Source organism: Microcebus murinus, chromosome 3 (assembly GCF_040939455.1).
Source record: "Microcebus murinus isolate Inina chromosome 3, M.murinus_Inina_mat1.0, whole genome shotgun sequence".
Taxonomy (NCBI): domain Eukaryota; kingdom Metazoa; phylum Chordata; class Mammalia; order Primates; family Cheirogaleidae; genus Microcebus; species Microcebus murinus.
The window spans coordinates 22246011-23399443 of record NC_134106.1 but is presented as its reverse complement, the minus strand read 5'-3'; the positions used below and the strand labels follow the sequence as shown (position 1 = coordinate 23399443).

The window sequence follows — 1153433 nt, the reverse complement described above, 5'->3', positions numbered from 1 at the left end:
TCTTCCTGGCTCCTAGACAGCCATTTCTCATTGTGGCCTCATGTGGGGAAAAGGGAAAGGGAAGTCTCTGGGTTCTCTATTATAAAGGCACTAGTCCCCAGGGCCCCACCTCCAGAAACCCTCACACTGGGGATTAGGTTTCAATGTACAAATTTGGGGGAACACAAGCACTCAGCCCATTGCAGTCTAGCTGCAGCAGAGCCCCTGGCAAGGCACTAGTAGGAGATGTGCTGGAAAGACAGGAGCTAGACGAGGAAGGGCCTTGAATGCCACACGCAGGCTGAGGCTGTCCTCAGGGGACAAGGAACAGTCACAAGAGTTTCTAGAGAGGGAAGGACTGAGCAACCTGTCAGCACTGTCCTAACCTTTATGCCCCACATCTTTTACACTCTCTTAATAAAGAAAAAGCCTAAATATTAAAAACACATAAAAAAATTTCAAGCATTTTGAAGTGAAATAATTTAGCAGCTGAAAACAAAGACAGCCTTGAGAGCATAGCTTTTATCAATTTAGCTTAGATGGTTTTTTGAAATAGCAAATGATTTTTATAAATCACTTCTCCACAAACAACTAAGTTTTTATATTTAATGTGTGCTCAATAACAACCAGCATTCAAAATGAAGTTCAGACAACTTATACAGATGCCCTTGGGGGTGGAAATGTATCATTTCTGCCTTTCCCATCACACCTCATTAAACACGTTGCAGCACAACAATAATACCCACATGTCATCATTTTAACCACTTGGTTATCACATAATAATGTAATGATATTAACATATATTCTTTTGGATATGTGCCCATTGGACAAAAGCACAGTCCCAGCAAAGAAGCAACAGCCACACCCCTTCCTAGGGTGCTGTCCGACCCAGCAAGGTGCTGACGGCATCGCTGCCCACGCTAGGCACCATGCTCTTCCTGGCAGCCTGGCTTCTGTTTCTCCAGCCTCACCCATACCCCAACTCAGACTTCACGGCTGGGAGTCTCTCAAGGTTCAGCTTGTCACGTGAGACACCACACACCTACCAGGAAGCTGCATTTTCACCAGTTTAGAGGCATTGTTGCTGGGAGCAATAGCCTAGCATCTTTGCAAGCAGTTTCCTGTAACATTATAAAAACATGTATGCCTCTACTGCAAAGGCCACACCGGCAATACTCAAGTCTCAGCTGCACCTGAGATTGGCCACCCTCAAGCACACTGGTCTACACTGTCCTCAGCTTCTGCAACCTAAAAAGGCCCAAGAAAAGAGGTGTGGTCAGTGAGGGAAACTCCCACTCTCCATTTGCCAAGCACTTACTATTTCTTAGTATCAGTAAATACCATTACATATGCCCCTGTCTTTAGGGACTTTATAACCTGAGGGAACAAAATGAAAACTCACAAAAAATGAGAAATAAGATGAAATCCCAGGTTTTAACATCAAACATTATAGGGTTTGCCCAAGACTGAGGGGCTTCTTGGGATGCAGGACACCCAGTTTTAAAAACAAAACAGTGCCTGGAAACTGGAACAAGTTGGTCACCCTACAGACAGATCAAAATTCAAGTTCTTAATTAATTTGGGGGCCTTGAACAAATAAAATAACCTCTCAAAGACTCAACTCCCTCATTTATAAAATAGGTACCATAGTTGTACCTACTTCATCATATTTCTCATAAGAATTTAATGAGCTGTTGTATGAAAGGAACTTAGCACAGTGCCTGATACTAAATAATTCCTCAATAAGTGTTAATATTATATATAGAATTAGTAATATACCAGATAGAATAGAATTAACTACTGAATTAAATGCTAAATCAGGTGTTTTAGGAACTAAAAAAGGATAAGAAAAAAATTGGATCACCAGAAAAGACCCCATTGATGTAGGGTTGACAGATAAATATAATTTGCCCAATTAACTTTAAATTTTATATAAACAATTAAGTGATTTTTGGTATGTATGTCCCATATTTTAAAAAATTTATTGTCTATCTGAAATTAAAATTTAACCCATTATGTGATATTTTCATTTGTTCAAAATGGCAACGCTACCTAGAAAGGGAAGGCCTTACGTTGTTCTTTGGAGGAGGAGGAAAGAAAAGATGCAGGCAGAGGGATAAACGTGAGCAGTGGTGAACCAGAGAGAGGAGCAACCGCACAGGACAGGCTTATAAGTTTTGAGAGGGACACCTTGCGATCCGGGCCAGAAAGTCCAGACTTGATGCAGAACACATGGGGCAATTAAAGGTAAGGTGCTGGGGCTCTGGGGTGCTGGGGTAGGATACGAGTCCAAAGGAAGAAATGCATCAGAGAAAGAATGAGTGGGAGTTTGTGAGGGAAAGGAACAGATCCAAGATGCCCCCAGTGTTTGAACCATCACTATGAGAGGGTCTCTAGCCAGAGAGATCATGTTTGTGGCTGCTCTTACAGTCAGATGGGCAACCTGAGCTCAGGTGGCAGCAGTAGGAGTGGGGGAAGGAGTAGGGTGGATGCACAGAGAGATGACAAAGGAGGTTTTGGGGGAAGGTGTAACCAAAGTTGTCAACATGAAAGTGTCCATTCACTAACAGTCTCATTATTGATGACCTGAATAAGCAAATGTGTGTAAGTCTAGAGAGGCCTCCTAAGACAAGTTGACTAAGATCAAGAAAAAGAAAAAATAGGGCATTTAACACCCTCCTTGTTCTTCCCCTCGTAGTGAGATGAGATTAAAGCAATGGGATTTGTTCAGTTGCTTCTTGCTTTCCTCCCTCCTGAGAAAACCCACAGGGTTCTCCTGCCCACCAGAAATGACAGATCTCTGCAAAGAAAGAGAGCTCAACCCAGGCCAGAGGCCTCTAGAACTCAGAGCAACTTCCCGGTGGGGTCTGTGTTGCTATTTCTGACCTCCTAAGCTGATTGCTTTCTTCCTGATATGTATACACAAAATTCTGCTCTTGTGGAAAATGAACAAGCCATGGCCCCATTTGGTAGATTTTTCCCAGAAGGGCAGTGCTTCTCTTTAGAAACACTCCCTGGCATGAGCCTTTAGTTTTGATTCAAAGAAGCGATTGGTGCAGAATATTTGCATTGAGATATGTGAAGCCAAAAACCAACGGTCCTAAAAGAACCAGACCCACAGGATCTGCTTAGAAATTCAACTCCAAGCACCTTATCAAGTTCTGATCGCTCACACGACATTCAGGCCCCTGTCCTGTTGGCTTTTCAAGGTCACTTCCCATCTCTGCGCAATGTGATGTGATGAAGGCCCTCCCCTTAACACTCTCGCCTCTCTGTCCTTGTGAGAGACTACCTGTCACCCACCTGCACCTGTCCAAATCCGACCACCTTCCAGAGCCTTCCTACCTCTCACTTACTCAGGAATAGCACCCTAACAACTACAAACTGATTGACTTCTCCCCTTTGCTAAGGAGAGCACATTTTGAAACCCAATTGTACAATATTTTGTATTAGTGGCTCATGTGGAAGCATTTTCCCCTAACTTCCTAGTGAGATTGAAAACTCCATGGGCACAAGGAACATTTCTCGTGTATGCCAAAAAGCATTCAATATCTACTTGCTGTACTGAATTTAAATTTTAAATTTGCAACAAATGTATCACACTAATGCAAGACAGTAATAGTAGGAGAAACTGTGAGTGGGCATATAGGGATTCTCTGTACTATCTGCCCAATTTTCTATAAACCTAAAGTCTATTAATTTTAAAAAATGTTTCATTTAATATATTTTTTCCAAATGGCTGAGTTCCTCTCTTTCAAGAGACAGAAGAAAACCAAGAGAGAAAAAGACAAAGAAGGCGTTTAAAAAGTGAACTGGTGTACAAAAGTCAATTGTTTTCCTATACACCAGCAATGAACAATTGGAATTTGAAATTCAAAACACAACATCATTTACGTTGCACCAAAAAAAGAAAGATTTATGTATAAATCTAACAAAATATGTATAGGATCTATAGGAGAAAAACTATAAAATTCTGATGACAGAAATCAAAGAAAATCTAAATAAATGGAGAGAAATTTCATGTTTGTGAATAGGAAGATTCAATACTGTTAAGATGTTAGTTCTTCCCAACATGATCTGTAAATTCAGTGCAATTCCAATCAAAATTTCCACGAATTGTTTTGTGGATATTGACAAACTTATATGAAAGTGTACGTGGAAAAGCAAAAGACCCAGAATAGCCAATACAATATTAAACAAGAATAAACTCAGAGGATTGATCCTACAAGCTTAAAGATTTACTATAATGCTACAGTAATCAAGACTGTGGAATTGGCAAAAAGAATAGACAAATAAATTGATAGAATAGAACATAAAGGCCAGAAATATACCCACACAAATATAGTCAACTGATCTTTGACAAAGGAGCCAAAACAATTTAATAGAAAAAAAATGATAGTCTTTTAATAAATGGTGCTGGACCAACTGGGCAACCTCATACAAAAAAAAAAAAAAAATGAATCCAGACACAAATCTTACACCTCTCATAAAAATTAACTGAAAATGGATCATAGAATAAATGTAAAATTCAAAACTCCTAGAAGATAGGAGAAAATCTAGGTGATTTTGAGTTTGGTGATGACTTTTTAGATACAACACCAAAGGCATAATACATGAAAGAAAAAATTGACAAGTTGGACTTCTTCAGAATTCAAAACTTCTAATCTGTGAAAGACCCAGTTAAGACAGTGAAAAGGCAAGCCATACACTGGGAACAAATCTTTGCAAAACACTTATCTCGTAAAGGACTGTTACCCAAAATATAGATACAAAGAACTCTTAAAATTTAACAATAAAAAACCCTTCAATTTTCAAAATGGGTAAAAAAAAAATATGAACATACACCTCACCAAAGATATACAGCTAGCAAATAAGCATATGAAAAGATGCTAACATCATATGTCATTAGGGAATTACAAATTAAAACAACAATGAGATATCACTACACACTTGTTAGAATGGCTAAAATGCTAAATACTAACACCACCAAATGCTGGCGAGGATGTAGAGCAACAGGAACTCTCATTCATCACTGCTAGGAATGCCAAATGGTACAGTCACTTTGGAACACAATTTGGCAGCTTCTTATAAAGCTAAACAGTCTTATCACATGATCCAACAATTGCACTCCTAGACATTTACCCAAGAGATATGAAAACTTACATCTACACAAGACCCTGCACATTGAATGTTTATAGTAACTTTTATTCATAATTGCCAAAACTTGGAAACAACCACGACATTCTTCAATGGATGAATGGATAAACAAACTGTAGTGCATCTATATGATAGAATATTATTCAGCAATAAAGATAATGAGATACTGAGCCACGAAAAGACATGAAAGAACCTAAAATGCATATTGTTAAGTAGAAAAAGCCAATCTGAAAAAGCTGCATACAGTGTGATCCCAGCTATGTGATATTCTGGAAAAGGCAAAACTATGGAGACAGTAAGGGGATTAGTGGTGGCCAGGGGCTGGGGCAGAAGGTGGGAAGAATGAACAGGTGGAGTACAGGGGCTTTTTAGGGCAGTGAAACTACTCTGTATGACACTGTAATGATGGACACATGACATTTTGCATTTGTCAAAACCCATATAATGTATAACGCAAAGGGTGAATCCTAATGTGAACTATGGGCTTTTGTTAATAATAATTTATCAATATCCATTCATTGATTGTAAAAGGGGGGGAAACGATGGATTTTAAAGCATTTTTCATACTCCATTCAGGCTTATAGCACTGAACAGACTTCTTGATTATGCTATTTTGTACAAAAGTTTGCATTTTTGTAAAATATGTCCAAATTGCCTCACAGTATATGTTCAAGTACTGAAACCCATATTCACTTTTCTAAAATAATATTGTACTTTGTTCATGATACTCATCTCTGCCTTGGCAGAAATGAGTTTCATCAGAGGGCTGGGTAGATAGGAGGTTCATTTTATGATGAGACTTACCAGATCATGTGACTGTCTTCTCAGTGTCACCCAGAAAAAAAAATTTTCAGCCCCTCACAAGTCTTCCCTAGCAAGAGCACAAATTGTTTAGAATATTAGCTGGGAGTGTATGGAAATAGGTGTTTTCATAATGGGCTCCCTGGGGCCCCTGTGCCGATCCAATTACAGAAAGCCAGGGTGGTGGTGGCAGGCTTTGGCTTGCCTCCCTTTGGTGGGTACAGTCCTCCTTTGAGGGCACCAGCCAGCGTCCCTACAGGCAACAAACACATAATAATGGCACTGCCTGTGGTGCTACGGAGACCAGATATAAAGGGCCAGAGACTAGTAATTGTGACCCTTTACCTACCTCCTAGGCAACAGCAGAGGAAGAAGAAACATAAACCTGCCCTGGACCTTCCCTTCACAGTGAAGAAGCAGCCCAGGAAGTTTAAAGAGATTCTCAAAGTCACCGTCAAGTTGCTAAGGACTTTGGTGGCCCTGCATCCCAATCAGGGGCTCCTTCCATATCGGTTTTCCTGAAGTTTTCTCCAGCCTCTTCAGGTGGGCTAAGAAAAGACTGTTTCCAGAACTGGCTATAAGACACAAGCTTCATTCATGTCACTGAAGGTGTAAGACATAAACTTCATGTCATGGAATCTTGAACAGTAATAACTGAGGAGGTAGTAGCTCATCTAAGCTCCTTTGGCTGTTGGGAGTGTTTGCCCAAATTGCCCTACCTTCTCAGACTGGGCTGCAGGAGTTTCTTTGACCACTGAGAGACATGTGGCCCCAGTGTATTTTGAAACTGTGCTTTCTAATATACTCTTAGAAACAAAGTAGGGCAATAACAATTGCTGAGTCTTCTGCAGACAAATCAGCCATCACTTGATGCTCAAGGAAAGAACTGCAGTCCAATGCTGGGCTCAGAGCTTCTCAGTGTGCGGCAAGTCTTTAGAAAGACTTTGGAAATGAATGAAGTCCAAGTCCTTAGAAATGAATGAAGTCTAATTACATTCATTTTAGCTGAAAATAACCTGCAGTGGCATTTTCTAATCTCCATACTGTAAAAGTGAGTTGACACACGTAACACAGTGCATGATCCTAGTTCTTAATAAATTGCAAGCATTTCTGACCCAACTGTTACTATTATTTCTAGGAGGGAGCTGTTCCCTCCAAAAAAGGAAAAGAAAAGAAAACTCCAGTTATCAGGATCATAAATTAAATATAAAAAGTGTTGAATTATGACATAAGGAACATTAAGGAGGTGTCAATCTGTTGAGCATGTCAAGGTGATGGAGGCCTTAGAGCTTCTGGAGTTTTCTTCACACAGGAAACCATCGGCTAGGAGCTGGGGAGAACACAGTTTCTATTGAAATAACACAGCTGGTTGTGGCAGAACAGAAGCTGCCTTTTCCCTTCCCTCTTTCAATCTGAACGGGAATTCTCAGCCATTGTCTATCTACTAGATATCCTTAACCTAGAAGTGTTTAGTACTCTCTCTAAAAAGAATAACCAACCTCTTAGTATCCAGAATTTTCTATCAATTATTTTGATATCTGTAGCAGTAGTTACTATTTGTAATGATGACCCTACAGAGTTGCAAGATCTCGAAGTACGGCACATCTAGAATCATGCACAACAGATTCTGGAACTTATACCAGATAAGCAAGCACATCAAGAAGAAATCAGGATTCTCTCTCACTAGGGGCTTCCGACTCAGCTATGCAACAAAAACATGTTGCTGGTCCTACAGATGCCAACACGACCCACCTCCCCATGTCCAAGTAGATACCAGGTAACTTTCCATAACCATCCCCAAAGCATCAGCCAAGAGCACCATAGTAGCCTCAGCAGGTGATTAGAGAAGAGTTGAATAAAGGCACGATTTTCAAGGGCATGGGCAACGTTTAAAGAGACCCCCAAGGGAAAGGGCTGTACTTCTGGGCAGTATCGATAGCACGTTACTACCCCAGCCTGAAAACAAGGACAGAGAGTGATTTTCGGAGCCCAGAGAGGGTGGCTATATGGAAAAGGTGGTCTGATAAGAGGTGTGGTCTTCCAAAGAGGGCTGCAGGACCAGAAGGACGAAGGATTCTACCTCCCAGCTCTCTGCCTCTCTTCCTCTGGGCTCCTGCCAATGTCCCTCAAGGGCAGGAGCCCCAGCGATGCCATCCATAGGGACCTGCCTCCCGGGACATGCAGAAGCATGGAGAGGTGTGGAGAGCAGGTCTGCAGGGGGCACAAGCTGCAGTTTCACATTTTCCCCTTTTGCTCATAGGGTCATAATCTGGGCCAGGCCTCCTCAGAACTCTGAAAAATTACTTTTTCCACCTCACAAGCCTTGGCTCTGCTTTCTGATACCAAGAAAATTGTTTTGAACAGAAATCTGAATGGATTTCATCACGACTTCTGATGATAAGACATCGCGTTGACCTTTTGAACTACAGCCACAGATCAGGTAATAACTTGGAAGAGCAGCGCTGATGATTCCTGGGCCCATTCTTGAGCTCCTTCTGACACCTGGCTCCTGCAATTATCGGAACCACCACAAATTTCACGGTCACCGACTTGAGTGTGCAAAAATGTCATTTTCTCTATTCTTTTATAATTGGGTATAATTTCTGCCTTGAGTTTCCATTCTGCCTCAAAGCAGAGAAAATTTAATCTAGTCACTTTCAGATAAACGCATTCAAATTCAGTCCTTTCTTAGGCAATTCAAGTTTATAATTCAGTCACAATTCAGTTTAAACTCTTTCTCTGCCTTATTCTCTGCCTTCCCTCCCTCTTCCCTGGAATTGAATGTGAGCTCCTAGGGCACATCCAAGGAGTCCATCTCTTGGTCTTAGTTTGTCCTGCCTGGCCCTGGGCATTGCAGAGGTCAGGGGCACCCTTGCAGGGGGATCTGGGTGGTCCGTGGGCCACAGGGGGTCCCATCAATTCTCTCCATCCAGGGACCCCTCATCTGGCTCCCACACCTCTCCTGGGTTGACCCGCTGGCTCTCTCTTCCTCTGCCACATTGTACTCCACACAGAAGCCTTCAGGACATCTTGGGTGCCCGCCTGTGCCACTTAGACCGGTGGGAGATGGGATAGCAGGCCACAATCCTTTTGTGTCTGGGCACTGTTCCTACTCCGCCACACCAAGATGACATGAAACATTTCTCCCCAAGGCTTGCTGGCTTGTTCGCTCCCCAAACTCAGGGTATGGTCAGGAAAGGTGCCACAAGCACCCCTTCTCCCCCCAGGCCCTTCAGATGAGGCCTTGAGATCAGAAGTAGGGCCCAGAGAGCCCCACACTCACACATAACCCTGCGGCTCTTCACAGATACTTGGCCACCCCCACCTGTTCTGGCTGCTCCCTCCCCTTCTCTGAGAACCTTTTCTGCCATCCTTGCATGGAGCCTTTGGCTGTAGAAGTCAGGGATTCGTGGACTTTGCTTCGGGTGTCTCCTTGTGCAGCTTCCCCCAAAAGACAGCGGCTGCCATGGCTGTAAGGAAAGGGGCTCGAGGTAACTGAAGAAATCCGAAGAGTATAAGGAAAGAGAAAAGCATGTCCGGTGACATTCCACATCCCATTCTGCCAGGGTGCAGGTCTAGTTTATTTCTAGTATACTCACCGTGTTACCTTGAGAGCTACAACTAACAGTAATTAGACTAATTTTATTTCACAACTGAAATTGGCTCATGGGAAAATTGTAAAAGAGATTGTTCTAAAAACATTTTGGGGAAATAGCTACTGAAATGCATCATTTTTGCTGTCCCCACAGCCCCCTCCCAACCTCTACCTGCTCATTTGGATATGTAAACTATTAAAGAATGCCATCATGGGCCGTGTCACATCCTCACCAAATTCATATGTTGAAGTCCTAACCCCCAATACCTCACATTGTGACTGAATTTGGAGAGTCTTTAAAGAAGTGATGAAAGTTAAATGAGCTTATTGGGGCTGGGCGCGGTGGCTCACGCCTGTAATCCTAGCTCTTGGGAGGCCGAGGCGGGCGGATTGCTCAAGGTCAGGAGTTCAAAACCAGCCTGAGCAAGAGCGAGACCCCGTCTCTACTATAAATAGAAAGAAATTAATTGGCCAACTGATATATATATATATATAAATTAGCCGGGCATGGTGGTGCATGCCTGTAGTCCCAGCTACTCGGGAGGCTGAGGCTGTAGGATTGCTTGAGCCCAGGAGTTTGAGGTTGCTGTGAGCTAGGCTGACGCCACGGCACTCACTCTAGCCTGGGCAACAAAGCGAGACTCTGTCTCAAAAAAAAAAAAAAAAAAAAAAAAAAAAGAGCTTATTGGGGTGGGCCCTACACCAGTGGCACTGGTGTCTTTATATGAAGAGGAAAGAAGGACACAGACACACAGAGGGAAGAACATGTGAAGTCACGGAGGAAGACAGCCATTAATAATAATGATTTGTATATTTTAAAATTCCTAAGGCAGCAGATCTTAAATGTTCTCATCATAAAAATAAACATGTGAAGTAATAGATATGTTAATTAGCTTGATCTAACCACTTCACAATGTACCCATGTATCAAAACATCACATTGTTTATCATAAATATATGCAATTTTTATTGGTCAATTATACTTTAAATAAATAAATAAAAATTTATCAGAGTATTTTGCAAGATATAAGCTTCATCTTTCTAAGATAGAAAGTATAAAGAAAAAGACCGATAGCGACGAAAACTCTGAACCACAATATCATAAACAAAAGGCAAAAGAAAAAGTTAAAAAGTACTAGTAACACATATGGCCAGACAAAATGTTACTATCCTGAAAATTAGTAAAATAAACATCCTAATTTTTCTAAATGAACAAAAGATATATAGAGATAATCCCTGAAAGAAAACATGCAAATGAACAACACAACCTATATATATTTTTTAAATATACAAACTCACTCATAAACCATTGTATGCAAATTTAAATGAAATGCCATTTTTTGTCTTTCACAACAGCAGAGATTTTTCTAAAGGATGATGTCCAATGCTGGCAAGCTTGCAGTAAAGTAGATATGTTTTCACACTGCTTCTGGGAAGTGTAAACTGGTGTAATCTTCCTGAAGAGCAATGTTACAATTTGTAGCAAAAGCCTTAACAATGGTTATATTCAGGGGGAGCATAACTCCCACTCCTTATGTGTGGCTCTCACAGTGACAGTGACTGACCTCAGAAGAGTGCAGTGTGGAAGGGGGGTGGGGAGTAACTTCACGGCGAGCACCCTGTGATCAAGGTCAACCCCAAGAGTCATCAATCATGTTGATAGTATGTCCCCTTGGTACAATGTGATGACAATGGAACTTCACCCCCGTCACCTTCCTCCCCCAAACCCATGACCCCAATCTAGTCATGAGAAAAACATGAGACAAATTCCAACTGATGGACATTCTATAGGACACCTGACCAGTACTCCTCAAAACCATCAAGGTCATCAAAAACAAGGGAAGTCTGGCAAACTGTTGCAGCCAAGGGGGGCCTCAGAAGACATGACAACTAAACGTAATGGGGTATCCTGGACAGGATCCAAGAACAAAAAAAAGACAGGAGGTTAAAACTAAGGTAATATGAATAAAGTATAGACTTTAAAAATTATGTATCAATATTGATTCATTAATTATAACAAATATATCATAGTAATGTAAGATGTTAATAACAGGGGAAACTGTGGGGCAAGGAAGGTGTGTGGGGACCCAATGCTCAATTTTTTATAAATCTAGAACTCTGTTTAAGAAATAAAGTCTATCAGTTTTTTTAATGTTTACATTATTTAGCTAAGCAAGTCCACATCCCAGAATCTGTCCTGAGAAAATAATCACAAATGTGGCCAAAGATTTACCTACAAGGACATGTCAGTATTATTTATAAAAGATATAACCTAAATGTTTAAATAATAAGAGTTTGGCCAAAAGAAACTTTTTCTCGATTCTATGGAATATTGTAACCATTAAAAATGCTGTACAAAATATTTGATGATATGAATTTGTGATATATTAAGAGAAAAACTAGGTTACAGATTGTAGGTACAGCAAGAGTCTGCCTTTATTAAGACAAAAATAGATAGATTGGTTTTCTTTTCCTTTGAGCTTATGTATGTCTTCTAAATTTTTATTAACACATGGCATACACTGCTTTATTGTGGAAAAGTACACATAACATAAAATTTACCATTGAAACCATCTTAAAGTATACAAATCTGTGGCATTTAGTACATTCACAATGTTGTACAACCATCACCACCACCTAGTTCCAGAATATTTTCATCACCACAAGAGGAAACCCTGAACCCATGAAGCAGTCACTCTCATTATCCTATCACCCAGTCCCTGCCAACCACTTAATCTGCCTTCTGTCTATGGATTCGCCTTTTCTGGATATTTCATAGAAATGAAGTCATACATGTGACCTGTTGTGTCTAGCTTCTTTCACTTAGCATGTTTTCAAGGTTCATCCATGTTGTAACATGTATCACTACTGGATTCCTTTTTATGGCTAAATAATATTCCATTGTATGGATATACCAAATTCTGTTACCTATTTTTCAGTTGATGAAACTTTGGGTTGTTTCCATCTGTATTTTTTGTGAATAGTGCTGCTGTGAACATTCATATACAAGTTTCTGTTTGAACATATTGCTTCTATAATTTAAAAATGCTATTCTTAAAAGATATAGTATCTAAATATTATATAAATATATCTAAGAGATATAATATCTAAACTGTACTCACTAAATCCTCTAGTCTATATTAGTGCTGATTCCCTCTGAAATTTCCTAAATTTGTTTACTTTTCTTAAATGACCCAATCTTCTATTCATTACATTTGTGAAGTTTCTAGTCCCAAATTATCTAAAAAGATGTTGAATGACATTGTTATGGATAAAAAGAAACAAAATTTGAATGACTAATCTTTTCAATTCAAAACACATGAATTGAATTAAGATTTTGTAGGAACTGATACAATAATATTTGAGATTAGCTTAGGTTTTTCATTTCCCTTTGGCTAGTTTGGAAATTAAAGATGATATTTATAGTTTTATCCACTATTACTGAAGTTCTACCTAATATTTTGCATCATATAAGCAATAATAAAGAGAAGAAAATGTGCATTTAACCGTCATGTTAACAGTGCAGTATTTCAAAGTTGGTAATCAGCACTAGAGGTAAGCCAGTTCAATCATTTTAGATTACCTCAGAGTGGGGCATATTCTCTAATGAGAAGTTTCAAATTATTAATCAAAAGTGAATTATGTGGGAATACTACTCAGCAATAAAAAGGTATGAATTATTGATGCATACAACAACATGAATTACTCTCCATACACCTATGCTGAGGGGCAGAAGCTAAATAAAAAAATTAAATACTATATGATCCCATCTGTATAAAATTCTAGACAATGCAAACTAGCCTATAGGACAGAAAGGAAATCAATGATCAGAGGTGGGATGAGAAGAGGTAACAGGCAGGAATTCCAAAGGGGCATGAGGAAACTTTGGGGTGATATATGTATTTATCTATATCTAGGAGTGTGTACATGTGTGTGCACATAAACTCATCAAACTATATTTTAAATACATGTCAATTATACCTCACTAATGTTACAAAGTAAAAATACTTAAAAGGCTAGTGATATGAGCTGCTCATACAATTATTATTAAATATGGTTTAAATGAGTTCCTAATATTGGTCCCCTTCTTCTGTTTATTTCCATTTGATAGACAAAAGGTTAGAGGCATGTTGGTTCTTGGTGTCCTCATTAGTAGTCCATGTAAAATGTTGACATTGTTGTAAATTAGAGTCTGCAGAGATCAACCCCCTGTTCTGAATAAATGCCAAAGGGAAATTAATCCAGTCCACAGATATGTTCCTTTCATAAGGTCAAAGTATTTTAATCATCACCTCCCTGGGTTATTCTTCAGGGTCAGTATTGGGTAATTTATCTCCCTTAAACATTATTATGAATATGTGTAGGGGATTTTTTTTTTGGGGGGAGTATTTTTGTCTTGGTAACTATAAACTTGTAAATGAGATGTATTCAAAAAAGTTGTGAGTGAGAGGAATGAAGTTTCCCAGCAGTAAGATTGTAAGTGGTGGTGATGTCCCATCCCCCATTCCGCATAGATAAATCATTCTTATGGGTACATGTGAAGAAAAGCTGAGTCTGCTATTAGCCCTTCCATCCGAGGGCATTTTTGTTGCACTCTCAGAAAAAGTTACAGTATTTAAATATAAGGAAACATCCACAGAGTTGTCTATAATATTTCAAAAACTCTTAGCTTCTCTCTTATTACGTGGCTAACCCTGGGAAATTGTGAAACTCAGTTCTGACTTATATTCTACCATGAATTCATATCATCCAATGCCTTTCCCCAAATTTGCTACACACACACACAAAGTCATAAATAGCAGGAGTGAAGAGTCTATTTTGAGAAGTCTGTACAAGTATGAGTCATCGTTTTTCCAAAGCCCAGGGTATATCCATTTAAAAGTAAACAAACAATCAGTCATTCAGGCTAGCTGACAGTGCTGTCAAAAAGAAAAAAAGAAGAAGAAAAAAAAAAACAATCAGGCTGGGTGCAGTGGCTCCCCTATAATCCTAGCACTCTGGGAGGCCAAGACAGGAGGATCTCTTGAGCTCAGGAGCTCGAGACCAGCCTAAGCAAGAACAAGACCCATCTCTACTAAAAATAGAAAAATTACCCAGGCATTGTGGCGCATGCCTGTAGTCCCACGTACTCAGGAGGCTTAGGCAGGAGGATTGCTTGAGCCCAGGAGTTTGAGGTTGCTGTGAGCTAGGCTGACACCATGGCACTCTAGCCTTGGCAACAGAGTGAGACTTTATCTCAAAAAAAAAAAAAAAAAAAAAAAAAGAACCCAATCAGTTAAAATTTAAGCAAATAGAGTCTGCTGTTATTTCCCTACAGGGAATTAGCAAACTGTCCCACAGTTTATACAGAAATTGACCCAGTTATTCCATAGATCCCTCTGCTAACGTGTGGCTGAGAAGCCATCTACCAGTTTGGGGAAAATTCTCAATCAGTCCCTCCCCTGTGCGCCATCTCATCTGCACACCAGAGCAGAGTTCCAGAGGGAAGGGACACTTCTCTGTTACAGGTGGAGAGACTGAGACCCAGGGGAAAAGGCAAAGATCTAGAGATACTTCACAGGCTTGGGGAGGAGAAGAAAGGAAGAGCCTCCATTCAACCAGCAGAACCAGGGACTTTTCAGACTAGAGTCTTCCTTACAACCACCTCAGCAACCCAGTGCCAGAAAAACTAACTTGATTTGCTCTTTCCTCCCTCCCTGGTGTGGGATCTTATCTACTAATGCTAAATTCCATTTGTGGGTGTTCAGTTTCACAATTAAATAAGACAGATAAGGTGTTTACAACAGAGCCTGGCACACTCGATAAATGTAACATCATCATCGCCATCATCTCTGAGTCAACAAGATCGTTCACATTTGACTTTTTAAAAATCTTCTGACTTTCCTGTGTTCATGAATTGTGTTTATATTAAGAAAAACAGTAAAATTTTTTTTTAATTTTGTTAATCTTATGATGAAAAACTGCTGCATAGAAAGTTAGAGGAGCACAAAGGTATTGTTTAATCGGATTAGCATCTATATTATTTCATTGAAACAAGATCAATAAATCTGGACCAATAAGGAGGGGAAAAAAGAATTCTATGTTTGTTATTGAGTTTTGGATTTGAGTTCTTCTAATAATCACTGGTGAAGTAGGGATGGAAATCACACTTTTACATTACATTTACAAACTCCTTGTTTCCTGTTAGGATCAAAGTACTGAAGAACTACGTTCTTAACTATGAATATGTTAGAGGCAGAAGAGACTTTGGGAACCAGCTATTAAGTGGCTTAGTGACTGTGAAAGCTCCAACTCAGGCACACTCCAGGCCCCAATCGATCCCTGCTAAAATCTCTTACAAGACATTTCACAAGAAAGCCCAATATATTAAACAGATAAAAGTAGAGGTGATTGGCCATAGGTCTACCTAGGGCTCCTTAGAGCAAAGTTTGAAAATCATTAACACATTTCTACACCCTCATTTTGAAGTTGTCACAGCAGACAGCCAGATACAGCAGAAAGAGCTGGAGCCTTGGAGCCTGCCAGACCTGAGGTTTAAATCCTAGTGACCACTTTCAAATTGTTTGTCTCTACCACAAACAATGTTGGCTTCTCAAATAAGTCCTGTGCATTTGGTCACCCCCCTTCTCCATCCCCCTATGCCACAGGGTCATTCATGGAACCCACGCACCTTCCCGTGAATGACTTCTCCGTGGAAGTATCTGCACGAGAAAGAAGAGTGAGCAAATCCATGCACTGAGCTTCAATTTACACCTACAAACTCTTCATATTAATCTTTGTGTTAAAGTAAGAGGTCATTGCCTTGATTAGATACATTGTGCTTTTTTTCTTAAATGCTGTGAAACAATTTAACATGCAAAATGTTTATAATGCATTAAGTGAACAAGATAATACAATGGTATACACATTATGACTAGCTACTATGTACATAGAGAAGAAAAAAGTGGAAGGGAATACGCAAAAACAAAAATTACAATGCTTGTAAAATTCAAACATTTTTATGAAATGCAAACATTTTGCTGAAATCAACATCTCTTACTTTAAAATATCTCTGGGAATAGAAGTACATTCCCTTTTTTCCTGTAATAGAGACTTTAATCCTTAGTTAATATGAAGCCACATTGCATGTCCAATTCCCTGGCCCCACCACCACTTTGGCAAGGGGCCAGAGACCCAGGAGTCTGGGCTGAGGTCAGAGGTGGCTGAGTGTGGGACTTTCTGTGGGATCTAGAATTCAGACCTACGGGTATATGAAAGTCCCCATCCAAGGACATAATTAAAACCAGTGACGATTCAACCAAGTCATTGATCCAAAAGGACTATTCAAAGACAAATAAGGTTTGGAATGACAACCTGGAGGACATCTTTGGGCTGCAGAGTAAATCTGTCATTGCTTCTCATAGATTCCTGTAGCCCTCCTCTTGGTGGGGCCAGAATCTAGGCACGTGACAAAAAAAAAAAACCCAATATGGTTGAACTTCCAAGCCTAAGTGAAACTTGATATATAGGTGTCTTATCAAAAAGAAAAAAAAAAAAAATGAGGGCCGAGCATGGTGGCTCACGCCTGTAATCCTAGCACTTTGGGAGGCCAAGGCGGGCGGATTGCTCAAGGTCAGGAGTTCGAAACCAGCCTGAGCAAGACCCCGTCTCTACCAAAAATAGAAATAAATTAATTGACCAACTAAAATATATATATACAAAAAATTAGCCGGGCATGGTGGCACATGCCTGTAGTCCCAGCTACTCGGGAGGCTGAGGCAGTAGGATCGCTGAGCCCCGGAGATTGAGGTTGCTGTGAGCCAGGCTGACGCCACGGCACTCACTCTAGCCTGGGCAACAAAGTGAGACTCTGTCTCAAAAAAAAAAAAAAAAAAAATGTAGTAGGAATAACACAGACTTTGGGATCAGAGAGACCAGGGTTCAAAACCCAGGTATTTCTTGAGCAAATTATCTTAACTTTTTCAGCCTCAGTTTCCTTACCTAGAAACATGGGTGTAGCAGAAGAGGCTACTTGACCTCATGAATTGGGACTCCTCTGCATAGTATAGAGACATTGTTGGGAAATAGCTGTCTTGATTACATTTCCCATTTCTTTTGCATCTAAGTGAGGTCCTGGCCATTAGAACGTAAGCAGAAATGATGGGTGCCAACTCTAGGCAAAGACAATCTGCCTTCCCTATACTCTCTTCCCTTTCCACCTTAGAAGTCACCTATTGAAGATGCTAATGTTTCAAAATGGAAGAGCTTGGATCCCTGAGTCATCACTTGGAGGAGAGCTATTTAAGAGAACATGCCAACTGGCTTGTTCATTGGCATTGAGTGTCTACATTGGCATTGTGTGAACAATAATAGTTCTTTCTGTGTTAAGTCACTGAAATTCGGGGGTTATTATAGCAGTTAGCCTACCCTGAAGTAAATACCTGATTTATAGGTAGAATTGAATCTATTTCAATACAACATCTTCTCTTATTATGATGCAAAAGAACTAGATGAATTTTTTCCAAATTTGGGGTATAGTTAGGATACTTCGATTCCAAATATAAGCTATATAGGTTCGTGAAATTTATTTTCATGGATCCTTAGAGGCACCTCAAAGTGTTAAGCAGTCAACTTCAAAGTACAAGGTGCCAGTGTAATGACTCTTGGTAAGGCATGCATACTAGGAGTTAATAAAAAAACAAACAAGTGTTTCTAATATGATCACAAAATCAGAAGCCACTTAGAGCAGACACCTGAATGTCCCATGTTGGTTTCTGATAGAATTGCTTATCAATGAGCAACTCTGGATGGATTGCTCTAAGAGGTATCTAGATTAGTTGTTTTATGATGATTAATGGTTCTCCAAAGCAAAGCAGGGGAGGCCAGCTTCTGAAAAGATATATGTGATGTGCCTAACATAGTGCCTGGAGCACAAACATCGCCTCCCTCTCCCTGCAGCTCACTACAGTAGTTGCTTGGTTTTCTTGCAGTTACCTGTTCATCTCATGTCTGGACCAGGGCATTGCGTTGCAAAGAGCATCACTTCAGATCTGAAGGACCTAAGTAGGCCTTGGCTAGTGGGAAATTTTTCTAAGTTTTTATGGTTCAGGAGAGCCCACTGGTGAAGCTGATAGAACTCGAGAGAGAAGACATTTTTCAGATTGTTTAAATGACTTTCAGTCTTGGCTCAAAATGGATGCTACATTGGAACCATCCTTTGCTGATCAATTAGTTCAGAACCACGTGAAACAAAATGGCGTGGGACTTACCTACATGCTGAAGGGCAAGGACTAGCACCTTATAAATAAGGTTTACTAGTGTAAACTAGTGTTACCAAAACCATGGTTTTGGTTTGGATATCATGATTTAAACTGATATGCTCCAATCTATTTGTTTGTTTGTTTTAATGAAATTTTAAAGGTGGAGACTAATTTTTCTCTTCTTCAATGCGGACTATACTTAGTAACAGGCTTCTAAAGAATAGAATATGGAGAAAGTGAGGGTGACTTCCAAAATAAGGACATAGTGGCCTCCTCCTTACACTCTCTCAGGCCACTCACTCTGGGGGAAGCCGGCTGCCATGTTATGAAGATGCTCAAGCAGCCTCACAGAGAGGCCCACATGGAGGGTAACTGAGGCCTCCCACAAACAGCCAGCTGAGAATTGAGGCCTCTGTCCACAGTCATGTGGATGAGCTATCCTGGAGTAAATCATCCAGCCCCAGTCAAACCTTCGGATGACAGCAACCCCAGCTGATGTTTTCTCTCCAACCTCATGAGAGACCTTTCTGAGTTGCTCCCAAATCCTTAACCCACAGAAACTTCGAGATAACATCTATTATTCTAAGCTTCTCAATTTGGGGGTAATTTGTTATGCAACAACAAACAACTAACACAGAGATCCTTTTCCAAGACCAAGATCATTATAGCTAGGACTCCCTTAGGCATAAGGCAAAGCATACAATACTGCATTTTGGTAAGAGGGGTGTCTGTGTGTGTGTGTGTGTGTGTGTGTGTGTGTTTAACATATACAAAGTGTGCAATCTAATTGTTCAACTCAAGGAATTTTATAGTATATATTCATATAACCACCACCCAGGTCAATATGTAGAACAGTTCTAGTACGCTAAGAAATTCCTTCATGTCCATAACTAGTCAATAGTTCTTCCCAGAGACAACCATTTTTCTGAGTTCTATAACTATACATTAGTTTTGCCTATTCTTGAATTTCACATAAATGGAATTTTTCAATATGTGCTCTTTTATACCTGGCTTCTCTTACTCACCATAATAATTTAAAAATCTATCCATGCTGTTGTATAGTTTCTTCCTTTTATTGCTGAGTAATAGTCCATTATACAATTATATCAAATGTATCTATTTCCCTACTGATAAACATCTGGATTGTTTCCAATTTAAGGGTATTATGAATAGAGCTACTGTGAATATTCTTGTACCAGTCTCTTTGTGGAGCTCTGGATTCAATATATTTGGATAAATTCTTAGGAGTAGAATTGATGGGTTATAGGGTATATGTTTAAGTATCAGTTTCCCAAAATAGTTGTACCATTTTTACATTCCCACCCAAAATCATTCATTTTTTTCATCTTCATTTGAAGCAACACCAGTTTAAAAAAAAGGAAAATCAAATGTTGGTCTTTATGAAAAATGAATGGCAGTTGACAAAGAGCTTCCTGAATTATCTGGAATAGGCGAGGAAAGCAGACTACGAAGTACAGAGCTATCTTGACTGCAGATCCTCCAAACAAATACTTTGATTTTGATCATTGGTTTGGGAACAATTTTAGCCACTTAGATCAAAGTTTTTCACAAAGATGAGTCAAGCAGGGGCCCAAATCCCGAGAGAAGCATTTACATAAAGCATCCTTCAGACAAGATGCTGTTAAATGGAAGACTCGAAGGGGAAAGAAGAGTCTTCCCACACAGTGCCCTTGTTTACGGGGCCAGCCCAGTGCTGTGACAAATGAGACAACATCTTGATGCCTAATGCAGCTCACCCCCAGGCACTGATTCGGCTTTGTGTTTCCCCTGAGTTCTGCTTCAAATAAACATATTAGGGAACTTACTTAATGATGCACTCTGGGGCATCGAGCTGTGATAGGCATGAGGCTCTGCACACGGCCCCAGTGGCCGGTCTCCAGCTAGCACAGGAGGCGGCTCTAAGCCCTTTCTGTTTCTGAGATGTCCTGACACCCACGCTGTTGTTTTCATTCCTTGTACAGGGCTTAGTAAAAGAAAATGAAGGCTGTAAAGCCAGAATATCAACACCAATCTCAGCAACTTCAGGAGATGTTCAGACATGCTCAAAGTAATAATTTTTCTATTTGGAAAATCCAAAATTGGTGACATTCTAGATGTCCAAAAATAAGAATTGGTTAAATAAAAGCCCCCCTTCCTCCTGCAGACAGTGGGAATCATTGTGTAGAGCAGAGAAATCACACAATGCAGCCTTAGAAAATTCCCGAGGCAGCAGTGTGCCAGACACAAGAGGGCCAAAGACCCAGATTCAGGGGGCTCCAAGTCCAGTAGTGGGCAGTTATTTCTAGGTCATTCAGGAAAGGGTTGGAGCCTGGTTCTTAACAGCCAGTGAATTTTCTTATGACTTTTATTACTATAGGTGGCCTAGCTTCTGGGGGCCAGGGGTAAGGAACTCCGTTTCTTTTTAGTACCTACTCTGTGCCAAGCACTGGGTCAGCCACTTACCAAGCATTAATTGACTCAATCTCCACAACAGCTCTATGAAGCAGGTCCCAGTATCTTCATTTCAAAGATGAGCTCTGCCTCAGAGAAGGTAAAAATCTTTCGTAAGTTCCCCCAACTAAAAGGAGATGGAGTTGGGACTTAAGTCTCTCTACTCCAAGCCCTTGCTAGACTTTACTGACAGCAAATAAAGTTTAAAAGGAGTTTAAAAGTGGGCAGCCGCCACACTTAGCCACAGGCAGGAGCACCATGCTCGGCTTGAGTAGAGAGATGGGCTGAAAAAGAAAAACGCATTTTTTCCCCTTGAGTTCTCCTCCTAATGACCAAATGGCTGTCCACAGCCCAGTTTTAGCTTGCTTTCCTGTGAGAAAGGTTTAATAAAAAGCCTCTTCCCATGAGAGCTTTGCCTACCTGAGCCCCTGTGATCCAGTGTGACTGGCCTCAGCTTTAAGTGGCAGTGACTTTTTCTGCTTCCCTCTCCACACCAGAGAGGATGGCTGGCTTGCTATCCGACTTGATTTTCTATTGCAAAGGAAAGTGCCCTGGCCTTCTTCATTCACTGTCTTATTCAGGGATGTTTTCTGTCACTAGAGTCGTGGGGGTTTTATAAGCTACGTAAAGAATAATGCATTGCTTCAGTGACTGTCCATTGTGTGTTTTGGGGTCTTCTTGCAACAGCAGATTGGAGCACGCTCAGCTGGTTTGCCCTTATTAAACCGTGAAGGTCACTTCTCTTCTAGGCTCTGTAATCAGCAAGCCCTCGCTTCTCTTCTACACATGCGTCTCTTCCAGAGCCTTCTGCAATTATAGCTCATTTCTCTAGGTTTCATATGGCAGGCATCTGAACAGAATTAAAAGCATAAGCACGTGCAAAAATAATCCACTTCCCAAGATAGCAAACGCTGAGAAGTTCTATATTAGAACACGCTGGGAGTGCTGACTGGCTGGGGCATGATTAACCTAATAGGCTTAAGCTCCACTTGCCATCCGCATCTGTCAGGACACAAGCAAAACACAGGCCCATAATCCGCAAGGCTGAGCGACTTCGGAATTGTCCCGCTGCTCACTAACAGCAGAGAGTTCGAAACTTAGAATGACAACAGGAGGACAAGTACCTAGCCCCCTTCACGGTGGGGCCAAGAAAGAAGGCAAGCTGGTTCCAAGTTTAGGACGTTGTACCATGGACTGCAAAGGATTCTAGTCTGAACATTGCCTGCATGGACTAGCAAGATTGCCTTTTGTTTCTATGTCAAATATGATGCTCTGAACATTGTGAAGGTTGTGGGTGGAAGATGACTACAAGCTGAAACCATGGGGTGCACACCTTCGCACAGTGACATCGTAAACAGCGTTGCAAAGAGCGGCATTCAGTTTTTGAAAAAACCCAAGGCAATTTTGCCAGGACGTCAAAGGGGTAGTGAAAGAGGTTCCATCCCTTTGCTGGTTAAAAACTCCTCCTGCTATGACGCTGGGGGGTACCTGCCCCAGGGACGGGGGCCAGCGGAGGAGCAGCCAGATTCCAGGAGGAACCAAACCACGGCTGAAGGTCTTTGTCAGCTCAAGGGAGATCCTGCTTCATGCAAAAGGAAAGATGTGGAAGGACTGATCCCAAAACACAAAGCCTCTCCATCCCAGCTGAAGAAATCACAAAGCCACATGGCTAAGCATGCTCCATTCAAGACACAGGGCTCCCATGGCTCACAAGGGGCAGCGTTTTCTGGGGAAGAGAGTGAGGGAAGTACTTACGAGGAGACCTCCAAATGGGAAAGGAAGCCCAAATGCCACAGGTCGTGCAAACAGTGCCATTGCTGCCAAACCACCCCCGCTGCCCATGGGTCTGAAGGCAAGGTGGACTTCCCCGAGCCCCTGGTCAAGGCCCACCAGCACGCGTATGCCTATCTGCACTCCAGCCTCTCCAAATACGAAGCCATTCTGTGCATCGTCCGCCAGGCCGCCCAGACCCGGGAGCTGCTGCAGCCCATGGTCAGCTTCCTGCTGCTGTGCTTTGAGGAGATCAGCCAGCTGTTGGGGGAGATCTCCAAGGATGGAGAAGTGCTGCTCCAGGAAGTCAGGGAGGATCTGGCTTGGCCATCGAGGAAAGGAGAGCCCTGGGAGCAGCCGGACCTCCTGCAACAGCTGCTGCAGTACACGGTCAGCAAGCTGCAGGCGCTCAACGGCACAGTGGCCTCGCTCACCGGCAGCTGCCTGGAGGGCTCCAGCAGCTACCTCCACTCCACTGCAAGCCACTTGGACAGCAAGCTGAGCACAAAAAGGAGCGTGGATGAACGCCTCCTAAGGGCTCTGGGGCAGCTAGAGAGCCTGGCGAGTGCCCACGGTGACCCTGGGGTACAGGGTCCCCCCTTGTGTTCTGAGGACAGTGGCATTGGCGCCGACAATGAGTCTGTGCAGTCCGTGGACAAGCTGGCCAAGCAAAACAGCTGGGACTTTGCACCAGACCCAGTAGAATGGAAGCCGGTGACTTCACCCCACGTGGAGACCAGGCTGTCAGGACACGCCTGGCAGCACAGTCCATGCTGGACGGGCTCAGACAGGCCCCAGGACTGCCCACTCTCAAGGCCTCCTATGGCAAAGGTTCAGCCGGCAGCACAGGGTGACGCACGCAGCCCGGGCCCCTCCGGCGCAGGCCCAGGGAACAGCACCTCCAGTTCTTCAGAGCCGGGCAAAAGTACTCTGTGCGATTCCTTCGGGATCAGGGTCCCTGCGGAAGCACATCTTCCTAAAAGCTCCAGGTCGCTGGATGCGCCATCCTTTAGTGAAGTTGAGGACAGCAGCCCGGAGGAGGAGGAAGATGAAGTTAGCAGCCTGAATCTGTGTGCATGGCAGGAAAAGGCTCTGCATTCCAGGCCACAGTCTTCGCCTGGTGGCCGGGAAAGCCCGTTTCAGCCCCGCCCCAGGAGGCTGAGAAGCCCCCAAGCCCAGGAAATGATTCTGAAGATGAAAGAAGCCATCAGTGAAAGGATCAAGTTTGTCCCTGTGCCCTCTGGGCACCAGGACTGGGCTGAGGAGGAGGAGGGAAGGTCAGTGGTCCCCCCGAGACCTAGCACAGTCAGTGGTAGCAGGAGGGCCCCCGAGAGGCGACAGAGGTCCCAGTCAGAGTCTTATATTCAGAGCCAGGTGGGGGACCCCACCCTCCAGGAGCTGCGGAGGGTCCAGAGAGACCTCAGTCAGAGGCTGGAGGCATTTTATGCCCTGGGTGCCAAAGGGCAGGGGCGGAGCCAGGAGCAGGTTCTGCAGCCCAGAGTGGCGGCTCTGTGGCCCAGCAACTGCAAGGTCGGGCCGAGCAGCACCACTAGCAAGCTCAGGGCCTCTCTCACCAAGAACTTCAGCATTTTGCCAAGTCAGGACAAGAGCATCTTGCAGAAATGCAGTCCCCACCCTGAGGGCGAACAGCCCTGGCCAGGGAAAGCTGAGAAGCTTCCAAATGCCACCCCATCAGAGGAGGACAAGGAGGCTCCCAGGGCCAGCGACAGGGACTGTCCCACCAGAACATCAGTCAAGAAACTCATTGAAGCTTTCAGTCCCACTGAGAGTGTAAGGACGCTGGGGGATTCCAAGAACTCTGGGTCAAGCCCCGGCCTCAGGAGGTGGGGGGTCCCCATCATGCCACCTAGGTTTCCCATTTACAGGGGGCTTGCCCCTTTGTATCCTAAGCCCCAGATTTCTCCAGCACTAGGCAGAGAACCTTTCCAAGTGGGCACAGGCTGGAGGCCCTTAGCACCCATCTTTCCCCCTGTGTCTACAACAGAAGCACCCAAGAGTGTGGACATTGACCGTGAAGTGGAGGGCAACCCAGAGCACCTCCCTCCACCGCCTCTGGAAGTCCTGATGGACAAATCATTCACTTCTCTGGAGTCCCCAGAAAGCAGCAAGTCAGCAGAGAGCTCCCCTGAAGGGACACCTGCACCAGGGCCGGGAGGAGCTGGCCCTGCCAGGAGAACATGGGCTTCCCCAAAGCTGAGAGCCTCCATGAGCCCCGTGGACTTGCTGCCCAGCAAGAGCACCACCAGCCCCGCCAGGACCTGTAGCACCAGGCCAGGGAGCAGCAAGAGCGGCTGCACCCCCCCAAAGCTTGCTTTGGACCCCAGCCGCCCACCAGCCACGAGCCAAAACCCAGAGGTGAAGGGTGGGGCTCCGAGCCAGGCACAGGCAGAGAAGGCCGCAAGCCTCCACAAGCAGCCCCGGAAGGCACTGCCCTGGCACCACTCCAGCCACACATCTGGGCAAAACAGGACCTCAGATGCCAGCCCAGCCAGGCCAACACGAGGGCCACGTTCTCCCGAGGCGGCAAGGCAGAGCCGAGAGAGAAGCCCCCTGACGGCCAGGAAGGCCTCTCCCACAAGGGCACACTGGGTGCCACAAGCAGACAAGAGGCCCCCGGGCCTGCATTCTTCTCACAGACCTGCCCAGCCAAGTCCCCCCACTGTGCAGGGGTCCCCCAGCCCACCACTCAGCCCTGGAGCTCCCAGCCCGCCGGTGAGCCCCAGGGTGCTAAGCCCACCCACAGCCAAGAGGGGAACTTCCCCACCACGCCAGCACGGGGCCTCCAGCCCCCCCACCCAGCGCCCAGAAGCAAGCTCCCCTTCCTCTGTTCCCTCCCTGTCCCCCCCAGTGTCCCCGTCTCAGGAGCACAAGGAAACAAGAGACTCTGAAGACAGTCAAGCAGACACAGCCAAAGTTTCTGGGAATACGTGTTCCATATTCTGCCCGGCCGCTTCCGCTCTGTTTGAAGCTAAATCGCCGCTCGCAGCAGCCCACCCACCGACCCCACCCGAGGCTGGGGGCCCTCTTGGGAGCCCTGCAGGCTTCAGGAGGAGCAGCTCTGGGCCTCGGCTGCGGGCGGATGCACAGAGGAGAGCAGCCCTGTGTGCCCTCAACCCTCTGCCTTTCGTCAGGAGGACAGCTTCTGACCGCCGGCCGGGTGCCAGACCGCCACTGCCTGCCCCGGGCTCCGCCAGCACACCCTGCGACGCCCAGCTCAGCCAAAGCAGGTAAGGACTGGCCTGGGGCCACTGCCCTTCTGTTGCTTGGAACAGAGACAAGCAGAGCAAGTCACCCTGAGGATCTGGGTCAGTAGATTTCAAACTCTGCTCCAAGAGAAGAGGCAGTTGGAGGGGAGGGGGTGGGGGTGGAGCTCCTGTCTACCCTCACTTGAGGGCCTGTGGTCTTATCTGGGATACGTTTTGGGTTTCTGGGAAGATTTTAATTGGAAAGAGGCTCTTATTAAAAAATAAAGTCCAAAACAATCAAGTTAGTCCAACCCCACCCACCCCTGATTTTACAGTTGGGGAAACTGAGATGAGACGACTTGCCCCGTGATGGGCTCCCTGCCCCTCCGTCTGGGACCAGCAGCTGGTTCCTGTCATTTCTGGCTCCCTGCAGTGAACCAGCACCCAGGTGGGAGGTTCTCAGACTATGTGCTCCCAGGACCCCTTTAAACACTTGAAAATGATTGAGAACCCAAAAGAACCTGTCCTAAGAAAATGAGCGAAAAGACAGATGACATCTTAGTATTATATTGAAAATAGTTTTGACCTAATGGGCCCCCTGAAAGTGTCTTGGGGATACCCAGTGGTCCCCAGATCACACTTTAAGAATGGCTGGCTCTGGAGGCATAGAATGTAAATGTCTGGCTTTCCTAGCCTCCAAGGATCTGACTCTATTTCTCCTCCAAGTAAGAACAAGACTCTTGGTGAGTGCTGAGCGCCAAACAGGTGGGGCTGAGTTCCAAGTGCACCTTTCTCATCAGGGCAACAGACCTGTATGTTGCTGACCCATCTTGGCAGACAGGCCTGGCACACGGCTGCAGTGGGGCACAAGTCGAGGTATAGCCATGGCGTGAGCACTGACAGAAGGACTGACGCACTTTCATGGTTATTTTACAGAATACATGAGAAAATGCGCATTTTCCAGAATTGTGGCATGGAAAACAAATGCATGTCTGAGGCCTATTAGAGAATGTGTCCTTTTATGTTAATTAGCTAGTTTTTTATTTTTAATTATTATGGGTACATAATAGTTGTATATCTTTATTTATTTATTTATTTATTTTTGAGACAGAGTGTCACTCTGTTGCCCAGGCTAGAATGCCATGGCATCAGCCTAGCTCACAGTAACCTCAAATTCCTGGGCTAAAGCAATCCTCCTGCCTCAGCCTCCCAAGTAGCTGGGATTGCAAGAATGTACCACCATGCCCAGCTAATTTTTTCTACATATTTTTAGTTGGCCAATTAATTTCTTTCTATTTTTAGTAGAGAAGGGGTCTCACTCTTGCTCAGGCTGGTTTCGAACTCCTGACCTTGAGCGATCCACCTGCCTTGGCCTCCCAGAGTATCTTTATAGGATATATGATGTCTTGATGCAGGCATACAATGTGAATTAATCAAATCTGTGTAACTGGGATATCCATCACCTCAGGCATTTATCATTTCTTTGTGTTAGGAACATTCCAATTCCACTCTTCTAGTTAAAGTATACCCTGACTTGTGGATTATAGTCATTTGTTCTGCTACCAAATATTGTTCGTTCTATCTGCCTCTATTTTTGCACCCATTAACCATCCCAACTTTATTCACCCCCATTGCCACCACTGTTACCCTTCCCAGCCTCTGGTAACCATCACTGTCTCCATGAGATCTATTTGTTTTTATTTTTTTTATTTGTTTTTAATATTTAGCTCCCACATGAGTGAGAACATGTGAGATTTGTCTTTCTGAGATTGGCTTATTTCACTTAACATCATGTTCTCCCGTTTTATCCATGTTCTTTCAAATGGCAGAATTTCATTCTTTTTTGTGGCTAAATAATATTCCATGGTATATATGTACCACAATTTCTTTATCCATTGATTCAGCAATGGGCACTTAGGTTGATTCCATATCTTGGTTATTTTGAGTAGTGCTGCAATAAACATGGGAGTGCAGATATCTTTCCCATGTTCTGAACTCCCATCTTTTGGATATATAACTAGCAGTGGGATTGCTAGGTTATATGGCAGTTCTATTTTTAATTTTTTGAGAAACCTCCATACTGTTTGCCATAGTGATTACACTAATTTACATTCTCGCCAACAGTGTAGGGTTTTCCTTTCTTCACATCGTCTCCAGCATTTGTTATTGCCTTTTTGTTAAAAGCCCTTTTAACTGGGATGAAATAGTATCTCATTGTGGTTTTGATTTGCATTTCTTTGATAATTAATCATGTTCAGCATTTTTTTATATACCTGTTGGCCATTTGTATGTCTTCTTTTGAAAAATGTCTATTCAGATCCTTTGCCCATTTTTTTAATCGGATTATTTGATTTTTTACTATCAAGTTGTTGGAGCTCCTATAGTTACTAATTCCTTGTCAGATGGGTAGTTTGCAAATATTTTCTCCCATTCTGTGGGTTGTCTCTTCACTTTGTGACTGTTTCCCTTGCTGTGCAGAAGCTTTTCATCTTGATGTGGCCCCATTTGTCCAATTTTGCTTTGGCTGCCTGTGCCTTGGGGGTATAACTCAAGAAGTGCTGGCCCAGACCAATGTCCTGAAGCATTTCTCCAATGTTTTCTTTTAGTAGTTTCATAGTTTCAGGTCTTAGATTTAAGTCTTTAGTCATTTTTATTTGATTTTCACATATGGTGAGAGATACGGGTCTAGTTTCATTCTTCTGCCTGTGAATATCCAGTTTTCCCAGCACCATTTATTGAAGAAACTGTCCTTTCCCCACTGTGTGTTCTTGGCACCTTTCTCAAAGATAAGTTCACTGCAGAGGTGTGGATTTATTTCTGGGTTCTCCATTCTGTTCCATTGGTCTATGTGTCTGTGTTTATGCCAGGAATGTACTGTTTTGGTTACTATAGCTCTGTATTATAAGTTAAAGTCAGGTAATGTGATTCCTCCAGTGTTGTTCTTTTTGCTCAGGATGGCTTTGGCTATTCTGGGTCTTTCGTAGTTCCATATAAATTTTAGGATTAGTTTTTCTATTTCTGTAAAGAATGTCATTGGTATGTTGATGGGGATTGCATTGAAGCTGTAGATCGCTTTGGGTAGTATGGATATTTTAGCAATATTGATTCTTCCAATCCATGAGCATGGAATATCTTTCCATCTTTTTTTGTCCTCTTCCACTTCTTTCATCACTGTTTTGTAGATTTCATTATAGAGATCTTTCACTTCTTTGGTTAAGTTTATTCCTAGTTATTTCATTTTATTTGTAGCTATTGTAAATGGGATTACTTTCTTGGTTTCTTATTCGGATTGTTTACCATTGGCACATAGAAATGCTACTGATTTTTGTATGTTGTCAATGTGTCATAATATCAGATCAGACAAAACTCAACCAACACAAATCCTTGCTATCTTTGAATTGCCCACAATTGTGGAAATCAGCAGTTAATTTCTACCAGAATGATGTGTGTTACAGACTTCACAATCTGTCCAGGCATACATGGTAATTTTTTAAACAGTTTTCAGTTTTCAATTTTTTTTAATTTATTTTATTTTTGAGACAGGGTCTTGCTCTGTTGCTCAGGCTAGAGTACAGTGGCCTAATCAAAGCTCACTGCAGCCTCAAACTCCTGGGCTTAAGCAATCCTCCCCCTCAGCGTCCTAAGTAGCTGCGACTACAGGCGAGGACTACCACACCTGGCTAATTTTTGTGTTTTTTTGTAGAGACAGGGTCCTGCTATGTTGGCAGTCAATTTTAAATAAAGATATTATCTCAGGAAAGTCGTACATTATTATAGTTAAACTTCCCCAACCACTTGAAAGAAATGAAATATTGATTATTTTTGCAAGAATCTTAATGTAATGTTGCTCTTTTCTTGAATCTAAAATGAGCTTCCTACAGCACAGTGGTTTTCATCTAAGAACCTCTATAAATGTTAATACATTATTCCTCACTCTAACCACTTATTCAGTTATTAGATTTCTAAAACTGTGCCCTTCAGGAGAGGAACTGGAGAGAAAGAGGACGATAAAATGGCATTAATTAAAAACACTAACGTTTTAAAACAGCAGGAGCAATAATAAAGTAACATAAAATTGTTCAAGAAGAAAATAATGCCCTTCTCTCAGGCTTCTCCTCGGAAGAGGGCAGCCTAAAAGGTTGTTTTATATCCTGAATCTCAACACTTGGTGGGAGAGGGGGGACGCTTGTGGCTTCAAAGAGAGAGGAGGAGGCATAAGCAGGAGCCTTCCCAAGGTCACATGAAAGGTCACATAATGACTCCAACCATTCCCCCACCTCTTACTATGACCACATGCCTCTAAGCGATCCCAGACTGTGAGCACATGGTGGGGAGACGCTCATTCCCCTGCATCCTGCCCCAGGTGCAGAGCTGGCGCCGGGGAGCGGAAGCTCGTCTGCTGTAAGAGCACCGAGCCTCTGCCGTCCTGCACATGGGGAAACGACACCAGGGACTGGGCATGATTTTCCTAAATTGTGCACCAAGCCAGTGCCGGGGAGCCAGAGACTGCTGAGAACAGGCTGTTTCCCTCGCAGGGACTTGCAGGGACACAGGCACACCCCGCACGTCCTGCCGCAGAGGCAGCTTGCAGAGTGAACCCGCTACGCTCAGCCCTGACAGCCTTCCAGTCACCCTGTGCTGGAAGGCATGAGCCCTCTCCTTAGAAAAAGGGATGATGTTTATATCCTCCCGATCCTGGGGCCCTGGGGACTGGGAACAGTCCTTGGAGGCTTGTCCAGGAAGCTCGGTGACTGAGCTTCAACTGTTATTTCTGTGTCGAATCCCCTAGTGGAGGTGCCAGTCTCTGGGTCTCAGGATGTCGGGGGCACTGTGCATGATGAAGACGTTATTAATCCAGACCTTCTCCCCTAAATTCAGTGATTTCAGTCTGCCTGGCCTGGACTGCCCAGGCAGGTGCTCTGCAGCCTCCACTCAGCCTCCTGGGTGAGGCTACTCAGCGGGGTAGTAGGTGGGCAGCCTGCCTCCCCAGCAGTTCTGGAAGAGGTAGAAACACAGCCCCGTGGTAACAACCAGGAGCCTCATGGAGACGTGGATCCTGGTTGGGGTCAGGGATAATTCAGTTCTAGACCAAATTGTTTGTCGGGCCACAGTGTCAGCCTCCGCAGAGCTGCATGCTGCAGCTTTCCTCTAGGCATGCCCCCTCCCATTCCTGCCCGGGAGCGGCCAAGGTCGGGTCACGGGTGAGGTGCATCCTGCACATGCCTTCCCCTGCTCCATGAGGGGCTTGGGGAGAAGAAGGAAGGTGGGAACTGTGACTCGCAGATCACACCAGGTCCTCCTGCACACCTACAGGGACCTGTGATGGGGTCAGAAGCACAGTGAGGGGGGCTCCTCGTTGCCTGAAAACCATGGCTGTGTGCCCATCCTAGCACCCGTCCCCCATCCTCCACCCCACTCCCACCACCTTGGTCTTGTTCATATCTAAACGCACACTGTCCTCTGCTGCTTTGGCATCCCATGTAAGCTTACCGCACAGAACTGAGCACATCATGCGATAAAGCTTTGGAATAAACAAGATCGCACTGTCATGGGCAGAGAGAAGGGCCTCCTGGTCTGTGCATGTAGGGGGCTGGGGTCCCGTCTTGGCCCTGGGGCATCTGATTAAGAGCCCTGACTGGTCCCAACTCTCTGAGCCTCAGGTGCCCACCATAGTATGATAGGGTGGTCCCTAGAGTCCTTTCCCAGGGTGACTTCCTGGTAATTCTACAGTGCAGCACCATAGTGGCAGCTACCCACTTACTGAGCACTTATCTCGTGCTAGCATGCTGAGTTAGCATGCTGAGTTATACGTGCTTCATCCAATGTTGATACCCATGAGTGCCCAATGAGATGGGCACTATTATTATTTCCATTTTACAAAGAAGGGAACTGAGACTCAAAGGGACTAACATGTTGCAGAGCACATGGATGGTAAGTCGGAGAGCCAGGACTCAAACCCAGGCAGCCAGACTCCAACCTCACCCGGCAACCCCAAGTCTCCTGGCCCACTGCCAGTGTGGTTTTCTGAGCTGTCCCCCTGCTGCCTAGGCCTGCTCTGTGCTGTGACCTCCTCCATTCTGTATTCCCAATAGGGGCGATGACACTGAGGCTCACATGGGGCCCCCTCCCTGTGCAAAGCCCCTGCTGGCTGCGTCCTCACTCAGCAGCTGGGCAGCTCTGTTCCAGCCGAATGCCAGGCCGGGCTGGGCCCAGCAGTTCCCATTTCACTCTATTCAGGAAAAGGCAGCTGTGCAAAGCTGGGTTTTTTCTTGTTGCTGTTGTTGTTAATTCATCTAGCCAAGCCTAGCCCTTTATTAAACAAGAACTGCTTTAAAAACAAAACCAAAATACAGGCCCAGCTCACAGAGCTCCTGAGGGAATTGCTTTGTTTGGAGCAGCAGGACGTCAGGGGAAAGGACAGGACTCAACCTGTCAGCTCCTCAGCTCAACTCCCACAGTGCACAGCGCAGACCAGGCAGGCACCAGCAAGGACAGCGCAGGAGGCACGCTGACACAGTGGCAGAGGCCTGGCACTGAGGATGACCAGCCTGTGTGCGGAAGGGTTGGGGGGGCAGAAGGAACAGCGGGAAGGGGTGTCTGACCTGCCCTTGTCCTTTCTCCCGCCAGCAGCAGTGAGGAGAGCCCCAGGAAGGACACAGAGCCTTGGAGCAGCCCCTGTGCCCCAGAACTGCAGGGCGGCAGCTGGCGTGCGTCTCCCCCAGAGCTGTGCGTGCTGGGCCACGGGCTGCAACGGGAGTCCCATGCTGGCCGCATCCAGGACAAATCCCAGCCAGAATCACCGCCCCAGCAGAAGAAGGTGGCCTGACAGGCTGGCCAGTGGGGTCACACTGACAACAGTCACCCCAGAGGCAAAGGGTGACAGCCAAGTGTCCAGCCAGCCCCGGAGATGGTGGGCAAACCAAACTCCTACCGAGGTGTCCTGAACAGGCCTTGGAGCTGCACTGTCCAGCAAGTCTGCTAAATTTTACACAATCGCCATTTTCAACCCCAGATCCTGCTTTGCCTTGGGGTTCAAAGGGTAAACAGAACTTTAGACCCCACAATGTTATGCTAATCCTTCAAGGGCTGGCCTTAATTTGGGGGGGAGAAGGTATTATGGCATGCTTGCTGGCCAGGTGTTCTACCTGGGTGAGCTCCATGAAATCATCTAAGCCTCACAACGATGAATGAAGCAGACAGCATTCTCCAGTTTTGCAGATATGAAAACCAAAGGTGTGGGGAGGGGGATCCGCACGTGTCTTGCCCGAGGTCACACAGCTAAGAAGAAAATAGAGCAAAATTTTATACAATGTGTCTGGCACTAGAATCTCTGCTCTTGTCATTGCATTTTATTCTCAAGATCATCCCATCACCTGCCTAAAACATATATGGTTGCACGAAGGTTTGGAAAGGTTTTGTTTTTTAAGATTAAGTAGTGGCACAGCATTAACGTCCCCACTAAGAACTTTAGAAGCTAATTGCTTCCAAGGTGAGAAGACCGAGGTAGGATTACCTACCCACCCTCCGTCCTCTCCTCCCTCCCAAGCCCGCAGTCCGAGTGTTACAAACTTAAAGCTGCCAGCTCACAGCCACAGCCACGCTGCCTCTCGGCCTATGCGTGTAACAAATGCTCTCACCACGCCACACTTCCACATGCTTCTCGGCTGAGGGGGTACAACCAAGCTCCCTAACAAGGCGGCCTATTCCCCGCACCCCGTGGGCACCAGAGCTCGGTGGAAAGCGTGGGTGAGGCGCACACTCGCATGCCGATCTCCCCCTGGAGGCTTCTTGGCCAACTTTATTCCCAGGTCACCTGCAGAACTTCTGCTGGAGTGGAAATCAAAGTGAAGAAGGATCTTTCGTGCCAAAACCTGCTTCTGCCAATGAGCCAGATATTTGCTGCAGATCTTGGAATTTTTCCACTGGAGGTTGTGGTATGCTTTGTATAGAGAAAAGATTCTGCAGTAATTGGGCAATTCGATGCCGACTCAGTGGGTTGTCAAAAGACGAGAATTCTCACCCACGGGCTACAGCCGAGGGACGATCTTCCAGATCTGCTGCAAAGCTGATTTTTGAAGTTTGGGGAAATTATAGAGCTCAAATCCTTTGTTTTCGAAATAGATCGTGGGCTCAAAAACTTGTTAAACTGTGTCCTGGGGACCACAGCTGCCACCCTCAGAAAGAGGTTGTGACTTGGAGTAAATGAATCCCACCATGGCCTGTCCAGTTATTATTCAAAGACACCCGAAGAATGGTTGATTACACTCCCGAGAGGGGCCATGCCTACCCCGCTGTTGGAAACTGTCCGCACACACCCAGCCATGTGCTCACATTTGCTGGCGTCGCCGCCCTTATCTCAGAGCAGTTCCCAGGCAGTGGCCAGGCCAGCCGGCTCTGGGGCCAAGCCACACCCACCACTCAGAACTGCCCAGGCCGCAGGCAGTGGGAGGAAGCCCAGTTACCCAGGTGGGGCGGGGGCTGAGGTAAACACGTGGAGAATGAACCAGATTCAGGAAACTTTCTGGAGAGAGATCCGGACGTTCTTCCTACCTGGGTGGGCAGGCAGCTCGGTCTCCAGGGGCTGAGCCCTGGCTAGGCCAGGCACTGAGCTGAGCGAGCAGGAGGCCCACACTGTGGGTAGCCTTTGACACCCAGCTCACAGGTAAGTGGCTTCAGTTAGGACCAGTCAGAAAGCAGCCCCTGGCCTGGGCTAGAGTTTGGGGGCCGGATTCCCAGAGGTCTGAAGAAACAAGGCTGAACCCAGCTCCAGGGAGCCCGGACAGGGACACAGTGGGTGGAACTCGGGCTCAGCGTGGGGGTGTAGTCACAGGGACAATAAAGCCTATTACTGGAACCAGGATATAAAGTGGAGCCAGCCCAGCAGTGAACGGAAGGAGGGCTGAGTCACCAGCCCGGGCCCCTCCTTAAAGGGCCTCACATCAGAAGTCTGGGCTGGGCTGGGCTGAGTGTGGCGGTGGGGGCCGAGTGCCCCCCACTGTGGCAATGGGAGTTAAAGGAGGCAGCTGGGAGCCAGGCGGCACATGACACACAGAGGGGGTCAGCATCACAGAGAATGCCCCGGAAGGGTCTAGTGCCCTCCATGCGTGTGCACAGCAGGAGGCTCCCTGGGACTAGAGGTCGCCCTCTCCCCCAAGCCAGGCTGGTGAGCGGCAGCAAGCGCCCCGCCCGCCTTGCAGGGAGCAGAGGGGCAACGGGGCTCCAGGGTTCCTGCCTCGGCCGTGGAGTGGCCTATGATGCCTCCTTATTTACTGAGCACCTGCATGTCTCGGGACAGGCCTACGCTCCTCCGTAGGTCCCCACACACGATGCAATAAGAGGCCACAGCTGCCACCAGGCCCAGGCAGCAGGGACAATGAGCTGGTACAGCCATTGTGTTGCCCAGTGACATGAAAGCCATAGGAATTCCAAGTCAGCTTCCCCTCGGGACAAATGAGGAGGGGTTGCCAAGGCCAAGGCGCTGGGGGCTGCAGGTCAGCAAGGTCAAGGGTGAAGCAGTGCTGAGCTGGCACAGGAGCAGGTAGGTGAAAAGATATGTTTTTCGGCTACCAAACCAATCACCAGACTTAGCTCAAGTGACATGTGAATTAGACTTTGTACTAAAGAAATTAAATCCACCACAATGAACCAGTTTTGCGGTATCACCTCAGTTTTACACCTCCTAGAGGCCAGGCTGTTCCAGACCGGGCCTTAGACAGCACGCTGCTGGTGGCCGGGAAGGGAAGCCCAGCTGCACAGAGCCTGAGGGCGGCTCGCCCAGCCACTCCCCTCCATCCTCGGGGGCCAAATCCACTTCCTCTGCTCACTCGAGAAGGGAGGACAGTTTTCTTTGTTTATGTTTCGGTTTTATGAAGCCAATGGACCCAGCTCATCGGGGACTTGCGAGTCGGCACTTGCTCTTCATGGAGTTAGAAACCAAGGAGTGTTGGGTGCTTAGAGCCCACCACAGATCAGTTTAAGGGGTGCATCTCACAGCCATACTCTAATTGGGGCCAGCTCCTTTCTGGGGGGGCACAGCCTTCATCCTTCACACCCATGGAGGCCCCCAGAGCTGTGGAGGGAGGTGCCAAGCCCAGCACATTAGCCACATAGCAAACAGCTCCACCCCAGGGAAAAATACAATTTTCTGTTTCCATTCAAAGGATTCATGGAGGGAAAAAAAAAAAAAGCAAATATAATATCGGGGCAGGACAGTGATAGCTTTTTGCAAGCATAAATATAATCTTCAAGATGAAATATAACCTCCCTCCGCAGCTTGGATCTGCACCTTTGTTTACTTTAAGCCGCATCTATTTTCCTTCCTCACATCACATACCCAGTTCAGAGCCTGTCATAGTCCCCATTGATAGGCACCGCAGGGCACACACACCAAAAAGACGTTTTCTTTCATTGTGAAGAGTTTATGTTTGACAAGACTTGCCTCGTAAACCCTGCAATGTGAATGAAAGGGGTTTTGAGAAATGTATTCTTTTGCTAAAATAAACCAGCGTTTTGCATGTAACAGGGGAGCCGGTGCAGTGAATTATAAGCACTGACATGTTTGTCAATTGATCATCCGGTTGACGGCTTGCAGGCTGCTAAGCGCTCACTCCTTCTTTCAAAGGAAATCTTTTCAAAGGTAATATATTTTTAAGTAGCCCCACATCAAAGATTCAGTTGAACTGCCATAAAGTAAATGTGTTCTGAGCCTATATTAACAGAACATGTTATACTGCACTATCATCCTCTCCCTGCGCCTACCTGAAGTTTAAACAAAGTTCCATCAATCCATCCAGACGTTTTTATGAAACGTAATTAAAGATGCATGGCACAAGAAGACGAGCAAACAGTTCGTTCACGCGGCGCTCTAATTCAGTTTTATGGAAGTCCCTGGACACTGCCGACTTGATTATGTTTATGGACTTCAGAAAGTAACTTCGCCGATGGTCCGTGCGCCCTGCGGCAGGCGGCCGTAGGATGCTACTGACCCAGTCGCCCGGTGCTGAACGCTCCGACTCCAGACACCCTTGGAGTCTTGCACACGAGCCTGCAACCTATTTTTGGCTGGAGGGAGAGCACTAGACCTGACAGGCCTACACTGGAGCAAGAAGAACAGAAAAAAAGGGAAGGAGGAGAGGAGGAGAAAGAAATGAGAGCTGTGGAAAATGGCCCCTGACCTGGGAAGCCAGAGTTTGTCACACTCCTGATGGCTGGAGTTAGGACACCAGGGCCTGTGTCCTGACACCTCCATCCCCTCGCTCTGTGGCCTGGCTTCTCGGGGCCTGTCTCTTCATCTGCAGAGCCATGATGGTAACGCCAGCCAACTTACCCTGCCATCTGCAAGATGTGAGCAAGCCTGTCTTTCCTACGCCAGCTTTCTGAGGCATCTCGGGGAACTGGACTCATAATCCTGTTGGCCATGTTGGTTTTTCATGTTCTCTCTGCCATCGCTGCAATTTAAGATTCTGATTAAGAAGTCGGTATCATTTCCCTCTCATTCCAGAGCTGCACTTGACCCTTGGAGAACATTAGAAACAGCTGTCAAACTCAGCAAGCACTGACTTCCTTCTTTGAAGGTTTCCATGTCTTTCAAAGAGAAAAGACTTTAAAACCTGTGCTTGCAATCCCAAGTACATATGTCAAATACACCAAATGAAAAAAACAAATTAAGCTCCTGAATTGCTCATTTTTCCCCTGTTGAGTCGCAGAATTGCCTGTCAGTCAGAGAGAGGGTTGACGATGACTCCCAGTGCCTCCTGAACAGCAGGTTCACACAAAGCACTGCAGGAGGCTGGAGTTAATAATAAGTCTACCTCTCTCTTTGTATGCAATGCTCTACTTTTTCAAAATACAATTATCTACATTGTTTCATTAAACCTTTGGGAAAAAAATTCTGAGATGGACAAAGCAAGTATGTGTCAATATCCTTTACAAATGAGAATTTAAAATGAGGCTGAGAGATGGTAAATGTCTCGCTCCAAAGACGCATCACCAGCTAGTGCAGAACGGGCCTCCTCACCGCCGCCAGCCTGCCTTCCAACATCAGCTGCCAGCGATACCTGGATGCTTGCAGAGGTGCTCTAGAAGGAGCTAGCACAACTTTCTTTGGAAGAAATTCTCCATTTGCTCCAACATTTACAAATAGATACTTATTTTTCATATCTAGCCAAAGTTCAGGTATAATTCTAGCCATTCCTCAAACTAGTTGGAATGGAATACCCAAGAGAATTTTTTAAAAATAATAATCCCCTCCATGAACTTCAACCTCCTCCTCTCCCCCTTCCTCCCTTACACATATAAGAAGAAAAGTCTTTTCCAGAAATTCTCTGCTCCTCGTTGCCACTAGTCCCCGCCTCGGGCCTGCAGATGAACCCCCCGCCACAGGGGCAGACGCGGCCTCCTCCCGCACACGGCTTTACGGCCAGTGCCCACAGCAGTAAAAGCCAGTGGATGAGACAGAAAGGAATATAGACCCTGGGAAACAAATTGCCTTCATGAAAATTATTTATCTAGCTATTTTTTTTTCTCCTTTGGAAGGGGACAGGATTGGCTATGTTCACAAAACCTGGTGACTTTTTAAAGCTATTATTTAGTTAACAGCTTCTGACACCAGCTGCAGAGGAGCCGATCACTTTCTGGATGTAAAAATTCTCAAGGAGAATCCAAGGTGATGCTAATAACAGCTGTCAACCCGCAGAGAGGTAATTATAAAGCCGTGATTAAAACAAAACAAAACCTTCAAACCTTACAGCCGTCTTCACTGAAACGCCAAGGGACAGGCTACCACAGAGCTGTCACACTCCCTGAATAAACCCCAGGAGTGATAAGGACCAAACAGGAGCCCCCGGGGGTCCCTGACCCAGAAATACCCACCAGCCAGCACCTTTGCACGCAGCGGTGCTGCCCGAGCTGCCCGGAGCCCAGCCGGGTGCGGGCTGGGAGGAATCAGCTGTTTGATAATTTGCAGATTCCCAGGTTCCTCCCTCCAGAGACAGAGCTACTGCTGAGACTGAGAATCTGTGTTTTTAACAAGCTCCTGTCTCCCTCTCTTCTCCCCACCCCAAGCAATTCTTTTCATCAACCACAGCTGGGAAATACTGGCGTGGGGACGCGGACTCCCAGGTGTGGGCTAGCCTGGGAGCCTCGCAACCACTGAAAGCGTTGAGGGTGTGGGAGAGTGACTGAGGTTCTGATCCAGGAGGTCTGACGTACAACCAGGGCGCTGCGCTTAGCCAGAGCCACAGTCCACAGCTTCCCCAGACCGACAGACGGCCTCCCATCGGGGCACGCCTGAAGCCTTCCTTCTTCCACTGTCAATCTTTAGCGTCCCTCTGCTTGCTTTTCAATCCCTGCCAAAATGCAAGTAATCATGGCTGACTCCCTTGCTACAGCAAGCTCTGAATAGTCTATACTTTTCTCATTTGGTCTTCATTTATTTCCCCAAATCCTACCCCCACCAGAGGCCACGGTCGGACAGCTAAGCGTCCACAGCATGTCCTGATGATCGGAGCCAAGCAAGCAGACCCTGTCTGCCCTGAAGGTTTTGAGGACAAAACTCTGCGACTAGACTAACTGCAGGAACCCATGGGACTTCAACTGGTCCTCTCAAAGGGCTCAGACTGACCCGATGGGAGGTAAATGTCTTGCAGGCATAAAGCACCCTGGAACAAAGGCCAGGGACTTTGGAGTCAAACAGATCTGGGCGCATATCCAAGCTCCAGTCACTTTCTAGCTGTGTCTTAGGGCCTGACCCCAAGGTGTGGTTCCTGCCAGACTCATGCCATTGACGACATCACCTGGGAGCTGTTGGAAAATGCAGAATCTCAGGCCCCACCCAGACCTGCCAAAGCAGAGTCAGCGCGTTAACAAGATTCCCAGGTGACTCCTGTGCACTGGCTGAGGTCACTCGTTAGCATCTCTGAGGCCCAGTTTCCTCATCAGGAAATGGGGGGAACAATACCTTCCTTAAAAGATGTCAAGAAGAATGACAGAGCTGCAACACTGCAGACACTCAATTAAGAGGGTGGCTCTTCCGCTCCCCTTCCCTTTCTGGACCCCTGTCTCTCTCTCTTCCTTACAAGGAGAATAGGAGACATCTCTTACCCTCATCATCTCCCCCTTTCTTTTCCCAATGGAAGAACTGAGTTACAAAGACAGGAGAATGTTTTCAGCAAGAAAGCGCTCTGCCCTGCTCCAAACCTCTGCCTCCAGCCAAGAGAGTCAAAGGAATGGAGGGGAGGGGACAGCCAGCCATGCAGGGGAAAGGGCTTCCAGGTTTTCTTCTCTGGTGGGGAAGGTGGCTGTGAGGGCCCTGTCAGGTTCGGAGAAAGGGGAAGGAGCTGGAGAAAGGACAGGCCCCGGCATGTGGGAACTGCCCTACCTTCCTGAGCGGAGATGGGCAGCCTGTGCCCAACCTCTGGAACAAGCCGGGCAGGCTAACATCCAGCCTCAGGCCCCACCCAGCCCTGGGAACATTCTCTCCTTTTCCAACCACGAGAGCAGCAGAGCGGCACAAGACCCTGCTCGCCCGCTGCTCCCAAAGCAATGGTGCCCAGATACGTGTTTATCAAGCGCTGCCTGTGCCCATGGCCTGGTACTAAGGACGTCACAACAATCATCTCACTAATCTTCACCGCACTAGATTGATAAGGAGAGAGAAGATGAGAGAGGTTGACAAAGGGGTCCTGAGCCACAGGCTGGGGGGGGGGGAAGGACACCCAGGGGTGTGAGACAAGGGAGCTGGCAGGCCAGGAGCCCACCAGGCCAAAGCCAGGACCACTTTTCAGCACATTGGTTTTTTAATCATGGTTTTGAATTTGGCCAGCCCTTAGAATTACCTGAAGAGTTTAAGAAAGAAAATAGAGCTACCTGGGCCTCACCCCAGACCAATTGACTCAAAATCCCTGGGGAGGGGCTCAGATCTCAGTATTTTTATATTTTTTAAATCTCCCAGGTGATTCTAAAGCACAGTTACTATCTCAGAAGGTGGGAGATAATAAAAGAAAGAGAAAACAAGGCAAAAGGTGGGACCTACTGAAAAAAGTTCCCTAAAATCTCAAAAATTCCACTTGATGTAAAAGGAAGCTCTGGCGGTTTCGGTTCTCAGACAAGCCTTTAGTCCCTGACTCTCTCGCTGGAGAGGAGAGAGACCTCCCACCCTCTAGAGCGTCTCCGTAAGTAGGGTTCCCGGATGCATGCACAGCCCGAGGAAGTGTGGGTGGGCTCAGCCCCTGCCCCCTCCCACTCCCCCTGGCCACTGCCCACAGTCTGCATTTCCCCTGCCTGGCTTCCCTGAGCTGTCTCTGGCTTTCTCAATGGGCCCAGGACCAGTTACTAATGTGCTGTCTTCTTCCCTTTGTTTTAAAGGCATTGATGTGGGAAAATCTCCTGAGACCGAACTTCCCCACGGTCCACCGGCCCCTGCCCTGCAGCACCCAGGGCTGTGGCCGGCAGAGCTCTGGGACTAGAGTAAAACCTGAAATAAGCAAGGAAAATGGAATGGTGCAAAGATCTATCCTTCACTTTCCCACCATTTCCAGCTGTTTTCAGCACTTCCACCCACAAGGGTGGTGTAGATCCCGGGGGACAGGAGGCTTTGTGTGTGAGGACCAGCGTGGAAGACAGGAAGACAGTTCCGTGCAGCTGAGCTTAATTTCTGCCTTCAAAATCCATGCCAGACTCTGTGTTCCTGAGCTCCTACAGTTCTCAAAAATCCTGAAATAGTCTCATACATTCTAACATATCAACAAGCAGAAAATGCAAGTCTCCCAACTAAATCAAAAAGAAAATCACTCAGATGACAGGCAAACACAATTAATTAAATTGTGCAAAACTTTAAGAAACATTTAATATCAGCCTCCCGGACATTTTTGGATGGCTCCCGGTCGAGCAGGCCTTTAACCTGGTTTAAGAGCAAAGTGGTGGCAGAGAAGCCTCTGTTGGGGTCACAGTTAGGTGAGAAGCAGCTCTCACGGGGCTGGAATTACCCAGAGTCACACTTAAGCCGCCTATGAAAAGCCCAAGTGCCAGGATGACTTCCCAACACCCCACCCCACCCCAGGGCTTAGGGAGGGGCTGGCCCAGTTCCACTTGGCAACACAGGCAAGATGGAAAAGTGGCTCCCGCAGCCACGGGAAACATAAGTGAGTAGGTCCTCGGGCTTCCAGAGCCACACTCCCCAGGAGACTCGCAGAACAGGGATGTGGAACTGATGTTGGACGTGGGGGCAGGTGCCAGTGGAGGGGGCTTCCGCTTGGGGAGGTGGGGGTGGCTCCTGGAAAACTTGCCAGCAAGAGGCTGGGGCTTCAGGACCTGGCCAGCTGCATCTGCCCTGAGTGTGGCTGTGGCTGGGCTTCTCAGCAAGGGCTGGGGGGCTACCCTGACAGCCTCCCCTCACCAGGCCTGCCGCACCCGTGCATCTGAGCTCTGATTCGATTCGTTCTGATCACACCACCGTTAACCTGCCGCTGGCCTCAGCCAAAGCCACCCCTACTGTGTCCAGAGCCTGAACCTCAGACATCTCCCGACCCCACAGCCAGGACCCCACTCCACTGGCTGCTCCGCCAGTGGCCAACACCTTCTCCGCTTCCCTGCACCCCGGCCCGTGCTGCACCCACACAGAGATTGCATGTGACATCTGGATGCCATGTAGCACTTTACGCTCTACAGGTTTTCACTTGCGGTATTTCAAGTGGAAAGCCAGAACCCCAGCTTCTAGAGAAGGCTGGGTGATGTAGGGGTCACAGTGCCTTTGCCTTTTGATGAGCTGGACAGATGTCATCGCAAGGTTCCGGCAGGATGGACAGACGCTGCGCCAAAGCTTTTGCGGGGCAGTGGCTCGATGTCCCTGCAGATGTTGTCACACTCACCTCCACTCAGCCAGTAACAAAGGGACGGGATCCAAATGCCCACCTCGGGGGCTCTGGGCCTCAGGAGGGCACGTCCGGCTGCTTGCAGACGGGGCCTACGCCCCCAAACGGGCTGCACCACACAGGTCTGTGCCACCCTTTTCCCTCCTAATCCTCTGTCTCAGAATTATCTGCAAGGGTTTTGCTGCTATCCTGTTTTGTTTTGTCACAAACATAGTTACTGGAAAGTTCTCTGAGGTTAAAAAAAAAGTACAACATAATAAAGCCTTAGAAAAATAAGTAATTCTTTTATTTCTACCTCAAAATACATCTGAAACTCTAAAGGGGAAAGTAGACCAGGAGATAATTCCATCATAAAAATAAAATAAAATTAAAAAAAAACTATAATTGTCCATTTTGGGTCCCTTTTTAATCCAGCTGAAAGAGGTGTGAGCTGCCAATGGTATTGCTGTCAGGTGCCACCCCTGTGTCGGTGGCCTTGTGGCTGCCTCCCGAGGCTTCCACGGCTAAGAGTTCCCGCAGCGTTCTGAGGACGTGCTTTGGCTGGCCAGTGGCCGCGTCCTGCAGGCGGGAGCCCATGTGCTCCTGGAGGCTCCCGGACAGCCGGCACGCCACCGCTCGGGCGTCCCCGCCATGCCCAGACAGGATGCCATTCCCGATCCTGTTGTTCAGGAAGTACCAGAGGACGGGAAGGACATGCCGCTCCACGGCCTGAGGCTTTCGTGGGTAAACTGAGGCCACCAGCACTGTTGGCAGAAAGGAGGAAGAGTCACTTGAGCCAAACACCCTCCCTCTCCCACCACCCTCTTCAGGACAGCAACTCTGTCCCCCAAAGGGCAGGCAGCCCCACAGGCTGACGTTCCCCCTAGCCACAGTGCCTAAGGATCATGACATATTTAGGGGTCCCACAAAGTGTTTTAATTTCTTTTAACATCAGTAGAAAAAAAATATGAATATATCTAGCTGGTTTATATTCATATTTACATTAACTAGTTATAAAATATAACTTTTAATATTTTTTATGGAAGAAGGGGTGCCACAAAGTCAGAAGTATTCAGGTCCATGACAATCATAATGGGTTCCTGCAGCACAGGGGAGAAGAAGAGGCAGACACACCTGGTGACAATCCTGCCTCTCCTGCCTACTAGCTGTGTGAGCCTGAGAGAGCCCCCCAACTTTTCCAAGCCTCTTCCAAATCTGCAAAGATAAAAATCCTGAACTAAGCTCCCAAGAGTTTTAGAGATGCAATAATAAATATGCCTAAAGTGCCTACCTCTAAGTAGGCAGGTGAAAAACAGTAGCTAGTATTAGCATTACATTAATCCACATCACCTCCTATGAAAGTCCAGACAAACACAGAGGCGAACTGCACTAGGGAGGGAAGTCAAGACTCTCTCACGTGGAACATTCTGGCAGATAAGACAGCCTCTGGGTGCGAACCCTCAGGATAAGGGCAGCAGCGATGCGTGAGGCGCGAGCATGTTTGTAAACCACCAAGCTCTGCAGACCCTCCACTGCAGTGATGATCCCCCCAGATCTGGCCACCCAAGGCCCCCAACCCTCCCAAAACCCAAGAAAACCCAAACGCCAGCTAAACCTGCCAGCAGCCCTTCCTCACCAGAGTAAATGCCAGGGCTGCAGCCAACTTCGAAGCCACATCAAGGGCTATCCCAGGTCACTGCCGAGCAGCTGCTCAGGCCTTCAGCTGTGGCCGCATTACCCTAAATGAGCTAGCATGAACAATGCTTGCTTTGCAATCTGCACACGCTGCCTGTCGCCCTGCCAAATGGTAAGTGCTGGTGAAGGCAAACAACACTGAGAAAAGTGCTGTACTGATTTACGGAGCACAGACACTAGAAGCTTCCATAGGCTGGGCCAAGCCCCAGGAACTTTCTGGGCCCAGGGCTCAGAGTTTCATGGCGTTATGATTCCACTTATACAAGCTACCTACCTAGCCAACATCATAGCCCCAGAAAATGGAATGGTGGTTGCCTGGGGCTGAGGGAGGGAGGAATGGGGAGTTAGTGCGTAATGAGGACATAGTTTCGGTTTTGCAAGATGAAGAGTTCTGGAGATGAGTGGTTGTGATGATTGCACACATTGTGCATTTGCTTTATGCATTTGTACAGTTCAGTTCATTTCACTGAACTGAACTGTACACTTTAAAATGGTTGAGATGGTAAATTTTATGTTACGTATATTTTAACAATAAAATGGAAAAAGAATAAAGTGAGTGCAATGGAATGTAGCATGGATGGAAAACAGAGAAGAAGGGGAGAACTCCCAAGAACCAGGCCTAGGCGTGCATGCCCAACCCCCACCAAAGGCTGAAGGGGTTCACCTGCCCCTAACAGAGGCCCCTTCGCCACCCTGCCACATCTTACCCACTCCAGCTCCCTGAACTCTCTCTCCAAGCAGCAAGACGAGTCTACACTCAGGGAAGAAAAGCAAAGCAATCCCCGCCCCAGCTCAGTTCCGCAGCCCATCCCGCCTTCTCTGCTCACACGCCTGGCTAACAGACTCAGGCTGCCTCAGAGCCACAAGCCCCAGGTGCAAGGATGCAGAGGTCACCTGGCTGGCGGGGGTAGATCTCTCAAGCTGGCAAGGGCTGCAGAGGCCCTTCAGCGTGAGGGAGCAGACCCCATTCAGCTCGAGCTTAGAAGGCAGCTGAAGTCATTAGCAGACGATTTGCTCCTATTAAACTGTGCTATTATTAGTCCACGCCTGTGTCAATAAAAACTTTCTTCTCTCTTCCTGATTGACATTGAGTTAACAGAAGAGCTATGGAGAAACTCTCGTTTTTGAGGTCTCTGGGAAATAGACGAGAAAAGATCACAGGAAGCGGATGATCTGAAGTGAGGATACTCGCCCACCTCTGGGCCCCCTGAGTTACCTAGGTAAGGACAGGCAAGGGTTTCGCGCAGAGAACGCTGATGTTGAGCAACAGCAAAGTGTCCAGGATGATGTTAGTTACATGCCCTGTTCTCACCCAGGGCACCTGCAGCCAACCTGCCTCACTCGCCTGCTCAGAGAAGCTCTGGCACCTGGACGGGAGGTAAGAGGGCACTCCAGGGTCGCTGGGGGGATGGAACCAGGGCACAGAGGCAAGGCCAAGAGCAAGAGCTGGGGCAGAGGGGGACCTGAAAGAGCAGCTGGCACCAAGGTCCTCAACCAGGTAGCATGTGCCAAGCTCCCCTCCAAGTGCTGGTGGCAGCAGGAGAGCAGACTGGTGACACCATGCAGCTGCGCTCCTGAGAAGCACACGGGGAGAAGGGAGCCAGGAGGTGATACCAGGCTTTGTCCAGGTGGAGGAAGAGGGAGAGAGGAGGTTTTCCAGGCAGGGCAGTCACCTGTGGCAGGCAAAGGTGAGAGGGTAGGAGACAGGCCATGGCGCAGAGGACACATGCTACCATGCAGGAAGCAGAGGCAGGGCACTCAGGGACAGGCAGCACAGCCTAGGGTTGCGGGCCCAGCTCTGCAGCCAGGCTCTGGGGACACATCCTGGATTCCTCGCTAGGGACCTTGGACACTTCATCTTTCTGAGCTCCATTTTCCTTCTCTCTACAAAAAGGACAACCATAGAATCTACATCCTCCTGGTAGGGTTGTCAGGAGGATTAAATGTTCCAGTGCATACAGCTGGGGGTGGGAGGAAGGGGGCACAGCCTAGAGAGGCAGTGACAGCCTGTGAGCCACTCCAGGGGGCCTGGACACTATCCAGAAGACAGCTTAGGAGCCTCACAAGGATTTAAACGGTGGTGTCAGATGCCCCGCCTGCATTGCAGGAGGACCCTTGAAAGTCTGGGGAACAGACAGAGCCCTCCTGCCTCCTCCCTGGATGGGACCTGCCCAAGATTGGAGAGGTGGCTTTGGGCAAGCAAAAAAGACCATAAAACAAAAGTGAGTGACCTGCCCAAGGTCAGAGCTGGTGGGTGTCAGATGGGTCTGTCGACCCCAAAGCCTGTGTCCCTGCCATGTTGCCACCTTAAAGGCCATGGGAGCAGGCTTCAGCCCTGGAATGAAATCACTCAGACTCATCCTGCAGACTCAGAGCAGAAATAGGATAGTAGCAACCTCCCCTCAGCTAGAGGTTAAACAAGGCCGAGCAGGTTCAGGCTGAGGCCCCATCTCCCTGCAATATAGTCCCAGTGCCAGTCAACAGGTCAAATGGGGTTGAAATCCAGCCCATGCTCTGCATGCCAGGCTGCACATGTCCAAGAAGGGGCAACTTTTTCTAATTCTCATGACTGTGCTGTCACCTGAGCAAGACATGCACCCACTGGGCAGGGTCTATCGGAAGGGGAGGCTTTTTCTGATTCACACAAAGGTTCCCTATAAGATAGAGGAAGCCCTGTTTGCAAAGGAAGAAATACATGCAGGTTGAGTGTCCCTCCTCTGAAATGCCTGAGACCAGTATTTCAGATTTCAGGTTATTTTAGATTTTGAAATATTTGCATTATACTTACTGGTTCAGCACCCTTATCTAAAAATTCAAAATACTTCAATGAGCATTTTCTTTGAATGTCATGTTGACACTCAAAAAGTTGCAGATTTTTGAGGCTGGGTGCAGTGGCTCACGCCTGTAATCCTAACACTCTGGGAGGCTGAGGCAGGTGGATCACTTGAGCTCAGGAGTTTGAGACCAGACTGAGCAAGAGCGAGACCCCATCTCTACCAAAAATAGAAAAACTTAGCCAGGCATGGTGGTATATGCCTGTAATCCCAGCTACTCGGGAGGCTGAGGCAGGAGGATTGCTTGAGCCTCAGAGTTTGAGGTTGCAGTGAGCTATAATGACACAGTGAGACTCGGTCTCAAAAAAAAAAAAAAAGTTTCAGATTTTGGAACATTTTAGATTTTCAAATTAGGGATACTCAACCTGTAATAGTTTCTTTAAAACTATTTTGGTTCTGTACCAACCTGCCTCATTTTGATCAAAAGCAAAAATGATCTCCTGGCAATGTAGAGATTGCCACTAATAGAAGCAGATTATCAAAATTTTTAAATGATCTGAGGGGATTATTTCAGGTCTAAGATAAGTGTGTGGACAGTTCAGCCACAGGCCAGAAGAGAACAGAGACCCCCCCACACCCCCGGGGAGGTAGGGGCAGGGTTAGGGGCTCACCCGGCAGGCGCTCCGTGACATCCAGCACCGCGCGGCCACTCAGGAAGCGCACCCGCCCGGCAAGGGCTTGCAGGAGGCACAGGTTGTCTGAAAGAGACGGGGAATGTCAGTGGCCATGACGCTGCAGGCTGAGCCACCACACCAGCGCTTCACAGGGCCGCGGACTCAGGACACCTGCACGGGAGGAGGCCCTTTGGGGAGCTGCATTAATTTTCCAGGTCACGATGTGGCCACTTAAAAAGAGAATGTATGTGGGGTATTTGGGGAAGAGTAAACAGGGCGTTTGGCCTGAAATATAGTCAGACTGGCTCCCAGACAGGCCCCGTGTACTCCCACAGGCAGGGTTGCGATTGTCTGTGCTTCTCAAAATTGCCATGAGATGTGGGGCAAAAGAGGATAGATAGATGGATAGATACATAGATTATATGGATGGATTTACAGATAGTGTTTTAGGGGAAACTGAGGCACTAAGCCATGGTTACACAGAGATCAGTAAAGGCTTGGGGTTAGGATTCAGAAATTATGACTCTCCTCGTAGCCTGAACTTGTGCTCCAACCAATAGGATGTTCCCACAGCCAGGCGGTGGTTTATTTCCACACTGAGCACTTCCTGACCTCCTCTTTGTAATAGGCGTGTAATAGGAGCGAAACGGTCCTCCCCAAGCCCTCAAGAGGCTCCTTCGACGTGAACTCTGGCTGGGTGGGAAGCACCCTGCTCTCGTAACCAAGAGCCTGGAATCTGGGGCCAGGGTGACCAACTGTCCCGGCCAGCCCAGGGCTTTCCCCATTTTAGCACTGTCAGTCCCGCGTCCCAGGAGCCCAGGGTGGTTGGTCCCCTCAGGAGCAGAAGCAGCTGGCTGGCTCTGGGAGGGTCAGAGGAGGGACTCTGGGGGTTGAAGAAGCACATATTGGCTCTTGGTCATTTCTATACAAGCTCACTGCCTGGGTCCGATTCCTGCTTGCTCATAGAGACCAGGTAGCCCGAGCCCCCAGGCCCAGAGCTTGCAAAGACAGCAACGTTTCTCCTCCATATGCCCCAATCACTTTTCAGAGGTTTGGGGAAAAGAGGGATTTTTAACCATTTTTTTAAATTGTCCTAGCACCCCCCACCAAACTCCACCAGCCCTCCAGCCTCACCCAACTCCAGGGGGCCACTCCCAGGCTCCCCAACCATGTCCCAGGGGTAAAGCACTGGGCACCGAGACCTCCCCATCTGTATCTTGAAAGAGAACTAAAAAGGGACAGGCACTTATTACAGAGAGGAGCCAGTGATGGTGGAATCGCAAGCAGCCGGGTGGGGATGTGCAGGATGAAAAGGCTCTCTGGCCTCTCTGCACGGGGAGGCACCTTCACACCCAGCGCCCAGCACTTTGCAACCACAGCAGTGGCAGCTTAACTCAGTGGGAGGTGGGGCAGGAAACGGAACTCCTCTTTCAGGATGTGGCTGTGGGGCTTGCCTGCACCTGTCAGGGAGGCGCGGGTGGGAGGCCTGCGTGCATGTTAGCACAGCGGCCCTGGCAAGTGTGCCCTGGGGCCCAGGAGCTGACCATCTCAAGGCCAGACTTCTCTTTGCAGGGGACAGAGCTTAGAGCCCTGCCCGAGGAAGTCTTTCCAGACAGTCCCACATTTTCCAGGTTCCTTCACCACTCAGTGCTCCCGAATCCCCACAGATGTGCACTCAACGCTTTGTCTTTCTCATCGGGCAAAAAATGCAGCTAAGAGCTCATTCCTGCTTCCCTCCTGAGGCCTGTGAGGGATACAGGGGAGGAAATGTACACTAGCACACCTCTGCTGTTTGCAAAAGCTCCGTCCACATGGCAAGAGTCCTTAAAATAATTTGTCCTGGGAGATAAAAGCATTGCCAGCTTCTAGATTATTGCAGTTCTCAAGCGTATCTTGGTGAAGTTGTAATTGTATATGGGTAGGTTTTCATGCCAACATCACCTGCGTGTGTTTTCCAGGTGTTTCTATCTGTCCTACCACCATCATTCACCATGAGCCCACATTTGAAGACAAGGACTCCTCCTTGCTTGGTCACAACCCACAGTGCTCAGTCTAGCACATTCTCTGTACACAGCGGGGCTTCCCACTCCTGGGCCCCAATATGGCCCCCACAGCCAGAAAATGAACCTGTGGACAACTGCAAGATGCAGACCCAGCAGACACCTGGGCCAGACCTGCTCCCGCTGTGCACAGCACACAGCAGGTGCTGGATAGGTGCTTGTGGAATACAGGGCAATATCAAAACAGAGACACAGCTGGCCTGACCTGGTTTTTAAATCCAGAGCACTGTGCCCAAGCAGTTGGCCTGTCTTCCCTCTGTCTACAGTGGAGGCTCACCTTTCAGGTCATACCCAGGTTCAATGAGAGACACTAAAGCATAGTGGTTAAGAGTGGGGCTCTGAGGCCGGGCGCGGTGGCTCACGCCTGTGATCCTAGCTCTCTGGGAGGCCGAGGCGGGCGGATTGCTCAAGGTCAGGAGTTCAAAACCAGCCTGAGCAAGAGCAAGACCCCGTCTCTACTATAAATAGAAAGAAATTAATTGGCCAACTGATATATATATAAAATTAGCCGGGCATGGTGGCACATGCCTGTAGTCCCAGCTACTCGGGAGGCTGAGGCAGTAGGATCGCTTGAGCCCAGGAGTTTGAGGTTGCTGTGAGCTAGGCTGACGCCACGGCACTCACTCTAGCCTGGACAACAAAGCGAGACTCTGTCTCAAAAAAAAAAAAAAAAAAAAAAAGAGTGGGGCTCTGGTTGCAGATGGCCTGGGTTTGAATTCTGGCTCTCCCACATTTTACTGTAGAACATTGGACAAGCCACTTATCTACTCCATACCTCAGTTTACCCATCTATAAAATAAAGATGATACTAATGCCTTTCTCGCAGAGTTGCTGTGAGGGTTAAATGAGCTAACATATGCTTAGGATAATGCCTAGAGCGTAGAATTACTATGTAAGCATTGGTTATTGTGGTTACCATTATCATTATTACCCTAAAATGCTCTGAAAGTCCAGCAAACTTCATGGTATGGAGACCAATGAAGAGGCTAGAATCTAACTTTCAAAAGCTGAACATCCACGCTCTGCTGGCCTAGGCTAACCCAGGTTCCTCTTCTCATCACAAGGAAGCTAAGACTGGCCTTGCAACAAGGAGAAAACAGCCACCAGCTGCAGGCCAGGGACCCCGGCCTCCCTGGGCTCAGGCTCCCCTCTCTACAGCGGGGTGGGGATCTAAGGGGCCTTGCACCTGCCCCATTCAACCACCAGGCCACATGATCCCCAGGGTACTGGGAAGCCAGAGAAGAGCTTTTAAGAAAGTATAAAAACATGGTAGTGTGGAGTCCAACTGGACTCCCAGAAGTAAGTACAAGACTCAGTAAGCTATGATTCGCCACACAGATGAATGCACCAGGGCTGCCAAAGCCAGGTATGTTCATCTCAGGAAAAAATCAGGAATGATCCACAGAAACATGCGCATGCACTATGGTGCAGGTGCAGCAAGTAACAGAGCCGTTAAAGCGACTCACGTGTATAATCATATGTAAATGCTCATACTCTGATTTTTAAAAGGATGCAAATTCAAATGTATAATATGATCACAACTACACACACAAATATGCACAGAAAAAAATCTAAAGTGAAAAATGCCAAATGTTAACAGTTTCTTTTAGGAGTTGGCACTATAAGTGAGGGTTTTTTTCTTTTCCTTTCAAATGCTTTGTATTTCCCATTTTCTCAATAATAAGTATGAATTTTACAGTGGTGATAGTGAACTTTATATTTTTCAATTAATAAGAAAGACTGTGTAGTAGCATGAGAAACTGGATAGCGTTAAATGAAAGAAGCAAAATCAAAATTGTATTCACATTATGACTTTTAACCAGGGAAATGTGTATACATGCAGACAAGAAATAGAAGATAACAGACCTTTTTAAGCTGTTGGTACATTGGAGGGACACCAAAGATGAGTGTTTAAGCTCTGTTAACAATAACATAATCATATGTTGGTCATATGACTTATATAAGGTGATAAATTTAAAGTCAGAGAGCAAAATAGCAAAAGTTGTTCTGAAGCCACCCCCGTTCCAAGCTTATCTGCTCTCTGCAGCACTGGCCAGGGCCTGGGCTCAATTAAGAGAGCTCCTTTTGGCACTGAGAAGTCTGAATGCAGAGATGTGACCATGACGGGATGAGATGTCAGCAGTCTGATATTTTAATTAGTGAAGTTTCTTCTGTAACTAACCGAGGAGCAGAGCCCAAAGACAGAGCCAACCAGCCTTCTCAGGAACCTCCTTGATCCCTGGAGTAATTCTCCTGAAATCAGAGGTCTTGGTGCCGAGTGGGAGTAATGCCACTCTTTCCTGGACCCTGGAGAGGCCCCAAGGCAGACAGTGACAGATAGGAGAGGTCTGGAAGCAAGCTGCCAACATGTGCCCTTCCTCACCACCCCAAGAAGGGGACATGAGCAGAAACCCCCACCTGCTCTGTCGACCCACAAACCACTCCACCCCAGCCGCCCGGGGGGAGTCCAGGGGGCCAAGAGGGATGATCTAGGCGGATGAGTCTGCCTTACCTCTGAATTCTAGAACTGAGAGGGATTTTAAGAGGTCACCAGGATGGCCAACCTCCTAAGCTGGCTGTGTGACCTGGACTTTGTGCCAGAAGATGGCCCAGCCTGGCATTATTCTTGAGCCCTTTGCCCCCACATTTAGCAGGAAACAAACATGTGACTTTCCACATTTAAGTATTTCATAGCATTTAACAGTTCATCTCCAGTGAGCCCAGAAGCCCTGTGGGGCATGAAGAAGCAGGCTTGGGAGAAAGCTTCTTCCATCAGAGAAACTGGGTCAGATCTGATCCAAGCCACTTCCAGGAGAGGCCTCAAGGGCTAACTGTCCCCCAAGAAACTGCTAGAACCACCAGGCTCAGCTGGGAAGACATGTGCCCCTTCTCTTCTGTCCCATCTGCCCAGTCTCCGCTGCTACCACCCAGTCCCCTGGGACAGCAGGAAGTCTAGTTACTCCCATCTGCAGGCTGGGCTCAGCCCATTACAGGCAGAAGAGACCCATTCCCGGAGAAAGCAAGATTCTACGCTCAGTATCCCCTGGCACTATGAATTCTCCTTGTTGGTCACCTAAATGCCACTGGCCCTGGCTTACACAGGCGTGGAAATCAGTTTGTCACTTCACAGTTAAGAACACTTTCCAAACCCGTGTTGCTGGTTGGGCAGAGAGGGTGTGGCTGATGGCAAAGCCAACTGGCCCAGATTGCCCATTGCCTCACCTGCTCAAAAATATCCAGAACCAGGACAATGAATTTCACCCCTTGGGCTCCACAGGAGCCTTTAGCCGGGAATTTAGGGGCTCTGTTCGTTCCAGCCCCAGCACTGACCTATAGATTAGAGAAGAAGACAGTCCCCCTACACCCAGAGGGGCATCGTCAGCCATGGCCAGGGAGACCCTGTCCCAGAAGGAAGGGAGGACTCCAGGCACCCTCCTGGTAGCTGCAACCCTGCCTCTAGGTGAGTTCAGATCACAAAATCAGGCTGTCCCCAGGCTCCCCTGCCAGGATGCCCAGCCCAGGTAGGTACAGCAGGGCCCCAGATAAAGGGGACCTGAGTCTTGTGACAATGTGTGAGACACTAGATTGTGTTGCCCAAAGCTCCAGAGCTCCAGCACACTCTGGGAAGCTGGCCCAATGACAAAAATGGAAACTAAGACACCTGGAGGGAAAAGAGTTAAAAATCCCTCTCCCCAGACAAGGGTGCTCATCCTCTTCAAATAGCTAAAGCCTAGTTACTTGGCACAGGTTTCCCAATAAATCCAGGGCCTGTGGTGATTTACCAAGAGCCTTGGTTATTGGCAACAGCAATCTCACTTACCCAGAGCAGCACAGAGAACAAGCCGTAATTTAGAGCTGGATTTATATTGTTTGCTCTACAGCAACAGACTCAGCAAATCATAAATTCCCTCTGAGATGAAGAGTGGAAATTGACAATATTTATGAACTCAAGAGGCAGAGAAGGGCCTGACCAGACCTTTGATTTGTAACTGAAACGTCTCCTGGAGGCTCTGGCCAAGGACACGGCTGCTGTCCCAGCCCCAGGGAGCTGGGCTCAGGCCAGGGCACGGGTGTGAGTGTGCCAGGAGGTGTTTCCAGCCTCGCCACGGGATGGTCCTCAGATGCTAAGGACAGGACGTTGCTCTATACTCATCAGGACACTCAGTGACAAGGCAAGCACAGTTCCAGACCATAAGCTTCCTCACACAGAGGCAAGACTTGTTTGTGAAACCTCACCCCTCTACTGGTCCACATAAGTCTATTCATGTGCTACCTTCTCAGCACACACGGAGTTTGGAACTTGCACTTCAGTCTATGCCCAGGACACACCTGGATACACCAAATATCCCATTCTATCGTCTATGAAAGCAATGGGAGAACAGAAGCAGATGCACCCAAAATTCCACCGAACATTCAGGAAGCAAGTTGTGATACTTCAGAGCACCCAACTGAGACACTCTCGCCCTCCCTGGTGTCACCTCCATAGCTCCCTCCTTTTTTCCTTCTTTCCTCCCTCCCTCCCCGAAGGCCTGGGACAACGTAAGCTTTCCCAGCACTCCTGACTCACCCCCTGCAGCGCTGGGTGGCCCTAGGGAGTCATCTCCCTTTGGGTGTACTTGGGGAGGCTAGACCAGAACATCTTCATGTCACCTCCACTTCTAGCCATCCAGACTCATGGTGGATGTGACATGGAAAAACCTGCCAGCCGAGAGCCTTGGTGGCCCTGGGCCCCACCTCTGCCCACACAGCCTCTGGTGAAGCATTTGGCCCAAGAACCCACCAGGGCCTTATCCGCTGTCAGATGCCCACACAGGAAGGGGGGCACGGTGACTAGGGAGCCGGCTGCCTACCAGGGCCCTAAGGGGCTGAGGCAGGAAGCTCACCCAGGCTCTCAATCATGGTGTCCAGCGCAGCAGCCGCAGCAGCGTAAATCCCTGAGTTCTTGGAGTTGAGGTTGTCTGCAACAGCAATGATGATGGAGAGCAGCATGGGCTGCAAGCGGTCTTTGAGGAGCGGGATCATCTTGGCGAGGGACTCCAGCGCCCACTGGTTCACTTTCTTGTTGGAATCCTGAAGCCTCGGGGTGAAAGCATCAAAGACCTATTGAGGGGACAGAACCCCAGAGCTGTGGGAAGCGGATGGGCGGGAGTCCCGCAGTGTAGAGGCCTTGGGGCTCACCGCACCCAGCCTGCTGCATCCCTGACCTGCGCAGAGCACGCCCAGTGACAGGCACTCACCTCCTCAGAAGGGGGGTGGGAGAGAGGGGAGGGACTCGCATGCATGGAGCTGCGGTGTGTGCCAGGCATCCAGAGTATCTTCTTAGGTACTCCACACTCTCCCTTTCACTGAATGAGCTCAACAACCCCTGAACCTGAAGCATATGTCACCATCCCACTCTCCCATCAACAACAGCAGCTGAGCTCCAGGAGGTTAAATGATTTGCCTGAGATCACGCAGCTAGTAAGGAACTTGGATGCAAATCCAGGTCTGAGACTCTGAGCCAGTGTCTCTGCTCCACTGTGTGGCTGGCTGTCAGCAGCCTTGCTCCAGGATGAAGCGGGCATCCACCCTGGCGTTCAGCAGGGAAAGGCTCATACCTGCTCCTAATACCCTGCCCAACTGTATGCTCTGCAAACATTAGGCACCTCCCCAACCAGAGCAACCCCAGGCCTCAGCCACAGTGTCCTCTACCTCCTACCCTCCTCGCCATAAATCTGCTAGAGGGATGAGAGACGTCTAGACCCCTAGGACATCGTTTCCAAGGTGCAAGCAGGAGGCGGTGCTCTCACTCCCTCAGCCACTTCCAGGTAGCCTTTCCACATCACAAAGGCCAACTGGCAAGTTCTTACCAGGCTCCCTGCACCCTAAGAGGTCTGACACAATGTCCAACCCTGCTCAGGGTTTTCCATATTGAAGTTGCACCACAGGGGGGAGACAGGTGGGAGGGCAGGTGGGGGCACTCACCTGGACCAGGTGGGTGGTGATGAGCTCGGGCTCGGCTCTGCAGTGCTCCAGGAGCCGCGCCACACCCTCCATCCGAGACCGGCTGTCCTTGGCCTCCAGCAGCCGTGTGAGCTCCCGAAGCTGCTCCCCCACCTGCCCAGCGCCCCGCAGGGAGGAGCGCAGCCCCGCCAGCTGTGGGCCGTTGGAGCTGAGCCTGGGTGGAAAGAACGGGCATCTGACCCCCGGAGAAGAAGAGCCCCAGGAGCCAAACACACCTCTGCTCCCATGCCCCCTCCCACAGGCACGTGGGGCAGAGACAAGAGTCCACCTGCTGCTTGGTCACCCCCAGCTTCCCCTCTACCTGCTACCTGGGGACACAAGCCTTGAGAACTCTGGAATTCTCTTTTCCTTACGGGACAACTATATGGTTCCTTAGGGCCCCACCCTCTTGTCCTGGGCAGGGCTCTCTCCTCCTGCCTTTTTTTCTCTATTTTCAGAAGATGTATGAAGAGTAGGAGCGAGAAAGGAGGGAGGTTGAAGGGATAGGGTGGTTTTCCATGAAAGGATGACTGCTGCACATTTAAGCTGAGCACAGGGAAAGATCTCAGAGATCATTATGGCCAACCTTCTGCTGGCACCTGCATCCCAGGCCCTGGCTGGCCAGGCTCTGCTCACACTCCTCCAGCGACAGGGGAAACGTGAGAAGCCCATTCTCTTATGCTGGGATCACACACACGTCGTAGCCCATGTTCCAGCCAGCATGAGAGCAGCTCCCTGCGGAACTCCGATCTCCCACCCCCAGCTCAAAGCCTTGGTCGCTGAGCTCATGCCCTACACCCAGGTCCCACCCGGTGGATCCCAGCATCATTCATTCCATCACTCATTCCTACATGCCACACTCTTGCCTCCTGACAGCCAAGAGCTGCACTGGACGCTGAGAACAGGGAGACAAGGACATGGCCTGTGCCTTTAGGAGCTCACAGACCAATAGGAGACAGAGAGTCAACTGGGCTGACAGGGTGTGAGCAGGGGCAGCCTGACCACCCTGAGGGCGTGGGGGCACAGAGAGGCAGAGGGAGCCTCGGGAGGAGGAGACAGGTGAGCTGACTCCTGCAGAAGCAATAGTCACGTTCTAGGTGTGGCTGGCACAGTTGGGAGAGAAGACATGGAGGGCAGGGGACGTGAGCTGCTCTAGTCTGGCTGAGAGAGGAGTGGGAGAAAGTTCAGGAAGTTACCCCTGAGGAGCTGGGCTGGGAGCTTCTTTGGTGCCCCGCTAAGGAGTTCAGATGTGATCCACCCAGGACATTGCAGAAGGGCTTAAGTTTCACGCACAGGAGTGACCATCAGGTTCCTGGTTGGTTTCTACCTGTTCCCAGCCCCCCTCCAGCCTCTCAGCCCATGCCTTCTCACCTGCCTTTGTTCCAGCTCTGCCTCTGAACTAGTCCCAGGCTGGCCACTCTGGTAGTTAAGGGGTCTGCTGGTCTAAGTGAATGGAGAAACACTGAGCTCACACAGAGAACCCAACCAACAGCGCATCCCACGGTGCTACCGCACCCGCTCAGCCACGACCATGCAACTAACTTCTACTGGCAGATGCTCCCAAGCCCAGGATTTTGCCTCCCTGAGATCTGGGTGGGGGAACACATCCCATAAATTCATCTACTGGTACTGCAGACCCAGCTAGGTCTCAGCTGCACCCCGGATCCACACGCACACCACAGAGACACCCCTGGCCATGGGCAAGCAGGCTGCCTCTGTCAGCGGTCTTGGGTGTGGAGCCCAGAGAGACAAGTCGTACCCCTCCTTGATGGGCAGCCCGTTCTCACACACCAGACTCCGTGACACCTTGTGGCCTTTGGCAGATGGCAGTTTATCATTATCTTCTATTCCCTTGAAAAATACACACAGAACATGTGTCAAAAGGAGTGGCCCTCTAGGGAACTTCCAGACCCAGTGTAGACAAAACAAGAGCAATAACCCCTTCCACCTAGAAGAGCTTCGGAGGCCACAGCTGAGCCTTCCAGAGCCCTAAGGTTAGCCGGGACAGAGCTCAAGATCCCCATTTAACAGATGAACGCGTGGAGACCCAGGGAGGCTGGGGGAACACAGGCAGCGAGGGGAAGAACCAAGTATCAGCACAGGGGACAGAAATAACACGTATCCCGGCCTGTCAGGAGAGTAGAGGAAGTTAGAGCCTCTGGAATCCACTCCCCACTCCTGACCCACTCGAGAGCTGCCAGACTCAGCCCTGATCTCCTGCCCCCCAAAGACCACGACCCACTCAGGCCCCACGACTCACCCGCTGCTTAATGGCCGCCATGACCTTCCGCAAGTCATGCGACGGGAGGGACTGCTTCAGAAACGCATCGAACTTAGCGTTCGCCATCAAGATGTTCACCATCTTCCGGCCATAAAATCTGCCACAGGAGAAAGAGCAAGATGAAGAAACAGCCTCAGAAATGCACAATAAATTTGCTTTACAGCTTTACATAATTTTTCTAATTAAAGCAGGAGAGTTTTTAATACCTTTTCTAATTATTAAAGTAATCTCTACCCTGTTAAAAATTGGATTCATAAAAGAATAAACATCCATAATCCCATTACCAGGAGAAAATCACTATTACATTTTTATGTATTTTCCTATAGTCTTTTTTCTACGCATATACATTTAAGTTGATATCAGGTGGTATCTACAACTTGTATCCAGAATTTTCACCTTGTCATTAATCATCTTCCCGTGTCACTTAAAACTCTGTATAAATATCCTTTTTAATGGCTATACAATATTCTGTTGAACGGCTGTACCGAAAGGTACTGCACTTTTTTCTCGTGTGCAACATTTGGAACCTGAGGAAGGGGGCAGTGGGAGAGAATAGGAGGGAGTGGCCACCTCTACCTAGCGAACAGTGGCAGTAGGGGAAGGAAATCAAGGAGGACTTCATAGTAGAGGTGACCCTTGGGGTTGAACTCAGAAGATGAGTAGTTCACGAGCCGGGGGGGATCTGGGAGTGCACGGGAGGGGGAGGGCCGCTTCAGGGTCCACAACAGAGTCTGACATGTCAGCAGGACACGGCTGGGAATAGTGGGCAGGACTTGGACACAGGAAGAGGACAGGCCGGTGTAGGAGGCAGGAAGGAGCAGGGCTTCAGCCTCAGGCAAAGGGGAGCTAAGGAATGATTAGATATGCACGTTAGTTGAGATGTGTCTAGCAGCAGTGTGGAGATGGACCAGTGACGATGAGGCTGGGGCCAGGAGACCTGTCAGGAGGCCACAATAGCAGTCCAAGCGGGAGGTGGCAAAGGCCTGAGACAAGGCAGCAGATGAGGATGAGGAAGGGCAGGCGGATTCAGGAGCTGCCAAGGCTGTTGCCACTGCAAGATTTGGTAGCTGGTTGGAAGTGGAACAGGAAGCACCAGAATGACATTCATTCAACCTAAGACTCCATTAATTGTAAAATGCACTCTTACTTTATTTTCCACTAAGTAAAAAACAAAAAGAAAACACTGGTGATTTCCATTGCCTCCAGTGACATTGCCCCACATGTGATGGTCACCCTTTCACGTGCTATCTTGGGAACAGAACGCAACGTTACTCATCAGCATTGCCCTTCCTTAGGTCAAGTAAAGTTCTCAGTGGCTGCTTTGCAAGAAAATGTGGAATTTGGCCATTCCTTCCACAACAGTGTCTGCGTGGTATCTAATGGGTGTCCACTGCCATATTGCCATGCCTTTTCTCATATACAGTAACTGTTCATTTCAATGCCAAATGATAGTATAATATTTCTAAGACACTTTAAATAGCAATTTAAACTCAATAATTCTCCATAGAGCATCCAAAATTACTTCTGAAAATAAAAGGTTGATGAGCAAAGAAAGGCTCATAGTGTAGCTCCTATGATGCAAAATTTAATTAAGAAGTTTATACTATGAGCAAAAATGACCAAGTTTGCAAATATGCAAATAGTAAAAGCTGGGTGTGGTGTCAAGCACCTGCAGTCCAGCTACTCAGGAGGCTGAGGCAGGAGGATCACTTAAGCCCAGGAGTTCGAGGCTGTAGTACACCATTGATGGTGCCTGTGACTAGCCACTCCAGCCTGGGCAACACAGTGACACCCTATCTCTAAAAACAAAACAAACAAAAACTCCCACATCATAGTTGCTGCCTGGCCAACAGTAACTGTGAAATGCCTCTGATTGTAAAATATGGGCCAATTTCAGAGATATTAAAATGTGGGGAGAATATATGTGTCTTAGACTCAATGAGCCATGAGAGTCTCCAATTTGCTTCTTGGGTGACTTGGTAAATAATGGGGACTTTTAACAATAGAGGGAAAACAGCAAGAGAAGCAGGTTTAGAGAGATGGCAATTAGTTCATTTGGGGACAATTTGCAGTGGAGATGACAGTGGGACATCTGGTGGTGGGTCCCATGGAGGCATTAAGATGTGGGTCTGATGCTCAAAGAAGGCTCTTAGGCTGGAGGGAGAGACTGGGAAGTGTCAGAGTTTGCTGGTGGCTGGAGTGGAGCCAGGAGAGGGGGATGAGGACTAAAGACCCCTCAGCAGACAGGTGCATTCAGATGTCAGGCAGGGGCCACAGAGGGACGTAGAGAACCCCGAGAGTACAGTACCATGGACACCAGGACCCTCAGAGTTCCAGGAAAGAAAAGGAAACATAGCCAATGTCATCCAATGGTCAGAGGTCAGAATGGAGAGGGATATTAGATCTGGAGAAATAGTAATAGTAGATCTTGATTTCCATCCCTCTACCAACAATTAAAAGCAAGTAAGCAAACAAACCAGAACCTTCTACTTCTCCAGCAATATTCCTCATTTCAGTAAATGGTACTATCATTCACCCAGTTCTTCAGTTAAAAGAACCTAAGAGGCATCTTGGATTCCTTCTGAAACCTTTCCCACTGTCATCTTGCTGGCTCTGCCTTCGGAATACACCCAGAGCCACCCAGCACAAACCTCCAGCCCCACCTGCCTGGGCCACAGGGCTGCCACCTGTCTGCTGTCCCTCCACCAGCCCTGTCTCTCTCTCCCATGATCAGTCCTGCAGCAGCCAGAGAGATTGTTTTAAAAATCAGAAGGCTAGGAAGTGTATAAAGCAATACTCAAACTCCTTAGTAATCAGGGGGAAAAGCACTCTGAAACAACAACAAGCTATCACCTTTTATCCATTAGATGGATAAAAACTAGAACTGCAGGTGTTGCCACCCGTTGGCAAGGCTGTGAGGAGGTGGGCATCTGGGCCCGGCAGGAGGGAGGCAGACGCGGGCAGCACGCTGGAGAGCCCCGGGCCATGCCAGGCCACTCAAGTGCGCACGTGAATCTGGCCCAACAGGGGTGCACCTGGGCATGTTCCCGAGGACAAACCCTCTCGGCCCCAGCAGGGGCACGTACAAGGAGGTGACATGCAGCTCTATTCACAGTGGTGCAAGGCAGGAGGAGCAGCAGGCACTGTCCCCTCCAGGGAACACCACAGATGTGGTCCCCCACGTGAGTGCCCTACCGGGAACGCAGCACTTACGCAGTGTGGGCATGGCTCTGGAGCTGTGCCAGGCGGGGAGGGAGCGAGGGACTAGACACACACTCACATCCAAACAGACGTGGTGGGGACGCTGTGGGAGCGTGAGGAACTGGGCCCCAGCCCTGGCTTCTGAAGACACGTCCTATCACTCTCCGGCTTAAAACACTCCAATCCTCCTCATGTTCCTACTCGATACCCTCTGACAGCCTCTCACCACACACAACCCAGAGTCCCCACTCCTGACCTTGGCCTGAGGCCCTCCGCAGCCCAGGCCTGCCCCGCCCAGCCGTCCTGGCCCTTAGTCACCAATCTCGTTCCCAGCCCGGGACTCTGGACCATTCCTCTGCCTGGGAGCTCAAAGAGCTGGCTCCATCCAGTGCTCAGTTCTCAGCTCAAATGTCACTTTTTTAAAAAATCTCTCCCACCTGGTTCTCCACTACATCTTCTTGGGTTTTTTCTTTATATCCCTTATCTGTATCTAAAATTGTAATAACTATTGATTTGTTTATTATCTGTCTCCCTTACTAGGAGGTAAGGGCTTACTCTTTCTTATTCACCGCTGTGTCCATAATAACAAAAAGAGTGGTCATCAACAGCTTTAGGAAAAAGGACTGGACAGTCTCACAGAGGATGGCGCCAGGGTGGGACGAAAACCAGAGCAGCACTCGGTGGGTAGAGAGGGATGGGCGGCGGGTGAGAGAGGGCGGAAGCACTGCCCACTCCCTGAACGGCTCGGCTACACGGTGTTGGAAGAGACGGGACAGCAGCCGGAAGGAAAGGACACGGCTTCCATCCTCTGCACGGCCCCGGGGAAGCGGGGCTGCGTGGGCCAGGCTCCCGAGGGCTGGCCGGTTGCCCCAGGCTCCCAGCCCTCCTACCTGGTGTCCTGGTTGGAGTCCTGGGCCAGCCTCACCAGGTTGTGCACCAGCATGTCTGTGCTGTCCCTGGTGCCCGAGAGAAGCTTCTCGGCGCCGATCTGCTCCAGCACGGCTGCGAGGTGCTCAGCTGTGCATTTCCGTACTAAGGGGTTTCGGTGGCTGAAAGGAAATGAATCACAGCCAAGGAGTCAGTCTTGGGATGGGGATTTGGGGGTCCCCAGGCTGGCACCCAAGGACCTACCATTGCGACCCGTGTTGCCAGCCAGCCATGCGCTCCAAAACCTGTCCTGTGTGGGCTGAGGGGGATCTTTGGGGAAAGAGCTCTCACTTTGTAATAACAGGGAGATGACAACAACAGGACAGGGGAGGACATCTGCAGGAAGCTACACAATATTCCCCAAATACACCAGGTGTTCACCATTCTCATCCTCAGGGCCTTCCTGAGCGAATATTCTCCCTTTTGTCTAAATACACTTGGCCATCTTCCCTCTACCTAGAAAAATCCACCTGATCAATTCTCCTCTTCCCAGCCACACAGGCAGAATTAGATGTTCCCCTGGGGTAGCACTGTCTCTGTCCTCCAGGAAGTACAGTTGCACCCCTGTGGCCCCCCACGAGGCTGCAGCTCCCTGGGGGTGAGGACCAGGTCTCTCTCCCTGTTGCACCCCAGTGCCCCTCCCCCACCCCCACCGAGACGACCGGCAGCCACGTACTAGACGCCCGCAGAGGTGAGGGCCACGAGGGAGCGGGCAGGCGTCACGTTCTCCACCATGGCCCCCAGCGACCGGTTGGCTGCTCTCTGGATGAACTCGCTGGTGTTCCCCATCTTCTGCAGCAGGCAGCGGGTGATCTCCTCAGCCTCCTGGTCCATATTCTTCTTCAAGGCCCGGAAGAGGTCCCCCAGGGTGCCAATGGCCAGGCGAGACACCTTGGAGCGGAGGTTGGTGACCTTGGAGAGAGAACAGGGAGCCTCCAGGATGGCTGGACCTGGCCAAGGGCTCCGGAACATACGGAGAATGGGCCCTGCACCCCCGTTCTGTGCCCCCAGCCTCGCCTGGCCTGGGCCTCGCCATGCTGGAGACGCAAACCCTCCGGCAGCCCCGTGCAAAACAGTCCTGTTTTGTTATCACTGTGATGATTAGTCCCATCATTGTCATTGCCGTCTGAAATGTGTACAGCACTAGCCCTCAAAGCACTTTTACAAAAAATGTCCAATTTGATCCTCACAACGACCATGAGAAGTAGGCACTGTATGTGACACTCGTTTTGCAGAGGAAGAAACAGACCCCGGCCACATGCAGGAAGGCACAGACTCCCAGCACAGCCCAGCCCCTGCGTGTCAATATGGTGTCTTGGTACCCCACCCCACTCTACGGGAGCAGTCCATTCCCAAGGGTGGGGCACGCCACATATGAGATAAACACATCCTACCGCCTCTCTGAGCCCAGCATGGACCCCTGGGAAAAGGGCCCTGGGAAACTGGACAACTGCCCTGAAGCTGGCGATCTGGCCCAGAACACTGTGTCCCTCCTCAGGCATTTTGAGTGCAGAGGACAATGCAGGCTGTGACAAATGGGCACGCAGGACTCTGATTGTTTCAATTCCCAAAGATTACAAATAAGAAAGCCCCAGGCCCCAGTTTTCCAATCTGAGAAATGAGTGGCTACCTCCTACCTCGGTTGCCGAGGGCTGAGAATAAGCAGGGACACGCACGCTCCAGGGGCCGCAGCCCCTCCGCGGTGCTGTGCAGCTGCGCCGAGCAGCCGGGTGAGGGCAACGCGCACAGCACACAGGCTGTCCGGGAGGGCTCACCTCCCCTGTCACCGCCAAGGACACCTCGTGCAGCCTCCCAGCAAGGACCTCCGAGTGACAGGCTGCCAGGCGCTGGATGCTCTCCAGTCCCTTCTCCTTCCGCTGCCTGAGAAGCAAGGCCAGGCCTGTCACAGGCGATGGGTGGGGAGGAGTCTCCCCACAGCCCAGCAGAACCCCCATCACGCAGCACAGCCCCCCACGCCCACAGCAGGGTGGGAGTCCGTGACCTCAGAGCAGGATTTTCTGGGGTAACACTCTGGCCTGAAATCCTAACCATTCGGTAAAGGCCACTTTTATGACTTATTTGCCCATGACCGAGACTGAGTGTCCCGCCAGTGCAGTGGGAGGAACACTCAGATTAAATTTGATTCAGGGAGATAAAGGGCTGGTACCTTTCGCTGGCCCCATGCTATGGAGTCAAATTCATACTTGCCACGCGTGGCTCTGGCACATCCCAGAGCAGTGCACAGGCTGCTCAGCGGGCCCCAGGGCACGCGCCACATGCACGTGCACATGCTTTGCACATGCACACGTGCACACATGCACATGCTCTTCCTTCCATGGTACTAGAACCTGGGAGTGGGAGTGGGCAGCTGGGGGCAGGAGCTATTCTGCAGTGTATACACACACACACACACACACACACGCACGCACGCACACACATGCGCGCACACACAGAGGCCAAGCGCCCAGGAGAAGGTATCTCCTCACCAGTCGCTGCTGTTGAGGCACTGGAGGGCATCTGCCAACCCCAGCTCTGGGTTTGAGAAAGGCCTCAACTCCTTAAGGGCTCTAAGATCCATCTCCTCCTCTTCTTCTTCCCACTCAGGAGACCCCAAAGTTAGCACCGCAGGTAAGGAGTTAGCTGCATTCACAAAAAAGAAAAGAAACAGCGGGCTTCACCCAGGTGGCAGGAGGGGCTGCCCCGGCCACCCTCGCCATATGAGGCCTGGGTCACAGCCCAGAGCCCACCTCCCAGGGGAGGGCGTGCAGAGGACAAACTGGTGGGGCTGAGAAGCCAACCTGGTAGCCACGGAGACCGCCTAACTCTCTCCCTTTGGTTGACTATGCCCATTCCCGCCATTGCCATTGCGATCAGCTTGTGATATGCGATCAGCTTGTGATATGTGATCAGCTTGTGATATGCGATAAGGTCCTCAAGCCAGCGACTCACCTCCAATCTCGCCCTATCTGTGCTCGGGGCAGGGCCCGAGAGCCTGGCCCTGGATGACTTCCCTGCTCACATGGCAGCGTTCTAACCTCGCTCCTACACAAAGGCCTGCGGTACTATCCATGTCTCCTCCTTCCCTCCTACTATCCAGCCTTTGTGAAGTTGCCACAAGCCAGGAGGTGGCCCAGGGACAGATGGCTGGAGGAAGGCAGGGGACAATATAGCTAGCTGGCACCCACGTGGTCTTACTCTTGCAGGGACTGATAATAAGCAGATTGTCGTGTTTTCTAGGATCTCCTTTCTTGGGGACAGATAGAATCATAAACTCTGGAATTATAAACCCCTATAAATAAAGGAAGGAATCTCCATCAAGCCCAAGGCCCTAATCACGCAGCTGAGGTATCAGAGGCCCAGAAGCCCCTCAGCTCCTCTGTCAGCACAGCCAGGACAAGAAGGTGTCCTCCCAACCCAGAGCTCCTGTCACTGCAGCTCACTTCCTGGCTGGGTCTCTCCAGACATCTGCCTCCACGAGGATGAATCTCACCACAGTGTGTCCAGGAGGTCCTTGGCAAGTCTAAGTTGAGGGGCAGCCCTTTACTGAAAAAGACCTCATTCCTGGACTGTCTTTTCAGCTCTGCCACTGGCATGTGAAATGTGTCTTAATTAGTCCTTCAAGTCACCTTCTGGTAGACAGGATTAACATCCAGCCTCCCTATCCTTCCCTGGACAGCAGGGACATGAGTTTCATCCTGTCTCTGGAGCTCTCAAAAGGGAGGCATCGGTCTCCCGGGGTGAGGAGCCCAGCAGTCCAGCCTCCTGCACCCCACCCGCCTCACCTCACCCTCCCTGGCATCCAGCATCCACCTGGGGTTCAACAAACCCACACAAAGCCCCAGCTGGGAGGCTCCAGCCGCTGGTTTCTTGAAGGTTTACGTCTTCCTGCCTTTGCCCACCCCCCACTCCTGAAAGCTTTTCAGTAATGATCACAGGTGTGCAGTGGGTTCAGGAATTTCTGTTCTTTGCACACACAAACCAGACAGAATTTAGTAGATCCAGCTGAGCTCACCTAAACCAACCCATCCTCCCAAGAAAGGCTAGAAGCTCACGGGATTTATGAGAACCAGGAAGACAACCAGGTTTACAATCCTGAAGTCTGTCATTTCCAGCCAGACCAAAAAGTAGACACAGGTCCAAGCTATAAAGCAACCTAAGGGATTCCTTATTTACTGCCAGGAAAGAGGAAGAGGGGGAAAAAAAAGAAGGAAGATTCAAATTTGGCTCCCAGGGAGATTGTTAAGAGGAGAATGTTGACTTTTTTCCCCTTAACTCCAACAATCTAATCTACCCAACGGTCCTGTCTCCACACACCCAACACACACAGTTCAAACGAGGAGCGACAATAACTCAGCAGCCCAAGTCTTAGTCCCTGTGGCCACCATCACCTTGAGTGACCTTGGGTGACCTTGAGTCTCTGGGTCTCAGTTCTGCTGTCTGTGAAATGAGTGGGTTGGGTTAGGGAAATTAATATTTCCCAGTACCAATCATTCAGTTACCACTGGGCACACCTGCCCAGCCATCCAGTCGTGAGGTCCTCAGTCCCCAGTCTGGCCCACAGACAACCGTGAGTCCCAGACACTATTTATTTCTCTGGCAAGGCGACCAGCCTTTGCCAGAAGTAAAGGCACCGAGGTCACGTTTGCCATGGCTCAGAGCTTCCTGAGGCAGCACAGGCAGCGGGACCCGCGTCCCCCGCCGGTCTGGTCTGGGCCCCACCTGAAGCATGGCGGGCGAAGCGGGGCTCCTGCTTGCTGACGGGGATGCTGGGCAGTGAGGACCTGTTGGCCCGCTTCCTCAGGGTGCCGCCAATGTCTCTGCGCGGGCTGCCCAGCCCAGTGGGCACAGATAGGGTCCCGCTGCCCCGGAGGGGAAGGAGGCCTGTGGAGGCAGAGAGAGACTTAGCACTGAGCAGTCCTGCCTGCCCGGCTCGGGGTCCCCCTTTGGACATAGGCCCGCCAGCAGGACAGGACAGGACAGGCAGGGCTCCCTGCCAGTCCCAGGATGGGGAGGGTGGAGTTGTGGACGGCCTCCCTCTGGAGGGTTGAGAGCCCAGGTGGTGGGCAAGAAGTTCCCCAGCCTGAGGGGCTCCCACCCGGGCGCCCAGTACCTTCCTTCATGATGATTCTCCGGGAGCCCAAGCCCTGCGGGCCGAGCTCCCTCTCTCTCTCCGGCTCCTTGGCCCTCCGCAGCAGCTCCATCTCCCTCATCTGTTTCAGCCGCATCTTCTCCTGGGCAGACTTGGAGATGGTGACTTGGATCTGGCACAGGTCAAGGCACACGCTATTAGCCTGGGGACCCAATCATACCCCCTAAACCTGCGCTCACTCAGTCATCAAAAACGTGAGTGCTTCCCACGCTCTGTGCTGAAAGTGAGCAAAAGAGACGCAGCCCCCGCTCCCAGGAGCTTGCGGTTCAGGACAGACAGTAAACAGACCGTGGCTGATGTCAGGCAATGCGTGCTACAAGGAAAGCAAGGAGACAGGTGGCAGTGGCTTTCCTTTTAGACAAGAAGGCCCGAGGGACTCCCCAAGGAGGTGGAATCAAAGTGGAAATATAAATGGAGGGAGGCAGTGGGCCGGGCGGGTTTCCAGGAGAGAATGTTCCCAGCAGAGGGACAAATGCAAAGGCCCTGTGGCTGGAGTGGCTGGTTGGGGACAGTGAAGAGGACTCTGGCCAGAGCTTTCTGGGTGGTAGGATGCAAGACCCACCACACACGGGGCCTCATAGCCCAGGGTAAGGACACAGAAAGCCATTTAAGGTGTCATGCAGAGGAGCCACAGGATCCAGCTTCCATGGGAGAGGGTCTCTAAGTTTTGTTTCTATCACTTTTTATTTTGAAATGGTTTAAGACCCATAAGAAATTGTCAAAACAGAATCAAGACTTCCCATGTACCCTTCATTCAGTCTCCCCAGTGACAGTATCTTACAGCCTCTAAGAACACTGAGATGCCCAGTTGTCTAAGGATCACGCAGGCGGCTATGTGGGCCAAGTCTGGAGCAGGCACCGGGAGGGCAGTGCGGAGACACTGACCTTCAAGCAAGAGGTGGTGGGACTAGGACAGTGGCAATGGGGAGGGCGGAGTGGCCGGGTTCTGGATGTGTCTCAAAGGAGAGCTCACTGTCTTTGACAATACCTGAGTGTGTTGGGGGACACAGAGAGAAGGGGACAGAGAGGGGCCCCAGACCGCTGGCCTGAGCAACCGCAAGGCTGGAGCTGCCATTCACCGAGCGAGGACCCTGGGGAAAGAGGAGGTTCTGTGAAGTGAGGGTTCCAGGGCTGAGTTTCACACACGGAAGGTTGGAAGTGTATCAGGCACTTAAGCAGCGATGTTGGTAGCAGCTAAATGTGTGCCTGTGGAGGCTGGGGAGGTGGAGGCTGGCAGGGGAAACGAGGGTGTCCCCAGCATGGAGATGGCACTTAGTGCCCAGCCGGATGAGAACTGGGGGAAGCATAAACACACGGGGCTGGAGGGCTGCGCGCTGGGCCACCAGCATGCAGAGGCCGGGGGACGAGGGAGCCAACAGGGGAGGACTAGGAAGGAGCCGCCTCTCGGAGAGAAGCAGAGAAGCAAGAACAAGCCCACCCTTCCTCCTCCCTGGATGGAGCATTCAGAAGGATGAGCCACCAGTTGTGTCAACGCTGTGATGGGCCAAGGTGGAGAGGACAGAGATGTGGCACATTCGGGAGGGAGAAGGCCACGGGTGGCCTCGGTGTGGGCAGCTTCAGTGGCGTGGAGCAGACTACTCCATCTGGAGTGGACTCGGGAGAGAATGAGAGGAGAGACGTGGCAGGGTTTTGTCTTCGTTCGGTTTTGCTTTCTGAAGATGAGAGTGGTAACAGAGCTGATGGGATATGTCACAGGATAATATGCTGACAGGAATGACCCGATTTCAAGGAGAATATTATTTTTGCAAGAGAGGGAACAAATGCCAAGGTTGGAGCATTAGGTGGATGGGGCCAGGACAACAGCAGACGGTGGTGAGCCGGTGATACTTGAACTTGGCAGTGGTGGGCGTGGTGTCACCTGTAATGCCAGGTCTATGGTACGGCCATGGGAGTGAGTGGCTGACATGGGGTGGGGGCTGAGACCACTTTGCTGCACTGAATTATTATTATTTTGTTTCCCATTCTGTCACCTCCCTAGAGTGGGACTGGCATTGTCACAGTCACCACAGATTCCAGTCCCTAACATAGCACACAGACAGGAGGCCTTCAGGATAAGTTTATCGATCTGAACTGCTCTGTCTCTGTTTCAAGGAACAAGCACAGGTCCCCTGTAACGGTGACTCTCCAAGCTTCACTAAGTCCATCGCAACCAGGGCAGAGAAGCCACCTCCCCAAGGTCACCTGAGCAGAACAAGGTATTTGCAGCCTGTCAAACACAGCTTTCGGCTGGCGGGACTCTGAGTCAGCTGCCTGTCAGTTGTTCTCTTGGGCGTTAGCTCAGATGACTCTGCCGGGTTCACCTAAGCCCCTCGGCCCTCCCTACGCCCTCCCTCGTCCCTCCTTCCTCCCTCAGCCCTGCACCTGGTGCCCCACACACCCTGCCCACCTCCATCCTCTCTTCTCTTTCTTTAGTCTGCCCTCATCCCAATCCCGCTCTGGTTCTGGGCTCTTCTGCCCTCTGGCCCGTTTCTCACAAGCCAGTCCCACACTCGTGTATTTCAGAAACTTGCCTCATGCGGCCAGTGTCCCACTGCGACCCCCACTTCTTCCTCCTCTTGCTTCCCAGATACCTTAGTGCTGCTCTCTTTCTGGTCCTCTTCTTTCAGCAAGGGGTGGGCTTCTCTGTCGTGGCCGAAGGAGAAGGCTGTGAGCACAGGAGCGGACTGAGAAGAGGCCAGGGCGGGCTTCCCGGCAGTGGCAGGCTGTGGCCCTGAGGGGTGGAGAACAGGGACCCAGCTGAGGACGCCCAGCCCCGGCTGCCCCTGAGCTCTCTGGCCCCCACCCTCAATTCCTCTGCCCAACTCCCCCCGGATGAGAACAAAACGAGTTCAGTTTACTCTACAGAGCAGCAGTGCCGGCGTGGAGCAGGCCGCCTGCGGGCCAGCGCCACTTCATTCCTGCCTTCCTTTATTCATTCACTATTGTACGCCTTATTCTAAGACAGGGGAAGGGGTGGGGGGCCTGGGTAGGAAACAGGGTCAGGTCTGTTATCTAGGGGGTGTAAGTTTTTTCTGAGAAAATAAGTTTACCTTACCTAGGAGGCATGTGCCTCAGGAAAAGAAAAAACAAAATGGGTCCACTAACCCTTTTACATGCCCCTGGGCCTGTCTGGAGGCAGAGCTGGAGGTGGGCAGAGAACTAACCAACGCTGGGCCAACCCTCTCTCTTCACAGACAGGAGAGCTGAGGGCCAGCGGCCTTCATAGGCTCCTGTGACTGATAAAATATAAACTCAATTCCACCTGACATCAAATCCATGTATCTCTTTGTCATTCTATATTTTCCCAATCAGTGGATTTTAAAGGCACATTTCTTATTATGGAGCCAGGTCGGGGATCGGTTCATTAATTTTCGGCTGCTCACAAGGTTTTGCAGCTCACCATCCTTAGGGGAACCTGCAAATTAGGGGACTGCCGAGATGGGGGCCACCATCTGGGGCTGCCTGAGGCCAGGAAAAGCATCTTAAGTCTGGGGTCCCTGCTGAGTTCTGGGTGACCCTAGCCCCTGCCGGCCTGTGCCTCTGCTTGGTGCAGGGAGAAAGAGCAGGGGCTGAGGGGCAGGGAGGGGCTGCAAGCCTCCATCCGCCCATGGAGAAGAGGCAGGGCAGAGGGCACAGCTGATCAGCGGCCAACTGACCAGGGCAGGGACTGTAGGACGCCACAAGGCTGGGGAAGCCCCCAGCTTCACACTGTGCCATGTGAGCCCCTGCTATGTGCTGGGCACGTTACACATACTGGGCAATGATATCCCAGCTGACAGCTGGAGGGTCAGAGAGCCCTATAAGGACTTTGCTGCTGCATATCCCATGTCCTCATGTACACCCCAAAGGGCCACCCTAGGAAGCTTTGTCTGCACAGCCCACCCCGCCCACAGGCCCCCAGAGACCTGGTTCTCAAGCAGCTGGTGAGCCTGAGGACGGAGGAGAACTGGCTGGGGTCTCCTGGCCCAAACCCCAACACCAGCATTCTCTGGGTCAGCTCTTAAGGACACTCGGGGTGCTGGTGTGTGTCCCCACAGGCGGCCCGAGCTCACCCCACTGCAGCCTGGCCTCAGAGCAGGGAGGAGTAGCTGCCACAGCAGTTTCTGTGCCAGGCCAGCTTCCCAGGCCAGGCTTCATGTCCTGATCACAGGGCCTCTTGGGCAACAGCCTCCCCCTTTGGCCAACCGGCCCACCTGCTGAGCTGATTAGCAGAGTGCCCAGCCAGGACGCTGGTCCCTGGCATCCTCCCCGGCTGCTGGTCAGCACAACTCCCACCCCCTGCCACTGGGCTCAGGGCGCTCCTCCCACCCATCCTGCACCCAGGCTGTGGCCTGGCCTCCTGGCCTACAGCCACCCCCTCTTGCCTCCCGCAGGATCAAAAAGGACCCCTCCTCCCTCTATAAACTCCTCCTACTTTGTCCCCTCTCCTGGTCTCCATCCTGGGGCTGGCCCTATTCCCCTGGCATTTAAACATTCTGGGACCTGCTGACTAGGGGGTTCATGGGATGTGGATTAATCTCTCACTCTCTCCAGCGAGGAATACTCCCCTCTATTGCTTAAAACAGGACAGGGGCAGCTGCACCACGTGTCGAGAGCCCCAGCTTTGGAGCTGTGCAAACCTGAGTGCTAGTCTGGCGGGGCTCTGAGACCAGGGAGGACGTCCAGCTCACAGAGCTGTCATCTGTCAAACGGGGACAGCACCGTCCCTCTCATCGGGGTCATTGTGAGCCACATGAGCTGGCGTATGGCAACATGCCTGGCAGAACAGGTGCCAACAAACACTGCTGCTCTTCCACGCCTGGCCCAGGCCTGGTGCCACCCTCCAGAGGGGGACCATGGGCAACTTCAGCTTCGCTGTCGTGAAATGAGGGCCTCGAACACCAGAGCTCTCGGTCTCCTCTACCCCTAATTCTGCTTCCATGACCCCAGCCCAGGAACCAGAGAGTCAAATAACAAGGAGTGCAAGTGGAGGATACGTACCCAGAGATTTAGGGGTCTTCTCCCGAGGCCCACTCTCCCGAACCAATCTTAAAAGAACAAGGGAGACAAAAGCATCATGAGCAACGGCAGGCTGGAGCTGCTGTGTGAGGACCCCGGGGTGGCTCCAGGATGGGCCCATGGCCAAAGCAGGGGACACGGGCAGGGGCTGTTATCCCTGCAGAGGCTCTTGGCCAGGGTTCAAGCTGCAGGAGATGGCAGCTCCCTCCGCCAACGTGAGGGCAGGCTGACTGGCAGGCAGGGCCAGGCTGGGTGTCCAGACACAGTGCCCATCCCCAGGAAGCTGGCACCCACTGCTGTCTCAAAGGGAGCCCTCACCCCCCGCTGTGCACCCCGCATGTGCAGCAGGACGTGGCCGCAGCGGATGGGGGGTAAACTGCCTCCCTGCTCAGAGAACACCGAGCTCCAGTTCCCCAAACTGCCCCAGCCCCAGAGAGCAGAGCAACCCCTAAATATTCCTCCTCTTCTGATCCTAATCCCCATTCCCCATCCCCCGCCCCCAGGCGCTGGAGAGACCAATCCCCTTTGCTGAGACGGGAAACTAGCACTGTTGTGTGTTATTACTAGAAGCTCAATCCCAATTATTCACAGAAGGGAAGATGGGGACATTCCTGGCATTGGCTTTAATTATAATTTTATAAACTGAAAGCACCATTTATTCATTCAACAGATACTTACTGAAGACCTACTATGTGCCAAGACCTATTCTAGACCCTGGAAATGGGGCGTTGACAAGAGATGACAATCCCTGCTCTCATGGAGCTTAGGTTCCCATGAAGACCAGCTGTTTGGTGTCACACATGATTGTCCCTTCTCTGCAGGACAACAGGACCCACTGGGGGCTGCCAGGGTAACAAGCCACAACAAAAGCACTGGGACACAATACCCTGTGCTGTGGCCTCAGAGGATGCTCTCAGCAGAGTGACCCAGGCCAGGCTGGCTGGATCAGGCACAGCCTCCCGGGTCAGGGCCCCCAGGGAGGGGCCTGGAGGGAGTGAGCCAGTGCCCCAGGGCAGCCCGGCCCAGGGAGCCCCACCAGGCCTTTGCCATGAGACCCCACCACTGCCAGACGAACCTCACTAACAGGGTTGGTAGGCCCAGGGTCAGGAGAAATGGGGTTGAGAAGTCCCGATCGCTACCCCGGCTCCTAAGACTCATGGGGGCCCCAGGCTGCCTGGGGTGAACACAAAATTCCTGACACTGCTCACTCCTCCCAGGCCGGCCTCATCCTGCTCAGGTCTGCCTTTGCCCCTCTGGCCTCAGCCGTAGTCTGTTCCCCTCCCCTCTGCACACCCCTCAGAGGACGGGGCTCTGCTTCTTTCAAGGGGAAGCCTCTCGCTCTCCCCTTCCCTAGAGACCCCTCAGCAGACCATGCTTGCCGGAGCCTCCGCCCTTCTCCGTGTGGCCGCCCAGTCCCTCCCTCCCCCTGCCGAGCCTTCCAGAAAGCCCATGACCCCTGAGGTTCTTCCTGGGCCCCAGGGGGAGGGGCAGGAGAGCAAAGCCCTGTGTCCAGGAAGAGTTCCTGCCTGCTCTGGGCTGGATGTCAAAGCGTGTCCGTGTCCCAGGGCACCACAAGCTGAAGCCACCCGAGTGGCCCCACCACTGCCCCCAAGCCCTGTCTCTCCCTGCAACGCCATCTTCACCAGGGGCCGACACCTGTCATGGCACCAGCCTCCCCTGCCTCCCTTGCCCAGCCCTCTGCACGCTCACCCGCGGACCACCCGAGCCCTCCCAACTCCTGCAGCAGCCCACGCGCTCTGTGGCTGCCACTGTGGCCTTTCTAAATCAGAGCTGACGCCACGCACTCACCAGAAGGCCTTCGTGGCACCTCCTCACTGGATGAAGCTCACAGACCTCATGCATCTCACGGGCCCTTCAGCCCGCTCACCCCGCAGCCTGTCTCACTCCTTCATGGCTGTCCCTCTGTCCCTTCTCGAAGGCCCTCCCCCAGCCATCAGAATCCAGACCAGCCTCAGCTCCTCAAGGAAGCTTCCAGGCGTGGCTCAGATTGTTTTCTACTAGGCTTCCAACAGCTCGGGCAGCTCCTGCCTCAGAGCTACCAGAATTTACTGGTCAATAGCTCTCGTGAGCTCCCGGAGCACACAGACTGGTCTCGTTCCGCTTTGTTTCCACAGCGCCTGGCGTGCAGCAGGCGCGTAATGGCTTCTAAGTGACGGGCTGGGGTGGGAGAGAGTCACAGCAGGGACTTGACTGTGACCGCGCTCTGTGAGCCAGGAATGCGGGTGTGAGCACGCGCACATGCTCACACGCACATGCATGCACTCACACACACATACGTGCACACACAAACACACACACTCAGACGCACTGCTCCGACGTCACTCTGGACTGACTCGGGACGCTGTTGGCTGTGTGAAGAGCATCGTCTGTCCAACTTACAGAGCACGAACCCGGGTTTATTACAACGCACAGACCCTCTGCCCCTCTTCTTTGGAGAGTATGAAATCTCCTTTTTAAGTCCAAAAGTTTGCAGACTACACCCCACACACGTAACTCCATCAATCAAGATATAGTAATATAATAAATTCATCATAACGAAGAGCTACTGTGAATTCAATCGTGCTTGAAAATAATCTGTGTTTATTCATCACTCCAGCAACCACATGCATTAAGACACTGGCTAGAGGCAGAGGCTAGAGACACCGTTTGTCACACCATTGCCCTCGCCTGCTGCAGCCAAGGGGCGGAGAAGCCCCCGCAGTGCTGCGGCCTGCCCAGACGCGTGGCTCGTGGGCGGGGAGCCTGCCCTCCCCTGCCCAGGCTCCCAGAGCTCTGCCCTGCGTGGAGGTTCGGCCACGCAGAGCCCCCGGTGGTCTGGGGGGATGGGGAGAGAAGCCCGCAAGGAAGGCTTGACTTGGGCTCTTACCTTGTGTGCGGGGCCCTCAGGCCTGTGGGCATGTCCTGGCCAGGAGGCCATGGGCTGGGAAGGGCGCCAGGTGCACAGGAGGAGGCCACCACCTGCTCACCGGCCTTAGGGATGGGCGGGACCACAAAGCCCCCCAGTGACTTCCGCATCTTCTCGTCATCACAGTGCAGGAATTGCGGGGAGATCTGCACCTGCGAGCAGAGGCGGGGCAGAGTCCTGGTCCATGGAAACATCCATGCGGAACGCCCCTCGGGGTGGGGGTGGGGACCTTCTAGCAGGGAAATGTCCTCTGGTCTCTTTCCAGCCACACAAGCCCAGGCCCCCGGAAGGCTGATGGCTTCCTCAGCACTCCAGGGGAGAAGACTGGCAAGCCCTTTTCTTACTATTATGTGTTTTCCTGTTCTTCATACTTCAGAAAAATCCCAGGACATGAGAACTGGAAGGGACCTTCAGAAACATTTGGTACAAACCTCTATTTTTATAGATGTGCAACTCGGGCCCAGAGAGGGGCATGACTCACCCAGGGTCACACAGCCAGTGGGAGACAGAGCAGAAACCATGGCCCAGCAACCTTCTCCCTCTGCCACACTCCCTTCTTAAAATGGAGAGAACTGGTCAGAAAGCAGGAGGAGTTCTGGAGCATTCGGGCCAGAGGAGGCCCAGGGGACCATCCATGCTAGGACGGGTGGTCACCGCTGTGCAGCCACCCAGAACTCCCAGGCCAGCTGCCGGTTTGGGGTGCTATGGGAGAAGGTGCAATGAGGGCTGGAGCCTCTCCTAGGGCTGCCCCGCCCTGAGGGCACCCCAGAGACACCCCCAGAGACCACAGGGCACGGGAACAGGGTTGATCAAGAGTAGAAAGGCAGGCAACAGGGAGAAGCTGCAGCAGGACTCAGAGCAGAGGAACCACCTTACCTCTTGGGTGCCGGGTCTCAACTCCTGGGGTCTCTGGCCGCTCCCTGGAGGGTCCAGGCCCTTCTCCTTGGCCCCGCTGGCCTCGGGAGTGGTGGGAATGCTCTGGATGGGAGGCATCGGCCTGGACACCCTCAGCAGCCTGTGAGAGGTGGCGCGGGGGATGGCGCTCCTCAGGGCAGCTCCTCTGGGGCCTCCCCCAGGATCCAGCAAGGCTGCACGGTGGGGATGGGGAATCGGTTAGTCCCAGGAGAATGGGGAGTCGGAGGGGCAGGATTCAGACCCCAGCAGTGGGGCCTGTGTCCTGGGGAAGGCTGGGGCGACAAAGGGAGAGGGCAGATCTGCCCCCAGCCCCACCCCCACCCCCATCAGACCAAGCAAGGGGACGTACTGAGTGGCCATTTCCATTAAGAGTTCGGAGGCAGCGTGGGCAGGAAGGGAAACAAAATCAGTGCTAGACCAGAGCAAGGACAGCAGGCCTGGCCCTGGGTGGAAGCTGTGTGACCGTGGGCAAGCGCCCGGCAATTCGAACCCCCATGGGCTCTTCTGTAAAATGGGGTGTTCACAAAGGTACAGTGACACCACTTCTGTTCCCCTTTCCTTTTCGGCTAATGACATGGGGTGCGGCTGTTCCTACATGGGCTACAAGACAGAGCAGACAGACCGCTGCACTTCCAGCGCCTCCGTCAATGCTTTCTGTGCCCCGCACACTTCTCAGCACCCTGGCCCATCCCATGTCACCCAGCTGCCACCTTGGGCCACCTGGGCAGTGGCACAGAGGAGCCAACATCGTGTCAGGGCAGGGTGGCAAGGGCAGCCCCAGCCCTGCTCAGGGGGCTGGAGACCCCCGGCCCTCCACACTTGCTGGGGCTCCCGCTAGGTCACAGGTCTCTTCGCGTCTATACGTTAAAAAGAAAAACTCCCATTCTTTTTCTCCCCCACTGGAGCTTTGTAAAAAGAAATGAAAGGTCTAGAAAAAGACTTCAGATGTCTAAAGCAGGGAGTCATTGGTCTGGCAACTCCAGAAGTTGCACCACCTGGAAATTCTAAACAAGCACCAGGCGCTCCAACCCCACCAGCTGCCTCCGTAATCACGTCTTCAGCAGGGCACCCCTGCATCTGCCTGGGCCCCTCACCATGACCCCAAGGGGAGCCCCAGCTGGGGAGCAGCTGCCTAGGGCATGGGGGCAGCCAGTGAAAACTGTGGGCTTGAGAGCAGCACCCCTGGGGGCCCTGAGAGTGTTTCCCCCCTAGGACTCAAGATTTCTTACTCCTCTTGTCACCCAAAGAGTTTGTTCAGCTAAAGAGATCCAGTTACACCATGTGCCCAGGAGGAGAGGAGAGAAAAAAGGAAATTCACAATTTATTAGGTTCTTCCCACATGCCAGGTGCTGAAAATTCTGTGTACAATTATTCATTAAACCCTCACGGTAACACAGAAGTATTAGTAGCCCTGTTACACAGAGGAGGAAACTGAGGCTTGAAGGGTCACCCACTGGCCCAAGGCCCCAGAGCCAGTACATACTGGGGCTAACACTCAAACCTGGTCTCTTTACCTGGCTTGCCCACTACCCGGATGAGAGAGAAATATAAAGTGCCCACTGTTCAGTTCTTTGCTCATCTATGGAACAAATATTTCTCTCTTTTTTTGTTTGGTTTTTGTTTTTATTTGTTTGTTCATTTTGACACAGGGTTACGTTCTGTTGCCCAGACTAGAGTGCAGTGGTGGGATCACAGCTCACTACAGCCTCAAACTCCTGAGCTCACACCACCCTCCTGCCTCAGCCTCCCGAGCAGCTAGGTGCACACCACCACACACAGCTCATTTTTGTAATTTTCATTTTTTTTAGAGATGGGGGTCTCTCTCTATGTTGCCCAGGCTGGTCTTGAACTCCTGGCCTCAAGCGATCCTCCTGCCTCAGTCTCTCAAATTGCTTGGATCACAAGCATGAGCCTCTGTGCCTGGCCTCAACAAACATTTCTCAAGAGCTTCCTAAGTGTCAGGGGACTGTGCCCCACACTGAGGACACAGTCCCTGCACTCTTGAAGGTGAAAGTCACCTCCAAGATTCAAGTTTTAAACAAGTAGTTACACATGAACCATGAAAAGAACTAAAGGAAAACAACAGGGCATTATTAGAGAGCAGGCTGTGGGACAGTTCGGATAGGGGAGTCAAGGAGGCCTCCTGAGGAGGACTTTTGAGCCAAAGGGGAGGAGGGGTGGGGAATGGAGAAGGGTGGGGGAGGAGGGGTGGGGGACTCTAAATCCTCAGGCAGGACAGAGCCCAGAGCTGGAGGCACTGGAGGGTCAGTCCACGCATCTGACTCACAGACAAGGAGAGGGAGTGACCCAAGCACTGGTCAGGCCAGGGCCAGAGGGCCTTGTGCATGCAGGAACATTTGGGACCTTAGTCTAAGCTCATCTGGAAACCACTGGCGGGTTTTAGGTGTAGCGGGTGGGAGTGGGGTAAGGATGTTTGTTTAAGAAACTCCTCTGGAGCAGACTAGAGGGGCGGGGGTACACATGGGAGGCTGCAGGGAGGCTGTGGCAGAGGCCCAGGAGGGAGGCGGTGTTCCGGAGGAAGCTGAGGCCACAGAGAGAGGGTACCTGGCAGGGGCCCACAGCCCAGCCCTGGGTGGCCCAGCATGCCACCTGGACACCTGCCAATCCTCACGGCCTGGGTGGCCTGGGGCCATGACCTGGGATAGGGGGCAGGGGCCAGGGCTTACCTGGGGAAGACGCCACCAAGCCCTCCGAGAGCCTCCTTTTCTTGAGCTTGTCCTTGATCTGGGTGGTGTCCCGGGCCACGCTGCTGGCCTCCGACTCTACCAGGGGGTGGGACCCCAAAGACAGGGCCCCAAGGCTCCTGGGGTGACCATTCCTGGCCTGCCACCCCTTCAAAGGGGCATCCAGTTTGAAGCTACCTGGGTCCCCATGTCCACTCAGGAGCTGTGACGGCTTCTCACTGCTCAGCAGGACGCTCGGCATGGGCTGGAGGGAGGCTGAAGGAGACAGAGGCATGAGTAGCTTGGCACACGGGGCCCAAGGTGGCACCAGGCACCAGCAAAGCCTTTGGTGCTGCTCCCTGGGGACAGGCAGCTAGCTGCTGGCCAGTGAACTCCGGCCATCAATGTTTCAGTCACTCCCAGGGAAAGTCGTTCATTCGACAGTGTCTATGAAACCCCCAACGTGAACAAGTCGTGTGTCATGAGGACCCAGGGCTTAAAGGAGAGTCAGTCAGCAGGACTCTACGGCACAGACGAGAGGCCGTAAATACTCAGGGGAGGCTGTCTGCCCGGGGACCACCGCCCCCAACCTCCAGGGTCCAGCAGAGTCATCAGCACTATCGAGCACTGACATACACCAGAGTGAAAAGAGACGCCCCGGAGACTGAGAGCAAATCTACCCAGTGCCACCAGGCACACGATCATCCAGTTACTCAGCCACCGTGCATCTGGGAAGCGTCTCCTAGGCACCAAGCACGGTCAGACAGTGGGGCTGCTGAGATACGAAGGAGGCACAGTGTTCGTCACTAAGGAACGGTCACTCTATCGGAGAAATAAGAAATGTCCATAAGTGGGTTCAGTACAAGGCAGGCGTGAGGTGTGCCACAGGAGAGGCGCAAAGTGCTCTGCACACTTGGAGGAGGAGGAGGGTCTGGAAGACCTTCACGAAGTGGTGCGTTTGCCCTGGGGAGCCCGGCACGAGGAGGAGCAATCGGACAGAGCAGCGCTCAGAAGCTCCGCCACACCCCTGCCCTTCTGGAGACCCCAGTGCCCAGGCCACAGATAGCAGACTGCAGCTGGCACCACGCCCAAGGACAGCCGAATGCTGGGCCAGCTGCAGGCCTGCGAGGGGGATGGCATGAGAGGGGGCAACTGGAGCAATCAGATTCTCCCTCCAAAACCAGCCTGGAGCTCTGCAGAGAAGGCAGCCTGCAGCTGACGCTGGGGCAGAGAGTCATGGAGCAGAAAGTGGCAGAGAAGCTGGGTGGGTGTCCTGAAGGCCCCCATTGCAGCAGCTGTCCCACTGTGCCCTGGCCGCTGGGGGTACTCCCAGGTCCCAAGGAGGGCCCCTCGGGGGCAGACCCTGTCTTCCTTAACCTTGCGGGCTTCCCCTGGGTTCCCATGGGAGCCAAGCACATGCTGAGAGCCTTTCCCTATTCCTGCGGGTCTCCCCCGTACATCCCCCGAGGCGAAAAGTTGAAACAACCTGCCCAAAACCAGAGGCCACAGGAGAAATGCCATCTGCTGGCAGCTTGAGAATGCAGCCTGGCATCGAACACACTTCCTCCCTCCAGGATAAGGCCCAAGCCCTGCCCGTGACCAGTGGCCCTGACTGGGCAGCTGCCGGGTGGAGCCTCCCCTCCTCTACCCAAAGTCCCCAGAGAGGCCACTCAGGGCACTAGAAGGCCATTTGGTGTGGCTGGGTCACCAAACCGGATCTTCCCATCTCACCTTCTCCACAAGCCGGCAGACTGGAGTCCACGCTTTCAGGCGGGAGCACACGGGGCCCAGCACTGGTCCGAGGGACACTTCCACAGTACACAGCCACCGGAGCCAGAACCCTGGCTGGGGACAGCACAGGAGAGCACAGGCAGTCTGCAGCCTGCCAGAGCCCTCCTACACACTCTAAGGTGGAGGCACCTTAGAGTCCTCCAAGACCACGACTGGGAACAAACCGGGAACATCCATGCTGTACCCCTGAGCACTCAGCCCCTTAAGGTCTCTGCCCAAGGAACCAAGGCATGCAGTGGCCCCGCCTCCCACACCAGACCTGGCAGGCCAGGCAGGGAGCCCGTGATCCACCAGTCCTCCCAACCCCACTCGCCCAGCCTCTCTGCCTCACTGCCCCCGTCACACTCTGCCTGCACTCTCCCTCCTAGCTTTGCACCAAACCCTCACCATGCCTTTTCATCTTCACGGGCCTCCTCCCCTTCATCGATCGCAACAACCCCAATCCCTGCCTGGTGTGCCCAGCCCCAGCCTCTGCCACTACCTGCTTTCCCTGGACCATCACCTCCATGCCACCCACCACAGAGAACACCTTGCCCTGTGGCTTCGGCCCTGACCAATGCCCCCAGTTGCAGAGCAGAGCTTCTGGTTACCTGGCCAACCCCATTTCTTGGAACCCCAAGTACCTCACAGCATGTCCTACACTGACCCTCCCTCTTCTCCCCTAACCACCCCTAGCTCAGCTAAGGGCATTTCCTGTCCCTGCTGCAGACATTTGTCAATGCTGGCTTTGTGGCCTCTGCCCCTCAAAGTCTCTGATGACACAGTAGCGGGCAAGGCTGACTCAGTGCTCAGTGGGACTTGACATCAGGTGGGAAAGACAAGGATTAACAAGCAACGACAGTAAGGGGCCAGTGAGCCTTTGGCAGGACGGGGACAGGGAAGGCTTCCCAGAGGGAGGGACTGTGGGCTGAGACCATAGCCAGGAGCAGGAGCCAGGAAAAGAGGACAGGGAGGTTCGGCTAAGGTATCCACTCCTTTAAGAAGTCTTCCCATCTTGTGCCCATTTTTAAATCAGATTATCTGGTTTTTTGCCATTGAGTTGTTTGCATTTCTTAAATATTCTGGTTAGTACTCCCTTGTCAGATGGATAGTTTGCAAATATTTTCTCTCATTCTGTAGGTTGCCACTTCCCTCTAATGTTTCCTTTGCTATGTAGCAGCTTTTTAACTTGATGTGATCCCATTCATCTATTTTTATTATTGTTGCCTGTGCTTTTGAGGTCACTGCTGGGTATACAGCCAAAAGAAAGGAAATCAGTATATCAAAAAGATGTCTGCACTCCCATGTTTATTGCGGCACTATTCACAGTAACCAGGCTATGGAATCAACATGAGTATCTATCAGTGGATGAATGGATAAAGAAAACGTGGTCTATATACACGTGGAATATAATTCAGCTACCAAAAATAAAATAAAATCCTGTCATTTGCAGCAGAATGGATGGAACTGGAGGCCATTATGTTAAAAGAAATAAGCCAGGCACAGAAAGACAAATATTGCATGTTCTCACACGTAGGTGGGAGCTAAAAAAGTGGATCTCATGGAAGTAGAGAGTGGATTGGTGGTTACCAGAGGCTGGGAAAGGTGTGTGGGAATGAAAAGAGGTTGGTTACTGGGGACAAGCACACAGTTAGATAGCAGGAATAAGGTCTGGTGCTCGATAGCACAGTAGGGAGACTACAGTTAACAATAAATAATGTATTATATAGTTCAAAATAGCTAAAAGAGAAAAATATAAATAACATAAAGAAAAGATAAATATTTGACAGACTTTCTAATTACCCTGATTTGACCATTACACATTGTATGCATGTATCAAAATATGACATTACTCCCAAAATATGTACAACTATTATGTATTAATAAGGGAGAGAGAGAGAAAAACCCTCCTCCCTGTGCTCCCACAGCCCCAAGCACACCTCCATGTCACTTTCCTCCCCAGGCCACTCTCTGGTCCCGCCCTGCAGCTTCCTGGGGCAGGCACCATGGCTTATTCATTTTTGTGGTGCTGTTCCTGCCTCTCAGTAGGCACCTAAGCTGTGAATATTATTCTGCCATAAAAAATGAATTAAAATCCTGTCATTTGTCCCACACCCTCCTGGATCAGCCCCTCCTGAGCACACCACAGGACCATCCGTAGGGCCCTGCCTGCCACCTAGAGAAGCCCTCACACAGGTGGAGACCCAGCCCACCCACCCCAGGCTGGATGGCCCCTAGACAGGGACTCAGGAGCCTGGGGTTCCCCTTTCTGTCACCTGTGTGACCTTGAGGGAAAAGCCAACCTCTCCGAGTCTCAGTTCCCATATCACTAAAGCAAAGGAGTTGGGTAGCACCGGGGGTCTGCAATACCTTCATTCTGTTTCTAGATTTGTAGATTTTTCTTAAGCCTTCAGTACCTCCCACTTCCCCACTAGAATCTACTGTCAGTTGGGATCTGATTTAGCACTAAATTATTCGGTTGTTTTCATATTAATGTGCCAAAGCCCCAGGGTGTCCTGAACTGCCCTGCTTTGCCATCCTGGCTCTCCACCTACCTTCCAGATGGTCACCTGGCCCCTGCTCCAGCCCTGCAGGTAAAGCAGCTCTGCACCTTACAAGCGCCCATCTCACCTGGGGCAGGACCAACCCCCTCGCTGTCCAGAGGAAACTGAGGCTTACACAACCACCTCCCCAAAGGCAGAGCCAGGCCCAGAGCCCATCTCTTGGTGTAAGTGGCTAAGCACCGTCCCCACTCCCCCGCCTGGCCAGTAGAAACGGGTTGTCCAATCTCCCGGAGGCCCCGCCACATCCTCCGTCCGTCCACATACTCTTGCACACGGCAGAGCACTGGCCCCTCGAGGGAGGAGCCAGCCACCTGGCCTCAGAGACTGGAGGCAAAGCTCAGGTCAGTCCCTGGAACTCTCCGAGCCTCACCCCAGGCAGGGAGCCACACGGACGCACGCTGAGCACAAAGGGCTGAGTGCGAGTGGCCAAGCATGTGGACAGCTGGCTGGGGTGGACAGGCCCAACCACTGGCTACATCTCCCAGGCACAGCCTGTCCCCTGGGGTATCTGAGGAAGACCCCCCACCCTGGAAAACCCCAGGAACAGGCCTCCCTTACCTGGGGGGACATCGTCACGGGTGCCCATGCCCTGGGTGGACAAGGTGCCTGAGAGGTTTCTCAGAGGCAGTGGCTGTTCCTTGGCCGTGAGGACAGTCCTTGAAGGTCCAGAGGGTTCCGACCCGTAACATCCAGGGACCTGTGGTGGGGAGGGGCAGAGAGAAGTCAGTAAAAGCAAGTAACAAAGATACCTCTAAACTGCTTCACGGAAAGCCCATCAGGAGTTAAAACATTACTGTCAGGAAGAAATCTGCCACTGGACCAAAGGACACTTCTTTCTTTCTTTAAATTTCAGAATATTACGGGGGCACAAAAGTTTTGGTTACATACAATGATTTAGTACCAGACACTTCTTTCTGACCTTTGAACTCTCTCAAATGCTTCAAAGTTCCTAAGTGCCGAGGCTGCTCGGCTCTGTGGGCAGAGCTCACTATGAAGAGTGTCAGCGAAACCAATCAACCTGTCGCCCCTTGTCACTTGGACATGGGCACTTTTAGGGTTTCGGGAGAACGGGGCTTTTCAAGGCAGATCCTGCACTTTGTGTTCCGTCAGTTTCTATTTCCTTCGGACACCCATCAGTCCGCCAACCGCCCAAGAGCTCGCGATGACGGCCTGTGCCCCGCTCAGCACTCGTACTTGGCAAGACCTCCCGGAAACAGCTCTCCATGTTCTTTCAGGACACGTGGGTTTTCACCCACATGAAGCTCTCGGCCCTCGTGCTCACCTGGTTGAAGAAGCCCCACCTTTGGCCCCTTGAGCCACTTTGCTGTCCTGAGGACCTGACCACGCCGAGCCAATCCCTCGGCCCAGCCTCTGAGGTCAGCCATCAGGTCACGCCCTCGACCTAACTTCAATCCTTTCCCTGGGACAGGGTCTCACTGCAGACTTCACACAATTTTGCAAGTGCTTTGCTGAGATCATGGTGACCCGTGTACCCTGGCAGCTAAGGAAGGCGGACAGCCAGAGCTGGTCTGTGGGAAAATCAGGGGTAACGCCCCCATCTCTCAACATCTACTCCGGAGAGAAGCTCCCCCCGCATATCATCTGGGGACAGGGCAGGACACTGTGCCAACTCTTTCTCAGGAACTGAGAAACCTGCCTCCTGTCTGGACGCCAGCCCGCCAGCGCCCCAGGCCCCAGAAGGCGGAGCACCTCCCAGCAACCCTCTGGCCAAGCCGAGGCTGCGGCTCAGTTCAGCCCGGCCTGGGCTCGCCGCTTAGGCCCTCGAGACACTGTGTTCTCTGTCTGGGGAGAAGGAAACTCCCTGTCTAGTGACTGCTGGGCCAAGTCGTCTGGGATGTGGCCCCATGGTAGTGAAAGGCAGCCCTGAACGCCTGTGAGCTGCAGCGCCTCTGCCAAGCAAGGTGAGGAAGACTCTACTCCACAGGTACCAACACCCCGACCTTCACCCCAGTAAGCTGGGGACGAGGCTCAAGAGATGGGCCAGGCAGTTGTGTTCCCAGCAAAGCCCAGCAGGAATGTTCCAGGCTGGGCCAGACCTTCCGAGGCTGAATTAAAGCAACCAAGCTGAAGCTCAGGGCTCTGCGGGCAGCGAGGCCCCACCTGCTACCCATATCTCTAACCAGAGGACACACTTTCTATGAAAAGGCAACATGTAGCTACAGCCCTTGTTCCCAACCTTGGCTGCAGATCCAAATAGCCAGAAACTGATTAAAACGACAGATTCCAAGGCCCGTCCTCAGGCCTCTACTATCTTCTTGGGACAGGTCACAGGGATCCATTTGTGTGGGGCTTTTTCCCCTTAACTCGTAAGTGATTTTGATGTCCAACAGGACTGAAAACCACTGGGCTACAGTTCAGATTCACTTTACAGTAAGATCTCAGTCCTGTTTCTCACCTTAGGCTATAAAGTGGTTATTGCTGCCTCAGTTTCCTCAAAGAGATCACTCTCCAGGAGGCTAACAAGAAGACGGGGAGCTGCCGGAGAGTACAGGATGCCTAAGTTTCAACAGCCACTGTTCCTGCGGTGGGTGTCCCGAACAAGACCACTGTCCCACCTGCAGCCTCCTCAGTGTCAGACGGTCAACAGGCCGAGACAGCCCATGCTCCTTCATGTCCCGGGGACACCAGCAGGACAAAAAGGAAACCTGGAGCCACTCCATGGCTTGCCCAGGCCTCCATCTAGAGCCCCTTTGAGTCCCTCTCAGAGTCTACACCTATGACTCTTAAGGCCCTAAGCGTAGATCATCTAAGCACCTGCCAAAAAGCATGTGGCCAAAGTTGCTTTTGGACAAACAGCCACCTCTTCTGTGAGAGGAATGAGGGGTACTTCCCAGGTGTTTTGTGGGAGTGTAATGATCCATGTCCAAGCTAGAAAATCAGAATCAGGAATTCCAGAACAAAGGTGGGCAGAGCTTTGGGGGGCAGAGCATGGACACCACTGAGCACCCAAGCCCAAGGCACAGTTCTCTGAGGCCACGTCTGTGCCCAGCACTGCTCTGGGCACTAGGGCATTGCTCTCCCACACTGGGGCAGTCCCTGACTTAAAGGGCGTCACAAGTCAGGAAATTCCGTGACCAGGATTGCTCAGCATGGCTGGCTCCGCCACTCTTGGCCTCAGTGTCCCGCCCAAGGAGTGGGGCAGCCCATGGTAAGTGACTGTTGTCATTCCTTCCATTAAAGTTATGACTACAGAGGCTCCCTAGTGACCGGCACCGCAGGTATGAAGAAGGTGACAGAAGGGACTCACATTTCAAGTTGGAAGGAAACAAAAGCTAGGACTGGCCGGGAAAAGACTGTCAGCCCCAAGCACAGAATCCCAAGGCCCCTGCCCCACACGGCCCACAGGGAGCCAGTGACCCACTGCGTGTCCACCTGCTCCCAAGGGGGCTGGGCCGAGAATCGCCCCCAGGAGAATGGCCCGCAGGCAGGAGGGCAGGGAAGGGCTCACGGAGGGCAGGGAAGGGCTGGCGATCCTCCCACAGCTCGTCTTGCTGTGTCACGGCACAGCCCGCTCCTCCTTAGAGACCTGGGCTCTAGTGGGCCAGAGCTCTCGGCTCCTCAGACTGATCCAGCGGAAGCAACGGTGCCCACGCCAGGGTGGTAGAGAGAGGAAGGAGGGCGGCCCAGGCTGAGAGGAAGGGTGGCAGAGTTTACAAACACTAGTGTTTGGACCCAAAAATGTGTCCCCCCAGGGACATACTTTCTGAAGAAAGGCCTCAGATGTAGACCCCCTCCCACGCACACCCCCGTGCTCCTGAACACCCAGTTTGGAACAACAAGAACGCTGGCTGTGGGGTCAGATGGCTGGAATCCTGCCCTGGCCCCTCTTGTATTAAGTCGGGAAAGTGATTTAATTCCTCTGAGCTTCAGTTTCTTCACTTGGAAAAAAAAAAAAATGCCCTAACAGGGGTTTTGATAGGATTAAAGTAATGTGTAGAAATAATTTGGTACCCTTGCTGGTATACAGCAGTTGCTCAATAATGTCAGGTCTGAATCCTCCTCCTCCTTCCCTGAGGAGAAACAAGCCCGCCACACACACACACACACACACACACACACACACACATGTGCATGTGCGTACACCCACACTATCCTCACGGTTACGATGGCCCAGCCCTCCCTGCTGCAAGGCAGACCCAGGTGACACTACAGTGAATAAGACTGAAATCTAGCACGCTCGAGCTGTGTGACTGAAGGCACGTTACTAAACTTCTCTGAACCCCCGTTTCTTTGCCTGCAAAAATGGAGGTAATACCTATCTCACTTCAATATTGCATCGTGCCTGGGCCCTAACAAGTAATCAACACACAGTGGCATTAGTGTAGCTGCATCAGCAGGTGGAAGACAGATTTGGGTGGACGGGACGAGAGGCTGTGGGGATGATCCTGGTAAAAGTGAGAGGATGAGTCTGGTTTAGGGCAGAGTGGTGGTGTGTGAACCAGGGGAAGGGGCTGAGAAATATTTAGGAGGCAAGTCAACAGGATTGGAAGACTAATTAGATAAGGGCAGTTAGGGGGAGTCTGGACTGAGCCCAGGGTTCCAGCATGGAGGGTGGAGGAAGGGGTGAGTGCCACTCACCGCCACAATGGCGAACCCCGCAGGAGGCGCCAGCCCGGGAGAGACATGGGGTCTGGTGGGGGAGGGTTGTTATGACTCCTCTAGGACACCCGGGCGGAGCCGTCCAGCAAGCAGCTGGTCTGTGGCTCCAGAGAGGTAGGCCTGGGCTAGACTGTAGGCTCAGGAATCCCCAGTAATCCGACAGCAATTAAAACCACAAGGGCAGGTGCTGTCTGTAGGAAGACCTGGCCACAAGAGAGTGCCCAGAGCCAAGGAACAGCCCAGGGAACAGCCGGGCTGGGCAGACACACACAGAGGAGGGAAGCCCTGCGGGGGACAGTGCAAGGGCACTGGGGAGGCCGGGGGCTGGCAAGGAGAGCCAGGTGAGCACAGGGGCTAGAGGTGTCAGCTCGGCAAAAAAGTCGAGGTGAGTAAGACCTGGGGCTGCTAACTGGATGTGACCATTAGGGAGTCATCCAGGAGGGTGGTGAGAGCAATTTCTGTGCGTTGGGGCACGAGGTGGTCACAGAAAGCGGCTGTGGGTCGAGGAGCAGGTGGAAGGTCAAGTGGGGACTGAGCACCGACAACTCTGGAGATTTGGGATGAGAAAGGCAGGAGAGGGCCGCGTAGTCTCCGGAGAGGAGTGCAGGGCGGATGAAGTTGGGGTGCTTGTTTGTGTGTGTGTTCTCTTTTTTTAAGTGCAGGACATGAGCACACTCATAGGAGGAGGAGAGAGCGCCAGAGGGAAAGGCTGAAGACATGGAGGCGGTCACAGGAGGAGAAGGAGCCCACGTTAGCTGCAGGGGGGAAGAAGGGCACAGGCTGGCCGGGGCGGGACCCGTCCTCAACACTAGAGGAGGAGCCAAGCCTCCACAGAGGGAGCGGTTAGGAAGCCAGGCCACGCTGGCGGCCTGGATGTCGGCCCTGACGTAGGAGGAAGGACAAACTACTGCGGACGACAGCTGGACTCCGGAGAGCGTGATGTTCTGGAACAGGCACAGAGGACACGGCACGTTCTGACTCTAGAAAAACCAGACCATTCTCTTCCTGTCTCCAGATGCCTCCATCTGTGTTAGTCTGGGGCAGGGCCGGTTCCCACACCGACCCTCACTTCCAGATAAGGACTCGGCCACTCCTAGAGCTGGCGGTCCCAACAGCTCACCCCCACCCCCAACCAGAAGACTGATGCCCCCACCCACCAGACCCCCTGTGGGGGCATCCAAGGCCCCACACCCGCCTCTGCCTCCTGGCTCCAGCTGTGACCAGCACACGGGCCAGCAGGAAGGCCGTTCACACATGAGGAGCCCCCCCAGCAACCGGGCCCCCTTACCAGCCCTGGAGCTACCGACTGCTGCAGATGCCCCCTTCCCCCACCACGAGACCAGGCGGGGCCAACGCTCCTGTAACCCGTCTGTCCTCCAGATGAGAGGTGCAGGACAGCCAGCAGGCCCACAGGGACAGGAAGAAATGCAGACAAGGTGCCAAACACAGTGCCAGGCTCATGGTAATAACTCAGTGAATGTTTATGGCATGAATGAATGAGGGAGTGAGTTCAAAATTAAAACACATCTCTCAGATAGTCTTGTTGAAAAGAAATCAACTGAAGGAATTACATTTCTTAGTTCCATATTGCCATATGCCAGGCACTGTGCTAAATGCTTCCAAATATTATGCTACTTAACTTTAGAAATAGAGCAAGAAAGTAGATATTACATCCTCGTTTTACAGGTAAGACAATTGAGGCTCAGAGAGGTTAAGTAACTAGGTCAAGGCCACAGAGCTACTAAGTGGACGAGTCAGGGCTGATGGTTTCTGCTCACAGAGGCGGGAGAACATAGTATTTCAGAGCGTGCATTCAGGAGTCAACAGACCTGGGTTAAATTCCATCACCTGCTAGCTGTGTGACCTTGGACACATTACTAAACTTCTCTGAGCCTCTATTTAACTGCAAAATGGAAATAGTAGTATCTATCTCACAAAGTTATCGAAAGTAATTCAAAAAATATATAAAAAGCATTCAATGGACTAAGTGTAGCCCCTAGCGAGTTCTCAGTAAACAGTAGCTATTACTATTCCTGTTTGTTTAGGAACTGTTTTGCTGTGTTCTGATGTCTAGGAAGGGGGAAATGTCCCTTTTGAAAGCCTTTAGGTCAAGAAGCTACAGAGGTCTATCTGAAACAGGGTGGCAAAATGCAGGAAGTTCTTCATTTGCTAAATTTTCTGGGGTGAGCACTGGGCAGGCTGGGGCAGGACACTTAGAACAACAGGTCAAGTGCCACCTTGCTAGGAAACTCCAGGAGGTCCTTTCCTAACAGAACAGTCTGCTCAGGTGGCAGTTAACACCTGTGCCTTAATGACCTCCTAGCACAGGGTGGAGCAACTGCTTTTATGCCCTACACAGCTGAGAAGGTGGACTTCCATTTGTAATAGCAGCTCAGTGTGGGTGTTTGGGGAGGGAATGGGGAGGTGGGTGCAACAGGGAGAGGAAGGAGAGAGCTACATGTAAGCCCAGGGCCACAGCATTTGAAACAGCCCCCCCCATCCACCAGCCCAGAGAATTCTGATTTGAGAACCATTGGTCTACAAGATATGGGAAAGTCTGTAGGTGAGGGAAAGTTTTTACTTAGGCTGTTTTTGAAAAACAATGAAGGCAGGTGATAAGTAGGCCTGCCATGTTTGATTGTTCAGGTTGGGCACTGCACAAGGGCATCATAATTAAAGGGACACCATTCACACTGTAGAATGTACTGATCTAGGAATCCTCATTTTCTGGGGGTTCCTGTGTATACACATTAAATAAGTTTGAGAATTTTTCTCTTAAAAAAGCAAACTACAGCTCTGTACATCTCTTCTGCTAAATAGAAATAAAGTGTCTTGAGAAAGGGGCATCTTTTTCTAATTCACAAAAGGAACTGGACAAGAGAGCTGTGGCCCTAGTGACAAAGTGTACATAACTTATATATAAATTTACAAAATTCAAAATCTTCTGAACCTGCCCCCACTTTAGTGTATGATGTTGATGCAAATATAAATTAGAGATTAATCAGACCTTGTACTAGTAATTTAACAAAATTTTCTGTACCTGTTTCTCCTGTCCCTAAATTTCAAGCTGGAAGGGACCTGGGAGATCAGCTAGTCTCCTCACTTGAGAGTAGGGATTACTCTGAGGCCCACGAGGCTGCAGGACACGTTGTCTTAGTCTGCTCTGGCGGCTGTGACAGAGTACCATAGACCAGGTGGCATCCACAGCAGAAATTTCTTTCTCACAGTTCTGGAGGCTGGGGAGGCTGAGATCAAGGTGCCAGCTGATTCATGTCCTGGTGAGGACCCTGCATAGATTGCAGACAACGGTCTTCTCACAGTGACAGAGAGAGGGGGAATAAGCTCTCTGGTCTCTTCTTATAAGGGCACCAGTCCCATCAGGAAGGCTTCCCCCTCATGACCCCATCTAACCCTAATTACCTCCCAAAGGTCCCACCTCTTATACCAACACATTGGGCATTAGAATTCAACATACGCACTCATGCGTAGAGGAGAGACAGATGCATTCAGGCTATAACACACCCAAGGCCATCAGGAGCCTATGCCAACCCCAGGGCCCAGACCCTGACAGGCACCACGCTGGCCACCAGCTGGCAAGGCCTTCAGCTGGGCTGGGAGGAAAGCTTCCTTCTCCAGCTTCCCACCAAAGCCTCCCAAAAATGGTCCCTTTGGCACTGTAGTGCCTGGTCAGAGCCATGCGGTGTGTTCTCGAAGACTCGGGCTCTTGGTAGAACTGGAGGCCCCTGTGTCAGATCCTGCCTGAAATCACACAGCTGTTGGCTGGGGCTTGGAAGCCTTCTGCCCATCCCGAGATTTCCACCCTCGGGATGAGCTATCCTTGCTCTTGATTATAGTCCTGGAGTCTTGAGTGAAAAATGGCGTGGCCCACTGCCCCAGGGAAGCTTTCTGCATGGTTTGGCTGGAGCACAAATCTTCAAACCCTAGTCTTTGGCACTTACGGATGCCCGGAGGACCAGAGGGGACAGGGAAGAATAAAACGTCGTTCCCAATCAGGCTTAGCAGAGTTGTTGCGGCCCTGGCTCTAGCATCCGAATGTCTGTCACATTCCAGGAAAGGGCTCTGGGCACAGGTCTCCCTGCAAGAAGCTCAGAGGACTTCAGACCCCAGCCCTGTCCTTTCCCAAAGTCGACTCACCTAGAACAAGAGCCAAGTCTTGCATGTGCCTCTTTGGGGCATACGCCGGGTTTTGCCTGGGAAACATTAAATGGCTTCTGTGGAGGGCCATTTTTTTTCTGTCTCTGTTTTATTGAAGGGAAATCCAAGGCTCAGAAAGGGATGTGAAGAAAAAAAAAAAAGAAAGAAAGAAAGAAAGGGATGTGAGTAGGGCCAAGAACCAGAGGTTTTGAAACAGACAGTGAAAATCTTAGACCTCCAGATAGCAGCTCTGGAGCCCGGGTCTGTAACTCAAAGATTGACCACAGAGAAATAACGTGGGTGAAGAGTGATGGGCCTCCAAGAAGAACGGGGGAGAGGGGTGGAGGGGTGGGAGGGCAGAGAGAAACGTGGAGGTCAAAAGCCTGAGCACACAAGGGGCTGAGACAGCAGAGAGCAGAGGACAGGAGGCACCAAGAGGGGAGGAGGGGGAAGGCAGGCAAGGAGGAAGAAAGGCTGGAGGCAGGCACTCCTGGTGATCAGGGAAATATGAAAAAGATGCCACCCCGGCTCTGCAAAGATCAGCCAAAACTAAGACGAGAGGCAATAGCAAGTGCTGGTGAGAATGCAGAGGGAAGGGAAGGCTCGGGATGGCCGGCAGGCGAGGTGTAAGTGGGCACCACCCCGTGGGAACGCGGCCTGGCTTCACCTAATACAGCTGAAGATGCGCAAACCCAGTGCCCAGCAATTCTGCTCCTAGGTATCCACCCCTGAGAAAATCTTGCACGTGTGATCCAGGAAAGAAGCGCAAGAATATTCACAGCAGCCCTGTGGCTAACAACCCAAATCAGAACACAATCCAAATGTCCAACAGGAAAACGGAGGAATAAATCGTGGTGTGCTCACGGAATATTCCATGGCAATGAAAACAAACCACTGCCCTACTCAACAGCGTGGCTGACTCCACAGCATAATGTTTAGTGAAAGAAGCGAGACCCAGAGGACCACAGAGTATGGTTCTACTTATATAAAGTTCAAAGGAAGACAAAATTAAACTGAGTGTTTAGAAATGCATACATTCATGGAAAACTTTATAGAAAAGCAAGGAAAAATCAGGGGAGTGATTAACCCAAGAGGAAGGAAGGCAGCTGTGATAAGGACAGGGCCATGGGGTGGGTTCTGGGGGGCTGCCAGTGTGTCCTAATTATTCCTTCAGCCATCCATGCATTTTGTACACTCTTCTGTCTGCAGCAGTAACCTTCCAAGTCTCGTGCTGGTGAGCAGAGCTGGCACCTCTGAGGTGGTCCTGGGGCGATGGGAGGGTGCGCTGCCTTCAGCGGCGGGACTCTCGGGACTCAGGTTGGCATCTCCGCATCCCCCGCCCCCCGCAATCCTCTTTCCTCACATCTGCTAGCCCAGGCTGCACGGCTGAATCGGGCCAGTCCTGGGAGCCGGGCAGCCTGGGGCTAGGAGGCGGCAGGGCCCGGCCTGCAGGGTGTGGGCCTGACGGGCTCAGGACGGAACCTGGCTCCTTACACCGCACCTGCCCTCGGGTCACGTCAGAGACGCAGCGACAGAACTCGGGCTCCTTCATCCCCCAGCCCCGCCATGCTCCCGAGGCGAAATCAGCCCTTCGAGGTCTGCGACTAACGTGGGTTCTTGTTCTGGAGAGGCGGCTGGCAAAACCCTGGTTTCAGGAGACCAAAATCTGCTCCAGAAAAGAACACGACGATCTCCACCACGACAGCACGTCAGCAGCAGCCACTTGCATTTCACACCGGGGCTCAGGTGCCGCCCCTGCTGCTCGCCAGCAGCCCCGAGAGAGGCGTTATTTAACCGCCACCCATCGGATGAGGGACCTGGGGCTCAGAGAGGCCAAGAGCGCAATCCTCACAGCCTGTAAGGGGCGGCATTAGGACTCAAACCCACAGCAGAGCCTCTCCACGGCCCTCGCTCCAATGGGCGCCCCACGCCATGGCGCCGTCGCACGCCCTCATCCCTCCTGCGCCATCGCCCGCAGCACCCCGAGGCCATGGAACGGAGGGCACTGCCCTCCTGCCTTGGCTCACAGCTCAGAGACATGAAGGCCAGAGAGGGGCAGGGACCCTGCCTCAGTCACACAGCCTCCGTGCCATGGTGTCATGCCCCTTCTCTCACTGTGCCTCTGTGCTGGCTGCAGGTCAGGTCCTTGTCCCTCCCTTCAAGGATTTCAGGGGTCCTGGCCCACACCCCCCCATTCCTCTCCCCGACAAACAGCTTGGTAGACACATCGCCTCTCACCTCTGTGTCCAGAGGCCAAACCCCTGTCACTGGAGGAATCCAGGGTCCTCAGTCTCTCTGGAGACGATGTTGCCCATGGGTCCAGGGAGGCAGGGACAGGGCAGCCCCACGCCCAGCCCACCCAGCCCCAGCCCCGGCCCAGTCACACAGCCCTGGGTGCAGGGGCAGCCTCAGCCCTGCTGCCGGGCTGCTGGCGCGCTCCTGCTCTGTGCGAGCTCGCCCTGAATAAACAAGGCTGCATAGCAACCACTCTCTGAAGGAGCCACAGCTCCCTGCGTGGGGGAGAGACGAGCCAGGAGACTTTTCCCCTTGGCTTCAGCTCCTCTGTGGCTCACTCGAGCTCTGGGCACTCTCAAGTGGCTGAATTGTCCTCTGGGGCCATGGACACTGGAGAGAGAGAGAGAGAGAGCTGGGCCCCACTGTGTGGTGACTGCAGCAAGAAAGTGCATGGCAGGCTTGGGACAGGGATGTCACTGGCAGTTGAACCCCTGGTTTTGCTTACATGGCCTCTGGGCCAAACCTGGTTCTGCTTACAAGCTCTTTTGGGGGCAGAAGGACAGACAGGGTGAGTGTCCCGGCCCTGGCCGCAGGTGGATCCAGGATTCAATCCTGACCCTGCTACATCAAGCTACGTGCTCTCTGGCTAGTATTTAACCTTTCTTGGCCTCAGTTTCCTCATGTATAAAATGGGTATCATAGGCCATGCACAGTGGTTCACGCCTATAATCCTAGCACTCTGGGAGGCCAAGGCGGGTGGATTGCTCGAGGTCAGGAGTTCGAAACTAGCCTGAGCAAGAGTGAGACACCGTCTCTACTATAAATAGAAAGAAATTAATTGGCCAACTAATATATATAGAAAAACTTAGCTGGGCATAGTGGCGCATGCCTGTAGTCCCAGCTACTCAGGAGGCTGAGGCGGAAGGATTGCTTGAGTCCAGGAGTTTGAGGTTGCTGTGAGCTAGGCTGACGCCACGGCACTCACTCTAGCCTGGGCAACAAAGCAAGACTCTGTCTCAAAATAAATAAATAAATAAAATGGGTATTATAATAATGACTTGATAGGGTTGCTGTAAGGATTACACAGGTGCATGTGACAGGCTTGTTTGTGGCTCTGTCCCGCACACCATAGGCTCTCCAACACCCTCAGAAATACCCGCATAGCAGGAAGCCGGGGGCCTCCTCCCCAGCCAGACTCCTCCACCCCAGCTGTTTGGAAATGTGAATCCTGGCAGCCCCCATGTGCTTCCCCCTTGAGCCCAGGCCCTGGGGAAGAAACCCCAGGCTGGCATCGTCCCCCTCAAGCAACAGCTGATCCCCTTCCTTACCCTTTCTACACTCACCGTCTGGGGGGCATGGGGGTAGCTGAGGCTTGCAAAGAGTCACCCAAAGACACTAAGGATTTTTCCAGGCAGTTCCTCCCCGTGCTCTGTCCAGAGGAATCGGCAGGCGTGTGGAATGCGCAGGGAGGCTGCTGGTGGGAGGCTCCCTACACCTCCAGGAGGCTCCAGGGCAGCTCCTTCCTGGGGCTCTCTCCTCTGCCCTGTGAGGGCCACAGGGGGAAGGCCCTCGGGGGAGCAGCTGGCATTAACCATGCTGCCAGAGGGAAGGAGAACCGAGAAGATCCCCCTGGGGCAGACGCTGGCCCCGAGCCAGGAGTTACAGCTGACGAGGTGAATGAACTGAACTCCTGAACTCCCTCCAGCAGAGGTGCAGAAAAGAGCTTCCTCCAAACCAGGAGTGGTGGCCACATGGACTCCCGCTGAGAGATGGGTATGAAGATGCCCAAGGTTACAGGTGGGCAAAATGAGGCCTGGCAAGGCAAGCCCTTGCCCGGAGTTACACAGCCTGTGAGTGAGAGCAGCTCATCAGTGGGAACCCAGAAAGAGTGGGCTCAGGTCCTGCTGTCCCTTAGCTCTGCAACAGAGAGTGTGCGTGCGCATCCCCTGAAAACCCATCCTCACATCTCAGCCCAAGTCAGAGCTTCTAGAACACAGATCCGATAGTCACACCCCTACTGGACATTCCCCCACTACCCTTGGGAAAAGGCCAGACTCAGTGCTGAGGCCAGCGAGCCCTCCAACCATGCCTCGGCTCGGTCCCCCTGCGGCTCCGAGCTCCACACACTCCGCCTCTGCTGCAGGCGCTGGAGACACAGGAGAAAGCACAGCCCGCCCTTGGGAGCTGAGTGACGGAGAGAGGCCCCAACAGGTAACAACCTGCTCCTTCCTGCGTTACCTGCCATAAGGGCGGTGGATTTTACACAACCCTTAAGCACCAGGGCTCTGAAGCCAGACTGGATTCTGACCCCAACAACAGTGCCCTAGGCAAGAAACAAGCTCTGAGTCCCAGTTCCCTCGTCTGCCCAGCAGGGGTGACGAGAGTGACCCTCAGAAGGCACTGGGCGCAGCGCTTGGCATCAAGCAGGCACTCACCCATGCTCACTCTGACCAGGAGACATGAGAGTGAGCGGGGGCAGTGAGGCGTGACATGATCAACATGAAATCTGGAGGGGAGGAGCAGCCAGGGGAGGGGCCGGACGCCACTGCTGTGGACGCAGCCTGAGCCTTGGGCCTGGGGCTGCTGGGACCTGCCCCGGTAGGAAAGTGCTACAAGTGGGCAGGGGAGCCAGGCTGGACGCTTTCCAGTAGCTCCCTTGATGAGACCTCAGAAGAAATGGACTTGAATCTCTAGGCCCCAGTAATTTGTTGTGATCTCTTTTATCATTCCAAAGAAATATATTCATAGCTGATTTTGTCTCCTTCCTTAAAGAAGCCTCCCAAATCGTTTAAGCTTCAAGTCTCACAAAGCCTGGATTGACCCCTGGCGGAAGAGTGGCAGACCCTCGGAAGGGCTCAACGGCAAGAAGGACCCCAGGCACGCGCCTGTCCTCTGCCAGTGCACGCTGCGCCCTGCCGTGGCACCTGCCTCTCGTGGCGTGCCTGCACAGGGCCTGCCCACCCCAGAACCATTTAACAAATACTTGATGCCGGCGAATTAAACTAAGGGATGATGTGAAATCACAAGCCCGGAGGAGGGCTCTTGAAAGCAGAGGAGACGTAGCCCCTGCCACACCCACAGAGGACAGCCCTCCTCTGCCCCGGAAGGCACTCAAGATCGCAGAAACCGACATTCTCTAACTTTCTATGTGGATGAATTTGGTCGGTGGAAGGCTATCAAAGTTTGATCCTATTCCCTCAATAAAAACATCACCAAGGGTCCTCTTGGCCCTTGCTGATATGTGAAGTGAACAAAGCTGCTTCTATGTCTAGCAACATGAAGGACCAGGTATCCGAAACCCAGTTCCCATTCCAAACTTCCTGGATGTCCCAGCAAATATATGCAAACAGCCTCGTACATATGTAACTGGGCTCTTCGCAGGGACATCACAGAGGGGTCTTCGCCCTACTCTGGGGCACAGCTGCCATGCTCCTTTTCTCTCCCAGCCTTTGCTCATGCTGTTTCCTCCACCTAGAAAACCTTTCCCACATCCCTTCCTACCCCTTTGTGTGCACCTGTCTCCCCTGGCCAACGCCCATCCCCTCTAGGGGAACATCCCCTCTAGTTGAGACAACTCCCTTGAGCTAAGAGGAGTGCCTCTCCTCTGCCCCTCTGGCCCCTCCATACGCCCCCCCCCAGGGTAGCACCACTCATCCCACTGTGGCTGCCCACCCCGCCAGCCACAGACCTGACTGTGAGCTCCCGAGGGCAGGGTCCACGTCTTGTATCACTAGAACCTGTCACCAGCCAGGGCCCACAGTAAACATTCAACGCGTGTGGGGAGGGAGACAAAATGCTCAAACCTGACCATGTGTGAGGGGAGGGGATGGTGAGCAGCCCAAGAACCCCCTTCCCATTCAATGTTCGCTGCTTCTCCCAGGACCAGCCCTTGGCTCCAAGCTACAGACCAGAGTCTGGGCACCATACGTTGTACAGCAGGGGACAGGCAGGGGATGTTCTGACCACCTTGGTTGGTGTTGCCCCATTGTAACCCAGGACCATCCTAGTCTGTGCCGGAGGTCAGACCACATGGCCCTGGTAGGGACCCCAGAGAGGTGGAGGCTCACTGTGCCTCTCCTTGTCTCTGCCTCTGGCGCCCACCCCTCTGGATAAAGTGAGCCCAGACTAAGGACGATTCGCGTATGGCAGAGCCAAAGGTTCCAGACAAGGAGACACCAAGTTGTCTCCAGTCCTGACTGTGTCACAACGTTACTGTGTAGCCTCCAGCAAATCCCTGCCCTCCCTGGGTTTCCATACTGCCATCTGTGAACCGAGGTGATGCTGGGTGTCCTCCCGGTCCCTTGGAGCCCTGATGCCCAGTATCCTGCCCTGACCTGGGCTGAGCAGAAGGGCCACACACCCCCAGGCAGGGCAGCAGACCACGGGGGCAGGCTGGCACATTTCTAGAATGACATTTGGGCTAACTCATCCTCCCAAAATATCACTGCGGCTCTCTGACCCTAGCCCTACCCCCTAGCCCCCCCCACCAAGGCAGCCTGGCCGAGCCTGGGAGGTGTTGCTGATACCACAGGCTGGGCAGGGCTTGCTCAGATACCACCAAGGGCACAGAACAGGCCCCACCCAGCACCCGCTCTGGGTTGACTTATTCCCTGGGAAGTTCCTGGGAAAGTCCAAAGTGATACATGCAGCCTAAGCCACGGGATCAGACAGAGGACAGAAGCAAACCCTTCACATCACAGAGGATGAAACCTAAGGCCCAGAGGGCGACACGAGAAATCAGCAGTTGTAAGAGGTCGTGGGCCAAGGCCTTCTGTTGATGGGGCTTCTGGCCTCGGCTGCCCTTCTCACAAGAGACGCCAACCCCTCTTCCCAACAGGAGGTGTGCCCCTCCATCCTTTCTCCCCTACACCCCCAAAACAAAATGTCAGAGAAGAGCAGCTCCCTGCCCCGCAGCCACAGGAAAGGGCATGGCTGAGAACACCTGTTCCCTCAACAAGAGATGGGAGGGCGGGCGGATGGGAAGAAGGGAAGGAAGGAGTGGGGGAAGAAAACTAATGTATGAATGAATGCATAAATGAAGGAAAATTAAAGAATGACTGTGAAGAAAGAGAGATGGAGGGCAGGGGAAGGAAGGAGTCAACAGGTGAGTAATTCTGGAAGCTAATGGAGAAAAATACTTGATACATTTTTATAAGAACATGCAAAGAAATAAGAAAATTCTTAAAAGGCTCCCACATTTCCAGTTTGTAAAAATTTATTAAGCTTATGTTGCACATACTAATGATATGCACACCTCTGAATGTTGTCATTTTTTTAAAAAGCCTCTACCCAGCTGGGGAGCAGAATTTCTGTCCTCACCCATCAGCGATGAGGAAAGGTACAGCAGGGTGAGGTGGTGCCCTGCTCTTGCTGAGATGGCGTCAGCAAGGCCCGGTGGGGAACTGAACTTCTACCGCACCTGGATCCATATGTTACACCTAAACAGGGGGACTACCTGCAAAAAGAAGATAGAGGAGGATCTAGAGTTTCACAACAAAATACCCAAATTGTCCAGTATACAACTGAAAATTACTCATCATGCCAAGAACAAATGAAATCTCAATTTAAATGAGAAAAGACAATCAAGATGCCACAGATACTGGGATTGTCTAACAAGGATTTTAAAGCAGGCATCATAAAAATGCTTCAATGAGCAACTATGAACATGCTTTAAACACACAAAAAAATACAAAGTCTCAGCAAATAATTAGAAAATATGATGAAAAACCAACTACTGGAAATTTGAGAACTGAAAAATATGACTAAAATAAACAACAATATGAATATGACTATGACAGAGGAAAGAATCAGTGAACTGAAAGATAAGAACCATAGAATAATTACTCAATATCAACAACAGAGAGCATAGACTGAAAAGAAATTAACAGACCCTCAGGGAACTGTGGGACTATAACAAAAGATCTGAGAAGTATTATATTGGCATTCAAGGAGGAGAGTAGAAAGGGTATGGAGCTGGAAAAGTATTCAAAGAAATCATGGCTGAGAATTCCACAAATTAGGTAAAAGATACTAATCTACAGATTCAAGAAACTGAGCAAGGTCCAAACAGAATGAACCCAAAGAATCCACATCAAGATATATCATAACCAAAGTTCAGAAAACTCAAGACAAAGAAAACTTTGGAAGCAGCCAGAGATAACCCATTGTCTATAGAGAAACACAACACACATGAGAGTGGATTTCTCATCAGGAACCATGAGGACCCAAGGAGGGAGCACATTTTTCAAATGTTGACAGAAAAAAAAACTGGCAACCCAGAATTCTATACCCAGCAAAAGTATTCTTTTAGAATGAAAATGAAATCAAGACTTTTTTTTTTAGAGACAGGGTCTGACCCTGCTGCCCAGACTGGAGTACAGTGCTACAATCAAGTGATCCTCCTGCTTCAGCCCCCTGAGTAGCTGAGACTACAGGCACCTGTCACCACACCCAACCAAGACATCCTTAGATGAAGGGAACTAAGAGAATTTGTCACCATTAGACCTTTAGAATTCCAGCGGGAATCTCTGGCCTGGCCATCCCCCAACTGTGTTTTGTGGAACAAATTAAGAATGTGGAAAGAAATATGGAAAACAGAAGGAAAAATGTTTTACAATAAAGTTTGAGAAACACGGACTTCAATAATGCTGAACTAGTTTCTTAACTATACCATATCCCAGGGCCTTTAATATACTCCATATATTATGATGTTCCAATAAGGGGTAGAGTATGAGCAATTTCTAAATCTACATGACCATTTGGACTTGTTTGTTCATGAAACATTCCTTAAGACCAGAGTTTTAAAAAACACATCACAAAATTCTGCTCTAATATGTTTCAGTTTCCAAGACAACTAGCCCAGAATTTGAGAACAATCAAATAACAAATTTATCATTCAATTCAAATAATATTTTACTTCTTGGAACCATCAAGAAAAATCAGATCTTAAGACAGGTGTCTACCATGGACTTCTATTCAGCCAAAAAAAAAGAAAAAAATAAAAAAAGACAGGTGTCCAGGCTGGGCACAGTGGCTCATGTCTATAATCCGAGCACTCTAGGAGGCTGAGGCGGGTGGATTGCTCAAGGTCAGGAGTTCAAGACCAGACTGAGCAAGAGCAAGACCCCATCTCTAATAAAAATAGAAAGAAATTAGCTGGACAACTGAAAGATATATATATAGAGAAAAAATTAGCCAGGCATGGTGGTGCATCCCTGTAGTCCCAGCTACTTGGGAGGCTGAGGCAGGAGGATCGCTTGAGCTCAGGAGTTTGAGGTTGCTGTGAGCTAGGCTGATGCCACGGCACTCTAGCCTGGGCAACAGAGTGAGACTCTGTCTCAAAAAAAAAAAAAAAAAAGACAGGTATCCAATCAGTGTTTCTCTCTCCAGCTGAATCATCTTCATGATTTTCCTCCCAAAAAGTCATCAGAAACAAAAGAGGAAGAAAAAACAGAGAAAAAAATTCCTCAGAAAAGATATAAAACCAGACTCAGGGGTCAGAAGAGGGAGAATATATCTCCCCACCACAAGAAAGCTGATTGAAGATTCCACACACACAGCCCCCGCCAATCCTTTCCCTAGAAACTAGAAACTACCACCAGACATAAGCATTTTTGAGCAGTTTCCACCATCCTCTGGAATGTGACTGATGAATGCTCACTGGGGATCCACACATTACCTGAGGAGCCAGGCTTTTGGGGAGTTTCATAGGCGAGAGGTCCCAGCCGTGTTCTGCAGTCTCCAGGCCTGCTGGCTCCAGCTGCCAGCTGTCTCCTGGGAGGGGAGGGGAGGGGGAAGGACACACTCATTCTCCTCAAGGAGACAGGCCAGGCCGGCCAGAGTGAGAGCCAGGCCCAGTGGTCTCCAGGCACTGGCTCTGTTTGATGTGAATGGAAAGAAAAGACTCTTGTTTCTCACTGTTCCCCTGGGTGACAGTTACCATGGATATAAATCAATTTTGGGTGCCTGTCAGTTGTCAATGGAATATAAAGAGCACACTCCCTCAGTCAGGCAGAGACACACATGGGACAGAGGGTGACAGTAAGCTAGTACCTGCCGATAGAGTGGACGCAGGGGGTGCCTGGCTCCAGGGAGTCCACGCTGGGTGTCTATCACGGTGCACACAGGCCCATACAACACAGACTCGCTACCAGAGAAAAGCAACTTGACATAGGTGAAGAGTGATTAACTCCCTTTCCCCCATATTAATATGCAGGATTAATATCCCTGCCTAATGGCTCACTTATTTCTAATTTCAAAATATTATGGGGGTACAAATGTTGAAGATATATATATTGCCTTTGCACCATTCAAGCCATAGCTACAAAACTTCCCATCCCCAGACAGTGCACACCATAGGTATGAATTTACTCATCCTCTCCTCCCCCCTCCCTCCTGTCCCACATCCAATGAATGCTGTTTGCATATGTGCACTTAAGTGATCAATTAGTACCGATTTGAAGGTGAATATATGTGGTGCTTGTTTTTCCATTCTTGCAATACTTCACTTAGTAGAATGGGCTCCAGGTCCATCCAGGATAATACAAAGGGTGCTAGATCACCATTGTTTTTTGTGGCTGAGTAGTACTCCATGGTATACATATACCACATTTTATTAATCCACTCATATATTGATGGGCACTTGGGTTGTTTCCACATCTTTGCAACTGTGAATTGTGCTGCTATAAACATTCGAGTGCAAATGTCTTTTTTATAGAACGTCTTTTTTCCCTTGGGTAGACGCCCAGTAGAGGGACTGCTGGATCCAATGGTAGTTCTACTTTTAGTTCTTTGAGGTATCTCCATATTACTTTCCACAGAGGTTGTACTAGTTTGCAGTCCCACCAGCAGTGTTATGAGTGCTCCTATCTCTCTGCATCTACACCAACATTTGTTGTTTTGTGACTTTTTGATATAAGCCATTCTCATTAGAGTTCAATGATATCTCATTGTGGTTTTGATTTGCATTTCCTTATGATTAGAGATGTTGACCATTTTTTATGTTTCTTGGCCATTAGTCTATCTTCTTTTGAAAAGTTTCTATTTATGTCCTTTGCCTACTTTTTTAATGAGATTTGATTTTTTTTCTGATTTTCCTCAGTTCTATGTATTATAGATTCTAGTTATCAGCCCTTTATCAGATGTATAGCATGCAAATATATTCTCCCATTCTGTAGGCTATTTGCTCTAGAGATAGTTTCCTTGGCTGTGCAGAAGCTTTTTCATTTGATCAGTTCCCATTTATTTATTTTTGTTGTTGCTGTGATTGCTTTTGGAGTCTTCTTCATAAATTCTTTGCTTAGGCCAATGTCTGTAAGAGGTTATTCAACATTTTCTTCTAGAATTCTTATAGTTTCACACCTTAAGTTTAGGTCTGTTATCCATCTGTGAGTTGATTTTTGTGAAAGGCCAGAGGTGCAGATCCTGTTTCAGTCTTCTACATGTGACTATCCAATTTTCCCAGCATCATTTATTGAATAGGCATTCTTTTCCCCAGTGTATGTCCTTGTCTGCTTTGTCAAAAATCACATGGCTATATGAGGGTGGTTTTATGTCTGGATTCTCAGTCCTGTTCCATTGGTCTTAGTCTCTGTTCTTGTGCCAGTACCATGCTGTTTTGGTTACTATGGCCTTGCAGTATAGCTTGAAGTCTGGTAAATTGATGCCTCCCAATTTGTTCTTTTTGCATAAGGCTGCTCTGGCTATACAGGGTCTTCTCTGGTTCCATACAAAATGTAAAATTATTTTTTCTATATCTGTGAAAAATGATGTTGGTTTTTTAATTGGGATTGCATTAAATCTGTAGATCACTTTGGGTAGTATAGACATTTTAACAATGTTGATTCTGCCAATCCATGAGCGTGGTATGGTTTTCCATCTGTTTGCATCCTCTGTAATTTCCTTTCTCAGTAGTTTGTAATTCTTCCTGTAGAGCTAATGGCTCATTTAATAACCAGAGCTACTGCTTATTATTCACCAATCTATACACTTTAGGTATTAGCTCATTTATTTTCAAGACAACCCTTGAGGAAGATACTCTTGTCATCCACATTTTATAGATAAGGAAACTGAGGCTCAAAGAGGTCACTCAACTAATAGTGGTAGCAAAAAGATTAAAAGCCAGCTTATCTAGTTCTGTAGCAGTTCTACCATACTGTCAGGACTTCTGGGATACAGACCCAGATCTGTCCCTGGGACCTCATGTGAATCAATGAGCTGGCAGAACTGAAGGAAAAACAGACAAATCCACATTTGTATTTGAATACTTCAATAGACCTCTTTTGATCATTGATAGGATAAGTAGACACAAAAAGTAGAAAACCTATACAACACTATCACTTTGATCTAATTATTTATAGAAAACTCCATTCAACAATAGCAGATACATTCTTTTCAAGGGCATATGAAACATTCACCAAGATAGACCATACACTAAGTCATAAGTCTCAATAAATACGAAGGATTAAATCATACGGAGTATGTTCTCTTACCGTAACAGAATTAAATCAGAAGTTAATATCAGAAAGATTTTTGGAAAATTCTCATATTTAAAAATGGAAATTTAAAATCATACTTCTAAATAATCCATGGATCAAATGATAAACATCAAAGAGAAATTTGAGAATACTTTGAACTGAATGAAAATGAAAGCATAACATATCAAAATTTGCGGTCTGTAACTAAAGCAGCATATGGAGGGAAAGTCTACCTTTCACTGAAAAACTGGAAATAATCCAAATCTCCATGAATAGAAGGGATAGGCTGGGCGCGGTGGCTCACACCTGTAATCCTAGCACTCTGGGAGGCCAAGGCAGGCGGATTGCTCGAGGTCAGGAGTTCGAAACCAGCCTGAGCAAGAGTGAGACCCCGTCTCTACTATAAATAGAAATAAATGAATTGGCCAACTAATATATATAGAAAAAATTAGCCGGGCATGGTGGTGCATGCCTATAGTCCCAGCTACTCGGGAGGCTGAGGCAGCAGAATTGCTTGAGTCCAGGAGTTTGAGGTTGCTGTGAGCTAGGCTGACGCCACGGCACTCACTCTAGCCAGGGCAACAAAGCGAGACTCTGTCTCAAAAAAAAAAAAAAAAAAAAAGAAGGGATAAACAAATTGTGGCATATCCATACGATGGAGTACCACTTGGCAATAAAAACAATTATAGATATGTGCAACATCAATGAATCTCAAAAAGGCTGAGTATCCTTCATTGGAAACCCAGAATCAAGAGTATATACAGCAACATTCACAAATTCAACAATTGCAAGACTTCGCTCCCACCTAACATCCCAAAAAGATGGATCCAAATCTTTCTCTTCCTCACCTTTGTGATGGTACTTTTACCAATTTCCAGAAAAATAACAGACCCAACTTTCCTTCTGACTATAGTCATAATAAACAAACAGATCCCGTCAATGATAAATGTCACCATGGTAAAAACCACATAATTTGAGCTGAGTGTGGTGGTGCACAGCTGTGATCCCACTACTCAGGAAGCTAACACAGGAAGGTCACTTGAGCTTAGAAGTTTGAGACCAGCCTGGGCAACACAGTGAGACCCTGCCTTGAAAAAAGAAAAAAAAAAAAACTATCAATACACTTAATTTGTAAGGAAATTCTGTTTCGGGGATTAAACATAATTATGGCAGGAGAAGAAAAAAGCACTATCTCTATATAGCAGTCCTCGACCTTTTTGGCACCAGGGACTGGTTCATGGGAGACAGTTTTTCCACAGACAGGCAAGAGGGACTCAGGAGAGGTTTTCGGGATGATTCAAGCGCATTACATTTATTGTGCCTGTGAAGTCAAACCTCTCTGCGAATGATATTTGCAGCCGCTCCCCAGCACTAGCATCACTACCTCAGCTCCGCGCCAGATCATCAGGCATTAGGTTCTCATAAGGAGCGCACAACCTAGATCCCTCACGTGCACAGTTTACAGTAGGGTTTGCTCCTATGAGAATCTATTGCCACCGCTGATATGACAAGAAGCAGAGCTTATGCGGTAACGCAAGCAATGGGGAGTGGCTGTAAACACAGATGAAGCTTGACTTGCTAGTCCGCTGCTCACCTTGTACTGTGCTCCCAGTTGCTAACAGGCCATGGACCTGCACTGGTCTGCCCAGGGGTTGGAGACTGCAGTCTTTATATGATGTTGTTTATGTGAAGCTCTAGGAAAGATACATATTTCACAGTGATAGAAAGCATATCACTGGTTGCTTCAGACTTCAGAGAGGCAGGACATTTGGGATTAACTGGGAAGATGCACAAGGGAACCTTTCGGGGTGATAGAAATTTTCTGTATCTGGTTTGTGTCTCTATTATATGGGTGTATAGATTTATTGAAACTCTTTAACCTATATGCTTAAAATATTTTTTAGATTATAAATTATATCTCAAACGTTTTTTAAACTTAGAATCACTAATTGAGGGGCAATTTGTCATTATCTTGCCTCTTGATGTGTTGCTATATGAAGTATATCACCCTTGATATCAAATCTGTTTAATCTAAATCTAATGAAGCCTCAAGATCTGTGCTGTTCCATACCATAACCACTAGCAGCATGTGCCTATTTAAATGTAAATCAATGAAAATGACATAAAATTTAAAATTCAGTTATTCAGCCACACTGGCTACATTTTAAGTCTCACTGGCCACCTGTGGTTAGTGACTGTCATACTGGACACCACAGAGAACATTTCTGTCATCACAGAAAGTTGTATTGGATAGTGCTGAGAATAACTTCCAGATTATAAAAAATACAGGGGCTAGAGGAATGAGTTAAACCCACACTACAGAAACAATCTAATCCAGCACATGGCTCATTCTCCAAGACAACTGGCTGGTCTTTTCAATGTGTCAATGTTACAGAAAAAACTAAGTGGGGGTGGGAGGAAGACATACTGTTCTAGAGGAAAAGTAACCACTGAAGAAGATTTAACCACTAAATCCAGTGAGTGAATGTTGACTAGATCCTAATTTGAAAAGCAAGCCAGCTATAAAAGACATTTTGGGACAAATGGAAAATGGGAAAAATTGAATATGAGCTGGATATTAGTTGATATTAGGGAATTACTGTTTGATTATTTTTGGTATATAATAATGGTATTGTGGTTATTATAGGAGGCCATAATTTTAGGGAACTTCACACACTGAAGTATTTAAGAGTAAAGTTTCCTGATATCTCTATTTTCTAATAGATCAGCAAAAATAAATATATGCACACAAATATAGATGAAGCAAAATATAGCAAAACATAATCATGCACCACATAAAGACAATTCAATCAACAACAGACCATATGTATGACGGTGGTCCCATAAGACTGTAACCCTGTATTTTTACTGTACCTTTTCTATGTTTAAATATGTTTAGATACACAAATACTTCTCGGAATGTATCCCTGTTGTTAAGCAACACAACTGTATTAACGATGGTTTATTCTAAGTGATATGCTTACAGGTATTTATATTCTTTTAACTTTTGTATATATTTTAAATTTTCATAAATTGGAAAAGTAAGTGAAAAAAATACTATTCCCCCTTCCCATCCCACTCTCCTTGACATAGGTAAAATCATGGTTTTCATATACAAAGTCTACGGAGAAAATTAATGCAGTTTGTGTATGGGGTGGGTAGTTTCTTTCTTATTTTGGCTTATTACTACTTCACTTTTTAAGGACATGAGAAAGGGGGAACAGCAATTTGGGCTTCCTATGCTCGGCAACTGTGACAGACTAAGAAGCTGCTGCTGCTTTTTCTGCCAGCTGGGCACTTTGTCGGGTTAGGTTTGTTGTCCAGCGGGGAGTACGGCCAGGTCCAGGGGCGGGGGGCGTAGACAGCGCTGCCCGCGTCGGTGAAGCTGGAGGCACAGCCCGCCACCTGCAGGATCCACTCCGGATCCCTCATGATGCCTGCTGCTGGCTACAGTCGCTGCGGCTCTGCTTTGGGACCTGCACGCCAGAAAAGAAAGCGGTGGAAGCGCCTCACAGCTTCTCTGGGCCAACCCCAGAAGGCTGGCCCACAGAAAATTCACACCCCCATCATTCACACCCCCTGTGTAAACTGTGGGAGTTTACACAGGATGAGGTCAGAGCCAGCAGCTTCTCCTGAAAGTGCCTGGTCTTGGGTAAGAAGAGATTTGCACAAAGCAAGGCTGGCACCTAGTGGTTATTTTTTATATTGACGTTTGTACTTCTAACCTGAGGAATGTAACCAGGATAATCTCCAAGGCCTGGAGAGGGTGAGGGAAAATACAGTAGTACCACCCTGGTTCTAAGTGCTTCCACTAAAGTCACCAAATGCAAGCAACAGCAATAAGCAGCACACACGTGCACGCTCAAAAATCCAAACACGGAATACCTACTGAGGGAGAAACGCCCATTCAGGGACCCCTGGAAACAATTTGTCACAGGCTCTCCACTCAACTCATTTTGGTTTCCTAAAACTAGAAACTCTCCCACATTTAACTGAATCAAGGGCCTCAGTTATAAAGTGTTCCAGTTGCAAGTTTCTAGATCGTACCTACTAAGTATCTATTTGTTCCCCACTTTCATCACTCTAGCTCCCTAGAAGGCCCTCCTCCACATTCTAAAATCGTTCTGACCCCTGGCTGGGAACAGACCAACCTCCCCTTTATCATGGCGTCCACAGCATTTCACTTGTGAAAGTCAACGACACCCACTCATTCTACCTCGTATTCTAATTAGTTGCTCAACTCTATCTCCCTACTCATCCCCACACCTAAATCATAAGTGCCATAGTCCTATTCCCAGGGACATTCCTACACTGTGTCAAATGCAATCAACTGTGTGGGGTACTGAATACCAGCTGAGTGAAAAAGGCAAAACATTTAAAAAAAAAAAAGAAAAGAAAAACCTTCCTATTGGAGAGCCTCCCATCTATGCAGACCCCCAGGCCCTCCCCTATCCTACTCAATTGAAGTTCAAAATAAATACACAAAACTATTCATGAGATAAGAGCTTGGTAAATACTGTGTGAGAATCGTATCTATAACACTTTGCTTAAACTGGGATGTTCAGACACACACTCCTAAAGGAGCATCAAGAACACTTCTTCCAATAATTACCCCAGCTGGAGAAAGCAAGAGCCACAGTTCCCTAACTTAAAATCATCATCATCATCATCATTGTATTATATTCCTATCAAATGAGAAAAGTAAATTTTAATGTCATAATATTCCATGATGAAATCAATTCTCATACATTAACCCATCAATCCACCTACACAAGCCCCAATGCAAACTTCCACAGGATATATTAGCTTGGGTGAAGCTATGTGAAAGCTCACCTGTAAACTGCTATTAACCATACTGAGAGGCAATTTGACAGAATCTACTAAAATTTAAAGTACACATAGCCTGTGACCAGAATTCCACCTCTCATTACCCATGCTAGAAAGATCCTGGCACAGGTGCACAGGAAACACACACAAGCTCATTGAAACTTTTACTGAAAAACTGGAAGCAACCTAATACCTACTGATCAGGGAATGGTTCAACAGCCTAAAACTGCAACAGTGATTCATTCTCTAAAGTGTGGACCTAAGAGAGCAGCATCAACACCTGGGAACTTGTTAGAAATGCATTCTCCAGCCCTAACCCCAATGAATCAGAAATTCCAGGGTGGGGCACAGCAGGCTGTTTTCACCAGCCCTCCAAGATCATCCTGCTGCAGTTAAGAGAGGTAGCTCTACGTGTTAACTTGCTTAGTCCTCCAAAATATACTGGGTTAAAAAAATTTAAAAAGCAAGTTCAAGTTGCAGAATGCTACATACAGTATACCATTTAGGTAAGGAAAATTAAGCAACTTTATACTATGTATATTTTACATATATACTATGTATATTTTACATACAAAAAATATAAATAACTATTTTTTTTTTTTTTTTTTTTGAGACAGAGTCTTGCTTTGTTGCCTAGGCTAGAGTGAGTGCCGTGGCGTCAGCCTAGCTCACAGCAACCTCAAACTCCTGGGCTCAAGCGATCCTTCTGTCTCAGCCTCCCAAGTAGCTGGGACTACAGGCATGAGCCACCATGCCCGGCTAATTTTTTCTATATATATTAGTTGGCCAATTAGTTTCTTTCTATTTATAGTAGAGACGGGGTCTCGCTCTTGCTCAGGCTGGTTTCGAACTCCCGACCTCGAGCGATCCGCCCGCCTCGGCCTCCCAGAGAGCTAGGATTACAGGCGTGAGCCACCGCGCCCGGCCTAAATAACTATTTTTTAAATGCGGCCAGGAGTGGTGGCTCATGCCTGTAATCCTAGCACTCTGGGAGGCTGAGGAGGGCGGATTGCGGGTCAGGAGTTCAAAACCAGCCTGAGCAAGAGTGAGACCCCGTCTCTACTAAAAATAGAAAATTAATTGACCGACTAAAAATATATATACAAAAAATTAGCCGGGCATGGTGGTGCATGCCTGTAGTCCAAGCTACTCGGGAGGCTGAGGCAGTAGGATGGCTTGAGCCCAGGAGTTTGAGGTTGCAGTGAGCTAGGCTGATGCCACGGCACGCACTCTAGCCTGGGCAACAAAGTGAGACTCTGTCTCAATCAATCAATAAATAAATAAATACTTAAGCTATCTGTGGGGTAGACACCAGCTTAGTTCACAACGAACCCAACTTTTGGCATGAAGACTGCCCTCTTCCAGGGTAGGTTCCTGGAAGTCACCAGTGTGGTGTGCCCCTGCCCCAGGCATGGGTAATTAGACTAGGATGGTCACCTGAACCAAAATGCAGCCAATCAAAGAGTCCCTCCCAGGAATTGGGAATGTGGACTAGCTCAGGCTCCCAGCAGAAAACAGATGACACTTTCAAAAAGAATAAAGAGGAGATTTTCATAGAGTACTTATAAGGGTGTAGAGTTAAGAGAGCCAACAGCTGAGGGTGAGACATCCTGAGGCAGGCAAGAAAGGAGAGTGGATCTCAGCTAGAGTGAAGGCACAGGCAGAGGACCACAGTGGCCCCTGCCCAACCACAGCCACTGGCAGAGCTCACCAGGGGCGTGCTGGCTCTGAGGGCACTGGCCTCCACCTTCCAAGCCCCTGCAAGGGGGCTGGGCTGATGCCATTGGTAGAACTCAACCTGCAGTGGCATAGAGCAGATGGAGAAAGGTGGAAAGTGGATCTAGAGAGACAGAGAATGCCCAGCTCTCCTAATCAGCAAGGGGCTGGATCATAACACCATAACCTCATGGACAGTAAGGCAGAGAGAGAGAACTGTGAGGCAGTAGGTAAGGGACCACCTGGAGGCCCTAATGGTTGTTCTTGCTCCTCGCAATCCCGCCCTGCGGCCCACCCATTCCCACCTGTGTACTTCGAGATTCTTTGAAGTTGCAACTACACTTGTTTTGCTTAAGCTGCCTCAGTTTTTGCTTCTTACAACCAAAGAATATTTACTTAGTAAAGTGGAAGAATGAAAAGGCAAAAAATATTCAGAAAAATATTTCAAAGAGGTATAAAGACCAACAGTAAAAGTGAAATTCTACAGCTCCAAAAGTTAAAAATAATGTGCTGGCACAAGAAGAGAGATTCAAGGGAATAGAAAGAAGAGTGCTGAAACAGCCCCCACACAGGAACCTACCATGACAAAGCAAGCACAAGTGTACGGGACAGAAAGAATATTTCACAGTGGGACAAAACTGGCTATTTGTGGATGTGGGAATCCCAAATTTCAGCCTCATCTCACGGAGTTTCAGTTTGGGAGGATTCCAACAGATTAGAGCCAAAAAGATTTCCAAAAGATTAGAGGCAACTTTCAAACTGCTCCACCCACAACAATACATTTTACACTGCATGCCCCCGAAACAAGTTACTCTTAACTACACGTAATGTACTGATATATTCTATCTTACTTTTTCCTCTTTAAAATACGGTGACTGCAACCTATTTTTCACAATGCACTGGTAAATCAAAATCATTTACTAGAAAGTTAAATATAAGAAAAAATACACACACACACACACACACACACCTCCCCCCACAAATATCTAGAATAAAATGCAAGGAATACCTGTCTAGTTTCAGAACGTGCAAAGTATTTTACGCTTAAAAATAAGAAAACTACAAAGGAAAACAGTATCATGAAAAAAAATTAAAATGCAAACTGTGGAAAATATTTGTGGCATATGTTTGGCAAGGGATGATTATGTTTTGTAGGAAGACTTCACAGGCAAATAAGACAATCCCTTTAAGTACAGACAAGGATCTAAACCCAAGACACACACTGAAGAAATATGAATGGCAATGAACATGAAAAAAGAAAGCTGAACTGAGAGTAATGGTGAAATGGAAATAAAAACACTGCTTATGGAACTTAAAATTGATACAACCTTTCTGGAAAGGAATTTTGGAAAGGAATTTCTGGAAAGGAATTCCTAAAGTCTTAAAGGAATATTCATGTCATTTTACTCAGTAATACTACTGCTAAAATATCTCAGAAGTATACACTTAAGAAAAATACAAAATGTGTCTAAAATGTTCACTGTAGCATTACTACAGTGAAATACTACAGTGTAATACTATACTGTAGCATTACTACATTTGTAGCATTACAAATTAAAACATGAGACTGGGCTGGGCAGCTCATGCCTGTAATCCTAGCACTCTGGGAGGCTGAGGCAGGAGGATAGCTTGAGCTCAGGAGTTCGAGACCAGCCTGAGCAAGAGCAAGATGCTGTCTCTACTAAAAATAGAAAAATTAGCCAGGTGTCCGTGGCACATGCCTGTAGTCCCTGCTACTTGGGAGGCTGAGGCAGAATAGCTTGAGCCCAGGAGTTTGAGGTTGCTGTGAACTAGGCTGACACCACGACACTCTATTCAGGGCAACAGAGTGAGATTCTGTCTCCAAAAAAAAAAAAAAAAAACTGTTAGAATGGTTAAAGTGTAACATGGATGGAATACTAAGAACCACAAACATTATTTCAAAGGATAATTAACAGTATGTTATGTGAAAGGTAACAAAATGAATATTATGATTCTAATTTCATAAGAAAAACATAAAAAGATTAAAAGATATACCAAAACATTATAAATGGTTATATGATTTTATTTTCCTTTTTATCTTTTATTATTTTCCAAAACTTCCTCAATGAACATGTCATTACTTTCAGAACAACAAATTTCAAAACTCATTAAGGAAAGGAAAATGACTTTATTAAGTCCACTTTTTCACTTTTGGAAAAGGGAGACTGTGTCCACCTATTAAGCTCTGTCTTAATTTCTTTAAAATGCAAGAGACAAAAAGGAATTTCCCTTAGAAATTATTCCCCATTCTCCCTTCCCATACTGGAAAAATATCTAATGATTAATGCTCCAAAAATAACCCCTTCGCCAGGCACTGCACTCTGATGTTCACAGTGTGACCACAGACACTGCTCCGTTTGGTTCCTGCAGCGTCCATGAGACAGCTGGCACTGCTGTTACTCTTCTGTCACACACCAGAAAAAAGAAGGAAATTAAGTAAATGTATCATTGCCACACTGTGGCATGAACCCAGAACTGGCGCTCAAGCTTCTGGCCCTATATTTAGTCTCTTCTTACAACTGACTGAAATGTATACCTGTTTGCCCTCCTTTTATTTCTTATACCTGATCCTATCCCAAAGCCACCAATTTCAAGACTTTGCCAGCGGCACAACAATGTGACCTGTACTTAATGACACAGAACTGTATACCTAACAATGGTTAAAATGGTAAATTTATAGTTATGGATACTTTACCCCAAGAGGGAGCTTTGCCAGGTTGAGAATAATTAACAAGGTCAAAGTTTGGCTAAATACATCAAGTTTGTTTCTCAGATGTAACCATGTTATGGTTCTCACAGTCACCAGCAAGCTACCCCTAAATTATTACGATGCACCTTAAATGGGTGCCTACGGAGACCCAAAACATCCAAATCCAGTCACCCACTCTCCTCATAACAAAAGGAGAGTGGTCAGTGTGAAGAGAGTGGCCCTAACACAACACACCATGAAGCTAAGGATTCAAACCCCATCAGTACGGAGTAGACACTGGCCACAACACAAGCTATGCAGATCATCCAAATTCATTTCTCTTACTCTAAACTTCCACACTCTGGTTCAAAAACAATCTTCCAGTTATAGACTGGTTTGTTGTGTGACTTTTCTGTGTGGAAAGAAGTGTCACTACACAGTATGAACATTCTGCTCCACTGAGAGGTATATTTCTCACTGCAAATAAACACAACAGATAATACATTTTCTCCTAGAAGCCTGGTTAATGATTTGACCCTGTGGAACTGCATCAGCTCTAGAGACAAAGACAAAATTAATATTTTCTGAACCTGCAAAGCTTTAACCTGGCTTTGGAACATCACAATCACACAGGAGCAATGAAGGGAACTGGAAAGTCCTGTCCTCTGACTGCAGTGGCTGCATATGCCAGCCCACACCGTGCTGCTTCTATTCTTCCCCCTATCAGCTCCAGGTCAAGGAGGAATTGAACTAGAACAAATTAAACTACAACAAGGCCACATGTGCAAGTATGGAACAAAATGCTTTCATTCCCTATTTATTTCCATTAGAAAATCCTTTTTAAACTTTAACACCTAGAAAGTATAATATTTCCTTTCCCTCTGAGCCATTATTACCTGGACTATGCCAGGCAATTTTTAAAGTGAGGGTTTTCACTTGACACCCTTCCTAAAGCACAACATAACATGCCAGAACCAAGTAAACTTCGTTTTGCACTGCCCACTACCACAGTGATTTATAATTGCTCTGTCTCAGAAATACTTTCATATTAAAAATTACTCACAAATACAGAAATCGATTACAGTTGTCATGAACATAGCCAATCTAGTCTGCTCACACACACCAAGTCAGCTAGCACCTCGTAAAAACTGAGCACTCTCTCCCCTATGCTTTCTTCCATGCTATTCCTCACTTTGGATGTCTGCTAATCCATTTACACTGCTGTGGCCTCTCACTCTGCCACTGCTTTGTGATCCAGTATAGAATTTTGTCAGCACAAGGGATAGTGCTGAGGTGCCACAAGTCAAGACCACAACACCAGATTAAAAGAAAATCCAATTTTATGCCTGAGTTAGCTTCAAAGAAAGGATCAACAAATGGTCATAGGAAGGGCATCATAAAAACCGTTGCCACTCGGGTGGATTCCCAGTAATCTTAATTACAGCTGAAAGAAACCACAGCTAAGGGATGTCATGAATTCAAATTTGAAGACAATGGAAAAGCAAATTATTCCCCTTACCTCACCGTCACTACTGATGTGCCCTGGGGTTTCTCTTCTCTTCAGTACTAGGGCACCAGGCCCAGGTACTCTTCTCTATTTATATCACTCTCCCTTAGGAAATTCACCCAGTCTTACGGTTTTAATGTCACATCCACGTCAATCCCAATTACCATCTCCATCCCAAACCCTCTGCCCAAGTCAACTGGGTATGTATTTGCATCCCTAATAGATATCTCTAACTCAACAGGTCTAAAATTCAACTCTTGAGCTCCTTTCACAAACCTGCTTGCTATACCCACCAACATCAAGGTACTCTAGCAAAAAAACACTTGGGCATCATATCTGATTTCTCTAATTTTCTTACACCTCACAAGAAATCCCATCAACTCTAACTCCAAAACAATACCAGAAACCAACCAATTCACACCAACTCCAATACTACCAGTCGTCCAAGTCATCATCTCTGTCTTGAATTACTGCAAAACATACTCCTGGTTTCTGCTTGTTATGAAACAGTTCTTCAGTCATTTCTTAGCACAACAGACAGTGTGTTACTGAATTCTCAACACAGAAGGCAGAACATGTCACTCCTCTGCTCAAATTCCCCATTTTCGTCAAAGCATAAGCCAGTCCCTATGATGTTCTATGAGGTCCTATGCAACCTGATTGCTCATCATCTTTCTGATCTAATCTCTTGATGAACTCTGCCTTTCTCACTGGTCATCATATTGACCTCCTTGGTGTTTCTTCTACACACCAGTCACGTGTGCTGCCTTAGGTCTTTGCTCAGCTGTTTCCTTTGCCTAGAACACTCTTGTCCAGATAACCACTTAGCTAACTCTCTCACCTTCTCCTAGTCTGTTCAAATCTCTCCTTCTCAATAGCCTAACCCTGATCATACATTTAATTCTGCAACCTGCACTCCTCTACCCTAAGGTCCCAATCTCCTTACTCTGCTTCCCTCCACATAACAGTTATCACTTTCTAACATGCTCTATGGCACTTACTCACTCACCATACATTGCTCATGACCATAATCTCCCTGGCAGAATGTCAGCTTCTCAAAGGCAAATACCTTTCTTCCCTGTTGTTCACTGATATTATCAAGCAACTAAATAAATCCTGACAGAGCAGACAATTAGTAAGAACTTGCTGAATGAATGAATCTGTACAATGTTGGTTAACTTCCACAGGAATTATATCAAGCCTAGATACATTAATGCACCAATGTGCCCCCCATCAGATCCCATTTCTGACCGCCAAGCATCCTAAGCATAAACCTTTGCACTCATCAGGCTTGAAAATCCCAAACCTAAAGCCTTGATATCTACTTACATCACAACATACTCATATACTCATCTAAACTCAAAAAATTAACTTTCACAAATTCATCTCAAATACCACCACCTTTTTAGGATTCTTGCCCCCCCCCAAAAAAAAAAAAAAAAAAAAAACATTTAAACCAGAATCTAATCATGTATGAGGAAACAATCAGAAATCCAGAATGTGGCACATTCTACAACACAGCTTAATTTATGTGGACTCATTTAAATATCAAAATCAAAACACACATACATACAAGATGAGGGGGAATATTCTGGATTAACAGTGCAATAAGATAACCAAATACAATGTATGATCAATGACTTGATTATGGTTGAAGGGTTGAAATTTTTACAATAAAAAGTTGGGAAGAAAAATTAATCTCAACACACATACTTTGTCACCTGGATTAGGAGTGGAACAAGACAGTGAAATACCCTAAAACTAGAAAATTATTTTTATAACAAGCCAAATTTAACTCTGAATTTTCCTAAACCAAAAAAATAGTAAGAAATGTCCTCATCGTTGTCACCATTAACTTCGTGCAGTAGTCTCAGGAGTTAGAGAAACCTAACTCATAAACCAGGTGCTGGTTACCATAACAGGATCTAATGTATCAACATGCCTTTCTTCACTGTCACAACCCAGCCAAGTGGGAATGCATGAAGAAACAACCAGCTGTAACCAACCCTAGCCTAACACAAAATTCTTGGTTCTTTCACTGTTACAAATTCTAGGTTATCCAACAAGTCTTGAAAGCATTTACCTATTAATACAGTGTGGTAAAATCACTTTTTAAAAACCTTCACACCACAAGCCCAAACGTGTCTATTTTCCTCTACATATACCACCACAAGACAAGCTGGGTAAAGATGAATATTTATTCACTTTACAAAGAGAATGGTATTAAATTGCCATAAACAGCTCCATTTATAGACAAATATAACTGTACATTACACCAGTAGCTGACTCAAACCTGCTTTCCCAAGATGTTTATATGGCTCCAGCTCTAACAGAAATCTCAGTTCTGCCACTGATATTAAAAAGACCCTCAGAGATAATGGTTCTGTTTTACATATGCACAGGTGAAAAACAATAAATCCATTTGCTCAGCTCTTCCTTAGAGGTGAGCTTCCATCTGCACAACCCCTAGTGAGCACTAAGCAAACACTGGCTCATTCTTTAAAAAAAAGGAAGTTTTACTGATAATTTGAAAAGGCTTTTTTTTATAGCGCACCAAAATACTTATTTATGCATACATAAAAAATCTTGAGTCAGACTTATTATTTTAAAGATAAACAGATACCCTAACACTGCCAAGAGTAGGTAATGAGAAGGAAGGAAAACATTAAATTACTGAATTATAAAAATATTTTCTTTGGAAAAAAATTCCAACAAGGTTATCATTAATATCTAAAACCAAAGAGAAAAAATAAACAATTGTTCTCTGATCCATTAGTAATTTAAATAAAAATGAAAACCTCTTCAAAAGCAGCTATAACTGAATTTTTTAAAAAGTTGTAGGTAATGAGCACTTCTAAATCTATACACTGATTCTTTACAGGCAATTTTCAGTCAAGAAAAATCCTTAATATGGCTAACTCTTTAATTTTTTAAATACCATAATTTTTTGTTTTGTTTTAAAAAAATATTTCACATAACAGCTTAAAAAATAAGTGGTTATTTTGGGGAAGCACTCCAAATATTCTGAGTCAAGTCAGATTACCACGGTTAAAAGACAAGTTAGGGATACTGGTGATTTTTTTTAAAAAAACCACAATTATTTTCACTCCAGTTTTTGGTGATCTCATCACATTTTATGAAAATGTACCAAATTAAATATACCAAATTAAAAAAATCTTCACTAGTGCTGCTGCTTTGTATCTGGGTTTGATGAAAGATACCAACCTGAGATAAGAGCTGACTCCTTCACAACAGTCCAGTTCTTGAACCCCATGGGAAAGGTCTTTATCTTCACTTAAGTCAATTCTCAATGTGACCAATCATACCAAGATATTATATTATAAAAATATACCATATATTGGACACTCATGTCAGTACATTGCAGAAAATGTGTCTATTTACTGTGTAAAGTTTATTAACATTTGAATGAAACACTCTTATTTACACAGTTAAGTCTGGGGCGCTCAGGACAGCAAGGTGGCGTGGGAACCACCGCCATGAATTTGGAAATGTACAGCGGTCCTTGGCATCCTGGCACAGAGACAACCCTCCCCAGGAGAACTCGGCACCATTGGTCAGGGTGAGCCAGAGTTGACACAGTTTGACTGGCTTGCTTTCCTGTCTTCATTCTTCTTCACTTTCATTTTCAGGATCTAAATCAGAATCTCCATTTAATTCTTTTTCACTTGCCACTTCTCTGTCCTCACTATTTTCTTCATCTTTTTCTTCAGCATCTTCATCTTCCTCTTCATTGTCTTCATCAACTTCCCTCTCTTTTTCACTGTCTTTCTCTTCTTCATCCTCATCCCAATTATCCTAGGGAAATATCAAGCAAGGAAAGCATTTATGAAAGCCTCGGTCTTACAGAGTATGAGGACATAAAGGTTGATTATGTACTAGAAAACAGATCACTCACATCAGAATCCTTATCTGCTATTTCATCATCAGACTCCTCTTCAGAAGATTCTGTAGGGAGAAAACACTCAACCTTAATTTTGTGAACAAAGCAGAGAGCACAGCAGTGGAAACTAAACATAACCGGATTCCTGAATTTACTTTTAGAAATATATTCAGCAAACATCCATCCAAGACATAACATTAAGTTAATATTCTTCCCTGCATCAAGATTTCATTGGGTGCCGGGCGTGGTGGCTCACACCTGTAATCCTAGCAACTCTGGGAGGCCGAGGCGGGAGGATTGCTCGAGGTCAGGAGTTCGAAACCAGCCTGAGCAAGAGTGAGATCCCGTCTCTACTAGAAATAGAAAGAAATTAATTGGCCAACTAATATATATAAAAAAAATTAGCCAGGCATGGTGGCACATGCCTGTAGTCCCAGCTAATCGGGAGGCTGAGGCAGCAGAATTGCTTGAGCCCAGGAGTTTGAGGTTGCTGTGAGCTAGGCTGACACCACAGCACTCACTCTAGCCTGGGCAACAAAGTGAAACTCTGTCTCAAAAAAAAAAAAAAAAAAAGATTTCACTGGGCAGACTAAGTGCGAAAACACCTATACCATCTTAAAATACTAATAAGCTAGCTCTGGGCTACCAAATCACCCCAATTGACAAGAACAAAATCTACATTAAAAAGTTGGCTTATATATGTAGAAGAAATGGAAGAATTAGCACTGTTTTTAAGCCACAGTGAAAGTACCAATTACAGAAATATTAACAATTGATATATTAGATGTATGATTGTGGGGAACAAAACATTCAAATGTTAAAAAAAAAAAGTAACAGATTTTCTGAGCACTGTGGGAAATATATTTTACAATGAAGAGGAAAAGGCTGTCAGCAATTTTAGCATCATTTTTATTTATTTATTTTTTTGAGACAGAGTCTCACTTTGTTGCCCAGGCTAGAGTGAGTGCCGTGGCGTCGGCCTGGCTCACAGCAACCTCAAACTCCTGAGCTCAAGCAATCCTTCTGCCTCAGCCTCCCGAGTAGCTGGGACTCATGGGCATGCGCCACCATGCCCGGCTAATTTTTTCTATATATTTTTAGTTGGCCAGCTAATTTCTTTCGAGGTTTAGTAGAGACAGGGTCTCGCTCTTGCTCAGGCTGGTCTCGGACTCCTGAGCTCAAACGATCCTCCTGCCTCAGCCTCCCACAGTGAATCTTAGCATCATTAATAGAACAAGCACAGTATGGCTCTTGGTGTGATGCAATGTGAAAACACATCAGCATTAATGCAACCCCTATAAAAATATATCACTTAAAATCTAATCAATCCTTTAGACCTCATGTTCAATTTAAAGGAATTATAGAGTTTAGATGAACAAACATAATGAAGCCGAAAGGAAGCAAATCCACAACCACAAGGTGGGGCATGTAAGGAATAAACTACCCAGTCTCTTCAGCAAGTCCATATCATGAAAGGGGGAGTTCTGAAAGACTGAAAAGAGACCTTAGAAATATAGCAACCAGATTCAACACCACAATCCAAGACTATACCCTAGTTGGAGCAAACCAGCTTTAAGGACATTTTAGGGATAACTGGGAAAAGATGAAGGTGAATTGGGCACTGGATAAAACTAAAGAATTAATTTTATAGGTGTGTTAATATTAGCCAATATTATAACACAGTGTTCCTGTTTTTTAAGATATTCTAACTTTCTTCCTATATGTACTTTTTCTTAATAAATCATTATATACAGATGAAGTCCCCTTGCATGCACATGTCCCTGAGCCCATTCCCTATAAGAAACCACTATCCTGAATTTATCATCCCCATGTATGCTGTTAAACAATTATAATACATGTATGTACCCATGAGTTACACATGTACATATTCATGAAAAGCATATAGTCTTATGTGCTTTCCACCTTCCATGCCTTCAACTGCAGTCTGAAAATATTAAAAGGAAAATTTCAGAAAGGCATCAAACATTTTAAATTGTACACCGTTTTGAGTAGCATGATGAAATCTCATACCATGCATGTGATCATCCTTTTGTCCAGTCTCTGAGCTTGTCTACACTACCCGCCCACTAGCAGCTTAGTAGCCACCTCAGTGATCAAATTAACCGCTGCAATATCACAGTGCTTATGCTCAAGTCACCCTTAATAACACGTTACCAATAACTTAATTATTCGTTATAGCTATTAATCTCTTGCTGTGCCTAATTTAGAAATTAAACTTTATCACAGGTATGTATGTATAGGAAAAACCACAGTATGTTATCTGGGATTCAGTACTATCTGGGATTACAGGCATCTACTGGGGGTCTTGGAATATATCCCCCATAGATAAGGGGGAACTATTATACTATTGTTTTGTGGGTTTTCAAATGTTTTAAATGTGTATACACACCTATACAATTACATGGTACTATAAAGAAGGTATCATTTTGTGACTTGATTTTGTAATCATACTTATCAATGTTGATAACTTGTATCTCTACTTCATGCACTCTCACTAATATAGCGTTATGCTGAGGAATAAATCATTATAAATACTGCTCCCACTAATGAAGAATTAGGTTGTTTATAAGTAATCTTTTAAATTATGAACAAGATTGTAAGGAACACATTTATACAATTCTATTTGCATATGCATTTTAAACCATGTTCTTGAGCTTTTTAGTCTTTTTTTTTTTTTTTTTTTTTTTGAGACAGAGTCTCACTTTTTTTTGTTGTCCAGGCTAGAGTGAGTGCCGTGGCGTCAGCCTAGCTCACAGCAACCTCAAACTCCTGGGCTTGAGTGATCCTTCTGCCTCAGCCTCCCGAGTAGCTGGGACTACAGGCATGCGCCACCATGCCCGGCTAATTTTTATATATATATATATCAGTTGGCCAATTAATTTCTTTCTATTTATAGTAGAGACGGGGTCTCGCTCTTGCTCAGGCTGGTTTTGAACTCCTGACCTTGAGCAATCCGCCCGCCTCGGCCTCCCAAGAGCTAGGATTACAGGCGTGAGCCACAGCGCCCGGCCGAGCTTTTTAGTCTTAAAACCCTTTTACATACTTAAAAAACTGAGGGCCCCAAAAGCTTCTGTTTATGTGGGGAAAGTCCATCAGTATTTATCACTTTAAAAATTAAAATTTTTTAATTTAAAAATATTTAATTCATCTAAAAATGCCAACCTATTACGTGTTAACACAAATAACATGCTTTAATGAAAAACAAGGCTGGGCGCGGTGGCTTACGCCTATAATCCTAGCACTCTGGGAGGCCGAGGCGGGCAGACTGCTCGAGATCAGGAGTTCGAAACCAGCCTGAGCAAGAGTGAGACCCCGACTCTACTAGAAATAGTAAGAAATTAATTGTAAGAATGTATTTTCTATATATGTATATATGGAAAAAATTAGCCGGGCATGGTGGCACATGCCTGTAGTCCCAGCTACTCGGGAGGCTGAGGCAGAAGGATTGCTTGAGCCCAGGAGTTTGAGGTTGCCGTGAGCTAGGCCAACGCCATGGCACTCACTCTAGCCTAGGCAACAAAGTGAGACTCTGTCTCAAAAAAACAATACTTCTCCCACCTCCCTCCCCCCAAAATTTACTGAGTGGCACTGTTTTACATTTTTACATACTTCTCGTATTTACTTCTACATTCTAATTTTGGATATGTTGATTAATTTGAACTATATGAAGAAAATTCAGCCTCACAGAGATGACTGATTGAAAAAGGGAGATCAGGGACCTCTGAAGGGGTCGTGGGAATCCCCACAGGTGCTCTGGCCACACTTCAGTAAGTGCCAGTCATTAGAGTACACTCCTAGGAATACCCCTGGAAAATGGAAGGATATGTAAATTTTCAAATTTATCTAAGATTCCAAAGTTGCTCTATAAAAAGAATGTACATATACTCCCACCATAGCATCAGTGGCCATTAGTACAAATCCTTGCCAATACCTATTTTCAGTTTTTCAAATGTATCAATTTGTCACAATACAAAATATTATTTCACTGAGGTTTTAATCTGCATTTCCCCAAAGTTGTTGCTAGTCACTTTGTCCTCTCCCAGAAAACCATCTATATATCCTATATTCATTTTACTGTTATTTTTCTCTAATAAGAAAATGTTCCTTTAATATATTAAGGTATAAAGAGAAAAGAAGTGATGTGTAATGTGATACAGGTAAAATATTTTGTTGCATATGAATTAAGAGTTTTTCTAGCAATTCACTGCACAGGCTATCTTTTCTACATTGATATAAAACGTACCATCGATGTTATTAATAATATACCAAGATTCTACAAAGCTATGGGTTTTCAGGGGGAAACTAGGCCAATCTACTGGTCTGTCGATTCTTGCACTTTAGCTTTGTAAGTCTTAATACTAAACACTTCTATAATCGACATGCTACTTAGGATATTTGAGAATGGTCCAAAATGTTCTGGTTTTGACTGTCTTTGGTTTTATTAATAAAATTATACTAACTCATTATATGCCTACATTGTTTGTAAATGACAAAATTGACTTGTTCCTTGAAGACCTGATAAAACCACCTGCAAAATCTGGGTGTGGTATCTTGTCATCAATTTTAGAGCTATTGCCTTTTTCAAGTTTACTATTTCGTTTTATGTTACCTTTGGTCACAAAAGTTTCCTTAATAATTACCTACTATCACCTAGATTTTGAAATGTATTAGCATAAAGTATGTTCATAGTATTCTTCTATTTAAATCTCCTCCATACCTAATGCCCTATTTTGTTACATACTTGTGCCTTTTCTTATTTATCACAGCTTTTTGCCTATTTTTGCCACACACTTGCCTATTTTATTAGAGGAGGTATGCCAAAACAAGAACTTACACTGATATTTTTGCGAAGATGACAGAATTGAGTCACCGAAAAAAAAAAATGTTCCAATTCTAGACTCTACACTATCCCCAGCCTTTACCTTCTTCATACACCAACTTTGCCTTCTGTTCAGGGAAAGTCATTCCCTTTGTTTTCTCTGATGCTGTAACCTGAAAGAGAATAAAGAAGAGTATAAGCACATCCCAAGTACCACAACCACCACCACACTCAACCCTCCCCACCATCAGCTGACTCATCCTTCCACCATTATAATAAATGACCTTAATATAACGTGGATCAAATACAGGGCAAAAAGATTCTTCAAGAAGAAAAAAGTTACTCTGTAAAAGTTGAAAAACTCTATGACGTGATTGGAATAGCTTTCTGTGCCAAAAATTTAACTGTATAAATACTCTTTAATTTGATTGTATTAACAATTGAAATATAATGGGAAAAAAAGTTTCAGTAAAAGTTGAAACAGGCACAACTGAACTCTTACTAAAATCGGGAGCTCTCAATGTTCAGGTAAATGAGCCTTAATCTTCTCTCTATTCTTATCACAGCCAAAAGTTTTAGCCCGAAACAATTTGACCTACTCACTTGTGTTATTAGAAGAATAAGCTTTCCATGAAGGTGTGAGAGTTTCTGAAAAGTCTTCACCCTGCTTTCCATTAACTGGTAGAGTGTCCCCAGCTGGGGTATCAAGTCAGGTAACTAGAAAAAATGTGACAGTTTGATTCTATTATCACATTATAGAGATGACAAACATAAATCATGCTCAGTAGTGGCTCGGTATTTAGCCACTGCACCACAAGCATCTGCTCACAAGTACTTCCAGTGGCAACGGCTGCTTGTGACAAAGACTAGCAACATCACACAAATTTTCACAGAAGGCCCTCAATGTCATAACAGGAAAAAACAATAGCTATATAAAAATGACACATAGTCAGGAAGGTGAAACTCCAAGGCAGGACAAACTGTAGGGTAAGATTTCTCTGTATGATCAAAATTTTCAGATAAGGTCTGCATAAAGTAGATACTAGATTTTTTTTTTAAATGCCCCTACCATATATCTCCAGGCTAAATGGGGCTTTCCTCTGACTCTTAGCCTCTGATGACAGCATGTTATCTACCCTTACCATAAGATCAAGGAGCTACAGAAAGCTTTTCCCAGCTCCCAGAGACCAGCAAGACAGGAGTGAGAGTACAAAATTGACCTGACAGCATTTTAAACATACTCCTTATTAATGAATCCTCTGAACTGTGCTTAAGAAATGAAAGCAGGAAATTCTCTGATTTGTCCCTCTAGAGCTAGAGAAAAAGGGACCCCACTCTTTGCCCTTTGATTAGCCTTTTCCAGCCTTCCTTATTTCTGACACTGGTGTAAATAAGAGTTTTTCAGCCAAACGTTAAAAACTTTAAACTGCAGATAAATTTAAAAAATGAATAAAACAAGTTGTAATGTGACTGTGATGCATTTCATTTTATCATCTCCCCTTCATGTGTCCCCATGAGCTCCAAGAAGATCCCAAGACCCCAACATCTGCTATGATCGTTTCATGCCAATCACCAAGCCGCTCAGACACTCCTCTCACCACTGTCCCCAGTTCAATTCTCAAGACTCATGCAGGCTGAGAGACCCAACACCCATGCTTATTGTTGTCTTTCTCTTCCCCATTCTAGCATCTTAGCAGAGTTCTTCCCACTAAGAAAAAATCGCTGACCTCAAAGCAGGTTAATCAATAGTTTTCACCATTTCAAACCACTGAAAGCAAATGGAGCTTGAGATAGAGAACAAGGAACAGACACCAGATGGGAGTTGAGTGAAACTGTGTTAAGACCAGAAGAGCTACAGTTTAAACAATTACGGATTTTTTTCAAATACCCACTAAAAACTTTTTTGAAAACTTATAAAGTGCTACATAATCATATAAAAGAAAAAATTATTTAATTTTACTTCAAGCTTAAAATGTAACTGATGTAATAATGTCACAAAGAACCCAACTTGTATTATGAATATAAAAGTTTCTTTTCTGGTCTTGCTTTAAGATTTGCTCCCTCTCTTCTGACATAGATAATCAAGAGCTGACAGCAGCTCCAACAAAATGTCAGGTAGTAAATATTTATTTTCTGTCATTTTTATCATAAACTACCTTTTATTCTCCCAGAACAAGGCATGGCAGACATGTTAGCATATATAAAAACTTTACAAACCTCTTAAGTTTTTCAAAAGGGAGGGAAAGGATACATACAATAAAAAGACAATTTTGCTGAGGTTTGATTGTGAATACTTAAATATGTAATTTTTCTCCTTTATTTTTCAAAGTTCTCTATAAATATATTAATATATTACTTTTAAATCAGGGGCAGGGGGGAGACATCATGAAAGGGCTCACATCATTGCACGTGGGGAAAACAAAATCTCTAAAGAAAGCATCTAATGGCTGACAGACAGATGGAGAAAGGATTTTGGGGCAGCCATCCTTATCAAAGTTTATAATCCTTATCAAAGCCAAACTATTCATATTCAGCAACTATAACTAAAAAGACTCACTGTGGACAGGTATGAAGCGTGAACTGTTAACACACATTTTAGCCACTGAACCATTAAAACTGCACTGAAAAAAAAAAGAGAGAAAAAGCCAAGTAAACTAATGTTCACAAATTCAAAATTAAATACAACTGAGCTATAAAATTAAAAAAACCCATACAGGCGATAGATCACCTATAAATTGTGTTCTGTGAAGATGACTATAATAAATAAATCGCCATGAATACCACAGTCCTTTCATTCTTTTACTGAATTTGAAACCTGTGTAATATATTAATGAGGGAAGGGGGTACACATCAGAAAACAGGACAAAAACTCCTTCAAAACAATTCAAAGGGCCGGGTGAGGTGGTTCACGCCTATAATCCTAGCACTCTGGGAGGCCAAGGCAGGACAATTGCTTGAGTTCAGGACCTCAGAGACCAGCCTAAGAGTGAGTCCCAGTCTCTACTAAAAATAGAAAAATTAGCCAGGCATGATGGCACGCACCTGTAGTCCCAGCTACTCAGGAGGCTGAGGCAAGAGGATCTCTTGGAGCCCAAGAGTCTGAGGCTACAGTGAACTATGATGATACCACTGCACTCTAGCCAGGGCAACAGAGTAAGACTCTGTCTCAAAAAAAAAAAAAAAAAAAAAAAAAATTCAAGAATAAGAATTATGCTTCACTTCATAATTAACTGGTGTCAGGGAAATAATCTTCATCAAAACTGAGTGCAACTGATTTTGCATTTCATGTTCATGATAAATATAAGAATAGGTTGAACTCACAAGCTATTCCCTGTCTGGAACAAACAGCAAAGTTTTCCACTCCAATGTTAAAAGTCAAATATAGACCAAAAATGCACAAAATCTGGTCATAATTAAGGCTAAAGCAGTCTTTCAAGAAAAAAAATTAGAAAAGAAAAACCTATATATTTTACATATTGACTGTCACATGAGAAAAAAATTTTTTTATCTGGGGTCCCAGTGTTTCAAGAAAACAAAACGATCCTTTCTAATTTGCTATTTTTTATTGTTTTCTATGTGGGAGCTATATGCAACACAATCCACATTAGAATTAAATTGTCAGTATTCACTGTAACAATAAGAACATCAACAAGTAAGATTTTCAGGAACCAACTGCAGGGTTTTGATTCACAGCCCTGAGCTCAAAACTAGTCTCAGTTAAATACAACTTACAGGGCAGTCAATATTTTAACTATATAGATACTGACACTACTACTACAAGCTTAGGATCTTGAAGATACCAACTTCCAGATTTAAATGTTTAACCTTAAGCAGCTACCAGAAGTTATGTGTGTTCTATAAAAGATAGTTTTCTGTATCATGATTAAGACTTAATCATTAAAACAAAATAAGACTAATTTTTTAAATGATTTGACAATATAGCTGAAATACCTACAAAGGAGTTTTCTAAAAGGAAAAAAAAAACTATAATAAAATGTTAAGAATAAGAGTCATTCAACTTAAAATAAGAAAGTGGTAACAGGATACTTAAAGAGTTTTATTAGTTAAAATTTGGGACTACCTATATTTTAGTTTCATGTTGTCAGATACTGTCGTTTTTCACAATCACCTCTATTTATAAAAACAAAGCAATTTAAGTTGTCTAAACATCTTACCTATTAGGATGTCCTTGCAACCTCTTTGTAAGCTAAGAGAAAGAAAACCACTATTAGCAACAGCACTTCAGAAGCAACCAATCTCCATTAATTCTCACGACACAATGACTGTATTAGGAAATCATTATTGCCTATTTTCAACCAACATAATATATTCTATGAATACATCCCCACAATCAGATAATTACCTGATAAAAATCTAGGCTAGCATTTATATGAATGAGTGTCCAGAATAGGCAAATCCACTGAGATGGAAAATAGATTAGTGACTGCCAGGAACTGGGGGGAAGGGAGAGTAGGGAGTGATTACTAATGAGTACAGGATTTCTTTCTGGGGTTCAAATGCACAATAATCTGTGAACATACTAAAAACACTAAATTGTATACTTTAAAGGGGTGAATTTTATGGTATGTGAATTATATCTCAATTTAAGTATAAAGAAAAAAAATCAAGGTTAGGCAAATTTTGTTTTAAAGTAGATAATATTCCAAAAAAATATGACCAGCTTTTTCTAATAATTGACACTGTTTTAATTTAATTAGTTAGTTGGTGAGGAGCCAAGCGTCGCCACGACAGCTGCAATGCAGCAAGCTCGGCCTCTGACACTTAAATAAAGAGGTTTCCCCTACCAATAACAGTAAACCAGCCCACACTATTAATACCAAAAAACTACTCTCACAAAATACTTCAGGAGCACACTGAACAAATGCAATCCAAGTATAATTTCAAATTACAAAGAATCCACTTTATCTTTTGGCCTAATTTTTAACAACTTATACCCACTCTTTTACAGCAAGCTTCAGTGAAATTATATACTTTTTATTTAAAAGATAAGGAATTGCTATGTTGCCCAGGTTGGAGTGCAGTGGCTATTGATCAAGGTAAAAGTGCCAATGACTTTTCCTTTCACTCTCTTGGGAATTCATCAATTTCACTTTTTTGTGTCTGAAGTACTTTCCTCCTAGTCATCTATCATTCACACTCTAAATGCCATGTCTCCTTATAAATTACAAATCCATTTCTCTAAATACTAGATTTTTCCTTTAATTCATAGCATTAGGACCTTTAAATGAAAAGAACAGTCACAGCTGAATGCAGTGGTTCACACCTATAATCTCAGCACTTTGGGAGGCCAAGGCAGGAGGATCACTAGAGGCCAGGAGCTTGAGACCAGCCTTGGCAACTTAGTGAGACCCCGTCTCTACAAAAAAACTTTTTAAAAATTAGCCAGCTTTGGTGATGCATGCCTATAATCCTAGTTATTTGGGAGGCTGAGGCAGGAGAACTGTTCGAGGTTGCACTGAGTTGTAATCAAGACACTGTACTCACATGAGCAACAGAGCAAGACCCTATCTCTAAAGAAAGAAAGAAAGGAGTCAGTTACCTCTTGCAACAATGGAATAATAGCATGTAGGGGCATCCTTAACACAGTCTTCTTTATTAGGTTTAAATTCCTAGTTTGAAGTACTTTCTGTGAGAAAATAAAAGGATCATTAAAATTAGCACACTCATAAGCTAAGGACACTACAGGAAAAATGATCTATAAAAATGATTTTTGACCCTTTGCACTCGGATGTCGAGTGTGACTCGACACGGTTAACATCGGTAGCAGCTAGTATGTCAAGCCACGCTTGACACGTAGTTTCACCGCGGGGGGAAGGGGAATTTTTGTCTATTTTTCCAGTATCTTTTCTTGTTTTCATTAGCATGAAAGGACAAGTAAAATGTAAATGCAGAGATGGTACACTAACTTCCAGGGGTAGATTATTATCCACTAACTTAGAGCAACGTTTAGATGGAAAGCTCCATATAATCACCCCTCACCCTAACAAAAAACACAAAGATTGTGTTGTTTGTTCTAAAAGAAAAATCAAAGGAGGAAGAAGAGAGACGATTTATATTTGCGAAACATGTGAATGTAAACCATGTCTTCATGTGGGTGAATGTTTCAAAAAAATATCACACCATGAAAAGTTATAGAGATTAAAATTACTCTTTGAATGTATCAATAATCTGAAATATAAAAAAAAAACAAATAAATAAGTTTGTAGGAAAAGAAACTACAGTTTTTTATTCTACTGCCGCACTTTGTAAAATCTGGGATATTTAAAAAATTAAATCCCGAGTAGAATAAAGGAATCGAGAAAAAAGCAAGCAAGTGCAAAGGGTTAAAAGATCAAGGCAATAAACTACCAACTGAGTTTAGCAAATAAAGGCTACAGGGACCAAATGGAGAAAGTCACAGTACATCTGTGGCTACCAGACAAGCAGTCTTCCGGTATCAAGAAATTTACTTCATTAAACAGGTTTCTTTTTTTTCTAATTCTTTAATATGAAACACAAAAGAACATCTATAGATATTTAAATACAGATATACAATTTCAGAGATGTTCCCAAGATTCTATTTTATGAAATTAGAGCTATATCCACCTAAGAGTGAGCAAAACATAGTAAAATCACACTAAGAAATCTTAAATTAGGTGCCAACTTCTGGACAAAACTTTAAACCAATCAAAAGGTAACATAATAAGTGGGCTTGAATCAAAACTCTTTAAGGATTTATCTGTGGGAAAGACCCAGTCTCTACTCTGGGTTAAAGCAAAAGAGACAGGACAGATCAGTCTAGGTTCTATCCCTTAGAAGCTGCCTACTCCGGCCATTCAACTTTTCTACGCCCCACATGCTTCACAGAAACAGAGAGTAGGAAATTAGAGTCCTGATACCCCTTTCCTCTTAAATACTTTTAAATATTTATTCTTTCAAAAGAGTTTACTCCTAGAGGATTCAAAAGAGTTTACTCCTAGAGGATCTTCCCTAATGCTGTATGTATGTTTTGGTGGCAGTTGTGACTATAAAAATCAGACTCAAAATAAAAACAGCAGATACTAAAAGGCAAATACAGAAAGTTAGTTTCCAACCTACTTTTACAGTTCCTAACATATCTTTTCAGAATTCCTTATGGATTTTATTTGCTTGTAAAACTATCTTTACACCACCAAGCCATTCTAAATCTATCAAGTTTACTATTTAAAAACTATCACATAGTTTCTTATTGCAAAAGAACATAAAAGCATTTTATACATCATTATTGATGGATGGAATGCTGATTCAGTCTCAATTAACCTAAAATTTTCATTTTCAAAAAATCAGAATGCAGGCCGGGCACGGTGGCTCAAGCCTGTAATCCTAGCACTCTGGGAGGCCGAGGCGGGCGGATTGCTCGAGGTCAGGAGTTCAAAACCAGCCTGAGCAAGAGCAAGACCCCGTCTCTACTATAAATAGAAAGAAATTAATTGGCCAACTAATATATATATATATATAAAAATTAGCCGGGCATGGTGGCGCATGCCTGTAGTCCCAGCTACTCGGGAGGCTGAGGCAGAAGGATTGCTTGAGCCCAGGAGTTTGAGGTTGCTGTGAGCTAGGCTGACGCCACGGCACTCACTCTAGCCTGTGCAACAAAGTGAGACTCTGTCTCAAAAAAAAAAAAAAAAAAATCAGAATGCAGAGACTGAAAACAAAATATGCTGATCATAACTTTAACAATAATTCAGGTGCTTGCTACTAAATATTTCTCAATTCACCTCTTCATTATAAATATCAGTTATTATAAAGTTCTAATGATCTAGAAGCTATAGAAAACATTCTGTATGAACTAGTCTACAAATTATATTTTGAGATAGGACATGCTTTAGTTAAGGTCTTCAAAAACATTTTCATAAGATGTTTACTCAAACTGGCAGTAGGCCTAGTAGGGTGGCAACGCTTCAGTTTAGGATTGAATTCTAAACTTCTGGTTCCTCATTAGTTACACCAAAAGCTTGGTTAAGAAACATAATGAAGGACTGCAGACATAATGGAGGATTGAGGGATAAAGATCTGTGAAATCTGCTAGTGCTCTAAATAAAGAGTGATGGTATAATTCATTGTCCAAACTGAGATACTTAGGTGAATGAAAGAAGTTACTATTAATAATTATACCAAGATAAGAGGTATAAACTAGAACCATCACAGACAAAAAAAAAGCATGTCTTAACTATTTAGAAGTTGTCCCAAACTGTGGGGCAGAAAATTTTTCAACAAGCTCTTAGATACTTCTTATGACCACTAAAGACAGAGACTCTATGGTTAATTTTCACATTTAAAATAAGCAAATAAAAATACTGTGCCCCAAACTAAATGAAATCCTACCTAGGTTTCTATGCCATAGTAAACTAAAATCTACCTTCCAAAATATATACATTCACAACCTGTTTTAAAAGTAATTTTAGGTTTATAGACCTACTGGTTTCCTATCTTGTTCTGCAAAATCACCTTAGGTTCAAATATAAGATATTCCCATTTAGAGATTAAATAAAGATTAATAGAGATTAAATCAGAGACACTAATCATAGGTTACAAATAAAAGTTACATTTATAATACTAACTAAAACGGTAACACTGCTGAGTCATTAAGAATAAGTGTACTTAACAAATGTAAATTGCTTTAATCTGCCCAGGCAATGCTTGAATCCAATTGTTTTTCACACACTTAAATTTTCTAGATAGACCACTGTCAAATTTTGGAATTTAAAAGGACTAAATTGAGTAACTTCATACAAGCAGTCACCAACTTACACAGAAACCATAAACTCCTCCCTTTATATAAAGTTTCTAGTACTTTTACCTCTAAATACTTTACAACATAACCCCAAACCCTCTTGAGTTCTGCCCCCAAACCTCCTACCCATTGCCAAGGTTCCACCTCACTGCCCCCTCTCACGGCCAGGGGGAAATAAGTTTCTGGAATCCAGAGTAAAAACTCAGGAACGCATTTTCCTATAGAAAAAAATATAAATTGTGATCTAGAATGCTGAGAATTATAGTTCAGCTACACTATGTTTATAAAGGCTTTTGTGAACTAAAGCCTAACAACCTATAATTCAGAACAATATTTCCATGAGAAAATGCATTCCAGGTTCAAAATAATTCAAACAATCCCTTTGTAGGTGGGTGACTGTCTGTATAATGCCACCAAATGATATGTTTGACTAAACTCATAAAATGTGGCTATTCACTCTATGAATGCAATGTCAATCACTTTATAAGAAAAATTAAGCATCTTAATTCATTTAAAAACTGCCGTAATACTTACATTTAGCATTTCCAAATCATTACTTTCTAAGCCCTGTGTAAGAAGAACTGGAAAGCTATTCGTCTGGAGAGAGTCATCCTTTCCTTTTTTTGTATCTATATGCATTTCTCCCAGGCGGTCTTCAATGCTAACCTACAGAACAGAAATTATCTATTAATGTTAACCAGACAAGGCCTAAAGTAGTTTAGAAACAAAAAACACTGCCGATTTACACCTCAACCCTGAAAAATACAGATATGCTCATTCTCATTCCAAAAGAATATCATTACCATAATGCCAATGTTGAAGACAAGGGAAACACCTGTAATCCAAGCTTCCAGATTTTAGTGGGAAAAAAACAATTATACAAAAAGCACATGGTTTGAAAATGTAATTCATAAAAATCTTCCTATAAGAAGATTGAGAAGGACAAGGACCTGGCATCTGATTACCAAAGTACAGGAGAAGACCTATTATCATAGAAACTTCCCCTACCATAACTATCCCTTAGCTTCAACCTCAAATCTGCAAAATGAAACAAAGTTATCAAAAAAGCCTAAAGATAGTTATGTTCCCTAAACAATTTGTAAAATGTTGTCCTATTTTTTATTAGTGAGTTCCAAATGATGTCTTATTAGCTAGAATGTGCTATCTACAACCAACTGTTCTTGATAAATATTTAAAATTTAAGTGTAAATAAACATGATGCAGTTTGATATACAAAAATTCAATTGAATAGAACTGATCCCTGACTGAAACAAGCCTAACAATCCATGAACTGTCAGGCTCTTGGTAACTAAATCAAAATATAAACTAGTTCTATGACTAACAAAGCAAACATGTGCTTTGTTAAAGCCCCTGTTTGGCTTATCCTAACACATGAAAAACTTCATTTTAAAAAAAGTGGGGGGGATTCAAGAGTTAAATCTAGGTGAAGCTAAGGAAAGTTGGCGTGTAAACTCAGATGTCATGTTACTGAGGTATAATTTTTATGAACAGCTATCTTATCCCCTACCCCACACCCAATAAAGACATTTAAGATCAGCCACAGAAACATAATCTTTCTGAGAATAATCAGCTAAAATTATAGACTACTTAGCTAAGAGTGTGAACGAAAGATAAAAAAGAGGACTCTGCACAAACAAGTACAGTAACCATAAGACAGTTTTGGGAATTGAGAAAAAAATGGAAGTTTGTAAGTGTTTTAAGCAGTTATTATGACAATCACATTTAAAGACCAACTGGCACTAAGTCAGCCAGGACTGCTCAGACAGCCAAGAGAAAAGAGGCATCATTGGAACTCAGCAACATGCGAAACCCAATGAAAGTCATCACAGCAAGTCAAGGCTTGACTGATTGATTTTCTTCCACCCCCACCCCCCCCCCCAGAATTCTTGCTATCCAGGTAGGGCTTGATTTATTTAATTTTATGTTATCCAGCTAACTATTAACAAATGGCCAAAACAGCACCCTCTTTAGTTAATAAAAGTTTCATCTTCTCTTTTGAACAGAGGCTAAATAAATAAGTCTTACAAAGGTAACAATCTTGAATTGGGGGCCTATCGTGGTGTGGATAAAAGAGAAATCTCAGTAAATTTCTGAAGATTTAACTTTGGTTCTATCCAATATACTTGTTGAAATCTCCACGTAAACTTTAAGTCTCAAACTCAAATATACGATTAAAGTTTTGCATTACCTCATTTCCACCTAATTTCCTCTTGCTCTCTACTTGCTTAGTTTGTAGAGGAGCAGGCTTGATAGCTGCATGATGACCAGGAATCCCAGGCACCAGGACTTTTGCTTCAGAATTCATCACTGGAGTTCTCACCTGTTACACAGGAATAGAAGAGATATGAAAGGGAAATCATGCCTTAATCCTTACGGATTGTCCATGAGAAAACAAATAGTGTTTAAAAGGCTCCATAATTAGAAAATTCAAAATAACTAACATGATATGAATTAAAGATAAATTTTAGTTGAATCTTGGCAAGTAAGTTTTTATTTTTTTTAATTTTTTAAATTTTTTTTGAGACAGAGTCTCGCTTTGTTGCCCTGGCTAGAGTTGAGTGCCGTGGCGTCAGCCTAGCTCACAGCAACCTCAAACTCCTGGACTCAAGCAATTCTGCTGCCTCAGCCTCCCGAGTAGCTGGGACTATAGGCATGCACCACCATGCCCGGCTAATTTTTTCTATATATATTAGTTGGCCAATTCATTTATTTCTATTTATAGTAGAGACAGGGCCTCACTCTTGCTCAGGCTGGTTTCAAACTCCTGACCTTGAGCAATCCGCCTGCCTCGGCCTCCCAGAGTGCTAGGATTACAGGCGTGAGCCACCGCAGCAAGTAAGTTTTTAAATGATAACCTGAAAGTTCATGGTTTTAAAGCTTGCAATACCATATAACAGTAAAAACCAGGAAAAACAAAATCTACAGATTACACGGGACACATTGAGTTAAACAGTGTTAAAGAGTGAAGTTACACATTCTATGACTACCTCCAGAATTCAATCTTTGCCAGAAATGCTCAGACAGCCAAGAGAAAGGTGTCATCTCTGAAACTCAGCCAGTAGCGAAACCATTTGGATGTCATCATAGCATGTCTTGGCTTTCTCTTTTCTCATTAAACCACCAAATATAAGATACGTACATGCAGACACCCAGTTACATTCAAAACAGGGCATCACAGTGATAGTCTTATGCCTACGTGTGGTATTAAATCCAGCCCGCATCATGGTTTTACTACAACCTGAAATACAGTATTCTTGTCAACAAAGTTATGCTCTTTTAAGTACTGAGATAAAAATTATTTATTGATAAATCTGATATTGATATTTACTCCTACATACTTCCTTGCCCAGACCATCATGCATGGTGGGCAGAGAAGAACTAAATCCAAGGTCTTCAAGTGCTGGTCATCTATTCACTCATTCATTCTGAAAACTATGAGTACAGAAATCAAGGAAGTTTACAATCTTGATATCTAACCATAATCCCACACAATGTATAAGAATATAAACAGGATATTAAAGTAAAGAATAAGAAGATAAAAAATCAGTTTAAACATAATACCATATAATAATTTAATTCACCCGAAGAAATCGTTTTCCTTAACTTCAAATTTATCATATGCTCACCTTTGTTATAGCTGTTTCTACTTTTGGGGCCCAGCAGTTTGAAATATCTCTTACTAAACACATATGAGGTTCTCTGGAGTTTATTGCCTGAGAATATACATTTAAAAGGGGGGGGGAGAGACAATGTCAAGCAAAGCAATTGCAAATAAGAAAATGAAAAACAAATGACTACTTGTGCATTTTATAAAATATTAAAAAGTGTAGAAGGCTTGCACACTAAACTGTTAGCTATGGTTATCACTCAGATTGATGGCAGTTGAGGAAAATGGGTAAACTATGAAGACTTTGGGCACAATGTTTACTTTCCTCAGTTTTGAACTGCTTAAATTTTTCACATTTATAGTTTGTAAAAGCCAAAGGAGTTTTAAGATGTAACAGATTTTAAACAAAACTCATCAGTTCGTCATCCTTGTAAGGAATAATCTGTGCTGCAAATAAATGGTCCTGTCCTAAAATTTCTATTGTTATCCTTTCCACAAGCAAATCAAAGACAGCACTGCTGATTAACAAAATGCTCTGAGGTGGAGCTATGTCCTGACATGATTTAAGCAGGGGTGGGGAGTCAGATGCAGCAAACTACATAGGTACCAACAAGGTTTAAGGTTCTGTGTAATTCTGTATGCCCACTCAAGTAAACAATGTCTGGAAAGACAAAAAGCAAACAGGCAACAATGGCTGCATCCAGAGAGAGGGATTCACACATGCCAAGGAGTCATGTTTACAGCTTAACACTTTTCTCCTTTTTAAAAATTAAACCATATACATTTAATTTTTAAAGTTTTTTTTTTTTAATTAACTCAACAAGAACTTGCTTGGGCATAATATTCCACTCACAGTCTTCCTGAGGGCCTTACTAGGTGCAAGTAATATAAACACAAACTTAAGAAATAACATATTGGACATGTTCATAGTAACTTACAAGTCTTCACAGAAATTTTTACAGTAAGAAATGTCAAATCATTGCACTATCATTACATTTCCACTTAGAAATGGGTGCTAATACTAAGTGTCTTAGTATTAAGATTTAGACTTTGTGTAACTGAGCAAAATTCAACAGAAGTCATACCTGTGTTGACCAACTAGTAGCCACTAGGAACGTGTGGCTACTGAGCACTTGAAATGTGGCTAGTCCAAACTGAGATGTGCTGTAAGTGTAAAATATACACCAGATTTCCAAAACGTATTACAAAGGGGAGGGGAGAGTTATTAAATTTCTCAAACAATGCTTTATATATTGACTGAAGTGTTAAAACAATATTTTTGATAAGCCGCATTGATTAAACATATATAGTTCTCACAAATTAAGTCACCTAGTAAAAAATCCTTTATTTAAAGGAGAATATATTATTTCTTTTAAAATATTACAATGAGTAGATCAATGTACCATTTTCAAAATCACTCTTTTCCATGGACATGTTGATACTACATTGTTTTACTCCAAAGTAGCAGCTACATACCACTCGCTCAATAGCAGGCTGAAACCAACTGCCATATACGATCAACAATGACATTTTGTCTGAGCAAAAACCAGCAGCTAGAATAGGGATGGGTTTTGGTGTTGATTTCTTGCCTTTCCCAGGTGTTGCTATCTGAATTGTGCAATTTGAAGACAAAGGCTTTTTGCAGTATCTAGAAATGGGGAGAAAAAATGAGATCAGAGAATTTGAAATAACATCTCATACTAATTCTTTGAAGCCGACACCAAATCAGAAAATGTGGCAATCCTCTAGCGTAAGACTTCACCTCTCTCCACCAACACCCAAAACCTCACCACCAAAATCAGCCTTGATACCCACCTGCCCCTCTGCCCCATTTTGTCAGGCCCCAAGAAGAAGCCCCCAGTTCCCAAATGATTTCTCACCATCCTGAGGTTCATCCTATTGCAGCCAGCCCCCTCTCCAGTCACTCCCAACCCCCAAAAGCCTCCCCATGACCTCTGTAGTTCCAGCAGCAAAGTTATGTCCTCAATGTCTTTTCTAAGGGCTCTCTGACCCTTCTTGCTTTACCCTACAGCACTTCCCATTTGAAGCTGTTTTCTCTCCCAAACCCTGTGAGTCAGGGGCATCAGACATGATTTAAGTATTCTCCTTGTTCTTCACTAACACTTCAAGACAATAGTCTCTCCCTCTTTTGTCTCCTAAACCTTTGAAACTGTTGTCACCAGATACTGGCTATTTCTCCCTCCTGCTGCCATGCAGTGATCTCTCAGTCACTCTACTAAATTTCTTAAAGGTTTCAGTGGCTTGTTGTCATTCTTTCCAATACTACTCCTAATAAATTCCTTTCTTGGTGGTTCCATAACCAGCACCCAAATTGATGTATTCTCTGACATTCTGGTCTCTCAGTTCCTACCTCCAGTGATCATGCCCTTCACAGTACTTCAGCCACACAATTCTCACGCCCTAGACATCTTTTACCATGTATTCCTAGTAAGTGCACACCCTCCATAATCCCAATTTTAAGCATCCCAATATTCCTGTTTCCAACTCACTCCTTCTAGTATCCTGACTCCACAACTATCTCTAGACCCAGGATAGGGTCTCTGCTTTGACCTTTACCCCTCTATATCTATTCTCAACATGTCAGACAGAATGACTGCCTTAAAACTGAGATGGAATCCCATCAATACTCTGCTTAAAATCCTTCACTGGCTTACCTAGTCCTCATACTTCTGAGCCCCACTTCTTCTGGGCCTCAATTATATATTCCATGTACATGTATCACTATGTAAATAAAGCCTCAAATTTTAAACACTAAAATGTTAACTCTAGGAATAGAACTCAACGGAGACTCAAATTTTATAATCAAGTGTCTGTGCATCATAAATGTTTTAAAATAAGCATACACTACTTTCATAATTAAGTTTATACTTAAATAAAGCCCTATTCTAATATTTTAAAAGAAAGATACCAACTGACAATAAAAGGCTGAAACCATCTTAAAGTTTAACAGTTGAGTTTCAGGTAGTTATGACATGATTTGGCAACCTTTTTATATAAACGGCTAGACAGTAAATAGTTCATGTTTTTCAGGCCACATATGGTCTCTACTGAATCTGGCCTGCCAGCCAAAGTTTGCTGACCGCTGCTCTATGGCTACTACACAATATATCAACAATGCTTCCTTCCCTGTCTACCAAAACAAGAGCACTAGCAAGGGGGAAGTAAAGCAGTAGCAAAAACAGAAATAAGGCATCACCAAATGCATGAGCAAATCTCTCCAACTGAGTCACTTTGTTTTGAAATGTATCCTTAGATAAATTGATCATTTACTAAGCATATGTTATAAAAATTCACTCTCATAATTACAAGTATAAAAAGAAATGGCCCATGACCCCAAAAACTTTGAGTTCTCACTGGGAATGTATGTAATCATATAGATAAAGAAGAATGCTTTCAAAGCAACCTAAAAGAATAATAATATGATGCAAAGAATAATGAGGAGAGTATGACAAAATAACAGCTCAGGGAAAGAGAAATAAATTTTTGTCTTGAAAAATTCTTACTTACCCATTTAATATGTGTTCAAAAAGATGAACTTGACCATCTTTGCAAACAACAGCTAATTTGACAGGCTAAAAGAAAAACATAACTGCTTAATTACAATGGATAATATACTTCAGTCCCCAATCTAACTTACGGAAGCTTAACTCTTCTTGCCACACTTTAAATAAACAGAAAAAAAGTTAGAACAGCAAAAACACTTTTAAAAATAATTACTTCTGGCAAAATAACAATTAGTGTTGTTGCCATAAAGATTCAAAATATATGCTTAGGAGAATGCAGCCTCAGAGTGTGATGAACAAAATTACCACCAAGCACAGAGGTGGTGGTAACACCAAACTTACATGCCCCATGTGTCTGAGCAGTCAGGCCTGCTGAAAATGCCATTTTGCATGAGTGGCTAGAAGGGACTGGAGTGGAATTCTAAGCCATCATGGCTTCTATTCCCCCTCTGTCTGCTGTTAATTTTAGTAGCCTAGTTGTTTTGATGATTCTATCCATGACACTCTTGCTGTCAGCCTCTCTACAGCTTTACTTTTTAAAGTTCTGAAACTTTCTTAAGGAGAGAGCTTAAATGACTCCTCAGCACTTCCAAAACATTGCTATCTCTAGTTATAAATGCAATAGGCAAATTCAGGAAGTAACCAATATACTGGAAGAAACTGAAATATATGAAATGTTCTATGACTAACTTTGCATTGTGAAAACACTGAAAATTTTAAAAGGCATTTACTGGTAGATTTTTTAAAAGTTATACTGGTGTATAAAAAATGTCAGAAAGGGGGGAAAATTTCATTCTTTTTTGAAGTTTAATAGCATGTGAACATTGTCAGGGGAAGGACTGTTTCTCCCCCATCAAATTTTCTAGTTACCCCTTCCACACACAACTTCTACTGACAGATATCTAAATTTAATCCCAAACTGTCTAGAGAGGTTGGTAACATAAGCAGAATATTCTGTAATACCATGATCATAGTTTTGTTTTAGAATTTTAAGTTATTACTGTAACCACAAATTTATATCAAGCACAAGAATTAGAACTTGGCTTTCTGATCCACCATTCCTAGTTTAATAACATAAAAATATTTTTTTAAAAAGCCCTCTATCCTCCTTTATTGTGTCATTAAAAATTTTAACTACAATGCCAGCATTATTCCAAGACACTCTTTTAATTAAATCTAATAGTAGCAGAATTCACAGTCAGAACAAGAGAAAGTGGAAACTCAGTCCATTCTCTACACGGACTAGGTGCAAGTTTTGCTACTCAAAGGAAGTGATTTTTTGTCTATAAATTACTTGCATTTAAAGAACCTATCTCTAAGAATCACACAAACGCACACACAATAACTTTAAAAAACTTTTTAGGAAGTCACTTCAAGTTAAACCAACCTGTGTGTTTAATATTTTAGAGACAAATATTAACATGTTTCTTAATTTATCAGTTTTACATGATCATAATCACTGATCATCATGAGATAGTGCACTGATCACACTGAATGTACACAAGCCTACCCCAAAACAATTAACTTTATAAAGCATTAAAGTATTTATTGTGGTTAAGTGAAGGATTCCTACTAGAGTTTTCTAAAAATACTTATGTATCTCATTTCTACCTGATGTGGACATCTTAACAAACAAAAATCCTCATAAGGAATCGCTGATTTAATCCTAAACATCCCCACTTCACATTAGAAAGCCAAGTTTGTTAGCCACAGAATCAATATTTAACCCAGAATCTTTTGGTATTTAAACCAATGCTTTTTCCACTATAACACTTCTTAAAAAATATTAAAACATGATGAAAAACTTCTAAATCATCTGTAAATACTAGAGATTTCTGCAACATATGCATTTCAAAACCTAGAATGTGTTAAAAGTGAAATATCCTTGGCTTTCATTGAAAAAGTAGGATTCTGTCCAAATCAAAAATTCCTCATAGCTTTAGTCAAACAGAAACATGAAGTACTTCAATGACATCTGGTTTATTTAATGCTTAAGATATGTTATAATCATCAAATTCCTAATTTTTAAATGAAAAATTCTAAAGTATTTTTTTAAAAACAGCAAACAAGAGGACATTACTCTGAGAACAAAATACACACACTTCAGTTAGGACCTACAAAAGACTTTATATAACCAAAAAATGCATCTGATAATCATATATATAGTCCTATTAACAAAATCCACCTCAGTAACTTTAATTCCCAAAATGAATTCCAGAATGTACTACCTTTGTATAAAAATTTTCACTTCCCCCAATAAGAGCTTATCAGTGATTTCATAGTTACTTCGAACAGTCTGATTATTACATTTTGCTGTTATTCCTGCATATCCTCTCTTTCTCGAGTCATTAAATCATCAAAACCCAGATTTTAAAAATAACATTTGTGAAATCCAAAATCAAATTCTCAAAAACCGAGGCATTTACCTCTTCTTTGTTTTCTGACAAAGTCAAATCAATATAGACAGGTTCATCTGTAACTGTAAAAGACATCACTGCATTTTTTTCTTTGTTTTCTGACCGGACCTGCCTAGATAACAAAACCAGCAATTAGATAGGAAGACAGATTTAAAATTAAAAAAAAAAAAAAAAAAAAGGCAAACATCTAAGGGGTGATCACAGCATTAAACTCCCATTAGCTTTTCCATCTTTTGAAAGCTCAATAAGGAGACTAAAGATCAAAATAAGGGAACCATTCGTGTCACTACCATATAACACTGTTGCTTGGGAAAAGAGAAAATATTAATACATTTGTGGCAAATTGAAACAATGAGTAACATATAACATCCTCTATTCCTTTCCCTGATCTATCTGTCCATCTTGATACCAATACCACACTGTCATTGCTACAGCTTTAATAGTAAGTCTTGAAATCAGGGTTAGTCCACCAGCTTTTTTCTTCTTTTTCAAAATTATTTTAGCTATTCTATGTCTTTTTCATTTCCATTTGAATTTTAGAATCAGTTTGTCAATGTCTACAAAAAAAACCCTGCTAGGATTTTCACTGGGCTTACACTGAATCTATACATCAATTTGAGAAGGATTAACATCACAATAGTATGAAGACAGAGTTCAGAAATAGATAAGCTTTGTCAAGCATGAGTTATAGTGCTATGAGTTCAAAGTTAATGAATCAAAAATACGTATGTTAAATAAGATGTCTTTAAAGAGAAACACACACAAAGCAAGGTTAGGTACTGATTAGATGACAAAAATGTTATGACCAGAGGCTCACAGGGAATCTAACCCTGTATTTCCCCCCAAAAGTAATGGTTCAGTATTGACTAAATCAGTGTTCATGGGGACTTTATAGGATGTTACCACTACAAATAACAAGAATTGATATACAAATATGTGTTTGTGTGTGTGTATACTAAAACCAATTCAGTGGAAATAGTCTTTCCAGAAAATGGTATTGGAATCATTGGATATCCATAATGCAAAAACATAAATCTCAATATCACAAGCCATTAGGGAAATGCAATTTAACACCACAATGAGACACCACTACCCACTGTTATCAGAATGGCTAAAATTAAATGCCATACCAAGTGTTGGTGAGGATATTAAGGATTTAGCATTCGTATACACTGCTGGTAGAAATGTAAAATGATACAAACCACTCTGAAAAGATTTGGCAATGTCTTAAAAAGTTAAACGTACACCTATCACATGATCCAACTATTACACTACTAGGTATTTACCCAAGACAAATGAAATCATTTGAATGAAATGTTCATACAAAGACTAATACACAAATGTCCAGAGCAACTTTATTTGAAATGGCCCAAACCCATCAACAATCCTAGAGACCAGGATGAAAGGGGGATTACAAAGGGACACAAGGAACCATGTCCATTGCCTTGTGGTGAGGGTTTCACAATGTATATATGCATGTCGGAACTTATTAATTTGTACCCTCTAAATATGTGCAGTTTATTATGTCAATTATACCTCAATAAAGCTGTTTTTAAAAATCTAGTTACAAATTTCCAGAATATAAATAACAAACATGATTCAAAATCAGTTTCATTTACCAAATGAAAGATGTATAAAGTCTTGCTTTATACATCTACCAGTAAATAATCTTTCGAATTTTTAGTCTAGAAGAAAATTAAAAGTTGATGTGATAAACTTTAAATATTTTTATGCACAAATTCTTAATATTCATTGTAACATGAAGTTATTTGTACTATACACGTTCAAAATCCCTGCCATCAGACCACTATAATACAGAACTGCCCATCAACAGGAGACAGCACTGTTTCCTTATAGTAATACAAAAGGGGTACTGGGTGTTTTTGTTTTAATTTTTTTAATCTTCATTTAGAGGCAAGAAGGCTTCCAATATTATTTCCTTACAGAAATATGTCCTTCAAAAACAATTATCAGGGAACATCCGGCTTGCTCTATCTACCAACAAAGTTTATAGAGCTCGCTATCTGGATAGCCTTTCGGTATGGGGTTTTTTCCTTTCTTTCTATTTGTTGTTGTTGTTAATTTTATTTCCCTGTTGTTGTTGTTAATTTTAAGTTTACTTCTCTGTTACCAGGAAGGCTTCACACATAACAGCTAATATTTTCAGGATCTTAAGGTAACTGAAATCAACTATTCTTTTATAAAAGACATTTTGTACCTGGAGACCTCTAGGTACTAGAATGCCAAAGAGGAGAAGGACTTAAGACTAAAGCACCTCAGTAATGCCAGACCTTGGTAACAGACTTAAACTTTTTGGCATTACTAATTTTTTATGTCTTAGACTCTCCAAAACTAAAAGAATCCCTACAGGCTCTCTTCAAAAATCAAACCCAGAACAAAAAACCAACTCATTGTAATTATGAGAGGCATAATTAGGGAATGATGGCTTTGCCAGTGATTTTGAAGATGAAGATATGTCCACATTTTGCCCCATGAACCTTTTCCCATAAAACTGTCTTTTAAAGGAATACATATTTGATGAGATCCACTTCTAAATGTACTATCTTATATAAATTCATATTAACTTTACATGGTCAAAGCATGCTCAACTAATTATTACTAGCATGGAAAACTACTTCCATTTTTTAAATCTCTACTTATTTTGTCCATGAACAACAGTCTCAAAAAAGAAAAAAAAATCTACTCACTATCAGATGCTACCATAAAATCCAAGAAATTTCTGAAATTTCAGAACTCTTTATTGGCTCTTTAATACCAAATTAATTTTTACTTTTAGTAGTTTCAAAGGGAATTAGTGACAGTAACTATTGCAAAAAAGGGCTACTGGGAATTCTCAGACAAGCCAAGGAATTTTATATCCTCAGTAAACCATAAGTGAATAGATACTACTGCATTAACCCAGCAATGCCATCCACTTCAACAAAATCAAAGGTTTTCCTAAAAATTACTTTAAAAATGTATTTCTAAATTGTCCCACGACAAAAATATTCAATCCCAAGATTAAGGAGGCTCTATCATGTAATGCTCTTAAATTTTTCTCACAAAGATCTCTTTTTTAGGCAGGTTCAATGCTTTACTACAAGTCAATGTAAATTCAACATTAAATACAATAAAGCAAGTCTGGTATTCATCATTTATATTAACCACATAAACTGTGACAGATTCTTTCAAGGCAAAAAAAGCTACCACCGAAATCCAAAAGAAATACATACCAGACATTAAGTAACCGGTCATGTACTGCTCCAGATAAGAAATAAAGACCTGTAATTCCATCAAAAGGTTGGTTCTCATTAGAAGGTCTGATGGTAGTGAACATAAGTGATGAAACTGGAGTCGCATGTCCCGTGAAGTGCTAGAGAAAGTTAAATCTCAGTTAGGAGAGGACGGAATCCATGCAGTGACAAAAATTAGAGGAGTCCATATGCATCATAAGCCACATGCCATTCATATCTGAAAGCAGAGCTTCATAATGAACAATTAAATTTAACTCTAAGCAAATAAGGTTATTTGTGCTACAATCCTTCACTTCTTAAAAAATCCTTCTGAAAATTAAGATGCCCCTTCTACTAAGTAACTCCCATGACCCTACCAACGCACACCTATATTTCTTCCATTTTTTAAATAAAGAGCTATTTAATCCTATCCATTTTTAAAGGAATTCTGGGGTGCTCAGACACAGCCAAGGAATTGTAGGTCTTCATTTTACTCTCAGTGAGTCGAAACCACAATTTTAAGGCATCATCACAGCACCAAATGTTCCATAACCCGAGTGTAACTATTTTTCCTCCTCAAAAAATATAATACTAAATCTCTACAGTTAAATACTATTACCTGGACCAAATGATAGATACAGGCTAGAAACCAAAATTATAATACCATAATCATTGCATAGTACAGTAAAAAATTTTATTCAAAAATACTTTTTTTAAAAGTATTTGTTCATTCATTTTTCCAATATATGTGAAGTAGACATGTCTAACTTATTTAACATCAATAAATGAGATTTGGAGGTTAATTTTTATCTATCAATTCTACTATATGATGATACTTGAAAATAAAGAATTTCTGTTGTTAATATTCTGGCCAGGCGCAGTGGCTCGCACCTATAATCCTGGAACTTTAGGAGGCCAAGGCAGGAGGAACGCCTGAAGCACAGTAGTTTAAGACCAGCAAGACTCCTTATTTCTACCAAAAAAATAAATAAAGAAATAATCAGCCAGGCATAGTGGAACACAACTATAGTCCTAAATACACTCAAGGATGAGGTAGGAGGATCGCTTGAGCCTAGGAGTTTGAGGCTGCAGTGAACTACGATCACGCCACTACACTCCAGCCTACAGAGCAAGACCTCATCTCCTTTAACAACAACAACAACAAAAAAACAATAATATTCGATGGCTGAAACTTCTGCCTTTCTCCGTACTTACTCTATGATTGTTATGCTTACAAATAATTTGATTCACTCACTCTGTAGACTTCTTTGGTCTCCAAAACCCATAGCTTGATTGTTCGACCAGCTGAAAGCAGCATCTTTCCATCTGGGCTGATACACAGGGAACTGACACTGCTATTGTCACCTTTCCACTTGCTATATCGTGAAGAGAATCAAAAGCATCTAAATAAATGGGGGAAAACTACTCACAGAAGAATATTTAAAAAAAAAAAATCAAGCATTAAAAATACCACCTAAGGTCCTATGCCAATTGCATTCCCCAAAAGCCTGCATCAGATAACTAACTCTGGACATGTCCCTGCAGTGATGCCTCAGGTGGGGCTCTGTAACACTGCCTGACCTCCCTTGTGCAGGCACAGGATAAAGATTCTCAAGAGGTTCAGGAAATGTGTGGGTGACAGTAATAAGAAGGTAAAATGGGTAGTTGTGTTTAACCTATGACTCATATGATGGACATTGTTCATGTCCAGAAACATACCATGCTGGCTAGACCTCCATAAGTCCATCCACATCACAGTGCCTGCTTTCTCTGGAAGGTTGGCCTTTAATTCAAGCTGCAGTTCAAAAGGTTATTTCCAGCCCAAATGTAAAGGAATGAACCTCCATATGATAGGTAAAATAAATCAGGTGCAGATGATTCCTTTCTAATACCTCAAGTGATTAGAAGCATGAGTCTTTGCAGTTTGTTACACACATTAATGCTACTATAGGCAACAAGGAACTTGGTTATTCACTTATAAAATCAAGAAGTAACAGTAAGAATCTTATTACCAAGAGAGGTTAATTCTAAAGTGGAAGAAAAATATATTGTTCTGCCAGTCATACTGGAGTATGTCAAATTAGACATTTAGAAAAACAAAATTAGATTCTTACATTATGCCATATACGCACAAAAAATTACTAATTGATTAAAAGGTATTAAAAGAAAACATGAGAATATTTTTATAATCTTGGGGTTTGGAAAGGCCTTCCAAAGTAATTATAAACCAGAAATCATAAAGGAAAAGATGGCCTGATTGAATTACATAAAACTTCTGTGCCAAAATAAGTCATAAATTTAAGATACAAGTAAAAGGAGCAAATATCAAAAATATATAGTACAGACAAAACATTAACTCAGACCCAAATAGCTCCTTCATATCAATAAAAAAATTCTCAAAAAAAGAGCTCAAAATAAAAACAGACAAAGGATATGAACAGGCAATTCACAGGAAAAATACAAATTGTTGATAAATGTGCAACACTCAACCTCACTAGTAATCAAAGAAATGCAGCAATAATGTATGACAGAACCTTTCCTTTACCCTCACTGGCTTCTAAAGTTTTGCCAAATTCTCATCAATTCTCACAGCTTCCATGCTTACTTATAGTATGTATTTACTAGGGTGACACAAATAAAATAGACATGACCACAACCCTGCCTTGAGGAAGCTAGTAAGCTTCCAGAATCTACTCAGAACTAAAAATGCCATCAGAGGCTAATACCTTCTCTATATCCTCCCCAAACACACCTCCCCAACCTCCTTAGGAGCTTTGCAACTCAAAGCATAATCAGCATTATCCAGGAAGTTGTTAGAATTACAGACTCTCAAGCTCCAACCTAGCTGGATCTACTAAATCAGATCTGTATACACAAGTAATATACACATACACACACACTAAAGCTTTAAAAGCACAAGATTAGAAGGTTCCTCTCTAGGAAATGTGTCTGGTTTGAGTGGAACAACCTACACACAGTGACACTTGAAGGCTTCCCAATCATTATAAATGAAGCCCAACAATTGAAAAGGCACACATTCACACCCGGGCCTTCCAATTGGCTTTTTTTTTTTTTTTTTTTTTTTTTTCTGAGACAGAGTCTTGCTTTGTTGCCCAGGCTAGAGTGAGTGCCATGGCGTCAGCCTAGCTCACAGCAACCTCAAACTCCTGGGCTCAAGCAATCCTCCTGCCTCAGCCTCCCAAGTAGCTGGGACTACAGGCATGCGCCACCATGCCCGGCTAATTTTTTCTATATATATTAGTTGGCCAATTAATTTGTTTCTATTTATAGTAGAGACGGGGTCTCGCTCTTGCTCAGGGTGGTTTCGAACTCCTGACCTTGAGCAATCCGCCCCGCCTTGGCCTCCCAGAGTGCTAGGATTACAGGCCCGGCCCCAATTGGCTTTTTAATGTTTCATTTGCAAATATCAACAGGCAGCCAAGGACCTCCAATAATTTGAAGAATGCCTTTGACATAAAAGAGAGACCAAATCAAACAAATTGAAAGATACCCTCAATAGACATGATGTAAGGAGCAAAAGAAAAAAACTCATTTATCTTCAGAGTTAAAAAGAAACCTGATGCAATAAAAAAGAGAACAAAAAATAGCTTCTGAAAGTTAAAAATATGGTAAGAGAAATTTAAAAATTCACTAGAAGATTTGGAAAATGAAATTGAGAAAATCTCAGAGGTAAGAGAAGGAAAAGATAAAATGGAAAATAAAAAAGTCAGCAATGTGTTAAAAAAATAAAATAAAAAATATGTGTTTGTCTGCCTGTTAAAAAAATAAAAAAAAAAAAAGTCAGCAATGTAAAGGATCAGTTCAGGACATGCAAGATCTAGATAATGGTACATAGTACTAGAGAAAGATCAAACACACATACACACACACCCCAGAGGATGAAATTATCAAACAAACAGTACAAGAAAAATGCAGAACACAAATTTCTAGACTGAATGATCCCATCAAGTCCTAATGCAATTCATTAATTTTAAAAAGAACATTAAATTTTAGAACACTAAAGATAATTAACACTAAAAAGCTTAAAAGAAATGGAACAATGCCTTCAAAGTTACTGAGGGAAAATTATTTCCAACTTAAAACTCTATATCCTCAAACTATCAATGAATTATGAGGACAGAATTAAAGACAAAGGTGACCAAGCAAAATCTCTCTTGCACCCTTTCTCAGGAAGCTACCAAATGATGTAACCCCCCCAAAAAGGAGGGAGCACACCAACAAAGAAAATGGAATCCAGGAAACAGAGGCTCCATCCAACAAGAAAAAATTTTCAGAATGATGAGGAAAGGAAATCCTAGGACAACTACTACTCAGCAGAACTTGGAAGACAAATAAGTCCTCCAAAAAAACCGCAGAACTGATTAACTATCAGATGTGTCTAAAATAACTGATAAAAAATGAGACAGGTGATTGCAAAAAAATTTAAAAATAAAAAAATAACTGAGAAGACTTACTCTACTAAAAAAGCAAGAATAAACTAATGATAGGTATATATAAAACCAAATGAAAAATACGGCAATTATAAACCCCAAGAAAAGCAACATTTTATACCAAAATAATGTACAAACATAGGACAATCTAAGGCTCAGCTGTGCTAATATTAAAGTAGTCATAACATAAACAATCAATACTGCTTAATCAAAAGCTGTGATAACAACTTTGAAAGAACTGGGAGGAGAAAGGAAGATAACAGCTAAATCCTCATATTCCACAGCAGGAAATCAGTAAATAGGATCTAAAATAAAAAATAAAACCAAAATAACAGCAGCATAAGAATGTTAAGAATGAAGCCAGAAACACAATGATTTTGAGCAAACAGTTTAGTAGATGAGAGGCCAGGCTCTCATTCAACCTATTTCACCTCACAGGGTTACAATTAAATAGTCATGTGGATAGGCTAGGCATGGTGGCTCATGCCTGTAATCCTAGCCCTCTGGGAGGCTAAAGTGGGAGGATCATTTGAGCTCAGGAGTTCGAGACCAGCCTGAGCAAGAGCGAGACCCTGTCTCTACAAAAAAAATAGAAAGAAATTAGCTGGACAACTAAAAAAAAAAAAATATATATATATATATATATATAAAGGCTGAGGCAGGAGGATCACTTGAGCTCAGGAGTTTGAGGTTGCTGTGAGCTAGGCTGACACCATGGCACTCTAGCCCGGGCAACAGAATGAGACTCTGTCTCCAAAAAAAAAAAAAAAAAAAAAGTCACATGGACAGTGTGCTGAGCAGTGCCTTGAACATTAGTCCCTATATGAAACATCTTAACTGTGAACTCTCATCCAGAATACATTAACACAGGCTCCACCCCAGACCAGAGATTGGACCAGAATCTCTGCAAGTATTTCTGCCAGGTCACCAGTGTAGAAACTACTGTATTTTCGGCAGGTAAATGGAGCACAAATACTTACTGAACCTCTAGGCAGATGCTTTACTCATCTGCACCTCCAGCCCTAAACCCTCCCTGAAATTCTAAGCCTCCATCACTCCTGTGTCTGCAGGGTCTTGTCTTTCACATAATGCCACTTCACGTTCAATTTGTCTAAAAAACCTAAATACCATTTCCCTCTTCTGATCATAGTTTCTATTACCAGGAGGACATTTCTATCCTCTACCAGGCAATATCCACTACTATGCCCCTCCTTTCAATTATTTTACTCACCTAGTAGGCTAACAAAGCTGAAAACTTAGTAATCACCTTTAACTCCTTTCTGTCATTCAATGCCCCTCCTCCACTCCACCCTACCCAAGTGTTCTTATTTGGTATCCTTTCCATTTTAACTTCCCACTCTTAACATTCTACAACTGGAATACAGTAACAATCTCCTGAGTGGCATCTCTGACTTTAACTCCTTCCCTTAAGTTCTACACATTGCTGACAGACTACTTTTTCTTTTTTTTTTTTTTTTTTTTTTTAGTGTTTTATATGAAGGAGAATAGACTACTTTTTCTTAAAGCATTATTGCGGTTCCTCTATTCCCAAAACGCTGACCCATGCATTTCGTCATAGAGCAGTAAAGACGAGGAGCAGCCCTTCTCATCTACCCCATCGTGACATCTACTATCCCAGAGGTGACCAGAAAGGTGCAGGCAGCCCCACCAAAAAGGTTGGCTCCCCATGTCAGGTCCTGGCCATCGTGTGCATGCTGCAAGCTGAGGCTTTGAGGGAAAAATAACACATCCCCTGAAAATAAGCCCTAGGGTGTCTTCTTGAGGAAAAATAAATATAAGACCCTGTCTTATTTTCGGGGAAATATGGTAGCTTTAAGTACAGTAGAAAAACACGGTATAAGAATTCAAAAGAAGGCTGGGAACAGTGACCCATGCCTGTAATCCTAACGCTCTGGGAGGCTGAGGCGGGAGGATTGCTTGAGTTCAGGAGTTTGAGGTTGCTGTGAGCTAAGCTTGATGCCACAGCACCGTGCTCTAGCTTGGACAACACAGCAAGACTATCTCAAAAAAAATAAATAAAATTTCAAAAAAAATTTCAAAAGAACAGGATTAGAATCCCTCCTATGCCATTTTTTAGCTGTTGGGCCATGGGCATCATTATCCTGTTTAGGGTCCTAATCTACATACTAAGTTATATATTCAGCAGTCCATGTTTATTGAGCATTTACTATACAGCAATCATAAGATTAGGTGCTTGAACTATGAAGTTTATGTATGATTTTATCTATGACTCTTAAGGCCAGGCTCTTAAGATATTTTGGCCCATATCATCCACCATCCGCTATCACCTAGAGTTATGTCCCTCCACTAAATTAATTCACTCAGTGCCAAGTACATCTTTCACTTTCCAATCTCCTAGTCTTTGCTCTTGCCAGCTCCCCACCTTCCTTTCTGCACCCTTGAAAGGATTCTTCCACGCTTCACTAATCAAATTTTACTTATCCTAGAAGATCCAACGGAAATCCCCTCTCTTCCTCCAGCCCTTTCCAACACTACCCTACTTATCTGATTAAGTAATAACATGTTACCTCAAGACATCTCTTATACAGTTACTTTACTCCTATACCATTTTTAGCTTTTACATATTAAAATCTTGCACACCCAATTTGATTAAAAGTTCCTTAAGAACAGGGTCTATAACCTTATTATATCTACATTCCCATGTCCAGTATGATTCATTCAACTCTACTGCATTTCCAAGCAGTAACTGAGTCACCCCTCCAATACCACACAGCCATCAATGTTACTCACCACTTCACTTTGCATGTCTGTACGTTCCATTCCACAATATGTTTATCATCTGAACAACTATATAAACAGCCACTGTCTTGATGCCACTGTATACAATTCACTCTGTTGTCGTGTCCACCATTCTGCAGGTTAAAAAAAAGATTAATATGATATTATATAATATGATAATATGAACCCTGAAGTCATTACCAAACAGTTAACTAAAATGTTAGGCCTTAACCTAATGAAAGCCTTCACATACATCGGTCCATTTTAGTTTTCCAACAACAAAAACTAAACCAGCTATAACTTCAAATGTTAAATTTTCCCTTTTCCTATTTAAAAAACCTTCTTCCACACCATAAGTCAAAGCATATTACACCTAAATTCCATTTGCTTATGACAAGAATGCCAGCTCTAAGCATGACAAAACACTATGAACAGTGGCAAAAAGTTTGACAGGAGTGAACTAGTAAAGTCAAATCGCAGAATCCAAGATAATACTTAAAGTAAAAATCAAGTCTCCTTAAAAATATCCTTGAGGCCGGGTGTAGTGGCTCACACCTGTAATCCTAGCACTCAGGGAGGCCTAAGGTGGGAAGATTGCTCAAGGTCAGGAGTTCGAAACCAGCCTGAGCAAGAGCGAGAGCCCGTCTGTACTAAAAATAGAAGGAAATTAATTGGCCAACTAAAAATATATAGAAAAAATTAGCCGAGCATAGTGTAGTCCCAGCATGCCTGTAGTCCCAGCTACCCGGGAGGCTGAGGCAGAAGGATCTCTTGAGCCTAGGAATTTGAGGTTGCTGTGGGCTAGGCTGATGCCATGGCACTCTAGCCTGGGCAACAGAGTGAGACTCTTATCTGAATCAATCAATCAATCAATCAAATAAATATCTCCTTGAAAAATCCCTTTTAAAAAAGTACCAAAACTCTCTCAAAAAAGACTATCACTGTTACTTCAGGTTAACACTGAATGTGTCCTTGTATTCTGGACCATATCATAGAAACAATACTTTAAACATATACAGCACAGCCAGACACCCACTCACTCAGGGGCATGCAGGAATGGAGACATAAACTGAGAAGAGCTAATCTTACAAGCATTCCAGGACAAACTCACTTAGCAGAATGAAGTGCTAAATCACCTACAATATAAGCATCACTCTTTCTACCTGAATTCACATAAATATGCACATAATGAAGCACCACTATGTATATATCTAAGTTAAGAATAAAAGTAAGTACTCAGTATCACTGTTGTATAGTACCCATTTAAGAGGTGAGAAGTTAAACTATTTATCCATGATCACATACTAGTATGATTCAACCTCAAGACTGTCTCAAAAAAAAAAAAAAAGTCCTAAATGGTCAATATTAGTTAAGTAACAAATGGACTACCCAATGTATTGAGACTTTAGGCAGTCATTAAAAATGTTTATAACTAGTTCTTAAAAATATGAAAAATGCTTGTATTGTAATTTAATGAAAAAATCAGGATACAAAATAGATGGACAGAAGCCAACTATGTTTTTTAAATGTATGTGTAAAGAAATACATGAAATATTAACAGTGGATCTCGTGGTGACAGCCTTACATATAAATTTTTTTCTCTTTTCAACTTTATGCAGCTCCAAATTTTCTATGGGTAGGAGTTATTTGAAATGGAAAATTTAATTATATTATTTATAAAGCATTCCTATATACAGGAGTCCAGTGAACAACAGAAATACACTGCAATAGATATTGTCTGAACAAATTATGCCAGTGAAGTTACTATCTTCCAGGGCCAAATCTACCCTTCTATATTCTGCTCCGTGATGCTGGGCCTCTGCAAACCTCATTTCTGTTCTGTCAGCTAGAACTGCAGGCTCTGCCAACAGGGGGTGCTAGAGGGAGACACAGCTGGAGGGAGAATAAGGGACTTGTCTCCTCCTGCCTCCTTGTTTGCGTCACAGCAGTGATGCCAATTCCCTCCAGCAGCAGCTTAGAATATGCGATTTTTCCAACACTGGGAGAACCAGTCTCATCACCTCCCACCAGAGACACCAGCACCAGGCAGCTGGAGCCCCCTCCTCAGCCTGAGGTCTAGACTTCATGACCTTGGGGCCACTCCTCATCAAGAGGTAACAACAGCCACGGAGCAGCACCTGCTCCCAAAAGTTCTCAGCTTCAGCAATAATTCCAACTGCCTCCTTTATTCCCTAGCCCAAGAGGTGGTGAGCTGCTTTCTGCAGTTGCTACCAGTAATACCTTAGAGTTCTCTTAACCCTTCTTATTTTAAACCTAGTCAATAATTCCTCTTACTCTGACCCACAATAAGGGCTACGTTACCTATTACAGCTTTTATCGAATATTACTATTCAGCTCTTTAAATGTAAAAAGAATGAAAAACTGCCCCTATAGCACAGATCCCATCACACACCTAGAAGTATTTTGTTTTTAACAATTCTAATAATCAGTTTCCCTGTCATACCACTTTTATATAAAATATATATATACTTACTATTAATTTACTGTGTAATTCTCCTTTTACTGTACTGTATAATAAAATGCTACCAACTGCTGTCCCAAGAGCCAACAAGTCAATCTGGTCACTTGTTCCTATAGCTTCTGATTTCCTTTTTTTCCTCTGGGGACTTTCCTGTAAAAAAAAATAATAATAATTTTTTTTTTAGTATTTCAAACACTGAAACATCACTAAAGCACAAGTACAAATGCCCACTAGCCTGAAAAGACACTTTGGGAGGGGGGAAGAAGGAATAAACTTTCAGGTGATTTTCTGGCTTACTACTTTTTTTTTTTTTGTATTTTTTTTTTCTCTTTTCTTTTCTTTCTTTTTTTGGCTTACTACTTTTAATAAAAGAATCCCTCCAACAGAAAGAGAAGTTCATAATTGTCTGTCCTCCTTCCTCCTACCCTTTGGATGGAAAGCAGCAAATAGGAAAACTTGGTATATTCTTGATACACTCCTAACGGGTCCAAGCAGCCTCAATGCTGTTTCCACTTCTCAGAAACTGACCACCCCTCCTGACAAGCCCAATCCAAGCGAAGCCTCCATTCACCAAGCTAAGAGATGCACACTCAAGTATCTATGAATCCATAAATCTGTACCCAAGCAGCCAATTCTTCCCTTTCTTCTCCCTAATATTTCCTCAAATTCTAGCTTAGCTTTCAGGAAAAGGGACTCAAACATTTTTACATTTATAAACATGCATTAACTTCAATTTGAATCGACAAATAGTTTTACTTAGTACAGCAGCTCAGAGCACACCTTAGAGAAGTCACTCCTATGACTGGTCAAACACTAGTCTGGGAGTTCCACACTGGCTTGGTGATTCTAACTAAGAGGCCTAAGTTCCACTCTAGTGGCAAATGTCACAAGACTTCTTTATTTCAAAAGTGATGCTAACAGCTTATGATTATCCATCAAAAAGACAACTGACTGTAACTTAAGAGTACTACATCAGAGATTGTAATACTGAAAATTTATTATTTAAGAACTTCTCTTCCATGTTTTTTATTAGAGTACAACAGCCTTTATGTTTTAAGCTCTGGGAAACTCAATCTTTTAGTGTGAAACAACCCAATACCATAGAAAGGGGAAATTTTTCTTAATACTGAAGGAGCTTCACAGCACCAAAAAAAAAAAAAAAAAGGCAGCCCAGGACACATAAAAATCTGCCCAATCCAAGAACCGCCAATGACAACTACAATGTTACCAGTGCATAAAGAATAAAAGGGAGTAGATTATAAAAAGTATATATATATTTTTTTCATTTAGTTTTGGGGGAGGGGGGTGTTACATATGAAGAATTCAATTCACTGGACACACTTAAATAAAAACGAAAATGATTTAAGCAAAAAACAGTAACTTTTTACTTTCAGAAAAAAATACACATTTTGTAAGTCCTTAGAAATGTATCTATATTAATAAATCCAAGAGACGTTACAATTAAAAGCCAAAGTATAAAAAGTCTGATCAGTAACATTTGATTTGCTTGAAACACTGAAGCCTTAGCATTAGGAGTGTCTTCCACCCCACTTTCAGTTACATGAATTTCTACAGCTACCTGTGATTGATTCCAGAGGGCAAATGACTTCTGTATAAAGTTATAAACACAAATACCTATTTCAGAGAAGGCCAATGGAGGAAAATACATTAACCTACTACTACCTTATCCAAAAACCCGTCTTTAAAAGATTCCAGGAAATATTTCTTCTACTTGCAAATCAAAATTCTTAATATCTACACTGAAGTTTGAGAAACTTCAGTGTGTGAAACAAAGGCTGGTCCAAATATGTATATGCTTTACTGCAGATCTGAATTTCCATCAAAGAAATTTTAGAATTAAACATTAACATATACAAATGTTTAGGTTATGTATAGAAAAAAAAAATAAAAAAAAAAAAAAACATTAACATAGTCAAAGTCTTAATTTCTGTCTGCAATCTCTCTATATTTTTTTGTAGAAGAAAGCAGAGGCAGGTGGAAGGAAGATCCATAGGATTTATATCCAATTTTGAGGATTACTGTTATAAATCCAAATAATAATTCAATTAGGCCGGGCGCGATGGCTCACGTCTATAATCCTAGGACTCTGGAAGGCACAGGCGGGCGGATCATTTGAGCTCAGGAGTTCGAGAGCAGTCTGAGCAAGAGCGAGACCCCATCTCTACTAAAAAAAATAGAAAAAATAAGCCAGGCGTGGTGGCACATGCCTGTAGTCCCAGCTATTTGGGAGACTGAGGCAGGAGGATTGCCTGAGCCCAGGAGTTTCAGGTTGCTGTGAGCTAGGCTGATGCCACAGTACTCTGAGCTGGGCAACAGAGACTCTGTCTCAGAAAAAAATAAAATAAAAAAAACTCAACTAATTTAATTGCAAAAACTATTGACTCACGGTTTTCAGAGTTGGATGGTGTTTTTAAAAATAACTTCTCATTCAGCAGGATAAGCATGTCCAAACAAGTAACACATTGAGATCATAAGCTTATACAACCAAAATCTAGTATTTTAAGTATTACTCCATACTAAATAGTTCTGAAACCAAGAGTTCAGTGTTACCGATTATAGATTATGGCACATCTTTTACTATCTGAACATATTATTTCTGTAATTGAAAAATTTCAATTACTCCCCAGAGAATAAATCAATATAAACAACTCTATGGCATTCAAAAGCATCCACAATTTGCCTCCAACCCAGCTTTTCCAGCCTTATCTCCATTTCCATCCTTACATTATACTCCTGAAACACTCATTTTGCTTTTGCCTTTTCCCTTCACTTGGAAGGGGACTTTTCCTACTCATCTTAATTTTTATTGGTTAAAAATCCTCTCCATGCTAAGACCTACCTCAAATACTATCTCCTCCACAGAAACTTCTTTCTCTTAAGGCACAAGTCATATTCCACATTACAGAAATGGTAAATCTGAATTGTCTTTATTTATTCTTTTACATGTTAGTCACACTCTGTTGTGTTTCCTCTAAATTGCCTAGTAAAACATCATGTATACACTGATCACACGTGTAAATATATAAAGTAATAAAAAAAGTAGACTAAAACTTTAGTTCTTATATTTATAATTGGAAAATCATAATTCCTGAAGGTACCAGGAGTGAAGACCAAAAGGATGCAATTTCTTGGACCAAGGAGTCTTTTCCAACATGAAGGGCAGACTGAACTAAGCAATAAATACCAAAGACTGTCTGATAAGAGCTTATCAGCATTTGATCCAGAAGATAATCAGAAGGCTGAAGGAAAGTCTCAATGGTACATGTGCCTGATTTATTATAAAAAGGAATTGTACAGATGAGGTGAAGATAGGAAAAAAAGCACATCCAAGTGATGAGAAGTCTGAATCTGATCAGTAATTAAGCAATGACTTTTTAGACTGAGCTTCCAGAGTAAGAAGAGTTTACACAGAGAGCCAGTACATACATACTCATAAAAATATGTGTACAAAACTAAATCAAGTTTCACAAAAAAACATACCATGGTTAATACTTTCTTATATTTTCCATCCTATTTTATTTTTTAATGCTATCACAACCCACTAAATGTATTTCACAATCCATTAATGAATGAAAAATTTTTTTAAAACACTGACCTCTCTAGACACTGAAAATTATGCCCAAGTTTTAAACTTCATTCTCCAATTAGTCTCTTAGTCTATTTTTTGGCCTGTCTTACTGTCATTTACTCTGGCGTGTAAGTTTCATGGATAACAATGAACAAAATGTGTGCATTTTACATAAAATGATATACAGTATTTATAACAAAACAATTAAATTCGAATACACAGAAACTTCTATTTCTCCCAATTGGATCTAATCTACAAACTTTACCTTCTTTGGAAGCTTAAATACTGGCAAACCCTCAAGACACAGCACTACACAGGAACACATCTAAACTGTGCTACATCTCTAAGGGATGGCAATGCGGGCACTCAGCTCAAATTCTTCCTAGAAACATCCTTAACGTTACCATGCTTGCCCTGTCCAATGTCTGAAATGCCATATGCTTCATTAAATAAGTACTAAGCTGTATGGGGTCATTTTAATTGCAATGACAGCAAAGCAGCATAAACATATTTACTGTGATAGCCAGTAGTAGATAAGGTCTCCAGGGCTTGACCAGCACTTAGGGAAGGAAAAGTAGACAAGTTAGAGAGATGTAACAGGGCGATCAAACAGCAAGGTCAGTTCCTAGGTAGCTCAGCCACTTACTATGTGGCTTGGGTAGAACATTTAATATTTCAACCTCAGTTTACACATATAAATCTGAGGAACTCTAAAAATAACATCCATCTAGAGTCCATCAATCTTTTTCTACTTTCCTAGAATATTTTCTTGTCATCATTAGAGGTCTCCTTCCCTCAGTCTTCATCAACCAAATGCTCAGCTGTATGACATGTACAAAAACTCTCTAAAAACTATTGTGGCATAAATGCCAAGTATTGTAATAATTCTGTAACCAACAAAAGGCTGCAATTTAATTTTTCTAAACACTTATGAATCTAAACACTTAACCCATTAACGAAGAAACCCAGCATTAACTAATCTTTCTCCATTGATAAGAGTTATCATCACCACACTTTGTCCTTGAGTGGCAAACTGCCAATTATTAAACCAAATATAGGATATTCTTACAAACTGATTTACACTAAGGAATGCAGCATTTATGATAAAATGAGTCCAAAGAGAACACCCATTAATTCATTCAATAATAACTGCCAACACTTATTGAGCACTTACTACATGCCAGGCTGTTCCATACCAGTCACATGCATTGCCTCATTTAATCCTCCGTGGACCCCGAAAGGTAGGTGGTATATCTCTATTTCACGTTTGAGTGTACTATATTGTCATATGCCAGGACCTTGACAAAATGCTTGGAACACAGGCTTCAGAATAACATCCTTCTCATGCCTCATACCATAAGCCTCAAAGATATAAAAAAGGAAGGTTTTATATGATGAGAGCGTCATAAAATTTAAGTGCAAGGAATATGACACTGAGACCTAGGAACAGAGGTTAATGCAGTTGCTACAAATGTTTATTTTTTAACCTTTAAAAATCATGTGACTTTTAAATTCCACACCATAATATACATGTAGGTTTGTTACAATATAGGGAAATTGTCTCTCTTCCTAATTTTCAAGTAAAATTGATGCTCCAGGACACATCCCCAAGATGGGAGACTGTATCCCTCTACATTTCTCCCACGTTTCAGTTCTGTAACTTAAGATTGAGGGTCTCAATCCAAAAAGGATATCAACAACAACAAAAAAAAGAGGCCAGGCGAGGTGACTCACACCTGTAATCCTAGCACTTTGAGAGGCCAAGGCAGGCAGATCGTTTGAGCTCAGGAGTTCGAGACAGCCTGAGCAAGAGTGAGACCTGTCTCTACTAAAAAAAAAATAGAAAAAAAGTAGCCAGACAACTAAAAATATATAAAGAAAAAAAATTAGCCAGGCATGGTGGTGCATGCCTATAGTTCCAGCTTCTCAGGAGGCTGAGGCAGTTGGATTGCTTGAGCTCAGTAGTCTGAGGTTGCTGTGCTAGGCTGACACTACAGCACTCTAGACAGGGCATCAGAGTAAGAGACTCTGTCTCAAAAAAAAAAAAAAAGAAATAAGAAGTTTAAGGGAAACCATGTAAGGGCACTGGATCAGGAATCAGGGTACCTTGACTCTAGATGCCACACTCCTTTACTGATTATTAAGGCTTTAGTCAAGTCATTTACCTTTCTTAACAATAATTCTCAGTTTCTTTTTTTTTTTTTTTTTTTTTTTTGAGACAGAGTCTCACTTTGTTGCCCAGGCTAGAGTGAGTGCCTTGGCGCCAGCCTAGCTCACAGCAACCTCAAACTCCTGGGCTCTAGCAATCCTCATGCCTCAGCCTCCCAAGTAGCTGGGACTACAGGCATGCACCACCACGCCCAGCTAACTTTTTCTATATATATTAGTTGGCCAATTATTTTTTTTCTATTTATAGTAGAGACAGGATCTCACTCTTGCTCAGGCTGGTTTCAAACTCCTGACCTTGAGCAATCTGCCCGCCTCGGCCTCCCAGGCGTGAGCCACCATGGCAGCTTCAATCAGTTTCTTAAAGTGCAATAATTTCGCAGCATTTCATAGTCATGTGGCTAAACAGAGTACAGGTAAAAAGGACACTGAAACCTATAAAACTTTTAATGTAGCCCAACTCTCACTTATCAAGGAGGTCCCCAAAATTAAAGCAACTTGCTCAGTATGACAAAAACAAGTTTGAGTTGATTCCTGATTATGAAATCAGATTCAGTTATTTTTCTAATGTATCATAGTGTTGTATATAATTCAAACTATGACTTTTTTTTGGTCACCTATAAACTTTGAGGAAAACTATGACTTTTGAGACTAGAAAAAAGTTTCATTCTTGGACAATGTGATTGAAAGTCAACAAAAAAGCACAGTGGGTGACAAGGTTTTGTCAACCTAATATTAACTACTTATTGTAGACAACCAAAAACTGAGCTCTAAAGATCCGAATTCCGATCCTGGTTCCATTTTTTACTTTATACAAATTGCTTAGTTTTCCAGAGTTTCTGTTTCTTCTCAAACAAGGCACAAATTTCCTTCCTTATCAACCTGGCAGGACTAACCATGTGAATTTAAGATATTAATAATAGTACATAACATACATAGAACTATTCTAAGTGTTTTCTGCATTACTAAATGTATTAATCTTCACAACCACTCTATGAAGGAGGTATTATTATCCTCATTTTGTAAATGAGGAACTAAAGGCACAATTACTACTATGAAGCAGAGCCTGGATTCAAACCTAGGCAGTACAGCTTGGGCCCGTGCACCTACGGAACCACTGCTCTGTATTTCTCTCAGCACTAATATTACTACTACTTTATAGGACTGTTAAATACAAACATAGAAAACAACTTTGAAAATGAAAAATATGCAGTGTTGTGATTTTAATAACGACAACTCTAATTTTTTTTTTTACAAGTCCCAAGTTCTGTGACTGACTTATAAGCCTAGGTAGGTTTCTTTTATTAATCAACAGGAGAAACTATGAAAATGTAGCTTAAAATCTGAAAGATATCTAAACACCCAGAGTATACATGGCAAGTTAGATGTATTCCTTCTTCTAACAAAAATTTAGCAGGTTCCTCAGGTAGTCGGATCTATCCTAAATATTACGAGGTTTTAAAGTTTTGCGCGTAGTTACAGCTCAAGGCTAACACCTCAGTATACCGACGCTTCCAAAACGCAGTGGAGTAATTAGTTTGGCTACTCTGTAACTGCAGTAACCACGTGCGTGATGAATTAAAGAGATGGAGTGTCTCAACAGTCAATGACATTTACTTGAGACAGGTCCCTAACAGTGAAAAAGTTTTCCCTAACTCAGCAGTTTCCAATCTAAGGGATAATTCACCTGGACACTCATACCATATTAAGTTAAGGTACTTCTTCACTTTACCTCCATATCCTAATGCAGGCTTCAGACTTGGGAGTGGAGGGTTTAAAATGTGGGGAGCGAGCAAGCAGTAAGAAGTAGTAAGTAAAAAGATTCAAAATGCTGAGAATGCAAGGAGTCTAGGAAAGTTTAAAGTTTCATGAGTGAAAGTCCCACGACCTGGACGTGGAAGAGAACACGTGGTAAGCCGGCACCCAAAGGGGGGGGCGGTGTCCGGAAGCAAGTACAGACTTGTTCAGTCCAACTGTCCAGGGAAAAGCCAATGAGCTGGGTCAGGGACAGAGAACAGTACAGTCCCAAGACTGGGCTCTGTCAAAAGCCAGGGCTCCGATAAACGCATACTGATAAAAGGCCTGACAGAAGGAGGCGGCCCCTGGGGGACCCAGGCCTCCGCGAACATGGCGGCCTGGCGACAGGGGGACGCAGACCACATGGAGCCCGCCAGGAGGGCTCCGGTCCACAGCCGGCCAGATCGAGCCGCGCCCTCTCTCACCGCCTCGACGACAGGCCGCTCTCGGGGCTGGTGGTGTGGGCCCAGCGCGCGCGCCGACGCCGCGCTCCGTGCCTCCTCACCCCCGGCCGCCGCGGGCCACGCGCGAGGCCCGGCCAAGCACCACGCAGCCGGAGGGGCGCCAAGGCCGGGCCCAGGCGGGCGCCCGCCCCGCGCCGTCCCGCTAGCTTTACCTTGGCCTGCAACCGCGCTGGCGCCCAGGCCAGACAGGTGCAGGTACCGCTGAGGTGCGCGGAAGGCACGTACTCCTGGTGCAGCCGGTTGCTGGCTGTCTCCCAAACTCGCAGGTGACCGTCGGTAGAAGCCAAAGCGAAGTAGGCCTGGCTGTGCGGGGAGAAAGCGCAGGGAACCCCGGCCGGGGCCAGGGGGTCGCCGCTACAGCCACCGCCCGCCGCCATTGCTGCTCTGGCTCCGCGGCAGCCACGTGTTCGTCTGTGCGCAGACGCACCGGCGCGGGGCGGGGCCTGGAGGAAGGAAATGGGGCGGAGGGAGCGCAGGGAGCAGAGGGAGTGGCTCTTCGCGACGCAGGCGAGCTTTGGGCCGGCCCAGCCTCTGGACGGTGGCCTGGCGGGACCTTTGGCTGAGGATCTGGGGCTGGAGTGGACATGTGGAGGAACGTGACAGTAGACTCGCGATCAAGGCCCGTTCCTTTAAAAAAAAAAAAAAAAGGAAAGAAATACTTTTTAAAAAAAATGACATGTTTAAAAGAAATACTCACTTAAAACTCCATGATTGTAACAACTGTTTCCATTTTCCCCTGTTCACTTCCAGGCTGTAATCATGTACATACATAATAACTATTTAATCATAATAGTGTACAAGTAATGATGGAAGAGGCTATTCCTTCTTATTTCGTCCAGATTGATCTCATGTTGCTACATCAAATAGATGCTTTTTAGGAGCGTGCCTGTAGTCCCAGCTACTAGGGAGGCTGAGGCAGGAGGATCGCTTGAGCCCAGGAGTTGGAGGTTGCAGTGAGCTAAGATGACCCCACAGCACTTTAGATGGGACAATAGAGTGATATCCTGCCTCAAAAAAAAAAAAAAAAAAAAAGTGGTAGCAGAGTTCAGAAGGAGACAAATTATATAGAACCTTGTAAACCATAGTAAAGTATTTGAATTTTATTCTAAGGGTAGTAGAAATAAGCTACTGGAGAATGTTTAGCATTGGGATGACATGAACTGATCTATATTTTTGAAAGACCTCCTGGCTGCCAGATCTACTCTGTGGAGATGCAAGAATGAAAGCCAAAGGCTGTTGACTGGTAGCTGGGACAAAGGACAATGGTGAGTAGGACTCTGATGAAAACAATGAAGATGAGAAGTGGTCAGATCCAGATACAATCTGAAGTTAGAGAGAACAGGACTTACTAAATGGATTGGTTGTGAAGAGTAAGAAAAAGAAATGAGTGACGAATGACACCTGAGCAAATAAGTGACTGGTGATACCCATAGCTAAATTGGGGAAACAGGTATGGGTGGAGTGGAACTGAAGGGTTCAGTTTTGGACACTTATGTTTGAGATCCCTATTATATTAGGTCATGAAGTAGGAAATGTGAAATTTTGAATCAAAAGTTTAGTTTATTATATCTCAAATAAGAAGCAGTACGATTAATCAAAGTATGAGCCTAAACAATCAAGACAATTTTGCCATCTTAACCGATAGATTGTTTATGCCAGCAGCAAAAAAGCCTAGAGAGCAAGTGGTGATGAAATCACCAAAGGCATTTTCCACAGCCTGTTGAGAATTGAATATTTTTCCTGGCAAGAAGTGGTCCAAAGCCTGGAAGAAGTGGTAGTCCACTGGTGCAAGGTCTGCTGAATATGGTGGATGACAGAGAATTTCCAAGGCCAGCCTCTGTAGTTTGAGCAGAGTTGTTTTTTGCAAAATGTGATCTTGCAAGAGGATTGGCCTGTGTCTGTTGTTGACCAATCTCAGCTGCTTAATCGCGACCATCCTCATCATTTCGTCCAATTGGTTGCAGTAGACATCTGCTGTAATCAATTGACCAGGTTTCACAAGCTGTAGTGGAGAACACCAGTGCTGGATCACCAAACAGATACCATTAGCTTTTTTTTTGATGAATATTTGGTTTGGGACAGTGTTTTGGCACTTCATCTTTATCCAACCATTGTGCCAAACACTTGCGATTGTCAGAATTTATTTTTCTTCACACGTAACAATATGGTGTAGAAATGGTTCACCTTTATGTCATGACAGCAAAAAAAGGCAAGCTTTGAGGCAATTTGTCTTCTGACAGTCATTTAAATCATAAGGTACCACTCTATCCAGCTTCTTTACTTGCTGATCTGTTTCAAATTGTCTAATATTGTTGGAATGGTAACGTCAAACCTTGCTGCTAATTTATGCGTAGGTTGAGATGGATTCACTTGCACTACAGCTTTCAGCTCATCATTATCCACGTTGGTCTCAGGTCTCCCACATGGCTTGTTTTTAAGATTAAAATCACCGGGGCAGAACTTTGGGCACTATCGATGTACTACGTCTTCGTTAGCCATGTCCTTCCCAAAAACTTCACTGATATTTCAAGCTATCTGTGTAGCATTGGTTCCGTGATGGAACTCATATTCAAATATAACACGACTTTTTGATTTATCCATGGTTTCACAAAAGTTGCAATAAAAAATTTTGAAATATAATCACAAGCCAAAAACCAGGCTTTTGAAATAATGACAATGTACCTTCACAATAAGACTAAAACAAGACGTGTCAAAGTGAAAATGTCAGAGATATTAACTGTCAAACTTAGCACTTAAGGAAATCGGACATTTCATATTCAATGACCTAATACATCCAAGTAGAGTTGTTCAATAGGAAGTTGGATGAGTTATGACTTGGAGAAGAGATCACAGCTAGAGATATAAATTTTGGCTGCATTAGCATACAGGTGCTATGTGAAGCCATTGGACTGGAACAACTATGTTAGGTGTGAGTGTAGATAGAAAAGAGAACTTAGCCCCAAGCTGTGCTATTCTTTAGCACATTAACTGCCGTGTGAGTTCTATTTAATGCATGCTAGTTTTGAGCCCTGGTGCATAAAGAAGCATATGTAAATCATGTCTCTTTACCTGGGAAGCCACTTGAACTATTTTACCAGTTGCATATAACTCACTCACAGAAAACAATAAAAAATGACGAATTATTCTTTAAATTAGAAAGGATTATTTTGTTTTTTTGTTTTTGTTTTTTTTTTAGACAGAGTATCACTCTGTTGTCTGTGCTAGAGTGCCCTGGCGTCAGCCTAGCTCACAGCAACCTCAAACTCCTGGGCTCAAGTGATCCTCCTGCCTCAGCCTCACAATTAGCTGGGACTACAGGCATGTGTCACCATATCCAGCTAAATATTTTTTTTTTTTTAGTTGTCCAGCTAATTTCTTTCTATTTTTTTAGTAGAGATGGAATCTCACTTTTGCTCAGGCTGGTCTGGAACTCCTGAACTCAAATGATCCTCCCTCCTCAGCCTTCCAGAGTGCTAGGATTACAGGCATGAGCCACCACACCTGGCCTGTTTTCAAAGTTTTTATTCTATTTTCATAATAAAACATCATGGCCCCAAGGAAAAAATTTTTTCTAGTGTGTTACAGGTCTTCAGCAAAGGAGACTGAGAAGAGATAAGAGTGAGGCAGGATGAAAGCCCAGGAGAATATGGTGTCCTGGAAACCAAATTTTTATAAGAATTTCAGAAGCAAGTTATTATAAAGCTATGTCCAATGCTGTAAGATGAAGACTAAGAATTAACTGGTGGACTTGGCAGGATCAGCATCAATGGTAACTTTTCAAAAGCATTTTTAGTAGAAGAGTAGGGAGAAATTTTATTGTAGAGAGTAGAGGAGAAAAAGGCAGGTAAGAAGGTATAGACAAGTATAGACAATTATTTCAAGAATTTTCATTATAAAAGAGCAGATAGGAGTCTCTATGAAGAAAGGTCTGAGCTAGAGTTATACATTTCTTCGTCATAAATATACAAATGAAAACAAAAGCTTATTGCACTGTGCACTACTATATGTCAGGCACTGGTCTAAGTATTCTATCTGTATTAATTCATGTCCTCATATAAGCCCTACAATGTGGAAATTATCAATATCTCTATTTTTCAGATAAGAAAACTGAGATATAGAGCTAGGAAGTGGAGGAGGAGCTAGATTTTTTACCCAAGTCATGTCTGGGCACTGATGACCTTACCCAAGGAGTCCATGTAGGGTTCATATAGATGATTCTCCCATACCCAAACATATCAAAACCTTGACCTTCAATGATCTTGGCCTCTGCCCTACATCAACCACTCACTTCTATGGTCATGTCCCAGACTTTGTCATTGTAATGAGTACACTATCTTCATAATCTCAATTTCCATACCCCATTCTTCTTACCACCAACTCCTTTCTTTCCAGCTCACTCCTTCTAGTTCCCAGGCTCCAGCTCATCTTTCTACCATTGATCCAACAATCTTTTCACCAACACTCATCCTCCTACTTGATAGCTGCACTTCCCTCTTTATGTATCATAAATTATGTCATTATAGGGCCAGGTGCAGTGGCTCGTGCCTGTAATCCTGGCACTTTGGGAGACTGAGGCTGGAGGATCCCCTGAGATTAGGAGTTTGAGATCAGCCTGCACAAGAGCAAGAGCCCCATCTCTACAAAAAATAGAAAAATTAGCCAGGCATGTCATGGCATGTGCCTGTAGTCCCATCTTCTCAGGAGGCTGAGGCAGGAGGTTCACTTGAGCCCAGGAATTTGAGGTTCCAGTGAGCTATGATAACACCACTGCAATTTAGTCAGGACAACAGAGGGAGATCCTGTCTCAAAAAAATAAAAAAAAAATTATATCATTGTAGCCCTAAATTCCTTGTCTGTTTCCCATATCATAGTCCTTGGCAAAACCACAAGCCTGGTAAAGTCTAAAACTCTCTATGCACAAACAACTGAAAGTGACTAAAGAAAATCCACAGCCAGTGACTACTATGACTTTTTTTTTTGACAGAGTCTCACTCTGTTGCCCTGGCTAGAGTGCCATAGCATCAGCTTAGCTCACAGCAACCTCCAATTCCTGGGCTCAAGCAATCCTTCTGCCTCAGCCTCCTGAGTAGCTGGGACTACAGGCATGTGCCAACATGCCTGGCTAATTTTTTGTATATATATTAGTTGGCTAATTAATTTCTTTCTATTTATAGTAGAGACAGGGTCTCACTCTTGCTCAGGCTGGTTTCAAACTCCTGACCTCAAGCAATGCGCCCGCCTCGGCCTCCCAGAGTGCTAGGATTACAGGCGTGAGCCACCACACCTGGCCTACTATGACTCTTATCCACTTTAAATTCATGATCACTAACTTCACATGGGAAGTCAATGCTGCCATGTTACCAAACAGTTGTTAGCCCTAGTCCATTCATCACCACATTCCTAGACACTAATTCCTATCTTCTATCACATCTTCTCCTCCATCCTTGCTCTCAGTGGATGAATTTGCTTCCCATTTCCTGAGAAAATAGGAGCAATCACAAGAGAACTTCCACATACTCCCAGTACCACAGACTCCATCCACCTGTTCTCCATCTTTCCATCTTACCCTTCCACTTAAGTTCTAGATTTCATCCCCTCTTGCCTAGTCAAGGATATCACTCCAAAAAGTCTTTCCTCTATGCCTGCATCAATTTTTACCTCCCAACTTTATCCTTCTCATCAACATATAAACATACTGTTATTTCTCCCTTCTTAAAGAAAAAATATTCTCTGGACCTCACTTCTCCCTCCAGTTACTGTCCCAATCTTTTCTTTCCTTTAAAACAAAAGAAAAAAGAGTGCTCTAGCTTTCTCAATTTATCTCCTCCAGTAGGGTTTTCATCCCTACCACTACAGCTAAACTACTGTCAAGGTCACTAGCAACCCCTGCACTACTGTAAGTGTCCATTCTAAGTTGCCATCTTACTTGATTTATTAATGTGTTGGTTTTCCATGACATCACACCCTCCCGCCCTCTAACTCCTCTGTCTTCTCTCCTGGATCTTCCTCATCTCCCTGCTCTGTAACATCAGGGCACCTTGGGGCACTTCTCCTTTCTGTCTTGGTAAAGCTTAGACACCTAGCTTTAGATACCATCCATATGCTGATGGCCCTAGTTTCCAACCTGGGCCTTTCCCCTGAACTCCAAACTGGCATGACTTGCGTATTCATTTCCCTAGTCAACATCTCCACATGGATGTCGTAGGTTGAATTGTGCCCTTCAAAAAGGGTATGTCCAAGTCTTAACTCCTGTACCTGTAAATGTAGCCTTATTTGAAAATAAGGTCTTTGCAAATGTAATTTAGTTAAGGATCTCAAGATGATATAATCCTGGATTTAGGATAAGCCCTAAATCCAATCTCTGGTGCCCTTATAAGAAAAAAAGACACAGAGACAGACACAGAGGAGATACACACAGGGAAGAAAATCATGTGTAGACACAAGCTGAGACTGTAGTTAGGCTGCCACAATCCAAGGAATGCCCACTACCACTGGAAGCCAAAAGAGACAGAGAAGAATTCTCTCCTTGACCTTTGGAGAAAGCATGGTCCTGGCAACACCTTGACTTTGGACTTTTGGCTTCCAGAACTATGAGAGGTTAAATTTCTGTTGTTTTATGTCTCTAAGTCTGTGCTAACTTTTTGCAGCAGCTCCAGGAAACTAATCCAGATTACTAATAGACCTCTCAAAGTTAATATATGCAAGCCAAATTCCCAACTGCAGAGATATTTTTAAATGTAAAAAATATGCATCTTATAGTTCATAATAATAACCTCTAAGATATAAGAAAAGATATTGCACCACTGAAATAAAAACAGAATGTTATTTTAAAATGAAGAGAATGTTATTTAAAAAAAAAAAGAAATGGGAGGATCATCTTAGGAGGTCTTAACTTGAATAGTAGGAGTTCTTGGAAGAGAGAACAGAGAAAATGAAGGAGAAGAAAATATAAAACAAATCATTTAGAAGAAATTTTCCAGAACTGAAGTTATAAGTTACCATATTGAAAGGACCCACAAAGAAAAAACCCAATTAAAAAATAAACAAAGAACTTGAGTAGACATTTCTCCAAAGAAGACATGCAAATGATCAACAGGTATATGTAAAGATGGTCAACATCACTAGTCATCAGAAAAATGCAAATCAAAACTACAGTGAGATATCACCTCACACTTGTTATAATGGCTTTTATAAAAATAAAAAGAACAAAAAATAAGTGTTGGCAAGGATGTGGAAAAAAGGGAACGCTTACAGATTATTGGCAGAAATGTAAATTAGTACAGCCATTATGGAAAATAGTATGGAATTTCCTCAAAAAATTAAAAACAGGTCAGGCACGGTGGCTCACGCCTGTAATCCTAGCACTCTGGGAGGCCAAAGCGGGCCAATTGCTTAAGGTCAGGAGTTCGAAACCAGCCTGAGTAAGATTGAGACCCCCGTCTCTACTAGAAATAGAAAGAAATTAATTGGCCAACTAATATATATAGAAAAAATCAGCTGTGCATGGTGGCACATGCCTGTAGTCCCAGCTACTCGGGAGGCTGAGGCAGGAGGATCGCAAGCTCAGGAGACTTAGGTTGCTGTGAGCTAGGCTGATGCCATGGCACTCACTCTAGCCTGGGCAACAAAGTGAGACTCTGTCTCAAAAAAAAGATCTAGTTATAAATAATATTATTTAGTGATATAGTAATTTTTAAAAGCTTAAATGGAAATGGAGAGAGTTAATCATAAAACCCTTGTGGAACTCACTGTTTAAGCTATGTTCTTGTATAATTTGGAGAAAAATTAAAAACAAAGTTAAAAAAAGAATCTTGCTCAGTAGTCTTTAACATATTTATCCAGCCATAAAGACCTTCCACGTCTGTTTGTGGAGATACTACACTCAGAGAACTCATCTGAATAACAGTGTCATGCAGAGCACAGTGTCCCAGGATCATGGTATGTGCTCTATAAATGTCATTGAATTGGAATCTTTTCTGTCTCTTTGGTTTTCCAGTTCATTAGTCCCTACCCTATTCCTAAAGTGTATTCACAAGTGAAAACTATTTCTCTTCTTTATTGGAATAATAGGATATAATGGGTAAATAAGAAACTAGAAAAAGGAAATATTTTCTAAACAGTGAAATTTACGTTTCACACACGTGCCTATTTATATCTGATTAATAAAATGTTAGAACTTGAAATAATTTAGTGATCATCTTATCTATTTTATAGATGAAAAACTGATGCTCTGAGTGGTTAAGTGACTTCAGAAAGTTCCTGGTCTCCAGATTCCTGGGCATTGATATCTAATTCCTATGCCAAGTTGCATCATAGGCAAATGCATTTCATAAGGCAAGTCGCTCGGAGGAAAGGACTATGTCCTTGATTTACAACTTTCCTGCATCCATTCTTCAGGACATATATTAGGAATGTGGAGATATAGTTGGAAATAAAAGAGATCCATTCTCTGACTTTAAGGGCTTAATGAAGTCTAGTAGGGGGACAGATCTTAGACAATCTAACCTGTTACTGAATAATTGTGATAAGCACTAACAAGGGAGAAAGCACAAGGTATAAGAGAAAGTAGGCTGATGTGGAGGAACAGGGTCAGGGAAGGGCTCTTTGAGGAAACACATTGAAGACATTTAGAAAGGCACTATCTCACCCTTGTACAAAGCCATGCTGTTTCTCCACACAGAACGTCTATGTAGTTCCTTTTTGCCACTTTGAGGGACAAATAAAGCTAAAGGCAATGGAGTTCACCAGTGTTTATTGAGTGCTTTTTACATACAAAGCAGAATATGATAAGCACAGACATGTAAGAAAATTGTTACAGGAATTCAGAAGAAGGTAAAATCCAGTTCAGTTTTGGGGGATCCAATGAGGTAGACTCAAAGTATGAATAAGATTTCTTGAAAGAGCATTTCCAGGCAGAAGGCACTACAAAGACAAAGGCCTGCAAATGGATACATGTGGGGCACATTCAAGGAAAGTGGGGCTGGTACTGTAAGAGGAACTGGCTTGGGACCATTTTTTAAAGGTTCAATGCCTGTATACGGAGTAGAAAGTCATTGAAAGTTTGGAGCACACAAGTGAATTCATTAGAGCCGCACTTTAGGAAAGGTAGCCACATATCCAACTACTTGCAAGGCGTTTCCGTATGGATGACTCACCAGGAACACCTTAAGCTCAAGTCAAAATGGGAGTCCCCTTGATTGCCTCTAAGACATCTTGTGGCAGAAATTGCTACTGGGACCCTAAATTATGTTTATTATGAACCATATTTACACATTATTTAGTACAGGGGCTAGGCATCAACACTGCTATTTTTCTCATTTTATACTTTCTTCATTCATTTAATCAACAAATGTTTACTGAGGGCATATTGTGTGCCTGGCACTATGACAGGCACTGAAATTATAATGATGGGCAAGGCATAGCCCGTTCCTCAACAATCACATTGTCTAAATGGTAAAGAAGGCTGGGGCCAGGCGTGGTGGCTCACATCTGTCTGTAATCTCAGCACTCTGGGAGGCTGAGGCGGGCAGATCGATGGAGGTCAGGAGTTCAAAACCAGCCTGAGCAAGAGCGAGACCCCATCTCTACTATAAATAGAAAGAAATTTGCCAATTAAAAATATATAGAGAAAAAATTATCTGGGCATGGTGGCACATGCCTGTAGTCCTAGCTACTTGGGAGGCTGAGGGGGAAGGATTGCTTGAGCCCAGGAGTTTGAGGTTGCTGTGAGCTAGCATGACACCATGGCACTCTACCTGGGGCAACAGAGTGAGGCTCTGTCTCAAAAACAGAAAAGAAAGAAAAAGAAGTCTGGGCATGTTGGGCTCATGCTTGTAATCCCAGCATAGGGAGGCTGAAAAAGAAGAATTGCTAGAGGCCAGAAGTTAGAGACTAGCCTGGGCAACATATCGAGACCCCATCTCTTAAAAAAAAATTAGCTGGGGGTGGTTGCTCATGCCTGTAGTCCCAGCTAGTGCTACTCTACTGCAGCCTGGGCAACAAAGTGAGACTGTCTCCAAAAAAATAGTAAATAAACAGCAATTTCTATATAGTGTGACATGTGCCACAATAGGCACTGGGAGCACAAAGGAAGGCACTTCTCCAGGTCTTCTGGAATCAGTACAAGCCACCATTCTGGTGGTGGTGTGAGATTGATACCTGGAGGACAAAGGAAAGTTATATAAAATGGAGGGAAGAAGCATGTGCAAAGAGCTAGAGGAGTACATTTGTGGAACTATAACTAGTGTCTAGCTTGACTGGAGATTTTAAAATGTCAGCTATTAGCCATTGCATTTCTTGACAGCTATTTGGACTTCAAAGTAATTACTTGACTAAAAGTCATTAGACAACAGTGACATTGTCTTTCTTGGCCTTATAACATAATATAAACATTAGTTGATGATGCCTCATAATTTCAGAGAATAGTTTCAGCATGCAGGTTGACAATCTCACAGGGAATACAAAAGGAAAGGAAAAGAATAGTCAGAAAAGCACATATAGTGACTTTTTTCTGGAGAATTTAAATGCTCTAAAAGATCATGTATAAATAAGGAATAATTATATTTTTCAAAATGTATTGATGCATTCCATTATATATTTATAAGACAAATATTTATAACATTGTGTGTTATTCAAACAATGAGAAGGAAGGGATGACATTCCTGGTGCTGACTGAAGAATGGCAAAAAGAAAAAAAAGAAAAAGAAAGGGATGCCATTTTCTGTTCACAGTTTGTCTCAAAATCAAAGACATGTAAATTTTGTTAATATATCATTTGTCAAATTCCTGCTCCTTCTGAAATAACAGTCAAGCCTCATTTAATATTTAAGAGATAATAAAGTAGGACTGACAAATTTTAAAAAAATATTATAGATCTAAGAATTGAGGAGGTTCCAACTCAGACCTATGTTTGACTATGATAATCTCTTTAATTCCAAGAACTTTATATCCAAAAATGACTTTTTCTCTAAGGAAGCCTACCACAAGGAAAAGCAGTGAGAAAAGCCCTATGATCCCAGAAAAGATTGGTCATTAGAACTGCTTTTGGGTATTTTTTTTTTGTTTTCTGTTTTTGGTCTATTTTTAGAATTGAGGTCTCCTTCTGTGCCCAGACTGGAGTGGCATCATAATAACTCATTGCAACCTCAAACTCCTGGGTTCCAGCAATCCCTGCCCCAGCGTGCTATGTAGCTGGCACTGTGGGCAGGAGCCACCACGCCCAGATAATATTTTTTAAATTTTTTTTGTAGAAACGGGGTCTCGCTGGAACTCTTGGCCTCAAGTGATCCTCCTACCTCTACCTCCCCAAGTGCTCTGATTACAGGTGTGAGCTACCACACCCGGTGGTGATAAGAACTTTAAAAAAAACCCACCAAACCAAACCAAACCAAAAGTGAGACATGCTGTTGGGGTGGGAAAGAAAGCAGTTTCTTTATTTATGTTTAGTATTAAAATAGAGAAATCCTGTTGATGAAGTTTATGGCGGCTGATGTCCTAGAAAGTAAAGATTAGAAAGTATTAATTTATGTCTTAGAAAGTAATATTCATCAAATTTAAACCGAATTCATATTGAATTCATAGCCCTTTGAACATACTTCAACTTTATGTTCCATTGTACTGTTGACCAGTCCAAAGAGCATGAGCTGTCGGGCCAGATTGACCTAGATAGAAAACCCTGGCATGCCACTTGTCAGCTGTGGAATCTTGCCCAAATCATTTAATCTCTCTGGGTCAGTTTTCTTATGAGTAAAACGGAAATATTTATTTCTAACACAGAGCTGTTGTAAATTTAAATACGTATCAAACGTGCCTGATATTGCCAGACCCTCAATAAACTTTTGCCAAGTAAACTAATATTAAGCAAACAAGCTAGTGATAGCTAAAGTTAAATAACTTTGGACTCCAAAGATACCTTTTCCTATTTGAAGACGCTTCTATTTAGTTTTTGGGACGGTAAAACAGTTAACTAAATGTTATATTTTAATTACATAAAAAAAAATCTGTTACATAAGCGCACAGTGAATACGGTCGGTTTAATTGACCTTCCTGAACTCTCTGGGCCTGCGGTTGTGGGCTGGAAGGGAGTCACAGCCCTGTCAAAAAGGACTTGCTGGGGCTGGGGGAAGAAGGGCACGGTCGGCTGGGACAGGAGAGCGGGACAGCGGGTGGCACGTCCCACGCTGTCAAACGCATCTCGGGCCGGTTTTACTTATGCGTCTTGGGGATGGCCGGGTGACGTTCGTGCTCGAGACTGCTAGCAAGCTAAACCAGGGGCCTCCCACAGCGCCCTGACAAATTTTGTCTTGCTTAATCCTCCAGTCTCCAGGCGAGGCTGGCGGAGATTTGTCAGCGGCAAATTCTTTGCTCTGCGTATATATATCCCGAAGAGAAAACGGGCTCAGGCGCGCGAGCACGTCAAGCTCAGCCAACATCCAACAGTTACCCAACCACCACTCGCTGGCTCCTGCGCCCGGGCGGCTGCGTTAGGGCGTCGGACAGCGAGGCTACGTCACTCTCCTGCGACAGCGCCTGCGCGGGGCGCCATGCTGGCGGCAGGGAACAGTGCCTCTGTCTTGCTGGGGTTGGTGCGTCTCTGGAGGCGGCCAGGACTTGGAATCAATTCATTCCTGCGCGGCCTTGGGCAAGCGCCCTTCGTGGGAGCCCGGTCACTGTGTTGCGAGTCCTCGCCTAGGGGCGCGCGAAATGAAGAAAGAGAGCGCGAGGCGGCACAAAAGAAAGCTCCAAGAGCAGAGTCTTCCCCCTCTCTCCCTCTGCACATCCCGGGCCGTGGCACCAGATGTTTTTCGTCACTGGAAAGTCTCAGACTGCCGACGCCGCAGGAAGAGCCACCCTCTCAAGAGCTCAAGGACTCGAGCGGAGACCAGGGCCAGTCCGGTCCGGCACACTTGGGATCCGATGGTACCTCGCTGCCTGCTCTTGCCCGGTCCGCGACCAAAGTCGACGAGCTTCACGTCTCCCCTTGCTGCTCACTTTCCAGAGAGGGACCCTTTCAGCCTGGGGAGCTGATTTTAGCAGAGACTGGAAAGAGAGAAACACAAGTTAAAAAATTATTTAGGTTGAGCAATTCAGGTTACTTAAATAATAACTGGGGAGCAGTCCCGTTCAGCGAGATTGTGGGGAAGTTACCCGGCCAGATACTGAGGAGTTCCTCCGGTAAGCGCTTGATGCTGAGGAGGCCGACATTGGAAGACTATGTATTATTGATGAAAAGAGGGCCTGCCATAACATATCCAAAGGTAATGCGATGGGGTTTAGGTGTGTATTGGTTCCAGGAAGAGCAAAGATAGATGCAGTGCTGCTACAGGCCTGATAAATGTACTCAAAGCACATCTCATTTTTTTTTATTGTGCTCAGCTGTTTTTAAAAAACAGTACTTAGGACTTTTACGTATCTATCTCATGAAAATTGGCATATTGCTATTGCTAATTTTCGGAGGAAACAGCCAGATTTAATTTTAATTTGGGAGTTTTGATTCCTTATCTGTAAAATGAAGACAATGTCAGCTTACTATTAGAATGTTGTGAACTCACTAGGCACAAAATAAGTATATATGTTTGTTCCCCATTACTCTTCAGTTCGCAAGTTCAGCATTCAAGAGAATGTTGAACTTTTGGGGACGATTTTGTATTACTATTATGATAAAATTTCAGTCATATTTAATAAGGTGTTACTAGAGGTATATTATCAACAATAGATATATTACTATGCTTTAGGAAGAAAATAAAGTTTTGTTATTAAAACAGCTAACATTAACAGCTAACAAACTAAACAAATGAATATAACTTATTTATAAGTAAGTTAAACTGCCTAGTTTCAATCATATACTAATCATCCATTCCTAGTGGTTTATTTCAATCCTTAATCACAGTCCCAGTCCTTGAGTAGAATGTTCCTTTGTAACACAACTCCTCCTTTCCCCAAATGAGGGTTCATTCATTATTTATTCAGCAAGTAATTGTCTGCCTTCTGTATTCAAGGCACTATTTTATGGAGGCATAGTGTTGAAGGTATAGTGTTGAATGGCAGTCCTTGCTCTCAACATAAACCTTGTATTATAGAGGGGTGACAAAGGACAAAGAAGTAAATGAAAGAATACTGTCATTTCGTGTAGTGCTAAGTGCCGGGAAGACAAATAGCTTAACAATTTAACAATTACATTTGTTGGGGGAGAGGAATGCTTTATGTGAGGTGATTAGATCAGATCTCCTAGAAGGTACTGTGTTTCCCTGAAAATAAAACCTGCCCATAAAATAAGCCCTAGCAGGATTTCTAAGCATTTGCGCAATATAAGCCCTACCCCGAAAATAAGACCTAGTGATGGGCGTGGTTACTGCAGCTATCTGCACAACCTGTGCATTTCTTGGCGAGCTGTAAAGAAGAGAGGTTGGGGCCAATGGTTCTAAAGGAAATAGAGTCGCAAGAAATTCAGGATGGAATTCGGGGTTTGGAGAGTGATGATGTTCCAGAAGAAGACTTAACTATATTTGAATAAATGTAGATCGTTGTACTGTACTTAAAAAATATAACACATCCCCTGAAAATAAGCCCTAGGGTGTCTTCTTGAGGAAAAATAAATATAAGACCCTGTCTTATTTTTGGGGAAACATGGTACATAAGATAGGAAACCTAAATAAGAAAGAACCATCCTTGCAAAGATCTAGTAGCAGAATTGCTCTTTGGAAGGGAAGAGTATTGCAGAGTTCCTATTGTGGCTTAAATGGGTCAGGTGAAGGACCTGGTATGAGATGTGGTTGGAGAGAGTATTTTAGTCCATGTGTAGTAGGGGACCATTAGAAGGTTCTAAGTAGGAATCCAATCTGTATTTTAAAAGATCTACTCAGGGCCGGGCGTGGTGGCTCACGCCTGTAATCCTAGCTCTCTGGGAGGCCGAGGCGGGCGGATTGCTCGAGGTCAGGAGTTCGAAACCAGCCTGAGCAAGAGCGAGACCCCGTCTCTACTATAAATAGAAAGAAATTAATTGGCCAACTAATATATATATATATACAAAAAATTAGCCGGGCATGGTGGCGCATGCCTGTAGTCCCAGCTACTTGGGAGGCTGAGGCAGGAGGATTGCTTGAGCCAGGAGTTTGAGGTTGCTGTGAGCTAGGCTGACGCCATGGCACTCACTCTAGCCTGGGCAACAAAGTGAGACTCTGTCTCAAAAAAAAATAAATAAAATAAAAAAATAAAATAAAAGATCTACTCAGGGACTAAGAAAACCTTTCCCAGAGGCTTTAGGCTAGTGGGGATATCATAAATTCTTGTTGGAAACTTACTGTGTTTTTTAAAACTACATCACTTCTCTTTCCTCTTTTGACTGTTCCAACCTAGTCATAATAAAAGACTTTTGTAATTTTATCTTGTTTCCCTATGTCTGTTTTCTCCCCACTAGACAAATAAGATTAATTATAAAGTTATAAAGATATATCTTTAGGGCACTTTCTTCCTTTCCGTTTGTCACAGATAAAAGTCACAGCATTCCACTGTAAGGAAAAATTTAAATACTGGACTTGGTAGATGTTGACTTCTCTTTTTAACTTCCAAGTAGTGGCTGCAGATGATTCGACTTAAACCTTTACATCTTTGAAATGTTTAAGGGAGTACCTTAACTGGTTTTTTTTTTTTTTTTAAGCATCCTCCAATGGTGACCATTAAGGTCATTGTTTTATATATATATTTTTTATTTCGGCATTTTATGGGGGTACAGATTTTAAGGTTTCAATAAATGCCCTTTCCCCCCTCCCCTCATCTTAACTGGTTTTTAAAAACTGATCTCCCTGTTAGGATTACATAGTTTCACATTAATATTAAAAATAGGTCTGTGTATGACTTCTCAGCCTTTTGGCTAAGAGTAAGTGTAGTATCTGTTCTTATCAGTTTAATATCTTATACATCCATTAAAATTTTTTTAAGAAAGAAAAAAGATTATATCTGTGGGAACAATTTTAAAATAACTTCCTAACAGATACTGGGAAATGTCAAAATTTCACATTGGTCAATACTAAGCACTTTTAGGGTTGGAATAAAAGTATAAATGGCAACAATCCTCATATTTTCTAATTAATCCTTTCGGACTTGCATGCTTTTAACAGTTATATAAGGACAGTTGGGTAGTAGAAATTGTTGCCACTTGATAAAAACTGAAGTGTAGTTCAATTATTAAAACCTTAGGGCGGGGCGCTGTGGCTCACTCCTGTAATCCTAGCACTCTGGGAGGCTGAGGTGGGTGGATCGTTGGAGGTCAGGAATTTGAAACCAGCCTGAGCAAGAGCGAGACCCTGTCTCTACTATAAATAGAAAGAAATTAATTGGCCAACTAATATATATAGAAAAAATTAGCTGGGCATGGTGGTGCATGCCTGTAGTCCCAGCTACTCAGGAGGCTGAGGCAGGAGGACCACCTGAGCCTGGGAGTTTGAGGTTGCTGTGAGCTAGGCTGGCACTCTAGCCTGGGCAACAAAGTGAGACTCTGTCTCAAAAAAAGAAAAGAAAAGAAAAAACAAAAATTTTAAAAAAGGAAAAAAAAATTTTACAAATATAAACACCCTGTAGACAGGGCCAAAGTCTAATCCTTTTTTCTCTCCCTTCTCCATGTCCAACAATGTAAAATAAGAGTAGGTGATTAGCCTGAGTCACCCATACTGTGTTTCAATCATAGGACATGAATATGATACTGTTGATGATGAATATCAGCCCAGGTGATACTGTTTTGGAAGCTGGCTCAGGCTCTGGTGGAATGAGCTTATTTTTATCCAAAGCAGGTAAGAGATTGGGTTAAGTGAGATGGATCTCCATGATAAAACATTCAATTTGTTAATAATAGAAAGTTAAAAGAAATAAAGATATATGGGAAAATATATAACTGTGATAGAAAGCATTCTTCTCAAAACAAATATAAGCAACTATTTTTCTTTCCATTTTGTACATTTATTCCAGTCACTCTCTTTCTAACCCTTTCTCCATTTTCATTGCTTTCTTTTGTTCCCTCCATGTTCTCTAATGCTTCTCCCTTTTTTCTTTAAGTCTGCATTTTATCGGAGCATAACATAGCTGCAGAAAAGTGTATAGATCATAAGTGTATACCTCAATGAATTTTTATGTAATGACCACATTCGTGTAGTTATTACCCAGGTCAAGCCAGGGAATATTTTGCACCCCTCTGTCTTTCCCTTCCCAGTCTCTGTCCTCCCCCAAAGTGACCACTGTTCTGATTTTTATCACCAGTGATCAGTTTTACCTATTTTGAATCTTATATAATGGAATCATAGAGTAGGTACTCTTTTATATCTGGCTACTTTCATTCATCATTATGTTTGTGAGATTCAGCCATTCCATATAGCAGTAGTTCTTTCATTTTAGTTGCTGCATAATACTCTATTTTATATATAAATCATAATTTATCCATTCTAATGTTAATGGGAATTTGAGTTGAGTATTATTAATAGTGTTGCTCTGAGTCTTCTTGTACTTGTGTTTTGGTGCACATATGTACATGTTATTATTGAGTAATAGTGCCAGCATGAGAGAATATAGGAAGAGGAGGGGTGTCAGCTGCTGAAGAAGAATTATATCCTGTTAGTGCCAAAGGAGTGTGGGTGGTGTTCATAAACAAATTAATCATAATACAGAACTATTAAGTAAAAGCTAGATCATGAATAATTTTCTTTCAGAAAGCCTCTAAGAAATTTCAATTGGTAAAAGGATTACTTGAAGCTAGGTACCTGATCAAAACTGAAAAGTTATATATTAAATGTAATTTTTAAAATTTTTCTACATTTTATTTCTGGTTACTTTTATCTTACTTGATTGGTGCCCCCTTTGACTACTCAGTTTCTCTGAGTGTCAAGGTTACTTTGGCTGTTCGGACTGTGCAGTGTTCCTTTCCCTACCTCATAATAGGCTGTTGAACACTCATAGTACACTCTTAGGATAGATTTTGTAAAGATTACAGATGGAAATACACTGAAATTAAACTTGTACCTTCCCTTTTTTTTTTTTTTTTTTTGAGACAGAGTCTCACTCTGTTGCCCAGGCTAGAGTGCTGTGGCATCAGACTAGCTCACTGCAACCTCTAATTCCTGAGCTCAAGGGGTCCTCCTGCCTCAGCCTCCCAAGTAGCTGGAACAACAGGCATGTGCCACCACGCCAGGCTAATTTTTTCTATTTTCAATTGTTCGGTTAATTTCTATTTTTAGTAGAGAAGGGGTCTGACTCTTGCTCAGGCTGGTCTTGAACTCCTGACCTCAAGTGATCCTCCCACCTCAGCTTCCCAGAGTGCTAAAATTACAGGTGTGAGCCACCATGCCCGGCCCTACCTTTTGTTCTTTGACCCAATGTTATCACATATGAACTTAATCCAGATTATACTAAGACAGTAAATTCATTCTGGGCTCCTCAAATCTTTTGTTTGACTCTTTTTCTATACATAGTTAAAGATTGTTATTTCTTTATAATCTATGACAAATTCCTAAATATGTGCTTTCATTTGACAAAATAGATTTATAAAAATTTGTGAGAAAGAAATGCATGTTTCTAAAATATATAGTATCAGAGGAGTGTCATGGCATGAAAAATCCCAAACCCTTAGTGTTCAATAATTATTATTATTTTTAGACAAAGTTTTACTTTGTCATCCAGGCTAGAGTGAGTGCTGTGGTGTCAGCCTAGCTCACAGCAACCTCAAACTCTTGGACTCAAGCGATCCTACTGCCTCAGCCTCCTGAGTAGCTGGGACTACAGGCATGTGCCACCATGCCTGGCTAATTTTTTCTATATATATCAGTTGGCCAATTAATTTCTTTCTATTTATAGTAGAGACGGGGTCTCACTCTTGCTCAGGCTGGTTTAGAACTCCTGACCTCGAGCAATCCACCTGCCTCGGCCTCCCAGAGTGCTAGTATTACAGGTGTGAGCCACCGCAGTCGGCCATCAATAAATTATTGCTATTTTCCTATGTAATGGATATCATTTGTCTCCATAATTTTCTTTTCCAGTTGTTTACCTTATGTTGCTATTAACATTAATTTTTATCCCCTGAGAATGTGATGACTTGTAGCTGAAGTTACATTTCAAAAGACATCCTGGAATTGAAGCATTTCACTAGTAAACTATAGACTGATTAATCTGGGATAACCTCCAAATGGTATCAAATCACCTAAGATAGAGCTGGGTAGAAAGTGAATTGCCTTAAGTTAAAATGTAGTACTCTTCTCTGGAGTTGCAGTATTACTAAATGGTTTGACAATTCTTCAGACACACAAAATACAAATACAATTTTAAATATATGAAAGGCTCAACCTTATTCATAATTAAAAAAATGCAAGTCAAAATTATAATCATAGGCCGGGTGTGGTGGCTCACGCCTGTAATCCTAGCACTCTGGGAGGCTGAGGCGGCGGATCACTCGAGGTCAGGAGTTTGAAACCAACCTGAGCGAGACCCTGTCTCTACCAAAAAAAGAAATTAATTGACCAACTAAAAATATATATACAAAAAATTAGCCAGGCATGGTGGCACATGCCTGTAGTCCCAGCTACTCAGGAGGCTGAGGCAGTAGGATCGCTTGAGCCCAGGAAATTGAGGTTGCTGTGAGCTAGGCTGACACCACGGCACTCTAGCCTGGGCAACAAAGTGAGACTCTGTCTCAAAACAAAAAAAAACAAAAACTATAATCATAAACTTAATTCACTTTTTAGATTGACATAGATAAAAAGTTTGATAATACTCTTGGGGAGAGTATGGAGAAATGGGCACTTTAATATGTTATTGGTAGATGTATAAATTGGTACTACTTGTTTGGAGGACAGTTTGTTAACATTTTTCAAAATAAAAAATTCACGTACCCCTTAAGCCAGCAATTTCACTTTTAGGACTTTATCCTATAGAGATATACTGGCTCATATTACAAAGACTTAGACACAAGAATTTCCATTGCAGTATTATTGTATTAGGACATGACTAAGAAACAAGCGAAATGCTCATCAGTAGATAACTGAGTAAACAAACTATGGCATAGACATACAGTGGAATATAGTAGCTGTTCAAAAGAATGCAATTAAAAATGCAGTATGTCTATAATCTCTGAAATGACATTAATAAGTAAGAAGTATGGTATGGGACGATGTGTATGATACACCTCAATGTGTATTAAATACAGAGAGATACTTGCATGCTAGCATAGGCAGTGACCATCATGGGAAGAGTAAATAACTGGAAATATGGTAGCCTCTAAAGAGGGAGGTTAATTAGGCATCATAGATGGAGAAAGACCGTTCTAACTTTGAACTATTTTTGAATTATTTTTTCATATACACATAATACCTTTGGAAACTAAATTTTGACACTAATGAACTGATTAATATTATGAAATATTATTTTCTACTTAAGTTGGATCACAAGGACGAGTCATAAGTTTTGAAATACGAAAAGACCACCATGATCTGGCTAAAAAGAATTACAAATGCTGGCGTGATTCATGGAAGTTAAGTCATGTAGAAGAGTGGCCTGACAATGTGGATTTTATTCATAAGGATATTTCAGAAGCAACTGAAGACATAAAATCTTTAACATTTGATGCAGTAAGTTTTCTAAAGTGGGTCCTATTTTATTACTTTTGAGTACAAGGAAAATAAGGATCAGGCTTCTTTTGTATGGGCAAGGGTCTTCCTTTATTATTTGCACAATTTCTGTCTCTAAGGGTAGAAAGAATATTTTCCTTTAGTGCCCTTTAATGTCATGGTGGGCTTTGGGGCAGAGAGACATGCTGAGTCAGGCACTAAAGTTGTCAGTGAATGTGGGATAGTGACCAAAGACCTGTAATTGAGCATCAGGAGCCTCAACATTTCAGGATAAAGGAATAATTTAGAAACAGCATTGGGAGCATGCTTAGCCCAGTGTCTAACCAGACTTTTGAGATTTGAGGGAATAAGTCATCTCCATTTGAGAGAGAGTAGGCAAGAGGCATGTTTAGTCAGTTAAAGTTGGGATGTAGAGAGGAGTGTGTTCATGAAAGATGTTGAGAATAGAGGCATTTATCATGAACAGAGCTCCAGAAAGTAGAGTGGAAGAGTAGCAGTAGGAGGCTAAGTTAGGGAGAAGAGGCAGACAGTATAAAGGTAAAAGATAGATGACAAGAGGATATTTTAAGCTGTGACCAAGAATGGGGAAGGTATGGGACATGGAGGTATTATCTGGCTTCACAATTTCAGAATTCCAGTATAAGTTGCCTTATTCTTGGTGATGCCACTTAACAGTTCATAGATTGACACTCTAGACTGGGGCCTTGGTAAGGAGTCTTCCTTGCTTTCCTTAATTGGCTGCTGGAAGGTTGGATTATTTTGGTGAGGAATGAAGCAAAGTTCAAAGAGAAAAGAAAATGATTTTTATTATCTCTAATATAACTAAAGTCTATAGTTGTGGCACAGCTTACTATACACAAAGACTACAGTTCTTTTTTCTTATCTTTGTTTGGCTTGCACATTATAGCTCAGTAAGAAGGAAAAGGCTCTACTTAGGCCATCCATAGGAATGTGAAAAATACCTGGGAGATTAAGTGGTCATCACAATTTTGCTTGATGAGCATGAAACACAACAAAGGGTTTTAATGATGTTGTTGAAGCTTTGTAGAAACCTGCTGAACCATCCCTGATCTAAAAAGAATACTCCTAAAAAAAATAAATAAATAAAAAGAATACTCCTTATTAGATTCATTCGGTTGAATCTCTCTTGAATGATTGTGCCAGATGAATACTCAGTATGAGAGAATATAGAAGGAGAAGCAATGTCAGCTGCTGGAGAAGAGTTATTTAATATATACCGATAGGGCCAAAAATTATAGTTGGTGTTGATAAACAAGTTATAATACAGAACAATTAAGTAAAAACTAGATCATGAAGAATTTTCATAAGAAAGTCTCTAAAAATTGTCCATTGGTAAGAGTACTGCTTAAAGGTAGGTGCCTGATCAGAAATCAAAAGGTTTATATATAAATATAAATTTCTTTTCATGTCCCCACCATTTTTTCCTCTGGTTACTGTTATCCTAGTTGATTATTGCTCCCTTTGACTACTTAATTCCTCTCCTAGCTGCCTTCTCACCTCCTGGGTATCCCCTCTTTTAATCCAGTCCCCTCATCTCTAGATTAATCTTCTTAAAATATATTTCTGGTACTTTCATTCTCTTGCTGAAAAGCCAATCAGGAGCTTTTTATTCAAAGACTTTGGTTTCCAGAATCTGATCTCAACCTTCCTTTCTACTCTAGTCCTTTGTGTAACTTGCCTATATTCCTGTAAATTAATAAGAAAGGTGTTAAACCACAAAGGCAGAGAGAATAGAAAAAGAGACAATACCTTATAAAAGAGTTTTAAAATGTTTAACAAATTATGGAAACAGCTCAACTATCAGAAGGGAATGGACATAATGGAATAGTGACAATAAATGTACTATGTCTGCATCAATAATTCTCAAAGACATTATGCTTAGTGAAAAAAGCATTATAAAAGAATATGTGGAATGGTCATATAACATTTACAGCTACACAACATGTATTGGTTGTACCTATATATATGTAGAAGTATAAAAATTATTTGGGAGTGTTACCAACTTCAGGACAGTGACTATGAGGAGAGAAAAGGAAGGGAAAGGACTAGAAATAGGAAATAAGTTTTGGAGTCCATTTATCCTGATTCACTGCTGGGTTCTGTAATAGTCAGTGTGACCTTGGGTAAGTAGCTTAATCTTTGCATGCTTCTGTCACCTCACGTGTTAAACAGGAATAATAGTAGTACTTATTTCATTGAGTCGTTGAGGACTAAATGAGAGAATTTCTATAAAGTGCATAGAATAGTTCCTGGTACATAGTAAGCATGAAATAAATGATAGTTATGATTTCTATTAAGATTTCCCTCCTTTCTCCTTTTCTCCACCTGTTTAAATTCTAGTCTCCCTTCAGAACTTAGATCAAAGGTCATCTCCTGCATGGAATATTTCTTAATAATTTATCTGGAGGATTACCACCTTCCTTTGAATTACTGAACCACTTTGTTTATTGATTCAACAAGCATTTATTAAGGACCTGCCATGTGCCATATACTATGCTAAGACAAAAATGAATTATACATTCAAAAGAGCTTTCAATCTAGAAGAAAAAAATAGACATTAAAACAATTAGTAGAAAGACTCAGAAGTGTAAAACACTATGGCTGTAGAATTGAGTACAATGAGAAAAGGCCGCAAATGTAGCCATGAGGGGTTAGATAATGAAGAATGTGTGTAAGCTAGAGAGTATGGACATTATCTTGTAGATAATGGAAAACTATTGATGAACTTTTAAGTAGGAGAGTAGACTGTCCAGATTTCTATTTGAAAATAATTCAGGTGGAAGGATGGAGGCTGGGGATCTATGCAGAAAACCATTGAAATATTTCAACAACATATGATGAGGTCTTAACCTAGGATAATATCAGTAGGATTAATTTTTTTTTTTTTTTTTGAGACAGGGTCTCACTTTGTTACTCAGGCTAGAGTGAGTGCCGTGGCGTCAGCCTAGCTCACAGCAACCTCAAACTCCTGGGCTCAAGCGATTCTGCTGCCTCAGCCTCCCGAGTAGCTGGGACTACAGGCATGCACCACCATGCCCGGCTAATTTTTTCTATATATATTAGTTGGCCAATTAATTTCTTTCTGTTTATAGTAGAGACGGGGTCTCACTCTTGCTCAGGTTGGTTTCGAACTCCTGAGCTCAAATGATCCACCCGCCTTGGCCTCCCAGAGAGCTAGGATTACAGGCGTGAGCCATGGCGCCCGGCCAGTAGGATTAATTTGAGAAACACTTAAGAGGTAGATTTGTGGGACTTTAATTCAAATGGAAGCATTAAAATCCCACAGATTCTAAAAAGAGAATTCAGAATAAAGAAAATGATGGCTCTTTGACTAGCCTTTATTAAAAAATAAGAAAGGAAGAGAAAATGATGACTTTAAGTTCTGGTTTTAGTAACTGGATGAGTGGTAATGCTGTTAACTGAGAATAGAGTATTCAAGAGGATTAGCAGATTTCTTGGTTATTTGATTTTGGTCCTGGTTAACAACATTGCAAAACTACAGTCTAATAACCCATTTTTGTCCATTTGTTGGTGCTTTGTTTCAGTCATTAAAATACCTACTTGGATATTGAATAGGCATCTTAAACACAGGTCCAAACCTGAATTCTTTTCCTCAAGCTTGCTCCTTCTATGGTGTTCATCATTTTCCTCATAGATGACATCTCCATTCTTCCAGTGGCTTAGGCTAAAATCTTTGGATTCAACCTTGACTCCTCTCTTTTTCTCACATCTCATCTCACAGCCAATCCTAATTCTAAGTGGTTTTACCTTCAAAATACATACCACATCTCTCTCACCACACCCACTGCTGTTTGCTATAAGCCACTGCCACTGTCATCCTTCCTTGTATTCTCACAGTCTTTTCTGCATATAGATTTAAAAAATAAGTCAGGGTATACTTAATGCCACTAAATTGCATATTTAGAATGATTATTTCTTTTTTTTTTTTTTTTTTTTTTTTTTTTTTTTGAGACAGAGTCTCGCTTTGTTGCCTAGGCTAGAGTGAGTGCCATGGCGTCAGCCTAGCTCACAGCAACCTCAATCTCCTGGCTCAAGCAATCCTTCTGCCTCAGCCTCCCGAGTAGCTGGGACTACAGGCATGCGCCACCATGCCCGGCTAAATTTTTTTTATATATATATATATTAGTTGGCCAATTAATTTCTTTCTATTTTTATAGTAGAGACGGGGTCTCGCTCTTGTTCAGGCTGGTTTCGAACTCCTGACCTCGAGCAATCCGCCTGCCTCGGCCTCCCAGAGAGCTAGGATTACAGGCGTGAGCCACCACACCCGGCCTAGAATGATTAAAATGATAAATTTTATGTTTATTTTACCACACACGAAATAGTTTTTAAAAAGGGTCAAGTCATGTCATTCTCTATAAACTCTCCAGTGGCTTTTTTCTCTGAGTGAAGCTAAGTCCTACAAGAATCTACATAATCTCTTCCTCCCCCATCCTCACCCACCACCTTAGACCTTATCTCTTACCACTTTCCCCCCTTTTGTCCCCACTAGGGTGATGGTGGCCACTTCAGACTCCCCAATTAGCCTACTGCCTCAGAGCATTTGTTTGTATTTGCTTTTCTCTCTATCTGGAGCATACTTCCTCCCTAAATTTCTATACGGTCAGCTTAATCATCTTATTCAGGTTTCTTCACTGACCAGCCTGTGTATAAACTGGCACCTCCTTTCCCTACCCTGTCATTCTCTATCCCTCTTATTCTGCTTTATAATTCTATAGCTATTTATGTCACTCATCACCCTCTGTCCTATATATTTATTTATTCATTGGCTTTTTATTTAATGTCTATCCCTTCCTAAAAATGTAAGTTTCCATGAAACAAAATAGAATATAAATTCCCATTATATCCTTTCCACTTAGCAGAATGCTTGGCATGCAGACCTTGCTTAATAAATATTTGGTGAATAAATTAATAATGAATGTTATCCCTTGACTCATTAATAGTGTTTTTTAAAAACATATAAACAATAGAATATTTTATCATTTAGTAAACAGTTCTGCCAATAACTCTAAGCTTTCTGGAGTTATCTAACAATAAGTGTTACTTTATTTTCTGGTTTGATCAGATCTATTTTTTGTTTTTAATTAATATTTTATTTGAAAATTTCAGTCATTCATTTACACTTTGTACTTATTTGGCATCTTTTGTGAATATTTCCCTATATTCTGAATTGAAAGAATAATAAAGAGGAAATAAGGGACATGATTCTTATATTTTAGATCTCTAAGATTAATATTCAGAACTTTTCTTCTGAACATAAAAAATTAAACATATTTGAAATAATGTGAATTTCTATTGCCAAAGCTTAACTAAAGTATTTAAATTTATACATTTTGGCAATAGAAATTCACATTATCGTAGGCCGGGCGTGGTGGCTCACGCCTGTAATCCTAGCACTCTGGGAGGCTGAGGCGGGAGGGTCGCTCAAGGTCAGGAGTTCGAAACCAACCTGAGCAAAAGCCAACCTGAGCAACAGCGAGACCCCCATCTCTACTAAAAGAAATTACAAAGAAATTAATTGGCCAACTAAAAATACATAGAAAAAATTAGCTGGGCGTGGTGGCGCATGCCTGTAGTTCTAGCTACTCGGGAGGCTGAAGCAGAAGGATTGCTTGAGCCCAAGAGCTTGAGCTAGGCTGATGCCACAATATTCTAGCCCAGGCAACAAAGTGAGACTGTCTCAAAAAAAAAAAAAAAAGGCCGGGTGTGGTGGCTCACGCCTGTAATCCTAGCTCTCTGGGAGGCCGAGGCGGGCGGATTGCTCGAGGTCAGGAGTTCGAAACCAGCCTGAGCAAGAGCGAGACCCCGTCTCTACTATAAATAGAAAGAAATTAATTGGCCAACTAATATATACAAAAAATTAGCCGGGCATGGTGGCGAATGCCTGTAGTCCCAGCTACTTGGGAGGCTGAGGCAGGAGGATTGCTTGAGCCAGGAGTTTGAGGTTGCTGTGAGCTAGGCTGACGCCACGGCACTCACTCTAGCCTGGGCAACAAAGCGAGACTCTGTCTCAAAAAAAAAAAAAAAATTAGAAATTCACATTATCGCAAGTATTTTAATTTTTTTATGTTGTAATGGTACATTTTGCATTTGGTAATATTGACAATACAGGAATCTTTCTTTGCTGTATGCATATACACATACATAGCTGAAGGATTTCTGTGTTAACATTGCTAAGTGAAAGACATACCATTGTGATTTTTATATTATCAGCAAGTACTATGACAAACTGTATAATAGTAAACATAACCTTTGGGGAGCAATAAAATGACGGTTAATAGTACTGTATTTTAAAAATGAAATACTTTAATTGGGTAATTTTGCTTTTCCAAAGTGTGTCATTACAGTAAGAAAAGAAAACCTTTCCTAGCATGTTGCATCATTAAAAAAAAAAAAAAAAAAAAAAGAAAAGAAAACCTGTGCTTTATTTAAACAGAATCAGACTGATTCTGTTCTCTTTCCCCTCCTCCACAGGTAGCTTTGGATATGTTAAATCCCCAGGTTGCTTTGCCTGTTTTATATCCAAATCTTAAACAGGGTGGAATATGTGCCGTATATTTAGCAAAGTGAGTAATGGGGCTGTTTTTCTTTGTAATGTGATTTTTAAATACACTTTTATTTTGCCTAAGTACCAAACTAAAATGTTCATTTTATAACTGAGTAAGGTGTATATGTCATCTTGTAAAAGTGTTATAAAATGACACGTGTCCCAAATTCATTTATGTTGCTGTTTAAATTATCCTTTACATAAATATTAATCTAAGGTGCATATTTCTTCTCACAATTTGGAAGAAAAGTTTTTAAAGCGTAATGTGAACAGTAATGTTCAATTATGGTGTCTGTATTATTTTATTTAGTTTTTCTGTGAAGTTACTTATTATGTGCCCTAACCTCAATTTTCAATTCCTGCCTCCTTGATTTAACTATAGCATTTAAATTTGGGTAAGAGGTATAGTGAACTTAAAATAAATACAAAGTTATTATTTAATAGGAATGTAAAGTAGATTTTTCACTTTTCTGAAAGCATCACACAGGTTATTGAACTTTTAGATGGAATTCGCATCTGTGAACTTGCTCTTTCATGTGAAAAGATAAGCGAAGTCATCATCAGAGATTGGTTAGTTTGCCTCGCAAAACAGAAAAATGGAATTTTACCTCAAAAAGTAGAACCTGAAATCAACACAGATTTACAATTACATTCTCAAAAGAAACTTGGAGTTGAAGGTGAGATGTTTCAAGAGGATGATTGTGGTGAGCTTTAATTTTACTTTATGCATGTGTGTGCAATAATAAATAGAGAATGGGTTCCTGAGTGTATTGACCAAGAGATTATAAAAATATTCATTAGGAATTTTCTTTTTCTTGTAGAAATTGAAATGTGGTATTTATTCTGTTAAATTAAAATGTATAAAGGACAGAATAATAACTTTTCCTGATTTTTATGTATTACTAGTACCTTTGAAGAATTGAGCTTCTTATATAATGTTCATATTTCACTTGTCATAAGGAGCTTTGTTTGTGAAATAATTTAAATATACTAAGGAATGTTTTAAATTTAGATCAGTGATTATTACTGAAGAGAATGAATTTAATAGGACCTGATATGCAAATAGCTAATATTCCAAAAAGCAACTTCTAAGATGCTGCTGGAGTTCTTTAAAGAACTAAGTTTAGGTCCTTGTTGTATGTACACATTATTTAGGCCATGGACAAGTTTTCAGAAATCCACTGATTTATGATACAGAATTATCCATTTGGTTATAAAGCCATATAGAAGTTTATCATGTAATCATTGACAAATTGTTTTTGTGCAATAACTGGCAAAGTAATTTTAAAACAAATGCTAGAAAAAAGAACTGAGAAAAAAATGTATACAATAAAGGGAGAGTAATTTATATTTCAAAAATGTTTTGAACAAATTATAAAGTACTTTATGTAGCTTATAGTGCATATTTTGTTTTACAACAGAAGAATCACATTCTGATTTTCCATATGGATCATTTCCCTATATTGCTAGACCTACACACTGCCAAACTGGTCATACAGGTGAGTAATGTTTTCAGACCATATTAAGTGGTATTTTTTTTTCTTCTAATTAATGTAATAATGTACTTTTTTCTTCTCTTAAATTAGCTTTTCTTGTCAAATTGAGGAAGGTCAAATCGCAATTTAACTGAGTACCCCAGATGACAGCAACTGATTTGAAGATGGAAAAATTTCAAAACAGAACTTTGTATTGCAAATCACTATTTCATAGATTGGTATCTTTACCTATTACTATGATTTGTATAACTTTTACATATAATTTTGAAAAATAACAAAAGCTAAAATGTGTAACATTGTAAAACTGCTTAAATGTCCATTTTAACACGTCTTGCAGTTAATTTGACATTTTGTAGTTAATGATTCCAAGTTGCTTTAGTTGAGCCATCTCATTCTTCACTTCCTGTAAACCACTCCATGGATTTGTCTTTCTTCATGAAATTAGTATTATTTCCTTTGTTTGATTGATGGTCATTGGCTACTGAAACAAAATATGCATTTTAAGATAAATTTAATGTATTTGTATATTTTAAATACCTCTTGTAATGGCTTGGATGTATCTTAAAAAATAATAAAGAAATCTGGGTTATAGTAAATAATAGGGTGAAAACTCATAGAGTGATATAATAACCTTAAAAACTATAACAAAAGGTGTATCAGTTCTTGAATCTCTTTTCTCTCTCAGCATCTTTTAAACTAGCTTGAGGCCGGGCGCTGTGGCTCACGCCTGTAATCCTAGCTCTTGGGAGGCCGAGGCGGGCGGATTGCTCAAGGTCAGGAGTTCAAAACCAGCCTGAGCGAGACCCCGTCTCTACTATAAATAGAAAGAAATTAATTGGCCAACTGATATATATATAAAATTAGCCGGGCATGGTGGCGCATGCCTGTAGTCCCAGCTACCCGGGAGGCTGAGGCAGAAGGATCACTCGAGCCCAGGAGTTTGAGGTTGCTGTGAGCTAGGCTGACGCCACGGCACTCACTCTAGCCCGGGCAACAAAGTGAGACTCTGTCTCAAAAAAAAAAAAAAAAAAAAAAAAAAACTAGCTTGAAAGAACATCAGAATTGTTCAGTGTTGTTACATTAATCAAATATTTGGGGAAATACACTTTAGAAACATGAATTAATTAGGTATAGGGCTTATTATTATTCATAGACACCAGTCATTTAGCACTTACCACTACATACCATATATTTTTTTTCAGAGCTTTATATTTGTTTTTCATTTAATATGTGCAGCTTATATTTAAGCTTATCCACATTTTACAAATAAATAGCAGATTAGAGTCGTTAGGTTTTTGTTTAAATATATATGTTTTATAGGTCTTAAAGTAGTAATGCCTGGGAATGTAAGTTCTCCTATTTCTAGATTTCTCTCTTAAGCTAGAACTATTTAAAATTATGTACATATACATAAAAATTTTTAATAACATTGTATAGAATGTGGAAAATTTCAACCTAAAATCTCTGCCTTTATAGAGTTTACAATGTATGGTAGAGCTAGACATTAAATAATAACACAAATTTAAAACTAAAATTGTTATAAGTGCTCCAAAGAAGTACAGGGTCCTGTGAGTAACCATAATAGGGGTTTTGCTCTAACAAGTGACAATTAAGCTGAGACCTGAATGGTAAGTAGTAATTAACTACAGCAGGGAAAATGAGAACCAAAAAGTGATGCTGGGGTTGAATGAAAAAGACTGGAAAGATAGATGGGGTCAGGCCATGTAGGATCTTAAAGGCCTGTTAAAGAGTTTGTCTATTCTAAGAAAAGTGGGATGCCATTGAAGAATTTAGATAATGGGTAACATGGCTAGATTTGTATTTTGAAGAAAATCACTCTGGCTGCATTTGGAGAACTGATTGAATCAGTAGCAGAGTATTCTGGTATAATTCTGTATGATAACTATCTGAAAATGTACATAATAATAATGCTTTTATGGCTTTCATAACATTTCAGATACAGTCATATATTGCTTAACAACAGGAATACATTCTGAGAAATGCCTTGTGGGGTGACTTCATTGTTGTACAAATGTCATAGTGTACTTACACAAATCTAGATAGTATAGCCTACTACATACCTAGGCTATATGACATGGCTTATTGCTCCTAGGCTACAGACTAGTACAGCATGTTACTGTATTTGCGTATCTAAACATAGAAAAGGTAATGTGTTACATTATGGTTTTACAATGGCTACATCAGTAGGCAATATGAATTTTTCAGCTCCATTATAAACTTATGGAACCACAGTCATATATGTGTTCCCTTGTTGACTGAAACGTTGTTATGCGGTGCATGACTGTATATAGAAGCTCTGAAGTACATTTTTAAATTCCATCATGGAATACTCCCTTTTCTTCTGCCCTTCTATTTAACTAGTAGTGAAATTCTGTCATTCGTTTAATGTTTTGAATGCTTATTATATATCAAGTCCCAATTGTTTACTTGGAGAAAGGGCTGGCTTAAAAGCAAAGTGGTCGGGCGTGGTGGCTCACACCTGTAATCCTAGCACTTTGGGAGGCCTAGGTGGGAGGATTGCTTGAGGCCGGGAGTTGGAGACCAGCCTGGTCAACATAGTGAGACTCCATCTCTACAAAAAAAAATAGACAAATTAGCCAGACAGTGTGCATTTGTATAGTCCCAGCTACTCAGGAGGCTCAGGCAGGAAGACTGCTTGAGCCCAAGAGTTTGAGGCTGCAGTAAGCTATGATGATGCCACTGTACTCTCACCTAGGCAACAAAGTAAGACCTTGTCTGAAAAAAAACAAGTTCAAAGTTCTGCCTTTTACTCCTATTTCATATAGAATACTTTGTTTCTATCCAGTACATTGTGCTCAGTAGATGTTGAATTGAAGATCTTCCTACCAGTATCCATTTGGTTTTTCTTTTCTTTTCTTTCTTTTTTTTTTTTTTGTAGTTTTACCTCCACTTCTCTCTCCCCTCCCTTTTTGTTTAGTAGTTGTCCATTCTAGTTTTGAGTTGAAGACCACACTACATAAGCAAATATGCATTTATTTATATAATTAATCAAGACCCAGCTTAAGCCCTTTCTTCAGCCCTCCTTCAAACACTATGTTTACATTCTGGCTTATGGGACAGACACCTTCTAATGTTAGCATTCTATGTCCATGTGTGGGTGTCCTTTATCATACTATAATCTCTGGAGATTTGAGACTGACTGAAAACCGTCTTTCTAATGCCTTCCAGAGACCCTACCTTTTCCTCACAGTAAATGATCGCTAAAAGTTCGCTGATGGCTTTAAGCCTATGCTGAATCATATACTGTTTCATCTGTTGACTTGGTTGTTTTAGGGGGATATTTAGGTATATAGGTCTTGGATTGTGGAAGGTTTTCATTTTAAATTTTGTATTTCAGAGAAAGTGGGAGCTTCTGAAGATTCCATGGTCATGTAAGAGGAGATATCTTTAAGAAAGTTAATCTGTTGGTGGTATCTATGATTACTTAAGTGGAGGAAAAATCTGTTAAAGATTTCATTATAATACATTTATGAGGTAATTAGTAGAATAAGGGCCAGATGCAGTGGCTCACACCTATAATCCTAGCACTCTGGGAGGCTGAGGCAGGAGGATCACTTGAGGCCAGGAGTTGGAGACTAGCTTGGCAACAGAGCGAGACCCTGTTGCTTAAAAAAAAAAAAAGCAAAGAAATTAAAACTAATAAATTTAAGAAATATTTGTAAGTCATTTAAAAAATATTTATATATATATAGTAGTAGAAAAGGGATAGACAAAAAATATTGTGAAAGAAAACCAGATAAGTTAGTAGTAATACAATGGATGCAGAGAGAAGGAATCTATGTATAGGGACTCCTTGACTTAAGATGGAGTTGAAGTTACGTCTTGATAAACTATTAATTTGAAAATATCGTAAGTTGAAAATGAATTTAATACAGCTAACCTACTGAACATTGTAGCATAGCCTACCTTAAACATGCTCAGAACACTTACATTAAGCTATGATTGAGCAAAATCATCTGGCAATACAGTACACTGTAGAGTATCAGCATTAACCCTCATGATTTTGTGGCTGACTCAGAGCTGCAGCTAATATATTACTTTCTCTGAAAAGCCTTCACCCAATCTCTCACCCCTCAGAATTAATTTTGAAATCTTTTGTGCTCCTTATCACAGTCTTTATCACATATTAATTTATATACCCTGATTGTGCCTTCATTAGGCATAAGGATTTTAAACCTGGATGACTAGAACCGTGGTAATGACAAAAATAAATAAGAAAATTCAAAGAAGGATTTATTTTTGAGGAAAAATTATTTGGTTTTAGATTCCTTAATAGTTGGAATGTTCCATGCCTGCTTACCTAACCCAGGGCTAAGACTTGGTCTATTTTTTTCCCTTGGCTTCACTCTAAGATCTCAGGGGTCATGAGATAATACATAACAATACATACCCATGTTTCACTTGGACCAGCCTAGCTGTGGTAAGGCTTACAACAGCATAGGGTAAAGAGAAACATTAGTATAAAAATATACTGTGTATTCAGATAGATCTGGCTTTCCATCTTGTTTTTGTTGTTATTTTACCTGGTAACAGCATGACTTTTCTGAGTTTGTTTTTTATTAGTAAAATTAGTATAATACTACTACCTCAAGATTTCTTAGGGAGTTGAGTGTTAAATGTGATTACCTTTATAAAGTGCCTAGCACATGATTGGTGCTTATGATATGTGTTAATTTGTAAAGAATGCCTCTTTTATCCCCCACAAAAGTGAAATGCCTTAATAGTGTTTTCAAACCACTTTGTCAAATTGAAACACATTTTGTTCTTAATAAATGTCATAAACATGTTTATGTAAAATATATATATTTTTGAGACAGAGTCACACTTTGTTGCCTGGGCTAGAGTACCGTGGTGTCAGCCTAGCTCACAGCAACCTCAAACTCCTGGGCTCAAGCAATCCTTCTGCCTCAGCCTCCCGAGTAGCTGGGACTACAGGCATACGCCATCATGCCCGGCTAATTTTTTCTATATATATTAGTTGGCCAATTAATTTATTTCTCTTTATATAGTAGAGACGTGGTCTCGCTCTTGCTCAGGCTGGTTTCAAACTCCTGACCTTGAGCAATCCGCCCACCTCAGCCTCCCAGAGTGCTAGGATTACAGGCATTAGCCACTGCGCCCTGCCTGAGCACAAGCTTTTTGTGTCTATTTTTAAGAGAATGCTGAATTGAGTTTTCTGTGACCACGAACTTCAAGTGATTCCAACCTTATGTGGACTGGAGGAAAAATTTTGCTAGTAGAGGTCACTAATGGGAATCAGTAGCTGCTTATTAGGCAGTGAGAGACTGACCCTACTTCTGATAACATCATGTGTTCATATTGCCCTACCTCCTTCCATCCCCCCCATTAGCTCAGTCTCTGCTGAGCCTATTGGAGGAAAATGAATGTATATTTTACTGGTCAAATATGTGTTGATCAATAATTTTTCTTTAAAATTAATCAGGCATAGTGGCATGTACATCTAGTCCCAGCTACTTGGGAGGCTGAGGCAGGAGGATTGCTTAAGCCCAGAAATTTGAGGTTGCTGCGAGCTAGGCTGATACTACAGCACTCTAGCCCAGACAACAGAGCTCGATGACTCTGTCTCCAAATAAAAAAGAAATTCTTTGTGTTGCCAATCCTCTGACATACTGAAACAAAGGGTTTTACAGTTAACCATGAGTTAATACTAAGAATAAAGCAGTGGTGGGTAACTACTGTTCCTTCCTGTATAGGACCTATAAATCCTATCTCTGGATGAAAGTGTAACTCCTTCTACAACTCTCCGAAGTCACTACCCCAGTTGTCATCCGCAATCCCTCAAATCCCTGCTTTTTTTTTTTCATAGCACACTGACTGGCAGAGCCTCTTCCTCCCTGGCCCAGTGCACTCAAATTTCCTGTTGAGGTGTCAATGCTTGTAATAGTGTTACTACTGTTGATATCTACAGAGATTAGTCTGAATAAAATATAACTGTTTTGTCTTGCTTTCTGAAAATATATGTTCAAATTGTTGTTGGAGGCCAGCTGCAGTGACTCATGCCTGTCTTAATCCCAGCACTTTGGGAGGCCAATGTGGGAGGATCACTTGAGGCCAGAAGTTCAAGACCAGCCTGAGCAACATAGTGAGACCTCATCTGTACAAAAAATAAGAAAAATTAGCCAGGTGTGGTGGCATGTGCCTGTAGTTTCAGCTACTTGGGAGGCTGAGGCAGAAGAATCACTTGAGCCCAGGAGTTGGAAGTTGCAGTGAGCTATGATCATGCCACTGTACTCCAGTCTGGGTGACAGTGAGACTGTGTCTCTAAAAAATAAAAATAAAATTGTCATTGGAATTCTCTTCCAACTCATTCCATATAACCTTTCATCAGGGACTTGGTTCTTAATGATTTTACCATATCCTTTGCTAGTCTGCTAGAAGGCTTCTATGGCAATTTATTTTCCCTGCCAATGGCAGGATTTCATCAAAAGGGCAATAGAGCATAATAGGAATTCAGGCTTTAGTAAAGAGTCAGAGACCTGGGTTCACATGTCACTCCACCACCCTGGCCTAATTATTTAACCTCTCAAAGCCTCAGTATTCTTATTTTCCAAATATAGATAATAGTATTTATTTACCTTATGGTTGGCTGTGAATATTAAATTATATTATGAATGTAAAATGCATACTATTAATATATTGCCTGGGACAATTTTAAAAATCTAGTAAATCTTACCTACTATAAGGATCAAACAGGGTAAAGGTAAAAGAAGCTGGAAGAGGGGAAGGATTCTAAAAGGCAATTCTTATTTATAGTTTAGCCTATGGTAAACCTTCAAATATGAGTGAAACAATAAAAATTATGCTTGAAGGTGTTGGCCAGGAGTGGTGGCTCACACCTGTAATCCTAGCACTCTGGGAGGTGGAGGCTGGAGGCCAAGGCGGGAGGATCGCTCAAGGTCAGGAGTTCAAAACCAGCATGAGCAAGAGTGAGACCCCATCTCTACTATAAATAAAAAGAAATTAATTGGACAACTAAAAATATATAGAAATAATTAGCTGGGCATGGTGGTGCATGCCTGTAGTCCCAGCTACTCGGGAGGCTGAGGCAGAAGGCTTGCTTGAGCCTAGGAGTTTGAAGTTGCTGTGAGCTAGGCTGATACCACAGCACTCTAGCCCAGGCAACAGAGTGAGACTCTGTCTCAAAAAAAAAAAACTAAAACAAAACAAAACAACAAAAAATTATGCTTGACAGTGTGGAAAAGGAATAGACTATACTATCAGTCAAATTCGTTGAGTGATTACTATGGCCAGGGAATGGAATAATGAGGCATGACCCCTATATTCAAGAGTCTTAGAGTCTAGTTTCTCCTTTAGTAAAGCTTCAGAAGCCACTGTTACTCTACTCTCATAGGGGTGTGGTAAAAATAAATAGGTGAAATTCTGAAATAATGCAGGTCTGTTAATTTCTCAAAATAGAGTTAGAAGGGAGCATAAAATAATCTGTCCTATCTTCAGATGGGTGAAAATCTGGAAGGCGTTATAAGAAGGATCACTGCTGCTAGAATATTATTCTAGTACTGTTTCAAATCTAGAAAAGAAAAGCCAAAGGAATACTATCTATATAATAAAAATAATTTGAATAAAATTATGGTACAGTTGTGTTTCTAGCTCATACGGTAATTTTCTAAACAATATAAGATACGATCATTTGAAGCCACTAAATTCCAACAAAAATGAAATATGCAAGTAAATTATGGTACTTATGCTGTCAGGATTAAAAATCAGTTTTTCAAGGACTCAATAATGACATGAGAAAATGCTTTATGATAAATGAAAAAAATCAGGCCTAGATATAGTATGGTTCTAATTTTTTTAGAAGTAGAAAAGTATACAGAAGGAAACAAATAGTTGGATGGTGACATTATAAGTAAATTTATTTTCCTCTTGAAACCTCTTTTGAATAAAATTAACATTTAAAAAAAGAACATGGTTCAGGCTCTTAAAATACTTGAGGCTCATGGTGCATTAGGTTTCAATTTAACATAAGTCACATTAAAAATCTGTTTAGGGAGGCTACCACAAAACAGATATTGATATAAGACAAAAAGTAGTAACTGAAAGGGGAAAACTTTCAATACTAATTTAACTCATATTGTTATATACATTATCATGTATCCCTGCCTGTAAAGATTGACTAGAGCTCAACAAATAACATTCATAAATCTAATTCTGGCAGATCACTAAATCATACCTTGAGAATAGCTATAAGCTCGAGAAGGATCAACTATTATGTCCATTGAGACTGAGTTATGTGATTCCTGAGAATGTTTTTCCATCACCTCTGCTGTATCACTGGATGAAGATGATGATGAAGACAATCCCAGTCTAACATATCTTCCTTTTTTACCACAGAGTGAACAATCTACTGGCGTGGCACTAGGTCCCCGGGGCAGTTGAATTTCATCTCTATTGTAGTTTCTGACAGCTCCACTGTGATGAACAGAGCGTTCTCGTTGCCAGATATAATGGGTTGGTGCAATGGCCATAACCTATAGTGGAAAGCTTACTTTTAGAATTTTAATAAGATTTTAGAATTTACTAAAATTTAGTACAAAAATTGTAACTCAAGAACAGCTCAGCTGTCTCTAGAGATCAAAATCCAAGTTACCGATTTAAAAAACATAACATTTCCAGGTAAGGCAGTATTACTATAAAGTGATTCATTACTTGGATCATTAAGACAATAATTGACAAAGTATTTAAATTATTTCAAATAGGAAATAGAACTGAAGCAACCTTCCAAGTTGTCAGGGTATTTATTTTTTAAATTCTGAATATTCTAAGTTTGGGAAAAATAATACAGTTACCCCCAAACATTCTGTAATTTTTAACTTTGGAATGTGTTGGGTTAAAAAAATGTGATTGAGGTTTCCAACTGTGTGTTAGGCTACTCTTAAAATGTTTACAGTTATGGCAAGTGATATGGTGAATAAGAACACAGGTAAGTTACTGAACTTCTGTGTTCATTGGTTTCCTCATCTGTAGTATGGAGATAATAAGGGTGTCTATTTTAGAGAGGTGTGATGACGATTAGATGAGGTCTTATTTATAAAACCTCACTATCTGTCAGACATTGTTCTATAATGTTTGTTAAATAAAACGTGGGCTTTAGAGTCAAGATAGACTTGTTTCTTATCCTGGCACTGCCACTTACTAGCTGTATGATATTAGGTAAGTTATTTAACCTTTCTGAGGTTCAATGTCTTCATCTCTAAAATGGGAATACTATCTACCTTGATTGCAGTGGTATGATCATGTTTCACTGTAGCCTCGAACTCCTGGGCTCAAGTGATCCTCCCACCTCAGCCTTATGAGTAGCTGAGACTACAGGTGCACACCACCACGCTTGGCTATCTTCTCTTAGTTTTAGTGATTTGTTTTAGTGCCTTTGGTGGGTGTTCCTAAAATTCGATACTTGGCCCTCTGTTTTTCTCTATATCTACTCTACCTCCCTGTGATCTTAAGAGGTAGTATAGTATAAGTGTTAAAAGCAATGACTGCCTGAGTTTGAATACATTGGTGTGCTGCTTTACTGATTGTATGTCCTTGGAGAAGTCATATAACCTCTCTGTGCCTTAGTTTCCTTGTCTGGGATTACCTAGCTAGCTCTAAGAATTGTGATAGTTAATACATGTGCAGTACTAAGAACAATGCCTGGCAAGTTCTTTTTTTTTTTTTTTTCTTTTATATATATATATATATATATATATATATATTTTTTTTTTTTTTTTTCAGACAGAGTCTAGCTTTGTTGCCCAGGCTAGAGTGAGTGCCGTGGCTTCAGCCTAGCTCACAGCAACCTCAAACTCCTGGGCTCAAGCAATCCTTCTGCCACAGCCTCCCGAGTAGCTGGGACTACAGACATGTGCCACCATGCCCAGCTAATTTTTTCTATATATATTATTTGGCCAATTAATTTCTTTCTATTTATAGTAGAGACGGGGTCTCGCTCTTGCTCAGGCTGGTTTTGAACTCCTGACCTTGAGCGATCCTCCCGCCTCGGCCTCCCAGAGAGCTAGGATTACAGGCGTGAGCCACTGCGCCCGGCCCTGGCAAGTTCTTAAAAAGTATTTTTTTTTTTTTTGAGACAGAGTCTCGCTTTGTTGTCCAGGCTAGAGTGAGTGCCGTGGCATCAGCCTAGCTCACAGCAACCTGAAACTCCTGGGCTCAAGCAATTCTCCTGCCTCAGCCTCCTGAGTAGCTGGGACTACAGGCATGCACCACCATGCCCGGCTAATTTTTTCTATATATATTAGTTGGCCAATTAATTTCTTTCTATTTATAGTAGAGATGGGGTCTCGCTCTTGTTCAGGCTAGTTTTGACCTCCTGATCTTGAGCAATCCGCCCGCCTCGGCCTCCCAGAGAGCTAGGATTACAGGCGTGAGCCACCGTGCCCGGCCTTAAAAAGTATTAACATTACTTTCACCTTGAATCTCTTATCTACTCTAAGATTTAAACATCACTTATATGTGATGATGCATCTTACCATAACTGTTGACCGTTCATTTAATTATGCAGTTATTACCTTAAATTCATATGTCTAAATACCAAATTCCTTATCTTCCCAATAAGCTGGCTTGCTTCTGTAGCCTTCTCTATTTCTATTATGGAATCCATTACTCTTCCTATTATATAGATTTGAAACTGACAGCTCCCTCTCCCATATGCCCTATATCCAACTGGTCACAAAGTAATGATAATTTTATAACATTTCTAACATCAATTTCATTTTTGATATCAAAATGAAATGCTATCAGTCTTGTTCATACTCAGCTATAATAGCAAGTTTAGCAGTTTCCAGTATATTCCCTATATTGGGTTTCTTCTGCATACTGTCATTGGATTATTCTGTGCAAACATACTACTTATATTACAATCACTGCTTTATAAATTCCGAATCTGGAATAAAGTAGCAGTTAACGGAGAACTCAGCTATGATGACATTGTGGCATCTCAGCCAGAGTACACAACTGGAATAGAGAAAAACTTCCTCTTGATTAAATTGCTTCCCTCCATGATGCATGAAAGGGGATGCAGTTGAAATTTAACTCTCATTAGATAGGCATCCTTCCTAATCTGTGAACCAGTCTAGAAATTAGGCCATCATTAGTGTAAATAAATCCCATCACAAAGGAGCCAATGTCCAAAGAGGTAACCTTATTGTCAGAAGATAATAAGATCACAGTAAGTAGGGAAATAGCTTTACTCTTTTCTGGATAAGCCCTATATGTTTTTTTCAATTTAATCTTACCCTATCTCTTTCCAAAAAATGATTTGAGGCAACTGACAAAAAGAGAAAAAAAAAGTCACTGGGCTTGTCTGAAGGTAGTGAGTTATCTCAATTGATTGTTCACAGTTACACATCGAACTCCTTATTCTACTCTTTCCCCCTTCTCACTACCACACTTAACTAGTCTTTAAAAAAAGAAAAGAAAAATCATTGAACTGGGACCCAAAAGGGAAAATTGGACTAAAGCAGATACACCACCAATAAAATGTAATAGCGTTGATGTGGTTAAAGATAATACCTGGATCATAGCTTCTTTGCAGCAAAGACACAAATGGCAAAACTCATTATTATCGCAAAGGACAGCATATGTTCTTTCTTTTGACAGTGGCATATAATGGAAAGAGTGCTGAGTTTAAGTATAGCTGGCTCTGCCACTTATTAACTTTATGGCTATGGACAAGTCACAATCTTTCTAAGCCACAATTTTTTCATCTATGAAATGGAATGAATACTTATGCTATTTAATTCTCAAGACCGACATAAGACATAAAATTCATATTCTAAACTAACCAATATGAGAGGTTTATATGGAGGCTAGAAGTTACAGAGCAAACAGAACACCAGAAGTCACTAGATGTGAAGTCGAGTTCTGGCTCTGCCACTTGTATGATCCTGAGTAAATACTACCTTCCTTTGTTCTCAGTTTCATCAGCTGTAAAGTGAGAATCCCACTACCTTCACAGGTATTTGTGTGTTAACTTATATGAAAATATTTATAATTTGTAAAGCACTATGCAAAGGTAAATTGTTATTATTGTAAGCCTGTTTGTAGCTACTATCCTAACTTGAGTTTATTTTAGGATATGAGACTAAAGAAATGTTTTGTTTGGTTGTATACCTGTACTGGGCTTTCAATAATGAACAGAATGCTTAAATTTCCAGTAGCATGTCTTGCTACTTAAGCAAACATTAGGGAGGGATGATATAATAAATTTTTTTTGTGCTCTAAAAAATGGACAGTGGACAGTGCAGAGTGAGCTCAGTGAAGAATTATTTTAAGTTTATTGTTTATCTATTTCATAGATAAAAAGGTATGAAAAAATAATTAGAAGCTTTAAATTCCATTCATTCTATCAGTAAGCAAATATTTACTGAGTATCTACTATGTGCCAAGCACATAGTTTCTAATCTTGGTACTGGAGAAAAATTAGAACAAAATAAAGACCCTGACTTCTTGGGATTTATATTTTAGTGGGAGTAAATTGATATTAGCAAGATAAATAAGTAAAAAAGAGTATATTATATGGTGGTTGAGTGCTATGTAAAAAATTGGAACTGAAAAAGGGAATACAGAGTAATAGCAGGAGGTACTACTTTTTATTTTAACAGCTTTATTGAGATGTAATTCAAATACTATACAATGCACCCATCTAAAATGTACAATTCAATGACATTCAGTATTTTCAGTTGTACAACCATCATAATTTTAAACATTTTCATCACCCCATAAATAAAGCAACCATACCCCATTCCTTCCTTCCCTCAGCCCCTGGTAACTGCTAATCTACTTTCTGTCTCTATGAATTGTCTAGACATTTCATATAAATCATATAATAAGTGGTCCTTCGTGATTGGCTTCTTTCACTTAGCATAATATTTTCAAAGGTCACTCATGTTGTAGCTTGTACTTTATTCCTTTTAATTGCCAAGTATTATTTCATTGTGTGGATATACCATATTTTGCTTATCCATTCATCAGCTGATGGACATTTGGGTTGTTTCCACTTTGGGCTATTATGAATAATGCTGTGAACATTGTGTACAAGTTTTTGTGTGGCCATAGTTTTTATTTCTTTTGGATATACAGCTATAAGTAGAATTGGTGGGTCATATGATAACTCTATATTTAGCCTTTTGATGAACTGACAGTTATCCAAAACAACTACATCATTTTACATTCCCACTAGAAGTGTATGAGGCTTCCAATACCTCCATACCCTTGCTGACACTTATTTTTGTTTATAGACATCATAGTGGGTATGAAGTGATATCTCCTTGTGCTTTGATTTGCATTTCCCTGATGGCTAATGATGTTGAGCATCTTTTCATTTGCTTCTTGGCCATTTGTACATCTTCTTTGAAAAATGTCTATTTGGATTGTTTGTTCATTTTTTAATCAGGTTGTCTTTTCATTTTTATTATTCTAGATATAAGTCCCTTATCAAATAGATGACTTGCAAAAAGTTTTCTCCCATGTTTTGGGTTGTCTCTTCATTTGGTGTTTGTTGAAGGACAAAAGGTTTTAGTTTTGATGATGTCCACTTTATATTTTCTTTTGTTGCTTATACTTTTGGTATCATATCTAAGAAACCTAATTCAAGGTCATGAAGATTTACTCCTATGTTTTCTTCTAAGAGTTTTATGATCTTAACTCTTACTTTGATCCATTGTGAGTTAATTTTTATATATGGTATAAAGCAGGGGATCTAACTTCATTCTTTTGCATGTAGATATCCAGTTGTTCCAGCACCAACTGTTGCAAAGACTATTCTTTCACCACTGAATTTTCTTGGCACTCTTGTCAAAATTCAATTGAACATAATTGGAAGGGTTTATTTCTGGACACTTCAATTCTGTTCCATGGAGGGAGATATTTATATATGGTGACAAGGAAAGGTCTCTCTGAGGTGACATTTAAGCAGAACGCTGAATGTAGTTAGGAAGTGAAGCATACTATCATCTGAGGAAGAGCTTTCCAGGTAATGGGAATGGCAAGTACAAAGACCTTGAGGTTGGGAGTGTGCCTGGTATTTTTGAGTAACAGTAAGGAGGCTAGTACAGCTAGAGTAGAATGAGCAAGGATATGAGATGAAGTCAAAGAGATAAAAAAGTTGGTAGGTCATGTAGGACCACGATAAGGACTTTGCCTTTTATCCTATGTGAGATGGGAAGCCACGGTGGGCTTTTGAGTAGAGGAGCCATGATTTGACTTACTTTTTTAAAAAAAGTTAACTCTGGCTGCTGTATGAAGAGTAAATAATAGGGGAGAAAGATTATAAGAAAGACTATTTGGAAGGTTATGGCAATAATCAAGGCAAGAGATGACAATCAAAGTAGGGTGTCAGTATGGAGGCAGTGACAAATGGTAGGATGCTGGATGTATTTTTAAGGTATGGATGTGAGAAAAAGAAGAGTCAAGGGGAACAGTTTTTTGCTCTGAGCAACTAAAAGGATGAAGTTGCTATTTATTACTACGTGGAAGACTGCAGGAGGATCAGGTTTGGACATCTGTGTAGGGGAATCAGGAGTTCAATATTAAACATGTGAAGTTTAGGTATCAATTAGACAATAAAACATCAATAGGCAATTTGATATGCAGATCTGGAATTGTGAGGAATCTGTTAGTTTCAGCATTAAAGCCTTGGGAGTGAATGAGATCACCTAGTGAGCTAATGAAGAAGAGGTCCTATGCGTGAGCTCTGGGGCATGCTAATGAAGTTGGTAAGGTGAAAAGGAACTAGCAAAAGTGGCTGGAAAAAACCCCTGGTATCCTCCAAACCAAGTGAAGAGAGTGTTTTAGGAAGAAGTGAGGGAATGTGTCAAATGTTGCTGTTAAGTTTAGTAAGCTAAAGACTAAGAACTAATCTTTGGATTTGGCAATATAGAGATATTTGGTGCCTTGACAAGTTTCTATGGAATGATGAGGGAAAGATTTTGTATAACAAGTTTAAGGAGAATGGAAGGAAAGGAAGTGGAGACAGAGTACAGACATCTCTTTAGGAGTTTAGTAATAGGAGAGGCAGGGCAGAGAAATGTAGTGGGAGCTGGAGGATGAAGTTTTTATTTTTATTGAGCAATTCTATATTCTGATGGCAACGGTTGAATAAAATTAAAAATGTGAAATGCCAGAAAGGGGGACAATTACTGTAGTGATGTCCTTGAGAAGCAAGAAAAGATGTAAAGCACAAGTAGAGGAAACAGACTTGGATAGGAGCAAAAGATAGTTCTTTCACAGTAACAAAGGGAGGGCAAAATATATGGGTATACGTGCAGGTAGGATGGTAGATATGGTGGAAGCAATGCTGACATTCTTTTCTATTGCTTCTTTTTTCTCAGTAGAAGACAATTATGCATGACTGTTGTCAATGGAGTGAGAGGAGAGAGATGGGAGATATTGGAAGTGTACTAGGTGTCTGACTTCATTAAATGTACAGTTTATAGTTTAAACAGACAGTAAGCAAGCAAATAAAAAATTATAAATCTTGTTCAGTGCTATAGAAGGAAACAAACAAGGTATTATGATAGAGAATAAAAGAAACTCATTTAAATAAGGTAACCTTTTTAAAGAGGAAAAACTTAAGTTCTGTTAATAATTTTTAAAATGTTGGCAAATTTTAAAATTATGAAAAAGCTTATGTAATAATATAACAAACATTTATATTCCTACTTCCCAGAATTAATAACTGTTAATATTGCTATTTTGGCTTCAAGCCTTTTTTTTTTTTTTCAGACAGGGTCTCACTCTTTTGCCCAGGCTAGAGTGCAGTGGTGTCATCATAGCTCCAACTCCTGGACTCAAGTGATCCTCCTGCCTCAGGCTCATGAGTAGCTGCACACACCATTATGCACGGCTAGTTTTTTTATTTTCTGCAGACACGGGGTCTCCCTATTGTCCAAGCTGGTCTCAAACTCCTGGGCTCAGCCTCGGCCTCCCAAAGTACTGGGATTACAGGCGTCAGCCACTGTGCCCAGCTGAGCCTTTTTTAAGTTAAAAGAAATAAGATAGTGTCTGGTAGATATTTACTAAGTATTCATTAAATTGATGTATATTAATGAATAAATGAATTCTATCAAGTGTTAAGAAACAATTTAGCTTGCCCAGCAAGAGCTTAGGCAGTAAAAACTTATAAAATAGAACTTTGCACTCTCAAAATATAGAGTTGGAAGAAAAGTTAGTGACAATCTAGTTTAATTGCTTATCTGAAACATTAATCCCCTCTATAACATAACAAACTGCTTGTTTTTTAAAAATCACCAGTGACAGAAATCACTGCCTCTGGAAGAGTCTATCTCGTTTTCAGATAGTTGTTAGGATAATATTCTTAACATTGAGCTATTGCTGCCTCTTCTTCTTTTTCATCCACAGATCTTAATTCTCTGATTTATAGCCAAAATAGACAAATCAATTTCCTGTCCCAATGTAGTCCCGCAAATACTTGAAAACAGCTAGCAAGCTTTCTGAATCTTCTTCTTCATATTGCAAATCTCTGAGCCTTTTTATTATTCCACAAATGACATTTTTCTTTTTGAGACCCTGCTCTATTCTAGTTGTTCTCCTCTGGATATAGCTGTTCGTCGGTTCTTCTTAAAGTATGATGTGCAGAACCAAATGCAGTATTTTAGGTATAATCTGATGATTACCTCCTCTTTTCTGCAGACTAACTTTAAACTTTTCTGTAAATCTGATTACACAACTGGGTTTACAGCTGTCTAAAACTTTTTAGTTTTGTACACATACACTATTAAGCCACATTCTTCTCTTTGGCTCTTTTACAGTCTGATACCAGTAGCTGAGGTAATTCCCAGCTCCAATGTTAGTGTATACTAACATTGTTGCCGTTAAAATGCTAGTTATTGTATCTTGATGGTAGTAGGTAAGTGTAGATAGACAGTCTCCCATCAGGTAAGCCACTACCAGTCCTGGCTTCTTCTTTCTGGGGCCCCCTCTATGCTTTTAGCTGAATGTCTCAAAGGGCCTGAAGCATTTACTTTGAAAAATCAGAGCACTCAAATAGAGTTGGCTATCACTTCCAAAGACAGTAATAGGTGTGCAAATTATCCACACCTGACCTGGGGAAGTAGTGTCAAAAATCGATAACTCCGGTTCATATCCGAGTCACGGCACCAAACAAAACAAAACAAAACAAAAACCCAATAACTCTTTCCATGCCCTATAATTGGAATGAGTGCAATTTAAATATTGTAATGAGGATTCCTTAATTTGGGGAGGTCTTATACATCTAACTTTTCTTCTTTTTCTATTGAATTTAATCTTATGAAGACTTGCCCTGCTGTACTGTCTTCGTATTTGCTGTGTCTTCATTTCATTAATAAACATAGTTAACAAAGTTAGCTCTGGGCAGAATTCTGAGACACACCACTAGAACTTTCTCTCAAGTTTGACACTCCCAACTCCCCCTAGCCAAGTGCCTGCCCAAGGGGCCAGGACATAGGGCCTGGGGGTGGGTGCTAAAAAAAAAAAAGGAAAAAAGAAAAAAAAGTTTGACATGAATCCATTAATTGGCTTGTTCTGCCTGTAGTCATTTAACTAGATATAATTCCATTTAATTACAGCATTATCTAGCCCACATTTATCAAACTTTTCTGAACTAGTACTAGAGTTTACAGTGACCACTGCTTTCCATTTAACTTTCTATTCTAGTATTTTTCTCTGGTTTGAAATACTAACTACTAAAAACCATAACATTTTGATAGAATAACTGATTATTAAATTTTTAGTGTCCTATTGTTGGTTTACCTTATTAAAATTTGCCATCAAGAAAACTTAATATATTCTATGTGAAAAGAGGTATGGTTTTAAAAAATATTTAAATTCATTTAAATTGTTTACCATTTTGTTGGTATTTCAATTTTGAGAAGCTGACATTTCACATACTTATTTAGTGGAAATTATTATTCAATTCCAGTGTTATTATCATCCTGAATAAGATAATTATGTTCACATTACCCTTTCCCAATATATTTTTTTTTTTTTTTATTTGGCGGAGCGCCCGCGGGCTGGCCAACGGGCCGCTGCCCGCGCGCTCCCTTCCCAATATATTTTGGTGATCTTTTAGACAGAAGAAAACCTCTAAAATAAAAATACTTACTAAAGAAGTAGACTGCTCTGAAAAACAGAAATGACAATTTTTAATTATAATGATACATATATAATGATTAAAACAGCAACATTGTAATATATAAGCTGTACTCTTGGTAATGATCAAATGGTCTACCTTTACATATGCAACTTCCCCCAAAAACATTAGAAGCACATTAAAAAACAAGAAAAATTAGATAAACAGAAAACAAAGATTACATCTATAAAGTATTTTAAAATCCTTACCTCCTCACAGCATCGCCTGCTTACAATAGCCCTAAAGTCAATTCTATCCCAGAGCTGGTCCCTTAACTTTAAGAAATTAGGGAACAATTTTCTCCAGTTTTTCCCTAAAGCCCATGGAAAAATTTCATACTTGGATTCTTCTTCATCTTCTTCAACTGTATTAGCCAGATACCTAACAAAGAAGACCCAAAACCCAAAAAAGAAATGGGTAAAGGACAGGAACAGGTAGTCCACACACACACACACAAAGAAATACAAATAGCTTATAAACACACGCAAAAATATCCAGCCTTACTTATATAAAAGAAATGTAGATAAAAAATAGTGTTACAGTGAATTTTACCTTGTTGAGTTCTGGGTATTTTTTTATTCCTATAAATCTTGAGCTTTGTTCTGGGATGCAGTTAAGTTATTTGGAAATGGTCTGATCCTCTCAGGTGTTGCTTTTATGATTTTTTGGGTGCAGTTTATCTGCAGCAATGTTCAATCTGGGCTAATTATTCCCAACTTCCTGAGTACTCTTCTTAAGACTCCACAAATTATAAATGTTTTCAATGTGCCTGTTGGGAACAGGCACTATTTCCAGCCCTATGTGAATGCTAGGCACTCTTCCACCGAATCTTTCTTATTGACTTGGCTAGTTTCCTTATAAACATATGAAACTCAGTAATGCACCAAATACCTGAGGGGGACCAGGCATGCATAGAAGCAGAAACACATGACTCATAATAAGGAGAATAATCAATAAAAACCAACCCCAAACTGACACAAATGGTAGACATAACAGATAAAGACATTAAAAGAGTTAAGTATTCTATATGTTCAAAAAGTTAAATATACATATTGAAAATGTTATAACAATATATAAAGGCCAGGCGTGGTGGCTCACACCTGTAATCCTAGCACTCTGGGAGGCCAAGGCGGGTGGATCGCTCAAGGTCAAGAGTTCGAAACCAACCTGAGCAAGAGCGAGACCCCGTCTCTATTAAAAATAGAAAGAAATTAATTGGCCAACTAAAAATATATAGAAAAAATTAGTCCAGCATGGTGGCTCATGCCTATAGTCCCAGCTACTCGTGAGGCTGAGGCAGAAGGATTGCTTAAGCCCAGGAGTTTGAGGTTGCTGTGAGCTAGGCTGACACCACAGCTCTCTGGCCCGGGCAACAGAGCAAGACTCTGTCTCAAAAAAAAAAAAAAAAAAAAAAATACAGAAAGGAAACATTGTGAGACTACATAAAAAGGAAAATCACTTGAGCTTTAGAAATGTGGTTAAATGAGAAAATATTTAATGAGAAGAACTATTGAGTTAGGCTATGCAAAAAGTATGAATAGACATAAAATGGAAATTATAATTTATATCATTTTTAATATGGAACTTCTAATACAACATGCAATGCAACCTTACATATTACTGTATTATATAAACCAAATAGTTTTTTACTGGTAATAACTTTACAAAATACGTAAAACAAATTTAATTTCAGGCATCTAGCATGATTTAAAATAAAGCTGCTTTTGGATTGTTTTCAATTCTCAGGTTCAAAAAACTACAAAATAGATATTGCTTCAACATACAGATATAATGCAATACTAAGTTATGTAAACAGCAATATAACTTAGCGGTCAGGGGCCGAATTTGGCCATTAGTAAATCACACCAGAATGTGTGCTGCAGCTTTTCTGCTTACTTTTACCATCTCAGAAAATACTTAATCTTCCTAAGTCTCAGTTTCCTCATCTGTAAAATGGGGATAATACCAAATTTATTTCATAGGGAAGGTTAAATTAGTTAATACTATATTAAAAAATTTTCATGGTGCCTTGTACATAATACTCATTAGCTAATGCCATTATATTCTTCCAATTTAGCAATCATCACCAAATTTTAAGTTGAGTTCATTTTTCCCCAGATACTGGAAAACAAGTCTTCTGAAAACATGCAGAAATCAGTTTCTTCCAGTCTTATTTCTTTTATAACTCTAATTCCTAATTAAACAGACTAAAAACTTATTCTTCAGTGCTGACAGCTATTGTAGCATTCAACTTAAATATTTTTATATGTAGTTCCCTAGTTAAATACTTAAAATTATATTCATGTATTCTCAACTGCAGTATTATATCTAACTAAAGGGTAGAAAAGGAAATATCACTGATTCTAGCTGAATTCTGACATATAGATTGGAAAATCATGTGATTAAAACCATTTAACAGATCACTAAGCTAATATAAAGTCAATGGAAAAATTGGAAAACAAACTATATTTCTTTGTCACAGTTCAGTGTTCAGTAAAGTGAGTACTAAGTACTTAAATATTTAAATATAAATATATATATATTTAAATATAAATAATGCCTATTTTATGGACATAGGTCCACAAAGAGTATGTTTAGAAAATTTTCCACTAACTCTGCAATGTAAAAGGGCAATGATGATGGTGATTTTTATTACATATTAATTGAAAATTTCAAAGAGCATAATTCTGGCTTTAAGTAATATATAAGTCATAAAGAGAATTTGGAATAATTTATATGGGAGCCTTCTCAAAAATGTAAATGATGCAATACAAACTCAAGTGGAATATTGAACAATAAATCTTAGGCATATAGCATGTTAAGCTCAGTGAAAAAAATATAAAAATATCCTATTAAAGAAAAAGTGTATAGCTTTTATATAGGAGACCTATATAAAAGGCCTATTCAAAGATATTATACAAAGTTTCAAACAGACTGTTTTAAATAAGGTATCATATATATTATAAATAACACAAAAATCACTTAGTAGAAAGAATACTTACAGGGCAATAAAGAAATTTATCCTGGTATGCTCACTTATAGTAAATTTAGCCCTCTTGAAATAAACAAAGGTCATAGCCAAAAGATACTATAAGGAAAAAAGTTAAAAATTAATATTAATGTTTTGCTCTTATAAATAAAACTGCTTTAAAATAGTTAACCTAAAAATTTATGATGAATAAACTAAAGTAATAAAGAATTATCCTATTATATAATTAACTATTTTAGCATTTGTTTTTTGACTTCCTGTAATCCATGTGACGAGTGAGAAATAGTTCTTGGCTATTTATCATAACTGACTAGAATGGACTCCTAAATTTTATTACAGACAATATTCTTTTGAACTAAAACCCCATTTTTTCTTAACTTAAAATTCAAACCTGAGAAGTTGAATAGTAAAATGAATAAATCCTTCAGTTAGATGTACCAATTATTAATATTTTCCTATTTGCTATCTCTATTTTTGTGTATGATGTATATATATAATTTTTTTTCTGAACCCTTTAAGTTAGTTGCAGATATCCATCCTTTTTTTTGTTTTTTAAAGATGGTCTTGTTCTGTTGCCTGGGCATGAGAGCAGTGGCATCATCAAAGCTCACTGCAACCTCAAACTTCTGGGCTAAAGCAATCCTCCTGCCTCAGCCTACTGAGTAGCTGGGACTACAGCCCAGCTAATTTTTCTTTTTTTGTAGAGATGGCGGTCTTGCTATGTTGCTCAGGCTGGTCTCAAATTCCTGACCCTAAGCAGTCCTCCTGCCTCAGCCTCCCAAAGTAGTAGGATTACAGGTGTGAGCCACTGTACCTGGCTCACTTCTTAAAATAACTTTTAAAAATGACTTCTACATGACTTCAGAGATAAGAATAACATGACTCTATTTTCATGGGGAAAATGTGTTTTAAATGTATTATTATCTTCCTTGGAGAATAAAAAAGTAAAAAAAAAAAAAAAAGAAAAGAAATGTATTATTAGAAAGATACATCTCAAGCCTGACATTAGAACACATGCCAGGTTCTGACTGTTCAAATTAAAAACAAGTTATAATATTAGTGCACCGGATTCTCATAAAACACTTATTATCTTATCATCACAGGATTTATCACAAAGTTTTCACAGTAATTTCCAGTAAAGGACTCTTGAATTGTAGTTATACTACTACTCCTGGTTAGTTACCTTTCAAACACTGCCCCCTTCTGCCCAACAATTTTAATGCACTCAAAACCATAAAGTTTAAAATTTCACAATTCCACATAAATTGGGTATTTGATATTAAAGCATTAGTGTTCGTTTTTATAAGTGTTAGTGACATTATAATTATGTTTTAAAAGATCCCTTAACTTTTAGAAATATATTATAAAATATTTATGGATAAAACGTTAGGATGTCTAGGATTTACTTCAAAATAAGCCAGTCTTTGGGGAGAGGGCTTAGAAGAAAAATGAATGACCATGATCGATTGTAGCTATAATGAAAGGCACATGGAGAGACTGTCTTCTATCCTAAGTTGTGTACATTTAAAATTTTCCAAAATAAAATTTACAAAAATTTTTAAAACTTTATTTTATCCTTGTCATGTTAATTAAGCTTGAAATAAAAATGCTCCCATGATACCAACTTAGTGGGTATTTAATCATAAGATAACCTTGCATTAATTCTCATTTCTGTTGGTTGGCACATAATTTTAAGTGTGATATGAAGTCATGCTAAATTTTCTAATATGACTATACCTGGCATAAAATGGCATTTATAAAGCTGAAATTTTAACTATTCAACTAAATCTAAAGAACACAGAAACATCATTTCTATTATTATGTAAGTTATACATTCCTTTATGAAACATTAATTCCTAAATAAAAAAATATTAAACTGATTTTACCCTAAAAGTTAATGGGATTTGTTTTTGCTGAATTATTTACAAAATATTAAATGCAGATTCCCTAAGTAGAATAAATCTCATAATATTGTTTTTCTCCACAGCCTTATAAAATGTAATAATTCTGAGCAAAATGTATTAAGTCTATAGTGATTTTTATTTTCAAACAGATACAGACTTAAAGTAATTTAAACATAATCAATAACATTCTATAATTCCCCAAATATAGACTGAATCTATGCTATATGCTAATTCCAAATTATTATTGTTATTTTGAGACAGAGTCTTACTCTGTTGCCCTCAGTAAAGTGCTGTGGCATCAGCCTAGCTCAAAGCAACCTCAAACTCCTGGGTTCAAGCGATCCTCCTGTCTCAGTCTTCTGAGTAGCTGGGACTACAGGTGCACACAATGAAGCTGGGCTAATTTTTCTATTTTTAGTAGAGATGGAGTCCCACTGTTGCTCAGGCTGGTCTCAAACTCCTGACCTCAAGGGATCCTCCTGCCTTGGCCTCCAGAGTGCTAGGATTACAGGTGGTGAGCCACTGTGCCTAGCCATAATTCCAAAAATTAATGTGCAAGGATTTTGCTTTGAAGGAGCAATGTAGGCTCACTCTTTTTTTCAACCTTAATTGAAAAATTCCTCTAAGATCTCATTAAAGCTCTAATGGTTCAGTTACATCACAATGCTGGTTAATAATTATACTGCTACCAAATTTACCTTGTCTGCAATTTTACAGCAGCAGTCCATCCACAAGAAATCTTGAATTAAATCATCATCTACAACAAAAGATAGTTATAACTTGTCTTTTAAAAATAGAATGTTTCCTTTAAAAGAATTTCTGTATCAAGAGATTATAAACGATACTTAGAAATCAAACAAAAATGACTGAACCAGTGTTGTCTAAGGCATAGTTTTCAGTTCTTTGGTGTATTTACCATAGCAAAGACTTTACAAAAAGCTACTGCCTTATCCTTTGTCTTCCCATCTAATGTGTCTTAATATATAGCTCAAGTTGGAGGGAGAATGGCAGAAGTGTTGGTTTACTGACTATCCAACAGCATTTTAAGAAATGTGTCTTGGGTAATGCTATACTAGCTCTTCATTCCTTTCCAAAATCAATCTTATTATAGATATTGGATCTGCTAAAAGATAACTCAGTCTTTAAAAAATAATGACTTAATACTCTATTTTCTAAATATGTTTTACTTTTTCTACTACCTTATCCTTTTAAGAGATTCCAGGATATTTTAAGTTTTAGATTCTTCTTCTCTGCTCCCATTTATCTCTGTTCTACTTTCTATTATTCAAATACATATGAAAATGTCTATATAAAAATGGTTCATAATTAGTTACTTATGATCAACATTTTGGAAAAAATGAGCATTAGGATAAAAAAGTCAACAAAAATATTGTTAAAAAATAACATCCAGAAAGTAAGTCAAAACATTTATTTCAAATTTATTTATTTTTATTTTTTGTAGAGACAGGGTCTCACTATGTTGCTCAGGCTGGTCTTGAACTCCTGACCTCAAGCGATCCTCCCCCCTCAACCTTCCACAGTGCTGGGATTACAGGTGTGAGTTACCACACTTGGCCTATTTCAATTTTAAAGGGCTAAAATATATAATCTCAAAATATGTTAGCAGTTGTCAGAATACAGTCTCAGAAAATATGCTTTTTATCATTCCCTCCTTCATTTTTCTTTCTTTTCTTTTTTTTAGAGAGATGGTCTATGTTGCCCAGGTTAGCCTCAAACTCCTAGGCTCAAGAGATCTTCCTGTCTCAGCCTTCTGAGTAGCTGGGACTATAAACACCTACCACCATGCCAGCTCCTCCCCTGCATTTTAAGTAACAAAGCATAACTTCTTTTTTTTTTTCTTTTTGACACAGAGTCTCACTCTGTTGCCCGGACTAGAGTACTGTGGCATCAACCTAACTCACAGCAACCTCAAAACTCCTGGGCTCAAGCAATCTTTCTGCCTCAGCCTCCCAAGTAGCTGGGACTACAGGCATGCACCACCATGCCCGACTAATTTTTTCTCTATATATTTTTAGTTGTCTGGCTAATTTCTATTTTTTTAGTAGAGACAGGGTCTTGCTCTTGCTCAGGCTGGTCTCAAACTCCTGACCTTGAGTGATCCTCCCACCTCAGCCTCCCAGAGAGCTAGGATTACAGGCATAAGCCACCGAGCCCGGCCCATAACTTCTTTTTTTTTTTTTTTTTTTTTGAGACAGAGTCTCGCTTTGTTGTCCAGGCTAGAGTGAGTGCCGTGGCGTCAGCCTAGCTCACAGCAACCTCAAACTCCTGGGCTCGAGCGATCCTTCTGCCTCAGCCTCCCGAGTAGCTGGGACTACAGGCATGAGCCACCATGCCCGGCTAATTTTTTTTATATATATATCAGTTGGCCAATTAATTTCTTTCTATTTATAGTAGAGACAGGGTCTCGCTCTTGCTCAGGTTGGTTTTGAACTCCTGACCTTGAGCAATCCGCCCGCCTCGGCCTCCAAGAGCTAGGATTACAGGCGTGAGCCACCGCGCCTGGCCCCATAACTTCTTTAAATTCATTTTTATATCCTGAAATACCATCATTGTAGTCAAATATGTGAACAGTCCCAAGAATAACTGAGTAATAATTTGTATGAATAATAATTTCTACCTTGTTAATTTCATTTTTATTTCTTAAATTACCTAAAATGGTAGAGCCAAGTATTTTCTCTTATTTCTTATGACCAGTTATGGGCACTAAAAAAGTTTGTAGGTAATAATTCTGTTCTACTCTTAATAAAGAGAAACTTGTATTAACATTCTAGATGTTCCAGGGGAACATCTGTATATCTTTTCTACTTATATTCTTTACATTTTTCCTTTCTTCCCCCCCCATATCATCTTTTCATTTTGCTTTGCTTTTCTTAACCAGCTTGCTTTAATGCACCTGGCCTTCCTCTATAAACAAGGAAGCCTGTTACCTAAATCTATGAGACTGTGGCATTTACTTGACTTGATTCACTCCCAGATATTTACCAGAACCCATCTATACTATCCCTTATTCTAACCTGTCCACTTTAGAACCTTTCCTTCAAAACAAAAACCCCCCAAAACAAAACCAAAATATAAACCCTTTTTCTTGGTTAGAAGTATAGTACTATAAAGTTTCTTTTTGCCAATTTGTTAAGAAATTTATCAGCAAAGTAGCACTGTTTATTTTATTTTTTTGAGACAGAGTCTCGCTTTGTTGCCCAGGCTAGAGTGAATGCCGTGGCGTCAGCCTACCTCACAGCAACCTCAAACTCCTGGGCTTAAGCAATCCTGCTGCCTCAGCCTACTGAGTAACTGGGACTGCAGGCATGTGCCACCATGCCTGGCTAATTATATATATATATATATATATATATATATATATATATATATATATATATATATATATATTAGCCAATTAATTTCTTTCTATTTATAGTAGAGATGGGGTCTCGTTCTTGCTCAGGCTGGTTTCGAACTCCTGACCTTGAGCAATCCGCCCGCCTTGGCCTCCCAGAGTGCTAGGATTATAGGTGTGAGCCACCGCGCTGGCCAGCACTGTTTAATAATCTAAACAAATTCGAACTCATTTCATGATATGAACGTGATGATAAATCAGAGTTAATTTTCAACAATGTTCCCAAAATATAATTCTGAATCATCTCTAGGTTGACCAAGCTTCCTGGTTTGCTTGGTTTTAGAAATGAAAGTCCTGGGAAATTCCTTAGGTATAGTTAAACTGGGTCAGTTAAACTAAGTCTTTTTTGTTTGTTTTTTGAACCAAGGCCTCCCTTTTGTTCTAGCATCTGAGTCTTTATGTATTTTACTTTAGGTGAAACAAAATTCATGCTCTGAACCTGAATTGCCCAGAATTTACATTTGACACTTGGATTTCAGTAGTCTAAGAAGCTAGATGAGTCTGAATTTTCAACCCATAAGCTAGCAAAACAAAAACCCAACGTTAAAAAAAAGACTAAAACAAAAACAAATTTGGTTAGAGATGGGAAATTTGACACAAAATAATAGCATTATATTCTATCATGATCAATATGAAAATAATACAATAGGTGTTTACATTCTAATTTTTGAGTACCTTATAATTACCACTATTACAATATTTTAAACTTACCAAATAATTTAAAGAAAGCAGTCATTTCTTGACGCTGTATTACTAGACAAGGTCCTTTGGGGCGTTTAGATTTGTTGTTATTATGTGCATTTTTTTCAGATGCTTGCCAACTATCTTTAAAAAGAGGACGCTTCAGATTAATTGGTTTTTTAGGCTGATATGATCTATTTGACCCTGATTTTACATGAACAGTGACAGTAGGTGGTGTCTCACAACACATCTGATTGTGCCTCATTTTGGTTTCCCAAGATTCCTGTAAAAATAAAACATACAATTATTTATCATATTCATTCATTTCTCTGTAAAACAACTAACTGGATTAATACTACCAGATGCAGTCATATGAAATGTTACTGAACTTGCTATTAAAATGTTATTTGTGACAGTGACTCATATTAAAAATTGCTTACATGTTAGGAAAAGCTATGCTTCCTTTGGGTAACTGTTATACTTTCTCTACTCAAATAAGATACTGTATACCATTTTGCTTTGGCTACAGAACTTAAAATCAAATCTGAAAGTTAATTATAGAAACTATGCTGAATTTACAAGGTATTTGTAGTGTTCTTTTTCTTTTTCTTGTCAATTCTGCTTGAATTGACATAATTTTATCATATGGTTATTATATGCCACCCCAAATTCTTTATAAACAAGGAAATTTCTATAACTTATTTATTATCAAGTATATTAAAAATCACCCCCTCCCAAAAAAAACATATATTCTTATTGTTAAATTCCTGATATGTCACAAAATTCACTTATTCAATAAGCATTTATTGAAAAGGTGAAAACAATTCTAGCAAAAAATGTATAAGTACTCTGAAGGATTTTCATAAATTGGTCTAATTTTTAAAGTTGTGAGTATATATGACCATGCTATTTGAGTGGCTGGTTATAAGTGTATATGAATGTACAACATTATAATCTAAGAAAATCTGAGACAAAGTTAATCCACCAATATTTAACAGTATGCATAATCATCTTGTTTGGTGGTGATCACATAATTACTAGAATTAGCATTTTCTGGTCAAATATTTCTAGGGTAATGGGAAACAAAGGTGTGAATAGGCAAAGCAGGAAACTATTCTAGGACCCTAATGAGAACCTCTGAATCCATAACTCACAGTGACCCAGGCAGCCATGCCTCCCTTGGTGTTCAAGGAGTTAGGTACAGATTCTCCTTCCTGACCCTCAGAAACTTCCCTGCTGAAGGAAGGAATGGAAAATAAGATAGGACATAGTGAGGCTAGAGCAGCACTGTCAGAAATAATGCAAGCCACAGATGTAATTTTATATTTTTAGAGCCACATTTTAAAAAGGTAAATTTTAATATAGTTTCTATAACTCAATATATCCAAAATATCACTTTCACATGTAATCAATATAAAAATTAATGAGATATTTACATTCTAAGTCTTTGAAATCTGCTGTGTATTTTCCATTTATAGCATATCTCAATTCTGATGCTAATTTTTCAATAATAAAAGTGAAATGTAGTCCTATCAAAAAATGAATTAGTGTGCAACAGAAAAATACTTTACATTCCTTCAGTTTTTTGATTTAAAGTTAAAATTAAATTCTTCAGTTTCAGTATTTAATAGTCACAAATGGTTAGTGTCTACCATATTAGACAGTATAAGGCTAGATTATGAAGAACTAGGTAGAGGAAATTATACTTACTTGATTCTAAAATTTCCCATCTCTCCCTACTTTTTCTTCCTAGATAGTAAGGTCCAGCCAAATTGAAGGCAATTAATTATGTAGTGGGAGTAGGGGTACTACAGACTCTACTGAAAGAGGAATAGGTGACTTGTATAATAATTTACTGCTTTTTCTTACCACCTCAACTGGGAGACAGTTGGAGGCCTCATCTGCATCTGTTATTTTTGTTTGTTTGTTTTGTTTTGTTTTTTTTGAAGTAAAAGCAGCCTTACATCTAGATGGAAAAAACTAAATAGAAGTCAGGCTTCTCAAATTGGGGTATGTGGAATAGACTCAATTGAGATGTACCAGAATATGGAATAACTGTGGCACATCTTCCAGGAGGTAAGTTTTATTCAATGGTAAGTCACTTAAAATAGTGTTTTTATATTAAAAGTATGGGTATATCATAAAATAGGATGCAATTTTTTTTTCAATCAAAAAGGTAAAACAGGCTGGGCGCGGTGTCTCACGCCTGTAATCCTAGCACTCTGGGAGGCCGAGGCAGGCGGATTGCTCAAGGTCAGGAGTTCAAAACCAGCCTGAGTGGGACCCCGTCTCTACTATCAATAGAAAGAAATTAATTGGCCATATATATATATATGCACACAAAAAATTATGTGTATTAATGTGTATAATTAAAAAATTATATTATTATATATATATATATACATGTGTGTATATATATATATATATATACACACAAAAAAAATTAGCTGGGCATGGTGGCGCATGCCTGTAGTCCCAGCTACTTGGGAGGCTGAGGCAGAAGGATTGCTTGAGCCCAGGAGTTTGAGGTTGCTGTGAGCTAGGCTGATGCCACGGCACTCACTCTAGCCTGGGCAACAACGTGAGACTCTGTCTCAAAAAAAAAAAAAAAAAAAAGGTAAAACATCATGCTAAGAGTAGGTCTCTTTACATTACTCCACTAAACCCTAATGTACATGTTGGGATACTTCATGTTTGAGAAATTTGAACAAGAAAATGTCTGAAATTCCCTAAGTAGAGATTCATTGAAGTTAATAATCAAACACTGGCAGGAAAGTTGTGGAGAAGGAACTTAAGGAAAGAAGCTACCAATGCTATAATCTTGGTCAAATTCTAACTTGAGGTAGCTTTCAGTTTTGTTCTTTGTTTAGTATACTAAGAGAATGAGAGTTCTGATGGCAAGCAAAAGGAAAAGAATGAAAGGCAAATTAAAACATGGACCATTTTAAGATGGGCGAAAAACATGAAAAGATGGGGAAGTAGGAGAAACTGCTCATAATGGTAAAATTCTTTAATAAAATTATTAGTTTTTATTTTTATATATATTTTTAGAGACAGGGATTCATTCTGTTGCCTGGGCTAGAGTGCAGTGGTGCAATCATAGCTTATTTCAGCTTCTAACTCCTGGGCTCAAGTGATCCTCTTGCCTCAGACTCTAGAGCAGCTGGGAATACAGGTGTGCACCATCATTCCTGGAGAATTTTTTGTCTCCCTATGTTGCCCAGGCTAGTCTTGAACTCATGGCCTCAAGCCACCCTTTGGCCCTGGTCTCCTGCAGTGCTGGGACTGCAGGTGTGAACCACCACACCTGGCCTTGGCTACTCTTTATATGAATTTAATTCTAGCATTGGTAGTGTAAGTGTACACAATAAACGTGACTTAGTGGTTAAATAAACCACTACTGTGGGGAAGAAAGACGGGCTTATCACCTTTTTGCTAAAATAAAATAACTTCTTAAAAAAAGAACCCTTATTAAAATGATTACAGCAGGTTTTTTTCTACAACAACCAACACGATCTAAGTATTAAAAAATAATAACAGCAAATTTAGGAAAAATATTCTGACAAAATTTCTGGAAGCTGTGCTGGGGCTATTATCAAATCTCCACAATTTTGATGTTGTAAGATATTTTCTCATTTAATTAATCATCTAATGATTATAGAACACTTTTGACCTCAGCCAAGTGGTTGTGCTATGGTGTTTGTAAAATAATTACCTGACACGGCTGATTCAGTAAGTTCAAATCTGTTAGAAATCTAACCTATTAGTGAATAAAGGAGCATTACATACAATTATAATGTGGTAGGAATAAATGCAAACCAGATTGAATAGAATTAAAGGACTGATGTGCTAGAAAATGAGGCAGATGTGACTATGTACATATGTACACACATATACCCCGCTTTTAACATGGTGATGATTAGAAGGAATAAAATGAATAGCAGCTAGAAGGGACATCAATCACATGAAGTTGTTTCCATACTAAGCCTGTCTACAGACAAAAGAGAACCAGTTGAGGGCATCTGTTAAAATACTAGAGAATGGACCTGAATTTAAAACCTTATTCTGTTTCACTAGCTATGTGACTTTAGGCTATTTAAATTCTGAAGCCTTAGTTTCTTCACTTATGATATTGAGAAAATAAAATCACTTATGTTCATTTAGAATATGGCACATAGTAAGTACTCAATAAAAATTACCTATTAGGCATTTTAATAATACATATTTTGTAGCATTAATGAACAAAGGAACTATATGGATAATACCTAGCACAGTGCTGAATGCTTAGCAAAATCTCTATATAGAAGCATCATTAGTATATCATTAGCTCCTTAATGGGAAGAATGTCTTTGAAGGAAAGAAGAGTCCGAATATGAGAGGCAGTCAAATTTCACCTCAATTACTAAATATAATTTTCTTTTCCGGAGACAAGGTCTCACTCCATCACCCAGGCTGGAGTGCAAGTGGTGTCATCATAGCTCACTGCAGCCTCCAACTTCTGGGCTCAAGAGATTCTCTTGCCTCAGCCTCCCCAGCAGCTACTAAATAAATATAATTTAAATGTTAAGAAAATTTAATTGGTAACAGAGATGTTGGTATTTAGAAACATATGCTTATGTCAGAGAATAGAATTTGTAAACAGACAAGATGTCGATTTTAGCATAGCATGGCCTTATCAGTCTTTAAACGTTCAATTACTCTACTTTTAAAAAGTTGAGGCTAGTTGGCCTCCAGTCGTCCTGGATGTCACATAAGAAGAGAGCATTCGTGAATTCTGAGACCTGGGCTGAGGCCACAGCACTGAGACACAGCAGCTCCGACGGCAAGCTGCCGCTGCAGATGCTCTTGGGAAAAGAGGTAGGACTTAGACAAAAGGCCACCCCCTCATCCCCGCCAAATAAGAGCAGGCGGCAGGCCGGGAGGCAGGAGCTCTTCCCCAGGGGCCTCTCCTCCAGGCAGGCGGGCAGGAAGAGCCCGCACCACCGGGCTCCTCTGGGGCCACCTGAGGGGACCAGTCTCCCCTCCCCTCCGCTCCCCTCCCACCAGCACGGCCAGCCTCCCGCTGCGCCGCGGCCCCCGGCCCCCGCAGTCCTGCCGCAGGGCCCTCCAGCCCGGAGCCCGGGGCGAAGGAGCTGGAGGGCGTGTGCTCGTCGCCGCCAAGGCCCCTGAGGGCATTCACGGGTGGAAGTGCGTGGGGCGAGGTCGCGGCGCCCGCGAGGGGGCGGAGAGGCCGCCACCTTCTCACACAAGACGGACGGCGGGGCTGGCAGCGACAGGGAACCTGGAACAGTCACAAGGGAAAGTGGAGGTTCGCCTGCGAGGCCCGCCCCCGGGTGCGAGCAAAGGTACCTGCGAAACCCGGGCTGGGTGCGAGGGGGCCGGGCCGGCGGCAGTCAGCCTCACCCACAGCTCTCGGGCCTCAGACGGTTGCTCGCCGCCGCTCGCACACCTCCCGCCAACCCCGAGCCCCGAGCGCGCGGCCGGCGGGGGCCAATCAGTGCGCAGAGCCGGCCTCTGGGGCGGGGCTGGCCGGGAGGCACGCGCCCGCGCCCCACCCGCCCCACCCCCACCCCGCTCGCTCCCCGCCCGAGCCCTGTGCGGGAGCCGCCTTCTGCGGTTATTCCTCCGTGCCCGCCCTCTGGCCCACCGCCCTGGCGAAGCTCACACACCCTCCGGATCTGACCTCTTTCCCTTGGACACTTCTCAAAGTCCGTTTATAGTCCCTCCAACTAGACTCTGGTGCGGCCCTGCAGGGCTGAGGCTTCGGCTCCCGGCGGCACCGAGGCGGGCAGCGCAGACCTCGGGGCTGATGTACATATAGTTACAGCGATGTTGAAATCATTGTATAGAAAGACGAGCTCGCTTAGACAAACAGAAAACGTGACTACCGTAGCTTTTTGTGAGGAGCGGGAGTAATATTATTCTGTTTTAACGGTTACATCCACAGCATTTTTTTTTTTTTTTTGAGGGTCTCGCAAAGTCGCCCAGGCTGGAGTACAGAAGTGGCGTCATCATAGCTCACTGCAGCCTTGAACTCCCTAGGCTCAAGCGATCCTCACATCGCAGCCTCCGGAGTAGCTGGGACTACAGGAGCTAAAAATGCCCACCAATTTTTCTCTTTTTTGTAGAGATGGGGTTTGGAGGTGTGTGTCTCACTTACGTCGCTCAGGCTGGTCTTGAACTCCTGGCCTCAAGTGATCCTCCCGCCTCAGCTTCCGAAAGTGATAGGATTATAGGCGTGAGTCACCACGCTCAGCTGGGAATCTTTTCTTTTTGGCTTCATCTTAACACTTGGCCAAGTGCCTGGGATGTATTATAGAAGGTGCTTAACAAATGCTTGCTGAATAAATAAAAAGGATTCTTCAAAGCTTTTTATTTTTTCTCCCTGACATCCTTTCCTATTCACCTACTCTAATTTATAAGCTGTTTTTTTCTATTAACATACCCTGACCTTTTTTTCATGTTGTTACAGCCTTTCTAAACATTTTTGATGACTACATAATATTCCAGAGTGGATGGACCATATTTAAATCATTTTTATATTTGGACTGCTTTCAGATTTTTTGGCTACTATCATAACACTTGAAAAGCAATTTGGCCTTGCCTATTTGTGGTACTTCCCAGCAATCAGTTCCTCAATCAGCAACTCTGAAGAACGAGTTTGTTGGGTTTCCTTGTTTCTGACTCCCACACAGCAAGGTAGTGGCGGAAAGTAGTTACTACCAGTGAGGCCTTCGTGAGCGTTCTCATTCCTGAGTCTTTGTACTGAGAACTAAAATAAAATCCTAAGCCCCCACTTGACTGGACACTTTCTTGGTCAAGGGGACCCCAGAGAAACCTTAAAGCTGAGTTCACAGCCATAATGGCTTTTTTTAAGGACTAAACCCAAAACCAATCTCTTAATCTGATCTACCTCTCCTTATTTTTCTAAGAGACCACCAACCATGGAGTAGGTTTTAACCACTCTATAGAGAATATCGAGAGGATTTTCTTTCTTGTCCTCTGTTTTATCTGCTGACACCAGAGGGCCACTACTTTCTGAATATGGACCCCATAAAGAGGCCTAAAGCTTGACTGTGCATGCCTGTGTTTCTCATAAATTTCCATTTCCATTGTCCTTGCCTCATGGCCACCCACAGGCTGGCTTTATGAGAAATAAAGCTCTCCTTTTCAAATTTCCGAATCTTGTAATTTTCTTCAGTTAACATTACTATGTTGGTGTGTAGAGCAAGGTGAATGTACTTTAGAATCACAGACCTGTTTGCATTCAGGCACTACCATTTTATTAGCTGTATGAATGCGGTCAAATGGGCCTGTGGGGTGCTAGCTGCAAAACGTTCTTTCAAGGAACTGAACACTTTGACTTCTTATACTTATCAACATTTTACAAAATAAGGACCAGAGTTTTGGCAATGAACCATTTATTTTGGCAGTATATTTCCCCTGAGACTACTCCAGCATTCTTGCCGTAAGAAACAAAAGGAGTTACATGAGTATAAATAACTGGAACTGTATTTTTTTTGTGGCAAATTTCTTTAAAACATCAAGGTGTCAAAATACTAATACTAGTCATTTTTGAAACTGGCTTGCCATTCATTAAACAATTATTGGCATGCCTACTATGTGTCAGGCACCACTCTAGGATGAGGAAATATTACAATATCAGTGAACAAAAGAGAAAAAAATCCCTGCCCATAAGAGCTTACATTCTAGTGACATGAGACTGATCTAGACTTAAAGACTGTTAGGGCCAAATATAACAAAGTTTTGAAACAATATCCAACTGGATCCAATATCCTACTGGATCTAGGGAATAACTGATGCTCTATTAAAGATGGAATGGATTACAATTTGTGTTAATCTGTCAGTGAGCATATCCATAGTTTAGGGAACTTCCTTGTTTGAAGATTAGGGTCTCCCACTCAAAACAAGTTTTACAGTACAGTAACAGATTTTTTTTTTTTTTTTTGAGGCAGAATCTTGCTCTGCTGCCAAGGCTATGGTGTAGTGTTCTCATCATACCTCACTGCAACCTCAAACTCCTGCGTTCAAGTGGTCCTTCTGCGTCAGCCTCCCAAGTAGCTGGGACCATAGGCGTTCATCACCTTGCCCGGCTCATTTTCTGTTTTTTGTAGAGACAGGGTCTTGCTGTTGCTAAGGCTGGTCTCGAATTCCTGACCTCAATCTATCTTCCGCCTTTTCCGCCTCCAAGTGCTAGGATTATAGGCACAAGCCACTGTGCCTGGCCAGTAACAGATTTTAACCACATCTTTGGTATGATTAATTAATTGAATTAATTTCAGTGGAGTTACCAGGCTCTAGTTAGAGATGGGCTACAAAACCTGGGGCAATTATCCTGGGAGACAGATTTGTGTTTCTAAAACTTCTTACTGAGGTCATATACTATGTAATAGTTACCTGTGCTGAGACTTGGACCCTTGGCCTCACACAAGATTTTCTAAAGTAAGCTTATTAATTTTTAATTTGGTAAATTGAGTCGTTTCATGAGTTCTGCAAGACATGAGCTTTCTCAAATGACCTGACCCTTCACATTCACCTTCTCAGGTGAATTAAGAGTTAGACAAAGTTCATGTTTAAGTAAGAATAGTAGACAGAATAGATCAGTCTGTCAATACCTGGTGGTAAGTGGCAGCACTGTCAGATGCTGTGCCAATTGCCAGTTTGAGAGCTATATGTTGGAGACTGCCTAACATAAAAAGTTTCAATAACCCAGTTTTGTTTCCTCAGCTCTTTTTCAAACAATGTACTGGGAGGTTTAAGACTTACTTCAAAGTAAACTTGTTACATAAGAGACTCCTCTAGACGACTTTTTTCCTGTTATATTTTTTGTCTTTGTGACTTTGTCAATAATCAGTGTTTATATATGACAGCCCATAAATTAGTATGTCTTTTAATAAATTTGTACAATAATCTGTGAATGTTCCAGATGTTAAGCTGTGAAGTCACTGCTTTTGGGGGAAGAATTTCAGCCAGTAAATCTATTGAATTACTCAGATGAGGCAGCTGTAAAAATTAATACACATCTCTTACTTGGTGATTACAGGGCAGGCTTGATTGCAAGACTCAGGAAGAGACCTTAAGTTCCTACCTTTTTAAAAGGAATGTTGAACCTATGAGCCTCAGACAGCCTATGTTCTCTAACTCTCCCTCTCACACACACAGAGCCTCCTCACTCCCACCTCGACACCACACACCAGTTCACTTGCAATCTTCCACCCTACAGGTACCCCAAACAATGTGGCAAAGATCCCTATGAGAAAAGAAGCAAAGATTTATAGTCATTTTTGTAAAACTAAGATTTAATAAAACACTGACAACATGAATGGGAAAGTAAATTACAATGAGAAATTTCAAAAGCTGATGGTCTATGTCAATCACTGTATTAAGTTGTGGTTAAAGGAAATGAGCTTTGATTTTTAAAATTTCCTAATCTGAGGATTTCTTTTTTTTTTTTTTGAGACAGAGTCTTGCTTTGTTGCTCAGGCTAGAGTGAGTGCCATGGCGTCAGCCTAGCTCACAGCAACCTCAAACTCCTGGGCTCAAGCAATCCTGCTGCCTCAGCCTCCAGAGTAGCTGGGACTATAGGCATGCGCCACCATGCCTGGCTCATTTTTTCTATATATATATTAGTTGGCCAATTAATTTCTTTCTATTTATAGTAGAGACGGGGTCTCGCTCTTGCTCAGGCTGGTTTTGAACTCCTGACCTCGAGCAATCCGCCTGCCTCGGCCTCCCAGAGTGCTAGGATTATAGGCATGAGCCACCACGCCCGGACTGGGGATTTCTTTAGAAATTCTGGCATTCAAATGTATAGGTAAAATCCACTTTTAACAGATGAAAGTTGTTTCACTGTATCTAAATTTCACTTTCGTTGAAACATTACAAAAAGAATAAAGACAACGAAACTCCCGATGTATACTTATATGGAAACAGTTTGTTTCATATTTAAGTATTGTTCATTTTGCCAGGTATGCTGTCCCTTTAAAATTCTTCTAACCACCTGTTAGCTGTTGGGGGAAATCATAAAACATTGAGATTAGCAAAAGGGACAATGTATTTCTAAGTGGATGCTTATATTAAGTGTCTTCTCAGGTGCAGCTTTGATTCAGGCATGGATTCACAAGGAAAAGAGGTGATGAATTAGACTGGACATCAACAGCAAATTCAGCCTGACCATCTTCCTTCTCTAAACACATTTTTAGCATAAAGATGTTGTAAAAAAAATTTCTTTTGGTTCAAAAGTTATAGTAGCCATGGATACAAAGGAATATACCTGAACTTACAAACAGACGGATTTCAGTCCCTTGGTTCAATATAATATTTTTATATTCTTAAGAGACACATCTTAAAATGTTCTTTGCTTTAGGCAAAAAAATTTTTTTAAAGTAAATGCTTCCTCAGAACACACTCATACTTCAAATTAACCACCTATATTTTAAGCTTTAAAATTCTTCCTGCTAGCATTTTTCAATTAAAAAAAAATAACTTCAGGAATGTTTAGGTATACTGTTTTGCAATAAAGGAATATGGCAGGGTGGACACCAGGCTGTTGGCTAGGCTCTAAGTACCTGATGAATAAACACTCCGCACAAACTAGTCTTGCTAATGATTAAAATTTGTCCCTGAGCAAAATTAAACCAATGAATGTTAAAAGCTTCAAATGCAAGAGATCCACTGTAGTTGATCATTTCCATTCAAGAACTAAGAGAAGTTGACCATAATAACCTTGCTTTACAATCCATGTGATCCATCACATACTATTAACAGATATCTATTATGTTTAATGATTTTTAAATGTCAAAATATTTGGATTAAATTGTATGAAAAAAAATCACTAACCTGAAAAAAATCAGAGAGAATGATATAAATTAGTGACAGGATAATTTTCTCCTAAGAAAGTTTTATTTCAAGTAGCAATGTTGCCAAGTAAATACTATTTGTAAAGAATACATTATTTGTATATGAATATAGAAGCTGTTAAATGGTTTTAAGAGTGCTTGAATAATTTTTTTTTTTTGAGACAGAGTCTCGCTTTGTTGCCCAGGCTAGAGTGAGTGCCGTGGCATCAACCTAGCTCACAACAACCTCAAACTCCTGGGCTCAAGCAATCCTCCTGCCTCAGCCTCCTGAATAGCTGGGACTACAGGCATGCGCTACCATGCCTGGCTAATTTTTTCTATTTATATATTAGCTGGCCAATTAATTTCTTTCTTTTTATAGTAGAGATGGGGTCTTGCTCAGGATGGTTTCGAACTCCTGACCTTGAGCAATCCGCCTGCTTCGGCCTCCCAGAGAGCTAGGATTACAGGCGTGAGCCGCCGTGCCCGGCCTGCTTGAATAATTTTTAAAGATGATAAATTTTCATCCTTATTTTTCATATTTTAGCGTTGACCTTGATGAATTTTTACAAAAACCAGTCAGTAGGATCCAGATTAATGTGGTTTAATACTGAGCTAAATAAGGACTGTCCCCCTTTCCCTGCCAAAGGATTATTTTCTAGACCTCCTTCAATATGACTACTAAACGAATAAATGTAAAATTTTATTTAGTAATTGCTCAACTTACACTCCAATCAGGAAGTTATTTAAATCACATCAGATAAAAGCTTGTGTGACCTAACCTATAATATGCAGGCCATGAATATTTTCAGAAAAGAATCAATTCAATATATGTCAAGGACATACCTATTTGAATAAAATGTATGTTTAAATGTCTCATTGTACAGAAAAAAAGAAAATCAGTCAGGCTTCATATCAATTAGACAACTTTTACTAAATGAGAAAACTACATTTAAAATGTGCTTTAAAACAAAATGGAATTAGAAAAAAAGACATATATGCATTTTAAAGAACTTTTGCACTGTGCTGAAAATCAAATATCTCTTGCGGTAATACAATGCGCCAATTCATAAAATGTTAACAGAATTCTCAATTTAACATTTTCAAAGACAATATTAAGGTCAAGAATTTCACATCTATGGTAGCACATATAGAAGGGCATTATAAATATGATGTCCATCCCTATTAAGCTCACAAATTTGACAATGTTCAATAAAAGCTTTTAGAATCACATCCAATAGTGTCACATCCAAAGAATCACAAATCTGTGTCCTGTAAGTTCTCCTTCTAAAATCTTTTTGTTGACTTTTCTATTACTTGCCATTTGTTAATACTAACCCTTAAAAAAAAGAGAACAGGAAAAGAAATGCTGCAATAAACTCTTGATCATGTACAGAAATTATTGCTACTATAGTTCACTACAAAGCATGTCTATACAATATCATTATGACCTTTGATTATGAAAAATCAGAATAAAAATCTTTAGTGACATAAGCCTTACAATCGTATACAACATTCACATGGCAATATTAAACAGTTAAGCACCCAATACCCATAGTTGACAAAATGTCCCACTGACCGGCATTCATTTAAATACATCCTTTGTATACAAGGAAGAAAAAAAGAGATAGTATGTCAACTTTCCAAGGCTTGTCAAAAAAGGATTTTCATGTATGTGGATCTAAAAACAAACAAAACAAACAAACAAAAACAACAACAAAAACCCCAAAAAACAAAACCAATGCAGGTGAGGGTGTTACCAGAAAGTTAAGCATGCCAAAGGTGTTTCGTGCTAATTAAAACCTAAAGCCAAGGTACCACATAATCACATTACCAACTAGTTGGGTAAATACTATATGAGCCTTATCTTAAAGTTAAATGAAATGCTACTGCACAATAGAGCATCAATAAGTTAAAAATTAGAGTGCACAAATCCAAATCAGTGGCAATTTCTGTATAAAGCAAAATATTCACTATCAGCTGTAAAGTTTGCCCAGTCAAACTGATTAAAATCATTGGACAGTTTGCCTATTTAAAAAACGATCAACCTCTAAAATTCCTTTTTACTGTAATGAAATGAGGCATAAGTTTTCTTAGTAAGATCAAACAGGTACATAAGTAGATCAGCAAGGGAAAATAATAGTTGGTGAATGTCTTTAAAGCTCTTCCCATATTTCACTTTTAAAAATGTTTAGGGAAAAAAAAAATTCCATTAGAGCAAAAACAAAAAACAAAACAAAACAAGCCCAAAATAATTAAACGACCAAGCAACACTAAAACCACATTACACAGATGGATCGTCATGCTTTCATCTGGTTTAACTATCACATCTAGTTTAACTGGGATGCTTTTCAACTTTAAAAATTGTGATACGTGAAGATGTAACTTTTAATGGATAATTCTGAATTTGGATTTAACTTTGTTGAATATTATAACAGAGTATACTTATTACAATACAGTGTAGCACATCTTTCTATTAGAAAAAAATTTAAGATCCTTTACCCGTCTCCTTAAGTTAAAGGTGTGACATCATAAAGGGTGTCAAATGGCTGGATGGTTTTACAGTGCACACTTATATATTATGAAGTATGTCCTTAACAAATCTGATGGTTTCTTTACAGAATTCCTTTCTTCACCTTTTCTTCGGTGGATTAGCTGTTCGAGGTGGAGTGACAGGACGTCCAGAATTCAGTCCACCATACTGATACTTAGCTTTCTTTTCAGATGGTTTCAGTATCTTAAAAGAAATAATTTATTAACAAACAATGTTATTCTTTCAAGTGCAATAAGGTTTAAGAAAACTGTTCCAATGGTTGATCTTTTTCAATAAATGGCATAAAATATAGAAAACAGCAGAGTTCCATAACATTCCTTAGATTTAAAGTGTGCAAATGTCTGAACTGCTATTTGTCATTCCATTCATATTGTAGTAACAATAGGCTGAGTACACCTACCCTATCAACTACTCAATCCTTAGATTTAAGAATAAAATTTTTCAAATTAGTATATCTCTGTGGTGAGGAAAAGAACACTGGTTTAAGAGTCAAAAGATCTAGGTTCTCATCATAGTTCTGACATGTTAATTCAGCAGGGTAATTAATCTTCTCCAAATCACAAACTCTTCAAACCTTATTTTTTATGTATAAATAGATCTTTTTATTAAAAAACTTTATGTAAGGCCGGGTGCGGTGGCTCACACCTGTAATCCTAGCACTCTGGGAGGCCGAGGTGGGCGGATTGTTCAAGGTCAGGAGTTCAAAACCAGCCTGAGCAAGACCCCGTCTCTACTATAAATACAAAGAAATTAATTGGCCAACTAATATATATAGAAAAAATAAGCCGGGCATGGTGGCGCATGCCTGTAGTCCCAGCTACTCGGGAGGCTGAGGCAGGAGGATTGCTTGAGCCCAGGAGTTTGAGGTTGCTGTGAGCTAGGCTGATGCCACGGCACTCACTCTAGCCTGGGCAACAAAGCGAGATGCTGTCTCAAAAAAAAAAAAAACTTTATATAAAATATTGATATATCACCTGTTTAAAGTATACAAGTTGACAGTTTTTAGCATATTTACAGTTAAACCAGTACCACAATCTAATTTTACAACATTTTTGTCAACCCCTAAAAAAATCTTGTTCCCATTAGCAGTCACTCTCCATTCCCACCCTCTACCTCCCCACAACCCCTAGAAGACTAAGCAACCACTAATCTACTTTGTCTCCATCGATTTGCCTATTCTAGACATCTCGTATAATTGATATCATGGAATATGTGGCCTTTTGTGATTGGCTTCTTCCACTTATGTTTTCAAAGCTCCCCCAGGCTGTAGCTTGTATCAGTACTTTGTTTCTTTTTTCTTTTTTTTTGAGATAGAGTCTTGCTTTGTTGCCCAGGCTGTGTGTGAGTGCTGTGGTGTCAGCCTAGCTCACAGCAACCTCAAACTCCTGGGCTCAAGCAATCCTACTGTCTCAGCCTCCCGAGTAGCTGGGACTACAGGCATGCACCACCATGCCCGGCTAATTTTTTTATATATGTATTAGTTGGCCAATTAATTTCTTTCTATTTATAGTAGAGACGGATCTTGCTCTTGCTCAGGCTAGTTTCAAACTCCTGACCTTGAGCAATCCGCCTGCCTCAGAGTGTTAGGATTACAGTACTTTGTTTCTATTTATTGCTAAATCATATTCCATTATGTGGATGAACATTTTGTCTATCCACTGATCAGCTGGACATTTGAATTGTGTACACTTTTTGGCTATTATGAATCATGTTGCTATGAACATTGATGTATAAGTTTTGTGTAGACAAATGTTTTCACTTCTCTTGGGTATAAAAGTGCAACTGCTGCATCATATGAGAACTCTGTTTAAATTTCTATGCCATGGCACTCTAGCCCAGGCAACAGAGCAAGGCTCACCCCCCCCTACAAAAAAACAACAATGAAACAAACAAAAAACAAAAAAAGAAATTTCTGATGAACTGCCTAACTATATTCCAAAGTGGCTGCACCATTTTATATTTCCACCATTAATGCATGAAGATTCTAATTTCTCCATATCCTAGCCAACACTTGTTACTGTCTTTTTATTATACTCACTCTGGTGAGTGTAAGCAGAGTTTTAACCTACACGATAAGACAGAAAATGTCATGATTTTACAAGAAAAATGTGTAAAAAGATTTAAGAAGTATTTCTTAAAACTATTCAGAGCATCATAATGCCTCAGTGAAAAGAAAAATTAATCCAAGTCCACCATAACAACTGTTGAAGGAAACAGCCTGTTGTTCCATCAACTAGTACAATTAAATGATAAATGTGATTTTTCATTTACAATTTAAAGAAATTAGTTTAAATTAATTAAAAAACCAAGTACTTTTTAAATTTAAAATTACTTTCTTTAAATTATAAATGAAAAATCACATTTATCATTTAATTGTACTAGTTGATGGAAATGGTGTAATACAACAAAGGCAAAGAGGGATAGGAAAGCCCCACTACATTTAAAAAGAGAAATGTAGTGTGTGCACATCAAGGATATAGAATAACCTTTGCAAAAACAAAGTATCAAAGCTGTTTTACTCAGTGAACAAGAATGATTTGTAAGTAACACACTAAAGCTACAGCTGGCCTCTTCAAAAAATGTAAATCTATTATTTTGAAAGTTTGTTTCTTAGGTATTCTACTTTATGTTCATCTATGTTTATAATTCTCTCTCTCACCAATGTCTGCTCCACCTATTCACCTTGCAAAAGAAAACAGAACTCTTATTCATTGAGTTCACATTCTTTTAGGAAGCAAGCAACTATCCCATAGGCCATAGGAGAATTGAACAATTTAAACATCTAAATCAAGAATGAGTGACATAGCTTAGGTTCCCTAAAACCATTATATCTGATATATACCAAAAATGCTAGAAAATTTGTGACTAAAAATAGAAATCTCTAATGAGTCTGAGTGGCAAATTACTTCAGAATTAAAATGATTTTCAATACTTGCTCAAGGAAAGATCACAAAACTACAAGAAAGCTTCTTCTGACGATAGTTTTAATTAGATTTCTAGTTCTTATAAATTTATATTTATATCATACCTGAAATGAACACATCAAAGTTTCATCCACACTCATCATTCCACCAGCATTATCAAACTCGCCACAGTAATTTGGGGCTGAAAATAGGGTTACCAATTGTCGTTTAGCAAAAAATTCATATCCATCTTCCACCACCTGTCAAAGGAAATGTCAAAAGAAAAAAACCATTAGTAGGTAATTCCTTTTTTTTTTTTTTTTTTTGAGACAGAGTCTCGCTTTGTTGCCCAGGCTAGAGTGAGTGCCATGGCGTCAGCCTAGCTCACAGCAACCTCAAACTCCTGGGCTCAACCAATCCTTCTGCCTCAGCTTCCCGAGTAGCTGGGACTACAGGCATGTGCCACCATGCCCGGCTAATTTTTTCTATATATATGTTAGTTGGCCAATTAATTTCTTTCTATATATAGTAGAGACTGGGTCTTGCTCTTGCTCAGGCTGGTTTCAAACTCCTGACCTTGAGCAATCCGCCCACCTCAGCCTCCCAGAGTGCTAGGATTACAGGCGTGAGCCACTGTGCCTGCCCTAGTAGGTAATTCTTAACCATCTGTACTAAATAATATCAATGTGGCAAAGACCTAAAAAAACTGTTTTGTTTTGGAAGTTATGATTTTATCTTAAACTTTGCTTATTAGAACATTAAAATTGGTGTGCCTTTTCTATAATGGCAGGGATTTATTTAATGAAATAATGAATTCATTTTACTAAAAAGCTTAAAGATGGTATCATTTCCAAGGCTCCCCATGAGACAAAACCAAAATATGCTAATAAGTATAGCAATGACTGGGAGCTGAAAACCAAGTACTTTTTTAATTAAAAAAAAAAAAAAAAAATTTTTTTTTTTTTTTGAGACAGTCTCACTTTGTTGTTCAGGCTAGAGTGAGTGCCGTGGCATCAGCCTAGTTCACAGCAACCTCAAACTCCTCCAAAATCATTTACTTGTTAAAATAACTACTACTGTACTAGAACATACTTCTGTTGAAATTACTTCATGTTACAATTTAGATATTAACCTTTTCTGTTAAGACTGTGGCTACTTTATCCCTAGCTCGGCACAATGCCTGGCATTCAGTATATATATTTCTTAGTTTCTTGTTTGTTCATTCTTTCTAATATTTCTTTTAATGGAATATTTGTAGTTTGTATTGTTTCCTATTGTAAATCTCTTAATTTTAGAGAACATATTTGAAAATAAGCATAATAGGATTTTGGAGGTTTCTGGAAAAGACAAGACCATGTAAACTAAATGAGTTCAGTAACCTGATTTTTTAAAATCATTATCTATTTTTTTTAAAAAGACCAGTGAATGGAAATCAGTCGGTATTTTAGTTACCAACTTAGCAATTCTGCCCTGTTATCTAACAGAAGGCTTAAAATTATCAAAGTCATAAACACAATGTTTACTGATTAAAAAACAACTGTGTCAAAAGCAAAGGATTTGGGAACATGACTTCAAATGAATGACTAGAAAATACTGCTAAAAAAGAGGCATGTGATAGGTATAACATGCAGAAGATGAAAAGCCAGTCATTTCTGTTTATCACTTAGGATCACACAAAGAAGCAGAAGTAGTCAAGAGTAGTCAAGTGTCCTGGGGAGGAAAGCTCCAGAAAAAAGGTAAGTGTTATGGAACAGTATATACTTAATTCTGAATACTTTCAGGAACCTCAAAAAATAACTAAAAAACTTTTAAAAATACCTTTCACAGTGTATTTTATACCAGTTATGTTTTAGAGAACATGAGCATTTGATATATTGTTAAAATATACTTTTGTTCATTAATTCATTTATTCAACAAACACCAAGTACATGCTATAATATGCAACAATATGTCAGCAACTGTACAAAGCAATAGAGATTCAAAAATAAATAAGTTACAAGCTCCTCCCTTAGAGCATGTTCAATCTAGTTGGTAAAAGAGGACATAAAACAACCAAAACCCTAAACTGTATAAATAGTTTTATAATGAAAAATTTCAAATATACACAAAAGTAGTTAAAGAGGAGTTCAATAAACTCCAATTTACTCATCATCCTGATTCAGTAATTATCAGGAGGTTGCTACATTTATTTCTACTTATCTCCCCCTTTTTTTCTGCTGACATATTTTACAGCCAATCCCAGGCATCTCATTTTACCTCTACATACTTGAGTATGAATTTCTGAAAAAACATGGGCATTTTTCTTATGTAGCAATAATGATTTTAACACACCTAAAATAATTAACAATGACACTCTGGTATCTATTACCCAGTTTATAATCAAATTCTTCAATTGTCTCAAAAATGTCTTTACAGTGTGGTTTGTTCTTATCAAAATCCAAACAATATCCATATAATTCATTTGATTGTTATCCGTAATATATAAATGATATATAAAACTCTAGACCGTGTCTAGAAAGCTTCAGAAAACTACTGAAAATTCTGTTAGGATTGCAGTGTACTACAAAATATATTCTTTTGAAACATTTTTCCTCTTAGAGGGTGAGAAAAGGTTACAGATTATTAATTGTGAGATCCAGACACTGGCTTTGCCTCTCCTACTGCTTTCCTTGTACAAGTCATTTAGCTTTCTTGGATCTTGGTTTTCTCAAAAACAAAATGAGAGGACTTATGTGACACTAATAAATATTAAAATATCCAAGAGTCTTTGTTTCATACCTGATGAGCTCGACAAATCAAGTCTAAATCATGACGATTCAGAAATTTACTGACTACATCAGCTCCAAAAGTGAAGGAAACCCCACGATCATTTTCTCCCCATCCTTGCACATCCTTATCTGGGTCAGACCATAGCAAATCACAGAGTAAACCTTTAAAAAGAAATATAGCAGTGAAGAGAAAAAAAAAAACAAACCAAATTTATAGTATAAAGCATATCTGAATCACATATATTACATTCTAATTCCTTTGCTCTCTCAACCTTTTATAAACAGTAACAATCACTCGTCCAAGTATCCCAGCCTATCTAACTTAGTTTGTTAAAATAACCATATAAATATAATCCTACCTGGACTCTTAACACAGTACTTTCCAATCCTTTTGACATATAGGAAATATGTGTATGGCACACACCAAGCACAATATATGAAAAAGTTATCGTTTGCATATAGTTTCTCCATATGAATAACCAATGAACCCAGTTTCTATTAAATATAATCTATAATAAAATCAAAATCTGTGGTGAAACGCATATTTTTCTTTTTATATCTGACACAAATAAGTTGTGTTACAAGAGTAGGCTGTGAGGCAACTTATTACAACATGCAGTGTTTTGAGATGGCTTGCCGACATCAGAGGATCTGCATAACTATTTTATGACGGTTGAAGTGTAGCAATGAGTAGCATTTAGACTTACATTATCAGGTTCTCAAGTACACTGGGCAACACAATAACGCTTGAAAATAAGCGACCAAATGTATGTTTGTAAGTCTAATTTAGAGGTTTAGCTATGTTTTGCTCATGCACATTTTTTAATGCTTATCTGTCTATAAAATCTTTGAATCTTAAGAGTGTGAAATGAATTTAGTGACCATGTAGTCAAATACTTGATAAATAATTGATTCCTCTTTCCAAAATTACCAATAAACAATCCTCTTATAAGTAAGCTACAGTCTGTTTTTATTCATATATAGTTATATTCCTAACACATAATAGGATTTCTAGACCCTATGCCACTAGACAATCCCCATTGTGAACACATTTAAGTTTGCTGAGAACTGATAAATACAATACATAAAGGCTAGATCTGATTTCACAAAAAACAATGAGACAATCTAATAAGGTGAATGTTTTTTCAAAAAGTCTTTGGTAGAAATGGGGAATGGGCAGTTTTGCTTATGTTAATGTTTTTAACAGTATGAAAGTGTGATATAATAAAAATATACTTGGTCCTTGTCCCAGGTCTGTCCTGGCACAGAGCTCCTAAAACCCTTGCAAATCTCCTGGAAGAAAGGTGTGGTGTGTCTTTTGTTATTTATAACAAGCCCCTTTCTACCACAGCAGAGCCTATGGCATAATGAGGTGACTCATGTAGAGGCCCCTAGATAGCTTCAGGATGGACAATGGTTATCAGAAAGACCAAACACATGAGGGTTGAAATTTTTACCCCACTCCTTTGGGAAATTGAGTTCAATTTTCAAAAAAACCTCGTGAACAACAAGATTTGGAGAGCTTCTGGGTTGACAAACACTCTGATATACTGGGAGGGTAGCATCCTCAGAGAAAGCACAAAAGCTCTGGGCCACGATCGCTCCCCAACTCCAATACCATCCCTTATGGGTCCATCTGGCAGTTCCAGAGTTATATCCTTTATAATAAACCAGTAAATGTAAGTACAGCACCTGAAGAGGGGGGTTGTGGGAACCTCTGAATTTGTAGTCAGGTGGGCAGAAGTGTGAGTGACGTGGGGTTGGCATCTGAAGTGGGGCAGTCCTGTGGAATGGAGCCCTTAACCTGTAAAGACTACTCTAACTTTGGGAGTTAGTGTCCAAACTGAATCAGACACCCAGCTAGTATTGAAGAACTGGTTGTGGTATGGTAAAATCACACACATTTGGTACAAGAAAACACCACACAGAAAGGTACTGATGTTTTAAGCAAAAGTTGAACTGAGGAAAGCAGAGCAACTTAACTGCATTCAATTCATCTTCATAATGTTTTATGATATGAATGGTATGATTAGGTATCTTAGTACATACTGATATTCAAATATGAGTAATAACATTTTAAAGCCAACAGAAAAGTTAGGGTAAGTGGCAACTGTGCCTATCATTTATTTACAGTTACATTAGGCTCCCTTGTTTTTTGTGGTTTTTTTTGAGACAGAGTCTCACTTTGTTGCCCAGGCTAGAGTGAGTGCCATGGCATCAGCCTAGCTCACAGCAACCTCAAACTCCTGGGTTCAAGCAATCCTACTGCCTCAGCCTCCCAAGTAGCTGGGACTACAGGCATGTGCCACCATGCCCGGCTAATTTTTTTATATATGTATATTAGTTGGCCAATTAATTTCTTTCTATTTATAGTAGAGATGGGGTCTCCCTCTTGCTCAGGCTGGTTTCGAACTCCTGACCTCGAGCAATCCGCCCACCTCGGCCTCCCAGAGAGCTAGGATTACAGGCGTGAGCCACCGCGCCCGACCTAGGTTCCCTTGTTAATCAATAATAGCATTTTATCCTCAACTGGAACTTATTTGCTTTTGTTTGGGCTTGCTTAACAACTTAAACAGTTGTTCTTAATGTCTGAAGTCAATTTTCATAATTTTCCCCACAAATGTTCACATATCCTTAAAATAAACTTTCATAAAACTGATCATGTGTTTCTAAAATCCTTAAGAGCTCTAAAAATTTAAGGCACGTATGCCTGTCATCTCAGTTACTTGAGAGGTTGAGGCAGGAGGATTGCTTGAGCCCAGGAGTTCAAGTCTAGTCTGCGCAACATAGTGAGATCCTGTCTCCAAATTTAAAAAGCTCTAAAAATTTGAAATCTAGGTAATACAGAAAATAACAGAACAACTACAGAATTTAAAAGAAGATAACTGTATCCTTGTCTAAGAAGGAAAGAGAGTTATTTTAAAACTTTTTTTTTTGGAGACAGAGTTTCACTCTGTTGCCCAGGGTAGAGTGCTGTGGTGTCAGCCTAGCTCACAGCAACCTCAAACTCCTGGGCTCAAGTAATCCTTCTGCCTCAGCCTCCTGAGTAGCTGGGACTACAGGCATGCATGTCTGGCTAATTTTTTCTATATAATTTTTAGTTGGCCAATTAATTTCTTTCTATTTTTTAGTAGAGACAGGGTCTCGCTCTTGCTCAGGCTGGTTTTGAACTCCTGACCTTGAGTGATCCACCCGCCTCAGCCTCCCATATTTTAAAACTTTTTACTAAATTTAAGAAGTTTCTGAAAATATAACCAAAGCCAATATGAATGAGGGAATTTAGAAAAATAGAAAGATATGAGGTATCAATAGCAAAATCTTTTTTGTGATCAAACAAGTTTGACAGAACCATATTATAGTTATAAATAAAAATTCCAAGTTCTGCATTCTGTGGGATGATCAGTGCAAAGTGAAGTATTTTATATTACCGTAAATAAAGCAACCTATAGTTAGCTTACTGATGACTACAAAAAAAAAAAACCTCTTATTACCTAAGCCAATCCTACTTCCAATACATATAATTAGATTCCATTAGGCCAACATTTTACACAAAACAATTAAATTTCTCTACATGCTTACCTGTATCAGGGACATCAGTGGGTCTCATAATTCTCCGAATCTGCTCCATAGATTGCAGGTCTGGTGACAGTCCTATAAATAAAAAGATGAGACATAGTCTTGACATCTAAAAAAATTGCAATAGTTATTCAATAAAAAAGCTATTAATCAAAATAGATTCACTATGTGAAATTAAAGATAGATTGTTCCTTTTAATGTTATCTTAAAGGTCAATATATTGAGTTATGAATCCCCAATATATATAATACAGCATATAATTATGATTATGTCATCTCCATTTTTCCCTACAAGGCTAATCAAATTTCACCATTCTTTCTAATCATTCTCTGTCCTTCATAGAAACATACATAACTGCAAGCCTTCCTACCACTTTTGTCACTTCTCACCACCCTAATCTTAAACATTTTTATTCCAAATTAAAACGCCTCACTTGATCCCCAAGACCTTCTGACATCCCACTCCAACATGCTCATTATTTTCATGAAGGCATAAACAATTGATAAGAAGGATAAATAAGAAAAAGCACATAAAAATACTTTGCAATCTTTAAAGCAGTATATAAATACAAGCTATTATTTCTCTGGTAGGCAATCCAAGTATCATCACAAGGAATGAATCTAAACGTTCATATTCCATACCACTACATTTCTATCCTTAGCTATACTAATGTTCAAGAACTACAATTCCCTAAATGTTTAATATCTACTGGAAAACATGTTTCAATTAATGTAGGGAATTATGTTCTGCCAGAGAATAAACTATTTATTACCTCAGGCCTAGGCAAGTGCATCTATCTTTTCAGCATTTTCCACTTTAATTCTTCCCATAATATTGATGAAAAACTAATTTTCTTACACTATTTTCATTAAATTACTTCCCTGTACAAAAACCCAATATGGCTATTAAATCATTCAACAAACTTCTTTGTTCAATACTCAATCTCTGTTATCTGATCCCAACATTTCTCAGCATGTACTTGACGATATAGTTGGGCCAGTCTTTGCACATTTCCTAAACTAGACATACAACATACAAAGACTGTCTAAAGTCCTTTTCATTTTTTATTTTTTTGAGACAGAGTCTCTCTTTGTTGCCCAGGCTAGAGTGAGTGCCGTGGCATCAGCATAGGTCACAGCAACCTCAATCTCCTGGGCTCAGCAATCCTGCTGCCTCAGCCTCCCAAGTAGCTGGCACTACAGCCCATGCCGGGCTAATTTTTTGTATATATATTAGTTGGCCAATTCATTTCTTTCTATTTATAGTAGAGACGGGGTCTCGCTCTTGCTCAGGCTGGTTTCGAACTCCTGACCTTGAGCAATCCGCCCGCCTCAGCCTCCCAGAGAGCTAGGATTATAGGTGTGAGCCACCGCGTGTCCAGCCTAAAGTCCTTTACTCTATGCCTTCACACACATATGTCCAATAATTCTTTCCTTTTTATGACTTCTCATAATAATTACTATCTTACAAATACTGACATAATTAAATTGCTTTTACTACTCAATTACCTGACAAATATAACTTATCAATAGGTTTTTAAATTCAAGACGACCAGATCATGCACTGATTTCCATGGCATCTAGTCAGGTGCTAGACACATATTAGTTTTTCAAATTAACTTTTAGAATAACTTACCATTCTACCAAAAAATTATTTTTAGGACCATAGTATAGACATCCTGTATGAAGCCTAGAAATCTTGATATATGTGAACATTAAACTAAACTATATTTAGATTCTGATGAAAGGTATTCAATATGGGCAGGAAGATAATGATCCTCTCATTTTTACTGATAGCAGGAGTATATTTCTGTCAAAATTTGAGGTAAAGGAAAGATACACTTTTCAAACAAAACTCTAATTATCCTCCTTAAATATGAAACTCTAAAGACAAGAGTTACATTTTCACTCATAAATAATCTATACATTTGTAATTATTAAAAGAAGTTTTAGTCATGTTTAAAACAGTTTTAATCACTTAAGTTTTCACACAAGCCTGCACCTTCATTAATACAGCTCCTTTCTGAGTAATATAAGAACCATAAAAAGAAAAAACCCATAAGGCAAATTTACTAGTCTACCTCCATGACAACAGAAGATCTTCTCATCGACAATGGCAGCTATAGGCAGACAGTTAAAACAATCAGTGAAGGTCTTCCACAATTTAATATTAAACCTTCGTTTGCCTATAAAAAGAACAAGCAGATAGAATAAATAAAAATTTGAAACTGTTCTCTCATTAGTTATCTCAAAGCCACAGTATTATGACTGATTTCAATTTTCTGCTTTATGCATATCTAGCACTTTTTCTATAATGTACAAATGTTATTTGTACACTTTTATAAAAGGTAATAAATATAAACAATCAGCACCTTTAGTAAAGTTACAAAGACTTCAAAGACTGCTAGTGTTTTATGAAATAAACACAATCATTTTTCTTTTAAGATCACTATAATACAGCAATTTTGAAATAGGCTATTAGTTCATTTTTTCCCTTCAACATGTACACTAAATACCTAGTCAAATAAGCAAGCAGAATGAAAGGGTGCTTCTGGAGACCGTCCATTTTAACTCTAATGCACTGAATAACATAGTATAAACTTACTGCCAAGAAGGGAAAATTTCCAAGTGCTTAACTGCTGTTCACTTTTGAGTGAATTACCACTTGGCATTAGTGTAACAGCAAGTATAAACAGATTTGACACAAAAGCTATAATTTTCCCATAGCCTATTATAAATAGCTACAACAAAGACAACCTCAAGTATATGTTCACCTTTTTAGAGTTACTCGATTTTCTCAAATTTGGCAATAAGGCGTAACTACTAAGCCAAGGATGGGATGAAAGATACAAGTAGTAATTTTCCTATGCTGCCTCTTAACAAAAAGTAAAACTCAAAGCACTGTTTACAAGCTGCTCTCATATACATTATTTCATGTGATGTCATATCTAGCTTCAAGGATAGTCATACCCATCTTTTATCCTTTAAGAATATAACCTTATTACTGATGTCGCTTTAGGAAAATTGTTATAGTTCGATGTACTCCAACACACTTCCTCTCTACTGGTCTGACTCAAATAATTCAAACCACATACTACACTTCAGAAATAAAAGTGCAATATAAAATCAAACACAGAATCATTCCCATTGGAACATAAGCTCCATGAGAACAGAGATCATCTGTATTGTGTATGGCTTCATTCAGTGGTTAGAACAGTGTCTGATACATTTAACATGTCTTCAAATATCTGTCAAATCATTACACAAATCAAGAAGATATATATAAGTTTGATTATGACTCTACCATTTTTAAGGATGGAAAATAGCAAAAGCAGATTCTAAAAGGAAATTCTGCAATAAAAAAGAATAAATTCAATTTGAAGATCATTATAACTGGTTGTAAATTATAATTAAGCAAACATACGCTCATTCCCATACTGGTCTAACAAAATCAAAAGACCAAATTCAAATGTAGTAGGGTAATTTAGTAATACTTGGAAATACCACTATGCAATAGCAAATCAGTGATTTCCTACTGATGAAAAAGAGTAGAATAAAATAAGGATATACCAGAGTATTCAGTATTCTTGTCTCTCTAGGTTTGAAGACATAAAGATTAAAATTCTAATAAACTTCAACTTTTCAATAGTTCCATAGAACTTCTCAATAATTCTTGTGACACAGAACTAATAACAACTTCTGTCATACCATAAGAATGCTGAGAGCTAAAACCTTAACAGACACTAGAAAACCAGAAGCCACTGTCTACAGTGACCTCTGTTTCACTTGGATATTTTACTAGGTAAACTAATGTAAAAAGGGACTCTTCAGCCTAGTAAGTTGCAATCAATCTCAAAATGACATGATAAAAAAGACCCCAAGGAAACAAATTAGCAAAATGTTACCCATTTTCAGGTTCCTCTTCCTGGGCCTATGTCTGATATAGTATATTTTGAAAAAAAAACCTCTGAATCAAAGGAACTCTTCTGAACCAGAAAATTATTAAGGAATGTTTCCATTAATTACTTTTCTTAGTTTTTATTTCCACTTACATTCATCATAGAATCCATAAATGCGATTGATGCTAGCACACTCGTGGTTTCCTCTTAAGAGAAAGAAGTTCTCTGGATATTTGATTTTATAAGCCAATAGCAAACAAATGGTTTCCAAAGACTGCTTTCCTCTGTCCACATAATCTCCTAAGAAAAGATAGTTGGCTTCTGGTGGGAAACCTCCATATTCAAATAATCTCAGTAAATCTGTATACTGTCCATGAATATCTCCTAAAAACAGAAAAAGTCAGTTTTAGAAAAATTGGTAACTGCTGTAAGCAGCTTCTATGAAAGGGTTCCCAATGTTCATACCTCATGTAATCAATCCCTCACACCCTTGTGTGGGCTATACCTAGTGACTTACTTCTAACAAATAAGATATAGCAAAAGTAAGATGGGCTGTCATTTCCAAGATTAGATTACAAAAGATTGTAACTACTGTCTTTTTTTTTTCTTTTTAGACAGAGTCTCACTCTGTTGCCTTGGCTAGAGTGCCATGGCGTCAACCTAGCTCACAGCAATCTCCAACTCCAGGGCTCAAGCGATCCTTCTGCCTCAGCCTCCCAAGTAGCTAGCTGGGCAAGTGCCACCATGCCCAGCTAATTTGTTCTGGTTTTGGTACTGATGGGGTCTCGCTCTTGCTCAGGCTGGTCTCGAACTCCCGAGCTCAAACAATCTGCCCGCCTCGGCCTCCCAGAGTGCTAGAATTACAGGCATGAGCCACAGTGCCTGGCCTTATAACTATTGTCTTGTTTGCACTCTCTCATCTTCCATGTTCACTGATGAAACCAGCTGTCTCATGAAGAAGCCCATGTAGCGAAGAACTGAGGGGAGGCCTCTGGCCAATAGCCTATTTGGAACTGAGGCCCTTTGTCCATCAAGCCCATAAGGAACCGACTCCTTTCATAGTTGAGCCTTCAGATGACTGCAGCCCCAGATCGTACCTTGGTTGGAGCCTTGTGTGAGAGACCCAGAACCAGAGGACCTAAGCTGTATCCAAATTCCTGACCCATAGAAACTATGAAATGGTAAATTAATATAGTTGTAGTCACAAAGTTTTGGGGTAATTTGTTATAAAACAGGCAACTAAGACAGTTACTCTTATTATCTGGTAGTTTAACTTAGGTCACTTTTTTATGGCCAATACTGAGACAAATAGTAAGAACTTATAAATACATAGTAAATAACTTCTATTACTTTCAAGTTATTTCTATATCACAGCATTTTAAAGAATATCTTTAAAGAATACTTCAAAATCATTTTAAGGTCAACTACAAATGATCTTAAACTACATGTGCTGCATTAAAATTCATAGAGGGGATGGATTATTTTACCCAAATTCCAACTACCACCTCTTAATTAAAGGTGTGATACTCTAAATAATTTATCTATCCAACAAACATTACCTACTATCTCTTATTTGCTGGGCATTGTGCAAAGGAGCACCAAGCACATGATTTAATAAATCACACCCAGAAAAGAATAAAAAATATTTAAAGAGCACACTGATAATCCTCAAGTTACACAGTGTGAATGTGAATCACAAAGAAACATGCAGGAGAAAAAAAATTTCGCATATAACAAACTATCCTCGTTTGAGCAAATGCTGATGGTATGTCCATGAAAGCTATGTCACAAACACTACTAACCACCACAAAGAATATCTGCATTATCAAACTAAAAACTAGTGTGATACATCATTTATATTATTTCTTGTTGTTATGTAAACTACAGAAAAATGTTATTCTTTGCAAGAGATCACTTACTCAAGGTTATAAGTTTTTGCTACCAATCACAACAGAGTTAGAAGACCATTGCCATACTGAACCCCCAAATTCTATACTTGTTTGTTCTAACCAGTGTACTGAAATGCCCATTTCTCTACATCCTTGACAACACTAAATACCAATCTTTAACATTTTTGGTAATCTGATTAGAGTTAGGTACTTGTTTTAAATTGCACTTCACTACAGCAATTTTTTTTTTTTGAGACAGTCTCACTTTTGTTGCCCGGGCTAGAGTGCCATGGCGTCAGCTTAGCTCACAGCAACCTCAAACTCCTGGGCTCGAGCAGTCCTTCTGCCTCAGCTTCCTGAGTAGCTGGGACTACAGGCATGTGCCACCATGCCCGGCTAATATATGTATGTATTTTGCTGGCCAATTAATTTCTATTTATAGTAGAGACGAGGGTCTCGCTCTTGCTCAGGCTGGTTTTGAACCACCTGCAATCCACCCGCCTTGGCCTCCCAGAGTGGCTAGGATTATAGGCGTGAGCCACCGTGCCCGGCCAAATAGCAATCTTTTTATCTGTTGTCTATGCAGCAAATGTTTTCTTGTCTGTAACTTATTTTTATGAAAGTTTTGATTTTATTTAATAAAACCTATCTATCTTTTATATAAAATCTTAAAAAATGTTTTCTCTAAATCATCCTCAATGTAAATATGCAAAGAAACACACAATTCCAAACAGTTGTTTCCAACATTACCCTTTACATACCACAAATTTTCAGTGGTGCTTCCAACTCCAGAAGAATAGGCTGGCTGAGAAAGATCTCCCGAGACTTGATACATAAGCCCCGAACTTCTGCTTCAGTCATCTGCACAATCTTTCCTGGACGACATCCTCGTACTGACAGATAATAAATAAGATGGTCAATTTTCTAAAATTTATTAATAAAATAGCAATCCTTTAAAAAGACTCATACCCTTATATTTAGTCCTATGACTAACAATAAGGTTATTCTATGATTTTTGGCTTCTGTCGCCGGTTCCTGACGAGGCTCTTCCAGTCTGCTGCCAATGGACTGTAATCCTCTTCTTTGCTCTCCAGTGGCCAACCTGAAGCTTAGCAGCCAAAAAACCTAAAAAATTTCAGGGACAACACCCTTCAGAGACTGCCTTACTCTGTCATCTTGCAATCTAGTAGAATGCTAGAATAGCATCACTAAGAACAAATGGCTATGAAGCAAAGGAGATTAAGAAGTAAATGTCACCTTTATCAAAAAGTCCCCAAACAACAAATGCTGGCGTGGATGCGGAGAGAGAGGAACACTCCTACACTGCTAGTGGGACTGCAAACTAGTTCAACTTCTGTGGAAAGCAATATGGAGATACCTCAAAGCGATACAATTCGATCTACCATTTGATCCAGCAATTCTACTGGGCATCTACCCAAAAGATCAAAAGTCACTTTATGAAAAAGACACCTGCACTCGAATGTTTATAGCAGCACAATTCACAATTGCAAAGCTACGGAAACAACCCAAGTGCCCATCAATTCATGAGTGGATTAATAAAATGTGATATATGTATACCATGGAATACTACTCAGCTTTAAGAAACAATGGTGATATAGCACCTCTTATATATTCCTGGATACACAGTTGGAACCCATTCTGCTAATGAAGTATCTCAAGAATGGAAAATCCAGCACCACATGTACTCACCAGCAAATTGGTATTAACAGATCAACACCTAAGTGGACATATAGCAGTAATATTTATCGGGTGTCGGGAGGGTGGGAGGAGGGAGTGGGTATATACAACCACAACGAGTAAGATATGCAACGTTTGGGGGATGGACACGCTTGAAGCTGTATTACTCAAGGGGGGCAATATAAGTAACCTTAACACTTGTACCCCCATAATACGCTAAAAAAAAAAAGTAACTGTCAGTAGGTTATTTAGCTTTACACACTTCTTTGGAATGTATCAGCAGTCCTGAAAATTTTAGCAACCACAGCCTCCATTTCCTGATCAAAACAAATATTTAAAACCCCAGCTATTTATTAAATTTTAATATATTAATATCATTATATTCAAAATAAGGCATTACATAAAAACCTCTAAAGGCTATTTAGATGGAGTAAAGCATGTTTTTGTAATAAATAAGCAATAAAATCCATAATAATATGGTTTCCAATAACTTCTGGGATAGAATGGAGTAGAATGGTACATGGGGAGACCTGGGTTCAGATCTGTCCTACTGAAATGAACCTGTAATCATTTCCTCTCATCATCATCGCCACTGACTCTATGCCTTTAATCTTTAAATATACTGCTAAATTCTCATTTAATCTTAATTGAAAAGGCATTCAAAAAAGAAAAGAGTTGCATATACCTCTACTACTTCCCATTTACAACACAGTCCACACATTTCTTGCTAAAAATTACTATGATTCCGTTGTCAGGTCAATGACAGGCTTAAAAAAAAAAAAAAGTCAGGCCTCCACATGCGAAAGCTATATATTCTACTTATTCTATTACTATATTAATATAAAAGTAACAAAGAGATAGAATAAGAGACAGAGACAATGTTCAAATGTGCTTCAGCAAATACTCGCTTGTAAGATGATCCCTGAAATTCAAATCAATGGTCAGCAGAACTGCATTTATTATGGGAACTTAACATAGCTTCTACGTTAGTACTGGCTCTAAAAACATCAATTACCTAATTCTGGTGCACATTTGAATTTTTCTAAGACCAAAAAGGACATCTACCTTTGTATCTTCCATTAAATATCTGGAATACTAGCTTAGATTCAGGAACAATTTTTAATCTTGGCATTAGTATTAAACATGGGAAATTTTAGTTTAAGGAAAAGAAAAAAGCATTCACCTTGAAGGATTCATCTCTGGTTACTTTCAGATGACAAGGATACAGCTAAAAGTCATTATTTCGAAAATGTATTAACTCATTCAACAAATATTTGAGAACCTACTGTGTATCAGTTAGAGATAACAGCGATGAACAAGAAAAACAAAACACTTTTAGCTCTTACAAAAATTTTCACAATTTATGTTGGGATTCCATAATAAGAACACACTACACGCTCATACTTGTAATCCTAGCACTTTGGGAGGGCAAAGGGGGAGGATTACTTAAGGTCTGGATTTCCAGACCAGCCTGAGCAAGAGCGAGACCCTGTCTCTACCAAAAAAATAGAAAAATTTAGTTGAGCGTGGTGGCAAGGCCTGTTGTAGTCCCAGCTACTTGGGAGGCTGAGGCAGGAGGATCACTTGAGCCCAGGAGTTTGAGGTTGCAGTGCACTATGATGACGCCATTGCACTCGAGCCTGGACAACAAAGTAAGAGCCTATCTCAAAAAAAAAAAAAAAAAAAAAATCAAAACAAAAAAAACCACACTAGGTTATCAAAATTTAGTTGAGTTCTAACAATCATCATTAAGTCAGTCAAAAGACTGTGGGGATCACTTCAATCTACCAATTTTAAATATTCCAATTACAGTGGTGAATATTTTACCTTATTTTACTTTCCCTGTATGTGTTCAATTTTGATCTCCCAAGTAATTGTGTAACTTAGTGTATGCTAATACAAAGAAACTATAAATTTTGCCAAATCAAAACCCAAAAACACAATGCACAAAACCTTTTATATTTCACTGATTCTAGGATGCACATTTTCCCCCAAATTATCTCTGAAGTTGTGAGATACCCTGCGATCAACAGCTTCTTACAATTATAACTGGCAGTGGCTTCCCCCCCTTGGTGGCACATAAAAGTGCCATCTTAAGAGGTAATGAAAAGCAGTTAGAGAAGAGACCAAATCTTAGAAACAAATTAGCCAAAAATTTGGGAAGGTAAGGTAGATGTCTCAGGGCAATCCCAATGGTCTTCCTATTCAAAAGTCATACTTTATGTACTCCCAGATTTCTAAGAGCACTTCAAATTTCTCTCAGTTATCTGAAAAAAGGAAGAAATCAGGGCAACTTGTTAAATAGGGCATCTAGATTGCTATCACAGCATCAATGAAGGATTCCAGTATTTGGCTATATGAGCCTAGACCTAAGTATCTCAGTGGATTATAAAGATATTATAAACTGGCATACTTAGATGCAAAGCACTTTCACATCATTTCATTTAATCCTTTTGATATATCAGGAATTAGAAAGGGTAGTTATTATCTCTACTGTACAATGAGAGAGATTAAATAACTTACACAAGATCACAGTGCCCAGGTTTTACAAGACTGGAAGGAGTTAAAACATCAGAGAAGGACTGAAACCAACGTCTACTAACTCAAAGACCAGTACTTTTTTTTCCCAATTCACCATATGAAATTTTTGGATCAAAAATTTCCTGGAAAAAAATTTCAGCATGTAATAATTTTAAACCAGATAAAACCAGACAGCAAGTATCGACCATACTATTACTGTTTAGAAAATATTTCAAAGTATTACATACAAATACAGTATACTAACCTTATGTGTATAACTCAATGAACTGTTAACTATGTATACACCTGAGTAACCACCATTCAGATCAGCATACAGAATGCTTTCTGCAACCCTGAAGATGCCCTAATATATAATAGAAATGCCCAAGGTTACTATTCTTATTTCTTTCACTACAGATTAATTTGACCTGTTTTGGAATTTTAGATAAATAGAAACATATACTATATACTCTTTTACTCATTATTTTATATGTGAGAGCCATTTATGTAACTGTGCTTTGTTTAGCCTCATTTGGAATACAGGTTGAGTATCTGAAATCCAAATCCTAATTTGAAATCCAAAATCCGTAACTTTCTGAGTGCTTATATGATGCTTGAAGGAAATGTTCACTGGGGCATTTCGGATTTTAGATTTTCAGATTACAGATGCTTAATTGGTTAAGTATAATGCAAATATTCCAAGATCCAAAAAATCTGAAATCCAAAGCATTCTGGTCCCGACCATTTTGGATAAGGAATAGTCAATGTGTATTCCTTTGTATGAAGATACAACTACATATTTACTCTATTTGGGTCATTTCCAGTTTGGGGCTTTTACAAATGCTATGAATATCCATGCATATTTCTCTTGGGTATTTATATAACATAAGAGTAGAATTGCTGGGTCAGTTTTATTTAGTGGATACCACCAGTTTCCCAAAGTGGTTATAGGCCAATTTATAATCCCACGAACACTTGTTGCTCTACATCTTTGTTAACACTGTATATTACTATGGCATTGGTATTCTGACAGGGATAAAAAGGAAAGAAGAAAAGTAATAAAAAAAAAAAAAAGAAAAGAAAAAATAAAAAAAGAAAATAAAAACACTGTATATTACCAGTATTTCAAATTTTAGCCATATTTTTCTTAATGTATAGTGGCATTCACTGAAATTTTAATTTGCATTTCCCTGATGACTAAGTTTGTTGAGTACATTTTCATATGTTTCATAGGCCAATTAGATATCCTTTTTGGGACAAGTTCATTTTAAGTCTTTTCCTCCTGCCTTAGCCTCCCAGTAGCTGAGACAGGTACATGCAGCTCACCCAGTTAAGGTTAAGGATCTTATCCACAAAGATAGCCAACTGATTTAGCATTATTTATCATAAGGATAATCCTTTCCCCCACTGAACTACAGTGGCAGCTCTGTAGAAAAGGTGACCATACAGGAATAGGTACATTTCTGGACACTATACAGTCCCTTACCCTATCTATGTTTGCATCAATTCCATGCTGTTTTAATTACTGTGGCTTTTTATAAAGTCTGAGTATCTGGAGCCTAGCACAATGGTTCATGCCTGTAATCCCAGTAGGATCCTAAGAGGCTGAAGCAGGAAGACCACTTGAGAACAGTGGTTCAAGACCAGTCTAGGAAACATAGTAAGACCCCATCTCTCCAAAAAAATTTTTTAAAAATTAAAAATGCACCTGTAGTACCAGATACTCGGGAGGCTGAAATGGGAGAACTGCTTGAGCCCAAATTTGAGGGTGCTGTGTGCTATGACTATGCCACTGCACTCTCGCCTGAGTGGCAAAGCAAGACCCTTTCTATGGTGGCAGGGGCAGGGGGTGGGGGGGCGGAATAGTAAAATAAAATTTCCTTGGCTAATCTAGGTCCTTTTGCATTTTCAAATACATTTTTAAGTTGGCTTGTGCCTATCTGTCCCTTTGCCCCCAAACTTGTGGGAGTTTTAATTGGGGTAATTGACATTTTAAGTCTTCCAATCCGCGACCATATCTCTCCTTTAAGTTGTTATTTATTTCTCAGCAATGTTTTATAGTTTTCAGTATGGCAGCCTTTCACATTTTTCATTAAATTGATTTTGGCTCACATATCTATGATTTCATTTCTTTCAAATTTACTGAGATCTGCTTTATGGTATGGCATACGGTACATTTTAGTAAATGTTTCACAAATACGTGAAAACTGTGTATATCCTGCAGTTGTTGAGTGAAATGTTTCATGTGTGTCAATTAGGTCAAGTTGGCTGTGTTATTCAAATCTTCTATATCCTTGCTGATTGTTCCTGTTTTGTTTTACTGAGGTGCATTAATCTGTTATTAATCAGGTTGCAGTCTTGTTTATTTTAACCTTTCAGTTTTGTCAACTTTTCTTTTTGTGTTTTAAACTTGTATGACTATCATTAGATACATAAAAAAAATTAAAGATATCTTACTGTTGAATTTATCCTTTTAACATTATGCAACGCCCTTCCTTACCTCTAATGTTACTTCTGGTCTTACAGCTTTTTCCAATATAAATATAGCCAACCTAGGTTTCATTTGGTTAACATGCACATGATATGTTTTTCTTTCTTTTTTTTTTTTGAGACATAGTCTCACTGTGCTGCCCCGCCTAGAAGGCTAGAGTGCTGTGCAGTCAGCCTAGCTCACAGCAACCTCAAACTCCTGGGCTCAAGCAATCTTCCTGCCTCAGCCTCCCGAGTAGCTGGGACTACAGGCATGCGCCACCATGCCCGGCTAATTTTTTCTATATATTTTTTGTTGGCCAATTAATTTCTTCCTATTTTTAGTAGAGACGGGGTCTTGCTCTTGCTCAGGCTGATTTTGAACTCCTGACCTTGAGCAATCCTCCCGCCTCTGCTCCCAGAGTGCTAGGATTACAGGCATGAGCCATAGCGCCCTACTGGTATGTTTCTTTTCCCCATTTTTCTGCTTCCTCATCCGTGTCCTCAAAGTGTGTCCCTGGTAAGCAGTATACAGTTAGGTTTTCTGATCTTTGTCTCAGTTTTAAGGTTTGTTCCTTTTATATTGTATTTAATATAATCATTAACAAAGCTGGATTTAAGTCTACCAACCTACCATTTGTTTTCTGTTTGTCCCATCTGTTCTTTACTCCTTTCTTGCATTTCTTTGGTATAATCAATTATTTTAAAATTATTCCTTTTCTCCTTTATTAGCTCTTTAGTTATATATTCCACTATATTTCATTTAGAGGTTGCTCTAGAGATTACAAATGCATTTTTTACTTATTACCACCCTCTAACGTTTTGTTCTACTGTTGTCATAGAGTTTTCACACATTTTAAGCCCAATAGGACAATTATTTTTAAAGCCAAAATTTTTACTCACATTTTTCCTTACTGCTAGTCATTTTTTCCTGAAGTTCTTTTGCTTTTATCTGATATAATTTTCTTTCAACATAAAGAACGCAGCTGTAGTTTGTCTTTATTTTGATTTCACTTTTGAAGAATATGCTTACTGGATTTAGAATCCTAGGCTAGCATTTTTTTTCCTCAGCACTTTAAAGAGGTCATTCTATTGTTTTCTGGCTTCTAGTTTCAGGTGATACATGAGCCATTATTTCTATTAGTGCTCCCTGAAGGTAATGACTTCTTTCTTCTGGCAGCTTTTAAGATTTTCTTTCTCTTATTTCTAACAGTTAAGTTTATGATGGGTTTCAATATGGTTTTCTTTGTATTTATCCTGGTTGGAATTCACAGAGCTTCTTTAATCTGTGCTTTGATATCTTTCTCAGTTTTGGAGAATTATTAGTCAATATTTCTTCTATTCCATTGTTATCTCCTCTCTTTCTGGGACTCCTATTATATGTGTTAGACCTTTTTTCCCACTGTTTCCCCACGTTTCTCGTGCTTTTTTCTGTATTTTCCCTCCATTTTTTTTCCACCCTCAGCACTGGATAACTGGATAATTTCTACTGAACTCATTTCTTTTCTTCTATTGTATTTTGGTTAATTAATCCTGTGGAATATTAGATTATAGATTAAAAATTGTAAAAGTTCTAGATGACATCTTCCTCTAAAGAGGGGCTATTCTATTAGCAGTGTAGTAGTGACTCCACCACATTTTCCTGAGAGCTGGTCTATTTCAGTTTTGCCCTAAATCTTAGAGTGGCCATGATGGGGTCTCTCAAAGAAAAACTCAGGAAATATTACAGCAACTCTAACTTGGCAACATTTGAACTTCAATGTTAGCCTATCTGGTTCTAGGGGGATGCTGAAATGTCTGCTCAGATCTTTAGCTTCCCAGCTGTTTTCTGCTGGATTGCTTAGAATCTTCTCTTGTACACGTGTACTTATGAGGTCAATGACTTTATAGGGACCTGACTACAGATTTTGAGGTTAGATTCTACGTGATTCCCACCTCTCCCTGATTAAAGTTTCAACTGTTTTAGTGCCGCCCCCCCAGACTTGCATCTTTCCTCCTTTGTCCTGTCAGACTGCCACTTTTTGTCTGGGTTATATTCCCCTATACCACAAACTAGGAAATGCCTCCAGAAAAAAGTCAGAGTGACTGGTGAGCTCAGACTGCGTGCTTCCCTTGTGTCAAAGATCAAAACTACTCAAAAATTTTCTGCGTTGGCTGCTCTTTGACAATGAAATAGCTGCTCAAATATGAAGAGTCACAAAAAATGTGATTATTGGGCACGCACTAGAAATTCAGAGGATTACATAAAAAATTTCAAGAAACACCTTGCCAAGGACTAGATATGGACTCTAATCCCATTACTTGATTTAATCAGCCACATAACTTTGGTGGGAGCACCAAGGTTTCCTCACCCCTGGTAAGGTATTCTTGCTATAATCGTGTTTACATCAGAAAGGCAGAAAAACTACACCAGAGTTCAGTAAACTAAGCCCTAAGGATGAAATCCGGCCCAATGCCAGTGTTTGCATGGGACCTAGAACGAGTTTTACGTTTTTCAAATGATATGGAAAAAGCAAAACAAAAGAATACTGTGACACATAAAAATTATGTGAAATTCAAATTTTACTGTCCATAAATAAAGTTTTACTATAACACAACCACTCTCATTCATTTATGTATTCCAATGGGCACTTTCATGCTACAATGGCAGAGGTGAATAGCTTTGAGAGAAATGACATGTGACACTCTCATGGCTTTACATTGCTTTTCAGCATACTACAAATTATAGACATGCAGTTATAACTTGGTAGCACCTTTAGTGTCTTGCTTATTACTGTATCATGACATTTTATTTTACTTTTATTACCAGTGCACACTCATGTCAAAGCAAGAAAAGTGGACTCTGAATGTTGTGCTTTTACGATACAATAGAGGGTGGATTGTTTTGTCATTTAATTGGATGGTTAATTATTGTGTTTATTATGCAATAACATAGCTGTGCTAAAAAATTAATATATTGACATTATCAGACGGAGCACTCATCACAATATTCCCAATTCATAGGAAAGCAATGGTCAGAAAAATTTTAAAAATTAAAATGGAGTATCTCAGCACAGCAGAATTTCCACATAAACATAAAAATGAGCCTGCAATTAAAGTTTCCAACCAGCTCATTTGTTAGCCAAGTGAGGTAAGTCATTTACCAATGGTGGGTTAAGTAAATTGTGTTTGATCAGAGAAGCTGAAGAAATATGTCCTGAGACAGTAAAATTTTTGAAGACTTTCTGTAAGAGCAGTGCTTGAAGACTTAAAGACATTGGGAGTAACATTAATAAACAATTAAAAAACAAGACAAATGGTTTTTAAGTGGTTTTCCTGGGCTCTTGATGAGTTGGCAGATGTTACCAACACTTCTAAGTTGTTTATTCAAGGAATCAATGTTGAGTTTGAAGTGACTGAACAGTCTTTTTTTTTTTTTTTTTAGACAGTCGCACTCTGTTGCCTGGGCTAGAGTGCCATGGCATCAGCCTAGCTCACAGCAACCTCAAACTCCTGGTCTTAAGCAATCCTTCTGCCTCAGCCTCATGAACAGCTGGGACGACAGGCATGCACCACCATGCCCAGCTAATTTTTTCTATATATTTTAGTTGGCCAATTAATTTCTTTCTATTTTTTTAGTAGAGACGGGGTCTCACTCTTGCTCAGGCTGGTTTTGAACTCCTGAGCTCAAAGAATCCGCTCACCTTGACCTCCCAGAGTGCTAGGAGTATAGGCATTAGCCACCGCGCCCAGCCAGAAAAGTTAGTCTTTAGGAATAAGTCTGAGTGGAACTATAGACAAGAATATTTTCAGGCCAGGCATGGTGGCTCATGCCTGTAATCCTAGCACTCTGGGAGGCTGAGGCAAGGGGATTGCTTAAGCTCAGGAGTTCGAGACCAGCCTGAGCAAGAGCAAGACTCATCTCTACTAAGAATAGAAAAATTATCCAGGCATGGCGTGCACCTGTAGCTCCAGGTACTCAGGAGGCTGATGCAAGACGGTAGCTTAAGCACAGGAGTTGGAGGCTGCAGTGAATTACAGTGATGACACTGCACTCCACCCAGGGCAACAGAGCAAGACTGTCTCATAAAAAAAAAAAATTTTTTTCAAAGAAGCTGAGAAAAACTAATTTAGTACAACCTGTAGTAGAATGTACCAAGACATGTTACAACTGATGGTGGTAAAAATACACGTAATGTAGAAAAAGGCTTAGTTGGACAATTTTACAAAGCTTCTGAAAATATAAGGTATTTTAAGTCTAAAGCGCAGTTACTCTACAGAAAAATATCTTAACCTATCATGTATTGTTGAGCCAGTAGTATCAACAGTGAGCTTCATTTGCTCTCAGGAACTTAACCAGTTAGTTTTATACATATTTGTCCGTAATAAAAGCTGAATATCCTGATTTGCCCCACCATAAAGGATGTCAATGGCTTAGCAATGACAGCTTTACTGTGTTTCTTTTTTTTAAAGCTCAGGACTGATGCTGAAATTTTTCTAAACATGAGTCACCCTCAATCACTATTACCAAACACAGAATCATTCTAGAAATGAGATTTTGCTACAAACCTGATAATGTTTCTTAATAAAGCCAACCTAAAATTATGAGGCGAAAATATACATGTTTATATGTGAAACTAACAGTACCGGTATGTGGTAAGTCACTCTGACAATTAATACAGTCCAAATCACAAGCAAGCTGCTTTATACATTGCCCTTGCTATCAAAAGTTAAAACAAGTGAGATCTTCATTTCCACACAGATTTGTGGCAGATATATCTTCCAAGCTCAAACTATAGTATCCTTCAGATCTTGACTCAAGTGCAAAAGATATTTCCATATATCAAAATCCATTTAACTTTGCCGTTGAGGAGCTTCCACCTAACCCTCTATTTGAAGTGATTAATCTGTAGTGTGAAGACATGCTAATAGGCAAATATCAAGAGAATTATACAAATGCTTTCCAAGGAATGAATATGCTCAATTAAAATCATATGCTTTTGGACTGATGTTAGTATTTCAGAGTATGTACCTATATGTGTAAAGACATCTTCTAAGATGAAATACATAAAACCTCATTATAGATCAACATCAACAGACCACGTGCAATCAATTTTGATGGCAGAGAACACTAACTATGAACCTTAATTAAACAAAATGTATCCTCTCCCCAAAGAATTTCATTATTGTACTTAAAAAATTATGCTCAACCATTATATTTCAAATTTTGTATTTGGGAAACATTTTTCCAATGCAGGCTTTGTCTTTTAAATTATAAAGCATATGTGATATATGTGTCTATGTGTGTTGTGTACATACTAAATTTTATTTTTCACCAACCATCTGCTACTTTCTCCAGCAAGTTCTTACTTATAAGTGCCTTTTCTAAAACAGAAAATATGGTAAGATAAAAAAAAACAACCCTAATTCCACCACATATTTATATCTGCCTCGTGAAATCTTAATAATTTCCATTAATCAAAAGATGATTTTTCATTCTCACTCTACCCCCATCCCCAAGATTACATACTAACTAATGACAAAGTTAACAAACCTTGACTTCCTATTTTTTTCTGGAAATTTCCCCATATTTAGTACAGAAGCTTGCCTTTATATAATAAAAAGAAAGTAAAATCTCTACAATTGGCTAAAATGTGGAATTTGGTTTTTAATAAAAGCATTAAGCAGCTGCCATACTTTGAATTCATCTTAAATCTGCCTGATAGGAATAATTAATGTGGACTCAGAGCCCACAGATGGCCTCGGGGGACTCTGTATAAAGTTGTTCGTAACAGTGTATATGTACATAAATACTTTTCAGAGAAGGCTCATGGCTTTTGTGAATTCTCAAAGGGGTCTGTAATCTACTGTAAGTAAAAATAATTCCACGTACACTAGTAAACAAATTATCAGGCACAATGAGAAAAGAGTAAAGAAGAAAAATAAGGGCTAGACACTTCAGAATAGAAGAGGAGGTTTTTCCACTGTGTTGACATCTGCATTGATGGTGCAAAAGCAATGGTGGGTAAAACTGCTAGCACCTCAACTCATGTCAAGTCAGTGGCATCAAACTGTACTGTTTGTCATTGTGTTGTGCACTGTCACGAACTTACAGTGAAACACAAAAAGGCAGCTTTACTTAAGAATGCCCTTGGTGAAGCAGTAAAAACGATCAATTTTATTAAATCCCAATCTTAGAATTTAGATCTTTTTAATATTCTCTATGATAAAATGGAAATCACCCACAATGCACTTCTGCTGCATACCAAAGTACAATAGTTGTCACAAAGAAAAGCACTTTTGTGACTGTTTTAGTTCCAAGCTGACTTTTAGCCACTTTTTCTACAGAACACCGTTTTTACTGGGAAGCATAATTGACAAATGAAGGCTTTTCAGACTTAGATATTTAACAGATCCTCCTGAAAATGTACAAAATCAGCCTGTCATTTCAAGGAAAACAACTGACAGTATTTGTTGCCAATGATAAAACTGAAGCTTTCAAGTGAAAATTAAAATTTTGGAAATTCTGTATCTAGTACCATGAATCTGATAGCTTCTTCATACTTAAAGACTCTTCTGATGAGATCCCGTAACATGAACAATGTCATTTTTTTTTTTTTTTTTTGAGACAGAGTCTCACTTTATTGCCCAGGCTAGAGTGAGTGCCGTAGCGTCAGTCTAGCTCACAGCAACCTCAAACTCCTGGGCTCAAGCAATCCTCCTGCCTCAGCCTCCCAAGTAGCTGGGACTACAGGCATGCGCCACCATGCCCGGCTAATTTTTTTTTTTTTTTGTATATATATATTAGTTGGCCAATTAATTTCTTTCTATTTATAGTAGAGACGGGGTCTCACTCTTGCTCAGGCTGGTTTCGAACTCCTGACCTCGAGCAATCCGCCCGCCTCGGCCTCCCAGAGAGCTAGGATTACAGGCGTGAGCCACCGCGCCCGGCCACAATGTCATTTTTTGATACTGTATTGTGTAGTAAGATGTGTCAACATTTGGACACCTACATAACTCATTTGAACCAGTATTTACCAAATGACCAATGCATGGTACAAAGTCATGCTCAAGATCCATTTAAAATACAAGAAAGATCACTGAATCTTAATGTAAGAGAATAAAAAAATTCACCGATACCATTTTAGATTCTGCATTGTGACTAAACTTTAAAAAACAACTACTTGTTGTTTTTTTGTATATCAGAGAATACACACAATTATCCAAAAAGGCTATTAAAATACTCCTCCCTTTTCCAACTACGTATCTATATGAATACAGATTTTCTTTATATACTTCAATCAAAATAGTAATGTCAAAACAAACTGAAGCAAAGCAGAGATGAGAATTCAGCTGTCTATTAAAACAGGCATCAGGGAGATTTGCATTAATGTAAAAATGATAGCATTCTTCTAATTTTTTGTTTTAGTAAAGTTACCTTTTCATTAAGAACATTATTTACGCTAAAATGTAATGAGTTAGTTACTTGAAATGAATTAAAGGCTATTTTAAAATTCTCAGTTTTAATTACTAATGCAGTATTAATAAATAACTCATAGAAATAAAAGCTCTTGTCCTTAATTCTTTTAAAAAGTATGAGGAAGTTGTATGTAAAGGGGTTCCAAGAATCAAAGTTTAAGATCTACTGCCACAGTCCCTAGACAATAGAAAGCATATAACATATATCCTAAAATCACTTTTCACCATTTTATTCTGCCTAGAAATACTGCTTCTCATCAGCACCACCAATAGTATGTCAAACACACTATAAACTCTGGATAATGGGAAAAAGAAAGAAATTTTATACATACATGCATACATACATACTAGAATGGTGGCTGTATGCAGTAAACACAAAGTAGAGGACATAACATCTCCCAGGTACTCACAAAGAAAGTCTTCCCAAAAATCAGTATGGGGAAGGTTCAGTGCTCAGCGGCATAAAGAGCTCTCTGTTACTTATTTCTTAGCTCAGGTTTGTACTAAGCAATTAACAGCAGTCAAGATTTCCTGAGCTTTTATGTGCCAAAAATTGTTTGAAGTGTTTTACCTGTTTAATTTTTACAGATACATTATGATGTAGGCACTTATCATCATCCTAAATATACAAAAGAACCCAGGGCAGAGCTTGAATTAAATGACACCCAGAATATATATCTTTAATTAAATATTATACAATGGCCTTCCATTGTATCAATACTTACTAATATTTCTTGAGTAAAGACTTAATTGTGGCTCACACCTGTAATCCTAGCACTCTGGGAGGCTGAGGGGGGCAGACTGCTCAAGGTCAGGAGTTCGAAACCAGCCTGAGCAAGAGCAAGACCCCCTCTCTACTATAAATAGAAAGAGATTAATTGGCCAACTAAACATACATACATACATACATATATATAATTAGCCGGGCATGGTGGTGCATGCCTGTAGTCCCAGCTACTAGTGAGGCTGAGGCAATAGGATTGCTTGAGCCCAGGAGTTTGAGGTTGCTGTGAGCTAAGCTGATGCCATGACACTGTAGCCCGGGCAACAAAAGTGAGACTCCATCTCAAAAAAAAAAAAAAAGACTCAATTGAACAAACATCTGATTAACAGCCAGGCACAGTGGTGCAGGCTTGTAAGCCCAGCTTCTCAGGAGGCTGAGGGGGGAAGATCGCTTGAGCCCAGGAGTTCCAGGCTGGACCTTGCACATAGCAGGACCCCATCTCAAAACAAACATCTGATTATCATTCAGAATTCACATAACTCTTGTGGCAGGGGTCTGAAATTCACAAAATCTATTCCTTTCTGTCATTATCTAAAATTAGACCTTAGTCTTTCTCACTGACAGGTCTACAAGTTTCTTACTCAGAAGTCTGGCCATTTTCTCTCCCTACTTTGGCTCAATCACTTGATAAATAAACAACATAAATGAAACCTACAAGGATCTATAAAGATTTCTTCTCAATTTACTATTGAAAAAATTTAAATGAACTATTATAACTGCCAGACATAACATTATAGAAAGCTATACAACATCAGACATCCTTAAATTTCTTTTATCATGAAAAGTTAACTTTTGATTTCTCTAAATTTTGCAAGGGGGAGGATTAGGAGGAAGGCCAAAGTGGTATGAGAGAAATACAGTCATGTGTACTTTACCAATGGAGATATCTTCTGAGATTTTATCATTTTGTGAACATCATCTTAGAGTGTACTTACACAAACCTAGACAGTATAGCCTACTATATACCTGGGCTACATGGTATAGTCTATTGCTCCTAAGCTATAATACAAACATGCGCAGCATGTTACTATACTGAATACTGTAGGCAACTGTAACACAATAGTATTTGTGTATCCAAACATAGAAAAGATACAGTAAAAATAAGCATAAAAGATTTTTTTAAAAAAAGGCACATCCATATTGGGTACTTACCATGAATGGAGCCTGCAGGACTGGAAGTTGCTCTGGGAGAGTCAGTGAGTGAGTGGTGAGTGAATGTGAAGGCCTAGGACACTGCTGTTGACTTTACATATACAATGCATACTTAGGCTACACCCCATGAGGAGGTCTTCAGAGGTGACAACATGAATGGAGCTGTCATCTCCTATGATAACAATGCTTTCTTCTGAGATACCTACTGAAGGACCTACCCTCAGGTAGCTGTTTTACAGTGAACATATTTTTATCATAATAGGTAGAAGAAATACACTCTAAAATAATAAATAGTAAATACATAAATCAGGAACACAGCTGTTTATTGTCAAGTATTATGTATTATACCACATACTTTTATGTACTAGACTTTTATATGACTGGCAGCTCAGTGGGTCTTAGGGGGCCACAACTGTACATCAGATCCACTGTTGACCAAAAGGGAACTTCTCTTACTCAGGGATATTCTAACATTCTTGGAATAAAATTCCTTTATAGTGAAAAATGTGTCAAAACCTTCAAATTGTGCAGTGTGGCAAGCATCAAAAACCAAAGGCAATGTTCCCTCAGATTGTGCACATAACAAATACCTTTACTTGTTCTTGCACAGATGCAGACAAATTTGGGAAAGGAGGTCCCTGAGGCCATGTGATTTTCAGGAAAGTTATATACACTCTCACAAATTACTGTGCTACACATGTGAACAGTGCAGAGGCAGAATAAAGGATATCCACCACTGCCCTTTTTTCTACTATATGACAAGTACATACCTAGACCATGGACTGACCTCTTCTGTCAAACCAGGGAAAAACTGGCTACTGGTTATTTATAATTATTTAGCTTCAGAATGAGTTTCTACATTTTTAGAAATTAACATTCTGCAATTATTCTACTTCTAATTGCAGAAAAAAGACTTTGTATCCACTAAAGTATTTTCATTTTATCAATCAGATGGAAAGTCTGTTACAGGGCATATTTTAGAGAACAAGGTGTGAAAAAAAATCACATTGTACCTACTAATAACCACAACTTCAGAGAGAACCTGATCCAATCTCAGGAGTAAAGTGGGGGGTATAGGAAGAAAAGTTGACTTTAATCGCTTTCTACCTACCTTCACTGATCCTCTATTTTTCCAGGAAGATGAAGCCTTAAAATGGCTATTTACAGCTACCAGAGGAGCAGTGATTGCTGCCTGAGGGTAGAAATTTGTATCCAATCAAAGGTAAATCCTGGGAGACTCAACTAGGAATCATCATTTACCACACAACTAACAAACCATTTCTTCCCCTTGCCTCTCTATAACCCAAGACTTGAGGATAACCCTTGCTTCAGAAACAACAGAACAGAATTTTACTTAATATTTCTAAATATCTTAGAGTTTCTATGTACCTGCAGTATTTTACCTCAGTGAGAATTGTTTGAAAATGAATGCCACTGGAATGCATACTCTGTTAAATGATAAATGTGGAGAATAAGAGAGAAAAAAACCTACTTAATTTACTATCTTCCTCACTAATCCTATATCTTAACATAATCCTTTCTCTAGTCTAAATTTGAATAGATTCCTAAATTTCAATGAATCCTTATCTTAGACGTTCACCAGAAAAGCTCTAGCTCTATATTCAAATAGCAAAATAACTCCTCTGGGATACTTCTTCAAACTGTCAGTTTCCCTAACTTGCTGAAACTATTATGAGAAAAAAACACACATAATCTCTCAATCAGTTGAAAGAGATGCCACCACCTTTACGCTCTAGTCTCTCATCCAGAAGAATCATGAGAAGAGATAAAATAATCATGAGAAGAGATAAAAGATCCTTCAGGTGATCTCTCTCACTCCCCACATGCTTTTTTCTAAAGGTTTGGCCTTGGATCTATATAAAACACTTTCCCTGTGGAAGCTGAGGTTGTCAGAACTAGCACTTCCTTTCAATTGCCTAACCTTTAGACTGCTGGGTCAGAATCAAACAATTTAATTGGTAAAGAAGCTTTAAACAATCTGGCAGTTCCTCAAAAGGTGAAACACTGGTTACCTTATGACCTAGCAACTTCACTCCTAGCCATACACCCCAAGGGAACTGAGAACGTATGTCCACACAAAAACTTGTACTCAAATGTTGATGGAAGCATTAGAGGTATTCACAGTAGCCAAAAAGGGAAAACAACTCAACTGTTCAGCAACTGATGAATGGACTAAAAATGTGGTATATCCATACAATGGAATATTATTCAGCTATAAAAGAAATAAAGTACTGATACATGCTACAACGCGGATGAACCTTAAAAACATTAAAAGAAACCAGTCACCAAAGACCACGTGGGAGTATTTCATTTATATGAATGTCCAAATGGGCAAATTCACAGAAACAAAAAGTACTAATAGATTAGTAGTTGCCTAGGGCTGGGAGGAGAGTGGTTGGGATGAAAGGAAATGGGAGTGTCTGTTTAGGGGAACAGGGTTTTTTGTGCATGTGTGAAAAAATGTTTGAAAAGTTGACGATGGTGATGACTGCACAATTCTGTGGATATACTAGAAATAATTTAATTATACACTTCAAATAGGTGAACTGCACAGCATGTGAACTATATCTCAATAAATCTGTCATTTTAAAAAGGTGAGCTTCAATGTATTTTCATCAGTCTATTTCATTTTTCAAATCCATTCCTTTTTTAACCTTCAAAAGGACACTTAAGAGTAAAACTTATTTGCTTAGTCTGTCGGCTTAAATGTTTCCTAAGAAAGGAAAGGCATATATACATTAAATGATCACAGCAAAGCTGCAAATTCAGACATCTGACAGGTCAAGTGAAAAATGAATTAAAAACAAAAAGAACAAACACATCCAAAGATTTCCATAAAGCTATAAGTATGCCAAAAATAGAAATATAATCACATTCTCCCATGGAAGATTACATAGTGCTAATATTCTACGACTTGTTATAATTGTCAAGCTCAGCTTTGTGGCAATGTGTTAAAAAAAAAACACTTAGAAAATCATTCTAACACACAGTAAATAGCTTTTGAGGTATTTCTGAAGACATTTCAATGACAGTGAAAAATGTACATGAAGTAAAGCTATATGAAAAATTAACTCATAAAGCTATCAAAAGAATATTCTAATGATATAAAGTACCTGAACACAAAAATATATCAAAATTTCAAAAAGGATTTTCCCTGGACTGTGGAATTATGGGCGGCTTTTTTTTTCTTTTATACTTCTCTATTTCACAAGTTTTCTACAATAAGTATGCCTTACTTTTATAACCAGAAAAAAACAAATCCTAAACAGTTTCATATGTATTATCAAATATATGACGTATAATAGACATTACATCAACAGGTACAACCTAATTTTTAAATACGTGGATCAAGACAGTGGCTGGGAACACAGAGCTGGCACTATCTTAATCACCCAGCAGCAGTTTTCCATACTAGCATCCTCCCAACCACATCTGATTCTACTCATTCCATTTTACTTCTCCCCAAATAAACTCAGCATTCATAGTCTGAACAAAGTTCCCCAGGTAATTTTGCTATACTCCCACTCCCATCCTAAATCCTTTGAGAAATACTGATCTAAGTAAAAAGCTTTTACTGAATCTTCCAGGATACCCATACAAACTAGCTTCAATTTAAATAATCAGTCAAGAGCACTATGATTAGCCACAAGAATGTGGCCAACAGGGTCACTACAGGGGATGAAGTGGTAGCAGTCTTTGGGTTTTAGTTCTGAGTAAAACTTAATCCAAGAAAATATAGTAGAGTCATATGCACCATTCAAATAACACAGTCGGTGTTTTTGTTTTACATTAAATAGCACAAATGAATTAAAATGTCCTAAAGGCTCTTTGAAAATACTACATCAATAATATGTCTACTTAAAACAGAAAATCACAAAGCAACTCATAAAACACATTTACTAAAAGTATATAGAGAAGATTGGCAATTTGATTTAGTACAAAAGAAAAAAGAACCTGGACTATGTTGTGGGACTACAATCAGCATTTTAAAATGAGATCAGGCGCTGTGGAATGTTTTCCCCTAATGTAGAGAAATTTTCACTTGCACTCTCATTTAACACTAAGGAAAAAAACTAACCATAGCTATTCTGCTAGGCATCTTTTAAAAATACCATCACTTGACTTTGAGTGAAATTAGAATGTAACATCATTGAAAATCAAGGCAGACAAAATTTTTCTTTGAAGACTGAAGTACTAAAACTTTCTACTAAGAGTGTTGAAAACAGGAACAGAGAGGAGACTGGAAAGAGCCTGAAAATCACTTGTTTAGTCTGGGAGCTCCTTGAGTGAAGAGACTGTGTCTTATCTTTGGATTCTTGGTGCCTGACACAGAGGAGGTCAATAAACACTTGCTAAATTAAAAGAGGGAAATGTGTTTGGACTAGAATCCTCACCAAAAAATATGAAAAAAGATTGTCCAAAACCAAGTATTTAATTTGAATTCACACACACACACAATAGAATCACTTACACCATCCCCCCCCCCCCCCCCCCCCCGTGTCTTTTCTTCCAATAACTTTGAACCCACTGGAGAAGTTTCTTAAGTATCTGTCATCATATAAAGGTGTGTCTGACTTAAAAGGTTACAGATCAAACATTTAAAAAGACATAAAATGTCTTTATGCCTATAAAGTATACAAATATCTGGAAAATAAAATATGAAGAGGGTGAGGTACAAACCAGATTTTTTAAATATTTAAATTTACAAGTTTAAAATACGTAAAAATGGTGGTAGGCCTAAATTTTCCCAAATGTTAACCAGAAATAAACATTTACAAAATAACTATATTCCCTCATAGAGAAATGCACGGTTAGAAAATATACTTTTTTTCAAAGCAAATTTCTCACAGACCCAGCAAGATATCCATCTGTTAAAGACACGCAAAGTCTTAAGCAGTGAACACTGCAGGCACCAGGGGGCCTCCCAGGTATAACTTGATAGTAAAAGAAAAGGTAAATAAAAGTTCCTGGTAAAACTTTCTTCCTATTCAGTCGTAAGACTGCTGGAAACCTTTCACATCTGGAGCAAATAAACGGTATTTAGTTACAGAATGGGTACACACAGAACTGATGTTTTAGATACCTACATTTTCGTTGAAAAAAGCAACTAGCCCCTTTCCCCCCACCACCATATTACCTTCTTTGGTAATTTTCCAAATATAAGTACATACTGCTTCACTGTAGTAAACGATTATCTTCAGGTAATTTGAAAACAAGTAGCAGCAGCACATATACAATCCTTCGACCGTGTCTGACAAAGAAAACTCTAAACTGTTCAAAAAGGCCTAAATGCTTTTCTACACGCTCACAAAACAATAAGTGATGACGTAAATTTTAGGGTAAAGAGACTCTCTGGCAGAAGACTGCATTTAACTTTGAATAATATCCTCCAATGAATCAATACATTTAACGCTTGGCCCTGTCCCACTTCTCCCCTTCCCCACCAAACATAAAACTCCAATTAAAACATCAGGGCTGGAAACTTCAAACGCTACAAAGACTTGTAAATATCTTTAAACACGAGAGGTGTTTTTTTTTTTTTTTTAAAAACCTTTGCTAAGTTTGTGCAGAAATTAAGCTCTGCTCAAACCTGTTAAAATTTTAAACCCAAAAGCCAATCCCTTCAGCAAACCTATCTACGCATCGCATATTTCTTACACGCATCTTCGGCTCGATCAAAGATTTTTTACGCCAAGCAATAGTAGGTAAATTCCCGCTAATTTTATCCTCTCTTTAAGAGTCCATTCTGTAGCATCGTGTAAGAATGCAGAACAAATGAAACAGTCCTATTAAAGACAAGGATTTTTTGTTCTTTTTAATTTATAAAACCTACCCTCGGAACAACAAGCAGAGGCAGCCAAGGGCAATGCACAAAGAGAACAGAGAAGAAACACATTCCACGGCCATACAATGCCCAGTGGCAGGCATCCTCGTACCCTCCTACGAAGGGTCACCGGCGGCGAGCACGACGGCGAGGGGAGCCTTTCAGCATTCTGAAATGCTGTCCCCCAAAGATGGGCTCTTCTCAGCCCCAGGCCGGCGCGCGTCGCTCCCCGAGGGTCCTCGGGGACGGCCCTTCTCGCCGGCCTCCCCCGACCGCGCTCCCGGAGGCCGCTCCTCCGCGCCGAGCAGCCTCCTCGCCCCCTCCTCGGCTCGTCCGCCCCGCCGCGCTCCCGAAGACTTGCCTCGGGTAGGGAGAGGGGTCCCCTCGGGTTTTGGCCGCGGACGGGCAGGCGAGGGGATGGAGGAGGCGCCCCGCCCCGGGCCCGCACTCACCCTCCAGCAGGCGGGTGATGAGACTGTCCACGTTCAGCTCCCCGTCCGCCATCTTGTCGGCACAGACTCTCCTCCCGGCAGCGGGAACAAGGGCTTCTCGGCGGCGGAGGCTGCGGCGACGGCTCGGCGTTCTCTCACCTACAAGTCACGCGGCGTTTCGACCCCGGCTCCAACTCCCCCTGCTGCCGGGCCCTCCCCCCACCCCCTCCCAGCCGAGCGGCGAGAGCGCGCACACACTCGCAGGGACCCACGATAAATAAATAAATAAACAAGCCGGGCCCCCACGAACCGGGCCGCGTCAGACCCAGGCCGCCACCTCCTCCTCCTCGGCACCGCCCAGTTCCGCAAGGCTCACCAGCGCCGCCGACGGCCCCACCCGCAGCGCCGCTCACTCTACACGGCCCCTGCCCTCCGCCGCGCCACGCAACTCTGCGCAGGCGCACCGCGTGCCCGCGCGCGCGGCTCCCCAGCCGCCCGGGCCTTGGCGCAAGCGCACTGGACAGGCTTCGCCCGCCGCGGCAGCCTCCGCGCAGGTGCGCCGCCCTCTCTCCCTGTCCGCGTCCACTGCGCCGAATCGCTGGGGTGGCGCAGGCGCCGGGAGTTCGCGGGCTTTGCGTAGGCAGGGCTGACGTTCCCCTCCTCTGCGCTCCAAGTCTCGGACGCTTAGGATATGCTGTAGCTGCGCCCTTCGTGCCTCGCTTTCCTTTTCTTTTCTCCATTCCCTGGTTTTGCAAGCAATTTCTTGTGTATCTGTTAATTCAGAAACGCGTACTGCAGTTACCTGTGTTTGAATCCCCAGTTTGTGCGTGTGGGAAGCGTGCTGAAAAAGTTCGACACAGTGAATAAGGGGTTTTATACACTGTCATTCCCCAAGGTTAGTTCTGCAGGCATTCCAAATGAAAGAAGTGTGTAGTGCGTCCTGCAAGAGTCAGCAATAATACAATCTCATATGGGTACCGCTGTTGGCCTTTTCTCTAGCACTGTCACATATCTTACATCTCCATCCACTTTGTGGGTACTATTTTTCCACAGTGCTTTTCTGTTCATACTTCCAGTATGTTGCTTAATCATCCTACCTAGTAATTGTTTATGCATTTATCTCCCACACTCTAGTCAGCTCCTAGGGAATAAAAACACATTCAGCTTTGTGCCCACACACCCACCAAGTATTTCCACAACACCATACTGCCTCTAGAAAGACAGAAAGAAGAGTAGCCACCGCAAAGATCTTGGCAAGTCAGAGGTTTTGGCCTGTTTTAGGGAGTGGTCAGACCTTGCCTGTTCCACAGGTATTTTTCCAGAAACCCAGACATGCTGCCGCCTGAAGTCCAAGGCAGTGCTCCCCCCAGCACTCACATGTCACTAATAATGGCTAACATTTATTGAGGTCCTTGTATGTGCTCTGGCACTGTTTTAAATGTTATATACATGTTACCTCATTTAATCCTTACAACAGCCCTACGAGATAGGTACTGTTATTATCTCTATTTTGTAGATGGGATTAATCGCGGTGCAGAATGGTTAAATACCTAGCCCTAAATCACACAATAAGCAAGCAGCAGAGGTAGGGTTCAAACCCATGCATCTACTGCCAGACCCATGCATCTGCGCTCTTAACAATTGTGATATACTCCCTCTCAGTGTGTGTGAGCTGAGATGTTTAATATACATGTGCTATGGCACAAGCTTGCAGAGTAGAAACCATAGGTTTTTGGAGAAGGAAAAAAAAGCATTGTCCAACCAAGTGCTTTATAATATCCAGATGACTTATAGAGCTAGGATTTCCTAATGCCTATTTTTTTTCTGATTTTCTCTCCATTTCACCATTTAGCTTATGCATTAATGGTGAACATAGAACAGGCAACAAGCTATAATGGTGGTCCTGTCTGGAGTAATCTGTAGGTATGAACTGGCAATAGTCTGTAGTGTTCACAGATTAATGCCAGTTCGTTTTGGGGCTTTCAGGGGTGAAGAAATATATCGTCATCACTCTTTCTTGTTTTGTTAAAGTACATTTATTTATACTCTACTTCATTCCAGAAGAAGGGATTTAGCGTAGCTTACATAAATTTGTATAGCGGGGTAAATTAAAAATAAGTACAGAGAAAAGTAGGATGAAAGAAAACTGTGAGTGGGAAAGATAAGATTAAGCCAGCAGTTTTATATGCAAAATGCATGGTGTAAGGTCCTATTGGTTTGCTAGAGATAGGCCACAAATATGACTCTCAGCTTTCTAGCAACCAAGGAAAAGATCAGTTACAAGTGGAGTAGGTGTGGAACTGGGACTATGCTGGAACTGGCACTTGGATATAGCAACTTGTGGAGTTGAATACCACTTCCCCAAATCTCTCCCATGAGCTTCTTTAAGTGTAACAAAATGCCTGGGCGCATTTAAATAGGTGTCTGCTTATCCTCTAATTTTTATGGGCCTCATGCATGCCATGAAAAAGAACTTTGAACGAACCTTGTCCACAATTAGGCTTCATATTATGTAGACATGTTTAAAGGACACCCAAAGGAAACTGGACTGCACAAAGAAAGTATGCCTTGGAGAGCTAATACCCACAAGTGGAGCAGAATGAGGCAGTCTCAGCAGAGTTCTAAAGGAGATAGGAGAGTGGCTGTGAGTATTGCCTGCTGGTGTCTCCTCTATCCATACCGGCTTTTCCAGTACTTTGGAATCCTGGGAAAGAATGGGCCATTATAAAAATGAAAGAGCTTTATCACTAGTGGTCTGACCAACTTTTCTGTGGCATCTCCTTCTAAAAAAATTATATAAGACTTCAGAATGCTTCAGATTTTGAAGTCAAACTGGTGCATTTGCCATAAGTTACTTAATACCCCAACAGCTTCTGGGGCAGCTCACGATAATCCAAAATATTAATTTCTTTTTGAATAAAATCATATGAATATTTGCATCATGAAAAATTTAAAAAACTACAATTAGCCTCATATCAGTTAAGGTCAAATTTGCCACTAAAGTAGCTGCCCTCCCTTTTTCAGAGTAAAATGTGTTTATTGCAGGAAATTTGGAAAGTGAAGAAAAAGTCTAAAAATCACCTATAATTTCACCAGCCATTGCTAACCATTTTCCTGCCTTATTACTGAATAATCATTGTTAAACACTTATCAGCATACCATCTGGCTTAGGGAGACATTTGGGTCATGCATGTTAATTCCAGAAATGTCTTTGGAGGGAAACCCTGATCTTTATTTGAACTTCCTGATTGCAAGGAAATTAGGGGATCATGATTTGGGGATCTTAATAAAATTATGATCCTTTTAAACTTACTAACAGGTAATGCTTGTGTCTATTAGGTAGAGGCAGACAAATGCTCAGAGGAACCCAACCATCACTGTGTTGAGACCATAGACATGTCCCTATGGATTGTCCTCACAGAAGGCACTTGTGACTCCTTTTAGAAAACACAGTGAAGATTTTCATAGGGTTGTTTTTCTTATATGCTTCTCAGTATTGGCCAATAGGCAGTATGGTGTGAACATTTAGGTAGCAAAATGTGGAGCTCATGATATACAGCTCTTTGCTGCCCTGACTTAATGCAAGATGCCTTTTAAATGAACAAATTGACATTCATTGGGCTGTCTTTCCATAAAGGTTATTCCCCTCAGTCAAGTCTTTAATAAGCCTTGAGTAGCAATAAGTTTAAATTTGACTAGGTCTGCCTGGAGGACAGCCATTCTTTATACCAAATGTTATAGGCTTTTGTAGTCAGCTCAATTCAAGAAAATTGAAAGACCAGACAATGACACGTACAATAATAGGGAGCCACCCCTCTCAATACAGAGACAGGCCTTGGTGGCACACCCAGGCAGGGCCACAATTTTTCCTTGAGATTTGGTTTTGGTTTTACTTCTGCATACATATGAGAGAATAATCAAGGTGCCAAAGTTATCAGCTAAGCCATAAGGCATGTCCTGACCATTTTAGCCTAAAAATTATAAAACAAATATAACCAAATACCTCTTTCCCTGTCCTTAGCCAGTTACCTTCCCTATACCTCCAACACACACACACACACACACACACATTCTTAGTGGACCATTTTATCTTAAACTAACTCTCTAGTATATCCTTCAAGATAAACTGATTGCAAAAGAAATGCCTAGTAATTGAAGGAGTTAACTGGCTATTTTAGAACTGTTTAACCATAAGGCAATTAAAGTTGGATGAACATAAATAATGCTCCCATAAATAATGACTATTTAATTGTTGAAGAGTTGATCTGTGGCCCTTCTTTTTTCTTGTAATTAGATTACAGGGCCAGTTGTCTATTTAGGTCAGTCCTAGTTTGTTACAACAAAACCATGTCCTCTACATATATAAAAATGTTTCTCTTTCAATGCCCTCCCATCCTGTTCATTCAAACAAGATATGAGGAAATAACTGATAATTGCTTGTTGGTGAAGAAAAGTATACAAAATACGAATCTTTGTTTCAAATAAAACAATTTACTGTAAATATTTTGTTTCTAATGATAGTTGCTCTCTTTTCATATAATATATCCAAATTATGTATGATTCACCTTTTTACTTGGAGATTTATTTCTGAATAATTTCATAAATCTCCATTTTGATTGGTTTTGGTAAATAAGACAAAGAAAGCATTAAGTTTTCTAATGTAGTTATAAAATGAGTAGCTTCTCACAAAGTGTAAGACCACATTAAAATCAATAGCATATATCACCTAAAACTAAACCAAATGTATCTGTGGGCTGCGAAAAGTATTCACCAGGCTTACATCCAACACCAATATGTCCTTTTATGTAGAAAACACTGGTTGAATAGAATATTTATGAATTATTATTTAAATCCTTGCTTTAAAGCAGATCCAGTGTACTATAAATAAATTCTTAATTGAAATGCCCTGTGGTACTTGTTATTTAAAGAAATCTTACAGTGAATAGACCTCTAAAGCAAAATGAATAATGAACCAATTAAGTATTTATGAAACACTTAAGAGTGTTTGAGTCTGTGCTGAAGAAGACATGACATCCCAACTTTCAAGTAATTTAATGACTCTGTGGGAAAATGACCACAAAATGATTTGGATAGTGGGGAAAAGCATTGACTTAGAGATGGGAGACCAAAGTAGCTGAAAAACCTTAGACAAATCTCTTTCTGAATCTTGGCTACATCACCTACAAAATGTCTCCCTTAATAAATGATATCCAAAGTTTCTTCCAGCTCTAACAAGTCTTTGATTCTAAGACATACAAATGAAGCCCAAAATGTAACATAATATTGTACATGCTGTCCCCAACTTAGGAACTGGATCAACTCCAAAAGGTCAATTGTTCAGAACACAGAATGTATTTTCCCACAGAGACCATGGTACAAATGGTGGTGAAATTCCCAGCTCAGTCTGCAAAATCAATTTACTTCTTAATATAACTATGGTAATATGGACTCAAACCACCAATTATAACAAAGTTTATGGGGAAAGTCCATTGAGGATTTTGATTTGGCATTGCAGAAAACATCTCTCAGTGTTTTCTACTACCCTGAGCAACAGATGTGAAGACAATTCTAGTTCCAATTCACAGACAAACCTGGGCCTATGTGGGAGACAAAGGCCTGACTGACAGTATGGAGAGTGAGAGGTGCTCTGATACCCATGAATCCATCACTGGGTGGGCTGAGCATCATTGTGTCTGGGGGTTTGGTTTCTAGGAAGGAGTTGGCCTCTAAACCAAAGATAGGGAATATGAAGGTAAAAGGAAGAAACAGAGTGAACACATTGTGTTGTGAACTTTTTAAAAAAGACACACTTACTTTTTATTTATTTATTTATTTATTTATTTTTGAGACAGATTTGTTTATTTCACTCTGTTCCTTGGGCTAGAGTACAGTGGTGTCATCATAGCTCACTACAACCTTAAACTCCTGGGCTCAAGTGATCCTCCTGCCTCAGCCCTCCCGAGTAGCTGGGATTACAGGCACAGGCCACCGTGCCCAGCTACATGGACCAGGTCTGGCACACTATTGTGGGAAGAAGAGAATTAAAGTGAGCAGGGTGGTGTGGTGGGGCAGGGGATGTAATGTGCTTTGAAGGCAAGGATTGTTAGCTCATTGCAGGAATGGAGGAACAGTACGTGGGTGATTCAGTCAGTGGGACAGAGTTTTGAGGGGTGAGAAGAGTTCATCCCCAGCTACCTCCAGGGGAAGGATTGGGAATGCCTGCCCTGCACATTTCAGGACTATCATTTGTCCACATTGCTATGCCAGGTCTTCATGACCGGTACTCAGAGGTGTGGACCTGAGTGGAATTCTAAGATTTTTAGAATTCCAAAGAGGGAAAAGGAAATGACATCAGGTAAGGTCTTAATAGTAGTGCTCCACTAAAGGATTTGAACTAGGTTATGAAGTACTGTGGGATTTAGATCAGTGACTTTCTTGATACATAACAATTGCACATATTCATGGGTTACATGTGATATTTTGATACATGCATACAAGGTATAATGATCAAATCAGGGTATTTAGGAGATCCATCACCTCAAACATTTACCATTTCTTTGTGTTGGGAATATTTCAAATCTTCTCTTCTAGCTATTTTGAAATATACAATATATTGGTGTTAACTGTAGTCACCTTACTGTGCTATTGAACACTAGTACTTATTCCTTCTATTTAATTCTATGTTTGTATCCATTAACCAACCTCTCTTCAACTCCCCACCCTCAACCCTTCCCAGCCTTTGGTAACCATCATTCTACTCTCTACACCAGTGAGATCAGCATTTTTAGCTCCCACATACAAGTGAGAACACATGATATTTGTCTTTCTGTGCCTGGCTTATTTCACTTAATATAATGACCTCCAGTTCCAACCATGTTGTTACAAATGATAGGATTTTACTCTTTTTCATGGCTGAGTGGTATTCCATTCTTATGTTCTGGTAAGAGAGGGAGAGGGTGATCTGTCCATCTCAGTTTGCCTGGAACTTTCTGGGTTTCAGCACTGAAAGTCTGCCCAGGAACACCCCTGGGCAAACCAGAATGGTTGGTTCTCTAGGAGGCAGGCTGTGTGTGTGTGTGTGTGTGTGTGTGTGTGTGTGTGTGTGTGTAGTGCTAAGGGCCATGAGGAAAAACAAAGATGGGTAAGAGGTTGAGGGTAAAGAAGAATGCTGCTTTAGACAGGGCTGACAGGGAAGGCCTCTCTGAGGAAGTGACACACGAGCAGCAATCTGATAAAATGAGAGTGTGGGTCATGTGAACATCTGAAGGTGGGGTGGTGTCTTAGTCTGCTATAAAGGAATATCTGAGATTGGGAAATTTATAAAGAAAAGAGGTTTATTTGGCTTCTGGTTCTTCAGGCTGTGTAAGAAGTATGGCACCGGCATCATCGTTTCTGCTGTGGGATTCAGGCTGCTCCACTTGTGGCTGAAGGCAAAGGAGAGCCACTCATGGAGATTACATGGTGAAAGAGAAAGAAAGAGAGGATGGGGAGGGAGGTGCTAGACTCTTCGACAATCAGTTCTGCTGGCATGGTGGCTCTTACCTACAATCCTGGCACTTTGGGAGGCTGAGGCAGGAGCATGACTTGAAGCCAGGAGTTTGAGACCAGCCTGGGCAACACAGTAAGACCCCACCTCTACAAAAAATTAAAAAATGAGTCAGGCATGGTGGTGCCTGTAGTCCTAGCTATTCAGGAGGCTGAGGCAGGAGGATCGCTTGAGCCCAGGAATTCAAGGTTACAGTGAGCTATGATCATGCCATGGCATTCCAGCCTAGATGACAGAGTAAGACTCTATCTCTAAAAAACAAACAAACAAAAAAACCCCAATCAGTTCTCTTGGGAACTCATAGAGCAAGAACTCCCTCGATACTGGACAGACAGCAACAAGCCATTCATGAGGGATGTGCCGCCATGATCCAAACACCTCCCATTCGGCCCCACCTCCAACGCTGGGGATCTAATTTTAATATGAGGTTTGAGGAGACAAAAATCCAAACCATAGCAGTTGGGGAGGGGTGATTATTTCCAGCAAAGAGTACTACCATGCAAAGGCCCTAGTGGAAACATGCTTGGCATAGATGAATTAGGCAGAAAGGCTGGAGAAGGAGAAGAGGAGGTCAGAAGTAAATAAGGATCAGATGGCATGAGCCATATCAGTGTGACAAGAACCACAAGAGGGTTGAGGACAGAGGCATGACCTAATCACTCAGAAGGTGAGGGAAGCAAGTGGAAGCGGGATGACCACATAGGAAGCAATTGCATTAGGAAATCTGGAGAGTTCCTTCTTAAAATGTCTGATCAGAGAATCCCCAGAATGCTGTTCAAGTTCATGCACCTGCTATCAGACCAGCCTGGGCAGGATGGGGCTGCCACAGGCTACACCACAGTGATGGCACTGGGGATGGAGAGGAGGAACCATCTAGCGTTGTCTTGGAGATGGGGTTATCAGAAGTTGGTGGCCCAGGAGTTACAGAGGGGGGAGGAGGGCGACGAATCCAAGATGACTCCAAGCTAATCTTTCTCATTCGTTTTCCAAGTTTGAATTCTCAGTTGTCAGAATCCAGACTTCATGGAAGAAAAGAATGTGGTATACTCTTTCCCACTGACATGAACAAGGTTCCATGACAGAGTGGTGAGAAGCAGGCACTTAGGACCACAGGGACTGGAGCTCACATCCCAGCTCCACCACCTACAAGCCACACCCCGAGGGCAGCTTGCTTAAGCTCCGGGGTTCTCAGCATCCTTGCCAGCGACACGGGAATAATGACGCCTGCCTGGCAGGGCTGTGAACACTAAATGAGGTAACCCTCGTAAAGAACCTATGCAGGACATGGCAACCCCTCAGTTTGGGTTCATTCTCTCTCCCTATATTTTTATTTTTTTAAATTTTTCTTTCTTTCTTTCTTTGAGACTGGGGTGGGTGGGGAGATCTCACCGTATAGCCCAGGCTGGTCTTGAACTCCTGGGCTAAAGCGATCCCCCCACCTCAGCCTCTGGAGTCACTGGGATTACAGCTGATCACAGCTGATTACGGCTCTTCTCTCCCCTCTTTACACCGTTGGGGGTTAGCTTGTATGTTTTCAGAAGTGATCAGTATGATGTGTCATTTTGTGCTCTTTGATCCATCCCCCTTATTCCGTAAACACATTCTGTGTATCAGTGGGGCCCACACTCTTGTCATTTAGCTCCCCTTCTTTGTCTCCACTGGGACTACCACTGCTTTAAACCTGCCCTTCCTCCCATAACCTCCAGCCCATTGTTTGCCACAAGAGCATGATTATACCACTTACCTGCTCACATCCTTCAGCTACTCCACATCCTCTTCAGGGTAAACTCTGAACACCTGAGATGGGTATACAGGGCCTTGCACAATCCATGTTGCTCCATTTCCTTTCCTCCCTGAATTACTCCCAGTTCTGGCCTTGCCTTCCATCCTACACCCCTGTCATGTCCACAGTTTTATTTTCAGTGCTCCTGTGGTACTTTGTACCTATTGCTACTTATTTCCCTAGTGTTTCTGTATAAAATGACCAAGATATTTGGTACAGGGGTACAAGATATTTGGTACAGAACCCAGGCCCTGGGGCCACTTAGGCTCTATCCCAATCCCAGCCTTGCTACTTACCAGCTGGGCCTAATGATTGAGTTAACTAATTAAACTAATACTTCCCTATACTGGACTGCTGTGACCTTGAGCAAGTTGTGTCATCACTGTGCATCGGGGATAATAATACCCACCTCACAGGGTTGTAGTATTAACAGCTTATACATGCAAATCACTTAACTAGTACTTTGTACATAGTAAGCCTTCAAGAAATCTTGCCTATAAGTATCACTTCTATCTCCCTGAATTTGAGTTCCCTGAAAGATGAGACTATACCTAATTCTTTTTTAAAACATTCATTTCATTTTTTTCTCTTAATAGGCTCTTTTTTTTTTTTTTTTTTGAGACAGAGGCTCACTCCGTTGCCCAGGCTAAAGTGCTGTGGCGTCAGCCTAGCTCACAACAACTTCAACTTCAAACTCCTGGGCTCAAGCAATCCACCTGCCTCAGCCTCCTGAGTAGCTGGGACTAAAGGCATGTGCCACCATGCCCGACTAATTTTTTCTATATATTTTTAGTTGTCCAGCTAATTTCTTTCTATTTTTTTTAGTAGAGATAGGGTCTCCCTCTTGCTCAGGTTGGTCTCGAACTCCTGAGCTCAAATGATACACCTGCCTCAGCCTCCCAGAGTGCTAGGATTACGCATGAGCCACCATGTCCAGTCTCTTAATAGGCTCTTAAATTTTTTTTTTTTTTTGAGACAGAGTCTCGCTTTGTTGCCCAGGCTAGAGTGAGTGCCGTGGCGTCAGCCAGGCTCACAGCAACCTCAAACTACTGGCTCAAGCAATCCTCCTGCCTCAGCCTCCCAAGTAGCTGGGACTACAGGCATTCGCCACCATGCCCGGCTAATTTTTTGTATATATTAGTTGGCCAATTAATTTCTTTCTATTTATAGTAGAGATGGGGTCTCGCTCTTGCTCAGGCTGGTTTTGAACTCCTGACCTCGAGCAATCCGCCCACCTCGGCCTCCCAGAGAGCTAGGATTACAGGCGTGAGCCACCGCGCCCGGCCGGCTCTTAAATATTTTTTTAATGAAGGCATGAGTAAATCTTCTTTTAAAAACTTTATTCCCCCACTTACTTAGTTATTTTTTTACTGCAACATTTGGTCTGCGTTAATAAAAATATAAATAGTTATTAATATTTTGGTAAACTTTTCACTTTCATTTACATTATTTCCTTGAAATATATTTCCAAAAAGGGATCATCTGCTAATGATATAATAATTTTGTGGCTCTATTGCACAGACTATTCTTCTGTAAGATTTGTGCGATGAAAGCTTAAATGTTCAACTCTAGGAAACTAGTTAAATAATGGTATTTTTGTGTTGCAGAATACTTTGCAGCCATTAAATATCATGTTTCTCTGCAGTTTAGTCATTATTGTTTTTAAAAAATCATTTCAATTTATTTTTGCTACTTTAATAGGTGGGTAGTGATACACTAATGTCATTTTAATTTCCATTTTTAATGAACTTCTCTATTTTTTGAGATGGTGATTGACTATACTTATAATCAAAGATGCAAACTTCCTGTTCACTTTCCATGATCACTTATGGAATATGATTGGATATTGACCTTACATATTTGAATGTATTTGTATCAATTTCTACCAGTATGTTTTGGCTGGGAAGCTTGTATTGTTTATATTTAGCATATGTAATTTTGTTCATTCTGTTTCCCTTTTAATACATATTCTATGTTTTTGATGTTTTATTTATTACCTATTTTGTCTCTGATGGCCTCCTTAAGTGAAAGAATAGAATATTAGAGTTTGGAGGAATTTTAGTGCCATTTATTCTTTTTATAAATGAGGAAACTGAGGGTCTGAGATTTTTCTTTACCCAGTGCCATAAAATTGTCATTTTTTAGTAGCTAAAAAAAATTTTTCTCCTGTGGCTAGGGTGAATAGAATGTTTTCTAGTTTTTAAGAATATCTGGATTTTCCTGAAAAGGGTGGGATTTACTTGAGCCATGAATGTGTCTAATGTAATATTTTAACTACTCAGAGCATGAGAAGAAACTTTTTAAAAACACTTTCTGTTTACTAAGTATTACACTGTGTGTGTGTGTGTGTGTGTGTGTGTGTGTGTGTGTGTGTGTGTGTTGATTGATGTCTGAGACCCGTAGGAAAGAAGGCCACAGAGAGAGAGAAAGGGAAAACCCTTGTCTCTGCTCCTCAAAAGTCCCTTCTACACAGCAGCCCATTTTCTCTGATATGACCTACAATAATGACTATCACAGGGTTGCTCATAACAGTGAAAAATTAGAAATAACTTAAATGTCTAATGCTAACTATGATATAGTGAAACAGTATGAGGTCCATATAGTAAAACAGTATGAGGTCATTAAAAATCATGTTGTAGGAGAATATTTTATGCCATAGTTAGCTATACACATATATTGGTAAGTGAAAAAAAGTAGACTATAATTAAAGAAGACCTAAATAAAGGGAGCTATATATCATGTTCATGTTCATAAATTGGAAAACACAGCATTAAGATATCAATCTTCTCAAAAGTTATCTATAGATTCAATGCATTCCTAATTAAAATCTCAATGGCTTTTTTTCCTGGGCTCGGGGTGTGAGTGGTCAAAATTGACAAGTTGACTCTGAAATGTATATGGGGCTGCAAAAGATCTAAAATAAACAAGACAATCTTGAGGAGAAAGATCATAGTTGGTGGATTATACTATCAGATTAAAATATTTAATATAAAATTACAGTAATTAAGGAAGTCTGATATTGGTGCAAGGATAGACAAATAAACCAACAGAAAAGAGTATGAGTCCACAAACTGACTCGTTGCATATGATGAAGAAAAAGATGGTCATTTCAATAAATGGATTAATTGGATCCATTTATTGAATATCCGATTAATCCGATCTGGATTAATCGGATATTCTTATAAAAAATGAGCTTTGATGTTTATTTGATACCATATATGAGAAATTAACTTGCCCTTGCAAAGCAATTAAGCCTCTGAAGACATGGTAGGGTGCGGTGGCTCATGCCTATAATCCTAGCACTTTGGGAGGCTGAGGCAGGAAGATTGCTTGAGGCCAGGAGCAGGAGTTTAAGACTAGCCTGAGATAAAGCAAGACCCTATCTCTACAAAAAATGGAAAAATCAGCTGGGTGTGGTAGTGCACACCTATAATCCTAGCTACTTGGGAGGCTGCGGTAGGAGGATTGCTTGAGCCCAGGTAGTTTGAGATTGCAGTGAATTATGATGATGCCACTATACTTTAGCCTGGGTGAAAGAGTAAGACCCTGTGTCAAAAAAAAAAAAAAAGCTTTCTTAAACAGGATACAAAAACTACTAAACATAAAAGGAAAGATTGATAAATTTGACTTCATTAAAATTAAGAACTTCTCTGAAAGAGCAAGTTACAGACCAAGAGAAGGTATTTGCAATCAATCAACCAATCTATCTATCTATCTATCTATCTATCTATCTATCTATCTATCTATCTATCTCCAATGAAGATCTCAAATCCTATAAACCCATGAGAAAATGACAACCCAATTTAAAAAAAAGAACAAAACACTTGAAAAAGCATTTCTCAGAAGAGGATGTCCAAATGTCCAGTAAATATCTGAAAAGGTGATCAAGACAGCATTAGTCACCAAGAAAATGCAAATGAAAACCACAACAAGACACCAACTCACACTCTCCAGAATGACTAAAATTAAAAAGGCTGTTTGGGTGATGGACACACTTACAAGCATTATAAAACCTATCCATGTAACCAAAAACATTTGTACTCCCTTAATACTTTGAAATAAAAAATAAAAATAAAAAGATTGATGACATCAAGTGCTAGTGAGGATATAGAACAATTAGAACTCTCACATACTGCTGATGGGACTGTAAAATGGTGCAACCACTTTGGAAAACTAGTACATCTATGAAAGCTACATATAAGCCCACCCTATGTCGTAGCAATTCCATTCCTAGTTATATATCCAAGAGAAATGAATGCATATGACCACTAAAAGGCATGGCAGAAATGTTCATGGCAGTTTTATTTTTAATAACCAAAAATATTCCTCAACAGTGGAATTGTTGAATTATAGTGTATTCACATGATGAAATTTTAAACAGCAAAAACAAGCAAAACAAAAAAATCCAATTTTCTACTACATGTAACAACATGAATAAATCTCCCAGACATTATAATAAGTGAAAAAAAGCAGCCAGAAAAAGTATATACTGTATGATTTCATTTTTAAGGAATTCAAAAACAGGTAAAACTAATCAAAAGTGATTAAAAGTCAGAATAGGATTTCCTTCTGGATCACAGGAACATTGACTAAGAAGGGACAAGTGGGAACTTTGGGGAGTGCCAGAGTGTTCTTTATGTTGTTTTAGTGGCAGTTAAACAAGCATTTACTTTCATAAAAGTGTACTAAAGCGTATATTTAAAATTAGTGCACTTTGCCATATATATTATACCTCAATAAAGAGTATTACAGGAAATTTAAATTTTCTTATTTTTGCTGCGTTTTCTAAATGTTCTCACCTTTTCCTTGGCTATATTTTCCAAAAAGCCTAAAAGGAAGACATGATAAATTGAAATGAGAGGAACAACATTAGTTTTTTAAAAACTAGAACTGAATCTCAGCAACCTATTTAGATTTATTGGCCTGAGCCTGGGCCCCAGCTAAAAATAGTTCAGAGCCTTGCCAGCCGGAGCTGGGCTATGTTTAGCAGAAAGCAGCGCAGAGCGAGATGGGGTGGATCCAAGCAACTGTTAGGGTCTAGTAGGCACAGCTCTCTCAGGCAGCTGTTTCAGCCATGCCTGTTCCCCCCACTGCAAGACCAACAGCAAAGTGTATGCTGTAAGTTTATTGGGAAGTGTAAAGAAAGGGAGGGACAAAAGTCCACTGGGAAGCAGATGGGACATAGATAAACTCAGAGTAGCTAAACTCTGGCTAATCCCAGGATATACCTTCCTTTTCTCTTCACCAGGTTAGACTTTTAATTTTTGTCATTGTAAAGTTGGATTCATTTTTCAACAACTCAGTTTGGAATGTTATGTTTCTGTCTGGGGGAACCAGGTGCAGAAGTCTTTAGATTGCAAAGATGAAAAGTTCCCTGGGTGGTTTTGCTGCTGACTCAGCCTAACCTGGGGAATTCACTTAACCTTTTGCTCCTTCGGTGTGGCCATCTAAAAGGCAGGACTGACTGGTATAATTATCCACATCACAGGGATGCTTTGAGGCTTAATTAATGCTCATAACTCACTTTGAAGTATTCAGATGAAGAGACAGTTGATAGGAATGGTGCTGTTCCAAGTTCTACTTACTGACTCTGACAATTTACAAAGCAACTTTTTGCAAGTTACTTTTTGGTACTCTACCTCTAAATGTCCTAGCATGGCACTTCCAAGATTCCTTCTTATTAGAATCACTGTCATTCAGTCAACTTAGAGGACTCTATTTCTCTATTTTGTTCATTTTTAACAGGAAGGTGTAAATATGAGGTAATTCATAATGAGTGACAATATCTGGGCAGATGATGCTAAACAAGTTGGTGTGTTGCTGTTGTCAGTAAATAGACAATTTTAGCCCCAAAGTAGATGCACTCCAACTTTAAAGAGGGCAAAATGTGCCAAACTTTGAGATCAAGGGTAAGCTTTAAGGAAAACATGGTGGATGCCATTAGAAACCTTTCTAAAAATAAATTTACCCCGCTGCATAATTTGGAGATGAATTAGGATTCCATATTTTCCACACTTGAGAAGCAGAAACCCTGGAATATTGTCAATAAGAAACACTGCTGGCAAGACTTTGTCAAGGGTGTGGCCTCCCTTAATATAGTAACCAATAAACTTGGCTTTGCTTGATTAAAAAAAATATGTGAGCAAACAAAACTGTGGTAGGCTGAATAATAAAATTAAAAATGATGATGATAATGGTGGAAATAATAAGAATAGCAAACAGGTATTGAGGGCTTACTAGGGGCTAGACACTGTTCTAAGGGCTTGTCTTAACTCTTCTGATGCCCACAATAAGCCTAAAAGACAGACCCTATTATTACCCCTGTTTTACAGACAAAGAAACTGAAGCTTGGATAAGTTAAGTGATTAACTTGCTTAAGGTTACATACCTTAGCAGCTAGCAGTGGTTTGTTTGCAAAACATCAGTGTGTATTATAGTTCTCCAGAAAACTAGTTAAAATTCATATTCCCAGCCCAAGACCAGAATTCTGATTTAGAAGCGTGGGATGGGGCCTAGGAGAGGCATTTTTAAGACAGGGGTGGTGGCACCCACCTGTAGGCCTAGTTACTTGGGAAGCTGAGGCAGGAAGATTGCATGAGCCCAGAAGTCTGAGGTTGCAGTGAGCTATGATAATGCCACTGTACTCTATCCTAGGTAACAGAGCAAGACCCTGTCTCAAAAGAAAAAAAAAAGCATTTTTGGTAATCCCCAAGGTGAATCAACTATACATGGCCCTTAGGCCACCCTTTGGGAGACAGTGGCTCAGACCTAGAAAAAGGAGGGGCTGGAAGTTGGAGTTTGCCCATGTTTCCCCAGTGTTGGCCTTCTTTGTCCAGCTGAATCGTAGGTCAGTAGCCCAGCTGGGACTGTGTGTCCTTGTAGTGAAAAAGGTCTGTATCAGGCTTCCAATGCTTAATGAAATAGCCTTTCAAAACATCCAACTTGATCTATTCAACTTCCATATTTTACATTTAACCTTCTAACTTTAATTTGGTTTCTTAAATAGATTTTCCTACTGAGAAGAGTATGTGCTGACCAACAGGCATGAATTTCAACCTGATAGTTATAACTCTTGCAGGTAATGAATAAATGACATTGAACTTTATTAATCAGTCAATTATAACTCTGATTAATGTAAATCAATCCCCAGAGCTAGCTCTCTCCCAAATGAACTGAGAACAATGAGTTTATGAACCTGTAAACCTTGAGGCCAACACATTTTGAGGCCTGGTTTACCTTTTCCTTAGTACACACATGTTACTGAGCTGGAAGGCACATTTTGAGACCCAGAATTATGACACCTCTATCTCTTCAAGAGGATAAGTTTATCAAGTTTAATAAAATAATTTCCAACAAAAACAGAAAATAAGCCAATTTCTAAAAAGTCACTCACCTGTATCTTACCCTTCTACCTTTGGCTTTCAAACACCTGTGACCTCTGAGATATTGAGGGGCATGGTGATACATTTTTAACATTCTTGCTCTTTTGCTTTTTTCAAATGCCACTTGTCTGATTTGGTATGAAATACAACCCAGTAAATCTGGAAAAGACACACAAATGCACGTGTGCAGAGACACTGCTATGGAGAGTGAACCAAAACATATTACACATCTAAATTTCTTTACTATATATTTTTATTGGTTAGGAAAATTCCAAAGAAAAGAAATAATATAAAATAGAGCAAAAAAAAAAATGAGTCGAGGTAAAGCAATTACAATTTCCAATCTAAGTGAGGAAATCATGAAAGGTATCTGCCACTCACACATTCCATATCCCACACTCTTGATGGAAGACTGGTTCTCACTGCCACTTTCTTCCTTGCTGGCCAGCTACACTCTGGCTGCATTAACCAACTTTCCCTTCCCAGGACTCCCCCAGCCTGTTCCTCCTTTTGGGCCTTTGTCTCGGGCCTTGTTCTACCTGTAATATTGTTTATTCCCAGCTTCCTGTGATTGGCTCATTCTTGTCATTCAGGTCTTAGGTAAGACATTATCCTTCAGAGACGCCTTCACAGATGATTCCATCTAAAGGAATCACTCTGTGTTACAGCATTTGACTTTATTCTCTGCATAGCATTTACCCATTGCTAATATTTTTATTATTTATCTGTTTTTTTAATAGTCTGTCTCCCTGGACTAGGATGTAAGCCCCAGTAGGGCAACAGTCTTTTATTACATCATATTTTCACTGTTACATCTACACTGCCTAAAACTATACCTAATGCAGGGGAGATACTCTACACATGTTTGAGGAAGAGAAAAGAAGGAAGGAAAGAAGGAAGGAAGGAAAGGGGAAAAAGGAAGACCGTGGGGAAAGATGTTTCTGATCTGAGGCTGACTGTTGGAAACATCCAACTGGTTCTTTCTTTGCTTACCAGTAAAATACTTTCATCCACCTCCACTGGAAACAGATCAGAGAGCCTAAAGAGTTTATTGCGTAAGACTATTTAACAATGGTTTGAAAAACAGATGAGTTACTCTGAGAGTCTTTACTAGATATTTGTCATTGTTAGTGCAGTCTCATAAGTTATTACAATAGGAAATAAAGAAAAACTGCTTAAGTGCTTGAATTCAAGTAGCTAAGTTTCAAAGTATAATAAAATAGTTGCACTACAGATTTTCTGACAAAAGATCTCAAACTCAAAATGAACAGATTCGTGCAATTGACCAGAAGGTAAACCAGGGTCAGAGAGCGGCTGGGGAGTGGGTGACAGAACTGTCAATGGAGCCTTGGGCTCCGGCCTCTAACATGCTATGCTCATTCCCTGCTGTGGTGATTCCCAATGCTGCAATGACAGGGATGGGGCAGGGGTTGGGGTGGGGAGCGCTGTGTAGTTTGGAAAAGCTCTCATCCCTCCTCCTCTCCAGTTGAAATTCACTGATGTACAGTTCATCTTATTTTGCTTTGGTCTTCTTGAAACCTCTTCAAACAAAACCTCTTCAAAACAAAATAAAACAAAAACAAAAAAACCAAAAATTTTACAACTCAAGCAGGAGAATGGTTCTTATTTACAAGTGGCCAAGGGAAGAGCTGTAGCAAGAACAGAATGATCCTGAATCAGCAACCCGCATGAGCTTGGGTGATTCAAACCAAAGGGATCAACCTCATCTGTTGGCAAGAAGTCACCCAATAAGGCTTCTCTCTTTTTTTTTTTTTTTTTGAGACAAAGTCTCACTCTGTTCGTTGCCCAGGCTAGAGTGCTGTGGCCTCAGCCTAGCTCATAGCACCCTCAAACTCCTGTCCTTCTGTCTCAGCCTCCCGAGTATCTGGGACTACAGGCATGTGCCACCATGTCCAGCTAATTTTTTCTATGTATTTTTAGTTGGTCAATTAATTTCTTTCTATTTTTAGTAGAGACGAGGTCTCACTCTTGCTCAGGCTGGTTTCGAACTCCAGACTGTGACCAATCCATCTGCCTCAGCCTCCCAGAGTGCTAGGATTACAGGCATGAGCCACTGCTCCCGGCCAAAGCTTCTCTTTTCTAAAACAGAAGAGAGCAGTACATCTCAAGACTCATCGTTTGCATTTCAAAAGAATCATAGGCTGGGCATGGTGGCCCATGCCTGTAATCCTAGCACTCTGGGAGGCCGAGGTGGGCAGATTGCTTGACGTCAGGAGTTCGAAACCAGCCTGAGCAAGAGTGAGACCCCGTCTCTACTATAAATAGAAAGAAATTAATTGGCCAACTAAAAATACATAGAAAAAATTAGCCGGACATGGTGGCAGCCTTCCTATAGTCCCAGCTACTCGGGAGGCTGAGGCAGGAGGATTGCTTGAGCCCAGGAGTTTGAGGTTGCTGTGAGCTAGGCTGATGCCATGGCACTCACTCTAGCCTGGGCAACAAAGCGAGACTCTGTCTAAAAACAAAAACAAAACAAAACAAAAAAAAAACCCAAAAGAATCATAGACAAGTAAATTATTTTAGAATTTTAATCTGTGGCAAGTAAGTAACTTGTATAAGATAACAAAACCATTCTCCACCAAATGAGGGAGGATTGTGGGGCTACCACACTTTCCAAACTCACCCATAACAACACCTTCTCTTACCCCCCAACGAATAAATGTTAAGTAAGTTAATAGCATAAGAAAAACATTAAGAGGAGCTTGGGAGAGATTTAAGACTTAATCAGGCATCAACATTGTAGAAGTACTGCAGCCACATGCAGTATAGCTATTACACATCTTATCTGACATAATATAAAGCCTATAGGCATCAACTAGATTCATACACATTTCAGAGTTTGGATGGACTGTAGAGAAACTGTCCGAATGAAGAAACTGAATCCCTGTTCTGGATTCAAAATCTGAGAGCTAGATTGGACCAGGAAGGGACCCTGCACCTGCCTCCGGCATAGCACATAGCATAGAAACCTCTAGGCTGAGCTCCGTGATCGAAAAGGTTATATTTCTTATCTTTCAATTCCTAACATCTAGTACAGTGTCTGGCACTTAGTAGGTGTCCACTAATGTTTGATACACAAGTCAGAAGAATCAAGAGTGTAAATCCTAGTGCAAAAGGAAAAATCTTTCTCTGATTTTGCAGGACATGACAGGGCAAAATTAACCCCAAAAGCAAAAGTAAACTTGATCTCAGTGTATCTTTTTTTAGTTGAACCCTTGAAGTAACAGGTAAGCATTTGCCAGACTACCCAGAGATATCACTTCCATCATTGCTTTTACTAATATGACTTGCTTATTTGGTCTTAATTGGAGTATTAGAATGAGTTCACTTGCTATTAAGTTCCCTGCTTTAATTACAACAGAAATAAAAATTAGATAGATAAATGACTTTCATTCAAGTACTTCAGAAATGCTTTCCTTTTGAAGCCTGAAATATTCAGGGTAGATAAAAACAGCATCTTGTTTGAAGTTAAAAGTATAGATTACCTCATCATGGAAAAAGATGAAATGTTATTCTATCTACCTTGTGATTATAATGGTCCATCAGATTTAGTAGCTGTTGGGAAACAATCATATCTTTTCTGTATCTAAATTACTTGTTTTTCTTTCTTGAAAAGATAAAAAATACTATGAATCCTTAATTTCAATAGCACAAAGAATTGTGTATTATATATTTATAAACCAACCACAGGACAAAAGGAAGCAATAAAGAATTAATTATTATATTCTCTCAAGAAATATTTTCCTTCAGCATTACATAAATATCTTTGTGCTTTTCCACTTTCTTTTTAAAACCAAGTAACCCTGTGACATTTCAAAGTGAAATAACTACACACACAATTTTTTACACAGAAGCTAGGATGACTTTTTTTAGAATAAGTATAATTAACCGCACACACAGCATATTATTCTTTGTCCTATGACCTTTGTTATTTAATTTCATGTTCTGAAAATGTTTGCTTCCAAATTTAGTCAGAAAAGTGAGGGAATGTTATGGTTGCCTTGCTGCTGTATATTACAGTGGGGTAAGCTTAGAATAGTTTCCAAGTGTTGATGTTAAAAAAAAATCTGTATTGTCTGCTTTGGCATGTGAAAGTTTGATAAAAATCCTACTAATTTGGATTTAACAGAGGAACCCCCATCCAAGTTCTGAAAAATTCTAAGTAACTATAAAATATAGTGCGTGGGTAGGTCAAGGAGTGGGGCACACCTGCTGAGACAGGGGACAGAAGCCAGTGCCTGCTGGTCCCTGAAAACCCCACCTCTCTTGCTGTCACTCCTCTTCCTTTGCCTTCCAAGACCATGATGTGGTTGGTCTAGATCAGGAGATTAAAATAAATTTTTTTTTTAAGTTGTACAATACCCTCTTCTAAAACAAAAACCCTATACTACACAGCAAGTGAAAGGAACCAACTATACGGTTGACATGTGGTTTGGGGCTTGGGGTCAGAGGCACCTCAGTGGAACCGAGGGGTATATGGGGTAAAATTTCAGAATCTCTGCTCTAGTGTGGGTACCACTAGAAGTTGGGTCACCTTCCCTGCTCTAGTGTGACCGCCACTGCCTAGGCCAGAGCAAATGGTAGTGCAGGTTGAGCCCTGTGCTAGGTGCCCAGCCAAGGGGGCCACTGGGGGCTGAAATGCAGCCCTGGTTCTTGCCAAGCCCAGCTGCCTGGCCCAGGGCTGATTCTGCAAGGCGGAATGGACATCTTTTCTGTTACATCTGCCTAGAGGGGATGTGGTTTCCTTACATAGCATAAAGTCTTGGGAGCTAGTAAGGCCCAGGCCCAAGGCCTCCATCCTGCCCTTCTTGGCCCTCATGTTCCTGGCAGGGTGAGGATCCATCCCCAGGGTCAGCATTGAGGAGCAGTGTCACCCCTGGGACTTGACTCAGGGAGGTGGGGTGGGAGGCTCTGAGTGGCCTCCGGCACCCACACTGGGAAGTTAATGCACAGGACCCTTCTCTGCTTCCGTCCGCAGAACTCAGACGTGGACTGGGCTACTTGCTGGGGCTCCTCTACCTTCCTTCCTCCACTCCACTCCACTCCTTCACTCCCAGGCAGAGACTCAGAAACTTCTCCATCCCTAAGGTTTTAGGGGCTCAAATCATTTCCCTCTTAGGTGAATTTGCATTTTAAGTGTGCTCTGAGAAGTATGACCACCCAGAGGAAGTCCTGGAATTTCTATTTTCAGTTTTGGAGGAAAAGGCAAATAATAGGGCCTTGTCCCAAACTCCTCAAGCATCCCTTACATTTGTCTCCCAAACCTGGGACTCTTTAGGAAGCAGGCCTTCCCTCACTGCAGGCCAGGGCCACAGGCACAAATGGGGACCCACATACCATAAGTCCACTCATTCAAACGTTAGAAATCAAACCAAAACATGTTAAATAAAATGTGTTCCATCCTTCAGTCTTGACAAATCAATAACATCATCCAAAAACATTTGTAAAGCCATGGTATTTATACAGAAAGGGAGCAAAGGGAGCAAAATATCAAAGATGATCAAAGTTAGCTATTATTGCACATGTCCGGAGGAGCTAGTGACATTTTGTATGAGTAATAAAATTCATAAATAATTCACAAATTATTCATGCATTCCACAACATTATTTTATTTCCTCCATTTCAGCAAAATCATTGTGCTGTCACAATAAACATTTTCATGTAATTTGTAGTCAATTGATTATAATAATGTAATGGGTCAAAATAAAGGTAATTTCAAAATGTTTACAATTTAAATATTTTTTTGCCAAAATGTAAATTAAATTGATTGTGAATTTTGCAATCATAATTGCTTTGTATATTTTTAAGAAAGTTATTGTTCTAAAATATTTATATTATCTATTAAAATTAGAAGCCAAAATAAAAAATAACACACGAATGCCAACATTTTAAATAAAAATCATTTAAATAAAGCTGAACTTTTAAATTTAACTTTTTGAATATTTGATTAAGTCTTATTAGGTATATTTATTAAAATTTAAATAATTATAATCCTAGTGTTTAACATCCATCTCGTTGTCATTATAAAGAATCAGTATCATGTTTCCTACATGCTACATCTCCATTAACAGTATTTACATTTTAGAAGTAATAAGAATTTTTTGCTATTGCAAAATATCCTCAGTCACCATGTACAACTGTTGTGAATACTATCCAAGTCTCAAGTACCTCCAGGTCTGTGAGTTGGAACACAAGGTGAGGCCAGAAAAGGAGTCCTTAGCACTCCCGGCCAATGATACTTTGTTATACAAGAATCTATTACATCCCTCTGAGAGGAGGGATTTGACAACTTAATTAATTCGTCTTTTCATACCTAAGAGCTTCTGCTACTCAAATCTTTCCCAAACAGCTTATATTTCTAATATCAGCACCAACACAACTCACAAACCTCCTTTCATTTTGAAGATAAAGGCCAGAGAGGTACAGAAGTGTTTCTGTGAGTCCTGGATCGTGCTATATCAAGAAGAAATGTTTAAGGTCATGGGCTGTACTGGACCAGCCTGGAGTGCTGGATCCCGGGCACCAGAAGCACCCACATGCTTTTTGATCAATTTAGTGTGTGTGTGTGTTAAATGTGGAGTGCAGGTCAGAGCTCTCTGTTGTCTGGGTTTCAGGGTACTACTATCTGGAAATTTAGAAGAAATCATTCTTAAAAAAAAACCAAAAAACTCTGGTGTTGGAATTCAGAAGCAGATATTTACATGGTAGAGATCCCACTTTAATTAACAAATTACAAATAATAGTCATGCTGAAATTTTACTTCTCATTTTGCTGTGAGAGTAGTTTCCCCTCCCCTACTTTGCCCACATTTATTGCCACCATGAATCTAAATTGATTTGGGATCCATCAATCAATTTGTGTTCTGACCTTGGCTTGGTGTCAGAACTCTCTCTCTCTCTCTTTATCTTTTGGTGATGGCCTTATTGAGATATAATACATATGCCATATACTTTACCTGTTTCAAGTATATATATCAATGGTTTCTTGTATGTTCCTGGAGTTGTATAACCATCACCACAATCAATTTTAGAACATTTTCATCACCCCAAAAGGAAACCCTGTAGCCATTAGCAGTCACTACTTATTTCCCCTGCAAATCCATCCCCTCCCCCCAGCCCTAAGGAAACACTAGTTTCTATCTCTAATATTTACCTATTCTAGACATTTCATAGTATCATACAATATACTATGTGGTCTTTTGTGACTTGCTTCTTTCACTTAGGATGTTTTCAAGGTTCTCCATGTCGTAGTAGGTATTGGTATTCATTCCTTTTTATTGTTGAATAATATTCCACTGTGTGGCTAAACACTTGTGTTTATCCATTTATCAGTTAATAGACATTTGAATTGATTCCACTTTTTGGCTATTATAAATAATGTCACTCTGAATATTCGTGTAGATGTTTTTCTGCGTACATATGTTTTCATTTCTCTTGGTATCTACCTAGGAGTGCAATTACTGAGTCACATGGGAACTCTATATTTAAATTTCTGAGGAACTGCCAGATGATTTCCCAAAATGGCTATGCCATTTTACATTCCTGCCAGCAGTGTATGAGGGTTCTGATTTCTCCACATCCTCACCAACACTTGTTATTATCTTTATTTTTTTTTATTATAGCTATCCTAGTGGGTGGGCAGTGATATTTCATTGGGGTTTTGATTTGCATTTCCCTGATGGCTAATGATGTTGATAGTTCTTGTTTCTAACTGGCTATTCCTGAAGAGAGAGAAAGAACTAAAATGTTTGTGAACACCCAGTCTGATACTGTGCTCACAGTGTTTAGATATAGACCAATTCATAAGACATAAGTATTAAAAGAGACCTTAGATCCAGGGAAGGAGCCTATTTTATTTATTTATTTATTTATTTTAATTTATTTTTTTGAGTCAGAGTTTCACTCTGTTGCCCGGCCTAGAGTGTGTGCCGTGGCGTCAGCCTAGCTCACAGCAACCTCAAACTCCTGGGCCCAAGCAATCAGTGCCTCAGCCTCCTGAGTAGCTGGGACTACAGGCATGCACCACCATGCCTGGATAATTTTTTCTATATATTTTTAGTTAGCCAACTAATTTTTTTCCATTTTAGTAGAGACAGGGTCTTGCTCTTGCTCAGGCTGGTTTCAAAACTCCTGACCTTGAGCGATCTTCCCTCCTTGGCCTCCAGAGTGCTAGGATTACAGGAGTGAGCCACTGCATCCGGCCAGGAGCCTATTTTATAAAACAGCTCATCTGCAGTGCTGGATGTTCACTACTTCCACTTGTCAGAATGTTCTGATCCTTAGTGAGTGAGATCTTTTTTAAAAAAAATATGAAATCTTTTCCTGAAAGTTTACCCTGAAACTTTTCGTCACTGGGTCAATCTTTGCTCTCTGAAGCAAGGCAAAGCTCTCTTTAACTCCACCGTCCTCCTCTTTTGGTTAGATCCACCAATGTATTTTTAAAGACCAGCTTCGACAGCCTGTAAGTTGTTGCCTTTTTCTTTTCTCTTTTGAGTTAATGAGCCCAGCCTGTGGTTGGTATGCGCCTAGAGCCATGCTTGATCAGGCTGTGGCAACTCAGCAGGGAATCTCCTGTTAAGTCAGTAGGTCAGAAGACTAAAGTCTGGGCGGAGGAGGCAGATGCAACTTGAACTAACATATTCTGGAATCACCTTGCTTTGTTTTCAGTCACTTTACTTATTTTGACATTTCAAATCATTTTAAAAGAGGGTATATAATTTTTATGTTTACTGAGAGGAAACAAATGTTGAAAAGATATTGAGAATGCAGACTATAAAAACAGGATCTCTGCTGTCCTGCTTACTATATTTAAAATAAGATATTTAGTTCATTTCACTCAACCTGGCACACTTTGAAAAGGCACCGGCTCTCTGTGTGCACGTGTGACTGCGTAAGTGTGTTAGCATCAGTCTTCCATGCACCTGGCCTTCCCTGTATGATTCCCTGTGTCCCCCATTCTCCTTCTTTAGACCTCTAAGGAGAGAGGATTCTTTCTCCTGTTTCTGCTCAGATGCTGGAACCCAATCCTCATCTCTCTTCTCTCAAACCTTCCTCCTTCCGGTGGATCTAGAGGAATCCCTCTTTTATTGTGGGCACAATGCCTTTCACCCTAAGATAATTTCTCTTATTTTGCATTCCTACCTTCCATTCCTCCTCATCCAAACTGAATATTTTCCCTTGAAGACTCCTGCCCCATTCTTTTCTGTCCCTGGAATGCACAGAGCTGATGCTTCTCGCAGATCCTTTGTGCTGGGCTGCTTCCTCGGGTTGGAGCCCTTTTGCAGCTGCTCTCCCCTGGGCTCCCTCCTTTTCATCACTCAGATCTCAGCTCAGATAATGCTTCCTCCGAGAGGCCTTCTGGGATGGTCCTGGGATGTAGCTCAATGACAGTCTCTGTCTGTTTCACTCGTTGTATTAATAGTATTCCCAGCATCAAGAACAGTGCCGGCACATGGCGGGCACTTGAAGAATCCTTGCCGAATTTTTACAATAAAGCAGCTTCTGTAAAAAATACTAGTTTGCATCATTTCTGCCACTTTGTGCTGGGCGAGAAAGGAACTGAGAAATGAACTGAGAAAGGAGGAGCAAACAAAAGAAGAGGGGAAAAAAGCCCTTTGCAGGGTGAAGGACAAAAATGGGTAGTGAGACAGGGGACAGGGTCTCAGGACTGTTTGCCACTTTCCCTGATGTGGAAAATGCTTTCTGCTGTGATTAAAGCAAAAACCAGGTTTAACTTGAAGAAAAGGACATTTTTTGAAAAACCAGAAGAGGAAGAAATCCCCCCAATCCCTATATTGTCCCATTTACAGTTTCTAGTTCTATGACCAAAATAAAAAATGGTTAGGTAGGTGTCAATTTCCACTGCATATTAGACAATTTCTTCCTTAAAAATATCAGCATACATGGGATCCAAATTCAAGGGACAAAATTTTGTCTGAAAGAAAAAAAACAGTCCTCTCTGAATTACACATTATTTCCTAAGACTTTTTGACTACTCTCTAAGATGCTTTGTTCACAACTCAGTGAATTTCCTATCATGGCAGAAACTGACAATATATAAAGGATGTTCCCAACTCAACCCTATTGTGCAACCATTCTTGATTTCTTCGTCAAACTGGATCTTCTCCTTCCTTTGCCAACTGAAATCAAATGGATGTGTTAGGTCATATCACTACTATGAAATAGTTTCCACACTTGTTTTTGTTTCTACTTTCTTACCTCCTGTTTATTACATGTAGCAAGTCAGATTGTAATTATGAAAGTGAGGAACTAAAGCAGCATCCTAGCGCGCTGAGGCTAAGCAATGCTGCTGGTATTGTTTGGGCCTCTTGGTGACAGCCAAAGGGTATTATTCACGTGATTGTTTGGAATGTGCAATCATCCGAGACTAAAATGACATCACCGGAGTGAATTACACTGGAACCTAGCAAATCTGCAATGCTGGATTTGCCAAAGAAAATTCAACGATTAGCTTTTTAAACTCCTCCCATCCCCCATGTATTAGTACTATTTTTCTAGTGACTTTTGTTTTATGCTGAAGAGGAACCTTATCCAGTTCTTTCTGGCATATGTAAATGTCACAGAAACCAAGGCTTTATGGATGTGAAATTGTTACTGGTAAAAATGTTTTAATTTTTCTTCCTCGATGTGATTATCCAATGTTTAAATGCGGTGTTACATGTGGTGCTGTCCCCCCTCTCTGGCTTTTGGTGTGTGATGTTTCCTCTGCCTGGCACCCTGCTCCCTGGTCCTCTCTCCTCTGCCCCTTGTCCTTCTGGTGAACTCCTGTTCCTCCATTAAGATCATTTCAAAGGACTTCTCCTAAGTGAGTTTTCCCTTACTTCCTCCTCTTCTGATTCAGATGATCACTCCGCCCTGTCTTCCACCACCCTGTTTTGCATGTCCTACTATTATGGCCTTTGTCACATTATGCATTAATTATTTCTACATGGAAGTTTCTTTAGGCCAGAAACTATGTCTGCATCCTTGCTTCCCCAGCATTTGGCACACTCTTGGCAATTTGTGAGCCCTCAACACATATTGGTCCCCTTTCTCTTTCCTTCCTCATTTGTTTATCCGCATCACTATGCATGTTTTCAATCTGAAACATAATTAAGGTTGCATCAACTTTTACATTATGTACTTCAAAGGTGTGTTATTAAGTGTATATAAGTTTAGAGTTGTTATAGCTCTCCTATGAATTAAAACTTTTATCAAAATAGAGTGACTCACTTTATCTCTAATAATACCTTTTGTCTTAAACTCATTTGTCTGGTATTAATAATAGCAACATTAGCTTTTTGGGGGAATATTTGCCAGCTCTTTTTAAAGATACTTCTACTTTCTGTCATTCTGGATCCTCACAGGTTAGTAAGTCTCTTATGAAAAGTATATATCTGAATTTCTAATATTTTTAAATCTAATATTTTCTGTATTTTTAATAGATCATTTATTCCATTTATAGTTATTATGATTACTGATATTTGGATTTATTTTTATAATCTCATTTTGTTCTTCCCAATTTATACCGCTTTTTTCTGTACTTCCTTCTCTCCTACTTTTTTTCTTGTTTTTTTTTTACAGTCAGAATCTCTCTATCACCCAGGCTAGAAAATAGTGGCACAATCATAGCTCACTGTAACCCCCAACTCCTGGGCTCAAGTGATCCTTCTGCCCCAGCCTTCTGGCTACCTAGGATTATAGACATGCACCACCATGCCCAACTAATTTTTAAATTTTTTGTACAGACACGAATTCTACTTGAGTTCATTGCCCAGGCTAGTCTCAAACTCCTGGCCTCAAGGGATTCTCCACCTTGGCCTCCCAAAGTGCTGGGATTACAGATGTGAGCCACCACGTCCAGCCTCTCCTACTTTTTCTAATGTTGTAACAAACTTAAACTTTGTGTTTCTTCCTTTTTCATAAACAAGTTTGATGTGCTACTCATATGGAAGGATTGGTCTAGCAGGTTTCTGTCTTTTGGTTTCTTAAAGTTTCTTCCCTTAACTAGGAAAATGAGAAGATTTTATAGGATAGTTATGACTATGCATTGCATCATCAAAAGAGAAGAATAGCCAAGAGGAAACTTGGGACCTTTACTTTTAAACAATTCTCATTGGGACCTGAGGCAGCTTAACAGCCACGTAACCAGTTCTCAAAGTGATGAGTCAACGTGGTGTGCAATGCTGGGGACAGAGCCATGGAATCTGGTTAATGTGTCTGCTCCCCAGGTGAGGATGGCACCTAAGGGGACGCTCCTCATGAGCCCGGTGTGGCTGTGCTGCTAGGTGCTGCAGGACTTCATGAGGAAGCAATTCTCTGGGGATTTGTCTTTGTTCAAGCTACTGCAAAACCCTCATTCATTCAATGAGCCATGAGGGCATTTGGCCTCCTCCTGGCTAGGAATCAACCATAGACAAACACAAAATTGTGTGACAGGACTCAGTTATAATTGTACTGCCTAATGATCCAGAGGATACTTGTATCAATTTTTAAGATTATAATTTAAGTAAAAATACATAATTTCAACATACGTATGGTGAGCATTGCTTTGTGATCTCTTTTTTGGATTCCCTCCCTTGCCCCTGCCTCCCCCCACTCCCAAGAAACAAATATACCATAGCAATTAATAGCTTGGAATCAGGTTTCAAACAGATTGGGTTTTTAAAAAAATTATCTATTATTATTTTTAAAACTTTGTTTTTAATTGACACATATGAATGGTGCATATTTATGGGGTATAGTGTGATTTCTCAGACTGGGTTTTGAATCCTGATTATTCCAAGTACTAGCTGTATGATCTAAGGCAAGTTACTTAATCATGCTAAACCTCAGTTTCCCCATATTCTAAGTGAGGCTAAACTTGCACATAGGGTTGTCATGAGAATTTAATAAATTAAAATATATACTGTAATCCTAGCACTTTGGGAGGCCGAGGCGGGCGGATTGCTCAAGGTCAGGAGTTCGAAACCAGCCTGAGCGAGACCCCGTCTCTACCAAAAATAGAAATAAATTAATTGACCAACTAAAAAATATATATATACAAAAAATTAGCCGGGCATGGTGGCGCATGCCTGTAGTCCCAGCTACTCGGGAGGCTGAGGCAGAAGGATCGCTGAGCCCAGGAGATTGAGGTTGCTGTGAGCCAGGCTGACGCCACGGCACTCACTCTAGCCTGGGCAACAAAGTGAGACTCTGTCTCAAAAAAAAAAAAAAAAAAAAAAAAAAAAAAAAAAAAAAAAAAAAAAAAAAATATATAAAGCTTTTGGCCTGAAGTTAGTACTCAAAAATAAATAAATAAAGGTAGTAGTAGCTTTTGTAATAATTTACAAAAATAAATAAAGAGCTTCTTGAAGGCACTCCTCCTACAGCCCACATCTCTCAGCACAGAGTGGTTGGTAGAAGAAAGGGTCTTGGGATGGAGCTGGGGCTAGGTGAGCATTGATCTCCTGTGTGAGGAATTTAACAGGCTGAATGTGGTGGAAATCCCTCCACACTTTTAAGATGCCCCAAGGAAGTCAGGAATGTGACTTATGCCCTCATGTATGCCATCCTGAGCCAGCAGGATGTTGGGGTGTTGGCAAAGTCTTTGCTTCAGTGGACATGGCTACCTTGATAAGGCTAGAATGATCTTATACCTTACATCCTGATCTCTTTTCCAAACCCTGTTAGAAGGCTATCAAGTACCAAAGTGCTGCTAAACTTCTCATACTCAGGAGTCCCTACTGCCAGGGCTGGGGACACACTGTTCTAGGGTGCTGAGTTCAAATTGGGAATATATTTTCCTATATGAATATGATTATTTGTGGGTGACACATATCACTGGATTCATTGCTATTAATAAAGGGTAAAATAAGGCCTTTAGGACCTTGCCTGAGATCCTAACCTCTTTAAGTAACATGTTTCCCTTTGGAAAATGTGTTATCAGTTCCAAATGACTGATTTATAAATAAAATATTGAAACATGAGCCATTAGGAAAAAGGGGCTGCAATCCTTCATATCTTTAGTACAGAAGAAGAAAAAAATTCTGCAGTCAAGTGTAGAACAGTTGGGCACAGTGCATTTTTCTAAACTAGAGGTTAACCAGATGAGCATTTTGTTGCAAAGAGCAACACTAGCCCATTAGTGACCACCAATGGCATGGAATTCGGTTTGGTCCTATAGCCACTCCCGTGCTCTTGCTATGTGTGGATGTCTCATTATTCCCTGGAGAGTCCTCCTTAAGAAAATGAGGCACCTTCCTACCCAGGGCTTTCTGGAAGCTTCTAAGTATTACCTAGAAGGGGCCTCTGTGCCTACACTCTTTCACCCTAAATTGGCCTGGCTATAAGCAGCTCTCTAAACCAGGGTCCTCAAACTTCTTAAACAGGGGGCCAGTTCACTGTCCCTCAGACTGTTGGAGGGCCGGACTATAGTTTAAAAAAAACTATGAACAAATTCCTATGCACATTGCACATATCTTATTTTGAAGTAAAAAAAAAAACAACGGGCAAAAACACCCGCATATGGCCCGTGGGCCGTAGTTTGAGGATGCCTGCTCTAAACTCTCTTTGCCAGAGCCTTCTCTAACCTCTTGTCACTCTCACCTCCAGTGTTTGACTACCCTGGACATGGATCTCTTATCAGTCAGTCACTTAACAGGCAGATGCTCAGGATCCCTCTAGGCTCTGTTAGAGTACAGAAAAGGAAAAGATAGAATCTCTGCTCTCAAGGAATTTACCAACAAGTTTGGGAGGCAGTATATCCTAGGAATTACAACAGGATTCAAGTCAGCCAGCCCTTATTAGAATCTCAGGTCTATCATTTCTTAGCTGTGTACTTTGAGTCTCAGTTTTTTCATCTGTAAAATGGGATGATAAAGGTAGCTAGCTCATAGGTTTGTTATGAGGATGTGTCACAAGATAAAGCATGTAGCAGTGCCTGCACATAGTAAGTGCTCAATGAATGTTAGCTATTATTATGATCATTATTTAGAAAGTCCAAGATGTGATATTGATTAATTTAGGATGAACTTAATAACACGTTCCTCAACACCCTCCTTGGTCTTCTCAGTCTTGGGGGGAGGAAGCACTTCTTTGTGGGTCACAGAAAGGGACAGGCTGGACTGGTGGGGGAAGGGCTTGGGGATGAATGCAGAGCTGCTGTGGACCTCCTGGCAAAGGCAGTCCGCCTGTCTTGGCTCTTTTCTGCACTGGACACCTTGTTGGGTTGGGAAACCAAACAATTATAACTTCCTCTGCCTTTGAAGACTTTGCCAGCTAGGTGGGGGTTCAAGATAGACACACAAGATGCAGTTTTAACACAACTGTGAAGCAGCATATTAATTCACAAAAACAAAATGACATGGCAAAACTTGATATACTAATGACAAACGTTTAAGGCAAGCAGGGCGTATTGATAAATCTGGAGTCTGGACTTCTGGGTAACATTTTCTGACTGTGTTAACACTACCCACAACTCTGTGGCAATAAACAACAATGTGCCCTCCCCCCCTTTTTTTTTTTTACCCTCCCCATCTCTTTGTCCCCTGTGTCTGTTTCTCTCCCCAGACAAACTGTGGCCTGGACCAGCCAGTGAAACATGATTCTGAATCCTGCCCACAGCCTTTGGTGGTTTTGTATGAAAGGCCAGCGCTTCGAGAACCCCATGTTTGTGTTCAAGTTTTAAGGCAGACACTGGTACAGCGATGAATGGTGAAAGCTCTCGCCTTAAAAGAGCACGGCTGACTTTGGGTGACTGCTAACCAGGGCTTTTGCTGGGGACAATGTTTACTTTGCGGGCTTAATGACAGGGCTGGCTTTCTGGGAGTGTTGCTAGGGAAGAGATTCAGACAGAGGCCACCTCGGACCTCCTCCCTGGCAGGGCTGCCCTAGCTGGCATCTCAAGAGCGGTTCCATTGAGCTGGGGATTTGGGTGTGAGACACAGTCTTGTGAGAAGATTTCTAACCCAATGTCTCTGTGTGGTTTTGCTCTTTGGATAAATGTGTGTGTTCAGCAGCAACCGTATCTCCTCGCCTAGTTCTCTCAGTTGATTATGTGACTATAAGAAGAAAAGCAAAAACTAAATGAGAAGCAGGGCTGTGATGCTATTTTGGTTAAAATTATCCTTGTAGAGGCCAGGCGAGGTGGCTCACGCCTGTAATCCTAACTCTCTGGGAGGCCGAGGCGGGTGGATCGTTTGAGTTCAGGAGTTCAAAACCAACCTGAGCAAGAGCAAGACCCCGTCTCTACTATAAATAGAAAGAAATTAATTGGCCAACTAAGATATATATAGAAAAAATTAGCCGGGCATGGTGGCGGATGCCTGTAGTCCCGGCTACTTGGGAGGCTGAGGCAACCGGATCACTCGAGCCCAGGAGTTTGAGGTTGCTGTGAGCTAGGCTGATGCCACGGCACTTACTCTAGCCTGGGCAACAAAGTGAGACTCTGTCTCAAAAAAAAAAAAATCCTTGTGGAATTTGAAGGTACCATAGAAATCATTTGCAGATGGGGAAAACTGGAGCCCAGAGAAGGGAAGCGCTTTGTCCAAGATCATACAGCACATGGAGGAAGAGCTAGCAGTGACATCCAGATTTCTCTATTCTTGGTCTCATTCCCTGTTTGTTATTCTATATCTGACCATAATTGTGGAGAGTTCTTTTTCTCTTCCATGGGTTCTTCTTGCTTCTCAAAGCTTACAAAGAGCCCAAATGATCCAGGAAATGTGGGGAATCCTAATTCACTTCAAAGGCAGTTTGTCATCTATTAGTGACATCTAATTGTGTGGATTGCAGTTTCTATTAAGTTTTTCAGTGTTTCATGTGAAAGCATGCACGTTACCACTAATTCTCAATAAATCGATTTAGGTATTCAGGTTTTATAAATAGAATGTTGCTTTCTCTCTTCTCTGGCTTTCTTCCCTCCACCCGCCTCTATTAAGATGCAATTTTCCCCAAAATACTTTACTTAGGATATATATTTTGGTGAAATTCTTAACATTTTTCTTCTTTCCAACTTTTTATATTATCATTGTTATAATGCATAATAATAGTTTATATTTTAGAATTTTTTTTAGCATATTAATTTTGCAGTGTAACTTTCTCAAGGTTTCTAATGAGGAGGAGGTGGAGGAGGAGGATACAGATAGGGCTAGGGAAAGAGACTTCTGAAAATGTGGGCAGGGTGTTTGCGAATGTCTGGGCAATGGAACATTTATGCGGCGCTGTGGGTGTTTTGAACTCTCTGGAAACTAACAAGCAAGCTCTGCACATAAACTTAATGGAAGTCTTCCAAATTTGGACAACACAGAGGCCTTTCAGAAGTCTGAACCAAGTCCAAGTCAAATTACAGCCCAGCACACCAGTGCAAATGGGAGGGCGAGCGGGTCAGAGGAGATGACACTGGTCCAGGAGCCCAGGAAAGGCAGGGCCTGCTGCTGTGTCTACCACTACTAGTAATCTCTTGGTCGGTAAAAAAGGATGATAGTAGCTCCTACCTCATGAAGTTGCTTTTATGATAAAAATAAAGTAATGTATGTAAAGTCCTGAGCACAACATCTGGCACATAATAAACACTATTTTATGAGATGCCAACGGGCTTCTGGAGAAAGACATGTGGAAGCTGATGGTTGGTCAACTGGAGAAGACCCCACTCGGGCAGTAAGTCTCCAGGCTTTGAAGTCAGACCTGTTTGGGACCCCAGCTCCAGCATGTTCTAGCTGTGTGATCATGGGCAGTTACCTAACTTCTTTTGGCCTCAATCCCATCTCAGGGTTACTGTACGGTGATGTAGCCCGTGGGAAGCCCCCGGCTCAGAGCCTGGCATGCAGTAGGTGCTCAGTCAATGGTGGCCATTGGCTCAGGTTCTTAGAGAAAGAGGCTGGGAGAAACCAGGTGAGTGAGGCAGATGAGACAGTTGTGAAACCAGCGAGGTTGAAAGAAACTAGGAGAGCAAGGTCAACCCCTCTGGGGCCTGCACTAGTTTCCTGTGGCTCCTGTAACCAATTACCACAAACGTAGTGTCTTAAAACAACAGAAATGTATTCTCCCAAGGTTCTGGAGGCCCTAAGTTCAAGATCATTATCACTGGGTCAAAAGCAAGGTGTCAGCAGGGGCACACCCCCTCCAGAGGCTCTCAGGGGGTCTCTGCTCCTTGTGTCTTCCAGGTTCTGGTGGCTGTTGGCGTTCCTTGGCTCGTGGCTGGATCACTCCAACCTTTGCCTCTGGCTTCACACAGCCTTCACCTGTGCATGTGCGTGTGTGCGTGTGCGTGCGTGCGTGCGTGCGTGTGTGTGTGTGTGTGTGTGTGTGTGTAATGCCCTTCATCCTCTAATTTATAAGACACATGTGATTATGTTTAGGGTCCACTTGGATAATCCAAGATAATCTCTCCATTTTAGTTTCCTTAATTTAAGCACATCTTCAGAGATGCTTTTTTCTTATAAGGTAACATTCACGGGTTCCAGGGATTCAGACATGGTGTCTTTGAGGCCGTTTTCCTGCCTATACTGGGCCTGCCTATACTGCACCAGTGGTCAGGAGAGGATTCCATTTTACCTGTCCCTGGAGTGATGTGGTAGGGACAGGAGTATGAGGAGGAGAAGAGAGATGTCACCAGGGCAGTGTCCAAACCAAGCCAATCCAGCCTGTGTGGTTAGGGACAAAGCAGGGTAGACCAGGGATGTAGGGGAGGCTCATGGGGACCACATGGTGATAGGCAAGGGACACCAGCAAAGCCATGTGGTGGAGTGGAGCTCAGCACCAGCATCTGGGCAGCGACATGCTAATGGCCTCCAGGAGAAGGCATGAGTCATGTGGACACCCAGCTAGGGGAAGGAAGAGACCAGGCTTGCTGATTGCACGGGTGGGGTTCAGAGCCAAGGTAGATTGCACTGACAGCCTTAGACCCAATAGCTCTTGCCTAACCTCCCTGAGCTGGGCCTGGCCGGGCCACAATGAATAGGACACAGTCCTTGTCCTTGAGGAGTTCACATCCTAATAGGGGAGACAGGCATTTTAAAAGTGCTTTATGAGTAATGCACAGGCACATATGGGTCTGAGGGAACATATATAAAAGAACAATTATTCTACCTGGAGCCTGAATGTGGTGGATCTAGAAAGTTTCAAAGAGATGAGACATTTGAGGTGGGTTTTAAAGTTTGAGAAAGGGTTTTCTAGGCAGAGGTGGACAAAGCCTGGCTTGAGGGAAAAGAAGGCAGGCAGGCTTGGGAGGCTAGTGACCTTGCACATTTCCTGATTTTGCCTTGCTATGAAACAAATGGATTCTTCTTCACACCGAAACAGGCAAATAAGCATTGCCAGGGTTTTGTAATAAATATGGAACTGCAAATAGTGATGGGAGCCCTGATATTGGAGTTAGGAGATAAGCTCAAATCAGATTTGCCACTTGAGTGATGGTGGACATAATACTTTAGCCCTCTGTGCCCCATTGCTCTATCCATAAAATGAAAGTAGGAACATCTCCCTCAAAGAACTATTTGGAGGATTAATTGAAATAATGCAAGGGAAATGGTCTGAAAATCTACAGGCTGAAATAAATGTTAGTTTTCGGCCTTCCAAATAGGTAAGGCAGTTTAGTCTGAAAACTAAACTGGGCAAATGCTCTTCCTGCTGGGAAGGGACAATAGTGTTACCCAACACCTTTATGAGTGTCAAAGACATCTCATCTTACCAAAAACTGGGCTTGTTTTCTCAGTTGTATTTTCTCCCTCCTTCTCCCCCTTACCCCTGTGTTCACAGGAAAACCCTGGGAGGGATTCTGCCCAGTTCTTTTGTATGTTTGCCCTTTAAATTGTGCCAATTTGAAGTTGTTCACTTCTAAAGGGAAGGGATTGTCTCAGTAAGGTGGGCACTTGGAAATATGCATGCAACTCCTGACCCCAAGCATCAGCCATCACATTCCATCACCCTTGACTTTCTGGAAGCAGGACCAGCAGCCCTCCATCATGGCTCACTGGCTTGTGTCATTCTCCCTTGACCACTCTCGTCCTGCTCCTGGCAGCCCAGGTCTGAGAGCATGGTATTCAAAGATCTGCAGGAGCTACATCAGTAAAGTGGTTAAGAGAGACGGGGTTTGGAGCAAGAGAAAACCTGGGTTCAAGTCCTGGCCCTGCCATTTAACTTCTAAGCCTCAATTTCCTTTCCTGCAAAGTACAATAGTGATACCGTGTTTCCCCAAAAATAAGACAGGGTCTTATATTTATTTTTCCTCAAGAAGACACCCTAGGGCTTATTTTCAGGGGATGTGTTATTTTTTTTTAAGTACGGTACAACAATCTACATTTATTCAAATATAGTTAAGTCGTCTTCTTCTGGAACATCATCATAACTCTCCAAACCCCGAATTCCATCCTGAATTTCTTGCGACTCTATTTCCTTTAGAACCATTGGCCCCAATCTCTCTTTTCGAGCAATAGAGCTCTCATAGGGCAGATGAGAAGGGCTGCTCATCTTCTTTATCTCTCCGCGATAAAATGCATGGTTTGCCCAGATACGCTGCTGTGTAGCCACGCCCATCACTTGATCTTATTTTCAGGGTAGGGCTGATATCTCGCAAATGTTTAGAAATCCTGCTAGGGCTTATTGGCTTATTTTACGGGTAGGTCTTATTTTTGGGGAAACATGGTAGTACCTACTTCCTAGGGAATGTTACAAGGATTAAATGAGAGGCTGGTAAATTACTTAGCACAGTATAGGGCTACTATTGACTAGTTTAAAAGGGAAGGATTAGCAATAGAAAGGGGCAAAAGTTATTTGGAAAGCCGGGAGGAGATGAAATGGCCTGACAGCACTTCCAACCCTCCCATGACTGGGTGACAAGAGCACATCACCTGCAAGCTGCGAGCTGATGGAGGGCAGTGACTGCTCTTCCCAAAGCCATCTTCTTCAGAGGACAAGGGGTAGGGGCTGAAATTCCAGCCACTAGAGAGCCATTCTCTTAACCAAGGCTATAAGTCTCTAGGAATTCTCTGATAAATATACATGCACACTGAGAGGTAACACATTAAATCATTAACATTTTTGCTCAAAATATTTAGCATTGCATGGGACCTAAAGGAATGATGCAAAGGACAGGTAAATTCTGACAGGGGAGCTGTAGTGGTACCCAAAAGTTATGTCCACATCCCAGAGCCTGTGAATGTGACCTTGTTTGGAAAGAGGGTCCCAGCAAACGCAATCAAGTTAAAGATCTCGAGATGAGATCACCCGGGATTATTTGGGTGGGCACTAAACCCACCGACAAGTATCCTTATGGGAGACCCGCAGAGCTCACTCACACATGGAAATGAGGAAAGGATGCAGAGGGAAAACAGACCTATGAAGACGGAGGCAGAGGGTGGTGTGATTTGGCCATAGCCAGAGAATGTTTGGAGCCACCGCAAGCTGGAAGAAGCAAGGAAGCCGGAGTGTGGACCTGATGGCACCTCAATTTTGGCCCCATGACACCGCTTTTGAACTTCTGGCCTCTAGAAGGGTGAGAGAATAAATTTCTGTCATTGTAAGCTGGAAACAACAGAAGTTTGTGGTCATTTGTTACAGAAACCACAGGAAACTAATAAAGGCCATCAAGAAGGAGGGAGGGAAGGTCTGAGGTGTGTCAGACTAAAAATGTTGACTCCCAACACTTTAAGGCAGGTCAGGGCACTTCCTGAAAAAGGCTCACTTTCAGATGTCACACTCACAATTTAGTCCATCCCTCAGTTTCCCTCACCGTGATCATTCACTGGCTTCTGCTAACTCCCACAATGGCAAGGACAACCAGCATTTACGCAGAGCTCGTTGTGTGTCTGCCAAACAATGCCCCAGGCTCTGCGCTTGTGGCGAGAAAGGCGGGCACAGCCTTTCTGGTCTGGAGGAACTGTACCAGCTCTCAGCCTGGCTCTTAGACTCTGTCCTTGCTGTCACTCAGGCTTGGATTTGACAGCAGGGTTGCAGATGAGTGCTGACCTTAACCTGCTTGTTTTCGTTCTACTTGTTTTCAGCTTTGGCTGTTTCCTGGACCCTCCTTCTCTCCCCTCTGCTCCCCTCCCTTCCCAGGGCTGGCACTTGGCTCCTGCTGTATGCCTGGCCCAGCCTGGCACTTTTGGATCAGCTGGCACTGGCTGCTCCTTTCAGCCAGCACCCCAACATGGACTTCATCCACAATTTACAATTCCGTCGCCTGACCAGGTCTAAAACCCTGCTTCACCGCCTGAATACAGCTTCAGATTTGTCCTCTGATTTAACCCCTGCTCTGGCTCTCCTGGTTCTGACCATGAATCCACAAGGCTGTTCGTTATTTACGGTTGTTGACCTGCCTCACCCACTTGGCTCTAGGACAATAGGGTCACCCAGAGCAGGTTAACGAAGGCCACCCGGGAGCTAGACAAGATTTCTATGGCATTGTGATCTGAGATGACTATCAGCCACTCCCACTGATTAATCGCCACAACAAGGAGGGACTCTTTGCTGGCTCTTTCTCACACATTGCTTCTCAGGTCTGCTTAATAATTCCACTTTGCAGACTGTACATAATCTCTGTTCCAAGCACTCTGTTTTGTTTCTGATGATCATCACACATAGCTCTCCAAGACTTTCTCTTCAGTTCATCTTTTATTTTTACTCTCTGTTCTATTTCCTAGTAAAGAGTAGAAAATGGTGAAATTGACACTTGAAAAGTCTTTAAACAAAAGAAATGTGTGTCTGTGGTTTTTAATGATAAAATGTGTCTCCTTTTAGAACATAAGGAGCTAGACAGCAGCGAATGTATCTTTCTGTTTATTTCTCTGCAGTGCTATGTAGTAAAGGGGTGGGAATACAGTGGAGAAAGGGAGAAGGAACTAACTTTTTTACCTACTATCTCTCAGTACCAGGCATTGAGCTAGCTCAGTTTGGGAAACATTTTCATTATGGAAGGCTGCATTAATTTAGCTGGAATCAAATAAGGCTGTGTTCAAGAAACTTCGATTAAATGTACCTAAAAATGTATATATTATTTTGTAAAAATCTAACTACTATATATTTAATAATTTCAATAAATGAGAATATTTGTTAATTTTAAAGTTAACCTTTGAATGACTTCGTTGTGTCTGCTTGGTGTTGGAAAGCATTTGAATATTAGGTTGCAGCATGGAGGCCTGCCAGTTAAGTTGATGCTCTAGATGGGTGTCAGTCATTTGTGTCCTTAAGAGTATCTTTATTTGGGTTAGGTAGGAGAATGTAGATTCACAACAATAAATGGTTGAAAAGCAAGAAAGTATATGTATTATACTGCATCTTTCCATGTTTCAATTGGATCTTCCTTAGCATTAAACATTGACTTTAAAATGTCATCTAATGAGAGCTTAATCAATTCCATCTGTAGTTCTTTGGGTGCCTTGGTGATATCAACTAGATGAGGTTGAAATGCTAATTTGAGTGTGATGTCATGATTCTCAAAGTCAATGAAGCTTTCATTGTGTTCTCCAATGAATAGGTCTATAACAGCTGCATATTCTTCAAATAATTTGCATATATCATCTTGCTCATCAATGACCTTTGCTAACTTGGGAAAACGTTCATCTGAAATTTCCTTTTAAAGAAGAATTGTTTTGAAAAATGATAGCTTTTTAAAGAATGGTTGGATTTTTTGCCATATATCATATATAGACTTAGTTTTACCTTGCAAAGAAATATTCAAGTCGTTTTGATAGGACATGATATCACACAGAAACGCTGCCTTCCTATAGAAAGCTTCTTTCAATAATTCACATTGCTGCTTCTGTTCTTCATAAAATGTAACTCTCTGTTCTTGCAGAGTTAAAATTTTGACTAACACCTGTCCCTGTGATAGCCAACGCACTTTAGAATGATATGGCAAATCCACACTGAATACCTCATCTTTTCACTTTAGCATGTTATGAAACTGATGATGCCATGTTGCATTTGCACGAATATTGTTACCAATACTTATAACTTGTTGCAAAGTGTCACTTAAAATAGAAGCTTCAGCACAGAGATTTTGCTGGTGCAAGATACAATGAAAAGAAATGAGAGCATCTGGATCTGTTATACCTTCTTTCATCTGTGCAATAAACCCTTCATGGTTTCTTGTCATGGAAGGTGCACCATCAGTACATACACTCACTAAATTTACCAAATTCAGTACAACTTCATGAAATTTATCTTGAAAGTTTTTGAAGATATCTATTCCCTGTGTTCTGTTTGTAAGAGTGCCCAAAGGGCTTAACTCTTCATAGCAATGGAAATCTTCTGTTATGACCTGAATGAAGTGTAAAACCTGTACCAAGTCAGTAGTTTTCATCCAAAGTGATTGAATAATATGTATTTTCCTTTGGAAGTGTTGCATGAAGTTGTTCTGGTAAGTTGAAGGCTAATTTATGCTGCTGATCAGTTATAGTTCTCCCTGAAAGAGGCAGTTATTTGTACTTTGAAATGTTTTTGGGGTCTAAGCATCCTACAACTTTGACAATGCATTCTTTCACAATTTCTACATCATTGAATGGCTTCCCTTTTTCCTCAAGTATATAATCTGCTCTATAACTTGCTTTAGTGGAGTTATTTCCAGGTCTTATTGCTGCTTGAAAGAATTATCTTTGTTTTTGCTTTTCATCTTTTAATTTCTGCAATACAACCTTTCGTGCCTCTCCCTCTAATTTAAAATATTTGTGGTTCTTATGAGAGTTATAGTGCTGATGAGCACTGAATTTCTTTAATGTCGATATTGCAGTATCACAAAGCAAGCAAATCATCTTGTCTTTAGCAGAAACAAGATAATATTGCAATTCCCAATCCTCATTAAAACATCTGTTTTCTTCCTTTGGCATCCTCTTGGTCATCTTTGACATGATGTTAAGCAGACAGAATTAAAAAATAATCTGAGCTGTGCAACTACTCACAAATTCCACTTCAGTTAGAAACACAGTGGACCATTGTCAAAAGTTGATAACAGACTGGTGTACTTGACCCCCATAAACTCTCACCAATTAGCCTTATGTGGTAGTGGAGCCAGTGAGTTAGGGGAAGTTAGAACTAAAACATGAGCATAGCAGCTGTCAATTTAGCCCTTATGGCTTAGTAATGTTCTAATTGTGTCAGTCATATGGGAGGATTATTTCATTGAAACTTATTTTGTTCTTTGGTATTTTAAACATATTCACTTAGAAAATAAAATAAAAATATAAAGTATGAACAAAAATGAATTAATAAAAATAAAAAGATTTGGTCTGTGAACTTTGGATTTAGTCAAAAGGCTGCACTTAAGGACCTAGAAGGGCCACATGTGGCCTTAAAGTTTGCAGGTTCCCTGCCCCTGAGCTAGCTACTTTGCAAATCAAATATTATCTCATTTAAGGCTCACAACAATCCCCAGATTTAGATACTATTGTCTCATTTTATAGATGAGGAAATTGAGGCAAAAAATTCATAAGACCTGCCAGGGATATGCAATTGGAATTGGGAGCTGGGACTTGAACCCATATGCTGGTGTAGGTGCTTAATGCAAATAGAATAATAACAATGAAACGGTTTTTAGAAATCAGCTAGGAACATCACTTAAACTGTAGTCCAAAACACTGGGACATAAAACCTCTTTGCTAGAACAAGGACAGACACAGCTTTAGAAGCCATGAATTTCTTTCTTAATGGAGGTTATAAGTATAAAAGGAACTGCAGTTGTAACTGGAGGTTGCTGCCTGCAAGTCTGCTTTTTTAGATGATGTCTCGCATTAATTAACATTTCCAAAGTTCTTTGAGATACAAAGATAAGAGATGTCATGGGTGTGACAAGTATGGCTACAATACTGTCCGAAAAGCACAGGAGGGTCCCAGTGACCTGCCTGGGAAGACTTCTCCAGGGAAGACTCTGTGCTTGGAAATAAACATTCTCCCTTCAGAGATGCACTGATGGGATGCACCAAAGTGAAATTCTGCGGTGTGGTTTGAGTGCTTGGGCAGAAGGTAGGTTCTGACCCTCATTAAAAGATAAATGCTCTTGGGAGATATTAGTGGTTATCTGTTACTTTCACCTGGGTGGGAAGGAATTTCAGATTCTGTCCAAAGATCAGGTTTGGTTAGAGGGGGAGAAAACCCAAGGATCTCATGGGCCAGGGGCTGGGAGGAGGAAGGCTACAGCAGGTTGGAATCACAAAAGTGGAGACGTGGAAGACCAGATCTACTGAAACCATCACTTTGCTTGGGTTTGGTCCTTAGAATGAGACAGCGGTTTAATTCTTCAGTTAAGGGCCCAGGTACAGGCATAGAATTCAGCATTAACAGCAAACAGGGACTGAAGGCACAGAAATGGCTGGAAACTTCCAGGGAAAGTAAATGGAAACACAAAGAAGGAGCACAGGGCAGAAAGGTATTCAGAAATTCAGGTTGGGCTGGGCTCGGTGGCTCACGCCTATAATCCTAGCACTCTGGGAGGCCGAGGCAGGCGGATTGCTCGAGGTGAGGAGTTTGAAACCAGCCTGAGCAAGAGCAAGACCCCATCTCTACTATAAATAGAAATAAATTAATTGGCCAACTAATATATATAGAAAAAATTAGCTGGGCATGGTGGCACATGCCTGTAGTCCCAGCTACTCGGGAGGCTGAGGCAGAAGGATTGCTTGAGCCCAGGAGTTTGAGGTTGCTGTGAGCTAGGCTGACGCCATGGCATTCACTGTAGCCTAGGCAACAAAGGGAGACTCTGTCTCAAAAAAAAAAAAAAAAGAAAGAAATTCAGGTTGAAGTGATTCCCCAGGTAGATAGTGAAGACAGGGAGCAAGAAAGAGGAATGAGGGCTCCACATACGGTGGGAAGATTTAGAGCCATCTATTTGATTGTCTGCGACAAAACACAGAACATACTCTGTGTTGGTGTTTTCACCATAAATGCACTTGGGAGATGTCAGTGGTTATCTGTTACTTTCATCTGTACTTTTACGACAATAGCTTTGTTGTCATAAGGACACAACAACCCTCCTAGGTGGGTATTCTCCCATCCAAGTACTAACCAGGCCCGACCCTGCTTAGCTTCGGAGATCAGAGGAGATCAGGTGAGTTCAGGGTGGTATGGCCGTAGACCCAGGTGGGTATTCTCATCCATTTCCATAGGGAAGCTGAGGTCCATAAAGTAGAAGTGATGCATCCCCAGGGCACATAGTAGGACCTGGAGTCCAGGTGTTCTGACTCCACGGTTTGTGTTCTTCCCACTAGCCCATGGCTGCATGCCAGATACGTCATCATTAAGGATAAAAGGAACCAAGAGAGATGGATGTGACACAGTGGAAAGAACCTGAGCTTTAGGTCCAGCACACCCAAGTTTGGATGTTGGCTCCAACACTCAATAGCTGTGTGGCCTTAGACAAGTATTTGAGCAACCCCCTACCCCCGCCACTTTCCCCAGTTATAGAATGGGGTGAGAGTTCCCATCTTTTATTTATTTATTTATTTTTTTATTTTGGCATATTATGGGGATACAGATTTTAAGGTTTCAATAAATGCCCTTTTCCCCCTCCCCCCACAACCATCTTTTATACTTTTTAGAAGCCATGAATTTTACTCTTAGAGCATAAAATAGAATGCAAATGATGATAATGAAAATTGTTTAATAGTTAATGTTTTTGAGTAATTATGTACAAGATTCTGTTCCAACTACTTTCCATATATTAATTTGTTTAATCCTTGTAACAACGATGTTAGGTAGAGATTGTCCCCATTTTACAGATGAGTAAACTGACACACAGAGAGGCTGAGTTGAGCAAGGCCCTGCAGGTATTAAATGGGAAAATAACATTCAGTATGAAAGGCACAGATAAGCCCTGGGACCAGGGGTCTGATTAGGGGTGGAGAGACCTGCAAGGTTTGAGGAAGAGCTGGCCTTGTGCCACCACTGTGCCATGCATGGTCTTTGCTCAGAGTGGGAGCTCAACAGGGAATGTTGATGATGATCAGTTTCTTCTTGTTGGTCCTCTCTGCCTTGGTCATTTTCCCTGAGAGGCTTCTCTCTCTCTGTTTGGCCTTGATATACTTACTGCTATTTTTTTTTTTTTTAGCTGCAGCCCTTATGACTCATTTTACCTATTCCATCAAGCTTTTCCTCCTCAATCAGGTCTTTTTTCCCCCCATTTAAAAAAATTGTGGTAAAATACACATAACATATAATTTACCATCTTAACCATTTTTAAGTGTACAATTCAGTGGCATTAAATACATTCATAATATGGTGCAACCATCGCCACCATCTTTTTTACTTGTAAAACCGAATCTTTCTACCTATTAAACAATAACTCCCTATTTCCCCTACCCCCAGCCTCTGGCCACCACCATTCTACTTTCTGTCTCTCTGATTTTGGCTACTCTAAGTACCTCATATAAGTTAAATCATACAGTATTGGTCCTTTTGCGACTAGCTTATTTCATTTAGCATGACGTCCTCAGGGCTCATCCATGTTGTAGCAGGTGTCAGAATTTCCTTTCTTTTAAGGTTGAATAATATTCTATTGTATATGTATACTCATACCACATTTTGTTTATCCATTCGTCCATTGATGGACACTAGGGTTGCTATGACATTTTGGTTATTGTGCATAATGCTTCTATGAATATGGGTGTACACACATCTAAGACTCTGCTTTCAACCTTTCGGGTCTACACCCGGAAGTAGACTTGCTGGGTCACGTGGTGGTTCCGTCTTCATTGCTTGGAGAGCCGCCATGCTGTTGTCCACTGCAGCCATCTTAGTCAGGTCTGACTTTACTATCCCTCGCCAGTCCCCAGCCCCACATGGTGATGGCCGGACTCCCAGTTTTCTGTCTTTTGTTCTTCTGGTTTCCCTATTTCTGGGCACTCCATCCCCTTCCTATCCTGACTTCTCAGAGTCTGATCCTGGGAGGCCACTTGTACTGTCTTCAGTTCCCCAGGCTTCTACCTCCAGGAGCGCTTGGCCCAGAGGCCCTGGAAGAAGGCAGGATGACCTTTAAGATTCCTCTGTCTCCAAGCAACTATTATAAGCAAACACACAGAGCTTGTGTGCGCTGGGCCTGGTATAGGGAAACAGAGATGAAGGAATGTGCACCTTTCCAAGGGCAAAACCGTCTGTTCACGACCATGAAAAAGTAAATGAATCCCTATAGCTAAGTGAGCAGAGGGCGCTTCAGATGGAGGGAATAGTCTCCTGGGCTTCTTGCTGCAGTGCAGCTCTCCCTATCTGGATTTATTTAAGAAGCTACAGGTGGTGGTAGTTGAGTCATTTGATGATTTAAAAACGAGTCATTTTGGTTACACAGGACAAATCTGGCATGGTAGAGATGCAGAAAAATCCACAGGCTGAACACACATTAAAAGAGTGATTGGAACTTGTGACCCCTGATAGCGGGATAGAGCTGCAGTCACTGGGAGTGGGGTGCACAGCAGCCTCGAGCGCAGCAGTGGCAAATGACAGACAGAGCGGGGCACAGCCAGCTCGCAGGTGGGTCTGGGATGCGGAGGCTGCCGCGCCATCACTGCTTGGAGCTCTCATATTCCATCTGACTTGTCACAGCCAAGGCCCCGAAGTCTCTCTCTGCTGAGGCGCTGCATGAACCCCACAGGCCCTTTCTGGAGCTGGAGCTGCTCTCTGCCCCCACCCCGCGCAGAGCTGGGCTGCGCTCTGGGCCTGGAGGAGGGAGCAACTTGACTGATTACACTCGCCTCCCCCAAAGCTCCTTTTAGCGGGCACAGGCTGTTCCACTTTCCCTGTAGCTTAGCAACCTGAGCCCCTGACAACTGATTTATTGGAAAAAAGCTTAACTTTCTCCAAGCAGGTTTCCTTTCTTTCTCTCTCTCTCTCTTTCCCTTTCTCTTTCTCTCTCCCTCCTTGTCTCCCTTCCTTCCCTCTTTTGTTTTTTCCTTTTTCCTTTTTTAGGAAATAATCAAGCCTTGACTATAACGAGGTCCTTGTGAATTCCTCCCAGGGACACTAATTTCACCTTCTGTGGTGCAGACTCCAGCATGGACAGCAGCTTTCCCCTGGTCTTCCCGCCTCACTCGCACCTCCATCCCTCCTCCAGACCGTAGCCAGGGTGATCTTTCTGCAGCCCAATAAGCTTTCTGCCATGGTCTGAGTGCTTGTGTCCCCTCAAATTCATATGTTGAAATTCTAACCCCCAAAGTGACGATGTTAGGAGGTGGGGCCTTTGGGAGGTGACTAGGTCTTGAAGGTAGAGCCCTCATGAATGGGATCAGTGCCCTTATAGAAGAGACCCAAGGGAGCTTGTTGGCCTCCTCCACTGTGTGAGGTCACAGCCAGAAGATGCCATCTATGAGAAAGTGGCTCTCACTAGACACCAAATTTGCTGATGCCTTGATCTTGGACTTCCCAGCCTCCAGAACTGTGAGAAACAAATTTTTGTCTTTTATAATGCACTTTGTTTATGTGATTTGTTATAGCAGTCTGAACACTCTAAGACACTTCCTCTCTTGCTTGAAACACTTTGATAGCTCCCAGGAGAAATATTTTCAAGTGGCCCTCCAACAACTAGCCTTGTATGTCTGTCTGATGTCACCCTGTCCTTCTCCACACTTTCACATGTGCCCACCAGATAGAATTCTCTTTCTTGCCTCCCTGTCTTTGCATATGCTGTGCCTTCCATCTGGAACGCCCTCTGCTCACTTAGCTATGGAATGTTCTTCAAGATTCAGCTTAAGTGCAGGTTCCTCTGTTAGGCCTTTCTTGACCACCATCCAGGAGAACTGCCCAATCCTTCCTCAGTGCTGCCTCCCGCCTGGGACCAACTTCTGTGGTGCACCTAGAGACCCATGCTGCAGATGTCTGTACATGTCACATTGTCACTAGATTGTGAACTCTTTGAGGGCAGGGGGTATTCCTCATTCTCCACATGTCCCTAGTGCCCAGCACAGGGCCTGACACATAGAGAGTGATCTGTGTGATCCTGTGATCTAGTGAGTGCATGAGGGAGGGAAGGAGAGAGGGAGGAAGGAAGGGCAAACTGTGATGGAAACAAGCAAGTCTGATCATCCAGAAGCCAACGTCCAAGAGGGCAGGAGGGTGATGCCCAGAGTGACATCTGCCCACCAGGATGAAAGTGACTTATGGATTCCATTCTTGTGGCTCAAAGGCAAAGCGAGGTGGGCTTCTGGAGACCTGGCCCAGGTGCATGGTAAGAGAAAAGGCAAAGCTAAGCCAGCTGAGCCTATCTGCTCCCAGGTATTTTTCCCATCTCTTGCTCTGAATTAGGGAGGCAACCCTGTGAGCTCCATGTCGGTGGTCCTAAGCTAGGTTTGACCAGTGAGATGTGTGTGTCTGGGGGTGGGGGGGTGTTGGGGGGAAATTGGAGAGTGGGAGAAGGAGAGAAGCCAGGATATTTCTCTTTGTCTCAGCCTTGGTGGCATTTCTGGCAGTGACTTTGTCTCTTCTGGGTCTCTGGCTGCTGCTGAATAGGCCTGCCACTATTCCTGCACTTGCCAGGTGACCCTGGCCCCTGGGCTCAGGTATGCTGCCTCTCATCTTTGTCCCTCCAGCCCTTGGGGTGGTGGTTGCTTCTAGATGCTCTGGGTTGTCCCCTCATCCCCTGGTTGATTTCCCAGCTTTTCTGTGACCTGTGTAATCAATTCCCTGCATTAAGTCCCCCCTATTGTAAAGACTTAGAGTGGCTTCTAGTCTCCTGGTTGGACCCTGACTATACGCCAGTTTAGTTTAGAGACCCCATTATAGGGGTGAGGTCGCTGATGTCTACCTTGGAAGAGACAGTGTATCCTTTTTGTCTCTTTCTATGTGGTAAGGTTGTGTGGGGTGTGTGTTTTAAACCCAACAGGGAGAGTGGGTACGTTTGTCTGGTCTGCCAGACCACATTGCTGCTCAGTTTGAGCTCCAAGGGCCCACGATGAACGTTCTGCATAAGTGACCTGCCCTCTGGGGTTCAGTGATTCTGTCCCCCCTGCCCTGTGACCCCAGGGGAGAAGATGGGGGTCCAGGCCCGAGCCACTGAGTTCATGTTGGAAAAGTAGCATTAAGGAGGATGTTGGGTGAAGCAAGGAGCCGGTGAGAAGAGAGACTGAGAGCATGAAGGGGGAGGAAGGGAAAGAGCAGAGAGAATGGAGCAGGTGTACCCGTGTTTGGCACAGGGTCTGTATATAGTCAAGCTCGAGCCAAGTGGAACTTTGTCTCTACAGCTGTCACCCTGCTTTAGGTCTTCTGAATGGCTCACCTGTGACAACAGTCTCCTAACTGGTTTCTTGACCACTGTTTCTGGGGGCTTATCCAAAATCACCATCTCAGTTCTTGAGTTGGAAAGCTTTAGTAGCTCCTGGACATGTAGTGTTTGAATTCTGTCATGTACTTCCAAGTGTCATATTCTACCACATACCTTTGCACCTGGACGCTTCACATCTTTCCCCAGTCCTGGAACGTATGCATGCATGCACGTGTCTGGGGTTGGTGGGGAGGGATGGTTAACTTAGAAGGCATAGTCCTTACCCTCAGTCTTGCTCCCTGAACCTGCTTTCTTGGTTTCTATTAGTATCATCATCCTTTTAAGCCCGGGATCCTACAGCGATTTGAGACAGAGTCGGAGAACAAGAAGTTGGGTAACTGATCTCACATCTGGCCTTTGACCCCACCTCCCACTCTCCCTATTCCCATAAATTCCTTTTGGCTCTTGCCAGGTGTGGAGATCACTCATAGCCATTCTCACTTTTTGGGCTCCTGACAGAGAATGGGCTGTTAGTGCACAAAATAGCCCAGCTCCCCTGGGTGGGCCTTGTTCAAGCTCAGAGAGGTCGCGAGATGCCTGCTGCTGAGCCGTGTGTGTCACAGCAGGCGTGGGCACTGGCTCTAGGCACGTGAGGAGAAGATAAATGAGCATGTCAAGCTGTGCCTCCCCCAGCCCAACGGGACAGCCTGTGGCTGCACTGAGAGCTGGGCTGGGACTTGCCAATTCCTCCGCTGACTTTGGCGGGAGAGCTAGACGATGTTTTGTTCAACCTCATCACTCACGGTCAATCCAACTAGCATTTGCGAGTACCTGTAGTGCGACACGCCGTTGTGCTTCGCACAGACCCGGGTGTGGACTCCTGCTCTGCTATTTACCAACTGTGCAGACTCCAATAAATTACGTAATCTCCTTTTCCTCATCTGTTAAATGGAATAATAAATACCAACCTTGTAGAGTTCCAAGTACAGATGCTCCTCAACTTAGGATGGGGCTATGCCCTGACAAGGCTATCATCAGTTGAAATGCAGTTAATGCTGGCAACGGCAGCAGATGGTTCTTGACTCACATGGTTCAATTTATACCTTTTTGACATTATGATGGTGTGAAAGCAAAAAGTATTAAGTAGAAACCATAAACCTACCATAAATCATAAGAAGCTCCTTACAACTGGCTTACGTCCCAATAAACCCAATGGAAAGTCAAAAAATTGTATGTTGAACTATGGTTAAGTTGGGGACTGTCTGTATTTTGCACCTTCTAAGGCATCGATAAAAGGTACTATTATTATTACTGCTACTTATTTATTATTTAAGACCTTCTGGTGTTAAACTTTGTGGTTGGCCTCAAGACTGCAAGTAAAGGTACAGAGATTAGTAAGATGCTGTCAGCATCTTACTTTAGGGAGGTGACAGTCTGGAGCAGGGCTGTGCAAACTACTACCTGAGGGTCAATGCTGGCCCAGTGCCTGTTTTTGTAAATAAAAATTTATGAGAACACAGTTGTGCTCCTTTGTTTACATATTGTCTAAGGCTGCTTTCATGCTACAATAGTGGAATTGAGTAGTTGCAACAAAGGCTGTATGACCCAGAAAACCCAAAATATTTATTATCTAGACCTTTATAGGGAAAGTTTGCTGACCTCTTGCCTAGAGGGGAAGATAGATGTATAATCTGGATGCAGCTAGTTGCAGGAGAGGTGTAGATCATTTAAAATGATGGCCCAGAAGGAGAAAAAATAAATTCTGACTTGAGTGGGTGTCAGGGTTTTAAGCCAGGCCATGACGGCTGAGAAAGAGATTGATCCCCAGATCATAGGAGGTGGGGAGGGGTGGGAATGGGCATGTCAGGTTGGACCACAGGCTGTTTAAAGAGATATAATGCATATGAGAATAGAAGAGCCTAGAGGTTAAATGGCAAGTCCAACGTCATGCAACTTTGGAGTCAGAACTAGAACCTGGCTCAGTGCCTTGTAGAATTTCCATGACCTTATGTTGAAATGGCATTTCATAAAATGCAAAATACATTAATACATACAGTCTTACTTAATCCTCACATCCCACTGAGAGCTAGGTATTACTAGTTTTATTTTAAAGATGTGATTAAGCATTGCTCAGCCAAGAAGTGGCATTGTTGAGCCTTGAATGCAGGGAAGCTGTCTACGACTGTGGCAAGGGTACAAAGCTCAGGCGGTTCTGAACTCTGGCACAGGGATCTGTCCTGGTTACCTGGTGCATGATGTAAAAGACAAGCCTAAAAACACGCGCAGGGTAAGCTCCGACCTACACACCCTGCGGGTTTCTTAAAATCCACTCTGTCTTTAGTGAAGGCTTATTGTATATGTGCAATATGTGCAGAACTAGATGCTGAGACAAACCCAGAGAACCACAAGGCGAGATCACCCCTGGCCCTCCAGGGGCTGTGGGTTTGGTTGAAGACATGATCCTCAAAGTCCCATAATAGCATGAGACAGTCCGCGCCCTGTCCCAGTGTGTGGTGCAGACAAGGGCCGGGAGTCCAAGGCTGTCATCAGGGAGGCTCCACAGGGGACGTGCGGCTGGAGCCAGGGCTTAGCTGACTCTGAGCCATGGGTGAATCCGGCGGCCCTCTCCTCACATTACAGAATCTTCACGAAACATGGAGCCTCAGAGCTGGAGGGGATTCCAGTTCTTCCTCTCAATGTACAGACAGGAATACCGAGTCCCTGAGAAAGTGCTAACATGGAGCTCAAACCCAGCTTGCCCTTTGAAGCGCAGGGCTCTTTCTACAGCACTGTTTTGTCCCTTTCCTCTGAATTACCAGCCCAGACTGCAGTTTTGCCTTCCCCTTTCCAGACTTACCCTATAGTGTGTCAGTACATGAGTACTGCAAAAGTGCCAGTGGCATGTGTCATTCTTCTCGCTCTCCTATCCCTAACACCCCGCCCCATGTGAATATCTCCCTGCTCCCTTCAGGATAAAGACCAAGCCTGAGCCGGAGAGGCTGGAGGGGGCAATGGCTGGGACTGTAGGCTCCTGCGTCAGGCTCCTCCAGGTCTGAACACCTGCTTTACCACTTAATCACGGTGTGCCTCTGGGCAAGTAAGATTACCTTTCTATGCCTTAGTTTCTTAGTCTCTAAAGTGGGTATAATCATACCAGACTGTGTAATCATAGTAATTGCCTTATAGGGTTGTGAGATAATCCACGACCAAAGCATTGATTAGTGTCTGATATCCAGCAGGTATTCTGTAAAAGGTAGCTAAAGTCATTGCTATTAGCTTGGTATTCAGCAGTCCCTGCAATTGGACCCTGGCCTATTTCTCCAACCTGCCCTCCCCGCACTGGTCTACTCACTGTGTCTTATTAACCACACACTGTTTCTCCCTTTTGAACTCTCCCTTATCTTCCCTTTTCCCTACCTGTGTGGTCTGTCTACCTGTTTGACTGTGTGCTGTCAGGTCATCTCCTTTCTCAGAAGCCCTGCAGTGCTCTCCCTTGCTGCCCTGCTCCAAGTCCATATCCAAGGGTCCCCAGTGGGCAGGGGTTCTGGGTTCCCCTAGCACTGAACATTGGATTTTGTACATGGCAAGCAACAGGCAGGCACTCATCCAATATGTCTTCATTTATTGAGCACCTACTACATGAAGAAACCTCAGTAGACATTGGGGGGTTCAGAATCGATGAGCCCCATCTCCATCCTCACAATGTGCTGGGAGACTCTGAAGCCACGTGCTCAGGACTAAAATGGAAGTAGGACCTCGCTCAGAGGAGCCTGTGGAAGGAGTGAGTCACTGTTTCTTTTTTTTTTTTTTTATTTTTTTTTATTTTTTTTCTTTTTTTGCATTAGCAAAGACTTCAGGATTTTTTTTTTCTTTTTTTTTTTTTTTTTCACTGTTTCTGATGAATGTTTCAGGGCGGTGACAAAGAAGGGTGATGGGACCAAGAGGGAGATTCCAGAGTCCTTACACCAGAAGAGCGAATGGCTCCGGACACTGAGGGAGAAGGGGGAGTTAGAGCTGATTCTGGGCTTTCCAGCCTGGAGAACTGATGGCATCTGTCAGAGATGTGCCTGAGCTGGTCAGGGCTGCTGGGAGCAGGGAACAGTGTGAGGACAAGCACCCTGCTGAAAGGGGGTCCTGTTACTCCATCTTTGGCCTGCAGACATGGCTGAGAAACGGCAAGAAGGTCGAAAGCCAGAGGGAGGAAGGTCCTTCTGTGTGTGATGCTGGAAGTGGTGGCCTGAAAATGATGGATGGGCGCAGGGCAAGGCCAGCGGGGAGACAGGCATGGGTGGAGTGAAGGAGCATTTGGGAATGAATTCTGACAGTGCTCATTTCATGAGCGACTCTGAGCACTTGGGGCCCAGGGTGGGGTTTTGCTGGCCCTAGTTGCACTGGGCAGTGTTGTTGGCAGAAATAAGGAAGTCCAGGGAGAGGAGACAGGTTTCTCTTTTGGATTTACATTTGTAAAGGGAATTCAGGTATGATGGGGGCTATGAGAGTGTATACATATCACACTGACCCTGAGATGCTGACTGCATGTACAAGCCCCAATGCTTAGACAGCTGTGAGTAGGGATACACTTGAATTTTGGAGTTTTGAGGTCCACAACTTTGAAGAGACAATAGAAGCTGTAGCAGCGAGCCCATCCTCTAAGGAAGAGAACCTTGAACGTGTGAGCCTCTGGTGAGCGTAGATAAGGAGCAGTAAGATAGAGACTCTGATCTCAGGAAGATTCCGAGTAAATGCAATAAGGGAAACAATCCTAGATGGAGTGTGACAAGTGACACCAGCCAGGTATAGGATGCAAGGGAAGTCAGAGGAGGCAGAGGTCGGTTCAGGAGGTAGGGCGAGCAGGAAGCGGAGACTGTGGGTGGATCAGAGAAGCTTTTATGAGATAAAGGGCATCTGAGGCTGACCTGAAAAGGACTCCAGCAGCAGAGCCAGGGCAAGGTATTCTCAGTGAAGGGACTAGCATGAATTGAAATGGTATAGTGGGTGAAGTGGATACAGATGGTGAAGGGCAATGCGTGCTGGGTTGAGGGGTTTAAATAGGAGTGTGGTGATGAGAAGCAGCCCCTGAGGGTGGAGGGCAGGGGACAGACAGACCCTGATATGATTCAAACTGGTTTTTTACAGAGTTCAGAGTAGAAAAGTCCTATCTAGCGTAGATTGAGGTAGAGAGCCCTTGGCTCCAGGGAGACCTCCTAGAGGGCTGTCACCTAGGGGTAGCCTGAGTGGCCCATTTTCCTGATAGGGGCTCTGAAACCCCTGCTCAGCCTCCCTGCTGGGCTGACCCTCACTTGCTATGCCGGGCAGACCTCCTGATAAGGCAGGCCAGGTTACACAGCCGGGCAGGCAGTGACCACAGCTCAGCTCAGTATGCACCTCACAGATGAGATAAGCGAGGATCCTCTCTTGGGTTTGACCTTATTCAGTGCTGGGCTATTTGGGGGAGAGGGAAGAGAATCAAATAGCAGCACCTGGCTCTTTGAGCCTGGCCTCTGCTCCCAAACTAAGCAATTTTTTTTTTTTTTTAATGAGAGCTTGATGGTCTAGGGGTCACCCTCCATTTAGATTACTTGCTTCCTTTTTTTTTTCTTTTAAGAGATGGGGTTTAGTTATGTTGCCCAGGCTGGGTGCAGTGTCCATTCACAGGCACAATCACAGTGCACTGCAGCCTCAAACTCCTGGGCTTAAGCGATCCTCCTGCCTCAGCCTCCTGAGTAGCAGGGACTACAGGCGCACGCCTGGCCAACTTGCTTCTTTTTATTCATCGCTATTTATTTACTGTCTTGTCTTAGGAACTGCCTTGAAGTCAGGAATCACGTCTTTTCCCGCTTTGTACACACCACAGCACGCTTTGCACATGTAGATATGAGACATTTTTGCCAACCTTAAACCCAACAAAACAAACTCTCCTTCCACCCCCCGCCCCCGAATCACCCAGTCTTGTCCTTGAAGTGCTCAGACAAGTCCTCGCCCTGGATAACTGGCACTGCAGCAGCTCCTCAAGAGGAGACAGGGGATCATAACCAAATGACAACATTCCCTTGGCATCGGCACTGTCCAAGGATAGAAGAAGAATTGTTCTCCCGTGTGGTGTTTTGTAAAGGTACATAAAGAGTTAATCAAATCCCAGCCCGAGGGACTGTGCCATATAAAGGCATTCCACCCAGAAGGAATGTGGACATCCTGCTGGGAGGCAGGTTTCTCTCTGGGCCCAGGGTCTGGGCTCTGGGGCTGGGCAGACACAGGGAGACCCAGGTCCCGGGGCCACTGAGCTTGATGTTGAATGGCCAGCGTGCTTTGTCTGCCTGTGCCCACAGTGCAGGAGCCCATGTGAGTCCAAGCAGCGACCTGGCTCCAGAGTGGGGAAGACTTAAAATAGTGATAATCACTGTAGCAGCTGCTGTTTGCTGCGTTCTCGCTGGGAGCAGGCGCTCTGCCAAGAGCTCTCCGCGCATGACCTCATGTCCGCCCCTCTCCCTGGGAGCCACCGGCTCTTGAGGGCACTTGGCCACGCGTCCGCCTGGAATGCTGGGCCTTGGGCACACAGGCCCAGGCGGAACGACTGCTCGTGGAGGGCTTACCACGTGCCAGGTGCCTGCAGGAGCTTCACGTGGAATGCTCACAGCCACCATTTGGGGTAGGTATATTTGTCTCCATTTTTTTAGTTTAGGAAGCTGAGGTTTTCCGTGCTAAGTAATTTGCTAAGACTACATACACAAGTTAGTGGCAGAGCCAGGACTTCAGCACAGACCATGGATGCCAGAGCTTTTGGCTGTTTCACTGTGTGACCTCCTTCAGTGATCAAGGCCACTGTGGCCCTCGGACTCCATTTACACGGAGCCCAGGTGGCCTCCCTTTGGGGTCCGCTAAGGTGGGAACAGTGTCTTTCAAGGACCCTGCTGCTTCCCAGGGTTGACCGTTCTCTACCACCTATTGCTAGGGCCGGGCGTCCTGCTTTCCTCCCCAGTCTAATCCACTGTGCAGGCACATTTGACACAGACGACAGATCCCTTTGCAAAATCTCCATGTCTCTCTACTTTGCCCCCTGTGTGACCTGCTTCGTCTTAAGCTTCATTTCCCTCAGGGTTGCAAAGTGGTCTCAGCTGTTCTTGGTTCTACACACACATCCAGCCCTACTCAGGAGAGGGAGAAGGGGTTTCAGGGGCTGCTTCTTGGAAGAGCAATGGACACTTTCCTTGAGGCACCCGGCAAACCTTGCCTGCTATTCCATGGTCCCAAGCTGGGTCATGTGGCAGTCCTTGAACTGCGGAACTTGGCAGTCCCCACGATGGGTCGGTGCCCGGGGCCCCTGCCTAGGGTCAGGCCCTCTTAGCTGCACTTCTTTTCTTGGGGGTCAGTCCCAGAGTTGAGCCAGTTAAAGCTCTAAGTTCTCATGGCCCCCTCCAAGCAGGCCCCGATCAGCTCATGTCTTTTGACCCTCACAACCCAACCTGTGACTGGCGGGCAAGATCGCGCCCCAGAGTGAGGGCAGGGAGGGCTGGCTCCTCCAAGGCCTGAGCTACACAGGAAGCTGTTTTACCAGGAACAGGCACCAGGTAGGGAGCCACACGTGCCCTTCCTACGTCTTCTGTCTGCTTGGCCTCCTCGGGTCCTAGACCTGCTGCAAACCGTTGGCGTCTGTTTTGTTCTCCGCTGCATCCCCAGGACCAGGCGCATGGTAGGTAGGTGCTCAGGGATGAATGAGTTCAGTTGTCCCACCTTTAATTCGAGCATGAAGGAAACAACTCATTATCTTCTCCTCTCCGTTTCTCCGGCCCTATGAGGAGTTTTGTTATCCCTCGGCTTGCTGGGTAGAAATGTTTATCTTTTCGCTTCCCTCTGTGGCTCAGTACTTACTGCATGGCCGCCCTCAAACGCGTCGATTCTGTGAGGCCCTGCTCAGTCCGCTCTCTCAGACCTGCTCAGCGTGCACGTGCACAGATGTGGGGGATCACACGGTGTGTGTGCAGCTGGAACATGCTTTCCGTTTTTTCATTAATCAAGGATTTTTTTTCCTCTCCAAGCTTTCCTTCCCCTGCGCCACCCCTGGCGCCAGAAGCCAGGCCTGCCTGACTCTATTGCTTCTGGGGAGGGAGGTGACAAGGCACAGAAGGAAGCTGAGGTGGCTCCTGAGGGGCAGGAGAAGAGACCCAGCCAGGGACTGCTGGGCAAGCACTACGAGAACTTACAGTTTTGACTCTGCTCAACTGTGTGACAAGCTGTAAGGAAATATTCCTTAATTTCAATGATGAAACCTTCTAGGAAAGTGGCACAGCTAAGTGGGCCTGACCCCAGGTGACAGTCCTGGACACAGACCTGCTGGGGGCCTGCAGATTTCCCACCTGCTTCCGTTCTCATTTCCTGAGCAGTGTCAGCAGAAGCACTCTGGGTTGGTTTTACTTATTTTTTTGTTTGTTTGTCTTATTTTTATTTTATATTTTATTTTATTTTTGGAGACAGGGTCTTGCTCTGTCACCCAGGCTACAGTGCAGTAGCACAATCACAGCTCACTGCAGCCACAAACTCCTGGGCTCAAGTGATCCTCCCACCTCAGCTTCCCAAGTAGCTGGGGCTACAGGTGTGGGCACCATGATGCCCGGCTACTTTTTAAGTTTCTTTGTAGAGACAGGGTCTTGCCATGTTGCTCAGGCTGGTCTCGAACTTCTGCCCTCAAGTGATCCTCCCGCTTGGGCTTCCCAAAGTGCTGGGGTTACAGGTGTGAGCCACTGTGCCTAGCCCATGCTGGTTTTAGATACAGAATGTAAAATTCAACTTCACCCTGTATGAGTGGTGTGCTCTTGTGTTAGTTACCCATTTAATCTCCTTCCATCTCAGTCCTCTACTCTGTAGACAGCAGCCAACACCACCCATGGGGTGGGGATTCAGTGAGATGGTGCACTCACAGCCCTGTGTCCTATGCCCGGCACAGATGAGATGCTTCCAACGGTAGTTTTCATCTCTCTCCCTCCCCTTCTTGGGGGAGCTGGGGGAGACAGGAAATTCTGAAAGCAGGCAGCTGGATCTTTCATCCTGCCTTGAAGGGATGGCACATGTGACATTTGCCCCCTGACTAGGGGCACAATTTGCCAGGTGTGCAGCCGCCGAAGGGACGTGAAAAGCCCTCACCCTCCTCCGGGTCATGGAAGGGCAGGATCTTGTTTGAGAAGTGGCATATCGGGTTCCAAAGACATTATACACTGCGTCAATATTTGATGAGGCTTGGGGCGCAGCATGGTTGGCTGATCTACTCCGCTGTGTGAGACAACAGGCTGTCCTGTGCCTGGCATGGCCACCCAAAGACTGATGTCCTCAGGAAAGGAGCACACGCTGTCTGTCCTCCAGGGAAGACGACAGGGCTGGTCTGGCTCCAATACGGCCATTCTCTGTTTCCTGCTCTCCCCTTGGAGAGGACAATCACAGTGACGCCCACCAGTCACTCGCTGCTCATTCTGGGCCACCATTTAACACCTAACAACCTTTCCTAGGTCCATCCTCTCAGAGGCTGGGGTCACAGCCAGTGTGGCCTATCAAGGGGTGGCTTAGCGGAGCATGTGGCTGGAGCTTGGGCATGTAGGCTGTGCTGGGGGGCAAGTAGAATAAGGGATGGGAATGTAGGCTGTGCTGGGCATGTAGGCTGTGCTGGGGGGCAAGTAGAATAAGGGATGGGAAGAGAGGTCCATGAGCCAGGACTGAGCATTCGGGACTGGTGCTCTCTGTGCAGCAGAATCCAAAGAAAGTGAGCATCTAAATTTGAGACTGGCCGCCTCAGTCATTGTGAATACATATTTGTCAAGATAGGCTAGTAGAACATGTTTATTTAAGTTTGTTAGCTGGATCTATAATTTAAAAAAATTCAACCTACACATATGGGCCTCCATTTGTACTCTTTGGCTGGGCCCCACAAGTGTCATGATATCTGTTCTGACAGCACCAAGGGCCACCCCGATTAACAAAACAGACTCACCCACTGAGATGACTGCCAGAGCATGGCCGAGTGTTTTTCTCTCCTTTCTTTCCCCAATGTCCTGTGAGTGTTCAGACACAGAAGGAAGCACAGACGACAGCGTGATCAGTGTGCATGGGCCGCAGAGGAGGCCGGGGGAATGGACTGCACTACTGCGATGACATGAGAGCCATTCTTGGAAAGAGGAGAGTCTTTGGCCTCCAGGTCAATTTTACATTAAAATTCAAGGAACCATTTGAAAATGCTTTGAAGGCTTTATTTACTTCTAGGCTTTCATCCCGACCAACAAGGCCTATAACAAGTAGTCCTCGTTCCCCAACATAGGAGGTTGAAGGAGGGTGAGCAGTTTGCCCTACATATAGTTTCTTCCTTTTCCCCATGGATATGTTTCTCAGGCTCTGGAGGGAAGGGGTCGGATTCCAGGGAGCAGGGTTAGGTAGCGCCTTCATTCTGCCAGGAGAGTGCCTTTCCGTGGTCCTCACACTGGCCCAGGAGGCTGGTGGAGCAGAGTGGCCACAGCCCTGCGCTCCTGCTGCGTGGCCACTGTGCCTGGAGCCGCACACAGCGCTGCCAAGGTTTATGGGAACCTGCACCCATGGGCTATTATTGTGCTGCCGGCCCCGGAGGCAAACCTCCCCACGAAGGGCACGTTCTGCCACCTCTATTTATTGTCTGGCCCAGCATCCAGTTCCCAGAACTCCCTGGAGGATTCTCAAGCCTCAAACAATGAAGTGTCTCATTCGGAGCAGAAGGAGAGGCAGGGGAGTCACCAGAGTCCACGTGGACACAAGTGCACCAGTGACCTTGAAACGGCCATGGCTGCTTGTTCATGTCTGACCGAAGCCAGCTGGCAGTGCCCAGGGTTTTGACAGGCAGGAGGGAGGGACGTGTGCTAGCAAGTGTTCTGGGGGATGGCTGAACTCAACTTAGAGGTCAGACGGTGGCGTCCCGTGGCTGCTCTCAGAGTATCACACACTGTGGTTGTTCCCCGTAGCTTCGGCTGGAAGGCTGACCTTGAGCAAGGTGATGGGGTCGGGCAAGTTTGTGTTGGTCAAGCCACCTCCATGCCTCTCCCCCCAGGACCCAGCTGAGTGCCTTGCTGTCCTTGTCTCTCGTCCAGCATTCACCCATGTCCCCAGTTCCCCAGGGCTGACGCTGGGCTTCCTTGGTGGGTCCCACCATACTATCCACCCCTGCCGTGCCCTCGAGGACTAAGGTTTACACACCCACGTGTGCGTATGAGTGTGTATACACATGCATTGAGCATGCTTATGCATGTTCATGCACATGTACTCCCTCCTGTCCCTCTCTGTCTCCCTCCTCTCTCTCTCCTCTCTCCCTCCCTCCTTCTCTCTCTCTCTCTCACGCACACACACACACACACACACACACACACACACGAAATTCGCTGGTTAGTGTTTCATTTCCCCAGAGCCTGGTTCCATTAACTAACAGGAGGTGGGGAAAGAGTGATCCTTCCATTCCAGGTAGCATTTGTTCACTAAAACCTTGATAACTTGTTTTCTAACCTCCAGGCAAGGGGTGTGCTGGCCCCCAAGGCAAGCCACCCATAAGAACTGGAGAAAAATACCCTCCTTCTGGGCAGGCCTGGGCCTTGGTGGGTGGAGTTTGGGTTGGGTTCCAGGCCCTACTTGCCCCTTGCCTGACTCCCTTGTGCTCTGAGCTATCTCATAATTGAACGTCTCTGGAGGAGTGATTCTAATGGGAGGGACCCTCGGCTAGGGAGGAGGGGAAAGTTTTGGGGTCAGATGAAGCCTTGTAGTTGCCCACAAAGCATCTCATGTAGGCGTCTATGCCAGTACTTTGAGAGCCAGCACTGAGGGCTGGACCATACCTCACGGACTCAGCAGGACTAATTGCTAGAAGCCCCCATGAAGTGCCCAGCACTCCAAGGAGCATGATGCCCAGTTTGTGTGGACCTTCAAAGTGGGCCATATTTTCAAAAACATGACCTTACTTGATCATATGCTCATGTTTGATTAACCAAGGTTGACCTGTGACAACTTTGGGAAGTAGGCAGGGTAAGAATATTATACCCATTTTACAGATGGAATAACTGAGTCTCAGAGAGATGAAGTGGTATGCACTCAGTCACACAGCCTGTAAATTGTAGAGGTGGAACTGTGATCCTCCAGTTCCACTGGTTCAGCAGCCATGCCACATTGGATCTTTCCAGACAGATGCACAAAGTCCAGCTTTAAACTTAATTTTCTAGAATGTACAAATCTTTAAGAAATCCTTTGTGCCTCCAAACTATGGGCCATTTGCCCCACACGTTATTTCATGTCCTCTTGTCATTTTGACCAGATCCTCTAGCAGTATTACACATCTGTTTGGTACTTGATGTCTTAGAGAGGCCTTTGCTTCTCAGGCAGTCTTGAAGGTGGTGGGGCAGGTGTCCTGTCTATTACAGATAAGCAAACGGAGACCCAAAGATCACATGCCTGGTTAGGACCAGCATCCAGGGCATGCCTGGTTAGGACAGCATCCATCCTCAAGTTCAAGGAGCTTTCAGCTTTATCATGCTGTCTTTCCCTAGAGGGCTTAGGAAACATAAGCAACTGCCTACAGGAAATATGCTTCACCTTCCTCCACAGACACGGAGTTCCAGAGAACCAGACTCCATGGAAACAGAAAGGGAGGGTGTGTACACAGCATTTCTTTGAGGCCCACTCCAGTTCTCATTAGAAGCAGATGAGCCTCTCACTGCATATTTTCATGGTGGAGCAATCCTAATCCATATTACCTCCAAAGCAAACTGAATAATTGGATCACAGAATATCAGAAATATCAGAAAAGAGAACCACAGAGTCTTCTTTCCAGTCGAATACTCTCATTTTACAGATGGGAAAATAGATTGAGGCTAAGGTAGGGACAGGTTAAATGACTGGCTCAAGGTCACCCACCCAATCATGGGCAGAGGGAACATCCTACAGTTTCATGCTCAAGTCTGTGGCTTGGTATCTGCCTTCACGGCTTCACAGTCTGGGAGATCAGGGTCTGAGGAAGCTGAATGGCCGTTGTCATTTCAGTCCTCTGCTTTTCTCCGAAGGAGCCCCAGGAGGGTGACTGGGGAAAGAATGTGGAATAGAAGGTTGCCATCATATTGGCTGCTCTTGACCTGAAATCTGGGCTCTGTTGGTTCCCCCAGAATCCCGATAACCTGGAAAAAAAAATCTCTACTTCTGCATTGACCTTGAAGGCACTCTGAGTCCTAGACCTTGCTCCACCCCCTGCAGACTCCTTCTCTTCTCGGAGACAGTTGCTCCCTCAGCACACATTCGCTGAGTGCCTATTTCGTTCCAGGCCCTGTGCTAGGCTGGGGGACACTCAATAAGCAAGACAGACATGGTTCTGGTCCTCAGTCTACCAGAAGCAGGAAGGCCGCTTAAAATGATTAATCCTGGATTAATTAATCAATTCTACGATTAATCCTAAGCATGCCCTAGAATCTGCACTCATGACTTGGGCTGCTAGGTGTTCCCACCCACCTATTCTGAATCCTGGGTGGCCTTTCCCAGCCTCTGTGTCTGAAAACCATTCCCTGTTTGTTTCCTGATGCTCACCCCAGATTTGGACCCCAAATCTTCATTTATGGGTATCTATGAGAATGACCACACCCCTGCCTGGCGTGAGCACCTGCACTTGTCACTGTGCAGGCACTGGGGATAGGAAGCTGAACGAGCCAGACGTCACCTTGCTTTCAGGAACGGATGCTGGCTGCTGGCCTCGGCTCCCTGGCCAGGGCTAGGCAATGTTTCCCCTGCTCACTTGGAACTGCTGAGCGCTAGGTTTGGCTCCCTTACTCAGCTTCTAAGTCTTTTACTTGTCTTTGCCTTGGTCTCATGTCAGTCTCTGCCCTTGGCTTTGACAATTGGGGTCATGGCAACATCCCTGATGAACTGGCCCCCGACTTCAGTCTCAGGCCTGGCAACTTCCTGCCACTGTGCCCACCCACTGGGTCCACCTCCTAGTTCTGCTCTGTCCTGGCCCGCTTCAGCTGAGGCAGCCCGTGGCCTGGAGCTGACCCATCATCATAACAGGCCTTCGATAAATATTTATGAAGTTGAATCAACTCAGGAGTGGTTCAGAAATTCCAGGAGCCTCTAAAAGAATCCAAAAGAGTTGACTGTAGTCTAATGTTATGTTCCAAGTTGGAAATACCTCTCTTTCATCCTTGTGCCTCTCTGTGCTCCAGAAGTTTAAGAGAAAGCATAGTCTCGTGGTGGGTGAGTTGGGGGTAGGGGAATTGCGGGCAGGGGGCAACTCTCCACACAGGACTTGTATACCGGGGATGATTGGCAGCCTCGAGCCCAGCACTTCGGGAGGCCCGGACAGCTGGCCGCTGGCAGTGCTGGAAACAGGTCTTGCCTGGCACTGGCTGTTCTTACCTCTCCTCCTCTGCGAACAGGCTCTGCCACACAGAAAGCAGAAACAGCCCGCCTCTGACGCCCTTTTGTTTTCCTTGAATGCCTCTTTAGATTTTTGCACGGGCCATGCACTCTGGTTAGAAACCTGTTGCTGGCATTCGTGAACTTTCTTCACACCCACATAAGGTAGATGCAGACAGCTCACTTGGGGCACTAAAGCTGACGCCTGTGAAGCAGACGACCCGGCCCCTGCCAAGGGGTAGCCAATGGCCATTTTTCCTGCTGTCTGGCTCCATTCAGCCACCGTGTCACTCATTGGAGCACAGTCTGGTCCCTGTTTAAAGTGCCCTTGAAGTGCTCCCTAGTGAGAGAAAGGTTTTGCCCTCTGAGAGAGTGGTTGAGGCTTTAAACCCGGTTAGGCAGTCTCTGTGATGGCGCCGATGACCCCACCTTCTGTGTTCACGCTCCGTGTGAGAACCTCGCCTTGAGTTGTTGTCACCTGTTCCAAACGCATGGGGTGTCGCTCCTGCGATTAGGCTATAAAAAGACTGTGGCTTCTGTACTGGGCATCCGCTCTGCCTCTTCTCCCCTTCCTCTCCCTACTTTTCTCTTTCTCGGATCGCTCGCTGGGGAAGCTGCGAGCAACTCTGTGGAGAGGCCCGCATGGTGCAAGAGGAGCTGAGACCCTCAGCTCAACAGCCCGTGAGGAACTGGCACCCGCCAACTCCCCAACGAGTAGGCTTGGAGGTGGATCCTTCAGCCCCAGTGGAGACTTGAGACGACTGCAGCCCTGGCTGGCCGAGAGCTTGACCGTGGCATTATGAGAAACCGTGAGCCAGAGTCACTAAGCTAAGTTGCTCCTAGATTCCTGACCCACAGGACTGCATATAGCGGCCTTGGCCCTGATCCTGCACACATTCCCTCTAATGTCATTGGTGATTTGCTATTTTGCAAGCCTGATGACCTTCCTTTGTTACCCCTTTTTTGATCTCTTGGCTTCACTTGACACGGTGGACTACACCCTCATCCTTGTACTCGTCATGTGGAATTGCAGGGGACAGGACTGGCATATTGCTAAAGAGAAGGAGTAGCTATTACAGCAACCCCAGACCCCGCACAGCTAAGCCAGGCCTTCGTGGTAACCCAGCCCCAGATGTTGCCTGGGGTCTTCCTGGCATCATTCTCATGGTCACTTCTGGTTCCAACTTCCGTTCCTCAGTGAGCTCTTGTCCTCTGCACTTGCCTGGGGCCTCTCCCTTTATTGCTACCCTCGTGTTGTGCCAACACAGAATTCATACTTGTTCCTTGCATTTTATCCAAACCTCCCTACTTTGCTAAAGTTTGAGGAGACGGAAGGAGCACATTTTCATCACACACTCGCACACCATAGTCTATGCGAAGCTTCTATTCTTAGAAGGTCTTTGGTGGCTCTGCGGAGCTGCTTGTCCCCTCTGTCCCCTCACGCTGCACTGACGCAGCTCCCTTTAACTGCCTCTTTTGCCAGCTTCCCTGCTGAGAGCCCGAGCTTCCAGTGCTGCTTCCATCTCAAGGCTTCTGAACGTGCTGTGCTGCGGGGAAACCGTGTCATCCCTAAGAGGAACTCTATTCCCAAACATCAAGCTAAGGCCTTTTTGTTGTTATTGTTGCCTCACTTAGTTCTTAAAGTGACCACAGATGTGTCAGTCATGTGTTAAATGTCACCTCCCTGAGCAAACTCAAAGCAGAGTGAGTTGTTTTAAGACAGTGAAGCTTCTTTTCTAGAATCCCTTCTCTGCGGGGCCATCTTTGAACTCCTTCTTCCTTGGCTTCCTCCCTCGAGTGCGGCAAGCCCTTTTTATTCCACATTGCCGAGTTTCTATTCCAGTCCAGAGACTCACTTCTAATTTGACAGATTCTCCATTGTACCTCATGCAGGCAGCCTTTTCCTTTGAAAATGATGACAATGGACTAGATGCCTGGGCTGTCCTTGATGCAGGCCCGGTCTTGTTGCATGTGACATTTTCTTTGACCAGTTTTGAAAATATCCAATTTAGATGGCCACCACCTGCAGTTTCAATCTTGCACTCGGTGCTAACTTGGAGACGCCTTTGTTATCAAAATAATTTGAGTTATTTTGTTGTTGAGTTAAGAGTTTGTTGAACAATCCCTCTCTCCCTTTCTCTCTCTCTCTGGCATTTCCAAAAATTTACTAATCATGTCACAAATTCTGCCCCTGCTTGGCTTTTGTGATGTACGATCTTTCCTTCCTCTCTTTCCACCCTTCAGATCACCTTGTCTGTCTGTCTTGGGATTAGCTTCCTCCCCCTGTCCCTCAAATGCGGGCCCCTCAGGCTCACATTCCTTTCTTTTCCAGGAAGCCTCATTTAATTTTAGGGTTTTACCTATTAGTATTTTTTAATTTACCCAATATTTCCTTTATTTATCCATCTATATGTAGGTATTTTTTTTACCATCTTAATCATTTTTAAATGTACAGTTCAGTGGTATTAAGAACATTTAGGTCATTGTACAGCTGTCACCACCGTCCATCTCCAGAACTCTCTCATCTCGCAACACTGAAACTCGGTCCCCATTAAACACTAACTCCCCATTCCCCAAGCCCGTAGTCTCTGGCAACCACTATTCTATTTCTGTCTCAGGAATCTGACTACTCTAGGTACCTAAGAAAAGCGGAACCACACAGTATTTGTCCTTTTGTGACTGGTTATTTCACTTAGCATGATGTCCTCAAGGTCCACCCATGTCGTAGCATGTCAGCTATTTCTTTCACATAGGCAGCTCCAAAACTACATCTCCAGTTCTTGCGTCTCCCTTAAGAGTTGCTTGTATACCTCCAGCATCCTTTTGGGTTCTTTAACATGGAGACTTTGCAACTGCTTCAAAGTCCAAAGATCTAAAACCGGGGGCAGCTCCCTTCCCTCCAAACCAGTCATTTCTATCGACAGAAGTATGCTTTCATAATCTCTTTAAATCTTGGGTCCTTTCTATTCCTTCTTCCTTTTTCTCTCCATATCAAATTACTTCACAGTTTATAAACTGTCTGTAGGTCCTCTGTAGGCCTACAGAATGAAGTTCAAAGTCCTCAAGCCACTCACAATCTGGCCTTGAATCACTTAAGATTAGGCTCATTTGTATATGTGTCAGAAAACCCAAAATAACAGCAGCTTAAAAATGATATAGAAGTTTACTTTTTCTCTGTCATTGTAACAATATTAAGATGTAAAAAAAATAAAATTTTAAAAAGTTTACTTTTTTTCATATTAATGAATTCTGAAGATATTGGCACAGAATTGGTCCAGAAGCTCCACAAAGCTGTTAAGGATCCAGACCCTCTCTAATTCATTGCTCTGTCACCTTAAGAATGTCACTATCCTCATGGTTTAAAAGGCAGCTGGAGCTCCAGTCATCACATCTGAATTCCAGGCAACAGGATGGAGGAGGGGGTAAGAAAGAGCACATGACAATTGCTTTTTAAGGAAGCTTTCTAGAAGTAGCCCCAAACCACTCCCAATTGCATCTCCTTGGCCAGCACTTAGTCACATGGTCACATCTAGCTGTTAGGGAGGATAGGAAATATAGTCTCTGTTCTAGATGGACCTATATCAAACTAAAAATTGGGAGCTTGGTTACTAAGGAAGAAGGGAGAATGGACACTGTGTGGGAACTAGCTTTGTTTGCTGCAGGCCGGCCCTCCACCTGGGAATGCCCCCTGTACCCCTCCTGTCAACACATCCCAAGGCAATGGGATTATTTGGCACTTGCTGTCACCCCCACTAGGCTGACGGCTCTTTGGGACTGAGCATTTGGTCTGCTCTGGTTTCGGACTGTGGTGTTTGGTGCTGTGGCTGGCAAGGACAGGGGCCTAGCAAGTGTTGCACGAATAAACAGATGCCCTTGGAAAAAATTATGAGAGGAAGGAGGGGACTCGGGAAAGTGTCCCAGAATATGGGGGAGGCTGCTTTGCATAAATAATCCTGTCCTAGAAAAGAATAACACTAACAAATATAAATAATGTCACACGGCATCATCGTGCCACTTCTGATAACTTATTCAATTTGACAGGGCAGTTTTTTTTTCTTTGACAGAAGCAGCAACAGATTGAGTGCTGTTGAGAGGTCCCTTGAGGTCACACATCCAGTTAGTGACAGGCAGGCCTGGAACCCGTGTGCCTTCATGCCAAGCCCAGGGTTGTCTTTCCTGGAAAGTGGGAGGCCAGAGCGGGCTGCCCGCTTGCTTGAGCTCCAGTGAGAAGCGCCTCATTGCTGTTGTTTGGTAAACAAGAGGGGGCCCACAGGTCCGCTTTGGGAAGCCAGATGGGGCTTCCCCAAGCGGGGCCGCCCCCGTCAGGCCCCTGCAGTCACCAGCTTTGTAATATGCCCAGGCCAAGGACCCGAATCTGCCGCTGCCTGGATTTCGGTAGGAAGTTTGTCTTGGGCCCATCCTATGTGGTGTGTTATTAAAGGGCCACAAAGGTCTCATTTCATTGTCCCCACACTGGAACTCAAGGACAATATTACAACTAGGCCAGGGTGAACAGTGTCTTATATCGGGCGAGAGAGCAGGGCTGTTTGTGTGTTTCCCCATCTAGTTCCTTCTGGGGCTCATGACAGTCAAGTTTTGTAGGACAGGGAGGTGGCACCTTACTCTTGGCCACTGTCTTGCGTGGCAGTTCTCCGGGTGTGTTCCCAGCACCAGCAGCATCAGCATCACCTGGGAACTTGCAGAAATGCAAATTCTTCGACTCCCTCCAGACTTACTGAATTAGATGGATCCCAGCAATCCGTGTATTAACCAGCTTTCCAGGTGACTCTGAGAAACACCGCTTTTGCAGGTGCGCAGGTGAACGTGGGAGAGAGCAGTAAGCAAGCGTTGTGGCCTTCCTAGGCTGCAGCGAAGACTGTGGCAAGGCTGGGGAGGTGTATCCCGTCCCATCTGGGGTGCTGGCCCTGACACCCTTCCACTGCACCCTGACGCCCAGGAGGAGAAGGCCTGTCCCGAAGGAGGAGCCCTGGACAGCGAGGGGCAGCAGGTAGGGAAACTGGGGGCCCATTGTGACGGGGAGGCTGGCAGCTGGGACAGGCAGGCCCGGTTCGGCATCCGTGCTCAGTGTGCAGGCCGGGCCCGTGTAGATTCTGGTCTCTTGGCCAGCTGCCTCTTGTGTTCTTGGGTACATGCCAAAGACTCCAGGCCACCCGGCTGACAGTGAATTATTGATTTCTGCCCTTTCACTCAAAAGTGCCCTTCACAGCTGCCTTGCCTAAGCAAACGTGGTCAGTGAGAAATTGGGGTTCTCCATGTTTCGCAGGATACTGGCACTTCTCGCATTTTTTATTACTGGTCTTCCACCAGCTGCTGGCCGTGCTGTGTGGGCAGCATGTCCCTCCAGGGGTGCCCTGGACGCGATGGCACAGCCACCCTGCACTTGACTGGGCGTCAGGCTTTGGTTTCACATCTCTGCCTCCTAACGCGCCATTATCCCGGCCCCGGGACGGGGAAGGAGATGTCGGTACGATGTGTGGGGAGGAATGCCCCAGTTAGTGCATTCTCTTACACTCAGTAAATCTTTATGGAAAGTTATTGGTGAGAAATCATAAACTGTCCCAGGCTGTGGTTAAATCCTGTAACTCCATTTTTACTGTTGGGCAGGGAAAGTTCTGTGTGTCTGTTTTGCACATTTATGTTAAATAATGCATCAGTGCCCTGTTACCACTTCGTAGTCACTGTTTCCACACCTGTCACAGGCACGGCTCAGGTGGGCTGGCTGGAAGGCCTCTTGGCAGGGGAGGCAGGACTGAGGTTGGAAATAGGAGGCAACAGGTAGCCCTTGGGAGAGGAAGGGTGACCCATCGTGGTATCGGACTTTGAGGGAGGCAGCAAAAAAGTCGCTGTGTCCACAGATCAGTTTGACAAATGATGTGGGTATTTTAGGGTCCAGCTGTGGGACATTTCTTGGCTTTGGTGAGAAGCCAGGGCAGGCAGGTAACCACCTGAAAGCCCATCAGCCTGGGAGCAAGACTTCGGATCAGGGACCAGCCAGACAGGCAGTAGCCCCGGGCCTGGCAAAGGAGCCACCCAGGAACTGGGCTGAGGACAGGGGACAGTGGGAAGGAGGCTGGTGGACATGAGCCAACTGTTGCAACAAATGTGTGTCTGGAAGGGCACCTCCAGCACCCACACCTGGCCACATACCTGCCCAGGGTTGGTTCAGGACAATGAAATGTGCCAGGGCCTGAGCCCCAATTCTGCTGCTGGGAAACAGCGTGGGGTGAATTATCTGTCAGGTAGTTTCCAAGGATGTCATGGATTTTTCAAGCTTTAATTACAAATTTACCTTCCACATCTACAGTGCTGGCCCTGACACTCCTGGGGGAAGTTTCTGGAGCTTTGTTGGCCTCATGAAAACAGCAGGTTGTAGAGAAAAGTGCTTTGGAATCAGGCCAGCTGGGCTCTGAATCCTGACTTTGCTGTGTAAATTTGGCTCTTTAAGGGAATGTCTCGTTACCCTGCTAAGCTTCAGTTCCCTCATCTGTAAAATGGGATTCATCACGCCTTACAAACATTGTCTCAGCAATGAGGATGAAGGAGATGAAGCGCCAGCTCATCACGGAGAAGGCTGGGAATGAACGTCAGCACCCTCGTTCTCCCCCCGCTCCGTCTTCCCAGCTGGCGTTCGCTGCAGAGACCTGGGTCCCCCTCTCATGCTGAAAACCCAGATGCCTTGGAGTGAACACGCATCAGTCCATCCACGTTAGCTTTGTCGTAAACAGGGGCTTGGAGACAGGGAGTCCAGCTATATTTCTTTCACGTGGAAAGCCAGAGGCAATTTTCTTTTTTTCCTTTTAGTAAGAGAGAATCTATGTTGGATATTCTATCCTGGAGATCAAGTTCCGTCCTCTGGGCACAGTCTGGTCACACAATATCCACAGCAATTACAGGGAAGGCTGGGATCCGAGCCTTGTCCACAACACTGATCAAAGTGTCTAGCTCTGGTTTCATGGTGGGAGTAACCAAGGCGGGGGGGGGGTGTGGGCTTAGGCAGTCCGGCCATCCTGTTGGTGCCACCAGCTTGGTGATTTATTCCCTTCTGTAGGAATAAATTTCTAAAATTCCTGCCTTACAGCCAGGACGTGAATTCAGACAGCCTTGCTTGCTCTGCGTTCCTCTCTGTCCCCACTGGGGTTGGAGCTGTGTTTGCTGCTGTTAGTGGAATCTGCCAGAGGAAGGGGAGGTCCCCTGTGCAATGTGCTCCAGCTGCAGGGCTGCCTGGCACAGCCGAGCGTCGCAGCTGCACTTAATCTTCTCCAAGCGGAGCAGCTGGAGGCCTCCCAGCGCCCCGGCGCCTGTGGGCGGATGATTGGCCCCAGCTATGCACTGGAGCTGCAGAGTGTGCAAAAGGAAGAGTCGAGGTTGCAGCACTAGCAATGTCCCACGTGCTGTGTGTAAGGGGTGCGTGATGTGTGTATGTCATCCTGGCTTAAAAAAAGAAACCCCTGAGGGCTGTTGGATCCCAGTTGTTTTTGCTACACAGTCTGGTAACACGCACATGGAGAGTTTGGGAAGAAATGGGGAAAAGCAAATAGCAGGAAAGAATAAAGGAGGCCTCTTCAGGGAAGGACAATTCCAGAGGAGGAGAAAGAAGGGGAGGGGAGGAAAGAAGAGGAAAAGGAGAGAAGAGGGAAGGCCAAGAGGAGGAAAGCAGCTGGATGGAGAGGCAGCCATAGCTGAACAATTCAGCTCTACTTATGGTATGCCCCTACTGTATGTCAAGTAGTGAACTCAGCTCTGTCTGGTTCCAGCCCCGGCAGCCATAACCACTCACTGTGCTCTGCTGCTCAACAGCAAGGCAGGGCGGCTCCAGGGGAGGGGGTCGTGGGGAGTGTCTGGTGCTCTGGGCATCCCCCAGGTTCAGCCAGGAAAGCGTCTGCCCCAGAAGGCTGGCTATGACCATGGTCTTGGTCTCCATTTCTTTTGATGACATTGCCATAAGCTCCACGCACCTGGACTATCAATGTCATTCACCGCCCGTCTCCAGTGTCCAACACAAGGCTCAGCACGAGGTAGCTGCACAGTAAATACCTGTAGAATGAACAGGAATGCACATTCAATTGACAAATGAAGAAAAAGTGCACCAGAGACAAATGAGGGGCTTTAAGGCCAGACACAGTACATGTATTATAGTGCCTCAAATTTTAATGTGCACATTAATGTCCTGAAGATCTCATTAAAATCCCACACGAGCCTCACCTGAGAGGTTGTTAGAAAGGCTGAAGGCTGTTTCACCAGAAAGTGGAAGACTGTAGTTAGAACTTTAAAATCTAGGTCCCAGCCTTGTCTGCAGCCTGCTGAGCTCTGTGGTCCAGTGACCCAGGACCAGACAGAAAGAGAGTGCAAGTGTTCCTCCTCCCCCTCTGCTGACACCCTGGGACATCCCTGCAGCGAGGAGGTTTTCCTGCAGCCTCCACCGTGCACCCACAGCGACCGAAGCCTTCCTAAGCTCCAGGGGGTGGTCACCAGGACAATGTGGCCAGTGATTGCTTTGTTAGGGGTCTTTGCTGGCTTCTGGGTTCTTCAAAGTTCAAGGCTCTTTTCTAGTTTGGATTAATTCTGGTGATTTTGGATGGACTCACTTACTCTCCTCTGGAATCCAGTTCCAGGATTGCCCAACTGCCAACACCTCCATCTCCACCATTTCACCACCGTCAGCACCACCGGCATGGCCTCTACCACTGCCAGCTCGCAGTGGGCTTTGGTAGTTGTCTGTAGTTGTATAAGGCTTTGGTAGTAGTCTGTTGCTGCCACATCAGCCTACGAAGTAGGCACATTGTCTCCATTTGAAAGAAGTATAAGGGCTGGAGAAACTATGTCCCACGTCTGCGGTCTCACCACTAGTAAGTGGCAGGGCTGAAACTCAAATCAGAGTCCTCTGACTCCAGAGCGAAACCATCACCGGCTCCCCCAGTGTCTCCCCTGAGGGGTCCCACGTCCCTCCCAGCTCCCTGTCATCACTGGGTCTGGGCTCGTCCTCTGGCAGGAGGGGCAGACTCCTGCTGCCTGGGCGTGGGGCCGCCCCGGCTGGTTGACGGCTGTGCTGCTGGGCCAAAGCAGCAGACCGAACGAGTGGGTCACCTCACTCGCACAAACTCTCGAGTCGATGAGACGAAAGGGGACGTGGCCAGTGATGTCACTGATACCTCATAGCATAGGTTTGCGGAGTCAACCTTTGAAAAACACTTATTTGTGTCTCCAAATAAGTAAAGCAACAGCTGCCTCACTCTGCCCTCACCCTGAGCCTGTGATGTGGGCAGAAAGACGCAAAGTCATAAAGCGCCGATAATAAGCGCCTTACAGTGGTGCTGTGACGGGCACTATTAAAGAGCCCATAATACTTAGTACTCCTGATGCCTCCTTTTGAGGTAGGCAGGGACAGGTATTATTACTCTCACTGTGTATAGACGGGAACACCGAGGCTCCAAGAGGTTAAGGGGCTTGCTCAAGGTCACAGGTCTAGGTCCAGAATGCAAGTGGCCCGCCTCCAATTCTGTTGACCGTACTGTAGGCACTGTGGTGGTCAGCTGCCTTGGACACGCAATGTCACCAACCGGCAGAGACTCCACCCGAGCCCCGACAGATTTATGACCAGCAATTTGTCATTGCTGACTTTATTACCAAGAAAATGTGAGTCTTTAGAAAAACATTTGAAGATTAGCCAGCAAAGTGTTCGGAGAGCTGAGTTGGCATTCGAGTGAAAACAGGAGGTGATCCGCCCAGGGGAAGGGCAGGAAAGCTTCTGCATGGGAAGGGCATAGGTGCTGGCAACCGGCGGCTCAGCGGTCACGCCCAGGATAGCTGCTGCTGGGAGCAGCAGGCAGAGGTGAGCCGGCCCGCAGGCAGGCCAGGCTCGGGTCTGGAAGAGACAGTGGGGAGGAGGCAGGTCCTTTGTGAAAAATGATCAGGGACCCATGTCTGACGATAAGCAGTCTGGGCAAAAAACCCAGGAGGTATTCAGGCAAGAGACCAAGAATGGAGCCTGCCCCTAACTAGAGGTTGCATAGAGCAGAGGCTGTTTTTAGACTTCCTGTCCAAAACAGAACTAGGTTTAAGTGTTTAGGTTGGTCTGAGTCCATGGGGAAAGGCAAGTAGGTTTAGTGGGCTGTAGCGGGAGGGTAAGGAAGTTCCTGATGGCGATTTATGTAGAGCTGTGTTTCCCAAACACCATCCTGCAGAACACAGCTCCATAGGACATGGTGGGTCAAGAAGGGTCTGTGTTTAATAAAGATGGGAAATACTGGATCAAATGAAGCTCAACAGGTTCCTTCATTACAGGATCTCTTGGCACCTTTATGGGGAAAAAAATGCAGTGTGTGTTTCCAGGTGAAAGCCATTAAAAGTTTTCCAAACTTTTTTTGACCTTGGCACATGTTAACATCTCCTGGAGCACAGTTTGGGAAACTCAGTCCAACTCTGCCTAGCTAGGCCAATGGCCACACTTGCAACACTTTCTGCCTTCCACACCTGTCCCCTGGCCTCTTCCCTCATGAGTATGCTGGTTAGGGTTAGACACCTGAATAAAACTGCACTGTAGTTTTAAGGTTAGCCCACACTCTCTCTAATTTGGTGTGTTTCCTTCCAGTCTTTTCCTACGATTTGCTAAAACTTGGTTGTTATCACAGACTGATACTGTTTAAAGTAGTGTTTGATGTTTTGTACACTGCAGTTGGCAGCCTGTTCCAACCAATATACCGAACCATACTGAAATTCAGAGTAAAAGATCAACAAAGCCTCAAGAAAGTCCTAGCCTTTCTCTGACCACCAGGATATAACCTACCTACCTTGCTCACCCAAATGAGCAGGGGGCAGAGGGCAGCTAGACCCTGTTGTCTCTGTGTATCTGCTATTGTCCCATGTGTGACTATACCCATCTGGGCTGGACCTGGCAGCACTCTGGAGTTTTCTGTCTGGACTCTGACCTTAACCCCTTTGTATCAGAGCATTGACCGTTAAGGACCTTTCTACTGTGGTCTACTAGTAGTTCTCAAACTTGGGCATGATGGGTTCCATCCCCAGAATTTCCAATTGAGTAGGTCTAGGATGAAACCTTAGAGTTTGCATTTCTGATAAGTTCCCATGTGATCCTAATGCTGTTGGTTCACAGAGCACACTTTAAGAAGTACTGATTTATATTTCCCAAACCTGAACTGGTTGGGAAGCTTGGTAAAAAAAAAAAAAAAAAAAATGTGGATTTCTGGGCTCACCTCAGACCAAATGAATCAAAACTGCCAGGGGTCAATGTCCTGCCTTCCGTGCCACATAGAGACGCTGGGGTGCAGGCCCCTCCTCTTTTGCCCATTTGCATAGAAACCCATCACTTCCAACTGGGCTGGGAAAGTTCAGAAGACGGACTTAGATTTTCCATTCGATTCATTTTAAGAAGGTCCTTATCTGGGTATGTTCTTTTCTTCCCTCTAGTGGAAGTAAACACTAACACTTGCATAGCATTTGCAGTTTGTCAGTGTTGGTCTTCAACAGTAATCCTGTGTGGCATCATTAGCCCCATTTCACATATGAAAATCCTGTGGCTCGAACAGTTTAAGAAATTTGTTAGAGACTCCAAGTCCCTCGAGTTTCCTGCTCTCTAGTGCTTGGGGACCCAGTTCCAGGTGAGTGTAGACACCCTGACTTGGAGGATAAGCTCTGCCTCTCTCCACCTGGGGGCAGGTGTGCGCGCAGAACTAATGGCTCCACCAACCCTGGCAATGCTGTGTGAGCCCAAGGCATCAGCCTGCACCTGACTTCAGGTAACTTTTATATAGAAACATCTTGATGAGGCTTTTATATTGGAACTTCAGACAAAGGAATTGAGACTGTATGTGTATGTGTGTATATATATGTAATTAGATGAACACTTATTTGATAAGTTTTCACTTATCAAATAAAACTCCATTGTATATAGCGCTCTGGGAGGCCAAATTGGGAGGATTGCATTCCACTCCCCAACTAGGCTCACAGCAGAGATACTAATTCAGAGCCTTCCCTCATCCCTCTGTCTCTACCTACTATGTGTGAGCTGCATGAATAGACCCAAATTCATTGCCAGGGTTGAAACTGGACAGGTCTCTGACACACTAGGCTGTTTTCAAGTTTTACCTCTGCCCTGTGAGAATAGCAGTAAAAAACTGTCTAGTTGGTTTTAGGTAAGACACAAAGCAAAGCAGACAGTTATATGCAGCATAATCAAGCTGTTGATGCGCAGGCCTGATAATAAGTGAGTTCAGAGGTTGTAAGGCAGCAGTGGTCCTGGCTGATAGAAGTTGGGGAGGGAATTGAGGAGGAGGTGCTGCTAGAAGTCAGATCAGGATGGCTGAAAAAGGATTTCAGGGAATGAAGGATGTGCCCTTCTATCTTTCAGAGACCTGTCCACAGTCCACGAAGTGCTTAGGAGGAGAGTGGGGTGGGCGACAGTATTGCCATTGTTTCCAGCTTGGGCCTCTGCTGGCAGGTTTCTTGGTGGGGGGGCAGGGGAGGAGCAAGGTGAGCTCATCTCCTGGAGGGTTGCCCTTCCAAGCCAGAAGACCCTGAACTCAATTCTAATGTTCTCAAATTTTAATGTGTTCGTGAGTTATTTGGGCGTGGGGATAAGGCCAGTGGGTGATAGATTAATGCAGGAAAAAACTTTAGCTGGAGAGTTTGTTGAAAAACAAATTGCTGTCTGTATGCACCCCCAGAAATTCTGATTCTGGAGTGGGGCCCAGTAATCTTCCTTAATAAGCTCTCCAGGTGATTTGATGTCAGTGGAACTTGGGCTGCATTTCAGCGTCTCCTTGGCAATGCTGTGGGAGCTATCTAATCACGCTGCACCTCTGCCTGTAAGATACTGTCAGATGCATGCTGGATTAAGGCCAGCTCTTTAGCGTGGCTTTCAAGTTTTCTTCACCATTTCCCAGACTCAAGCACTAAGGAGGATAACAAGAGGAGACACTGGATCTTGCCAAGGAAATAAAACATCCCCAATTCTCTTAAGAAGAGACTGTACAATGTTCAGGTGAGGTGGATGAAGCCAGTTTCATTCACTCTTGCTCCTTCTGATCAGCTGTGAATATTTCAGCATTTCCCAAACATTTCACCAGTCCCCCCCTAGCTCTGTGCCATGGCAGATGCTGTAACCTCGGCCCTGGTTGCTCATTCTCCTTCCTGTTGAAATTCTGTCCTTTTTGTAAAAGGTCACATCAATTCTACTTTGAAGACTTCCTGGATTTCTCCTTATTCTGTCTCTTGCAGGTCCTTGAATGTACCTTTATTATAGCATTTACTGTATTTGTTTATGTGTCAGTGTCTGGGTCTAGCCCAGATGTTCCCAACTACTTGTGGCCACTACCCAGGACAGATGACTCCTGCATGGGACACTCCTATGGTCATGCCCAGTTAAGCCAGAGTCTAGAGACCAGCTTTAACTTCAGGCTGTCCTCACATTAGGAAAAGTACCCTGGGCTGCCGGGGTATTGAAATGATGCATGGCAACTGTAGCTGTGCTACTTTGAGAAACTGCTCCCTGACCGCAATACCTTTTGGTGGAAACCCATTCTTGATCTGGCATATGTTGGATAACCTGTTAGGACGTGGGAAGAAAATAGGAAACTTGGCTGGGCATGGTGGCTCATGCCTGTAATCCTAGCACTCTGGGAAGCCGAGGTGGGAGAATCACTTGAGCTCAGGAGTTTGAGACCAGACTAAGCAAGAGCGAGACCCCGTCTGTACTAAAATTAGAAAAATTAGCTGGGCTGTGTTAATAGCCTGTAGTCTTAGCTACTTGCTTGAGCCTAGGAGTTTGAGGTTGCAGTGAGCTATGATCATGCTACTACACTCTAGCCAGGGTGACAGCAAGACTCTGTCTCAAAAAAAAAAGTTTCTACTTATATGCATTTTAAAAACTAAAAATAAGGAAGAAGTTAGCCTTCCTAACATTATTATGTTGGTCAATGAATGCTGGCATTCTCACGCCCCGTGTCACACACCACATGGGTGACTTCCTGAGAATGGACAGAGTGGACCCAGCACAGAGGGGTTGAAAGTGGCCCTTGCTTATTTGTTCACTTCTAATGTGCTGTGACGATTGTCCTCCAAGGTTATGGAGTTAGCAAGTAGAAAAACCAGGATTTGAGATCTGCCTGACAAGTCCCATAAATTAAAACAGCAAGAAAAATGCAGAGCTGACAGTCCTTGTACAGTAAGGACTCTTCAGAGCCACATTATGAGATCAAACGATGATCTAATCAGACCTGACAAGATGACACAGCATTGAAATTATCAAGAAGTCTAGATTGAATACGGATTTATATTTATCTCTCTCTAGTGATACTAAACTCCTCCCTAAGTGCAAGTGGTGCATTCAGATATAAACTAATGACATGAAGCCGCATGGATTTAAAAACTAAGCATTCAGTCCATGCTGACAAACCACTTTTTAAAAGCAATGTTTGAAATCGTGGGGTTCTGAATTCAAAACCTCACAAAATTTCACTACACTTAATGATAAATGTTTACAGGCTCCCTTCTTTTTCTTTTTCTTCTTTTTTTCTTTTAGGTTTTTTACTAGCAGAGGCAAAGAGCCACATGCCATAATGACTAAAATAAAACTAGGGAAATCACACAGCAACGAAAGGAATAGGTACCTACCTGTACACACTGTTGGAAAATGCATAGAAAACACTGGCAAGTATTGAACAAATTATGAAGTATTGGGAAGCTGGATAAAATATAGTTAAAAAAGGGTCTTGGCCCATAGTATTTGTTGGATTGTTTCAGTTATGAAATTTACATAGAATTGCTGTGTGTATGTACCACTGAAGAAAGAAAAATACATCAGTGAAGATATATTGCCAACAGAAAATTACTTCTTTAATAAAAACAGTGCTTTGGAAAAATCATGGATCACTAATCACTAATAAAGTTACTGCTTTGACTAGAAAAAAGATTCCTGGGTAAAAATACAAATATAGCACCATAATGAAATTCTTTTGCAGTATACATTTATTGGCGAGCTATTGCAGCAAAGCCAGAAGTGCATAATCTGTGATAGGATATCATCAATGTGGTTATTGTTACAAAAACAAAACTTTTAAGCATAACAGAACTCTTACAACATTTTGCAATAAGATGGGAACCTCTAAAAAGCATTTTGGCAATGTGCTATAAGACCCATCAAGCTTGAAGATGAATTATGCATTTTTTGATCAATGGACAAACTTGTTTCAAACTTGCTGAAATTTTTTGTTACGACAACTGGATGTCAGTGACATGTTACCTCATAAATATTAAATATTTTAGAAAAAATAAGCTTACTTTATAGTAAAGGAGAAATAATTGCTTTTTAAAAATGTACAATGTGGAGCATGAAGGTGATTTTTAAAAATGAGGGTTAGGGAGAAAGTTGGATTTTGAAAACAGATGTTTGGAAATGTTCCTGTTATGTGAAATTGCAGCTGAAAATGATGAGCTCAAGTATAAAAACTTTCACATCTGTGTACATTAAAAAAAACAACCCTTGGAAGTAGACTTTTAAAACTTGCTGTTAAAATTTGAAAATGAAGAGCACTGGGGTTTGAACCCATTTTCAAAAAAATGCAAGACCTTTCAATTAGCTTGCCCCAGCCCAAAAAAGATTGACATCAAGGAGAAGGATAATGTATTAGTGACATTTCAAAAAAAAAATATCTTTGTATAGTTGAATGAGAATTGTGACTTAATTGACATAAGCAACAAGGTATATCTTCCATTTGGAGCTACCCATCTTTGTAAGGAATCTTTTCAACTATGACAATCTTTGATATCAAGTTTAGAAGTAAAACTAATGAAGTTTAAAATCAAGGTTTTAAAAATAATGAAAGATATTCAATCAAAATACTCTCCCTCAAAATATTATTACTCTTTTAGCAAGAGCAAAATGCTCATTTTGTCTTTCTCGTGTTCTTTAAAAATTTCTATTTTTGTGATTGCTTTGTGATTTATATTGTATGCTAGTACAGTAATACCTGCACACAGTTGGTTCTCTATATCCGTGGATTCTACATTTGTGGATTCAACCAATCTGGAATTAAAAATATTTGGAAAAAATTGCATCTGTACTGAACATGTACAGAGGTTTTATTGTCATTTTCTACATAGTACAGTGTAATAACTACTTATATAGCATTTACACTGTATTAGGTGTTATAAGTAATCCAGAGCTGACTTAGAGTATATGGAAGGATGTGTGTAGATTATATGCAAATACGATGCCACTTTATATCAGTGACTTGAGCCCCTGTGGATTTTGGTGCCTGAGGGGGATCCTGGAACCAATTCTCCATGGATATTGAGGGATGATGTATATAACATCTATAAATAAGCACCCTATATTGGGGTGCATATGTTAACATTTTTTTGCTGGTATATGTACATCATCAAAGTGGAGGTCCCTACAGTAGCCTGTGTCTTCCCCATTGGTTTTCCTCATGGCCCGCACAGAGCACATAAGGCTGAACTGCCTCGCTGACCTGCAGCCTGAAGGAATGGACATGCACGTTGGTAAAGGTGTTTTCTGGCATAGGAACAACATAAATATCAACTCAGGAAAAAAGCACTGAATAAATAAGCGTTTGGCAAAGCAACAGAAGCAATCAAATAAAACATGAAGATTGGAGTCTCGTGTGAATAACACGAATGATATCTAAAGTTACTGAGCGCTCACTGTGTGCGGGGCAGAGCCCTGGGCTTCAACCAGGGGCCTCCGCACCTTCTCACAGCAGCCTTAGAGATGCACGTCAGGCTGGGATGTCAGTGGGTTTTGGTTTCACAGGCGTCTGTGATGCCTTCTGGAAGGAGGGCTGCCCTGGGGACAGTTTGGGAAACTGCATATGTTCACTTGTCTCCCCAGGAGATTTCAGGCCCAAAGAGATCCTAATCATGTGCCCTCCTGTGTAAAATGAGTTACAAAAATAGAACTGGAAAAAAAAGTAATTGAGCCTCCATATATAATGACGTTATCATTGATCTGCTGGTCACGGGAGGGATGCTCTGAGCTGTTTTCCCAGCAAATGGAAAAAACCAAGCTGCCCTGCAGACCTCCCTTCTGGGCAGGGCACCCTGGCCTCTGCTGCAGAACCCAGGGCACCTTCCTCTCTGGGCGATTGACACCCTCAGTCTGCTCTCTTTTTCTGCCCACAGTCAGGGGACAGAGGTGCTGTGACAGCGGTCACTGTAGCTTTGGAGAGTGCAGAGCACTAAATGGTCTAGGCAGGGCCAGCTTTGTGGGTGTGTGACCTGTGGGTCACACACAGCCCATGTTCAGACGGGCCTCGTGCTTGGTTCAATGTTTTGCTATCGCTCTCTTAAAATCCGTAATCATCTTTCAACAAAGGGCCTTATATTTTAATTTTGCACTGGACCCTGCGAGTTATGTAGCTGGTCCTGGGTCTCGGCCAGGATGGGGTAGACCCAGGGGCCTGGGTTGGGGGACTTTCTCCAGCTGGCAGTGCACCCTAGGCCCATTGCCACCTTTGAAATCAAGTCTAGAAATAAACTTAACCTCAAACCAGACTTCAAATTATTGTATTACAAAGTCTCCCCTTGGGCAGAGTAGACAAAGAAGGCAGCTGCCTCCCAGGATGATCTGGGAGGTGGGAGCCTGCCCTCTCTTTATTCCTGGACCCTGAGGTGCTCCCCAAGTTTAGGGCCCACCCAAGATGCACATGGAGGTTGTAACATCAGCCTCTTTCATTGGCCTGTTGGGACATTAGTAAAGACATGATTTAAAATTGAATTTTAGCAGTGTTAAGAGAACAGTCAGAGGCATGCCCTGTGACCACCCCGCCTACCATGAATGTGGGTTGACCCTACCCTTGACTCTACCCCTTACCCCTAACCCTGGGTTGCTGCTGCCTCAGTTGTTCCACCCAATAGAGGGGGGCCAAGCCTTTGCTAGAAACATAGGCCAATAATTTTATTCTAGGCCAAGGTTAAAAGCATATGAAGAACAAGGCTAAGCAATGCACTGTGGAGGGTGGGCCTGGCAGGCCTAACGCACAGGCTTTAGCCCAGGATTACAGACAGAGAATCAGGACTACAGCTCCCATTTACCAAGCACCTGCTCTGTGCCAGACCTTTTCATATAATTTCTCATTTAATCCACAAACAGTCTTTTAAGTAGGCATCATTCCATTTTATTACAGTTGAAGAAATAGGGTCATTCCTAATGACTCAGGATTAGAAACCCTTTTTGCTTCTAATTCTGAATTCACCTGTTTTCTGGGAAGTGTGGGTTCTTCAATCATAGAGCCTGATTGTGCTTGAGATTTTAATTGATCATGAAATATAAAATTCAGATGACTAAAACTGTCCATATGGAATATTTAGGGGCTGCCTCCCTCTCCTCTCCTCCGTCCTCCTCACTTCCTTTTCTGTGCCTGTTCCCCCAGGACTGCGTGAGTTTGTTTTGACAGTAGCATGCTTGTCGCTGAATCGTGCAGCCAGGGAGCCATAGGGTTGGACTAGGACTCCCCAGGAGGGCAGAGAGGCCCTTGGTTTGTCACAGTGCCAGCTGCCAGGACAGTGGAATGAGCTCAGTGATGAGTCGTCTGAACATTGCACAGAGATACAGGGGTGCGCAATTGAGTGGCCTCCTTTTGCTGAGCCCTGGCAAGCTGAAATGTTTTGCTAATAGATACTAAACTGGTTAATGTCCTATCGGGTCACAGAACTGTAACCTTGATGCTATCTTTTTTGCCAGTCAGAAATCCACAAGTCAACATAACTTCGTTGTGTCTGAGCTCGAATCAAACAGTAGTAAATGGCAAAGTCAAACACAGGTGCAGCCTAGATTACTCAGTGTACTCAGATGAACTTACTAGACAACAACACTGACAGGATGAGCGGTCATTTATTTCCAAGTTTGGGATGTTTTCTTCTTAACAATACAGTAGTCCCCCCTTATCCATGGTTTCAGTTACTCAGGGTTAGAAGGTCAGTGGTAGCTTAACGCTATGTCACAATGTCTGTGTCATTCACCTTCGGCTCATCATGTAGGCATTGTGTCACCTCGTATCTTCACAGGAGGAAGAAAGGTGAGTACGGTAAGAGACCACGCTCATATGTTCATAACTTTTATTACAGTATATTGTTATAATTGTTTTATTGTTGTTAATCTCTTACTGTGCCTAATTTACAAATTAGCTATGTATATAAGAAAAATCATAGTATATTACAGGGTTCAGTACTATATATAGTACATGTAGGGTCTGTGGTTTCAGGCATCTACTGGGGGATCTTGGGATGTATCCCCTGTGAATAAGGGGGGCATACTGTACTTTGCTTATCTTACAAGTTTGTGTAGATCAAATGGCAGTGTATTAAAGTGATTTGTAAACTATAAGGTGCCAAATATATTTTAACAATTATGGTCATTTTACAAAGCCCCTGAATCATATGGTATCAGAATTAGTACAGATATATGAAGGAGGGAAGGAGCTAATTACTTAATAACTATTTCTTTAACTATCATTTTTATCTCATTTAATCCTTTCTTTTTATTTCAGTAGATTTAGGGGATATGAGTGTTTTTTGTTACATGGATGAATTGTATAATGCTGAAGTCAGGATTTTCAGTGTACGATACACCGTATCCAATAGGTAGATTTTTATCCCTTATCCCCCTCCTAACCTCCCCTGTTCTTAGTTTTCAGTGTCCATTACCCTGCCTTATGACTATATATATTCCTTGTGTAGCTCCCACTTTTAAGTGAGAGCATGTGGTATTAGTTTTTCCAATCCCGAGATACTTCACTTAGGATAATGGTCTCTGCCCAAATTGTTGCAAAAGATATTATTTCATTCCTTTTTATGGCTGAATAGTACTCTATGGGCTAAATAGTACACCACATTTTCTTTACCCACTCATCAGTTGATGGGCACTTAGGTTGATTCCATATCTTTGCAATTGTGAATTGTGCTACAATAAACAGTCAGGTGCCGGCGTCTTTTTTATAAAAATGACTTCTTTTCCTTTGGGCAGATATCCAAGTAGCGGGATTGCTGAATCAAATGGTAGTCAACTTTTAATTCTTTGAGCAATCTCCATACTGTTTTCCAGAGAGGTTGTACTAGTTTGCATTCCCACCAACAGTGTATAAGCATTCCCTTTTCACCGCATCTGCGCCAACATCTGTTATTTGACTTTTTTTTTATTTTAGCATATTATGGGGGTACAAGGTAGGTTACTTATATTGCCCATGCCCCCCTCCCCCCTCGAGTAAGAGCTTCAAGCATGTCCATCCCCCAAACGTTGGACATCTTATTCGTTGTGGTTGTATAAACCCCTTCTCTCCTCCCCCCTCCCACCCTCCTGACACCCGATAAATGTTTTTCCTATATGTCCACTTAGGTGTTGATCTGTTAATACCAATTTGCTGGTGAGTACATGGGGTGCTGGTTTTTCCATTCTTGAGATACTTCACTTAGCAGAATGGGTTCCAGCTATATCCAGGAATATACAAGAGGTGCTATATCACCATTGTTTCTTAAAGCTGAGTAGTACTCCATGGTATACATATACCACATTTTATTAATCCACTCATGAATTGATGGGCACTTGGGTTGTTTCCATAGCTTTGCAATTGTGAATTGTGCTTCTATAAACATTCGAGTGCAGGTGTCTTTTTCATAAAGTGACTTTTGATCTTTTGGGTAAATGCCCAGTAGTGGAATTGCTGGATCAAATGGTAGATCTACTCGTATCACTTTGAGGTATCTCCATATTGCTTTCCACAGAGGTTGAACTAGTTTGCAGTCCCACCAGCAGTGTAGGAGTGTTCCTCCCTCTCTGCATCCACACCAGCATTTGTTGTTTGGGAACTTTTTGATAAAGGCCATTCTCACTGGAGTTAAGTGATATCTCATTGTGGTTTTGATTTGCATTTCCCTGGTGATTAGAGATGTTGAACATTTTTTCATATGTTTGTTGGCCATTATTCTGACTTCTTTTGAGAAGTTTCTGTTCATGTCCTTTGCCCTTTTTTTGATAGGGTTATTTGATTTTTTCTTGCTGATTTTCCTGAGTTCTGAATAGATTCTAGTTATCAGCCCTTTATCGGATGTGTAGCTTGCAAAATTTTTCTCCCATACTGTGGGTTGTCTGTTTGCTCTCTTGACAGTTTCTTTGGCCGTGCAGAAGCTTTTTAATTTCGTTAGGTCCCATTTGTTTATTTTTGTTGCTGTTGTGGTTGCCTTTGGGGTCTTCTTCATAAATTCTTTGCCTAGGCCAATGTCTAGAAGAATATTACCAATGTTTTCCTCTAGAATTCTAATAGTTTCACATCTAAGGTTCAAGTCTGTTACCCAGCCTGAGTTGATCTTTGTGAGCGGTGAAAGGTGTGAGTCTTGTTTCAGTCTTCTACATGTGGCTATCCAGTTTTCCCAGCACCATTTATTGAATAAGGACTCTTTTCCCCAGTGTATGTTTTTGTCTGTTTTGTCAAAGATTAGTTGGCTATATGAGGATGGTTTTATATCTGGGTTCTCTGTTCTGTTCCTGGTCAATGTCTCTGTTCTTGTGCCAGTAAAAAGCTGTTTTAATGACTATAGCCTTGTAGTATAGTTTGAAGTCTGGTAAATTGATACCTCCTATTTTGTTTTTATTGCCTAGGATTGATTTTGCTATACGGGGTCTTCTCTGGTTCCATACGAAGCATAAAATTATTTTTTCTATATCTGTGAAAAACCCACAGCCAATATCATACTGAATGGGGAAAAATTGAAAGCATTCCCACTTAGAACTGGAACAAGACAAGGTTTCCCAGTATCTCCACTTCTGTTCAACATAGTGCTGGAAGTCCTTGCTACAGCAAGCAGACAAGAGAGATGTATTAAGGGCATCCAAATGAGAGCAGAAGAGATCAAACTCTCACTCTTCACTGATGACATGATATTATACCTAGAAAACCCCAAGGATTCAACCATGAGACTCCTTGATAAATGATACTCCTGATAAATGATAAATGAGACTCCTGATAAATGAATTTGGTAAAGTCTCAGGATACAAAATCAATATACAAAAATCAGAGGCGTTCATATACGCCAAAAACAGTAAAAGTGAGAACCAAATCAAAGACTCAATTCCCTTCAAAATAGCAACAAAGAAAATAAAGTACCTTGGAATATATTTAACTAAGGAGGTAAAAGACCTCTACAGGGAGAACTATGAAACACTGAAGAAGGAAATAGCAGAGGATGTAAACAGATGGAAGAATATACCATGCTCATGGGTCAGCAGAATCAACATTGTTAAAATGTCTATACTACCCAAAGTTACCTACAGAGTCAATGTTTGACTTTTTAATAATGGCAAATCTGACGGGTAAGGTGGTATCTCATTATAGTTTTAATTTGCATTTCCCTGATAATTAGTCATGTTGAACATTTTTTCATATATTTGGCCATTTGTTTATCTTTTGAAAAAAATCTGTTTATATCTTTTGCCCACTTTTTGATGGGGTTGTTATTTTCTTGCTGATTTGAGTTCTTTGTAGATTCTGGATATTAGCCCTTTGTTGGATGTATAGTTTGTGAAAATTTTCTCCCATTCTGTAGGTTGTCTATTTACTCTATTGATTATTTCTTTTGCTGTGGAGAAAATTTTTAGTTTAATTAAGTCCCATTTATTTATTTTTGTTATTGCTGTATTTGCTTTTGGGGTCTTAGTCATAAATTCTTTGCCTAGGCCAATGTCCAGAAAAGTTTTTTCTATGATTTCTTCTAGAATTTTTATGGTTTCAGGTCTTACATTTAAGTTTTTAATCCATCTTCAGTTTATTTTTGTATATGGTAAGAGATGGGGATCCAGTTTCATTCTTCTGCATCTGGCTCTCCAGTTTTCCCAGCACCATTTATTGAATAGGGGGTCCTTTCCTCAGTGGGTGTTTTTGTTTGCTTTGTCAAAAATAGGTTGTAGCTATATGGTTTTATTTCTGGGTTTTCTATTCTACCTTTATACCAGTACCATGCTGTTTTGGTTACTTGTAGCCTTGGAGTATAATTTGAAGTCAGGTCCTGTGCTGCCTCTAGATTTGTTCTTCTTGCTTAGGATTGCTTTGGCTATTCAGGTTCGTTTTGGTTCCATATGGAATTTAGGATTTTTTCTGGATCTGTGAAAAATGACATTGGTATTTTTGATGGGAATTGCATTGAGTCTGTAAATCACTTTGAACACTATGGGCACTTTTAATAATGTTGATTCTTCCAATTCATGAACATGAGATATTTTTCCATTTGTTTGTGTCATCTATGATTTCTTTCATCAGTATTTTGTAGTTATCCTTGTACAGATCCTTCATCTACTTGGTTAAGTATACTCCTAGGTATTTTATTTTCTTTGTAGCTATTGTAATTGAATTCTTTTTACTTTTTAGAGGTGCCTTCCTCTACTCTGAAGGAATATAATTGAGTTCTTTATTTGACTCTCAGCTTGACTGTTAGAAGTATATAGAAATGCTACTGATTTGTGTATATTAATTTTATAACCTGAGACTTTACTGAATTTATCAGTTCTAGGAGTCTTTTGGTGGAGTCTAGATATAAGATCATATCATCTGCAAACAGGAATAGTTTGACCTCCTCTTTCTTGATTTTGGATGCCTTTTATTTCTTTCTCTTGCCTGATTGCTTTGCCTAGGACTTCCAGTACTATGTTGAATAGAAGTAGTGACAGTGGGCACCCTTGTCTTGTTCTAGTTCTTAGGGGGAATGCTTTCAACTTTTCCCCATTTAGTATTATGTTGGCTGTGTGTTTGTATGATTTTTATTATTTTGAGGTATGTTCCTTCTATGCCTAGTTTGTCGATGGTTTTTTATCATGAAGAGGTGCTAGGATTTTTTATTCTTTGAGATAGAATCTTATTCTCTCATCTTGGCTAGAGTGCAGTAGCATCATCATAGCTCACCGCAACCTCAAACTTCTGGGCTCAAGCAATTCTCTTGCCTCGGCCTCCTGAGTAGCTGGGACTACAAGCATACACCACCATGCTCAGCTAACTTTTTTTCTATTTTTGGTAGAGAGAGGGTTTTTATCTTGCTCAGGCTGGTCTTGAACTCCCGAGCTCAAGCAATCCTCCCGCCTCAGCCTCCCAGAGTGCTAGGGTTACAGGTGTGAGCCACTGTGCCTGGCCAAGTGCTGGATTTTGTTGAATGCTTTTTTTGCATCTACTGAGATGATCATATGGTTTTTGTTTTTAATTCTGTTTATATGGTGAATCACATATATTGATTTGCATATGCTGAACCATCCTTGCATCCCTGGGATGAAACCCACTTGATCATAGTGAATTTTCTTTTTCATGTGCTGTTGGATTCCGTTTGCTAGTATTTTGTAGAGAATTTTTGAATCTATGTTCATGAGGCATATTTGCCTTTAGTTTTCTTTTTTTGTTGTATCCTTTCCTGGCTTTGGTATCAGGGTGATACTAACTTCATAGAATGAGTTAGGGATGACTCTCTCCTTCTTGATGTTATGGAACAATTTCAGTAGGATAGGTGCCAGTGATTCTTTGTAGGTCTGGTAGAATTTGGCTGTGAATCCATCTGGTCTGAGGCTTTTTTTGGTTGGGAAATTTTTATTACTGTTTCAATCTCACTACTCATTATTGATCTATTCAGGATTTTTATTTCTTCCTGATTCAATCTTGGGAGGTATGTGTTTCCAAAAATTTATCCCTTTCTTCTAGATTTTTCTACTTTGTGTGTGTAGAGGTTTTCATAGTAGTCATAGTTATTTCATAGTAGTCATAGATATTTCATATTTCATATTTCTATCAGTTGCAACGTCTCCATTTTCATTTCTGATTGAGCTTATTTTTGTCCTTTCCCTTCTATTTCTGGTTAATCTCATTGGTAGTCTATCAATTTTATTTATCTTTTCAAAGAATCAATTTTCTTTCATTGATCCTTTGTATTTTATTGTTGTTTCCATTTCATTAAGTTCTGCTCTGATCTTTGTTGTTTCTTTTCTTCTGCTAGCTTTAGGTTTGCTTTGTTCTTCTTTTTCTAGTTCCTTGAGATGTATGACGTTAGGTTGTTAATTTGTGATCTTTCTGTCTTTTTGGTGTAGGCATTTAGGGCTACAAAATTCCCTTTTGACACTGCTTTTACTGTATCCCAGAGATTTCAAAAGCTTGTGTTGTCTTTGTTGTTCAATTTTAAAACTCTTTTGATATCCATCTTGAGTTTGTTATTGACCCAAGGATTATTCAGCAGCAGGTTGTTTAATTTCCATGTATTTGTGTAGTTTTGAGAGTTCCTCTTAGTTCTAGTTTTATTTCCACTGTGGTCTGAGAAGATACATGGTATGATTTCAATTTTTCTGAATTTGCTGAGACTTGTTTTGTGGACTTACATATGATCTATCTTGGAAAATGTCCCATGTGCTGATGAGAAGAATGTATGTTCTGTAGTTTTTGGGTACAATATTTTATAAATGTCTGTTAGGTCCATTTGTTCTGGAGTTCTGTTTAAGTTCAGTATTTCTTTGTTGATTTTTTTCCTCAATGATCTATCCAGTTCTGTCAGTGGAATGTTGAAGTCCCAGCTACCGTGTTTCCCTGAAAATAAGACAGGGTCTTATATTTATTTTTCCTCAAGAAGACACCCTAGGGCTTATTTTCAGGGGATATGTTATTTTCCCCTCAAAGCCTCAGCTTGCAGCATGCACAGGATGGCCAGGACTAGACAGGGGGAGCCAACCTTGTTGGTGGGGCTGCCCGCACCTTTCTGGTCACCTCTGGGATCGTAGCTGTCATGATGGGGCAGATGAGAAGGGCTGCTCGTCATCTTTACCGAAACAAAATGCATGGGTTGTGCAGATACACTGTGTAGCCACGCTCATCACTAGGTCTTATTTTTGGGGTAGGGCTTATATTGCACAAATGCTTAGAAATCCTGCTAGGGCTTATTTTATGGGTAGGTCTTATTTTTAGGGAAACCGGTATTATGAGGTGGCTGTTGATTTCCTTGCTTAGATCTAATAGAATTTATTTTATGAACCTGTGATTTCCTGTGTTAGGTGCATATATATTTGCGATTGTTATATCTTCTTGTTGAATTTATCATTATATAGTGACCATCTTTGTCTTTTGTTACCATTGTTGATTTGAAGTCTGTTTTATCTAATATAAGAATAGCTACTCCTGCTTGCTTTTGGTTTCCATTTACATGGACTACATTTTTTTTACACCCCTTTATCTTGAGTCTGTGAGAATCTTTGCAAGTTAAATTGGTTTCTTGGAGACAGCATTTATTTGGGTTTTTTAAAAATCCATTCAGCCAATCTATATCTTTTAAGTGGACCATTAAGACCATTAACATTCAATGTTAGTATTGATATGTGAGATACTGTTATGTTCATCACATTGATTTTTACTTAGATGATTTTCTTTCTCTCTTGTGTTATTGTTTTATAAGAGCTGTGAGTTTTAACTTTCAGGTGTTTTCACTCTCGTGGGTATTGACTGTTCTATTCCACATATAGAGCACTTTTAAGCATATCTTGTGGGGCAGGCCTAGTGGTGACAAATTCCCTTAGTGTTTGCTTGTCTGAAAAAGACTATTTCTTCTTCATTTATAAAACTTAGTTTTTCAGGATACAAAATTCTTGGCTGACAGTTATAGGAGACCCCAATCCCTTCCAGATTATAAGGCTTCTGTTGAGAAGTTTGCTATTAGACTGATGGGTTTTTCTTTGTAAGTTACTTAATGCTTTCATTTGGCAGCTTATAGGATTTTCTCCTTCATTTTAACTTTGGCCAGACTGATGACTACATGCCTTGGTGATGTCCTATTTGCCATGAATCTTCTAGGTGTTCAATGTCCTCCTTATATCTGGATGTCTAAATCTCTTGCAATATCAGGGAAGTTTTCTTCAATTATCCCCTCAAATAGATTTTCCATGCTTTTTGCTTTTTCTTCTTCTTCCCCAGGGATATCTAGAATTCTTATATACATTCACTTTTCATAGTCCCATATTTCTCAGAGAGATTGTTCATTCTTAATTCTGGTTTTCTACCTTTTTGACTAAGTGGATTTATTCAAAAGCTCTGTCTTCAAGCTCTGGAATTCCTTCTTCTACTTGGTATAGTTTGTTAAAACATTCTGCTGTATTTTGAAATTTCCTAAATGACTCTTTCATTTCCAGAAGTTTTATTATATTTTTTTCTTGTATTATCTATCTCTTCAGTGAATTTTTTCATTCATGTCCTGAATTACTTTTTTGGTTTCTTTGTGTTGATTTTCAACTTTCTCATTAATCCCATTGATCTTACTTGTCATCCATATTCTAAATTATATATCTGACATTTCAACAATTTTCTTTTGGTTGTTGTCCATTGCTGGAGAGCTATTTTGATCCTTTGGGTGTGTTTAAATAGCCTGCTTTTCATGTTGCCGAAATTCTTATGCTGGTTCCTTCTCATCTGAAACCTCTTCTCTCAGCTCAAAACAGATAGCTTTGCAGTATACCTGTTCTCCTCTCCTGGGGCAGCTATTGCTTGGTGAAGAGAGGGAGAGGTTCCTGGATGGTGTGCTCGAGTCCTACTCCAGAAGATTGAACGTGTAGGGGAGGGATGGATACACTGTGAGCCTTGGACACTGCTGTTCTCCTGTGCCTCACTGTTTCCCTGTGGTTAGCATGAGGCTGCCGTGGCAGGGCCATGATCAGGGCCAGCCTGTGGTGGGGTAGTCCACCCAGTTCTGGCATCAGCGGCTGTATTGGCATTTGCCTCACCCAGGCCCATCTGTAGTGGGGCTTCCCAGGTGGTGATGGCAGTGTCTGCATTGTGCAGATGGAGAGTGACGGTGATGAGGGCATGTGTTCCTCCCACATGCCATGGGAAGTATGGCTGAGTGGGGCCACCCAGGCTTTGGCAGCAGGTGCTGGGTCTCTGGGCACCTGCTCTGCCGAAGTCCCCCAGGTCCCCTGGCGGTGGTGGGGGGCACATAGTACCTACCCATGAGGTATGCAAGAGTGTCTGGTCTTCCAGCTCCCTCCCCTATTTCATTCAATTCTTACCAAAAACTTGGAAAGGCACAGAATCTGCTTCAGTTTCTCTGTAAGATCAGCATAAAAACAGCACCTACTTCACTGGGTTATTATGAGGATTAATGAATAATATAGACTTATTGCTCAAAATACCACCTGGCATACAGTAAACACAAAAAATACTGGTTGCCTGATATTTCATCCTAGAATTGCTATTTGGTTCTTAGTTCTTTCATAAATCTAAGTTTATTTGTAAAAATAATGCTTTGTTCTTATGTTTTAAATTCCTTTTGTCTTTGATCTTTCTAAACACAGTCTTTCTTCAATGCTGTTACATAAAATGTTGCCAGTTATGTCTGATTCTCACAGGGATTGTGTTTTGCCATCTTTTTTCTGATTAAAAGATTAGCTGCTACAACTCTATGTATACACTAGCAAAATAAATCTTAGTCCCTATAATTTTTAAAATCATAGATTGTTAGCTAGAGATGGCTGAGTTCTTCTGACCAGTTGAAAGCAGAGGAATAATGGTGCCATCATTACATGGTAAAGATAATATCCACCTTTTATAGATTTTAATTTTATATCACATTTATTTGCAATTCGGCACAATCATTGCTGGAAGCAGTTGTTTTGTATTTTTGGGTTACTCCCCCACCCTAGACTCTAGCATTCATTTTGACAAATGTCCCGTTATGTAATGAAAGTATAACTCTGGGCCAATCACCTCTTCCCTGAGTTTTGGTTTCCTTCTCTGTAAAAAGTGTATGATAATAGGCTGCATGAAGTTTCACTACCGTGCACCGTGGGGCCCACCGTTGTGCAAGACTACATGTCAACTCTTATTAGTATTTTCTTTGTACTAATCTTTTCTCAGTAACATTTCTATTCCCCCCCAGTCAAATGTAGCCTAATATTACAATCATCATCACAGTGTAATCACTATTAACTCCCTGTCCATTCCATCGTGTCCCCCTAATCCACTCCTGGCTCCTGTGTCATTTTCCTGGCTTTCTTCTTGTTCCCCACGCACATCATATAAACCGTCTACATGGAGTTTTCCCAGTCTCAATGACCCCATTCCATTTTGCCTCTAACCAAATCATCTCTCATCTTTCACAGCTCTATGAAAGTTCTATGTCTTTTATGAAGGCTTTGACCTAATCTTTCTTTTCTGAACTCAGAAGTCTCAGTGGGGAGTGCCGCAGAGCATAGCTTGCTCAGGGTTTGGTAGCTTTGTCCATGGTGTGGCTGTGGGTGTCGAGCTAACTAGACTGAACGTTTTCCTAAAGGAAAAGAACATGGCGTATAGCACCAGTTTCAAGTAGCTGCTTCTCACGTATTTTAAATTTTGGGCTTTTTATCATGTATTTGGTGGGAATTTGGGCCTATTTTGTGGTTGTGTCCCTCCATAAGAGATTTTTCTGTTTCTGCCAAGTGTTCCTGGGTTAACCAGCCTGAGACCACTTTGTTCATTTTTCATTCTGGATTATTCTGTTAGTGTAAATTTCTCCAACCCAAGGGAGGGTTATGTGGTTATGAATTCCATGCTGCTTTGAGGTAGGAGTTACTGGAAGCATGGAAACTTTCAGGAATTAAAAAAAAAAAAAGGGAGATGATGAACTCTTAGATGTAATCAGTTATCTTTGTTGTTACACTGTCTTAAGCCAGGAGCGTGGGCTGGGGTGTGTGATTGAGTTACGCTTTTCAGTCCATAGGAAGAAGCGGGGGAAGGCACATTATTCCCATTGTACAGAAACTGAAGCCCAGAAGAGCACTGGAACTGGGTGTGGGGCTCTGGGTTCTCTCTGCTGTTTTATCAGAGAGAGAGAAGCTGATGACCTTCGTGAGAAGGTGGCAGGCAGTCTTCATCCATACAGCGCTGCCCCAATTCCCCAAACCGCCTCTAGGTCTCTCCTCTTCCTCAAAAGCCAGGCCGTGCTTCAATTCATTTTTGCTTGTAAGACAGGCAAAATGTGTGCTATTACTCCAATCTTACAGATGAGGAATCTGAGAAGCGGGCTCAGGCTGGGGCAGGGGTTGGCTGCAAAGGCCACACACTTTAGGTGGTGTGTCTGGGATTCTATCTCGGGTTCTTTGTCATCCCAGGCTTTTTGAGATCAGAGAGATACTAAAAATTCAGAGGATGACATCTACCTTCCTGGAATCTTTGTTTTTATTGAGGTGAAATTCTCATGATAAACAATCCTCTTAGAGTGAACAATCCAGTGGCCTTTAGTGCATTCACAATGTTGTGCAACCACCACTTCTATTTTCAAAACTTTTCGTTACCCCCCTCCCTGGGTTTTTGTGCAGAATGAGACAATCTATGTCAGGCATTCAGCCCAGGCCTTGCCCCTAGCAGGGCTAAGTGAACGGCAGCCTGTATTTTCTCTCTAGCTTCCTCTCAGAAACCTGGAGCACTGTCATTTGGCTTCTTGTTTATTGAAGGCATTTGTCTCCTTGGCCAGGCTGTGACATGCACAGCCCTGGAGGCACCACAGTGCCCTTCACGGTCCTGGGTGCAACTCAGGTGCTTAGCAGGTATGTGCTGGGTTGCCCTGAGTGGTGGCCAGCCAGCTCCACAATTCCAGCGAGCACCTGGTGGTGACCAGAACTTTTTCTGCCTTTGAAGCAGTGGGTTTTTAGACTGAGGATATGCCCATGGTGGTGTGAGACGGAGCCTGACGGGCCGTCTGGTCTGCCATGGCCTGGGCAGCTCTGCGGGGGCAGGCCGCCAAAGGCTCCAGCTCCCCCACCTGCGCTGCCGGCAGATGGAAGGCAAGTGCTTCAAGCAGGCTAACCTGAGAATGAAAGGGCTTTGGATTTTATTTAGATTTGCCTATTCCAGGAGCACAGGCCTGGAAGAAGCCCAGGAACCAAGAAGTCGTGACTGTCTCCTTGGCTGCCTGTGTCGCCAGGTGTTGACGCAAGTCTGTCTTGGTGGCCAGGAGTGCCGGAGGCGGGCGGGCTGGTGGAGTGTGGGCTCATTGAGGCCCTTGCCTCTGGCGACCTCTCACACCCTGCCAGACCACGGCGCTGACCACGCCCAACACAAGGCCACCTCCTGCTGCCACTGGCACGGCCCAGTAGGACACATCGCGGGCTTCTGCAGCCTGGGCTGGGAGTAGCTGGCTGTTCCGCAGGGTGTAGAAGTAAGGGCTGTCCTGTGGAGGCGGAGGGGAGGGTCAGAGGTGGACGGTCTCCGCCAACCATCATCTGCCTAGCTAAGACCTGCTGAGCCCCAGCCCTGAGACGGCACAATAACCTGGATGTTTTTGCAGCGCTTCCCTTTTGTAAAGCTCCTGTGTTTACACCATGCCCAAACCTTCTGCACAGGGCTGGAAGCTAAGGTGGTCAACACCCACTGTGGCCTTTTGGTTTCTCACCAGTGTCTCCTTCCCTGTCAAATCTGAAGCTGAAAGATGGAAAACTGATAGGTGACCATGAGGCAGATCCCATCCTGTGTTCTCTCAGCCACTACTGGACAACTATCCCCATCACCCCATCCCAGGAACACCCAGGGGTCAAGGAAGGTCAGTGTGGAAGGACAGCTGGTTTTGCAGCAGATTAAAGAACCAGAAATGAGACGGGCGGGGAGAGGAGGCACCGGGACTGCCTCCCTGGGTCCTTCCTTCCACCTCTCCACTCTCTCTCTGTGACCCCTGATTGAGAGCCTGCTGTGTCGAGCCCATGCTAGGAGCTACGATGAGTACCTGAGAGTTAAGGTGTGGTATCTTCTCTCATTGCCCAGGAGGGAGATGAGATGTGTGTGGAAATAGTCATGTCATAAAGGAGAAAGGGTCAGTGTCTAGGGGAGGGACAAAGAGAAAAGGGAGACAGGGACAGAAGGCAGAGACAGAGTGGGCCACAGCCCCAAGGGCCTCCAGCAGGGCCTGGAGAGGGGAACATTCCCCTGGGCGGGTGGGAGACGAGCAGACGGCAGAGGGAAAGCGGGGAGGTGGGGAGGCAGGCAGGCATGGTGCTTGTCTGGGAAGTGGATCCTCACGCCAGGAGCATAGAGTGTGCAATGGAGGGAGGTGAATCCCGCCCCCTGGACTCTGGTCAGCAGGCAGTGGGGACCAGGCAAGGATTTCAAGCAGCCCCGACAAGACAAGTTACTTTCCAGGCAGGCCAATATGTGTCTGGTAGCAAGTGTAGGGTGGGCAGAAAGGGGAGACGAGTCAGGGGGCCAGGTGAGGATGGACGGCGTGGTGAGGGCAGAAGAGGACTAGAGGACTGTGTCTTACTTATCTTTGCCCCCCATCTCCTGCTTTGGTGCGGTGCCTGGCACAGGAGAGCCCTGGACGCATCAGAGCCCTCAGAAGTAATGGGCTCCTAGGCTGCCTCCCCGACTGAGACTCTTCCCTTTGGCTGGAGCTGCCGAGTGCTCCCTCCCCCGACTCCCGGCTGCCCATGCCCTGAGGAGCTGGGAATTTCAGTGGCAGTGAGGAGAGGCGAGATCCGAGAACATGGCAGTGAGTGGGGGGTGCTCTTGATAGAGCCGCCCTGGGACGGCTTTGTGCCTCTAGGTGGCAGGACGTTTACTCACAGGAGAGGGGCACTTGAGCTTGGCTCGGCTGTGGGTGAAGTTGTTGAAGGTCGTCTTATGGCCCACTGGTTCCAGCTAAAGAGAGAAAAAGGACACCTTGATTCTCTCCAAAGCTGGGAGAGACTTCCCTGTCAGAGGAGGTGGCTCACGCCAGGCGCCTTCCCTTTGCAAGGGTGGGTTGAACCCAGCAAAGCGGCGAGACCCAGGGCCAGGACACTGGGATGGAGGTGACATCTGACTCTCAAAGGCATGAGTCAGAGTCTGTCAGAGCAAGGCAGGACCCTAAGGCTATGCTCCTGGGTTTTCCAGGAAGGATACCACAGCCCAGGAGAGACCGACCAGTCCAGAATCCACAGAGTCCATCTCTGGTTTCTCTTGTGGGTTGCTGTGATTGCAGACACTATGTTTCCAATTTTACAAAACGATGATAATCATACTTACCAACTTCTTGAAGGGTGTTGGGCTCGTCAATTTCAGGAAAACTTTGGAAACATTGGTTACCATGACATCATTACCACACTTGGTTCGTCAATCTCGGGAAACTGGGGTTTCTCACTTGAGCCCCTTTGTATGTTTTCCACATAATGAAAAGATTTCCTTGAAATATCCCTGGGAGCAACTGTGGTTCAGTGAGTTCTGCCTAACACTTTTGATCCCAAGACCCTCTGAGAATGAGCTGGAAGCTGCTGTGCCTCCTGCCCTGCAGGTGGCCAGTGCCTCACGGCCCCCTGGCACCATCACCTACTGCAGACTCTGTCCTGAAGGTCCAGCCCCACGCATTGTCCAGTCTGCTTCCCGCCTGTCCCTGACCACTAGGCACAGCCAAGAGGGAAGTGAAAGCGCAGCGCCTGAGCCAGGGGCCACACCTGGCCCATGACCTCACTTTCTGTTGTCTTAAGCCTTTTATATCTTTTATACCAGTTCTTAGTAACACAATTGGAGGAGGAGGGGCCCGCTCTGGTCCAGTCTTGGGAGAGGTGCAAGGTGACTAGATGGAACACAACAGGCAGGACACTGGGTCCTGGCCCTGTGGGTAATGAGCTGCACAGGGGCAGGCTACTCAACTCCCTGAGGGTAGGGATGGGCACTGAAATCCTGCCCTGGCGTGTTATGTTGTGAGCATCAGATGAGAAGAGGACATGAAAGCACACGTGATTGGGGGTGGCTTACCTAAGTAGGATGGCACTATTGCCACTTTCTTAGAGCTGGGAAAACCCAAGCCTATAGTAACAGAACCACCCAGGACAGAATGAATGTTAAGGGCCAGCTTAGTCCCAATGATATTCCAGGAACTAACTGGCACAGGGGAAGGTCTTGATCACATCGCTTCAATCTCACGCCCCACCTCCAGCCATTGTGGCTGGTACTTCTCACAACTTCCCGAGAGAGCTGTCTCAGTCACTGGCTGCACTTTCCAACCTCTCTGCCGCTCGTTCTAGACAGTCTACAGAGTCCATCACTGGACGGAAGCTCTGGTCAAGGTCACCCATGACCTCCATGTGGTCAGAGCCAATGGTCACTTTTGTCTTCATCTTGCTTTGCTTCTCAGCAGCACTCATTAAAGTGGACGCCACCTCCTTGAAACACTCACTTCTCTTGACTTCCTGGTTACCATGTTCTTCTCATTCCCTTCGTACCTGCCTCCCTGCGTCTCATCCCTTGCTGGCATCAAAAGTTGGAATCAATGCCCACAGCTGGATAGTTGGCCCTACACTTTTTTCTACAGCAGGTCTCAGTTAATCCTATGGTTGTGAATACCACCTCTGTGCTAATAGCCCCACTCTTTTTTTTGTAATCTCCAGCCTTGACCTTCTTTGAACTCCTGCATTTAACAGCTTATGGGACACCTCTGCGTGGATGCCTGAAAGACAGTTCACACTTCCCATGTCCACAACAGAACTCTTCATTTTCCCTCCCCAGCTGATTTCTCTCTACCAGCTCAACCACCCACCCAATTTCTTAGACTCCAAACCAAGAAGCCATCCTTTGTTATTCTTTCCCCTCATCCACCAGCCAGTCTAAACACATCCTAATTCCTCCATTGCCATCACCCTTGTTCTAGCCCTGCGTCTCCCACACGGGACACCTGTAGCCACCCAAAGGTCATTCTAGGTCCAGCCTTGCTTCCTCCCAGCCCATCTCTACACACAGTGGAGGGTGAGCCCCAGAGCACGTTGCTCCCCTGCTCAGAGTTATCCAAGGACCTGGCCCCTGCCCGCCTCTTTGACCTTGTTCATGTCCCTCCAGCCACACTGGCCTTCAAGTTCCTTGGACACTTCGAGTGCATTCCTGACTCCGGGCCCATGTGGTTCTATTTCTTCTGCCTGGAACACTCTGGCCCCAGACCTCTGCCTGGCAATCTCTTGACATTCAGTTCTCAGCTCACCTGTCACCTCTTCACTGAGGCCTCCTCCTCTCTGACCATTGCCATCAGAAATGACTCTGTTGATTTGTCTACTTTCCCCACTAGACTGTATATTCCATGAGAGCAAAGATCTTTTCTTTTTCACTGCTGAATCCCCAGCACCTATAATAGTACCTAGCAGCGCTCAGTAAATGGTTGTTGAATGAATGAATGGTTGGATGAATTGAAGTCATGAAGATCTGAGTGGAAAAGCTGGGTGCAGAGAGGAGAAGCCTGGAGTTGGCCACAGGAAATGGAGTTGTTTTTCCTAGAACCAACCTTTTCCTAAGGCAGGCACTGTGGATGCCGACCATGTAGCAAATGACAGGGCTGAGCAGGGTGCAGTGTAGCTGGGAGTGCCACTGGCCCTCTCTGGGCATTCGGAGGTGGCTTCCTGCAGGAGCTGGCACCTGACTTGAGTGTGGAGGTAAGAAGGGCAGTCTGGGATAAGGTGGAGAGTAAGCGCAAACACACAAAGGTGGGGACTGCTGGAGCAGCAGCCAGAGAGGTTAATCAGGCCTTGGATGTTTGAAAGCTGGGGAGTGAACTGGTTAGGTTTTCTTTTATGCAGATGACTTGATTGCCCTGTGGAGAACAATTTAAGGCAGTGGTTCATAAACCCTGCACATTAAAATCATCTGGGGAGCTTTCAAAAAGTACTAAACCCAGGTTCCACCCCCCAGACCAATTAAGTGGAAATCTCTAGGGACAAGCCCAGTTGGGCATTGGTATTTTTTTTTTTAAGTAAATTTTTTATTGAAGCCAACCTACACAAGTCATAAGTGAGCAGCTGATACATTTTGATAAAGTGAGCATGCCAGCATCCAGATAAAAAAACAGAATATTACCAATACTCAGAACCCCCTTCCCACGTTCTTCGAGTACTCTCCATCCCCAATGAGAGAGACCATCCCTATGTACCTTTTGGTGGACATGCTTTTGGTATATCTGTTGGGTATATACCTAGAATTATTAGGTCACAGGAGGTACATGTGCTCAGTGTCATTAGATATATCAAAGAGTTTTCCAAAGTGGCTATAGGCACTAATTGTTTTTAGAAGTCCCCAGATAATCCTTGTATGCTACTAGCACTGAGAATAGCTGTCCTAAGGGCTGTAAGTCTGGACACAGGGATGCCAATTAGGAGGCTGGAGTTGTCACCCAGCACCTGGGGAGATGCAGCTACTAGCTGAGAGTAGGATTGCCGCAGTGGAGGAATAGGCCTTAGAAAAGAAAAAGAAGGCCGGGCGTGGTGGCTCACGCCTATAATCCTAGCACTTTGGGAGGCCGAGGCGGGCGGATTGCTCAAGGGCAGGAGTTCGAAACCAGCCTGAGCGAGACCCCGTCTCTACCAAAAATAGAAATAAATTAATTGACCAACTAAAATATATATATACAAAAAATTAGCCAGGCATGGTGGCGCATGCCTGTACTCCCAGCTACTCTGGAGGCTGAGGCAGTAGGATCACTGAGCCCCGGAGACTGAGGTTGCTGTGAGCCAGGCTGACGCCATGGCACTCACTCTAGCCTGGGCAACAGAGTGAGACTCTGTCTCAAAAAAAAAAAAATAAAAATAGAAAAGAAAAACTTTTTAAAAGAAGGTAAAGGAAGAGGAAAACATTCCCTGGTGCTTCTGGTATTTCTGGATTCAGCCTTTGCAAAGATCTCTGGAGAAGGAAGGGCAAGAGATGAAATAGTTTAAAGTGTGTCTGTTGCCCCAGTAGCGTACCCTGGGAACTTCAGCCAAAGCCTGCAGACACTATGTCATAGGACTCTAATTATGAGACATGAATTCACCAGTTACATATGTGCTTATCAGGTGGGGAGCAGGGGAGGGTGGTGTTGTGACCAGGAGACTAGGGAGGCCTTGGGAAACTGGGACTTCTAACTCACTGGCTGTGTGATGCTTGGCAAATTGCTTCATATCTCTGTCCTTTAGTTAAAGAATATTCTGGCTAGCTGACCTCTCAGGTCTGTTCCAGCTCTAACAGTCTATTTATTTTGTTTTATGTCTCTCTGGGGGTGAAATTCAAATAAAAAGATGATCTGAAAACATTGGACTTTGTAATTATATTCCCAAATTATATAGCATAGGATAAGAAACTCTTGGATGACTTTAATTTTGCTTTGTTTTTGTTATTTTTAAATTCAGGATATGTCTGAGATAATAATGGCCGGGGAACCAGGGGCAATCTTGTCTTCCCACTATAGCTCCAGGCAGTGTTTACCTTTTGTTTTTATATCTAAGCGCCTCTCACCTGGGTGAGTGGGAAGAACTATTGAGCTGCTTTGGAAGAGGCCAGAACTGCATGCAGAAAGACCAGTGGACCCTATCTGTTGGAGTCAGTTGAGATCTTAGGAAATAGATACCTCTTTGGGGGGATTTTTTTTTTTTTATAGTAATAGTTACATGACTCAGCCACCGAAGGACAACTAGCCTTCAAAAACCAAATCTACAAAAGAAACATAACTATTCTCAGGAATTATCATTGTGCAAACTCTGGTTTGAAAAATCACTGTGGAGGCTGGGTGGGAACTCAGAAAGGCTTTGGCTGTAATTCAGAGTCCTGGGCTGAGAGAGTATGATGGAAGTTTTAGGAGTGGGCAGATATGTGATGTCAACAGGAGAAAAATCCCAGGACAACAGAAGTAGAGAAAAGCCGAGTCTGTAGTTAAATAGGCCAAGGATACAACCGATTTACATGCTGTTCTGAAAAGAAGAGGCTGCTGAGGAGGTGTAGCTCAGGAGAGAGTCAACATTGTGAGTCAGCCAAGGGAGATGCGGGGCTTGTCGGATGGGCTGGCGGGTGTGGGAATGTTTGCACGGCGGTGTTTGGCAGGGGAGGCTGTGGGCCTGAAACTGCAATAAAAGGAGCCTGGAGTGCAGTTGCCATGGGACAAAGCGGGGCCGCGCAGGTCGGGCTGGAGATTGCGTTACCCACTGGTCTAGATTAAAAAAAGCCATCAGATTGGGAAGGCATTTCATTCGCGGTGTGCAGGAGCATCCCGTGATGGGGGTGACAGGTCAAGCTGCGTGCAAACACAGCTGGACTGTTGAGTAGTCGGTGGCCAGGTGTCCCGGGACTGTATGTCCATTTCATGAAGTCCCCTTCTGCCCCATCAGAAAGGACTGGGATAGGTGGCAGCCTGAGAAAACAAGCTGTGGGGATTTTCACTTTTTGATATTTAAAGAAATAAGAGCTGGGAATATGTTGAGCCCAGAGCGCTGGAAGGCTGACCATGGTGCTGGGCGCCATGAGACGTGACTTCAATTTACTTCCTGAGATCTGTGACGTTTTCACTGTTTTATAGACGTTGACACAGATGGCCTGCGAGCTCATTTGCCTAAGGTCACACAGCCTGACTACAGAGTTATCCCTCAGAGGACCCCGGCATTGCTGAAAGAACAAGATGTGTGTATATGTATGTACACAAATCCTCAGAAAGTAATCTGTCAGGACCAATAAGGCGTGCTACTGTTTTGAGCTTTGAGGAGAAAGGACCCATGTCAGCCAGTAGGTTTGTCACTGTGGTACGTAGAGTCGAGACCCTTGGATTGTCCCTTTGTCACAGCCCACCAGGCCCTCAGTCGCTCACCATGTTGTTCCAGAGTGCGATGGCCATCTCCGCATGGGCCCGCTCTGAGAAGTGGAAACAGTCCTCGGAGAAGAAGGTGAGGTCAGGGTCCCCTCTCTGTGACCAAAGGCCAATGGGATTACCATCCTGTGAGAGGTGCCACCACCTGCCCCCATGCCCACCCCCATCCCCTGGGCATTTCTCCTGTCATCCCTTCCACTCTGCTGCCAGCTGGCTCAGACATCAATGGAAAAAGCCCCAGATTTTGGAATTTTCTTTTTAAGCAAACATGAATTAGGGCAGGGGTGCTGAAAGTAAAGGGATGGACTGTGGGTGGCCCTAATAGTTGAAAAGCAATAATATTTTTAGGATGCTTTTTATTTTATCCCAATCTAGCAAATACCAAGGCTATGCCTGGGGACCTTGGTCACTATGGATTTTCTCTTTTTTCTTTCCAAGTATGTCTAAGGTCCAATCATACAAAAAAAAAAAAGTTAAAGCAGAAACATCAACCCTTGGGAGTGCGCTGGGAATGATTAAAAAAGAAAAAAGCCCACATAGAGAAGACGAGTCCTACACACATGAGCCTCCCAGAAATGCTTGCAGCTTACCTCGTTCAGTGGGGCGAGAGTGTTCTGGAAGAAAGGCTGCACCACAACCGTGAAGTCCTCCCGCTGCTGGTTCCGGTGCCAGTAGGAGAACCTGGAGACGCCACTCTGGGCCGGGGAGAGAAACGCTGCTCAACCTTCCTGGCAAGGCTGGACAGAGGGGTCAATTCCTGCTGTTGGGACAGGAGTCAACCCTCCCTAGACAAAGGTGACTAAAGGGGCTACGCGAGGGTGACGCGTGCACTCACTCTGCACCCACTAAGGAGCACCTGCATTTTGGGGCCCTATGGTGGATTTAGTAAGTATCCAAACATAGAATGTAAAAGGAATAGACCAGATACACTTATCCTAAAGGAGTTTATCCATCCATGAAAATGAGATAAGGTGTAAAAACAAGAGCCATCTAGGGCCTTAGGGTCCATCAAGTGCAGACTGAATTTGATTTGGGGAGGTATCTGAGGGTGAAGTTTAATCTAGGGGATCTGCTTAGAAGGGGGGAAGCAGACTTGCATTGTGAATGAAGATGGGTCAGTTTGCAGAAGGGCTCTGGGTGGGCATGTTCGGAGAGGGGACACCAGGGGAAGAGATGGACAGATGAGAGCAGGGGTGTGTTAGGAGGAGGAGTCCACTCTGGGAGCCAGGGCATCCCCTAGCTTCCACTTGGGATCTCTCATTCTCCTCCTCTCCCTGGCCTTGGTGTTCAGTTCGCCTGGATAAATATTCCAGGGGCTATGATCTGCCTTTTAGGGACTAGCTTGCTCTCAGCCAAACCCTGCTGAACATGTGATGTCCACGTCCTTGCTCTGGGAGTTGGGGAGGGGGCAGGTGCTCCCAGCTGGGGCAGGAAGAGGAGGGCTGCGGGGCTCACCTGGAAGTTCCAGTTCACTTCCTTCAGTTCTTGCATCTCCAGGGAGTTTTGAGCGTATTGGAGGCAAGTGCAGTTGCTCCTGTGAGACAAGGAAGCTTGTGTGGAGGCCCCCTGGGGCAGCCTGGCTCTGCTCACCTGGGGGGCTGACTCTTGGACCCAGGTGACAAAGCCCTAACTCTGGGCATGAGGTTCAAGAGGTAGAAGACTTGGCACCTGATGCCCGGGGTTCCCTGGGGGCAGGATGCCCCTTGCCTACTCCCCAAGCCTGCAGCCCCTGGGGTTTCTCCAGAGAAGGGCAGGGCAGAGAGGGGCTGGGGTTTTGGGAAGACTGCCATGAGAGCTCTGTCTTTTGGTAGGAAATCACTCTTCATGTTCCTGGGCCCCTTGCTCAGGGCTCCACTGTGGGAAGCTGGGGAGGGCCACCAGCGTGAAGCCTCTGGAGGAGCCCTTCTGCCTGAGGGCAGGGTTCCCAGCAAGAAAGGGAGCCAGCTGATCAATGTCACAGCAAATCCATTTGACCCCAGGTAGGACCCTCATGGCAATAGTCTCACAAGCTACAGGGACACCTTTGGCCTCAGGAGATGGCAACTTCCTGCCAGGGCTCCACAGAGCTTTAAAGAATTCCAGCCCCCAACACGAATGCTTATCTTGCCCACAGTACCTCGCCTCCAAGCCCCGCTTTCAAGGATGGAATGAAAGCAACTATTTCTTGAGGTCCTGCCCCAGGTGGGCCAAGTACCTCACGTCTACCTTTCAAGGAAGGTATTTTATCCCCACTTTACAGGTGAGGAGTAAGAGGCCCATAGAGGCTGTGTGGTTTGGTCATGGTCCCATCCATAGCTCCTAAACTGCAGAGCCGGGATTGGAGGCCAGATGTAGCTGTTTTGAAAGCTCATCGCTGAGCTGCCTCTCAGCAGGAAGCAACTTGCCAAGGTTGGACTTTGCTAAGGAGCCTTCAGGATCATTGGTGTCTCCCGGTGCACAGAAAAGCAAACTGGGGTCCAGAGAAATGACAGGACTTGCATACAGTAGGCATTCACTCGGGTAGAGGCACTCTAGATCCTAACTGCTCATGTCCTCCTTGTCCCAGTTGCCTGTGTCCTGGGACTGTGACCCATCCACTTACTCCCCTTCCAGCGTGGCACACTTCCCGCCTTGGCCCTGGTGCAGGCTGGCCAGCTCCACGACCTCCACCACGTTGACGAAAGTCCTCGGAAGCTGCGGGGAGTAGAGGGGATGTCCTCACTAGGCCCTGGCAGTGGTGGGGGGAGGGCCCTGGCTACAGCTGGAAGGAGCCCGGGGCATCATCTGCAACCCACTCTGCCTCCCCAATTTTGCCAATGAGGAAACTAAGGCCCAGAGAGGGGTGTGACTTAATATTATCTCACTGGATCTTCTTAGTGCCCCCACTTCATAGATTGGGAAGCGTACAGAGAAGTCACTTCTTGGGTCACAGTGCTCCAGAGGTAAGCCCTTTGCTGCAACACAATCCGGTCTCCGATCCAGTCGGAATTTCTTCTGCCGGGCAGCGGCCCCTCCCTACCATCCAGGGGCCCACTCGAGGCGGGTCTCTGCCGTGTCTCACTGAACACAGTCTGCCTGAGGCACCTCGGGAGGGAACACCCCACTGAGGCAGCAAATGGGACCCAGGGCCTGCAGGCACTCTTCCCTACCTCCTCGTAGAGGATGTCCAGGGCCTGTTGGATGTGCTGCACGTACTCCTGGGCTGCCTGGGCCTCCTGTAAAAGAAGAGAGGGCTCTCTTCAGCCCCTGGGCTCCACTCAGAGGCGGCCAGAAGCACAGGAAGGCCCAGGGCCTGGGCTGGCAGCAGAGTGACTGCAGAGGGGCTTCGGAGCTCCTGGCCAGGCTGGGAAGCCCAGTCCTTGGTGCTAGTTGACTGAGACTCCTGTAAGAAATCATCCCTTGTCCCCTATGAGACACCACAGACAATCTTCACCCCTACGCTGCTCCACCTTACCTCTTCCCTCAGAAGTCCCTTCTGTCACCTGACCTCAGCCTTCTCCAGGCATGTGTGGTGCCCCGATGACCACTCTCTCTCTTTCCTCTGGGCTTCGGCCCATGCTGGTCCCACTGCCTGGAACTCTTTGCTCTCCTGTATCCACCTACATTCTTTACCTTGTGATTCAGCCCAAGGATCTCCTCCTCTGACCCATATCCCCAACTGGAGGCTGATTTAGAGGTGCCCCGTCATGTCCTGGGTGCTGTGTGTAGGGTACCTAGTAGGTGCTCAGGAAACGCTTGCTGACCGAAGCACGGACTGAGGGCTTTGCTTTATAGCATGAGGGAAGCGGTCCTATATTTTTGGATATGGCTCTGGGCTCCTTAGAAGGTGGCGGGAGACTGATCCCTGAAGGTAGGTGGTGACTTGCAGCTCCTATGCTAAGCATCGGAGGACACGTGTCTGCCCGACAGGTGGCTGAGGCGCCCGGGAAGCAGCGCCAGGTGCCGAGGCCGGGCGAGAGCTGCGCACTCGGTCCAGCACGCTCACCGCCGGCCCCGCGGAGGTGCCCCACCTGCTCGCAGATGAGCTCCCGCCCACAGCTAGCAGAGGGGTGTGGGGAGCAAAACGGCAGTCCGAGCTAAAGAGGGAGGAGAGGGGGTCCTGCGTGCCAAGAGTTCCTGCCCCGCCTCCCTTCCTGAAACTTAGCCTGAGTTAATCCCGGTGGCGGCGTGTCCAGCCCCTTTCCACAAAATGGTGCTCTCAGGAGTATAAACCTGACCGTTCCCACGAGGGACAGGTACTCTGGGGCTAGTAGAGGGCATTTCTGGAGTCCAGGACACAGTGATATTTCCATCCCCAGGAGGTCGGGCAGTGGGGGGGAGAACGGAGGGAAAAGCCAACCCCCGCACGTGGGAGGTGACGCTCATGGAGCCTTTGGCAGTTGGCCCCTGTGAGCCATAAGGGATGACAAATGCCTTTTACCCCGACCCCACGGACCTGTGCTGTCAAATCTTCCACTGCAACCTCTGAGGCAGGGCAGCTGCCTTTCTCTGGCCAAATAAAATGGAATGTCCCCAATTTAGAACAATATGTATTCTAAAAGTTATAACTTCCAAAAGTTTGTAAGTCTGGATGCATTTCCCTGTAGAAATGACGTCAGGAACGGGGTTGGGTTCCTAGGCCACAGGCCGGCCACTTGTCAGCTATCCACTGGGGTTGGTCAGGGGCCTACCAGAGACTTGCAGTAATGACACAAGTCGTTGGCACCAATGAAGAGTGTGATCAGCTTCCAGTCTTCCTCCAGGCTGATTTCCTGCAGGGACAGAAGATCCCGAGTTTAGGCCTTGGTGGGGGCACGTGCAGAGCTGCTCGCCACGCCAGCGAGGCAAACCCCGAGGTGCCAGGTGCCGTTCATCCTCTTCGTATCAAAACAGAAGGTGCAAAGTGGGGCCTCCCCAACCCTCGCGCTGGTGCTGGGGCGAGCAGGGCCACAGAGAGGACTGGGTGTGCGTGTGTGCTCACACGGGACAAAGGCTGTTTTCGCTCTGAAATCCTCATGAGCAAGCCGCAGTGCGTGGATGTGTTCCCCATGTCCTTGCACCCACCGAAGGCGGGTGGATTCGCAGGCCCTTGAACTATGACCTGAAGGCCTTCATAGGAGCCCAGGGCCAGGGACACAGCTCTCCAGAGCCCTGAGCTGCCCCTGGGAGGAGTTCTTAGGGTCCGAGTGGGGAAGGGAACTGTAGGAAGCGCCGGCATGCACCGAGAGGTGGGCTGGGTGGGCGTCCTGGTGGGGGGCAGCTTTCCACTCGGCCACCTCCATAACAGGAGTCCTGCCGGAGTGGAAGGCCGAGGCACGCAGAGCAGTAGAAACAAGCGCTGGTGAGAAGCTCCAGGGGGCTGGCTGAGCGGGAAGGAGGAAGGATTGGAGTGGAATGAGAAGCCTATTTTTAGACGCTTGCGTTTACAGAATAGGGCTCTGGGAAGCCAACTCTGGGGTAAAGCAGGAAACTGCCAGAGGCCAAGGCCACGATCTCGGCCAACTCCCTGCTCCACCTTGCCCTTCTGGACCCAAGGCGAGCAAAGTGGAAGCCTGCTTCTAGGGGACACCGCTGGCCCCTCTCAAAAGCAGGCTGTCTCCTCCCCAGCCAACGGGACACAGCACCCTCAGGGCCGGTACTCACAGGGCTGGCTTTCATTCGCTCCACTAGGTCCCGGGCCTGGGCTGGCATGTCCCTAGGCAGGGGGGAGAGAGATGGTAGGGCTGGCTCAGGAAAGAGCTGCTTCAGGAAGAATAACGTTATATGGTACAAAGTTTATTCCTTCAGAATACAGTGAAAGGGTTTCCATTCTCCAGAAATCTCAGCCTTGTAATAATCAGAGCTGCCATGGGCCTGGGGGCCACATGGATCCAGGCCCTGCCACCCCCTAATCTGCATCCGGCCACCTCCTTTGGCAGGGCCGGGCTGGATCTGGTCGACCTTCCCAGCAGGGCTTTTCCCTTATATTTCCTCAAGATCTTTCTTTGCAAGCTGAGCCTGTTTGTTTCTTAGTTGCCTACTTTAAAAATAACCTTTTGTATATTTGAAAAAGTCACAGCTCTAAATTATACCTCAGCTTTCTCCTTTCCAGGCATAATGATTTCTTTAACCTTTGCTTTGAAGCCCCACTCTCTGCTCCCTTAATCCTTTTGTTTCTTCTCTGTAGTTAGTTAGGTTTCTACATCATTTCCCGTCTCTTTTCTTCACCCACCCTCAACAAAATGGGATGGGGAGACACTATGGATAGGGTTAGTTATCCCTCCATTCCCCAGATGTCTGCCATAAATATTTTAAAATAATGCCATTTGGAGATTTGGATAAGTGATACAAATGCCAATGGAATATTACACAGCAATAAAAAGAAATGAACTCTCAATACACCAAGGAACATGGATGGATCTTGAAATAATTTTGATAAATGAGAGAAGTCAGACAAAAGAGTATACACTCTGATTCACTTATGTGACATTCTAAAAAAATCAAATCTCTAACAAAAGCAGATTGATCATGGCCTGGGAGTTGGAGTAGAGACAGGAATGGGAGGGAGAGATTACCAAGGGACATAAGGAAACTTCCGTGGGGCGTGTTTATTATCTTGATTGTAGAGATGTTTTCACAGGTACTATATATACATATGTCAACACTGATCAAATTGCATATCTTTATATGTGCATTTTATTGTGTGTCAATGATACCTCAATAAGGCTGTATTTTAAAAGATATGTATATGAGAAATTAGGTCAACAAAGGGGATACAGCCAATGGAAGCTTCCATGGGAGAAGTCATAAAAGCAGTAGCCGGCACAGATGGCCATTGTCAATCTTTGGGTGTCCAAGACAAGTTGGACACGTGGCCAACCACACCCATCCCTGCCCTTGTTCCTCATTGAAGAGAATTTATATACCTAGGATCATAGCCCATGCACTATTGCTATTGATGGGGACATCAGAAAGCTATAAAGAAAGCCTTTCTTGGTTAAAGGTGACCACAGAAGTACCTATAACAGGTTTAAGATGTAACCAAGAGATTTCATGGGCAATAAGCCTTTGCAGGGAGGAGGGTAAGTCAGGAATGCCCACTTCCTCCCCTCTTCCCGGCTCTCAGGTCAGACCAAGTCCTGTTCCCCACAAGCTTTCTCTCTAGGCTCATGTATCCATTTCTCCTCCACTTCCCTTTCTACTGCCAGGTGTCGTACTTTCAGCTCTGCCACTGTCTTGCTGTGTGAACCTGTACAAGTTCCTGAATCCAGCTAGGGTTGAATTTTTCTATCTTTAAAAGGGAAAGGTTAGACCAGATGATTTCAGGGGCCCTTTCTGGGTCCACATCTGTCTGTAGATGGCTCAGTTAACATTTCACACTCTTGTTCTCTTGACTGTACTCCATGACTAAGTACCGAGTTATTTCAGTCTGCAGCATTGCCATACATGACATCATCTTTTTCCAAAAAGTATTTCCCAGTTTGTTTAGTTTCCTTATCTAGACCATAAGCTCTTCGTGGGCAGAAAGTTCACCTTTTGATTCTTTTATATCTTTCAGTAACTACCTTGGGGCTCAGTCCTTTGCAGATGTTGAATGAATTCTTATTGATTGATGGAAGGGGAATTAGACATTGAATAAAACTCTGAAACTCAATATCCTAATAATGGCAGTTTTGTGCATGTGTATTTATGTGCTGTATTAAATTCTTTTCGTGGATTATCTCATTTAATCCTTACAACTACCCTGAGAGGTAGGTACTATGATTATCTCCATTTATAGATAAAGAAACTAAGACTCAGAGATGCCAAGCAATTTGCCCAAAGTCACACAGCAAGCAAGTCTTGGAGCTGGAATGTGGACACAAATGGTCTGAACCAAGACGTCGTGATTTTAAGGTGTTCTGCGACGGCATTTCTCTGTTTAGGTGACCTCATCCTTATCCATGCTGATAAACAACAGGTTGGAGGTGAAGGAAAGTCATAGAGCAATTCTCCAGCCTTAAGTCAACAGATTAGTCTCCTTTCCCCTAACACTGGACATCAGAGATGCTCACAAGAAGCTGCATGTCTGCACTGCGTCCCCTGCCACTGACTGTTCTGGAAGAGGCGCTGAGAACTAGTAACAGAAAAGGCAATAAGGGCAGTGAAGCGAGAAAGGGAGAAGGGGCTTCCGTGTCAATACAGTGAGGAATCAACCCCTGGGTAATGAAGACTGGGCTGTACAATAACAGTAAGATGATGATGATAATAATAGTAATAATCATAACGGTAATTAGATGTTGCTATAATGACCCTTTGAAGCCCAGTTTTTGCAGAAAAATAAGTTTTCCTGCTTATGACGTTGAGGAACTGACACCGCTTCCTGTGGCTCAGAGACTCAAGCTGAGCGTGGGGCCCACATTACCGCTTCTGAAAGGAACGTTCCCTGTAAACAGAGTGAGTCAAACCTGTGTCGTTTCCCTGGTGATCGGAGCATAGCGATCCTGCCACAAAGCCTGCACCCAGCACGCTCCATGCAGAAATCAACAAACCCGCTCAGGCATTTCGGCTTTAATTATCCGGGTTGTTGTCAACAACAGAAATCCCGGTGAAAACAGACCGCCACCATGCTGCCTTGGGGGCTCTGACATCTAACCCCCTCGTCAGAACACAGCTTTTTCAGAGTCAAAGACTGCAGGGGAAGGGGAAGAGAGGAAAGGCAGACATCCACGGGCCACAGCCTGAGTTCTTGGGGTGCTGGGAGTCCCCTGCACGCTCGACCTGAGCCTCTGCCCGCAGGAGGTAGAGCAGAGTGAGCAAGGGCAGCGCCCTGAGCCGGGCAGAAGCGCTGCTGCTGCCCTGGAGAGGTCAGAGTGCAGGCTCTGCATTTAGGCCTGGCCTGATCCTGGCCCCTCTGATACCGTGCCGGGTAATCTTGGCTGTTCAGGGAATTTCACAAGCCTCAGTGTCCTTATAATGGTGCCCTGTCCAAGAGCGTTGGGATTACAGGAGATAGTCCACGTGGGAGTTTCTACACGGGACCACCATGCAGGAAGTGCCCTGTGCGCAGCTGTTATCGCCCCTTTGGGGTCAGGCTCCCACACGCCACCCTTCTCTCCCCTCCCGTTGCCCACCCTGATCTCTCAGCCGTGCCCTCACTCTCCCTCCTGTACCTGCATCTACTCACCGAGCTCTGGCGCCTTCCACTGCTACGTTCAGTCCCATGGTCTCCTCCCTGGTGCCAGTAGAGAACCCAAGGAGGTAGGGGTTGAACTTCTTCAGAATGTCTTTAAAGGAGGAAGGTGGAGGAGCACAGGTGAGAGGTGGCAGGAGCCCCACGGGAACTGAGATGGATGTGCAGTGTTGGGGCACAGGGGTGGGGTGGAAAAGTTCTGGGGCTTCTCAGGGCTGGCTGACATCCCCCCTTGCAGATAACCTGCTCCCGCCCTCTTCCCTGGGAACACCTGGCTTTGGCGAGGGGTTGCTGTGGCCGTAGTGACAGTGCTTCTCTGAGCTGCTACTTACTGGGCAGCGTGGTGTGGGTCTCCAAGACTCCGTCCCCTCCAATGCTGGAGAAGAGAAAGCGTATGTGTTGATATCCCCCCAACCTGCCACTCCATGTGTTGTCACATGTGTGCATCAGAACCGAGATTCTGTCCCTGGGCATTGTTCCCCTCATCCTCAGGGCAAGGGAACTCTCGTGGAGTCTCCCTGTGTCTCAGAGCTGGGCCACCTCTGGGGGCCCACCCTCGTCTCGGGTGAGAGGGGAAACACGCTACTCACTCCCCTTTGGAGGAGTGTCATCGGGAAAGAATGAGCCAAGAACACACTCACCTCCAAGACAGTCCCCTCCAGGATGTGGGGGGGTCACTGGAGTTGTCTGGTCGAGCTCTCATTGCTGTCTATGAAAAGCAAAAAAGAAAAAAAAAAGTTCCAAGCCTGTGCTGGGCTGGTGCACGAGCCTCTCTGGCCTCTCCACCCCCCAGGGTAGCAGCCAGGACCTGGATTTGCCTTTCCTGAAAACGGGAGTGGCTTTTCTCCAGCCCACCCTCAATTCTGAGTTGTCTTGACACATTTTCCTCCCTAGTGATTTGCCTACGACCAGTAACTAGTCAGGTCAATGTTTCCTTCCCGACCTCCCAAGCACCCATTCCCTTCCTTTTTGCTCCCTTTGCCACATTCCTAATTGAGACTCTCATCTCCTTGCCACCCTCTGGCCTCTGGTCTCTGGCCTGACCTCACTGCCTCAGGTCGCTGTTCCTTCCCGTGCACACCTTTCCTCCTGCCCCACCCTGGCTCTGACCCTTCAGCATCCTCCTTTTCCTTAAGGGTCAAGCTAAACCCCTCCACCATGTTCCCAGCTCGCCATAATCTGGCTTCTCCTTTCCTCCACCCGTGTGCCCCCCCACTCCACGTGACCCTCAGGCCTATGCAAACTGACCTGTCACCCTTTCTGAAACACGAGGCCTTGGGCTGATCTGCTATGTTACCACCCATGCCCATCCCTTCCTGGAATGCTGAACTCCCTGCTTTCTAGCCCCTTAAATCTCTAAAGTCATTGTCTAAGACCCTCAGCAGGGTCTAAGATACCACCTCTAAAAAGCTTTCTCTAAATGCCTTGTCTTAAAATTTTTTTTGAAATTTATAAAAGTAACATATGTTTACCATAATCAGTGAAATGATACAAAGATTTTTAAAAAGTGAATAATCTATGCCTACCTTAAGAATCCTGCCCCCTGCCACCGATCCCACACTCCCCCCACCTGAGCTAGTGAGTGGTTAACCGCCTGCTGTGTGCCTTTCCACAGCCTCTCCATGTTCATACAACATGAAAACACATTCACACACATGTGGGGCTGGGGTTTGTTTCTACAGAAATGAATACCCTATTTGAAAGTTCTGTATGTCACCTATATGATTATGCATCTTCTCCCACATAAGGTTCTTGTTTTTCTGGCTAGACAAGTTTCTGGCAGGCTATGGCTGTGTCTCATATTTTTTCCCTCCTCAGAATTGCTAATACAGGGGTCATGCACACAGCAATGGCTAAATCGTTGCTAATGCAATTCACTTAGCAAGACTGTGCTGTGTGTCAGTAATTGGGTTTCCTCTGCCCCAAAGAACATGCCCTTAAGTGGGGTGGGGGGCGGTGGCCAGTGTGTGGTAAGATTTGCCACCCGTTGAGTCTGGGTAGATGGAGATGAGGCCCCTGACAATGGCAGGCAGACCTGGGCAAGTGCCCTCACGCATTGATGGGATGTCTGGGAGTAGCAGGGAGGGGGTGTTGCTTCTTCCTGGGTATTGAGGGGAAGCCCTGTAGAAGTGAGGTTTGAGTGGGACTGGGGAGGTGGAGGGACAGGGTATCCTGGCTGTGCTTCAGTGCCTGACACAGGCAGGTCCTCAGTCATGTGTGCTCCATGCCGGATGCAGAGCCCACGTCGAGGAAGAGCTGATTCTGCACAGGGCCTGGCTGGCGCTGAGGTGCCCACCCTGGTTCATGGCTCAGTACTCACAGTCAGCGAATCACCCAGGGCAGCCACTACTTTGATGTCTGCAGGTCGGAGCTCATGGACTAGGAGAGACAGGCAAGAAGAGAGATGGTTGGGGTGGAGGCAGGGAACTGTCTACCTTTTAAAATATAAACTTTACCCCAAGTCTGTAACTCTGCCCTAGCCACACAGGTCCCTATTGCTCTCATTTCCAGGCTAAGGTTTAGCAATTTAGCCTCTTCCATTCATTTGAAGCAACTGAGGCACTGAAGGCAATGGCTGAATGACTACCATCCATCCCCACAGGGCCTGATCACAGTGGGGTGGTCCAGGGAAGTTCTAGCTATAGAGATCATATAGCACAGGACAGTCCCTGACTGGGCAGGGAGGACTGAGGGGCTACCACTGGGACTATCCAGAGATAAGAAGTAGGGTTTGGTAGAAAGGCCTGTGCATCTCCACATGGGAGCCCAGCCGTGGCTGCAGGCCAGCTTCTTCTGGGCCTCCCAGGATCTGATCTGCATTGCATGGTCGTCTTAAGTTCCAGGGTACATTCGTGGGGTCTCCCACCCAACCTGATGCTCAGCAAGGCCCTTAATTGAAGGGGGTGATGTTTTCACTCACCAGAGGTTGGGATGCCATCGGAAGGATTCAACTCCATACACAGGAAGTCACTGCCCCAGTTCTAAATCAATAGGAGAAAAGACATAGCACCCAACACTCACTCTGCAGGGAGGTGAGTTTTAGCCCAAGAAGAACCAGCTAAGGAATTTTTGGTGGAAGCTAGAAATATATCGCTGTAGGGATCGTGTGAGGGTAAGAACTGTTAGTTGTAGGGGGCTAAGAGGGAAATTAGAAGGGGAGAAATGGGTGTCTACCTACCCCTGGGCACAACACATAGTATATGCACCCACACGTGCACCCCAACAATGCAACCCCACAGAGCCTATCTACATCCTGAATGGAGCCAGAAGCTGCCCCAAAGCAGGGGAGAAAACAGTGAAGTCATATAATAGGCACTCAGTCTCCCAAAGGAACATAGGACTTGGATGCCTAATACAAGAGATTATGGGTGTGTTTTGGCGGTATTGTTTAGCATTAATTATACAGGACCTAAACGATAATTAAAATATTTTTAGAAAAGTAAACTTTTTACAGTTGCAAAACTCCTAGTTTCTGTATATCTTTGCTGTAAAACTGTATATCTTTTGGCATATTTAACTTAAAAGCCACCAATTCCTTGAATGTGTATACATTAATGCAAGTAATCCTGAATACTTTCAGTAAACTTTGTCTCCGTAATGCAGAGCATATTTTCCAGGTGCTGGGGTGGGAAACAGAGGGCACAGAAATGACCAGTACCAGAAAGCTGCGGGAGAAGTGACTTCCTTCCCAAAGTCCCAAATGTCTCAATGCAGAGTGCACCATGGGGCTCCACCAACAGGTTGACCGAGTCTCCCTGACTGAGTGCCAGAGGCTTTAAAAGCTCGTCTCATCTATTCTGTCAGATGATGAGGAAGACAAGCCTTGTTAAGATATCCCTATCATAGCCAGGCGCAGTGGCTCATGCCTGTAATCCTAGCACTCTGGGAGGCCAAGGCAGGCAGATGGTTTGAGACCAGCCTGAACAAGAGTGAGACCCCATCTCTACTAAAAATTAGAAAGAAATTAGCTGAAAAAAGTAGCCGGGCATGGTGGTGCATGCTTGTGGTCCCAGCTGCTCGGGAGGCTGAAGCAAGAGGATTGCTTAAGCCCAGGAGTTTAAGGTTGCTAAGAGCTAGGCTGATGCCACACCACTGTAACCCAGAAAACGAGTGAGACTCTGTCTCAAAAAAAAAAAAAAAAAAAAAAAAAAAAGATATCTCTATTATGATGGACAAAAATGAAACTACTTTTAAATATTTGCTTAGTCTAGTGGAATTTAGTTAATTCTAAGATGTTGCTTAATTCATCACACTGATGGATTTCAAGTTTTATTGAAATCAAGAACATGCTTATATGCAGATGAGAGACACTTGGGGGAAATGCAATGTTAAAAAAAGTTATAGAGCCATCAGCACATTAGAAACACCTCCCGAGACAAACACGTTCCACATGAATGAGTCGGCACAGGTTAGAACTTGAGCATGCTCACCTGTCATGGGAGGAATCACATGCTGCATCCTAAACCAGTACATCCTTGCCCCCTGGGATCGTATTAAATTGCAAGTTCTGATTCAGTAGGTCTGGGGTGGTGTTCAGGACTCTACATTTCTAATAAACCCCTAGGTAATGTTGATGTTCCCTGTCTGTGGCTACTTTATTATTATTTTTGCTTTTGTTCTTTTTAATCGACACATCCCAAGTGTACATATTTGTGGGACATGGTGTGATATTTTGATACATGTTTACAATGTGTAATGATCAAATCAGGGTAATTAGCATATCACTGCAATAATTTATCATTTCTTTGTGTTGGGAACATCCAAGATTTGCTCTTCTGTTTGAAAATATAGGATAAACTGTTGTTTAACTGTAGTCACACTACTGTGCTGTAGGATACTAGAACTTGTTCCTCCTTTTTAGCTGTGATTTTGTATCCATTACCCAACCTCTGGCTCTCCTCCTTCCTCCTCAACCCTGCCCAGCCTCTGGTGACCTCTATCTACCCTCTACTTCTGTGAGGTCAACTTTTTTAGCTCCCACATGTGAGTGAGAATGCGCAGTACTTATCTCTGTGCCTGACTTATGTCACTTAACATAATGTCCTTCAGGCTCATCCATGTTGCTAAGGATGACAAGATTTCATTGCTGTGGCACTTTAAGTAGCAAGCTATTAAAACACACACATGCCCTTCTAGGCCCGGGGTTTTAACCTCTTCCAGTGGAATAAATTATCGTTACTTCTTCGGTCTCACACGAGACTGCAGAGCCAGGAGGGCAGGTCCAGACCCGCTCTGCTCCCCACTGTCTACCCAGCACTGAGCACAGTGCCTGCTCCATTGAGGCAGCCAATCAGTAAGTGCTGAATAAATAAATAAGTGCCTGATTGACAAGATGCGGCTGACATTTCAATTATAATGGCATTTGGTCACTGGTTCAATGAGGACAAGCCTCCACGGTGCTAATGTGAGCCCGAGAGACTCCAGAGAGGCTAGAGACGGCATAGCCCCAGCCAGGAAGCTGTTATGCTCATACCCCCGAGCCTGGCATCGGACAGTGCTTTGATCATCTCATACAGGTCAGTCTCTTCAGCTGGCTTACAAGAGGCCTTTCCCAGCCACTCCTGCTGACCTCCAGAGTGTCCTGCACACAGCAGCCAGGGAGAGCTTTCACAGAGATGTGAACCAGATCATGTCTCTCTGTCCTAAACACTCCAGTGGCTTCCTGCCTCCCTCCACCTGGATCTAGCCTGTTACTCAGGGGTTCAGGCTCTCTGTGACCTGGCCCCTGGGCACCCCTCTCATCTCAGCTCTCCCACTCTCCACCTCATTCACATGGCCACTCTGACCTTCTCTTTCTTCCTCAACTATACCCAACTCAACCCCACTTCTGAGCCTCTGTGCTCCCTGATCCTCTGTTTCAGGCTCCCCATGCCGCTGTGTCTTTTTATTGTGCATATCTCAGCTCAAATCTCCCTCAGAGAGGCCTGGCCTGCACAGTGCATCCCAGCGGCCAGCTTCCCTCAGCCCCAGCACCCTTTCTCACATTACCTCCTCAGAGCTGCCATCACAACTGAAGTGATCATGTTTAGATTATTTATCAGTAGAGTGGAAGCTTCGTGAGGACTGGGACCCATCTGTCTGTCTGGTTTTCTGTTCTATCGCCCTGAAATAGTCTCTGGCACACAGTAGGTGCTCATTAGTCATGGAACTATAATAGGCTCTTAATTCCTGGGGTCAGGACCACATCTAATCCCCTCCAGCCCCAAGCACAAGACTAGACAGACCACAGGTATAAAACCGAAACTGGTGGCCGAGCCCCTGTCCTGTGGCCAGCAGACCTGAGACGAGGCCTGCCTGCAAGGCTTGGTGGAGTCCAGGTCCCTCCAAGGCCATCTTGGGAGTAGCGGTCTCTAAAGCCACGGGCCCTGCATCCTCAGAGCTAGAATGATTAACTGAACCAGACAAGGCCTGTGAGCCCACGTGAATATGCCTCAGCTTTCTTTCGATCCCAGCCCCTGGAAGTGAAGTTCCTCCCCACTCAGCTTCCTCCTTCCAGGAAGTCGACAGAACATCAGCCCCACTGCCTCCCCCCCCTCCTCTCTCCTTGAAAGGCTGAGCTATCCCATCTGAAACCTTGCCGGTGAGCAAAGGGTGCAAAGGTCAAAGAAAACTGATCCACAGGCACTTCCTCTGGCTGGCTGCTGACGTCAGGTAAGCAACTTGAGAACATGTTAGGATAATCCTGGGCTCCGTGGTTCGGAGCCTTTCTGTACATTCCAATCCCTGGTACGTAAGAAGGGTCATTTCTGCTCCGGCTAATGCTCTGAGCCCTGCACCACGCCCCACGTCCTGGCAGGTGGCAATGGTCTGTGTCTGAGAGAGCCAGATGTAAGTCAGGGGTTACCTCAATGGCTGGCTTGGTGGGGTATGTGTAGTTACTGTTCCGGAAGGTTCTCAGGAAGGGCTCATTCTAAAAGAGAAAATAAACCACAAGGAGAAGTTATCTGACAGCATTGAAGTTTGCTTAGGAAAGATGAGAACTAACAATTCTGCCCTCTCAATTTATTTAACATGATTCTCCTGCACTTAAATAGAAAGAATTGTACAAACATAATTTCATTCATTCCCCTAGAGGGTTTTACATAACAGCTTTGGCAAGGGACGTACAATAAAGGTTATGAAAGGTTCCATCTGTATTCTAGTCTGGGCTCTGTGCTTTCGCTTTCATCCTGGCAATTTTGAACACATCCCTAATCCTCAAACTTATCTATTTTCTTTCCTTTGTAATTTCTCTGGCAATGGATTCACATTTCAGCATTTTTCTCCTCTTCCAGGAAATGTTACAATTATCAATATATTTTTATTGATAAAAATATATTGTGTCTGTTTTTTTCTTTTCTGCCTCCTTTGAACTATGTGTCTTCTCCCGTTTAGGTTGTCTTCTTATGTTTTGGTCTTTTTTCTCCCTTCTGAAACATCTTCTTTGTTCCCTACGCACCTGTCTATTTCACAATCAGTTTCACACAAGCCCAGTCAAGAAACCATGTTCACCCAGTTGCAGGTGATGGTTAATCGAAGAAGGAAGTAGACAAAGGAGAAGCAGAGAGAAAGCGAGCTAAATGGGAAGATGATTGTGAAGCAAGATCACAGCGATAGGCCTGAGGTCAGGAAACAGGCCCAGGGCTGTGAACACTCTCACGCAACATGCTCAGTGGAAGAGAAAGGCCAGACTCTGAAAATTTGGAAATAAAATGGGAATAAAAAGAGAAAACCGGAATTTTGGGAGAAGGCTCTTTAGAGATCAATTCTAGGGGTTGAAAACCAACCATCCATGGGCTGAACATGACAAGGAGATGTTTTCTTTTACTTTATTTTGGCCCATGTGGTGGAGGAGGAGGGAGAGAAGGGGGAGGAGGGAGAGAAAGGGGAGGGAGACAAGGGGGAGGAGGAAGGCAAGCGGGAGGAGGGAGAGAATCTCCTAATGCTTGTAGAGGGTGTGCTCTCTCCAGTTCTGGCCATACCACTTCCTCTCGCCTCCTGCCTGATCCCATGCACACAATCATGTTCCTGCCTGCACTGTAGACTTTGCAACACCCAAATGCCCTCACTTTACAGATGAGGAACAACTGAAGCCCGGAGTGGGGAAGGGCCCTGTCCCAGGTTAGAGAACAAGTGGTGAGTGCAGAGCTGGGGCCAGACCTCTCTGGCCTCCTGCCTGGGTCCGTTCCTCACACTGGAGTCAGGCCAACAGACCCTGTTGGTCAAAGAGAGAGAGGAAGAGGGGACTCAACAGTCAGTGGGAGGACAAAGTGCACATGCACAAAGCTCTCAGCCCCTAGCAAGTCTGCCCTTCCCTCTGAGTCTCAAGATTCCTGTCTGAAATGGGACATCCTTTTTCATGGAGCAGCACCCAGGCCCAAGGGCAGGAAGTGAGCCCTAGACAGTCTACGCAGGTAAGACAGGAGCAGGCTCATGGCACGTCTACGTGGCTAACTGGGCCCGTCTCAGATTAATGTTCAGCATCCCTAAGCATTTGCCATCAGATGGGGCAGTCTGGGACATTCTGTAAATACCTGAGCACTGTCCTAGTGCCAGGATGAGGGAGGATGCAAAGAGGTTCCCACCCCGGTCAGGCGCAAGACAGCTGGGAAAAGCACCCAGGAATAGAGTGTCCAGCAAGTGCAGATGTTGCTGAGGAACTGCGGCAAGATCCGAGATCTGTGGTCCTCAGAGACAAGACGGGGGGTGGGAGATGCTAGTTATTATCCTCCCCCCACTTCAAAGGAGTCCTGACTGGGCTTAGAGTCCAGGGGCTGGAGCTAGTCCCAGAGTGACCGGCATGGGAACAACCAGAGGGCAGAGACAAAGCCTGCCCTTTTGGGGATGCTGAGAGTCAACCTGGACTGTCTATTTCATCCAATTATTTGATCATAGGATCCATGGGTTGGAGGAGAGGAGACAAAGCTATGGGGTCAAGGGAACCCTTGAACACAGAGGGGAGAGAGGAACAATGAGAACCGTCTAGGGTGGCCACAGACAGGCAGGCTGGGGTGCCTGGGGCTTGTTTCCAGCCGGGTTTATGGAACATGAGCGCTTGGTGCAGGCCTGAGTCAGAACGGTTTAAAGGCCCAGAGTCAGGCAGATTACATGCGAGAGGGATTCAGTTTGGTCTGACCGGCTCTTGACGGCTAGGTCTGGGACACCAGCAAGCAGAGTGTGAAGCCAACCGAGTGCCAATACAAGGAACTGTTCTGGTAGTTCCAGCTGTGCACAGACCGTGGGGACTGTCTGGGGAGGCAGGGCCCAGACAGCTACCTGATGAGAGTCAGCAACGTGAGTCAGTGGCCGTGGGACAAGGTCACGAGCATCCTGGCTGCATTACTAGGTGAAACGCTCCAGAGGGAAGGAGGGGATTGCTTCTGTGCCGTGCTGGTTGGATCCAACTGGGTTACAGTCACCAATGTAAGGGGGCCACGTTCCGAGGAGAGACACCTATGTGAGCCGGGGATGGCAGTCATGTCTGCAGTAAGTGGCTGAGAAGGCTCACAGTAGTGGCAGCAGGAGGGACAGGACTTTGTGGTATTTTCTACCCCATTCCATTCAAACAGCGCTGGTTCTTCACCTGCGTTGATTTCTCAACCTGTTAGCAGGTGGCCACTTGGCAGTTTGAAAAGCTCACTTAAGAGAGCATAGACACTTAAGCAGAGGCTGCAGGCATGCCTTGGGTGGGACGTGGTACAAGATTCCACTGTTACATGAGACATTGCACACATAGAGGTCTGAGCCCCTCTCCACTGAGATCCTAAGGTTATATACTTCTCTGTTGTGTTACGATAGGGAGGTGGGACTAGTTAACCTTTAACACACACAGTGACGGGGATCTGAGCCCCGGTGGTGGCAGTGGGAATGGGAAGAGGGCAGGTGGGCGCGGCGGGGGACTGTGGGGAGAGTCCCATCAGCTAGGGCACTGACTTTTCTTGCCTGTAGAACTTGAAAACCACAATAAGTTCAAAGAAACAGGGAAGTCCTTGGGACCAGCAAGTTTGGAAAGACAAATATTTAGTTCTTATTTAGACATTCCTTGCTCAAAAATTTATTTTTCAAATGAATGTTTGTTGAGTTTGAGGCAGTGGTGGGGTTAGGGCAGGATTAGATTTAGAAGCTCTGAGCATTAAAAAGATAATACTGTCTCCTGTATGTAATTCAATATAGAAATGTTGCTCGACAATGAAGTAAGTTTAAGGGAACTCAACAAATGTCTGCTTTTTCTCACGAGAAAAGGCAGGATGCAATACACGAAACCATTTCAGCCACCCCCTTCTTTCTCTGGCATCCCTGACCATACAGTCAATCTGCCTTTTGGGTAACCTTACACCATACAGAGCTTCCAAGGGCAAATGTATTTTAAGAGTTAGATTAAGAGACTGAGAACTCCAGGGCAAAGAGATTTCACAGGAAATCCTGGAAATGGATAGAGGGGTGTGGGGAGGGAAACAGGACTGAAACACGAAGGTTCCAGAATGTCCACATTTTCAAAATTGAGAGAAGGAAAGAGGCTCATTAAAAGAAACTAGAAGGGTCCAGGTGGCTTAGTGGCCACAAAGCCAGGGAGGAATGAGTTTCCAGCAGGAGGAGGAGGTTAGCTTGGACAAACGCCCCCAAGAGGTCAAGAAGAATAAAGGCTGAAAAAGGACCAGGCTGGTGTTGCAGACATTGGTTCCACAGGCTGCCCTGGGGTCAGGGAAGGATTGGGCAGAGAGCCGAATAAGGCTGGAGAGGAAGAACAGGCCTAGTCCACAGAGCAGTGATAAAATATAAATTAAAATGATCAAAATCTGGCTGTAAAATAATTTTCCAACGTACAACAGAAATCCACAGAGTCAGGTTAGGTTGCCCTACCCGGCACGCAGAAAGTACTGGCAGTTTAGGGGTGAGGGGGAGAAGGGAGGAGGCTGAGAAAGCTCCTCGGTGCTCACATCCATCTCATGGCCCCCTCCCCCACCACATCCTGCCTGTCGCCTGTTACCTCTATGTTTAGACACATCTAGGACAAAAATATGTACTGCCTGGCCCCTGTCTGCTCACACCGAGATGCTGGTGGACTTTTATATCACTCCAAGGCACATGGGAGGGAGCAGATGGGGCCTGAGGAACACAGGATGCTCAGAATGCAGTGAAGTTGGGCTGGCCAGCAGATGGACCCTTTTAGAATGGCTCCAGGGTTGCTTAGCAACAGCTTCTCCCGGGCTGGGCTCTGGGTTCCAGGAGGCTGGGTTTGCTCTCCATGCTCACGAGTGGCTACAGCGGGCTCTGTGCGGAAGGGAGGAGCTGAGCCCATTGTGGCTGGAGATGCTGGGTGGAACATCATCCATTTGGGGCTCCCTGCCTGGTGGGGGGCGGAGAGTGGCAGAGGCTGCCTCAATGGTGACAGGGCTCTCCCTGACCCAGTCCCCAGGCTCTAACTCTGTCCTTAATACATGCTTGATGGGAGAAAGAGCAAACTATGGCTGCTGGTCAGATTATTACTTTTAGGGTGTAACAGATGGGGAGCGGGCAGTGTGGAGAGGACCCCCCACGGCTGATACTCAGTGTGGCCATACGGGTTGTTAAAATATTGAAATATCTGCAGTATGGTTTACAGCCACTGCTCTGAGTCTCCAAATGCCCCCACTACCTAAAAGTTGCCCCAGCTCCTCCCCTGGAACTCCCTGGGCATCCTCAGGATATGGCAGATAAAGGGTTCACACTTGGCACAGTAGGGGCCCTAGGGCCTCATCCCAACCCCTTGGCCAGCATCTGACCATCGTGCCTTGAGGCATCCACGTTGTGCTGTTGTCCTGTAATCTATCTCCTTTGCTCCAAGTGCTAGATCCAGAAACAGAGCCCTCTGCGACCACTATCTTCACGTCCCCATCCCTCTTCCTGCCATCATGTTCTCCTGATGAGGTTGGTGGGACACAAGACAGCCTGGGGTGGGGAGGGCAGCAGGCAGGGAGTGGGCAGGTGCACCCACTCTCCCAGGGGCCCCAGCAGACACACGGGGGAGCTGCAGGCCCATTCCCCAGCCAGCAGGGTGGGAAAGGGTGACACAGCCCACCCCGGAGGGAAACCCAGCCTCCCAGATGGGTCAGGCCCTCTGCTTTTATTGCCGCAGAGGGCTCTCTGGCCTTAGGCCTTATTTGGTTAAAAAGCCATAAGACAGGACCAAGAAACAGAGCTGGAGGCGATGGGAACGTGAACCTGCCCCCACCCCGAGGCCCGAAATGGAGCTTAACACCACTCACATATTCCTCCTTAAAAGGAGCCCTGAGCTGCTATGTCCTCAAAGGCCCGTCCTCTGGGTCCCTCCTCCACGCGCTCTGGGCTGTGCCCTTTGCTGGCTCCCCTCTGTGACCCTCTCCTCATGGAATCTCCCCAGTCTGGGCTCTACCACCTTGAATCCCAGCTTCTGGGCCTGCCTGGTGGCTTGCTAGGCCTTCAGCCTGCAGTCGGGCTTTTCCATCAGCCCCAAACTCCGCTGCAAAAGTGAGCCTTCCTGCCAGGCTTCTGGCTGCTTGGATGCCACTGTCCTGAACCTGCCTGTCTCCCCAGGACCCTCCCCCAGGCGCCTCCCTCATCCCCAGAGAAATAACAGCTGCCGCACTCCCTCCCCCTGCGTCCTCCAAAGTCCATCCTCACGGCTCGGTACAGGGTCGAGGTGGGCACAGGAGGCTGTGGAGGAGGAGGCCGAGCTCTGCACCGGGTTTCTGGAGAGGAACCTCTTACCTGCGTGGGGCAGGTGAGGGGGATCTCTGCTGCCAGGTTCAGGGTGTCCACTTTGCTTCCGAGTGGTTCCAACTGATCAGGAAGAAAAGAGAGCCGTGGCTGTGCTCATCTGTTTCCCCTGAAATGAACATTCCCTAAGCTGCGTCCCGTGGGGAAAGCTGGGAACTGATTCAGAGGGTTTTGCGTCCATCCCTGGCTCTGGCCGCTGCCAGCTGGGGGACATGGGGCCAGTTGCTTAGCTTCTCCGGGAGTCACCTTCCTCAGAGACTCATAGCCCATCCCAAGCAGGGCTGTAGAGAGGCTTAAATGAGATAACGTGGCTTAAACTGTCCAGCATAGGAAATAGCGAATGGATGTGGGGTTTCTGCCTCATATTCCTGTGTAGAGTATCCCTCCTGGTGGTTCAGAGCACTGAGGAGAGGGTGCGTGGAACGCAGGCTGAGTGGACTGACTCTTAGGGACTCTGTATGTCCAATTCTATGGCCTTCTACAGATGTGCCAGCCACTGCTCCTCTCAGCCTTGCTGCAAAGGGAAGCCAAGAGCAAGGCTCCATTCCACAGGGGCTGGTGCTTTGCTCTAGACTAGAACCCCAGGGACCCAGGGAGACCCCACTTATTTTACCATATTGACCCAAAGGGCCCTGGAGAGCTGGGAGTGGAACTTCTGACTCAGGTGGATGCAGTCTGGGGCGAAGAAGGATGTATCCGGGCGCCCGTCCTGAAAGAGACAAATATATTTCTTCAGGATCCTATTGGTCCAGAGGGAGGCATGGCCAAGTAACGTGGCCCCGGGACTGCCCACGACGCAGCCTCCTCCCAGGAGTGCTCCCAGTCACTGGCCCCTCCAGGGCCCACTCCCCTTAAGAGGGAGATCAGAGCTATTCCACAAATAAGTAGCTTTGGGTGATCCCAACTCCCCACCATGCTTTCTGACCCCACAATTCCCCCTTATGTAATAAAAAATAATGTGCTATATTTATTTTCAGGCACATTCACATAATGCCCATGCCATGGATGACAGAGAGAGACGCTCATCCCTGAGAGAGCCTTGGCCAGCCAGCAGGGCAAAGCTCCTTCCCAGCCTGCTGGTCCTGGTGCGGGGACCACAGCCAGGCCTCGGGGCAGGGCTGGGCAGAGCTGAAACCCAGGCAGGGTGTTCTGTCTCCAGCCTCTCCCCTATTTAGGCACTTGGGGGTACACGAAGCTGCTGTCCCTCTAAGGTCAGTGAGGCCCGTGGGATGGAGGCCCTGGGGCACAGACGCCAGTCCTCACCTGGTTCACTCACAGACCTGCTCAGAGTAGAAGTGCCAGGCAGACAGTATGGCCGGGGTGAAACAGACAATACCCAAAACTCTTTTTTATAACTGCAGCGTCGCATGCAGTAAGACCAGGTGTGGCAGAAAGTTAATCTGGAGTTGGGAGTGTTCAACTATTGGCTGGCTGTTATTTCCCATATGATCTTTTTTTTGAGACAGAGTCTCACTGTGTTGCTCAAGCTAGAGTGCCGTGGCATCAGCCTAGCTCACAGCAACCTCAAACTCCTAGGCTAACGCAATCCTTCTCCCTCAGCCTCCCGCGTAGCTGGGACTACAGGCATGCACCACCATGCTCGGCTAATTTTTTCTATGTATTTTTAGTTGGCCAATTAATTTCTTTCTATTTTTAGTGGAGACGGGGGTTTCACTCTTGTTCAGGCTGGTCTTGAACTTCTGAGCTCAAGCAATCCTCCTGCCTCAGCCTCCCAGAGTGCTAGGATTATAGGCATGAGTCACCACGCCTGGCCTTCCTTTATGATCTTAGTAAGTATACTTCATGTCTCTGCACCTCTGTCCTATGCAGGTGATAATATCTCCAAAGGTAGTTGCGATGGTTTGTCTACGGGAAGCCCATTGCCTGGCGCGAAACAGGTGCTCACTACAGTGGGGGCTGCTATCGGGAGTAATGGGAACGCCCACATCTGGCTGCCTCTGGGAACACAGCTCGGCCATTCAAGGAGGCTGCACTAGCCAGAACAGCGTCTGGAGATGGGAGCTCTGTCGTCCCCCTTTTATTCGCAGGTGGAAGCGCTTGGTATTTCTGCCTTGAGTTTCCTCCTCTGCTCCCCTGGCAGAAGCCCCACGGGTGGGGCTAGAGGACGTACCGCCAGGACGGGCAGCAGGACGCTGTGGAAGAAGGGCTGCAGCACCACGGAGAAGTCCTCCCGCGTGTCGTAGCGGCCTGACTCCACCAGCTCCCGCATGCTGCTCTGGGGACAGGCACGGGACAGTCAGCGCAGACCCTGAGTGGGCTGTGTGCCCAGTGGGGCAAGGGCAGGGATGGTGGGCAGTGTCCTGGCCCCCACATCTCCTGGACACGGGGCCAACCCTGCTCTTCCCTTGAGAACACAAACACACCTGATGACGAATCCCTTTCCAGAGAATTTAGAAACAGGTTGAGCCACCTTTTTGTTTTGGTTTTAAGTGGATGGAAATCTCTGAGGGTTAGACGGGAAGTCCCACAAGGACGGAAAACCTGGGGAGAGTCCCCGGAGGACCCCAGGCTCCAGACCTGCAATGTCCCCTCTATGGCCTGCCTTTGGATGCAGGTGGGAGTGTGAGGGTCGGGGTAAGGGGGGCAGCTGGGCTTCCAGGGGACAGAGTAAGGCAAGGCAGTCTCATGGGGCATGCAGGGCTACTGGCCAGGAGCTGGGGTGAAGCCCCCCAGGGTAGCTCGGGAACAAGGCCTTTGCTACCTGGATCCCACTGGGATGACTCCAACGGGGACACCTGAGGCCCCTCAGCCAGGTAGGACAGAGGAAGGGACCCAGGGTGGGTGATGTCTCCCCACAAGCCCTGAATAGCTCTTCTTTCCCTGCGTTCACCCCCAGTGGGGTTTTGGGCCGTGTGTGCTAGTCATGGGGAGAGGACACAGAATGGTGCCCTTCTGGGTCTCACCTTGTAGGCTCTGGTGAAGGCCTCCAACCTGGCCAGCTCTTGGGAGTTCTCCCGCGGGGTCAGAACGCAGTTACACAAAACGCTGCACAAAGAGAGGGAGGCAGGGGCACCTGGAGCAGAAGCTCTGGTCAGGGGCTGGTCCTGGCTGCCTGGGTGGGGTGGGGAGGAGCGGCTCCCCCTGGAGCCCTGCTTGGGGAGCACGTGCCTGAGGCTCTGAGACACGTGCTCGGGGTGGGGGGTTTGAGGCCTGGCATGGGTGCTGGGGAAAGCTCCAGGGGGGAACCTGGTGTGAGTGAGACCGTCTCATGTTAGCACAGACAGGGACTGGTCGGCAGGTGCTGGCCTGCAACAGTCTACAACGAGCAAATGAATTTAGGCGATGAAAGTTCACTGTCCAGTTAAAAAATAATATGAAATGCACCCTCTGGTATTGCAGCTGGTATTTTGGGGCCTCTGGTGCTCGCGCCCTCGGACCCCTCCTCCTTTCACACTAGTGCCCTACTGTGTCCCGTTATCGTGAGTTATTTCGCAGCCACAAAATGCACTTACTGTTAAAAGAGAGATTAAAGCATTTAAAACAGTGCCTGGTACACAGTAAGTTCTGTAAGATTTGTTAAATAAATAAGTGCATGTTTAAATATAACTAATAAAGCACACACCCATGTAACTATCACCCAGTTTAAGAAACAAAATGTTCCCAGTTTGTAGTTTCTTGTGCCCCTCCCAATTCTCTTCTTCCCCCATAAAGGTAACTGAACCCTGTGTCTCCTCTCCTTGCTTTCTGGTGCAGTCTGGCCACATGTGTATATAACCCTATAGGTGGCCCCTGCTCACAGTCCAGGCTACCAGCCTTGTCCCAGCCTCAACCTCTCCCCTCTACTGCTCCCCTGTGTCGCAGAAGGTCCTGCCTGGCACATTGAGATCACCTGAGGGGGAGTCAAGGGGGAATCTCAGCTCCAACCTTCCAGAAGGGCATGGTTCTGGCTCAAGCCCTCCTTTATAGACTTGAACGTGTGGACACACAAAGTCACCCAGACCCTGGGGAGTCACTGCTGCATGTGGGCCAGACCAGGAGGCGAGGAGAGGGCATCCAGCCTGGGGTGAGCTGGGACCAGCCTACCTGGCCTGCTGCACTGGGCATTTGTCTGGGTTTCCCAGGAACACCTGACGGATGACACTGGGGTCCATGAGGTCCACGAGGTTGACCAGGGCTCTGGGCACCTAAGGGCAAGGCTGCAGATGAGAGAGGGGCTCCAGGGGCTTCTTCCTCAGGCTGCTACCTCAGGGATCTGAGAAGTGGGAACTGGCCAGAGGGTCCCTTTAGAACCCCAGCTCAGTCTGTCCCGAGTTGAGTTTTGGGCAGGAGTCTGTACAGGGCTGCCATGTGGGGCCCTGCAGGCTGTGCATCACGCAATCCCACTGAGTGCCACCCACGTGGGCTGCTGTGGGAAAGGCAGCTCCTGGAGGGGGACAATTAATGCTAAGAGGTCGCTCAATTAAGCCATCATTTAGTGAGCCCAAATATGTTAGCTTTAAATTTGGTAAGAAGGTGACCTGCTTGCCAGGCCATTAGCCCATGACCAGTTACTTCCAGACCACTCTGACCTATCTCTCCTGAGCTGGCGTGGGGACTCAGCCATGCCGCAGAGCACTGGTGGTCAGCATGCTCCCTCCTGGGCAGCAGTGCAGCTTGTGCTCACCAGGGATGGTGGTGGCAGCAGGTAGACACATTGCTGGGTGCAGGACCAGACAGAAGTTTGCTCTAGACACACCCTGTGGCTCACAATGCAGTGTCCAGCTGGGGGCCACCTGGCTGCTGCCACCAAGAAATGTCCCGGGTAGTGGAGGGGGTACAATTAGGCAATACACTGCCTTCCCTTCTTCAAACCTGAGATCTTTCTGGGCTGGTTCCAAATGGAATGAGGCTTCCTTGGGGGTAGACCCCAACCTTTGGAAAGGGAAGGAGCCCTGTCCCTGGCTCTCTCCTTAAGGGGAGGAGGTACTGCCACCATCCTCTCCTCCCTCCACCTTTGCCCTCACCACTCTTGAGCTGCGCCCAGCTGTGGGAGCCCCCACCCACCTCTCTATGTAGGATGTCCAAGGCATTGCGGAGACGGTCAAAAAAGTTGTCTGCAGAATACAGATTCTGGAAAGAGACAGGAAGGAGAAGAGGAACTGGTTAGGGTGAGAGGCTGCTGGGGCACTTATAGGTGTCCCTTCTGGCCCCAAGGACTTGCTCTCCCTCTGGCCTCCACCTGTGACCAAATCTGAGAGGGACAGTCGACTATCGCTGTTGTCAAAGGCGGGCCAGACAGAAGAACGGAAACTCATCCAGAGCTTCAGTTCGGGAGCAGAGAGCGGAGAGCCCTCTTTCCAACTGCTTGGGGTCTACAGTTTCTTCTCTTCCTCAGTGGTCATCAGACAGTAGAGGCACCATACATCTGCCACCTGCTACCTTACCACCTGCGACATGGAAATGGTGCCCAGGACCTGAGGGGTGCGGGGTGAGACGTGTGCGCTCGAGAGTTGTGCGCGTATGTGTGTAGACATAGGTGCAGCTGGATAATCCTGGGGCTGGTTCTAGGAATTGTTCTCAGAGAGGATCTTCCTGTTCTCAGAAACAGGTCCATTGTTCCTGACCCGGCAAAGTCAGGAATAATGAGTAACCTGGGACCGGCCCCCATTACCGAATCTGTGCAGAAGTCACACAAATCGTTGCCTCCGATCAGCACGGTGATGACCTTCCAGTCTTGGTAGAAATTTACTCTCTACATGGAGAGAAGAAAATGCTTGATAATTCCAACAAACACACGGAAACATCACAGCTCTAGGGAATCCATTCAACCCTCTAGGACTTCCTTGCTCACTTGAAATAATAGAATCAGAATCTCAGAGCTGAAGGAATTTTAGAGGTTTATTTTTGGACCACAGAATCTTCGTATTGGGGGGACTTGCGAGGTCATTACGACCAGCAACAATCCTCTCCCCATGGGCATCATCTCCTCCAGAGGACCTCTGACGGGGCTGCCCTGCCACTGCTTGAATGCCTCTAATGACAGGTGACTCACAGCTTCTCGTCATGGGCCATTCCATTTGGGACTTTAGTGGGTTAGAAAATGTTTAGAAATAACCATCAATCTGACTCACATGGTCATCTTTCATCTTCTGCACCACAGTCCAGGCTTGACTCGAAAGATTCCTGAGAAAAAGAGAAAACCAGTCTTTCTGTTGAGTAGTGTCCATAATTTTCCTCCTAAAGGGCCTGAACTAGAGGCTTCTATGGCATCATCCCAGTGCATGAGCTGGCAGAGACCCTGAGGCTCAGAGAGCAGGAGCTCCTTACCTCTTCTGGAGAGTTATTACAACAAATAATCATTTGAAAAGCCAATCGCGTCTGTCCTAAGGCTGTAGTTAACAGTAACTGCCAACTATATCTGTTGCTCATGGTCTCCTTCTAGGACCCCACATCGAAAAGGTCTTTTAGGGTTTCAAGGTAAGAAACCATTCCTCAATTTTGGAAGACTAGTCTAGATCCCGAAATTAGACTTCAATTAACATGAATTTAACATGCTTCCTCTTTTTGCCCTGGCTGCCAGGAAGCTGAGGGTTTGATACTCAAACATAATAACCCCGAAAATGTTCATATTGATGCAGTTGCTTCTTCTTTGTGTCCCCCAATGGCTGTGATTTTTCTCTTGTGTATCTGTTATTTGTGTTATTTTTGGTAAATTTATCTAGATGCTGCTTTCAGAAAGAGGTAGGAATAAGTATATTCTCTGCACATGTCTTGGCTTATAACGCATGGCAAGAATAGATGTCAGGCACCTGAGCTCCCCACTTGTTCGGGCCCCCATTACAAGCCTAGGTCGGATAGATCCACAGCACAGTGCTCTCTCAGGACATGGCAGTAGGGCCATCTGTCCCAAGCTGTTTCTATTACCAGGAAGAGTCTCTCCAGGCTGAGTGAGCAGGTCTGGGGGCCATACCCATCATCCAGAAGGGTGTGGCCTGAACAAGATCACAGCGTGACACAAGCTCAGGAGGCTGAGCCAGCTGCTGCATGGTGTGAGGAGACCGTCCCAGGATGCTGGGGTCCCCCCTCCCTCTCTTGTCAGCGCCATAACGGGGAGAGGACATGACTTGTTGCTGCAGAGGCCTCTGAAGCCAGAAAGCCTGCCTGTCCATTTGGCCCCTCCCCGATTTTGCGGGGAGTTGCCACTTGTGAGGTTCTTGGGAGGGTGGCTCTCTTTTGCATAGTTACGCTGTGGCAAGTTCTAAGAATCCAGTAAAGTTAGCCCAATCATTGGATCATGCTGCACGTGAAAGCAAGGCCAGGAGTTGGACCTGCAGGGGCGTCACACCTTTCCAAGGCCACAGCCTGTCTAGCCTCCCATGACGACTTAGTCACAGGAGCGGCAGGGAGGAGGGGTGGCCCGAGTCTCTCAAATCATCGCTGCAAATGGATAAGGTCCCCTTTGCACACAGAGGTCGGTTTTGTGATCTTGGGTGGGGGGGCTATGTGTCTCTCCCCGCCTACCCTGCAGGCCCCTCCCCAAACGCCATACTCAGCCTTCGCTCCGGGCACAGCTTGATTGAAGAACGCATTCGTGTCATTGGCATGGCCCGTGCCCACCGCGTAGCCTGTCAGGTCTCTGTTAAACTCACGAAGGATATCTGGAAGAGGAGGGGATGAACAGGACACAGAGAGCTCAGGACAGAAGTCCAGGATGTCTTCTCTGGTACTGTGGGTCTAAGGTCGCCAGAGTGGGCTGTGTTATTATTGTCCTCAAGCTTCCTGGGGAGAGGCAGGGAGGCAGTGTGTGCCCGACAGAAGGTGGAGCCTCTCTGCATTGAAATGACATGTTGACAGGGTAGGTCAAGGCAATAAAAGCCTTTTACTTTCACATAAAAAAATATACATATATTTTTTACATAATCCACAGTGCAGTGAAGGGTTACTATCTACTTTATCTCAGCACTCCCTGGGCCAACTGGAAGAACCTGAGGCTTAGAATGTTTGGTAATTTGCTCTGGGTCACCTGATCAACACATAGAAGGGCCAGGGCTTGAACCAGGTCTCCAGGTTCCAAGTTGAGTATTTATTCCATCCCCTTTGGCCGTCTGTCCACAGTCTGCCCCTCCTACTTTAACAGACATCCATAGGGAGGTGACGTTTGCTCCTTAGCTGGGAGGCCCTGGGGGTCAGATGGAAGGAGTAGACAGACTCAAGCCCCTGGTGGCTACTCACTAGGTAAGGTGGTCACATTCTCCAGGGAGCCGTCCCCTCCTGAACTGTAGGGAGTGAGCAAGCCAGAGAGTGAGAGAAATTGATTAAGTTAATACACAAGCTTTACAAAAGAGCAGCTCCTGCCTTTCTCGGTGCCTGGCAGCACCTTCTCGAGGTGCCAGACCCATCTCTTTGTGTTTTAGGAATCCTGAGAAAATTTTGAATTCCCCAACAGGTTGTTTTCCCTCAAATCCAGCATTTGAAGGCAAGAGAGCTGTTTTTGTTCATCGGATCAAGAGGGAGGACACTTAGCTGAGTATAGTCCCAGCCATGGACTAGATTCTCCATATTAGTTATATCTCAACAAGCTTATGACATTGATGTGACTATCTCCACTTTACAGAGTAAGAAACTGAGGTACACAGAGGTTAATTAGATTGCTAAAGGCAACTAAAACCCAGTTTGAGCTGGAAACCTTTAGAAAACAGATAAGATCTTCAACAGTCGATCAGAAGTCGGGCAAATTCTGATGGAATGTTCTGGGGGGTGGGGTGTGTATGGCCTCACACTGCCTTGCGATGCCCCATCTAATTTTCATGTAATCTAACCTCAAGCGCATACTCTAAAGATTTTGTTTCCTTTCATGAATTTAAATCAAGTGCAACATATGGCTTCTTGGCCTCCTGGCTAAGATCGTGTGTAGTATCTGTTCTTATCAGTTTAAATTGGGTACAACATAGAGGAAGGAAGAAGTATTTCTATCTAACAAAATCTGATGTTTACATATATAGTATTTACTGTTATTTTGCTTCTGTACCCGTCCTCAATTCCAGATTATTCTAAAGCCAGTAGATTTTAAGAACACAGCCTTAGCATCCAGTCCCTTAGCTGAGACTTCTAAAGGACAGGTCATGAATCAGTCCCACTTGTTTCTTTGTTCATGGAATGCTTGGAATGCAGTTGACAGCTCCATGCCAGCCTGGGCCAGGGCTTGAGTCAGAGACTCAGCAAGCATCCCAGGTGGTGGAGACGAAGCAGCTGGAGTGAGTCCTGCCCCATTTCAGCACATGTCTGAACCTAACGCGCCCAGGGTTTGGGCATTTGTTTGAGCTTCTGGTTCTCTCCCAACTCTGCACAAAGCTGCTGTTAGCTGCTTCCACATCCTTCTTTCTTGGACTAATGTCACCAAATCAGAACATTTTACATTTTAAAGGAAACTATAAATCTGTACCTCTCCTCCAATCACTGGATTCTAACTCTGCCTCCTTTCTCCTTTAATAAAAATATAAGCTTTAACATAAACACAGAGACATATGTAAACACACACATTAAGTACTTCCTATTGTCATTTCTTGTTTAAAAGTATCTTTGTTTTAAAACAAGTATAGTGGTTGATCAAGATGAATAAGCTATGAAAATGTCTCCGACTTCATAAGCTATGAAAATGTCTCCGACTTCATTTTAGAGTGAAAGTTTCTAAGAGAAACTCTTTCATATTTGTATGAAATTTTCAAATTTCATATTTCAAAATTTCAAATTTCATACAAATATGAAAGAGCAAAAATATTTAAATCCTCATTTTTAAAATCAGAACTATGTGAAACATGAAACAGATCCACATGAGACAGGTAGTCTATGTCAGATCCTTCAGATGAATATAACTTGTATAACACCATGAGCTCAATGGCTGAGCTTTATCTGTTGTTACCTGCAGTGTACAGAAAATGGAGTAGATGCTCAATAACATTTGTTGAAGGAGTTTCAATAATGTGAGACTAATTAATAAAACAGAGAAATACATTTTTTGATAAGTAAATTTTATTTTGGTCCTTTGAAAGATCCCAAACAAGCAAACTTATTTCAATGGAAGGAAAGGCGATGCTCCAAAGAGCCAGGGCCTGCCACATTGTTAAGCTCACTAAAGCTGGAAACCGGCACTAGAATAGTCTCACTGGTCAAGAGACCTTGGAATATTCACAGCCAAACCTCCTCTGCGGGTCCTGCTCATAGCCACCTGCCCTCTGAGAATTCTGGATCCACCTCTCCCTAACTCCACAAGGTCTGTCCTTTCCACTTTGTTTCTTTGAGGAAAGAGACTCAAATTACATTATATATATATATAATTTTTTTTTTGAGACAGAGTCTTGCTCTGTTGCCCTGGGTAGAGTGCAGTGGCGTCATCATAGCTCACTGCAACCTCAAACTCTAGGGCTCAAGTGATCCTCCTGCCTCAGCCTCCTGAGTAGCCGGGACTACAGGTGCACACCACCAGTACTGGCTAACTTTTCTATTTTTTGTAGAGACGGGGTCTCACTCTTGCTCAGGCTGGTCTCAAACTCCTGGCCTTAAGCAATCCTCCCACCTGGGCCTCCCAGGGTACTAGGATTACAGGCATGTGCCACTGCACCAGCCTGTATTCTTAATAATTGCCTAGTTTTTCTAATCTAGCAGCTTTATTGGCTTTGGAAAAATTGCTTTTCTCAGATGAGACTATGACAGGGACATTTCCCAGGGAATGTTAACAGGTATTATGAGCAAAGAAAGTTCTGGAATTAAGGAAAACACTGGATTAAACAGATACAAGTTAAAGAGATGTCTTCATTGCAGGGCTTCTCAGAGCCTTTAATATGCATGTGATTTCCCCAGAGGAAGGATAAAGTAATGCTTCTTAAAAAATACGAAGGATTTTCCCTTCTTCAGGAACCTATCTGAAGTTAATGGTCCACGGAACATACTTTGGGAAAACACTAGTCTATATATTCTACCAAGTGTCAAACTATCTCTCAGACTCTGACCTACAGCTTCCAGCTTTAACATTTTGGGCAGATGTTTAAAACATTTAGGATAAAGGCTTTAAAGTGACAGCAGCCACCGAAGGTGAGTCCTAACAGCCACCTGGAGTTAGGCCTAGAAGATTCGGCCATTAGGCCTTAATGGACTTTCCTTGTAGGAAGAAACAGAACAATGGCTGAATTTCCCCACTGCTGCAGAGAAAAACTTTTAGCATAAGATTACCTGTTTGTATCTGAATAACAGCCACCACTAGCTGAACTGCGGTAAAGTTGGGCAGATCATCTCACTTCCCCAGGTTGCTCCACCAGGTACAACTTATCTGTCACCTGTTGTGTGGTTTGTCTATTTTCCCACACTATGGCGTGAGGTCATTGCCTACTTTAGCCAAAACCAAGTGCAGCTGCCACAACCTCATGCTTTTTTTTCTTGATTGTAATAAGCTCTGCTTTCTTTCTCTCCCCTGGTCTTTCTTTTTCCTGTAGGCTCAGTAACATCAGGGGCAGCGTGGTAAGGGAGGCTCTATTTTGTTGTGTGGCAGCCTGTTAGAGACCACCCTCCTGGCCACAGATGCGTGGAAACGTGGGCATCTTGGGTTGGGAAGGCATTTGCTCAGCTCTCGGGGTGTGGCGATGTCCTCATCCTATGGATGCCCTGGGTCCTTGCTGTGGGTGGCCACAGGCTAAGTGATAGCACCTGGACTCTCCTCAGGTCTGGCCAGAGACCTGTCACTGTCCTGGCCACCCCTACCCTGCTCCCTTCTCACTTTCTTAGGGGAGATACTCCAGGTGAATTTGGCAAAGGCGTTCTCCTGGCGCCCAACTTCTCATTAGCACTCTGCCCCCTCGAGGCCAGCTTTGCTGTAGTTGTTTTCCCAGGTAACAAACTCTGAGCTACGCGCCAGTTACTTTGAAGTCTCAATAAACACAAACTTTATTAGGAAAGAAACTCGAGAATACCACATGCCACTGCCTACCTGACACAGCCTGGGTTTTCCACTCCTGCGTCGGGGATGCACTTTCCCCCCCTTTCCTCTTGTCTAACTGCTAATCTTTCAACACACATGGGCACCACCTTCTCTGGGAAGCTTCTCGTCCCTCGTGGCAGGGTTGGGTACTCCTCCTCCATACTCCTGTAGTGCTCAGGTATTTCTGTTTTTAAACAGCACTTGCCCATTGAGCCTATGCTTTGCTGTCCCTCCCTCACCCACCCCCTAACTCCTCGCAGTGTGCCAGTGCACAGGAGGGGCTCAGGGGCGCCTGTTGATCGTGAGTTTTATCTCACTATGTCCTCCTAAAGCGTGCGTTGGGTTCTGGAGGTTTTCTGTGCAGATGTGTACACACACGTAAAGGCGGAGGTGTGAGGACAGGATGACGTGAATAAACACACATGACGGCAAACAGACGTAGAGGCATCTACATGTGCACACATACATGCAAGCAGACAAGTGAAGAATCAGAGGTTTGGTGCTTTTCACGTGCATTTCATGTTGGATTTGCTGACCCAGGAGTTTGATAAGAACCCTTGTGTTTACTTTCTCTGCACAATTAAAAAAAAAAAAGATTATCAACAAAATATCCTTTCCACCCAACAAATGTTCACGTCTTACAGAAATATATGTTTTCCTTCTGAAAGCCCCTTCCAGACCAAGTCTTTGATCTTTGCAATTTATGCATTTACAGGAGACAACCTCCTCCCCACACCCAATCTCTGAGGATGAACCCTGGGAAAGGTCAAAGATTAACATTACCTAAATGACAGTCCCCGATACTGTGTGGCGACATCGAGGAGGTCACCTGGTTTCGAGCCGATTCCACTGCCAGCCTTAGAAAACACAGCAAAACGCACAGGAACATCAGCAAGCCACAGAAAAGGCAGGCTGTGAACGAGCAGGGCTTCCACCGAGGTGGTTCCCAGCGCACTCACGGAGCCAGGAGCCCTGGGCTCTCCATCTTCGGCGTCCATCCCGGCTGTGTGCCTTGCCCCACTCTCGGCTGCCTCCCCCCCTGTGCTAAGGGCGTGCCCGGCTCATCTCACAGGGGTGTTTTGGGGAGGAAACTGGATCAAAGCTGTAAAAACTACTTTGACAACTCTCAAGTGCTTTACGAATGTGAGAGAGTGTTAGTTAATACCCTCCCTGGCACTATCCTCCCGAGTTCTTTATAAGCTCACTGACTTGAGCAACTGCAGTGGACAGATTTCTCATAAACTTCCCGTTTCTCCTCTTTCCCTCTGGAGCATTCTGTAAGGTAGTCTCAAAGCCTTAGAAGTGCTGCTGGGAAGTGGCGATCTGGGATAGTAGAACAGCCCTGATTCTTGGAAGTTAGGAGCAGAGCCTCATATCCACAACCGAGGGGCTTTGCTGCTTTCCGTGCAGAGGCAAAGAGGCGACAGAGGCGAGGGTGTGAGCAGAGCATAGCACAGAACCCGAATGGAAAAGAGCACCCACGCAGGCAGGTTTAGAGGAATTTTGAGGCAAAATGACATATTTTTGTGTATGTTAAAAAATTGTTGGCGGGGAACGGCGGCTCATGCCTGTAATCCTAGCACTCTGGGAGGCCAAGGCAGGAGGATCCTTTGAGCTCAGGAGTTTGAGACCAGCCTGAGCAAGAGAGAGACCCCGTCTTTACTAAAAATAGAAAGAAATTAGCTGGACAACTAAAATATATATAGAAAAAATCAGCTGGGCATGGTGGCACGTGCCTGTAATCCCAGCTACTCAGGAGGCTAAGGCAGAAGGATCGCTTGAGCCCAGGAGTTTGAGGTTGCTATGAGCTGTGCTAACACCACGGCACTCACTCTAGCCCGGGCAACAAAGCGAGACTCTGTTTCAAAAAAAAAAAAAAAAAAATTATTGGGTGTTCAAACCCCCCCATCTGAGACCATTCGGTTCACTCCTGAAAAAGATTTCCCCTGGACACCTGCTTGAGAAGGTGGCTGCAAAATCAAATTGTTGCCATGCTCTTGGATTGACAGAGCCAGGAGAGAAGGCAAGATAATGCAGAGGACAGGCCTGCAGGCCTGTCAGGAGGACTGGGACCTGGAACTGGCCCAGCCACCCCCAACCCACCCAGGGACCAAAAGTCCTTACGGTCAGAGAATCCCCCAGAGCAGCCACAACTTGGATATCTGCGGGTCTCAGGGCGTGCACTGGAAAGACAAGTGGACACACTTGAGTCTGCAGGAGGGAAGGTGCAGTCACAGCCTAGTGCTTCTAGCTTCAAAGCGAGAGCAGAAACACGATCTGCGTGTGCATTTGGGCCATTCAGGACTGGGCGTGCACAGTGTCACGGAGACAGAGGTTAGATGAAGACAGTGTCCTCATAAGAGACACAATAAACTAATCCTGGACCTATAGGGAGAGAGGTACAGGGAGGGAGGGAGGGAGAGAGAGAAAGTGGAGAGATGGAAGGAATGAAGAGAGGGCAGAGTAGGAGCCCACCATGTTAGTGCCAGTGGACACGTGAGATGCCAGCCATGCCTGAGTGCAAACCAGATGGGCACCGGACCCACGAGATGAGGTGTAGGGCATGAGGTGCAGTGCATTTACAGCTGGGTTCTCAATTCCCACCAAGCATCTGATGAATAATCATGTCAGACCTTTTCTTCCTCCCAGGTCTCTTCTGAAGAGCCCGGGGAACCTACCAGGCCCTGCTACAGGCTGCAGAGCCTGGGGCCACACGGGTGACCCCCAGAGCTAGCTTCCTCTTGGGACTCTCTGGCCCACCCCCAGCTCTGGGCTTTTCCATGCCACAGGGCTGGGCCACCCAAAGAGTGAGCTCACGTGGCTCTTCTACTCGTGCTCTGTCTGAGGGGCTGAAGGAGGAGGGCACAGAGCTCCTGGCCCCAGACACCTTGGTGTCCGCTGGGCATGATGCCACCACAGGCCAGAACAGGGCAATGCAGGGACTCAGCCTAGCAAGCGCTGGTCATAACTGCCCCTTAGCCAGTGTATGAAAAGTCTCAGTGTATGAAAGTCTTCAGTGTATGAAAAGTTACACACAGTGAACCCACTGTGTGTAAGTCCTTGGGGAGGGGCCCTGGGTCCTGGTGTGTCGTAGGGGGCTTACCTGAGGTGGGGGTTGAGGCTGAAGGGGCTCTGTCCCTGCACAGCAGCCGAGTCCCATGGCCCTATGGGCACAGAATGAATCCCAGAATCTCAGGGTTGAAAGGGACCAGAGAGGCTCTCTGACTCATCTAGAGAGCCCTAAAAAATACAGATTCCTGGGTCCTACTCCTCAGGAGGGGCCTCTAAAGGGCCTTTGATGAGGCTCCCTAGGTGATTTGGAACATCAGCCCAGTTGGGATCTGCTAACCTAGTTCAGACCCCTTGTCAGCCAATGCAAGAATCGGGGCATCAACGCAAGGACCCTGGCCCCACACCGCCCCTGCCTCTGCACCAGCCGTATGGAGGATGGTCATCCTCACTGACATCCTGAGCAAGAAGGGATGTGACTGGCTGGCGGCCCACTCAGCTGTCATCAGTGGCGTGAACTCTGCCCTCTCCCCTGTCTGCAGGTGTGGTGGGCCGGTGGATGGTCTTCGTGCTCATTTGGAACCCCTGCCCACTTTCCCAGCCCACCCTGTTGGGCCAGTCCCAGCTCAGGGACTGCCCACTTGCTTGCCTGGCAAGCCAGAAGGAAACAAAAAGCAGGTACCTGCACGCTGTTCTTGTAGGTGCTCAGAAATGGCCAGACCTAATGGATGGGGGAGGAACCATGAGCAACAGCAGCAAGGTCAGCAGCTTCCCTGCCTGCCGACCCTCAGTAAGCGTGCACCTGGCACAAACACTCCTGCCGCCCTGCTCTGTGCTCCTGAGCCCAGCCTCTCCTTGCCAGGCTGACACCCTCAGGATGGAGGTGTGGGGGGCCTTCTTTGCAACCCGACCCACACCAAGAATCAGCATAAACCCTTCAGCAGCTCCCAGAATGTGCATACCTGTCCTTCCCACTCCCACCCTGCTAGCTGGGGTGGCTGTGTGGCCTCCCTTTCTCCACCCAGCACACCCCCCAACACTGCACCTCCTTTTGCTGGTAAAAGCCCACATCCTTACTCCCCGGGATCCCTCGCCACCCCGAGCCTGCCCCACCGTGCAGTGGCCTGGGTCCTTCCTGCCCAGGCCAGGAAAGTCAGGTGCTCAGGGACCTGCCTCACATCAGCCCGGGACCCCTCAGAGGGATTTACAGGGCAAGGATGACAGCTGCAGAGCTCCAAGAACCTTTATGACAACTTTGGAGTGAAAATCGGGGCTTGTTCTACGTGTCCTTCCTGGTTCATGTGTGCTTTCCTAGCTCCAGCTGCCAACGTACCACCCCCGCCCCCAGCCCAGCCAGACAGCATTCCAGGTCTCAGCTCCTCACTCTGCCCATGTGCTCACAGAGGCAGTGGGTACACGAAGACAGGGGATCCTTCTGTCCCATCTGCACTTGAAGTTCTCCCCTGCCCCAGCCTTCGGCATGAGAGCTGGATGCACCACATGCCTCGTGCCTGCTTGGAAGGCTGTGTCCAGCCCAGACTTGTGCTAGAGCCCCGGCCGTGCAGAGACCAAGGAGCGCTCCAGGGCCACTGGGGGTCATTGTCCCTCTCAGCCCAACCACATGGGTCATCTGGGGCGGTTAGCCTGGAGTGTAAAATGGGGTGGGCAGGTAGACACAGCGAGGTGGGGTAAGGGCCTAGAATGTGATGAACCGAGAAGGCTGCTGGGACTTGGAGAAGTGGCTTCAGTCAGAGGCGTTGGAAGGACAGGGGTTTCACTCTACCTGGCTCGGACACGTGACATTGATCTTGTTTTCAAAATTATGCTGTGTTGTCTTCTGGCCAACAGGTTCCAGCTAAACCAAGAAGCAGGATGATGGGGAGTGAGAAAGAGGTGGCCAGGATGGACAGCTTGGGTCGGGGTTGGGGTTGGGGACAGAGGAAATAGGACTTCTCATCATTGCTGTGCAGGAATGACACAGCCTGAGTGACGGGCCTCAGAGGTCCTCCAAAGGCTTTCTGGAGTCTTTTTCTTATCAGAGGGAGGGTGGGTTTTCCTGCCTCAACTGTCTTACCATGTTTCTCCAGAGGGCAGTGGCTGAACGGGCATGAGCCTTGCTGCTGAAATGGAAACAGTCAGGAGCGAAGAAAGAGCTGTCAGGCAGTCCCTCCTGGTTACCAGGAGAGAGAGAGAGAGAGAGAGAGAGAGAGAGAGAGAGAGAGAGAGAGAGGCAGTTATAGACACTGGATGACAAATGAAACAGCCACACGCTATCTGTAGATTCAGTTTATCTACGATGCTTGCTTTCTTTACCGAGGTCTTTGGCATGTCCACGTGCTCGAAGAACGGCTGCACAACCACAGTGAAATCTTCCCTCGTGTCGTACCGTCCACTCTCAACCAGCTGGTGAGTCCCCTCCTGCAGGAGGAGAAGGGGACAGGGGTTAGGCGGTCCTCTCTGCATCCACTCGGTCCTTGGCTGGTCTCTTTCTCCAACACACCATTAAACAGAACCCAATTGTGGAGTGAAATCGACCTTCAGCAAAATCTCAACTGATGCGAAGCCAGCTACCGTGTTTCCCTGAAAATAAGATAGGGTCTTATATTTATTTTTCCTCAAGAAGACACCCTAGGGCTTATTTTCAGGGGATGTATTATTTTTTTAAGTACAGTACAATAATCTACATTTATTCAAATATAGTTGTCTTCTTCTGGATCATCATCATAACTCTCTAAACCCCGAATTCCATCCTGAATTTCTTGCGACTCTATTTCCTTCAGAACCATTGGCCCCAATCTCTCATGTCAAGCAATAGAGCTCTCATGGGGCAGATGAGAAGAGCTGCTTGTCTTCTTTACTGCTCCGAGACAAAATGCATGGGTTGTGCAGATACGCTGCGTAGCCACACCCGTCACTGGGTCTTTTTTTTTTTTTTTTTGAGACAGAGTCTCGCTTTGTTGCCCAGGCTAGAGTGAGTGCCGTGGCGTCAGCCTAGCTCACAGCAACCTCAAACTCCTGGGCTCGAGTGATCCTTCTGCCTCAGCCTCCCGGGTAGCTGGGACTACAGGCATGCGCCACCATGCCCGGCTAATTTTTTATATATATATCAGTTGGCCAATTAATTTCTTTCTATTTATAGTAGAGAGGGGGGTCTCGCTCTTGCTCAGGCTGGTTTCGAACTCCTGACCTTGAGCAATCCGCCCGCCTCGGCCTCCCAAGAGCTAGGATTACAGGCGTGAGCCACAGCGCCCGGCCCGTCACTGGGTCTTATTTTGGGGGCAGGGCTTCTATTGTGCAAATGCTTAGAAATCCTGCTAGGGCTTATTTTATGGGTAGGTCTTATTTTCAGGGAAACACGGTAGTCCCTTTTTAGATCAACCCAAGCTCTGCTGCAAATGCATATACTTGACCTTGGCTGTGAAACAGGGAAGGTAAGAAAAAAAACCTAAGTCTGTCAGCTTGACCCCCTTTTAAAGCTATTGTGATTAAAGATCTGAGGGTGGCATTATTTGATTAAATGACATTTTGGATAATCCTAATAATTTATTTCTATCCTACATGTGTTCAGAAAGATCAAAGGTGAATCAATAATATTGAACATGTATTTATACTGCTTGTGCATGGTGTGTGTGTGCTTCTTTGAGACTCTCAGACCTGTTTAGGAGAGTAACAGGGCTGTAACCATCACAGCTTCTGCTTGCGGTCACTTCTAGGGAACCAGTTACCCCAGTTCTGGCTCCTACTCTGGCCAGACTCTGCCATTCCACTGCACACGAGGGTTTCTACTATTTGGGGCTAGGACTCCAGCTGAAGAGGGCAGTCGGGCTTAGACACCCAGGAATGTAATGTGTTCAACTCTGAAGACCCCAGGAAAAGACAGTTCATGGGAGGAGAGCCCTGTTTAGGGACCCCTCGTGTCTGACCTCCCAGGCCAGTCTCTGCCTTGATTAAGGCATGAGGGAAGGAAAGAAGGTGGGTCCATGGTTATTAACAGTAATGGTCATCTCCCGGGAGAGTGATGAGAACCACAGTGTTTGCTGGAAGTAGGGAGTGGGCTGATTTTTAGAGGGCATGATGGCCTCATGTGGCTGACATGCAAGTGTCTCCAGAGCACCACATTGGGGTCTCAGTGGTGACGAGGGTCAGACCTGGGAACAGCTGGCCTCGCTGCCGAGGCCGGGGGACAATGTTGGTGGGGACACCTCTCCTCTTTGGCTGCTCAGCATCTGAAACCACTTGTATGTCTGAAGCCCCCCACTGCGTGAAGAGTAGCCTGCCTCCACTGCAGGGGCTGAAAGAGACGAACGCTCGCTTTCTCAACACCCCCGCAGCCAGGGTGTGTGACTGAGGCATCACCAATCACTGCCTGTCTTAGGGACAGCAAAGTACCATTTTACCAGGAGTGGCAGCTGTGTCCAGTTCCTAGACAGTGGAGTCCACGACGTCTTCACTAGATTCCATCTGTGACCTGATTTTGATTCTCAAGGCTTGGACCCTAGAATCCCTTGGCCTCTGACCCCAGCTCTCTAAGCTCTGCCCGAGATTCTGCTTAAATAGCAAATCTCCTTAAATTAATAGAAACTGCATATAAGCTTTTGTTGCTTACACCTAAGAATCCCAACTGAAACAGGGCTGCTCTCGTGGCCATAACCTCAGCTTCCCTCCCCTGGTGTGGGCCGTGGCCTTCCTCCCAGAGTCGTGCACGCAGGAGGAATACAGGTGGGGAGTTCCCCAGAGGGCTGGGTGCTGGCGACAGAGGCTGATAAAGGTTTGTCTCTTTGAGCCCCTGATACACCCAAAGGAGTCTGCAGGGAAGTGGTTCTACTTCAAGGAGTGAGCACCTTGGAGGATGAATCAAGCCTGCAAGCTGTTTGCAGCCTACCCTGGAAGGCAGCCTACCACTGTCCTCTTCGAGTGACTGAACAGGTGTTTGGGGGAAACTCATGATGGTCAAGGGAGTGAGCTTTTCTGGTCAAAATCACCTAAGCATTGACTCATTTTCTAAGCAGAGCCACCACACCATACCGCTGCTCTGTGCAGTCTCAGAGCCCCTTCCTGGCTTACCTGATACTTCCTGTTCAATTCGATGAGAGAGGCAAGTTCTGTTGAGTTATCATCAAACTTCAGGACACAGGGACACAGAGACCTGCAGACCAAAGAGATGTACCCCCCCACCAAGAGCACAAGTGATGCAGAAACCTTGGCTGGAGACTTGAAATACTTCCTTTAACTTGGAGGCATCTGAACTCTGTGCTAATGAGGGGTCTGGCTGGCTAACCTGTTGACTGTACCTTTCCCAGGCCTGGATTTGCTCTTAAGGATGAAATAGTTACTTCTTCTGACATGTGCAGGAGTGACTTTGGGTGTTGTACTGATGAGGCACACCCCCTTCCAAATAACATGACAATAATTGCTAATGTACACCGAATGCTACCGCACCAAGTACTGGTAAGAACTTTATCAGTATTGACATGTTTAATCCTCCCAGCCATTTTAGAAGTTGTATTATCATTATCCCATTGTATAGATGAGAAAACTGAGGTTCAGAGTGGTTGAATAAAATTCTCAAGGTCACAGGGTTGCTGAGTGTGGGAGCCAGGACTTGAGCTCAAGTCTGTCTGGCTCTGAACCTGAGCTCTTAATCTCTCTACTGAGCTGCTTCTGTCCAGTCTGCAGCTCTGGCCTGGCTGGACATCAGGCAAATCTGGGCTTTTGGGCTGGGGGATGAGGTAACAATAGTGTGGATGACTTAGCGTAGACTCAGTAGCGCCAAGGGACGCACGGCCACTCAGGCGGAACAGCAAAGAGGAAGCAGGACAAGGTGACCCCAAGTCCATGCAAGCCTGACATTCAGTGACTTGGCCATTTCAGATGTGCAAATGACCCGGCAAATGCCTCCTCTGAACCTTTAGTTTTAACGATCTGAAAAACCCTGCAGTGACGGGTAGCAAGAGCCTTTCTGTCAGCTGCTCTGAAATGAATACACTGAACCCCTGTGTGGCCCAGCAGCTAGAGAAAGTGGGAGCAGGGGAATGAGTCAGCAGCTGAGAACAGCATGCCTGATGCCAGCTGCGCTGATAGGCACGTGTCACCAGCGGCCATCCTGTTTCTGCTCGCTGCCTTCTCCAGGGGGCCTGGGCAGCCAGGGCACCCTAGGTATGGGTTGGCATGGACCTTTAGGGGAGTGACCAAAGTACCCCTTAATTTCTAAGAGCAAGTCTGGCCCTTGTGAATTATTCATTCAGTGATCAGCAAACAGCAGTGAGCCCCTCGGCTGTCCTAGCAGTGACTCAGACGCAGTTCACAGGCGGTGGGGGAGGGAGGCAGGCACGTGGGTACCATGAGATGTGCTCAGGGCCGGGGTGGGGGAGGGGCAGGAGTGGGGAAGCTCAGACACCAGCCAGAGGCAGCCTTGCAGGAGGAATGCCCGGGAAATGCTCATGCTTTGGTTAGAAGAACATCTCATTCCTGAGGGCCGTGCAATACAGGTTGGGTATCTGAAATGCTCAGGACCAGAAGCATCTCAGATTTCCAATTTGGGAATGTTTGCACTACCGTATGGGCATCACACAGGCCTTTTTACCTTTTTCAACAATACCTTTATACCACAGCACAGAGAATAAGCAAAAAACCAAGCAACCAACCAACCTCCACAGTGAGTAATGCATGTAGGTCTAGGCCCCACGTGGGGAACCTGCCGTTGGCGTGCCTGGCCTGCACACGCGGCATCTTGTTACCCTTTGTGGTGTGCATGGAGAGATACCAGACCATGGCTGAAGGGGGCCGGGAGGGCCTTCTCCCCTTGGGGACACTGAATAACTGTGTGTTGTGTGCCTCTGCTTTTGACTGCGACCCATCACATGAGGTCAGTGTGGAATTTTCCACTTGTGGCACTGCACTGGCACTTAAGAAGTTTCAGATTTGCGTGCATTTTGGATTTCAGATTAGGGATGCTCAACCTGTGCTAGTGGGAAAAGGCATTTGTGTTTGGCTCTGGAGGCTGAGGGATAATGACATCTCTCTCAGTGGCCTTCCTAGGAACAGGGCTCTCTGTTCTCTGGGAAAGATTGTTTTTTGGACTCTGGATTGTGATTTGACAACCTCCTCCTCTAGCAAGTGACGGTGGCCCTGTATTTATGAATGCCCAGCCTGGAGCACCCATGCCAACCACAGGTGCTCCCTGTCTTGGAGATGGGCCTCCAGGAGGGGTTGGGGAAGCTCTGGACTCACTTGGAAGTTAGTTTTAGCAGAGCCTGAGTGCTCCTGCAGCCTTTTTCACATAGCCTGAGTCCATTCCTAATGCTCGACCCGCCCCTCCTGCAGGACCAGAGGGTGCCTGGTGGCTGCCATGGCAACAGAGGCAGAGGTGGGTCCACATGCACATCTGAGGCAGGGAGCTGAGGCCTATGCCGGGGTCAGAAAACCCTGGAATGTTCTCCCATTGGACCTTTTCAGGTTAGAAAATGGTAGGGAGGGGGTGTCTCAGCACTCCTCACATCTCTGCTCTTAAATTTTCTAACGAATCTGCTGAGCAGTGGGAGTTGCCATCTGACCTGAGGATTAGCCTTGGGCAGTAGACTCTAGTGTCCTGGTACAGCTCCCGCAGGGAGGTGATCTCCAGCACCTTCACCAGATTCACGAACGCCCGAGGAACCTGCAGAAAGGAAAGCATAGTGGCCGAGAGGGTGAGGCTGGGCAGCTGCAGCCCTTACTTGGGTCTGGGGCCTGCTCCCCCGCTGGAGTGCCAGACCTAGGGACTTCTGTCTGCCCACCCACTTCCCTCACCCCCTCTGTTCCCCATGGACGCCTCTGCATGCAGGTGGCTGGGGACCATGGCAAAGGCCACCTGCCAGGGAGGTCTCGGCGGGAAGCCAGAGCCATCAGGTGGGGTCTGAGGCCTCAGATGAAGGGCTGAGGTCGTGCTGCCCAGAGGCTGTGCGGCCTGGCCTCCGTACCTCAGCGTGAAGGATGTCCAGAGCCTTCCTGATGTTGTCAGTGAAGTTCTGGGGAGAATACTGGACCTGCAGGAAGAGAAAGTGTCTCTTCAACACCATGTGTCTCCCATCTCTCTACAGACTAGGGATACTTGCTCTCTTGGGTCCCCCTCTCCCTGCATGTCAGTCAGAGTGGACAACGCTGAAATGTAGGTTTGTCTTTAGGGGCCCCAGTCTCGACACCAGCCCCACGGTACTGGGGCTTGTCATGCTGTGACCCTCAGGGAAATGCTCTCTGTTTTGCATGGAGTTGTGGAAAACTCTGGATCTACTTCATAGTAACTAGAGGTAGAGCTTTAGCTTCGGCCCATCCATCTCTGGGCCCCTGTAAAAGAGGAGTGTTGGAGCAGACGATGCTAAGATCTCTGCAACTTGAGCAGTCTCTGGTCCTGTGGCCGTGTCTCCTCTGCTTGGGGCCTCAAGTGTCTGTGGAGCCTCACCCTAAACAAATCACTTGAGGAGATAACGGGAAGGAAAGAGGGTCTTGTGAAATACCCCCAACTCCAAGCCTAAACACATTTTAACTTATTGCTTCTGATCTTGATATTTGTGATTTTTGAGTTTTTTTTTTTTTTAAGCAGTACAACTCTTTCTCTGATTAAAATCTAACTAAAAGCCTGCTCTATGAACCATGGCAAAGCTGGGCCACACTTAGGGGGAGCAGGTGAGGGGCCTCCCACCCCCCACCCGCACCCCGAGGCTCCCCTGTGGGTCCTTCAGATCATAGCTTGATACCTCTGACTCCTGGTGACTTTGGTGCCAGGAAAGCAGACTGTGAGGGGTCTGGGGGACAGGGTCGCCCTTCTGGGCAGATGCTCACAGGCTACAGCAAGATCACTACCTCCTAAACATCACCATGCTGGATCCCCTCTCTGTCTGACAAACCTACTCATCTTCAACTCCCAGTTCGAAAGCCTACTGGCTTGATGTAAACCTCTTCAACACCCCCCTCCCCAATGCACACCAAATTCCCATGGCAACTTTTTTTTTTGAGACAGAGTCTCACTCTGTTGCCTGGGCTAGAGTGCTGTGTCATCAGCCTAGCTCACAGCACCTCAAACTCCTGGGCTCAAGCGATCCTCCTGCCTCAGCCTCCCAAGTAGCTGGGACTACAGGCACATACCACTGTGCCCGGCTAGTTTTTTAATTTTTTTATTTTCTATTTTTAGTTGTTTGGGTAATTTCTTTCTATTTATAGTAGATACGGGGTCTCACTCTTGCTCAGGCTGGTCTCGAACTCTTGAGCTCAAGCAATCCTCCCACTTTGGCCTCTCAGAGTGCTGGGATTACAGGCATGAGCCACTGTACCTGGCCTCCCATGGCAACTTTGATTTCAAGACCTCTCTTTTGTTTGCCTCGCTAGAGCCACATCGGGATGGCTTCCTTGTGTCATGATGCATTGTCTCTGTCTCCCTTCCCTGGCAGTGTAAGTTCCCTGAGGACAGAGCCTGTGTTTCATTTGCCACTGCTTAGCTCTCAGCGGAGCACCTGGCATAGGTGCAGTTGGGAGAATAGTCAGTACGGCCTGTGGGGTTTCTTCTGGCCCAGAGGCTGGGGTTCCAGGACAAAAAGCAGCAACCATAGAGCCTTGATCTTGGGTTTCCTGTCAGCCCAGAATGACTTGGCTCTGAGCCTCCCCTCTAAGTGCCTCTGTAGGAAATCAGCTTTCCCATCGCGTGACAGCTCGCAGGTGGAGACGGCAAGGCCACTGAAGCCTGGAGAAAGGAGCTAACCTATGACTACCTTAAAGAGAGGCAAAATTCTTCTACGTCACTGGAATGATATCTTGGTTTCTAGAATGATATGATCAAGCTCTCTTGACAGGAAACTTAATCAGGATCAATCTTGTACCCAATCCTGCTTGTCCAGTTGAACCTCTTCCTGGGGGGAGATGCCCTCTTGGTCTCAGGGTTAACCCCAGGCTGGACCCACGTCCAGCAGCTGCCCTGCTCCAGGACTAGGTGACTGGGCCACTGAAATCCTGCTCTGGGGCTGAGTCCCGAGTGAAGGGCCTGGAGACCTACCGGGTCATCGCAGGAATCACAGAGGTCATTCCCACCTATAAACAGGGTTATTATCTTCCAGTCATCCTCAAAATGTATCCTCTGAAACGAATAGGAAACAGACAAGTAAGCGCCCTGTCCCAGAGTCACGAAAATGCAAAGCGCTGAACACTAGAGAGGATGGGTCTCACACAGGAGGGCGTTTAGTGGGCTTTCCTATTTTCTGTTCTTTGGTTTTGGGGTCCTGAGTTCACAGGTCCTAAATGGTCCATTTACTTTAGGTAGAATCACAAAGCACAATGGTCATGGTTCCCAGCTCTGAGCTTCGTTCCTGTCTCTGGCACAGCATGGAAGTGGGAAGGAGCTGGGGGGGGCTGTCTAGCCATGGGAAAGGAACGTTTGTTCTACGATCTCTAGATGTCCTGAATTCTAACTTTCCCTTAAGGCAGAAAGGACCATCTTTCACAAAGAGGGAGCTCTCCAAACTCAGATCCATTTACATAGTTAAGGCTCCTTGTGAACAAAGCAAGCTGGAGGGGCCAGTTAGAGCAAGGTGGCCACTCTCAGCACATGCTCTGAAAAGATTGTGCCACCTTTGGGATCTGTCTCCTCCAAGAGGGATGTGGACAATATTAATATTTGAAGTCGCAGGGCTGGGTGGAAGGTGGGCAGCCACACACATTCCAGAAACTGTGGCCCGAGGACAGCAGTGGTCCTCACAGCCTCGTACATTGTCATAGGCCTACATAGCTTTGCTTCTCTGACTGATGCTTCCAAAAGAGGGTAGGAAGAGAAAGATGAAGACAAAATCCAGGGAAGTTTGACATTATGGGTAGAAATATCCTAAAAACCTTCTAATAGATTTTGAGGTACATTAAATATTATATACAACATAACTAATCCCTATCCCCCTCTTTAATTGTTTTACCCACCTGGGAACAGCTTCAAAAACACCTGAATTGCCAATCCTGCTTTTGCTTGAGGAAGAACCCTCCTGTCATCTTTCAGAACCCAGGTCAAATGTGTCCTCCTCTAGACCTCCCTAGCCCTCCCCTGCGTAGGGGCCTTCCCCTTCCTCTGCACCCACAGAGCCCTCCTGATGTGGCGCATGCCAACTGTTTTACAATTTTGAGTCATCATGTTGGTCTCCCCTTGTCAGCTCCTTGAGGACCGAACGGTGCTGTGCTGCTCTCCTGTGTACCTCCAGCCCAGCCCAATGCTGACTCATGACAAACGTTTGAATAGCTGACTGAGTGGCTGAACAAATGAATGGGCTTCCTCTTTTCAGAGGTGCCGTGTTTCAGGCTTCAGATATGTCTGCCAGAAGCCCAGCCTGGCTCCCACCCCCCCTCGCCCCAGAGCTGACCCTCTGTGTCCATGAATATCTCCTGCCCACTTCCCATTCCAGGGGCTCCCACCCGGACCCCCTAGACTCACCGTGTCATTCTTCATCAGGTCCACCAGCCTCCTGGCCTGGACAGGTAAGTCCCTGTTGGCACAGGCAGGAGGAAGCGGTGTGAGAGGCAGGGCTGGGAGGAGAACTGAGCAGAGAGAGCAGCAACCAAACATCTAGCATGTTGGGCCTCCTGCAGGAGAATCGACTGAAGGCCACGACACAGAGCCCCTTCCCCATCCAGGCTCCACCGGCGTGGGGGTGGTGACTGTGCTCGGGAAGGCTAAAGCACTGCACATGTGAGAGGGTGACTCTTAGTGTGACTATTTTCTGATCGGCATATTTGATGACCTGCTTTTCTTTCTCTTCCAAGCTAGGCTTGTTCTGGGCAAACAGAAGGCCTGCATGTGAGTATTTCATGTCATACACAGCTCAGCATGTGCCCATTTTGGCAGGTGCCATGACTTTGGCATTCCCACCCAGACAGACCTGGGTTGGACATTTACTTGCCTCTTGCTAACTATGGGAAAGTGACTTAAATTCTCAGTTTTAAAAGACTGCAAAATGTAGATAAGCCCACCCATCTTGGTCATCGGGAACAGATGAGATGGCAAAGCACTCCCGTGCGAGTAAAAGCCACTACTGGTGCCAAGCAGCCTGGGTGTGAATCCTGGTTCCACCACAGACAGCTCCGAGGCCTTGGCAGAGCACTTCACCTTGCAAGCCCTCAGTTTTTTCCTCTGCAAAATGGGGATGGTAAGCATACCATCTTCATAGAGTTGTTGGGAGAGTTCAATGAGATGCCATATAAATAACTTTAGAATAGTGCTTGGCACGTGGCAACCATCCATTGAATTAATTCTACCATTGTCGAAAAGTCCCTGGTCCTGTGCCTAGCAGGAAGCATTAGTTGTCATCCTCTTCCCCTCTTAACTTTTAGCCTAACTAACCCGATCTTGGTCATGGTACACTAGGTATCAGATAACCTGGATGCAGAGAGGAATTGGGGAGAAACTAGCAGATTTCTGTGTCTCAAGTAAGGGACACCCCCAAGACAGCCTCATTCAGCCTTTGACCCTTAGACCCCCTTGATTGGCCAAGACCCCCAACCTTCAGCCATAAGTCCCAGTCTAGGTTCAAGCACCCTGCCTAGGTCCCCAGAAGACCTGTGCTGTCCACCCCCCTGGGAACTCATGCTCACTTAGCTCGGTTTCCTGCCACAGCCTGGTTTAAGAAGGCTCCAGGACTGTTTTCTTTCCCCGTGCCAACAGAGAAGCCCTGCAGGGAAGGGTTGAATTCCCGGAGGATGTCTGGAAATACAAGGAAAAGACATGCATAGTAACCACCTTGAAGTAATCTTCAAGTTCCTTTGACAAACATCAGTAGGTGTTGGGGACAAAGCAGAGTCCCCACCCCATGGCCCTTACTATTACCCCTATGGTTCACCCAGCCCAGAAAGAGAACAGTCAGTAGGCTGACGCTTGGTCACAGGACAGCACACAGTAGGTGCTTGCTCAATTATTGTTGATGAATGTGAGTCTCAGTTGGTGCTTTTGTCATGCAATATTCTTTTTTTCTAAATACTTGATAACTTGTATACCATAACATTTTCCAATTTAAAGTATAAAGTTATAACTTTTAGTACATTCATACAGTTATGCAACCATCATATAATCAACATTAAAACATTTTCATCCCCCCCAAAAGAAACCGTGTACCCATTAGCAGTCACTCTCCATTACTTGCAACCCTATGGCAATCACTAATCTACTTTCTCTCTATATAGATTTGCTATTCTGGACATTTCATATAAATGAAATCGTACAATGTGATGTCTTTCGTGGCTGGCTTCTTCCAATTACCATAATCTTTTCAACATTCACTCATGTTGCAGCAGGTATCCGTACTTCATTCCTTTTTATGGCTGAATAATATCCCATTGTATGGATACACCACATTTTATTTATCCATTGTTCAATTCATGGGCACTGGGTTGCTTCTACATTTTGGCTATGATGAGTAATGCTGCTATGGACATTTGTGCACAAGTTTCTGTGTGGATTTCTTTTGGGTACATGCATAGGCATGAAACTGCTAGATCATATAGTAACCCTGTTTAACCGTTCGAGGAACTGCCAGGCCTTTTCCCAAAGCGGCTGTGCTATTTTACATTCCCACAGCATCGTATGAGGGCTCTAATTTTTCCACATCCCCAACACTTGTTATTATATCTTTTTATTATAACCATGCTAGTGGATGTGAAGTGGTATCTCATTGTGGTTTTGATATGCATTTACCTACTAATTAGTGTTGTTGAGCATCTTTTCATGTGCTTATTGGCCATTTCTCTATCTTCTTTGGAGAAATGTCTATTAAGATCCTTTGCCCATTTTAAATTGGGTTGTCTGTTTACTGAGTTATGAGAGTCCTTTTATTTTCTAGATACAAGTTTCTTATTAGACATGATTGGCAAATATTGTCTCCACTCTTTGGTTTGCCTTTACTTTGATGGTATCCTTTGAAGCACAATAAATGGTAATTGGTACTAATTTAACCTCTTTGCTTGTTATAAGTCTATTCAGATTTTCTGTTTCTTGCTAAGTCAGTTTCAGTTGTGTCTTTCTAGGAATTTGTCCATTTTATCTAAATTATCTAATTTATTGACATGCAATTGTTTATAGCATTCCCTTTCTCTTATAATCCTTTTTATTTCTGTAAGGTTGGTAGTATCTCCTCTTTCACATTCTTGATTTTCACCCCCCCAATCAATCTAGTTACAGACTCGTTAGTTTTGTTGTAATTTTCAATCTCATGCATTCTAATGCTTTTGCCACACTGTATTTATACATGACTTTTCACTTCTTCATCTCCCCAACTTGGCTCAGAACTCCTGAGAGCAGGGTTTGAAGATATCCCAGGGCCTCACATAAGGCTCAATAAATGTTTATGGACTGAATTAGAAATAGAATAAAGTTCAGACCAGGCTAGGAGAATTGTTCAAAGTCATATAGCTACTGAGAATGGAATCCCAGGCTAGAACCCTGGTTTCACAGGTCCAACACAGGGCACTGGTCCCTGTCTCACAATCTACCAGGATGTGGGAAAGAAACTGGCTGGGTGGCAGCCAGGGCTTTAGGGGCCCATGCCATCCGGCAGAGTGCTCTCTAGAATCAAGCACTACTGTAGCTTCTACTCAACACAGATGGACTCATTCCTGTTGCTTTGGGGACACTGTATAGAAACTATTCTGATTTCTACTTAGAAGGAAGAACTGTGAGGTCACCAGAGCTACCTGAAAATGAAATGGTTTGTCCTAGGAGGTAGTAGGTTCCTTGTTACTGGAGGAATCCATCACAGGCTACCTACCTATTAATACTTGCCAGGAATGTCAGAGAGAGGAACTACACATTGGATAAGGCAATAACTTGCTGGAACATGCAATTATCTTTGCCAGGAACATTCCGTCCCCTTTCCTTACCTGGTGAATTCTAGTTCTTGAAGCTATTTTTCAGAAGACAGGGTTAGCAGCCTTCATGTTTATTTTCCCCTAAACTTCATACATGGCTATGATTATTGGTTCATGTGTCTGTCTTTAGGAAGACATGCCTGAAAACAGACTTTGGTGATGTCACCAGGGCATTCTGCTACTTCCCAAGGACCCAGCACCAGACTGTCTCCTGGATTAAATCAAATGGGGTGGTTGAACAGAGTTCTGTTTTGACCTTACATTCTTATGAGTTTTCTAACACATTTCCATATAGTTATTTCCAGCCCCTACAATCAAACTGTCTTCCATCTCTAGCAAGGAAGAATCTGAACAGTGAATGTTCCATTTTTTGGGCTAAGTGAGTCAGGGGAGTCCACCTGAGGGGTGACATCGCCTCAATCCTTTGTAAATCAGTTTGGTAGAAGACCTTGACACAAATGACTCCCAGTCATCTTGTTCAGGGTAATAGCATGGGAGTCAGAGCCCAGCGAGCTGTTGTATATGCTGGGCCATCTCACAGCCAAGTTCAACACACCTCCAAAGACATCCCAAACCATCTCCTAGCGGCAGGGGGCGGGGCTTATTTATATAGCTCTTGTGTGTAGGCCAAAAAATGAAGAAGACAGCACCTGTGGCACAGACCATGCCTACTTAAATTCCAACAGGATTTGCAAATAACCAAAACAGATAACAAATGCCAGGTCTGATCAACTCTGCCTCTGTCACCAAAGTCTTAGTGGCTTAAAGTTCAAATCATTTCTTAGCTTCTAAAGATAATATCACAAAGGGATACGTACCAGAAGAGTAAGTGAAAATGGGACCAATTAAATTTCTCTCTGGCAAAATAATTAGCTAGAAGATTTTAAGGGGAATGAATTCAATGTAAGCATATACCTCTTGTGTACTTTAAGAACATGTGCTGTGATGCGTATGCACCAAGGAGAATCAAGAGATGGGTAAGACCAGACCCTTCAGAGAACGTCCTCAGGCTTTAAAATATCATTCCGAGTAGGTTGTTAAATTAAGGGAAAACATGGAGCCCCAAATATGGCCGTGTTTGCACAGCCTGAAACGGAACTTCACCTCATCCTGCCGCCACAGCAGCGGCTCACAAAGCAACACAGGAATCGGGCGTGTTTGCGCCCGGCAGCGCCTGCGTGGACGCCTCCCCAGGGGCGCTGTGCTGCGTGGACGCCTCCCCAGGGGCGCGGTGCTCCTGGCCCCGCACGCGGGTCTCCTTTTCTTCTTCCTTGAGTCCCTTTTATGACTGGCACTAAGATTTGTTCTCTTTCCCTCTCCGACTCCCTTGGACGAAGCCCATTGGGAAAGAAACTGGCCGGGTGGCAGCCAGGGCTTTTTTCTTTTTCCCGATCACGGTATCTCCCCCGCCAGGTGAGCAGGACTGTTTCTTTCCTACCCCACCCCCACTACTCCCATGAGGCTCCGGGAGCGGAGCGCGCGCAGCCCCGGGGCGGCAGCGCCCCCTGCCGGCCGCGGCCCGCGCCGCCCCCGCGCATCCCGCCCATCCCGCCCGCCGGGAGCGGTCGCCCGCGCACTCACTGGCCAGGGTGGTGACGCTGCTGACGTTCTGGTCGCCGCCGACGCTGTTTCGTGGGAACCGAGAGAGAAAACGAAGGTTTAAGATGCCAGCCGTGCCGGAACGCCTCAGACACTACCACCTCTCTCCCGAGAAAGACCCGGGGGCTTGGAGCCTGCCCTTGCCCCATCATTTCCGTAGAAAAACCAAAGAACAACCCGGAACACGGCGTCTCTCTCTGCTCCCCGCACACCGGAAGATCACACAAAATCGCGTTTAAACGATCTGATCTTCTCTGACGTTGGCCAGGGGAACCAGGTCGTCCCACCAACCGGAAGGCGGCCCCTCTGTGGCCGGCCCCATCTCAACCAGCCGCTGCAGTGCATTAACGTTATTAGTAAAAACAGTTAAAAAACAGAAATTTGCCCTGTTCTTTCTTTTCCTCTTGGGCTTGGAAAAGCTATTTTAAAAAGGGGTCTTCTAGAGAATAAGGGATCTTCCAAGCCAATTCCAGAATTTCAAGGTGGTCTAAGTTAGATGGGATTCTAGGCGTAAAAATATGAAGCATTCCCATTTTTATTGGATTCCCTGCTTTTCCATACTCCCTCACTCTGTGCCAAGCATGTCTGGGGACATCTAAAAGGTTCCCCAAATGTTTGGGGCTTAGCTCTGTGGAGCAACATGAGGGGGCAATGCCAGAGATTCAGCGCTCAGGCGAAAGCTGGTGACAGGTGGAGATGCCAGACTCCAGGGTGAGGAAACACCTAACCTGCCCCAGCTGGCCTTTCAAAGCACGGAGGTAAAGCGCAAGTCCTGCCGGCTGCAGCTGGCGGCAGAGGGTTGCTCACAGGCAAAGAGGGAACAAACCTGCCCAAAGCAATCCATGACGGGGGCATGCACTGGATTAGGGGTCAAGAACCATTTGCTCTGCCTCTTGTTCTTTACCATCTGGTTCTGTGATCTTGGACAGGTTACTTGCCCTCTCTGAGCCTTGTTTCCTCAAACATTTTCCTCAAAAAAATGAAGGCCCTTTAATAATGATACCAACTACCATTTCTATCCGCTTTGTGTTGGGCGCTACCCTGGGCACTTCAATTCTCTCTAATCTTCAGGCAGTGCTTGGTAGTACTATTATCCTTGCATCAAAGATGAGGAGACAATTTTGGAGAGGTTAGGCTTGCCCAAGGTCACATATAGCTGGGCAGTTGGGGCTCACGAACAGCTCTGGTTCTGAAGACAATGATCTGTTTCTCATTCAGGCCGCTGCCTTCTTCTGACATTACATCACAGAGGGGAAATGTAAGACAGAGAAGAATTTCCAACCCAGGCATCTATGTAGTTTCTCACCTAAACAACTCCTGCTTCAGGTCTCAGGCTCCTATTTTGGGGACTGCAATGGTTTGGGGAAACTGTTCACATTACCTTCTTTAAGTTAAACCTGGAAGTTTGTCATGGCAAAGAACCAGGTGGCCCGTTTTTCTGCTTGAGGCACTGTTTTCTAGAATGCTCAGGGCTCTTCCTTTGCTCTGCAACAAAAGGGTCTCTGGGGCCTTGCCACACCCTCACTTACCTCCAGGACAGGCCTCGGTACTGAGTCAGCACGTCCAAGATGTTCCCAGGCGTGGACCCGGCCCCATTGCCTGCCTGAGAGGGAAAAACAAGGGGGTGAGTTTCCCTATGTTTCCCATGGCCCACTTCTGGCTGCCTGCCGGAAGGGCCGTGTTCTCATCCTGCACAGGATCACCAGGATGGCCCCTAGAATCTGGGGTCTAGATGGCACCGCGGCTCGATGTGCATCCTGCCTCTGCAGAGATGAGCAAGAGCTCCCACCGGGCATGCCTGGCGCCGTCCGCAGGCCTGCCTCATTCTAAGAAACCCTGCCTGGACCCAGACCAAGTGAAACCAGCTTAGCAAAAGTACGCTGGAAACTAGACTGTACATTTTTCAAAAGGACACATTTCAGAGTCTTTTCTCATTTTTTAAAGACGTGAAATATGTTGTAAAAGGAAACATTTTATAATCCTTCTATACTATCTCACATACGTACAGTTTAAAAAGTAGTAACAAAACGAAATCCTAGCTACCTTACCACTCAGCTGAAGAAAGAGCACGATGTGGGCACGCTCTACAGGTGCCTGTCCCTTGCCTAAAGCTTGTTTGTGAGCAGAGCTCTTCCAAAGGCCATGCTGAAGCCTGACCTCCACCAGAGGTCCCCCCTGTGCCACCCAACCCCAGGCATGAGTCCTACTCTCTAGTGCCCCATTCCTTTGCTACCTGCCAGGTAGGCCTCCCAGGAAGTCCTGCGCAGCTGTGCTCAGTCTTGATGACTCCCTATCCTGAGAGTATCTTTAAGGAGACCAGAGAGTTAGGGGGAGGTGACCTAAGACCCCACTGGGCAGGAAGCAGTTGAGATTAAGCAGGGTGGGAAGGTGCTAAGGACCAGCCTGCCAGTCCTTCCTGAGAGGTTATGAGCAGCTGGGCCTTTGGTGGAAGAGTCGCTGCAGGGCCATGGAGGAGGCTGCTACAGTATAGGGATGGAGTCCTGATCCTGGCTCCAGCACTTGCAAGCTGCGTGGCATGAGCACTCACTCCACCCTGCCCAGCTGCACCTTCTTTATTGCTTGAATCTAAGGAAAGTCACACTTCACAGGATTTTGTCATGAGGACGTTGAGTCAGATATTATCACATGAACAGGCCACAGACATGAAAGGTGTCAGCTGGTCTTTGGGGAGCATTTGGCTGGAGATCCTGCATTTCGTTGACCCAGGGAACAGCAGCTGAGTCTATAATGAGTGGCTATCCAATGGAAGCTGGTGTCTGGGGACCTCTGGGTACACCTGCCCCCGGGCTCTCAAAAGGCCTCATTCAGCTTTTCATGGCTAGATAGCTCTTTGTAAGAGGGGGGGTGTCCCTGTGGGACAGCTGCAGTGGGCTTGGGTCATCTCTGGCACCTCCGCCTCCTCCATTGACTCCTGCCTTCTCACCCTCCCTGCCACCATTATCACTTTTTTCTGTCTTGTCATCTCTTCACCCCTCTCCTTCATACCATCTTCCCTCAGCTTTCCAACATGGGCAAAACAAAGCACTGGCTCCTCGACAGAGTTCTACAGAGTTCTAACCACGCTGGGGAGACCTGGTCCAATCCTGCCCCACCGCTGACAGGCTGTGTGGCTCACTCCTGTCACCCGTGCTCACTCTGGGGTCCCTCCACTCCTGCTCTTTTTTCCAACACTGAGGCAGGAAGATGAGGCTAGAATGGCGGCGGGAAACCACCGTGGGCAGGGAATGCTGTTGAATGCCAGGGTGAGTTGGGGGGAAAGAGAGGAACTGGAGATCGGGACCCGGGATGGCAAAGTTTAAGAGCTAGGAGACCTCCTCTCTCCAGGTTCTCATTTCGAGATCTTTTCCTCTCCTGCCCCTTCCTTCTACCATCAGGGTCACTTACCGTGAGAGAGTCACCCAGTGCTCCAATTACTTTGATGTCAGCCGGCTTCAGCCTATGAACTGAGAGAACAAGCAGGAGTGAATGGAAAATGGGAGATTTTTAGGAAAGCACTGGGCCTGTCTCCTGAAAACAAACGAACATCTTCCAGGGAAATGGAGAGAAAGTCAGTTTTTAACAGCTATACACTTTGGGCAAAAGATAGGAAAAGGCCACCCTTGTCAATAGGGGCAACAGTGCCAGCCATGGAGCCTGAGTGCTCGTCTCTTCTCTGCAGCACCTGGGCACAGAGGTCGGGACCCGAAAGGTGGCCCTGCTTTAAGAGGGGAACTGCTCGTGTTTGCTGAGACCTGATGCTACAGGTGAGAAGTGGCAGCCATTGGCAAGGTGATTTGGGAGTAGGGAAGGAATTGTCGTGGAAGCACAACCAATACTTTATCCTAGAATCTGAAGATACTTGGGATAAAAATATTATATATCATCCTATGAAAACATCAGCTCAGTTTAATGTGAAAAGGGAAACACTTTTATACCACTGACTATTTTTTAAATTGACATGAAATTCACAACATAACAAAATTAACCATTTCAAAGTGAATGATTCAGTGGTATTTAGTATATTCACAACATCGTGCAACCATCACCTCTACCTGGCTCCAAAACATTTTCCTTACCCTAAAAGGAGACCCTGTACCCATTACGCAGTTGCTCCCCATTTTTCCCTCCCCCTGGTGCCTGGCAACAAATAATCTGCTTTCCATCTCTATGGATTTACCCATTTATGTAAAATATGGATATTTTACATAAATAGCATCATACAATTTGTGACTTTTTGTGTCTGGCTTCTTCTACCATGCACGTTTGCAAGGTTCAACTATGTTATAGCATATGTCAATACTTCATTCCTTTCTATGGCTGAGTAACATTCCACTGTATGCATATACCATTTTGTTTATTCATTCATCTGTTGATAGGCATTTGGGCTGTGTCCATGTTTTGGCTATTATGAATAACACTGCTGTAAACCTTTGGTACAAGTGTTTGTTTGAATGCTGGCTTTTAATTATTTGGGATATATACCTGAGAGTGGGATTGGTGGGTCATATGGTAATCTTACTATGTTTAGCTTTTTGAGGATCCATTAACCTGTTTTTCCCACAGCCTGACTCCATTTTTAAAAAATCTCTCAAGTTTAATCACATACTGTGACGTGGCAGCTATTAGTTCATAGGACAAACATATTAAACACCAAGCAGTGGTGGGATACTCTGGGGTCTACACAGAGATCAGAAATGGAGAAGCCCTCAAGAAGCTCACAGGCTAAGGAGAAAATGAGAAACATCCACAGTTAGAACCATGCATAGACTGATAAATGCTAAGAGAGATATAAAGTGATATGAAGTTTGAGAGCTGGAGGGATGATCTCTCCTTGGGGGTGTGAGGAAGGGTCACAGCAGGCTTCATGGGGAAGGTGGCAATTGAATTAAGCCTCAGGAAATACTGAGACAAGGATGAGGGAGAGAGAGAAGGGGTGATGGAGGGAAAAGTATAAAGGACAGATATGGTATGGTAAAGTGTGTGACATCTATAAAGCACAGTTGGTCGCATAGTTTGGCTTAAGTGAAGAGCATATGAGAGAGACTAACAGAAAATAACGTCAGAAAGGCAGATGGGGCCACAGGCCTTTTATGCCTGGCTAATGAGTTAGGAGCTTAACATAACCATTGCTATATATGAAATTACATACATACTTATACCATACTGTATCCACCTACCCCTTTACCTTATGCACATACGATCATGAATCCAAGTGCAGCTGGGGACCACACCTACAATTGCTTCTGCCATATACAGCTTGGTCCCTCAAGTCACAAGCTCACCTCCCACTCTCCCAATTACCTTACTCCCAAGGTTCCCCCGAGTTTGCCAGAGCTCCACCTTTGCTCTCAGGGGTGTCTTCCGTCATCTCTAGGGGTGCAGTGCTGCGCTAAGTTGTGAAAATAGCTTTCACGCCTCAGAAGCAGCCTAACACAGAGAGTGTACCAGGGAGCGGCCCACCCCAGGAGAAGGGGCCCACCATTTCAGTGGGCCATTGCTTAAGATGGACAAGCTGAAAGTTGTCTGCAGGAGGAAACCTATAAAAACCTGCAGTGAAACACAGAGGACAAGATGATTTCAACACAGCTGGACTACAGATAGCCCACAGCACCCACTGACATCCAAATCCTGATTGTGGGATTATACCCATGCAGGAAGCTGTATTAGCACACAGTGGAAAAGATGCCCAGAGGGATCCCCGGGCCTCGCCTCCTTCCATGGAGACATCTCGTCAAAGTCCATGCTGCCTGCTGACCGGAACTGCCACGCCAACTGAGGATCTGCTCTCACTGGAAAAGTAAATAGTCCTTGCCTCTTCCCATGAAAGGATACAAACCCCTGCATAATTGTGAATGTATACATGCAAAATACATAGATTAGTGGTCCTCAAACTTCAGTGTGCATCAGAATCACCTGGAGGGCTTGCTCAAATACAGATGGCGGTGCCCCGAACTCAGACTTTCTGATTCAGTAGGTCTGGGATGGGATCAAGGGTTTGCTTCCCCACCCCACCATCCCCAAGAAATGGGTCTCACTCTGTTGTTACCCAGGCTGAAGTGCAGTGGTGCGATCATAACTCACTGCAGCTTCGAATTCCTGGGCTCAAGGGATTCACCTGCCTCAGCTTCTCGAGTCGCTGGAACTACAGGTGCGCACCATGCCCGGCTAATGTTTTTTCTTTTCTTCTTCTTTTTTTTAAGAGACAGGGGTCTCACTATGTTAAACTCCTGGTCTCAGTGATCCTCCTGCCTCAGTCTCCCTGGGTGGCTGGGATTGCAGCTGTGTGCCACCACACCCAGCAGGATTAGCAGTTCTAGCAAGTGCCCAGTAATTAATGCTGACGCTACCAGTCAAGTCTGGGTGCCATCTTTTGAGAACCACTGATACAGGCACTTTTGTATTTTTGAAGCTGTTGGTGGTGGTCAGTTTCTACACTTGTAGTTGGCCTAGCAAGGTGGCTCACAACTGTAATCCTAGCACTCTGAGAGGCCAAGGCAGGAGGATCATTCAAGGTCAGAAGTGCAAGACCAGCCTGGGCAAGAGGGAAACCCCTGTCTCTACTAAAAATAGAAATAAATTAATTGTCCAACTAAAAACATATAGAAAAAATTAGCTGGGCATGGTGGCACATGCCTGTAGTCCCAGCTACTCAGGAGGCTGAGGCAGAAGAATTGCTTGAGCCCAGGAGTTTGAGGTTGCTATGAGCTAGGCTGATGCCATGACACTCTAGCCCAAGCAGCAGAGTGAGACTCTGTCTTAAAAAAAAAAAAAAAAAAAAAAAAAGTTTCTACACTTGTAGCTAAAAAGACCAGAATTGTTTCTTTCTATAAATTGTCCCTTGGCTCACACAACTGAAGCTGCCATTGCACATTCTGATGGCAGGTTTGCAGCTCTGCCTCTTAGATTCAAGAGCCACTGAGTGGCTTTCTTCAGAGCTCTTCCTCCTTCCCTAGCACCATGCCTTGAATTCCTCCTTACACATGTGTACACACAACACACCCCCTTCCACATGATTACAGCCTGCTTGGCCCTTCCCAGACACCCACAGCTACAGGATTTGGTTAGAGGAACAATATCAAATCACAAAGCCAGCTGCAGTGCACACGTCCACAGGGCTGAGCACGAGAACTTTAAAATGATCTCTTCTCAAAGAAATCAAGCTATGGGTAAAAAAGGCAACAAAATGGAAAATAAGAGCCCCTCTCTTCAATTCTGGAGTGGTTTATTTTAGTTCCTGGTGATGATAGTCAATCACTATATTCTTAATGCCATAATGCAAAATATAGTTAATTCTAAGAGCTTTAGCTAGAGTGTGAAGGTTAGGGGAAATCTTTAGGGCTGGTAAAATGTGGAAGAGATGAAAATATTTGCTTCAAAAGCATTATTATTATAGTTTGCTAAAGGGGCAGCTAAAACTGACCATTCCTATCTCCTAAATTTGTAGCATAAAGAATACACACACGTATGTTTATGTCCGTGTGTGTACATATGTGTAGACAGATTGATTTGGTGGGGGTAGCAGTTTTCCAGTTTTGGTTATTCTGAAGATATCTCAGCAAGATACACAATAATAAACCAAATGAAGCAAGCCTAGGTGGGAGGGGTTGATTTATCTGAGATTTTACTGTTGAGATAGAGCCCAGGGCATTTCGCTGGTTTAATATTCTGCAGACCTTGGTTTGAGGCTTGTTAACGTCATCATATGCGACAAAGACACAGCCTAGAGTACAGCAAAGCACTTTAGCAATTGCTCTCCTTGGAAAAAGAACTATTTAGAGATAAGATTAAATTTGTGTGGCTGATTAGCTAAACATTATCTGGTACAAACTGTCCACCACCTTGAAATAAATCGATAAGCACATCAATAACTCATCAAGATTTCCACAGAGGAGGCCTTTTATCAGAAGGCCATCCAAGGCATGATGAAGGATCATGAATGGCAAGGAAACTGTATACTACATGAAAAGTTATGCCCAGGAGAAAGGTTTGGCACACTGGTGTTTTGTCTTGTGTCACCCAACAACTTAACTACCTGGGGCCATAATCTGTAAAAACCAACTTTCTCTTGATTGACAGCTAGGATTGCCCAACCTACTTGCTGTCTGATTTTAGGGACTTATGTAAGGACTTCCACAATAGTGAAAAGCTGCTAGCACAAAGTTGGAACCTTGTTTCTGCCTTGGAGTCTGTATGAGTTTGTATGAACAAATGTGTGCTCAAGAAATGTGCTAACTTGAATTAAAGGCTAAGTAGCTTATGACAGGGACTTCATAGCTCTCAAAGCTTTAAATGATGAAACTCTGAGGCAGGGAAACACTTATTCATCCAAGTGTCTTGAGGGTGAGTTTGAATTTGCTCAGTAGTCTGTTCATGTCTAGGGACAAGCAGGCTGTTATTCACTGGGTGGCATCATTCCGTTCGGATGGCAGGGTGGGCCAAGGCACCAGACCCAAGAGCAGATGGTAATCATGGAAACAGCTTCAGGACCTACATTAAGCATCACACTCCTGGCTCACAGTGAAGCGAAACCTCTAATGAATGACCACGCAGTGCCATAACCTGGGCCTTTTTCCTACAGGCTTTTGAAGAGCTCATTTTAGCCAAATGTTTCAAATAAATGGTATCAGGGGCTTAGAAAGGAATTAATAGCTTAAAATAAATGAATGAACTGTTCTGGTTTATACTATTGGTAATAGCAGCATATAATTAACTTTGTAAAGCCCTATTGTCAAGAGCAATGAATTTTTCCTCTTCATGGAATTAGCAGATTGACTTTAAGATAGCCAATTTCAATAGAAAGCCAACAAGCCATGTCCCTCTGACTCCTCATTGGTACTCTTATTTGTGAGAAGCTACTTTTTTTCCTCCCCGGGAAAACTTTAAATCAGCTAGTAGGCCCGATTCATTTTTCTCAGTTATGCTAACTATGTAGGGAGAGGGTCACCTAGTAACGTAAAATGATGCATTTATGAAGTTGTAAAGCCCATAGACAGTGACATTTGGCAAATTGCACACGTGCAATGACTAGGAGGGAAAAAAATCACAAGTTTTTTTGTTGGCTACCAAATGCCAATTGGTTACATCAACTCTATAATCTCATCCCAAGGCCCCATAGATCAGTGGAGGAGGTTCATCATTCTTGAGCTCTGACATGTAGTAAGTATGAGACACCTAGGCTGCCAGGGGCCACGGCCTATCGGTGACAGGCAGTACGTTATTTTGGAACATCATTTTTGATGATGTTTAGATCCATATATCTGTGGGTTGATTTGGGAGAAACACTAAGAAAGGGACTACAAAGAAGGTCTTAGTGAAAAATTGTTTCAATGGAAGTCACTTTTGTCTAGCTGATGTTTAAGATCTTTTTCAATCCTGAGCATTGTTGATTTGATGAATTAGAAATACTCAGCAGTTCAGATTAGCTCAACATTTACTGGGTTCCTACCATGTGCTGAGTCATTAGAAGTATAAAGATAAGATGATTCACTTTTATAAGATGTGTATCAGATGCCTTCATTTCGATTATAAATTGCAAACATGATCTCTAGAAGAGTGAATGACCTCACCAGAAATATACTTATCAGAGGAAAATAATAATGTGACCTTGTGCTAAGTCCTTTTGCCTATCCAAGCAGTCACAAGGAAGGTTAGAATGTTCAATCATAGATCAAGAGCACCATGAAATGTGTTTTCATTACTGGCTAGTTAGCAGTGGCCATTTTTCTGAGTGGCACTTTCCAGGTGGGACTCAGAAGGGCAGGCCCAACACCCATCTATGAGTGCTGCCACCAAGGTGGAAAGAGAGAGTGTGTGGGTTCCATCCCCACCTTGCTTAGATGGGGGAGCCTACATCTATCCATCTGTTTTATATAAACAGCTCCTCTCCCTATAGTATCTCAGATCTAAAGGTCTGGAGATTTCTTGCTCTTATATCTCCAAGTGCTGATAAACACAATAATCTCCAGGGTTAGGGAATGAAGAAAAGGTTTACATTTTATCTGGCTTTCAGATGTTGAAATATGCTCTAATGGATTGGTTATCACTGTCATTACAGAAACATAATCTAGACAGATTGCAAAGTGCTTTATAGGTCATCCTTTCAGAGTGATAAGATTAAAAAGGGAATGGCTAGTATTTTGCTGTAAAGAGTATGGCTATTAAAACATTCCAATTGATACTTCCTATATATACATATATCTGTATATAACACATCTCTATCCATATTTATGTATACCTATATCTATACATCTTTGAGAAAGGATTTTTACAATAAGGCCTAAATATGAAGCTGATAATTTATTTCTCCTAGTAAACTAACCAAGAGGAATGAGTTATTGCCAAGTATGGGGGTAGGGAGAAAGACTAAATGTGTGTATATAAGATGGATATCACCTTTCCCACTATTCTGCAACATAGAACAAGAGTCAGTTATAAAAGCTGAGATGCTTATTTTTGTATTTTTTATTTTATTTAACTTTTTGTAGAGACAGGGTCTCACGATGTTGCTCAGGCTGACCTCAAGTGATCCTCCCACCTTGGCCTCCCAAAGTGCTAAGATTATAGGCATGAGCCACTGTGCCCTGCCAAGAGTCAGTTAGGTACCAAGGTTTTGATGAGAAGGTTTTTAATTTCTGTGCTAGTCATCTGGCATAATTTGAGGATGTGGAGCCATGGCATTTATTCGCTTGGCTATCACTCAGCACAAGGAGACATCTGACTGCACAGACTGGCATCCAGGGGAGATTCCTGCTAGGCACTGTGACATCTCCAAACTTAATTTTCTATCTTTCTTGATAATGCCGAGGCATGAGCAGCAAGAGATCAACTAGAATGTAGTTGTAGGCACATAGGCACTTGACAATTCTCTAATACGTGAATGAACAAGAGAATAAATAAATGAACAAATAAGCCACGCTCCAGGACCAAGCCTGGGAACCTACGGCACAGTTGTAATGCTCCTAGGCTGATGTTTTGAGTCACTTGGGTCACCAAACAGCCCTCCCATGACTTCCTAAGGTCACATTCACAGAGCCATCTTTCCCAGGCTGCCTTGCCTGGAGGAAAAGGAGCAGCCCTTAGGCAGACCATCTTTGGGATGGTTGCTGACAACTGCCTAGAATATTCCATGAGTTTCATTTTCACGGCCCAGCAGCCGACATGGTAGAATTGCTGAGAGGCAGTGAAAATGGCACAGTTGTAGGATGGTGTACTTTCCTGTTCTGTGCAGCGTTTGAGTGCATTCTGCACGTGACTCAGGCAGGGACTGTGGACTGGCTACTTTTGCTTTCTGCTTAAATGTACTTGTACTCTTTTGGAGAACAAATTCACCCATCAAGGCCTCAAGGCAGGGACAATGACAACTCACTCGACCAACAACTGGGCTCTCTGAGGAACATGGTGTGGCACAAGGTTAATACTCAATAAATGCTTTCTGATAATGATGTTATCATATTTTAGTTAAAGAATCATCAAACACAGGCATGACCTTATTTATATAAACAGCTATTTCTATTGTCCTTGGAAAACCACTCAGGAGAATTTCCAGTGGTGTGGAAAGCACTTGCCATCGTAAGCCTGCTCTTACTTGTACAATTTCAGGCCTCAAATGAGTTTTTAAAAATCACTAGACTCCAGCTGAGTACCTGAGGTGGGAATCGCGTCGGAAGGGTCCTTGTCAGGACATCTGATTTCCGATCCTTCTCTTACCTGAAATGAGACACACAGAGAAATAAGAAGAAATGGATTTTGCTAAATCAGAAGTTGGGTAGAGAAAGTGGAGCCTCTATTTTATAAAATATCACTTAAAATAAAAATCTTGATGTCTTTGGGATTTTTCCCTGTCCCTCAACACTCATATCCAGTTGTCCACAACATCCTTTCCAAGGGCTTCCGAGTCTGTCCCTCCTCTCTAGTGCCTCCACCTCCACCTAAGTCCAGGCCTTCGCTGTTTCTTGCCTGGAACGTTGCAGCATTCACTGGCATCGCCGCCGGCAGCCTGTGGGCTGGCTCCTCCGCCTTTAGACCCACCCAGGGTGGCCTTTCTCAGCATGTTGCTATGTGCCATCCCGCTGCCCAAATTCTCAGTGAAAGAAGGTTTTTTAACATGTTGTTTATTATTGTGTCCCCAGAGCCTAGAATCGTGCCTGGCATAGTAGATGCTCAACAACAAATAAACTCTTATTTTGTATTAACTTCAGCATAAAGGCCATTTTCCCTAGCATGGCCTAAGAGGCCTCCAGACACTCTGAACTACCAGCCCTTGGCCAAAGTCTCTGTACTCTCCAGGCAGCCATGCCTCTGCCCAAGCACTTACCGCTGCTCTCCCTCTCCCCTTTCCTCCCGTTTTCTCACCTCCCATCCACCTGGCCCAACCTTAGTCATCATTCAAGGCTGCAGTAACCGGTATACTTCGGAAAGCCATCCTCAACTTTCTCCTGTCTGAGTTAACTTCTTTTACTCTGTGTTCCCAGAAAACCCCGGGAACACTTTAATGACAGCACTTATTACATTGTCCTGTAATTGCCTGCCGACTTATCTGTTTCTCTGCCAGACTGAGTTCCTTGGGACAAGCAATGTCTTTATGTTTTTCTCTCTCATGCCTGGTATCCATCTATCCATTGATTGAACAAATAATTATTGGGTATCTACTCTGACCAGCCTCAGTGAGCTTGCATTCTAGTGGTACACTGCAGATATCCAATAAATGGATCCTGAAGGAATGTATCATTGCCTTTTATCAGATGATGATATAGCAATACTTACAGAATTCATGATATGCCAGATACTATTATAAGTGTGTTATACTTACTAACCCATTATAATGTAATAACTCTATGAGGTAGGACTACTGTTATCGCTATTTCCCAAATTAAAGAGTCAAGGCACAGAGAGGTTAAGTACCTTGCTCATTGATGCAGAGCCAGTAGGTGAAAGAGTCTGGATTTGAACCCAGAGCTGGGTACCTCGCCTCACTGTGCTTTGCTGACTCTTGGGTGCATCCTCATTGCTATGATATTAGAAAGTGTGGGACAAGTGGATAAGAATATTTCACACTGCCTCTCTCGGGGCGGAGGCCCAGGCCATCAACTCTGCCTCCACCACTTGGAGTCAATCTCACCCTCTTTCGTAAAACAAGGAGGCAAGGATGTCACTAGGACCAAATTTCTCTCAACCCATCTCAGCCCCCAGTTCTCGGAGAAAGAGGACATCGACCTTGAGGTGTTTCTTGGTTCTGCAGAGAAGTGCAGGGTGCCCTATCTAATCTCAACAGGAAGTGTCACAGAGGGACTCCTGAGATAAACAGCAGCAAGATATGAGCGGGGGTTCACCAAGGCGTGCACTGACTTCGAAGGCCTTTGGTCTCTATACTTGCTGGGTTCAGATTTTATCACATTTCTCTGCCTTTCCTGAATTTTCTCTTCAGATTAAGGCCTCAAAGGAGTTCAGAAGAACTTATCGGAGATTTAGGAAGGGCCTGAGGAATTTGCCTTGCATCCCAACACACTGGGCACAGGAGGTGCCTGGCAGCCCCAGCAGCCTGTGAAGCCACAGCGCTGGGTGCTGAGGAGGTTCTGGAACTGCAGCGGGCTCTGTTTCCAGGCACGCACTCGATCCTCCAGCCTCCCCCAGCCTGCCCGGACCGAATCTCCAATGTCTATGGCAGCTTCCCTCAGCCTGCTCAGAGGCAGATGGAATTCCAGGACACAAAGAACCACAGGGAAGGTTCCAAAGATTCAGCAAAGGGTGTGGCCCCTGGTTCATTTGTGTGTTCATCAATTACAGAAAACCTTTCCTTACCTCCAGCTTCCCTTGGTGTTTTGACAGTCTGGCCAGGTAGTTGCTGTTCCTGTAGGTGTACAGGTAGGGGCTCTCCTGCAGAGAAATGTAGCATGTTACAACCACAACCCAGAATTTTGCACCCCTTAGTTAACAGGCTTTATCATCCAGCAATGCCCTTGGCTAACTTGGAGCATTCATATCATCCTTTCCATGAGGACCAAACCATCCTCTGGATTTTCCTCTCTGCTGCCCAGCAGGTGCCTGAACATCAGTGCTTTGAGTTTCCCACTCACGGTGGGAAGAGCCAGGCTCTTGCTGTCTGCCCTGGAGATTCTTACTACCAGGCTAAGGATATGTATTTCAATGAGAAGAGAACCTAATTTTAAGCTTCTCAGCAACGAAAGCTCAAAGGGAAACAGAGTAAGTTATTTGCTTCTTATTGCCTAGTAATGAAAAACTTACCAATTTATCAACAAAGCCAAAAATCTGACTAGTCTTAAATGATAGAAGGAATCCCATTCATTTATGTTATTTGTTCATCCATTTATTTGGCGATGTGAATGATATGCCAACTACCTATCAGATGCACATTTGAGACAAAGCCAAATGATCCGCTGTCAAGACTGCTCAGGCACTCATCATCCCCACCTCCTTCTCCACCCGAGAGGGAGGAAGTTCTAGAAATGGCATCTGGGGGGCCCAGGCCAATGCCCCAGAAAAGATGGGTAGGAGCAGCACTGGGGCCAGGTGAGCTGTGGCTTTGTCCCTGTGCCTTCCACAGACATGGAGGGAACCTCGGTTTTGCTAAAACTGCTTTCATGGCCCGCAGTGTAAGCCTTTAGACAGCTGTGTATGCAGACCTCTGCCCCAGGCCCAGAAGAACAGAGCCAGGATTCTCATGGGGCTAACGTCTCAGTTGTGTAAGACCCTCACTTCACGGGAAAGCCCACTAAGCCACCTCATCTGTCCCCTCGATTCAGTAAGATATCCCCTCCCCTGCCCAGTGCCTCCTACCTGAGAGGGACATTTCACTGGCCGCCACTCTTTTGCATTGAGCGGCTCGGCTTTCTGGCCTGCTGGCTCCATCTAGAAAAGAAGGTGGTCTTCAGAACACAGAGGCCCGTGCAGGTAGCAGCCTTCCACGGCACCACTGAGAAGGACTCATGAGACCTGTGTTTCTCAGAGTCTGACTTCCGGACCAGCAGCATCACCTGGGAACTCTTTGGAAATGCAGATTTCCAGCCACCATCCCAGATCTACTGACTCAGAAACTCTGGGGGTAGGGTACAGCCATCTGTGTCTTAACAAGGCCCCTTCCAGGTGATTCTGAGGCACATGCAGGTTTGAAAACCGCTACATAAGAGGAATCATTGGATTTCTGACCTTGGAAGGAAGGACTTCCTGATTCACTCCTTATGATACTACAGAAGGAGAAACACCACCAGAGAGGTTGAGGTGGGGCCTGGTCAGCCAAGGCAGACCTGGGACTAGGGCATTGGTGTCTTGGATCCAACCAGATGGGGCCTGGGTCATGCCCATGTCTTTAACGAGGACACAGAGATACAGTGACATGGAACACGGCACACCCCACTCACAAACAACCAGACTATCTAGTGATTCAGGAGCCAGGGCTGTGTGTCAACTCTGAAATAGGCAGCTACTTAGATGACAACCACGAAGGCCACCTAACAACATAGACAATAGCTATGGCGTAGCAGCAGGGGACACCAGCAGGTGATCAACTTAGGGAGAAGCATTGAAGACAGGGAAACGAAGGCAGTTGAAGAATTAGATGAGAAACCTGTTTTGGAAGTTCTTTTTGTTATTTCAAAATGTTCATCATACAGATATCAGCACTTAAAAAGAAAATGCAACGGCTTTGCGAGAATCACAGATTTTTCTCTTGCATGTGAAACCTGCAAAACAAGAGGCCTGGGAACCTCTTGTTTTGCTGTCAGCGGGTCTGCCCACAGGGGCTGGGCTCCCACAGCACCTTGGTCCCCCACCTCCCCTTCCAACAGCTTTGACAGAGGGTGCTGGAGGTCACTGGTCACAGATTCTGCCAGCAATATCTTAGCCCGGCCTCTGGGCTCCAGGAAACAAGCAGCTGGGAAAGAACTGCACCCTTCTCAGGATGGGCTCCTAACCCAGATAGTAGGACATCCCGATAAGGAGGTGTAACTAGCTTACTTAGCGTTTGGAAGAGGAGTGGCAACTCCTCAGCTCACAGGCTGGGGTGAAACTGGACTGTGCTTCTTTCAGTTTTGTTCTGATGGTGGCTGTTCCCAGAAACGGAAGGTCCCTCCCAGAACACTCGGGGCTGCTCTCAGAGGGATTTAGCCCGGGGCAGAGGCTGGGCCTGGTGTTCATCTTGCTGCCTTCCCTCCTCCAACCTTTTAAGAATCTAATCAATAAAATCTGGAAAGAAACCACGAGAGAGCCAGACCTAAGATTCTGGTGATGTGGATACAGCAGAGCCTCTTTTTGTAAGGACCTCAGACAAGGACAATTCGTAGGTTTTCCCAGTAAACTCACTTCCATTAAGAACTTAGTCCTAAATGTCTCTTTAAGAGTCACCTACATCCTCCTCCTTCCACAGATCCCCTTCTCGAGGCTCTGACCTCTCTCCTCCGTGTCCTCAAAGGATGAGAGCGGCGTGGCCCTCTTTCTCCGCCACCCTGCGCTGCGCACAGATGCACGTTTTACTCTCGGGACAACTGGTGCCGGTCTGAGATTCTACTCCACTCTTTGGTCCTTTAGTCACTGCATCTCATCAGTACTGCTTCCCTGCCACCGTAGAATTAACTGGAGTGTGGGAAGGATGAGGGGATGACATTTAAAATCCTCTTTGAGGAGGATTCTTCCTCAACTGCGAGCAAGTCCTGAGTTCCTTATCCTGCCCTGTGGCTTCAGCACCTCATGCAGGGTTTGGAATAAAATGGATGGTCAGTGATCACTGGAAGAATCTGGGACTTGTACACTACCCTGCACAAGAATTACCAGAAGTTGGTGAGCCAGACGCAGAAAGAGGGGACGAGTTATGTCCTGGACACAAGATTCTCCTAAGCTCGGTACCAGGAGTGCAAGCTTCAGCCTGGGGACCTCACTCAGCTGGGACAGTTCCAAGCGTGTTTCAAATGGGGCCACTCACACTGCCACGTGCTGGCGTGTGGTGCTTTTCCCCTCACTGGTCCTCAGAGCTTACACCTGTGCTCAGGGTGGTCAGGGAGGGCGAATGCTGACGTGGCCCATGCACGTGGCTCTGTGGCTGCAGAGCAGAGACCCCCGTCCCAGTTGTGTCCTGGGAGTGGAAGAGGACGGAAGTGGTGGGCCCAGCCCCCTGTGCTCACTGCATTCTGCTCACCCCCGTTCCCCACCAGGCAGGCAGGCAGCCCTCACTCGGGCCCTGTGTGTGTGCGCGAGGGCTGGCATAGAATAGGCACAGCTGGCCTTTATCTCGGTGGTCCCTGTTCAGCCCAACACAGCAGAGAACACAAAGACAGAGACGCCAGCCCTAACCCGTGCCCCAGGAGGACACAATGCGTGCGCCCAAGGGTGTGCTGGAACCCAGTCGCTCCCTGCTCTCACAGGCCCTCTGCTTAGGCTCTGTTGGCAGGTAGAGAAAATGGAGGCCCAGAAATCCCACGTGACTTAAACCACCAAAAGCAGGACTAGAACCAGGTTTTCCGACTTTCATCAGGTGTCCTTTGCCCCAAACTGTCACGTTGTTAGTTTCTCACGGATGAATTCAGGTCTACAGGAGCTTCTGCTCTGTTCTAGCAGCTGTGCTTGCTCTGGGAGCCATGGGTGGTTTGGCATTTTGCTTGTGGGGAAACCAGGGAACAGGCACGTTTAGTGGAACCCCTTCCCCTCTCTCTCCTCCTCCCCATCCCCACTGGCCTGGGCGATGGGAACCTCGAGGGCTTGTCCTGGGAAACTGGACTTGTGGGTGGTTGGACAGGCCTGGAGAGAATGGGGTAACTGCCCTCGTAGGCAAGCCACCGCCTCCTCCCCAGAGCCTGGTGACATCTTCTGCATCCCAGGCCACTGGCCTTGAGGGTGAGACCCTCTATCCCCTCTGTGCACTTGCCCGTCCCGCCCCTGCAGTTGCTACGAGAAGCTGCACATGCACAGGGCCTGTCTGCACAGGAACAAGGCTCAGTAGGTGGTATCATCACTGCTGCCACCAGCACAAAGGACAACAGCAAGATGAAAGGGGAGAGGGAGGAAGGCCCAGCCCTTCCCCTGGACCTGCTCTCTCCAGCTTCTCTGCCTGGGCCCCCCACCCCTCCCTGGGCCTTCCCAGCCTCACGCGCCCTCTCTGACCGGGCCAGCCTCCTTCCTGGCCCTGGCTGCTGCACTTGGCCTGTTCTCCTCTCCATGCTCTTTGCTCACAAAGGCTTTCTGACCCGGGAACGCCCTCCCTGACCTCCAGCAACACGCCCCACAAAGCCAGCTCAAACCCCTCTTCATGGGCTCTCCTGGCCCAGCTGTCCCCACTGCCTCTGGCACCCAGCCCGCACTGCTGGCCGAGTCCCTGTTGATCTTGTCCCTCTCGGCTGCTTGGCCATCCCCAGCCACACCTGAAGGTCAGTAGGGACAGAGGCCACATTTGGTGTGTTCCTCGTATCCTCCTGGGCACCCCGCACAGGGCAGGCCACAGGTAGGTGCCTTTCTGTTGGCTGGGAGCGCGGTGACATGGCAGGAGGAGATCAGTTTGGCTGAGCTGGAATTGGCAGCCCTGCTCCCCCCAGAGAGGGTGCTGGGAGGGCAGCCCCACTGGAGGGGCCGGGATCCCTCTTTCTGCCCCCATGGGAGATCAGCAGCGAGGTGCGTTTGCGGGGGAACGTCCCACCCCATGGTCGTGCCCACCAAGTGGCCCTGTTCAAAGAAATCAAATGCTTTCTTCCGAGGACAGTGTCTCCCCTGATAGGGGCTGTTGGGGCTGTCCCTCCCCCTCCCCCTCCTACACTGGCTGACGTGTGCTGAAATGCAGCTGCTCGCGGAACTCAACACGGCACATCATTTGAGAGAGGGAGAGAAGTTTTTCTAATCCAAGTAAGAAGAAAAACAAATTTCTGTCACTAGAATTCTAAAAATAGGGCAGCTTGATGGGGAAAAAATAAACGGCAAAACCAGGTCTGTCTGGTGCCCTGGAAAGGCTCACAGCCTTGACGTCACAGCCCGTCCACTGACTAACCCAGACATCCCTGGGGCTCTGGAGTCGGGGGAAGCCTGTGGGGTCCACAGTGGGGAGGCCAGCACGCGTCCAGTGCTCAGTACAGGCCAGGCGAGTGCTGCACATTTGGCATGCTGGGCCCAGGGTGGCAGAAAGGGACGAGGCCCTGAGCCCGCACAGCCTGTGAGGGGCAGAATTAAGACTGCACCCAGGTCTTTATCACAGTGAAGTCCATGCTCATCCCAGGCACCACCCTGGGCCTTTAAAACCGTACGATGCCACCTAAGGGTGCAGGAAAGCTGGCCGGGAATGGCGAGGGGAGCCCATTCCCCAGGACCCCACTCAAAGTGGCGTCTTCCACAGACTCTGAGGAAATGGTCCAGCCCCTCAGATGAGGTGGGCAAACTCCCCGGTGGTCAGAGCTGGGCTGTCACCAGGTGTCAGAAGCATCCCTGGTGGCCCAGAACCATCGTCCTGGAGTCTTCCTGGTGCCCTGCAGCCTCCCCTCAGAGCAGTGGGCACAGCAGGCGCCATGGTGGTGGTGACCCTGCCTCCCTCCCTGGTGGCACCCCAGGCCCCAGCCCCGCCCACTCACCATCCTGTTCCAGAGACTCCAGGCGAGCGGGGTGGGGTCCTGGAGCAGAGGCTCCTCCTGAAAGAGAGCCAGATAAGAGAGGAGCCCTTTGTCTCTCCAAGAATGCGACGGGCCTGCTGCACACTGTGAGCCTCTCCCTGGAGGGGAGCTGGGCTGCCCTGACCTGTCCGTCCGGGCCCTTCCCCCCAGCCCCTCCCTCCCTCAGTAATGGCAGGCACATACAGGGCCGCTGTCTGGGGCCGGGGCTCGGGGCCAGAGCCTGCAGGAGCAGGTCAAACATCTGGTCACTCGGAGTTGTCATGGGGCTCTCCAAAACTGAACTGAACAGAACAGGCAAAGGAGCAGGTGGCAGGGAAGGAGTCGGGTGTGGTCTGAGCAGGAGGATGAAGGAAGAGATGGGAAGCTAATGTTCCTCCTGCTCCTCCTAAACCATCACTTTAAACATCCCTTGAGGCCTGGCGGTGGCACAGGGACAGAAACAGGCCAGAGCCAGGAGTCTGGAGGGAGGAACTGTTCCCAGACACAGCACTGAGGCCTCAGAGGCCCAGAGCCTTTAATCGGCAAGTACAGACCCACCCACGGCGTGACATCATTGGGGTGGCCCCCTGCCCAGCGACCCGGGGGGAGGCTGCATCCCAAACTCCCCCCACCTCCAGGGATGGACATAGGAGGAGGACTGGCATCCCCGAAACCCTCTCCTGAACGATCACACTAGTTAAGAGGGGCCGGATGCTGCTTCCACTGTGTTAACTCGCTTCAGGAAATGCTCCTGAACAGTCTTGATTTTACAGATGAGGAACTGAGGCACAGAGAGTTCTCAGTGTACCCAAGGTCACACAGCTGGCCCATCCCAGAGCCACCTGGGCCAAGTCTGTGCCCTTCCCCTCTGGGCTGCCCCGCCTCTAGGAGCCTGCCCCGTGGCCCTGTGCGACTGTGGGGACACCACATGAGATGGTGTGAGAACACTGCAGCGTCTCCCCCCGAGACTGCGCACCGGGCTGGGGTGAGGTGGGGCAGGGCAGGCCCCCTCCCCACCTGCGCCCTCGTTGGCCAGGCAGGCCCCACTCACCAAGGGCGGCGACAGGGTGGTCTCATAGAAGAAAGGCTGGAAAACCACGGTGAAGTACTCCTGCTCGCTGTACTTGCTGGAGGCCAGGAGGCTTTCCCAGGCTTCCTGAGGGGGGAAGCAGAGAGATGCACGCCCAGGAGCATGAGCAAGCAGAGCTGCCCAGCCCCGACCAGAAGGTTCTCAGCAGCCTGTGGTCGGAATCGCCCATCTCGCATTTAAGTTCTCACTTAAGTGCTTTTCAGAAGCTCCCTCTGAAGCTCGTCTCATACTTCAGGGCTCTTGGATGAGCCAAGTTGAGTCTCCATTTGCTCCTACAGCCCCAGCATTAGGCAACGCCAGACGCAGACCTGAACTGCGTCCTCTGGAAGCTCGAGAAGGACAAGCCAGCCCGGCACGTAACTGGGCCCCATGTCCTCTTCGAGGCCTAAGTTCTGTAGAGGCACGTGCCACTAACCTCTCAAAAAATGTTGCCACTTCCAGAGTGAGAGGAGTGCCACACATCTCCAAATACAAATCCTACCTTAGCAAACCCAACGAACGGTTCCTGCCAACCCTGTTCTCCTCCACACCCACCCAAGCCCCTGCGAGCCAGCAGCGCGGGCTCCTGGAGAGGGCTCACCTGGTAGGACCACTGCTTTAGGATCTTGGCCAGCGTGGAGGTCTCCTCCGGGCAACTGCAGGGCTCTGCTGTGGGGCTGCGGGTTAAAACACACCGGGAATGAGAGCGTGAGGGAGTGTGGTAGGAGGTGGAAGCGGGGTGTATCCAGGCTGCCTCTGGCAGGAAGAAGGGGGCTGTTGGGGCCTGGGGGTCGCGTATGGAGTGGGGAAGGAGAAGCCAGGGCCTTAGTGGGTACGGGAGAAGGGAGGAAGCAAGTGTTGGGGAAAATGGGGCGGTGGCCCTTCCTGGGGGATGGGTGTGAAGAGAGTCCTCCACTCCCCTGTTGCTCCCCGCACGGGGCCAACCCCCCCCCCAACTCCGTGCTCCCCTGGCCTCGCTGCCTCCTCAGAAGCCGCCTTGCCCCGACACCCTCCTCCTCCCCGTCCTGTCACCCTCCTTTCTCCAGCCGCCCTTGCCTTGACTTTTTCCACGTGAACTTCTTTTCTGTATTCAAAGCCAGAATTCTTAGAATCTGGCTCCAAAACATTTAAAGTCTGTGAAAGTTTTCAGAAATGTATCAAAATCAAGTTCTACGAAGTTAAACTACATTTAGGCTGCGTGTTTTTCTATCTGAGTTCCAAAAGTGACACTTCTTGGTTCATAGATGTTTTGCCAAACCCAACTCTCAGATCACGGCGGCAGGGGTAGGGCCTCTGATGCTACGTCAGCCACACTGCGTGTTGTCCTTGACTCGGTCCCCAAAGCAATACTCGGACTCTGTCACTCATTCGTATGTGAGCTCGCACGAGTCACTTCACCCCCTGGCCTCGGTTATCTGGGTCCCCCTCACGGGATTGAGGCACGTGGCAGCCACACAACAGGTGCAGCTCCCGTTCCACTTCCCTTTTTTACCTGAGCTGAGTCCCCTGCAGCCAGGGAGAGACCTTTGCCACCTTGGAGAGATCCACCAGGTTTATAAATGTTTTGGGGACCTAGGAGGACACAGAGAGGAGAAGGGGGATGTTTGCCAAGGCGCCTGGCTGCCAGGGGCTGTCTGGACTCCTGGTCTGGGCCCTGCTGGGGGTCCAAAGCTGCCAGCTGTGCCATCCCAGAAACACGTCTCACCATCCCTCATGGCAGGCAGGGCACCTCCCGCCACAGTGTCAACAAGGGAGCAGGGTCACAGTGCCAAGGGGCCTGCAAAGACTCTGACAGCAGAGCTGCCACCCCGGCAGGGAACGGGGAGGTGAGAGCCAGCTGCCCCCTCGGGTCCTCAGAACCTACAGTATCATCACAGTCACTCTAGAAACAGGGGCCTTGACGGTTCTCAAGCCCCCTCTGGCCCATCATTGCCTGGACTCGATCAGAGAGTGGCCTTGAGCAGGGCCAGAGTCCCCGACTGAGTCTCCCTCAGAAACATCCTTTGCAAGAGTGCAGTGCTCCAGCCTGACTCGTGTTTTCCTTTCGCAGGGCAAGGAAACTGGGTCCTCCCAGGCTTTCTTCTTCCTAAGGGTCTTGACCTCCCTCATGAGAGTCCATTTCCCCACCAGGGTGGGGGCCACTGGAGGGTAAACCACAACCCGCCCCACCCATGCTCTGGGAAGCCCCGGGCCCAAGGTCCCACAGAGCCGGAGAGCTGCGGCCTCACCTCCTGCTGCAGGTAGTCCAGCACCGCCGTCAGCTCGCCCATGACGCCCGCCACGTGCCTCTGCTGGGAGAGGAAGCCTGTGCTGAGGGAGGGCGGCAGCAGGGAGGGCCACGAGGCAAGGACACCCAGACCCACGACAGGCCTGGCCCTGCGTGTGCCGAGCAAGACGACAGGCATAGGATGGGCACCGGCCCCGTCTACACCCAGCTTTCCACAAACACATGTGGAGTTCCCAGAACTTCCTAGTTCCGTTTTTGTTTTTGTCTATTCCCTGGTTTCCCCCAACCCATCATCCACCAGGAAAAAGACAAAACTCCCCCCTGGTAAGAAGTTCCATATGGAGAAAGGGCAAACTCAAGGTTAGACTAGGGAGGTAAGAAATGCCTGGCGTGATTCTGAAGCTCACACTGAGGGCTGGGAGACTTGTTCCCAATGGCAGAGGGAACCACTTTTTTCCTGAAAAAGAAAAACAAAAAAAAAAAACCAGGTCTGAAGGGAGAACACAACTATCTCTGGATTTAAGGCCCCAGGTGGGCCACATGGTCATTTTATCAGCCTTCTCCCTGCCACACTTGCCTGAAGAGTTTCCAGAGAAAGAGCGTGAGTGGCCCTGTACCCCGAGTATTTAAACATGTCTCCTACCCACCCAACGCACACCCCTCCCCTTGCTGCAGGTAACAAAAATGATAAACGAGAGCACCTCAGAAACTCACCCTATTTGCCTTTTCAACGTGAAAAATAAAGTTTACAAGGCAGACTCCCGAGCTGCCTGCAGACTGACTGTCCCCCGAGGCGACTGGGCTCAGGAAGGAAGACAAGGAAGGCCAAGGGGCTGTTTCCTGGGGGACACAGGCACTGACTCTGGAGACAGCTGCCAATCACCAGCTGGGACTGCAGGGAGGGCGGCGCCCCCACAGCAGGAGGAAACACAACATCCCTGTCCTGCCACTTCTGTCCCTGCTTCGGTATGAGAGGCAGCGGGGAGGCCAGGGCAGCTGGGTCTGTCGTGACAGCTGGCCACAAAGCCTTCTGTCTGCTTTTCTCCTAAGCGAGTCTTTCCCTGAGCGTCACACTTTCCCTCCCAAAGGGCCTTGAGAATTCTAGAAACACCCTCACCGCCCATCTGCACCACATTCGGGACATTCGTCATCCCTGGGGAGGCCGGGGAAGCCCTGGCTGCTGCTTCCGAGCGGGAATCCTTAGTCAAGGCTCCTGCTCACAGAGGGGCCCAGGGCCCACCCGGCCGGCCACTCCTGGCACTGAACAGATTTCACTTAGGGCACCAACTGTCCCTGTTTCTTAGTGGAGGACACTTTGCTCCTATAAAATGTCCCTCATCTATAAGGTCACACATAATAAACTCCTCCTTGAGCCTAAAGTCAGGAAAAAGCTTAAATCTCCAAATGAACTTGTATGTTCCTATCATTCGTCCCAGATGCAGAAGAAGGTCTATTATCAGACATGTGCCTGAGACCAGGCTTAACTCTTTCTAATAAATTATGTCCTTGGGACTTATTCCAAAGAATAGGGTTATTCAGTCAAAAGACAGGAACACATTTAGGTTTCTTGACTCGCACTGCACATGCACCCTCCAAAGGGCTGCCACCTGCTTCTAAAGGCATTTTCAGTGAGTAAATGTGTCTGTTTTCTTGCTGTCATCAGGTTTTGTTTTTTTTCATTTTTTTTCTTCTGATCTTTAAAAATCTTACTCATTAATAAAACTAGACTTTAACTAGAGAGCAGTAAACCAGTGTCCAGACCCTGAGCATCCTCATGTCACTGCTCTGAGCTTGGTTACCATTCACCTCTGAAGTACCTACCTTAGAATAGCTGGGCCTGCCATAGGGGCCCTGGAGAGACACTGTCACTGCCTGCAGGATAGTTCCTGACTTTGCTCTCCAGAAAGCCCTAAAGAACAAATGACACAGGCCCTTGTCTATTCCCCACTGAAGGGGCCTCAAGGGCTCCAGGTCCTAAGGCAGGGCAGGACAGTTTAACATTTCCTCTTAATGGTAAAACACCACCTTTTTCTCAAACGAACTTTCAGGAAGCCCTTGACACCACACAGGTGGAGGCAGAGCTGCCCTGAAGGCGAGTGGTGGCCAGGTGCCCACCTTCTCAGCCTTTGCTCTCAGTGGCACCCCCACTGGCCCCAGGACTCTACAGAGCACATTTTGACGGCCACTGAGGGAGAGATCAGACCCGAGAGGTGCTTTGAGGAGTATACGGATGCGTGTAGAACTTCTCAAACGGGGGTGCTGAGCTATACCCCGGGATTAGTGGGAAGAGAGAGACGTGGCCAGAGTCACTACCAGGAAGATGATGATGGGAGCTGTGACCTTGGACTTCGTTGGGGAGGAGCCAGCAGGCCCAGGTGACACAGGAAGCCAGACCTAAGAGGCATGAGGGCTTCAGGGGGGAATTGTGTGGAGATGGCATTTATTCTGGGCTCCAGGGTCTTGGTGGTCTGTGTGTGAATGGAAAATCAAGATGGAAGAAAAAAACGGAAGGAAGAGGGAATTGGAGTGGATGCTAGCAAGTGTTGCTGCAATGAGCTAAATGTATGGAGCTATTGGTTGACAGCTGTTTAGAGACTAGGAGTGAGGCACGATTACTTTTGTCTTATGTTTGTAACCAATTAACAGTGTGAACTTCTAAGTGTGAATAAACTCAACCCATCTGTATCAACATGACTAGATCTTGAGGAAGTTTCACACGTTGACAAAAATCATTAAGTTTAAGAACAAATGTTGGAAAGGTCTTAGGGAACAGGTGCTCTCGGGCACTGGTGAGAATATAAATGAGTTTGGCCACTTTGGAGGGCAATTAGGCAGAGCCTACTAAAACTCAGTGTACATACCTGGGGACCTGCAATCTTATGTTTAGGAGTTGACTCTAGGCACCTTTCTTCAGACTGTCAGGACCTGGTCTCATAGTATGAGATGTATTTCACATCACTCTCCAAATAGAAATGGAGCAAAAATCTCATGAACCAACACTCACCTTACTAGTCATACATGCAATGAACCTGCATATTTTAGTTTATTCTACTCTATTTCTATTTTTTACAATTTTGGTTGCAATCCTTTAAACTGATTTTTTGAGCCACTATTGTGCTTTACTCCACAACTTGAAAAATCACTGTACCTAGGAAGACACTTACACATGTTCAAGTATTAATGTCAGTGTATATAATGACCGACAAGAGGGGTGGGGCAGAGAATAAACAGGGCACATACACTTCACTTGGCACTGGAGAAAACAGAGGGTGGACTAAAACAATAAACCTTTGTTTCTGCATGCTACACACCCAGGAGCTCTGCAGGGGTATCCGTCAACGAGAGCTAGTCCCGAAGGCAGATTTCCACGAGCATTCGTCTCCCAGGGCCCATGGCTAAAAGAAGGGGAGTTTTGAGGGTGGGCCAGGATCTGTGGGAACATGGAGCATTTGGAGAGAGGCGGGAGTATCTGTCGTAGGACAGGGGCACAGAAAAGAGGAGAACAGCACCTCAAGAAACTCTATCCATTCCTGTGCCTGGCAGAGACCCTGGGAGGATGGCTGAGAGGACAGGGGCAGGCAGTTGGGCTGCCATAAACGGCAGGCGCAGCTTAGTGGCAACCAGACTTCAGGTTCCTGAAGAAGAGTCCATGTGCCATTTATGCCACTGTGGCCTCGGTTTCTAAGATGCCCCCTTACACTTTCAACTCATCCTAATCTAGATAATCTTTAATAATGACTTAAGTCATAAATAGTCACCTACATATAAATGAAGTCCCACATCTTTTTTTTTTTTTTTTTTTTTTGAGACAGAGTCTTGCTCTTTTGCCTGGGCTAGAGTGCCATGGCGTCAGTCTAGCTCACAGCAACCTCAAACTCCTGAGCTCAAGTAATCCTTCTGCCTTAGCCTCCCAAGTGGCTGGGACTACAGGCATGTGCCACCATGTCCACCTAATTTTTCGTGTATATTTTTAGTTGTCCAACTAATTTATTTCTATTTTTAGTACAGACAGGGTCTCACTCTTGCTCAGGCTGGTCTCGAACTCCTGACTTCGAGCAATCCTTCTGCCTCGGCCTCCCAGAGTGCTAGGATTACAGGTGTGAGCCACTGTGCCCAACCAAGCCCCACATCTTAGATCCTGTTCCCAGGATAGAGCAAGAGCCTGGAAGACACAACAGTGTACCCAGATAAATAGCAGCCTTCCCATCACAACTAGCATTCAGCACTTATATGAACTCAGAATTAAAAGAGGCAAAATAATTTTTAACCAGCTAAGAAGCTAATTTTCCTCAGTTGCAGGATGACTGTTGACTCAGCTTATCTACACCTCAATTTCCTTTTCCTGACACGAGGCATGGTAAGTAAAGAACACCTGTTCCTTGTGATGGTTTTGAATGCACAACATTATGTATGACATGATGAATGTACTTAATACCACTGAACTGTACACTTAAAGATGGTTAAAATGGTCAATTTTAATATGTATTTTAACACAATAAAAAGTTGAAGGAAAAAAACCCACAGAACACATCCATGCATGTGTTTCCTTGAGCATGCACCTGTTCACCCAACCACCCACGTACCTGCCTTAATTCTGAAATAGAATGGCAGGTGGGGGCCAGGCAGATGTAGATGACTCTCCCCACCCCAGCATTTGCAATCCCTCAGCCTCCCAGCCTGCGGTTTACCTGTTGGGCAAAGGGACACAGGTAACACTGGCTAGTGTTACTGAAGAACACATTGATGAGCTTCCAGTCCAGTTGAAAGTCAAGTTGCTGAAGAAAAGAGCAACAGCAAGAAAAGGAGATAGTCGTAAGAACTTGAATCAAAAGAACTTCTTTCTTTTTATGTCTTTCTATTTCCTACACCCACCCCCTTAAAAATCACACTTATAGATGTTTTCAAAATAAGAAGTATATGGTAAGAGTCTAAAAGGGTAATGACTGCTCCAGAAGGAAATTTGACAAAATATATCAAAAACCTTTTTTCTTAAAGGGCATACTTTTTTGATCCAATAATTCTATTTCCCAAAGTGTATTTTAAAGAAACAGGATACATGAAAGAATTAGCTACAATGATGAAGCCTTTTCATAAGAATGAAAAACTAGAAACATCATAAATGTCTAAAATAGGGGATTGCTGTAGGACACTCATAAAACACTAGGTAGCTATGTAAAATGATGCTGGAAAATGTAATTATTGTCATAGGAAATATATTGAGAAAAGCATGTTATAAAAAGTATATACATCCAGTAACATCCCTGTTTTATAATATATATAGATGTATGTGCTTAGAAAAAATATGGAAGGGAACATACACCAAATTAGTAATAACAGTTATTATCTTTGCATATTAGGTTTAAGGATGGTTTTAATATTCTTTTTATCTGTTTTCTCATTTTTCTGTAATATACATGTATTCATCATATAACAAAAAACAAACATTTTTTAAGAGGCAGCTTGGTGTAGCTGAGGAACATTGGACTGTAAATTGGGCACATTAGATTTTAGCTCTAACTAGCTGTGCGGACTCGAACACATCACATGACTCCTTGGAACTTCAGTTTCCTTATCTGGAAAATTACAGGGTTGGATTCAGGACCTCCTAGCTATTTTGTAGAATAATCATATTATTTCAGAAATTCTGGAATTCTCCTGTTAGTAGTGGGAAACAAACTCTACGGCGTAGCTCTTGCACTGGTCACTGTGCCGGCATGAATTGGAGTGACTTTCGCTGTAACTCATGAATTCTTTAATGTGTGCATGGCTGGCTGAGACAACAGCTTCCCTTGGTTCCAGCCGTCCAGGCTCAGGGCCTGATCAGAGCCAGCTTGCTAGCAATGCTTGCCTTGCTTTGATATTTGCCCATAAGGACAGCACAAAAATCAAAGGATGCTTATTACAAACTTATACAGGTTATTGAATAAGAGTATCTGAATTGTTAGGAGAGTGGGTAAAAAGGCACCGAGCATGTATGTTACAGAGGCCTCCACCCTAAGAACTAAAATTAACGTGGTAATTATTAATCACAGCAATCACTGCTACAATGTCAGCTACAGACATTTATTGAGCGTAGACTGTGTGCCAGGCACATCTAATACCTCATTTAATCCACTCTAAACCCTATGCTCCAGGCTGGTTTATTATCCCATTTCATAAATAGGAAAACCAAGGCTTAGGGAAGTTAAGCGCCTTACCCAACATCACACAGCTAATAGGTGGAGAATTCAAACTCAAACCAATCTCACCCTGGACCCCAGGCTCTCTGCTACCTCCCTATGTGAAACTCATTTAGTCCATCTGCTGACTTTCAGCAGGACCACACAGAAAACCATTCTGAACATAAGAATTGGTCTTTTTCTTTAATGACCTCCAGAGAATCTCCATGGAAAGGACATTTTTGAAGAACCCAGGCCATGCTAGCTGCTTTGTTCATGGTAAAATGGCACCGGGGCTGTCATCACTTTGATCTGATTGCTTTGCAGTGCACATGGGCAGCCCAACCCAGCCAGAGTCAGACGGATGCTTACCCGGTTCTCTTTCATGCCGCTCACCAGCTCTTGAGCCTGAATCCACAAGTCTCTGCGCAGAGGAAGGGAAGCAGAGAGAAAAGTCAGTTCAATGTTATTTAGCTGAAGGCTGGAAGCATGTCCCTTGCCCCAGCCCAGGTGCCAGTCTCTGAGCCTGGCCCACCCCCTGGCTTCTGAAGGGCAGACATTGACCTGCTTTTTAAAATTAGGCCCATCAGGCAGACTGAAGTCAGCATGGGAGAGGCATTTTGGCTTTGACCTAATACAGACCTCTATTTTTAAGCCTCTTTGACTTTGCCACCCCCCAGATCTTCCCACCTACTTGCCCAAGGCCAGCAGAAATGCATGGTCACAGAGACAGAAGGGAACTCACTTAGCACCATCCTGGGATGTATTCCTCTTCCCGGGAGGGGGGCACGTGGGCACCAGGACAGCAGGATTGAAATGTCTGATGATGTCTGCAAGGACTAAAGAGAGACCTGGATTGAGGCTTTGTCCTTCACAGCTGGAGGTCACCTCTGAAGACTGACCCCCTCTAGGGTGAGGTGCCAGAGTCGCTGTACCTCCCCCAGGTAAGGCCCTCACACCCGCCTTGGGCTGTGAGGTCAACCCTGTAGCAGGCCCAGCAAGGGAAGGAGCTAAACAAACATTTGTCCAGTGCGAGGCCAGGCCCAGTGCTAAGCGCTTTTCATGCGTTACCTCCCTTAATCCTCAGTAACAAACTTGTGATAATTATCAGTCCTAATTTAGAAAAGGGGAAACCAAGACTGAGGCAGCTGCCCAAAGCCTCACCATTAACTGAGGTTGCCGGGATTTGAACCAGAGTTCTAGACGCATTTGATTGTTATGTGCTACTGCCTCGTTAGAGAAAGTGATGCTGGCACAGGGGCTCGGGCTGCCTTCCAGCCCCCCTCCCTGCTCCTGAGAGTGACAGCAGGGCGGGAAAGCTCCAGGGAACACACAGAGAACATGTCCCAGAGCTGACAGGCAGCGGACCGCTAAAAATAGTGCTGTCAGGAGCAGTTAAGCTGTGTCTTGCTCCAGAGAGAGGAGAGGGCAGAGCAGGGAGAGTGTCATGGGAGTGAGACTCCCGTTCCCAGTCCCCCTCTCTCCTTGGCCCCTGAAGTGCCTCGGGGCTTCACAGGCACTGGACCCAGCAGGCAGCCTTAAAGGGGCTCCCAGGGCTGTGAGGCAGCCAGCAGGGTGGGGCAGGAGAGCTGCCTTCGAAGTCAGGACATGGGTCACTTTGTGATCTTGGGTGGCCACCAACTTTGTGACTCGGTTTTCCCTGTCCTTAACCCAGACTGGGGAGCTTCACTCTAAGCAGAGGCGGCTTTTCCCACTGGTGGTGGGAGAGCAGGAAGTCCTGAGCCCCGTGCAGGATTACAGGGACAGCATGCTTGCGTGCATGGGGACACTTGCTCCCCCATGTGAAGATGGTCTGTAAGGACGGATGACAAAATCAAACATCTGGAGACAGGTCTGAAAGAGACTGCTTTCTAAATTAAAGGTATTTGTATTCTATTGCTTCTTTGTGATCAAACACGACCTTAGGTCTTTTCACATAACGTTGCCAGTCATTTTGTTCCACATCTGCTGTATGCCTGGGCTGCTCTCACTGCCTCCCTCTGGGTTCCCTGACAGCAGGGAACAGAGGGTACAGGCTATGGGGCTGGACGCCTGGGGTCACAGGGATTCTGCCATTTACAGACATGTAACCTTGGGAAAGTTCGTGCACCTCCTGACACTCAGTCTTCCCATCTGCAAAATGGCCATGGTGGGCAAGGCCATGGGCAGATTTGGAGATCTTGGAGGTCTCGGAGAGCACTAACATTCTGGGAATGAAGGACAGGTGGGCTGAGCCCAGGCCAGCCCCATCCCACCTGGGTGTCCTTAGAGCACATTCTCCCAGGAAGACCAGTCACTCCTGCTGGCTCAGCCCACCCTGCTGAGCTTCCACCTGTGGCATTACCACTTTGGCCACCAACATCCCTCAGCTGTCAGTCAGATCCCGGAGGGTTCAACCTTCCCGGCTGGATCACGAGCTCTGCAGGCGGGACCAGTATCCTGTTCACCTCTGTCCTTTCCAGGGAGCCTAACGATTCACAGGCCCTTCGTGTAAAGCCACTGGCTGGATTGCCAAGGCACTCACTACCCCACTTGTTTGTCACTCCAGCTCAGCAGGGCACTTGCACTGGGGACTGTCTTCTCGCTCTCATTATGGAGTGCAAGGTGATTTCCCCTGTTCTTGATTCACGAGCACCAAGCATAGGAGACTAACATCCTGCTAGGCTTGCTCGGCTGCCTAACGACTTAGGGGTTTCAGGTGACTTCACAGAGTCATAAGGCGCCTCTGCTAATAAATGGGGGGAAAAAGTTACAGATAGTATATTTATAAGCACATTTGTATATCAAAAGGCCAAAAGGTTGACAATAATTATGTCTGAATAGTGGGGTTACAGCTGACTTATTTTTTCATTGAATTTTCCTGAATCCAATTGATGTACTTATTTTAGAAGTCAGAGATATTACAAAATGAAATAGACTGAAAATTAAGCTTGGGTCCTTTCTCCTTGGATGGGGGAGTGAACCTGGACATTTTTCCCAGATAAAGTGCTACAAGTCCAGCCCTCAGGCCCAGAGGAGCAAGGAGCCTCAGGCCCAGCCACCCCAGCTGGCCTCTAACTCTCTCCTGTGCCCCCTAATCTTAACCCAGTGCTTCCTGGCTTCTCTCTCTCTTGGATACGTTTCTCAAGGTCTCCATTTAGCATAAGTGACTCTTCGTACCCTGGCCCTCCCTTGTCTGTCCTTTCGGAATGCCTTCCCCTTTCTCCTCGGCTCTGGTGACAAAGTGGCCAGCAGAGCCCATTTTCTTTATTAACGAGAACGTCGCTGTGTCGGGAGGGGTGCGGACAATGTGGAGTATGCTGTGAAAACAGCTCACCTGTCATCACTTCCACGCATGCCTGCTGTGGCCTTTTTTCAGTCCTGCAAGTAGAAGCAAGCATGCCAGCGTCAGATTGCATTTGTCGCCTGCCACAGCCTCCCCCTTGGCTGTGGTCTGTTTCATAACGAGCTTTGGCCCAGCCTTGCTCTGTTCTGGAATTACTCTTTCTGGAGTCAGAAGCACCAAAGTAGCCCAAATGGGGCAAACAGCTCCCTCTGGACGCCACAGCCTCCCCCTTGGCTGTGGTCTATTTCATAACGAGCTCTGGCCCAGCCTTGCTCTATTCTGGAATTACCCTTTCTGGAGTCAGAAGCACCAAAGTAGCCCAAATGGGGCAAACAGCTCCCTCTGGACGCTCCTTCCTTCCTCCCCACCCCCGCCCCCAGTCTGGCCCACAGCTGGCAGATGACTCCAGTGTGGAACGAAGGAGGCCCCGGCATCATTCTGCAAGAGCGAGCAAGGTGGCCTGGTGGTGAGAAACAAGAGCTCCATCTCTCAGCCTTTCCCACCTCTCCTCCTCACCCCGAGGGGCCATGGGGACTCCCAGGCACTGGGAGGTTGGGCCAGGAGGGAGGGGCTGGGTTCTGGTGTCTGCTCTGCCACCTGCTCCGAGGGTAGACCCAAGCAAGGCACCTAACCTCTCTGGCCCTCAGTCTTCCCCATCAATAAGCAAGGAGATGAGATCAGAGGCTCTCTGAGCCTCCTTTCTGCTCCATCTGTGACTGCAGGATAGTTACCATTTTTGCTTCTCCAGGTCAACCAACTCTGGGTCCAGGGACTGGAAAAGATGCTCAGTGTTAACAACCCAGCCAGGCAAGGCGGCAGGACCTCTCCTCGTGAGGCTCTCAGCCGCCCGCCAGATCACCCCCTCCCACCCACAGGGATCCAGAGAAGGGCCGAATCCACCCGTGTCTGTGTCGTAGGGAGGGAGAAACCGTTTGGCTGCCTCAGCGGCGTGTTTGTCAGACCTCAGAGCGACAGAAGGTGTGGACATTGTCCTCAGAGATTAAGTCTGAATGACTCACAAGGTCATGTTAGCTTTCTACATAGAAACAAAGGACTGTTTTGTTGTGACCCTCTAAAATCTAGAATTTATTGTGTTTGTTTTTCTCCTGACTAGAATGTAAGAGCCATGAGGTCGGGAATTTTTCTGTTTTATACTTGACTATATTTCCTTGGACCTAGAACATAAATATTTGTTGAATAAGCATTTTGGAATGAACAAGTTTCTGATTCTCATCCTCCCACCCCCAGCAGAGGGACACTCTCTGTTGGACAAGCTCCCTAAAGGTAGGGCTGGAGGTGAAACCATGGTAACCCCCCTGAAGAATCACATCCTTTGCAAGCTCCTAAGGATGCTTGGAATTGTAGGACACAGAAAATGCACAGCAAATATTAGCTCTCTTTAGCAGTATTATTTTCATGTTTTCTGACCCAAATTGTCTCTCAAGATTCCTAGGAGACAGTGTCCCCAGTGTGGTGGCGACAGGCAGGCGGCTCTTCTCACACGCCCACCCCAGCCTGCTGCTGATTCCTGTGAGGAGCCCCCATCCTAAGCACCCAGCCCACACCACGGCCCGCCTGGCCGGCCTGTGCCCCTGCGGCACCTCCGGAGCTCTCCAGGTAGGGCAGGCCGACTGCCAAATCCCTCCAACTGGGACAGCGTCCTTTGTTCCTCAATAACAGGAACTTTGAAAGGTAAATCTTCCAGGAGGAAGTGACTAGTTATAAAGTAAATGCCAGACAGGTTAAGGTAACAAAGGGAGCAGGTCTCCCGCGCTACGGCCAACTGCACAGCCCATGCCCAACCAAAGGGGGCGCCACCCACAGGCTTGAGCTGGTGGTTGTCAGAGGAATGCGGGCCCCAAGGCTGCCAGCATGATTGTTCAAGAGAAGCTGGAAATTTATTTATTCAAAATCTGCTGGTTTCAATGTTGGCTACTGATTTAATTAAAGACAAAATGTGACTTAGGACCACCAACATACTGCCTCTTTTATTTAGTTGACGGATAGCAGATCTTTTCCCCAGAATAAGCTTGACTGGGGGTAGGGGTGGTGAGGAGGTGGCGGGGGAGGGAACAAGAGGAACCAGGCCAGGAGTGGGGGCGGGGGGAGTCCCAGAAAGAGAAGTCTTAGACAAACCCAGCAAACCCCCACTTCTCCATTTTGCCAGCCATTTCCTCCCTGCACCCCAGCGCCTGCTTTGTGGCAGGTTCTATGGCCCTGGGGACAGGGAGCTAAATAAGCCGCAGCTCTACCCCCTGGGAATTGACACAGTGGATTGTAACCTCCCTGGCATGGGAAATGTCTATGACACTTAGTTAAGTAAAAAACCCAATTCACATATAGGATATTGCAGTGCAATCATATTTGGTTTTATATATTCCTGTTTGCCTATTTATTGCCATATGTTGGGGGGTGGAGAGAGGGAGAGTGTGTGTGTGTGTGTGTTGAGACAGAGGAACAGGAGATGTGAATGGGGTGACTTATTTATTCTGTATACAACCCTTTTTCTTATACTGAACATGTATCACATGTGCTATTTGAAAATAAAAGTCAGTTATATAAATGTTTGTAAAAGTTAAAATTCTATGAGGAAAAATAGGTCTATAGCAATTAAACAAGTGCTAATTATAGTCCCACATAAGTGATTGGGCCTTGGTTATAGAAAGCGCCAGGAACCCAAAACAGAAGTACCAGCATTATGGACTTTTTTCTTTTTAAATTTACTGTCTTTCATTATTTTTCCTTGATCTGTCTTTTTAAACACACATCTTAGCCAAGTTCACGATGGCCATGTGTTTCTCAGGACAAACTGAGGAAGGAGGCCTGCCAGGAATCGTGCTTTCAGGTTTCATCCTGAAGGCCAAGGTGCTTGTCATTGCACTGACAGCGATCCTGGGGCTGCCAGATCATCCTGGCTGAGCTGTTCCCCAGGAAGGAGCTGAGTGACAGCAGGAGCTGTCAGCCCTGACTAACTCAGGGACCTGAGAGCTCTTTTAGAGATGGGACCAAAGGGTGGACATCACTGAGTTTTAATGTTAGAAATCTGACTCTGGGCAGAGGTTTCCCTGACCAAGGTGGAAGGATCCAAGAGTCCTGCAGGGAACGTGTCCCACGTCCCAGGCTCTGGAATGTAAATATCACTGTGCACAGACCCACAGGCTTAGCAAACTTACTCTGCTATCCAGGACGCAAAACTTCTTTTCTCACTTATTTCCTATCTCCCCTTTCAACCCTTTATCCAGTGGAAACCCTCATCCTCACCCCCATCAACATGCACGACAGTCACACATGTAATTTTAAAACCACCAGCACAGGTAGAAGAGGACACAGGTGGGGAAGCTCTGCCTGCCAGCTTTCTTTGGGCTGTGGTCAGTTTCCTAAGGTTCTGTCTCTGCATACACACACACCAGCACTTCCTCACCCGTCTCCCTGCTGCACCCACCTCCCCCATACACGCCAATCACAATTGTGATCAAGGATAAGGCTGTGGGTCTAGGCAGCTTCACCCAGTGTTCCAGCAGAGTGGCATTCATAGATGAGGCAGGGCCAGCACTATCTGGGCAGAGTGTTCCAGATAAGTTCCAGAGAGGTAGAAGCTGGTTATTTGAGAACAAGAGAAGGTGGGACAGACCCAGGGTCTCTGAGGACATTGAGTTTGCTGGCACTGTGCATGGAGTATGGGTTGGGGCTTGCAGCAACCACAGGAAGGGGCTGAGGCTGTAGGGGTGCAGGCTGCAGCGGGGAGGGGGAGGATGCTGGGAAGCAAACATGGCTGGGAGGTGGAGCTGGGAGAAAGACCCTGGGGGAGAGAGGAGAGTGTCCTAGTTCAGGTGTGGGAGGCACAGCAGGGCTCTGAGGCAGAGCAGAGACCTGGTAAGGAAGTGCTCTGTTTGGCTGCTGAGGGGCAATAGGGCTGCCTACAGAGCTCTGCTAAGGGACTTGGGGGCAGGTGGGACGGGGGAGCAAGGGCTGCTGGGAAGTGCTGACCTTCTCTGCTCTCCAGCTGGTCTCTCCAGGTGCTTCTCTGCTCATCCCTTTCTTTTTTATTGCTTTTCTTTCTCCCTTACTTGGCCATATAAAACATACCACTTAGAGTCTAGTCTCAACAAGCATATGAAAAGATGTTCAGAATAATTAATCATAAGGGAAATCAAATCAAAACCACAATGAGATGCCATTTCATAACCAATAGGATGGCTACTATAAAAAACAAAACACACCCCAGAAAATAAGTGTTGGCAAGGATGTGAAGAGATCGGAACCCTTATGCATTATTAGTGGGAATGTAAAATAGTGCGGCCACTGTGGAAAACAGTATGGTGTGTTCTCAAAAAAATTAAAAATAAAATTGCCATGTGATCTAGCAATGCCACTTCTGGGTATATAGCCAAAAGAAATGCAAACAGGGACTTGAACAGATATTTGTACACCCATGTTCATAGCCCCATTATTTGCAATAGTCAAAAAGTAGAAGCAAGCCAAGTGTCCACTGACAGATGAGTGAATAAAAAAAAAAATGGCATGTGCAACAGAATATTATTCATCCCTAAAGAGGAAGGGAATTCTGACACATACTACAGCATGGATGAACCTTGAGGACATTATGCTGAGTAAAACAACCCAGTCCCAAAAAGACAAATACTGTATGGTTTTACTTATTGGAGGCACCTAGGGTAGCCAGAATCACACAGGCAGAAAGTAGAATGGTGGTTTTCAGGGGCTGGGGGAAGGGGAGAATGAGATGTTATTTAATGGGTAAAGAGTTTCAGTTTTGCAAGATGAAAATGTTCTGAAGGTGGGTTGCACAACAATGTGAAAATACTTAACACTCATGAACTATACACTTAAAAATAGCTAAGGTGGTAAATTTTGTTATGTGTTTACCACAATTAAAGATGAAATTTTTAAGTTCATTAATATTGCTGTTTTTTAAAACTTACTAAGCAAGCAAGGACATTTCTTTATAATATTATAAATGGGAAGTTTTAAGAATTACTTTGAAAATTCTGTGTGATGTTTTTTTTCCTCCTTCTGAGATAGTCTCACTCTTGCCTAGCCTGGAGTACAGTCAACAGCTCATCACTGCAGCCTCAAACTCCTGAGCTCAAGTGATCCTGCTGTCTCAGCCTCCCAAATAAAATAGCTGGGACTACAGGAACAGCATGCCCTGCTAATTTTTTACCATTTTTTTTTTGTAGAGACAGGGGTCTCACTATGTTGTTTAGGCTGATCTTGAACTCCTGGCCTCAAGCAATCCTCCCACCTTGGCCTCCCAAAGTGCTGCTATTACAGGCATGAACCACTGTGCCCAGCCTCTGTGTGAACTTTTTATCAATAGATTTAATTTATTAATGGGAAACTCCAAAAGTTTCCTCACCCTAATATAAAGGGAGGCATTCATTTGATAAAAAGAAAAAAAAGACTCAGACTCCTGGATTTTAGGATTTCTCCAATTCATATAAAGTTCTCTCCCAAAATGAAACATGGTGCCTAGTTACTAGAAGCTCATTCAGAGGGTCACCAGTATCAAACCCTGTCTCCCACCCCAAGCTGCTTTAAATACTCACAACTTCCAGATTGCCAATGGCTGCCACAAATTTAATATCAGAAGGCTTCAGAGAGTGAACTGTGAAGACAAGAACCCACGTAGGAAGATCAGATCTATGTTCATGAAATGTAGGCCAAGAATGTCACATGGGAGGGGCAGACCCACATCCCCCAGCCCTTGGACAGCTGCTAGGTCAAGCATGTGGCCGTGGGAGTGGACAGCTGCACGCAGACCATGCAATCACTGGAGCCCTAGCAATCCCGCTGGAAAGAGGCTCACTCCCTCTGGAGGTTACACTGTCAACTGGACTTGGGCTCTCCAAACAGGTGTCCCATGGAAGGCCATCTCATTTTCCCTCTCCCTTGGCCCTCCTTTTGGCTCTCACATCCCTCTATCCCACAGCCCTGCTTTTCTGGGCTATTGTCAATATAAGAAAGAGGGCAACAAATTAAAATTAAAGCTCCCTGGGAATCAAAAGTATCACTTTAGCTTGAGATTGCCAGACAATAGCCCTCATAGCCTGTGTGTGCACATAAACACCAGATGCAAGTTGTGTGCAGATGATACGTATGGAAGTCTCCTTGTTTCATTTGGGTCAACAGCATTTTTAGAAATTAAGTCTCCCTAGAAGCCACCGACCATACTCTCTGATCGTGTTTTGGGGGGGCATTTAAATGTAAACCTCCTAAAGAAGCCATTTCCTAAAAAGCACAATTTATTTCTTGGCCTAAAGTCCTTATATAATAGTAAGAATAATATGCTTAACTGGAAACCCCAATCAAGTCAGTATGATGCAAACATAAAACTGTTAAACACAGTCTGTCGTGAAGCCACTCAATGTGATAGAAGCAGGGAAGATGACCCGCAGGGGTCATAGCATGCAGGTTGTTAGACAAACCTAGATACTAGAGGGGAAAATGCCTAGAGCTGCCACTGTGGCTACATTACAGGAACGGGGACTAGGCTCCAACCCACAGCTCCCACGTCACCATCCACCCGCAGGGAAGCAAGATCCAGAGTTCAGCCCCACGCAGGTGAGCCACTGTGGAGCCTTGTTGGTTTTATCCCTGAGTGGTGTGTCAGGCTATGTCCCTCCACAGAAGTGACTGAAGGGGAAATAGGCATGGTGTGAGGGACCAAGAATGAGGGAGAGGTGGGGATTTGAATGGTCAGCAGGTACAAGAGGAGTAGGGCCGGAGCCTCTGCTGGCCACATCAGAGAGATGTTGGGCTTTTCTCGCTCATGGCTGGGGTTGTTAGGTAGATAGTGAGGGATTTCACATCTCCTAGGGACGAAAGTGGGTGCTTTGGCTTGGTGCAATTGCCCCACCCTAATCCTCTCCATACCTGGGGGAGGAGGAAATACCCTAGGAATCTGCCAATCATAAATAACTTAGCACCACTTGCAAAAGAATGCAGAAGACTCTCTAGCCCACGGGCCAAGCAGTATAGGTACCACAGTGTCTGGAAATTGACCTAGAACCACCACATGCCTAGTAACACAACTCCCAACTGTCCAATATAGTGGTTCCATGATTTTGTCTGAGCCACTAGGGAGGTCCCAATCCAGGCACTATGAAACAAGTTGCAGACCATAACCAGACTCTCTCTTACTGCTGTGACAATGGGTCCAGTCATCACCTGTGGTGTACGTATCATGCTCCATAAACCTGGATCTTGCTCTTGCCCTCTAATCATACCTTTCCCTCCTCAATAAACCTCATTTTCGTGCTGGTCTTACTTTACTGTGTCTGGTCATTATTTGGCCATGAGGGTACTAAGAATCTGTGTTTCAGACTAAAACCTGAGAGGGTCACATACCTGAGCTGGACGGTACATTCAATCCTAACTCCTTTGGGTTGCATAGGAATGGCAAATTCTTCAGGGTCTGCAACAGAAACCAAACATTAGAAACAGCAACTGTCTTATGAAAATATTGCAGGTTCTCAACACTTTGTGCAGAAATGATCACATACTTGTCGTATCTAGGCTCAAAATCCAGAAGCAATAATTGTCCATAGTCATGTTCTAAACCCATACCTGGTTCATCTAGTAAAAGAGGACATGTGTCCACTGGCAATGATTTTAGCAGGTGACACGTAAGGATGTCTCAGAACAGTGGGGTGGAGAAGGAGGACAGATGACAAAGAATAAAAATCAATTCTTATGGTGGTGAAAAAGTTCTGGAAATGGATAGTGGTGATGGTTGCACAGCAATGTGACTGTACTTAATGTCATTGTGTTATACACTCAAACGTGGTTAATGGTAACTTATGTATATTTTACCACAAGAAAGAAGAGACACAGTATACCTAGACTAAAAAAAGAAAAAAAAAATCAATTCTATGTTATATTTGTTTTACCTATTTTCTCTCTTTTAATTTGATTACTTACACAAAAGCAAGTATATGAGGCATTCTATTTGTTTCTTGGTAAAAACTGGGTAAATATGAGACCAGGAGATGCTCGTGTCCCCACCAGACCAGAGTCCTGAGTCCAGGAGTCTGCTGAGAGCTGAGAGGCCCTCAGGACCTCAAGACCACTGGGGCCTCAGAGTCCAGAGCAGCTTCTGCTTCTGTGAACAACATGGAGAGCTTAGGGAAGGGAAATTGTATATTTTCTCCCCAAAATTGAGAGTAGAAGGGAAAATTCTCCAATAGGGAAAAACGTGTAGTAAATGAGGGACCTGACTACATCTCACGAGCACAAGAAGACACAATTTCTCTTAAATCACTGATTACAGTAAGAGACACAGCATTTACTCTCAACTCTTATCTTGTGGATGTTCTGGGAAGACCCCACTCAGATTCCTTCAGATAACTCACAACATCTGCTTCAAGGTTCACAGAGATAATGAGCCTATTTATAACCCTTTCTGGACACTTCTGGGAATCATCCGCTCAGTCTGCAGGGCCAACGAGCCCCAAATTCCAGGAGATGTGGTTACACTCTGCCAGGCAAGCTCTGTCCACTGCCCCTGGAAGCAGCAGCTCACCCAGCCCATTCCCTCAAGGCCTCCGGGAGGGGCCGCCAACTTGCATCAAAACTTGGACTCACCCACTCAAGGGAGATGCCCCCTCTCCCCTCCACACACACACCTCCCACCAGGGCAAAGTCCTCACCTCTGGCCCTGGCTGTCCTTCCAATGTATTTTTTCCAAGAGAGATATGGATCTGCGTGGTCTCTAAAAGAAAGCAAAAACAGTTCAGGTTGTTTAGCTGGAATGAACTCCCACCCAAATTCATAACTTTCATGCCCTTCCTCCCAGCCCTATTATCTATGTGCCCAGCTCAGTAAATGTCCCTTGTATTAGGAAAGCCCAGATTTCATCTTCCAACTATCACTTCCATTGCTTTGGACGCTGTGATTCCGTTAATGCAACTATTAGAGCAGAATCCCCAGGTTGAAAAGCAGAAGTGTCATCTGGGAGCAGTCAGCATCACACTATCTTATGCACGGGCGTATCACCACGGATCGCTTTATTGGTTCCTTGGCAAAGGGCAGAATATGTAAACAAGTTAACTCTATTTAGGGAGACTGAAATTTGAATTCCATATAATTTTCATGCATTATGAAATACTCAAAAGGTAATGTTGGATACATTGTTGTTGTTGTTTGGGAATCTAGAACAAAGCAGGGAAGGCAAACGGCATTCCAGAATAGTCTGAAGCGTGAGGCGACTTTAGGAGAAGTGCTAATCTTGGGACTCCTGGCAGCCACGACTGCACCGAATACCTAGACCGGGCAGTGTCAAGGGGTCTTGCCCAGTGTGAGAAAAAGGAGAAAGGCAGGTAGAGACACGGCAAAGACACTTTCCTTGTCTCAGCTTACTTTGGGCCAGTCTTTAAAAACACTTACATTGGTTTACTTAAAAAAAAAAAAGTATAATTGGCAATATATGTAACCTAAACATTTGTACCACTGTAAGATTTGAAAAAAAAAAAAAAAAAAAAAACTTCTTCCAAAAAAGAATTTATTGTATGTAAATTATACAACTTATTTTAAGTGTACAAGTTGATGAGCTTTCACATAACACATTTTTAAAATTAAACAAATAGTATTTAAAAATTAACAACACTCAAAATTTTTAAAAAGGAAAAAAAGTGGCCCACAATGCCACTACTGACAATCATTTGTTCACATTCTTGTGACCATGATCAGGCATACTTCTCATTCAGCTGTGATCAATGCATGCAATTTTGTTTCCCTTAATGTATCATGAGCATTTTCATGTTGTTACATAATTTTGATACTTATTTCAACAGCTACAGGGCATGCTTATGACACTGATATTTAATCAGATATCCAGGTCCCTTGCCTCCTCTGACTTCTCTCCACCCAGTCTCCGCCCAGGGCGTACCCTCCTTGGAAGAGCATCCCACGCCGACACCCGAAAACGACATCAGACAACACCAAAGGGAAGCCTGACTTGTGGGAGGGGCTTGACTTCTTTTTTACCCCAGCTTTACTTCTTGACTCTGAAAATAATTTCTCTGGAGTTTCATGAGGAGCAACAGTACATTTCCATTTCATGCCTGCTGTGAGATCAGGCACTGATTGAAGCTTGTGCACAGAATGACGGCTGTAACCTGTCTCCAGACCTCCTCAGCTACCCTTACATAATTTCCAGAAGCAAGCTTTCTGGGCAGAGAGAGCCACATGATTAGGAAGGTGTGGACAGCACGGCATGCTGGAAAAAGCAGCAGCACAGGGCTTACGACTGGAGGGCAGAGAAGGGGGGCAGGGTAGATGAGGTTGCACAGGCACGCAGCAGCTGGGCGGGGGAGCTACAAATGCCAGGCTGGTCTGTGAGCACCAGGGAGCCGTGGCCAGTCTTTGAAGAGCTGATGTTAAGGTGTATTTTAAGATGATCGTCACTCTGGGATGAGTGAGAGAGAGGAGTCAGGAGGCAGAGATTTGAGACTATTTTGGTGATATTCTTTCTAAGCCAGGATAAAAATATAAATGGTAGCCAACACTTACATATAGCTTCTATGTTTTGGGCACTGTTCTAAGCACTTACATGAAATAATTCATTTAATCCTCACAACTACTTTCAGATATTACCCTCATACCCACTTTACAGATAGGAAACTGAGGCCCAGAAAGGTTAAGTGGCATCTTTTAAAGGTGACACAGATAGCTAATAATGATGGCAGGATTTGAAAATGAGCAGCCTGGCTCATCTGGCTCCATGGGCCATGAGTATAACCAATAAGCTAAGTAAGCCACTTGCCCAACAACCTAGACCAGGGCTGGTAAACTTTTTCTGCAAAGGGCCATATAGTTAATATTTTAGGTTTTGCACACCATATGGTCTCTGTCACAACTACTCAACTCTGCTGCTAGAGCGTGAAAGCCATAGACAATATGTAAACAAATTAACTTTATTTAGGGAGACTGAAGTTTGAATTCCATATAATTTTTGTGCATTATGAAATACTCTTTACTTTTTTTTTCTGTTAAAAAATATAGAAACCTTCAAAGATATCAACAAACTGATACTAAAGTTTACATGAAGAGCCAAGAGACTCAGGATAGCCAACACAATATTGAAGAACAAAGTTGGAGGACTGACACTACCCAACTTCAAGATTTGCTATAAAAGGTACCACAATCAAGACAGTGTGGCATTAGCAAAACAACATTAGATTGACAGAACAGAGAGCTCAGAAATAGACCCAGAAAAATATAGTCAGCTGATTTTTGACAAATGGGCAAAAGCAATACGATGGAGGAAAGAATCTTGTCAACAAATGGTGCCAGAACATCGGGACAGCCATCTCCAAAAATATATATACACACATAAAAATATAAAAGCTATTCTTAGCTTATGGATCATACCACATTGGGCAGCAGAGTGGATTTGACCCACAGACCATAATTTGCCAAATGACCCCTGGTTTAGACTGGCACTGAAAAGAGGTTATCAAGGTGAAATGGGAAGATGGCATCTATGGTGATTAGCAATAGACTTTAGCCTCAGGGCTCCCACGTGGGGCCTGGGATCTACCTGGGTTACCAGGCTGGGTGCTGGTGCTGCTGTTGCTACTCTTCCCTGGGCTTTGCTGGGACCTTCATAGGTAGAAGAACATAGATGCTAGATACCAAATCCCCTCTGATCTTTGAGAAATGTCTCATTCAGTACATCTTGTAGTTCTCCAGGCTCAAGCCTGGGAGAAATAAAGAAGTTACTCCTCAAAGCTTTTGGATTTTTTTTCTTTTCTTTCTTTCTTTTTTTTTTTTAAGAAATTGGCCGATTTTTTCTTTTTTTAAGAGATAGAGTCTTACTCTGTCACCCAGGCTGGAGTGCAGTGGTACAATCATAGCTCATTGTAACCTCCAACTGCTGGCCTCAAGCAACCTGCCTCAGCTTCCAAAGTGCTAGGACTACAGGCATGAGGCACCACATCTGGCTGAACCTTTTCTTTAAGTAGTTTTGTAAAAAAGATTTTTATGACAGCTAATATACTTGGCACTCTATAAAGTTTTAACAATTGAATAAAATAAGCAGAAAAGCTAACCCAGTGCCTGTGCAAAGTATATGTTAAAATATATTAATTGTGATGAAAAGTTCTCGTTTCATTATCAAAACAATTCAGGGAGGCCAGGCGCGGTGGCTGACACCTGTAATCCTAGCACTCTGGGAGGCCGAGGGAGGAGGGTCCTTTGAGCTCAGGAGTTTGAGACCAGCCTGAGCAAGAGCAGAGACCCGTCTCTACTAAAAATAGAAATAAATAATTGGCCAACTAAAAATATATAGAAAAAATTAGCCAGGCATGGTGGCGCATGCCTGTAGTTCCAGCTATTCAGGAGGCTGAGGCAGTAGGATTGCTTGAGCCCAGGAGTTTGAGGTTGCTGTGAGCTAGGCTGATGCCATGGCACTAGCCTGAGCAACAGAGTGAGACTGTCTCAGAAAAAAAAAAAAAATCCAGGGAGACAGATATCATTAGTATAACTTTATAGCAGCAAAAGTTAAAATTTTTGTTTAGAGAGTTTAGGCTGGATTGAGAGCTATCTGCTGAATCTAGATTTAAAAGGGTTTAATGGGGCTCAAAAGAGGCTGTTTTTGAAGACAACAGCTGGCTCTCCACATCTTTCCTGCAGCTGTTACAAAATCTTATATTTTTTCTACTGCAGACATCTTATTATGCATTTCCACATTCTCCGTGCATATATATGTATCTGTTGAGAGTCATAAAGGCAGCAAAAACTTGAGGAGTCAAGACCCCAGAGAGAAGGGAAGGGCAGAGAGTAAGCCTAACATTGGATAATATTTTTACCCTTGAAGCATTTGTCAAATCATGGACAACAAAGCAGCAGCAGTGAGGCTGAGATGCTATGCAGAGCTCCAGACAGTTCCGTGAAATTGAGGGGAAACATTGGAGATCAGCATCCATCAAGGAGGAAGGACCCTGGTAAATATCCCAGGATTTCAGTTGGAACTTAAAAGAGCTAGACTCTTGGAGTAGGGATAAACTGGAAATAGACTAGCCTGCAAAAAGACTAAAGTCCAGCCTTGAAGCCATTAGATTCCTGATTAGCTTTTATGGAGCAAAATACTACCAGGGCATGAAAGTATCGTTTTCACTTTTCAAATATAATGCCTGGCTTTCAATTTTTTTAAACCAGGAGATAACACTAATTAAACCAAAACCAAGAAAAAATTTAAAAAGCATGACAGACAGCATATCAGTGAAAAGTGGTGGACTAATATGGGAATAAATGGGAGGAATCCACAGTTTGCTAGCTCCATGTTTTGTTCCCAGTTGGGGCAAGGGGCAGACCAATCATAACTGTGATGGGGCAATCCAGCAAATGGGAAAGACTGAGATATGCTCTTCACATATCCCCGAATGACCGGAAGTCTCTGTGTGCCCTGCGAAGACACACATACCAAGCAACAGAAGCTTACAAGCCCAAGGTGTTTGAGTACAACCTCTGTTCAAATTTTTGACTGACCACTAAACCGTGCAGACCCCTCATGTGGATCCTAGGAATATTAGGCTAAAAACCAAAAATCAGAAACAAAATCAGAGCAAAGACATCAGTAGCCACAAACCACGTGGGATACAGATTTCACAATTTAAGCCCAGGCAAGTTACTAAAAAACAAACCTACAACCCTCAGAATAATACAATAGAATCCAGAATTGCTACATTTCTTCGAGCATGTCCAGTTTTCAAACAAGTTACTAGGCATACCATAAAATTGAAAAGTGTGTCCCATACTCAGGGAAAAAGCAGTCGGTGCAAACTCACTCTGAATTGGCCCAGATGTTGAATTTTACAGGCAACGTCTTTAAAGCAGCTATTATACATGTTTAATCAATTAGATAAAAACGTGAAGACAATGATAACAAACAGTAGCTACCCAAAATGGAAATCCCAGAGTTGGAAAGTACAATAATAAAAGATTCGCTAGATGGTCTCAGTAGCAGGCTTGAGAAGACAGAAGGAAGAATTAGTAAACTTAAATATAGATCAATAGAAAGTACATGTCTAAAATAATACAGAGGAAAAAAACTGAGGAAAAATAAACAGAGCCGCAGAGATTTGTAGACAATGTCAAGCATTTAAACATATGTCTTATGAGTCCTAGAAGAACGAGGACGACCAGAAAAAGATTTGAAGAGAATAATGGTTGAAAACTTCTCACATGTGATGAAAAATATTAAACCCTAGATCAAAGAAGCTGAAAAAATTTTAAGTAGGATAAACACAAAACCAATTTTACTTAGATATATCAACCATAATAGTCTATGTCTAGGAGTAGTTCTAAAACAACGGAAAACATTCTAAAGCAGGAGAATGATAGTTCTTCATATAGGAGAAACCAGCATCATGGTTAATGGCCAACTTCCTATCAGATATGATGCAGGCCAAAAGGCAGCGTGATGACATACTCAAAATGCTAGAAGGAAAATGACCCCAGGGTGATATGAAAAGGAATGTAGTACGGAAAGAATAAGTATATAGGTAAATCCAAAATGACATTTATTGTATGAAACAGAGACTAGCAAACGATGGCCCACAGGTCGAATCTGCCCACAATCTGTTTTTATATGGCCTTAGATAAAAAGGGTTTTTACATTTTAAAAGGGTTATTTAAAAAACACAAAGAGAGAATATGTATGACCCACAAATCCACGAATACTTACCATCTTCCCCTTTTCAGAAAAAGGTTGCTAATCCAAAATATAAATGAAAATACTATATTGTGGATTTAAGATATATGAAACAAATTGCTGTGTGGGCAGATTTGAATAGAGTTAAACTATTATAAGGTTTTCCCCTTATCTGGGAGGTGATGAAAATACTGAGTTATATTAGAATTTAATAAACCAAGGGTATGTGTTGTAATCTTAAAAACCAATAAATAATAAAAATTGTATAATCAACAAGCTAATGTTGGGCAGTGTGTGGTAGTAGAACTGAAACAGTGAAACAATTAACCTAGAAGGAGGCAAGGAAGGAGGGGAAAAGAACACAGAACAGGTAGGGCACGATGAAACATAAATAGCCAGATGTTTCATTTAAATCCAGCTGGGAAGACCAGAAAAGAGAAACCGAGGTGGGTGTATGCGAACGTCCTTCAGTATCTGAAGGGCTGGATGCCAAGGGGGCAGGTCTTGTTCCATGTGGCCCCCAAATCAGGGCTGGACCAGTGGAGACAGGCTGCCCCTTGGTGGAAGAGCTAGAGCTACCCAAACGAGAACGGGCTGCCCAGGGCACTGGTCTGAGCAGAGGCTGGGGGTCGTGGGGAACACGTGGCACACACACCAAGCAGAGGTTCAGAGCTTGGAAACCTTAGTCTGCTCAAACGCCCCAAAGCCTCAGTTTCCTCACCTATAAGATGAGGTTGACAATACCTGCCTCGGGGAGCTGCTGTGAGGATTAAACGCATGTAAACATGCAGTGCAACGTCTGACTCACAGCAAGGATGCAATAGTTGGTGGTTATAATTATTATAATTTCAGCATCAGAGAGGTGGTTGGCATAGGCCATCATGCAGCCTCACTATTCTGGAATTTCTTCATATAACTAAGTGCTCAGGAGTTCATGTTTTTAACGCAGTGATGTGACTCATCCATGATAACCGCTCTGGAGTGTGGCAAGGAGGCTGTGCCTGGAATCTAGACATTAAGTGTCCGGACCTGGATGCCCAGGTGGAAACCCCCCAGTCCTGTCCTCACTGACTCTTGGAGTGACTTGGGCCCTCACTCCCATGCTCGGCTAGCTACCAGGTACATGGGAAGAAAATCTCATGCCTAGTCACCCAGCGTCTGAGGTGTTGTGGAAGAAACTGTCAGAGTACTTATGGCATCACTGAATCCCAATCGTGGAACCCCAAGAGAACTTTTCTCTTTCGGAAGGTTATTTTAACATTAAGCTTGTGGATCCATGAAGGGTTTTGAGCTTTCTGAAATACTCCCACCTCAGTAAGGTCAGGAAGGGAAGAAAACAAGTATTTTTCTGCCCTGATGGGAATGAAAGAGAATAATATCTGTGTGTGCTCCGAGAAACAGGTTTGGCTGAGATCAGTCACCCAAGTTGGACAGAGCGGTGACCACTGGGGTCTGGAACCAACAAGGGGCCACTAGAGCAGCCTGCTTTGGCGAGGTAAAGCCACACATGCGTCTCACTTAGGGAAGCACCTTCTGAAGCCGAGGTCTCAACTCATCCTTTGCCGCCCAGCCCCCAGCACAGGTTCGGATTTGACTGGCCTGGGCTGGGGCCTGGCCCCGCTGGGCAGCAGTTTTTAGACGTTCCTCCAGTAACGTTCACGTGCTTCCAAGGCCAAGAGCCTCACTCTACAAGGAAACCCAACGTGTGTTAGTGCAACAGCTGGCCAGAAGCGAGTGGGGCGATTTCAAAAGCAAAATTAAAGTGGTGCATCTCCTGTCAATTTATAGATTTCCTTGTTTGTCTCCTTATACTGTGTCCAGAGCACAATTTTCCAGCCCCTGTCCCTTCACTGAAGGAAGACAACCATCTTGTGACCTTGATCAAGCACTTAATCTCTCTGAACCTTGACTTCCTCATCCATACAGTGGGAACGAGACTAGCTTCCCTGCCTTTTCACAGGGTTGTCGTGAGGATCAGAGAACAGGAAAGGGCTGTGTAAGCAGGGGAGAGCTGTACGTGTGTGAGAAGTGGCTTGTCCCCCTCGGTGACAGGAAGGTGCTTCTTTTGGGCAGCAGAGAGGGCTGTTAGGGCCAGCACACGTGGGACAGAGGTCATTCTTAATTGCACATTAGGTTCTTGGACTCTTTGAAAAGTGTAATGTCCTCACAGCAACCCTAAGTAGACACAGGGTTTATGACCCTCCTGGCATTTGTATAGCTCGGAGAGGCCATAAGCACACACAGACCACACCAGCAAGGAAGGACAGGGCTCAAGCCAGCACCGCCATCCACGAAGCGTTGAGCGGTGCTGGTGGGCTGGGAGGGGGAGGCCCGAGTCAGCCAGTGTCACCTCCTGCCCTGTTTTGGACCATAAGCAGGCCCTCTTGGGGGTTAGTGCTGCACAGGTGACTGTAAGGTGTCACCCTGGGCAGCACATAGTTCCCCTCCACACAGGGCCTGTAGGGTGCTGCCGAGGACCTGCAAACAGGTGCCACATGAGTAGCCGAGGGTACTGAGTCAGGACACCACAGGTCCCGCCTGGCTGGCTGCCCCAGCGTCAGAATTCCAGGTGCTCTGAGGGGCCAGGATGTCAGCACAGCGTCCTGTCAGCGGGGTGGACAGTCACATGGCACAGTCAGTGAAGGTGACACAAAGGACCAGAGAACCTTTCTGGGGTAGCTGGGTTGTTCTCTGAATGTTTGTCTCAGAGTTCTAGAATGGCTGTGGTGGGCGGATCCTTGAGATCAGAGAGGTTAGCAAACTCGTCCAAGACCAACCAGCAAGTTACTAAAAGGGCCAGGTATAGAACTCCATTCTCCTTGAGCTCATCTGGTATGCTTTTCCTGAGACCAAAGTGTGTTTGAAAGAAGGTTATAGAAAGAGTTACTATGTGTGTTATCTCCTACCCGGAGTTCCCAGTATACGGAAATGGATCCTCTTGCCGTGTGTGTGTGTGTGTGTGTGTGTGTGTGTGTGTGTGTGTGTGTGTGTGTGTACACCAGTGTTTTCAGCTGCCCTTTAGGGTTCACAGCGTCACAGCCTTTGCGTAGAGACAACCTCCCGTCTGATGAGATTATAAAAACCATTAGAGATGGTTGGCAAAGTCCCAAACCATGGTTCTCTCCCAGTGTCCTGTGCTGATGGTCCCAGGGAGACCCGCCATCTGTTCCGGACCCCATTCCAGGCAGAGACCCCTGCGCCCTCCCGACGCACAGCGATATCCACTGTCATACGCCCTGAGCCCCAAGACGGGGAAGCAGTCTTAACAGGAGAGAAAATATTCAAAGTTGACTTGCAGTTTTGCCCTTGGCCTTGAACAAGGGAATGCTTTACTTCTAGCTGACATTTTCCTCAGTTTTCTTATGGGGATCGCTATGGTTTGGATGCGTCCCCCAAAGTTCATGTGTTGGTAACTCCACCCCCAGTGTGGAGGTGTTGAAGGCAGGACCTGTAACAGGTGTTGGGTCACGAGGGCTCTGCCCTCAGGATTGGATTAAGGCCATTATTGTGGCAGTGGGTTCATTATAAAAGGAAGAGTTTTGCCCACTCCGTCTCTCACCCTCACTTGCCCATCTGCCTTCCACCATGGGATTACGCAGCAAGAAGGCCCTCACTGGACGCCGGCCCCTCAACCTTGGACTTTCCAGCCTCCAGAACTGTGAGCCGATGCAGTTCTGCTTGTTATAAATTACCCAGTCTGTGGCCTTGTCATAGCAGCACAGAACAGACAGGGCACGCGGAGCCCAGCCAGAGGCGACCTGTGGTGCAGATGACACTTGGTTCCTTGCCAGTGGCAGGTTCCAGAGCCCCGACTCCATCTATGCTAACATCCCCCATAATTCCTTGCAGCTCCAGCTTTGCCTCAGCCACCTTGGGCCAGAACTTCAAAGGGGGCCAGGGATGCCCTAAGGCCACACAGGGGTAGGCGTGACAATCAGCGGGCTGCGACAGGAGGGAATCTCAGGGAGGCCTCATCATCCCTCCATCAGGAATCTTTCCTCCCAGAGAAAACAGGGAACTCAAGGAGTGAAGGAGGGGAGGCTCAGGACCCCCGTTTCTTACCAAAATGTAAGAATGTGGGAAGAAATGGTGGCGGGGGCAGGAGAAAAACACTCAACATTCCCAGAGCCCTGCAAACTCCCTACCGGGCCTCTCCCTATGAGCCAGGGCTCTGCTCACCTGCGTGCTGCCTCTTTTGACTCATGCCCTTTTATGTTTTGGGAAGGATGAGTCTCATAGCCTCAAACACCCCTGGCATCACACCACTCCCCTGCTGAAGAACCTTTTATAGCTCCCCACTTCCCACTACAGCAAGTCCAAATTCTAGGCTTGCTGTATGACCTTGGGCTGGTCACTTTAATGGTTTGGTTTTGGTAAATGTAAAATAAAGGATTTGGATCATTTTAGAAGTCTCCTTGAACCAAAATGCACTCTGATAATCTCTATCGTTCTCCTTGCACTGGGATTTAATTATCCCACTTTACCTAACCCTTCACCTCCCCTAACACCAGCCCTGGGCCCAGGTCCAGGCAGCCGTCTCTGCTAACCCATCTCGCTGAGCCCACTTTGCCTCTGGCCTCGTGGTCTCCTCCCCTAGATGCTCTCTCTGTCTTTGCCTTTGTCTTAGTCCTGCTCACCCTTCATTGTGCAATGGAATTCCACCTCCCACGTGTGACTTCTCCAGCCCACGTTCCTCTCTCAGTTCTGAGTCCTGTTGCTTTTATTACAGCTACGTGTACCTATTTTGGAGCTTAATTCTTCCCCAATGATTTTATGCAAATCCATTCTCCTCCCCAGAGGGTTCTTCACATTTGGTTCAGTACCTACCAGCCAGGCTCAGCCCAACTTGGGTTGTTAGAAGAGAGCTCAGACAGTTAATTGACAGTAGCAAAAATGCAACTGGATGAAAATGATGATTGACAATAAAGTCCCAAAAAATCTACAAGGCACAGATGACATCCCAGGGCAGGAGAACTTCTGAGCCCCCAGAGAGAATCCCTACCTGTGTTTGCTGCTCAGAGCAGGCATCCAGAGACGAGTGTGAGAGTTGGAGCTGGGTGGGGGATGGGAATTGAGGCAATGGGGTGTAGACAGTCACACTTCCCAGGATGTGTGACCTGAGCAGTTCCCTCCCCTCTCACCACAATGATTTGAAGGACTTTGACCACCAGAATTTCTCTGATATCCCTTTCCACTCTTCTCTGGAAAGATAATATTTCCAGAAGGCTGGGAAAAACTTCCTCCAGGAAAGGAAGCCAATCTCCAGGAAGGACACCAGGCTCTTGCAAAACAAATGTTGACTAGCTTTACCTATGTTAGTAATGATGAGGTATTCCTTTCCTCACACAGTAAGTTCACCCAGCTCCCATCTTTGGCTTTGCTTTGACAGACCTGTCATGGGCACGTTACCAAGGCAACGAGGGTTTTTTTCCCCCACAGGCATGACAATCTCCTGGGGAACTTCTGACCCATTTGAGGAAAATAAAATGCTAGCAAAAATTGAATTTTATTAGATACAGTGATTTCTTGCCAATTGCAGGTTTGAGGTAATTGTTTCAGTTTTATAAGCCAAAACTTGCAAAGCAGGAATCTGTTTTCATGTGTGTTGTTTGAGTCCATTTAAAGTTTAAATAAAAGTCCAATTTTGGCCAGGTGTGGTGGCTCACACCTGTAATCCTAGCACTCCAAGAGGCCGAGGAATGAGGATCACTTGAGGTCAGGTGTTAGAGACCAGCCTGAGCAAGAGAGCAAGACCCCATCTCTACTAAAAATAGAAAAAAATTAGCCTGTTGTGATGGCACACATCTGTAGTCCCAGCTACTTAGGAGGCTGAGGCAAGAGGATCGCTTGAGCCCAGGAGTTTGAGGTTGCTGTGAGCTAGGCTGATGCCACTGCACTCTAGCCAGGATGACAGAGCAAGACTCTGTCTTAAAAGAAAAAAAAAAGGCCTAATCTTGGTTATTTCCTCCCTTTGGCTCTATTGTCATGCAGGGTGGTAGCAAAAGACACTAGGTCTGGATTCAGGCTCAGGACTTAGTAGCTGAATAACTTTAGGCAAGTTACTTCTCGGTTTTCTCATCTGTAAAATGGGAATAATAGCACAGGCCATCTTAAAGGAATGCTGTTATATGTGTATAGTGCTTAGCATGGGGCTTGGCTGTTCCAGGGAACCTCACACCATGAATTTAGTTTGGAGTGATCCTTAAACAGTAATGTCCCCAGTGCCTGACAAAATGAACACTTATATGTTCTCTGAAGACACTCACTCTTATCCTAGGCCTTAAAGAATCTCCTAATTTTCAAGGAGTCTGAGCAGCATCCAATAGAAGATAACCAAGTATAGTACATTAAGAAGCAAAGTACCTATGAACAAGAATTAGCAGAAAAAATTGAGCAGAAATAGATCATAAAGGTTTTGTATACTGAAATTATTGGGCAAAAATTATAAAATTACTATATTTTAAAAAATAAGACAAATGAATTTTTTTGAAACCTAGCAATTTTTTTTAAAATTACAAATTTGGTGAAGAACAGAGTATAAGTTGAATTTGAAAGATAACATCGCCAATTTCCAAAATCTTCAATGATTGGGTTTAATAGCAAATTAGACAAAGCTGAAATAAATAAACTAGAAGATGTCATAATAAATTATTTAGAATGCAGTATAGAAAGACAAACAGATGTTAAGGTTGGGAGAGAGGTTAAGAGACACGGTACATGAAGTGAGAAAGCCAAACCAACGTTTCACTGGCATTCCAGAAGGAGAAGACTGCAATAGGGAGCAGAGACAATATTTCGAGAGATATTGGCTGAGAATTTTTCAAAACTGATGAAAGCTATCAAACCACAGATTCAGGATACACTCAAAATGCCAAGCAAGATACATTTACATAAATTAATGAACTAGGGGAACAGAAATACACCAAATATACTGTGATACAGTTTGCCAAAGACAGCCATGGCATTTCCTCCCCTTCTGCATGGCCTTTTGCAATGTGACGTTTACCGTTCCTCCCATCAAAAGGTGATGTCTAGGCTGGGCGCAGTGGCTCACACCTGTAATCCTAGGACTTTGGGAGGCTCAGGCAGGAGAATCACTTGAGCCCAGGAGTTTGAGGCTGTAGTGAGCTATGATGACACCATTGCACTGTAGCCTGGCAACAGAGTGAGACCCTATCTCAAAAAAACAGCAACAGGAGGTGAAGTCTATTTCCTTCCCCTTAAATGTAGGCTAGGCAAGAAACTTGCATTGACCCATAGAAGGAGCAGAAATGACTTCTGGACCTAGACATCAGAAGGCCTTGTGGCTTCTATCTGTGCTCTTTTGAGTCCTTGAGTCACTATGTAAAGAAGTCCAGGTGGCTCATATAGAAAGAAAGGCCATGTAGAGGAACTCCAAGACACCCTGGCTAAGAGAATTAAGTCCCCACAAGGGAAAAATTAGGCAGGCACCACCTTAACCAAATTATCAAATTTAATATCACCAATGAGGGGATTTACCACTATCACTTGTGTTCACTAATGTGATAGGTCAAGGACACAACATGATCTATGCTGTATTTTTGCCAAAAGAATTTAATATGATTCTAGCAATAAAGAAGCAATTTGGGCTGGGCGTGGTGGCTCACGCCTGTAATCCTAGCACTCTGGGAAGCTGAGGTGGGCAGATTGTTTGAGCTAAGGAGTTCAAGACCAGCCTGAGCAAGAGCGAGGCCCCCATCTCTACTAAAAATAGAAAGAAATTAACTGGACAACTAAAAAAAAAAAAAAATATATATATATATATATATATATATATAAAATTAGCCGGCGGTGGCACATGCCTGTAGTCCCAGCCACTTGGGAGGCTGAGAGAGTAGGATCGCTTGAGCCCAGGAGTTTGAGGTTGCTGTGAGCTAGGCTGATGCCATGGCACTCACTCTAGCCTGGGCTACAGAGTGAGACTCTGTCTCAAAAAAAAAAAAAAAAAAAAAAAAATGGCAATTTGGACAAATCCAAACTGGGATATGCACACACAGAAAAAAAAAAAAAGATCAGCCTAAAATTCTCAGTGACACAAAAGAAAGTGACAAAAGAATGAGTCTAGATTAAAAGATTAAAAAAAGACAAATGCAATGTATGGTTTTTGATAAATCTAATAAGCAACTGAAAAGAGGAAAACAGTAATAAAATGTCAGTTAATTTACTTCACTACATTAGCAGATTAAAGGAGTAAATCACACAATCATCTCAAAAAGTACAGAAAAATGTATTAAATTTCAACATCCCCCTTTTTTTTTGTTTTCTTTGAGACAGAGTCTCACTTTGTTGCCCAGGCTAGAGTGAGTACCATGGCGTCAGCCTAGCTCACAGCAACCTCAAACTCCTGGGCTCAAGCGATCCTACTGCCTCAGCCTCCTGAGTAGCTGGGACTACAGGCATGCACCACCATCCCCAGCTAATTTTTTCTCTATATATCAGTTGGCCAATTAATTTCTTTCTATTTATAGTAGAGACGGGGTCTCGCTCTTGCTCTGGCTGGTTTTGAACTCCTGACCTCGAGCAATCTACCCACCTCGGCCTCCCAGAGTGCTAGGATTACAGGCGTGAGCCACCGCGCCTGGCCGTCAACATCCACTCATTATTTTTAGATATGCTCTTAGCAAATTAGGAATAAAATAGACTTTCTTAATCTTATAGAGAGTATCTACAAAAGAGCCCTTAGCAGACACCATACTTATTGATGAAAATTAAACATTTTTCATTTCAATTTGGGAATAAGAATGCTTCCAACCATCACTTCTATGAAAAATTACAGTGCAGGCACCACCCAGCATAGTATAGTAAGAAAAAGAAATGTATACAGATTGAAAGGGAAGCAACAAAATCATCATTGACAGGATTGTATGTATAGAACAATAAAAAAAAATACAAATAAATTCTTAAAATTTATAAAAGTTTAGTTGGGTTCAAAAATCAACACAAAAATTACATCTATACACCAATAACAAACATAATAAAATTTTAAAAATTCATTTGCCATACGAAAGTGTCCTATACCTAGGAATAACTTTAACAAACTATGTGCAAGGCCAGAACAGAGAAAACTTAGAAAGGCATTAAAGAAGAGCTAAATACATCGTCATAGTTTGAAAAACTCAATATTGTAAAGATGTCTTATCCCCAAACTGAGTCACAGAATTCAAAGCAATGGCTATAAAAATCCCAACAGGTTTTTCTTTGGTGAAAATTAACAAGCTGATAGTAAAATTTGTTTAGAAATTCAAAGCCAAGACATTTATACAGAAGAAAAAATATGAAGACGACTTCTATAAAATAATGAAACTTACTATAAAGCTACAGAATTAAAACAAAGTGATATTGGGCTAGAGACACACGAATGGAATAATTAAGCAAAAGAACATTCTTACCCAGGTGGAAGCATGGGAACAGAGGTGGCGCTTCAGAACAGTGGGGAAACAATTGGCTTTTCAATAAATACTGCTGAGACCACTGGATATCCGCATGAAAACAATATAACATTGGGTTCCCCTCATACACTGTTCATGCACACCCTCAAAAAATCAATCCCACATGTACTGGGATTGACTTCAATAAGAAAACCAAATTTATAAAGTTTGTAGAAAGAAATTTAGGATATATCTTCCTGACCTCAAGGTATGAGAGGCGTCTTTAAGACACAAAGAGCACACAAATCATAAAGATCAAAAAGTCATGGTACTTAATAATAGAGACAGAATATACAAATGGACAATGGCCAGACCATATATAATGATAGAACTCTGACCCCAAATCTGCAGCAACCAGCCCAGGAGGCCAAACCACAACCCATGCGACAGTCGGCCATCAGCCCAGAATGGTCAGGACTTGGTTGATGACAGCCATGGTCTCTAATTTTTGCCCCTGCGTCCAATGGGACACACCAGAGAAAGCCAAGTACACTCCCAGCAAGTCACTGCAGAAGCGCTGCCTCCCGTTAGCCTGCCTCCAAGCCGCTCCAGCCAACAGCCTCCAGTAGAGCGGGCCTAAAGCCTTCCTTTTCTCCACTGCAAACTTTCCCCACTTCCCCACCTGCCTTAGAATCTCAGCCAAACACAGGTTACGGTTTGCTATAGCAAGCTCTCAATAAATTCTTTGTTCTCATTTGGGTGGTCTTCATCAATTTTCACGAAATCAAAAATTTTGCTCAAAGTTTCCATAAAAAGAGTGGAAAGACAAGCCTCAGAGTGGGAGAGGACATTTGCCATACATAGAACCACCAAAGAGCAGTGCACAGCACATGGGGGAGCTCTTAAATGTCAATGAAAAAAGACAACCTATAGAAAAATGGGGAAAAGACTTGAATGGGCATTTCACAAAAGAGGAATTCAAATGATCAATAAACAGTGATCAAAAAACTCCTCAACTTCATTAGTAATCAGGAAAATGCAATCACCCTGTGCAGTAGGCACAGCTGGCACTATTCTCCCCAGCCCAGCTCCCCTGAGGCTCAGAGAGGTGATTGATTTGCCCCAGGTGAGCCAGGGACTGGGGCTCGGACCCCCAGACAGGCCCAGGCCTCTGTCCCCGGTCTCCTCCTTTCCCTCTGGGCTCAAGAGCAAGTGCTTCCAGCTCTGGGCCCAGGCCTCTCATCTGGAGAGGGTGAAAGATCATCTTTAACCACTTCGATACGAGCGTGGACTATAGTCGACAGCCACAGATGAATGCGCACCTCAACTTCAGCAGACAGCCGTGACGTGAAGGTGCACAGCTGAGCGCTGACTTTAGCTGACAGTCGTGATATGACTTTTCTAATTTTTCATTTATCAAAATAAAATTGTGAACATTTAAAAATAACGTAATGAAAACATATATGTATATGTCACCTATTCTGATTTACATTACAAGTAAAGCTGCCTGTAAAGTAAAACAAGCTTTCAGTGCTTTAGAGCTTTCCTCATCACACAAGAGCAAAACGGATCCGTCGTCCATGCACAGCACAAACTACCCTGCGGACTGTGAGTGCCGGCTGTGGGCAAGGTCTTGCGGCTGGTGAGCGCCGTCCCGAAGTGGTTAAGACCTTTTCAGTTTAAAAGATTCTGCCTTCCCAAATGGAGGGAGAGCCAGGGGTGGGGAGAAAAGGGGCAGCAAGAGACCATGGCAGAGGCGCAATCTGCTCACAGTCACTGGCGTCAGGAAGGATGCAGAGCCCGGGCTGGTGGCCGGCTCAGTTCAATCAAGGGTTAATGGGCTATTTGTTAGAACTAAAGAATGTGGGCAATCTTTAGAATTTATCATCTAGAAATCTGCCTTCCTCTGTCCTTTTAGCAAAAGACAAACAAAACAAAGCTCATAAATAGTAATGGTCAAAATGAGCTTAGTAGTAGTAGTATTTCCATTTTAAGAATGAGAAAAATCAAGGTCCGGGGAGGTAGAATAACTTGCCCAAGGCCACACGCCCAAAGAACTGGAGTCCAGGCCCTGGTCACTGCACACCCATGGATTTTCCCCCGACTGTGGTGCTGCTGCTAGTCTACTGCTCCCCCATCCCAAGACCTGCCTCACCCCGACCACTTTTTGGGGGTTTAACTGCCAGGCACTCCGTAGGCATCCCCTGCACCCCATTCAACAAGAAGAAAACCAGTCTTCTGTGTTTGAGCTGGACATTTTGTGTTTTATCTCATCAAAAACCCACATTCCTCTCCCAAACTCCTTGCCTAAGCAACATGGGACACCAACAGGGCTGAGCCATCGGTTGTCCTCTGAGCAAAATGCACACTTACCTTGCCCCAGAAGCAGCAGCAGCTCCAGGAGGAAGATGCCTGGCCGCAGCCCCATGCCAGAATGTTCCAGGTGTCTCAGGCCTCCGAAAGAACCGCTTCGGCAGATGGATGGGCTAGGGCGCTGCCTTCTGCTTTTATGCTCCTCTGTTCTGATAGCGCACCTGTCATAAATTTTACTGTGTTCACCTTTGAAAGGGGGCAGGTAGTGGCAGGCTATAAATGATAAATATTAACATTTAGGCAGCAGAGTACTTGAGGCAGATGAGTCAGTGATGGATAGCATGCTCTGGTCACAGACGCTAACAGACCAGGACCACACAGCTGCCTTCATACGGCCTTCCACGATCGTGGGTGCCCAGAACCCACGATCAGTGTCGGGGGATGACCTGCAGGAAAGAGCCCAGCCCTGGGAATCCCAGGTGCTGGGCTGGAATTCCAAATCAGCCACAGCTGCGGGCACATCCCTTCACTTGGCCTCAGCTTTCTCAGCTGCAAGCCAGGAGACAAAAGAAGTAGGGAATAAAAGAACTTTGTAACAGCTGCAAACCATAAAGCCACCTCCAAACGTGAGTTCTCCTCTTGGTCTGAAACCCCACGTTTCTGGAGCACAGCTGGCTTCCCTAGTTTGCATGATACAGAGAGGTTTGTTTCTGTCCCCGCTCCCAACTCCAAACCCATGGGTGGCCAGTAGCATTGAGCCAGTGTGCATACCCCATGTTTATAGTCTGCATGTTGAATTGAGAGACACGGCAGAGAGGTAAGCCGTGGAGCTGAGTTTGACAGAATCAGCAGTTCCCTTTGGGCAAACCAAGTTGAGAATGCTGGCCTGGGTCTAAACTGGTCAGACAGAGCTGGAATTTATTTATCTATTTATTCATTTATTTATTTTTGAGACAGGATCTTGGTCCGTTGCCCTGGGTAGAGTATAGTAGTGTCATCATAGCTCACTCATCAACCTCAAACTCCTGGGCTCAGGTAATCCTCCTGCCTCAGCCTCCTGAGTAGCTGGGACTATGGGCACATACCACCACATCTGACTAATTTTTGTATTTTTTTATAGAGACAGGGGTCTTGCTATGTTGCCCAGCCTGGTCTTAAACTTCTGGCTTCAAGTGATCCTCCTGCCTTAGCCTCCCAAAGTGCTAGGATTATAGGCATGAGCCACCACGCCCAGCCCAGAGCTGGAATTTAAAGCCTGAGTGACACAAAACCCTTGAGGGTGAAATGTAAATGTTTTGCATAAATATCAAGAAACAACTGCCTTGGTTGAGACAAACAAATATATTTAAATCATCCTTACATTCTGGCGTTCTAAAGGCGCTAGGAGTCTGACTTCTGAGATCTCCCTAGGACTCTGAGGCTGGTTCTCATTACCCAACCTCAGACCTTAATCTTCTGGCTGACTGGCCACTTTGCTCATATTTTAAAATCACAGTTATAGCTCTATTGTCTTGAGTGTAAAGTGGGTGGCCCTTTGTTCCCGGATCCCTGATTTTAGGATGTCGTCTTCCTTTTTCAACAGCGCAGAAAAATGTGACTGGTGATGACCACTGATTTAGCCATGCCAAAGGCCTAGGCTCAGCCTCAGGACCGTAGGGCATCTTGGGCTACACCACAAGTGTGTGGGCACCGATACACCTAGTCCAGCTGGCCCGCAGCTAGTCCCACAGCCTGGAAGAGGGCAGCACACAGAGAAAAGGAAGAAGAAAATACACCCAAGGCCAAGGTCTGCAGGGGCCAATTGAGCATAGATGCCCCTGAATATCTAGACACTTGTCATTTTCACTAAACTGCCCACAAGTTCAATGAGAGACCCGGAGCTGCTGTCCTACTCCTAAGGATGTCAGGAGTCCACACAGCTCCATGCCACCGGGAGCTTTGAGGACCATCATTGAACTTGCTTGGACGACATGAGCATTCACAGGTCCCCGCTCGGGCTCAGGCCAGCTGGGGCGGGTGCAGGAAGCATGGTAGGACATGGGACGGGCAGAAATGACTTGGCTACACACTCCAGGGACTCGCTCCATCTCTTGCTGCTCCTGTCCGTGACTACCACAGCCCACTGGGTTACCATCCTCCAGCCTCTTTTACATTTAGGAAAATGGAGACATGCCTTAAAAACATTTTTAATCCCTGTGAGGCATTCTGGCATAGGAAAGACTGAATCTCCTTCTAGATAGAAGAAATCTTTGAGTTCTATCACTGCATCGAGGAATCCTCATCAACTCTGAGGCCGTGGGGGAAGCAACAGTCTCGGGCTGTCGTCCCAGGCCTGGGCTGCACTCACACGCATGGCTGCTGCATGAGCCCCTGCTATCTACGTGGTCCAGTAATAGCTGTGCCAACAAGGGGGAAGCAGCCGTCTACAGCCAGAGACAACCCCAACCACCTGGCTGGAAGCTTTCGTTCTCTGATGTTTACTATAGAATGTCCTAAGGGGACATGTCCTAAAGGAGGGAAGATGCTCCATTTCAAATTCTAGTAACAACCTGCAGGTGTTCCTTTTGGGAAAGGGACAGGCCGTGAACTCACCCCTTTCAGGGATGGCAGTGCCTACTTTGCTCAGAGGCCGTTTCTTGACGACCAAAAAAGCTGAGATTTTGCAGTTGTGCAGGAATCCACACGGGGTGCTAGACCAAGCCTCAGACACAGGGCCCATGTGGATTAAAGCAGCGCTGGCCTTACTAGAGTATTTTTCAAACTGGGGAGTTACAGCCCATTATTATCCTGTTAATTTAATTTGGCGAATGATTGGCCCATTTAAAAAAATGAAAGAGTACCTCGGTATCATCTCAGAAGGACTGGAGAATTAAACAGGATTCCCCGACCCATCCCTGCTGGGTGGATGCCAACTGTGCCCCCTCCCTTTCTTGGGGAGAATCCCACCTGGGGGCAGGAATGCAAGAGGGACTAGGTCAGGGGTCAGGGAGCACCTGAACCCTAACAGCTACCCTCAATAGCTACCTTCCTCAACCCCCACCATTCTGAGGGGGAAACTGAGGGAAAGGAGGAGGCAGGGAAAGGGCCTGCACTGGTGTTGGACTCCTGGATTCAAGGGCAGTGCTCTGTCCCTCCCATCACAAGGGCTGGGTCCCCACGACCACTTGCAGCAATAGCATTTTTACTCAGTTTTACAGTTAAGAAACTTAAAACCTAGACAGGACTAGTGACTTGGCCAAGGATGCTCAGCTACTCAGGCCAGAGCCCAGAGCTCTTGATTTTCCCACCACAGCCCAGGGCTGGCCAAGTTCAAGCTGTGGAGACTCAACCCAGACCCTGTGCTGGCAGATACCAATGTAAAGCCCACCCCCGTCCCATCTCCATTCTGTCCCAGCGAGACAGGCTGGCACAGCTGTGGGCCTGGCACACATAAGGGAGAAGCTCTTCCCTTATCTTCTAGAACTGAGATCCCCGCCTCCTGGTCCCATGTGGCAGGGCCAGGGGAGAGCTGAGCAAGAGGAATGGTGTGACATTTGATGTTCTGTCCACCACAGGGATCCAGCAGGAACTCCTGCTATGTGGCTAATGTCCCCTCCCTCAGTTCCCTTTGCAGCCTGTCTGTGGGAGTTATGATCTAGCCTTCAAATCCAAAGGGAATAACCAAAGACTCCCAGTCCCTCCCTGGGAATCTCATATGCTTCAGACCACCCTGGGAGGCTCCTGGCCCCATGGCCCCAAGCCTCATGCACTGACCCCACATGCCTCTCTGGCCCACGTTGAGAGCAAAGCACCTGCCGGGGAAAATTTCTGGATGAGGGGTCCAGGGTGGGAGAGAGCCTGTCTAGCCACAGTCAGGGCAGCTTACCAGCTGGGGACGTCCCTGCATCCACACCACACTGCTGCTCTGCTCCGGAATGGGGCCTCTGGCCTTTGGCTGTGGGGCAGAAGATAGTTGTGGCATGGCATCACCGGCTTGTCACTGGGCTGGGCTGTCAACACCACCAACAGGCCACGTGGGCATTAATAGCTTTAGCAGTGATGCGCAAGCTTGTTTGCTTTCCCAGCCCTTTGCAGGCCCACTGTTTACCTTTGACAGTGCCACTTGGGGAGGGGCTGTGGTGTGAGTAGGCAGGGAGAGGGTAGGGCTGGCCTTCTGTCCCCAGGGCCCTGAGGCACAGTGGCCACCAGGCCTGGCTGGGCAGACAGACCTGCACTGAGCTCTAGCCACTGAATCATCCTGCTGGACTGGGCACTGCACCGAGAACTTTGTCACCTGAGGTTCCCTCCCAGCTCCATCCTGAGGGACTGCCTGGCACCTCTGCCTCCAGGCACTGCTGGCTGACACTGGCAGACTAGTGTTCCCTTCGTCCTTTGTGGATTTATACCTGGAAAGTTAACACCCAGAGGAGAAAACTTGAGGAAATGGAATTTTTAAATTGCACGTTTTCTCCATTTTAACCCATGCATATTTTCATACTATAACATTTTTGAAAACAGACTGTCTTGTAATTCACAGAAATGTTTAGAAACTTGCCACTCAAAGAGCAGGTGGTAAAGCCAGATTTTTAACCCTGTTTCTCCACACCAAGGGCCCAAGACACACCACTTTCTCACTCTTGTTCATTTGGGTTTGTTTCTTAAATGAGCCTCAGAGGCCTCCAAGGAGCGTGTGGGAGGAGGAACATGCAGGGACACGGCTCCCCAGAGAGTGGCTGGAATCTCGGCACGGTCTGTGGGAATCCTGGATGGCTCCTTTACCTCCTGTTCACTTTCTTCTTTCCTTCTGGGACAGAGCCAACCAAGTTTCCAGTTGTTCCTCCCTGCTGACACTGAGGGCCATGATTTTTTAAATCTTCGTGGGACTCCCGGCTCTTTTACCTTAACCTGTCTTACCTGGATTCCTGCCACAACCCCTGCAGGCTCACCACCCCGATCCATCCTCCACCTGTCACCCGGGTGACCTTTCTAAAACACCTTCTGCTCACGGATCCCTACCCTTCAGTGTGGCGTCTGCTCCCACCACTCTACCAGAATTGCTCCAAGGTCAACAATTTATTCAATCCAGTAGCCAATGAGGTCCTCAGACCTCACCTTACTTGACATCTCAGCGGCACTTGACAGCTGACCTCTACCCCTATTCTTGTTCCACTCTGCCCTTGGCCTCCAGGCTTCCAGTTTCCTGGTTTCTTCTCTCCAACTGGTCCTCCTCCGCCTCCTTTGCCAGCCATTCCGCTGTGGCTGGAGCTCATCAGGAAGGTCCTGGACAGTCTTCTCTCTACATGTCTCTCAAGGTGATCGCATGCACCCCATGGCTTCATTAAAAATCTATGTGTCGATCACGCCCACATTGCCGTCTCCAGCCAGAGCCCTCTTCTAAGCTTCAAACCCCATAAACTCATTCATTGGCTCAGTCTCCACTTTGATGTTTCACAGGCACCCCAACTCAAGGGGTTAAGAACTGAGCATGTGATCTTCCCCCACTCATTGGCTCCCTTACAGGAAATGGCAATGGTGGCTGTAGACAGACCCAGGATGGTCCTTGAAAACTCCCTCCTCTCAGCCCCTGCGGATCATCAACTGCTGAGCCCCATGGATTTTGTATCCTAAATCACCATCTAAAACCCCTGACCATCTCCATCGCCACTGTCCCCAGGGGACCCAAGCCGCCCTCACACTCCCGTGTGGCTGCACCAGCGGCTCCATGTCTTCCCTTGCTTGTTCCAATTTTTTAAAAATTCCGCACACCACCCTGAATGATCTCGTCAAACGGCAAACCTGATGTCACCTCCTTGTATAAAACCCTTCAACAGCTTCCCAAAGTCCTTTGTACCAAATCCAACCATCTCAGCACAGCCTACGGCCCTGTTCCCGCCTCCCCTCCAGCCTAGAGCCCCACTCGCCCTGTCTCCTCTTACCTCAGGCTTACTGGGCTCCTTCATGTCCTTGGACAGGCCACCTTTTTCTTATCCCCTCAGAGCCTTAACACATGCTGTTCCCTCTGCCTGGAATGTGCCAGTCCCCTCTCCACATCTCCTTCAGGTCTCAGTTGAAACATTTCTCCCCCATGGGCCTTCTCTGGCCCAGTCAAGAGGCCCAATCGGGACTCACAGCCTATCCTGCATGTCTGACGGCAAGCTCCAGGAGGGCCAGGCCCACGTGGTTCCCAGCTGCGTGCTCAGCACCTAGCACAGCGCCTGACATCAGTAAGTGCTCAATAATTGCTGCATGAATGAATAAAACCCAGACTCACCCCAGTCACTCCTCCAGGGTCCTGGTGAACCAAATCAAGGTCTGCTCAGAGTGGCTTAACTGCTCCTGCCCTCTCCGGGGTTTGCTCACACTTGAGTATGTCACTTACGTCCCCTTGTCGGGGGATTGGAAAATTGGCCAATGGGGGCTGAGTCCTACGCTGGAAAGGGTGTAGTCTACGTTTCGTTCATCTTTGTAACTGCTGCATAGTCCCGACAGAGTGGCTTTGCACGCAGTAGGAAACCGCGTCCCCAGAACTGCACTCTCGGGACGAAGAACAACACATTGCTACACAAAGGAAGGGGCCTTCTTTGGCTTCTGCCTGGCCCAAATTCCCCCCATCCCTCCCCCTCCTCTGCCATTAATAAATCTCTTAAAATAATCCTCCTAAAAACCAGGAAAACCTGAAAATTTCCCAGTTGTGTAAAGTTCCCAATCGTGAACCAGTCAAGGACTTGCCAAACGTTCTCAAAGGTCTGTTAAGGTCCCCCCCACTTCCAAACATCCCACCTGAACAGAATACCTGCCAACCAGAGACTACCCTGGCATTTCCTCTATAAAACTGGTGCTCCTTTCGGACACCTTTGAACCCCTGCTGAAACAAAAGTGATAGCAGATTGTTCTTTTGTGGCTGCAAGTTTATAAATAAACAGCCTTTGCTAATTTTGTCTTGGGTTTGGTTTTATTTTTTATTTCAATCTTGGTGCCGTGACTTGGACCCAGCCTGACCTGCTTGTCGCTGTGGACCTTGGACTCCTAATCAGGTGTGGAGCCCACCAAGGGCCCTTGAGCCGCACATGGACAAGTGAATCTGCGCTGGGCCTCAATTGTATTGAATTCCTCAGCTGTTTTGTTTACTTGTCAAATCCAGGTATTTATATTTGGTTAACATTTCCCTTTGGAGCTGCATCCTTGGTTATTTGCCCCACCTGTCCCTTCGTTTTGCCTGTGTCCTTAAGTGTTATTTACTCACGAGGAGGAAGAACACAGGGCAGAAGGGAAGCGCTCTTCCTATAATTTGGCTGTTTGAAGTGGCCTCACAGACTGGAGAATGTGCAGTTCTTTCCAGACAAGCGTCCTCTGAGAACCTCTTTTCTGTGGGTTCATCTCACAACCAGATGAGATTCTCTTTCCTCCTTGGCCACTTGTCCTAAGAGCTTGCTTTGGATCCAGAGAGAACACTCTCTCTGACATATTCTGCCTGCTGAGGACTTACTATTGGGTCTGAGTTCAGAGGTGGCTGACCATTAGGTCAGGGGCCCAAGACACAAAGTTGTGCAAGCACCTTCAGTGGCCTGTGGCTTTCAAGGACACTGGGGACAGCTCCCTGTCTGAGCTGCGACGTCTAACTGAACACTTTGACAGGACTTTGGAATATTTATGTTGATATAAAATTCAAGATAGACATATGACTTTACCCATAAAACAATGAGATGGTCCTAATTCCAACTGACCCCTGATTGATAAAAATGCCTGCAAATGTTGTAAACAGAAGGGACACTGGGAAAAAAAGATTGGGCTTATGCCAACTTTGTTGGGGGAAACGCCCTCCCTGGTGTCTATTGCAGTGCCTAGAGGCTGACCTCTTCCCACGGGACAGCTGCCTGCCCTGGACCCACTGCAGCTTGGCTCAGAGGGCCAGACTGGAACCTGCCACCTCCTCTTAGAACCCCATGGGCCAACTGTTGCCTAAATCATGACTGAGACGGTAGCACCCACCTCAGAGGCTGGGCCTCGCCAGCACTGCAAATCCTCTGCTGCTACCTTCCGGGCTTGCTGCACCCATGGCCGGGGCTAAGCCACCGTGCCTCCCTGCTGCCTGGCCCCGCGCTGCAAACCCATCCTGTCTTATGCCAGAACACACACTCTACCTAAAAATTCTCAAGGAACATTCTATCTAAAAATTTAATCAGGTCCCCAGGAGTTGTGTGTGCACATTAGAGTCGAGAAGCCCTGGCCTAGAACAGCAATCGCCAAACCTCGCCGTGCACTAGAATTGCCTGGAGCGCTGTCAGAGCTTACTGATGAAAGAGCCCGTCCTACACCTATCGAATCAGAATCTCTAGCAGGGGGCCTAGGCACTGTTTTGGTTGTGCTGATTATTTTTAGTTTATTTAGAGTTCCCCAGGAGACTCAGCTGAGCAACCCTAGTTGAGAACCACTGGCGTCACAACCCTTTTGTTTTAAAGAAAGGGAAAGGAAGGCTCAGAGAGGGGGGAAGTGGCTCGACTTCAGCACACCTACATTCAAACCAGGGCTCCCTCTGGGCTGTTGGCATAGAGCTCACCCCACCACCCCGTCCCTTATCATCAGCAGGGAGTCTTATCTGAGCCTGTCTTGAACAGTGACTTGCCAACATAGAAACCTGCAATATTCCAGTTGTTTTAAACAATACATCTATTGTTTGAAATGTCAGTAATTATGTCATTGTCCATCATGGGGGGAGGGGCTAAATAAGCGTGTACAGCCACGCCAGGGAAACTACATAGCAATGAAAACAAAAGAGGTGGGTCCACACAACTAACAAAGCTTTCAGGGGTGGGGGGCATGGGCAATATACATAACCTTAACATTTGTACCCCCATAATATGCTGAAATTAAAAAAAAGCTTTCAGGGTATAATGTTGAGTGAAGAAACTAAGAAGCTGATAAGTATCTGTAATAAGATATCATTTTTGGTAAAAAGAACAAGGAAACAAACTAAAAACGAACAAATAAAATTTTATATTTTTCCTATGGGAAACTACGTGTGTGTGTGCGCGTGTGTGTGTGCGCGCGCGCGTGTGTGTAATAGATAATAGATATAGAGGCAGGGCCTGGTGGCTCATGTCTGCTATCTTAGCACTTTGGGAGGCCAAGTCAGGAAGGTTGCTCAAGACCAGGAATTCAAGACCAGCCTGAGCAACATAGTGAGACTCTGGCTCTGTAAAAAAAGAGAAAAACTAGCTGGGTGTGGTGGTGTACATCTCTAGTCCCAGCTACTCAGGAGGCCGAGGCAAGAGGATTGCTCCAGCCCATTAGTTGGAGGTTGCAGTGAGCTATGATGGCACTACTGCACTCTAGCCTGGGCGACAGAGTGAGATCCTGTCTCAAAAAAAAAGAAAAGAAAATACAAAACACAAAAACACACAAATATAGAAGAGAAGGCTTATAAGGATGTTAAGAAGGCATACCAATGGTTACCAGATTACCACTGCTTTGGGTTGGTGGTCAAAGGGGCCTGTAGCCTTATTAAAGTTTTACATATTTGTTTTTCCATTAATGATGTATTCTAGTATTATTCATATGACTAGACATTTTTTTAAGGAGGAAAGAGAACAATTGGAACCTTCTGGGTGAGGAGGTGATATACTGATTACCTTGGCTAGCACCCAAATTCTGCTGCTCATACTGTGAGTCTTTTGCCTTGAAGAGCTTCGGCTTTCTTATCTTTAAATTGGGCATAATGTTCTCCCCCCCCCCCCAGCATTGCAGCAAGTCCCAATAAGGTGGCATGAGGCCCTTTGCAGGGCCAGAGCACCTTTAAATACCAGCTTAGTGTCCACTCCACGCCTCCATCAGCTCCTCTTCCTTCTCAGCTTCTATTCACTGCTCTCGTGCCTTGAACTCGACCCTGCCCTTGCCTTCCTCTCCTGCCCTGACTGTTTTACACACCCTGGACTTGTATGATGTTCCTGACATAGGAGGACAAAGGTCGCTCTTCCTGTTGTCTTGGCATTTGGGCAGAGCCCCCAGTGCAGTAGGTGCTGGACACTGCCGCCTGCTAAGCCAGGGTGCTGGACCACCGCGCTGCTTGCCGGGTCTGTGCAATCGATCGTGCCACCCTCAGTCCTTCACCAGCCTCTGATTCTGCAGGAGACCGAAGAGGCACATCGTGAGGATGTCTCACGATAGAGGTTATCAACGGGCTGTAGAGGACCTCAAAGAATTTGTCAGGCGTCCCCCAGAATTCGAGGAGCACAAGAACTGTCTGACGCCTGTAAGGGCCCGTGTGACAGGGAGCAGCTGGGTGAGAGGGGCTGCCTTGGAGGAGCCTGGGTTTGGTGGAGTGGGGCTGGGTGTAGGGCCAGATGCAGACCCTGCAGAAGCAGAGCCCAAAGGACCGAGGTGAGCCCGGGCGGGAGCTGGAGGGAACCTGTGTGGCCAGGCTGGGAAGGCATCAAAGGACCTCAGCGAGGAGAGGCTCTAGAGCAACCATGGACTCCCTGGAGCAGAACCCAGCTCTGCAATGTGCCACACCCCGAGGCACTGGTGCCAGCTACAGCCACAAAAAGTCAAGCAAGCCCTTTCCTGGTCTCCCTCTCCTTTGTCCCTGCCCCTCCACCCCTGGAATAGCCCAAATTCCCCACGAGGGGGAGAGGAGGTGAAGAGAGAAGTGAGAGAAGCTGATGGTTCTCCTCTGCCCCTGTAGCTCTCCCAGCCTGAACGGAATGTGGGGAGACATCGTCAGTGGAACGGAGCTTGGGTTTTGACATCACACAGGGCTAGATACTTTATCATGTAAGAGTGACCAGAAAAGCAGGCAAGATCGGATCAGAGAAGGGTCTGCTGGTGAGGGGGAATACAGTGCCTTCTGCCTGTGCCATGTGTCCAGCCCGTCCGGGGGGGCGGCTCCATGCTCCCCCCTCGTGGGTCAGTGTGCTGGGCTCCCGCAGACAGAGTTGAGCCCCCAGCGGGTGTTCAGCCTGGGGCTTCTCTTTTGGTTTCATGCTGCAGCCCAGCTTGTCTGGCCTGAAACATTCCCTTGCCCCACTTGAAGATTTGAGAACCCAGGTGTCACAAAAGCTCTTTACCAGAGCCCTGAATCTTCCAAGTACCAGACACCATGTGCTCGTGTGGGCCCCACTTAGAAGCCCCACCAGCCCCCAGGGCTTCTGAAGTGGCAACACCTGGCTGTCCCTTGAGGACTCAGAGCCTCTGCCCCAGCCACGCTGAACACAGCCTAAGGAGGAGTCTTTTCCCCTTGGACTCCTGTAAGCTTCTTCTGCTGGTGAAATCCCACCTGATAAAAGGCTTCAAGGCTCCCTGTAATTGCCCCAGCAAGCAGGTGCCTTAAAAAAGGACGTGGCTGAGTCCTAAATGTGTGGTAGTGATTTCAAGAGAACACCAGGGCCACCCACCTTGTGAAAAGGCCCAAAGTGGATTCCCCTTTCCCTCAGGCCTCTCCCTTCCTCCTTCTCAAACTGCCAGAAAACAAAACAAGTCTCCCCCCAGTTCAAGGCTGAATCTCATGTCTTCTCTTCCCCTGTGGCCATCACCTCCCTAGAGCCTTGTGCTCCGGCTCCCCTGCCACCACTCCCTGATGGGGGGCTCCAGGTGCTCAAACCTTCCCCAGCACACAGGGACAACATGCATCTGCCTGCACAGCTTGGTGACCTGAACCCAGAGGTCTCCTCCTTGAGAGAGGCCCAGGGTCAACACATAGTCCCTGAGCTACGTGTATACGCCAGGCAGGGTCCCTGACCTCAGGGAACTTACACCCAAGCCGGATAGCAAGGCATTAAACAGTTTCACAAATGAATGTAAAATGACAATGTGGAAATGTACAATGAAGGCTCGTTTCAAGGCTCGGTTTCAATGCTGGGCTTGTTTCAAGGCTCAGTGACGAGCAGGATCGTAGGGGAATCCTGGGACAGCCCAGGTGGCCGCAATGCAGAGTGAAAGGAGACTGAGGCAGGAGGGGTCAGCTGGGGCCCCCTGGGCCTTTGTAACACTTGGGCCTTTATCCTAAGAGAAACAGGAAGCTGGCAAAGAGTTCTAAGTGGGAAAGGGACAGGACCTGTTTTAAAAAGCTGACCAAGAGCTGGTAGGGGAGGGAAGGTAGGGAGACAAGGGCGGCGCTGGGAGCCCAGTCAGGAGGCGGTCACTCTCCACGCAAGGGGTGGAGGGGGAGATGGAGGGAAGTAGGTAAGGAGACGTCCAGGAAGTAACGCTGATAGATGATGTACGACCCAGGAGGGAAGGGCTCCAGCCTTTGTACCGGCATGGGTGGCACTTCCTGCCCTGAGTGGGGAGCACTGGGCAGGGATGGATGTTTCTGGAAGAATGCTGAGATTCAGATTCGGACACACTGAGTGTGCAGAGCCTTTAGGGCACACACTCAAGAGAAGCCAGAAAGACAGGCAGACACGTGGATCAGAAACTCAGAAGAGAGTTCTGGGCCAGGACGTCCTGCAAGTCAGATGTGGCCGCCCAGGCTACAGTGTGGCTGGGCTGCCTAGATACAGAGGACAGAGGGAGAAAGAAGAGCCAACAGCTGCAGCCTGAGGAGCTCTGAGGTGGAATGGCCGGGCTAGGCAGGCAAGAAAGAACCTAAAAGTAGAAGTTTTATGTCACGGAGAGAAGTGTGTTTTCATAGTGGGGACTTCTGCTGAGAAGCTAAGGGTCTAGGCTGAGAAACTGGATCTTAGCAGAGGAGGACATTGCTGACCTTGGTGGGGTTGCTCAGAGCCCCAGCACAGCTGGTGCCCTGGGCCCCTGTTCCCAATCTGGGACATCTGCCCATCAGTGGAGGTGATTAGACCCAGGACCTCCAGGCTGAGCACCATTCCAGAGAACCACCCAGTGGAGCCATGCTCAGCTCTCCCTGCCTGTCCTCACCTGCCTCCCACCACATCCTCTGGGCACATTTGGGGTCATGTTCCCAAAGCCCTGCGACCCGCGAGGGGGTGGAAGGGAATTCCTACTTGTTCAACATTCTGTGAGTGTCCGGCCTGCGGTGAGTCAAACCCATGTTAGGCGTTAGGTGGAAGACAGACAAGAGATAAGATGTGGGTTCCTACCCTCAAACACCTTAACATCTCTGGAGAGACCAGATGAACCTACACAAACAATAATAGAGTCTAGAAACCCTAAGTAAGAGGAAAGGGACGTAAGTGTGCACGATGCCCCCGAGTGCAGGGCGAGGCTAACCCGAGGGGAAGCTCTCAGGCAGGCAGCTGGGGCCAGCCAGGAGCGCTCAGATAAGGGGTGGCCTGGCAGGTCTGACCAGGTGGGGCAGGGCTCCCCAGAGATAGGGTGATGTGGGCATGGCTGCTTCAGTCTGGGCCCACAGTGGCGGCCCGGGCCACAGCCAGCACCACAGGTGCCCCGCAGGTGCCCGCAGGATGGATCGCCCTGCAGACACTTGCAGCCCTGGCAGGACGCGAGGGCGCACAGACTCACAGCACAGCCGGAGCTGGGTCTGCGAGAATACCTGAATATTGACACTGTGGTCCTCAGACCGTGTCCCCTCCTTATCTCCCCAACCAGATCAACAGAGGGTCGTGCCTCACCTTGACCATTCGCGAGCCCCTTTCTTCCTCTGCCCATCCGACTCAAAGGCGCCTCTCGCTCTCCTCCCGGGGTGGCGGACGTGGCTGGGCTCCTCCCTGAGCTCTGCCGGCTGTGCTGTCAGCCCAGGACAAGCTTCTCTGGGCAGCTCTTCTCCAAGGACAGCCCACTGCCCACAGGCGGGCGGTGACTGCTCCCTCCCTACCCCACCCGCCCACACCTCCAGCGCACCCCGCTTTCTGCCCTGGGCAGCCATCGCTTTCGCCCTTCATCACTGGGCGTCTCCCTAGTGCTGCCAGGTTGGGCCTCTGCCCTCCGTCTGTGACGCCTGTGGCCTTCTGGAAGGGCACACGTCCCTCCCCCAGACCCTCAGCTCTTCTACCACGAGCCCAAACCTTCCTTTCTGGCTTGACCGCAACAGACGCCCTTGGAGCTCACCTTCAGCCCGGAATGCCTTCCTCCCTCCGTCCTCACCCGGACCCCAGCAAGCCGCACATGGGTGGGCACCTCGGAGTCGGGGACGCCTGCCCTTCATCCCTGCTCGGCCACTCCCCAGGGTGAGCCCGGGCCTATGTATTAACAGTAAACTTTCCGGGTTGATTGAAGGCAGGGAGGATCCCTACATCAGAGAGGCGAGGACAGAATGAAACGCGTGTGACCTGCGAGCACAGCGCCAGGCCCGCGGCCGGCCTCGGCGACGCTCTGCCCTGGGGCCGGTCTTCTCTCCCACCGTGGTCTCGCCTTCCTTCGAAGCTCCAGAACATGCTGGTCTCCCTGACATTGGAACTCTTCTCTGTACCCCTTTGCGTCTCACACAAAATGTATGTTTTGAATAGAAATAAGGATCGACCTGTCCTGAAAAGAACGAACACTTCCTTGTGGCTGGAGGTGCCCCAAAGCCAGCGGAGGCTGCGCGGCCCACCCCCCCCCCCCCGGGCTCGCCCCTCACCCGGTGTCCGATTGCTCTGTCCTCTCCCAGTCCCTCCTGTCCCTCGGGCACCACGGCCTCTCGCTGGCAGGCAGGGAAGGGCCTGGCTGAGCAGAGGCGACCCCCGACAGTGGGCAAAGAAGCAGCTGTGCCTCACCCTGCCCCGCCAGCGTGGGCACCCCCACGGCCGTTTCCCTGCGCTGTGCAGCCTGAACCGTGCCCAGAGACTGCAGAGGGGCATTTACGCGTACTGACGTGCTAAGAGGCCCACGACAGCATTGCTGTGATTCTTTTTTCCTTTTAAAAAAGATTTAAAACAGTCTGTATACAATGATTTGTTTCATTTTTATAAGGAAAAGCAAAACAAAACCAGTCAAAAGCAAATGATATCTGTATTTTGAATGCACAGATCAAAGACTTTGAAAGGGTACCCCTCCTCTTCTTTTTTTAATAGATTTTCCTGTTTTAACTCCACTTTTCAGGAACTCACATTCAGCATGCATGGGACCCTCTGCATCCCCTACTCCCCCACACCTTCTGAGTGCCCACTGCCCACACTCCAGGTACACATGTTTCTTTCACATCCCTAGTGTAGAAGAAAGAGCTCAGGGGCTGAGAGTGGGAACTCAGTGCCATTAGAACCAAATTTGCCATTAGGAACAAATTTGGTCCTGACTCGCTGAGAGGTTTGGCTATATATGTCTCTCCTTTCTGTGCCTATGTATTTTCTTCTTCTTTGTCCCTTTATTGTTACCATAAAACATGTTTCAGCCTGGCCTGTGCAGGTGTTCTCTATGAGTCTCTCTGCTTTCCCTCGTGGTTACAAAATGGCTGCCACATCTCCAAGCACTCCAGTTTCCTTTTTCTTTTCTTTTCTTTTTGCTTTTCTCTTTTCTTTCTTTCTTTTTTTTTTTTGAGACAGACTCTTGGTCTGTTGCCCTGGGCTAGAGTGCAATGGCATCATCATAGCTCATAGCAACCTCAAACTCCTGGGCTCAAGCAATCCTACTGCCTCAGCCTCCTGAGTAGCTGGGACCACAGGCATGTGCCACCACACCTGGCTAATTTTTCTATTTTTAGTAGAGACGGGGTCTCACTCTTGCTCAGGCTGGTCTCAAACTCCTGAGCTCAAGCCATCCTCCCACGTTGGCCTCCCAGAGTGCTAGGATTATAGGTGTGAGCCACCATGCCCACCAACCATCCCATTTTTACATAATAGTGATAACGGTGTCCACAGGCAGGAAGAAAATGCAGCTTTTTCTTTCATGTACACTCATGTGTCTCTTAATATGAAACGCCTCTTAATATGAAATGTTAGGTGATTTTGTCACTGTGCGAACATCATAGAGTGTGCTTACGCAAACCTAGTTGGCAGAGCCACTACACTCCTTGGCTATATGGTACAGCCTATTGCTCCTACGTTACAAATTGGTACAGCATGTTATGTACTGACTGCTGTAGGCAATTGTAACACAGTGCTGTTTGTATGTCTAAACATACAAAAATACAGTAAAAATATGATATAAAAGATAAAAAATGCCTATACGCCTATATAGGGCACCTACCATGAGTGGAGTTTGCAGGACTGGAAGCTGCTCTGGATGAGCCAGGCAGTGAGTGGTGTGTGAGTGTGAAGGCCTAGGATACTACTCTGCACTGCTATAGACTTTATAAACCCTGCACGCTTAGGTTATACTGCATTTATTAAAAAACATTTTCTTTCTTCAATTATAAATTAACCTTAACTTGTTGTAACTTTTTTTTTTTTTTTTTTTTGAGACAGAGTCTTACTTTGTTGCCTGGGCTCGAGTGCCGTAGTGTCAGCCTAGCTCACAGCAACCTCAAACTCGTGGGCTCAAGCAATCTCTGCCTCAGCCTCCTGAGTAGCTGGGACTATATGTATGTGCCACCATGCCCGGCTAATTTTTTATATGTATTTTTAGTTGTGGAGCTAATTTTTTTCTATTTTTAGTAGAGACGGGGGTCTCGCTCTTGCTCAGGCTGGTCTCGAACTCCTGACCTTGAGCAATCCGCCCACCTCGGCCTCCCAGAGTGCTAGGATTACAGGCGTGAGCCACTGCGCCTGGCCTAACTTTTTTTACTTTATAAACTTAAAAAATTTTTAAAACTTTTGACTCTTTTGTAATAACACTTAGCATAAAACACACATTGTACAGTTGTGCAAAAATACTTTCTTTATATCCTTATTCCATAAGTTTATTTATTTATTTATAACTTTTTTTTATATAATTTATAACTTAATTAAACTTCTTAATTAAAAACTAAGACATTAGCTTAGGCCTACCCAGGGTCAGGATCATCAAGACATCACTAGGCGACAGGAATTTTTCAGCTCCATTATAATCTTATGGGACTGCCATCCTATATGTGGTCCATCATTGACCAAAGCATTTTTATATGGGAAACGACTGTGTGTCTTTCTCTTTTCATCAGAGAGGAAACTTTCCCAGGGGTCTCCAGCCACACTGGGCAGAACTGGTTACACGGCAGCTCCAAAACCAATCACTGGGAAGGGGGTCGGGTTACCATGACAGCCCAGCCCCAGCAGGACTCATGTCCATACACCTTCCCTGAGTGTGTTGTTGATCAATATCTATGCAAAATTGGGATTCCACTAACAAGAAAGAAAGGAGGAGTGGCTGTTGGGAGAGCAGCCAGTGGTGTCTGCCACATTGGTCACCAGGAATGCTCATGCCAGAACAGGTGCCAGCCAATCCAGAGGACAACAAAACCTGTTCAGTGGAGGACCAAGCAATTTGTTTTACATGAAAGATGCATTTTGAAAACCCACACATTTTAAAGCTTACGTAAGTCAAGACCAAACCTGATGATGTCTGATAGTAGTTTCTGTTTGCATGTGGCAGTAGAGCAAACAGTTTGTAGTCACTGGGCCTGCCAGGTTTAAAATCATGCAATTTGTGAAGAATTTTTAAAATTTGGGGGTACTTATATTATTTTATGTGTTGCCTATAAATTGAGGCTTTTTAAATATTTTTGAAATAAAATAATATTTTTATAGATTATACATATGTTATATTTTAAGCAAATCTATAATTTGCATAATCTGATTCTGTGGATCACATGGTAATTTTAAAATGTGATAAGGAACTACATGTCTACCCTGTTGTATGTTTTATACCTGAAATAACACAAAAGCATTTTTATGTTCACTACTTTGCGAATAGATAAACAGAGTCATTGGGAGGGAGAGTTTGAGGTCACTGGGGAAGCCAGAGGCTAAGAAAAGACTGAGGCTTCCTCCTTCTCCAAGCAGGTGAGTACTCTGGCTGTGGGGGGGATCAGATTCCATCCACAGCCTTCCCTGTCATAGTATTCCAGGCTCCTTGCTCTCTCTGCTTGCCAAGTAAACACTAGTGTAAGACTCAGGCAAGCTCCCTCTGGCTCTTCAGATAATGTATAGGTTTTCTCGGAGTTGGCCCTGGCTGCAGCAGTGACTTGAGAACTGTCTGGAGAGGTCCACGTGAAAGCTGGGTGGGCTAGTTACCAGGCTGCACCCAGCCCCAGCCCCCCAGCTCTGCAGGTACAGAACAGAGATACGAAGGGAGATCTCTGTGTCACAGTGTTTTCGTGGAGCCTGAACACTGTTGGCTCGCACAAGATTTTGAAAAAAAGTTTGAATTACTTGACATTTTAAAATGGGATAATTCTATATTTAAAAATGCAGGTTTCTGGCTTCTTTTGAAAATGTAGATGATCTAGAAACATCAGGGCCCACAATAATCAGCTTGGGCAGAGTAAATGCTCCTTCCTCAGATGGTCCTCACCACCTCCTCTCGTCTTCCCGGTAGGGATGTTAAGGATCAGTTTCCAGGTATCATCTTGCTGGGCCCCTGTAGCAGCTATTTGAGTCAGAGACTCCCTGGAGCAGCCACTGGACATTCAGCAATTCCTGGGTGGGATATCCATACCTTTGTAGGCCTGGTTCCTTGCAGGATGCCAGCTGGCGAGTGCGCTGTGGAGGGAAGGGTGCTAGCCCTCCCACTCCTCTGTTACTGGTGCTTGCGTGTCTCTGTCTGCTCTGATGTGGGCCATTGTAATCTTGGGCAGCATCATTAGCCTCCGAGCGCCCAGGTCATAGGAGGAGAGAATATCTTTGTTCTCTGCCCTGGTTCCCTGCATGGGGAGTCTGCAGTCCAATTCTGAAGGCCAGCATTTTCAGAGAAGCGTCAACTGGTTAGAAACCCACCTGCATCAGGAGGACAGCGACCTGGATATGAAGGGACAGGAAACTGCACGACATGAGGAAAGACTGACGGACCTGAGGGAGCTTAGTGTAGAAAAGAGAAGACCCAGGCAACATAATTCCTTCCTTTAAACATATGATGGGCAGTCATGTGAGAAGAGGGTTAGATTAGTCACTACTGTTAATAGCACTAATATAACCGGTCACAATAACGCTAATAGCAGGCACTTATCTAGTGCTTACTATGTGCCTGGCAATGTTCCAAGAACACATAGTGACTTACTAATTTTGATACAAAAATTAAGAAATGGAAGCCATAGGAATACAGATTTTGCCAAATCATTATTGTCCAAAGATGGAAGGGACTGCTTTGGTAAGTAGTGAGCTCTCTGTCACTGAAGGAATGCAAACAGAGACTGGAGACCACTGAGGCACATCAAAAGGATGATTATATCAAATGATTCTTAAGGTCTCTTTTACCTCTGACATTCTATGCTTCAAAGAGTTTTATTTGGGGGTTCTCCCATGGGGACTGGGTGGGGGAAGATGGCGAGTGGGGGTGCGGGACTGGAGAGAGGGAATGAAGTGGTGAGCTCAGCACTGCCGCCCTCAGTGTGCAGAAAGGTGAGTCTGTCTGAGGTCAAGGGGGACAAACTCATCATTTACATAAATGTGCTCGAAAGTTCCTATTTGCTCATCTGTGGGAAGAGACAGATACGCTAAGGGAATCGATCGTGTGCGAGACTTCTTGGGGCCCTTGTGCTGTTCACCACCCTGTGAGAGTGCAACAGACCAGGATGAGTAGCTTCTGTGGTTAGGGTGGTATTTTCTAAATTACAGGTGAGAGCCCATTAGTGAGTTATGAAATCAATTTGGTTGGTTGTCACTATCATCAAAAAAAAGGAAAAAAGAAAAGAAAATATCAGAGCACATTACAAGTAATTAAAGTATAAATTGTGTCATTAAAGTTTGTTTCAGTATCGTGTGAGTCTATGGATCTCAATTGTGTGTGCACTGAATTATGATGTCACATTGGTTTGAAAGCCACTAGGTTGGGAGCCAGAGTGGGAGCAACCTGCTCTGTGGACCAAATCCTTCTTACCTGGTCAGGTTTGGAGTGGCATGGCAACCAAGTGCCGTCCTGAATGGAGCCAGGTAACCACCAGGCCTGGGCCCAGTCTCTGATGGGCAGGGGCAGAACGCATGGGCAGATCCCAGACTTGCCTTGGGAAGATGCTATAGGTCATCTTGAAGGAGATCTGTCTGTCCTGCCGCTTGTGGAAATGCCTCCCCATGATAGCCACCATCTTCACACTTCATACTGACCACACTCCTCCCCCGCCCACCCCAGGATGAAGCCAGAAGCTTCTGCACCCATGGCACCTCTGAGGTCTGCCCATGGCCAGGTCTGTTTCCTCCATCCTTTCATCTCAGCCCCTTGGCGCCTCTCCCCTAAGATTGTCTGAGTGCCTGAGTTATGGCAATGAATTGGTGGCATCGTACACATTCCCTCTCTCCAGATTCCTGAATGACGGAACCTGTTGAATAGGTTTGTTTCGCATGATCTGCAGACCGAAGGAACTGACAAAAATGATGGTGTGGCCTTTGGCAGTTGCTAGGAATAAGCTGCCCATGATCCCACCTAAGGCTGACTCTGCTTGTGCACAGCATCCTGTCTTCTCACTTTCTTGACATATCAGTGTTTCCGCTCAGTTACTCCCTCCTTTAGCAGCTCAGCATGATATAATTTTTCTCAACACCAAAAATCAAAACAAAACTTCTCTTCACCTCCTATCCCCCTCTAGCTGTAACCTCATCTTTCTGTTTTCTTTGGTGTTAAAATTCCTTAACATATTTCTCCATATTCCTGGACTCAATTCTTCATTTCAGTGAGTTCTGACTCCTCCACTTGAACAAAACAATTCTCAGGTTCACCACGGACCTTCCGTGTTGCTAACCTGTACAGTTTTTAGTCATCTTACTTAAGCTATTAACAGCATTTAATACAGTTGACCACTCTTTTTTTAAATGCTTTCTTCAATTGGACCTCAAGACAACACTCTCATGGTTTTCCTCCTTCCTCATTGCTCACTCTTTCTCAGTCTGCATTGCCAATTCTTTCTCATCTCGCTGATCTTTAATCACTGGAGCATGCTGGTTCTTGGTTCTGGGCCTATTTCTCTGATAGATCTGCACTCACAGCCCAGATGATTTTACCCACTCGCATGAATTTATTTACCATCTACCCTCTCAAATGTTAAATGATTTCTAAAACTCCAGATGCATATATTCAACTGGCTAATGAATACCTCCACTTGGATGTCTAATGGACATCTTAAACTTAACATGTTCAAAACAAATCTGGCAGTTCTATTTCCAAGGTAGCTTAGTAAGCTCCTACTATACAAACCCCTACACAGATAACAACTATAAACTCTGAACAAAATATGAAAAACAACTACCTGAAGGCCCTGGTGAGTGAACAAAACCAGGCAGTTTCGGAAGAGGAGTTAGTACTTAGGAAAAAAGAATGCATAGGATGAGTCTCCTATTTTTTATTGCTTTCAGCCTAAAGGCAGGCAGGCCACAGTAGAGTCACAAAGGGCAGATAAAATGATGATAGAAAACCTGCAGTCCTTCTGGCCTGAAGAATCAAAGGATGGAGTTTGAAGCAATCACAGTGATTAGAAAGTGAGGGGGCGAATCCATGAAAAGAGAGACCAGAGAGGAAGAACCACAAATTTTACATTAAACTCTGTCCAAATCTGCATTAAACTCAGTCCAAATCTCTGGCCGATGCCTAATCTATGCGTGCATGAGATGGGCTCAAGCAGCCCAGATAAGAATACAGGAACTGAACTGAGAGTTGAACTTCTACTCAAGAGACAGTTTACAGTTTGATCCAACCAAGTTAGTGACCTGCTAAAACAAAAACCCCAAAATCAGCATTTAGGGGGAGCTGTATAATGGAATCCAGAGGCCCCACCACTTAACAATCAAAATGTCCAGAATGCCCAAATTATTTAACATAAGAAGAAAATGGAAAATGTGACCCTGTCTTGAGAGAAAAGACAATGAACAAAGACTGATCCCGAGATGGCCCAGTTGTTGAAATTAGCAGATCATAATTTTATTTATTTTTATTATTATTTATTTTCACATATCTCAGTGGTTTGTGATATAAGATCATGATTTTAAAGTAGCTATTATAACTATGCTTCATAAGGTGAGGGATCACATGTTTACAATAAATAAAAAGGAAACCTCAGCAGAGAAATAAACTCAATTTAACAGAAAACTAAATGGAATTTCTAGAACTGAAAACAATAATATTTGAAACAAAAAAAAAATCACCAAATTGGCTTATCAACAGAATGGAGATAATAGGGGAAACAGTTAATGACCATGAAGTTAAATCAGTAGAAATTTGAAGAACAAAGAGAAAAAAGATTGGTGGGGGTGGGTGGGTAAGGGAAATATAGCCTCAGAGGCCTGAAAAACAATATCAAAATGTCTAACATGTGTAATTAAAATCCCAAAGGATAGGGGAGAGAGAACAGGACAGAAGATAAAAATGTATTTGAAGAAATAATGGCCAAAATTTCCCCTAGTTTGGTGAAAGACATGTATTTATACATTCAAGAAACCCAGTATTTCCCAAGCAGGATAAATACAGAGAAAACTTTCCTTAGGAACATCATAGTCAAACTGCTAAAATCCAAAGATACAGAGGAAATCTTAAAGCAGCCAGAGGAAAAAAACACATTACATAAGGGGAAAAAACAATTCAAATTACAGCCAACTTCTCATCAGAAACATGGAAGCCAAAAGCCAGTAAACCAACATCATTAAAGTACTGAAAGTAAAATCCTCCAACCCAGAATTCTATATTCAGCAAAAATATCCTTCAAAAATATAGGTAAAATTTTCAGAAAATAGAAAACACAAAACATTCACCATTAGCAGACCTTCCCTACAAGAAATGTTAAAGAGAGTTCTCAGGCTGAAGGAAAATAACACAAAAGAGAGATTTGGGTCATTAGAGACAAAGGAAGATCCTGGGAGAAAGGAACTAGCTAGGTCAATACAACCAAACTCCCGATTCCCACCCTGCCCCACCCAAACCTGCTTCTCCCGTGGATCAGCCTCCCTCAGTGGTGGAAATACCATCTTAACAGTTCCCAGGCGAAAACCTTGGCATTAGGCCTTTCTCTCACACCCCAGCAAGGATTCTTGGCTCTACAAATCAGAATATCTGATCATTCTTTCCACCTCTATTTGCCTTCCTGGTCTAAGCCACTATTATTATCTCTTGCTCAGATTGCTGCAATAGCCAAGGAATTGATCTATGTCCACTCCTGCTACTATGCAGATGACTTTCCACACAGCAGCCAAAGGGAACCTTTTAAAATCTATGTCACTTCTTTCACTCCTCTGCCCAACACTCCACTGGCTTCCCACCTCACCAATAAAGGAAAAAGAGTCCTTACCCCAGTCTACAAAAGCCCCATGTAATGTGGCCCTGGCTACTTCTCTGATTTTACCCCCTGTAAACTACTTCCTCGTTCTCTTGCTCACTCTGATCCAGCCACCTTGGCTTCTTTGCTGTTCCTCAAACACACCATGTTTCTACCTCAGGGACTTTGCATGTGTCCTGATGTCTTCTCTGATAACTACAGGGCTGCCTCTCACTCAGTTCTATGTGCAAATGATGCCTTATCAATGAACCCTTTCCTAACCACCTTCAATTAAATAGCAACACAGCACACATGCCCTATCTTGCTTTACTATTCTTTTTAACATTTAACTGCCTTCATATTCAATTAAACGTTTATTGAATAAATGATAAAATGACACTAATATCTCTAATGCAAGACAAAGTTCAGATAAAGGTCTATGAGAGTTCAAAGGAAAGAAATTATTATTTATTAAGTATCCACCATGTCCTAGCCCTGTTGGTTATGTTATATTATTTAACCTTCATTACCATCCTGTTAAGTAGTTTATTGCCATTAGTTATAGGAAGATGTTGAGGCCCAATAAGATGAAGTGTTTCACCAAGGTCACATGAATAGCACATGATGGCAGCAGAATTCACACCTAGCTGTTTGTGATTTCATGATATAGTCATTGCATCACACAGCTCCCAATACCTCATCTGGCTCGGTGAGGGGAGAGGATGGAAGTACCTAGGAAGGCTTTCCGGAGGAAGCAGCATCTTAGTTCCCAAGGGATAATATAGAGACAGGAAGGATAAGATATAGGCACTGATCAAGATAACAAGGGCTCGGAATGGAGAATGAGGTTACTAAAAGAAAACAGACTCACCAAGATATATGTAAGAAGTGAGGTGACACCAAGAGCAACCTTTGTACTTCACAATTCTGCCAGAACTTTCCAGCAATTAGAGCTACTCCTGGATGGAGCCAGTGACCTTGGTAGGTAATAAGGATGACAATGCTAATGACCTCTTATGTGCATGGAGTGCTTTAGGGTTTACAGAGTGCTTTCTCACATGTTACCTCACTCACCCACGTGACAGCTCTGGGAGGTAGGACAGGGCACGTGTCACTTCCCCCACTTGACTAACTCCTTGGTGCCAACACAGGTCTTCCCACTTGGGATTCAGCGCTCTCTCCAGGTAGTGAGATCTCCGTCCGGGAACGGCTCAGTGAGATCCGCAGGACTCCGAGTCAGATTGCTGTAGAGGGGGTCATGTGAACAATGATAAAACGATAGGACAGGCTCTGTGTACTTCATGGTCCTGGCTCAATCTCTTAAAAAAAATTGTTTTATTGTAGTCAAACATATGAGAAGGAAAGGAAACTTCTTATCTGAGGAATGTTGAGCCCCCTTTGATTATCAGGCCCAGAGAAGCACTGAAATGTGACCGTGTGTGACAACAGTCACATCTCACTCTCCCCTTGAGCTATGATTACCTCTTGCAGCCACTTGCTATGTAGGCTCTTGACTAACGAATGCCAACTGGCCATAAAATGCCATACACTGGACGCCATAACTCGTGCCCTGTAGTTCCAACAATGGACAGCCAATCACTAATCGATGTTATTTCTGGAAAACAGTGAGAATTACCGTCAAACAACTTTGGATCAGCCTACTCCTTGTCCCCTTTAAAAACCTGCTTATAACAGAGCATTCCCTAAGGCAACTCAGAAGTGTGTCCCAGGCCACAGACCTCAACCTTGGCCCAAATAAACTCTCTATATTAATTGTGCCTCAGTTTCTCTCTTTAGGTTGACATATCCATAACATACAATTTACCATTTTATCCATTTTTAAGTGTGCAGTTCAGTGGCAGTAAGTACATTCACAGTGTTGTGCAGCCATCACCATCATCCATCTCTAGCACTCTTATCTTCATCCCAAACGAAAAATCCTGCACCTGTTAAACATTAACTTCCCGTTCCCCACTCCCGCCGGCTCCTGGCAAACCACCATTCTGCTTTCTGTCTATATGAATTTGACTACTTGTGTAAGTAAAATCATTCAATATTTGTCTTCTTGTGTCTGGCTTATTTTACTGAGCAGAAGGTCCTCAAGTTTCATCTATGTTGAAACAGGTGTCAGAATTTCCTTCCTTTTTAAGACTGAAAAATATTTCATTGTAAGGCTATGACACATTTTGTTTATCCGTTGCTGTGGTTCAATCTTGCTGACAAAAGGCAGCAGCCTCCTTCACCAGAAATGTTTTTCCTTTTAGGCCGCCAGCCCCGAAGGCAAAACACAGCAGCATCCTTTCTCCTTAACTAAGGGGCTGTTTGCACAGGGAAGAACCTACTTGAGATCAGCTCTTATTGTGAGGACCAGCATCCTGGAAGTTTCTAGTCTTCTAGAAGATGATAGGTGTGAACATGAGACATTGGAACTCCTTTTTCCTTGGAATGGCAAAATGCCCCAGGTCCCACGCAATCCTCCAAGAGCACCTGCCCCCACCCGCCACAGTCATTGCCTGCTAAAGCAGAACAGGGTGGTGTGGCCACCTGTTGGTCACCGGGGGTGGTGCAGCTTCGGGGCCAGGAAAGGCCTTCTCTTTCTCAGCCAGGACAGCCCACACCCCCAGAGGACAGCACATCCCTGCTCCAACCCCATGCCTGGGGAGTGAAAGGTTCACAGGTTGCAGTCACTGCAGAAGAAGCTAGATGAAAGCCAACAAACAAGCCAACAAACAAAAAGCAGCCCCTACATCCAGAACACAGAATTTTATGCAACACTAAAAAGAAATGTGCTGTGAAGCCACGGAACACATGGAGGACCTGAAGTGCATGTGACTAAGTGAAAGACGCCAGTCTGAAAAGGCCACATACTGTATGATCCTAACTATATGACATTCTGGAAAAGCTATGGAGACAGTAAAAAGACCAGGGGTCGGGGGGCAAGTGAAACTACCCGGTAAAACCCTGTTACAGTGGACACAAGTCATTATACTTTGGTTCAAACACACAGGACACAGGACAGCAAGAGGGACCCTACTGTAAACTACAGACTTCGGGTGATAATGAGGTGTCAACGTAGGTTCGCTGATTTAACACACGGTCCACATATGTGGGGCGGGGGTGCATGGGAGCTCTCTATACTTTGTGCTCAACTTTGCTGTGACCCTAAAACTGCTTTAAAAAATAAAGTCTACTAAAAAACCAAACAAAAGGGGCCCCAGACGCCCTGAGCTCTGTGTTACAAGAAGGGCCACCTGGCTCCTCGGGCACAGGTGCTTGGTGCTGGGCTCACAGCCCCTGCTCTCCCAGGAGGGCTCATGGCCCCATTTTCTCCTTTGCTTTTTCAGTGAGCTGTAGGGAGTCCTTCAGGTCCCTTATCTGGGTTGCCATTTAGGAACTTCCGCAGAAAGTGTCCTCTGCTTGATTGCTCAATGTCCCTGCGAGGCTGTCCCTGACCTCCCCATCCCTCCATCATCCTTGTGTGACTTTCTGCCAGCAGTCGTCACTCTGAAATGAGCTTATGTGTTTACGTATTAGAAGGAAAGCTCCACCAAGGCAGAGAGTTGTCCCTCGTGCTCAGATGGTGGGTGGCACAGAAGAGGAGCTCAATGAATATTTGTTGACTGAATACTTTTGTTACTGATCAGCTAGCTGCATAACCTAGGGCAAAGCAGTTAAACCTTTCTGGGCCTCAATTTCCTCATCTGTAAAATGGACAATTAGACTTAATGATTGTGCTCTTTTTTTTTGCTAACATGCTCTGAGCATTGTATCAAAAGGGTGATCTTGTTTTTCCACTCAAGGGCTTCTGCAAGGCCACCTGGATGACAGGGAAGTGCTTAGGAAGAGAATTCCTAGCAGCCTGATGCTGCTTAACCTTTCAGGCTTGGGTTTGGAGGTGCAGGAGAGAGGTGGGAATGTGTACTGAGTTGATTGGGGTATGTGAGATTTCCTTCCCTGGAATGTCAGCCCCAGGAGGGCAGGGATTATATGTTTTATGGCCCACATGTCTATAACAGTACCTGGCCCAGAGAGGCTCAGTAAATAGTTCTCCAGTGAGTAAAGGAGCAGCGCCAAGCACTTCGTTTCGTACATGTGTTTCCATTCTTGGGTAAGTGTTGTGTGTATGAAAACAGCAATAATGACCCTTTGCATTGGTGGAACTGTCTGCAAAGTGTTTGCACATGCATCATCCCATTTGATCCTCATGACAACCCCATGAGATAAGTGCCATTAAGTGTCATTATCCCCAATTTAGAGATGAGATAACTGAGGCTCAAAGAGTTCAACCTGCCCAAGGCCACATAGCTGATAAATGACAGAGCCTGATCTCAAGCCCAGGATTTTCTCCTCTAGAGCCAATGCTTGTGTGTTTCTGGGTGTGCAAAGCTCTGAGTGTGAGCAAGAGCAGAAGCCCCACATCAGAGCCAGGGCCCTGAGGAGAGAAAAGGTGGAAGAGAGAAAAGAGCTGCCCATGATGGAGCCCAGGTGAGACCGAGCCCAGGCTTGCACGTGCAGATTGGCACTGCCAGAGCTCTTGGCAGTGGGGCTGGGTGAGGAGCAGGAGGGAAGGGTGACCAGGCCTCCTCTCCTCCAAGAGTGGCTGGCTGACCCCGCTGGGAAAGCACCTGGAGCAGGGCTGGGGAACCTTCAGCTTTAAGGCCACATGTGGCCTTCTGGATCCTTAAGTGTGGCCTTTTGACTGAATTTTACAAAACAAATCCTTTTATTTTTATGAATGCATTTTTGTTCATCTCTTATTTTTAAAATGAATGTTTTTAAAATACCAAAGAACAAAATAAGTTTCAACAAAATAATCCTCCCTGATTGACCAGCCCAATTAGAACATTAGTAAACCACAAGGGCTAAATTGACAGTTGCTATGCTCAAGCTTTAGTCCTAACTTTCCCAGCCTGACTGGCACCACTACTGCGCAAGGCTGGTTGGCGAGAGTTTATAGGGGTCGCGAGTACACCAGCCCGTTATCAGCTTTTGACAACGGTGCACTGTGTTTCTCACTGAAGTGGAATTTGTGAATAGTTGCACAGCTCAGCAGTATTTTAATTCTGTCTGTTTAACATCATGTCAAAGACGACCAAGAGAACACTGAAGGAAGAAAACAGATATTTTAATGAAGATTCGGAATTGCAATATTATTTTTTTCGACTAAAGATAAGATGATTTGCTTGCTTTGTGATACTGCAATAACAACATTAAAGAAATTCAGTGCTTATCAGCACTACAACTCTCATACGGACCACAAATATTTTAAATTAGAGGGAGAGGCATGAAAGGTTGTATTGCAGAAATTAAAAGATGAAAAGCAAAAGCAAAGACAATTCTTTCAAGCAGCAATAAGGCCTGTAAATAATGCCACTGAAGCAACTTATAAAGTAGCTTATATATTTGAGAAAAAAAGGGAAGCCATTCAGTGATGTAGAAATTGTGAAAGAATGCATTGTTGAAGTTGTAGGATGCTTAGACCCCAATAACGTTTCAAAGTATGAACAACTTCCTCTTTCAAGGAAAACCATAACTGATCAGCCGCATGAATTGCCTTCAACTTAACAAAACAACTCCATGCAATACTTCAAAAGGAAAATACATATTATTCAATCGCCTTGGATGAATTAACTGATACTACTGACTCGGTTCAGGTTTTATACTTCATTCAGGTCATAACAGAAGATTTTATTTGCTACAAACAGTTACTCCCTTTGGGCACTCTTATGAACAGAACAAGGGGAACAGATATCTTCAACAACTTTTTAAATAAATATTGTGAAGTTAGACTGAATTTGGTAATTTAGTGAGTATATGTGCAGATGGTGCACCTTCCATGACAGGAAAACATGAAGAGTTTATTGCACAGATAAAAAAAAATATTAACAGATCCAGATACTCTCATTTCTTTTCATTGTATCTTGCATTGTATCTCAGCAAAATCTCTGTGCTAAGGCTACTATTTTAAGTGACACTTTGCAACAAGTTATGAGTATTATTAACTATTACTATATTCCTGCAAATGCAGCACAGCATTGTCAGTTTCATAACATACTAAAGTCGAAAGATGAGGTACTCAGTGTGGATTTGCCACATCATTTTAAAGTGCAGTGGCTATCACAGGGACAGGTGTTAGCCCAAATTTTATCTCTGTGAGAACAGACAGTTAAATTTTATGAAGAACGAATCAGCAATATAATTATTGAAAGAAAATTTCTATAGGAATGCAGCATTTCTGTGTGATATCTTGTCAAATCAAAACTACTTTAATATTTCTTTGCAAATAAAACTAAGTCTATACATGTGGCAAAAAATCCAAACATTCTGAAAAAAGCTATCTCTTTTCAAAACACTTCTTCAAAAGGAAATTTAAGATGAACATTTTCCTTAGTTAGCAAAGGTCATTGATAAGCAGGATGATATATGTGAATCGTTTAAAGAATACGCAGCTATTATAGACCTATTCATTGGAGAACACAATGAAAGATTCACTGACTTTGAGAGTATTTACATCACACTCAAATTTGCATTTCAGCCTCACCTAGTTGATATCACCAAAGCCCCTAAAGAATACCTGACCCAAATCAAGATGCTCTTAAGGTCACAAATGACTGATACCCATTCTAAAGCAGCTGTCCCCAACCTTTTTGGCACCAGGGGCCAGTTTCATGGAAGACAGTTTTTCCACAGACTGTAGGCAGGGGAGGATGGTTTCTGGATGATTCAAGCACATTACATTTATTGTGCATTTTATTTTGATTATTATTGCATTATAATGTATAATGAAATAATGATACAACTCACCATAATGCAGAATCTAGTGCCGCTGATCTGACGGGAGGCGGGGCTCAGGCGGTGATGCGAGTGATGGGGAGTGCAGATAAAGCTTCCCCTGCTTGCTCGCCACCACTCACTTCCTGCTGTGAGGCCAGTTCCTAACATGCCACGGAACAGGTCTGTGGGCCAGGGGTTGGGGACCACAGGATCGAGAGGATCAACTGAAAGTGTGGACCTCCATGCTGCAGCCAGATATTCCAATGCTTTCCAACAAAAAGCAGACACAAAAGTCATTAAAAGGTTAGTTAACTTTAAAGGTAACAAATAATTTTAATTTTTTAAATTATTAAGTACACAGTAGATTTTTACAAAATAATGTACATTTTTAAGTATATCTAATTGAAGTTTCTTGAATGCGACCTTAGTTGACTACAGCTAAATTAATGCAGCCTTCCAACATGAAAAGGCTCCCCACCCTGTCCTGGAGAGACCACGGGCCTCACGTAGGCACTGCCACCGCAGGCCCAGGCACGCTCGGCTCCAAGCAGGTCCTTCACAGGGCACAGATGCCAAGGATGTGGACAAACTGGTTTGAGGAACACAGAAACCACCTTGAACCTTGCTTCCCTTTCCTGGACAAGGCACCAGACCTGCCCTGTCACCCCTACACCAAAGAGAACTTGTCAAAATGGTGTCTGCACAGCTCTCGAATCTCCTTGACTTTGACAAAGTCACTTATGTGTCCCCCTGAATCATACCCACATACACACATGCACACAGGGTGCCCCAGCCACACCAGCCTCTTCTCCTGGGAGCCCGCAAGCTGAGCCCTGTCATGCCCTCACCCCCACCTCGGCCTGTGGCAATCCTTTGTCCCCATCTTGCAGGTTCTCTCTGCTCTCTGGTCCTCAGGCACCTTCCCTCTCTGCACTCCAGAGCCTTCTTTGGTCCCTCTGCTCCTGGCCACGGGGCTCACCACTAGATTTATCTGCATGTGCGACTGCTCTCTCTGCACTGCCAGCTCCCTGGGGTGGGGTCAGACTCCCTGTGCTGGGCTCCACCTGGGGTGGGGGGCACAGATGCCAACCACCTGACATCAAGCCCTGTTAGGAGCCCTGGGGGGTCAGTAGTTTAGCAAACCTGTCTCAGACCTTTCCCCCAGAAGTCACGAGGGCAGCGATTAGGAAATGGAGGGATGAGGGTGGGTGGAGGCCGGGACAGGTGGCAGCCCACACACTTAGTCATTGAGGGCGCCCAGTGGAGCAGAGGTCACCCCTGAAGCTGGTGTGAGGGGGCTGGGTGGGGAGAGGGCCCGTCTGCAAGCCAGCAGCAGAAGCATGGTGTCCAAGCTTCCTCTTGCAGGAGAGGCGGTTTCCCTTCCAGACTCCCCAGCAAGACCCCAAATTACAAGAGGAGGGACGTCTTGACTAACCACAGGCTGGTGTTTTGGGTTCGCTCTTCCAGCCGTCACATGCAGAGCTGCATGAACCGCCCCCCTGCTGTCCCAGACTCAGGCTGGGGGGCTCACTCCTGCTTCTTCAGCCTTGGATGCAGCTTCTCCGTCCTCCCGCCTGGAAATGGGCCCCAGAGCCTGGCCAAACAGACGGCTGCTCTACCAAGTGCAGCTAGCAGCCTTTTATTGGCCAAACAGCCACACAGTCATTGGCCCCTGTTGTTCCCGCAAAGCACTTCACATGCATCTCTCACTGTGCAATGGGGAGGCTCCTAGGGTTGGGTGTGGGGCCACACTGGGAAGGGGGCACTTCGGAACTAGGTGGGGTGTCAAGATTCCTGGCACAGTCTCATTTTATGTCTCTTGTCCCAGCATCGTTATCAATAGAGCTCCTCTCACACTTAGAGTGTCCAGATTTGGAAGATAAATTCTAGGGTTGGGAGACAGGCCTGGCTCCTGGAGAGCATCGGCGGGTGACACAGCCTGTCCCTGGGCGGGGCAGACACTAGAGGGCACCAGGGAGCTGTGCTAGGCTGCCCAGACTCCAGAAAGCAGCAGGGCTGGGAGAGAGAGCAGGAGGCGCCAGGGCAGGGGAAGATGGGCCCTGGGTCACAGGTGACAAGCCCGGTTGGGCACAACCCGCCCCCTTACAGAGTCCTGTCCTTGCCCAGTCCTGGCCTCACCTCACCGCTGGCCCACTTCCTCTCAGCTCCCCATCTGCCTGGCCTGGGAACGTGAGAGGGAAAAGGGGTTCTGGTCCCCAGCCTTCCCCCCCAGCTCCACGTCAGCCAGACCCACCCTGCCAGCCTCTCCCCTGGCTGGAGACCTCCGACTCCCAGGCTGCTCTTCTGGGCTAGGACTGAGCTGCACATCAGCCACTTTCTGGAAGAACAGCCAGGCCAGGTAGCAAGGAAAATCCATGGCCCTCCGAGGGCTGGGGTGGGCAGTGCAGGAGGCAGGAGGTGGAAGGACAAGAGGCCTTGGTCAGGACTTGGGAGTCGGATTTTCTCCTTCTTAACTCACCTCCTATAAGGGCTCAGTTACCATGCTCGGGTCCCCGCGTCCTTACCTGTGAAGTGAGACTGACCAGGCCCCTGCCCTCCCTGCTCCTGTGGCTGGAGAGCTTGTAACCCACAAAGAGCTCACTTCTCACCGTCCTGCCCTGGTCAGAGGCTCCAAGTGTATCACTGCCCCATCCAAGACTCCGCCCAGCAATCACACACACGGTGGGCCCACAAAGCCCTGCCTGCTGCCAGCAACTGGACCCCCCAAGCCTCCGTTCTAAGTCCTGTCCCCAAGAGAAGGCCGTGCAAAAGGCAGGGTTGTGGGGTACTAAAGGCACACACTTTGGTGTCCTACAGACTTGGGTGTGGGTTGCAGCTCTGATGTTGGTAGCTTTGTGACCTTGAGCACGTTATTTAACTTCTCTAAGCCTCGGTTGACTCACCTGTAAAAGGTAACGAGAGTATCTGCTTCGCAAAGCTGGTGCGAGGATTAAATGCAATAAAGAACATTAGACGCACAGCTGAGTTCCTGGCACCCAGGTGAGCAGCTGTCATGGAGGAGGATGCTCTGAGCAGCGCCCGGGGGACCCTGCCGGCTCGGCCCAGCCTCTCTCTGCAGTGCGAGTCCTCGTCTTTGAGGTAAGAGCAAAGACGGACTTTAAAACCTAGCACGATATACATGGTACACGCGGATGGATTTTCTATTTGACAGTGGCACCAACAGATGTAGGAAACTATCTATGGTTGCCTTGGTGCCAGCAGCCCCAGCCTGTTAAAGAATCATTCATTCATTCATTTATTCAACAGACATCTCTTTGTCCACATAGTCCTGGATCACAACTGTTGACCTGATATGATTATTAGTAACCTCCCTTCACTCTTAAAGTGTCCCAGTTCGGGTAATAAATTGTACGGTCACCCTTCCTACTGCGCACCTACTGTGTGCCAGGTCCTGCAGCCCTGGGACTGCAAGGGGGCAACACACAGCCCTGCCTTCCAGGGCTCCCCGTCCGGCGGGGAGACGACACAGGGCTGAGGGCAAGGCAGTGTGGAGACAGGGCTGGGCGTGCTGCCGGGGCCAAGTAGCGCCCTCCGCCCCTCAAGAACCTGCCAAGGAACAGCTTTGATTCATCTACCCTTCTTGGGTTTATTTACTTTTACTTATTTACAAAATGACTTTTTGGGTTAATTAATGCCATACGTTTCCTTCTTGACACAGGAAGTAGCAGTCCTTGGATTTATTATAATTTTTTTTTCCTCCAGCCTCAGAAGTTGCTTTTTATTCGGATATTTGTGGCACTTTTTCAAGAATCACAAATATCCCATCTGCTCCCTTCGGGATCTTATAAACATCAATTTTCCAGAAGCTGGGTTCTAATTTGCCCATTCTCACGGAAAAGGGCATGACACGAAGATGGCAGTGATCTGGGGGCACACGCCGCATGGCCAACTCTTCACAACTTACGCCAGAAACACCTCTGCGACACTCGGGAAAGACAGGAAGAGTCAGAGGAGAGGGAACGAGACGACAGAGGCAGTGATGTCGGGGTGGGCTGGGCTCCGGCCTGATCCTCCGAGGTGGGTTGGGCATGACGGCCACTCGAGAGTGTGCGGGTGCAGCTGTGCCCCTCCCGGTGCCAGAACCAGGGCTGTGAAGGTCCCAGCACGCAGGGTCCCCACCCCGTGCCCACTCTCCTCGGCACAGGCCTCCCCTCCCCCACCGGGGCCCCCAGTTGCCTACTCAGGCAACTCAAGAGCACCAGGGTCCAGTTGGCAGAGTCTCCTTGTCCAACCCTAGGCGTCCCACAGCAATCGTATGTATCCCACCTTCGCGTCTGGGATGGATTTCCCAGTTCTCTCTCATATTCCCCGAGTCACTGGAGGAAAATCCTGTCAGCACAGGCACTGGGGGAACATGGCCTTATTTAGATGTGTTGCCCCCAGAGGAGGGGGAGAAGGAAGGAAGAGGAGGGAGGTGAGAAGCAGACTGGGGCAAAAGCAGAAGAAAGGAGAAGGCATGGGTGATTCTGAGAATTGAGGGTAATGATGATGTCATCCAGGGGAGGGTTTCACTGGGGTCAGAGGGTGGGTGCAAGGGATGGTGGCTCTGACTGGTGACTCATCTATAGAACCGGGCCCTGTATCCAAGAGAAGTCACTCACTGAGTACTAGCCAATCATTGTCTCGACACTCATTTATTGAGCTGTTATTATGTCTCAGACCCTGGACTAGGCCCCCTCGAGGGAGAGATCACGGCCAGGGACTGGGACCTTGTGGCCCAGAGGGGACAGGTAGTCCCACGGCAGAGTGTGGGTGTGCAGGGTGGGGGCGTGGCAGGAGGCCAGGGGCGAGGCCGACAGACTGATAGACAGATGGCCGGGCTCATTGAGAGGGCGTGGCCGGGAAAGACTCCCTGTGGGGGAGGCAGGGCTGGGGAGGGGACGTCTGGGATCTGTGGTGTAGGAGGAGTGGGCAGGAGCCAGACATGGGAGGGGAGGGGAGTTTCGGGCGGCAGGAATAGCAGCATGGCTCAGAGGTGGGAGGGCTGGGAGGTTTGGGGAAGTGTAAGTTCTTCCTGAGACAGTAAAGAGGGAGGTGACAAGAAATGAGATTGAAGTGGGCAGGACAGCCAGATCCTAAAGGAAGCGTGTGGTCACATTTCCCCTCTTCGGAGGGGAGCCCCTACTTGGGAGGGGGAGGCTGTGACTGACACACCCATGCCCGGCTCACCTGGGAGGCAGGCCTGGTTCAGCCCTCACCAGGGTCCGGCCTGTGCTGGAGGTTTTGCCACACATCACCCCACACCACCATCCCCTGCGCTAATCCTCAGAGGTGGCCCAGCGTCCCCAGCTGACAGGGGGGAAAGGCTGAGGCTCAGCGGAGGACAGAGCTTGCCAGGCCCTTCCGCCAACAGGTGGCAGAGCCAGAGTCCGAAGCCAGGGCCGTCCGAGCCCTTGACCACCACGGGGCCTCCCTGGGACCTCCTGCCTGAACTCCACCTTCCAGGGGCTTATAGCTTCTGCTCCCACGCTGCCAGTTTCGGGGAATGACCTTAAAACCAGCCTGGCTTCACTGTGACCTGATGCCGGCCCAGCCCCCACCCTGTCACCCATGCCCTGTGTGACCCCGTGGCAGGACCGGGGCCCTGGCTCCTAGCTGTGTGGACCGCATAGCCTTTCCCTGTCCCAGACTGCCACGCCTCTGGGGAAGCCACCAGGGCTCCTCTGGGCCAAAGCCATCACCAGGATGACGAGGGGTCCAAGAGGGACCCTCACCCCTGTAATTCTCTCAGGTGGGAGATCCAGGTGACAGGGCCCTTGCAGGTGAGGAGGTTGCTTCTGCACGAGCGACAGCAGCACGGGGCCCTCAGCAGCTCACGGACTGCGCAGAGGAAGGAGAGACCATTCCACCTGCCTCGGGCACCAGCGTTGCTGATATTTCCTTGCTGGCAATAAATGTGCAAATATATGTTTTCCTTCTTCTTCTAACGTTTAACCTTCGGTGTATTTCAAGAGAAATGCGAGTCTGCCTGCTTCTGATTCATACCGGCTGAGCTCATCAAAACCAGAATTATTTGGTAATAGCTGCCGGGTTTACTGGATGCCCTCTGGGATCTGTAAAATCTCTGTTCCTCAGAAACAGGAAGTTTCAACAAGAGGAAGGAGGCTGGTTGCAAACATCAAACTTCCAGTCGTCTCCGCCTGTTCGAGAGCCCAGTGCTGGTGGCGCTTCCTTCTGCCGGTTGGCAGAGGTGGATTCCGTGCCTACTTGTGTGGGGATGGGGGACACAGATGATTTTTTAAAGGGGCTCTGTACTAGCTTGCCAGGGCTGCCATCACAAAATACCACGCTCCAGAGGGGCCTGAACAACACAAATCTATTTTCTCACAATTCTGGAGGCTGGAAGTCAGAGAAGTGTCAGCACGGTTTATTTTTCTCAGGCCTGTCTTCCTGGCTTGGGGGTGCTGGCCACCTCACTGTGGGCACATGGTCTTGCCTGTCTGCCTGCCCTAAGCTCCTCCTCTTGTAATTACGGACGCAGGTCACATTGACCCAGGACCCACCCTAGTGACCTCAGGTTAACTTAATCACCTCTTTAGAGGCCCTATCTCCAAATAGGATCACATTCTCAGATTTTGGGTGTTAGGGCTTCAACATGGGAATTTGGAGGGGTGGGGCCTCTGATCTCAAGAAGTCATTTTCCTAGGCCAGGTTTTCTCTCTGGTCACCATCTGGGGTTAGTGTCTCAGGTAGGGTGGTCCAGGTGCTTTTTCTGGGCAGTTGTAGACTGTCTAGGATGATGCAGTGGAATGGCCACCATACTGTCAGATCTGGATTCACATCCTGCCCCTTTCCCTGACTAGCCGGGTAATGTAGCCCAAGTGACACAACCGCTAAAGTCCGAGTTTCCTCATCAGCACCGTGGGGATAATAACGTCTGCCTGAAATGGGAGTTCTTTTCCCTGGTGTGTTTCCTGTGGGGCTTCCTCTCCAGGGATCTAAGGACGCATTCGAATGGGTCTCTGGGAAGAAGTGGGCTGTGAAACCTAAGAAAGGGAAGCATAAGTTTAGATGCCATGACCCTTGGCCATGCCATAGCTGAAATGCCTAACTGATCACTGGTACTTACCTCCTCAGGCTTGGGCCTGAAGGATGCTGGGTCACCTCCCATAGTCTGGCCAGACCCACTCACCAACTCTCCGTCCTATTTGTCGTTTCCTGGCTCTTCCACCTGTTCCATACTTGGAAAAGGCTCTACTCTGAAGGCAGCCAAGTCTCCTGGTCAAGCCTGAGATATGAGGAGGGGAAAGTGATCTGGACCTGAACCTCGCCCAGAGAACCCACTGCCAGGTCCTCTGTGACAGTGTGGCCCAGGAAAGGGTGGGACAACTGGTGGGTCCAGGCTGAGCCCGGCTGTGGAAAGATGGTCATGGAGAGAAACAAGTCCAAAGGCTGGCCGAGCCCTCTGCATAGAGGAAGCCCTCACAGTCCAGGGGTGCAGGTGCTGGACTAGTCATCCAGGGACCTGGGTTCTATCCCCAGCTCTGATACTTCCCAGTGATCGGACACTAGCAACTCACGTGACTGCTCTGGGCTTCTGCTCCTTGGCTGTAAAATGGAGAAAGCAATCTCTGATCTGCTCCCCTCAAGGGTCAAATGGAATAAAGTGCTAGACAAATTTGAGTTCATGTTTTATTAATAAGTCAAAAAAGTGCCCAGTAGGCATCCCTCCTCTGGGCTAGCGCACTTTCTCAGCTGCCTAGGAATGGAGGGAGAAGTCCTGTTGCTTTGGTTTCCAGTTTCTTTAAACTGCCAGCATTCTACACACACACACACACACACACACACACACACACACACACACACACACACACCCTGCTTTAGAGCAGATTGAGGATGCATCTCTTGTCAAAAAAAAGTAGCATTTCCAGCTTTGGAGTAAGAGGGATGAGGACTCCTCCTGGGCCGCATGGCCTCTTCTACATCATCCCACCCCCTCTCTCGAGCCTCTCCTCCTCCTTCCCCAATTACTCACACTCTTGGAAACATGACTGATGACTTCGGGATGAGTAAGAGGCCTTTGCGCGTCACGGCTCGACTGCTAGAAGGGTGAATGAGTTCAGCGCTCCCTCGAGCAGGGCCACGCAGACCTGCACCAGGAGTCCAGGCCACAGGACCCCAGCGAGGAGCTAGGCTGCATTCAGCAATGAGCTAGGAGTCCTGACTCATTCCCCTTTCTTCCAAGCCCCCGAATGGTGATGGCCTTGTCAGCCCGGAATGACAGCCCCAACACCTCTCTGGGCTGCCCAGGCAGTGAGCGCAGGGGCTCTCCCTGAGCTCCAGGTGACTATATTCCTCAAACCCAGCATTCCTCCTAGCTTCATCCCAGCATAGCCAGGCCCAGGGACAGCCCTGAAATCGGCAGCCCAGCCTTGGCTGCTCTGGAAGGGCCCTAATCCTGGGGCCCACCCTGCAGGGTGTATGTGTGCAATGGGTGTGTGTGTTTATGCTCTTGTGGACACCCTAATACACTGTGTCAGTCAGGCAAATATTTTTGGTCTATTTTCCACTTTCCATGTGTCTCATTTAGGAACATTTGGTGGACATGGCATCACTGCAAAGGAATGTATTAATTCAATGCATTTTGAAATGACTCTTTTACATTCTTGGAGTTACGGTGCAAGCCGAACATGCTAATATAACAAAACAACACGCAGGCTAGACTTTCCTGGCACTTAATAAAGAGGGCTGAAGCATCAGTTTCCCATACCTAAAATGGGTGTAGTCAGGACAGGGATGGCATGGAAAATAATGCCAGGACTGTGAAGCACGAGGTAGCCCCACCTCAATGTCCTCTGCAGCCGGCACAAGGCGATGTCTTCACCGGGAACCTCAGCTTCCCAAACAGTCACTGCTATGTGGGAGATGGAGCTCACCTCCCAACTTTGCTCCCCGCAGATCTTGAGGGCTGCTGCTTGGGACCCACTGAATGTCCTTTGAGTTGCTCAAGATGAGATCAACACAGTAAATGGAAGGACTTGATTAAAGCCATGCAGGGCAGAGGAACTAGAACCAGAAGAACATATTATGGGGTGGAATTGTTTGCTGGCACTCTGCTTTCCCAAACACAGGGGCTGGGACAGAAGTGAGGCAAGTCAACCTACTGGCCAGGGCTCCCCGCTCCCTCCCCGCCAGCTCCTCCCCTGTCACAATGGGCGGGTCCCTTGCCCCCTCACCCCTCTTGTCAACATGAGGTGCAGCCCCAGAAATATAGTTTGTTAGTAGTTCTATATAAGCGAGAATAAACCTTAAACAACGAACTCAGGTGCTCAAGAGATATTTCTTTCTTACACTTGCTATAACTCAGCTGAGATTTTCTGCCACCAGAGCGACAGAAAATCAAACAGCCAATCCAAGATCCCTCATCCCCTTTTCTTAGTGTTGGGACTGACTTTCTAGGACATTCGCAGAGAGACAAGGCATTGGGGTGACTTTCCTCAGGGCCACCTGTCCATGCAGGCACCTGCTGGGATGGCCGGGGTTCCAGCCTAGGGTTGTTCTGCTGCTCTCAGCCACCCAGAGCCCGGGGAAGTCTGCCAGGCTGCTCCACCCCCCCCCCACCCCTCCCAGGCCTGGCTGGCTTCTGAGTCCCTAACCCAAGATATTGGGGTATGTAGCTGCTCTCCAATTCCCTCCACTTCTTCTCTCTCCTCCCAGGCTGGGAGATTTTTCTCTAGTCTCAGAAGGTTGGTTGCTTAGAAGTGGGAGGGGAAGTTGCTCTCTACCACACTGTTTTCCCCAAACTTTGTGCCTCTGTTCCTCTTAGGACCTGGGCTTTGAACACCAAAGCTGGGAAGGCACCCCTTCTTTCTGCCCTGCATTCTCTTTTGCCCACCTCGCCTTGGTGATCAGCACAGAACTGTGTGAGTGGGCAAAGGTGCGAAGAATAAATACTGGGAGGAATGGGGTGATATTTCAAAACTATGCTACCCCACGGAGAATTTGCATTACCTAATTTAGAACTTGCTGTAAAGCTATTATAATTGTGACAATATGGTATTGACATAAGAATAGACAATGAGATCAAGGAAACAGTACAGAAAGTCTAGAAGCAGACCCACACTGATAAGGCACCTATGTGATTCAATGGGGAAGGAAAGTCTTTTTCATTTTGAATGGTGCTAGAACAACTGGATATTTGAAAGTGATCATTGACCCTTATCTCACATCATGCTCAAAAATGGAGATGGATTATAGACCTAAACAAAAAACCTAAAATTACAAAGCTTCTAAAAGAGAACAGAGGAGAAAATCTTCATGACTTTTCTTAAACAGGTCACCAAAAAAACAAAGAAAAAAACCCCAAAGCCCACAAACCATTAAAAAATAAAAGGATTTATAAATTGGACTTTATCAACTATTTAAAAAAAAATCAATAGACATTGTTAAGAAAATAGGCAATCCAGTCTGCAAATGAATGTGTATATGTATATATATTTTTTGTTTCACGCAAAACATTTACCTGACAAAGTTCAGGTATCCAGGATATATGAATACTCATAAATCAATAATTTAAAAACAACTCAAAAAAATCCTCAATAAATAAAAGAGAACAAAAGACTTGAATAGACATGTCACAAAAGAAGATTTACAAATGGCCGATAAATGAAAATTGCTCAACATCATTGTGCTAATCCAAAGACGCAAATTCAAACCACAGTGCAATAACATTTCACACCCACTGGAGTGGCTAAACTTAAAAAGACCAACAATACCCAACGTTGGTGAGGACATGGAGCAACTGTAACTTGTACACTGTCGGTGGGGGCCTAGAATAATACAACCATTTTGGGAAACTATTTGGCAGTTTCTTATAAAGTTAAACATATACCTACCCTATGATTCACCGATTCCACTCCCAAGTATTTACCCAAGAGAAATGAAAACACATTTTCACCAAAAAACATGTCTGAAAGTGTTCATAGCAGTTTTATTCCTATAATAGCAAAAACTAGAAACAACCCAAATAATGTCCCTGAGCAGGTGAGTAAATAAACGCACCATGGTTTCTCCATACAACGGAATGCTACTCGGATCTTACAGGTGAGAGCGACACATCTCACTGTATTTAGAGCATACCTCAAAAAAGCACAAAGCAAAATCAGGTGCCAGGGGCTGGAGAGTGGGGGAAGTGGGGAGTTGTTGTTTAATGGGTACAGGGTTTCAGTTTTCTAAGACGAAAAAGTTCAGGAAATTGGTTTCACACAATGTGAGTACACTCAATGCTACTGAACTGTACACTCAAAATGGTTCAGGTGGCACATTTTATGTTATGCACATTTTACCACAATTTTTAAAAATAAGAATAAAACCCAAAATATGTTAGCACATAAAACCTAACAAACCTTATTCACAAGGGTTCAAAACACAACTTGATTTTTTAATACAATATTTATGTCGTTTCTTAAAAGAAGAAAGATAAATCTTATGTATATTTTATGACAGTAAAATAAAATAAAATAAATAGGCTGGTGTTCCCGCTGTCAGGGCCACTGGCAGTGAGCATCTCCCATGTGTGGCACCGTGATGGGTTTTGGAGGGGAAAGGTTCTCAAAAGCCTGCGTGGCTTGTGCTGCTTACTGGGAGGAAGAAGTTCCAGAACTACTTCCTGATGAATCTTGTCCCGAAGAGCCTGGTTTCTGGTGTCTCCATATTGGATTTTTGCACCCTTGCCCTCTCCCCTTCCCTCCTCCCCACTCCTGGGGTCCAGACATCACGTTCTATGGTCAATAAGTGCTTTCCCAGGTGACTGTGCCCCTCCACATCGCACGGCCCCAGCTCAGTGAAGGGCCCAGCCTGAGGGGACGCTGGGCCCTGAGGCAGCTCCGTCCTGCTTGCCAGGGTCTCCCTGACATTGATGCTGGGTCTGGTCTGCCCCAGGCAGAGGACACGGGCCTTCTGGCTACAGTGCCCAACATCCCACTCTCTTTGTAGACCGCTCAGGAGAAAGTGGAATTGGAGGAAGGGACTGAGGGGAGGGAAGTGTCCTTGAATTCTCCAGGGGCTGACCTTGCTCTCCACCTCAACGGCCCCTGTGCACTGGGCCCACACCTGCTCCACTCCACAGCACCCATGGGCCAGTGTCACTATGGTGACTTATTAAGCAGTGGGGATAGAAGATGGCATTGGGGGTGCTGGAGAAGTGAGTGCTGATGTGGATGTGACATAGGGCCCAGGCCTCTCTAGGGGCTGCCTGGCTCTCAGACTGAGGAACACTGTGAGCTCTTTTAAACCTTAAACAGTCTCTGTCCACCTTGGCTCCCCAGAGGGAGCTGGAAGTTTCAAGAGACCTCACCCATGAACCCACCTTCCGAGAACCTGGCCCCACACAAGCCCAGCAAGTCCCCTAGAGGTTTGTATGGACAAGGAGGAAAGCCCTCCCCACCTGCCTCAGCTGTGTGTTGTCTCAGGTGAGGGGCAGAGGGGAGGAAACAGGTGAGGGAAGCATCATGGACTGGACTCCCCGGCCCCTCTACGGGGAAACTTAAGGCCACTAGCCTGGACTGTTGCTAAGAGTCCATGTGGCCTTCGCCAAGCCCACCCTCTGTTACAGTAAAGCAGGGTTTCGGGGGAGGGACTAGCTCAGGGCTTTCTACAGAGTCCTTCAGCACCGGCTGGGGCTCTCTGATGTCCGCTCTGGCTCCACCATGCCAGGAACCCAGACCGGGTCAGGGCTGGGGGCCCTGGGGGCTGAGGAGAGCTGACCCCCAGCAGTCAGAGGATGGTGGAATGGCCCAAGTGGGAGGAAGGCAAACAGAAAGGATATATCTTTGCGAAGCAATGAATCACAAGTCATGACATTCATTAACTCAGGCTAATTAAGAAACAAACATGACGGCCACCAATGCTGGGCAATTTGTTAACACCCAGTCTTCATGGTCCCCGTCAGCCCTGCTGCTTAGGCCCTCTCTCTCCTCATCAGTCCCAAGAGTGTCAACACTTTGGGGGCACTTACGGATTTTCCCGGCCTCGAATGACTGCTACCTTGTGGGAGGGCGAAGGAGGGCTCATGGTTCTGAAGCACCTGCTACCTGTCGGGTCTGCGTTCAAAGTTCCCGGTAAGGGTTGTATCACTGGGTCCTCACAAGCCCCCGACAGGTGGGATTCATCCTTCCCATTTAGTAGATGGGGAATTGAGGCTCAGAATGGGTAGCGGACCTGCCCAGGGTCTCACACAAAATTATTCAGTCCCTTGGCCACAGTATGTCACCGTCTCACTGTGGGCTGAGCGGGGCAGGGAAGAGGTTTGCATTTCATTCCTAGGCGGCTTCCGGTCTCAGCCGAGGAGATGGTGACCACCTGCTGCCCTCCGGGATTAGCGATGTCAGGTGGGCAGCTCGACAGCCAGGGGCTCAGCAGAGAGATCTGGGCTAGAGCCAGATGGGATGTGGTGTTGACAAGAGACCCCCAAAGACGGCTTGACCTTTCTGTGTCCCCAGAGCCTACCACAGTGAACTGCAAAGCTGCAGTAGAGGAAATGACTGACCGATTTCAGCAGAGGCCCTTGCTGTGGCCTGGGTGGTTAAGATATTAGAGATTCTAGAAGAACAAGCTCCACTCCGGGTCTCAGCCTGCTCTGAGGTCTGGTGTTTCCAGATTCTCCTTCTGTGTTGTTGGGCCTGAGCGGTATCCATCGGAGATGCAGGAACATGTTTTTACAGCCTATTGCGGGCTCACCTGCCCTTGTCTTCTCCACAGCTTTCCCACTGAGGCCTCAGAGGAGCACAATCCAATGTTCCTAAGCTGCAAACCTCCCTGTTAACAGCAGGACCCAGAATGCAAGGCTCCAGGGGCCCGTGCAGGTATTTTGGCAAAAGTACCGAGCACACTAAGCTCTGTGGCAAGGCAAGAGACCAGCCTCGCTCAAATAAGGAAAGGGTCCCCCCAGGACATACAAAGGTGCACAGACAGTGCCTTGAGTTCACCTAGTCATGACGTGGAGGGCTGACTTGGTCCAAAACTCCATGAGCTGCCAGGGACCCTACTTGACAACCCCGTGCATGGAGACCACATGGGCCCAGAACTCTGCCCTTCTGCCAACAAGGCCAGGAAAGAAACCCGCAGCTTAGAAACCCGCAGCTTAGCTGCAGTCACGTTGGCCCTCAGAGAACCTGAGGCGGGGGGGACTCATCCTCAACAGAGGCCAGGCATGGAGGATGGCCTCCTGAGAGCCCCACCTGCCCACAGTCCCCAGGCGACTGCAGAAGTTCCTTCCTTCTGAAAGTCACGGGGAAGGAGTTAGTCGAGGGAAACAAGAAGCCTGTTACGTTTTTGGCATCCTGCCTTCTTTATAACTGGTGGAAATCCTACAGACTTGCATCGGTTTTCCTAATACAATAGACTCGGGGACTGACAAGTGTTAGCACAATGTCTTTTAAATATTTAGAAATATATCCACCACTACCACTAAAGTTGAGCATTTGTTTTTTTAAAAATAAACACATGGCAGGAATGCCGTGTGGGGCCTTAGCGCACAGGTGACTGTTGTGCAAGCCACCCGCCCACTCGAGTGGGTGGGGACCTGCCCACAGCTGTCACCCTGCTCCTAACAACTCCTCCAGGCACACCCTGCTCATTAGGCCCTGGGCACGCCTGGCCGCCCAGACTCCTGGTTAAACCAGAATGCCAGGAGCGGGAGGGCGGCTCCTAGAACCCTGAACAATGGGCTGTGAAGGAATGAATCCAGGCCCAGGGCCTCAGGCCCCAGAGAGCTCAGAGCTGGCCCTGGGGATTCTCGCTCAGCCATGCCAAGGCCAGGCCTGTGGGTCCTGCAGAAGGCCGGGCTCCGAGTCGTGGGGGCCAGGCTGGGGAGCAGCGAGGGGCCGCCTGAGCTCCAGGCAGTAAAAACAGACTGTTTAGAGACTGCTGAGCAGGGGCAGACATTATCTCACTCCTGCTCAATGTCCCCTCAGGCAGATAAGTGATGGGACTTGTTCCTGCTTTTCAGCTGTGGAGCCCAAGCAAAGAGGACAGGGCAGATGGAGTGAGGAGGCCGCTGGGCACAGCCCGCACCTGCCCTGCACCTGGGCAAACGCCCCTGCTGGCCCCTGCTGCTGCCCACCCCCCAACCCCACCCTGGGATCAGCGCTGCCACCTCGGGGTGGGAATATGCCCCCACTGAAACAGGCTGCCCGCCCCCCACCTCAGCTCACCCCCCAAAAAATGCAGACTCACTCCCCATGCCCCTCAAGGTCAGCCACACCACCTGCCTCCCCAAGGCCCTTTGGGCAGGGTCCCCTTGTTTGCAGCGCTGCCACCCGCAGGGCACCGTGTGGCATGAGGAAGGACGGGCTGCCTGGCCCGGCCCCACCTAGGAAGTACATCTCACATCTCACGAGTGCTTCTGCTAACTCAGGATAAACCGGATTGGGGTTAGGCAGGTGGCAACATGCTGCTATTTCTGGAGGCTCCTGGCCTCTCTGCTCCTGTGACACCAGGAGGTGAGGGCAGCAGCCATGTCTGCGCTGTCACAGGACTCAGGCCTATCCATGGAGTCACAGGCCACACGTTTGAAGGCACAGAGTCTGCACAGAGAGCCAAGGAGAGGCACAGGTGGCCAGGAAAGAGCCCTGGCTGAGACAGGAGACGCCAGTGCAGCCTGGACGGGCTTCCCCCGGGCCAGGCCTCACCTGTCCAATGAGGGGTTGCCTTAAATGAGACCCTCCCACTTCATAATTCCTCCACTGTCATTAGGCTGGGTCCACGACTCCCTGTCCTCCCTTGCTTCTCTCATTAAAGTGCATTCTAATTGGGGGATTAGAACTAACCTCTGTCTAAATTAAAGGCTGGGCAGGAGCGACAGAGGCCGCGATGAGCAGTGGCTGTGCAGGTACAGCTCTGGGCGGGCACCCTGGGGCCTCTGTGGAGAACCAACCACATCCAGCAGGCCCTGCCTCGCACCTGCTGCTGCCCCCACCCCTAACCTTATCTCATGAGGTTCTCCCCATTCTCCTTGGTCTCCAAAGCTAGGGCCAAGGCACTTTAGCCCAGAGTCCTCTCCTGAAGATGGGGGCAGAGAGGCCCTTCAGATGTGAGGGCCATGCAGGATGGGGGCTGGGAGCCTTGCCCTGGGGAGGCCGAGGGACCAGGGAGCAGCCACGGGGCTTTAGGAGGAATCCAAAGTCCCCTTAACACCAGCTCTGCTCCAGATGTTCCCCCACCAGCAAGGCTGGGGACAAAGACACTCCAAGCTCCACAAGCTTCTTTACTTACCATTTGAACTGGTTAATCATTTGTAGAGCGTGTTCTGGTTTACAAAGTATTTTCCCATACGTGATGTCATCTGATCCTCATAACAGCACAATGGATATTTCCCCATTTCGTGGACAAGAAAACTAAAGCTCAGAGAGTTTAGGCAACTTGCTTAAGGGATCCTAACTTGGAAGTGGAAAAACTTGGCCTGGCAGCCCTGGGGGTCAAATTCCAAGTACAGCCTCTCCCTGGGATGCTGCGTCCCTCTCTCCAGCCCCTAGCAACCCAGAAGGGCTCCACTGGGACCCAGACAGTGGGCCGAGTCCGTCCCAGCTAGCAAGGCTGTGTGGTCGGCAGTCAGAAGGGCCCAGGGACCCCTTGCACTGTTGTCCTGGGCCCATGTGGGGGGGCACAGGGAAGGATGGCCTCTCTGTAGTGGGCCTGAAACTCAGGACAGACCTTCCCTGAGGTTGGAAAGGGCTGGATTTCTTTCTTCCTGCTAAACCCCACAATGTTCTCTTTTACAGAAAGAAGGCTGTTAGCTACCTTCAAATATCTGAAAAGCCACGAGGAACAAGGAATTGTCATCTTCTGTGGGGACTAAGCAGGAAGCAGATGGGACAGCATAAGGATGAACTCTCCAGCCAGAGGCACTGCAGGCTGCTTTGGAAGGTGGTAAGCTCCCCATCCCTGGAGGAGTTCAAGCAGACTAGATAACCATTCTGCCCTGGGAACGTTATATAGGAAATTCCACCACTGGAGAGCTGAGTGCGAAGAATGGGATGCATGATATTCACGCTTCCTCATATTAAGAGCCTGTAATCTGAAACGGGAACTATTTCAGCTTCTACTCCAACCCTTGCTCCCTCTCTATGGGTGCCATGTTGGATCCAGGTAGAGTTGTCACTGAGTGTCTCTACCTCTCGCTGTTACAGACTGTGATGGAGTTGGGGGACAGGGCAGCATGGTGTGTGTGTGTCTGTGTGCGTGGCGGGAGGGTGGGGGACAGTCCCTAGGCCACAGCAAGCTGAAGGTCTGACACAGAAAGGGAGGTCTGGAGCGCCATGCTCTGAAGGCTCAGTGCTTTGAGGCTGTCGCTCTCTGCCCTCCCTGAAAGGTAACTGGGGCATTCTCATTGATTTGGGCGACCAGCCAGACACCTGCCTGGGCCCCATGGACAGCTGTCCCCTTTGCCACAGTGACCAAAATGAGCTGTCAGGCTGGGTGGAGGCAAGCTCCACCTTCAGCCAGGAGACAGCTGGCTAAGCCACTGGCCGTCCTGCCTTTGCAGCTAGCCTGGACAGATCTTTCATATTGGGGGACGTTCTCTTGGGACTTCTGAGGACCTGGGATCTGGAATCTAGAATTTCGGGTGGAAAGATTTGACAGTAGCATCCCAGCAAAGTATTTGGGACACCTCAAGCTATAAAACTGTCAGCTATAATTCCTGGAGGGTTAGAAGAAAATGGACCAGAACATCCCCCTCCTCCAGAAAGCCTCCCACAGTGCTGCCCTGGTGAACAGAGAGTGACACCTGCCCTTCCCCCAAACTCCTCTACTCCCCACACCGCCTACTGGGTTTTCAGTTTTCCGCTGGAGCATTCACCACCAGCCTGGCCGGAGGGAGACACAACTGGGCTCTAGACTTGGCCCAGCCTGGCCCATGTTCTTCTAAGATTAGGAGCTGTTGCCACTCACTCCTTCTTTCATAAACGCTGACCCATGGATGGACCTGTAAACCAAGAAGAACAGACAATGCCTCATATTTTTTTTATTTTGTATTATTTTAATTCATTATATTTTTCTTTCTATTTTTATTTTTTCTACTTATTCCATTATTCATCTATTTTTATTTTTTTATTATTTTATTTATTTATTTTATATATATAATTTTTATTCTTTTTAAAATTTTATTATTATTATTTTTTCTCATATCCCTGCTCTTCAAAGATACCAGGCAATATTTTTTATTATTTTAATTAATTATATTTTTCTTTCTATTTTTTGTTTTTTCTACTAATGCCTCATAGAAAAACTGGCAAAGGATATAAGTAGGCAACTCCCAGACCTGGCTCAACCACCTACTTGGTATGTAAATTTGAGCAAGGAACTTAACCACTTGTGCCTCCATTTCCTTATCTATTCTATTCCACTGGGTTATTGTGGAGATTGAATGAGATAATCCTCATGGATCGGATGGGCTGAATGGTGTCCTCCAAAATTCATATGTTGAAATTCTAACCCCCAGTACCTCAGAGTGATGGTATTTGGAGAACGGACTTTTACAAAGGTGATTAAGTTAAAATGAAGCCATCGGGTGGCCCCGATGCAATCCGGCTGGTGCTCTTAGCTAAGAAGAGGGAGAGATGCCAGGGATGCACACGCACAGAGAACAGATCCTATGAGGACACACACAGACACCAAAGGTGCACAGGCACAGAGGGACAACTATGTGAAGAGGCCACGAGACAGCAGCCACCTGCAAGCCAAGGAGAGAGGCTTCAGGAGAAACTGACCCTGATGGCACCTTGATCTTGGACTTCCTACCTGCAGAGCTGTGAGATAATACACTTCCTTCGTGTAAGCCATCTGGTCTATGGCATTTTGTTACGGCAGTCCTGGCAGACTAATAGACTACCAAAGCACTAGAACAGTGTCCAGCATATAATACATTCAATAAATGCTACATGCTACCATAAACATTATTATTTTTTTTATATGATTTAGGTTTCTGTATTTAAACATTATTATTTATCTCAGCAGTATACCCACTGCATTAGTTTCTTGTTGCTGCTATGACAAATTTACCACAAATTTACCAGCTTAAAACAACACAAATTTATTACCCTACAGTTCTACATCCCCTGGGCTGAAATCAAGGTGTCTACAGGGCTGCATTCCTACTGGAGCCCCCAGGTATTCATCTATTTCCTTGCCTTTTCCAGCTTCCACAGGCTGCCTGCATTCCTCGGCTTGTGGCCCTTTCCTCCATCTTCAAAGCCAACAGTGTAGCATCTTCAAAGCTTTCTCTAACCCTCCCACCTCTCTCTCATAAGGACCCTTAGAATGACACTAGCCCCACCCCGATAATCAGGATCACTTTCCCATCTCAAGACCCAAGGTCCTTTTTGCCACATTCACAGATTTGGAGGATTAAAATGTATACATTTTCAGGGGAGTATCATTCTGCCTACCACATACAATCTGTTTATTATTATTGAGTTTAAAAAGCAAGCCATAGGACAAATGCATGTAGATTGATCTCATTTACGCAAGAAATACTAAATAAATTTGTACAGAGAGAAAATACATCCAGAGAGAAAGAAACTCACAAAACTATTAACCCTGCCTGGTATTTTTTGGGGAGGGGGTTGGGGCTTACATTCATTGTGACTTGTTTTAGTATTTTTACATATGTATTTTGTTCATGAATTCCTTGTATAATTTTAAAAAGAATTTGTTAAGTAATCCAAAGAAAGGAAGAAGAGACATGTACCCATCCTTGTGGAGTTCAGGCTAGGGACATCAAATAGATCACCAAAATCTCGGTAAGTGTTGTAAGATTAGATCACCAATGGCAAAATCTCTCAGTAGGTGTTGTAAGAAGTGTGTGCAGAACACTGTGGCCACTGGAGTGGGAGCCCCTCACTGCCTGGGGAACCCTGGATGGCTTTGAAGGAGGTGACATCTCTGCTGAGTTCTTAAGGAGAGGGAGGAGTTTTCCAGGCAGAAAGGAGGGAGAAGAGGATTACAGATGACCACAGCCCAAAAGGAGTCTGCCCTTCCTTTGGCAGTGTAGTGATAGGAACTGAGGCTGGAGGCAGGAACCTGCCACATGACTGTGACCAGCCACATGGAGAGACAATGGCAAAAAGAAGAGAAGTTCATGCCTGTCGAGCTGCTCCTAACTGCCAGGCACTGCAGGCATTTCCTCATTAGATGAAAGGGAACTGAGGCTGTGTGTTTTCATGGGAAGAGATAAGAAAGAGATAAGGCCTGGCATGGGTGAGAAAGGGCACAAGAGAAGGGGCTTGGGGAAGGATCTGCCCCTACAGCAGCGATGCAGATGGGGAAGGGTGGTGAAGTGAGCAGGTGGGGCCAGAGCTGGAGGCAGCACACCCCCATCCAAGTGCTCCCCAGACACTTCTGGGCTTCTTATGACCTGATCTTCCAATTCAGCCCCAGTGCAGGTCCAAGTTCCAGGAAGGACTCAGGCAGCTGCCTACTGGGGTTTAGGGCCGAGGGGACTTCCCAGGTGGCCTGAACCCTGGATCTACTGCCTCTGAGCTGACCAGTGGTATCCAAGTGGTGCCCAAGGCAACTGACCACAGACTCAGCCCAGGTCATCCCGGCGGCAAGGTGACTCTGCATGAAACCCTTGAAGGGTGCCCAAACCCGGGTAGGGCTGGGCCTGTGGGTAGGGAAAGCAGGCAGAGGGACTTCAGCCTCTGGCCATTCAGCTCATGTGCTTGTCCTGGCTTGCAGAGAAAACACAGCCGTGTCTTGGGGATGCAGCTGCAGACACAACAGAAGGCACTGGTCTGTGGCAGCAGGGTGAGGTGATGGGGTGAATGGGATTGGATTAGGGGTGGCCGGACCCATTATTCAATGGCATGCTGGCCCACATGATGGGCTCAAATCTCTGTTCTGCCAGTGTCAAGCTGGCTGGCCTTGGAGAAGCTACTTAGCCTCTCTGCCTCAATTTCCCCATCTCTAAAGTGGGGTAATGACAGTGTCTACCTCATAGGCTACTATGTGCTAAGTGTGTACAACAGCAATGTGGTCATTCCTGGTGGCCCCTTCCAGGGATCTCCCAGCCGGGCCTGGCAGGCAAAGGGCCCCCTCAGGGTGTCCATGTCACCCTATTACCCCTGTCTACCAGCCACATGCTCACACCTGTTCCTGGGGCCCACGTGGCCTGTAGCACAGGGAGGGGAAGGAGTGGTGGCTGCGAGGTGGTGGTCATGGGCTGGGGGCTTGGAAGTGGCAGTAGCCATGGCCCCTGGTGTGGGAGGAGAGGACAGGAGGAAGCAGGGGTTCCCGAGTAGCAGAGACACCAGCAGGGAGTTCTTCTCAGGGCTGAGACAGCAGGGCACACCTGTGAGTCACTAGATGCCAGGTGTAGGGCATCAGAGACAGCCTGATGTGGGCTCTGTATCCCAGTATCAAGGCATGTGCCATTAGCTCAGGGGCTGTTGAGAAGGGAGGCATCGGTGTCACAGGGTTCGAGAAATTCCGATGGCTCTGGTTCTACTCTGGAGGGGCAGGCAGTGGTTGGGGTTGGGGTTTGAATACTTATCTGGCTGCAGGACATGCAGGCCAGAGGCATTGAAATCCTTGGATGGCTCATGGTCAGGGAGAGCCGTGCTGACCCGGCCAGGAGCACAGCTACCTCCACGGGGAGGCCCCTCTCCCATGAAGCGGGGGTGGTGGTGGTGGGAGGGGGCTGGGTGCAGGGCAGCCCCACAAAACCCTCCCAGTGTGCCTGGCAAGTTAGCGGCTGAGCTGGGGAACAGTAGCAGCCTGTGGTTTTCGAATGTCATTGCCAAATGGAATGGGAGTGGGGGCAGCAGATGAGGGTGTGAGATGCAGCCTGGAGATTAATCTGTCGGAGATTCTCAGAAAAGCCCAGAATGAGGAAGAGGTGGGAATCTGGCCTCAGAGGAAGCCCAGGCCTGCCTTGAGTTTGCTGTGTGGCCTTGGGCAAGCTCCTTCTACAAGTCCCACCTCCTTCCTGTTACAATAAGAAAGGACTGCTAAATAATGACAGCATTAGTCATTAGGCAGCGCTTACCATATTTGAGTCACTTGAAGCACATTATCTCACGTAATCGTTCGGACAACCCTATGAAGTTGATATTATAATCCTCATATTGCAGATGAAAAAATGGAAGTTCAGGGAGGTTAAGTAACTTGCTCAAGGTCACTCAGCCAATGAGTGGCCATGTAGGGGGTTTAAACCCTTGAATAGCCAATTCCAAAGTGCCGGCATGAAAACTCAGGAGCAGCCGCCGGGGCCCCTCTGCGCTCCATCTCGCTGCTGCTTGTGGGCCGTGCTCTCAGCTTGCTGCAGCATGCGGGGAGGTGGGAGCCCCGCCACCCCCACAACCCACACGGCTCCTGCTCCCGCAGGGCCCCAGAGAGCCTCGACTTGGCTGGGAAAGACTGCAGATGGTCATATTTTTCTCACATCCCAGCCATAGCACCCTGCCTCAGTTTAAACTGAACCCTTCTTTGCAAGACCTTAGTACATAAATCCTTTACCCAGCAACTTTCTAACCTTCCATTTATAAAACAGTAACTTCTATGAAAACATCTACAAAGGACCTTGTCGCCCAGGGCTCATTTAATGCACACAACCACCCAGGCAGGGGATATTATTATTATCAGCATTTTGACAGTCAACTGGGACAGAAATGTGACCAAAAGCAGGTGCTGCAGAGTCACTGGTGGCTCCTCCTCGATGACCAGCTGGGTGGCCTTGGACAAGTCACCCATCTGTCAGAGCCTGAGTTTTCTCCTCTATAGCCTGGTGAGAATTGGGAGGACTAAACACAGAGTGGATATGCAATGCTTCGCACTAACTCGTGCACAATAAGCACTCAAAAACCCATAGCTTTTGGGATTTTTTTTTTTTTCATTTTATTTCAGGTCTAAGTTTTTAAATAGATTTCCGTTTTTTAGAGCAGTTTTAGGTTCACAGCACAATTAGGCACAGAGTATAGAGCATTCCCATACACTTCCAGCTCCAACACATGTGTGGAGTCCCCCACTGTCAATATCCCCAACCAGAGTGGTCCATTTCTTACAAGCAAAGAACCAACATCCACTCATAACATCAGCTGAAGTCCGTAGTTTACATTAGGGTTCACTCTCGGAGTTGTACATCTGCTGGGTTTTGACATACGTATAGACAGCATGTATCCAGCGTTGCAGTAGCATACAGAATAGATTCACTGCACTGGAAATGCCTTGTGCTCCGCCCATTCATCCCTCCCTCCCCTCCAACCTCTGGCAGCCACTGATCTTTTTATTGTTGTCATAGTTTTGCCATTTCCGGAACATCATATAGTTGGAATCATGCAATATGTAGCAGGTTGGCTTCTTTCACCTACTAGTATACATTTAAGTTTCCTCCAGGTCTTTCCATAGCTTGATAGCTCATATCTTCCTTTCTTTCTTTCTTTCTTTTTAAACTCCAGCCGAGGTTCTGATCTGAAGATAGCTCATTTCTTTTTGATGCTGAATAATATTCCATTGTTTGGAAATACCACAGTTTACTTATACATTCACCTACTGAAAGACATCTTGGTTGCTAAGTTTTGGCAATTATCAATAAAACTGCTATAAAATTGGTGTGCAAGTTTTTGTGTAGGCAAATTTTCAACTTCTTCAGGGAAATATTAAGGAGTGTGATTGCTGGATCATATAGTAAGAGTATGTTTGGTTTTATAAGAAACCACCAAACTGTCTTCCATAGTGGTTGTACCATTTTGCATTACCACCAGCAATGAACGAGACTTTTATTTTTTCTAAGACTACCTCTGAAGAGACTTTCATTTTTAATCAGAGATGAAAAGTGACTTCCTTACAATTACACAGTTAGTCGGTAAAGCCGCCCTTCTGCTTCCATCCTTTGGGTGATTTCTATTTGACCACGCTGCCCCCTCAGCTAGACAAGCCAATCCCATGTCATTATAAACACACTCATACTTAACTCGCCATTGCTTTTGAGACCTGGTTCTTGGCACAGAAGCTTCCTGAGGCATCCTTCTTCTGCCCCATGCAGGAAGGCCACCATCCCACCTAGTGTCCGTGCCTGAGAAGCGTATGATACTCTTGCTCAGTGCTCTGGCACACACAGGGGCCAGCGCCCGGGTGTTCAAGCTTACCTGTACCCAGAGAAGAACAGGTGGCTCTGGGAGGCCCTTTCTCCTGTCAGAGCAGACCCAGCCAGCCCCAGAGTCAGAGTCGTCACTAGGATGTCAACAGGGGACAGAGGTAGAAATAGAGGAAAAAGCCCTCCCAGCCCTCCCCTCTCTCCAGCTCCAAGTTTGTTCGTTCTTTCTTTCCCTTTCTCTTTTTCTTTCTTTCTTCTTCTTTCCCTCCCTCCCTCCCTCCCTTCCTTCCTTCCTTCCTTCCTTCCTTCCTTCCTTCCTTCCTTCCTTCTTTCCTTCTTTCCTTCTCTCTCTCTCCTTTCTTTCTCTTTTTCTTTATTTCTGATGTAAAAATTCATATACCATAAAATTAACCATTTAAAGTGAACAATTCAGTGCCATTTAGTACATTCACAATGTTGTGTAACCACCACCTCTTAGTTCTAAAATATTTTCATCACCCCAAAAGAAAACCTCAAACCCATTAATCAGTCACTCTCCCTTCCCCCCGTTCCTAGCCCGTGACAACCATCAATATGCATTCTGTCTCTTTGGGTATACCCAGCCCCATACGTAATGAAGTAAATGGAGTCATACAATACGTGACCTTCTGTGTCTGGCTCCAAGTTTCTTTATGTAACTCCCTGAGGAAGGAGGAGGAGGAGGGGTCTCTTCTATCTTTCTCTCCTTCCCCATCCCTTGCCCACCTTGCCCACACGCTTGAGCCCAGCTCTGCCATTCTGTGCCATTTCCTATTTCCTTTTCTACCCTAGCAGAGTACTTTGCAGGTTCATAGATGCATCAACAAACAGCTCACAGGCTAGCAGGGAAAAGCAGGTAAACAGTCATTAAAACTGACAAGGCAATGCTAGGGGTTTTACAGAGAGCCAGGGGACCCAGAGGAGAGACACCTAACTCAGCCTTGGGTAAGGATTCTCAAGGAAGATAACACGCAGGAGTCTGAGGGCTGGGTCTGTCTTGTCCACTCTGTTACCTGAGCACTTGGCATAGCTCCTGCACCTGGAGGGGGCTGAGTGGACAAGGCAATCAGGCAAGCGAGCAATCCCTCCCTCAGCTAAGAGCCCAAGGGTGGACAAGAGTTGCCTCTCCTGGAATACGGGGGTAGCATTTCTGGGGGATTGTCGGCAAGAGGTTCAGCCCCTTTAATTGCTTCTAGGGGGTATTTCAATGGACAGGGCCTGAGAGATGTTTCAGTGTAGACGAAGGTTGAAAAGGAGGGGGAGACAGGGGAGAGGAGATGGGGCCAGATCATGCAGGGGCTTGGGAGCTACATAAAGGAGCTTGACTTCAACCCGAGTGAAAAGAGTTTTAAGCAGAGTCACATTTTAGAAATGCATCTTTCTAATCCAGATTAGAGATTGTGATGACCTAAGGAGGCACCAGGCAGAAGGACCAGACACAGTTCTTGCCCTCCTGCAGCTGATGTTCCCACGGGGAGCAGAGGTACCCAATTCGTCATTAAAAATAATCAGTTAAGTAAGCACAAGTGTGCAGGATGCCCTGAGGGATGCCATGGGCCAGGGAAATCCTCCCCAAGACAATGAGTGACCTTTAAATCAGAAGCTGAGGAATGAACAGGAGCTGGCCAGCGAAAGACAGAGGCAAAGCGCTTTCCAGACTACACTCAAGTTTTTAGGAAGCCCCCAAGCAAAACGTGCTGCAGGAACTGAGAAAAGCCCAGTGTGGTTGTCCTGAACGGCGTGAGGCTGGAGAGAGAAACAGGGGTCAGACCCAGAAGGACCCTCTTACACATTTTGGACTTACCCTAAGCAAAATGGGAAGTCCTTAATGGTGTAAACAGGATCCTATTTTGAAAAATAGGATTAACTGCATTTCTCTTTCACATTTCTGTGCACGTGACCTTCTCCCTGGTCAGCTCAAACAACTGCTTGCCCTGGGGAATAGGATCAGGATTATCAAAGAAAAAAATGGTGGAGAAAGAGAAAATGAATACTTTGCTTCCGATATCTGAAATAAGATTTTTCAGCCAGATAATAGTCTGGAAAGATAGTCTTTGTTAAGAAAAAGGATGTTCTGGATGTTTTCAACTCCCTCTTTAAGATATCGAGAAGCAGGCCTGCCAGAATCAGTTTCATCCAAAGAAGAGAAAGTCCTGACCTTTCTGAGGTGTGTCCGGAAAGTATCCAGCCATTGTTAATGTTTATTTTCATATTACATGGCTGGATACTTTCTGGACAGACCTCGTAGACTGGAGGCTGGTGAGGAGGAGGCCAGAGAGAAAACTGGGGAGGAAGGAGGTCAGGTGTGCATCCTAATCTTCCACCTTCCATTTGCAGTCTCAGAGAGCAAACGTGCACGTTACATGAGAGAGGAAGGGTGGCCCTTTTAGGGACCTGGCCAGAGATTTCCTCAAATACCTATCTGAGGTTCTTCACATCAAAGTACACTTGGTGGTTTGGTGTGATTAGGCACAGAGAATGTTTGACTTTAACCTCTTTAAGCCGCCCTGGCTTCCCTCCCATGTGGTGTTAAAATGATATCTCTACTAGATCTTCAGCTGTGGCTTTTGCTTAAGAAACTGACTAGAAACTGATAGATTGAAAGCCCACCAAACTTTCAAGGCAAGCATATTGCAAAGTTTTAAAAAGCAATGGCCAGGCGTGGTAGCTCATGCCTGTAATCCTAGCACTCTGGGAGGCCGAGATGGGCAAATTGCTCAAGGTCAGGCGTTCCAAACCAGCCTGAACAAGAGTGAGACCCCCGTCTCTACTAAAAATAGAAAGAAATTAATTGGCCACCTAAAAATATATAGACAAAATTAGCTGGGCATGGTGGCACATGCCTGTAGTCCCAGCTACTTGGGAGGCTGAGGCAGGAGCATCGCTTGAGCCAGGAGTTTGAGGTTGCTGTGAGCTAGGCTGATGCCACAGCACTCTAGCCTGGGCAACAGAGAGACTCTGTCTCTAAAAAAAAAAAAAAAAAACAATGACAATGGTCTGTCATAGTCTTAACAGTTAAATCCTAAAACAATCCCTGGGCCCCAGGGCCTGCAGCAGCAGAAAGTAGACTGTGAACCCCCTGAATTCCCCCCCGAGGAGCCGACTCACCAGTGTCCATTTCAAGGATGGCCATGGGGGATGGTGGACCAGGAAGAATCTCCCAGAAGGAAGAGCCCAGAGACACAGACAATGAACAAAAGAATTCTTCCCAGAGAGCAAAGGAGGAGCTGCCCTCAACCTTTCGTTTTGGGCTTTTACGTGACAGAACAAAACCTTGTACGTTCAAGGTTCCGTGTATTTGGGTTTCCTGTCGCAGGCAGATGAACGCAGTCCTAACTGATGTACCTCTCTGAGAGGCTTGGAGCAGTCTTTCATAACCAGTTCGGCTTCAGGGCCCCAGAACCTGCAGCGGCAGGAAACAGGCAGCGAGCGCTCGTCATCAGTTTGATGTTTCGGCTGCAGCGTGGGGACTGGAGATGACTGCGGTTGTCCAGGTCAGAGGTGATGGGGCTGTACCAGGAGGGTGGCAGGGGGGCTGGATGCGACACTCAAGGTGGAAACAGGCAGGACTCGGTGGTGGGGTGCACTGACACGGGGATTGAGGGGTGATGACAGTCAAGGACAGGAAGAGGGAAGCCAAAGAGAATGGCATTTCACAGGAGTGGGCCAAGGGCCGAGGGCCATGCAGCAGTCGAAGATGAGAAAGGCTGAGACGTGTCTGTAGGATTTTGTCACAAGCAAGTGCAGAGTCTCGGGGCAGTGGGGGTGGAAGCCAGACTTCAGTGGGTTGGCAGAAGAGTGGGAGGTGAGGAAGTGGGCTCAGCAAGTGAAGATAACTCTTTAGGGACTCTTGGCCATGCAGCTGACAGAGGGTGGGGCTAAGGGAGGGTTTTTCATTTTCCAGATGGGTGAGAGTTCAGTGCAGATGGGAAGGGCCCTGAGAGAGGTAGGGGTCAGCGACAAGGCAAGACAAGGAGGGAGCAGGTTGAAGGGGTCCCTGAGGAGAGGGAACATGGTGGGGCCCAAGCCGGGTGGAGGGAGGAGACCTGGGCAGCAGGGTGGTCACTGTCACAGCAGAGAAGGAGGGAGGGCACTAGACGGGCTCGTGGGCTGAGTGATGGGAGCCGAGGGGATCCCCTCTGATGGCCTCTGCTTTCCCAGCAAGGGGAGGTGACATCATCTGTGGAAAGTGAGGGGGCTGGGGAAGGTCTGAGCAGAGAGGAGGTAGTCTGAGGAGCCCTTCTGAGGAAAAAGAGAGAGAACTGACCAGGAAAACACACAGGGCTGAGGCCCAGGGCGGGGGAAACATGAATGGACGGTGGCACCAATACACAAGCTTGTGAGATTTGCTCCAGAAGGAAATTCCCAGTCTGGGTCTCCTGCACTGAGCTCCCTGCAGGCGGCCTTTGAACTGCTGCCCAGCTTGTACTCCAGCAAATCCTCAAGTTCCTCACAGTAACATGCCCAGACAGAACCCAGTACTTGAACTCAGGACTTGGGCCTCGCCATGCCCCACCCAACTCCTTCAGGAACCAGACATCTGGACTTGGCTCCCGGGAACACCTTCTGGCTACCCCAACTCTACTGCCAGCTCCAACTCCCTCAGGGCCATCACAGGGCCTCCTTCCGCCCCTGCCCCACCTGTCCTGCCCATTGATTTCTCTAGACTGTGGCTGCGTCGCCTCCCCCCACACACACATTCAGCTGTTCCCTTTGCAGCTCCCAATACCTAGAAATAAAGCTGTCATTTCTGCTTACTTTAGGGGTCTCAGTTTAAATGCCACTGGTTCTGGGAAGCCCTCCCCTCCCCTCCCTAGATTAGGGGAACTCCCATTGGTACCTACACCCACAACACACCTCATCTCTCAGAGACACTCTGTGAACTTGTAATTCCTCATCCTCCCCCGTGACATGACAGCCCGAGTGGGCGTGGGGCACTAGGGCTCCTTGTCCTCTCTGTCTCCCCAATGCTGAGGCAGTGCCTGGCACAAACAGGCACTCGGCACACAACGTTGACTGACTGACTGCAGAAAGGTTCGAGGCCTTCAAGATAGCAGCTTAAATTTCTACCATCCCCAAATCAGCCGGTGCTCGGGACATTCAGCCTCTTCCTCAACCCCCAAAACCATCCCACACATTCCTCCCCACATCTCTACTCAGATTGCTGCCTTGGCCAGGCACGCTTGCTCTCTACTCCGAATTATCTATAAATCTTCCGGTTCCCTTTCCGGGCTCCAATTCAGGGCCCTTTCCTCCATGGGCTCGTCTCTGAAATCCCTCCACCAGCCAAAATATCTGTGTTCCATGTCCTTCCACTCTGACCAGATTGTAACCTCTTTGAGGGCAGCTTCTAGTTTGTAGTTAATTGATATTTCCAATGAAAACATTTCACTGTGAAGCCAAGAGATACCTTATATCCAATGCTCGCATACACTGTCTTACATAACCATGTTTCAAAGAGTGCTTTGGTGGTGCCATGTAGTTAGTAGGGACACACAAATATTTCTGAATGAATATTTCCTCCCTCATACCTGCAAGAATATGATGGTGACGGTCTCCATCTGCACACTCATTTTTTTTTTTTTGAGACAGAGTCTCGCTTGGTTGCCCAGGCTAGAGTGAGTGCCATGGCATCAGCCTAGCTCACAGCAACCTCAAACTCCTGGGCTCAAGCAATCCTTCTGCCTCAGCCTCCCGAGTAGCTGGGACTACAGGCATGCGCCACCATGCCCGGCTAATTTTTTCTATATATATTAGTTGGCCAATTAATTTCCTTCTCTTTATAGTAGAGACCGCGTCTCGCTCAGGCTGGTTTCAAACTCCTGACCTCAAGCAATCCGCCCACCTCAGCCTCCCAGAGTGCTAGGATTACAGGCGTGAGCCACTGTGCCCGGCCTGTACACTCATTTTTAATATGTGGTTTTCTTATGTTTACAACATGAAAAAGGTGTTTTCATCAGCAAACGAAGTCTGTCTTTTTAGGCTTGTTCCATCTTTATTTGAGAAACGAATGCATGCCTCCTCGTGCCTCACGCACCAGATCAAGGTAGTGACTGTATTTGCCAGTGTACCAGGCACACCACTGCGTAAGAGAAAAGGAATTTCTCCTGGAGCTGATATTTTCCAACACATTCAGCAACACTTGTCTCTTGGGCTGCTGAACAGGACCACGTATGTGAAGGCGTATGAGGAGGTATGCGGCACTAAAATAAAGAGGAAACCATGCCACTAATCGCTGTGAGTTTATTTTCCATGCTAATGTTTTATGGTTGCTTTTTAATTCAAAAAGTAGAAGCATTGGGATTCTCAAAAATACTACCTAAATATAAATCCACAGAGACAGAAAACAAGGTGGTGGTTGCCAGGGACAGGGGAGAGGGGGAATTGGGGAGAAAGTGCTTAATAAGCATCAGGTTACCTTTTGTGGGGACAAAAATGTTTTGGAGCTAGATAGAGGTGGTAGTTGTACACTATCGTAAAGGTACTAAATGCCACTGAACTATTTGCTTTAAAATGGTTAATTGTATGGTATGTTGATTCCACTATAATAAAAAAATACATATCACCTAAATAATACTGAATGCTTTCTAAATGTCCCAAAGAACAAGGCAGTGCTATATTCTAGAACTCCAGCAGATCTAAAGGTCCCACAGCAGCCTGTACTCTGCCTTTGTAGAAGGAAAGGGGTCCCTGTGTCTAAGCAGGGCCATCTCCCTCACAGTGTCCTCAGAGACACTCATCTGAACACGATGACAAACAAGGCCATGCTGAGTATGTGCGTTTTGGTTTGTTTTCTCCTTGGCTTACATAAGGACTTGTTAAGGTGTTTAGTTTGATTAAGGACTTCCTAGTTCCGGAGGTGGAACCTGAAGCAGGTTTTATTTTTCCTCTAAATGAGTGGAACTTTCTAGGGACAACTCATACAGACTGTGGACAGACTGTGGATTTGCCTTGCTGTGGCGTCTGCTTACCAGGGCCCTAATGAAGAGGAAGGAAGAGGATCTGCTCGGTGGCCAGAGTCATGGTGTGCAGTTTCTCTCCACTCCAGGCAGGCATAGCAAGGACAGAAGTTGACTTTAGAGAAGGTCGGGTGGACTTGTCCTAACAGCTCATGGCTTCTCAGGAAACAGTCCTTTTGTTGTCTCGTCAGGGAGGAACAGAATCTCTGCCAGCGAGAGCAGGGGCAGGTGCACCAGCAGCGTCCTGGATCAAGTGCTCAGCTGTCCTGGAAGGCCATCAGGCCTCTTCCAAGCTTAGGCCTCCTGCCTGGGGGCCTGGCTGGGCCCCATGGCCAGAGGGGGCTGGGCTGCTCGTGTGCAAGAGTCTCATCCATCCTTCAAACACACAAAGCTAAAGGAAAATCACACCCTTCATGTCACACATGGCACTGGAGCCCAAGGTCCAACGGCTGTACTATAATCAAGTTGCATCAGTCAACTCTATAAGCACAGGTCTATGGGTTTTAAATACTTAAGTTTCCTCCTGACTTCTGCACTTTGTATCTTCTCATATGCCTTCACATACATGGTCTTCTTGTTCAACATGTTGGAAAATATCAGCTCCGGGAGAAATTCCTCTTCTCTTACATAGTGGTGGGCCTGATGCACCAAAGGAAGCCTGGAGTCAAAGTTGTGTTCACTTGGGGAACTCTAGGTCCAGCAAAAGAGAATTGTTCCAGGAATTTCTCACCAAGAAATCTTTCCTGAGGAAGAGAACACTGCTTCACCCTTAAAGTTGCAAACGTGTTGGAAATGTAATCAATACAGTTAATCATCAACCCAGGCCACTGAACGGGTTTGGACAAAGACAGCGTAGAATTAATTATAGGTGGCTGCAAAATTTCCCCAACACACCCTCTTAGGTTCGAGAACCCAATGGAGGTTTCCTCTTATCGTTTTTCTCAAAGACTGAAAAGCTGCCTGGATGCTGTTAAGGCATTTACAGCTGCACAGAGAAGCTGATGACTCCATCTAATAAGTGTCTGGCAATCATCAACCTCCCTAATTGCCATCTGGGGGAAGAGGTGGAAATTTAAACAAACAGCATGGATTTGCAGTGTTACTGGAAGATGAAAAATGTTATGGAAGCGCCTAGGCATGAGAGGTGAGCATAAAACGTGAGCACACGCTTCTCTCTGGACACCGTAATTCCAAAAGCCTAGAGACGCCGGGTGCAAAGGTTCTGAGTATCTACCTCCTTGACGTTTACAACACAAGGAAACAGAAGTTGCTCAAGAAAGTCCGGGTTCCACTGAAACGCCCCAGACTCTTTCTGCATTTGCTTGTCCACTCAGGCAGAAGAGGGCATGATGAGACTGAGGCTCCTACGTGGCCTTGTTCCTTCATACCCCAAGCTCACTTAAAAGGAAAAGAAAGGGATGTAATCCCTCCTAAATGGGTGCTCCTATAATGCTATTATTACCCCGCCACTTTAACAGATGAGAAAACTAAGGCTCTGAGAAGTTAAATGGCTTTTTCTAAACTCGACAGCCAATGAGCAGTGGGGTCGGTCTTAGGATCCTGGCCCCCAACTCCCAGTTCACTGTCTTGGTTCCTCCAGAGAATGAGGCCTGTAGCCTGAGCTTTTCTAAAGCATATTGGAGCAAGTGGTATCATCCGCTAAGTCTCAGCCAGCTGCCCCTCTCTATGAGCATGAACTAATGACAGTTTTTCCTCCCTACCATGCATGCTACAAGGAAAGAGCACCCCAGAACCGATGTTTCCCAGTCACCCCGGGTTTCCTAGTCTACAGGACAATGAGACCTGGGCTGATGCTTTTAAGTGCTCCATACCTAGCCACCTGTGACTTTTCAAAAAGGAAGTCTAGAAATGTGATCATCCCACTTACTTGCACACCTTGGTTGTTTTCCAAGCCCTGTCCTGCACATGATCTCATCTGACCACCATGAAAACCTTAGCCGTACATTTAATTGGTTCTTTGAAAATTTCTGGGTTTCCAGAGTCAACCTGTTCAAACAAAATACCCCAGGGAAGGGACAGCACCTTACACTTTTATTGGCTTACACCTTGGTAATAGTTGGCAACTGGCTGAGAATTAGGCCCTGGGACACTTCTCAGGAAATAGGATGTGGAGTCAAAGGGGGAAAGAAGAATGAAAGGGGAAGGAGTGGAGTTGCTCTGCTGCCCTCCCAGGAGCCCCCGTCACAGTCTCACAAAAGAGGTCCTAAGTGAGTCCCTCCCTGCTTCCCCCCTGCTGCCACCCTCCCCGCCAACAGCAGAGACCAGCTTCACCCACGGGGGCCAAAGGTAGAGAGGAAAAGAAGAAAAAGAGAAGGGACAGGAGAGATAGGAAGAAAAGATGGAATAAACCAATCATCAGAGGCTCTTCAATCTTAATTCATTTTATTCTACAAAATGCTACTCAACTGAAAGTGGAAAAGCTAACAACAACAACAACAACAAAACCGCAAGGGAAAAAAAGTCTTAATATGTTCTTTCTTCCATAGCAGCAAGCTTTTTCTAACAAGCTTTCTTTAGTGCAAATACTGTAGGCTTGTATTACATACAGTAAAACAGAACAAAACAACGACGACAAAAAAACACCACCAGAGATGCTTCAGAACAGAGCTACTCCTCAATTTTCAAAATTATACAAAAATTTTGAGCTCATGGTTCTGCTTGGAGAGATCTATGCAGGAGACTCTCCAATGGGATCATTTTATTATTACTTAAAAAAACAGGAGCCCAGAAAAAAAAGGTGCCCAGAAAGATAATAATTCCCCAAAGAGCTATAGGAACCTTGTACAACTCATTTGCCTCCAGAACCTTATAGCAGACTTCACTCCACATCATTGACATATCTCAAATACAGATGCACAAAGCTTATGGTTTTCCACTATACACCAAAATACTATATATACATCTCCCACTGCAGAAAAGACACCCTGATACCTATTCTTTGTACAAAGTCAAATATTTTCTTCCTCAAAATCAAGTAAACACAAACTGAAATAAATGGAATAAACTTTTAATCATACAGAGAAAATAAATTTTGAGAAACAGGGCAGGATCTTTTGTTGTGTTCTCTTACAATGTAGATTTCTTGGCGACCACTGTCCCCAGAGGAATGACAATCCATCTTTAGAAACAAAACCTTTTAATACAGTTTATACAGCACAAGTCACAAATCACTTTAGAAACAACAACAAAAAAGCATCATTATCCTAAATTTAAAAAAAAAAAAAAGGAAGCAAGAGAGAGGGGAACTGAGTATTTTAATGCTATCTGTTTCTATTCAGGCTTGATACAACACAAAGAAGATGTAAACATTTAAAATAAATAATAAAATAAATGTCAATTTCTTCTCCCTCTCCCTTTCCTATACCCCCCTCAAAATTTGATCCAGCCCCTTCTGAACATGTCGTCAGCATCGGGAAATTAAAACCCTTTGTTGATGTGTGGCCCAAGCACTGGAAGCATGAGAAGATGCCAGATTAGTAGCAGAATGACTAGGTTTCCTTTAAAAAGCTAGAGGAGGACACAGCACGCCTGAAAATGTATACATACATGTGCGCATGCACATGAACACACACACACATACCATACACACATAAACCTGTCAATAAATAGTGAGATGCTGGCTTTTAAGATGAATGCCAAAAGACTCAACAAGCAGAATGCAGCAAGACCCCTTTCCTTACGTTTTTTAAAAGAAAGTTATACACACCACATACTCTATTGGTCTACAAATTCTGTAAAGACTCAGGTTACCCTTTGAACATCTGAGGAGTGCACAGGAGCATGTGGCAGGGTAGAAGGAGAAGAAATTTGGAGGTGGGAGGATATTGCAAGGGTTGGGTCTTTGAGAACAAACATTAGCCTGAAGGCAATCTTACCTCCATCTCTGAAGAAAGACCTCACCTCCAAGTGTTTTTGTTTATCCATTACTTGGGGACCTTTTATAAAGAGATGCCCTCATCCTTTAGTGTCATCCTAGAAAGGATATATACAAAAGTGCCCTAACACAGTGTCTGGCACATAGTAGGTGCTTTTTCTTCTTTTCCTTCCTAAAGGGGCCACAAAGATGTCTGATCAGGGAAGGAAATCAACCTGAAACTGACTTGGTTAGACTGCAAGGAGCACTGTTGGTCCATCATCGAGGAAAAGGGAGAAAACAGTCACAATGCTCCAGGCCGTTCAACTCCCCCTTATACTTGGAGTCAAGTGAGAACAGAGGGAAACTGCCTTCCCCAACACCTGAGAAAGAGAAGCAGTAGCCCAGATGGCTCTTGGCTTTGAGATGCTTGTGTGACTGGCCACAGTGGACACACCTGGCCGTTAACACAGGCAGAACAATGTTTGCCTCTTTCTAAAAATCTCCCCAATGAATTCTCTGCTTGGAGTTGGCTCCAGCAATTCCCCAAGCTTCACCTGAGATCTCCTCTCTTTCCTACGTCAGCAGCTGTCCCCATGCACCCAGCCTGGGAGAAGACTGTTCCCAGAAAGGCCAGCCAGGAGGCCGGGAGGACTGTGTGTTTTACACCAGCTGATCAAGGAGTGCCTGCCCTTTGCCGTCCCAGAGCTGCCTGCAGCCCAACCAGAGTCCACACCAGCTGCCTCATGGCTGGGGACACGGGGAAGCACAGCAGTTCCTAACCCGAGCACAAAGGCATCCCCACTGCAGCTGTTCCCTTAGCTGGAGCCATGGAGGAGAAAACAGCTGGCCAGGTGTCTGGTGATTCTGGATCAAGGGGGTGTGTGTGTGAGAGAGAGGGGAGGGGGGGAGAACGAACTTGGAGAGCAAGCCAAAAGGAAGTAAACTGAGCATATGCTCTTGACTTAAGTGTGAATATTAAGCCTTCCCCAAATAACCTCTGGCATTGGGGAAAGGTTGGCCAAACACCTCCTAGGACAAAGCCAGAGGGTCTTAAAAGGGAACACAGCGTAGAGGCCTTTAGAATCCTGTGGACTGGCTGGATTTTTGCCTTCCACTGGTCCCAATGCCAACACAGCTTGGAACCTGAACTGAAGCCAAGCTGTGTCTCAGGTATGCCCAGCCTGGCGGTAAGTCCCAGACTGTGACCAGTGTTGGAGATCCATGCTGCACAAAGTGGAGTAAGGGGGCTTTTAGAAATAAAAGACCAGAAAGTAGCTTCATTTAAGAAATATCTCTATATACAAAAACCAAATAGCTCCCGCTTGGCTACAAATACCGCTTGAGATGATTAAGCCTTTCAGAGCTGAGTGCACCCTGATTTTCTTTGCCCATCTCCTGCTATTCCTGGCTAATTCTGCTTCTTTGATTCATGTGAAGCCAGAAACCCAATTGCCCGATCTTCTTAGGAGTCGCTGGGGAACTGGGAGGGCGGCATCACAGCCAAGGAATGCGGGAAGTAACATTTTCAAAGTATTTTGAACAAAATCCTTTTTCTTTTCATCTCCTCTCTCTGCGTGGCCTAACCCTTGCACACACATCCATCCCTTCCAGTATATTTTAAGCGTACGGCTGTTCCACTCTGCGTGTCTAGTGCACGAAAGTGGGAAATGGACATTAAATAATGACCAGCACGTGTGGCCTCGATGTGTGAGGGAACAAGCCGTGAACACGTCACTGCTGTCTCCAGAGCTGAACTTGGAAACTGATCTCTCAAGCAAACTAAGATGATCTCAGCAGCAGAGTCCACCTCAGAGCACTGGCCCAGCAGCCACCAGTTCTGGCCTGGAGCTGCTCCCAGGACACGGGTCAAGACCCTGCGTGACAGGAAGCTCAGTGGGAGCCACGCCCTGGGGAGGAAAGGCTCAGAGCTCAGAGCGGTGGGAGGCAGGCTCTTGCTGGGAGCCAGGGCTACCCCTTCCCCACCCCCAACCTGGGAAGGGGGCAGCGCTCCTGCAGTGGGAAGCAACACATTCTGTCTCCAATTTCAGCAGCCGGAAAGATTCAACATACAACCAGGAATGGCACATAAGCCATAAGCCACAGCGACAGTGCAGGCCAGCTGTTCACAGCTTGCTGACTGGGCCAGAAAAGCACACTGGGGTGGGGGCAGGGGAGTGTAAAAGAGAAAGCACTTAATCCATCAGGTGGCAGATGACCACAGAGGGCAGAAAAGGCGCAGCGCCTCATGAGAGGCCAGCAGCCGGGACAAGCCAAGCCAGCGCTGGGGCTGCGGCCGCTGCGAACACCACTCCACCCTCCGATGGCTGCAGCCCTCCTCCCTGCCCTGCCTCCCCATCCTGGGCAGATGCTCCTTGGAGGCTTGGGGAGGGGCCCCTGGCAGCAATCTGGGGAGGGTCCAGGCCCACGCTCATTAAATCTCCGTGGGTGGCGTCACCCTGAGAGCCAGGGTTGGGGAAGGGTGGGGCCCGGCAGGGACTTGGAGCGACCTGTGTTTCCTAGGGAGGGACGCCTCCCTGGTCTGGAGAGAAGGGTCCAGGGGCAGAACAGCGAGGCAGTAATTACAGGAGACGCCCTGCTCAAGACACCGGTGAGGGGAAGCTGGCTAGGACACCCGTGCGGCTTTGTTGGCACTATTCCTGGCCTGGTAATTAGGCGTTTGGCAAACCCAACCAGGGCCCTGCCGTCTCACTCACACCCGTCTTCTGGCCAAGCCGCTCCTCCAAAAGCCGTCTCCGAGGGTGAGGAGGAAGGGTCCTCCGAGCCTCCCAGTGGCGGTGGCATCTCCTTGAGAGCTCAGCGAGCCCCGCTGGTAGTTCTGGAGATGCTGGCACAATGGGAAGCACTGGGGTAGGGAAGGTTCTGTATTGCACTTTGTCCCTTCTGGACAAGTCAGCCCCAGCAGAAGAGTCACCTGCTGCCCCATCTCCAGAAATGAAGAGCTTTAATATTCAGACCACCCAGATGAAATGTCATGGCAAATTTCATAAAAACCAAGAGGGAGTGAAATTGACACTGGGGGAGGGAAGGGGCAAGTCGAGGGAAGGTGAAACCAAAGGCACTGAGCATGCTTGGTGGGGCAGGGAAGGACACCATCACTCCAGAGACAATATCGTAACAAAGGGACAGGAACGGTCCAGGCCAGCTTCAGGCTCTTCAGAAGCCATAGAGATGTCTAAGTCCACCAAACCAAGTTCTCCAAGGCTTTTCAAGAAATAGGATTTGCTTGCAAGATGAATGAGGGAGGAGGTCCCATGGCTTCCAAGAGATCAACCCAAGTCCTCCAGCGCCTTGCTGCCAAGTCCCACCTGGGTCCCCCAGAGCCAGGAAGCTCCCTGGCACGTCCCTCTCTTGCCCTCACGGCCCTGGAGTGCTTGAAGGTGCTGGTCCCTGGGAAGGAGGCAGTGACAAGGACCCCCTCCGGAGCTGGGGAGGAGAGGCGAGCTGGGTTACAGAGCCAGCAGAGTGGGGGAGTTCAAGGAGTCTGATGACTGGTCCCCGCTGCTACTGCTTCTGCGGTGAGCCTTGGAGCAGGACTCAGAGGGTGACGCGGGCGACTCCTGCTCCAGAACGCTGGGGTAGGTGAAGACGAGGTTTGAGGTGCCCGGAGTGACAGCAGGCGTGGAGGTCACCACGATGGGGGTGTGCAGCGGCTCCTCCCCGTAGAAGCCCCCAGCGATGCTGATGGGCTTGATGACGGAGCGCTGGGCCTTGTCCAGCCCTGCTGATGAGGATGAGGGACTGTCCTCTTCCAGGGGCTCCTGTTTCACCACCACAGCACCTACTGCACCACTCCCACTGCGCATGGGCGGCAGCCCTGGGGCTGGGGGCGATCGGCGCTCCTCGGGGCTGATCTTGCAAACGGGGCCGTGCGCCACCAACATGAACTCCAGCTTCTCCTTCTCCTTCTGCAGTTCAGCGATCTCTTTCTGCAGGCCTGACTTCTCCTCCTCCAGCTCCTCCGTCTCCTGCAGGGGAAAGAGAGGGATGTGAGGGACAGCAACCTGCTGAGGGGTGGTTCCAATACAGGCAGGAAAGGGAAAACAAGCAATGTCCTCAGACGACTGTGAGCGGCCAGCTCACACACCTGGCCACAGACCCTGCTGGTTCTGAGTCACCTGCAGGCTCAAGACTCCTTTTAATTCAAAAGAAGGAAAGTAGGTGTAGAGGAGGAGTGAAACAACAATCGCTGCTGCCATAATTGAACACCTACTTTGTGCCAGACATTGTGTTAAGCATTTCATGGATTATCTCAATCAATCCTCCAGCAGTTGTTGAAAACACATGTTATTATCAACCCATTTTGCAGATGAGAAAACCCAGGTTCAGAGAAGTTTTATAATTTGCCCAAAGTCACAAAGCTAGCAGGTAGGGTAGCCCAAATTTGATTCCTAAAGTATCTGTCTTGAGAGTCCATGTGCTACTATGCTCTACTGCCTTGGTGCCCTGACTGTCCCCTGGGCCCCCTGAGGGGTGGGTAACAGACTTGCATGGCGAGTGCAGCCCCACCCCTCTTTCTCCTTCTCTACCTCCTCCACTCCAAGCCAGCTCACCTGTGGACGCACAAACGCTAAGCCCTAAGCTGCATCAGAGTGGAGATTTCGTAGCACCTAGCACAGTGCCTGGCTCGTAATAAGGGCTCAGCCAAGCCCGGCGGGACCATCACAGCCCTTCCTCCCTTTTTTGCTCCAATTTCTGAAGCACATGTTTCCGGACTCCCCAAACCCTCCGAGGACATTCAGTTCAGCCACTGTGCTTGACAGAAGAGGAACCTGGTGGCCTGAGAGGGCCTGAGAGGATGCCAGGGTCACCCCAAGAGGACCTCAGGCCCTCTCTTTCACACAAAGCCAGAGAAGCAGATGAGCAAACGCCCATGGAGGGAGCCGCTGTGGGAGGGGAAAAGGTGTGTGTCGCTGGCCTCCTGCCCACTTTTTCCCTAACACAGATTCCTGTTCGCAAACAAGGAGATACGGGCAAGAGCTTCATTGAGCAGAGCACAGCATATTCCGGAGTGAAAAAAAGTTTCCATCTGTCTCAAGGGTCTGACAAACGTCATGAGCTTCTGAGAGGCTTCCTGTAGAGGATGTGGCTGGGTCAGGGGCGGGGGAGGCGGGGGAGTAGGGCATGAGGCTCCTGGGGGAAGGGGAAGATAGAGGGGCCTCGGGCCGGGCTATTCTGGGGCTCCTTGAAGTGCCCACGGGGACGGCGAGCGCTGGGGACGGCTCTGCTGAGCGAGTCCCACGTGGAGTGCTGCTCGCTCACGGTGCCTCACCTGGCAACACTCCCACTCACGCTCCGGGGACACGAGTACGGCACCCCGGCATTCCTGCCGCGAGGGCTGCAGGACGGACAAAGGGAAGCTTAAGCAGGTGGATGGTACCTGAGGGGGCTACAGAAAGTGATGGACTGTTTCCAAAGTCCCCTCTGGGCCAGTCACTGTGAGGCCCACAGACAGAATCTCACTCATCTCCTCACTTTGAAAACATTCCACCTGGGAGGGGCGGCCCCAGCTCTGGGCTTCCTCCATGTGGCACACGGCCCTTCCTGTGTGGCTGGGCTGGAGCGGGAGTGACGTGACCGTCAGGTCAAGCTTATGAGAGGGAAGGGCAAGGCCACGGGCCCTGGTCTGGGCAATTAGGTAGCATGGGGGAGTGACTCACAAGGGCACAATGAGGTCCCAAGGCCACATGAAGGGGAACCCTCCAGCCCATGAAAGGCATGAGAAAACCCCAAGGAAATACAACTCAGCTGGCACATGATCCGTCTCCACCATGACAGCCTCCCCACCCCCACCCAAGCCAGCCACTCCTGGCTGGGCCACTCCTGCTGGGGGTAGGCTGGAACCTTGGGGAAGTAGCCCTGGAGGGGGCAGGCTGTCCCTACCCTGGCTCCCAGGGACCAGTGACACCAGCACCCTCTGCCATCCCTCACCCAGGAGCCCCAGCAGGTCTGAGAACAGAGAACTCTCAGGAACTGAGTAAAAAAAAGGTGCTAGGCCCAAGAAGCTTGTCCGTTTCTTCTCTCTAGGCCCAAAGGTCAGCTGGTGCCAAAGATCAGCCCCCTGCCCCTCTCTTTTTTTAATCCGAGCAGTGCTGACCCACGTGTGCAAGGGAAGGAGTGTTCTACCTCCACTGACTCAGCTATAGGGCACTTGTGGAAAAGGAGAAGGCTGGGGGCGGGGCAGGAGCCTGGGGCTCTTGCTGTGCCCACCCAGAAGTGCGCCCACCCCGTGCGCCCACCCCGCGCAGAGCTCCTCACCGCCTGCAGCTTCTCCGTCAGCTCCCGGCGGCGGTTCCGGCACTTGGCTGCAGCCAGCTTGTTCCTCTCTCTCCGGATTCGACGCTTCTCCTCCTCTTCGGGGGACAGCTAGAGACCAAGGTCAAGTATCATGATTAGAATGGGATAAATGGTTAACAGCATTTTTTAAAAAACTGTATTTTAAATAAGGCAAGAGGCCCTTCTGGAACTGGGAGTGGAAGAAGGAGGACAAGAGGAGTGTGGCTGGGCTCAGAGGTCCCAGAACGTGCAACTCACTGGTGTTTAGCTGCCTGGGAGTGTGACTCTGCCCCTGAAGGTGATATCCATGTTTAAAGGGACAGCAGGACAGCAATGGGTCAGGGACTCACTGGCCAGGCATGATGGCAGCATTTGTCACGTGAGCCCTGATTCAGCACCCGTCAGGGCCAGAGAGACAGCCAGGCCTGACCCTACCCACTTAAGCAGCTTCTTCCAAAACCCGGCTAATTACCCTCCCACAGCTCTGCCTGCTCTGCAAGCCTCATTATCCCCATTTGGTTAAGTAGCTGGGCCCAAAGTCCTCACGAGGGCAAGAAGCGCCCAGGAGGGATTGTGCTGTTGTTACCACTGGGAGGGCCAAGGAGACCACTCCACTCCCGACTTCCTCTGCCTGCCCTGGAGTGCCAGCTGCTCACAGTTCAACCCCAAGGACTCCTGGTGTGGCGCAGTACTGGGCTGGACAGGACAAGCAAGAGGAGGAGCTCCCAGGATGTTAAATCATGCTGCCCACCATATCCATTCATTCAACAAACAAGCACCTACTTCTACGTGCCAGATGCTGTTCTAGGGGCTTGGGATTTATCTGTGAACAAAGAACAATCCCCTGCAAAGAGCTTAGGATCTAGCTCCTTCAATGAGGATGGTTAGGGACATGTCACTCATACCAGAAGGCAAGAACTCTGCTGTACTAAGCGGGGCCAATGCTCTGGTTACATAGAGCCCTTCCAGAGCTGTGACCTGGTGCTCCTCCCAGACAGAGGTGGTGGCACAAGGAGATGGCTGTGGGCCAAAGCAGAAAGCAATGCAAACACCATCACATTCATTTATCAGACAGTGACTGGACACCTACTATGTGCCCGGTGCTAGACTGTGGGCTTAGAAGATTCCAAGGGGCATAAGACCTGGGTCCACGCTCAAGGGACACATGGGAAAAAAGCTGAAGCCACTTTTGGAGGAGGGGAGAGAAGCTGCCCCATGGAGGGACGCTGCCTCGACTGCTGGCCACCCTGTGACAGAAAGTGCCACTGTCCTGGCTGAAGCCAAGTCAGAGTCCCAGGATATTCCCTATAGCCCTGGAGGTCTGTTGCTGTCACATTCTAAACAGCAAAGCAGGGCAGGGCATCAGAGAGGAAAATCCTGTGGCTGTTTACGCTGGTGACCCCGCAGCCTGGCTGAGGTCATGAGGCCACTTGGCCAAGGCTCTGAATATTTGCTGCTCTTAAACCTGTCTCGACTGGAGGCCAGCTGAGTTGCCAAGAGAGCCTTATGGCCCTGCTGCACTGGGAGGGGACACTGGCCACTGGCCCCAGCAGCTGATCACCACTGAAAGGGCCATACAGGGTCCCTTAGGTCTAGCAAGCCCTCCAGGGCCCCTACTGATGAGGGGCCACTAAAGTCCACCACTAGAAAAGAAGGAGGCTGGCCGTGATCCACTCCTTCCCTCCCCCTTGGCTGCCTCTAGACAACTTTGGGCCTCCTGATTGGCCTAGAAGTCTCTCCCCGCCTGTTCAGGTGTGAGGCAACTGTGGGAGCTGTCGACATAGGAAGTGTTCAGGGGCGGCGCGATCGGCGTGGTTACAGCTTGAGTGTGTCGGCGCCACCACCACATACGCACCCACAAGCCACACACCCTCCCCTCCCTGCCTGCTCAGAGTCGTGCCACTGGGCACGGAGGCAGCCTCAGGCGGGCGGGCTCCAGAGGAGGGCAGGAGGCCGCTCCTGGCAACAGGCTCCTCCCCCCGGGGGAGGGTGGGGAAGCAGCGTGAGCTGGAGCAAAGACCCTGGGGCCAGGAACCTGAGCAGCCATGGCTCTGGGATGCCACTGCCAGGCTTCCTCAGAGCTGCCAGATGGTCGTTGGAATTCCCAACTGACCCAACTGACGTGGAATAAAATGCTCCTTGTTCTCTCCCTCCCTCTCAAAAAAGGAAGGAAATTCTCCAGACAGATTGTCTTTGGGCACGCCTAGGTGGTGTGGCGGGAAAACCACAGGGCTAAAGGTCAAAAGAGGTAGACTCCAGCCCTGGCCATGCTGCTCACTCACTGTGTGACTCCGGGCAAGCCCCCTCACCTTTCTGGACCTCAGTTTCCTTATCTATAAAATGGGTAGAGGGAAAATTAGAAAAGATGATCTCCAAAGTCCCTTCTGGAGATAAACTTCCAAATTTGGCGTGACATAGGCCCAGAAGAGAGTAAAGAGTGTTCAGCAAATCTTGCTTTGTTGTCCTGGTACCTGAAAGGGTCCCTCAAAAGCCTGGCTTTCACTCAGGGCTTGCCTATGTCCTGGGAGAATCCAGCTCATCAGTGACTACAAAGCTCTGCACCTTGGACTGCCTGGAGGAGGCGTATTTATAAAGGACATTATGGTCACTGCTACTGTAATATTTACAACTGCGATTATGGAAAGCAACTGTGAGGGGGATATTGGCCACTTGCCCCAGCAGCATAAGCCCAGCGTGGCCCTGTGAGCTCTATCGCAGTGTTGACCAGACATACCTTCCCAAGTGGCCCTGCACTGTGGCCCCACCAGCAACAGAGCAAACCAACACACAGTAGATATGACCAGCTTTGTTCTCAGAGGAGCAGGGCCCCTGAGTTCCTCGGAGCAGTGATCCCTGTAATTCTCAGCATCCTGGGGATGCCTGGCACTGGATCCACCTTTATCCACTGGGAACCAGGTTTGAAAGGTCCTTAGATTGGACCATTGGGGCCCTCGGGATCCCAGGGTGGAGATGGGGTGTGGTTGAAATGGGAAAGGGTTCCAATGCTGTCACTGGAGCAGTTCACCAGGTTAACATCTCATTTAAAAAAGGGATTCCACTGCTAATGCATTTTCCCTTCCCTGGGCTCACGGTGGCATATCCTTGTAGAACGAGCACTGCATAGGAGTCCAGGGAACTGGGGCCTAGTCCAAACTTCCCCACTCACTTGCTAAGTGACCCCAGGCAGGTGTGTCTGGGCCTTTGCTGTATCACCTGTGCAGAGGGACAGATGGTACTCTTTTTTTTTTTTTAGATGGTACTCTTTGAAGGCCTTATTCCCTTCTTTCTGGGATTATGCATGATTCTGATGTCTCCTTCTGGAAGCAGGAGACTGAGCACTGCCCTGGCTGGCTGTTGATACAGGTGATGAGCCTTTGAGTCTTGCCTAAATAACAGAGGCCCCACCAGTTTCTGGCTTCCCTCCCAGCCAGGTCAACCCACTCGCAAAGCTGAGCCCCTTGAAGAAAGGCTGATGTCTGACCACCCCCACTCACACTCCCCTGTCACCTAACACAGCCGAACAGATTCCTGAAGCCTCAGTCACTGTAGTGCTGGAACATGCATTCCAGGCCCTTGAAATGGGCTCCTGCTTTGAGCTGGAGGCCTGGGATGCTGGGGAGGAATGCAAAGTCACAGGGGCAGTACCGAGGGCCTGACCCTTTCTTTCAGTCTGCTGGGTGCCTGGCCTGTGCCACACACTGGGAGACAGCCTGGGGCTAATCCACAGCAGCTCACAGCCAGGGCTCCCTGGCCGCTTGTCCTGGGGCCCCTCTGCCAAGGACCAGAGAAGGATACTACTGCCAGCCGGTCACAAAAGTCCTTCCCCTGTGTTGACACCTTCCTACTTGCAACAAGTGCTCCCACACTTGAGCTCACTAGAGCAGCAAGTCCTGGCTAGTCGGAAGCACGATCCCCATTTTGTGGCTGAGGAAACTGAGACTTAGAGATGCCAAGGGACATGAGTGAGATGACAGAGCCAGCCCTGGCTCTCAATTCTCTAGCTCTGCCTCCAGTGATGAGGAGGATGTGTTCCTTGTCCCCCTTCCTCGTCTCCTCAGTGCTCCCAGAACATTAACCCTGCCCCTTACAACTCTGCAGAATATTCTATGTCTGTCAGGCCCCAAAAGCCACCAACGTGGCTCCTTGCCACTGGTCCAAGCTATACCTGTTCATCTCTCCTCCTGCGGCCCACGGTGGTGCCAATGGTCTTGATCACGCCGGGTCTTGGGAGGGCCATGTGTCCTGGGACAGAGGCCAGGCCCGGCAGGGGGCTGTAGGGGTGGGAGCGCGGGTACGGGTTAGACATGGAGGTGATCACCGTGGGCTGCACCATCCACTGCAGGTCCTGGCTGGTTGTGATGGCGTTGATGGTGGGGATGAAGGCACTGCCTGAACCAGGCATATCTACCCGGAATTTCTGAAACGAGGAGAAAAATACAATGGAGCCAATAAATACTGAGTAGAACAGGATCCTGAACAAATTAATATTTAACAGAGCAGAGGCCAGTACCAGCAGAGAGCACATCAGTACATGGAGGGCAAGGTCAGGACCCCAAGTGGGCTTCCCTGGACAAGTCCTGGGCAAGTCTCATACATCCAAGAATCAAGGAGGTCTTAACTATCCCTGGGGCCTCACATCAGACCTGCTCCCTGACTGGGGTCTTGAGGACTCCACACCCCAGTGGCTGAGAGACAATGCCATCCGATCCCAAATGACTTCTAGGACAGATGTGGTCCCTACCTGCTCATGCTCAGCAGGCCCTCTCTGTAGCCCTCCAGGAAGCACATCTGCAGGATGTGGCATCTGGGCCTCCTGAGCCTAAGTCACCTGCCAATTATTCCCCAGGGTACTGGTCAGGACACTTTGAATAGACTTGTACACCAGCAGCTTTGGAGCAACAGTGATACCAAGAAGCACACTGAGTCTGCTTTTGTCACTTCCCAAAGAGCTTCAGGGTGGGGCTATGACCCTATCAGAGCAAGGCCAGGTCCATGAGAAGGTGTCCTTCAACCCATGAGACTAAACAGTTGGTGGCATTTGCAGCCAAACTTCCTCTTGCTCCCCTTGTCTCTCTTCCTTTCCATTCATCGGTACCTTGCTGGGGCCAGACCTGCCGTGTCTACCCTACATATCTATCTATCTGTGTTCACTGGTGCATCTACGGGAAACTCAGGTGCTACTAGTTCAGAGTTTTCTCTCCAGCTCTTGATTTATGCCCGTGCCACATTGCGGAGCTCCCTGGGACACGCTGCAGGAAGCATCCTATTTAGAGTATGATGACAGAGTACAAAAACTAAAGAGGGCTGTGCTCCTCAGCAGTTAGCCTTGACCTTTCTCCAAATCAGCTACTGGAAAATGAGAGAAGAGGGAGAAAGGAAGAGTCCCCGACTTCCAACTTCTCCCTGCCAAAGAGGAGTCACCCCCCCAATAAAAGACAGAGGGGGAGCCCCACGCCGAGTCTTTCCTCCCAGCAGCACCCCCCAAACTCCTTAATTTTATTCTCAGCCAGATAGTAACACGCAGCCTCCTCTCCACTCGGTTGGGAAGGCAACCCTGCAAAAGGGCATGGAAAGCAAAGTCCCCTCCCCCGGGCCCCACTCCACAGCCCAGGGTTCAAGGCCAGGGTTGCTGGGGAGGGGCTGCCTGTTTTAGTCACCCAGCAGCTTCTGGGGTCCCTCCACCATCCTGGGCGCCCCACTTCTAGCTTAGCCAACAGCTGTCCGTCACTTCCACCTCCGTCAGATTTGTGCTTTTATCTCTCAATAGAAAAGTGGGGAGCCACCCCAATTCGTCCCTCTGTTTGTCCCTCTCATAACTTCTCCCCATCCCAGGAGGGCTCTCAGGCCTGGGGTGGGGCCCCGGGTGGGCACGGGGCGATTCAACCTGTGTGCTGCGAAGGACGAGACTTCCTCTTGAACAGTGTGCTGTTGTAAACATATTTGAAAACTATTACCAATAAAGTTTTGTTTAAAAAAAAAAAAAAAAAAAGCCCCCCTGACAGAACCCAGGTGAACCCTCATCTTCAGGTGACTACTGTATCCACACAAAGTTCTCCAGTTTCTTCTCTAAGCTGATAGGTGAAATGACAACAATAATATCAACAGCTAATGCTTACAGAGTGCTTACAATCAACAGATACCATGTTAGTGTCTCACCTAGATTAGCTCATTCATTCTGCCTCTAAGGTAAGAATGACCACTATTTCCATTTCAGAGGCACAAATTTACGCTTAATGGGATTAAGTAACTTAGCCAAGGCCACAATAAGCAGTGAGCAGGACTCAAACCCAGTCCAGCCTGACAAAGAGGCCAGAGCTCTCAAGCACAGTACTACATAAGCTTCTCTAGTCCTGCTTCTCTCTTTCCAAAATCCAGCCCTAAGTGCTGGTCTCACCCCCACCACCCTCAGACAGAGCGTCAGGTCATCCTTGCCAAGGTTCCTACAGACCTTCCCTCTCACTACACAGGTCCCAGAGGCCTGTTTGGCCCCAGATGAAATGCCACTGTCATCAGCATGGATGCTGCAGTATCCCCCCAATTCTGGTCCAGTCCTGACCAATCAGGATTAGAAGCATTAGCAGCAATGGGAGCTGCCACCACCACTGTCTTTGCCCTGTGACAACATCTGGGGTCCTGCTGTGCAAATAAAGTGAAGCTTAGAGTACCTGACAGGGCTGGAGACCCTTCCTCGCTCAACCCTGCCTCCTACCTGACCCAAGCCTGGGCGGTGGAATGTGGCTGCCTCACCTCCCAGACCATCCCAGGCCACCGGCACTCAGTGAAGAGAACTACCCAGCACAATGGACTCTGGGCTTCTGTGAGGAAACTGCAACGAACCCTAAAACTCCGGCAGAGAGCTGCCCAATGCAATGGATTCTGGGATTCCATGAGCAATGCTACCCAGTGCAATGGATTCTGAGATTCCGTGAAAAATGTTACCCAGTACAATGGATTCTGGGATTCCATGAGCAATGCTACCCAGTGCAATGGATTCTGAGATTCTGTGAAGAATGTTACCCAGTACAATGGATTCTGGGATTCTGGGGGGAAGGTACCCAGAGCAATAGAATCTGAATTGCACCTCCAAAGGCAAAGACAACTGGGCTTTTCATCAGGAGCTAACTGAAAAGAGAAGCATGTGTGTATGGGTGTGTGCATGTGAAGGAGGGAAGGGTGCAGCCAACAGGGAAGGATCCAAGTGGGGAACGATCTTCAAGGAGAAAAAGCGGACAGCCAGGCGGGGCTGCGTGGAGGCAGAGTGAGTGAGTACAGCAGGCATGGCTGAGTGTGTGCAGAAGCACCAAGACCCAGACAGCCATTTTTCTCCTAGGCTGCTGGATGGGATGGGCAGGAATTTAGCACAGCACCTGGGGTCAGGAGGCTTGGGCTGGGGCCTGGCTTAGCCACGAAGTGCTCTGCTCTGGGCAGAGCACTGAGGACTCAGTCCCATGGATGTAGAGGGGAACCCTAACCAAACCCTAAACTGTCATGTGGGTTAAATAAATAGTTACTTGTCATCACAGCCTACACAGCACGCCAGTGCTTCTTAACTCTGGCTGTACATTAGAATATTTCCTACAAGCTGAGAAGCTTAGAAAAAGCACCAATGCCGGAGCCTCGCCATTCGAGCTCTAAAATAATTGTTTTGGGTGGGGCTCTGATAAACGTATTTTTCAAAAACTCTCAAGCAGATTCTAATGTGCAGCCAGGGCTGAGAAACACTGCAGCAAACAAATGTAAGGTGCTATCGTCGCCATCCCCAGCAGTGCCATCAGCGGCGGCACTACGAGCCTGTGGCTGAGGCTGCGGGGAGAACTGCCAGCCTCCCACTCCTGGGAAGCACCCAACGTTTTAACTTCTCCCCAAGTCACACTCTGGGTTTGACATGCACCCGAGGCACCCAGCATCATGGCTTAATGTGACCCTTATCTCCACGGGGGAGCCGTTAGCTATTATTCTTTCAGGAAAGCACCTAGGGGAGTCATACCTCAGTCCACCAAGCAAAGTGCTCCATGTGAGGCTTGGGGAAGCAAGTGAAAAACCTAAATCAAAGCTTAGAGACTTAATGCCTGTGGAAGAATAGAAAAAAATAAAAAAGGCTTGGAAAACTAAGATCCTTTGGAATAAGTGGATGACTTTCAACCCTTCTTGGGCGCTCCAGTGCACCGCTGTGGAAGGCAGGTCTGCAGAATGTGCTCCCTGGTATACATCAGCCACATTCCTTGCAGCAATGGCTTGTTCTAGACAAAACAAGACAGCAATAAAAACCAGGCAGGAGGTAATGACTGCCTCTGAAATGCATGTACACCTTGTTTCAGACAGGAGGTAAAGCCATCTGGATAATACACTGGCTCCAAACTGCAAGGAAAACAATGTCCCATCCCCAGAGGGGCCTGGGGCTCTGATAAAGAAGGCTTTTGTCTCCAAGAGGAGCCTCTCTGGGAGACACAAAAGTTTTAATTAGATCTGGGAGATGGGTCCTGTCTCAACTCAGAACGTGTTATTCAAAAAGCAACACTGGGGTAGGAGAGAAGAGGTGAGGTTAGGAGTTTGTGGTCCCAGAAGTTAGCCTGGCATTCTTCTATGCCAACAGACCCAAGAATCAGCCAAATGCCACGTTGGGGATAATGGCTCTCTATGAATGAGTTAACATTAAACAGAAACCAGTATGGAGTTTCCCAGCAGCCGGACTGAGGGCAGTTGTCGTCTTATTGTAGTATCAGTGTGTTGGGAGTGAGCGGTTGGGGAGAGGTAACCCAGGACCTAACTTGGCTCCCCTGGGGCTCTGTAGCCCCCAGGACACTACTCCTCCAGGACAGGATTGAAGATACTGGATGGCCGTATGGCATTCCAGCCTGGCAAAGCCTCCAAATATTTTATTTAACTGTGACCTCTGGGTGGGCAAGAATGCCTATAAAAGGACAAAGTGGTCTCCATCAACATCCTAGAGCAGAATTCGGCAAACTTTTCCTGTAAAAGGCCAGAAAGCAAACATTTTAGGCTTTGTGGGCTGTACGGTCTCTGTCAAAACTCAACTCTGCCATTCTAACACGAAAGTAGCCAGAGATAATGTGTAAACAAATAGGCATGCCTGCACTCCATTTGACTTTATTTACAAAAATACTTGGGCCATAGTCTGTCAATTCCTGTCCTAGAGGATCATTCTCATCTCCCATACTCAGGTTGGAGGGAAAAGAGCAAAGAGAAGAAAAAAGAAAGCAAAAAATCAGAACTGAGGTATTCCTCCAGCCCCAGGAGCCAAAGGGATAGGCTCTCACTCATCAGCTTGAATCTCCAGACCCTGAGCCGAAGTCCAAGCCCTTTCGCAAGTAGGCTTTGGCCCCCCGTTTCCCACAGGCCTGGATGGGGCAGAGCCTGTCCCAGAGACTCCGAGTGGGGCGGGACTGGTGTCTGAGGAGGAGTCAAGACTGGTGTCTGGGCCCATCCCCTCCATCAGACTGATTCCCGTCTGCCCTCCAAGTGTTCAAGCCCTACAGCCCTGCGGGCGCAGACGCAGCCCATCAAGTGCACAGGTACGACTGTGTGTGTATAGGAAGGGACTCGGTTCTTCCTCTTAAGATCCCCTTTCCTAGATTCCCAAGATGGGAAAAGGAAAATTTCAACAGCCCAGAAAATTGGCTCAGGAGAAGAGAAAAAGCTAAGCACAAATGCTGCCTCATACTTCCCATAATACCCCTGCTGAGGTTCAGTTCAGTGCAAATGTGCTGTATTTTTACTGAACTTGGGATGTTCTCCAAAGTCTTCTATATGGAATTCAACCAGTCTTCACAGACTACATCGAACATCACTTTGATCTCTGACCTTTCATTGCTCTGTGAGGAAATGCCACTTATGTCACAATGGAAATTGTTGCTAACAACTCACGAATTCCCACAGTGTGACAGTATACAAATGCTATCTCAGGTGACCAGTGTCCTGTCACCCTCCACTCCTTCCCAGGTTCACATGAAAGAACCGCTCCTACCTCCTTCCCTGAGGTGCCAGGGTGAAGAGAAGCACAGAAGAAAAGATTAGCAAGGAAAAGAAGATACATATCCCCCAGGGTCCCCAGTTTCTTTCCTTCAGGGCCCTTTGGGCCAAAAGCCCCCACTCCAAAGCCCTGGAGAATCCACTCCACTATTCTGCGCCCTGTTGGTACTCCCACCAGTCCTCGGCGACTCTGCACCTGATGGGAAGGACCTGTCGTCTCATCTTCCCTTAGAACCGCAGGCAGGAGGGTGAGCCTGCTGGTCTCAGCGCCATATGACCCGGCTGGGAGACAGGGGGTGGGCCAAGAGAAATCCTACACCTTCCCTCTCCAGCCCAGGGAACTGAGGAGGGTAGAGTTACCAAATGGGGTTTGGTACGAATATATTTGCCTCAATTAGGGCAGCTGCCATAAATGTTGTGGCCATCAACAGATACCACATACAACATGGATGAGACATATCCACTAACTGATGATGCTATTTTTTTTCCCTTTCTTTCAATGAATAGACCAGAAAGTTAGTTTCCTTAATTCTCAAAACCAGTATCTTTATTCTTGTTTAATAAAGGAAAAAGTCCAAGGTATTGATGACAAAGGTGCTGTCACTGAAGGTGGCTACTTTGGTGTGCCCTGCTCACAGGGTCGCTCTGACACCAGCGGGACACAGGGTCATGCTCTACTTTGTGGTCAGCCTGATCACCCAGACTTCATGTGTCAGACTTGGTTCCAAAGATCTTTTGGTAATTTCCAAATATCAAATTCACCCTCCAAGGGACAAAGATATGTTAGCAGGGAGGATTTTCAAAAGAATGTGCTGAAAGCAATTCCAAAAGAGGAGCAGTGCAAAGCCTTTCTGAGTCTGAGCAATGGCCACGGCACTCAAATTTTTAGCCTCCTCAAGGAAAAAACAATGAAAGGGACAGCAGTAATTTGGATGTATATGTTCTGGTGTGTTTGTATTAAGATACAAAAGAGGAGAACAAGTCTCCTAATTTTACTCTCACCTTGAATAATAAAACAGGCGGAAATCAAGTAATGGGAATGCACTCAGGGTTTTGGATAGGAAAATTCAACTGCCACTCAGACAATACATGACTGCTATTTCACCCCACTCACTTTGATGAAAAAGTGAAGCTGACTTCCACCATCCAGAATCAGCGGAACAGACAAATTCTTGGGATAACATTTTGTTTGATCCTAATCTACAACATCTGTAAGATCAAGGCAAAAAAAAAAAAAAAAAAAAAGCACCCAGACCCTTAATATATGCCTCCCACATTCCCACCAAGTCTGAACGACCCTCCCCCTCTTAATACAAACACATCAAGAAAACAAGTCCTGGGAATTTGAAAACACCTTGGGATCACCCTAATGTACAGATAGACATCAAAATAGGGAAAGAAAAAAAGCACTCCTTTTTCAACCAGGTTTTATTTAGAACAAAATTTTAAAAAGAAACTCATTTTTGAAGTCAAGCAGCTCCTAACCACTGCTAAATATATGGAATTTATTTGTCCCTAATTAAAAAGAAAGAAATCCTAAGAATTCAGAAAATGAACCAAGTTAACATGCTCCCAGACTGGAAAAATACATTCCCAAGAAAGTTTTTCTAAAAATGTCCTGTAGGGGGCACTAGCGAGGTATGATTGAGGCTGACTTGGGAATCACAGTCATTTCTGGTAAAAGTTCTTTGATGTGAGGAATGTCCCAGTCTGGTACAGTTGGCAAAAGTTCACTCTGGGGAATTTTGTGTGTGTGCGTGTGAGTGTGCGTGTGAGTGTGCGTGTGTGTGTGTGTGTGTGTGTGTGTGTGTGTGTGTGTGTTTGTCTTGGGAAAGGGTGGTTGAGGAAGAAGAGAGCTAGTCTGGTATTCCTTGATTCCAAAAAGGAAATACCCCCCCTTCATTTATTTTCACAAGTTATCTGAGAAACAGACAAATAGCAGCCTTGGAAAAGTTCTAGGTCTTGTTTTTGTTTTGTTTCTTCATTAAAAGGGGGCCCAGCTGATGAAAACAAGTTATGAAATGAACTATGTTTGTGTAACTGGCTGGATTGCGTAATGCTCAGGCTCTGAAACCGGAATAGTCAAGCAGCCAGGCAGGGCATATATCTGGGAGGTATTTTCCTAGGAAAAGTTAGGAGAGAGAAAACATCGACAACAACAAAAAGAAAAATCCAGGAGGGGGAGATGCGTGCAACTATTACTGACAAAACAAAATCACCAATGACCAATCTTTGAGATTAAAACTATAACTGGAACAGGAAATATTTTTCATGCTTCAAGTTCCTGCCATATATAAGAACAGAGGCTTTAACAAAGAGTTGTCTGCTGCCACCATCCCCAAACGTCATTGGAACTCACGGCCATGTGTTAAGACCAAAGGAAAGCTCAGGGTTGAATAACCAGTGACAAACTTTTTGGGAATATTAGACACCTCAATCAAAGAGACCTGGAAAAAATAATATTCACTTGCCCAAAGAAAACCCAGAGAACCCTATCTTACACTGATTGGTTCCTTGAGATGCCAATAAAGGAGGAAGGCTGATCCACTAACTGCCAGAAAGTCTCCCAATAAAGGAAGCTGAGAGAAATAAAGTGATTACAGGTTTTATCTGGTATGTAATAAAGTTACCTTGAGCCTGAGATAGGGCGGGGTCATAGCACAGACTTGAGAAATAACAAAAGCCTCTGAGGTCAGTCCTTAGGACCACAAAACAATTTTGCTCAAAGTTGGGGCAATGATGGAAAAACCTTCCCCGCTCCTCCTTGCCCTCCACCCACTTGCCCCCCACCCACCAAGGAGCAGGCAGACTGAGAAACTTGTCTAAAGTGGCACTACCTTGCCAATCCCTCTGGTTTGAAAGGTGCCTCACTCACACTGCCAGGCTGAACGGGCAGGCGCATATGCGAGCACCCTGTGCACTGGTTATTGCTAATTGCAAAATCCTCATGTGTTACAGCACGCTAGGAATTAGCCAACAGCTGCTTTTTGCTTCGGTAATGAGGCCCCACTACACTCTGCTGGACTGAGTTCTCTTCCTTCTTCCTAGCACTGGTTTCCTGTCTGATTTTCTTCCAAAACAGGGAATCGCCTCCGCTCACATCCTGGGCTCAAAGCCCTAGTGACACAGATTATTCAGTTGGGGCACTGATGTCCGGTCTGACTTCCCATCCAGGCCCCGGTCTAAGTGAAGCCAGGCAGTGAGACTGTAATAGTTCAGTGATCATTGCCACGGACACATTAGCAAAAGGAACAGAGAAGAAATCAAAAGATCCCTTCCTGACTCAGGGAGGAGAAAACAGGCATTTTAGGGTTTGTTGAATTGGAGAGTAAGAGAATGGGTATTAATGACTCTAGCTCATTGCCTAATGATGTTTGAATTTAATACAAACCACCAACAGGGCTGGGAAGCAAACACAATCAACAACTCTTCGGATAAGATTTTAAACTCATCACCTTGTTGCTCATTATGGTGTACTGACTGCAACCTCAATGAACAGATGAGGCTCTCTACAGCAAGTGCTTGTGGGGGCACCAGGGGAGGGAGAGGGAAGACACAGCAAAACCATTTTGGGGACTCACCAGGTATAGGGAATCATCTTGGAATGAGTTATTTCTCTTGTTTTGTTTTCTCCATAAGAGATTCAAAGGAGAGCCATGTTTCCACTATATTTTGCAGCTTGGTCCACTTCTCCCTGGAACCCCCCCCTTCCCCGGCCCTTGCTACAGGTCAAGGCCACGACTTTATTGAGCATCTCTTGCTGCAGCCAACTTTGCTAGAGACTACAGATGCTGACCAAGGTGGGCTTCACGTTGTAGTGGGTCTTGTGTGTTAACCCAGCTCCCTCACAAGACTGGGGGGTGGGGGTGGGCGGGGAGCTGCTGCAGAGGCCAGACACCCCACCAGCACCCACCCCCACCCCCAGCACCTTTCTGGTATTTATAAACACACACATCGTCCCCCACACACAATCCCTCCAGTGCAAACCAGTCTGGCTGCTTTGGAAACAAGTTGTTTTCTGCTTCCAGAACTACCCGGGAGCCTAAGTGATGTCTCTTTCCCCACTTCTGTCTGCCAGCCTCCTTGCCCCAGGTACCCAAGACCCTCAAGGTGCTCCTTCCCTCTTCGGGGCAGTGAAGGCTCCTGCCCCCCACCCTTACAGGAGCGGGGCATAGGGCACAGAGGCGGTGGCAGTAGCCAATCAAGGATGGTCTCTTCCTTCCTGACCTTCGCACCTGATTCCCAGAGTGGCAGCCTCGCGCTCACTCCGGATTACGTGAAGGAGCCTACCCATTCTTCTGAGTCCCCAACCTCTTTCAGAAACGAGCAAGGACTGATGGAGAAGAGGGGAAGAAAGGGAGAGGGCTTTCCGCAGGAATGTAGTCCCAGGGAGTCGGAAGGGGCCAGTGGGTGCAAAGATTTTCTTGTCTGTCCACCTCGGGGGCGGGGTGGGGGTGGGGAAGGGAGAGAAGGCGAGTGTTCTTGGAAGGAGGTAACAGGCTCCTGGTAGGGGGTCCTGCAATTCCTGGAGCTTGTCTGGATAAGATGTAGTGCGAAGAAAGAGATATGTTGGCTCTTCAAGCCCACTCCCCTTCCTTCCAGTTTAAAAAGCAGTGGGGAGGGGGTTCGGACTGGATGAAAATCTGTAACTTAGAACGGTGGCCAGTAGATATTTTCTCGACAAGTCAAGAAAGGGAAAAGAAAGCAAAAGACACAGCGGCGGTAAGAGGGCGGGGTCTGCCCGCGCCGCCAGGTGCACCCGGGACTCGCACCTACCTGCTGGCCGCCGCCGCCGCTGGAGTAGGACTCGGCGTGCGCAGGAGAGCCGCTGCTGCCCCGGGACGAGGTGTCAAAGTTCCCGGGATAATCCTGGTACATGATCCGCGGTGGGGGCCGGAGAGGAAACAGGGTGTTTTTCTTCCCCCGCCCTCGCCGCGGCCGCGCACCGGCTGCTGCGCGCTTGCTGGTCCGCCGGCTGCGCCGCGGGCTCTAGTCTTGACTCCGGGTTTCTGCTCCACCGCAGCGGGCGAGGACAGGGAGGCGGCGACACTCCGGGAACAGTGTCCCCCGAGCGCCTCGCACGGCACTTCTTTCCTGCTCTGCGAGCGCCGCGGGACCAGTTGTCCACCCAGTCCCTCCCTCTAAAAGTCGGCGCGTCCCTCGGTCCCTCCCCTGCGCGCACCCTCCCGCCCCCGCGCGCAGCCGGAGCCCAGCCGGGGACCGACGGCCCAATCAAAAATTTGGAAATTAAAACAGAATAGGAGCCGGGCGAGCCTCGCTTGCCAGCTCCAGGCACCCCCGATTTCAGAGAGGGCCAAAAAGGAGAAAAGAAAAGCTGCCCGCTTGGAGAAACTTCTATTTCCTCCTTTTAGAAAAGGAGCCCGAGAGTAAACTTCCTGTGGCCGACTCGCCGCCGGAGTTTCGGAGCGGGTCGGACACTTGACTAGGAGACTGAGGCAGCGTGCGCCCGTGCCGCGGCCCGAGCGCGCCAGCGGGACAGCGGCCCGTGGGGTTCACGCTGAGCCGGCGCTGAGGGGGACGCGGCCCCGCTCTCCGCGTGGCTGCTCCGGCGCCCGGACCTGCACCCCTTCCCCAGCGCCCGCTCCCGGACGGGCCCGCCTCGCCCGTCCGCGCCTCGCCCTCTCTCTCTGTGTCCCCGCCGAGCGCCGCTCGCTCGCTCGCTCGCTGGATCGCTCGGAGCCCCTGCGCTCTGCCCGAGATGAGTCACTACAATGGCACGAGTTCAACTCCACACTCTTTATTCTCCAGCCCCTGTACCATGTGGATTCACTCACGTCAACCCTAGACTCCACCTTGCAGGGAGGAGCGCGCGAGGGGGCGGGGGGAGGAGGAGGAGGAGGAGGAAGAGGCGCGGGAGGGGAGGAGGCCGACGCAGCGCTCCCCTCCCTGCCCCGGCTGCCGGCCGCGCTGACGCCAGCCGCTCACCTCGCGCGAGGAAGGCAGGCTGCGGCCCCGGTGGGAGCGCGCGGCTCGCGGGGTCTGCGGCCGCCGAGGCACCCCGGCCCTCCCCCAGCCCCTCTCTCCCCCGCGCCCAGCGCCCTTGGTCTGCTCCATTGGCGCACGTTGCCAAAGATGGTCATTTGCGTTAGAGGACGCGAGTGCGGGTTTCCTCGCTTTTGGGTGACGTGGAGGGAGAGGGATTCCCTCGCCCGCTCCCGAGCGCGCCGCGGCCTCTCCCCCGCCCCGGGAAGGGGCGCGGGGCGGGGCCCCGAGAACGGCCGCGCGGGTCTCGGCTCCGGATTTTCGAAAATAATCACAGTCCTGGAGACGAGACGGGCGGTTCAGAGCGGCGCCACCGCCAGGCCGGGAGCCGGGCGCGTAGAGCCGCTCGCAGGGAGGGCGCGGCCGCGCGGCTGTCGGCGCCTTCCACGGCGCCGCTGGGTGCAGCGGGCGCCCTGGGCGCGCAGGCTACCCGCGCCGTCCTGCGGCCGGGCCTTGGCGGGGCGCGGCGCCGCCAGGCTGGGCTGGCCTGCCTATTTTCCCCTCCGTGGCCGTCTGCCTACTACTTCCCTTTTTGTTTTTTATTTTTTCAGTCCTACAATTAATGTGTTAGGAGTAGCCTCGGAGATGAAATGAACCAGTCAAGACATTCTGGCCGCCCTCTGTGCTGGGCAACTAGGACGCATCTAATAGAAGTAATCGGGCGTTATAGGCAAACTCGATTGTTACGAATTAAGAAAACGGGGGGGGGAGAACCAGAGAGAGGGTGTGCCCCAACTTTGTCTTCAGCTGTTTTGGAGCGAAGTTCAGGGCGCGGGTAGCTGGACTCTTGGGTCTTCCCGCCTCTCTGGGTGGGGCGCGGCGGGGAGCGGCGCAGGGTAGAGAGCAGACCTTGGAGTAGGAACGCCAGGCTGTGCTACTTATGAGCTATGAGATCTTGGCGACTCCCTTAACCAATCTGGGCCTCAGTTTCCTCCTATGTGAAGAGGTTGGGACAGATGACCTAAAACCCTTCTCTGCTCTGGAGCTCCGCAGAGATGATGTGGTGTGACTGGAGAAGCACTGTACTAGGAGTCAAGGAACTTAGGTTCCGGTCCAGGGTCTGCCTTAGCCTCAGTTTACCCAACCCTTAAGTAGCGCCATCTGTACCTCACGGGACCGAATGAGAAGATGTGTCGTTGAGAGGCTATTGCGGACTGTGAATCGATGTGCACCGTAACACATCACAGTTCCAGTCCTCAGTTTCCTTATCTATAAAGTGGGGGTGTTGCTAGGAAAGAAAAATAGAGCCGGGAACTCGAAGCTTTCCTGGGGCTCTATATAAAGCGCTGGCGTTTCCGGAACGACTGGCGGCATCTGGCCGCCCCAAGGGCCCCAAGATACGGTAATCCCAAACAATACTCGGGGTCATTGTTTACAGTTATAAAACACATTCTGTCCTGAGCTCCATCCCCAAGGACGCGCGCGCGCCGCCGGGGGAGGCCAGCCAGACTTCTCACACCTCCGCCGCTGCCCGCCCCTCAAAGTCCCCAACTCCGCGGGCCCAGATGAGGGGTGTGGGGCGGGCAGACGCGCACACCAGCCATGGGTGCTTGGCTTTTTCCCCCCATTCCTGCGTCCTGGCCTGCCTGGGTGTTTACGCGCCTCTCCCAGCAGGACTGAGTAAATGCAGTCCTTTGACGCAAAACGAATCAGCTCTTCCCCAGAGGCAGCGGCAAAACCCAGAAAACCGGGGGTGGGGGTGGGGACAGGGGGTGGCACAGAAGGAGAAATCGTGACACCTTCTCACTCGCCTCCCAGCCCCTCCCCGCTCCACGCGGGCCTTAGGCCGCCCTAGCTAAGTCTTGGGGGGCTGCAAAGGGAGGCGCGGCCGGGGCGCCTGGGGCCCTCCCAGTAGCAACCGCGTGTCGGAGCAGCCCGAGCAGAAGAGCAGACGCACTTTTGGTTTTCCTTTGAGCACCAGAAGCTGCCCGGCCCTCCCCCACCCAGCGCTCGAAAATCCGGGTGCTTCTGGGTCTCTCCCACACAGTCCTTCCAGTAACGCAGGGGGAAAGGAGGAGGGGGAAGGGGAGCGGGAGCTGCCTCCGCCGTCCCGGGCTCGCCCAACCCCGGGCAGGCGCCGCCGGGAGCGCGCGGGCGGGCGAGCGCACCCTCGCGCCCTCGCCCGCCCCCGCCCTGCCTGCTCCCCTGGTCCTTTCCTTTCTTGTGGGTTCCCGTAAAGCCCAGCAGCCCCGAGACGTCTGCAGAGCATCACGGAATCTGTGCTGATGCAACTCGCTAGCCTCCCTTTAGTGCGCCCTGGCCTGCCTCAGAGCGCTTTGATCCCGGCCTTCTCCTGCTCCAGAACTTGTGCTGGCTCCCTCTGCCCGCCGGGAGGCCTGCGTTCCGCAGCCTGCCACGCCTTTCAGTCCTCCCAGCTCCAGACACAGAGCTGCGCCCTGGTGCTGCCACGGGACTGACCTCTGGTTCAGCTAGTGCTTAAGGGGAACAGTGTTGGCCAAACCGAGAATTCAGCCTCCAAGTCCAGTTCAGTGCCCCTCCGCGGGAAATCATTCCAAGGTCACCCAGTGAGAAAGGCTCCTCTGGCGCTTTGGAATGCTAAGAATAGAGGCGAACCTTGATTGAGCACTAAACCAAAGTCAGGCACCACGCGGAATGCAGGGGTTGTCTCATGTTATCCTCGCAACAAACGTTCGAGGTGGGTATTATATTCCCTGGTTGCAGACGAAGAAAGTGAGATTAAGTAACTTGTCCAGGGGAATTTGTTAGTGAGTTAGTGACCAGTTGGGAGTACAGCTGAGGTTCTCTGACATCAGGTTCTTCCCCTTACCCAGGACAGGGCATTACCTGCCTCCTACCGGAAGGTCTTTGTTTCTCTTCCTGGTCTCCGGAAGCTTGGACTTCAATCTGGTGCATGGCTTTATCCTGCACTTGGACGTGCTCCTTAATTCTCTGCTGTATAATCCAGCAGCCTCTTTAAGGACAAGGCCGTGTCAAGTGAGGGAAGGGAAGGCAAGGAGATGTGCCGAGGTGGGGAGAAAAGGGTAGGTGGGCTGTCTTCTCAATGCCTCCCTGGGGCTCTGGGACCTCTCTGCCCCACCTTTGCCAGTTTCCTTGTTTGTCCCTCTTGCCCAGCCTTTGGCCCCTCAGAGGTGGTTTGAATCCCAGAATGGCTACACTGAAGCCCTTTCACATATGTGGCCTCATTTGTCCTTACACACATCCCTGCAAGAGTTGTGGACAGTAAATCTGAATCTGGATTGCCAAGGAGGAGGCCAAGGAACAGAATGGCAGAGCAGCCTGGGGGTGTCAGAGTCTGACCTTAAAACCATCTCACCTGACTTTAAACCCAGTGCTCTGCCATCTCCCATGCTTCCAACCTTGAGAGGTTAGGAGCAAAAACCCTGCTCCTTAATGATAAACCGTCCTCTCTCCATCATGCCTGAACGAACCTGCCATCATTTTTTTTATAGTAAACCATACATTTTGATGCTGCTTTAACATTTCTGAAGGCCAGCTACATCTTATAATTGATGACTATTGAATATGGAAGTGTTTCTGCTTGTCTAAAGACCCACGAATCAGTCAGGAGTCCATCAGTCCACCCGGATGGTTCAAAGGATGAGTCTTTGATGGACAAGCCCCTTATAGAGGTGTGGGCAGGGTTAAGAACAGCAAGGGAACTTGAGGCATCTAGAGCCTAGTAACAGCAGGAAATTGTGACCACCCCTAAGGTTGAAAAGGAGAGGAAATAGTGTTATTAGAGCCTGATAAGCCCTGGGCCCATGAAAGAGAGGCCGTGCAGCAGGTAGAAAGAAGCAGCCACTGCCAGAGATGGTGCTAAAATGGGGGTGTGGGGGTGAGGGGAGAAATACCAGACCCATCTCTCCCACCTCTTGCCCCCATCTCTGGCCAAAGGACAGGGCCCTGATCAGTGCAATCCACTGAAAATGGTCTGCCAGGGCATGGAGAAGGGTAAGGAAGGGTAAAGAGTAGGTCTGGTCAGGGGACAGGAGAGGGGCACCCCACAAATAAGGAGTAACCAGCATAGATGCTATTGACCCCAGGAGGTATATAGTCATCACTGGCATTTCAGAATGGGGAAATACAGCAAATCAGTGAGTCTCACTCCTCTCCCAGAGTTGGGACGAACATTAAAATAACTTGCACGACTTTTTCAAACCATATCTGCCCTCTTTAAACTTCACAGATACACTGAGCCTTGAATGCTGAAGGAATGTGTTGTAACCCTCAAGTGTGGGGTCAGAGAAAAGGCTAGGAACTGCTGACCAAAAGTGGGAAGGAGCTGAAATGAGCAAGGATGACTTTCTCTCCTGTGCCTTACAAGACCTTGAAATTCCAAGAGAGACCTTCCCAGCTTAAGTATTTTGAGATGTGGCACATGAACCTTCACCCAACCCGATTCCAACTTCATGTACGGGATATACGCCAATGGAGAAAAAATGAAAACAAGGAAGTCAAGAAGCAATAGCTTTAGAAGCAATCATAATAGCAATATTAAAACTGAATGTTCCCCATCTGGGTGGGGTTACACATGTCTGCACAAGTTCTGACTGTTAAGATTACAGCATTTTATTCACTCTATGTATGTTACCCTCAATTTAACAACAAGAACAACAACAAAAAAAACCCCCAAGAAAACAACAATAAAATCTTTTGGTTGCCTTAGACCACATTTAGAGTTATAGTGAAGTTTGTGCAAGACTTTTGTGAAAGCATATGCAAATGAGGCCTTTGTGGCCACGCCCACAAGGCCCTGGGATTCTCGGGGTAGAATCACTGCCATGGAAGGCAGGAAGAGGGTACTTCCCCGACACCAGTTTTCTTGTTTTTTTTTAAAGCCGGATACATACCAGAGATAAAGTGACCAGTGCTATTATTCAGAAATATCTTTATGAGTCAGAACAGAAGTCAGCCCTGGTAGGAATGTTTGTTAAGTCCAGAGAGGAGAAACAGGACAACTTGCCCTGGCTTCTCCTCTGGTCCTGAAAATGCACAAGGAGAGGCAGTGCAAGGTATGGCTTCAAACTGGGAAAGGGAGCTCCAAGAACAGCCCTGCTGTGGCTGGCTGTGTGACCTTGGCCAAGCCCCTTGACATCTCCAGATCTCTGCTTCCTCATCTGCCACCAGGAAGCTGGGCTGAATGTAGGGTCCATCGTAAGGCAAGCAGGCACAGAAGTCCTAAAGGAAGCAAACTTTTCTCCCCTACTCTTCCATCTGGAAAAGTCCCACTTTGAAACACATCACGGCCACCCTCCTGTTCTGAGGATCTGAGATATCAGGGGAAAGGGGCTATTCAGACCCCAGCCTGAATGTCTCCCTCCTGCTGAGGCTGGGGCCAGAGGCTCAGGCAGACTCTATCTCCTCCTAATGTGGTCAGGCCGGGACCCTGCCAGGGTCTGACAGCTGCTATCAGCCTGTCCCCAGGGATTTGCTGAGCACTTACTGGGGAAGAGGGGCATAAGAGAAGCCAAAGCCTGAACGGGCCCTGCCCACAGGCAGCTTACAGTCTAGCTGAGGAGAATAAAGAGTACCACAAACTGGGGGACAGTAGGGGCAGGAGGCAGTAACAATGGTGACACCCATAAAAACTTTTTATAGGGCTTACCCGGTACCAGACAGTATTTTAATTGGGTCATATGTATTCTATTAACTCAATCCATATTCACAACGACCTTATGAGGTAGTTACAATTATTACCCCCATTCAACAATGAGAAAAAGTGAAGTCAGATGAGGTGAACTCACCCAAGTTATCGGAGCTAAATAGCAACAGAGCTGGGATTTCGATGCAGGGGCTCCACCTGCAGAGTTTTAGTACAATGGTGTTTATGAATGCTGCTTCTGCTGAGAGCACCCTGCTTTTTCTTTGGGGAACCTCCACTTCCTCATTCCATGTGCCATGGGGTGACCCTACCCTTGAGCTCCAGGAGTGAACACATGAACACGTGCTCCTGTCCTGGCCAACCAGAGCATCCCACTTCCTTGGCTACAGTTACTGATCCGGTCAGGATTGTACAGATGTCCCAAGACTGGCTTATGAGAGTCAGACTTGAGGCTTTGAAAAGAGGCACTGTCTTTTCAACTGGGAGACTGTACAATTTACCACTCCTTGGGGACAAGCTAGTAGGAATAAAACCAGCCCAGAGGGAAGCAGAGCCAAGCAATAGAGAATAAGTTTCGGATAACACCGTTTGATCACCTAAACCCCGTTGTGCCTCCAATGGTTGCCCTCCTGGACTTTCCAATTATATGGCAATGAATTCCCTTTTCTGTGTAAGCTGACTTGAGTTGGGTATCTGTCACTTGCAACTAAAAGAATCCTGACTAATGTACCAGGGAACACCTAAAGAGCACCAACCATGAGCACCTATTGTTTGCTAGATATTTCCAGAAAAACAAAGATGGGTAAGAAAGTGTCAGTCTTCAAAGAATTTGGAATCTGATGAGGGATGAGAAAGATTCTCAAATAACTTTAGAACAAGTCAGAACATAATCGACACCACAAGGCAGCTACCAGGGTTCTCTGGTTATTGCAGAGGGTGAGAACATGTCAGAGGGAACACATCTGAAAAGTGCTCAGGAAGGTGGTGGCAGTGAAATTGGCCTCTGGAATCTGCCAGGATGTTGACAGGTGAAGGAGGGGAGGTCACAGGGCAGCAGCATTAGGAAGTGTCCAGGTTCAGGGAAGTTGGGCATGCAGGGGCAAGAGTAATTGATGGGGTTGACTGAGACCAGAGGAATGGTCTACCATTCACAGACCGGGACTGGGCTGGGGTGGGGAGAGAATGCTTCTGAGCTGCCTCCAAATATATGGAGATATGCCCTGTAGACAAAAAGCTGGGTTTATTTGGAATGACCCCAGAGGACAAGGCTAAGAATGGATGCTGATGTTAGGGAAATAGATCTGACCTCAGTGTAAGGAAGACAGCACTGCCTGAAAATGTCACAGAAAGTTTGGGGCAGATGGTCAAAAAGAGGTGGGGGCCGTGTGGTGGGTGCTGTGAAGGGGATTCAGGAGCCAGATGGGAGTCTGAGTCAGCTGACCCTCACAATTCTAGGAGTTCTGTGCCAGATTCGGGAAGCTACTTGGGGAGTTTGGACCAAATTCCAAAGGCAATGCTAATACACACCAACTTGGGGTGTGAGGAAAGGAGGCGGGAACAGTGGCGGGTGCTCAGAGCTGCATTTCTTTTATAAACATACAATTTGGGAGTTGGTAATATAGATTGGCTATTAGATGAGGCCCAGGAATTATTTTTAATTTTGTTAGGTGGCATAATGACATTCAGTGTGCTATGTAAAATATTATCCATATTGTTTAGAGATGCATACTGGAGAACATAGGATGAAATGACACAATGTTAAGGTTTTCGATTTAAAATATTTAGGCAAAAAAGCAGAACAAATTATGTACATACACATCTATGTGTATACACATATGTATATGTATGTACACATGTGTGCACATATAGGTATGTGGGTAGGTATGTATGCTACACACATATACATAGCTAGTTAGCAAATAGAATGTTAAACAAAAGAAGTCAGACATAAAATAATACATATTGTTCCTTTCTATACATTTTTTTAAAAAGAGAAAACAAATCTGTAATGTAAGAAGTCAGGCCTTATAGGGTCAGGGTCAGGCAGAGACTGGAGGGGTCTGAGGGCCTCTGGTGCTGGCCAAGTTCCATTCCCTAACTGAGTAGTGCTTGCACGGGCGTGCTCACTGTGTGAAAACTCCTCAAGCTGTGCACATGATTTGTGCATCTTAGGTATGTTTTATACTTCAATAAATTTACTCCAAGATGCCACCTTCCTACACACGCAGACACACACATATAGAAGGGAGAGATCTGAACCCAGTGGGACTCCCCCATTGATACTTTCCGGAGAAGAGGGGAGAAGATCTGGGATGTGCTTTAAGCATGAGTTTTCCAAACATTTTTGAGTGCTACCTTCTGGGGTGAGATTTTTTTTTCTCCCCATCACCCAAGGGATATATATAATGGGCCGTATGTATAATAGCCTGAAGTTGTAAAATCTAGCTTTAAGCTGATCACCCTGGAGGCAGGGTAGAGAACAGAAGGAAACAGAAAGAGCCCAGAGAGGAGACTGAGGGGTTGAGGCTGCTGCCACAGTTCAGGAGAGAGGTGGGGAGAGACTGCGGTGGGGCCACGTGATGGGAAGGCAGGCACACTTCAGAGAAAAGTCCAAGTTCAGTGCCCTACCTGGGCAGGTCCCGCCACTCCAACTGTCTGGGTATGCTCAGATGGATAGGGCAGACCTGCACAGACTCAGCCAGACACCCCAAGTGCAACACAGAGTGGGGCCAGATGCTGCCAGAATCCTACTGAGTGGCCCCCTGAGTATCAGCACACCCTACCCTGCACCCATGGATCAGCTGCTGTGGGTCACTGGGCACGTGTGCTGCCACATGGGGCCCACACCCCCCATGCCTCTAAAGGCACAGAGAGCCCGGGGAGTGGTGGCTTTGTTATCTGCACCAATGAGCACATCATGCGATTTCCTGCCCAGAGCACGTGAGCACTTGAAAGGGGAGAGAACGTTCCTGGAAAGAAGGAAGCGAGGGAGGGCGGGAGGAAGGAAGGAAGGGACTCCACTGGTTCTTCTGAGGCAGCTGTGATGTTTCCAGAAACAGGCGTAGGTTTATAGGCAAAAAATGAGTGTTTGATTCCTGGCTCTGCCACTTGGAGATGCATAACCTTGACAAAGTCACCTCATTTCTATGCACCCAAGTCACTCATTTGCAAAGTGGAGCAAAGGATGTTGATTCTGTCCTTAGCTCAGAGCAGCAGAAAGGGCCAGAGCTTAGCCCACGGAGGCCTGGGTCCAAACCCTGGTTTTGCTGCCTGATAGCCCAAGGGCCCTAGATAGTTAACGCGAGATCACAGGGCCATGGTGAGGACTACGCATTCAGGTACTCATCTAAATGCCCATCTACCACCTATTTGTACCCTGCCTTATTCCCAAAAGGAATTCTATGGCTATGGGGAGATTCCCTGAACAGCCCGGGAAGGGCTTGGCACATGGCTGATACTCATAGCGTTGCATTCCTCTCTCTGCCTATCCCACTATCCTCAAATGGGATAATGTTTCTGACAATGTCTCACAAACTGGGACATTCCATACACATGAAAGGGAGAGAAAGGAAGGGTCTGGGGAAGTTGAGGCAGGAGGGATGTCCAGCACCCCACAGAGAAAGATGCAGGGTTCTTGGAGCTCTGAGTTCTGCCACCCACCAGCTAGGGGCCCCTACACTCTGGCACCAGGAGTGTAAAGCAACTGTGAGAGCAGCTGTGTCTATAGGGTCCTGTCATGTCAGGGCTAAAAGGAAACTGAGAGCTTGGCGTAACCCCCACCAGTACACAAAGTGGAAACTGAGGCTCAGAGAGGGAAACAGGCCTGCCCCAAGTCACCCATGGCGGCAGAAGCAGAGCTGGGCCCAGACTCCAGTTTCCTGATGCCACGTGCAGGGCACCATTTCCACAGGCCCAGGAGCCTGGGGCACCTCCCTCACTCTGGTCTGGGGCACCCGGAAGCAAGTCTGCAGGAACTTCATTTCCCAGGATGAATTCTGGGAACTTCAGACAGAAAGGCTCAGTCCTCTCCCAGCTAAGTGTGCCTGGGGCCCCACCCTGCCTGATGTGCCCAGGGGCTCCTGTGCAGTGACTTTAGTCAATAAATGTAACCCACAGCCAAGAGCAAACACAGAGCCTTATTGTTAGGAACACCGATTACTGCACTGGGTTGGGCATTTATTTATTATCATATTTATTTCTTTTCATTAACAGAAAGCAAACATTCCCCACCCCAGTAACTGAAAGGCTGCTACCTGCACCAGAGGACAGGTGATGCCTCTTGAGACTGGGTTGGGAGCAGATCCAGCTGCTTCCCTGGTCCTCCATCAGGTCCAACCCCACTAGGCTAGGAGACATTCAGGTCAGACCCGGGGAGAACTTCCCACCCCATCAGGATGCAGAGGCTGTGTTATTAATACTAAATAACATCGACAGCTGCGGCATATGACCTGGTCCTATTCCTTACTTCACCTCTTGACTTTTGGCAAAATCCTAAACCTTCCTGAGCCCTGGTGTCTTCACCTGTAAATGTTAGAGTTGCCAGGATTGAATACCGCATGTGCAAAAGCAGCTAGCGCCCCTGCTGTGCAGATGGAACTGCTGAATGACAGTCCCTTCTGTGAGTCTTAACGACAGGAGAGGGTAATAACCCAGGCGTAATCTCACTCTGGGACAGGGAAGAAACTTGGGGTGGCCTTTTCAGGACACTCTGTTCTCCTAGTTTGGCTTTCCTATCAATAGTCCATCCCTCTGGGAGCCCCCCCCCCACCCATCCCATCGTGTGTAGCCTCAGTCTCCCCCTTCTTCCCTTAGCACGGCCCTTCTCCTCCCCCACCAGCACTGTCTTTCCCTGGGGAGGTCCAGGTATTCTTCTTGTTCCTATTTCACAAGCTGCAATTCTTTTGAGATTTTCTCCCCCAGCAAGGGTAAGAGGATTTAGTTGAGACCTTCAAATAAATAAATAAATAAATAAAAATAAAAGCTTCCAGGAGACTCTGATTCCAAGGCAGCATTGGGTCTGAGGTTGAGGTGAGGGCTGGCTCTCACCAGGCGGCAGAAATGCTGGGTCCTCCCCTGGCTTCCTCCTATGGGGCCCCTGGGGCTCTTTGGTGCCAGGCAGGGGCCAGAGAGGCCCAGGGCCCCTGGGAGGAGGGCATCACCCACAACCTCACCCTGGCTGTCTGTGGTTTGGGGAAGGGTCTACTAATTGTCTAAATTTTTTTTTTCACTCTGTCACCTGGGCTACTAAAGTGCAGTGGCATCAGCCTAGCTCACAGCAACCTCAAACTCCTGGGCTCCAGCAATACTCCTGCCTCAGCTTCCCAAGCAGCTGGGACAACAGGCTCTTGCCACCATGCCTGGCTAATTTTTCTGTTTTTTGGTAGAGTTGGGAGTCTCACTCATGCTCAGGTCTCAAACTTGGGCCTCAAGCCATCCTCCTGCCTCTGCCTCACGATTTTCCAGATTCTTGAATCTCATTTTCTGATGGAGAGTTTGTAACCTTCAGCAAAACGCTTAGCAACAGTGCTGGGGATGGGGACCTACGGCAACAAACTCAGCTATTTAGTGTGACCTCAAAAGACTGTGGAAGCTGAAAAAGACCCCCAGGCATCACTGAGAGAATCATTTCCCAAAATAGTGAGGAAGCTTTGCAAGGTGAAAAAGGGAGATGGTAGTCCATAAAAAAGAACGTTATTTTCAAATAAGTTTGGAAAATACTGGATCAAATGGGTTTCTTTACTCAGGACTTCTCAGAGCCTTTAATATATGGGTGCAAATTGTGAATCTCCAGAATGCATTTCTCAAAAGCATCCTATGAAACTGATTCAGCTGCCCTGGGATGTTATGGTGAGGAGACGGAGGCACAGGTTCTAGGGACAGATACAAGAGGGAGACCAGGCTCTGTGTATTTTCCCTGACACCAAAACTAAGCCAGTTCATCCTTTTTCCGATTTTGTTCTTGCAGCCACGGCAGCCATAGGAAACTAATCAGGGCAGAGGTAGTGGGATTGGAAGATTTGCTTATTTAGATGTATTTTATGAGCTCTGAAGGCCAGGATCAGGGCCAATGGGTAAATGTTCTTGTTGAGTAGAAGTTCAACTCCACCCAAGTAAGAACTTTAAAATAATTAGACCTGTTTGGATGTGGATCTAGCCAGTTCATGAGGTAGTGAGCTTCCTAGCACTGGAGGGGTCCAAGCCACAGCTAGCTGACCACAGGGTGATGTCGCAGGTTGAATAGATATGTCCACGTTCAGATCTCCGGAACCTGTAAATGCGATCTTATTTAGAAAAAGAGTCTTTGCAGATGTAATGAAGTTAAGGATCTTGAGATGAGGAGATCATCTTGGATTATCCGGATGGGCCTGACATTCAATGACAAGTGTCCTGAAAAGAGTGAGGCAGCGGCGGGAACTTGCACACACAGAGGAGAAGGCGACGAGAAGAATGAGCAGAGACAGGTGCAGCCACAAGCTAAAGGATGCCGCCTCCACCCAGGAGCCGGGGAAGGCAAAGGAGCGGGCCCCCTAGAGGCTCCGGAGGGAACGTGGTCCTGACCACACCTTGATTTCAGACTTCTGATCTCCAGAACTGTGAAAGAATACGTTTCTGCTGTTTTAAGCCACAGAGTTTGTGATCATTTGTTACGGCAGCCACAGGAAACTAACAGTGGGGTGCTGGAGAGGAGAGATACACATGGGCGGGGAGCAGGGGCTGCGTGAAGGATCTCTGGGGCCTCTCCTGACCCTCTGTCCCCTGGTCATCACCCCTTGGTCACCCCTTTGACTCATTAGTGGGAACACTGTGCCAGGATTTCTCATCTGTCCCAGGAACGGGAAGCCACGTGGGTACCAGACCCAACCAAGTAAGGAAAAGCAAAGTGGCCAGACTCTTGTCTTCTGTTTCCCGCGGTTGTGCCATGGTGCCCACTGTGCCCTCTTTAGAAAAGGCTTTCTTTAAAATCGAAGACCCTCCAACCAGCTCCAGCCCCCAGGGGGTCAGACCGTCTCACTAAGTGATCAGTGGGCTGATGGCCATCAATGCTGGCTGAGGGGTCGGGAGCAGGCCGTGAGAGCGGCTTCCGCCTCAGCCAACATGAGGACGCTGCCAGCTCTGCACAGCGGCTGCAGCTGCAGAAGCCTTGCTAGGGCTGCTCTCTGTCCAGGGGTTCCCTGCCTCAGTGCCCCAGAAATAAACCCAGTGACCCCCGCAAACCCACACACATGCACAGGGGAGGAGGGCTGGGCAACCCCCGCCACACCCCCACGGCTGCACGTACAGCCTGTTCCCTGTTCCCTCGCTCGCTCCGCGCGTGCACTTCTACACGCACTCAGGGCTCTGTCGCAACAGCCTCTCCGCCTGGAGACAAGCGATAACATGCCCACCCGCCCGTCTCTTCTTGCCTTCAGTCCCTGGCAAGTTAAGACCAAACCCAAGTTGCAGGGCAGGAGAAGATCAATTAGCAGGTAAAGGAGGAGGCTGTGGTTTGAATGTCTCAGCAGCAGGCACAGCAGCCACAGGAAACGCACAGGAGAGAGGGGGGCCGAGGCCAGCGCCCCTCACAGCTGCCGGCTGCCCCGGTGCCTGCAGCCGTTGGTCCAGCAAGTCTCAGTTGCTTTGTCCCTAAAGCCGGGAGCCCTGCTAGCTGTGCCGATCAGGGCTGGCTGCTCCCTTCCTCCCTGGGGAGCAGAATGAGCTTTGCCCACCTGGGAGAGCCAAGCTGGGTGTCCTGGGCAGGAGTCCCAGCCCTGGCACCTCTGTGTGTGCCGTCTGACTGGCTCGCCCAGCCCTTGGTGTCCTCCTTCTTCCCTCCCTCTCAGGGTGGGGGGTTCCCATCTGCCCAGCTTCCGTGCCACCAGGGACCCACACCAGCCACCCTGCTCTGAGACCTGGGCATCTACCTTCAGAGGTGGCCTCTCTTTTACCTCCTGGCTTCCCTCTTTCCACTTCAAATTCTTCGCAAACCCCAATACCCGTCCCCAAACATGAGTTCAAGGGGGAAGGGAACATGGCATTCTCCCCTTTCTAGGTCAGAAATGTTTTGTAACCAAGCCCTCGGGCTCTGCAAATGTTTGCTTGCAGGGTTGTTTTGCTCAGCTGGGGCAGGGCTGGGCTGAAGCCCCCCTGTCCTCAACTGCCTCCTCCCCCTCCCTTCACCACCCTAATTTCAGGCTCAACTGTGCGCATTTAGGGCTTAATTAAACTCCCGTCTTGCTTTCAGAAGAGACACTTTCTGCCCCAGGGAGTTGCTACTGCGCTTTGTGGGGAGAGCAGGTCTGAGCAGGCTCCAGGTGAGGACCTGCTGGGAGAGAAAGAACATCGCAGCTGGAAGCTGTGAGCAGTGGCAGAAGGGGAGCCAGCAGGGGAGAGGCGTGGAGGCCACTCCCATCTTGCTGAGGGTCCCCCAGGCACATGGGGTCTACTTCCCTCCGCTGCCACCACTGCATGCCACGTTCAATTATTGCAGGTCACCCTGTCCAGGTTACCCTCTTCCTGGTGCCTGCCCCGCCCTGCCCTGCCAGCAGCCTGCTGCACTTCCCGCCCACTGCTGGCCGCACCCTGGCCTCACCACCTGAGTCCTCCTGCAGGGCCAGGCCCCCACCCCACCGACCTCGCCCACCTCCTGGGGCCCTCAAGAGGAGGAAAAGGGCCCAGCAGGTGGGCTCTGTGATCCAGACCTCAACCCGAGCATGTGAGGACCACACTCCCAACCCCTAGGATGGCCCCACCTTGTGCTGGTGCAGAACTTTCTAGAGAAGCATATTTTGGAGGGGCACCTGGCTTAGAGGCCTGGGTTTGCCCCTTACTACCTATGTGTCCTCCAGCAGATTATTTCATCTTTCTGAGCCTGTTTCCTTGTCTATAAATTGTGGGTACTATACCTCCCTGCCAGGTGTGGGGGGATTGAAAGAGGTAACATGAGAGAGAAAGCATTTTGCTAACTTGGGTAAAAGCCACACAAATATTAGATATTATTTTTGTCAGGACTGAGCAGGCTGTGCGCAAACTGCTAGTGGAGCTCGGAGCATTTTCCCCAAAGACGAGCACCTGTGCCCTGCCCCCCGCCCATGTTGGTCTGCAGTCAGTGTCCTCCGCACGTGCTTCCTGGGGCCAAGAGAAGCTGATCTCGCCACCCCTGCGTTTCTGCCCTTGGGCTTCAAAAGCCCCCTCAGGAGTTACTCTATTGGTGTTTCCCACTGCTGTTTTTACAAACAGGGAGACTGAGGCAAGAAGCAGGAAGGCCCTTGTCCAGACCACACAGCATGTTTGTGAGATGGCCAGGGGCTAGGGTCAGGTCTCCCGACACCCTGCTCAGTCCCCAAGGTCCTGCCATTGTCCCTGGGGCGAATCTGCTTTCCAGCATTCTTTTAAGCTCATGCAGGAACAATCGTTAAAAACAGACAATATTCTGGAGAGTGTGGCTCTCCAGAGTGTAGGATTGGGGACTGTCAGAGCTGGAAGGGACCTCAGAGGTCTCCTAGGTCAACCCCCTTGGAACACTGGGCCCAGGAAAGGGGGACTAGCTGCCTAGTCACAAGCCCTAGCCTCAGATCCTCCTGCCCATGACAGGGATGGGGGGACATCACTCACCCCCTGTCCCAGGAAGCATGGTCCTCCCCAGAGCAGCCCACAGGCAGAACATGGGAGGCTGCCCACAGGGCCACTGTCCCCAGGTGATCCCCAGTCAGCCCAGGTGACCCTGCTGTTTCCATTCTTCTGAGCACTTCACTGTGGGATGACACTGAGCCCAGGACACCAGGCTTTTCATCTTCCCCTGGGAGGACCTGGGGCTGCTGCCTCCAAGCACTTCAAAGCCCTCCTTGCCATGATCTCATTCGACCTCACCTGCCCACTTGGGGTTGGGAGGGAGTCAGGGGCTGGGGGAAGGGTGAGGTCATTGAAGAACAGGGACTTGTCCATAGTCACACCCTGGACCACATGAGTTTACCTCTGTGTATCTCAGTTTCCCCATCTCTGAAATGATGGTTAATAGCACCTAAGGCCACCTAGATGGCTTGTGGTCTGTATTAGTGACAATGAAGGCAAAAGCAAGTTGCTTGGCCCAAACTAGGTGAGAACAAATGGTAACTTCTTCAACGAGCCAGTTTCCTCATCTGAAAGATGGGAACAATACACCCTTCCTCACAGGTAGGATGAGATCAAGTAACACAAGTGCCTCTTATGGGGTCTGGCACACATTGGAGGCTGAAAGTCATTAGCCCTCTTAGCGACAGAGCCCATCATATGAGATGCGGCCGCAGGGTACCAGGCTGTTGGCCCCACTGATGACTCAGTGGACAAGGGAGTTGTTGATCTACCTTTTTTGGAGGAGGCCCATTTGCTTCCTGAAGACAGCCAGGAGCAACCCTATCAATGTTAATTCTCTTCCCAGATGCCAGGCCAGGCCAGCAAAGCCATGTTTACGGGCCTCCTGCTATTTGCCCAGTCTCCCCAGAGCTCAGCGGCCCACACTCCCCTCGGCGGCCGCTCCAGGGCCCTGGCAAGCTGGGAGGCTCTGCCCCTGCCCATCAGCCCCCTTGCCTGCTGCTGGGCTGGGCGGAAGCCCGTGTTGTCTGGGTCCTTCCCAGGGGCCGGGGGCGGTGAGTTCTAACCCTCGTGGGGCTGCCAACTTATTGTGTGGCCTCAAGCCAGTCTCCTGGCTTCTCTCAGTTTCCCCACCAGTAAAATAGAGCTAATGACCATCAGCCTCCCGCACTTGGGTGTTGAGAGAATTAATTAAGGTTTGTAAAAAGCTTTGAGATCCATGGATGAAAGGCCCTGGAGAAGGACAGAGTGTCATTATCCATTATTAGTACTGTTATATTCCATCCAAAGATCTCAAAGCCTCTTGCAGACAGTAATTAGTACCTTGCAGGGATGTTTTGAGGGTGATTAGTTCCATTGCACATATGGGAAAACCAAGGTGCAGAGAGAAGTTAAATCAGAACAGGGCAGAAGAGGCAAGTGCTGAACCAATATTCCTAGAATTTACTGCTGCCCAGACCCTGCACCCCAACCCCAGGGTACACTCAGGGCATCTTCCTTTGGACCAGTCAGGGTCCCCAAGGAGCTAGTGAGAGGCTCGGAGCAGGCGTCTCACACCTGGTTCCCCAGTTCTGCCTCCCCACTGCGCTGCCCCCAGGGCGTGTGCACGGACGGCCTATTTCCAGTCTGGCTGGGCGGCAGAAGCGGGCACCCAGGGCACTGGAAGGAGGGTAGCCACAGGCGGCGGAAGCACAGGGCATGAAGGGGCAGAGACAGTCAAGACTTAAGGCAACGCCATTCATTGCTCCAGAGCTCTGGGCGTAGACGCTCCCTTTTTCTCTTCACTCCCAAAATTCTTCTGGTCACCTGTGTATGGGATCACATTGTGACTTGGATAAACCAAGGCCAGCCCAGCCTTCCAAGCTCTCTTTAGAGGGGGAACCCTGAGGGGGGTAAACATGAGGCTACAAAACTGACAGGGAGGCGGGCAGGCTGCCAGCCGCACTGAGGGCTCAGTGGACAGGACAGTCCCCACTTTACCTCTTCTGGAGGAGGCTCATTTGCTCCCTGGAGACAATCAGCAGCTCCTGGTGCTTCTGGTTGATTCCACATGCTTTGCCATGTGGATACTGTGACTATTTTTTTTAAAAAAAAGTGTCCCAGAGCTAGTAATTTGAAGATAGGTTGCACTTGTTTGCATAATAAGCCATAATTCCAAGCACATAAAGTAAAATGACATCTTTAACACAGCAAGCTGCAGAGGTATTCAACAGCTAACCCAGCCTCAGAGTGTGAATCTCCACCAGGGCTGCCACAGTATCTGTCCTGCTGCTCAACCCCACCCCCTAGGAGCCAGAGCACTGGACAAGGGACACTGACAGTCAGTGGTGTGCTGGCAAATGTTTAATAACCAGCTCTTAAAACAACAATGAAACAAAACCCAAACCAACCAAACAAAAAACCCACAAAACAACCACCTAATGTAGCATCTGCCAGTTTCCACGGTGTAAATACTTCTGCCAGCTGATTTCAAGCTACCAATATGACATCAGCCAGCCGCCAACTTCCTGAAACTTTGACGGTTGGCCCTCTTCACACAGGTCGTTAATGGAATGGGTGTAAGATAGGTTTGTCTCAATGAAGGGAAGGGAATAGAAGGGGCGCAGGTAGCTGGTCAAAGTGCAAGGCCTCAGGATACAGGCTCTGTCTGCCTGGGAGCCGGCAGCACAGCACTCAGGGCCTGCTTCTGCCTCCGACTAATGAGAGTGAAAACAGTCTATCAAGGGAGCACAGAAAACTTTTGAAAATAACCCACTATTCAAAAGAAATGAGAAGCTATTGTATTCATGAAATAAGAACAAGATGATATTTAAAAAGGGGCTGCCAAGGCAGAAGGATCACTCGAGACTAGGAGTTTGAGACCAGCCTGGGCAAGATAGCAAGCAAGACCCCATCCCTACAAAAACTAAAAACAAACAAACAAACAAACAAACAACAACAACCAAAAAACGGGGTTGGGGGGCATTGGAAAATAAAGACGAGCTCTTTGAAATGTGATAAAAAAAAACAAACTTAAAATCTAATAGAAAAGCTGGAGGATAAGGTTGAGAAACTTTGCCAGAAAATGGAATAAAGAGGCAAAAAAAATTATAAAAGAGGAAAAATCAAAAGAAAATTAGAGAATTAATCCCAGAGGTCCAGCATCTGACTATGTACTAATAATGCCAGAACAAGAGAATGGAGAAACTAATCAAGGAAATAAGTAACACAAGAAAAATTTCCTGGGACTGATGACATGAGTGACCAGTATGAAAGGACCCACCAGGTGACTTTCAATAATACAATTGCCAAGTGTTAATACAATAAGTGAGAAAAGACCTACACCAAGGAACATCGCTGTGGAATTTCAGAATGGGGAGAGAGAGAAGAACCTAAGAACTTCCAGAGTAGATAGAAAATAGGTTGCATGCAAAGGATCAGGAATTGAAATCAGATTTCTCAACAGCAATGTTGAAAGCAAGACAATGGAGCTTTGTTTTTAAAATTATGAAGAAAAATGATCTTCAACTTAGACTCAGTCAAACTAATAACTTAGTGAGGGTAGAAATATACATACAACATCTTCAGACACAAAAATCTCCAAAACAGTTGACCTCCTCTGGACCCTTTCACTGGAAGCTACTATTCGATATACTTCCCCAAAACAGGAAAGAAAGAGGAAAGATCTAAGAAAGATCTAAGAGAAATATCTAAGAAACCAGGAATCTAAACAGGTGAGGAATGAAGAGAAGTCTCAGATGACAGCTGTGTAGCAGCCACAGAGAGCAACCAACCTATCCAGACTAGAGCCAAAGGGTGGCAGCCTCCAGGCCGAATGTCTCCGAGGGTGAAAAAGTCCCGGACCAGACCCGCCACCCAATGTGCCACACTCAGGGGAGTTTTACACGCCATGGGAAGGTTTGGGTTAGCCACGTTGCACAGTGTTGAGAATAAGTGCCAAGGGAAAGGTAAGCTAGGGAAACTCACAGAGACTCTTCATCACGACCTATGAATGTATTTTGTCTGAAATATAGGGGGCAGGTCATCTGACAAAAGGGAGGGAGAGGTAGACAGATGGGGGCCTGAGGCCACAGGTCAAAGTTTGGAAATTCTGTCTCAGGAATGAAAGGGACAGTTGCCCAGACATAAAAAGACTCCTGAACATGGGGCGCCACACACGTGCATTGGCGCCTGTTGGCAGGGCTGTGCAAAAGCCATTTGCAGTCACCAGGAGTGTCAGGTTTATTCACTAGTAATTTATTTTGAAATAACTTCAAACTTATAGAAACCTTTCAAGGATAGTACAAAGAACTTCTATATCCCCTTCACCCAGCTTCTCTGATTGTTAACATTTTGCCACATTTGTGCCATCTCTGTGTGTGCGTGTCATTCTACATATATGTATATATAGATATATCTTTTTTTCTAAACCATTTGAGAATTTGAGAATAAGTTATAGTGTCAGTGCCCATGACCCCTAAATACTCCAATTTATATTTCCTCAACACAACATCCTCTCCTTGTTATTACTACCATTAAACCCTCCAAATTAGAAAATCAAAGTTAACACCATCAACCAATCCCTAGACTCCATCCAAATTTCTCCACTGGCCCGATAATGCCTCATTTGGGTTTCTTTCTGGTCCAAGATTCAAGTCAGGATTCTGGACTGCCTGTAGGTGTCATGTCTCATTAGTTTCCTTGCATCTGGAACAGATCTTCAATCTTTTCCTGTCTTTCATGACCCTGACAGTTTTAAATAGTAGGGGCCATTCATTCTGCAGGATGTACCCTAGCTGGGTCTGCGGGCCGCCATTCTCGGGCTGTGAACTCTTGGCAAGGACACCCAGAAAAGGTGCTACCCTGTTCTCAGGGCATCACAGCGGGCATGTGATTCTGACCTGTCCTACCATTAGTGATGTTAATCTTGATATCTGATCAAGGTGGTACCTGCCAGATTTCTCCACCATACCCTTCCCATCTTTCCCTTTCTGTTTGATAAGTACGTGGTGAGCAGATGATCCAAGACTACACCAACGGTCTGTTTCTCATCAGCTCTCCGCCCACCAGCCTCAGCTCCTCTGATGACTCCAGCCTGATCGGCCACCACTGTGATGCTTGCCAAACAGTGGCTATTTCCATCACTCATTCTACATCTATTAGCCGGCATTCTACTGCAAGGAGGAGTTTTCCTTTCTTCCTCATCTATTAATTCATGTATTCATTTATATCAACATGGATTCTTCCTGTTTTAGTAAAGGGTTGTGATCTGTTACAATAATTATTTATTTTGATGTTCAAAACTGTCCCAGCTTTAGCCAGTAGGAGCCCCATCGTGCAGACTCCTGTGTCATTTTGACATGTCCCCGTTATTCTTTGAGCATTTCCTGACTTTCTGGCATAAAAAGATGCTTCAATCTCATCTTGTATTTTCTCTGCTCCAGTCCTGGGATTAGTCCTTTCTCCAAGGAGCTCTGGTTCCTTTCAGTGGAGAATGGCATTCACAAATTAGGATCTGGAGACTTGGTAGTTTACTGCTGATGGAATATCATTGCCTCTAGGTAATTGGCTTAATCAATACCATTGATTGCCAGTTCCAGAATAATATTAAACAACAGTGACAATTCCTGGCATCCTCTTCTGGTGCCTGACTTTAACAGCAACATCTGTGATCTTTCAGCATTAAACATGGTGCTGCCTATTGGTTTGACATAGATATTTTCTAATCACAATTAAAAAGCATCCTTCTGTTTCAATTTTACTAAGAGTTTTTCTTTAAAGAAGGCATATAAGGTGGATTTTATAAAATATATTTTTGGCATCTACCTAAACAGTCAAATTGTTTTTCCTGTTTTGACCTATTAGTGTGAATTATGGTACAAAGTTCAACAGTGTTAATCTATATTTGCTTTTCCTGAATAAACTCTGTTTGAGCAGGATGCGCTTTTTATGATATAGCTTGATTCGTGTGCTAATATTTCATTTCTAAGTTGTGCACCAACATTCCTATGTGAAAAGAACCTGGTATTCCCTTGTGGACTATCGTGGTCAGATGCTGGCATGGTAGGTGAGATAGACACAATACAGTGTGTAACAGAAGTGAGGGACCCTGGGGCCATGGAGGGAGAGAGGAAAGTTAGGGGACATGAGGGGGTACCTATAAGGTAACTGCACAGGGGGTGCAGTCTGAGTGGGGCTTTAAGAATGGAACCCTTCCAGGTGGGGTGGAGGCTCAGAGCTCAGCCAGGGGTTTGGCTTGCTGATGAAAAGCTGCAGGTCCACAGGATTGCAGGGGTCAAGAAGCCATAGGCAAGGTGCTGGGTGGGCCACCCACCTGGGTGTCGAAATTTCTCCAGGTGAAGGCAAAGAAGCTGGCTGAACCAGTGCCGAATGCCAGTGCCATGCTCTGGAGGCCAGTGGGGGGGTGCAACTTGGAAAGGAGAAGGTGGCCCAACTGGCTGAGAAGACCCCAGAGTGGGAGGTGGCTTGTTTTTCTTTCTAATAAGGGTGAAACAGCCGGACGCAGAGCAGCGTGGCTCTGGGGGAGAGCCACCTGTCCTCTCCTCAGCTCAGATGAGGACACAAGAGCTGGGGAAGCTGAAGGCCTGCTCCTAAAGGCCAGGGATTGGGGACAATGAAGTGACAGGGCAGGAACTGCCGCTGAGGGAGGGGTGGGTGTCCCAGTCCCAACCTTGGGATCATTCAATTGAACGAGTTCACAGATATAAAGCACTTGGTGGCTGATTCGAGCAAGTCCAGTACAAGCACTATTATCATTTGTATTATTCGCACGAAGTAAATGTTTTTCAAATAATGCTGGAAGGCGGTTTCAGACACTGCCTAAGAAACATGATCGGCACGTTCTGCTTTCAGGCAGAACAGGTTGTCTATTCCCCCTTCTTCCCTCTCCCTTTCTCACTTCTGGATCCTTCCTTCCACAGCCTTTGGTGTCATCCAGAACCTGGCTGAGATCTCAGGGGCCCCACTGACAAACCACGTGGACTTGGCAAACTTGGGCCCCATCTGTAAAATGGGTGACAATACCTCCCTGGAGTTGGAAAAGGGCATCAGTGCTATTACCATGGGCCCCTGAATTCTGCCAGCACCCTGAGCCCAGGACCACCTGGTGCCACAGGGGTGGTGGCTGCCCAGATCCCAGGGGAAGAAAGGGGAGAGGGAGGGGCCCCGCTAGGTTCTAGACTCCTGCAGCCCCGACAGAGGAGCAGAAAGGAAAGGAGGTGGGAGAGGCTTTTCCAGCCCCCAGAGGCAACACTGCCTCTTGCCTTGAGATCCAGGACTATAATCCAGACTCCGGCAAGCCCCAGGCAGAGGGACACAGAAAGGCTATGTTCCTTCACCTGTGGTTCGGTGGGTGGCCTCTGCAGTTCCCCATTTCAACTGGGAACTAAGCAACCGGCCACCACTGCAGGCCTCCATCCAGCCTGTTTCTGGCCATGGCCCTGGTCCCACAGGCCACTCCCGGGGCTCCGTGTGGTCACTGGCCCTTCCCAGGGTCCTGCCAGGGTGCTCCTTCCTCTGAGTAAAACCCTAACTCCTCAAGGGGCAGGTCCTACAGGAACAGCCAGGATGGACTTGGAGGCTCATCTGAAAACGCCTTATCGCAGAGCTGGGGAGGGACAGGAGAGCAGGGCAGGAAGGGCGAGAGCCCCTCAGCATGACGAGCTCCCCCAAGGAGGGCTTCCATCCCTGGGGTTTGGTTGGCAAGTAATAGTGACGGTGACAGTAGCATTCATTCAGCCTCTGTCAGTCCTCATTTTACAGATGAGGAAACTGAAGCTCCAAGAGTTTAACTTTCCTAAAGCAACCGAGTTGGTGAGTGTCAGAGCAGATTCAAACCCAAATCTAGGGACCCCCAGTGTCTGGGCTTTGGTCCCCTCCACAGGCAGTGCACAAGGATTTAGTGAGTGTCTGGGGTGAGCCTAGCGTGCTAGGGTAGGGGCAGGGGCAGGGGCAGGCAGAGCCAGAGGGTACAAGGCACAGTGCAAAGAGGTTGGGTTTGCAGGGCACAGATGGGATACGAACTGTCGGAGGCCTCATGTGAGTTACTTAACCTCTCTGGAGCAGGTGCCTCTGGGAGAAAATGGGGATAATGCTAGTGCCCGCAGAGAGACGTAGAAAGGGGTAAATCAGAAAATATAGGGGTAACCCAGATGCCAGCTGGGGCCTCCCATCCCCCAGGGGTCTAGGCAAGATCAGTGTGACCCCCCACGCCAGGGCAGAGGTATCCAAGGCCCTCCCTGGGATTTCTGCAGGTTCCCCAGAGTAGCGGTGAGGTTGGGGCTCAGGTTCTGGAGACCCCTCAGCCTCTGAGCCCTGCTTCTGCATTTCTCTCTCTGTGCCACCCTGTCACAACCCAGGCATGGCCCTTTCTCTGTCCCCACTCCTGGAGGCGGGAGCAGGTGGAGGCCCTTACTGCAGAGTCGTTGGGGAGGACAGGGGCAAACGGCTTCTGCTTGAACACGGCGCATGCAGCTTCTCCAGATGCCCTTCCGTCCTGCCACTGTTGGGGACTCTGCATCTGCCGGCCCTGCACAGACAGCCCCAAAGTGCCAGCCTCTCCCTCCTCACCCAGTGGCCATCACGTCCTTACCAGATTCTTCTCCCGCTGTCTGGCAGCTCACTGGGCCTCCTGTGTCCTCCCGACGGCAACTTCAGACTCCTTTCTGCACATCCGACCCCGTCAGGTGCTCACAGGGCACAACGGCCGTCATGGAAGCCGCCTCCTTAGACGGCAGTCCTGCCTGTAACAAACAGAGAGGGGAGGGGACAGTGGAGTGATCTGCCTTGCTGTCATCAGCATCCTTCCTCAAGGGCAACCTGCCCTTAAGAAGTTTATGGTCTACTCAATGTAACAAAACCAATTCTTGTGCTGTAAGACTATTTGGAGATAAGAAAATAAGATAGCTCTGTGGGGCTCTATGTAAACTCAGAGGTGGGAGCAACTTTAGGGAAAACAGGACAACCAACCTGGATTCTACTCCCATTGACAACTCACTGTGTGACCTCCTTACCTGAGGACTTCGACTTTCCATTCACCTGTGATATGGAAGGGGAATGGGGCAGGGCCAGGTGGCCTCCGAGGGCCCTTCTAGCTGCCTCCTTTACTTCCTGCAGAAGCCCAGGGGTGGGGGTGGTGACAAGCCCCAGTTCACCCTGGCCAAGTCACTGCTCTACCCCTTGCAGCTAGTGGCAGCCCCTGTCCTTGCGATGCTGTGTGAGGGGCAGCCGGTTGCAGGCAGAGCAGCTGGGACCCTCATCAGACAGGAGCATGGCCAAGCTGTGGGTTCACACTGTGCACAAGGAAGGCCAAGGAGGGAGAAGTCAGTCTGGCTTCCTGGCTCAACCACTGACTGTTACTCCTTACAGCCAGCTTCCTCTCTGGGTCTTGGTTTCTAGTCTGATAAGAAGCGCCTGGCTCCGGGGTAGGGGCTGGGCCAGGGGCTGGCCTGGCCAGGGTGTGGGCCAGCACAGATCCCTGGGGCCTGAGTCTGTGGACATGGACAGGAGGTCCCTTTTGGGGGCTGGGAGGTGGAGGCACCATAGTGGAGGGAAAAGCTACCTGGGAATGCAGGAAAGACTCACAAAGGAGGCTTGGGAGGGCAGGCCAGCCTCCAGACTCCACCCACACACAGCAATCATCACCAGGAAGGAAGAGGACTGTCCCCAGGCCTGATGGGGGGAAGCCGTTGAAACTGCCCACAGCACACTGGTCTGCAGCCCAGTTCATTTAGCAAATACCCGCTTGAACCTCAGTGCCAGTCACAGGGCAAGGCCATGCCACCAATCCGATCACACTCACCCTGGCCACATCCCCTCCAGACTCATAGTGGCGTTTCCTTCATGCTCTGATTCTGCCCCAGCCTGTCCCAGGACACCAGCCCTGAAGGGCTCCATCGGCTCAGACCACCCGGGCCTCCTGACTTTGCCCCCTTCAACCTTGGGTTTTGAATGAATGAATGATGAATGCTTTCAACCATGAATATTTCCTGGGTTCTAGGCCATGACTTACACACTGTGTGTGGTGGGCACTATGAGGCCCCTCCCAGGTCACCCTTTGGTGAAGGGCTCGTTGCCCCCGCTGCTGGGACTGTGGCTGTCCAGCTGTCTGCTCCCTCAGGAGTGGCCTCGGCGGCAGGGAGTCGGCTCTCCCAGGAGCTCACTCTTCTCAGGACAGCCAGGTTCGATGACGCAAGGATGTGTGAGCAGAAAGGCCTGACACCTTGGCGTGACGTGGGAGGACTCTGCAGAGCAGCTCTGGCTCCACAGCTCCCAGGGGGACAGGCTGGGGCTGCCGCTGGGCCCTTGTCCCAGCCTGGCTCCCCTCTGCTCCGTCCTGCTTCCTTGCGCCCTTGTCCAAGGAGCCTCGTCCCTCTCAGAGCCCGCCTCTGAGGAGCCCAGCCTGAGACGCACAAAAGACGCCATCCACAGAGGGCGTCCCAGGGCCAGGCACCCCGCAGCCCGTCACGTCCACTCTCTCTGCCACAGTCAGGCTGCTCTCAGCTGAAAGAGGCAGAAACCCAGCTGAAACGGCCAAAGTGAAATAGAGAATAATGGCTTCAGGTAGCTGAAAAGTCCAGTGGCCCTCTTGCTTCAGCCGCTGGGGACTCAAATCTTGTCAAGAATCCACGTCTCCCACCTGGCGGCTGACAGTGCTGGCTGCAGACTCTCCATTTGGTGGCTGCATTCGTTTCCTATGACAAAGCACAAACCTGGGCGGCTGAACACAAGAGCAAGTTACTCCGTCTCGGTTGTGGAGGCTGAAGCCTGGAGGCAGGGTGTGGGCAGGGGGGCTCCTTCTCGAGGCTCTGAGGAAGAAACCGCCCCACGCCACTCTCCCAGCTTCTGGGTGTTGTCGGCAACCCTTGGCGGTCCTTGACTCGGAGATGCCTTGCTCCACTCTCTGCCTCTGTCACAGCCTCTTCCCTGCGTCTCTGTGTCTAAACTTCTCTCTTCTTATAAAGACACCAGGCATTGGATTAGGGCCCACCCCAATCCAGTGTAGCTTCATCTGAACCTGCCAACATCTGCGAAGACCCTTTTCCAAATACGGTCACATTCAAAGGTACTGGGAGTCAGGACTTGAACATACCTTTTTGGGAGACACTATTCAAGCCACAACAGTGGCTAAAGGCTCCAGCTTTCCTTCCATCAGCCTAGTGACCCCAGCTAATGTTCCACTAGCCTGATTTGAGCCGAATGACCATCTCTGGGAACCTACCTCTGGGGCCAGGGCAATAGAATATTCTCATTGGCCAGGCCTGGGTCATGTGTTCATTCTAGAACCAGGAAGTGAGGACAGCCCCACCTGGACCATATATCCAACAGATAATCCAGGTGATATCACCAAAAAAAAAAAGAGGAACGAACAATGGGAAGGCCAAAGTAACTGATACTAGTGAGCTTCGGGTACCCTGCAGGGTGGGCCTCATTTCCATTTACTGAAGCTCAGAAAAGCTGAGTGACTTGCAACCAGTTAATGGGATTAGAACTGAACTGTGGCTCTAACACAGGCCTATCTGGGCTCTTTTCCCAACAGGAGCTCAGAGAATGCTGTCCTTTGCAATCGGAAAGTCAGACAAGGCCTCCTAGAGGAGGTGGGACTTGGCCTGTGCCTTGAGGGAGGGGTCAGGGAGGACCACCCTGGAAGGAGAGAGACCTGGAGCCCGCAGAGCACAAGGCCTTTGGCTTGGTTCTCTTGGGGGAGTGGTGAGAGTGAGGCTGACTGTGCAGGGCCCTGGCTGTCTTCTGTGTCCCATGGCGGTGGGGAGTCACTGAAGGTTTATGAGCCAGGGAGAAACCTTGCCATTGATCAGCTCAGGGTGGTCTAAGTGGCCCTGCAGGCAGCAGCACAGCAGGTGTGGAGGATGGATTATGGGGTCACTGTTGCCACAGCCAGGTGAGAGGTGATGAGGCCTGAGTGGGGCAGGAGAGCAGGGCACTGGCAGCTCCTCCCACCCAATCAAGCCCCGTCCCACCCAGCCGCCACCTGCCCCCACCCCAGTGGTAGCACTTTATAGGACAGGTCCAAGACCAGCTGGGACCTCCCTCCCACATCTGATATTGCCCTTCAAAAGCCCCTCCCAGCACACTGCTCTCGTGACCCGGGCGTGAGCCAGCCTGTGTGGCGAATCACCTTGTCCCAGGGGCTCACATTCTGCCACCTGCCCCCAGCGACAGGCAGTTCCTGGACCAAGAGGAAGATAGCCCACTTCTCTACCTTCTGAGCAGACTCAGGGACTGGGGAAGGGAGGTTGAAGCACATAGTCGTGCCCCAGGGTCACAGTGGATGTGACAGCAGGGGGCTGCACCCACCAGATGGCCCACTGCTAGCATGGAAGCCCACGGGCTTGGGGGGACATGCTGGGAGCCGGATTAGGGTCTGGGAGTGGGGGGCTCCCGTCAAAGTGCAGGTTGGAGTCCTCAAACTAAGAGGTGGCCAAGAACTGGGGGCTCTGTGGGTTTCTCGCACATGAGTCAGAGCTTCACGGGACAGGAAGGAGATCCCCATTGGGGTGCCCTTGCGAAGGGAGTGTGTGTGCAGGCGTGCACATGTGCTGTCGGGGAGGGCTTTGAAGGCTCCATTCTCCAGTGACACCTATGTCTGTGCAGATGGTCTCAGGCCACACTTAGAACCATGCTACTCCCCAGGGGTCCTGGAGCAGATGGAATGAGACCCTTCCCCTTGGGTCCCTTAACCTTTCAAGTGACTCAGCGTGGAGGCCTTGCTCACCTTTCCTGGCGCCTGCTGTAGCTGAGAGAAGGGGAAGCCTGAGGGGAAGTGTGCAGGCAGCTGGGATTTCTCGGGGACCACTCCCAGCCCCCCAGGGCCTCTTGCTGCCTGCTGCCTGGTGCCGGGAAGTGCAACAGGGAGCTGGCTCTGTCTCAGAGGGAAGGCCCTCCTGTCCCAGTGGCTTGGCCTTTTCCCCGCAGCTCCCACTGGTGCTGAACGCGGCCGTGCTGGCTCCTCTGAGCGTCCATCTGCTGGACAGCTGAAGCTTTTGCTCGGTGGACAGCAGTTCTCGGGCTTCCCAGCATCCCAGGCTCCCTCAGGATCTAGAGGTGGGGGGTGGAACGGGCTGAAGAGGAGACCCTGCTTCTCAGGAGCTGATTAAAAAAGCAGAAGGGAGAGGTGACGGGGAGGCTCTGCCCATTGTTTAATGTCATTCATTAGGTTTGAACCAGAAAAATCTATTCTCCTGAAAAGCTGGGGTGCTTCCTTTTATCAGAAAAGAAGAATTTGTTGCCAGCAGCCTGTACTGTTTGGAGGAGACTGCCAGGATGTTGTGTTCAGGTGCAAGAGTTTGCAAGGTTCTGGGACAGCTCTCTCCCCTTCCATCCTGGGCTTGTGTACTTTAAATGCCTATTATTTTGTGTTTCCACTGTGAGTCATGTCAAATACTTTTGGAAACAGGCAGGATAGAATCAATGAATGGATGAATGCATGAATGAATGATAACATTTGCTGAGTACTTGCTATGTGGCAGGCCCTGCTCTAAGCGCTTTACAGTATTGGCTTATTTAAGCCTCCCAACAACCTATGAGGAAGATATTATTGGTATCCCCATTTTATGGCCAAGGAACTAGAGCAGAGCAAGAATAAAAGCTTGCCCAAGGTCACGCAGCTGCTAAGTGGTGGAGCCGGGCAGTCTGGCTCCCACATCCTCCCTCCTACTGGCCAGCCACACCGACAGAGAATGAATGAATGAGCAAAGCACGGAGGAGGAGGATGGATAAGGGGCAGGGGTGGTGACAGGGTGCTGGTGCTGGAAGGTTGGAGTCCTGCAGGCAGTGACAGCAGCCAGGGCTATGGTGATGGGGCCAGTGAGGAGTCCAACTTTCCCAAGAGAGGGTCCCCTCAGGGCTAGACATGTGGCAGTGGGAATGGTCTTGTCCCTGGCTTGCCCTGTGGCCTCAAATGGGCCCCCTGCCCATCCTTTTTGTTTTTCCTTTTTTTTTTTTTTTTTAGAGACAGAGTCTTGCTCTGTTGTCTGGGCTACAGTAAGTGCCATAGCATCAGCATAGCTCACAGCAACCTCAAACTCCTGGGCTCAAGCCATCCTCCTGCCTCAGCCTCCCGAGTAGCTGGGACTACATGGGCTTGCCACCATACCCAGCTAATTTTTTGTTTCTATTTTTAGTTGCCCTGCTAATTGTTTCTATTTTTAGTAGAGACAGGGTCTCATTCTTGCTCAGACCGGTCTCAAACTCCTGAGTTCAAGCCATCCTCCAGCCTCAGCCTCCCAGAGTTCTAGGATTACAGGCCCCCTTGCCCCTCTCGGCCTCTCTCTGCTCACTTGGGAGATGGTTAGTGGGATTCTGGGATTTGGGAAGTCTTGAAGCTTAGACACCCACAGCTGTTCTTTCTGGTCAGACAAAAAGCAGAGGGTGGGCGTTGGTAGTCAGGCCGCCAGGCCCCAGGGAGACCCTGAGGGGCCAGAAGTGAGGGTGGGAGGGCTCCAACTCAGGAGTTCTTGGGGCGGGGCGGGGGGCACAGGCCTCAAGCCCATGCCTAGCCCAAACTACCATGTCCTCTCCCAGGACAGCTGGGCCAGAACCTGATTCAGAGCTGGGAAGGGGCCCAGAGACTGTCTGGCCTTTCCTTCCATTCCACAGACAAGGACACTGAGGCTCAGGGACGGGAAGAGAGACTCCCAGTGTCCCACGTGTAACCCTGCCCCTTGCAGCCCTTCCCACTGCCCCCTGCTCTTCTCTGAACGCTCCAGCACCCGGGCATGAGGGTGGGCCAATTCTGGGCCACAGGCAAGAGGAGCCTTGCAGCATCTGGCTGGCCCAGCAGGATATCCAGCCGGTCCCTCAGGGCTTTGTGTCATCGTGGGCCACGAGTCAGAAAAGGATCACTGGGACACCAACCCAATGAACTTCTTTTGGGGTCAAGCAATTGCTTATGACTAATCCTCACACGTAAGGTGCTGAGTCGGCCCCGGGAGAGTGGCAGAAGTGGCCGTCTCTTTCTGGCAGCCATTCCTGGCCCCTGGCCCCTCCCCGAACACCACCCTCTCCCCCACAAGTGCTCCTCAGCCCCAGGCTTGCCCTCTGCCTGCAGCTGGTGGTGTTCTGGAAAGGATCTGATGGGCAGTCGTGTTAGGACAATAACAGCGTGACAGGGTAGGAAATCCCACAGCGAGGTGGAGGAGACCAGGGTGCTAGCTCCCGCACAAGTCCTTTCTTTTCCTATTTTTTTTTTAGACAGAGTCTCACTCCATTGCCTGGGCCAGAGTGCCATGGCATCAGCCTAGCTCATAGCAACCTCGAACTCCTGGGCTCAGGTGATCCTCCTGCCTCAGCCTCCTGGGTAGCTGGGACCACAGGCATGTACCACCATGCCCGGCTAATTTTTTCTATATGTTTTTAGTTGGCCAATTAATTTCTTTCTATTTTTAGTAGAGATGGGGTCTCATTCTTGCTCAGGCTGGTTTTGAACTCCTGACCTTGAGCGATCCTCCCCCACTCAGCCTCCCAGAGTGCTAGGATTACAGGTGTGAGCCACCATGCCCGGCCCACAAGTCCTTTCTGCTTCCAGCTTTCTCTTCCGTAAAGCCAGGGCCTGTGCCGGGTGCCTCGTTGCCCCCGTGTGCTCTAGTGTTGGAGGGTTGTGATGTGCCAACTCTGCCAGGTGGTCTTTGCATCATAAAGGAGAACTGTAAAGGGTGAGCCTCAGCCCGAAAGCAGTGACTCAGTGAAGAAATGCTGCATGTCGGGAGGTCCATGAGAGGAGGAGACGGGCCTGAGGAGTTTTGGTCAAGCAGCCCCCTGCGTTGAGTCCTCTGGTCCCCTACCTAGGACAGCAGTCCCTGCAGGCCCTCATGGGGGTCAGAGCTGAGCCCCCACCCCGAGGTAGAGGGCCTGGGGCCGCTCAGGGCACATGGACAGTCCTGGCTACAGGATCCCCTGTGGGCACAGCTGTCCCTACACTCCCATCCAGACACACCTAGACACAGGTAGAACTTCCTATAGGAGCTGCCCCCCCAAATCATGCAGCTCTGGAGTGGGCGTGTGGAAACCCCGAGATTCCTGAGGAAAGTGAGGCCCTAGCTGGTCTCCCAGACAGCTCTGTCTGCCTCCATCCAAGCTGCCCACGGCCCCCTACACAGAGGGTGTCCCACTCACTCCCAGCTCGCACCCGGCCAGCCCGTCAGCACCAGTGTCCGGGTCTCCTCTTTGGAGCCAATTTCTCCAGAGAAACCTGCTGGAAGCATTAGCAAGAGTCATGAAGTGATGTTGAAGAATAAGGTTCATGGTGTAGTTTGGAGGTTAAAGCCCGGGCCAGAGGCCCCCGGCCTCCTCTCGCCTGTATGTGGGGATCATGCCTGCTTTGTGGGTCCTATCCCGCGGGGCCGTGCTGAGGAGGTGACAGGTAGCAGAGATACATGGACAGTGTGCATTATTACCAGCACTGTTACCGGCTGCCACAGTAAATGCCACCGTGAGTCCCCAGGTGCCACGCCTGAGACGGGAGGGCAGCCGGCAGTACTGCCCTGCCCAGCGGGTGACGTTCCACACGGGCTCCCGCGGTGCCCCAGGAAGCCGCCCTGCCTGGCCGTGACGTCCGTCCTCTCTGGGGCCTCTCCCCGCTGTGGTTCCACGTTAAAAATCTCCCTATGTCTTTCCCGCCACCCTGTGACCAGAATGGCCCGGGTTGCCTGTCCCTCTGTGCACGAGTGGCTTTTGTTGAAAAGCAAACATCACTGGGGCAGCCGGGCTCGTGGTTTCAGGCTGTGTGGTTTACCTCATGACGTCATTTTCCTTCCTCCAGATAAACCAGAAATGATTTTACTGCTCAAAGTTTCAGCTGGTCCCAGGGAACTGGTGCCGGCCCTGAGTGGTGGAAGGTTCAGGGAGGGCAGCCGGCCATGGCCGGCCAGAGAAGAGATCTGCAGCCGAGCTCAGGCCAGGGTGACCCGGGTGGCTGGAGGGGGCTTTCTGGCCCCTGCTTTGTTAGCATAGACTCAAGGCTTGCTGGGTATAGGAATGGGGCACAGGCCAAGGGCCGCAAGGGCAGGGAGCTAGAGCAGCCAGAGCCCTGTCCTGAGGTCCCCAACTGCCACCCCCACCCACCAGCAAGGGTGGGCCTTCTGGGCCTCAGTGGCAGAGCACCAGGCCCTGAACCACCGTCTACACAGGGCAGGAAGACAGTGGCAGCCCATCCCGGGGAGACCACCCCTTCCCCAGAGCAGGTCCCCCCTCCCAAGTCTCCTTTGCTGCCACCAGGTGAGGGACGGTGAATGGTAGATGTGGGGCAAAGGCGGCATGTCTGCTGGGTGCCCGCCTCCTCCCAGGCTCCGTGCTTTATTATCTCCTTTACTGTTCCAGCAGCCCTTTGAAGTAGGTTTTTTATGGAGTGCTCAGTTTCCAGATGACAGGCCCAAGGCTCAGAGACGTTTGGGACTTGCCCAAGGTTGCAGTTAGCAATGGGCCTGGCATGCTGTTGGTGTTCAGGAATGTCTGTTTCCTAGAAAGGAAGCAAGAGGCTACCTTTCCTCTGAGAGGCAACCAGGAGTCTCCAGGGCTCACAAGAAGGTTTCCATTCTGAGCACAGCTGGGCCTGCAGCAATTGTCCTCAGGAGCCTGGACATCAGGCTGGGGTCTGGGTGGCCAAAGCAACAGAGTCACCTCAATACAGCTGTGCCCACTGCTGGGGAAAGTGGCAGCCCTTCTGCCCTCCCTGCAGGGGCCCTTTTCCTTCAACTGAAACCCACTTCTGATGGGGCCTCTGGCTGTGCCGGGCCTGCTCACTCTGCAGGAGACAGGGGGGCACATAGGGGTGGGGTGGGAAGGCAGAGAATATGGAGACAATAGACACATTCCTGTCCTCAGGGAACCTATGCTCTTTTTGGGGGTAATGCTGGGGACAGGTGCCCACTGCCGCTGCTGCTGCCACCAAAGTGTTGAGTAATCACTGCATTTACTGAGCATTTTGAGTGCCAAGCCCCGGACAGCATGTCACTCACGTCTCATTTAATCCTTGTTAAAAAACAACCTGTGAAGTGGCCATTGTGATTCCCAGTTTACAGATGAGGCAACTGAGCTTCAGTTTCTTTCCCAAGGTCACCCAGCCAGGAAGTGGCAGAGCTGGGACTGGAATCTGGGACAGTCAGGCTGCAGGACCCGTGACTACAGTGTGCCAATGACTCGGATGCATTTTCCAGAAAGATGTGCTGTGTGTGTGCACAAGACGGGATTCGGGGGGCCAGGGCCCAGTGAAGGGCCTGGGCCTTGAGGGTGGCAGGATTTAGGCTGGCAGGGAGGAGGCTCAGGGCACGCCCGGGAGAGGGGACCAGCCTGAGCCAAGGTTCGGGGGAAGGAATCACAGTGCCTGTGTATGAGCAGCAAATGGTTCCATGGGGGCAGAGCCCTGGGCCTGGGAGGAGATCAAGGACAGACCAGGGCAAGGTGGGTGCTGAGCGACAGTTCCCTATCCTTTCTCCCCTATTCTGTCCTGGGCTTCTCTCAGAGGCTTGTGTCCTCAGGGTCAAAGGCCAGTCCAGGTGGGCACTGCCCCAGGGTCGTGCCACCTTCCTCCACCCCAAGCCTCACTCCCACACCTCTCCCTGTGGCCTAGACGCCTGCCAGTGTCAGCTGTTGGGGCTTAGCAGTCCCAGGGAGGAAGGCCTGAGCAGCTCGGAGACAGCAGGTTTGAGGGCTGAGCTGGAGCTCTGGAGAATAATCCAGGCTGATAGGGCCTGCGTGGGTGGTCTCTGGGAGGGCTGGGAAGGAACCAGGCAGGGCTGGCTCTGTCCTTGGCCTGAGCTTCCGAGCTCAGCTGGAGCAGGCGCATCTATGTTGCGAGTTGGGCTGGCTGCAGGACCCCTGGGCCCCCCAGACATTGTCCCCAAGTTATTACTCATCATCAGGAGTCACTCCTAGGTGGCCACAGCTGCCTGCACAGAGACCCAGGCAGCTCTCCGTGTTCCTGGCTGCCCTCTCCTCTCATCACCCTGTCCTGTATCATCAGGAGTTGGGCCTCAGCTAAATGGCTCTCCAGGGCTGCAGAGTGGTGGCAGGCAGGGCTGGGAGCTGGACTGCCAGGCCCAAAGGTGACTTGGAGGTGGAGGAGAAGCAGAGCCAAAGGCTCTGGGACGCCTCTGAGCCCGGCTCCCCCTTCCCCATGCCCCTGGCGGAAGGCCCAGGCCGCACAGGCTGAGATTCGTGACTGAGAAGTTGCCTCCTGGGTCCTGCTCCGGGTGGGAGGGGCCTGGGAAAATCAACTTGCTGGGCCTCCACACGCTGTGGGGCGGGCCAGGCTGTGTGTGGCTGCTTGGGAGGCACGGAAAAGCCATTTTCTTCTAGCATCTGCGTGGAGACTGAGGGAGTCAACAGGAATGGCTTCCCAGTTATGCAGATGGAGCCAGAGGCTGGGCTCCAGAGGAAGCAGGTTGCCCCTCAGTCCTTCAGAGTGCTCCTTGCTCTCCCTACTGCCATGGTGATTAACTTGGGATGCCCTGGGGGCAGGGGGCATTTTCCCTGCTGTCCCTCCCGCTGTCCAGCTACTATCCTGGCTCTGGCATCCTAGAGCAGGGGTCCTCAAACTTTTTAAACAGGGGGCCAGTTTACTGTCCCTCAGACCATTGGAGAGTGAGCACTGTGGGCCCGGGATGAGTTGGCTGCTAAGCAGGACAGGCAGCGGTGGCAAAAAACACCCAGCGGGCTGGATAAATGTTCTTGGTGGACGGCATGTGGCCTACAGTCCGTAGTTTGAGGACGCCTGCCCTAGAGCAACTGAGGCCCAGGACACTGTTGCTGTCTCTGCAGTGGGCTGGGGCAAGTCTGGTCTGGCCCACTCACAGGCCAAACTTGGGTGACACAGGGGCCAGAGATGGGACCACCACAGCCCCCAGGCAGCCTTATCTGCGGTGACAGCTGTGGCCACAGTGACCACTCCAGTGGCCAGGATGCTGAGGGTCAGTCACCAGGACCCAGCCCTGACTTCTCTGGGCCATGCGGCTGAGTCCTGCACCCAGCGAGGACCCATCCCTGGGCACAGCTCTCTGCCCCAGCAACCTAAGCAGGGAGGCCAGCGGCTGGGGGCTGGTCTGTTCCCTTCATCAGCCTCCCAAGCGTCAAGCCCACCGCCAGCCAGGTGTCCATTTCTAAGTGTCCCCACCTGCTAAGTGAGGGCCCCACAAGGTCTAGAGCAGAGTGGGCCATGCAAGGAGGACTGATGGGGACTGACTGGAGGGAGTAGGGTGTTCTCTCTGGGTCAACCTGGGGTGCCACAGCCTGAGCCAGAGGCTGTCACCTCCCAACTCCAGGGGGTCAGTGCTCTAGAAATTCACACGCTCCTGCCTCTGCCTGGAACTAAAATCATGCAGAAGTTCAAGCACACCCAGGAGAAAGAGGGAGTACTGGGATCCCGTGAGCCCAGCGCTCAGCGCCAAGGCTCATCAACATTGGCTAATCTTTTCTACTGCTTATCCCACTGTCTTTCTGGTATTTCAAAACAGTCCGAGACATCATACTATTTTATCCATAAATACTTTAGTTTTTATCTCCAATAGAATGAGAGTTTTTTTTTTTTTTAAACATAACAACAATGCCAAGTCTTACCAATTGTTCATGAAGTTAGCACTGATTTCTGAATACCATATAAAACCCAGTTCAGGTTCCAATTTCCCTGGTGGTCGCATTCTTCTAGGAGCCACAGGGACTTGATTTCTAGACCAGGGGAGATTGTCATAGTGGGTCCCAGTGGACCCTCTGGTCGGTTCAGCTCAGCAATCTCTTCCCGCAGTGCTCGATCCCCTGCGGGAGGCTGGGCTGAATAGGCGACAGGACAGGCCCTGGTGCAGAGGAGACCAAAGGTGAATGGCTCAGGTCACTACCACTGGCCACTACAAGGGAAGGAGTCTGCCCTGATCAGCCTGGGGCCAGGAAGACACACAACTCTCCTCTGCCTCCCCAGCTTCCTTACGGCCCCTGTCTCTGTTTGGCCCCTCCATGCCCACTGTACTAGCCAGCTGGAGTGACCGACCAGGCCTGGCCACGGGCCTGGCACACCCCTTCTTGTCCCTCCCTCCTGGGTCCTGCTCAAAACCTTGTCTGTGCAGCCCCCCACCCCCCTAGCCAGCGTCACGTGTGTGTGTCCCCCATGTCCCCACACCCCTGTGCTGCTGTGATGACTATTGGTGTGTCTGGGAGTTCCCAAAGGGCAGGACTATGTCTGCTTCACCTCATGTCCCTGGTGGCTCGTGTGCAGCCCTCCTCGGGGAGGGTGTGCTTGCTGTGGGTGGTTGCAAATAAAGGAGAGGTTGCTGGAGATTGCTCTTCCACACGTGAGTGGACGAACAGAGAAATGACTGGAAAGATGCGAGCCCGAGTGAGTCCTCTCCCAAAGTTCTCTGTTCCTCTTCTGAAACTGGAAAGCAGATGGAGCCAGTGAAAGTGTTGGGGACACTCTTCTGCTGCAGGGAAGGTGTCTCCCGCTGCTTCCTATCAGCAGAGACTTGCTCTGGTGTCCCCTGTCCTGGGGCTCTGTCCCCTCCCCCGCCAGCCTCTCTGCACCCCCAGGGCAGTTCCCCTCCCCAGGGCAGGCTGGGAACAGATGTGGGGAGCACAGCTCAAGCCCAGACCCTGCGCCTGTTGGTGGGGTCTGTTTGCATAAGGTCATCTGGTTTCAATCCAGTGAAATCTTAAAACTTTCCATGGGAACTTCTTCTATTTTAAGCTCCTCCCTGATGGGCCAGACACACTCAGCCTGAGCAGGCTGCAGTTCCTGGGCTGCTGCTGGTGCACTCGCCCCCGCCAGCCCCCAGCAGGCAGGAGCAGCCGCAGCATGGGGGCTCCGGGACCTGGCCCAGCTGCACTTGGGACTTGCCGGTGATGTTAAGCCAGCCCCTTCTTTCTGGATCTCAGTCTCCTGTCTATACAGCCTGGGGTTAACAGCAGGGAGCCAAACTGCCTGGGTTCAATTCTGGCACGCCCCCTTGTTAAGTGTGTGACTTCGGCAAGGTAACTTAACCTACAGGGCTTCGGTTCTTTCCCCTGTAACATGAAACAAGTCAGGGTGCTGGCATTACATGAACCGATGCCTGTGAAGTGCTTAGCACAGTGACTGGGAGACGGCAAAGCCTGCGCTCAGGGCTGATGATCACGGATCCATAATTTCTTCTTGGAAACCCAAGGGCATGTGGGTTTCAGAATTTATAGGCCTCTGGAGTTTTAGAAAACTAACATTACACATATCCTAATACCATATAGAATCCAGTGGGGTCTGGGGCAAGCACCCCATGGTCAAACACATTATTTCCTCATTGAAAACATGTGAATATTCACTCTAAGTGGGAAAAATAGATTGCAGGAAGCCTCATGTCTGATTAAGCCAGGTTTTGCTAAATAAGTTATGAAAAACAAAAAAAAAAACTTTGGATTTTCAGAGCTTTGGGGAGTTTGGAATTGTGGGCAAGGGTTTGGGGACATGTATTGCTATCATAATTATGTTTAGGAAGGATGGGTGGTCCCTCCTGCCAGAGGGGGCAGGGTAAGCCCACCGGGGAGATGGTGGCCCCTCCCTGCAGGCTCAGCACTCGTGGGGGTAAGGCTTGGCGAGCAGACAGCAACCTCGGGTGCAGAAAAAGGCCTCCCTTCCTCTGCGAGGGCAGCGGTGCACCAGTGAGCCGCACAGCCTAGCAGGTGGCCCTGCAGGTGACAGGCACTGGTAGGCTGGCATCCTCCTCGCCCCATGTGGACACCGTGAGGGTCTGCCTGCACCTGAAGAGTCACGAGAATGTAGCTTGCCCAGGGCAGGGAGCTCTGGAAGGAGCTCCCTCCCTCCGGCCAGGCCATGTACCCAGGACACCTGAGGCTGAGCAGCTCCCTGGGCCATGATTTCTGACCCGTCCCCCTCCCCTGTCCTCCACTCTGGTCACTTGGGCCGCAGAGCTCAGGCTCAGGGTGCGTGGGGAGGAGGCAATGAGCTCCTTTCATGTCAGAGGCAGAATCAGAGTGAAGAGTCTGGGCTATTGTCCCCACGGGTCATCTTGTCCTCCCCTGATCCTGTAGAGGGGGGTGCAGTGCCCCGGACATTTGTGCAGAGCTTTAGTGTTCACAAAGCACTTCCACCTCGTTTTCACCCTCATCCTCCGTTTTCATAGAAGCAGGACTCAGAGGCAGGCGACTTGCCTGGGGTCACACAGCCGTGCTCGGCAGGGCCCAGCCTCCCTGTTTAGTGGCCTCCTCCCTGCACTTTTCTGCTTAGGGTCAACACATCTCGGTGGCCTTCCGAGGACACATTCCCTGATGGCTGCTGAGGGTGCAAAGGCAGGTCCAGAGAAGATGAGAAGGTCCAGAGGACCCTGGCTCTCGGGTTCCAGCAGCTGGTGGGGGCAGCGTCCTCTGCCGCCTCCGCCTCCCACTGGGGGAATTCCCCCCATAGGGTGCCTGGGGATTAAGTGCGACACCCCAGCTAGTAATAAAATACAAAGAGCAAACAAACAAACAGCCGGGGTGGATGAAGGAGAGTAATGCTTATAAAGTGCTTTGAGCCCCTGGGAGAAAGGAGACACCCAACACACAGACTCATTTCCCAGCCCCCAGTCAGCCCATCAGGCGGCCAGGAAGGCCCTGAGCCTTGGAATGGAGGAAGAGGAGGAGGAAGTAGCTCAGGCCCAGAATGGTGTTGGGATTGGCCATGGATGACGGTCTGGTGGCCTGGGCCTGCGCAGACCGGGGAGGCTGGCAGGGAAACCTGTCCCCGGCCTGAGCTGCTCAGAAAAACATTCCTGTCCCTCCGGAGGCTCTCTGGGCTGGCTGAGGCGGTGCAGGGGTGGCACATGTCTGGAGGCAGGTGGGTCCTCCTCAAGGCCTGCCCTTGGCACGGGCAGAGGCCAGTCACCTCCACATGTTCACAGCTCACGGTGTCAGTGAGGAAGTTGGGCTGGATGCTGGCATGGGGTTAGGGTGGATGGTCTTGCCCCAGGTCACACAGCCCACACGACAGATTGGCCATATGTGTGGGGCCTCACTGGCATGGTGGGGAGGTCTCCAGGCCCACCAAGACTCAGTGCTGGGCCAGGTGCCCTGGGGAGCCGAGCGCAGGACCACGGGGAGGCCCTGCGCGGGGTGAGGGCAGTCTCAGTGGGCTCAATGGGGTCAGGGCTGGGGGTAAGAGCAGGGTCAAGTGGCCGTTACAGGAACAAGTACCATGTGAGCAAAGACCCGTGGGGGCTGGGCGAATCTCTGGAAACTGAAGCAGGATCTCAGTAGCTCCCAGGCCCGTGTGAGCAGAGGAAGCCAGCCCCAGGGCCAAGCCAGAGGTGCCCTCCTGCTGCCCCTCAGGCTACAGCGGCTCTAGAACCGTCCAAGCTGCAGCCATCCCCTAGCCAGCCGGGGCTCCTTTCCAGGATGAGGTAGGGAGTGCAAGCCAGGCCAGCAGCTGACCTCTAGAGGCTTGTGGGCAAAGTGGAGGATGTGCCCCCGGGCAGCTGCAGGCCCAGGCCCAGGCTGGCGGAGCTGATGGGCGGCTATGTTTTTACATCCTCCTGCCGGACACGGGCACGTACGAGGGTGCCCGTGTCCAGCTCTCCTTCATTGCTGTACAGGGTGGCCCTGACCAGGAAGTTCCCCTCCAGGTCCAGGACCCTCCTGCCTTCCCCCTAACCCCGGCCCCCTGCCCCACAAGGGAAGCCATCCTGCTTGGACCCTGCCTGCTGAGGTCACCAGGCAGGTGGGAAAGCCCTGAATGAGGAGTCAGATCGGGTTTCAGTCTCAGGTCTGGGTCCCCGCACCTCTCTGGGCCTCAGTTTATCTACCAGTGTCAGCACTGGACATGTGGCCTTGATGGCCCTGGATGCTCGGTCACTGGGCGAGCATTGGCTTGGTCGTTGTGCCCGCGTGGAGGTGGCCCACCGCCCCGGAAGGCCCCCACCTGCCTTTTCCCCAGAGAGGCAGGAGCAGAGCCCCAGGGACGCCGCCACAGCCAGGAGGGCGGCAGAGACGGTGCCGAGGGCGTGGGCGCAGGAAGGGCTGGGCCGCCCGGTCCCGGAGATGCCTCAGAAGGGACAGCAGCCCTGGCTCATGTGGGGGCGGCCCCTCTCGTCCACTCGGCCCCACCCCAGCTCACTCCTGTCCCGGCCTCAGAGGCAGCCTGGCCCCGGGGCGGCCGTTAGTCCTAGCAGTGCCCGTCAGGAGGCGGGTCCCTCTCTGGAGCCTCCATTTCCTTGTCTGTGAAATGAGGATAAAAACTTTTACCTTTCAGGGCGGTCGTGAGGGCAAGAGATGATGTGGCAAAGGGTCTCGACCCCGCGCAGGCACAGAGGGGACACTCACAAACGGTCATTGACGTCATCATCATCCGACCATTGGGCCCGGCACCCTCCTGACCCCTGCAGCGCCCCCCACTGGGCTCATTCTCTCCCACGTCTGCCAGTCAGAGCCCTGGGCCTTGGAGACAGACAGATGTCAGCCTCCCAAGTGTGTGCTCTGATCCCCTAGCTGGGATCTGCTGGAGAGCCCTTTTCACCCTGCCATAGGCTCTCCCTCTTCCAGAACTTTCCAGCAGCTTAGTTGCTTCTCTGTGTGGCCTGACAAAGGGGCCAGGTCTGATGCCTCTTAGGAGTGGTTTCTCAGCGCCCAGCACGGCGTCAGCACACAGCAGGAGTTCTAGAAGAGAGCGTGGAATGCCCACTTGGCCTGTGCAAGGCAGCTGGGGCCACTGGCTGGGGCCTTCCCAGGGAAGCTGAGAGACACCTCAGTGACATACGGGGCCCTTGCTGGTGCCTGGGCTCTGAGTCAGCCAGGCTGGTCACTGAGGCCTTGGGCAACCCCTCGCAGCCTCCTGGGCTGGCCAAGTGTGGCTGGGCTAGAGTTCAGGGTGGGCCGAGGGCCCCTTGATAGCAGTAAGAACAGCAACGTGCGCTGCTGCCCACAGGTGCTTCTTATTACAGATCCCAGCATGGGGCAGCCATCCCCCACCCCCTGCCTGAGCCAGCACAGCCTGCCTGTTAGGTGGGGGTCATTATCATTCCCATTTTAGAGACAAACTAGGGTCAGAGACGCCATGGTCAGGTAGCCAGTAAGTGGCGTGGTGAGGATTTTTTCTCCTGGGCTGCGGATCTGGGCTGACAGCCCTGACGGTTTGGGGCCGTCCCTCCAGCCTGGGGGTCCGGGCTGTGCTCAGGCCAAACCCACAGGCCTCCCAGCATCCCTGGCAGGCAAGAGGCGGGCGGGGCGGGCATCCCCCTTCCCTGAGGCTCTGGCACTGATGGGAGCTCCTCCCCACCTCCACCCACGCGTCTGCACTGACCCCAGTTTCCAGGCACTCCCTGGGCCCCCACCCAGGCGCCCCTGCCAAGGCCCCAGGCTGCTTCTGTCCCCAGGCTTTGGAGCAGGTGGTGACGCTCCAGGGCTCCCGGCCCCACGTGTGTCCTCCGGGCATGTGGCTTGGCATCCGTGCCGTGGCTTCCTTGGCCTTGCAGGCGCTCTGTGCCCACTGCTCTTAAACACGAGGGGCTGTTTTCCAGATGTTTCTTCTTTTCACCTCTTCCCATTCACTGTTTCCTGGTGGCAACTGCCTTCCCAAGCCGTGATTCCTTCAGAAGTTGCCGACTGAGGCCCCCTCTACCCCCTGCCGGCGGCCCCTCCAACCACCATGCTGATGAACCTTCCTTAAATATCATCATTATCCTGCTCAAGAGCCTGCAGGGGCTCCCTCTTTCCCCTGCAGCAGATGGCCACCTCGTGTGACAACTGTTTCAGCTGACGGTCTCCCTTCTCATGCTCACCCTCAGCTCAGCCTGTAGGCTCCACGCACGCCCTCCTCACTGCAGGCACCTACCTGAGTGCTCCCTCCAGAGAATATTCCAGCATGTTCTCTCGTTTGCTCTGCTCTGCAGTCTTTGAGGCATGAACTGACACCCATGGCCACCCTGGTTTCTCCCTGTTGTTTGCTAACTGATCGTCGTCTTTAGTCTGGCCCAAGTGCCCTTCCTACAGAAAGTGATAAGTAACTATTGATGGGATATTTCAATAATAGGGAAAAATCAATAAATAATAGCCAAAGCCAAAGGAGGTGGTGTGGGAATTACTTGCATAAATATCGGGAAGATGCCCCAAAGGTGGGTGTGAACACTGTAGCAGGATGGCAAACACTTAGGAAATAAAGTTAGGTGACAAAGAAAACGGGATCCAGAATGGGTTTTATATTGTTTTCAAACATGTTAAAAATGAATAGGAAAAAGACTGGAAGGACACCCTTTTATTCCTCAGACTTCAGCGGGGATATCCCTCATTTCCTGCCACAGAAAAGGTACAAAGTATTTGCTAAACACTGTGAAACACACACACACACACACACACACACACACACGCACACGCTGGGGCAAGGGGAGGGCATCCTGCTCTGCCCCTTTCATAAGGAGAAAGACCCCAGGACAGACTGTTTTATTGCAGTGATGTGGGCAGGTTGGCGGCCTGTGACACCGGCTAGGAGCCCACCTCCCAGGTGGCGCCCACCTCCGCTGCCCCAGCGCCCCGCGGCAAAGCTCCTGTCTTGGGCGCGGGGGCAGCTGCGTCCTGGGAGCTGAGTGGGAGGGAAGGTGGCCGGGCGTGGGCGCACCTCCCCCTGAGCTCCCCTCCACCTCCCAGGGCTGGCTGAGGCTGGGGAGGGCAGGCAGGATGGGCGTCAGCACCCATTTCCTTTGTAGTTCGTGGTATGTTCACCACGTCCTCAGGGCACCTCCACCAGGTCGCTCCCCTGGCCTGGCAGTAGTGGGACTCAAGGGCAAACTTCTTACGTTTCTACATGGCTGTGACCTTTCACGGTCCCCAGTGTATCCCCAAACCTTATCTGCCTTATTCTCAGCACAACTCGTGGGGTGGGCTCAGCGTTTCACAGATGAGGAGCCTGAGGGTCAGAGAAGTTCCTGTGTGCGCCTAGAGAGTGGAGCAGGTCTCCTTGCTTCCCTGCTCTGTCCCTGCCACCTCTGCATATTCTGGACTCGGGGACACACTGCTGGGTGGGTTCCAGAGGGCCCCAGGCAAACCCATGCTGGCCCGGGGAGGGGCAGGTTTAGAGAGGGAGGGAGGAGCAAGTGTGCCCCCCTCTCACTTGCCTCCTTCACGTCTTGGCTCAGATGCCACCTCCTCCGGCACGCCTTCCCTGCCCACCCCGGCTGCAAGGGTGCCCCCACCCCTCCTGCTTTACTCTTCCCTCCTAACGTACCGTCCAGTGCACGGTGTATCTTGCTCATGCTCTCTCCCCCGACGGGAAAAGAGATTGGAAACCCCGAGGGAGCAGAGATTGCTACGCTTGATTTTCTGCTGTATCTCCAGTGTCAAGAACAGTGCCTGGCACAGAGTAGGTGCTCAATAAATCACTGGATACATAAAAACTGGGCCACATGTGCTCCACAGCCCTGTAGGAGAGGTCACCAGGAAGCTGAACCACTGCAATAAAACGAAGGGGCCAATAGGCTAAAACTATCCCAAGCTGGCCCCACCTCCAGGAAGCCCTCTTTGATTTGCTTCAACTGGAAACAAGGAGTTGGTTCTGCCGCTCTCCCAGGTGGCTTATCGCTGGCTCCCCTGTCCCTGGCAGGGTCATGTACTCACCCTATCTTCCTGGCCCTTTGGAGAGAGGGCTGGGTTTATCATCCAGACAGCCCCCATGCCAGGAGTAGAGCTAGGTGCTCGACATATGTGCGTTGAGTGCATAAATGGGATTCGCTTCCTGCTGTTCCTGGAAACAGCCCCCACCGCTGGCACTTAGCAAGCGCTCTGTAAACGTGTGTGGACGGGGGCATGGCCGCCTGGCCTGGCACTGCTTCGCTGCTCTACTTCACATGGTGCTCTGTCCTTCCTGACCTGCCAGAGCCCAGCCTTGGGGGCTCCCCTGTGTCCTGCTCACACTAGCCCGCCTGGGTCAAGGCCTTTTGGCTCCAGGATGCCTTGACTCCTCTTCCTGCAGCCTCTGCAGGCCTGGCTGCCTTTCCACGGGTGTGGGACACTCCGCAAGGTCTCCGGACCACAGAAGACACTACCCTCTCCAGCCTGGAAACCTGCTTCTCGCTCTGGGCTGCCTGCGGGGGCTCACGTGGGAGCGAGTGGGCCCTGCCCCGGGGCAAGAGGGTGCTGGAGAGGCAGCTGCGCACGTTCCCTGCCGTGGGTGGTCACGCTGTGCGCTCACCCTGCCTCTCTAGATAGAGCAGGGACAGCCCCCGGCCCTGGCCAGGCCTGGGGGAGCAGCACTGAAGCAGCACAGGGGCCCATGACTGACAGTCCGGATTTAAAGAGGTCTGGTGTTTGCTGTGTTTACCAGAGGAACGCACTCCCTGGCAGTAGGCGTCCTAGGTTTGGCAGGACTTGTGCCCACTAGGTGGGGTCCCCCAGGGGCCCCAGTGCTCATTGAAATCCCTAGTTGGCAGGTATAGGAGTCATTGGTTAAAGGGGGGAAATTAATGATTATTTAATAAATGTAGCTTAATAAAATCTTCTGAAACAAGGGGTCGTAGGGACTTGACAGAAGTTGGATGTTGGGGCCCCCAAGTCAAGCTGCTCAGGATGGGCCTGTTGGGGGTCCCAGGAGGAGAGGAGTGGGGTGTGCAGGTGGGCAGCCTCAGGCAGGGGGCCTGGTGGGGCACTGGAGACACTCGAGCCGGGAGTGGCACTGACTGGAAGACTAGAAAGTGGGAGAGGCAAAAAGAGACTTTTTTTTTTTTTGACACTTAAGGGCAGGGATATGATGAAAAGGAAAGGCAGGAGTAGAGAAGGGTCAACTTGGGCAACACCTAGGAATAAAAGGCAACAATCATAAAGGCTGGCTTTTTGAGTGCACTCTGTACTACGTGCCAGGCACTGGTGTACGCGCTGCGGGGCTTATAACTCGATGTCCTAACTCTCCCCAGCCCTTCCGCCAGCCCCAGGAGGTTGTAGGCCTCCCGTTTTGCAGAGGAGGACACTGAGATGAAGTGGCTTGCTCAGGTTCATGCACCGAGGAGGTGGTGAGCAAGGATTTGACTCAGGCGGGCCGGCTCCGGAGCCCATGGGGCTCGACTCTGACAACAAGCCCATTAGCCAAGGGCTCGGTTTCACTGAGGCAGGGCTCCAGTCCGGAGTTAGTGGTATGAAGGGGTTGAGCCCTGCTGGCTGCTGGCTGCTGGCGGGGGCATGGGTGAGGTTGGGGGCCACTGGGCCCGGGTGGCTGGGGCAGGAGCAGGCGGGGCAGAGGAGGCACCGCAGAGGCAGCCTGGGTGTCCCGGGGCTAGCAGAGTGGCGGAGAGACATGCAGAGGCAGCCGTCGGGCTGTGCAATCTGCAGCCCACGTATACTGAGAGCCACTGGCAGAGTCGGGATGAGTCCTTCTCCTCCCACCTGGTGTGTGCTGCAGTCCCGGGAGGGGGCGTTGAGGCAGGATGTGGGGATCAGAGTCATGTGACTCCCTGACTGTGTGTGCATGTGTGCGGCAAGGGACCGAGCCCTTGTGCAGTCTTCCCTCAGGGCAACATGGCAGTGTGAGGCTGACCCTGCCCCAGACCTCGTGTCCTCAGGCGTGACATCAGTGCACAGCTGGGCTGTGAAATGAGTCCAAGTCGAATCCGTTCACGTGATTACTTGAGCTTCTGTACCCTTGCTGACCTCTTCACAGCTGACACTGGGTCCGTGGCACTGTCACTGGGCAGACTTTGCCTTACTCAAACAATTGTTGGCCTTGCCAGGAACTGCCCTGATGCCTTCCTTTGGCTCTCTGCAGCAGTGGCCTGTCCTCATTCTCTGAAGGGTCAGAGGACCAAAAGGTGACATGTGGGAACCGTCACATTTGGCACCCGAGAGGGGAGAGGGCAACTGTCATTTCTAGATGGCACCTGGCACCCTCCTAACTTCTACCCTCTTGGCACCTGCACAGACAAAGGTGGCCGGGAGCTGGGGAGTTCTGTTTTGGGGCAAAAGTGAGATCATGGAGTCGAAAGGGACCAATTTTCTTGGGTGGCTGCTGAGCTGGCTCACTTTTGGAACAAAGAGGCTTCTGTAGACAGACCCTGCTCCTTGGGGACATGGAAGAAGAGGGTGGTCGGCTGTTTTGGAGGAACACAAGTGTCTGCCACACCCTCCCCATGCCACTGGGCTCATCCCAAGGTGGTGCAAAGGCAGCTGGCCCAGAGAAGGGAGGGTCATTCCAGTCATTCCCGGGTTGCCTGGGAGGCTATTTTATTGCCATGATTAGCCATGATTTATCATGACCCCAAGCATGACCTCTCAGACTTGTAAAGTGTGGTTCTTCCGAAGGTATCAGAGAATAGTGCAGGAGTAAATTCCAGAAACCTGTAGAAGGAAAACATTCCTTTAGGCCTCTTGGAGTTCTTTCATATTTCACCTGGAATCTGTTCGTGGACCCTGCTGTCTTTGGTAATACCTTGGTAATTTTCCTTAATTGTAACAACTATTTTCATCTTGTTTTCCTCCGATATTAGGCTGTTATTTCAACCAAGTGTGTTTTGGACTCTAACCTGAGACTATGAAGTCAAACTTTTTTTTCTAACTGTGGTCTGGCCCTGGCTCAACCATCTGAAAATAAGTTGTTATTTAAATATATTTATGTAGCCATATCAATACACCTGTCCACATGTACAAAGACCGCTCGCTGCTAAGTATCTTTCCAGCGGGTTCCTCTGGGTGCAGAATTCCCCATGGCAGGTCTGGTCTTGGACCCAAGTGACCAGCGCTGACTCTCTCCCCACCTGCTCCGGCCAGGCCCAGCCCCTCCGAGCCCCTCTCCTCATGCGAAAGTGGCAAAAACAAGGGTATCAATGTCCTATCCAAGGCCTTGTACATAGTAGATGCTCAATAAATCCCTCTCCTCCAGGGAAGCTGGATAACAGAAATGGGAAAAAACAAAAGCACCTGGCTCACTGCCTCATGAAACAGAAAACAGAGAAGGAGGGAGGGAGAGAAGGAAGGAGGGAGGAGGGGAAGGCAGAGAAGGTAGGGAGGGTGAATGAGTAAGGAAACATATCCCAGCTTCCCATCCTTGGGTAAGTTATTTAACATCTATGAGGCTCAGTGTTTCTCCCTGTGACATGGAGACAATGACACCGAGCTCGCTTAGTTGTGAGGACTAAACAAGGCGACACGCGCACCCAGCACCCTATTTCTAGCCGGCATCTGGCCGACTCTCCTAATTGGACTCCACTGGCGCTGCACGTAGGCACCCGAGAGGCACAGACTGAAGGTGTTTCTTGTTTTCATTTTTAAAAGCACCTATGAATCAATTACGATGCTATTAATAGAACTAGATGTCTTATTACCATTCTATGATGTTTTTAACACTCACGTTAAGAACCGTGGGACAGGCCAGTCCCATGAACTGGGGCAGGTTCTGGGGCTAGTTTTATTTATAGTCCCCAGCAAGCGGCAGACCGAATGAGGCCGTTTCTTTGGCAAAGCTGCCTCCAAAACAAGAGCCTGCAGCGGTCAGGAACTGAAACCGAGTCACAGGCAAAAGTGAACTTGCTGCTCTGATTTCCGTGCCTGTGGGAACGCAGGGGCCAGGGCGGATAAACAGGTCACTGGGCTGCTGCTTCTCTGGCGCTGCCTGAGCCGAGTCCTGCCGGCAGCTGAAGCAAGACCCGTGCTGGGCTGGGAACTCCCACGACACGTCTCATCTCTCATTTGCTCAAATTCAGGATGACTCATCATTTTGTCTTCCTGGTAATCCAGACAGGGTCACCCTTCCAAAGGCCACATTCACTGGCAGGACTTTTTAACAGGGGCATTCTGACTTTGTAGAAAAATGCCAAAGTCAACATCAGAAAATCCTTTTTCTGGTCTGCAACAATAATGGCCACAGTTTCTCAAATGTTACTGTGTGCCAAGCACCGTACTTGGTGCTTTATGGACTTTTCTTATTTATTTCTCACAATCCTGGGAGGCAGGTATTTATTCCCATTTTACAGATGAGGATATTGAAAGGTAGATTAAGACGAACACTGCAGCCGGCTCAGGCTCACCCTAGCAGAGGCTCCCACAATGACCCTCCCTCTGCTCCCAACTCCGCGTTCAGTGACCTCACTTGCTGGCCTGGAATTGGTCATGGCAGGGGTCTTTACACCATGGAAATTGTCAAAAAGTACAACATCAGGGTCCCCCTCTGGTGTTTTTTTTTTTTTTTTTGTATTCACAGGGGACCTGGTTGTTAAATATTTACCAGCTACCAAGTGTGCAGTGCCAGGATTCAAATATAAGTCTCTCTCGTCCTCAAGCGCACGTCTCCGGCAGAAAATGGGTTTTAACAGAGAGTCACCTGGCTGCAGGTCCCCGGGAAGCAGGGCTGCTAGAAGCAGCTGAAACTCTGCTCGCAGACCAGGTTCCCTTGTCCCTCCTCCTTGGGGCCCCAGAGGAGAGCCCGGTCATATCCAAGGATTGCTAGTAAACACATTTGAGTCCTTTTCCTTGTCAGTGCTAAGCTAAAGATTCAACTGAAATTACAAGGGCTGAGTAAGCTGGAGACAGGATTTATGGGGTAATAATAATGTGCTCTCATATACGGCACTTTTCATCTTCAAAGCCTTTTATAGCCATTTACTAATTATTCCTGGGCTGCACTCTGTGCTGGTACGATGCTCGGTGATGGGCTGAACTAGCAAGAAGTATTTAAAAATATACAGGTGACCTTCACCGTTTACAAGTGCCACTTGCTTCTGTTGCTGTCAGGGGGTTAAGAGATAAAAATCACACAAACTCTGGCGTTTGAATCCCTAGCGCTTGAAATATGAAGTGGTTATTGTTACCTTGTGTTGTTGAGTTCTTCCTAAGAAAATCAACCCAAATCCCCGCAACCCCGTGACAAGGGAGCTGAAAGCCTTTTAAAAAAATCATATACTCTCCATCCTCACAAACCTATACTTAGTACATCATCCTTCGCTGGGAAAGAAAAAAATAAGTCTCGATTTGTTTACTAGATTGTGGATACACATGAGAAGTAGCACTGGATCTGGAGCCAGGAGCCTGGGTTGAGTCCTGACTCCGGCACGGTCTGGCTGGTGATCGCGGGTCGCGGGTCACTCACTGAGTCCCTTGTCGTCTGTTTCCTCATCTGAGCAGCAGGAGCAACCCTACCCACCTGCTTACGTTGCAGTCTGCTGTAAGGCGCGACAGCACGTCTGCGTTAGACCGTCTGCTTCGCTGACGTGCAGGGGCTTCACGGAGTATCTGTCCAGCCTGAGCACTGGGGGACCCCTACAGGCCAGCAGGGGCAGGAGGGCAGCATTCCCAGGCCACACTGCCCACTGCTGGCTGTCATCACGGCTGAATGGCTATTTGAAATGCCGAGGGTCCAGTCCATGTGACCTCACCCCGCCCAACAATGCCAACCGCCCTCTGCCGGGACTGGCGCTGGACACCCCTCCTGGGTCTGAGGCAAGCCTGGGCTCAAGTCAGCTCCGGCACTGCAGGCAGCAGAGCCCAACCCGTGCCGTCCTGTGGGGGAGGTGGCCGACAATCCTAAGTGACCGTGCTATGGAGCCTTAAGGGGAGCACCCGGGCAGAGGGCCGCAGCACGGCACACGGTGCCGAAGCCAGGGGCACCTCCCGGCGGGCAGTCAGCTGGTCATGGTCAGAAGGGACTCCAGAGTGGTCAGCTGGCTTAGTGGGTCGTGATCACTTGCTCAAAAAAAAATCACCTTGGGGAGTTTTATCAAAATCCAGATAGCTGAGCTAGTGAGATTCTGATTCAACAGGCCTGCAGTGGGAACCAGAGCAGTAGTTCCTAAAAACAGCTCCCTAGGTGATTTTGATGAGCCCAGTCCATGATCCTGTCCAGCCCCTCTGACTGTTACAGAGAGGAAAGGACTAACTCGAGCGTGCACGCTGGTTAATGGCAGAGCTGGGATGTGGACCAGGCGCTGGCCTGTTCTCTGCCCTGGGAATTCCCAAGGTCTCAGGGCAGGGGCAAAGTACCTGCCGGTGAAAGAACCAGAGTTGGGCAGCCCTTCAGCTGGTAGCCGAGTGGGGAGGTCTGGCCAAGCTGTTCCCAGCCTCCTGAGGACATTCCTGGGTGTTGGGGAACACAGGAAGGAGAGGCATCCTTACTGGTGCCCAGAGCCAGGTCCCTTGCAGGCTCGCGTGGGATCCAAAAGCCACATGGGGAACTGAGGGGACAAGTAAGAGGCAAAGCCCAGTTATGTCCTCTGTGTGCCCTGCACGAGGGGCTGAGGGAAGCCCTCGAAATGGGGATGCCGGCTGGTGATGGAGCCAGCATTCAGGTGGGCTCTGGCTTCCCTCACCTGCGGGCCCTACTTCCCTGTGTTGAAAGCCTTCAGGATGGCACCATGCTAAACCCAACTGCCAATCTTGTAAAGTGTCCGGCTGACTGTAGCCAACTTGTGCTAAGCTAAGGAAAGCTGTGTGATGATATAAAGAGCCCTGGCTCCAATTCCCAGGTTTGTTCCTAATTTGAGAGCTTCTTTAGCTCTTGGGCCTAGTTCTCTCCTCTGTGCACCGAAGGGAGGATGGGGTTGGGGGTGGAAACAAGAGGACTTCTGAGGTCCCTTCTGGCTCTGATAATCTTTAAGTCTAGAAAAGATGGAGCTTGCTCAGGGTATCTTGCCCAGCTCTGTTCCTGGCTGGCTACAGAGCTGCCAGGCCTGAGCCCGGACAGCAGACGCATACCAGTGATAACTCATGACACCCACCCTCTGTCCTTCACGTATAATTCTCACAGTGCTGCATGAGCCCAAGGAGCTCTCCTATCGGCCTGGGAAGTGGGGGCAGGGAGAGAGGGAGGGACAGAGCCATTGGTGTGTTCACCAAACTTTAATGGCTGCCTACTAGGTAAAGATGCACTGGACACATGGTGCCCGTATGGGAGCTGAATGGGTAGGGGTGGTGAGTGGGGTGGTGGTGCAGGGGTAGGGGTAGGAGTGGTGGTGGTGGTGCAGGGGTAGGAGTGGGGGTGGTGATGATGGTGCAGGGGTAGGAGTGGTGGGTGGTGGTGGTGGTGCAGGGTAGGGGTGGTGGGTGGTGGTAGTGGTGTAGGGTAGGGGCAGGAATGGTGGGTGGTGGTGGTGGTGCAGGGGTAGGAATGGTGGGAGGTGGTGGTGGTGGTGGTGGTACAAGGGTAGGAATGGTGGGAGGTGGTGGTGGTGCAGGGGTAGGAATGGTGGGTGGTGGTGCAGGGTAGGGGTGGTGGTGGTGCAGGGGCAGGAATGGTGGGTGGTGGTGGTGGTGCAGGGGTAGGAATGGTGGGAGGTGGTGGTGGTGGTGCAGGGTAGGGGTGGTGGTGGTACAAGGGTAGGAATGGTGGGAGGTGGTGGTGGTGCAGGGGTAGGAATGGTGGGTGGTGGTGATGGTGGTGCAGGGTAGGGGTGGTGGTGGTGCAGGGGTAGGAATGGTGGGTGGTGGTGGTGGTGCAGGGGTAGGAATGGTGGGTGGTGGTGGTGGTGCAGGGTAGGGGTGGTGGTGGTACAAGGGTAGGAATGGTGGGAGGTGGTGGTGGTGCAGGGGTAGGAATGGTGGGTGGTGGTGGTGGTGGTGCAGGGTAGGGGTGGTGGTGGTGCAGGGGTAGGAATGGTGGGTGGTGGTGGTGGTGCAGGGGTAGGAATGGTGGGTGGTGGTGGTGGTGCAGGGTAGGGGTGGTGGGTGGTGGTAGTGGTGTAGGGTAGGGGCAGGAATGGTGGGTGGTGGTGGTGGTGCAGGGGTAGGAATTGTGGGAGGTGGTGGTGGTGCAGGGGTAGGAATGGTGGGTGGTGGTGGTGGTGGTGGTGCAGGGTAGGGGTGGTGGTGGTGCAGGGGTAGGAATGGTGGGTGGTGGTGGTGGTGGAAGGGTAGGAGTGGGGGTAGTGATGGTGGTGCAGGGGTAGGAGTGGTGGGTGGTGGTGGTGGTGCAGGGTAGGGGTGGTGGGTGGTGCAGGGGTAGGAATGGTGGGTGGTGGTGGTGGTGTAGGGTAGGGGTGGTGGGTGGTGCAGGGGTAGGAATGGTGGGTGGTGGTGGTGGTGTAGGGTAGGGGTGGTCGGTGGTGGTGGTGGTGGTGCAGGGTAGGGGTGGTGGGTGGTGGTGGTGGTGGTGCAGGGTAGGGGTGGTGGGTGGTGGTAGTGGTGTAGGGTTGGGGTAGGAATGGTGGGTGGTGGTGGTGGTGCAGGGGTAGGAATGGTGGGTGTTGGTGGTGGTGCAGGGGTAGGATGGTGGGTGGTGGTGGTGGTGTAGGGTAGGGGTGGTCGGTGGTGGTGGTGGTGCAGGGGTAGGAATGGTGGGTGGTGGTGGTGGTGCAGGGGTAGGAATGGTGGGTGGTGGTGGTGGTGCAGGGGTAGGAATGGTGGGTGGTGGTGGTGGTGTAGGGTAGGGGTGGTTGGTGGTGGTGGTGGTGCAGGGGTAGGAATGGTGGGTGGTGGTGGTGGTGCAGGGTAGAGGTGATGTGGTGGTGGTGGTACAGAGTAGGGGTGGTAGGTGGTGGTGGTTCTAGAACCCATTTGCTCCTGAGCCCCAGCCTTGGGGCAGGCTGGGCAAGTGGCTGAAACCCTGCAGGTTGGTCAGATTCACTCAGGAAACTCCTTTTTCCAATGGTTGACTGCTCCAAATGGGAAATGATGGGGCATAAAACACACAAAAAAAACACACACACACGTAATATACTAGTTTCAGGGGGAAAAAAAGCCAAGGGATGTTTAATCTTAAAACTTGGAGTCTCAGAGACAAAGGCTTTGGAAGAAGGGTGTGTGCATTTATGACGTCTTACTTTCCCTGGAAAATTACTGCATCGTGATTTATGAGTTTATTTCTTTCAACTAGGAAATAGAATAAAGGAAAGAAAGAGGGAGCAACCCAAAAGCGAGGGGCTGTAGGACTCAGGTGCCGCCAGCCAGCTCAAGCTGGGTCTGGCGGGATCAGGGCTGTCTGGGCGTGCGGAGCTGCCGTGTGAGCAGAGCGCTGCCATGAAGACATTCCAAGTGGCTTCCAGGAAGCGGCCGTATGTGCTGACACCATGTGGACAGAGCAGTCTGGCTGGCCACCACTCAAGACTGGTGTTTCCTAGAGCTTTCCATTGGCAAACGCTGCCTCCTGGAACTGAGGGACAAAGGTTTTGAAATAAGCCCTGGTGGGAAAGAGGGGGGAGAAAAAATTGTGGTTAGCACAAACAACTTAAAAAAAGTGCAACTCAGAGCTTTCAACCTAACTCGGAACAGTTGTTATTTATTGTTCATGTATCTTGGGTTGGATTTGCCTTCTCTGCTGATGCAAAGCCCTCTGGATTTTTCCAAGAGAGGTACGTGCAGTTCACTGCTGTGGTATCTCTCACGGATATTTAAAGGGCCTGCCCGCAGCCCTTCCTGGCTGCCACTTCCTATTAGACATCAGGACTCAGGTCCCACTGCCCTTTTCCAGGACAAAGACAAGGGCTGATCCATGCTCTAAGACAGAGAGCATCCAAGTCAACCACCTGGTTGTTTTAGTGAACCGAAATGTCAGGAGGGTTGCATTTTCCGCTCAATTGGACCTTTGACGTCATATAGACAAAGAGGGTCTAATAAGGATTTCTAAATGATCCATGGTCCCCATTTATTTCCAAACACACATGCAGTCCGGACTCCTGGAAAGAACGCCAGGCTAGGTATGGAGAGAGCCCTCCTGGGTCGGTGGAAGACTAGGGGTGGGATCTGCAGAAGACCATTTGGCCTTTCCTCTACCCTCTGTAGAAACAGGGCCACATTTTATACCAGGAGATGTGCATGTGCTGAGCTCATGCTGTGCCTGGCATGTACCAGGGGTGGCGAGGTGACCCAGACGTGGGACCTGCCACATGAGATCACAGTTTAGAGGAGACAAATGCATAAGTGACACCGAGTCAGGTGGTAAGGGCATCTATGGAGGTACTGTGGGCATCATAGGCAGAGGGTGCAACAGGGGCTGAGGCTTGTTGTGAGCTGGGAACCAAAGCCCTGCTGGGACATAAAGAGGGGGTGGAAAGTGGGGGGGGTGCTGGGTGCTGTAGAGGCAGGGGGAGGCACCTGTGTGCCCTGGTCACCAGGCCTGCCTGCTCCCCACGCCCCACTCCCACGCCATCATAGTCACAGCCTAGGTAGTCTGCAATCTTACCTTCCCAGAACAGTGACCAGAACCAGGTGGGCCACCAAGAAGATCTGTCCCCTTCAGCACTACAGGGGCCTCACACACCTCACCCAAGGGGAGCCTCCCAGCCTATTGTGTTTAGAATTCGGTTCTAACGAGCCAGGCTCTCCAGGCTCCCAGTGGATTAGCAGCAGCAAAGAGGAGTGGAGGAGCGAACTCAGAGGCAGGAGGAGGGTTTGCCGCATCAGTGGGAGGCAGCAACGCAGAAGCGCCAGCGAGAGGAGAACAGAAACTGCGCGGGAGTCACGACGCCCCTACCAGGGACCCTGCGGTGAAGGACACAGAGCCCCGCACAGCTCAACAGGCCCTGGAGCCATCTCTGGGTCAGAGCAAAGGCAGTGATGATGATGCTGGACTGTCCTTGTACTGACCAAGTCAACTGTCATCCTCTTTCCAATTTGGCCACTTTGAAGGCTCTGGCTCTCTCGCAGTCCTAGCATCCACTGTGCGGCCTCTCTGCAGCATTTAAGTGTTGGCTCCTCTCTCCGGAAGCTCTTTCCCTGTAACTTCTGTGACATGACCAGTCACAGAGGTGTCCTACTTCTCTCTTCCTCTCCCTCCCCCCTTTCCCCACTCCCAGGTGCCATCTTCCTTAGGCTCGTCCCTCGGTGCTGTCCACTATCCTCAAGCAGAGCAAGGTCATGGTTACTCTCAGGCCGGCAGCACCCTCAGTAGAGCACTCCCCAGGCTGGGTCTCCAGCCCTCCCTTCCCCCCTAAACTTCCAGTCCCGAATTTCCAACCACCCTCCGGACAATCTGACCTGGATGTCACTCTGTAATTCAAACCAGTGTGTTCCAAACTGGCTGTTTACATTGCTGTTAGGTGTTTGAAAGTGCTCCAGCCAATTTGTATTTCTGTAAGAGAACCCTCAGTTTCCTTCTCGACCAGTTTCCACTTCTCCCTAAACCCTTGCGGTGAATTCATCCTCTGGGTTCTCTGCCCCTCTCCATGTCCCTCCATCCCCAGTGACACCTCCTGGCTTCCCGTCTCCTTATCTTTCGACGACACTGCTGCAGAACCCTGCTCTCCCCTGGACACAAGGCCAACCGTGCCTTTCTGTTGCAGCCACGCTGATTCTCTTAGAGTGTGGGTCTCTGTCCCCACCCTGACCAAGACCTTCGTGTTCCCCAAGCTCTCAGCCTGGCCCTCGATGACTCTCAATATCTGAGAGAAGCTAAGAAAGCAAAGGATCCTCTCCCCAGAAAAACTACAGGTAAGACTCCCCACTGCACATGTCACATGCAACCAGGGGACGTCACAGACCCCCTGAGCCCATCCACGGTCCAGGGTCTACCGGCCTTTCCCAGTCTGACCACCTCTCCTCCTCACAGGCGCCACTGCCCTTCTGGGATTTACTCACGTTCCGGCCCAATGCCCGCCCTCCTATCAAGTCTTCCCTGGTGACCAGAAGGTTCTCTCCCTGCACACAGTCTCTGTGCTTCTCCTGGGACTTGTTCCATGTGCACGTGTCCTGCCTGCTGGGCCACACTGCTGGCCCCTGGAAAGCGGGGCCCTGCTCCCAGCGACCCCAGCTGGCGCGGCACGCTGTCCACAGAAAGCACTCAGCGAGCAGTGGCAGCTTTAATTAGAATAACCAGTTTGCGAGAAGCAGTGACAGCATGTCCAGTAGAGGCTGGTTAAGAAGGCGGGAGAGAGAGTATCCCCAGACAGCTGACAGGTGTGATGTGTAGGTACTGACGAAAAAACTTTAGTCCTTTCTCGAATTTCAAACTACGCCAATGATGAGTGAGAAAGACAGATAAGCACCTCTTGCAGCACTCCTGCTCGGCACAGCCCTGAGCGAGCCCTGAGTGAGCCAAACTGCCACCTTCTCTGATACCCACCTCCTCAAAGCCCTTACCCTTCGATGGCACCATGCCACAGCTGTCTTTAATACAAAAAAGAGGCCTATGATGTGGTAGAAAGAGCCCTAGACCCAGGTGAGGCCAGGCAGGGCAAGGGAAACCTTGAGCTCTGTGCCCCTGTGGTGACAGGGGTGATAAGCCCGCCCTGATGTGATGCTTGCATGGGACAGTGATGGGAAGGGACATTGTTGACTGTCAGCTGCCACCCAGATGTGAGAGCCATTCATTCCTCCCGAATGTTTCACCTGCTCTCTCCCCAGCGCATGGAAGTGCTGCAGAGGGTCAGAGACGGGCTGCTGCTGGCCTCCGCCACACAGGCCCCACTGCATGAAGTGCGCTGCGGAGTGTGACCCAGCCAGCACCACTCTGGAGGAGGGCAGAGTGGTGCCCTCCTCCCCAAGTTACAGGTGAGGACACCAAGGGGAGAGGCTGCAGTTCATCTGCACACGGTGGCACCCACAGGTGCCTGATCGGCATGTGCTACTGCTGCAGCCGGCCCTGGGCACTGGCCTCCCATGGGGCTGGGATCGGCCCAGGGGAGCTCTCCACACCCCGCCCCCTGCCGGCCCCCAGGCCCAGAGTCACACTGGGTCCTGAAGCAAATCTTATCAGCTCAGTTTTTCCTCGGAAACTTCTAGGGGAAGGGGTTGCAATACCACAAGCTCCTTGCACAAAAAGGTCTTGGCAAGAGGGAGCATGCTTTAAAGGCAAGCTCTTTTCTTTTCAGAAAGTTCTAAAGTTTCCTGTTCTGTCCTGGGCTTTCCCTGCCAGGGCAAACTGCCTACCGCCAAGGGGAAGCGTGGAGAGGGCTATTTAAAGGCATGATGCTACCAGCTGTTTTCAGCAAGTGCTTCTCAACTTGGATCCTCATTAAGTCAGTGAAGGGAGGGGGAGGGGGAGGAAGGGGAAAATGACAACTGGCTCCTACCCATCGATAGATTTTTTTTTAAAGCGCTGCTTTCATTTATTTCACTTTTTATCAGAGAAAATGGAGAGTTGCCCAGAGTACAGATTGCTAATGGCACAAGATATCTGTCATCTTTTAAAAAATCTTTGACCTAAAGACAAAGTACATGGTAAGTTTTAAAAGTGTGTGTTATGGGGGTAGTAAGGTCTGCTCGCCTCTCCATTAGCTGGCCAAGTGGGGCCTGCAGTCCAGCTCCTCGTTGTACTCGCACTGGAAGGGAATTTATTTTTAGACCAAATTAGAGCTCAGCATGCCTTAGGACAAAGTAAAGTTCTGACCCTCTGCACTGATCTCAGTCCCTTTGCTCAGGGTTTCATAAAATCACACCTCAGTCCAATCCAAGAGTCTTAGGAGGATGAAACTTAAAGACTGGGTAAGTTTTCTATGAACACAGAACAGGAGTGGAGTCCGGCCTAGGTCTCAGCTCACAGGCGTGGCGGGGGCGGGCTGCAGACAGTCCTTGGACCAGGAGTCGGGGAACAGAAGAGCACACTGGGTCTGCTTTGCTGGGCTTCAGGCCAGGGGTAAATCTCTTCCCCTCTCTGGGCTTCGGTTCCCTCACCTACAAAGCAGGGAGCTGAGCCTCGGAGCCCCCGGCTGCAGGCCCGGCATGGCAGGGTAGGGGGTGCAGCACAGACTCTGGATGGAGCCACCTGGCCGGGGCTCAAGGCCTGGCCCTGCCCCTTTCCAGCTGGATCGCAAGTGACTTCAGCTTTCATTTCTTCATCTATAAAGTGGGGATAATTGTGCCTACCTTAAAGGGTTCTTGTGAAGATTAAATGAGATGGCCCCCGTAAGCATGTGGCACGGCACAGAAGATGATCAATAGAGGTCAACTGTTACCATGGGTACCAAGGTGGGCCTGAGTGGGAGAGACTCTGAGTCTCTGGAAACAGCCAGAAGCATGTGTGAGTGAAGAAGAGGGAAATCCTGTGCAATGAGAGGTCCTTGGGTCCTTGCCCTCAGATCACCCTTCTCCCTGTGGCTTCCTGGATCGGGCCCTCCCTTCTCAATTATCATATTGAACTGGCAGCTGGAGGCACAGACATGGCCACTGCCAGTGTTGAACACTCAGCCAAAGTCTTGAGGACACTCTGCATCTTCTGCAGTTCTGTCCAGGGCTGCTGTGGCACCCTGTGGCACTGAGGGGTGAGCTCTGCAGCCAGAGGCACCTGCAGGCACTCACTCTTCTGCTGCCCAAAAGGCTTCATCAGGAATGAGGTCGCAGCTGTCGACCAGAGGGGTGTTTAAGAATCACGTGGCTCTGCCTGCCATGACAAGGGTGTTAGCTGGCCCTGGTTCTGTCCAGGACAGGGCGTATGGCAAAGGGGAAGCAGCGGGGGAAGTGGGAAGAGCACTGAACCGAGAGGCAGGAGAGTCCTGGCTCTAGGCCAGGTCCCGGCTCGGTATGTCATCCAGAACTGGGACTCAGTTTCCTCACCTGTAACAGGAAGATTTATACTTGATGATCTTTAAGTGCCACCCACTTATGGTCTGGGCCATCATCCATGTGACCTTGAACAAGACACTTAACATTTTTGTGTCTTGATTCTTCATCTGTTAGATTCAGACCTATTTTCAGGGAGGCTGCAAGAGCCCATAAGTGTGTAAGTCCCGAGCCCAGGGCCCACCACACTATAGGTGTCAGTGGCTGGTGGTGGTGCTGTAAAGGTGGTGGCAGTGGTTGTTATCATCTGGGAAGTCTTTCACAAATGGGGCAGGGTTAGCGAACACTGCAGAGCTCCACGCAGAGGACCGTTCTGGGGAGGAAAGGAAGTCCTGTTCCTCTTGGCCATCGCTCTGCCCTCTGTCCTAGGGCCTGGGGAGCTGGAGAGCTCATAATGTCAGGGGTGACAGTGCCTGGAGAATTATGTGACCGATGGGTTCTAGGGAAGGGGCTCTAGGGAGGCTGAGGACAGCTGAGTCAGGGAGTCGCAGGCAAATGCTCCAGCACTGGCTGGAGGCCGGGAGGGGTCTTTGTTCAACAGGTCTCGTCAAAAGGGTTTTCTCTACTGGAATTTGTTGAATAGGTCTTTTCTTTACCCTTTTTTTTTTACGGACTCTTGTTTGGAATTTTTTTATTCTTTTCTTTTTTTTTTTTAGGTCTTTTCAAAAGAATAAAAATCTGTAAGATTGACAATTGGAATCACTGCCATACAGTGTGGCAGTATTGTGTCCCCCATTTTGCAGAAGAGAAAACAGCAGCTTAAGTTACCTGCCCAATGTCACCCCAATCCTAGTGCCACCGCAGCCCCGTCATGTGGGTGAGACACTGTGCTCTTGCTGCCTTTGGCCTCCTTCACTTGGGACATTTTATTTTGCAAGAGCCTAACAATTGTCTTCTTCCAAAACAGAACTTGAATTCTGGTATTTAAAAATCCTTTTCTTTGGACAATTGTAAGACGAGCCTTATGATATTTGCTAGAGTCAGGCCGATGTGGCAGTGGGGTGGATCAGGGCGGGAGAAGTGATTCAGGGACACAACCCTAACTGTCAGGAAATCAAGGACATAAATCAAGTCAGAGGTCATTTTTGCAAATAGAGGCAATTCCAAACATCTAAGGCTCATTGCTTTTTCCAGTTTTCTTCTGCAGCTGTGACTTCAACTGGCACATGTTTTTAATCAGTCATATGAAAACCGATTGTGGTCTGCAAATCAAAGCAGTCCTGTAAATAGTGTAAGACAAGTCCCGCTAATCATGCCTCGTGGTCTTGCCTTGCCCTCATTGTCCTGAACCGCCACTGTAAATACTGACTCACTTGGGGTTACTCTCCTCATGTCAAAGGGTCACCCTTACAACAGGCTCTCTACAAAAAGACCTGGTCCTATTTCAATGCCCTTTCCCCCAAGCCCCCCAAAGGCCCATCATCTAACTGTGGGTGCCTTGGAGGGCATGTGACTGGCACGATTCGAGCTTGTTTTGTGTTCTGCCCCAGGCGATGGCAGCCTGGCTCTCGGGTGTGGGCTTTGGGAACAAACAAGTGGTTGTAACTGGTTCACACACACAGTCTTGCTAAACGTGCCAACCCTTGAGCGGGCCTGGTTTGTTTACAGGGGGTCCAAGCTTGTAAAACAAGGAAATTGTTATAACAGACTTGAGATGTAAAGGCTTGATATCACACCGAGAACATAATGTCACATGCTCACAGCTTTGGGCAGAGGCCCTTACCCTCAGCTGGAATTGGTCTCCTCTCTGCTCAGTTCCACAGCATGCTGGGCCTCCAACCTCGGGCCCATCTGTGGTCTGCCTTGCGTTTGAGATGTTTAGGTTGGTTTCTAGACTGTGTCTTATACAACTCGGCCTCCTCACCTGTGAGAAGGCTGAGACTGTGGTCTCAGTGTGTGTTGAATTAAATTGAATGCCGTTTTAGGAGGACTTCAACAACAACTGACTGAGATCCATTTCTAGACGTCAGAGTATTGGGATAAAATCTGGTTCCTGCTAAATTATAGGGTATTTTTAAATACTAAAGTGATCACAATTATGGAGCAGTTCTCTCTCCTTCTGAGGCCCTCTGAGGAGGCCCTTTGGAGCATGGCCAGTTGCGTTGGGGCTGGAGCAGTTTGCAGCCAGTTTCTGCAACTGCAGGCGGCCCTGCTCCTGGGCATCCCCTGGAGCAGCACGTGAGAAGGGAGTGGGGGGAGAGGAGAGGGCCAGCTGGCCGCATGAGTGGGAGGGACAGGGTAGTCTCAATGGGCTTCCTCCTCTGGGCTTCCATCCTAGTGCCAACCATCCTCCTACACACACTGTAAGCTCCCTGAGGCCAAGGCCCATTGGCCATATTCATCCACCTTTGCAACCGCAGCCTTGAGTCCAGTGCCCAACACACAGCGACTCAACAAATACTCCTCAAACAAATGTAAACATTGGCTTATTTAAAGATGAACTTTACATCGATAGAATTTTCTAACAGAAGGAAACTTCAGAGGTCATACAGTCCAATTATTACAAGGGAGGAAAACTGAGGTTCTGAGAAATTAAGACAGTCCCTCTGACACACATGCCAATTCGGTGCATAAATAAATGAATGCCTGCCCCAAGAGGCCGATCCAAGGCCCCAGCTAACAGGGAGAGTACAAGCCAGTCTCTCACCCCCAATCTCCTTCCTCTCAGGCTGATGCTGTTTCCTTCATAACCCGCTTGATGAGAGCTGAAGGTGACAGTGTGGTCGTGTGGCCACAGAGAAAGGCTGGGATGATGGGGTGCACGTGGCTGGGCTGGGGCTGAGGCCAGCGAATGGGTTTGCGGACTAAGCATTGTGGTGCTGCCTAGGGCCTAGGAACCAGTGCAGAGGCCCTGCCCTGTGTTCACCTTGTCCCCCTGCCTGTGCCTGCCTGCTGTGCTCGGAGGGCAAGTCCTCTGCCCATGGCCGCACCAGCAGGAGCTCAGCACAGACCATGATGTGACAATGGCCATGTGGATGTGCACAGTGTGCGGGGGTCTTGCCATAGTCCTGGCCAGGAAGAGGGTGACTCCTGTACTTTATCTGCTGGGGAGAAGCAGGTGGCCTGTCTGATGGCAGTGAGTCACCATCAAAATCACAGATTACCCTCCACCTCTTAGTCAGCAAAAGGGGAAAAACCAAAGGATGGCCCTCCAAGAGGAAATGCTCAGGGTACCCGCAAAACAAACCCCAGGGAATGTGGGTCCAGGCCTAAGCCACGCCCAGCCGGAACAGTGCCTCAAGATTTCCACTCAGCACCGCCAGGCATCAGCCTCTAGACGTGCCAGACCTCCAAAGGACTGAAAGAACACTTAGAAAATCAACTCTTTGGGGACATAAACTAATCGAGAGTCTCTCTAGGGTTTTGAACTGTTATCTGCCTGGTTGTAAATTAGGTTTCTCCTTCTAGATCTCAGCATCTAGAGGTTGCTCCTCAGGCCCCTGCCTGCTGGCTTTTGGGCATAGATTTTGGTCACTCCGGCACCTGCTGGCTGTTTACACACAGCTCTTGAAGATCTGGGGGAAGGGGCAGCAAAATGGACATGGTCCCTCCTCTTTTTACCTCAATCCCCCTCACAGCTGAAAGAATGGCCCAGACACCGGGCTCCCTGTGCTTCAGACAGAAAAGCAGCACTTCCCAAGGAAGACACAACTCAATGGGAGAGGACGCCCAAGTTCCACCCTCTCTGCTGGGGTACAACGGCCTTCTGCAGACAATGGCCTTTAGTGAAGAAAGGAATTCTCACAATGGGAAGGTCAGGTGGGCTCCCCTGGGGCACAGGTGTGGGGAAGTTCCACATAGGCTGGCAGGGGGCTGAATCCTGGCGGGTGGAAAGCCTTATGGGTTCTCTCGAATCATGCACCAGAGAGGATGGGGAGGAAATACAGGAGGAAGATCCACCTGCTCTGTAGTCTGCAGGGCTCACCCTACTCTGCACCAGCTCAGGGTCATACATATACTGTCAGCAGGTAGTTCTGTAGCCCCAGCTGCCAGTTACAGAGAGAGAGAAAGGAAAGGAAAGGAAGCGGATACGCATGACATGGACAAATGACATCCACACATGGTGTACAGCAGGCTTGTTCAAACAGTGGGCTGCAATCCATTAGTGGGTTGTAAAATTGATTTAGTGGATCCCGACCAGCATTAAAATAAAGTGAAATAAAATCAGAGCACATCACCTGTGGCATTTTTGTTTCAGTTGTATACACTGGATTAGGATGTAAAATAAATATTTTGCTATGGATTGTGGTAAAATAATAATAATAATAAAAAGTCTGGAAGCCATGAGTATAAGGTAAGGGAAGTGCGCGCTACATGCTGGCCATCATGCTGTTTGTTTTCCTCTGTATTACCTTACATTTGCTCCTTCTCATGGGCCTACTACCAGGTAAGAGGCTCTATTTTTGCCAAAGAGAAATCTATGATTTGGAGATGCCAAGTACATTTTCTAAGATCACACAGCTAATAGGTGGCGATGCTATTTATGAATCCAAAGCTGCTTGACTCCAAAGAGCACGTTCTTTCCATGATGCCAATTAAAAGAGCGATGGCAACTGATTTGGGAGACTTGGGCTCCATCTCTGGCTCTGCCATATGACACTGAATCACTCCTCTGTTTCCTCACCTACATGATGAGGGAGTAAGATAGATAATTTCTAAAATTTTTGATATGCTGGTCTCCTACCTCCCAAAACTTGTTTTAACTATAGTTTAGTTTCCTTCATTAAACTTTTCCTGGAATTGCCAACATCCCAGTGATGAATTTCAAGAGCTACTTACTGCCAATCCCATTACCCTTACATCTGTTCTTACAAAATCCCCAAATGGCCCTCCCTCTGGTAGGTTTGTGTGTCTAGAGATGTTGACTGGTATCATTAGCCCTCATGTAGAGACCTGCATTGGGTAGCTTTTCAGTAGAATTATGACTGTGGTAACAAGAGACAAAAGGGATGAACTTGACTTCCCTCTCGCTTGGCCATGTAGTTCCTGGAGGCAGTAAGGCACCTCCTAATGAAGAAAGATGGCTACCCCGAGTGCCTGGGAGAAGGAAAAGGAATGTAGGAAGGGCACACGTAGTTCACCCAGGACACATGGGAAGCACCACGAATGTTCTCTAAACAATGAGCCTCAGAAGAACAAAGGGTACTCAGAAAGTTCCTTTAATGTAAAGGTCATCTGGCATCTTAAAATTCCCTAGGGTTGTTGAAAAGCAATACCTCCGTAAAATGCTATAAAATGGGATGTATTATCATCCTGACACAGTTGAACTGTGGACTCGGGATGGGAAGCTTGAGCTGTGACCCCAGCCTGCTTCTCCCTTGTGATGCCACCTTGGATAAGCCACTTCACCTCTCTGTGCCCCAGCTGCCTCATCTGTGAAGGGAAGGGATGGTTTCTGAGGTCACTGCTAGGTCTAATCTACTATTATCCATTATTATTATTATTGCTTTGGTATCAATCCAACCACTTTAGCCAGAGACAGTTTAAGTGGAAGCAGTAATTTAATAAATGACCTCTCCCTGTGCTTTGCTAGAGGGGTTCTCTGAAGAGCCTTAATAAGCATCATCAGAGGTATTGCATATGTCTGAAGTTTCTATGTATCTCCCCTTTGTCTCCAGATCTGACTTAGGGCCCTAAGAATGATGGCCAGTATCCATCTTGGACATGGTCCTTCTATTCTTCAAACCCACAGACGACGAAACATCTACACATTCAGGCATGGCTCCTGTGTGAGCCATGGGCTGGTTCCTGCAGGGGTGAAGGAATGCATCTGAGCAGGGCCCTGGCCTCAGGGGACACAAAGACACTTGACTCCCAGAGCAGAGAGCTGCATGCTAACCCTGGGTGGGAGCTGGGGAGCTTTGCTTTCACAGCCCTGGGCCAATTCCTTCTTATTGCTCTTGCTTTGGAACAACCCGAGCAAATTTTCTGCCTTGAGTTTGCTTTCTTTTCTGCTTAGAGCTATGCAGGGGCATTAACCAGCAGGCCAGACGTCTAGCCCCTTTAATGACAATAATAACAATTTACATTTATACAAGGCCTTTCATCGGGGGATCTTAAAGTGCATCACAAACAATAATTAATTCCTTTTTGTGAGTCTGGGAGCCAACTAAGTAGGAACCCCTTTACTTTGCAGGGAAAGGGTACTTTCCTGGGCCATGCAACATGTTGGAGGCCTCCCCACCTACCCCAAACTGACCCATCCTCAGTGCCTGGCCTCCGCCTCAGGCTTTCCACGGAACCTGCTGCCGCCAAGCCCAGCCCACGGCCATTTGTCCTGCCTCTGAAGCTCCATAACACAAATTGTCAAGCCTCTCATTTGGTGCGAATCAGTGACACTCACAGGTGGAGGAGGCCTTAGGATCCTGTCCAAGGCAGGGCTTGCCCTAACAGCACTTCTGAGGGGCGATGCTCCGGCAGCTGTACACTGCCTGAATACCCAATGCTTAAAGCATCTCTGGGAGGTGTAATGTTCTTCCTTCTCCTAAACTGAAATCTGTCCCCTTACGACGCCCACCCATGGGTCCTATTTCTGCTTTCTGGAACAAAGCACTCCTACATCAACTGGGATTGCCAGTTGATGCCTCTGGTATTCAAGTTTTCTACTTCTGTGGTCACCCCTGGGTGGAGCTTGGTGGCTCATACCTCACTGAGGTCCAGGGTGGCCTTGTGAACTGAGTAGGGGGGGGCCGGCCAGAGGCTCCACCATTTGCTCTGTGCCCCAAGGCCAGGCTGCCTCCTGAGCACTGAGTGTTCCCTGAGTGTTGCTGGCTCTGATGTCCTGGGTCTGCCAGCTTTAAATGCAGCTCTTTAGACCACCTCGCCCCCTCCCACCTCTAGGGTATAAACACCTGAGTTCATTTATTAGGGTTACATCTCAGTGACACAGAAACATGCTAATTTTCTGTTGTGTGATTGATTGACTGACTGACTGAATAAATGAATACCATTCCTTCCTAAGGATCTATTCTTAAGTTTATGCAACAACTGTCAATTGTAGGGACTGTTTTATGGAGACTAACCCAGACAATAATCTATCTAGTTTCTTTGGTTTTTTTTTTTTAACCCTACTTTATAAATATGTGGTGCTAAACTTGAGAATAGGATGCATCAGTGCTGAGCTGGGAACTGACACAAGGACAAGGAACTCCGTGACTGTCCCCTCCCCAAGGATTTAGAGGCTAGGGAGGCATCCAGACCTGCGTGGGTCATGGCAGAGGGACAAATGAAATCCTTTGTTAAGTTTATTTTCAAAAGCTAGACCTTCTGGGGAAACCAACAACTCCCTAGAGTGGTTTCTGGGTCCCTGCTGGTTTGCTTCATGCCTGAAAAGATACCCACCCTCCTTCTGCCAAGAGCACATTGTTTGGGTGAGATTTTTCTCACAGTGGCTTACCATGTAAGGAATTTCAAGCATGCATTAAAGGCTGTTGTTTTCCTAAAACCTGCACCGTATGGACATAAGGTTTGGCTTGTGATGATACAGCCTCTGCTTTGATTTCACACGATTCCTACAGTCTGGTCTAGAATCAGGAGTGATCATTTTTGGCTGGGATTTAGCCTGGGTCATTGATTTAAGGGATGTTTGAGAAAAGAAAAATGGGTTAGAGATGGAATGTTCTGTCATTCTAGGGTGAGGAGAACACCTGGTGCTCATTCCTACCTGATGAAGAGAAAAGAACATGGATTTTGGAGTCAGAGAGAACTGAATTCAAATACGGATCTATCACTTATTAGCTGTTTGGAAAAGTCCTTGAGTCTCTGTTAATTTCTCTCCAGTGGTGCCATAGTGGTTGTTCTGGGACAACAGTGCCAGGCATGTGGTAAGAACTCAAGTCATGGTAGTGTCCTTTCGTCCCACCACTCCATTGCCATCATAGAGCTACATAAACACACACTGAGCATCCTGTTTCACTTTGATTCGACAAACACTGATTGAATAGCTTCTATTTACAAAGGCCTGGACCACCTGCGGTCACTGTCTAAACTAGTGGCTAGCAATAACGGTATCCAGTATTTGCTGATTCAGTGAACGAATTAACCTGATACTTGGCATTTTACAGTTTATAATATGCTTTTAAAATAGTTTTATTTTAATCCAAGCAACAATCATATGTATGAAACAGATCCCGTTAGTCTCTTCCCCCTGTATACATGAAGAAACAGGCTTGGAGAGAGGAAGTAGCTTGCCCCAGGTCAGGCATGTGGTAAAGGCAGAGTGAGATTTGGATACAGGCCAGTGCCCTGCCAACAGCACACTGCCAGCCCTGGAGGGTCTTCTGTGTCTTCTGTGGCCACTGAGGGTTCAGGCTCGAGTAGCAAAATAAACTCTGTAAAAATACAGCAAAGTAAGCCCCCACTCTTTGTAGAGTTCAACAATCTCAGCGTATGCTTTGTATCACTAACAACTATAGGAGAGAAAGAGGCCCTTTCTGGGCGCAGCTGCGTTGCACTAGAAGGGCCCTGCTGAGCGCGGCTCCCAAGCCCACGTCTGCATAGATGCTGCAGCTCAATGTGCGGGGCGGCACCGCGTGCCTGGTGATTCGGAATAGGGAGTTTGGGGCACTGGAGACATTTGCCAGCAAGAGCCTTCTTTCTCTCAGGCCCTGGGCCCTGGGCCCCATGCTGATGCACCTGGGTAGACTTCATGGACTGCCACCACCCTTCCCATAGTGTGCAACAGCACTGGACACACACGTGCCGCCCTTTACCTTCCTGATTGCGTCTTTCTAGGTCACAGAGAGGGAAGTGCTATGGCCACAGGACTCTCACCATTCCTGAACATGGTGCCATTTCAGGGGCTCCAAACAGTGAAGGACTGCACCTCCTCTTGCTCCCAGCAGTCTTTTAGAACAAAGAAAATGGGACTGGAAGCAGATATTAAGTCCTCTACTGCTGTGGGCTGTAGCCTCTTTCTTCCCACTCCTCCAGGCTCTGAGCTGCTGGGAACCGCTGAGAGATGCAGAATGAAGCAGGTAGGACAGGAATCTTTCAAAATTTGCTCACATGGCTGCCCCAAATACAGTTTCCAGCATGAATTGTGGGGTGGAAGTCACATCTGACCACAACACTGTTTCACCCACAGAGAGTCATCAACAGCCTTCTCAAAACCACTCTGACAACACGCTCTGACGAGGATGGGTGTCCTGGAGGAATGTCGTCACTGTACACACTGGGCTGTGTGTAACCCAATGCCTTGAGAGTGAGGTCAGTTCCCCTGCCACGAGCCTGTCTGTTCTGGACCTCTGAGCATATTTCTTAGTTCTGCTAGGGGACTGCCTTTGAGATTTAACTATGTGGAAAATCACGTGCATTCCTTAAGTTGAGCCAGTTTTAGGTCAGAAGTTGGCAAGGAAGAGCCAGGGCCAGAGCTCTCCAAAGTAAGCACCTGAATGAGAGCAGGCCCTACAGAGCCTGTGGGAGGACTAAGTCTCTGCTTCCAGCATGGGGTGCCCATCCTTTAGCCCTGAGACTGGAGCCACAGTGGCCCTGCAGCACTGCTGAATGGGATAGGTATGATGGGGTGTGTCGGGGACCAGCCCAACCTGCTATGGTCTCAAAGACCAAGGGCAAGCAGAGTTAACCTGCTGCTGACCAGCCCGGCCCCTGTGGGGGTACCCCCCAGACTTCTAACACCTCAGGTATAAGCAGGGGCTCTGCACTGGGAGTGCAGCTTCTGTCCTGCACAAAGGCCTCAGGTCAAGGGACTGCAATCTAGCCAACGCTGCAATCTAGCCAGGGCTTGGCTTGCTAAGCTGTGTGTTTGCCCAGGGTCAGATGCCCAGAGAAAGGAATGGCTTTTTCTTTACCCAAAGCCATTAGTCAAACTCTGCACCAACCCAAAGGAGGGACCTTTTTCTAGTTTGCACAAAGGTTCTTTGTAGGCCAAGGTGGCCCTGGTAAGAGGACCTATTGATTCTGTGTTTTGGGTTCCCTATTATGCATCTGATGCACTAATGAGGAACTTCACTGGGATGTAAATTCTGAAAATTAGAACCTTATTTGAATTGGCTTTGGGGAAGAAAGTGAAAAAGAGTACTTCCTTCCAAGTGTGCATTTTTAAAGGCATCTTCAGAACCCATTCCTGTTTTTCTTACCCACAGCCCAGTGAACTGCCCCACCACATGTGGCTATCCCCATCCCACTGCTCAGACACACCAGGACGGGGGCGGGCTTTGGACAGCCACACAGGTTCTGGAGGGCAGTGCTTGGCTCCCTTTCCTGCCATGTTTATCAAGCAGATGAATCAGTATTCACATGGGTACAAATGGGTTGTCCCACTTTGACCCATGCCACTGAATATAGTTAGACCTATACAGCTTGGGTATCTTTTTTTCCAAAACTGGTAGACACTGTGGGTGCCAGAGCCATTAGACCAATAAACAAATACAGACATGCAGTAAAATAAACTGTAAAAATACAGCAAAATGAGCTCCCACCCTTTGTAGAGTTCAACAATCTCAAAGCATGCTTTGAAACGCTAACCTCTTCAGGGGAAAAAAAGGCTCTTTCTACTTAGCCCCTTATTAGTTACTTTAGGAGCTCTTGCAAAAGAATTGTCACAAGTTCAAAAGCCATAGAACGCTGGCTTTGAAATCTGTAGAGATCATCTAGTCCAGGGATCAGCAAACTTTTTCTGTAAAGGGTCAAATAATAAATATTTTCAGCTTTGTAGGCCAGATACTCTGTTGCAACAATCCACCTCTGCCCTTGTAGTGATAGCAGCCATAGATGATATGTAAATGATGAGTATGGCTGTGTTCTAATAAAACTTTATTTATAAAAACAGGCTAGCCAGCTTTGCCCTTGGGCTGTTGTTTGTCTATTCCTTATCTAGTCCCACCCTTTCTTGTGCCAAGTAGGAGAGGCAAAGTGACTCCCTTACAGTCACAGGAGCATTTGGCTGTCTACCCAAGGCCATGGTCTGATTTGCATGGCTTGGTAGAACAGAGATCCTCCTGTAGCTTGAAGGCCACCAACCCAGAGGCCAAAATGGCCACTTGGATAACTGGAGATTTTAACTAACACTTTTAACTTAACCAGAGAGGACCAAAAAGCAAGTGGAAAACCACAGGTTAAAGTCTATCTACAGATTAAATCTAAGGTTAAAATCTATCTACAGATTAACTCTAAGGTTAAACCCTAATGGGGCTGGGAAAGACAGCCTACATATCAAGCTCAGCTTAAGTATATGCTGCTAATGTTCATTCATCAGTCAGACTCAGACATAATCTTAAAATGTCTCTGGTGAAGGAAAGGGTGGGGAAAAGGGCAACAGGAGCTGGAAAGCCACCGGTACTTGTCTGTGAATAATATGAGAAGAAAACAGCTAATTCATTTTTTTCCAGTCAGCAGCTAGTGAAATGTCTAACAGGACATAAGTGGTCAGAGAGGACAAACCCTCTCGTCCAGGGTTGAGAACAGGTTGTTTTGGCTGTCAAGCATTTTCAAAACAAGTTTTCTTGGTCTCATGACAGGTTGTGGCAAGAATAAGAAAATAAAAAGAGTGGAAGATCCCATGATCACTGCTCTGGGCTTCCACGTGGGCTGGCCCTGCCTGCACGGTCAGGTTTGCTTTCAGGGTTCAGATAAAGCTGGTCTTAGGGTTAATACCACTTTGCCAGTGATACCATTTAATAAAGGGATTCCTCTAAGAACCCTCTGGCAGCCGGATAATTATTCCAGTCTGGGAGGAATAGGTCAAAGTCACTCTTAAGCCCAAGGGTGCTCTTCTGCTCAACTACGCCCTGCTTTGTTTTAATTTTCACTTCATGTTACATCGACAAATTATTCCCCTGAAACTGAGGTTAAAAGCTATCTGCTCTGAGGTGGATTGTTCCATCTCAACCATGGAATGCTTGGCCAGGGAAGTGGGGTGGGGAGCGGTGGCAAAGGAAGGAGTAAGGAGGCACTAATGGGAGGGCTGAGACCAGGCTGGTCGTAGAAAGTGCCCTTAGCTACCCACAGCAGTAGCCTTGCTCTTATGGAGGTATGTGGGGCTATTTATCAAGTAATCCAGAGAAAATATCAGATACCAACCAAACAAGCATGCCAAGACTTCTCAGATCCCCTAAACTAGTACTGAAGAACCCAAGGTAGTAGACAGAAGACCTAGACTTAAGTTCAGATTCAAATTCTGAAGAGCTGTGTGACCTTGGGCAGAGCACATCCCTTCTGGGGTCTCCTTTGTTTCACTTCTGAAGTGAGGCAGCTGTATTGTCCTTCCAGCTCCCACACCATAGTCCACAGATGACTGGAGCATAGTGTGTTCAGCCCCTCACCATCATGCCTGGATGGCTGTCTCATCTCAAGTCACTCACACCACGCATCTCTCCACAGGGACAATGAAAGTTCCCACGGTTGGCAGTATTCCTGGAAGAAACCCAGGAAGAGGGCACTGCACCCTGAGGCTTGCTCTACTCCTATGGGACAAGTTATCAGACCACAAAGGCTGTCTTCATTCTGCCAACTGTCTGCAAGAATGCTCTTTTTTTTTTTGAAACAGAGTCTTGCTTTGTTGCCCAGGATAGAGTGAGTGCCATGGCATCAGCCTAGCTCACAGCAACCTCAAACTCCTGAGCTCAAGCGATCCTCCTTGCCTCAGCCTCCCAAATAGCTGGGACTACAGGCATGCGCCACCATGCCTGGCTAATTTTTTCTATATATATTAGCTGGCCAATTAATTTCTTTCTATTTATAGTAGAGACGGGGTCTTGCTCTTGCTCAGGATGGTTTTGAACTCCTGACCTCGAGCAATCCGCCCGCCTAGTCCTCCCAGAGTGCTAGGATTACAGGCGTGAGCCACTGCGCCGGCAAAGAATGTTCTGAAGAAAGAACAGAAAATCCTCCATGAGACTTCAAAGTTAGAGGAAGTAAGGGCTGATGTGTGTTTGTGCCCAGGAGCGGGAAGGCTGGGGACATGTGAAGGCCGATAAAGACATTCTTCCCAGCTTCACCTCCACTCCCACCCAAACATACACAGTGGGCCCATCAGCATTTAATGTCTCCACCCAGGAAGTGATTTGAAGGCACTGCCCAAAGCCTGCTATGTGGAGCCTTCATTATCCAAGAGAGAGAATACCTGAGAAAAAAGACTAGAAGATGGTCAGCCCCTTCCCCAAATATGCACAGACTGTTCTGGCTGATTTCTAGCCTGCTCCTCAGCACAGAATGCTCTGCCAAGTTTAAATTTCAGATAAACAAAGAATGACTTTTTAGTAGAAGCATGTCCTAAATACTGCATGGGACATGCTTACACTAAATTATTTGTTATTTATTTGAAATTTAAATTTTACTGGGTATCTTGCATTTTTAATTATTAAGTCTGGCAAACCTAAGTCGGGAGAACTAGGGTGAATCTCTGAAAGCCCTGGGCATTGAGATGGCAAAAAAGGGGTGAAAGGACTCAAGACAAACATTCCTTTACAGTGTTCCATGAGTGTGACCCTCAGTGTTCACTGCCTTTATTAATATTTCAGAGGTCAAGAAGGATATATTATGATTTACATAGACACCAAGGCTGAATATTGTACCAATATGTAATCTGTTAATTAAAGAAAAACCTTACTGCCTACAGAAAAAAAATCAAATAAATGTCTTAGCATGGCAGTCAATAACAACAGCTGTCATTAATTGAACATCAGCAATGTGCCAGGCATTTTTACAATCACTTCTGCATTTAACACTCACAATCCCCTGTGAGGGAGGATTATTACCCTCATGTACAGATGAGAAAACCAAGGCCCAGGGAGGTAAAAACAAACAAAACACTAGAAAGTGGTAGAACAAGGATTTGAATTCTAGTTGGTCTAATTCCAGAGCACATGTTCTCTCCACCCTGTAGAACTCTGCCTTGCCTCCTTTCCTCCCTTCCTTCCTCCCTCCCTCCCTCCCTTCCTTATCTACTGCCTTATCTCCCTGCCTTATCTACTGCTACCCTCTTCAATGGACACTGGCCTACCTAGAACCCCCAAGCTTCCCTTCCTCTGGGCCCCTGGCTACTACCCTGTCCCTCCTGGCATGAGCATCCTTCTGTCTCTGCATGGCAAATTCTACCCATCCTCCAATGTCAGCTTCCTAGAACTCTGCAAACAGACATAGTCTCCTTTGCTCAGGACTCCCACTGCACTTTACTTGCATTTTGCAAGTGTTGCTACCTAAAACAGAGTTATCTATGGTAAATTGTATCCCTCTTCTAGCTCATCAAAGGCCGGGACTGTATCCTACATATCATTTAACATTGTGCCTAACACCTAGTTTGAATTCAATAAACATTTGCTGAATGAATGAATGAAGAATGAGTGGAAAAAGTGCTGATGATCTGGACAAAATCTACACAAAATGTTTGTCACTACAAATATACACTGGGGCATGCCAAACCTGACTGTCAACCAAAGCAGACAGCCTAGAGACTGTAGTTCTAAACACAGAGCTGAGGTCAGTTGCCAGGTGGATTTGAGATAACTTAGGCCAACAGTCTGAGGAAGAGGTAGTGCAGTATAAAAGCAGAATGTCAATCTAAAAGTTAGGAAACCACAGGTTTATTCTCAGTTCCTAAGCTAAGTTACTGTATGACCTTGAATAAGTCATTTCACTTTGCAGAGCCTCAACTTCATAATCTGTAAAATGGGTGTAAATAGGGTTATTACAAGAATACGGATGTTAAAATATATAAAGCATTTAAGGGCTGTATTGGTGCATCATAAGTACTTAATACACATTTATTATTATTATCGTCTATAAGATGATCAGGAAGGACTGAGTGACCCATTATCATTTATTTTGAGAAAAACTGTGTAGTCTTGCCTTTACATGTATGTTCCTGTAAATTTCACTTTTCTGGACAACTGGAATAATGACAGTTTAACGATTATCCCATCCCTCAAATGATCAATAATGGAAAATTTTCATTTTGATTTTTAGAAAAAGTACGTAGCTTCTTGCTTTGCAATTCTAACTTGTTACTTAATCTAGACGGCCCCATTGTCATAACAGAATCTCAAGCAGTGATGGAACATTCCAGAAATCAGTCAGCAAGCTTTGTAGATGGGGCTCTTCAAAATACAGGTGGGTGACTTTCAGCACCGGCAGAGCAACTGTGTGTGTGTATGTTACAGTCCCCAGTGCTTTGCACAGACTTTGCACACAGTGAGCTCTTTTGTGTTTGCCGAATGGAGTTAGCAGTAACTTAACTGCAGCTACAAACAGTGCAGGAATACTAGATGCTTTCTGGATCAACTTTAGGAAACCACTATTCCACCTTGACTCTTACAGTCATGGCTACTCTAAAGCCTGTTCTGATGGCCATGCCCTGGCAGCTCAGCCCTGACCACCCATGGCACACAAGGAGCAAACTACTCTTTTTTCCTCAGAAATGATTTTGGATTAAGGACTGACCTAGATGACCCCACCTCACTTCTGCTTTCTTGGCGTCTATTTTCCATTAGGCATGACTAAGTGTCAGAGGGTACATCTGTCTGGGAAGATAGGAGTCACTGGAATTTTCTGTCTTCCTGCTGGTTTGAAGGCAGCTGTAAAACAATGTCTTTCCTTTGACCTGTTCCATTATAATTCTCTGTCTCCTCTTTTGCCCACAGACCCTAGTAATAATTTTGGCCACAGGAACATTTTACCTTCTCTTAAAGGTACTTGGTGCCACGTCTTCAGACTCTCAAAAGAGCTATGTCTGCTTAAGAACACCCTGGGCTCTCCCCACAGGCAAAAAGGTCTTCAGCTTTCTGGGTGAGCTACTAGAAAGAAGGTTCCCACGTCAGGCCACTCCATGGGTGGGTACAGGGGCACACGACACCCGCACGCTAACCTCTGGCCCTTGACTCCACCATGCTGCTTGTAAGCAAGGCAGCAGGAAAGAGGCACGAGAAAGGCAGGAGGTCAGAGGTGGCTTGGGGTAGGCTCTGGACAGATAATCAGGGGCACAGGGTTCTAATCTTGGTACTGTATGCCCTGCACAAGTTCTTCCAGGAAATAAAAATGATGAATGCAAAGTCAACTCTATGTCAATCACTGTGCTAAGGGTTTTACAGCAATTATTTCATTTAATTTTTACCACAATGGTTAATGCTTACTATACTTGTACTTGGCTGTACTAGATGCTCTCTGAAGTTTCTTCCATGTTCCATGTCCTGAGATTGTCCCCTAGTGTCATGCTTACTTCCTAGGATGCATTCCTGTTTGGTCACCCAACTTAGCTCTGCTGTTGGCTGTGGATTTTGCAGGTCACTGGAGTAGAGGTAACCACTTCAATACCTGCTTCCCATTTTTTGCTCAGCTCTATAAATCTTCTACCTTAATAAGGCATGAATCTAGTTCATTTGCACAGGTGGCCCCTGTGCTGAATGATCTGACAAAAGACAAGACAGAATCTCGTTTCTGCAGAAGGCCTCTGTTTGTCATTATGATATGTACAGAATGGACAGTCCTGATGGTTCTTTGATGCTTCCCTTTTTTCCAGAATTCATGCCTTAATGAGAAGTGATAGAAACAAGCGGCTCGGCCCTCCTGCCTTGGCTGGACTCCACATCACACACGACAGCCCTGAGCAGCCCTGGCGGCACCTGTCAGAAACTAACACGCACATCTGAACAGTCAAGCCTAATTCCCAAGAAGCTGTTTTAACTTGACATCTGAAAATGTATTGCATCTAGAATTATTTTGCTGGGTGTGTGTTCAGGGCATATGTGTGCATGTTCTGCAACTGAAGTGTTCTATAAATATCAGATACAGGCTGTACAAAAAAGCATCACGTACACGGTGTACTTAATTTCATTTAGTAATGTTTTCAATTTGTGTCTGACCTCTGGCAACAGAGAAGGAAGCTTCTTAACACAAATAAAAAGCGATGCTAAACCACTTTAAATGTAATTTTCACTTAAAATTCCAAAAATATATTAGAACTTAGTGATCATCAGGTAGGTTCCAGCCCAACACTTACAGATGAAGGTACTGAAGCCCAGAAAGATGACGTGTTTTTCCCAAGATCACACAGGAAATTAATCAAGGTGCCTAGATGAGACCCAGGTCACTTAACTCCCAGGCTATTATTCTTTGCATTTTTCTCATTTACTGTATGTTTCTTCCTCTAACAGTTCAAAGGAAACTCTAATTCCGTTAATAAGCATATGTTCCTACTTTGGCATTTTTAAAAAATCTAAAACCACCTCCTCTACCCTTTCCTTTCTGACTCTATAAGTCATTTGTATATTTTTCCAGGAAGGAGAATATGTGACCATAACTCACAGAAAAGGAAATAGCTGTACCTGGTGATCATGAACGTTTTCCCAATGGCTGGCTGGCTGGCTGGCTGGCTGGCTGGCAGGGTAATTGGAGCTTAAGTACTCAGTAGTTCTCCTAAGGGCACAACTAAGTCAATTTCCCTGACAAAGATGTGCTGACCTTCCAGCCATTCTTTCCATGTGATTCTCCTGATACGCCAAGTTCAGCACAGCTTCTTCTGTGTGACTTGAGGCTAGAACAAGGCTAGAACATAAACCCTAACCCTGTTTCCCACTGAGAAAGCAGGATGAACAGGGGTTCAGTCCCTAAAACTGCCCGCAGAGAAGCCATGGGGGTAATCAGAGGAACACAGATGGCCTTCAGGGACCTGAGGAAGGGATTTCCCTGTGCGTCCCCCCAACCCCCCCGGGGTGAGGAGGCTGAGCTGGGCTGTAAACACCGTGCCTGGTGCAGCCTGGGCTGTGCAGGCGGAAGGGACGGTGAGCGGCTCGCTCTGGGACGGGGGCTGTGTTAGCAGTCACTGACGGCCAGGCTTTTTAATGGAGCTTATCATTTGACAGCAACAGATGTCAGGTTCTAACAAATAACACGCTCTCTCTGAACTGTGCAGTTTGGAGAGGGTGCCTGCATGTCAGGCAGGTCTGGATCACCCCAATCTATGTTGCTCTCTCTTCTCAAAGGAAAAACAAACCAAATCCCTGGAAGATACTTTTCAGAATGATTGTCTTTGACAGTTCAAGATCCAATAATTCGGCTGGGCGCAGTGGCTCAGGCCTGTAATCCTAGCACTCTGGGAGGCTGAGGCAGGAGGATTGCTCAAGGTCAGGAGTTCAAAACCAGCCTGAGCAAGAGTGAGACTCCGTCTCTACTAAAAAAAAATAAAGAAATTAGCTGGACAACTAAAAATATATAGAAAAAATTAGCTGGGCATGGCGCATGCCTGTAGTCCCAGCTACTCAGGTTTGAGGTTGCTGTGAGCTAGGTTGACACCACGGCACTCCAGCCGGGGCAACAGAGTGAGACTCTGTCTCAGAAAAAAAAAAAGATCCAATAATTTTGTGTTATTTATTTGGTTTACTTTTCTCTTCATGGCTTTTACATTTCTAAACCCTTTGAGGAAAAAGCCCAGAGGGACGGGTGAGTTTGCTCAGACGGGAACCCAGCATGTGCGGCAAAGGCAGGCCTTGGCCACCTCAGCCATCCCTAATTCCTGTCCACTCACCAGCACTGGTTCCTTTATTGTCGTCTCATGGGACTCAGACTGCCCAAGCTATGCTGGCCTAGGCCTGGAAAATTCCCTTTTTCTTCCCGAGGGGAGTTCAGCTACGAGATTGGGATTTTTAAAAGGGAACTATTCCTAGGAAACGTAGGGCAAAAGAGAGGAAAAAAGAAAACCCATGAATCATAGCAACAGTTGGGCTTACAGGTCTGCCCCTAGATGGGCCCCTGCATGCCTGATCCTCACCTACCCCAGTGATCTGCCTTCTGCCAAACACCCTTCCTGCCCTAGAGCAGCTCAGGTCTGCGGCTGCTCCCTGCTGCAGGGGGGATGTGGGAGTGAGCATTTGCAGCTCGCTGGGCATCCCAGGAATACAGACATGAAGTGGAGGGACAGGTTGGGGTGAAGAGTGATCCAGGGAGACAGAGAGTGTTGAAAAAGTTTCTCCCTAACAGTGGACAGTGTCTGGATGAGGAGGATGAGAGGTGCAGTGTCCCAGGATTCCAAACTGGTGCCACCCAGGCTCTCTGGGCTGGCTCACCAAGTACAGGGACCTCAGAGAGAGGCCTGACTCTCCAGTGACATCTCAACAGAAACAAAGCATCATGTGAGCTGCCCCAAGGAGCCACCAACAGGGAGCAAAGAAGCAAGTGATTAATTCCTAGAGAAACAAACACACAAATGGATTCCTATTATAAGCACCAACGCTTTATGAACACCCCTTCCCCAGCCCTGTCTTGTCCCCAAAGAACTGACTGTGCTGCGAGGCACGCTGTTAGAACTGGGATTTCCACGCTGTGCTCCATGCGGGGCCAGGGGGCCAGAGGATTCTCAGTGGTCACGGTAGGGGGTAGAGATGGGAAGCAAATTGGGTGGGGACATCTACCTCCTTCTCTTGTATCGAGGGGAGGAGAACTATTTTTATCTGTTTTCTTTAGAGGAGTAATGCATGAGATTGGATTGAAGCATTTGGCAGCTAGTGAGAAGTTTGAAGAAAACAGTGTCTTTGAGAATACTAGAATATTAACAATGAAAAATAATTGAAATTGCCCAGAATATACAATTTAAAAAAAATTATCGAAAAAGAAAGTTATTCTGCAAAGACAACTAGATGATGAATTAAAAAAGTATGCATGGTGCAGAGGAACATATGGGAAATAATGGACTGCTTTGGGTTTGGATAGGTTTCTAAATAAGAAAATAACATTTTTTTCTGACCTTGAGGCAAGAGGGGAAACAACAAATGGTTTTAAGAGGCTTGTGATGAATTATTCCCATGTGTTGACTGAGAAACGATTTTTTGAAATATTCTTTTTTTTTTTTTTTTTTGAGACAGAGTCTCGCTTTGTTTTCCAGGCTAGAGTGAGTGCCGTGGCGTCAGCCTAGCTCACAGCAACCTCAAACTCCTGGGCTCAAGCGATCCTCCTGCCTCAGCCTCCCGAGTAGCTGGGACTACAGGCATGCGCCACCATGCCCGGCTAATTTTTTTATATATATATCAGTTGGCCAATTAATTTCTTTCTATTTATAGTAGAGACGGGGTCTCGCTCTTGCTCAGGCTGGTTTTGAACTCCTGACCTTGAGCAATCCACCCGCCTCGGCCTCCCAAGAGCTAGGATTACAGGCGTGAGCCACAGCGCCCGGCCGAAATATTCTTTAGTGATTCTATTTCTATAACAGATTTAATGTGTGACAAGCCGCTGCAGTAGGTGGTTTTGGGGTTAAATTATAATCTATGATCCTACTCAGGTCTTTAGGATCAACCTGATGCTTTATTACAATGAAATTCATGAAAAAGTCACTACATCTATTTAAAGATTTCTTGGACTAGAAAAGATTACAAAAAGTCATCTATTCAGTTCTTCTGGACATGTCTAAGCTATGTACAAGAGAGCAAGGTAACTAGTGGGTTAAAAAGTGTGAGAGTTTTATGTGGATTAAGCAACTGAAGGATGGCATTTTCCCACTTTTCAAACTTGTTGTGTTGGCACAAAGAAGATACAACCACAAGTGATAGCGGCCCATTAATGGGACAGCCTTGAACTATATGATCTCTGCCAAGTCACTGAGGTTGCGGGGAGGACTGTTTACTAGGGTACATATAAAAGCATCAATGTTGATTCTGCTACCTTTTAATTAAAAGTATCCTTTTTTCCTTCAGGGATGATGGCACTGATGGTTAACATTTATTGAACGCTCACCACATGCCAGACCCTGTGCTGAAAAATTCACCTATATCACCCCATGTAGAATTCGAACATTACTCAAGACTTTCTACTCATTGTATAGTCCTCAGGATTCTGAATATGATGGATTTCATTCTGGTAAGTAGGTTTTGTTATATGGCACAGATGATTTTAAGAAAGAGAAATTAACTGACTTTATCAAGTGGACCCTTTAAATCTGGGTCTAAATGTCAGAAACACGGAAATCAGAGATTTGAAATAGAAGGATTCAATGCACCACTGCTGGCTTGAAAATGGAGGGGCCCATGTGTCAGGGAATGTGGGTGGCCCCTAGTTGCTAAGAGTGTTCTCCAGTTGACGTCCAGTAAGGAAACAGGGATCTCAGTCCTACAACCACAAGGGTCTGAACTCTGCCGACATCCTAAATGGGCTTGCAACAGGAGCCTGAGCCTCAGGTGAGATTGTAGCTCCAGCCAACACTTTAATTTTAGTTGCCTGGGACCCTGAACAGAGATCCAGGCATCTTATGTGGGACTGCTAGCCACCCCAAACTGTGAGATTAATAATTTGTGATGTTGGCTGAGCGCAGTGGCTCATGCCTGTAATCCTAGCACTCTGGGAAGCTGAGGTGGGCAGATTGCTCGAGGTCAGGACTTCAAAACCAGCCTGAGCAAGAGCGAGACCCCGTCTCTACTATAAATAGAAAGAAATTAATTGGCCAACTAATATATATAGAAAAAATTAGCCAGGCATGGTGGTGCATGCCTGTAGTCCCAGCTACTTGGGAGGCTGAGGCAGCAGGATTGCTTGAGCCCAGGAGATTGAGGTTGCTGTGAGCTAGGCTGATGCCACGACACTCACTTTAGCCTGGGCAACAAAGTGAGACTCTGTCTCAAAAAAAAAAAAAAAAATTTGTGATGTTTTAAAATGGTAAATTTATGGTATTTTGTTAATCAGCAACACATAAAAAATCCTACCCCTTGTGTGATACTCATAATAACCCTCTAAAGTAGGTTTCACCATTTTATAGATAAGGAGACAAAGACTCAGATTATAAATTTGCTCAAAGTCACATAAGCTACTGGGTGGCAGAGACACGTTTAAATTCAGCTATGTTTTGACTTCAGGGTCAGTGCTCTTCATTGCCACATGCATTTCCTTTCGATGGATATTACTCAAGTGCCAGCAAGGCAGTCTTGGACAAATGGTAAAGAGAGTGGGGAACTGTGTCTGTTTGCCTGGATATGGATGTGCAGAAAGGTCGGAGTCCTGACTCTGAGTCCTCTGACCCATGCTGAGTCCTGACTCCACTAGAAGCCAGCTGTGTGCCCTTGGGAAAGTCAGGCAAGCCCTCTGAGCCTCAGTGTTTTTTTGTTTGTTTGTTTGTTTTGTTTTTTAAAATCTGTATGAAGGGCAGTAAGAATTTCTGCATTGCATCCCTCCCAGGGCTGCGCTAAGGATCCCATGAAGGTGTGAACGTGCACTGTAAATGAAGTCCACAGGGCAGGCAGAGGTGCAGGGATGTCATGGATGTGTAGTTTTCTTTTCTTGATCACTGTGAGTCTCAATGTTTTCTGCATATGGGTTGGATATGATCTCCCTGATGGCTTGTTTTGAGGAAGACATTTAAACATAAGTTTTTTTATTTTTTGAGAGAAAATGATTCCTTATCATCTTTATTTGGAAACTACAGAATGAGGTGGAATACATTTTTTCTTTCTTTTCATAATTCTTTAAAAGTCAGTTGGACTGTTAAAAGCAAAGGAAAAACATATGAACATAATAGCACAAAGTCTAATGGAAGATTATAAGAGAATTGCAATGTTTTGGGTTTTTACATTATATGTAAAACATTATAATATTAATTCATGGCAGTGTGTATAAGTGTGTATTTTTAGTATGTAAATGATTAAAAATGATACAAAGAGATATAGCTAAAAAGCCAGTAGAAGAGATAGAACAGTATACTAAAAATACTTGAATAATTGCAAGAATATAGGAAGAAAAGAGAGAATTAAAAAAAAACCCAACAAGATTGTAGGACTTACCAGCGAGCTTGTTAATTATATTAAATGTAAATAAATCAAACATTCTAATTTTTAATTGAGATTATTAAAAATGTCAGAGATTATCAGGCTAGATTAAAAAAACCAAGATCTACATAAGATTTCCTTGAAGTATAAAGACATAGATAGGATGACATAAAAAGGGTGAAAAAAATATACCATGCAAATAATATACAGAGGAAAGCTGTTGCAACTATTTTAATATCAAACAAAGCATTCATGTGAAAGAATATTACCAGAAGTAAAGAAAGTCATATCATAATGATAGAAGGGCCAATTTATCAAGAAGATACAATTTAAAATAGGAATATATCTAAAAACCAAAACTTCAAGATATAAAAGCAAAAATTTATAGAACTAAAGGGTGTAATAGATAATCCAAAATTCTAGGTGGAGATTTTAATACATCCTTTTAGTAACTAATATAATAAATAAACACAAAAAGGGACAATAAGGAGACAGAAGATTTGAATAATACTAAAAAGTAATTTAACTTACTTAATGTGCATATAGAATACCCAAGAACTGCAGGACACACATTCTTTTCAGGTTCACATAGAATATTTACCATGATAGACCACATGCTGATCTATAAAACAAGCCTCAACAAATTTTAAAGGCTTGAAATCATACAGATTATGATCTCTGACCAAAACAGAATTAAAGTAGAAATCAGTAACAATAAGATATCTAGAAAAATCCCCAAACACTTGAAATTCAAGCAGTACAATTATAAATAACCCATGGTTAAAAAAGAAATCACAAGGGAAATATGAAAATATTTCCAACAAAATGATAATGAAAAACAACATACAAAAATTTGAAGGATGCAGCTAAATCAATCCTTAGAGGGTAATTTTAGATTAAAAAAGAAGAAAGGATTAAAATCAATGACCTAAGCTTCCACTCTAAGAATCCTGAAAAGGAAGAAAAATTAAGCTGAAAATAAGTAGATGGAAAAAAATAATAAAAAGAATAAATTAATAAAATAGAAAACAAACCATGGATAAAATCAACAAAGCCAAAAGGTGCTTCTTTGAAGAGACTGGTAAAATCAATAACCCTCTAGCTAGACTGCTTTCAAAAGAGGGAGAGAAAAAAATATATAATCATTGGAAAGCAGTAAAGCTGTTAGCATATGACATGACTATTTATGTAAAAATAAAAATTATAAGAAATCTATTTTAAAAAAGCTATTTGACCTAAGTAGCAATAAGTGAATTTAGCAATGTTGCAGGACACTATGTGAATATAGAAAAATCATCTGTATTCCTATACACTAGCAATAAACAACTGGAAGATAAAATTTAAAAAATATAATTTATAATAAAAACAAAAACATTAAAAAATATTTAAGACTTCTATATTAAAATATTTAAAAAATTAAAGAGAGAGAAATTAAAGACCTAAGTAAAACCAGGTTCACTGATTAGAAGGTGGAATATTATAAAAATGTCAGTTCTTCCCTTGTTGATCAACAGATTCAATGCCATCCCAATCAAAATCGCAGCAGGTTTTTTTTGGAGGAGTGGCATGAGGTTGGAATTGGCAAATTGATTATAAAAATATATGGAAATACAAATAACCTAGAATAACTAAAACAATCTTTGAAAAAAGTTGGAGAATTATCCTTCCTGATTTCAAGAAATATTGGTATTAGTGTACAAATAGACAAACAGATCAATGAAATAGAATTGAGTATCTAGAAACAGACCCACTCATATGTGATCAACTGATTTTTGACAAAGGTCTGAAGGTAATTCAATGGGGAAAGAAAAGTCTTTTCAACAAATGGTGCTGGAATATCTCGATATATATATATAAAAATAGCATCACCCTCTACCTCATACCATACAAAAACGAATTTGAGATGGATCATAGACCTAAATGTCAAAGCAAAACTAAAGCTTCTATAGAATAATTTCTTCATGACCTTCTGGTATGCAAATAATTGAGGATACAAAAAGCATTAACTTAAAAAGAGAACATTGATATTAATAAAATAGATTTCATAAGAAATAAAAACTTTTTGCTCTTCAAAGACACTGTTAAGAAAATGAAAAGGCAAGCCACACAGACTAGGAGACAACACTCATGACACAGATATCTGACAAATATATAAAAAGCTCATATATAAAACTCATTAATAACAAGACTAAAAACCAAATTAAAAATAGGCAAGATTTTAGCCGGGCGCGGTGGCTCATGCCTGTAATCCTAGCTTTCTGGGAGGCTGAGGCGGGTGGATTGCTCGAGGTCGGGAGTTCGAAACCAGCCTGAGCAAGAGCGAGACCCCGTCTCTACTATAAATAGAAAGAAACTAATTGGCCAACTAATATATATAGAAAAAAAAAATTAGCCGGGCATGGTGGCTCATGCCTGTAGTCCCAGCTACTTGGGAGGCTGAGACAGAAGGATCTCTTGAGCCCAGGAGTTTGAGGTTGCTGTGAGCTAGGCTGACGCCATGGCACTCACTCTAGCCTAGGCAACAAAGCGAGACTCTGCCTCAAAAAAAAAAAAAAAAAAAAAAAAAAATAGGCAAGATTTGAACATACACTTCACAAAAGAAGATAAACCAATAATTACGTGAAAATGTGCTCAACATCATTAGTCATCAGGAAATGCAAATTAAGAACGTGAGGTATCACTTCATCCCCTCTAGAATTGCTAAAGTTACAGAGACTGACAATACCACGTGGTGGTAAGGGTGTAGAACAACCAGAGCCCTGGCATTTTGCTGGGCGGAGTATACACCCATACAACAACTTTGGGGAAAGTTTGTTAGTTTCTTAGAAAGTTAATCATATACATCCTCCACTTCCAGGTATTTACCCAAAGAAAGAAAAACACGGGTCTATAAAAAGGGTTGGTCAGATAAATTCTTTTCATAAAATTTCCCAAAATAACACAAATATCAATATACAAGTAAATGGATTAATAAATTATATTATAATCACATAATGGAATATTACTCAGCAGTAAGAACACAATGCTATAACAGATGAATCTTTAAAAATTACATTGAATGAAAGCAGAACACAAAAAGATAAGAAGTGTATCTAAAAGAGGAAAAACTAAGAAACAATGATAGAAATCAGAACAGTGTTGCCTTGGTGAAAAGACTTATTTGGAAAGGGGTATAAGGTAACTTTGTCAAAACTTTTCAAAAGGTATACTTAAAATCTGTCCACTCCATTGAATGTAAATTACACTGCAATAACAAAAAATATATATGCAAAGCCCTTGTCTTCAGAAAACTTAAAATAGTGAAGGAAACAAGACATATATGAAAATGCAAAAAAAAAAAAAATAATAATATAAAAGAGATTCTAAAGCAGTATGTGACCACAGTCGAACCAGACTGGGAAGAAGAGGGGAAACACCCGCTGTGAGTTAGAGTGGATGGGAAACCCCACATGGAAGGAGGTTGAAGGGTGAGCAGATCTGAGGGGGCAGAAGCTAAACCCCGGGGTCTTCCTTATGTTAACTCACTGGCTGACTCTTCACAGCAAGTCCATCCAACAGGGAGGAGTAAAGCCTGTTTTTACAGAGTGAAGTTCAGAGAGGCTAAGAGCTCTGCCCAAGGCTATAGAGCTTACAGGATTAGACTTTGACATAGGAATTGGGGCATGCGTGAACCCAAAGCTTATGCTCACCCAGTAAAGGGTATTTCACTTATAAGGGACAGAATTTGCTAGACAGCTGTGAGCAAGAAGCACATGTGGTAGGAAAAGCCCTGGTTAGTGCCAGGAAGTGTCCTTTCTGGGTTCACATGTTTAGAATTTTGCTCTACAGGAGGGAATAAACAGCTGATTCTACTCAAAGGGCTCTACTGCTGTTCATAAACCGTGAGAGTGTTTATGTCAGGGGCAGAGCTCCCCAACTGAATTATAGCCTTTTACACACTGTGTACATACAGCATTTTCACAGAACAAAGAAACAGGGCGTGTAAGGAATGCTACAGTTGACCTTTCTCTCTTTCCATCTTTCTCTCCAAACTTTTCCACCAGTCTCAGGCCTATACAGTGTAGGACAGGTTTTTTTTTCTTTTCATTTTTGGTTGTGTTTATCCATTACCTGGCCTTCTGACACAGCCCAGAGTACTCAGTTCAATTCAAGAAGGGAACTTTTAAACTATTTCTTCTTGCTAGCATGAGCTGCTAGCTTTCTCTTTTATTACATTTAAAATGGATCCATCTTTGCTACAGTAAAGCAGATTTTCGAACGTTACTTCAGATGTTTTCTTTAGACTGGTGTTAACGTAAAGCAAATGTCTCTTCAAGCTCTGAACCAATCTGTTAAGATAAACAGGCTTCACTTACGATATTCCTACACTGAAATCATGGGCTTGTGGTCTGCAACTTCTTAAAGACTCAATTCATACATGCTAAAATGTCTACTTAAGAAAAATGCACACATACACACACACGCACATACACACATACCAAGATAACTTTGCCATGGAAACCTCAAAGACATGTCTGGTTCAGCCTTCATAACACATACCACAAATAACGGCCCATCTTCCAGGAGCAGATCCGGTATACACACACGGAAAGCCCAGAAAATTAAACAACTGCAATACTTCAAACATAAAACTTACTTTACAAATCCTTTTTTTTTTCAGTTGTATTTCAAGATATGTAAGTCTTAATCATTATTATCAGTTATATTTGCATATGTTTGTTTCTTCCTTAAATAGAATTTCAGACTTGGGTGTCATGGATGAAAAAGGAAAATACATGGCACCCGAAGTTTCAGATAACAACTCTGGATTCCACAGACAAATCTGGTGCGGTCTGCATTTCCAGAAAAAGCCACTCTGTCATTATTTAAAAGAGTCCTGACCCTTCTATAAGTGAAGGTCTTGTACTATGGAAAAGTAGAGTCGAGGCCAGAAGGTCCCCTGGGAAGGAAAGGGGTCTAGGGGAGGGGGGGGGGAGAGAAAGAAGTCCTACTAATTGAGAACATCCCAAGTCTAGAAGGCCAGGCTTTGTTAGTAAGTACTTTAAAACTGTCAGAAGTTTGATATGATAAAGGCTTTATCTCCCCAGCTGAGCTGCAAATCCCATGAAGACATGGACACTTTCCAGTTTATTTATCATTATATCCTTAGCATAGAGCACGATGCCTGGAACATGGTAGATGCTTACTAAATATTGGATGAGCAAATGAAGAGGATGCTTAATAGTCTTCATTTTCGTGATTCTCTGGATCTGATCATCCTTCAGCTGGGATCACAGGTGTGAAGCATATGGCTGTTCCGAGTGATAAAGTAATAACCACATGCCACTCTGTAATTTATTTTTGGAAACTATGATTTTGATCCACTGCTACTTTAGTCTAGGAGTCCATGGTTCATAAAGACTGATGGTCCAGACACTAAAGTCTTACCTATAAAAAACACTCACTCAGCCTATTTCTGAATTTACCTGTCCTGTATGACTGAGCCGAGAGCTTTCTATACTGAGAAGTCTGTGAATAATCGTTGCCCCTAAACTCCAAATTCTAGCTAAACAAGAATGAGAGGTTTGTGAGCAATAATTGTACCTCCAAATTACAAATTCTAGCTAACTTCAACCTCTATGAAATCCCCAGCCTACTTCCATAAGAATTTTAATTGTTCTAAGCTATTTAATCAAGGACCCCGCAGGTCCTACTTTGGGCAATGGCTGTGCAATGTATTACAGAGATGTAATGAGGTGTATAATTCAAAGAGATTCAATTCCATATGAGAAAGTAGCTACTGGATCCATGTATTGACTATTAAGCAAAAATTCTATTTGTTTACTGTTACCTGAAATTTTTATTTTTTTAAAAAACATAAAAGTAGTTGCCAATATTTTCATCACTGTCACCATTTATCTACAACTTGAACTCCTGTTTAGTATTCTTCTCTAATCTAAATAGAGATGTGGATTTCTGATAAATTCTACAGTATATTTTTTAAAAAATCAGTCAGCAGTCATGGCTAATTTTAGACACCAACAGAAATAGTAGGAAAAGGAAACACTTTCAGATATAGGTCAGCTTCTTCCTGATTAGGCTACAAAGGCCCAAGTAGTAAATATTTTTGGTTTTGAAGCCCATATGCTCTCTGTTGCAACTATACACTCTGTTACTGTAGTGTGAAAGCATCCATAGATATGTAAAGAAATGGGTATGGCTTTGTTTCAGTAGAACTTTATTTACAAAAATAGGCACAAGGCGGGATTTAAGCCTGTGGGCAATAGCTTGCCAACCCCTGGACTAGAGAAACCCAATGTTCCTATCTGTAGGAAATAACAAAGGATTCACTTACTTTGCTCTTTTGGCCATTTCATTTCCATCCCATCTGGGGCTGTATGGATAATTCTTTTGGGCCTGGGAGTAAAGTTGTCCGCTGTTGGTAAAGTGATAGACGGATTGAAATGTGAGAGTTGGTTGGTCTCGAGGAAAAAACAAGGGCAGGTCAACTGCAAAGACAGAAGAAAGGAAAACAAAGTTAGTGCGTAAACACATCTTAAGATACTTTTTTGGCTAAATCAGAATGTTGGGTACAAAACCACAAAGACTGGTTGAGGCTTGGAATAAAGGTATAGTGTGGAGAGAAAGACCAAAAAATACAAGGTGTCTTCCCTGCCTTCAAGGAGTTTATACTCTATTCATAGAGGCAAATCACAAATGAAAGAAAAGGTAATCAATACAAGGCATGATGTGTGGGTGCTGGAAGAAGTCTATGAGATGGTCACAAAAACTTAGGGCAGAAGTATGACCGGACACGGCAGCCATCTGATCTTCCCCTCTGGCACCTACTTTGTCCAGTGTTCCATAGCAGAGTTAGTTGTTACATCTGTTTTAAGTCTCTATTATAGCATAAACTCTTCAAGGGTTGGGCAGTGTCTTCCTCAACTCTAACACTACAGAGGAAGTCGGAGGGAGGCTGTTTTCAAGAATGGATTTAGAAAAGGGATAAAGAGGACAGGTGATTATCTTTCTATTTTACAGAATATGGCAACTGGACTGCCAGAAAAAATAGTTATCGCTCTACTTCCAATCAAGCAGTGAATTTTGATACTCAGCAGTTTCAATTTTTTCCATATGCATTACCACATATATTTATATCTACTAAATCAGTGGGAGTTCCTTAATGGAATGCAACAGAGACTAATCTGAGCACCAAATATGTCTGCTGTGATAGTACAGGCTGACTCTAATCCTTGCTGTTAAATGTGTATTATGTGCTTTCTCTTTTCATTTTGGGTTTTTTTTTTTTTAACTCAATTTTAAAAAATAAAACGACTTGCTATTTTTAGTTGAGCAAACCATCATTAAAAATACAGATTGTTTCAATAGCACATTCTTAAAGGTATATAATGTGTGTTTGTGTGAATGTTATCCACTTCTAGGACAAAGAACAGAAACATTATCAAAAATAACAAGAAAAATGTGCATAGAATTTTCTAGCTTTACAGAATAACTTTTACATACTTTATCTAATTTGTTAGTTATAACTCCATGGAAGAGACATTACTTTTTTTTTTTTTTTTACTGTTATTTTCATTTATTTTATGTTGCATCTATTCCCGTGCCATAAGTTTTTGTTTCTTCAGTTTCTTCTGGGATATCTTTTTCTTCTGTGCAACCTCCTCTTCTGGTTTTGGAACAATCTGTTCCTTTTCAGTGAGGATCATCCCGATGTGGCAGGGGAAGCTCATGTATGGATTAATCCGACCATGAGCTCTGTTAAGTTCCGCGACGCATCTTGGGTGCTTTGTTCACCTGGATATGCTCAATGACCAGAGAATGTACATCCAAACCCTTAAGTTCAGCATTATTCTCTGCATTTTTAAGCATATGCAGCAAAAATTCAGCAGTCTTTTTGGGCCACCGCCCCTGTGTCCAGCCCCACTGTTTGGCCTGGGCACACCTACCAACTCCACCATTGTAACGTCTGAATGGTACACATTGTTTCTTTAAAGTGACATCTTTCAGATACTTGGTGGCTTTTTGTATATGCATACCACTGATGGCCTGGGCAGTTTCACGAGTGTTCTTGAAGTGAACAAGAAGATTTAAACCTCTTGACTTGCATGATTTTGTGGGGTTTTCTGGGTCAAGTGAATAGCGAACCATTTTCACAAATCACCTCAGGCCGCTTGAGGGGAAGAGCGAGACATTACTTTTTAACATTTGCATTTAACAGATGAGCGAACCTGAGACTCCAAGAGATTTACAACTTGCTCATGCCATAGATGGGCAAGGGCAAGACTCAAATCTAGTCCCATGACTCAAATGCTGGGCTCCTACTATGCCACATTGCTTCCTCCTGTGTTAATGTACACTGGTATAACCTGCTTAGAACTCACTATGCCATAATTGCAATTTAGTAAGCTAAAGTTTCCACTGTGAAGGATGTATGAGGTTCATTTTTTTGGCTAAATGAGGCAGGTATATTCATAATATATATACTAGATAGTTATATGTCTATCATCATCCCGGTCTGGGGTGACATTCAACTTGGACTAGGATCTCTAAGCACCCAATATGATTTCTTGAAGGAACAGTTAGGTTCCTAGCAAACTTTAAAAAAAGAAAAACCAACAAAAAACCCCAAGACACAAAACCTGTCCAGTTGGAAGGGCCTCTTAGACCACTGAGTACACTTGACTCTGATGATGTGTGACTCAGTGCTGCAGGGGGTTTCTACAGATGAATCACACGACAACCAGAGAAAAGGGGCAAGATTTTGAATGTCCACTCTTTAGTCATATTTCTCAAGCACCACAATAAGGCAGCCTCAATACATGTCTATTTGTGCCAAAGCAGAAATTTCATAACATATAGGCACAATAAAAAATATAAAAAAGACTAATTCAAATTATAAATAATTCAATTCAAAAAACCCTTTTGAATTCATTCTTATTACAAACCGCATGATCTGTACTATCTTCAGTCACTTTGAACAAATATTACTTTCTAAAATTAATTTTATATCTTTTCTGATTACTCATTTCATTTCCTCTGATTGATTTTAGAAAAAAATGCCTATTCACATATACTTTAATCTGACTTCAATTCTTTTCATATTACGTACAAGTTTCCAAATATAAAATAACATTCAGATTAACCTCCAAAATGATCACTACCAGCAAAAGAGTAATTAACATGCAAGCTTCCCTACAAAAAAGTAACAATTTTAAATAATAAAATCCAATGGCAATAATTTATAAATGTAAAGTAAATATAGTTATTGCTTAGTATCAAAAGGAATGCAGATAATACCACCAGCTATGTGATTCTCAAGCCACTGGCTTTTTTTGGGCTTTGGAATGCATTATATTTTTTGTTCTTCTTATTTAGTTTTGTAGAAAATGTGTTACTGGTATTAGTATTTTGATATGCTGAAAAATGATTTTCCCTTCTATTTTTGTACAGTCTTCTTTCACCCCCTAACTGCCCAATTAGCAAGAGAAACAACTCAAAATGTGAATGTAATTTATTTACTTAGGCAAGTGAGTTCTAATTAAAAAAAAAAAGGCAGCAAGCTATATGCTGATATACCATGATCCCCCCAAAAGCACTGATTACATGATTATTTCACCACGGAAATTTATCTAACAAAGTGGAACTGAAGTCAATATTAAACTTTGAATATTTTCTCTATGTACACAGTAACTGGATTGTCAGGGGAACAGGAATGGTCAGAGTACTGAAGAGATAAAATTGGTAATTCACATGTTAATTCACATATGAGCAAGTAAAATTTTAAAAATACAAATGTCTTGTTCAACTTAACTAAGTTGTACCCTGTCTTTATTAGTCAATAGTTGACAAAAGGATGGCTTCTTTAAAAATGTTCTATGCATAAGAATGAGTTAAAAACTAAAATATTTATAAGAAATACTTTACATTTTTCTTATAAGGATGATTTGAATGGTAAAAATTAGTCAAGATTTAAAAAAAAAAAAAACTTGTTTTCCTTATCCCCAAATGTTACTGTCACTTAACTTTTGCCTACAGGTTAACTCATGATTTTCTGATGCATAGTAAAATAATTACTTTTAGCCTTCAAACAGCCAACTTGCTCTGAAGGAACCTCTTGGGTTCTATGCAATTTGGGCTCATAATTTCCGCTATATCAAAATTGAACACTTTAACCATTTGTTTTCTTAGAATGTACTGGCCCAGGATTGATTCCTGGAGCAAAAACATTCCATTTGGTTCAGTTACATATTGCCAGTATTGTTTTGACAACTGCTTCTTATTTCCTTCTTCCTGTATACAGAGACTGAATTTTGGTTAGCTCTCTATCCACAGAAAGGATGGTCCTCATTTACTTACAAGAACTTCAATAACCATTTCTGAAGCATTACTTTCTTCAAGAACTTGTTGAGACCAGGCACAGTGTGCTCACGCTTGTAATCCTAGCACTTTGGGAGGCTGAGGCAGGAGGACTGCTTAAGGCCAGTAGTTTGAGATCAGCCTGGGCAACATAGCAAGACCCTATTCTCTACAAAAAAAATTTTAAAAATTAGCCTGGTGTGGTGGCATGCACCTGTAGTCCCAGCTACTCAGGAAGCTGAGGTGGGAGGATTACTTGAGTCCAAGAAATTGAGGCTGCAATGAGCTATGATGACACCACTGCACTCTAGCCTGGGTGACAGAGCAAGACCCTGTCTCTTAAAAAAAAAAAAAAGAACTTGTTGAAACAAGTTAAATCAAACACTTCTAATTCTGCAAAAACCAGGCAGTTCACAGGACTCATTCACAGGGCTCTGAACTTGTGGGAGAAGGCAGGAATAATTAAGTTCCACACCAGTTTGCCTCATTCTGGACAGTCATTGCAGTGACGAGTTCTAGTGGGCACAGTCCCAGACCCAGAGGTGCTCTCCAGGCATTAGCCAACCATGCAGCTTTGGGAAGAAGCTGAACACTGAACCATGCTGCCTCCCTCTGATCCATGGTGAGGTTCCTTCCAGTGGATGGCCACAGTCTTACCCTTCCTAGCAAACAAGCTTACCTGCCCTTAAATGCCCACCTTTCACCACAGGAAGACTCCAGTAAAGTAGTATCCAAGTTCATAAGACTCTAAAAAATGCCTTACTGCTCCAAAAACCTCAATGATGAAAAAATGACATTGAAATAGCCAAAAGAAATGCCACACTGTACATGGGATTCACAGGACAGCTTGTCAGACACTCAGAACATTTCAGGCAGAGTTCTAACAACTTTGGTTATATGACTTTTCCAGAAAAAACAAAACATATCTATTAATAATTACAGCAAGATGAGTATAAGGCACATTAAGAGCAAGCAGTGATAACTAGTAGTCTGGCACAAAGGAAGGGGACAATAAAATAAATAAAAGCAGAATTAGGAGGGCTGAAAGAATTCCAGTCTGGGGCCATTCAGTGCAGGAACAAAACACTCTATGTATCCGAATCATCCCTCAAGCTATCACCATACAGTAAGTGACGTTCACCTCCACTCTTGCTAGCTGAGGCAGACACTCAATTGCCTACCCAACAGCCATTCTCCTGGGTTCTTTATTATGGGCACAGCCCTCCTCCCACTCCAGAGCCTGCAGGTGCTGGATATTCACTCTCTTAGCCTTCCATAAAACCAAGACATGGAAATGTGACTCAGTCCTGCCAATGGGACCTGAGAGGAAGTTAGCGAGGGGTCTTCTGAGAAATATTTTCCTCTCTGATTTAAGACATGTGTCAGGAGAAGCCCCCATTTCATTCTTGCCTTAGATCTTCTCACATGAGGTCTCGAGGCTTGCGGTGGTGGCACCCATCTTGTGACCATGAGGGAGGGTCAGTCTGGCATCACCGAGCTGCACTGATCACCCTGCAACTGCCCAGCTCTGGTTTTCTTGTAATGGGAGATGATTACAATTCTCTACTGATTATAAGTCTTTATTATTTAAACCTCTTCCAGCCAAAGGCATCTAAGGAAATGTTATTCATATTTCTTGAAACTTCTGTTCAAGAAGGCAGGATAATTGTATAATCTATTTCAGAAATATTTCTACTAAGCATGGTTAAAAAAACATTCAAGGCACATAAATAGGAAAGTTTTGGTTGTCTGGAAAATTCAGTTTTGTGGGACAGTTCAAGCCTTGAAAATGCCAAACAAATCAGGGGCTAACCATAACTGCTTCCCTAGGAATCACATCATCAAATATTTTCATCATTATTCACAAATCGACCATTATTTCATTTCTTCAAACCTTCCAAGCTATATATTTCTGTGCTTCTCCCCTTGTGCTCATGGGTTAGCAGGGAAGCTACTCAGGGATTCACTTTGCGGTGGTTATGGTGAAACCCCCATTTCCAGTCTTCTCAGGCCTCTCCAGTTCCTCAAAGCCTCATTATGGAACAGTTTTAACCTCTGGTTAAACTTACTATAAACTCACCCTCCAATGATGATTCCATTTGAGGTTGATTATTCCCAAGAGCAGTTTGTGCACATCTCATTCCCAGGCTATCCCCACAACCAATGCGAGAAGGCTGCCATTTATTTACTGCCACCCCACATCTTACTAACTAGACGCTAAACCTTTGAGACACATGGATTCCAACCACTGGAAAATTAACAATGTGTATCCAAAATATTCACCTACAAGAAATATAAAAGTAATGTTTTCCAGTTCAGAAGTATCCCTATTTAAGGCATTAAAAATCAAAATCAAAATACCTTTATCAACACTGCCTTTCATTTAAGTGACAGGGAATACTAAATATTAACCAGATTTTGTTAAACTGGTTTTACTTTTCACTGGTTTAAACTGGTTTCACATTTTCATTATCTTTTGTGTGATTTGATCATGTAAACAGGTTACCTTGGGGTTTTATTATTACCAAACTGAAGCCTGAAGTTTCTTGAATTTTACTATGTATGCTAAAAAATCCTATTATGGAAGGAGACAGCATGTTATGTCCATGGAGTCAGATAAAAAGGGGTTCAAATCCTGGCCCCACAATTAATTAGTGGTTAAATCACAGGCAAAATATTTCATTCTTTGAATCTGATTTTCTCATCTGCAAAATGAGGATACGAATTCCTATCTCGTAGCATGTGTTGAAACGGTTAAACAAAAACTGAGCAGGTGTTCCATGTAAAATGTAAACTTTCTGGTCCCTATAGTATAAGACTTCAGGTGCTTCAATTTTAACTATTTTGTTGAAAATCTTTCTAAACTTTGTACATACCTTTACATCTCAGCAAATAGGACATACTGAAAATAAATTAGTCTTTTCTTTATGACAGAGGATACATTAAAAATCATTAGACATGAAGGCCTCAAGTGTTAAGGAAGCCTTAGCTTGCTATTTCACAAATGCATCCTACTTAAGAGTCTACACTCCCCAAACTTCTGATTTCTGAAAATGCACCTCAAGTGATTTTGATGTGCCTCCTAGGCAGGAAATACTGCAGAGAACTGTGAGCTCCTTAAGTGCAGGGGCTGTGAATTAGTTATTTCAGTATTACAGTACTTAGCACAGTGTGTGACACGTGAGAGACGCTGAATATAAATGCTTATTGAACTGTAGGAAAGGAATGTATAAGGGAAATACAAATTAAAACCTCAATGAGATTCCATGTCATACCTGTTAGATTGACAAAAATTTAAAAACCAGACAATACCCGGTGTTGTCAAGGCTTTGGAGCACAGGGAATTCCCAGTACAGTAAGAGTGAAGAGGCACATCCTCCATGACTCAGCAATTCCATGCCTAAGAAACTGCACAAGTGCATAAGAAGATGATAGGAGAAGGACTGCTGTAGCGTTGTTTGTGACAACAGAAATTAGAAACATCTTACATGTCCATCAACAGGAGACTGGATAAATAGACTGTGACATATTCTTTCAATGAAAATACCTTATAAGTTGTTTAAATGAATGAACAAGAGCTACATGTACCAATATACATGAATCTCGAGGACATAATGTTCATTGAAAAAAGCAAGTTACAGGTGAATACTGTTCAATATATACATATACATTTCAAAACCATGCATATATCATTACACATTATTTATGAATATCTATGTACCAAAAGTATAAAAACATGCATGGGAAAGATATATACCAAAATAAGGCCAGTGGTTACCTCTGCAGGTTAGGGAGAAGGAGAGAAGGATGGGAATATATCAGTGAGGGATACTTGGACGGCTTTGACTCAATTGCTAGTGGCTCTCTTTTAAAAACTCAGAAGTAATTACTGCAAAGCATTAAGATTTGATTATGGTGGGTACATGAGTATTTGTTTTTGTACTCTCTGTACACTGTTTAAGCTTTAAATAGTCATAATTTTAAAAAGTTTTAAAAAGCAAAGACATTAATATTCACAGCAGCAGAAAACAATCAGTATGATTCCATTTATATAAGTTCAAAAATAGAAAAAAATAAGTGATATATTGTTTATGGACAAATAGTAGGTGGTAAAGCTATCAAGAAAGTCAACAGAGTGGTTAACATAAAGTTCAGGGTAGTGGTTACTTCAGGGAGAGACACTCATAGAGCTTCTAAGACACTTGCACTATTCCTATTTCTTAAGTTGGGTGGTGTTTTATATGATCTTTGTGTGTGTGTATATATATTCAAATAAATATTAATTTAAAAAATGGGAGCATTTATAAAACTAAGAGGGTCAGAAAAACTGAATGGTATTCAAGAAAAAAAAAGTGGTAGAATGATAGGAAGAATGAAGGTTTCCATGCCCTTGGACATGGTCTCAAGAAGAGACCTGAAAAGGTAAAGAAGCCACTGCAGTTAAGCACACTAAAGTGACGGCTGAGGCACACACATGGTGTATGTGCAAAGGAAAAGGGAGCCCTGCCTGAGGTTCAAGCTTTGCAGAGGAGAAAAACTTTGAGTTGGTTCTAGAAGGTTAAAAGTTGAATTAGAACTAGAGTCTGGGGAATATTTCATAGAAAGGGAAGGTGATACTGTGTAGACATAACAATTTTCCACTTTTTATTTGGCTCTTTTGGTATCATATATAGTCAACGCAGAGAAAGCCACAATTTGCCCTATTTTACCAATCCTGTTTTCCTTCCCACTACTCTACTGACTTTGCATATGTGAAGAGACATGGGTGACACAAAGATGAAAGCAGCTGATGCTGGCCTTGGGAAGCTCACTGGCCAAGTTGCTCTCCCTACCTGGAGGGCCCTTCTTGCTTATCTGGGTTTGTGCTCATCAAGGCTCAGTTTGTCAGGAAATGCCTGTCCTAGAACTCTGCATGCTTCCAACTTGTGCTCCCACATGGAGCTTGCTCAGGGCTGGCCCTCACGAGGATGAAAGGAGGACATCACTGGCTGAGGCTGGGACCTAGGGGCCCTCAGCATGGGAAGCCTTCCTTGTCCCAAGTACTTCTCTGTCCCCTTACTTCACCATTCTGTCATGCATCACACATTCAGGGAGCATGTTCCCTGTTCCAGGCCCCACACTAGAACTGAGGGGCCACACTTCCCAGAGACGCACCGTCTCTGCGCCTCCGGTCTATGCCATCTGGGTTCTGCGTCCTCTGGATGTGTTTCCTACACGGCTCCTGGCCCCTTGCTGCCCTGACACTCTCATTTCCTCAGGCCTGGCTCCTTCACCCTGCTATTGCTTCCAACTCTGTGATGCAGTCCAAGCCCCAGTCTCTTCTCGGAAGCCTCCCTTGCATGCACGTCACTCAGTGATTTCTCCATCTTCTGTGTCCACGTAATCCACTCTTCAGCTGGACTGCTCACAATTTCAGTGTACTTTATGTTCTGTTCTCCACATGTGTACCACTGGGCTAGACACACAGTAGGTTGCTGATGCATATTTAGTGATTGACTGGCACAGATCATAAAAGTGAGGAAATGGTGACCGCAGTAGACATTTTAAGAAGAAACAACATACTTTTAGGAGATGCAGAAAGAAATCTAGCAAGAAAGAACACCATTAATAGCACTTAGAACTGTTTTAATTTCTATTTTTAAAAGAATTTAGTCATAATAAATAAACTGGCCTGGGAGGATTAAAAAAGAAATCTGGCTAAATTAGGGAAGAGTTTGATTAAAAGAACCCTTAAATAAATTAAAACATATTCAAATGCAAAATCTTTGGCACTTATAAACTGGGCAAAGTCTTTAAAAAGTCATAAGCTTTTAATTTCAAAAAATTTATGGACAACGTACCAAATGCAGATGATTAGAAGAAAAAGGACACATGCAGCATCTCTGATTAAAGCAGGTGGATTGATATTGGTCAGTTTAAATTCTAATCTTGAAAAAGTAGAACAAACCAGCTAGATACAAATTTGCAAATACTGTGACTACTCCAATGTGAAGAATGACTAATGTGGCTTTATGAAGAAAGAAAAATTCCTCACACTAATCAAGTTTTTTTAAAGGAACTGGTTATGACCTTTATTTCTAGGGAAAACAACAGGTAACCAATTTGACGAACATTCCCTAAGCATCTACCACGTGCCAGCTCTGGGGAAGCCACACTGACTAAGGCCAGGTCCTTCCAGCACTAGCACACACTCAACCTTCACTGTTCTCAGGAAGGGAGAGAGTGGTGAGGGTTACAGTAGAGGTGTTCACCACCGCGGAGTATGGGTGGGAAGATATTCCATTTAAGGGCCTCTAGGAGACTTATTAGAGGAGATGGCTTTGAGCAGAGCCTTGAAAGACAACTGAGATTGTGCCAGGTAGTTGCAGTGGGAGGATCAGGGCAGGGGAGAGAAGAAGAAAGGCAAGGGGATCCAGGCAGAGGGAACAGTATTGAGCAGTCACAGCAGAGGAAGAGTGAGGGAGTGCAAGGTGACCAGGGTAGATAGCATACGGGTTGGAGGATAGCATGCTGGTGCAGAAGACGTTCCACTGTTGAGTGTTCTGAACACAAAGCAAAGGAGTGTGGACATTTTTCTATAAGCAGTGTTACTCTTGAACATTTCTAAGGAAAATATCCTGTACCACTCATTCCGGTGGGTTAAACTTTTTCCTGTGATTTAAATACCCCCAGCACAGAATACATCCTCTAGACTGAAGAATGCTTCGGAAAGTATAACGCACAAATAAAAAATAAGTTATTATATATTAGTAGTTGGTCACACTCATTTACTTCTCAGAACAGGAACCAGTTCCTCTTTGCAAAACATCTCTTAATAGTTACTTGCGTGTCCCTTATGTTTAGCGGAGGCTCTGAATGGAAAAACCTGGTAAGGGGCTGTTTACAGTTTCCATGAGTCCTCCATTTTCTCTCCAACAACTCTGACTTCCTACCTCACCAATCCATACAGTCAGGCCTGAGGTTTGGGATTGGGTGTAAGACTGGGGTGGGGGTGCATAGTTTGAGTCAAATATCTGGCAGATGATTACATGTTTCCTCATAAGACGGGGTTAGCAGCCCTGCTCCCCATGTCATTCCCCTATGCAGAAACCTTCATTAGTCTATTTTTAAGTTGTGCATTGTACTTTCCAAGCACTCTCCATTCTGGATTTATACTGTGCTGGGGTATTAAAATTATAGTAAAATGTCTGACCCACTAGAACAGGTGGTGTGGAATATTTTCCTAGAAATGTTCAAAGACAAGCCACTCCATTTTTTTGGTTGCTTGAGGTTCAGTTCAGTCTGTGAGCTGTATAGGCAACAGCTTACCCAGGTGCTCTGCAGGGGTGAGCTCTGGCTGGCTAACTGATGTCTCTGCACCTCTTTTCCCATTCCTAAAACTGGAAAAACTCTAACCTCAAGGTTGAAAAAGAGCCATGTAACACATGCCGTACAGCATCTCACATACACAATGTGCTTAGTAAAGGCTACAACCTAAGGGATGTAGGAGTAGGATGGTATACTGGAAAGAGTATGGTTTTCGAAATTTGACAGGTCCTGGCTTGATTCCTACTCTGCCAGTTGCTACCTGGGTGACCTCAGGCAATTTACTAAACTCTCTGAGTCTAGGTTTTCTCATCTTTAAAATGGGATAATACCTACCTTGCAAGGCTGTTGGACGGTTTACATGATATAATGAATACATGTGTAGAACACTTGGCACATAGCAGGTATTCATAAATGATACCTATTATTATTCACTTTTCTCTTAGAAGCAATTAAAACAAACAAACAAACCTGACTCTATATAATTTCTTTTTCCAACTTGACTTCCAGCTGAGAAAATACAACCCATAGATCAAAAGTAGCCATGTTCTTACAGTTAAGCTTTCAACTTATTTTGTTCACCTTTTTGTTTGAGATAAATTCGGGAGTCCTTAGGAACTCTACTTTTAATTCTATAATCTTCTTCCTTCAAATAAAAAATCATACTCTATGGTCAACTGTGGCCCTGCAGCAAAAGTGGACCACAAACCAGAAAAGATGTGGAGGAAGCTTGATGAGAAGCTGGTCAGACAGTTTTCTTTTGTGCTTTGATAATGCTGTATTCTCCCCATTCTCATAGGTGCTTCTTTTAAGGTAAAGGCTTTTTCTTTGTTTGCTAAACAACTTATTTGTGAGTGGTTTTGTTCATTAAAAAAAAGATCAGCAATATAATCAATCTTTGTATATTAAGGATGACCTACTTGGTCTGTGAATTACCCAGGCTTTCATTTGGTTTTGTTATTATGATTTTTGGGCCAGCTCCTTGGTCATTATTTCTTCTATAAGAATGGGTAAGGGGGTGGTTCATAGGGGAATGGAAATTAATTAATATTTTTTTTATAGCAATTTCAGTTGAAAATTTCATTTGAGATAAAGGCGACTGCTGCCTAAAACAACATTTTTAAACTGGCATATTATTCTCACCTCTTAATTAACTCAAATTGAAAAGAATAAACTATGTAAACATAAGGTGATCATGTTGAGGCAAACACTTGACTTAAAGGAGTTGCCTGACTTAAAAATATATCCAGATATAAAGGAATAAGATAATTTTCAATTGAAGGTGTGGACTCAGTGTTATCCTAAGAAAACCTTATTCATACTCCTCAGTAAAACTTTTCTGATGGTTGTGCTTTCCAGATAACTGAGGATTCATTCATGAAAGCTCCAAAACTCTTTTCTTTTTTACTGCTTTTGACAAAAAATCTTTATGCAATACACTTCACATATGCTTTTCCCTTAATCCTTTTCTAAATGACCCCAAGTCAGAATTATACACATAATTCTTATAGTGGGCCACACAGCTATGACATCAAGGGCCAATACCACATGCCAGCTCCTAAACTGAGTGTTATACAGGGGTCCTCAAACTTTTTAAACAAGGGGCCAGTTCACTGTCCCTCAGACCATTGGAGGGCCGTTGGAGAGTGAGGTGCACATTCCACACATGCGCACTGTGGGCCTGGGATGAGTCGGCTGCTAAGCAGGACAGGCAGCAGCGGCAAAAAACACCTGGCGGGCTGGATAAATGTCCTTGCTGCGGGCCGTAGTTTGAGGACCCCTGGTAGCATCTACTGTTTGTAGTTTCTTAGTTCCTCCATCGCTATCCTCGTGGGCCTAGGCTATTAGGTTATCCTCCCTGAATTCTCACAATGGTTAGTATAGCTACATACCACAGACCTCCTCTGGGTGGTTAAACTGCTAGGGACTTGAAGCAAGCAAAACACAAAATGTTCCAAGGGACTTGGGAACTAATGCACTGAGCTTATTAGAAGGTGTCAGAGTAAGGCCTGGAGGGCTCCCTGTGAGGACAACACACAGACTTTGTGACACTCTTGAGTCTACTTCCTACCAACTGCCTCTGGACAGGTGTAATTACAGAGCTGAGGTGCACTGTAGAGAGGTGACACATTTGCTTAAATATCTCCATGTCTCATCACAACAGAGGATACACTCGCTAAACCACAGTTGAACAAGTGCCTTGGAGATCATCTCTCCATTTGACAAATAAGATTGTGGCACAGAGTGGTGAGCTGCCTCAACTGCTTATTTACACAGTAAATCTCCCTACAGGAACAAAATGACCACCACCACAACAGCTGTATGACTTTGGGTTTTTCATTAACCCACATGTGAAAAATCTCAGTAGAAACAATAGTTAGGCATGATAGGTTTTTTTGTTTTGTTTTGCATTCTAATAAAACATTTTTTAAATGCTAAGGAAAAGGAAGAAAATCATCATCTATTGAATATCTACAATGGGCTAGTGCTTTCTGCCATAGGATTCCCTCCTGCTCATTTCTACCAGGCGTGTGCCTATCCCTGGGGCAAGCCAGAGAACTTCCCAGAACTCTCTCTACCATAAGTGCTACGAATTTGATTTACTGCTTGTTCCTGACATTTTGGAAGGAGCTTCTCCTTGGACATTTTGGCTCGTTTACCATCTCAGCCAGCAGTTGCTATAGGCAAGCAAATTCTCTGGCCGTTGACGAAGGAAGCACAAAAGTGGGAGAGACTGACACAGTCATAACAGACAGGGAGCAAGGATAGGATGTGTTTGTCTTTCAGACCAAATTAGGCTCAAGGGTACAATGATCTCAGACTTTTAAGAATTTTTATTTTTGATGTTTCAATTTCCTTGTTTTCTTTCTTTTGATTGGGAAAACATTTTATGGTCATATCTATGGGGTTTTAATGGCATTTGACTCTGTTGCTAACTTCTGTTCTTCTCCTGTGGTTTCCATAACACTGTATTGATCTGCTACTTCCTTCCTTTAAAAATTTTTACTGTCTCCTTTTCTCCATCTGCTTAACATCCTCTCACTCCCAAAGCTCAGTTGAGGGACTTGTTCGTCCTGAAAGTGTGGCCATTCAGCTTTCTTCTTTCAGAAAGTCCTATCTGTCAATACTTTCTGATGACTTTAAACTCTTCACATCCTTCCCTGACTGCTCACCTGTGCTCCCGTCTGGTAGCTTTAGAGGCCTGGTGAATGTTGTAACATAAACATTATGGCTTAAATATGTTTTCACATATCTTGTCTCATTTGTAGCCTTCAAGGTGGGCATACCACCCTATTTACAGATTAAAATACCAAAACTTAGGAACACAAAGTAGCTTGTTTAGAATTAGTTATGTGACAGAGCTGGCCTTGAATTCACGTCTTCAGATTTTAAGTCCAGTGGTTCTGATGTCACTTGAATATTCTGATATCAACCAAGGAAGAATCATACTTCCTTTGCAATAAAAGCTATAGCCTGGTCCCCATTCACCACACACCAGATTGGGCCAAATGTGCTGCCAAGTGCAAGTCCTGTGAGTTGCCTTGGCTGCTCTTCATTCTGCTGTTCCCCTCTCTGGGAAGGCTCATGTCCTGGAGGGGACACCCACAGGGCACCATCCTGCTGGGAGTGAGCTGGTGTGGCTGCGGGGTCACATTTACTTTCACCGTGGATAAACAGAATTGGGGCTATATGTTTTTTAAAATGTTGACATACTTCATGCAACTTAATATTTTTTTGGTTAAACTGGAGCACAGCTGGTAAGGCCTCCCACACTCACCATTTTAGGTCAGCTCCAAATACTAATTGGTTTGCACCTGTAGTAATTCAATAAGTTTTCTTTGCCTCCAGGATCTTTCTATCTGTCCTACACATTGAGGCCAGCTTAATTACCTAAATTCTACCCCTTGTTCTAGTCTACAGGGACTGGCCAAGATCTTCTGGATACAAATACAATCCTTGAATGCTGGTGGGGGCAGCTCCGGAGAGGCCTAGCTAGCTTTGTCCTCTAAAGAAGGCGTGGTACAGCCCATCAAGCTCAGGTTAAAAGACTAAGGCTTGAACACAGAAGTTGAAGTTCATATACACAGAACATTTAAGGACAGATGAAAAGGCTCAGATTCGAAATAAAAAAGAGGCAAGTTCAAAAGGGCTTTAAAATAAAGTACCTTAAACCTGGTCACACCTCAGCAAAGAAAAATGTGGGTTCAACAGCTAACTCCTCATCCAGCCTGCAGGCTGCTCTTACAGCAAAACAGCCATTCTCACAGCCCCAGCTTGCTTGTGACCCATTACCAATTCTCTCTGTGATGGAATCTCTGTTTGCAGTGGCCAAATGGTTCATTCTAGACATATTATTAATTGATCCCATGGAAAAACAGGTTTGGTTCTTTAAATGTTCAACTTGCTGAGTCATCACTCAGCCTTAGCTCACAGAAAAATTAAACTGAAATTGGCAAAGTAGTGCCTGAGCAGGCAAGAGCATGGATCAGGAGGAGAGGTGTATGAACCCTAGGGCTAGAGGGATTTTTTTATTAAAGGGTGCCATACTTTTATATGCACACACATCTGTATCCAAATATATATGTGTGTGTGTGTTTATTTGGTTTAAGGGGCAGAGCAGTTTAAGATTTGTACAAAAAGAGAGAGTTGTCTGTCTGAAATTCAAAGGAGGGATCCATGAGCAATCTTGACCAGGGACTCTTGACCAGTGAGAGTTAAAGCAACTTTTGGCATGGCAAAGAATGACCTATGTGATTTTAACTGCTTAAAAATTAGTTATGATTTGGTATGAGAGTAGGACCAAATGTGTTATTACAAGTCAAATAAGACTAAACTATGTGGGTTTGTACATTCATTTAAAAAGCCTTTGTGCTGGCCTGTCTATATTGACCCTTGTGCCAAGGGTAGGGGATTTCGTGATGAAGCAAAAATGAACCCTGTCTTGAAGGGCTCGTCATTAGGGAAAGTGAGTAAATAAAATAACCTGAGTGGAGTGTGAGAAGTACTAAAGCAGGAGGTTGCATTAAATGCTGCTGGGGTTCAGAGGAAGAGACCAGGTACTACTTAGGCTTGGTTTTCTTGTCTTTTGTTTCACAGTGTGCCATCTTTATTTACTAGCTAATCAAAGTGGAGATAATAAATTAAGACGGTGAAGCAAAGACCTTGCTCTGCTGACGTGCATCACTGCTGACCTCCTGCAGTTTCCAGCTGACTAACCCTCAACTCCAGGGAGAACTCTTCGCCTCCCAAGCTGCCTATTCACCTGACTGACAGAGAAAGCAAAATGCAAACTCCGCAGTGGCTCTGAGAGGCAGCTCAGGGCAAACCAGGGAGTGGCAGCAGCTACGTGTTCACTCTTCCAGGTTCTTTGCTCAGGAGGAGCTGAACTCTATGCCAAGAAATTGCAACCTGCCCTCCACGGGTTCCTTCTCATCATGCTGGAGATTCTCACCCCAAAGAGCATCCCTCCTCACCAACACCCTTCTATCTACTGCCCATTCACTCTTCCTTTAATTCCCCAAACTCTTGAAAGAGGATCAGTTCAACATCTTCACTGTTAATTAATTCTGTAACCTGTTCCCACCAGGCTTCCACCTCCTCTGATGTGTGGGCATTTCTTTTATTATTCTATCAATGGGCATCACCACCATCACCCAGGCAAATGCTTTTCAGTCTCCTCTCCCTGCCATTTGTGCCTCCTCAGGTCCTGTCCTCTCCTGCCTTCCTAGTGCCCTCTCCCAGCTCTCGTCTTACCCCTCCTGCTGCTTCTTAGTCTCCATCAGGAATCTTCTCCGGCCCATCACCAGCTGTCCGCCTTCCCCAGAGAAGTTTTCAGTCCCCTCATATCACAAACCCATCCTGTGGGAATTCCACCAGCGCTGTGGTTGCAAATGTCACCACCACATGGGTCATGAAGCTTCAGTCTCACAATTTTGGCTACTTACTATCTCTACCTGTTTACCAGGTAAACACCTCAAACTCAATACGTTCCTACTCATTTACTTTCCTCTAAATTCTGCCACTCATCTTCAATTTCCACTCTCTCCTTAGATACCCTAGCTAAGAATTACACAGTAATCTGCAATTCCTCCCTCTCCCTCACTCCCAAAACCTCAGTGTTCACAAAGTCCTTTTGATTCTACTCTGAAGTATTTCTGGAATATGTCCTTTTCTCTCTCTCTACTCCCACTGTTTTAGTACCTCATATTCTCTTGCCTGAACCAGTTTCCCCAAGTGGTTTATCTACCCCCAGCTTCTTCCCACTTGAATTCATCCTCCCCTCTGTCATCTTTGTAGTATAACTGAGAAAACGCCATGTCCCTGTTCAAAATACTTGCCAGCCTCTCCATCAGTAATGGGGTATATTTGAACACTGTACGTATAAGGCTTTTCGTAACCAGGCACACTTTTTTCCTGCCTCATCTCCCCATTAGTCCCTTAACTCACAAATTCTAAAAATTCAATTTTATAAATTGTTTCCAATATTCAGAATGCATTACATCAGCCCACAGGTACACTGTTCTTTCTGCCTGGGACATTCTTTCCTCCTTATCTACCTAGAAAATTTCTGTTTTCATTTGAAAGACTCAGCTCTAGGACATTTCTGTAGAAACCCTCAGAAGGGCATTTCTACACCTGTATTATGGCATTTTCCACACAGTATTTGCACCCCCTTACCTGAGTGCAAACTCCTGAGTGTATCTATCCATTTCTGTGACCACAGGGCCTGACACAGGGCTTGGTCCATTGCAGATACTCAAATGTTTGCTTTTCTCCTTAACAACAGGACTGAACTTTAACCTCTGCATGCCCTAATGTTCTTAGTAATAGTGCTACAGACATAGGCAGGTGAGGAATGAAATAGGTGGCTGGTTACAGAAGCAACCACCAGGCAACAGAAGTGGTTAAAAGTGGTTGTCAATGAGCAGGTGGAGGGCAGGGTACTCGTGCTTTTCATTATGTCTTCATGGAGTATTTGCTTTTGTAACTATCTTCCTGTTGTTTTGATAAGTATAATAAATAAAATTCTTTGTTGGTTGTAAATAATTGATTGATATGTTTGCAGACTGCAAGGGACCACTTTCTGTATATTTGAAAGGACAGGTTATGTTCCAAGAACTTCGCTGTGCATAGGCTGTGTAATTCGTGTGTGCCAAACGACGAGGGAGAGATCCTAGCGTGAGGCTGCATGGTGAGGGTCACTTAGCTAGCAGAACTCTGTGCCTGAGAACAAAGCAACAGCCCCGAACAGAGAACATGTATTGCTCTGCCAAGTCTGCTTACGTATACAGATAATTCTTATCATCTGTGTGTTTGTGTGTAAGGTTTTCTAAAAACGAGAAAATATGATTTTACTACTTCTAAACCCTGACACAGGAAAAGTGTGAAAGGGAGGAAGCATTTGAAAGCTATTTCTACCAGCTTATGTAAACTAGAATTTTAATATTTTAGGTTGAAGATTTTCATATGTACAAACATATATATGCACATGTATTTGGTTAAAGGAAATGGGCCTTAATGCTGGGCATGTTAGTATAGAAACAGGAGGCTGAGATTTCTACTGAGGACGATGGAGCACTTGGGTCATGAGCCAAATATGAAAAGGTGGCACTGCAACGTGTGCCAGCAGACCGAACGGGTGTGTGACCTGGCACAACCACAAAGAGTCTTTCAAAGGCCAAGGATGAAGATAATTCAATCTTTGCTAAAAACATCCGATAGCTACATTGTACAAAGGCACATTTTGCTTTGGTATGTAATTTCCTCACTACTCAAGTACAAAAGTATATCAGAATTGAATTCTAGTGCTCTTTTTAAATGGGAGCTGAGTCACAGGTACCTCGATGCTGTGTCTGCAGACTAAAGTGGATGACTCACATCTGTAAAATTCTGAGAGAAAGTACCAACCGACCCTTGCTTAGTCATCTTTTGCATGGATGCTGGGTTCATGAGCTCTGTAAACTATAATGAGCGATCTAGCCTTTTACCATCTCTTTATTCTTTTCTAAACAGTACAAATTACATCTCTAAAAATAACTTCATCTACGCCAGTGAGTCATTTCGACCTAACAAGCTTCCACAAGTTACTCAGCTAAATTGTAATATTTACTTGCGAAGGTACAAATCTTGTTGTCATATTAGCACCCCCCCTTTTTTTGAGATCAAGATTTGGTAGACCTGGGAAGAGAATTTCATCTGACGTTTTAAAGAAAATATGGATCACTCCTAACTTTTGACATGGGCAGGGGTTGGGATGTGGGTGGAGGAAAGAATTCTTTGAAAGCTATTTCTAACAGTTTATGGAAACTAGAATTTTAATATTTCACGCTAAAGATTAATCAAAGACTCTGCACTTTTCTTTAGTAAGGGGTGCTTATGGCTGTTGAAAGAGAAGTATCAGGAATTCTATTTACTTTAAAATCCTGAACTATGAATTTACGACATTTTTAGACAAAATACCAGGCCATACTAATAAGGGCATATGTATTAAATATTAATCTTTGCTCTCTCAGGAGCTGATCATTTACCACTCCCTAAATTCTCTAGACACACAACTAAGCTTTGGTACTCCACCCATTTACTGTGTAGCTTTCCAAACCTCAGGCCTGCCCTCTGGTCTTTAGCTTGCCTTTCTGGGCCTAGTGTTGCCAGCTCTCACCAGCCCCACCCCAGGCCTGTCCCAGTTAGGCAGTAAGTACAATGAACTCAACTGGAAGGAAGAGCAGGTTACCTGCATGGGGCTTAAACCTTCGCAAATTAGGCAGTAATACTGAAATGTCAAAGCACTGTTAATCCACACTCTGGCTTTGTTTAGAGAAGACCAGAAGGATTCCTCATCCATGTTTGGCCAGGAATGGAGTTACCGATACCACTAGGTCTAGAAAGTTTCCATTGCTGTTTCAGCTTCTCCTTTAAAAGATCAGACTCTTTGGCTTCATCCAGATGGCCACGTGAATAATCTCTTCCAGTACATGGGGGTGCTTGAGAAGAAAAAGATGAAATCATTGGCCCATTTGAAAATTCCCCGGGAAATGGGCTGCAAAGCCTACTTCCTGGCTCCAACCAGGGGCAGGGGCTGAGTCACCTAAATCCCTCCTGACTGCTACTCACTTGACTTCTACCATGTAGGTCAGCTGGAGTCACCTGAATTCTGCTTTTCATCCCCATGGGCAGCCACCCCCTACAGTGGCGCCTACTGCAGCAGCATGCTGAGTTTGGTCTCTTCTGTGAGGTCCCCTCTAACTCAGCCTCAGCCACAAGCCCCAGCCATGGCCTGCATACTCCAATCCATTGCAGGCTCTACCACACTCTAGCTTCCGTCTGGGACACACAGCTCCCTTGTCACCCTTTCATTCCCATAAGCTGGACATTATATAACCTCTCTAAGTTTTTCTTTTCTCATTTGAAAAATGGGGGAAATAACACTATCTACCTCTCAGGGTTTTGATAATGGAAAGAAATTCTATTAAATGCGAGTGTTATATAGACTGCAAGGTGCTCTGACCACCCAGCTCTCCCACTTCAGCAACTGCTTGCTGAGCCCTGCCAAGTGCCCAGCATTACACAAGGCACTGCACAAAATAATTTAAAACATGGGTCAAGTGTGGTGGCTGACGCTTGTGATCCCAGAACTTTGGGAAGTTGAGGTGGGAAGAACGCATGGGCCCAGGAGGTTGAGACCAGCCTGGTTAACATAGCCAAACCTCATCTCTACAAAAAAAATTTTTTTTTAAGTTAGCCAGGTGTGGTGGGCCAGGCACGGTGGCTCACGCCTGTAATCCTAGCTCTCTGGGAGGCCGAGGCAGGAGGATTGCTCAAGGTCAGGAGTTGGAAACCAGCCTGAGCAAGAGTGAGACCCCGTCTCTACTATAAATAGAAAGAAATTGATTGGCTAACTAAAAATATATATAGAAAAAATTAGCCGGGCATGGTGGCGCATGCCTGTAGTCACAGCTACTTGAGAGGCTGAGACAGGAGGATTGCTTGAGCCCAGGAGTTGGAGGTTGCTCTGAGCTAGGCTGGGCTAGCACTCTAGCCCAGGCAACAGAGTGAGACTCTATCTCAAAAAAAAAAAAAAAAAAAAAAAAAAAGTTGGCCAGGTGCGGTGGTGCACACCTGTAGTCCCAGCTACTCAGGCAGCTGAGGTGCAAGGATCCCTGAAGCCCAGGAGTTCGAGGTTACAGTGAGCTATGATCGCACCAGTGTATTCTAGCCTGGGAGATAGAGCAAGACCCTGTCTCTCTACAAAGAAAAAAAAAAAAAAACAACAAAATGAAAACATAGTGTGTAGACTTAATCTTGGACTGTGGTAAACAAATTAACCAGAATAATGAAGTAAATACACATGGCAATTAATGAAGATATTAATAACTTATGTTACAGTGTCATAATTCATTATTCAGATCAAGTGTTACAGATGTGGGAGTGCTCAGGTTAGAGAGCAAACAAAACTGGAGACAGGTTTGAAGAAATGGTGCAAGAAAGATGAGGAGGTTGAGGAGACAGCAAGGAAGGCCAAGAAAGCGGCCACAGCTGAGTGGGAGAAAGCCAGATGGGCAAGGCAAGGTGAGCCTGTCTGCTGAGAGAGGCCACTGGATAAAAGCAGTGTCTCGACATGATTAATGTGGGGGCAGGGCACAAGAGCCAGAGACCAGCCAGCGGGCAGTGAGAAAGTCCTGGGGTGAGGTGACTGGTTGTAAGCCAGGTTGGAGGCAGGAGGAGTGGCTAACCCAGGAACAAGGAGCACCTGCGTTTCTATAGCACAGCACTTCCCATTTCACAGATGAGGAAGCCAAGTCTTAGAGCCAGCACTGGTAAGGCTGAGACATTAACCCGGGTTTTCTGACTGTGAGACGAATGCTCTTTCGACTCGCTGTGTAGTGCTCCAAACTAGCTGTGCATCAGACTTCACTATGAAGCTTTTTTTTTTAGAGACAGTCTTGCTTTGTTGCTGAAACTGTTTTTAAAACACAGGAGTTCAGCAACCAACCCTCCCCCAACCCCTTTTTGGTTCAACAGTGGAGGGGCTGGTGGGGAGAGGAGAAAGAAGGGAGGTGCTCGGGAGGTGCTGTGGCATCAGAATTTGTCAAGGCTCTGAGGACTTCGGATGTACAGTCAGGGCAGGAGCCGCTGCACTGCACAATGCGGCACCTAAGTGGGCAAAGGGCAGAAAAGAGGAGAAAAGACACACTGTTCCAAGGCTTGCAGCCTTACTTCATGGGGCCTGGTCCTGCCACTAAAAGCTGGGTGGAGCAGAAGATATTCAGTCCAGAGAATTGGGTAAGAACTGTCTGCTAAGCAGGGATGTTGTATCAGCTCTACGTGCCTGTGTTAGCTCTTATCTTTCATCTTTAGCGGCCAGAGTAAAAAAGTTCCCTGGCATTCCAGAAGACTGGCTGTGCACAGTGTGGCCATGGACGACTTCCTGAGCTCAGCCAGCTCCAAGTGAGGACAGGTGCTGCTGGGCAGCTTCCTCTCCACCTGATGCCCCAGCCACGTCAGCCCCCAGTTCAGTGGGGTCTCCGTGAAGCCTTCTCCCGCTCCCTCAGACAGGGGGAAGTGCTCCCTTCTGATTCCCACAAACCCTGGGTGTCCCCATCCTACCCTGTGCTTGTTGGGCTCACAGACCTCCCCGCCAGACAATGAGCAACTTGAGAGCAGGCACCGTCTTGCATCATCCTGTACCTCTGACACGGGAAAGGCTCAATAACTATTTGTTTACTCTATGTGGACCTCCCGAGTCTGCAAACTGAAAAACTCTCTAATTCTCGACTTTTCACTACATTCCTACCGCCCTCCAAAGCAAATGCAAACGTCTGCCAAACCACACCCTCATTTGACAGTCTGAATCCTTGAGTTAAGCCAAGTCCACCTTCCTCTTATCTTTGAGCCTTTGTCTAAGCAGTAGGTTGCCCCTTTTATTATGTGGGGGTTCTACCCCCTACTCTACTTTCCTCCCAAAAGCTACAAGTTTTAAAGGATTTTGCCTTAATGACCACTTTGCCATGAAATATACAAATTACTCAATCCAGCTGATACATTTCTAAACCTAAAACAAAAAACTTGATATTTCATTTAACTTTTACAACTTTATCATAGATGTGTTTGAATTCTATTAGTCTTTTGAACTTCAGTTCTGAACAGTTCAGTTCAGTTTACTGTGAATAGTAAACTGGTCTAAATACTATTAATAGAATCTCTTGTCTCCTGTTCATCATACCATACCCCATCTTCAAAGTGGAATCTTAAAACCATCTCTTCTTGGATACTTTTTCAAAAGAACTGTCCCAATTCTCTGTCAGCCAACATAACTCTCCCTTGTCAAAATGTGTTTGTATCTATCTTATCTGTACTCTTGCCCTCTCTACATATATAACAGCTGAAAGTTCATGCCCTTCAAAGTAGGAACCACCTCTGAATTCTATGTGCCTAGCACCGACTGAGGAATCATCTGGGATAATTAAACAATACTAATTAATATAAATGCCACAAGCTCAGGGTAATTACCAAGTGCGAGCATAAATACATATATACAATGAAACTTGATGATCCACTTTAAACCTACCATTTTGAAATTAATATGCAGTCTTCCAATATTATATCCTACAGTAAACCTGCCTGGTTGGCCCTTTCTCTGTTAACAGATGACTCCATAAAAGATGGATTTGGGGTGATACATGCCTTCTGTATTTATCTAAACTCCTTTTCAAAACTGTAGGATTGCTTCTGGTTTGATGTGTCAAGGGAATACTCACTGTGAAGGGCATGGATATTTAAGAGCCTTGTTTCCTTCACGATGTGTTGACAATTTGATCTTCCCAAATTTCTTTCTTTGAGAAAGAAAACTAGAAATTATTCGAAGGCTGTGACCGAGTGACATCACTGTGGTTGGAGGCACAGCTGTCCTTGTGAGGGCCCAGGTCATGAGGAGAAGAGGTCATGCTGGGTCACTGCCTGCAGGGGAGACTTTGAAGGGATAATCCCTGAGGCAGCAGGAAGTTGCCTGGTGGCAGGTGGTGGCTCTGGTCCAGCTTGAGGCCTAAACAAACCACCTTGCACTTACAAAAATCTCTATTTGGGATGATGCGTGGAAATCCTAAGATCGTAAGCCTGTGTTCTTCTGAAGAAGTCCATGTATGTGAAGCAGTTGCCTTCCTTTATCTCAAATAGTGTCAGACAGTTAAGCATTCCACCGAGTTCCAGCTGTGTGTTTATGGATAGCCATCTTGAAAACTGGGAAAAACCAAGTAAGATACTCCATATACTCTTTTGCCCCAAGGCTCTGGATCATAATCTGTACATGTCAACTCAGTGTGTCTGTATCCCCTGCAGACCTGTCTCCCCAATCCCAGACAGAGAGGGCAAGATCTTATCACTGTAAGGATTGAGAAATAATAGCATTACATCATTGTGTGAGTAAGATAAAGCAAGGCTGAACAGAAAGAGCTGAATTTGAATGTAGACATGTGAGAATTTGTTTAAACTGAGTTTTGCATTTAGCACCTGTGGGATCTTAGGCAAGTTACTAAACTTCTCTGCTTTCTACCTTTCCAGTTGTAGAATGGCAGTCACGATTTTTATCTTGCAGTGTTTCACAAATGACAGCTATTAGTGTGATTTGGATTGAGGGCTTAGATTCTTTCTCTTCTGTAGAAACAGCAGAAGATATCAACAGACTGAAGGAATAGTCATGCCATTTGGGTGAACAGCAGGTTGACTCTTGGTTTAGGAAAGACAAGGTTGGTAACTGGTTTAGGTACAATCAAATACATGACCAATAGCAGCAGTGGCCGTAACTCTCTCCAAAGCATAAAGACCACACAGAGTGTGCATATAGGTGCCAGATACCACCACTTAAAGAGCTTGTTCCTAAATATGGTCCTTTTAAAAGAGATAATTTAGATATTACTAATATTTTCTTATATGGTGAGATATGATGATTTTTCTGATTTTAAGTTTTATGAGGGAAGGATCATATCTTATTCACGTACTTGATATAGTGCCTGGCCTAAGACAGGTAGATTATTTTATTCCAATAAAATAATTTCTAATTAAATTCTAATAGTGGACTTAACACTGTTACGTCCACAGCATAGAGTAATGGAAAATAGCACACATGCTATAAATAATAGCAAAGCAATATCCCTTCCAGCATTTTCATAATACGTATTATTAGCCAAGTACTACTAAGTACTATTAGTCAAATATTATTAGAGTCCCTGATGTGATCTTCAATGTAAAAAATATAACAATAAGAAAAAAATCCAAACTATCTCAAGATTATTTTTACTGAATAGCCTAGGTTTGTTTTTAATCTTTCCACAGCCCACGTTCACATCTGTGGCCTCCCTTTTATGGGCTCTGGAGCTATAAATCTGAAAGAAGACAGATAAGGCAGGAACCTTGTTAAACAAAATCCCCACCAAAATGACAAACATTAAAACAGGAGTGGCCTGCCTTTATCTCGTCACCACCCAGTTTTGACAGAGTCTGTTTCCCTTTTACAAAGGGTTTGCTGTCTGAGAAGTGACCATTTTACCCAGGAGACCAAAAGTCACTCCCTAGCTAGGTATTTCCCAAAGGAGTTGTACTGTATGTTCTAGAATGTGGCTGCTAAGCTATCTGCGTTGCAATAAAATGCCTTGATTTTATCTCTGGCTGGACAGATTGTGTTTTTTGATAACCTCAGTCCATTTCCCTGGAAATATGGGTATGCAGCCGTATGCTGACTCATTCTGGGTGCAGAGCACAGAATCCCCTGCAAAGGCTAAAACTTCCAAGATGGAGAAGAGAAGGGGGAAGGGAGAGAGTAAGAGAAAAGAACCACCTGACTGATTATTTACAGATAGTTTGCCAGCAACAGATACAGGATGCATCACTGGGCTGGCAACTCTTACATGGTGATAAGTTTTGGTCTGTCATTTTAAGATAAAAGAGATTTGACATGTTTATTAAGTAATGGGTTACCCTGGAAGTTGGGCATGTACCTCTGGTGATAAATGCATGGCAATTATTTCTGTATGTTACAAGTCTCCGGTTTTGTTTGCTAAAATGTTGGATTTGGTTACATCTTTGTAGGTACTCTTAAAGGGATGGCATTTAGTAGATTTAGATATGTAAAACTTGCCTTTCACGGGGAAGGATCACAATATAGCTTTGCAGGATTTCTCTGTAGGAAATAATCTCCATAGTAGACATCAGGACATACTGTACCCTAAGATTCTGAAGACGATTGCAACAATAGATAAGTGTAACTGACTTACAGAAACTGCAGAGAAACTTAAGGCAATTGCAGGAGAAGCAGAAAAGATTATGGCTAGGGCACTGGGGTTGATCCAAACAATGGGGGCCAGTATTTGTGATCTTAGGTAGACCTAGACCCAAAGTGGGTCACACCCACAGTGTTAGGAAAACCCATTAATAAGAATTACCTTTCTAGTGATGGGTCTTGTTCCTTGTTACAGTCTTATAACTAATAAAGATTCATTTTTATGATGATTAATTATAATGTTTCAGTTCATTCTTTTAAAAATTATTACGCAATGTTTGATACATACCAAAGAATACTTGTAACACACACTTATGTTCTGAAACACAGTCAAGAAACAGAACATGCCCAAATCTACACTCCCTCTCAGAACAGACACAAGCCACAGGCTGAAGCAACCTTGAGCTCCTCCTCTCCATAATCCCCCTGTTTCTCTCAGAGATAATCACTGTCCTGAGATGCCTGTTTATTACTCCACTTTTTAAGAAACATGCCCTTAAAGCAGACTTGTTTATCTCCAAATAATAAATTGTCTGGTTTTGCTTGTTTTTGAGCTTTTTATATAAAAATTCTATCATATCTTCTATAACTTTCTTTTTTCAGTCAACATTAGATTTCATCTTTATTGTGTGTAGATATAGTTTACCATTTTCACAGTTGTATAATAATGTGAATTTAACACTATTAATCCATTCTCCTATCAATGAACATTTGGGTTTTTCAGATTCTTCTAGTTTTTGCCACAACTTACCATGCCATCATGACTACTATTATACATGTGTTTGTCAACATTTCTTCCTTTTCCTCCTTGGCATAGCCAAACACATTTCCCAGCCTTCCTGCAGTGAAGTGGAGCCAAATGACTGCATTCTGGCCAGCGGACTGTGTGTGGGACGGATGAATGCCACTTCCTGACCTGACCCTTATCACACTTGACATGCTGAAGCAGAGAGTGCAGTGGAGGATGCTGAGGCCACAGGGAACGGTGGAGCCACTAGACAGAAGCAGCCAGTCCCAGAATGCCTGCATGAAGCACAGTTCTCCCTCACCCTCATGAACACCACTGAACTGACATCACTAGAAATAAACCTTGACTGTATTGGTCGCAGAGACTGGGGGTTGCCTGGTATAGCTGCTAGGCTTTCCTCATTAATACAAACTCAACTTCAAAACACATTAGAGTATGTGTATGTGTGTGCATACGATGGGGTCAGGGCTGGGATGTGGAAAGCCTCTGCCTCCCACATTTATGAGGGTGGTGAGGAAGTTGTGGTGATAAAATGGCACCACGAGGGATCCTTGTAGTGATGGCGTTGTTCTGCTTTTTCATTGTGGCAATGTTGATACCGTGGCTGTTAATACTGTAATATAGTTGTTCAAGATATTACCACTGGGGGAAAAGAGGTAAGGGGTACACAGGATCTCTCTGTATTATTTCTTTTTTTTTGAGACAGAGTCTCACTTTATTGCCCAGGCTAGAGTGAGTGCCATGGCATCAGCCTAGCTCACAGCAACCTCAATCTCCTGGGCACAAGCGATCCTACTGCCTCAGCCTCCTCAGTAGCTGTGACTACAGGCATGCGCCACCATGCCCGGCTAATTTTTTTTGTATATATATTTTTAGTTGGTCAATTAATTTCTTTCTATTTATAGTAGAGATGGGGTCTTGCTCAGGCTGGTTTCGAACTCCTGACCTCCAGCAATCCGCCTGCCTCAGCCTCCCAGAGTGCTAGGCTTACAGGCGTGAGCCACCACACCCAGCCTGTATTACTTCTTATACCTACATGTGAATCTATAATCATCTCAAAATAAAACATTTTTAAAAACCATGAAAAACTGTATGGTAAGAATGGAGAAGTATTAACAAAACCATGGAAGGCAGAGAAATAAATTATAATCAAGTACAGGGGGCACCTCTTAGACCCAGATGTGTGACACAGTATCAACCCTTTACCCTTGGTTTCCTCACCTTAAAACAAGAGCAATTATTGCCTTATCACCGACTTCATGGGGTTTTGGGAGGATCAAATTAAATGAGATGATAACTGGGAAAGTACTTTGAAATAGAAGAGGCAATTGTAATAATAACTGGAGAATAACAGAAGCATAATAAAAATACCACTTAAATTTATTAGTGAAGAGCTGCCAAGCTGCAGGAGCTGAGCCTTTGTACACACTCAGTGACCAAGATTGAGGGGCAGTTAGGAATTGCACACCTATGATAATAAAACATCGAAAGTACTTGCTCCTGGTACAGACAGGGTGTGTAATATGATACTTTTCATGTAAGAAAGAAGAAAATTAAGAATATATACTTATATTTATTTACATAAAGAAACTCTGAAAGGCTGAGTTTAGAAAACTAACAAAAGTGACAAGAAGAATAGGATGGACTGAGTAGGGGTTGAGGGTGGGACTTTTCATCTTGTAAATTTTTAAAAAATTTGATGATTATATTACCTATTTAAGCAATAAAATAAAAAACATTTAAAAGGTACATTCAAATCAAATTCAGGTGCTTGCCAAGAAAATAATCCATCACAACCAAGTGGGCTTCATCCCAGGGATGCAGGGTTGGTTCAACATACACAAATCTATAAATGTAATTCACCATACAAACAGAAGCAAACACAAAGACCACATGATCCTCTCAATAGATGCAGAAAAAGCATTTGACAAAATTCAACACCCTTTTATGATAAGAACGCTCAACAAAATAGGCATAGATGGGGCTTACCTAAAAATGATACAAGCCATGTATGACAAACCCACAGCCAATATCATACTGAATGGGGAAAACTTGAAAGCATTCCCACTTAGAACTGGAACAAGACAAGGTTGCCCACTATCTCCACTTCTGTTCAACATAGTGCTGGAAGTCCTCGCTACAGCAATCAGAAAAGAGAGCGGAATTAAGGGCATCCAAATGGGAGCAGAAGTGATCAAACTCTCACTGTTTGCTGATGACATGATATTATACCTAGAAAACCCCAAGGATTCAACCAAGAGACTCCTTGAACTGATAAATGAATTTGGTAAAGTCTCAGGATACAAAATCAACACACAGAAATCAGAGGCATTCATATATGCCAACAACAGTATAACTGAGAACCAAATCAAAGACTCAATTCCCTTCAAAATAGCAACAAAGAAAATAAAGTACCTAGGAATATATTTAACTAAGGAGGTCAAAGATCTCTACAGGGAGAACTATGAAACACTGAAGAAAGAAATAGCAGAAGATGTAAACAGGTGGAAGAATATACCATGCCCATGGGTCGGCAGAATCAACATTGTTAAAATGTCTATACTACCCAAAGTGACCTACAGAGTCAATGCAATCTCTATTAAAATGCCATCATCATTTTTCACAGATATAAAAAAATAGTTTTACGCTTCGTATGGAACCAGAGAAGACCCCGTATAGCAAAATAAATCCTAGGCAATAAAAACAAAATAGGAAGGATCAATTTATCAGATTTCAAACTATACTACAAGGCTATAATAATTAAAACAGCTTTTTACTGGCACAAGAACAGGGACATTGACCAGTGGAACAGAACAGAGAACCCAGATATAAAACCATCCTCATATAGCCAACTAATCTTCGACAAAGTAGACAAAAACATACACTGGGGAAAAGACTTTTTATTCAATAAATGGTGCTGGGAAAACTGGATAGCCACATGTAGAAGATTGAAACAAGACCCACACATTTCACCTCTCACAAAAATCAACTCATGCTGGGTAACAGACTTGAACATTAGATGTGAAACTATTAGAATTCTAGAGGAAAACGTTGGAAATACTCTTCTAGACATTGGCCTAGACAAAGAATTTATGAAGAAGACTCCAAAGGGAATCACAGCAGCAACAAAAATAAGCAAATGGGACTGGATCGAATTAAAAAGCTTCTGCACGGCCAAAGAAACTGTCAAGAGAGCAAACAGACAACCCACAGAATGGGAGAAAATTTTTGCAAGCTACACCTCCGATAAAGGGCTGATAACTGGAATCTATTTAGAACTCAGGAAAATCAGCAAGAAAAAATCAAACAACCCTATCAAAAAAAGGGCAAAGGACATGAACAGAAACTTCTCAAAAGAAGACAGAATAATGGCCAACAAACATATGAAAAAATGTTCAACATTTCTAATCATCAGGGAAATGCAAATCAAAACCACAATGAGATATCACTTAACTCCAGTGAGAATGGCCTTTATCAAAAAGTCCCCAAACAGGCCGGGCGCTGTGGCTCACGCCTGTAATCCTAGCTCTTGGGAGGCCGAGGCGGGCGGATTGCTCAAGGTCAGGAGTTCAAAACCAGCCTGAGCAAGAGCGAGACCCCGTCTCTACTATAAATAGAAAGAAATTAATTGGCCAACTGATATATATATAAAAAATTAGCCGGGCATGGTGGCGCATGCCTGTAGTCCCAGCTACTCGGGAGGCTGAGGCAGAAGGATCACTCAAGCCCAGGAGTTTGAGGTTGCTGTGAGCTAGGCTGACGCCACGGCACTCACTCTAGCCTGGACAACAAAGCGAGACTCTGTCTCAAAAAAAAAAAAAAAAAAAAGTCCCCAAACAATAAATGTTGGCGAGGATCCGGAGAGATAGGAACACTCCTACATTGCTGGTGGGACTGCAAACTAGTTCAACCTCTGTGGAAAGGAATATGGAGATACCTTAAAGCGATACAAGTAGATCTACCATTTGATCCAGCAATTCCACTACTGGGCATCTACCCAAAAGATCAAAAGTCACTTTATGAAAAAGACACCTGCACTCGAATGTTTATAGCAGCACAATTCACAATTGCAAAGCTGTGGAAACAACCCAAGTGCCCATCAATTCATGAGTGGATTAATAAAATGTGGTATATGTATACCATGGAGTACTACTCAGCTTGAAGAAACAATGGTGATATAGCACCTCTTGTATATTCCTGGATAGAGCTGGAACCCGTTCTACTAAGTGAAGTATTTCAAGAATGGAAAAACAAGCACCACATGTACTCACCAAGAAATTGGTATTAATGGATCAACACCTAAGTAGACATATAGGAAAAACAGTTATCGGGTGTCGGGCGGGTGAGAGGGGGGAGGAGGAGATGGGTATATACAAACACAATGAGTGAGATGTGCAACGTTTGGGGGATGGTCACGCTTGAAGCTCTGACTCAAGGCAGGGGGGAGCATGGGCAATATACGTAACCTTAACATTTGTGCCCCCATAATATGCTGAAATAATAAAATAAATAAGTAAATAAATAAATAAATGAATAAGTGGTACATTCATAGGTAGGGCCCTATATTTTGTATGTGGGGTGATGATGGGAAGCTACTTTTTGTTTTTCTAAAAGCCTCAGTTCCAGGACTGTGAAATTAGCTGAGCGCTATCACTAGGGTGTATGCACACGTGCATATATGTCTGCATGTGTACGAACAAACCTGCACAGGCCAGAGAATTCTGGCCAATCCCTACTTCCTTCCTGTCCCCCAAAGCTGGAAATGCCCAGGAGTCGTGAAGAGGGGACCACTGCAGCAGCTACCCTCGCTTTTCAGTTTTCTGCCCCTCAGGTCACTTTTTAAGAATACTCATTGATTTAATTATATTATTACCTTATACGGGGAAACTGAGGCTGGCCTAATGTACTCTACAGGACAAAACAAGATCAGATATAGAAGCTGAGGTCCTACTCTTCACTATATACCCACTTGTCAGTACATCCTTGGGTCACATGTGGCTTTAAAAACTAATGCTATCTCTCCAAGTACCAAAGTTAAATCTGGGTTGTTTCAAAGGACTTGTTAAAACAATCAAACCTGAAAAGCTGAAATGAAGAAGTAATTCTTTCTGATTGTATTGGTTTTGTGTAGTCCCCATGATCTCTAGAATAATGGAAACAATGAACAATGTTGAAGTAAACTGCCTTTGAACGTTAGAGTCTTTTTGTTTACTCTGTGGAGTCCACTGAGTCTGTGATCTTGGGCTGTTCACCTCCCAGAAGAATGGGTCTTTTGAAGTATTCTGTCCCCTTGGTTAGAGGCCAACTGAGCATTTTTCATCTTCTTGTAAATACAGTGTTCAAGCAACATCCCATTGGAATGGCTTCTACCTTCTCATTGACGGGTTGTGGTGGAACAGTTTGAACTGAGGGTTTTGGCCCACTCCATTCTTCCAACATAAAATAAACGCTATGCCATTTGGAGATGGTTTTGTTGAGACCACAATTCCTTTCTGAGGTCTCAATCAAACAAGAGCTTAAGGATAAACTTTGCAAATTATTTTAATTTGTCTGACATAGGAGACAGTTTACAATACATATACGGTTTCCAAGCATATAGCCAAATAAAAAATGAGAAATATTAGTTTAGCCAGTGAGATTTAAAAAAAGACAATGTTAATTGGGAAAAGCCTCAAAGAATTTGAGTATATAAGCCCTGTGAAATCCTCTAAAAAAAGTGCCCCCATTCAGTCCTAAATCTTTAGTATTCAGTATGGTACCTGGCATAAAGAATATGCTTAAATTTACTTCTCATCCAGGAATACAAGAAAGATAAGCCCCATCTTGAAGGCCTGTAAAGCTAAGTAAGATTCTATGTTTACCCTGAAAGACTAGCTGGAAAGATGCATGGAACTAAACTTGTATCTTTACTAGTAAACAAAGCTGAGCAGAGACAATGGTTTAGATCAGATTGCTGGGTGGTTGGCATTTAAAGTGTGAATGCAATTGCTAGTTCCCTGGCCTCAATCACACTGATAGATTCCTTTTTGCAATTATCTTCACTAGGCTCACCTGCATGCAAAGTTTGCTGATTACTGGCAGGTACTATGGTTTCCCTGGAGATGGGGAATCCTTAATCCACCTTTTCAACACTAGGGAGAGTTCAAAAGACTCACAGTAAAAACAACTTCACAGTTGGGAACATCCCAGGTAACACTGGGGAAGCCTGTAGCATCTCATTTACGAAAAGGAACTAGAAATTCGAATCCCTACCCACCATGTGCACTGAGGTTGGAATTCTCCTGCATAAACACAGCTAGGGTTCTCTGTTACAGAAAAGGTAGTATAGTTGTACTGTGCTCTCCAGCCCCTTTCAAATCATCATGCTTAGCTGGAAAATGGTACTATTTTATGGCACTCTGGGAAAAATGGGTGAGGCTGGCAGAGGTCACTGACTGTGGGCTCTACCTCCACCCAAGACTGAGGAGGTCAGAAGCCTACCTGTAGCCTATTCCTAGTCCAGCAGCACGCCCCAGCACATGGACTTGGAAGCTTTAGTAAACTGAAAGAGATATGGAATCAGAAGGTCTTGGTTCAAATGTTGAGTCCTTCAACTACTAGCTATGAGACTTCCAGCAAGTTACTTTATCTCTAGGTGCTTTTGTTTCCTCTTCTGTAAAATGAGGAAAGTAGCCTGACCTCACAGAGCTGTTAATTATATGGAATTGTGAATATAAAGTATTTTAATATAAATATAAAGTATTACGTCATATAAGTGCAATCATAGAGTGCCTGTCCTTTTTGTGAGATGAATTGTGTTTTGACATCCCTTTTACCCTTCCCCCACTGGAGGGCAGGGTTTAAGTTTAGCCCAAGGTCTTTCTCAGTTTGGAAGTCACTCCCAAAAGCCTCTTTCAGTACATCTTAGGTCAGGCTATCTTAAGAATGTGGACCATCCCTTTGGAAGTTTTCGAGTTTCAAACCAGATCCCATCCAGTGTGAAGTAGGACTGGACAAAAGGGTTCCTTCAGTCAGGCCAAATATTGTAGTTCAGAATCATCTGGACTGGAGATGCCCAGGGGTTTCTAGGTTGGGATGGACTCTAGGTTAAGCTGGTGAGAGCCTCCACCACAGATCTGCCCTTTGTGAATGTTCACTCATTCATTCTTCACCTGGATGTCCACAGGCTCCTAAAACTCAACTATCACAAACTGGGCTCAACATCTCTAAATCTGCTCCTCTGAGTATCAATCCTTGCTTCAGCTGATGGCATCATCAGCTACCTAGATACCTAAAGAGGAAACCTGGGAATCATCCTAATCCTTCTTAGTCTCTTCGTCTTCTACTTGGGACCAATCACTAAGTTTTGCCAGTTTCACTTACAAAATATTTCTTGAAACATTTTTCTTCCCCTCCATCCCTGTTATGACTGCTCTAGGTCAGATCTAATCATCTTTGGTCTGGACTATTGTTTTAGGTCTCCTGGTCTCCATTCCAAATCATCTTTTACATAATAATACCAAATAATATATATATATATATATATATATGTGTGTGTGTGTGTGTATATATATATATACATATATATATATTTTTTTTTGAGACAGAGTCTCACTGTGTTGCTCAGGCTAGAGTGTCCTGGCGTTAGCCTAGCTCACAGCTACCTCAAACTCCTGGGCTCAAGTGATCCTCCTGCCTCAGCCTCCTGAGTAGCTGGGACTACAGGCACATGCCACCATGCCCGGCTAATTTTTTTCTATTCTTAGTTGTTTGGCTAATTTCTTTCTATTTATAGTAGAGACAGGGTCTCGCTCTTGCTCAGGCTGGTCTTAAATGATCTGCCCGCCTTGGCCTTCCAGAGTGCTAGGATTACAGGTGTGAGCCACCACCCACGGCCCCAGATAATATATTTTTAAAAAGGAAATATACACCACGTCTCTACTGAGCACTCTTCAAAAACTCCTTGCTATCCTCAGCATAGTCAAATCTGTCAGCCTGCCATGCAATGCTATCTATGTTCAGGCCTCTGACTGCCTCTTTAGCTTAATCTCTCACCACTCGCAGGGATCCATCAAACATTTGAGAAATCCTAAACCACTTACAGTTCCTCACACACACTCTATAATTTCTTCCCTTTGTGCCTTTGTTTACACTAGCCTCTCTGTCTGGAGTGCTCTTGTAGCCCTTCTGCCCTACTGAGTTGGGTGTCCTTTCTCTCTGTATTCCTATAACCTCTGGTGTATGCCGAGCATTGTACTTTATAAATAATGTTGTTTTTGTATTTATATTTTCCACACTAGACAGTGAGCCATTTCAGAGCAAGTATCACTCATCCTGGTGGTATCCTTGAGTCTTGACAGTGCCTGAACCAGAGAAGGTACTCAATACATGGTGAATGAAGGAATAAATCAACACAAATGGATAAACTATTGTATAGGTCAGGTCTAGAGGCCACAGGAAAGAAGGAAAAAAGGGAGGGAGGGAGGGAAGAAAAGAAGGAAGGAAGGACAACATTCACATTGGAAAGGAAGAAGTAAAGCTGTGATTATTTGCAGATGACATGATCATGCACATAAAAATTCTGAGAAATCTACTAAAGGTCAATATACAAAAATCAATTTATATTTCTATATATTGACATGAGCAATTAGAAATTGAAAATGTAAATAAAACACCATTCACAATAGTATAACAATATATTTAGGAATTAATTTAACAAAAGATGTGTAAGACCCATATACTGAAAACTATAAAACATTACTATGGGAAATTAAAGAGGAGCAAAACAAATGAAAACATATACTATGTTCATGAATTGGAAACTCAGTATTTCTAAGATGGCAATTCTCCCCAAATCAAGTATGGATTCAACACAATCCCAGTCATGTTTTTTGTGAAGAAATTGACAAGCTGATTCTAAAATGTATATGAAAGGCAAAATATATAAATAGCCTAAATAATTTTGAGCATAGAAATACAAAGTTAGTCTGGCCTTTGATCCCAGCACTTCAGGAGGCCAAGGTAGAAAGATCACTTGAGGACAGGAGTTTGAGACCAGCCTGAGCAACATAGTGAGACCCTGTCCCTACCCAAAACAGAAAATGAGCCAAGTATGGTGGCATGTGCCTGTAGTCTCAGCTACTCAGGAGGCTGAGGAAGAAGGATCACTTGAGCCTAGGAGTTTCGGGTTGCAGTGAGCTATAATGACACCACTACACTGCAGCCTGGACAACAGAGTAAGACACTGTCTCAAAAACAAAAACAAAGTTACAGAATTTATAGTATCTGATTTCAAGACTTACTATAAAGCGAAAGCATAGACCTATATTAATAGATGATGGAACAGAATAGAGAGTATAGAAATAGATCTATACTTACAGGGTTGATTGATTTTTGACAAAGGTATCAAGGTAATTCAATTGGGAAAGGATAGTTTTTTCAACAAACAGTGCTGGAACAATTAGATATTAGTATGAAAACAAAAAAAGGAACCATGTCTTTTACCTCATACCATACATAAAAATTATCTTGAAATGAAACACAGGTTTACATTTAAGAGCTAAAACTATAAACCTTCGAAAAGAAAACAATTTATTTAGAATTTATTTGTGGACTTAATTAGGCAAGAATTTCTTAAGCAGGTCACAAAAAGCATGGCTCATAAAATTAAAAAGTGATAATACGTACTTTATTGAAATGAAATTTTTTTGCTTTTTGAAAGACAGTTAAGAAAACAAAAAAACTCTGCAAATATCTGCAGAACACACAACTGACAAAGGGCTTGTATCCAAATATATAAAGTACTCTTAACTAAAAAATAAGAAGATAACAACCCAATTAAAAATATTAAAAATCTGGAAAACATGTGAATAGACACTTCACAAATTAACGTATTTGAATGGCAAGTAAGTATTAGGGAACTGTAAATTAAAATGAGATTCTAATATATACTCTATAATGGCTAAAATTAAAAAGACTGACAATAGCAACAGTTATTAATAGAAAGGATGTAGAAGAACTGGAACTCTTATTAACTGTGGAACTCATAGTTAATAAGAATGTAAAAAGTGACAGCCCTTTGGAAAACAGTTTGGTAGTGTATTACCGAGTTACACCTATCTCTACCACGTGACCAGGCATTCCCACTCCCAGGTTCTTACCCAAGAGAAATAAAAACATGTCCACACAAAGACTTGCACTTGAATTATATTCAAAGAGCATTATTCGTAATAGCCACAAATTGGAAACAAATAAAATATTCATCATCTAGTAAATGGATAAATAATGGAATGGAAAAATGAAATAATACTTAGCAATAAATATGAATGAAACTCTGACACACACAGCAACATGGATAGATCTCAAAAACATTATACTAAGTAAAAGAAGTCCAATGCAAAATACTAAATACTGTATGATTCCATCTTTAACAAATTCTACAAATTCTAAAACAGAATAAACGATTGTAACAGAAAGTGGTACTGGTTACTTAGCACTGGAAGTAAGGGAAGGAGATGAACTGCAAAGCCACAGTAGGACACTTTTTAAGGTAATGGAAATGTTTTTTGTCTTGATTGTAGTACTGGGTGTACCACAATCACTGTATGTGATTGCCAAAATTCATTAAGGTGCTGACTTAAAATGGGTAAATTTTACTACATGTAAATTATACCTCAAAAACGATGGGAAAAATGTGTCCCATGGACTCATGAAAATGAATTTGTGTAGTTAGGAAACGTACAATATGCAAATGGAAAAGTCATTAAACTTTAAATCTGATCATTATTTTCTGGTATTTTCCTTATGCTGGACATTAGTCAGTACTTCAGGCCAGTACTGAGATGTCAGCAGCACAATACCAACCACATATTGTTACAAAAGTACTTACCTGGCTTAGAATCTTAGAACTGAGCCATTCAAATATAGAAAATGCTTACTTGGATTTTAAGACGCCTAGTTTTTAGTCCTGTGCTTCCACGAACACAATCTGAGGTCTGTGCATCTTTCCTTATCCCCCTTGCAAGGGTGCTTGGATTCAGGGCTTCTGGGAGTATGTACGGGAAAATGTGTATCTTTATTTTCACTAACATTTAACTGAAATTCAGCATTTCTTCAAATTGTGAATACAGGCAACAATCTGTAGTAGTATTAGCAGTACCTTGACTTTGTTACCAATAGAAACTGCAGATATTTTTATATCACATTGTAAATGTTGCTCATATCTCAAAATATTATTTACACTCTTCACTATTTCAAAATTATAGTTGTTATTAGATTTGCCACTGGATATTTTTAATGTGTTAACAAAAAAGCTATATATCTGTTCACTAAGAAGAGATATATCTCTATATCACAACTTTTTAAAGATTTGATAACAGTATTTTAGCATAATTGATTTCCTTTGTAGTATGATATATTTTATTTTATACATTTAAAAATACTTTTCTAAAGAACTGGTCCATAGGATTCAGCAAAGGGGTCTTTGACACATTCTAATGCTTAAGAATTCTATTAAAAACTGGCATAAAAAATGGATGGTTCATATTGTAAATGAAATAATTAAAAGCACCTTGAAACTATAAGGTGACATACAAATGTTTTTAACAGTTTCTCACCTAACCTATGGGGAAGGAAAATGGGTAGCAACATCCATTATTTGGGACCACATCTCTTTTTTTCTGAAGAAAGGCTTTCAAGATTCATGGATCCTGACTTGTTTGGAACCTGATTTGAATAAACCAGCTAAAACATAAAAACATAAAAAAAAATGTTTCAGACAAACTGGGAAATCTGAACACAGATGGGGTTTTAAATTTGATATTAAGGAATTAGATGTAAGAATATTATTGTAAATATATCTTTTTAAAAAAATCCTTATCTGTCAGAGATACATAATGAAGTACTTATAGGTAAAATGATATGCTATTTCACATTCGCTTCAAAATATTCCAGAAAACAAAAAATTAAGTTAAATTAAAAAGGAGGTGGGATCAAAGAAATAAAGGAGATAATAATATTGCAAGATGGGTGTGAAGGGCACATATGAGTTCATTGTATTTTTCCTATCTACTTTGATGTTTGTTTGAAATTCATATTAGAAAAAGTATTTTATAAAAAGACTAATAGGCCCTCAGGATAGATCCAAATGTTTGGATTATACTTGATTAAGAAAAAACAATGAAGAGCGTGTAAAGGAGTGTACAGTTTGCTACAGTTTTTGCCTGGCCACCTGTCTTAGAAGCTGGGCTACTACTCCCACATCTACGTCATCTCTTTGGCTCTGGAGGCATCTCACTTTATAGGTTTGCAGGACCAACCATTCAAACCATTCTAACTAACCACATTCACTATGTCTAAACAGGTTAAATTGCGTTTTTGGTAATGAGGAGCTGGTTAATTCCTTAATTAAGCCGCTTAGTTTTGCTCTTTCAATGGCCACAGAGCAAATCCTTACCTTGAACTGGTATATTTGTGTCACTGGAAAGAGGATTACAGCTGAACAACCTGTCACCTCCTCTGAAGAACATCTCTAGCTTCAGGTCTCACTATCTTCAGATAAGTAAAGTGGTCTTTGGTGGGATGTCCATGCATGTTACTGAGAAATTAGACAGTCTCCTCATCTCTTCAACTTGTGTATGGTTGGACACTGACCCTCTGCTCCTGTTCTTGGGGCTTATAGGTTCTCTGTGATGCTCTACAGGCTTTCAAAATTCATCACACATACCTGGGGATACTGCCAACACATCATCTGAAGCAGTATAGTAATACAGTTTAGTACACAGGTTCTAAATCAGTTCCTGGATTTAAATCCTAGCTCTGTCATTTAATTTTGCTGTGCCACAACTGGGGTAATACTGGTAATTACCCTCCGAAGGATGTTGTTAGGATTAAATAACAAATATACACCAAGTACTGAGAACTGTGTCTAGAGTATGGTACACACTCAATATCTGTTAACTATTTATTACTATTATCTTCAACAATAGCAGAAGTTCTGCACTAAAATAATGCCCATGTTCCACCAATGTCAACAGTACTTTAATATTAATTCTAAGAAAAATTTATACTGAACTAGAGCAATATCATAAGATTTACTCTTTGTAAACAGTTTCCTTTCTTTCATTGGCTTCTTGGGTTACAATTTGTAATTTGAAAGCAAGTCAAAAATAACTGAAAAGCCAAAATCATTGAGTTTTCTTTTCTTTCTTCCTTTTCCCCCCGAGGGTCCTGCTTTGTTGCCCAGGCTGAAGTGTGGTGGTGTGATCCTAGCTCACTGCAACCTCAAAGGCCTGGGTTCAAGTGATCCTTCTGCCTCAGCCTCCAACGTAGCTGGCACTAGAGGCATGTGCCACCACACCCAGCTAATTTTTAAAAATTTTTTTTAGAGAAGGGGTCTCGCTACATTGTCCAGGTTGGTCTCCTAACCTTAAGCAATCCTACCGCCTCAGCCTCCCAAAGTGCTAGGATTACAGGTGTGAGCCACTGTGCCTGGCTTGAAAGAGTTTTCAAGACTTTTCTTTGATTAGAAAAAGTCACTTTAGCAATTACTTAATCCAATAATTTCAACTAAAAAGAATCATACAACATATATAACAGAGTATAGGGGAAAAAAGTAGTTCCGTGATTGTGTATCTGATTTACAACCTCCTTCCTTATAAGAAATCCTTTAAGGTCATTAAAGAATGGTCATGTAAAGCCAAGGTATTACAATGAAGAAAATATTCTCAATGAAGATTAATTAAATTCTCAAAGTAGTGTCAGAAATTACAAAACAGACTTTCTGGAAGTAAACTCTAAAGACAAAACAGAAGTTTCCATTTGAAGCAAAATAGTGATGGTGGTTGCTAAAGGACTAGAGCTCTCAGAGTTGTAAAGTGTGAGCAGGATGTGCTTGTGTGTGTAATCAAAAGATGAAAACCACTTTGCCTAGCAGAACTAACCATTTTCAAAGAAGTCTCAGGATAAAAATTAACCAAAATGTTTAAAGTATCTAAAGGATCCAATAGTTTTCATAATTATTATTTTTTTTCCATTTTTTTTATTTCAGCATATTATGGGGGTACAAATGTTAAGATTATGTATATTGCCCATGCTCCCCCTCCCCCCTTGAGTCAGAGCTTCAAGTGTGACCATCCCCCAAACGTTGCACATCTCACTCATTATGAAAGATTTTACCTTTCTCCACATTTTTTATCATATTGAACAATATAGAGAACTGACTGGTTTCAGTTTTTGTTTATAATCAATTTTAGTCCCTGTTGCTTTGACAGTTAATTAAGACCAGAAATGATAAAATAAAACTAAGAATCTTTATATATGCCTGATATGAAGTAAAATTGATAATTCTAAAAGAATATTACACTTTTTATAGATTTGGCTTGAAACAAATTCTAGTACATTCCATTGTGATTCCTAATTTTAATCACTTTTATCGATTCTGATTTGCTCTACAAATATATAAAAATGTTATTTGTATCCAAAAAAGTAAGCAAGATTTGAGAAACAGCATTGTTTTGGTTTTATAATTCTATTGCCAGATTAGTAGCCATCTTGTTTGTTGCCTGCTAAATATTCTACAAAACATCGTTTCTGTGGCAGGGAGATGAAAGTCTACACCATTCTGCTCAGGAACCGAAGGACTGCTACTATGATAGCTTTGCCTCTTAGTGGTGAGGCAACAGTGCAATATCAATGAAAATAATTTCTTTGGAAATTCCTAGGAATTATACAGCCTGACAAAAACCAGAGCTTAGAAGGAGCATTTGTAGCAATAAACGGAAACTTCTGATTTTTACTTAAAATTTCAAAAGCTGTCTTGATTTTTAATTTATTGGCTTTGATTACAATTCTCTAAGGAAAAAATTATTTAAATAACTACCAGAATTAGTCTGAAGTTGTCAGTTTCCTCTGGCTTTAACAAAAAACAAAACAAAACAAAAACAAAGTCTTACCAGAAACAGAGCTATCTGAAAAACATAATAATTGTTTTTGTACTTAATGTAAACTTAAAACCAATAAATGAAGACTATACCAACTATGAGATGGAGCAATACACTGGAAATAATGGAAAAAACAAAATACACAGAGAATTTTTTCTCTTTGTCTTTTAAAAATATGACTGTTTATAGCAATAATAGAAAATTGATATTGTTGTTTTTACATTATAACATATAAAGATGTAACATGTGGCAATTAATAGCACAAACAAGGGGAAGGAAAAGGAGCAAAGTTGTTATATTTCACCAGAATTGAGTGGCTATTAACCTTCAGCAGATTGTTTAAGTTAAAGATGCCTATTGTAATCTCTAGAGCAAGCTGCTAAGAAAGTAACTCAAAATAAGCAGCTAAAAAAAAAAAAAAAAAAAAAAAAAAAGGAACAAATGATTCTTCCCTTCCTCACTGTGCTCCACTCATACTGGCTCAGGCAAAGCTCTTTGCTGCCTTAAGGGTTGCACAAGCTCACTGCTTTCCTTGGAATCTCCTCCCTTGGCTGTCTGAATGGCTCATTAAGGTCTCAGCTGAAATACCATCTTCTACAAGAGGTCTCCCCTAACCACACTAACAACAACCTCCTCTTAGTCTATCACAGCCATCTGTTTTGTTCCATCACGGCTGTTGTCACCATTTGAAATTTGTACACTTAGTTTACTACTTTATTGTCTGTCTCTCTATTAGACTCCAAGAGGGAGGGTTTCGGTTTCTCTCTCTCTCTCTCTCTCTCTCTCTCTCTCTCTCTCTCTCTCTCTCTCTCTCTCGTATATTTAATATATGAGGGTCTAACTCTATTTTCTCAAACATCACTTTATGCCTTGCCTCTAGTAACCAAGTCACAAAATATCACCTAATCTCTTTTCTCATCAACTAGAGCAGAGGTTGACAAACTTTCTGTAAAGGGTCAAATAGTAAATATTTTAGGCTTTGTAAGCCATATACTGTCTCTGTTGCATATTGTTTTGCTTCTGTTTTTTTTTTTTTTCTAATAGCCTTTAAAAATATAAAAACTATTCTTAGCTTTTTAGAGCCATATAAAAACAGGCTGAGGGTGGGATTTGGCCCACAGGCTGTAGTTTTCCAACTTCTGTGCTATACTGCTAAAAGTGTCTTAAGGTCAAGCCTGAGTTATTTACTTATATTTGCTAATACCTAGCATAGTACTGAGCATGTAGAAGGTTCTCAGTAAACTCATCTCTCAGTTAAATTGAGTTAAATTAATTAGGGGTAGAGGCGGAGAAGAGAAAAAATGGTCAGATTCAGTCTAATAGACATTCTACCAGGGAGAGACTGCTTAGGGTCCAAGCTGGATGACTCAAGGGGTCACTTACCAAGGATTTAATGAGAAGACAGCTTGTCATACAGTCACAGATTCCCTGATATTGCCTTGGAAATCACAGATCTCAATATTCTCCTCTTCCAAGCAGTAACTCTGCTACCGCGAGCAGCTGCCTCCTCCCATGTCTACTTACAGTGCAGCTGATTAGGGCCCATGAAATAAGAGCGTATCTTTCCCCCAGTGGTTGCTTTTGTTCTGTGCTACTGTGCCTTGCTAACCAGTCCTATTGCCATCCAACATTCTGAAAAACTGCTGGCTTAAAGAAACATCTACCTCCAGAGGAAGAACAATTTGGCAAATACAGAATTACCTACACAACTGCTATGAATAATTCTTAGTTGATGGCCAGGAAACATTCCTGAAAATGGTTTCTGGATGGGAGCAAGTTTCTGATTCTACTGCGGTTCCAAGTCTTTAGACATGTTGATAACAAATGATGGCAGGAAGGAATAAAGGGATGAAAAAGCTTCATGGCTAAAATTATGGCCATAGTCTCCACCCCTGGAACTGCCAGAATGCCATGATGTTGTAGTGTCTCCTGAGAGATCCCAGAATATGTGCAATGCTTTCCCCTATGGCATTCTTGCTTCCGTACACTCAGGCCCAAGTCTGAGGTCAGAGCTGTCTGCCTCAAGAGAGGAGTGCCTCTTTCCTCTAGCGTCCAACATGCTCAGAGTTATTGCCAGCACCTGCCCTATCGATAGCTGTCTTCCTATTCTTGGGCCTGGGAGAATAGAGACAGGGGAAAGCAGAGATGTTATTTCACGTTCTGCTAGGTCTTCAACCTCCACGAAATAGTGGAGCCAGCCACAGGGGACTGGATCTATCTCCAGGCACTTCCTTCCTCCTTTTTCATGACTTGAGATCTCAGAATAATTCACTGCAATGTTCTCTGTTAAGTTTCTGCAACCCCATATTCACCTCCCCACTTTGTGGAAGGAAAAAAAGGAACAAGTGGTCTCTTGGGCGTTGTAACCAAGCAAGCAGATGCTTCCAAAGGAAGGTAAGTGTCAGATGCTTAACTGCATGACTAAGTAAAACACATTATCTAACCAAGCTTCATTCTGATGTAGCAAGCCCTACATTTTAGATAAGAAAGAAGCAAAAGGGTGGAAATTATTTAAAGACAGGCTGTGAGTTAGTGACGGAGCAGGAAACAGCATCAAAGTCCCTTGATTCACAGACAAGGCCTTATCTGCCAGAAGAACAAGAGTGTGGGCAGTGATGCTAAAACAAAGAGCAAACAGCCTAGAGAGGGAAGGAATACGAGACTGAGGAAATACTTTGGAAAAAGTAAATTAAACAAGTCCCAAGGTCCCTGACAGCTGTTCTAAGGAGTGCCTGGGGATTCTATGTTTCTGAAGAAGGTAATTCAAGATGAAGTGAAAATTTAACTTTGGCACTCAATTTTGCACGTCTGATTTGGAAAAGCTAAGACAGCAAGGTGGAACAGGAGCTGTAAGAATACTGGACACATGGTACTAAGGACAAAATATTCTGTAGGGAATAGACTTTCAAAAGCTACAGCAATTGCTATAAAGCTGAATGGACTGACCAAAGAGCCGGCAGGAGGTGAGAGGAGAATGCTTTTTTATCCCTGAACATCACTGCAAGTAACAATTTCCTCTTGCTAGCCACCACCAGAGTAGTCCTCTTTAAGTCACATGTGGAAAACACAGTTAAATTGAGCAATGTCATGAATGCGTTCTTTCTCTTACGTCTGGTATGATCAGATATCAACTGAAAGTAGAACCATGGCTAGGAGAAGAAAGCAAGTTTCAGGAGAAAGACTTGGCCTGTCATGCCACTCTGGGATGAAGGAACTGGCTGAGGCATTCATCTAACGTAATATTTGTAATTGTCCCACTGCGATGAGGTTGTCCACGGCCACTCTGGAGGCATCTGACCCTCACCACCATCCTCAGGTTACACACCCCTCTTGTTTGAGCTGAGCTAGGAGAATCCTACCAGGCAACTGGTAGGCAACTGTCCTGAGTCAAAAAGATAAATTGAGGATGCAGTCTGGATCAGGGGCTGGGTTACCAAGTTAGAAAAAGAATCACTGGGACCAAGGCAGTGTGCTAAAGTGAATATGGCAAATAGGAAGTGAGGTCTCACAAAGGAATTAAGACTCAGAATGCAAACCAAAGCAAAGAAGGACATTAGGTCAGAATTAAAAGTGGTGGCTGGAAGCACCAGTGTTCAGCACAGATCAGTAGAGCCACAGAAGACAGGAAGCAAAGGGGAGGCTGCCAGTAGCCCTTGACTGTGAGGCTTCCCTCCTCTACCTGCCCATACTGTAAGTTATGGTGGTGACACAGTATGTGACACCTTGATAAGGTGGTGATTGTTTGGCAACACCTAAAGAGCAGTGAAGCCCAGCTCCTTCCAAAGATAGCCAGCTCTCAATTATCTCTACATGGATTATACCACGATAAGATTTTACTCAGAGGCTTTTCTCCTTCTGCCGCTATGGACATTTTGGGTTTCTTCCCTTATTAACTGTTGGTGTGAGATCAGGTAAGAAAAAAAAAAAGAATTTGAAAACTATTTTAACCTAGCCAAATCACAACCAAGAAGGTAAATCTGCTGGGGAAGAAAAATCTCCCAAAGTCAGTATCTTTAAACTGTTGGATACGGCCCAATTTTCTTGCTAAAATAGTTTATTAAGGCATAGGGTAAGTTCTACATACTGAGTGAAGCCAACTCAAGCCCACTGCTTTTCCCTAATTCAAGCTGGGAAAGCTAGAACTCCTTTGCCTTTGGTTTGAAGACTAGGCATTTTGCATACCAAATTCCTACAGAATGAAGGTCTCAGTTGACTTGCAACTGAAACTTGACACCATGGGTCACTGGTTCTTATATAACCAGGAAATAAACAAAAGAGACTCTAAATTATCCACCAAGAAAAAGCTGGGCCAATGTTTACTGACTGACTGAATGATACAACACAACAACCATTTAAGTAGCCTACTCTGTGGGAGACCCTGAGAAGTGACGCTATGGATGCGCTGAGACACCACCCATCTTTAAGTTACGTACTACGTATTATCAAAGCTGTAGACCTTTCACTTAATAAGGATGATAACCAAATGATCACAGCAGGTATGTTTTAAGTAATTCTGCAAGTTTTGAGACTTGATACTGGAAAGATACTTTCAAACAGAAATCTGTTTAGGGTAGGGTGTCTTCAGCCTGGCAATACTGACATTTTGGACTCAATAATATTTTTGTGAGGGGCTGTTTTGTGCATTGTAGGATGTTTAGCTGCATCGCTGACCTCTACCCACCAGATGCAAATAGCCAAGTAGCCATCCCCCACCCCTGCTGCCAACTGTGACAACCAAAAATGTCTCCAGACATTGCCAAACCTCACCTAAGGGGCAAAGTGACTCCAGTGGTTGAGAACCACTGGCCTAGAGATATTTTTCTCTTCAAGATCACACAACAAATATACATATACTAAAGTAGAAGGGAACATGTCAGGTCACTAAAGGTTCTCAGACGGATTATTAGATGTGGTTCAGAACATTTTAAAATGTATGCTGACATGCTGATAGCAAAAGTATACTCACTGTGTACAAGAAAACAAAAATCTTTCCACATCAGCAGCAGAGTGAGTTTTGTAAAGCCTTCTGCATCATATTCCACGACACCTCTAAGTAACAAAAACATACACACACAAACAAAAAACCCTCATAAAAATAAGGTATAAAAGGGATGACACCAAGTAAAGAATATATTCACAAAGTCAGGGTTATCGAATCTCAGATGCATTTAAGGCAAGTGAGAATTACTGTAGGAAGGCCGGGCATTTGGAATGAGGGCAACTAGGCTCAAGTCACAGCTTTGCCATTTACTATCTATCATGGCCTCATGTAAATCTTAACTTTTGCAGCCTCAGTTTCCTCATCTGCAAACTTCATTACAGGGTTGTGAAAAACAAATAAGATAAAATATAAAATGCTATACAAATGTTCGCTACTAATTATGAGTAAAAGGACAAATTAAGAAATCAGATCGACAATGACACTATAATATCAAAGAGTAGCATACTATCCGTACAGTGATTGTTAAGCCCCTTCACTGGGCACTAAATAGTAACGAGCAATGATAGTATTTTTAAGGATTATATATTACTTTTCTTCCAAAGTATATGGAATCCTTTCACTTATGTCCCCTTGTTCTCCCCACTGGGCTCAAGAGAAAGTAGCAACACGAGACGTGTGGACGCTGGGCTCAGATGTGAGACGCACAGCTCATGTATCAAGGGAGAACAGCCCCTGACCACTGCTGGGGCCGGGTAGGATTCTGGTAGGCTCATCTCACTCATTTCTCTCAAGAGCTCAGTGCCTCGGAGAATGCTGTCAAGATGTGACAATACCAACCACACACTGAGGACAGAAATGATTTTCTCTCTCATTCATACAAGGAGGTCATTGATATCCTTAGAGATGCCTTCTCCCTGGCTGAACCAGATCATTGAATCTGATGACCGCCCAGTTTAAGTAGGGAGGAACAGCTGCCCTCCTGTAAAGGCAAAGGAACTAAGATACTAAAGGCTAAGGGATCTGCTCAAAGATGGTTGGTTTATCATTCAGATTTCAAGTCACCAATTCTACTCACCAATTCATATATCTCTCTATGAACTTGTAATTAACATAATATTATAACACTGATATTTAAACTTTTTAGATTCTATATCCTATAGGTAAAAACAAGTACATAATCTTTTTTAGTATGTATATAGTACAGTAATAAGTACTGCATTATTGTATTATATATATAATAAAACACAAAAATATACATTTAAAAAGAATAATATTTAAAAAAATATATAAATTTCATAATTTTCTTGTATTCCAATGAAGTGAGTCATGTGGCTGTGTGCACCCCACTTTGGAGGTCACTGTGCTAGCTTCCTCACTTTCAATTATATATACTAAAGATAATCTTACTTGAAGATCAGAAGACCAGTGGTATCATTGATTAACCACTGTTTGTATCAAGAGTACTTTTTAAAAATGTTCATAAACAAAACTGAAAACAATCTTAAGTATTAAAGACTCATGTGAGAGATAGTCCTACTGTTTGGATACTGACACTTCTATTTTGGAGGAAAGAAAAATTCTACTATGGATATTGAGAAAATTTCTTAAAATTGTTTTGAGCAGTGATAAATTTTGCTGACTGTGCCACACTTTGAAAATTATATCCTAGAGAATGGCCAACCTTATTCTTGGTTTCATTTTTTCTTTCCTACTCTCAATTTCCTTTTGTCCTAATTTCTTCATTTACTTTTTAAAAATTTTAATTTTGTGTTACTGTATACATATTTATAAATCTTCTCTGGAATAAGGTGGGCTACAACCAGACCACTAAAACCCTGAGTGCCTAGTTTCCCCCAGGGGTAGAATGCCCCCACCTCCTTAAGGAGCATGAGGAAGACGCATTCCCTGGCACTAACCCCAGGAGAAGCTTAATGAGGCCTCTGATGTCATCTAAGGAAACAGGCTGCAGAGCAGCACGGCCACCGACCAGAAGGAAAGGGGAAACGCACAGGGACAGAGCAGGAGGAGATGCCCACTCGGCGACTGCAGTCACATGCTTCCCTTTCCTCTCTCGGTGCCATCTTCCAACTCCTAATTTCAAGTGTGAGTCACTGCTCTTGCATCTAATGTTAGATTTCCTTCCCAAATCTGCGTGGCACTGTAGTGCAGTCCTGTCAGGAGACCTGAGTCCTGGAGAAAGGGGATTCCTGTCCTGGCTCCACCACTTCTGGGTGTGTGACTACCATTGGGTTACTGAGCTTACCGCAGTTTCAGGGCTTTCTTCAATAAAAAGTGTCCCAATGCCCACCTGGTTAACTTCATGGCTACTGTGAAGTGGGGGAAGTGAAGGTGCTTTGCAAACTGCAAAGAGCTCTATGACTAGCAGGTATTGCCGCCATTATTACTGCTGTGTTTGGGCTTGCCATGCTGCTGCTCCAGATACTGGATTCTATTATTTGCCAAAGAATACTAAAAAAAAGTCTTCTTGGGAGCTTTCATATAAACAGCACACCAAAAAGAAAGTGGCATTGAAAAGGTATTGTTTGTAAGAACCAAGAGCTATTTTCTTAATCAAAGCCCCCACGTTAGGGTCGTCAGCAAGTGAGGGCATGGTTGGTGCATAGTTTAAACAGAGCAGAACTTACGTGCCAAAGTGGCTGAGGAAAGCAGCAATATACTCTCTTCTTTTGTGATATCCCTGAATCACGTACTGCACCTGGAATAGGAACCAAGAGCTGATATAAGTGGAGTAGGAAATTTTTTAATTTTTTTTATATAAAAAAATTTAAAGATTCTGAGAAGTAGAAAGATTAATAAAATGAGCACCATATTCCAATCACCTATACTCACCAGCTGTGACTATTTTGCCTCATTGCTTCCTCCAGCATCTATCCAACATCCATCCATTTACCTACCTATCAACCTATCCACCAACATTTCAAAGGAATTTAGAGACATCATGACATTTCACCCCTAAATACGTCAGTACACAAATCTAAAAAACATGACATTATCTTACATAGTCACAATATCATTATCATACCCAACAAATCTAGTGATCAGTCTCTGAATTATAGTACCCTGTCCATTTTCAGAATTCTCCAATTGTCCCCAAATTGTTCCAATTGTCCCCAAATTGTTCCAATTTTTTAAAAAAGCAGTATACAATTAAGGATCAGGCATCTTGCTTTTTATGCCTTTTAAGTGTCTTAATCTAGAATAATAGCACCTCCTTTAGTGTATATGTGTATATACATGTGTGTCCCTGCACATGCATATATTGACTTTTCAAAGAAATTGGGCTAGTTGTCTTACAGGATGTCTTGAGTCTCTGATTGTTTCTTTCTTTTTCTTTACCCTCTGTATTTCTTATAAATTGGAAGTTAGAGCTAAAGGTGTGATTAGGCTCAGGTTAAACATTTTTGGCAAGAAAACTTCATAGGTCATATTAGCCTTGATCACTTGGTGAAGGTGACAACAGCCAGTCCACTCCAGAGTAAAGGGGCATTTCGCTTTGCCACAGTAAGTAATCTATGGGTGTACATCTTGAAGCATGTGAAAACCTAGTTCCTCATCAACCTTTCAACTAATGGTTTTGGTATTGTTGGAGATCCTTGTCTGAATCAATTATTTCATTAGGGAATGCAAAATGGTGATTTCTGAATTCTATCATTCCTTTTGCATTTATCAGCTCTCATTCTCTATAAAGAAAAGCTTTCTCTCATCAAATGGGATTATTTGGTTATCTTGAACTCCTATTAAAAAGGCAGAACAATGATTAATTCTTTCTTTTTAAAATCCTAATATGCAGAATAAGGAGAGTTACAATAGAAGATTTTACTTTGCTGTGCCTTTTTATATTTCCTTGTTACCCGAATGACAGTTTCTATAAAAAAAAATTGTGAACTCATTAAGCGAGGCATCTGAAAGTTACTCATTTATCCATCAACTTCTAACATGAAAACACATGCCTTATAATGTCCTTATAATGGTTGAAAGAAACAGTGGGAAGGAGAGACCCCCAAAATTGTTTATATTGGCTATAGCCATACTGAGTTTCCATGGCTAATAAAAGCTCAAGATAAAGTGCTTGAAATAACCTTGACACAATTGGTACTGATAGTCATGTTGTACCCTTTAAATGTAAAACAATTCTATTTTTGTAATAGGGGTTTGTGTCAATTTATAAAAACAGTGCTTACTTTGCAGGCTCATTGCAGGACCAGAAATGTTATTTTGGGAAAAGAAAAACAGATGATAAGTTTGCTTAAGTGGCTTTGTTTAAAAAGGGGATGAAAACAGTTCTGTATACTTGATTTTAAAAACAGAAAACCATTTTAACAGAAACCCACAACAAAACTGGCTATAAAGATAGATTCCAACGTAATTATGGAAATTCATTTGAAGAGATTGTTTCTAAAAGCAGCCCATACTGTCCTCATTTGTAGCAAACAGAAGAACACCAATTTTAAAAGACAAGTAAAATTAATGAAAGGGAACCAGATAAGAAAAATTGACTGATTCTTATACTTCTGGGAAAACGGTATTATAATTTTTTTGAGGAAAGTGTATGACTGAAATTAATCTCAATTGGAGAGCTTTAAAAAGGCTTTTCTTCTCAGTTCTGGAAGACCAAATTTGCATTTTTCTCCATAATTCTGGGACACAGATTTGAAGGCAATGCAAAGCCCCAGAATGTAAATAAGAATTCTGTCCTCCGATCAGTTTTGTAGGAGGGCAGAGGCTGGGGGAATTTGGACTGATGAGAAATAACCATTCTGTGACAGTTAAATGCCCTGGAATCTGGGCCAGGCCCACAGACTGCAGAGTTGCCAGATTTTAATTTCTCTGACATTTGAAAAATAATACTGAAGCCTTTGAAATATTATTGTACTTTTAAAATATTTTCTATATAGAGATGAGTTATCTTTTGAATGAAAGAGGCAAACAAAAGATCTATTTTCCAAGCCAATGTGAACAAGTCAAAAGGAGCGAAGAAAACTGTACTTTGGCAATTAAGCAAACTGAGTCATAGTCCATGTGGGAGAGGAAAGAGAATCAGTGTTGCTTGTGCATTAATATCTCTAGTTTTCGGCTAAATAAACATACTGGCTGGACATTAACAAGTATATTCTTATACTTTTTGGAAACATCTGACACCAACCATTAAAATAAACTCAGCTACTTGCCAATGTAATGTCTCATTAATGTAGCTAAGAGTAAGCTTTAGATAATCAGACACGCCTTGGTATAAGACCAGCTGACTTGGAAATCTTGCTTTTAGGAACAGGACTCTAGCAAAATACTCCCAGACGTGACAGGAAGAATCAAAGGCTGACGCTTAAAAAGTGAGGTACAGAAAAGCAGAAAGAGATGAAGGTAGTTTTAAAGAAATACCCTGATATCAACTAGTGGCAAACATATGTCTGCACGCATTAGATAATTGGGAAGCAAAGGGGTTCAAAATTTAAAACTGTAAGAAGATGCAAGATCTAGCAAAAACTTAGGGAATAAAGAAAATTCAAGATAAAGGTGACTTAAATCTGCAGATATAAAGTTAAGAGATGAAGGTAAGACCGGAACAGGAGGTCAGAATCCTCAGAAAAGGAAGGAGGGCAAGGAAATAGGAAGAGAAACAGATGAACTGTAATTCAAAGTAGGAAAGGCAGATGTCAGCTGGAGGCTGAAACCAAGAAGATGGTCTGAGGAGGATGGTACATGCATGAAGATTCTGGTATGTGGTGTACCAGAGGAGTGTCCCGCAAGACAGAGTAAGGGGACTTGCTTTACCTTATTGGTGAGCAGGTGGCACACTTGAGGAACATAATCAATGAGACATCCTCCTCCTGGAAAAGCTGGGATATGAAGAGCTGAGGAGCCGCCAAGTGCACTGAAAGGACAAGAGTACAATGGACACTTCTCTTAGGGCTCAAGTAACTTAAGAAGTGATACCCCCAAACAGACTTGGCTTCTCTCATCAACATCTGGCCACCAACTGCTTGGATTAATGATGATGGGTACATGGGCTTCACTTTCTGATTAAATTTCTATATTCTAATACATGTTGTTAAATTAGTCTTATACATCATTGATAACAACTAAGGATCTTATCACACAAAAGTACAAATTAGCAAATTTTCATGGGTATAGGTAATGTCTTACCAACATTAGTGGGCTGTATGTATTATCGAAACATACATGTTTATACTCTTCATTATGCCCAAGTCATTGCTGGGCAAAGATTACTTATTCATTAAATACCTGAACTTAACTTAAATGAATTAATAAAACATTGTAACAGACAACATTACATCTTATCAGCTCTGTTAACCTTGAATTCTAAAAGGTACACAAGAAGAAGGTACAGTCTTAACAAGAGGTATGGTCAATAACTGATCTAAGCATTAACTCAATGTTGATTCAGAAATTGTTTTCAGAAATTTCACGGGTTCCCTTTTTAGTTTAAATTAACCAGCATACAACCATTAAAAGAAATTGTTCAAGAACTTCACAGCATGCATTTCATTTATCACTCTTAATCTTGACTACATCTTCTTTTCTATTCTTACTTGCCTTTTACCCTAGTCTGTTTTTCTTATTCTAATTTTATTTTAATGTATGTATTTCTATAACTCCCTTAAACCCTCTCTGTAATATGATAGGATATTTAAAAAAAAAAACACCTAAAATCCTTTAAGAGGGTGATTATTCATTATTCCAGTTACTACAGTGACAAGGTTGTAAGTGGAAGAAAAAGGTAACACAATAACTGCCTAGAAAATCATTCCTAAAGAGTTTAGGGCAGACTGACTCAGCCTAGGGTTTGTGATACAGAAAACACATATAACTACTAAAAGGACTTCAGACCCATCCTGTCTCTCTATTGACTATAGATTTCAGAAATTAATTTTTCTGGTAAAAATAAATTTTATGTTTATTTGTTTATGGGAATGAAAAATCTCAATGAACAAAATCCCAGGTCATGGGAGGAAGTCAATGTGGAGTGGAAATATTCAATATTGACTTTTTCTACTTAGATAATACCTAAAAGCACAACTCTGACAATTGAGAAAATCATAAGACAGCATTTGACTAAGCATGACATTCATGAGTCATCTGCATTCTGCAACTGCACAGAATCAGCAAGACCATTATTGCCTTTTGCTACTCTGAAGAGTAGACCCTGGATTAGGTTTGGCCTAAACTCTGAAGAAGGCTAGGAAAATTTCTATGATTTCCTGTGAACCGGAGGAAGGCTTTTGGTGTTCTCTTTTATATGTACGAAGTATACAGAAGGCATACATCTAACAAGAAGATTCTAATGATTCCATCAGGATGGAAAACTAATTAAGAGGAAAATTCTATAGTATAAGAAAAATAAATCCAATATTTATATCCTATAGTTATTGGTCAAGTATCTGTATAACAGAGAGAATACCAAGATCCAAGCTACTCATAACTTACGTAGAGGAATAATCCTTGGCATGATAAAATGCCAAAACAAAAAAGAAAATAATTTGGATAGGTCTCTGGAATTGATTGTAATGGGCTTTGACTTATATAAAATATTACAGTGTAAGTGCTTAATCATTTACTAAATTGCATACAAGGAAGGAAAATAGTTTGTGTGTAATCCTATAAACTTGAAACTTTCTCTGCTTCAATTGAGTCATTCTGAAATACAGCCATTTAACAAAAATTACTTGTAACAATGGAATGAAGCAGAGGTGTGCAAAGTCCCAAGGCCAGCTGTTCTGCTGCCAGGCCCATGTTTCTGTACCCTGCTTCTGTCATTATCAAGAACACTTGTTGCTAGGTGCTTTATCACATTATCTAATTTAATCCTCCCAACAATCCAACAAGGTGGGAATTATCATTGCAATTTTACAGGTGAAGAAATTGAGGCTCAGAGAGAAAAAATCGCTTCAGGTTCATACAACTAGACAGAGGTAAAACCAAGATCTGAATGCAGGTCTGCCTGTCACCAGAGTCCAGGCTGTTTCTGCTGAAATACGTTGACTGCCTGAGTGGAGGGGGATTTTAGTCATGAAGACTACAGGGATAGGACCAAACAGTGGGTCTGGCTATAAGTTGGTTGGGTGGGGATCCTACTGATGATGAAAGGCTCCTGGACACTCAGACCACCACTGAGGCAGACACTGTGGTGCACAGCTCACCCCCCTCTACAATTTTCCACACAGCAACAAGGAAAACATTCCTCTTAATTTTGTTCATACTTCAGTACTCCCCCACTCCAACCATCAAACAATCAGATTCACTTGATCTCGAATGTGGCGAACCAACCACTCGGGCATATCTAATTCTAAATAACTCAGTTGTCTGTGCTAGATGAACCTCCATGTGTGAAGTACTTCAGGTACTACAAAGGGTAGTTTTAACTAAGTGCTTATTTTATAAAAGATGCTTATTTCACCCGTTGTTTCACTCAGTAGTTTCTTAGCTTATAGGGGTACAAAACCTAACATCCAGAGTCACACACTGCTAAGTGCTGCTGATTCCTGTATAGAGATCTGCCTCCTGGGTAAATATTTAACAGGCTTGCTATAGCCTGAATGCTGTCCTGATCATGCTGCATAAACAAAGTCAAGTGCCATGAAATAAAAGAGCTATTATGTTTTTAAAGGGTGCATGATGGAGGTAAGGTCTTGTGATCTCTACTTATTTAATATTCACAAATAAAAAAATATCAGGCTGAGCATGCACAACAGCAAATTCATACTGTGGAGAGATTCCAGGGCTCATCCAGATATTCCCAGGAATGCAGGGCTGGCTGGAGAGAAGGCAGGGCCTGACTAACCCACTAAATGGCTGTGGACAGAGTGAGAGGGAGATGAAAGGGACTCCCTGATGCTGATTCTTCTGATCTCTAGAGCGGTACAGTGAGGAAGCCAGGGTAAAAAGGGGAGGAAAAGTGAATCACTGTGGCAGGGGTTCAGGCTGAACTTGGGAAGAGGAAAGGGTGAAAAGGATTGTTCTGATGAAAAAGTACCTTCTACTTCTTCATGGACTAAAATGAAATATGAAATTAGTTGATAATTCTTAGAACTGAAACTGAATCTGTAGATATAAATTAGAAGGACAAGGCCAGAGTTTGAAAAACCTTTCCAACAATGGGGATAATTAAATAAATAGACCAAAAGGTAACCAGAAGAACATTTCCAGGTCTGTCTTGTTGGCTCTAAAAGTCAAATGTAAGAGCTGTCTATACTGAATGTATTAATACTATTCTTTTCCCTGCAAATGAAACTAAGAGAGCCCTTTGTGAACTTTGCTCTGTCTGCAAATATCCCAGATATTTGCATGACTGTATCCTTTAATACAGTCATGTCTCTAATACAATCATGTGCCACATACAATGTTTTGGTCAATGGTGGTCCCATAAGATTATAGTATCATATGTTTATTATACCTTTTCTGTGTTTAGATATACCATAGATACACAAATATTTACCATTGTGTTACAAATGCATACGTTATTCCATATAGGTACATGCCGTACAGATTTGTAGCCTAGGAACAGTAGGCTATACTACATAGCCTAGGTGTGTAGTAGGCTACGTCATCTAGGTTTGCGTCATCTAGGTTTGCGTAAGTACACTCCATGACGTTCACGCAACAATGAAATTGCCTAACGATATATTTCTCAGAAGGGGGCCCTGTTGTTAAGCAATGCATGACTTAATTGAAGATTTAACTTGGCTGTCGTGTGACAGCATAAAGAAATTATTTTTGAGTATTTTGACATGGAAAAATGCAGGCAGTTAGCCTATCTGAAAGCTTGACTTAGGACAATGGGTTTTTGATTTTGACCCATTATGGAACAGTAACTCCCTCTCTCCCCATGTGGAATTTTACCTAAGTGCCCAAGTAAAATGAGCAAAACATAATTTAGCACTGGAGAAAACCATCAGGGCCAGTGATTCTCAATCATAATTTTTTCTTCTGTCATTTTTTTTCTCTTTGGTTCTACCCAACTTCCTTATCAGTGCAATGGGGAAAACACTACTTTCAAAAAGACCCATCTCTCTTAAAGCATTAAAAGGGTTAAATTAATAATTAGAGTTACACTGACCTTAAAATGGCACCAAGGATTCCAAGAGAGACTGTTCTCTGTCCAAGGGTCATGACAGGGAACTGTCAGAGACATTTTGGGTCAGCCTTAGTGTCTTGTTGCTCTTTGCCCTTGAAACAGGTTCTAAGGGAGAGGAAGTTGACCTGGCTATCTCCTCCACTGTATGATTTAGGGTAGTATTGGAAGCTGAAGCATGGAAATGGGGAACTTCTAGGATAATAGATGGAGACAAGATGCCTTCAGCCTCCAAGCTAAGAGAAATCCTAAGAAAATGTATGCCACCATCAATCCAATTCAACAAGCACTAGTGTGCCTAACTATGTTTAAGGTCTTGAGTTTCTCATTCTGAATGTGTGATCAGAGCACCACTAATAAGTCCCTTCAAGGTAGAGGAATGCCAGAGACCTCAAGAATCTGGAGCCAGATTACACTTCCTGGTGGCCTGCCAGGAAAGCCATTACAATAAAACATGCCACTGTTATTTTACTGAGTACCCACTTTTGCCAGGTACTCTAGTGGGCACTTCATGATCTCTAAACCTCACAATAACTCTGCCATGTAGACTTAATTAGCCCGATTTATAGATGAGAAAACTAAGGGTCTAAGAGTAAAAGTATCTTGTCCAAGATAACCTAGCAAGTAATTCACAGAGATGAGCTTGAGCCCAGGTCTTTCTAGTTCCAAAGCCTATGTCCTTTTTCATTAGGAATTCTCTCATAGGAAGATGGTATAAAAATTTTAAAAGTCTAATCCCTACCTTTATGCTGAAATAGTGGTATAAAGATTCAAATTGTCCTCAATTTTGATCTGTAAAATGTATCACATTGCCATCTCACTTTTTCTCATCTTAAGATATCACATGTCACAAGTTAACCTGGTGAGATTAAAAAATCATTTATAGATTCTGAAAATCCAGAACAACATAAATACTAAATTAAGGAGAGACTCTGGTTTTGTTGTTTTCTAACTAAAATTTTTTTCCTAATAAAAAATTTCACTAGGAAAATTTTCTAGACCTGTTGTTAGCCTTCATCTTATGTTATAGATTCAACTTTGACCCACCTCAAGAGTTTCTCAATCCTTCCGTTAAACAAAATCGGGTGTAATTCAATGTGGCAGAGTCTCACTGAGTTCAACAGCACAAGAACATAAAATATATGAGATCAGAAAGATGAATTACGTACATAGGTAGAAGAAAATCTGGGGAGTCTCACCGAGTGAGAGGCTCACTGACGCATGGATGCAGCCTGGCCATATTACATTTGTGACTAATCTAGTATTTCTACTAAACACACTTCACAGCATAAGGCTCTGGTAAAGTACTGGATTCCATTTCTTGTTTCCCATTTTTAGAGGGACAAATAAAAATAGAAATGTTCTGAGACAATGACACTATGATTAACCACTCAGAAAAACTTCCCCCTTAGAGAAAAGTCTAAATAAGTTGAAATTGCTAAATTACATTACTTAGAAGATTATGGAATCATTAAATAGAGTAATTAAAAAATATGAAGGTACACTACTATACTGGATAATTTTGATCAGCTGTTCTCTGCTTAGGTACAGTATAAACAAAAAGAGTTTAAAAGACAATAAAAGGGATTTGCTTGGTAAATGAATTCTCTGCATAACAGAGTAGTGAATAGTAACTCCATGTGCTAAGCACTAAGTATGCATCAGGCACTATAACAAGTGCTTTTCCTCTATGATACCTCTTCTTCACACCAACCTACAAGAAAGGTGTTACTGTTATCCCATCTTATAGATGAGAGCACTGGAGCTTTAGAGAAGCTAACTAACCTCTCTAAGTTCATATAGGTGGTGCATGGCAAAGAGGCATCTAACTCCAGGTCTCTCTGACCTAAATCTACCCCACTCTGGGTCTTTAGTTACCACTTTTGTGACTTCTAAGTTCTTATTTGCCAACCTAACATCTGGTTCCACACATGGCTTGGGTGTTTCAGCCCATGCTTGGGCTAAACAAGCCCTTGAAGCTATTTCTAGGAACATTTATTAAACTTATTTAGGTACCTGAACTAAAATGATTAGAGCTTTTGTCATTCTAGGAAAAGCAACTCCTGGAAACTTGGATGAACTCTGAGGGCCAGAGGACTTGATAGAAAGAAGGTGGATGGAGTACAAGTAAGAAAACTTTACATTTAAAGAAATGCAAAATATAGGACTATTGTAATTGCAAACAGAATGTCTAATGACATGAACACTAACCAAGTCTTTGTTCAGAAATGTGTTTAAGTTTGTTAACATCTCAAAAAAGCCTTTAAGGGGCAGTAATCTTAACAGATGTCCACCATAAGGATTTTGTTAGCATGTAGGAAAGCATTTTAAGTAAGCTCCCCAAAACAATAATGGACTTAGCAGATGTTTTTCTACTAAGATTTGGTATGAACTATTTATAATGATACCCAGTTACTCAAGACATGAACAGGGTAGGAGAGAGAGAAAAGCTCTTTTTCTCTTGTTGCAACTTAATCCCAGGCCTATTACCTACAGCTGACGCCCTCATAGTTTCTCTAACAAGTTGAAACTATTTTCAAATAATCAGTGGTCAGGAATGAGTGAATTTACTCTGATCTTGTTACAAATTTACAACTTTGAAACTCCAGTGAATGGCTTTACTGCTCTGCTATCATACAGGTACAGGTTACTTTTGTTAGGAATTACCTTTAAAACATTTTTTACTGGCAAAAAAAAAAAAAAAAAAAATCAATGCATACAATAGGTACCCTCAACTAAAATTACATTTTTCTAACTCCCTCCTTTTCATTGCACAGTTTTTTTAAAAAATAATTTTTATTTCAAAATATTAGTGGGTACAAGTGTTCTTATTACATGGATGAAGTGTATATTGCTGAAGTCAGGACATTTAGTCATTGCAAATAGGTTTTAATGATGATCAAAGAAAGACTCAGAGAATAAGAAGAAAATCCTTCTGCCTTACCAGGGCATAGGAAAGGTATCCATCTGATTCATGTTAACTGGTATTTACTAAAGGCTTAGGCACACAAACAGGACTAGGTAACTTCATGCACATATCATTGGTCTCCATGCTCAAAGAGTTAATCTTTAGGTGGCTAGAGCTTGGCTTGTGCACATAAATAAAAGGATACTACAAGATAATATTAGCCAGGGTACTGCTACATAGCACTTCACAATTTGTTTCCAACGTACTCCTTGCTTGAGTTTCTACAACAGCCTTACAAAGTAGGTAGCATGTGTTAATATACTCATTGCAGAGAGGTAAAAGAAAACTGAGGCCTGAGATAGATGACTAGCTCAAACTGGAAATAGTCAAACTGGGATTGTAATCTTTCTCTACACCAAGAGTTTTCATGTTTGCTTAAGAATATTCTGCAGAGCTTGTTACCAACTCAGATACCCAGTCCCCATCCCAGAGATGCTAATTTATTAGGTTCAGCCAGTCTGGGATGGGACCAGGGAATCTTCATGTTAACCCATTCCCTAATGGATGTAGAGGCAAGTGGTCCTAACAACACATCTTGAAGAGCTACTGCTCTACACCTCACCCTGACAATATACAACTGGGACGGGGGAAGGGGGGATGTCATAAATGCATATCTGACTCCCATTCCTGAGGTGTCAGTCACTGACAATGTGAAAAGTACTGTGGATAACAGGAAGGTAAAGAAAACATAGACATGTTCTTCAAATCTAGTATAGGAGGTAAGACATTTATGGAAACAATTAGAAAGAAGGTGATTTTGGCTAAGTGTACACATGGGCAAAATGAAGTGTGGTTACATTCAAGTAAACAGAAGGCAAGGCAAGGGAGCAGTCCAATCGAGACCAGGGCCGGAAGTAAGGAGGACACGGCCACTACTTAACAAAGCAGGGCAGTGGATCAAAGGCCAGGACCTCAGTGTGGACTGCAGAGCACGGGTCCTAGATCATGCTGAGCACTTCTTCCCCACTGGGAAAGGCACATTTCATGCTGCCCAGGATGCCTACTGGTGAGAGGGCATCTGCCCAGAGAGGGAGCAAGAAGAACAGTGGGAGATCCTGAAGCAATGCCAATGGTGAACTGAAAAGAAAAGAAAATTTGAGGTTAAAAAAAATTCTGTTTAGTCATCGAGTGAGAGATGTCCTGGAGATAAAAAAAAAAACAACTCTGGGCTTTGAAATTGAATCTCAGCCAGACTCACTGCTTAAAATTTCTCCTTTATACTGACAACTTCCAAATTTACATCTCTGGCTCAGACCTTTCCTAAACTCAGGACTTGTATAGCCAACTGCCTGCTCAACACCACCCATTGGATGTTTGAAACACACCTCAAACTTAACCTGCTCATGAGCAAACTTGCCCACAAAACCTACGTTCTCACATTCATCCCATCTCAGCAAATGGCAGCTTCTACCTCTTGGTTCCCAGACCAAAAATCTCAGTCATACTTGACTCCTCTCTCTCATGCCCCTAGTCAAGCTACCCTAACCTCTCATCTGGATTACTGCCACCTCAGGCCACTGGCCCAGTTCTGCTGTTCCCTCTGCGTGGAACTCTCTTCCCAGCCATCGGTGGGGCTGGCTTCCTCACCTGCTTCAGGTCTTACTCAAATGTCAACTTCCCATTGAGGCTTCCTGAACAAGCTGTTTAACATAACCACCTTCCATCTCTGGTACCCAGTCTTCTTGGTTATACTTTTCTCCAAGTATGTCTCCAAGTGGCATCAGACATTCCACATACTGTGTTCATTTATCATCTCCCCCCACGACTCCTCACTAGAATGTAACCTCCCCCAGAATGAGGAACTTAGACTGTTTTGTTCACTTTTAAGATCCCACTATTCTTGGCAAGAATAATGCCCAACATATTATGCACTCAATAATATTTATAGTATTAAAGCCCAATGAATATAGGAAAAAATATGGAAATCAAATTTCCAAAAACTGACATTAAAAGCCAATAAATGTATCTATCTTTTCTGAAATAGTCATTGTGGAAAGGAAGGTTTTAGGGTCTCGGACAGGGAGCACCAAACGTTTTTAGTAAAAGCCACGTGGTCAATATTATCCGCTTTGCAGCCAGAATGTCTCTTTTACGATACTCAGCTCTGCTGCAGCCACACAAAAGCGGCCACATACAATATGTAAAGAAATGAGCATGCCTGTGTTCCAATAAAGTTTTGTTTATGGATACTGAAATTTGAATTTCATATCATTTTTATGGGTAACAAAACATTATTCTTCAAGTGTTTTTCTATCCATTTAAAAAATGAAAAATCATTTGCAGCTTGAGGGCCACACAAAACAGAGTATGAGCTGAATCTGGCCAGTGGGCCTTAGTTTGCTAACTGTTAATTTAGAATTATAGGATTATTTGACAGCTCTATAGATGCTGACAGTAGGAAAAATACCCAGGAAGAAATACAGGCAAAAAGACCTAGATCAGGTTATTAGCAAAAATGAAAAGAAGTCCTTTGGTCAAACGGGAGGAAAAGAAGTCCTCCCAGCAACTATATTTGATCAGCAGGTAGAACACAGGCATTTAGCCTTTTTCAGGCAAGGGAGGGGTGAACATTAGGCAGCTCGTGGACTGTGGGAGTTCTCACAATGATACGGGATTGTAACTGTGCAAGAGAGAGCTATTTATATGATTCTGAACGAAGCTTGAGGCATATTCTGGTGCTTTTTACTTCTATGTTAGGTGAAAAAGCTGCCTACAAAAGCCTTCCTCCCACCCAAAATACTAGCTGTTAGTTGGTGACTGATCCTCAGAAATATTAAGATGAATCATATATGCTCTTTTCACAGTGCAAAAAGAGATAATTTTAAAACTCAGAAAATGTCACAAACCACACAATAGAAAAGCTATCCAGCCTTAAAATTGTAAATAAATAAGATCCTGTTCCTGTGTGAAAACCTTTTTCCTCACTTGGATTCCCAAGCTTCTTTACGACCTGCCTCCAAGGCTGGCTGGTGTTTAACCGTGTTCAGTCTGATGCTGGCAGGCAGCTTTGCTCAGCACTCCTCTTCCTTGCAGCCCACCTGTGTTAACCACACTGCGCTTGGTAAGCCACAGCGGCCAGCCTTGCCCTTTCTCAAGTCATTGTTCTCACCTACAGGCAGCTTGTGGCCTTCCTGTCTCTACTGCGCTCAGTCTGGGTTGGCCCGAGAGGCGCCAGCTGACAGCAGGGCTCAGCCTTTACCCAAGCATGGAGAAAGGACTCCCGAGTTAACTTTCTTTTTCTTGCTTGGACAAACAGGTATTTTTGTCTTTGATCCCTAAGCTCTGTTTTCTTTCTCTCATTACTAAACAGTTCACTCCCTATCCGCCCCCTCCCTTTTTTTGCAACTTTATCATTTCTCCACATTGCACCGTTTGGCACAGGAGAAGGCGCAACCACATCAAATAAAGGAATGCAACCGCAAAAGCTGCCTTGAGAAGCAAAGCCCCAGATTTTTTTTTTTTTTTTTTTTGTCAATTTACCGTTTTTGGACTTGTTCTCCCATAATCAAATCCTCCCTATCGTGTTAACAATGTGGTGGTGTGTCAAAACATTGGAATTCTGCTTCAATCAGCAACCCAGAGCTTAATAGGAAAACGAAGCAACAAACTGTTGCTCTTACTGTCAACCTTAGGCTAGGCCTGTCCTTAGGATCGGAATGTTTGCTTCTTTATGGTAAATAGGCCAAACCCTCTAAGTTTTGCGAGTGCTCGAGTTGTTAACAGAGGCCTACAGCAGTATCTTAAGCATTATTTAGGCACACTTCTAAAGCAAGAAGGACATGCACTCCAAGCACCACAAACTGAAGCATGAAGCATCCCAAAATGTAGTCAGCCAGAGAAGAGTGTAGACTGAATTTGCTTGCAAAAATTTTAAAGACACATTCATATTACTGGAAACATTCTGGGGTCTGGCTCTGTGACACTCATATTTGCAGTTGTCCTACAGAGCTTGTGTAAAGTTAAAGTGGTTGTTTGTCTTTTTGCTTTTGAATTAAAAACATGTGTCCAACAGATAAATCATGTAGGGACAACAATATGATGCCACAATTCTAAATCAAAACGTTTGCAAGTCGCTATTCTATGTTCTCAGGATACATGCGTTACAGTTAATGGTTAACAACAGTTGGCTAACATTCATCATCAATGAAATCACCAGTTAGAGGTGGAGCACTTGTGATTTAATGATTTTATCTTTTGTGATTAACATAGTAAATTAAATTGTTCGTAACAGGAAGGTAAGTATTTTTGTTGTTTTGGTTTGGTTTACATGGAGTAGTCACATGCCATTTTGGTTAATGTTGTAATTAGCTTGTTCTTGAACACCACCTGTAGCGTATATAAGAGTCGACAGAACTGTATCTACTGCCCCACACCCAAGTAATGTGATCTCCCTGCAGAGATTCTGTTGGGGAGAGGAGAAGGGGTGGGAGGAAAACTATCTCTTCTCTTGCCCCTGTTATGGTGTAGCATATTAGAATCTCAGAGTGAAGAAATTTGTTATTTGAAAGGAAAAAATAGGACAGATTTTCCAACCACCCTCACCCCAATAAGAGAAACACGGTGTCAAATATACAGAAAGAGGAATCTTCTATCTTAAGAAGTTAAAGACATTCTCAGCTAATTAGGGAGAAATTGCTTCTCTTCCAATTTTGGCAACATTCAACCCAGTCCCTGGTCTACCACCCAAGAGCCAAATCACCCATCATTCAGTTGCCCACTGAATTTCCTGGCCCTTCTTCAGTCCCCCACTCTGATTTCCACACACACCATAGCTGCCCAACAGGCAGAGAGGATGATAAAGTCAAGGTGACAGATAGAGCAGGGAAGAAGGGCAGAATCAGGATAAGGACCATAGGCAGGTACCTGCTTAGAAGCACCCCCTCCCTCTTCTCCACATTCTGCAGCGAGGCTGAGGTGCCAAGCCCAGGTATCTGGCCCTGGTGCCAGCTATTGCCCTAGGAAATGTTCACAAATGTGAGCACAGGATGTCATTGTGTCACCAAAGCAGTGCACAGATACGGGATGGGGACGCTGTTCCCCTCCGCAGTGTGCTCCAAAATTACCACTTGGAGAGCAGGAGGAGCCACTTTTTAGAACAGACTAAGAAGAAGGAATTGAGGGAAAAGATAATGAAAAGAGACATTTGGGAGTTTGGAGAGGCGAGGGATTGAGGAGGCTACAAGTGTTGTTGGTATTAACAGAAATAAGATGTATTCAGTAGATTCCTGTCATTTGAAAAACATTTTATCTTACTAAATAAATTGTTTACTTACTAATGGAGAAAGTGGGAGTTCAGTTCTGTTAATATCCATCTGTCAAAATTGGGAGACTGTTTCTGAATATCATAATTCATTTACCTGTATCTTTTCTCTTAAAAAATATCCATCAGTTTAAATGCTATTTTTATCAAATTTTCTAAAACAGATGATTCCAAACAGCCACCGCAACAGTAAACAAGAGCCTACGCTTTCCCAGGCAGAGGGCAGGGCAGGCCTAGGGGAAGCAGTGGGGCTGGGGCAACGCATGGTCCAGGCTGCATAGAGCTCAGGGGAACCTGTGTTTGTGGGACCCTGACAACTCCAGAAGGTGGATGTGTTTACTTTCTTTTAACCGGCAGCACAAGATGTAATAGAAGGGGAAAGGTTTTGTCAGGTAGGAAATGGGTTCTGGTAAATGTAGACAAGGACAATGCCAATTTAACTGGCCAAATATAATTTAGGTTGGCCTAGTAACTGTTTTGGAAACCACTTTCTTGGTTGCTTGAGAATTTTGATTACTGTTTTCTTACATCTTCAAAAGCAAAACACTAAAAATGTATTAATAGAGCGATATTAATAGCAAATGGGAACGTAAACATGACTTATTAAAAGGTATATGACTATCCCATTGTTATTATATCCTGCCTCTGCAGCATGTGAATGGATCAATATTCCATCAGTGACACTGACGGGCCTGAAGCAGTTTCACCCGGATTTGCTGGAAGAAGAGTATGCTGAATGGACATCCTGTGGAAGGATTCTGTTCAAGATACTCTTAAATCTCAGGAGTCCTGGTACTCTCCAAAACTAACCCTCCTGTAGAACTCTGTGTAGGCACTTACAGTCTTACAGGAGAAAGGCAGGAAGGGACCCACAACGTCTGGACCACCCAGCCACCCCTGAGCAAACAGTATGCAGCAGAGTATACCACAGAGCTCCCAGCCATTAGGAGGACCCCAAGCTCACATCAGTACGTCCCTTTCTCAACAAGATCTACACTGCTTCTCAGTACAGGCTGGGGATAACTTGGGACAACTCACTTTTCTGGATGTTTCTTCATTACAGTAGGAACTAACTTGGGATCAGGGTCACTCTAGAGCAAGGGGAGCAAGCTCAACTGATCTCCATGAAGGACCTATGACTGCAAGGGACTTAAATTCTTCCAAAAAGCTGAATGAGCAAGAGGAATAGATTCTTTACTAGGGCCTCCAGAAAGCAGCCCACTAACACCTTGATTGTAGTTCACTGAGATTTGAACTTGACATCTGACCTGCTGAACTATAAGATAATCAATTTGTGTTATTTTATGTTTCTAAATTTGTGGCAATTTGTTACAGCAGCAATAGAAATCTAATACAGCATTCAAAATACAGCTGTTTTTTAAAGGAAACATGAGATGAGGTTTTCTTTATGCAACAAAATAAATAGTGATAGTAATATGGTGTATGGCCCATTGAATAAAACAGAATCAGTAAGTCCTTTCTGATATACATATGTAAATGGTAAATAAATAAATGAGGAAAGCTCTTCTTTAGAGTAGAAAGCCAACTAGTAAATGTAGAATGAAAGATGAAGCGAAAGAATCACCAATGGCTATTAAAACTAGTGAGTGAAAGTCTGATAGTCTATAGTCATATTTACATAGTCTCAATGCATTGCCCCACAACTGTCTTATTAATTACAAAGAGAAAAATAGTAACATTAGAGTGAAGGAACCTCAGGGCCACCACCTTAACCAAGTGATCACAGTTAACATTACAAATCCTGGGACAAACTGACATCACGTGCCTATTGATGCAGTATACTCAAGGACACAACAACTCATCTGTGGGATTGCTGCCAAAAATTCACAGCATAAATTTAATCATGAGGAAGCATCAAATGAACCCAAATTGAGGAACAAAATAACTAATCTGTACTCTTCAAAAAAGCCAAGGTCAAGAAAGATAAAGACTGAGAAACTGTTCCAGATTAAAAAAGTAAAGAGACGTGACGACTAATGGCAATGTGTGATCCTGGATTGGATCCTGGAGGGGGATAAAAAATAGCTGAAAGGGATATTATTGGAACAATTGACAGAATTAGAATACGGATTGTGGACTGGATAATAGTATAGTGTCAATGATACATTTCCTGATTTAATAACTGCACTGTGGTTATATAAGAGAATGACTATGTTCTTAGGAAATACATTGTGAAACATTTAGGGATGAAGTGCACTGTGTCCAACTTACTCTCCAATAGTTCAGAAAAAAAAATAAGCATATATCTAAATATAAATATATAGGGAGAATGATAAGGCAAATGGGGCAAAATGTAAACAATTGGCCAATCTGGGTAAAAGGTATATATAGCAGTTCTCCTTTCTATTCTTGCAACTTTTTCTCTTAAGTTTAAATATATATCAATATGCAAAGTTACCCCCAAAACTCTGTAAATTATCTCTTCAATTCTTATGTTTATATTAGATCTACTATTACATGACACATATAGAGAATTTTAGGGAAAGAAAATATGAGTTCAATGAGCTTAATTTTCTCTAATATAATATATAAGGTAATTTTTCAATTGATATTGTTAATATGTTATAATACCTAGCACATAGTAGCAAAATAAATATCTGTGGACTGAACATCAATTTACTTGTAATAGCGAAATCAGCATCCCAAATGAAAGTGTGAAGATATATAACATAATATGAATAAAAACTTTCAAAAAATTAACTTCAAGTATGAATGAGCCAGAAAAATGAGACAGTTCAGAGTCCTTGCTTTGAAATCAGACAGGCCACGTGGATTTGAAATCCAATTGATCACTTAGTATACTGACCTTGGAGCAAGTTGTTTAAAACTTCCCTAAGCCTCACTTTGCTAATCTGTGAAATGGGGACAATAATAAGGCTCACAGGGCTATCATGAAAATTAATGATATAAGGTATTAACCAAGTGCGTCATATATACTTTTTAATGTTATTTATTATTATCATTGAGTTTTAATACCTCAGTAACTTGTCTGTTTCTTTTATAAGAAAAAGAACCAACATTCAAACCAAATTAAAAAATAAAATTATTTTGTGGGTAATTACTGCCAAATGCTTGAAAAATCACACTTTTAATCAACTTTAAAAGCCAGCTTGCCCTGGAGGAAACTGAAATTAAAAGGTTCTTTTAAAATTTTCTAGGTCACTGGTCTCACTGACAACCCCTTACTACACACCCTGCCTCTTACCCCGGCTCCCAGCATCCTAAGACTCAACAACTTTAGATGTGTTTCTTCACATAGAAAATTGCTTACAAATGTTAGACTTTCTGCTTCTGCTTTAGGCCCACTGTTTACTTTCTTCAGTCTATGATGGCTCTCTATATTTCTCTGGTCAAACTTGAACTGCATCCTTAACATTCTGAATTTTACCTACCCAGCGTCCTTCTTGCTCACTCTCCAACTGGTCCTTCCCTGCAGTTCAGAGGGACACTCAAAAATGTTCTTGTTGAACAAAGTGACCCTCGCATAGAACTTATTAGTATAGATCATTCCTCACAAATAAAATGCCTTCTGGCTATAATTTCTGCCTAATCATCCATCGTTTTTTCCAAAACACTTAAATAAGTGCCAATCCATGAGGCCTTCTTGACCATCACGATACTCGATCACTCTACTCATTCATTCATTCATTCAACAAATATTAACAGCTATGGCAGTGAACAAGACACTGCCATATCTTGCACTCACAGAAATTACATTCTATTATACTAACAGACTATGCAATAATAAAACAATAAAATCAGAAGGAAACAAAACATCATAATGTCCAAGAGCATGACGATGTACGTGGGAAGGTGGGTAGGCAACTGTCCTAAAGCTTCTCTGAAGAAATAAATTTAAACTGAGACCCTAATGATAAATCAGAGCAAAAAGACCCTCTGGCAGAGGCAATACTAAGTGCAAAAGCCCCGGGATGGTAATGAGCCTGGAGTGTTTGAAGCTCAGAAAGAGGCCAATGTAGCCAAAATGGAGGGCACAGAGGAGGTGGGAGGAGAAATGGTCAATTGTGCAGCCAGAAGTCAGATTATGAAGGTGAGGGTAAGGCGTTTGGATTTTATTCTATGTCCATGAGAGGGTTTTGTATTGTTTCTTTCTTCTTTCAGTGGATATTTTATGGGTTTATATGAGCTCTCCACACAACAGGTGCTTAATAAATGCTTGTAAGGTGCATACATTAGAAAGAAGCCAGGAGAGAAATAGAGCCAATACTCCCTAAGACACTGCATGATGGCTTCTGTCACTAACATGTACATGTGCTCTATCAACCTTAACTTCAGATCAATAGGTCTGTTATACTGCATGAAAACAGAGTTGTCATGGCAACTCTAATTAGATGGTTTTCTTTCCAAGGAAGATGAACCAAATACTGCATTTACAGGCTGGTTTGGTTCTCTAAAATACCTGCAAGGATTGCAATTTTTTACAAGTTGGAACATTTATACAGGGAGTGCCCAACTTACCAACAAAGAGGGTCCATAAAGTTAGCTTGTTTGTGAAGAGTTTGGAAAATGCATTTTCCTTTAAAAATAATGGTGTAAAGAAGGTTAGACTCTTAGGACAACCACAAAAGCTTTATAAAAATTCATAAAGTGGCAGAAATACTGTACATTTGCATTGAGAAAATAACAGAAGTGAATTCTTTTGAAATGTAGCAATTAAACAAAAATTAAGTCAGAGCTTTTAATTTATCTTGAACCTGTTATTTGAAGAAAAGAAAGTTTAATTAGAAGAAAATGAGGACAGAAGTGGAAAATTTAGTGGAGATTCTATTAAAAAATTCTAGGCACCATCAAGGCTTTTAGAGGTTAATGTCACTAATTTTTTTATTATTATTTTGGGTTCAGATGTCTCTCAGATAGCTTAGTCACGATTCTGATTATTTTTAGCTCAGAAACAGGAGAGTACAAAAACATGAGGAGGGGCCATCCTAAGGTTCCTTAAGGAAATGGAAAAGATTAAAGAGAAAGCCAGCCTAAAATATAATTAGAGTAACTATGAAAAATTGAAAATGTAAAATGAGGGAGAAAGGGAAAGAGGAAATTCTCATGAGAGTAGGCAAGAGTGGAGAGGTAGAAACTGGTTCATCTAGGACAGCTTGATCATTACACAGAAAACAGGAAGTAAGGAGAGAGGAAAAGGGGGGATGGAGAGAAAGAGAAGATAAAGGACAAAGGTAGGGGGAGCAGGGTAAGGACCAAAGACTGACTGATCTTAGATGGGTGTAGGAGAAGAAAGTTGTCATTCATTTATTCAGATATATGGGATATTTAAAAATTAAATGGCATATTCTTCTTCTAAGACTGTGTCTATATGTCATATAACTCTGTGTCATTCCAAATGCCCAGCACAGTGCTTTGAATGTAAGAGAGTTTAATAAATTATTGTTAAATATATGAATACTACATTAATAATAGCTAACACTATTAAATGCCCATTATGCATAAAGCATTTTATATACATTATCTCATTTAATCCTCACAACATGAGATAGTTACTAGCCCCACTTTCAGATAAGGAAACTGAGGCTTAGATAAGTTAAAGAGTTTGCTTAAGGTCTTACACAGCTAGTAAATTATAAAGGCCACATTAGATTTTGTTCTGATTCCAAAGTGCAGGCTTCTAAACCCTCGCTCTATATGTACTTCAATAAATATTATAGAAATGTTAAGAAAGGGAAGAACTGCATAAGCTAAATCTTCTACAAGTATCTAATCAATTTCTCTTGATATTCATCAATGTAGAATTAACAATAACATGAATTCATATCCCAAATTGCTTTCTCTGGAATCTTTGTCTTTTTACCATGTTCAAGTACCAGCAATATGGGGCTAGAGTATTTGGGGAAGGAAGCAATGACAGGATAGACTGCACTTGCCAAATCACATGAGGATTATCAATAGATGCAGAAAAAGCATTTTGTAAAATCCAATAACCATTCATGATAAAAAAAGAAAAATCTCAGCAAAGTAGGAATAGAGGGGAACTTTCTCAACTTGATTAAGAACATTGGCAAAAATCTTATCGCAAACATCATACTTAATGTCAAAAGACTGAATGCTTCCCCACCTAGGATCAGGAGGAAGGCAAGACTGTCTACTCTCACCATGCTTATTCAACACAGTGCTGGAAGGACTAGCCAGTGCAATAAAGCCAGAAAAAAGGAACACAGATCAGAAAGGGAAAAATAAAACTGTCCTTATTTGTGTATAACATGACTATCTATGTAGAAACTCCCAAGGAATCTATAAAAAAAAACAAAAAAAAAACAACCCACAGAACTATTCTCATGAACATGAGTTCAGCAAGGTTGTAGGATACAAGATCAACACAAAAATTAACTGTATTACTACTAGCAATAAATACATGGAAACCAACATAAAAAATACAATACTATTTTTAATTGCTCTCCAAAGAAAGAAAGAAAGAAATACCTAAACATGATGCAAATACAAAGAGGTAGCACAAGAGAGTTTTTTTGTGGTGACAAACCACAAAAGGTGGTTTGATTGTGGTGGTGTTTACATGTATCTATATATTAGATAAAATTACACAGAGCTACACACATACATGCACCCACATACACACAAAGGAAAGCAGGTTAAAAAGATAGTGAAAACTGAATAAAGTCTGGAGTCTACTTATCAGTAACGTACCAATCCCAATTTCCTGATTCTGATTATTGTACTACACTATATATTGTACTACACCTATGTAAGATGTCACTATTGAGGGAAGTCACTATTGAGGGAAGGATGCTTGGGACTTTTTGCACTATTTTTGCTAACTGCCTATGAGTTTTTATTTCAAAATAAAAAGTGGGTTTTTAAAAGCAAGTTAAAGTTCTTATAATGGACAGTATCCATTTCTAGAGTATTTTTAAAGAATACTGTAAACTAAGTAAATTTCTTCTCCCTGTTTCCCTTTATAGATAAAGGAAGAGGTTCTATACCCAAGCAATCAATGGTAGAACCAAGCATGGGTTCTAATAAAGGAAGAAACAAAAATAACAAAAACTTTATAAAGCATTTGTGTTAGAAATGCAAATAATTCAAAAATATATATTAATTCTGATGTCCCTTTCTATTTTTCTTAATCCTATAATATGCATCTTATTTAAGTCACTTCAAATATTTTTTTGGAAAGAGATATGCTATAAACATATTTCAATAAAGTAAAAAAAATTAAATTAATAGAAGTTAATTAGGTCTGATTTGGCAAGAAATTAGTTATATTTCTTACTAATATTATATACTCCCCTTTTCTCAACACATACAGCTATTTTTCTTGATCTCATTAAATGTTCTATATTATTAATATATCAAGTTACTGAAATTCAATTTTTTTCTGATAATTTGCATTATTTCTAAAAAATGGTAGATAAACACCTCTATTTCTTATGCAAACTACTTTTGCAGATCAAGAAAAACACCTACACAGTATCCACTGAGTTTTAGTAGCTTCTTTTTTTGTTGTTGTTTTAGAGATGAGGTCTCACTATGTTGCCCAGGCTGGACTTGAACTCCTTGGCTCAAGTGATCATCCTGCCTCAGCCTCCTGAGAAGCTAGGACTACAGGTGCTTAGTAGCCTCTTAAAATTTTTTTTTATTTTATATTTAATTATTATGGACACATTATAGTTGTATATATTTATAGGGTACATGTGATATTTTGATACAGGCATACAATGTATATTAATCAAATTCATCACTTCAAGCAAGTAGCTTATTTTAGTGTGCAGTTTCTTCCTAGGTTCCAAAACAGACATCTCCATATAAAAGCTTAACACTGCCCAGCACCTTTTGGTAGGCCTCTTGGGCTGCAACTCAAATTAAAATGATAAGGAAGTACAATCCTCAGTAATTTATGATTTCACAAAAAGTGTCATAAGACTAATAATTTTAATGTTGTAGTATTGTCAATAACACTGTTAAGTGTCATCTGATATTGGACTGTATTGAATAGGTATTCTATGATAAAAAATTTCTATTAGTTATTTTATCATTAAAAATTAAACTACCATCATTTGCCAAAAGAGGGGATAGATAAGAAGTCTTAGTTTCAAAGATAAAAAGTATATGTATGTATCAATTGACTCTGGCCTTAAGAATTACTTTTAATATTGAGCTAAAGATAAACTAGAAATATTATGTTTTTAGAACACATATTCATATTATCTTATAAATGTATAAATGCATTTCCAAAGGATACAAGAAACTAAAAATACAATTATTTGGGATTTGACCTAGCAGGGACAAGGGTGAAAAAGAAACTTCATTATTTCTTTTTCATAATTTTTTTAGTTTTGAACCATTATGTACTCAAAAACTTAATTAAAAAATAAACATACAATTTTACTAGAACAAAAGAAGTCCTAGGAAAACAAAGCATAACTCAACAAATTGGCACCTAGAACAGTGCCTGACAAAGGAGGCACTCAAATGTTTGTTGCATAAATTAATACAAAAGAAATCACATGGCCTAAATTAATTATTTTTTTTTTTAAGAGATAGGCTCTCACTATGTTGCCAAGCTGGAGTGTAGTGGCCTGACCATAGCTCACTGCAGTCTCAAACTCCTGGGGCTTATGAGATCCTCACACCTCAACCTCCTGAGTAGCTGGGACTATAGGAGGGTGTCATGGTACCCAGTTGAAATTAAATTTGTGAAATTTTTACATTTTCTAAAAAAACAGGTAAAATGACTTTCAAAGATCTCAAGCTATTCTAATTTACAAGACATACAGGAGAAAGAGAAATAAGTTAAATACCACCACAAGGAAGCAAGCAGACACATCTAAAATATGGGACATTTCACTGGACAATTGACCTGGTTTCTCCAGCAAGTCAATTTCATAGGGAAAAAAATAATAACAGAGTAAAGACTGTTTTAGATTAAGAGACTTATGAGGAAAATAAAATCAAATGCTGTAGATTGTTTGAATTCTGGTCTGAACAAACTAACTACTATAAAAAGACATTTGAGACAAATGGGGAAATCTAAATATAGATTGAGTTCAAATGGCATTAAAGAATTATTGGTAACTTTGTTATGTGTAATAATGGTTCTATTATATAAAATATTTCCTTTATGTTTTAAAGATACATTTAAAGTGAAATGACAATGTCTGTGATTTGTTTTAATATACTATAGGCTCTCCTCCAAAGAAAAGAAAAAGAAAGAAAGAGAGGAAACAAGGAAGGAAACATAAATGGATAAGTATGCCCAAATGTTGTTAAATATGAAGATGACAATCTGGGGTGCATCACACTATATTGTCTGGTTTTGTGTATGCTTGAAAACTCTCTTAATCAAAAAATTATTTTAAAGTCCCAACCTAAGTCAACATAAAGACAGCAGTTGGTCTCTTGAAGTTTCCGAAACCTACCTGAAAACCACTCTTTTTCAGTGACCAATAGGAAATTGGGGTGACATTAAAATGAAATTGTGTTCTCATGGAAGGTTTTGGCTATTATTTGCTCAGGAAATTCAAAATAATTTTAATATTGATCCAAGAAAAGTATATGGTAAATTTGGAGAACCATATTATATAGATTGCATTCTGAAATCAGATTTAAAATATTAATATTTGAATTGTCCTTACCACTGCCCTTCATTTGTGTAAGGAATTAAGAGTTAACACTGGAATGAAATCACTTTATATCTCTGTTCCAAAATTTCTCTGAAGTGTTCTGTTTAAATGTTTAAAATATTTTGTTTAGAAAAATATAATCATTTCAATAAATCTGCTCTGAAGAAACACTTTTCCCCCTATCCTTTTAGAGATTCATTTCTAAGGGACCGGCCCAAAATATTTAATGACCAAGCTTTGCTATTGTACTTCAGTTACATGGAACACTGAATCCAGGAGCTTCTATTGGCCCTATTAGGAGCAGGGAGGCTCATCTACTCTTACTTTTCCTTTCTCTTGCATTTTATAACTTTCTCCTCTTAAGGGGAAAACCAGAGAACAACTTCATTTTCATTGGAAAAAAAAAGTCACGGGAGCACATGCTTTTGGCATCTTTCTCTTTTCTTGCGTTATGAAGGTGAAATACTGTCCCCTGCTACCATCTCTGCCACCTGGCAGACTCTAAGCCCTTCTTTAATACCTAGCTCAACCATCACCATACCTCTGTGACAGCCCCACTTCCTTGCATTTCAGGGAAGTTACTAGCACTCTCCTCTATTCTTCTAGTGCACTGCATTCATAACTTAAACACAGCACTTTCAACAGTGTAGCATAATTTACTATTTCATATGTTGTTATCCCTCCCTAGACTGTGAGCAGCTCAAGGGCAGAAACATGTCTTTGTTTGCAGCTACAGGATCAGGCTCATTCCTGAGCATGTAACAGGTACTGAATACCTTGTAAATTAATAAAAGGCAGAAAAGCAAGGAGGAGAGGCTCTCCCCTAACCAGGTTCCCCTTGCCAGCTGTTCTTTTCAAGAGGCTAAGTGTTGAAGAGATGGAAGGACTTAAGGGAAGCCACAGTGTCAGTGAGCCACATATGAGCCCAGGGATTGCCACATTTAAGGAAGGAAGTACAAAAAAAATGAAGAGATCCTATTTTAGACACTATGAAAAATGGACCCACAGGTTAACAATGACAACAGTTAAGGATATGTGAGTAAGGTACCTAATTATACCTAGACTTTTGCTTTCTTCTAGATTTCTCTATATATTGATTACTTTAAAATATAGATATCCATTCTTGGAAATTATTTTATTAAACAGTCTTATTTCCAAAAAGGAAAAACATACTAAAATCTCGGCCCTAGGTAAAACTTGTCTGTATCTCAATCCATACCGATAGATCATGTAGCACGATCAATAAAATCACAGCCTCCCAACAGCAGGAAACCCTAACTGCAGCCAAATGTCTAATAAAAAAAAACCAAATAGTCCTCAGTACTGGCCCTGAGGAATAAAGAACCCCTAGTGGCTGGACAAGTGACATTTGGGTGTTCAGTGAATACATGTTGAATGAATGAGTAACATGACAACAACAGTACAATTACAGCATATAACATCATAGTCTATTAATCTGGCAGGCCTTCCTTTCTCTCAGCTGGCAATGCTTGTAATTCAGCGCCTAGAATTTTAAAAATTATTGCTGTTCCTTATCAAGGAACACAGGCACACCTTTCAGAGGGAATCTGAAGATCAGGCTAAAGTCCAAAGTCTCTGTTATTGTCAAAGTCCCCACCTCCAATTTGTGGGATGCCAACCCTGGCAGATTGCTAGTAAGTAATCGCAGCCGTCTCCACCCAGTGCAGCTCCTATCGAAAACAACACTACCTCAGAGATAAACAAAGTAATCATCACCCCGACTCCACCTCCACTCTAAGGAAGAATCAGGAGGCTGAGAGAGATGTTGACTTCTGCTATGGACACACACACCCAGCTTGCCCACGTGTAGCCAGTAAAGGATCTCTGAGTTGCAGGAATGGGGAGTGGTAGCAACTGTAAACGAGCAAGCTGGTCAAGAACATCAAAACTTATTATTGCAATTTGTGAGGAATCCTCAGACCTAACTTAGCCTCACTGTACATTTCAGCCAACTGAGGCCCAAACACATAGAAAGACTTGCCTGAGAACATAGAGCCTGTGAAGGCAAAGTTGTAACTAGAACGACTTACTCATGCTTCCAGTTTCCCCATAGAAAGGGTACCAAGGAGCAAAGAAGAAGGAGGGGTAAAACCTATAGTCAGCTCATCAGGAGCTGATGCAACTAGATACACTATGTTAAGTTGCCATCCCATCATCCCTGTCAACTCCAGAGCCCCTGCTTGCCTGGGTAGACTGGTCAAACCCTATGCATATACTTACAGGCTAAAACTGTTAATAGGATATAACTGTTTAGGAACTTATATAATGGTCTGGAAAATAGGAGAAGAGTGAGAACTTTCTCAGTAGGCAAGAAAAAGAGAAAAAAAGAAACAAAAATTGTAGGAAATGTACAATAAAGGAACAATTTGCCTAGAAGGCAGTGCCTCAGGGGGCCCCTTCTGGGCACTGAAACTGTGCTAATTAAAAAAAATCTTTAAAGGTTTCAACACCTTAAAACCACTGTCCTACAGTAGTTAAAAATTAAACTCAATAATCTAGCTTTTTAAAAATTTTTATAGCAACATCCACTTAGGAAATGTTTCATAAAAATAAATGGTCTATTATTGACACACTACCTTGAGCTAGGATCTCTCTGCCCTACCCCAGGTCTGTTGTGAGGACAGCCAGACTGTTCTGGATCAGCCTTAACTCTAGAGAGCAGTTCCAGAAGTGAAGTACCTGCCCCAAAGTATAATATCTTCCTATTACACCTCACTGAAAGCTGCTGCTGGTGATCAACCTCATCCTCACAGGTGTGTGTATACGTGCACACACATAATCTCTCCCACCTCCCCCTCACAATTCTTTTTTTTTTTTTTTGCAACACCTCTCCTCCCCCCCTCATAATTCCTGATGAAATGATGACATGCTCAGGAAAAATGTATTCCCTCTCTTTGTTCCATTTGTGAAGGAAAGAAACAAAACACAACAGACATGCAAACAGTTAACAGCAGAAACCAGAGTCCTAAATCACAGAGCAGCACACCAGTAATTAACAGTGAACTAGACATACTTGTACTGAGGAAAAAGAAGTGAAATTAGACCTGGTTAACAGTCAACCTATCCCATTAAATTTAAAATCCCTTGGAAGTATCCAGAAATAATAATCAGAATTTTCACAAAAATCCCTATTTACTCTATTTTACAAAAGTCTCTAACAATGTCTTCTGATTTAACCTTATTTTTCTTTCCCTCAAGTTCCAGCATTCAAAAACACTGATATGTACAAATCGAGTTAACATTTATCAAGCACCTACCATGACAGGGTACTGGACAATGCTATCCCTTGCTTATGATTGCTGCTTTAAACAATTTTGTTGTTGTTGTTGTTTCACTTGACTTCTAATAGTGTAGCAGTTTTGTTTCCTAAAATGTTTCACCCTTAAGAATTCAGAGAGATGCTAATATAGTTAAGTGCTCAGATTTGGAGTCTGAAAGATTTGCTTCAATTCCTGTTCTGCCATTTAGTGAGATAGTATAACAGTACCTTACCTCATAGGGAGACTGTGAAGATTAGAAGAAACACCGCATGTAAATCACAATACCGTACAATGCTATTCTTTCCCTCTCTTCCTTCATAGTATTAATAGTAGTAGTAGTAGTAGTGAGAGTTGAAGTAATAGTAGTAAACAGTGACAAAAAAGTATTATAAGAGTAGCAATTTGTGTTTTAAGAGTAGTAAACAGGCAAAATCACATAGGGTTTGTAATTAGTTACGACTGGAGTCAAATCCTGGCACTGCCACTTAATCAGGGCTGCTGCAGGCACATAAGGAATCTTTATGCAAATTGTAAAAAGATGCCACCTCTGGAAGATGAGTGACAAGCAGATGCACCTTCCTCTGGATTGAGGAATGTGTCAAAGGAAGGACACCTGGCTTGGCAAGAAAAGAAACTGGGCAAGTGAAGCACAGGTGGGATTTCAGCCCTCACTCACCACCTTATCAGTCAGTATCATCATCATCATCATCATGAACCCAGAAGAAAAACCAAGCCTCAGAAAAGATGAGGACAATTATGGTCAATATTTAACCCCCCATTCCTGATTGTTTTAATATTCTTGAATGCCATTTGGAATTCCAATGGAGAGTCTTGGTCCCTAGCTCTAATCATGTTACCTCCCTCTTCAGGAGTCTCCTGGCTTTCTACTTCCTGTTGAATTGCACACAGATTCTGCAGGTTGGCATTCAAGGTTCCTGAGGGTACCTATTTACCTTTGAGATTTACTTCCTCTATCGCAACTTGGCAGCTTTGCAAATAACTACCCTGTCCTTTTCTACCTCTGCTAGAACGTAAGCACCGTGAGAACAGATATTTTTGTCTGTAGTATTCAAATATGTATCCCAAGCACCCAGAAGAGTGATTGGTATACAGTGGGAGCTCAACAACTACTGGAAAATAAGTGCAGTTGCTCATTGTAGGTCCTTTTACCTGGAAAGCCCTCCAGCCTTCAAATATTTATCATTCCTTCAATGTCTGTCCTACATGAAGGCTTTCCTGAGTCCTACTTTATTTTTCCATGGAACATTCTGAACAAACTACCCAGTTTGAAAAGAAACCCAACACCAGAATTTTTAACATTTTAAAAGTTGAAGTGTTGGTACAAATATTTACTCCTCTATAACTAGCCAAATTATTCTAGTGCCCTTTAGGAGGAATAAATTTATATTCGTCCATTATCACTGCAAGTCAGATACATATAAACATCATCGATTGCTAATGTTTATTTAACTGAAACAAGCAAAGTTACTTAGCTTCACTACACACTCTATAAAAAGTTTGGGACCTAACCCAGCTTAAACTTAACAACACATTAATTGCATAGGAAGAAGTGTATGGAAACTAAGATGACAGGCTCTGGTATCAGACTTACATTGTGAGGAACTTGGGCAAATTAATCTCTTTGCCCCTTTTTCATCTGTAGAGTAATAATAGTGCTTACTTTATTAGTTAGGATAGGTTAGGCAATGCTACAGTAACAAATGCTCCCCTCTCCCAATATCAGTGTCTTATTACAACAAAAGCTCATGGAAAGTCTGATTCATGCATGCATGAATGACTATCCTGGGCAGCTGTCTTCAACAACCCAGTGATCCAGGTTGGCTAAAAGAAAAGAGTGACAGGAGAAGCTGGTTTTAAAATGAGACTTTCTACCAGCCCAACCTGAAATGACACTGTCAACTCTGCTCATGCATCACTGACAAGAACTAGTTACATTGTGGGCCGGGCATGGTTGCTCACGCCTATAATCTTAGCACTCTGGGAAGCTGAGGTAGGAGGATTATTTGAGCTCAGGAGTTCAAGACCAGCCTGAGCAAGAGTGAGACCCTGTCTTTACCAAAAAGAGAAAAATTAGCTGGGCGTCATGGTGCAGGCCTGTAGTCCCTGCTACTTGGGAGGTGGAAGCAGGAGGATCCCTTGAACACAGGAGTTTCAGGTTGGTTGCAGCGAGCTGTGAGGACACCACTGCACTCTAGCTTGGGTGACAGAGTGAGACTCTGTTTCAAAAAAAAAGAAAAGAAAGAACTAGTTATAGGCATGGTCCAGGCCAACTACAGGGAATAGGAAGTATAGTATTCTGTGTCCCCAGAATGGAGGAATATGGGATTTGGTGAATTCAAAACACTACCATCATACCTACCTCATCATGCTGATGCACAGACTGAATGAAATAAATGTATAGCTCTAAGCACATATCTGATACACCGTAAATACTCAGTTGAAGGTTTGCTAAAACTATAAAATAAAGTCATTATTTATTTTTGTTATATGCTAACATGAGATATTTATATTAAAAAATTTCCCACTGAGTGAAATTTCAGACTGAGAATTTAATGACTATTCCCTCTGCACTTATTTGAGTATTTGAAACGACCCATTTCCTAGGTATGGTAAAAAATATATTCCAAAGAAATGACTCCAGCCCTAGTGCATTCTGTGGGTAACTGGAATGCCCCCCATGCTTATACTTCCCTTGAAGGTTCTTAGGAAATGTATTCTGCACACTGCTTCTGTTTCAGAGATCAGGATGGTTCTGGAATTCTGTAAGGGTTTGGCCTAAACAATAGATTTCATGTCATCTACTACCAACCTCTAGCTCAATTCAAATACAAAATTAATTTTTTCCCAGAAAGCTACAAAAATTTAAGTATGATAAAGAATAAGGATTTCTGTTCAAAGATAGACATAACAGACAAAATGAACAGATAACTAATTTACAGGGAGAAGATAATGGCAAAGACTCAAATAAAAGATTGCTATCAGAATATATAAGGAATTCTAGCAATTAAGACAAGAAACAAATGTAAAAATAGGTAAAAAACATGAATAGGCAATTAATTCATAGAAGGGGAGACACATGGGTAAAAGCAAACAAAGTGATGATCAGCCTACTAGTAATCAGAGAAATATAAATTAGAGCAGGATACTGGCTGGTGAGGCAGCTCATGCCTGTAATTCCAGCACTTTGGGAGGCCAAATAGGAGGATCATTTAAGGCCAGGAGTTTGAGACTAGCCTGGGCAACACAGAGAGACCCCATCTCTAAAAAAAAATTTAAAAATTAGCCGGGTGCAGTTGTGGCGCGTGCCTGTAGTCCCAGCTACTCGGGAAGCTGAGGTGGGAGGATCACTTGAGCCCTGGCAAGGATGTGGGCAAACGAGCATCCTCAAGCACTGCTGGTGGGATTCTAAATTGGCATAGCCTTCCTAGAAGGGCAATCTGGCAGTGCCATAAGGATGTTCACCATAGCAAGCTAAGACAATTTCGATGTTTATCGTCATGGGAATGAAAAGACAAACGTGGTGGATGCCCGCTATGGAACCCCACATGGCAATCAGGATTAACAACCAAATATGAAAGATCTTAAAAGCATAAAGTCAAGTAAATGTAAGAAACAGAATGAGAACCTTAGCATATCACCTATGTAAATGGAACATATCTCTTATGTAGAGTCCACAAAATAACACACTATATTTTAAAGGGCATATGAGTAACTAAGAACATAATTAATGGGAATGGAGAGTGGTGATGGACAAAGAAGTAAAAAGACAGAAACAAAAGCAGGGCCCTGTAGTGATGATAATTGCTATCAAGTAACCAGTATGATGAATTCAACTCTCTACCCAAGGTGCCAGGGACACCCACACCCACACCAAAAAGCAGCAAATCATTTGCAGGAATTAGTTCACACTCAACTATGAAGTTCTTCCTAAAATTCCTGATTGATGTATGTAGATAAATGGAATAAAATAAGCTGTGGGATGATGGCGATCTGAATTGAGTTTTTTAACTGCTAGAGAAGATCAAAACTATTTCTCAGTAATCTTTATAAGTGATCCCTTTTCTTATGGAATTAATAAATGTTTTGAAATAAGAAACCTAGATCCTAAAATATAAGGCAGCCCTAGCACAACATATTCACAGAGACTCATAAAAGTAAATTAAGTGAATTCATTATAAAGATTGAGGTATAACTTATCACTTTAGCTCCCTCTAACACTTTGCTTTAGTTTTCTTAACTCTAGTATGTGTTAATTTTGGCACACCATTACCTTATACCCGAGACAGGATGTGTCCCACAGTGATACATCAGTAAGAAGGCATTCTTTCTGTGGGGGTGTGTAAGGACACAGGTGAGGTTAAGGTACAAAATACATGTTGGTGCTTTGCCATAATCAACTGCAGTAAACATGGGAGGAATCTTTTCTCGTGACTGCAGCACTCATGGCATGTATTTGTGTGGTGGCCGTGTTTTATAGGCTTTATATAGTATTACCTGTAGAAGATTATTATACTTAAGTCTCTTTTCTTCTTTCTTTTTCATTTTTTTTTCGTAACTCTAAAGAAAGGATGAGAGTTCTGATTATTTGTATTCATAGGTTCAATTTTTTTTCATATTTAAAGATACATTATGGACAAGTTAAATAATAATGCCATTTCCTCCCCCAGCTGCATGTAATGAATTAACAAAAGCCCCAACTAAAATGTTCCCAACACATAAACAAGAGCAACATTATTAAGTCCAGCTTTGGTAGATTCAATTTACGCAGCTGTTTCTGAAGCAACTAGATGCTGGAATTAAAGTATATTTTTTTCTATTCTTTGGGGAGCCTCTTACTCAACATTGGAAGTATGTAAGTAGCCCTTGATAAAGCTATTGGGAGTTACATTTTAAATGGGAGGAGGAGGAAGGCGAGGGGACAGGGCAGGGGCAGGCAGGAGGAGGGGAGGCAGCAGTAAACGAGGACCTAGTGGGATGTGGGAGGAGACAGGAAGGGAGAGAGGTGGGGTCAAAGCCAAGGACCCCACCTTAATAGTGCAAGGCTAAAATACTCCAATATTAGGAACACAGTTAGTACCCCTGTCACAGATTTTATGCCACTAAATGGTACTTAACCAAATCTTTCTGGTATCTTCTCTAGAATTTACTTTCATTCTCTGACCCAGTAGTGCTTTTCCATCTGGTCTCACACTCCTTATCAGAGTGGAGGTGTGAACTGCATCCAGAGATTGTTCTGAGCACTCCCAGTTCTAAAAAGCTTTTAACTTCCCCTGGCAAAGGATAGCCCTGGCCTGCTGTTCCCAATTGTTCCCCTGGACAACTGGGCCCAATGGCTCACCCCACATGACTCCCCGAATGGAGGAACACCTTGTATTTGCATCTGTACTGTGACCACAGTGATCTTTCACCATTGGGGCTTCATCTCCATTTTATGACCTGGCCTCTATTAATCCTCTCCTGTCTTGCCAGAGGCTTTGTCTTCATTTTGCAACCTGTTCCTGCTGATGCACGGCAGTTTCTTGCCAGCATCTTTGTAAGTCTCAAGACTTAAGAAATCTCTGGCAAGAAGCTGGGGAGGATTAGTTGAGGCTACAAAATGGAGATGAAACTCCTGATAGAGCCAAATATTAAGAGTTTGGTCAAACTTGTTCTTGACTTGTTTTTCTTCTCTTTATATTGAAAATCCACCTAAACACAACAGAAGAGCTTTTAAGCAAAATTAACAATAGTCTCTTGGTGACAACTAAGGCCACAAATGAAAGTCTTCTCCTTATGCATACAGAGTTTTAGAGCACCATTAACACCCAGGCCAGCTTGAGATCCTCTCTGAGTGGGCACTGACTTCCTCAAAAATATAATCTCTGTTGGCATCCCACTTGAAGCTCCATATATAAAAAAAGAAATATAAATGAAAATGTGTGCATAAGGCAGCAAACAAATGTTGAGGAGATTGGGTCCACATTAGCCATATGGTATTTTTGTGTAAAAACAATCATTATGTGATATTAGGACCAAAGAACATGAAATTCATATTCATCTACAAAATCTGACAATTTATTTCTGCTATCATGTTGCATACTAGAATTTATTATAGTTAAATCCTAATTTTTTCAAAAAAGACACTTTAATACAAAACTATAGCATACCACTGTTCTGGAATGGAACATAGGCCACAGGTTCTTGGTTATTACTGAAATTTCTTTCCCTTCTCCCTCCCCATTAAAAATACACACAAAATTCTGGTAAACTTATAAATAGCCTAGAGTTTTTAGTAACAGACAAACACTTTAGTAAAAGACAAACACTGTAGTATTAAGCCTATTTTTAGAAAGGTCAACGATGCTATCTATTGCTTGAATTTGATTGGCTATTTCAGTCAAGTGAGCAATATGAGGAAGTTATTTAAACTATTATTTATAGATGATCAAGCTGATTAATTGCTCCAGCAAACTCCCAGGCTGCCTACTAATATGCACTTTTCCCCTCTGGCTAATTGAATGTGTGCATAGTATGATTACAAATGGAGTGCTCCCAGTCTTTTCTTCCCTTTGAAGTGATATATTGCTTCTATTAACAGAAGTGAAGAAGACAGTATCTATAGATAACATTATACTTCATTCACTTCTCTAACAAATTAGCCTTTTTAGCTGTCCATTAGTAGAGGATAATAAGGGACAAACATACATGGAGAAACACTTGGACTCAGTGAGATGCAAATGGTGAATGATGATCCATGAAAAACAAATACGGCAGACTCAGCCATGACTGATGAGGGAAAGGAATTTAATGGAAAGATCCAATGCCCTATCCTGCCTTCTCCTTTTAGTGTTGTTCACTGTCAATTGCCTAGGAGATGGCGAAGGTTGTTTTGCAAAGTCGATTCTAAATCAACCACATAGAGAGAAGGTAAAAAGGAATAAAAATGTGTGCTGTGTTTCCCTAAAAGGCATATTTCACACATTTTAGTAGAAAAGATACAAATGCTGTGATTAGCAGTTCACTTTTATTAACACATACAAAATGAATAAAGGTTTCCCAATATTTACTTTACAAAACAATAGGGTGTTAAGAACTGTCCAGCTCCACCCATACTCTGCCTTAGTGTTAATCTTAGACAAAGAACACTTATTTAGGTCTTTTAGTGCAGGGTATTTTGTTCCATACCTGCTGAAAATGGCTCCCAAATTTTAGCCAGAAACTCACCAGTCTGCAGGCTGTTCAAACTCCCAATTGCTGCCCACCGCTCCCTTCCTAGAATCCAATCTGTTGACACTGCCCACCATATGAGTTGGTTTTTTGTTCTTCACTTGCTTAACTTACTGCCAACTAAAGGGAAAACTCAACTCCTGAACTCTTCTTCAACCTTAGTTGAAGATGCTAGTGCCTAGCCACCCTTATCTTCTTAGGCTAATATCTAGTCTCAGTGACATCTTCTTGGGATCTAACTACAATCCATACAACATAATAACTTGTTCAAAAAACTTACCGAGTGCGTAGCATTTGCCAAGCACAATTCTAGGACTGGGTGTATAGTAATGAACAAAGTCATTTGTGACTTTTTCAAATTTAGAAAAAAAGACTGTCATCTGCTAGAAAAATCCACAGTCACCCAAACAGCAAATTGAGGCTGGGAACAGGAAGAGCTGGGTGACACTTACCTGTGCTAGTCTAGCCAAGAATATACATGCAAGATATGCAACTTGCTACAAGCACGTAATGAAAGAGCAAAGGATGTGTGTTGGCCAAGACGTCAACTCCACATGTAATGTAACACATGTCACCTTGCTTCTGGGATTACACCAACTGGCACAGTGCTTCTAAAATCAATTGTATGCCCTTAATGCTGACCCAGCAAAGGGATTAGCACTGCATTATAAAAATGACTCCAAGAAGTGCAAAAACAAGGCATTTAAAGATATGCTGAGATAGAACCATGGTAACAGGTACACACACTGAAGTCAACAAACCAAAAATTCTACATTTTAATAGTCTTACATAAACAGTGGGCATTCCTGAGCCTGCATTTCCAGGGCTGTTAAGGGGGAGTGGCCCTGTGAGGACCCCTAAGGCCCATTTCTCTTTTGGCTATCCTAGGGGTCACAGTGCCCTGGTCAGAATGCTCCCCTCTCCATCCTGCTGCCAAAATTACCACACACTTAATCCATACCATGTGGCCTCCCTCCCTAAAGTCCACAGTGGGCCTGCTTTATGGGAGTGTATGTGTGTGTGTGTGTGTGTGTGTGTGTATGTGAGTGGTGGTGTTATCATTAGAATGTATTTTGAAAAAAAAAAAAGAATATTTTGAATATAGGTAGGGCATTAAAAAGCTCTCTCCTTTTCTCTCTGTCTCTCTTTTTCCCCTCTCCTACTTGTATCCTTCAGGTCAAAACCGAAGATTGTTGAAGCCACAGTGAGTCACTGCTTACTTAAAGGGCTGAGATAAAACTGATATTTGAAAAATATTTCAGCCAACTACAAAATCTAATATCTGAAGGTCAATGGAGCTCCAGTCTCAGGCTTCCCTGGTATCTAGTCACTGGAGCTAAATGCAAGGAAGGGAAGCAGGGGGAAGGTCCTTTGAATATGAAGTAGGAAAGCACCTCTGGTACCAGCACTTCAAGACTATGTCAAAGAAAATTCTTTGGTTGAAGGTTTTCAGACCATTCTGATAGCATAAATGCAGGCTGCAAACTTGTTTTAAAGCTGCCTTGTGGTAGTGAATTCTCAGGAGAGACCTTTTTCTTCCTTCTACTCAAAGCCAAGGTCTAAGTAAGCATGTTTCATTGCAGTCCGCTTCTGTCATAGAAGATTCCTTTCTAATTTACTCTTTTCATGGAGGCTATTGTAATTTGGGGGTCCCAATTTTACATGAACTTGTTGGACTCCCTGCCTCGGACAAAGCCTTGGATTTGGCTTCTGTCCTCTATATTTAATAAGTTATCAGAACTTAAGTTCAAGGACATCATGGTTAGGTAGATGTCTTTGAGTTTTCTGAAAGCTGTCTTTTGTGCTTACTCTTCTGGATCCTGCTTGAACATTATTCCTGGCCTCTAAGGTTATGTTACTTTTAGTTTCTGTTTTATCTTATTTCATTTCCAGGATTTTTAGGCGGAGGGTAATTTAGGAAGTAGTTAATTGTACATACTAGGAGAAACAGAAGTTCGAGCATGTATTTTTCAGAAAGTTCCCCAAGTGATTCTACATTCTATATAGAATGAGGTTTGGTTACTAGTGTTCTCAACTATGGCTACACAGTAGAAACAATTCCTTGATTCCTTCTAACAAAAACAGCACTTTATCTATTTCATCCCTTTTACCTCATTTCCACCTCTCATGTAGGTTTAAGGGTAGGACAGCTATTAATAGATACTTGTAAAGAGGAAATGTTCTAAGTTAATGTGCCATATTAATTTTTTTTTTTTTAGCATTTTTGGTACTTATAAAAGGGAGAGAAGCTAACATTTCTGAGGACTTGCAAAGCACAAAGTCCTCTCTTTAATGATTTCACATATACTATTTCTTTTACTTTGTCTATAAACTTAGTAAGTTAAGTATAATTAGCTGCATAGCTGCATATTTACAGCTAAAGGGAAAAGCTCAGAGGGGCTAAATAATCAGTCAAGGACATATATCCACAAGCACTGAAGCTATGCTTTGAACCAAGACTCAAAGTGACTCAAAAGAATGTCTTCTCTCTAAACGTGACTTTGTTTCTCAGAAGTATAAAATAGTCTCCCGTCCTCCTAGAGACTGCATTTTCACTGGTAAACTGGTGTGCTACTTCAGAGATGAAGAAACCGAGTAAGGTAGAACAAAAGAGTCAGTGACAAGCTCATAGCCACATGTCACGTTAATGGTAGAGTGGACACTTTAACCAGAGACCCAAATGCCAAATGCCATGTGGCATGGCAAAACTGTGCTCTAGCAAAGACCAGAAAGACTTGAATACAGGGAGAACTCTCTCAGGTCAAATGCAATGACATTTTTTTAACAGTGGGATAATTAATTTCTATTTTCATTTTTCCAAATGCTACATTGGCATTTAAAAAAAAAAAAACTTGGGGAAGGTGTGCTAACTTTTACAGGCCACAAAGACACTATTAAGAATGTATCTGCAACTTTTGTTTGTTTGTGCTTGTGTTGGAAATGTTCTAAATGCCATGCTTCACCTGAAAATAAACACACACACACACACACACACACACACACACACACACACACAACCTTCTTTGTGAGAAAGTCTTAACTTTGGATTCATTACACACTATCATAAGAAACACAAGATGCTCATCATGGTGGAAACTGATGCTACCTTATATAGTACGACAGTGAATGCACCATCTTCCACCTGTTACGTAGTAGTGATATTATCTTTGGGATACTGCATAGGATGATGTGTTTTGTTTCAGTTAATATTTTATGTGTGCATCAGTCTTGCCCAAAGCTATTTCCAGATATGGCAGACTTGAATTTTTCACTATTTTACAGAGCAACTGTGCTATGTTCAACCTGGCACTCTTATTTCTGCTGATAGCCTGACTGATGGCTTGTGCCAAATGCACTTACTGTCCAATGACAATCACCTTTACACAGACAGGCTGTTCATGTCTGGATGGTAATATATATCAGAACAGACACCAATATTTTGTTCAACAATGATTCTCTGGTGCACCTGAAGACCCTGGCTCTCTCGATAGATTCCTGCACCCAAATGGATGGAAACTGTGTGCTCTCTTGGTATGAATCCGTGAGTTTGTTACAGTGGGCTCACACCCTTTACCCCTTGGAACTCTCATGTCACAGGAATTTTTCTCCCAGATAGAAAACTGAATATAAAAGCAATCCAACAATAAGCTATCCTTATACCTGGGGACAATTCTATAAACAAGACTTTATGTTATTGTTATCCATAAGAGACCAAGGAATTTGAAAAGTGCAGTAAGAGACCCTTTCCAAAGAAACTTAAAGCTATAAAATAGAAAGATAAAGGAATGACCAACACAAGCACAAACAAACAAAAGTTGCAGATACATTCTTAATAGTGTCTTTGTGGCCTGTAAAAGTTAGCACACCTTCCCCAAGTTTTTTTTTTTTTAAATGCCAATGTAGCATTTGGAAAAATGAAAATAGAAATTAATTATCCCACTGTTAAAAAAATGTCATTGCATTTGACCTGAGAGAGTTCTCCCTGTATTCAAGTCTTTCTGGTCTTTGCTAGAGCACAGTTTTCTCTCTGGTATGGGATTCCCATTTAAAAGGTATGTGTTGCAACCATACAACAAATTGTGAGGGAAACACTGAAAATTATGGTTTCACTAACAAGTAACAGTCATTGTTTATTTAGAGAGGTTTCTATTTTCTTGGCAGAAAACAATGTAAGCAAAGTCAGTTTGGTCATTATAAGCTAAGTTCTATCTAAGAAAATCACCTAGAAAGAGGTCAGCAACCTTCTAAATTCTGAGGACTACCAACAGGGCTTCATGAGGAATTTCAGGAGCTGTGAGCAGGAGTCCTTGCAGAGACAGTGAATTGGTGAGTCAATCATGTCTATTTCCTGCTTAAAACTCCCACATGGCTCCCTGCTGCTCTTACCATGGCCTACAAGGCCCCAACACCATCTGTCCCCACTCTTCTCTCACTGACCTGACTTCACGCTCCTGTCTCTAGCCACACTAACCCTCTTCCATTCCTTTTGCACATGCAGTTCTCTTTGACTGGAACACTCTTGCCCATTCTCTGGATGGCTAACCCTCATATATCCTCAGATGTCCTTCCCCCACTCTCCAAATCTGGGTCAGGGTCCTCACAGGTGCTCCAGAGACTCTCATACTTTTCCTCTCTCAGCACTTGTCAAACTGTACCACAACCACCCCCCCCACCCCCCCACCCCCGGGCGGAATGTCGGCTTCTCAGAGGCATTGACTCATCTGTCTTGGTTTACATCTATTACCTACAGGACCTGACACCTGGCAGGTGCTCCACAAATATCTATTGACTGAATGAATGAAGCAAAATGAGAAAGCAAAGGAGGGAAGAGAAAAGAGAAGAGAGACAGAAAACTATTTTTGAAGGAGCAAAGTGGTGTGTGTTCATGGCAATAATGTCATGAGTTTTAGTGACATCACCTGTTTCTACATAGAAGTTATATCATGACATAGCCTACTATTCCTTCTTGTAAATTGCAAAGATTACGTACCTTTGGTTTTCTTGAGCAATAGATAAGCAAACTCTGAGATCCCAGGCAGGATAACAACAGAAATAATATGCCTTTATAGCTTTTAAAGAGTGGTTGTATGACTCTTGTATCAATTCTGGGAGGCAGGCGAGACAGGTATTACTATTATTACTCTCATTTTACAGATGAGGAAAGTGAGGCTCATTGACACGACTTGCCAAGATCACATGTTTGTTAAGAGGCCTGCAGCAGGCTTTTAGACCACTGGTGAGGGTTGAGTTGGGCTCACTTAGCACAGTGCATAATAAATCCAGCACCTTGCCTACTACCTGAGGAACAGGGGCTAAAGAGTGCATGGTATTTGCCTCTACCTTAAACAAACTAAAATCTAATCTCAATGCATTAATAATTTTATAATGTGCCCAATTTATTCTCATGGGTACCCTAAATAGAACTACTGCTCAAGAACAGTTTTCTTGTACAAATGCAAACTTAGGATAAAAACAGGAGCTATAAACCCAGTCAAATTGACAAAGACCCACAAATTGTCACTGTTTTAGCTTCTCCACCTGGCTTAACATACAATCTCTTCCCAGCATCAATGGGACACTGAATTCGTGTGGAAAACAGCTCTTTTATTTCTGTCATCATGCAAACGAAAATTACCATTTAGGCATTCAGTTATTTATTTTTTTCTTTTTTTATAGCTTTGGGGAATAACCAATGTACAGTAGACTGCACATTTTCAAAAAAACAATTTTAATGACTTTTGACATATGTATACACCCAAGAAACCATCACCACAATCAGGATAATGAACATATCCAGCATCTCCAAAAGACTTCTCTTACTCTTTTATAATCTCTCCCTCCCACAACTACACAGCTCGTGTCCCCAGGCAACCACTGATCTGCTTTCTGTCATTACAGATTAGTTTGCATTCTCTAGAATTTTATATAAATGGCATCGTGCAGGATCATGCAGCATGTACTCTTCTTTGTCTAGTTTCTTTCACTCAGCATAATTATTTTCAGATTCATCCATTTTGTTGTGTGTATCAATAGCATATTCATTTTTATTGTTGAGTAGTAGTCCATTATATGGATATACCACAGTTTGTTTATCAATTCCTCATTGATGGACATTTGGGTTGTTTACACCTTTTGGCTATTATAAATAAAGCTATTATGAGCATTCATATGCAAGTCTTTGTGTGGACATATACTTTCATTTCTCTTGACTAAGTACCTGGAATAGAATGGCTGGGTCATATGGCAGGTGTATGCTTAACTTTGTAAAATACTATTTTTCAAGGTAGATGGAGCATTTTATATTCTCATAAAAGTTCCAGTTCTTCTATTAATACATCCTTGCCAACACCTATTTTGGTCAGTCTTTTAAATTTTAGCCATTCTAGTGGGTGTATAGTATTATCTTTGTAGTTTTAATGTGCATTTTCCTAATGATTGTGTATGTGTTCAAATCTTTTGCCTAAATTTTATTGAGCTGTTTGTCTTCTTATGCATAAGTTGTAAGAGTTCTTTGTATACTGTGGATAAAAGTTCTTTGTCAGATATATATATATATATATGTTTTGCAATTTTTTGTCTCCAGTCTATTAGCTTGCTGTTTTGCTTTTATAACAGTGCTTTTGAAGAGCAAACCTTTTTATTTTGATGAAGTCCAATTTATTGACTTTTCTTTTGTATTTCATGCTCTTTTGTGTGTAATACTTAAGAAATCTTTGCTAAGCCCAAAGTCAACAGGATTATTTCTCCATGTTTTCTTCTAGATATTTATTATGGCTTGAATATTTGTGTCTCCAAAAATTCATAAGTTAAAATCCTAACCCACAAGGTGATGGTATTGGAAAGTGGGGCCTTTGAGAGGTGATTAGATCATGAGGGCTCTGCCCTCATGGGATTAGTACCCTTTTGAAAGAGATCAAGCCCCTTTGCTATGTGAGGTTAGTGAGATGTTCATTTATGAAGGAAGTAGGCCCTCATCAGATACCCAATTTACTGGTGCTTGAACTTGGACTTTCTAGTCTCCAAAATGGTAGGAAATAAAGTTCTGTTGTTCCATAAGCTACCCAGTCTATGGATTTTGTTGTAACAGTCCAAATGGACAAAGACAATGTTCTATAATTTTAGCTCTTACATTTAGGTCTACAATTCCATTTTGAATTAATGCTGTATATTGTATGGGGAAAGAATTGAGGCTCAACTTTTTGGTTATAGCTACCAAATTGTTCCAGTATCATGTGTTGAAATGATTATCCTTTCTCTACTGAACTACTTTGGTATCTTTGTCAAAAATTAATTGTCCATATATGTGTGGGTTTATTTCTGGAGTCATTATTCTGTTTTGTCTTTTTTTTCTCTCTTTGAGCCAATACCATACTTCTTTGCTTACTGTATCTTTATAGTAAGTCTTGAAATCAGATAGTTTAAGTCCTTCCTCCAACTTCGCTCTTATTTTTAAAAACTATTTTGGCTAATCTTGGTCCTTGGCATTTATATATACATTTTACAATTAGTTTGTCAATTCCTACAGTAAAGTCTGCTAAGATTTTTGACTACTTGAATCCATAGATCAAGGATTAATTTGGGAAGAATCAATGTCTTAATATTGAGCTTTCTGGTCCATGGACAATATATTTTTCCATTTATTTAGGTCTTCTTTGATTTCTCTTTTGCAGTTTTTAGCATTTAGATTTTGTATGTTATTTGTCAAATTTATCCCTACTTCATATTTTTGATGCTATTGTAAGTGGTGTTTAACAAAAATAATCCTTTTTCAAAGGAAGGATATAAACTTGTCCTTCTATTCTATCTGTAATCTCCCATTTTCTGCTCAACAAATATTTTCTGTGCAATGACCATGTGCCAGGATCTGAAGATTCTAGCCCATGCTGATGTCTCCCAGTTTGTTCTCACTGCCAGTATTACTTAATCAGTATCATTTACTCCAATTGCATCACACAACTGAAACACCTTGTTAGGCTGGGCTCGGTGGCTCACACCTATAATCCTGGCACTCTGGGAGGCTGAGGCAGGAGGATCACTTGAACTCAGGAGTTTGAAACCAGCCTGAGCTACTAAATAGAAAAAATTAGCGGGGCAACTAAATATGGAAACAACAAATTAGCTAGGCATGGTGGCAAGCATCTGTAGTCCCAGCTATTCGGAAGGGTGAGACAAAAAGATCATTTGAACCCAGGAGTTTGAGGTCACTGTGAGCTAGGCTGACACTACAGCATTCTAGCCCAGGCAACAGATAGAGACTCTGTCTCAAAACAAAACAAAAAAACCACTTGGTTATATATGCTGTATATGCTTCTGGGTTCTTTCTTTCTTGTACATTTCTCATCTTCCCAACTAAATTACAAGCTTCATAGGAGTAAAAACTCTAATTTATACTTATTTGTAAATCTATTATGCTTGGAATATTGATAGGCAAACAAGAGATAAATCCTTTTTTAATGCAGGGACTCATAAAGTTCAGCAAACAAAACTTTGTCTGAAACTAGTCTGTGTTCAATACTAACTTACAATTAAGCACATAAAAAATAAATATTACATATGTATCTGTTGTGTTCAACTATGGCCTAGGGACCAGCTGGTTTTAAGGAACTGTGCATTTGTTTTGTTGTCCCTAGGGAGTTCACAAGGAAGGAAAGCACTGAAGAAACCATCTCCTATGTATATAGGTGGCAGAGACCCAAGGGCCCCAGGGCCTGTTGTTGGGGAAGCCTAGTTCCAAAATGGCTTCTATCCACTTTCCATATTAGTCTCTGGCATGTGCAATTCTGACAAATTATCTCTTAGCATCTGATTGAGTATGTTTACAAGATACAGGCAGCTATTTACAAGACATAGGCCAAATTCTACGCTCTGATATCCAAGAATTATTTTCAGTAATTTCAAGTCCATCACTATTGGATTCTGGCCCTATCTTCCTCTCAGTATAGTTTAAGAATGTAACCAACTTGTTTTCAAGCCCTAAAATGTAGTTTTTATTTTCCCCATAGTAAATCAGTTTCAAACATACTCATTACAAAGAATATACGTCAGTTTAAGGAGTCATCAACAGTGTTTTTAAGTGGTGAGCCAGTTAGAAGGTTGGGACATTATGCCACAGTCATATAGATGAATGTGTAGGCAGAATGGAGAAAATGGTATATGCCCAGAAAAGACAGTGTGGAGGCATCAGGAACAAACCTCTGAGGCAGGCAATGTGGTATGGATCATGCAGTGGCACACATCTCAAAAAAAAAAAAAAAAAAGAGTCTCAGAGTCTACCTAGTTCAAACATTAAAACTTCACACTTGAGTTTGACCCCGAAGAATTCATACATGTCTACTGCCTGGGCTAGGACCAAAAAAAAAAGTCATGTCCTTTTAAATTACAAAAGTAGTAGAGAAGCATCTTTAAAAAATAATCCCAAAGGTTCTGGTATATTAATAAAAGAATGGTCATGACTATATTGTGTGAGTGTGCTTCAATTCTATTGGTAAAAGCCAGATGCCACTACCAGATAGTTTTTAAAGATTTCAGCTAGCTAGCTAGATAAATTTTACACCAAAAGACTGAAAGCACAAAGAATCCCATTAATTGTTTATGTGACTCTGTTTTGTCTTTAAAGCACTCTGGTGGGGATTTGTGAAAAGAGCTCTACAACTCCTCCTCCACTTACTAAAGGGAGAGTTCTACAGATAAAGGAATCCACTCATTCAACAGGTAAGTGCCAGGCACTGCAAGCTATCACAGTGACACCCAGAACAGGCCTGGCTCCTGCCCTCAAGATGCCCGGTCCTGCAGCTACTCTACAGTCTCCTAGGTGCTTACTACCTCCCCCACCACCCACCGCCACTGTCATAGGGAAGATTCAGGCTGAGTTGCAGAGGTGCTCATGAGAGATTGGTGAATAGTAGACGTGACAGAAAACAGCAATCAGGACTCACGCCACAGCCGCAGTGACATGCGCAATCAGAAACCTACCCCACATTGTTGAAAGTTGAAACCCTTGTGGTCCATGAAGTTACAGTGGATAGTACAGGATAAAGGCATAGGCCACACTCTTCTTTGGTGTGTGGTTTCAGTTTGCCTTGCCTCACTTCTCTTCCCCTCCATTGTTTCCTTCTATAGGATATAGTTCTCATATCTCTTGGGCTATCTATGTGTGCGACAGTAATATCCTCTGAAATATCCCCATAAAGACAAACATTCTTACTATGTATTTTTGGATTTGCTTCAAAACAACCCAGTAGAGGAGATGGGGCCTGCGAAGTGAGTAGGGCACGAGACTGACCACAGATAAAAGAAGTAGGGTGATGGGTACCTGAGGTTCATTACACTACTCTACTTTGATATGTTTTTAAAAATTACTCATAAAAAAGTTAAAATAAATACGTTAGAAAAAAACTTACTGCATCAACATTTTACCCTGATAATATGGTGGTAGGAATTAACCACGAATCTTCAAGCATGACAGAAAAGCACTAACTTGCATTCATGTGTCACTGTCTTTTAAAATAAGGGAGCCACATCTTCAACTCTCTTTCAGTCCTCTTTACTCTCTCCCAGACTAAATCCTACCTCAATACTTTGTAATTTGGGTATTTACCAGCTTTTTAAGAAAGCAATCAGTGATATTACACGTTAAGACCAACTCTTTTAGCAAGCACTTTAAACTGTCACATTTTAAAATAATTTTTCTGAAAAGGTGTTTTTAAATGGGCAAAACATATTTGAAGCAATACTTCAAATATTTGTGCAATAAAATAAATGTGGCGATGCAGGTAATTTGCTTTATTTTCCAAGTGGTTCATCCCACTCTCCTTAAATAATAACTAGGAAGACTTCATGCATCAACTCTTGCCCAGGGGATTAGTTCTACACCAAAATGCAAGTCTCAGGAAAAAAACTAGAACCTGAGACCTAATATATTTTCAATATGACTAAAGTTTATCACAGGAATCCAAGTCAGGTCCAAAACTGTGCCCAGCGATGATTTTGGCAGACGTGCATTCTGGATCATCCATGGAGCTATTTAAAAATTACTTGGTATGTTACCACGACAGATTTGAAAGATCAAAACACAGGTGTGTGTCAGTGTTGCACAATACTGCGGTAAGGGAGACCATGAGATCATTCCACCTAGAAACAGACCCAAACACAAACATCCATCTGGGGTTCAGGTGTACGGCTGTCTGCAGGCAGATGAATTCATGGCTGGAGTTTTGTTCTGATATAAATATGCTCTGATAAGAAATAGAGTTTTAATATATTAATGTTACTCTAAACTGGGTGGGTCTTTTTTAGCTGACAAGCATCTTATACACTTGCCTTTATGCTATTTTTAACCTCTTCAAAGACTTATTTCTCAATATAAATAGGTTACAGTCACTCATAATTTAAATACCATTATTTATTCTTTTCAGCCTCAACAAACATAGGAAAGTAGCATAAAAGTTTAAGGACTGAAGAAGCACAAATCTTTTCCATTTTGCTATCAATAAAGAAAAAAATTATCAAGATAGTCTTAAGAAAATAAATGACTTAATTAAAGCCATCACACAAAGTAGTATGTGCACTTCTTCCAGTGAATCATTTAACATTAAATAGTTCCTATGTGTAAGGTATTACACACTAATTATTTCATGAGTTTTAGAACTATATGGGGAAAAGGTGAGAGTGTGTATTAGAGAGAGAGAGAGAGAGACAGAGACAGAGACACCTGGAAAATTGAATAGAAGGCAATCCTGGTTCCTAATGCCACAATGGCCTGGATCTTTGTTCAAAGTTTTTACAGTAAGCCAGAGATTTATTTCATTTACAAAAGAAGGTAACAATAGTAAAGGTGTTACTGACCCAACTGAGCAAGCATACTCTTATATCCTATGCACAGATGCAAGCTCTTCTTGCTCAACAAACTAGGAGTTAAGTTTTGTGTGAATAACAGCATGAAGGAAAGTTTTGTGTGTGTGTCTGTGAGCAACAACTACATTGTGATTTCTTAATATCAGGCCTTCCCAAAGGAAACAAAAAAAAATTGTTCAAAAGGAAAACATACACACAAACATAAACAGGAGATGCATTTTGTACACCACCACCATTTGGTTAACAGATGTTGGTGTCTGCCCTCAGCCCTCACAAACAAATCAAAGTACTTTATTTTTGTGTTGTATCTTCTATCCAAAAGTGACATGCAATTCTGTGTGGCTGGTTGGACAGTGTGTCTGCAAAATCTGCGTATGAATTATAACGGAGCGAGCACCTGTCAAGCCTGTTTAGATGCTGTCTGTGTGAACCAGTGATTTGCTCTATGATAAGGTGGCCGCTGGGCTGGAAAAATGTTCAGCCTTCTGTAAAGTAAACCCAGGCACCATCATTTGTCACATAGTGCAGCTATTGCTTGCTTACTTCATGCTGCATTATTATATAACCTTCACTTATATTGAGTGAAGGAATATATTTTGTGAATTTTCCTAATTCATAGGGATGTTTGGGATTAATGAGAATTAGTAATTTGACATACTTTAAAAAAAGAAAGAGAGAGAGAGAGAACTACTCAATTCTGGGTCCAAAAGAATCAGGATCTAGTCCCTACTTTATTTTACAGTTGTTTTTTTTTTTTTAATCCAGGATATTATGAGGGTACAAACATTCTGGTTACATGTAATGCATTTGCCTTGCCCAAGCCAGGGCTACAAGTGTGCCCTTCCCACATACAATGTGCTACACTTCCATTAGTTGTGGGTTTTTTACCCCCTCTCCCCCCTCCTCCAATTTACAACCCTAAAGTGGTAAGGGAAAAGGGAACTCCTCTGGACTTCAGTCTCCTAGACTATAAAGTAAGTGGGAGGGTTGGACTAGATCTGCACTTGCCAATCTTTCTGAGCATGAGGGACACTTTGACACAGCCAACACCTCTCTGAGTCTAATCAACTAACAGCAGATATACTTTAAGAATCTGTATAATGAGAAAGTATATTTGATCCAGTAATTCCATTACTGGGCATCTACCCAAAAGATCAAATGACACTCTACAAATGGGACACCTGTACTAGAATGTTTATAGCAGCACAGTTCACAATCACAAAGGTGTGGAAACAACCCAGGTGCCCATCAATACATGAATAGATTAATAAAATGTGGCATATGTATGCCATGGAGTACTATTCAGCTTTAAGAAACAATGGTGATATAGCACCTCTTGTATTTTCCTGGATAGAGCTGGAACCCGTTCTACTAAGTGATGTATCTTAAGAATGGAAAAACAAGCACCACATGTACTCACCAGCAAATTGGTATTAACGGATCAACACTTAAGTGGACATATAGGAATAACATTTATTGGGTGTTGGGTGGGTGGGAGGGGGTAGGGAGGACATGGGCAATATAGGTAACCTTAACATTTGTACCCCCATAATATGCTGAAATAAAAAAAAAGTATAATGACAAAAAGATACTTTGGATGCAGTGACAGTTGAAAATAAAATTCCAATTTATTAATCTCAGTGGAGTCAACATTCATTTTTAAAGTAATGGTACACAGATGTTAGATATTATTTAGTCTACAAACAACAGTTGGTGCACATATGAATTTGCAGAGTCTCTGCAATAATTCCGTAGCAGGTCTTCTATGCAAAGGCTGGGAACCCTGAACATACAGACTCTCTAAATCCTTTCTGGCACTGACTCTCCATAATTCTAACGCTACCACCACCATTTACTAAGCCATGTGACACAAGGAGGATACCTTTGTTCCACAGTTTCCTACCTGTATCAGTGGGTAGGAACATCATCCCTGGTGATGTTTCATCATAGTACCTTGAAGCTATGATTCTGTTGTGTCGTTTTAGCAGAAACCTTGAGATCCCCAGGAAAACAGCCCTACTAAAATGCAACACAATAGCCCAACTCTTCTCAGTGCCCTGGAAATGTTTCCACACAGATCACACAATGTCCTCTTGTGGAAGGAGAACCCTTGTCCCTGAGTGGGAAGTTATCAGCTCTGACATATCCCTACACATCCCATCCTCCCCTCAAATAGATTCCTGGGGACAATCTCCTTGAGCCTGAGATAACATCTAGGGATACTCATACTTGGCTTTTTCCAGAAAAACTATAGATGTGGGGTGGGGTGGGGAGCTGAATAGAGGAAAAAGGGAGGTTAATATGCAATCCAAAGCAAGTTTACAATGGTTCTTTTTCCAGAAGTACAGAACAGGGTCTAAGGTTCCAAACATCACTGAATCTTTTATGGTCCTTAAAATAACAAGGCCACAAGTAGAAGCCCAGATCAAAATAGTTAGTCTTTATAGTCATTGAGAACTTTATTATTGGTATCAGTATATCTAGACTCTATCAACTGACAGATATTCAATTGACTAGACAATATATAGTAATAAACTCAATTATATTAGAGTCATCTTAAACAGTGGCCCCCAACCTTTTTGGCATCAGGGACTGGTTTTATGGAAGACAATTTTTCCATGGATCGGGGGTGGGGGTGGGGGTTCTGTGGGTTGACTGGGGTGTGGTGCAGAGCTCAGGTGGTGATGCACTGCCCGTTTCCTAACAGACCACGGATTGGTACTGGGCTGCGGCCTGGGGGGTGAGGACCGCAGATCTTAAAGGATTAATTTCTCACAAATGACATGAGACAACATAGCATAAAGAGACTCTTTTTTTGAAGGATAAAAATCTTGATTTTTTAAATTTTGCCTTAAGTAAACTTTTGCTACTCCCCATCTGTAACTATCACTCAATGTTTTTAAGACAGTTATAAGGATCTTCTATATATCAGTGACAAGTCTTTGGAAGTACACTACTAATCCTGTCCCCTAACCCAACCAAAAAAAAAGACCCATCAACAGATAATTATAAATCAATGGGCAAAAGGACACTCAGTGTTATCTTTATTTATTTATTGAAACAGAGTCTCACTCTGTTGCCCCAGCTAGAGTGCAGTGGCGTCATCATAGCTCACAACAACCTCAAACTCTTGGGCTCAAGCAATCCTCCTGCCTCAGCCTCCTAAGTATCTGGGACTACAGGCATGCACCACCATGCCCGGCTAATTTTTTCTATTTTTTCGTAGAGACAGGGTCTCGCTTTCACTTAGGCTGGTTCAATCTCCAGAGCTCAACTGATGCACCTGCCTCAGCCTCCTAGAGTGCTAGGACTACAGGCATGAGCCACCGTGCCCGACCAACTCAGTGCTATCTTTATGCCTTTGTTCTTAGACTATAAAATGCAAATAAATTACTCCCAAATTAAATAAATAACCTTTAAAAACAAAAACAAAAGAAAACTAATATATTTTAATAGTTATCCCATGAACTATCTTGCGTAAATTATTTAACAATCTTTAACATCAAAAAAGTATTACTTATATGCAATCTAAAACTCTCCTACTGCAAATTTCCTCTTTTTCTGCCACTCTGTTGAATATACACCTTCACATCTGCAGTAATTTTGATGTAATTCTCTTCACACAAGTGAATTAAAAAATAATAAGCCATAGAACTTAAATCTTGAAATTTAGAATTTAGTTGGTTTCTGGCTAAACCAACCTAGTAGTAAAGTATATATAACATTATAGCCTGTCCCTATTGCATACTATGGCTATAGAAACAAAAGGGATTCATGGAATAAAAGTCCTACAGTCTCAGAAAGAAAGAAGAAGAAAAGGTCCTAGCATAAAGACAAGTCCTGGGATGTACCAAGGGTTGACAAATTATGGCCCATGGACCAAATCTGGTCTTCTGCCTGTTTTTGTAAATTTTTATTGGACACAGCTATATTCATTAATTTCTATGTCATCGCTGATTGCTTTTACACTACACTGGCAGAGCTGAATAGCTGGCCCACAAAAGCATAAATTATTTACTATATGGCCCTTTACAGAAAAAAGTTTGCTGACCCCTGACTCAGACATTCGTTATCACTTCTATCATTTTGCCATCACCCTGCTCAAAGCTACCACCACCTTTCACCTGGATTCTTGTAGGAGCCTCCTAACAGGTCTCTTGGCTTCCACACTTGCCCCTCTCATCTATTCTCATGACAGCAGCCACAGTGCTCTTGTTAAAACACTATAATCAATCATATCATTCCTCTGCTTAAGATACTCCAATGACTCCCATAACCATCAGAGAAAAAAACCAATGTCCTTAGAATGGCTGGCAAGGCCCTCCATGATCAGCCCTACTGCAGCGTACCTTCCTCCCTGCCCCCACCCTTCTGCACATTCTGCACTAAACACACTGGATCCTTGCTGATCTGGGATCACTCTCAGCAACCCTCCATCTAGGCCTTTGTGCTTACTGATTCTCTTCTTTGGAGACCAACTCCCCAGAAATCCTCATGGCTTACTCTGGCACTTCCTTCTGCTCAAATGTCACTTTCTCAGTGAAGCTTTTCCTTGACCACCCTATCCAAAATAGCAACCTGCACCCCACCCCGACGCCCTACCCCTCTTCCCTGCTTTATTCTTCTCCCTATTTCTTGTTCATTTTATTGTCTCTCTCTATAAGTTAGAATGGAATCTCCATGAGGACAAGAGTTTTTGTCTGTTCTGTTCACTGCTATATCTTCTTTGTTTAATGAGTGAATGAATGGCCTTCCCAAAGGTTTAAAACACAATCCTACAGAAAATCACATTTCTGGTTTTATTATGAAGACTAATGGGAAAAAATCAAAACTCCCTAGAGAAATGTGTTTCACAGACAAATCAATTCAAATTGGCTGGAAGGTACCATAGTCTAAAGCAAAGGATTCTGTCCCTCAATACTTTTTTTGGTTTTTCACTTGAATACTTGTATACCTAGGGGATTTATGGTTAATCTTTATCTTTCATTTTATCCTCCTAATTCCCTTAACCTTTATAAATTCTATTTCTCAATCTTGCCTTCATTTTTTGTTTCCATCTGGATTATAGCCAAGGCTTACAAACCCAAAGGTCATGTACCAACCTGTACTACAGACTGCTTTAAGCTGTCAGGTATTTTCATTGGCAACACAGAGCCGTCATTGATTTCTTGGCAGTATGTTGTCAAATCATGCAGTGATAAATCAAACAGAAAGGACAGTATCACGTCAATTCAACATCTAGACCTAGGCTGAATTAAAAGTCTAAAAACAGCAAAGAAAGATCAGGGATGCTGTGTTCCCAGCATGAAGTCAATCTGTGCATATTAAAGTCACACTCAGTGAGATCCAGAAGTCATGCTCCCTGCTGCACTCAAAGACCCGGGAGCCAGATCATTGGTGCTGTGCTGGGTTGCCACAGTTACTTTTATGATTGTAGGTATCCCTTCCAGTGCTCTGAACCCCAAGATATCCCAGGTACCTAATTTTAAAAAAAATTCACTCCCTTCTCCCTGCCAGTGCTGTTTGGATCTTGGGATCTGGCAACCTACTTGGTGCTGAGCTCAAGTCTTATGAGGCCTAAAGGTTTTGACTACACAGTAAATTGTATGCACCAAAGTGGGGAAAGGTAAATAGAATCATGCAGTCATGCATGCAGTCATGACATATTTATATGTCATTAGTCAGTTTTTGCTCAATTAAAGACTTATCAAAAGTAGATGGTAACCTCTAACAGGGCAACCTTCTAAAGACTAACTCAAGGGAGGTGTTATAAAATGAACATTTGTGGATCCCCACACCCACCAAATTCCAATGTTGAAGTCCTAATCCTCAATGTGATGATATTTGGAGATGGGGCCTTTGGGAAGTAATTAGGGTTAGACGAGGTGAGGGCCTCATGCAATGGAATTAGTGTCTTTATAAGAAGAGATACAAAGGAGCTCCCTCATTCTCTCTTTGCCATAAGAGGACACAGTGAGAGGGTGGCAATCTGTACCAGCCAGGGAGACCTCACCAGAAACCAACCAGGCTGGCACTTTGATCTTGGACTTCCCAGCCTCCAGAATTGTGTGAAATAAATTTCTGCTGTTTAACACATTGACTGCCATACTAGGGGGGAAAAAAACTTTTCCTCAGGTCGATGGTGTTTTATTATGAAAATAGAGTAAAAACTTTGAGAACAAAATGATCCTTCCTAACTTAATGAAAAATTTATTTTTTATTGTTTTCTGTGCATGAGTTATATGCAATTAAATTGTCTATATTAATTGTAACAATAAGAACATCAAAGAGTAAGATCTTCATGAACCAACTGCAGGGTTTTACCCAGGGGACCACCCATCAAGTAACATGTATGCTACAGCATGGCAGTGTGAGTTGCCTGCGCACCATGCAGCTCCCAAGATGAAGAGAGTGTGAGTTACACATGCTTCTCGAAGGCTCAGGCTCAAAACTAACGTGATATATCACATGTGGCAGAAATAACTGTTCACTGTTATTATTACAACTACATAAATATTGCTCACTGACCACATTTCCTTTTAGTGCATGGCTATTTATGCTAGTCAGAAGTAATTAGTACCTTATTTAATCATTCTTTTAATTTTTTGTCTCTAGCATAAATTCTTTTTCCCAAGCCCAGTTCCTCCCAAATTTTATAGTTACTTTAAATATAAATTAAACAAGAATGTGTTAGATGGGGGGGTGATGGTGACATCATCCTCCATAGTTGAACTATAATATATAATATCTAAAATTGAAAAATAAATAATATTATTTAGAATTAAAAGGTAAGTACCCAGAGGAACAACCAAAATAACTGAAAGAGGCTGGCTGTTCAGGGATGAAAGGCTGTGGAGGAGAAGATTGCTATTTTTCTTTTACTAAAGTTTTATAGACAGTGTAATGCTGGGATTAAGGGCACAGGTTTTGGTGTCAGACTGCTTGTATTTATTTGATCACTCTGAGTCCTAGCAGCTATGTGACCTAAATGAATTTCTTAACCACCATGAGCCTCAGTTTCTTCAACTGTATAATGGGAAAAAACACTATCCTCATACCATCACATTTATGAGCTTTTCTTCATAGGATTACCATGTATATGCAGTAAATTTGCTTGGTAGTATTACTATTTTTAAAACTGGCTTTGGGTTGTCATGCCAGAAGCCTTTTAGCCCATCCCATAATAACAAAATATTTAATTTATTAAAAAAAAAAAACTAGCATGAGTTAAATACAATTCACATGGCAGTTAATGTGTTAAACCACCCAGTCTACAGTACTTTGGTATGGCAACCCAAGACAACTAATATACGAGGTTATAGATTTTTAAAGTTGCTCTATTTTTTTTTTTTTTTTTTTTTTGAGACAGAGTCTCACTTTGTTGCCCAGGCTAGAGTGAGTGCCGTGGCGTCAGCCTGGCTCACAGCAACCTCAATCTCCGGGGCTCAGCGATCCTGCTGCCTCAGCCTCCCGAGCAGCTGGGACTACAGGCATGCACCACCATGCCCGGCTAATTTTTTGTATATATATTTTTAGTTGGCCAATTAATTTATTTCTATTTTTGGTAGAGACGGGGTCTCGCTCAGGCTGGTTTCGAACTCCTGACCTCGAGCAATCCGCCCACCTCGGCCTCCCAAAGTGCTAGGATTACAGGCATGAGCCACCATGCCCGGCCTAAAGTTGCTCTAAATCTCAATGTATTTGGAATGCTCTGTTGATGATACTTTTAACTTGACTTTTTGATTTTTTTTTTCTTTACTCATCAAGAGGGACAGGAACACCTGTCTGTCCCCATTACACACACACCCACACATACACAGTACTCGCACAACAGCCGCACCTTGCTGAGACAAGGTTTCCTTTGCAGGGAAGTATAAAGTGATAGGAAAGGCAGTTCCAGGATACCCTGAGGAAAACACACACGCCTGAGCAGAGTCCCACAGCCCCACACTTCTGGCCCAGTCAAGATGCAGTTCCCTTCTTGTGTGAGGAGCCACACAAGCAGAACAGGGAAGCAGACGCATGCAGGGTGGGTACTCTGGGGCTACGTGTGGCTGGGTCCCCGGGGAGCCAGGAAACACACATGCACACTCCCTGCTCTGTAACCCTTCAGGGGACATCTTCCAAACTTCTCTAAGAAACTGTTCTTGCCTTTTTTGATGAGAAAAATTAACACAGTGAATATGAAACAATTAAAATTAGGAAGTACAAATCATGTATATCATTGCAGATACTGTCCTTTAAAGCCCCAAATAAATGTATTCATCTGATTATACTACAGATCCAGAAAAAAAAGGAATGATCAATTCTACTAAGAATAGTATTCTAGATAACATAACATCTCAAAACAAAACAAATTAAAACAAAATGCAAAAGAAGTAGGTAATATTTAGGAGGGCTACATTTCCTGAATTCTTCTGGCTTCTATTCCCTTTTAATCACATCTCTGAACTAAACTCTGAATAGCATATAACATGTTAAGAAGGTCCTTTGTTATAAAATTATACACACAAATTGAGTAGCCATTGTTTCTAAGTTAGCTGAAGAGCAGACAATGAAATTGCTTTTAAAATCTGAAGAAAATAAACATATCTTAAAAATCAATAAATGTTCCAGGTGCTACATATATCTAGGAGAGCCAGCCCACATAACAATGACATAATTTATTATTAATAATTAATATAGAATTAGGAGGTACTCCAAGCAAGGGGTAAATGAAAATCTTAACCACAACAGCCTGATTAAAAACAGGCATAAGGCACCAAATGTGAAAAACAATTAGAACATAATGAGATTTCCCTCATTTCCTCTGTCTTCAGATAGTATTAGTAAGAAAACCAACTGCTCAAAAAATGCCATTATTATGGGAAGATCTATTGGGCAAGAAAGCAGAAAAAGACAGCCTCACCCCTCCACTCCTTAGCCAAAAGTCACCCCTCGAAACTATTCAGGGATTGGCCGGGCGCGGTGGCTCACGTCTGTAATCCTAGCACTCTGGGAGGCTGAGGTGGGAGGATTGTTCGAGGTCAGGAGTTCGAAACCAGCCTGAGCAAGAGTGAGACCCTGTCTCTACTATAAATAGAAAGAAATTAATTGGCCAACTAATATATATAGAAAAAATTAGCCAGGCATGGTGGTGCATGCCTGTAGTCCCAGCTACTCAGGAGGCTGAGGCAGGAGGATTGCTTGAGCCCAGGAGTTTGAGGTTGCTGTGAGCTAGGCTGATGCCACAGCACTCACTCTAGCCTGGGCAACAAAGTGAGACCCTGTCTCAAAAAAAAGAAAAGAAAAGAAAAGAAAAGAAGAAAAGAAAAGAAAAGAAAAGAAAAGAAAAGAAAAGAAAAGAAAAGAAAAGAAAAGAAAAGAAAAGAAAAGAAAAGAAAAGAAAAGAAAAGAAAAAGAAACTATTCAGGGATTGACCCTCTCTTCATAGCAACCTCGTAAATGCATGCAATGGCTGACCACCTCCCACAGTGGACAACTAACCATTTCCAAAGATAAACCATTCCAAAATGAATGAGTCAAATAGAGTAATATATGGGAAAGTGCTTTGAAAGCTATCAAGTACAATCAGAATGTAAGAATCCCATCATCATCTCTCATCATTTGACAGATGCAACTGTTAGAATAGTCCTCCTTGCCTGTATGAAGATATTCATTGTTAGTTGTAGTAAGACGGAAAGAGAACCCATATGTCCATCAATAAGATCTGGTTAAATAAAATATGTTATAACCATCCAATCTACATGGATTGATATGGTACTATCTTCAAAATATATTGTTAAGCTTAAAAAAAAAAGCATTGTTACCTTACAAGTGACAGAAAGAATACATGTATATTCATGAAGGGACACACAGACATGTAACTGGCTGTCTTTGTGAAAGGAAATTGGAAGACTAGGTGTTTAGGGTTGGAGAAAATGTACTTTGCACTGTATATCCTTTTAGACTGTGTTCTTTTACTTAAAAACATTTTTTTAAAATAGATATCTTTTTATCCTATTTGATTTTTCTTTACTTTAAAAAATGTTTTAAGATGTGAGGGAGAAATAAATTTCTTACAAAGTTAAATTATTTTCCTCTATAGCTTCTATTCATGAATCTTTGTTTAATCTCTTAGAATGATAAAATATAAAACAATAAAAACAAAAAGCCCTCTAATTCCCCTTTATAGCTATTCACTTTAGATGAATTCTGTTGTAGTTCATAAACATCTAAAAATAACTTTTAAAAAATGTGATACCATCAATCAAACACAGAGAAATGGAGCATAGCTTTTAGCTATTTTGGGGAGAAATATTTCTTATATTTTAATTGTTCTTTTTTTTTGGCATTAAGAGCTAAATTAATTACTTTAATGGCAATTGGTAGATGGAGTTAAGATTCCCAGCTTTTTATACACATTAATTATGATACTTTGGGTATCAAGTAAGTCAAAATATTGGCTCTATTCCTTAAAGTATTTAAATAACATTTTTCTGACTAGAAAGTAGTACATGTTCATTGTAGAAAATTTGAAAAATAGAGAAAAGCAAAGAGGAAAATTAAAACAATTCATAATCCCACCACCCCAGAGAAAACCCACTATTAATTTTGATGTACAGCCTTCCTTTTTAATTTCCAATGCATGCATGTATATATGATTTACATAATTGGAATCAAGCTATGCATATTGTTTTAAAAGTCTGCTTTAATAAATTGTTGCCCCACTTTTGTTTTATAAATGTTATATTTAAGATTATAAAATATATATAATTTATAAAATTTCAAACTTTTTTTTTTGAGACTAGGTCTTACTCTGTCATTCTGGCTAGAATGCAGTGGCATCATAGCTCATTGCAACCTCAAACACCTGGACTTGAGCAATCCTCCTGCCTTTGCCTCCCATACAGCTGAGACTACAGGTGCATGCCACCATGTCCGGCTCTTTTTTTCACATTTTAGTAGAGATAGGGTCTTGCTCTTGCTCAGGCTGGTCTTGAACTCCTGACCTCTAGCGATACTCCCACCTCAGCCTCCCAGAGTGCTAGGATTACAGATGTGAACCACTGCACCCAGCCCAAAAATATATTTTTAATTTTAAAACTTTTTGTTTGTCTCTCTGAAAAATGTTAACTGAAAAAAAATAAAAAATTTATTACCCAAAATTCACAAAATGAAGCATTAAAGAAATTAAAATAAACTTTCAAATAATGTGGTTTCTTAAAAAAATTTAAGGCATTTATACTTCTGTAGTTATTAAAGCTTAAAACTACACTGTGACTTTGGAATGCTATGTATTATAAATATGTTCCCAAGCCACTGGTTTTTTTTTTAAATGACTGATAGGATTCTGTTGTGCTGCTATAGTGTAATCTACATATCTAACCCTTTATTACTGGATATTGAGACTGTTTAAGAGATCATAAAGAACATAAAAATAGGCAAATAATTGCTTGTCAGGTAAAAACATTCCACAGGTTAGAACTATATCAATATACTGAAATCCTGGAACAACAGATATATACTTTTAAAAAGTTTTTAATACATATTATCAAACTATTTTCCAGGATGGCTAAATATGGAACAATGCCATCAATATTGGCTAAACTTAAAGTAACATAAAAATGTCTTTAAAAATAAAAGTGATTTTGTTCGTCTTAACCAAAGACACCTACAATAATAATTAAAGTAATATGTTTCAGGCTTACTTTATTACTACAGCTTTAAATAAATTCCCATTATGTGGTTCAGAAGAGCTCTTTAGAAAAATGACCTAAAATTGTTACTGGAGTTTGAAAGAAGTTTTAAATAAGCTCATAGTAAAATACAGTTAATCAGGACTTCAATGTGAGTAGCAAAATGGGAAGCCCACATGTTGGAGCTAAGCTACATCTTTCAATAGATTGCTCAGAAGCTCTACCACAGAAGGAAAAATGATCCAACCAATGAGTGACTAATCAGACTGACCCCTTACCTATAGTGTTGCTGTCTTTCTGAAGGTTGGGTGAATTAAACGATATAGGGAGCAGAGGTGAGACTATCTTGGCCTTGGAGGAAGTTACTAGATCTGTGCCCAGATGGGACCCAAAGGGGTAAAAAAATGTGAGGACACTAATATTTGCCTGACTTTTTCAGGGCCGACTTGAAATCTTTGAGCTCTGAGGGAGATCATTCAAATCCATTTAAAATGTTTCAGAGATTAGAAACTTGATCAGAACTAAGCTTCTTGTCCTCTACAAATGATAAATAAACTTGTAACAATGCATTGGGCAAAAAAAAAAAGGTAGTAAGAACCTTGGACCATAAACCATTTCAGTTTTGCATGCCCCTCACATTTCAAAACCTCAAAAGGAAGAAGAATTTGGAATAAATGAAAGGAAAAACTTCATAGTCACAGGAGTGATCATTGTCCATACAAAGCAGACTGGGCAAATTACCATGATATCACACCAGCTACATACAGACTTCCAGAAGGAGTAGGCCATGGCTTATACAAGTACCAAATGTACTCTAATTACACTACCAGAGTCCCTGAGAGATAGCCTTCCAAGAAAATAGATTCTAGCTAAATTATTTAATTTGCTCAAAGGATACAAGTTTTATACTAGCCAAAGAATAGAAAGAATTTACTTTAATGCATATTACACAGCCAATTCTGGCTCTTTATAATAAAATGGTTCAACTGTGTGCTGGACCATCTTTAAATGTATCTTCTAAGTCTAGACCACAAGAACACCTTTCAGGTGGCAAGTGCTTTCCACTGGGCTCCTTGAGTTCTTCTGTAACAAGAAGCCCTTGGATGGGGTCCAAGAAAGTCTTTCCCAGTATTAGCAAAAACCCTCTCTTATTTGGATAGATAAAAGAATTTGGCTCTGAAGTTTACTAGCTGTGTGGTCTTGAGAAAATTATTAACTTCTCTGAGCTTGTTTTACCATCAGTAATGAGGTACCTACTTATTATTAAAGATTAATCGTGCCCACTTCATGGGGTAGAAATACAGATTAAATAAGACAGTGTACAAAAATTTTATAGGAAATATAGGTTAATTACTTTAGAATAGATAGAGTAACTAAATCTCAGCCAACAAATCCTTAAAGATGATTAAAAATGTTTTCCTTGGTTATGCACTTAAATGCTCTGAAATTGTTTTACTATTCATTGGCTATCAGGTCCCTTCTTGAAGACAAAGGCAAAATTCAGTACCTATATAACTAGTGACCAGTGCAAATATTCAGTCTGAATTATTCATTTGGAATTATTCACACAACCAGAATGAAGAAGATCTGCAAAAATGAAATCTTATTTACTACAAAAAATGGTCAATTCCCGAAAAGCTTATTTTCTCCAGCATTTTAACAAAGAACTTTTCTCTCTTTTTACACTATAATATTGGCAACTCACAGCTTCCACTCCCACAAACATATTTATACTAAATCTATATCCAGTCTCAACATCTTTCCAAGTCCCTAATCCTAAATTTCCAACTGTCTCTTAGATATCTCCACTTAGATGTCCAGTAGGCACTTTAAATTCATCATTTCTATACAGATCAGGGTCATGGCAAGAAATAGATGCCATGCTCAAAGGGAAGAATGAAGAGAGTCTTATGACGGTATTCGTTATGAAGTTGTAAATGGGATAAGGGAAACCAAAAAGGGCTAGACAAATACCCCAGGCTAGCAACAACCGAAAGACATTATTTGTCATTACTGGTCTTGAACCAGAGAGAACTATAGCTACATGAGAGAGTCTCCCAATGGAGCTGTGGCCATAGGTAGAAGAATTCAACCATGGCCACACAAATGCATAGAAGGGAGGAAGCCAAGGGAAAAAATATTCCTCTTTAACCTCCTCGCACACTCTAATCTCCTGCTGTTGAACCCAACCAAAGGTTAGAAGGCAAGAAAGCTCATTTTGTTGCAGCTAATATAGATCAGCCATCCAGGGTTACAAATAAAGTGAAGTGGTCCAAAATCAAATTTACTATTTTGGCATCTACCCCTCACTTCTACTCCCCAAAATATATCCTTCCTATGGTATTCACTACTTCTGTTAATAGGATAACTCACAAGAGTAGCCTTTGGTCACTCAACCCTTCTATCATTACCTAGACCTCTGCAACAGCTTCCTATTACTGCTCCTCCTACCACATGTTAGTCTTTTCTCCAAGCCAGCACCCTCCATGTACCCCAGCTACCATTATAAAATCGAAATCTGAGGTCAGGCACAGTGGCTCACACCTGTAATCCCAACATTTTGGGAAGCCAACACAGGAGGATCACTTGAGCCCAGGAGTTTGGGATCAGCCTGAGCAATGTAGTGAGACTCCATTTCTATTAAAGAAATTTAAAAATTAGCTGGGCATGGTGATGTGCACCTGTAATCCTAGCTACTAGGGAGTCTGAGGTAGGAGGATCTTTTTTGGCCAGGAGTTCAAGGTTGCAGTAAGCTATGATTGTGCCACTGTGTGCCAGCCAAGGCAATAGAACTAGACCCTGTCTCAAAAAAATAAGACAAAAATTTAATTTAATTTAATTTAAACCTAAGTGTATTAGCTTGCTGGGGCTGCCATAACAAAGGACCACAGACCATGTGGCTTAACCAACAGAAATTTATTTTTTCACAATTCTGGAGGCTAGAAGTCTAATATCAAGGTATTGGCAGGGTTGGTTTCTCTTGAGACTTCCTGGGCTGGTACATGGCTGTCTTGTCCTTTTGTCTTCATAGTCTTCCATGTGTAGCTGTGTCCTAATTTCCTCTTCTTATAAGGATACAAGTCATAGTGAATTAGGGCCACCCTAATGACCTCATTCTAACTTAATTACCTTTTTAAAAATCCTTATTTTCCAATATAGTCACAGTCTGAGGGACTGGAAGTTAGGACTTCAACATATGAATCTTGAGCTAACAACACATTTCAGCCCATAACACTAAGTATGTATTATTTTTCTGCTTAAAGGCATTCAGTGCCCCCCCCCCCACCTTTCTATAAGACTTCTATAAGACATACTCCGGATGCCAGGTTTTGGCATGTGACCTTAACAACATGGCTACCCAACTTACTTTTTCAGCTTCATCTCCTAAATCTCTTGTTTTTGCACCCTAGAGACTGACCCCACTGAACCAGTTACCATTTTGCAAGTATATTCTTTCATACCTCCTTGTCTCTGCATATGCTGTTCTCTCTGTCTGGAATACTCTCACATGTCAAGTACTCTGTGAAGTTATTTTTGATGCCTTAGGCAGAGCCAATTACACCCTTCCCATTCCTCAAAGAACCTTGAACACCCTGCTATTATAGCATGTATCACCCTGAATTGCAATTAATTCTTTATATGTCTTTCTCCCTCAGTTTACTGGGAATTCCTTGAAGGCAAAGCCCGCATCTGTTTTTGCTTATCACTGATTCCTCTGCACCCAGGGCAGTACCTGGTGCACAGTAGGAGCTAAAAAAATATTTCTTCAATGAAGGAAATGAAAAAATAAGTGAAAACATGAACAAACCAATGAAAGAATAAAGGGTTTAATTTCTCTTTCGATACCTAGTTCAGTGGTATGGTACTCACCAAACTTAACTATGTGCTTAATAAATGACTGATGAATAAAATACTGACTGAACCATATGGTAAATCTGAAACAATGAAGGGATCTGGAGTTATTTACTTTAACAAAAGTTATGGAAGCTGATTATCTTTGGGGTAAAAAGGAAATGGGTTTTAAAAGGCCTATAAACTTTCGGGAAGAAGCGCCAAGATACATGTGACAAGGCAATCTGAGCTCTACTCAGATCCAAGAACAAAGGGTTCCTGGTTTAAGCTATGGAAGTGTCTGTTCCAGAAAGCAGCTGGGCAGAATTTCCTCACACGAATAGTTTTTAACGTATGGGAAAAAGAAGAGAGCAAAACAAAACAAGCAAAGGCAGCAAAAGGGAATAATTAGTGTAAACAGTTTAGTTTTTTTTTTTAAATGCATTGGATAACCTCCAAGAATAAAAAAAATGTTGTGGGATAAACATCTGTTCATTCGGAACAAGACAGAGCCCTTGACAGGCTCTGCGGCCTGTGTGTGTCCTTATGTGCCCGAGCTTTATACTTGTGCTTCCAGCACTCAGGCAGCCCACAAAGTGGCCCAGAAAGAGGCCTATTCCAGGCCATCGTGCACTCCACTAACTTTAGCTGGGAGTGTAGGGGGCAACTTTCACTCAGTTGTGTTTGACACAACGAAAATCACACTGAAGGGATGAGCAAATACCAACTGTACATACAGAACTGCCTTGCTCTATTTGTACAGGTTTCCACCAATACTGTATTTTGCTGCTTGCATAGAAGTGACCAGACACCACACATTTAGAAGGATTACCATTTGCTTTCCATCCCTATGATCCTTGGTATCAAGATATCAAGTTCAACAAGTTGAAGGAGTCTGTTTTCTTGTGCCAGATATGCCCCTTGCGATCACTGGGTCCAGGAGTTTCTGTTAAAAGAGATCTCCATGGGTAAATTGGTTTCTGATTTCCAGACTCACTTGTTAGTTTCTATCTCCCCAACTGGGTGGAGGAATGTAGGAGTGGGCCCAGAGATGAAGCTGGATGGACATGATCTAGCAATTTTCATTGGGCAGTGCACTGGAAGAAATACCCCCAAGGTGTGGGTGGCCTCAATTCCCATGTTACCTTAAGGCCTTGGGTCACATGAGTCTGAGGCCTCTGACCTAGCTCCCTCAGCCCAACCCTTCTTACACAAGCCTCATTCTTAGGAGTACATAGTGTCAAGATGGGCATAGACTTTGCCTTCCCCTTACCTTTCCTTCTGGTTGGGTTCATAAATTCTATTGCTCTATAACACCATCCAATTTACCTCCCTTTTCTCTAAAGCCCAGAGCTCTCAGTTTTTCATTATCCTCATGGCATTCATGTCTACCTTTGGCATTTTATTAAATATTGGGCAGGGGTGCCTGCCTTATGCTTCCTTCCTAGACCTTTGTCCCCAGTACCATGTGATTACCAACAAGCAGTTTAAGCTTTATGATGCCTGTGGTGCCATGGTCATCTAAGTCACATGTGATTTTTTTCAGATATACATTTTCCATGACCTGCCTCAAATCCAAAAAAATGCTCCCTTTTCCCCCATAGGCATGTGGCTTTCAGAGTCTCTAAAGCCTCCTGGATTGCCAGCTACTGACTTACTCCACAGAACACAGGCAGCCACATTTAACACAATTATTTGGAGAGTGGCCAGTTGAGGCTGTTAAGAAAACTAATTCTAACTCATCCTGCCCCACCTGCTGAGCTGGCTACTAGAGGCACCAGCACTGGAAGCCTCACATTCGGAAGGCGTCTTTTCTTTGGGACACCCCACTCTATCTGTCCATATATCCACAATAAAAAAGTGTGTTTTTTAAAAAAAACTATTCAAATCAATTTATTTCAAAATATTATGGAGTACAAATGTTACTGGTTACATGGATTGCTTTTGTAATGTTTAAGTCAAGGCTATAAGTGTGCCCATCACTCAAATAGTGTTCACTGTACCCATTAAGTAGGTTTTCGCCCATCCCCTCCTTCCCCTCCCCACTGGTTGATTGCCACCAAGTTTTACTTCCCTCATGTTAGCTCATCGGTTAGTTCCAATTTCATAAGGAATACAAGTAGTGGGCTTTCTTTCCCCCCCATTTTTTAGATACTCCACTTGGGATAATGGTCTCCAGTTCCATCCAAATTATTACAAATGGCATTAATTCATCCTTTTATGGCCGAGTAGTACTCCATGGTATAGATACACCACATTTTGTTAATCCACTCATGAGTTGATAAGCACTTGGACTGATTCCACATCTTTGCAATTGTGAACTGTGTTGCAAAAAACATTCAAGTTTACCTGTCTTTTTGATAAAATGACTTCTTTTGGTATCTACCCAGTAGTGGGATTGCTGGATTGAATGGTGGGTCTGCTTTTAGTTCTTTCAGGAATCTCCTTACTGTTTTCCATAGGGGTTGTACTAATCTGCAGTTCCACCAACCGTGTATAAGCATTCCTATCTCTCTGGATCCATGCCAGCAACTATTGTTTTTGGACTTTGTAATAAGAGCTATTCTAACAGGGGTAAGGTGATATTCTCATTATGGTTTTAATTTGCATTTCCCTGATGATTAAGGACATTGAGCATTTTTAAATATGTTTATTGGCCATTTGTCTATCTTCTTTTGAAAAGCTTCTGTTCATGTTTTTTGCCCACTTTTTAATAGGTTGTCTGGCAATTATAGCAACAACAAAAACAAATGGGACTTGATCAAATTAAAAAAGCTTCTGCACAGCTAAGGAAATAATCAACAGAGCAAATAGACAACCTACAGAATGGGAGAAAATATACACAAGCTATACATCCGATAAAGGGCTAATAACCAGAATCTACAAAGAACTCGAGCAAATCAGCAAGAAAAAATGTTTATAAATAAAGATATTTGGTACCAGTTTTGATTTTATACAGAATTGTGACAGAAAAACCAATTTATTCTTACACTTATGGATTGAATGGTTGCTCCATAGTTTAATTTTATCTGAAGGGGAAAAAAAAAAGCTGACATCTAGCAGTTAAACATGTCTTTGTCACCAGAGGCCTATGACACAAATCTCGATGATATTTTATGGGAACATGTATAGCTTTTCTTCACTTGTGGCTATAATTGCTGTTGGAGAAGCCCCAACATGTAAAGGTTGATGCTTCTGAATGTGCTGAAAGATGCTGGAACTAAACCATGCAATGACAGCTATCAAAATGTCACCAATGCAGTGTCATATTCAGTCAAGATGCTTAAAAATTCAAATGTTCAACTAAGAGTGTTCTAGCTGTGCAAGGAAGAGGATTACCTGGCTGGCTGGTAGGTAAAATGAAATGAGGTAATGTGCACAACAGCATTTAGTTAGAAGCCTGGTACAGAGTCGGCCGAGCTAGGAAGAGCTATCATTCACTGGGTCTAGCTCTGCATAGTAGTATATGCCAGCACTATTTTAAGTTATACATGTTTTAACTCAATTAATCCTCACGACTGTGAAGTAGGTACTATCCTCATGCTCAGTTTACAGGAGACAAAACTGAGGCTATCAGAGGTTAAGGAACTTGCACAGCAATACCTAGCTTCTAAGTATTGGAGGTAGGATTCAAACCCAGGTCTATCTGACTTTGGAGTCTCTGCTTTAACCATTATGCAAGTTCTGGTTTCTCACAAGCATCCTTCCACAGAAAGCTGAGTATATTTCTTTATTTTTACTGCCCAGGTGTGAGTCATGCACTTCAGAGCCCAAAGATGGTACTCTCTTCACCTGGGCCTAAACACCCACTGGAGGGAGCATGAAAAAAGCCAAACTATGACATTTCAAGTTTCTGAATAATTTCCATTGAAACAATTACAACTCTTAGTCACTTGATCATAAATTCAAAAGGTTTCACTAGAAATAACTGGTCTTCATTCTAGAAATTAATGATTGGTTTGAAGAGATGGTCACAGTAGCTAAAATTTTAATTTACACTAATGGAGGGCATGGGAAAAGTATAAAACAGTGAATTATGTTTGAAATTGAAAGCATTATAAAAGGATGTCCAAATGTTTAGTCCTAGATCTATCAGAGTCCATCTCTGGCTCTACATCAAATAACTAAAGATCTCATCCCTCAGTTTACCCTAATTGCAAAATGGAAACAGTGCCTCACTCAACAGATGAGTGGTTAAATCAGCTGCAGCTGTGCCAGCTTGGCATTCACTAACTGCTGTGCAAGACTCTCTGCCTGCAGAAGAGCAAACTGGCGGGGGACAAGTGCCAAAAAAGACATACCCACTTGCTTGTGCTCCCTTTTGTACTAGGAATGCAGGGCCTCAACACTGCTTAAGGGGGTCCAGGGTAAGATCCTGGACAGGTCTGCCAGAGAGCTCTGGATAACGCTTGCTTGAAAAGTGGAAGAACAGTTTATGTTCTAAGATGTTCCAGAATAAAAGGAAGAAGGAACTTTGGTCCTTTGGGAGGTTGGACCAAACAAGAGACTCTCAAATGGGGAAAATAAACTAGAATTTCCTTGAGGGCCTACCTTTAATCTGCTTTCCACCTACTCCCAGTCCAACTCTTGCCCCTATCCCCACTCCCAAGCTCTGGAGTCATTTGGACTGGAAATAGGCTCAATCCCTGAGTGAAACATTGGCTTTCTCCAGAACTAGAACCCATGACCCTCCCCACCAGAACTCTTGATGCCACAGAGTGGCTCTGAAGTTCAGGCAACTCAAAACAAGAATGTGCCAACTCCCCCAAAATGGGCAATGGTTGGGCATGTGCTCTCTGCTCCACAATGACATTCTTCAAATGCTTTATAAGCCACTTAAAAAGAAAACTGCCTACCCACAATTCCCTGAAGATGTCTGGCTCATTTAAACAATTTCTTAGTTATGCATCTTTCCTGTAATGGGAATCTGTTGGAAAGCTGGCCTTGCATAATCAGAAAACCTGGGACCATCACAATTAATCATTAATAAATTCACAGAGAACCTTACCTTGTAGTTTACCTTTGCAGTAGTCTCCAGAAATCTGACTAAATGATGCCATATGTGTGTGTGTGTGTGTGTGTGTATGTGTGTGTGTGTGTGTGTGTATGTTTTAAAAGCATGGATAGTAGAAATCTTTCATGTACCAGAAAGATTCTGGACAACAAAGAATTGTGATCTAAAACAGACCACAAGTTTCTATACTTTCCAAACTCTCCCATTCATCCATTATCTCTAACACCCACCAAATCATATCCTTTACTGATTTGCTCATATTCACTAATTGTTACTAAGTCCCACCTACTTACTTGTTATTTTGAAAAACAACGTATGTGTCCCCTCTCCATGTTCACTTAATTCAGTTTTGGATAAATGTGTATGTAATATCTGCATATGCTAGATGCTAGTGCTTTTGCCTCCAAAAAAGCACCACCAAATATTTAGAAAGTACCTCCCATGAGTTTGACTGTTTATTAGGAATAATGGAAGGGAATACAAAAAAAAAACCATATTCGTGTTACTGTGTGTGTTGCACAAGTAGGGGAATGTGTGGATGATGACTATGCACAGGTGCACAAATGTGGGCTTCCTTTGATTATTGCCTCTGTAGCCCAACACTGTGGCTGAGAGAATAGCAGAAAATGCTCTCAACACAATGTGTTACAAGAGACATCAATACAGCTGGATAGGTGTCTAAAGGATCCAGAGGGGCATCAGCTATCACCGAGACATATGGTAAGTCCAGCACAAAAGAACATACTAAACACCAATCATTTCCTGGGTTTCTTCAAGTATGTAAAAACATTCTATATTATTACCTTTTATCTAACTAAATTCTGGTAATTGAGTGACAATCAGGATCACACATGATTAAACATGCACTTTGGTCTACTCACAGTGCCCTGAAAATGCCAGCACACTCTTGCTCCTTGCCTAGTTCCTATGTTCCTTCTGCCTGGAATGTACATCCCCTCCGTCACCTCCAGAAAAACTTATAGTATTCCTTCAAGGTCCTATTCAGATGCCACCCTTTCCATGAGTCCTTCTTGGACCCCCTAGCAGACAGGGCCTGCAGCTCTCTCTGCTGGGCTCCTGTGGTTCTGTGGGCACACCTCCATTACAAAATTCATCACACCATCCTACTTAGTTACTTCCATGCTTGTCTCTGCCAGTAGACTCTACTCTTCTTGAGGATTGGACATCTTTATCCATATTCCATAACCTCCCACTCTGGCCCAAACAGTGTTAGCAGAGTGCTTGGTATGTGATAGATACTCAATAAAGGTTGGTTGAATAAATGTATAGTTATACTTTACACTGCTTCTTTAAAAACAAGCAGAGACTCTTGAAATGCCTTGACATAAATGAATTCCCTCAGAATGTAGGCATTTGAGATCAAATGTTTTTTTCCTTTATCCATTCAAGTGAAAATAGAATTTTGTTGATGATGTTAAAGCTCCAAAAAATGCTTTTCATACCAGTAAAATTTCCAGGCATGGACTAAAGCAGAATTGAGGCCACCAGACAGCTTAAACCATTGGCGATCACTTCAAACAGAGAAAGAAAGGACAAAGGCATTAATAAGAATGAACAAAAATTTTCTACTCTGCCAACTTAAAATGTTTTTCTGATTTAAAAAACCTCCCACAATCCCTATGTAAAAATTCAAAGTGTAAATCATGCAATAATAAATAATAATGCAGGCAAAAGCTACATTAGGCAAGTAGGATCATTAAGTCAAGCAGAATTCTCAGGCTATATTATACTGTCTTTTTATAACATTGAAAGACTAAGAATTTGACTTCCAAATAATGAAGGAGACAGAAAGCAGAATGGTCCAAGAAATGGAGACTACAAATTTAAGCTTGGATGTTGTCAATGCTGAGATGAACACTCCTAGGAATCCATATACTGGGAAAAGCACAGAGACCCAGAAAGGTGACAGACAGTCCCACTCTAAAACCACCTTTGCTGCTGGTAGTTTTAGTCCACTGTGAGGCATAAAGTGGAGAGCTGCCTTATTAAGAGAACAGTGTATATATCAATATTTTTTAACTTTCCTGTTACAGTGAACATTAGACAGTCATTTTTGTTTTTCCTTTAAATCTCTGTCTTTACTCCTTATGTTAGTCTCTTCATTTAGAGTTTGTTTGTGCAGTTTTACTATCTTGCTGATTTAAACCTGACGCAAGTATTTTGTTGTTTTATTTTGAATTTTTTGATCATTAGGTGAGGGTGAACATTGTTCCATGTTCATTTGTTGTTTTATTTCTTCCTCTGTAAACTGAAAGACATTATTCTTTGTTCTTTTACCTATTAGGATTTTAAGTGTTCTTCTGATTAATTTATATAAAAAAGGATGTTAACTTTAAGTTATATTTGTGATAGATACCTTTCTGGTTTTTAAAAATTGTTTTCATGTTATTTCTGACACAAAAGCTCAGCTTGAATGGACAGATTAATTAATAATGATCACATCATTAGTAAGTGATATATCAGGGATTAGAACCCAAGTTTGTCTGACCCCATAGCTCATATCCTTAAATAATCTGCCAAACAGAATTAATGAATTTGCCTACACACTTAATTGATGATATGGGATTATTAGTTAATATATTTTATCTTTGGTTTTGTTGTAGCTGTCTTTTCTTTGCTGCTGTCAAAGCATGTCTATCCATAGCAGCCTGCCCGCCTTTAATCTGTTGTTTCATATATGCTATGGGTTTAAAAATAAGCTGGGCAACTTTGCCATGCATTATACAACAAACTAGCCAACTGCATTATTAGAATATGGTCTTCAGCTATTTCAGAATTCCTTTCTCTGAATGTAGGGAACAAGGCTCCTTTCCAGGGGCTTGCCAGGATCTCCCCTCTAGATAAGTGGGTTTTTTCCAAGGGGCTGGTAATCTAACTGTCCCATAGTAGGCACTTGATAAATGTTTGCTGAAGATGATGAAGTATTTTTCTTTAGTTTTCCAAACTGCCCAGGAAAAATTTTTCCAGTCAAGATTAGAGAGATGAAAATCTTCCATACATAGGGAAATAACTGGGATATTACTTTAATAATGAAAAAAAATTATACATTTTTCTTTAAGTAAAAGAGCATACTATTTTCATTTTCACAGAAGTCTAAAAATTATAGACTAATAAATACATTTGTTTTTTAAAGAGAAATACCTAATTCACTTTAAAGAAAAGTTGGCTATGAAACAGGTTTCTATCAATTGAATTTAATGGGGTGAATCATATTTTCCCATTAAGTTCCACTTAAAAATTTGTAATATAGAATCAAATTTGGCCTATTGCTCAAAGATGTCCCTAGACTACTTATACTCATTTAAGAAAAAGGTCTATCTGTTCAATTCAAACAACAAAAAATGTATTCCAAACAGGTCACAAAATTGAAATTCCAAATAAGTCTTCCAAATTCCAAATTCTGCTACATTGACAGCAGACCTATAGTAAGGTAAGCCTTGTATGGTCCTTGCAATTAATTCAATTATCCTGTCTCTTTTAAGGTAAATATTTCTTTCAAAAAGTTTTCTAAAATCAATATTTCATAGGACAACTCTTGACAGCTTATTTATAATGCTAGGAGGAACTACTCAGGAACTATTAATAACTTAGTATTCCTTAGTCTATAAAAAATGATAATTCACAAATATTTATAACTTGCTTATTCTGTGACTAATACCTGCCAGGTTTTATAGTCAGCAGTGGATAAAGAAATATAAATAATATATAAATATTATATAGTCTCAAGAATCTTCTAATTAGGGGCAGAGATAGTGGCAGAGATAGAAAAATAATTCTAATTCAATATTATAAAAATCATTATTTAGCACAGACAGCCATATAGGAGTACAGAAAAGGGAATTATTAACTCCATTTGGTAGAAGGGTACTAAGAAATACTTCAGAGAGGAAGTGACATTTGAGATCATTTTGAAGGAGTAGTAGAAATTAACTAGGAAGACAAGATTACAGGCAGAAAAAAACCCCAAAATAACCTTTCTCACTCTAAATCTTAACTCTGGGTACACATGTTCAGAAAAATATATCTGAATTCACCCCCAAAATAATTTGCAAGCATCAGAAAAGGAATTATTACTAATAACTAGCATTATTTTATTAACACATTTAATTAATTTACTCTAATTTTCTTCTCGCATAGAGGGGGTAAGTCTAAAATAGTGTGCAAGTCATAAGAGATGATGAAAAGACAAAAAAAAAGAAAAAAGAAAAAAAAAGTCTAAAATAGTGAAGTGACCTAGTGAATAGAGATAAATGTTTTTCCTAAAATACAGGTATCCTGTGTTATGAATTAGTCATATACACAACTAATTTCACACTTAGTACTGATTTCCACCTCCTCCAATCAAATGGGAAGCCTTCTGGAACAGCAACTCAGCTGCCTATGACTGACAGCCCCATCTGGTGGTTAGAATGGGGAACTTTAAAATACAGTAGTGTTTTTACCCCTCTACTTTTTTACTTCCTAGGAGTAAAGAAGGAATAGGCCATTTTTCCCCTCACTGTCTATATTTTTCTTCTTAGAGCTCAGTATCTACAGCACCTGGCCCTTAGTACACAAATATTTGTTTTAAGATTCCCAACAAATATTTACAGAGCTGAGCTGTTTTGAGTAAGAAATCATTAACACAAGGCTTTTATATGGCCCTTTCCATTTTTCCCAAGCACTTTTACATTGATTATCTCAGCACCTTTAGCTCAGTCATCTTATTATGAAGATGAGGAACAATGCTGCATAAATCACCAGGATTTTCATCTGGTTGCATTAAAATACAGTGTATTTTATAAGGAGATGATCCCCTGTATCGATCAATTATTTGCTGAATAAATTTCCCATCCCTTTCTCTTCAAATTATTAATCATTATCTATTCATTTTATTTGTAAGGCAAAAGCCACCAAAAATCACCTGGAAGAGCTATTCTAGTTAAACATATACTTGCAGCTGAACAAACGGAGGGTAAAAAAGAACGATCTACTTTTACAGCTGTTGACATGGAAAAAAAAAGAAGCCATCATCAAATATTCCAGAAGTTGCCAAGTACTTCTTTCTTTATCTTTTAAGTTAGCCTGCTTTTTCTAATGTGTTAACCTTCATGATTTTAAAAAACTTCCTCAGTTTTATTTTTCTGGAATGCTTAATTACTTAGGTTGCAACAGTTATCAGTTTATAAAGGCAAAAGAGAGAGAAGGGAGATGATAGGAAGAATACAGATAAAGTGAATGGAAGGAAATTTTAAAAGTAGGAACAGTAAGGAAATAATATAGAGTAAAAAGTTTAAGTTAAAAAAAAGAATAAAAAAGAAGGAAAAATTGGAAGAAAAGTGGTGATAAAACAGGATCTGTGAAAGACTTCAACTGATTCTCAACTTTAAATTGTATTTAATATAAACTTAAGAAAAGACATAAAACATACCCTTACAAGAACTCTGTTAATGGTTCCACTGTTGGCATATCTCTCATACCATACTTTCAGGGCCATTTTGAGTAAATCTTTTATTTAACCTTTTCTAGTATCAAATATCTTGTCGTATAAAAGGAAGGGGCCTGATTACATGATTTTTAAGGTGCCTTATGTAGCTGTAAGTTTGTTGTGGTGGTGGTTATTTTGAACATTCTCTGAGTCTATAAATTAAAAATAGATAAAAGACCAAGGAAAGGAAAGGCAAATGAAGGAGCCAGAAGGAATATGGGATTTAATACACAGAAATGCTAGTAAGAAAAAAGATGGTGTTTTCCAGCCAAATACCTCTAGTTATTAAAGGCATTAATTAAAGTAACCAAATATGGCTATTTTCACTCAGGATATACCCTGCAATGCCAAAATAGCTACCACCCTACCACCACCAAAATCATAAATGTTTCTTTTGAAATATTCCCATTTCTCCAAGTTCAATGTGTCATTATTCAAGAGAAGTGTCTAAGCTAAACTTTTATATTCAGCTTCAGGTTTTGAATCTATAAAATGAGGAACTTGACATTGACCTCTCTTGCCAAGGTGTTGCATACTTTGTTTAATATTGCACTTTAAGGCCTACAGTTTAAAGACACTTAAGGAGCACAAAGTATCATTATGTTAATTACTATTATTATAAGACTCCAGAGTTTAGATGAGCTATATGCTAATGTCTAATGTACTAAATAGTGATTTATGACCCAGGAAAGTGATTTCCAGGCATCATGTGTAGGTCAGTTGCTTTGGTATATCTCCAAAGAGCCACACACAATAGACAGAAAAAGATACCATGACTTGGGCTTTGATAATATTGCTGGAGTATTTCTCTGTAATTCTGTTGAATATCAGGGAAAATATGACCCTACCCTTTCCTAGGAATATTGTTTATAGAATTCAAATCAAAGATAGAATGTAGAAAGGACAAAGCTCGATCATGTATGTCCTGGAGAAAACTGTATGGTACTAACTCCCAAATAAGTACTAAGGCAATTTCACGGCAGAGTTCTTAAGGTTTTGTGTGCACTCAACTACCTATGAAACTTGTGAAAGATGCAGATTTCTAAGCCCCCCAAATTCTGATTCGGAAGGTCTGGGATGAGTTCAAGGAATCTATACTATTAACAAGTACCCAAGGCTAACACAGGTGATCTACTGACCATACTTTTGAGAAACACTGCTTTGAGGTTCCAGAAAGCCACCTAATAAAACAGCAAAATTCTGATTCAGTGTGTTCAACAAAGTTGATTTAGAGGTCTCAAAGACAATAATACCAAGTTAAATGTATTACTTTTTTAATACAGTTTCAATTAAATAGCAACTTAAGGGGCTCAGATTTGGACTACTGATTCCAAAGTCTTGACCAAAATCAAGATGAATTGAGACACTGTTTCAAAATGCAATGTCAAGAAATCCACATTTATGTGAACAGAATAAGGCAGAAGAAAAGCCTTTTACATAGCAAAAGTGGTTGTTACACATTTTATATTTTCAAATACACCAACTAGCAGCTCAGAAAACAGATGTGGCAAACAGTGAACCAATTTAATGCCTATTAAAGAGAATGTATTAGAAAAAAAAACCAATTTATGAATAAGCTTCTGTAAAGAGGAGCATTCAAGGACCAGGATCCCAAATTCTAATATGTCTTTGCATGCTTAAATGCTAAAGTCATGGTGGAAGAAAAAAAACAACTCCAAGTGAAATGTTAAGAGGTGTTAATGTATCAAAGTGTTACCCACTAAGAATAACACACAAAGCTGCTCAAGTGATTTCTGCAAGTTTTTATTACAAAGATAAACAGGGATACAAGAGATATAGCTGAATGGAGCAGAGGATGCCTTTGCAGAACAGAACTATCCACCCATCTCCTAACCCCCAACTAAAGACTGAACTATTGGCAAGGAATAGTATATAAACTTTAGGTAAAACTCCTGATATAATCACCAGGCAAGTGAACTGAATCTGCATTTAGGGCTTGATGCCTAGTAGCTGATGACTGTCCCTTAAGATTTAGCTCAAATCATACCTCTTCTATGAAGCCTTTCCTTCCTTAGCTCAGCAAGAGAAATTCACTAGTGACTACTAGTTGTGGTATTCTGGTACCATGCTATTTTTACAAACCAAAATACCAATATTTCTGTTGGCGTAATAGCATGACTTCAGAGTGAGTGAGCAGCTTCTCATCCTTGGCTCTCTCTCCAATTCTTCCCCGGTGCCTGTTCCTGCCTTCCCAGGCCCTCACCCCAGACACCTTCCCAGTAAAGCCTGTGAAGCCTCCCAGCTCCTTCTTACCATCAGCTCCTGCAATTTCTCCTCCCTACACCAAAACCAAAAAAGACTGAAGCTAGACCTGGGGGAGGGGAATGATCCCTTGGAGTTGAGGGACCTATTCCCTGGGGAAGGGGTGGCCTAGAGAGCAATCAAATATGGTATTGAAGCCACTGGCCAGAGCTAAGAAAGTTGCCCAGAATACAGCAGTGGTCCTGAAAGCTCCACTCAGGAAAGCCTTTTAAAAATGGCAAGAAAGTTCCAAAGTGCTGTTGCACATGAGGCCCAGTGCAGAGGGCCTGTGGTCAAAGCCTTCACAGGTGCATGGCTCTTCATTCTAAATTTAAACTTTAAAGCAAGAGTCTGAAACCTTTAAAAGGTGGGTTGCTAAACTTCAGGTGTGGCTCTTTTGAGCACAGACAAGCGGTGCTGTAGACAGATTGCTATGGTTTAAAGGCCTCAGGAAAGCATCCCTACTAAGAAAGTTTGCTCTTATATATTCTAACATGACAAATTTGGATTACTCCTTTTAAAATCATTCTTTTAAAATGAAAACAGTCCCTGGCAGGATTAGGTTTATCACTTATTCACAGTGCCGTGTTAATAATCTGATCATCACACCATGCAAACCTGCCCATTCTCTGGTGAGGCGTCTGTCCTCATGAAAGGTGGGAAAATCTGTGTGTGAAGACTACAAATACCAAAAGTGGTCTGACGTTTCAAGAAAGACCTGGAAACTCTCCTCTGTAAGAAAAGATTTGAACTGAATTTTGTATTTAGGGAAATCCAGAGGTGGTTTAGGTAGCACATGCTAAACATTTTTATTAAGAAATGGACCAAATTTTATCAAAATGTTTCTAACTATCTTGCTCTAATTTATAGTTATTCTCATGTTTGGTATATAAATATTAGTAATTAGTCACTAGTTTTAGATCACTATTTAAGAATTATTATAGAAAAAAATTTGACTGTAGAGTAAAAAAAGATGCCTTTATCCTTTTTTTCTAGTTACTTGATGCCTCAAGAGTAGCCAATCTGGCTGGAGCATGCAGGCATACGCGAGGCACCACGCATCATCTTGAGTCACCAAAAAGAGCTGCAGATGCAGTGTCCCAGAGAAATTTTAAAACCTCATGTATGTTTACATTAAAACCTATGGAGTAAAGCCAAAAATCATAGGTATCACTAAAGAACCTCAACACTCTTCACCAGTCATTAACTGCTATCAATAACCATCTTACACACAAATTTGATTAGAACACTGCCTTCTGGCCCCCTATTTTCCTTAAATGAGTAGGACCTCTGGGAGCAATTAATTCTAGGATCCCTATCAAACACTGTCACTGGCAAGGATATTGAGAAATGACAGGGTTTTCATCATTCTTATGTTGTTTTTGAAAGATTTTTTAAAAATTAAATACATTGCTTAAAGATAAAGAATGAAATGGTAGTTGCTGGGATGGTCAATCCAGTTCAAGTCTCACGTTTTATAGGTGGAGGTAACTTACCAACCTATGGTCACATGGCTAGAGTTGAGTGGCAGAAACCAGGGCCAGAACACAGCAGTCCTGACTTGAACAGCTGGGCAGGTCTCACTGCCTTTGCAAGAGAGAAGCACAGAACTTTCTAACTGCTTGGCTGTGAGTGATGTCTATTAACCGGCTCTTCTTTAACAGTCACTAAACCACTTACAGAGTGCTCTCAGTTAGTTTACCTTAGTTCCACTTGGTTACAAATTCAAACTTATATCAAACAGTTTCATGATCTTTAGAGAAAAGAGACAGGGGTAAGTTCACTCCTTTCTGGCTGTCGTCAAGAAAAAGAAACGGCAGTACTCCAACTTTCCCCCTTCCCCACTGTATCATCAAGTGTCCAAGGTGTTCTTTCATTTGTTACTATAAGATACCCTGCAGAGGGCAAGAGGAAGCCACGTGGGACCATAGGTAAAATATCAGCCTTGGAATCAGAGGCAGCTAGATTTTAACATTCCTTCTACTTTTCACTTGCAGTGTACGTCACTTAGCTTGTCTGAACTAGAGTTTCTTCACTTGTAAGATATAAAACATCACCTACTTCATAGGGTTTGTGCAAGAATGAAATGAGATCACATACGTAAAAGCACCTAGTACTGTGTCTGGTTAACATGAACTCTTCAAAGAAATTAGTTCCTTACTCCCTTCTTCTGCTGTTACTGTTAAGATTTTAGACAAGTAATTTAACCAGTTAGCCTTCTCCATATAATGGAAGATAATAAATGCTTCTGAATAAAAGACACTATATAAAACAAAATATGATTATTAACCATCAAGATGAATACCTAGAGGCATTTATAAAATATGCAAAGGGACGGACCAATTCACTAATAAATATGCTATGGCAGGAGCTTGTCCTAAGGTGCCAATTTGTTGATAAGGTATGGCCAAAGTGCCAAGAATAATGACTAAAACAGCCAGAGAGGGAAGGCTGGTTCTCTATTAGAGATGTTCAGCACTGAAGAGAACTAACCACCACCTATCAAGGAACAAACAGAACTAAAGGAAGCAGCAACAGTACAGGTGTGCTGCATGATACGGTGGAAAGAGCACGAGAACACCAAGCCCTGGAAGCCCTGTGTTCTAGCTCCAGATCTGCCAGGAGTGGATGTGAGAGGTCAGCAAGTCCTGTAAGTATCTGAGTATTAATGTTAACTCTGGCAAAGGGAGATGATAATACCTTCCCTATCTAGCTTGCAAAGATTATAGTTGAGAATGCACCTTGTAAAGTAGGAAGCACAATATAAATTACTGATACAAAGTGAGCATATAAAGATAGGAAATAAAAGACTAAAATAAGGAAGCCCCAAAGGGTGATGACAACACAGAAGGAAGGAAGCCATCACTCTGACTAGGAGGACATGAAGTGACAGTTCCTAGGAAGTTACACCAAAGAGCTGAGTACTATGCACCCAGTATTCAGCATGTCAATTATAACCCACCATGTCAAGGGAACAGGGCAGGCTCTGGTTATAAATGGACACAATAGACATTTATGTTATACTCAGCTTACTTTATTATAAAAAAGACTCAAAAAAAAAAACATTACAATAACAATGCTGCTACCATTCCTTGTCCTTAGAACAGTACAATGGGCCTAGCATTCTCTTAATTCCTTTCTTTACCATGATGAGAAACATAACAGGGAAATGCCTTGCTAGTAACACTCAATAACCTCCTAGATCATGGGGTCATAAGCTTTTGTGGACGGGCCCTACATCCTGTTTCGGCTGGTCAGCTTTCTCTGGGTGATACTGGATACACACAGACTACTTAGAGAGATGATCATTTATTGCAAGGACACTTAAAAGCATGAGGAAGAAAGGAAAGCACTTCATCTGTACTGTGCCCACCCTGGCTCCAGTTCTCCTGGGTTTCATAAACAATGAGGTTAAGTCACTTAGCACTATTCCAGGTAACAACCCAGAATTGAGTGATAGCATAGCTGTTGTTTGCCTTGCACTGATACTTTACAGAGAAAAGATCTGCCTGGGCTTTTGGAGCCTCCTGCTATATGGGCTTCGATTGGGTGAACTGAGCAGGTCTAATCTATTGTGGCTGGATCATTGCTGGCTCCTGTCCCATTGACAGCCACCAAAGAGGAAGAAAAAGGGTTAGGTTCTGTCCCTTAAAATGTGGTTATATACGTGGCAGACACTATGGCTTGATGGACTCCTTCAGTACATCCAGTTTCCTTGGTAACCTGACTATGTACTAAATGGTTTCCATGGCAAAACATGTTCCAGAGTCCAAATAACCAACCTACACATACAATTTGGAATGCAACTTATTAATAGGGGGCTGCCCACACTTGAAAAAAATTAGTAAGCTTAAAAAAGAGTCCTGGTAACCTTATTGTGGCACCGAAACAGCCTCTGTGGAGCCCATTCAAGGGGCACGGTATCAGGGAAGAGGCCAGGGAATGGGAGAGCCAAATCCAAAATGTGCCAGACTGAGCTATGTGACACTGTTTCCGTGGTATGCAATATTCCAAGAGATGAGATCTTGATCTGAAAGGAATGGGCCAGACAACCACAGAACAAAAGTAAAGTATTTCTGGGATTCCTAGAAATCTCTTCTGAGAACAGAAATAAGATTCTCAAACAACCTAACAAGGTGCTCAGTTTACAATCTGGAACTCAAAGGAAATAAAGTTATTATCTTCTTTCTCGAGTGGGGTGATAATACCTCTGTAGGGGGCATATGGAAATGTATGGATTCATACTAAGTGGTCTTAATTACTGAAGGGTTATTCATCCAGCCAGCAAAGGCCACAATGCTAAATGTCTTGCACTGCACATGACATTACCACAAAATAAGTATAACATTCACACCGAGACTTTTAGATCAAATTGAGAAGTCCCATATTAGCTTTTCTTAAAATTCCTGGAAATGCTGAAAATTTTATGTATGTAAGAGTTCTGAAGATTGAGATCCAAGGCAGGATCAGAATGGATTTACTGGGAGAGTGAAGACCTCCTACACTTTCTAGTTCTGATCAAAAGCCCAGTTTGGCCTTAAGATCCCAGAGACTGAGCAGTATCCAGAGCCACTCAGGCATTCTAAGGTGGCCCCACTGATGCTGTATCTTTTCATATTTTATTAGTGACTCATGTTTCCTTGTCTGTGAAACCAGTTCATGGTTTTTGGCCTATTTTTCTATCAGATTCTTTTCCATTCTTAATTTTTATTTATCTATTTACTTACTTATGTTTGAGACAGGGTCTCGCTCTATCATCCTGGCTAGAGTACAGTGGCGTCATTATAGTTCAATGCAACCTCAAACTCCCAGGTTCAAGCAATTCTCTTGCCTCAGTCTCCCAAGCAGCTGGGACCACAGGCATGCACCACCACGCCTGGCTAATTTTTCTATTTTTTGTTGAGATAGGGTCTCACTCTTGCTCATGCTGGTCTCAAACTCCCAACCTCAAGCAATCCTCCCACACTGGCCTCCCAAAGTGCTAGGATTACAGGCGTGACCCACTGCGCTTGGCCTCCATTCTTAATTTTATGGAGTTCTTTATTCTGGATATAAATCCTGTATCAGTTATTTTAAGTTTATAATTTGTATTTTTAAATGTTGTGAGACTAGGAAATGGCAATTTCGATCTTCAATCAGGGACATAAATGATCTAATGTAGGAGATGCTGAATATACACAAAGGAAAACTTTAAAATATAAACATAAAAATAAACAAAAAAATACTAGCCAAAAGTAACTTCAACAAGTTCAGAAAAACTGAAGAACAGTTCATTAAATTCAAAGGACATCATCAAGAAAGTGAAAGACAAGACAGAAGATGGGAGAAAATATTTGCTATCATGTATCTAATAAAGGTCCAGTTTCCAGAGTATGTAAATAACTCTTACAACTCAATAATAAAAATAAAAATAAAGCAATAAAAAAATGGGGCAAAAGATATGAATAGGTATTCAACCTAAGGAATTTGAAAACATGTCTACTAAAAACCTGTAACATGAATGTTCATAGCAACTAATCACAATAGACAAAAAGTAGAAACAACCTAAACATCTGTTAGTTGATCAATGAATAAACAGAATGGGGTATATCTATATACTAAAATATTAGTCCATAAGGAAGTATTGATACATGCTAAAACATGGATGAACCTTGAAAACATCATGCTCAAAGAAAGCAGTCAGTGACAAAAGATCATATATGATTTCATTTATATGAAATGTACAGAATAGAACAAAGTAGATTAGTGGTTACCAAGGGCTGGGAGGGTTGGGGGAAATGGGGAGTAACTGCTAATGGGTGTGGGATTTCCTTTTGGGGTGATGAAAATGTTCTAAAATTAATTGTGGTGACGGTTGCACAACTGTGAATATACTGAAAACCACTGAATTGTACACTTTAAATAGGTGAACTATATGTGAATTACATCTCAACAAAACTATTATTAAAATAATAAATAAAAGAGCAGGCTGAGGCAAAGTAGTAAAAGAAAGGAAAAGAATAACAGACTGCTTTAAACACTGGGTAATAATTTCAGGTTTCAGCCATAGTATATTTTCCTTTAGGCCTTAGGAGCGGTAGGTGTTACTAAAAATGAGCAGAAAACACAACTTGTAAAAGGCAGTGAAAAGAGAAAAGAGAGAGAGTATACAAAGCCAGGATTCTGGCAAGAGGGAAGTTGGAGCAAATTAGCTGAAAAAATGTAAGGGTCTGGATTAAAATGGCAAGGGTTGAGATGAAGGAAAAGGGGTAGGTGCATGTGCATATGAGCACATGCACAGCATATTTCTAGCTCACTCTGCCCTTTGTCATTCTCCTTTGTTTCAGTTCTATCCAACACTCTATATCAGCCATATCACATTAGAAAGAACAGTGATTCTCAACTCTTAGGGTTACTTGCTAAAAGCACAGGTTCCTGAACCCACACCTAGAACTTTAGACTCAGAATCTGGGTAGCCCTAGGAATCCAATTTTAACCAAATTACAATCTCATGCTAATATGGTTGTAAGGACCACACTCTGTGAAGCACAGCACTGGTCTGTGGCTGCCATGGTCCGGGGCCCCCTCCAAGGTAGCAGTCTGTAGCATGTAAGACCAAAGGCTTTGGAAGCTAACAGATCTGGGTTTGTATCCTGTTGCTGCCACATACTCATTGTTGACATTAGACAGATACTGAACACCTGTGAGCCTTAATATCCCCATGTGTTATCAAGAGCCAGTAATTCCTATAGCGCGGGTTTATTGTGTAGATTGAATAAAATAACATTTGCAACATGTTCAGCATAGTGTCTGTCACAGTTGTAGCTTTTGGATTGTGCTTATCTGTGATTCTTGTCCTTGGTCAGGTTACCCACTGCAGTGGCCAGTGAACATCTCACTAGTATCTCAATAAAAAAACTTTAGAGAAGGGTCCTTAATTCAGGGTTAGTGGATCCCTAAAGGGTCTGGGCTTGTATATCAGGAAGTCTGTGAATCTTCTGAATAGTATCCAAAATTATCTGGGGCACAGGGAGCTGTGGGTGATCATAGCTGTCACAAGATTCTCAAGTCTGGAGTGGGGTTGTGACCAAAAACGTAAAGAGCTGCTCCCTAATAGAAAACTTTAGTCCCTCATTTCAGACATCTGTTTTTCATTTTCTTCACTAGCTTATCCTAAATGAATTCACATGACTGATATTACCTAAGGTCCTAGTGCATAGCATCTGGAGGGAATTTTAAAATTTGGGGTCCCTTGAAGAAGATGGTGATGCTGACAATGATGACAGTAATAACAAGAAAAATAGTAACTTACCATATATTAAGTTTACAATGTGCCAAGGACTATGCTAAACACATTACACACATTCTCCCATTTAATCCTGACAAAGACTCTGTAGATGAAGAAAGGGAGTTATAGAGAAGTTAAGTAACTTACACTAGTTCATACAACTACAAAATGGCTTTCAGGACTCAAACCCAAATCTATCTTCTTGCAAAACAGTGTTTTCCACCAGTGTGTGCCTTTGCATTTCATTTAAAGACTTAATCATGATGGCAGGGTGGGTGGGCCAGGACAGAGGGTAAAGTGTCTGTTAACGGTAGAAACGAAGATTCTGCTCTGGCTGAACTACATTTATCTCCTAAGGATTGAGAATTTGGGCAAAAAAGCAGAATTAGGCTTTGTGCCCTGTTGGTCTTCAAGATTTTAGTCTTTGGAACTACAATGTTGGGGAGACTCTTCCAAAAGGGCTATAAAAAGCAGCCCCAAAAATATAAAGAGACAAAATTGCTCTGATCAACAAAGTCTGTGAAGAAACTGACTAGGAAATATTTGTCTATGGAATGTAAAGTAGTAAAAGGATCTTGAGATTAAGAGAGGATAGGAGGTAGACATTGAATTGAAGAAACTCTAAGAGCAAGCTGGCTCTTTTAATTTCATAATTAAAATGCCTAGGTTCACACTGAAAAAAATTAGAACATTACCGAAAAGGCTAAAGCTCCCTTTGATCTCCACTGTCAATCCTGGTTGAGTAAAACTGCCTAGATTCACACAGTGGTACCACCACTTGCTAGGCAAGTTTCTGGCCCTCTCATATCCACATCCACATACATACATATTTCCCTGTAGAAATATGCCCTATGGTTTTGATGTTTTGGTTCTTGCTCTCTTTTTAAAAATTGTACATATTTAAGGTATACAACATGATGTTTTTGATATACATACACACACTGAAATATTAATAATTACTACAGTCAAGCAAATTAACATATTAATCACCTTCCCTAGTTACTTTTGTGTGCATGTGCTAACAGCCCCTAAAATCTACTCTTAGCAAATTTCCTATAATATTATTATATTAACTAGGACCATGTTATACATTAGATCTCTAGATTTATTCATTCTATATAACTGTGAGTTTGTATCTTTTGACCTTCTTCTCCCCATTTTCTCCTTCTCATCACCCTGGGTAACCACTGTTGTATTCTTGGTTTCTATGTATATGACATTTTTTAAGATTCCACATATAAATGAGATCATGCAGTATTTTTCATTCTACATATGGCTTATTTCACTTAGCATAATGTCTTCCAGGTTCATCCATGTTGTTGCAAATGGCAGCATTTCCTTTTTAAAGGCTGAATAATATTCCATATGCAAACACATATATACATAAGTACACATATATACTCATACACACACACATACGCATGCATACATATATATACAAATACACACACATAGACCACAATTTCTTTATCCATTCATCTGTCAATGGACAATTAAGTTGTTTCCCTACTGATGATCATTTTCAGTTGTTTCCATGGCGGCAGAACTGGTGAATAACCTTAACAGTGGAAATAATAAAGACCAATCACCAAAATATCTAATGTCTATACACAAATATTCTGAAAGGTTTTCCTATTGTATGAATAGAAAAATAAAAATTTTTAAATATCACACTTTACAATCTTTTTTTCAAGGATTCACATATGATAATACATTAATATTTAATGAATCCTTAAAAGCTTTCAAAATAATTTTCTTTAGCTTTAAAAACACATTAAATTTGTCATTCTAAACTCTGACAAAGTTAAAGTTAGGAAAAAAGTACTAGGTCAGAGGAGGAAATGAAAACATGGAAGTGTTATCACCATTTGGTCATAAACTCCTTTTCTCAGAGAAACATGGCTATAAAAATCTGTTCCAGGATGAAAACTTGGCACAAAGCAACCCGATCTTACATCACAGTTTTTAAGATTGGGGTGGAGTAGGGAGGGGAGGGATTAAAAAGTGGGAGGGAAAGTTCTTTGGATGTAGGGGAAAAAAAGTTGTCAGTAAAGTAAATTTTCCACTGATGTATGTAACTTCTTCAAATTAATGGTTTGGTTTAGCTGAAATTTGGCAAGGTAGTACAGTAGATTTTAGTCTTTTTCAAGAATGACCTTTATTTTGTTGAAGCTGTCCGTAAAAGATAATGTTCACAGACAGGACATTCATTCCCTGTTATGATCCTATTTACAACATTATGTTAACTCATCATTTGTTTTGTTTTAAACTAAAGGCTTCTCCATTCATTAAGTCATTAGTGCTGCTAGTGAAAGACAGCGTGTCTGAATTTTAACAAGTACAGAAAAACTCCAATATAATCATTAGCCCTTTATTATAAGAATCAAAATCAGACACACCAGGATCAAATTAGATGCTCTTTAATAAAACTTCACACAGTAAAATCTGACAACATTGATGTTAGACCTTTCCTTCAATAACAACAGTGTAAGGAGTTCCATTTTATATATGAATTTTACACATTAAGAGCCTTAGTCATTACCTAATTATACCAAGAACCATACCATTACTTTAGGTACTAAATAATTACCCTTTGAAACCATGCTGTGGACATAATACACCATCTACATTTAAGAAAAAAGATGAGATAGAACAACTTTATTTTTTAACTCAACTGACATATCCCCATCCACATCCATACTCTGCCCTGAAAATTAAGCACTTTGTTAATATAATAGACCAATTCACAGATTATTGTACAGACAGAAACATATTGAAATGAGAAAACTATGGAACACTTGAGAACCAGGGGCTCTGGAAGGAGAAGTGCTGTGAATCACATGAACTCCATGGAGATCCTGGTCAAACACAAGAGGAAAGTTCCAAAGTGCAGGTGTCAGTACCCTGGAGCCTTGCTCCTTTTGGAGTTCTTCTGTCCCCGCCATGAACTAAATTGGGAAACCTAGATGCTTGTGTTGGGCAGGGAGTGTGTGAGAGTGCCAGGGCTCTTCGTGAATCTGTCATTCCACTATGAGATGAAACAATAAGGGTAAAAACTACTTATTAACATAGTAATTACATTAGCTACTGCGAGAGCAAGAAAGAAGTTAAAGTGTGCTCTTATTTAAGCAAATGCCAATAAACATGAACAACAGAATTATTGGGAAAAATGATCATTCATTATATATCCCTTATAATAAATGTTTCCAATCTGTGAGCTTCATGACACTGTGGGGTCTTAGAGTTGACAAAACAGGTTTACTAATATACTGCACACCAAGCCTTATCTGAAGACCTGTGTGTATGTGTGTGTGTGTGTGTGTGTGCACGCGCACGCACGAGGGGAGGGCCAGGAGAGAGAGAGAGAGACAGACAGACAGACAGACAGACAGACAGACAGACACAAAGAGAGATACACACATATACATGATGTGTTTGTTATGGACTGAAGGATTGTATCTCCCCCAAATCCATAAGTTAAAGCCCTAGCCCCCAATGTGACGTAGCCTTTGGGAGATGATTAGGTTTAGATAAGGTTGTGAGGGTGGAGTCCCCGTAATGGGATTAATGCTCTTTAAGAAGAGGAAGAGATACCAGGGCTTTTTCTCTATGCCATGTGAGGATATAGTAAGCCAGGAAAAGGGTCATCACTAGACACCAAATCTACTTGTTCTTGAACTTTCTGGCTACTACACTGTGAGAAATAAATTTCTGTTGTTAAGCCTCTCAGTCTATGGTATTTTGTTCTGGCAGCCCTAGCTAAGACAATGTGTATATATATACACATACATACATAGCTACATATATCATTTATATACATGTATGTATTATGTATATATATCCACATACATACAGCACACATACGTTTACATATTCAACATATAGATATACGTATCTGTTTTTCAAATACATACACATATTGTTGTGATTAATAAAACACAAGTATATTCAAAAGGCATTATGAATTCACCATTTATTAACACGAAATGCTAAAAGTATTTAATATTACTTCTATCTCTAGGGGTTTGTGAAACATTTTTTTAAATTTATTTATTTATTTATTTTTTTATAAATTTATTTTTTACCCACAGTAAAATTTACTCTTTGTGTCATGGGTTCTATGGGTTTTGACAAATGTGTAGTGTTGTAAAGCCACCATGACAATAACCATACAACATACAGAACACTCTAAAAGCTGCCTTGTGCTGCTTCCCTTTAGGCAAGCCCTCCACCCACCTCATGGAAAAGGTTCTGACACTAAAACAGGTCCTCACACTCAGAAGGGACTGAAATAACTGCCTGACGGTGCTGAAGACCACCTGTTTTGTAATCTTAATCTACCTTTTTTATACACTGGTTTCTATTTCCATCAAGTGTTTGAAGTAAAAGATTAAAGGGGAAGGTCACTAAAATAACAGGAGAGGAGGAATTAACACTTAGAGAAGTTCAGACTGCAAGACAGTACAAAGAAAAAATGTTAGAACTTGATGACAGACTAGACGCAGATAGGGGAAAAAATGAAATATGTCTGGGAGATGTAGGAAAATCATTGAGTTGGATAAAACTGGGGAGTGACGATTTATGAGGAAAGGTAATGAACACTGTTTTGAATTAAGGAAATGATGAGATCAGATTTGTGTTTTAACAAAACCGCTCTGGCGTGTCTATCCCCCAGACAGTGTGCACCACACCCATTAGGTGTGAATATACCCATTCCCTCCTCACTCCTCCCACCTGCCCAACACCCGATGAATGTTACTACTATATTTGCATGTAAGTGTTGATCAGCTAATACCAATTTGATGGTGAGTACATGTGGTGCTTGTTTTTCCATTCTTGTAATACTTTACTTAGTAGACTGGGACTTGGGTTGGGCAAAGGCAATATATGTAAACTAAACATTTGTGCCCCCACAATATGCTGAAATACTAAAAAAGGGTGTATTGATGGGTAAAATAAATAAATAAACTGCTCTGTCTGCAGTGTGGCAACTAGACTGAAGTGAGGAAAAGTGTCGATGTAGGAAGAACAGTCAATAGTCCAGTTGAGAGATGTCAGTAGCTCACATAAGTTATGTCAAAGGATAAGTTTAATATAAAACCAGAAGAAGTAAAGAAGAACAGGAAAGAGTTTCAACATCTACACAGCTAGAATATCACTAGAATGTCATTCAAAGCACATCTACGTTCCCAGTTTTTGTGGAAAACTGGAACAATCAAAACACAATGCAGAAAGACACCTAGCAATATGGCCAACAAGAAAACCGAGAATCCTCTTGATGCAAAATACCAAGAAATGTTGGATAAAAATTTTATACAAATATAGTTACACTCGCTTTAAATTAAGGAGAATCCTCCCAAGAATACCTATCACTGGTCTTACCACCTATGGTTCAGGTGTCTGGGACACATGGTGCCCAGGGGGCTGAGTGTGGTGGGCACTGAGACCCCTCAGGCAGGAGAATGCAGCATGCGGCTTTCTTGCATGGACTATCCTGTAAAGAAGTGCAGAGGCTGTTGAAGGAAGGGAGTGACATGGATCAAGCTCTGCTTTGGAAAGATTAATCTGGAAAAGAGTAAGATACATAGAAGCAGGGATGGGGAAAGGGCGAGGAGGTGACTATGAGAGACGATGTGGAGGCAAAATCAACTGGCAGGTGATTAGTTACGGGGAAGCAATGGCAAGAAGAAGGCCATAATAGGATGCTTGGGGTCTCCAAAGGATAAGCCATTCATGAAAATAAACAACATCTGAGAATTGTAGATTTGGGGGAGGGGAAGGTGGGCAGTGTTAGATGATAATTTCCACGTTAGATATTAGATCTGAAGATACAGTGATGATTCTGGCATGAGACAGTACAGAAAACATTAAAAATACAGAATTGAAATCTAGAATAAAGATGTTTAAATGAAGTTTATGAATTAACTTTAGGAGAGGATGTGTTACTCTCAAAACTGTATTTAAACTTCTTGTGTTTATATATTTTTCCAGGGTAAAGTCCATGGCTCTCATCAGATTTTCACAGAAGTCTCTGTCAATCTGCTATTCCTTTAAACATAATGTCAACCCTGGATACTTTTAATCTTGTGGTATTCTGAAGTTTCATTATAATGTGTCAGGTGTCAATTTCTTTTTATTTAGCCTGTTTGAGAGACTCACTGTACTTTCTCTTTCTGAAGACTGGTATCTTCTATCAGTTCTGGGACATGAGGGCATTTCTCTTCCCTTTCTGATCTCTTTGCTCCTACCTCTAACATGGTTCAATGTTTTTGTTAACTATCAAGCTGCATCTCAGATCTTCCACTGAGGAATACTCTCCTACTTGTGAATGAACACAAATGAACAGTGACTGCATAAAACAGTAATGATCAGCGTTCAGAGCTTTGCTGTTAAGATGTAGTGTTAAACTGGAAGTCATGAATTTCTCGTCTTCGTTGCAGAAAACACTCTGCACAAAACCTTTGCAATGTTTAGCAGAAAGGTGCAAGGTCTGATTTTTAAAATGAAGACACAGTGTATCTTACAGTTTTAGACTGATCATTATGCTGTAGAGAGGAGAGTAGCATTTAAGAGAAATAAGGCACAGAACTGCCCCAAGACATAAAATAAACTTAAGACAGAACTTAAGGGTCAAGCAAGTTTAAGAAACATGTACCAGTGAGATTTGAGTTATCACAGATTTATATACAACTTCTAAATGTGTATTTTCTGCCTAAAAAAGAAGCTAGAGAAAAACACTGAGATATCATTAACTTAAATGGCTGGGGAGGATAAAGTTCTATATCAGAATGTTTCCAAAAATATGTTATCTGCGAATTGATTGATTTTGTCTCTCAAGTAAATTCTGTTCGGGTTCTTTTTTGCAATGTTTAAAAGCAAAGGCTGAGCTCTTGATCTTTTGGAAGGCACAGGCAAGACAAAGGGCCAAACTCACTAATGAAAACTTGCTGAACTTACTTTTCAGAATTCCATTCTAAGTCACGAAGAACCCTTTTGGCCCTGTTCCCAGACTAGTAAAACGAACATTTCAAGTCTCTAGAGGCTAAGACAGCTCTCTCCACCAATACCAAATACACATCTTCTCCTGACAGCTGGTTGTCTTAGCATACTCAGGATCATATATTTATCAAAGAAAAAAAAAAAAAAACCTCTTCAGGAGCACAGTATTTATTAAAGGATTAGCTCAGTGACTCAAGTAAACATAATAAGGCTAAATTAAGCCATGTTTACTACTATAATGTTCTATTACTTAAATTCTTACACAAAATCACCATAAGAGCTTTGGGGGTTTCCTTTTAGAGACCACTGATATAGAACTTTTTTGTTTTTAAAAAAAGGCAAGAATTATTTTGTCTTTCAAATCTATCTGTGCTTAGTTATACAATTTTTATAATTATTCTAAAAATCTTTTGAGCCTCTAAAATGAAAATGTTAAGATGTTGAATTCAGTATTTAAAAAAAAAATAATATACTGAATTTGCTTATTTAAAAAAAAAAAAAACTTACTGTATCTGATTTACCTGAATTTAATATCCTTACTAACCTATAATTCTAAATAGTATTATTTTAATTTTCAGCTCCCCTTACCTATTCCCTAAGCCTTTCAGTCAAGGTTCAGTTTACCCCAGCCTCTGTGGACTACAAAGAGACCGTGTCTGTTGCAGGCCCACTGTTGGGATAAGGCAGTGGAGGGGAGGCTGGAGAAGTCACAATGGTAGATAAGAAGGTGCATGAGATCAAAATCATATTTGCCACCTGCAGGGTTCAGCTGATAAACCATTCCTAGGAAATAAAGCTCTGCCTCTCAGAAACATGTCCAAGGGACCATAAAGGAAACTAACCTGCTGGCTAGCCACAAGGCACAACAACAAGAAATGACTACGGAGACCACGTGCCTTTACACACACATAGATCCAGTCTCACAGCTTTCTGCCCTTCCAGCGAGTTTGATCAGTAGAGACTAGGGCTGAGTTCAGACAGGGACCTGGATAGGGCCAGCTTGGCAGGAGATGGGCTGTGGCTCCCCAACCCTCAACTGATGGAAACAGAGGTCCAGCCCTTAAGGACTTTACAGTCCAGAGAGACAGTATGACAACAGAGGCACAAACCTGGCAGAGAAAAATTGTAGTCTTACTGGGGAGGCAAGCAATAGTGTCACATTAAGTTCCAGGGAGGAGGTGGTGATTAAGAAGATCTAAGAGGATGGACAGAACTTTAACAGACCTTGCAGGAGAAGGAAACAAATTCAATATTCTGGTATACGGAGCGGCCTTAGGTGCAGAAGTGAAAAATACAAGGTGTGTTCAGTAAATCACAAAAATCCAAGTTTGGCTGGGTACGCATAGAGTCCAGATTGGGTGGAAAGGTGAGCTGGGACCATAACACAGAATCGCTAAATGCCAGATTGAGAACTGTTTACTTAGTTCAGTTTGCAATCAAGAGGCATTGATGGTTTTGAGCAAGAACATGCACAGATAGACTGAAATGGGAAGACATCACAAGTTAAAAGGGCCATCAGGAGACATGGCAATTGAATGACTGGACAAGGAATGACAAAAATGGATGACATTGTAGAGAACAAATTTCTAGTACAAAATAACTGCCTGGCTAACACGGGCAGAAGTTGTGTGGTCGATGCCTTTGAGATATAGTACCTAGGCACCAAGAAAACAAGAGTGTCATGAACAAAAATAGGATTGTGAAAAAGAAACATTAGCTTATTAGAGTAATGATGAGTTTGGTTTCAGACACTTTGAATTTGAGGTGTCAACTGAACACACAGACAGACATGTCTATCCAGTAGCTAGAAAAGCAGATCTGTAAGCAGGGAGAAGAGCTGGGATTAGAAATGGGGATTTGGAGGTCATTCACAAAGAGGTATGGTCAACAAAGTGGTCCAAGAATGTAATGATAGGAAACATAATTTAGCATAATTTAATATGCTGAAAAAAGGGGGGGAAAGGCAGTGAAGGAGACCAGGAAGGGTCTAAGAATGCCAAGGTGTCGAAGAAAAAAGCTATATTATAAAACACATGCTGGGAATACTATCATGAGGATCAGATGGGTTGGTAAAGTGAAAAGCAGTTTGAACATTTTAAAGAACTAAACAAATACATGTCTGTGTTGTTACAGTATTATATATTTAATCTCTAGAAAAGGCACATTACATTGGAAGGGCCAGGCTTTCCAAAATCTTCCAAAGCTCCCTCTCCACCAAATCAAATAGATATGTGATCTCCTCCTCTCTTGAACTCTTACAGCACTTAATAAGTATTTTCTTAGGTATTTATACAACTCAAGAAGCACTAACTAAGCAACAACCATGGGCCAATCACTACAACTCAAGAAGCACTAACTAAGCAACAGCCATGGGCCAATCACTACCGTAGGCTCTTTCATATATATCCCCCCCTTGGAGGAGATGAAACTGAAACCTAGATTTACCCCTTTTTACAGAAGATGAAATGAAGCGCAAAATGTTAGGTAACTTGAGCCAATAATGCCAGCCAATAAGTAAAGGAACAGAGGGCATCTGATTGCCAAGTATTAATGTGTCTTTTCTACTAAACCACAAGTTGCAACTTGCCACAGTTGTTCTTAATCCCCTTACTATATTATAAGCAAATTAAGAGCATGGGCCATATCTCATTTATCTTGACAGCCTCTGAAGCACCTCGCAAAGGGCCTTACACTCAGTCAATTCTTACTGGGCTTTTATTGCCTTAAAGGATGAACATGCCTGTTTGAAGGTATATAGGCCTTACTAACAGTGAACGTTTGTGGGCTGGTAGGCTTTGAGTACTTATTTCTAAGGCGGACTGTAACTTAACAACAAAAAGTTCTAAAAACAAATTCTGTACTTGTGAAAGATGCCACCTGATCTGCCTCAGGGATGAAGTCCTCTTTTTATGCACCGAGTGGGAACAGCACAGGAGTGACGAAGCTGGTTTTCTTCAAACCACTCCCACAAATGGGCTCAGGCCAAGAAAAGGGCCCACACCTTTCGGGGAAGAGAACTATGCAGCCTGCGATGCCCATTTAACCTGTGGTTTCACTGCTGGAACTGCCAACAGTCTGGGAAGAAGGGAAAGGTAGAGCATGTTTAGTGCCAACTTTGATGATGTAACCTTAAAACTCATAGCTTTTCTGCCAGGAAACAAAAGGCTACTGGTTTAGAAACTTTTTGTTTTTTTTTTTACTTTCTTAATATTCAACCAAAATCTAACTTGCATCACTAACTACTAGCTTTTTTTTTTGCAAAACTCACCACTGACTTTTTTTTTTTTAATAAACAGAACTTAGTGTCTAATTCAACTGATTCAGTTGGTTTTAGTTCCTTGGAAAATATGTACAGGGCCTGAAATATGTTTACTTCATCCATGTCCCTAGTATAAGAAAAACACAAAATTCTTAAAAGCATTTACTTTGCAAACCATATATATGTGCAGTGGGGGACAAGGAAACAGTATGCATCTAAACACCCTAAGGGTGTGCAGCCATATGCAACAGGGCAGCCAGAGACATCAGACACCTATTCTAGGGCTCTGGGTAAACAGACTTCAGAAGTGGGATCACATTTCAGAGCCTCATCAAATTATAATGTACTTGGGAGTTTTCTACCAATGTATCTGACAGGTGTTCTCTTTTGTTGGTATTGTCTAATTTGAGGACATTTGCTAGAAAACTCCAAATGTCTTTAGAAATTTTTAGGGTCCAACAAATTGATCTCTTTTCCTACGTGTGATGATAAGACCCAAAAGGAGCTTTTTTCTTTTCCTATTTCTGGGACTAGTTGATGTGAGCGTAATATCCTTGCTTGGGGCATGGACAAGCTGGGGTGGAGAGATAATAGCCAGACTAGAACCAGATTTCTCCTATGCTCAAGATATCTTTGTGTACTCATGGACACAAATGGTAGAAATGCAAGCTTTCTCTTGATAATTTTTACTCAATGCGGATTGGGCTATTGGTCTCCCCCAAGCCTCTGCCTATCAAATGCACTGCATAGGGTTTGGAACCTCTTAGAAAGAGCCACAGTAGAAGCCAAAGGAGTATAAGCCTCAGCTAGGGCAACAGTCTGGCATTAGCTTTAGGTCGGTCCACATGGGATGCTTTTCCCATAATTCCTGAAAGAACTCTCCAAGTCTGAGTCTACAATCAATGCTTGGATAGCTAAGAGTTGACAGGATAGTATATAAAACACAGAAAACAAATGAAAGCTTAACACGGTATCAAAGATAGTACTAACTCTCTTCAGTCATTTCTTAGAACCTATCCCAGGGGTAGGGAACCTTTTCATGTGGGAAGGCCGCATTAATTTAGCTGTGATCAAATAAGGCCACATTCAAAAAACTTCAATCAGATATACTTAAAAATGTACATTATTGTGTAAAAATCTAACTACTATGTACTTAATTAAAAAAATGAAAACTATTTATTAATTTTAAAGTTAACTCACCTTTTAATGACTTTGTTGTGCCTGCTTTTTGTTGGAAAGCATTTGAATATTTGTTTTCAACATGGAGGTCCCCAGTTCCAGTTGATCCTCTAGATGGGTATCAGTCATTTGGAACCTTAATGGCATCTTGATTTGGGTTAGGTAAGAGAGTGTAGATTTGCAGCAATAAGTGGTTGAAAAGCAAGATAGCATTTTTCAGGCATGTTGCTGAAGGCCTGGGGCATTTTCCTATATTTCAACTGGATCTTTCTTAGCATTAAACGATGACTTTAAAATGTCATCTACTGGGAACTCAATCAATTCCATCTGTAGTTCTTTAGGTGCCTTGGTGATATCAACTAGGTGAGGGTAAAATGCTAATTTGAATGTGATGTCATGATTCTCAAAGTCAGTGAACCTTTTACTGTATTCTCCAATAGGTCTGTAACAGTTGCGTATTCTTGAGATGCTTCACATATATCATCCTGCTCATCAATTACCTTTGCTAACTGGGGAAAATGTTCACCCAAAATTTCCTTTTTATATTTATTTTATTTTTTTCTAATTCTATCTGGTCAGCTTGGATCAGGACAAAATTTCCTTTTGAAGAAGTATTTTGAAAAAAGATAGCTTTTTTACAAATGCTTAGATTTTTTGCCATATATATATGGACTTAGTTTTATCTTACAAAGAAATATTCAAATCATTTTGATTTGACAAGATATCACACAGAAATGCTGTATTCCTATAGAATGCGTCTTTTAATAATTCAAATTACTTATTCTGTTCTTCATAAAATTTAACTATCTGTTCTCACAGAGATAAAATTTTGACCAACACCTGTCCCTGAGATAGACAAAGCACTTTAGAATGAATGATATGGCAAATCCATACTGAATACCTCATCATTCAACTTTAGCATGTTATGAATCTGATGATGCCATGTTGCATTTGCAAAAATATATTAATAGTTAATAATACTTATAATTTGTTGCAAAGTGTCACTTAAAATAGTAGCTTTAGCAAAGAGATTTTGCTGATGCAGGATACAATGAAAATAAATGAGAGCATCTGGATCTGTTAATACTTTTTTTATCTGTACAATAAACCCTTCATGTTTTCCTGTCATGGAAGGTACACCATCTGTGCATACACTCACTAAATTTACCAAATTCAGTCCAACTTCCTAACATTTATCTTGAGAGTTGTTGAAGATATCCAAAGCAAGTAACTTTTCACAGCAGAGAAAATCTTCTGTTATGACCTGAATGAAGTATAAACCCTGTGCCGAGTCAGTAGTATTAGTTGATTCATCCAAAACAATAGGATAATATATTTTCCTTTTGAAGTATTGTATGAAGTTTTTTTGTTAAGTTGAAGGCTAATTCATGCTGCTGATCAGTTATAGTTCCCTTTGAAAGAGGCAGCTGTTTGTACTTTGAAATGTTATTGGGGTCTAAGCATTCTAAAACTTCAACAATAAATTATTTCACAATTTTCTACATCACTGAATGGCTTCCCTTTTTTCCCAAGTATATCAACTACTTTATAAGTGGCATTATTTTCAGGTCTTATTACTTCTTGAAATAATTTTCTTTGCTTTTGCTTTTCACCTTTTAATTTCTACAATACAACCTTTCATGCCTCTCCCTCTAATTTTAAATATTTGTGGTCCTTATGAGTGTTATAATACTGATGAGCATTGAATTTCTTTAATGTTGATACTGTAGTATCACAAAACAAGCAAATCCTCTTATTTTTAGCAGAAACAAGATAATACTGCAATTCCCATCCTCACTAAAAAAATCTATTTTCTTCCTTCAGCATTCTCTTGGTCTTCTTTGACATGATGTTAAGCAGACAGAATTAAAAAATACTGTTGAGCTATGTAATTGTTTACAAATTACACTTTGGACAGAAACAGTGCACTGTTGTCAAAAGCTGGTAACAGACTGGCCTATTAGAGCCCCATAAACTCTCACTAACCAGCCTCATGTGGTAGTGGCACCAGTCGGGGGAAATGAGAACTAAATCATGAGTGAAGCAGCCATCAATTTAGCCCTTAGGGCTTACTAATGTTCTAATTGTGCTGGTCAATCTGGGAGGATTATTTCATTGAAATGTATTTTATTCTTTGGTATTTTAAATACTTTCATTTTAAAAATAAAATAAAAATATAAAAGACAAATAAAAATGTATTAATAAAAATAAAAGGATTTGTTCTGTAAAATTTAGATTTAGTCAAAAGGCTGCACTTAAGGACCAAGAATGCCACATGCGGCCTTAAGGCCACAGGTTCCCCATTCCTGACCTATCCCATAGCCATGCCTTCTGGAAATGGCATTACTTTTGTTCTATGTGACCTTTGCAAGAATTAACCAAAGGTATCAATAACTTTAGCAAATATGTAAGCCATTACAAAGTTATACCTCAAGTTTACTACTTTCCGTGTTAACCTTTCTCTAAAACTTCATTTTGAAAACTTCTACTTAAGGACATAAGAACTTTAGGTAGTTTACTTTGGTATTTCAAATAAAGTGCTACCAGGTGAATTTGTATCAACCAGAAAAAGTATAAGACCTTTCAGAGCAGCATTTTCCAGATTTTTGGTGAGAATTACTTATTAACTTAGAAGACTGCCAATTAGGCAACTGATAACTATGCACTGCATTTGTGCAAGGCATTCACGAAATGAAAAGACTTGTTCTTTACCCTTGAGCAGCTTGCAATTTTGCAAAAGATAAAAAAATGCATTTAACCAACTAAAGCTATGAAGGGTAGATTATAATATTAATACAGATTGTAAGATTACTATAAATTCAGTATTGCAAAGAGCTCCAGGGAAGGCTAGACTAATTGTACTTGGAGAAAATGGTTGGAAAGATGGCATTTGAATAAGGCCTTAGAGAATGTATTACATAATATTTCAACAGGGAGAGGGAATTAGACAAAGGCATTGCACATGGGCAGGAACAGCTTTAGCATAGGCATCGAGGCACGAGAGCAGATGAATTAAGAAAACTTCAAGTGACTGGGTCCAGGTGAAGGACAGGCTATTGGACAGGAAGTAAGAAAAAACTGATTTGGAAAGATACACTGTGGCCATCTTAATATAAAAAAAAGGGAAGACATGTAGAAAGGTAGGTTTTAGAAATAGTAAAAATGACTTTTAAAATATACCTTTCTCTAATCATTTTTTACATTATATCTTAGATTTTTAGGACAAGAATATTTTATTGGCAAGTTTACTTACAAAGTAGGTGCAGTAATTTCAAAGAAAAATAACCTGGCTGCTGGAAATAATTCTTTTCTGAGCTTGCTTGCAGCTTAATTAATATATTCATATTACCTACATCTTGTGACTGTTCCCTCATCACCAAAATGCATTTGTAATTTAACTCATTAGGTACACACTGAGTGGCTACTCTAGAATTGGTATTTGCTCACTTATTTACCCATTTTCTCCTTTTATGCCCCAACTTGCCCCTGCTAACCACTCATTCATTCTTCTGTGAACTAGATCAATACTAATAACTTTAATAGCTACTACTTGCTGAGTGCTATAGTGCTAGGCACTGCAATTAATGCTTTATGAACAGTATCTAATATAATCCTCAAAACAACACTATGAAATAGGTACTATTATCCCTATTTTATGACTGAGAAGACAAGCTCAGAGATGTTAAATATTTTTGCCAGCTGGTAAGTGGCTGTGCCCACCTTAAAACCAGATCTGCTTGACTCCAGAACTCCTGTACTACCCCTCACACCCTTTGACCTCTTACTGATAGGATCAGTATTTTGAATTGAGAATTAAAACATTCATTGAGTGCCTGATACTATAAAGTTCTTTCTAGGTGCTGTCAAAGACATATAAACAAACAAAAGAATGCTTATACATCGTTGATGCTCATAATCTCCCATAGTTGGAGGTATAAACAGCCATGTCATACAAGTTTATAGATGTTGTGTCCACAATTCATAAATCAGAGCAACTAAGGTCAGAGGGGGTTAACACAGCTTAGTGTGTGAATGCTGGATGGTGACCACATCTACTTACAGACAGAAATCAGCCAACCCTGACTAAATGACTCACAGAGAATTTTAATAATACATTTCAATCAGAGTCTGTAAAAACTCTCTCTGCTGATGAAAAATCTGTCTTGTCAGAAGTTCCCAACCAAATCTGCTTATAATCCATTTTCAATGAACCTCAGCTTCCTTTGAAGTAGAATAAGCTTCCAAAGCATTTAGCCAACAATAAGCACACTGTGAAGTCAGTCCTTATGAAATTCATTACCGATGAGTAAAGTTATTTGGTTAGAACACAAATGTGATATCAAACTACTTCTATCATGTAGCCTAGATGGTGTGTACAATTACATATGGCTATTTAGACACAGAAAAATAATTCAAACATGTTAAATTTTTAAGCTATCTACTTTAAATATTATCTTTACCAACTTCTGATTAAGTTTTTTGCTTAATATTTTAAGGAGACTACTTACATTTTTTACCAATACCTCGAATAGTTACAAATATATAAGAAATTGGGCCAGATGCTGTTCAGCAGTCCTCTTTAGGTTACAAACATTCATACCTCAGGGAACATCTGGCGGGAGTCATAATTTTGGACTCGGTCTGCCTACTCTTCTCTTTCTACAAAAATACAGTATTCATATCACAAATTGCACAACTAATACTCACCAAAAGATTACAGTGGCAAATACTTCATTTACTCTGCAATCTAAACTCCAAATGAAATTTTTTAAGGAAATGAAAGTCAATAAAGAGAAGTAATTTTAAGAGTTAAACAGAGGCAAAAAAAAAAAAAAAAAAGAGCAGGGACAGTTGGTTAGCAAGAAGAGGCATCAGGTTACATAACGTTAATGACGTTGACACTTACTGCTCAATTCGGGGTGACAAATACAGCTTGGGATACACTTGGGTAGCTTCAGTGTCCTCAAAACTGACAGAAAGGAGGGCCACATCTTCTCCAGGGTCTTCATTTACATCCTTAAACAAGTGAAAAAAATAATGTCATCAGCACCTGCTCTCATAATGCCTTATTAGTAACAAGTTCACAGTCCACTAGCATTGACGCCATGGCTGTGAGTTATCCTTATTCCAACTTAGCAGCTCAGCATCCTTTGCCACACACCTAACACTACTCTAGTGATGACTTTCAAACTTCTGCACAACTTTCTGCACAAACTTTCTGCACAACTTTCTCCACCAAGGCGAGGCAAAAGGCCCCACCTATCTCAATTATTCCCACGTTCCAGGAGAGGATATTTGTGAATCTAGTGGTAACAAAGTATTAGACAAAAACATAATCAACCAATTGCAGTAAACAGATTGTTATAAACATGATTTATATCCTAAAACACTGGCAAAACATTAACATACCCAGTAATTTTATTACACCTACCTTGACAGTATGCTGTAACTTATGTAAATAACAAAATTTCCCAGTAAACACACCATGAAATGTGTCACCATACAAGCAAATAGCAGGGGGGGGTTAGGTACACAACTACTTTAGCAAAATTATTATGGATGCTTCACGTGTGACCCACAAGACATACATATCTTAAAAGTCTAATTATAAGAACATTGTAAGACAAAAACTTTGATGACCCAAGTATGTACCAATAAACATTGTGAGGTTAACCGAACAGTCCGTAATAAACTAAACCAATTATAATAAAGCTAAACTTATTGTAATTTATAATTTAAAAGAATAGCAACAATTGAATATCATAACCAACTCAAGCCAACACTGACGATACTCTGCTGAAGTGTCCTGAATCAAAATTGTTGAATTTACAACTACGTGCATGTGCTTTATGACTACTGCCAAGCACCAAGTGTCTGCCAGACTTCTGAATAAAATACTGAATTAAAATAAATCTAGTAGCATGCTGATTTTCATTTGTGATTACCAAATTTTAGTAATGCAATTTGTTTTTAGTTGGTTGTAGCTCTGAATCAAATATAAAAATTTTAAACAATAATTTTTGAACACTTAACATCTTTCACCCATAGGGATTGGTAAGAACCAATCTATATTTCTGGATCAGTTCACATGTCATCTAAAGGACTCAGCAGACATACCAGAGTAAGGTCCCAAACTTAGACTTTAAGACTTCCATGAGCATTGAAAACCTTAGATACGGATGTCCTTCATCTGTCTGAAACTATAGTCATCAAGCTAGTCGTCACACTCATCCTGCTCAGCTCTAACGTCTTCAGTCTCCTGGCTCTAACTTCCATTGTGCCTCAAGATGAACAAGTGTGGGACAAGGAACATAAGTCTCTTTCACCCTAAAAAGTAAACATTTTAAAAGGAAAAAAAGAATCTTGCTGTACTCTATGGTGTCCCCTGGATTTTCTCTTATCTCCCTCCTCCCCTTCACACTCTGTTGTATTCCCTTTCCTTCCACTTAACCCTTTGCCCACTACAATAGCCTACTGACTCTACTAGTTCATCAGGATTGCTCCCACCAAAGACACCCCTAAACACAGCAAAAGCTTCTCTGTCCTTTTCTTGCTTATTATTTAGACATTATTTGATGTGGATGATCACTCACCTCTGGAAACACTCTCTTTTCTTGCTTCTAGGAAACTAAACTCTCCTGGCTCTTCTCCTGTCTCTTTGGCCACTTCCCCTTCCATTATCATTCTTTATTTTTTTAACTTCTTAATTTTTTATTTTTGGTTTTTATATTACAAAATTTAGACTTGCTTCAACAAGTCAAACTATATAGAATTTTATAAAGAAAAGATTCTTCTACATTTTCCTCTCCCCAACTTTTCAAGGTAACCAATATTAAATGTGTGTGTAGCCTCAAACAGCTTTCTCCATGCTCATAAAAATATACTCATACTTGCATACAAACAGCTCTTTAACCTTCAGTTTTGTTTTCCCTTATGGAATCATATCACTCTATCAATTGCTTTTTAAATAGCCACATAATATTCCATGGCATGGATTTATTTTTTATTAAACCATTTCCCTAGCAACAGACCATCAGGTTGTTTGCAATTCTTTCCCACTTGATAGTGCTGCAATAAATATTCTTGCATATATTATATATATAGTAGTGGGATTTACATTTCTTAAGAGTTGATGCTAAAATTGAGCTTACTGGTCAAAAGTTATGAACATCTTACATTTCAATAGAATTTAATAGATTATTTTCTTAAAATTTGCAGCAATTCACATTTGGACCCATGAATTTGCGTCAGTATAAGCCTGCTTGTTTCCCTCCATCCTGAATGACTGAAAAACACTGGCTGTTATCACTCTTTTTAATTTAATGTTGACAATATGATAGCTGGAAAATGGTATCTCAATTCAGATTCAATGAATGAGGCTGAGCAACTTTTCACTTATTTATTGGTCATCTACATTTCTTTTATAAATTTCTTGATCAAATTCATTACCCATTTTGCTTTAAGGTTCTTTGTCTTTTTTGTGGTGGTTGTTTATTAGGTTTCTTAACTCTTTTCTAACGCATGCATTAGAAATATTTTCTAAGTCTAGACTTTTTAACTTTTTACTCTTTTGCCATCACAGATAATTTAGATTTTTACAGAGTTAAATTTAGTCTCTGAGGTTATATATTTCTCTAGTTTTTCATCTAACATTGTTATCATTTTAATATTTACACGTAGATTTATAATACCTCTGGAATATATAATTTAAGTGGCATGATATGAGTATGGATTTTTTTGTTTTTTCCAAACTATGGGAGGGGAGGGAGAATGGGTAAGAGGAGGATTGCAAAAGGCACACAGACACCAATGTTTGCTGCATGAATAAATCAGTGAACAAATGCATGTTAATTCCTAACCTTTATTCTCTACATCTAGTGATTTTTCAGTAACCTATTTTTAAAAAGTTGCTGTCACCAATGATGTCTGAAAACTAAGTGCTGACCCTTCATTTCAGCTCCTGATATAATATACCAAGTTCTCTAGAACCAGTGGTTTTAAAAGGAGAGCCCAGCTTGGGAGTCTGAACTTACTTCTCACTTATTGCTCTTTCAAAGATGATGAAGTATTCAATTTTGAATTGCCCCTTCTATAAAATGAGGATGGAAATTTTTAAAAATACTTTAAAAACTCATATCTAAAACTAAGGTTGAAGCTGAGCTTGAAATCACATTCATAGGAAAAAATTCATTTTGTAATCTAAGTGTAGAAGTTCTCTTTACAGTTAGATTGTTCAACTTAAGAAAGACAGTAAAAAATGAAATAATAATGACTTTCAGATACCTCCCCCCAATGACTGAGTTTTCTTATGTAAGGTCAAGGCTGAAGGCTACGATCATCACAAATCACATAACCCTATAAAAGCACACTGCAAAAACCTAGGGGCCCACTGAAAGCCTTTTTAATTAGAAGCTTCATTCCACTTACCTACAGATAATTTATAATTATTGCCCTTTCCTACTTTTTACATTTCTATTTTACTACTATTTCGATAAATAATATCAGAGACAATCCTCCAAACAAAAGGAATGACCCTGGTTTATATAATCAACATTTATCATCTGGCATCCTGCAAAAAGTACACAAAACATTAGTCTGAATATGAAACTAGTTATTTCCAGGAGTTCTTTTTTGAACTACTTTAGTATGTTTTATTCCTCTTGGTATGCCACGTGAGTTTTCCCTGAATCAGTATTTGATTCCTAATGGATACCTAAGTTTGATTTTGAGTGCTTAAGTAAGTCCAAAGAGTTCCAAAAATACAAATCCACACAGTGCTGTTTCCAGTTTCTGCAACTCTAACAGGCTTGTACATGTGTTCCCTCCCATCTGGGAAATTAGAAAAGAAACTCTTGTACCATGGTTCTTAGAAGCTAACATTACAGATGATTATTGTAACCACTAATGGCAGCATTTGGAAAACAGGGGGTGGTTAGAGCATAGCAGGGGACATTTAAAAATGTACAAGTATACATTTCAGGGCTCTCTATCTGCACCATTGAAATTGTAACAGGCTAAACTGGGGGAAGAGATGCCGAATCTGCTAAAGCTAAAGAAAAATATTGCCTCCTACCCTTATAAAAGTGCATCAGGCACTGCCATACATATGGTGAGGCAGTAATGGTTAGGATATTTTGCTGAGATTTAACTGTGGATCTCACTCGGCACTTGACTACAGCATAAAAGGGTTCCTATAGTTCATAGTGAATATTCACTACGGTTGAGTTCCTTGCAGTCTGGGAGCTTTTCTTGTTCATTTTTGCACCCTCAGTATCTAGAACATAGTATACAGCAAATTAGCTGGGAAAAAAACTGAATTAATGCAGAAATGACTGAAAGAATGATTAAATGAATGAAATAAACCACTGAACTAGCTTTTCTAAATGGAGGAATATTTGGGTTTCAGGATTCATAGTATAAAACTGATAGAATTAAATAGAAAATGCTTTCAATTAGGAATATTTTCAGTATTTATTTCTTTAATTCCTAAGTCTTATTTTTATAAGACTTTATTTCTTTAATTCCTAAGTCTTAATATTTTATTAAAGAAAACTCATATCTGAACCATGTATCAGCCAAGGAGACATCTACTAATAAGAGTCAATATTTCTGGTTAGATCATTATGGTTCATTTATATAACTATTCAATTGGGGCTCTTTGCAAATATCAAAAGGGTGTAGGAAAAAAACAACAATTAGCCTTGGAAATGAAAGTAAACACAAGTACGATTTACCATTATGCTGTATTTCTTTGATATGCTAATTGTTCCAAGTAAAGATAGCAGCCATTAAACAAGTCCCTATATGTTGAGAACATTAGTGTCAATATAGATACAAATTACCAATTAACTAATTGCTGATAGACATTAGCTGAACCATAAATATTACAAATCACAGGTCACATAAGAAGACTGTAAAAAAGCCATTGTATTTCTCAATTCACAAAGGCTTACAACATAACTATAACCATTATTAGCAAAACTAGTCTATGAGTATAAATCACTATACAGAAGCTATTATATAATAATATAGTATGGTGAAAATCAAGTAAGCACTATTTTAAGTTACATTTAAAATGGTATTAAGCTAGACTCAGGATTAACTGTGATTCTTAGAATGACCAAAAGCTAGGTCTGGGTAAGCATCCCATTATACAAAAGCTATGTTTTCAACAAGCTATATGCAAAATCTGAATTTTTCAAAACAGAATCCTGTTTTAAAATATACTAAGTGAAGTTTATATAATATTTTAGAAGCTCCAGTATTTTGATAATATAGATTCATCACCATATTAGATGGTGATTCATCTAATGAATCTATGGTGAATTAGATGTATTAGGTGTATTAGATTCATCTAATGAATCTATGAGTCTATGGTGATTCATAGATTCATCACGTATTTTTCAAATCAAGTGTTTTCAAGTGGGAGAGAATTAGACTCTCTTATGGTGCTACCATTCACACATTTAACAAAATAAATAAAATATATGGTATGTTACAAATGTTATGGAGAAAAATTAAAGCAGAGAAAGCAGGTAAGAAGTGAGGAGGAAATGAAAGTTTTAAAAAGGTGGTCCAAGATGGCTTTATAGAGAATCAGCATTGGCCTTTTATTACTTCAGAGATTTAGCATTAAAAAAGTCCTCTTAACTCCTGGTATCAACTGATATCAACTCCTGTATCAACATAAGTAGCCCCAATTAAAATTTGAACATGGGTTCTACTGGCATTAAGACACAATACTAAATATGGCAGGAATAGAATTAAATCTAAGCAGAAGAAATATTTAAGAAAAAGGAAAATGATGTATATATAAGACCTTGGTCTCACTGCTAAGGGGCTCTCTGTCCCATAGTATCATTGGTCATTTTAGAAATTAGGTCATTTCTTTTTCATAAAAGTGCTAGGAAATGTGCAAGTGCCATAGAAAGCAGTAGTCAGAAAGCAAAAAAAAAAAAAAAAAAAACCCAAAGGTAAGGGAATAAAGTTGACCCAAACAGATAAGGAGCAATAAATGGGTCCCCTGTGGCTGGCTCTTTTACTGTTGGTGCAGTGCTCAACCCTGAGCTTTCTTCTCATGAAGTAGGGTGTTGCAGTACTGGGTAAGGGGTTCTGAAAGCCTAGTTATAGCCTTTCTCCACCATATACTGAGTTCTTGGTTAAAAATTCTTTTGATATTTAGATATTCCTTATGAAGGTAGCATTTACAAGAGTTACTTCTGATTTGGTTTCTCCAAATGGAAACCAGAGTATAACGTTCTCCCTATCTAGTACAGATAATTTGGGCCATTCTTCATATATTTTACTAGATCTTGACTAAGACCTTTGCACTTGCCATTCCCCTTATGAAAAAGCTCTTTCCCTCCTTTTCTTAATTGGCATGGTTTTTTATTTCTCTAACTGATTGTAAATGCACTTGCTCCATTAAGATTTCTTTCAACTGCAAACTAATCTACCCTGGGTAGTTTTCACCATGTTGCTTTATAAATTACCCATTCTGTTTGAGCAACATATATTTTTTAATCCAAACAGATTGTGAATTTCTTGAGGGCAGGGTAGAAATCTCCTCTTTCCTATCAGGCCTAATAACAGCTAACATTATAATCAATAGTCACTTTGCTTAGTGACTTTATATGTATTATCTCATAATCTTCATAACAAACTCATAAGGTAGGAATGATTATTATTCTCACTTGCAGATGAATAAACTGAGGCTCAGAGAGATAAATGGTGAAGATGAGCTTTGAATCATGTATGCTGAATCTGAATCTGGACTCTTAATCATAATGCTCTACCATCTAGCAAGCTACTGTGCACAGAGAAGCGACTCAGTATCAATGTTCAAAGAAAGGTATAAAAAACGTAAGCCCATATGCAGCAAAGCTATCAGATGTTCACTATACATTTACCTGTTCTCCATTTAGTGTCTAAATCCTGTATGCTCCAAAAGATCTGAAGATGTAGTTCAACATGATTTATAAAATGGTTGCAGAAACTGATACTTTCAAGAAGCCCTCTGAAATTAATAATAAAAAAAAAGGAAACCCAGAGGAACCTATATTATATATAGTATCAAAAGAGCAATGGAAGAAATCATTTGTTATTTCCTTGTTACCCAGAATATACTATCCCGCTTATACCAGGCATGTAGTGGGTATTCAAAACAGAGAAGTATATGCTTTATGTGTTTTCATGTTTACTTTTAGAAACTATGGAGCAAGAAATCACAATTCATAAAGGTATACAGACTAAAGGCTATAGGGGTCACTATGCCAAATAAAACATACTCATCTAACACCTTTATATAGACTAAGTTAAGGAAGGGGGATGGCTTATACAGTTAAGGAAGGGGGATGGCTTCTCTAAGGACATCAATGAGCACCATGGAGTTCTAAGGCTGTAATATCAACCTTCCTTCAATAATGTATAGTTAGGCACATTCTATGACTAACTAACTATACTCAGTAAAAATAAGAAGCGCTGATTGTCAGGTCAGGAAAGGATAACTGCAATGGTCTCGAAATAGCCAGCTCTTACAGGGTGAGCCCAGGACACCAAGACAGAGCTATTGCCACCTGCCTATGTATTGCAAAAGTGACATCTTGAGTTCATTACTACTATGTGATGATACAGTATAGGGCTAGGTTTTTTAACAATTTATATTTTGCTTATTATTTTCATAAACAAAGACCATTTCACTGCTCTCATTTATGCAGGAATCTGCTTGTGAAGCTGTACTTACCCTTAATATGTTGGTTATAGCTGCTGTTTATAAAGCTAAATTAAATCACATGTTGTATTATAATACAAATAAACTTTGGGTGGAAATATCCTGGCTCTTTTAAAATGATGATCAAGATTTTGTTGGCTAAATACTGTCCCAACAGTTATAATACCTAACAGACATAGCCTTGAGAACCACCAACTTTCTCTGAATAGTCACGGCATTTTTCTAGAAGGTGTGTGGAATGGAGCCTTTACCAGAGGAGGCTGAAGAAGCTGGGTAAGGGAAAGTCTCTGCAGTACTACCAGGTCCTCACTGGAAGCAAATGATGTTTCCTTGCTTCTGCCAACTTCTCTAATCACTAAAGTTTTAGAGAAAGAATCCAGTATTTGGGGTTTCCTCTAACACCCTAACAATTGTGCTCTTGATGAGCGCTTCCTCTGGGCTTCTTTTTCTTTTTATTTCAGAGAGCTTCTTGAAAGTATCAATTTTTGCAACCATTTTACAAATCACATTGAAGGACCTCTTCAGACACCTCTGAGTTGTGATTTTTATGTATACCTACTGATAAAAACATTGTGTCAGACTTTTATCCAAGACCCCAACAAAACAAGCTCAAACAATAGTGAGTTTTTATTTAAGCACATATGGAAGAGACATGAACACCATTTAACATATCTTTAATAAGTCTTCATAACTTACAAAAAATGTAGGTAAAATTTTTACCTAAATCATTTACATAGCTCTTTATAGGGATCAAAATATTTAACATGGCTGTTGAGGCTGGGAGTGGTGGCTCATGCCTGTAATTCTAGCACTTTGGTAGACCGAGGCAGGAGGATAGCTTGAGCCCAGTAGTTCAAGACCATTCTGGGCAACACAGAGAGATTCCATCTCTACAAAAAATAAAAAATTAGCTGGGCATGGAGGCTCAAGCCTATAGTTCCAGCTACTTAGAAGGCTAAAGCAAGAGGAAAGCTTGAGCCCAGGAGTTTGAGGTTGCAGTGAGCTATGATTGCACCACTGCACTTTAGCCTGGGCAAGGGAGCAAGATCCTGTCTCTGCAAAAAGAAATGGCAGTTGATACAGCGGACGTCTGTGATATTGCTTTACTGACACTCTCTCCTGTCTTGGGAAGCCCCTCTCTCTTCTAGATACCCCCTGGCTCCAATTCTTATAGCTCCCAAAAGAGCTACCTGTTCCTAACCCTTGGAAACAGCTGATGAGTCTAGGAAAAGGCTAGTCCTTTCTTGAAGATTTGTGACTAAGTGTAGGCCAGTTTCTCTGCAGAGGCAAAAGAAACTGTCAGCAGCCATATTTCCTATACATGGAAGAGGCCGGGCTGTAGCGGGCAAGAATAAAGTCAACTCGCTGAGGGAAGTGGAGGGGAGAGGGAATAGAGTCTTGGCAGCATCCACACCCTTAGTTCCCATGGGTCTCGATCCAGCTGTGTCTCTGTTCTTACTGGGGTTTGGCTGTTCAATCTGCTACTGGCTTTGGAAAGCTAATAAATTGCCCCATGTGCCTAAGCTGTTTTGAAGTGGTTTTCCGTCACTTAAAACCAACACTTTCTTTTGTAAATTATTAAACTAATATAGGTGATATCATGGCAAATCAAAATCTACAGAATTAAGTGCCAAAAAAGGCTTTCATCTTTGGGTTATTTGAATATTTATTATCTACTATGGAATGCTGGGCCCTAATCAGAACCTCAAAAGGACTCTGAGGACAAAGATAAGCCGCCTTCCTCCAAACACGCCAGAAGAAAGCTTTGCTAGAGCAACTTGTATGAAGCACCAGGTTCTGGCTGTACCTAGGCTATTTCTCTGGACCTGTTGCCTCTCATCCTGGTGGACTTGAAACTTCATCCCAGGCCTTAGAACACCTTGTACTCCCTGCTCTTCCTCTACCAATGAATGAAAAGGTATCAGAGATGCCAATGCTAAAGACAGAAAATCCATACCAGCATGACATTTGAATACAAAAAATGTTTTGCAAGCTTGCCATGCAACTTTAGAACCACACAAATATGGTGGTCTGGTCTTTTAGCTATAGAAAAAACATTGTTTTTCAAAGAGATTACATGTTTTTGTTTTTGTTTTTTTTTCCATATGATATAATAAATGTGGGCATTTTGGGAAGCAACAAGTTTGCACTGCTTTTGCAAATATATATGGAAGTGCTGAGCAAGAACCAAGCATAAAAAAGGTGTTCAATTAATGTTAGTTTCACATCTCTTACTTCTTCCAGACTCTTGGTCTGATGTCCTTTCCAATAACATGCTATTCTTCCTACTATTAAAGATACACTCTGTCCCCTTCTCTGCAAATTGCTTTGAGTTCTGGGGTTTAGGGATTCTTTCCAGGTGGTTCTGTGTGTGAAGACAGAAAGGAAAGGCACCCTAAAGCTAACAACACCTTTATACCCACCCATCCACAGAGAAGGTCACTTGGCTCAGAGTGTTTGGTGTCCATGGCAACTAGGCAATTGGTTATTTCCAGTTATTTCAGCCACCTGGCACCACACCCTCATTAACTGGCGACCATCAGAAACCACAGATGTTAAAAGAGAGAATGAAGCCTACTAGAGACTCTCCACTTGAAGTGATCACAGCTCTTTTGATTTGTATATTGATGTCATCTTCAGAACCTAAAAGGCAGGTTGGAACACTGACAAAGAGCCTTAGGCCATATCCATCTGGAACTGGCTACAGGAAAAGGTCCCGTGTAGAAAATAAGCTCTGAGTGGCAATGTAAATACTGCACCTTTCTCCCAGCCCCCAAAGCCCTCCACCATCTTACAGTGGCCTGGCATTCAAACTCCTCTAAGTTACCTTTCCACTACCCCTAATGACACAGCCTAACTGCAGCAGGTTGCCATACTCTATACTGTCATTCCATCAGGTCTCTACTCTGCCACTCAATCCTGAATGCCTTCTCCCACACCTGTATCCCCAGTCCCAGATCTCCAAATTGGACCTTTCTTTAAAGTTCAATTCAGATACCATATCCTCTCATGAGACTTCCTGGATCCTACCATCTGATGTAATAGTTCCTCTGAAATCCTATAGGTCTTTAGCTGCACCCTTTAATAGTAATATATCATTATCTCTTTTGTGTTTTAATGTTATTGACATATGTGTTCTTATCATTTATCTGACTGTGTTCCTCAAGAGCAGTGACTGTTTCATGCATTTTCATATTCTCAGTGCCTAGTATGGTGCCTATCACAAAAATAGGCACCCGATAAATATTTGATAAACAAATGTATAAATGTGTGTATGAATGACTACATATGCTTGCCAGTAAATTACTCTTCCAAAATGGGTTTCACAAGTAGACTTCCTTACAAGAAACAGCAGAGATCTATGTAAATTATTAACTTGACTTTCCAATATAAATCACTTGGTATAAGTTTGGGCAGAATAAGCCATTTCCCCTAGGTTCAGAGCATCTCCTGGAATAAGAGGAAAATGTGGGTTCGTATATTTAACTGAATGGTGTAAACAAACCCTTGAGTAGACAAAGACAAGAGAAATATTTTTGCCATTTCTAACCATAATCTGATCTCTTAAAACTAAAGCTAGCAACACACTATGTGGTATCACTAAGTCAATCCTCACTTATGATTTGACAATCATGTGTAAGACATTGTGACAAGCACAACAAAGAGTAAGAATTACAAGAATCAGTCTTCCCCCTCAAAGAGTTAGATATAAACACATGAAGATGAGAAAATTTGTTTTCTTCTTCTGCAGTAAGAGATCCTAAAAGATAGTAGTACATGATTAATTATCAAAAGACCTATGATAAAATGCTGAAGAAATCATTAGTTTTTTCCCTGTATTGAGAATGAATCCATCAAACTCTTTTCGCTATTAGGCTTTTACAAGAGAAGAGGTAAAGAAAAAGTATCCTAAGAAGCAAAATGCAAAACTTCTAAAAGTGGTAAGAAGCGAGGAAAGAGGCTTTGGCTTTCACAGACTGCATAATGTCAAATAGCAAGCTTTGGATGTTTTCCAATGAAGATTGTTCTACCTCTTCCATATTTCAGGCTATCTAGTTCAAAATGCATGGAGATTGGACCAGCACCAACCCTGAAATGAGGGTGTGGCATAATATTTGTGAACAGCAGGCAGCTGCACCTGGGGAATATTTTATAATTCCTAGGTGACTTGTACACACATTAAAGTTTAAGAAGCACTGTCTTAGAGGACTGACAATTAAGGAAAAGAAAATGGGTGCAAAGATAAAGAACTGAAAAGCAATGGACTGAGATATCATCCTATGATTAAACGGCAGAACACAGATGAACTGTGATGTTTCACTGGTCTAGGAGAGTGGAAGGTATCTTAGCCAAAGTTTATGATTTAACAATAAGGATATAGGCAACAAAAGAAAAAACAGACAAAAAGTAGACAAACTGAACTTCATGAAAATTTAAAAATTTTATGCATAAAACGACAGAGTAGAAAGGCAAACCACAGAATGGGAGAAAATATTTACAGATCATATATATGATAAGGGATTAATATCCAGAATATATAAAGAACTTCTAAAACTCAGCAGCATAAGAAAACCAAACAATCTGATTAAAAAATGAGCAAAGGACTTGAATAGATATTTCTCCAAAGAAGATATACAAATGGCCAAGAATCACATGAAAAGATCATCAACATTAATCAAAACTGTAATGAGATACTACCTCAAAACCATAGGATGGTTACTATAAAAAAAAAAAAATAGCAAGTGTTGGCCAGGATGTAGAGAAATTGGAACACTTGTGCACTGTTGGTGGGAGTGTAAAATGGTACAGCTGCTATGGAAAACAGTATGGCAGTTCCTCAAAAAATTAAAAATAGAATTACCATATGATCTAGCAATACCAATTCTGGGTATATACTCAAAAGAATTGAAAGCAAGGTCTCAAAGAGATTTTTGCACACCTATGTTTATAGCAGCATTATTTACATTAAAAGTAGAAGCAACAGATGACTAGATTTGCAAAATGTGGTATATACAAATGATGGAATATTATCCAGCCTTAAAAAGGAAGAAAATTCTGACATGCTACAAAATGGATGAACCTTGAGGACATTGTGCTAAGTAAGAAAGCCAGTCACAAACAGTACTGTATGATTCCACTTATATGATGTACTTAGAGTTATCAAAAATCACAGTGACAGGAAGTAGAATGGTGGTTGCCAGGCAAGAGGAGAATGGGGAGTTACTCTTTAATGGGTATAAAGTTTCAGTTTTACAAAATGAAAAAAAGTTATGGATGGTGATGATGGTTGTACAACATTATGAAAGTACTTAATATCACTTAATCGCACACTTAAAAATGGTTAAGATGGTAAGTTTTTATGTTATGTATATTTTACCACAATAAAAAGAAGAAAAAATAATAAGTATCTATGGCATATTACACAGACTCAGGTAAAATGGAGGAGGAATCATAGCGGAAACTGAAAAGTACAATAAGATACTTCTCAAATATTCTTCTTACTGGTCACATCCATATGCTCTGTAAGAGCCAGAGAAAGGGGCCAGGTGGAGAGAGATGGCACTTGTGAGACTATCCCCTTTGGGTAAATGATATCAGTAAACTGTGCCACTCCACAAGGATGAGGAGTAAAGAAAATCAGAAAACGTTAAAGGTAAAAAGGACCTTACAGATCTGGTCTCGTGGTTGATACCCTGTGTTCTGAGAACTAGGGATCATATGTACAATAAGAGTATGTGTTTTGGCTGGGCTTGGTGGCCTGTAATCCTAGCATACCCTGTGAGGCCAAGGGAAGAGGATTGCTTAAGGGCATGATTTGAGACCAGCCTGAACAAGATCCCATCTCTACAAAAAATAAAAAAATTAGCTGGGTGTTGTGGTACGTGTCTGTAGTCCCAGCTACTCAGGAAGCTGAGGCAGGAAGATCACTTGAGCATGGGGAATCTGAGGTTGCAGTGACCTAAGATGAAGCCAGTGCACTCTAGCCCTGGTAACAAAGTGAGACCCTGTCTCTAAAAGAATTTTTAAAAAGGGTTGTGACTTAAGAGCAGCCAAGGGAAAACCAAATGGGCAGGCCTCTAGGCCCTTGGTTCCCACTCCACCTGGAGGGGCTACTATTCTTTCTGTTTTATATAATGGGTACTGAGAGAATGATTTCTCTTGTGAAATGTTTCTAGTATATTAAAAAGTAAAGTGTATAATCACTGATTCCAACACCCACACTTAACAGATTTACAGATGGAGAAACTGAGATAAGGGAAGTGATCTGTCCAATGTGTAGAGCTAATTAGTCACAGAGATGAAACCAAAACCCATGACTGATGATTCCTGCATCAATGATTTTCTTCACTATATAATTCTGCTATATCCAAATTTGCTTTGAAAACTCTGTCACTTACTAAATGAGGTCTGTGTGGATAAAAAAGGAAATACAAGATCCCAAAGAGGAAGAAAAGATCAAAAGTGTCTCTACAGTGAGTTATGAGAGTAGAAATATTCATAAAAAGGGAAAACACAATATATTAATAGCTCCATAAATGAAAAAAAAAATAGACATTGGACTTAGCATAACTATTGAGTAGGTGGCTTTGTTAGAACTTTGCTAATTATGGAAGTGCTGATGACTAGATTTAGAAGAACTATAAATTGAGTTAGAATTTATCACTGGCTTGGTTAGTGAAGAATATTTCTTTAATTTCTAAACTAATAACAGGTTTAAGATAGACCAATTAACAAACAGTTGCAGTTTTGTGCTTATGAACAGAAATTGTGACATTTCACGATGCATAAATGATGAAAGTATCAAGGCATCCTAGCAAGTTACAATTCTCCAAGGAAGCTATTAACAGCTTAACATTTCTAGTTCACATTCGAATATGGATTCAATTTACTGAAAAAACTCTATACTAAATCAGCATGAAAGAATACAATTAAGATAGCGGACTAGGTTGGGCCCTTAAGCTAGGTTTCTTGGTTCTATTACTAAATCAAATGTATACAAGAAAACCTGTATAAAAATCCAAAGCAGGTTTCACAAACTATGTTTAAAAACAAACATACAAAACTATGTTTAAAAAACAACAATAACTAGAAGAGTATTTCCAACGTTTTCCTCTAGAATTCTAAGTTTCACACCTAATGTTCAAGTCTGTTACCCAGCATGAGTTGATTTTTGTGAGAGATGAAAGGTGTGGGTCTTGTTTCAGTCTTCTGCATGTGGCTATCCAGTTTTCCCAGCACCATTTATTGAATCAGGATTCTTTTCCCCAGTGTATGTTTTTGTCTGCTTTGAAGATTAGTTGGCTATACGAGGATGGTTTTATACCTGGGTTCTCTGTTCTGTTCCACTGGTCAATGTCCCTGTTCTTGTGCCAGTACAAAGCTGTTTTAATTACTATAGACTTGTAGTATAGTTTGAAATCAAAAGAGAAAAAAAAAAACAACCTCAGGATGCCTCAATAAAACAAACTGGTCTTTTCCCCCCAGATAAACCATGGCTGGACACCACTATCACCTATGCAGCCTAAGTAAGATATGATATGTTGCAGATTCTTCTTCTTTTCTTCTGTCCATTCTCCTACTATACTGAGTATTTCTTTGGGGCTGGCCTCAAGATTCATTAATGTGCAATTCATTCATTAATTATACAAACATGTATTAATGCTCCACTATGTGTTGGGCAACAACTAGGAGGCATTGGGGATACACACCCTCAAAACTTTCACAGTCTAGTGGGAAAAGTAAACAAGTAAACTGATCATTAGGTTAATAGTTGTAATAAAGGTATGGTATAAGAGAGGTGTGCACTCATGGCAGAACAAAGGAGGGATACTAAAGAGAGGGCAAAAATGGAGGTCATATAAGACTTTTCCAGGAGGCAGTAATATTCCTAAGTGGAAAGAATCCAAGTGATCTAAGGAAATAAGAAATATAAGGGAATGGAGAGTAAGAAAGAACAGCACATGTAAGAAAGAACAGAGAAGGGTAAGAAAGAGAAGAACAGAGAAGAATAAGAAAGAACAGCATAAGTGGACAGGCACATAGCACATTCAAAGGACTGTTAAGAAGACTGCAATACTGGATACTAGTGACAGATGATGAAAGATGATGCTGGAAAAGTTTAAGGGCTAGATCATAAACAACCTTGATGTATTTTAGTTAAGGAGCTTGTTTTACTTTAAAGGCAAAGTGAAAGGGGATTACAAGGTCGGTAGTGACATAATCAGATTGTTTAATAGTGTTCTAAGAGCTTTGAAAGGCTACAATGAAGGAGGGTAAGGCTGAATGCAGGGTGGAGGAGAGAGCTCTATAGTGGTCTAGAGCAGAATGAGAAGGAAGTCTGCATAAAAGCAACTTGGTGCAGGTGTCAGAGCCCAAGCAGAGTGAGGAGGTTACCCACACAGGAGAGGTGGCAGCAGCAACAATGGGAGACTGGTTACACAGAGACGGATGGATATAATATATATGTATAGCTTACATATTGTAATAATTATTAAGGATAATGTGAACCAGATTTATCAGTTTCAGAGAAGGATGTTCTTAATATAAATAAATATAAAGAGAAAAATAGAATGAACCTAGCATGCTAAACTGGAATTGGAGGTATTGGCATGAAAATGGTTGTTCAATATTGAGCAAGATATAGAATATTGAGCATTAAAATAATGATAGTAACTGACTGTATTCCATTAAATAAACTAGAAAATCATGATTCAATTCTAAATAAAATGTAAGTTTAATGAAAAATGGGATATTTATGTGGTTCCATAGGACCTTCCCACAAAATCCTTACCAATAACAAAGGGAAAAACAAGTAACTTTGCAATGGAGTCCCTAACAGACACCATCTTAAACAAGTGATCAATGTGAAAACATCATCAATAATGATTCAAACAGATATGGTGTGCCACTTCAGAGAGGCATGAGAAAAATACATTAGCTCTGTGATATTCCTGCCACAGATGCATCAACAGAATCCAATCATCCCAAATCATCTGAGAAATTGAGAGACATTTTACAAAATAAGTGGCTTATAATCTTCAAAAATGTTGTGAATATCAAGGAAAAACTGAAGAACTGTTACACACTGAAGAGACATAACTGAATGTAACACATGACTCTAAACTGAATTCTTCTACAAAGAAATCATTGGGACAATTGGTGAAATTTGAATGGGGTCTTAGAAGTGGATAGTAGTAATGTATCAATGTTAGTTTCCTTATTTTTATGATTATATTGTAATTATCAAGGAGAATGTCCTTATTTGTAAGAAATACACACTAAAGTATTTGGAGGTAAAAGCCTCACATTAGCAACTTATTCTCAAATAGTTAAAAAAGAAAGTGCTTTTGCTATTCTTACATTACTATGGTAAATTTGAGATTGTTTCAAAATTAAAAAAAAATTAAAAGAGGACTAAAAGGAAAGAAAGAAACTGGAATTTTAAATCAGAAACCCATCACATGTGCTTTAAAGTTTTATGGTACATATTTATACTTACTTACATAATAAAATATTACAATTCTCAGATCCTGGGTTTAGTAATTCCCCAAAATATTGTTGTTTTTCCCAAATTGAGGAATCTCACCAGGTTTGGTCAAAGCAGTCTATCTGGCATCACTGGTCTCCACCTGATCCAGGAATCAAGACTTGAGGCCCTAAGCAGTCAAACCTAGGTTAGCAGTGCTTCTTACAGAAATTGCTTAATAAGGCTTATTGCCATCTATGCTTCACATTGTAACCTACATTGCCAACAACCCTTTAGGATAAACACTGTTATTATCTCTATTTTGTAGATTTAAAATTTTCTCAAAGGGATTAAGCAAAATGTTCAGAGTCTTCAACTAATTAACGGTTAACAGAGCATCAGGAAGAGATGCTACGGCAACTCTGAAGCTTTACAAATGTGTCTTAGAATAGAAACGTAAAATATGGGTTTTTTGGATTTTTTTTTTGGTTTTTTCTTTTTTGAGACAGGGTCTTGTTCTGTTGCCCAGGCTACAGTGCAGTGGCATTGCTCACTGCAGTACCAAATTCCCGGGCTCAAGTGATCCTCCTGCCTCAGCCTCCTGAGTAGCTGGGACTACAGGCATGCATTGCCACAGCCAACTAGGTTTTAATTTTTTGTAGAGATGGGGTCTTGCTATTGCCCAGGCTGGTCTCAAACTCCTGGCCTCAAGCGATCTTCCCACATCAGCCTCCCAAAATGCCAGGATTACAGGCATGAGCTACTATGCCCGGCATAAAATGCTTTCTTAATGTACTGTATTAAATGAGTTATTGAGTTTATGATGACCACTTAATCAGCAAAAATGCAAAGAACCAATGACATAGAAGAAGTATAAAGATCAATAGTACAACTTGTGAATAATTTGATGTTGGATATGAAAAACCAAAGACCAACTCAGGAAATATTAGGAGTTCTGGACAAGTAAACTGTTGATTCCCAAACTTCTAATGTTTCACCAGTAGGAGAGATCACCTAAGAAGCTCTCACAAAATCAGAGCCAGGCCTCTGACTAGAAGAAATGGGACCGTTGCTCTCTGGAGGAGCAAAGGGACCTGAATTTTTCATCTCTGTGAAGATTATGATATTATTCTCACTTCACTGATGATTAAAAAAGAAACTGCTATGTAAAAGTAGAAGAAGGAAAATAAGATGCCACTTTACTGAGTCAATAATGAATTCTCTCAACCAAGCTCACAATACAAAATAGACCACATTTAATATCACTTCTGTGATTCTGGTTTATCCATCTGGAACACTGGATATAAGGACTTGCTAGAATCCTGAGAAGCTTATTATATGTGTTGCGTAAATTTCCCCACAAAACAAATATTCTAAAATGGCAGATATCATATTAATATAAGAACCATGTAATTACTTGCAAAGTTTTATGGAAAAGGAAAAAGAAAACCATCCCCATAAAACAAAATAAAAAAGTATAGGCCATGTATAGATCATTCAAATTAACATAATTTAGGATGATTTTAACATAGGAATTTATAGAAAAACTCAATGAAATTATATTTCTTGTTGTTAGTATCATGTCAGGGAGAGCAGTGGCTTTGGTTTACTTCCAATGGTCTCTCTCAAAAACACCAACTGACTGAGTCTATTCCTGGAATTGCTCTAATCTCCCCTAGTATTTCATCCTTTCACACACTGTAATGTGCAGGGAACAGTGGTAACATGTGAAGCAAGTTCAAAGATCCCAAAGTGGAAGACACTGTTTTCCTGCATCCTACCTACTGTAACTGAAAACTGGGAATTTACTGGAATTGAGGATTTATTATGAGTCAGATGGCTGATAGCCTTTCCAACCAAAACATCTGCTCTACAAAGGCACAACTGCTCCAATCCATTTCCTCTTGGATCTGGAGAATGACCAAGTTGTAGCTTAGCCGTTTCCTTAAAGACACAGGGACTTGAAAGAAGACATAAGATAAAAGCAGATCTCTACAACACCTTCCAATTTCCACTGTTTTCTTTAATGGTATTAAAAATGCAATAAAATATGAGAATTAATATGATTTTTTGACATTAAAAAATCGCAATTAGTTCAGTGGAATAACTAAGGACTTCATCAGATCATTCAAATTTACAGCAGCAGAGCTGAAACCAATTCTTTCTTTGGTACTGAGGAAAAAAGAGACATGTATTACCCAAGCACAGTGAGAAAAGAGTTTCATTATTCATACATTCACTCAACAAATATTTACTGAGCACTTCTATATGTCAGGCCCCCCACCCCACCCTCTTGGAACCTACCTTTCAGCAGAGGGAACAAACAATAAACAAGTAAGCCAATTCATAAACTGCATTCAAAACACTATAGGAGATGCTGTCTTGTTTCCAATGGTCTATTTACAACAATTGATATCAAGAATTTTTCTAGCAACTACAAAGTACTATAGTAAGATAGGTTTTAGAGATAGCCCCTAGCACAGTGGTACAAGTTCTAGCACTTGTTAAAAAATACACATTCCTGAACCCTACCTCTAGAGATTATGATTCAGAAAGTATGGGTAGTAAGTCAAAGAAATGTGAACTTTCTTTTAGTTCACAAGAGGATTGAACTTCCTAGACAGGTTTGGGTCTACTGTTCTAGAGCACTGACCTCCAAACATTTAAAATTATATCAGCAAAAAATGTTTGAGCTTCACATCAATGCTTATGTGTATTTATTTATAAGCTATATACATGAATGTCTGTACTAATACATTATAAACATCATAAAACATGCACAAACAGTAGAAATTCTAAGACAGTGAGATAAAAATAAATATTTTTCCCCACTACCGAGTGGCTTGCCTATACAGACTGTAGCTTACTACGTGGACATGCAAAGAGGTCTGCAGGTTCCATATATGGACCAGGGAATAAGATAACCATAGGTGAGGCCCTGTGATTCACAGCTTGGAAAAAAGACTCTATCTTAACCCTCACTCTACTCTATAAACTTATAAATTATTATTTCTAGTACAGGTACAGAGAACTAGGCAGAGAAGCATTATAATCATCTCAATGAGGAATTTGGAAGGTCCTATCTCATTCTACATGCCAACATATACCAGACAGTTCTTGTTAACACATACTAAGTATGAAAAAGCCAGACCTAAAAATAAGACAACCTCTGTCCTATGTTCAGCAGTCATAACCCTGATGTGTCTTGTCTGAATCATGTGTGAATGAGTCCATGAATGTTAGATCCCAGGCAGGGTGCTACAGTAGAAAAATCAGAGACTTTGGAGTTAGACTACTGAGAATCAAGGCTTCATAGCTTACTTGATATGTCAAGATGGCTGGAAAAGTTATTTAAAACCTGGATGAGTCTATTTCCTCAACTGGATAATGAGAAGAGTTATAAAACTGTTGTATCAGTAACAGTAGCCACCACTATGCTTACCATGATTGACACTGCTATTCTAGATCATCTTGGACTGTCTGATGCACCTGTTCCCTGCTCTCTGTGGACACTGAGCCTGGCCTATTTCCCTGGAAATGATACCTATCTGTTGTCTTCTGTGTGTGTAAACTCTGTTGCCAAATCCTGGCATGTCTGTACAATATCAGTTTTTTCCTCCTGACCATGATAAATAAATAGCACCACAACTGCTGCCTCCTTAGAAGCCACTCCCTCCTAACCAGGCCTATATGCAGCCCCTTGACTTTGAATTCAGTGATACACTTGACTTTGAATTCAGCAATACACCACATGAACCAACCTTAAATTGGTAAATAACTCCCTAGCTGTTATCTACCTGCAAGCACAAAAACTAAACAGGTAACAGCTTCTTTCTTCTATTCATGGTCTCCTTTCCAGTGTCTCTTGTTTGTGCTTCCTGTTGTTATTATTAAAATAGTTACATGTAATGAAATTATTTATTAAGTTTGGAGAGCATAAGAAAATACTTAAAAGGATCTACTCACAACTACAGGAATGGACATACACATATACCCATAAGAAGAGTATTTCAACTAGAAGGATTCTAAAGCGCAGCCATCTTAAGACAAGTCAGGCCTCTTAAAGAAAAAATTTTCCAACTGTCTATATTATTAAGGAAAGAAGTAAAAATAATTAAGAATCTATCTAATTTAGAAAAAGAGGAAAGAATCATTATCAAACTAAAATTAAAAAGACAAAAAATAAAACTAAGTAGAAAAAAATAAATAAGCTAAGTATATGCATCAATACAAAAGAGAAAAATTCACATTAAATCAAGACTATAAGTTAGAAAATATATATTTTTCTTAAATTAGGGCATTATAAATCTTGGTTATATGCTAATAATTTAGTAAGTGGAAATGGATACAAATTTAAAATTGTAAGAGGATAAAAGAGAAGTATCAGAAAATAGCAAACCTGAATGGACAACTTACAACAACAGAAAGAATGTTATTAGGAATTACTCTTTTAAAAGATGTCTATAACCAGTGAGTCTAAACTGTCCAAAAATAGATAAGAATGTTATGGTTTTCAACCTACTTCGTAAGGCAAGTATAGTTTTATTTTCCAAAAGTAGACAAGATATGCACAATGATTTTTTATAAGTATGGCTCCAACTACTAAGTAAAAACCTTAGTAAGTAGAATAAAAGATCACATTAAAATAATTTTCCTATGAAAAAGCAGTGTTTATTCTTGGACTGTATGACTGTATATAAGGAAAATGATATAATTCATCAGATCAACATGGAAAGAATAGGGATCATATCATTCATGCAGTAAGTGCTCATAGAAAACAAAAACACCCATTCTGAGCCTTTTGGCAATGCAAACATACTGAAACCAGGTTGTCAGGCTCTCTCCAAGAGGCTTTAGCGGATGCAGTTTATGTTCTTGGTGGACTTAAGAGTTTGGCCTGAGCCTTTTGGACCCAGAAACTCAATTCTGTCTGCACACCAATTGCTAAGCCATGGCTCAAGGGTAGGTGACATTCTACAATCAGGATACTAATTCAGTAGTTTACTATGGAAAATTAATTAAACACTAAAATACTCTAAGTTCACATGGTTAGTGCATTATTTCCACATAATAAAGTCAGTTTATTACTTTGTAATGATAAATCACAGTCACAAGGAATGTAATACTTCAAGCCCCTAACATGAGTGTATTCTCTTCTATGAGGAAGACATGTGGGTTTCTGAGAGAGCAAGAGATCAGAACAAGGGGAGTTGGAGGAACTGCGTTTTATCAGAGCCTGATACATCCATCTCACTCTAGGAATGGCCTTGTCAGTGGGAATACCAAAGGGAATACCAGGAGTGCTTAAAGTCTGTGATCTACATTCTCCTGCATTCATCTCCACTTTCAAATTATTCAAAATTCACTGGCAAAACCATACTTTATTTTAAAGAATGCTAGAATAGTTTCTGCCAAATTCTATGGCATTCTTTTTTACTGTTCTTTCCCTAGCTTTGGTTCGATACGTTCTTTCTTCAGATACATGAACACACCATTCCAACAAGTCTAATATTGCTCACCTGGGATCCACTTCATCTCCCAGAGAGAGTATCACATGTTTATATCTTAATCAATTTATGTGCTGGTTGCAACTTTTATAGGGTTCCTTTATATCTTAGTTCTTAGGAAAGCAAGGGTAGTTACTTAACTAAATAGACAATTAGGTATTAGAAAGCAAAAAGAATTAAAAAGTATAAAATAGAAAGGAAAGAAAAAATGTTTTACATATGACATAGTTGTACATCCTCAAGTTATAAAGTTACATGATTATAGAATCAATAAAATCAACTTAAAATAACTTTTTTTCCATTTGAAACTACTACAGCCTACATACTATGGGCCACAACCAGAAAATGCAGTGGAAGAGACCCCATTTGTAATACTGAACAAAAATTCAATAAGTGGGTATTAATTTAAATCAGAAAATTAGAGGCTTATTCAAACATGACATAAAGTCTGACAGTAGAATTAAAGAAAGATGGATAAATGAAAAAATATGATTTGCTCCATGCTGGGAAAACTAAATATAGTAACGATGACAACATTCCCTAAATTATTATGTAGATTTAATAAAATACTGATTTTACAGAACTTGATATTGGTACTAAAACACATGCGTTGGAAAAGTAGGCAAAAATACCAAAGGAAAAACACTGAAGTTATGATACTGGTTTCAAACTGAAATTGTAAAATATTACAGAAGAAAAATTATTTTTTTAAAAAAAGATATGGTATTAGTCAAAATAGAGAAAATTCAAAATAGAATCCAGAAATAAATATGAAGGGTACGATATGACAAGCCAGAAGCAATCCTATTACAGAGGGAAAAGTGCTAGTGAGCAACTGGAAAGTAAACAGTAGGACAACGAGTAAGTCAGAGCCTTTAAACTCACACCATACGTGCATGCTAAAGAGTGAAAATATATGGAGAAGAAAACAGAATAGCATATTCACTCCAACTGTGGAAGAAAGATAACTTTATAACTGCCAAAAAAAACCCTAGAATATTATCACAGACATTTTCAAATATAAAAAAAGAAAGTTTCTATACTCCAAAATATATGAAATACTAACTATCAAAAGGACAGAGAGTGTAGAATAGTTAAACATGGCAAATGTAAATGATATAAGGATACTATCCATGGCATATAATTAAAGAGTCAATAACCAGATTTGCTTTAAAAAATGGTCCGAAGATAAGAACCTGGAAAAATCTGTAATTTGACAAGGCAAAGAAAGATCATTTTATGGTATCACTATATAACTATTAACTTGGTAAAAATAAATAAAAATGAGAGGAGCCCAATTAGGCCAGGGTTAGAGTACACAGAGCTTTGCTTCCTAGCCCCAGATCCCCACTCATCTCCCAGCGAGTCTCTGAGTTCGGTACTGGTTATATTTCCTGGGTCTTGCCTGGTTACTTACGGTCAAAAACTCACTTTCTACACAATCCAGTAAATGAATCCGAGTTTCCTTTTCCTGTCCCCAGGTCATCTGCTGCCAGGCATCATAGTTCCCCTACAATTATGGCCCCATCTGGCTTTTACCCATGGTCTTAGTCAGTTACTGTAATCTATCTCTCTTTCTGCCAGCTTGAACCCCTTGCCATTATCTGGTACTGTTACCTTCCTAGAGTAACCAACCTACATAATGGATTGATTATTTTCCAAAGCAGGGTTTTTGGCCTGACCCATACCACAGAAAACAGTGTCTTGATTAAGCATGGAGATAACATTTTCATATTGTTGGGAATACTATAAGTTGGTCTAATCTTTCCTGAATGCAACCTAGAAATAATGTAACAAGCTGTCCTTATCCTTCGACCCAATAATTTTACTTTGGGGAATTAGTCCAAGGAAATAATCCAAAGGAAAACAAGAGAAATTAGTACAATGTTCACAGCAGCACTATCAGAAATAAGAAGAAAGAGGAAGGGAGAATGGGAAAGAGTAGGAAAGATGGATAGATGGATAGATGGATGGATGGATGGATGGATGGATGGATGGATGGATGGATGGATGGATGGATGGATGGAAGTAAGGAAGAGAAAGGAGTGAGAAGAAGAAGGAGAATTTAAGTATCTAACAGTATATGAATAGCTAATAAAACTATGAAATATTAACATAATGGATTGTTCTATACTACTGAAAAATGGCAACTATGTAAGCCATGGATATATAGAAATGGTTATGAAGAGCACTGGGGAGATGGTTTAGTGGTCTTAGGGGTAAAAGGACTTGGTAATTATTTGTTTCAACACACATGCTCACTCCAATGCCTAGAATACCTAGTATTCTTTCTGTATCCTCCCCCAACCCACTCCCACCAAGGACAGAAAGTTGTACTTTATTTTTTCTACCATAGCTTAATGGTGTTGTTTTTTTTTTTCAGATTAACAATACCTCAAATTGTTGTAACTTCCCTTTTTCTAAATGTGTCTAAATGTACATCAAATAGGTTTCCAAGACTTGTACAACTCATGCACAGTTCACTTGTTAAAATAATGGCATTTTTGACAGACACTAGCCATTCAACCTTTGCTTTGCCTGAAGACTTTCCTGTTAGGCCCCATCTACCCCTGCTTACCCAGCTGTGAGGACTACCACTAGATGCAAACCCATCCAAGCCCTGAACCAATAGGAGTCTGGCCTGGCATATTACAAGTCCCTTTCTCATTTGTGAACAATGGAGAAAAAAGTAATGAGTACAGAGAGTAAAAGGACAGGCTGGTTTGAATCCAATCTGGGTTTGAATCCAAACTGCACTACTTAATAATATATGACTCTAAGAAATTATTTAAGTTCCCTGATCCTCAGATGTTTCATCTACAAAAAAAGACACAAATATCTACTTCTTTGGCCTAATTGGGAGCATTAAATGCCTGACACCCAGTAAATGCTCAAAAGTAATATTATTTCTTAATTACTGCTCTTCCTAGTAGCATCTATTTAACAGTATTCAATATAGAATGAGCCGTTAAACTCTCTGCATGAGCAGAAGACTGCACTAACCCTGTGTAGTCTTTAGCATATGCGGTCAAGTACAAGACAAGTTTTCTTGCTAATTATTTCCTGGAACTGAAGTCCAGTTCTGAACCTAGAGTCACTTGACTCAGGTGCTAAATTCCTCACTCACAGGACTTGATCCTATTTTTTTTTTTTTTTTTTTTTTTTTTGAGACAGAGTCTCACTTTGTTGCCCAGGCTAGAGTGAGTGCCATGATGTCAGCCTAGCTCACAGCAACTTCAATCTCCTGGGCTAAGCAATCCTCCTGCCTCAGCCTCCCAAGTAGCTGGGACTACAGGCATGCGCCACTATGCCTGGCTAATTTTTTTCTATATATATTAGTTGGCCAATTAATTTCTTTCTATTTATAGTAGAGACAGGATCTTGCTCTTGCTCAGGTTGGTTTCGAACGGCTGAGCTCAAACGATCCACCCGCCTCGGCCTCCCAGAGAGCTAGGATTACAGGCGTGAGCCACCGCGCCCGGCCCTATTTCCAACATCTTATGAATTTCCTCAGAAAGTCCTTTCTGATACTACAACCCTTTGGAATAGATCCTGTGGAAATAAACACTAGTGTGCTTCTAGTGGTCTTTCCAGGAAAAAAATCCTCTCTCTGGAAGGGCACAGGGCATGCATTAGCTGGTCTAGTTCCCACTCTTCACAGGTCTTAACTTGCTTTGTCCTGCTTATGAGGAGAACCAAAAGGCCAAATTGTTTATGGCAGTTCACAAGGCAGTGTATTCACTTTGGTATTCAATTACATTGAGTTAAAATCTATCTGCACATCTGTAAGTCTGATTTAATAGTTCCAGTTCTCCCCTCTGGAATGACAGAGAATAATCCTCTATTCTGTATGAGCCCTTCATCATCTAAAAATAGAATGTATTCTTTAAGTTGCCTTTTTCCTACATAAACAGCCCTGGTTCTTGCTAGACCGTACTTGCTAGAAATTCAGATCGCTCACTAGCCTCATCACCCCCCATTGTTAGTCCTTTGCTTCACCTACATGCTTCTTAGGATGCAGCACCCAGGATTGTACTACTTAAAACCTCACAGACAGCTGTCAGAACTATCACCTCCTTTGTTCTGGGAATAGCACTTCCTTTAATGAAGCCTTGTATGACATGAAATTTGGACAGCTGAATCCCAAATCTTGTCATGAACCCTAAATACCCTAAGACTTTTTCACAGGAACAGTTCTAAATACACGTCTCCCCACACCCTGCATTTATTTACATGGCTAATGTGTTGTTTTTTTTTTTACATTGAGTGTAAAGGTGTGAAATGGAATGTAATGAACACTGGACTATTATTAAACAGAACTAACTTGTCTCCATCCATTCATTCAACAAATATTTACTGAGCACCAATTCTGTGTTAGGCCCTGTGCTAGGTATTAGAGCTACAACAGTGAGCATGCAGACATGGTGCCCACTCTCCATCAGAGAACTTACAGACCAGCAGGAAGACAGGTAAGTAAATCAATAGTTACAAAACACATGATGAGGCTCTGTTAGGGGCCGTATAGCCTACTTCGGGAGCATGCGGAAAAGGCACCTTCCCAGATTTGTTCTGGAAAGGCCTCCTGGAAGCATGTCCTGGCTTTGCTACTCCTAATAGTTGACTTAGCTCCCAATGCCTCAGTTTCCTCACCTATAAAATGAGGGGATTGCTAGGGAGGAAACTTGCCATCAACTACAAATGTATTTACCCTTTGACCTGGAAGTCCCACTATTGGGAATTTGTCCGAAAAATACACCAGCATACATAGGAAGAAATGCATATACAAGGTTATTCCTCTTGGGCTGTTTTGTTTATAATACCAAAAAATTGGAACCAATCCAAGTATCTACAGAGGATGATTAAAGAAGCTAGGATATAGACACATAATAGACTAGTAAGCATCTGTGAAAAAAACAGAAAAGAAAGACGGAGCTACATAGATGAAAAGATTGTCAAGATACAATGTTAAGTAAAAAATCCCCAAGATGCAGAGTAGTGTATACAGTATGCCACCTTCTGTGGAAGGAAGAGAATAAATGAGAATATACATTTGCATTTGCATAAAGAACTCCTGGAAGAATACATAAGTAACTAATAAAAGTGATTACTTATATAAGAGTGGAAGAAAAATATAGTACATGCAGATGGGATAGAAAGGGAATTTTAAAAATGTCTAACTTTCCATATATTTTTGAGTCATGTAAACAGATTACCTACATATATATATGTTAATTTTAAGGTCAGACTAGATAATGTGTAAAGCTCTTTTAAACATTCTATAACTTATTCCATATTTAACTTATAGTAATATAGTCAAATATCAGATTCTTTGTTTATCTGAAAGGATGCTAAAGTTTATAATTTTTAAAAATGAGATACTGAGGTAAGAACAACATGAGTATCTCAAAATACTGTATTCTGTGGCTAACTCAATCACTGCCATGAATCTATATTTAATTTTTTTAAATCCCACTAAATTTATTGAAATTCAATAAGGATTTATTGCATATCTATCTACTCTGGGCCAGACATAGCTATGAACAAGACCAAAGAGTCTCTGAATTAATAAAGACTTTATTGTAATGGCCATAAATCATGCTTATTAGAGATGCTAATACTGAATTTAAATATATCACCTCTCTCTCTACATATAGATATCTGGGTTGCTTTTACTATTTTATTAATTTTTTATATAAAATTTTCTCAAATCTGATTTAAATGTTTTTTTTGTTTGTTTTTTATTCACAGTTCATTCAGCATCAGAATGATTTAAATGTTTTAAATTAAATTTGGGCAGAGGCCAGCCAATTGTTCTGATAATCCAACCTGGACCTACTCTGAATAGGCTAGTAAACCCTCCTAGCTATTTCAATGTGTCCTTCAATCTAATTCAGGATGATAAAAATTTGGTTATTACTTCAAAAATTAGTCCTCTGACCCCCCTGGTTTCCCATATATTATTTGCGCTCCCCATCTCTCTTGACAGTACTAATGCTTGATTCTTATATTTGGTCCAAACATTTCACAAGGCAGTCTGTACTTCTGTCTTAATTATCATAACAATTGATTTCTTATCTGTTCCCCCCACTAACTGGGAACACTGTGAGGGCTCAGCACCAGTCTCCTCATCAAACAAGGGCAATTTTGCAAGAGTTGTGATAGGAAATCATTAGACATCCACCTTACAGTCCTGATTTAGCTCTTTCTGACTCATTTTTGTTTCCTAATCTTAAAAAATTTTTCAAAGGCACTCATTTTTCTTCAGCTAATAATGTCCAAAAGATGGCACTGAGATGGTTAAATTCTCAGGACCCACAGTTCTTTAAGGAATGGCTGGTATCACTGCTTACAAGTGTCTTGGACTTGATGGAGCTTTTGTTGAGAAAATATAGTTTATATTTTTTATATTTATTTTTTAATTCCATTTTTTGACAAACTTTTTGAAATCCTCTCATATTTCACTTTACCTCCAGAGTCCCTATTTCTAATTACTTAAACCTTCAAAGACAAGGAAGAAAGGTTTGTATTTTTTTACCTTTTATATCTTTATACTTCTCTGACTTTTCAAAAGAGCTTTGGAATTCTTCCATTTTAGCATCTTCAATATTTTAAAAATGGATGAATAGGTCCAGAGATGAGAAATGACTTGTCCAATGTCATCCAGCTCATTAGTACCACAGGTAGAGATGGAACTGGCATCTCTACTCCTTCTCAACCCCCTACAATCCAAATACTCTATTCTTCCCACCCAATTCCCCTTTTCCTGATATTCCCTATGAAAGTGTAACAGAAAACACTTTGCAACCTTTAGCCGGTAATACCTATGTATCACCTATCTATTTGATTAAAAGACTTTCTATTAAAGGAGCTAGTATGTTTTTCATATCATATTAAGGCAGGGTCCTGATTGGTATAATGCCCCATTTAAATTGTTTTAGGACTAATTAATAAGAGGTTCTAAGTATACTAAAGCTAATATGAAAACAAACTGATTTTCCTATCTTTATATAAAATCTGAAATTAAAAATTCAATTTATAAGGGTTAGTATAAGGGGAAAATGTATTATCAAGGATCAGGAATTAGGAAAATAAAGTTATCATGACAGATGAAAAAACACTGATATCCAATATTTATATAGTGCTCAGCAGTTAAGAAATTGTTTTTCATAGATCTTTGATTCTTCCAAAACTCAGGAAAATAGAAGATAAAAATAGTATCCTAATTTTCATTGTGACAAAAATGGTTCAGAAAGTTAAGTAACTTGCTCAAGTTTACACCAACAGCAAATGGCAAATCTGAGACTCGAACCCTTATCCAGAGAACAAAATCACTCTACTCAGCCATGGGCCCTTTGGTTGGCTACATGTAAAATTTACACACGAATATGTCCAGAGGTAAACCAGCAGATATCTCTACATTACAAAATAGAGATTTTAAAGAAGTATAACCCCCTTGGAGTGACCCTGAGCTAGAAGCATACCTATTTATTTCCAAGTCCAAAATTAAATATTCTGATAGGTGATATCTACAGGAAAGACAATAAGGACATGAAAACAATAGCTAGAATAGAAACTACAAGAGGTAATTAACTTTTCTCAAGGCCCTAAGTTCTTTGTGCCAGATATAAGCACTCTGTCATTTGGCCATCTCTTGATTACTACCTTTTACTCATGTATTAGGAGTTAAGAAGTTATAAGTATAATTCCTGGTAACAAAGACAGGTAAAAATTATTCTAAGATTATCTGAACACTGGAGAGTGAAAAATCCCACGGAATGTATTATATCTGTGGCTCTGCTAACTCATCTGAGGACACAAAAAGACTACTGGAATATCATTTCAAATCCCTAAATTTTTCCATAAAATAATGCTAACTCATAAAACACACACATACACACAGATAAAAAAAACACCATAGAGTTAAACAATGATAACTGCAAGGTAATTTCAAAATAAACATTAATAGTATTGAAGGTAATTTATTGTGGCTAAATTTTTATTTTTTATTTTTTTCATACTATTAGCACAGAATATTGTGGCTAAATTTTTTTTAAAGCATATTTAACTTTACTGCACTAAATACAAAATCAGACCCATTCTGCCATTATGTCATAAGAATTATGTAACTAGTGGAATATTAATTAAGCCTTCTTATTCATAAGATTTGAAGTCACAGATCCTTGATTGAAGTCCTAGCTGATCTACTACTGGTTTATGAGCTTGGGCAAGTTACTTAAAGTGCATTAAGTGTGTTTCTTCATCTGTAAAACAAAAACAATAAAAATATCCATTTATTCATCAGATTGTTTATCATAACTTCAAAAGTATTTATGGACTTCATCATCTATTATAATACATAGAAATCTATGACTTGGGTTCTGGCCTAAAATTTGATTGTGAAGAAAAGAATGAAAATCAGGCCCTAAAGTTACATTTTAAAAATCACTTAGCAATATCAGAGAATTAGTTAAACTGACCCTAGCACCTCCAGTATCTAGACCAGTGGCTGGTAGAGAGAGATGGCCAAGACGTGCTTGTCAAATGATAAAATGAAGCTGGTTCATAGGGATTTTCAAGTTTGTGTTGTAATGTTTGTTATTTCTAGTTAGGTTTGGCCCTCCCACCTTTATTGCTCTCTAGGTACAATGCCTGGGAATGTTAGTTTGATCATAGCCATCCTAGCTCTGTGAAAACAATGGGTACTCAATATATGTATGTCACAGCAATGAAGGAGAGGTCTCTTCTCAACAAATCACAGATACTTGAGGCTGGCAGAGTTCTTAAAAATCAAGGAATATAGAGTATTTTGACCAGTTAACAGTCTTTGTCCCTTTTCAATAAAAAGAAAAAGCTAAATGCACTAATTTTAAAATGTTTTTGGATAAATTACTAGGCCAGGCACTGTTCTAGACACTTGGGATACAATGGTAAACAAGAGAGATTGTCTTTCCTCATAGTGCTAAAGACTTATACACACACATACACACACAAAAATATCCTCTTAGTGGCTGCAGAATCTCCCCAAGTATTGAGATTACTTTTCCAGGCTAACCTTGAAGATCCAAAGGAATCCTTGGAATGAAAACATTTTTTTTTTTTTTTTTTAGAGCAGCGGCTTGCAACCTTAGCAGTACATCGAAATCACTGGAGAGCTTTAAGAACTAAAGATGCCTGGGTCCTCTCTCCAGAGATTATAATTTAATTAGTCTGAGGTGCAGCCTAAATTGGGAATTTTTAAAGCTCTCCAGGTATGGTCAAGGTTGAGCACCACTGGCTTACAGCAGCTCAGAATTTCCTGGGGATTAAATAATTACCCTGTCCTACAAAAGTCTCCTCACTTAGAGAACAGTATAACTACAAAAGCACAAGCACCATCTTCATCTACACTTGCAGCTCCAGAGCAGTTTAACTTTAAGCCCTGAGGTTAGGCAGAGGATCCTAAGAGTGAGTTTTAAGCAATCACTGGAGTCCTGCTGTAAAGAACTATGGCAGTCACCACCTTAAGCACCGAAATGGCAAGTGTCAGGAGAACACTAGTTATTTATGATTCTAAACACCTAGATGAGAATTGAAAGAAAACAAACAAAGAAAATCTTTTAAGTGCTAGTAATTAGTTACATGGACATATTTCTGTTTTCTGAGAATTCTCTTAAACACTTTTTACATATAGCATTATAGGAAAATTAGAAAATGCAAATAGAGGAAAAACATTGCTTATAACCCATGGTTTACATGTAAGTCATACTTTCTTCCTGTGTGCATGTATAAACAAAATTTAGTGATTTATACTGCATATTCCTTTTTATAATAGGCTATTTTCAGCTAATAATACATAGTGATGGAAACTTCTGGTTAAAACGGTATACAAAACTATGGAAAGCATTATTAATGACAAGCAAAACACCACATTGAGAAAGCCCCAGAAGGCAAAATAGAGGTAGTAGATTCTGTGGAAGTTGCAGTTAGAGAGGGGTACTGATTTAATCTGTAAAAGCTTGCTAAATGGTGAGCCCCCCTTCTATGACTGCAGGCCCCAAAAGCTTCATGTTCTCATCAGCCTCAGTCTCTAGCAATTCATCAAAATTTCTAGTTTAATCTTCCTACTCGCATGCAGTGGTTTCTGCCTCAGATAAGCAAATGCCTATGTCCCGTCTCACTGAACACCCTTGTCTCTGTCCACATTTTGGGATGAACTTTTGTTCTGTGACCTTATTTCTTTGATGGGTTCATGAAAATCTGTCCAGCTTTTTTTTGTGATAAGGATGGGATCTATGTCATTCCAGCTCTTCATATCATGGAGCTGAAACCAGAAATTCATTCCTAGGATGCCAGCAGCCAGTCCTACAGGATCTTACACCCTACCTTCATCCTCAGGCATGAGATCAAAAATTTATTTTCCTCCAGAAAAGACCCACTAATGCTGGTATTTGAGGATCTCCCAATGAAGAAAATAGCTCACTACTTGGTCTTCTCATAGCTGAGCCCTCAACTAACAAGGATGCTTCTCTGCTAATTGAGATCTGCGTAAACTGATATTAAAATTAATTTTGCATTCTTGAGACAAAAATATATCAGGAGATTGTGGAAATATGGTGGCATATCAGAGGAAAACCATAACAAGATAAGTGTTTCTTTTTTCCTACGTTAGGAAGTAGGTGATTAAAAGATTACTATACAGATATTTTGAAGATATGCAAAGCTCTGAGAAACATTTCAAAAAAAACTAAATTAGAATCAGGAAGATACACTGGAGATTTATAAGAGCATTATCACACTTATATTAAGAACTTGGGAGATTATTAACTGGAAGGGAGGAGAAAGTGCATCTTAAGTTCATATTATTGTTATTTTTGTCTAAGTGAAGTTTTACAGTAGTTAAATAAAAGAATCATGGGACTAGAAAAATAGATAAGGGCCTTGAAAACATATTTCAACATTCTCCTTCCTTAAGGCAAAAGAATAGCTCAACTAGCCCACAAAAGTAATTATGTGCTGTGTTAGACTTAAAACATTTTAACCCTGAAACAGGTGTTCATATGAACTGAACACGTTTTTAGACATAAACTTATCCATCTATAAAGTGAAAATTATAAATTCCCCCAAAGTGGAGGCACGTTTACTTCGGTGTCTAAAGTAATTCACTGTAGTTAAAAAACAAACAATAAAATAAAAATTAATTTAATTAGGAAGAAAAAAGACTGTTTTATGAACTTAAGGGGGTAGTATTTCTTTTTTAAAGCCCAAGTTAAGTTTTCTCTGTACTTGGGGACAACATAAATGTGTTTTGTACACTGGGTCATATACAAGCCAGCATATTCTTGGTTATGAGCTTTTCACAAATATATTCAAAATTCTTTCTTATTTGTCTAAGCTCTAAATTCTATTTTTTCTACACTTGGGCATATCCTGTCTACAAATTACAGACGGACAAGTTCATTTGAAAATTGACTAATTAAAATATATTGATCATAAAATATGTACTGTTATCTTTTTTCCTTAACACATCCTAAAGCTAATCTTAGCTGAAAATGTGTAAGTGCTTATCCCTGTACAGCATAAGACAAGAATATAATTCAATGAAACCTTTACAAAATGTCAGATTAATTACATTTTTTCAGTGCAGATGGATTTAAGGAAATCATCTTTGAAAACAGTACTTCATTTAAAGTAAAATAAAGATATAATCTTCTCTGATAAGTCGATGTGTAGGAGATGCCAAAATATTAACACTGCCATATATTAAAGATGCTTTGATATGAATTTTTAAAACAAATATAAGTAGTTTGTGATAATCCTGAGGCAATATCCTAGAAACACTAAGGTTTTTGTGGGTAGCACAATAGGAAGGATCAATAACATGACATATAAGAAATAAACTAAGTCATGTGTAGCTAGAAACCTTGAATTTTAGAGAGGTCACTGATATATACATCAAGTAATATATTAAACATTCATTCATTTAATAAGCATTTACTGAATATCTACAGTATATAAGTATTCAAATGTATCTGTAACTCTGAAACTCCAGTTAGTATAAAGTTGACCACATAGGCAAATTTTACCTCTCCCTCAACATAGGTCAGCGTGACATTTCTCTAAAAGGACTTCTTTATGAGGTTTTGAAATTCAGTGCCATAAAAGCCAGAGGCATAAATCACTTCTGGAGAATACATTTATAATGTACGATTCATTGTGCAATGACTTCATGTTTTGGTGGACTTAAAAGATTTACTGTTAGTTGAGTTAAACATTAACAGAGACAAAATATTTATCTCTTTGTGCAATAAAGCTTATTATGTACCTTAAAACAATTTACATTTATGTATTTGTTAACATAATAGAAGTAATGTCCTATTCATCCCAAACTGAAATTTGGTATTTAAAACATTTCCTATGTTATATCTGAATAAAAATGGCATTTTAAAGCAGTATTCAAGTTAGAAAATCCATAAAATAGACTGAAATGTGTAAAATTGTAAAACTGGATTGCTAACATTTTCCTTTTATTGTTTCTAGTATCGTTATCCCTCATTCCGTAATAGTTTCTTTTCATTTTTTAAAAAGCCCAAATAAAGATGAAATTAGTTTCATTTGCTTCTGATACTTTACCAAGTAAAATGACACTGGAAGTGCCTGGAAACATATTCTATCTTTTAAAATAAATTATACAAGACTGAGAAAGTGTCAAAAATGGGGACACTTAAGGTTACCTTAAGTTTCTCTCTTTATCATGATTCCCTAACAGACTATGAGGAGGCAGAAGGGCTCCTTAAGCCAAATTTTCATGGCCCACGGCCCCTAAACTACTGTGTCAGATCTGTAACTTGGCTCCCTGGATTTCTTCAAAGGATCAAACTACCAGTACAACTCTATCCAGCGACAGACTACAATATCAATAGCACATGTATAAGGTATCAACACTCTTTAGGAAACTACCCCAAATGAAGACATCAAGGATACTGCATGATAAATATTTTTTCTTCCACACACCCCTTGGTTCCCTCAATACCCATAACTATACAAAGGAGAAAAGTAATTGAACTATAGATCTCATCCGAGTTCTACTTTCAAATTCAACTCAACACACACAAAAAGTGATGGCCAAATGCTATCTATAAGCTTACACGACGGTTAACATTTACATTTTCCTCTGTAGAAAAGCCCTATCTGCCCTTATCTCACATCAGAACCTGCTCTCAGTCTGTTCCAGCCAGGATCACTACTCACCCTTACACCCTGAGATGTGTCCTTTGCAGTACCCCACCAAGCAACACCTCTCTCTTCTAAGCCTGTCTCTGATTTCCCTCTTAACATATTCTTTGGAGGCCTTTCCAGGTACATTATTCTAATCAACCTGGTAGTTCCTACTATTTTTCTGCCTTTAGACCCTCTCCAATTCTTTACTTCAAGTGTAAAAATCCTGCCTGGTTGCTGCTGTGTCTCTATCGTCCATGTGTAACAACAGCTATCATAACCCTAGAGTGAGAAGGAAAAGACAGCCATGCTATCTATCTATCAATGGCATATTACCCTACTCTGTATCACAAGAAAGGGCAGGACACATTTAAGGTAAACAAATGCATGGTTAAAAAGTATATGATAAAGTATATGATAAAGAAGTTTTCCTTAAATTAGGTAGGTTTGCCTCCCTTGTTATCAATCCACAGAAAGGAAGGGTGTGTGTGTGTTTTATTATCTTAACTAACTTAACTATTCCTTAACTAATACATGTTACTATATTCAATAAATACAGATCACTGAATGTCCATATATATACATATATACAAGTGAAGTAACAGCATCTATTTCAAAGATGGCCACTTGCTGGGACAAAGACAAGAGTCAGATACCTGGTTACTTAAAGGCTGAATCAGACCTCAAGGATACAATGCTGCTGTGTAACATTTTGTTCATGAATCTCCCAGGGACAATGACATAGCAGCAATAGCATCAATCATCTTTGTAAGAGTAAGAGACAAAATCATCTGCCAAGAGGAAGGGAGGAATAGTTAGGACTAGAAGTATAGGAAGAATGGAAAATATTTAATAGTCATTGAAGCAAATGTGCTAAAGAATTTTTTTTTTTTTTTTTTTTGAGACAGAGTCTTGCTCTTCTGCCCTGGGTAGAATGCAGTGGCATCATCATAGCTCACTGTAACCTCAAACTCCTGGGCTCAAGCATTCCTCCTGTCTCAGCCTCCTGAATAGCTGAGACTGCAGGTGAGTGACACCATGCCAGCTAATTTTTCTATTTTCAGTAGAGATGGGGTTTCACTGTTGTTTAGGCTGGTCTCAAACTCCTGAATTCAAGCAATCTTCCCCCCCTTGGCCTCTCAGAGTGCTAGGATTACAGGCATGAGCCACCATGCCCAGCCTGTGCTAAAGAATTGATAAGACACTACTGTTAAGCCATAATAAAGGCCCAACATAAAATTAGAATCACAAATTTATAGCAGGCTAAACCAGTATGGTTCTGGGGATTTCTTCTAAAATGTTCTACCATCAGATTGCAAAAAGGGGAAAAGCACTGAGTGACTATCACAGTGGACAAAGAATGTGATTAAATAGCTAAGGAGGTGGTACTGAAGCAGCAGGTCTTTGAGTTGAGGCTGTGCAGGGAACCAGCAGTGTCTAAAAGTAACCGACTAAAGGCACAGACCCAGCTCCACAGACGTGGAGGAGTGGAAGAGGCAGCAGTTCAGGCCTGTGTACACAGAGAAAGAGAGCACTGAGATCTTAGAAACAGAGCAGTGATGATGAAGTACAAGGTGCAGCAAAAATGGGAAGGTGGGGAGCAGAAATAGAAGTGGAAAGAATCTAGCAGGCTAAGGAAATAGATCACATCTTAATGCCAAAACTGGTGATGGTGATGACAGAGGATGAAGAGAAGATACGAACCAGGTACTGAGGTTATCTAGCAAAGTAGGAATGAGTTCTATGGTTGATAGAGTCAGCAATGATCACTTAAAGAGAGTGGTGCAGGTAGACAAATGATTAGGTTTAATAATCTCACAATGAATCAGGAGAAGTGAGAAAACCTCCACAGCCACAGATAGAATCAATTTTCACTTAGAACAAGAGTGTGTACCTACATAAAGCAGCAGAAAAATGACTTAAGAATGAGGGAGTATGTCTCCAGATGAAAGGCACTATTTCTAGTTACTGCCATGTTGACTAGATTAATCAAGCATAGAGTATACTAGTAAAATAGTCCAAAAGCTTTTAAATTATGGCATCACAAAAATAACCATCATATATCTCAACTATTATCATCATCTGAGGACATATTATATGCTGAGCACTATGAGAAGTGTTTTACATGCATTATTTCATTTCATTTCATTCTTACAGCTAGACTATGAGATAGGTATTATGTTCATTTTAGAGAATAAGATACAAAGGCATAAATAAATAACTCGCCTAAGGTCAGAATCAGTGACAAAGCTGGGACAGGAACTCAAGGATGGCTTGGTAGCCCTTGCTGTTCTTAAATACTAACAGAATTCTGATAACATAAAGTATTCTCTCATCCAGTATTTCTGCTTTTCATTCTTTTATCTTTAAAATATTTCTTTTAAAGCTATGTAATACCAATTCTCAACCACATCAGAGAACTAACGCCATATACCTATTTGCATTACATTGGGAATGCACTATAACATTTTCCTGGGAATGCGACAGTTCTAACCCAAAACCGAAAAAATGTATTATGCTAAAAAACAACTGCCCTTCACTTTCAAATTACTCATATCAGGGTGAATGGCTTAAGGTTTTTGTATATTTTTTCCCCCACAGCAACATGCTATGGTCACGTCATGAAATCTCAGGCAGCTACTACTGTTTAGTTTCAAATATGTTTTCTCACCTCCAAAGAAAATAAACAAGTCTAGGTTGTCCCCACCTTGTTACTATCAATTGATTACTAAAAAGCCCCAAATGTATTATGCATTATATTAATTCTTATGCATAGTACATAATTGTTTAAAAAATTAATTACATGTAAAAAACATCATTTGACAAAACATATTCCTGTACCTTTTAGATATCTGTATCATTAACACACCCAGAGAATGAAGCTAAGTTTGGTCTTCTGAAAGATAATGGATCTGAAACAAACTAAAGAAATCATGAATCTCTTCTACTTTAGCTTAAAAGGGGATTTATGATCATTTCTGTTCATCAACCTAAATTCTCTCAGGGCTGAAATAAGGGAAACGTAGGAAAAGAAGTGGGAACAACATAGTATTAAAGAAATGTGAGAAGGGCCCAATGTAAATTAGACTGATGGAAATGTGGGCTTATAATACATGTTGAATTGTGACAACTTTTACCTGTTCTCAAATCCACAGTCCAGGATCACAAATCTTATTTAGCAGTGATGGTCTATAATGTTAAAGTTGCCACTGGGTACACTAAGAGCAACATTTTCTGTACTGAGTAATTTGTCTGGCAGAAAGCATCTTCTCAACACATTGGATACTTGTCTGGTCAGCCGTAGACTGGAAATCAGACAAGTGTGGATCTAGCTTGCCTACATCAATTATCTGCACCAGAGACTTTGACAAGTTCCTCTTCCAGAAGAGAGGAAGCTACTACTTGCCCTGCCTAGGTTGGAAGGCTATACAAAGAAGTACATACAGGCACTCTGCCCCAGGTTGAGCGCTGTGCAGGTATGTATTAATAGAAGGGAACCCAGCTGGAAGCAGGAGCTCCATGATCAGCCTGAGAGTCTATGTGGCTGCACTGCGTTCCCCACCCCTACCCCCCCACTATAGGAAGATTGTTTTGTAAGCTCATTATTGCTTCACCAACTGCTAGGAAGGAAATATTTCTATGCAATAAAAATTCTTTTGGTGTTTTTTACTCCATTCTCATCTATGCAAAACAGGAAAGCATGACACATTGCCTTTTATGGTTACAAAAGATCCAGATGAAGGTTCTTAATGTTCTTAGACAATTGTGTTCACAGTATTACCACAACACTTTCCTAACTTAACACTGTTTGAATAGGAAAAGAGATGCCTTACATGCTCCAAGCTTAACATATCTCCAGGGAAGACAAAGCCTGACAAATGTTTACTAAATCAGGTCACTGATTAATCAAATGGAGAGTTCACTGAAATAATAAAATTAATATGCTTGCAGATGGCTACTTAAAATGAAAATGCCAAGGTAATTTTAACTGATTTTAAAAGAAATTTGCTTTTGTCTTTCATACATTTGAATCATGCTCTTAACAACGTGGTCTATAGGGTGCTGACAAACTATGGGCACAGACTGGTCTCTTATATTAATAACACAATTACTTGTTACAAACTGGTCTCCTAGAACATGATTACTTGTTTTACTTACATGTTATTCCATAACCATTATCACGAAAAGCCATCATCTGAGTGGTATCTCATCTAAAGCAGTACCTACCATCTCTCCTAGTATTTTTGGAAATTTTTTCCCCTTAGGTTGAGGCAGATGGTCTATAGATTCTTTTGCCTCATCCAAGTAGTCTGCTCAATAGACAAATTTAGGTACTGAGATCAACCCCCTCCCCCTTTTCAATGTTCTGATTACTGTTTCCATTTAAGGATGCACAAGTCCTTAACACTTTTTCTAAAATACTGGATGGTACAATTTTTTGTTTGTTTTTGAGATAGCAGTCTTGTTATGTTACCCAGTTCAGGGCTAGTCTTGAACTCCTAGACTCAATAGATCCTTCTGCCTCAGCCTCCCAAATAGCTGGGACTATCGGCGCATACCACCACACCTGGCTTACACAGTTATTTTAAAAGTGAGCATCACAGAATTTTAAGGCTGAACCTCAGAGATTATCTAGTCCAATTCTGAAATTAGAGAGATGAAGACTGAAGCTCAAAGAGGTTTCTTAACTTCCCTAGAGTCACACCATTAATTAAAGACAAATATGAAAAAGGATACCTAATTTAACTATTTTTAAAAATCTGAATTTACAAATGATTGTTCATTTTCTGAAGGACTGGCTAAAAGGTTTCTTAAATAATGAGCTCTTATAGTTTCTTTTAAAGAATTTACCATGCAATATAATGTATACTAAATCTGTAGAAATATATCTAGTATAAAGTTAATTATGAGCCTAGGTCCATGATTGGTTTTTTTTAGGTAACACATTTGTAAAATGGCATCACTTTTATTGTTACCACTATCAATAAAACATTAAGATCATTCTGGCTTCTTAAAAAAGGGTCTATGTGAAAATATAAACATTGAACAGTTTACTTTCTAATGTCTATGACTCTGTTTCAATCAATAAAATAAAATCCACCCACCTTTACTTCAAATTAAAGGTAATGCTTACATTTACAGAGAATTACATTCCTTAATAAGCACTATAAATCCAGACAGTGTAATTATACTTCAAGTTTCCCATGAAAAGAACTATGAATGAAGAATACCTGACCAAAGGCTGAAAGCCCAGTTTTATTTTTAGAAAGTATACTTATTTTATCAACAATCAAATAATGTGCTTATTTACTATATAGAATAGTTTACATTAATAAAATAATGCAACTATATAATTAATCATAAAACTTTTCTTTAGTAAGCTACATTTCCTAATAAAGGGAGCAAAGCCCTCTTATTTTACTTCTTTCTAATTCCTGCCTTACTTGTACTATGAGGAAAAAAAATGAATAAACATTGTCATCCAAGATGTCAAATACTGAAGACTTTCTCTAGAAATATGTACAAGAGTTTAGTTTTTTTCTTTAGATGAAATAGTCCAGACACTGATACAATGAATATCAATCTACCCACCATGCAGATAAACATTAAATACAAAGGAAGTGCCTCTGTAGGCCCTACCCCCTCACACAGCCTTCCCTGTTACCCTTCTCAAGTATTAGCAATCCTCAAATTTATGTTTTGAGGAAACTCTAGCACACTCAATAGCCTTTTGAGAAATGATTTTATTACCATTTTTTCCTTTCTGCAAATTTCTCTATATTAAACTTAGAATGTAAGTTGCTAGAGAATTTAAGATTAATATTCCCAAATTTATTTTAGGATATATGTTAATTTGTGTGTTCAACTGACATAAAAATAAGAGATGAAAAATTATTTCATGCTGAAAATATGAGTAACTGTAAGATAAATATAATTGAGAACCACTTGTTTAATAATTAACAAAAACGAATGAACAAAAATGAATGAATAAAGAACAGGTAAGCTAGCTAGCCACCATATATATATGTGACTTACCTGTTCTTCATATATATATGTACACTGCAATCCCTAACCCTGGATCACAGACCTCCCCCCCTCCACCTCATCCATGGAAAAATGGGGGCAGAGCACAACAGGTAGAAGCGGGCAGGCAAGCACACACACACACACACACACACATATAATAAATTCATTCATTCATTCATTCATTCATTTAGAGATGGGATGTCACTATGTTGCCAAGGCTGGATTCAAACTCCTGGGTTCAAGTCATCCTCCCACATCACTCTCCTGAGTAAGTGGGACTATAGGCATGCACCAATGCACCCAGCACAGCCACCATGGTTTTTAACACTTTGTTTTTCTTTCAGTGAGTGCTTAGCAGCATTAGACACAGTGGACCATGCTCTCTTCTGGAACATCCCTTCTTTTGGCTTTTGCAAGAGAAGGGGTGTTCCTTCTCCTAGTTTTTCTACCATCTCACCAATCAATCTTGTCAGTCTCCTTTGTTGGCTTCTTCTCTACTTGACCTCTACATATTCCTCAGGACATGGGACTCTTCTCTCTATGTAGTTTCTCTCAGGTGACCTCAGGCATTCCAATGGCTATAAGTAATATATTCATGCTAAACACTTTCAAGTTTATATTTCCACCTCAATTTCTCTTATAAATGCCAGCCTTGCGTACTATCTACTGAACATCTCCACCTAGATGTCTAAAAGGCAGTTACAAAAAAACATTTCCAAACTAGAATTCTTGATCAACTCCCCAACATGCTTACCCCATCCCAAACCTGCACCCTACCCCACTCCCACCTAAGTAAAGTACAATCCCTCAACCTGTTTATTCCAACCCAAATCTGTACCCCACCCTACCTCGCATCTAAGTACAGTAGCCCCCCTTATCCACGGAGCATACATTCCAAGACTCCCAGTGGATACCTAAAGCTGTGGATAATAACGAACCCTATCCTTTCTTTTTCCTTCTTCACAATTTCATGGTTAGAAGATTCATTCTTGCCATTAAGATTAACAACCTCAGCATGCAATTTTTCTTCTTTCATTTTTAAGTCGAGAACTTTCATCTTTTCACTTAGAGGAAGCACTTTACACAGCTTCTCGTTGGTATATCTGAACTGTCAGCATCACTACTCTTGTGCTTTGGGAACATTATTAAGTAAAATAAGGATTACTTGAACTTCAGTGCTGCAACACTGTGACACAGTCAGGCTGATAACCAAGTTAGCCACTAAGTGAGTAATGGGGGTGGGGGTGGCATATACAGTGTAGCAATGCCAGACAAAAGATGATTCATATCCCAGGTGGGATCCTATGAGATGTTATAAGATTTCATCATGCTACTAAGAGTGGCTCAAAACTTAAGACTTATTAATTATTTATTTCTGGAATTTTCCACTTATTAGTAACATTTCAGACCACAGTTGACTCGGGTAACTGGAACCATGGAAAGTAGAACAGTGGATAGGGGGACTACTACAAATGGCACCACCATCTACCCAGTTACTCAAGCCCAAAACCTCGTCATCCTTGATGCCTCTCTGTCAGTATTTAATTTTCTTGACATACTAATGGATTTTATGAAAACTACATTTAATATTTCCTACCTTCCCAAGATGTTGGTACTCTAGAGAACTAAGAAAAGGAAGTCTGATAACATGAAATGGCACTTTTGTTGTATTTCCTGAGAATTTTCTTTAGAATGTAAATTGTTAGAGAAAGTGAAGAAATATGATCAAGTAAGGTATTGCTGGACGTTCTGGGTGTTCACAACTCATGCTTAAGAATATCTATTCTTGGCTGGGCAAGGTGGCTCATGCCTGTAATTCTAGCACTCTGGGAGGCCAAGGCGGGAGGATCACTCAAGGTCAGGAGTTCAAAACCAGCCTGAGCAAGAGTGAGATCTTATCTCTACTAAAAATATAAAGAAATTAATTGGCCAACTAAAAATATATAGAAAAAATTAGCTGGGCATGGTGGCACATGCCTGTAGTCCCAGTTACTCGGGAGGCTGAGGCAGGAGGATCACTTGAGCCCAGGAGTTTGAGGTTGCTGTAAGCTAGGCTGACGCCACGGCACTCTAGCCCGGGCAACAGAGTGAGACTCTATCTCAAAAAAAAAAAAAAAAAAGAATATATCTATTCTTCTAAACCCCTAATAAGTGGCCCTTAAAAACAAACAACAAAAAAAAATTTTAAAACATTCACTTTAATCTTTCTCTGAAATAACATTTATTTGGGTTTAAATTAAACCCAAAAACTCAAAAAGGAAAGCCTTTATACTTAGAATGTAAGTTCTAGAATCTGATGTGAAGTTTTGTGAAATAAATAGCTCCTCCGTATACCTCTTCTGAAGTCTGTAATCAAGCATAATTATACTACAGAATAAAAGCCAAAAGCTGATACAATTTTAATAGCATCTTATATACTCTATAAAAATATTTTAAAACCATAAAACATATAGGAACAAAGAACAGCAGTCCTCTTTTAAAACTTTAGTCCTTAAAGAGGAGAAACTTTACTTAAATATGCTATAAGAAGATATTCAAATATAGCAGATTGTGCTTTATTGTTAAAAACATTTATGTACTTTTATAACTAATTACTCTCTCTAACTCTATTATTAATTATATTTAATTCCATTGTCTGTAAGTAAGCAAAGTTCTGGGTAATTTTAGTGTTTGTGTCCAAGACATAAAGACTGAAAGGTCTGCTCTGCCTCTTAAAATGAAAGACAATAGCATTTGAGGGAATATTTACATATTTTCTAAGCAATTTATTCCTATTGCCAATTTCCAATTAATGAAAGAATATGTCAAGTTGATAAAACCTTGCTGATCACCTAAATTAGGCAATGATGATACACAGATGGATAAGAGACCAAGCAGTGTCCTTTAAGAGTACATGGTACAGAAATACCTTTGTACAAGGTAAAAAGAGAAAATTAAGAGGATAAAAATTTTTAGCAAAAATATGAAGTAGTCATCTAGGATTTAAATGATATCAAATACACTGTATGTTAAATTACTGAAACAGGAGATATTACCACAACAATTTTTAATCTAAAATTTTATAAAAACAGGGGTAAAATTTTCTACCTCAAAAGATTTTAATTAAATCTAATAATCTATAATACACAACACATACAATATAAAATAAACTATACAGAAAAGAGGAAAAATTCATGAGACAATGTGGAAGTATAGAGGTTTATTCAAATGAAGTGAAATAATAATTCTATTATAGTTTTAGGAATCTAAAAAACACTCAATTTAAATTAGCTGCCTACTTGCAGTGACTTCTGACATACAAGTAGCAAATGCTACATAATGCATTGAACAATTAGTTAAAATGATTTTCCATTTCTATCAAAAACTGTAAAACTTGAAACCTGTACAATAAGCAAAAGCAGGTGATAGTCCCTAAAAAGACACACTACATGTGCGCGTGTACACACACACACATCAATGCACAAGTCTTTATTATTATAGTGGCTATAATTTGAAATTTAACCTTACTTTCATCCTTTCCTACCTAAGTACAAATTTTCCTTGCCTGGAAAGGAATGGCATTATGTACTAGGGAGCCACTGTTTACTACAGGGGTGGGGCCCCAAAGTTAATACAGTTCCATTACTAACTTGTTAGGAGCCTAAAAGGCTCAGTTAAATCTGCATTTAAAACAAACAAAACACCAACCAAAAAAAAAAAAAAAAAACAGTTCATTCAATATTCTGGTTTCTCTTCAGATAATATAAATTTTTTACCTTTAACAAAACAGCTTTCTCAGCTTTTACAAAGAGGTGCAGTCCAATCCAGACAATGTGTGTCCCTGCTAGATCCAAACAGTTTCCATTGAGATAAAGGAAAAAGACGTGCTTGTTAGAACTTGTGTTAGCTATACTGGATGTACTTTGTATTAAAAATGGAGGAAGGCAAGGGCAACAGCTGGCTTACTAAGATTAAAAGAGTACACAGAAAGGAAAATCAGTCTACTGAGGATTTATCAATAGTATAACATGGCACTATTTCTTAGGTAGGGGTTAGGGAAATAAAAATCCTGTTATATTCACAAACACACACACAAATTTAGATTTCATTCCATTAAGTCCTGGTCCTAAATTCCCTTTTCTCAGAATTAAAGAACTCTGTGTATCTATTCAATGAAGAAATATTCAATGTTTTTCAACCAGGGGCAATTTTGCCCTCCAGGGGACATTTGGCAAAGTATGTAGATATTTTTGGTTGTGAAGATTAGGGTCAGGGGGTAGTTCTACTAGCAACTAATGGGTAGAGGCCAGGAATGCTGCTAAACATCCTACAATGCACATGACAGCCCCAGACAAAGATTTATCTAGCCAAAAATATCAATATTGCTGAAGTTAAAAAAACCCTGGGTAAAGGAATGGCAATCTATCACAAATAAATCCATATCTATTCTGTATGAATTGTCCTCTACTCCAACTCCTAATGGTCCCAGCAATTTCCTGACAGCACTAATCATAAAAATTAGAGCAAGTGTAAACTGATAGAATCTTCTAGGAGTTAAAAAGATGTAAATATATATAAATATATAAGTATATTTATATTTATATATATAAACTCTTGGATATTCTTTGACCCAGCAGTACTGCTTCTAAGACTTTATCCTAAATTAGATATATGCATATATGCATGTGTGTTCATGGATGTTTACTGTAGCACTCTTTACAAAGTCTCTATCCCCCCCAAAATATTAAAAATAATCTTAATATTTAGCACTAGAACCTATTAGTTAAATTATGACACATTTATTTAATAGAATCCTGAATCCTATAGATTTTTTTAAAGGATGACATGAGTCCATAATACCTGGTTAACTCAAAGAAGCCAATTATGAAAATTACCAAGAGAGTCTAAATTGATGACTGTATTATTAATAATAGTCAATTCTAGAAGATGATGGTATTTTATGGTTTTTTCCCTTTCTATTTTACATACATTTAAACTCATTACATTTATTTTTACAATAAGCGTGTATTTATCAAAAACAAACAAAAAAGTAAACATTTCTATATTTAAAAAAGAAAAAGAACAGTTGTTATGGGTGTAAGAAATCTTGGAGATCATCTAGAACAGTCCCTCCCTTGAGAAATGAGAAGATGGACGATCAGAGCATCTAAGTCATATCTGTTAAGTGGCAGAGCCAGGTCAATACCAGAGGACTCAACCTCAGAGGGGAGAAGAAGAGATGACAGAGGGTGGCATTAAAAACTGAAAATAAGCTAAAGTACTTACAAATGAAGTTATATGATGTATGGAATTTTCTTCAAAATAATCCAGTTTGGGGGATAGGAAAGGAAGAGGATAGAGTTAAAATAGATTAGCCTTGGGATAATTATTGAAATTAGGTAATGGGCTACATGATGGTACAGTATAGTATTCTCTCTACTCTCTTTGAAATTGTTCAAAATTTTCTGTAATAAAAAGTTTCTTAAACATGTTGAATATATATTTTCTAAATCTGTACCATGAAAAGACCTAGAAACAAAAATCAACCCAGTGACAATGAGCATCCCAAAAGCCTAGGACTGTGACAGTTAAACATTTTCCATTAACCAAGGCTTTTTGGAAAAATGATTCAGATTTTGGTGAATAAATACACAAGAAGAATTTCAAACATCACGGCATACCAGATAACGACTACTTGGGTTATGTCAAAAGGACTCAAGAGCTAACTCAAAGAGGCTACAGCTGGCCAAAGATTGGACCATTTGAATTTCAATAACGGTAATAATTGCGATAAATTGAAATGCCCCAAATATATTTAAAATCATGAGTTCAAAATGAATTTAAATATATAACTAATTAGTCAATTTTGAAGGATGACAGATCAATTCATTATCTTGAAAACTGAGCAAATAGAAAGAATTACACATTTCTGATATGAATTGTACCACTGGATAACCAAATAATAGATAACGGGGAAGCATTTCCTTATAAAATTATTCCAGCAAATAAATGAAAAAAGAATAAAATTATATCACCATTTTGCAACTCCTGATAAATTAATGGATCTAGGTATTAAGCAGCAATAGCTACTAACATCACAAAAAGAATGACAACCACACACTATGTGTCTCTGGATTAAAAAAACACAAGCACCCTTGTAATCTTACCAAAGGAATTGAACCTAGATCTGATTAAGCCTTTCAATCCAGCTGCTAATTTGCAGAAAATGCATAGAAACATGCTGAACTGCACAATGAGTCTGCAGTCAGCAAAATCTAGACTGTGGGAAACTATAAGTAAATGATCTGGGTTCTGATTTAAAAACTATAAGAAAAAGAAAGGAATAGACAAGGAACCCATAGATGAAAAGAGACTTAAAAGATATATCAAGTTTAGAACAATAGGTAAGACTCAACTGCAGTTGAGGGATACATACTTGGGTAATGAAAACATTAAAAATTTCCAGGGTTTCTTCTTAACAGTCAGAGTAGTGGTTATTTTTGGAGGGAGGAAAAAGGTTGTGATTGGGATGGGACACATGGAGATAAGGGAGAACTCCTTAGTAATGCAACATTTGGGACAAATCTTATTATTTTCCTTTATAATTAAGGAAGGCTTAGAGGAGGTTGAACAACTTGTCAAAGTTACACAATAAGTGGTAGTAGGTATGCTACTGTTATCACTGAAGAACTTGAGCTCTTGCTCAGGACTTAACTTTAACACCTTTTTTTTTTTTAAGGTATGGCTTACAAAACCTAAATAGAACAAATCTTGTGTGTAACTTTACTTGAGAGTAAAGTTCAATGACCTTTACAAGTGAAACACTGTTTTGTTCTCATGGTTTTAAATGTCCATATAAAGAGAGGAATGCATAACCTCTTTAAGAAAATATCTTTCAGTGCAAAGCCAAGTTGTTGACAAGTTAAGATTGATAAGGAAGGTATTTCTAAGTCTTCGTTAGTAAGAGAGCTTGTGCTGGAGCTGGGGATAGGAGAATCAGGAATGATGCTTCTTTGCCTACTGAACAAAACTTCCCTGGGGATTTCTGAAGAGAGCCAAGGGATGGCCATTGGAGGTGGGAGACAACAAAGTAGCTTCTTTCCATGGAAAAAGAGACATGCATGAAGCATTAGAGGAGGAGCTCTCATGGATAAAAATTTGTCAGGTTAGCTAACAAAAGGGATAGCTTTCATAGCATCCCAGAGCAGGCAGAACAGACACTAGAAAGCTGTTGTGCAAATTAAAAGATTTTCTCAGAGCAAAAAGGAAAACTAGAGTGAAAAAGTAATTTGATTATAGCTAGGTTTAATGAATCTATTTGAAACTAATGCCTAAGTGTAGATCTAAGTCTTTTAAGTTTATTCCATGTAACATCTGAGCTTGAATTTGTTGTGTAAATCATAGTAATTAGTAAATATTTGTCCTGTTATTTTAAGAATTTTTATAACAATCATAATCACAGGAATAATAGGATAACACTTAACAAGAGTTCTGTGGTAGTCACTGACCTGACGGGTTACATGTATTAACTTACTTAATCTTATAGCCACTCTTGGAAGAAGGTAGTTATAACCTCATTTGTTTTCAGATGAGGAAACCAAGGCACATAAATGGTGAGTGGCAAAGCGGGAATACTGACATTATTGTGTGTATGCATTTATCCACTGCTTGAATGAAAGTGAAAATGAGTATGAAAGAGGGTCACAGAACATTCAGACATATTGTATAATCTGCCTAATATCAAGAAGTACACCAGATAATCTCCAGTGTCCCCTTTCTTTTTAAGCAGTTGTTGAAAAGAGTGAACAAAAGAAGAGGATAAAAAGAAAGATACTTGGAGAGAACAGAGAGGAAGAGAAGAACAAATGCAGGAAGTATGTAGCTGAAAGAACCAATAATGAGGATAAAAGGTGATGACAGAACTTTTCTCACTAATGTGTAAACTTACACGGATAGTTGTCTTTATTTTCAGTTTGCTAGGAGTCTCTATTACCCCAAAAGGGGAAAATGTAATTAAGATGTACCCCCCTCTTCATCACTATCATACACACATGCAAACACACTTACTTTCCATTAAAATATCCTTTGAAATAAAAGTGGAAAAAAATCACAGCAGAAGTTTTTAAATTCATGCACTCATTTTTTTAGTTTTTATCAACCCAGTTATTTTGGGTTGCTATTCACTAAAAACTATAAGATATGTCAGTGTCGGGGCCATATGTTGAAAGTCAACGGGATTCTTTTTCTTCTAGCATTCTCTATCTTTCATTGGCAGGTTTTCTTAGTAAGATCTGTCATCTGGAAGAGCTCATTCTGCACAGTTGATGATTTTCCATAGGTTATGTTTTCAGGCTGAATCATAATCTTTTGTAGTCATAATCTGCTGAAATTCTCATCACACTCATACAATATTAAAACATTTTGTTTTTCTCCAATTATAACACAAGAGTTTTTTATCATCTTCACAATTAAACTAATATAAAATTGTCTTGGTAGAATCTTTAATTATGGAGTAGGGCTGATTAAATTTTAGAACTTAAAATCCCAAATCTACCCCAGTATTTTATGTATTCTTAACAAAGGTTGTCTGCATCAGCCAAGGCAGTTCACAAATGTTGCATTGCGTGACTTGATTCTGATTTATGGTTAAGATTGTTAGAACTTGTATTTTGTGCCCTTGCTACACATGTACATTGTAAATATTGCATAAGAAGATTGGAATGCAATGGCCATAAAAATAATTGCAGGCTATTACATAATCAGAAGTCTGTTTCTATTCTTTATTATGCTAGTCTCATCATACTGAGCAAAATATATGTACTGAATAAAAATAGAATGAGTTCTAGATTTATATTTCCTTTAAGATTTAAGATTTTAATTGCTATAATTATGGATCATAATGTTTCTTTAAAAGAAAAGAAAAAACTAGGGTCCACTCAAATGATAAAAGAAGTCATCTACATTATCATGAAATCATATACACACATATTTATCTATTTATTTTCCTTAAAATAAAATTCTTACTGAGTAACAATAATATTCCCAAACAGTATACTAAAGAATAAATAGCCTTTTAACCTGTTGGTATTACTGATATGACTAACAAGGACAGTGAGGACAAAGACTACATTTATCATATTTACCACTGTATATATCCTCAGCATCAAGTACAATGCCTGACTTAAAGTAACAATACAACAAAAATATTGAATAGATGGATAGATCCTTTCCAAGGATGGCTTTGAAGGAGATTTTCTTAAATATTATAGATTTTATAGCCCTGCATTTCTTAGCAAAAGGCAAAACTAGGCAGGGCAAATAGAGAGAAAATATAATTCATTTCTATATTCAATGTATTGCTTTTTAAAATTATTTTACCTTTATATTACAAAATAAAATGCAAATACTGAAAACTACACACACATTTTAGTGACTCACTAAAAGACAAATACCCTTGAAAGAAACGGCACTTTGTTAGCTACCCCAGAAGCCCTTCTAAGCTGGGTGTATGTATGGATGTTGTTTCCTTTCCTTCATCTAAGAAAGGAAAGAACCAGCCTATTGAAGTTTAGAAAAATAGAGGTGAGATTGAAGGAGAACCAGACTCCAGGGGTGGCTCCCGTCATGGCCAAGACCTCATGAACATTGTTCCTATGGTATTGAGAATTAGCTGCCAGTCATAGCACCTGTGAGCAAGAAGACCACTCTGACAAGACCATGAATAAGAAGATTCTCAATGTAAACCTAGTATCTTTTTCAAAAAAAATTTAATACATAGCATAAAAGAGGCATGAATGGAATTTTCAAGTAAGAAAAGGTCATAGTGGTAGCAGGTTCGGACCTCACACTTGTAAACAAGTCAGCATTCATTCTTTGTAGATTTTAATTTGGGGTCACTTTCTGTTACATTGGCTACTAAAGTTAAACTATTTTGATTTGTTATATTATTGTCTAATAATGAAACTTCTGATAGTGAGTAAATAAATTAAGTTGAACTTTTAGCTGTTTATCATCAAGCATACATTTTTTTACTGTAATTATGGATTGCCTGGGTGCCCTAGCATAAAACTTCAGCCTCATTCATGTTAATTCTCAAGTATATGGGTTTATGACAGTTTTCTAAAATGGATCAATTATCCATTGAAGATTAAAGTATAGGAATCATTCAAAAGGATGATTCTGAGAAACAAAAATAGCCTCATGTTAATTTCCAGTTATTTGCAACATCAGTTACAGCAACTAGAAATGACTGAATTGTTCTAAAATTATCATAAAACTGCTTAACTTTATTCAGTTTGGAAAACAGATCCCACATAGCCTTAACAAGCCTCTAAGTCTTGCTCTTTAATGACGTAATTGTTCAGAGGTGCTAATAAAGTTTCCTGGACGTGCCAATATATTTCAAATGAAACAAGATTAGATTACTCTACCAGTCTACAAGAAAGCATGCAGGTGCCCACAAGGTACGTAGAACTGAACTAGGTTCCATTTGGTGCCAAGTGACTTGCTAAAGTCATTTTTTTTGAAAAGGAAGGAGGTAAAATATGTTGACAGGACTATTATGGGTCCCCACCAAAAAGTTCCTGTAAACAAATAAGTATTTTCACAATTCCTTTGTATAAGAGTCTAGAAAGAACTATGTTAGACATTGAAATCCCATCCCTTCATGCAGCAAAAAGGGCCTGCTCTACAGGTAGCTTCCACGGCAATCTCCAGTGGTAGAAAGAGTGTGAGCTTTTGAGCGAGACAAATCAGGACTATAATTTAGGCCCTGCCATATATAGTTAGGATAACCCTGGCCAACCCATGTACCTTTTTCATCTTAAAAAAATGAGGGCTGGGTGCGGTAGCTCACACCTGTAATCCTAGCACTCTGGGAGGCTGAGGCAGGCAGATGGCTCAAGGTCAGGAGTTCTAAACCAGCCTGAGCAAGAGCAAGACCCCATTTCTACTAAAAAAAAAAAAAAATGGAAAGAAATTAATTGGCCAACTAAAAATATACAGAAAAAATTAGTTGGGCATGGTGGTGCATGCCTGTAGTCCCAGCTACTCGGGAGGCTGAGGCAGAAGGACTGCTTGAGCCCAGGACGTTGAGGTTGCTGTGAGCTAGGCTGATGCCATGGCACTCTAGCCCAGGCAACAGAGTGAGACACTGCCTAAAAAAAAAAAAAAAAAAAAATGAGTATAATAATGCTTTAGTGTACGAGTAAAGATTTTCTCATTATAACTGACAAAAACCCCAAATCCTACTCGTATAAAAAAGGTTACTTATTAGAAAACTATGAGAGGGACTCAGAGACTCCAAAGAACAGATGGTTATAGGAGCTTAAGCCAAAATAGTTCCTCAAACCTCAAGGACTGAAACCAAAAGCCTCACCACTGACAGTACTTTCTCTCTCTCTCTCTAAATCTTTACCTCTCATCTTTGCTTCTTTTTCTATGTTGGCTTCCTTTATCCCCACTGTACAGAGCTAAACTATTTAATATGGTAGCCACTAACCAAGTGTGGCTATTGTGCATTTGGAATGTCACTAGTCTGAATTGAGAAGTGGTAGTGAGTAAAATACACACCAGATTTCGAAGACTTAGTACAAATATATATATATGTCATTAATAATTTTTATTTTTATTACATGTTAAAATATTTTGAGTATAATAGGTTAAATGAAACTATTAAAATTAATTTCACCTGTTTCTTTTCAGTTTTTTTAATGTTGCTACTAGAAAACATTAAGTTACATATGTGGCTTACTTTATATTTCTACCGCACAGTGCTATCTAGAGGCTTTTCCTGCATGATGGGAAACATAGGTGCCTGTAGTCCTAGAGTCAATCAATTTATCCAGCTTAGAAACATTTCAGCAAAGAAAAAAGATTCTTCCCTTTCTACATCAGTTTTTCAATGTCCTAGGAAGGACTGTGACTGAGCAAGCTTGGATCACACATCCAGTTCTCAGACTAACTTAATCTGTGCCAGGCGATAGAGGAACTGTGATGAACAGCCCTACCAGAATCACATGGATAAAGTCGGGAAAAGAACATGGGCATGGGATACTATTACAAGAAAAAGAGAAAGAGAGATGCTAGGCAGACAAAAAAAACCAAACATCCACGGTGCCACCTCACAGGGTGGCTGTGAGGATTGAATGTAAACATGCAGCATTGCCATCTCTAACAATGGCAAGATTCGGACCAAAGTCCCTCTCTCTAAATGCTAGTGGTGACATTAAACCACACAGGCCTTGAATATGTAGGTGGCTGTGAGTCATAACACAGAATGGCAGACATAAGAAACCCAAGGGACAAGCACTTAAGATTTCTACACTCCAGTCTTCATTAAATGTATCTAAACTAATGATACGTTTCCTAAACCCTAGATGCTGACAATTTATGAGTAGGATTAATTTTTCTGAAGATTTCAGCTTTACTCTACATTGGTATGAGCTGACAATACCTTTTCAATACAAGGATCATTACTGATAATGCAGGAGAAGTTTTATTAAGCAGGTAACAATTCTGGAAATGTTTATATATTGCTCTGAATCCACTAGGAAATACAATTGGCCACAAAGTCTATAAGCACCAGTTCTCAAACTGTTCAGGACTCCTTTTTACAAGTCCTGAGAACCCCAAAGAGCTCCTGTTTATGTGTGTTACCTCTGTTGATATTCAGTGTACATGAAATTAGAACTCAGATTTAAAAAAAATAACTTTACTGAGGTTGTATCAAATGTTTTCTTCTAGAACTTTGGTAGTTTTAGATTTTACTTTGAGGTCTAGAATCCATTTTGACTTTAATTTTACTTGAGTCAGGGCATGGATTGAACCTTCTTTTTTTTTTAATATATATATATATATCTCCAATTGTTCCAGCACCATTTATTGAAAAGATTATCCTTTCTCCTCTGAATTGCCTTTGCACTTTTGTTAAAAAATCAATTGTTCATGTATGTGTGGGTCTATTTCTGAATACTCTGTTCCATTGGCTATATTTTCTTCTCTAGACCATAACCACACTGTCTTGATTACTGGAGCTTTATAACAAGCCTTTGAAATTAGGAAGTTTGAGTCCTCCAATTTTGTTCTTCTTTTTCAGAGTTGTTTTTGGTTATTCTAGGTCGTTGGTATTTCAAAATTTTAGAATCGTATTGCCAATTTCTATAATTTCTGATGAGATTTTGACTTGCTAGAATTGTGTTAGATCTATATACTAATTTAAGAAGAACTGATATCTTACAGTCTTAGGATAATGAGTCTTACATTTTACAATCTTATATCTTACAATAATGAGTCTTCTAACATATGAACATGACATTTTTGTTTATGTCTTCTTTAGTTTCTCTCAGCAACGTTTTATAGGTTTCGATACAAAGGTCTTTCATATATTTTGTTAGATTTAACCCTAAATATTTTATATTTTTGATGTTATTATAAATAGTATTTTTTAATTTCAATTTCTAATTATTTATTGTTAGCATATAGAAATAAAGTTTATTTTTATATATTGTCTTATAATCTGCTACATTGCAAAATTCACTTATTAATTCTAGAAGCTTTTTTGAATATTTCTTAGGCTTTGTGACATAGACAATCTACCATCTGTGAAACAGTTTTATTTCTTCTTTTCTATGCTGAATGCCTTTTATTCCTTTTTCTTGACTTAATGCACTGGCTAGGACTTCCAATATTAAATAGAATTGGTGACAGTAAACATTTTTGCCTTGTTAATCTTAGGGAAAAAACATTTGGTCTTTCACCATTAAGTATGATATTAACTATAGAATTTTCACAGATGCACTTTATCAGGTTGAGGAAGTTCCTTTCTATTCATAAATTCCCAAGCATTTTTATCAGGAATGGATGTTCAATCTTGTCAAATGCTTTTTCTGTGTCTATTGAGATGATCACGATTTTTATTTTTAGTTTGTTAATATGATTAGTTATACTACTGATTTTTTAATATTTAGCCTACCTTGCATCCCTCGAATAAACCCACTTGTTCATGAAGGAGCAATTATTGTTTGTTGTTTTTTCTCTCTAATCCATCACCAACTGATGGATTTGTAAAGTACATTAAAAATGAATTACTAGAAAAAGAAAAATTTTTTAGAACATACAAAATACAAACCCAACATTTTTATCATTAGATTCAGCAGACTTTTGATTATTCTGTCAACTGCTTAAATGTTTCTGAACACTCTCAATTCTGCACTTATCTCATTGTGTACCAAAACAGATGTGCTTTGTGTAGCACTGGCCACAAGGTTCTGGCTGCATCCTTTCCTCACCCTCATTTTTCCAGGTTAATCACAGAGTTAGATAATCAAGCACTCCAGCTGATATATATAATTATACAATGTACATATATATTGTGTTTATATGTGTGTGGGGGTAAGAGAGAGAGAGAGAAGAGAGAGGGAGAGAGAGAGAGAGAGAGAGAGAGAGAGAGAGAGAGAGAGGGAAACTTCAGCAAATCTGAAACATGGATCACCTGGAGACTTAATATTAATAAGTTTTACATCACTTTGAGCCCTATCATAACAGATCTGGATTTGGACTCCAGCCTCATTTCCTTCTTCCACCTCCCCAATCATTTTATATATAGTTTTTGGCAGATTTTCTCTTCCTAATACAATCCTAATAATAGTACCACCCTACCCCAAAACAATCACTAAAACCTTGAGTGGAGTATTTAAAACCTGTATCATTATGTTTTAAAAATGCCTTTCCTTTCTTACCTCCCATTACTTTGTGCACATGTTCTATGATTCAGCCCAAATTGACCATTCTACTGTTCTCCAATATGCCACTCTTGCCACCTAAAATAATGTTCATTGTTTATTTTTTTCATTCTTTTACTCTAGCTTCTCTTTTTCAAAACTAGGTTTTTCATGGGCCCATTCCAAATGTCACCTACTTTATAAAGGTTTTTCCCAGCCATATATAATCTCTCACCAACATACTAAAGAACTGTGTACTTTTTTTATGGTACTTAAATTATTCTGATTTGTATTACACTATTGTCTGCTTAGTCACCTTATGCCCCTAACCAGATTTTACTTTTATTGAGTTGTAAATCTGATTAATGAAAATGGTTTAATGAGAACAGATGACAGAAATCAACTGGAACAACCCTTTTCAGGTGCCAGGTGGTGCCTTTAAGATGTGGGTGAAGAAAATGCCACCGTAGCGGAAGGCAGCTCCAGGTAAAAAATAGTCAACTGTAATGATCACATCCCATAATTCCTGTTATCCTCATTGTGCTACCCTCACTTCCCTTTCTGGATTATGGGTTGCAATAACTCTCCCATAAACAGGCTGAAAAATTGGGCACATCCAAAAAGTGGATATGAAAGGATTAATCTACACTTCTGTTTAAAAAACCAACTGCATAAAACAAGATTAGTAAGATGAAAAGGTTTGGTTTTTTTACAAGCTCAATAAGTGCTAATTAATGTTGAAGCTCAGAGTCCTAATGAATACTGGCCTCGTCAATCCTCCCTGGAGTTTTGTGCTTATTTCTGGGCACCACAGTTTAAGAGAGATGCTAAATAGTGATCCAATCTGGAATACTGCCTGAAGAGAAGTACGAGAATGGAGAAGGATTTAAAAACCTACAGCATATATGGAAAATGTAAAGGATTAAAGGTGCCTAGCCTATAAATTTTAAAATTCAAGTGTCACTGCTGTAATATAACATACATATTCCTTTAAAAAAAACTGCATTATAGTAAATTACACACTAAAAATAAAAGGATTATGAGGAAAATATGGTTAAGGGCAGACCATTTAAGGCCTGTGCAACTTTGTAAGCACATCATTGATAAAAATCAAAGGAATTCCAGTAAAAATATTAATATACTTAAAATGACATGCTATATTCCTAATAATAAATAATGTAATACAATATGCCTCTATAGCTTACTATGTTCATCTGTATTAGTGTACTTTGCATTTACCTGTAGTTACTTAGTGATTAATATATTAATGTGCTAAAAAAAATCTATAAACCATGGCAACTTTTGGATTATACTGAAATGTTTCTACTATTCACCAACTGTGTATGAACTAATTCATGTTATTAAAGCATGCTCTGTAGCAGAAAAGACTGTACTTGAAGGACTATTGCTATATATAGGGATGGGGCAGCAAAACAGGTCAACTGATAATCATTTGAGATACACCTACATTTTAAAATTGTAATTTTGAAAAAAAGAAAACAGAAGCACACTATAAAAAATAAAAGCAAAATAAACTGTAAAACCATAAAACCAAAAGGGAAAGTTTTTTCAAATAAATTTTATAGTATATATTTAAGGTATACAACCTGATGTTATGAGATACATATAGACAGAGAAAAGGTTATTAGAGTGAAGCAACCATCATCTCAAATAGTTACTCATTTTTTTTGTTTTATGGCAAAAGCAACTAAAATCTACTCATTTTGCATGAATTCTAGATATAGTACAATTTTATTACCTGTAGTCTTCATGTTGCACATGAGCTCTTTAGACTTGTTCATACCACATGTCTATTACTTTACATCCTCTGCCCTTCACTCCTCCACCCCCCATCTCTGGTAACCACTATTTTGTTCTCTACACAGATTGGAACCTGTTTTTTAAGATTCTACATACAAGTGAGATCACACAATATTTGTCTTTCTGTGTCTGGCTTATTTCATTTAGCATAATGTCCGCCAGGCTCATCCATGTTGCAGCAAATGGCAAGATCTCATCTTTTTCAGGAATGAATAATATTCCAATGCATATACGTACCACAGTTTCTTTATCTATTCATCCATCAATGGACACTTAGGCTGTTTCCATTTTTTGGCTAGTGTGACTAAAACTGCAATGAGCATGGGAATGCAGATATCTTTATGAGATTGTGATTTCATTTCCTTTGGATATATGCCCAGAGGAAGGATTGCTGGATTATATAGTGGTTCTATTTTTAACTTCTTTAGAAACTCCCATAGTTTTTTTCCATAATGGCTACACCAATTCTATTCTAAGAAGCTACCTATGACTGCCCTTCATTTTTAGTAGGAAAATATACTATTGTCAGAATTACCATAAATGGTATTTGGAAATTCAGGGTAAGTATAAGTTTGAGTTTTAAATTCTAGGTAAGGGAAATCAGGAAAGAAGAAAAGTAAAGTAATAAACATAATTGTATCTTAATTACAAAGAAATTCTTTCTTCCTAGTCCACAATAAATTCAATAATCTACAATACAAATTAAATGACTAAATGAAATCAAAACCATTTCTTTTCTGCACCTAGTCCAAGCTCAGAAGTATTTTAAGAAACATCATATTTATTATCTCATTAATATTCCCAACAATCCTGTGTGGTGTGCACAGCTATCTTAGTGCAGATTGGCATAAGAAAACACTATAAACTGGGTAGCTTATAAAAAACTGAAAATTACTTCTTACAGTTCTGGAGGATAGGAAGTCCATGATTAAGGCACCAGCAGATTTGGTGTCTGGTAAAGGCCTGTTTCCTGGTTCACAGATGGTGCCTTCTCGCTGTGTCCTCAGGCTCACCCCTTTAGATAGCTCTCTGGGGTCTCTTTTAAAAGGGTACTAACCTTATTAGTGAGGGCTCCATCCTCATGACGTAATCACCTCCCTAAAGACCCCACCCCCTAACACGATAACTTTGGGGGTTAGGATTTCAACATATGAATTTGAGGGAGAAGGATACAAACTTTCAGATCATAGCAATAGTTGACCTCTTTTTAACAGCTGGACAAACTAAGATTTTGGAAAAGAATTCAGAGGGAAATCAAGATGGCGGAGGAGAAACACCGCCAGACAGAGTATCTCTGCAGAAAAGACAGATTCTAGCAGAAATTAGAAGAAAGAAGCAAGAAGAGGAGCATACAGCGGATGAGGGTCGGAAGGAGGGGTACCTGAGACCACAGGAGACCCCACGGGAGGAGTTCCAGAGAAGAACTGGAAGCTGAGACTGCTGGAGCAGCCCAGAGACCAGCAGGAAGGGGAGGTGGATCGGCCAAGTTTCCCCTCCCCTGCATCTTGGACTGCTGATGGGCTCCCCAGCGGGTGGACAGACCTGCAGACAACAGCCCAGAGACAGCCACCACCAGTGAGTGGTAAGCCAGTAGCGGATGGGGCACCAAGCGCCCAAATCCCTCGGGGCACCTCCATGTGCACAGACCTAAGCCACACAGCAGGCGCCATATTGCCTCGTTCTCCCCTCCGCCAACCCTACCTGCAGCTCCCCAGAGAGACAATATAGCCACCAGCCGGAGGACCTCCAGGGAACTGGACCTTCCCTTTTGGGGCCTTACAGCTGACTAAGGGGAACTCAGACTGTGAGCTCCCTACCCGCCAGCCCTCCCATGTGCTGCTGGCACGGTGATCCCAGGAGAATGGGGCAGACCCTGAGGCTGAGAGACATAGACCCAGCTTGGGCTCCCTGTGGACAAATTGGGACTGGCACTCCTCTCCCTGGTGCAGATACAGTTTGAACTCTGGGGCCCAGAGGTCAGACCTGCAGACCAGATCCCATGCACCCAGGTCTTGCATTGCCCGGGGCACAGAAGGGATATATGCGAACAGCCTACTGAGGTGTGTGTGCCTTCAGGGGTAGATCAGTGTCCTAGAGGGCAACCCTCCTTCCAAAGGGAGGCCGTGAGCCCAGCCTGCGCAGGGAACCTCCCTGCCGGCATCACAATCAGGGGAGGCCTGGTGGCGTATGGTCTGGCCTGCTGGCAGAGGTCCAGGAGTAGCTGCGGAGGGTGGAAAGACCAGACTGCAGGTCTCAGACAGCCCCACCCCACACGTAGACTTTCTGACTGAGCGGGGCCATTCCAGCCCCTCCCTGACAGCTTTGCCTGGAAGCAGAGAACAGAACTTTGACCCCTGCTAACAACAATGGTGGTACCTGAGGGCAGGCTTACCCAACACAGCTCCACCCAGACTCTCTCCTAGACCAGCCCTCACTGAGGAGGAGAAAAGGACATACCTGGAAGTCCCAGGGCCCCACCGACCACCTGAGGCACTAGAATGCCTCTCTACAGGAACAACAGCTGAAAACAGGACACAAAAACAACAGCGTAGCTTGTTCCTTCAAGCAAGTGCCACCTACTGACAGGGAGGACATCCTGCACACCCTTTTCACGGCACCTACTAACTCATCATACAGGGAGTGGTCGAATCTCACCCACAGACACCACCTAACAGCTCAGAAACTAAACAAGGCGAGTGAATACCCAAACAAAAACCTAAAGGGAAGAAACAACAACAGATCGACATGGGAAGAAATCAGCAAAGGAACTCAGGAAATATGAAGAACCAAACGGAAAACACACCCCCAAAAAGGAGCACCAGCCCCCTAGAAACAGACACCAACCAAAATCAGGCAACCAAAATGACAGAAGAGGAATTTCAAATGTGGATCATAAGAACACTCACCGAGCTGCAACAACAACTCAATAACCAACACAAAGAAACCACAAAAAGCCTCCAGAACCTGGAAAAAAAGTTCACTAAAGAGATCGACACAATGAAGAAAAGTTTAACCAAACTGCTGGAAATGAAGAATCAATTCAGGGAACTACAAAATACAGTGGAAAGTCTCAAGAACAGGGTAGATCAAACAGAAGAAAGAATCTCAGACATTGAAGATAACACCCTCCAATTAAATAAATCAGTCACAGAGATAGAGTAGAAAAACAAGAGAAAAGAGCAAAGCCTACAAGAGCTGTGGGATTATGTGAAGAAACCTAATGTGAGAGTCATAGGGTTACCGGAAGGAGAAGAAGACAACACTCAAGGGTTAGACAAGCTATTTGAAGATATAATAGAGGAAAATTTCCCAGGCCTTGCTCAAAATCTCGATATACAAGTTCAAGAAGCTCAGAGGACCCCTGGGAGATTCAATGCAAACAGGAAGACGTCACGACATGCAGTCATCAGACTGACCAAAATATCAACTAAAGAGGCCCTTCCAAGAGCTGGAAAAGAATTCAGTAAATTATATGTTATTAATAAATTATTTATAAATAAGAGAGAAGATAGAAGAAAAGAAGAAAAGCAGAAAAGGAAGGAAAGAAGGGAGGAAGAGAGGGAGACAGAGTTGAAGGTACTAATAAAATACAAAGAGACTATGGTATTAAAGCCACTCATGCTCATTGAGCCAAATCCTTTCACTAATCTATCTCTGATATACCAGGTGCCTTTGTGGAGAAAAACTCCCCTCCATAATCTAGACAAGGGATCAGCAAACTACTGCCCAAAGGCCAAAACCAGCCCAATGCCTGTTTTTTAAAATAAAGCATTTTTTGTTTTCCTTTTATAAATTCATGTTTTTAATGGCAAATAATAACTGTACATATTCATGGGGTACATAGTGATGTTTCAATACATATAATATACAGTGATCAGATCAGGGTAATTAGCATACCCATCATCTCAAACATGAAAATAAAGCTTTATTGGAACCCAGCCACACTCATTCATTTACATACTGTCTGTAGCTGCTTTCATGCTATGACAGCAGAGTTGAGTAGTTGTGACAGAGACCATATGGCACACAAGCCTAAAATTTTACTATCTTGCCCTTTAGAGAAGCTTGCTGGCCCCTGAACCAGAGTATGTATATTTTTCTCTAAGTCCTGCTTCTTTCTCGAGAAGGGACATGGAACAAGGACAATGAACTAAGAGCAGTCATGGGTCCCCTACCTAATAAAGAAAGAGGCAGTAGTTCCCTGTGAAATTCAGACCATCTCACCGCTTTCTTTGTGAGTAAGTCTCAAATGCAAATTTTGGCTCAAATTTAGCAACAATAAATCAGACTTATTGCAGAAATAAACAGCACCCTACTTTTACAGTACTTTCTTCCAGGTACACATTCCTATTTTTCTAAAAGTATGCCCACTCCTATTTGATTAGACAGAAACTATTTCCTTTAAGATAAGAAGATGAAGGTTCCCTGTGAATTCTTTATGGTCTTTCAAACACCAGACAGCTATCTTGCTTTAAAGGCAGATTTCACAAGAGTGGGTTAATGCAGTCTTTCATTTTAAAAGCTGATTATTAAGTGTGACTTTATTGGATCCAAAAAATTCCCTAAACTAAAAACTCTCAAATTCTGAGGCATCATTTACTCTGTGATTTAGAGAACAATTTTTGTGAGGTCAGCCTTTGAATTTATACTCACTTATAAGGATCAGAGAGTTTTTTAGTGTTTGCTTCTTACGCCTGGTGAGAAAAAAATTATAATCAATACATACTGCCCTAATAAGCTTGCTGGATTTTAAATAATGAGATCATTTGGGGGAAATTACCAGTTTCCTTTCTAGTAAACACATAAAACTAAATGGACTTTCCAACAATTCCAAATAATAAAAGACAATATAAGAATTCATCCAAAAAACAATTCTAAGGACATTAATCAGCCTTATTCTCTTCTTCTGGGTGCAGAGAATGTAAAATCCTCCCCTGTTCCTAAGGGAAGGTGAGAAGAAAGAGAAATTTCAAAAATTTCTCTGCAGAATTACTCAAGCATTGATGACAAGTCACAAAATGGGACTATAGTACACACACTTTTTTTAAACACTCATGCCATTACCTATTTCTCTTAACTATATGAAACAATGATATCACTTCTTGAAATGGGTTTTTCCCAGCAACATTTCCTTTAAACTTTTTAACGAGAGAGCATTAGTACAATTATCAGCATTCAAGTATATCATGAATTAAAACAATTTTGTAAAAAACCTTATGTTTATTTTGACTATTTTTTCTTCTTAATAATAATTTCACTTGATCATTTCAATTCAAGTTTCCATCCCATTTCCACAATTCAATTTGTCAAATACCCATGGAGTAAATTTCCTAATCACTTATATCCTCATTAACACCAACAATCTAGCCTCTATTCCTCTCTCACCAAATCAAATGTCTTTTATTGGTTCTAATTCCTTCAATGGCATTGGAGCATTCCCTTCTTCATGAACATTTTAAAACCTTTGGTTTACACGACTCTGAGCTCCTATTGTTCTTGTATCTACATAGCAATTCTATTCCATTAAATCGTCTGAATTCAGGCTTTCCCACAGTTACATGCTAAACTTCCTCCTTCAAAAGGCTCGCTTTGGTTTCGTTATCCCACTGACTCTCCACCTAGACCTCTTAGCACCTCTCTTGCCCTAGCTGCCAATAATCAAGACTAGACATTTTGTCAACAGCTCCAAATAAACATTTATGGTCTTGGTCAAGTAACCTGAATTTCTCAGCACTTCTTTTTATTCTTATGTCAATTAAGTGAATTTGCCAGAGGATGAAACAGTAGGGACTTCATAGCTAGAAGGAAGAGCACAAGCAAAGTGACAGCTCTGAGAAATCTCACAGCCCTAGCAGGACAGCGGGGAGGGCTGCCTGCTTCAGATTAAAAGCACATGTTAGGGAGCAGTATAAAATGACACTGCCTGGGAGGGCAGGCTCTGTAAGCAGCATCCAATAAGAAACTATTACTGGTTTCAAGAGAAGATTAAAGCAGACTACTCTAGTAGTAACACTGCAAAATGATTGGGCATGGAGGAAATAGAGGCAAGGAAATAAAATAGGAAGCTATTACTATGGTAACCCAATTACAAGGGGATTAAGACTACCTGCTTAATGAATTCTAAAATCAATCTCCTAGCATTCAAGATTTTTTCCATTTGTCTTTCCTGTTTTTATCTCTCAACTGAGAGATAAAAGATACTTACAAGAAGTATCTCTTGCAGCCTAGATTACTACTTCTCCAAATAAGTATGTCCACACAGTCCTGCCACTGATTGTGTGTTCAAAAGTATACCTGATCTGTTCTTCCTCCCTTTCTAGCCTTAAAAATCTCTACCTCTTTAAAGGTCTAATTAATGCCCAAACTTGGTTATAAAGGTTTCTCTAATCATTACAATTCATAACAATCTTTAGTTTTGTTTTTTTTTTAAGGCTACTGCACACGTAGCATACAAATTAGCATTTAACTATTTCTCTTTTTTGAGACAGAGTCTTGCTCTGTTGCCCCAGCTAGAGTGCAGTGGCGTCACCTAGCTCACTGCAACCTCTAACTCCTGGGCTCAAGCGATCCTTCTTTCTCAGCCTTCCAAGTAGCTGGAACTACAGGCAAGAGCCACAGCATCCAGCCTCCTTTCAATTAATGTTTGTTAACTTTGTCTTATCAACTATATTATGAGGTATTAGAGTACAATGATTATGCTTGAATTTCTTTCGTGTTGTTTGTCTAATCCTAGTGTCATTTTAAGTCAAATCAATATTTAGATGTTCTTCAGTGTACTGCACTCCAAAAACAAGCCAAGCCCATTGTGGGCACTCTGTCGCATTTGTGATGAGCAGCTCAGGATAGTGGGTAAGGCTTAGAATACTGGGTGGGATTCCAGTTCAAGGCTCTCCTTCTGTCAACCAGTGGGTAAGATCTCCCTTATCACCACACTGCATAGTGTAAATCAATGAACGGGAATAAGAGTCTTCTGCTGGCTACCTAATTATAAGACTCTTAGATTTTAGAACAATGATCACAAATGAACCCACAGGCATGGCAAATACACAGAGGTATTCTGTTTAGCCTGCACAGTATTTCTTAAAAATATTTATCATTGCTATTACTTAAAAGGCAGTTGTTTTTCATATAAAAAAAAAAGCCTGAGTCTTTCAGCTCTTTTTAATAATATCTGCATATCTGGCAACACTGGCCCAAACTCTCACATGGAAAACAATTCTGTAGCTGTATAACAGCTGTTGTCTTTAGATGAAGCACATATGTGCTAGTTCGTTACAGTTCTTACCATTTCCTACTATATTGTATCAAGTCAGATTCACTCCTTTTCAGTATCTGCCTGGCCCTGTGAACATTGGCAGTGGCTACCTAGGTTTGATTAGAAAGCAGGCTGACTCTAAGTAGGTAACCTGCTAGCCAATGTCAGGCGAAGGAGATACTTCCTACACTGAATTTTCTCACCACACAAGGACACTCAGATGCTCTCTCCCATGTCAATGACCTGCTTAGACCATCATATAGTTACAAACTAGATGCTCACTACAACTCTCTGCCTGTCTTAGGCTCCTGAACAAGTCCTGATATCCTGAACTTAATTCCTACTTTCTGCCTCTGCTTGGCAGAGTGATCTGTGTTATGCACTGATTGTGTCCTGACTGATCAGTACAGCCACAGTGGCTTCAGCAGAAGGATGAGAGCTTCATCTCCTGATACAGATGACCTATTTTAGCTTTTTCACCCTCACTTCATTTCCATATAGTGTCATGACTCAGGCTCCATAGTGGAGCTAAATTTCTGCAGGCAATCCATCAGGATGAATGGGCTGTGTGATGTTAAGTGATGCCAATAGAAGTCCATGTACTTTAGTCATAGTATATTGGTTATAACCCTGCTTCTGGCTTTGGGCTAAGGCTTAGTGATATCTAGTTTAGAGACACTACGAGAACTATTTAGACTACGTAAACAATGTGGTCTTTTCTTATCCAACAAAGAAAAGTTAACATTTATTTTCTTAGCAATAGCCACTGTCAGCAGAAAATAATTGCTATTCAAGCTTCCAGTTAAGTGGAATCCATCAACTTTCCTACATATTTCTGTATGATGCTACTAAAGGGTTCCTAGCTCTAGGATTTTAACTTCCCTATATTCTGTATAAAACATGATCATTATTTTTAAGAGGCTAATTCAAATACACATCATGTTTACAAGTAAGCTTCTATATTCTTAGCTTCTGAGTACTTCTTGTTCAGAAGATAAAATTTTTAGTAGACAATTTGAACCTTTTCTTTAGCTACCTCATTATGGAGCATGGTTTTCAAAAACAAAACCCAATGCTTTCTTAGTTAGCATCATATTGTTACGTTCAATAATTCTCAGGACAAAAATAAAGACAGAAACATACATGAGTCAGTTTTCACTACACCCTAAGAAAATTAAAAGCAGCAAATTCTAATAACTAGTCCTTGCTTAAGGAAAAGTACATAATTATTAGACAATCTTTCTTTGGTTTACTAACTGAAGCGAATACTTACACTTTTATCATTTTTGTAATCTCCCCTTTATACTGGGGACCACTATTTTTCCCGATAAACATAGCAGTTAGGAAATTCAGGGGTGCACAACTGAGCTCAAGTGGAACAGACATGGGAAAGTTGGTCTACGCCTGATCTACAGACTATTCAACATGGATTCTACTTCCTGCTATGTGGACTACAGAAACAGAGGATTTGTACATTTCCCATTTGGTATATATGAGTTTGCGCAAATAAAGAATACTACCAAATACAGAAATATTTTCCTACTGACCAAGTTTTTATGCCAATGATTTATCTAACCCTTTGATACACCTCAACCAAAAGTAAAATTCAGACTCTGAAGTCACACTTCATGTTCAGAATAAAAACACTCTATCCCATGTAAGAACCATATAATATATGATATATATATTATATATGGTATATAGTATATATTCTATCAAGTCATATTCCCAATAATTATCAAGATTATTATCTAATATAATTTATTGATTACTGAAATATTCAGGGAAACTTGTACAAGGATTCTTTCTTTAGACAGTTATAAATACTAACATAAAATTAGGAAAGTAGAAATTTTTCTTACATTAGAAAACTGAAATTAAATCACCACAGGTTGAAATACAGGGCACAGGGAAGCCAGTCAAACCTTAAATCACAACCCAAATCCTCATCTATGGTGAACATAGGCATTTGTCTTAAAGCTTCCTTCTTAGAACTTGCTCCTAGTCCCTTTAGTTTCTCTCATACTAACCCTAGACTAATCACTTAGATTCTACCTCTTTTCTGCAAAGCATTTACAGACCTTTTCCCAAAGTAGCTGTACCCCAGGCCACACTTTGCCTACATATTTTAAAGAATGCCATATACACAGGTCTAACTGGATTCTGGCTTTCTTCAGGACAGCCTAAGTTTAAAGGGGCCTGAGGTTCAAATGCTGACATAAATAAAGAACATGAAATGCCTTTTAGTGCAGCATAGTTAATATGAAATCCTACTTAAAGACAGAATGCATATTAGACAATTTCTATGAAAGTCTTTCATCCCGATATGATTATTAAATAAAAGTGATTTTTTTCCAAAGTTTAATTTACCTATACTAATTTTATCTTATACAAAAAACTCAGTTCTAAATAACTGTTAAAGCTACCTTTTCAGGTAACAATATAACTCAATGGATGTGTTTTGCTGTTGTTGTTTTAGAGATAGCATCTCATTCTATTGCCCAGGCTGGACTGGAGTGGTGCAATCATAGGTCACAGCAACCTCAAACTCCTGGGCTCAGCAATCCTCCTGCCTCAGTCTCCCAAGTAGCGGGGACTACAGGCACGTGCCACCAAACCCAGCTAATTTTTTTATTTTTGTAGAGACGGAGTCTCACTATTTTGCCCAGACTGGTCTCGAACTCCTGGCCTCAAGCAACCCTCCTGCTTCAGCCTCCCAAAGTGCTAGGATTACAGGTGTGAACCACTGTGCCCAGCCTAGAAAATAATTCAATGGATCTTCAGGCAATAAATATTTTTAGTAGAATTCAATATCTAAACAAAATGCTGGCAAACCAGTCATACAAATATTGAGTGAAATAATTATTTTTAAAGCTCATTTATATTCTCATATTGATAATCATATACTTTTACCTTGAGAAGGTATGTGGGAATATTGCTGAAATCCACTGGCAACTTCAAAAGGAAACGAGCTGAAAATTCACCAGTCTGTAGAAAGAAGGGTATAATAATAAAATTAAAATCAAAAATAGATTGTGAAATGACAATTATAGCCAAGGCCATAAGTTCAACCTGTTCAAAATGCAAGCATCTTCAATTTGGGTTTCCTAACAGCAGGCAAGAAAAGAAGGTTGGAAAAGTAGGGGAGGATCAAAAAGAATTCTTAAATTATTAGTTACTAAAAAGCACAATTTTAATTTTAAAAATCTGCATTTTAAATGTGCAATAAAATTATAATACAGTAGTATTACCTTTTTGTTTCTTAAAAGTATGAAAGGAATACATGAATATATGATTATCGTTTTTTTTAAAAAACCCAAACAATACAGACCTACCCCTTTTATTCACTTGTTTTTACTCAAGCAATCAGACCACTTCACTAATATTTATAACCCACAACCCAATAACATACATCACCATCCTTTATACTACAATGTGTCTGAAGTATATATAAAAGTCAAACTTCTACCCATGTAAAGGAGTATATCAGTGGATACCACAAATAATTTTCCTGACAGTCCATTAACATCATTATCATCAACTAATAGTTTTCAGTAATTTCTTCTATGAACTAATCTCCATAAGAAAGATGCTTAGAGATTTGGAGATTTAAAACATTTAACTAAGCTATAAATAACAACTTCTATTTTTTAAGAGAGAAAACTCATGTAAAAGAAAAAAGTTTCCCTCTCAATTTTTATGATGGGAAAGACTAATAAATCACATTTTTAAAAACTTTATTATAGTCTAGAGGACAGGTTTCCAACTGGGCTATACAGAGACCTAAGGGTTCCAGGGAACCTCTGCAAAGGCAACAAAGATGTATGCTGAGCTGATAGAATCCAGGGTCTCCATTCTGTCTCACTGCAAGTGTATAGCTCAGCTTGGTATTTTAACACAGTGGGTTTTACTTAGACATGTTTGAACAAAGAATTCCAGGGATGATCTCTAGAACTACTCTAAAGAGTGAATCTCTATCTTTTCATATTGTGACTACTAAAGAGCTCCCAATCTCTTCACTGTCTTCCCTCCTTTAAAATACGAGCAGTAGAAACTTCCCAAAACACATCTATATTCACAGCAAGCATTTACAAACATTTTTTTATGGATAGGTGGAAGAATGCACATAAGCATGCATGCACACCTCTTACATATGATTCCACAAGTAATCTCTCCTTTCTACAAACATCCTAGCAACTGGCTTCAAAGTTCCGGCCCTAATTTTAAAACTCTGACTTAAAACCTAGAAAATGCAGAAATATAAACCTTGAGCTCAGCAGACAACAGTGATAGCGAACATCTGCCTAGTTGTTTGTTGTTTGTATTACTCCTTACAACATCTTTTAACTTTCATCAGCCTCTGGCTAAGGACAGAGCATTTCTTCATCACCAAAAGCCTAACCCTGTGACAGAAAAAGCAGAAATGAAAATTGAATGGACAGAATCAAAGCTGAGGCAAGCCAGATAGAGTCACAGAAGCCACTGTGCCACCAGGAACACCAATGGTGAGAAACAGTACTGAAGCTCAGCTGAACAGCACTTCTCAGGACTGAATGCCGTTATGTGCCAGCTATTCACAACCCAACACCTGGGAGGATACTTAAGAGCCACTAAGGATCTACAAATAGCTCATCATGGTGGGTGGGAGGTTTGTGAGATCCTAGTATAATTCTTGCCTTCTGTTATAGTCCAAGATTACCAAAAAGGTGTGGTTTTGGTATTATGTTAAGCTTCCAGAGGACTTTAAAACTAACATGGCCTGTTAAGTGTGGTTCTTTAGATCAAGACACAGCTGGACCTAAGTACAAGGGGTCATACTTTGAAAGCAGTAAGTATAGAGGCAACATACAACAGTACAGAGTTAAGTAAGAGCTTATAAGAGGGCACCTAGCCCAGTGAGAGCTTGAGGGTGTGAAAAGAAACACAGAAAAGTCTTCCTTTAGTGCTGTGTACAGTGCTATAGAAGAAGAAACACCCATCCAAGAATATATTAAGCCACGGGCAGTGGCTCACACCTGTAGTCCCAGCCACTCGGGAGGTTCAGTCAGGAGGATCACTTGAGTCCAGGCGTCGAGTCCAACTTGGGCAACATAATGAGATCCTATCTCTTTAAAAAAAAAGGATACATGTTCCCAACAAATGTCCCCATTTTCTTTCTCCTATATAACTAATTTCCCCTTCTTTAGCCAATCATTCCCATCAGCATACAAACATCATTTTAAAAAAGTATTCATTGACTTCATATCCTTCTTCAGCTCCCATCTCATTTTCTTGTTCTACTTTACAAAATAATCTCCTGTAAAGAATTAGTCTCTAGTCCAGGCACAATGGCTCACGCCTGTAATCCTACCACTCTGGGAGGCCGAGGCAGGCAGTTCGCTCAAGGTCAGGAGTTCGAAAGCAGCCTGAGCAAGAACAAGACCCTGTCTCTACTAAAAATAGAAAGTAATTGGCCAACTAAAAATATATAGAGAAAAAATTAGCCAGGCATGGTGGCACATGCCTGTAGTCCCAGCTACTCGGGAGGCTAAGGCAGGAGGATCATTTAAGCCCAGGAGTTTGAGGTTGCTATGAGCTAGGCTAACGCCACGGCACTCTAGCCAGGGTAACAGAGTGAGACTCTGTCTCAAAAAAAAAAAAAAAAAGAATTAGTCTCTATTTGAGATTCACATTTCCTCTTTTATTATCCTCTCTTAAACCCTCTCCAGTCAGCCTTTCCTCCCCGCCACTCCACTACAACAGTTCATCAAAATCACCAATGACCTCTCCCTTGCCAAATCCAATGGTCATTTCTCAGTCTTCATCTTCATGTTCTGTCAGCATCATTTTGATGCAGCTGATCACTTCTTTCCTAGAACATTCTTCAGTTGGTTTCCATAGTCCCAGTTTCCAGGGTCTTTTCTCCTTCACTGGGCCTCCCTCTAGTCACTCCCTCTGAACACTAGAGCACACCCAGGCTTAACTCTAAGCCCCTTTGCTTTATCTACACTCCCCAGGTGATCTCATTAAGGCTCAGGACTTTAAATAATATTTATAAGTTGGTGATTCCTAAATTTTATAACTCCATCCCAGATATTTTCCTAATTCAAATTTCATTTATCCAACTACCATAAACAAAATCAAATTCCTGATTTTGTGCTCTTTTCTCGATATTTATTCCCTGTTGCAGTAAATGCCAATTCTATTCTTTCAGTCTCTCAGGCCAAAAACCTCAGAAGCATCTTAGACCCCTTTCTTTTTCTCTCACCCCCACGTTCAAAGTGACAGGAAATCCTGTTGAATCTACCTTCAAAATATATCCTGAATCCAACCACTTTTCACCACCTCCACACCCACTGGTCTGAACCACCATTATCTCTCACTGGACAATTGCAATTGCCCCTAACTGCTTCAGCCCATTTTCACCCTCAGTTTCTTCCCATCACAACAGGCAGAGTGATCCTTTGAACACATCAGTTAGATTATGATCCTCGTTTGCTCAAAATCCTCAAATGGTAGGGATTTAGCTCCTTTATAGAGTTATAAGACAAGGTAACAGCTGAGCAAAGATGGAAAGAGGTGAGTAAACCATGTGGATCTGGAGGAAAAACACCCCACACAAAGAGAATGGCAAGTATAAAAAGAGTTGTTGGAGGAGTGTGCCTACCTGTTCAGGGAATAGCAAGAAAGTCAGTGTTGCTGGAGCAAACAAACATTAATACTAATCAATGGTCACACAGAAACTCTGTGCTCCATGGAGCAATTTCTAAACCCCTGGAAGATGTGCAACACTCACTCATAAAATTAATGAACACTAAAATGGCTACTACATGTATGTGGAACATTCGTTAAGTCATTCCTGAGGATGTGGAGACAGGTATTTAAAAAGACCATGGGATTCAAAGAGGTTGAGGAAAAGAGTTGCAGAGATGCAGATAAATCAAACTCATTCATTCCTTCTTCATTTTTAATTTATAGAGGCCAATCACCTACCAATAAATAAATAGCCATTACTACCTACTAGTGTAAAATATCAATCTGTAGGTTAAAATGGCAATTTCAAAACTTTTAGTTTGTTAAATTCAATGCATATATATTTATTTTAAAACAACAAAAGGAACAAAATGTAGGATTTTAAAAATTAAAAGAACTTGTGTACATATAAGGTAATAGGAAAGATAATTACATATTTTGCACTTGGACTCATTTGAACTGCTTATTTTAGACCATGTACTGCATTTTAGCTCTTTTGCCCTATTTTAGTTTGTATAATATATTTTTATTCTACCAGCTATTTTGGACAAACATTCTTTTAAAAACTCTCAGATGATCCCTACTTTATCCCTTCTCAAAATGTTGATCTTAGAATTAATATAAATTTGTGTTTATTGGCAACAGTCTGATTTATACAACTAAAGTCATAATAAGAGACAGGCTGGTCCCAAGACTAAAATAAATTTGTGTTTATCAGCAACAGACTGATTTACACAACTAAATTCATAATAAAAGCTTAAGACTATGAGGGGAATTTGGTCTATTGGAAACCATAAAAAGCACTTTATGAACTCTAACTTTCAAGCCTACCATATATTGTTTGTTTTGCTATTTAAAAACAAAGAAAAGTTAGCGCTTCTTTATGACAACAATGGAAATGTTGAAAAATAAGATTCAAGAATTCAGTTTTCAATTCTGCCGCTGATTTTCCTAGTGCCCTGTTAGCCGATCTTCCTCTGTGAAACTGAGTAAATGATAATTTAAAACATATCTTAAATGTAAAGCTTAAGTGATAAATATTATACAAAGTACAAAACGCAAATGAAAAATCCTTGTTCTACTTCAGACAATGACTTTCATGTGTTTTTACATTTGCAGTTCCAACAGTTAATTCAAGCAATTTACGGTCACTCTGCTGTAATGTCAAAGATTGCTTCCACAGCATTCTTTCCTGTAAGCTGAAAATGAGACATTTAGATGCAGCCAAGTGAACAGAATAATTTGATTTTTTTTTGTCAGTCCTTGGTCAAATCTTCTCTTCGATAAATGTAGAAAATTATCTAACCTATGCCTGTTAAAATGTCAGCCTTTCTGCCAACTGCCTTAATGGCAATTTCCCCAGCATTAGCAATAAATACATGCATCCTTCCTTCTTTCAAGTTATAGTACGTTGGCAAGTAACTTATAGTAACAAGACTCCAAGTTTTGGCAATTTATTAGGTCTAAGCTTTTCTTCTGGTGATAACAGCTGTGTCGCAGTTTTCCTCTCCTTTTGGAAGTGACAGGTAGACATCTTGTATAGAACAGATTCCAAAGTCAGGTTGCTCTGTAAGGGAAAATTTTACTTGCTTTCTCAGAGACACTTTTCTTGTCAACAAATAAGCTATAATCTGAATATGACTGCTCTCTAGAGAGCTAACAGCTAGGAAACACTCAAGGTGATTATCATCTTAGCTGGGTGACAATCTGATAAGGCTGATTCTTCAAATGAACTCTAACAACCAATAAGCCTAAATCTGGAGATCATTTCTTACCACATTTATAAATATTAAATATATACTAATGTGAAAAGGAAAGCCAAAACTAGTCTAATCAGAATTTTATACTTTATAAAATGTTAAGATATATTATTGAATTATCCTCAAAATTCTGTTCAGTAGAAGCTATTTATTTATACTTATTTTAGAAATGAGAAAACCAGAGGAGGATCAAGATGGCGGACGAGAAACACCACCAGAAAGAGTGTCTCTGCAGAAAAGACAGATTCTAGCAGAAATTAGAAAAAGGAAGCAAGAAGGCGAGCATACAGCAGACGAGGGCTGGGAGGAGGGGTACCTGAGACCCCGGGAGACTCCACGGGAGGAGGCTGCGGAGGAGAACTGGAAGCTGAGACCACCGGAGCAGCCCGGAGAACAGCGTGAAGGGTAGGTAGATAATTCACCTTTCCCCTCTCCTGCATTTGGGACTGCTGGTGGGCTCCCCAGTAGGTGGAGAGACCTGCGGACACCAGCCCAGAGACGGCCTCCGACAGCTAGCGGTTAGCCTGTAGCAGGCGCGGCACCAGATTCCCAAATCCCTCGGGGCACCTCCGTGTGCACAGACCCGAGCCGCGAGGCAGGCACCATATTGCCTCCTTCTCCCCTCCGCCGACCCTACCCACGGCTGCCCAGAGAGACAATATAGCAACCAGCCCGAGGCACCTCCAGGGAACGGGACCTTCCTTTTTGGGACCCTACAGCTGAATAAGGGGAACTCAGACTGTGAGCTCCCTACCCGCCAACCCTCCAAGGTGTTGCTGGCACGGTGTTCCCAGGAGAACAGTGCCGACTCAGAGGCTGAGAGACACAGACACAGCTTGGGCTCCCTGTGGGTGAATTGGGACCAGAACTCCTCTCCCTGGTGGGGATATAGTTTGAACTCTGGGACCCAGAGGTTGGACCTGCAGACCAGATCCCGTGCGAGGTCTAGCATTGCCTGGGGCACAGAAGGGATATTTGTGAACAGCCTGCTGAAGTGTGTGTGCCTCCAGGGGCAGATCAGCGGCCTAGCGGGCAACCCTCCCCCCAAAGGGAGGCCGTGTGCCTAGCCCAGGCAGCGTTTCTGCGCAGGGAACATCCCCGCTGGCATCAAAATCAGGGGAGACCTGGTGGCCTGTGGTCTGGCCTGCTGGCAGAGGCCCAGGAGTAGCTGTGGAGTTGGGGAGGGTGGAAAGAAGCAAGGCCTGCTCCAGACTACGGGTCTCAGACAGCCCCACCCCCACAAGCAGACTTTCTGGCTGAGCGGGACCATTCCAGCCCCGCCCTGACAGCTTTTTCTGGAAGCAGAGAACAGAACTTTGACCCCTGCTAACGGCATTGGTGGTGCCTGAGGGCAGGCTTACCCAACCCAGCTCCACCCAGAACAAGAGCTGATAACAGGACAGAAAAACAACAGCATAGCCTGTTCCTCCAAGCAAGCACCACCTACTGACAGGGACAGCATCCTGCACAGCCTTTACATGGCACCCACTGACTCATCATACAGGGAGTGGTCGAATCTCACCCACAGACACCACCTAATGGCTCAGAAACTAAACAAGGCGTGTGAATACACAAACAAAAACCTAAAGGAAAGAAACAACAACTAATCGACATGGGAAGAAATCAGTGAAGGAACTCAGGAAATATGAAGAACCAAACGGAAAACACACCCCCAAAGAGGAGCACCAGCCCCCTAGAAACGGACACCAACCCAAATCAGGCAACCAAAATGACAGAAGAGGAATTTCAAATGTAGATCATAAGAACACTCACCGAGCTGCAACAACAACTCAATAACCAACACAAAGAAACCACAAAAAGCCTCCAGGACCTAGAACAAAAGTTCACTAAAGAAATAGACACAATGAAGAAAAGTGTAACCGAACTCCTGGAAATGAAGAATCAATTCAGGGAACTACAAAATACAGTGGAAAGTCTCAAGAACAGGGTAGATCAAACAGAAGAAAGAATCTCAGACATTGAAGATAACACCCTCCAATTAAATAAAACCATCACAGAAATAGAGCAGAGAAACAAGAGAAAAGAGCAAAGCCTACAAGAGCTGTGGGATTATGTGAAGAAACCTAATGTGAGGGTCATAGGGTTACCAGAATGGGAAGAGGACAACACCCAAGGGTTGGACAAGCTATTTGAAGATATAATAGAGGAAAATTTCCCAGGCCTTGCTCAAAATCTCGATATACAAGTTCAAGAAGCTCAGAGGACCCCTGGGAGATTCAATGCAAACAGGAAGACGTCACGACATGCAGTCATCAGACTGACCAAAGTATCAACTAAAGAGGCCCTTCTAACAGTTGTAAGACGAAAGAAGCAAGTGACATACAAGGGAAAGCCAATTCGCATAACACCAGACTTCTCTAATGAGACTTTACAAGCAAGGAGAGACTGGGGCCCCATTCTCACTCTTCTGAAACAAAACAATGCCCAGCCTAGAATCTTATTCCCTACAAAACTAAGCTTCACACATGAAGGAGAAATAAAGACATTCTCAGACAAGCAAAGTGTCAGAGAATTCACCAAGACAAGACCAGCCCTAAAAGAAGTACTCAAAACAGTGTTACTCACGGAACACCATAATAAAAACTCACGAATATAAAAACAACCAAAACCCAAAGATTAAAGGCCAGATAATACAATGGCTCAAGAGAGAAATCAAAGCAACAACATTCAACCCAACAGAATGAACAGTAATTTACCTTACCTATCAGTTCTCTCAATAAATGTGAATGGCTTAAACTCTCCACTCAAGAGACATAGGCTGGCTGAATGGATTAGAAAATACAGGCCAAGTATATGCTGTCTTCAGGAAACACATCTAACCTGCAAGGATGCATACAGACTAAAAGTAAAAGGGTGGAGATCATTATTCCAGGCAAGTGGAAGCCAAAAGAAGGCTGGTATGGCAGTTTTAATTTCAGACCATTTAGTTTTTAAACCAACAAAAGTAGTGAAAGACAAAGAGGGTCATTATATAATGGTGAAGGGCACACTTCAACAAGAAGAGATAACAATTTTAAATATATATGCACCCAACTTAGGTGCACCCAGTTTCATAAAGCAAACCTTACTGGATCTAAGCAAATTGATTAATAGCAACTCCATAATCACCGGAGATTTCAACACCCCACTGACGGCACGAGACAGATCCTCCAAACAGAAAATTAATAAAGAAATAATGGACTTAAACAAAACCTTGGAACAACTGGGTCTGACTGACATCTACAGGACATTCTACCCCAAATCCACTGAATATACGTTCTTCTCATCAGCTCACAGGACATTCTCTAAGATTGACCATATCCTAGGACACAAAGTAAATCTCAAGAAACTTAAAAAAATAGAAATCATACCATGTACCTTCTCAGATCACAGTGGAATAAAACTAGAAATCAACCCTAACAGAAACTCACATTTCTACACAAAAACGTGGAAATTAAACAACCTCCTACTAAATGATTACTTCATAAATGAAGAAATCAAGATGGAAATAAAAAAAATTCTATACTCCTACACTGCTGGTGGGACTGCAAATTAGTTCAACCTCTGTGGAAAGCAATATGGAGATACCTTAAAGCGATACAAGTGAATCTACCATTTGATCCAGCAATCCCATTGCTGGGCATCTACCCAAATGATCCAATGACACTCTACAAAAAAGACACCTGCACTCGAATGTTTATAGCAGCACAATTCATAATTGCAAGGCTGTGGAAACAGCCCAGGTGCCCATCAATCGAAGAATGGATTAATAAAATGTGGTATCTGTATACCATGGAGTACTATTCAGCTCTAAGAAACAATGGTGATATAGCACATCTTATATTTTCCTGGTTAGAGCTGGAACCCATACTATTAAGTGAAATTTCCCAAGAATGGAAAAACAAGCACCACATATACTCACCAGCAAACGTATTAACTGAACAGCACCTAAGTGGTCACATAGGAACTGCAGTAATAGGGTATTGGGCAGGGGGGAGGGGGGCGGGTATATACATATATAATGAGTGAGATGTGCACCATCTAGGGGATGGTCATGCTGGAGACTCAGACTTGTGGGGGGAGGGGGGGAATGGGCATTTATTGAAACCTTAAAATCTGTACCCCCATAATATGCCGGAAGAAAAAAAAAAAAAACACCTCAACAAGATATCATCTTATACTAATTAGAATGACTATTACTAAAAAGACAAAAATAACAGATGTTGGTGAGCAGGTAAGAAAAATGGAACACTTATACACTGTTGATGGGAATGTAAATTACTACAACTTCTGTGAAAAAACAGTATGGAGATTTCTCAAAGAACTAAAAATAAAACTATCATATGATCCAGCAATCCCTCTTCTGGGTATCTACTCAAAAGGAAAAAAATCAACATATAAAAAGATACCTGCTTGGTATATTTTTTGCAGCAATATTCATAATAGCAAAGATAAAGAATTGACCTAAGTGCCCATCAATGGAGGATTGGATAAAGAAAATGTGGTGTATGTAAACACAATGGAACATTATTTAGCTGTAAAAAAAAGAATGAAATCGTGTCTTTTCCCACAACAGGGATGGAACTGGAGGCCATTATCTTAAGTGAAACAATTCAGACACAGAAAGCAAATACTGCATGTTTTCACTTATAAGTGGAAGCTAAATGAGGTGTATACGTGGAAGCAGAGAGTGGAAATAATGGATAACGGAGACTCAGGGGTGAGGGGCTGGGAGTGGTGTGGAAGACAGAAGGTTGCTTGGTGTGTATAATGAGTGTTGCTTCACTGATGTATGCATTGAAGGCCCTGACTTCACCACAATGCATGATAGTAATGTAATAAAATTGCACTTGTACCCTCAAAATATATGGGAAACAATTAAAAATGAAAAGTAAATAAAAAAATAAAAAAAAAGAAATGAGAAAACCGAGGCCTAGAATAGTCAAGAAACTTGCATATAGTCCTTGAGCCCACAATACTCAACCTCAACACTCATGATGTATTCATCCATTCACAGCTATGTATTAAGAACCTAAAATGTGTCAGGCACTACGTGGGGAACTACAAATATTATGAGTAAAAGAGACAGGACCACTGCCCTTATGGAGTTTATAATCTAGTGAGTGAGTCAGATATTAATCAAAATAATTACTACTAAAAATTACAACCTGTGATAAATGTTATCAAAACAACAGAGTGCCCTGAGAGCAAATTTTGAGAAGACACAACCCTTCTAGGATTTGGGGCTCATTATTTAGGGGGAATCTTTAAAAAGCTAAGTCAAAAGACCATATGGGAAAATAAGCAATACTAGCCAGGAAAAGTCTCAAGAAAAAAAGGAATGAGAGAAGATTATCTATACCAGACAGTAAAGCATTATTATAAAACACGGTAATTATAGCATGACAGTACTATACTAAATCCACAGACACATGAAACAAAGACATTCCAGAAATAAACCCAGAAATATTTGGTGTGTGACTGATGATGTTGATTCAACTAGGTAGCCATCTAGAAATAAAAAAAAACTTAGATCCAATTTAATATCACATATCAGGATAAAGTCCAAATGGATTAAGAATTACAGTATAAAAACTGAAACTGGGCCGGGCGCGGTGGCTCACACCTGTAATCCTAGCACTCTGGGAGGCCGAGGCAGGTGGATTGCTCGATCTCAGGAGTTTGAAACCAGCCTGAGCAAGAGTGAGACCCCTTCTCTACTATAAATAGAAAGAAATTAATTGGCCAACTAATACATATAGAAAAAATTAGCTGGGCATGGTGGCGCATGCCTGTAGTCCCAGCTACTTGGGAGGCTGAGGCAGAAGGATCGCTTGAGCCCAGGAGTTTGAGGTTGCTGTGAGCTAGGCTGACGCCACGGCACTCACTCTAGTCTGGGCAACAAAGTGAGACTCTGTCTCAAAAAAAAAAAAAAAAAAAACGAAAAAAACTGAAACTGTAGTGAAGAAAACACTGATAAATGTCTTTTTAACCTAGCAGTAGGGAATGCCTTCTAATATAGCTCCAAATTCTGAAGTCATAAAGGAAAAGACCAATTAACTTGACTATCTGAACGTAAAAATTTTCTGGATGGCAAAAAAAAAACATTAGCAAAGTCAAAAGACAATTGACAAACTGAGAAAAATGTTTTGCAACTCTGTCACAGAGAGTGAATGTCCTTAATGAGAAAAGCTGAAAAGTCTTAAGAGAAAAACACCCAAAGGATATATGAAAAAGAAATACAGATGACTTTAAACATATGAAAAGATGCTTAACCTGATCTGTGATAAAAAGGAGTGTAAATTAAACTGAAATACCATGTTTCACCAAATAGCTGGCAGAACACACTTTAAAAGGTATTGTTGCACTGCCTTCTCACCTCTACTGTTTTTGATGAGAAGTCAGTGGTAACTCAAATAATTGTTTGGCTTTATATAAAACATCACTTTTCTCTGGTCACTTAAGATTTTCTCTTTATGTTTGGTTTTCACTATTTTGAGTATAATCTTTGTTGATTTTTTCCTTGCATTTACCCAGTTGGGGTTTGTTGAGCTTCTTAAATTTGTAAATTTATGTCTTTCATCATATTTGAAAATATATGGGTGTTATTTCATCAAATATTTTCCTGCTCTTCATTTTCTCCTCTGCTGTCCTGGTAGAACTCCAGTTTCTTATATACAATGTTTTGATATTGTCCCATAAAATCAAGGCTCTGCTTTCCCTTCTTCCAAGTATCAATGCATACCCAGTAACTGCCTGCTTTGATCAGTCTCCAGTGCTTTCAAGAACATGACTTTATTATTTTGTACAGAGCTCTTAGCTATTATTTGTGGAAGGGTTAGGTTGACAGGAGCTACTTGGCCATTATGAGAAGTGCAACTTGACAGAAATCTACAAATATGTTAATAGACTTTTGACACTACTGTGGAGAAACAACCACTTTCATATATTGCTGCTGAGTTAATAAACCTGTATAAACTTTATAAAGGAAATTTTGGTGATAAAATTATAAACATAATCTTCAATCCAGTAATTCCACTTCAAGTTATTTATCTTATAAACATACTTGAACACATGCAAAATTAACATATATATATACAAATCATACATATACATTATACATATATACAAGATTATTTATAACAGTGTTATTTGTAATACTGAAAAAGTTTAGAAAACAAAGATTAGAAATAAACTTAATGTCCAGAAATAGAGTTCAGATTTAATAAGTTATGGCTCAATTATGAACCATAATAATGATGGTTCAATGTAATAATCCACAATTATAAATGTTCTCTATGTACTTATATGAAAAAAAACTTCTGAACTATATTCAGTCAAAAGCGAGGCCCAAAACAGGGTATATTGTCATTTGCATAAAAATGGAGGGGTACATATTTTTATATGCTTATATATGCATAAAGAAACTCTGAAAAGATGTACTGGAAAAAAGCTGTATTAGTGCTTACCCGGGGTGGGAGAGGAAAATAAAAGTGGTATAATTTGAGTGGGCACAGGACAATGATGGCAAGGAGACTTTCTACTATATAACTTTTCATAGATTTTGATTTCTAAATATGAATATATTATCCATTTCAAAAAATTTTAAAGGAATTTAAAAATTAAAATTAAAAGAATGTATAATGAAATCCTCACAATTCATGCATTCACTCATTCATTCATTCAACAAACATTTACTGAGCAAATACTATGCCAAGCAGTAGGCTAAATAAGGGCAATTTTAACATACAAAATAATCTGTGTCATTAAGAAGTTTAAAGTCTATTTTGAATAGACAGACAATTAAAAGATTACGATGTGATAGTGCTTTGACAGATATATTCACATGATGCTCTGGAAGTAATTTAGTTAGGACTCTTAGTGTCAGGTGATAGAATTCCAATTCAAACTTACTTGAGCAAATAAAGTAGAATTTATTATCATTTTATTTTATTTTACTCCTGACCTCAAGCAATCCTTCTGCCTCGGCCTCCCAAAGTGCTAGGATTACAAGGGTGAGCCAGAATTTATCAAACGAATATGAGGAATCTCATGGAACCTAAGGATAAAAATATAGTCTGGCCTCAGTTCCAAGGATTTTAATACCCTTAGAATTTTCTCTTTGTCTCTTATTTCCGCTGTCTCTGTACTTGATTTTACTTCCTATTTGCCAGTTTCTGATTCTTTTCACTAGATGATATGAGAAAAAAATTCCCAAATTGACACATTGCAGACCAGTTACTCATAAAGAGCCCAATCTTGTTCCCTTAGTACTACCTCCAAATTCCCAGGTAAGAATTCTGTCTGGCTTACGTGCCTGCCTGATCCAATCAACACTGTTTCCACAGTTCTTTGCAGTAAATAAGTTAATGACACCATAAATTCATTGAAAATAATTGAAAAACTAAGAAACTCTTTTTTGAGGATGGAATCAGAGTAAATCGTTGGTACATTTCCAAAACCAATAAACAAAACAAAACAAAAAAAGTCTGAAGGATTCTCTTACAGAACACTTCAAATATAGGATTCTCTGTTTTCTGTCTTTTAGTATATGAAGAAAAGGCTTTGCAAACCCTACTCAGGTGGTCCTTTGAGAATACTTTATTCCCTTGATGATGAGAATATTGCACAGAGTATACCCTACATTTAATGACCACTGATGAAGTGAGGCAAAGCACTCAAAATTTTAGAACAAACAATTGGCCTCATAAATATAAGTCAGTGGCTCAACTCTAGTCTTCCCCACACACGCTGTTCTGTAAATATAGGCAAAGGAAATTGAAAGATTGTCCTTTGTGTTTCATATGCTTCCGTAAAACAAGGTCTTTTCCACTTGATGCATCCTGCTGCTGAAAAAAACTTGAAATTTCTACTGATAACTCTATTATTTAAAAAACAATAATAAAGTTCCTTTTACATGTCAGCAACGTTGAAAAAGTTATCATCTTCACCTATAATGTCTTGAGATATAAAGTAATTTAGGTACACACACACTACTTTTTATGAATAAGGTAAAAACCTGAGATATAAACTATCTCAAGATAGTGAACAAGATCCCAAGTATTCCCTCCCACTGATAGACAGGTCAAAATTCAGTATAACACATTCCATTACAAAAACAAATTTAAAAAGGAGCCTCTGTCATGGCTTAAGTTATTTTAAATAACGTGCAACTCCCCATAGTTCCATGTGGTTAAAAACAAAAACAAATATGGTCATTTCCTAGGAGTGTGCTACAGCATATCTGACCACCAAACTACACCCTTTTCAAAGGAGCAACCACATGTGTTTATCCCCAAGTCAAATGCCATCAGGGCACAACTCCCAGGTAGCATAAATTAAAGGAAGATTATGAGAGAAAGCCTGTGCACGCCCTGCTACATATGGCCAACTGGCATGACCATAGCACCTACTAACTGCATCCTTCCGGCTAGTAAGGGAAAGGCCATCCACTTTCAGACCTTCTAGGCATTTTGATCTTTCTCTTAGCAACTCTCATTCTCCCTTCCCATCATGCTAGACCAGTGCTCTCCAAGAAAAAAATAATGCAAAGAACAAATGGAAACTACATATGTAATTTAAGATTATTTAACATTTTCTAATAATCACATTTAAAAAGTTAAAAGAAACATGTGAAATAAATATACTATATTAATATATCTAAAATATTAGCATTTCCACATGTAATATCTCCATGTTTATTTAATTCTATGTTTGTTTCCCACATATAAAACCTAGTTTAATCTTTGTGTCCAGGTTGGGAGTGACAGTATAGTTATCTCCATGAAAGTGACACATGGAAAACCTAGAGGCACACAAGAAGAACTAGTGACAGAATTAGAATCCAATGCTCCTTCCTCCCAGATCACTCTCTCTCTCCAACATACCCTGGAATGGCCTCTGCCCTAGAAGTGCTCACACTCTAATTAATATTGCTCAGGTACTTCACCTTTCCACGTAATAACACAGCCAGATGAGATGACAGAAGCATAAGACATTAATCCAAGTAAGGGGCTATCACAAAAGTGTTCCTTTCCTTTCTGTACAATATTTTTAGATATTGCCAGAGCTTAATGTATAAGCCATAGATCTAGGATTTGGGTCAAATACAACAAAAACGGTCACTGCCTCACATTCTATTACATAAACATAAATCACTATTAGGAAAATATCCACAAAAAGGAAAGAACACGTTGCTTAAAAGCCTGCTTTATTTCACAGATCACCCACTGATGATCTTTAGAATGTAAAATATGTGGTTTTGGAATATTTCAAAACTTACATATCAGGAAAAATAATACCTTTGATCAAAATATTAGGTATGATGTGCCAACTTTTAAGTTCTGGGAATCAAAACAAAAGCAAAATAAAAATTCACAAATTTCCTTACTGTACTTCGTTATAATTAATAAACATTCTGCTATGATTTGAATATTTGTCTCCTTAAAACTCATGTTGAAATTTAATCCCACTGTGTCTGTATTGAGAGGTGGGGCCTTTAAGGGGTGACTGGATCATAAGGGCTTTGACCTCATGAGTGGATTAATCATTTATGAATTAATAGATTAACAGGGTATCATGGGAGGGGAACTGGTGGCTTTATAAGAAGAGGAAGAGGGAACTGAGTGAGCACAGTGGCATGTTGCCATGTGGCAGTGGCATGTTGCCATGTTGCCTCTTGCCATGTGATGCCCTATGCCACCTCAGAACTCTGCAAAGAGTCGCCACCAGCAAGAATGCTCTCACAAGATAGGGCCACTCCACCTTGGACTTCTCAGCCTTCCAAACTATAAGGAATAAATTCCTTTTCTTTATAAATAACCAGTTTTAGGTATTCTGTTATAAGCAAGAGAAAAGTAAGACATACTGGTTCTTCAGATTCAACATACCCATGGCCAATATGTTAACAAGGCTACTGATACACATAATATAAAATGAGACCCCAGGATTTCACCGTTGAGAAAATGTATAATGTATCTTTATTTTGCTATATTATATCAAAACAGGACACATGGTTTTAATGGCAGTTGCTTACATTATAGGGATTCATCACTTTTAAAAAATTTTGATCTTAAAAATAACTTTGTTCAGGCCAGGCGCGGTGGCTCACGCCTGTAATCCTAGCTCTCTGGGAGGCCGAGGCGGGCGGATTGCTCGAGTTCAGGAGTTCGAAACCAGCCTGAGCAAGAGTGAGACCCCGTCTCTACTATAAATGGAAAGAAATTAATTGGCCAGCTAAAAAAAATATACACAAAAAATTAGCCAGGCATGGTGGCACATGCCTGTAGTCCCAGCTACTCGGGAGGCTGAGGCAGCAGGATTGCTTGAGCCCAGGAGTTTGAGGTTGCTGTGAGCTAGGCTGACGCCACGGCACTCACTCTAGCCTGGGCAACAAAGTGAGACTCTGTCTGTCTCAAAAAAATAAATTAATTAATTAATTAATTAAAAAAAATAACTTTGTTCAAAAGGATAGCAGGAGGGAGATATTTGTGGTAATGGAATATCTGTATCTTTTTTTCTTTCTTTTTTTTTGAGACAGAGTCTTGCTTTGTTGCCCAGGCTAGAGTGCGTGCCGTGGCATCAGCCTAGCTCACAGCAACCTCAAACTCCTGGGCTCAAGCAATCCTTCTGCCTCAGCCTCCCAAGTAGCTGGGACTTACAGGCATGTGCCACCATGCCAGGCTAATTTTTTCTATATATATTAGTTGGCCAATTAATTTCTTTCTGTTTATAATAGAGACAGGGTCTCGCTCTTGCTCAGGCTGGTTTAGAACTCCTGACCTTGAGCAATCCGCCCACCCCGGCCTCCCAGAGTCCTAGGATTCAGGCGTGAGCCACTGCACCCGGCCAATATCTGCATCTTAATTGCAATGGTGGTTACAGGATATTACTTATGTGATGAAATGCCACAGAACTATACACATACATTGTACCAATGTCAATTTCTTGGTTTCCATATTTTATTATAGTTATGTAAAATGCAACCACTGGGGAAAACTGAATGGAGGATACCCAGGATCTCTCGGTACTACTTTGCCACTTCCTGTGAATCTATAATTATTTCAAAATAAAAAGGTTTTGCAAAATAAAAAAATAAATACACTTTGAAAAAAATAACTCTGATCATGCAAGCATGTAAGTGTTCTTTATTCTGAACCTATAAGCTTGCATTCCAATATATTACGTGTTTTCACCTGTTTAAAAAAACTTAGTGTTTACTAAAAATTATAAAAGCAGCATAGACAAGGAATACAATGTTCAAAAATCATAAAGAAGATAAAGGCAAAGCAACAAAAAACAACTTAATAAAAAGACAAAGACAAAGAACTGAACAAAAAAGAATGATATTCTTTTTTGAAATGTTTATTTTCAAATATGTACTGCTAAAATCCTCTAAATGGAAGTTTGGGGAGAAAAAAAGAGTATCTTTGCAGAGGATGGGGAAAGCACTGTATTTCAAATTCACAGGCTTCTCAGAAGGCTGACAATAGATCAGAGCCCTTTTTCTCTTCTACATGGATTTAAAATTTTCCTTGTGCCAGCTGATAGTAAAAGGAAGAGGCATAGCAGGTTTTAAGTGCCTCATACTTTTAGGCAAAAATAGAAGGTGAAGAGTATAAACATATGTGGTAGACAGAAAAATTCAATGATGACAACAGTGAAGATCATCCTCTCTAACAGATATGGAATTATGGAGTGCAAAGATATTAAATAATTATGCACATCTTAGATTCATGATAGAAAATATGTATGAGATGGATAACTCGAATCAGAAAAATTAAAATATATGGATTTACATTCAGGCTGGGAAGAATATATTCATTATTATAATGTTTTATTTAGAGAGTATATTATTTTCATGTTTTAATTAATAAACACCCCTTCATTACATATAAAAATGTCCTCATGCTTCAATATGCCACTAGGACAGAATAGATTTGATTTACTGATCAGTGAACCAGTTGAATATGTGCCTATAATTCTTGTTCCCCACATATGCCATGCCCCTAAGTTTTCCCAAACCACATAGCCCACTGACCTCCTCTATTGATAGATGCTGTCTATGTTTACCTTCCTTTAGGGCCTAGGTCAGTTCCAATTCACCAGTGAAGGCTTTCCTCAGTCACTACATTCCTCAGTGATTGGCTCTTTTGCTGAATGCTTATACAGTCTGTATATTCCATTTGAGATGTAATTTATCCAGTATTATTTCATTTTTTACAAATATATATTGAGCTCTCTCAACTGGATTTTATTACCCTTAGGAGAAAAATCTATGTCTGATATATTTCTTTATTTACCCAAAACCTAGCACAGTAAACTTTTCATAAATGTAAATTAGTCCTACATTGATTGGCTTAGCCCTATTAAAGTGCTTCTTGTTGATTTGGTGTCACATTCCAGTACACAAAAATAATTTTAAATATTTATTTTTTAATATTTCATAATAACTATCTTTTTAAGCTCTGTACTATCAGAGAAATTTAAACACATGCCTTGTATGACTATGTTCAATCCCCTAAAAAAACACTGAAAAGGGCAGGGTCAAAGGAAAAGTCCTGCAATGTTCCATAAGACACCAGAGAACTGATAAGAGTTATATCCAATTTTTTAGGTGTAGCTCTTCCACAGATCCAAACAACTAAGAAAGGAGCATAGTCAGTCAAATACTGAGGGAAAATGAGCAAATGCTTTACTGAAAATGAGATCATCTAAGTCTATGATATTTACCTTCCTTAAAAGAGTAAAATAAGTTTTTCATGACAGTTTCTTGGTTACCCAACTGTTGTTATAACTGACTATCACATTCTTATTTAAATGTTTACAAATCATCTTCTTAAAGATCTGAGCTCAATATCTTTTAAAATCTCCAGAAATGTTTTTACTTACTATAGTCTTCTAGGATCTGTTTCTCTAAAATTTCTCAAAGATAATGTCTCAGAGAGCACATCTGCAGGTTTCTCCATACTTGAAACAGTCTCCACTAGAGCCTGCAGAAGGCACACAGCCTTGCCAACACCTAGATTTTAGCCCAGGGAGACCCATTCCGGAATTCTGACCCCCAAAACTATAAGATAATAAATCTGTGTTGTCTTATGCCACCAAGTTCATGGTAATTTTTACAGCAGCAATAGGCAACTAATACAGTCCCTGATTCAAAAAATCTTGGCTCAATATCAAGCTCCTGTCTTTCTGCCAAGGTCTTGTGTTTATCTCCAGATTCTTGGTCTAGATTTTGATTCCATTATCAGGCTGTCCTTTAACATATTCCTGAACCCTCGTGCCAAGGTCTAATTTATTCATCCAAGACTCATATTTACATCCTGTTTCTTGACCTACTCCCTAATTCTAACTCGTATTTTTACTCCTATATTTTTACTTCTCAGCTCCCAATTCTACGAGGGCCTCCCTGGGCCTGGTCTACTATAAGCTTAAACCTCTGATTGTCTACTTTGCCTTGTTATGGGATTACCAGTTTCTTTACTTCCCCTAAATCCATAACCATTGGCCTAATGTTTACAAATTACTTAATATCAAATCAAAATAAACCGGGGTAAGTATAGGGGTAGTAGATTTTGTTAAGTAAAGAAAGGAAAATCAATAACATTAACCATAAAGTTTTAAACATACTATAAACACAAACTGTCTGTTTGAAATAAATTTAAATTTCTACATCTAGATAAACCGCAACTCAAGTATCAGTTGAGCCACTGAATAAAATTTTGAAAATCCTTAGGTAACAAAAGGTACCATAAAACTGGATTAAATTTAAATTCAGCTTTATTAAAAGAGAAAATGAGGTAGAAAGGCACATCCTAAAAACTAAATAACAGTTAGTTTGATAGTGATTCCTGTTTTCAAATGAGCCTAACAGCACTAAAGACAACATAAGTTCACTAGAAGAAATCATAGCAAATTAACCTAACACCTTTTTTTTAAGAGGACAATTAAGTTGATTATTTAATAAGGGCATCTTGGGGACAGAGGATAAACTAAGTTCAACAAAGTTGTCCTTACTAGCCATGTGAAAAGATTAAAGTTACAAAATAATTAATAGTTAATTATTATTAACAATAATAATTAATAATTAAAACCTTGAACTGTGTACTGTTAGTGGGAATGTAAAATGGTGCACCCATTAAAGAAAACAGTATTGGAGGTTCCTCAAAAAATTACAAATAAAATTAGCATATGATCTAGCAATCTTACTTTTAGGTATATATCCAGAAGAACTCAAAGCAGGATCTTGAAGAGGTATTTGCATACCTATGTTCATTGCAGCCTTATTCACAGTAGCCGAGAGGTGGAAGCAAGTCAATGTTCACTAATGGATAAATGAATAAATATAATGTGGTGTATACATACAATGGAATACTATGCATCCTTAAAAAGGAAGGAAATCATGTCACATGCTACAATATGGATGAACCTCAAAGACATTATGTTAAGTAAAATAAGCCAGTCACAAAAAGATAAATACAATATGATTCTATAAACATGAGGTATCTAAAGGAGTCAAAATCACAGAAAAAGAAAGTAAAAAACTGATTGCCATGGGCTGTAGGGAGGTGGTATTAGTGCTTTATGGGTATAGAGTTTCAGTTTTGCAAGACAAAAAATTTCTAGAGATCTGGTGCACAACAATAGGAATATACTTAATACTACTGAACTATGCACTTAAAAATAGTAAAGATGGCAAATTTAGTGTTATGTGTCTTTTACTGCAATATAAATATATTTAAAAACCCTTGAACTGAATAAACAAGATGGTTTGTGACAAGAATAAATTTTATTTATGCTTACTAATCAGGAAATTTATGCTTACTAATCATGAAATTTTATATTCCAATTACAATAAACATAATAAATAAGCATGGTAGGCTCCCTTTAAGTGGCTCCCAATGATCCCTGGTATTCATACTCTATGTAATTCCTGTGTGTATGTGTGTGTGTGTGTGTGTGCAAGTGTGTGCATGTGCATGTGTCTGGGTGTGCTGGGCATGGCGGAAGGCTGGACCTAATGAATAGAATATAGCAAAAGTGGATGGGACGGCACTTTCAAGATGAGGTTATAAAAGGCTGTGACTTCTGTCTTGCTCATATTCTCTCTTGTGCTCTCCTGCTTGCTTGCTCTAGTGAAGCCAGCTGCCACTTAGGAGCCACCCTGAAGGGAGGCAAGGAGTTGAAGGCAGCCTCCAGACCAGCACAGGCCAGCACTGCACTAAGGCCATCAGTTCAACAGCCCACAAGGAACTGAATCGTGCCAACAACCACATGAATGAATCTATAACAAATCCCTCCCCAGTTGAGCCTTGAGATGACTACTGCCCTGGCCACTGTGAGAGAACTCAGAAGCAGAGGGTCTACATGGATTCCTGACAATCAAAAGCTAAAATAATAAATGTTTTAAACCACTAAGTGTTGGAATGATTATTTTACATGACAACATGTAATTAATCCATTAATTACATGGTATGTTAAAAGGAGATGCCAAAAAAAATGTGGACCAAAGTAAAGGTTGGGGGGAGGGTATAAGTGCAAGTCACAATTTTTAAAAGGGGTATTACAAAGACTGACACAGGAATATTTATGGTAGCATTATTCCTAAAAGTCAGAAAGTGAAAACAGTCCAAATGTTCATCAATTGGTAAATGGGTAAACAAAAAATGTGGTATGTCTCTCCAAGGGAGTATTATTCAGCCATAAAGAGAAATGAAGTACTGACACATGCCAGAACATGGATGAACCTCAAAAATATTATGCTAGGTGAAGAAGTCAGTCAGAAAAGACCATGCACTGCATGATTCCATTATAGGACATGTTCAGAAAAGAAAATCTATAGAGACAGTAGTAGTTTAGTGGTTTTCTGAGGATGGATGTGGAAACAGGATTAATTGTAAGTAGACATGAGAGACCTTATTGGGGTGATGGAATCATTCTAAAACTGGAGCATGGTGGTTAGTGGTTGCTCAAATCAGAAAATTTACTGAAAGCCATGAAATTGTAGACTTAAAACAGGTGAATTTATGGTATATAAATTATACTTCAAAAAAGCTGCTTAAAAAATTGGGGGTGCTAATAGGGCACTATTGAGAACATAACATTAGTAGAAATTTCAAGGAAGCAAGATATTAGCCATGTCCCTATCTGGGGGAAACATGCCAGAAAACAGAGAGCATATACAAAGACCCCAGGGCAGGGGATTACCTGCAGCACAGCAAGGGTGCCAGTGTAGCGGGAGCTCAATTTCAAAGCAGAAGGTAGGAGATGAACACAGAAAAGTAAGATGGTGGTGAGGGAATCACATAGACTTTTTACACCACTAGAAGGACTTTGGATTTTACCATCTTTTTTATAGAAAAAAGACAGGTGTAAGAAGGCTTTGGGCAGAGGAGTGATATGATCTGACTTGCATTTTAAAAGGATCAGACAACATAAAGAAATTATAAAAAGAAAATGTAAAAGACACCATATAAGTTAGCTGCCTCCAGAGTTACTGACCTCTCTTATCTAACTGGGATATTGGAGAAGTCCCCCATTAAAAGGAAGGGGAAACTTGTTAGTGTCTCAAAATGTGGCCTGCAAGTCACCTGCATCAAAACCTACATGGAGGCTTGTAACACATGCAGGCTGTCAGGCTCCAGGCCCCACTTCTGAATATCTGGGCTTGGGATAAGACTCTGAATTTTACAGACTTTTGAGGTGACATCTTTGAGAAACACAATGAACCAGATAAACATTAAGATCCCTTCAAACTCTAAATTATGAGAAAGTACACAGACTACCTAAACCATGTTTATCTAAAGGAATGTCTAGGATTTACTATAAATGGACATCTGAATTGATTATTTTATTACAGATGAAGTGACCTTTTTTCCCATTCTCAAAAATCCTTACCCAGTTGTTTTTTTTCCCAGCATAAATTTCCATGTTCTCTCCATACTGTGGCTCTTCCAGTAATGTCTGGTATTCAAACATGAGGCGGGAGCTCTCACGGAGGCGGCTACATTGAAATTGATGATACTGTTGCACAAGTTCCTTCACCACAAGTAAGAGGCATTCAGGATTTGAAGGATTCCAGGAGGCAAGATTCTGTAGAAGCCATAAATAAAAGACCACTTAAAAATGAATTTTCATTCAATCCAGTATCCCTGTCATACATCAATATACAGGAAAAGAACAATAAAAATCTAAGAGGAACAGGCTACTCTTAATTAGCGATAAATCCAAAGATGAAGTTAGAAGGGTCTTCTGACCTTGATAGTTTCTCCTGCCTTCTAAAAATCCTTGTAGAAAAATCAAGGAGTAATTCTGCCATTAACAGGCAGAAACAGTAAAGTGTAAGGCAGGTTAGTAACAAAATAAGAGACCTAAATATCCTAGAAGACCATAATTATAGCCCTGGAAGACTTAATTTGTTTCTTATTCTCGTATAATTTTATTTTTTTCTATATCTACCTAAATTCAGCATTATATGCTAAAGTAATTCAACTCAAATCCACGGACCATCTGTATCTATAATACGAGATATAAATAAATGCTCTGTAAACATTAGAGCCTCACAAAAATATAAGCACAATGGTGATAGTTCAGTCTGAAAAAGATAGGAACAAAGAAGAGACAAGGGAAAATGCCTACCAAACACCCAAGTCTGAATAACCACAGTTCAACTATCAGTCGTTCTTTCAAGTAATAAAGAAAGGTTCCAAGAAAAAAGCAGCTAGTTCAGTTTGCAAGTCAATCACACTAATGATTTTCCTTGAGGCTACATTAATACTTTCTCGTATGCAGAAGTCATCCCTGCATATTTCTCATTTTGTCACACAGAATACTGAAAAGATGTGAACTTAATGGTTGGGACTTAATACAATTCATAATTTTTTATTATTTCATCAAGGGTATTCTTAAGTGAACTGGCATTTTTTTTTTAAGTGAGAATGTGTGGCAATGGAGGATACAAGTACAGTTTGATCCCTGCCTTGGTAAATGCTAAAGCCTCAGATTTATCCACCACTGCTTCTGCAGTGTAAGTACAAACATCAACATTATAAAAAAGAGAAATAATATCTTAATATGATTATGAAATAGTTTTGACTTTGCCAGCCCCTGAAAGGGTCTCAGGTATCCACAGGGGTCTGCAGACCACACTTGGGGAACCATCAACATTACTTTATATTGCTTTAGGAACAAACCAAGCACAGCTTCTATCAAAAGAAAACAAAGAAAAGGTAAATAAATACATTATTTAAAAGGATAGTAATGAAATTTGCTCTACTGAGTCGTGTTATTTATAGGTAATAAAAGACAATGGGGAAATCACTTCTTGCTCTGTCATTTAAAGAAAAAAAATATGTCTTAAGAGATGTTCAAAGAAAGACTTGATGTTTAGAGGGAAAGGTAAAGAGCTTCAGCAGCATACATGGAATAAAAGAGGTACACTGATATGAAAGTGATTAAGAAAAGTACAAAGTCCTCCTTGGCAAACCTTTTGACCTCAATAGCCTAAAATCCCTCTTGAGCTACTCAAGACCACATTCAAAGTATCAATTGGATATAAGAACATAATATATGACTTAATATGAACATTATATAGCTTGTTATGCATTTCCTTTAGAGGTAATCATTAAACATTTATAAATAAGAAAAATACACAACATTCCTTTCTAGTCCTTGCTCCAATACTATACTAGAGAAAAAAAGAAAAGCTTTAGATGCCTCAATTTATATACACACATACATATATATATACATATACTTTTTTTTTTCTTAGAGACAGAATCTCCCTCTGTTGCTCAGGCTGTAGTACAGTGGTGCTATCATAGCTTACTAAAGACTCAAACTCCTGGGCTCAAGCAATCCTCCTGCCTTAGCCTCTCAAGTAGCTGGGACTATAGACGCACAACACTGCACCCAGCTAATTTTTCTTATTTTTTGTGGAGACAGGTCTCACTATGTTGCCCAGGCTGATCTCAAACTGGGGCCTCTCAGAGTGCTAGGATTATAGGCATAACCCACTGCACCTCCACTCAGTTTATGTTTTTAAAATTCTATTATTTCTCTTTAGTTGCCTGTCAAGTACAACCCTATATCCATACAACCAAAAAAAAAAAATGAAGACATATAAGTTGGCAAACATCTCTTGCCAATTTGAACTCATTTCAAGTGATACAACCTAATTGTTAAATACACAGTAAAGACATGCCAACCAATCCCTTTCTGTTAAAATATAATTTCCTAATACATAGAAATATATTTGACCTCCTTGGCCATTCAAGGCATATTTTTCTGGAATACATCCCCATCAAGGGAGGTTTAGATATACCAAACAAGATAAAAATTCCTCTACTATTGCTACATGATCACTTTTACTCATTAGGTAATTTGTGGTTTGAACCACTTTGCCTAGAAGGAAAGAACACAGAAGATATACAAAGTTTTAGTCACTCTCTAAGACTAGGACATATTTTAAAAACAGGTCTAGCAAAATAAGACATTGTAGCTTTCTATTCTTTTAAGTAGGAGATAAATAAAAATGCCCAAAGTTCCTTCAGGGAAAGAGGGGGAGGAGGCATAAATAGCTGCCTTCTTTACAATTAAGGGAAAAATAAGTGTTTTTCTCTCTATATTCATAAAGTTCTTACTCTACTTATTTTTGGTAATGCATGAAGCAAGGAATCTGAAATGAGGATGGCCACAAAGAGAGAGTAGGCACAGGGCACATACTATATCAAGAAAGAAATATAATATAACCAAAATGTAAAAAAACAAAAAACAAACAACTTTTATCGGGTGGTGGGCAGGTGGGAGGGGGAGAAGGGAAAGGGTGTATACTTACATAATGGGTGTGGTGTGCACCACCTGGGGGTTGTACATGCTTGAAGCTCTGGCATGGTGGGGGGGGAGGAGGGTGCAAGGGGGGTGGCAGGGGCAATATATGTAACCCTAACAATATTTGTACACCCATAATATGATGAAATAAAAGGAGAAAAAAAAAAGAAGAGAAGTAGGATTCCCAAAATTGGAAATGAAAAATGCATTAGGAGAAAGTGATAAGATATAATCAAAGAAAACAGAAAAAAGCAAAAGAGCTAACCACCATTTTATAATGGAAACTTCATTCATTCTTGATAAAACACCTGTGAAGCAGGTGGAAGGGAAGGTGTTATGCCAGTTCTTTTCAAAAACTGCTTAACATGAGAGACTGAAGAACTTCGGTGATATTCAAGTGTAGACAACAACTGAAACAGTGTAGAATGTAAATCTTTTAACCCTCCATTCAGTTCACTAAAATATCAGCTTCTAACCAAAGAATTGGCATGTGCCTCTTTGTGGTTATGACACATCTTGTATGTAGAGGTAATTCTAGATTCCCTACTTTGGCTTCCTGTCCAGACTGCCTGACATGAGGAATGCTGCCAGCTCATGTGACTCTCAACCTTCTTATTACATTTCTCTCTCATAAATACATTCCGCCACGTACCTTATACTCCCAAATCATTGGCCTTGTAGATTTGAACAAAACCAACCAATACTCAGCTCCTTATAGAAGCTTTCTTATGTCAGAAAGATAGTTAGGGATAACGTTTTCAGAGGCCTAGCTCACCCTCAATTTAGGTCTCACTTACGTAAAACCATAATGTTTTAGCCACACTGAAACAAATTTAGACACGCACAAGGACATCAGTAAATGGAAAAAATTGGGAAACAATGTAGTAGGTGCATGTCTTTGGGGAGACAAAGGAGCAAAATAAGCAAATGAACAAATGAGATCTCGAATCATCACTGCCTAATAATGGAGGGGGGAAAAATCTTCAAAGAGACAAAAAATTTCTTTTATAAAATAATCTCATGATAAACATTTTTCATAAATAAAAGGATAAAATACAGGAATAAATTAGAAATATAACAAAAATTATCTAAAACTTACTAAAAAATTTGCACAACTGTCTAGGATATCAATAAAAAGAAATCAAAATTGATTACCAATATATGAAAAGTATGTAATTTTATTAATAGACAAAGAAATATAATTTTCGTTTCTCCTTTTCATAAACTAATTTTTCATTGAAAAAGTAATAAATGCACATAGTAAGAGAATTTTTTTTCAAATAGCATAAAAGAGTGTAATGAACAATATTAATTCTCTTTCCCAACCTATAATACCAAATCCTCTCCCTAAAGAAGACTATTCTTACCTCTCCCTAAAGAAGACTTATACAGGGACTGTACATGACGCCAACGTCTGACCCTTCTTGAGTACTCCCACAGGTCATCCATGGCTTTGCCCACTCTATGCTTCTTCCCCCATACTCTGCTCCCATGGTTCAATTAGGCTTCCTTGGATCAGAGTCTTACTGTGAACTCAACAACCTCACTTTTACTCCAAGACAGGGCTTCAGTTCCACAAATTGTTTCTTGCTCCCATGGGACTCATTGATTTGACCTGCCCTTCATCCAGCACTCCCACAAGAGAAGAAAATTAGGCAAAAATTATGAGAAACAAAGTTTATATCTTAAATTAGCCAAGTTCATTTTTTTTTAGTGAATAGCTAATATTGGCAAGGATGTAATTTAGTGGACACTTTTATGCATGAGAGTGTAAATTGGTACCAGAAGTTTATGTATGTGTGTACGTGTATATGTATGTATATGAGTGTGTGTGTGTGTATATATATATATATATATATATAATCTTAGAAATCTTTATTCTAAATACCACAAGAAATACCATTTCTAGGAATCTAGCTAGTAAAATCTAAAAATAAGTGGGGAGAAAGCTTTATAGATAAAAATGTAAATAGAACCATCTATAAAATCATGAAGTTGCAAATAATCTGAATACCTGATAATAATAAATGGTTTTAAAAAACTGTTAAAGCCATTCAAAGAAATAATATGAAACCAGTATGTTTCTATGTATAAATATATTGTAAGAGCATAGAAAATACTTTTGTTAAAATATTAAATGAAGACAGACATAAATCTGCATATATATTAATAATACATTATGATCACAAGTTTGGTTACCCCATCCTCTCCTAACCTTCCACAGCAAAAACTATCTATACACAGAAAAATTACTGATAGAAATGTTAATAACTAGTGTCTATAGTTGGAAGATATTTAAAAGAGCTTTTTTCTTTCTATTTTTCCATATTTTCCAAATTTTCTGAGTGTATATTTATAAACATGTATCTGTGTGATTGTGTACATATATGAGGCATGCACATACTTTCATAGTGTAAAAATATGATTGTCTAAAAATAGAACAATATACTTTACATATTTCATTTCAAACTGTTTTCAATCTCAAAGTTTAAGAAATGCCACTTGTCATTTACACATTTTATGAGGTCAGACTTCAACTGTCTCTTTGAAATAACTAAAAAAGTTAGCCAGTTCCATAGCCATTTGGAAAACAAATCTTGCATCAGTTAATCCTAAATATGCATGCTTCAAGTAACCTTGAACTATTTCTTAAATTCCAATCCTCACAGAATATTTCCAGAAAACTAATGCAATACACTAAAATGCAGTGGTCACAATAATAGTTAATTTATTATGCTTCCCTCAACCTAAATTCTTGTGTTTCACTCACCTAAATGGGAAGTCTTAGGAAAGACCAATGATATTTTATATTTCTAACAGAACTGTAACTCAACAAGAATGATTTTTTTTAATGTCACTCCAGCCAGAGAATATAAAAGATAACAACTAAAAAGAACTTGCTATTGACCTATTTGTAAGAGGACCAAGTAATAAATAATCAGCAATGAACGTCTACACAGGATGTTAGTACAGAGTTACATATGTATAACTTCTCCAATATATCACCTAAAGTAATTTAAATAAAATTATTTTAAACATTTTTTTCATAATTTCTTCATTTTTAGCAACTTTCTAATTTTTTAGAGTTGACATAATATAAATTTCAGGATGGGTGAAAGAGAGTTAGATTAAGAAAAACTAACTTTGGGACTACATATAGCAAGTCTACTCCCTCTTCCATATGACTAGCCTTCAAATATTTATAGTCATGTGGCTAACAAAAAAGATAGCATTCCTGATCATATTCCTTACGGTCACAGTTTTAACTTATAATTAATGTTTTAGGATTTTATTCGTAAGAAGATTCAACTATTAAGAACAAAATGGAGTGGATAGAGAGGAAAGAGCATCATAGTTGTACTTTTCTCCACTATACATTGCAGAGCTCTCATAGAAATAAATATTGGTAAGACAAAAAATTAAACAAAGCAGTTTTGTGATCTTCAGTGGCTTTGTCTTCAAATATTCTAATAATTCTCTTCACCCTTGTAAGCAGAGCCTACTGAGTCTGAGATTTGAGATGGTTGCTATGATGTTTGAAGTTGTTGTTAATTATAGCCTTAAAAAACCCAGTGGCTTCTGGGAAGCACAGAAGCTAATTAGAAAGAAATGCAAATGTCTGACATCCAAATGAATAGCTAGGTAGACATCAATATGAGGCCATTTCAGGGATTAATATGGGCAAGTAAAAGTATTCCTGAAAATACAGTTAGGTTACATTTTCATATCTACTTAGGAACCGTGTCTGACAAGTAAACTGAATGTACACTGGTGAAAGATGATGGTTTGTGATCCTGCAGCCAACACTAGTCTGAGCAGAAGGCAATACAGATTTTCTAAACCTCACTTCAACCAGAACACCTCTGCTATTCAGCTTTTGGTTTGTTTTGGTTGAAGTTTTACCCAAGATATTATTTGGAAAAATATCTCTTTGGAAAAATGAATCTAGTCCAATAGGTAGTGAATACTTAGTGAGATCTTATGCTGCTCCCACCCTTTCTATTTTGACCATCTTCATCTCAATACCAGAAGCCCTGCTAAGAGGAATCCAGAGTCATAAAATGGCGTGGAGGAATGGCACAGGATCTTCAAGAAAGTATGTTGAAGAAAAGTCATTTCCCCTAGTTGTTAAGACTTTAGCCACAAATCACCAAATTAGTCAACAAATATGCAGCTAATGCTTGGAGTAAAAGGGATTTGTCCCCTTAAATCCTACATATCTTGCCAAGTAGAGCTGGCATCTGCTAAAAAAATAAAAACAAACAAACAACAACAACACATGGGAAAAAAACACTCCAAAACTCTTCTGTTTGGGGCCAGCCATGGAAACTGTGGTTCTGCCCCTGCTTTCTCTAGAGTTCTCCAAGGTTCTGACCTGCCCCTCAACTAACAAGCAACTTCCCTGGATGTAGGTGTGGGTGTGGGTGTGTGTGTCCATGTACTAGGCTTCTTCTAAAAGAGCTTTTTAAAATTTTCTTCCAGGATAAAATCAATCAGTCCATTCCCTGATTTACAATCAATAAAATCTTCTGGCTACTAGTGCTATAATGTGATCCTGACTCTCACATCAATACAAAACATGACAGCAATATATCCTTGAAGAAGACATAGGTAATGTCTTGGACAAAATACACAAATACCTTACTAGTTAAAAAAATCACTTTCCCACATGATTTTGTGATTGTACTGACAAGACTCATAATAGCAAAAAAGCAAAATATTATAAATTCTAAGCCTGAACTCTTCCAGATGCCATTCAGTAGGCAGCCTCACCCAGTTGCTAGGTAAGCAAAACTTCCAACTAACAGAGGAATTCTAGGGTATATTCAAGTATCTACCAGGAGATGACCTATTGGCACATTATGCCAGAATTTCTCTATCATCCGAATTTTGTGCTAAGATGTCAGAATCGTTAGAGCTGGCACACTTTACTTGTTTAGTTTCTTCCATAGGCAAGCATGCTTTAAACCTATCATATGTAAAAGTATCCCAAAATTAAACCTGTGCTCCATTTAGAAAATTCAAAAGCCTGTAATGTCCCTTCTTGTCCATCAGATTTGCTGTATGGAATACCTTTCAGTTCCTCTGAAAGAAGGCAACAAGCATGCAGCCCTACTCCCTGTTGAATTCCCACTTCAAATGGAGATCTAGGATGACCCAGCTCATTTCCAAGTTGTAGTTTTTCCTTTAGATTTGGGTATGCACAGGTGGGAGGAAACAGAGTGAGAGAGAAAAGGGGATGGAAGAAGTCTCAAATCACATCTCTTGATCCAACCTTCCTTGTTTATTAAGAAGAAGAAAATAAACAGATTTCTTTCTATCTTGGAAACTCCCTCAAATGGGACAAGAATAAAAAGAAAGAAAGGAGTACCCTCAAAAGGAAAAGAATCTTTATTAGCCATTCTTCTCTTAACATTATAACCACTTAAAAGAATAAAAACATTATCTTTTCTACAACATATAAGATAACTAAGGTAGGAACACTAAGGGAGTACTCAAGTGAATAAGAACTAAATCTACTCTACTTCTTCTATAGGTGTTGTCTTTATCCACACAATTTTAAGGTGATATCTTTTAGATACAAAAACAAATCTATTTGGGGGCTAAAATGTGAGTTTTATATCTGCTATTTCTCAAAAAAGTATAAATATTATCAAGTTAAATTTAGGACAAAATGCCAGTGTAGACTAAAATTTGATTAATGAACTCTAAACATTACAAATCTTTTTGCAGCCCCATATTGGCTGTGGCTCTGAAATGAATGTCACAATTTATCTGAGCCACTGATGCCACATACCTTTTCAATCAATGTTACTCAGACCCTGAGAATAGAAGGCAACACTGTGATGGCAGAAAGGAAATTAGCAATATGATTTCTGACTTAATTCAAATTGTTTTTCCTGTGGATGTATTTAAATTTTCCAGGTTGCTCGAATATCATCCAGGGATGTGATTTTGAAGGAGACAGCTTGTTACTGTTTTTCCTGGCTGTACTACAAGAAACAACAGTGTGAGCTTATTTTAAGATAATGTGTGCTTCTGTGTTTCTTTACAAGAAATTAACTGCAATCATTTAGTTAAAGCAAACACTTTGTCAGTGTTATACTTTTCATTAGAAAATATCTTCAGGAGTCTTTCAAACTTATAAAATTAAGAATCCCAATTTCTGCCCATAGATTTCAAACTTGGAGAATATTATTTAAATCGTAATGAAATATCATTCAAGCTTAGTGATCCTTTGCTGGCACTGAGCATTTTATAGCCATAGGTGAGTCAGAACATCACAGGACTCCTATCCATTTTCCCTTATCAAGATAATAACTCTTTTCCTGCCTCAGTCAGGACCAGACACCATGATAGATTCTCATTTCCTTCTGACTATGATAATCACAAAGAGACCCACAGGAATGGGCAGTATTGAACAAGATAAAGAATAAGCAGCTTTAACCAAGTTGTTATTTATAACTAGAAAAACATCCACAGGCTCTGACACGTGGTTTATGACCCCTGCCCTACCTAGATGACCTCCCTAGCTAGACTGAGCCCCTGCGCTACAATGATTTACATTATATAACTATTTCTCTTCACCATACCTGAGCTCTGTGGACTTAATTCCAGACCTGTAGTATTTGCCAGACCCTCCTCCTATTAATCAAAATCCCAGTTATGGGCCTTCCTGGCCAGTGGCCTTAATGCTACCAATGTCCTAGTAACACAATTTATGCAAAAATGGGCAGGTGACACTCCAACTGAAAAGAAGGCTACCCGCTACCCTAGGCTCTTCCTGTTACAACACCCACATGCAGCTATAAGAGCAAGAAAGAAAAAGAAATACAAAGTAGACAATCAACTAAAGGAAAAGATACCCACAAAGTATAATACACAGATAGTAACAGTTTTTATCCTTCCCCCTAAAAACTCTACCTTCTAGCCCCAGGTACATATAATATCCTTGGCATAAACCTACATTTAGTACACACCAAGTGTTTGATATCCAACATCCATTCTCCCTCCTTCTGATAACATCAACCAAATCTCCTTTGGGAAACCATCCCTCCTCATTCTCATTTGAGTAAGAACCTACAGTTAAAGCTCCACAGAGTCTGACTGTCTAATCCCATCAGCATTTCCTATGCACCTAGCATCGATGATTAATTAAGCTATGGACACATACCCAGTCAAACTGAATGAGATAAATGAAGACATCAGCTGGGACTGGTGAGAAATAAAGGCTTTCTTTCTTCCCATGGTTAGGAGAATATAAAGTCTCAACTGGAGTGACAGTTTTGTATTTGTAAGGGAAGAGACTTGAGCAGCTTCGTAGATATGGAGATTAAAAATCAACACAATGGGAGACAGAGCAGAGAAGAAAAGACACAAGCAAGTCCTTAAAAGACATTACTGCATCACTGGACCAAGCCTTATCTGAAGCTCAACCCAGGACTTTTAAGTTCTGTAAGCCAATGAATTCTCTTTATTGAATGAATTCTCTTTATTGTTTAAGCCAGTTGGAATCAGATTCCTGTCACTTTAAAAAAAAAAAAAAAAAAAAAGGAAGAAGAAGAAAATAAGAGTACTGATATACCACAACACCATATACCATTCTACCTCCTCTAGGGCCATATTATCTATTCAAGGGTGCTTTAATCAAAAGTGTAGATTTAGTTTGGGTATTTAGGTTTTCTGCCAGTGACAAAAGTTGAATAGCTTCTTAGTTTATCTTCAGGAAAACCTACACAGAGGATTAATCTATTTCTACTAACCTAACACTGATAATAATCATTTCTCTTAAGGAAAAAGTAAATAACAAGGAAGGAAGAAAAAAATGGAAAGCTGTACTTCTGTATATTACAACTCATTCAATGAATTTTAATTAAAATGGATCTGAAATAGGTTTCTGAGATGTTCCCCATTCCAGAGCTTTTCAAACACCAATAAAGTATTTATTTGATTCAGTGGGTATTTGATTATGAAGAAGGTAAGGGCCCCACTGAAAAAGGTAAAGGATAAAAATTAATCACTGTTCCAGACTAAAGACACTTTGACACATGTCTTTGATTACAGATATGTATACAACAAGCAGCACCCAGCTCTACATTAGCACTGAGCTTAGACAGGAGGTCTTCACTGGCTTCATGGTCCCTTAAACAGAAGATACTTTTACTTTTCCTCTACTTGACTAGAACATATTCAGCACATACAAACTGTCCTGTGGTATCATATGAAAGCTGGCTCCATGCCAAACTGGAAATGTGTGCCTCTGACCAGTAAACCTTTACATCTTTTGCTCACAGTCTCTCTCCACAGAGACTTAAAATGAGCCCCTGCACAGCAGCCATGGTGACTGTCTTTGATCCATTTATTAGCTTAGCAAAACACAGTGACTATTTTTTATCAACTTTCACTTCCTTAAACTCATCATCCCTCCCTAGCCCCCAAACCCGTTGTTCACCCATTCTTTGACAACTGTGATGCCTCTCATAGTCAACTAAAGTAAAGCATCTGTTTCAAATGGTAACATCTAAACAGCCTTCCCTGGGTGGTCTCAGGGTAAATAATCATAAAGACATGCTTACTCCAACGAAGTGCTTCATGAAGATTAACAAAGCCCAAGCTACCGATTTCTACTGCCATGAATTCACTATCATCAAACAGAATAGGAATATATATGTATATATAATATATATATATATATATAAAAAAATAAGCAGCAATTTTTAGAAAATTCCTTCATAGAAGGCTGTCAATAGCAATCTTCATTGACCAAGAAAGCCTGATCTTTTCCTGCAAGCATATGAAACTTTTCTGCCTACAACCCTAGTTCCCATACTGGCTATCCTCAGAATAAGTGTGGAAGCATCTTAAAAAGACATATTTTTCAGGCCCTATCCTATGATACAATGATTCAGTAAGCCTAGGGTAAGACCTACTCTTTGACCCCAGAAAATCTGTTTTGCGATTCTGAAGTCACATTCAAGCATTCAGATAGCAAGGCACAAACCCAGAACATTTAATCATCTTTCTGACAAATTGTCTCGTTGTGATTAAAGGCCCAAATAATTTCACATAAACTCATTAGACCATAGCATAAGATTCACATGACTAAATGATGGCTAAAAGCTCCACCCACTAGAGCTTTCCACTAGTTGCCCCACATGTTCCCAGGAAGTTACAGATTGTGTCTCCAGACCTCTGATCTACTTCTAACAATGATTAACACCTGGAATTCAGAGCTACCCACACCCCATAGGAAAAAAAAATCTTTAACAATGGACAGCCAACATCACTCTTGCTAATTTCTGTTTCTCCTCCAGTAGTAAATTTTACTCAACTTGACCCCTTCATCTGCCTGGATCTGTAATATCATCCAGGCTCCTCCTGCGATCCCATCACCCCTGAGTTAATGTCATCTAAACCATAGGAAAAAAAGCACCGAATAGCCCACTAAATGGTGTGATCATTCTTAAATTGGACATATTTATTTGTGTTTAATTTTAAATCATCATCTTTTCTCTCAAATGTTTTTGTGATGGTTTCATTAAGATTAAGGAATTATAAAGCATTTGCAAATTGGAAGCTTCGGCCTGCAGACAAGCTTTCTTTGACCTAAACAAATTTTTTATTTGAAAACCTTTAGACGAAGCATATACACTTCAGTAGGTCACAATCCCCATCAATTCCAACTGTTTTATGCCTACCTTTTCCACTCATTTGTGTTACTTGACTGGCTCCTTCAGACATCTGAATTTGTAACCCCTGAATTAAGATTTTGGAGAATTTCCTTAAGAGATAGTTTAGTCTCTTCCATGGTTCCTTCATTTATGGTAGATGCATCAGGTGTTTACTGGTGTCATGTAAGCAGCAGATAGAATATGCAGCAGATAGAAAATGCAGCAGATAGAATAGCTAAAGTTCCTCAATCATTGAAAATTAAAAGAAAACTCTCCTATTCAATGAACTGACCAATATTCATAAGGAATGACTAATTGTCTCGGTTATGTAGTTACTCCGTATCACCTTCCTTCTATGAGACAGTAAACTGTCAGAACAGGAACAGTATCTTATTCATCTTTGTGGTTAGAAATTATGAGCTATTCAACATGGGCACTCAAATTATTTTTGAAGTGAATGAGCACCACTATTCAATTCATTATAAACTAAATTAGGTATATTAAAGGATCCAAAAAATTCTCGAGAGTCAATAAAGATACTGGCTACTAGGAGTCAAGTTAATCTGTGGTTATGAGCAGAAGATGACACAAGAAAACTGGACAGCAATTCTGAAAATATAATATTGCCATATGACTAATTACAGTCATCAGTTATTTAAAAAGTTTTAACAATATGAAAAATAGCATCTTAAAAGCATTCTAAGATATAATTTCTTTCCAAAGGCTAGCATACTTACAAAAGAATATCAAAAAAGTTATAAAAACAAAATTTAATTACCATAGCTCAAAAGACAAGGTCTAAGGAGTACAAAATAGCACATTAAATCAGTTCCCAGTTCATAAAACCTGCATGAGATGTTGATCTTCCTGTTTTTCATAAACCTTATAATTGTGCTTCCAGAAAGCTACCAAGCATCTGCCTCTATGTAGCTAATTCTTTTAATCTTGGAGCTCTCACAAGGAAATAGAGAGTAGACTGTGCCAGGATCACTATCTTCTCCAGCCAAAATCATTATGTCTTGGAGCCAATTTCCTTTTGGTAAATTTTGATCAAATTCCTTCCATTTGCAGCTTCCCCAGTACTGGTAGTGGCTGCACATGTCACAAGTTGATATATATGTATATATGTTTAACAATATACATTATAAATTTAATAGGAATATGTACACCTGTGCACATGAGTAAATATAGGTTTATGTATGAAGCTGCACATATATATATATATTCATATTGGTTTCTGTGAGTCTCTTTATGTGATTCTCCATGACTACCATTCAGGGTCTCTTAATCCAGCATAAATTCTCTGGTAATGAACATTACTTTGGAATTCTGCATTAATCATCTCTGCTACACAGCTATAATATAATGATAATTAAGGTTAATAACAATAATTCTGATTTTATAAACAGTCTCTTAAATGCTTCTGGATCATCAAAGATCAAATTATGTTCTACTTTTAGTGTAAAGAATATTTTATTGAAATTCAATTATTTTAAAAGAATTGGTGATCCATATATAGCTTATATAGTAAATTTTTATGATTCTGAGTATTTGATTAATCAGTATACCTTATTTCCCAGTTATTCTTGATGAAGAATTTCCATAATTTTTACATATGATTCCCATCTTTAAAATGTATACATTAAATATATTATAAACACAGATTACAGATTAACCACACCGCCATATTTTTGAACTGATATATAATTCTTCAGTACTTCAAATGCTAAACTGTTAATTCTCTAGTTGTTGATGTTATTGTTTAAAAAACACTATATTTAATATAATTCACCTTTCCTGATGATTCAAGGTCATCATAACAAGAACACAGTATACTGCCGCTTTTTAAAAATGGTGATATAATGGGGGGGGGTTAATTGAATAGAGCTATCTGCACATTTAGAATCTTTCTGTTGCTTTTGATAGTTCTTTTCCACTTCCTATACACATATGTGTCTCATTTTGCTATAATAAATGCCACTGCAAATTCTAATTTTCAGTCATATGTTACATACAATTACCTAAATAAAAACTGATGTGTGTATAAAATAAAGTGCATAGTCCTTATGACAGCCATTTCACATAATTCACAACCTCTCTTTTCTGGGGTGGATGGCAAGGATTATTTTTGGTTTGTGACTGTGTACTAGGCGAATGATGGTGCAAGAAATTTGGGACATATATACACCTATGAATTTATATGAAATGCAGAGGAGCAAAGGAACATGTTAAACTATGCCATGGAGATACAATCAGCAAAATCACGTCTGTGGTAATTTTATAGGACAAATGGCCCTGCTTATGAAAACATAAATTGCAAAAAGAAAAAACCAGTAAGGTAAAAGAGACTTAAAAGGCATAATGATTAATCACAATGTAATCATAATGCATAGAACTTAATTCAAACAATTAGGAACTTGAACAATGACTAATTATTTGATGATGTTAGGGAATTACTGTTAATTTTTTCAGACAAAATAATGGTATTCTGGTTATGCTTTTTAAAAGATTCCTTATCTTTTTGAGTAATACACTGAAATATTTACAGAAGAAATTGTATAATATATGGGATTTGCTTCAAAATAATATGCTAAGCATAAGTGGATAGAAGTATAGATGAAACAAGATTATGACTTGGTAATTATTGAAACCTGGTGATAAATTCAAGGGGATTCGTTATATAGTACTTTCTACTTTTTAATATGTTTGAAATTTCTAAAATAGAAAATTTTTAAAATGAAGAAATTCTATAGCTATAATTAATTTTGTTTTGCTTTGATTTCTAAAACTTATTTGATTTCTAAAATTTATATCTAAGAATTATGAGTTGATTGCTAAAAATAGCTAGTTACAAATTTAAATGTAAAAATTAAAATGATTTAGCATCAAGACATGATGTTAAAAGTTAAAGAAGGTCATTATACTAATCTTAATTCTTTAATATGGCTAAAGAATTTCTCAATTTTCAAAAACTTCACTAATCCTTTATTCTAAATTTTATAAATATCTTATACTGTACTAGTTTCTTAGAAAACAAAAATTTTCACAGGTCATGCTGTAAAATAACACAAACAGTTTTGATCTCAAAGTTAGCAGTTATAAACAAAAAGGTCCAAAAAATATGACGAAAAAATAAGAAAGGGCTCCTAGGCTCTCTTCAGGAAATCAAAGTCATAAGGTTAACAGACAGTATTTCCATTGTTTATTTGTTAGCCTTAAAAGTTTAAAAATTACTATGACAGATTTTCTGATTCAGTAAAATATTAAGATTGCCTATGATATATTCACTATCAACTAGAAAAGATAATATAAATATATTACATAAATAACATAAATAGATAACATAAATCTACAGCTAATTTCAAAATTATTTCTATTCAGTTCTGTTCATATATAAATACAAACATATAAACTCAAATGTCTAAAATAGTTATTTCACTTTTTCCTGACTCTAAAATGTTTTTAATTTTATCTGAGTAGATTTAGTGAATTTGTGTTTAGGAGTACTTAGGTAGGAGTTGAAGCAAAATAAATGGTTAACTTATAATAAATTAGTTTTATATTCAAATCAAATATCCTTGGACAAATTTTAATTTTTAAAAAATAATTCCCATAGTGGCTAACTAAACTAAAGTTCATGTTAACCGTGCAAACATCTCCAAATTAATAAAATAAATAAGTCTTTTAGAAATGTGGTTGGGCGCGATGGCTCACGCTTGTAATCCTAGCACTCTGGGAGGCCAAGGCAGGCGGATTGCTCGAGGTCAGGAGTTCCAAACCAGCCTGAGCAAGAGTGAGACCCCGTCTCTACTATAAACAGAAAGAAATTAATTGGTCAACTAATATATAGAGAAAAAATTAGCCGGGCACGGTGGCTCATGCCTATAGTCCCAGCTACTTAGGAGGCTAAGGCAGAAGGATTGCTTGAGCCCAGGAGTTTGAGGTTGCTGTGAGCTAGGCTGACGCCACGGCACTCACTCTAGCCTGGGCAACAAAGTGAGACTCTGTCTCAAACAAAAAAAAAATAAGTCTTTTAGAAATGTATCTTTAAACACACAAATTACATATAATTATCAATTAGTGTTCTTGCAAATTAATTTTTTTAATCTCCCAAAGGACCGCTCTGATGTAAAAGAGTAACTGATGATCTCTGGTAGACAATTTTAGAAACTATAAGTAATTAGCTATCCTTCTTTTAAAATTTCTATAATAATCCAGACTTTACTTTTCAATCTGGCTTCTTCATAAATGTTCTTGAAACATATTCAAGAAATTGCATTAAATGTGTTGAATGTTTTGTTTATAATAGTATTGTACTTCTATTTTCATAATCCCAACAAGTTAAAACATTTTTTAAATGCATACAGGGTCTACTGAGTCATTCCCAATTCAAGGCTAGAAATCATTATGTGGTTAAAGGATTACATCAGACCAGTGTAAGGGTTGAGCTGGCACTTTACTTCCCAGGTTTAAATATCTTGGCTCTCCAAAGCTTGCGTGGGGGCTGCAGTTTGGCATAAAATTCTCAGCCGGATACAGATAATTTCTCTGAAAAATATTTTTTAATGGATATGGTTTCTTTTTGTTTTTGGGGTTTTCTTTTTGCTTTTTAACAATGTTGGAGAAAACATACATTAGAACAAGGTTCAAAATTGATGAGACTCTTCCTTTTTAATTCACCCATCCCTAAGGATAACCCTAGTTCAGGAAGTACAAAATCTCAATTCTGGCCGGGCGCGGTGGCTCACGCCTGTAATCCTAGCACTCTGGGAGGCCGAGGCGGGTGGATTGCTCAAGGTCAGGAGTTCAAAACCAGCCTGAGCGAGACCCCGTCTCTACCATAAAAATAGAAAGAAATTAATTGGCCAACTAATATATATATATATAAAAATCAGCCGGGCATGGTGGCTTGTGCCTGTAGTCCCAGCTACTTGGGAGGCTGAGGCAGGAGGATGGCTTGAGCCCAGGAGTTTGAGGTTGCTGTGAGCTAGGCTGACGCCACGGCACTCACTCTAGCCTAGGCAAGAAAGCTAGACTCTGTCTCAAAAAAAAAAAAAAAAAAAAAAAAAAAAAAAAAAAAAAAAAAAAAATCTCAATTCTATACAAATTTAAGTGTAAGCTCAAAAATCAAAATAAACTGTTTCAATTATAAAGAAAAACTATAGAACTTCTTTGAAAATGCAGTCATTTGGTAAGCTTTCTCTGGTTATAATTATATTGGTCTATTGACCTCAGCACCTATGGTTTTGTTTCAATTTTTACATGCAAATATTACTTTATTCCTCACAGTGGCCTTGTGAGATAGGTACTACTAATATTATCAGTTTTATCAATAAATAAATGCATGGATACTAAGTACCTTAGCCAGCATAGTCCACCTAGTAATCAACAGACCTGAGTCTAGAATTCCTATCTGCCTCAGTCAAATTCATTTTCACTCCCTATAGTTCTCAACTCCGGTTATAACACCAGAACTGGCTTTCTAAAACCACTGATAGCAAGGCTCCACCCAAGAATAAATAAATGAATTCAAATCTTTGGAGGTAGGATCCATCCATCCATATATTCCAGATATCCCAACGAAATAATTGCCACACTATACACAACAATTCTTACAAGAAGAATATCCTAGCACTTTTGGAGGCTGAAGTGGGAAGGTCACTTGAAGCCAAGAATTCAAGACCAGCCTGAGTAATACAGCAAGACCCTGTTTCTACAAAATATTAAAAATTAGCTGGGCATTGTGGCACACACCTGTAGTCCCAGCTACTCGGGAGGCTGAGACAGAAGGATCACTTAAGCCCAGGAATTCAAAGCTCCAGTGAGCTATGATGGTGCCACTGCACTCCAGCCTAAGCAACAGAGCAAGACTCTGTCTCTTAAAAAAAAGAATAGGAGAGTAGACAGTAAGATGGCAGACATGATCAATATTAAATTATCTACTTGCAAAGCCAAACTTTCATGTCATTTTCTCTTTTTACCTTACAGTTACCCACTCACCACTTCCAAATCAGTAAACTCCAAGAAAAAGTAACTTAATAGTAATATTTACCTACATGAAATATATTGGGAACATAAATCCTAAGACCCACCAAAATGTATAAAACAATTCTAGCTAAAATATCTTTTAGATGATTTATGATTATATACCCTCTTTAACTGTTATCTTAAAAGGATATAGCAAAATAAAATTATATTTTGTTATTCTTCATTTCTTCTGCATCTCCAGCCTTCCAACTAAGATTTTTTTCTTCCAACTGAAGAACTAGTAAAGGTTTCGTGAGATGAACTCTGTTTTTGTTTACTTTTATTAAAAAAGCATTTATTTCACTTAAATTGTTGAAGAATATTTTTACTAGATACAGAATTCTAAATGGTACTACTTGTTTTCTTTTACCACATCAAAGACATCAGTTAACTGTCTTCTATCTTCCATTGTTGCTGTTAATAAGTCTACTAACAGTCTAATGGGTTGTCTTTTGTTTTCTCTGGGTGTCTTTAGATTTTACTCAGTATCTTTGATTTTCTGTAATTTTGCAATGATGTGTCTAGGAACACATTCCTTTGTAGATAGCCGGTTTTGGATTAACTAGACTTCCTGAATCTGAAGAATTACATTGATTATTTTTTGTATGAATATATTCAGTGCTTTTGAAAAAACTTTTTATTGGAAAATATAACAAATATAAAGGCAAGTTCACAAAACAAAAATGAATACCTCAATTAATAACCACAAAAACAACACCCCATTAAAAGGATGGAGCATATGTACAATGCTAAGGTCATCAGCATATTCTATCCACCAGAATAACAATGTTCATGGATACAATGACTCAAGGATTCAAGTAAGGAGAATCAAGACAAACAAGTCTCAATTCAAAGACTTTAATTTGTGATATCAGGCTTCCTCTTCTTCAGGATTTGGTGTTGTGATGATGGCCTACAGCAGTGATGATGGCACCAGGGACTGGTTTCATGGAAAACAATTTTTCCACAGATGGGGGGGAATGGTTTTGGGATGATTCAAGTGCATTACATTTATTGTGCACTTTATTTCTATTATTATTACATTGTAATATATAATGAAATAATTATACAACTCACCATAAGGCAGAATCTAATGCCGCAGCTGATCTGACAGGAGGCAGAGCTCAGGTGGTGGTGTGAGTGATGGGGAGTGGCTGTAAATACAGATGAAGCTTCGCTCACTCACCCACTACTCACCTCATGTTGTACGGCCTGGTTCCTAACAGGCCAAGGGTCTGGGGGTTAGAGACCAGTACGGGTCCCCATGGTCTAGGGGTTAGGGACCACATGCCTAGAGGTACTGAGAGATGCTCTAAAGAGCCTAAGAACAATGTCATCATGAGCAGAGGGCAGAGAAAAACACTAATGACATTGTTTAAACCCTAAAACTAGTCACTCTCCAAACTAGTTCTACCCTTGGTCTTTTTTATTATGTGAACCAATAAATTCTTTTTTTACTTAAGACAGTTTGATCACATTTTCTGTCACTAGCATCCTACCAAGTTCTAACTGCTATAATTCATTATGTGATTGCCCTTCCTGAAGTAATTTCCCCTCCATCTGAACTTTATTATTACCTTTCTTTTCTGTTATACCACAGTTATGTTCTGCTTTATATCTTAACTGTCTGTAGCCATATTTTCTCCATTACTGAACTGTGAGCACGGAGCACAGCACCTACAACATAATGGATTCAATTAACAGGTACTGAAGAAACTGTGACTACAGCAATGTATCATTTATCTTTATATCCTTAGCACCTAGCACAAGGCTTAAATATAGGCCAGGCTCAGTGGCTCACGCCTGTAATCCTCACACTTTGGGAGGCTCAGGCAAGTGGATTGCTTGAGCTCAGGAGTTCAAGACCAGCCTGAGCAAGAGCGATACCCCATCTCTACTATAAATAAAAAGAAATTAGCCAAACAACTAAAAATAGAAAAAAAATTAGCCAGGTACAGTGACGCGTGCCTGTAGTCCTAGCTACTTGGGAGGCTGAGGCAGGAGGATCGCTTGAGCCCAAGAGTTTGAGGTTGCTGTGAGGTAGGCTGATGTCACAGCACTCTAGCCCAGGCAACCTAGTGAGACTCTGTCTCAAAAAAAAGGCTTAAATATAGTATGGGCTCAATACATGTATGCAGAAGCAATTAACTAATAAGAAGATGGGAATAATATCACAAAAAAGCAGGGATCAGTATATATATAAATGGGATCTTCCCAGTGACTAGAATGATCCATGTGGTAGTGGATAAAAATTAGACATCAGTATGAAATCATGTATGAAACCTTAATATAGATACAAGTGGTTACATATACAAATATTTATAGATACATATATTTCCTTGCTTTGTTAGCTGAGTACCTAAAGGCAACAATACCCTAGTAGCAACAAGCACACCTAGCACTCATATCTTGGTTTCTAATATCTTTCTCTAATTAAAAAGAACCAGAGCTCCTTGAGAAATCTGCTGATTCTAGAACTGCAGCAGAGAATTTACAAGATGAGCCTAGGGTCATCTCATAGTACCAGAAAGTAAGAAAGTGCTCCAAAAACAAACAAATAAAAACAATTACAATGATGGTGGCATGTCAAAAAACTTCCAATGGCCAAAGTTAGAACAATCTGAGTAGCAAAATAAATAACACAGTATTGATTATAACCCAAAGTATTAAACAAATGTCTGTAAGTTCATACTGAAATAAATGATTAAATCCACAAAAAAATGGGGAAGAATAGATGCATCTCTCATGCAGAAGAAGTCCAAATAATTTTTGTAGATACTCTGCCCTCAAAGAGGTAGAGTATAACTCCTCACCTCTGTGGTTGCACACAGTAAGTCCCTTCCAAAGAGTACGGCACAAAAAGGGAGAGGGAAAAGTAACTTTACAGTGAAGCAAACATTCCCTCAAACCAAGTGATTAAGGTTAATAACAAAAGTGGAAAGTTATATTGATAGGATGTCCCCTTGATTTGATGTGATGAAAATGGCTTTGTACCTCTGAGATCTTCCTACCCAAAAGCCCATAACCACAGCCTAACCATGAGAAAAACATTAGACAAATCCCACTTGAGGGAAATTCTAAAAAATACCTGACCAGTTACTCCTGAAAACCATCTAAGTCACCACAAACAAGGAAAATATAAGAGAAGCCCCAAACCAAGAGGAGCCCAAACCGACATGAGGACTAAATGTAATGTGGTATCCTAGATGAGATCTTGGAGCAGAAAAAGGACATTATGAAGTATGAACTTTATAATAATATATCAATATTGGTTCGTCAATTGTCACAATTTTGATGTTGGTCTACTAAAATCTTCATTTCTCCCTTATCTTCTTAAGAGAAACATAAGCAGAATCCCTGTTTATAGACATTAGACTTAAAATGATAAAGAGATTTTTTGAGTAAGTTATTAACCATAACCAACTATTGATTATTCATGGTAAGGGAAAAAAGGGTTCAAGAATTCACAAGTAATCCTTTAGCCTTAAGTGGAATTCCTTTTCTGTGAGTAACAAACTTAAGAATATAGAAAAAGGACTGGTCTGAAATAAATCTTTTATTTTCTGGGAAGGTACTAACAATCAAGAATAGATCAAAAGAATAGAAGCCAATTTTAAAACATGCTTCAGATAAATTTCTAATGTCATAGGAGAAATGCTTATGATAATATATAAAGTAAAAAAAAATGAAAAATGTAGAAGACATATATGCATGTGGCACAGGCACACAAAAACACTGAAAGTAAAACTCCACTAAAAGGTAAAGACTCATCTCTAACTTATGTGGGATTATGGACTGGTTTTCTTGGTATTAATCTATATTTCATGTGTTATTATTAATAAAAACACATTATTATAATTTACTCTTTGAGGGGAGTGGTAGAGAAAATAAGAGATGATAAAGAGAAGATAACAGAGAGAGATGATCAACCAAAGACAATGGGTTATCTTCAAAACTGACCATTAAATAACTCTTCTGGATAAGCACATTCTTGAACTGCAAGGGTTTATACTCAGCTCAGTACCTCATTTTCCCAGAAGCATTTTTACAAATTCAAATGAGTAAATCAAAACTAGCAACATCTGCTAAATGTTATATTTACCACTGGATTTCAAAAAATAACTTGGTTTGCCTTTTTTTCATTCGTCTTATGAGAGTGAACATTTTAAATGTACCTTGTTTGTACTTTCAAGACATTCTGTTTTTCTACAACTATGCTTTTAAAGCCTTGCTTATAATACATGCTTTCAAAATTATGTGCATACATAATGTATATATATTAATACTCCTCCCCTTAACCCATAATTGACTATAATAGCAACACCTTTGGAAAAAATAGATGAATTTATAAACTATAATTTTTAATCCAGGGGCCTTCCACTGTCTCCCCTTAGGAAATATATTTTAAAAAAATCAACTTTCTTCCTACCTCATAAAATGTTTCCATGGCTGATAAGTTAAAATAGATAATGACAAAAGTACAATAGAGTTCCGAGTTCCTAGTTCCTAGCACATAAGCCAGTTTTCCATCAAAATTTCTAGTAATTTTTTCATATTTACTTAGGTCATTGATTGATACATGCTTTGATTACAAGCTGCATTTAACTCAAGAGAACCAGAGATAGCATCCTAAATAATATTCTTTTTTTTTTTTTTTTTTTTTTTTTTTTTGAGACAGAGTCTCGCTTTGTTGTCCAGGCTAGAGTGAGTGCCGTGGCGTCAGCCTAGCTCACAGCAACCTCAAACTCCTGGGCTTGAGTGATCCTTCTGCCTCAGCCTCCCGAGTAGCTGGGACTACAGGCATGCGCCACCATGCCCGGCTAATTTTTTTATATATATATATATCAGTTGGCCAATTAATTTCTTTCTATTTATAGTAGAGACGGGGTCTCGCTCTTGCTCAGGCTGGTTTTGAACTCCTGACCTTGAGCAATCCGCCCGCCTCGGCCTCCCAAGAGCTAGGATTACAGGCGTGAGCCACAGCGCCCGGCCTAAATAATATTCTTATTTCTACCTTAGTATTATCTATTAAAATTAAAATCTAGGTTTTCATAAAAAAGGAAAAAGTACAAGTTTATCAAATATGTTATTAATTTTTATCAATTAATGTTATTGAACTTTTAACATTTTACTTAATTATTAATAATTAATTTTTATTAATTCTGTATTCTTACCAATAAGGTATATAGTATTTTATGGTCTTCTAAAGTTTTCTGCATTTTTGTTTTGAAAATAAAAGGCAAAATTACATATTCTCAAAGTATTATACCGCTGGTTTGTACTTCCAGGTGGGATGGAGTAGCTTTGTGCAGAACAGCACTCTCAATAAGAACAACTAGAAAGTAAGACAAAATATACACATCTATTTGAAGGTATTCACTATCCATGGAAGTGATGAGAACTGGAGGGGCTGAGAATCCAGAGGAGAGAACCTCAAGGGAGAAGAGCTTACTTCTGCAGCTGCTTTCACTCTAGGGACATAAGCAAATTCAGGACACAGCAGGGAAGCTGAGAGTCCAGGCTATGCTGCTGCTGAGGCTTAATAAAAACCATCAGAACTTTTGGCAAGATGTTCAGAGATCTCAAACACGCAGCCAGTTCCTCTCAGGACTTTGATGAATTCTGGGGAAGCCAGATCTAGAAGTTAAAAGTTAAGAAAATGCCTCTGAAAAGCATAGCAGAGTTATCAGCAGTCTTGCATGATAAAATTTAGAATTTGGGATCCATTAGGGAAAGATCCACACTGCCTATGTGTTTAAGTATTTGACAGATGACAGAAATTCTATTTTAAAATATGCTATGGGTCAAGGCACTTGGAATTGTTTACGAACATTGGCCACTCCAGCTTGCCAGGTAAACTCTGAAAAGCTCTACCTCGAGAACAGGAGTGAACCAGAGGTAAACAGACTCTTACCAAAGCCATAAACCAGCTTTTACTCAGCAAAGTTCTTGGATAGATTAAACTGATTAGCCTATCAGATCAGCCTATCTGCCTATCAGAGGGGACAATAAACCCTCTCTGGAAGAAGACTGAATCATCTGGAGCCTATACAATTTTTTAACTGAAATGTCTGACACCCACTCAAAACTACTAGAAACACCAAATACAGAACGACATTATTGATAACCAAGGAAAAAGGTGGGCAAAACAAACAGACCCAAGGATAATCCAGATATTAGAGTTAGTTGAGATGGAGCTGAAAATAAATATGATTAATATGTGTAAGAAAATGAAGAAAACTAAGTGGAAAATAGTTAAAAAAAAATAAATTTACCTGAGAATTGGAATTTATCGAAAAGAATCAAATAGAATTACAGAATTGAAGAATACATTACCTAAAATTAAAAACTCATTAGATGGGTTTAACAGCAAAAATAATAATAATAATAATAAACTGGAAGGTAAATTTGGCATTGTCTAGTTGTACGATTTATTCATTTATTGTCTCTCATCTCCCAAATCCACTCTTCTTTACCATGTTTATGAAACTAGGGCTGAACCCTGTAAATATTTTCCTTTGCCAGTGGCTGCTATGTTCAGCTTGTCAAGACAGAAATGGAGAGACAGTGCAAAATACAGCAAAGGGAGGAACTTCTTATCCTGATTCTGGTGTACTGTTCTTCCTGCTCCTACGGTTCGGCTGCTGGAGGCATTCAGGAAACCTAGTAGTGCCCACCACCCCACCTGTTTTACTGGACCCAGCCCATTTCTACTAGCCAGCCGCAGGCTGCCAGCACCCAGCAGGCCACCAACACCAGTCTGGCCTGCAGGATCCTCAGTGAAGGTCTCCAGCATCCAGTGGGCTGCAGCCACAGCCTCTCCAACAAGGAGGTGGGAATCTCAGCTGTGGGGGACACAATAGGGAAAAGGAGGAAGGGTCTTCCAGGTTTGTTCCTTCTTGAGTACTCCCCCTTAGCTCTAGAATAGCTGCTTTCTACAACTGCTAGACTTGTATTCTTTAGAGTTCTCTTTTACTCCTTTAAGTAAATAATTCTTTATATCAACATTTTTCCTATTCAAATTACTGTGATGGTCTCTGTCTCTTAACTGGACTCTGACTGATAAACTAGTAAAGCTGAGAGACCTCAAACTGACCTACCCTTTATACCACATGTCCTAGCAAATCTACCCTTCAATATATACACATCAGGAATGCATACATATATTCACTAAGACATGTAAAAGAATGCTCATAGTAGCTTTATTCACAATTGCAAAAAACTGAAAATAACTCACATCAATCAATAGTAGAATGGATAAATAAACTGTGGTATGCTCATACAATGGAATACAGTGAGCATGAACAACCACCACCAAAATACACAGGCAAAGTTCACAAATAAATGCTGAATGAAAGAAGCCAGACATATAAGTACATACTGGTTGACTCTATTTGTATAAAGATCAAAAAGAGGCAAAAATAATGATGGCAGAATGAATCAACAGTGTTTACTCTTAGGCAAGGTGGTCATAGTGATGGAAGGGGATATGAGTGGGGCTTCTGGAAATGTTCTGTTTCTTGATCCAGTGTGCTAGTTCCATGGTTATGCTCACTTGGAAATTCACCATGCTATACCTTATGACTTGCATACTCTTCTAGATGTATGTTATTTGACAACAATAGTTATACAAATATATATATTAAATTTATTTAAAAAATAATACATTTTTAAATCCCTGACATCATACATACATGGATCTGATAAAGTACTCTTGCCTATGTTCCCACAGTACCCTATGCATACATCTTTATTTTTTTTTTTTTTTTTTTTTTTTTATTTTTTTTATCTCATTGTCACAGAGGGATGCATACATCTTTAAAACTACACTTTAAACGTAGCCCTATGCTGCAGTTCTGCTTAGTTATCTGCCCTGAGCACTATGTCCAGCTTGAGGGCTAATGAGTGTTTTATAGGTCTCAAATAAAGTGATAAACAGAGATTTGAAAAATGAGAGAGCATTCTATTTTAAAATATGTTGTAAGCCAAAGAACTTGGAAGTGCTAGGAACAGGAACACTACACATCTGGATGGCATTTTTCAATGGTGTAACACATAGTCCATTTTAGCTCAGTGCATTCTTAACATGTATTTCATGTACACAGGCAGTGGGAACTATTTTGCAAAGATACAATCAAAAGATGTCTTTCTGTAGGAAGCACAGTAAAGAGGAAGAGAAGTGACAAGGGGCCATGCAAACAGAACAGTCAATGAAGGACTCAAACACGGAGTGGGTAATACCTGCAGTAGCATTAGGCTCACTACTCTGAAGATGCTTGTCCCAAACACTGAGTCACCCTCACCTTCCTCAAACCAGGAAGTCAGACATCAGTGTTTTCCAATCTTACTATGATTGCAACATGCTCTCATATAAATTTATGATCCACCCTTCCTCCTTTATGCAACTTTATTTTAAACTAAAGAGGATTATCATTATTACTTTTGTGGGAAAGAATTTCACAATACCCTTTGAGGTAGCTGAACATACCACAGGGTGTTGCAAAGCAGAAGCCAAAAATCACTGCTTCAGAGGTTCTGTTAACCAATTTATCCCCACAAATTTCTCTAAAACTAAATTTTTTCTTCTATTTTGAAATTTTAATCTAAAGCATATTCTCCAGTCTTGGAAACTAGCAAGTCCCTTAAGGAATACAGAACCTTAAAAGAAACCGGCTCATCTAACAAACATGTATTGTCCATCTCTACATATCAGGCACTCTTCTAGTTACTAGGATACAGCACTGAACAAACCAATTCCATTCTCTCCCAAAATGCTATTCTCTCTTCCAGTGAAGAGTACGGCTGACCCGTTGTCCCAGTTTGCCTGGCATCGTCTTGTTTTAACACTGAATGTCCAACATTCTGGAAAACTCCTAAGTCCTGGGTAAGTCAGGGAAGTTGGTCACACTGGCAGAGACAGACACCAAACAAATAAGCAACCCAAATCACCAAATGGTGGTTAAGTGCTACGAAGAAAATAGAGCACGATGAAGATAAGAGAGTGCTGAGGAGAGTGTTACTATTTTGTATAGGAATGTCAGGGAAGGCTTCTCTATATAATGACATTTGGAGAAGAGAGGGGACAAGCCATTCAGATAACTGAAGGAAGAGTTCCAGACAAAGTGAATGAAAATGGTGAATAGTAAATGAAAAGGTCCTAAGGTGAAAGTGTCCATCACTTAGAGTCCAGCAAAAGGTTCCATCATTTTTGTGATGATTTTAATCCCATAATTCCAACCTACAATAATTTCCTTTTTCTTTATAATGGAACCTGTCTTAATTTATTGATCATCCTCTCTTCTTACATTATATGATGTATGTGAAAAACACTATTTAACTATCCCATGGCACTATTTTTAATTATTCCAACATTTAATTATATATTACCTATGTCTATTTGTTTTCATATATCTATGTCTTACCTCTCCTAAAATTTAGCCTCCTTAAGGTCAAGTTCCATATTGCACAGTGTTGGACACATAGTATGCAATCAATAAATATTAACAAATAGGATTTTCTTCCATTTGTCTTTTGTTGATTTATATGCTTTTGTATTAGTAAAGAAGGAACCAGTAGGTCAACATCTTATCCATAATATGACACATGAAACAGTATGACAAACAGGTATAAAAGAATACAGTAAAAAAGAGGTATTTGCATGATGTCCTTATACTATCTATTAAGTAAAGCTGTGTGTCTGTCTTCCTACTAACCATATCTACAGCAGAGCCTTATCTCAAAAACAGCTAGAGCAAAGCTCTATTGCCTAGGGCCCTAGGTCATAATATTGAATTATTGTTGAATTAAACAGTTTGATGAATGAATTATTAGCATATATAATATAAAGCAATGAATCTGATTTTTAACAAATCTACTAGAATTTGTAAGTGTTGACCTTAAAAGTAGCTCCCAGAAATACTATGAGTTTATTATAATGCTGCTTCTATTTCTGTCTGAGAAAATGCTTTAAGCTCAGTTCATAAATTCAAAGGAAGAACAATGTCACTATTTTATACTCACATCTCAATATCAAAATATATAATAATCCACCTTCCTCAACAAATTGATTTACCTCGAAAAAGCAGAAAAAGATAAAGAACATACATCTGTAAAAATATTTTTATTCAATAGAAAGAAAAACTTTATATTAAAAGTTAGAGCTGCAAGGTTACAGGATAAAATACAAAAATCAATTGTATTTCTAAACAGCAGCAATGTAAAACTGAAAACGAGATTTTTAAAAATTCCATGTATATAATAGCATAAAAACATAATATAGGAATAAATGTGATAAAAGAAGTACAAAACTTATACTCTGAAAATTATAAAACATTGTTGAAAGAAATTAAAGAAGGCCTAACTAAATGGAAAGTCATCTTGTGTCCTGGTTTGGAAGACTTACTATTGCTAAAATGACAATAATCTCTATATTGATCTACAGAGTCAACACAATCTCTATTAAAATCCCAGCTGGATACGCTACAGAAATTGCTAACCTGATCTTAAAATTCATAAGGAAATGCAAGGGGCTCATAAGAGTCAAAACAATCTTATAAACAAAAAACAAATTTGGAAAACTCACATATCCCAATTTCAAAATTTGTTACAAAGTCACAGCAGCCAAGACAATGTGGTACTGGTATAAGGTTGGACATATACATCAATGGAATACAATTGAGAACCAAGAATAAACCTTCACATTTATAATCAATTGAGTTTTGACAAGAATGCCAAGAAAATTCAATAAGGAAAAAACAGTCTTTCCAATAAATTGTGCTAGGACATCTATAAGTCCACTTACAAAACAAAGTAGGGTCCCAACCTAAGGCATATACAAAAATTAACTCAAAATGAATCAAAGACTTCAACATACCATTAAGAATTATAAATTCTTTGATGAAACCTAAGAGTAAATTTTCATAACCTTAGATTAGGCAATGGTTTCTTAGATATAAAACCAAAAGCACAAGCAACAAAAGAAAAAAACAGGTAAATTGGACTTCATCAAAATTTAAAACTTTCACCCTCCAGAGGATACTTTCTAAGTATAAAGTGAAAAGATAATCCATGGGAGAAATTTTGGCAAATCAAATAGTTAATAAAGGACTTTACCCACAATATATAAACAATTCTTTATATGTTTGCTGGCCATTATTGTGTCCTCTTTTGAAAAGTTTCTGTCCATTTCCTTTGCCCATTTATTGATGGGGTTGTTTGATTTTTTGTTGTTGATACCTCCACCCCACATACTTCAATTAACCTTATTTGTGTCCTTTATGTAAGCTACTTAAAATCTTTTTTTGGAAAGGAGTAGGTTTAAATAAATTGAATAAATAAAAGATTAAAAATATTCTCTAAAACTGTAATTCTCAAACTGGAACACACTGGAGAGTCCAATTCTTTTCTCAAATATGTATAACATTTTTATATTAAAAATACAGGTACATTAAAGAATCAAACATAAGATTTTCATAAATGTTTAAGATAAAAAACAAAAACTTCAAAGAAATTCCATATTTGCCACAGGAGCTATTTTGTACTGCACTCCCAGATTCTAAGGGTACATATTCACCCCCTTCTGCAACTAGTACTTCAGGAGAAAAAATCTGAGAAATCTAGGCATTCTGTTTTCTACTCCATGGGTGATGAACTATGTAATCCCCCTTCATTCAGAACCATATGTAGAGTAGTCAGGTTATGAGTGACTGTGCTCTGAGTACTTAAAGAAGGGGGAAAACAGTCTTAAATGAATCCAAGAACTAAACCATAATCTGTTAACAGTTGAGTGAAAAGTCCTTCAGAGGCAAGTTGTGCTCAGGGCAATGTCTGCTGGGGATAAGGCCTTGTAATTTATCCTGTACTAATGTTCTAACCAAGTGACAATGAACATCAAGTGCAACCTCCAGGGCTATTTGGACATTACCCAGCTATTAGAGAGTGTACTCTGGTTGTTTATCTGGGTTCATCCAGCTCTTGGGTCCATGAAGAAGCCCTGGGTAGTCTACCTGAGGCCTTAGATTAACTATCATTAAAAAGAAGGTATGTCCCTAGATTTGTAATCTTTCTCTTAGATCTAATACTTTGATTTTTTGGTTGCTCTTTTTCAGCTAATTTCTCAAAAACATTTGTAATAACTTTACTTAGACTAAACATCAAAACAGTGGCATTATAATATCAGCTCTGACACAGACTTATATAAATCTAGATCAATTTCCTCAGCAATAAAATAGAAGAGTACAATAAGACAGATCTTAAGGTCTTTTTTAGCTTTTAAAATCTATACTCTCATAATTCTTGCCAATATTGCAGATATACCCTACAAATTTTAAATGCAATTTCAAAAAAAGAAGCTGTAAACACATCTTTCTTATTCTTTCCATCATACTATGCCCACTTGCATCATCCTAGCTCAAAGCCCCTTTTCTTCCCACTAAATGTTTACAACCATCCTCAATTCTGGTCTTCAATTTCTCCTTAATCCATTATATTGACCACACTGCTGTCAGATAATTCTTCCTTCATCATTTCTCCTTCAATGGCTCTTAGCCCAGCATTCAATGCATTTTACAATCTTTCCCCCAAGTTATCTTACTAATCTTTTCTAGCCCTTCCTTATAGTAACTCATATTTCAGTTAACCTATCAGCATTTTCTTCAGCAATATATTATATAAACCATAGCTTCTTCTAATTTGTTTATGTCATTCCCCCACCCAAAATATTCTCTGCCATACTTCCCACTTTTGTTCCATTCTTCAAGAATGAGTACAAGTCTACTACAAAGCATTTTCTGACCTCCTTCTGTAAACACCTTTGGCATCTGACAATGCTACCCTACACTGGGCAGATTTGATACAGTAGAAATCTGTAGTGAAATCTCTTCCTTACTTTTACTAGGTAAGCCCCTGAGCTTTAATATGGAGTGAATATGTAATAAAAAGCATCTAAAGGGGTCATATTTAACTTAAAAATTTTTTAATCAAATAAAATAAAAGCATATTGCAATTATTAAAAATTTTATAACAAATCTATCCTACTCTTGCCACCAGTATTTTTTTAGCAGTATTCTAAAGTTTAAAATAATTCTTTAGGTTTTGATTAATACTTCCTATTTAATACTTCCCCTTTAAAAGTAAGGGCAAGATTTCAAAATAAATCATGAAAATTTTTCATTACAAAACTTTAATAAGACAAAAGATTTCTAGAAAACAAAACTAAGAATATAGTTTTGAACAAAAATAAACCTCTTATACTTAGGTATCATACCAAACTCAAAGTTGAGAAGGAAAAGAAAGAGACATTTTGTCTTGTCAGAACCATTTAAACAAAACGGCACATGTTTTTCTCCATCAGCCATGCATAACGCACAACTTTTATTAACCCACATGTGCTCTGACAAGAACCATCACCCTTTTCCCCAATGGTGAAAATTCTTGCTTTAATTCCAGAAACATTTATTTCAACTACAAAGTTTTTGGTCTTGCTTAATAGAAAACACTTAATCTGCTATTACCCTTCGGATAATACTACTGAGATTATGTGGATTCAAGTCCAAATTTGCCACTTTCACTTCTATGCAAAAAAAGGCCTCTTGAAGAGCCAAGAAACACTCTCTTAACAAGTCCTGTGATGAAGTGTTAGTAAACATTAGAAAACTGATTACAGGCATGAAATATTAAGTTGAAACAGAGAAAATGAGTTCAAATCAGAACTAAACGAAATTGACAACAGGGAAACCATATGGAAGATTAATAAAACAAAAAGTTGGTTCTTTGAAAAAATAAACAAAATTGACACACCATTGGCTAGACTAATGAAAAGCAGAAAAGAAAAATCTCTAATAAGCTCCATCAGAAGCAATAAAGGAGAAATTACGACTGATGCCCTGGAGACACAAGATATAATTTATGAATACTACAAAAACCTCTATGCACACAAACTGGAAAATGTGGAGGAAATGGACAATTTCTTAGAAACACACAGCCTCCCTAGGCTCAACCAGTAAGAAACAGAATTCCTGAACAGACCAATATCAAGTACTAAAATTGAAATAGTAATAAAAAAACCTTCCTAAAAAGAAAAGTCCTAGACCAGATGGTTTCATATCTGAATTTTACCACATCTACAAGGAAGAACTGGTGCCTATCGTGCAGAAATTATTCCACAACATCCAGAAGGATGGAATCCTCCCCAATACATTTTATGAAGCGAACATAACCCTGATACCAAAACCAGGAAAGGATGCAACAAAAAAAGAAAATTACAGACCAATATCCCTTATGAATATAGATGCAAAAATTCTCAACAAAATCCTAGCCAATAGAATCCAGGTGCTTGTCAAGAAAATAATCTATCACAACCAAGTGGGCTTCATCCCAGGGATGCAGGGATGGTTCAACATATGCAAATCTATAAATGTAATTCACCATATAAACAGAAGAAAAACAAAGACCATATGATCCTCTCAATAGACGCAGAGACAGCATTTGACAAAATTCAACACCCTTCTATGATAAAAACGCTCAACAAAATAGGCAGAGACGGGGCTTACCTAAAAAGGATACAAGCCGTATATGACAAACCCACAGCCAATATCATACTGAATGGGGGAAAACTGAAAGCATTCCCACTTAGAACTGGAACAAGACAAGGTTGCCCACTAACTCCACTTCTATTCAACAAAGTGCTGGAAGTCCTCGCTACAGCAATCAGACAAGAGAGCGGAATTAAGGGCATCCAAATGGGAGCAGAAGAAATCAAACTCTCACTCTTTGCTGATGACATGATATTATACCTAGAAAACCCCAAGGATTCCACCAAGAGACTCCTTGAACTGATAAAATGAATTTGGTAAAGTCTCAGGATACAAAATCAATACACAGAAACCAGAGGCATTCATATACGCCAACAACAGTACAAGTGAGAACCAAATCAAGTGAGACTCAAGTCCCTTCAAAATAGCAACAAAGAAAATAAAGTACCTAGGAATATATTTAACTAAGGAGGTCAAAGACCTCTAAAGGGAGAACTATGAAACACTGAAGAAAGAAATAGCAGAGGATGTAAACAGGTGGAAGAATATACCATGCCCATGGGTTGGCAGAATCAACATTGCTAAAATGTCTATACTACCCAAAGTGACCTACAGAGTCAATGCAATCTCTATTAGAATATTATCATCATTTTTCACAGATATAGAAAAAATAGTTTTATGCTTCGTATGGAACCAGAGAAGACCCCGTATAGCAAAATCAATCCTAGGCAATAAAAACAAAATAGGAGGGATCAATTTACCAGATTTAAAACTATACTACAAGGTTATAGTAATTAAAACAGCTTTGTTCTGGCACAAGAACAGGGACATTGACCAGTGGAACAGAACAGAGAACCCAGATATAAAACCATCCTCATATAGCCAACTAATCTTTGACAAAGCAGACGAAAACATATACTGGGGAAAAGAATCCTTACTCAATAAATGGTGCTGGGAAAACTGGATAGCCACATGTAGAAGACTGAAACAGGACGCACACCTTTCACCTCTCACAACAATCAACTCATGCTGAGTAACAGACTTGAACATTAGGTGTGAAACTATTAGAATTCTAGAGGAAAACATTGATAATACTCTTCTAGACATTGGCCTAGGCAAAGAATTTATGAAGACCCCAAAGGGAATCACAGTAGCAATAAAAATAAATAAATGGGACCTGATCAAATTAAAAAGCTTCTGCACAGCCAAAGAAACTGTCAAGAGAGCAAACAGACAACCCACAGAATGGGAGAAAATTTTCGCAAGCTACATATCCGATAAAGGGCTGATAACTAGAATCTATTTAGAACTCATGAAAATCAGCAAGAAAAAACTCAAATAACCCTATCAAAAAATGGGCAAAGGACATGAACAGAAGCTTCTCAAAAAAAGACAGAATAATGGCCAATAAATATATGAAAAAATGCTCAACATCTCTAATCATCAGGGAAATACAAATCAAAACCACAATGAGATATCACTTAACTCCAGTGAGAATGGCCTTTATCAAAAAGTTCCCAAACAATAAATGTTGGCATGGATCCAGTGAGATAGGAACACTCCTACATTGCTGGTGGGACTGCAAACTAGTTCAACTTCTGTGGAAAGCAATATGGAGATACCTTAAAGAGGTACAAGTGGATCTGCCATTTGATCCAGCAATTCCACTACTGGGCATCTACCCAAAAGATCAAAAGTCACTTTATGAAAAAGACACCTGCACTCGAATGCTTATCGCAGCACAATTCACAATTGCAAAGTTGTGGAAACAACCCAAGTGCCCATCAATACATGAGTGGATTAATAAAACGTGGTATATGTATACCATGGAGTACTACTCAGCTTTAAGAAACAATGGTCATATAGCACCTCTTGTATTATCCTGGATAGAGCTGGAACCCATTCTACTAAATGAAGTATCTCAAGAATGGAAAAGCAAGCACCACATGTACTCTCCAGCAAATTGGTATTAATGGATCAACACCTAAGTGGACATATAGGAAAAACATTTATCAGGTGTCGGGCGGGTAGGAGGGGAGAGGAGGGGTTGGGTATGTACAAACACAATGAGTGAGATGTGCAACGTTTGGGGGATGGTCACGCTTGAAGCTCTGACTCAAGGGGGGAGGGAGCATGGGCAATATACATAACCTTAACATTTGTACCCCCATAATATGCTGAAATAAAAAAAAAAAAGAAAACACTTTCAACATGCCTCTTTAAAGTAAAGTAAAAATATTTCAACCAATATGCTGGAGACTTTCATTAATTCAAAGTAGCATGAAAGTAAAACTGCTATGAAGAAAATCTCTTATTTAACTATTTTGGCACATAAACAGTTGTACTTATTTTGCAGGGCAGAGAAAAGAAGGGGAGGGAAAAAAAACCCATGTTTGACAAATCTGTTTAGCAACTGTCAAAAGCCAATTTTGTTTTCCTTACAACAGATAAATATCAATGTTAGCCTGTAGTACTCACCTGCAGAGCGGCAGGGTCTGGTAGGAATTCAGCATCCTCTCCAAAGATAAAATCGGGGGGCAGCTCTGGGTACTGGGCATTGAAAATAATATCCCCTGGGAAAATAGAAAATGGTAGGCTCTTCTTATTTCCTTGCTAATATATAGGTGCTCTGAAGAATGTATCAGAAAAACTTCTAAAAGAAATTTGTATTAGTTTAAGAAAAAATATTAAAAAGTACTTTCTAAATGATTAATTCTTCAAATACAAGAACTGATATCCTCTTTTAAATTAACATCCACAACAAGCAATCAAAAAAGTTTTACCTCTTAATATACTATGAATGTAAATATCCAAGTAGAAGCAGCCACATCCAAAGTACATGCTGATTATTTGTATAGGAATTATTATTGTTTAGTCACTGCCTGCTAATTAATAAGCTTTTTCTGAGGATTGATTCTATACAGACATAGTCCTTGCCTTGCAGAAATTAAACATATGTAAGTTTGGTATAATGGAAAGAACATTTGGCTTGGAGTCAAAAAAGTTAGATTTATATTCACAATGTCTCTAAATTATTTATTAGCTCAAGTAAAGTTGGGCAAGTTTTAACTTCTTCAGCCTTTAGTTTCTTTATTAGTAAAATGGAGATACACTAATACTGACATCACAGATTTGTTGTGAGGATAAAAGAGACATCGTGCCTAGCACAGTGTCTGACATATGGTAAGTACTCAACAAGCAATACAGGAGTACTACTGTTGGTATTAGTAGTAGCATTTTAAAACATAAGACAAATCACAAAGTCTGGTGAGCAAATTTGTCTTGTAAATTCTACCTCTTCATTTCTTTTCTGACTCCTTCTGTAGCTCTCTTTTTTCCTCTGGTCACTCTAGGAATCAGATCTCATCATTTGTTTATATTAAAAAGCAGATTCTTTTATTGACTATCTGATACACATACTGGGTTATAGTGTATAAGTGTGTATACTTGTGTACATGCACACAACCTCTGCACACATGCATACAATACGGTTTTATCAGTCCAATCATTTTTACTGCTCAAATAATAATATCTATATAATGATATCCAAATTCAAACATTCAGATTTCAGTTCTCATTTGAGCCCTTTAAATCTCTAAGTATGAGGCATTTCAACGTCAAACTCAGCAAGTCTAAAAAATGTGATCATAACTATCCCTTCTCTTACTGCCCTCATTCCCTAGCTGACTTCCCTCTATGTCTAGGATAGCACTGTTATTCCTTAATAACCCATGCTGAAACTTTACTGTCATCTTTGACCTTCTATATACTCTTTCTACTTTTAGAAAACAAGTCATTTCAACTTTTCCTCCAAAATGTCACTCATATGGATTTTTCCTACTGCTAACAGCCCTATCCAGGCCCAGATCACCTAGTCCATACATTCATGCATTCACTGAATAAACACTTGAATTCTGCTTAGAGCTCTATGCTAGGTACTAAAGATCAAACAAAAACGCCTTCTATTTAAGAGCTGACAGACTACAGGAACTCAACCATTATCATACTCTCTTAAATGGTCTCCTAACACTAGTTGCCCCCTAGCCATAACATATATTATCACCACATAAATCTTCTTAATGTTTTGCCCCAAAATTTCCTAATTCAAGAACCTTCAATAATTCTCTAATATCAAATGGAGTAATGGCAAACTTTCCAAACTGGTACTTAAGGTCTCCAAAATATGATGCTCCCACCTATTTTTCCACCCTTCTTTTTATCTATAAGCCAATATCTATCTTTTACTCCAGCCAATGTCACCTGCTCAATGCCCTCCAGATACTATTATACGCAGGTAAAATGTTCTCTCTCCCTGCTCAGTTTTTACCATCCTTTATGAGCCTAAATTACTTTCTCCTGAATGAAGCCTAACAAGTCTGGTACACACTGATTGCTGTTACTTCTAAAATTCAACAATAATGACTGGTTACACCATTCACTTGAGTATTTGATTATAAATGGTTTTATGCTGTTTGACTGCTCTATTCACTTTTAAAAATCACAATAAACACAATCTACATGTGAGGCACTGTGATACACACTGTGTCAATACAAAGATATTTATCTTCAAAGAGTTTATGCTTAGTGACAAAGACAAAACATATACAACATACAACCACAAATATACAGCAGTACAAGGTAAGCACATATATTTGATCTTCCTAAATACATTATAAGCATCCACAGAATAGACATGTTCTTATACGTTTTTCATGTTTCTAACAGGGCAAAGTGCAGCACAAATAGAAAATACTCAAGAAATAATAAATGAAAGAAATACTATTCTCTGAATTAAATATCTAAGTACTCAGAAAATCTTCAGTAAAGAATAAAAGCATAGCAAAGTTACTCCTAGAGCTTTCTGTAGGGAGTAAGTTTAAGCAAGAAAATGGACCCTTCAGAAGTTGGGTATAGAATTAAATTATCAAAAGTAGCACAATCACCACCTCTCCTTTACCTTACCCATCATCGTCATCTCAGATTATCAACTATATCCATTACATGGCTAAGAAGCAATAATAGAGACAATGTAAATGTCCTGATTATTCATTCCCTTCATATATACCCAGCAAGCATGATTCTTTAGAAGGGCATATACTTTAGAAATGTGTTTTTAAAAGTCCTATAGTTGGCTTACTTTAGTTACTTTTAGGAAAAAAATTCATAAAGTTAATAGAGCATAGACCTCAAAGTCTTAAAAAACACCAAGCTGGAATCTATTGTGCCTTGGTGTTCAAAAAATCAATAACATGCTTAATTTCTATAGAAGAAATTTTATTACTTTTGTTACTATAGGAGGATAAGAAGCTGGGTTTTCAAGTTCTCAAAGGAGCATTGTTAGTAATAAATATTTCCAAACCAGTAAACATTAAAAATCTGATTCAAGGATATCCACTCTTGCCAACTCATTGTACTGGAGGCTGTACTGAAGGCTCTAGCCAGGGCAATTAGACAAGAAAAAGAGATAAAATACATCTAGATTAGAAAGAGAGAATAAAACTATCTCTATCCATAGATGACATGATCTTGCATATAGAAAATTCTAATGAATCCATAAAACTACTATGAGAACTAATAAACAGCTTCAGCAAGGCTGTAAGACAAAAGATAAATGCACAAAAACCAATCACATTTCTGTGCGATGGTAGTGAACTCAAAAATGAAATTTAAAAAATTCATTTACACTAGCATCAAAAAGAACAAAATACTTATGAATAAACTTAACAAAAGAAGTGTAAGACCTACACACTGAAGACTCTACAACACTGCTAAAAGAAATTAAAGAAGGCCTAAATAAATAGGAAGACATCTTAAGTTTGTGGATGAAAAGACTTAATACCATTAAAAGAGCAATACTATCCAAGTTGATCTGCAGACCCCATGCAATCCCTATCAAAATCTCAGCAGGGTTCTCTGCAGAAATTGACACGCCAATCCTAAAAATTATATGCAAATGCAAGGGATCCAAATAGCCAGAGCAATCTCAAAAAAAAATAGAAGGATTCACACTTCTCAATTTCAAAAGTTATTACAAAGCCACAGTATGAAGACAGTGTGGTACTGACATACAGATCAATGGAATAGAATTCAGAGTCCATAAATAAACCTTCGTATTTATGATCAAATGATTTTTGACAAAGGTGCCAAAACAATTCAATAGGGCAAAAAGTCATTTCATCACGTCTCTCATTGCATCACCCATTAGGACAGCTACTATCAAAACAAAAGATAAACAAGTGTGGGTGAGGATGCGGAAAAACTGGAAGCCCTTGGCAGTGTTGGTAGGAATGTAAAATGGTGCAGCCACTGTGGAAAATAGCATGGTGATTCCTCAAAAAGTTAAAAACAGAATTACCATATGATCAAGCAATTCCACTTCTGAGTATATATCCTAAAATAACTAAAGCAGGTCCTCAAAGAGTTATCTGTACACCCCTCTTCACAGCGGCATGAGTCACAACGGCCAAAGAGTGGAAGTGATTCAAGTGTCCATTAACAGACAAATAGATAAACTAAATGTGGTACATATACATACAATGAAGTATTATTCAGCCTTAAAAAGAGGGAAATTCTTTTTTATTTTTTTTTTTTTTGAGACAGAGTCTCACTCTCTGCCCTGGGTAGAGTGTTATGGCGTCAGCCTAGCTCACAGCAATCTCCAACTCCTGGACTCAAGCAATCCTCCTGCCTCAGCCTCCCAAGTAGCTGGGAATACAGGCATGCACCACCATGCCTGGCTAATTTTTTCTATATATTTTTAGTTGGCCAATTAATTTCTTTCTATTTATGATAGAGACGGGGTCTTGCTCTTGCTCAGGCTGGTTTGGAACTCCTGACCTTGAGCGATCTGCCCACCTCGGCCTCCCAGGATGCTAGGATTACAGGCATGAGCCACCGCGCCCAGCAAGAGGGAAATTCTAACACATGCTACAATCTGAAGGAATACAGAAGATGTTTTTGCTAATAGTCTCAAAAGACAAATACTACATGACTCCACTTACATCAGGTAAGTCTTTCTTCATAGAGACAGAAAGTAGAATAGTGATTGCCAGTGTCTAGGGAGGAGGGAGAATGAAGAGTTTTTGTTTAATGGGTACAGAGCTTCAGTTTTACAAGATGAAAAATGTTCTGGAGATTGGCTGCACAATGTAATTATAACACTACTGAAATGTACATTTTAAAAATGGTTAAGATGGTAAATTTTGTTAAGTATATTTTACCACAGTTAAGTGGTTTTTTTAAGCATCTTTTCAACAAATGGTGCTTAGACAAATGGATAACCACAAGCAAAAGAAGGAAGTTGGGCTCCTTCCTCACACCATATACAAAAAATTAAACTTTTGTCCTTTGAAGGACACTATCTAGAAAGTGAAAAGATAATCCACAGAATGAGAGAAAATCTGGCAAATCATATAGGTAGGTAATAAAGGACTTGTACCCACAATATATGAAAAGCTCTTACAACTCAACAATATAAAGGATAAAATCGCCCAATTTAAAAATGGGCAAAGGGTCTGAATAGATATTTCTTCAAAGAAGATATACAAATGGCCAATAAGCACATGAGAAGATGCTTAACCTCATTAGTCATCAGGGAAGTGCAATCAAAATCACAATGAGAAACTACTTCATACCCCCACTTGGATGGCTATAAGCAAAAAGGCATATAATAACAAGCATTGGTAAGAATGTAGAGAAATTGAAACACTTATATACTGCAAGTGGAGGTGTAATATGGTGTAGCCAATTTTGAAAATAGCCTGGAAGTTCCTCAAAAAGTTACATAAAATTACCATTTGAACCTGATAGTCCACTTCTATTAATAGGTATATACCCAAAGAGAATTGAAAACACATATCCACATAAAACACACACAAAAACCCTTGCACATTGATGTTTGCAGCAACATTACTCACAATAGCAAAAAAGTGGAAACAACTAATGTCCGTCAATTGATGAATGGATAAATAGTGATATACACATATAATGGAATACTATTCAGCTATAAAAAAGAAAGTATTGATACAATGCTACAATGTGTATGAATCTTGAAAACATCATGCTAAGTGAAAAAAGTTAGACACAAAAGGTTGTTTATTGTATTACTATTGTATGATTCTATTTATATGAAATGTCCAAAATATGCTAATCCATAGAGACAGAAAATAGATTAACAGTTGCCAGGAGATGCGGAAGGGAAGGAATGAGAAATGACTGCTAACTGGTACAAGGTTTCTTTTTGTGGTAATAAAAATGTTCTAGAATTAGTGTTGATGGTTGCACAACTTCATGGCTTTACTAAAAAAAAAAACCACTGAATTGTACACTTTAGGGGGTGAATTACATGGTATATAATTATATCTCAATAAAGCTGGGTTTTTTTTAGTCTAATGCTAAAATGTGTCCCACTGTAAAGAAATTTGATCTTAAATACAAATAAATTACAAAGTGTTTACTGAATGGTTGTGGGTAAGTTTATTTTTTATAAATAAAACCATTTGAAAATGCAATTTGGAGAGTTTTCCATTAAAAAAAACTGCAATGAGCCTTTTTTAAAAGTAAAGAATATTTTTACAAGACGAATACTTGCAAAGATCTTTATTTTTTAGGCAGTTTCCCAAACATGTCCTTTTAAAAGGATAGTACTGGGTAATGTTAAAGATTTTTTTAATTTTTAATTATTATGGATACATAATAGTTATATATATTTATGGAGTACATGTGATATTTTGATACAAGCATACAATGTATAATGATCGAATCAGGATAATTGGAACATCTATTACCACAAGCTTTTATCATTTCTCTATGTCCAGAACATTCCAATTCTACTCTTAGTTATTTTGAAATATACAATAAATTATTGTTAACTATAGTCACCCTATTGTGCTACCAAACACTAGATATCTCATTCCCTCTATAGTTGATTTTTCAAAAAAATTTAAGGAAGCCAAAAGTATTTCAATATACAATGAAGCTTTTTAAAAAAGGAAAATGACGTATACCAAAAGGATCTTTTAAAAGAAAGGTAGGAGAGAGTTTACTACATTATACATAGTAAAAATATTATATGAGTATTTTTCAAAACAAACAAATGAGTTAAAATATCCCTCAGAATCTCACACCTTTACCTTTCAAAATTTCTCAAATTCCTATCTTAGACCTCAAAGAACTCTGAAATACTTTGCCTCAATACTCTACAGCCTCTTTGAAATAAACTGTAGCATTGTTTTCTTGCTATAGAGAATAGTCAGTAAATCAGTCAAGAACATTTATTAAAAAACCACCATGCACAGATGCACATATTGGATACCTGGGGAGTTATATAGGAAGTAGAAAATATAGTACCTGACCTCAAGGCAGACATGGTGGAGAAAAGACCAACACAAATCATACAGAAGAGCAATAACATCACATTTCCTTTATTTCACTCTGGAGAAGATGATGTGAACACAGTACAGATTACTCCAATACTGCTTACTTCAACTTTTCATTAAAAAAGAAAAGTAGGCAGGAGAACAAAGAAATAAAAATAGGATCAGAGGTGATATAAGGGAGGGAGGGAGGGAGGGAGGGAGGGAGGGAGGGAGGGAGGGAGGAAGGAAGGAAGGAAGGAAGGAAGGAAGGAAGGAAGGAAGGAAGGAAGGAAGGAAGGAAGGAAGGAAGAAAACAAACAAACAACACACCTAGGATGCCTAGAAGTATCATGACCACCTAAAAACAAAATGATAGCTTCAAGTCTTATTTTTCATCACTCCCTGAAAATTGACAGTCTATAATAGTGGGACTGACGGGGGCAGAAGTTCCTCTGAAAATGCCCATCAACCATGCTTCATAATAAGACACATACATGAAATCAAAGAAATTCAAGGTATAAGACAGTTTTTATTTACATGCTTGTGCCTTGGCAGCTGACAATCTTTAGAAGGTATCAGCACCATCTCAGGAAGGCCCAGTCACCAGATCTGCACAGTGGACCATATGTCCTACTCTCCAACTACAGAAGGAACATAGCCCATCCATAGGCTCTTTTCCTTATTCTTTAGTGAAATATTATCATGCTATTTTGTTTATCGGTTTCAATAACTGCCAGGAAAATACACTTTGAAACAATTCAAATGTTAAACAATTAGAGTTTCACGAATGATAGAATTAGTCTTATCATTTGGTGCATTACTTACTGATTACATCACTTACTGAAACTCAAGTATGGTAAGTGAGAGACCGAACCTTGTGGAAAGGTTTGAAGGAGATGCTCAACGAAAGGTACGTTTCAAGCAATAGAGTTTTACAAAGGACTTTGGAGAGGTGACTCATTTCTAGGAGTCAGCTCTAACCCTTAGATAGTGCTTCCTGATACTGAAATTTAATCTCTCTCTCTCTCTGAAAATTCCATTCACTTGTTCTTAGAACTTTATAGAACAAGTTTAATTTCTCTTTAATATGATAGCCCTTCAATTATTTAAAGGAGTCCTCGTGATCTCTCTTTCAACTCCACCGTAAGTCACCACCTTGACCAAGCTAAATGTCCCAGGTTCCTTTACTATTCCTCATCTGACTTGGTCTCAATTTCCTTTATCATTTGGCTCTCTCCTCTCTGAATGTGTACCAGTTTGTCCATTGTCCTCTTAGAGGAGAATACGCAAGACTAAAGATAAGATTCCAGGTGTGCTCTAAAGAGCACAGAAACAAATAAGAAAATCCATGCCTTCGTTTTAGATATTTAACTTCTATTGATAAATACCACAGCAGATGATTGAAATTGCTTTTTGGCAGCCTCATCACCAGTGACCCCTATTATGCCTCCTATCAGGCAAGAAAGCCAAAGACTGTTATATATTAATATATACTACTGCTAAGCTACATATCCCTCATTCTTAATCAGGACAACTAAATTTCAAAATCCATTTCAAGATTTTTTAATTTAGTAATATTTCAACCTTGTTCGATTTCCTGATGTACTGTCCATGATAATATTCTTAGAGTCTATTCCAATTTGGGGTGGACACTTCTAACTTCAAGTCATAAACAGATTGGCTAGGTGTACTCCCCAAAACCTCCCTTTATGGCTGCCAAAGTTCAATTAATTAGGGTACATTCGTTTAAATGATAATATCTACCCAATAATAACATGAACCCGAACATTCACCACAAGTTTGTCAAGGAACTTGTCAATTGCCTCAATGATGTACTCTGTTTTGCCTACAAATTCAATGATACTGTTAATGATTCCATTGCACAGCATACTTTTCATCTTGAGAGGTAGAATTTCTTTCCAATATCAAGGAAAAAAGACTCCAAGAAATTATTATATCTGAGAGTTGGCATATTATAATTTGCATGAATTAGGCTCTCAAAAAATATCTCTAGAAGAAAGGATGGGATTGAAAGGTGGTACTTAGGTCATTTAAGTTTGCCTCTTCTCCTTATAAGACTTCCTTCTACTATTATCCCTCTCTCTCTAGACTTCAGACCACATGTAATCCTTCTTTGCATTTCAGATATCTCAAGCAGTGCTGTGCAATAAAAGTAATAATGCAAGCCACATACATAATTTTAAACTTATTAGTAGCCACATTCAAATAGTAAAAAAGAAAATGGTGAAATTAAATTTACAGTAAAATTCATCTCTTTGTGTACAGTTATATAAGTTATACTGTATGCATATTTCTGTAGAGATACCACCAAAATTAGGATACAGAACAATTCCATCACCTTCCAAAATGTCTTCACACTACCCCTTTATATTTAAACTTTCCCACCATCCCTCATCTCTGGCAACTTCTGATCTGTTCTCTGTCCCTTCAGTTTTGCATTTTCCAGAATGCCATACAAATGGAATCATATAGTATAACTTTACGATTATAAGGTTACAAGATTATATAGATTATAAGATTATAAGAATGAGCCTCTTTTATTTAACACAAGGCATCTGGGTTTCAGGTAAATTGTTGCATGTACCAATAGTTTGTTCCTTTTTATAGCTGACAAGTATTCCATTGTATAGATGTACAACAGTTTGTTTATCCACCACTCAATGAAAGACATCTGCATTATTTCCAACTTTTGATGACTGTGAATACTGTTACTGCAAACATCTATGTACATGTTTTGTGTGAATGTAAATTTTTCAGTTCTACAGAAATGATTATCATTCCTAGGTAAACACTTAGGAGTAGATTGCTAGGTCATAAGAAAAAGTATCTTTAACCATAAAACAAACTGCCAAATTTTCTCCTGAATGGATATTTCATTTGGCATTCATACCAACAATGCATGAAAGTTCTGATTTCTACCCACTCTCATCTATACTTGATATATTATTGTTGTTATATTCAGTCATTCTAATACGTGTGCCATGGGATCTCACAATAATTTTAATCTGCATTTCCCTATGACTAATGAAGGTGAGCACCTTTTCATGTGCTTATTTGCTATCTGTATATCTTCTTTGGTGGAGTGTATGTTCAAATTTGTTTACCTCTTTTTAATTGTTCATTTTTTTTCTTGTTGACTTTTAAGAGCTCTCTATATATCCTTGGGATTTGTCCCTGTCAAATACATGATTTGCAAATATTTTCTTCCACTGAGCCTTGTCCTCTCATTCTCTTAACAGTGTCATTAGCAGAGCAAAAGTTTTTAATTTTGGTGAAATCCAATTAATCAACTTTTTTCTTTTATAAATTGTGCTTCTGATGTTGGATCCAAGAACTCATTGTCCAACCTAAGCTATGCAGACTTACTCCTATGTTTTCTTCTCAGAGTTTTATGGTTTGAAATTTTCCATTGAAGAATGTGATTCATTTGAGTTAATTTAATTTTTGTACATATTTTAATATATAGGTCCAGGTCCTTTTTTTGCATATGGGTGTCCATTTGTGGAGAAGAGTACTTTTTCCATTGAAGTGCCTTTGCATTTTTGTGAAAAAATCATTGACCATATTTATGTGGTTCTGTTATTAGACTTTCTATTTTGTTCTATTGATTTGTGTCTATTCTTTTGCCAATATCACACTGCCTTGATACGAAATCTCAAAATTGAGTAGTCTGACTCCTCCACTGCTGTTCTTTTTCAAAATTATTTTGGCTATTCTAATTCCTTTGCCTTTCCAGGTAAATTTTAAAATCATGTTATCAACATCTCCCAAATCCTGCTGGAATTTTTATGAGGACTGTACTAAAAATGTACAATATAGAGAAAACTGACATCTTAATTATATGAAATCTTCCAAACCATGAATATAGCTCTCCACTTACTGAAGTCTTCTTCAATTCCTTTCATCTACACATAGATCCTAAACATATCTTATATCTATAACTATTTTTTTTTTTTGAGACAGAGTCTCGCTTTGTTGCCCAGGCTAGAGTGAGTGCCGTGGCGTCAGCCTAGCTCACAGCAACCTCAAACTCCTGGGATCAAGCAATCCTTCTGCCTCAGCCTCCCAAGTGGCTGGGACTACAGGCATGTGCCACCATGCCCGGCTAATTTTTTCTATATATATTATTTGGCCAATTAATTTCTTTCTACTTATAGTAGAGACGGGGTCTCGCTCTTGCTCAGGCTGGTTTCGAAATCCTGACCTCGAGCAATCCGCCCACCTCGGCCTCCCAGAGAGCTAGGATTACAGGCGTGAGCCACCGCGCCCGGCCTATAACTATTTTTTTAGAGGGGAAGTATTATAATTGGTACTATTTTTAACTGTGCCCAATGGTTCCTTGCTAGTATAAAGAAATATGATTGATTTTATGTTGACCTTGTTTGTATCCTTTAATCTTCATAAACTCACTTATTAGTTCTCATATTTTTTGGAAATTTCTCAGGATTTTCTACATACACAATCATGTTATATGTGAATAGTGACAATTTTTATCTCTTCCTTTCCAATCTGTATACCTTTTATTTCTTTTTCTTATCTTCCTACAACTTCCAGTACACCATTATATAGGAATTGTAAAAGTAAACATTCTTGCCTTGCTGTCAGTCTTATGAAGGAAAGCATTCAGTCTTTTAGCATATGTGATGTTTGCTGTAGGCTTTCAGTAGATGTCCTGTATCAGATTCAAGTTGAGGAAATACCCTTCCCTTACTAGTCTGCTAAGAGTTTTTCTCAGGAACAGATTATGTTTTGTTCCATGTTTTTTTTTATATCTATTGATATGACCATATAGTTTATCTTATATTATACTGTTAATAGTGAATTAATAAATGAAAATTTTATCTCTAGAAAATGAGAAAACATCTTTTATCCTGCCAGTTTAACCCAAATCTTTACATTCACATGCTTTTTTTCATAAGCTTCTTCCAATATAGAATAATTGATTATTACTTTTTTCTATTGTTTCACATCTCTTTTTCTTCTCTGTACATGCAAAGCTACTTACTCTGTATATTTAAAACAACTTTTTTATCCATCTCACTATGATATTTAGTTTACAGAATATGAAATGTAAATACACAGTATTCTATAGGCTACACCTAAATCAAGGGTGTGTGTGTATGTGTGCATAAAAATCAAACTTATTTACCAAATTTTCCTTTATTTTGTTTTTCCATATTTTTACTATTTCATGACAGCAATCATGACTGATTTGTTTTAAAATTATATTTAATTTCTGGCTCTCTGGTCCTCCCGTTCGACAGACAGCCGCATCTTCTCACGCAGCGCCAGCACCGTCTGCGAGACACCATGGTGAAAGTGAAGGCCGAATAAACGGCTTTGGCCGTATTGAGCGCCTGGTCACCAGGGCTGCTTTTAACTCTGGCAAAGTGGATATTGTCACCATCAACGACCCCTTCATTGACCTCAACTACATGGTCTACATGTTCCAGTATGACTCCACCCACACAAGTTCCATGGCACGGTCAAGGCGGAGAATGGGAAGCTTGTCATCAATGGCCAGCCCATAACCATCTTCCAAGAGCGAGATCCCACCAAAATCAAATGGGGTGAAGCGGGCGCTGATTACGTTGTGGAATCCACTGGCGTCTTTACTACCCTGGATAAGGCCGGGGCTTGCCTAGATGGGGGTGCCAAAAAGGTCATCACCTCTGCCCCCTCTGCTTACGCCCCCATGTTTGTGATGGGCGTGAACCACAACAAGTACCAAAACAACCTCACCATTGTCAGCAGTGCCTCCTGCACCACCAACTGCTTAGTCCCCCTGGCCAAGGTCATCCATGACAACTTTGGCATTGTGGAGGGACTCATGACCATAGTCCACACCCTCACCGCCACCCAGAAGACTGTGGATGGCGCCTCTGGGAAGATGTGGCGTGATGGCCATGGGGCTCTCCAGAACATCATCCCTTCATCGACTGGTGTGGCCAAGGCTGTGGGCAAGGTCATCCTCAAGCTGAACGGGAAGCTCACTGGCATGGCCTTCCGCATGCCCACTGCCAACGTGTCCGTAGTATACCCGACCTGCCATCTGGAGAAGCTGGCCAAGTATGATGACATCAAGAAGGTGGTGAAGCAGGCGGCAGATGGCCCCCTCAAGGGCATCCTGGGCTACACTGAGCACCAGGTTGTCTCCTCCGACTTCAACAGTGACACCCACTCTTCCACCTTTGATGCTGGGGCTGGCATTGCCCTCAATGACCACTTTGTAAAGCTCGTTGCCTGGTATGACAATTAATTTGGCTACAGCAACAGGGTGGTGGAACTCATGGCCCACATGGCCACCAAGGAGTAAGAGTCCCAGACTATCAGCCCGCCAGAGCACCAAGGAAGAGAGAGGCCTCAGCTGCTGGGGTATCCCTGCCTACTCAGTCCCCACTGAGTCTCTCACTGAGAATCTCCCCTCCTCACAACACAGTTTCCATGCCAGAGCCCCTGAAGAATGGGAGGGGCCTAGGGAGCCCCACCTTGTCATGTACTATCAATAAAGTTCACTGTACTAGGCAAAAAAAAAAAATTAATTTCTAACTACTTTTTATAACTACAATAGTAATCATGAAAAGGTTGAGAAAGTTTACTTTCTTTTTCTGGTGTCAGATGCACTGTGGTCATTAAAAACAAATTGATAATAAGTTGCACTAATGAAACAGTTTGTGAATATGCATTAGAAGATTATTAAGACTAAACTTTTCTGCAGTAGAATATTTATTGCTCAATAAAGTAATGCTAATTTATAGCATTTGGCTTAAAATAATGTTATTTTATGCACTGAAATAAATATACAAAAATATAAGGTTAAAAGTTCTTTTAAAACATCTGAAGATGGGAGATTATACCCCTTTCTTAATTAGTGTAAGTTTCTAAGAATCAACAACATAGCAGATTTCCTCAAATATATAAGAATCATGTAGATTAATTTTCTGAAAACTATCTTATTATAAACCACTGAAAGAACTAGGTATGTTTAACCTGGAGAAGAGAAGATTAAAAGATGTGATAGTCATCTGTGGATGATTTGGGGACTGTCACGTAGAAAAATGCTTAGGATAGAAATAGCATTCGTGGATAGAAGTGATTTATAGGTATATTTTCTTTTTCAATATAAGAACTTTTTCCAGCAACTGATAACTGTCAGTTATCCAGCAACAGAATGTGCTGCTGCTTAGGAAGAACATCCAAATCATGTTTTTCCTTCCACTCTCACATGACAACAATCATCAAGACAGGATAACTTCTGTGACCAAATGTAGGGTTTTTTTTCCCCATACATCGAGCAATGGACACCCACTATGTGTCTTCTAATTCAATTCTGACATCATCTACATGGAGATAGTGTCAGATCCTACAGGGAGAATGCCTAGTCCCCCAAACTGCCCCCCTTCCTTTCAGACACCAGTTGGAAGTCTGGGCTTGAACCATGGGGATAAACTAATATATATATCATAACACCACAGCTGCCTAATGAGGTAGCTGAGGATATTTTACATGGAGGTGGTCATGGAAAGTTGATGACTTTTCTAACTTTCCTTTCATTCTCTGTTTTATTCTCTCCTCATCAGTGGTTTCTCTAGATCTGTGCTGTCCAATATAGTCACTACTAGCCATATGTTCCAGTGGAGTCTTTGAAATGTTAGTCTGAATTGAGATATGCTCTAAGTGTGAAACTACACATCAGATTCTAAAGTGTTAGTATTGAAAAGAATGTAAATTATTTCACTAATAACTTTTATATTGATTGCATGTTGAAATGGTACTCCTTTGTATATATGGCCTAAATAAAATAATTATTAAGGTTAATTAATTTATTATTAATTTAATTATTAAGAGTAATTATAAGTTCCTGGTAAGAAGGAATAAACATTCCTTCCTCTCTGATTATAATTAAAAACCTAAAGATTGATTTTTAACTATAAAGAATACATATAGCAATTGTCTGAGGACTCTAAAAAGTAACAAGCAGATATAACTAAGAAGAATTAAAAACTCAACAATTGACCCATATGGAAGTAAGTTTCAATAGTTATATCTTTTAAAGAAATTGAATTTATCATTAAAAACAATAAACAATCTTTCAAAAATAAAACTTCAGACTCAGATTGTCTCAGGTGAATTCTACCAAACATTTAAGGAAGAAATATCACCAGTTCTACACAATCTCTTCCAGAAATTGAAGAGGACATAATAGTTTCCAGCATTGTCCTGATATCAAAACCAATCAAAGAAAGTACAAGAAAAGAAATAAACAAACAAATAAATGAATAATAGACCAAACTCCCTCATTTGAAGAAAGAAGCAAAACTCTTAGAAAAAATTAGCAAATCAAATCCAGCAACATAATAATGCATTATGATCAAGTAGGTTTTATCCTAGGAATGAAAGATAAGTTCCACATTTGAAAATCAATCACTGTAACTCTCCATATTAGCAGACAAATACAAGATAAACCAAATGATCATATCAATAGATACAGAAAAAAATTGAACATTATTGAACTTATAATCTGTTCATGAGAAAAACTCTTAGCAGACTAGGAATGGAAAGGTATTTCTTCAACCTGAACCTGATAAAGGACATCTATAGAAAACCTACAGCTAACATCACACATGGTGAATGCTTTCCTTTCTAAGACTGACAGCAAGGCAAGGATATTCACTTTCACAATTCCTATACAACAATGAACTGGAAGTTGTAGGAAGATAAGAAAAAGAAATAAAAGGCATACAGATTGGAAAAGAAGAGATAAAAACTGTCCCTATTCACATATAAGTTGATTGTGTATGTATAAAATCCCAAGAAATTTCCAATACTAGGACTAATAAGTGAATTTATCAAGGTTACAGGATACAAAGTCAACATAAAATCAATCATATTTCTTTATACTAGCAAGTTCCTTAGCCACTGGACACAGACAACACAGAGAGTTAAAAATAGTACCAATTATAATACTTCTCCACAAAAAAGAAAAAATAGTTATAAATCCAATAAGATATGTTTAGGATCTATGTGTAGATGAAAGGAATTGAGGAAGACCTCAGTAAGTGGAGAGAGATATTATATTCATGGATTAGAAGACTCAATATAGTTAAGATGTCAATTTTCCCTATATTGTACATTTTTAGTATAATCCTCATCCTTTTTGTTCAATGATGACCCTAAAAGAAGGCAGCATTTAGTCTGGGCTTCTAAAGATCAGTGCCATGAGACAGGGCTTCAGTACTTCTACTTCTAACCCATAACTAATAAAGGAAGGCAGCATGACCTGTGCCAAAAGGCAAATAAAGGAACAAAACACTGAACAAAAAAACAAAGCTACTTAAAATAGAGGAGAATGGTTCAAGCTATTAAAATTGCCTGATGTGCCAACTTGATCAACCGAAGGCACAGCATAAACCCTGGGAGAGTCTGGCTCAGCAACTCACTACAGACAGCCAGACGTTTTTGTAAAGTGCAGCAATTTCTTACAAGAGTTATAGCTGGTCAAGTGAGAGGGAAGAAAGAGTAAAAAGACTGGCCTGAGGCCCAGAGTAAAAAATGTACAAGATAAGCTTGAAACATCTTGTTATGCCGGAAAGCAAGAAAGCTATCAAAGGCTTTGGGAAGCCATCATGAAGAGGCTTCCACTAGCCAAAGATGTGTCAATTTAAGCATTAATAATATTAAGTGTAATAGAACGAATCACATCAAATGATTTTACACCCATGAATTAATGATACTTTTAAAAATAAATAGTTATCTTTAGAAGATGCAAAAGAATCTATACATTCTTTCAAAAACCAGAAAATAAAGGAAAATAATCTATCCTATCCCTCTTAAAGGAAATATACTCAGGATTACAAAACAGTTGATTATGAAAAACTTCCAGGATAAATGAAGAAGAGATGATAGAACATCACCATTTTGCAACTCTTAACAAATTAATGGATCTAAGCAAAGATCATTAAAGGCTGCTACATCAAAAAATAATCAGATATTATAGGGCTCCTAATGAAAGAATATGTTACCCTATGAAATAGTCTTGCCAAAAAAATAAACATGAACATGAGTAAGCCTCTAGATCAAACTACCAATGCATATAGAATATACAAAAGCAAAGAAATATGTTAAATGACACAAAAGGGGTGAAATCATCAAAATACAGACAGTATAAAACTGTAAGACAAATTGTCTTCACAAATAAATTTTAGAAAAAGAAAAGAGAATAAAGAATGAAGAGGAGGAGAAGAAAAGGGAACAGGAGGAAGAAGAATATGAGGAAAAATGGGAAGAAAAGGAAAAGGAGTAGAAAAAGGAAAAAAGAAAAAGAGAACGGGAAAAGGGAGACAAGATGAGTGTAAGATATCTAAATGACATATCAACCTATTGCAATGTATACACTATCAGTATCCAAACAAATTGTGAAACACACACAAATATTTTCATACATGTATGTGTATATGTGTCTGTGCATATATATCAAGCAGAAAATTTTGAATACTGAGTAGTGATGACATATTTAATAATTAACATTCATTTTTTAAAGCATGTCAATAATGTTAAAGTTATATTTAAAAAGAAAATCCTTATCTTGTAAAGATACATACTGAATATTTATGAATGATATTAATATGACACTTGGAATTTGCTTCAAAATTTATCCAGGAAAATGCTGATATAGCATACATGCAACATGATTGACTGTGAGTTTATAATTGTGAATCTGGGTGATAGGTACATAGGAGTTCATTATACCATTCTCTGTACTTTTGTAAGTATTGAAATTTTCCATTTAAAAAATATTTTAAGTGATTTTCTTGAAGACTTCACATATTACCACCAAGACTTCATCTCAGATGATAAACCCATGTAATTTATGTTGAAAAAATTTTCACTTAGCATACTTACAGAGTTGGAAGAGAATTTATAACAAAGGCAATCATATAATTTATCATACAAAATGGGATACCCAGAGTTGGAAAGAAGGCATTATTAATACCTAACCAGGACAAGATATATAATGAGGGTTATGGTTAAACAATTGTCCTCCACATATGTTAATTAGCTCAGTTTCTGACATAGAATTATCCCTTAAAACATGCACTATCTCCAATAAAGAAGTTATATGGCATCTATTTCAATTTCTCTAATAACAAAGATCTCATAATTTCCCAAAGCAGTTCCTTATATTAGAGGACACCAATTATGAAAATCTCTCATACATAGTCAAAATATGCTTCTTCATAACTTCTACCTGGTAGGATTGGTTTTACTTTCTGGAAAAACCAAACGTGATGATTACAAAGAACCCTAAACTAAGAGTAGAGAACTGGATCTATAACATTAAAGTGATGAAATCTTGGACAATTTATCCTCTCTGAGACATTTCTAGTCCTTTCTACCTTTAAAAGCTAGCAGTCCAAGTTTCTTAAAGCATTACCTAATGCGTCATGATTTCTGACAAGCACACACTAATTTAATCACGTTGTTCCTACACTGCGGTGCCCAACTGTCAATACAACACTCAGGCATGGTCTACTACGTCACAAGCACAGCACAACTTCATTCCACGCTGTGGACCCAATGTTTCTGTTAATTCAGCACAAGTTTGTGTAGCTTTTTCACAGTCACAACACAGTACTGGTTCATACTATATATCCCAGATCTTTTTGTATGTAACTGTTTTCCTGTACCTATAAAACTAGTTTTTGAAAAATAAATAATAAATGTCTCAATCTGTTTTGTGTTGTGGATACGTGAGACTGGGTAACTTATAAAGAAAAGAGGTTTATTTAGCTTACACATCTGCAGGCTAGGCAGTTCAAGATTGGCTTGACTGCATCTGGCAGCTTCTGGTGAGGGTTTCATGCTGTGTCAAAACATATAGAGAAACGGGAAGGGAACCAGATGCATAGGGGAAAAGGAAAAACACAAGAGGCAGCCTCACTTTATAACAACCCGCTCTCTGGAGAACTAATCCGTTCCCAAGAAAAGGAATCCAGTTTCCAGAGAAAGATGTTAATCTTTCTATCTTAATGATCTAATCACCTCTTAAAGATACTACCTCCCAACACTGTCACACTGGTGACAAAGCCTCAACATGAGCTTTTGTGGAGACAAACCATATTCAAACCATAGCAATGCACTTTACCCATTATATTCTGTTGTATCTGATCCAACATACTTACCTACTGAGACAGACTTAAATTTTATTTGTCATATATTATAGTTGCTATCTCTTTCAACATGAATCCATAAGTTGAACAAGTATGTTCATTATCATTCACCAAAATGTTGAGCAAAACACAGTCAAAAATATAAGCCCAGTGTATTTCATTAGAGACTTTCCAATGACTGTTCAATTCACTGCAAATCTACTTAACCATTTTTTGGTACAATAACATATTACATCCAGAAAGAAACCAAAGGGATATTGTTAAATCTTCTGCTGAAATGATTTGCTATGATAACTGATCTACCATGAAAAAAGAATAAGGTTAGTGGTTAGCTACTAAAGATATAACATGTTTTAAATTCTCTCAAACAATAATCAATTCTTAAATATTACCCAATATCAATATAAAAACTGAATAGTAATTTCAAGACTATATCCCTCCTTCCTTACTTTAAATAGTGGGTCTACAATTTGCTTCATCTATAGTCTGCTGCCATAATCCACAATTTCTTCACCCAGATGATTATCGTGGTAATTCTAGTAATTCCATTTGTCAAAAAGATCACCACCATAAAAGGAATTTTGGTATGCCTAATTAATTCAAACAAGAATTCTGCTGAGAACTCCTTAAAGTACCATGAAACTGTCAGGCACATGAAGAAATAAAGTTGTTTTGTCCTTAGGATAAAAAATATTTTTTGGATGAGCATTGTAATATTGTCTCATGGATAATAAGATTCCTTTTAATGATAGCAGCTATATATGCACTTACCAAGGACACTCCTAAAGAAATTGCTACAAAAGTTAGTAGATTGGATGACATCAAAGAGTCTTTAGCTCTAAATATATATATAGTTCTTTCACTTTAGTTAATTATCAGGATGACATAAGTTCTGACAAATCCACGTCTCTTAAGAGGTATTATAGCAAAACTAGTAGGTTGAGGGGAGAATATTCTATTTTAATTAAATTTGCTTTCAATCATATTTGATTTCTTTCAGATCCCTTGTTCCATAAAATAAAACTGGGTACTTAAAGCATATGCTAATGTTAAAACCTTTTGATGATTTCATTTCTAAATAAATTTTAAGTACATTTTAAAATGAAAACCCAATGTTTTCACTCACAAATGCTCAATGAGTTCAGCTATACATATCTGGTCTATCTTATTATCTTGATCTTTAAGTTATCTTGACCTTTAAGTTTTCTTCCCTCATTTTTCCCACATTAAAGAAAAACTATCCAAATGATTTTAGAAAGTACTACAGTTCAAAACTGTTGTTTAATTTATGAATCAAACAGATATAATTAAGACAATTAAAGATGTATCAGGTCAGATAATATTCCTGAATCATAAATCCATATTACTGGGTCAGGACCTAGAAGATAAGATCATATGCTAACTATAGATGCTCCTCTAAATACAATGGGGTTACATCCCAATAAATCCACCATAAGTTGAAAATATTGTAAGTCAAAGTGCATTTAATACATATAACCTAATGAATGAACATCATAGGTTGGCTTACCTTAAACGTGCTCAGAACGCTTATGTTAGCCTACAGTTGGGCAAAATCATCTAACACAAAGTCTATTTTATAATCAAATGTTGGATATCTCGTGTAATTTATTGAATACTAAAAGTGAAAAACAGAATGATTGTATGGCAACTTGTATGGCTTTCTACTTGAATGATTATCACTTTTTCGTATCATCATAAAGTCAAAAAATCCTAACTTGAACTGTCGTAAGTTGGGGACTGTATCTTGTCTTCAAAATGCATGCAGTAAAATACAGCATTTAAGACTATTCTCTACATCTCAAAGTTGAAACTGAGCTTTTATTTCTCATAAACCTGAATAACTTCTCACTCTATTGCACTAAATTCTGCTTGTGATTTCCGTCCTCAGAAATAGCCAAACAAAACAAAAACAACCAACTACAAGTTGTTACTCCCCAAGTGTCTAAGAGATGTCCACACAATAACAGAAGTTTTTCAATTAGCTTCCCAATCAGAAATTAGCCGTGACCACCACCTTTCCCAGATGATGTATGGCAGAAGGCACTAGCATTTCATGTCGGGTTTACTTCCTATTTAGCAATGCCATTGCTTGTTCTTATTTCCTGCATAATTTTCTCACTGTGAGTAGCCAACTATATCGTCTTGATTTGCTCTTACCTACTTCTACTGAGAAGTAGATTGTTATTTTATGGTAATAAAGATGATATTTCCTAACTTGTTACAGTGGAAAAAGCACTGGGCTTTGAAGTCAGAAGTCCTGAATTTGAGTTCCAGGTCTCTGACTTCCCAGTTATGCGACCTCAGGCTAGTCACTTAGGCCCTGTGAGCCCTCTCTTAAATGTAAAGGAAGAAAGTTGCTGGGAGATCAGAATGAGATCATTTAAGTAAAACAACTTTGAAAAATTTGGAATGAACTGTAAATACTTCTTTAACTGAAATATACAAAGCAGAAATTTAAGGCTGATGTGGCACAGCTTGACACAAGACAAGTAACACTTGCCAAAAAATCAGAAGAAATAACCACAGAATGCTAGCTGGGGAGAAAAAAACCACACCAATCTTTCTTTCAATTCTGAGTTCATTGTTTAACAATAAGTCTTTTGCTGACTGCATGCACAGGCACAAACCAGAGCACTAGCAGCAGAATTAAGCTTGCACACAAAGGACAATCTTAGACTGGGTCTTGCACTTTAGCTCCCACAAAACAGTGCTTGGAAGATCATGCAAAAATCTACCCGCTTTCATAAAATTTGTGAAAATCAAGCATTAGCCTGTGGAATTCATGAAAAAAACAACTGAATAATACTTTACTGTCAAATAACTCTGAAATGCCTTGCAACTGGATCAAGAAAGATGAAAATGGTAAGGATCCTTTGAGTTCGCACACGACAGATCTAAACACTGAGTCTAACAATGAACAAAAGCAAGTCCAGTAATCCACAGAAGCTGAAGTGGAGAAAAAAATCATTGAAATGAATGAAAAATTAAGATGCTAAAAAATAAGGATGAATAAATTAAAATTCTCCAAAAATAGGTATAAGAAAATGCTTTTCAGAAACAACAAATGGAAAAATTAAAAACTAACACTAAAACTATGACCAGAGTAAAAACAGTTAATGGCATACAATCTGTAGCCAACATTCAGTGACAGTACCAACAACAACAAAAAGAAAATCAAGCAAAAGAAAATGAGCAGTTCTTAAAAAGCAATGGCATCACAATGGCAATTATTCTGATAACTTAAATTTAAGTTGATGATAACAAAGGACAAAGACAGTCAACGCCTCTGCCAGGAAAATTAACGCAAGTCAACAGAAAAATCAAGCAGTCTGTGAGAGCAAGTTATTTCCATGTACCATAATTTTCAGGGAAGGAGTAGAAAAAGAAGCAAAACACAAGTCACAACATCTCAGAATTGCCAAGGCCACTCCAACACAGTAGGAAAAAAAATTTGAACATTAAGAAATGGTAAAATGGAAGCATCTGACAGAGATCAAAACTGAAATATAGTAAGAAGACTCCCCTTATAACCCAGGGGCAAATTCTACATTCTGATTAGAATACATGAAGTTAAAGATTTGATATATCATGGTTATTCTGTCATGAAAATACCATTCTTTTATCCAGTAATAGTATTTTAATAAGGCTCTATAGCATCTCTTTCTATAAAACATTAATTAAATGGTTTTAACAATAAATTAGATATCTCATTTCACTAAATGGAAAATTGTCTACAACTTGCAGGATTCCCAGGCTACTAGGACTACATTTAGACAGGGGGAATGTAATCCTTCACAGAAACAGTAAAATGACTTGCATGTGGCTGGTGACCAGCTTGCTGGATGCTACAGAAAACAAGTCTTACTTTTATAGAAGCAATTCTGCCATTCAATTAGCAATAGTCACTGAGTCATCAGTTTGGACAAAACCCTCTAAAGCTTCATAACTCAAACTGTAGATTTGTTCCCCTCTCCTCTTAAAAAAAAAAAAAAAGTTGCTATTTAAAATCAAAGTCCCCACTCTAAAGGTGGGATCCTTCCATTTCACAAACCCACAAGTGGCTCTGGGTTATTCAGATTCCTTAAGAGTCATCTTGAGGGTCAGTACTCATAAACACAGAGTCACAGTGGATGCAAGACACTCTTCTGGAAAGACCTACCTCTACTTCTTCTAAAGGGCTCAAAGTACTTCACACTGATAGTATATACTGTGCACAAAATTCTCCTGAGGAAGGCAGGCCACACCACACATAATGACAAAATATGAAGCCTCTGTCTGTCTTTACTCACAAGAGTATTTGCTAAAGGCAAGGAGATAAAGGTCAGTAATCTATACTGTCTTAAATACTCTCCACTAAGCAGTCAGGCCCTTCGTAGACTCTCTACCTGTTGGTAGGTGACCTCAATTCCAAATTCATCCAAATAAATATATATATTTAATGGTAATAGATCATCAGATGTGAATTTCCCACCCTTTCTCCTCAAAATTCACCCATTTTTCCCCTAATCCTTTTGTCTTTTCCTCCTCCCTCAAGATAATTAACCTCTGTATCTCTGCTCCTATTCCCATCTTTTCTACCTTCCTAAAGGTGCTTGTTCCACTCATTCTTCAGTGTCTATGTTCCATTTATTATTGCTACCTAGAAACTACCTCAAAACTCAGAAGCTTAAAACCACCACCATTTTATTATGCTTACAGATCCTGCAGGTTAGAATTCCACCCAGAATGCAGATGGGAGATTCTTTGTTCCTTACAGCACTTAGATCACTCAATGGTATTCAGCTGGCAGAATTCAGTTAGTTTGAAGGGATCAACACAATTTCACTCACATGTCTGGTGCCTGGACTGGGATAACTCCAAGACAAGAACTGCCAACTGCAGCACCTACATGTGGCCTCTTCATGTGGCTTGGCCACCTGACAGCATGGCAACCTCAAAGTAGTCAGACTTCTTATGTAGTGGTACAGGCCTCCAAGCACAAGAGTTTCTGCCAGCAAGATGAAAGCTACATTGCCTGTATGACCCAGCCTCGGAAGTCATGCAGCATCATTTGCATCATACTCTATTAGTCAAAACAGCCATAAGCTCACCTAGATTCAAGGGGAGGAAAATTATACTCCAACCCTTCACAGAGGAGTGGCAAGGTCACAGTAGAGAAGAACACATGGAACAGGAGATACTGTCATGGCCATCTTTGGAAAATATAATCTGCCACAGTCTCCTACTTCACTAATCACTTCCTTTCAGGCCAAAATCATGCTCAGTCTACTCAATTCTTTTTTAAAATATCTACTTTTAGTGCTGTCCATAGTAGGCTTAGATAAACAAATAATGAGAATGTAATTATAAGCAGAGGTGAAAGACTTAGCAAACTTAGAGGACAGAAAGCAGATTACGTGCCCAAGGAATAATGAGTAGACTACAATGGCAAGAACAAAATGTTCAGAAGGGAGAGCAGAAGATAGAAAAGGAAGGTTAGGGATAGACTGTCAAAGTAATCTGGTTTAGTGGAAAACGGTATAAAGAGAAAAGAGAATGCTGAAAATGTTATGATGGTGCCAAATGATAGAAGCTATCAAATAGTATAGTCCAAAATTTGGACTAAGTATATTCTCAATGCCTGAGTGGATAGATGGATGAAGGAATAAAGTGCTTGGAGATTTGTGGATTCTTTTCTTTCCCTTCTATAGGAGATGGTCACCCTTGCAGTTGCCTGGAATTTTTTTACCAAGTAATTGTTTTACTTGGTAATATTTACCAAGTGTGGTAAGATTACACTAGAAAAACAGAAAAAGGAGAGATAGGCAGATAAGAAAAAAAAAAAAGAGCTGGAGAAGAAACAATTTTGCAATTTGCTCTACATTAAGATGACCAAATGGTCTTCGCACTAAGTAGCATTCATTCTTTAGTCATGATATATTTTAGGCACACTGTCAAGCAACACATTTTATGTCCAAATAATCATTTCATGATCTGCTTTTCAGATCAATACCAAGGACAGCATCAAAAGCCCTGCTAAACTTGGGATATTCATAATTCTGTAATAAGAGATTAATCTATTAAAAATTGTTGTTTACAAAATAAAATTCGTTAGTCCTATTCTGGCCCAAATGCTGGCAAACTACTTTTGTGATTTTTTTTTCTGAGTTCTTCCTAAATACGCAAGTCAAGCTGGTAGATCTATATAACCTTCATAATTCTCTTTCCCTTTCTTTAATGCCAAACCCATGCTGTCCCTTTTCAAATCTTTAGATGCCTCAGTGGTCCCACTAAATGGTCCCCAAAATTACTTGGTTTTACTTAGTTCAATTAAGACTTTCCACATAAGATATCATCTTTTAGTGCCCTGTTTCACTCATTTAACATATATATTCTGATTGTCTACTGTGTGGGTCATATACTGCAATAAACCTTTGAGATCACAGGTGATTCTTGCCCCTAGAATTTAACAATATATTATTTTAGGGACTAGAGATTTGGTTTGATAGAAATAATCTAGATATCAAATTCTCCCGTATCTGCATCTCAAATGCAAATATCTTCCTTTATGCCATTCTTACTGCATTATTAGGGCCATTTCTATGATGCTATTGCCTATTGCCATCATCCTTACAATCATAAATCTGACATAAAATCAATCTCAAAAAGTTCATTTTTTCCTATAAGTCAACACAACTTATCTTTCCTTTCCTTTCATTCATGTTATAAACCAAAACATAAAAATAGAACAAAAGGAGCTACATTAATGATGCTATTTAACACTACAGAAGAGAGAAGACGAAAGAAGAATCAGAAGTATAAAAGACCTGTGCCCTTGGAGATTGTTAAGTGTACCGTGTAAAACAACACATGCATGAGTTTGTATCCTCTTTATAAACAGGTTCATCTCTTAAACGAAATGGGCTAAAGATAATTCCCATTCTACAGAAAGAAAATCAAGTTGCCAAAATGTGACCTCTAAGTCATAAGAATGGAGGAAAATTGCTCATTTTTCTAAATTTCATAATATGGTTCATCCACTGTGCCAAGATAAATCAGGATAACTAAAATGACACTTTTAACATTAAATAGTGAAGAAATATACTTTAAATATCTCTATATTCCATACAGTTTTAAAACCCAATGCAGGCCGGGCGCTGTGGCTCACGCCTGTAATCCTAGCTCTTGGGAGGCCGAGGCGGGCGGATTGCTCAAGGTCAGGAGTTCAAAACCAGCCTGAGCAAGAGCGAGACCCCGTCTCTACTATAAATAGAAAGAAATTAATTGGCCAACTGATATATATATAAAAAATTAGCCGGGCATGGTGGCGCATGCCTGTAGTCCCAGCTACCCGGGAGGCTGAGGCAGAAGGATCACTCGAGCCCAGGAGTTTGAGGTTGCTGTGAGCTAGGCTGACGCCACGGCACTCACTCTAGCCTGGGCAACAAAGCGAGACTCTGTCTCAAAAAAAAAAAAAAAAAAAAAAAAAAAAAAAAAAACCCAATGCAAATACTGAAGTCATAGCCAAGGTGAATAGTCTTAATGGATGCTGGTATCAGAAATAGAAAAATCCCACTGTTGAGGGAATGAAATATAGAGAAGAGATTAGGCCATGCTACTGCCCTTGACAATCAAAGCCTAGAACAAAACAAAACATAACAAAAAATCCTGTTGTGATTCTGAAGACTTAAGCATGACTTCATTTGCAATTGGGACAGAACTTCCACTAAGGTACCTATCGGTTTTATGAAAAAACAAGACAAGATTTGCAAATGATATTAAAAGATCACTTAACTTTGCCCTAGACCAACAAAATAGTCATGGTAATTTCAAACTACTACTGAGTACCTTTAGAATTTGCCAAAGTTTGAAGTTTTTGTTCTCTCAAAGGAAGAAAGCAGCAATGAGTAACAACAGTGTGCTTCCTGGCCTTAGGAAGAATGAGACAGGAGCTCTCCAGCTGCACTTCCTAGTGAAGTATGCCAGCTGCCTTCTGCAAACTGAGATCAAATTGCCAAGAATTTACAGGAGAACAGTTATTATGATGGATGACCTAAAATACTGACCTGTTGCAAAGAGGATGTAGTGCAAACCACACAGGAACTAACAGGAAATCGGCCTTTGGGCTGGCAACTACATATTCAAGAAGGCTAGGAATCCTGGACCTTTGACAGCCAAATTTCATCATCTTCCACTGTTGGAAGAGTTAGTTACCCTTCTGAGAGAGCAGTTAGAAAAATCTTGTACAAAGCTTTTTGGTGTCTATCCCTATTTAATAACACTGCCCCCTGCCTGAACGAGTGGTTTCTTCATATGTGTTAAAAGCCCATCGAAGGTCCTAGCATGACTTGACCAAAAATCACATGTTTATTGGCACACACCTTCGTTCTCTTAGCCACGAACTCACTGAAGGCCATGAATGATTCATAGGCTGTCATGGTGGTAAAAAGAAAAACTAATATTTGGAGTTCACCAAATAGTGAGTCATACTCCTGGAAGAAAAGAAATCCTTACAATTGGCAGCCCTCTGCTATGAAATTTTAAAAATTGTTTTTAACATTAATATTAATTCCATGAAAGTTGGCAAAAGGAAAATGATTGAGAAACATGATATTTGGTTGGCTTATGCCATCTAAAAGTCCAGTTCATGCTCCAAGAAAAAGAGTGAGTAGGATATCTACTACCTATTCCTAGACTTGCCTTCTGCACTCATTGCTGCCAAGTTACTCATTCTCCCACACAGCACTTTCCATACTAATTTTGACCCTTAAGAAGCAAAAAGAAGTCTTGCCTTCTTTGCACCCAAATGCCAAAATGGAATCTTTTAGTATTTCACCTTTATAAAGAGAATGTTTGAAAACAGGCCTGTTTGGCTGTGACATCAGTGAGTTGCTGAGGCCTCCAAGGGCCGGAGGAAGCATTCCCAGTCCCTCGCAGTGCTGCTGCACTCCTACGGTGCAATCTGGCAATGGCCAGCGACCAAATCTTTAAAGCTGTTTTATGGTATTTAACATATGGTCATAAATTGCTCAGTGCTCTGAAGAGGGGCTAAATTTGCCGCCCCTATTGATGAGACATGTTCTTATTTATTTAAATTTAGTGGCAAGCTGGCATTTCTCCAGATGGAGAGGTTTAGGCATAAGTACAAAGGAAGAACTAACTAGAAACGAGTTGTAACTTTTCTATACGCTGAATACAACCACACAAACTTAGGTGTATGTGCCTACATTTGTGCACCACCATCAAACAGAGCTTTCTATATAGGAAGACAATAATATGCAAAGATTCTAACGTCCAGGAGTCAAGAAGGGGGAAAACAGAAATTTTATTCACACTGAATAAAATTTTTTTTAAAAATTCCTCTCTCTTTTTCCTCAGGCTAGCTCTATTCCCACCCATCTCTCTTCCCTGTCCTTTTATTCCCCTCACAAATTAGATATATCTGGTCTTCATCTGAAATCCCACAACTACAAAACTCCCTGGAACTTACTAAATCTTCTAGCATCCACCTTCCTATTTTGCCATATTTTTTGCTAAGTTGTTTATTTTTTTTTAGTGGTTTTAATTCTCCATCACTAAAAACATGATCTTACCCAAAACATTTTGTTCCCTTCTTTTTACAAGCTAGCCCTGTAGCCAAATGCAGAAAAAAAAAAAAAAAAAAAAAAACTCAAGGATTTTTTTGATTTTGGGTGAAATTGTTACTAATGATATTAATGTGAAGGGTATCAAAAGAGAAATGTGAAGGGTAAAGACACTACTGGTTTTCTTTTTCATGTGCCAATACAGAACTGGCTGAAGAATCAAAACATGATTATACTACAGAATGTGAAGAAGAATTTCAATATATTGGAGATTTGGCAGCAGCCTAGGAACAGTATTAAAAGAACTATTCTATGAAAAATTAGGCTGTTTATATCAGACAAAAGTTACACTTTTTAAATTCAATATATAGAAGAGTCATATCTGACATATCTTGTGAGAGAATAAAAATATGAAATCTCAATTATTTTCCCCAAGGCAGGCTAATCTGAAAATCAAAGGAGATTAGCAATCAGATATTGCCACATAAAGCCTGCCACTTACCGTGAACTGACTTGAGCACCTCTCTGACCTAGAGTGGCCAAAAAGGTCTTACACCAACTTCTGTCTGAAATATCCCAGAGATGAGAACAGTTCAGTGTCATTAAGGGCTAGAATAATAAAAGACTAGTTCTAAATAAACAGAAGTACATGGGGGCCCACTGGATGCTTCCATTAAGGGCCTAGTTTCCTAAATACTCCTTATTCTGAGATCAGATCAGAATTTTAAAATCTCTGCTTTACCTACTCTAAAAAAGTGTATCAGGTGCCTCTCTTCTGATATGGAAACATTATTGTCAGCGCCATAAACTTTCAAAAAAGGGAATCTGGCCGGGCGCGGTGGCTCACGCCTGTAATCCTAGCTCTTGGGAGGCCGAGGCGGGCGGATTGCTCAAGGTCAGGAGTTCAAAACCAGCCTGAGCAAGAGCGAGACCCCGTCTCTACTATAAATAGAAAGAAATTAATTGGCCAACTGATATATATATATAAAAAAAAAATTAGCCGGGCATGGTGGCTCATGCCTGTAGTCCCAGCTACTCGGGAGGCTGAGGCAGAAGGATCGCTCGAGCCCAGGAGTTTGAGGTTGCTGTGAGCTAGGCTGATGCCACGGCACTCACTCTAGCCTGGACAACAAAGCGAGACTCTGTCTCAAAAAAAAAAAAAAAAAAAAAAAAAAACCAACAACAAAAAAGGGAATCACCCTGAAATACAAAGATAATTAACAGAAATGTAAGCATTTATTGATACTTTGTATACTCCCAAGATGCTCTATATATACTCATTTACTGATTAATCTGATATGTCAATAATCACAGTAAATGTAAATGGTCTAAACATCTCAATTAACAGGCAAAAACTGTCAGATTTAAAAGATCCAATTATATGCTGCTTAAAAGAAACCCACTTTATTTTTTTTTATTTTAGCATATTATGGGGGTACAAGTGTTAAGGTTATATATATTGCCCATGCCCCCCCCTCGAGTAAGAGCTTCAGGCGTGTCCATCCCCCAAACGTTGCTCATTTGGTTGTATATACCCATCCCCTCCTCCCCCAATCCCATCCTCCCAACACCCGACAAATGTTACTCCTATATGTCCACTTAGGTGTTGATCCGTTAATACGAATTTGCTGGTGAGTACATGTGGTGCTGGTTTTTTCATTCTTGAGATACTTCACTTACTAGAATGGGTTCCAGCTTTATCCAGGAATATAGAAACCCACTTTAAATATAATGACCCAAACAGGTTAAAAATAAAAGAATGGAAAAAGATGTACCATGTTATATTGATATCAGTCAAAGTTAATTTCAAAGGAAATAATGCTTCCAAGGACAAAGAGTATCAATTCAAGAAGGCATAAAAATCCTAAATATTTATATATTTAATAACATAGAACAGCAAGAACAAGTAGACAAATCCACAATTATAGTCTGCAATTTTCATATCCCTCTCTCAATAACTGATAAAACGCAATGAGGCTGAAACTCCATAAAGATATAGACACTTAAAAAACACAAACCCATAATTAGAGAATTCAGTATCTCTCTTTAAATAACTAAAATAACAGGTAAAACTAAAATCAGTAATAAGACCAGGCATGGTAGCTCACGTCTGTAATCCTAGCACTTTGGGAGGCAAAGCAGGAGGATCATTTGAGGCCCGGGAGTTCAAGACCAGCCTAAGCAACATCACAAGACTCTGTCTCTACAAAAAATAAAAAAGAATTATCTAAGCATCTTGGAGCACATCAATAGTCCCAGCTACTCAGGACTGCTTAGGCAGGGGGACCGCTTGAGCCCAAGAGTTTGAGGTTGCAGTGTACTATGATGATACCACAGCACTCTAGCCCAGGTAAGAGAGCAGGACTCTGTCTCAAGAAAAGAGGCCAGGCACAGTGGCTGACACCTGTAATCCAAACACTCTGGGAGGCTAAGGTGGGAGAATTGCTTGAGCTCAGGAGTTGAAGAGCAGCCTGAGCAAGATCCTATCTCTACTTAAAAAAATGGAAAAATTAGCTGGGCATTGTGGCACGTGCCTACAGTCCCAGCTACTCAGGAGGCTGAGGCAAGAGGATCACTTGAGCCCAGGAGTTTCAGGTGCAGTGAGCTACGATGATGCCACTGCATTCTCTACCCAGGTGACAGAGGGAGACTTTGTCTAAAAAAAAAAGAAAGAAAGAAAAACAAAAGAAGAGAAGAAAAGAAAATCAGTAATCACATATTATATTTAAACAACTCTATTTCCATAATTGAGTTAGGTAACTCTATTTACCTAAGTCAACCTAATTGTTATTCCTAGAACACTCTACATAAGAACAAAATAAAATACATTCTTTTCAGTGCACATAGAACATGTACTCAGATGGGCTATATCCTGGGCCATAAAAAAAATCTCAATAAATTTAAAAGGATTTAAGTAATACAAAGTATGTTCTCTGATCACAATAAAATTAAATTCAAAATCAATAAAAGAAAGACATCTGAAAAATCCAGAAAAATCTAGTTGGGAAACTAAAGGACACATTTCTAAATGAACCATAGGTCAAAAAGAAAAGAAAAAAAACCACACAAAAATCTAAAGGAAATTTGGAAAGTATGAAGAATGAAAACAAAAACACAACATAGCAAAATTTATAGGTTATACCTAAAGCAGCATTTAGATGGAAATTTATAACATTAAAGCCCAATATTAGAAAAACAGAAATATCTCAAATCAAGGACCAGCTTTTTTTTTAATTACATATATATCTATATATATATATATTTTTTTTTTTTTAGTTGGCCAATTAATTTCTTTCTGTTTTTCTTTTAGTAGAGACGGGGTCTCACTCTTGCTCAGGCTAGTTTCGAATTCCTGACCTTGAGCAATCCACCCGCCTTGGCCTCCCTGAGTGCTAGGATTACAAGCGTGAGCCACCGCGCACGGCCAATGACCACCTTTATAAGCTAGAAAAATAAAAACATATCTCTACAAAAGATATGTATAAAAATATAATGGCAAGTTTATTAATAATAGGCAAAAACTGGAAGCAATACAAATGTCCTTCAATAGATGAATGAATACAAAATTTTAATATATCCATGTTACACCATTCAGCAATAAAAGGAACAAAGTACTGAAACAAGCAATAATATGGATGAATCTCAAAAACATTACACTGAATAAAAGAAGCCATACACCCAAAACTACATCATATGGCTCCATTTATATGAAATTCAAAGACAGGCAAAACTGCTTCACAGTTTCAGAAAGAATAGAAGGCTCAGGGGTTGAGAGGACAGTAGTGGAGAGGAATGACTTGGGTGAGGAAGGAAATGTTCTATATCTTTAGAGGATGGAAATGTTTTGTATCTTGACTATGATATGGTTACAAATGTCTGCAATTGCCAAAACACATGGAACTGTACACTTAAAGTGGATTCATCTTATATGTAAAGTTGATATAAAAAAGAATGGGATATAAAGTCCTACCTCACAGTCATTGTGTTGATAAAATGAAATATATACATAAATAAACATAACTATAAATAAATGCTCAATAAGTTTAGTAATTATATATCAGGCATTTTTAATAAACTATAATCAGACCTTATACTGTTAGGTATAATTAAACTGACCTTACACATTTAAATTAGTATTAGTTGCTATCCTTAAGATATTTCTAATATCCCGTGAATTCCATGAAAATAAAATACTCTGAAACACCAAGACAAAGGAATCCTAAAAATCTAAGGGAAAGATAATGTCTAATCCACAAAATTAGTACTTCTTACTTGCCTTTCAATGAGCACTTTTTAGAACATTCACTAAATCAAAGGTGACCTGCCTTCTTAATTAGCCTCTAAAAATACCTTGAGTGCTAGATGATAATAATCTTTAATTAAATGAATCTTTTTAAAAGATAAAAATAAAAGTAAAATGGACAATGCTACCAAGGGAAATTATAATGTCTTTCAGCATGATGCAAAATACTAAGTCCCTAGACAGCATCCAACTTTTTACTTAGCTCAACTATTGCAAGTTATAGTAAAAATGGTTAACTCCTACACTGCTTGTAAGTGATCTTGGAGACTAGAAGAGAGCTGGTCTGAGGAGCCTCCTAAATAGAAAGTACATCCATTAAAGCGGCAGATTTGTGAATGCAAATGAAAAACAAAATATGTCACAAAGCAGGCTATTTTATTATTTCCTTGGTTTGTCCTGCTAAAGCCAAAACAGTGCGAGCAAAAGCAGAAGAGGAAAGGCAGAGTATTCGGGAAGTACAATGAACGAATCAGTTGTGCCAGGCTACTTTTGACACAGATTGTTGTTAGCTGAACTCCAACTGGGGAGAACTGGGAAGCTGGAATATCAGACTATAACTGGCCTTAAATGCTAAGCTAAGGGACACAGTCTACCAAAATGCTAAAGGCAGAGCTGGAAGGGGTTAAAGCAGCAACATTACTCAGTTAACATTGCCCAAACAGATTATTTATTTGAAGTAATATAAGAAATTTTTCATAAAATAACATTGCTATCCCAACAAAAATGCCAACAGCTGTAACCACAGCTTTTAGACCTACCAAGATTCAAAATGTAAGATACGGTAACAAAGCAAGTAAAATACAAAATTCTTGCAGATGAAATTCAATCAGTAGAGTCTCAATATGTCTTTCAGCAGATGCCACAACTTCACACCACCACTGGCTCCTTCAGGTGCTCTCAGTTTGTTCATCACTTTCTGTTTCACAGCCATCAATGCCAAGCCCCTGGGTGTCTCTACACTGTGCTGCATAAGTAAGTTTTTAGAGGACAATGAGCAGAAAAAAAGAGCATTCTGGGCTTACTACTGATTGGCTAGAACAAATTAATATGTAATAGATCTGCAATGGAAAACCTTTGTGTTGAAACACACACACGTACACACACACACACACACACACAAACAGCAGCCAAACCACTCAAGGAAATATGGCTCAAAAATGAAGTTGAATATCAAGTACAACATTCAGTAGAAGTTCTGCAATGCTATTTACAATGTGTCTGTAAAAATCTTTGCATATGATTGGCCACTATTTAATTAAATAGTGCCTTCCATTTAAATAGCAGTTCTGAGACTGGTTTCATTTTGTTGTAATCATTCTCCAAAACATATATATTTAAATTTAGTGATGTATTATTGAATCCTTGAAAATTAACAGTAATTTTACACTGTTCCTCTGAGGACATGGAAGAGGATGTATTATCTAAATGATAATCTATTTTTGTCAGATTTTTTCCTCTGAAAGTAAAGTATTTCAACTTTAAAACCTTCAGAGATAATTTCTTGGCATGACTTGTCCACTCTCTTGCAAATGGCTTTGAAATATTCATCATTCCCCTCAGATGATAAACAACTACATTGCTCTATTGTTAAAGACAAAGGGAAAGTGTCTACAGTTTCATTTGGAAGCCCTTTAGAAAGAATTCCTGATACAGAATAAGACACCTCATGGGTACCTACCCAGCCCATGTTTACCTTGTGTTAAAACTGGCCTCTAATAACCAGGCTGATAATATTAACACATGACCCAAGATTCCTGGCCATATGGATCACAAGTGAACATTTGGTCCAGGGTGCCAAACAGACCCTTTCTCCCAGGAATTTAGACTCAGTGACTTCCTCTCTGGTAGCCTTGAACTGAGTCACCATGTAGGAGGCTTAGAAAGTCACCTCTACCCAACATGAAAAAAAAAAAAAAAAAACCAGAAATCTGGGAGGAAAAGAATACTGTAGGAGAAAGACACAGACAAACCTGAACACAGATGCTGAATGGATACAATAGCATTTACCAGGCTACTAGTCCCTGGTTCGAATCCCTACGAACCTGGCTATCTTTCCTGCTCTTGAGCTTTATGAAATTTACTTGATTCCTCATAAAGACAAATAAATAAACTCTTTAATTGGTGACAGTTCCAATCGGTTTCTTATAACCAAATAGTCACTCCTTCAAATAAACTGTTAGTATTAAATATAAATTTTTAAAAAAAGATAATTGCAAATTTAAAAATTTATGTTAGCAAACTGATTTACTGGCCACAAACATGTTCAATATAACTTAAATATTTCAGTAATCTCTGTTCACAGTTGTATAAACAGTGTTAGTCAAAGAGCTTACAGAATAATGTTTTGTCACCTCCTCATCAAACCTCATCATTGCCAGATCCAAAGAATGAACATGGTTAATTCATCCTACCCTTATTAAGCCTCTCTAAGTGCCAGGCACTGAGCTAGAGACTGGAAATAAAATATGCACAAAATAGTCTCACTCCCTGCCCTATTTAAATAGGGTGCAAAAAAAAAAACAAAAACCAGTAATTTCTTCTAGGGTTAAAGGTGCTATAGAGGCCAGGCACAGTGGCCCACATCTATAATCCTGGCACTCTGGGAGGCCAAAAAGGGAAGATTGCTTAAGGTCACGAGTTCAAGACCAGCCTGAGCAATAGTGAGACTCCCATCTCTACTAAAAATAGAAAAAAAATTAGCCAGGCAACTAAAAATAGAAACAAACAAAAAAAAATTTAGCCAGGCATGGTGGCAAGCACCTATAGTCTCAGTTACTCAGGAGACTGAGGCAGGAGGATCACTTGAGCCCAGGAGTTTAAGGTTGCTGTGAGCTAGGCTGATGCCACAGCACACTAGCCCAGGCAACAGAGTGAGACTGTCTCAAAAAAAAAAAAAGTGCTATAGAGAGTTACTAGGGTGGCTATTTTTACAAATATGTGTTTATATAAGACTCATGCCTCTTCCTCTGTGAATTTTGCTATCACTAGTAAATTTTCACCAATTCAATGGCACCATTCTAGACCTTAACATATATTTTATTCAAGTCAATCTTGATCACTGAAGATTCATATTGCCAATGCTGTTTAAGTAAGTACAAGTTATTATCTTCTGCAATTGTGAAATTCAAGGATATCTCTTAAGACATCTTTTGACATTTTTCAATAGTATCTTACACAAATTGGCAACTCTTTCATTGACCAACAGTTGTCTCCTCACATTAAAAGAGTTAAGGAAACAACAGCATCATTCCTAATGTACTATAATCATCTGGTCTTTTTTCTTTCAATTATTTAACTTTGAATGTGGGTAATTCCGTAGGAATCAATTCATGAAATATGCCCTCTCCTTTGTCTTTCAGTGTCATTCTCATTAATTGCACAAAGTATCCTTTATTCATAGGTGAAACAGATTTATAAAACTACTGTTTTCTAATAAAAAAAGTATTTTAATCTATAAATTTTAGTTACATGCTATTTTCATTAATTTGCTTTCAGAGGGCAGAATAAAATATATAAAGACAAAATTAATTCAGACTCCAAATCTGCACAGTACTGTACGTTCTTCCTGTTTTTTGAATTGTTAAGAGCAATGTTCCAATTACAAATTCCTTGTATAATAAATAACTTGTAAAGACTGATTTTCTGTTGGCAAAGGCTGATACAAGTAACGAATGCCACGTTCTTTATAACACTATACTTCAACCAACAAAAATCTGAACACTAAGATTCATTAATTCATGCATGCATGCATTCATTCCATTCCTTCAACAAATATTTAATTGAATATCTTTACTGTGCTAGTGACTGAAGATTTCATTTCATGAACAAAACAGTCTCCATCTCTAACCTCACTGAGTTTAAAGTTATGAAATAAAATTCCTATAAATTTCAAATACTTCAATTCAGCCTTGGTTAAAATTTTAGTTTAAACAATGCACCACAAGTTTTCAACAGGATTTAATGAAAAATTTTAGATAAAGAAGTTGGTTACATAAAAATTTTAAGATTGCAAAACACCGAGTTAGTCATTACCCTTTGCTTAAAGAGAAAAAGGAAAAAGTTACAGAATTATCTATCTACTATTTACCATAGAATATAATTTCAATCTATACTTATTTTCTTCTAGCCACAAAATAGGTTTAACACCAACTCTGTTTCTTTAAAAAGGCAAAGAGCTTTTCTGTCTGCTGTGATAATATCTTCCAAGGGCTGTAAAACTATATAACCTTGCAATTAAACAGTTTGTTTTAGAAAACTACATTTGTTAAAACATCTGTCATTGAGAATTGTATATGTTCATCTAAAGATGAACATTATTTTGGTTGTATGAGAGGCTGAATTCAATCACAAACATTATGATACTTAACTACTAAGACCTTACTGATCTTGGATATATTTAAGGTTATAAAAATTGATGGAGAGCCCAACAATAAATTCACACACCCACACCCAAATAATTTTTGGCAAAGGTGCCAAGTAAACAGAAAGGATAGTCTCTTCAATAAATAGTGCTAGAACATGATAATAGCCGGGACTTCATTCAACACTCCACTGACAAGAGTCAGACAGATCATCGAGTCAGAAAATCAACAAAGAAACACTGGACTTAAATGGGACTCTAGAACAATGGACTTAATAGACATTTATAGAACATTTTACCCAAAAACTATAGAATATACATTCTTCTTATTGGCACATGGAATATTTTCCAAGATAGATCATATGTTAGGCCACAAAACAAGTCTCAGCAAATTTTAAAGAATTGAAATCACACCATGTACCCTCTCGGAAGACAGTGGAATAAAACTAGAACTCGATTCAAAAAGGAACTCTCAAAACCACACAAATGCATGGAAATAAAACAACTTGCTGCCGAACAATCTTTAGAACAATGGTGAAAGCAAGATGGAAATCAAAAAACTTTTCAAATTGAATGACAAAAGCAACATAAGCTACCAAAATATCTAAGATATAGCAAAAGCAGTGCTAAAAGGGAAGTTTATAGCACTAAATGCCTACATCAAAAAGACAGAAAGATCACAAATACAACCTCAGGTCACACCTCAACAAACTAGAAAAAGAAGAACAAACCAAACCCAAAGCTAGTGGAAGAAAAATAACAAAGATCAAACAAAATGGAAACCAAAAGATAAAAAAAAAAAATACAAAGGATCAATGAAACAAAAAGTTAGTTCTTTGAAAATATTAATCAACAGACCACTAGCTAGATTAACAAAGAATAGAAGCAAAATAATTCAAATAAGCTCAATCAGAAATGAAAAAGGAGACATTACAACTGATACCACAGAAATACAAAATACCATCTGAGAGTACTATGAAAATTTCTACATACACAAACCAGAAAATCTAGAGGAAATGGATAAATTTTTGGAAACACACAACCTCTCAAGCTTGAATCAGGAAGAAAGAGAAATCCTGAACAGACCAATAAGTACTGAGATATTAACAATAATAAAAAATCTCCCAACAACAACAATAAAAAAGCCCAGGACCAGATAGATTCACAGCCCAATACTACCAGATCTACCAAGAAGAACTGGGACCTATCATACTGAAACTATTCCATAAAATCAAGAAGGAGGGAATCCTCCCCAACTCATCACCCTAATACCAAAATCAGGAAATAACACAACAAAATAAGAAAACTACAGACCAATAACCCTCGTAAACATAGATGCAAAAATCCTCAACAAAATACTAGCACATCAAATCCAACAGCACATCAAAAAGATAATTCACCACGATCAAGTAAGTTTCACCCAAGGGATGCAAGGATAGTTCAACATATACAAAGGAATAAATGTGATTTACCACATAAACAGAATTAAAAACAAAAACCATACAATCACCTCAAAAGATGCAGAAAAAAGCGTTTGATAAAATCCAGCACCTCTTCATGATGAAAATCCTCAACAAATCAGGCACAGAAGGAGCATACCTCAAAATAATAAAAGCCATGTATGACAAACTCATGGTTAACATCATACTAAATGGGGAAAAGCTGAAAGCATTCCTCCTAAGAACTGGAACAAGACAAGGATGCCCACTGTCACCATTTCTATTCAACATACTATTGGAAGTCTTAGTCAGAGCAATCAGACAAGAAAAATAAAGAGCATCCAAATTAGAAAAGAGGAGGTCAAACTATCCCCCTGACTGCCAATGATATGATCTTATATCTTGAAAGCCCTAAGGACTCCTCCAAATCAATAGCATTTCTATACATTAATAACAGTCAAACTCAGTCAAATCAAGAACTTAATACCATTAACAATAGCTGCAAGGAAAATAAAATACCTATGAATACACTTAACCTAGGAGGTAAAAGATCTCTATAAAGAGAAATACAAAACACTGATGCTAGAAATCATAGATGACACAAATGGAAAATAATGCGCATGGATTGGAAGAATCAATATTGTTAAAATGTACATACTACCCAAAGTAGTTTACATATTCAATACAATTCCCATCAAAATACCAATGTCATTTTTAACAGAACTAGAAAAAGCAATCCTTAATTTCGTATCAAAGCAAAAAAGAACCGAAATAGCCAAACCATCCTAAGCAAAAAGAACAAATCTGGAGGCATCAATACATTGCTAGACATCAAATTAAACTACAAGGCCAAAGTAACCAAAATAGCATGGTACTAGTATAAAGGTAAACACATAGATCAGTGAAACAGAAAAGAGAACTCAGAAATAAAACAATATAGCTATGACCAACTGATTTTTGACAAACTTAATATATACAATTGGGGAAAGGACACACTATTCAATAAATAGTGCTGGGAAAACTGGATAGCCACATGCAGAATAATGAAATTGGATCCCTATCTCTCACCATACATAAAAATTAACTCAAGATGGATTAAAGACTTAAATGTAAGACCCCAAGCCATACAAATTTGAGAAGAAAACACTGGAAAAACATCTTCTGGACCTGGCCTAGGCAAAGAATTTATGACTAAGGCCCCCAAAGCAAAAACAGCAACAACAAAAAAATTATTTTTGTTTATTAGTTATTAAGTCCTTAATTATTAACTTAAAAGTTTTTGCACAGCAAAGGAAATAATCACCAGAGTAAACAGACAACTTACAGAATGGGAGGAAATATTCGCAAATTATGCATCTGATAATGGAGTAATATCCAGAATCTACAAAGAACTCAAACAAATCAGCAAGAAAAAAACCTAATAACCTCATCAATAAGTGGGCAAAAGACATGAACAGATGTTTTTCAAAAGACATACAAATGGCCAAGAAACATATCAAAAAAATGTTCAACATCACTAGTTATCAGGGAAATGCAAATTAAAACCACAATGAGAAATCACCTAACCCTGTCAGAATGGCCATTATTAATAAGTCAAAAACCAACAGATGTTGCACATATGTAGTGAAAACAGAACACTTATACACTGTTGATGGGAATGTAAATTGGTACAACCTCTATGAAAAACAGTAGAGAGATTCTTCAATGAACTAAAATTAGACCTACCATTCAATTTGGCAATCCCACTACTAGGTACCTATCCAAAGGAAAAGAAGTCATTAAATCAAAAAGAAACAATCACCTGAATGTTTATTACAACACAATTCACAACTGCAAAGATATGGAATCAACCTAAATGTCCATCAACCAATGAGTAGATAAAGAAAATATTTATATATATACATGTGTATAAATATATCTATATACACACAAACATACACACATACACACACACAACATGGAATACTACTCAGCCATAAAAAGGTATGAATAATGAATTTTGTAGCAACCTGGATAGAACTGGAGACCATTATCCTAACTATAGTATCTCAGGAATTTAGGAATGGAAAAATAAGTACCATATGTTCTCACAAGTGGGAGCTAAATGATGGATATATATGGACATAAAGTGGAATAATGGACATGGGAAACTAAGGAAAGAGGAGGGTAGAAGGGGGGTGAGGAATTAAAAATTACCTGTTGGGTACAATATACACTATTCTGATAAAAGTACAGTAAAAGCCCTGACTTCACCACTATCCAATTCATATATGTAACAAAAAATACTTGTACCCCCTAAATCTATTGAAATAATAATAAAAAATAATAAATTTAAAAAAATAAAAACAAAAAATAAATAAATGGTGCTTGGAAAATTGGATATTCACATGCAGAGGAATAACACTAGACCCCTAGCTTTCAACATATATGAAAATCAAGTCAAAATGGATTGAAGACTTAAATGTAAGTCCAGAAACTATGAAACTACTTAAAGAAAACATAGGGAAAACAATTCATGACATTGGTCTGAGCAAGAATTTTTTGGATAAGCTCTCAAAAGCATAGGCAACAAAAGCAAAAAGAGGCAAATGAGATTACATCAAACTAAAAAGCTTCTGAATAGCAAAGGGAACAATCAACAGTGAAGATACAACCTACAGAGTAGGAGAAAATATTTGCAAACTACATATCTGCCAAGAGGTTAATATCCAGAATATATAAAGAACTCAAATCGGCCGGGCGTGGTGGCTCACGCCTGTAATCCTAGCACTTTGGGAGGCCGAGGCGGGCGGATTGCTCAAGGTCAGGAGTTCGAAACTAGCCTGAGCGAGACCCCGTCTCTACCAAAAATAGAAATAAATTAATTGACCAACTAAAAATATATATACAAAAAATTAGCCGGGCATGGTGGCGCATGCCTGTAGTCCCAGCTACTCGGGAGGCTGAGGCAGTAGGATCGCTGAGCCCAGGAGATTGAGGTTGCTGTGAGCCAGGCTGACGCCACGGCACTCACTCTAGCCTGGGCAACAAAGTGAGACTCTGTCTCAAAAAAAGAAAAAAAAAAGAACTCAAATCAATAGAAAAAAATAATGATTTGATTTAAAAATGGACAAAAGACCTAAACAGACCTATCTTCCTCTCAAAAGAAGATGTATAAATGGCCTACAGGTATATGAAAAAATGTTCAACATCACTAATCATCAGGGAAATCAAAACCACAATGAGGTATCATTCTAGTTAGAATGGCTACAATTGGAAAAAAAAGTAATAAATAAAAAATTTAAAAAAGAATGGCTGGTCATTATTTTGTCATCTTTTGCAAAGTTTCTGTTCATGTCCTTTGCCCACTTTTTAATGGGGTTATTTGATAGCCAAAATGTTTGTTCCCCCATAATATTCTGAAATTTAAGAAAAAAAAAAAAAGAATGGCTACAATTAGCTCTCCATACTCACTGGTTTAGCATCTGAGATTTAACGAATCACTGACAGAAAATATTCAAAAAAATTGCATCTGTGCTGAATATGCACAGACTTTTTTCTTTTTTTTTTTTAGACTTTTTTCTTATCATTATTCCCTAAGCAATACAATACATTAATAACAACTATTTACATAGCATTTACATTGTAATAAGTATTATAAGAACCTAGCTATGATTTAAAGTACAGGTACATGTCAGAGATATTGCAGGATTAGTTCCAGATCACCGTGATAAAGTGAATATCACAATAAAGCAAGTCACATGAGTTTCTGCTTTCCCAATACATATAAAAGTTATGTTTATACTATACTATAATCTATTCAGTGTACAATAGCATTATGTCTAAAAATATCAATGTATATACCTTAATTAAAAATACCTTATTGCTAAAAAATGCTAACAATCATCTGAGCCTTTAGCAAGTTGTAATCTATTCGCTGGTGGAGGGTCTTCACTTGATGTTGATGGCTGCTGACTGATCAGGGTGGTGGTTGTTGAAGGCTGGGGTGGCTGTGGCAATTTCTTAAAATAAGACCACAAGAAAGTTTGCTGCATTGATTGCTGCAGGAAAGATTTCTCTATAGTATGAGATGCTGTTTGATGGCATTTTGCCCACAGTAAAATTTTCTTTCAAAAATGAAGTCAATCCTCTTAAACTCTGCTGCTGCTTTATCAACTAAGTTGGAAGAGGGAGCAAGGAAAATTCAGATACCAAATTGTGACCATGACAATAAAGAAAAATATCAGGAAGGATACAGGAAAGGCAGAAGGGTGGAGAGAAGAATGGAATCTATGCTAGTTATTTGAGACCAGGTTCCAGCAAGATAAGTAGGGATAGCGTGTTTATCAAGGAATAATTATACAAAACATATAATCTATAACACACTGATTCTATAAAACAAGATCAAATCCAAGAGAATAGCAAAGGTAAATCCCACTGTGATAATTATGTATGTGATAATTATGTAGCCCACAGATCAATCATTCAAGCAATTTATAGACAAAGCACAGAAGACAAATATAGATTTAGAACAGATAGATTTCAAGATTTTAATATTAAAAATGCAAAAGGAAAATAACAGAAGACAAAATTTGGGAGATGAAGGAAGAGCAATGGAAGGAAGGGCAAGGGCTAATATCTTCACCTTATAAAGTACAGAGCCAAAAGATACTATCTATGGTTAATGGGGAACTAAATAAAAGCATACCATACTAAGTGTTCATTATAACTGTATAGAGAGCATCCTTAAGTAATAAGAGTGCTAATTCTTGCTATTACTAAGAATTTTTAGGAGCTTTTCATTTAACTGTATAACACAATGCTTAAAGTGATCCTTAAAAAAGAAAAAGTAAATTTTTTAAGCTACATGGTAACCAACATAAGAACCAATAATGGTGATATCATTAAAGAGGAATAAGAGAGAGAGAAAAGGGGTACAGTGAAAATAGCCTAATGTCTCATGTATCAGAGTTGGAAGTCAAAGATAACAATGTCTAAAATCGATAAGTCAAGAAACAGACAAAAGTATTTTATTATTATTATATAGAGATCATCCCCAGAAGAACTAAACTGAAACAATTAAAATTTGTAAGTGATTCCCTGAGGAAACAGGACTAGAAAGGGGGAGAAATGGGACAGAAGACTACTGTTTTCATATATTAAAAAATTTCAGTACTGATTACATTTTTAACCACGTGAATGATCTACTTTGATCACTTCTTTTAAATTTAGTTAATAATTTTTTTAAAAAAAAAGGTAGCAATCTAATCTGTTCTACTACCTCAGACAGGTGTAATTCTTTTATATTTTAATAGTTTCCAGAAAATGGTCTAATAATGCAAAGTTGACAAGTCACCATGCCCTAAATTTCTCATTTAATGTTGTATTTGATAAATTAACATAAAGTGATTCTATAGAATATAGTACTGAGAACTCAGAATATTGTCCTGCGATGTGGCCCCTCCTAGCATGTAATGGTGAAGACACACAGTCCATAGTCCAAAAGGCACTATTTACTCACCTGTTATATCTTTACTACCCATGTTCTTTATTCCTCTTTTTAAAAACAGAGACTTTAATACCCTGTTCCCCACAAGTACAGGTTCAAGAGAGAACATTCCTGGTGAGATTACAAATACTAACCAATCAAAGCTATTGTTATTTGCACACTTAAGCTAGAGCTTCAGTACTGGTGATTGTGGCAGAGAAAGGCTGATGCAGCTTAGACAGCTGCTGTAGATGGTGGACTAAGGTCAATGGTAGGCCTTACATTGGTCTCCATCTGAAGTCACAAACCTGTGATACAGCAGTTCCAGCCAGCCCACAAACACATGTGGTTTAGACTGTATAATGGTTGCCAACACCATGTTTTTACTTTTGAAAAAGCAGCCAACATCTAAAACTGACAGGATTCATATAAAAATTCAGACTTCCACCTTCTCTCCATAAATCAGTAGAGGCAGATACTCAAATGGGGTATCCCAATTTGTCACGAGTAGCATGCTTCTCTCATTTATGTTACCAGTCTGGCTCTTGTAGGACATTTGCATTTCTGCCCCTTGCTATAAAAGAAATAACATGTTGACACTCCATGCCAAGAGTCTTTGAGGTAGGACTCTTACACTGAGGTGGCAATCGGAAATACACCAGTGACAATGGTTCTCAGCAACAGTGGTTCCAGAAGGGGCTTACATAGCAGTAGTAGTAGACATAGTCATTCCTATGTAAAAATTGTTTCTCAAGCAGTGAATTCTCTTTATTAGAGTATCAAATAAGAACTGCCTCTAACGAAAACATATACAAGAATTACTGTATATGACTAAAGATGAAGAAGTTGTATGCATGCCTATTTGACCACCACTTATTCCCTGCCAATTGCCTTACTTTTAATAGAACTAGGATTGAATGACAGATAAGAAAAGTAGTAAATGTTAGTGATCAATATCTTAGGAGATAACAACTAAGAGCCAGAAATAAAAACTAAAGTATAAAGTCTAATAATTAACACTATAATTTATATTTTGAGTAAAATTATCATCATTTACTTACATTTTAATGTCTCTCCAGCATATGGTATGTGCAGTTTAAATCGGTCACAATTGGGTCCAGGAGTCAATGATGTGCAGCTTTAAAAAACCAGAAGAAGAAAGAAAAGATTTTTTTAAAACAAACTTTAAAAAATCCACAAATTTATAATATTTAATAAAGTAAATAAAAAGTGATCCTTATAGATAAAACACTTTCTTATAGAACAAAATAAAAATCTTCAACGGCCATGGAGGCCCAAACAGTAAGACTTTCCCTAAAACAAATAATTCATTTATCTCACAATAAAACTTATATACCAACCTACAACAAACACCAACAGTGCTTCAACTACTTCTCTCAAAGAAGTGTATCGTGACTTTTAAAAGTAGGTATATCATCCAAAATAGGTCTCTAGTCTTGTGCAAAGAACTGTAAAAGAGTAGTTTTATGATTATATTTTAAATATGGACTCTTAGCTTTCACTCTGTTATTTACAAAAAAGAGCCCACTTTTGGCCTTTTTCTAATATCAGATGGTTTTCTTTCCTTCCACAAAGGTAGAGTGCTTCCTCTAGAACTGGCATACCATAACTTTCATCTGCAGAAGAGCACAATGCATTGCATTCAATTTCAGAGATACAATGCAAATTTAAAAGTGGTGGGGGGTGTCTTTGTTAAGTCATGCCTCAACTGTTTGGTTTTGTTAAATCTATTACTTTACAAAGTTATGCAACATTCTTTGCTCTTTACACAGATTTATTGTATGAGATAAATTATGATCTTACAAGTCACAACTTTGACTACATAACAGCAGTATTGGCTTTATAAGTTAATAAAATACTAATATGAAGTCAACTAAGAAAATAACATGTCTTCATTTAGATTTTTTAAAGTGAGATTTTTAATTTATAAAGTAGAGTAAGGAGGCTAATGTTCTTTCATGATTCCAAAACTGGCTCTGAAGCAATTCTGAAAAAGAACCTACAAAAGTAGTTTAATGATGGAAGCATAGTTGAAATAAATGTATAACTTCCCTAGATGGCCACTCTTAAGGGCAACAGTCATATGAAAATAAATTTGAGAAATGTTGGTTTTAAATAAACTAACTCAGACATCATATTAGATTTACTATTACTTTATCCCAAAACTTTATGAATATGAAAAAGAACCAGACAGAAACTTTAACTGAGATGTATTTAACATAAACCACTAGGTTGATTATTCCTCTTTATCTTTAGGGGCCAATAAAAATACCAGCTTATAAACTAGACTAAACAACAAAGTTGCACTACCAATTGAATAATAATTTTATTTTTGTATAAGTTTTAAGAATACATTTCACCTTTTCCTTTCAATATGAAAAATGCGTTTGGCACATTTTTAAAAAGATACTAAAATATTTCCCTTACAGTATAATCTTTTCTAGCCCACAGCACAGTAGTTATTTTTAAAGATTAGGTGTAGTAGCCCATGCATACAATCCCAGCACTTTGGGAGGCCAAGGCAGGAGGATAGCTTGAGGCCAGGAGTTCAAGACCAGGCTAGGCAACACAGCAAAATCGATCTCTATAAAAAATTTAAAAATTAGCCAGACATGCCTGTAGTTCTAGGAGGCTGAGTAAGGAAGATCGCTTGAGCCCAGGAGTTGCAGTGAGCCCAGGAGTTGCAGGCTGCAGTAAGCTGTGATCATACCATTGCACTCCAGCCTGGCTGACAGAGGAAAACTCTGTCTCAAAGTAAATAAATAAATAAATGAAAATTAAAAAATAAAAAGACTTACGGAAAACACATAAATTCTGCCATTACAAATAATAAAGTTTAATCTAATGACAGTAATGATCCTATAAGTGACACTAAGAATTTTTTCTCTTCCATTAAATTCAATCTGCAATGCTTTAAAATGATGAAAAATAGCATTCATAATCAAGTATCTTTTGGGGTATTGGAGATCAAATTATTTATCTACCTAGCTTAAAGACTGAAGTTAGTACAGGAAATCGTCAGGAGCAATCATATTCTAGTTTATTTGATAACTCACTTCTTCTTCAATGTGCAATTGTTTTGTTTCTGAATGTTTACATTCACTGTTGGGCTATATTTTATATTATTTATCTTTTAATACATTAACTGCCATTTGAGTTGTATTCAAGGTAAGCTAGTTTTGAACCTGGGGCTTTGTGAAGCATTATAACTCACATGTCTCTTTACCTTAGGAGCCACGTGGTATGGAAGCAACTCACACTGCCATGCTGTAGTATACATGTTACGTAATGGGTGGCACCTGGGCAAAACCCTGCAGTCGGTTTGTGAAAATCTTACTTGTTGATGTTCTTATTGTTACAATATTCACAATTTAATTGCATATAACTCATGCACACAAAATAATAAAAAATAACAAATTTTTCATTAAATTAGAAAAAAATCATTTTGCTTTCAAAGTTTTCATTCTATTTTCATAATAAAACACCATGGCCCCAAGGAAAAAATTTTTTTTTCTAGCGTGGTAGTCAATATGCTAAAAAAAAAATTTTTTAGAGATAGTATCTTGCTATGTTGCACAGGCTGGAATACAGTGGCTATTCCAAGTGCGCTGCCTCAAGCAATCCTCATGTCCAGCATCCCGAGTAACTGGGCCTACAAGCATGTGCCACAGCAGCCAGCTATTTACTTTATGCTTTATCCAAGACTGGGAAAGTGTTTTTGTGCCCTGCCACTTCATCTTGCTCCCTTACCACATCAGCAGCTACTTCTAGCAACCTCTGGGTGTTAAAAAGTATATACCTGCATCTGAGTGATTCATTCACTGATTTCTTTGCATTTAGCTAAGATTTACTGAGCATTGTTCTAGGTGTCCAGAATGTAGGATGGAGAAGACAAACAAGAGCTACAGTCTCATGGTACTTAAATTCTAGAGAGGGAAGAAGAAATGATAAATGAGCAACAAATATACAAGATGGTTTAAGATTGCTAAATGCTATGAAGAAAATAAAACAGAGTGCTGCAATAAAACAGGAGCTACTTTACACTGCAACATCAGGAAAGACCTCTGGAGGAAATGAAATCTGAAAACTGAATAACACAAAGGGGCCAACCATGCAAAGTTCTGGAAAGAGCATTCCAGGCAGAGGAAACAGCTGGTGTAAAGACTCATGAAAGCAGGAACAAGCTTGATATATCTGGAAAAGAAATCTTGATATATCTGGGCAGTGCAGCTGGAGCAGAATGAATGAGGGAGAGAAGAGCAAAAGATTAGGACAAGGGATAAGCAAGGGACAGATCACATGGGAATTTGTAGGCAGTGGCAATTAATTCAGCTTTTATGCCCAACGGAAAGGAGGGTTTTGAGCAGAAGAGTAATACTATCTGATTCTATGTTTTTAAATACCACTTTCTCTACTATATAGAAAAAGAGATTGTAAGAAGTAAAATGGACCAGATAGGAGACCATTTCAGGCAAGAAAGGTGATGGCTCCTTGGACTAAGGTAGTAGCAGAGTAGATGGAGACAAATGGATTTATTGAACAGGGATGACTAGGAAAGGAGCAAGCTTAGGGAGAAGGGAAATCAAGACTGTGAAATGTCATATAGATAGCCAAATCTTCTATGGAAACAGAGTCAGTTCATCAGTTGGCTAGCCAATCCATAAGAGCCACTAAAAGTTCACAGAAAACATAAAAGAAAAATTTACCAAAACTCACCTTGGAGAGAGTACTATATAATGTTGGACAGATTACTTTCTTAAAGTGGGCATGGTGGTAGAGGGGAGTAATACTTCCCAAAAGCACACTCAAGTCAAAATGGATAATCTCCAGTGAGCTGTAGGACTTCTGTTTTACTGAGAAGAATATACAAATTGGAGGCTAAGAGCTGAACTGGTCAAAGCAAGAGAGGAAAGCGACTATCAGTAGATCTCTTTCTCTTTGTCCTAAGTAGAACTCAGTTTATCCTCTAATGAAATGTTGAGCAAATTACTCAAAATATCTGTTATGTTCTATCTTCCCTATTACCTAGAATAAATAGGTTTATGGTAAATAGGCCAATGTCATGTACCTAAAGCTTCTCTTAAAATTAACTAAAATGTTTCCTCTTCTTAAATTACCTCTAAAAATGATTTTGGTCACGTTATTTAATTTACTATGAAAATTTAAATTCCACCCAAGGAAGGCATTGGTTTTTCTGTTAATTAAAAAAGAGCATGAGTTTTAAAAGATTGAAATACATGTACATAGTATGATTTCACTTGTGGAGAAGAAGGGATCAGGGTATGAAATTGCCTATGCACATAAACAGATTTCAGAAGGACAGTCACCAAAAGCAAGATTTAGGGTGATTTTTTACACCTTTCTTCTGATTACCTTTCTGCATTGTTTTTTAATAATGAAAATGAACTATTTACAATTATAAAAATATTTTAAGGCTAAATACATCCTTTTATATTTGATTAAGGAAAGGTGGTTATGATGGCCTGATTTATCTTTTTCTTCTAAAATACTTCACTACTTTTCAGAAGTAAAGAATGCAGGATTATACACTCATGAACAGTTTTCAAGTAAAGTATATGAAGGTCTTTCTTTATATTGTATTATCACAAAACTTCACATTTCTAACATTATTATCTTTCACAGTTTCTTTGGTTCAGAATTTTTGGAAAGCCTTGGCTGGACAGTTCTGTCTTTAAGGTCTCTAGAAGTTGCAGTCAGAATTCAGTAGCAGACAATAATACAGCAGGAAAATTCATTCATTTAGAAAGCTATTTCCTTATACAAGTATAAAAATAACTAAAGAAAAAGCTACTGTCTTCATTAAAATTATATTTGTATAATGGCAACTTGTCTTCACACATAGTTAGATTTAAAAAGCCAATATTCCAAACTAAATAAATATTAATCAAAACTTATTTTTAAGTGATTTAAAAATTGCTGACAGTTACAGTTTAATCTCAAATTTGCTCCTCAACTCTATTTCATCAGTGCTCAGTACATGTCCAGCACTGTGCTAAGTGCTGGGAAGACAGCAGTGACAAGAGCAAAAAACATATCTTGGCACTAGAGTATAAAAAGGGTTTTTGAATGAAAAACTACGCTGTAAAAATGTATCTTTTACCAATTTCAAATTACCTCAATATACTAGTAATACACTGTTGTAAAATTTAACATGTGGCAGAACAAAGGGAGTTCAACTCACACTCTACAGATTATGCAAATGAAAATTATCAAGTGGGAATCCTTGATAGCATCAAAGGAGGTAGTTTAGTAGTTTATTACAGAAATTGAAGTAAACATTGATACAATAAAATGTTAAGCATAATAACCTGCACACACTCTCATCCCTATAGTCTCTTATTTTACATTTAATCACATGACTCCTAGCATTATTCTTTATCTATTTTCTAATTGTGGTTTGTTTTCCCAACCGCATCAAGATTCTGATATCAGGAACTGTTTTTATACTTCCAAAAAATTGTTCTACTATAGTAACTAGCATAGTGCTAAGCACCCAGCACTGATAAATTATAGCATACAGTAATAATCATAAACTACTCTCAAAAGATGTTATTTAACAGATGATGACATTGAAGCCGAAGGGGTCTCATGGGCATTCAGTGAGACCACTGGGATTAGAAACCACTTCCAAGGCACTCAGCCACATCCCCTTGGCCTATGCATCTTTAAATCTCCAGTATCTAGAATTGATGTTTAGAAGATGAACATTCCAACAACTATGTATGGGGATAATCAGGCTTGCTGTATGAATGCATAAACCTTGACTCCTAGTCTTATGTTCTTCTTATGAAAAAGAAACTGCCAATTTAAAGGCAACTATAGCAACAATAAAAATAAATAAATGGGACCTGATCAAATCAAAAAGCTTCTGCATAGCCAAGGAAACTTCAATCAATAGAGCAAGTAGATAACTCACAGAATGGGAGAAAATATTTGCATACTATACATCCAAAAAAAGGGCTAAAAACAAGAATCTACAAAGAACTCAAGCAAATCAGCAAGAAAAAAAATCAAACAGTCCCATGAAAAACTGAGCAAAAAACATGAACAGAAGCTTTTCAAAAGAAGATAGACAAATGGACAATAAACATATGAAAAAATGCTCAACATCTCTAATCATCAGAGAAATGCAAATCAAAACCACAATGAGATATATAATTCCAGTGAGAATGGCTTTTATCAAAGATCCCAAAACAACAGATGCTGGCATGGATCTAGAGAGAAAAGAACACACACTGTTGGGACTGCAAACTAGTACAACCTCTATGGAAAGTAGTATGGAGATACCTCAAAGAACTAAAAGCAGACCTACCATTTGATCTAGCTATCCCGTTATTGGGCATTTATCCAAAAGAAAAAAAAAGTCATTTTATCAAAGAGACACTTTCACTCAAATGTTTACTTCAGCACAATGTACAATCACAAGGATGTGGAATCAACCCAAGGGCTCATCAATACATGAGTAGATTAAGAAAATATGACATATATACACCATGGAGTACTATTCAGTCAGAAAAAAATGGTGCACTAATACTTTTTGTAACAATCTGGATGGAAATGGAGACCATTCTTCTGGTCTCTTCTGGTATTGCAAAAATGGAAAAACAAACACCACATGTACTCACTATTAAATAGGAACTAATTGATCAACACTCATGTGCACATATAGTAGTAAAATTCAATGGAAATCAAGCAGGTGGGGGGGGAAAGAGGATGGGTAAATTCACACCTAACAAGTACAATGCACACTATCTGGGTGATGGACACACTTACAACTTTGACTCAAACTGTACAAAAGCAATTCATGTAACCAAATGTTTGTACCCCCATAATATTCTGAATTTTTTTAAAAAAGTTATGGATTTTACTAAAGAGATTTTTCACCTCCTTTGTCAAGTTGAGTGATAAGAACTATAAACTTTTTGGTACTTTTGTAAATGAGATTAATGCTTTAACTTTTTTCTCAGATAGTTTATTGTTATTGTATAGAAATGCAAATGATTTTTACATGTTGATTTTCTGATCTGCAACTTTACTGGATGGGTTTATTGGTTCTAACTTTGTTTTTTGTTGTTTTTTTGGGGGGTTTTTTTGCTATAGTCTTTGGAGTTTTTATATATAAGATCACCTCATGTGTAAGAAAGAATTTTACTTCTCCATTTCTGATTTGAATGTCTTTGTTTTTCCTTGCCTAATTTCTCTGGCTGAGTCTTCCAGTATTATACTGATTAGAAGTGATCAATTGGGCTTCCTTGTCTTTCTCCTAATACTAGAGAAAAAACTTCAAGTGTTTCAATGTTGAATATAATGGTATTCCAGGTCCTTTATATATGACCTTTATTATGTTGAGATGCATACTTTTGAATGTGTATTGATTTTGAGTTTTTATCATGTGTGTTTTGATTTTGCAAATGCTTTTAATAAAACTTCTGAAATGATTTTTTAAAAAGGCTGATTTAACTGGAATTGGGATAATGCTCTAATCCTTACCTCTAAGAAAGGTAAAAGTGTGATTATTTGTGAAGGTCTTCCGTTTAAAGAGATGTACCTACAACCCAGAATTTAAACTTTAAGTCATTACCTAAAATTATTCTATTTTCACAATAAATAATAACAATGGTTAACATTTACTATGTGGCAGGCACTATTCCAAGTCCTTTAATTATATTAGACAATTTAAACTCACAGCAAAGTTCCAAGGTAAGTTCAATTATTATCTCCATTTTACAGATGAGGGAACTGAGGCACACAGGTGATAAGTAACTTGCTAGTAAGTGACAGAGCTGGGATCTAAACCCAGGATGTCTGGCTCCAGGGCCCATTTTCTTAATCACTATACTAAATCATCTCTCAATAATTAAAGAGGAAACCATCAAAATTAGTGAAAAATATGAATTATAAATTTTTTCAACAAATGATATTTTATTAAAGTACTTATAATAATTAAAAGTAATAAGCTGAAAAAAATTGCCAAAAAGAGGTTCTACTATGTTTGCTTTAAAGAACAGATAATTATTTATCAGTAATAAGTATAAGAACTATTTACATATAAATCAATGATGCAAAGAAGGGACAAAGCTCTTACACCTTAATTATATAGACTCTACCATGTTGACACCATTGATTGATTTAGAAATTGTTTAAATAAATAAACTCCAAAATTTAGACTTGATACCTCTTTAAATTATTACTTGTTCCTAGTTACTAAGATCTGACTCAAATTACTAAGGTTTCAGCCAGGCATGGTGGCTCATGCCTGTAATCCTAGCACTCTGGAAGGCCAAGACGGGAGTATTACTTGAGCTCAGGAGTTTGAGACCAGCCTGAGCAAGACCCAGATCCCCTCTCTACTAAAAATAGAAAGAAACTAGCTGGACAACTAAAAAATATATAGAAAAATATTAGCCGGGCATGGTGGCACATGCCTGCAGTCCCAGCTACTCGGGAGGCTGAGGCAGGAGGATCACTTGAGCCCAGGAGTTTGAGGTTGCTGTGAGCTAGGCTGACACTACAGCACTCTAGCCTGGGCAACAGAGTGAGACTCTGTCTCAAAAACAAAAAAAACAAGAAAAAAAAATTATTAAGGTTTCACTATAAAAAGGAAAAGCTGTCAATTTTACTGTACTTTATAGGATTTTAGTGACAGCCAAGATTTGATCTGGACTAACAAAGCTATAAGAAGATAATCCACAACCTTTAAAACATAAGCATTTTTTAAATAATGTAAAATATAAGAAAATATATTCCTTCTGGCTTAACACTAACCTTATTTTTTGATATACTGTCTGAACAAATAATGCCTTAGACCATTTCTATTCTTCAAGCCACCTAAAAAGAACAAAGTAGTTCAGGGTTCCTTCCCTGAGTCTACGTCAGTTTCCTTTACCCTGACTATTAATTTATCATTTGGCATGTTCTCCTACATAGCTTCCTGTTTTCTTGATAGTGACGTTTGTGCTTAACCAACAATATTTAACATCACCTGAGAAGGAAGTCTTCAGCTTTGGCAACCTAAAATAACAGGTGATTGTGAAATAAAATAGGCTCATAGACCAATAATTCCCTTTTAAATAACAATTAAGTCACATATTACAGGAAATTGCTGTTAGCTAATATTCACATTTTCATGTTATAGAATTAATTTATTTTCTCTGAATTAAATCAAAATCAATAACTCCACTCAGACTAAATCAGCTTCAAAAAATATGGTTTCTAGACTGAATGCAGCAGTAAAGAAGCTAGAAGACTGATGTAGGGTATCTTAATAACTATCTAAATAATCTACAAAATGGGTATTTTATCTACAACAGCATTCAAACTTCTCATTTACATATTCTTACATACTCATCCTTGGAAAGGAATATGGGCCATCTAAATGACTAAATCAAAACCCACAAGGTCAAATCTTAGGCCCTTCAAGGAAACATATGAATTAAAATTGGTAAAAGAAGACAGCCAAATTGCACTGAGATAGATTTTTTACACTGTTCTCCAGGGGAATGGAACTATCTATCCAATGGCATGATATGGATGATACACCAAATATATGCTCTATCTCTAAAGCCTAAAAGCTATTTCTATTACCCTACTAGAAAATGATAGGTTTAATTCTTATCATAGGATTCTAAAATGCCATTACCAAAATAAGTGACTCATCCCAGAATGTTTTAAAAATTACAAAATTAAATTATTCAAGAAAATGTGTTTGCCAGTTCATGTGGCATCAACTGTTATTCTCAGCTTCTATGCCATATCTCCATTTATAAAGGATAAACTTCAACTCTACTTTTAAGTAGGGAGTATTTTTAAATGTTGGTAGGTGTCCCCATAACAAAAATGTGGTTTAAATTACAATATGGTTTCAGTAGGAATGATGATGGGCTCAAACATATTTTTAAAAGCTAATAAGGAAGGGGAAAAATCCTTTAACTTTTTCAGGTAGATACTTAGCTTATTCATTTTCAATCTTTATTCTTTTCTAATATATGCATTTAATTCACTCTGTTAACAGAATAAAACAGAAAATGAATAGGATTATCTCAACAAATCTACTCATGATTTTAAAAACTCTCTGTAAACTAGGATAAAAAGGAACTTCCTTAATCTGATAAAGGCTGTCTACAAAACACCTACATCATACTTAGTAACAAAATGTTAATTTTTTCCCTTTGAGATAGAGAACAAAACAAGAATACCTGCTCTCATGACTCTGATTCAACACTGAACTGAAAGTCCTAGCCAGGACAGAGGAGCATGGAGAAATAAAGGGTATAAAGATTGGAAAGGAGGCCAGGCATAGTGGCTCACACTAATCCTAGCACTCTCAGGGGACTAAGGCAGAAGAACTGCTTGAGACCAGAAGTTTGAGACCAGCCTGAGCAAGAATGAGACCCCATCTCTCCAAAAATTAGAAAAATTAGCCAGGCAGGGTTTGGCACACCTGTAGTCCCAGCTACTCAGGAGGCTGGGTCAGGAGAATGGCTTGAGCCCAGGAGTTTGAGGTTGCAGTGAGCTATGATGGTGACACCACTGCACTCTAGCCCAGGCCACAGAGAAAAACCCTGTCTCAAAAAAAAAAAAAAAGATTGGAAAGGAAGAAATAAAACTCCTTATTTTCATAAAATATGACTGTGCATATAGAAAATTTATTAAATGTTCATATGCATTATTGGAATTAATATGTGAGTTTAGCAAAGTTGCTGGACAAAGTATACACAAAAGTCAACTGTATTTCTATGTACTATCAACAATCAGTTAGAAAATAAAACTTTCAGAAAGATGCCATCTAAAGTAACATCAAATGATCAAATATACAGAAATAAATGTCACAAAAGACAGGCAAGATCTCTATGCATAAAGCTATTATTAAGAAGAAAATAAAGAAATGAATAGAGAATCATGTTCATGGATTAAAAGACTCATAATAAAAAAGATGTCAATTCTCCCTAAATTGATCTGGAATCTGGAAGGCAGATTCTAAAATGTAACTGGCATGCCAAGAACTAAGAAGAAATCAGATTCTCTTGAATAGAAAAACTTGGTAAGATTACTCACTATAACCGAAAGGTGGAATCAACCCAACTGTCCATATATAGATGAATGGATAAATAAAATGTGGTACTATATATACACATAATGGAATATTATTCAGTCTTTAAAAGGAAGGAAATTTTGACACATGCTACAATATGAATAAACCTTGAGGACATTATGCTCAGTGAAAAACAAGTGACAAAAGGAAAAATACTGTATGATTCCACTTATATTAATATAAGGTACCTAGAGTGGTCAAATTCATAGAGACAAAAAGTAGACGGTGGTTACGAGAGGTTGAGGGGAGGGGGGAAATAAGCAGTTATTGTTTAATGAGGTACAGAGTTTCAGTTAGGGAAAACAAAAAAGAGTTTTAGAGAAAGATGGTGGTAATGATTGTACAACTATATATATATATATATATACTTAATGTCACAGAACTGTATGCTTAAAAATGGTTAAAATAGTAAATTTTGTGTTAGGTATATTTTATGACAATAAAAACTTGGTGGGAGAATTTGTTCTACTGAATATCAAAAATTATTATAAATAGTAGTAAGCAAAATATTGATATTGGTACAAACACAGACAAATAAACCAGTGGAACAGAAGAATATAGAGACAGATACTCACACAGCTGGACACTTGATTTAAGATAGTTTTCAATAAATGGTGTTGGGTCAATTGGACATCCTCATAAGGAAAACTATGACACTTGACCCTTATATGCCCCATGCCATCCACAAAAATAAGTTCATGTAGATTGAAGCTCTGAATGTAAAAAGTGAAAGAGAAATATTAACTGGGGCAGGGGGCAGTAAATAGAAAAAAATCTTCAAGAACTTTGAATGTACAAAAATTTCCTAAAAGAACCATAAAAGGAAAAGATGAGTAAATTGGGTTATATCACTATTAGAACTTCTGTTCACCAAAAAACACCATTAAAAGAGTGAAAAGATAAGCCACAGATTGGAAGACGATATTTGCAACACATAAAATTGATAAAGGTCTTGAATCCAGATTATATTAAATACAAAGAACATCTACAAATCAGTAAGAAAAAGACAACTAAGTTAATAGACCAGGAGGAACACTTCATAAAAGGAGATCTAAGTGGCCAATAAACATATGAAAAAGTACTTAACCTAATGAGTCACTAGGGAAATACAATCTAAATCTACAATCAGGTACCACAACACACCAACCAAGGTGGTTAAAATTAAGCCAAAATTAATACCAAGTATTGATAAGGATATAGAGGATGGGAAATTCTTATTCATATGCTATTGATAGATGTATACATTGGTATAACCATTACAGAAAACTATTGGGCAGTATTTATTAAAGCCAAATGAATATATGTGTGCATACCTCTGATCTGGCAATTTTACTACTAAAATGACCTGAATTGATATGGGTACATATGCTCACCAAAGATAGGTACAAAAATGACACAGTACCAGCATTCTTTGAAATAGCCCCAAATTGAACAATTAAAATGTAATTACAAAGTGAACACCCAAATTCCCATCAGCCATTCAGGGAAATAAATTATGATGTAATAATAAAATGAAATATTACACAGCGATGAAATAAACTATACCTACATGTAACAACATGGGTGAATCTCACAAATATATTGTTAAATGAAAGAATACATTCCATTCCCTACTCCATTCTATTTGGTTTCAAAACCAGAAAAAAAAACTATAGTGTTTTATGTACTAAGTGATAAAAGTATTACAGAGAAGCAAGAAAGTGCTTATTATAAATGTCAGAATAATGGTTTACCTACCAGGAAAGAAAGGAATGGTGACTGGAAAGAGGCATATGGCGGGGGGTTCCTGGGGTGTTTCCAACATTTTATTTCTTGACCTGGGTGGTGGTGACACAGATGCTCATGTTTTAGTATTTATTAATATATAAATGTATGTTTTACACTATCTATGTTTTAACAAGCCTTCCAGATGATTCTGATGCATACTCAAGTTTGAGAACCACTGCTTTAAAAGTATACTATGTCTGGGCTTAGTTATGATCATAGTAATTTGAACTGGATTTTCTACTGTCATTAGATCCGCACAACTTCCTGCATGTATAAATTTGCATTTTTCTTTCCAATGATAGTAAATCACGTTGAAACACTATGTTTTCATACTCTTCGTTTTTTCTTTAATAGAATTCTTTATAACACTAGTGAGCTAGAAAGTTTTCTAGAAATTGTGATTGGGGATACACAGTTTTCCCTCAAATCAAATTTGTTGAATATTACTGTGATGGGTACAGAAAGTACGACATACTACAGCTCAGTGGTCTATCAAGTGAGCATGTAACCCACTGGGGTACAGAAAGAAAAAATCACACAGGAGATATAAAAAAAATATATATATATATATAAGAAAATTAATCTTTACCAATATATAACACATAGACTGACCCTGGCACCCTCAGCTAGTTCCCACACAGTTCTTCAATTGCCCTGAGAGAAGAGCAGGAGTTCAACAACCCCAAGGGGTTGAGGGTAGTGCTTTCGATTACTCAGTTGCCTTCAGCATACTGTGATATAATTATGGATGGAATCCATTCTCCAGTTTTAACTATACTAAAACCCTGGGGAAATACACAACAGGGGTAAACTGATTCTTTCGAAAAATCTGTGTCTAGAAAATAATACCAATAGCCAGGCGTGGTGGCTCACACCTATAATCCCAGCACTTTAGGAGACTAAGACAAGAGGACTGCTGGAGCCCAGGAGTTTGAGGTCGTAGTGAGATATGATCATGCCACTGCACTCTAATATAGATGACTGAGAGAGACTGTCTCAAAAAAAAAAAAAAAGAAAAGAAAAGAATACCAATAATGCAAGTTCAAGCAAATTTTAAAAAATATCTTTCACATAATTAGTGGGTGAGACTGAAAACTAGTCTTATGGCATAGTGTAAGCAATCTTGCATTTCTTCCATTAGTATCTATATATTTTTTTCAGATTTCTTTTTTAGGTATGATAGGAGAAAATATTATAAGTAATATAAATTATTTTATAGTATTGTTTATTATATCTTTATCATTTTAATTTATATCTTATGTATGTTTTATAATATACAAATATATTTTTATAATTAAATAAATATGCACATATAAGAGATTCATAATCAAAATGATTTAGGGTATGCTATAGTCTGAATGTTTTTGTCCCTCCAAAATTCATGTGTTGAATTAATCCCCAATGTGCTGGTATTAAGAGGTGGGGCCTTTGGGAACTGACTAGATCATGAGGGCAGAGCCCTTGTGAATCAGACTAGTGGCCTTATAAAAAATGGCCTGAGGGAGCTTGTTTGTTCCTTTGCCCTTCAGTCATGTAAGGACACACAGAAGGCACCATCTATGAGGAACAGGTCTTCACCAGACACTGAATCTGCTGGAGCTACAATCTTAAACTTTTCTGCCTCTGGAACTGTGGGAATAAATTTCTGTTGTTTATAAATTACCCCATCGAAGGTATTTTGTTACAGCAGCCCAAACAGACTAAGACAGAGTGCATAATAAAAAAAGTTTGGAGATCACTGCTATAAGAATTGTAGGATGGATTAGACCTAGCACTATAATCAGAAGACAAAAATCAAACCATGGAAAATCAAACAAGACACAATTTAAATAACAATTCAAGACAACAATAGATACAAGACACAAAGTAATTAACATGATTAATTGCCAAATTAGTGGTTAAAGAAAATAAGCACAATAGGAGTTGAGAGAGCAGAGAAACCACTTTTATAATAGCTTGAGTAATCAAGGAAGGTTCAGTTCAATATCACTGGCCTCTAAGAATGAGTTGGATCTAGTCAAGCAAGGGGAAGGAGAAATATTAATCTCCAACTGTGCTTAAGTAAGGACAAAACTTAGGAGACAGACACACTGCTAGATTCAAAGCTCTAAAAAATAGAGTGCATTAAGTCCTGGATACCTTAGTATCTAGCAGCATACCTGCTGGGGCACAGGAAGCACTTGATAATTATTAATATTTCATACATAGGGTGGGTGAACAAGGTGAAACTGGGACATGCACACTCTAAGGTCATGTCAAAGTCAAACAACTTACATAAATGTCCCAGACTGACTGCAATTCCATCTGTGGGAATGTTAGTAATTGTTACATTGATAAATGTTATAAGAAATCCCCAGGGATAAGACCAACTTACATAGTATTTTTTTACATTAAATGTACAATGTAATTTTATAAAAAGTAATTTTTATACTAAACATTATTAATTTTTTCAATAAAAATGTTCCTATAACATTTCAGGCCATCACTGTTATCCCTTGAACTAAAACATGTCCTAAATGGATATATACCCTATTCTCTGAACTCTGAGGGCTTTATATTTTATATAATTTGCATACCTAAATTCCATCACAATTTTTGCTCTGTACAGGGAAGGACTGGAGAGTATTTACCTTCGTATGCTCCAGTAGTAGATCAGATTCTCAAGGGAATTACTAGCAGAGCTTTGATCTCTTTCCCTGATTAGCTTTCAAGCTACATGCTTTATTTATGTTTGTATCTCCAGTGTCTCACACTTACTGGGTGCTCAATATATGTGTTTCTTATAAAAATATATATTTGAATGAATATGGAGAGTACAATGGCAGAAAAATAAAAGAATAGATGGAAAATCAAAAAGAATTGGGGATTAGAAAGACATGGATAAGAAAAAAAAAAGAAAAAACAGAGAAAGAGAATTAGTGAGAAACAGATGACAAGGTAGAGGTAAAAATAGAGAATGAGAGAGAATGGAAGAGTGGGGAAGAAACGAAGAGGAAGAATTAATACATTCCAGGCTGGGTGTGTTGGTTCATGCCTATAATCCTAGCACTTTGGGAGGCAAAGGTGGGAGGATTGCTTGAGGCCAGGAGTTTGAGACCAGCCTGAGCTAGAGTGAGACCCCATCTCTCCAAAAAATAGAAAAATTAGCTGATTTGGTGGCGTCCACCTGTAGTCTCAGCTACTTGGGAAACTTAGGCAGGAGGATCTCTTGAGCCGAAGAGTTTGAGATTGCAGTGATCTATGATGATGCCACTGCACTCTAGCCAGGTGATATAGTGAGACTCTCAAAAAAACAAACAAAAAAATAGATTCTTAAATGTCATTAAAGGATTCCCTTTCCTGTTAGTGAAAAATGCTTTCTAAAAATGGAGGAAAAAAGGTTTTTAAGTCTTCAAATTCTTACATTTAAATGATTAGAAAAAGACTTAGCCTCTGCTATATAAGAATCTCTGGAACTTATCTTACCCAATGAGATAAGTGTACCATCCATGTGGTTTTGGTTGTTTTGAAGGATTTTTTCTTAGATTGCTGCTTGAGATACTACTATCACACACCATGAATTCTAAAACCTTGTGCAAGTTAAATAATCACTCTTTTCCTTGGTTTTCTCATTTGTAAAATGGAGATAATAGTCATGCTCTATGGAGCTTCTATGAAGATCCACTGACTTGGTACATACAAAGTCTTTAGAACAGTGCCTGGAACATAGCAAGTACTTACTGTCATGAGTATTCCAAAGTACAAACTGCATGGCCAGGTGCGGTGGCTCATACCTGTAATCCTAGCACTCTAGGAGACCGAGGCAGGAGGATTGCTTGAGCTCAGGAGTTTGAGACCAGCCTGAGCAAGAGCTCTCTACTAAGAATAGAAAAAATGTGCCGAGTGTGGTGGCACATGCCTGTAGGCCCAGCTCCTCAGGAGACCGAAGCTGGAGGATCACTTAAGCCCAGGAGTTTGAGGTTGCAGAAAGCTATGATGCTACTGCACTCTAGCCCAGCCAACACAGTGAGACTCTGTCTCAAAAAAAGATAAAAGTACAAACTACAAAATCAAAAAATAAGAAGGAGAGTCTATCTCTGATACTATTTTCATTAATCCTTTATTTCACTTGGGCAATAATTTTCAGAATTAAAAATACTTAGTTGATCATCTTGCCTCTTCACTGAGCTACTTCCTTTCTTCATTCCACAGACAAAAATTCTCCGAGGGGGTCCAACCATGAAAAGACTAAATCAGAGCAGAAAAATAACTTTTCAATGTCCTCAGACAAATCTAATGGAGCCCATAATGTCCTTAACGTTACACAGCAGTTAGATCCACAGGGGAACAAAGAGAAGAGTATCAAGATAGAATATTTAAATGGTCAGCAGAATAAGAAAAGACTAGAAAGAGCTGTCAGAAAAACAAATAAGTGTCTAGTCTAGACCAGAGGCTTTCAAACTTTTTTGACACACAGTAATAAACTTTTATATCACTAGTTTGTATCAACTTCATTAGAGATATAGCTACTGAGTAGTATGGATATATACATATGCATATGTGTATATGTGAATATATAAATTAAAACAAAGTTCTTATGCAAGAATGCTTAGCTTTATTACATGAATGGCATTGATCCTTCTACTCAATTTTATTCTATTTCATTTTTCAAAATACGAATCAAAACCCACTAAAATGATTTCATAACACACCAGTGAGTCATAAGCTACCAATGATTTTCAACCCACAGCTCTGTCCAATACAACCTCACAGAATGTAGCTTCCAAGAAAATGAAGGCAACACTGTTGAAAATGAAGGAACACTTTCCACACTGTTCAAAGCCATTTCTTAAACACTTCATTCAGTTCTAGGTGGTACACTTTAAGAAGCACCAGAGACTAAGTGGATCACATTCAGAAAAGCCAACAAAGATGGTAAAAAAAGATACACATTGGCCAGGCAGGTGGCTCATGCCTGTAATCCTAGCACTCTGGGAAATTGAGACAGGAGGATTGCTTGAACCCAGGAGTTTGAGGTTGCTGTGAGCTAGGCTGATGCCACTGCACTCTACCCAGGACAACAGAGCAAGACTCTGTCTCAAAAAAAAAAAAAAAAAAAAAAAAGATACAAATCACATGACATAAGCAGTCCCCAACCTTTTTGACACCAGGAACTGGTTGGGGAGGGAATGGGGTGTGGCCACCTCAGATCATCAGGCATTGGATGCTCAGCGGGAACGCAACCTATATATCTCGTATGCACAGTTGGCAGTGGGGATCACACTCCTTTAAGGTTCTGATGCTGCTGAGGATCTGGGGGGAGGAGGGGCTCAGCGGTGATGCAAGCAATGGGGACGGGCTGTGGGTGCAGGTGGGGATTTTGCTGGCTTTCCTGTCGCTAGCCTCCTGCTGTGCCACCCCCATTCCTGGCAGGCTGAGGAGTGGTACCAGTCAGTGGCCGGGGGATAGAGAACCGCAGTGTTAGCCTACAGAAAAGAAATAGCACACATGATAGCTATCTTCATTTATTAGAAGTATTGTCACATGGAGGATCAATTAAGCCTCTATATTGAGCAAGAGGTAGAAGTGGCAGAGAAAAGGGTTTCAGATCAACACAGGAAAGCACTGTCTAACAGTATCAGCTGGCCAGCGGACTGCCTTGGGACTCATAGAGCTTCCTTATGACTGGAGATACTTAGGCATAGCCTGGACAGTCCTAGGGCAGGGCAGGGAGGCATTAGAAGGGGTTCATACATCACATGGTGGCCATTAGAGTGTAATGCCTTCCAATCTTGAAATTCTATAATTCTAGAGTAGATTAAGACAACATTGTACTTTAATATGACTTCTAAAGCCAACACTAGTTCCTAATTAAGTTTTTAAAAAGAAATGAATTCTACCATAAACCATATAAGACAAAGCTGAAATGGCAAATGCTATTTTCTTTTAACAAAAACAATGGGACAAAAATTGGCAATGTGCCTAGGACAGTCATTAAAAAATCTTCATAAGTTACAATTAGAAAAAAACTGAAATGTCACCCAAGTCACCCTAGAAAATGTTAATCCATATATAGCTTTAATAAGCAAATAACAAATATAATCTTTAAAATGTACAGAAATAAGAATGTTTACAAAAGACTATATTATAAATATTCCCTTCTTACTTAAAAGCCATGAAAATAGGTAGACAAAGTAACAATGTTCTTTCTGAGTTTTGATCCAATTTTCAGTTAGTTGGCTCAAAAATGAAAATTTTAACAATTTTGAGAAAAGTCTTTATTTTTATAACCATCTACTATATTTTTTTCTAGCATATTTGTTTAAAAAAATAGTATCTCAGATTACCCAATATGTAGTTAGGAAATACTGAACAACAATGTACTATTGACTCCCCTCTGAGACAGACTTCTAATAAAAGCCAACTCTAAGACTGTTACAATGCAGAAATATTTCTAGAACAGTGCTACTCAAAAAGGACTGGTTCATGAACCAGTTTTGGTCTCTAAACCATTACTAACTTGTAATGAGAAATGTATAGAAATTGAGAGTAAGAATTTTAAAACTTTTATAACAAATTGTAAATGTAATTTAAAGTCAATGAAAATAAGAAAGCCAAGCCTTGTTATTTCATGCCTTTTGTTTCATTTTTCTAGCAATTCAATTTTATTATATTTTACAAAATTATCAGTTGGTGACTAACTGGAAATTTTTTAAAACTCAGGTCTCTCATCAAAGTTTGAAAAACATTTCTCTAAAGTTTTTTTTTAGATACTGAAGGTCCTTGGATATGAAGATAAACTGCTTTACTGTGATGTCCTCCAATCTCCCTATTCATCTTGGTTTTCTCCCAATAATAACAAACACTATGAATTTATTTCTTTCCAAGTGTTCTTTTGATATCTCTACTAAGTTGACAGCAATATCAATATAGTACACTGCCTAAAATTTATCATCAAATTATCTGACTACCCAGTATCTCTAACACTACTTCATTTTCATCCAGATGTAGCTCCAACATATTCTTTTTAAAAAGATATTAATTTGATGACCCATTCTGGTGGCATCCCCTAATCTTGCAACATACTTGCTGCCATATCCATGGCAATCATTCATCATTTTGAAGACATTCTAAAGGTAGAACAGCTCAGTTTTAAACCCCAGGCCTCTACATCTAAAGTGATGACCTGTTGCATACTGAATTCATAAGCTTTCTTCAATTCTGCTAATATACTGATATTTCCAGTCTTCCACTTGAACTATAATGGTTCCCAGAATCCTTTTCTAACTTACAGATTCTTTTCATTTCTTGCATAAATTATACACAAAGATGTATATAATAAATGTTTAAAAACCTGCCAATGACAATTCCAAAAGACTTTTTTATTACACAAAAATGATGAATACTATTCTAAAAAATTAAATAAATACATTGTGCTGTAAGAAATTATTCCACAATGTCAATAATCACATCGTTACTTTTAGTTAAGATCTGTAACATCATTCAAACTTCTAACTCTTCAAAAACTTGAATAATGGGAAAAAAAGAATAAAAGAGTCTGAGAATTTAGGTCAAAAAGTGAATCAGTGACAGACTTAAAATAACTACATGCATTTAATTTCTGCTCCAGTTCCAACAATGAAATTGTATACCCCTCCCCATACTCTTTGATTTGTAGGCATTTACAACTCTTGTCAAATTATCTATTGTTCTGAGATCTAGCCCATTTGTGGTAAATTATGGCCTAGAAAATACTGCTATTTTAGACAGCTACTTTTTCTGAATCACTTGTAATACTGAGTTATTCTTTATTTTTAAGATTTAGTCTCAATCTCCTAACAAATTTCTATCTGAATTCTATCCAGTAATTGGGGTTTTCTAAGTGTTCATATCCAATTATGTTTCACAAATACAGATGGCTGGGAAACCCATTCTATAGTATGCTATATTAATAAGTAATTACTATCTTTTCCTAGCCAGTGCTTTCTTGAAAAAAAAATGACATTTGATAGAGAAGACCTGGGATCCAGTCCAGGTTTCTACCACTTATCAGCTAAGTAACCCTGAATGAGTTTCATAATTTCCCTAAGACTTATATCCTCATATATTTAAATTTTTTTAAGAGGGGATTATAAAAATTTTCCTCAGATTTACTGAGGGCAAAGAGTTGGTGAAAAAGAGATTTATGCTATTCACAAATGCTAAATTCATTTATTGCTCATTTATTTATAATATATATATATATACCTAATAGTCTATTTAGAGCTCTGAATCCACTGCTGGCCTTGGTTAGCATTCACTACTCAATTCACAGTAAAATCAATTCTATATTCTTTCCAGGAATATTATTAACAGTTTTATCGTTTTTACAATATAAATCATATACACACACACAAAGTCCTAATGATAAACCTTATACTGGAAAGAGCATAAAGAAGTGACAAGGATGCTTTCTTTTCAATTTCATTCTTCCTTCAGTCCACTTCTTATATCTTCTATCCCAAGGTCTTTTATCCTAATACCAATACAAATGTCCCCTTCTACTGTTTTTGGGGTCCTATAGCAGAAACTGGTTTTAAAACATATTCACTTTTTCCCTCCAATTACACAAATAAAACTTTTTCACTGTAAAAAAATACTAATAATACAGAAATGAAAGTATAAACTGCTCCTTCAATATTCATTTCCCCTCTCCTGAGTTAACTGCTATAATGAATTTGTTAAAGATGCTTCCAAATCTTTCTCTGTACATCTAGATTTACATATACATATATAAAAAAGGACTTTCTTACATAAATACAATCATTCCATACCTGTTATCCTATAGGCTGAGTCTACCTTCTTGCCATTCAGTCCTGATCAATGCTACTCTAGCTTGGCACTCTAAACGCCACATTTGTGAATGTACTTAATGCCAGGGAACTGTTCACTTACAAAAGGTTAAAATGATAAATTTTATGGTATGTATATTCTACCACATTAAAAAAAGTATGTGCTAAGATCAAAATTGAACATACATGTTAATAAATGACTGAACCAAAAAAATTTAAAAATAATGCTTTTTAAATGAAAAAGTCTTAGGAGTCCATAGCTGAAAAAAAACTATCCACTTACTTAAAAGTGGAACATCAAAATGTTCTCCAAAACTTCCACTTAATTCAAGACTCATTATCAATAAATTGGTAAGAGCAAAGGTTGAGATAAAAACCTTTTAGAAAACAAAAAGATATATTTTTCAAAAAGTCAAGAGAAGCAAGGTCAGTGGGATAAACTTATTTCATAACATGCCATTAGAAAGATAACGAAATTACTCAGGAAATGTGGCCCTGAGAAGGAAGGTTACAAAATTATTTCTCAAGCAACATGGAAGCTAAAAAGGGGACTGTTTTACATTTTTACATGAGCATAGGGAGCCTTCTAACATATAAGTGATACCACAACAATAATTAATTTGGAGCCCTAAAACAAATTTATGTGTGTATTAATATGTACTAAAAAAAAACCTCATCTATTTTCTAAAGTCAAGGAACTTTGCAAATTTGTCATCCTACTAAAACAAAAACTAACCCAAAATTACTACCTTGAAATTGTACACCATAGAGGGGACAAAAAACAACTAGTAGTAGTGATTTTTTTTGGCCCTCTTGAACAAAGTGAAGTAGAGCCAGGAATACATTAGATGATTTTTCTACCCCCTTTCCTTTACACATTAGACTGGCTACCTCCCTTCACCTCTTTCCCTATCCCAGCCTCCATATCAATGAAGTCATCCTAAAATAAAGACATTGTAGGACATGAAAAGCCCAAGATTCAGAACCACCTAAAATCCCAGATCCAGAATTATCCTGGCACTTACTACCACAGACTCTGGAATCCTAAAAAAAGGTTCCTAAAGTGATTTCAGAGTTCACTGGGTCAAGGTCAATACTACCACTTAAAATCCTAAGTACAAAATATAAAAGATCATATGTAATGGCACTTCGAAATGTTAAAAGGCCTATAAATTGTTTAATTAAAATTATTTATATTACTGTATTATACTATTATAATCAGAAGAAGCCTAGAGAGGCTGTTACCCAGAGTAAAGATCTAGGGAAGAAAAGAGTATGGGCTGAAACATAAGTAGTAAGGAGAACCTATGTTTCTTCTCATTAAAAAAGTTCAAGAAATATCCTGAAAGATAACTTGCACTTAGTAAAACACTCAAAATATCAACGCCATGCACACTGTTCACTGAGCTTCCAGATGCTCTGGTACCTAGATAAGCACCCTTAGCTCCAGCCAAAATTCTGCCTTGTACTATCTATGACCCCACCCACTGCCCACACTAGCAGAGCTCAACTGCCCACCTCTGTGCCCTTCATCTTCAGACAGAACTCCTTACTCTCATCTGCATACTATATTAAGAGGCTTCCTCAATCCTCTGGTAAGAATTGTTACATGTATCTCCTCAAAACAAGTGTTCAATCTCTCATGACTGTTAGAACTGTTGGGTTCTGTCTGCTAAAAAAGTTCTATCTGCTAAAAATCTGGGTTCTGTCTGCTAAAAAAGTTGGCATTTCAACCAAATCAAATATTCTATATTATAATATATCCACCTGCATGATCTAAGTTAGCCGCACTGATATTTTTTTCTGCTTCCACGGATCTCCAAAAAGCAATGGACAGGATAGAAAGTTATCCCAGAAAGAAAAATCTCTGAATTTCCTATCTATTTCTCTACATGATTTTTCTGGCTTGTGTTACATATGTGTGAGCTCCTATTTTGCTCTGCTTGCCTGAGTCTTATTTGACAGCTACTGTTATACTGTTTGCATGGACACTCACTCTTTACAGAGTACCTGATTCTGAAATGACAGTGTGATTCTACCAACTGCTAACAACAACAATATAGTAAAATAAAATCATTAATATTATATGATTATGACTAAGCACTATTCTAAGTGTTTTATATGAGTTATCTCAATTCATCCCTATAACTATTCAATAGTCTTTAATATCATCCCCATTTAAGAGAAAAATGAAGCACAGAAAGGTTATGTAACTTATCAAAGGTCATTAAGCTATTAGGCAGTAGAATTGGGATTCAAACTTAGACCTCACTGACTGAACAACCCACATGCTTACCACTACATCATGCTCCCACACAACATCTCTAAAGATGGCTCACTGTTCTGCTCCTGCCTGACTCAACTTCTACCTTATGCCTACCCGTGACCCTGCCCCAATTCTTCCTGTAGCTCTTCTGGTGCTGGCTATTTTTTCCTTTCTCCAAACTCATCTAAAGTATTCTTAAGAATCCTGATAAAAGATTGTTTGAACTACTGAATTATTAAATTTTCCAACATATCTTCTGATTCTACTTCAATCTCACATCTGCACTGGCTTTGATATTTGCCAATAAACAACTCAGAATTTCTACACAATAGCAGCCAAAACATAAAACACCCAGTAAAAATGTTAACAGTAAACATGTAGGAACAAAATAAAGAAAACACAAACCTTTATTTACATTCATAACTGTGGACATAAATCTCTAGATTGACCATATTCCTAAAGAGGTATACTCTACATTACACAGTAAGTATTTCAATATTGTGAAACTACAACCCACAGGCCAATCATCTGTTTTTGTAAAGTTTTGCTGGAACATAGCCACAGTCATTCATTTGTGTATTGTCATATATTTCTTGCTACCATGCCAGAACTGAGTAGTTGCAACATAGACTGTAAGGCTAGCATGCCTAAAATATTTACTATCTGACCCTTTACAGAAAGTTGGCTGATCCCTATTGCAAAAATGTCCATTCTCTCCAAATAAATATAAAAGTTTTATCCAATGCCAATCAAACTCCTAGCAGGTGAGACCACAAATATTCAAACCTATTATAAAGCTACAATAACCAAAATGCTATGTAATCGCACAGGCAAATATATAAAGATTACTGAAAAGAAAGTTGAAAATAAATATAAGAATTTAGAATATAAGATGGCATTTCAAAAAAGTGAATTAGTAAAGGATTTAGATTATAAATGGTGCTGGGACAACTAGATAATTATTTAGAAAAATAATGAAACCCCATTTCCATATCGTATTACATACCAAAATAAATTCCCATCAATTACTTTCAGGTAAAAATGAAACAATAACAGAAGAAAATACAGGTGGTTTCAAAGTCAGAAAGATATTAATTATGTAAAATGTTAAAAGAATACACAAAGGAAATAGATTTGACAACATAAAAAGTAAAAATTTTTTTGCATATTAAAAATAAATGTAGGGTCGGGCACAGTGGCTCACATCTGTAACTCCAGCACTTTTGGAGGCCAAAGCAAGAGGATTACTTGAGGCCAGGAGTTCAAGACCAGCCTGGGCAACACAGTGAGACCCCATCTCTACAAAAAATTTAAAAATTAGCCAGGTGTGGTGGTGCATGCCTATAGTCCTAGCTACTGGGGAGGCTGAGGCAGAAGGATGGCTGGGGCCCAGGAGTTTGAGGCTGCAGTAAACTATGAACACACCACTGCACTCTAGCCTGGGAAACAGAGCAAGATCCTGTCTCTAATAAATAAATGAATAAGTAAAAGGAGATTCTTTACAACCCCATCTTATAGCAAAAGGTAGGATACAAATTAAATATCAATAATAATCTATTATAGTACATACATGCACTGGAATATTATGCAGTCATGAAAATAGAGGCAACCACTCTGTACATACTAATGTGGACAATCCTCAAAATAAACTGTTAACATAAACATATAATATGATACTACAGCAATTATCTATTTCTGGACAACAAACTACCCCAAAACACAGTGGCTTAGGAAAATTTATTATTTCTCATCAATCTGCGGATTGGTTGGTCAGTTCTGCTGATCTCCCCTTGACTCACTCAAGCTGCTGCATTCAGCTGATAGACTGGCTCTGGGCTGAGTGTAGATGGGCTGTATGGGCCATACACTCTCAATGAGACTAGACCAGGAAACCCCTGCACATGGTGAAGATGGTATTCCAAGAGAGTGAAATGGAATTGCAAGGCCTCTAAAGGCCTAGACTCAGAAGTCACACATAACTTTCACCACATCCTATTGGTAAAATCAAGTCACAATGCCAATCCTGATTCAAGAAACAGATTCTGCCTCTTGATCAAATGAATGACAAATTTATGTTCAAAGGAGAATAGATAAAGGGGGGGCAAGATATATTGGGAGCCATTACTATTATAATAATCTACTATGGCTACTGCTTATATATAAATGAAAAAAAAAGGCTTACATATACAAAGAAAACCTCCAGAAGGAAATAAAAGAAATTGGTAATAATAGTTGCCTCTGAAAGGAAAATTAGGGAACGGAGTAGGCAGGAGACTTACTGTCTACTTCTCACTCCTTCATATATTTTTTAAAATGCTGTACATTTATTACTTTTTCAAAAATGAAAAATATTTAAGAGCTTCTGCATATTAAATAAATTGATTTAATTGAAAGACATTGAAAACCTAAGAAAAAACATCTGCAATACATTATGACAAAGGGTTAACCTTCATAACATATAAAGAGCTTTATAAATTAATAAGAAAAAGACAAATACCTCACCAGATAAATGGACACATGGCATGAATTGGTAATACATACACACATACACACACATATACACCAATAAGGCAAAATAAAAGAGCAATTAAATACCATTTCCATGTATTGAATTAGCAAGTAATCTTACAAAATTTATAATACTGACATGATATTATCAAGATTGTAGAGGAATTGGCAATCTCATATACTGCTAGTGGGAGTGTAAATTAATAACATATTTCTGAAAAAATATATAATTATATGTATATTTATATATCCTTACATATAAATATATAATACACTAATATATTAAATACATCAAAAGTCTTAAAATTTACATACTCTTTGGCTCAATAATTGGAATTTTGCTGATACACAAGAATATATGCATCCATATGGGCACATTTATTTTATAGCCCCAGAGAAAGACCTCCAGATGATGAAACTGACAATCACCCAGTAGAAAAACCAGGTTGCTTCCTGATCACACTACAATGAAGCTCAGTAGTTGACAACCCTATTCGTGTACAAGGGGCTTCAAATTCATATTTTTGAGCCTCAGTCTTTAAAAGACTTGGACAGCCAAGTATTACCAGTTTGAAGAAAGCCATCAATATAAAAGATAGAGAGCAAAACAGAATGTGAGGTACAGAACAATTTTCAAAGCTATTAACTAATATCCCTACAGAAATAAGTGAAGATACTGCATCCATGAAACTATAACAATATGTATGTTGTCTTGGGGTCTCCAAGATTATAGATCAAGGCCTCCAAAATTCAAAGGGAAGATAACTGGCAACCTAGACTTCTGTACCTGCTCAAATTATCAATCAAATATAAAACTAGAATAAAGACATTTTCTGATTTTCAAGAATTCAAAAAGTTTGTCTTTTACTCCCTTTCTTAAGATACTATTGGAGTATATGCTCCAACAAAGCAAGAAAGTAAAACAAGAACACAAGAGATTTAATACAGTATGAGGCAAAGGAAGGCCTAAAATGGCAGACCTAAAGAGCAAGCAATCCAATTAAAACAGTCATTCACCAATCTTCCCCATCTCAGCAAATGGCACAACTGATTATCTGCCCTCTTAAACTAAAATATAGGAAGTCATTCCTGATTCATTCTCAAACATCAAATTCAACATCCTCATGATTTTATCTTCTAAATAGTTTATTAATCTATTCATTTCTTTCCATCTCCATTGACACCACCATATTCTAAGACTCCATCATCTCTCACCTGGTCCATTGTAATGGATGGTTAACTAGTACACCTTACTCTGCACAAGCCATTTTCCATATAACAACCTGTGATTTTATTTTTAAGTATAAATAAGATCATATCACTCTGCTACTTAAAATTCTTCAATAGCTTTTCGGTCCACCCAGAATAAAACACAAGCTTCCAAATATAGTCCACCAGGCTCCACATTATCTGACCCTTGACTACCTCTAGAATCTCACTGCATTTCCTTCTTGCATTCTCTCACCACATTCCAAGCATAGTAGTGTTGCAGATCCATGAACATGTAAAACTTTCTCCTGCTTGCACACATGATATTTATTTCCTTTTTACATCAAAGCCCCTAGCTGTTCACATTGAAGTATAGTAGTCCCCACTTATCTAGTTTAGCTTTCCATGGATTCAGTTACCCTGGGTCAACTGTAATCCAAAAATACTAAATGGAAAATTCCAGAAACAATTCATAAATTTTAAATTGCACACCATTCTGAGCAGCATAATAGAATCTCACACCATCTTGCTCTGTCCTGCCTGGAACATGAAACATCACCTTGTTCAGTGTAGCTGTCTACACTATCTTCCTGTTAGTCACTTAGCCATCTTGGTGATCAGATCCACTGTCACAGTATGTCCATGTTTAAGTTCAAGTAACCCTTATTTTACTTAACAATAGCCCTAAAGCACAAGAATAATGATGCTGGCAATTCAGACATGCAAAAAAGAAGCCATAGGTGTTTCCTTTAAGTGAAAAGGTAAAAGTTCTCAGCTTAATATGGAAAAAGAAATTCATATATTAAGGTTGCTGAGAACCATGGTAAGAATGAATCTTCTATCCATGAAATTATGAAGAAGAAAAACAAAATCTGTAATAGTTTTGCTATCGCACCTCAAACTGCAAAAATTATGGCCACAGTGATAAGTGCTTAGTTAAGATGGAAAAGGCATTCAATTTGTGGATGGAAGACTGAACAAAAACATGTTCCTATTGATGGTAATCAGGATCAGTAATCAGTACTATCTGTGGCTTGGGGCATGTGCTGAGGGTCTTGCTGGGGGTCTTGGGATGTATCCCTCAAGGATAAGGGGTAACTACTGTATTCTCATCTTTCATGATTCAACTTAAATGTCATTTCCTCAGAGAAAGCTTTCCTGACCATCAATTCTCAATTAGCCCCTCAACAGGTCAGTTTCCCTTTATTTCATTTTTTCAATAAATTAAAAAGGCTTCTCTTTAACTGAATTATTAATGTTATATTTCCTGATGGAACAGTATATAGCTACTTAAATGAGATTATTAAAAAGTATTTAGAACATATGGTTAAGCAAGACAATTTTTTAAAAAATAGAACAAGATGGATGGGGAAAATTTGTCCTACTAGTCATCATGACATTCCACAAAGCTGTAATAGTTAAGACATTATGGAATTGGCACATGGATAAGGCAGATCAACCAGAACAGAGCCTAGGAACAGGTCCACGTGTGATTATAACTTGACATAAAGACAGAGGTAGCATTGCAGATCCATGGACAAAGTATAGCCTTCTCAATAAATGATGCTGGCTCAACCAAATACCCATATGGGGGGAAAAGAAACTTTATTGCTATCCCATCCTATATTTTATAGAAAAAATAAATTTCTATTTAAAGACCAAAACAAGAAAAAAGAAAGGAAAACTTTAAAATTTTTAAAGGAAGCTACATGACTTCTAGATAAGCCAGAATTTCTTAAAACTCTGCCTTTCTCTTTCTCTCATGCACATGCACACAAATCTAAAAATGAAAATACTGATGAGTTTGACTTCATTAAAATTAAAACTCCTGGACATCAGTAGTATCAAAATAAGAATATAAGCCACAGACTGTGAGCAGACATTTGTAATACATGCAACTGCCAAAAGATCGGTATCCAAAATACATGAAGAATGCTTTAAAGATCTACAGAAATATGCAACCCACTTAAAAGATAAAAGATATCCCCCAAAGAAGAAATCTGAATTGCCAATAAGCATGTGAAAAGACTCTTCACCACACTAGTAATCAAAGAAATACAAGTTAAAACCATAATGAGATACCATTTCATACCTCATCATCTTGGCAAAAATTTAAGTCTGACAATAATACCAAGTATTGGTAAGGCTACTGAGTAATGGGAACTCTCATTTCTGGTGGAAGGAAATTGATATTAACATAATCTAGCAATATCTAATAAAATAGAAGATGTATATACCTTAACAGCCAGCAATTCTATTTCTAGGAATATACCCTTGAGGAGTAACTTTCAAAATTTTTTGATCATCACACACACATTTTTCATTATGAGCCAGTATACACATACTTACTTAACTAAAATGAAAATTCACAAAATAGTGCTTATTCTTACTATGTGTGACATATTCTGAGAGTTTCCATTTTGTTCTCATTCATTTTTAAATGTAGGGATGACTCACTCAATTGATTTTACAACCACTAATGGGTAAACAGACCCAGTTCGAAAATTTTTGCCCCAGAAAATATTCTCATATATCTTCTTGTGTGTATGAGAGAGAATGTTCATTATGGCACTCTTTCCCAAAAACATATATATCTTAAGCAACATAAAAGTCATCAGTAGAAGAATGAATTAAAAATTGGGGGCATAGTCATACAAAGAAATAGTAGTATATGTAGTAGTACAAATGAGAGAACCAGCTCTGTAAGTATCAACACAGATAAACATCATTAACTTAATACTAAGCAAAACAAGCAAGTTGCCAGTGAATATATGTAGTATATTGTTTGTATAAACTTTTAAAACATGCAAAATGATACTATATGTTGTTTAGGGATACAAATTATAATAAACATATAAAGTATGAAGACACAGGAAGAAAAGAGAATGAGATCACCGAAGAGTACAGAAAAGAAACTGAACCTAAAAAGCCAAATGAATAACTAGATACTAAATTATTAAAAATTTCCCATCTTCAAAATTAAACTATTGCCTCAAGGGCAGCAGCTTCCTTCCAGACACAAGCTAATAAAGAAAAGTTCTTTCTGCCAGCTAGAGAAACTCATGCAGCCAACAGAGATCAATCTTCAAAGCTTACAGCACTCATCTTTTAAAATTGTTCTGTCTATTTAGTAATCAAGTACTTACACTGAGTATCTATTTTTAACTAAGTAATGAAATTCAGAACATGGACAAAAAATGCAATAGGTAGTTGTGGGCGGATGAGATGTCACAGCAGATGCCCCAAACACAGCCATGTGCCAGTAAGGTTGAGTCACCACAATATACTGAAAAAAGATATTAAGCCTCAGCTGCCACAGGTTGCAGTAAGCACTCTCTGCTTTGCTCCCTGTTATGTTTGCCAGGCATCATTCCAGAATGCTGAACAGACATTTAGACATCTTCAAGATTAGAAAAATCACTAAAAATGGCAAAATATGGCATCTTACACAAAGCACATGCTTGTGATCAAATTAACACAGAGCAGAGAACTAATAAACATTCAATAAGCTCATGGAATAATTCCCTAAAATTAATAATTTGGCCCCTCCAGATCTCAGTCTATATTTTACCTAGAAGAATAAACCCACTCCTGTAACACGTTACTATAATTTCAAAAACATCAACTCACTTGTCAGAGAATGTCATTAAAAAGAATTATGCATAACAATTTTTAAGCAATACACTACCAGGCCAATAAACATCCTTCCAAGCCACAAGAATAAACTACTCTGACTCCCCAAACCAAGCAACCTCTCTAGGAAAATACCTAACTCATCCAACCCCTACTTACTACATTACATGTGAAAGGTACAATGATAGACCTTTTTTTTTTCTTTTTGGAGATAGGGTCTCAGTATTTGGCCCAGGCTGGAGTGCAGTATCCTTATCATAGCCCACTGCAACCTCAAACTCCTGGGCTCAAGCCATCTTCCCACCTCAGCCTCCCAAGTAGCTGGGACTACAGGCACACACCACCACACCTAGCTACTTTTATTTTTGTAGAGATGAGATCTCTCTATGTTGCTCAGGCTGGTTGCAAATTCCTAGCCTGGTCTTCAATTCCTAGCCTGGCCTCAAGCAATTCTCCTGCCTCAGCCTCCCAAAGTGCTAGGATAATAGGCATGAGCTACGGCCCTTGACAGATCTTAAGAAGGCATAAAAATAAACAAGAGCTCTATCCTTAAGATACTGATACCTCGCAATGGAGTTTAGAAATACACACAGTCTTAAGTAAGGTAGAAAAATCTAGGCACCCTAATAAAAATAAAAATGAATTGCTATTTAAAAAAAAAAATCTTGCTGTAAGTTCTCGCCCATCTATTCCCTTTATGAGCCAGATCTAGAATATAGATATATGGACCTCATCTCTTCAAGGGCAAATGCCTATGTATAATAACAAGATTGGTTTTTGTGATCTCTAAAAATTAATCTTCTCATTTTATACTTTTTATGTATACTACATCCTAATAATAAAACATGGTTAACTCTTTGAGTTAACAGAAATTAGAAATTAGTAAAGTTTCATAACTGGGACTGCTGCAGATCTAAAAGAAAGGGAAATGCCAAAAGTGACACACCAAGAAGTCATTCTTTTACCTAACTCTGCCACACTTTTGCTATAGAAACTTGTAGAATTCACACTTTGGTTGACTGATGGATTGAAAAAAGAACTGTTAATGAACTTCTAAAGAACTTTCATGAATCTTTCAGACAAGTACTACATAAAAGGTATCAGTAATGCTCTGGATTAACAAGGCTTTTCACATCATTTTATGCAGAGTAACTTTGTTAAGGTAGAGGCATTTTAATTCCTTTTTAAAAGCTAAAGAAAGTAAATTCTATAAATACTAAATGTCATTAAATACCATTTCAAAAATTTTTTAGGCCAGGCACAGTGGCTCACGCCTGTAATCCTAGCACTCTGGGAGGCTGAGGTGGGAGGATCCCTCAAGGTCAGAAGTTGGAAACCAGCCTGGGCAAGAGTGAGACCCCATCTCTACTAAAAATAGAAAGAAATTAATTGGCCGATTAAAAACATATAGAAAAAATTAACCGGGCATGGTGGCACATGCCACCATGTAATCTCAACTACTCGGGAGGCTGAGGCAGAAGGATTGCTTGAGCCCAGGAGTTTGAGGTTGCTGTGAGCTAGGCTAATGCCATGGCACTCTAGCCAGGGCAACAGAGTGAGACTCTGTCTTAAAAAACAAACAAACAAACAAAAAATTTTCAGGCACACTTAGTCTAGACACAGCCAGGACTAGTGGATTCATTTCAAATTCATCATCAGATCCACTATTTGTACTTAAACACTCAACTAAACATTCAGGAATTTGGGAGCACCCAAAAGGGAATCTTCAGGAAAGAACCAATGTGACTTTATGTTAATGAACCCAACTGGTCTTTCAGGATACTGATGCAAGGAGTAAGAAGTTCAGGTTAATACCATCTTACATAACCAGTCACCAGTCCACTGGTCATCAGTCCAATCTCAGGTCTTCAATATCTCTGAAAAGAATGTTTATGACATGCTAAAGAAGAAAGACTTATTTCTATGTTCTATCCATTCTGGCCAAAGAAAATCCCTGGTTCATGGGTTGGTTTATTGTTTATTTGTTTAGAGACATGGGTCTCACTATGTTGCCCAAGCTGACCTTGAACTCCTGGGCTTAAGCAAGCCTCCTGAGTAGCTGGGACTATACGCACATGCTACTGGCTTGGACTGTGTTTTTTTTTAATGGTAGCTTAATTGAGATATAATTCACATACCATAAAATTCACCCTAAAGTGCACAATTTAGTCATTTTTAGTTTATTCACAAAGTTGTACAACCTTCGCCACAATCTAATTTTACAATATTGTTGTCATCCCAAAAAGAAAGCCCACATCCAAGTAGTCACTTCTAATTCCCCAAGCCCCTGGTACCCACTAATTTACTTTCTGTCTCTTATTGATTGGCCTATTCTGGACATTTCATATAAATAAAATCATATAATATGTGACCTTTTGTGATAAGCTTCTTTCACTTAGCATAATGCTTTCAAGGTTCATGCATGTTATAGCATGATCAGTACTTCATTACTTTTTATGGTTGAATAATATTCTGTTTGTAGATACACCACATTTGTTTGTCCATTCATCAATTGGTGAACATTTGGGTTGTTTTCACAGGATTTTTGACCTGTAGAAATTTTAGTCGGCTAATCTGATTGCTCTTTTTATGGATAAAGAAATTGAGAACCAGTGAGAAAACGGAAACTGCCTCTGGTTACACATACTTAAAATGCTCAATGCACACCTAAAATGTCTTCTTTCCTCCAAGCTCACTCTTTCCTAGAAAAGAAGAAAATCCTTAATTTGTATGATCCTAGCAGTAAAATGAAAGATAGGCTGGGTCCAGAAAACCAGGGTGGAAAGGAAGAGAAAATATGTGGGATTAGGTATAATCACATTGAGCCAAAGGAACTTAAGACCAACAGTTTTAGGCCTTCAAAAATATACAGAAAAAGAGAAATGAGCACAATGCAAAGATTTTTTCAAAAAATCAGAGACGGAAAGAAACAGGAAAGTATGGCAAAACCTGAAGAGTTACTCTGAAATACCCTGTGGTCCATTTGAAAATATCTTTATTATCAGGCCTAGAAGAAAATTAACTGATTTAAAGGTCCCAGAAAGAGGAAATCAAAATCAAAGCAACCAAGTGACAAGAAATGAGCACAGTAAAGGAAGTGTATCACTCTGCTTTATGTGTGCCACAAATTACTGTAAGGGCAACTGGAAAATACCCTCTGAGATCTGATCCTGATTACTTCAATCAGAGATTAAGTCCATTTAAAGAAAGTATTTTGTAATTTAGGAGGCCCCAATCTGTATCTAACTTGTCTATAAGAATTTGGGGCTGAATTCACACTGAATGAATCTTACACACAATCTCTATTTCATCATCCTCACTTCCTATCACCATTTACAAGCTGAGGAAGCCTGTCTAAGCACCTGGCCTACTGCTCGACTAAATGGTACAAAATTCTAAACCAGTAAAAGAAATTTAAAAAGTCAATTTCTAATCCCTAACCACACTAAGGATGACAATTTATTTATAAATCCTCTAATATGTATAATTAACTTTTAGATTCAAAGTGGTAAAGAACATTAAAACCTTCTTCCTATCAACTCCACCAGAGTTCTTTCTGTTACATTCTTTTTCCTCAACAATAAAAAGGAGCCATATGGGCCTAACACTAGAAAAATGACTACCAAATAGTAAATGATCAAAAGTATTTGATTAATGATGTTGAAGATAATACCAGATCTTTTAAAAAGCATCCTGTCACTCCAAAGAAGTATCCAACTTAGTCTTCTTTATGTTACCACTAAAGAACATAAGTCTATATCCTTATATTCAAGTCTTTAGCTTAGTCAAAAAACAGCAAGATTTGTAACAGGCAAAAGAGTCTTACATGGACAGCTAAAAGAGAATCAAGAATACAAGATTTCTGCTCTAACCACTGTTTTTGCTGCCACCATCACCCCTCTAAACCCAGCACCATGTGCTTGGCCCAGAGTCCATCCCACCCTCTAAACAACCACACCACCTCAAATGGAGATACACAAGCGCACCTTCCACTGCAACAAGGTGCTGGCATGCACATTGCTTCACCTCCTGCCAGATGCAGGAGATGCAGACATAGGACATGTCTATGTCCTATGTCCATGGTGTGGACATAGGAGCCCCAAAAGGTGGCTTCATGGGACATCATATGACATTGTAGTAAAGGTGTATGGCACATATGACCCTCAGAGACATCAACTAGCTCATCATCAGACATCTTTCACAGAGACCATGAGTTCCCTGTGCCCTGGGAAGCCATGGCAGACCAAGGTGAGCAGTATGGGACTCACCTATCTGTACTTTAGGCACAAGCTGCTGGCCCAGTTGCTGGGCAATATTGAAGAGGACAGCATGGTGGGCATCCTCTATTACAAGATGCACAAGAACTTCAGGAAGAAGACACAGTGGACAATGGGATCTAACAGTGGGAAGAAGGACAGCCTCAATATCCACTGACCACTACCCTAAGTGCCCAGGTTGCTCAGCCTGGTGCCTTGGTGGAAGAGACCCTGGCCCAGTGATCCCAGGTGGACTCAAGTGGGGAAATAGTAGAACTGGCAAAAGGTGGATGCCCCTGGAAGGAGCAGCTCTACCACCAGGAATCTGGCCTGCCAGCACCCAAGCCATCACCTTTGTTATCTACACTTACCAGGCTATACAGTGGTGGGTACAATGTGTGCCCAAGGAGCCCTACTCAACCCAAAGCTGGCTGCCCTTGTCAGAGCCATGACAAGGTCTTTAGGAGAAGGCCCTGGACAAGGTCAGTGGGATCCTTGGCTGCATCTACATCCATGCCAGTGGTTTTATCAGTGGGCACCACATCAGAGAGGGTACATTGAGCATAGCCCATGCCACCTTGGCCCAGCACCTAGAGCCTGTGTCTCCCATAAATCCCCTAGTACAATAAAACTTCTTGTATATCAAAAAAAAAAAAAAAAGAATGCAACATTTCTAGTAAGAAAGACCTCAAAAATGGTGGGGATATGTCAAAAGGACACAAAAGCCACTTGATAGAGCTCCCAAAGTCAAAACCTAGAACTGAGCAACAAAATAAATGATAATAGTATCTGAATTATAACCCATAGAATAAAATAAATCCCTAAAAATTTATATTGACATAAATAAATAATTTGGGAGAAGGACAATGCTTCCTTATAGTACAATTTAAATTAATAACTGTGGGAAGAATGAAGGAAATAGAAACATCACTCTTACGCAAACACCAGAGTAATAATAGTTGCATGCAAGAAACATCAATGGATGATGAAATCAGTGGACAAAAGTATGATGAGAAATAGGATATCTGCAAAGTCTCAAAGCATCATTACACAACATATAGTATTTACACTAATTACAAATGGAAAATCAGTTAACTTTAAAGCGGAGAAACCTGCCAGACAAAATCTTAACCAAGTGATCAAAGTTAATATACCAGTAAAAAGCCACATGAACATCACATATTCTCTAATCTGATGTATTGAGAATAGCACAATAACACATCTGTAGTATTCTTGGGGAAAAATGCATTTCCCACTCAAATGAAAAGAAAATATTAGACAAGCCCATGTAGAAGAACATTTTACAAAATAATTAGCCAGTGCTCTTTGCAAGTATCAAGGTCATGATAAACAAAGATTTAGGAACTTTCACAGGTTGGGAAGACTAAGGAGACTTGACAACTAAATGCAATTTGTATACCAGACTGGATCCTTGACCAAAAAAAGGACATTAATGGAAAAAGTATCAAAAATCAAGTAAGACTGTAGAACAATTAACACTATAAAAACATTAATTTCCTGTATTTTTGTAACTCTTCTGTAAATCTAAATTTATTTCAAAATAAAATGGTTATTTTTAATGGAACATTTCTAGGTGTGACAGCTTACAGTTTCAACCCCATTGTGAGGAATGCCTCATTCTGGCTAATTATTGTAATTTTCATATTAAGGGAGATTACCAAATGATGTAAGATTCAGAATATATTTGTTGCTGGATTTTAGCAAATACAACAAGAAAACAAGCCAGTGAATGAAAAACAACTTACTAAAAACCCCCATGGCACACTGTTCACAAAGAGACAAACCAGAAAAAAGGCATGAACAATCTGGTCATAAAGCAACGGCCCACAACACAAATAAAATAACTTGAAACATAAAATGTCAAGAATTGTACAAAACCAACTGAATCAACATGTGATATCAGGACTTTATGAACTTCTGTGCTGCTGCTCACTTTTTATAAGTTTGGTAAGGAATGTTTATTATTAGGTAAAGGTTGAATTGGTTCTGGTACATTCATTGAATTCATTCTGGTACATACCCAGATTTCAAGTCAGTTATCCTCAAACAGTTTGTAGCATCCAGTCCCACTTTTCCATTCCGTACCACGCTAGATATAAACGGGGAGAGCATTGGAGAAATTCGGTTCAAGGCCACTTCTGGGGACATTTTAACTTGATTTGTAAATCACCACTGAAAGCAGAAGGAAAGAAAGGTGATGAGAGTTTACAAAGGAACTAGATACAACAAGCTTCCTGAAAACTGGCGCAGCAAACAACAGTTTCTCTTGCATGAATAAAATACCTCATTTCCCATCTTCAGAGCAACCACTTCCAAAGATCCCCCAAAAGAAATCGTCTCATTGTTGCTCTGCTACTCAGGACATGGAATACACTACCACTTTTCAGGAAAAGAAGGAACTCTTGAAATACAACTCCCTCCTCCCTCCCAAAGCTGATTTCTACACTGCCATACTCTATTTAAAGCTGTCCGAATCTATCTTACAACTGGTTTGTTTTACTTTAGTTGAGGCCAAGGAGCCTTTGCTAACAACCCTCTCCCCACCATCATGACACAAAACACACACACCACTGGGTTAAGAATCTCTCTTTCTGTGGCCCCACAAAGAGTAAGAACTTGATTGATAATACCATATAAAACTCTAGAACAAGCATATAACTTGCTTGCAATTGTTACTTACTAGAAATTATTTATTGCTGATATACCTCTCTTAATAACTGGCCCTCCACAGTGTATTATAACTACCTGCTTATGTGATCTCTCCCCAGTAAGGACAATGTCTTTAATCACTAGGGTTTAACAAAAGTACCTGGCACATAGTAAGCATTCAAAAACCATTTTTTAATAAATAAATAAGAGAACAAGAGTTAGAGTAATATTTTGGTATGCAGAGAAGATAATATGCCCTCAAAAAATTTGGTAGGGGAATAGCTGCAGCAAAATCTGAGGAATATAGCAAAAAGCTACTTGAACAATTAAATCATGAAAACATACACCTATCCAGATACTAAGCAACACAGACTAAGATGGATCATAAAGTCTTTCACTTTAAGGCACCAAGAAGTTCTTACACTTAATAATACAAAAGTAGAACTAATAAATCATATCCAGGCCGGGCGCTGTGGCTCACGCCTGTAATCCTAGCTCTTGGGAGGCCGAGGCGGGCGGATTGCTCAAGGTCAGGAGTTCAAAACCAGCCTGAGCAAGAGCGAGACCCCGTCTCTACTATAAATAGAAAGAAATTAATTGGCCAACTGATATATATATAAAAAATTAGCCGGGCATGGTGGCGCATGCCTGCAGTCCCAGCAACTCGGGAGGCTGAGGCAGGAGGATCGCTTGAGCCCAGGAGTTTGAGGTTGCTGTGAGCTAGGCTGACGCCACGGCACTCACTCTAGCCTGGACAACAAAGTGAGACTCTGTCTCAAAAAAAAAAAATAAATAAATAAAAAAATAAATCATATCTAAATTACTTGGAAACTCATGGGGTTGAGGAGGGAGTACATTAATTCCTCTTAATAGATTTCTAAATGAAAGCCTCTACTTTCAGATGTAAGTCAATTCAAATCATCATTTTCTTTCTCAATCTTAAAGAATCCCACATCAAAAGCAAATTAATTTCCAGCAAGTTACAAGAAAGTGACGTTCTGATTCTACTTTTCATACATTATACCACAGGAGAACTTACAAGTCCCTGCTAAAATAAATGTTAAAAGTAGCACCTGTTTTAATTTATTATTTCAGTTGGTAAGAAAGGGAAAGACTGCAGTGATCTTCAAAAAAAAATAATACTATGACCCTATATAATGATGACACCAGAAGCACCTTTAAGATGATAAAACCTTTTACTTTATACTTCAATTCCAAAATCATCCTTTCTACAAATATAAAACAAGATCCTCTTCTAACCACTTAACAGATGATCTCCCATTATTATTTTTACAAAGTAAAAATAAACATCTAACACACAGTACCACCAATCATAAAAATCATGTACATTTTTATAACACTTTATCACTAATAAGGAGCTTCCTATACATTATTACAGCTAATCTTCACAAGCCAGGATAGCAAGGAAAGTATTTTAATTCCCATTTTCAGATGATATGGATAACTACTATAATTTGACTTTGAACAGTTTACTAATCTGTATCATCATTTTGAAACCTAATTTTTTTCCTTTCCTACAACATTTCCGCCTTTATTTCTGTCCACTGATGTCACAGTGCTTGAAGGGATGCTTATCTAGATCATATGCAAAACACATACATACTCATCTTGGAAAAAAGCAAAAGGGTCTCACCTACATTACAAAATTATTCGGTGTTTTTTCCCCAGTGCTCACTATTATTTTACCTCTCATTTCTACAACAAAGGGAAACAGAACCAACACATTCTAAACATCTACTCACTATTAGGCACTATATTACTAACCTCTATTTGTCATTTCATTTACTTCCCCCAATTGTTCCCTGAGAACAATAATTGTTCCCATTTTATGGATAAGAAAACTAAAGCTCAGCAAAACAAAGTCACTTGTTCAAAGTCATAAGCCTAACAAGCAGAAGGATCAGAATTCAAATTTAGAATTGAAATTCAAATTGGAAAAGCCCAAAATCGACTATACCCATCTTCATCTCAAATAAACATTGATAAATTCAAGCACTAAAGAGAAAACCATCAGGGTGATTTTTTTAAAGCATACATCTTGTAAATTTTGAACAGACAAAAAATCATGAGTTTAAAGGAATAATTGCTTTGCAGTTAGAAACATCTACTGCAGAAGCTGGCCTGAGTGATTCCCTGGTCAAATGCTAAAGAGAGCAAACCTGCTCCAGAAGCCAAACCATACTATAGGTGACAACGACATATTCCAACTTAGCCACTGTCATGATTTTAGGATGACACCTGAGGGAATGAATTTCTTTATTTCCAAAACAACCATAAATACTATTTTTTGACAGTGTAAGATTTCCTGCAGCATTATAATCTGTTTCAACTATGAGGAGGTGTGACTTCTCTAAGAAAAAGGAACAAATAGACTGACTCCAAAATTAGAAGTCACTGAATGGCCAAAGATAATGGTCCTTTGGTACACTGAGCCGGGTACGTGAACGGGGATCACACCCCCGTAGTAACTTTTACATATGGCAGCACTATAATAGATTCCAGACACAAATGCTAGTTCTGCAATTTGTATTTCCTGATTTTGACGTACTGCAGAAGGAAAATGCAAAATTACAATTTTTACAAGAGTCTGATGTCCCAAAAATAGGGCCACATAAGGTCCTTTGATGGGAAGCCTGGGGACTACAAAAGACGTCTAACGGACTGTCTAGGTTCTTGCAATTAAAATGAGATGACAAACACAGAGGAAACATGTGCCCTGCTGACGTCATGGAACGGAAAGGGATGGCATCCTTCTGCATCATGTCTACGTCATACAGCGCACGAGGGAAGTTACACTGGAGAAGCAATTTCTCCAAGGGGCAACGATCAAGAAAAACAAGTCAGCTCAGACCCAAAGAACGCCCACCCCACTCTAGGGAACCTCTAAAACGGGGCATTCTTCCTTCTCCTAAATTGTATGATCCCCTCGTCAAGCGACAAGGAGGGTTGATTAACCTTCTGGGTTTACTCAGGGAGCAGAGGACGGGCCACATATGCAGAAAGAGAAGCCTCAGGGGCTCGTTCTTGAGGAGACCAACGTGAGGGGGGTGAGAAGGGCATCTTTGGAACGGGGGGGCCTTCTCTATAGGAAGAGGAAGGGACCCCTCTGGCCATATTTAAACCACGGTTTTTAGCGCCACCTGTGCGACTCAGGATCCAACCTCCCCGCACCAGCCCCAGTCCAGGTACCTGGAACTTAGTCCGATCGGTAACCGGCGACTACGCAGGGTACAGGTTACCCGAGCGCGCCCCCGACCGACGCACCCACCTGCGCGCGCGCCGCGGGCCGGATGCGTGCGCGCTCCCAGGACGTCCCGCCCCGCCCCCTCGGCGGCCCACGAGCTGGGCGGCGTGCGCGCCCCCGCGCCGCGCCAAGTAAAGGCACTCGGAAGGGCGTCCCGGCAGTGCCTGACAGTTCCTCCCTCTGCGTCTACCTCGTGAGTGTCGAGGAGAGCGGAGTCTGGCAATATCAGGGGGGTTCTGCCGTGTGAGGCTGTACAGGGAGACTATTCCTGGAAGAACAGGGGACAGTTGATGGGTGGGTGATTTCGGGCATTCAGGTGGGCGACCCGCGTAGGCGTCTGAAAGGCCCGCGTCGTTAGGAAGGGTAGAAGCAGCGTCTCTGGTTACGAGGTCGGGCAAAGGGCAAAGGTCAGCGTCCCAGGGGGCAGCACCACTTTTGCGCTATGGCGGCGTCTGGGGAACCTAGGAGGCAGTGGCAGGAGGAGGTGGCGGCGGTGGTAGTGGTGGGCTCCTGCATGACAGACCTGGTCAGGTTAGTCCGGGGCCAATACGCAGTCTGCGGCTGGGGGAGGAAGAGGACTGTACTTTCTGCAATGCCTTAGCACTGGGTCTTTGGGGATGGACAGTGGTAGCTTTTGGTGTGATCTACAGGTTTCCCCAGCTGCAGCCTGACTTCCTGGCGTGGAAAAATTTTAGTTTGTAAAGATAATTGTCAGGTGAGCGTCACAGGAGGCCACAGTTTAGTAAAAGCTCTAATAATGCTAGAAGCGCCTGCAAAGACCTATTCCTGTTTCCTTGGTCAGATTGCTGAGTCTCACCCCTAGACTAGTCTGGTGACTTTGGCCAAGTAACTTATCTCTGAGGATGTGCCTACCTCGCTGGGTTTTTGTGAGGACTAAATGAATTAAAGTGTTTTGTCAACCATAACACTATCCAAATTGGATTTTATTCATTTAAGCTTATATAAAATAATGAGTAGAGGTCAAAAGACAATTAGTCACCTTCACCATATGGATTGTTGGCATTCCTGCAGTATTCTATATTTACAGCTTATTTTTCAGTAATAAAATACTTATGGCAACCCAAATATGAGTCAAAATAAAAACAAACACAACATTTACAGCCATTAAAAAACTATGGGCCGGGCGCGGTGGCTCACGCTTGTAATCCTAGCACTCTGGGAGGCCGAGGCGGGCGGATTGCTCAAGGTCAGGAGTTCAAAACCAGCCTGAGCGAGACCCCGTCTCTACTATAAAAATAGAAAGAAATTAATTGGCCAACTAATATATATATATATATATGAAATTAGCCGGGCATGGTGGCTCGTGCCTGTAGTCCCAGCAACTCGGGAGGCTGAGGCAGTAGGATTGCTTGAGCCCAGGAGTTTGAGGTTGCTGTGAGCTAGGCTGACACCACGGCACTCTAGCCTAGGCAAGAAAGCAAAACTCTGTCTCAAAAAAAAAAAAAAAAAAAACTATGATCAAGTACTCATGGAAAATATGCTAAATGAAAATAGGTTGAGTTAGTGAGATGGGTGGACAGATCCTTTCAAGTTATCATCTTTTTTTTTTTTTTTAATGAAAATAGCTTATGTGATTATAAAAGTAAGCCAAGTAAGCTAGGGGCAGTGGCTCACGCCCATAATCCCTGCTACTGGGAAGGCTGAGGTGGGATGATTGCTTGAGGCCAGGAGTTGGAGACCAGCCTGAGGGATATAACAAGACCTCTTTACCAAAAAAAAAAAAAAAAATTAGCCTGCCCAGGCACAGGCCTATAGTCCCAGCTACTCTGGAAGCTGAGGCAGGAGGATCCCTTGAGCCTAGGAATTTGAGGCTGCAGTAAGCTATGATTGTGCCACTCCAGCTTGGGCAATGGAAGGGAGACCACATCTCTTAAAAAAAAGTATGTAAAAATAATAATAATAAATTCAGATATTCCAAGGAAATCTTACCACTCAGATTGCTTCAGTTTACTATTTTGGTGACTAGCTTACACTGCTATTTTTATATTATAAAAATAAAAAATGGACCAGGCATAGTGGTTTATGCCTGTAATCCCAGCATTTAGGAAGGCTGAGTTGGGAGAATCACTTGAAGCCAGGAATTCGAGACCAGCCTGGGCAACAAAGAGATCTCATCTCTACAAAAAACAAAATAAATATCAGGTGTGCGGTGGTGCACACCTGTAGTCCTAGCTACTCAGGAAGCTGAGGCAGGAGGATTGCCAGGAGTTTGAGGCTGCAGTGAGCTATGATCATACCCCTGCACTCCAGCCTGGGCAACAGAGAGACCCTGGCTCTTAAAAAAAAAAAAAAAATCAGGTATGTGATTTTATATGCGAAGTGGCCAAACACTAAGAAAGCTAAACAATTTTCCCACGCACCCTACCTCAATAAAAATGTCAGGGTTAAAATTCAGAGCCATTTCCTTGTTAGCAAACTAAGAGCTTTCTGTGAAGTTTGACCATCAGATAACTAAAGATAGCTATAATACTTTCTTTTCTTTTTGAGACAGAGTCTCACTTTGTTGCCCAGGCTAGCATGAGTGAAGGAGTGGTGTCAAAGGCCCATGTTAATATGTCAGGATTTTAAAATCTTATTTCAGAGCTAGAGAAATTTATAGATTATTTATCCCAGGACTTCAGTTTATACATGAGTAAACTGAGACCCAGAGAAGAAACAAATTCCTACACTGTGTATAACCTTTCTAATTTCTCTTCTCTTGCCATTTTCTTTTATTAAATAAACATTCAAGTTTCCACTCTTCACATGAATCACTAGTAAAAATGTTATTCCCCTATAGACTCTCTTTACTCATTCCCACAGGTTTTTTACAAACTTTTCATGGTCTCTGATTACTTATGGCTCTGATGATCTTTACAGAACACCTGAGTGTAGGATTTTTACTTAAAATCCTGCATCTGTGATAAACTTAGGTACAACTCTGCTAGTTACAGTACATAGCATGACTATTAGCTTCCTACCGCTGCTGTAACAAATTACCACAAACTTAATGGTTAAGCAACACTTTCTGGAAGCTCTAAGAGAGAATTTTGTTTTCCTTGCCAGCTTCTAGAGGCTGCCCACATTCCTTGGCTCATCATGATCCCTTCCTCCATCTTCAAAGCCAGCAATGGTTGGTCAAGTCTTTCTCTCACATCACTCTCTCAGTCTTCTGCCTGCAGTTTACATTCAAAGAACCCTTGTGATTACATTGGGCCCAAACAGATAATTCAGGATAATCTTATTTTATAGTAGCTTATTAGCAGCCTTAATTTCCCCTTGCCATGTAACAACATATTCACAAGTTGTGGGGATTAGGATATGGACATGTTTTGGGGTATGGGGCACATTATTCTTCCTACCACGGTGATTAAGCTTAAAGTAAAAAAAAATCAACAACTCACCCCAAATCACACAGCCAGTTAGTGACATAATGAAGGCTGAACCCAGGTCTCCAACCCTTATCTTTCCATTATATCATTCTACCTCTAACTCTGGCTGATACTTATTGCCCTTTTCATCTGTAGTTCATTTGAGAGCTGTGTAATAGTTTGTACTTTCATTGTGTACTTTAAGCCGATAAGGAATAATAACTAAGGATTTTTAATTTTAGGTCTAAAGATAGTATCTTCATTACTGTTCCTAGTTTTATTCCTATGTTTAACTGTAACCAGCCCAGACACCCATGCCTATTCTTTAGTATCACTTTAGAAATAAAACTACTTCCATAACAAAGCCTTTTTGGATGGCATCCAAGTCCAACTTTATATATTACATTACTGTATGCCAGACACTGCTAATTCAATCAATGAGCAACTTTTTTTTTTTTCATTTCTAATTTCAGTCAACTATGAATAGTCAGCTCTATGTAGTAATAATTTTTAAAAATCATTAGCTCATCCATCATGGCAAATAATGGACATTATTTAACACTCACCTTTATTTTTATTATTATCCACTTCCTTCTTGAACACTCATCTCTAAAGTTACATGTTACAAAGATATGAGAAATCAAGTCTGATCTTGTGAGAAATAAAGTAAAAGTTCCTCCAGAGACAGATATCCATAAAAATCCAATAACACAAGAGTATTTCTAGATGTTAGGCTCACAGACCTTGGTTAATTATGCTTTCATTAATAATCCATATTTTTATGACATGTATCACTGATATTTTAATTATTCATTCAACAAATATTTATTGAGTTTATACTATGTGCCACACACTTCCCTCGTGCAAAGAATACAGCAGTGAAAACACAGGCAAAATTCACTGCCTCATGGAGTTTACATCCTAGCAGGAGAGACAGTATCAGTAGAAATAAGTAAAATACATAGTATGTTAGATAAAAAGCTAAGGAGAAAAATAAAGCATGAAAGGGGGGTAGAAGTAGTAAGTTTAGATCATTGGCCACAGAAAGCTTCACTGAGAAGGTGATTTAGAGTAAAGAACTAAAGGAGGAAAGGAAGCAAGTCATAACCTGGGGGAAGAGCATTCTAGGCAGAAGGAATAGCAGATGCAAAGGCCCTATTCAAGGAACAACATGGAGTCCAGTACAGCTAAAGAAGAAAAAAGGGTTGGGGGAGGGCAAGCAGTGATTAAAGGACATTGGGTCATACTCTGGATGAGATGAAAAGCCACTGGAGGATTTGAGCAGAGGAGCGACATAATCTGACTTAGATTGAAATAGGATCTCTCTGGGGGCTATACGAGAATAGAACTAGAATGAAGGCAGGCAAGTGCAGAAGCAGGAAGACAAGTTTAGAGTTGATCACAAAAATCCAGGCAAAACATGAGGGTAGCTTGAAAGCAGTGCAAGTTGGGAGAAATGAGCACCTTTTTGATTATATTTTGAGGGTAGAGCTGACAGGATTCTCTGAGGAGTAAGAGGCCAAAGATTATCCCAAATTCTGTGGTCTCTGCAACTGGAAGGGGAGTTGACCCTTGCTGAAATGCAGAAAATTGTGAGCAGAGAGAGCTGGATGGGAATGGGCTATATATTAGTATCTCAGGGTGGACATGTGAGGTACCTATTAGACACCCAATTGACAAGGTCAAGAAGAAAGATATGAGTTTGGAGTTCAGGGGAGAGGTCCAGCTGAAGATATAAACTTGAGAATCATCAGTGTATATATGGCATTCGAAGCCATGAGACAGAATAGCATCACTGAGGGTCAGAGCTCCTAGGGCACTCCAACATTTAGATGATACATTTTCCACATAATTTATTCCCTGTCTCCCTTCCAGTCTCTCTGCACCCCTAAAACTTGCTTTGAGACAAGCTTAATACAAACCCTTGTTTATATTTCCATGGCAATAGACTATAATGTCAATTAGAACCCTATGTTATCCTTTTACATGCTGCCAATTAAAAGTGATGGCTTGAGAGATAAGGCTTATGTTCATCCAAGCATCTAAATTTAATCCTGGCAAATGAGGAAATGATTGCTTAATTCTCAAAAGATTTTAATTGGATAGTGGAATAAGTGAATTTAGAAGCCTTTAGATCCAAAATGGATGAAGCACTGGACTTAGATTACTTTAAAAAAAAACAATTTTATACTGTACCTAGAAAAAGTTATATGTGTTTGACATATTACACTACCCTCTAGCCTGTGTCCCACAAGAAGCCTCTTGACTTGTCATATTTAGAATGGAAAAATCTCTAATAGTCACATTTTTAGGAAACTAAAAGCCAAAAGAATGTTGATCCAAAAAGTATCATGCTTTCCCAATATTAGAGAAATATATCATCCATTATTCTTTCTGCCCCTTAAATTGGTTTTGAAAGTTGCTTATCAATTACCAATCACTTTTTAAATTAGTAGTTTGTTAAACATGTTTCTCTCAACTATATTCCCTAATATCAAAAGAAATTATTCATGGGAAATTTCCTATGTCCCTTTAATGAAAATATGTTAAAAAAAAATAAATTATGTATGACAAAGAAAGAGCACCTACTGTGTGCCATTACATAGCAATCCATTCCTTTGCCAGCTTTCTGTTCCCTAGGCTCTTTGTGTCTCTGTTCTAAAGAAAACAAAGTAAGGTGGACTTTTCTTTAGAAGTGAGTCTTGCTGTGTTGCCCAAGCTGGCTTCCTGGGCTCAAGCAATCCTCCTACCTCAGCCTCCTGAGTAGCTGGCACTACAAACATGAGCCACTGCACCCCACTTTGCTCTAATATTTTGATGACTTATATATAATATTGGAATACTAAAAATGTGCTAAACACTAGGGATATTGCAATTAGTAAAACATGGTCACTGCTTGTCTTAGTTCATTTTATGCTGCTATAACAGATACCTGAAAGTGGGTAATTTATAATGAACATAAATTTATTGTCTTACTGTTCTGGAGGCTGAGAGCTCTAATATCAAGGGCATTTGGTGAGGGCCTTCTTGCTGCATCATCCCATGGTGGAAAGGCTAAGAGAGGAATAAAAAGGGGCCAAACTTATCCTTTTATTAGGAACTCACCTTCAGAATAATGAACTCACTAAAGCGATAAAGGCATGACCTAAACACCTCTTAAAAGTCCCACCTCCCACTGCTGTTAGATTGGCAATTAAATTTCAACATGAGTTTGGGAGGGGACAAACATTCAAACTACCATAGTACTACTTTTGAGGCATTTGGAGTCCAAGAAAGAATGAAGACATGAAAAAAGATCGTTATAGCATGATGTGGTAAGTACCTGCAGGTTCTATGGGAACACAGGGAAAACTTCCTGAAGGAAATGCCTCCTGAGCCAAGTCTTAAAAAATAAGCAAGTAGCCAGGTGCAGTTGTGCATGCCTGTGGTCCCAGCTACTGTAGAGGCTGAGGTGAAAGGATTGCTTGAGCCCAGGAATTCAAGGCCAGCTTGGGCAACATAGTGAGACTCTGTCTGTAAAAAAATTTTTTTAATAAAAATAAGCAGTTGCTAACCCAGTAATAAAGGGGAAGGAGGACATTCTACCAGCTGGGATAACATGAAGAAGCAAAGTCATCTATCTCAGGGGTGGTGATGGAGATGCCAAGGATAGCAACTATTAGATAGCAACCATAGCATCAGATGTAAGGTGACAATGAAAGGCTTCATCAGCCATGCTAAGGTGCTTGGGTTTTATTCTCTAGGTCCTGGGAGCTACTGAAGGGCTCAAAGTACAAGAATGACAGATTTGTATTTCACATAGCTCACTTGGTACCAAAAGCAGATTATTTAAAAAGCCAGTGTTTCGAAGGCATTCTCCTTGAAGACAGGAAGACCCATTTGAAAGGTAAATCATTAGTCCTCATAAGAGATGATGAGGATCTGAACTAGGAAAGTAGAGGTGTAGATAAAGAAAAGGAAAAGGCTTAAAGAAATATTTAGGAGGTAAAACAGTTGGAAACATATGTTTAGTAAAATAGGCATGAATCAAGCATTCACTCTCTGGTTTTATAAGCAACTGATGTTGAACAGTCAGTTTTCCCACATTGACAAGACCTAGCAAATGGAGTCCTTAGAAGGAATCCTATCTTATGAAACAAAGAATTCTAGGCTTAATGCTTTTTAGGAAAATAAAGGTTATATTCCTCAAAAATAAAAACAAATAAATGTATCAAATAATTAAGAGATGTCAAACTTCTCTAAGGGGCAAAAACCCTAAGTTTGGTTTTAAGATTTAAGAAAAATTATTGATAGGTTTTCATAATTATAATGGAGAAACTAATTATAAATTTAGCTCAAAAAGTTAGCTATTTGAGAAATGAGACTACAGTTAGAAAATATAAACATAAAATAGCATGTTGAGATACAAAACAGCTTCCATATACCAATACTGCACTCTTAAAAAAAAAAAACTTTGATCTTGTTGATTAAAAAAAAACTACACAAAATTTAATCATCCATGTAACAAAGATATTTCTAATGTAGTTAAAGTGTTGTTGGGGAACTTAAATACATATGACTCGAGAGTATTAGAGTAAGAAAGAATCATGGGTTTATTTTTGTATTGTACCCTGCTCATTTTAGGTATATGAAACACAAGTCTGGGAAGAATTAAGAGATTTTAGTCTCAGCAAATTCCTAGTTAAGGTTGGAGCCAGGATGAAAATTTATATCCCTCTACTCTCAAATACTAAAACATAATTGTAAAGTTTTGAGTAGCAATTCAGAAGTTTAGCATGTACTATATTTGCAAGAGATACGGTGTTCAGAAGTGCTACTAAGGACTGGTTTCTTTGAAAAACAAAAACTAATAGTGCAATTATCTATTCATATTGTCCTTGAGAATTTCTTTTCATATCTACTTTTTTATTGTAAATATGCATAATATAATACTTACCATTTTTAATTTACGGTTGAGTGGCATTAAGTACATTCAGATTGTTGTACAAATATCACCACTGTCCATCTCCAGAACTTTTTCATCTTCCCAAACTGGAACTGTGTCTCGTTAAACAATAAGTCCCTATTCCCTCCTCCCCACAGCCCTTGGCAATCACCATTCTATTTTCTATCTCTATGAATTTGACTACTTTAAGTATATTGTGTAAGTGGAATCATAAAGTATTTGTCCTTTTGTGACTGATTTATTTAACTTAGCATAATGTCCTCAAGAAAGGATAAATGAACTTAAAGACATAGTAATAGAGATTATCTAAATTGAAGCATAGAGAAAAGAATGCATAGAGCCTCCATGACCTGTGGAACAAAAGTGTCTACCATATTTGTAATTGGAGTGTAAGTACTTCACATAAGTGGAATCATTGTGACTGGCTCATTTCACTTAGCATAATGTCTTCAAGGTTCATCCATGTTGTAGCATGTGACGGAATGTCCTTTTTAAGGTTAAATAATATTCCATTATATATATCTACCACATTTTATTTATCTACTTATCTGTCAACAGTCACTGGGTGGCTTCTACCTTTTGGCTGTTCTGAATAATGCTGCTATTAATGCGAGTGTGCAGATATCAGTTTGAGGCCCCGTTTTCAGTTCTTTTGGGTATATACCCAGAAGTGGAATTGCTGGATCATGTGATAATTCTGTTTAATTTTTTGAGGAATCGCCATATTTTTCATAGCAGCTGCACCACTTTACCTTCGTTTTCTTGTATTTTATTTTTAAAGTGCCTACTCTTCTTCTTACCCACTTAAACATCTTTCTTCTACTTCAGTTTATCCCTGAGTTTTTTGTCTATTATTCTTAGCTCCTGTTTGTAGTTCCTCTTTTATCTCCTCTTACGCAATTGTGCATCCCCACATCCATGCATATGTGTTGTGACTAAGTGTACATTTTTGTGAGAAGAAGAAAGTCTACACAGGTGAAGAACTCAGGCGGAAACCTCATACCTTGTCCACCAGCTCCAATCTCAGCAACAGCATTGTTGTGGCTACTTAATACTCTATTACTTGGAGATACCAAAATTTATTGATTCAGTGCCCTAAATATATACCTTTAAGTTGTTTCCATTTGCCATGATGGACTTCTTAGAACACTTATCTTTTGGGCTCCTGTCTGTTTCCTTAGGTAAATTCCTAGAGATAGAATTTCTAGGTGAAATGAAATAACATTTTTAACTTTTATTTGCCTTCATAAAAATTGTTCAAATACACACTCCTACCAGCAGTGTAAGAGAAGGCCTATTTCCTGGATTCCTAACCAACACATTGTTAGCTGAGAGGTAATGAATGTTATCTTATGTTTGATTACAAGAAATGTTGAATTTTTTTCAGATGTTTGTTAGTTGTATTTCTTTTTTATTTTTTTTTATTTTTTTTTTATTTTTATTTATTTATTTATTTATTTTTGAGACAGAGTCTCGCTTGTTGCCCAGGCTATAGTGAGTGCCGTGGCGTCAGCCTAGGTCACAGCAACCTCAAACTCCTGGGCTCAAGTAATCCTTCTGCCTCAGCCTCCCGAGTAGCAGGGACTACAGGCATGTGCCACCATGCCCGGCTAATTTTTTTTTTATATATATATATATATATATATATATATATATATATATTAGTTGGCCAATTAATTTCTTTCTATTTATAGTAGAGATGGGGTCTCGCTCTTGCTCAGGCTGGTTTCGAACTCCTGACCTCGAGCAATCCACCCGCCTCGGCCTCCCAGAGTGCTAGGATTACAGGCGTGAGCCACCGCGCCCAGCCAGTATTTCTTTTTTAAAGAAATGTTTGTTGTATTTCTTACAACTAACAACAAAATGTTAGTTGTATTTCTTCCTTAAATTGCCTATTCATGGGTCCTTTGTCCATTTTTCTGTTGGCCACCGTGCTGTAAGATTTTAAATGACAGTGTTAAGAGAAAAAACAAATTGTGAAGAGGCTGGTTTTAAAATAGAGTTCTGGGCCGGGCGCGGTGGCTCACGCCTGTAATCCTAGCTCTCTGGGAGGCCGAGGCGGGCGAATTGCTCAAGGTCAGGAGTTCAAAACCAGCCTGAGCAAGAGCGAGACCCCGTCTCTACTATAAATAGAAAGAAACTAATTGGCCAACTGATATATATATAAAAAATTAGCCGGGCATGATGGCGCATGCCTGTAGTCCCAGCTACTTGGGAGGCTGAGACAGAAGGATCGCTCGAGCCCAGGAGTTTGAGGTTGCTATGAGCTAGGCTGACGCCACGGCACTCACACTAGCCTGGGCAACAAAGCGAGACTCTGTCTCAAAAAAAAAAAAAAAAAAAAAAAAAAAAATAGAGTTCTGGACAATGGCTCATGCCTGTAATCGTAGCACTGTAGGAGGCTGAGGTGGGAGGATCACTTAAGGCCAGGAGTTCAAGACCAGCCTGAGCAACATAGCAAGACTCTGTCTCTACAAAAAATAGAAAACTTAGCCAGGTGTGGTGTCATATGCCTGTAGTCCCAACTACTTGGGAGGATCACTTGAGCTGAGGAGCTTGATGTCACAGTGAGCTATGATGACACCATTGCACTGTAGCCTGAGAAACAGAGTGAGACCCTATCTCAATAAATAAACAAACAAACTGCAGCAAAGGAACTAATACTGTAAGAGTGAAAGAAGAGTTTGAAGACTCCAGCTAGCATATAATAGTGTGGAAGCAAGGAAGAGAGAGATTCTGAACTCCAGTTGCCATTTAGAATCAGTTAAACCAGACTCTCTGGGGATTGGGCCCAGGGATCAATTTTTGTTTTTTAAATTCCACCATAAATTTTGATGTGCCCCAAGGGTAGAGAAGTGATTTATCAGTAAAATCAGAAACTATGAAGTAGTGTGAATGTGGCAAAATACTGTGGCAATTTCAAGAAATTATCCTTTAAAAGCATGTGGATAGAGTTATTCTTGGCCATGGGAATCATGACTGGCACAAAGGAACATATCACTATATAAGTGTCACTATACCTAGTTATATAGTCTCTCAGCTGTGATAATACGAAGTTCCTTCTGAACTATAGGAAAGGAGCACCATTATTTGATCTTTCCATCTCGGCATCTTGGTTCAGTTTGCAGAAGCATAACTACTAGAAATTACACAAGAAATCATAGAAACCTGGAATATAAATATGTCCAAGGGGCTTTAGGTATATATGTGGATAATATTTTATAATGAGTTTTGGAGTCAAACCAACCTTGCTTTAAATCCTGGCTGTACCATCTTCTACTGGGTGAACAGGGATATGTTTTTGAATCTGATTCTCACTCTCCTTATCTGTGAAATGGGATGAAAATAACTTTCTCATGGGGGTTAATGTAATGATTAAGTGAATTGATGGTCATAAAATGCTTCTTGCAGTATTTATCATGTGATTAACACTCAAGAAATGGTTCTCTCACTAAAAATGTACTAATTATTCCAATACAGGTTTACTGGGTAGATGGTGTATATAGGCCCAGTTTTAGGCCATAGTGATACAAAAGTGAACATGCTACATGCTATGAGAGGAACACCACCAGAGAGCAGAGGCAGTGAACTTAACCCCATTAGATTTGTTACATTAGGACTCCTAGAGGAAGTGATTATCTAATTTTAAAGGATGTGAATGGATTTGTTCAGCTGAGAAGCAAGTGAAAGAACTTTCAGGCACAGAGAATATGATATGCAAAGATATTTGAAATACAAATGAGATTTTAAGAAAGAGCACTGTTATGAGACTGTAGGAAAAGCCACCACTCTTTCCTCTGTAGCTTCGCATATTCCATAGTCAAAAGAATAAGTGCTGGAAAGGGATGAACTATACATCTTTTTTAGTAGAGAATTTGTTTTTTATGCTCTATAAATGATTGTTAAACATTTGTCTGCTTTATCTACTGAATATCCAATATTACAGCCAAAATATTAAGAATGCTGATTGTCAAAGAAAGTAGCATAGTGTGGCCAAGCATGGTGGCTCACGCCTAATCCTAGCACTCTGAGAGGCCGAGGTGGGCAGATTGCTTGAGGTCAGGAGTTCAAAACCAGCCTGAGCAAGAGCGAGACCCGTCTCTACTATAAATAGAAAGAAATTAATTGGCCAACTAATATATAAAAAAAAGAAGTAGCATAGTGTGATTAAAAGACTATAGCAATGGAGTCAGAAGACCTGAATTAAAATTTAGTCTCAACCCCTTTACAGCTATGTATTTTTTTTTTTTTTTTTTGAGACAGAGTCTCTTTGTTTCCCAGGCTAGAGTGAGTGCCGTGGCGTCAGCCTAGCTCACAGCAACCTCAAACTCCTGGCTCAGGCAATCCTCCTGCCTCAGCCTCCCAAGTAGCTGGGACTACAGGCATTTGCCACCATGCCCGGCTAATTTTTTGTATATATATATTAGTTGGCCAATTAATTTCTTTCTATTTATAGTAGAGACGGGGTCTCGCTCTTGCTCAGGCTGGTTTCGAACTCCTGACCTCGAGCAATCTGCCCACCTCGGCCTCCCAGAGAGCTAGGATTACAGGCATGAGCCACCGCGCCCGGCCTACAGCTATGTATTTTTGATAAGCCTATACTTTTTGGAATTTTCACTTTCTCCCTAAAACAGAGATGATGATAACACCTCTCCTAACCCATCTCAACTATGTGTTGATACAGTCAAATATAATATAATCAGTTTTTGATTATTCATGATAGGGATATGAAAGGAGCATGATCACCAAAACCCAAAAATAGTAAATAAAAATTTAATAATTGATTCTAGAATACATAATTTTTGTTATGCTGATTTATCCTTCTGATTATATTTTGCTTAGGATAAAATTAAAATCTGTTTTTATTTCTTTAAACTATACCAGCAGATGGCAGGAAGATGTAGCCCAGATAATTATAATGTGGTAACAGAAGTCATTTGGAATTAAAAATTTACTATAATTAATTGGCAAAATAGAAAATACAATATTGGTTTTGTGGTTGTCACTATCATTTTTATTGTTTTATAAATTCATACTTTTGTCTTCTTCAGTGAATGTAAAAGTTATTCATCAGGAAGTCGACAAATGCCTTTGTCTTACCAGTTCCCTTTTTGCTCTATTTTTCTACATCCTGATTTTCCCACTTTCCAGTTCCATTACACATACCTTTTGCCATCCTATAGTTGTCCAATCCCCACTTCCTAATACCCCATACATACCTTTCACCTGCCCTCTCCTCTTACATCTTCTAGTTCCAAAATTAGCTCATTCCCTACCTCCCTATCCATCCTCTATTCTTTCTTCAGGACTGTTCTCAACTGGAACTAAGGGGTGGGTGGGTGGGTGGGTGTGTGTGTGTGTGTGTGTGTGTGTGTGTATGTGTGTATACATCTCCAAAAATATTTGTTAATATTCGATGGTATTTTAATTTTGAACTGTATTTTCAATGTTTTGAGCTATATTCCTCTCCCAGAACCTTGTATACGAAATCCTCCAAGCCACATTGAAAGAATGTGCTCTTTTTATACCTCAGTATTCTAACCATATTCCTGGACTATGATGGGCTCCCATCACATAATCACTGTTCCAGTTTGGAAATTTAACAACTGGTTTACTTTTCCCCTTGGGCTATAGTCATGCACAGCACTTTTGCCTGGCTCTCACCCCATCGTATTATTTATTATATACCTAGGCATCTTTCATCTCAACTTTCTATGTAAGTGTCTTTTAAGGTGTAGAATATTCATTCAAAAATATTTATTTCTGATCATGTTGTAGTAACTAGTACCAGACTTACCTTCCCACCAGAAATAACTAGGAGATGGGACAAAATATGTGAACAGCCATTTCAGATATTGGACAACAGGTAGCACAGGAGAATTATCCAGAAGAGAAAGGAAATAAAGCGTATTCCTGAACCTGGCACAAAGAGAAGGAACTCAAGGAAAGCATTATCAATGATTTGAGAAAACAGAGTTTATAGCTTAGGGAGGCTAAGGAGGCTAGAATTTGTGGGAAAGTGTATTAGAGAAGAAGGAGCTAATCGGAAAGCTCCAGAAGTCTGCACAGGAGTCCCCTTGAGTCTATTGCTAAGGACTAAATGGCCATATATAGAAACTCTACAAAGCAACTACTAGAGACCTATAAACAGAATATTTTCCAGAAATTATATAGGAATGGGAGGTGTCAAGTACCATTTAGCCAGACACATTGTTGAACCTCTGGAGCATTCTATAGAGATCCCTGCAGGATCACAACTTAGTAGAAAAGATAAACTTGCCATATAGTAAAGGCTTCTCTATACCCACCCTAACGAATCTCAAAAAGTCCTTTAAAGGGATCGAGCTAATCCACATTAATTTTACTGCATGGGAAAACAAAGAGTAAAACCTTTTGAAAAAACACAAAATTAAGACATTCAGCAATGTAACATTTGCAATGCTCAGCTCTAATTAAAGATCACTAGACATGCAAAGAATCAAGAAAATGTGATCTATAATCAAAAGGAAAAAGTCAAAATAGACACAGAAAAACAGGGGTGATGGAATTAGCATAAAGGGACTTTAAAAGAGCCATTATAAATATGCTCAGTGACTTAAAAAAAATGAGAAAAATGGAAGATATATAAAAGAACCAAATTAGAGGTCTAAGAAATGAAAAATCCAATATCCGAATGAAAAATTCACTGGATGGACCTAACCAGCAGAGTGTACATTACAGAAGAAAGGATAAGTGAACTCAAAGACATATTAATAGTAATAAAGGTAATCTAAATTGAAGCACAGAGGAAAAAATACACAGAGCTTCTGTGACCTGTGGAACAAATGGTCTGCCATATGTGTAATTGAAGTCCAAAAAGACGAGGAGAGAGAGGAAGAGAGACACACAAAATATTTGAATAAATAATGGCTGAAAATCTTTCAAATTTGATGCAAACTATAAACACATAAATCTAAGAATTTCAATGAAACTCAGGCAGGATAAGCATAATGTAAACTACATTAAAACACATTGTAATCAAATTCCTGCAAATCAGTTAGAAACTCTTAAAAGAATCCCAAGGGGGAAAGACACATATTACATACAGGGGAACAAAGATTGATTGCTTACTTCTTGTCAAAAATAATGCAAGGCAGAAGAAAATGAAATGAAAGCATTAAAGTACTTGAAAAATAAACTGTCAACATGGAGTTCTATATCCTTCAAATAAAAAGAGAAAGAGTTTTTTAGGAAAACAAAAGTTGATAGAATTTATTACCAGAAAACTCACACTGTAAGAAATCTTGGCTCTTTCCCTGCCGCCACCAAGTCGTGCAGAGGCAGAGGCTTGGGTTCACCTGTAACCCACCTCCATGGCCAAGGATGGCATTGCTGCTGGAGGTGTAATGGACGTTAATACTGCTTTACAAGAGGTGCTGAAGACCGCCCTCATCCACGATAGCCTTGCACGTGAAATTCGCCAAGCTGCCAAAGCCTTAGACAAGCACCAAGCCCATCTTTGTGTGCTTGCATCCAACTGTTATGAACCCATGTATGTCAAGTTGGTGGAGGCCCTTTGTGCTGAACATCCAATCAACCTAATTAAGGTTGATGACAAGAAACTAGGGGAATGGGTAGGCCTTTGTAAAATTGACAGAGAAGGGAAACCCCGTAAGGTGGTTAGTTGCAGTTGTGTAGTAGTTAAGGACTATGGCAAAGAATCTCAAGCCAAGGATGTCATCGAAGAGTACTTCAAATGCAAGAAGTGAACAAATAAAAACTTTGGCTCATGTTCCTTAAAAAAAGAAATCTTGAAGGAAGTTTTTTAGGTGAAACCAAAATGATGCCAGATGGAAACTCAGATCCTTCCAAAGGAATGAAGAGCTCCAGGAATGGTACATACATGGGTAAATACAAAGACTTTTTCTTCATCTCTTTATTTCTTCAAAAGGCAATTGATAGTTTAAATTAAAAAGTAATAACACATTATTGTAAGTTTTATATCATGTAGAAGTAAAATGTATGATAATAATAGCACAAAGGTCAGAAAGGGAGAAATGGAAGAATATGTACTATTGTAAGTAAATTACATTTTTATGTAAAGTGATATGGAAATGTTTGAAAATAAACGTGATAAGTTAAAGAGACATATTTAAACCCTATATCAAACATAGGGGAAAAGGTAAAGTTATAACACACAAATAGGGGAGATAAAATGGAATACAGTTCATCCAAAAAAAATGAGGAAAGAGGAAAGATACGAGTATTGTAATGTCAGGTAGTGATGTTACTGTGAAGAAAATTGTTGGGCAGCAATGCTTCATGAATGTTTTCATGTCTCTGCATGATCAGCACTTTCTGAGCAAAGGTTCCTGGCATCTGCATTAAAGAATGTTCGAATGGCAAACAAGCTTTGGAAGTGAAAGACCTGTGGAGAGATTTAGAGATTTCTCCTCAGGATAAATTTGTTTTCATTCCAGGGATTGTAAACCTGGAAACCATCCCCCTTTCTCTCTTTAACTCTGAGAGGATTTATTTACACAGCGAAGGTCAGCAGGTCCTGAGTATGTGGCGCCCCCTCCTCTTTCTTCTCCCTACCCTAGAAGGGATGAGGAGCAGCAGCTATGTCAGCTGTCTTATATAAGCATAAGAATTCATTACTTGGGGGTTCCTCTCATCACATCACCCCATGGGGGATTGGGACGTGGAGAACGGACGTGTTTATTAACGTTCAGATGCTGCCTCTGATCTAGAAACATGGTGTTGTCTGAATGAGTAGAGTACTTAACAAAAATTACATCAGGAATGAGATGTCTCCTGTAAGGTGGCCTGGGAAGTCCTCTGAGGAGGTAACATGAGCAGAGATGTGGCTGAAGTAAACCTTTCCAGGCTATAACAGGGGAGAAGACCATAACTTAGTCATCTTCACTGTCTGTCCCATTGCCTAGTACACTTTTTCACATATAAGTAAATTTTAAATAAATAGAGATCAGGGATCTGACACCTGAAAGGCTGGCCACTTCTGGCTAAAGTGTTATTTGTCTGCTCTATAAATTCAAGAGTAGCTGCATATTCAAACAAGATGACATTTTAGCCACAGACTTCTTAGCTAGGAAAAGATAAGGGTTAGAAATCAAAATCAGCTAAGAACTGTTTAAAGCATAATTTTTGTTTCATTGCCTTAAATAAATCACATATATGTCTGCAAATTTAGGGTTAGGGACCATAGAATGAATTTTTAATTGGGAGGTTTCTACAAAGGTAGAAATAGATGTCACCAACTTGACTTTAAAATTACTCTCAGCCTTTTAAATGTGACATACACAAATGCTGAAAAGAACAGATATTGTTGAAGAATACAGGCAATAAGAGTGATAAATTAGTGTAATGAATTTTAATTGGGTAATAACTAATAGTACAATCTTCTGTTACAGAGGCTTCTGTTGTGGTTGCAGTCAGAAGGAGAAGGGGTTGATGCAAAAATCAAAAAGCAACATATTCTTTGACTTTTGGCTGAAGCCAGTAGTAGTGTGACCTCTTTGGTTGAAAGACTTCTCATCCCCATATCACCAGGTCATTCGTTCCTTTGGTTTGATTAATCTCTGAGAATCCATAAAAACCACATCATTGTCAAGAAGTTAAAAGCAATTGATAAGTTGTTCTGGTAACACCTGTCAGTGAATTAACTCTGAGCACAAAACCCAGGCATTTAAGGAGTTGACAAGTATTATTAAACCTGTTTTGCAAGAGAAGAAGCTGGTTCAAAGAGGGGAAAGCTGTCAAAGATAATACCATCAGTAAGTGGCTGGGGCCTCCTGCCTGGCACACCCAGGCTCTAACCACGTGGCCTCTCATGGCAGGAAAGACTGGGGTCATCCATGAACATTTATCACTGTTCCCTTCTGTCCAACTTAAAAATGTTGTGACATTTTTAAAGCTATGAATTTGTTTTCAATTCAAATATACTTCTTATGCATGGATTTTTCTGTTTGGGTTTTCTCCCTCATTTAGATATTTATGCTCTTTTAACTTTGAAATGGTAGCAACAGTGTATTTCTACTAGTGCTGCCTCCTGATTTTTTTTTCTTTGAGCACTTTATTGTCTGTCTTTGGCATCCTGCTAAAACTCATGTTTGAATTAGGGTGAATCATAGCATTGCTTTCATCCAGGGGATGCTGCTTTGTGCAGGTTCTTTCTTGAACCTCAATACAATGTCATGATTTAAATAAGAAAAAAACATAGGGAAGTCTAATTCAAAGTAAATTTGAATTTACAATTCAGAAATGCTGCTGCCAACTTTCTAGTTTCTCTCCCTACTCCATTCTCCACTCTTCAGTTTATATACTTTTTTAAAAAAATGGGCCGGGCGCTGTGGCTCACGCCTGTAATCCTAGCTCTTGGGAGGCCGAGGCGGGCGGATTGCTCAAGGTCAGGAGTTCAAAACCAGCCTGAGCAAGAGCGAGACCCCGTCTCTACTATAAATAGAAAGAAATTAATTGGCCAACTGATATATATATAAAAAATTAGCCGAGCATGGTGGCGCATGCCTGTAGTCCCAGCTACTCGGGAGGCTGAGGCAGAAGGATCACTCGAGCCCAGGAGTTTGAGGTTGCTGTGAGCTAGGCTGACGCCACGGCACTCACTCTAGCCTGGACAACAAAGCGAGACTCTGTCTCAAAAAAAAAAAAAAAAAACAAAAAAAAATGAAATAAGCAATAAGCTATCTCAGTCTTTAACAGAAAGCAGAGCATAAAACAAAGGCTTAATACTCTATTAGCACTATACTCTAGTTAGCACTATAACACAGGAAGCAAGAGCAAGGAACAGGGAAGAAGAAGAGCCTATACAAAGATACTTAACCTTTTTGAGTTGGCCACTTCTACAGGCTCAGTCCTTCAGGACAGCCTGAGGAGCCACAGCAAAGAAACAAGGAGACCTGGAGTGGGAAGAGACTCCAGCACTGGGCAAGGCTGCATTAGGTTGCACCTGTAAGAAGCCAGCTGGTGCCCATGAAGAACTGGTGGCTAGAAAATGAGACAGGGAAGCCAGATGAATCTGAAGTAATGATAAGTGATACCCCATAATACACTAAGATATTCTTGTTGCATATACTACATGCACAAGTATATAAAGTAAAACAAATTTTTACTTCCCACCTTTCTCCATGGATACCTGTCATTTAACATTTCACTTTCCATGCATGTATATGTCATGTGAGAACATATATCTTTTACCTCTTAAAAAAACATCAATCAAATCATACTAATCTCCTTGTCTGTGATATGGTGTTGTTGGGTTTTTGTTTTGTTTTTTGCATCAAGGTTAGATATGCCATTGGCAGCAAGTTGATTTTGCCCTATAGGAAGTACGTCAGGAACCACTGAATTAACATTTATTGAATTAGTGCGTGAATAAAGGAATGATGATATGACTTAGAGCTACAGTTCTTGCTTGTGGAAGAGGAATGTTGCTAATATTAGGAGTACAGTGGGTAAAACGTGGAGTTGTTATTGCCAGACAATTGCCTGGTGTCCCCTGTCAATCTCCTCCTCCTTCCCTAACCAACACCTCCACATCCTCAATTCAGAAGCAAAAATGGATGCTACACAGGAGAAACATGGAAGAGAGACAAATGGAGACTCTTACAAAGATTCCTGCAGTGAGCAAATATCTGTTAACCTCACACTAAGTGACAGGCACTTTGTATAAAATGCAGAACAAGACAGACTTGGTCCCTGTCCTCATGCAGGGAAAGTCTACAATTAAGGAAAGAAAGAAACAAGAGTAGGGGAAAGATACAGAAGGAAAAGTAAAGAAAACAGTAAAATATCAAAGGAGTGAAGAATTTCAATGATCACTGAATTAATACAGTGCTTGTGTTAATATATGTTGTTTAGAAATGAGTTTAAATCCCAGCCATCTGCTCCCACATCTCACACACACACTGTCCCCCTGATTTCACCCTCTCCCACATACATATACATCCCAATAATAATCTGGTGATATATTTTTTTATGATTTCCCACAGTTAACAAAAAATACATTTGATTCAAGCTAGTGAATTGTGACCCAGATCTAAGTATAGATATAGTGGAAGTTATAAGTTTCTTTAGTGACAGTCTTACTAATTAAGTTATTTGGCCTGTTTTTAGCTACACTGGATATTTTTTCTTTTTAAGGTTGTTTTGAGTGTTGTTTGTAGCAGCATCAATAAGCCAAGAATTCACATAGTTACTCAATCACACAGATTACTCATCATTGCCTGCTCATAACAGAATCCTAAAATGTTTAAGATTTCTGATGCAAATCAAAATCTCATCATCACTGTCATTGCTAAATTAAATGACAGGATAATAACATTACATTAAAACCATTTTTCTCTTGATTGAGTACCTTTTTCAGAAGTGAACCTTCTACATGTATATTTTTTTTCATCAGTACTATAAATGCATTTAGAATCCAAGATAAAAATAGAATTTAAAAGGGGAGGAGTGGGATGTTTTCAAATTATTGATGAGTCTCTTTTGAATCTCAACCATATTTGACAGTGCACTGCTAAGGGGATGGAGTAGTTCAGCCCAATTTATTGACATTTTGAGAACTACATAAAGGAGGGTCACAGGTCAAGCTTGGTCTTTATTGAAACAGTCATGTGTTCTTGGCATCAGTTATATGTCATCCCATTGCAAACAGGCTATTAGTGACCTATCAGAATTGACATCATTCAGTTACTCTAATATAGTAAGATAATGGTTTCAGATAGATCACAGTCTATATGAGAAATTAATATATATCCCTAATCTGCTAAAGCAGTTTAGGTTCTCAGTGGAACTTTATCTCTTGGCCTGCCTTTCCTGTCTAAAGCTAATTAACTTTTTCACCTACCCTCTCTCCATCTGCTCCCTCCGGTCCTTAACCCACTTCATTGTGGCCAATCAGCCAGTGCCACTTGAGCCCATTTTCTTCACTTGCCCCTATGCCAAGAACTCCTCTTCCACTTTAAAGTCAGTCATTTCCTTCCATCCTCCAAAGGTTTTGTTTCTTCATATCTTCCATTTTTAATAATATGAAATTCATATCCTAGAACAAACCTTTTACCCTTTTTCCCTCATTTAATACTATCAATCATTAGGCAATAACATTACAGTAAAAATCCTTAGTTCTTAGAGAAGTGAATGACGGTATAGACTGGAACAAGAGCAGTTATGAATTGATAATTATTGAATCTGGATGATGGGTGAATGGGGGTAAGGGAAGTCAATATACTACTTTCTCTACTTTTATGTTGGTATTTTCCATAATAAAAATTAAAAACTAAACTTAGCTCTTTAGGATCCATTTTCTAAAGTCAATATTCTTTTTGAGTCAGCACATTAACTGACGTAGTATACAGGATGGACTAGGACTAAAACCTGATCCTGTCCTCTAAATACCACACTCCCACCCACACCCAGGTAAACGAGTAAGATTCTTCAGTATCTGGAACTGCAATTTCCGTCTTCTCCTTAGGTTCTATACTGGAGTATCATAATCCTAGTATACTGCCTGCTTCTTGTTACAGTGACCTGAGAAACCTGTACAGAAACATACATTAACTGTATCCCATTTATTAAATCTCACTGTGAATAAAGCTCTGTGCTGGACATTAGGAAGGAGAATGTGACACAAAGTTACCCATGAATAACCCTGATGCAGTACAAACACTAGGAACCCACATCTGAAGTAAAACTATAATAGTGAGCTGTGGGGGAGAGAGAAGGATTCTGTCAATAAGATGTACTCTTGATAATGATGAAAACTACTGAATGTCATCTTAAAGGAAAAGGTAATCTTCCCCACTTCTATTCATAGTTCTAATTGTTAGGACAAATTAGGCCATCATACAACCTTTTCTCTCTTCTAAAGAACTTAAATTGATTACAGTTACCAACATGCTTTTTTTCTCTTCTCTTTTTAAATTATAATAGTCTTACTTCTCGTTTGCCAAAAACTGGAGAAACCATCCATGGACATAAGTTTTTTATTGGCTTTGGAGGGAAAGGTGCCAACCAGTGTGTCCAAGCTTCTAGGCTTGGAGCAAAGACATCCATGGTGTGCAAGGTAAGTGTAAAGTATAGTGGAGAGGATTTGGGAGGCAAGAATCTGGTTTCAAGACTTGAATTCAGGCCAGGCATCGTGGCTCACATCTGTAATCCTAGCACTTTGGGAGGCCAAGGCGGGAGGATCACTTGAGGCCAGTTCAAGACCTGCCTACCCAACATAGTGAGACCCCTTTTCTCCCCCACAAAAAACAAAACAAAACAAAAAAACTAGCCAGGTGTGGTGGTGCACACCTGTAGTCCCAGCTACTTAGGAGGCTGAGGCAGGAAGATTGCTTGAGCCCAGAATTATGAGGCTGCAGTAAATTATGATCATACCACTGTGCTGTAGTCCAGGCAACAAAGCAAGACTTGAGTTGTTTTTATTTTTTAAAACCATTTTAAAATAAACAATTCAATGTCATTTCATACATTCACAGTGTTGTGCAACCACCACTTCTATCCAGTTCCAGAACATTACCATCATTCCAATGTAAAACCCCTTACCCTTTAAGCAGTTCCTCCCCATTCCTTCCTCCCCCAGGCCCTAACAACCACCTTCATTCTGGATTTATCTATTCTGGACATTTCATATAAGTGGAACATCTATTATGTGACATTATGTGTCTGGCTTCTTTCACTTAGCTTACTGTTTTTGAGGTTGATCCACCTTGTAGCATATTTCATTCCTTTTTATGGCTAAATAATATTCCATTGTATGGATATACCACAATTTGCTTATCTATTGATGAAAGGATTGATGGATACTCGGGCTGTTTGTACCTTTTGGCTGTTGTGAATAGTGCTGCTGTGAACATGCATGTAAATGTACTTGTTGAGTACCTATTTTCAATTCTTGTGGAAATTCATTGTTTTTAAAAATCTAAATTTAGGAGAGTTATCTTCCTTGTCTTTTCTATTAGTTTCTACTTCATTAAATCCTCTGAAGTAGCACTCCTCAAATAACTTAATGCTGCATTCCCTGAAGGTAATGAGTTTATAACTGGAGTGTGAGAAGTGAGGGGAATTAGCCTACTCCAGTGGGTTTCTAAAGTCCATCTTCTAAACAATAGCATGAGTCATCCTGTTTTTAGCAGGTTTCACTGCAGCAATACAGCTTTTGGAAACTTAGTAATTGGTGATTTGCTCAACTTCTAAGTCATTTCCTCTAATGCTATCTTTTAGATCAGAAAGGACTCTGGGACTTAATGAACACACATAGCTGATCTTTTGGCATACTTCTGTTTTTAGATATGTAAAGAAATGGCTTGTAACATACTGTAGCCCTATTTTTATCCATCCTACTGAAATAATTTGAAAATAAATAAAATTGGCTGCTAAAAGTTCAAATTTTACATTTTTCATGAAATTTTAAGATACTAGCATTACAGTACTAGTATAATAGGAAAGATAGATTATGGGGCTTAGGGGTATCTCTTTAGGGAAAGCTAGGCTGGGTCTGCACAGTAGAAGATAAGAAAAATATGAGAAACTTAGAAGAATAAATTCTCTCCTGTGAACTATATAGATTTTACCAAAATTTCTCTGAAATGTCATTTTTCATTGCATTTAGCACTTTTCTCTCCATAGGAGTCTTTAAATGATGTATAAACTATATAATTATCACTTCATCTGCTAATGAACTGTAGCTTTATTTCTAACTTATGATTAACATGATATAATTCTCATGGCTATCTGGTCAAAAACATCACATAAAACACAAGATTCAAAATAAAAAACCCTCATTTGCTAAAGTTGAGCTCTTGATAGAATTAAAATAGCAATGTAACTAATCAGCAATTAATTATATTCCAGGAACTATAGGGTTGTGAAGGGGGCTGATTAAAAATTGTAGGCCTGACCCATCCATACTTGATTAGATATGAAGGGTTTGGGAAGTAATCAGTTGGTGCTGACTTAAGGGGATCTGGGACCTGGAAAGAGGATAATACAATTTCCTGGCTGGGAAAACCTGGAGGTAGAATTGGAGTTAGAAGCTAGTTTCCCAAAATGGTTGCCCTGGGAAGAAGGGAGTTCCCTAGTGAACTCCTCCCTCTTTGAAGCATTGTGGAAGCTATTCACCTGGCCATCAAACTCAAGATTGGATGTCCCTTGGGTCAACCCTAAGGATTTTGAGATTGGTTTTATTTTAGGTCTGTTGAATTTGAGGCAGAAAGAAATGCAAAATAGAAATATTTGAATTATGGAACTGAACTTGGGAAATGAATCATGAAACCGTACCAGTGGATGTGAGAGGAATAGAATGCAGGGGGCTGTACTTTGGGAAATGTTCCAGTTGGGAGATTGATTAAAGCAAAAGTGCCATTTGTTTTATTCTGGTCTGTGTGTGATGGTTTATGTTAGCATCTGTACAATTTTGAAAGTTCTACACATCTACTGTGCCCTGATTTAATCATCCACTGTTTAACCTCACAGTGGAATTTAGCCTGGTGTCTGTACAATAGAGAATGAGAAAACATGACTTCAGCTAAAACCTATCCAGGTAACTTTGCTCAGATAACCTGGGACCTTTAGACATGGATTTACTTAAAAGCCTAAACAAACTGCATAATATTCTTAGACTTCTTCAGAAGAAAAATAATATATCTTTTTATAATAGAAGTTATGATCTATCTACCCATTCATAATATTTTTTCCATTATGAAATATATTTTTATTAAGCATATTAGCCAAACTTGCTATGTATTAGTGTTTTTTAAAGATGACAAGTTCCAAGTAGAAACCAAAATCATGAAATTAATCATGATAAAAATGAACAGATGGAGCAAAAGAAAAATTGGTAGAAAATTTCCTATGGTTTTCTTAGCAACATTCATTTACCTACTACTGTCCCACAACAAACTAGAATTCAAGCTCTTATGAAGATTGTTTGATGACACAGGGAAAACATCTTATATTAAGCTAGAGAGAAATATTTGTCAAGATATTGTGACAAAAAATATAAAGCTAGGGTTTTATCAATATTTGTAGAGTGATACAGGTATAATGAAACACTTCAAGTAGTGAGCAGTTACATAGTCAGTGTTTAACTGAGTCATTGGCCAACGCTATAATCTAATAATAATTAGAAATGGTATTTTGAGATTGAAAATCAGGCAGATTTTGTAAGAAGTCATCTTCCCAGGGTAAAGAGCCTATTAGGACATCTTTCATAGGACTTCAGCTGATTTAAGTGTCTTATCCTCCTTTATTCCATTGAAGCCAAATGTTTAAAGAGAGGAGGAAGTTATTTCTACACATCAGAAATTGGCAGTTCAGGAAGACCATGTTAGGGCAAAAATTGCAAGATGCAGTGAGTGGCCCAGTATGAGCCCAAAAGCCACCAGCAGGCATGGACGCGAATGACCCAGGGAAGGAATCAGCAAACTGGGAGGACCTTCAGGAAATTATATGGTCTTATTTCCTTCAAACATATTTGACACTATCTAAACACCTCTTTAATACAGTACATTAGGGCAGTGCTACCCAAAGTCCAGGCTGCAATCTGTCACTGGTCCAGACAGTACAGGAATTGCGATTAAGCAGTTAGAATCATTTATAGCAATTTGACAGAATAAACTTATAGCTATTGAATATAATAGTAATAATAACCCTCCAAAAAAAATGGTGGACTAGAAGCGGCCCACCAGCTCAACGCTCTCAAGGAAAGAAGTGAAATTTGTAGGCAGCTGCCTACATACAGATTGCTCTTCTCTGAAGGAACATTGTGAAATCACAGAGAAGTAACGTGGGACACTCAGTGTGGAAAAAAAAAAAGGTGACAGGGTGATATATTTGACAAGATCAAAGTACATGTGAGGAAGAATAAGAGGATAGAGCACTGGGGCGCCAGGCTCTGCTCGCAGGTGCTATGCAAATTGTGAGAGGACTCCCTTCACCGCCACAGACCTCTCCCTGGTCAGACCAGTGACCTGCCTGGAGTCTATGCAGAGTCATTGTACCAGACATCAGGAGCGGTTGAGATAGGGCAGCAGCTAAAACCATCCTGAGCCCTCTGGTGGATGGTGCCAGGTTGGTACCAGGCTGGGGAGGGAGCAGACAACTAGAGGCTCCCCTGAGCTGTGCCCTGTGACTGGAAGCTAAGCATCCCTCCCCTACAGTGCAACAGGATCTGAGCCCGGGTATTGACTGGTGTAGTGCAGGCTCCAACCTGGGAGGTTTGGGGCAACTGGTTCAGCAGATCCTGGTCCCTGGGTTGCTAGAACCGACCTCTGCCAGGTGACTTGGCATTCATATGGTCCCAAGCCAGCAGAACAGCCTGCCACTTGCTGGGCCCTGACTCTGCCCTCCAGGCCCCAACTGCCTCCTGCCTGCTCAGCCCTGACCCTGCCTTCCAGGCCAGATCAGCCCCACCTCCCGCATGGCCCTGCTTCCAGCTCTGAGCCTTGCTCAGAAGCCCTGCTTGGGGCTCCTCACCAGTCCTGGCTCTGAAGCTGTCATGCTGGAGCCCTAGGTTCTGCCTTTGATCCTCAAGAGCTCCCAGCAGGCCCAGAACACTACCCTCAATCTCCAGCACTGCACCTGGTCCCCAACACCCCACCCTGGAGCCTCTACCCCCACCACAGGCCAGAGGAACTACTCCAAAGTGCAAGGCCTTACCAGAGACCACCCCCTACAGCCTTAAACCACCAGTACAGCACAACCTGGTTCAAGCAAATGCCCACAACCACTGCCTAGATAGCCTCACCCAGCTGCTACTGTCACCTCTCCAAGAAGACCCTGGATAGAGCAATCCCCACAGCACCAGCCTCAGTGATAAGGGTCTCACCTAGTTCCAACTTGAACATCCTACAACTCTCTGGTCAACAACCCAACAACCCAGCACAAAGAGCTTCCAGCACAGCCTTAAACCTAGGTAATCACAGGCAAACAGACCAAAGCAGAACAGCTAGATTACAAGCTTCTAGTGCATATGCCCCCTCTTCTGCCACATCAACATTCCAGACTAAGAGGGGGAAGAAGCATCATCTAGGGACCTCCCCTTCTTCAAATCAAGCAGGAAAGCCCCAACAAAGAACAGGGCAACTAAGATGATCAAATCCTCCTAATGGAACACCTTTAATGTCCAGCGCTGAGGAAGGAATAAATATATTCCAAGCTACAGTGCCTACTAAGCTGTTAAGACTAGACTAACAAATATGAAATTGCAAACAATATAATAGTGAATTATGGTATCCGTTAGGAATGTCGTAGGAGTTCTGAAGATAAGATAAACAAGGACCAGAAAAGGGAGGTGGACCTTAAGTTGATGCTTGAGAAACAGGTGAGGTTTGATTAGGTGGAGCAGAGGGGATAGGACTCAAAAGAGAAGGCAAGGGAATAGACAGGAACATTCTATTCAGTCAAGTATTAATAAGATCAAGTTAATAGTGCCTTTCTACTGACCACTCTGAAAAACAGAGAAATCTAGTCATTTTTGCCAAGTATGAGTTTTACAAAGACAGAAGCTAGGGAAAGCAAGCGTGGGCCACTTCAAATTGAGAATGGGTTCAGCAAACACAAGCCAAGGAAATGTTCTTGGGTTTGTGATCTCCTAATTCCAGTGTTGGAGCCCTATGGGCCCCTTGCCCACAGCAGATTCTACAGGGCACACTTCTCCCTCTTGATTGACTTACCAGCGTAGCACCAGCCAGGACTGTGCTCTCCCATCTTCGTTTCTTCCAAACATAAAGGCTTTACAGACACTCTCCCAATTCTTAATACTGTAATCCAGTGCTCCTCAATCTGGGCCACACATTGCAATCACCCGGGAAGCCTGCCACCTGCAGAGTTTGATTTAGTTGGTGTGGGGTGTAACCAGTGGGTCTGGACTTTTACAAGCTCCCTAGGAGATGCTAATGTACAGCCCAGATTGAGAACCATTGGTTTCCTGCCAGAGAGGACTCACACCAGTCCTACCCTATATCCTGGCTCAGATGGAACAATTTGAAGCAAAATGTAAAGAATTTTAATTAGCTTGATAATGGCAGAACTGAAATTAGATTCTAAGATTCCTGACTTCCATGTGCACCATTTGTCCATGATGCTGACATTTAGTTTTCTTCTCAATTTGATAGCCAACATGTTTCCAGGAAAACAGGAAAGCCTCCAAAGATACCTATGAAGGTTCCTTTATTACAGTCCTTATGATTGCAAGGATCTTCCATTTGTATTGTTCACTGTGTTTTTCAAGCTACTTTCACTTAGCTCTCAATGGCAGGAAGAAAAAAAAAAAACCTTTGCTTGGATTCTACTCTAACTTCTGGTTGTCAATTTCCAATACCTGGGAAAGAAGCTTCAGTGAGTCAGATGTAGGCAAATGGGAATGGGAGGTGTTTACTTCTCCCAACTTTTTAAAATAAATCCAAAAGTATTTATTAATGAACATATGAGGTTTTGAGGGTAGGGAAGATGGCATTCTTTTATTAATGCTATAACATTACATGTGTTATCTGTGCAACTCTATAACACAGAATGAAAAAGAGGACATTTTAACTAGGACTCAGGTCTCCACTGCTTTTTGTCCACAGTTGATATGTGAGTTAGATTCAATTAAAATAAAAAGATTACTCCCCCAAACCAATACACAAAATTACCGGTTGGTAATTTAGTCTCACAAAAGAAATCAGATAAATGATTGCATTGAACAGTATTAGTTACACCAAATCATTAATGGAGATAATTGGGTTTTTATTAGAATACTATCAGTAATACAATCTCAAAAATAATTTACCCACATGTTTGCTTTCATGATCAAGTGCTCTTTTGTTTAGAAATAAGGAACAACAGGAGGAATTGGAACCAGATGGGCAAGAAAGTAGTTTATGAGATTGAATCCAAGCAACAGTAGCCCTGCCCCTTTCTGCAAAGGAGAGGCAGCCAGAGTCACAGTGTCACTGCTGTGATGATGATGATGAGAGTACCAAAGCCTTAATTCCTGCAATTTTAAATGTGCTTTCATGTATATTATTTTATTTTATCTTCATAGCAAACTTGCTATGACTTTCTAGACAAGGAAACTGAGAACCACAGAGAGTTAAAGTGGCTTGCCCAAAATCACAGAGCTAGTGGGAAGGAGCTTCTGACTTCCATAATGAAAATATTGTCTTCCTATTCTTGGGCTTTTTATTCTTGTTTTGCTTTGTAATGTATCACATGACTTAGTTACAAAATTGATGAAGCTGAAGAGTTGACTTCTCTTAATCCTCAGCAGTTGTCATTACTTTTTCATTTTGTTTTTAGTTACCATATTTTTATTTTTAACAAGAGACCATCAAAGGAAGCAAAAGCAAGGTATTTTGTTCCACCTCTCACATACAGTTTAGAAGGCCAGCCAACAGATTTGTCAGGAACTCCCTATCGAAATAATCTGGAACCTTAACTGTCACCAAGGGATGTAGCAAATCAGGTAATTCCCTGAGCAGGAAGGAAGGTAGCTACTGCAGGGTCTAAAATATAACTGCAACAAGCCTATAAAATGCAATTACCCTGAGCATGAAATCCCTTCCTAATTATGCCTTTGATGCACATGATATTCCACCTGACATTATAGTTGTCTCTCACTGTCTTATTATCCCCTAATATTATTAGTTTTTTGAAGGCAAAGCTACGTGGTTTTAGATTTCCTCCTCCCCTGCAACAATTCTTCCTCCCTCCACTCCCTAATGTTTATATTATCACCTCCATTTCTCAGGGCTGCCCTTGATGTTCACCTTTTAACAGATTCTGCCTACATAAAACTGTTAAGAAAAGGAAGAGAAGTTTCTATCCCCTAATTTGTATCAGGCCTTATACATCTAGGGATGGCCTTTTCTTAATCCCCACAATATTCTTACAGTGATACTTTCCCAGCTATATAACACCTTGACTGTCCATGGGAGAGAGTTAAATAATAGAAAAGAAAATTGAGAACAAAGAATTTGTTTCTGTATGACTCTTCAACCTAAGATATTGGCACTTACCTGCCAGGTAAATGGCCAGCTATCCATGAGGGAAACCTTTGGTAGATGAGCTCCTTCAAACAGGAGACTCTCCTCACAACAATGCTTTATGTTGGACACTCTTCGTTGTACAGATAGAAATTCTGCTACTAGAAATCATTACACTGTGTTCAAGATTACTGCCTAATTAGCATTTTAGCCAGAAAAGGAGCAAAGGTAAAAGTAGTCTTTGAGGAAGTAGGTATCATATATAGCATTTAAATCAGGGGTTAGCCAACTGTGGGCCTTAGGGAAAATCCTACCTACAGCCTATTTTTGTAAATAAAATTTCAGAGAGCCCGTGCCCACTTTGAGGCACTCACCTCTCAGTTCCAGCTGTGTTGCCTGGCAGGAATGTGGACTCAGTGTTACCACAACCTCTGAATTTTCAGGACCTCTGGAAATCTGTTTGTTTTTGTCAAGTCTCCTAATATTTAAATATTGAGAGCAGATTAAAATTAAAAATAGCAGGGCAAAAAAAACTGCACATGGATATTCATAACAGCTTTATTCCTAATTGCCAAAACTTGGAAGCAACCAAGATACCTTTCAGTAGGTGAATGGATAAATGAACTGTGGTACATCCAGACAGTGGAATATTATTCAGTACTTAAAAGAAATGAGCTATCAAGGTACAGAAACACAGGGAGGAATCCTAGGTGCACATTACCATGTTTCCCCGAAAATAAGACAGGGTCTTATATTTATTTTTCCTCAAGAAGACACCCTAGGGCTTATTTTCAGGGGATGTGTTATTTTCCCCTCAAAGCCTCAGCTTGCAGCATGCACAGGATGGCCGGGACCTGACAGGGGGAGCCAACCTTGTTGGTGGGGTTGCCTGCACCTTTCCGATCACCTCTGGGATAGTAGCTGTCACGATGAGGCAGATGAGAAGGGCTGCTTGTCTTCTTTACTGCTCCGGGATGAAATGCATGGGTTGTGCAGACAGCTGCGTAGCCACGCCCATCACTGGGTCTTATTTTCAGGGTAGGGCGTATATTGCTCAAATGCTTAGAAATCCTGCTAGGGCTTATTTTATGGGTAGGTCTTATTTTCAGGGAAATACGGTACTAAGTCAAAGAAGCCAATCTGGAAAGGCTGTACACTATATGATTCCACCTGTATAATACTCTGGAAAAGGCAAGTAAATAGAGCACAGAGGGTTTTTAGGCAGTGAAATTATTCTGTATGTTATAATAATGGTGAAGACATGTAATTATACATTTGTCAAAGCCTATAGAACAGGCGTCCTCAAACTACGGCCCATGGGCCACATGCGGGTGTTTTTGCCCATTTGTTTTTTTACTTCAAAATAAGGTATGTGTAGTGTGCATAGGAATTTGTTCATAGTTTTTTTAAAAACTATAGTCCAGTCCTCCAACAGTCTGAGGGACAATGAACTGCCCCCCTGTTTAAAAAGTTTGAGGACCCCTGCTATAAGAATGTACAGCACCAAGAGTGAACCCTAATGTAAAGTGTGGAGTTAGAATGATAACGGTGTCAATGTAGGTTCATCGATAGGAACAAATGCACTGCTCTGGTGCAGAATGTTGGTAGTGGGGGATGCGGTGCAAGGAGTGGGGGGATATGGGAACTCTGTACTTTCCACTCACTTATGCTGAGAACTTCAAACTGCTTTTAAAAATAAAGTATTTTTTAGGAAAAAAAACAGTAGGGCAAATGAAACATATCCAGGGGTCAGATTTGATTCTCAACCCACCACTTTACAATCTCAGGTCCAACCGAGGTGGCAGTCAAACAAATGGTTATTATTAGAAAGGAATGGCAGAAGATATCAGGGGTGTCCTAACTAACACAGTGATCACAGCACCAGGAAGGCCAGGATTGGACAGTAGGAGATATAGGTGATTATGTCAGCAGGTTGTGTCAAAGGCCTTGCAATAATGGCCTTCTGGTTTGTGTCACAGACCTAAAGGCCTGGCCCCTGCAGATGGCTGGCCAGGCAGAAAAGAATCCCTGTTCTGAAAGAGCTATAGAACTAACCAGATGATTAGGATGCAGACTCATTCTGATAGAAACAGAGAAAGATCCAGTGACCAAAGTGGACCACAAAGCAGGAACTGGATCTCAGGATCCAGGCACAAACACAACTGATTAAATTATGGTTCGGTTGCAGAGTAGGCTAACTAGCTTTTGTTTTGTTTTTGCTAATGGAGATCTATATCTCTAGGCTAACTAGTTTTTGAGGCTAGTCAGGACTTTTTGAGTAACAGATAATAGACACCCAATTCCAAATAGCTTAAGCAAAAAGAAACACACATACACACACTACAAAGAAAAGAAATGAGTTGGCTCATGTAACTGAAAAGCCCAATGGTGGAGCTGGCCACAGACAGCTTAGGTATACATTAGGCTATTATTAGAAGTCTGTCTGCCTCTGTCACACGCACCCCCCCCCCTCGCTTTCTGTTATGTTTCTCTGTTTTCATTCAGGCTCTCTCCACATGGTGACCCCCAATAGCTCTAGGCTTACATTGTCTTACAGCTGTCAATCTCATTGGGAAGAATACTTATCTTCCCTAGTAGTCTTAATGAAATTCTCAGGATTGAATGTTATTGGACTGATTTAGGTCACATGCCTATTCCTGAACCCATCTCTGTGACCAGGGTAGTAGAACAGGCTTTTTAACCAGACTTGGGTTCCTTGGGCAAACTAACCATGTTGTCTATAAATGAAAGAGGAATGGATGTCCAAAGGAAAAATTAAAGTACCATTAACTGAATGTATACTAGGATGCAAAATAACAGAATTTCACTATACTACATTACCTAAATTAGCTAGGGCTTTTTAAATTCCCTCTTCTTTGCCTTACATGCCAAGGTCCCCAGAGAAGATAAGATTCTAGATATCGGCCAGGTGCGGTGGCTCACGCCTGTAATCCTAGCACTCTAGGAGGCCAAGGCGGGTGGATTGCTCCAGGTCAGGAGTTCGAAACCAGCCTGAGAAAGAGTGAGACCCCGTCTCTACTATAAATAGAAAGAAATTAATTGGCCAACTAATATATATTAAAAAAATTTGCCAGGCATGGTGGTGCATGCCTGTAGTCTCAGCTACTTGGGAGGCTGAGGCAGCAGGATCACTTGAGCCCAGGAGTTTGAGGTTGCTGTGAGCTAGGCTGACACCATGCACTCACTCTAGCCTGGGTGACAATGCGAGACTCTGTCTCAAAAAAAAAAAAAAAAAAAAAAGATTCTAGATATCAGGCAGGTCATTAGGATGCCCTCATTTATAGTGAAATACAAACAGCTGAGATTCTTCATAAATATTGAAAGTTGAGGATGACAGCTCTGTCTCAGTCGAAATTATCACATGAAAGATTATCACATGAACAGATCAAAATGAAAGTGAAACTATAGAATTTGTGGCGGTCATTAAGCACTTCACATTTTAGGTAGGATATAATGAAACATTAATACATAACAATTATCTGGGTTTCAATCAAGTCTAGCATCTTATATTAAGAAGATTAGTTAATGTTTGTAAAGTACTATGCAGATATGCCCTTTTAAAATGCTAAGTATTCTAAAAACTACATAGCATTTTACTAAATGTAAAAGATCTAATGTTCATCATTTCTTTGGTACAGGTTGGCAAAGATTCTTTTGGCAATGACTATATAGAAAACTTAAAACAGAATGATATTTCTACAGGTAAAATTTCATCTTTTTTAAACTTAGTGTTTATAACTATCTTCTATGATCTTGTTATAAGAAAAATTGAATATAGAACAAAATTATTAGATCTTCCCCTGGTGGCCACAGAATTTTTATGCACAGCTTTGTCTACTCTTGCTAACATGTCTTTTGGTTGATTTTTCATGTACATTCCTCTAGATGGAAATAAAATGATAGGAGGTTACAACCTTCATCTCATGATATGTGACAAGGAAAAACAAGTGCTGCATTCACAAAAGATATTTTAAGAAAAGTTATTGAATGTTATAGCTGGAAATGATCATAGAAACCATTAAGGCTGATACTATTACTTCACAGAAGGGAAAACCAAAGGCCAGAGATGTTCTGTGATTTTTCCTAAGAGCACACAGTTGGTGAGAGCTTGAGCCAGGACTAGAATGTAGTTCTTCTGCTCCAGTTCAGGGCTCTTTGCTGCTACCAAAGGCTGCCTGATCAACATTTCTGTTTATGTGCCAGACCATGATTTCTTCATGAAATGCCAAGCTTATGAGAATGAAGAAAATCAAACAAGTTCATTTTATAGGTTCAACCTTTTGTTTTTTTATCTCAAGTCTGTCATTTCTTTCTGTGAAGAAAATAAATGTGTTGGTCTGGAAGATGCATATATATACAATTATAAATAATTTGAGGGAATTGGAAGAGGAGTGGTTTGGTAAGTTGTTACTAATGCAGAGAAAAGGTGTAACTAAATGTAAAGCTGTCTATTTTCCTCATTGTATAGGTGATGGGTATAAATTAGCACTAATTACTTTTTGTTTTTATCATTCCATATGGTTAAAGGTTAAAAAGTTTTTCAAAGGATTAGTGTTACATGAAATTGTTAAAATAAATTATCCATGCTAGGCTGTATGTACATAATTATAATTTTCTTTTTTCTTTTAGAATTTGCATATCAGACTAAAAATGCTGCTACAGGAACCGCTTCTATAATTGTAAATAATGAAGGTAAGTGTTTCATATATTAGAATGTCATTTCATAAAACAGACAGTTGAATTCTAGAACTAGACCAAAAGTTTCATTTTTACCCTAATCCTATGGACCTCTTACCATACCTACCATTCCAAGGCCTAAAGTGTGGTTTTCTTTCCAATCCAAATACAAATATGTTTCCTTTTATTTATATTTCCCATGTTGATCATTCAGATATAAAATTGTCCCTCTGATATAGATGAAGTTGCCTCAAAATAACATCTACATCCTATAATCATGTCCCCGTTACCCTTCATGTGAACTCAGAATTGACACTTGTCTCTAAAAACAATCAGGTATTCATCTGTCATTTTAGTTACACAAGATAAATAAATGTAAATAGGTGCAAAGAAAAGTTTGATGAATCATATTTATAGAATATTTACTGAGCAAATGGTAGTAACTAATTACTTTTAATAGTGTTCAATTTTGTCTGCTCTTTAAACAGTAGTCAAATCTCAGAAGTCTACATATACAACTAAGTCTGCCAGAGGCTTTGCCATAGTTGAAATATTTATCTTTAAAAATAGTAACTACCTTCAAGTTAAGTTCTCATAATTTCTACCAACTGTTTTAAGTATAAAACATCTACATAAGATTTTAAAAATCAAAATTAACATTCAGAAGGACCAAGCATTTCATGGGGCAGGTAGGACAGAACCTAGTACATTTTGGACAGTCAGTGTGTATTGTGTTAGATTAGGATTTGTCACAATTATGTCTTTTATTTATAATCCAGTGTTGCAAGATCATAGAAGATATGGTATTTTTAATTCAACTTTAGTTGATCCCAAAGTTGCAATAATAAAAAGATATATTCCACTTAAAGACAGTAAATAAAGTTTTCATTCTAACAACAGAAAGTCTGTGTTCATTACTTCAAGCTATACTTAAGTAATTATTGTGCCAACAGCAGCTCATTCCTTGTCTTAAACCTCTTTTTCGTTGTTGTTCTAGGGATATCTTCAAGTTCTCTTTCTTCCTTATCTATGAAACAAAATCTGCATTTTCTATGCAGTGATACAATTTCATGTATTGAATGCTTATTATGGTAGACTATATGGTATAGTCTCAAAAGTATAGATTGTAGTGGAAGAAGTAAGACAAATAAACAGAGATGGGAAAATCAGCTCCTTTCAACAAAGGATGAATATGCAAGATAAAGTAATGAGTTTAGTTTTTGAGAAGTTAAATTGGAGGCATGAATGAGCTAGCCAATATGGCATTGTCCAGCAGACAGCTGACTCCCAAATCCACCTTTCTGGCCTGGCCTTGGCGCTGAGCAATACGAAAGCAGTGGTTGACTGCAACAGAGGAAATGAGCTCACTGAAAGAGACAAGGAAGGAGAGTGACACTGTCTTTCAACAAGTGGGTACTTTGAAACTTTTCCAGGACTGAGGCTGGGATTATGCTGAACCATCCCTGCTTTATTAAGTCTTCCTCGTGGCCAACAAACACATCGGTGGTAGGATGATAGGCTAGAATTTGTTCTGTGTTGAGAGATAATTTTAGGTCAAGTCTATACAAGATCAGTGTGAGCAGCCTGAAGCACAAAAAATGCCTACTGCAGTCATTCCTCTAGTTGTCCTCAGTGTTGTCCAACAGAAGTAAAATGCAAGCCACATGCAGAACTTTAAATCGTCCAGCAGCCACATTTTAAAAAGTAAAAAAGAACAGGTAAATTTAATCTTGATAATACATTTATTAAACTCAATATATCCAAAATATTATCATTTCAATGTGTAATAAAATTTTTATTTGAAAATATTTTTAATTTTTTTAATGTCTTAAAAAATTAATGAGATGTGTTACCTTCTTTGTACTGTCTTTGAAATCCACTGTATATTTTACACTTAAAGCACATCTCAGTTCAGGCTAGCCTCATTTCCAGTGTTCAGTAGCTCTGTGCAGCTTGTGCTCATGACTACCATATTGGACAGCACAACTCTTAAGAGTTCATCTAACAGATAAAATATACTACTTCCCCATTTAGGTGGGATTATAGACATTGGGTCCAAGATAAGTGATGAGAATATATCATATTCCTTAGTTCTGTTTCTTTTTGTTTGATCTGGTATAGTATAGGCTAAATATCCCTCTGGTCATGTTATATAGTATAATTTTTCATCTGTTAGATATTATAAAATGTGTTTTGGTTGACAGAATCACTTTTTAGAATACCGTAGGGTACACACATAAACCGCTTGCATACTACAGAGCATTACTTTTTTTTTTTTTTTTTTTTTTTTGAGACAGAGTCTCACTTTGTTGTCCAGGCTAGAGTGAGTGCCGTGGCGTCAGCCTAGCTCACAGCAACCTCAAACTCCTGGGCTCGAGTGATCCTTCTGCCTCAGCCTCCCGAGTAGCTGGGACTACAGGCATGTGCCACTATGCCCGGCTAATTTTTTATATATATATCAGTTGGCCAATTAATTTCTTTCTGTTTATAGTAGAGACGGGGTCTCGCTCTTGCTCAGGCTGGTTTTGAACTCCTGACCTTGAGCAATCCGCCCGCCTCGGCCTCCCAAGAGCTAGGATTACAGGCGTGAGCCACAGCGCCCGGCCCAGAGCATTACTTTTGCACGTTATACAAATTCATTCCAGTTTATACTCATCTGTATGGCATTTGTCATTTAGGATCAGAATCTTTACCATATACATATATCAGCTGTTTTCCAAAAAGAAATTATAAAAATATATATCATTTCTCAACTAATGTTCTTTGCATATAAGAATAGTGATAAGAGAAATGTTTAAGATTTTGCTCAAAATGATAAGAATAATATGGATCTTATAGAGCCATTGCAAAAGATACATTTGGGACACAAAATTTAACCTGAGTAGCCCAGAAATTAATTCTTACAACACATTTTGTGTAATGGCTTTATAAGGGTGATTATACATTGCAGAATATCATTGCTTGGCTTTGTTCGGTTTTGATATAAATAAGTGGAATTTCTTAATAGGCCAGAATATCATCGTCATAGTGGCGGGAGCAAATTTACTTTTGAATACTGAAGACCTGAGGGAAGCAGCCAATGTCATTAGCAGAGCCAAAGTAATGATCTGCCAGCTAGAAATAACTCCAGCAACTTCTTTGGAAGCCTTGACAATGGCCCGCAGCAATGGAGGTAATTTTACATATTTGTCATTCTTTCTGTAAAAGCTTTTATCACTGTCTTAATTAAAGTTAGCCTTGTAAGTTAAGCAAAGCAATACTTTTTCTGTAGTAAAATATTCTTTCATCCATCTGTGAGATTCACTGTCTTATGGTTCTTGAGATTATTAGAAAACCTGACAGATAGGGTGAAAATAACCTGAGTAGCATTTCTGATATCCCTGAATATAAATCTTCAATCTAGTTAGTAGAAATGATACCAATAGTGATTAGAATCTCCAAAGCAGCATATTGTCCAAAGTACACTCTAGGTAGTGAAAGGTTTTCCATTCTGAGAAGCAGAGGTTAACCTACATGTCATTTTTTTTTTTAAGTCAGAGTCTCCCTCTGTTACCTGGGCTAGAGTGCCGTGGCGTCAGCCTAGCTCACAGCAACCTCAAACTCCTGGGCTCAAGCAATCCTACTGCCTCAGCCTCCCAAGTAGCTGGGACTACAGGCACGTGCCACCATGCCCGGCTAATATTTTTAGTTGGCCAATTAATTTCTTTCTACTTTTAGCAGAGACTGGGCCTTACTCTTGCTCAGGCTGGTTTCGAACTCCTGCCCTTGAGCCATCCGCCCGCCTTGGCCTCCCAGAGTGCTAGGATTACAGGTGTGAGCCACTGTGCCTGGCCTGCATGTCATTTTTAATCACTGCTCAGTTACATTTCTATAAACATCTATAGGAATTGAAAATCAGTTCTTATCCTTTTTGTAAAACATTATCATCTTTTCAATAAGTAAAAAAAGATTATTTATATGTAATATTTTTATGTTGTCATTGTCCATTAAGTGGCCCTTTTGTTTCACTTTTGATTTTGGAAAATTTCAAATGTACAAAAGTAGGCAGAATTCTATAATGAAACCCATCACCCACTTTCAACAGTTATCAACCTGTGGCTAATCTTGATTCATGTGTTTTACCCTCCACTCCGCCTCTGTCAACCCCAGCAAATAACAGACTTTTTAAAAATCTGGACAGTTTCTTTCTGTTTGCTTCTTCTTCATCATTGACTAATGGGAAAAGCATCTTCTGAGTTGGAATCCTACTTCTGTCGCTTGTTAGCTTTGTGGTTTTAGCAGAATTATCTGATCTTTCCAAACCTTTTCTGTAAAATGCCTACAGAAATACCCACCCTACGGTATCATTCTAAGAATGGATGAAATAAAATATGATGCCAAGCATGGTGTATAGTACATGTCAGTAAACCCCAATTTTCTTCTCTTCCATACACTTCACCTTTAAATTAAAATTAGGATAATATCCTGATCTAGCACCATTTGTTTAAAAAAAATCAAAATAAACTCTAAGACATTGGCTTCTCCTTGATATTTTGGCAATAGTTCTGTGATTTATATTAGGGAGAAAGTAGAGAAAACTTTCTCATCGAGATACAAAAGTAAAAAAAAGGAAGAAGAAAAAGAACAGTAAGTATATGTGTATGAATGTGTGTTTATATAAGTGATTTCCCCTCAAAGTGTGCTATTGCTATGTATTCTACATAGCAATAAATGGAAAATAAGTTACTGAAATGATTTTGTGGAAAATTTTTAAATGTATGTCCTGATTTAACAAATTTTTCTCTTGGCAAAACAACATGCCATGGCAAATTTTCACTGACATTTAATGTATTTTTAATGCACTCAAAGCTATCAAAAAGAAATCTAAGCCAAAACCCATTTGGTTACATTTTCTCAGAGTGTCACAGTAAAGTCTAATGCTTATGGTAAGTGTTCTCTGCACTGCACTCATCTCTGTCAAGTGATGTGCATACACTGTGCCACTCCACTCCTGTTCCTGTCTTCCCTTGTATAGATCAAAGCATAGTCTCATGTAACTTCTCTTTTTTCCTACTATCCCTTGCTTCTCAGAGATCACTGTTTCCTCTGTCCCAATCTACTTACCTGTTACCTACCCAGATTGTGGAGGAGAAAAAGGTACAGCAACCACAGTTGAGGATCTAACCTTTCAAAGGTGAGGCCAGAGTAATTCGGATGGGCAGGCAGCCTATGCTGGGGCTGTCATCTGGGTGGAGTCCAGAAATGCTTCCTCCATCACCTGCCATGCAGCTCTTCCAGTTGAGCTGGAGGACCTACGGCATTGGGAAGAGGGGGGTAGGTAGGTGATGGTGGGCCACAGACTACCTGGCCTACTTCATATTTTTACTAAGAGCCAGCATGCCTAAGTATTAATTTTTCATGATCTTTCTTTCTTACATAATAATATTAGGAATATACTTTGCATTTATGTGAAATTTACAGCTTATAAAATACTTTCTTACACATTTGATCCTCAGAAAAACCTCATGACAAAGATATGGCAGGCATTGTTCTCTCAGATTGAAGGTGAGAAGACTGAAACTTGGAGAGGTTAAGCAAGGTGTTCACCCAGTGTCACACTTTAAGTAAGTTGTAGGAACCAGGAATTCAGACTCCAAGATCCAATTTCTGTCTCTTGGACCACACTTAATAAGAAATTGCCATGGCTCGGCATGGTGGCTCACATGCCTATAATCCCAGCACTTTGGGAGGCCCAGGTGGGAGGATTGCTTGAGGTGTCATGACCAGCCTGGGCAAAATATCAAGACCCTATCTCTACAAAAGATTTTAAATGCCCATAGTCCCAGCTACTTAGAAGGCTGAGGCAGGAAGATTGCTTGAGCCCAGTTATTCAAGGTTGCAGTGATCTATGATAAGGCCACTACACTTCAGCCTGAGTGACAGAGCAAGACCCTGTCTCTTAAAAAGAAAGAAAGAAACAGATCGAAAGAAAGAGAGGAAAAGGAAGGAAGGAAGGAAGGAAGGGAGGGAGGGAGGGAGGGAGGGGGAGGGAGGGAAGGAAGGGGGAGAGAGAGAGAGAGAGAGAGAGAGAGAGAGAGAGAGAGAGAGAGAGAGAAAGAAAGAAAGAAAGAAAGAAAGAAAGAAAGAAAGAAAGAAAGAAAGAAAGAAAGAAAGAAAGAAAGAAAGAAAGAAAGAAAGAAAAATTGGTGTATCCCATTGATCTCTAGAAAAGAAAGAAAGAAGGAAAAAAATTGCTGTATCCCACTGATCTCTAGAAAAGTAAAATCCATTAATTTTAACACCGCCCAGCATGGACCTAAGCTTGAGCATTTTTGCTGCTCAAAAAACAGTTAAGAGGCCCTAGAGTGTTTTTAGCAATGAGTCCCCATCCCCCCAATGCAAAACACACACATGTACACACACACACACACAAACACACACACTCCTTTGCCCCAAATTCCTCCAGTCTGACAACTTTCTCTGGCCAAGTCAACCGGTCCCTAGTTGGTAGACACTAGCCAGACACAGTTAGATTCTGTACCATGGGCGCGGGAGTGTGTGTATTTGATGCATCTTCATTCTCACGTGAAAGAAGAGTGGTACAACAAAAGGAGAGCGCTGGTTTGGGAATCATGAAGTATGGCTTTAAATTCAGAATCAATCAGCAAATGGAGGACCTCAGTCAAGTAAATCATTTCCTTCCTTGGGGCCTCAATGTCTTCTTTTGTGAGACAAGAGAATTGGGCTGAGAGCTCTCACAGTTCTTTAATGTCGGTTTGGACTAATCACAGAGCAGAGTGGGCAAAGCTTAATGATTTGTTGAGCACTATGCATCCTGCCCCCTGCTCTAGGAAGCTGCAGGAAGAAAGGTGATAAAGTCATTATCATCATCATCATCATCTGTGGTTTTATTATCACAGTTCCCTTATCTTTACTGCTTACAAGTAGTGAAAGTTGAATTAAACACATTATATAACTAGAATATATATCAATTATTAAAATCCAAAGGAAAAGATTCCTCTATCTTTAAATATACTATTTCAAAACTCTCTTCCTGGCAGGGCGCAGTGGCTCACGCCTCTAATCCTAGCATTCTGGGAGGCCGAAGTGGGTGAATCTCTCAAGGTCAGGAGTTCGAAACCAGCCTGAGCAAGAGGGAGACCCCCGTCTCTAATAAAAGAAAATAGAAAGAAAATAGCTGGACAGCTAAAACTATATAGAAAAAATTAGCCGGGCATGGTGGCGGATGCCTGTAGTCCCAGCTACTCGGGAGGCTGAGGCAGTAGGATTGCTTGAGCCCAGAAGTTTGAGGTTGCTATGAGCTAGGCTGATGCCATGGCACTCTAGCCTGGGCAACAGAGTGAGACTCTGACTCAAAAAAAAAAAAACTCTCTTCCTGTCTTTACCAAAAGGAAAGCATTGGTTTTAAAGAAACAGCACCTACAACACCAAAATCAATATAGTCCCTGTCTTAGCTAGGTCACTATGCTGTGAGGTGGGCCCACTGCAGAGCTGATGCTGCAGCTGCTTGGTCTTTATATCCATTTCAAAACAAAGGGAACATTACAGGGACAGTTATAAATAATAGAGATTGTAAAATTGCCAAGATTAAATTCTAGGTATGATACAAAGTGTCTTTTTATGCCACTGTAGTCCTTTCCCATTTGGCAAACAAAACTTCTTGGCTGGCCACCTAGACCTTCACAATAACATTGACCAGCACATAGCCCAAGCTTTTTGTGTTTCTGCTGCCCAAGTCACAGAAAAGAGCCTCTGGATTAAGAGACAGCCAAGCCAGTGTTTTGAGTATCCCAACCTTTTCATGGTTTCTTTGCTTAGGGTGATTTTCTTTCCCAGTGCCTCTGAGCTAGTTATTCTAGTAAGAGATTCTGCCTCATTTTCCTGTATTTTTGCCTATACAGCTACTCCCCACAAGGCCTCACCAGTTGCTCATTGATATAATTGTGCCAGCTACTGACGTGTAGTTAAGATAACCAGGAGTTTAGTCCATCTTACACTGTAATTAATAATAATTACTGTGAGTACTGTCAGTCAACACTGCAACTCCAAGTTACTCCACAGTACCTTGGGCCAGGCGCGGTGGCTCACGCCTGTAATCCTAGCACTCTGGGAGGCTGAGGCAGGTGAATCATTTGAGCTTTTAGGAGTTCGAGACCAGCCTGAGCAAGAACGAGACCCCGTCTCTACTAAAAAAAAAAAAAAAAAAAAATAGAAAACAATTAGCTGGACACAGTACATTGTGTGTTCTCTAGTTCTGCCTGGTCCCAGGATGACATCATCTTTTCCATCTCATCTATTACAAATTTGCATTTTTCTTTGATTAACTACATCTGCTAATCCTTCGTTTCCTTCATCATGGTAAAGTATTTAGGCCTATTTGTGGTAGCACTGGCCAAGAAGAGTCCTTTCTTTATGGCATTTTCACTTTTCCCCTAAATTTAGTTACTAGTCAGATTCTAAGCCTATTCTTACTATGGGTAAGAATGTTGTCCCTCAGTAAAGCACAAGCAAATAAGATTCAATTGGCTTTTATACAATATGGTAAAATTACTATAGATTATAGAATTCCTATTCCAGCAATTGATACTTAAAATTCAGTGTAATTGTTTCTTTAAAATGTGTTTTTATTGTATAAAATTGCAAATATATATGGACACAGAATAGTACGGTAAGTACATATATGTTATCATTTAGCTTCAACAATTATCAACACATGGCCATTCTTATTTCCTCTGTGCCCAACTCTTGGCTCCCTAGCCCCCACTGCAACCTTGATTATACTGAAGCAAAACTCACATAATATATCGTTTCATTTGTAGTATACCAATTTTTTGATGTGATACTATACATGTTTTAAGAATGATGTCTTTGCATGATGTATAGTACTTAATCTGTAGTCAGATATAGTCCCATCAGCCTCTTATAACTAATCACTTATTAGTTTAGTGAGTAACTTTACAAACTTTTTTTTCTCTGTAAGCATATAAATGTAAATACACATATAGTTGTGTGTGTTTTTATTAAAAAGAGAGGGTAATACAAAAGTGCCTTTTTCACTTATAAATAAATTATAGAAATCTTTCTCTAACAAAACACAAATCTACTTCATTCTTTTTAACAACTACAGAGTGTTATATCAGACATATGTGTGATTTTTTTTAACTTTGATAGGTTTATAGATTTGTTTTTTCTGTTACAAAGCTACATGAAAATCATTGTATATCACCTTTGCATGCTTGTAGATTTCTGTAGCATAGGTTTAGAAAAGGAATTGCAGGATTAGGAATCTTTTTAGGAAAAAAATGGAACTTTTATAAGAATAGCTATACTCTGTTGTTCCATACTGGTAGCTTGCTCTAACCTGTGCTCAAATGCTGATGAATGCAGATTTGAGGATCACACAGGTGAGCAGTGGTGTTTCAGTTTAATTCTTAATGAAAATCAGGAACAATATATTGTTCTAAAAACTTGAAAAGTAAGTGGGTGTGTTAGAGTGCCGGGCAATGAGAGCCTTTATGTGTAATTGACACCTCTGAGACCTTACAGAAGTGGGAGAACCAATGAGAGAGACTGTTGCCAGGCTGCAAACTCCAGCAGAAGGCAGAGGAGATGGGTGGACAGGCGGGGGTGTTGGGCTGCGTGTAAAGGACAATATAATAACAGTAATAATCCTTTACATTTGCACAACACTTCACAGTTTACACTGGGTTTTCACATCCGTTTTCTAATTTAAGCTGCACAATAATCCTTTACAAAAATCTGAGCAGCCAAAAATATACTATAGAATTTCTGTGGGCGGACATTCTGGATTCTGAAATAACAAAAATGTGGGAATAGTGTTAGCCTATACTGGACAAGACCCACTGACTGAGCCAAAATGTTAAGTGACATCAAGGAAGGTACAGAAGTAGACTAAATGGCCTCACCAGGCTGAAGGAATGGACATTTTCCATTAGCCACATGCTGATTAGCATCTCCCCAAGAATGTGGAATGGATCTGTGCCAGGCTAGCTCCATCAGAGCCACCTGGAGAACTTGTGAATGTGCAGATTCCCTGATCATACCCCCTAGAGATTCTGATTCAGTGGGTTTAAAGTACAGCCCAAAAATCAGGCATTTCTACAAGCTCTCCTAGTGATGTTATTGTGCAACCAAGTTTGTAAACCACTGTTCTGGAAGTCTCTGAGAATTACAGCTAGAGAACTTTACTGTATGGATCTCTAGTCAAGTGGGCCTACCTAACATGCAAGTCAGTGGACCTGGGTTGAGATAAAGACCAACCAATCTAGTCGAGTGCTCTGGTGAATAAGTGTTTTGACAAAGAGGGAGCTTCCTCTGAATGTAATTTTTAAAGATTTTAAATACACACACACACACACATATTTACAAAGTTCCGTACCAAAAGCTGTTTTGTAATATTTTGAATTGGGATTGGGAGCATGTGTTGCTATGGACAGAGTCCTGGCCTGGAGAGGTCACTTTTTTAGAGAGAACCAAATCCTGAACTCAAAGCCAGAGGATCCTGGGTAGGGGCCTAGCTCAACTACATCCCAGTGTATGACCTTAGACATATGACCTCATTTCTCTGAGCCTCACTTTCCTCCTTCTGAAAAATGGCTGTGACATTCCCATTTCTCTATTTCTGCTATCCCCTTCTTTCCTGCTCTTGTATCATCTTAGTCTGCGCTAGCACTCAGCCTCTGATGGAATTTCGTCTATTTTTTTTATGTCCCAAGATTGCTCACAGAAGCCAAGAATGTAAGCTTTTATGTAAATGTGTATGTTTTCAGGAGTAATTAATATTTGTGAGACATATAAAGGTGTATAAAATATGCATATTTACATGCGCTTCCTACTTACTATTCCTACCTGGAATTTTTGAAGTCTTCATTGTTTCTTTTCTATCATCTTTTTTTTTTCTTCCCTGGAAAATAGATTTATGAACAAGCCTTGCAGCTAAGCACTTAAAGTAACCCGCAAAAATGTTCACCAGCCTGTTCATATTCACATGTCCTTTCTTGCCACATTTTTACTTTTCTTTACTGTTCTTGTTGCCCTTGCCTTAACTCTGTAATCATCTTGGTTGTAAATATTGATGCTTGCCCTTGAAGCTGAAATGTTGTAAAATGAAAAGTAGAGAAAATGGAGATAAGAAGGAATTAGTATTAGGCTTTCATGGAGATTTGACATTGCAGACTTTCCTACACCTATAACTAAGTGGATATTTAATCCAATGAGACAAAAATGGTTGCACTTGGGGATCTCCCCTACTGAATGTCTAGAAATGCACCACATTAAAAATGATAACCACGGAGCCCCTTTTCCATTCCTTTATAGTGAAAACATTGTTCAATCCAGCTCCTGCCATCACTGACCTGGATCCCCAGTTCTACATGCTCTCAGATGTGTTCTGTTGCAATGAAAGTGAGGTAAGGATGAATCATTTTGGTTACTCTATGAGAAACCAAAGGAATTTTATGCAAGTGAATAAAGCAAAAAGGCAGAACTAACCATATCAATCTGATGACATGTGAATTCTTAGGCCCAGTGAGAACAGATTTTTCAGTTTACTAAGGAAATTAGTAAGTCCTAGGGGAAAAAAATGATTCTCTGAGTCACGCCCATAATCTGGCACTTATCAAACCTCAGTTATTTCAGTCCCCTCCCTGCCCTCACACTATTGGTGTTTTCTTTTCTAATTATTCCATATTCTGTGGAGTAATTAATAGTAGAGTTGCCAGGTTTAGCAAATAAAAACATGGATGCCCAGCTAAATTTGAATTTCAGATAGACAATGAATAATATACCTAACATATTTATACTGTAAAATTATTTATTGTTTATCTAAAGTCCAAATTTAAGCTTCCTGTTTTTTATTTGGTAACCCTAATTAGTATACAACCCCTGGAGCATTTGCTACCTCCTGTAGTGAAGACCCTATGACAGCATTGGCGGACCAACATAGGTTCTCCATTGACTCCATGGAAAAGACCTTGGCAGCCAAACCATTAGAGCAGGCATCCTCAAACTATGGCCCGCAGGCCACATGTGGGTGTTTTTGCCCATTTGTTTTTTTACTTCAAAATAAGATATGTGCAGTATGCATAGGAATTTGTTCATAGTTTTTTTTAAACTACAGTCTGGCCCTCCAACGGTCTGAGGGACAGTGAACTGGCCCCCTGTTTAAAAAGTTTGAGGACCCCTGCATTAGAGGCACAACCTCTCAGCCCATCTGACTGTCATAATGTATATATCTGCACAAAATATCCATTAACATACTGATATCGTACCACTCTTAAGTATTTTTAGGAATAAAATATCAGTATTTCTTTCTTTGTATAAGCCAGACAGCATTAGACCAGAGCTCTCTCCAATAACTGGGACACAGGTATACATATTGGTGAATGTAACATGCAGAGAGGAAAGTAATTAATGAACTGTAATAGGTCATTTTCCATTTGGTTTGAGTACTGAATGAAGGTTTCTAGGATTTTTTTTACCTGCTTTCTTGATAATTTCATCTCTCCGAACACAGAGGAAACAAGAAAGAAGACTGCTACAATGAAACTAATTTTAACAAACCACAATAAGTTATGCAATATTTTTGAGCAACCACCATGCTAGAAAAAGGAATTGTGGGAGATAATGACCATTTCACAATAAGAGGTTAGATTACTCTCAACTGCCAAAATGGATTAAATTTCCCTGCTAGATACTTAAAGAGCCCTCTATTCCTCAAACCTGATCACAGCTCAAATTACTTATTCATTTCTTCTGTCTTCTCCATTAAATTACAAGTTCCATGAGGACAGAGACATCTGTCTTATTCACTATTCTATCCCCATTGGCTATCCCTGTGTATATAGTTATCTATTGCTGCACAATAAATTACCCCAAAATGTAATGGCTTACAACAACAACAATTATTTATTGTTATTTGTGGTTTCTGTGCATCAGGAATTCAGACAGGACACAGCAATGCTGGAGACTACTCCACAAGGCCTGGAGCCTTAGTAGGAAGACTCAAAGACTCAAAGACTAGAATCATCTGAAGTCTTCACTCACACACTTGACAGTTGTTGCTGGCTTGGGGCATAATGGGTCTGTTGGCTAGAACACTTATACACAGGCTCGACTTGTGACCTGGTCTGGCTAGAACGAGTGCTGTGACTGTCAGCCTAGCTCACAGCAACCTCAAACTCCTGGGCTCAAGCAATCCTTCTGCCTCAGCCTCCCGAGTAGCTGTGACTACAGGCATGCACCACCATGCCTGGCTAATTTTTTCTATTTTTAGTAGAGACGGGCGTCTCGCTCTTGCTCGGGCTGGTTTCGAACTCCTGACCTTGAGCGATCCTCCTGCCTCGGCCTCCCAGAGTGCTAGGATTACAGGTGTGAACCACCATGCCTAGCCAAAGATTTTTTTATTATAGAATATTTTTAAAAATTTTTTAGAATATACAAGTCAGTGTTTCTGAATGATGCAGTAGAGGTCTCCTGAATGCCAAGGCATTGCTTTTTCTGCTACATATCAATGCCTCTCCTACACTGCTTCCATCTTCTCTAGCAAAAACAAAGGAAATGAGTAGTCTGCAAACATGGAAAGCTACTACTAGTAATATGAGAAAGGTAGTATAGCCCAAGAGAGGCCTGGAAGGCCATAAGTGATCTCAACAGATGTAAGTGATCCCACTAAGGAAGATCAATGCAAAACTTGCTTTTTTTTTTTAATACACAAAAGAAATATCATATACTTTGAGTTGAGTCAATTTAATTCAATGACATATATATATATAAAATCAATTGACTAATATTTATAAAACTTGCTTAAAAAAACAAAAAATGGCCACATAGTATAACCAATTCAGACAGAAAGGGTCTGTGCAAAAGATGGCAAGAGGAGCACACGGTCATGGTTGTGAAACCTGAGCTACTGGGAAAATGGAAGCCTGGAATGAGTAGACACTTGTGGGATGATTCATAGACAACAAAAACGGTTAATTTAGGCACCTCAGAGGAAACACAAGGAGGTCTAGAACCATTCTTAGAAAGAGATAGCATATGATTAAATTGTAATACATTTTCTGTATTACAGAATTTAGTTATACATTGTTTAATCAAAAAGTATTATATAATTCATTTAGTCCAGTGATTTTTTAAACTATCAATCTCAGAACAATAGAGGTTAACAGAGTTGCAGGAGGGATACCTGCGGGTTAGGGAAGCAGGGCTGGAGCTTCACACACAAACACCTCTTTATATTCTGGGAGAGAAATACTGACCCTGTTGAAGTTCTCCTCATTTTCAGATTGTAAGTGACTTGGAGAAGGCACAGAATTAGTGAGTAATAGAGGTCTCCTGAATGCCTGGGCATTGCTTTTTCTGCTACATATCAATGTTTCTCCTACACTGCTTCCATCTTCTCTAGCAAAAACAAAGGAAACAAGTAGTCTGCAAACATGGAAAGCTACTACTAGTAATATGAGAAAGGTAGTATAGCCCAAGAGAGGCCTGGAAGAATTAGGTGCTGAAATTTACAGGTGCAATTTATACCAATATTATTGGCAGGGGCCCTTCCCTTTCTGCCCCTAAACTTCCTTTCTTATGTAGAATTCTCTTTGTTCCCCTAACTCTTCATTATGAAAATTATCATATGTGCAGGCAAGCTGAAAAAGCAATACAATGAACACTCTACCTTCCACCTAATCAGTTGTTAACTTTTTGCTATATTTGCCTCTCCCTTTCCCTGTATGTATTTCTTTTTGTTTTTGTTGAAAAGTAAAAGCAAATACATTTTGTTAAGAGTAAATTGCAGACATGATACTTCACCCCTAAATACTTCAGGATGCATCTTCTAAGAGTAACCACAATACCACTATCACATCTAATAAGATTATCAATAATTCCATACTATCATCTTAATATCCAGGCCGTATGTAGATTTCCCCAGTTGTCCCAAGAATGTCTTTTATAGCTAGTTTTTGTTGTCATTGTTATTGTTGCATTTTATTTATTTTCCTATGCCAGTATCTATCAAGGTTCTCATTGCTTTGGTTGTTATGAAAAAGAAGAGAGACATTTTCCAGGAAAAAAAAATCTCAAAGTATATCCAGGGCACTTATTTTCACCACTGTTTCTTTCCACTTTTGTGTGTTCCAGGCTGAGATTTTAACTGGCCTCACGGTGAGCAGCGCTGCGGGTGCCGGGGAGGCTGCCTTGGTGCTCCTGGAAAGGGGCTGCCAGGTTGTCATCATCACCTTAGGGGCTGAAGGATGCGTGGTGCTGTCACAGACAGAACCTGTCCCAAAGCACATCCCCACAGAGAAAGTCAAGGCTGTGGATACCACGGTAGGTTTTAAAATTTAAGAATCTTTTTTGGCCCTTGAAAATCGTTATTTAGTTGCTAATTAGATACTGCACCTGAATTTTTAGATAACATGATAAAGGCCTAGGAGGGGATATGTTAGAAGAGAATAATCAGGCAGGAAAACTGTATCTTAATCCCTCTCTAACTCACTGTTAGACTTTATACAAGTAATTTCACTTCTTTGAGCCTCAGTTTCCTCATCTATGAAATCAGAATACCAGTAAAATTATACCTACAAGTCATGACACAGAGTAGGAATGAAAAGGAAACAGGTTAGAAGAAAGAATCCTGCTTCCTCTAAAGCTAGGGAAATAAAAACTATTTATTTATTGTTACAACTCAGAAGTGCTGGTCAGGCAAGATGGCTCATGCCTGTAATCCTAGCACTTTGGGAGGCCAAGGTGGGGGGATTTCTTGAGGCCAGGAGTTTAAGACCAGACTATCTCAACAAAAAAACAGAAAAAGTAGCCAGTTATGGTGGCACACGCCTGTAGTCCTAGCTACTCAGAAAGCTGAGGCAAGATGATCTCTTGAGCCCAGAAGTTTGAGGTTGCAGTGAGCTGTGATAACACTACTGCATACCAGCCTGGGTGACAGAGAGAGACCCTGTCTCAAAAACAAACAAAAAAAGAATTCAGAAGAGTTAACTAGAAAAGTAAATAAACTTCAGGGACAAGAAACTGTTGAGTTGAGGAAAATTTAAATTTTAGGGTTTTTATTTATAAGAAACTGATGAATAATTATTTATAAAATATATTTTGGTTTGGTTTTACTCTGAGACGTGACGTTAAGATGTGGGTTATTTATGAAAAAAGAAGCCTGAGGGGACTTGATGAAGTTATGGGTATGAATATGCTTTGAAAACTATGTAAGTGCAAGAAATGCTTATGCGACATGAAATTAACATCCTGGTTGCCTTTCAAAATGTGCTTTCTTGGGTATTTGATAAATTGTACTCAATGTTGTTATTCTCTTCATTTTTAGTCATTTCTGAAACCATTAGGTTTTTTTTTTTCTGTTTTATCAAGAACAGAAATCAACCCTCCATTAGACTAAAACTACTCTAAGTCCTTAGTCTTCTCTTGCTAAAAGTGAAATTGAGCAGTCCTCAAAGATGTCAGACCTACATGGATACACAGAAGTGGCTCAGCCTCTCTACCTTCAGTGTCTGTTAGTCACTACTCCTTTGGTTGTAAGCACCAGAAACACAGCTCAAACAGGCTTATCCAGGAAGGGGGGGGGGGATCTGTTTGGTGCACATAATTGAAAGGTTTGAAAATACAGCAGAATGCAAAGACTGAACCATATCATTGGGACTTGCTGTCTCAGTCTTTCTGTGTCAGCTCTACTCTCCTTGTAGTGGGCTAATGAACTCGGGCAAGTCCTCTCTATGTGGTGGTCCCTGGCAGCTCCGTGTCCCACACTGTGCCCCATGACATGTCCCCAGCCCTGGTGTCAAATAAAAATCAAAGAACTCTTATCAGAGGATACAGAAGTGGACGCTGGTCAGACAAAAACAACTCATGCCTACCACAGAACAGTCACGTGGAAATGCACTGCTTGGGCGTGGAATTAAATTAGGAAAAAACTAGCCTTGGAAATGTTCAAATTCAAATTAGAAGTAATTATCTCCAGAGTAATTTCATGGAAGGGTTGGATTTCATAGATCCTGACTGATCACAACTTTGAGAATATTAAATATAGCAATGTACAGTAAGAAAGTTTTCACATTTTGATGATACTATCTTGTGCCCTTTCATTTGGATTGTTAGCACTTGCAGTTAATTTTTAGGTTTCAGCAAAGTAAAATGGTTTGGAGGATAAAAGATCTAAAGTCCACATCCCCTTTGTTTTTCTGTGGAAATAACCTGACAGAGTGGAAGGGCTCTGACACTCAGGAGACTGGAGGTCTAGTCCCTGCTTCTCCTGAAAAGCTGTCACTTTGGCAAGTTGAGTAACTTCACAGGGCTTCTGATACCTCACCTGTAAAATGAACCCATTACATTAATACTGTGAACCTGCAAAGGGCATGGTGGGGAGGAAGTTGGGGAACCTGTGACCTTAAGGCCACATGTAGCCTTCTGGATCCTTCATTGCAGCCTTTTACTGAATCCAAATTTTACAAAACAAAGCCTTTTATTTTTATTTTTTTTTAATAATTTTTAATATTTTTAATTTTTTTTTCTTTTTTGTTTCACATGCTCTATTGTGCTAGAGAACAAAAGCCTTTTAATAAAGGGATTTGTTCTGTGAAATTTGGATTCAGTCAAGGGACTGCACTCGGGGATCTAGACCAAGGCCACAGGTTCCCCACCCCTAATTGAATTCTGATTACATGCCAAACAAAAGAAAAGAAAGAAAGAAATAGTACAATATCTAGTGTATTTGAATATATCTAGAGATTTTTAGTTTTCTTGTGGAATTTGAGATGAATTATTATCTAAGGGGAAAAAAGTATGATTAAGTAAATATAATATTTGTATATAACATGGCTATAAATGCATAGTCGTGACAACGTAAATGCCAATTCTTGATTTAACCAGAAACGGAGATTATGATCATATTGTGAAGACAGAAGGACAAACTGAGTGTGTATTTGTGTGCACGTCAGAGGACAGAAGAGATCTAAATACTCATCTTCCATAGCTGGAAGTTAAGAAATATCTAAAACTGATTTTTTAAAGGGGGTATAAACATATTACCAAACATATAAGATAAATTAGAGGAAAACACTAGAGGAATTTAAAGTATTTGCCATATGGAAATGGGAATGGAGAAGGATCAGGCATTGACACTTTAAGATTTGTCTTTTTAAACTATGTCTATGGATGGCTTTGATTTTAAAACCAAGAATAATAACACACCCACTAGGAATGAGCTATAATAAAAAACAGATAATAAGTGTCATCAAGGATATATAAAAATTAGAACTCCTATATTACTGCTAGGAATGTAAGATGGTTGCAGCCATTTTGGAAAACAGTCTGGAAGTACCTCAGAAAGTTAAATATAAAGTTACCATATGACCCAGCAATTCTGTATACCCAAGAGAAATCAAAACATGTGTCTACTTAAAAATGTATACATGAATGTTCATAGCAGCATCATTCCTAATAGCCAAAAATTAAAAAGAACCCAATGTTCATCAGCAGATCAATGGATAAAGAAATTGTGCTATATTCATGCAATGGAATATTATTTGGCCATTAAAAGGAATACCGGCCTGGCACAGTGGCTCAGGCCTGTAATCCTAGCACTCTGGGAGGCCGAAGTGGGAGGATCACTTGAGGTCAGGAGTTCAAAACCAGCCTGAGCAAGAGCAAGACCTTCTCTCTACCAAAAATAGAAAAAATAAATTAGCCCGGCATGGTGGCACACACATGTAGTCCCAACTACTAGGGAGGCCAAGGTAGGAGGATCGCTTGAGCCCAGGAGCCTGAGGTTGTAGTGAGCTATGATGACATCACTGCACTCTACCCAGGGCCACAGAGCAAGACTCTGTCTCAAAAAAAAAAAAGGAATACTGATACATGGTATGATGTTAGTGAACCTTGAAAACATTATGCTAAGTGAAAAAAGCTAGACACAAAATGTCATGTAATGTATGATTCCATTTACATGAGATGTCCAGAATAGATAAATCCATAGATACCGGATATAGATTGGTGGTTGCCAAGGGCTGGGGGAAGGGAAATGGGGAGAAACTGCTTAATGAGCAAGGAGTTTTACTTTGGAGTGGTAGAAGTGCTTGGAAACTAGACAGGGTGGTGGTTACACAGCATTGTGAGTATACTAAATGCCACTGAATTGTATACTTTAAAATGGTTAAATTATTAAATAATAATTTTTTATTTCATCATATTATGGAGGTACAAATATTGTTAGGGTTACAAATATTGCCCCTGCCCCCTAAATAATAAATTTTTAAAGGAATTAAGTATTGATTGATGCCATGACATGGATGAACCTTTAAAACATACTAAGTGGAAGAAGCCCAACATAAAAGATCACATTGTTATGATTCCATTTATATGAAATATCCAGAATTGGCAAATCCGTAGAGACAAAAAGTATGGGGTTCCTTTTTGGGGTGATGAAAATGCTCTGGAATTAGTGGTGATCGTTGAACAACCTTGTGGATATACCGATAACTACTACAGTGGATACCTTTGAAGAGTGAATATTATATGTGAATTATATCTCAAACAACAGCAACAAAGCCCACCAAGGCCCTTCAGTAAAGAACAGATATTCTTGTGGTAAAGACTATTCCACCAAATTGCTCTACTGAATATCCTGGAAGGGCTCTCCGCATCCCCCAGTGGAGCGGAGGTGACACTGACAGGAAACCAGGGTAGTTATTTTCTGGGCCTAGAATCTCCTTCATCTTTTTTATACTATCTTTGTCCTCTCATTATTGAAATTCTTGGCTGTTCCACACACAACTGCTCAGCCTCTTCATAAATCTAATAACAAGGAGATCATTCACACAGTGAGGCGAGGAACTCCCGGGGAGGCATTTTCTCGTGAACAAATGGGCTCCTTCACTTTTCTGTCAGGAGAGGATTACTTGCTCTCAGTCGTTTATAACCTTCTCGCTTTTCTCCTAACCCCTTATTAAGAAGTCAGGGGTGACATGGATGGTGGAAACATCCTGAGTTAGTTGGCATGTTGTCCACTTGAGACAGACAGCCTGCTCCAGGAGAAGCCATTTCCCGTTCTACGTCAGTGCTTCTTCCAACTGCTATATTCAGTTTTGCCTCACTGATAATAGTTGAATATATCACTTCTATTTTTACATCTGTTTTCCCCGTTGTACTAGAGTGAGATGATGGCAGTAGCTGCAGATGTCCTCCGCTCAGTTTGGAAGACGTGACAGATGTGTCTCTTTTCCCATTTCTATATGTTATGTGGATCTCAGCCTCAAAATGACAGGGCATGCACGTCCTCCCTCTGTTCCTTTCAGCCTGCAGGTTAGGGGCTTTGTTCAGAATTGCGTTCAGAATTGCACTGAATAAGCACTCTATGGTCACAGGTATACACATAAGCATGGTATATTTTAGGATTATTGTGCTAGCGTGATATAATATATTGTAACATTAGTTATCCCTGGCTTATGAATTCTGTAAAATTCTTGATATGTAAATTACTTTTCTTTACGTAAATGGTTAAGTCCTAGAATCTACAATAACACTTGTTTCAAGAATTCAGCCCATAGGCTAAATCTGTCTTCTCAACAATCACTCGCTTTATAATAATTCATTATAATTCAGGGTATATATGTAAGCTGCAAATAAACAAAAGCCAGGAGCATGGGGACTCATCTTCTGTATTCTGTTTTTGTTTTTGTTTTTTTATTTTAGAGACAGAGTCTCACTCTGTTGTCCAGGCTAGAGTGCAGTGGCATCATCATAGCTCCCTGCAACCTCAAACTCTTGGGCTCAAGCAATGTTCCTGCCTCAAGCTCCCAAGTAGCTGGAACTACAGGCATACACCACCATGCCCGGCTAATGTTTTATAGAGGCAGAGTCTTGCTATGTTGCCCAGGCTGGATTCGAACTCCTGGCCTCAAGCAATCCTCTCGCCTCAGCCTCCCAAAGTGCTGGGATTATAGATGTGAGCCACCATGCCTAGCCCATATCAATGTTTTATCTAATAAGTGACATGTTTCCTTCAAATTTTGACCTTGCTCTGTTGATACTGCCACTATGCAAAGCACCTTTGGAAATCCTCTTTTAGAATTGCCTTGACAGCCTCATCATCACCTTTATCCCACTAATTACTTTATTGGTTTTTTTTCTATTTATGAAATTAATATATGCTTGGCGTTCAAGAGGAGAAAGAGAGCCGACAACATAGAAAGGCATAAAGGAGAAATCAAGTATCCATGATCCTCCGCCTTAGAAGTAACTATTAACCTGTTGGTATAAAGCCTTCCAGATTTTTTTCTGTGCACATTCATATACTTTTGAGTATCTCCTAACAGCAAATTTGAATATTTGCAACATCAGAGGATAATATATGTAATTATGAGAGGCCTCTACAATTCAAAAAGAAAAGAAATACTTCTCCAGAGTAATGTAAATAGGCAAGTCACTGAAGAAAAAATACAAAAAAAAAAAAAAATTAAAGAAATGAAATAATGCTTAACCTCATTAGAAATCAGGAATGTATAAATTAACAGTGAGGTCCCCTTGATTGTCTATAAGGTTGGCAAAAATTTAAGATGATATCAAAGTCCAAACAGATTGAAAAACATACTCTTACATAATTCTGGTGGAAACATAAATTCGAACAATGTGTCCAGAGAGCAATCTGACAGTACCAATTTTTAAAATATACTTTACCTTTGATCTAGTAAATCTCCTTCTAAGAGTCTGTCCTGGCCAGGCACAGTGGCTCATGCCTATAATCCCAGCATTTTGGGAGACCAAGGCAGGAAGATCACTTGAGCCAGAAGTTTGAGGCTATGGTAAGCTATGATCAGGCCACTGCACTCCAGCTTGGGTGACAGAACAAGGCCCTGTCTCAAAAATAAATAAATAAACTATCCTACAGAAATGCTCACATATACAAATATTTATACAAGAATATTTATTTCAACTTTGTTTACAATAACCAAAAATTGAGAAGACAGATCTACATAATCATCAGTAGGAGGAAGTTAAATAATAACAGTGTAGCGTCATTTACTTAAAAGTAACTTTCTAGCTATCTATAGGTACATGCATATTTTAAAATCTAGAAAAAACTCACTCAACTTTTAATGCTCATTATTCATGAGAAGGGGAATAGGAAGGGGGAAGGTGTTATAAAGAGGATCTCCACTTTCTGCTCCATATTCTTCTGAATTGTTTGAGTTTTTCCATCAGCCTATATTTTTCATGTATTTTCTTGCAATTTGGATTACATATGACTTTAGGACATGACCAAAAGCTTATTTGGAGCCACCTCTAGCAAGTATGATAGGTGACATCATCTCTCCTATTCTATACTGGGCCTTATCTTAACAAAGGAGCCAATGATTGGTCAGAGTTCATTCTTGATCTCACAGAAAACCTCTCAAGCATCCCAAAGTCTCTTTGTAACTGGGCTGAGTGCCCCTTGACTTAGGATAAATTGTGAATGGATAGACTCCTGATGCCAAAGAAATAGATCTCTATTACCTTTATGCTCAAGGCACTTGAGGCTCCTTAAGTTTGGATATTTTACTACATACTTTGACAAGTATTTTTTTTTCCTTAATCTTTCTAAAGAAACAATTTTCCTCAAAAATATGTTATTTTATACAGTTCCTGTTGGAAATATCAGAATAAATGTCAAAGCGTCACTGTTTCTATTTGTCATTCAAATGTACAGCAGATCTTCAGAGAAACTTTCCTCATGTTCAGGATTTCCTTCTGAATGAATCTGCTGGTATATCTCAATTTAACTCTTCAACCCTCATTCTCACAATTAACTTGGATCTTAACTTTGGCTTTTGCCACACTTCTTGGTCTTTGGCTAATGAATTACCTGGAGAATTTGTAAAAAAGATCAAGGAATAGGTGACACCTCGTGTTTAGGTATTTAATAGCTCATGTACTTCATTGTTCATGTACCTCCTATTTGAAACAGTCCTCAGTGGAATCGCTCATGAGAGATAGAGGAACATGTGCTATGAGATAGAGCACAATGCTATGGACTGAATTGTGTCTCCACCAGAATTCATATGTTGAAGCCCTAACCCCCAATGTGACTGTATTTGGAGATAGGGCCTATAAAGAGGTAATTAGGGTTAAATGTGGTCATGAGGGTAAGGCTCTGATCCAATAAGATTAGTGTCTTTATAAGAAGAAATACCAGAGAGCTCCCACGCTCTCTACGTGCACACAAAGAAGTCATGTGAGCACACAATGAGATGAAGGCCACCTACAAGCCAAGAGAAGAGTCCTCAGAATGAAACCTACATTGCCAGCACCTTGATGTTGGCCTTCCCAGCCTCCAGAACTGTGGGAAATAAATTTTTCTGTTGTTTAAGCTACCCAGTCTGTGGTGTTTTAATATGGCAGCCCTAGCAGACTTAATACATACAAGTAAGCAAGATAACATGCCTCAGAAGTGACCTAAAGTGAATGCTGGAAAAATCGACTGTTCTGTAAGGAGAAAATAATCAGAAGCAAACTATCAGAATCAGCTTAAATCACCTTTTTGGTGAATTACCTCAAAGGTTTTACATACGGCTCAGCTGTAATCATCAGCCCCGGTGCAAGTGATGTCCTGAGTTCTAATTCTAATTTAGCCATCAACTGGCTGTGCTGATTTGGGCAAATGATTGATTATGTTTGGGGCTCAGGTGTATATACAAACATGACATGTCTAGAGTAGATGATCTCTGAGGCACCTTTGACCCCTGAAATTCTTTGATTACTTGGCCTCTGAAATTAGATTCTTGAGAACATGAGGATTCTTTGAGCCAATAATAAAAGCTGGGCTCTACATGGTGCCAGCAGCATGCTGGACTCTGTGCATTACTGCACATGCTCAGAGCAACCCTGCAAGCTGGGTTTTTGCCTGTTTGAGAAAGAAGGAAACTATGGCTCCCAAAGGTTATGTGACCTGCCCAGGGGCATATAGCTGGTTTGAAAGAGTCCAGATGATTCTAGGTTGGTCAGTCAGTTGGTCTGTTCGTCTGTCTTCAACAAGCATGTACTTTGTACCTCACCACGCTGCCTCTTGATTTGGTGACAGTCTGCCTACCCTTCACTCTTTTTCCTATTTGACATTCTAGCACTGATTTTCCTTGTCACTTGTCATGAAACAGGCTTCTATAATATAATTGCTCCTTTTCTCTAGATCTTCAGAAGCTGCCAGATCTTAAAAAGGCCTTGCTTACTTTGTGCAGTACACTGCAGCCTCAATTAAATGAAATAATCTGTGTATACCCTGAAAACAGTGCCTGGCACATGTAAGTGCTCAATGTTAGCTCTTGTTAGTACATCCCCATATATCTAATTGTTCACTTTACCACTTTGTGGATCATTTTGGGGTGCAAGATAGCGTGTACCGTGAGCTTACATCACTCACTGTTAAGTAGAAGAGATGTTACCTTGGCTCTGTACATTCCTGGAGAGGACCCAGGTGCCATGAGAGGACCCAGGTCCCATTGCCATGCAATTCCAGCTGCTTCCCATTAGGGCAGGGAGCTGGACTACATGGACAGTGGTGTGGCAGCATCATGCCCATTCCAGGTAGCAAAGGTTCTGCCACAACTCGTGCCTATTCGTTCTCATCCTTGAATGATCAAACCTGGAAGAGGTAAACCACTCTTAGACACTATAACCAAATCATCTTTTCATTAAACTTCTTTAACCACTTAGGAACCAGTGTCGACTATAGTCGATAGCCACAGATAAACTCGCACAGCGACTTTAGCCGACAGCCATGATATGAAGGCGCACAGCCAAGTGTCGACTTTAGCCAACAGCCGTGCTATGACTTTTCTAACTTTTCATTTATCAAAATAAAATTGTGAACATTTAAAAATAACGTAATGAAAACATATATGTATATGTTACCTATTCTGATTTACATTACAAGTCAAGCTGCCTGTAAAGTAAAACAAGCTTTCAGTGCTTTCAAGCTTTCCTCATCACACAAGAGCAAAACGGATTCGTCATCAATGGATTCCTCGTCAATGCACAGCACAAACTATTGTGCAGACTATTAATGCCAGCTGTGAGCAAGGTTTCTCGGGCAGTGAGCGCGGTACCGAAGTGGTTAAATAGGAGCTTGAACTGCTAAACTCTAAAGGCTAGTGAAATTATGATTCCTCTTTTTGACATTCCCAAACTAGCTTTCTAGTTGAGGAGGAAAAACACTCCTGCCTAGCAAACTCCTGTTTACCGTCAGAGTCCAGCTCAGAGAGTTCTCTTTGGGTAACCCCTATGCTTAATACAATACTTGGCATATAATAATAATAACAGGCCCTCTGCAAATAGTGAAAGAGTTCTATTATAGTTCATTCTGGGACAGTAACTAGTTTGATTATAAGAATCACTTAGCCTACCCAAGCTTCAGTTTTCCCAGGGGACTAGAGGACCTACAGAATTCCTTATATCCTTAAATTCTACATTTAAGATGCCTTAGAGAACAAACAAATCTTAGATAAAAATGCTCTTTACAAATGATTTGAAAACAAAATAATTATCCAGTTTTCCACTTTAAAAAATATCCTTAGATTATTTTACCTACAGTCATATAAAAGCCAGGCCAAAAAAATAAGTTACAGAGAGTAAATGACACCTTTGAAACTGGCATCAAAGAATAAAAAAAAAAAAAAAAATGAGGTTCTGAAATAGCCCTCTTAACCTTAGGAATGGTATCAATTAAACTCTCTGTGTAAACTCTGCCAACTCCACCGGCCAAAAAAAGATGAAGAAGCAAAAAGAAGATCACTGACTGTAAAGAAAGGAGAGAGGACAAGGTAATTGCCAAAGCAACTGACAGACAGGCACAAGACACCTCATGCCCAGGGGGCCCTCTTAGCTGTATTACATTACTTCCACACCAACAGATCACCTTGTTTATTAGCTAATCAAGCAGAATTCAATATTTTAAATTATCTTTCTTGATCTTGCATGTGATCAGTTGAAAACCCAGGGCTCTAAAAATCTAATTGTAACTGCTTACCAGAAATGTCATCTTTACTTTGAGGAATTGAACCAGGGCCAAATGCAAGGCTGTTTTTTCTGTTTTCCCAAGATACTGTCCCATAGCTAGGACTGGATGTGCATGTACGTGTGCTAGTGCCTGACATCCCTGAGGGGACCTGGACCCCCGGCCCTGCTTCAGAACTCAAATATGGCCAGAGACTGAAGGAAGAACATGGTGATGGAGAAGAGGGGCATAGAGGTAAAGGTTGAGTGTAGAGAAGAAACAATTGTTCCGGCCTTAGCAGAAGTCAAGAGAGAAAATTATAAATGTGGATTTAGAATGTTCTGTGGGCCTGGACAGGAAATAGCCCCTCTGCCCAGTAAGAAGGGATGGTATAAGGTTGTGGGAGCTTTCTTACCTATCTACGATTAGAACTTCATTACCTCTTAGCTTCCTACACCTAAGCCCCTACACCTAAGCCACTCCTTAAGTGCCTTAGACATGGCGTGATAACATGGTAGTGAGCCAGTGGTCTGCTCCATGTCCATTTTCCTAAGGTGCTATAGTGCTGTTCTTGGGAGCAGACCTGCCAGGGCTGTACTGTAGGTCTTCTCAGTGGCTACCATTAAGTGGTAGTATTTCTTGGGTAGACCTGAAATTATGAGGTGAGAAAAACATCTGGAGCCAAACTGTAGAGCCCAGAGAGTTGGAGTCATGCCCATTCCCCTTAATGCCCATTGCTGATGGTGGCGGTGGGCAAGGAAAAGGAAGAAGAAGTGTGTGGTTCATAGCTTGCTGAACATCTGTCTGCCCTTCATATGAAAGTGTGTGTGTGTGTGTATGTGTTGTAGGTTAGTGGTGTGTATATTTTGTGTGTTACCTATGTTGATGGCATGTACTCTCTGTGAATAAGCTATTAGTGGCATGAATGCCATGTATTTATGTGTGCATGTCTATATGAACAGAATGTACTATAGTGGGACAGAGTTTAAAGAGGCAACTCTTTAAAGCAAGCCACTCTTGCTTTCCTCCTCCTACTTCCATTCCATATAGAAGTGCTCTATAGTATAGTACAACCCCTGAAAAAACTATGCAATTTGGAGATAGAAGGAGTCCAGAGGTTAGGTGAAGTACATCTCCCCTGAGAAACTCTCTTAAAACTGAAAGTTTTAAATTCTTTTCTTTCCTTGGTCAAAACAAAGCAAAATTGGGAAAAGAAAGTTCATAGTTACATCTGCTAGGTGACTTCCCCATGGCGATCCTGTTCCCAATTAGAAGATCCTTTTTCTCCACAGTCTTCTTTTTTTGTTGTTGTTGTTCTTGCTTGCTTGCTTTTTTTTTTTTTTTTAGCATAGAATGTCAAGCAGAGTCTTTTCTTTAACTTTTAGTTCTAGCATGTAGGAATCTAATTGTTTAGATTAAGCTACAAGTGACTGTAATTTGTATCAAAATCCATATTTACGATTAATACTTCCCTCAGTAGTCCCAAGATGAATCTCTTCTTTCCTTCTTTCCTTCTCTTCTTTTCTTCTTTATTTCCTTATTTGATTTTTCCTTCCTTCCCTTCTTCCTTCCTAAAATTATGAAATATTTCAATTATACTGAAAAGTATAGAAAATAATATGAACACCCACTGACCCACCACCCAGTTTTATTAATTTTAACATTTTCCTGTGTTTCCTTCAGAGAGGTTTTAAGAAACAAAATATTACAAACACAATGTGACTCTTTGCTTAAGATTCAGCCTACAGCAGAACCTAGCTTTTAGGTACACATTTAAAGAGAATAATAGTATTGCTTTGTAAGAATGCCTTTTGCTCGTTGTCACTCTGCAATTTCACTACAATGAGTCCAGATCCGAATTTACTTTTATTTATACTGCTCATGACTCTTTGTTCTTCCTGAATCTCAGTATTTGTGTTTTTCATCAATTCTGAAAAATTCTCAAGCATTTTTCTCTTTTGTTATTCCCTCTCCCCTATTTTCTATGGGATTAAATGTATGTTAGACCTGTTAGATATATGTTATACCTTCTATTCTTCATGTCTTTTGCAATTTAAACTCTTCCTTCATAATTTCTATATTCTATTCTCTCTGTGCTATGCTCTGAAATATTTCTTCAGGTCTCTTACCCAGTTTATTAATTCTCTTAGCCATGTCTAATTTGTTTAACCCATTTTTAAAATTTAGTAACCATATTTTCCATTTCTAAACATTCTATTTGGTTCTATCTGACACCTGCCCATTCATTGTTCATATGATATATTCTTCTTTTCAAATTTCTCATTTTATCTTTAATCATTTTAAACATATACCTATACTTTCTTTTAGATGACTCTGTTGTCTGAAATTGTGAGAGACTATTATTTCTAATTGCTTACTCTCTTTCATAGTAGATTGTTTTGTCACGTTTTATCATTTGGGGCTGTGAGCTTATCTTCAGTGATACTTTATGAGAGTCCTACATGGTCTATGTTGAAGGTATTTCTTACCAGAGAACTCTTGCCTTTGCTTTTGCTAGCTGCCCCAGGAGTGTCTGTAGCTGAGAAATGCTTTTATTTTGATCTCTTGGCTTGTGAATTTCTGATCACACAGACAGTATAAAATTCAAAACCTAAAATGCATAAGAATAAAATCAGGGTTGCAAAGTCTCAGTGGAGTCAGGATTCCTTGCTGTTTCCCTAGCTGGCAGCTCATTCCCCACCCCTACTCCTACCCCCCATCTATCCTTTCTATAGGAGACTTAGTTCTAGCACCCCACTTTGCTTGGAACCCACCTTTTTTCTAAACATAGGCATTAAAACCCAAGCCCCAAGATTATCAAGACCAGCAAAACTCTTGGATGGCCCTAGTTTATACACTTACCACTCTGGTTTTTAGTTCCCTCTCCCATTTTTGAACTCTGGGAAAATCCTCTATTTTTTTAGATACACTTATAGTAATGGCATTTTTGTTTTATCCTGGAGTTCCAAGTATCTTGTAGAAGGAGGGTTTTCAGATCTCTAGGCCACAACATTGCTACAAAGAGAAGTCTAAATAGAGTTTCTTCACAGTGAGTGATCACAGTCAGGATCCTCAGGCTGCCTTTCATCTTATTCTCAGGACATCCTGGTAGTTCCAAGTTGAATGAAACAAAAGTGGCCTCTAGAACAGAAAACAGTTCTTTAAGAAATGGAAAATGCCCCTGTAGGAAAATATGGCAAAGTGGGGTGAGGCTCACCCTACTCTACATCTGTTTATTTAGCACACTTTGAGTTTTCTGCATACATGCAGCAGGTATACACTGGCATAATAAGATAGTTCCTGGCCACAACAAGCTTGGGATTTAGAAGATTACGTAGTCCATATGGTCAGAATGAGAAATACCATAGCAGGGACGTCCCCAAGGTGCTGTGGGAGCACAGTAGAGGGTCCCATTGAGTCTGAGGAGCTGTGGGGGAGGATAAGGGAAGGAGGTGAGCTGGAGGATAAGGCAGAGGCAATAGCTTATGAAATGGCCTGGAAGCTAGAAGGAACGTGGCATGTTTGTACTTCTTCAAGTAGTTTTATTTGGAAAGAGCTTGCAGGAGTGGGGAACCTGTGGCCTTGGGGCCACATGTGGCCTTCTGAATCCTTGAGTGTAGCCTTTTGACTGAATCCACATTTGAAGTTTAGATTTGGTTGGGGGGCCACACTTGTGGATCTGGAGGGCTGCATGTGGCCTTAAGGCCGCAGGTTCCCCACCCAGGAATGGGTTGTGAAGGGCTTCGTTTGCCACATTTGGGAATTTGCACTTTCTTGGGAGGGCAAGAGGGAGCCATTGGAGAATTTAAGCAGGGGATAGATTTGATCAGATTCATACTTTATAAAAAGATGAATGTGGCTGACAAGACTGGAGGCAGGGATAACAGTCCAGAGACTATTGTGTTGATCTGGGGGAGGGGTGATGGCAGCTTGGACTAGGGAGGTGCTTATGGGGATGTTGAAAAGTGAGTTGAGAGCTCCTAAGAATTCAGGGGACATAACAGTAGTTCATTTTTTTAAAAAAGGGAGAAAACCAAGTAAGATGGTTATTTTATGGTCAAAACAAACAGATCATTCTGTCAGTCTTAGTGGTTTTCAGCATGTTTTTAACTCCTAACTCACCTAAAGGCTAATAGCTACTCCCAGTAGAAAGAGTTCATGTCATCAGTGAGTCTCTGCAGACAGCACAGAAAGGCGCCTATATAATTTACAAACAGTAAAAATCTCAGGTGATTCTTATGTGCCTTTCCATTGGGCATGCCTACCTGCCTACCACCCTCATTTTAGGAACTCACTGATATGTGCAATGGACAAGCATTTGGAGCAGAAATATATCCTTCGTTTAAAGTAAATGACGGTTGAAGGAAACTCTTTTGCAACATGATGCTGATTCAAATATCTTGCCCTACCACCTGCACCTGAGACACTAGCTTATTCCTGGCAGAAGCACAGCCTTCACATAACTATGCATCCTTCCCTGGCAAAGTGACAAATCAGCCAGTATGTGATGAACATAGGTTGTGTAGACAAAAATACCAGGTGCACCGGCCAAGGCATACACAGTGTGTCAGGAATCATGCACACCAGCCTTCAGTACAGTTAGGGTCACAGAACAATTGCTCAGTTCATTCTTTCATCATCACAGTGCAGACCCGGCTCAAGACCCAAGAGTGAGGCAGCCACTGTAAGGAACCAGAAACATTATAAATAACCAAGAGAACCTTTTATAACAGCAACTGCCTGCTGATTTTGTGGCCTAACAGCTCAAGCAAAAAAGAATATAAATACAATATTGTGCAATGACTAATGGCTCAAAACTTTGTGCATCAGCAGAAGTGGAACCTGTGGTTGGTGCTAATATTATCAAATGCCTTTGCTGTTAAATAATCTGTAGTTCTATATTATTTAGCATGCATTTTTCATGGAGAACAATGATTTTATTTCAAGTACCTCTCACTGAAATAAAAAAGCAGCTGTTAAAAGATGAACATTTGGCAGAAAATGTTTTAGTGAATCTTTTGTAAGATACTAAATCATATTGGATTAACTGTTTTCTGTCTAGAATAGTGGAGTCACAAAGAAAAAAGAGTGCTGACCACAGAAGGCAAGGCCAATCTTTAGAACCCAGTGAATCACTAACAGACGTTTTAGTTTTAAGTGCCATTTATTCACCAATATATATACAAAGCTTTCATTAATATTGCCTGAAGAATGGGCCCTTTTAAAGTTCATTTTTAGCTTGCACTCAGGATTCCACTTCTCTTTCATTAATGTGGAATTCTTTAAATTATAGAATAAATTAATCCAACGTAGACATTTTGGCCAGAATGGGATTTTCAGCCAGTTTTCGGTCTCCACAGGCCATTCTCCTGTGCAGCTCATAGACAGCAGAGCAGCAAGGGCCTTGGCCAGGAGCAGCGCCTGCGCCAGAACCTGGAGAGAGGCTGGAGCAGCCCCTCTGGTCTCCTGGCCCGTGGCCCACTTCCAGGTTGACAGTGTACCTCACATGTTCTTCAGGCTGATCAACCACTGGCCAAATGAGGGGTGTGCCAGTGGGTAAGTGACATCATGACATGGCTGTTGGGCATGGCCAGTTTCAGCCAAAGAACATTATGATTGAGCTGCTTTAATGTGGCCATATTGACTCAGGGACAATGTTTACATTAAGTTATAAGTAAAATATGACATTCTCTTCTTTTTTAAATGAATCAAGCAATGTGTGGAACAAACAGCTTCACCTTATCCCCAGTCCTCATTCCTGGGGTGAAGTGGGTACAGATTAAAATCCACAGAAGGGTTTTCAGTGATGGCTCAGCGTTGCTTATGGGGTGAGGCTCAGGCCTGGGCTGACAGTGGAACGAGGTGCAAAAAGGGGGGATCATGTCTGTTCTGTATGTTAGTTGGTACTATTAGACAGCATGTCTGCATTTTTTACATGGTCATTTTGATGCAAGTGTTGTCTCAAAACAGCTTCATCAAAATGCTCCACTTCAGTCCCAGTGTGACTGGCCAGCCCAGAGCCCATCACAAACCGATGAAGCCAAGAATGGACTTGAGACATGGTTGGGCTCCAGAAGGAGCCAGCACATGGCCTCTGTCAATATGAACCATTGGCTGACTTGGACCAGGAGCCATTTGTCACCAGTAATGGGGCCAGATCTGTTTGTGGCACCAACCTGTCAGGTAGCCTGAGCATCACAACCAAGTCCATTCATGTGTGAAGGTTGAGATGACCAAAACACACTACATCAGGCCAGCGCTTTCTTTCATCTTTAACTTGGGCTTAGATGGAATCCCAGTAATGAATCTGTACTCTTACAAGTGGTTACTAAATACTTGTAGGGTACTAATAAATGAAGAATCTGGCAGTTCTGGGGTGAAGTTTTTCTTGCTCTGTAGTAGTTGAAGTTTAATCAATACATAAAAATTGAAAGAGCAGTGTCATTTTTAATACCACTTTGTAAATGTCCCTTTGGGCAGTGAAATGCTGCCCCGAACATATCTCAGCCCCACCTTCCTTTGATTTTACACTCAACCTCCCATTGATCCTTCCGTGTTCTCATCTGTCTAAATGAAAGAAGTCTTTAGCCTCATAAACCTCATTCCAGAAGAAATACATAATTCACAAGAAATACTGATGTCAAAGAAGAGAAGGAACACCAATTTGTGTCAGCATCTGCTGTAAATTAAAGAGGAGTACAAGGAGAGTTTAATGTAATGTAGAATTGAAATTAAAATAGATCCAATATTTAGGCAGTCCTCGCCTCATTTTTCCCTGCTGTGACATGAAGGATTGACTTTCTCTCAGCTTAAGTACGTAATGTAGTTCATTTTTTTTCTTTTCTGCTGGGATTTTTCCCCCCAACAAAATGTTGCATGTTTATGTCTGGCATCCAAAATTATATCTTTTCACCCTTTCCATTCCATTCACAACAGAAAAATCAGGGTAGGAAGAGTCAGTTCTCCCCTTATGTTCTGCACCCTCGCATTTGCAGCATAGAGAGGACCTCTGCCACGCCAGTGTGACTAGTTCAGCTGTTGTAAATAACTATTAATTCTTCCTTAACACAGTACTGATTCTCTCTAACGTGGGTATCATCTCCATGGTTTCTTTTTTCTTAACTGGAAAATAAAAGGTTGATAATGAACAACTCACAATGAAATGTGCAAGGTGTTCTTATACATACTCATGAGAATTCTTTAGCACACATCCAAGAAGAGTGTTCTCCCCTGCAAACCAGAGAACATTTTGTCCAGTCAAACTGCCATCGTTCAGAACCTCTTATTATTTGAATTTCCACCAGAGCTAGAGTTAATGTTGTTCTTTACAATTGCTCCTGGTTTTTTGCCAGTGGTGGAGTTCCCTAGTTTGATACCCCACCTTAATTAGTAGTCAGAAGTAAATTCCTTAGGATAGTGGCTCCCAATGTGTGGCCCAGAACCAACAGTATCAGCATCACCTGGGAACTTATTGGAAAATGCAAATCCTGGGCCCACTTCAGATTTAAAAGATCAGAAATTTTCAGGGTGGAGCCCAGCAATCCATGTTTCAACAGCCCGCACAGGCAATTCTGATGCTCACTCAAGTTTGAGAACCACTGGCTTAGATGAAATTGTGCTTCCATTGAGGATATTCAAACATGTGCTACAGATCTTGAAGGTGTTCTGAAAGAGAAGTTTCAAAATAGTTTTGAACAAAGTTTGAACACCTGTATGGCTTCCCCAGAGGATTGCTTTAAGGTGGACTGGGCTTCAACTGAGGTGTCCTAGTTCTACCACCTAGCCATTTGACCTTGAGCAAGTTCTTACACTTAGTTTCTCATCTGAAAGATGAAAGACCCTCTCTACCTACCTACCAGGATTGCAATGAAATTCAGGTTGAATCACACCTGCAAACATGTTCTGTAAACCAGAAAGTGCTGTGAAAAGGTAAAAGTCATATCACTCTGCAGATGGGATTCTGGTAGTCCCGGCATTATGTCAGGGAAATGTGTGAGGAAAGGCCTGTATTTTGCATTTCCCTGACCAGATCCACCTTTTTGTCTATATAATGACCTTAGTGGATGTGCCTCAGATTCTGCCATTTCAGCACTCCAATTCATCTGATATTAAAAGAGGAAAACCATCTTGTAGCTAGGGCTAGAAAATATACCCACTTTCAGACATGCTGTTCCCCATGGGGTCCCAGGAAAGCTCTGTGATGAGCATCGTGGCAGACTGTGTTGTGTGGATACTGAAGCTCTCGTGCCCAGACTTGGCACACGCCAGCAATGCAAGGGTCTCTCCTGAACTCATCATTTCATCCCTGTGCAAAGAAGTCCAGACCTTCAAGGAGGAAGCTAAGTGTCCATTGCCACACATTAATCATTGCAGAGAGACCAAAAGCAAAAGCCCTCAAGCAAACCAAACCTATAGAAACCAAGATTTACAAACCAAACCAGTTCATGTGTCTGTGTTCAAGAAGAATGTGAGTGGATTTTTACTTTAGAGATTAGCCTTTACAAACAACTTCACCATCGGAATTCTTAAACTGCAAGCTCCCAGTGCATTTATAATTTAATTTGAAAATTGTAGAGACTCTTTAGTGAACACTTCTGGGCAGGAAGGAAGGAAGCTAAACTTGTTGCCTTAGTGCTTATTGGGAATGAAGTTTTAGTAACACAGAGCAGTCTCTACCAGGCCACACCACTTTCACACAAAGTGCCAGCTAAAATCAAGATTAGGAATATGACTGGTTAATTGTGGTTAAGTTATTGGTTAATTATGGAATAATAAGCTATTGGTTAATTATAGGATTAGAATATAAAATGATTTTGCTCAAAAATGTGTGCCTGTTTAACAAATCTCTAGAGACAAAGTAGATTAGTGGTTCCTAGGCCTGGGGGTTGAGGGGGAGTAATGGGGGGTTACTGTTAATAAGTTTGAGGCTTCTTTTAGGAGGGATGAAAATTTCTAAAATTAGATTATGGTGATGGTTGCTCAACCCTGCAATGATACTAAAGAACATTGAATTGTATACTTTAAATGGGGGTATTGTATGTGAATTATATCTCAAAGCTGGATTTCTTTTTTTGTGGTTTTTTTTGTTGTTGTTGTTTTATTTTTTGTCACATAGCTAATAAATTATATAGCCAAGAAAATAAATTCTGCCTATTTAAAAGACAGAAATAAAAGTAGTATCAAAACTTTGTTGCATGCTGTTCCATACTTGATTAATATAAAATAGTGATCATTTGAAATACCATATTAAGCCAGAAAATATTTGCTCTTTCTTTTAATTACAGAGTATTTTTAAAGTGGACTATCTTAGCCTAATAATTGAAATCTACATGTCATAAATCAAGATGGCTGATAGTAGAATGCAAAGTCATGGATATTTGCTACATAACAATTTGTCATGTTCCCTACAGATTTATTTAGAATAAAAATCAGCAGCAATAGACAATATGGATAAGAAAAGTGATTCTCTCTGTCATAATGCTCATAAACCTATCTGGTTAGGGAAGGCTAGAAAGCTGGGGTTGGGGGAAGGATGTGATCTCATCCTTATGATGGAAATAGGCACTGATTAAAGAAGGTCAAAATATTCATATTTGAGCTGTGGAACTGGGCTCTTGTGTGAACAGCATCATACCTCATGGTATATTTACCAGACAGACCCTTCAGTCCTGTCTGCGTAGGAGAAAACCTTTGCACTTTCCCACCTTGAGAAGAGAGGCCAGGCCACGCTGGTTCTCATCTTGTTAAATTCCTCACTCCAGGGCTTGGGCTTCCCCAGGACTCACTGGTGGCTGTGGAGACATAGATGAAGCTGAACAGGAGAGCAGCTCGCCGGGAGATGGAGGAATTTCTGGCTCAGTGGGAACAGAGCAAGGAGCTCCCAGCGCCAGCCTAGCATGCCTCACAATTTAGAGTTTGCTGGTCAGAGCTTAACGCACCAGAAGGCCCTACCTGCTTCAGTGTTTCTCAACTTTTTTTCATTATCACCCCACCCCAAATAAACTTTTAAGTCTTTTTTTTCCCTAATCACCGTCCCTCTTCCCCTCGTGAAATTTTAATACCACAGATATACCATATATACACACACATATACACACATAAAAGCTCCTTGACTTACAATGGGGTGACATCCCTATAAACCAATGATAAATTGAAAATATTATAAGTAAAAAATGCATTTAGTACACTTAACCTACCAAACATCATCTTACGGTTTACACTAAATGCATATGGCTTTCACACCATCATATGGTTGAAAAATCATGTCAAACTATCATCAGTTGGGGACCATCTATAGATACACAACTTGTATATGTTTATGTACTGTGGCCCTTTGGAGAGCCACAAACCATTGTAATATCTAAGATTTTTTTCACACCCCTACCAAGAATGGATTTTTGCCCCCTTGGGGGAGATATAGCCCCAGTTGAGAATGCCCGCCCTGGATAAACCAAGGCTCTAGGCAGGGCCCTTCTGCTCACTCTTTGAGCGAGTAGTGAGGTTGGTCACATGGATAAGGTGTATCAGGTAGCCCAACGTCCATCACTAACCAGTATAGGGCCCAGCCTCAGATTGCTGCACTGCACTGCACTGCACTGCTAGAGGAATGTCCTGCAAAACCACGTTGTTCCCACACCATCTGTTCAGCCTGCCTGCTGGCGTCCTACCTCTGCCACCACCTCCTCTCCCTGGGCGGCAGCGTCTGTCCAGTGGCCAGCTCGCTGTGGTGGCTAACAGAACGCTTCATCAGCGCAGCAGGGCAGTGGAGGTGTGGGGCTGTCCCTGCCAGCAGGTGATCCCCTTCCTGTCCTGTCCCCCAACCCTGCCCGCCCTAGCTCTTGGCCTCCGCCCAGAAGCCTCTCTCATTGTTCTCCCTCTGCACCTTCTCCCCAGATGAAAGCATAAGATTTACCAGACTTCCCCAGTCTTGCACTGACTGGAGGATCTTTATACTTTTTACATTGCTCCCACTCGCAACCTCTTTCAAGGTCTCCTAAAGTATCTGCACTTCCCCCACAGGGGAGTGGATTTCAGAGACCCCAGCACACACTGACGACCACTGCTAGAACTCTCTGGAGCCTGGCCCCTTCCTAAGCGAGGGCCACAGGACACTGGCATCCACCTCTTCCTGGCCGCAAGTACATTCCTGGCCAGCCTTATCCTTCTGCACTGAGCTAGGTGCATAAAGCCAGTCACAGCATAAACCCCTGGCCCTAGGATGGTGACCTTCTTTGCTTGTTAGAACCCTTGTCTGGCCCTTTCTGACCTAGGTCGTGGGCTTTCACTTTCAAAAACTTGAGCAAAGTAAAGGGGCCTCTGCGATAATACCATCTCCCGTACCTTTGTCTACCTCACCTTTGCTGAACACCTGTTCTGTGCCAGGCGCTGTGCCAAGCCTTCTCACATACATTATTTAATTCAGCCTTTGCAATAGCTCTATGACGTAGGTTCCCATTGTACAGATAAATAAACAGAAAAGTTGTGTAACTTGCCAGAGGTCACCCAGCTAGCAAGTGGTGAAATCAGGAGTTACACCCACATCTGTCTGACTCCTGACTCTTTACTGCATTGTCCCAGTTGAGAAAATAATATCCAGTTGTGTGCATAGAAATAAAAATGACAGACAGGCTTCACTGCTGGTGAAAAGGCAAAGAATGTAGCACTCTTAGAAGATGACAGGACTAACAAAAAGGCTGGGCCAGGATTTAACACCGGCTTTGTTTGCTCTTTCTGTGCCCCTTCCCCAGGGTTCATGACACCCACATCTCCTGCCTGGCAGCGATTAACCCTTGGAGGACAAAGAATGGCTTTTACATTCTCAGGCCAGGTGTGCCTCAGCCTTCTGCAGACAGGAACAAGGCAGAAGCCCCATTCTTAGAACTTGGAAGCCAGAGCAGGACTGGCCCCCAGGCCAGCCCAAGGGTGAGCCATCTCAGCAACTGCTGCAGCCCTCCTTGAACCATGCTCCCCTGAAGAAATTCTGACCTAAACATGGTGCAACCAGCAAGGCCCGCCCTCCAGGGGCAATCTGGTGGCCCCAGCATGGTGGTAGGAGGTAGCAGGAACCCTGGCGGTTCACTCTCTCTCCCTTTCTTGAACCCCTTGCAATATTCTTTTTTAAGAAGAAACAATGCATTGACTTGTGACTTAGTCATGTTTCATCCCATTTGCTTTTCCCTGGCTTCTAAAACCACAATCATGGCTGAGGAATTCGCATCCACAGTGAAGGCTCTGAAGAGCTTTGTGTAGGGAGAGGTTTTGAAAAGAAAAGACAGTGGTATCTACTTGTCAGATGGAATGTGTTAAGACATCGAGGAGGAATGCAAGGGCTTTAACTCTTAGAGTCCCTCAGCAGTTTGGGTAATGAATCATCCAGCCTGGGTACAGATTCCTAACCAATGAAGCCTCAGGGATGACATCATTCTTGCAAGATTGTCTGGGGTCTGTTGTGGCCACCTAACAACTTCTTACCTTGGGGCTTTTCATCACATAGGATTGTTTCCCAACTACACTTAATACTCATCATTCCTTCCAACTCACCCACTTCTCTGTCAGCTGGAATTTGGCAAACTAAGGCTTCCACAAGTCTTGTTTCATTGCCATCCCTCCTCCAGGGCATTCTTGGGACAGTGTGTGCTCCTCGCCTGAGTACTCAGTACCCGTCCTCCTGACAGTTCCTGATACAGGCGGCACTCACTCCAGCCATGGCCGGGCACTGCTCTAGGCCTCAGGATATGAGCTGATGAAGACTGTCTTCCTGCCCTCGAGGGGGAGGGCAGGGAGCACCTAGCAGGGTATCTAACCTACACTGGTGGCATCAGGGAAAGCACAGTGCTTTGGACATAGTGCCAGGCAATAAGTGTGTGATGACTAAGTTAATACCTGAGCTGAGTCTTAGAAAATGCGTATAGGAGTTAGGACTCTTCCAGGGAAGAGTCCAAGCTGAGAAGTCTTCATGCATGAAGACTCATAAGTGAATAGGAAGAAGTTCCTTAACTAAACAGGAGGAAGTGAGCAATGAAACTGGAAGTGATTTAAAGAGCCACATGTGCCATGTTAATGAGCTAAAATTTTGGCCTAAGAAAGATAAGAGACATTCCAAGGGCTTTAGGCATGGAAGTGAGGTGGCCAGGTTTGCAGCAGTGTAAAGGATGGCCGCCTGGAAGGGTGCAGAAGCAGTTGATGTGGTCCTCTAGACATGGTGTGAACGTGAAGAGGGCAGTGGGAGAAGGGGAGGAGACGAGAAGACAGATTTGAGAAATATTAAGGATTTAAACTTGGCAACTGGTGATCAATTAATTATATGAATGGGAGATAGCCAGGAAACCCCCAGCTGTTCAGTGCGGAGGTACCACAAATTAAAAAGGTAAGAAGAGGGCCATGTTCAGGCAGAGTGATGAGTTCAATTTGGTTGTGTTGAGTTAGAGGCGCTGGCTCAACCAGGCTCCCACGTAGTGAGATATACAAACCCAAAGACAGAGGAGAGTCTAAAGATGCTGATTCAGGACTCATTATGTTCAGAGCAGTTGAAACTACATCAGTAGTTGAGACACCCAGGAAATTATGGGGAATGAGAAGGACAGTGGGCCTAGCACAGAACCAGGGAAGACCAATGTCAGTGGTGTGAAAGGAGCAAGAGGGACCCACGATGGAGAAGAGTTGAGTACAAGGGACCCAGGAAAGTCCCTTCCTGCTCTGTGCTTCTTTCCTAATCAGCTTTGCAGTGCTTCTCTCCCTCTTAAACCTTCTGCCAAAGCCCCCTGGCTGTTCTGTTCCTCCTAAACAAGCTCTTTTACATCCTTAAGGCCCCATATAGCCTTTACAGGTGAAAGCTACTCCTGATCCTAAAGCCTATTCATTGCGGCTTCCAGCCATCCCTCCTCTGCCCTCCTGTAAAGTTTCGTGCATCTTCAGGGCCCATGTAATTCAATTATAGCGCCTCAACCTCCTTTCCTGATCACTGTCTGTTTATCTAAGACTTTGTTGTTTTTTTAATTTTTTTTATTTCATCATATTATAGGGGTACAAATGTTTAGGTTATATAGATTGCCTTTGCCCCACCCAAGTCAGAACTTCAGGTGTGTCCATCCCCCAGACAGTGCACACCGCACCCATTAGGTGTGTATATACCCATCCCCTCCTCCCTCCCTCCCATCTGCCCAACAACCAGTGAATGTTATTACTATGTGTGCATGTAAGTGTTAATCAGTTAATACCAATTTGCTGGTGAGTACATGTGGTGCTTGTTTTTCCATTCTTGGGATACTTCACTTAGTAGAATGGGTTCCAGCTGTATCCAGGAATATACAAGCGGTGCTATATCACCATTGTTTTTTGTGGCTGAGTAGAACTCCATGCTATATACATATACCATATTTTATTAATCCACTCATGTATTCATGGGTTGCAATAGTGAATTGTGCTGCTATAAACATTGTAGTGGAGATGTCTTTTTTTATGGAATGTATTTTGTTCTTTTGGATAGATGCCAAGTAATGGGATTGCTGGATCAAATGGTAGTTCTACTTGTAGCTCTTTAAGGTATCTTCATATTACTTTCCACAGAAGTTGTACCAGTTTGCAGTACCACCAGCAGTGTATGAGTTCCTATCTCTCCACGTCCACACCAACATTTATTGTTTTGGGACTTTTTGATAAAGGCCATTCTCACTGGGGATAAGTGATAGCTCATTGTGGTTTTGATTTTTATTTCCCTAATGATTAGAAATGATTAGAGATGTTGAGCATTTTTTCATCTGTTCGTTGGCCATTAGTCTATCCTCTTTTGAAAAGTTTCTGTTCATGTCCTTTGCCCACTTTTTGATAGGGTTGTTTTATTTTTTCTTGCTGATTTTCCTGAGTTCTATATAGATATTAGTTATCAGCCCTTTATTGGATGTGTAACATGCAAATATTTTCTCCCATTCTGTAGATTGTCTATTTGCTCTCATGATAGTTTCCTTGGCTGTACAGAAGCTTTTTAATTTGGTCAGATCTCATTTATTTATTTTTGTTGTTGCTTTGATTGCCTTTGGGGTCTTCTTCCTAAATTCTTTGCCTAGGTCAATGTCTGTAAGAGTTTTTCCAACATTTTCTTCTAGAATGCTTATAGTTTCATGCCTTAGGTTTAAGTCTGTTATCCACCAGGAGTTGATTTTTGTGAGAGATGAAAGGTGCGGATCCTGTTTCAGTCTTCACCATTTTTCTCTCCACCTCAATGCTGCCATCACGTAGATGACTTCAGTGTCATGAGGATAAACCATTACCAAGTCTCCTAGTTCCTAGATGGCATCAACTCCAGTGACTGTTCACTTCCACTCCATTGCTCTCCACTCCCATGACGACTTCCAGTACATTGTTAAGTTCTGTGGTAATAAACCTCCATCCTACTCTCTGACCACACAGCCCTCTCACCCCTTCTCCTACACTGTTCTCACTTCACTTAGTTCCCTGCATTTTCTCCTGGCCTGTTGACCCCCTCCTGACCTCTCTGCCTTACCTAGGTTCAACTCTCTGGCTGTTCATCTGAAGTGTTCTTTCCTGAAACCTTTGATTCCTCTGTAGCCTTATTCCTCCCCCATCACCTGCCCAGGACAACTCTACTTCCCATTCTCTTTGCTCTGCCTCAACCACACAGAGGAGAGTGGGACCCCACACAGAGGAACATCACTAGAGAGTCATGCTCTTTGCTTTCTCCTCCCTGTTGTCCTTCATCACTACATTTCCATGGGGAAATGAGAAAATTTGAGCAGTAGCCAAAATCCCAGTCTCTTTCCCCCAAAACAGCTTCTCCTGCACTGCTGCTGGGTTCCTACACAGATGACCTCAGTACAAGTCTTGACAGCCATTTACCACCTTTTCTGTATATTAGGCAAGTTATTTCACCTCTTTGAATCCCAATTTCCTTGTTGTAAGTTAGGGATCACCCAGGGTGGCCTCTGTGGCACTTTGCGCAAACTAGAAGAAGGCACCCTCTGGGCAGGCACACAGCCCAGGAGCTGAGCACGGCCCAAGGCACACACTGGCTCCCAAGCCGGGTCCTCCTGTGCAGTGCCACTTTGCCTAACCATACGCCACAGCCCCAACTGTGCCTACCTCCACAGGGTTCTTGTGACAAAGACTATCGCAAAGCACCCAGCAGAGAGCCCAACTCTGAGCAGAACCTCAAGAGAAAGCTAATGCAGATGACTTGGACTGAGACTAACACGTGGCTATGCTCAGCTGGGGCGGCACCTTCCACCATTTTGAAGCATTTACTGCCAGCTCCACAGGGTTTATCAGTGTGGTCCTGTCTCACCTGAGAGCAGAGCCCTGGGACAGGGACATGAGCTGAGTGAGTTCAGTGAGGAAGCAGACCGTGGTCACAGTCAAGGGCCCCAGGCAAGCAAGGTGCCATGGGAAGGAAAGGGGAGTGGGGCAGGTGGACAGGGAGGAAGGTCTGGAAGGGAGGGGAAGGGACATGAGAAAACCTCGCTGTGGCAGCACTACCTCAGGTCCTGGCAGCAGAGGCTGCCCACCCCAACCCACACCCCAGCTCTGGGGTGCTGTCTTTAGGAGCTCTACCTCTACAACTTTCCCTTGGGGTCATAAGTGCCATCCCCACCCCACCAGCTGAGTCCTCGACCCCTACTCCTACCCCACTAGAAGGGCCAGGTGTTCCATGGGGCAACTGTCGCTGTCCTTTCACTGCAACAGCCTCCATGGGTACCAAAGCCCAGAACTTCTCAGAACTCAGGAGTGTGAAGGCCCTCAGGAAGGCAGGGGTTTCAGAATGCCATAGCCATTCTGTAAGAGCTGCTCTTCCTTAAGAGGAAATCACTGTGAGAAGGCAATGAATAGTAGCCACATGGGTATTTTATTGAAGGAAGATGAATTATGCCATCACCCCTTTTGGCACAAAAATAATTTTCAGTAAAAGGTTAAAACCATCATGTTGTATCAATGAGAACTATTCCATTATTCCAAGAATGATTGATTGGAAAGTACTTTACTTACAGGAAAATCACAGTGATACAATACAGCTTCCACTTTTAAAGCACTTTCCATTAAAAAAAAAAATCATACCAGTGTATAAAAATAGCTATACTGAAGATGTGAATCAACAGCCAAGTAATTTATTGGCACTTGAAAGCTTTGTGGTATAAATAGATTCAACAATGAGAAAGAATATCAAGTAACTCTGGGCCGCGGCAACCTAACCTCCATTTTCACTAGCACAAAAGAAAGTCACATGTAGTTGAGCAAGGGCCATCTGGCCACCTTGGAAGAGATCACAGGAGGGGAAGGACATGACAGAACTAGGACCAATAGGTCAGGTCAACTCAAAGCTTGGAGTGAGGCATTGGGAGAGACAGAGAAGTGGTCTCTGCCCTGAAGAGTTTTCCGATTGTCCCTAAACACAAAGTGTTCAGCTTTTCCATTCCTTTCATGCTTAAATTTCAAAGAGCTTTTCCACTGTTTAATGTAATGTGACTTTCAGACTGGCCCTCATGTCTTTGACCTTCTGGCCCCTGTCAGCCAGGAGCTGCCTTGCTTCTTTGTGTTTTTGGACTCAGTGGCCCAACTGCTGCCTTTGTGAAGAAAAACATGGAACCCTCTGGTGAGAAGGTAGGGACAAGGGCAATGAGAGTTGGTCTATCAACAAGTATTAACAGAGCACACGTTACTTCTAAGGGATTGTATAACTGGGAAGTCACCAGGGAAAGACATGGATAAAATTTCTGACCTCTCCTAAGAATGTGACACATGGGAACTACCTCAGTCAGGGTTGAAAACAAAAGAAACCAGCTGTGGTCCTGCCATGGGGACACTGGGTGCCATCACAGTGGCATTGCCACTAACATCCTAGGCCTCAGTGTTCTGCAGTCACCACCACAGTCAGGAAGTGTTCCTCCCAGTCTCCTCAGCTTTCCAGGGTATCACTGCCTAGTCTTTGGTAGGACTACAGCCTTGTGCCACCAAACCTCAATGAGATAGGGTATTCCCAAATGTAAGGAGCTTCTCTCAATTCATTTCACCCCAATTTGTAACAGATGTCCACTTAATTAAAAAGAAGAGAGAAATCATTCAGAGGCAGAAATTGGCCTATTTGCAAATTTGTAGAGTGACTGATATTGATTTTAAAAACTTCTCTAATAATTGTTTTTAGTTTTTATTTTTAAAAAGTAAAGCTTACAGAAAAGTTGCAGTACTCCCACGTTCTTCACCTAGTTTCACCAATATTAGCATTTTGCTATATTTGCAAATCTGTTTCATTGCTATCTCTCAAAATACATAGACTCTTTTCTATGAAACATTTGAGAGTAAGTTGCAGACATCATGACTGGCCCACAGTAAGTCACAATAATTATCTCAACCATGCATTTTGGTGTAAATCAATAGTAAGCCCAGGAAATACCTATCAAGGAACCTGACCTGGCCGGGCGCGGTGGCTCACGCCTGTAATCCTAGCTCTTGGGAGGCCGAGGCGGGCGGATTGCTCAAGGTCAGGAGTTCAAAACCAGCCTGAGCAAGAGCGAGACCCCGTCTCTACTATAAATAGAAAGAAATTAATTGGCCAACTGATATATACATAAAAAAAAAAAAATTAGCCAGGCATGGTGGCTCATGCCTGTAGTCCCAGCTACTCGGGAGGCTGAGGCAGAAGGATCACTCGAGCCCAGGAGTTTGAGGTTGCTGTGAGCTAGGCTGACGCCATGGCACTCACTCTAGCCTGGACAACAAAGCGAGACTCTGTCTCAAAAAAAAAAAAAAGGAACCTGACCTTCCCGTGTAACTCAATATACATTATCCCCCACCCCACCCACTTTTTAAAAAAATCAGCTGTATTGAGATATAATTTTATACAGTAAGATTTTACCCAGTTTAAGTGTGTGATTCAATGAGTTTTGACAAATGTATACAGTCATTCAACCACCACTATAATCATAATATAGAATATTTCTATCACCCCTGAAAGTTCCATATGTGGCCCCTTTGCAGTCAATATTCTCTAGTCCTTGGCCTGCTTTCTATTGCTGTACTTTTGCTTTTTCTAGAATATCATATAAATTAAATTGTATTATTCAGGGTTCACCAGAGAAACAGAACCAATAGGATATATATAAGAGGAGATTTATTATGGGAAGTAGTTCATGCCATCATGGAGGCCAAGAAGGCTCATGGTATGTTGTCTGTAAGCTGGAGAACCAGCAAGGCCAGTGGTACAGTTTAGTCCAAGGCCAAAGGCCTGAGAATCAGTTGGTGGGGGAAGGGGACAGGGGAGAATATAGATATCCCAGCTCAAGGAAAGAGACAGACAGACAGAATTTGCCCTTCCCCAACCTTTTTGTTCTATCCAGGCCTTCAACAGATTGAATGATGTCCACCCACACTGGTGAGGACAGATCTTCCTTAGTCTACTGATTCAAATACCAATCTCTTCCAAAAACACCCTCACAGACATACCCAGAAATAATGTTTCACCAGCTATGTGGGCATCCTTCAATCCAGTCAAGCTAACACATAAAATTAACCACCACAGAAATTATATAATATGACATGTGGTCTTTTGTGCCTGGTTTCTTTCACTTTTACCATAATGCTTTTGAGATTCATCCATGTTGTTGTATCAGCAGTTCCTTCCTTTTAATGATTTTTATTGCCAAGTGGCATTGCCTTATTTGGATGTACCACAGTTTGTTCATCCATTCATCAGTTCAAGGACATTTGGATCATTTTCAGTTTTGAGTGATTATAAATAATACTGTTATAAACATTCACATATAAGTGTTTATGTGGATACATGTTTTCATTTCTTTTGAATAATACCTAGGAATAAAACAGCTGGGTTATATAATTATGTGTTTAACATTATAAGAAACTCCCAAACTATTTTCCAAAATATCTGTATTATTAATATTTTGCATTTCCACAGGCAATGTATAAGACTTCTAGTTGTTCTATATCTATACCAACACTTGGTATTTTTGTTTTTTAAAATTTTATTTTTTATTTCAATAGATTAGGGGGTACAAGTGGTTTTTTGTTACATGGATGAATTGTATAGTGATGAAGTCAGGACTTTTAGTGTACCCATCACCCAAGTAGTGTACATTCTACGTGATAGGTAGGTTTTGACCCCTCACCTTCCTTCCACTCTCCTCCTTGTTGAGTCTCCAGTGTCCTTTATACCACTCTGTGTGATCATGTATACCTATTGTTCTGCTCCCACTTATAAGCGATTACATGCAGTGTTTGTTTTTCTATTCCTGAGATACTTCACTTAGGATTATGGCTTCTAGTTCCATTCAAGTTGCTATGAAAGACATTATTTTATTCTTCTTTTTTTTTTTTTTTTTTGCCTGAGTCCATGGTGTATATGTGTGTGTGTGTATATATATATATATATACACATACACACACCTACATGTGTATATTATCAGTTGTTGGGCTTAGGTTTGATTCCGTAGTTTTGCAATTGTCAATTGTGCTGTGATAAACATTCTAGTGCATGTGTCTTTTTGATATAATAACTTCTTTTCCTTTGGGTAGATCTCCAGTAGTGTGACTGCTGGATCAAATGGTAGGTCTACTTTTAGTTCTTCGAGGAATTGCCATACTGTTATCCATAGATGTCATACTAATTTACTTTCCCACCAACAGTGAATAAGCATTCCCTTTCACTGCATACATGTCAACATCTATTGTTTTTTGACTTTTTAATAATGACCATTCTGACAGGGTTAGGGTGGTATGTCATTGTAGCTTTAATTTGCTAATTTTTAACAATTGCCAGCTGGGATTTTTATTGGAATTGCATTAATCTGAAAATCAATTTGGAGAGAATTGATATCTTAACAATATTAAGTTTCCCAATCCATGAATCTCTTACCATTTATTTATGTTTTCTTTAATTTCTCTCTCTTTCATATAGCAAAGATATACAAATCTTGCCCATATTCACTTAATGTGACTAAATAGTTCTTATTTTGTGCTATTATAAATGACATTGTTTTGATCATTTTGAGTTCTTATAATTTATTGCTAGTATATAAAAATACAATTGATTTTTATATTGACCTTGCCATAACTCTTCCTATCTTGTGGCATTTTCCGTATTTTCATAATACATCACCCAGTTCATTAACTCCCATTTCAAACCTTTCTCATGTCACACTGCTATGCTGTAAACTGAGGGAGAGAAGGAACCACGTCTGTCTCTTTCTCCACTGCATCCTCCAGGAAAGATCGATAAACATTACAAAGCACCTAGCATAGTGCCTGACACATTTTAGGCACTCAGAAAACATTTATGGGAGAAAGAAAGTATTGATTTGAATTAGGCTAGGCACGGTGGCTCACGCCTGTAATCCTAGCACTCTGGGAGGCCGAGGCAGGCAGATCGCTCAAGGTCAGAGTTTGAGACCAGCCTTAGCAAGAGCGAGACCCCGTCTCTACTATAAATAGAAACAAATTAATTGGCCAACTAAAAATATATAGAAAAAATTAGCCGGGCATGGTGGTGCATGCCTGTAGTCCCAGCTACTCGGGAGGCTGAGGCAGAAGGATTGCTTGAGCCCAGGAGTTTGAGGTTGCTACCAGCTAGGCTGGCCATAGAGTGAGACTCTGTCTCAAAAAACAAAAAAAAAAAAACCCACCTGAATTACTATGACTCCTTGGCAAGTTTAATATTGATGGCTTTATCTGTATAAACAGGAGGAAATGTTCTTCTCCTTGAAGCCATTCACTGTATCATGAACTCAGTCTTCCTTCCTGCTCCTGTGTCTTTGTTCTTTGAGGCCTGTCTTCTCTCTATAAATCTATAAGGACTGCCTCCTTCAGGGAGGCTTTCTTCAAACCCTTTCTCAAAATCCAAAAGCATTTATAAACTGTGCCACACTATTTAGCATTTAATCACAATGGATTTTAATCCTTCTCTTGCACCCATCACTGTGCTAGGCACATAGACCATTACACCATCAACTGCAACTGCAAAAGTCTTGCATGCCACGGCTCTTTATAAAGGCTGAGGTATAGCTTCAAGATTTGTTATGAAAGTTCTTGGGTCTAAGGAACCAGCAAACTGGAAAAAACTGGAAGATGACCCTGAAAGCTGTTGATTATCAGAATGATTTTTCAGGTGAGATTGTATTTAAATGTATCACATTCAAATTGTTTTGAACACATTTGTTAGATAAATGCACAAATAGATATCGCCCTATCCGGAGGCAGAGGTCCACGGATTTTCTTACAGTGTTTTCTATTTCCGTGGTCCCTCCATGGTCTTCACCAACTTGGACCCTTGGAACTTCAGAGATGGAAAGAAACCTGATATGTCCCTGTATTTAGTTTGAAAATAACATCAAATGGCTGTCACCTCTTTCTGCATCCATTTTTAATGAGAAATTGCTAATTCTAGGACTAGGGCAGGGAATATACAAGATAAGCCTGGAGTATCTTGTCATGCCAGAAAGTTCTCCAAAACAAAACAATGGGGATATAACAAAGGGACACAGAGCCAACTGAAAAAGCTCCCAATGGCCAAAGCTGGAACAATTTGAGCAACAACATAATACAGTGTTGGATTGTGGCCCAAAGGATAAATATCCATTTCATACTTACATAAGTGATTGAATAAATGAGAAGAGACAAATCTGTACAGAGGAATTGGAAATAATTTATGTAGATACCCCACCCTCAAGGAGATAAAGCATAACTTCAGAGCATAATTCCCCATCCGTTAAGAATGTAATACATTTAGTGACTTGCTTCTAAAGAGAAAAATATGAAAAGAGAGAGCAAAGTAACTTTATAGTGGAGAAACCTGGCAAAGACTCCTTTAGCCAGGTGATCAAGATTGATGTCATCAGTGATAAGTTGATAAGAATGACACCTCACTTCTGTGGTCTTCCTCCCAAAAACCATAACCACAGTCTAACCATTAGAAAAAGAGACAAATTCCAATTGAGGTACATGGTACAAAAATACCTTACCAGTCATCCTCAGAACTATCAAAATGATCAAAAACAAACTATGTCTAAAAAACTGTCATAGCCTGCAGGAGTCTAAGGAAACTGACAACTAAATGTAATATGGTATCCTGGTTAGGACACTGGAACAAAAAAAGGACATTAAGCAAAAACTAGTAAAATCCGATAATGTATGGAGTTCAGTTAATAATATATCAATATAATTTCGTTAGTTGTGATAAATGTACCACAGTAAGATAGTAACAGGTTGGGCATGGTGGTTCACGCCTATAAACCTAGCACTCTGGGAAGCCGAGGCAGGAGGATTGTTTGAGCTCAGGAGTTCAAGACCAGCCTGAGCAAGAGTGAGATGCTGTCTCTACTAAAAAAATAGAAAGAAATTAGCTGGACAACTAAAAAAAAAAAAAAAAAAATATATATATATATATATATATATATATAAATTATCCTGGCATGGTGGCACATGTCTGTAGCCCCACCTACTCAGGAGGCTGAGGCAGGAAGATCACCTGAGCCAAGGAGTTTGAGGCTGCTGTGAACTAGGCTGATACCTCAGCACTCTAGCCCAGGCAACAGAGCGAGACTCTGTCTCAAAAAAAAATAAAAAAGATAGTTAACAGAATTGGGCACGGGATATATGGAAACTGTGTACTATTCTTGTACCTTTTCTGTAAATCTAAAACTATCCTAAAATAAGTTTATTTAAATGTTTTTAAAATATAAAGTTTGGGCAACAGATTGGCTACATGCTTATTTCCACAACTGTTTTTAATTATAGGGTGCTGGTGACAGCTTCGTGGGAGCTTTGGCCTTCTACCTGGCTTACTACCCAAATTTGCCCTTGGAAGAAATGCTCAAGAGATCCAATTTCATCGCAGCAGTGAGTGTCCAGGCTGCAGGAACACAGTCATCTTATCCATACAAAAAAGACCTTCCACTTACTCTGTTTTGATTGCTATTAACCCCAAAATAAATATACCTGGTACTTGGGAGTGGCCACTCCTCACACTTACCAGAAAATGTCCTCTTCTCCTTTCTTTGCACATTTTATGTTCATTTGTTGAAAGTCATCCTCACGCTTTCATTGATTTATGATGATGCTTCCTTTGCTTTTCATGCATTTGCAAGAGCCAATTAAAGAGTCCACAAGATTTGTACAAACACTACCACCATCAGGGACCATCAAGCTCAATTGCCAATAAATTGATAGTGCACTATGTGCACCATACAGAACTGTAGACTACAGTGTCTAGAGCCAGAGCAGAGAATATTAAATAAGGGAAGGGGACATATGAATTGGACATTTCAAGCACTTTCTGAGAGGCAGCTGATAATTCAGCTTTAGTTTAATGTTGTCGAAACTTTTAGTTTTACAAGTGAAGCCAAAAGTTGGGGTATTTATTGAAATTTTTCAAAGTTATATTATCTGCAACTGATTTTTTAAAAAGGAAAAAGGTTACCACCACTTGTGGATCACATTCAGCCCATGGGCTGAATAGACAAGTCATTTATTTGTTAAACCAGATTAAAAAAAAAAAAAAAGAGGCCAGGCATGGTGGCTCATGCCTGTAATCCTAGCACTCCGGGAGGCCAAGGCGGGCGGATTGCTCGAGGTCAGGAGATCGAAACCAGCCTGAGCAAGAGCGAGACCCCGTCTCTACTATAAATAGAAAGAAATTAATTGGCCAACTAATATATATAGAAAAAATTAGCCGGGCATGGTGGCGCATGCCTGTAGTCCCAGCTACTCGGGAGGCTGAGGCAGAAGGATCGCTTGAGCCCAGAAGTTTGAGGTTGCTGTGAGCTAGACTGAGCCATGGCACTCACTCTAGCCTGGGCAACAAAGTGAGACTCTGTCTCAAAAAAAAAAACAAACCCATGTATGTCACAGACCCTTTACACTGGCTTAGCTAAGACCAAATGAAGTCTTTTTCTTGTAACTCAAGACCACTGGTTACCATTCAGCCTAAAAATAGCCAAGATCTCACCTATTACTGCTTTGGACCAGAGCTTTAACAAGATGCCATAAAATGGCTGATTGACTATAATGCCACAAGCCCCTAAGACTGAACAACCGTCTATATCTAATTCTGTTGCCAGCAAGCTGCCTCTTATATTTCCTCCAGAGACACAGATTCGGCCATGGGGAAGGAACACCTATTATTTAATATTTTGGGACAGCACTGGTTTCTTAATACTTGTGGCCAGAGTGGGCATTCTTATTCTCCTACACAGATGCTTTAAATGGGGTAGGAAGTGAACTGGAAGAGCTGGTTAAAATGTGAGTGATCCTTATTTTCAACCAGAAATTTGACAAATAAAGGAGAAAACTGGACAATTTTAAAAACTTGTAGGAAACAAAAGCCTGAGTGAGCAAGTGTATAAATCTGGGTAGGGAAGAGGTCCTTGTCTTAACACTAGAGATTATCCATGGAATTTCCAAGCCAGTTAATTATGTAGTACCACTGTGCTGCCTCTCTGGCAATGCCTTTATGGAAATACAATATAGCTCCTCTTATTTTAAAAAAAAAGAAAAATCTAGGGCGCTTAGGCACAGATGGCAGCACTGGCCACAGCCTTTCCATGGCTAGGCCTCCACTCTGCCCACAGAAGGGGGCATGTCAGCCTAGAACCAACCTCAATCTGAGGACTGGGAAGTGGATGGGGCCCTGGAGTCTGCTTTGGTTGCTCTAGAAAATCCTAAATACTGCTTTGGTGACCTGAGTTTGAGAATATGAACCAATAGCATTTTCCCTAATTATGTAAGCACAAATCAGAAATAGAAGTTCTATTGGTTTCTTTTGTTATGAGGCTTACCTCTCTATCGTTCCTATTGACATTTGCCATCTCTGTTATTACACAGGAGTTTCTTCAAGATCACTCTGAAGTGTTATTCTGCCTTTTTCTATGAAGTACAAAGAGGAGTAGGCTGGAAACTCTTGCATAAGTGTCGTTATGGAAAATTTTCTTTTAGTACATGAAACAATGATTATTTTTTTAGTAATGTTGATTTTTAAGAATTCAAGTAGTGGGTAAAAACATCATTAAAAGACAATAGCATAGGCTATTTTAAATTTTTTATTAAGGGCTATAAAAATATCCAGAAAGATAAATAAATGTGATGCAATGATATCTGTCCTAATATGAAGAACTTTCTTTCACTACATTGTTTTCCTTCACAATGGCCTTCAAATCGCAGGAGGCAGTGATTCCGTGCCATTTCCTCTTCTTTTCTTACACACCGCAAGATTTTTGAATCAGCAGTATCCCCGCCCTAAGTCTTCTCATTTATAAATCAAATTCATTTTCAATCCATTGTTTAAAGGGAGCGTATTTTTTTCTGTTCCACGAAGAGGACTCTTTGTTTCACTATAGGGGGAGAAAAAAGAATTGCAGCAGAAAATTTTAACATATCATCACCATTTTTATTAAAAAATACGTATCAGACCATGAGCCCTTTCCTTTCTCTTAGTTTATTTATACTATTCCATTGACATGAGAAAGTAGCTTATTTGCAAACTCAGTTTCTCCATTCCAGAGGCCAGAGAAGACTAGAGAAAATGGGAAGGGCCACCAGCCAATCAGTGGCATCCTTGGCACCCCACAAGGTCAAATTTCAACCAAAGTGAAATATTCACATTAAAAAACAAAATTGAGGATAAAAATGGAAAACACTCAAAGTCTTCACCCAGTTAATGTGCACTCATAGGAGGTAAGCAAGGGCAGACTAGCTAGGAGCTGAGTTCCAGAAAAAGAGCAGCAAGAACTGAGCAGACCACAATAAGAAAAGGCAGCTTGGCTGAAAGAGTAAATAAATACACATTAAACCTCTACTTTCCAGAGATGGTTTAATACACTTATATATAGATTTTTTTAGTTTGATTATAGAATATCACAACCAAAATCTCATTGTTGTGAATATTACAGAGTACAGTTCTCTGAAACAAAAACCAAAACAAAAGTACTATCTGCCTGGATGAAAGACTGGAGACTAGATGCTGGGTAATAAGGCTTTCATAGGTCCCATAAAACCCTATAGCAGTCCATTAACTTCCAACCTCTCATACACACACCCCCACCCCACCTAATTCCTCTCTGTTAAAACACACACACACACACACACACACACACACACACACACACACACACACACACACACACACACACACACACACACACACACACACACACGTACCCAGGGAAGATCCAGGAACTCAAAGTACTAAGACATAACTCCTCACTGGTCCCTACCATACAAAGACATACAAAGAGATTTTAACTTTGTTTTCTCTTCTTCTACAGTCAATATAGAGATTCAGATTCCCAAGCTCTCTATGATTAAGAATTAGCTTATTTAAAAGCTATTATAGACAAGCTAATTCTCACTTCTACCCCTACCCTAATCCTGGTTTAACAGAGCTAGAGCTGGGCTAGAAGCATAAATTTTTTTAAACTCCTCAAACAATTCTGATGGGCAGCTGGATTTAAGAACCATTAACCACTCAGCAGAACTTTACCTATAATATTAGTAAAAATAAAATATATACATCATACATAAGGGATATTTTTAACGTACTTCAAATCATCTAAAAATTAAGGAGCATTGATCCTCCTAAGATTCTAAGGCAGACAATACATTACAAGGTGGGAACCAAAATAGCTTCCCATCAAACAATGTTATTAATTGCAAGAAATATTTCCCCCATGGTTTTCTACATAGATTGAAAAACTAGGTATTAACAATAAGGAGGTCAGTCGCGGTGGCTCACACCTGTAATCCTAGCACTCTGGGAGGCCGAGGCAGGCAGATAGCTCAAGGTCAGGAGTTCAAAACCAGCCTGAGCAAGAGTGAGACCCCGTCTCTACTAAAAAATAGAAAATTAACTGACCAACTAAAAATATATATACAAACAATTAGCCAGGCATGGTGGCACATGCCTATAGTACCAGCTACTTGGGAGGCTGCGGCAGGAGGATCACTTGAGCCCAGGAGTTAGAGGTTGCTGTGAGCTAGGCTGATGCCACGGCACTCACTCTAGCCTGGGCAACAAAGTGAAACTCTGTCTCAAAAATAAAAAATTAAAAAAAAACAAACAAAAAAGAAAATCTGTCTCACTGATTAGCAATCAGGAGTCTATTTAAATGACCCCAACCAGGAGTAACTGATTAAGATTTGTAGAGCAAGGCCTTATTCAGGAAAATTCTTTGATTCACTGCATTCATTCATTTAATTCAAAAAATATTTAAGTCCACAGAACTGTGCTAGGCAATGTGAAGTTGACAAAAGTGTAAGGAGAGTTCTTAATTTAACACGTCAGTACATCATGAGGTGTCCATAGGAATGTCCAGTAAAACCCCATAGGAACCCAAAAATCAAAGGGGACAGGAATGGTGATAGATCTCACAGAGAGGGTACAAAGTTTGGCCCCTGACAAAGGAGCAGCGTTTGGTGAACTAAACAGGAATGGGCATCTGGTATAGAGGAATGGTGGAAGTAGGAATGACAGAGGGTATCCATGGCCTTAAATGCTAGGCTGACCACAGGGACAGGTCCTGATTTTTAAAAAGTTTTAGGAAGATTAAGTTGGCTCCATGTAATAGAAAGAACAGGGACTTGGAGTGAGAAAGGTTGGGTTCAATCCTTAACTCCACCATCTATCAGCTGTGTCCTGGGCAAATTTCTCAAAATACCCCACCCTCAGTTTCCTTTCCTCTGAGAGAGAGAACTCCATCTCCTTCCCAGGGTTGTTGCCAGACACACAGTGAGTACTCAGAACATGTTAGCTGAGCTGAAATGACACACTGCTACCCACAATCATAAACATAAATTAATTTTATGTCAAAATATTTGCTGTTTAATTCATAGAAGAATGAATCTGTCAAGTTCTTTCCCTACATCTAACCAAAATCTATTCTGCTCCAATTAAAGTATATATTGTCTTATTTAGTCATCCAAGGAATTAAAACTGACAAGTTTTCATTCTCTTTATGATAGACCTTTATATATTTAACAAAGTTTAATAAGCTTATGCCTTAGCCTTTAATCCTTCCTCTCTGGAAATTAACATCAAGTTTTATATGAAAAAAAGGAGTTTGAAAACACACAAGCATAAGCGACTGGTTCTTGCCATAGACTGTACTATGAAATGCTCAAAAAAGAGGGAATTTTTCCATGTTTCCTTACCTGATTTCCTTCATAAAGCAGACCAACAAAACATTGTCCTCAAACTAACAATTTACTCACTGCAATAAAATATGGTAGGAGAACCACCAAGCTATTTGGTACTCTGGGCAATGGGGGGGGTAGGCCTCAAGGCAAACATCTTCATCATGAAAGCCTGCAAGCCATTCAGTAGGTGGGCAGAAAGCCACGCAGTCTGCTATCCCAGAACATTCTCTTCTTCAGAAATGACAAAGTTGTGCTGTGAAAGCTCAGACCATTCCTTATCAGAAAAGCTTGAATCATCTGTCTGAAATTTATATATGAACCTTTCCTCCCACTCTGAATTTATGATCAGAACTGTTTATGCCATGTATCCTTTCCTAATCTCAAAACTTAAAATCAAACTGACATATTAAGTTTCTAATACCTCCATACCAAGAATGAAAATTCCAATACATTTTCATACTTAAAATATCCTAGGTTATTCAATCAACATTTAATAGTGTTGTACAATTTCTAAAAATAAACTATAAAAGAGTTTAAAAAACAATTATTATAAAGTTCATCCGAGTTTTCACCAGCTGATACAAAAAAATCACAAGGGAAAAAAACACACCAATCCAATCCCTTATCATTCCAATATCAAACATAATAATTTTTCCACCATATGAGGAGTCATCCTGAAATTCAGCCTTTAATCACCAGGCACAAACTCAGAATTACCTTTTCATTATGATAATGAATAACCAGAAATTTGAACACCATAAAAACAACAGAAAATTTGATTTCTGTTAAAGAATTGAACTCAAGAAATTTTAAGCTGACAACTGTGCTTCTCAGAGCCTTTTAAAAATTCCTTCTCATGTTACTACAGCCCCTTATGTTTTTTTACTTTTTTTTTTTTTTTTAAGAGATAGGGTCTCACTCTGTCATCCAGGCTAGAGTGTAATGGCATCACCATAGCTCACTGCAGCCTCAAACTCCTGAGCTCAAGCAATCCTCCTGCCTTAACTCCTGAGTAGCTGGGATTATAGGTGTGAACCACTTTGCCTGGCAGTCCTGATCTTATTAAGAAGCAATTACTATAAATTAATATACAAACAGCACAAAAATGAAATGAACAGCCAGAGCTCTAAAATAAAAAATTTGTTTGCTAGCTTCTTTTTGCATAACTTTGCACATAAAATCCAGAAACATCTAGATTCAGGACTAGGTAAAAAAAAAAAAAATCCAATAATAGGATAGGCTTCTACCAACAGCAATCAGGTGCTGACTCTATTTTTTTATGTGTGAGCAGACAAGAGAACACTTGTCTCTTTTAGACAAATACTTCTATCTACTGAAACCATTTAAAGTTAGCATTTATTATAGCATTTTGGTGAATGGCACAAAATGGCAAATCAAATTTCCTACCCTCTTGCACTAATAGATAGACACCATACTCCTTTCACTCACTGACTTGCTACTGTCAGACAGATGATCCCAGGAAACCATACTTTCCCCGTCTCAGACACTTCTCTGTTTCCAGAACCCTACAATCTATTGACTGGTTTCTCACCTTCAGGTCTTTGATTAGCTATCCTCTCCTAGAGAGACCTTCCCTAATTTATCGTATCAGAAGTAACTCTCCCATCCACCCTTCCCCAACTTCATCCTACATATCAGCATCCTGTTTCTCTCATAGCACTTATCATAATTTGTTATTTTTTCCCTCTCTCAAACCAAACTGTAAGTGCCAAGAGCATAGGAACTTAACCTGTGTCCTAGTGTATGCCATAAGAGGATAGTAAACAGCATCATAATAAACATTCGATACATATTTGCTGAATGCTACAGTGTCAAAGAGGCTACAAAACTGCCAGAGATGTTCAGTCTGGAAAGGGGGCAAGAGGCGTTGAAAGCATCTTAATCTATAAAGGAATAAATCCTCTGAATCTTACCAATTGGATCATAATGCAAAAGAGTCAATTTCTCCCGTAAGCGGCTTCTCTTGGTGTTGAAGGCAAAACCTGTCCCAGCTTGGCTTATCATTCTCACCAGAATGTTTCTAAGATTAAAAAGAGAGCTGTTAGCCTGAGCAATACAGCAAGACCCTGTCTCTACAAAAAATTAAAAAACAAAAAAATTTGCCGGGCATGGTGGCACATGCCTGTAGTCCCAGCTACTCAGGAGGCTGAGATAAGAGAATAGCTTGAGCCCAGGAAGTTGAGATTTCAGTGAGCTACTTTAGCACCATGGCACTCCAGCCTGGGTGACAGAATGAGACCCCATCAAGGAAAGGAAAAAGGAAAGGAAGAAGGAAAAGAAGAGAAAGGAAAAGGGAAAGGGAAAGGGAAAGGGAAAGGGAAAGGGAAAGGGAAAGGGAAAGGGAAAGGGAAAGGGAAAGGGAAAGGGAAAGGGAAAGGGAAAGGGAAAGGGAAAGGGAAAGGGAAAGGGGAAAGGAAAGGAAAGGAAAGGAAAGGAAAGGAAAGGAAAGGAAAGGAAAGGAAAGGAAAGGAAAGGAAAGGAAAGGAAAGGAAAGGAAAGGAAAGGAAAGGAAAGGAAAGGAAAGGAAAGGAAAGGAAAGCAAAGCTGTTACAAGCTGAAGAAATAGACTAAAATCATTCATGGGGGATGGCACACTTTGAGAACTTTCTAGAGTAGTTAGTATGAGTTGTGGGACATTACTTGGCCCTAAGAAGGTTCAGTTCTAAGACAACCCACATTTTCCATAAAACATGATTTTAATGCTTTTGAATCTCAAAAAGTTTGTTCTAGTACACTGAGTTGCTTGGTCATGACATAACCCAAACAATCAAGCTACATTGTGGGACTAACCTCAGACACCTACCTCTCATGAATAGCAAAAGTTAGAAGGAAGAAAATACAAAAGTACTGGTAACCATACCTGGCTAGTCAGGAAATTGTAAAGAAGGCTCTCTCAGAAGAGCCCCCTCTTCCAGGGCATGGAGTAATAAGGGTATAATCAGGAAGGGAAAATATAAAGGGGCTGAAACTTTCAGATTGCGAATGTGCAAAACCTTGTGCCCCTTCACATTTCATTTAAGTTACAGTCATGCAAAGTATAAAATCCACGTTTGCCTCATTGGACCTTTGAATACCTTTACTGTTTGTTACTTTTCAATGTGTCCTGTCTCCCCAACAGAGACCATGTTATTTATTCCTCATGTAAATACAAAACAAATTTGAAGCAACTATATTACACATCATTGCATTGATTTCAATGTTCAACAGTGCCTAATAAGAGGCATAAAATATTTGTCAATTAAAATAGGCAATAATTATTCATTCAACAAAGATTCGACAAGTATCTATTAAGTGCTTACTCTGTGGAAAGCACCACGGGAAATACAAAAACTAAAAGGCTGTCTGTGTCCTCTAGGAGCTAACAGCAAACAGTAGTTAAGAAGGTGAGTTGGTATGTGAGGTCTGTAAAGCAACAAATGTATGACAAATGTCACAAAGTACATCAGAGGCTGAGAGGCAGGAAATACCTGTACAAACCAAAGGCATGGGATTCCTAGAGAACCTGGGGGTGGGAAATTCTGACATAAATAACTGGATTGTGGGAAAAGCTACATGAATTGCTAAAAGATACTAGGGGAGAAAGCACTAACATATGTGTTTTTCATTAACTTTAATCCAAAAAACTCTAGTTTTAAAGGGCTTTTTGATGTCTCTCGGTTCTAAGCAAAGGCTGCTTTAAAATTTTCCTATTTTTAACACTGAAAATCTTCAATTATTGTCTACAAAATTTATTTTGAAATACCAACTTGGTATTTCTAGTCTCTCTGATATAGCAGGGGATCCTTAATCTTTGCTAGTTTTGACATGCTTATACCATTAATGCAAAGGATTACAAAACTCATTAAAACAGCCTATATGATTTAATCACATCACAGCTTGTTCTGCTAGATTTCTGTATTGAGCTCCAGACAAATGGCCCCTGGTCCTCGATTTGAGGAAAGAGAAATATGGTGGTAGTCCAAATAGAACACAGCCCAATGGTTGGTTTAGGTACAAGACAATAAGCTCAAAAGTCCTTGGACAAGAAAAGACAGCAAGGGCTCCTTTATGCAAAGTATTTGGATGCTCACTGAAGTAGCTCAGTTGGGTAGAAGGGAAAATATTTCTTGAAAGAGTTTGTAGAGACAAAATAATCAACTAAGTCATCTTCAAACCAGCTTTTAGGAAATCGAAGCCAAACAGTTTAATAAAAGGATGTATGTATTGGGAACGTCTAACAAATCTAACATAAACAAGTTTTAAAAAAGAAAAATACTTACTTTGACTTGCTCTTGGCAACTTTTTTTGTAGACAAGAAATGATGGAAGAGAAAATAAAAACATAAATTTATTATCTTTCTTATGCAAAGTTCATATAAATGTCAATTAATATCCAAAAATATTTAACTCATGAAGTACGCCACAAGTTCTCAAGTAACTATTTTCTCGATATTGGGGAGTCTGTTAGGATTTTATGTAAGATAAAAAAATCTAATCAGACCAACACAATTCTGGATGTAATAACTTGCCCAATCTCATTTTCACCTGGACTGGCTACCTTTTAAACCATTCTATACATTCGTAAATATATGCTCCGTGTTTTCCTCTTCTAAGGTGCAAATATTTGCACTAGAACAAACCTCTTGTTTGACAAGTTAATCTTTCCAAACTGCAACAACGATCGCTTCAGGTGGATAAAGGAAACTAAGTCTAACCGGGGAGTCAGCCAGGTGCTAGGAAGAGCACTAACTCGGGAGCCAGAGGGCTTCTTTCACTGTCCAACTGTATTATCTGGCAATGCACTGCCCCTCTCAGGAGCGGTTTCCTCATCGTTAGAGCTAGAAATGGGTGGGCTAGAAATTCTGAGCTCCTTCCCAGTTCGGACGTCCAATGATTCTGCTTACACACCCTAAGAAGGACTGGAAGAAAGCGCCCCACGACTCCTGACCAGACCGTGGGATCCGCAACAGAACCCAAACACCACAGACCCGCAGAAGCCCAAACACCTGCGCAGTGAGGAGCGCCGCGGGGCATGCTGGACGCTGTAGTCCCAAAGGCCTGGGAAGTCCGCAGCAACAGCTTCCCGGCCGGTTCGCAAACCCTACCCTGTCATCATCTCAGGGCTCCCTGTCACGGCTCCCCGCCCTGGCCGTGGCGCCTGCCACCGCCTCTAGCCCCACTTACAGAAGACTGCAGAGAGGAACATGGTGACCGCCTCTGAGCAACCTCTGTAACCAGCCGCAAAGTGCCCCAACAAACAACTGCTTCCGGGGCACGGGCCGGTTCCGGAGGAGGACATCCGGGTGTTGCCCGAAGCCACGCCCTCCGCCTGGAACCGGCAAATCGTCTAGCTCTCCTCTGTTCTTTACACTGAGTGTGTTTGGCTTATTTCGTGGTGGAGGTAGAATTTTCCTTTCTTCGGGGAAGGGACTGGTGGCGTTCGGTTCGTGCCCCAGGCCCTGTCTCCTGTTTCTGGGTCTGCGTGAGGTTCCTTCCCTACTCGTTTCACTAAGTAATTGTAACCACCCACATTATAGTATCAGGAACTTTATGTTGTACCATGGCCGCTCCAGCCTTTCAGGCTCCCCACATAGTGCCTAAAAATGTTGCCTCCGCGGACCCAAATCCATCTCGCTAGGTTAAGGCTCACTCTCAGTCTTTTTGTAGTTAGGAACCCCACCTGAGTTTCCCCCATTCCTTAATTATCTGTTGGGTCTCTAGGAGGGCAGGACCCTGTTCATCTCATTAACTTCTGTATCCAAACACCTAGCACAGTGCCTGATAACAGGAGCGGAATAACTGAAATTTAGGGCACTCACGTAACTTACCTAATATCACAAAACTAGGAAGTGACAGAGTCAGAATTTAAACACAAAATTTTGCCTGACTCCAAAGACTCGTGCCTTTCCCTCTAGACACTGAGACCTACCACTTGCCATCGTTAATTCTTCATGTCTCTGAGAGGAAACTGGGCTCCTCCAATACCAGGGACCTCACTGGTATCCTCATTTCCCAGCTAATGACAAGACTTTTGAATTTTTTTCTAATCTGTGATTTTCATCTATATATTAACTCTTACAGACATGAGAAATAAAATGCAATCTCATGGATTATCCTCACCGAAAGTAATAAAATTTTTTAAAAGAAAATTCAGCTGTTCAGTACAATTCAATTTTTAAGATTAGGACTGTCCTTGCCCTTCGTACCTATAATAGTTTTTCCCTGTCTAATATTAATAATTCTTAATAGTCACCTTCCCATAACCTGACTCCAACAACTGAGCATCTTTCCAGCACCCAAACCCTTCCTTAAACAGTTCAGCTACTGGCAAAACAAACAAAAAAACCCTTAAACTTCAGGTGTTCAAAACTTGGGATCAACTATTTCACCAAGGTGCTCTGGTGCCTTTTTATGGGGGTGATATGTAGAAGCCACAATCTGATGCAGGGCCACTGGATTAGATTAGTAGGTTTTAAGCTTTATTTTACTTTTTTAAATTAAAATAAAAATTAATTTATAACTTTAAATTTTCTTTTTCTTTTTTCAATTAGCCCAACTTTTAGAAGCAAATCTTTAAGCTCTATTTTAAACCATGGAATTTTCATTCAAATGTAATCTGTCTCAGAAGTTTGCAGTGTAAAACAAAGTCATACTTCTTGAGAGACATCCTCAGAACCCTACACTCTTGGGGATCATAGAAGCCCCTAACTATAGAATGGTGACATTCTCTTCCAGTCCCATGGCTCTGGATTCTAGTTCAAGGTCTCAAACCCTACCCACAGGGCCTTGGAGCCTCAGCTGTACTTCCCACTATAGGCAGCTTCCTACCCACACTGCCTGACCATGCAGAGGACCAGCCTAAGCTGGAGAGAGCCCTGTACTCACTACTTTAGCAGCAGCAGAAACAGCCTAGAGCAGAAGACCACTCAGGACCTGGGCTGCTTCAGAGACAGGAAACAGGACTTCAGAAATAATTCAGGACTAAGGTTATAGAGAGTCTCTCTGTCTCTGTCTCCCTCTCTCTCTCTCTGAGTCTGTCCTCAAGATTTTGCCTCCTCCTCTCCACAGAAACCACTCTTATGAGGACCCCCAGTGACCTCTACCCTGCCAAATCCGGTGGTCAATTCTCAGGCCTCAGTTTACTTGGCATCTGTGAGCATAATTTTACAGAGTTGCTCACTCTCCCCTTTGAAACACTCTCTTCACTTGGTGTCCAGGCATCCACTCTCTTGGTTCTCCCCCTACCTCATCAACAGTTCTTTCTCCAGCTTCCCTCACCCACCCCTCAGTGGAGGCACAGCCAGGACTCAGCTTTGGACCTCCTTTCTTCTCTGTCCACATTCATTCCCTTGATCACACCTGGGCTCCTGGTTTTAAAAAGTCTACCAGGTGACACTTCCACATTTATTTATTATCCCCAGTCTCAACCTCTCCTTTGTACTCCAGGTTCATGTATTTAACTGCACTCAACATTGCATGTCCACAATTTCCCAAACTTGCTGTGCACCCTCCACCTCCAGGCTTCTTCCATCTTAGTATGTGGCAATTCCATTTTTCTAGTTGCTCAAGTCAACTTCCAAGCCAACTTGCTGCCTCTTTCATACCCATAAATAAATCCTGTCATTCAAATGTCACCTCATCAGTGTAAAATAACACTTCTTGAACTTGAACTCCACACACGCCTTCAACCCCCTGCTTGACTTACTCTGCTTTACATTTTCATATAGTACTTTTTGCCATTTAATATGACTTGTGTATTTGTTGATTTCCCTACTGTCTTTGTCTACCAGAATGTAACCTCTTAAGATCAGGAACTTTGTCTTATTCACTCACTGCTGTATCCCTGGTTCCTAGAACAATGCCTGCCACATCTATGAACTATCTGTTGAATGACTGGGTGAATGAATCAATCTGAGGTGGGAGGCACCATTGTTAATATTTACATTTAAATAGCAAAAAGATAAGTATCCATGTATTTTCCATAGTTTCAGGATCAAGGAGAATGTACAAAATTGTTTTTAAAAAGAGATAGCTTATGAACTATTTTCAAAATCTTGAATGGAGTAGAATGAAAGCAATGACTTTCTAGTCTTCTTTAGTTCATGCTGTATCCACCTGTTACTTATACCTAACATATTATTGGGAGTTGGTGTTAATTAAAATGCTTATTAATACAGATATAATTCATGATTTGGAGGGATTTTTTTTTCACCTGAATGTACATAATGAGCCCTCTGTGCCTTATTAAAGTGCAGGGCAATTAGAGCATCCTGCCAGCCCAAATGCAAAAGGTATAGTCCTCAGAGAAGGGGCACCCTCTTTGGGAGGTGGGGGTGCTGAAGGGAGGAGATCCAGCTTTTTAACCCAACCTTCCCTCCACAGATCCCTCTGAAAGCACCTATTAGGCTTCCCAGCACTCCTCAGGTCACTGGTCTGCCTCCCTTTCTAGGATCTAAGTCCCTTGAGGGTCAGGGCTTTGGAACCTCTGTATATCACTCCCTCCTCCCCAAAACAGGAACGTCTAACACAAGGTTGGTGTCCCATCCACATTTTTAACAAATCTGGACTGAGTACTTCTGTACTCAGGGACTCTGCCTTGAGTCTTTCTCTGTCTCTTAAATCCTACCTCCCCTCCTAGGTCCACCGGAGACAGGCAGAGTGGAAGGAACTGTGGGAAGGGTAGATGCAAATGTGCAGAGGTATTTAAGAAATGGACAGGGAGCATCCTTCTGGGGCTAGGATGTGGGACCAAGTGAGCACAAGCGAGTAGGTGAGCTGGAAAGGATGACTGTGGCTCGGCAATAAGAACCAGGATGTTATAGTTGGGAGTTAGGCTTAGTTCTGTGGGCAGTGGGAAGTCTCAAGAGTTAAGTGATACGATCAGATTTCTGTAGCTGCAGCATCTTGAAATCATGCCATTTTTACAGCTAATTGGGGGGAAAGGTCATGACTCTCCCATCCCACCCAAAGACACTCAAAGTTCCCCTTGGGAACAATAGATACTTTCCCTGGTCTGCATGCTAATGCCTATTTAGTTAACACATTTATTTGGTATTTCCTTAACAATTGGCAAGTTCTTTGTGCTTATTATCTTAAACTAATCACTGAGCCTTTTTTGAGGGGGACAGAGGGAAGAAGAAAGGTGTCGTAGACCCCTCTGCGAATCTCCTAAAAGCGATGGCTTAGTGTTTCTAGAAAGATGCACATATATGCCCATCCACAAGCAATTTTCCTGCCTTTCCAGTGGTCCCCAACCTCGGCTGCACAATGGGATCACCTGGGAAGCTGTATAAACAATTCATGCCTGCTTCCCACCCCCTTGGAGTTTCTGATTTAATTTATCTGGGTGCAGTCTGGACATCGGATTTTCTAAACTCCCCAGGAAGTTGTACTGGACACCAAGATTGAAAAGTACTGGGCCAGGGATGCATGGACTCCAAGTTAAGACCCCAGTTGTGCACCCTAAGTTCCAAGTGTGTCCATTTAGCTCACTTGGCATGGCAAAGGAGGGGAGGGGAGAAAATGGCCAATTTGAAAGAATGAAGAAGTCTTGAAGATGTAAGCAAAGAGAGGAGGTTTCACGTACATTCCAGAATGCTGTGGAATACGTAGCGAAAGAAAAGGTTCTGAAGCAGATGGAAAGAGTAGGAAGTTTAACTGCCTTCCTGAAAGATGAATGGAAGCCCAGCAGACAACACCCTTCCCACCCACACACTACACCTGACCCAAGAAGAGCAGCAGACATCATCAAAAGGCTGACAGGATCAGTCTTCGGGGAAAGTCAACCAATTAAATGTGATGCTTAATGAGTCCGTGATGTGGGTAGGGAGAGGATGGCATCTGTGGGTGCCAAATTAAAGCACCTGTGAGCGTGTGGAAGCTTAGAGGTGATGGGCTGAAATTCTTGGCTGAAGGAGGAAAAGCTTTAGGTCTTGGTCAAGGAGAGGCATTCCTGCGGTGGGTGGGAGGCTGGGCAGCCACATGGGGAGAACTGTATGTGCGCTGGAGGCCTGATGCCACTGTTTGATGGCCATGTGACCGTGAGCAAGCCCCTGGCCCTTAGTTTCTTCTCTGGGTCTTGGGTGATGATAACTTCAAAAGAGCCCACAATCACAGATAATGATCATCAGATCATTCCTATGGCTTTCCCCTTTGTAAAGTCCCATGACCCTAGGAAAGTGTCCTCCTAAAATGCTCTCCGATGTTTTCAAACCTGGTGTACCTATAAGAATCACCTGGGGTGCTTCCCATGTCATGGCCAGATAACATGATTCAGTGGGTGGAGAATGCAGAGCCCAGGGGTACTTTATAATGCTCACCCAGCACTCCTGATTTTGCAAGTGCTTTGGGAATCACTATTCTAGATAAGTGTTTGTAAACACCTGGGGATCATGTTAAAGGGCAGGTTCTGAGCCACTGGGTCTGAAGTAAGGCCTGAAAGTCTGTATTTTTAACAAGCTCGCTGCTGCTGCTGCTGGATGTACTCCCTTACTACTAAAGTACAATCCAGGCAGCATTAGTAGCAGCAACATCAGTATTATTTGAGAGCTTGTTAGAAATGCAGAATTTCAGATTCCACCCCACATTTACTGAATCGGAATCTGCATTTTAACCAGATCCCCAGATTATCTGTATGCACATGAAAGTCTGAGAAACATTGTTCTGCAAGAAATGACTTACTGTTCAGGGAATAAAGATTGAAACTTGGGAATGAGAGAACAAGATTCAGTTCCTTAAAATGGAGTAGACATTAAAGAAGGGCAGAGATCTTCATCTGTCTTAGTTACTGCTATAGCTGTGGGCCTAGTACAGTGTCTGGCATATAATAGGTGCTCAATAAATATTTGTTAAATGATTAGACAGGGTATGAGTCCAGTTTCTGGAGCCAGCAACCACCATGACTTGATGCTAACTATTAGGACAAAGGTCTTTCTAGCCCCCTGCCCAGGTCAAGTCTCTGCCCAGAGCAGAACCATGGCCCTGAGGAACAGGAGTGTGTCAAGTTGTTTCATCAGTGAAGAATAAAAGGCCATGTGGAAATGCAACCAAAAAGATACACTGGCCTTCTCAGGTAGGCCTGCTATCAGGAACAGGGACTGAGCCAATCAGTGGGGAGGTAGGTGGCCAGAAAAGACCCAGGCCTAGAAATAACTCATCTGGTCTATAGGAGTGACTCCATGAAGCTGCCTCAAACATGTCTATGATGGGTAGAATTTAATACACTCAACATCAATTCTAGTACTCTACTCTTTCCTCCACTCAAAATAGATATCAGTAAGACATAGCCTAGGGTCAAAGGCAACCAGTATGGCTCTTGTGGCTTCAGTCCAAATTCCATGTGATATAAGCAGGTTGGCAAATGTTAAATCCTACAAAGAACAAACAGTGTTTGTTATTAACTAGCCTTAGAGGAATGGATCAATAACTCGTATCTGAAGTGATCATTATTCGTAGGCCTCAGGGGTGCTGGTCTAGAAAGGAAAACATTTTTGTTTGTTTTTCATATATGTAGCATTATTCAGACTTTCTGAGTAGAAGTTAGGATTTCAGCCTAAATATATCCATTTCATCATGTCCTAGGAACAAACTGGGCTGCAGATTTCTGACAGATTCTTCAAAATGCCAGGCCCTTTTTCCTAATGATTATTTTAAATATACTGTGAAATGAGAGAATGCTTTTTAAAGCAGCATTTTTTTTTTCTCATCAGGCAATTTCATTTGCTTGATTTTCACAGTGAACTGAGTGAATAGGAATCATACATTCTCAGGGATTCATCTACCTTTGCCTCAGGCTGGATCCCATGTTTAAGGTAAAATGAAATGACCACATTAAGGGTCATACCAGCCATGGCAAAGTTCCCAAAAACAACTTTTTCAAAGGAATAATAATTTTCCATTACTCTTTCTTCTCCACAGACCTGATCCTCAAGCTCATTTCTAACTGTCCCAGAGTACCTGGTCCCACAGAGGGACTGTCCTGCCAGTGTCTCTGCAACTTCTCCAGGGGCTTTGAAAGATGGTCCCTGCCCAGTGTGCAGTTCCTCCAAGTTGCCAGGTGCGTATGAATAGGGAAAAAGAAATCCAACATTGTACTCATTGACTGTTGGACAAGTCATTTAAACTCCTTGTACTCAACTTTCTTGCTATAGATGGGTGTAAATGTCCTCTAACACCTCTATTGGCTTGTGAAAAGGAATGACTAACTTTCTCAGTTGCTTTAGAATAGCATTCAATGGCAAGTCACCATAGTCAGGCATATTCTCAGTCTTTTAAAGCCATTTTCAGATGGGTCTGGTTTTTTTCTTGTTGTTGACCTAGAGAGACAGTGAGTTGTCATGTTAACAAAAATGACCTAACTTGAGCTTCTGTGGTTTGGGATCCTGCCTGCCTGTATTTCACTTTGTTTTGCCTCCAAGGCAGGAGCCTGGTCTCATAGCCAGGAGATTGTGGTTAGTTTCCTGGCCTGCAGTTGAGGTGGGGACACACCTGCAGCCCTGAGGGAGGGAGAGCCTGTGGAGGGTCCTTGAGGCCAGGCCTGAGTCACTCACCCAGGAGCCATGTCAAAAGGCATTAGAACATTAGTTTGGCATTTAAGGAGCAAGAAGCCACACAAAAATTCTTTTGTATATTAATAATGTAGTCCCTTTTCAGGCCAAACCAAGGGAAAACATGGAAGTTTGGTATCCCCTGACTCCAGCATTAGGATTTGTTCTTCGTGGGAAATCACACCAAAAGAAGCCACAGCTTCACCCAAACTCTAGGGGAGGTGAAGGGCCCCCCACTGATACCACTGCATCCCACAAGCCTCTGCTTTCTACTTCCTACACTACACAGTCCTGTTCTAAGACCATAAGGAGTCAGAAAACCCCACTGTAAATCATCATCTTTAGGGTTTTCTACCCAAATCAACTTCCTCCCTTGGAAAATTATGTGAAATGTAACTTGAATAAGGCTGAGCCTTATTCCTCCCTTCTGAAGGTTCATCTTCATGTGGTGTCCTATTCAAATGAAAGATGAATTTAACTCCAAGTACCCTCAAAATAATGTAAGTTTCAAACTCCTGATCTCAAGCAATCCGCCCACCTCGCCCTCCCAGAGTGCTAGGATTACAGGCATAATGTAGGTCTTTACTGTCTTGAAGAGGTGGCCATTTTTCTTACCCAGAATCCCACTCAGTAGCTCAGTAGCTCACCCAGCCCATCCTCAATCCAGACAGTAGCTTCATGCCATTTCTTAGGTAAATTAATTTAGCTTGTTAGATTTCTCTCATCATTCCATCGTAGCCATCATCTTATTTCAGTCACAAGAAATGGGGATCTAGACAGCTCAAAATCCTCCCATAGAAGGCTGGCTGTATCTACTTATGCTTCAGGGTCTTGGTCCCTGTCACAGTTTTGTGAGGGCTTGTGTCCCAGAAGTGAGAATAGAGAAAGGGAAACAAAGGGAAACTAGCTCTGTTAGTGCCAAAGGGATTGGCTCCATCCTCAAGATGGCAGATTCCTGAACACTCTGCCTCCTCTGATCCCCTGCTGCAGTTGGAAGGCAGGGAGTCCTATCCTCAGGGTAACACCCTCCATACAGTCCTGGGACAACTTTACCCAAATGAGGATAAATCACAACAATCTACATTTATGTGTCTCTCTTTGAAGCACTAGCTTTTGAAGCATTCAAATGGTTTTGATGCAATATGGCATGCAGCTAGAAGAGAAATTCAGGGTCCACCTTCAAGTTTGATTCTCACTCCAATGAGCCATTTGAAATGAAAGGGGCAAATTCTTTTAAGAGATGTCTTCTGTGATTCAGAATAATTGGGTCCAGTTTAATTTGGCACATGGTGAAGTTAAAGAGCTACATGATTTCTTCAAGTGTGTTTTGCAGTTCCCAGAGTCACTAATTAGCTCGAGGACTTAAAGGTTAATGAGATAAAACATCTATAAATCAAGTTGATGGCTGATGCAAGAAGAATGCCCCCAACTCCTGCTTTACCACGCTAACACTATAATCTCACTCTGAGGCTATCCATTTAACTAAATTTGATTTTGCCTGAATATATATGAACAAATGAATAATAATTATACGATTCATACCTAAATTATAAACTAGCCTGCCCAGGGCTCCTTTCTAAATTTAGTTATTCAATGCCAATAAGAAAATAAGTCAATCACTAATTAATTATTAACAGAATTAATCATACCAGAGTTAAGTGAGTCAGTGAAAGGTTTAGGAGTAAGCCTGCCCACGAAGCAAAAATCTGTGTTATATTTTAAAATTATGTTCCTTAAAATTGGGACATAAAACAAACCTCAGAAAATAAAATTATGGAGTTTTTGTTTTTGTTTTTGTTTTACTGAAGTTACAGGGGAATTTGGAATTTAGAGAACATTCTGGTGATTCCTTTTGTAATTTGAAGGCTTCTACCCCACTTAACTTCTCTATTTGTTTCTGCAGGTGTTTCAGGTGATCATAACCACAGGCTTTGAAGTCAGGGGAACCAGGTTAATACCTTGACTCTACCACTTACTAGCTCTGTGTCCTTGGAAAAGTTACTTAAACCGCTGTGCCTCAGTTTCTGCATCTGTAAAATGGGAATAATAATAGACTCTGTCTCAGGGGTTTTGTGAGAATGTAATATGAAAATTCATGTAAATCATTTAGCAAAGGGCTTGGCACATAATAAGTGTTCAGTAAATTGTGATGACTATGAATGATGTGGGGCCTAACTGTACTTGGACTCTTCATCTTGAGCTCTTTGCAGAGAATATGCAGTCTTGAAGTATGGATTTAGTAAGACAAAGTTCTTTGCAATTTATGAATAAATAGTTGCTCATTATTAAGCTAGCTTGACTGCAATATTTAGCAATTTTCCTCTTGTCAAGGACTTGATATGCTGTTTCTTTTCTCCCCCCTCACAGAATCTTTTTATTTTTTAACTTAAAAGATTAAAGGAGTTATTGTGTTCTAGGCATCCAGATCCCAAGGAGATAGGAACGTAGCCTAGAGACTCGTTTTTAGTGATAGATGAGGCCCTAAATGGAAATGGCATTCCCCAGGGCATATTTTGAGGCTTTGGCCATACAGAGGAAATTTCTGGATCTTCTGACACTCTCTGATCCTTCTAGCTGGATCCATTTACTCCTGGAAAAGCTCAGAGAAAACACGGACTGGTGGAGGCAGATTCTTATTACAAATATTCCACTTCTGGATGCCCCCATACCTGTGTTCCCAGCAGGGAAGGATATTGTCTTTGGCTGCAGGGTACAGAATACCACAAGTGAATGGTTTGGGGTAAATCCTAACATAAAGTATCAACCGTGTGGCTGGGTTCTGTGGCTTATCCCAGCACTTTGGGAGGTCAAGGCAGTAGGATTACTTGAGCTCAGCAGTTTGAGACCAACCTGGGCAACATAGAAACCCCATCTCTACCAAAAACTTAGCTGGGCATGGTAGGGTGCTCCTGTAGTTCTAGCTACTTGGTAGGTTGGGGCAGGATTGCTTGATCCCCAAGAGTTTGGGGTTGCAGTGAGCTATGATCGTGCCACTGCACTGCAGCCTGGGTGACAGAGTGGGATCTTAATCAATCAATGAATAAATAAATAAGTCAAGTGTCAACCATTGGCTCTGACATTCAGAGAATAAAACCTGTTTAAGTTATAAGGAGAAAGAGTCAAGGAGAGAAGAGGAAGCTAAAACTGCAAAGAGCATAGCCTTGCAGCTGCAGCCCTGGTTGGCCTAGCCCTGCTAATCTTGACTTTATCTTCAAAGAAAACAAGCTTGCATCTGCCCTTCCCTTCCCACCCCTGGGCAATGGTGAGGAGAGTTGAGTAACGGCCTATGAGGCAACCACTGAGGCAGGGGGCAGTCGGAGGGAAGCTACTGCACTCCTTCCAGCCAGGCCCCACTCCATAGGCTCTTCCCAAATCCAAGCCCATGAAGGAAAAATGCTCCTCTGCCTCACAGTCCTCCCCACTGTCCTGACCCTGCATGTACTCTCTCCTACCTCCACCTGGGTGTGGGGTGATGGATAGCACCTCTGAGCCTTCTGTTTTGGCCAGGATGACCCACTCGGTCTCGAAGTATTAGAGTTGGAAGTTCTCAGAGGGTATCTAAAGCAACATTCTCATTTTCAGATGATAAAACTGAGGCCCAGAGAAGTAAAGGGCCCACAGCTAGACTGTATCAGCATGCTGAAACTACAGCCCACATTTCCTCTCTCCTGCACAACAAACAGCTAAAGGACCAACCGGTGTGTTCAGACTTGGGCAATCTTTGGATGGAAGACAGCACCAGAGATGAGTGCTCGGTGATCTACGAAGTCATATAGGCTGGGTGGTAGGATACTTAGGAGATTCCACGGAGTGCGATTGAAATACATTTTCAACATATTCAGAAGAATCCTGTAATCCAAGTCTTGGAGGAAAGCAGGCCAATTTCAGGATGCAATGAAACAGGGGCAGACTGTGGTGGTGGAGAGGGATGCATTCTGGAGCAGTCCAGGAAGCGTAACCTAGGCCTGGGTCCTCCCCGGGCCTCTAAGTCCCCAGGATCCTGGGAAGTTCCAAGATTGCTCAAGCAGGTGGACAGATTGCAAGTTGAACTCAACTACCAGGCCCACTCTGGAGGACTCAGAATGGGCAAAGAAAATAGCCATCAACAGAAGGTGCTAACGTGAGACTCCAGGGGACTAGGTTTAGATCAATAACTACTGACAGTGTGTATTGATTTAAAGGGTATATTAGAAGCTGTAACTGCACACAGATTTACACACATATTCTTGATTAAGGTGTAGTTCCACTGATAATCTGAGGAAGGGGTGGCCAGCTTCCCTGGGTTACTTGCAGTTGAGAAAAAAATATAGCCTCAGTGAGCTTCAACTGCTAAGTCAACATTGGCTCTTGCTCTTCCCGTCACCCTTATTTAGAAACCACTGAACCACCTTCTTCGGCTTTTAACCCACGGGCTGCTGGTGACACCTGATGTCCTATATATTTTGGCTTTTCCTGAATTCTGGAAACCTTGTGCTGAAAGTCTCTCTGAACATGATACAGATTTGACAGACCCTCAGGCTGCCTGGCACTTGGAGTTTTGCTAAAGGCAACATGTTCTTTGACCAACTGCTGAAACTCTGCATTCTCCTAGTCCCTTCTACTTGAGGACTCATCCGTGTTCTCATGCTGATGCCGAGTTTCCAGGTGATTACAATTCTTCTAACCACCTTTCTGATTCAAGGCTCTACTTTTACAATGCAACTGCTTTTTTGAGTTTTTATAATCATCTCAAAAGGGCAAGAAACATCCTTCCTGGCTTTTAGCCCAATGAAGACCTGTTGTTTTCCAGCTGAATGGGGGGTTCCACCAGTGCCCAGTCCCCACCTGCAGTGGGGTGGGCTCCAGGGAGAGCCCTCAGGTCCACATGAAGCCAGTAGGATAGGGATTCAGTGTGTCTAAGGAACTTCCCTTAGGCCACCAAGCTGCTGTCAAACCTAGTAAGTCACCCCGACATTCCTCCACTCTTCCTCCTAAGAATGATGAATAAACAAAAGTATCTGTATATATATATATTTTTTATTATTATTTTTTTTTTTTTTGAGACAGAGTCTCACTCTGTTGCCCTGGCTAGAGTGCCATGGCGTCAGCCTAGCTCACAGTAACCTCAAACTCCCGGGCTCAAGGGATCCTCCTACCTCAGCCTCCCGAGTAACTGGGACTACAGGCATGCACTGCCATGCCCGGCTAATTTTTTTCTATATATTTTTAGTTGGCCAATTAATTTCTATTTTTTTTTTTAGTAGAGACAGGGTCTCGCTCTTGCTTAGGCTGGTTTCAAACTTGTGACCTTGAGCGATCCTCCCACCTTGGCCTCCCAGAGTGCTAGGATTACAGGCATGAGCCACCACGCTTGGCCAAACAAGAGTATCTGAATTGGGCAACCTCATGTAGATGCAGGGAAAGTGCTCAATCAAGTTCATAGAGGGAATGGGGAGAGGAGCAGGTGAGCAGCAAGTGAGAAGGTCTGGCAGAGTCACAGTGGGGAGGCAAGTGGCAGGAGAGGGGTAAATGAGGGACTCCAGGCAGTGGAGGAGGGTCCAGTCAATATCATCACATGATTTTCTAGTGTTTGCCTGATAAAATTTCATGAGTCAACATGCTTGCTTTCACTTTCTGCCCCTAAGGAAGAAGGTGGAAGAGAACTGATCCAAGGACTTGGACTTTGGGGCTATCCATTGCCACGTATGGGGAAACTCCAACAAAATACGAGCCATCATACTCAGTCTTCATTCCATTCTTGTCACAAACAACACAGTCCAAAGCAAGAGAGACAAATAATCCCAGAATCTACAGGAAAATTAGAAGTGAGACTATTTAGTCAACATCCTCATTCTACAGATGAGAATATTGAGGCCCGGTGTGTAAACATTAAATAATGTGCTTCAAATCACTCAACCAATAATTGCAGAACTGGTGGGGCTAGAAGGCTGTCTCCTAATTCTCAGTCCATGCACCTTCTTGCCTCCTACCGTACCTGACAGGTTTCTAGGGGTGAAAGTCGGCCTTGGAGCGCCCTCCCATGGCTCTGGGCAGCGACTGGAGCAGCTGTGCTGTAGGCCAAGGTTCACCTGCAGGGCTGATTAAAACACAGATTGCCCGGCCCCACCTTGGAGTTTTGAATTTGGTAGGTCTGGGGTGGGACTCAAGAATTTGCATTTCTAACAAGTTTCCAGGTGATGCAGATCTACTAATGCAAAGACTGCTTACTGAGAACCTCTGGTGTAGGCAAACAGGTACTGATCTTGTAGCCAAAATACCTGGGTTCAAGTCCCAGCTTTCCTGTCCAAGTGCTATTACCTTGAACATGATGTTTAATCTCTTGGCATCTTAATCTCCTTATTTTATAATGGTAACAAATACCCATAGGGTTAATGTGTGAAATAAATCAGGTGGGAAATGGCTTGAGAGTGCCATACTGATGCTGTGTGAACATACAGACTTACAAATACGAGACTCTTGTCTGGATAGATGGCACTCTCCAGACCAGGGAATGTGGCCCAGGGAACATCCACAGTAAGAGAGCATTCTCTTGACGCTACTCAAAAATGCCACAAATCCAGAAGAAATAGTGTTTATCCTTCTACAAATATCACCCGAGGAATTATTAGGGCCTGGCACTGTGCTGTACACCAGGTTTGCAAAGGAGAATGACATAGTCCCTGCCCTGGAGGAGCAACGAGTAGGAAGATAAACATGCAATCCTAATAATTGTCCAGGCCATGATGAGCCCGGAAAGGAACACTGTGCCTTAGAGCACAGAGCGGCCAACCCTGTCTGGGGAGTCAAGCGAGGCTTTAAATAAGCACCTGACTTTTCAGTAGGGTCTTAAAGGATGAATAGGAGTTTTTTTTTTTTTTTTTTTTTTTTTTTTTGAGACAGAGTCTCGCTTTGTTGCCCAGGCTAGAGTGAGTGCCGTGGCGTCAGCCTAGCTCACAGCAACCTCAAACTCCTGGGCTCGAGCGATCCTTCTGCCTCAGCCTCCCTGGTAGCTGGGACTACAGGCATGTGCCACCATGCCCGGCTAATTTTTTATATATATATCAGTTGGCCAATTGATTTCTTTCTATTAATAGTAGAGACGGGGTCTCGCTCTTGCTCAGGCTGGTTTTGAACTCCTGACCTTGAGCAATCCACCCGCCTCGGCCTCCCAAGAGCTAGGATTACAGGCGTGAGCCACAGCGCCCGGCCTATGAATAGGAGTTTTTAAGAAGAGAAGTGTCAAGGGGTACTCCAGACAGAGGAAACAGCATGTGCAAAGTTGTCACAGAGGCATGAAAATGCAAACAAATTCAGGGAAATAGTAGGTAGTTTACTCTAATTGGCAAGGAAGGCTGGGGCAAGATCTGCAGAATCCTGGGATGCCATGCTGAGAAGTTTGGGCCTAACTGTGATCTGGTGGGAAGCCACTGGAAGATACTCAACACCTAGCTGGAGGATTCCCTGGAAAAAATCCCTAATGAATCCCCAAGATGGAGATTTATGACCCAAGAGCCTTCACCACATACCCTCAGCCATCCCAGTGCCTGAGAGCTTCCCCTGCCAGGAAGCCAAGCCCAGAAACGCCTCCTGAACTGGGCGGTGGCCCTTGGGAAAAAGCTCCCCTGGAAGGTACCTCTTACCTTCATCAGATAGGAGCACTTTCCTGGTAGGTTTCCTCATCCCCGCCCCCCTCACTCTCCACCCCCCTCCACCCCTGTGGGTGTGGAGTCACAGGGAGAACAAAGGGATGTTATCTAGAACTAATAAGTTATGGGAGGAGAGGGAGGCACGGGCACCTGTGGGGGTGGGGGAATGAATCCCAGAGCAGCTGATGCAATCCAGGAAGAAGCAGATGGAAGCCTACACCTGGGGCGCAAACCCCGCACCTCACAGAAGTATGTAGAGTTTTGAGGCTGGAAGAGGCCTGAAAAGTCATCTATTCTAGGTGCCTCCACAACTGGCCCATGATCCCACAGCTAGCTGACACCTGGTCTGTTCTCCCCATCTGACTCCAAGATGGGCAGTCCCAGTCTTGGGAAAGCTGTTTCTGCGGCCATCAACCTTACTCCCTCCTCCTGAATCTCTCCTACAACCTCCCCCTCCCAGCACCATCCCTGACCCTCTTTCAGACTCAGTCTTTGGTTTCCAAATAGGTATATAATGGGGTGTGCAAAACATGGCTTTTGTTATTTTTGAAAAAAGCAATGGTGAGAAAAGAGTAGAAACTGCTATTTTAAACCACATGAGTTTGGGGGTTTTATTTCAATTCCTCTGTCTCCTGTGGAGGTGGAAGCAACTTGCTCTTGTGGGCATAATCCCATTTGTTTTCAGGAAAATATTATATATAATAGATCTATGGGTCATATAAGGATAAAACATGAACCTCTTCTGGGAAGGTGCAGGACAAAGGAGGCTACGGACTGCAATCTGCATAGTAATTGTAAAAGGTGGTTTTCTTTGAGAGAGAAAATGGCAACTCTGCAGGGTGTGGGGGGAGTTCTGGGAAACTGTGCTTTTTGAAGTTAAGGGAAGGGGCTGTTTCAACAGGGGGAGCATCAGATTAGACTGGTGGGGAGTCTTGGCAAACACTGGGAGAGGGAACCAAGGAAGGGGCCAGCTGGGGCTGCTCCTGTTTTAACTGAAGGAACAGTGACTGTGAAGGCAGGTGACAGGTGGGTGGGGGTCATGCCCTATTCCTCTCTCTGGCGGGGCTACCAAGGGCAGTCATGAACCCACTGAGCTCCTTCTGAGAGGACTACAAAATCAGGTAAAACTGATTTGGGGGACACCCCAAATCCACCCAACAGCCACCACTGTGCCCCCTGCCACAGCCCACTCAGAGTAAGAGCCCATCCATGAGAGCAGATCTCACCTTTCCACTCTCTGTGCTATAAGGAGGCCTAAAATCTGATGGGATGTGCACAACAGCACAACCTCTTAGCTCCTAAATATTTTACTTTGAAATGTTTCTTTTTCCTAAATATTTGGCTTTGCAAAGGTAAAATACTTTCTTTTGTATTTTGGAAAAGTTGTTATGGGCCAGGTGCAATCGCTCACACCTGTAATCCCAGCACTCTGGCTGAGGCGGGAGGATTGCTTGAGCTCAGCAGTTCAAGACCAGCCTGAACAAGAGAAAAATTAGCCAGAAAACTCAGCTAGGCATTGTAGCGAGTGTCTGTAGTCCCAACTACTCTGGAGGCTGAGGAAGGAAGATAACTCAAGCCCAGGAGTTTGAGGTTGCAATGAGCTATGATGATGCCACTGCACTCTACCCAGGGCAAGAGAGTGAGACTGTGTCTCAAAAAAAAAAAAAAAAAAAGAGTTGTCTGAAACTTGGAGCAAGTTTCTCCAAACAAAAGTCACAGATAATAATTAAGTTCTAGAAGCTACAAAAGCCAATTGAACCCATAGATGGTTTAAAGAAACTAAATGTATACTTTTTTGAGTTGTTATACTTAATGAATGAGATCATGCATGTGGAAGTTCTTTGCAAATGTAAATAATTATTATAATCATTAATTATAAACCTTAATATTATCACCACCCTTTCCTCATCATCCTTCTTCCCCTCCTCTTCTTGTTTTATCTGTTTTTCTGCCTTCTCCTCTTCCCACCAAGTCTCCCTCTCATCTGGGTTTACTAGAGTGTGGTGAACTGGTGAGGAGATGAGTGCTAATTATAGCAGTGTTCCCTTGGGCAATGTGGTGCCTGGTGATGTGGGAACACACCATTTAAGGGATACTTCTATCTCTCATTGCAGCCAAAGTGGCTTCTGAGAACGTTGTCCACAGTGAGGAAGAACGTGAACACCCTCTTCTCTTCTACCGAAAGCAAGCCCTGCCTTTTACACTGCTGGTCAACCATTAGGGCACGGATATTTGTAGAATAGGACTTTGTTACTCAGGGAGTGTATGGGGTGGATGCATTTCTTGTCAGTGGACCTTCAGAGGGACGACTGGAGATAGGCCAGAGAAAAACAACCAAGATAACCCCAAAGTCTGGAGGGGACATTGATATGAGAATTGATTTTTAGTTTAGCAGACTGAAGCTAAAATTAGATCGTGGTCTGTAAGGAGAGAGTGACAATGTTTTTTATGGACTCTTGGACACTTGCAGTAAGTGTTTTGGGAACAATTAAATTCCTATTTTAGAGAGTAGAATGGTGCTCATCAGAGGCTGACAGGGTGAGGAATGGAGAGACATTGAACAAAGGGTACAAAGTTTCAGTTAGGGGAAATAAATTTTCCAGATTTATTGTGTAGTGACATAGTTATGAAATTGCTCAAAGAATTGATTTTAGGCCAGACATGATGGCTCACACCTGTAATTGTAGCACTTTGGGAGGCTGAGGTGGGAGGATTGCTTGAGGCCAGGAGTTCAAGACCAACCTAAGCAAGAGCAAGACTCCATCTCCACAAAAAATAGAAAAATTAGCCGGGCATGGTGGCACACACCTGTAGTCCCAGCTACTCAGCTGAGGCAGGAGGATCGTCTGTGCCCAGGAGTTTGAGGTTGCAGTAAGCTATGATGATGCCACTGCACTCGAGTCCTTGGTGACAGAGCAAGACCTTATCTCAAAAAAAAAAAAAAAAGAATAGATTTTAATGTTCTCCCTACCAAAAAAAAATCATAGGTGTGTGAGGACAGATATGTTAATTAGCTTGATATAAGCATTCCACAATGTATACATATATCAAAACACCACTTTGGGCCGGGCGCTGTGGCTCACGCCTGTAATCCTAGCTCTTGGGAGGCCGAGGCGGGCGGATTGCTCAAGGTCAGGAGTTCAAAACCAGCCTGAGCAAGAGCGAGACCCCGTCTCTACTATAAATAGAAGGAAATTAATTGGCCAACTGATATATATATAAAAAATTAGCCGGGCATGGTGGCGCATGCCTGTAGTCCCAGCTACTCGGGAGGCTGAGGCAGGAGGATCACTGAGCCCAGGAGATTGAGGTTGCTGTGAGCTAGGCTGACGCCACGGCACTCACTCTAGCCTGGACAACAAAGCGAGACTCTGTCTCAAAAAAAAAAAAAAACAACACCACTTTGTATCCTTTAAATATATATATTTATTTACCAATTAAAATTCAAAATTTAAATTAAAAAGTAAATAAATTCTACTTTTTTAAAAGTGGTGATGGAAATCCATGTATATCAAAATTGAATGATTACAGATGACAAACTAATCATATGCCTCTATCTCCTTTTCCACCAAAGACCCCAGAAAAGTGTTTTCAAAGTATAGACCCATGAGAATACAGAAAATCGTAGTGAGGACATCAGTGGACAAAAGAATTCAGCAAATTTTTGGATGACTGAAAGTGGCTGGCAGAGTGTCAACTGAATTAGTAGAGTGGAGCAAACGAAGACTCAAAAGGGCCCATAGAAGGCACAGATGGTGAGGACCAACCAGATTCTCTGCATGGTACCCCAAGAGGCTGAGGACTCAGAGGCAGCAGGTTCTGCAGAAAGTGAGTTTGAAGCATGGGCTAGACCCTAAGGATCCAGTTGAAGGAGATATATGAAGAAATTACAACCCCACATCTCCTTCCAATCCCACATAGTCAAGCAACTGTGTCCCTGCATGATATTGGAGGATTTTCTCTAGAGAAATTGAACCAGAGCACCCCCAAGTTCAGGGATCCCAGCAACGGTAGAGGGCAGGTGTCTGGCTGAAAACAAGAGGATTACACATAAATGCACATGTTAATATTAATAGTAGGGCCCTGTGCCAGGCTTCTCCCCTTACCCCATCCTCAGAAAGGGACTATCAGGTATATGTCCCCTGGGTAGAAGACTGGAGGATTCTTCAGTGGAAAAAATTTACTATTCCCAGAGAAAAGTCCCTCCCCTAAAGTTTTCATAGTCTCCCAGTGAAATAGCCCGAGAGTGAGGCCTGCCACTCAACTCCTTGCCCACACGCACAGAGTTGCCAATCATTTTGATGCCTCACTGTTATGTAAGACTGGATAGACCAGCATCACCAGGAATTTGCAAAAAGTATCCCACATGAAAGAGAGGGACCAAAACAAAGAGAGAAAAATGAACTCAAAGGAAACAGAGATGATGTAAGAAGAAAATATTTTTAAATTTTATATATACTTTTATTTAATGCCTCTAGAGATCTAAAAGAAGATGCACATCCATGAAAAAGAACAGGATGGTGTGAAAAAAGAATGATCAGAGGATGATAAAGAGCTCTGAAACCTCACATTAAAAATATGATAGCTAAAACAATATATGACCATGGAGTAGGAAAATAAAGTTTAAAAAATCTCCCAGAAAGTAGAATAAAAGATAAAGAAATGAAAACTAGGAGAGAAAAGAGTGTTAGAAGATTATTCAAAGAGTTACAACATCTGTATTCAGCTTCAGAAAATAGAGAAAACGAAGGCTATAAAAGGATGGAAAGAGGCCGGGCATGGTGGCTCACGCCTGTAATCCTAGCTCTCTGGGAGGCCGAGGCGGGCGGATTGTTCGAGGTCAGGAGTTCAAAACCAGCCTGAGCAAGAGCAAGACCTCGTCTCTACTATAAATAGAAAGAAATTAATTGGCCAACTGATATATATATAAAAAATTAGCCGGGCATGGTGGCGCATGCCTGTAGTCCCAGCTACTCAGGAGACTGAGGCAGGAGGATCGCTTGAGCCCAGTAGTTTGAGGTTGCTGTGAACTAGGCTGACGCCACGGCACTCACTCTAGCCTGGACAACAAAGTGAGACTCTGTCTCAAAAAAAGAAAAAAAAAAAAAAAAGGATGGAAAGAAAAGGATAGATGATAGATAGATAGATAGATAGATAGATAGATAGATAGATAGATAGAAAATTTTCCAGAAGCGAAGGATATAAATCTCCAAATTGAAAGTGCCCGATAAATGTCCAATAGAATGGGGGGAAATACCAAAGCAATAATTTAGAATTTCAGAATTCTAGGAAGATGGGAATAACCTAATAACTCCTAGAGAGAAAATCGTGTCATGTATGAAGGAGCAAGAATCTGTGAGGCATTGGACATCTCAACAGCAGCACAGGATGCTGGAGGAGAGTAGTGTTGGGCACCCAAAGTTCTGAGTGAAAATTATTTTTATCCTAGAATTCTATACTTAGCCAAATAAAGGATAAGTGCAGAATAAAGATATTTCCAGATATGTAAGAACTCAAAATTTTTACCTCCCACACATCTTTTCTTAGGAAGATATTGAAGGATATGATTCAGCGAAATGAAAGACTAAGCCAAGAACAAGGAACAAAGGAACTCCAGAAAACAGAGGAGCAAGGCAAAGGACACTGATGATCAGAAGTCCTAAGATGTCACCTGAGCCCCAGATGGAGAAAGTAATCCATCCAAATTGGAGCAAGATGAAGAAGGCATGGAAGGGAAGCCTCTGGCAGTGGGGGAGGGGGTGGTAATAGATTATTTGGTACATTTGGACATTTCAGAAAAAAACATTGCTAGGTATTTAACAGATATACATAGAGTATTTATAAAATATTAGAAATAACTTTTTTAATAAAACTAAGCAAAAAGCTATGGCAACTGTTAACTGCAGGAAAAACACAAAGTTGGAAGGAATGTCATGCGGTATGGTTGCTCAGCAGTGAACCATATTTACAGAATAGTAATAATATAAACATCGACTACTCATTTAATTTAAGAAATCATACTGCACTTAGTGGGAATTTGAGGGCAGAAAATGTAAGAAAGCTATTAATAAAACCTCAATTATCACACAGGAAATCAGTAGATAGTTGCTGCCCAGCTCATACATACAAGATAAGGCAAGGCAAGGCCTCATCGATTCAACCAACAAAGATAAGCCACTTTTAGTTTAGACAGTTTATTACTTATATAGACAGCAAAAATAAGAATGAGCCCAAAATGCCAGCTTCCTATGATCCTTTTCTCACACATCAAGAAGGATGACACTGAAACAAAAAGGGCAGATGACTGAAACATGAGTCGTGGGACACCCATCACTGAGGAGCTAATTTGAGAGTGCAGCTAAGCGGTTTTATATTCTTCAGCTCTGTTCTGAGGTGTGGGGCTTTGGTGATCTGAAAAAGGGAAGCAAGGAAGTCTCCTAGGTCATAGCCAGCAAGATAAAAGAGATGGGATAAAAGTGAAGTGTTGATTCCTACAGTAAGAATTTTGAGAGACAGTGGAGAAGGTGACAAAAAGACATTTTTTTCAAAGAGATAATGGTTGAAAATTTTCCATAAATGAAGAAATATAAAAACATTATAGTGCTCGCTTCGGCAGCACATATACTAAAATTGGAACGATACAGAGAAGATTAGCATGGCCCCTGCGCAAGGATGACACGCAAATTCGTGAAGCGTTCCATAAAAAAAAAAAAAAACATTATAGTGAAACTAAAGAATACCAAGAATAAATTTAAAATTCTTAGAGCCAAGAGAGAAAAAGTGGGGAGTCATACCTAAGTGGGGAGGGGGCAGGACAGAAAGCCCCATACCTGCTCAGAACCCAGAAGGCAATAAGAAATTGTCTCATGACAGCCTCCCAGGGGCCATAGGGATGTGGGTTGAAAATGGTTTCTTAGCAGCTCCTCACAAGTCTCGCATACTGTGGTGTTCTGGGAGGGTCACAAGGCATTCCGTCAAGACTCACATTAGCTGTGCTTCAACCCTTGGCGTCATGACCTATTTGGATATATGCAAGGTCACTAGGCGCCATGGCAAAGCTGTGCCCCGCCACTATCAAGACATATCAGTATAAGCATATCACTTAGAAACAAGGAAAAACAATCAGAAAAAAAAAAAAAAAAAACAGCTAAAAGAGTTAAAGTAACTACTCTGGGGAGGGAGACTGCAAGTAGGGAGGGAGGGATAGATGGACACTTAGGTTTATTCCATATCTTGGCTATTGTGAATAATGCTGCAATTAATTATCACTCTATTGATGCTGAATTATCCCACATTTGGCCAGTGGCAGCCTCTTCAAGATGATGCTGCTATTCTTTTTTTTTTTTGAGACAGAGTCTCGCTTTGTTGCCTAGGCTAGAATGAGTGCTGTGACAGCAACCTCAAACTCCTGGGCTCAAGCAATCCTGCTGCCTCAGCCTCCTGAGTAGCTGGGACTACAGGCATGCGCCACCATGCCCAGCTCATTTTTTCTATATATATTAGTTGGCCAATTAATTTCTTTCTATTTATAGTAGAGATGGGGTCTCGCTCTTGCTCAGGCTGGTTTTGAACTCCTGACCTTGAGCGATCCGCCCACCTGGGCCTCCCAGAGTGCTAGGATCACAGACGTGAGCCACCGCGCCTGGCCGATGCTGCTGTTCTTTTGATAAGACCCTAATAGTCTCTGACAGGTTCCTTCTATCCAGGTTGACAATATTTTCAAATTTGTATCCTATAACACAGAGTATAGGATAATATAAAAGATAAGCCTGAGGAAATTTCCCCAGTGAGCCCTGGTCCTTTTAGTGAGACATGGGATTTAGAAAGCACAATGTGAGGTCTAGAGGTGCTCATTATTACTGGATTGATTATTATTTCTATGCCTCCTTAGTTGACTCCCCTAAAAGATAGATTATTTTTAATTGATCATAAGTTCATATTTATATTTTCTATTCAAATTTAGGCTTTTTGCTTAACTTATTGAATTTTTATATTTGTATCACTTCCCTTATACTAAAAATCTTAGATCCTAATGCTAACATAATTACTTATTTGCTTCATACTACCTATATATAATAGTTTCAGAATAATATCAGTAATATTACTAACAATATGTTTACCAAAGAGAGTTTATTGTTGCAAGGTGTTTTGTTGATGCTCTGCAGGGTATATTCCTCAACAGTCATACTTACTGCCTAATTACTGTGTTTTAGAGTCTCTTGGAATAATTCCAAGAGTTGTGCCAACACCTTGATACATAATTATTATTATTTGTTTTCTTTTTAAGAATTGCTTTTTCTATTTTACTTTTGCTTTATAATTGTATATAATGCTTATACAGTTCCAAAATCAAATCTATAAAATTGTTCAGAGAAGTCCAGCTTCCACTCCTGACCTCTCTGCCCAGTTTCTCCCTTTCCCAGAGGAAATCTTTTTATGTACTTATTTATTTATTTTACTTTATTTTATTTATTTATTTATTTTATTTTATTTATTTATTTTTTGAGACAGAGTCTCACTCTGTTGCCCGGGCTAGAGTGCCATGGTGTCAGCCTAGCTCACAGCAACCACAAACTCCTGGGCTCAAGCAATCCTTCTGCCTCAGCCTTCCGAGTAGCTGGGACTACAGGCATGCGCCACCATGCCCAGCTAATTTTTTCTATATATTTTTAGTTGGCCAATTGATTTCTTTCTATTTTTAGTAGAGACAGGTTCTCGCTCTTGTTCAGGCTCGTTTTGAACTCTTGACCTTGAGCGATCCTCCTGCCTTGGCCTCCCAGAGTGCTAGGATTACAAGCATGAGCCACTGTGCCCGGCTATTTTACTTTATTTTTTATGAGGATTTTTTCCTTTTCTCTTTTCCTTTTCCCCCAAAAGCTATATTTGAGGTATAACTGACAAATAAAAATTACATATATTTAAGGTATACAATGTGATTATTTGACATATTTACACATTGTGAAATGATTACCACAATCAAGTAAATTAACACATCTTTAACCTCACATAGTTATAATATTGTGTGTGTGGTGAGAATACCTAAGGTCTACTTTGTTAGCAAATTTCCAGTATACAATACAGTATTATTAACTATAATCAGCCTGCTAAATATCAGATCTCCAAAACTAATTCATTTTATAACTTAAAGTTTGCATCCTTTAATCAACATCTCCCCATTTCTCCCATGCACCCATTTTATTAATTTATTTACTTTTTTTTTTTTTTTTTTTTGGAGATAGAGTCTCACTCTGTTGCCTGGACTAGAGTGCCATAGTGTCAGACCAGCTTACAACAACCTCAAACTCCTGGGCTCAAGCAATCCTCCTGCCTCAGCCTCCCAGGTAGCTGGGACTACAGGCACATGTCACCGTGCCCTGCTAATTTTTTCTATTTTTAGTTGTTTGGCTAATTTCTTTCTATTTTATAGTAGAGACAGGGTCTTGCTCTTGCTCAGGCTGATCTTGAACTCCTAAACTCAAGCAATCCTCCCACTTTGGCCTCCCAGAATGCTAGGATTACAGGCGTGAGCTGCCACACCTGGCCAATTTATTTACTTTTGAATGTTATGAATTATTCTTCTGTTATATAAGCAAATATACATACATACAGGAATGAATACTTCTCTTTTCTCAGGTAAACAGGAGCATACAATATATATTTTCTCCATCCTGGTTTTTCATCTTAACAACATATGCTGGAAATCACTCCAGAGCAGCACATAGAGATGGCCTTCATTCTTTTTCACAACTGCATAGTACTCCAGTGTGAACATATACCATAACTGAGTCAATCAGTCCCTTGTTGATGGGAAAAATGCAATAGAATTTAAGGTAAAAAGCATTATAGGGGTCAAAGTAGGATATTTCATACAGGTAAAAGCAACAATTCACTAAGAAGATAAAATAACTGAGAATTTCGATGTAGCTAACAATATAATTAACACAGCCTTGAAATAGATTAAGCAAAATCCTATGGTTACAGAGAGAGACCTGTTGGCCTTGGGCCTTTTCTTTCTTCCTCTAGACTGAGTTCCTAAAACTCCAGGATTGTGGTGTTTTTTTCTTACCATTGGACCCCCAGTGCCTAGCACATTCCTGGCACACAGAGAGGCTCAATAAGTGTTTATTAAATAAATGAACAGGTGGCAAAAGCAGGAATTATTTATGTTACTGGGAAAGAACAGAAACCCAAAGATGGTCAAGAAACTAGTTAGTATCAGATGGAGATAGACTCCCTAAACTTCTTGCCTTTGAGCCAGGACCCTGGTCTCAAGGTCTCATGGACCCATAATGAGCTGTCAAAAGCAAACAAAATAACCACGTCCCTCACATGTAAAAAAACAGATGGTCTCTGGGAGTTATCTAAGCAAAACAGTACAAATGGGGAGCTGCTTGGAGTTCTTCACCTGGGGGGGAGGGTCAGCTGTCCCAGGCAAGGTAGCCAGAGCAGGTGGGACAGTGGGGGATAACTGTGCCACTGGCTCCAGCCCTTCTCTCCTGGGCTTCCACCTGATGCTCCACACTCAGCTCGTGCTCAGGTGACCCTAAAAAGGGGTCTGTGTTCCCCACCCCTCCCCACAGAGCCCTTCGGAGTGAAAGGCAGCTTTGTGGAGCAGAAAGCTCCATGGGGTGGGGGAAGGAAAGAGGGTGCTGGGGAGAGAGGACAGTGCAGAAGGGGGATAACAGATGAGGCTAAATTAATTTTGGAAACCATTAAATCTTTGAAAAGAGAGCGTGTTTTCAGCAGGGACAGTGAATCACTGTGATTTGCAGAAACAGGCACAAAGCAATTAGCCATCTGGATGCTGTGGCTTCCAGCCCCCCAGCGGAAACTTCAAGGGAGCGGAAGGCTGGTCATTATACAGCCCAGGCCCAGCACTCCAGGCCCCACAGATAACTCTGTGCCTTCAGCCGGCTGGGAGCCCAGAGGCCTAAGGACAAAGGGCAACTTGGCAAGAAACACAGAAAAATCGGTAGGAAAGGCACCAGCAGCCACAGGGAGCCAGTACTACTTCCTTCTTCCTATAAACTTTCCCCAGAATCCATCATGATTGAGTGAGCAGTTCACTCACTTGATAAACATTTGTTAATCACCTGCTATCTCCTAGACCTTGTGCTAGTACATAAATGATGTCATTTAATCCTCACAACATGCGTATGAGGAGTTCCGCCCAATGCATAATTCCAAGGGAACCTGTCACATGGTATTCAATGTGAACAGCTCTCCTCTTTTTTTAATCAATGAGGAAATAAAAGCAAAGCAAAGATGAAGTGAATTTAAGGTAAGTTTGTAAATTGCTCTTCTGTCCAGCTTATAAAGTTGTGAGAACCAAATAATATACATGAATGGGAAAGGTTTTTTAAACTGTAGAGTGCTGAGCTATTAGAAAGCAGTTACCCCAGCTTCCTCCAACCCCCTTCTGTGCTGTCCTTCAATTCATTTCTAGAAATTGCTAAGGAGTATTGGCCAAAGCCATCCAGGAAAAGGGTTAGCAAGCCTTCCCAGGAGGAGAATGCACAACCGACCAGAAAGAGAGCTTTGCTCAAGGAAGCCTAACCCTACTGTACTGTGATTTACAGACTAAGAAGATGTTGGCATTGTTTCCACAATGTGGGGCAGGCAATATATAGAGCATGACACTGGCAGAGGTGGCAGGGTAGGCAGAACACCTCCCAACTGACTGGAGGTCAGCCCCGACATGCAGAGGTGCTAGGTTCTCTTGCTTGCCTGAATTTGCTCTGGGGCCGTTGACCAACCCTTCTGTTCCAGGCTTTGGTAAAGTGTCACTCCAGAGCCTCAGCCAAGAGCTGTTAGCCCAGCTCAGCACTCTGCAGTGGCCTAGAAGGCCCCAGACTTTGATGGCCAATGGCTTTTCATTTGCTGTCTCCTTTTGCAGTCCCCCCAACTGCTGCTGGGGGCAGCAGATCTCAGACAAGAAACAGCAGAGGAGAGAGCCATGCAAAGAGTGTGGACCACGGAGGCAGAGCATCTGGGAGAGAATACCAGCCCTTCCTCTCTTGGCTGTGGCCTCAAGCTAGTGGAGGAAGTCTCCCCTTGCTTTCTTTCTGTATAAAATGGGGTTCCCAGGCTCACAGTGTGGTGGTAAGGATTGAATGAGCTCACAGGTGACCTAGGGGAAGAGGCAGGTAATGGAGCTAGTGCAGAGAGTTTAAACGACAAGGAGGGGTGTGTGGAACTACAGCCATTGCTAGGTCCAGGGAGGCTCCTGACCCAGCCATGGCTGCCATGAGGAATGCAAGCTCAATGTTGCCAGATCTTCTTATTTTTTAAGAAAAATTGGATATCTGTATTCTTATGTGAACTTCTGCAATGTTCAAAAGCCTGTGAGGACAAAACAAAGCATGTCTGCAGATTGTCAGGGTGCAAACTCGATGACATGACGTTGCTGCAGGTCTCCTGGCACACTGCATGTGCAGTATTAGTTTCCATGCTCCTCTCCCCATTCTACATCTTCCTGGCTAGCTCTTCAGGCCCTGCCCTTCCCCTGGTGGTATCTGTCACCCTCATTGGAAAGTGGCCAGGAGCCAGCTCAGCCCTAGGGCTGCTGGACTCCCAGGCCTTGGGACTGAGGGAGGGCAGGTCCTACTGGCAGTCTGAGGACAGGTGCTCTCAGCAGAAGCAGGTTAGGTACAGGACTGCCACCTGGAAGTCCTACTGAGTCTCTTCCTCAAGACGGAGAGGGAAAGGTGAGGAGCAGAGACCTTCCCCCCACAAAATGAATGAATGAACGAACCAAAGAGCAAACAGCAGCTGTGGGGCAGGATGTGAGATTCCCATTGCGCTCCTCTTAATAGCATTGAGGGAGCGCTCAGAAGTCCCCTAGCACAGGTCTGGGGGCCTTTGGGAGGCCCAGCCCAGCCAACTGGCTCAGCGAAGCCAGCCACCTCCCGGTGCCTCTGATTAGAATCAGGGTGACCACCACCGCCCGCCCCCCTTCCGAGGGCCAGGCCGGGGCTGCCGGAAGCGCGGACGCCGGGGCGGGGACGGGGGTGGGCTCTTGCAGCACAGCCCTTCCCAGAAGAGGCAGCGCCTTCCCAGCACTGGGCCAGCAGACCTCCCCGCCCGCCCTTCCCGGACGTCCCAACGACTGTCGTCCTTTCTCAGGCCGCTGCGCCCTGCAAGTCCCCACCGAAAACACGGGAAACGCTTGCCTACTGCGCCCAACCCCGGGACACGCTAGCGCTCTGCAGACCACTTAGCTGATCCTAGGAAGGGGCGTGGAAGAAACCCACACACAACCTCTTTCTCCTGGCACTTCCCAGGAAATCTCCCAGAGGAAGGAATTTTCCACCGCCCTGCCCCCTCCCTGGATCCAGCCCCTCCTGGCATTGGAAGGGGTCCAGGCTCGTGCCCAGCCACGTCTCTTCCTCTGCATGGGCAGCTGCACGACTTGACCTCAGTGCTCACCAAGTGGACAAGCCTGGAAACTCATCCATCCAAACATCGGATAAACCTGAACTGAGGGACGTTTCACAAAGCTACAGGAAGATGTAGAAAGGCTCAGGAACAGTATGGGACTGGAGTGGACTGAAGAGACATGACAACTAAATGCTATGCCTGATCCCAGATTGTATCTTGGGTCAGGGGGGAAATTGGTTAAGGACATAATTGGTAAAATTTGAATATGAACTGTATAATACTAATATTGCACCAATGTTAAATTTCCTGAATTTGATCTTCAAAACTAAAAAGAACGACCTTGGTTTGGTTTCTCTGAAGTATTTAGGGATAAAGGGACATGTCTGCAACTTACTCTCAACATGGTTCAGAAATAATACTTTGTATATTATTATTCCTCAAATGGTTAAGCATACAGTTACTATATGAACTAGCAATCCTACTACTAGGTATATGCCCAAGAGAAATGAAATATATGTCCACACAAAAACTTGTATGTGAATGTTCACAGCATTGTTATTCATAATAGCCAAAATTTAGAAGCAACCTGGCTGTCCATCAACTGATGAATATGGATAACTAAAATGTGATATCCATATACTGGACTGTTATTCAAATATAAAAGGAATGAAGTACCAATACATACTGCAATATGGATGAATCTTGAAAACATTATGCTAAGTGAAAAAGCGAGCCACAAAAGACTACAGATTATATGCAATGTCCAATGTCCAGAATAGACAAATCTATTAATGTATAATCTACAGACAGTAGATTAATGGTGGCTTAGGGCTGAGGTGAATGGGGTATAGGGAAATGATAGCTAAAAGGTACTGGGTCGATTTTCTTTTAGAGGTGATGAGAATGTTCAAAAATTGTGGTAATGATTGCACATATCTGTGAATATGCTAAAAACCACTGAATTATACACTTTAAATGGGAGAATTAGATGGTATGTGACTTATACCTCGATAAAGCTGTTATAAAAACAAGGGAAAATGAGTGACAAAGCAAATGTGGCAAAATGTTAATTACTGTTCAACCTTGGGGAAGGATATTCAGAAATTTGTTGTACTATGCTTGTATTTGTCCTGAGTTTGAAATTACTTCAAAATTAAAAAGTTGATTTCTGAAAAAGAGAGAAATTTGCCCATCTGCCCATCTTCCATCTAGAGGCTGGGTACGGAGAGGTTGCAGTATAGGCTCTGGAGTCTGGCAAGCTGGGCACCAAGTTCAACTCCACTATTTACTAAGTGTGTCACCTTGAGTGAATTACTTATCTCTCTGGGCCTCAGTTTCCTCATCTGTAAAATGGTATTGATGCCAACAGTATTTAACAAAGGAAACTTTTATGAGGATTATAGACACACCAAGCTCTTAATCTTTTATGTGATAAGTAAGTATGTGATAGCTCAGTAAATGTTAGCCATTATTATTCATTCAAAAACAATTTTAAAATAATTTTTCCTAGATACAATTCAGCAAAATATGAAGGAAAAATAAAATAAAATAATTTGTTGTTTCCTTTCTTATAACAAAAGTAATACATGTTCATTATGGAAATTTTGGAAAATGCAGATATACAAACAAGGAAAAACAATCATCTGCCCCCCGCCATGTTGTTAACATTTTGGGATTTATCCTTTTGGGCTGTGATCTATTTACAGGATATGGAATACAGTATATATAATACAATATTTAGCATATTATACATATTCTTTTGTAATATGCTTTGTTCACTGTACATAGCAGACATCTACTGAGTATTTATTTCTTATCAGATGCTGGGCTTAGTAGTAAGGATTCTGACATGCATAAGACACTTAGCCCTTGGGAGCAAGTGAACTCTAAAAGTGGGAGAGATGTATTACCCAATAATCCAAGAGGACAATTTGATGAAATCCACATTGAAAATAAAAAAAGAGAGAGAGGCCTGCCCAACTCAGCTTAGAGATGTTGAAAGAGCTTTTCAGAAGTTATCAGTGAGTAAAGAGACATTTCAGATAGAGAAATGGGCAAGTACCGTCTGGATAGGAGAAAGTATGCGCAGACCAGCTGGGGCATGTCTGTGGACTGTTCCAGTAAGTGTATCATGATAGGAGGTGGGTGGAAGAGCAGTGTGGCTGGGACCGATCATAAAGGTCCTTAAATGCCACACCAATGTTTCTGGGGTACAGCACAGCCTTTAAGGATTAGAACAGACTTCCAACCTTCAAAATCTCCCTCATAGTATTTAGAGTCCCAGACCTTGAAGCCAGATTGGCTGAGTTCAAACCCTGCCTGTGTTGCTTACCAGGTATGTGACCTTGGGCAAGTTACTTAACCTCTCTGGACCTTGATTTCTCATACGAACAAACATAATAGAACCATAGAAATAGAAACATAATAAAAACATAATAGAACCAATAGAAAACATAATAGAACCAATCTGTCTGGATTTATGAAGATTAAATCAATTTACAGCACACGTAACATCCCTTAGAGCAGTGTCTGGCACAGAGGAAGCACTACATATTGGTTATGTTTCACCTACCATCACCTCAACCCTCTCTTCTAGCAGCTGAATCTTCAGTACTTTAACCCCATGAAAGTGTAATAAAGAGCAAGGTGGGATGTCCAAGGCCCTGGAGTTCACAGTGGGGAGACTGTTTGCCAGAGCTGGAGCTAGAAGCCCCCTTCCAGCCAAACCTTGAGAGTGAGGAGAGGTCAGGAAAGGAGCCTCCTTCTGATCACTCCACTGGCGTCTGGTCCCCACTCCCCACTGTCGGGAAGGTATCCCCCAGGGCTGGGGCTGGGCCCAACAGCTGCCTTCTCTCTTGAGGAGAAAGCTGTGATGGGAACTCTTTTCTTTAGTAAGGAAATGGGCAGGGAATGACATTTGTGTCCTCACCAGTATGCAAATTATCTTATGAAACACATGATTTTGTAGGGAAACACATCCTGTTTCCTCCAGAACATTTCCCATGATGTCTGGGGGATCCAGCTGAGGTAGTCAGGGTCAGAGCAACTGTTCAGGGAGCTCCTCACCACCAGCCCCCAGCCCCGAGAAGCCAGGGGGTAGTAGAGAAGGGAGGCTTATAGGCTTGGCAGCCCCAGGTTTCACAGCTGAAAAGGGAACTGGCCCAGGGTACACAGTCCCCCAGCCAGGTTCCCCTAGCCAGGTTCTCCCAGCTGACAAGGGAAGGGGGAGGCCTGCTGGAGCAGCATCTGGAGAGCCAGGAGTCCTGGCTTCTAAGGCTAGCTCAGCCCCTAATTCACAGCATGACCTTGGACAAGTCATATTCCTCTCTAGATCTGAGTTTCCTGATCTGTAAAATGAGAGTTAAACTAAATCAAGTGTTTACAACTTGGGGTACAGACACCCTTACATCATAAATGGACTTCAGGCGGGGCATGTTAGCTCACACCTGTAATCCTAGCACCCTGGGAGGCTGAGGTGGGAGGATTGCTTGAGCTCAGGAGTTCAAGATCAGCTCTGAGCAAGAGACCCAGTCTCTACTAAAAATAAAAAAACTTAGTTGCATGTGGTGGCACCCACCTATAATCCCAGCTACTCAGGAGGCTGAGGCAGGAGGATCACTTGAGCCCAGGAGTTGGAGGTTGCAGTGAACTAAGATGGGGCCACTTGTACTCAAACACAGGAAATAGAGCAAGACTCTGTCTCAAAAAATAATAATGAGGCCGGGCACGGTGGCTCACGCCTGTAATCCTAGCACTCTGGGAGGCCGAGGCAGGCGGATTGCTCGAGGTCGGGAGTTCGAAACCAGCCTGAGCGAGACCCCGTCTCTACTAAAAATAGAAAGAAATTAATTGACCAACTAAAAGTATATATACAAAAAATTAGCCGGGCATGGTGGTGCATGCCTGTAGTCCCAGCTACTTGGGAGGCTGAGGCAGGAGGATTGCTTGAGCCCAGGAGTTTGAGGTTGCTGTGAGCTAGGCTGACACCACAGCACTCACTCTAGCCTGGGCAACAAAAGTGAGACTCTGTCTCAAAAAATAATAATAATAAAAATAAAAATAAAATAAATGGACTTCAGAGGACTGGTGTTGCCCCTTGATTGTATGCAAAGTTCTGTGCATGTATGTATTTTTCCAGCAAGGTATGGAAAGCTGTTACCAGTTCACAGAGGGATCTGTTACCCAGACAAAAGTTTAGGTGATCTTTGTGGTCCCTTGATCTGGGTGCTGGGCACGTAGAAGCTTCTCAAGGACAAGGAGGCATCTTTAGCATCAGCGTGGCATAGTATCTCGAACACCAGAGATACTCAATAAATATTTGTTAAATGGATGATTGACACTCATCAAATGCTGAGTACTGCCCACAGCAAGAGGTAGAGGTGGATACTGGTGCAGGGTGTCAGCTGTGGAAGTGAAGTGGGCTGGTGATAACAGGGCTAGTGAGGGGTGAAGGAAGTTGGGAGTAAAGGAGGGCTGAGACACCATCCTGGGATCTGCACTATTCAGCGACTGTCTGGCTTGGGTTTCTAGTTTGGACCAGGCACGCATACCTCTGTCTCCCCTTGGTTCCTTATGGAAGATTCAGCCAAGCTAAACCCAGACCAAGATTCAGCAACTAAATCAGTTTGGTTGCTGCAATTAAAATTCTCAAAGTTCTCCAACCAGAAAATCTATCAAACCTGAAAAATGTGGCCTGGGCTCTGGGGGTCACTGGAGCTAGCACAGGAGTGGGAGGAAAAGCAGGGAGTTAGTCTGCCTCCTGGTGCAGGAAGCCTCCAGCCCTAACTGCCCCCCTGCAGCCTCCCTTCTGACACTGGCCCCCCTTGGACTCCTGGCTACACTCTGCCACCCTCTAGTATCTTTGAGCTCCCCGCTCTTCGTCCACACTTCTCCTTTGCTGGCAAATACCCATGAGTTTCTACACTGTTCTCTCTTGTCCTTAAAATGCCTTCGTTAAGTTTTTTATGACCTGGGAAAATGCTTGTGATTTGGTGATTAGACAAAAATATATATATACACTCACACACACACAAAATTGTATATCTATAGTACAGTCACAACCCCAAAATATAAAACAGAAATATATATACACAAACATATTTTAATGTTGGCTCTGACTAAAAGCATTCTATCTCCCCCCTTCTTCTTCACTATGCCCTTTAAAACTGTGGGAACCCCTCGACGCTCAGGCCGTGGGAAGCCGCTCTGCTTGCTCTATGGTGTGCTCCCTCAGAAAAATTAGCCCTCTCAGTGTTTTGACTGACACTTCTATGTCCATGAAATAATGGATAGTAGAGAGACACAGTCACCACTGGTAAGGGATAGATTTTTTAAAATAATATCATCCTCACTTTGCAGATGAGGAAAGGATTCGGATGAGTTAGGTGACTCACCCAAGGGTCACCCACCCTAGGTAGCCCAGCCTTTTCACCCCTTTCTCTGCCATTGTGGCCATCTCCCACAGTTGATCTGCACAGCTACAATACTGCAAAAGAAATCATAAATCATGAGCAAGTAGGCCAAAGACACTCCTCCTGCCCAACCCCATGCCATGTCCAGGTCATCATCAAGCTGTCCCAGGCATGTGTCATGGCCATTCCCTGACCAGACTTGAGCGCTGGACTTGGGAAGAGTCCCAAGCTGGCAATTTGACTTCCTCTTCCCTTCTCTCCCCTGCCTCTACTGAGAGCACTGAGAGAGGAGTTGCCTTTGTCAGCCCTTTTGCAGAACATTACTAAAATAATCATAGACTCTAGCAGTGCTGTCTCCATTTAACCAATATCTATTAAGCTGAGTTCCTACTATATATCCAGAACTTTCTTGGGCTCTAGGGATATAGCAGTGAGCAGAATGAATCCTTATGCCATATTGTAATAGAAATATATTGAACAAAGTGTTTCAGCCTTGGATGACACATAATCAAAACCGTGAAGACAATGAGGCCCAAATGCTTTCACTGCAGAGACTTACTGTTTTGTCTGCCCAGAACAGCACCTCCCTTCTTTGGAGGGATGGTTCCTTCACCACATGTAATTATGAAGGAGCTGCCCATTATGTGTATTGATCCAGTGTTCACAGGAGTGAGTGTGTAACCTGGGTTGGGCCAGTCATAGAAAAATAGGGGCCCATTGGCCACCGTGATTGGTCTATGAAGTCATATGACCTAAGCTGAACCACTCAGAATTCTCCTATAGTTTTTTATGTTTAAATTTTTAAAGTTAATTTTAATGAGTATGTTATCATTGAAGACAATTCAAAACTGACAATCTCCTTCAGGCTGGGCATGGTGGCTCACGCCTGTAATCCTAGCACTCTGGGAGGCCAAGACAGGCGGATTGCTCGAGGTCAGGAGTTTGAAACCAGCCTGAGCAAGAGTGAAACCCCGTCTCTACTATAAATAGAAAGAAATTAATTGGCCAACTAATATATATAGAGAAAAAATTAGCCGGGCATGGTGCATGCCTGCAGTCCCAGCTACTTGGGAGGCTGAGGTAGGAGGATTGCTTAAGCGCAGGGGTTTGAGGTTGCTGTGAGCTAGGCTGACGCCACAGCACTCACTCTAGCCTGGGCAACAAAGTGAGACTCTGTCTCAAAAAAAACCAAAAAACAAAAAACAAAACTGATAGTCTCCTTCAAATCTCAATCCCTAATCTTAGCCTCACCAGAGGTAACCAAGGTAATTTAATGTGAATCCAGACCTTTTTCTATGTGTTTACATACATTTAGAAATATCTATTACTATTTTGAGGGGTTTTTTTTGTTTTTTATTTATGTTTGAGTGATGCCATATCATATG

The 1153433-nt window shown here is 42.4% G+C and overlaps 13 protein-coding genes, 2 long non-coding RNA genes, 4 other non-coding genes and 4 pseudogenes across 23 annotated transcripts in view; 10 read left to right on the top strand and 13 right to left on the bottom strand.

Annotated features, from left to right (window-relative positions):
* The window catches only part of CLIP4 (CAP-Gly domain containing linker protein family member 4), an 89832-nt gene extending 83668 nt beyond the window's left edge, over positions 1-6164 (bottom strand). The window contains exon 1 of the mRNA XM_012788339.3: positions 5941-6164. The gene's annotated coding sequence lies outside the window, so the exon portion shown is untranslated. The remainder of the gene's footprint in view (positions 1-5940) is intronic.
* Positions 6165-22541: 16377 nt separating this feature from the next.
* On the top strand, positions 22542-33555 carry PCARE (photoreceptor cilium actin regulator). Its single transcript, XM_012788066.2, has 2 exons — positions 22542-26239; positions 32825-33555. Exons 1-2 carry the CDS (start codon positions 22542-22544, stop codon positions 33021-33023), a joined length of 3897 nt encoding a protein of 1298 aa, XP_012643520.2. The 3' UTR covers positions 33024-33555.
* Positions 33556-43297: 9742 nt separating this feature from the next.
* TOGARAM2 (TOG array regulator of axonemal microtubules 2) lies at positions 43298-84339 on the bottom strand. Its single transcript, XM_012788330.2, has 19 exons — positions 84203-84339; positions 81042-81155; positions 79314-79586; positions 76588-76799; positions 75673-75863; positions 72768-72814; positions 70379-70518; positions 67749-67899; positions 67358-67519; positions 65125-65278; positions 64414-64519; positions 63315-63550; positions 62602-62760; positions 58490-58607; positions 57989-58080; positions 56212-56404; positions 55131-55347; positions 48185-48271; positions 43298-43808 (listed from the first exon to the last, which is right to left on the bottom strand). Exons 1-19 carry the CDS (start codon positions 84228-84230, stop codon positions 43471-43473), a joined length of 3018 nt encoding a protein of 1005 aa, XP_012643784.2. The 5' UTR covers positions 84231-84339; the 3' UTR covers positions 43298-43470.
* A 33730-nt stretch (positions 84340-118069) lies between these two features.
* Positions 118070-164334, bottom strand: WDR43 (WD repeat domain 43). The gene is made up of 18 exons (XM_012788321.2): positions 164070-164334; positions 155914-156051; positions 153432-153553; positions 147464-147584; positions 146209-146348; positions 142985-143087; positions 140563-140627; positions 138511-138682; positions 137054-137140; positions 135616-135747; positions 133941-134072; positions 130191-130277; positions 128806-128837; positions 127188-127251; positions 125234-125347; positions 124734-124803; positions 119806-119855; positions 118070-119705 (listed from the first exon to the last, which is right to left on the bottom strand). Exons 1-18 carry the CDS (start codon positions 164292-164294, stop codon positions 119514-119516), a joined length of 2046 nt encoding a protein of 681 aa, XP_012643775.1. The 5' UTR covers positions 164295-164334; the 3' UTR covers positions 118070-119513.
* LOC142870355 (small nucleolar RNA SNORD53/SNORD92) lies at positions 135182-135259 on the bottom strand. Its single transcript, XR_012918765.1, has one exon. It is a non-coding gene; the product is annotated as a small nucleolar RNA SNORD53/SNORD92 (small nucleolar RNA).
* Positions 136440-136517, bottom strand: LOC142870354 (small nucleolar RNA SNORD53/SNORD92). Its single transcript, XR_012918764.1, has one exon. It is a non-coding gene; the product is annotated as a small nucleolar RNA SNORD53/SNORD92 (small nucleolar RNA).
* On the bottom strand, positions 146662-146746 carry LOC142870356 (small nucleolar RNA SNORD53/SNORD92). Its single transcript, XR_012918766.1, has one exon. It is a non-coding gene; the product is annotated as a small nucleolar RNA SNORD53/SNORD92 (small nucleolar RNA).
* Positions 164335-176381: 12047 nt separating the features above from the next.
* On the top strand, positions 176382-193270 carry TRMT61B (tRNA methyltransferase 61B). 2 transcript variants are annotated; one of them, XM_012788324.3, is made up of 7 exons: positions 176382-177173; positions 180599-180701; positions 184327-184517; positions 191034-191125; positions 191584-191783; positions 192528-192605; positions 192693-193270. In XM_012788324.3, the coding sequence occupies exons 1-7, from the start codon at positions 176460-176462 to the stop codon at positions 192734-192736; spliced, it is 1422 nt and encodes a 473-aa protein (XP_012643778.3). In that variant the 5' UTR covers positions 176382-176459; the 3' UTR covers positions 192737-193270. The 2 variants fall into 2 exon arrangements, with proteins under 2 accessions (XP_012643778.3, XP_012643777.3); XM_012788323.3 differs by having other exon boundaries at positions 191584-191810.
* Positions 179766-179914, top strand: LOC142870228 (uncharacterized; annotated as a pseudogene).
* SPDYA (speedy/RINGO cell cycle regulator family member A) lies at positions 192992-225312 on the bottom strand. The gene is made up of 7 exons (XM_020288629.2): positions 225152-225312; positions 219833-220085; positions 216405-216463; positions 213816-213901; positions 211023-211194; positions 200857-201154; positions 192992-193083 (listed from the first exon to the last, which is right to left on the bottom strand). Exons 2-7 carry the CDS (start codon positions 220065-220067, stop codon positions 192992-192994), a joined length of 942 nt encoding a protein of 313 aa, XP_020144218.1. The 5' UTR covers positions 220068-220085; positions 225152-225312.
* A 1894-nt stretch (positions 225313-227206) lies between these two features.
* Positions 227207-271128, bottom strand: PPP1CB (protein phosphatase 1 catalytic subunit beta). Its single transcript, XM_012788320.2, has 9 exons — positions 270983-271128; positions 270628-270765; positions 249011-249142; positions 246514-246744; positions 244543-244647; positions 242466-242537; positions 238897-239048; positions 236244-236378; positions 227207-233398 (listed from the first exon to the last, which is right to left on the bottom strand). The coding sequence occupies exons 2-9, from the start codon at positions 270677-270679 to the stop codon at positions 233294-233296; spliced, it is 984 nt and encodes a 327-aa protein (XP_012643774.1). The 5' UTR covers positions 270680-270765; positions 270983-271128; the 3' UTR covers positions 227207-233293.
* A 92977-nt stretch (positions 271129-364105) lies between these two features.
* PLB1 (phospholipase B1) lies at positions 364106-484490 on the bottom strand. Its single transcript, XM_076000445.1, has 56 exons — positions 484436-484490; positions 476432-476578; positions 461631-461754; positions 457991-458034; positions 455420-455513; positions 455047-455098; positions 453205-453291; positions 448518-448580; positions 447782-447861; positions 446891-446966; positions 446272-446376; positions 445203-445259; positions 440443-440514; positions 439447-439521; positions 437292-437355; positions 429055-429113; positions 427179-427252; positions 425632-425675; positions 421786-421894; positions 420629-420680; positions 419213-419293; positions 417150-417215; positions 416748-416848; positions 414259-414340; positions 411508-411612; positions 411269-411364; positions 410978-411049; positions 409877-409915; positions 409289-409349; positions 408310-408368; positions 406969-407042; positions 402450-402493; positions 401767-401875; positions 400349-400400; positions 399889-399969; positions 399282-399347; positions 398322-398422; positions 397202-397283; positions 396409-396513; positions 394891-394986; positions 394269-394340; positions 388408-388473; positions 384484-384544; positions 383884-383942; positions 382205-382272; positions 381896-381939; positions 381558-381657; positions 378056-378107; positions 377104-377184; positions 375583-375648; positions 375036-375127; positions 373910-373988; positions 373045-373149; positions 372455-372550; positions 366454-366528; positions 364106-365068 (listed from the first exon to the last, which is right to left on the bottom strand). The coding sequence occupies exons 1-56, from the start codon at positions 484488-484490 to the stop codon at positions 364889-364891; spliced, it is 4401 nt and encodes a 1466-aa protein (XP_075856560.1). The 3' UTR covers positions 364106-364888.
* On the top strand, positions 403096-403250 carry LOC142870229 (uncharacterized; annotated as a pseudogene).
* A 63205-nt stretch (positions 484491-547695) lies between the features above and the next one.
* On the bottom strand, positions 547696-571225 carry FOSL2 (FOS like 2, AP-1 transcription factor subunit). 2 transcript variants are annotated; one of them, XM_012788313.2, is made up of 4 exons: positions 570247-571225; positions 559646-559897; positions 555463-555570; positions 547696-553172 (listed from the first exon to the last, which is right to left on the bottom strand). In XM_012788313.2, exons 1-4 carry the CDS (start codon positions 570346-570348, stop codon positions 552654-552656), a joined length of 981 nt encoding a protein of 326 aa, XP_012643767.1. In that variant the 5' UTR covers positions 570349-571225; the 3' UTR covers positions 547696-552653. The 2 variants fall into 2 exon arrangements, with proteins under 2 accessions (XP_012643767.1, XP_075856756.1); XM_076000641.1 differs by lacking the exon at positions 570247-571225 and adding an exon at positions 563468-566714.
* Positions 571226-624173: 52948 nt separating this feature from the next.
* Positions 624174-1023034, bottom strand: BABAM2 (BRISC and BRCA1 A complex member 2). 2 transcript variants are annotated; one of them, XM_012788308.2, is made up of 12 exons: positions 1022893-1023034; positions 1019054-1019205; positions 981492-981568; positions 936209-936303; positions 900571-900765; positions 877094-877168; positions 808388-808497; positions 711969-712068; positions 708824-708894; positions 706203-706285; positions 658976-659129; positions 624174-624636 (listed from the first exon to the last, which is right to left on the bottom strand). In XM_012788308.2, exons 2-12 carry the CDS (start codon positions 1019179-1019181, stop codon positions 624573-624575), a joined length of 1152 nt encoding a protein of 383 aa, XP_012643762.1. In that variant the 5' UTR covers positions 1019182-1019205; positions 1022893-1023034; the 3' UTR covers positions 624174-624572. The 2 variants fall into 2 exon arrangements, with proteins under 2 accessions (XP_012643762.1, XP_075856754.1); XM_076000639.1 differs by having other exon boundaries at positions 1022972-1023034.
* Positions 771084-808381, bottom strand: LOC142870020 (uncharacterized). Its single transcript, XR_012918540.1, has 2 exons — positions 803503-808381; positions 771084-795072 (listed from the first exon to the last, which is right to left on the bottom strand). It is a non-coding gene; the product is annotated as an uncharacterized LOC142870020 (long non-coding RNA).
* Positions 780446-785938, top strand: LOC105884433 (uncharacterized). The gene is made up of 3 exons (XR_001160214.3): positions 780446-780478; positions 781931-782083; positions 785774-785938. It is a non-coding gene; the product is annotated as an uncharacterized LOC105884433 (long non-coding RNA).
* LOC142870019 (glyceraldehyde-3-phosphate dehydrogenase pseudogene) lies at positions 948492-949423 on the top strand (annotated as a pseudogene).
* On the top strand, positions 1017086-1017641 carry LOC142870000 (MYG1 exonuclease pseudogene; annotated as a pseudogene).
* Positions 1023035-1023121: 87 nt separating the features above from the next.
* On the top strand, positions 1023122-1107943 carry RBKS (ribokinase). Of its 2 annotated transcripts, XM_076000640.1 has the most exons (9): positions 1023122-1023478; positions 1045211-1045343; positions 1056909-1056972; positions 1057900-1057962; positions 1060955-1061119; positions 1069285-1069376; positions 1073104-1073292; positions 1104482-1104512; positions 1107698-1107943. In XM_076000640.1, exons 1-9 carry the CDS (start codon positions 1023390-1023392, stop codon positions 1107706-1107708), a joined length of 837 nt encoding a protein of 278 aa, XP_075856755.1. In that variant the 5' UTR covers positions 1023122-1023389; the 3' UTR covers positions 1107709-1107943. The 2 variants fall into 2 exon arrangements, with proteins under 2 accessions (XP_075856755.1, XP_020144220.2); XM_020288631.2 differs by lacking the exon at positions 1104482-1104512 and having other exon boundaries at positions 1023130-1023478.
* LOC105884431 (small ribosomal subunit protein eS12-like) lies at positions 1038585-1039034 on the top strand. Its single transcript, XM_076000638.1, has one exon. The coding sequence runs from the start codon at positions 1038616-1038618 to the stop codon at positions 1039009-1039011; it is 396 nt and encodes a 131-aa protein (XP_075856753.1). The 5' UTR covers positions 1038585-1038615; the 3' UTR covers positions 1039012-1039034.
* A 2036-nt stretch (positions 1107944-1109979) lies between the features above and the next one.
* On the bottom strand, positions 1109980-1118403 carry MRPL33 (mitochondrial ribosomal protein L33). The gene is made up of 4 exons (XM_012788311.2): positions 1118272-1118403; positions 1117369-1117387; positions 1115023-1115129; positions 1109980-1110288 (listed from the first exon to the last, which is right to left on the bottom strand). Exons 1-4 carry the CDS (start codon positions 1118384-1118386, stop codon positions 1110239-1110241), a joined length of 291 nt encoding a protein of 96 aa, XP_012643765.2. The 5' UTR covers positions 1118387-1118403; the 3' UTR covers positions 1109980-1110238.
* A 21454-nt stretch (positions 1118404-1139857) lies between these two features.
* Positions 1139858-1139964, top strand: LOC142870268 (U6 spliceosomal RNA). Its single transcript, XR_012918700.1, has one exon. It is a non-coding gene; the product is annotated as a U6 spliceosomal RNA (small nuclear RNA).
* The last annotated feature ends 13469 nt before the right edge of the window (positions 1139965-1153433 follow it).

Bases quoted from the DNA above. Each gene is read 5' to 3' on its own strand.
- WDR43 (XM_012788321.2), bottom strand. From the start codon at position 164,294: ATGGCGGCGGGCGGTGGCTGTAGCGGCGACCCCCTGGCCCCGGCCGGG. The intron at 146,349-147,463 runs GTGAGTGAATCA...AACTTTCTCTAG, and splicing joins AGACCAAAGAAGTCTACAGA to CACTTCACGGGACATGCGAC. The intron at 130,278-133,940 runs GTAAGTATTACG...ATTTTCTCACAG, and splicing joins ATGATTTGGAAATGCTAAAT to AAAGTACTTCAAACTAGGAA.
- PLB1 (XM_076000445.1), bottom strand. From the start codon at position 484,490: ATGGGGCTGCGGCCAGGCATCTTCCTCCTGGAGCTGCTGCTGCTTCTG. The intron at 382,273-383,883 runs GTGAGTACTGAG...TGCTTTTCATAG, and splicing joins CCCTGGGTGATTCGCTGACT to ACAGCAATGAGAGCTCGACC. The intron at 372,551-373,044 runs GTAAGCTGCAAG...CTTTGGTCACAG, and splicing joins CTCTCGCCCCACTGAACGAG to AGAGGGGACCCTGACCTCAC.
- FOSL2 (XM_012788313.2), bottom strand. From the start codon at position 570,348: ATGTACCAGGATTATCCCGGGAACTTTGACACCTCGTCCCGGGGCAGC. The intron at 559,898-570,246 runs GTAGGTGCGAGT...TCCTCGTTTCAG, and splicing joins GCGGCGGCGGCGGCCAGCAG to AAATTCCGGGTAGATATGCC. The intron at 555,571-559,645 runs GTATAGCTTGGA...CTTGGTCTCTAG, and splicing joins GCAGGAGGAGAGATGAACAG to CTGTCCCCCGAAGAGGAGGA.
- TRMT61B (XM_012788323.3), top strand. From the start codon at position 176,460: ATGCTGGCGGCAGGGAACAGTGCCTCTGTCTTGCTGGGGTTGGTGCGT. The intron at 177,174-180,598 runs GTAATGCGATGG...TTTCAATCATAG, and splicing joins CTGCCATAACATATCCAAAG to GACATGAATATGATACTGTT. The intron at 191,811-192,527 runs GTGAGCTTTAAT...GTTTTACAACAG, and splicing joins GTTTCAAGAGGATGATTGTG to AAGAATCACATTCTGATTTT.
- PPP1CB (XM_012788320.2), bottom strand. From the start codon at position 270,679: ATGGCGGACGGGGAGCTGAACGTGGACAGTCTCATCACCCGCCTGCTG. The intron at 239,049-242,465 runs GTAAGCATGTAG...TTCTTTTTAAAG, and splicing joins CACTGATGTCCCTGATACAG to GTTTACTCTGTGATTTGCTA. The intron at 233,399-236,243 runs GTATGATATAAA...ATTTCTTTTAAG, and splicing joins CTTTGATGTGTTCATTTCAG to ATACTGAAACCATCTGAAAA.
- BABAM2 (XM_012788308.2), bottom strand. From the start codon at position 1,019,181: ATGTCCCCAGAAGTGGCCTTGAACCGAATTTCTCCAATGCTCTCCCCG. The intron at 712,069-808,387 runs GTAAGTGTCAAC...TTGTCCTTTCAG, and splicing joins TTGTCACCCCGAATTGAGCA to TGCACTTGGCGGCTCCTCAG. The intron at 708,895-711,968 runs GTAAAGCAAGTC...TTCCTATTCCAG, and splicing joins GCCACCTGCTCACCAATAAG to GTGCAGTACGTGATTCAGGG.
- PCARE (XM_012788066.2), top strand. From the start codon at position 22,542: ATGGGGTGCACACCTTCGCACAGTGACATCGTAAACAGCGTTGCAAAG. The intron at 26,240-32,824 runs GTAAGGACTGGC...TTCTCCCGCCAG, and splicing joins GCCCAGCTCAGCCAAAGCAG to CAGCAGTGAGGAGAGCCCCA.
- LOC105884431 (XM_076000638.1), top strand. From the start codon at position 1,038,616: ATGGCCAAGGATGGCATTGCTGCTGGAGGTGTAATGGACGTTAATACT.
- TOGARAM2 (XM_012788330.2), bottom strand. From the start codon at position 84,230: ATGGGCACCCGTGACGATGTCCCCCCAG. The intron at 56,405-57,988 runs GTACGACTTGTC...CTTTCCACCCAG, and splicing joins GGGCTGCCCATCAAGGAGGG to GCTCAGCTCCAACGGCCCAC. The intron at 48,272-55,130 runs GTGAGCTTCCTG...CGTCTCTTTCAG, and splicing joins CACCATGATTGAGAGCCTGG to ACAACCTGTGCCTCCTGCAA.
- SPDYA (XM_020288629.2), bottom strand. From the start codon at position 220,067: ATGAGGCACAATCAGATGTGTTGTGAGACACCACCTACTGTCACTGTT. The intron at 213,902-216,404 runs GTAAATTTGGTA...TTTTCCTTATAG, and splicing joins GCTGTAAAATTGCAGACAAG to TATCTTTTGGCTATGACCTT. The intron at 201,155-211,022 runs GTAAGGATTTTA...TTTCCACTATAG, and splicing joins GCAGGCGATGCTGTGAGGAG to GTTATGGCCATTGCACCAAC.
- MRPL33 (XM_012788311.2), bottom strand. From the start codon at position 1,118,386: ATGTCCTCCTCCGGAACCGGCCCGTGCCCCGGAAGCAGTTGTTTGTTG. The intron at 1,110,289-1,115,022 runs GTAAGATTCAGA...CTCCCCCTATAG, and splicing joins TTTGCATTATGATCCAATTG to TGAAACAAAGAGTCCTCTTC.
- RBKS (XM_020288631.2), top strand. From the start codon at position 1,023,390: ATGGCGGCGTCTGGGGAACCTAGGAGGCAGTGGCAGGAGGAGGTGGCG. The intron at 1,061,120-1,069,284 runs GTAATTTTACAT...ATTCCTTTATAG, and splicing joins AATGGCCCGCAGCAATGGAG to TGAAAACATTGTTCAATCCA. The intron at 1,073,293-1,107,697 runs GTAGGTTTTAAA...TTTTAATTATAG, and splicing joins TCAAGGCTGTGGATACCACG to GGTGCTGGTGACAGCTTCGT.